We start from the raw sequence: 1,153,433 nt of genomic DNA on the forward strand, positions 1-1,153,433 counted from the left end.
CTAGAGCGAATCGTTTACTAGATATCGTGTTTTGATAAATTTCGACACCGACATTTGTTTGTGCTATTCCACATCCGCAGTTGCTAATACTAAGTTGTTATATTTGCTTCAGTGTGCTTGTGTGTTCCTTGAGTGCAGTGCGGCCGACGTACATATGGTGTATGGAGAGTGCAGGAAGAATGCAGTTCATTCTTGTTCAGTGTATGCGGCACAATATCCCAATATACATCAACTTTCTTGGCGCCGGCCGGGGTGGCCAAGCGGTTAAAGGCGCTACAGTCTGGAACCGCGCGACCGCTTCGGTCGCAGGTTCGAATCCTGCCTCGGGCATGGATATGTGTGATGTCCTTAGTTAGGTTTAAGTAGTTCTAAGTTCTAGGGGACTGATGACCTTAGAAGTTAAGTCCCATAGTGCTCAAAGCCATTTTGAACTTTCTTGGCAGTTATTTATCAACCTCTTCAACCATTTACGCGAAAGTTGCTCTGCAACACCTACACAACATAACAGAAGGAAACAAGTGACGACAGAAGACCGGGAAATTTATGTCCTTGCTGCTGTTACAGCCGATCCGCACGTCAGCCCCCGCACAATCGCACAAACAAATGACATGAGTCAGGCAAGTGTTCTACGCGCTCTTGATTGACCTAGGTTACATCCCCATAACATATCTCTTCACCAAGAGCTCCATGGAAACAATTGTTAGAATCGTGTTAATATTTGTACATGGTCATTGAAACAGGATACTCCAGGTATACTGTGAAGGAGCCACATTTACCAAACGTCGCCACGTAAACCGTCAAAACATGCATTATTGATCTGTTGACAATCCCCTTTGGCTTCGACAGGTGGAACGTCAGCGACGATGGAGTGCGAACGTGTGGTGTAGGATAGTGAATCATCAGTACATGAGCCCGTTTTACATAGACGGAACACTAAACGCGCACAAGTATCGGGACCTTCTAACAGACCATCTTCCACGGATGCTAGAAGGCGTTCCTCTGCAGACTAGGAGGAAGCTGTGGCGCCAGCATGATGACTGTTCCGCCCATAGTGCACGAAGTATTATAGCATGTGTGTGTGTGTGTGTGTGTGTGTGTGTGGTGGTCTTCAGTCCTGAGAGTGGTTTGATGCAGCTCTCCATGTTACTCTATCCTGTGCAAGCTTCTTCATCTCCCAGTACCTACTGCAACCTACATCCTTCTGAATTTGCTTAGTGTATTCATCTCTTGGTCTCCCTCTACGATTTTTACCCTCCACACTGCCCTCCAATACTAAATTGGTGATCCCTTGATGCCTCAACACATGTCCTACCAACCGATCCCTTCTTCTAGTCAAGTTGTGCCACAAACTTCTCTTCTCCCCAATCCTATTCAATACTTCCTCATTAGTTATGTGATCTACCTGTGGTGTCACCGCCACACTTGCTAGGTGGTAGCTTTTAAATCGGCCGCGGTCCGCTAGTATACGACGGACCCGCGTGTCGCCATTGTCAGTAATTGCAGACCGAGCGCCGCCACACGGCAGGTATAGAGAGACGTACTAGCACTCGCCCCGAGTTGTACAGCCGACGTTGCTAGGAAAGGTTCACTGAGAATTACGCTCTCATTTGCCGATACGATAGTTAGCATAGCCTTCAGCTAAGTCAATTGCTACGACCTAGCAAGGCGCCATTTCTCCTTTGCTATGTATCTAATGAAGCATGTACAGTAACAAGACCAATGTTCACCAATTATGGATTAAAGTTAAGTATTCCTGAAGCTACGTACTTTTCTTTATAGCATTCATTACGTATCCTGTTTAAGACCTCACGCCAGCCTGCGTGAGTTTATAGCGTGAATTTCGGCTTCCTCAAACAACACGGTGTTGGCACTTCTGCCGACACATCACTACCCATCTAATCTTCAGCATTTTTCTGTAGCACCACATTTCGAAAGCTTCTATTCTCTTCTTGTCCACACTATTTATCGTCCATGTTTCACTTCCGTACATGGCTACACTCCACTTCCTGACACTTAAATCTATAGTCGATGTTAACAGATTTCTCTTCTTCAAAAACGCTTTCTTTGTCATTGCCAGTCTACATTTCATATCCTCTCTACTTCGACCATCATCAGTTATTTTGCTCCCCAAATAGCAAAACTCCTTTACTACTTTATGTGTCTCATTTCCTAATCTAATTCCCTCAGCATCACCCGATTTAAATTGACCACATTCCATAATCCTTTGGTGGGACCAAAGAGATGAAATTTACCTGAGCTTTGAGCGCCTGAAATGTGGCTGACCAATACGGTAGCAAGGTGCTCCCCCACTTCAGCAGAGATGCGAGAGGACCTGAAGAACGACCATGTTTCAGCACTCTGCCGCTGGATCTTGTGCTGTGAAGACTTGTCTTGGGTGTGCTCCGTAAAGACAAAAGAGTGGAGACATGGTATGCATGTGGAATACTTAAGAGTAGTTTGAAATAATAATTTCTCTATTTCAGGAATTTTTGTGGGGAGAATTAAATGTCAGGCAGGTAATAGTAATGGGATCGTAGTAATCTTCGGAAGTGACCAATGGTCACAATGAAACCACATGTAGCAATAAGTTGAAATACTTCTGTGTGCTTAAGTTAAGCTGAATTACTAACTTGTGTACTATAAGTTGAAATATTTAAGAAATAGCGTGTGCAGGATTTGAAATTAGAGGCGAGTACTTCCACTTGGTGAGTACTGTGTGAGACTCAATCTGTGTATGAGACAAAGGATAAAGAGAAGTACTCGTCCATGGTATCAGTTGAGGACTCGTGCGAGTGATGAATATGTTCTTAATATTACTTTGCGTGATACGTTTCCGTATGATCTTGATTCAAACTATAATACTGTGAGAGGGAAGCAAGGTGAGTCAGCCGTCTATCCAGCAACGCCACTTGGCTTGCATTGCACAGGAAGACGTGCATATATCTCCAGAGTTCATAGTTGGAAAGTAGAATTACGAAGTGGGGCAGTGTCATGTGAAACTGGGATAAATATGAATTGAAGTGGGAAAGCTGAAAGTGATAATGTTGTGACTATTCCCTGTGTTGTATTTCATGTTGTAGTGTGGTGTATGTCATGTAATTTAAGTATGTGTGGTTTGCATGGGAGAGTAGCAAGGTAGTTTCAGAGGTAGTGGGTTATGCGTGTTCCTTTTGTACCGCTCGGTCTGGAGGAAAGTTTCGTGATGATGGTTGTGAGAGTCGAAGTGTGAGATATAGCAAAAGATCCACCATCCTATCCAGAAAGTGCACTGTAGCGTTAAATAATTAAGAGACCATAAGGTAGAGAATCACCAATGTAAAGCCATGCCCACTGGGCGGAATTTCTCATGTGTTATTGTTGTAGGTTATAGAACTTGTGTGTTTTGGTTATAGAATTTATCGGAATAAATAAGATAGTGAAAAGAAAAAGATTGGTGACCTTTTCCTTCGAATTGTATGTTGTCATGTTATTCAGAATTTATAATGTGTGCGCCACTCATATTCAGTGCAATGGCCACGTGTTGATAAAAGCCGTTAAATAGAAAAGAAAAAGAAAATGTGGTATTGCCAGTGTGTAGTGATCAGTCAGAGTTCTGTAAATTACTGATAGTCAGATGTGCGTTTCTGTTGCGTATTATTCATATAGGAGGATAATTGGTAACTTAATTGTGAGTACGAGAGTTCATGTTACTCGATAAATAAGAATGAATCCACTCGCTTGGCAGACCACTCATCTTGCAGGCCTGACTGCTTGATGCCACAGTATGAGCAAGGCATGTGGGTGCCTCTCATAATTTCGACCCTGCCAGGATATTTTGCCAGGATATTTTGCTGTTAGGGTTTGCTGTTAAGATTTTTTTATTTGATGGAATATATTGTGATAGCGCTAAGAAGTAAATTTTTTTTTTTGCAATTTCTTGCTGGATTGGTGAGGATCTTTTATTTTTTTATGTAATAAATTGCTATATCGTCCAAGGCTGGAAGATCGTTGCATAATTTTTTTTTGCGTAATGTCCGTAGTAACTAGGTCGCAGTCGAAAAGTGTAGTCACCATGGAGAATAGTGATTCTGGGGTGAATGTAGCAGTGGAGCAGGAAGTAGGTGTCGACCTTGGGTTAATGAGTGAGAACGGCAAACACTCGGAAGGGGCTGAATTGTTCAGCGGACCACGGCTAGGTGATCCTTTAAGCGGCGGGCTTTGTCCACAACCGGGGGCTTTTCCCGACGACGCGGGCGAGCCGGGACTAGGTCAGGTATGCAGTGTAAGTGAAGCTACCCTTGGCGAAGCTACGGTTTCTCAGGCGAACGAGGTGACTGCACCGAAAGTAGCAAATGACAATGTGCAGTAGCACAGTTTTTACAGACGATGGATAGAGATAATAAGGAAAGATTGGAAGTGATGAATAGAGATAATAAGGAAAGATTGGAGGCAAATAAGGAAAGATTGGAGGCAAATAAGGAAAGATTGGAAGCGATGGATAAAGATAATAAGGAGAGAGATAGGTATAATAAGGAAAGATTGGAAGTGATGGATAAAGATAATGATAGGGAGACTAAGGAAAGATTGGAGGCAATGGATAAGGGAAATAAAGAGGCAATGAGGAAGCTACACACAGTTATCGATGAGCGTCTGTCCACAGTTAATAATCGGTTAGATGAGGGGGAGAAGAATCTGGATGCGTTGAAGCAAGTATGTGATGCTGTGAAAGAAAAAGCCAATAATTTGGAGGTACGAATAAGTGCAATAGAGAGTGATATTACAGAACGTAGGGACGTGTTGCCGGATGAGCGAATCAAAGAGATAGTGGAGGACTTACTGGCAGATAAACAAGGGGCATTAGACAGCGTGGAAGCTCAAGTCACCCGGCAGGAAGTGGCGCTAAATAAACACAGGGATGAAGTTGCGGAGGTAGTGGTCAGAATGAATACGATTGGCGCAGATGTAGAAAAGATCAGTATAAGAGGCGAAACAGGCCCTGACAGTACACAGCGAGAGGTTTATGCTGACCAGGAGGAGATACAATCACTATTACAGTTTAAAGAGGTACAATTAGAAACAAATAGGAAACATAGGGAAGAACTAGCACAGTTGCAATTAGCGTGCAGAAGCGTAGGTGAAACACCACCAGGTAGACTGCAGAGGGAGAGTGAGACAAATTCAAAAAACGAAAATAGGCAGAAAGAGGAAGACGAACTCAGAGAGTTAGAAGAACGGTTGTGTCGGATAAAACAGGTGGCAAACCCAACTGGGTATAGTCCAAGGTCGGAAAACATAAATGCGGAAGAAGAATGTAGGTGGCACTTCGTGTCGGTACAAACGTACACTTGTTTTCTGGATACTGATAATTACCAACATCCATGCCTGTGGCTGTCTCAATTTCAAGATTCATTACCTTCATCGTGGGGACCGCTCCTCAAAATGAAGTTTGTGTGTAACCATTTGGAGGGACGAGGCTAGAGCGAAAATGCAGGAAGTTATTAAAGACTGTAGTAGCTACAAGATAATTTGTGACAAGTTTTTAAATGAATTCTGGTCGAAAGGTAAGCAGGACCAGGTTAAGCAAAGCATATTGATGATGCCAAATTGTAACGAAGGTGGTATAAGGGATCCAGTGGCGTGCTATCAGGAAATGCTGAGACGAAATAGGTATTTGGATGTGCCATACGAAACTGGGGAGCTCTTTAGGATCTGTATAACGAAGTTGCCAGTGAGATTGCGCAGAGATATAGTGATAGCAGGCAGAGGCTTAGACGATTCCGCGTCATTTCAGCACTTGTTACAGGAACTGGGTAATGAGAGCAACATTGTGAACGGCGACACGACTCATAGGTCAGAGTCGAGGATAGGAACGGCAGAAACTATCAGAATGACAGGAGAGCATGGAATCAGAGGAATGACGGAAATGGAAGATGGCGAGGAAATAGGGGGCAGAATTCATGGGGATATCGACTGGCAAACCGGGAAAATAGAAGATGGGACAGAGATGGAAGAAGAAGGGAAAATGGAAATGATGGGCGAAGAGAGGATAGGCAGTCATTGGGTTCACGACAGGAGAATCACTGTCACAATGACGGAGGGACAAGAAGGTGACTACATGATAGACGGGAACAAACCAGGACTATTAATGATGTAAATATTAGGTATATCGATTACGGAAAACTAAGGGAGAATCTGTTAGAGGAGGTAGGAGATGTGGGGAGTGATGTCCACCCAATAATTAGCGTAGAAATAAATAATATAATCGTACCTTGTGTCATCGACACAGGCAGTATAATGAGTGTTTTGAGGGAAGATGTGTTTAAGTGCTGTAGTCTTACAAAACCATGTCCAACGTTGCCATTGCAAAGGACAACAGTGAGAGGGGCAGTTATAGGAAAGGGAATTGAGGTGAAGTTATAAGCGCAGGTAGACTTTGTGTGCCAGGCGAAGAGGTTTAGTACAGTGTTCATGATTGTGTCATCTCTAACTGTTGGAGGGATATTAGGCGTTAATTTTTTGAACCAATATAAAGCAGTCGTTAACATGAGAAATGGTTCGATGGAGTTGAAACGACATTCGGAGGAAATTACATTAAGATTCGACGATTGCTTATGTGCTAAAGATAACGCACACTTAGCATTATGTCTGGCGGTAAAGTCCGGTAGACAGGCACAGAATACGGGGTTCGAACAAGAGAAGAAGGAAATTCATTAATGTTTGGAGGAGGAGATCAGGGAGAAAATCTGGCATTTACGAGGTACCACGGTCTACGGGGAATTGCAGAAAATTTTATACAAGAATAGAAAGGTATTTAAACATGCTGCGGGTACAATAAGAAATTTTGTGTATAGATTCAAGGTCAAGCCTCATAAACAGTTTAGGGCCCAAGTGTACCCGATACCTGTTGTGTACAAAGAAAGAGTGGAAGCTGAGATCGAAAGCATGCTACAACAAGGGATTATCGAACCAGAATCCAGTCCGTACAACAGCCCTTTAGTTTGTGTCGAAAAAAAGGATGGGTCAATTAGATTAGTTTTGGACGCAAGAAGGATTAATAAGATAATAGAGCCAGAGACAGATCGGCCGCTGGCACTTGACGAATTGCTACAAAAGTTTCACGGGATCAGAGTTCTCAGCTCAGTTGATTTGAGAATGAGTTTCTGGCAGGTGGAGTTAGATAGGGGGTGTAGAAAATACACTGCTTTCTTGTGCTACGGGAAATCGTATCAATTCCGGAAACTACCATTTGCGTTAAATGTATCATCCGCGGCATTTATCAGAGCGCTAAATACTGTCATTCCTAATGAAATAAAAGATAAGGTAACACAGTACGTGGATGATGTCCTGATAGCCGAAAGAAACTGGGAAGACCACAATAGGACGTTAAGCATATTGCTCGGTGCATTGGAGAGACATGGGGTAGCCGTGAATTTGGGAAAGTCAGAATCTGGACGAAAAGAAATCGAGTTTCTAGGTCACATTGTGACACCAGAGGGAATAAGACCAAATCCAGACAGACTCGAAGCAATCAGAGATTTTCCGGCGCCAAGAACAAAACGTCAGCTACGGTGTTATTTAGGATTAATCAATTTTTACAGGAGGTTCATTAAGATTGGGGGTGCAGCGACACCCAGACTATGTCAGCTGACTGGAAAGAAAACGGTATGGAATTGGGACCATGTCACGTAGGAAGAGTATGAGGCGTTAAAGAAGGCACTGCTATCGGCACCTCTTCTCGGGCATCCAGACCTAGGGAAAGAGTTTTGTATGGCCACGGACAGTTCCCGTAGTGGACTTGGGGTAACATTGTTCCAAGAGCAAGAGCAAGAGCAAGAGCAAGGAGGAGAAGTAATACAACAACCTATTGCATTTGCGAGCCGAGTGCTTAGCAAAGCTGAGAGAAATTACACGGTAACTGAGCTTGAAGCTTTGGCAATAGTATGGGGTTTTAGTAAGTTTAGATACTATTTGTATGGGAGGCATACTAAAACCTTTACTGACCACAAGTCACTACAGTTTCTGATGTCGGCCAAACTTAACCATAGACGACTCGCTAGGTGGGCACTCTATTTACAGGAGTTTCAGTTTTCGGTCATGTATATTCCTGGGCCACAGAATATAGTGGCAGATGCGTTGTCAAGGAACCCAGTAGGTCATGGTCAATGCTTTGATGAGGAGGTAAACGAGAACAGATATGATATATTGTATATGCAGGGCGTGCCTTTCGAGAAATACATAGGGGCGGTACTCACAAATATCGCGAAAGAGCAGGATAAAGACGCGTCATGGAGAATGGTGAAGGACAGAGTTAGAGCGAACTTAGATGCCAATATAGCGCGCTTTTATACAATTCAGAACGGGGTCCTTTTCTACCGTAGAAATCCGAACACACAGGACTGGGTGTTATGTATACCAAATAAAATAGTCAACAAGCTGATCTGGTACACGCACCTAAGTTACGGGCATTACGGGGCAAGAAAATGCTGTAAGAAGTTAAGGGAATCAGTTTATTTCATTAGTATGGAGAGGAGGATCAAGAACGTGCTTGGTAGTTGCAAATTGTGCCAGAAGGCAAAGTCGTTAACTATCTCATGCAAAGCACCGCTTTTTCCGATAGTGCCAGGTAGATTGAGGGAATTCGGAGCAACAGATTTGTTTGGCCCGCTACCTAAGTCAGTTCAGGGATATAGATATGTTTTAGTAGCAGTGGAATTGGTGTCACAGTATGTGACTTTTACCGCATTGAAACGTGCGACGGGAAGTACAGTAGCAGCAGCGATCGTTAAAAACTTTTTGCGAGAAGTAGGAACTGTAGAAAAGTTCATAGCTGACAACGGACCACAATATAGATCCAGACAATGGCTAACCACACTGAAGAAAAGAAGGATAAAACCGGTGTTCATATCCCGATACCACGCTGCAAGTAACCCCAGTGAAAGAGTGGTAAAAGAACTGCGAAAGTTGTGTAAGATCTTTTGCCATATGCAACATAGAACTTGGAGTATTTTTCTCAAAGATTTTCAGGACATCCTCAATGAGCTACCACATGGAGCAACTGGTTTATCACCAATTACGGTACTAAAGAATGAACCACCACCAGATCGAGCCAGGGAGCTGGTAGATTTTCCGCGATCAGGAAAGCAGAGGCACACAGAAATTGTCAAGGTTGCGATAGAGCATATTAAGAAAGCAGCTAAGGATAGGCAGGAGAAGCAGAAAGGAAAGATCCGTAAGATCGAATTGGCAGTAGGAGACAAGGTTCTAATTAAAACTCATCGATTATCAAAGAAGCACAGATTCCTAACTAGCAAATTCTTTACGGTGTGTAGTGGACCATTAAGAGTGAGGCGGATTGTCTATGAAAATGCTGTACTGATTGAGACGATCAAGGGAAAACAATCTCGTGGGCTTCATCACATTTCTAACATCAAATTATGGAAAAGTTACGGATAGATCGAAAGTAGGCAATTTATGGTAGATAGTCAGTGTATTTATTTGTGGTGTGTAACGTTGTGCAGGGTCAAATCGAACATAACAATTTTCAGGCGGGATGTCAGGAAGTATGACGGAATAGACTGGTCGAATGAGTCATGAACAGGAGTCGACAGAGTGGTGTATGTACGTTTTTTTGTCATATGAATAAGGATCAAGCAGAAACGACGTGATGATTAATGAGTGGATAAAGATGGTAGATAGAGAAGCGACGTGATAAATAGTAGTGGATAAAGGTGATATTTAAGGAGAGAAGCGACGTGAAGCAGTGTGATTAATAAAGAGAGATTCGACGTGATGAAACAGTGGTAAATAAAGGTGAGTAGAATTAATAATGTGGAGATGTCTTAGATGTATGTTACAGAGAGGCCTGTGTATGCTGCAATCGAGATTGATGCCAATGGCGAAGGAAGACCAGGAAATTATGGAATAATGGACGGACGGAGAGCCGAAATACGAATGAAGAGAGGAGGACAACTACACAACGTGAAAGGACATAAAGGGAGTATGAGATCCAGATGGTGAACGTTGTGGAATACTGACGTAAGATGTAATATAAGTGTAAATCTAATTCTTACCATAACATTTGCAACATGAAAAAAAGTAATTTTTGTTGTTGTTGTTGAAGCCTTGTGCCAGTATAACTATTCAAAACGGTACCAAGAATGTGTACAGTTATTTTGCAGGATGAATAATTTGTGTATTTTTTGTTCTTAGATGAAATGTCGCAATTCTAAGTTGATATTTAGCAGGATGAATAATCGGTAAAGTGAATGCAGAGGTAAGCCGATGGAGAGAGGTGCCAGAGTGAAAGGACGAATTCGGAGCCTGGAATGCTATCTCCGAAACTACTTCATGTGTTATGTGGTTGAGTATAAGGGAGCAAAGGTATGGTATGTTGTGAGTGTGGTGGTGTTAAGGTTAGCTGACTTCTAGACCTATTCTGTTAGTGTATTAATGGATTGAATGAGAAGGAAAATGTGATGTCTGGTGAGTGAGAGTCGTAGAGTAGTGTGATCAATGCGCATGCTCCTGTAATGGGGATGCTACCGATCCTTAACTAAAACATTATTGTGCTTTATCGTTTGATTTGGACGAACATCGATGGCAGGTCAGGATATGACGTCATGTGGATGCTACATACATCTCCTAGAAATGTTGTTATATATAATAAAAAGGTAAAATATATAAAGAGATACTAATTTCAGTATGTCACAAGCACAAAGGTGCATTGTATGTTGTAGATTTAGAGTCATCAGTTTCTAAAATGTTTATTGTGTTAGGATGTTAGTTTACTATTTAATAACATGTGGTAGGTAATTGTGAGCTGTGTAGATTATTTCTTATTTTTTTGTTAGAACACTTTCAAGGGGTATTAATTTCAGTCTGTCACAAGCACAAAGGTTCACTGTATATTGTAGTTTTAGAATCAACAGTTTCTAATATTTTCGCTGTGATAGGATGTTAGAGGAGTCTACTATTTGATATTGTAATTATGAGCCGTATAGATTGTTTCTTATTCCTTTTTTTTTAACACTTTCATGTTTTGTATGAGGGACGACAGGTACAACCAGTAGCACGAGTGTGGGCTGTATATAGAAAATGGATAAATGTTGATGTTGTATGTGTAGAAAACTAGGGTGTATGATTTTACGTTTTTTGGAACAAAGATTCTTTTATTACCAATGTATCTAATAGATCATACATGTAATCAATGAGTATTTAAATACTGTAAGAATATCCTTTTGTCTGTAATGTTGCGAGATGCACGGAAGGGTCTGACTGATTGGGTGTCGTAGCGCTGAGGGGCTACACAGAAAGCGCCCGTACCACGTAAGCCAAGCTGACGTCGGCATGGGAGAGGCGACAGAGCTGCGGCACTCCCCACTCCACTGCCGGTCGGGGTACACTCCACGCGCCCGCTACAGCAGGTCAACGGCCTGGGGCGACACGCACGTACCACTGGCCATTCATAAGTTCCGCCACCCTTACGACTGGGGAAAGTATACCGCGGAGGCAACAGCGGGTGGTTTCTTCTGCTTAACGGCTCGCGCGGCGGCGCCACGGCAGAATGAACGACGCGCGGCAGAGTCCGGCGGGCATTTTTGACCAGCAACTATTAACTAGTACTGAACTGTGGAGCCGTGAAACAAGATGACTGCTCGTATGTCTCCATAAGGTGGAAAGTGAAGGACTGGTGTTCCCACGTTGTGACTGGTGGAAAAGATTTTGTCTTTAGCAGACAGGACGATTGTTTTGTTTTGTCTTGACCACTGAACAGTGTGATCCATAAACTTTTGGCAGTGACTTGTTAAGTGTGCTTTGTGAATTGCATGTGGGACGCTTGGTATACTTAAAGAGGACAGTTGTCGTTTGGTGACTAATTATTGTATGAACGCAAGAAACTAAAGTGGGACATTGACATTTGCACAGAATCACTCGCAAGATAGGGTATAATGTATTTGTACTTGTAATTGTGTAAATTTTTTTATATGTTTCATTCCTGAAGGGACAGCAAGTGTAATTGTATTTCATTAACATTTGTGTTTAGAATAGTTAGTGTTTTTTTTTGTTTTGTTTTTGTTTGTTCTGGGTTACCAGTTCTCGTAGCATGTTTATTAGAATATTTGGTACAATGATGCTTTAATTATTAGCCAGTGGCGTAATACTAATGTAGCGGCTCTTGTTGCATTGGTCAGTAAGGTTGTCACACTGGACAAGAGTTTGCATTGCACAACAAATATCGGAATTAACTGATGCATTTTGATGTCGTGGACAGTAATGATCTTGTTGGTGTGTTGACTGAAGCCACTTATTTGCATTATCACAGTGGTGATATTTCACATTAAAGTGTAACGAAGACTAGTCGAAATGCAAGTTCTTGTCGTCTAAATGTGTAACAACAGAGAAATGAGCAGTAGAGTAAGATACGAGAGCTACTGGTGGATTCAAGCACTTATTGGTAACTATTTACTGCGTGTATTGATCAAAGTTGATGGACTGACTAGCTCAGCAGCAGGTATTTGTACTGGTGGACAAGGATAAGGTTAAACTCACAGTCGAGTAGTGGTGGCAATTGCTTAAGTGATGATAGTTAATGAGGTATGACATGATGTCTTAGATGAACTATATTACGTAACCAGTATGTAATTAAAATTCATGGAGAAGAAATAAAAACTTTGAGGTTCGCCGATGACGTTGTAATTCTGTCAGAGACAGCAAAGGACTTGGAAGAGCAGTTGAATGGAATGGACAGTGTCTTGAAAGGAGGATATAAGATGAACATCAACAAAAGCAAAACGAGGATTATGGAATGTAGTCAAATTAAATCAGGTGATGCTGAGGGAATTAGATTAGGAAATGAGACACTTAAAGTAGTAAAGGAGTTTTGCTATTTAGGGAGTAAAATAACTGATGATGGTCGAAGTAGAGAGGATATAAAATGTAGACTGGCAGTGGCAAGGAAATCGTTTCTGAAGAAGAGAAATTTGTTAACATCGAGTATAGATTTAAGTGTCCGGAAGTCGTTTCTGAAAGTATTTGTATGGAGTGTAGCCATGTATGGAAGTGAAATAACTGATGATGGTCAAAGTAGAGAAATTTGTTAACATCGAGTATAGATTTAAGTGTCAGGAAGTCGTTTCTGAAAGTATTTGTATGGAGTGTAGCCATGTATGGAAGTGAAACATGGACGATAACTAGTTTTGACAAGTAGAGAATAGAAGCTTTCGAAATGTGGTGCTACAGAAGAATGCTGAAGATAAGGTGGGTAGATCACGTAACTAATGAGGAGGTATTGAATAGGATTGGGGAGAAGAGAAGTTTGTGGCACAACTTGACTAGAAGAAGGGATAAGTTGTTAGGACATGTTTTGAGGCATCAAGGGATCACCAATTTAGTATTGGAGGGCAGCTTGGAGGGTAAAAATCGTAGAGGGAGACCAAGAGATCAATACACTAAGCAGATTCAGAAGGATGTAGGTTGCAGTAGGTACTGGGAGATGAAGAAGCTTGCACAGGATAGAGTAGCATGGAGAGCTGCATCAAACCAGTTTCAGGACTGAAGACCACCACAACAACAACAACAACAACATGTAACTTGTGGTATATATCATTGTTTTTCTTCTCAGTTTTATTTCTCTGTACGTTTGATGTATATTTTAGAGTAATGGTACGGAGCCTGACATTATACATGGAACTAGTGTACGCAATTTTTTCTTTTGTTGATTTTGTTTTGTATTTAGACATTGCCGTGTAAAAGATTATTACAACGCAATTTATGAATGTCGGATTACTAGTTCAGTGTTTGGACGGTGAGCTATTTAAAATTGTACATTCATGAGTACAATTAGTATTTTTTTTATTTGTCATAGAATTAGTGAAGTTTGGATTACTCATAGAAATAACGAAGATCCCAGTAACTAAGCTAATTTTTATCTCAACATTATTTTTTATTTGAATGATGTAACGTTTTATTTGTCATGTGGATTGTTGTAAATTTGTATGTGTACGTTACTCTGGATTGTGGAGAGTACAATAATACAACAACTGTGTCAATAATTTGGTAAAGTAACTGCATTCGGTCGTCTTTTTGAGGTCACCAGGGGCTAAGGTCTCCTCCTGGTTATTTTGATGACTTGCTACGTTTGTACTAATACAGATTTCTTAAAAAAATGTTCGGAACAACCCTCGCATTGCAAGGATAGTACCATGCCATGTTTTTCTGCATGGGTAGCCGGTGGTGAAAGGGTACAGTACCGCCCGACATTGAAAATAGGTACAACATACTTCATTATTTTTGTCAGAACAACACATTTTTTTCTAATAATAACTCAATTTCAATTAATACAGCGAATCCGGATACCAGTGTGGGATCACATGTGCACTCCCACAAAATAAATCCCTACATCCAGTTTGGTGAGATCTGTGAAATGAATGAATGTGTGGTCGTCTGCTAACCGCAGATAGTGAATGTGAATATATGATCATCTTTGAGACGATCCTTTGGCCACCTTTGGTGGGACCAAAGAGATGAAATTTACCTGAGCTTTGAATGCCTGAAATGTGGCTGACCAATACGGTAGCAAGGTGCTCTCCCACTTTGGCAGAGGTGCGAGAGGACCTGAAGAATGGCCATGTTTCAGCACTCTGCCGCTGGATCTTGTGATGTGAAGACCTGTCTTAGGTGTGCTCCATAAAGACAAAAGAGTGGAGACATGGTATGCATGTGGAATACTTAAGAGTAGTTTGAAATAATAATTTCTCTATTTCAGGAACTTTTGTGGGGAGAATTAAATGTCAGGCAGGTAATATTAATGGGATCGTAGTAATCTTCGGAAGTGACCAATGGTCACAATGAAACCACGTGTAGCAATAAGTTGAAATACTTCCGTGTGCTTAAGTTAAGCTGAATTACTAGCGTGTGTGCTATAAGTTGAAATATTTAAGAAATAGCGTGAGCAGGACTTGAAATTAGAGGCGAGTACTTCCACTTGGTGAGTACTGTGTGAGTCTCAATCTGTGTATGAGACAAAGGATAAAGAGAAGTACTCGTCCATGGTATCAGTTGAGGACTCGTGCGAGTGATGAATATGTTTTTAATATTACTTTGCGAGATATGTTTCCGTGTAACGCTTGATTCAAACTATAATACTGTGAGAGGGAAGCAAGGTGAGTCAGCCGTCTATCCAGCAACGCCACTTGGCTTGCATTGCACAGGAAGACGTGCATATATCTCCAGAGTTCATAGTAGGAAAGTAGAATTACGAAGTGGGGCAGTGTCGTGTGAAACTGGGATAAATATGAATTGAAGTGGGAAAGCTGAAAGTGATAATGTTGTGACTATTCCCTGTGTTGTATTTCATGTTGTAGTGTGGTGTATGTCATGTAATTTAAGTATGTGTGGTTTGCATGGGAGAGTAGCAAGGTAGTTTCAGAGGTAGTGGGTTATGCGTGTTCCGTTTGTACCGCTCGGTCTGGAGGAAAGTTTCGTGATGATGGTAGTGAGAGTCGAAGTGTGAGATATAGCAAAAGATCCACCATCCTATCTAGAAAGTGCACTGTAGCGTTAAATAATTACGAGACCATAAGGTAGAGAATCACCAATGTAAAGCCATGCCCACTGGGCGGAATTTCTCATGTGTTATTGTTGTAGGTTATAGAACTTGTGTGTTTAGGTTATAGAATTTATCGGAATAAATAAGATAGTGAAAAGAAAAAGATTGGTGACCTTTTCCTTCGAATTGTATGTTGTCATGATATCCAGAATTTATAATGTGTGCGCCACTCATATTCAGTGCAATGGCCACGTGTTGATAAAAGCCGTTAAATAAAAAAAAAAGAAAATGTGGTATTGCCGGTGCGTAGTGAACAGTCAGAGTTCTGTAAATTACTGATAGTCAGATGTGCGTTTCCGTTGCGTATTATTCATATAGGAGGATAACTGGTAACTTAATTGTGAGTACGAGAGTTCATGTTACTCGATAAATAAGAATGAATCCACTCGCTTGGCAGACCACTCATCTTGCAGGCCTGACTGCTTGATGCCACAGTATGAGCAAGGCATGTGGGTGCCTCTCACCTTGGCAGGCCAGTTTCCCGTAGTTAACGCCTGTAGGCTTTTTTTCTGTTCGGAAAACTGAAAAGCGCTGTCTACAAGAACATACAAACTACACCCGATGACACTCAACAATGTATTACAGCAGCCTGCTCGGACATCTCCGCTGAAATGCTAGCACGCGTGGAGCAGTCGTTCCATACCATACTGGAAGCGTGTACTGCCACTGCCAGGGGTCATTTTGAACGCAACCTGCGATGTTCAACTGACTCGCTACTGGTCAGAATCCACATAAACACTGTATGCACTTGTGTTGTTGATTAGTGGGTAGTATTACAGCTATTGCACAAGTGACTGTGTGCGAACTTTCCAAAAGCTGATGTCTCGTAAACACCTCGCTCTAGAATCCCGCAACAAACTCTACTGACAGTCTGATTTACGCTACTTTTAGCTTGTTCATGTCAGTATGCATTGTTCCATTTAAAAACTGTGTGTTTGTACACAAAACACACTTTCTAAGTTATTACAGTCTGTTGATTGACTAACAATAAGTGTCCCTGATTACCAATCCATTCTATGAAACCAGCACGTCAATACTACTTTCCATTTCCGCAACACTTGATGTGCAAGTTTTAGATGATTCACCCTGTAGCTTAGCGATCACGGTTGTAAATATACGAGGGCGCGTGTGCTACAGTTACGGCGGCATGGTGAAGTTGAAATTAGCCGGCCTCTGTGGAAGAGCGGTTCTAGACACTTCAGTCTCGAACCGCGCGACCGCTATGGTCGCAGGTTCGAATCCTGCCTCGGGCATGGATGTGTGTGCTGTCCTTAGGTTAGTTAGGTTTAAGTACACTACTGGCCATTAAAATTGCTACACCAAGAAGAAATGCAGATGATAAACAGGTATTCATTGGTCAAATATATTACACTAGAACTGACATTTGATTACATTTTCACGCAGTTTGGGTGCATAGATCCTAAGAAATCAGTACCCAGAACAACCACCTCTGGCCGTAATAACGGCCTTGATACGTTGGGTCTGAGCACTATGGGACTCAACTGCTGTGGTCATAAGTCCCCTAGAACTTAGAACTACTTAAACCTAACTAACCTAAGGACATCACACACATCCATGCCCGAGGCAGGATTCGAACCTGCGACCGTAGCGGTCGTGCGGTTCCAGACTGTAGCGCCTTTAACCGCTCGGCCACGGCCTTGATACGCCTGGGCATTGAGTCAAACAGAGCTTGGATGGTGTGTACAGGTAAAGCTGCCCATTCAGCTTCAACACGATACCACAGTTCATCAAGAGTAGTGACTGGCGTATTTGACGAGCCAGTTGCTCGGCCGCCATTGACCAGACGTTTTCAATTGGTGAGAGATCTGGAGAATGTGCTAGCCAGGCCAGCAGTCGAACATTTTCTGTATTCAGAAAGGCCCGTACAGGACCTGCAACATGCGGTCGTGCAGTATCCTGCTGAAATGTAGGGTTTCGCAGGGATCGAATGAAGGGTGGAGCCACGGGTCGTAACACATCTGAAATGTAACGTCCACTGTTCAAAGTGCCGTCAATGCGAGCAAGAGGTTACGGAGACGTGTAACCAATGGCATCCTATACCATCACGCCGGGTGATACGCCAGTATGGCGATGACGAATACACTCTTCAAATGTGTGTTCACCGCGATGTCGCCAAACACGGATGCGACTATCATGATGCTGTAAACAGAACCTGGATTCATCCGAAAAAATGACGTTTTGCCATTCGTGCACCCAGGTTCGTCGTTGAGTACACCATCGCAGTCGCTCCTGTCTGTGATGCAGCGTTAAGGGTAACCGCAGCCACGGTCTCCGAGGTGATAGTCCATGCTGCTGCAAACGTCGTCGAACTGTTCGTGCAGATGGTTGTTGACTTGCAAACGTCCCCATCTGTTGACTCAGGGATCGAGACGTGGTTGCACGATCCGTTACATCCATGCGGATATGATGAACGTCATCCCGACTGCTAGTAATGCGAGGCCGTTGGGATCCAGCACGGCGTTCCGTATTACCCTCCTGAACCCACCGATTCCATATTCTACTAACAGTCATTGGATCTCGACCGACGCGAGCATCAATCTCGCGATCCGATAAACCGCAATAGCGATAGACTACAATCCGACCTTTATCAAAGTCGGAAACGTGATAGTACGCATTTCTCCTCCTTACACGAGGCATCACAACGTTTCACCAGGCAACGCCGGTCAACTGCTGTTTGTGTATGAGAAATCGGTTGGAAACTTTCCTCATGTCAACACGATGTAGGTGTCGCCACCGGCGCCAACCTTGTGTGACTGCTCTGAAAAGCTAATCATTTGCATATCACAACATCTCCTTCCTGTCGGTTAAATTTCGCGTCTGTAGCACGTCATCTTCGTGGTGTACCAATTTTAATGGCCAGTAGTGTAGTTCTACGTTCGAGGGGACTGATGACCTCAGATGTTAAGTCCCATAGTGCTCAGAGCCATTTGAACCACTTTTTGAAGTTGAAATTCATGTCTGCTGCGGGCGAGACCTCGTGTATGATGGTCGTACATGTGTTTGCTGGTTCGTGTGGCTGCATTGTGAGTAAATCAGTTTTAAAATGGAAGGCGAAACCGAGTCTGGTCGGATTATATGTAGTGACAAGTATTCATACACCAAAATCGAATCCCTATGTGGAAAGAACCAACAGAAATTTACGATAAAGAGGTGTGTGGGAATAGCGTAGTGGATCGTAGCACAGTATTACGGTGATCTACTCGTTTCCGTGAAGGTCGGATAAAGACTGATTACAACTTAGGAATTGGAAGATCATCAGCTGCAGTAGACTACAAATCTCAGGTTGTTGTTATTGACATTTTGAGAGAGAATCGAAGAAAAACATATGAGGAAATTCCGTGTGAGACCAAATTCTGCATCACGTCAGTTTACAAACTCATAACTGAAAAGTTAAAGATTAAAGAAGTTGCTGCCAGACGGTGTTCTCATTTTGCACGGTAGTGAAATAACGCAAAAAAAAAAAAAAATGGTTCAAATGGCTCTGAGCACTACGGGACTCAACTGCTGAGGTCATTAGTCCCCTAGAACTTAGAACTAGTTAAACCTAACTAACCTAGGGACATCACAAACAACCATGCCCGAGGCAGGATTCGAACCTACGACCGTAGCGGTCTCGCGGTTCCAGACGGCAGCGCCTTTAACCGCACGGCCACTTCGGCCGGCGAAGTAACGCATATTGACCTACCAGTGACAGAAACGCTTGGCTCATGTAGACGGAAAATTCTTCCCCATGCAGTATAGTCCTGATACGAGTCCAACAAACTTTGATTTGTTGCCCAAATTGAAGGAACAACGCCGTAGAGAAAGTTTTCGTACAAAAAATGAAGCTTCCAGTGAGGTGACCGGAGTAATGAGACAGATGAACCATAAAGGAGCCCTCTTCGGAATACAGAAGTTGCGTAAACGTTGGGAAGCTGCCAAGAGCAACAATAAAGATTATATTGGTATTTAGCAAAATAAATTATTTTCATCAATCTACCATAGTGTGCAGAATTTTCAATATGACCCTCGCATCTCCTGATTTCTTACTTTTCTTTCCTCATTTTATTTTGTTCTTTTGTGTCAGTCCTTCTGGTCTTCCATTTTACGTTTATGTGCCTAACGTTTGAGACACAAGTTTTGTTCGTGTACGAACAGAAAAATCCGGAGCATTATTGACTGGTACCGTCAATGACACTATAACGTACTGAAACACGTGCGTTTTCTGATTGTCACTCCTGTGCAATGTGCACTTGTATTTTCCATGGCCCGCTGGCTGCGTGCGGAATAGTGACGTCGGAATACACGAGTATCCACTTCCTGGGCGCACATAACGGAGGAAGTTACGTAAAGTGGAAAACAGGCGTTTCAATTGACTCGGCCATGGCAGCTTGAACGTAAATTACGTAGTCAGTAGCGAGACGTATTTTCTCACATTATTCACGGCAGATACTCGTTAAAAACGGATGACATGACGGTAGTCATAAAAATAGCGAAAGCTGAGTCGTGCACACCTGAACCGGAACTGAAATCAGACAATCATTCTTTAATTAAAACAACCGGAGCTGTTTCCACGTGCAGGATAGTCTTTCTGGGAAATATTTTGTTTTATTATGTACGAATACTTCTCATCGATCGTGGTGCAATGTAACAACCGTCGGCAATGTTAAATCGAAGCGATTTTTGTATCTAGGTAGTGTGCAGCAGTCATCTTTTAAAACCCAAACATGAAGAGAGGCGAGAAGGTAAGTGGAGTTGTGGGGTCTTTGTTTTATTTCAACTTGTTGTTTTATTTTATTTTATGTTTTGTTTCACTTTTTCTAGTCAAGCTCTCTATGTTCAGCCCCCTCTAAAAATCTCACAGGGAGTAGTGTGAAAATTCGAAGAAATGAAGATAAATGTGAGAGTACTACTATGACATTTACGTTTACATCCACACTGTGCTTCCACTCTAAAGTGTATGGCAGAGGGTACTTATAATTACACCTCATACTAAGCTTTCTTCCCCTTCCATTCCCGCACTGAACTCGATTAGGAAAGTTGCTTAAAGGTCTCTATGCCCACAGTAATCAGTCTGATCTTGTCGTCTTGCTTTCTACGGAAGCTACACGTAAGTAGGTATAGTTTATTCCTAGTTTCACCAGTTCATACGCCTTCCTGAAACTTTGTAAGAAGGCGTTTGCGGGGAAGTAGGCGTCTGTCTTCAAGTGTCTTCCCGTTGGCGTTTTCGACATTTCTTCGACGCTCTTCTGTGGCTAAAACAAACCTGGAGTTTGTGGCGGGTCATGGCCCATCGAACACAGGCTGGTGTGAGGTGGAGCGTACACCATTAAGTTAAGTAGTGGTTTTGACTTTGTACATATGTACTGTTTGTGTTTTCCTTTTCCTTTTCGTTTATAAATGTATAGCTATGGTGTACTTTTAATCATTGACTAAGGTCTTCTTAGGCACTTGTGGATTTTATTGTTGTTCCGAAGAAGGTGTAGTTATCTACGCCGAAACCTGGGTTAACCCTCAACACTACGTGCTTTTTTCGCAATCGAGGCGGGTTTTTAGTTTTTTAATAAATCTGAAGACACTTTGGAGAAAAACCGACCCCCATGGAGTCAAAAATGTAATTGTCTTGTGACTAGGGCCTCCCGTCGGGTAGACCGTTCGCCGGGTGCAAGTCTTTCGATTTGACTCCACTTCGGCGACTAGTGCATCGATGTGTATGAAATGATGATGAAGAGGACAATACAACACCCAGTCCCTGAGCGGAGTAAATCTCCGACCCAGACGTGAATCGAATCCGGACCCTTAGGATTGACAGTCTGTCGCGCTGACCACTCAGCTACCGGGGGCGGACACCATGGAGTCAAAACGCCCGGAATGGGGCCAGACGGTATCATCCCTATACCACAATTACGCCCCCCCCCCTCCCACACACACACACGCTGACAATCGGATGAAGGATTTGCTTCAACGATTGGATTCGGAAACACTGCAACATTCTCTGCAGAGCCCGGATCTTTCACCCTGTGTTTTTCATATCTTTGGCGACCTGAAGAAAGACATTCTTGGGTGTCGGCTTCAGCTGGACAAGGAACTGCAAGAGTGAATGCGGTTGTGAATCCGTCAGCTCCCAAACACCAAATGGTCTATTCAACTTTTGCGGCCAAAATATACGCGGCACCATGTGTACACAGAAGGGTCTAGAAAAATGTTGACGCTCTTTGATAGCCACTATTAATGGAAGGGAGACGAAAATTTAATAGTCATGGGTGACTGGAATTCGTCAGTAGGAAAAGGGAGAGAAGGAAACATAGTAGGTGAGTATGGATTGGGGGGAAGAAATGAAAGAGGAAGCCGCCTTATAGAATTTTGCACAGAGCATAACTTAATCATAGCTAACACTTGGTTCAAGAATCATAAAAGAAGGTTGTATACCTGGAAGAATCCTGGAGATACTAATAGGTATCAGATAGATTATATAATGGTAAGACAGAGATTTAGGAACCAGGTTTTAAATTGTAAGACATTTCCAGGGGCAGATGTGGATTCTGACCACAATCTATTGGTTATGAACTGCAGATTGAAACTGAAGAAACTGCAAAAAGGTGGGAATTTAAGGAGATGGGACCTGGATAAACTGAAAGAACCAGAGGTTGTAGAGAGTTTCAGGGGGAGCATAAGGGAACAATTGACAGAAATGGGGGAAAGAAATACAGTAGAAGGAGAATGGGTAGCTCTGAGTGATGAAGTAGTGAAGGCAGCAGTGGATCAAGTAGGTAAAAAGACGAGGGCTAATAGAAATCCTTGGGTAACAGAAGAAATATTGAATTTAATTGATGAAAGGAGAAAATATAAAAATGCAGTAAATGAAGCAGGCAAAAGGGAATACAAACGTCTCAAAAATGAGATCGACAGAAAGTGCAAAATGGCTAAGCAGGGATGGCTAGAGGACAAATGTAAGGATGTAGAGGCTTGTCTCACTAGGGGTAAGATAGATACTGCCTACAGGAAAATTAAAGAGACTTTTGGAGAGAAGAGAACCACTTGTAGGAATATCAAGAGCTCAGATGGCAACCCAGTTCTAAGCAAAGAAGGGAAGGCAGAAAGGTGGAAGGAGTATATACAGGGTTTATACAAGGGCGATGTACTTGAGGCCAGTATTATGGAAATGGAAGAGGATGTAGATGAAGATGAAATGGGAGATAAGATACTGCGTGAAGAGTTTGACAGAGCTCTGAAAGACCTGAAGCGAAACAAGGCCCCGGGAGTAGACAACTTTCCATTAGAACTACTGATGGCCTTGGGAGAGCCAGTCATGACAAAACTCTACCATCTGATGCGCAAAATGTATGAGATAGGCGAAATACCCGCAGACTTCAAGAAGAATATAATAATTCCAACCCCAAAGAAAGCAGGCGTTAACAGATGTGAAAATTACCGAACTATCAGTTTAATAAGTCACGGGTGCAAAATACTAACGCGAATTCTTTACAGACGAATGGAAAAACTGGTAGAAGCGGACCTCGGGGAAGATCAGTTTGGATTCCGTAGAAATGTTGGAACACATGAGGCAATACTAACCTTACGACTTATCTTAGAAGAAAGATTAAGAAAAGGCAAACCTACGTTTCTAGCATTTGTAGACTTAGAGAAAGCTTTTGACAACGTTAACTGGAATACTCTCTTTCAAATTCTGAAGGTGGCAGGGGTAAAATACAGGGAGCGAAAGGCTATTTACATTTTGTACAGAAACCAGATGGCAGTTATAAGAGTCGAGGGGCATGAAAGGGTTGGGAAAGGAGTGAGACAGGGTTGTAGCCTCTCCCCGATGTTATTCAATCTGTATATTGAGCAAGCAGTAAAGGAAACAAAAGAAAAATTCGGAGTAGGTATTAAAATTCATGGAGAAGAAGTAAAAACTTTGAGGTTCGCCGATGACATTGTAATTCTGTCAGAGACAGCAAAGGACTTGGAAGAGCAGTTGAACGGAATGGACAGTGTCTTGAAAGGAGGAGATAAGATGAACATCAACAAAAGCAAAACGAGGATAATGGAATGTAGTCAAATTAAATCGGGTGATGCTGAGGGGATTAGATTAGGAAATGAGACAAAGTAGTAAAGGAGTTTTGCTATTTAGGGAGTAAAATAACTGATGATGGTCGAAGTATAGAGGATATAAAATGTCGACTGGCAATGGCAAGGAAATCGTTTCTGAAGAAGAGAAATTTGTTAACATCGAGTATAGATTTAAGTGTCAGGAAGTCGTTTCTGAAAGTATTTGTATGGCGTGTAGCCATGTATGGAAGTGAAACATGGACGATAACCAGTTTGGACAAGAAGAGAACAGAAGCTTTCGAAATGTGGTGCTACAGAAGAATGCTGAAGATAAGGTGGGTAGATCACGTAACTAATGAGGAGGTATTGAATAGGATTGGGGAGAAGAGAAGTTTGTGGCACAACTTGACTAGAAGAAGGGATCGGTTGGTAGGACATGTTTTGAGGCATCAAGGGATCACAAATTTAGCATTGGAGGGCAGCGTGGAGGGTAAAAATCGTAGAGGGAGAGCAAGAGATGAATACACTAAGCAGATTCAGAAGGATGTAGGTTTCAGTAGGTACTGGGAGATGAAGAAGCTTGCACAGGATAGAGTAGCATGGAGAGCTGCATCAAACCAGTCTCAGGACTGAAGACCACAACAACAACAACAACATTAATGGAACAAAATTCTTGAAAAGCGCTGGGGGTGGTGGAGGGGGGGTTGGGGGGGAGGGAGGATATTTTATGTGTTCAAAGTGACCCCTATTAGCAGCGAAACAACGTCGATGCCGCTGAGCTGTTGACCGAACTACGGCTCTCAGTGTTGCCGGAGTGACAGTCGCACAGGACGCCTCGGTAGTTTCTCGTAGCTCGTTCAGTGTAACTGGCTTCTGTTGATAAACTTCATTTTTCAAGGTCTCCCATAGATAGAAGTCAAGAGGTGTAAGGTCTGAAGATTGATTGTGGTGGGTACTCAACAGCTCCTCTTCGACCTACGATATTGCAGTACCTGTGTTATTCTGATTACGATGCTGAGTTCCTTTGGACATGCGTGCATGTCCATAGGAGCAGGCACTGCGGCGACTGCAGACGTTATAAAATACATGAAATGTATTCGCAACTGCGGATAATGACAACCGTCAGCTGTAGGATCGAATGCCGACAATGGAGATTTGTGCCGGACCGGCACTCGAACCAGGACTTCCCGCTTATCCCGAGCGGTCGCCTTACCATTTGGCTTGCCGTGAACGACCCACGGGCAGACCCAAACCTCCAAATGTCGTCAATCATGCGTCTACCACCTGAACTCGTACATCCATTGTGTATACACTCCTGGAAATTGAAATAAGAACACCGTGAATTCATTGTCCCAGGAAGGGGAAACTTTATTGACACATTCCTGGGGTCAGATACATCACATGATCACACTGACAGAACCACAGGCACATAGACACAGGCAACAGAGCATGCACAATGTCGGCACTAGTACAGTGTATATCCACCTTTCGCAGCAATGCAGGCTGCTATTCTCCCATGGAGACGATCGTAGATGTTGTGTCGATTCCCTAAGGTCTCGACACAATGAGTGGCTAGGTGCACGCGAAACTAACGCAGACGGGCGTAAATTCTGAAACAGGAGACTGGATGAAAAACTATAAAGAAAAGAACGTATTGGGTAGATTACTTAACTTTTAATGATGTTCTTCTTGTTGAAATACATCTCTTGCATAGTAGTAAGCAATTAGCAATGATACACATGGCGCCTTGCTAGGTAGTAGCGATGGACTAGCTGAAGGCTATTTAATCTGTCTCTCGGCAAATGAGAGGAATACTTGGTAGGTCTAGTCGCAAGCTATGTCGTCCGTACAACTGGGGCGAGGTCAAGTCCGTGTCTTGTGACCTGCCCTGTGGTGGCGCTACGTTTGCGATTACATAGTGGCGACACGCGGGTCCGACATGTACTACAGGACCGCGGCCGATTTAAGTTACCACCTAGCAAGTGTGGTGTCTAGCGGTGACACCACAGTAGAGATGCTGGATGTAGTCCTGTGGAACGGCTTGCCATGCCATTTCCACCTGGCGCCTCAGTTGGACCAGCGTTCGTGCTGGACGTGCAGACCGCGTGAGACGACGCTTCATCCAGTCCCAAACATGCTCAATGGGGGACAGATCCGGAGATCTTGCTGGCCAGGGTAGTTGACTTACACCTTCTAGAGCACGTTGGGTGGCACGGGATACATGCGGACGTGCATTGTCCTGTTGGAACAGCAAGTTCCCTTGCCGGTCTAGGAATGGTAGAACGATGGGTTCGATGACGGTTTGGATGTACCGTGCACTATTCAGTGTCCCCTCGACGATCACCAGTGGTGTACGGCCAGTGTAGGAGATCGCTCCCCACACCATGATGCCGGGTGTTGGCCCTGTGTGCCTCGGTCGTATGCAGTCCTGATTTTGACGCTCACCTGCACGGCGCCAAACACGCATACGACCATCATTGGCACCAAGGCAGAAGCGACTCTCATCGCTGAAGACGACACGTCTCCATTCGTCCCTCCATTCACGCCTGTCGCGACACCACTGGAGGCGGGCTGCACGATGTTGGGGCGTGAGTGGAAGACGGCCTAACGGTGTGCGGGACCGTAGCCCAGCTTCATGGAGACGGTTGCGAATGGTCCTCGCCGATACCCCAGGAGCAACAGTGTCCCTAATTTGCTGGGAAGTGGCGGTGCGGTCCCCTACGGCACTGCGTAGGATCCTACGGTCTTGGCGTGCATCCGTGCGTCGCTGCGGTCCGGTCCCAGGTCGACGGGCACTTGCACCTTCCGCCGACCACTGGCGACAACATCGATGTACTGTGGAGACCTCACGCCCCACGTGTTGAGCAATTCGGCGGTACGTCCACCCGGCCTCCCGCATGCCCACTATACGCCCTCGCTCAAAGTCCGTCAACTGCACATACGGTTCACGTCCACGCTGTCGCGGCATGCTACCAGTGTTAAAGACTGCGATGGAGCTCCGTATGCCACGGCAAACTGGCTGACACTGACGGCGGCGGTGCACAAATGCTGCGCAGCTAGCGCCATTCGACGGCCAACACCGCGGTTCCTGGTGTGTCCGCTGTGCCGTGCGTGTGATCATTGCTTGTACAGCCCTCTCGCAGTGTCCGGAGCAAGTATGGTGGGTCTGACACACCGGTGTCAATGAGTTCTTTTTTCCATTTCCAGGAGTGTATTTCGTACTTCAAACTCGCTTGACCGGTGTCGGCAGAGAAATACGTTATTGCAGAGCCTGTGTTATTCTGATTACGATGTAACTTTCCTTTGATAAATGATAATTAAAAAAAACCTCAGCTGCCGGCAGGTGTTGTTGATACACCTTGATGGGGACAGCTGTAAATGTGTTCCCCGAGCGGGACCCGAACCCGGGATCTCCTGCTTACATGGCAGACGCTCTGAGCCACCGAGGAAACAGATGAATAGCGCGACTGCAGGGACTTATCCCTTGCACGCTTCCCCTGACACCCACATTCCCAACTGTCCACAATCTACATATGTATAGTTAAATGGCTACCCGGCCATTGACCTTCGTCTGTCCGAATGCGCACAGGTTGCCCGAACTCTTACGGGAATCGTCACCTTAGTGTCCGCGAATAATGAGTGGATGGGTAAACATCTATTAGGAACATTCCGTATGTAGATTGTGGACAGTTGGGAATGTGGGTCTCACGGAAGGCGTGCAAGGAATAAGTCCCTGCAATCGCCCTATTCATCTGTGTCCTCGGTGGCTCAGATGGATAGAGCGTCTGCCATATAACCAGGAGATCCCGGGTTCCAGTCCCGGTCGGGGCACACATTTTCAGCTGTCCCCATCAAGGTATATCAACAAGACCTGCCGGCAGCTGAGGGTTTAAATTAATTATCATTTATTCTAGAGAAGCTGCACAGTCATCAATGGTATCTGTTCTTTCGAGAACACTTACTACCTTCATATAAATTTCCTTTGGTCACTCATGCATATTTATCTGCCGATACCGGGCAAGCGACTGTCAAGTACAACGCCTGACCTGTACAGGAATATGCATAACGTATGTACGAATCCAGATCGTAGACGCATGGTTGACGACTTTTGGATGTTTGTCTCTCGCAATTGTTCGTGCACGGATAGCCAAACGGTACGGCGATCGCTCGCGGTAAGCGGAAAATCCGCGGTGGAGTCCCTGTCTGGCTCCTTATTTTCATCGTCGTCATTCCATTCCACAGCTGATGGTTTTCATTATTCGCAATTGCGAATTCATCTGATGTACCTCTTCGACCTATCCGTTTTCCAGGTAGTTTTTCATTCAAGGAGGCTCCGAAATCTCTGTGCTAGTGAGGTGGAACGCCACCTTGTTGTTGGTAAAATTTTTCCCTTTCAAACACCTCTGGGATGGGAGTTAAATCGATGTTTGTAACGTATGAAGATACACCTCACCAGTTAAGATACCTTCAATGAAGAATGGGTCAGTCAAACTGCGCGGTGACAGAGCACACCACACATTAACACCTGGTAAATTAACACGTTTGTCCACGTGAACATGAAGGTTGTGTGTGTGTGTATATGCGAGTGTTTCTCAAAGTATTAAATTTAAGAAGAAAGCAAGGAGTTTCAACAAGCAAGGCGGCTAGAAAATTTAAGAAGAAAGTAAGAATTTCGAGAATAAGACAGCTACAAATCAGCACGGTTGCCGGTATGAGTGATCATCGTCAATTTGTACCCCTTGACTCGAGCTCGGCTTGGTTCGTATCAGCAAAGTTTCTGATGATTTGCATTTGTATTTTATTCGTCTCATAACACACATTTTACAGACCATCTGATCGTGTTGTATAGGAGGCACGTCAATTTTTGGCTTGTGATATACATAGTTGTATAGAGGATAATGGAATGTAGTCAAATTAAATCGGGTGATGCTGAGGGGATTAGATTAGGAAATGCGACACTTAAAGTAGTAAAGGAGTTTTGCTATTTAGGGAGTAAAATAACTGATGACGGTCGAAGTAGAGAGGATATAAAATGTAGATTGGCAATGGCAAGGAAATCGTTTCTGAAGAAGAGAAATTTGTTGACATCGAGTATAGATTTAAGTGTCAGGAAGTCGTTTCTGAAAGTATTTGTATGGAGTGTAGCCATGTATGGAAGTGAAACATGGACGATAAATAGTTTAGACAAGAAGAGAATAGAAGCTTTCGAAATTTGGTGCTACAGAAGAATGCTAAAGATAAGGTGGGTAGATCACGTAACTAATGAGGAGGTATTGAATACGATTGGGGAGAAGAGAAGTTTGACTAGAAGAAGGGATAAGTTGGTAGGACATGTTTTGAGGCATCAAGGGATCACCAATTTAGTATTGGAGGGCAGCGTGGAGGGTAAAAATCGTAGAGGGAGACCAAGAGATGAATACACTAAGCAGACTCAGAAGGATGTAGGTTGCAGTAGGTACTGGGAGATGAAGAAGCTTGCACAGGATAGAGTAGCATGGAGAGCTGCATCAAACCAGTCTCAGGACTGAAGACCACAACAACAACAACATGATTTTATAGCACTAATTTTACCAGCACAGGTTTATGTTGAACAAAATAAATTTTGTTGCCAGAGTATCTACGGGGAGGGGGGGGCATTTTAAGTGAGATGTTGACGGAGTGTTGTTACCTGGCCGTTACATTGCCTGTGTGTATCATAATGAATGGTGTTATTTACATATCAGCGGAACAGAACGATGCGCTGACAGAATTCATACACAGTAAGCGACAGGCTCATTCATTTTATTGACCGCAGAGACAGGACGCTTGTTGGATACCAGAGCAACACTTCATTTAAGTACTCTCTTCTCTTTCATATCATCATCTGGCCGACAGTCTTAAAATGAACTGCAGGAAGTAGGTGAAAATTTTCGAAAACTGTAAACTGCAATGTCGAGAATTTCAAAATCAAAACTAATATTACATTTTGCTTGCCACCTACGTGAGATACTCCTGGTTCGAGAATCGGATATAAGGTACTTTGCAATTGTCTTTGTAAACAGACAGGTACCGGCACAACGCTTTGCAACCTCATTAAGACACCAAATTACAGGTTTCGGAACCAGGATGAAGAAACCCACCGGTAGATGGTATTGCTTGACTCCTGTGAACCGGTAGGCGATGGTGAAAATGTGACTGTGGACCAATGCAAAATAGTGAGATATCAGTTTTCAATTTAAAAAGAAAAATCACATGCAACGAAACACGGACAAACGGTTTCTGCAATGTCGCCTGCTGACTTGGTACATTCCCTCAAGTTCGACTGTCATTTTTAACCACTGCTAGCGCACATTGGAAAATGGAACGTGATTTTCTGGCTGGTTGAAATACATTCCTTCCAACCGTGTTTCGTTTGAAATCAATTACTGAAAACACATTTTCTAAAAGCAAAATGAATGTGATCAACTTTTGTAATTTTTACGGTAGCTATAACTGAATTTGTAGATATCTGAAAATTGCTACGTGAATGAATTATTTTGGAAAACATCGTGTTGGTAAGTTTCATTTATTCGTAGAGCGATTTTTCTGCCTATATTGCCTCACTGTTAGCCCATGTTGGAAATTAAATCCATTGTTGCGGGGGCTTGAAACACGTTATATTAAACGATACTGATTTAGAAGCTTGAATGGAAAACGGTATTTATAAAAGAGGTGCCGAATATACCATATTTTCATCTTTTCACAAAAATCATCATATTTTCGACAGATTTGTAGAACATTAGAAAACAGTCGGTGAATGGAATTTGTATAACAAATCCTTGTGCTACCGAGCTATTGCGTATTATGTTTCACCTTCAGCGTGCGTTTACGGGATATAAGAATCTGTAATTTACATTTTTTTCTTAACGTGATTTTCACGCCCAAATTTGAGTCATAATATCTATAACTGTTAGCCCGCTCTGGATTATCAAATTCACTTTGTTTTGCGGTTCGAACCGTGGTACTCCTTATGAGCTGAGTTGGGATAGGTGTATAGAACACGGTTTTTTGAAATCAGGTCGAAAATACCACATTTCTTATTTTTTTTACAAAATTTTCAACTTTTCACTTAATTTATTCAATTTTTGAAAGTAGTACACAAATGAAACTTTATATCTGATAATCTTGTGTTGTTAGGTTACTACAAGCCAAGTTTCACGTTTGACGTACATTTAGTCTCACATACATGAAGCCAAACTTCGAAAGTTTTTCGGGAGCCGAGTTTTCTGTGATACTTTACCTACAGTTTTCTGGTTGAATTTTACTCGTAAATTATTGTCATTGCAATCCTTCAGAGAACGCATAAAGTAGTACAAGATGGTCAAATTTCATTTATATCTACAAAATATTGCCCGAGATATAACTGTTGAAATTCACAAGAAATTCAGGCTTGCTCTGGGCAAAGTTGTGCATGGAATCAAACAACTGATTATAACTCAGCCAGTATTGCTTCGACCAACGTCAAACTTCACCAGCATTCAATGGGGACTTGTGCCAATGTTCGCATGAAATTTCGGCGAAATCCGTAATGGTCGAGAAGCGTGAACTAGAGTTATATAGAGCCGTTTTCTTGACATATGAACCACGGCGAGCTGCTTGTGAGAGACCATGCTCCATTGTCTATGGTGATGTACGAGACTGAGCCTTCAGTATCTATCTGAAATGAACATTGCTGATTTCAAATCTTCCTCGAGATGGTTAAGCATAATCAAGAAATCATACCACTATGAGAAGTAGCAAAAGAACGAAGAATTTAGAGGAGATGCAATTAATTCGTAGCAGAAATGAAGACGAAGCTGTGTGTTAACCCCACTTGTGCTGCCTCTAACGCTGTTCAGTCAGGTTTCACGAAAGAACTACTGGAAAACCGCACTTTATAATTTCGAGGTGATAGAAGATAGTCTATCGTGCAATCGATTAATGCTATGACACATTCATATACAACAATGACAGTGCTAAGTACGAGGAGGTTACTCTTACGCAGTTTGATATCCGTGTACAGAGACCTCAAGGCATATTAGGATCAAAACTTTAAAGAAAGGACTGTTGAGAAGCAAAAATCATAATCGACGTATCAAAATCTTAAAAAACAGGAAAGAATAGTTTTTAACATTTCAGTCGAAAGGGTTTCTTACCAGTTTCCTTGCCGAAATTAATTCATTTCTATTGGTGAACTCTTCACTTGAACAGAACGATACCTCTGATACTATGAAAGGATTTGATATAATTCAGATTACGCCCGGACCTAACAGCCGGCCGCGGTGGTCTCGCGGTTCTAGGCGCGCAGTCCGGAACCGTGCGACTGCTACGGTCGCTGGTTCGAATCCTGCCTCGGGCATGGATGTGTGTGATGTCCTTAGGTTAGTTAGGTTTAATTAGTTCTAAGTTCTAGGGGACTAATGACCACAGCAGTTGAGTCCCATAGTGCTCAGAGCCATTTGAACCGGACCTAACAATGTCTCGATAAACAATTATTTCGAGTGTGGGAACTATGTTTAAGGAAATTGTTGGACAATTCAATTTCCGATAGGTCCATATCATTTGAGGTTTATCAAGAGAACAGTATTCTTAAATTTTAGTCATTTATGCATTATCAGTTTGCGTCGGTACGTATTACAAATTGCTTAAGTATGCTCGGTATGCAGCACAATAAGCACAGCAACGTCCAGGACCATTTCGTAGTCCACCGCAATTCTGTCTAAATAAAGCTAGTAATTACCGTGACGTGGCTGAAAGCATTAACTTTTCTCTCGTGAGCCGTGCGTGGTGTAAGGAAAAGATTTTCGTTATTCAACTGTCATTTTACTTTATTCGGACGACTATGGGAGATAAGCAAGCAACTCTTTAATAATTACTAAAATATATATATTATTCACAAATTATTACAAGAACTGGTACAGGGATTCTCATAAAAAGATATACTTGGAAAAAATATTTCATTTCAATTAATTAAAGTCACGACTGATGGAAGTCGTCTGTAATGCAACATCAAACACTGCCTCGATTTATTTTTCTCTGCTAGCCACCTCTTTAAGAATTACGTAAAGTATGCATCGGTTTAGCTATCGGTAAGAACTACCTATTATCAAAATATTAATGCTACGTGAAAGTTTTTCTATGGTTTACGTGCTTTAAATTCGCTTGACAGCCCAATTTTGCCGCTACACGGCGCTATGCTCTCTTGTCACGGCCGATCGCGCGCTAGGCAGGAACAGTTCTACAAATTGCGTCATAAGCGGTTCTTCGTGGAACGAAAGCGGGTAACGTCAACAATTTAAAGCCGCGCGGAATGGCCGTGGAGGTTCGAATCCTCCCTCGGGCATGTGTGTGTGTGTTGTTCTTAGCGTAAGTTAGTTTAAGTAGTGCGCAAGTCTAGGGACCGATTACCTCAGCAGTTTGATATCTTAGGAATTCACACAACAATTTAAAAAAAAAAAATAGCTGCAGTGCTTCTTAGCAGTTTAAATTTTAACTGTGCATTCATTTTCTTGTATTCTTCCAGCATAAAAATTTGAGGTGTGTTTCGACATGTCGGACTGGACTGTTCCCTTACAAGGAGACTGCGTACACTTTCAAGACGCTGAGTTATTCTGTCGGTGGATGCGAAAAAATGGTTCAAATGGCTCTGAGCACTATGCGACCTAACTTCTGAGGTCATCAGTCGCCTAGAACTTAGAACTAATTGAACCTAACTAACCTAAGGACATCACACACACCCATGCCCGAGGCAGGATTCGAACCTGCGACCGTAGCGGTCGCTCGGTTCCAGACTGCAGCGCCTAGAACCGCACGGCCGGTGGATGCGACTCAGAAGCGTGGACAGAAGTTTAATTTTGAAGTATCAATAGTTTGAAAGTGAAAAGGAGAAGTATTAGAGTCGTCACAGTAATTGAATTGTCACGGGAAGTCATTTCCTCAAGCTAATGGCTCGAACCGCAGGTTTTGAGCAGTTTGCATATTGCGGAGTGATATATGTATGCCAGAGATTGGAGCACATGACAAACTAATTCGTTGTAGGAGAATACGAATAAAAGTCGGATATCAGAGGACGCCTTAAACACAATTAGTTCTATACACGAACTAAATAAAATGAACTGACTTATGTTGCTAGACAGTGAGTGACGTTGTGCTGAAGCCGTGTGATGAGGGCTCAAAACTTTGCACTTGTAAAATAAAAACATTGAAAAATTGTATTTACTTTGAGTGGTTTTTATCATCTTAGAACAACGGCGAAGTAGAGTTCTGTGTAAGTATAGGCTGTAGTCCGCAGGTTGGTTCTGTCCAGTAGCTATTTGCACGTTTGATATAACGAGCGTTCTGCACTCATGCAAGTGCAGTGAATAGGAGTGAACATTTATAATTTCGAAATAGATAATAGACAGAACTTGCATTTCGCTGCAACAAATCTCTAATTAGTTGTTGCGTTCTCCAACATAAGGTAATCTTGAAATTGAAGCTATGTTCTTACAGGAAGAAAACACGGCAAAAAGAACAAGTACCAATATCTTAATGCCTCATTGACTTTAAGTATCACTACATGTTTTACCTCATTCTTCTTCCCTGTAGTTTCAAAGATGTAAACGCCCCCTATCAAAGGTTCCGTCCTTGGTTCAGTCTGAATATCAAGCTGTAGAATGCCATTGATGAGGATTGGTGACTCTCGCCTAGCGTTCTGACAAACTGTCTACAGACTTCCTATTACGCCGAGGCAGTTATTACCGCCGGTTTGTTAGAGAACTGTCGTGCACGGGGTTTGATGTCGCAGCTGTCGCAACAGGCTGCAGGAAAAGGCAACGGCGTACGGCGTTGCGTAACCACAGCTCTGTGTGCTGAGGTACGCCGCTCATGCCAAGCAACACCTAAACAGACGTCAAGCCGCTCTCTGCTAGTACTGATGCATCAACAACTTAGTTTCACAATAAAATCTTAATTTATACGTGGCTTACATACAGAGTGTAAAACTACGTGTACAATATTTTAGTGTGTTTGCAGGAGATAAAAAGAAACGATTCGTTTGTGTAACAGACCTCTAGTAGCCCATGAATGTTCTGACGCTAGTGATGTACAGAAGCGGTGTTCATTTGACGAATACTGTTTTACAAATTTAGTGTAGATAGAAAGGAACACTTTTCTTGTACGATACAAATGTCACAGGTGCACTGTTTCCCCGCTAGGGGTTCCTAAAGGGTTTGACGCTTGACTTCCTTTAGGCCAATGTCTGTTGTTGTTTTGACTCCTCTGTACGCTTCACTACGAAAAAGAAAAGAAAAGAAATCTAAGACTTCCTTTAGGCCAATGTCTGTTGTTGTTTTGACTCCTCTGTACGCTTCACTACGAAAAAGAAAAGAAAAGAAATCTACGTTTCAACGACAGCAGAAGCTTTATTGACATGTTTCGCCATAGAATGAAGGGGGAATTACGTTTAGGAATTTTCGGCATTGCATTAATCATAAGTAGCCAAAACTTTTGGTGTGCACCTAGAATGCAAAAGTAAAAGGACTTTTTTAAGTAAACTACAAGAAAACGTTGCCCAAGACTACCAACGAAGAGCCAAATTGGTAGTGGAACCGTGAAAGAGACGACGATTCGTATCTTCCGCGAAGACATGCAGCTATGTTAACATATGGCCACACTTCTAATTTGGACACAAGTACTGGAGTACAAACTGTACTGGCCATGAATACATGACCGTATGTGCGCACGCTGCATGGGACTGGCAAGTAGAATGGAAGCTTCGATAGGGGGCTTTTACATTTTTGAAAGTACAGAGAAGAAGAATGAGGTAAAACATGTAGTGAATGCAGATGAAAAATAGGTTTAAAATAATTCATAGAAGCAAAACGGATCTAAAATCAATTAAAGAAGAAATAAAATGTCTTACACAAAGCGTCATCTGCTGCAGTCAAAAGTAAAGACAAGAAGTCCGCAAGAAATACTTGAACTCCTCTAAGAACAAACATGAAATATATTAAAAAAATTCCGTGCACCAAATGTAAAATATGTTGTGGCTTTCTGTCCAAAGACTGGATTGATCCAGCTATCAATGCTACTCTATCCTGTTCAAGCCTCTATATGTCCGAATAGCTACTGCAACTTGCATCCTTCTGAGCTGCTTAGTGTCTTCATCTCTCGGACTCCCTCTATAATTTTTACCCTCCACACTTTCCTCCAATTCTAAACTGATGGTCGCTTCACGTCTGACAACGCGTTCTATCAAATCCCTTCTACTAGTCAGGTTGTGCCACAAATTCCTTTACTCCCTAGTTTTATTCAGTACCTCCTTATTAGTTACGTGATGTACGCATTATCTTCTGCATTATTCTGTAGCACTATATTTCAAAAGCTTCTATTCTCTTTTTCTCCAAAAATTTTATTGTCGATGTTTCACTTCGGTAAGTGGCTACATTCCATGCAGACACTTTTAGAAAAGACTTCCAAAAACTTAAATTTATATTCGATGTTAACAAATTTTTCTTCTTCAGAAACACTTTTCTCGCCAGTGCCAGTCTACATTTTATATCCTCTCCACTTTGACCATCATGTGTTATTTTTCTGCCCAAACAGCAACACTTATCAACTACTTTGTCTCGGTTTCTAATCAACAGGGTGAGTCACTAGCTACTGCCACAAGAATAACTCCGAAAGTATGATAATAGCTGAAAAGCTTTTCGGAAAAAAGTTGCATGGGACAATGGGGGCCATAATATGACGTCGGTTTTTTCTTGCTAGGTGGAGTCGCGTTAGAGATATGAAGGTCAACCTTTTTTTTATGGGATGCTGTAGTTTGGTACTTAATTTCTGATAGCAGCTATCGAAACGAATCCAATGATGTGTAACAGTAAGGTCTTTGAAGGTAAAAGAAGGTCACAAAGGTGGCATGGACGTCCATGTACATAAGGTGTTCGAAGTGATGACCATTGGTATCAACGCAGTGATACAATCTTCTCATCATAGATTGAGTGGTATTCCTTATCACTTCGGCACTTATCGAAGCACATGCTCTGACAATTCTCTCTCGTATACCGTGCAAATAGTAAACATTCGCCGAATACGGCTTATCCAAATGAAAGTGTTTCACAAGCTCCAGTTAGCTCAGGAAAGTCAATTTTTTGCTTTTGGGTACACGATGCAAAATTTGGAGCGATTCTAGTACAGGTTCTGGATGTCTGCTAGCCTTTGAATGCTCAGCGAAAGAAGAATTTTTTCAATTGCATCTTTTTTGTGAGCATATGCTCCTGAAATCCCGGTCTTAACACCCGGCCATTCTGCACAATGTAAGACAGGACATTAAGCGCATGTTAATTTACAAACGCCGTAATGTGTGAATTTGTTTTTACATGGCTGTTCGTTATGTATGAAGTGATACTGATTCCTATCATGAGTGGTGTAATTTCCTTTAATATTACCTCTTCTTAACAACCTTGTGAGTTGATAGGAAACCCTACCCAAGAACGGTAGGACAACAAAATTAGGTTTTGGAATTATAAAATTAGCGTCTGTTAGACTATCACAATTTGTACTTTTTGTTTGCACAAGTTATCGACAGTGTTCGGGTTATGTCCATTAGTACTAGCTAGGAACTGCAAATTGGCTACTTCACAGTCACCAGCGGATGGGGTTAAAAGAAGTTCTCATAGGCAGTCTATCATGGCTCTGAAGAAACTCATATTGTGTTGTTATGAATAGCATGAAGACGCATGAATTACTGAGCTGCTGGCGGCTGGCTTACGAAAACGTCAAAATTAATTTCATTACTGGCCATCTGAAGATTTACGTCCAAATAATTAAACGCTTTGTCTAGACCCATTAATTCATAAATGAAAGACATTTTAGAATGCAAAGTTCTAAATTTATCTTTCACTTCAAATCGTTCCGTACGCATACTCCCAGATATTTTACAGAAGTAACTGCTACCAGTGTTTGTTCCGCTATCATATAATCATCCAATAAAGGATCATTCTTTCTATGTATTCGCAATACACTACATTTGTCTATGTTAAGGGTCAGTTGCCACTCCCTACACCAAGTGCCTATCCGCTGCAGATCTTCCTGCAGTTCGCTGCAACTTTCTTATGCTGCAACTTCTCTGTATACTACAGCATCATCCGCGAAAAGCCGCATGGAACTTCCGACACTGTCTACTAGGTCATATATATATATATATATATATATATATATATATATATATATATATATATATATATATATATATATTTTGTGAAAATCAATGGTCCCATAACACTGCCCTGTGGCACTCCAGAGGTTACTTTAACGTCTGTAGACGTGTCTCCATTGAGAACAACATGCTGTGTTCTATTTCCTAAAAACTCTTCAGTCCAGCCATACAGCTGGTCTGATATTCCGTAGGCTCTTTGTTTATCAGGCGACAGTGCGGAACTGTATCGAACGCCTTCCGGAAGTCAAGGAAAATGGCATCTTCCTGGGAGCCTGTATCTAATATTTTCTGGGTCTCATGAACAAATAAAGTGAGTTGGATCTCACACGATCGCTGTTTCCGGACTCCATGTTGATTCCTACAGAGTAGATTCTGGGTTTGCAGAAATGACATGATACGCGAGCAAAAAACATGTCCTAAAATTCTACAACAGATCGATGTCAGAGATATAGGCCTATAGTTTTGCGCATCTGCTCGACGACCCTTCTTGAAAACTGGAACTACCTGTGCTCTTTTTCAATCATTTAGAACCTTCCGTTCCTCTATAGATTTGCGGTACACGGCTGTTAGAAGGGGGGCAAGTTCTTTCGCGTACACTGTGTAGATACGAATTGGTATCCCGTCAGGTCCAGTGGACTTTCCTCTGTTAAGTGATTTAAGTTGCCTTTCTATTCCTAGGACACTTATTTCGATGTCAGCCATTTTTTCGTTCGTGCGAAGATTTAGAGAAGGAACTGCAGTGCGGTCTTCCTCTGTGAAACAGCTTTGGAAAAAGGTGTTAAGTATTTCAGCTTTACGTGTGTCATCCTCTGTTTCAATGCCATTATCATCCCAGAGTGTCTGGATATGCTGTTTCGATCCACTTACTGATTTAATGTAAGACCAAAACTTCCTTGACATCGTTTAGCTTCTGTTTGTCTAAGAGGTTTTGGCTGCGTTTAAATTTGCAGTGAAGCTCTCTTTGCTTTCGCAGTAGTTTCCTAACTTTGTTCTTGAAGCACGGTGGGTTTTTCCCATCCCTCACAGTTTCACACGGCACGTACCTCTCTAAAACGCATTTTACGTTTGCCTTGAACTTTTCCATAAACACTCAACATTGTCAGCGTCGGAACAGAAATTTTTGTTTTGATCTGTTAGGTAGTCTGAAATCGGCCTCCTATTACTCTTGCTAAACAGATAAACCTTCCTCCTCTTTTTATATTCGTATTCACTTCCATATTCAGGGATGCTGCAACGGCCTTACGATCACTGATTCCCTGTTCTGCGCTTACAGAAGTTCGGATCTGTTTGTTATCAGTAGGTCAAAGATGTTACCTCCACGTGTCGGTTCTCTGTTTAATTGGTCGAGGTAATTTTCGGATAGTGCACTCAGTATAATGTCACTCGATGCTCTGTCCCTACCACCTGTCCTAAACATCTGAGTGTCCCAGTCTATATCTGGTAAATTGAAATCTCCACCTAAGACTATAACATGCTGAGTAATTTTATATGAAATGTATTCCAGATTTTCTCTCAGTTTTTCCGCCACTAATGCTGCTGAGTCGGGAGGTCGGTAAAAGGAGCCAATTATTAACTTAGCTCAGTTGTTGAGTATAACATCCACCCATAATAATTCACAGGAAGTATCCACTTCTACTTCACTACAGGATCAGCTACTACTAACAGCGAGAAACACGCCACCACCGGTTGCATGTAATCTATCCTTTCTAAACACTGTCTGTGCCTTTGTAAAAATTTCGACAGAATTTATCTCTGGCTTCAGCCAGCTTACCGTACCTATAACGATTTCAGCTGCGGTGCTTTCTATCAGCGCTTGAAGTTGCGGTACTTTACCAACGCAGCTTCGACAGTTTACAATTACAATACCGATTGCTGCTTGGTCCCCGCATGTCCTGACTTTGCCCCGCACCCTATGAGGCTGTTGCCCTTTCTGTACTTGCCCGAGGCCATCTAACCTAAAAAACCGCCCAGTTCACGCCACACAACCCCTGCTACCCGTGTAGCCGCCTGCTGTGTGTAGTGTACTCCTGACCTATCCTGCGGAACCCGAAATCCCACCACCCTATGGAGCAAGTCGAGTAATCTGCAGCCCACACAGTTGCAGAACCGTCTCAGCCTTTGCTTCAGACCCTCCACTCGGCTCTGTACCAAAAGTCCGCAGTCAGTCCTGTCGATAATGCTGCAGATGGTGAGCTCTGCTTTCATCCCGCTAGCGAGACTGGCAGTCTTCACCAAATCAGATAGCCGCCAGAAGCCAGAGAGCATTTCCTCCGATCCATAGCGACACAAATCATTGGTGCCGACATGAGCGACTACCTGCAGATGGGTGCACCCTGTACCCTTCATGGCATCCGGAAGGACCCTTTCCACATCTGGAATGACTCCCCCCTATATGCACACGGAGTGCACATTGGATTTCTTCCCCTCCCTTGCAGCCATATCCCTAAGGGGCCCCATTACACACCTGACGTTGGAGCTCCCAACTACCAGTAAGCACACCCTCTGCGACCGCCCGGATCTTGCAGACTGAGAGGCAACCTCTGGAACAGGACAAGCAGGCATGTCCGGCCAAAGATCAGTATCAGCCAGAGACAGAGCCTGAAACTGGTTCGTCAGACAAACTGGAGAGGCCTTCCGTTCAGCTCTCCCGAATGTCTTTCGCCCCCTGTCACACCTCAAGACGACCTTCCACCCTACCACAGGTGAGGGGTCATCCTCAATGTGGGCAGTATCCCGGACAGCCACTGCCGTAGTCCGATCGGGGGATGCGTGGGAGGAGCTGGCACCCCCGACAGACCCCTGTCCGGGCCCCCACAGTGATGCCCATTGGAAACAGCCTCAAGCTGTGTGACCGAAGCCAACACTGCCTGAAGCTGGGAGCGAAGGGACGCCAACTCAGCCCGCATCCGAACACAGCAGTCGCAGTCCCTATCCATGCTAAATACCGTCGTGCAAAGAACCTACAGAGAGCACAAATAATTCGACACAAAATTTAAACGGTTATTAAAATACAAGACTGGCTAGTAAATGCAATAATGCTGCTACTTGCTCACTGCTGACACACTGCTTGGCGGCATAAGGCTAACTGTACTGTCAGTAACGTACGAAGACTATTTGAAAGAAATAAACAAATGACAGACGACTACACGATTTTACACGTCACAGATATTAAAATTCAAATCTGCCCATGCTAATTACGAAACTACACAATGATTTGACGGATTTAACAAAACAAGTGCGCTAAGAACGCTCAAGCAAATTTTCAACTTGACTACTACACTGATATGAACGCTAAATAAAATACTTATTGCTACTTGTGCACTGCTGACACACTGCTCGGTGGCAGAATATTGGTGTGGATCTGCACTGAAGGGGTCACTGGGTGCCCTCGCCTTAGTTATGTATATGTGGCGTCTGTTCTTTCGGACACAATATACATGCACTCACATATATACGCCAGTTGAGCTTTCAGCCACCTGTGCTGATACCCTTTCTCTCAGTAGTGAAAATGCGCGCATGGTCTAAGGTGGAAATGACTCTTAAACAGACATACTGCTCCATTCACGAGTCGCAGCGCACCAAGAATGCAGATTTACATTTACTTTACATTCGGATTTCTGACTTTCCATACTTCGACTCATAGAATGCTACCTTTCTGTGTGGTATATATGGGAGCACTAACATTAGTTAGGACCGTGGACAAGATACTACTTTAATTTTCTTCCGAGAATACATCCACGAGAAAATATGAAGGCATGTACGAGTATATGAGCATTGTAACAGAGTGTAGTTGATGATTTACAAGGTGGTGTGTGTGTGTGTGTGTGCGTGTATGTTTGTGTTTGTGTGTGATTGTGGATGTGCGTGGTGCGCCTGGGGGGGGGGGGGGGGGGGAGGAGAGCGAGGGGCGAGAATTAGATGTTAAAATATGGCAAAATCTAAATCATGCTGTGATACTTTTGTGACTCCAATTTTCAAACGAGGAACGAGAAGATCTCTTCTCCTGATCAGAGAATGGATTCAGGGCGTAGCGCACCCATCTGTCTTCGCTACAACGGCTGTCGCTGAAGAGAAGTTCCGCGGAGTGGGGCAAAGGTCAAAGGTTTTGCGTCAGGAGTGCGCCCTGCTCACTATTCTCCATCTGTCATGGCATAAAAGCCACCCGTCCGTCAAAGATAAGGCTTTTCGGAACGTCCTTCATGTGTTCTCGATTTATCATTTGCATTCATAGCACAATGTGCTTCCGATGACTGTTATATTTTAATAAATGTAAACGATGTGTAATTCATTTTTTTCGCTAGAAAAATGACTTTGAGTAGTTTATTAATAATGTTGGATCATAGTGGGAAATGCTTGAATGAATTAAATAGAGTAATAAGACAAAATGAACTGTAAGAGCCTTTTAAGATTTTCTGGTTTTGTTTGTCTCTCATTCACCTGGCCATATAGGAGGTGAGGTGGGCTGTCAACGATACAAACATTCTGTTACTCAGTCAAATATTTTACACTACTGGCCATTAAAATTGCTACACCACGAAGATGACGTGCTACAGACGCGAAATTCAACCGACAGGAAGAAGATGCTGTGATATGCAAAATATTAGCTTTTCAGAGCATTCACACTAGGTTGGCGCCGGTGGCGACACCTACAACGTGCTGACATGAGGAAAGTTTCCAACCGATTTCTCATACACAAACAGCAGTTTACCGGCGTTGCCTGGTGAAACGTTGTTATGATGCCTCGTGTAAGGAGGAGAAATGCGTACCATCACGTTTCCCACTTTGATAAAGGTCGGATTGTAGCCTATGGCGATTGCGGTTTATCGTATCGCGACATTGCTGCTCGCGTTGGTCGAGATCCAATGTCTGTTAGCAGAATATGGAATCGGTGGGTTCAGGATGGTAATACGGAACGCCCTGCTGGATCCCAACGGCCTCGTATCACTAGCAGTCGAGATGACAGGCATCTTATCCGCATGGCACGTGCAGCCACGTCTCGATCCCTGAGTCAACAGATGGGGACGTTTGCAAGACAACAATCATCTGCAAGAACAGTTCGACGACGTTTGCAGCAGCATGGACTATCAGCTCGGAGACCATGGCTGCGGTTACCCTTGACGCTGCATCGCAGACAGGAGCGCCTGCGATAGTGTACTCAACGACGAACCTCAGTGCACGAATGGCAAAACGTCATTTTTTCGGATGAATCCAGGTTCTGTTTACAGCATCATGATGGTCGCATCCGTGTTTGGCGATATCGCGGTGAACGCACATTGGAAGCGTGTATTCGTCACCGCCATACTGGCGTATCACCCGGCGTGATGGTATGGGGTGCCGTTGGTTACACGTCTCGGTCACCTCTTGTTCGCATTGACGGCACTTTCAACAGTGCACGTTACATTTCAGATGTGTTACGACCCGTGGCTCTACCCTTCATTCAATCCCTGTGAAACCGTACATTTCAGCAGGATAATGCATAACCGCATGTTGCAGGTCCTGTACGGGCCTTTCTGGATACAGAAAATGTTCGACTGCTGCCCTGGCCAGTACATTCTCCAGATGTCTTACCAATTGAAAACATCTGGTCAATGGTGACCGAGCAACCGGCTCGTCACAATACGCCAGTCACTACCCTTGATGAACTGTGGTATTGTGTTGAAGCTGCATTGGCAGCTGTACGTGTACACGCCATCCAAGCTCTGTTTGACACAATGCCCAAGCGTATCAAGGCCGTTATTACGGCCAGAGGTGGTTGTTCTGGATACTGATTTCTCAGGATCTATGAACCCAAATTGCGTGAAAATGTAATCACATGTCAGTTCTAGTATAATATATTTGTCCAATGAATACCCGTTTATCATCTGCATTTCTTCTTGATGTAGCAATTTTAATGACCAGTAGTGTAATGTACAGTACATAAAATGGGTGCAATACAATTAGAAAGGTGAAGTGTTTATTAAAACTTTTGAAAAGAGGATTTTCATTTATAGTAGTTAAAAAATAGCTGTCGAACTTTTTATGTATTTCAAATGAATAAAAAATGATGGCACAGAAAATGGTGGAGGGAGGGGGGCTGAAGGGGTGATCTAGGAAAGAGGCCATGCACATTAATTGAATTTGGAAGATCCTCTCACAAGAAGGAATAGAGTTAAGAGAATGAAAGCAAGACGCTTGTACGGTCAAAGGGTTAGGCAGGGGCGAGTGGACTGTGTTGTGGTTACAAGGATAGGTGAGTGGAGGTGGATGGTAGGAGACATGAACGAGTGAGGTTACTGGGATGCTCGCTGCGCGAAAGTGTGAAGAGTGGCAAGGGGAGGCAGAATATGTGGAGTCCCGGTGTGAGGTAAAACAGGGAGTTCTGTAGGTGCAAGGTTGGTGAAATGTGTCAGCATAGGCACATAGGGATACCAGGACTGGAAATTGGAGGATTCACAATGGAGTTCTTAGAGTCGGATTCTCCAATAATGTCTGATATAAGGGAGTGGCCTGATTTTGAAGATACTGGTAAAGAAAGATTCAGATGCTGGTGAGGAGCGTAAACAGAGACGGAAGGAAAGATGGGTTGCTTCACGTTAATAGATTTGGATACAGCTTTTTCGGAGTGTATTTTCAGGTAACACCGGCTCTGGAGAACTTGGTTCAGCTCAAGATTGCTTAAGAGCGGGGGAAACTGGAGTGATGCAATCCTCGCCTTCGAGCAGCTAGTGGGATCACTGGTTTTAGTCCACTACAATCGTTTTTTTTTATTTGAGTTTCCATGTTATTTCCCGGTCGAACATCAGTCGAAGGTACTGCAGTATGTTAGTTATTTAAATAGGACACTCGTAAATGTTTAGACAGAAGTTACGAGTGCAGAAGTTGAGAATGGTTCCTCCTACAATTATTGACAGGGTCTTGGAAGTGTTTATCTGGAGAAGCCATTGATTACACCGAGAGATATACTGTCTAAGGTGAAGTATGATTGGTCTTTGGATCTTCTGGGGTATAGGTTAGAAGATTAAGAAAACGATGTTATCGGCGTACTGAAGGAGGTGCACTTCTGAGCAGGTGTTTTTCTGGCGTGATAACTGCTTATATGGTCCTCTGCATACCGTCGGATGTATAGGAAACTGCACTTATTTTTAAGAGGCCGCTGATCGTCCTCTTGAAGTGGTAAATTTAGTCATGTTGCCATTGTAAATATCTAATAAAAGGTCAAACCTTTATTTGTAGAGCTTAAATCTAATGGGCTGATGGTTCAGTAGTGATCCCATATACGTTGTATCTCGCACCTTCAGACTTCCATTTGTTTGGCTCAAGAAAGGATGCGCTCTGCGGAAAGAAGCGCTTGTATGATGGGGAGGTTCAAAATGGTTCAAATGGCTCTGAGCACTATGGGACTCAACTGCTGTGGTCATCAGTCCCCTAGACTTAGAACTACTTAAACCTAACTAACCTAAGGACATCACACACATCCACGCCCGAGGCAGGATTCGAACCTGCGACCGTAGCAGTCGCACGGTTCCGGACTGCGCGCCTAGAACCGCGAGACCACCGCGGCCGGCTGATGGGGAGGCTCCTGGTGCATCATGACGTTGGCTTCGACGTCGACCAGCAGAGTGGTACCATACGGGCATACAGAACCTCCCAGTAAGATGGCGAAAGGCCGTCGTACTGAACGGAGGTTATGTTGAAAAATAGGGTTTTGTAGCCAAAGGAGTGAGGAATATTATAGTGTATTGGAAACCTGAATAAAAAAACCTGCTTTTAGTTAAAAAAAGTGTATTGCATTGCCTATTGAACGTCCGTCATAGAAATATGTAGACTGGGTATAGGACGAAAAGCATTTCTGAGAAGGAGGAATTTGTTAATATCTAATAAAAATTTGAACATTGGGAAGACTTTTTTGAAGGTAATTGTCTGGAATGTAATGTTGGCGATCAGAAATTCGGACGACAGCTGTTCAGTAACGTTTTTTAGCGGGTTTTCCAGATTTATATCTCAGTCTGCGGCGAGCACAGTCGCATGCTCAAACTCTTCTGCCTGTGATTAGCGAGCTGAGGGAAAACGACCAATAATGTTGTTCACTGAATGATTTTTCGCCTCTGAACAAACTACACACCACAAAAAACAAATAATTTAATTTCTGTAGAGCCTATGTCTTCATTAAATACAATCACTGACAAAAAGTTAAGTGTCTAGAAGGAGAGGAGAAATTGAAATTAGTCTTCGAGTATTACGAGGTCGTGGGTTTATTTCTCTAATTAGAAATCGTCTTAATCGAAGAAAGAAAGTGCCTGTAGCTGATTCCGTTGGGAAGGGTTGAGCTGGCTCAAAACTGTTGTAACTGGCTTTACATATCCTGGATATTGGCTCTGGGATGAACATACGAGATGGTCTCACAGAAGTTCTGTCGAGAGCAGATAAGGTGATCTCGTTGACTAAGTGAATAAATCAGCATCACGCAGGAAGTTGTCAGACACACGAGCCCTTTGAGGACGAGTGTTGTTCTATTGAAAGATGATATCAGGATACCATTTCATCAGAGGTAACGCCTGAGAACACATTTTGTGATATACTGCCGTGCTATCACAATTCCCTGAATAACTGCCAGAGGTGATGTTTAGCTACACCGAGTGATGCTTCTCCTCTGCACGACGCTAGGGTTAACGCCAATGTGTCTCTCCAAAATACTGTCAGAAGACTTCTTCTCCACCTCAGTGCCACTATAAGCACATACTCAACGATGCCATACATCAGCAGTCCCTGCTTACCACTTACAGCATCATTGGTGTCCTGGTACTATGAAGGCAACCTACCCATGAGTTGGAGATTCATTAACCACCTTTTGCTTGTGCCGAGCCAATATGGCTGGATGACTCTCTCGGTGTGGTCATATTCGGCTAGCCACAACGCTGATGACGTGTTTAGTTTCTCTCATATTCCTGTACAGCCAAACATCGGGCTACTGTCATATGCAAGCGCCCTGTATGCTTGCATATTGTTCAGTTCAAGCAGCCACGCTCACGTAGACTCATAATGATGTCCCTCGCAAACTTTCCTCTCAAGAGAGTACCCGCCATTCTCAAAGATCGTCCAATATGGTCATTAACCACATATCGCATTTGTATGTCCATTATACACTATCTAATCAAAGGCATCCAGACACCTATTGGTTAACATTACTATGGGGTGTGTACAATCTTCACTTTTATGGCAGGTTGAACTCTGACAGGGAAGCTACTAGTGAGTTTTCTGAAGGTCTGTCGCGGAATGGCAGCCCGTTCATTCTCAAGAGGTGAAGCAAGAGAAGGCAGTGCCGTTGGACACTGGGCGCTAGGTCAGAATCAACGATCTAACTCACCTCAAAGGTATTCCACTAGGTTCAGGTCCAAACTCGGGGCAGGGCAATTCATTTCAGGAATTTTACTGTCCATAAATCACTGCCTCACAGATGTTGTTTTATGACGGGGTGCATTGTCATGCTGACACAAAAAGTCATCGTCGCCGAACTGTTCCTCATTTGTACGCAGTACACAATACCGTAAAATGTCTTGATGTCCTTCTGTATTTAGCGTTTTCTTAAGCAAAATAGAGAGGACCACTCGCTAACCACGAAAAAAGTCACCACACCGTAACATCATTTCCTCTGAACTTCGCTGTTGGCACTGCACATCGCTTGTTACCAGTCATCTCGTGCCCTGTGCCGTCTGCCTATAATAACCTCAAGCGTCGCTTAGCATATACAGAAATGTGTGGCTTACGGCTATCTGCTCGACCATAGTACCCCATTATTTTTATCTCCTTACGCATTGTAATTGTGCCAGCTGGACTACTGATAGCACTTTGGACCTCACAAGTGATTCCTTCCGATGATTTCATGCAATTATTTTCAACCACCATCTTCGATGCTCGATAGTCCCTGTCCTTAGTGCTTCAAACCTCTTTGGCCTAGGTGTACCTGTCGTTGTTCCTTCGCTTTTCCATTTCAGAATCACAACTCACTACCCGTTAGCTTGAGCAGCTTGGAAAGGTAAAAGGAGATCCGATGATGACTGCACTTTCGAAGCTGAATTGGTTCATTTCATTTCTGTTACTTACCTTCTTGATGTAACCGAGAAAAGCTCTTTTAACTGTGTTCGTTAAGTTTACCTTTATCCTGCCACATACGTCACTTTCTTCCAACATATGTGCTCGTGTACAAACTATTTATCAGGTATACTTACACCTTTGGAGACTATAAAATTCACTACAGGACAAACCAAAGAGGCTGATTCATTCAGTGATGCCCAAGTTGCAATAACGATTTACTTGTTATCATAAAGTAATTCTACGACAGTATCATGAAGAAAGTGGTCTACAAAAGTTAAACTGCTGTTTCTTTATCCTGTGACCAGTAACCCTTTGAAATCGGGATCCCATCGAAGCATTCTTCACCCAAATTGCACTCCTGATAATCTAGCCCTTTGTAGAGTAGGAGACGAACACTGAAAAAAAAAAAAACAGTTTCAAGAAATCGTCTATAGACAATTCTACATAATTCATCACAACTTCAAAAGGCAGGCATGCTCTTATGGTAGAACGTGCTTTATAAAAACATACGTAGAGTGTAGAGTTTATTCTCTGGAATAGCGACATTGAATGGACCGACATTTACTCTGTGTATTCAGTGATTATCAGCGTCAGCAGAGAACAAAGAAGTGTGTCAGTATGCTGTACTTATCAGTGGAGTGATACCATTCATATCTGAAGCCATCCAAGTGCTTGGCACTCCTGGACTGCTAGCTGTAGCGTCATATGTACAGGTTGAACATTAATAAATCCTACGAACTCCAAGGACAGACTCCTGACTGGAAACGGAGGAAAAAAGGTCCTATGAATACGTGTGGTTGCCACGGTAGATGGTGCTGACGAATGAAATTTCCTCTTACCACGTGCCGTGTGTTCCTTGTGTATTGTAGGCTGTGTGCGTGACGCAGTGTACTGTAAGCAGCAGAATGGTCCGGTATTTATGTCGGTAAGAACCCAAGATGGTCTCTGTGTACGGTCAAGCAAATGGAAACGGTCGAGAGGCAGCACGGCTATTCCAAATCAATTACCCTCACAGACGCTAACCACATCACACAACATTTGAAGCCCTTTTTGGGCGTTTGTGTGATCAGGGGTCCTTTCAGACAGACGAACATGCAGGGACGCAGCGGAATGTGCGTACACCAGAGTTGATGGACCGGGTTCTACAGGCATATTGAGGTGAACCTTTGATCAAACTCCAGGCAATTGACTCGCCAACATGGTGTAAGCCAAAGAACGATTATGTGCTACTATGCAAGGATTATCAGCAGCGGATGTCCCTCTACGAGTAGGATTTTGTCGATGGTTTTTGTACCAGATCATCACAGGGATTTCTGTCATTAGTCCACTTTATCAACCAAGCAACCTAGACCAGAAATTTTATCATCGATGCAACTCATGGAGGACAATTTGAATGTCTGTTGTGACTTGGATGCGATGCAGCTCAGTACTGTGTTCCGATCTTTTTTCGTTGCATGCACACCGTCCATTCCCGAACACATGTTCATAGAACCTTTTTTCTTCCATTTCTAATCAGCAATCCGTACCTGCAGTTTGTCGGTTTCATTAATGTTCACTCTTTATAATCTTCCGGAGATGACCAATGAGTGAACTCACGCCCAATTACATATACACCGGCCGGACCGAGGAACTATCATTTACGAATTAAAATTTGATATCCGAAAGGTTCTATCGGCTGCGACACCTTTTAAGTACAGAACTTCTGTCATTAGCTATGACGTCGAGAAAAGTACAATACTTGAAACTGGTCAAGCAACTTTGACTTGAAGAAATTCTGATGGAGAGCTCTGGAGAAAAGGTCTTCCTAACTTCTGGGACTGTTTTTTACTTATTTTTTCGAGTCAGACGTGTTGAGAGATGTGTCAATTCAAGTAGATGATATTTCTAGGCTACTGATTGTGAACCAAATGATTGTCTATTATCCATCTCATCTGAGTCGATAAATCGAATGCAAACGAAGATGTTACAAATAATATCTTCCGATGTAATCCACAGGCGCCCGTGGAATGGTATTATCTTGTCGAATATCAGCTATTTTATGTTCTCCCCCTCTCCTCCCCCCCCCCCCCCATGGAGAGATGGGAAAATGCTTGCACGCCTCAGCACGATCCCAAACTGTGTTATCTGACTTTTATGATATTTTAATTATGATGTTCCTTGGATACAGTGGAATAGTTGCACAGTCCTCCACGAGTACTAGATCGCTACATTTAGCTCACAACATTTTTACTGAGACAGTGTCACATATTTCACACAGAGAGCCACTTAACTCGCCATTTCCCTTTCGCATGAACTATATCTAACTCTTACAGTTCAGAAACGAATCTTTCAATTCGCGTGTGTCTGCTGTCAGAAATTCTTGATTAGTGCACTAAATTCTGATGGAGAGCTTTGGAGAAAAGGTCTTCCTAACTTCTTGTATGCGGCTTTCTTTACCTTTAATGGTATTTCATTTGTGATTATTATATCTGCCCCTTGCTACTCATTTACGTCGTACGTAAAATCAGTAAGTGGGTCAAAATCATATATCTATTCATTCTCTCAGCGACCACCCTGGCGCCGAAACGGAAGATAACAGAGAGAAGGCCGAAATACTGAATTCGGTCTTCCGAAGTCGTTTCACCGCGTAAGATCGTAACACTGTCCCTCCTTTCAATCGTCGTGCGAACTTCGAAATGGCAGATATTGAGATAACCGATCGCGGAATTGAAAATCAGCTACAATCGCTTAGTACTGGAAAGGCTTCAGGATAAGGTGCGACACCTATAAGATTCTATCAAGATTATGCGAAAGAGCTTGCTCCGTTTCTAGCAGCAATTTATCATAGATCGCTTGAGCAACAAAAGGTACCTAACGACTGGAAAAAAGCACAGGTCATTCCCGTTTTTAAGAAAGGCCGTAACACAGATCCACACAATTATAGACATACTTTGTTGACGACAATCTGTTGTAGAATTATGGGACATGTTTTATGCTCAAGAATTATGACGTTTTTGGAAAATGAACACCTCCTCTGTAAAACTCAACATGGATCCGCAAACAGAGATCCTGCGAACCTCAGCTCTCTCCGTTCCTCAATGAGATCCACAGCGCAGTGGACAACGGCGCTCAGCCTAATGCCGTGTTCCTTGGCTTCAGTAAGGCATTTGACACCGTCCCGCATTGCCGTTTAATGAAGAAAATACGAGCTTACGGAGTATCGGAGCAGACTGGCGATTGGATTCAAGGCTTTCTTGCAGACAGAACTCAAGTCGTCGCTCTTAACGGAACTAAATCGACAGAGGTAAAGGTAATATCCGAAGTACCACAAGCAAGTGTGATAGGACCCTTGCTGTTCACAATATATATAAATGATGTAGTAGAAAGTGTCGGATGCTCTTTAGGGCTATTCTCAGATGATGCAATTGCTTATACCAAAGTAGCAACGCCAGAAAATGGTAAGAATTTGCAGAACGGCCTGCAAAGAATTGATGAATGGCACAGACTCTGGCAGTTGACCATGAACGTAAATAAATGTAACATAGGAAAAAAAAAATCCACTACTGTACAGCTACACTATTGATGAGAAATAGCTGGAGACAGAGTCTGCCGTAAAATATCCAGGCGTAACTATCCAGAGCGACCTTAAGTGAAATGACCAAATAAAACAGATAGTGGGAAAAGCAGACACCAGACTCAGATTCATCAGAAGAATCTTAAGGAAATGTAACTCATCCACGAAAGAATTGGCTTATAAGGCGCTTGTTCATCCGATTCTTGAGTACTGTTCATCTATGTGGGATTCCTATCAGGTGGGACTGATAGAGGAGGTAGAGAAGATCCAAGGAAGAGTGGCGCGTTTCGTCACGGGATCGTGTAGCTGGCGAGAGAGCGTTACGGAGAGGCTAAACAAACTCCACTGGCAGTCGCTACAAGAGAGACGTTCTGCATCACGGAGAGATTTACTACTGAAATTTTAGGACAGAACTCTTCAGGAGAAGTCAGAAAATATATTACTTCCCCCACATACATCTCGCGTATTGATCACGAGTAGAAAATTCGAGAAATTAGAGCCAATACAGAGGCCTACCCACAATCATTCCTCCTACGCACTATTCGCCAGTGGAACAGGTTTGGAGGGATCAGATAGTGGTACCGAAAGTACCCTCCGCCACACACCATTAGTAGGTTTGCGGAGTATGATGTAGATGTAGATGTAGCAGACCCCGAAGAAAGAGAAGTGTTTCGAAATATTCATGTCACTGATTTAAGAAATGTTTCAGCAGTACTCCTATCTCCCCATCCATTTGTAAGTAAACTTGAATGATCGATGAATGATGGAGTGAATATGTCTGCCGTAATTTTTCTTACCACTTATTGTGTTTCTGCGGAGAAAACTCTGTTCGAAAATGAGTCTGAGAGTGTTCTTAGGTGAAGGGTAGCGTGTCTGCTAACCTAGATTCTCCAATAATAGAGTATTAGTGCGTGGACCGAGAAGTTACCTGTACAAATTGTTGGGGGATGTGGATGAGAGTGTTTTCGAGAGGACGGTCACGGTGCTGTAAGTTTCTTGTGCGTACCTATCCTCCCCCACAGCTGCGGCCGTCCAGGCCAGAGATATGAAATCGGTTTGAAACAGCATTTGAGGCCTGGGAAGCAGTGTGAGACACATGAATATACTACACTCTTTATTTTGCATTATGTAGGTGTTCAAATTCTTACCTACTCGCGTTTTTAGATTGGTCAGTCGGTTTCCCTTCAGTGAAACTTTTGTCGATGATTCACTGTTCATATACAGGCTGTCCGAGAAACTTTGAGACACACTTCAAGCTTAAAAATATGGCATTTCAGTCTTTGATCGCTATTTTTTTATTTTCAATTTTCATGACGGCGAACCAACAGTTCTCTACTGACAGGTTACTCTGTAACTGCAATATATGATCTGAAAATAGGCACCTAGCCTGAAACCGGTTATTGAAAGTAAAAAAATAGCGATCAAAAACTGAAATGCCATATTTTTATTCAAAGAACGATCGCGGCTATCCAAGTAAGACAATCATGTCTTATTTTGATAGACTTCAGGAGGTTGTAGAGGACGCGAAACCGTGTCCGGAAACGTCACCCACTGATGCTACACAGCGTCGAAGCTACAGGCGCCAGCGCCTGCCACTACGCCACCCCTTCGGCAGCAAATGTGACTTCGCACGGTGACGGAGGCAGAACGTTTCGCAGTATTGTTTGTTATTCAGTCATCGCGACTGACTGCCACTATCGCCAGTGGAGAAGGTGGAGCTAGCTACAGTGTAGACGTCTACTACGGATGTGATGCTCTGTTGCTCGGCTGTTGACGGTTTCTGACAGTTTGTTTTTCTCCTGGAACTCTTTAAAACTTCCGATGTTTTTCGGTATACGGGAGAAAAATAAACTGCGGATGCAAACCCATATCAGAGACCGTCGTCCACCAAGGCAGCAGAATATCGCTTTCATAGGAGACGAAGGCTGTCCATGCAGCAGGTAGCTCTACGTTCTCCACTGGCAATCTAGACGATCAGTCGCGATTACTGAATAACAAACAATATTGCGAGCAGTCCCGCCTACGGTTCGCGAGCGTCCAAAGTCACGTTTGCTGCTGGAGGGGTGCCCTAGTAGCAGGCACCGGTGCCTACAGCTTCGAAGCTCTGGAGGGTCGTTGGATGACGTTTACGGATATGAGTTCCTATTCTCAGTTTGTTGCTTATGACATCTTCTACAATCCCTCGAAGTTTATCGGAAAATTTCTCGGACATCCTGTATACGCAAATCAGACGTTTAGGAGAACTATGCGTTTATTTGTGTAATTGTTTGTGTAGCGAACCGTTGGGCCATGTGTAGAAATTCTATAAAGGAAGTGGACAATTAGGCAGCGCATTGCTATAAATCATGCCTTAGTTTGCCTGAACAGTCATTGCGAATCAGTGCCCTTCACGCGAGTTCGCAATTTATTCAGAGACGTTTTTGTGTTAATGAACTTATAAATTCTTGAATGTTCGTACCTTGGTACGAATGCGGGGTAACGTGTATCATTGTCCCAACTATGCTGCATCATTACGAAAGCTTTTGGTCGTACATATCATACGTACTGTTCGAGTCATTGCACATTTTGTATCAGGATTTTAATGTTTTTTTTCTGGTGATAGCGAAATGTTGAACTGCCATGTGTCCTTCAGACAATCCGCCGGCCTCCAAAATACCAACAGCAGGATAGGGTGCTGTGTCGTGGTTAACAATTAATCGTGTGCTATAGTACGAGTTGTTTACATTCGCAGTTTTTTGAAACGCGACCATTTTCGTGAACTTAGAACTTTCGACTTGTTGGTGTGATAGTCCCTCTCTGTCCACGTGTTGTAACACGGCATGTTGTAGTGTTGTAATGGAGTGTTTGCCCCGAATGATTCAATGAATACGAGCGCGAATGTGTATTTTTTATATATGTTCCTCGTTCCAGAAAGCCAATAATGCTTGTAGTACTCTCCGTGCTAGTGCAGAGGAAAAATTTAATGATAGTAATACAAGTTATGTTGTGGTAAATTAATAGCAGAAACCAGTCTTGTTTTGCTTTGAATCTATGGTAAGCGATCCTTTTTTCATCATTGTGTCAGTATAAGATTCAATGAACCGCATGCGTGGGTTCATGATAATCTGGGAGTTTTAGTTCACGACTCCTCAACACAATCACGATTCCAGTTGAGTAATTTGAATATTGTATCGGATGTTATTTACACTGAAGAGCCAAACAAACTGGTACACCTGCCTCATATCGTGTAGGCCCCCAGGAGCAGGCAGAAGTGCCGCAATACGACATGGCATGGACTCAACTAATGTCTAAAGTAGTGCTGGAGGGAACTGACACCACGAATCCTGCAGGGCTGTCCATAATTCTTTAAGAGCACGAGGGTATGGGCTCTCCTGAACAGCACGTTGCAAGGCATCCAACGTATGGTCAATAATGTTCATGTCTGGGGAGTCTGGTGATCAGCGGAAGTGTTTACACTCGGAAGGGTCTTCCTGGAGCCACTCTGTAGCAATTCTGGGCGTGTGGGGTGTCGCATTATCCTGCTGGAATTGCCCAATTCGGTCGGAATGCAAAGTGGACATGAATGGATGCAGGTGATCAGACAGGATGCTTACGTACGTGTCACCTGTCATAGTCATATCTAGACGTATCAATGATGATGAGCCAGCATTGAAATCTGCAGCAGTTTGTGGAAGCGTTGCACTTCTGTCACTTTGGACGAATCTCTTCAGTCGTCGTTGGTCCAGTTCTTGCAGGATCTTTTTCCGGCCGCAGCGTTATCGGAGATATGATATTTAACCGGATTCCTAATATTCACGGTACACTCGTGAAATGGTCGTACGGGAAAATCCCCATTTCATCGCTACCTCGAAGACGCTGTGTCCCATCGTTCGTGCGCCGACTATAACAGCACGTACGAACTCCCTTAAATATACCAGGTGATCAAAAAGTCAGTACAAATTTGAAAACTTAATGAACGACGGAATAATGTAGATAGAGAGGTAAAAATTGACACACATGCTTGGAATGACATGACGTTTTGTTAGAACAACAACAAAAAAAAAACAAAGTATTGCTAGACGCGTGAAAGATCTCTTGTGCGCGACGTTTGGTGATGATCGTGTGCTCAGCCGCCACTTTTGTCATGCTTGACGTCCCAGGTCCCCAGACCTCAGTCCGTGCGATTATTGGCTTTGGGGTTACCTGAAGTCGCAAGTGTATCGTGATCGACCGACATCTCTAGGGATGCTGAAAGACAACATCCGACGCCAATGGCTCACCATAACTCCGGACATGCTTTACAGTGTTGTTCACAACATTATTCCTCGACTACAGCTATTGTTGAGGAATGATGGTGGACATATTGAGCATTTCCTGTAAAGAATATCGTCTTTGCTTTGTCTTACTCTGTTATGCTAATTATTGCTATTATGATCAGATAAAGCGCCATCTGTCGGACATTTTTGGAACGTTTGCATTTTTTTTTTGTTCTAATAAAACCCCATGTCATTCCAAGCATGTGTGTTAATTTGTACCTCTCTATATACGTTATTCCGTGATTTATTCAGTTTTCAAATTTATACTGACTTTTTGATCACCCAGTAGATAACCTGCCATTGTAGCAGCAGTAACCAATCTAACAACTGCGCTAGACACTTGTCTTGTATAGGTGTTGCCGACCGCAGTGCCGTATTCTGCCTGTTTACATATCTCTGAATTTGAATACGCATACCTGTACAAGTTTCTTTGGTACTTCAGTGTAAATACTTACATTTTATTTTGGTATATTAAAGTTGCTATATTTATTTTATTGGTTATTCAGATAAATTGTTGATGAGTCGTTATAGAAAGATGTGAGGGTCTAGAAACCGCATCATTTCAGGTGTAAGCATCTAGCAAACCCCCACCGTCAATAGCTTTTGCAAGTACCGTAGTCATCATTTTCACATTTTTATAGAGTAGTAATCGATGAGATTGAAATTAAAGTGCAGCCACAGTGCGTCCACCTCTTACATATTCATGGCAGAATGTTCTGCCTGGCGACTGATTTCTTTGTACTTATATCTTAATTATATCGTGACCTGCCAGTATTTTATACGAGGGTCATTGCACACTGCACTTGAAAAACAGCCGTTACGGTAACGTGATCAACTTGCAATTCACGTCAGTTGTAAGCGAGGCGAGACGGTCGTATATTTGTTGGCTGGTTCGTGTGGCCATGTCGTGACTCAGTTTTAAAATTGAAACTGAAACAGAGTCAGGTCGGATTACACGAAGTGACCAGCGTTCTACAACAAAATCGAATACCTGCGTGCAAAGAACCCAAAGGAAATTTACTAAGCTTTGAGAGAGGTGTGTGGGAATAGTGTAGTGGATCGCAGCGTAGTATCACGGTGGAGCCGGGTGGAGTGTCCGAGCGGTTCTAGCCGCTACAATCTGGAACCGCGAGACCGCTACGGTCGCAGGTTCGAATCCTGCCTCGGGCATGGATGTGTGTGATGTCCTTAGGTTAGTTAGGTTTAAGTAGTTCTAAGTTCTAGGGCACTGATGGCCACAGCAGTTAAGTCCCATAGTGCTCAGAGCCATTTGAACCAAATATCACGGCGGTCCGCTCGTTTCCGTACAGGTCGGGTGAACACTGGGAACAACCCCAAGAAGTGGAAGACCTTTAACTGCAACAGAGTACAGCTTTCAGGTTATTGTTTGTGATAGTTTGTGAAAGAGAATCGTCGAAAAACGTATATGAGGCCAGAATGTCGGTTGTTTCAATTTACAGAATTGCAGCTGAAAAGTTAAAGATGAGGCAAGTTGCTACCAGATTGGTCCTGAATGCTCAGATTAAAGAACAAAAAGCAAGTCGAAAAAAAAAATCGCAGAATTGCTTCAATATTATCGAACAGAAAGGAAAAAGTTTCTGAAAAGGATTGTTGCATTTGATAGAACCTGGATACGACATTTTGAGCCAGAATTGAAGTCCCAGGCGTCACAATAGAAAAGTTCCTACTTCCCATTCCCCCCCACCCCAAATAAATAAATAAATAAATACGTCGCCAACAATCAAGGGTGAAACTGATGACGATCTTTACGTATGACGTGAGTGGATTGATTGCCATAAATACAGATCCCCAGGGTTTGTCTATAGCACACGCATACTACAAGCTGCATCTGCAAAATGTTTTGAACCCGGAAATTCCACAAAGAAGACATGCTTGTAGCTGGTCTCCTCGTTCTGCACGATAATGGTTCAAGTGGCTCTGAGCACTATGGGACTCAACATCTGAGGTCATCAGTCCCCTAGAACTTAAAACTACTTAAACCTAACTAACCTAAGGACATCACACACATCCATGCCAGAGGCAGGATTCGAACCTGCGATCGTAGCGGCCGCGCGGTTCCAGACTGAAGCGCCTAGAACCGCTCGGCCACAACAGGCGGCTGCACGATAATGTAAGACCACATATTGCCCTACCAGTGAGAGAAACTGTGGTGTCACCGCCAGACACCACACTTGCTAGGTGGTAGCTTAAATCGGCCGCGGTCCATTAGTACATGTCGGACCCGCGTGTCGCCACTGTCAGGATCGCAGACCGAGCGCCACCACAAGGCAGGTCTCGAGAGACGTACTAGCACTCGCCCCAGTTGTACGACGACTTTGCTAGCGATGCATACTGACGAAGCCTTTCTCTCATTTGCCGAGAGACAGTTAGAATAGCCTTCAGCTAAGTTAATGGCTACGACCTAGCAAGGCGCCATTTGTACCATTGCATGTATCTCAAGATAGTCTCACTTGTATCATCAAGAATGCTGTATACCAAAGGACGATATAAAAGTTAAGTGTTCTAGTAGCTACGTTCTTTTCTTTATCACATTCATCACGTATCCTGTTCCATACTTCGCGCCAGTCGGCGTGTGTGTACGTGTGCCCTTTCGGCTATCCGTCTCTGTGGACTGGCTGCCTTGTCAGTCCACTACAGAAACGATCGACAAATATGGAGAGGAAGTACTTCCCCACCCACCATAAAACCTAATATGACATTGATTTTTTTCCTAAATTGGAGGAACAACTCTGGAAACGTTTTTATACAATTGATGAAGCTTCCAGTGACGTGATTCGAGTCAACAGACAGCTCAACAATGAAAGGGCCCTATCGGGAAGATAGTATTTGTCAAAACGTTGGGAAGTTATAATAAGCAAGGATGGAGATTATATTAAAGGCCTGTAAATGTATTTTATAAAACAGTGTGCAGAACTTTTGAAATGGCCTTATCGTGGATAGGGTACAAGATACACCGCACTTTCCCGGAATTCTCTTAGCATACTTCAGCTTTCCATTCATAGTCCTTACTACTGATTTGAAGCATTCGTCCCATTTCGTATGGCTTTGCAGTATTGTTCGTAGACACTGAAATGATGTGACAGCCCAGAGATATTTACTAATCATCTTGTAATTAGACACTACACATTTCCTTTTCTTTGACACGAGTATTACCTTACGCATGTTGTTGACACAGGGGACAGTAACGAGCTCGGGATCGGTCTATTTTCTTGTTGATCCCGACGGTTCGTGTGCCTGCCAGACCAGTCCACTGCTGTGACGCTCGACAGGAAGCTGAGCGGTCGTGGAGGACCACATGGCGGGTGCCGCTCGAGGCACGTGATGACGTCAGTGGCGGTGAAGTCCGGGAGCAGCTGGGATAATGGACTGAACTCCTTGGTACACGTCAGCGCATGTGGTCCGTTAACTACTGAACTTACGGCAGACTATGACAGCCGGCCGCGGTGGACGTGCGGTTCTGGCGCTGCAGTCCGGAACCGCGGGACTGCTACGGTCGCAGGTTCGAATCCTGCCTCGGGCATGGATGTGTGTGATGTCCTTAGGTTAGTTAGGTTTAAGTAGTTCTAAGTTCTAAGGGACTTATGACCTAAGATGTTGAGTCCCATAGTGCTCAGAGCCATTTGAACCAGCCAGACTATGACACACGAAGTGTATGTATACATATACAGGGTGCATCATAATTAATGGCGTAAACGCATACAGTTTAAAGGAGACGATGCTAGAAGCAAAAAAGTTTCAGTAAACATAGGGGCGAAAATGCATACCTTAAGAGTTACGAGCAATTTTTCATCTTCGATACTGTGAAGCAAATCTCTTCTACTGCAAGCTCTTTGCTTTCCACATTTTGGGAAGTAGTAGTACGGACCAAAATAAGAAAAACATGTCCAGTAAACATGTGCTCTAAAATGCATACCTTAAGAGCTATTAGCAGGTGCTCATCTTCGCTAATTGGGAACACAACTCTTCTAATGAACAACTGCTCATAACTTTAAAGGTGTGCATTTTAGAGCAAATGTTTACTGGACATTTTTCTTGGTTTTGTCCCTGTCTACGAGACTTGTTTGCTTATAGTATCGTCTACTTTCAACTGTATGCGTTTACGCCATTAATTATGACACACCCTGTATATACTATGAAAAGCATATAATTAGCTAATTAGTTATTGAGCCATGAAGGTACTTGTAACGAACTTTGACAATTCCTTTAGTAAAATTTCTAATAATTTAACTACAAAAACGATCGACCTACCGTATAATAGCGCTCATCAAAACACATCTAGTGAGCTAAATACGTATTAATTTTTATTTAAGTCGTCAATTAGATGGGATTAAACTAGTTGTTTAATTAAAGTTACCATAGTTAATTACCAAAGACAGATACACGAAAAGCATGGCGGTATGGCTTGGTAAATGTAGGCACACACAATAAACATCGATTAGCCCTAGATCGCAGGTTCTCTGTGTTTAGTGACTGACTTCAAACAGTTAATAAGAAATTTTCACACTTCAGCCAGTAATTTAAATTCAATCAATTATGCATAAATTTATAAAGCAGCAACGGAAAGAGCAGATAATCTCCTGCAAAACTGATGTGTCATGTATGTGTAGACTAACTGTTCCATATGGAATCAACAAAAACTGAGTATTGTGCTCATCATTTGAAATGTGAAATTATTCTAATTAAGATACTGGGCGTGCTACGTAATCTGTATTTTATTGTAAAACATAATTTTAATCATTATTTCGATACGGTTCTACTGACCCGCCTAGCTGTAAGAAAGCATTCCTGTACCAAAAGTTGTAATTTAGAGTGGTCTTTTCTCTAATTCTATGAATGACGTAAATTCATGAAAATCCCAGTGTTGGAGGAACCGGTCTCATAAAAGGGGGCCGCCGTCTTTAGCCTGTGTCAGCTGACCGGACGTAGTTGTAGAGGCAGGATCTGTGCCTCTCCGGGAGGCGATTTAGCAGCACGACTTCGTGAACTTTGAAGGTTTTTCATGTCGACAGGTGCGGAAACTGGTCCGGTAAAACCTACGATTTTCAGGTGTAATGCTAATTCAGTATGCACTTACGACCAGAATAATCTCGTAGATAGTCGGACGCTAACTCACGTTGTCCAGTGAGGACTCCCAAAACAGTGCAGTTGTCGAGTGTCGGGCGGATTAGTGCTGGTCTGGACATGGAAGATTTAGGTATAGTAAACTCATTTACTGCATTGCTACCGAATTTATTCGAAATTTATAGTGATTTTCTAACCACCATTTGGGGGCTCGAATCATTTAGATCTGATTAGCAGATTTTTCACCAGTATTCCATTTCTTGGTTAGAATTAATTTATAAGTAGGATACGATATTGAACTGTGCACTCTGTAAGCCTGCTTTAACCTCCGTCAGCTTAAATATTTTAGGATTTCGTTACCAGAATGGAGACTGTTATCCTAGACTGGTGTTATGGGCGGCGCAACAGAGGATGTGGACGATTTAATTTTAGAATATGTAACTTACATATCGCGATTCGTTAGTCTCCCAGTGCGGTTTGATTGATTTAAAATCTCGGACTTCTTTTCTTAATGACTGCACATTCCTCCCAAAAGAACGGAAATTGTAAATTAGTAATTAAATCACACCAAATGCCGATCAGGACCACATCGATATATTACGCCTTCCCTGCTAGAAACGCTGAAAGATAAAACTCATGACATAAAGGACAATGGAAACAAACATGTGGAGAGGAACATTTATCATAAAATTAATATGAACATTGAACCTTTGGTTGGAAAATCTTTTAAAAAAGCGGTATTACAACCGTTATTGTGGACATTATTTGCATGCAGCGCCTGTATACCAACCTAACAGTTTTATATTCTGTTTTTGTGAATCAGGGACAGTTAACTTGAATTTTTGTCAGGTTACCGTCCATTCGGAAAGTGACTGCACACAGCGACTGTTATGTGACTTATAAATTATAGAGTGTAGCAATCAATCGTCCATTTTAGATTTTATTACGCAAATACAGATTTCGTCTAATAACTAGCCATTCTCAATGCACTATTTTTTTTCTACTGTCACTGCATGTAAGTCCCTGTTGTTCGGGCGTCAGTCACAGTTCTTTGAATACTCAAAGACTGTGACTGACGCCCGAACAACAGGGACATGCATGCACTGACAATAGAAAATAGTGCATTGAGAATGGCTAGTTGTTAGACGAAATCTGTATTTGCGTAATAAAATCTAAAATGGACGACTGATTGCTGCACTCTATAACTTATAAGTTGAATTTTTGTTTTATTAAGAAAGCGGCAGGTACGAACTGTGAACTGTACGATAATGAAAGAGCAAAAGACATTTATTCTTATATTTTTTACCGAATCATCACACATTCATTACAACTGGCGGAAATGCTGTCCAAGTCACTATGGATTTCAACGGTCGTTAAACGATGATACTTTCTTATAAACAGGAATTCCATCGTAAACAAAAAGTCTGAAAATATTTTTCACGCTATCTCATTTCGCACGCATGTTACTTTAGCTTCTATTGGGCATTTACCGCCCAGCACTACTAACTGGTTTCTGCCTGCCAAAAAATCATCAAGCCAATCACATATTTGTAGAGGTACTGTCTCATATCTTCGTTTTTAGTATACAATGTGCTGCATGTGCTGCACCGACGACCTACTACTACTACTACGTAATCAGGTCCAGTGGACCGCACGCATGTACAAGTTTCCTCCTCCATTGTATTCTGCCCATTGCTGCTATCCGCCATCCGTTCACATCTATTGACACTTGGTTTAAATCTTCACGGAGTCCATCCCTCCAACGCTTCTTGGGTCTCCCTGGCGGTCTCTTTCCTGTAGGTGTGAAATCCAGGAGCTTCCGAGGCCACCTGTGAGCCTCCATCCTGGCCACATGACCGGCCCACTCCATACGTTTGGCTTTGACATTTCCTGCTATGTTGGGCTGCTGGTATAGTTCCTCAAGCTCTTGGTTGTATCTGATCCTCCATTCCCCTGTATCTGCATCCAGAACCGGACCGAAAATCTTCCGAAGCACTTTTCTCTCAAAAACAAGGAGCTTATGGAAGTCCTGTTTCCGGATACTCCATGTCTCACAGCCATATAGAACAACAGGCTGGATCAGGGTTTTGTACAGTCGAATCTTGAACTGTCTGGAGAGATATCTGAACCGAAGCAGTTGTGTTAGGCTGTGGTAAGATCGGTTTCCTGCTTGTATTCTGGCATTGATCTCTGCTTCACATGACGAGATCTCGACGGAAAGTGCCCCTAGGTATTTGAATTCTTGCACTCTCTTGTAGGACTGGTCCCCAACCTGCAGTGATTGTAGATGACCAGCAGTCTGACAATGAACATGCGTCATAACGAGGTACTCTGTCTCGGCTTCGTTTATGATTAGCCCAAATTTGCTGGCAGCCTCCTTTAGTGCTTTGGTCATTTGCTCCAACTCCTCTTCTGAGCTAGAGAGTAAACAGATATCGTCTGCATAGGCTAAGTATGACAGTCTCTTTCCTTCGATTTCCATCCTTTCGTTATCTTGGAAGGTCTCACGTACGATCTTCTCGAGGGCAAAGTTGAACGGGATAGGGGACAACCGATCTCATTGCCTGAGTCCTGTCCCAATTTCAAACTCCTCAGTTACCCGATTTCCCATCTGCACCTTTGCACGTGTTTCGTTCAGACAGATCTTTATCAGATTGATGAGTTTCTCTGCTATGCCAAACTCCCTTAAACAGTTGAGCAGGCTCTTGCAATGTATGCAATCGTAGGCCTTCTTAAAATCAACTAATAAAATATGCAAATCTTTACCATATTCACCCAGTTTCTCAGTGAGCTGCCGGAGACTGAAGATGTGATCTACTGTTGACCGTCCTGGCCGGAAACCTCCCTGGTACTCCCCAATCACCGATTCTGCCACTGGCTGAGTTCTATGTATGAGGCAATTGGACAGGATCTTATAGCAGACGTTAAGCAGGGCGATTCCTCGATAGTTGTCACATTTTCAGTTTGTCGCCCTTCTTATGTATTGGACAAATCAGAGCTGTTTCCCATTCTCCTGGTAGTTCTTCTTTGGCCCATAGTGCCTGTATCAGTCGTTGTATTTTTTCTGCAAGTTTCTCTCCTCCTGCCAGGATCATTTCAGCGTGTATTCAGTCTTCACCTGGACTCTTATTCTGTTTAAGGTGTCTGATTCTGGTTTTTATCTCATCCAGGGTAGGTGGGGGATAGTCTGCACCGACGACCACTTTTCATTAATGTGTGAAATCAGAATTCAAATGTGTTAGTTACTTCCAAGATATAGTGTGAAAAAAAGGTAATGTTGTGTTTCACAGGAGTCATTTTATTTGCACCCGTTCTCACTATTGAAAATATCTCCTCTTTCTTCAGAAACGCTGTAAGTTTCAAACTTAAAAATATAAACTACGATCTAGCAATAGCTACATGCTAGAGATTTTGAGTTGCAGCATGGTTGGAGAGTGTTTGTTCCCTGTTCTTTTATACCTCTTTCCCTGAGAAGACACTGTACTGTAAGATCTTCTTACATAGTATTTAGTCGTTCAATTATATGAGTGCAAGAGCAGATCCATTAGTTTGTTTCCAAACGAAAACACGACTACTTTCACCCTGAAACACACAGTTCGCTTTCCCTGTCTGTACAGTAATTAAGCCTCCTTAGCTTGGTATGCGTTGCAAAACCTAATAAATGAATGAAATGAGACAAGCAGTATAAATGTTTGTGGTCAAATCAAGAACGCAAACATTAGTGACGTAAAGATATTAACAGACCAGAAACAATTCTGCATAGAACATTTCGAATGTCGTTAGCTGATATGCATGTTTCTAAGATGGTAGATGCATGTTTTGTGATTTGTGTTATCAAAGACAACTGCGTGTATCGATCGATTCTGCCGTCTCTTATTGTCAGATGTGTTTATATTTGTTGTGCGTTATGTAACCGACTTTCAATCTTCATGATCAGCAGCTGCGTCACGTTGGGAAAAGAAATAATAGCGGAAACGGAAGGACGTAACTATATTGTTAGATGCAGCTATTTCATCCATACGCAAATTACAGCAGGTCGTAGGATGGACAGAAGCGTATCGTGGGATGCGAAAGCAAACCATAAAGTCACCGAATTAGTACACTGGGCTTTTGGAAAGACAGCGCTGTAGGCATAACTTCGTTTTTACACCCTCAAGAAAATCAACAGTTCTTCAATTTCTTAATGTCTATTAATAAACAATTACTATCTTAAAGTGTAAAGAATGCTGATTACCTAATAAGGCAACGAGATGCTACTGAATTTGTTCAAGTTAGCGCTTGAAGATTATAGGTCGGTTTGTGCCTCCGAAATGTGTCCCTAAAATGTTGGAAGTGTCGTGAGCGTGTGCGACGGCAGTAATGATTTTGCTTATTGTTCACGGGAGTGTGTAGAACCAATTACCAGCACTATGTGCCACTATAGGTAGTAAAAGCAACAGCCAGTCAAAGTTTCACTTCTGAATAGTGGCAATGCATAAAAAATATGTGGACAATGTACTGTTATTCAGGATCGCGAGTTCGTGCATAGGCCTAAGATGGCGAGAACGGTTTCACTAATCAGAAAGGCATAATGACAACATGGCATTATGCTCTAACTCACAGTGAACACGTTTGGTACCTTAATATATTACGAGGGTATACTGAGAAGTAATTTCGACGAATTTTTTAATCTGTTCTCAGTATAGGTTGAGGTATTGCATGTGATGCATGTTACTCGGTCGACTTTCCCTCGTCGCTTCCCGCTAGAGGGCTACGAATTCTAGCGTGTAATATGGCGGTGTGTCACGTAACTATGCCAGTGCGTGTGAAATTGAAAATAAGGATTCGAAGAGTTCGTCCACAATTGAAGCTCTCGATCCTTCGGCATCACAATTCCAGACCACGCACAATCGATCCGTCACCTGCAACATCCGATAGCAATCTTCGTATGCACAGTCCCGACTTGGTCACTACCGATTATTATCTGTTACCAGAACTTAAACAACACCTTAGAAAACTTTATTTTAATAGTGATTAAGCGGTGCTAGCAGAGATGAGTTTGCACATTGACGGTGTCTCTTTGGGAGAAATGCGTTCGTTGGGGGAGAGAAATAAATATGTAGACATGAAGGACAAAGTTTTAGAATGTTAATAAAGTTTTTTTCTTTTTTTTTACAAAGCCTTAAGAGTTTCCAAATAAAAAATTTGGAGACATTATTTTTCAGCATGCCCTCGTATTTCCTCTCCTTTTTGCGTGTGAGCAGTCAGACCCGGGGGGGAGGGGGCGGCAACCTTTGTCACGTTAAAAATGTCGTGCTACGTGTTGAAAACTGATTCATGACGACGTTTACTGTCGCCTCGATTTTGGTGGGTCTTCGAGTACCAAGGCCTCTGTTTCAAAAATGGTTCAAATGGCTCTGAGTACTATGGGACTTAACTTCTGAGGTCATCAGTCCCCTAGAACTTGGAACTACTTAAACCTAACTAACCTAAGTACATCACACACATCCGTGCCCGAGGCAGGATTCGAACCTGCGCCAGTAGCGGTCGCGCGGTTCCAGACTGTAGCGCCCAGAACCGCTCGGCCACATCGGCCGGCCTCTGTTTCTCTTGAGATTCTCGGATCTTCATGGAGAGATGGTCTGCAACTTCATTAATCGTCATTCAGGCTCGTTTGACCGTACTGGAAGCATCTGTCCTAACTAACCACTGTGTAATATGATACTGCACTATAGCCATACCCATATACAAACCCATCATGGAATGGTGCAGCGTTGCTCCCCTTCAAACGCAAAAAGCGAGTTACTGATTCTTTACTTTATCAATGGTCTGTCCCATTTCTTTTTGCTCATATAGCGGACTGCTGCGATGTTGTTGAGTGACGATTTAACTATGTAACGGGACTGTAGACATGTACTTGTAAAGAAAGAAAAATTAATTACGTTAATTTAGACGTTTTAATTAAATTTTATATAATTATGACTGGTTCGGACACTCGACGATGCCCTTGATTTTTATGAAGGTTCGGCGATGAGGACAGTGTAGTGGCTTATATACTCACAACATAGTAATATGGACCCTTCTTTCACTCGTCGCTGGAACGTCAGTATGATACAGATACTGAGATAAGCGATCGCGGAGTGGAAAAGTTACTACTGCCGGTTGGTAGTGGGACCAGATGAGACACATGTAAAATTCTACAAAGATTATGCGAAAGAACTTGCTCCTCTTCCAGTAGGATTTTATCGGTTTGCTGGAATAATTAAGGGTACTTAGTAACTAGAAAAAACCGCGAGTCACTTCCGTTTTCAACAAGAGTCGTAGGAAAGATACATATTATCATAGCCGTATATCATGACAATATGTGGTAGCATTATGGAACATGTTTTATGCTAAATAATTATTACGTATTTGGAGAGCGAAAATCTCCTCTGTAAAAATCAACATGGCTTCCACAAACAGGGCTCTGGAAAAACTCAGCTCGCTCTGTTCCTCCCGATTCGCGAGTGGAATAGAGAGGGAGGGTTAAGTTAGTGGTACCAAAAAACATGTGCAAATGTTTGTGAATTCCTAAGGGCCCAAACTGCTTAGGTCATTGGTCCCTAGACTTACACACTACTTAAACTAACTTATGCTACGAACAACACACACACACCCATGCCCGAGGACGACCCGAACCTCCGGCGGGAGCGGCTTAGTGGTACCAGAAATACCCTCTGCCACATACCGTCGGGTGGCTTGCCAAGTATTGATGTAGATGCAGAACATTACCGTACCCATCAGGTATCAGAGAATCTGTTTCGTGTGCTCGTACGTCTAGCAGCATATTTCGTGGTACAGTGTCGAATGCTTTCTGAAAAACCTGGCATATAATCTGTTAATCTACATCCGTGATTCTCAGGGCATCGTGAGTGAATTGGAAGAGCTGTATTCGCACCAACTATTTTTTCAGAAATCTGTGGTGATTTATGGAATAAGTTAAGAGAATTCTGTACTGCGCTGCATCCGTATAGCAGTGTCGCCCGCTGCAGACTGCAGAGGCCACGCCTTGGCGGTGTCACGGCCCAGCTCCGGCGCACTGTGGAGCCCGCGTAACGCCACACCCGACGTCTCGTTCCGCCCGCGAAACCTAGGCGCCAACATCTCGCGGCCCGCCGTGCACGCTGCTTTCCTACGTACAGCAGTGTGGACTTTACAAGACTTTTTTTTTTTTGTCATCAGTCTACTGACTGGTTTGATGCGGCCCGCCGCGAATTCCTTTCCTGTGCTAACCTCTTCATCTCAGAGTAGCACTTGCAACCTACGTCCTCAATTGTTTGCTTGACGTATTCCAATCTCTGTCTTCCTCTAAACTTTTTGCCCTCTACAGCTCCGCAGTACCATGGAAGTCATTCCCTCATGTCTTAGAAGATGTCCTATCATCCTGTCCCTTCTCCTTATCAGTGTTTTCCACATATTCCTTTCCTCTCCGATTCTGCGTAGAACTTCCTCATTCATTACCTTCTCAGTCCACCTAATTTTCAACATTCGTCTATAGCACCACATCTCAAATGCTTCGATTCTCTTCTGTTCCGGTTTTCCCACAGTCCATGTTTCACTACCATACAATGCTGTACTCCAGACGTACATCCTCAGAAATTTCTTCCTCAAATTAAGGCCGGCATTTGATATTAGTAGACTTCTCTTGGCCAGAAATGCCTTTTCTGCCATAGCGAGTCTGCTTTTGATGTCCTCCTTGCTCCGTCCGTCATTGGTTATTTTACTGCCTAGGTAGCAGAATTCATTAACTTCATTGACTTCGTGACCATCAATCCTGATGTTAAGTTTCTAGCTGTTCTCATTTCTACTACTTCTCATTACCTTAGTCTTTCTCCGATTTACTCTCAAACCATACTGTGTACTCATTAGACTGTTCATTCCGTTCAGCAGATCATTTAATTCTTCTTCACTTTCACTCAGGATAGCAATGTCATCAGCGATTCGTATCATTGACATCCTTTCACCTTGTATTTTCATTCCACTCCTGAACCTTTCTTTTATTTCCATCATTGCTTCCTGGATGTACAGATTGAAGAGTAGGGACGAAAGGCTACAGCCTTGTCTTACACCCTTCTCAATACGAGCACTTCGTTCTTGATCGTCCACTCTTATTATTCCCTCTTGGTTGTTGTACATATTGTATATGACCCGTCTCTCCCTATAGCTTACCCGTACTTTTTTCAGAATCTCGAACAGCTTGCAACATTTTATATTGTCGAACGCTTTATCCAGGTCGACAAATCCTATGAAAATGTCTTGATTTTTCTTTAGCCTTGCTTCCATTATTAGCCGTAACGTCAGAATTGCCTCTCTCGTCCCTTTACTTTTCCTAAAGCCAAACTGATCGTCATCCATCGCATTCTCAATTTTCTTTTCCATTCTTCTGTATATTATTCTTGTAAGCAGCTTCGATGCATGAGCTGTTAAGCTGATTGTGCGATAATTCTCGCACTTGTCAGCTCTTGCCGTCTTCGGAATTGTGTGGATGATGCTTTTCCGAAAGTCAGATGGTATATCGCCAGACTCATATATTCTACACACCAACGTGAATAGTCGTTTTGTTGCCACTTCCCCCAATGATTTTAGAAATTCTGATGGAATGTTATCCATCCCTTCTGCCTTATTTGACCGTAAGTCCTCCAAAGCTCTTTTAAATTCCGATTCTAATACTGGATCCCCTATCTCTTCTAAATCGACTCCTGTTTCTTCTTCTATCACATCAGACAAATCTTCACCCTCATAGAGGCTTTCAATGTACTCTTTCCACCTATCTGCTCTCTCCTCTGCATTTAACAGTGGAATTCCCGTTGCACTGTTAATGTTACCACCGTTGCTTTTAATGTCACCAAAGGTTGTTTTGACTTTCCTGTATGCTGAGTCTGTCCTTCCGACAATCATATCTTTTTCGATGTCTTCACATTTTTCCTGCAGCCATTTCGTCTTAGCTTCCCTGCACTTCCTATTTATTTCATTCCTCAGCGACTTGTATTTCTGTATTCCTGATTTTCCCGGAACATGTTTGTACTTTCTCCTTTCATCAATCAACTGAAGTATTTCTTCTGTTACCCATGGTTTCTTCGCAGCTACCTTCTTTGTACAAGACGTTACTCTACCTAAATATTTCCATGAGAAGTTTATTTTGAGGCAGAAGGGTAGCGTTAAGAGTGGGGAGGGGGAGGGAATGGGGAACTAAACCATGAGAAAAGCACGCAAACCATTCGGAGTTCTCATCAGTAAGACGTACCTGTATGGATATTAACAACTCGGCGAGCCAGTTATAAGCAAACTAGAAAAGACAACAAGGAGGAAGGTCTGGAACGGCAGTAAGCGGAGACGTGAGACGGACACAGCCTACTACCAAGCATAGTTTCACTCTCCCTCTTTTGGGATGAATCAGCTGCCCTACCGCTGACATTCTTTGAGAAGTAGGACAACCTATCTAAGGCACCACACTGCAATATTGCCAAATTTATTCAAGATGTCGGATTCAAGATGGTGGCGATAGATGTGGCAATATCGCAATAAAGTCATGGCAGAAAGTTCAAATTTTGGTGGGAAAATAGGTCCGTTGGACTACCTACACTAACCTAGCCCCCTCCCCTAGTTCCCTCCCCCAGAAAATAGCGGGACTTTCAAATTTCGGCGGAAAAATCCAACCTAATGAATGGTGGGAAGAAAGGTCACTTGGGCTACCTCCACTTCACTAACTGACAGTTTCGATATAACAAGGACATCCTGCAGTGATCGGTATTTTCACAGAAAAATAATCAACACTTTTTGCTGATTTTACTCATGGTGGACATGTCTCTGTTGATCATTTGTGATCGGTGGTGGTTAACTCCGTTGGACGTCACAAAATGATGAGGTGTGATTTGTATCCTGCAGTCGAACGTAAACACTATACCAATTTTGCTCATAAAACTAAAAGAAAATGGCCTTTGCCTAGTTTCGTGGAAAAAGGACGTTTATTATCATCGCAGTTGTGTTTTTCTTTTTTTTAATAAATGCTTGATTATAGATGCATTGACGTGAAATAGAATTGTTCTTCAGCCCAGAAGGGTGGTCTGCTGCACGTGAGGACGGTGTCATGGCTGCCGTGGCTGTTCACTGCAAACAGCCGTTCTCTGTTCAGGAGCCTTTGTGTGAGGGCTCTGTTGCTATATTTTAGACAAACAAGTTGCACTTGAGGTGCCCATCCCTTTATCTCCTACTGTTCGGTTTACTATACACGCTATAGTGTTGGCGTAGGCAACTGGACTGTTCTAGAGATGGGCAGGGTTATGCTGGTAAATTTCCCTTTTGTGTTGTCTAGGACCGTCGCCTCAAGGCATGTCGTGTATTGTAAGTGACTAAGGAGGGCCTGGTGAGGTCTCCGGCAGTTGAGCTGCAGGAAAACAGCAAAGGGCAGGCAGTGGGGGAGTGAGACACTCTACGGGGCATCTGGCCTTTTGAAGACGGATGTGTCCTCCCCGCAGGTGGATGGAGTGAGGCAGGGTGGGGGGGGGGGGGGAGAGGGATGCGTTATGGGAAGTGAGAGGCCCTTGGTTTTTGTTGGCTTTTGGCTGTTTGTGATTTTACATCGAGGAGAACGCATGTCCAACTACCGCCCCATTTTTAGTCTATTAGGACTACGATTTTCCCCAGTACATGTGCTGCATCATGACCTGTTTTCTTTTTTACAACATATTCGAAGTGTAATTAGAACTGTAACGCATTTTTCCCATCAGCTATGATAGCGTGTATTGGCTTCAATTAGTTGGGCTGTAGGGTGGCTTTTGACTAGGCGGTTGTAGCGAATTCTGACATAAAACATAGACAGATAATGCATGTTTACAGGTGATACACTTTTTAAACTATTCTCTGTCCAACACCAGCACCTCATCAGCTGAATGTATTTCCCACCAAAAAGAATAAAGATAGTATCTTATTACCCAGCCTTTTGCACGCCAGTTTGTTGGTGCAGGGTAAAATTTGAGTGTGTCTGTCACAAGTTTCGAGTTGTATTGCGAAATTTTTTCCCAGCAGTATAACACAGTTGTATGGCATCGTCAGTTTTGGAACTGTATTGCGATTTTATGTTGTCCTAGTGTGGCGCTATGCATATGTTTGTGTGATTATGCCAGATCTTTATGATTAATTACATAATTAGGACTGATCTTTGCATCAGTTTCCCGACCTAAATAAATAAAGTACACTAACCGAACTTTCCTCTCCTGCATCTGGACAGTTTCCGTGTGTTGGAGGGGGGGGGGGGTGCTCTTGGGCTTTCCACCCAGAAGAATTAGGTTTCGAATCCTGGAAAGAGCACCGCCATTTTTAATTTCCCACCAATATCAAGCGGCTCTGGTGGTATAATTGTGTTAGGAGGGTGCAATTGGGCTTTCCGTCCAGTAGGATCAGGGTTCGAGTCCCGAGATCGCAGCAGAGGGGATCGAAACGTCGAATATTTGGAGGAAATATGACGCGCCCTAACAACACAGAAGATTTTAATTTTAGTGACAACGGCCAAGGAAACCTGGAGACTTAAGTAAATTAATTACTCTCCACGGTAAATAAAGTTTTTTTAAGGCACCATCAAGGATATAGGCACTCAAGGGACAACTTCCAGATGACCCCTTGCCACCTGGACCTGTTGTTATACGCTGGGGCATTTAGTTAGCAGCAGCGGAATACTACAAAACCTCCCAACAGTTCAGAAGGTAATTGATAATCAACCGGAGGACGTTCCCACTGTAACTTAAGTACAGAAGTTACTCAAAGATTCCCTGAAGGAACTTGACTTATTTTAGAGCCAACTACAGATTTAAGGCAAGAATTATTTTAAAAATTAGAAGTCTCACGCACTGAAGGAACAGCTTCCAGATTTCCTTACTAAATAAAGTTAAAAAGCAAATTAATGAAGCTCCAGGTAAAGTGCTAGAAAAAGTATGGGCAAAAATGCAGAAGTTTCTGCAGAACAACATCAACCTGATGGACTTGTGCGTAGCAGCACACGTACTTAGCGGAAAATCGAGCTCCCCTGATAGCAGGATTCCTGTCCAACATGCGCCGAAAGTGAAGTACGCCTGCGTCACATTCGTTGATGTAGGACGTTCTTTTTCGCCACATAGATAGTTACTGACTACCACTGCCATAATTTTTCTCTGGAAAACCTAGAAGAGGTTTTAGCTATTGCGAAGGCAACTATCTTCCAAATGCTTGAAACCACTGGTTTATTTGGCGTTTATTAAATTATATATTAAACCTGTTTCAGATATAGCTATGTGTGTATTATACAGCATTTTTATCTCGGAAAAACTAAAGAGGTTTGGGATCAGTCTGAATATCAAAGTAGTGTGATGTCTGCTGTGTTGTGCAATCTGTGCATATTTTCATTTTACTTATTGTTGATGAATAATAATATGCTCGTATGTCGACACTGTGTATCTGACATTTAGTTTTTCTACATAATACTTTTTAGGCCTATTTTAGGTTTTATACATCCTAAATGAGGTACTGAAAGGGCCTATCTTGGGCCCTAAAATGCACTCTTTAAGACCTAAAACACCGCGGTCTAGTGGTAAGTATGCTTGGAGCATAATGTTCCGTTTGTCACGTAATTGATCATGCGAGATAAGGGAGAGGAATGAGGACAGTGCAAACATACAGATTACTGGAACGGTACGAAGCTTAACATTTTCATCAGGAGGAAGGGTGATCTACGTGTATCAACTCACTTCTTTATCATAAAAAAATACTTTTTTGGGAACACATGCCTAGCAGCGGTATAAGGTGTTAGTATAAAGGATGTGTCATGTAAAAATAGCCGAAAATTAATTGTAGATAAATTCCATCCTTTTTATTTCTAATATGAGATCGGGGTAAATAAGTAACCGCACAAGGCTGACTAACGAGCTAGTTATGTACAAAGACTACAGCTTCATAGTATGGGACAGACGGCTTACATCGGCCGTCTTAACTTAATATACCCAGTGATGGCACGGTGTAGGTACAGTATGATGAGGAATTCCCTAGCCAGCTGAGAGTGGCAGACACTGTCCGGACAACGGAGATTTTTTAGATATTGGTAATTGTTGCAGAAAGCATAGTGTATGTTACGGGGCGCCACTGTTGGTGAGATGGTCGGTGAACCGAGTAGCTGGTTGATAGCAGCGTGCAGGCGATAGCCAGGTTAGAATGAATCAGCCGCCAAAGATTCTACAACCTCGCCGGCGCAGACTGAAATTATACGCTCAAGCGCCAAACAAACTGTATAATACAAGTGTCTGGCGCAGTTGTTAGATCGGTTACTCTATTGCTGCAATAGCAGGTTATCAACATTTAAGTGAGTTTGAACGTGGTGCTATAGTCGGCGCACGAGGGATGGGGCACAGCATCTCCGAGGTAACGATGAAGTGAGGATTTTTCCGTACGACCATTTCACGTGTGTACTGTGAATATCACGAATCCGGCAAAACTTCAAATCTCCGACATCGCTGAGGCCGGAAAACGATCCTGCAAGATCGGGACCAACGATGACTGAAGACAATCGTTCAGTGTGACAGAAGTGCAACCTTTCCGCAAATTGCTGCAGATTTCAGTGCTGGGCCATCAACAAGTGTCAACGGGCGAACCATTCAACGAAGCATCATCGATATAGGCTTTCGGAGCCGAAATACCACTCGTGTACCATTGTTGTCTGTACGACACTTCGCCTGGGCCTGTCAGCACCAACATTGGACTGTTGATGACTGAAACATTTTGCCTGGTCGGACGAGTCTCGTTTCAAATTATATCGACCGGATGTACGGATATGGAGACAGCCTCATGGATCCAAGGACTCTGCGTGTTAGCAGAGGTCTATTCAAGCTGGCGGAGGCTCTGTAATGGTGTGAGGCGTGTGCAGTTGGAGTGATATGGAGCCCTTGATACATCCAGATACGACTGTGACAGGTGACACGTACGTAAACATTCGTCTGATCACCTGCATCCATTTATGTCCATTGTGCAGTGCACCGGACTTCGGCAATTCCAGACAATGCGACACCCAACACGTCCAGAATGGCTACAGAGTGGCTCCAGGAACACTCTTCTGAGTTTAAACACTTCCGATGGGCAGCAAACTCCTCAGTAAGTAACATTAGTTAGCATATCTGTGATGCCTTGCAACGTCTCCACCACCTCGAAATCTTATGGATTTATGAACATCTCTGCAGCATTCATGGTGTCAATTCCCTCCAGCACTACTTCAGACATTAGTCGAGTCAATGCCACGTCGTGTTGCTGCACTTCTGCGTGCTCGAGGGGGCCCACACGGTGTTAGGCAGGTGTATCAGTTTCTTTGGCTCCTCGGTGTAAAAATAAATATAGAAGAAAGGCTGTGTTGTTCCAATATATTCGTGACTTTTTAATGATCTGCATCGCGCCGAGCCGGATATTTTAGTTATCATTGACTGTAACGATTGGCTTTAAAGAATAGTTAGAGGTTCTGAGGCTTATTTCATACCTACCTGGCAGCCGGCAGCTGACACTGCGTACCCTGTTGAGAGGGTGATGGGCTTACGGGACGCTACACAACTGTCCGACAGGTGACGTGGCCGACTGAACGACAGCTGACAGCCGGGGCGATGACAGGGGATGACGGCGGCCCCCACTGTGTCGTCCCGGTGTCTGCTGTCGTGAGGAACAAGTGGAGCATGCAAGACAACAGAGGATTTCACAGGGAACTGTTGACTGCTGGTCAGTTGCGTTTTGCTATGTTTCGGTGGTTCAGTCTGTCCTGCAGATTTATATTGTGCCATGGCGGAAATCGATGTCGAAATTCTTATATCGTTAGTCCAGGAGAAACAAGTTTTATGGAACAAGACTTTAAGTAGTTGCAAGGACAGAATACAAACCGAGAATGCGCTGATCGAAGTCTGTAAAGAACAGAACGAAGGTTTTGAACTGATGTGTGACAAGGATAGTGACAACTATGGTAAGTACACGTCTCTATTTTTTGTGCGAAACCCACAAACATTTTTTTTTTTACAATCAGTGGTACATTAAATTTTAGATAATTGCCATTTCACAGATCCATCAGGTATCATAAAATAGTCCGTCAATATTTCCCTCACGGGCATGTTCACTTCTTGTTATTCTTTCAACTCCATTACGGACAGAGCATCCTCGGTGTTGTAGCCTTCGTTTTTAAGAACAAAATTGTGCACAACAACACATTTCTTAACCATCTCAAGAGCAAAATCGAGTTTTAAATTTATAGCTTTGTGGAAAATCCTCCATTCAAATGAACTCTCTACGTACCTCCGGACCCTTGACAGGCAATAATTGAACACTCTCTTAACAACTGTTACTTGGACTCCAGAGAACGGACGTAGATGATGTTGATGAGCCCAAATGCTTCATCACCAACAAAAAAATAAAGAACCTTTGGATTTACTGTACTAGGAAGGAACCTGTCTTCAGGAATTACCAGCTTTTTTTTCGATCGGTGATTTCCACAAAGAACATCTTTAAATATAATAGAATTACCCTCTTTGCCAAAACTGCCGATATCTGTTCAAAAAATGTTCAGATGTGTGTGAAATCTTATGGGACTTACTGCTAAGGTTATCAGTCCCTAAGCTTACACACTACTTAACCTAAATTAACATAAGGACACACACACACACTCATGCTCGAGGTAGGACTCGAACCTCCGCCGGGACCAGCCGCACAGTCCAAGACTGCAGCGCCCAGACCGCTCGGCTAATCCCGCGCGGCCCCGATATCTACGAGGATGAAATTATAGTCTGAGTCTTCTACAGCCATCAGCACTATTGATGAATATCCTTTGTAATTGTAGTAAATGAGTCAGATTGGTGGACGATACGAATGAGCTTGCCATCTGCAGCTCCAATGCAGTGAGAAAAATTTACCCTTTGCTTTACAGCAGTGCTATCGAAGTCATCTTTGGTGGGTAGTTGCATACTTTCACGACGAGGAGACCAAATAGCTTGACACACACATCTGACTATTTTACTGGTGGCGAAAATGCCAAGCCTGTAACTATATTCTAGATCTGTGAGTGTACAGCCACTAACCAGATATTTGAAAAAAAAAAAAAAAAAGTTTCAGTAATAGTAGAATTCCTGTGCAGCTTTCTGGGAAATGCAATTGGGCATTGTATGTACCGTAACGTAAACAATAATAGAAGAAATAAAATGAACGCTCCTACATTAGGCCAATCCGTACCTAGTGATCTGAAATCGGAAAGAATTCCCTGATGGTCATCTCGGATTTTGATGAAATTTTGTATGAACTTTCACACATATCCCCAATGGACAACGACAATGTTTTAATTTCACCAATTAAGTATTTGAGGAAATATACTAACTTGTTAGACCCTATAGACCAACGTTTCAAAGTGCACCCCTCGTTCTCGACAACGAAGAGGTATACCTCTGGCAATATATTTGTGAAACAAACAAATCTACGACATACTGTACAACTTTCTGGGCTTTTTTATGTGTAATAAGAAAAAAAAGTAGCGTTACCGATTTTCATATAGATGATTTGAAGCTAAGACCGGCAAAAAATAAACATTCGAAAAAGTATGAAGTTAGGCTTTTCATATATGTGACAGAAACTGCGAGATAAACCTGAAAATTTGTCTGTAATAACTTATCAAAATATGGTTTTACAGTTCAAAATTTCATTCTTCTGCTGCTTTCAAATACTTTTCATATTGTGGGAGAAACTGGTTTTCTAAAAACATTTATTTCTACATCACTAGACACTTTAATTTTTCCGCCTTTCTTGAGGTTTTATGTCAAACAAGTTGAAAGCCATTAAACTTCTTTTTGTAATGATAGTTGTGTGACGCACCGTTTCAGATAGTATTTTTGTTTGAAGCAAATTTGTTACGAAGAAGTGGACGAATATTCCCGATTCTTTCCAAAGAAGTGAGCGGATGTGTTAGTCACCCTCAAAATCTGGGACTGAAAGGCAGCCACCCAGAACATTTGTATACAGTCAACAGCTCCAGTTTTTGAAGAAAGCCACTGAATCACGTCCGAATGTCGATAGTTTCTCGTTCACTAAAAATGTTGAGACTGTGGAAAGACCACTTTCCGATGGCACTTTCTCGGTCACTGTCGGTACACAGGATCCAGAAAATGATTGTAATGAGGTGCTCACACAGAAAAAGTAGCTTTGAAACACCAAAACCACGCAGTAATAAGAAAAGGAATCTTTAGCCTGTAGAGGCAGAGCAGGTCAGTGCACTGCTCACGAAATCCAATCAGCGTATGTCTTTTTTCAGGGGGATAGTTACAACTTTGGAAACGTTTGACGACGATAACGTAGTGCAATTTCAGTTAAGGGTTATGCAGATTGTTTCTGAAATTAAGACATGTAAATTGTCGTGGTATAATGTTAATACTGCAGCTTACCCTAGTACATCACGTGCTTTACTCCTTTATCAGGAACAATGGCTGACAAATGCAGAACTAAATAGTCAACCACCCATTACCGACACCCACTGTTAGTAACAAGCAGGGACGCAAATTTCAGGGACATGTTCCAGATCCTCTACGCCTTCAGAAATCTCTGAAAATGCATGTATTGTGTCTTTCAATTCTTAAGCTATGTTTTAATTTTTTAGAGCGAAAGACCAGTCCAAATTGCAAATATTTACTTTTATTTATTGGATGACTAGTATCGGGCAGAGACCCATTTTAAAATCAACATAACATAGTCGGAAATGGCATTAACGAAGATGTCAAACATTTGCAACGAACATTTACAGTTACCTGTATGCAATGTATGCAATGCATCTTCGGAAATGCCTTTTTCGCCTATGTTACGATAATTTGAAAATGGTTCTCGACCCGCAACTAGTCATCGAATGAATAAAGAGTAAATATTTTCAATGTTGGCCTCCATAAGGTTCCCTTTTTGTGCAGCGACCGAGGAATATAAAATTATAAAGAACGTAGAAACCAGTCGCGGAAACATAATTTATTTATCTTGTTGCAAATCGATTTCGATTTATATCAGTCGTGATCGGTCGTAAAACAAATACAAGAGAGAGGGCATAAACAAACGAAAAACTTGACAATAAACTATACTTACATGAATTCCAATATGTACAGATGTCTGAAATTAAAATTCAAAGTCATAACATCCATTTTTCTAACCGATACATGGCATAAGTAGAAGTAATGTCTTCGGCAGATTTTTATCAAGAAGTGACACATCATATGCAAGTAGGCTGTTTAGGTTTTTATGTTGGTAACGCCACGTAGCGCTCTATATGAAAATCACTGACTGTGCTGTGTGAAGGCTGTGGTTGGTATGCATTGTTGGAGTATATGCTATTGTAGTGTTGGGCAGTTGGCTGTTAACAGCGCGTAGCGTTGCGCAGTTGGAGGTGAACCGCCAGCAGTGGTGGATGTTGTTGTTGTTGTGGTCTTCAGTCCTGAGACTGGTTTGATGCAGCTCTCCATGCTACTCTATCCTGTGCAAGCTTCTTCATCTCCCAGTACCTACTGCAACCTACATCCTTCTGAATCTGCTTAGTGTATTCATCTCTTGGTCTCCCCCTACGATTTTTACCGTCCACGCTGCCCTCCAATACTAAATTGGTGATCCCTTGATGCCTCAGAACATGTCCTACCAACCGATCCCTTCTTCTGGTCAAGTTGTGCCACAAACTCCTCTTCTCCCCAATCCTATTCAGTACCTCCTCATTAGTTATGTGATCTACCCATCTAACCTTCAGCATTCTTCTGTAGCACCACATTTCGAAAGCTTCTATTCTCTTCTTGTCCAAACTATTTACCGTCCATGTTTCACTTCCATACATGGCTACACTCCATACAAATACTTTCAGAAATGACTTACTGACACTTAAATCTATACTCGATGTTAACAAATTTCTCTTCTTCGGAAACGCTTTCCTTGCCATTGCCAGTCTACATTTTATATCCTCTCTACTTCGACCATCATCAGTTATTTTGCTCCCCAAATAGCAAAACTCCTTTACTACTTTAAGTGTCTCATTTCCTAATCTAATACCCTCAACATCACCCGACTTAATTCGACTACATTCCATTATCCTCGTTTTGCTTTTGTTGATGTTCATCTTATATCCTCCCTTCAAGACACCATCCATTCCGTTCAACTGCTCTTCCAAGTCCTTTGCTGTCTCTGACAGAATTACAATGTCATCGGCGAACCTCAAAGTTTTTATTTCTTCTCCATGGATTTTAATACCTACTCCGAATTTTTCTTTTGTTTCCTTTACTGCTTGCTCAATATACAGATTGAATAACATCGGGGAGAGGCTACAACCCTGTCTCACTCCCTTCCCAACCACTGCTTCCCTTTCATGTCCCTCGACTCTTATAACTGCCATCTGCTTTCTGTACAAATTGTAAATAGCCTTTCGCTCCCTGTATTTTATCCCTGCCACCTTTAGAATTTGAAAGAGAGTATTCCAGTCAACATTGTCAAAAGCTTTCTCTAAGTCTACAAATGCTAGAAACGTAGGTTTGCCTTTCCTTAATCTTTCTTCTAAGATAAGTCGTAAGGTCAGTATTGCCTCACGTGTTCCAGTATTTCTACGGAATCCAAACTGATCTTCCCCGAGGTCGGCTTCTACTAGTTTTTCCATTCGTCTGTAAAGAATTCGTGTTAGTATTTTGCAGCTGTGGCTTATTAAACTGATTGTTCGGTAATTCTCACATCTGTCAACACCTGCTTTCTTTGGGATTGGAATTATTATATTCTTCTTGAAGTCTGAGGGTATTTCGCCTGTTTCATACATCTTGCTCACCAGATGGTAGAGTTTTGTCAGGATTGGCTCTCCCAAGGCCGTCAGTAGTTCCAATGGAATGTTGTCTACTCCGGGGGCCTTGTTTCGACTCAGGTCTTTCAGTGCTCTGTCAAACTCTTCACGCAGTATCGTATCTCCCATTTCATCTTCATCTACATCCTCTTCCATTTCCATAATATTGTCCTCAAGTACATCGCCTTTGTATAGACCCTCTATATACTCCTTCCACCTTTCTGCCTTCCCTGCTTTGCTTAGAACTGGGTTGCCATCTGAGCTCTTGATATTCATACAAGTGGTTCTCTTCTCTCCAAAGGCCTCTTTAGTTTTCCTGTAGGCAGTATCTATCTTACCCCTAGTGAGACAAGCCTCTACATCCTTACATTTGTCCTCTAGCCATCCCTGCCTAGCCATTTTGCACTTCCTGTCGATCTCATTTTTGAGACGTTTGTATTCCTTTTTGCCTGCTTCATTTACTGCATTTTTATACTTTCTCGTTTCATCAATTAAATTCAATATTTCTTCTGTTACCCAAGGATTTCTACTAGCCCTCGTCTTTTTACCTACTTGATCCTCTGCTGCCTTCACTACTTCATCCCTCAAAGCTACCCATTCTTCTTCTACTCTATTTCTTTCCCCCATTCCTGTCAATTGTTCCCTTATGCTCTCCCTGAAACTCTGTACAACCTCTGGTTCTTTCAGTTTATTCAGGTCCCATCTCCTTAAATTCCCACCTTTTTGCAGTTTCTTCAGTTTTAATCTACAGGTCATAACCAATAGATTGTGGTCAGAGTCCACATCTGCCCCTGGAAATGTCTTACAATTTAAAACCTGGTTCCTAAATCTCTGTCTTACCATTATATAATCTATCTGATACCTTGGATAGAGACACTAAATTTGTAGGACTAGATGTCATGAACTTATATATATATATATATATATATATATATATATATATATATATATATATATATATATATATACTCCTGGAAATGGAAAAAAGAACACATTGACACCGGTGTGTCAGACCCACCATACTTGCTCCGGACACTGTGAGAGGGCTGTACAAGCAATGATCACACGCACGGCACAGCGGACACACCAGGAACCGCGGTGTTGGCCGTCGAATGGCGCTAGCTGCGCAGCATTTGTGCACCGCCGCCGTCAGTGTCAGCCAGTTTGCCGTGGCATACGGAGCTCCATCGCAGTCTTTAACACTGGTAGCATGCCGCGACAGCGTGGACGTGAACCGTATGTGCAGTTGACGGACTTTGAGCGAGGGCGTATAGTGGGCATGCGGGAGGCCGGGTGGACGTACCGCCGAATTGCTCAACACGTGGGGCGTGAGGTCTCCACACTACATCGATGTTGTCGCCAGTGGTCGGCGGAAGGTGCACGTGCCCGTCGACCTGGGACCGGACCGCAGCGACGCACGGATGCACGCCAAGACCGTAGGATCCTACGCAGTGCCGTAGGGGACCGCACCGCCACTTCCCAGCAAATTAGGGACACTGTTGCTTCTGGGGTATCGGCGAGGACCATTCGCAACCGTCTCCAAGAAGCTGGGCTACGGTCCCGCACACCGTTAGGCCGTCTTCCGCTCACGCCCCAACATCGTGCAGCCCGCCTCCAGTGGTGTCGAGACAGGCGTGAATGGAGGGACGAATGGAGACGTGTCGTCTTCAGCGATGAGAGTCGCTTCTGCCTTGGTGCCAATGATGGTCGTATGCGTGTTTGGCGCCGTGCAGGTGAGCGCCACAATCAGGACTGCACACGACCGAGGCACACAGGGCCAACACCCGGCATCATGGTGTGGGGAGCGATCTCCTACACTGGCCGTACACCACTGGTGATCGTCGAGGGGACACTGAATAGTGCACGGTACATCCAAACCGTCATCGAACCCATCGTTCTAACATTCCTAGACCGGCAAGGGAACTTGCTGTTCCAACAGGACAATGCACGTCCGCATGTATCCCGTGGCACCCAACGTGCTCTAGATGGTGTAAGTCAACTACCCTGGCCAGCAAGATCTCCGGATCTGTCCCCCATTGAGCATGTTTGGGACTGGATGAAGCGTCGTCTCACGCGGTCTGCACGTCCAGCACGAACGCTGGTCCAACTGAGGCGCCAGGTGGAAATGGCATGGCAAGCCGTTCCACAGGACTACATCCAGCATCTCTACGATCGTCTCCATGGGAGAATAGCAGCCTGCATTGCTGCGAAAGGTGGATATACACTGTACTAGTGCCGACATTGTGCATGCTCTGTTGCCTGTGTCTATGTGCCTGTGGTTCTGTCAGTGTGATCATGTGATGTATCTGACCCCAGGAATGTGTCAATAAAGTTTCCCCTTCCTGGGACAATGAATTCACGGTGTTCTTATTTCAATTTCCAGGAGTATATATATATATATATATATATATATATATATATATATATATATATATATATATTGCTTGTTCTTTATCAAAATCTTTCATTTGCTAACTATGCCTATCAGTAGTTAGTGACTTCAGTAGTAGACTTTTATTTAGCTGGCAGTATTAGCGCTCGCTGTATTGCAGTAGTTCGAGTAACAAAGATTTTTGTGAGGTAAGTGACTTGTGAATGGTATAGGTTAATGTTAGTCAGGGCGATTCTATGTTTCACATAGGTCAATTTCATGATAGAAATCTGCCAAAGACAGTACTTCTACTTATGGGTTGGGTTGTTGTGGGGGAGGAGACCATACAGCGAGGTCATCGGTCTCATCGGATTAGGAAAGGACGGGGAAGGAAGTCGGCCGTGCCCTTTCAAAGGAATCATCCCGGCATTTGCCTGGAGCGATTTAGGGAAATCACGGAAAACCTAAATCAGGATGGCCGGACGCGGGATTGAACCGTCGTCCTCCCGAATGTGAGTCCAGTGTGCTAACCACTTCTACTTATGGCATGTATCGGTTAGAAAAAAATGGTATGTTATAATTCTGAATTTTAATTTGAGAGATCTGTACATGTTGTAATTCATGTAACTATGATTTATTGTCAATTTTTCCGAGCGGTTCTAGGCGCTACAGTTTGGAACCGCGCGATCGCTACGCTCGCAGGTTCGAATCCTGCCTCGGGCATGGATGTGTGTGATGTCCTTAGGTTAGTTAGGTTTCAGTAGTTCTAAGTTCTAGGGGACTGACGACCTCTGAAGTTGTCCCATAGTGCTCAGAGCCATTTGAGCCTTTTTTTGTCAATTTTTTTATTTGTATAAGCAGTTGTTGTTTATTCCCTGTCTCTTGTATTTTTTATCCCTATGACGAATGATATCACTCGAAATCGAATTGCAACAAGATAAATAAATAAAGTTTCGGCGACTGGTTGCTACATTCTTTATAATTTTAAATATTTCCAATTTGGACTGGTTTTTCGCTCTGCTGATTAACAGAAGTTGCTTACCCAAGCTACTCCAGCATGCTGGAAGTTCGTAAACCACATCCGCCCAGCAGGCCGGGCTGGCCGAGCGGTTCTAGGCGCTACAGTCTGGAACCGCGCGACTGCTACGGTCGCATGTTTGAATCCTGCCTCGGGCATGGATGTGTGTGTTGTCCTTAGGTTAGTTAGGTTTAAGTAGTTCTGTTCTAGGGGACTGATGACCTCCGAAGTTAAGTCCCATAGTTCTCAGAGCCATATGAACCATATGCATCCTCCGAAGAATAGTAAGGGGGCCTGGAAGAAGAGAACCGCCAAAAGCGTAGTTGCTCTAGTTCCCGGCAGGTGTTGTGTGCAGAACGGGAGACTGCAGGCGTGCCGTAAAGTGCTACGTAACGGGATGCAGTGTGAGAGAGGTCAGTGCCCGAAAGGGGGATCCCCACGCATGCGCAGACCGCGCGCGCCGCTGCGCCCCACTCTCCCCGGCGCTCCCCATCGATGCACGGACCCCCGGCTGCGGCTGGGGCAGCGGTCGCGGTTGCAGCCGGCGCTAAACGCCTGTCACAGAGCTCGTGCCTGCCGCACCGGCTTTCTCCTGCCTTACAGAATAGATCATTTGAGCGCAGATAAACGCTGCCTCATCCTGACCCAGCGGCTTTCTACGACCGCTGCTCACGAACAGGTGTGCAACAATGCAAATACGTAGCCGCCACGCGGAATCGGGCGCAGCATCAACCGTTCCATTTCCTCGTTCCGTGGTAGTATCTCTTTGGACCCAGTGCAATATTCTACTACGGGGACACTTTGTCACGTGCAGGCGAGACGCGAAATGCACCAGTGTTTTGGGGTGTAAGTACCAACTCGTGCCTGCGGCGGGTGCGTTGAGAACACTTTCTGTGACAGAAGGAAAAGAAAGTTAGGAGGAGCAAAAGAAAAGGGGGCGAGGAGTTAGAAGTACGGGGTGTTCAAAAAGTCCCTCCGCAGTGGAGTATCATTGTTGGCCTGCCTGGTTTACTTCCCTTCAAGTGGACTCTCCCAGCATTCCACTGTTTCGTTTATCTCAGCCAGCTTCAGTAGTATCGTTGGTGTGTGTCGTTACGTGTTGACGTGAACGTTTAAGTTTAGTTCCTTTGTTCGTTTGTTTCGTTTTTGTCACAGTTAAATGCTAACCATTGAAGAATGTGTGTTTTTAGTGGAACAAGTGTTCAAAGCTGGCGGTAAATACACAGTTCCAGATCGTCAAGCATTTAATTCAGTTTTCCCGGAGACAACACTCCCACATCGCGATACTGTACGAGATTAACAATTTTCGATGTAGGGGTTCAGTGACAGATGCACCGAGAAGTGGTCGTCCTAGCATTTTGTCTGAGGATAAACTATTCGATATTTCCGATAAAATGTCCATGAGTCCGAACAAGTCAGTAAGAAAACTCGCCCAGGAAATCGATGTTACTGTCGGAACAGCCCACACAGCTGTAAGGAAAAAATTAGAACTTTTCCCATACAAAGTGACAGTCGTGCAAGAACTGAAAAATACTTATCATGGCAAGAGACTGCATTTTTGTCAATGGTTCAAAAATTTCGTTCAACAAAATGGAAGGGATATTCTTGATGAAACGTTATTCACTGATGAGGTGTGGGTTCATGAACTCACAAAATTTTCGTATGTGGAGTACTGGAAATCCATTGTGTATTGTTGGGGAACCATTTCATTCTGTGAAAATAGGAGTTCGGATTGCAATTTCTAGCCGTCGCATTGTGGTGCCAATATTTTTCAACGAAAAAATAAACGTACAACGATGCTGCAGTGATATTCTGCACCCATTCATAGAAGAACTTGTGTTAAGTGAAATACTGAACGATTATTTTCAACAAGATGGTGGAACCGCGCATACAGCTCGCGTTTCAATGTCACTGCTTGTTGATGTTTTTGGTGATCGCATAATTTCACAGGGACTTCTGCCTCCACGATCGCCTGACCTAACACCTCCTGAGTTTTTCTTCTGGGGTGCAGCGTATCATTGACAAGAAATGTTACAGCTTGTGTTTGAAAACACGCTTAGACGAATTGAATTGTTATTCAACAACAGGGGGGACACTTTCAACATTGAATGTGGAAATTTGTGAGTAAACATGAATAATCACTGAGTTTCATTTCGATATATTCACTGCGGCATACGGCATGCGCTGCTAACAATCATATGGCACTGCGGAGAGACTTTTTGAACACCCCGTAGAAGTGGTACGATGAAGAAGTTGAACAAGAATAAGAAAGTACTGCATTGGATGGTACTAAAAAGAGAAAGAGACAGGCATGTACTGCAGAAAATTAGGAGCAGCCGAACCGCAAGACCGCTACGGTCGCAGGTTCGAATCGTGCCTCGGGCATGGATGTTTGTGATGTCCTTAGGTTAGTTAGGTTTAACTAGTTCTAAGTTCTAGGGGACTAATGACCTCAGCAGTTGAGTCCCATAGTGCTCAGAGCCATTTGAACCAATTAGGAGCAGATTTAAACTGTATAGTATCAGTGACAGTTCAATACTTGACAATAGTACGAAGACACTTCTTTAAAAGTTTTCGGCTACTACATGGAGCGACTCTCATTAAAGGATGTTTCTCGTCGAGAGACAAGAAAAATAGGTGAAGTACGGAATTTTTTCATACAAGAATTGTTTTGAAACTTCCTGGCAGATTAAAATTGTGTGCCCGACCGAGACTCGAACTCGGGACCTTTGCCTTTCGCGGGCAAGTGCTCTACCAACTGAGCTACCGAAGCACGACTCACGCCCGATCCTCACAGCTTTACTTCTGCCAGTATCTCGTCTCCTACCTTCCAAACTTTACAGAAGCTCTCCTGCGAATCTTGCAGAACTAGCACTCCTGAAAGAAAGGATATTGCGGAGACACGGCTTAGCCACAGCCTGGTGGATGTTTCCAGAATGAGATTTTCACTCTGGAGCGGAGTGTGCGCTGATATGAAACATATGAAACATATATGAAACATCCCCCAGGCTGTGGCTAAGCCGTGTCTCCGCAATATCCTTTCTTTGAGGAGTGCTAGTTCTGCAAGATTCGCAGGAGAGCTTCTGTAAAGTTTGGAAGGTAGGAGACGAGATACTGGCAGAAGTGAAGCTGTGAGGACCGGGCGTGAGTCGTGCTTCGGTAGCTTAGTTGGTAGAGCACTTGCACGCGAAAGGCAAAGGTCCCGAGTTCGAGTCTCGGTCGGGCACACAGTTTTAATCTGCCAGGAAGTTTCACATCAGCGCACACTCCGCTGCAGAGTGAAAATCTCATTCTGAAGAATTGTTTTTATTAAAAAAGGGAGTTAGGAAACTTCGAAATTTGTGGTAAGGCCTTATGGGACCAAATTGTAGAGGTCATGGTTCCCTAAACCTACGCACTATTTAATATAACTTAAACTGTCTTACACAATGGACAACAAAGACACGCACCCATGCCCGAGGGAGGACTCGAACCTCCGACGCGGGGAGCCGTACGAAACGCGACAAGGCCCCTAAGACCGCGCGGCTACCCAGCGCGGCAATGGGCGTTGTACTGCTTTATTAAACATACACTCATCTATGAAAACAAAACTTATCTCACAATAAATTAAAACTGGTGACTGCAGCCCTTGTCAAAGTACGCAGCCCGCGGTGTGTTCTGGTTAGTGCGAAGCGTTGTACAAATCAGTGGCTATTTCTGACACCCATGAAAAGAGCAAATTCTTAAATTGGAATTAATTTAGGGGCTATCACGATGGTGTTCTGTAAAATACCTCAAAAAATTACAGCTATTTGGAAAACTTGGCAGTTTATTGGTATGTTTTTTAATACGTTCAAATGCCCAAAAAACATTAAAAATTCGAATAAAAATAAGCTTTCGGTATGGCTCCCTGAATTTAACTATCTTTTATTTAAAAAAGTCAAAGGACTGGAGACTACAACGATTCGCGCGCTGAAAAATCGTGTTTCGAGAAAATCGCATTTAAAATTTGGAGTAGCAGAATAGAAAAATATCCCATTGTTCCAGAAGTTACGGTTAATATCCGAACTCAGTATCATAGAGGTATCCTTTCTTTTTCTCAAACATGCTCTGTTTCTGAGTTTGGTGCTGTACTTTTTTCATTCCGTGCTCTTTTAACAAACTGAAACATTCCTTGCTCCGCGGCAGCCACACGTTTCCTGTCAGATGATTTCGCCAAGTTTTTACTGTGCCTCCCTTTCACGTCTGCTAACACGTTCACCGTCTTCAGAATAGAAGAGAAACGTTCGTTGAATATACTGCAGCTATATATGCTGCTATTTCAACAGTTTTTGCCTCACATTGAAGCAGTGTGCGATTTGTGCTTTTACCAGTGGGGGCCGGGGGGGGGGGGGGCGGTCTTAGGGGAGTTAGTATCATTATATATGTTACTGGCCTGGACCGTGGCGTTACCCATGGCTAAACAGTTATTTATAAATAGATGTTAATGCCGAAATATCAAAAAAGCCATCTCTTGTTATATCTTTAAAAGTACATTATAGGTAAAGCTTATTTACAAAATCATCTACATACAGGTATAGGAGGGGAATTCAAAAAGTAAAGGCACATTTGTGAAAAGCTGTACTTATTCTGATGATAGAAAACTGAAACATGCCTTACTTTTCTACGTAACCTCCCTGGACTTCAATGCAGTTTTCCCGATGTTTTACGTGTTTTTTTTTATTTCATCGCAAAATACGTTTTTTGGTTGATCTGTAACCAATTTTGCACCGCAGCAATCACTTTCAAATTTTCTTCCCTGTAGTGGTTCCGTTAACGGTCCAAATATGTGAGAATCGCTTGGAGCCAGGTCTGGACTGTATGGTGGATGTTCCAGCACCTCGTATCTCAACTCGTTTGTTGCGTCGGCTGTCTGTTTGGCAGAATGCGGACGAGCATTATCTTGCTGCAGGATGACACCTCTTCACAGTTCTCCACGACGTTTGGACCTGATTGCAGGTTTTAGTTTCGTACGCAACACATCACACCCACCATACAATACAGACCTGGTTCTAAAGCCTCGTTTACGCTGGGGCGACGTCTTGCAACATTGTGGCATGCTACGGAAATGTGGCGTGCGTCGTCTTGTAGCATGCTACAACAGGCAACATCTTGCGGCGTATGTTGCATGCGGCAGGTTAATTTATAGCAAAGCAACAGAATTTGCGCCGCACGTGTGTCGGTCTTGCAGTATAATGGCTGATAAAGTGATCGCAGCGGAGGCCTACTTGGCACTTGCACATACAGCTAACAACGGAAATGAAAACCAAAGGAAAAGAAAACGATGGTTGGAAGAGAAGAGTATTTAAAGAAGGTCCACGAAATAGTATCCTAGGAACTAGAAGCAGACGATGGTGCCTTATTTAGTAATTTTACCAGAATGTCGACTGAAGACTTTAATTAGTTACTGCAGTTAACTACACCTATTATTGTAAAGAAATATAACAACTGCCAAGACAGTATTTCACCAAGAATTCGACGGGCCATCACATTACGATTTTTAACCACTGGCGATTCATACAAGTCACTAATGTACTTATTTAAAGTATCATATTCTGCTATTTCCCTCATAGTGCCAGAAGTATGTGAAGCTATTTCATTGGTGTTGAAGAATTACATAAAGGTAAGCAGGCAACATTCAATACTGATTTCATGTTTATTGGCATATTTAAGCAAATTAAAATGGATATTAAAGAACTGTAAAAAAATACTTATTTCCAAAATCGAATTAATTCGAGCTCTTCTGTTTCTGTTTGAACAAATTCCTCACAATCATTATTGTCCACATATGCAATTTCACAGCTAGGTTTTGCAACCAATGTTTCGATGCTCGGAGTTTGCTGTTCATACTCCCCCAAGGCCGCTTTAAAAAGAATATTTGAAAATATGTGCTTGACATATGTGGGAGGTACATGTGAAACGTCCCCTTAGAAAAATTATACAAGACTGTGCTTAAACTGACACACAATGTTTTTAGCGCAACGCAATCTGACTTTCAAAAATCCCTACAAAAGAATGGCCCTGACTAACATTAACCTATACCTTTCACAAATCACTTACCTCACCAAAAATCTTCGTTACTCGAACTACTGCAATATAGCGAGCGCCACTACTGCCAGCTAAATAAAAGATTCAAACTACTGAAGGCACTAACTACTAATAGGCATAGTTAGCAAATGAAAGATTTTGATAGAGAACAAACAATGTATTTACCTCAATAGTGTTCTAAAGTCATAATGTATATAGCAGTTCATGACATCCAGTCTTACAAATTTCAAAACTCCGCCATCTCTCTCCCCACATCCACCACTGCTGGCGGCTCACCTCCAACTGCGCAACGCTATGCGCTGTTAACATCCAGCTGCCCAACTCTACAATGGCAGACAACAATGCAAACTAGCCACAGACTGCACACAGCACATCCAGTGATTTGCATACAGAGCGCTACGTGGCGTTACCAATAAGAAAACATAAACAGCCTACTTACATAGCACCCATGCTCCCCACAAAAAATTGTACAAATTGTTTTGGGCAGTGACCAGTAATGATTTGATAAAAATTTTCATAATTACAATAACAAAGATATCAAATGCACACACTTATTGATACAATGTTGGTCAAAAGCTAAAATTTTCTCACAGTCCATAAAAACAGTCCTGATCATTCATCACAGTAAAATTGCAGTGTTTTTCTCAAAATCTGAGCAGTAAAAGAAAATGCACACGGAAGTAGTGGATTTCCATGCCGCCTTGAAGAAGTAGTGTTGTCCTTCCAACAGAAAGACAGTGCTGACTCTTGACATGCAGACAGGTAAAGGGCCACAACAGAGCAAACCCACATCAGAGTCAGACGAAGTTTTGAAGAATATTGGTAGGTAGGTCAACACAGAGTAGACCCACTGTAGTCCTGGTACAGATTACGGTATTGGTGGGCCACCAGAGGTGCATACCCACTGTAGTCTTTGTATAGATGACCATCAGCCATCTGTTGTGACTGTGCAGGTGCACAATCACCATTGAAGAGTCTTGCGGATAATATAGCAAGTCCATAACGACCACTTGAGCACTCACAAAGTTTTTGGAATTGTCCTTAGAACCAGCAATGCTGTTATCCAGTCCCTTGCTGCATTATTAACACACGTGCAAACACTAACAGTCCCTACTTCCCACATATTGTCCATATACTATGACCAACAGAAACGTGTGCAGTGAACTGGAACTTACAAGTTAATAATATGATGAACTGGTGTCAATTACAATTTTATAAAATAAGAATACAATTACAAAGGTACAAAATACATCATTAAAGAACATAACAATACAGATAACATCTGTAGTACAAGCTTTACAAAAGAATCGAAATAACATATACATCAGTGTTACAGGAATTATGACATGAGTACATACATAAAAGATCAGAATAACTTTTGAAACATCAACTTCACACATGAGCATTAAAACAAAACAGAATAAATAATGTCTAAACATCTTTACAAAGAAAATAACATATTATCAGAAAAATTCTACAACATAACTCTTATTAGCTAAACACATTAAGACAGGAAAAACACAAATTCACATAGCGTAATAACACAAAAATACAGGACAGGGTTTGTTTTCAGTGTGACATTTGGTACTGCAGTCCACCCCAAAACTTCATTCCATATATCTTTCCTCTTATTTCAACATTTGTTTCCACCAAAAAAATTCTATCCAAGCTTGCTTTCTGTATTCTGTTCACATCCTCTTTCAAAAATTGTTTTTCTCCACTGTACACTACTTTTTTGGCCAAACCATTTTCTTATAGCTTCTCAATGCATTTCTTCCAATTCATCATAACTCATTCTCTTATATAGTCTACCCCCTGTTAAGCTAACTTAAATCTACTGAGCTCAGATGCTAAACTAAGGGATGAGGCAATGCAGCAGCACAAAACAATTAACACAAACAGCAATGACAAAAAAAAATGGAAATTTGCAAAGCAAGCTACAGTAAATCTAAATTACCAAGCAATGCAACATTACAACTAATATGAGCCAATGTGCAGCAACAAGAAAAATAAATCAGTAGTAAAACTAGCTTAACAGAGTAATACAAAGTGAAATTTAGTAGCACTATGCCTGGCAAACAGCCGCAGCAAATGCAATAACTTATATCTAAACATGAGAAAGCTCAAGCAGAAAAAATATTACAGTAAAAATGGCCATGTTTAATACCTATGTCACATCTTAACACTAGAGTGATGCATCACTGTAACTTGCTCTAGCAGACAAGTTACCAGATCACTGACAAAAATTATGTATGCAATTACTGTGAAGTGGAAATGTCTTTTTGTGCTCCCTCATTTTTTTGGAGTACATCCATCATAAAGTTATTTTTTACTGGATCTGTAGGCATACAATATTTATATTAGTACATCTATAAAATTTTATTTTAACCAATGCTGCAGTGCAGCTAGGAACTAGATATTAAACAAAATAGGCAAAGCAAGGCGTGAAACGTCATTCACTAGCCATAGGGCATTTCATTATGCAGTAAACAATCTTTCAAATAGCAAGACAATAGATATGAAATGTTTCTCATCATTTCATTTCAGTAAATATCATAAATTAAGAACTCTACAGTGTAATCATGTTTTCAAGTTTGAGGGTGTCGTATTTACGATGCTTTCTACAAAGGAATGTCAATAGCGAGGATAATGGCCTCTTTTTTTTTTTTTCTTCTCCACCTGTGCCTCTGAAAGGCACACACTAATGGCTTTTTTCCAGGCGTCTGTCATGCAGCTGGGTGCCCACAATGCATAACTCATATAGCATCAGCTTATTGATCATAAACATACCGCAACAGCATAATACACATAGTCATCGTAATAATAACATCATAACACCTCAGTCAACTCTCAAAATCGTCATAGCTTGCTCCAATAATTTCAAAACCTAAAAAAATTCTCTGCTCATTTCAGTGGTGTCATCTACCTCAAACGTACTTTAAAATCATGCTCCCTTACCAAATATATCATTCAAAGCTCTCATAATATCACAATGGGTCCAAAAAAATATGAACAGTTCACAAAGTAGAGACAAAATACAATTTCGTAAGTGTGAAGTTATCCAACAGTGTAATTACCTAAACATCTGTCACTGCCGTAGTAAAAAAGTTTGTCTCTCTCAGTTAAATGATCAGATAGCTGTATAATTATGTGTTAGAGAAATATGGTACCGATGTGTAAAGTTGTGTAAGCAAATACCATATTAGCTAGGGCTCCTTGTGCTTGTCAAACACATGATACACAAAGTAAGCGTGTACCCCACTGAGGATTAATGTAATTATACCCTCAGGTGTTACAGATTACAGCAATGGAATGAAATGTATCACTGAAAACCTTTGTATAATTGTACTTCAAATATCTTTAAAAATAAATGATTTAAGTACAAAATTAATTACTCAAATACGTGTACTGTAGCGCTAAACTGTGCATCTTGTTAGAAGATAATCTCTGTGGAAGTGTCGTAGTTATCGTCCTCCGAAAGCTAAGTTCTGCAGAAGCCAATGTACTTACCTCATGATAAACAAAAGTGAAATGCTTTGCGTATAGACATCTTAGTTATTACGCTTATTGTTGTGATGAAGAAAGTACTGTGCTGTAACGTATTGTTGTGCTACGGAAAAGGCTGTCTCCTTGTAGCTATACCACAAAAGTTAATACTAAAACATGTTTTACTTTCCAGAATAATTCAGAAAAACTGTGCAGATATAAAACAGATACACCGCAAAAGCAACATTGTAAATTGTCACCCATTAGTAACTTCGTGATATAATCGTGTAGCTGTCACATAAACTAACCACTGTGGCATCTGGTATCTCACAGAAAGTACTTTAAATCCAGAATGTATCTTCAAGTAAACCAAAATGTTGCATTAAAATCTCATTAGCAATACCAGTATATGTCCTAAGTATGTAAGCCTGATAGTCGTTACGTAATCGTGCAACTAACAAGCAAGAATGTACAAATACAACACTGTGTCGTCTGTTCCCTATAACAATGCATTCGTAATTTCTGTTTAAAAATGTTCCCTAGGTTCTAGACTGGATATTTAACTTCAAACATTGTTGCATGTTAACAGTTTCTAAGTCTGACAGAGCATACTAGAAATGTGAAGTGAAAAGTTTTATGGAAAAGAGTAACAGCAGATTATCTTTCAAGAAACGGTTTTACATGTGAATTGTGGTGCAATCCTTTACTCTTCATAGTACTTAGAGTTTGAACTTGAATGCAATTATCATGCGGTATACGTCGGTAAGGAATGCTAAAATTTTTCTCAAGGTTAGCGTCTATGTTATTTTTCTCTGAGCCAGCCGGCGCACGCGGCTGCCTGCGGTGTGAGTCATTGTCTGTGTCTTTGTTGGCGCGCGTCGTTATTAGGATTAGGAGACCTAACTTCTACAAATTCACCTTGACGAGAAGGCTCTGCTCTGGTTGAATCCCGCCAGTTCTGATGAAATTTAGGTCTGTCGTTACGATTATATCGTCTGTCGTCATGTCGGTAGATTCCACAGTTGCTTTCTTGTCGGTCACGTAGTGGAGCATTTATCCCTGAATCGTAACTGCGCGCTGAACTGTTGCGTCTGAAGTTATTCTGTCTGCCTTGATAATAATTGTTTTGGTTCACATATTGTCTGTTTCTATGGTTATCTCTGTCATATTCATTACTACGGAAATGCGATCTTTCTCTGTAATTGTTTTTATTCTGCCAACGGTTGTCATACATGTGGTGTCTGGTTTGGTCAAGATTTGTGTTGTGAGAATAGCCTTTTCGTGTCCAGTTATTATTTCTTTCATTGCGGAATTGCGACGGATGCGACCTGTAATTGTTGTGTTCCTGTTTTCGCGTTCCGCGATTGTCAGTGTCAATTTCTAATTCTTGTAAGAGTCCCTGAAAAGCTTCAATGTCGTCTTTACAACGCCCTGCCAAAATAATATGTCGTAAATGTTCAGGTAATTTGATTAAGCAAATGCGGATGAGTTCTGAGGGGCTGTATGGGTTTGACAGGTACTGATTCTTGTGCAACATGTCTTCAAAATATTTCACAAGACTGGAAAATTCAGATTGTTCGAAATGTTTCATCATTATGATGCTATGTTTTACTCGGTCTTGTGTGGCTTGAGACCAATATGCTGAGAGGAAGGCATGGAAAAACTCTCCTTCACTGTGGCAATCGTGAAAGACCGATCGCATTCTTACAGCTGGTTCATTCTCTAAGTAGCCACACATAAATTCTAATCTGTGTTCTGATGACCAGTTGGGAGGAAAACAATGAGAGAATTGATGAAGCCACGCTTGTGGATGAATGTCGTTGCCAGAATTCTTAAATGTTTTGAATTTACGTGTAGTAATGAACAGCTTATAGTCAAAATCATCATGTCGGCGGATCCATCTCAAAATTCGGTGTACCTTGCCAATTTCTTTCATAATTTCCGAAGTGCCCTGTGTTATTATTTTGTGGCTGTTCCGTATTCCTATGTCCCTCTTCCCGTATTGGAGCGCGAATGTCCTCTGAAATACGTAATTCTTGTATTACCTGTGTCAGCTGATCTTGTACTTCCCGGATTTCTCTTTGGTGTTGCGTATTAATTTGATTCTGATTTTGCTTGAATTTCCTAATTTGTTCGCACTCTTCTGTGTCATTAAAGACTACCGGTTTTGTGTCATTCAGATTATCATCTACCTTCGTAGATAAATTATTTAGCTGATCCGAAAGTTCAACTACTTTCTCTGATAATGAACTAATTTCCTCCATGTGTCTTTCTGAACCAATTTTCAGAGTATCTACTGTATCCTTTAAGTTTTCTTGAGTTTTTGCAAGTTGCGTAACCGAGTCGGTAGATACAACTGAGTCAAATTTTGCTTGCAAGGTCTCATGATTTTCATGAATAATAGTTTGCAGTTCTTTTATGGCTGCATCGTGATTCTGTAATGCATTTTCATGCCGCGAAAAAATAGGTTGAAAATGCTCACAAATCTGTGTTTTTATGTCATATACGACTTTTTGACATTTCGATTCAGTGTTATGTAACTCAGTAGTTAAATCTTCACGTGTTTGTTCAAGTGTTGTGTCTAACTTTTGAAGCTTTTGCTGTGTTTGTCTCTGATTTTGTTCCAAGGTGTCTAACTTTAGAAGATTTTGTTTCACTGTGTTTAACTTTTGAAGATTTTGCTCCATTGTGTCTAACTTTTGAAGATTTTGTTCCATTTTGTCTAACTTTTGAAGCTTTTGTCCCATTTGTTGCATTAATTGTAATAACAATGCACTGGTGTCTGAAACATGTTCCTCAGTGCTGTTCGGCAATGCATTTGAACCGGCAATATTCGCAGTTTGAAAAGCAGAAAATGTGTCTTGACTTATTTGAGAAAACGGTGAGGACGCAAAACCTGAATCTACAGTATTTGCAAGATTGTGTCTTGTCATTTCGGATTCGTGAGGCAAGCTGTTGCCGACCGATCGATCGATAATGCTTCCCTGTTCACTAATTGTTTCACTGTCTACACCATTGTTTGCAGTCCGCTCCATTTCCCTATGCACAATTACCAAACTACTCTTTGAACATTAGTTAATTCATTACTCGGTGGCGCTAACACACTGCTTTCGTCTTCACTGTCATTTCTCAGTTTACTTTGGAGCCTAGTATTACGTTTTTAACACGCCATTATTGTCACAATATTTCACACGATAACACAGAAAAGCACAACTTGAAGAGCAAAAATTAGAGAACACATTAACGTAGCACTGAAAATAATATCTCGTTAATTGCAAGCGCAGCTGCGAAATACTTGGTGCAAATCTACATGCATGCCACAACTGTTTTACTGTACAACAATGAAACACTGCAACTACAAAGGAAATGCTCTCTATAATTACGCGCTAGCAATAAACAAAAGCTACACTAATTACACAAACTACAAGAAAAAAAAATCAGAAGATCCCAGTGAGGTATCCTCGGCTAAGGGTCGACGTATGAATTGTCCCCTTAGAACAATTATACATGACTGTGCTTAAACTGACACACAATGTTTTTAGCGCAACGCAATCTGACTTTCAAAAATCCCTACAAAAGAATGGCCCTGACTAACATTAACCTATACCTTTCACAAATCACTTACCTCACCAAAAATCTTCGTTACTCGAACTACTGCAATATAGCGAGCGCCACTACTGCCAGCTAAATAAAAGATTCAAACTACTGAAGGCACTAACTACTAATAGGCATAGTTAGCAAATGAAAGATTTTGATAGAGAACAAACAATGTATTTACCTCAATAGTGTTCTAAAGTCATAATGTATATAGCAGTTCATGACATCCAGTCTTACAAATTTCAAAACTCCGCCATCTCTCTCCCCACATCCACCACTGCTGGCAGCTCACCTCCAACTGCGCAACGCTACGCGCTGTTAACATCCAGCTGCCCAACACTACAATGGCAGACAACAATGCAAACTAGCCACAGACTGCACACAGCACATCCAGTGATTTTCATACAGAGCGCTACGTGGCGTTACCAATAAGAAAACATAAACAGCCTACTTACCCATGTTCTTCAAGAGCTACATCGCCGTCATCTTTTGATACTGTGTCCTATGTGTAATCAGTCTGAAAAAATAGGGAAAGTAATGAGTATGTTTTACTTTTCAGATTCCAAAGGATAATGAAGAATGGCAGAAGGTAGCAAGAAATTTCGAAGTGAAGTGGAATTTCCCTCACTGCATAGGAGCCATACTTGGCAAACATGTGCAAATTATGTGTCCTCCAAATACTGGAAGTGAATACAAAAAAAAAAAAAAAAAAAAAACATTCAGCATTGTCCTTAAGGCAATTGTAGACGCAAATTACTGCTTTCAATGTGTAAATGTTGGATGTCACAGGGACAGAAAGAGAGGGGAGGAGGAGATTTACTTAGAGGGGGAGAGAAATTGACCTTAGTGAAGGGGAGAGTGACGGAGGGGGTAGGAGGTGATAGAACAGAGAAGCAGATGAACAGAGAGAAGGTCAGGAGAAGATTGGGAGTGGGAAAAGGAGATGGACATAAGGGGAAGGGAGAGACATCCGGGCAATGCCGAGTTTATTTACCTCATTTATAAAATTAATAAATTTTCATATGTTGTTAATTAACAACTTTGTAAATGATTCATGTAATATACGATACTCAAACTATACTAAGATATGAGATGAATAAAATGTAAAATTAAAATTTTTGTGTTGTTTTGTGCTTAATTTTAACTCTCTGAAATTATAAGTGAATGTTTATTTGTTAAATCATCGTATTATGACAAAGCTACAGCGAAGTGTGGCCGGTTCAGCTAGTACTACAGTATATAATTGTCATTTTAACTTACAGAGTTTAGTTGAAGAGACGAGATGAATGAGACTGCTCCTGAAGATTCGAGGGTTTGCCTGTTGGTATGTCAAGGGCGCTGTGGTGCTGAGCTTGATCCACCTTGCTGCAAATTTTTCTGCATCGAAGCAATGCATTGGAGGTCCATTTATTGAAATGAAAAGTAGATTTGAACGTGTCGGAATTTGTAAGTGATTTCTCTGATCAGTCAGTGTTAAATTCATGGCACTAAATCCGCGTTCACATTCAGCCGTAGATATAGGTATAACTTCGACTGATTTCACAAGTTCCTTCACATAATTGGGCATGTGTTGAGGATTTTCTTTATAGATTCGAAAATCTTTAACTAGTGACGCACACTTGCTTTCACGTAATTTAAAATCCACCTTATTGCACAAGCGAGAAGTTGACGTCACCACAAAACACACGTTCACAATCATCTGAAGGCCATGTATCGGAATTTAATACGGCTACATCCGAAAAGAAATCCAGGTCCTCAAAGCAGTTTTTTATATTGTCTACCAAAGACTGAAAATATTTCTTCCGAAATGTCTGGAATCTGTTATATTCATCACAAGATGGTACTTTAATTAATACCCCTTTGAATGTGCGCTTTTCCTCCAACTATTGTACTATCATCCTAATTCGTGGCGAGTCATTTGTTTTCAGTGTTTCAAGAGTTCTTATAGCCACGTCAATTTCCTGTTTTCCTTTAAGGACTGAAGAATTTCTGTTCTGCATAAAGAATAATAATACTTGCAGAACTTCTAGGACCTCATAAAGCATAACTAATTCCATTACAAGCAACCACTTTGTGAGATGTTTTAGTAAACCTTCAAATTTAGATCTCTCCTGACTTGATCGGGAACCATGTCTCAGTTTTTCAAAAAGATGGACAGGAGAACTGTGACTTTCAAGAAGTGCTCGAATCAGCATTAAATGAGGAAGCAACCCAACGTACGCGAAAAATACGGCCTAGTATTAATAGCTGCGAGGATAATTCCTGTGAAACACTTTTTAGTAGTCTCTGATTTTTGGGACTTCGATAAAACACAGAATATAAGGAATCTAAAAACCTGTACATGGTATACATCTGCTACATCATTCATAACGTCGTAGACAGCTAATTCCATTTCGTGGTTCATACAATGAACGACAGTTAAATCCTTATGTAAATGACTACGCAGTAGAGCGGCTACGCCTTTGTAAGGTGCAAGCATTGTTGAGGCACCATCTGTTGCGATACCTACAAGGTGGTTTTTAGTACATCATTTGTAATGCCATACTTTTCAAGAGCTGTTAACAGTATGCTGAAAATGCATTCTCCTGTCCCACTTTCTAATTCAGCAATGTCAAAAAAATAATTGCAAGCAACTCCCTCAAAGGACAAACGTAAATATATTATTAAACAAATTTTATTGAAAACCGTTGTACTTCGTCCATCATGATACTAAAGTTTGCACGCGATTCTACAAGGAAGTGAGCAAGATTCTTTTTCATTTCTTCTCCTATAAACATAATGATATTTCGGCATGCTTGGTCAGAATGAAGCATATTACCGACTGATAAACCATTAAGCTTTAGTAGTTCGATTACTGCTGGATACGATTTGAATGATAATTTCTGTTCAGCTATTAAATATGCAGATCTGAACAACGAAGCAGTTGCGATTATTGATGCTGCTTTCCCCATAACTTTCCAATTTCACTCACGCATTTTTCTAAATTTTTCTTTTCTTTTATACTCATGATTTCTACGCACTTCATGTGTGATTTGCACTCTGCATGATCCCCGATTTTATCATTTAGTTTTTTGGCGTTATTAGCAGAAACACCAGCTAAAAACGTGTTATCGATACGCACACGTTCACTGCTTTCCACCTTAAGTTCACGAACTTGTGAACACACTGTGCGTATTACTAATTTTTTGTCATTTACGGACAGCGACAGCTTAGTCTTTTGCCAGTTTTGAAAACGTGATAAGGTAACACAATTTCCTACTATAATCTCAAGCGTACTGTTACTCCCATTCCTACCTTGAGACGTGTCACAGTTTTCAGTCACCGAAGATTCAGTCTCTTCCCCTGTATTATCACCATAATTACCGTTTTCTTTTTTACATTCACTGTCTATTTTAACTCTTTTAGCACCACTGTTAGTATCCTGACTGTCAGAGTTTGTATACGTAGCAGCTAATGCACTGCTCTTAAGGAAATCAGAAATTTTGCTTTATTTGAATGACATCCCGAAATTCCGTAGTTGTTAACGGCCTGGACGCACTCAACTCACTAATGAAGCTACTGAAGCGGGAACGGGTGAAGGTCGCCGTGTGTTTGGCGGACGAGAGGCAACGAACGAACGGCAACAATTAATTTGGCGTACGCGATGCTGGGGAGCCTGTGTTAAGCTCCACCCACGTGGTTCGCTGCTAGCGACCCCGTCTGACCAGTACCGTTGCTCACTTCTCACTACTATGTGCTTTCACCCCAGGCGCGTTAGTCCGCGCCATACCGTTGCCAAAAGGTGCCCTAATAGTAAACGTTCTCACAGCTACCGGGCCGATCACCACCCTGTGTCAGGGCCCGGGGTGGGAATTTCAGCCCCCAGCTCACCCAACTCTGCGGTACGACTGCTGCGGTATGACTGCCACACTACTTCCCTCGCAAGCTCGCAAGTAAACGGATGACGCACCTTAGACGAAAGCAACAATGACAACATGAGAATGATGATTTAGTTCTAAATATTTTGAAACTCTTAACTACTACGTATCACTTTTTCAAAATTAATAATCAAACATATTAATAGCATTAATAGTAAGACTGTATTAAAAACTTCCAGTGTTCGGCTCCACTAATTTAAATTATATGCAAAGTTTTACTCCAGTGCGTGGGAAATAAACATCCCAAGTTGGGATGCATAAACTAAAACCAGAGGAAGGGATGGTCTGATACAAAGGGGGAAAATCCCCCACCCCATCCCCCCATGCAAATCACCCCACGCATTGAAGCTCTCGTTGTCATTTTGCGCACTGCCACCGGTGCATTACTTAAGCACTTCTTTGTTAGACAGACACTCGTATAGCTGTCTAATGTTTTCTTGAACTTATTGATCAAGCACCTAAAGCTGTCTACATCTTGGTCGGTGCATGGTTCCATTAACACGCCCTAACTTCTAAAATATTTTCACAATAAAAAAATCCGTTTGAGGAGTAATCTATTTACATCCTGCATGCAGATAACGTAAAATATCATTTTTTTTTCTTCCCTTAGTCCAAGTAACTAACGAAACGGAAGTGTAAAGTACGAATTTTTTATTTCTTTGCTATAGCAATGAAACAAGACAATAGTGTTACTGTGGCAAGTACGCGACTTTCGACTGTTTCTTGCTCTACATTCATGAGCCAAAACGTTATGACGACTTCCCGCGGGAGTGAATGGCCCTAAGGCCCACGAGAAAGACAGGATGTGGCGCGAACGCCGTAGCACGTGACACTACAGGTCTTACGAGTGCCAGCAGCCGCCTCTGACGGGGAAGGAGTAACTACTGGAGATGAGTTTAATAATTTTTGACTGCGTGTTTAAATACACGCAAGTTTTCGCTAGCACACGACACATTTAAGACCTTTAGTTTGTGCCCTTTCAATTACTTATTGATTTGTCAGCCCTGCACGGAACCGGGCGCTCAGAAAGTGTGGCGGACAAGCGGACTGTGTGACGTCGCAAGTTCGATGCAGGGCCCGTACATCTCGTTGGCCCCGGAATGGGCGCTGGAAAGGATGATGATGATGGTGATAGTTGGTTTGTGGGGCACTCAACAGCGTTGTTATCAGCACTCGTACAAAGTTCCAATCTTTTCGCTGTCCAGTCTCGCCACTTTCCCGAATGATGCTGAAGTGATGAGGGCAACACAAACGCCCTTTTCCCCGGTGGAGTAAATCTTCAGCTCGGCCGCGAATCGAATCCGCGACCCAGCAACGCTTGCCACCACACCACAAGTTGCGGACACTGTAAGGAAAGTATGTACATAAGCGTAGCAGAGACAGTAGGAAAATCATTCCATGTATTATAAGGATCGTAATTCGGTACTGTCGTGAGCATTTGTGGTAAGTAATTGAAGGTTGGTGAGATCAGCAGTAGCCGACAAGTTGATAGACGGGCAGTCCTCATCACAAAACGTAGAGTACGGAGGCTTGCCCATTTTCTAAAGAAGGATATGTGGCGATCTGTTGCAGATACGAGGGCTGGAACTTAAATAGTTGCAACTACTTATTCACAACCGATACGTGTTTGCACCGGTTACTATCCTACAAAGAAGTCAGCAGCGTTGTGTAGAACCCGTTGCCAGCGATGTGGAAGGCGTAGTATACCGTTAGCCGTGGGCACGAATCATCGAGACTGGACTGTGGAGAAATGGAAACGAGTCACCTGATCGAATGAATCACATTTTTTGTTGTTGTTTTTGTTGTGGTCTTCAGTCCTGAGACTGGTTTGATGCAGCTCTCCATGCTACTCTATCCTGTGCAAGCTTCTTCATCTCCCAGTACTTACTGCAACCTACATCCTTCTGAATCTGCTTAGTGTATTCTTCTCTTGGTCTCCCTCTAGGATTTTTACCCTCCACGCTGCCCTCCAATGCTAAATTTGTGATTCCTTGATGCCTCAAAACATGTCCTACCAACCGATCCCTTCTTCTAGTCAAGTTGTGCCACAAACTTCTCTTCTCCCCAATCCTGTTCAATACCTCCTCATTAGTTACGTGATCTACCCACCTTATCTTCAGCATTCTCCTGTAGCACCACATTTCGAAAGCTTCTATTCTCTTCTTGTCCAAACTAGTTATCGTCCATGTTTCACTTCCATACATGGCTACACTCCATACAAATACTTTCAGAAATGACTTCCTGACACTTAAATCTATACTCGATGTTAACAAATTTTTCTTCTTCAGAAACGATTTCCTTGCCATTGCCAGTCTACATTTTATATCCTCTCTACTTCGACCATCATCAGTTATTTTACTCCCTAAATAGCAAAACTCCTTTACTACTTTAAGTGTCTCATTTCCTAATCTAATTCCCCCAGCATCACCCGATTTAATTCGACTACATTCCATTATCCTCGTTTTGCTTTTGTTGATGTTCATCTTATATCCTCCTTTCAAGACACTGTCCATTCCGTTCAACAGCTCTTCCAAGTCATTTTTTGTTACGCTAGGTCAATTGTCGTGTCCGAGTACATCGTTATTCAGAAGAATGTCTTCTCGAAACATGCCTTCACTACGGAGGCAGGTAGGTGGAGGCAATATTATGCCACGGAGGACCTTCACCTGCACTTCAAGGAACTTGTGATAATAATCGAATGCACCACGACGGCTGTGGACCACGTGAACATTATTGCGCATCACTTGCATGTCTTCATACCACATGTTCTTCGCAATGACAATGGCATTTCCCCTGCAGGATAACTCTCCGAGTCACGAGGCCAGAATCGTGCTACAATGATTTGACGAGTTTGGTACTGAATTCGCGTCTTGGACTGCAAATGTGTCTTAAATGGAACACATATGGGGTCCTATCGGGTAAGAGCTCCGCGACCACAAGCCACCTAATCGTAATTTACGGGAAGTGCTTCACCTGAGCTGAGACATCTGATGCCACATACCTCCTGAAACCTCCCAAGGACTTGTCGAATCCATGCCACACAGAATCGCAGTTGTATTGTTTCCTAAAGATGGACCAACACACAGTTAATCAGGTGATAGTAAATTTGTGTGTTTTGAATTACACTCCTGGAAATGGAAAAAAGAACACATTGACACCGGTGTGTCAGACCCACCATACTTGCTCCGGACACTGCGAGAGGGCTGTACAAGCAATGATCACACGCACGGCACAGCGGACACACCAGGACCCGCGGTGTTGGCCGTCGAATGGCGCTAGCTGCGCAGCATTTGTGCACCGCCGCCGTCAGTGTCAGCCAGGTTGCCGTGGCATACGGAGCTCAATCGCAGTCTTTAACACTGGTAGCATGCCGCGACAGCGTGGACGTGAACCGTATGTGCAGTTGACGGACTTTGAGCGAGGGCGTATAGTGGGCATGCGGGAGGCCGGGTGGACGTACCGCCGAATTGCTCAACACGTGGGGCGTGAGGTCTCCACAGTACATCGATGTTGTCGCCAGTGGTCGGAGGAAGATGCACGTGTCCGTCGACCTGGGACCGGACCGCAGCGACGCACGGATGCACGCCAAGACCGTAGGATCCTACGCAGTGCCGTAGGGGACCGCACCGCCACTTCCCAGCAAATTAGGGACACTGTTGCTCCTGGGGTATCGGCGAGGACCATTCGCAACCGTCTCCATGAAGCTGGGCTACGGTCCCGCACACCGTTAGGCCGTCTTCCGCTCACGCCCCAACATCGTGCAGCCCGCCTCCAGTGGTGTCGCGACAGGCGTGAATGGAGGGACGAATGGAGACGTGTCTTCAGCGATGAGAGTCGCTTCTGCCTTGGTGCCAATGATGGTCGTATGCGTGTTTGGCGCCGTGCAGGTGAGCGCCACAATCAGGACTGCATACGACCGAGGCACACAGGGCCAACACCCGGCATCATGGTGTGGGGAGCGATCTCCTACACTGGCCGTACACCACTGGTGATCGTCGAGGGGACACTGAATAGTGCACGGTACATCCAAACCGTCATCGAACCCATCGTTCTACCATTCCTAGACCGGCAAAGGAACTTGCTGTTCCAACAGGTCAATGCACGTCCGCATGTATCCCGTGCCACCCAACGTGCTCTAGAAGGTGTAAGTCAACTACCCTGGCCAGCAAGATCTCCGGATCTGTCCCCCATTGAGCATGTTTGGGACTGGATGAAGCGTCGTCTCACGCGGTCTGCACGTCCAGCACGAACGCTGGTCCAACTGAGGCGCCAGGTGGAAATGGCATGGCAAGCCGTTCCACAGGACTACATCCAGCATCTCTACGATCGTCTCCATAGGAGAATAGCAGCCTGCATTGCTGCGAAAGGTGGATATACACTGTACTAGTGCCGACATTGTGCATGCTCTGTTGCCTGTGTCTATGTGCCTGTGGTTCTGTCAGTGTGATCATGTGATGTATCTGACCCCAGGAATGTGTCAATAAAGTTTCCCCTTCCTGGGACAATGAATTCACGGTGTTCTTATTTCAATTTCCAGGAGTGTATATCACACATCAGAGAATTTTGAAACGTTTAACTTTCATGTTATTCTTAAGTCGTGTTAATCTCGATGCACAAATAAACGGACTAGGCAGACAATTGGGTGACGTCCACCGTGACGGATGGGGGTTGCGCAGAGTTGAAATTTGCCCTGGGCCACAGTGATCCTAGTTACACCACTGAGAGACCTCAACGCTTTCGAAGAAAGAAATTTACAGCATCACAGCACCAGTGTTTGAAAGAGTCGACGGCATAAAGGACCTGATCACGAGTTTTCATGTCAGTGACACGAGTTAAAACCCAAACCTCTTCACAGTGTCTCTTAGGAAGTGAGTTGGTGGCACTATGTTGATCTGACTCTTCTTCCACATGGTTCCATTAAGTTCGCTGGCTCTCCCGCTGCACATTCGATTGGAGTAAGGTATCTGGTGTCTTTGCATTTCATCGTCTTCCTCGTACATCATCATATATTAGGGGCCTCCCTGCCAATGGCGCCAAACGCTCATTTCCATTTCATCACCATATATTGCACATTTACGGACTCAAGACAAGTTTATCACTGTCACGCACATAGACATATGCTCATATGAACGTTCGTAACATATCCGAGGCCGGCCGAAGTGGCCGTGCGGTTAAAGGCGCTGCAGTCTGGAACCGCAAGACCGCTACGGTCGCAGGTTCGAATCCTGCCTCGGGCATGGATGTTTGTGATGTCCTTAGGTTAGTTAGGTTTAACTAGTTCTAAGTTATAGGGGACTAATGACCCCAGCAGTTGAGTCCCATAGTGCTCAGAGCCATTTGAACCATTTTGAACATATCCGAGGAAAACGATAAAATGGCTCTGAGCACTATGGGACTTGACATCTGACGTCATCAGTCCCATACACTTAGAACTACTTAAACCTAACTAACCTAAGGACATCACACACATCCATGCCCGAGGCAGGATTCGAACCTGCGACCGTAGCAGCAGCGCGGTTCCCGACTGAAGCGCCTCGAACCGCTCAGGAAAACGATAACTGAATGCCGATGACAGCAATCTGGGTATCCCGTATTGTCTCCATTGCTCATTAGTTCAGAGTGAATTTGTGGATTTATGGTGCTACACGTTGCAATTTTTAGCTTACTCAATCAATTATCGCAGAGGAACATACATAAAATCTTTCAAACGATGAAATCAACGATAAAATCCCGTTCTCTCACACTCATCCACCCTGATAGAGTTGTTCATTCACTCTATTGCTAACATGTCCATTGCCAATAAAATAAAAATTACGAACATTACGAAACGAAACGGTGAGTAAGGATACTATCGATGACTCATCTTTCCTATAAAAAGAAGTATAACCCTCCCACTCCGAGAACAGATTAAAATCTAACAACTAACACCGAAGCTCAATTTAACTTATCGCCACGAACTTTAGGCCTGTTATCTGGAAACTCGAAACAAGTCGTAGATATTCAATATTCATGGTGACATACAATGCTTACAGGGTGTCCCAAATGAGACTTAACGGATAGGTTCTTTATGCAGAAACAAGTATAAAATGCCTAGTAAACATGCACTCTGAAGTGCATACCTTAAGAGGTATGAGGACTTGTTCAACTTCGATACTACGCGGAAGAGCCAGAGAAACTGGTACACCTGCCTAACATCGTGTAGGGCCCCCGCGAACACGCAGAAGTGCCGCAACACGACGTGGCATGGACTCGACCAATGTCTGAAGTAGTGCTGGAGGAAACTGATACCATGAATCCTGAATGGTTGCCCATAAATCCGTAAAGAGTACGAGGGGGTGGAGGTATCTTCTGAATACCACGTGACAAGGCATCCCTCATACGCTCAATAATGTTCCTGTCTGTGGAGTTTGGTGGCCACCGGAAGTGTTTAAACTCAGAAGAGTTTCGCTCTGTAGAAATTATGGACGTGTGGGGTGTCGCATTGCCGTGACGGAATTGCCCAAGTCCGGTGGATTTGATATGAATGGACGCAGGTTACCTGACAGGATGCTTAGGTACGTGTCACCTGTCAGAGGCGTCTTTAGACGTATCACGGGTCCCATATATAATATATATAAGAAAATTCATCGGCTCTCAATTTCTCTGTTACATATTCATTTATATATCTTTCCCACCAATGCTACCAATATCACCGGCAATCCTATTATTTGGTATGTCATTTATATAATGTACTACCGAACCGTATTTGCCATCCGCTGTGGCCGAGCGGTTCTAGGCGCTTCAGTTCGGAACCGCGCTGATGCTACGGTCGCAGGTTCGAATCCTGCCTCGGGCATGGATGTGTGTGATATCCTTAGGTTAGTTAGGTTTAAGTAGTTGTAATTGTAGGGGACTGATGACCTCAGATGTTAAGTCCCAAAGTACTTAGAGCCATTTGAACCATTTGAGGTCCATCTTTGCAACCACGACACCATGCAGCACGGTACAGATGGGCACAACAACATTCCGAATGGACCGCTCAGTATTGGCATCAAGTTCTCTTCACCGATGAGTGTCGGATATGCATTCGACCAGACAATCGTCGGACACGTGTTTGGAGGCAAACCGGTCAGGCTGAACGCCTTAGACACACTGCCCAGCGAGTGCACCAAGGTGGAGGTTCCCTGCTGTTTTGGAGGGGGGGGGGGGGGGGAATTATGTGGGGCCGATGTACGCCGCTGGTGGTCATGGAAGCCGCCATAACGGCAGTGCGATACATAAATGCCATCCTCGGAACGATAGTGCAACCATGTCGGCAGCATATTGGCGAGGCATTCGTCTTTATGACGACAATTCGCGCACATCTTGTGAATGACTTCCTTCAGGATAACGACATTGCTCGACTAGAGTGGCCTGCATATTCTCCACGCATGAACCCTATCGAACATGCCTGGGGTAAATCGAAAAGTGCTGTTTATGGACGACGTGACCCACCAACCATTCTCAGGGATCTACGCGGAATCGCCGTGGAGGAGTGGGACAATCTGGACCAACAGTGCCTTGATGAACTTGTGGATAGTATGCCACGACGAATACAGGCATGCATCAATGGAAGAGGACGTGCTTCTGGGTATCTGAGGTACCGCTGTGTAAAGCAATCTGGACCACCACATCTGAAGGTCTCGCTGTGTGGTGGTACAAAATGCAGTGTGTGACTTTTATGAGCAATGAAAAGGGCGGAAATGATGTTTATGTTGATCCCTATTCCAATTTCTGCACAGATTCTGAAACTCTCTGAACCGAGGCTATGCAAAACTTTTTTGATGTGTATTATGGTTTTATGTTTTTCATGTTTTGTCTCTATTTTGTGAAAATTGCCTTTTCTAGCGGTAAATCTGTATTGTTTTCTGTTTTTTTTCTGTTTTTCCTTTTTTACCGCAACATCCCTCTGTTTCAGGTTAAAAAGCAACTATTCTCGAATAAAACCTGAATGAAACAGTAACAGTTTCAACTTTGGAACAGATGCTGTTTGTTTTTACGTAACAGATGGGGGATATCTATGTAGAACAAAAATGCTCCGTAGCTTGTACGGAAATTTGTATATCGTCATTCAGTTTCTAGGTGGTTCACAGCTTCCAGATTCTAGGGGAATCTAGTAAGACACTGATACCACATGTAAAGAAAGCAATCGTTAAGGGTTAACGCCTTATAGGTATGCAACACACCTAATGTATAGGTATTGCGGATACGACTAAACTGATTAAAGCTGCTAGGATACCTACCATAGTTGTGATGACGTACGGCAGCCCTTGGTAGTTTTACAATTCTAAGATGGGCAGACCTGTTGAGGGAAGTGTTTATCTACGAGCAGCAGAGAGCCGTGTGGGTCTGTGCTTAGGGAGAGTTCAACCTCCGTATACCGCGCCTTGTGCTTCGTGTCGAGTGTTGCCGGGCGCTCAATCATTAGCTGCCTGTGTCAGCCGCGTGCTGAATTTATTCCTGTGCAGGCCTCTACGTGGTTTCGCACTTTATGCTTCCTGTAGCTTCACTCGCTCGGCGAGTTTTCCTTTCGTCTCATGGGTTTCTCTTCTCTGGTCGTTATCCAACCACTGTATGCCCGTGACCGACAGTACAGTGTACCGGCGATGTCACGCCTTTGCATGTATTAATATGGCGACGAAGAACTCTCCTACGCATGTGACTGCCTCAGTTTTTTGTTCCCCTGTCCTAGCGTTAAACGTGGACTACCATGTGTCTAGCTTTACTGCAGTGCTGGCAGAGACAGTTGCGCCCACAAAAGGAACAGTAGCAGAGCAGACGGAGACGCTGATGAACCAGAATGCGTACTTGCTTGCCCCGCCGTCGGCGGGCCAGTGGCCCTTTGTGCAGTTTTCTTCCCTACCTCCACCGTCCCCAACGGCATTTGCCAGTTTCGATGAGTCTGCAGAAAGGTAGGAGAATGACCTGCGCTGGTTCTTGCTGCAGGAAACACACTTTGTAACATCACAAAACGTTACTGGTAAACTTCAGATGCCAAGAACTGGTATTTAATTACCTTTACAGGCAGACAAAATAGCAGTAGGATTCGGTAGCTGTGGGCTAACGATCATATCACAGGTGTCTTTATTGATAAGGGGAACTGAAGCAATTGTGTCGTACTGGCCACTCTTAACTGGGAAAAATGGTTACTGTCCTATCCGAGGACTGCAGAGGATGGTTTCCGCGAAGATAAAAGCGAGCTTTTGTTGGTGCCCGCCGTATATCTGGGCCGTCACAACATGGAATTGCCGAGAGCTACGCTGTAACTGCGCGGTAGACAGGTGACCGTGAATGTCAAAAACACTATGCTTCACAACATTTACAACTGTCCTATCTTGATTAGAAACACCTTGAGGACATGACTTCCTCATCTGATTCTGAAGCACCCCTCGTGTACAGCATGACCTAAAGGTTTTACATTTACTGTTGTCGTTAATCTGGCCCCTGTTTTACATACTTGCACGTTAAACTGAGAGCCTTGTTCACTACGAACAAACGGAATAGACGGCACCTCAAAATCGACATCAGCTGTGTCACACACTGGTGTCCAAAATTAAAGCAACGTACTTCTTGCGAGGTGCCGGGGCTAGCAGTGCATTTAACACTAAATTCTTCTAGAATCTTCATATGTAAATGATGATCTAAGCCCCCCCTATTTTAACTCCGACTTTTGCTGTTGCACATGGATTAAGAAGAAATGCGAACTGACTGTAATCGACCCTGCAAGTGGAGTAGAAAATAGTTTGGCCCCTGCAATAATTTAATTTGCTAGAAATTAATTCCCCCCCCCAATGAACCACAGACCATGCCGTTGGTCGGGAGGCTAGCGTGCCTCAGCAACCACAACGGAGGGGTATCTGTTGAGAGGCCAGACAAACATGTGGTTCCTGTGAAGAGGGGCAACAGCCTTTTCAGTAGTTGCAGGGGCAACAGTCTGGATGATTGACTGATCTGGCCTTGTAACACTAACCAAAACGGCCTTGCTGTGCTGGTACTGCGAACGGCTGAAAGCAAGGGGAAACTACGGCCGTAATTTTTCCCGAGGGCATGCAGCTTTACTGTATGGATAAATGATGATGGCGTCCTCTTGGGTAAAATGTTCCGGAGATAAAATAGTCCCCCATTCGGATCTCCGGGCGGGGACTACTCAGGAGGACGTCGTTATCAGGAGAAAGAAAACTGGCATTCTACGGATCGGAGCGTGGAATGTCAGGTCCCTTAATTGGGCAGGTAGGTTAGAAAATTTAAAAAGGGAAATGGATAGGTTAAAGTTGGATATAGTGGGAATTAGTGAAGTTAGGTGGCAGAAGAAACAAGACTTTTGGTCAGGTGAATACAGGGTTATAAATACAAAATCAAATAGAGGTAATGCAGGAGTAGGTTTAATAACGAATAAAAAAATAGGAATGCGGATAAGCTACTACAAACAGCACAGCGAACACATTGTTGTGGCCAAGATAGACACGAAGCCCACGCCTACGACAGTAGTACAAGTCTATATGCCAACTAGCTCTGCAGATGACGAAGAAATATGTATGATGAAATAAAAGAAATTATTCAGATAGTGAAGGGAGACGAAAATTTAATAGTCATGAGTGACTGGAATTCGGTAGTAGGAAAAGGGAGAGAAAGAAACGTAGTAGGTGAATATGGATTAGGGGTAATAAATGAAAGAGGAAGCCGCCTGGTGGAATTTTGCACAGAGCACAACTTAATCATAGCTAACACTTGGTTCAAGAATCATAAAAGAAGGTTGTATACATGGAAGAAGCCTGGAGATACTGACAGGTTTCAGGTAGATTATATAATGGTAATACAGAGATTTAGGAACCAGGTTTTAAATTGTAAGACATTTCCAGGGGCCGATGTGGACTCGGACCACAATCTATTGGTTATGAACTGTAGATTAAAACTGAAGAAACTGCAAAAAGGTGGGAATTTAAGGAGATGGGACCTGGATAAACTGATTAAACCAGAGGTTGTGCAGAGTTTCAAGGGGAGCATAAGGGAACAATTGACAAGAATGGGGGAAAGAAATACAGTAGAAGAAGAATGGGTAGCATTGAGGGATGAAGTAGTGAAGGCAGCAGAGTATCAAGTAGGTAAAAAGACAAGGGCTAGTAGAAATCCTTGGGTGACAGAAGAAATATTGAATTTAATTGACGAAAGGAGAAAATATGAAAATGCAGTAAATGAAGCAGGCAAAAAGAAATACAAACGTCTCAAAAATGAGATCGACAGGAAGTGCAAAATGACTAAGCAGGCATGGCTAGAGGACAAATCTAAGGATGTAGAGGCTTATCTCAGTAGGGGTATGATAGATACTGCCTACAGGAAAATTAAAGAGACCTTTGGAGATAAGAGAACCACTTGTATGAATATCAGGAGCTCAGATAGAAACCCATTTCTAAGCAAAGAAAGGAAAGTAGAAAGGTGGAAACAGTATATAGAGGGTCTATACAAGGGAGATGTTCTTGAGGGCAATGTTATAGAAATGGAAGAGAATGTAGATGAAGATGAAATGGGAGATATGATACTGCGTGAAGAGTCTGATAGAGCACTGAAAGACCTGAGTCGAAACAAGGCCCCGGAAGTAGACAACATTCCATTAGAACTACTGACAGCCTTGGGAGTGCCAGTCCTGACAAAACTCTACCATCTCGTGAGCAAAATGTTGAGACAGGCGAAATACCCTCAGACTTCAAGAAGAATATAGTAATTCCAATCCTACAGAAAGCAGGCGTTAACAGATGTGAAAATTACCGAACTATCAGTTTAATAAGTCACGGCTGCAAAATACTAATGCGAATTCCTTACAGACGAAAGGAAAATCTGGTAGAAGCCGACCTTGGGGAAGATCAGTTTGGATTCCGTAGAAATATGGGAACACGTGAGGCTATACAGACCCTACGACTTATTTTAGAAGCTAAATTAAGAAAAGGCAAACCTACGTTTCTAGCATTTGTAGACTTAGAAAAAGCTTTTGACAATGTTGACTGGAATACTCTCTTTCAAATTCTGAAGGTGGCAGGGGTAAAATACAGGGAGCGAAAGGCTATTTACAATTTGTACAGAAACCAGATGGCAGTTATAAGAGTTGAGGGACATGAAAGCAGTGGTTGGGAAGGGAGTGAGACAGAGTTGTAGCCTCTCCCCGATGTTATTCAATCTGTATATTGAGCAAGCAGTAAAGGAAACAAAAGAAAAATTCGGAGTGGGTATTAAAATCCATGGAGAAGAAATAAAAACTGTAAAGTTCGCCGATGACATTGTAATTCTGTCAGAGACAGCAAAGAACTTGGAAGAGCAGTTGAACGGAATGGACAGTGTCTTGAAAGGAGGATATAAGATGAACATCAACAGAAGCAAAACGAGGATAATGGAATGTAGTCAAATTAAATCGGGTGATGCTGGGGGAATTAGATTAGGAAATGAGACACTTAAAGTAGTAAAGGAGTTTTGCTATTTAGGGGGCAAAGTAACTGATGATGGTCGAAGTAGAGAGGATATAAAATGTAGACTGGCAATGGCAAGGAAAGCGTTTCTGAAGAAGAGAAATTTGTTAACGTCGAGTATAGATTTAAGTGTCATGAAGTCGTTTCTGAATGTATATGTATGGAGTGTAGCCATGTATGGAAGTGAAACCTGGACGATAACTAGTTTGGACAAGAAGAGAATAGAACAACTCGACTTGAAGAAGGGATCGGTTGGTAGTGTTGTGGCGTAACAAGCTAGTCACGCCACACTGAGGAGGAAGCCGAAAGGCACGCGTACACACACGCCGACTGGCGTCAAGTCTGGAACAGGATACGTATTGAATACTATAAAGAAAATACGTATCTTTGGAATATACTTAACTTTTAATCAATCCTTGTGATACATCTCTCTTGACTATACAAATGAGACTCGTAAGATACATGCACTGTGACAATTGGCGCCTTGCTAAGTCGTAGCCATTAACTTAGCTGAAGGCTATTCTAACTGTCTCTCGGCAAATGAGAGAAATGGCTTCGTCCGTATAGTCGCTAGCAACGTCGTCGTACAACTGGGGTGAGTTCTCGTACGTGTCTCGAGACCTGCCGTGTGGTGGCGCTCGGTCTGCGATCACACAGTGGCGACACGCGGGTCCGACATGTACTAATGGACCGCGGCCGATTTAAGCTACCAACTAGCAAGTGTGGTGTCTGGCAGTGACACCACAGGTAGGACATGTTCTGAGGCATCAAGGGATCACCAATTCAGTATTGGACGGCAGCGTGGAGGGTAAACATCGTAGAGGGAGACCAAGAGATGAATACACTAAGCTGATTCAGGGGGATGTAGGCTGCAGTACGTAGTGGGAGATGAAGAAGCTTGCACGGGATTGAGTAGCGTGGAGAGCTGCATCAAACCAGTCTCAGGACTCAAGACCACAACAACAACAACAGAAATTAATTAAATAAAGGAAAAGGTTGCTCTACCGCTTAACAGAATGAAAGTTCTGTCGAAAATAACAATTTGATTTATTATGACAAAACTCAAAATAATAAACAAAACATATGATACATTTACAATGCATCAGATTGGATACTCAGATAAATGCTGTGAAGGTGAAGTTGTCCATAAATGAGATTGTTACCTTTATGACAAAGTGGTATGTGCAGCCAATTCCTTGCAACTCATATCTTAAGAGAAACACACAGCCAACCCAACATTCATTGCTGCTACATTAGTGAGAACTCAGTCAATGAACACGCAAGACAGAACAAAGTTAGAAAAGACGAACAGGCGCGCTCTGCTGAGCTCTGATTATCATCTAGTAAAATGCCCTAATCTGCTGGTGCTGCGGACATACATTACCAAGGTGTCTTCTTAACTGCAAGGACACGATCTGGCATACTGTAGGCGATGGCTGGTTGCTTCGATGTCCCGTCGTGGTAATGATAATGTCGCGAGTATAGCCCGAAACAAATTATCCTGGTCTGGTTGTTCCAGGCTAAAGACTTCCTAGCAACACAAATGCGCCTTTGAGGGAGACGAAAAAGGCTCGCCACACAATCACTGAAGGTACAGTGATTGATTTTAACAAGTGAAGTCACACAGTAACTCCGATACAGTCAACTTTAGCCAAAACTGCTCAAGACGGACAACATAAGCCTCTTGTACGCAGAACGCTCAATTGCCAACTGTACTCGGAAAGTTACGTTGAAGTCGAGACTTCAGCAACCTCGTTAAACAGTTTCAATTAAATGAAAGAATATTAGACAGCCAACGGAAGGCAGACTGTCCAGAGCAGTGAGAGCTCAGTCTTCTAACCTACCCCGACCGAAAGGCGAGAGACGACTCTCTCAAGAGCACCCGTACAAACCGAACACAGAACATTCCCGCCCCCATGACAGTGGCCGTGGTTAAACATTTCAATCCGCAACTCGAAAACCGGCGGAAAATTCCACTCTATTGCCGAAGCACTACCATTCCACCAAAGGAGATTCTTGGCGCCAATTTCTGCGCCGATTTTGCTACGTCACGGAGCTATACCCTGAGCAAGCCAATCACAGTTACGATTTTGCAGAAAACGCGGGAATTTGCCCGCCAAGACAGCCTGTGAACACAAGTCATTCCCACGCCTCGCTGGTAGCCCGCCAGAAAGTGTTTTCACTAAGTTTCTGCGAAGTAACGGAACCTCTAAACCAGCCGCTCCTGCTGGCCCCTCTGGGCGTGTCGCTCCCGCTCTTATGACAATGTCGGCGTCTGGAAAGCAACTCCTCGACTCCCTCACACCCGTTGGCTTTACCCTTTCAAGCTCAGCAGAACTCGCCTGTCACCGGACCACCCGGGTGACGAGAGACGCTGCGTGAGAAGTCCACGTGTGAAAGAATAGCAACTTTTCACCACATGCAACTGGAGAGGAAAATCGAATTACTCAGAGTAAGATAGAAATGTGAGAGGGGGCTCATGTCACCTCTCATAGCCCCTACGCCATTTTAGATTGTAATTGGTGACCGGTTGGCTCACTTAGGAGCAAGGTAGTGAGTCAATTGCCCAAGAACTATCTTGCAAACTTACTCCACATTGCGCACTCTATAAAAAAAAAATCACTGCAACAGAAAAATTCAGCTGATAGAGGGAGGATTATTTACGATGTAGCCAACTTCACCTTCTTAATACGGAAATCTAACACATCACACATCCATACCCAGAGTGCCCATTCCAAACACCGATTCACTCAGACATTCACGCTCTAAATATGGCACGGGCATGTGAGTCAAATATGGAGCAGTTTATTCTTTACAATCAGTGTTGGAGTGTTCCACAATTAAATTATCAAGATGTTACAAGAATTTCAATCATTTAACTAAAGTGAACTCAATCACACATGATACTATTTAAGTTAACAATCTCTTTGTGAGCTTTCAGAATCTAATTACAACCCCCGATTCATTTTGTCTCCCTGCAGCAAGAATAACCTTTACAAAATGTTCCCTGAACTGATGGTCCATTCACAATGACAGTGGTGGTATCTGCTCCAGTTTATGGGGCCTTCAGGCACACTGTTTGCATACACACAACAATAAATAGAGAATACAAAAAAAACATTGTGTAGAGAACAATAAGTAATTTGTGTTGCTACTCTATCACTTACATAAGAGTTACAGTGCAAAACACAAACACATATAAGGTATAACATACATTACAAAACATCACTTAGAGAAAGAAATGTAAGAAAAAAAAGCAAGGTTCATGGGGTGTCATGTTGTGCTTGCATATTGCACAATGTTCACGACTGTGCTGAGAATGAGGCACTAAATCACATTGTTAGAAATATTCGAAGCACTTCACAAATTCGTTGGTTTCTCTGAGGGGGTTGGTATGCATTGATGCATGTGGTTCCATGTCTTGAGCATCAGAGGGGGCTTTTGGGATGGGGCCATGGCACTGACATCACATAGGGCTAAACGTCAGGTGTTGTTGCTACATTGTTGCAACAGCAATAGGATGTGCTGGAGCATCTGCAGTACGCTGTTGAGATTGCAGGAAGACCCACGCATATGATCACGGCAGTACGGTAGAAAGACATAGTGATTGGCTCTCCTCATGTCGATTAATTGTCTCTGAGGTCTACGAGTTGGGATGCATCACTATTCCAGATCTCTTCTCTCCCTGGACAGTACTTTACGTTTCCTAATATTGAAGTTCGACGACGGATCATGGCATGTGGAGTGACTCCACAAGTGTGTGAGGTCATCCATACAGGATCGAACTAGGAGTGACGATTGCTACAACTGCTCTCTAATAGAGAGGAGAAGTTAGAAATGAGACAATTCATTTGTTAGAGTTTGTGGCACGATACTGCTTTGTGTATGCAGATCGGCCAATGTTAGTGAGTTGTAAAAACTCAAACAGGTGAGTATATAGCGTCCCTTTCTGTCCTAAGGCACATGAGGTGCAGGTTCTGACACCATACGTGATCTTCTTTGTATACTCAAGACAACGTGGCCTGCCGCAGGGAATCCCTCCAAACGGGTGCCACGTCCGGAGAGCTAGCTGGTTGTTGCATGCTGGTCGCGTGTCAGTGTCAACGGCCAGCCTCGCTTTCGCTTGTGGCCCGGCGAGGGTTATCTCCCCCCTAATCCCTCAGGTATACGGCCCGGTGACTGAAAGCTTGTAGGACCGGACACTCCCGCCCTTTCTCGTCAGGTGGCGCCCTGATGCTCCCCTTCTTGCAGGTAGCCGATGACCTCTTGTTTCTGCTCCGGCTGGCCTCTGCATTACCAGGATACCCATCATCTGCACAATTCTGACAAAAATCTTATGCCTCACTTTTTCCCATGACCTTCTATGTTATAATACATTTACATAACGATTCATTGATGGTCTGTCATTTCAGACACTCTTATTTTAATTTTATAGTTATTAATCTATGGCTATCATTATAACAAAATCTTGGTGCATCTAACCTAGACATGGAAATAATTTATCTTGATATTTGTGTGGAGACCGATCTCACTACTGTAAATGGTGTGTGACGCATTGTATTAGATGAACAAGTAAATGTGCGGGCCCACACTAATATTACTATTACTCATATAGATCGACAGTAGACATGCTCAAGAATTCACTACTATTTGCCAACGATCTACATTCAATGTCTTTTGAACAAATTATATTATTATGCAGGCTGAAGTTTTACTGATTTTTACTTTCGCTCGTCCGTCGTCCCTCCATCTCGGGTCTGTGGTTTGGTGACCTGGAAAATAGCATCCCAACAGGCGCCGCCAAACACTTGTGGTAGAAAACCCCCACAATATTAAGGATCTAGTTATTATTAAATCCTAAAGTTTAACTTGTTCTAGTATATGGTACTCTCCTACTTTTTTTTTCTTATACAACACTCTTACATAATCCCTGTTACGCTGAGATGTCTCGCTGCTCGCCGCTATTGACGAGGACAGTGATGTGCGCGCCGTACGACACGGCCTCCGAGTTCTCACTACGCCTCACTGAAACTCCAGAGACTGGGTTAGCCATGGCTATACAGGACAATAAATTTATAGTTGCAACTTCTTTTTCTATGTGATGCTGTTTTAGCGATCAAAGGGCACCTTTCCAGAGGCAATGTAATATGACCAACCCAGGACTGGTTTCTGTTGAGGATTCAGTCGCCCACCGCACGCCAGCTACACAGTATGTCACGCATATCCAAGTATAATTCCTTGGTTATTCATCTGTGACAGTCACGAGCAACACGCTAAATCCGAATCCAGCACATTAGCATGGTAGGCTTTATGCTCGCATTTCTACCGTCTAGGGCACCATTGGAGTCAAACGCTCACAGGTTCACCCCGACTTGCAAGTCAACGATGCTGGCGCATCACTGTAAAAACTATACTGCCCGTATTCATCCTCCAAATCACGCAATATACCACAATCTTGCAGCGCACTGACGCGTGCCTGCAAGCACTGGTATGAACGTCTCACGAACTGGTTCTGGCCACTATGGAGCGTATCACGACTTCTCAGAACGGTTTTAAAGAGCACGTTCTTGTATGCGCCCGTTTGTGCGACATCTCCTCACTCATCATTATCCCTCAACATGGACACCAGACAGGAAAGGACAAAAACATTGCTCATGGAATGGTAGTGCCTCCTACTCCATCGACATTGGAATTCGCGAACATAAACAAAACAAAAAGTTAGCAGCAGTAAATTCTTATGCGAGAAAACGCAGCGTGTTAATACTTTAACAATCTTAATCTATTAATGCAACGATTATTGTTCCCCGAAGAAAGGTTCATATATTTGCCTATTCTACTGTGTACACCACTTAAACTACTATTATTCCACGAACTTCTTTGTGTGAGAGATGTGGTGGAGTCCTATGGACTAGCGCCAATCCCTTGCCAGACTCCCCCTCCTCTGACGTGCATTAGGATTTGCAGGTCTAATTTCAATCTCCTGGTTCTCCTGTTGTCCTTGGATTCGCTCTCTCCAATTACGGTCGCTTTGCTGTTCGTTATTCCTCCTGTCCCAGATTCCTTGTCTAGATTGACCCTGCTCCCTAACGTTCTGGTTTCCGTGTCTCTGGTTTCCATAACCTTGAATAGCGTAACCTTGATTTCCGTAACCCTAGTTTCCTAACTGACCAGTGCGATTATGCGTTCTGTTGTCGTCTTCCCTTGCTGGCTGTGGTATTTGTTATTTTGTGCCTTCTTCCTGTCCTTTGCGTCTTGTTTATCAAAGACTACTTCGAATTCGCGCAATAGACTCTTAAATGCTTGTATGTCAGATCCACACTTCCCGAAAAGTGTCTGTTGGTACGTAACTGACAATTTGGAAAAGCAAAATTTAATGATTTCTCCGTTGCTATATGGACTATCTAAAAATTGATTCTTCTTGAGTAAATCATCAAAGAAATTTGGTTGCGCTCCTATGCCCGGACACTTCCAGTTCACGACAAAATATTATTTCCTCTTTAATCCTGTCTTGCGTTTCCTTTGACCAGTAGGTCCGCAGGAATGCACCAACAAATTCCTGATAAGTCCGACACGTCGCTGCCACACCCCGCATCTTTTCAGCGGCTTGGCCTTCGATGTGTCCACACATGAATTCTAATTTTGCCTGGGTTGGCCATGATGACGGTAATGAATTTGTAAACTGCATCACCCAGCTCTTCGGATGCATTGGCCCTCCATTATCTTTGAACTTCTGGAATTTTAGTATCGACAGGAAGTGATTGTGATCAAAATCCTGTCCGATCCTCGCACTGCTGTTGTCACTCGTTTCCTATACATCTGCTGAGTGTCCTGATCTATCTTGCTGATAACTGTGATGTGCTACCTCTGTATCACAGTGGAAGTGGCACTCAGAATTCACTCTCCTAAGTGGGCTACAATTATTGGAGCTATTACTCGTTGTTTCTGCGTGTGCATTGTTAGTTCCGCTCTCTGTCACTGGGCTAGAGCACGGCGAGCTTTTCCTCGGAGACACAATTCTGTGCACTCCATCATTGGTATCCGAACACGCAGTGCTCGTGTGCCCGCTTCGCTCTAGTTTTGCTATTCGACTCTCTACTTCTTTCATTCGTTTCGTGATGTTTGTAACCGCAATATTACCTCGAGTTTTTAAGAGCGCTAGGGATTTTGAGTGGGCTTGGATCGCACGTCGCAAGCGCCCTGCGAGTTGAGAAGTTGCTTCCGCGATTTTCATTGCCCCTGTTGCTGCCGTTTTGGCTAGGCCTGCTACTTTTTGTGATACTGTTGACATTTGTTTTGCTTCTCCACATTCTTTCTCCATTGTTAGTAATTCCCCACGAATTTCCCCTATAAGCGAAATTACTGCCTGAGTGTCCTTCTTGCGCTGTTCGTCAGCTTCTTCTTTCATTGATCGTAGGAAACTCAGTATTGGGTGAATGTCATCTTTTTGATCCTCGTCACACATGGGCGATGTAACTCTGGACACCTGGGCGCTAGAGCTCTGACGTGACCGAGCTGGCCTCTGTCTGCTCTCGTTGGTTTGACTATAAACTTCTGCTACCGTCTCGACCTGTGTGCCTGTCTCTGTTTCATCCTCTACCTCACTATCATAATCACGGCCGTGACGTTGCTCTAAGATCGCGTCCAAATCACCTTCCTCATCAATGAGTCTGTCGTCTTGTCCTACTAAAAATGTGCCATCTCATTTCTGAACCTATCCCCATCAGTAACCTGCCCCTTATCCATTATGCTATCCTCTTTTTATTTTAACTTCCCTCGCTAATAGTCGTGCCTTACTTCTCATGATCATTCATGAAAAACAAATTTATCTAAAATGCACGAAAAAATAATCTACTCTCTACATTTTTACACATAGACATAGTCCGGAACCGCGCGACTGCTACGGTCGCAGGTTCGAATCCTGCCTCGGGCATGGATGTGTGTGATGTCCTTAGGTTAGTTAGGTTTAAGTAGTTCTAAGTTCTAGGGGACTGATGACCACAGATGTTAAGTCTCATAGTGCTCAGAGCCATTTGAACCATTTTTGAACATAGACATAAAAATTCAACAACGCCGTTCCAACGCTGCACTTATATATGCACAATCTGCTGTGGTACAGAATCCGCACACAAACCCGACAAAGTGTGATGTGGTACGGACACCACATCAAAGAAACACGAAAAACCATGAACAAACAAAAAATATATACACTGAAAACAAAAGCAGTAATCCTGCACTGCTACTTAAAACTAATCACGGAACTACAAGAAAAAGAACTTGGGTATTAATCGTTAAAAAAAAATTAGAGAAAAAAAATTTGAATGTTCTTACTAAGAATACTGTTTACTTATCAGTGAATCATAGGAAAGAACCGAGGCTAAGGGTCGCCATTTTATGCGAGGTGCCGGGACTAGCAGTGTATTTAACACTAAATTCTTCTAGAATCTTCATACGTAAAACAGTTAAACAATTACAGTTAAATGAAAGCATATTAGACAGCCAACGGAAGGCAGGCTGTCCAGAGCAGCGAGAGCTCAGTCTTCTAACCTACCCCGACCGAAAGGCGAGAGCCGACTCTCTCAAGAGCACCCGTACAAACCAAACACAGAACATTCCCGCCCCCACGACAGTGGCCATGGTTAAACATTCCAATCCGCAACTCGAAAACCGGCGTCAAATTCCACTCTATTGCCGAAGCACTATCATTCCACCAATGGAGATTCTTGGCGCCAATTTCTGCGCCGATGTTGCTACGTCACGGAGCTATACCCTGAGCAAGCCAATCACAGTTACGATTTTGCAGAAAACGCGGGAATTTGCCCGCCAAGACAGCCTGTGAACACAAGTCATTCCCACGCCTCGCTGGTAGCCCACCAGAAAGTGTTTTCACTAAGTTTCTGCGAAGTAACGGAATCTCGTGCCCAGCCGCCCCTGCTGGCCCCTCTGGGCGTGTCGCTCCCGCTCTTATGACAATGTCGGCGTCTGGAAAGCATCCACTCGACTTCCTCACACCCATCGGCTTAACTGTTTCAAGCTCAGCAGAACTCGCCTGTCATCGGACCACCCGGGTGACGAGAGACGCTGCGTGGGAAGCCCACGTGTGAAGGAATAGCAACTATCAAGAGACGTCATTACGATCATGTTCTGCACGGAAGATGGCATTCCGATCAACCGACAGCCACGCCAGCAATGACATCAGCGTAGTCCCACATCCACAATCGCTGTGTGGGTAGTCACAGACACTGCAGTATGGCACAGAGAAGACGCCTACAGACTCTCTGCTATGGAGGCCATAGGAAGAACAGAAGCAGGACAGTTGCAAACTGATGTGGCCCAGTGGCTTAATGTGAATCTTTCTGTTGTTTTTCAGGTGAGGAAACTGTATCCAGGATATGGTCGTCCACGTGTAACATCAGAAAGAGTGGACCGTTATTTCTCTACAAGGGCACTACGGTACCGCCTTAGTACTGCACTGTGACTGGCATCTGACCTCGCAGCATCCCCTGGACGTTTTGCATCGAGGCAAACGGTCTACAGAAGGCTCCATCAGAGTGGCCTTTAGTGTTGGAGAACTGCGGTCTGTTTACCTCTGGCGTGTCTTCGCAGAAGGGAAAGTCTAGAGTGGAGCTGCCAACGTACTACCTGGACGGTAGAACAGTGGGCCAATGTTCTTTTCGCAGATGAGTCCCGATGTTTTCTGGAAAGCGATTCACGACGAATTTGCATCTGGAGAGCACGTAGAATACGATTTCGGGATCCAAGAGGCTGATATCGAGGAGGATCCCTAATGGTATCGGTGAATCAGCAAGATCTAACTACTGTCAGGTACTATGAGGAGATCGTGGGATCTCGTGCGCGGTTGTTGACAGGTGCTGTAGGCCAAGACTTCGAATAGATGGACGATAATGCTCGACCTCATAGAGCACGTGTGGTTGACGTTTTCTGGAAACGGAAGATATTGCCTGCATGGCGTGACCTCTCGCTCTCCAGATTTGAATCCTATAGAGCATGTCTGGGATGCACTATGGAGACGAGCTACATCACGTCAGCATCGACCAAACATTCCCTAAGACTTGCGATCAGCTCTGCAGGAAGAATGGGTGTTACTGCAACATGAGATTTATGACATCATTCACAGCATGTCCCGTCGTTGTATTGGTGCCAGAAGTGATCACACCTCGTACTGAGCACATTAACCAGAAGGTCTGTGCAAATCCGTTTAATTGGAAAAAACGAAGAACATTTTTGCCTACCGTTATTCATGTTGCAGTTGATTCTTCTTCTTCTTCTTCTTTTAGTGTTGAGCCCTGAGGTTGCTTTGCAACGGAGCACCGTTCCTCTCTTCTGTCTGCCTTCCTACTCATTTCCAAGTATCTGTTATATCCAGCGTCATTCATGATATGTGGAATTTACAATATCCATAGTTGCCCCGCCGATCCCTTCCCTCAGTAGCTCCTTCAGCTATTTTTGCATTGAAGTTGTTCTGTCGTATGATGTCCCCTACAAGTTTTTTTTTATTTGGGTGTGTGTTCACAAAGATCTGGTTTCTTGTATTCTTCTAAGCACCTCTTCATTTCTTGCTTTGTGTCTCCAGCTGATCTTCATCATCCTTCTACAGCACCATATCTCCAGGGCCTCTAGCCGCCTTCTCTCTTCTCTTCCCATTGTTCAAATTTCACATCCGTATAGGACCACACTCCAAACGAAATCTTCCCTGATACGTCTCCTTATTTTCAGAGTGATGTTCTTGCTGGTGAGTAAGTTCCTCCTCCCATTAAACGCAATTTTGGCCTGTTGTATTCTGCTCGTAATTTCTTCAAAAATAGTTCAAATGGCTCTGAGCATTATGAGACTTAACATCTGAGGTCATCAGTCCCCGAGAACTTAGAACTATTTAAACCTAACTAATCTAAGGACATCACACACATCCATGCCCGAGGCAGGATTCGAACCTGCGACCGTAGCAGTCGCGCGGTTCCGGACTGAAGCGCCTAGAACCGCTCGTCCACCGTGGCCGACATAATTTCTTCCCGACTTCTAATATCCCTTGCGATTTAGCTTCCAGCTCGTCTCTTCCAATTCTCTTTTTCAGAGGGTCATATTCTGCTTCTGTACTGCATACCATCACCTTAGTCTTTTTCTTGTTTACTCTCATTCCACACTGCTTGCATAGAATCCTATCCATTGTTCTAAGGACTTCCTCTAGATGTTCTTCTGTCTCCGTGATTATAGCAATACCATCTGCATAGCGTAGCATGTCTATCTTCTGCCCATTAACTTTGATCCCCACCTCAGTTTCTCGAACTTGGTATGTAGCTTCCTGGATGTAAACGTTGAATATAAGAGGAGAGACAGCACATTATTGTCTTCCCGCTTTTCTAATTTTGCTTCTTGTTCCTGGTGACACTTCCTAATCACTGCCACCTGATTCTTATAGAAACTATCACAGGGATGTCTTTGTACTTTATTCCACTTTTCCTCAGCACTCTGAACATCTCCCGCCAGATAACGTTATCATATGCCTTTTCCAGGTCTACAGAGGCAATATAAGATGGTTTATTTGTCTGTAATTGCTTTCCGATAAGGAGTCTCAGTGCCAGGATCGCTTCTCTTGTTCCCAATTCCCTTCTGAAACCAAACTGATCTTCACTCAGAATATCCTGCACCTCCTCTTCAATTCTCTTCAGAATTATATTGATGAGAATTTTTTATGCATATGATATTAGGCTTAAAGGTCGGTGCTGTTCACATTTTGTAGCTGCTACTTTCTTTGGTATAGGAGCAATGATACATTTATGGAAGTCTGTCGGCATCTCTCCCGTGTTATAGATGGACCTAATAAGTTTAAGCAGCATCGTTTTCATGCTGTCACCAGCATTCTTCTGCAGGGATTTCATCAATACCCGTTGCTTTGTTGTCCCGTAGTTCTATTAGACCTCTGTCAACTTCTTCTTGCAGAATGTCATCTTCCTTGTCACCTTCGTCTACTTGCTTTTCTCTTCCTGTTACTTCCTCCGAAAGAGGTGTTCTGGCATGAAACTCCTCAATGTGTTCTTTCCATTTCTTCAGCATGTCTCGATCAAACAGCATTTTCCCCCCTTTATTTTCTATTGTGCCTGAAAATGTTGTTTCACGTTTTTTAAAAAAATTATTTGCTGTTCTGTAGGCATATTCTTCCGTTTTGCATATTACGTTCTGGATTATTTACATTGTTTCTACTTTATTATCATCTTTTTACACTGCTTTGTGGCAAAATAAATCCTACCTTGCAAAATTTCCATTTGTTAGTTTAATTTTTGACACCAGTGTACTTTGAAAGTCTGCAATAGACAAAAAACTGTTTTCAGATCCGGATCTTGCAGCTGTGCAACAGTAGCGCGTGTCCATGCATCACGTAATATAGCATCACTATCATTTTGTCCCCCAAGAATGCCTCGTTAGTCCATTTAGTTCAACAATCCTCTGTTTGGGTAACCGTTTAGGCTGCTTCTTAAGCTGAAAAACTTTAAAATTCGTTGCAGCGACATGTATCTGTACCTCGTAACGCTCGTCGATTTTCCGAACGAGTTCATCATAGTCAACGTCTTCCGGACGAGAGTCGGGAAACAACTTGATACACAGAGAAAGATGTCTGTTTCGATAGTGAACAGAAAGAATACTACGCACACCATACCTTTAACGCTTTATGGAGTGAAGTAGGGATCCAACTGAGCCCAGTATTCTGACGAGTCCTCTTAGTTGCTCTTAAACTGACGAAACTTTGGAGCGGCAAACCGTTGTGGTGCCGCCTGTTGCGGCATTAAGTTCCTGTTTGGAGAGGGCGGAAGTCTGTTACACTGGAACAAACGAGGGAACATCATCGTGCCAATTTTGATATGGCGGACGAAAGAAGAATGCAGCCTTACAGAACCAAGCGTCATCGTCGCCATTTTGTTTTATGTCGTAGCACGCCTAGGTGATAGTACAATGGTTTTACTACTGGAGGAGGCCGAGAGGGATCTACAACACATAAAATGTTAGTTCACTTTGTAGAACTGTTTAAAATCGAACACATAAATTAAATCCAATGAATGACAATCTATACCTATGGTAATGTTGCAGAACATAATAACTGTTTATACACTACTAGCCATTAAAATGGTTACACCAAGAAGAAATACAGATGTTAAATGGGTATTCATTGGACGAATATATTATACTAGAACTGATATGTGATTACATTTTCACGCAATTTGGGTGCATAGATCCTGAGAAATCACTACCCAGAACAACAAACTCTGGCAGAAATAACGGCCTTGATACGTCTGGGCATTGAGTCAAACAAAGCTTGCATGGCGTGTACAGGTACAGCTGCCATGCAGCTTCAACACGATACCACAGTTCATCAAGAGTAGTGACTGGCGTGTTGTGACGAGCCACTTGCTCGGCCACCATTGACCAGACATGCGGCCGTGCATTATCCTGCTGAAATGTAGAGTTTTGCAGGGATCGAATAAAGGGTAGAGCCGCGGGTCGTAACACATCTGAAATGTAACGTCCACTGTTCAAAGTGCCGTCAATGCGAACAAGAGGTGACCGAGACGTGTAACCAATGGCACCCCATACCATCACGCCGGGTGATACGCCAGTATGGCGATGACGAATACACGCTTCCAATGGGCGTTCACTGCAATGTCGCCAAACACGGATGCGACCATCATGATGCTGTAAACAGAACCTGGATTCATCCGAAAAGATGACGTTTTGCCATTAGTGCACCCAGGTTCGTCGTTGAGAACACCATCTTAGGCGCTCCTGTCTGTGATGCAGCGTCAAGGGTAACCGCTGCCATAATCTCCGAGCTCATAGTCCATGCTGCTGCAAACGTCGTCGAACTGTTCGTACAGATGGTTGTTGTCTTGCAAACGTCCCCATCTGTCGAGACGTGGCTGCACGATCCGTTACAGCAATGCGGATAAGATGCCTGTCATCTCGACTGCTAGTGATACGAGGCCGTTGGGATCCAGCACGGCGTTCCGTATTACCCTCCTGAACCCACCGATTCCATATTCTGCTAACAGTCATTGGATCTCGACCAACGCGAGCAGCAATGTCGCGATACGATTAACCGCAATCGCGGTAGGCTACAATCGCGACCTTTATCAAAGTCGGAAACGTGATGGTACGCATTTCTCCTCCTTACACGAGGCATCACAACAACGTTGCACCAGGCAACGCCGGTCAACTGCTGTTTGTGTATGAGAAATCGGTAGGAAACTTTCCTCATGTCAGCACGTTGTAGGTGTCACCACCGGCGCCTGAATGCTCTGAAAAGCTAATCATTTGCATATCATAGCATCTTCTTCCTGTCGGTTAAATTTCGCGTCTGTAACACGTCATCTTCGTGGTGTAGCAATTTTAAGGGCCAGTAGTTTAACTTTGATTAGAACTGAATGACAGTCTCATACCAAAGTAATTCAGCTATAACTGTGATACACTAGTTCTGACTAATGATTCTAGCTTGTTGCCGTATCCGAGCTATAATGATTCTGCTATTCAGCTGGCTATACCAGAAAGAAATGAGCGGCGGTGCACCCGGCGTACGGGGCACCTGAGGGTGTGTCTTCGTCGACGTTGACGTCTCTCATTCGCGGTTTCGTCTGGCAGTGATTGTGGTCCCGTCGTGAGGTACTAGTTTTAATCTGTGACCTCACTCCTCGGACACCACCGCAGTTCATCTGCACCAACAGATCCAGCAGATGTCAATCGCGTTGGTGGAAAAGTGGAACTCCTTACAACGAGAGCTTATTACCAACCTTGTGGTAACCGTGGGAGCACACTACGGAGTATGTATGCAGTGCGGTTCGTTGTGGTCACACAATTTGTTAACAACTATGTCCCGCCTTTTGAAATGTGCAGGAGACCGTCTTAAATCGCGATGTCTTTGAATAAATCTGTCCTTTGTGTTCGTCTCATTGCGCTTTTCCTTCAGTTCCATTTTGTACTGTACTGTAGCAGTTCTTTCCGTGTATGATCCACATTGCTTCGAGCTATGGAAGAAGGCTTACCAACTTGAGATTTGTTGATGATATTGCCTTACTGGCCAAAGACTTCGCAGAGCTCCAAAACTTAGTTACAGATATTGCATCGGAATGTCAGCTAGTTGGCTTGAACATGAACCTGTCCAAAACAAAAGTAATTTCCAACAAATGGGTCCCAGATGGAGATGTGAAAGTCAAGGATAGTCTACTACAAGAGGTCAGTGAATATGTCTACCTTGGCCAGATTATAAATATGAAGGGAGACATAAGGCCAGAAATTTATCGACGCATCAAGCTTGGCTGGCAAGCATTTGGGAAGAATTCAAAAGTATTCAGATAAAAATGCCAGTAAATCCAAAGAAAGCAGTATTTGATCAATGCATTCTTCCTGTGATGACGTATGGCTGCGAGACGTGGACACTGAACTCATTTACAAAAGGGAAACTTAGGACAGCACAGAGAGCTATGGAGAAATCAATGCTGGGCTATACAAGAAAGGATAGGAAAAGGGCAGATGACATCCGGTCTGTGACGAAGGTTAATGACATCTTATGGACAGTAGGTTCCTTGATATGGCAGTGGGCTGGCCACGTCGCAAGAAGAAAAGACAACAGATGGACGAAGCTAGTACTGGAGTGGAGTCCGAGAGAGCACCGGAGGCCTAGAGGAAGACCACCAGACAGATGGGACAAAGACATCAAGAAGATCGCTGGTAACACCTGGCAGAGAACTGCCCAAGACCGTGACACTTGGAGAAGACTGCTCAAAGCCTACCTGAATCCACGACTCGAAGAGGCCACATCATTTGTTACCACATCATACGAAAATCCTTAAGTTTTGAGCTCCAGTGTATTTGTAGGTTCAGAGGGAGCGTTTGAAACTGTGAAGATTAGTTGCAACTTTTGTAAAACCAGACTGTAATTATAACAGTCGAAGGACATGACAACTAGCAGTACTTTGGAAGGAGATGGGATGGGAAGATAGACCATCCCTGATGTTATTTATTCTATGCGTTAAAGTAGTGAAGAGAAATTTGGAAAGATAATTAAAGTTGAGGGAGAGTAATTAAAACTTTTGCATTTTGCCTGTGGCGTTTTGATCCTGTCAGAGACGGGAAGGGGCTTGGAAAATATATTGAACAGAATGGATAGTGTGTTCTAAACGAATCGCAAGATGAACATCGACTATAATAAACGAAGGTTCAAAATGTCTCTAACAAGGGAACCTCCCCATCGCACCCCCCTCAGATTTGGTTATAAGTTGGCACAGTGGATAGGCCTTGAAAAACGGAACACAGATCAATCGAGAAAACAGGAAGAAGTTGTGTGGAACTATGAAAAAAAATAGACAAAATATACAAACTGAGTAATCCATGTGCAAGATAGGCAACATCAAGGACAATATGAGATAAGGAGCGCCGTGGTCCCGTGGTTAGCGTGAGCGGCTGCGGAATGTGAGGTAGTTGGTTCAAGTCTTACCTCGAGTGAAAATTTTAATTTTTTATTTTCAGACAGTTATTATCTGTCCGTCCGTTATGTTTTCATCACTTTTATCGAGTGATTATCACATCCACAAGAAAACCTAAATCGGGCAAGGTAGAAGAATCTTTTTACCCATTCGCCAAGTGTACAAGTTAGGTGGGTCGACAACATATTCCTGTCATGTGACGCACATGCCGTCACCAGTGTCGTATAGAATATATCAGACGTGTTTTCCTGTGGAGGAATCGGTTGACCTATGACCTTGCGATCAAATGTTTTCAGTTCCCATTGGAGAGGCACGTCCTTTCGTCTACTAATCGCACGGTTTTGCGGTGCGGTCGCAAAACACAGACACTAAACTTATTACAGTGAATAGAGACGTCAATGAACGAACGGACAGATCACAACTTTGCGAAGATAAAAAAAAGAGTAAACTTTTCACTAGAGGAAGGACTTGATCCAAGGACCTCTCGTTCCGCAGCCACTCAGGCTAACCACAGGACCACGGCGTTCCTTGGCATATATTCTCCCTGATGTAGCGTATCTTGCACATGGACTACTCACTTTGTATATTTTGCTTATTTTTTTCATAGTTCCACACAACTTCTTCCTGTTTTCTCGACTGATCTGTGTTCCGTTTTTCAAGGCCTATCCACTATGCCAACTTATAACTAAATCTGAGGGGGGTGCGATGGGGAGGTTCCCTTGTAAGCACTATGGGGCTTAACATCTGAGGTCATCAGTCCCCTAGATTTAGAGCTACTTAAACCTAACTAACCTAAAGACATCACACACATCCATGTCCAAGGCAGGATTCGAACCTGCGACCGTAGCAGCAGAGCGGTTCCGGACTGAAGCGCCCTGAACCGTTCGGCCACAGCGGCCGGCAATAAACGAAGGATAATCGAGTGTACTCCAATTAAATTGTAATGCTGAAGGAAATGAATTTTGCGATCTACGCAGCACTTCCACCGGACACGACAACAACCCAAACGATAGTCAACAGCGTCTAATACTGTTACGAGCACGTGTGGAGTTACTGTACTCATTGCTATTGCTATACGGTGTGGTAATTCACCCAACGTTGTTGGAAGGGCCAGTACAAAAGGCACAAAAAATGTCGCACACTGTGAGATCTGGCGGTCGTCGAGGCCAACGGTGCAGTACGAGGACGCTGCACCCCTTACGATCTGTCTATCGCTGAGAGAACTCACTGTTGAGATATGCTCTTAGCTGCAAGTGTCATTGCGGTGGTGTTCCATGCTGTTCATAAATGAAGTGGTCGGCATGTTCTCGAAGCTATGGAAAAAAAAAAAAACAGAAGAAAAATGAGCGAGTTATCTGCAGGACGGAAGCAGTTACCAGCAGCCACTTGCATCTGGTGTCAAGTTAAACTTTTACTTCGATTCATAAGTTAAGTTTCACATTATCATTATCTTCATCTATGTAGAAGATACAGTGTTGTGAAAGCGGTTGAATCTCTTTCAAACATCCTGTATACTATAAGCTTGTGGCCGGGGAGTCGAGTTCCAATTTACAACGTATACAATCTCTTGCAGCTTTCGCGAAATTTTACTTGAAATTAGTCTGTTTGCTTAATTAAACTGTGAAAGGAGCTATTTTGCCCCGTTTTGCTCAACGGGAAACCTCATTTGGAAGTCGTAGGAGGAAGGTCGGACGAGGAAAAGGGTTCGGGACGTGACCAGGGATACATTGCGAAGGGCGCGGTGCGGCGCGGTTGCCCTGCGCGTGGGCGTCACAGGACGCGGTGCCCGGGCCGCGAGGGCTCTGCTGACGTCAGCGGCCGGGCCGCACGCAACGCGTGACGTCACGTCCGCGTGCCCTTAGCCCTTTCCGAGTTTGACAGGCATTGTCCGTATGCAAGGGCACCGGTTTTTCTCAACGGAATGTATGAAGCTCTCTACACATTTAACTTCCTCATTTTTATTCATAGATGAAGAAAGATTAGGGTTCAACGTCCGACCGAAACATAGCCGCGGCTCGGAAAATACTTTTACCTCAAATGACTTATGGAAACCACAACAATCTAAATTTGTGTTCCCTGGCTGGGACTTGATGCACCTTCCTCCCGAAAATTATCATTTTTATACTATTTGTACACGTGGAACCACGTTGTAGGTCGTGAATATCAACTCCTTTCCGCGTTTTGAATTTCCGGGAGCTTATAATGTTTTACCAGACTGGGAATCGAACTGCAGTATTGTTATTCGCTCGTAATGCTCGATGAATTGATACACTCCATGTTGCCTCATATATTGGTTTCAGACTCTTATCTAGATATCCCTCTGTAGTAATAGTGGTTATGCCCCACAGATGGGCGCGTGAACAACATACGCAGACGTCAGCAATGACATCAAAGAGTACTGGCTGCATATGATGTCCCCATCTGACGTACGGATCGCCATTAACGCCGTTACTTCATGAGACACCACGGATAGGTAGGTGATATAAGCAAGACAGCTGGACAGAAGTCTGGTAATGTGAAAGTTTACGCCTTTTCTCTCCTTCACTTGTCGTCCAAATAAAATAGGAAAACTTTTTACTCCAAAAGGCATCAAACAAACTACCTCCAAGCGAAACGGAACTTCACCAGCGCATATTACCAACCGCGGCTATGGAGCTGGTGCATAATAAATTTAAACAGTAGGCATGTCGCAACAGCCTTCCGATACGCAACAGATGACTGGTCCGTCCTCACTCCAGAGTGGGTGGCAGACAGTGGTGGGTTCGCGTGCCACGGGGCAAGGCGAAAGAGGGAGCAGGTACGAGGTGCTTCCCAGTGTTGATGATAACTCTGAGCCTGCACGGGATGCCTCTCCTGTTGGGCCAGCGGTCGATTTCCCTGCCCATTCCGGATAAGTACAGAGGGTGGATATGCTAGTCATTGGGAGCTCCAGTGTTAGGCGGGTGATGGAGCCCCTGAGGGAGATAGCAGGCAAGGCGAGAAAGAAGTCCAGTGTGCATTCGGTATGTTTGCCGGGAGGTCTCATCCGTGATGTGGAAGAGGCCCTGCCGGCGGCTATCGAGCGCACTGGGTTAACCGGCTGCATGTAGTGGCACGTGTCGGCACGAATGACGGCTGCCGCTTGGGTTCTGAGCCCATCCTCGGCGCCTTTCCGCGGCTAGCTGATTTGGTGAAGGCAACTAGCAACACACGCGGGGTGCAGGCTAAGTTGTCTAGCCGGCCGGTGTGGCCGTGCGGTTCTAGGCGCATTAGTCTGGAACCGCGTGACCGCTACGGTCGCAGGTTCTAATCCTGCCTCTGGCATGGATGTGTGTGATATCCTTAGGTTAGTTAGGTTTAAGTGGTTCTAAGTTCTAGGGGACTGATGACCTCAGATGTTAAGTCCCATAGTGCTCAGAGCCATTTTTTAAGTTGTCTATTTGTAGCACCGTACCCAGGGCTGATCGCGGTCCTCTGGTTTGGAACAGAGTGGAAGGTCTAAACCGGAGGCTCAGACGGCTCTGTGACGGTATCGGATGCGAATTTCTCGCCCTCCGCTATCGGGTGCGGAATTGTAGGATTCCCATTGATAGGTCAGGCGTGCACTACACGCGGGAAACGGCTACTAAGGTAGAGGAGTACGTGCGGCGTTCACATGGGACTTTTTTAGGTTAGAGCACCTCTCCCTTGCGAGCAAAGACGATTTGCCCGTTAAATCAGCCACAGCGACCTCAGAGAATCTTGGTCCTCACAGGTCAGAGATAGAAAAGGTTAATATTATTTTAGTAAACTGCAGGAGCATCTAAGGAAAGGTCTCAGAATTAGTATCGCTTACTGAAGGTTATAACGCACAGATAGTATTGGGAACAGAAAGCTGGTTGAAGACAGACATCAATGACAACGAAATCCTAAGTTGAGACTGGAATGTTTATCGTAAGGATAGTCGCCAGTGGTGGCGGCTCGTTTATTGCAGTAAAAAATTCGATAAAATCTAGCGAGGTTATCAGGGATTCCGAATGTCAATTAATCTGCGTATCAGTATCAAAGAGTGGTCAAAAATGGTGATCGGATGCTTTTATAGACCAACTGGGTCAGAATCTGTGGCTGTAGAGCGCTTGAGACAGAACTTGCAGAATATCATTAGTAATTTTCCTGATCATGACGTTGTAATAGGGGATGACTTCAACTTGCTAGGAATAAATTGGGAGTGTTATGCCATCAGAACTGGTGCCAGAGACAGGGAATCGTGTGGCATTGTTCTGGATGTCTTGTCCAAAAATTACCTTGAGCAGATAGTTAGAGAACCAAATCGTGAGGGTAACTTGTTAAACCACCTGGCAACAAACAGACCTGAACTTATCGGATTAGTTAACGTAGAAGAAGGTATCAGTGATCATAAGGCTGTTAACAGCATCTATGACGACGGGTCCTACAAGGAATGTTAAGAAAGGTAGGAAGATATATTTGCTCAGCAAGGGCGACAGGATACAAATTTCAGAATATCTCAGCAGTCAGCGTCAAATATTCGGTGATGAGGACGGAGATGTGGAGAACAAATGGTAAAAAATTCAAAGGCATCGTGCAATATGCCCTAGACAAGTATGTTTCTTGTAAGGTTTTAAGGGATGGGAAAGATCCACCATAGTTTAAAAGCCGTGTTAGAAAAGCTCTACGTAAACAAAGAGCACTTCATCCCAGATTCAAGAGAAATAACACCTAGCTGACAAACAAAAGCTGAACGAAGCGAAAATGAGCGTAAGGAAAGCAATGAGAGAAGCGTTCAATGATTTTGAAAGTAAGAGGTTGACAACCAACCTGAGTAAAAGCCCTAAGACAGTGTGGTCGTTTGTAAAATCAGTAAGTGGGTCAAAATCGTCTATTCATTATATCAGCAACCACACCGGCATCGAAACGAAAGATAACAGAGAGAAGGACGAAATAATGAATTCGTTCTTCCGAAGTTGTTTCACCGCGCAAGGTCGTAACACTGTCCCTCCTTTCAATCGTCGTGCGAACGTCGAAATGGCAGATATTGAGATAACCGATCGCGGAATTGAAAATTGGAAAGGCTTCAGGACCAGATGAGATACCTATAAGATTCTATAAACAATTGCGAAAGAACTTGCTCACCTTCTAGCAGTAATTTATCGCAGATCGCTTGAGCGACGAAAGGTACCTAACGAACGGAAAAAAGCGCAGGTCATTCTCGTTTTTAAAAAAGACCGTAAGACAGGTCCACATAATTATGAACCTATATCGTTGACGTCAGTCTGTTTTGGAACTATGGAACATGTTTTATGCTCAAGAATTATGATTTTCTTGCAAAATGAACATCTTCTATATAAAAATCAACATGGCTTCCGCAAACAGAGATCCTGCGAAACGCAGCTCGCTCTGTTCATCCCAGAGATCCACAGTGCAGTGGACAACGGCGCTCAGGCTGATGTCGTGTTCCTTGATTTCAGTAAGGCATATGACAGCGTCCCGCATTGCCGTTTAATGAAAAAAATACTAGCTTACGGAGTATCGGAGCCGACCTGCGATTGGATTCAAGATTTTCTTGCAGACAGAACTCAACACGTCGCTTTTAACTGGACTAAATCGACAGAGGTAAAGGTGATATCCGGAGTACCACAGGGAAGTTTGATAGGACCGTTGCTGTTTACTGTATATGTAAATGATCTAGTGGAAAGCGTCGGATACTGTTTAAGGCTATTCGCAGATGATGCAGTTGTTTATACCAATGTACGAACGCCAGAAGATAGTAAGAACTTGCAGAACGACCTGCAGAGAATTGATGGATGGTGCTGACTCTGGCAGTTGACCCTGAACGTAAATTAGTGTAACATATTGCGCATATATAGGAAAAGAAATCCACTACTGTACAGCTACACTGTTGATGACAATCAGCTGGAGACAGCGTCTGCCGTACAATATCTAGGCGTAACTATCCAGAGCGACCTTAAGTGGAATGACCATATAAAACAGATACTGGGAAAAGCAGACATCAGACTCAGATTCATCGGAAGAATCTTAAGGAAATGTAACTGATACACGAAAGCGGTGGCTTATAAGGCGCTTGTTCGCCCGATTCTTGACCATTGTTCATCTATCTGGGATCCCTATCAGGTAGGAGTGATAGAGGAGATACAGAAGATTCAACGAAGAGTCGCGCGTTTTGTCACGGGATCGTTTAGCTAGCGAGAGAGCGTTACGGAGATGCTAAACAAACTTCACTGAGAGACATTACAAGAGAAGCCTTGTGCAACATGGAGAGATTTACTACTGAAATTTCGGGACAGCACTTTCCAGGAGGAGTCGGACAACATATTACATCCCCCCACATACATCTCGCGTATTGACCCCGAGGAAAAAATTCGACAAATTAGAGCCAGTACAGAGGCTTACCAACAATCATTCTTCCCACGCACTATTCGCAAGTGGAACAGGGTTGGAGGAAACAGATAGTGGTACCGAAAGTACCCTTCGCCACCCACCATTAGGTGGTTTGCGAAATATGATGTAGATGTAGATGTACTGTACTTTTAAGGGTTACATTTGGATCGAACTGTTAATGTAAGCCGGCCGGGGTGGCCGAGCGGTTCTAGGCGCTACAGTCTGGAACCGCGCGACCGCTACGGTCGCAGGTTCGAATCCTGCCTCGGGCGTGGATATGTGTGATGTCCTTAGGTTAGTTAGGTTTAGGTAGTTCTGAGTTCTAGGGGACTCATGACCTCAGAAGTTAAGTCCCATAGTGCTCAGACCCATTTTTGTTAATGTAATTAGTTTTAGCTCAACGTTTACAAGTCATTTTTTCTTTCATTACCCTCACAGACACTTTTCAATTAATAATGTTAACGAAGTAGTCGACTAAGCTGTTGACGTAATAGCCCAATAAATATTTGTAGAATAAAAGTGAAAACGGAGAGTAGTTCGTGTTGGAAATTTTTGTATAGTGGTCAGAGGGAGTGCAACGAACAATGTAATAGAAATCCTGACTGGTGAGGGGTGATTGTCGGAGTGGAGATGCATTTGAAAGTCACTTTTGTATGTTTTTGTTGAATAACAGAGAGGAGGGAGGGTTTATGGACAGAGAGAAGAGAGAGGAGGGGATGAACTGCTCTTCCCCATCTCTCACCTCTCTCTGTCCTTCTCGTCCTACACTCTCTCTATCTGTCCACCTTCTCCAATCTCTTTTTTTCTATCCATCTCCTCATGCATTCTGTCTGTCCATCTCCTGCTCCATTCTGTCTCTCTCAGACTACCTCATCCTTTCACCTCCATTTGTACATCTTATCCTACCCTCTCTGTCTCTCACTCTGTGTCTTTCTACCCCCTTCTCTCAATAACAACTTTTTACCCTACCTCTGTCTGTTCATCATACTCCTGACGTTCTCTCTCTGCTTTATACTCCCCATCAATCTAACACTCCTCTCTTTACTCATTCTTTCCTTCCACTCATTTAGCCAGGATAAGGCATGCTGATACTACCCATGTAACACGCCTGCTGTGGAGAATATCCCACGTGTCAGGGACAGAACACTTGCTTGCCCCTATACCCTATTCAATGGCATCTATGAGGCTCTAATTCCCACAGTGCTAATTCTCATGCGGCATGCAGTAAGTGTACCAAATATGGTTGGAATAGTTCTAGTGGTTTACTAGGAGATGCTGTAGATACTGTTTTATATACAGGGTGAATCACCTAAAACCTGCACCGCAAATATTGCGGAAATGGAAAGTGCTATAAATGTGAAGTTTTCACGGAATGGATTGGTAGTCAGGGGCTCGTATTGTCATCCAATAAACAGGTTGTAATAATACCCAGGAAGTGTAATTTTTGTACAAACATACACTTTTTTAAATGGAACAATCGCGATTGACATTAAAAAACGAAAAGTAGGATAAATTAAAATGTGACAGGTGTGTTGCAGGATTCTAGTGCTTGTCGTTTACGAGATACCATATTTTGAAAAGGTTCTACACCGACCTTTATTTGTGCCATTCACCCTGCGTAGTTGCTAGGTACGCCACTGTAATGTTTGCTTACAGTGTGCTTACGTGTTCCTTAAGTAGACTGCGACTTGCTAATCTATTAGTGTGTGACAGTCGAATCTGTATGTCGTGAGTGGACTATGGGATTTACCAATGCAGGAAAAGTAGACATGCTCCGGGTGTGTGCAGAGTGTAGGAAAAACTCAGTTTGTACTTTTACTGTGCATACAGAAAGATATCAGGTTAGATGTCAACCATCTCTTCACACAGTTGCGTGAAAGTGGTTGCGTAACACGTAGCCAACGAAACAGAAGGAAATAAGTGACGATAGAAGATGGAAAAATTAATGTTCTTGCTGCTGTTGCAGTTGATCCGCATATCAGCTCCAGCTCAATAACACGAAGAAGTAGGATGAGTCCCACAAGTGTCCTACACATTCTCTGTTGATATAGATTCTATCCCTATCATGTCTTTCTCCATCAAGAGCTGTATGGAAACGATTATGAAAATCGTGTTAACTTATGTAAATGGGCATTAAGACAGGGTACGCCAGATGTATCATATACCTTGTTTAGTGATCAGACCGCATTTACAAATATGGCCAGGTAAACCACCGAAACACAGTATTGGTCTGTTGACAATACCCGTTGGCTTTGTCAGGTGGAACGTCAGCGTCCGTGGCGTGTAAGAGTTTGATGTGGTACAGTTAACTATCAGTTCATATGCCCGTTTTTCATAGATAAACGCGCAGAAGCATTGCAATCTAATAACAGACTTCCACGGACGTTAGAAGAAGTTGATCTGCAGACCAGAAGCAACCTGTGCTACCAACAGTATGGCTGTCCAGCTAATAGTGCACGAAGCATGTCGTCACGAAGTTTTTGCAAGTCGTTGGATTGGATGCACAGCGCCTGTACCTTGGCCGGCCCGTTCTCTATATTTGACGCCTATAGACATTTTTCCGTAGGAAAAGCTGAAAGACACTGTTTACAAGGACATATCAGCTATACCCGATGATATGCAACGACGTATTGCTGCAGCCTGCTCTGACATCTCCGCTGAAATGCCTGCATATGTGCAGCAGTCGCTTCGTATCAGCCTGGAAGCTTATACTGCCACTGCCAGTGGTCATTTTGTACACATCTTGTTATGGTTACTTGTCTCATAACTGGCCAGAATCCACATAATTAATGTATGCGCTTGTATCGTACTTTAATGTGTGGTATCATAGGTATTGTACAAGTGTCAGTGTGGAAAAGTTTTCAAAATACCATATCTCTTAAATGACTAGCACTAGGCTCCTGCAACCATTAACATTCTAATTTACCCTTATTTTGGTTTGTTAATGTCAACAGGCAATCTTCCATTTAAAAAGTTACGTTTACATAAAAAACAGTTTCTAAGTATTAGCACAATCTCTTGATGGGTAAGACTACGAGCCCCTGACTGCCAAACCATTATGTAAAAACCACACATCAATAGCACTTCCCATTTCCGAAACATCTGCAGTGCAAATTTTGGGTGATTCACCATGTATATGGTGTATGTATCATGGACAGTATGCCACGATGAATACATGCATTCATCAATGCAAGAGCATGTGCTGGTGTGTACAGCAAGCTGGACCACCACCTCTGAAGATCTCGCTTTATGGTGGTATAACATGCAATGTGTGGCGTTTATGAGCAACAGAGAGCTCGGAAATGATGTTTATGTTGATCTCTGTTTTCTGGACAGGATCCGGAATTCTTGGAACTGAGGTGATCCGAAACTTTTATACAGGTCTCCTCCTCTCCCTCTTGGTTCATCTCTTCACCATGGCTTCGGTAGAATACCTTTTCGGTATATACACACATCAAAACACGCTTTGCATCACCCCGGTTCCCACAACTCCTGAAGATGGGCGTTGACTGTGGATATTGTATCACAGACATAGTCCCTTTGACTGTTCATACATGTCACTAAACCCGCCCAAAGACATAAACAACCGTGCATGAGCAGCGCACATTAGACGGACGGGGTCCGAGAGCCGATCAATTTCAGTATTACCACCAGGAACGAGGTACACGGCTTGTGTTGTCTGTAGTTCAACCATGCTATACGGTCATTACAGCGGTTCGACCGCGTCCGCATTGTTACTTTGTGCCAGGAAGGGCTCTCAACAAGGGAACTGTCCAGGCGTCTCAGAGTGAACCAAATCGATGTTGTTCGGACATGGAGGAGACACAGAGAGACAGGAACTGTCAATGACATGCCTCGCTCAGGCCGTCCAAGGGCAGTGAATGAACGCTACCTACACATTATGGCTCGGAACAACTCTGACAGCAACGCCTCCATGTTGAATAATGCTTTTCGTGCAGGCACAGGACGTCGTGTTGCTACTCACACTGTGCGCAATATTCTGCATGATGCGCAACTTCACTCCCGACTTCCGTGGCGAGGTCCAGCTTTGCAACCACGACACCATGCAGCGCGGTTGAGATGGGCCCAACAACATGCCGAATGGATGGCTCAAGATTGGCACCACGTTCTCTTCACCGATGAGTTTCGCATGTGCCTTCAACCAGACAATCGTTGGAGACGTGTTTGGAGGCAACCCGGTCAGGCTGAACGCTTTAGACACACTGTCCAGAGAGTGCAGCAAGGTGGGGGTTCCCTGCTGTTTTGGGATGGCATTATGTGGGCCAACGTACGCCGCTGGAGGTCATATAAGGCGCCATAACTCCTGTACGATACGTGAATGCCATCCTCCAACCATTAGCGCAACCATATCGGCAGAATATTGGCCAGGAATTCGTCTTCATGGACGACAGTTCGCGCCCCCATCGTACACATCTTGTGAATGACTTCCTTCAGGATAACAACATCGCTCTACTAGAGTGGCCAGAAATGTTCTCCAGACATGTACCCTATCGAACATACCTGAGATTGAAAAGGGTTGTTCATGGACGACGTGTCCCACCAACCACAAAGGGTTGTTCATGGACGACGTGTCCCACCAACCACTCTGAGGGATTTACGCCGAATCGCCGTTGGGGAGTGGGACAATCTGGACCAACAGTGCCTTGATGAACTTATGGACAGTATGCCACGATGAATACATGCATTCATCAATGCAAGAGCATGTGCTGGTGTGTACAGCAAGCTGGACCACCACCTCTGAAGATCTCGCTTTATGGTGGTATAACATGCAATGTGTGGCGTTTATGAGCAATAGAGAGCTCGGAAATGATGTTTATGTTGATCTCTGTTTTCTGGACAGGATCCGGAATTCTTGGAACTGAGGTGATCCGAAACTTTTATACAGGTCTCCTCCTCTCCCTCTTGGTCCATCTCTCCCTCACCACATCGCTCTGTCCACCTCATCTGGTCACTCCCTCTCTAGTCCATCCCATGCACAGAGCCTTCTGACCATATCTGTCCCTCCTCATTCTGTCTCTCTTCTTCCCCCTCTATGTCCATCTACCCATCTCTCTTCTATCACCATCCGCCAACTGCTCTGTTATACACCATCCTATGTACTGCATATGCGCCTCCTCTCCAGGTCACTCTGTGCAGCTTGTCTGTCCACTTCTTCCTCAAAACTCTCTCTATCACTCCATCTCCTCCATAGCATGTCTCTTTTTCCACCTCCTCCACGCACCTCTCTGACCATATTATCCTACTCCTCCATTCTCACAACCTCCTCTCTCTGCCCATCTCATTCTAATCCCTCCCTATCTCCTCCTCCCTTTCCTCTGTCCTCCTCCTTGTCCCCTCTCTATCATTCCACCTCCTCTTCTCCCTCCCTGTGTCTACATCTTACCCCCTGTCTCTCTGATCAGCGCATTCTTTCACCTCTCTGTGTCCATTTCTTACTCCCCACTAACTCTGTCTCTCCACCTACTTCTGCCCCTCCCCTTGTCCATTTTCGCTAACCCTCCTCTGTTTGAACTGTTCTCCACTCCCACATTGTTCATACACTCCTCCCTTTCTTTCTGTCCGTCTCCTCTACCTCCTTTATTTTTCCACTTACCAAATACACCTCCAAAAATAGCAGTTACTTCTTGCATCTCTATCTCCTCCTCTCTCTGTGTCCATCACCTCATTTGTCCTCTCTGTCTTTCCATCTCGTCCTCTTCACTTTCTCTGTCCACTTCATGCTCCCCAATCTCTCACTATCCCTTTCCTCCCTCCTTTCCCTTCTCATCCATGCACCATATGTAGCCCCTGGAAGGAATGCCAATACCATCACTACTACATGTCTCTTCACCTCTCTATCTGTCAATCTCCTCCTCCTCACTCTCTCAGTCCATCTAATTCTCCCCTTGTCTGTCAGTACCAATCCCCCTCTATTTGTTCATCACCTCCTCCCAGTCCCTCCTCCTCTTCTCTTTCCAGCTCATTCTCCCCTCTGTCGCTATTCATCTTCTCCCAACATCCCTCTGCTCAGCCATTGCCATCTGCACATGTTGCTCCAGCAGAGAAGATTGATAAAGCATGCTGATACTGCTATCACTAAACACACATGTCCTAGGGCTGCAAAAACGTTTTTTGCTCATGACTTGCACTACCATGCAAAGCAGGTCGATAAAGCTGGCCTGCACTGCTTCAACACAACACACCTCTTCTGCTGAACACACTACCGCAAGTCGATATAATTGCCACACAACGTAGCATGTGTGCAGGGCAGGCTTTATGGCAGGGGGTGAAGAAACAAGTGTTTGCCCTGTCTCTACTCGTACTGGAGCTAGGAGGTTATGAACCCCACAATGCTGATACTCATCAAGTTTGGTGTTTGTGTGACAAATTTGATTGAAATTTATTCAGGAGTTTGTGTGCTGTCAGACGCAAATATGATACATGCATACACACAGACAGCTTGACACACACACACACACACACACACACACACACACACACACACACACACACACACACACAAGGACACTAGACTTCTCACACAGCTTTGCTGATGTACCTGATTGAGACATATATATATATATATATATATATATATATATATATATATATATATATATATATCATATCTACTCTCCCCACCCCTCTCTATGTCCTCCTATTCTCAACCATCTCTCTGTCCACTACAAGCTTCCACCTCTAACTGTCCATCTAGTCCTCTCCACTCAGCTGTCTGGGGTGGCCAAGCGGTTCTAGGCGCTACAGTCTTGAACCACACGACCGCTACGGTCGCAGGTTCTAATCCTGCCTCAGGCATGGATGTGTGTGATGTCCTTAGGTTAGTTAGATTTAAGTAGTTCTAAGTTCTAGGGGACTGATGACCTTAGAAGTCCCATAGTGCTCAGAGCTATTTGAACCATTTTTGAACTCTCCACTCACTCCATGTCTCCATCTCCTCCTCTCCACTCTCTTTGTCCATCTTCTCTGCCTCTGAATCTGGCCATATCCTTTTTCCACTCTCTGATCATCTCCTCCTCCCCCACTTTTTTTTTCACCAGTCACTTCACTCTAAACCTCCCCCCAGACTACTGTATCTCCCAATCTATTTCCGCTCACTTACTGTTCAGCACCCCTCTCACTTTTTCTCTGTCCATCTGGTCCTTCCCACTCTACCTGTCAATCTCATCCTACCCTCCTCCGTCCACTCTCTCACTTAGTACCCCCTCTCTGCTGTCCATCTCTTGCTGCTCTCTTTCTCTGTTCACCTCATCCTCCCCTCTCTCTGCCCAGCTGTGCCCATCTGCAGCTGTAGCACATGAGGGCAAGCCTATAAACCTGTATAATGTGTTACTTCCTTCTACATCCGTCCATCTCCTCCACCCTGCTCTCTCTGTCCTCTATCTCTTGGTACATCCCACTTTCTCTTTTTATTGCCTCCACCTCTCTCTCCATTTTCCCCATCTTCTCCTCTCTCCTATCTCTGTCCATTTCATCCTCCCTCTTCTCTCTCTGTTCATCTACTCCCTGATTTCTCTGATCAGTAATGCCCACCCACATGCACAACCCCTGTAAGGCTTGCCAATACTACCCAAACAACATGCTTATCATGCAGAACAGTCTACATATCACGTGTAGGAAATACTTTCATGCCCATATCTTAACTTCTATAAGGACCAGGAGGTTGCACCACCAACAGTGCTATTTTTCGCACAGTAAACAGTATGTGTACCAAATTTGGTCGATCCAGTGGGTTAGTATGAGATGCTGGGATATTCGCAATTCATACACACATCGCATTATGTATATATAAGGATAACTAGCCTTTTTCCCATAGTTTCACTCTCATACATGTTTGACACATATATTGCACATATACTGCACTCCTCCTCATCCCAATTTTTGTCCACCACTTCTTTAAACCATCTCTCTAAGCACCTCATCTGCCTAACTTTATCTATCTATCCATTACCCACACTCTCTCTGTCTCTTCATTTCCTCCTTTCCACTCTCTTTGTCTGTTCTTACACCCCATTCCTCTGACCATACAAGTCTCTCTCCTCCATCTATCCATATCCTCCTCACCCCTCCTTGTCCATCTCTTCCTCCCTTCTCTTTCTTTTCCACTAACACACTACCCATCCTTACCTTCCACCGGTCTCATGCGTCTCTATGCCTTCCTTTCTATTTCTGTTTATGAGTCATCTACCCTTTCTCTGTCCCTCCTCTCCCACTATCCAAACCCTCCCTTCTCTCTCTGCTAACTATGCCAACTGCATAACTGACCCTTGTCAAACTTGCCGATACAACCCTCACCACACATCTGTCATTCAGAACAACCTGTATGTTTGGGGTGAGTGAAACTCAGCTTATTGTTTCCTCACATGATATACTGCGAACTACAGATGAAGGGAAACATGTTTCCGAAAAGTGTTTGACAAAGTGCCCCACTGCAGAATCTTAACGAAGATATGAATATACAGAATAGGTTTCCATATATGTGAGTGGCTCAAAGACTGCTTAAGTAGTAGAACACAGTATGTTTTACTCGACAGTGAGTGTTCATCAGAGACAAGGATGTCGCCTTGAGTGCTCTGGAGAAGTGTGATTTTCTAAGTATATAAATGATCTGGTGGATAGAGTGGACAGCAATCTGCGGTTGTTTGCTGATGATTGTGTTTTGTTCGGGAAGGTGTCAAAGATGAGTGACTGTAGGATGATACAAGATGACTTAAACGTATTTTCTAGTTGGTGTGATGAATGGCAGCTGGCTATAAATGTAGAAAAACATAAATCAATGCATATGAGTAGGAAAAACGAACGTTTAAGTGCATGTACAGCGTTAGAAGTGTCTTGATTGATATAGTCATGTTGTTTAAATATCTGGGCTTAACGTTATGAAACGATATGAAATGGAACGAGCATATGAGGATCATAGTAGGGAAGGGGAATTGTCGACATCGGTTTATTGGGAGTATTTGAGGAAAGTGAGGTTCATCTGTAAAGTGGACCGCATATAGGACGGTAGTGCGACCTCTTCTTGATTACTGCTCGAGTTTTGGCGTCTGCACCAAATCTGATTAAAGGAAGACATCTCAGCAATTCAGAATCAGACTGCTATAGTTGTTACTTACATGTTCCAATAACATGCAAGTGTTATGAATATGCTTTGGAAACTCTAATGGGAATCCCTGGAGTGAAGAGAACGTTCCTTTCGACGAACACCACAAGAGGATTTAAAGAATCGACATTTGAAGCTGAATGCAGAACGATCCGAGTGCCGCCAACATACAATTCATGTAAGGACCACGAAAGTAAGATATGAGAATGAATGGTTCATATAGAATCATATAGATGGTCTTTTTTTCCCCCGCTCTATCTGTGAGCGCAACAGGAAGGGAAATGACTAGTAGTGGTATAGGGTACCCTCCGCCATGCGCTGTATAGTGGCTTGCGGAGTACGTATGTAGATGAAGATGTAAATGTAGGTGTAGATGTATATGTGGGCCATCTCCTCCGCCAACTTCTATCTGGCTATTTACTACGCAACAATCTACTTGTCCCTCCATTTCTTCCTTCCTCCTTTCTTTGTCCATTTGCTCTGCCCCACCTCTCCAACTGTATAACCCCCCTCCATCTGTCCATATCATCTCGTCCCCTCTCTCTGTCCATCTCTTTCTCCACCTCTTTCTTTTTCGCCAAAACACTATCCTTCTACACATTCCACCTGTCTCCTGTATCTCCCCTTCTTTCCCTGTCTTTCTTTCCATCTCTACTTTCCTCCTTTTCTGTCCTCCTCCCTCCTTTTTTCTATTCATTTCTTCCTCCCTCTCTTTCAAAGCATTATAGTCTGCACACCTGTACCCTGCAAAACTTGCAAATACAACTGTCCAGCACCCCTTTCGTCCAGAACAGCTTTATGTTTGTGGAAGCAACACGTTTTGCCTCTATGCCACTCCTACAGAGCTAGGTGATTCTAATCCCAACAGTGGTGCTTCTCATGCAGCAAGCACAATATGGACCAAAATTTAGTAGAAATCGATCTAGTGGTTCAGTTGGAGACACTGGACATACACACACATATATACAAACAAATATACATCCTGTTTTCTACACATAACGATCTCTGTCCTGTTTATCACGCCTTCTCCCCACATATGTTTGACACATATTGTACACACGTCATCCTCTCCTTTCTGTGTGTCCAACTCTTCCTCCACACAGCTCTCCATCTTCTTATTCTACCATCTCCATCTGCCTATTTACATCTCCCCTCTCTAGCTCTCCATATCCTCCTGACCATTTTCTTTTGCCATCTCCTCAGTCCCTCAGTCTGTCCATATCTTTACTGTCCTTACGTCCATGCCCTCTGACCAATCTCTATCCATCTCCCCACTCTTCATATTCTGCTTGCTCTCCACCCCTATCGACCTTCCACCTGCCTCCTGAATCTTCCACTCATCCACACACTCGCTGTCTACCTCCTCTCTCTCTCTCTGTCTCTCTCTCTGTCTCTCTCTCTCTCTCTCTCTGTACATCCCATTCTCTCCCTCCCTTTGACTTCTCATCCTCTGCCCTCTGTCTGTCCCTTATCTCCTGCCCCATCTCTGTCAGTCCATCTCCTCCTTTTCTCCACCTGCTCCTCCCCTTTGTTTCATTATGCATCACTTTCCACCTCTGTCTCAGCTGAGCCATCCCCATCTACAAGAGTAGCTTCACACATCTATACCACTATTTTCGGTTTGATTGGAGACAGGAGACTGCAACACCAACAGTGCTATTTCTCATATAGTAAACAATATGTGCACCAAGTTTGATTGAAATCTATACAGTGATTTAGTATTAGATGCTATATATCCACATATACAAACACACCTGCCATTTCATTTATATAAGGATAACTAGTTTTTCTCCATGGCTTCACTCATGTACATGTTTGACACATACATTGCACACATCTCCTTCTCCTCCTCTTTGCCCACCATTTCCTTATCCCATCTCTCTGACCAACTCCTACTCCCCCATCTATCTGTCTACCTGCTACCCCACACTCTTCTTATCTGTCTGTTTCTTCCTTCTGGAGTCTCTGTCTATCTCTTGTACCCCCTCTCTCTACCCATACAATCCTTCCCCTCTATTTGTCCATAACCTCCTACTCTGCCTTTTACACTGATATGCAACCTCTTTACATTACCACCTGTCTCCTGCATCTCTACATCTCCTCTCAATCTCCCCTTTTACTGCCTATCTAATTCTCCCTCCTCTTTCACTATCCATCTTCTGCCCTTCCCTCTGTTAGCCATGCAGTATTCATAACTATCCCCTGTGAAGCTCACCAATACAACCAGCAAATCACGTCTGTATGGAGAACAGCCAATATGTCCAAAGTAGAAAACACTTTTTACCTCTGTCTCTGCTCATATGGGGCTAGAATGCTCTAATTCCCAATGTGGTGTTTCTCAAGGAGCAAGTAGAATTTGGGCTACGTTTAGTTGAAGTCGATCTAGTGGTTTAATCATTGGTGCTGGCCATAAATTCTTATATATGTAGATACTATCCTGTTCCTCATGACTATACTGTTGCATATATTTGACACAAACACCTACTCTTTCCCTCTCTCTTTGTCAAACTCTGTCACACTCATTCCATCCTACCCCTCTATACCTTCCACACGCCTTCTGCATCTCCAATTCATTCCCATACTCACTTTCCATCTTCTGTGTGTCTCTGCTTCCTTTATCTCATTCTCATCCTCTCTCTCTCTCTTCCTCTAAGCATCTGCATCTCCCTATCTGTCCATCTCCTATCCCATCTGTGCCCATCTTCACCACCTCCTCCTCTTCCTCCTCCTCCTCTTCCTCCTCCTCCTCCTCCCTCCTCCTCTTCCTCCCTTTCTCTCCATCTCATCTTTCTGTCTCAATCTCCATCACCTCCCTCTTCTCTCTCTCAGCTCAGCCATGTCCATTTATATATATAGCACCTGCAAGACATGCTGATGCTACCTGTACAACATGCCTCCTTTCTCTCTCTGTCACTCTCATCTGTCCCCACTCTTTCTTTAGATCCTCTCCTCCCTCTGCCTACATTCATCCTCTTCCTCTCACTTTTCTCTATCCACCTCATCATCCTCACTATCTGTCTCCTCCTTTCTCTGCTTTGCCTATCTGGACATGTTGCCCCTGTAAGGCATGCTAGTACTGCCTGGACAACACACCTGTCCTGCAGGGCAACCTACATATATGGGTCTGGAAAACCCTTTATTGCCATTATCTCTGCCTCTACAGGATCTAGAAGGTTCAAATCCCCTGTGTTGAATCTCTTTTAGCATTCTGTATGAGTACCAAATTTTGTTCAAATCAATCAAGATGTTTAGAAGGAGACACTAGACATACATATATATAGAAATCCAGTTTTATACATATAAGGATAGACAGAAATGGCTGTAATATGTGTCAGTGTGTATGTCTCCTCCTAAATCAGTGGATAGATTTCAACAAAATTGGATACATATGCTACGTGCATTCTGGGAATCAGCACCATGTGGGTTGGAGTCGTGTAGCTCCCATAAGAGTGGAGAAATGAGGGAAAAGATTTTTCGATTGCTGATATCTAGGCTGCCATGAACGACAGGCACATTATGTGGGTAGCATCGACATGTGTTGCAGTGTAGCCACATGCAGATGGACACAGCTGAGTAGAGAGAGGGAGAAGGAGGAGTTGGATAGTGGAACTGTGAGGATGAGATAAGTAGAGAAAGGAGAGGACGAGATGGACAGACTTTGATGTAGGAGTAGGATACACATATAGAGAAAGGGGTTGGAGATGGGGGCAGACAGAGAGGAGAAGATGGACTGATAGAGTTGGGAGGATGAGGTGGGCAGTTATGGAAGGGGCAGGAGATGGACAGAGAGTGTGCAGGAGGAAGTGGACAGAGGGGAAGGAGGTAGCAGGAGGTGGACAGATAGGGGTAGGAGGAGATGGACAGGGTGAGCTGGAAGAGGAGATCAGCAGATAGAGTTTTGAGAAAGAGATGGACAGAGAGAGTGGGATGTGGTAGTTGGCCTGAGAAAATCGAGTAGAGGAGATTGACAGAGTGGCAATGAGGAAACAGATAAGAGATGGGGAGGATGAGATGATCAGAGTGAGGGAAGGAGGAGGGCATGGTCAGGAAGAGGGGGAAGGAGGGGTTGGACAGGGTGAGTGGGAAGAGAAGATTGAGAGAGAGAAGGGGAAGGAGGAGGTTGACAGAAAGGATGGGGAGGAGTACTTGGATTGACAGGGGTGCAGATGAAATGGTCCTAGAGAGGAGGGTGAGATAGACCGAGATGGAGAGAGAGTAGTAGGGATGGAGACACAGAGAGACGATGGAGGAGGATGTGGACAGAGAGATTGGGGTGATCAAGATGTATAGAAATGTATTAAATGGACCACGGATTCATATATAGAGGTGACAATACACCCCAATGGTCGATGCAGATAAGGAAATTGCTCACAGTTGGGAACGTTTCAGAGCGCTTTCAACTGCAGAGCACTATCGATGACAAAATCAAAACGATATTCGTCAACATGAAACCAGAAACTCTGAAGCGTTTCCATAGAAACGTCAACATAGCACCAAAATTTCCATAGACACGTTCACAAATTCGCCTCACCTGATGTCGTGAAGCATGTGTGCGAAGCAATGGAGCCCTGCACACTGCATCTGGCCGTATTCATCTTATGCTGTCACGACTATATGATTACTTCTAAGGTAATGATAAGATTATTTAGCCAGAATGACTAGTGACGACCGCTATAGCTTTGTGTGCACTGAGCTTTAACCCTACATTCTGAAACCATTTTGCTAATGCACATAGGTCAGCTGCAGATGTTAGATGTTGCAAGGTCCCTGCTAGGCTTTAGATATGGACTATTCATTACAGTTGTTCGGTATGTAGGGGAGCCATGCGTAAGAGAGAGAGAAATAGTACTTGTATATTTAGAAGCATTTATAACGTCTCTCAAATTATCTTCATGAACTGAATATGAGATACCTTCCATTTCTAGTGCTGCTATCATTGAATTTGTTATTAGAAAGGACAGGGACTATACTATCTACAGAAAGTAAACTATTAGTTAAAATTGTCACTAATTTATTACCTCCAAAAGATGAACAGTTAAACTGTACAAGTTAAGCAAGATTGATACATGTATGTGGGAAAAACACAATTATTAATTTTTAGCATCCTTCATGCGAGTGGAGTGTCTACGCTACTGAGAGACACATTTTGCAATAAAAACTATTTATTTACTTGACGAAGCTATGTACAGGTTTTGAAAAGGAATGCCACACAACTTGGTAACAGAAATGTCGATTCTCGACAGTGACTAACAGGCGCACACTAGGAACAAGTCAATAAAAGTCGATGTGACGAGGAGCAGAGGGGATAAGTAACGACTCGTTTCCACGAGGCTGAGAGCTTGTAGGTGGTCCACTGATGAGCAGCTAAGTGCCATAACGACATGGCCCCACAGGGCGATGAGCTCGTTGGAGATGATGCAAAGGAAACTGCGACGTCGTGCAAGGCTTATGGCGGCATATGGACGGTACCTTGGCGAGCACCAGCAGTTGTTGAATATGTATCGAAGACTCGTAGTGGCTGTTGGGCAATCGGAGCACAGAGAGTAATTGCAGCTAGATGATGGAACGTCAAACTAAGTAGGCGTCAGCGGAAGAGGACATGGACTGTTACATGTATTTGCGATTGCAAGCGCACGAGTGGGTGGCTGCGACTGCCTCACTATGTTCCACGACCTGCACGTCCCATTGTGGAGCTGTTTGCACCTCCTAGCGCTGTGGCGGCCGCAGGCTGCTTGGCGGTCAACAACTCACAACTCTCCTACTGACAAACCCCCCCCCCCCCCCCCCCCCGAGAAGATGCAGGGGCCGTACCTAGCCCGCGAAGCATATCCGTTAGTAAGATGGTCGAATATTCAGAGCCTTAGTCCTGCATATATCAAACAACCCAGTACACGTATGGGATTACTGATGCAAAATATCTTCAGTCTCGCGTGTGGTGGCCGCAAGGTGTGACAAGCAAGGGAAAAGAATTTAAAGGCACCAGATATGGTAAATGTAATCACAAAGGTTGACCATTTTGGCAGTCCTATAGGATACTTGCTTTGACGATCGTCATACTAACACTACAAAACTCGTTAAGTTAAGCGATCTAAAAGGTTAACCAACACTGCTGACATTTCGTGAGCCGTTCTTTGTAAGTGAGTATGTGAACATAATCAACTAAGCTGTGGTCCATTCTCGATCTCAGGATAAACAATTTAGTGAATTAGCTCATTTTAAACTGAATAAAACACACATCTCTAGATTGTTGTCTCTCTATTAGTTCACTTCGCATAGCCGTGCTGACCCTCTGAAGAATTGATACCACATCTCAAGTATGTGTCTGTCTCCGTAATCGGACGCATCATGTCTCTTTCGCGACCAACACCAGAACTAGCATAGATTACTACAACTTTCTCCGTGAGTTGAACTCAGGCTCTGCTTAACTAAACGTGTATGCTAGTTTGCTAGCCAATCACGTACCAAGAACAATTGTTTGTTCAATTGGACAAGCGGCTGTTTTCGGTTCATCTCCCAACTACATTCATTTTCGGTAGTTGATGAATGGGACAGAAGTAAACCTACCTTTTGGCCTTACCTACTAGCAAACTCTAATGGAGCATTTCCATGCAAGACTAGACAGAGCAAGGACATAAGGAGCATGGCGCCTCATTGTCAGGAAATTTTCTGTTGTTAGACTTGCGTTGAAGCCTACAAAAAAATCTTCTCTATACACTTGTTAACTCGAGTGGCATCTGAAACTGTACTGAGAAGACATAGTTGCTCAACTCCACCCTCCTTGGCGCCGCCCAGTCTCAAAACTCGTGCCGAATCGATTATAATACAAGGCAAGGAGTGTAAGGTGGTATGGTCACCTGAATTTCATTTCTTACATGCTCCATCCTCACAATCGTATTCTGCAAATCAAGACGCTTCATTCGAACCCAAACTCGATAAGGTAGAGTCAATTTTGCATGAATTCATGTAAGCGATACGCAATCTAATAAGTAAATCGCAAGTGCGCATTGAAGTTGAAAAGGTCGATGCTGGCATACACAACATGACAGCCTCAGGAATTTTCATTCTAAAGAGGGAACCAGCCTGCTAGGAAGACTGTCCCTTCAGAGGGCTGGGTCAACAACATATCTACTTCAGCTGAAGCGACCGCCCAGAGAGAAGACAGATTTTGCCTGAGCGAAGGGATAACGACCCTGTGTTCGACTTAAAAGCAAATTCTGCTACATTGTGTGGGAGCACCAAGAAGACGCATTTTTTCATGGACCGACCGCGTAGTTATGGAGTTCTCACAGGAGGACAGTATATGCCTAACGGAGATGCTACAGATTTCTGCATTGGTCGATTCAAACGAAACGTCATTCTCCCGTTTAAAAGAGCAACGCTCATTGGCGGAATATTTCTGATGCAAACAGCCAGAGGAGTGAGGGAAGACAGAGAATTATATACCCTTGCAACTTTTCCAGAAAAAGGGGCCATTCCATTGTCACTCTTGGAGCAGGAACACGTAACGGGAGTGTGTGCACTTGTACGTGTACTCAAAGTGCAAGGAACAAGTCTCTCCTCAGTAGCCGGCCGAAGTGGCCGTGCGGTTAAAGGCGCTGCAGTCTGGAACCGCAAGACCGCTACGGTCGCAGGTTCGAATCCTGCCTCGGGCATGGATGTGTGTGATGTCCTTAGGTTAGTTAGGTTTAACTAGTTCTAAGTTCTAGGGGACTAATGACCTCAGCAGTTGAGTCCCATAGTGCTCAGAGCCATTTGAACCATTGAATCTCCTCAGTACTTAACTGGGAGAGCACCTCTGTGGAGAGTGAATCGGAGTGTGACTCTATATTGAGTCCTTGTGATTAAGCGTTGTTCACTGTGTTGGCTGCCACACTTATTGTGCGGTGTGAACAGACAGTGTTATAGTTAAACGCCTGCGAGCTGATTTTTGAGTGGCATCATGGTGGAATGGTTATCTGACTGGTGTACTACGCCAATAGTTAGACTAGGGGCGGATAGGAGTCCTTGACTTCATCAAAGAGTAGGGAGAGTTTGACGAAGGTCAATCCAGATAGAAAGAGATAGTTTTGTTATTTGCCAGCAGCGAGCGACGCTGGCAATAGTTGTCGAAGCTCACAGTATTGTGCGCTACAGCGTATGCGAGCCCCATCTGTGCTCCATAACAGTACACTCCATTACATTTCTCACGAGACGGCCTTGACCGTACCTAGAAAAGTTATTCAAGTTGTGTAGGCGCGGCTTTCAGCCATTCTGCCGAGTAAATAACATCCTTAAAGAAAAGGGAGAAAAGAACCTTCCCATACTTTGTAAAATAATAGCATTCCTATACATAACAGGCAATCTACTGTTCCGAAAAGAGCCCGGAAATTTATTATTATTTTGTAAGAAAAAGTTTCACTTGATTTCTCAGAATTTTTTGTAATAAATAATATTTTTTTGTTCGTTTAATGTTCTTCTTACACTAACTAGCAATACTCCCGTACACAAGTATTTCACTAGTTACATAAGAATATATAGAATATTTTTGTGTCTTTTCGTTACAGCGGACGACTCCAGAAGATATTTGTTGCTGAATGTTTTCCAAGCAGTTCTTGTTGGTACATTAGGAGCGTCTGTCTGACTTCTGTAGTAGTGTGAGGTGGAAATTGTTTCTTGCAGCAGCCAAAGGGTACTTGTTGGATCAGTCCATTGCGCAACTTGACAGAATAAAACCCACACACTCACAAGAGGCGTACCTGACGTCACCGTGGCGACGCTGTGAGCTTGGCGTTTACACTTACCACTCCACTGGAGGGAAACGCAAATTATTCTATTGCCCGCAAGTGAGCCCTCTTCGTGCGGTCCACAAGACCGAGCGCTGTTCCGGCCTATATAAATAACAGAAAAGTGTGTGGAGAGCAGTGTTGCTTGAAGTACGCATTATCACTTGACGAGGGTCCACCACAGCTATGAGTTGAAGCCAAAAGGCCATAATCACGTGTTGATTCTTGTTCTCTTACTTCTAGTGATCAGTAATGCTGATCATTTATCTTTACCATAAGACGGATCTAAAATTAGGTAACTGGGATAAGGGAGGCATTACTTATGACCTTCTGCAATTGCTTTTGCTATCTGTTATTGTACTGCTCCGTTCCAGCCTATTAGGGGATGGGGGTGTCGAAATAAAGTAATAAGCGGAGGTGACATTGGCTTTAATGAACTGATGTAACCAGCAATTGGCAGGGATCGTTTCATTATGAATGTAAGTCCAGATACGCGCAGAGCTAAGAAAAATGTATCAAATAAATAACGCAATCTGACTGCAAGGGTTTGTCGGAATGTGCGAGAATGACACATGCCGCAAAGGGTCCTTCTAAGACCTCTCAGTCCGGGAAAACTCTTCGTGCCACCAACCCTCCTCTTTTGAGCACCTCAGAAATGTACCTGTATAGGCAGTACCCGCGAGGAGAACACGAGGCTCCTGCAGGCAGGCCACACGGCTGCTCTTTCGTCGCCAGACTTCTGCTGTTTCGCTGAATGGTAGGCCATCCGGAATGGGAAAGTACCGAAGGCGCTGCCACTCTGCAAGCGCCTGGGACTTGGTAACGAACTCCGACTCTACAGGTACATTTTTAAAATTTGTAATCATCATCATATACTTCTCGGTGTGTCCGGCGACAGCGTCTCCATCAGTCGTTTAGTCCATATTGTGGCGGGCTCGGATGTGGCTTGCAAAACCGAGCTTTGCTTTGAAGAGCCGGTCGCACGAAGTGCAATACAGTTGCCCAGTGGAATTACACGTATAGATGTAATTAGGCTTGGGCTTAGGTTCGCGGAGCTTTCGTTAATTGTCCAGGTTCTTTAGGCGGATATGCCCGAATTGTCCCACACTCTTGTGTACAGTTGAGCGCCATTATGATCGTAATATAGGTGGGTGGGTGGCACCGAGGGTTTTTCCGATCTGTTGCGGGGGGGGGGGGGGGGGGGTGACTGAGAGAGATCATTTGCTATTTTCCCGTAATCACGACACAATACTAGTAGCAACAGAGAGCAAAAAATTGAAGTAGCACTGCACTCGAACAGGGTGCGATCACGTTCGATGTGGTTGCAGCCTCACAATGTCCTTGGAGGAGGACTTAAACTAGTTATGAAGAACGTCTCCCTGTCACTTACAGCACTGCGAGCTGTCGTTTTCGATTGCGAAATGTGTGGGTATCAACGTCCAGGGAAAGAGGTGGTTCCATTGAAGATCTTTATGCCACCCCCTGCAGCCTTTTCGTACTGATTCGGAGCCGCAGTGTGTCTGGAATTATTTCTTCTGCCAAACATAAGTTATCTCAACGATGGGCGTTGCTGTCGAAATAAAGAGTGAAATATGGATCAGAGGGAGTGTGACGCCCTCCTGATAGTGTCCACGATGGGACTGTGCACAGTTATGGTGAAATTTGGTGGCAACGCGACATCATTAACCCGTCTTACACGTCACATGAACTTCTGAGCTGCGGTCATTTCTTCGAATTTGTCAACAACTTGCAGTGTGAAGCGTCCTCGATCCAGAAGGTGATCTCGCGGGGCACCACACTGTTGCACCATTGTAAAGGAAGGTTCATCTACATCTACATCCATACTCCGCAAGCCACCTGACGGTGTGTGGCGGAGGGTACCTTGAGTACCTCTATCTGTTCTCCCTTCTATTCCAGTCTCGTATTGTTCGTGGAAAGAAGGATTGTCGGTATGCCTCTGTGTGGGCTCTAATCTCTCTGATTTTATCCTCATGGCCTCTTCGCGAGATATACGTAGGAGGGAGCAATATCCTGCTTGACTCCTCGGTGAAGGTATGTTCTCGAAACTTCAACAAAAGCCCATACGGAGCGTCTCTCTTGCAGAGTCTTCCACTGGAGTTTATCTATCATCTCCGTAACGCTTTCGCGATTACTAAATGATCCTGTGACGAAGCGCGCTGCTCTCCGTTGGATCTTCTCTATCTCTTCTATCAACCCTACCTGGCACAGGCCCCACACAGGTGAGCAGTATTCAAGCAGTGGGCGAACAAGTGTACTGTAACCTACTTCCTTTGTTTTCGGACTGCATTTCCTTAGGATTCTTCCAATGAATCCCAGTCTGGCATCTGCTTTACCGACGATTAATTTTATACGGTCATTCCATTTTAAATCACTCCTAATGCCTACTCCTTGATAATTTATGGAATTAACTGTTTCCAGTTGCTGACCCGCTATATTGTAGCTAAATGATAAAGGACCTTCTTTCTATGTATTCGCAGCACGTTACGCTTGTCTATATTGAGATTCAGTTGCCAATCCCTGCACCATGCGTCAATTCGTTGCAGATCCTCCTGCATTTCAGTACAATTTTCCATTGTTACAACCTCTCGATATACTACAGCATCATCCGCAAAAGCCTCAGTGAACTTCCGATGTTATCCACAAGGTCATTTATATATACTGCGAATAGGAACTGTCCTACGACATTCCCCTGCGGCACACCTGAAATCACTCTTAGTCTTATCTGAAACAGGTTTCAAAATTAAGCGTCACATTGGATCGGAAATACGGGATTTCGAAAAAGTGAGCCTTTATTCTGTTTCGCAGTGTAATTACAGTCATATACACTCACGTGCAATTTTACATTTCTGAACGTTTAAAGCGAGTTTACTATTCTCTGCACCATTTGGAAATCTTATCAATATGTGACTAAATATTTGTACATATTTTTTCAGAGAGTACTATGTTACATTACTGCAAGTTAATAAAGAGTGAGTGGGAGATATATGGAGTGATATATGATAAAACCTCTTTCTCAAAAATATCTCTGTCTTTCGTACCTCCTCTGTGTTACCACAAATGACGTGTCACTGATCTCATTTGTACTAAGACTGCAGTACATGCGAGGTGGCTGTTTGCTTCCACCGTCCAGAGTGGAATGCATAAGTTCTAATAGAAGTTCTCCAACCTGTAGTTTTCTACAGTTGTTGACCCCTGCGCAGAAAACAGCGTGTAAGTCGTGAATCCGTTATCTTGAGGCTGTAAGAAGCTATTCCGGAGGAACTGTTATTTTAGAAATGAATTAATTTTCCAATCAGTTTGTTTGTACGGGATGCCACTCGCTTTTTATTAGCAGAACACGAGAAAATGCATAATTAAATTCCACTTTAGAGTCTCAAATGATTTCTATTCTTCAACAAGTTGATGAACTGCATATTTCCGTAATTAGTATCACACTGATCTCAACTATATGTCCGAATGACCATACAATGTTAATAACGCCTTAGCTAACACTAACCGCGGCAGACAACATGCCCGTGTTCCGACACTGCCGAACCTGCTCTGATCTTACAGCCGAAGCACTCTCCTACCATCCAACTTAGGCACGATCCTAAGATTACCAAAGTGCTTCGTCTGCCTTTTCGTTTTGAAATTGTTTATTATTCTGTTGGTTATTAATACTTGTCAAATAATATAATGATAGCACGCTGGATGCTTTAATTTGAAATTCAAGTAAATACGCTGTATGGTTTGTATAATATTAATAACAGAAGATTGTCATTTTGGCGCGCAACTACCGAACACAGCAGCCAATCGTGGTGAAGGTCAACCATTTAGGCGGTCTTTCTAGGTTACCCGTACCGAACAAACCATGTGTCATTGGTACCTCACACCACAGTACGTCATCTTGCCAATGCTGCTTCTCAACTGCTCTAAAAAGAACTTCTTGTAGCCGAGTATGATGGCTGCAAAGTCACAACATGTAATTACATCACCTGGAAAAGTCTGAGATTACTAGTAATATTGTCTCCTGGGCCATTAATACAGTAGATGTACAGGATGGATGCCATAACACTTCCCTCGGGCATCCCTGAAGTTACATATACATCTCTCGAAGTTTCTCCTGGATAAGTTTTGTGTCGTCCCTAACGATAAATCCTCAATCCAGTCGCAAATTTTGTTTTATACCCTGTATAATTGTACTTTCCTTATTGATTGTTGGTGTGGTGTTGGCTCAAATGCTTGATGGAAGTCAAGAAATGCTGCATCTACCTGACTGCCTTAATTCGCGGCTTTTAGGATAGTGACAAAAGCTAGAGTTGGGTTTCGGATGATCAACGTTTTCGGAATCCACACTGTTTGGCATGGAGTAGGTCAATCTCTCGGGATACCTCATTACGTTGAGCTCAGACTTTATTCTACAGTTCTACAACGAGTGCCAGACATAGTGGACGATAGTTTTGTGTATAACTTCTGCAAACTTCGTTATAGACAGGTACTTCGTTTTCATTAGTGGACGCAGTTCTGTGTTCTAGGAATCTATGGTATACCATAGTTAAAAGGGGGTGCTATCTCAGTCTCAGTTTCTATATAGAATACGTTGGGGACTTCACCAGACCCTGGAGTTTTGTGACATTTTAAGGATTTCAGCTGTTTCTCAATGCCTTTGACACTAATATCTATTTTGAAGTGGTGTGTTTATTAAATTGGGGCTGTACTGCAGAATTTTCCTTCGTGAACGAATATTTGAAAGCGCAGTTCAGCACTTCTGTTCTTCATTTACGGCCTTCAGTTTCAGTTTCTGTCTAAGCAATGAGTGTCTGGACACTAGCTTTGGTGAGATTTGCAGCCTTTAGATATCACCTCAATTTGGTTAGGTTTTGTAAGAGTCTTTTTACAATCTTCTGGTACCGTAGTCTTTGAAGACCTCTTTAGACATTGTCATTTTCTCAGCCAAACACGCTTAACTTACAATTCTGTATCTGTTGCCAAATGTTTTCTTTTATATCTGTTGCGCAGTAGCCTCTGATTCTTTACTGAAACACCTAAAAGTTTCATTTATTTATTTTCTCTCATGGATATTTGCTAACAATGTAAACAGGAACTGTACATTACAAAACTGCGAGTATTGTGTCATACAGCTACAGTGACAATATCTACAGAGTACCATATAGCGGGTGGTTGTAATCAAAGTGCAGCTTGTCACTGAGTGTATTCTCTGTTTGTGAACCGAGAATAAGATGCGTGTGCATACACACCACGCAGTGACTTACGGCGAGTGTAATGGCTCTTCGTGACAACTGGCTGCTTAACATTACCCCAAATTCTGCCATTCTATTTCTTAAACGCTCCCTGTAGTGTAAAATGTGTCTCATCGTCCCATAGAATATTTCTCAGTCACAAGAAGTCATCGTCGATTCATGCCAGAAACCGAAGAGCAAATTCAGTGTGTTCAGGAGGTTTCAGTTGTTTCACTGACTGGATCTTGTACGGATACCAGAGTAAAATAGCCCGCAATACTTCCGTACTGTTGACAGTGGGACAAACAACTGTCGTGACACTGCACGAACACAAGAACGCCCCGTGGTACTTGCTGCATGGTCAGTTACAACAACAGCAACCTCGTCAATAATTTCCACTGGGGTAGGTCGACCTCGTCTTCGAGGTGTCACATCGCGCAAATCTGTGTTTTCAAATTTCATGATAATCTTCTTTAAACCATTTAACTGATATCCATACTCTCTCACTGCAACACTGTAATTGCTGCCATTTACATAAAACAGTTTCACTTACAGTGCACGATGTCTCTTCTCGATATCCATAGTGTTGGCACCCATTATGGTTTGTCAAATCACAGCTTGGGTGTCATGCCGTCATATGATGTACAGCGCCATATTTGCACCCGCTGGCTAAAATAGGAACTATTTTTTTCCTTCCTTAATCGATCCCACGTTAACACATTAGCATATCTACGAAGCTTCGCTGCAGTACGATTGTATTGTATTGTATGTTAACCGGGGACCTAGAAGCGACGGAGAGGCTCCGTCCCCGCCGCAGCCGCAGTGGTCCACAACCACACGACGACTATCGCAGTCCACTTCACCCCTCCGCAGCCCAACACCAAACCCAGGGTTATTGTGCGGTTTGGCCCTCGGTGGACCCCCCCCCCCCTCGTGGTAGAGTAATGGTGGTGTACGCGTACGTGGAGAACTTGTTTGCGCAGCAATCGCCGACGTTGTGTAACTGAGGAGGAATAAGGGGAACCAGCCCGCATTCGCGGAGGCAAATGGAAAACCGCCTAAAAACCATCCACAGACTGGCCGGTTCACCGGACCTCGACACAAATCCGCCGGGCGGATTCGTGCCGGGGACCAGGCGCTCCTTCCCACCCGCAAAGCCGTGCGTTAGACCGCACGGCCAACCGGGCGGGCTGTGCAGTACGATAATAACAGCTCACATTGGACCTTCAGATATAGCTGCACTTTAATTACAGCCACCCGATATCCATTTCTAGGATAAAATTTTTTCTTCGTGTTGAAGTGATGAAATAGGTAACTAGATTAAGCGTTTTCAATAAAATCATGTATGACCGCGTCCGCATCATATGTAATAAACCTGACACCATTTCGGCTATTACTGCAAACAGCCGTCGTCCAGTTGACTCCTGGATTGATTATAACAAACGCACCATCAACAGAGAGAACTCTTTCGGCTTCTTGGATTTACGATAGCCGATCATTTAACAAGAGCGGATGCAAAATCTACATCTAAATCTACATCTACATCTGCAACCATACTCCGCAAGCCACCTGACGGAGTGTGGCGGAGAGTACCTTGAGTACCTCTATCAATTCTCCCTTCCATTCCACTCTCGTATTGTTCGTGGAAAGGATTATCGATATGTGTGGGCTCTAATTTCTCTGATTTTATCCTCATGGTCTCTTCGCGAGATATACGTAGGAGGGAGCAATATACTGCTTGACTTCTCGGTGAAGGTATGTTCTCGAAACTTCAACAAAAGCCCGTACCGAGCTACTGAGCGTCTCTCCTGCAGAGTCTTCCACTGGAGTTTATCATCTCCGTAACGCTTTCGCGATTACTAAATGATCCTGTAAGGAAGCGCGCTGCACTCCGTTCGATCTTCTCTATCTCTTCTATCAACCCTACCTGGTACGGATCCCACACTGCTGAGCAGTATTCAAGCAGTGGACGAACAAGCGTACTGTAACCTACTTCCTCTGTTTTCGGATTGCATTTCCTTAGGATTCTTCCAATGAATCTCAGTCTGGCATCTGCTTTACCGACGATCAAGTTTATATAATCATTCCATTTTAAATCACTCCTAATGCGTACTCCCAGATAATTTAAGGAATTAAGTGCTTCCAATTGCTCATCCATCCATGTGGTACAGCTGAGTGGAAGGTCAGCACATTAAAAGCAAACATTGTAGATTTCTGCAGTATTCTTGAATGTAGTTTGTGATGGTACACTGCCTATAGAGAATTAGAAGGGGCCGCAGAGTGAGAAACGCTGACTGCTGGGGGCGCCGCTCCTGACAGCGGCCGCGTCACGCATGAGAGGCCAGCTGGCTGCTGCGCGCGTCGCTGACCAGGGCGCGAGCAGTGCGCGTGCGCGGGCGCTGACCTGACCTCGACTCGCGTGACGTCACCGCAGGGCCGCACGTGGCGCTGTCCTGACCCAGGCGGCCGCGACGTCACAGCCCGGCTTAATGGACGCCGGCCGCCCGGGTCATGGTGTGCTGTGATGAATGGGAGTGCAGCGCAGCGCAGCGTTCTAGCTGACACCCACATCTAGCCGTCCAGGGACGCTGCAGAATGTGAGGCGAGGAGGATGACCGAGAGAGGGCTTATTTTTAGCACCAGTAGCTAAGAGAATTACAGACAGCTTCGATAATGACTTTCGATGCAGTTAGAAGACCGCGCTGTAGTTCCATCTCTAGATTGTCGCACAGATGACAAAATGGTAGATATCAAAATAGATGACAGAGGGGTAGAAAAACAATTTAAATCGCTCAAAAGAGGAAAGGCCGCTGGACATGATGGGATACCAGTTCGATTTTACTCAGAGTACGCGAAGGAACTTACCCCCTTCTTGCAGCGGTGTATCGTAGGTCTCTAGAAGAGCGCAGTGTATCAAAGGATTGGAAAAGGGCACAGGTCATCCTCGTTTTAAAGAAGGGACGTCGAACGGATGTGCTGAACCATAGACCTATATCTCTAACGTCGATCAGTTTAGAATTTTGGAACACGTATTATATTCCAGTATAATGATTTTTCTGGAGACTAGAAATCTACTCTGTAGGAATCAGCATGGGTTTCGAAATAGACGTTCGTGTGAAACCCAGCTCGCGCTATTCGTCCACGAGACTCAGAGGGCCATAGCCGCGGGTTCCCAGGTAGATGCCGTGTTTCTTGACTTCCGCAAGGCGTTGGATGCAGTTCCCCACAGTCGTTTAATGAACAAAGTAAGAGCATATGGACTATCAGACCGATATTGTGTGATTGGATTGAAGAGGTCCTAAATAACAGAACGCAGCATGTCATTCTCAATGGAGAGAAGTCTTCCGAAGTAAGAGTGATTTCAGGTGTGGCGCAGGGGAGTGTCGTAGGACCGTTGCTATTCACAATATACATAAATGACCTTGTGGATAACATCGGAAGTTCACTGAGGCTTTTTGCGGATGATGCTGTAGTATATCGAGAGGTTGTAACAATGGAAAATTGTACTGAAATGCAGGAGGATCTGCAACGAATTGACGCATGGTACAGGGAATGGCAACTGAATCTCAATGTAGACAAGTGTAATGTGCTGCGAATACATAGAAAAAAATATCCTTTATCTTTTAGCTACAATATAGCAGGTCAGCAACTGGAAGCAGTTAATTCCATAAATTATCTGGGAGTAGGCATTAGGAGTGATTTAAAATGGAATGACCACATAAAGTTGATCGTCGGTAAAGCAGATGCCAGACTGAGATTCATTGGAAGAACCCTAAGGAAATGCAATCCGAAAACAAAGGAAGTAGGTTACAGTACACTTGTTCGTCCACTGCTTGAATACTGCTCATACTGCTCACCGGTGTGGGATCCGTACCAGATAGGGTTGATAGAAGAGATGGATAAGATCCAACGGAGAGCAGCGCGCTTCGTTACAGGATCATTTAGTAATCGCGAAAGCGTTACGGAGATGATAGATAAACTCCGATGGAAGACTCTGCAGGAGAGACGCTCAGTATCTCGGTACGGGCTTTAGTTGAAGTTTCGAGAACATACCTTCACCGAGGAGTCAAGCAGTATACCTGTATTGTTCCCTACCATGTATATCTCGCGAAGAGGCCATGAGGATAAAGTCAGAGAGATTAGAGCTCACACAGAGGCATACCGACAATCTTTCTTTCCACGAACAATACGAGACTGGAACAGAAGGGAGAACCGATAGAGGTACTCAAAGTATCCTCCCACACACACCGTCAGGTGGCTTGCGGAGTATGGATGTAGATGTAAAATATTTTACGTTTACATCTCCATACATACTCTGCACACCACTGTCATGTACATGGCATTTAATTACCACGTTTAGTGATTCTTTCCGTTCCGATCACGTATGAACTCGGGTAGAATGCCTGCTTGAATGCCTCTGTGTGCGTCGCAATCAATCTAATTTTGTTTTCACAATTCCTACGATATGTCAGCATCACCTGTGGATGGTGCGAGAACTAAACTGGGACAGTACTTCTGTACGTTCCTCATCAAAGGAACGTTTGAAAATCTGAGTCCAGAATTTTTGTTTTTACGTAGCCATCCTCAGTTTCAGTACCAGTGTCATCCACTATTTGGCGCTACTAATAGTGTTTACCTTAGTCCAAAATTTCTTTGGGTTTTGTGAGAGATCTGTCGATAAGATACTGTTGCGGTAGTCACTGAAGTCTACACACATTGCTCTGTATTCGACAGTCGAAGGAATTTCTGCGTTTCGTACCGTCAAAAGGCTTAATGAAATTAATGTTGGGTTTACTAGCTGCCTGCAAAACACAGGGTGTTTCAAAATGAATATCGAGATTTTAAGGCCTTGAAATATTTATTAATTTCATCTTACAATTATAAATAATGCATCAAATGAAAGAGCAAACACAAAGAGTTTTATTTGTCGTTATTACAAGCTCTAAGGCATACAGACTACGGTTTACGTGCCAACTTTACGAATTAAATGTTACTGCATGTCGATGAAGATTTTTCTGCATCGTGTTGTCTTCAGTGATGAACAGACATTTCACCTAAGTGGAAACGTAACACACATAATGTACGCATCTGGAGGTCCGCCGATCCCGACGATATGGTGCAGCTGAAACGAGACTTCCCTAAACTGATTTTTTGAGCCGTATCCCAGCGGGAAGATCGAGCCATTTATTTTGGGTGAAGGAATTGTAACTGGTGTTTCTTATTCAGACGCTCTAGAAGTATGTTACTTCCTTAACTGGAAGAAGCTGGACCACAAAACTTTGTTTGGCACTAAAATGGTGCGCCATTTCATTGGCATAACGCAGTACCCATATATGATTGGTTAAACGACGTTGTGCGCGACCGCTGGATTGGCCGCAAGGGACCGGAAGACAGAACCTGTTTCGCATGCCTCCACGTTAAGCTGATTTGGGGCCATGCGATTTTTACCTTTGGTGTATGAAGCATCATGTATGGCATCTGTGCTGTCACCAACAGCTGATCTACCCGTCTTGAAGTAGTTGTCACAATTACTCCAGGCACAATGATCAAGGTTGGGAAGAACTCGCATATCGACTCCATGAGTGCCGTGTGACGTATGATCACACGCTGAACACTTTTAAGAAAAACTGTTTGAGTTGCTCTTTCATTTCATGTCTTATTCATAACTGTAATAAGAAGAGCTAGGCAAACGATATGGGACGCTTCTTCTTTGCAGACTTATGTACAGTTTCTGCAATCAAAAATAAATACTACAAAGCCTTAAGAAGGCGATATTCACTTTGAAATACCCAGTATTTCCACCGGGCACGGTGTGCATTATGGTTTGTCGAATTTAGGTCTTTTGATTAATTTCCGCAAGAGACGTGGAACAATTGTTAATCCACATGTCGATTTAACTCGATTTCCTTCCCGCACCACGTGTTTAGAGGAAAGCTTTCTTCAGTATTCTACGCCGATTTTTCCTGCCACCTTTGTGCAACAAAGCTACGATTGTTGAACAATACGTGGTAGAAATAGGTCCGAAGAATAATATTATAGAGGGGCAACGGACGATAAAATGATAATTAAAAATGGAACGCTGATAACGTAGGTCATAACCTATATTTTTAATGCTAGCGAAATCGGGTGGACTGTCATGACATACAGAAAGGAATATCATGGATGCAGCAGTGTCATGCTTTCGGACTACAGCAAACGGATCACATGTCCTAATAGATTGCTTGACATTACGTACTGAGTCTTTCCCCTTACTACCCTCTGCATGGTATTGATACTTGATGATCTTTTGTACAGTGCAAGTCGTTAGTGTTATTTTAGAATCACCCTGACTGGTGACGGCAATACTTCGAATTACAGAATCAGTTACCCGTGGCGTTACGGAAAACATGTCTATCAACGCAAATGGGACAACCAAACGATATATTTATTTATTCGTGATTAGTCTGAAATGCAAATTTAGACTGAGCTGAGTTAGACAAACGATATGTCACGCTTCTTCTTTGCAGACGTATGTACAGTTTTGGCAATAAAAAATAAACGTCTCAGCGAAAAATCTGGAATATAAAACGCAATGTAAAACAAAATTGAAACAGTGGTGAGTTGGACACATTCCCTAGGCGAATGGAGGTCAGGTGGACGAGGAGGGTTTCTTGCTGGACTCCAAAAGATGAGAAAAAACAGAAGCCGATCGAATGGAAGTTAAGCACGCGACTTCAGAGGCTATGCAGCAGCCACGTTAATAAGCGTAGCCAAAAATCGTGATACACGGAAAAATCTGAGTGACCCATAATCCAGCAGTGGATGTCGAAAGGTTGTTGATAATGATGATGATTATGATGGACTGCAATCGTTTACTTTCGCACAGATTGAAGAAGGGATATGGCGAGGTTGTTAGCGAAACTACAGCTCAGATCCATCTTTGAACGCCGGCCGCTGTGGCCTAGCGGTTCTAGGCGCTTCAGTCCGGAATAGCGCTGCTGCTACGGTCGCAGGTTCGAATCCTGCCTTGGGCATGGATGTGTGTGATGTTCTTAGGTTAGGTTAGGTTTAAGTAGTTTTAAGTCTAGAGGACTGATGACCTCAGATGTTAAGTCCCATAGTTCTTAGAGGCATTTAAACAATTTTTGAATGTTGTCTTCCCCAGTGCGTCGAGCGAAAAGAATCTACAGCTTTGGATTCCCAGAGGAAGTCCAGTACCCTATAAAGTTCAGATGTCACATTTAAGATTTTTTTCACCTGATGACATACAAAGGACTCGTTCATTCTGTATTAACTTTCTTTATTTTCCGTGTCGAGACAAGAATATCTAAATTAGTTCCTTCCAAAACTCAGCAATTTTAACAGCCTTGTCACTCTACGCTGAAGAGCCAAAGAAACTCGTGTACTTGCCTGACATCGTGTAGGGTCCCCATGAGTACGCAGAAGTGTCGCAATACGACATGGCGTGGACTCGACTAATGTCTGGAGTAGTGCTGAAGGGGATTGACACCGTGACTCCTGGACAGCTGTCCATAAATTCGTATGAGTAGGGGAGTAGGGGAGGGGGGGACGGAGGGGGTGGGGAGAGATCGCTTCTGAACAGCACGTTGCAAGGCACACAGATATACTTAATAATGTTCAAGTGGCCAGCGGAAGTGTTTAAACTCAGAAGAGTGTTCCTGGAGCCACTCTGTAGCAATTCTGTCTGGACGTGTGGGGTGTCGCATTGTCCTGCTGAATTTGCCCAAGTACGTCGGAATGCACAATCAGGATGAATGAATGCAGGTGATCAGACAGGATGCTTATATACGCCTATATAAGACAACAAGTATATGCTTATCTTTCCATTCAGAATTAGCTGGCGAGCAATGTGGTTGGGTGGAAAGTTTGTTCTCAACGGCAGACTCGTAAGATCATTGCTGAGATTCTTTATCTTGTTACTCACTCTACGACTGTTCCTATACACCTTCGGGTCAGACCATCTTTCTTTTATTTGCTCAACTATATTCAGAATAGTTCTTCTCCTGCTTACATTGTATTTTCTGAGAAAAGATCTGCGCTTTACTTGCTACAGTATTCGTTGTGTTGTAGACTTGTGTCGAGGCTAGATGTAAATTTGGCCCTACATCCACTTGGAATATGCCTCCCTGATATTTTCTTTGCAAATTTGAAGAATACTTTATATTTTTTGGATCTCGTCTATGTTTTCAGCTTCGAGATGCTGTTCTTCTATGAAAGCCTTCCAGTTACCTTCTCTCTCGACAATCCTTCAGTATTTAATGAAGCCGTCACAAGTTTTGGTCTTTAAAATGACCAACTGTGTGTGTTGATGTTTCCCAGTTGTGGATGGATTTGCCGTTGACACTAGTTCATTTCCAGAATACGCCCGTGGAGAGTCTTTCCATATACCTTGTTAATTCTGTGGGAGGTCGTGTTTTAAGAAATTTTTCGTAGTAATACAGGGAAGGTTTTATTACGGCCCCATTAGGCAATTACATAGAATAGAAAGTATAAGAATTTAGCGCAACAAATGTTGGTCGTAGTGGTGCTTTCTGACTAAATGCACAGAAGTTACGTACACTTCCCAACAAAAAAAGTGAACCATCCAGACGGGTTGGAGGAGAAGAAATGAAGCTTCACGGATGAAGTCAAAAGATCTCACTCAGTATGAGCTCACTTACCTGTTTGACATTGCACAACTTCTGGCTTGGATGCATGCACTGATTCGGCTGATTAGGATGCCGTAAAGCTGTTGTTTCCTCTCCTCAGGCAATCTGGACACAACTGTTATAGCTACTACTTGATATTCTGGATCTGGCAATGGGACGAAATTGATGACGTCAGAGCTGGATCCAAACCTGTTCTATCGAGGACAGAGCTGAAGATCTCCCTGGTCATATGACTACCTCAGGATCATGCAGAAAGTTCATCGAGATTCATGCCATGTGTAGATACGCATTGTCCTGTTAGAAAACGTCACCATTACGCTGTCACATGAAGGGTAACACAGAGGACAAGGGTGTCCTCGACGTACTGCTGTGCTGTCAGAGTTCCATCAGTCACTACCAACTTTGACCTGCAGTCGTACTCAATGGCTCTCCACACCATAACGCCAGGAGTGAAACCGCTGTGCCTCTCAAAAACACTGGACGGGCTGGACCTCTCCCAAGGGCAGCGCAATACTCGCCGACAATGGTCACCCGGGTAGTATAGAAAAGTGATTCATAGCTGAGCACAGTGCGACACAATTCATTAGCTGTCTGTGCTTGCCAGTCGTAACACTGCTCCAAACGTAGCCACTTCTAGTGTGGTGTTAACAGCAGCTTAAGCCTGGGACGGTAATTTCCTAGTCCGGCCGCAGCTATCTCCGCCAAATGTGTGCGGGATAATACAGAATTTTGTAGGGAGTCCATTACTTGTTCTCAGATCTCTGCTAGAGATGTGAAGCGGTGCGCGTTAGGGTGATCTTCTCGTGGTCCACTGGATCCTGGACGACAAGTATGCCTGCTCTCACGTTCCCATGCAGTCCAACACCGAGCCAGAGTCACATCCATTTGCCTGATAAATCTGGATAGTACACGATTCGACCAGCCAGCCAAATAGAGACCCACAATGAGGTCTCTCTCATACTCTGTCATGTGCTGATAATGCTGTCTCAGACGAATAAGTGGCATTTTCGTGTCCTTCACGGTAATATTTCAACATCTGATGCTGTCTACAAACCTTACATATCCTATGAGGCTGAGCCTGCACCCCACTGACAAAGTCGCTAGAGAGGTAAACACGATCTAGTCGGCTGGAACAATGGACCCCGGACGATCGCCATGAACATGCTCCCAAGAATCCACTAGTCTGAGGTTCTGGAGAATTTTCCTTAGCGCCGCTCACGGAGACTGACGTGGTAGTTGGTCTTTGGGTGCTTGGGTGCAGTTGAAATTGCCTCCAATGATCAGTGCATCCTGCCGACCCAGAAAGAGAGGAGCGGCTGTCTCTGAGAAAAAGGTGGAACGTTCAGGGCGGCGATCCGAATCAGACGGCGAATAGACATTGACGATCCTGACGCCACTAAACGTGAGAGCCATACCTCTGGCATCAGGGAGATAGGCAATTGCGACCCCGAGGATACCGTCACGTAAGAGGATCGCCATCCCACTACCAGTAGGGTAAGCATGAGACTCGTGCTGTAAAACCATGGCCAGCACAGAAAGTTGCAACGTGCACCTCCTGAAGAAGAGCTACGTCAACGTCCGTGGCATACAGCACGTCATGGAGTAAAGCCAGTTTGTGGCGTACACGAATAGTGTTGACATTGACTGTGGCTATGCGATAAGTCTGGAAGGCTGCCATCGCCAGAAGGACAGGCAATTCGAACTCGGGCGAATTAGAAGGAACTCCCTTTAGGCCTTCACGGAAGGGCACATCAGTGTGATGGGGAGGGAGCCGACCACACCAAGGGAGGTCCATTGTGCTGTACAGTTGCAGAATGTCCATCCTCAGCATCGACGTCGTCCGCCACAGGTAACACCAGACACAGAAAGGGAGGCTACCGTATCAGACGCAGGCGGGGGAAGGTCGATATCCGGAAGTTGACGCTGACTGGAAATGGAGGCAGGGAAGGACGTAGCGTCGTCATGAGTCAGGGCATCAGAGAACAGCGCACCATCAATAGCGGGGTCGTCGTCCTGTGTAGACTTCCGATGGTCGCAGTCATCAGAAAGGGTACTGCGTTGTCTCTTCCGTTTCCTGGCGACCATTGGTTCCTAACATATTGTTCCGTGTCGAATGGCGGGCAGCGATCGTGCGACATGGGGCCAGATGGCAGAGAGGCGGAGGTAGCTACAGCTTCATTATCAACAACCATGGGGTCGAGACAGACAGCATGTGCCTGTCGAGAGTCGTCGTTCATTTGCACTGCCTGCTGCAATGGTGTAGCAGAGGCAGGCGAAACGTCCATCGCGTCGTCGAGAGGAGCCGACACGGGTACCGATTGATTCAGAGGGGGCGTAGCAGGCAGCACCGCCGCAGACGCGTAAGACAGAGGTAACACGGTGGGCGCCGCAGGAGGAGCAAAGTCTCCAATCTGCGTCTTAACCACTACGTCGGAGACATTCAGAACAAACACCGCCTTCCTGGTCACAACTTGAACAGGTGCGCGGCTGGCCATCATACATGACGACAGCCCTGCAGCCAACAATAACCACGTAGGAAGGAACGTGTTTCCGTAGTTCAATTTTTATCTAACGGACACCACTGAGGACACGATACGTTCCGAACGTCTTCCATATTTCAGCTACGTCACTGACGACGTTGATGGAAGGTTAAAAAGCGACCACCACAACGTCCGACGGTACTTCAAACAGGAGTTCGAAAACCCGCAACGTTCGGAGACCAAAACCAGCGTGATCAATCACGACAGACCCTATATGTCCGTCGGAGAATCGGAACTTGAGATCGTTAGCGTGATGCAAAACAACGTTGAAAGGTCTCTGTTGGATTCCTTTCATGTTTAATTTCTTAAATCGGGCGAATTCCTCTTCTAAATTTACTGTGGCGTTTCTGACTATCTGGGAGGAGACTGAGTAGTGGAACGTGTTACTTTTACACGTAAACAAGAACGATCTGTCACACTACTACACTTTAAAACACAGTTTACATGTAATTCATGTCACACAGTCTCATACGGAACCTACATCCGCTTTCTTTTATATACTGTATATGATAAGATACTGTCATCCCCCTTCCCTTCTGTGTGAGAGGATGAATGAGCAAATGTATTTCTAGTTGCATGCTTGAGGGTAGCAGACAACGCTGTCTGCTAGAGAACAGTAGGACCAACGTCGGAACAGGTAGCTACGCTTTCTAAGAGCAAAGAGGTTTCTATCCTTAGTATGGTCCTGTCCGTCCGTTGTCATGTTGGTATAGGAAGCTGCCCCTCTGGCCACTTCCGTTTGTATTTGTGAGCCACCCCTCAGGAAGGGACCAGTCAGTCGGTCCGTGGCGAGCGTCTGAAGTGTTAAGATCTCCGGCTAAGCGCGTGTCTGCTAAGTCCGTAGGACAATGGATTTCTTAAGTTCAGCCTAACTGAAAATTTAATTACGTTTATTTCAGGTTTAGCTCTAAAATATCTAATGTTATCTTAAATTGCAGCGCAGTGTAATTCTCGTGTGAAGTTCAGATTATTTTACGGTAGTTGCTTTGTCACTACTTAGTGAGTAAAGTGCAACCACGTGTTGATCAGTAACTCTAACTAAGATCAATCTTAAATGCGAATGCTTGTGTGATTATAACGTCTCGTCTTGACAATATTTTTCAATATAGCAACTTTTCTTTATGTTCAACCCACGTGGGGTGTACTTTGCGAGACCAGTACCACGTGCTTATATAACTGTTTGACCCATCAGGTTAATAGTAAGACGTTAGTAACCAGTTCGAGGTTTTTCTTTTGTAAATTGCTTTTCGATCTAACTTATTTTAATTATCAAAATTATTGTGGAGTTATACGCTTTGTGTAAACCAAGTTGACCACGTGAAGCATGTGGTGTAATCATCAAAGTAGCCCTCAGCTATTCTTTTCGGGAAGATTTCACAAAGAGTTAATATGAATTTAGTATACCAGTGTGTGGTAATTACATGACGGACAGGATTGTGCTACGAACGTAACTTCTTTGGGTGAAAATTTAATCGGTTGGTAGTGGTTAATTTTCTGTTGCATATGTTTCAACGTTCTTTGTGTGTTGTTTTATGAATGCAGTGTTGTATGCAGTCTCCCAATCTTGGCTCCATATTTGATGTGTTCCGTAAGATTACAATCTCACATTTTCACAATCCTAAATAAGGCACCAGCTTAGTTATGAATCGAGTTTAATATGCTGAAATTTCAATGATCAATGTTAAAATAAATTTCCAAATATAAACTGATTTATTTCTTTTTATTTAAATTCTCTTTTATATATATATATATATCACCGGTTGTCGAATGACTATTAAAAGATTATAATTAATGTTAGTCTGGTTGGGAATTTGGTAAGCTAGACTGGATACCTGGTGAAACAGTTGCGCAGTAATGCAAGGTTAACTTCCCCAGACAACTCACAGCTTTTAACCCGCTTTTATTGTCTATCAGTACCGCTTTCATAGCAAATTAAAGTAACAACCTTACAACGTCGGCGCACAGCTCGTCATTCAACAGCTTTATGTACACAGTAGTACTGAGAATCGAAAAATGTATTCCGAGAATATCTTGTGACGGGAGACGCATTTCTTCCCGTACATGATCTAAAGGAAAAGTTAATTCAGTTGTCGCCTGGCGGTAAGAAAACGCCATTATGATTAATCAGGTCTGACTCGGAAACAAGCCGCTACGCGGATGTAAACAAACACGTGCTCACTAGCAAGCAGCACAACACGCGAGACGCAGAAAGGCGTGTACGCCTTACCACAGCCAAAGGAAGACTGCCGAGCTACTCAAGCGTGACTCACGAGCCGTCCTCACAGCTTTACTTCCGCCAGTATCTCCTCTCCTAAGCTATGAGGCCAGGTCGCGAGTTGGGCTTGGGTAACTCAGTCGGTAGATCACTTGCCCGCGAAAGGCAGAGGTCCCGAATTCGAGTCTCGGTCCTGCACACAGTTTTAACCTGCCAAGAAGTTTCAGATCAGCGCACACTCCGCTGCAGAGTGAAAATCTGATTGCGAGACGAAGAATTGCAGCAAAGCGGAGAGAGCGAGAAAACAGATGAATTACCCCACAACATCGATACGCGAGACGCGAAAAGTGGATTGGGCCCATTGAAGATTTGTATTTTAAAAAGTGGAGATGTTTGGTCCTTACTACGGATGCTTGTTCGTGATAGCTCAGTGGACTGTGTATTCTACTCTCTATCACTAAGTGAAGGTGCTAATCATATTTTGTCCACTTCAACAGACCCGCAAGGTCGAGGGCATGCAAATAAGTTAAAAACAGAGCTCAAAACCGATGAAGAAGCCTGCAACACAGAAACCAACTGCTCAGTCTCCTTCATAATGGAAGAAACTACAGTAGCTTGTTACACTACCGTTTTTATCAAAATTACGAAGTATCATTATCTAACTCCATTTAGAAAGAAAGGCAGGGTCGTTGTCGTTCAACAAAGCCTTAGGAGGGCTAAACCAGGAGAAGATGTTGGTGAGGTGTCTGGCAGTAATGGCGGCAGTAAGCCCTTGGCTAACTCCATCTATTCTAAATTAATTCCCAACTAGAAGTGAAAGACAACTATGATTAAAGACAACGTAAGATTGTCGTACCTAACTACACTACTGGCCATTACAGTTGCTACACCAAGAAGAAATGCAGATGATAAACGGGTATTCATTGGACAAATATGTTATACTAGAACTGACATGTGATTGCATTTTCACGCAATTTGGGTGCATAGATCCTGAGAAATCAGTACCCAGAACAACCACCTCTGACCGTAATAACGGCCTTGATACGCCTGGGCATTGAGTCAAACAGAGCTTGGATGGCGTGTACAGGTACAGTTGCCTATGCAGCTTCAACACGATACCACAGTTAATCAAGAGTAGTGACTGGCGTATTGTGACGAGCCAGTTGCTCGGCCACCATTGACCAGACATTTTCAACCGGTGAGAGGTGTGGAGAATGTGCTGGCCAGGGCAGCAGTCGAACATTTTTTGTATCCAGAAAGGCCCGTACAGGACCTACTGAAATGTAGGGTTTCGCAGGAATCGAATGAGGGGTAGAGCCACGGGTCGTAACACATCTTAAATGTAACGTCCACTGTTCAAAGTGCCGTCAATGCGAACAAGAGGTGACCGAGACATGTAACCAATGGCACCCCACACCATCACGCCGGGTGATACGCCAATATGGCGATGACGAATACACGCTTCCAATGTGCGTTCACCGCGATGTGGCCAAACACGGATGCGACCATCACGATGCTGTAAACAGAACCTGGATTCATCCGAAAAAAATGGCGTTTTGCCATTCGTGTACCCAGGTTCGTCGTTGAATACACCATCGCTGGCGCTCCTGTCTATGATGCAGCGTCAAGGGTAACTCGCAACCATGGTCTCCGAGCTGATAGTCCATGCTGCTGCAAACGTCGTCAAACTGTCCGTGCAGATGGTTGTTGTCTTGTAAACGTCCCCATCTGTTGACTCAGGGATCGAGACGTGGCTGCACGATCCGTTACAGCCATGTGGATAAGATGCCTATCATTTCGACTGCTAGTGATACGATGTCGTTGGGATCCAGCACGGCGTTCCGTATTACCCTTCTGAACCCACCGATTCCATATTCCGCTAACAGTCATTGTATCTCGACCGATGCGAGCAGCAATGTCGCGATACGATAAACCGCAATCGCGATAGGCTACAATCCGACCTTTATAAAAGTCGGAAACGTGATGGTACGCATTTCCCCTCCTTACACGAGGCATCACAACAACGTTTCAGCAGGCAACGCCGGTCAACTGCTGTTTGTGTATGAGAAATCGGTTGGAAACTTTCCTCATGTCAGCACGTTGTAGGTGTCGCCACAGGCGCCAAACTTGTTTGAATGCTCTGAAAAGCTAATCATTTGCATATCACATCATCTTCCTGTCGGTTAAATTTCGCGTCTTTAGCACGTCTTCTTCGTGGTGTAGCAATTTTAATGGCCATTAGTGTATTAAAATTCTACATTAATTTCTGCATCTGGAGTATTGTTAGATGAGTGGATGGAAACCCTATCGAATGCATTTGAGAGGAGGCTTGCAGAACAGTGGAGATAGAGCCATTGTCGGGCCACTAGGTATTCTTTTCAAAAGACATGTGTCATCACTGCATGGACAGGAGCAGGAGCTGGGTAGAAGCCACTGGGCCTTGTATTTTGCGTGTTGTATATTGCATGAGGGTCGAGGTTAGCCGGACAGGTGCCGTCTGCGTTTGCGCCCTACACGACGGGAAAATATTGAGTAACGATCGTGGCGTGTCCACTGGCGCCAGGGAGGCACGTCGGAAGCTGACAGCGACAGGGCGTGCAGTATTCTAAAGCACTGTGCCCTGGAAGTGGAGTGAGAAGAGGCGATCCGGCCCTTTTGTGACTGGCTGTGTGGCACCCGAGTCTGTCAGACTGGCGCCAAGCTAGCTGAATTTTAATTGGCTCTGATAACAAACAGTAAGAGAAGCATTAATTGGCTGGTTGGTGGTTGGTTTCGGGTGTAAAGCGACCAAACGACAGGGTCATCAGTCCCTTTTTAGTCATGCAAATAAGTCTTAAGGGAAAACAATTCGCAAAAGGCGTCGGGAAAAGTAAAAGGGCGTAAAACTGACGGGGAACTGTCCCGAAAGAGAAAACGAAAGAAGTGAAAAGAAAGCGAAAACGTACACTAAAAGGAAAACTAGTGGAAGGTACTAAAATAATATAACAGATAGTCGGCGGTGGCTGATGACAAAAATAAAAAAGGATGAGCCAGTCACTCTGCAACACACTAAAATCTCCAGCCTAAAAGACAAGGCGAGATGAACACACATAGGGACAAGACAAACACCAAGGCAAAAAAAATGTAAAGAAAGAGTGAAGAGGTAAAATGGAGGGAGGGTGGAGGCCTGGGAGAGAAGGTCAAACACACACCTTTAGACTGTGTCATGAAAACCCCCCTCATCAACAGGACATGAAACTAAATCAGACGTTGAAGCATTGTCGCTCAACACCGTAGGTAGGGCTCTGGGAAGGTTAAATTAGGCAGTCCAGCAAGATCTGGACAACAATCAAGGGGGAACCACAGCGAGACTGAGGCGGGTCCTCGCGACGGAGGAGGCGACCATTGGTCACCCAAGTGTGGCCGATGCAGAGCCGGCAAAGGACAACGGAGTCTGTGCGAGTGGCTCGCATGGATTACCGCCACACATTTGTTGCCTCCTTGATAGCTCGAACTTTATTTGGTGTACTGAGGGTGCACCATTCAGCACCCCAGATCGCGTAAACTTTACGACGGAAGAGTGATCGGCAGTCCGATCTCCAGAGTTGGTGTCGATCAGTTCTGGAGTGGGAGAACAGAACTTGCCTGTGCATATGTGGCAAAGGCCTTATTGGCTGAAACGCGAAATATGATAGATAGTGGGCTTCAGAGGTGACCTGTTTCTGAGCTCTAGCACTAAAAACACCCCATTATTGGTTATGCACAGAGTATCCATAATTAAAGGTCCAGTTTCAAAACGCTGTAGAAAGAGAACCGCTGCTCAGAATGACATAAAATCTGAACAACATAAAAAAAACAAAAAAACAAAAACGAAAATTTTACTGACCGATTGTGCTGTAAGCGTCTTAAAGTAAATGGGATCGCCTACAAATGACAGATGCATCGCAATACGATGGCTACAGTTTGAGTTGCACGTTACACCATCCGTACTGTTCAATGTGTGTGACTGCACAACTAACTGTTCGGGAGGTAAGTCCATCCACCACGGCAAGGTCGTACTACATCGGATAGGAAATATCGGTTTTCAGGTGTTCTGAAGCCAAAAACCACAAAAAAAAAATCAAAATGACATCTGTTTGTAATTACTCTGGGACCAAAAACCGCATAAAAAGCAAAAAGACATCGGTTTGTAATTGTCCTGGAGCAAGATTAAAATGACATCGGTTTCTGGCTGTCGTGTGACGGGCAAGACGTTTTCAATGTGCTGTCCACCGTTTTCTGCTAGAAGATGAAATCGAGAAACAATATGTTCCACAACAATTCGGAGCATTTCGAGGGTCATGTTTAGAATTCGTTGCACAATAAGTGCCTTCAATTCAGCTACTTTCGGAATTGCAACATCTTTCCGATAAGCCCACGTCAAAAGTCTATGCCCCCCACCCACCCGGCATCGAAGCTGATCTCAAAAGTTCAAAAGTTTGTGAAAATATTGTCCCGGCTAGTTAAGAACCATTCCCTGCCGGCTGGGTCGGGTACAAAAAATCTCTGAATGACGTTGTGAATCTAGTCGTGTGAACTAGCAGTTGAAAATTGATCGCGTTTTTTCCAGAGATATTTCATACACTTTCAACCACGACGATCCAAACACAGTTTTGTTTTTATTTTTATTACTCTGGAGTAAGATATCAATTGAGTTCCAGTCTATTTTTACTAATTTGTTTCCCTGAGTAATTTGATTTAGTTACTTTAGCAGCCTATATGCATTCGTTGAATCCTAATAAATCTGTATGGAAAAAACTTTATCAGCTTCCTTCAATAACCTTTGAATGTACACAGATACGAGTTTTACTGTATTATTGTCTATGTGCTAGCTGATTATGGAATTTAGTAAACACTGGAAATGTCTCGTATATTTCTGTTTTATTGACACAATTAAGTTCTTAAATTAATGAGAGATGACACTGGGGGATCAATGAAAGGAGAATTGATCCTAGTGTGTATTGTTTCGGTATGATAACAGTAAGTCAGTACTACATTCCTTCGAGTACCTATCACCAAAGATATGCTTTCCCATGAAACTCTCCTTTGCCATTAACGTCCGATAAATTATAAATATGTCTGTGGGCCTTACAATGTCTAAGCTTCTCAGTTCTCACGACATGATATTAATAATGGGTTCGAATCCTTTCTATGTCTGTTCAGCACAAGTTTAGTCTTTTAACGGGCACAATTTTTCACTTCTCGTTTATTAGCGGAATCACCTTTGACAACGAGCAGCAAATAGTGTGGTAAGATCCAAACTACTTTCACGTACAGCGAATAAAGTCCTAATTCAACATAAAAGTTTCCGTATTGTCAATAAATCTATTCACAACAGTAAGTATATGATCGCAGTGTTTCGTTTAATACGTACAATCAGCGTTCACTTGAATATCAATGTTCGTACACCCAATCACCTCTAACTCCGTTCTGAATTTATCCCAAACTAATCTATTCTCCACCACTCCAATGTCTAATCCAGTTCTAAGAATGCAATTTAATTAGGCTTCTAATCCCAAAATTCCGACTACCACGGAAGAACTGCGAACACAATGGCCACCGCAGAAAACAAAAACTCAAGAGACTTAACAATGCTGCGCATGGGTTTATATATTACATTCAAAACAAAACGCACCTCTTTTACGTTCCCTGGATTCCCTTTGTACTACTTTGCGTTACTCTATTTCGAATATTTACTCTTTGTAAAATTTTAACCAACTATTACTTCGAAATACTACTATCGTTTTTTGACTCTGTCATTTCGTATTACAGAATTTAATCTAATACTCGTTTGTGTATAACCACTCTCTAAAGAGCGGTTACAAGTCCCACGGATTAAGATCAGATGATCTGGATGTCCAGGTTGTAGGGAAACAACGGCTGATAATTCTAGCTTTTTCGAAATGCCTCTGCAGCAGCCGCTTCGCTAGCTGTGCAATGTACAGAGGAGCGCTATCCTCTACAAAAATCATACTAGCAACACATCCACATTATTGTAGGATTGGAATGATGTTGGTGCGTAAAAGTGTTTCATGGCGTTCACAAGTGACGGTACAGGTAACAGGAGCTGCAGGACTCATCTCCTCGAAGAAGCACAGCCCTACGATAAACAGTGCCATTTATCCGCAGCACACACTCACCTTTGCTGATTGAAGTGGTACCGATTGATGTGCGTTTGGATTATCCGTTGCCCATATTCTGAAATCCTGTGTATTGATGCGTATTTGAAGATAGAAATTGGCTTCGCCTGTCCGCAGAATGTTCCATAGCCATTCATTGTCCACTTCCACGCAAGCAAGAAATTACAGAGAAGACGTTTATCTCGCTGGGAGGTCTGCAGCAAGCAACTCTTGAACATGGGTGATTTTGTATAGGTAGCAATGTAGGATGTTTCGTAGGATTTTATGGAGCGTGCTCGTAGCCATGTCCAACGTTCGATCAATTCTCTGCGCACTGCTTGTTTGCACATAAAATAGATCAGGAGGGGCTATAAACGTGTTCAGGGCTGAGAACTGCCCTTCAGCACAGATAGACAGCGCAGAATTCACTTCGGCCCTTCTCTGCACACTGGGCCCATCTGTTGTAACACTCCATTGTATGATACCTAAAGAAATCCTTTTGGAAAGATAGCCGGCCGCTGTGGCTGAGCGGTTCTAGGCGCTTCAGTCCGGATTCGCGCAGCTGTTACGATCGCTGGATCGAATCCTGCCTCCGGCATGGATGTGCGTGATGTCTTTAGGTTAGTTAGGTTTAAGTAGTTCTAAGTTCTAGGGGACTGATGGCCTCAGATGTTAAGTCCCATAGTGCTCAGAGCCATTTGAACCATTTGAAAGATAACGTGGGTAGCCAGGTGCAGACACCTGAACATGAGGAGTGTGGGATCCGCTGTTACTCTGAGGTTTTGGCGTAAAACAATGTTAGTTTAAACATTTTTGTTACAGGAGCTGTTTAATAAATTTTAAAGTGTTGTATGTTTCATATGTTAGTTTAATAGGGACTGAACTGTAATGCAGCAGTTAGAATGAATGTGTGGTGGTTTACAATAACTGCGAATGCACTACATGGTAGGATGTATCCTTGGGAAAGATATTTTCCCTTAATTAACAATCTGTGCCATAACGAGCATGCCAACCCAATGCTGTAAAAATGAAAATTTGCTTTTACGCCATGATAAGTCCAAACAGAATTATTTCTGCATATATTTCAAAGCCTTGGTAGGATTGATGTTACATTACAATTTTTGCCAAAACTGTCAAACTCCATTAAATTGATGAACCCACCTATCTAAATTAATGCCCAGCTAGAAGCAAAAGTATGAGTATTGCTAAAGAAAACGTCACTGTTTGCCCTAGCAAACTACTAAAATTCTACATTAAATTTTTGTTCTGGAGGACTGTCTAAATGAGTAGTTGGTAATCCTACTGAATGCATGTTGAGCGGGAGCTAGCAGAACAACAGAGAGAGCGCCAGTGTTTGCCTATTAATGGGTAGCAGTCCTTTTCAAAAGCTGCCTTTGCGAGGGCAGGAGAGAAAGACAGTCGGAACTCACTTGGGTGTCAGCCAAGGTCAGCCAGACAGGCACTGTCTATCGAGTAATGGAACACTTCAGAATGAGATTTTCACTCTGCAGCGGAGTGTGCGCCGATATGAAACTTCCTGGCAGATTAAAACTGTGTGCCCGACCGAGACTCGAACTCGGGACCTTTGCCTTTCGCGGGCAAGTGCTCTACCATCTGAGCTACCGAAGCAAGACTCACGGCCGGTACTCACAGCTTTACTTCTGCCAGTATCTCGTCTCCTACCTTCCAAACTTTACAGAAGCTCTCCTGCGAACCTTGCAGAACTAGCACTCCTGAAAGAAAGGATATAGCGGAGACGTGGCTTAGCCACAGCCTGGGGGATGTTTCAGAATGAGATTTTTACTCTGCAGCGGAGTGTGCGCTGATATGAAACTGATATGAAAGCTGTGAGTACCGGGCGTGAGTCGTGCTTCGGTAGCTCAGATGGTAGAGCACTTGCCCGCGAATGGCAAAGGCGCCGAGTTCGAGTCTCGGTCGGGCACACAGTTTTAATCTGCCAGGAAGTTTAATGGAAGACTGTTCGTAATGTGGTATGTCATCCGGCACCAGGGAGACACGTCACGAGCTAACAGCGACATGGCATGTAGTGTCGTAACGCACTGCACCCTGCAGGAAACCAGTAACCTGGGACCGGTTGGGGAAAGGGCGGTTCAGTGATATGATTGGTAACGTAGAGTGAGAAGCGACATCCAGCCCTTTTGTGGTGGGGAGTGCGGCACCAGAAGCTGTCCGGTGGCGCCAAGCTAATTGAACAGAAGGAGCAGCTGTTGTTGTTGTCGTCTTCAGTCCAGAGACTGGTTTGATGCAGCTCTCCATGCTACTCAATCCTGTGCAAGCCTGTTCATCTCCCAGTACCTACTGCAGCCTACATCCTTCTGAATCTGTTTAGTGTATTCATCTCTTGGTCTCCCTCTACGATTTTTACCCTCCACGCTGCCCTCCAATACTAATTGGTGATCCCTTGAAGCCTCAGAACATGTCCTACCAAGCGATCCTTTCTCCTAGTCAAGTTATGCCACAAATTGCTCTTCTCCCCAATTCTATTCAATACCTCCTCATTAGTCATGTGATCTACCCATATAATCTTCTGCATTCTTCTGTAGCACCACATTTCGAAAGCTTCTATTCCCTTCTTGTCTAGACCATTTATCGTCCATGTTTCACTTCCATACATAGCGACACTCCGTACAAATACTTTCAGAAACGACTTCCTGACACTGAAATCTATACTCGATGTTAACAAATTTCTCTTCTTCACAAACGCTGTCCTTGTCATTGCCAGTCTACATTTTATATCCTGTCTACTTCGACCATCATCAGTTATTTTGCTCCCCAAATAGCAAAACTCATTTACTACATTAATTGTCTCATTACCTAATCTAATTCCCTCAACATCAACCGAATTAATTCGACAACATTCCATTATCCTCGTTTTGCTTTTGTTGATGTTTATTTTATATCCTCCTTTCAAGACACTGTCCATTCCATCCAACTGCTCTCCCAGGTCCTTTGCTGTCTCTGACAGAATTACAATGTCATCGGCGAACCTTTCTTCTCCATGGATTTTAATACCTACACCGAAGTTTCTTTTGTTTCCTTTACTGCTTGCTCAATATACCGATTGAATAACATCGGGGATAGGCTACAACCCTGTCTCACTCCCTTCCCAACCACTGCTTCTCTTTCATGGCCCTCGACTCTTAAAACTGCCATCTGGTTTCTGTACAAATTGTAAATAGCCTTTCGCTCCCTGCATTTTACCTTCAGAATTTGAGAGATTATTGCAGTCAACATTGTCAAAAGCTTTATTCAAGTCTACAAATGCTAGAAACGTAGGTTTGCCTTTCCTTAATCTATTTTTTAAGATAAGTCGTAGGGTAAGTATTGCCTCACGTGTCCCAACATTTCTACGGAATCCAAATGGATCTTCCACTGGATAACATAAATAAAGTCTGGAGTAACAGAATAGAACTCGCTTCTGCATACGTGGCAAAGGCCTTATTGGCTGAAATCCGAAAAATGACAGGTAATAGGTGTCACAGGTAGCTTGTTTCTGATCTCTAGAATTAAAACGCGACACTGTTAAGTATGAACGTGGAGAGAGTGCTGCCTTATTGTATCTGATTGATTGGCACACAGAAGAATCGCTGACAACTAACAGTCAGAATCATCCACAATTCACTTCCTACTGGCAGCACTCTGTAGACCGACTTCCATCCGAGACTCGGCAGGGGTCACAACGGCCGAGAGAGGTCCTTCGATTCCGGGGTCTGAGGGAGAGTAGCCTTTGGTGCAGATCAGATGAGTTAGAATTTGGAATCCAGCACGACAGCCTCATGCGGGCACCAGTAGGGCCAAGTACGGCGAATAACAGCTGCGTTGGAAAACCTAATTAACATTGCAATCACTGTGCGGTTTCGGTGAACTTAATAGCTGTACTAAATGTCTGCTATTTCTAACGTGTTCACTCCAGATTCATCATCAGACCCTTGCCATGATTTTCGTATTTCCATTCAGTTTCAGTAAGTGTTCGTATTTCATGAACATAGCAGTCCTTATGCTTTTTGCACTTTGTGTTTAATTTGAAGTCTACAGGGAATTGTAATAATTAGGCGGAGCGGTTCTAGGCGCTACAGTTTGGAACTGCGCGACCGCTACGGTCGCAGGTTCGAATCCTGCCTCGGGCATGGGTGTGTGTGATGAGCTTAGGTTAGTTAGGTTTAAGTAGTTCTACTTTCTAGGGGACTGATGACCTCAGAAGTTAAGTCCCATAGTGCTCAGAGCCATTTGAACCATTTTGTAATAATCATGGCTTTGTAATATGTGAGTTTGATGAATTTCCTGTCTTTATCATTTTTGTGAGTTACAGCACTCGTGTAGCAAGTATGTTAGGCTCACCCCTGTTTAATTAAATCAGTTGATTCATTTAGTTATCCGTTGCGTGACTTCTGTTAATAGATTCACGTGATCCTGTGGGGAGAGACGCCCTCTATCGGTAACGTCAACCAGTTCAGGTCTTTCTGACATCTACAGGGATATGTTTATGGGTAAGCTATAGCCTCACACGCTGTTTTGGAAACTAAATTAGGAAAAGCGCCTTGTTTTGATAACGTGAACAGCTGATATGCCCGAAACCACTTCACGGAGATTTGGATATGCCGTCGACTTGGCCCTGATAGTAGGTTTTATATATGTAGAGTCCGCTGAGGATATCTTGACGATGGTAATAAAAGTTATTGGTAAATACTTTTGCCTTTGACATTCCACCTCAAAAAAAAAAAAAGTTAGCCAACAGAGAAACTAATATGTACTTTGAGAACAAACTACTGTCTCATAACTGACAACCAAAATATGTAGGTTTTACCCTAGATAGAAGACAGAAGTTCAAGAATTAAATGTCAAACACAGCTATCATACCTATAACTCGAAATATCGTCTCCCGGTAACTTGTCGCCACTGCTTGGAGCTCTTCAGGATCCGGTAGCAGAGTACAGTGGACAGTTCAGCTCAAATAGTTCTCACACTAGTCGCAGCTGTGTCCAACTAATTCAAACAATGGGCCTTACAACAGGCACAATAAACACGACCCCATCATGTTGCTATCCATACTGAACAATATAGCTCCTCCCCATATGTGACGAGAATCAAAAAGATCGAGAAATACCTTCTTCTACAAAGCCATCAAAATATTCCAGACAGTTTTATATGAAAATGGACTGAGACTGACGGACAGATGGAAAAACAGTGGGCCAAACACGTACTCCCTGCCTTTCATAATACGACTTGCCCTACGAGCGTATTAAGCTTCGCAAAATCTGGTCCATCCTACACAGAATTATAACAAACTGTGGTAGATTTTCTGACTCAATGTACAGGTGGGAGTAGGTGGCTTTATCGATTTAGATAAATTAAAAACTTTTTTAGTATATTTTAGCTGCAAGAAACATCCGCGAGAAGTATTGAAATTTAATTGTGCCACAGCCACAGACTCTGATCATCAGAAACTTTACTCCATCATAAATGGTTCCTTTGCAAAAATAGGCATAGTGTCTGATGGGATAACAGCAATCAGTGATTGTATAATGTTAATTTATAATCCGTCTTGATTGCAAATTTTTTATTCATATGACCGGTTTCGGTTCATTCAGAACCATCTTCAGATCTGATATTTCACATGCTGTGTCACCTGAATGAACCGAAACCGGTCATATGAATAAAAAATTTGCAATCAAGACGGATTATAAATTAACATTACACAAATGCTTCCTTTGACAACCAAATACTTTCGACATATCTTCCCTTTACTTGCCGCAGCGTGAGTGATCTCTCAAGAATGAACTACGGCCTTTTTAATTTAAGACGTGAAAGTGCCAATTCATTAGTATAAAAGCCCTACTGGTTAAAACGACTAGTCTGAATAATACACACGTATCACTGATCCGTTGAGTGCATATACAGTGCGCTGTCCAGATAGGCTGTGATGAACTTCTTCTGTGATAACCGGTCTGAGGGGGGCGGTCTGTGATATGGACTGGGACTCGATGTGCTGCTAATGCGTGTTTGTGTCGACGATCTCGTGTCCTTGGTAGCTTTCCTGCCTGTCCACGTGTACTGTCGACCACGTAACATGGAGACGGCTGTTGCCTGTGCCTAATGAGATTCGGACGGACGGAAATGTATGGCAGGAAGCAGCGAAATGATGAAAACATCCGGCAGAATAATACGATCAAAGATTCATGGTCACATGTCATACTGGCGATCTGTATCTGGCATATCTGAATGGGCTCCAGAGCAGCATATGTACGGACACGCGTAAAGCATTGAATGCGAGTTTGTTTTGTTGTTTTCTTCCAAATGGCTTTAACTGAACGTGACTGGGACGTATATTATTGACAAGAGGTGACTGTAAGGGAACAGTCGCTATTTACTTATGCAATTTACCGTTTATTTTTACGATGTTTGGATGTTTTCACGTTGATCTTCGGAAGGTGAATTTCATTTTTTTAACAATGTACAGTGCTTATGTTGTTTCTCTGACATCCTGGCATCACGCTGCTTTTAGGTTTTAAGAATACGTTGCCGGGCTTGGCGGTCTAGCGGTAAAGTTCATACCTGGAAACCCGGAGTTCGCGGCATCGATTTCTGTCGGGTGAATCAATATATCAGTCTACATTTAACCTAGCCTTGACATATCAATGATGTGTAAGTTCGCCAGGGAAGGGACGTGTTTCGGATTTCACGTTAAACTGTTGGTCTTCTTTCGCCGACAGGATAGTTAAGGCAGGTCAGGGACACACGAGACGTCGAAATGGCAGTCAATTGAAAGAAGTTGAAATGAAATGGTTGAAATGGCTCTGAGCACTATGGAACTTAACTGCGATGGTCATCAGTCCGCTAGAACTTAGAACTACTTAAACCTAACTAACCTAAGGACAGCACACACATCCATGCCCGAGGCAGGATTCGAACCTGCGACCGTAGGGGTAGCGCAGTTCCAGACTGTAGCGCCTAGAACCGCTCGGTCACTCCGGCCGGCTGAAAGAAGTTCACCAAGCCTTTGTGCCACACGGAATTGTTAGCGTTAGAAAGAGTAAGGTTTAAACAAATCGTCGACGACGCCGCGCACCTCTTATGCAGTTGAAGTTCTCTTCGAAAGTTCTTTCGTACTCAATAGAAAAATTTAAAAGTTCTATTAAAAAAAAAAAAAAGTTGGCGGCGTAATTCGGCATCTATAAAAGTTAAAAATTATTTGCGCACGTTACAAAATTCACGCTATCCGTTATAGCTCAGCGAAATTCCCATGTGGATATAAATTCTCATTCAGGATATATTTTGCTTGGTCTGTGTCGGCTACCCCACTCTGTACAGAACTTCTGAAACAAATGTTAATAAATATGATGGCTTTGGTTTCCTTTCTTCTTTTCAGTTATGAGTTGTGTGTGACGCCGTGAGAAGTTGCCTGTTGCACAGTTATCACGAATTCTGCATTACTTGTCGATTATCGGTTATGGTGAGAACAGAAATTCTCCATCGGCTAGTGGCTCGAAAGAGTCTCGGCGAATTGCAGAAACGATAAGGTACAATGATAAGTATTTATCATAGATCTGCAGAGCCACTGTAACCAGAAGTTGAGAACGTCCACAGTTCGGCACATCATTACACATTTAAACTACTGAAAATACGGTGGAAACTACAGAGGTGTCTACAATCACAACATCTCGATTTCACGAATAACTCGAAATAATTATTTTTTCCGACGCTTCTTAACTAGAGTCCACATAGAAAGGCTTAGCCAGAGCACAAACATGCCATAAATACCGGCAGTGTGAATGCAATGAACTTGAATGTAATAGAAATATTTATCTATATTCAGTGATTAACATGTGTCAATAACATTCATCAAATCTTTGTCCAAGGACACTGTTTGTAATAATTTCAGCGCTCTTGAGAGATTTACTTTAAGAACTGGTAGAGGAGCATCGGAACAGTTGCTTTGTTGTTCAAGTGAACGAGGCAAAAAGAAGCAAAGTTAGGATTTTACGTCACGAGATGACGACAAGATTGGAAGATCTTTCTCAGTTAAGAGTGAGGTGTGTCCAAAGCACACATTCCAGAGTTTAGGGAACGCCTGGAAACATAACTCTGGAAGCCTACTCCATCTTAATGCCAGTTTAATTTCTTTCGACTCCACCACTTCGCTCGACAAGTCGACGAAGCGAGACCTATTCATGAAGATGCTCATTTGATAGTATATGTTCTGCCGGACGGAAATACGCTGGCCAGTACAACGATGGGTTCATTGGTTTGCACTATAATCCGTAAAATATTAGTTCATTTGTTACAAAGCAGATAGAATTACTTCACTTAGTACAATCCATTTCCACAGGAATGTCAAGGGTTAAACTGTCTCTGAAAATAAACGTATTACTTGACACAAACAATTGCAAGTCTCTCTTGACTTCAAGTACAACTGACATAGCTTCACTACTAATTCTGATTACGACATGGCTTCCACAAGGTGGTGGTAAGTTCCTATGAGACCAAACTGCTGAGGTGATCGATCCCTAGACTTAATGTAACTTAAACTAACTTACGCTAAGAACAACACACACACCTATGCCCGAGGGAGGACTCGAACCTCTGATAGGGGGAAGCCGCGCGAACCGTGGCAAGGCGCCTCATACCACGTGGCTCCTCCGCACGGCATAGCTTACACAGCTGTTCCACCAGAAGACAACGCTGTCGTCTTACTCGATGATCACGGAGTGGAACAGAGCGGCCCTGTACTCAATGGTAAGTAGAAGAGCCTTTGCGGTGGCGTAGCGAAACATTTGTAGGTGTAGCTACGCCGGTATCGCTCATGAGTTTACTACAATGTGTCTAAAACTACTGTTGCACGATTCTGGCCTTGTGACACGGTTATCTTGCCGGAAGATGTAATCAGGAGGAAGTCAAGCACAACCGGCCGGAGTGGCCGAGAGGTTCTAGGCGCTGCAATCTGGAACCGCGCGACCGCTGCGGTCGCAGGTTCGCATCCTGCCTCGGGCATGGGTGTGTGTGATGTCCTTAGATTAGTTAGGATTAAGTAGTTCTAAGTTCTAGGGGACTGATGACCACAGCAGTTAAGTCCCATAGTGCTCAGAGCCATTTGAACCATTTGAAGTCAAGGACAAAGGGATGCTGTTGGTCCACAATAGTGTTCGTCTAGTCAACAGCTGTCAGAATGCCTTAGATTACTGCCATAAGTTATATGCAAGCCAGGGCGAATGTCTGTCATAGCGTAATTCTGACCCCACCGTCTTGCTTTCTTCTCCAGTACACGTTTCGCCGTAGCCGTTATCTGCATGGCGACGTTTCTGAACATACGGACACGTTTACATTGATCGACGGTCGAATCTCTATGGTTCCATGCCCATTGAAATCGTAACTAGCGACTTCGTTGAACCAGTAATGGAATGTATGTGTGTGTGTGTGTGTGAAATCTTATGGGACTTAACTGCTAAGGTCATCAGTCCCAAAGCTTACACACTACTTAACCTAAATTATTCTAAGGACAAACACACACACCCATGCCCGAGGAAGGACTCGAACCTCCGCTGGAACCAGCCGCACAGCCCATGACTGCAGCGCCTTCGACAGTAATGGAATACGTGGAGTCTTCGGCTGCAGAGCCCCATATTCCACAATGTGTGCTGAACACTGCTGCGAAGCACCTGTGCCCACACCAGCATTGTACTCTGACGTCAGGTCAGCCACAGATCGGTACCCATCCAAGCAAACCCCAAACGTCCACGTTCGATGATGATGCGGGCACGTCCAACAAATTGTCGCATGCTAGGGGTCTGACAGTTCCTAAACCGCTTACCAAAAATTCTCACGACAGTGGCACGCGAACAAGCGGCAACTTCACCGTTTGCCCAATGCTCGTTCCCAGAAATTGGGTCACAATACTCTGTTCTTTGTCAAAGTCGCTTATGGCAGTGGATTTCCTCACTTGCTGCCCATAGCGAATTCCATAGCCAACAAAAGCGTTTAGTACTACGAGACGGAGTGTGCAATGTCAAGAAGTTTGAACGGGATAGGAAAGCTAGAAAATGTGACAAGGGAAATTCAAAGGATCAGTCTAGATGTAATGGGATAAGTGAAGTGAACCGGGAAGAAGCTCAGAATTTTTGATCAGACAAATATAGGGTAACATCGACAGCGACAGTAGTAGGACTCGTTATGAATACGAAAGTCGGGCAGAGAGTCAGTTACCGCGAATAGTTCACTGACAGGCTTGTTCTCATCAAAATCGACAGCAAATTAGTAGCGTCACGATCAGAAGCTGAAGTGTATAAGGATGTTGAACGAGAACGTCGTCACGCAGGAGAAACGACAGTCTAATAATTATGGTGCATTGGAACGAGCTCTGCTCTCCACAAATACGGATGTTGAAAACATCTCAAGACACCGAACTCGTTGTGAAAGTCTGTAAGTCCCTGGACTAATCTTCCGAAAAACTTCACAGACTTTAATTGTGACTGACACGCCGCTCATAAGCGCACGGCTTGACTGACTGGTTTTTGCACTTTCAACATTGCAACCCAGTCAGCAATATTCTAATATATAAGAAACTATCAGCCTCGATTGTGGTAATGAAACCAACCTTTACCTAGGTTTCAGCTCAATTATTTGTGCTGAAACCTAAGTAAAGGTTGGATCCTTTACCGCAATCGAGCCTGATAGTTTCTTAAATATTTGACTGACTGATCTTCTAAATGCAACTTTCCCAGGACAACATGGCAGTTGGCCCTCAACAATGTCTGTCGCTGCAAAACCCAAAACATTACAAAGGCTCTGAATATTACGGTTTTGCTTGCTGATTATTTTGAGATGTACCAAATGCCAATTTGACCGTCTTTTTGTCAGTAAATCTAACATAACATCTCTGCTTGGGTGCGGGTGTACTTTATAACTAGTTAAAATTACATTAACGTTTCCTTTGTTATGTGTATTAGACTTGAATTGGGACGACAATTTCGTCAGATTTTACTTACAACGTTAGTGATATTAGTTTCTTGCATGGTCATTTGGTTTTGTGTTGTTAACTGCATCTCATTCAGAGAAATAGACAAAACTATTATTACTTAGTATTATCTATTTTAAACCCAAGGAGAATTAAACGACAGCAGATAGCTAGTGTAGTCTGTTATCTCCTACTGCCTCTTCACTTACTGGTATGACATTTACACTAACGGAAGAAAAATTTACAACACCAAGAACGGTGACGTCTATTCAGATTTTTCCCCCGTCGTATAACAGTGGTGCTACTAGCTCCACTATGAGGGTGCACATCAGGTTTGCATAAACTTCACGCCGTACCGATAATGAGCGTTACTTACCTTTGAGACTGGACGTAGTGAGTTGATGTTAGTCAAGAATGCCTTTAAGACGACGAAGAAGCCATTACACCAACTCACTGAGTTTGAAGGAGGTCGTGTAATACGGCTGCGACACGTTGGATGTTCCTTCCGCAATATTGCAGAAAGGCTTGGAAGAAATGTAGCCCCTGCACGTGATTGCGGGCAGCGGGACTCATGAGAAAGTATGGTCGCTCTGGATAGCCACGTGGCACTACCGAGAGGGAAGACTGTAGTTTTCGGCGTATGTCTGTGGCTCATCGACCTGTAACGTGCATTCCACTGACCACTGGCCACTGACGTTTGTCACGGTATCAAGCGAGAGCTCATTGGAGGGCGGAGTGAACGTCTCTTGTGTTTTCTGATGAAACTCAGTTCTGCCTCGGTGCCAGTGATGACTGTGTGTTGGTTAGAAGGAGGCTAGGTGAGCGTCTCCAACCAACCTGTCTGCAGCCCAGGCACACTGGACCCGCTCATGGAATTACGGTCTGGGGTGCAATTTCGTATCACAGCAGGTGTCCTGTCATGGTTATCCCACGCACCCTGACTGCAAATCTGTACTTCACTCTGGTGATTTGACCTATTGTGCTGCTATCCATGCACAGAAGTCCAGGGAGTGCCTTCCAACAGGATAACGCTCGTTGACTGTGTGTTGGTTAGAAGGAGGCTAAGTGAGCGTCTCCAACCAACCTGTCTGCAGCCCAGGCACACTGGACCCACTATGGAATTACGGTCTGGGGTGCAATTTCGTATGACCGCAGGTGTCCTGTCATGGTTATCCCACGCACCCTGACTGCAAATCTGTACTTCAGTCTGGTGATTTGACCTATTGTGCTGCTATCCATGCACAGAAGTCCAGGGAGTGCCTTCCAACAGGATAACGCTCGATGACTGTGTGTTGGTTAGAAGGAGGCTAGGTGAGCGTCTCCAACCAACCTGTCTGCAGCCGAGGCACACTGGACCCGCTCATGGAATTACGGTCTGGGGTGCAATTTCGTATGACAGCAGGTGTCTTGTCATGGTTATCCCACGCACCCTGACTGCAAATCTGTACTTCAGTCTGGTGATTTGACCTATTGTGCTGCTATCCATGCACAGAAGTCCAGGGAGTGCCTTCCAACAGGATAACGCTCGATGACTGTGTGTTGGTTAGAAGGAGGCTAGGTGAGCGTCTCCAACCAACCTGTCTGCAGCCCAGGCACACTGGACCCGCTCATGGAATTACGGTCTGGGGTGCAATTTCGTATGACAGCAGGTGTCTTGTCATGGTTATCCCACGCACCCTGACTGCAAATCTGAACTTCAGTCGGGTGATTTGACCTATTGTGCTGCTATCCATGCACAGAAGTCCAGGGAGTGCCTTCCAACAGGATAACGCTCGATGACTGTGTGTTGGTTAGAAGGAGGCTAGGTGAGCGTCTCCAACCAACCTGTCTGCAGCCCAGGCACACTGGACCCGCTCATGGAATTACGGTCTGGGGTGCAATTTCGTATGACAGCAGGTGTCTTGTCATGGTTATCCCACGCACCCTGACTGCAAATCTGTACTTCAGTCTGGTGATTTGACCTATTGTGCTGCTATCCATGCACAGAATTCCAGGGAGTGCCTTCCAACAGGATAACGCTCGATGACTGTGTGTTGGTTAGAAGGAGGCTAGGTGAGCGTCTCCAACCAACCTGTCTGCAGCCCAGCACACTGGACCCGCTCATGGAATTACGGTCTGGGGTGCAATTTCGTATGACCGCAGGTGTCCTGTCATGGTTATCCCACGCACCCTGACTGCAAATCTGTACTTCAGTCTGGTGATTTGACCTATTGTGCTGCTATCCATGCACAGAAGTCCAGGGAGTGCCTTCCAACAGGATAACGCTCGATGACTGTGTGTTGGTTAGAAGGAGGCTAGGTGAGCGTCTCCAACCAACCTGTCTGCAGCCCAGGCACACTGGACCCGCTCATGGAATTACGGTCTGGGGTGCAATTTCGTATGACCGCAGGTGTCCTGTCATGGTTATCCCACGCACCCTGACTGCAAATCTGTACTTCAGTCGGGTGATTTGACCTATTGTGCTGCTATCCATGCACAGAAGTCCAGGGAGTGCCTTCCAACATGATAACGCTCGATGACTGTGTGTTGGTTAGAAGGAGGCTAGGTGAGCGTCTCCAACCAACCTGTCTGCAGCCCAGGCACACTGGACCCGCTCATGGAATTACGGTCTGGGGTGCAATTTCGTATGACAGCAGGTGTCTTGTCATGGTTATCCCACGCACCCTGACTGCAAATCTGTACTTCAGTCTGGTGAATTGACCTATTGTGCTGCTATCCATGCACAGAATTCCAGGGAGTGCCTTCCAACAGGATAACGCTCGATGACTGTGTGTTGGTTAGAAGGAGGCTAGGTGAGCGTCTCCAACCAACCTGTCTGCAGCCCAGCACACTGGACCCGCTCATGGAATTACGGTCTGGGGTGCAATTTCGTATGACCGCAGGTGTCCTGTCATGGTTATCCCAGGCACCCTGACTGCAAATCTGTACTTCAGTCGGGTGATTTGACCTATTGTGCTGCTATCCATGCACAGAAGTCCAGGGAGTGCCTTCCAACAGGATAACGCTCGATGACTGTGTTGGTTAGAAGGAAGCTAGGTGAGCGTCTCCAACCAACCTGTCTGCAGGCCAGCCACACTGGACCCGCTCATGGAATTACGGTCTGGGGTGCAATTTCGTATGACCGCAGGTGTCCTGTCATGGTTATCCCACGCACCCTGACTGCAAATCTGTACTTCAGTCTGGTGATTTGACCTATTGTGCTGCTATCCATGCACAGAAGTCCAGGGAGTGCCTTCCAACAGGATAACGCTCGATGACTGTGTGTTGGTTAGAAGGAGGCTAGGTGAGCGTCTCCAACCAACCTGTCTGCAGCCCAGGCACACTGGACCCGCTCATGGAATTACGGTCTGGGGTGCATTTTCGTATGACAGCAGGTGTCCTGTCATGGTTATCCCACGCACACTGACTGCAAATCTGTGCTTCAGTCTGGTGATTCGACCTATTGTGCTGCTATCCATGCACAGAATTCCAGGGAGTGCCTTCCAACAGGATAACGCTCGATGACTGTGTGTTGGTTAGAAGGAGGCTAGGTGAGCGTCTCCAACCAACCTGTCTGCAGCCGAGGCACACTGGACCCGCTCATGGAATTACGGTCTGGGGAGCAATTTCGTATGACCGCAGGTGTCCTGTCATGGTTATCCCACGCACCCTGACTGCAAATCTGTACTTCAGTCTGGTGATTTGACCTATTGTGCTGCTATCCATGCACAGAAGTCCAGGGAGTGCCTTCCAACAGGATAACGCTCGATAACTGTGTGTTGGTTAGAAGGAGGCTAGGTGAGCGTCTCCAACCAACCTGTCTGCAGCCCAGGCACACTGGACCCGCTCATGGAATTACGGTCTGGGGTGCAAGTTCGTATGACAGCAGGTGTCCTGTCATGGTTATCCCACGCACCCTGACTGCAAATCTGTACTTCAGTCTGGTGATTTGACCTATTGTGCTGCTATCCATGCACAGAATTCCAGGGAGTGCCCTCCAACAGGATAACGCTCGCCAACAGTCGCTGTTGTAAGCCAACATGTTCTACATTGTGTCGACGTATTGCCTTGGCCTGCTCGACCACCAGATCTGTCTTGAATCGAACGGCAGCTGCAGCATTAACCGTCCGTGTATTGACACTCCATCCCACAAACTGACATCTGGCACATGTACAACACAAGGCATGAATGTTTATATGCTTGCATCCAACATTTTGGTGATCATACTGGTTATAAATGTGGCAATATTTCACATTTTCTATGGCTTTTCTCGCATTTACATCAGTGTGTGATCTTGCAAAGTCAATCAAATATGTTACCTTTACAAATGTACATCAGCAATTTCATGGCTTTGTATTAATTATCTCTTGGTGGCACTATTTCTTCCGTCACTGAGTTTTGTACTAAAACGCGTTTCTTTTTCAACTTTGCCGGCCGGTGTGGCCGTGCGGTTCTAGGCGCTTCAGTCTGGAACCGCGTGGCCGCTACGGTCGCAGGTTCGAATCCTGCCTCGGGAATGGATGTGTGTGATGTCCTTAGGTTGGTTAGGTTTAAGTAATTCTAAGCTCTAGGGGACTGATGACCAAAGATGTTGAGTCCCATAGTGCTCAGAGCCATTTGAGCCATTTTTCAACTTTCATATCAACACTCCAGCTCATCAACTGTGCCGCTTCAATAGAAATTTGGAAACTGTTTCCATTGTAGTTCTGTTAAAGTACTATCAATTAACACTTTGTTCGTTGATATCGCTTCAAATATTCAGAGTTTATTAAATCAAGTAGTATTACAATTGCAGAATGCTTAGTCGTCTCGTTACTCCTTTTCAAGCTGCGCCTTTACCTAGTTTGCATATTCATCAGTATTGATTTCAGTTGTGCGTGAAATAATTTTCAGCCTCTGAGTTTTCGCCATGGTGGCACCCTCACACTACGTTCGGACCCCTACTGAGGAAAACCACTCGCTGTAATCCTGCAGCCTGCCAGGTGTCCGTCTGACAGCCAGCTCACTTTGTTGTCCGTATATTTCTCCAGTATCTGGTACTCTGGTGTCGTATACTTGTCAAACTGACAGTTTCATCCAACAACGCTTCGCGAGCTACGCTCGCCTGTGGCGGTTCTCACGTCACGGCGACTGTCAAACCAGCACTCGTCTTGTCACGCCTGCCTGTCACCTCACACCTGGGAGACTTGTCTTCGTAACTGAGGATAGCTCGTTAGTCAGCTCTTGGTTTCAGTCTGCCTGTGTGGCCGAGATCTTGAGCATACAGATACTGAAAGTAGTAGTCGGGTTTTTCTATTTGGACAGTGAAATAATTGATGATGGTGGAGGTAGGGAGGATATAAGATACAGAAGAAAAAGTTTATGAAAAAGAGAAATATATTAGCATCGAATAAAAATTTGCGTATTAGGAAGTCTTTTCTGAAGATATTTCTCTGAGCAGGAGCCTTGCATGGAAGTGAAATGCAGACGAGGAACAGTTGTAAGATAGCAGAATAAATTAAGGTCAGATTTGCACCTTATATGAGAACTTCATACATCGCAATGGGAAGGTGAAGATGACACCTAACTTAATTCGGTGGTTATGAGAAAATTTGCGTATCATTATGTAATGCAAAACAGGGATGACACACAATCGATGGTGTGTTAATTACATTCCTATATAATGCATGTCTATGAGCAGAAGGTGCAACAAGCAGCGAGAGGTGTTTTTGCTTGGAATATCAGAGGGGTGGCAGAGACAAGGCCGCGCTGCAGGGGGTACCACAGAAACCACTTAAAGGGGAGGCCCAGGTGCAAGGTCAACGACCGATCAGGTGACTCAGATGGGGAGGGCGAGCATAATGGCCCATCTGAGGGAGGACAGGAAAGAAAGCTTTTAAAAACTGTGACTCACTTTCGATCACGTGTCCAGCGAGTGCTACACATGTGAGAGAGTCAATGCTTGCATTTAGGCATCTGGAATGGGTACAAAACGTCCGACTTGAGGAAACGCGATAGGAAGGAGGAAAAGAAAAAATGGTTCAAATGGCTCTGAGCACTATGGGACTCAACTGCTGAGGTCATTAGTCCCCTAGAACGTAGAACTAGTTAAACCTAACCAACCTAAGGACATCACAAACATCCATGCCCGAGGCAGGATTCGAACCTGCGACCGGAGCGGTCTTGCGGTTCCAGACTGCAGCGCCTTTAACCGCACGGCCACTTCGGCCGGCAAGGAGGAAAAGAGCCAAAGTTTCGACGCAATTTAATGGTAGGGACCTTGCGATTGGTAGAAAGAGTTTCCATAATGTAAGAGGAACGCTCCTATTGCTCGAAAAAAGCTGTGACGTGAAGAACGAAAGAACTCAGGTGGGCAGACAGTTCGGCTATGAGTAAGACAAGACGGAAATTTCAGGGGACTCTTCTCTGAACTGGCGTCAAGTGCAGAATGAAGCGCATAACGCTCTGTACGACGCAGAGAAGAAATTTGGGTGAACATTGCGTTCACAGCGGCTGATTACAGCTAGAAATTAGCTGTAGCATCGCTTAGCTCCAACTGTAGAGAAACGAACCAGCCAATTAGTTAATTGTTCTTGTGAGAACTGAGATGGCATTGTAATATGCACGCTGCTCCAGCCTCGCACGTGTATATCGCCACATTCTAAGACTAGGGATGAGTACTTGTTTTCTCACATAACGAGAAACACAGGGAAAGTTTCTGCTGGGAAACTGAGCAAAGGTTTAATTAGTTTCATAGACTTTGCAGCAGAAGAGAGCGGCCTAGCAGACGACAGGTCATAGCAGCTTAAGGTAAATAGCGCGTGCAGAGGCGTAAACTTGTTGGTTCACCAGCTTGCGTCCACTGTAAAGTCGAGCGACCTAGGGTAATCTTTTGCTCAATTTGTCACATAACTAACCATCCACCATGGACTTGATTGTCATCCTAAAAATAGTACCGAACTTTGAACCGGAATCGGACGATTTTCGTAGTAGTTCAAATGGCTCTGAGCACTATGGGACTCAACTGCTGAGGTCATTAGTCCCCTAGAACTTAGAACTAGTTAAACCTAACTAACCTAAGGACATCACAAACATCCATGCCCGAGGCAGGATTCGAACCTGCGACCGTAGCGGTCTTGCGGTTCCAGACTGCAGCGCCTTTAACCGCACGGCCACTTCGGCCGGCTTCGTAGTAGTAACCAACATCATAACGTAAGCGTAGGAACGATTTTGTAAAGAAACTTCTAGTTAAACTTTAATATTGTCGTGTTTACGATAATTTAACCTTCTGAGAGTAAATATTTAATATTGATCTAATCATGTGTTTATGAATATTTCACTTTTTGATGTTGATGAATTGCGTTATCCTGACAACTTTTTTTTTGTCACATTGAAAACTGTGTAAAAGCGTGTATTTTTGTGCTAATATTGCGATATTAAAATGTCATTTCAACTTGCACATTCGTCTTCAATCCTAGAATAAGAAAAAAAAAAAAATATTGCACCATACACAGTTCAGCCAAGAACAGAATAGAAGCATTTGAAATGTGGTGCTAAAGAAGAAGCTGAAGATAGTATAGGTTAATCGAATAGCTAATGAGGAAGTACTGAATCGAGCTGTAGAAAAACGAAATGTTTGGCACGACCCGACTAAAAGATGGCATCAGTGTCGAGATGGTTCAAATGGCTCTGAGCACTATGGGACTTAACATCTATGGTCATCAGTCCCCTAGAACTTAGAACTACTTAAACCTAGCTAACCTAAGGACATCACAAAACACCCACACATCACGAAGCAGACAAAATCCCTGACCCCGCCGGGAATCGAACCCGGGAACCCGGCGCGTGAAGCGATAACGCTACCACACGACCACGAGCTGCGGACCAATGTCGAGAAATCATCAGTTTGGTAGTTGAGGGAAATGCATCGGGTAGAAACTTGAGAAAGACATCAAGTTTCGAATGCAGTAATCAGGTTCAGATGGATGTAGATTGCCATAGTTATGCAGAGGTGACTAGGTCTACACGGGGTACATTAGCTTGGAGAGCTGCATCAAACCAGTCTTCGAACTGAAGACTACAACAATAACACAGAAGCTCACGAACTAGTGATACTGGAATTAGTCTCCGATACATACTGTGATTTGCGTTGTGAAGCACAGGTGTTGATGTAAAAAGTATAGGTGTTGATGTAACTGATACCGTTGGACTTGGTGCACAAGTACCCTTCGCCTCGCCCTTTGAAGTGGCTAACTGAGTAATGAAGTTGATGCAGGTGTAAATTACGCTGCTACTCAACTCACAGAGAATTGCTGAGTACAGAGGTAGATGCGCTTTCAACCTTACGATAAACCGCTTCCTATCCAACTTCGGAGACATAACCTTTCGCAATGAAAACGTCATCTCTGCTGGTAGAAAGATAACACTGTAGCTCCAAACACCTTATTGTGCAAGACTGTCGGCAGTTTCAGTCCAGGTGCGCTAGAGAACTGCTCCTCCAGGAACGTGGGAGGACAAGTTTCTGTCTAGGAACTACGAACTCGCAGAGAAATTTCTCCGGGAGTTATTGAATTATTCAAATATTCCGACGTGGCATAAGGCAGTCCTCGCTTAACTAATGCTAGGAAGACGACGAAGTAGCTTCGCCAGGCGGCGGTGGAGATGCGCTGCACTTTCTCGAAACGTGAACGGAGACACGAAGAGGGAGACAAGACCGTCTTGACAAGGAGGCAGAGTATTGATGTCGACACGAGCCCCACCCGAGCAGTCGATTCCTTGACTTCGCTACCGCCATGATCGCTCTCGTCCGTCGGTTTTACAATAATGTGTTATCTCCTCTGGACACAGCATTTTAACAAATATTTAAGTATAGTACTTAATATATATTTAAGCAATAAATATTTAAGTATAGTACTTAATAAACAACTTCACGTAAGTTATGTTTACATTAAGTACGTTTAGTTCGAGAATACTATGTTACACATACAGAAACAAAGACAAAAAAGTGCGAATAAGAATCCTCCACAGTACAGGTACGACTCTCGTAACTCGTTTCAGTACCTTGGCTATCTGGTCATTTTAATCTGAGTGAGGCGCGCACACTTGTCTGTTGTAATATTGTTGCTAGATTCTCTCTTCGATTGCCAGGTAAAACACGCTCGCAAGTTCGAGGGTAACGTTTTCATGAGGCTCCTAAGCGTGTGGCAATGTTAACTGCAATGTTCTCTTTGAGAATATTAAGACAGCAAGTATAAAAATAAAGGGAAGAAAATATTATATACACCTCGTGCAGAATCTAGGGGACAGTTATAGGAGCCGAAGGACAAGAAAATTAATTATGGCTATGGCCCCCGTCGGGCAGATCGTTCGCCGGGTGCCGGTCTTTCAATTTGACGCCACTTTGGCGACCTGCAGTCGATGAGGATGATAGGATGCTGATAATGATAGCACAACACTCAGTCTCTGAGCAGAGAAAATTCCCCGACCCAGGCGGGAATCGAACCCGGGCCCAGAGCATTGATAATCCGTCACGCTGACCATTTTTTTTAATTTTTTTTATTTACGCTCTATCTTTTTTTTTTTTTTTTTTTTTTTTTTTTTTTTTTTTTTTTTAAAGAGTGTTCAGTTATGGGTAGGTGGAGACAAGGCGGGCAGGGGTCGAAACCCGAGGCCTGGCCGCGATGTCTTCCCCCCTCCCGTCCCTGAAGCACTCCCGCAAAGTAGCTTTTTGATTTATTTTTGTTTTATTTTTATTTATATTTTTTTTTACCAGGAAAAGGGTAAATGAAAAAAAGATCTTTATTGGTACAAACTTAAATACAACAGATATGCCATCCTTCCGGCGAAAATAACACAAGACAATATACTCGTACAAGGCGAGGAATTTTTTTTTTATGAACAAGGTGTAGGGAAAAAAAGAATAATAATTCTGATGTAATCTAAGAGGTGTGAAGCAATATACAGTGGAGTGAGGGAAAAGCCAGTGTTGTCTGGGGTAGTGCATTGAAGAAAGGAGGCGCGTGTCCATGCGCCTACTCCACTGTGGGTTACAAATGTAGAAAGTAGCGCGGGGAGTCTCACATGTCAGCAGGGGGGGCGGGAGTGCTGTCGGCGTGTGGCACCATCCAACTGAGCGGGGGTGAAGTAAAGATCGCATGTAGGTAGTTGGCGAAGAAGGCGCGGTAGCACGGTCGCTGTTCAACTTCACTGTGGGCGGTTTGTAAGTACTGCCAGAAATCAAGGCGTGATTTGTCGCCACCATTATACATGTATGTGATCGTCCACCCCTTGACCCATACAATCGCATGATTTTTGGAGGCGGGGAAATAAGAATTCTCAGGATGGATAAAAGTCCGTGGGTCAATCGAGTCCGGCGGAACGCGGAGGTAACAGGCAACAAACTGTCGGGCAAGTTTCCAGACGTCACTGGTGGCAGCACAAGTCAGTTGGTGGACATCGTCATCCACGAGGTGGCAAATGGAACAAAGTGGAGAGTCCTGTAGTCCGATGGCGTGAAGGCGATGGTTTGTGGCGAATTTTTCATTTGCGACTTGGTACCATGTTGCCCGGACGTTGGAGGGAAGAAAAGGCTGGTGGATGTGACGCCAAACCGTTGGCCACCGCGTGGACGGATGTCTCAGTTCGATATTGTTGCTGGATATGGAACGAAGGAGTGAGGTGTAAAAATCTGTAGGTCGAGGAGAACGCGTGGTCGGTAAGTGCGTGTGAGCATAACTGAAGTCGACGATGAAATCAGAAATGTGGGTCAAATGGTGCTTGATGTGTCCGACTGGTACTGGTGGTGTTATGGTCGCGGGCACAAGAATTTCCAGCAAGCTGCGCGTAAGGGAGGTGCCCCCGTGCCACTGCTTGTGCATGGTGGACATGTACAAGGACGCCGCTCGGAGTCGCACATTGACAAGGCCGAGGCCTCCTGCTCGGGGGGAAGGGTGAGCGTGTCGCAGCGGACCTTAAAGATCTTACCGGCCGTAAGGAAGTATCCGAGGGCAGCCTGGAGGCTGCGTCCAATAGTTGATGGCAGCGGGAGGACCTGTGCGATGTGGACCATTACGGCCGCCACATGTTGATTGAGGTATTGGACACGTTGTAAAGAATCGAGTCGTCGGAGAAGATTTTGTCGCACCGTCGTGCGGATAGTTTGGAGTGCACGCCGAAAATTGATGGCAGTGGAGCGGCGCACGGTGGAGGTGAAAATGATACCAAGATATCGTAGTTGTTGTACACACGGGAGAGGTGCTAAGTCGTCGTGTGAGAGGCCGCGTCCAATGGGCATCGCCGCGTATTTAGCCACATTCATGTTACTGCCCGCTGCAGTGCCGTACGTTGATATCAAATCAAGTACCGTGTGCGTTTCACTCCGTGAGCGGATCAAGAGGAGGAGGTCGTCCGCATACGCACGACATCGAAAACTGTGCTGTCGCAAAGTGAGACCAGAAAGGTGGCTCGTCAGACTCCCGATGAGTGGCTCCAGGCTTATGGCATACAGTAGGGTCGAAAGTGGGCAGCCTTGCCGTACGGAACGCCGGATCGCCACTGGTCCCGCCACACGGCCGTTAACCTGAATCAGAGATTCGGCGGTGCCGTACAGGCGCCGGATCACGTCGATAAAGGTTGGTGGAAAACCCATGCGGTTCATCACTGAGAACAGAAAAAGATGCCGCAATTTGTCGAATGCGCTGTCAAAATCAATGGCAACCACTGCTGCGCGGAGTCTGCACGCCGCTGCCAGTGCAATTAAATCGCGACATTCTCCTGTGGCCGTTTGTATATTAACTGAGCCGCCCGGAGTTGTCTGTTCCGGGGATAGAATGCTAGGCAGGATCTTGCGGCATCGCGTTGCCAGTAGGCGTGTAAAAATTTTACAGTCTGCGTTAAGCAGAGTCAGGGGACGGTAATGTGCTGTCGTCACACCTGGTGTCGGTTTGTGGATGGGTATAATAATTCCCGTGACGAAGGACGGCGGTACGGCGTTCCCCATCGTCAGCAGTTCATTAAACATCGTTGTCCACCGTGACGCCATTAGTGTGAAGAAAGCGCGATAAAATTCTATCGGCAATCCGTCGACACCAGGTGACTTATTCAGAGCACCTTTTTTGATTGCATCGTGGATTTCGTCACGCATAATGGGCTCCATCAGCTCGTCCGCTTCGTCGCTGGTGAGGGTGCGAGTTACGTGTGGTAATACAGACTCCTCAGGGTGGTTGTTGGTAGTCTCCTCCTGGTACATTGTGCGGTAGTGGTCGACAAAGGCACTGACGATTTCGGCCTGGCAAGTGACGTGCTGGCCGCGACAGGTGGTGATCTCGGTGATGAGTTGTCGTCGTCGATGTTTCCTATCGGAGGCGATATGATGCATGGTCGGATGTTCTTGTTCCACCGAATCTTGACGTCGGGTTCGCACCATAGCCCCCTGCAGTCTACGGCGTGTCAAAGTTACAATTTGCGCCTTAATCCTGCTGCGTTCCCTCTGGGTGTCGGGGGTGGGCGGTTGGGCGTCCAGGTCGCGGAGAACGGCCTAGAAATAGTCGGTAGTGTGCCGGCGCCACATAGCAACTTCCTTTCCATACTGAATCAAAGTACGTCGAATGGCAGGTTTGGCACATTCTAGCCACCAGGTCAAGGTCGTGCCGTATTTAGGTAAGCGACGTTCACAGGTGGCCCATGTCTCGGTAACACGTTGAAGACATTCGGGATCATGAAGATGGGAGGTGTTTAGCTTCCACGGTGCACGACTACGCCAGACCACTTGCTTGGGGAAGAGAATGGTGCAGATGTAGGCACAGTGGTCCGAAAAGGCCAGGGGCCAAAGTTCTGCACCTTGGACTGCAGGCGTGAGTTCCCGAGAGACGTAAATTCTATCAAGGCGGCTCGCGGAGTGACTCGTCTGGTAAGTATGTCCAGGCGCGTCGCCGTGCCGAACTTCCCAAGTGTCGCGGAGCAACAGATCTCGGACGACAAGACGCAGTTCTTGACAGGTGTTGTAGTGGGGCACTTGATCTTTAGGGTGCAAGACACAATTAAAATCACCCCCAAGCAAGTAATGGTCGCAGCGTCCAAGAAACAAAGGAGCGATGTCTTCTGAATAGAATGTGCCCTGTCGCGTCTGCGGGTGGAGCCTGACGGAGCGTAAATGTTGACGATACGGGTCCCCATGACGGTAACGGCCATGCCTCTGGCAGATGGAAGGTATGTGATATCGGCCACTGGAATGCCTTCTCTGGCGTAGATGGCTACGCCGCGTCCCAGGTGGTCACCAGGAGAAGGATAAGTGTTATATCCCGCGACGTCTGGAAGTGTGGCCAGGTGTACTTCCTGTAGTAGTGCGATATCGACGTCCGACGCCCATATCATCTCTCGCAGCAGTTGAAGTTTCACGGGTGAGCTAATGGTGTTAGTGTTGATCGTCGCTATTCGGTAGGTTTGGAGCCGTACCCCGCCGTGGAGGGGAACTCCACCGGCGGAGGATGAAGAGGGACGAGGCAACGGTGAGTCGTGCCGTACGCCACCCGACGGCGTTATCAGCGGCGTAACGATGCTTCCGTCTGGGGTAACTCTGTCCCCAGCGTGTGGTCCGGGTCCTCATCGACGTCCTCACTCCACACCATTGAAGGCGTTGTCATTGTGATGGTCGTACGTTCCACTTCGGTCGTAGGGGCAGAGGACGTCTCGGCGACAGTCGCATCTGTGGAGTCCATTGGTTCAGGAGCACCTGAGCGAGCCAGTAGAGTAGGCATCGACGTATCCACAGTCGGCGTCATGTTGTCGTCATGCGTATCGTCGTGTAGGTTCTCCGAGGCCTCGTCGGGTCGGACGGCCTCTGGAGCATCGGGGGGTGGTGATCCGTCTCGTTCCGAGACCGTACGGCGCCTCCTCTTGCGCCTCTTAGGTGAACGTTGTTTGTGGGTTCGCCCCTCCGTGTCGGAAGACGGGAGGGAGTCGCGTCGCTCTGAGAGGAAGGCCGCCGCGGGAACGTCAAATGAAGGGGCGTCCATATGTTCAGGCGGGTGGGTGTCGGAAGTCGTCGCTGTTGGTAGTGGCGCCGGAGTAGCGTCAGGCTTTGAGCGCGACGCGTCGGCCCCAGCGGTATCCGTAGCAGCTGGAAGGGTCACCGGTGCATGGTCCGATGGGCGGCGGCCGGTGGGAGGAGAAGAGAGCGCCGAGGCGTAGGTGATCGGTAAAACCGTCGTCGGAGCCGGAGGTGCCACGGTAGCGGCTGGCAATTGGGTGATTCGTCGCTGAAGACACTCAGATCTGAGGTGGCCTTCTTTGCCGCACCCGGAACAGGTCTTGGGTTGGCCGTCGTATATGACAACCGCGCGGCACCCGCTAATTTGCAGGTAAGATGGCACGTGGCGATGGAGGTCGATGGTGATCTGCCGTACACCGTTAAGAACGGGGTACGTTTGGAATTGCGCCCAGCGTTCGGCAGTGTGGCCATGTACAGTGCCATAGGGGCGGAAAGCCGCGATAACGTCTTCCGCTGGAAGCTCGAACGGGAGTTCGAAAACTCGTATGGTGCGCATTCCTAAGCCGGCATGGTCGACAGTGACCGCTCCGACATTGCCGTCGGCGTGGCAAAAGCGTAATCCATGGTTGGTGTCACGAAGTATTCTTTCACATACCGCGTCATTGACGACTTTGACGTACACAGTACTGCTTAATATGGACAAATGGATGCCCAAGATGTCAGAAGCTGGGATCTTAGCAACGTCGCGTAGGAAGCGTTCCACTTCCAAGGCCTTTGGTCGTGCGTAGTCGTTGCAGAAGTTGAAACGTAAAGTTGATTTTCGAAAACGGTTGGCCATGATTCTAGTGCACGTAAGCGACACGTAAGTGACGGCCGCTGAAATGTAAACAACAGCGAGCGCGCGCGCTCCGCAGGCGGAAATAACAACACGTCCGTACTGCACGGCGGCGAAAGCCGGACTGCATTCAGCTACCGAGAGCGGTAGTTGAGGAGAGCGTGAGACGCGGATTTTCGTCTTTCCTCGCTGTAATTCATTTTGTATACTGAGCGAGCAGTGAAGGAAATCAAGAAGAAATTGTGAAATACGATTGAAGTTCGGGGAGGGGTGAAGGAGGGAGGAGAATAATTATAAAACTTTGAAGTGTTACCATAACACAGTAATTCTGTCAGAGATGGCAAGGCATCTGGAAGATCAATTTATCGGAATTCATAGTGCCTTGAAAAGAGCTTATTAGATGGATATCAACAAAAGTGAAACAAAGGTAGCGGAATATATTTAAATTAAATCAGGAGATACTGAGGAAATTAGATTAAAAAATGAACAGTAAAAGAAGTAGATGAGTTTCGTTCGGAATGGCCCAAATGGCTCTAAGCACTATGGGACTTAACATCTGGTCATCAGTCACCTAGACTTAGAACTACGTAAACCTAACTAACCTAACGACATCACACACACCCATTCCCGAGGCAGGATTCGAATCTGCGACCGCAGCAGCCACGTGGTTCCGGACTGAAGCGCCTAGAACAGCTCGGCCATAGCGGCCGGCTTGAGTTTGGAAATTTGGGCAAAAAATAACTGATTGCCGTGGTAGAGGGGACACAACATTTAGACTGCCAATAGCATAAATTTATGTAACAGGCAAGTTTTTTTAACATCGAAGAATACGTACTGATGACTCAAGAGACGATACGGCCGCAAATGCGGAGACGCACTGACATAAGCGATTTTGGCGCAGGGCAGACTACTGTGGCCTGTCCCCCGGGAAAGAGCCTCTCAGAAACGGTGAACCTGGTCGGCAAGCCATGTGCTACCGTCAAGAGCATCTGGGGAAAAGTAGACGACAAGAAACTTCATCACAGAACGTCGAGGGAGAACGCTTCAATGAAAACACCTGCTCGAACGAGCCGTGTTTCTTGTTACATCAGCTCGACCTTCGTTCCTGAATACTCTGTTATGATCAAAAAACACATCGCGCCACGGAAGTACCTCGTGGGGATAGCATTATTGAGACGCCCTGCTTAACCTGCAGGACAGGACAGGTAGTTTAAATTGTGGAAAGGGGCCAAAATAAGCGACTGTCAGCTTTATTATCTGATCAAACATTACAAAAGCCCACAAGAAGTTTTTTTAACACACAGCTTTAATCTTTGGGACTTAATTACCGGCTGAAAGCCACTTTAATTTAAAAACAGCTGATGGCCAATAACGCAAGCATAAACAGAAATTTAAGAGGCAAAGCGTTATCTCAGAAGTTCTTTAGTTAGCTGAAGGCCCAAATAATCAGACACTTCAAGACCAAAGAAGTTAAATTAAAATTGGCTGAAGGCCTAACACTTAAAACTGCATAACATTAATTTTTTTAAATACCAACGACCTTACGTGTGTGTGTGAAATCTTATGGGACTCAACTGCTAAGGTCATCAGTCCCTAAGCTTATACACTACTTAACATAAATTATTCTAACGACAACCCCACACACACCCATGCCCGAGGGAGGACTCGAACCTCCGCCGGGACCAGCCGCACGGTCCATGACTTCAGCGCCTTAGGCCGCTCGGCTAATTCCGCGCGGCGGCCTTACGTGAAACAGTTTTAATTTAGGCGGAAGGCCTTAAGAGCAAAACAACTCAAACTCAAAATCGGCTGAAGGCCCAACACTTAAAATTCAACAACATTAAAATTTTTAAAATGCCAAAAGTCTTACGTGAAACAGTTCTTTAAATTAGGCTGTAGGCCTAAAGAATCTTACACCTTAAGGGCAAGACAACCTTAATTTTTTTTAAAAATCGGCTAGAAGCCATGCAACAACAAACAACAAGAACAAATAAAAAATGGCAGTACGCCCAAGGGCGCTCAGATGTCAGAGGGTCAGCCTGGAATTCAAGCACTAACGCTCGCTTAGGTGAGACAGGCAGTCGGGCCAACCATTCTCGATCCGACGACAACCCAACCGACAGACAGTCAACGGACCCACCGACAAGGTAACTTCCACTTCACCCGACCAGGGTACAACAGGGAGTTCAAAGGAACTACGTAGAAGATATTGGCGCCCACAACCAATCATACACGGAACTGTCAAACTACACACCGTGCCGGGCAGCCACAACACGATGAGGAAACTACACTGCCTGAAATTTACGTCAGTGGCCAGAAGGGCCAGAAGGGCGAGCCCTGAGAATCCTCTTATAGGCGAGCCTTGAGAATCCTCTTATATAAGGGACGAAAAAGAGTTTCTTTTTGAGGGAGATGCTGCAGCGCTTACGCAACTCAGTGCGACTCCGATGCGAGTATATAAGCACCGGAACGTTAACGGCCACAAGACGCAAGATTCCGCTCGTGCACTTCAATTCAAATAACCAAATACAATGAAATTCCACCAGAGGGTGGCTAGAATTTTTCAACTTTAAAACCACTTCGTTGCTCGTGGGAATATCCCAACAGCTGACAATGAACTCCAAACGACACAAAGTGAACAGTCTTGAGTTGCTGGTAGATCAAATCAAAACTCAACTTTCTTGTCCAGGGTCGGTGAGCCACGGACCTCGTAGCATTGGGGAACAGCCCCCACACACTCCGACACCGAAGAGAGACCACCAGCAGTCCCAGCCAAACTACGTCCCGCGCAGAATTCCTCGCTGCTCCACGCCAACCGACCGACTACCGTGGCCTGGAAACGGTGAAAGGACCAAATATACGTCGGCCGATGAGACAACCAACCGAACGACCAACCAACGGTCGTCCCGCTCCAATATCCCTCCGTCGGACAGTTCATATGTGTCGCCAGCAGTCGGCGAGCACTGGCTGTCGGAGCCTGACGGCTCTCCGTCCCCCCACTGCACTGCTGGTCCGTCCCAAACTGACTGCCACACACACGACGACCCGGAAATAATATCGGTCACTCCAGAGATGGTACGACAGTGCACTTATCGACACGAGCTGCTGCCGCCGTTCACGGGCAAGTAAGGCAGGAAGTTAGTGACGCCAGCAAATGGAATAAGAAAACGAGGCGGCAGTACCGTAATAGAAGATGACAATAAATTAGATAGACGCCAGCCGCGCATGGCTCAATTATGTTATGGGAGCTTTAATCCGGGGTTCCATCGGAACTTTGATAATAATCCAAGGAATTATGACAGCTGTGCAGTACGTAAACTTGATGGCAGACCAACCGCATCCCGCCACCCTTAATGTCTTTCCTGATGGCGATGGCTTCTTCCAGCAGGGTAACTGCCCCTGTCACTAGACTGTAATCGTGATACAGAGATTTGAGGATCATGATAGTGAACTCATGGTGATATCTTTGCCGCTAAATTCGCCTGATCTGAACCCAATGAAACAAATGTCGGACGCCATCGACGCCAGCTTCGCACATACATACCACCGGTCCGTAATTTAGGACTGCGTGACCTGTACACAGACACATGATACCACATATCTCTGGAAACGTACGAAAGACCTCTCGAATCCATGCCATTCAGCACCTCTGCAATATTCCATTTGTTGCATTCTAAAGGTGGATCAGTACGGTATTAAGCAAGTGATCTTCAGTTGTCGGCACATCTGTTTAAACATAAGTGTAGGAATTCTTTCCTGGACGTATTAAGTTGAAGCGAAGCATTGCACGGAAGTAAAACTTGGATGACAAATAGTCCAGGCAAGAAGGGCGACCCTTGAGAATCCTCTTATATAAGGGACCGAAAAGAGTTTGCCTTTGAGGGAGATGCTGCAGCGCTTACGCAACTCAGTGCGACTCCGATGCGAGTATATAAGCACCGACATGTTAGCAACGGATTAGCGTGGCATTAGCGTCTTTTCGACGTGTGTGCGGTAAATGCGACAACATGAACTGCGGCGTCGTTATTACCAAATGCGTCCAAACACGACCAACGTGCTGTTATCCTTTTCTTGGTTTCCGAACGACAAACACCAGTAGACATCAGTCGGAGACTGAAGAATGTGTATGGGACAGTCTGTCAACCGAGCGAGGTGGCGCAGTGGTTAGCACACTGGACTCGCATTCGGGAGGACGACGGTTCAATCCCGCGTCCGGCCATCCTGATTTAGGTTTTCCGTGATTTCCCTAAATCGCTCCAGGCAAATGCCGGGAAGGTTCCTCTGAAAGGGCACGGCCGACTTCCTTCCCCGTCCTTCCCTAAACCGATGAGACCGATGACCTCGATGTTTGGTCTCTTCCTCCAAACAACCAACCAACCAACCAACAGTCTGTCGAAAACTGGTCATGTTAACGCATGTTCCCCAGCACAAACGTCGTAATCCAGAAGTTACGCTAACTGTGAGAGACAACTGGAGCATCTGATCCATAGTCCTGATCTCTCCCTATGCAATTTTCACGCCTATGGCCCCTTAAAAGAAGGCCTTGAAAGGTCGGCTATTCCTGATGAGGATGTGCAGCAGGCAGTTACCGACTTTTTTGCGCAGCAGGATACAGTGTTTTACCATACGAGTATCTTCAACGTGGTACGTGGGTGGGATGATTGCCTGAACGCTCATGGCGATTTTGCCTGATGGCATACCGATTCTGGGCTGTACGGCAATGCTACGAAAACTTCTAGATCGCCCCTTATACAACGACACCTGCAACATACTTTTTCTGCGTCGATATTATCCAATTAGGATTTCAGTCCTGAGATAAGGATAATGTTCTTTACTTGCGAGCCTCGCTGAGAAATTCAGAAACCCTTCTGAACTGTCCTTTGGTAGACACTGTGAGGATGACTGAGGAAGGACTATATTCGGCAAATGCAATCGCTACGTAGTACTGGGAGAAATGTTTACTGTACATGGCATTCGAAGTATTTCCCGTGACACCATCAAAACGTCCACGTTTGGACACAAATGTGAGAGTGTTAGGGACAGAGAAGGCTGAACCAAATTGGAAATTTGTGGTAAGGAGTTATGGGACCAAACTGCTGAGGTCATCGGTCCCTAAGCTTACACATTACTTAATCTAACTTACGCTAAGGACAACACACACACCCGTGACCGAGGGAGGACCCGAACCTCCGACGGGGGAAACAGCGCGAACCGTGACAAGGCGCTGTAGATCGCTCGGCTACTCCGCGCGGCTACAGTTTGAATGAGAAATAAGTTTAGAATTATGTAGCTACAGCGCTGATGGGGTGCGAAGTGTGAACTTTCAACAAAGTTCAACAGCTGCCTGAATTTGTGAAATAGGGCATCGGTTGCGTACCATCACGGAGAAAATAAGGCACATTTAGCAATACCTGGGAGCAGAATGTTATCGCCAAATACGGGTTCCGTGGGCGAATTTGATATTTTCAGCGCAACAGACACAATTTAAAACAGATGTTTTCCTGCAGTAACAACATGCTGGCAGTTGTGACGTTCAGAGTCGAGCGAAGGGTGCTTTGACTCAAAATGGCTCTGAGCACTATGGGACTCAACTGCTGAGGTCATTAGTCCCCTAGAACTTAGAACTAGTTAAACCTAACTAACCTAAGGACATCACAAACATCCATGCCCGAGGCAGGATTCGAACCTGCGACCGTAGCGGTCTTGCGGTTCCAGACTGCAGCGCCTTTAACCGCACGGCCACTTCGGCCGGCGCTTTGACTCAAGCTGGTGTTATTATTCAGTGGCATCTTGGAGCTACTGGATATCTGGTGAAGGTGATGGGCAAAGAGAAGAACTTGACGAGACATGACACAATGGGGATAAACCGTATTCTTTTCGTGGTGGCTACAGTATTTGATTTTGGTATAACTTTCTGGCATTTTTTGGGCAGTTATCCCAAGGCGTATCCTTTACTGAATATTGTGAACGCTGCAAGAGCGAGGTAAAGGCTAAGCGAAGTTTTTTAGCATTATGTGTTTCCAGAGCATTGCTCATATCCTGGAATTTATCTGTGTATTGTCATGTTGCTACTGGGCAGATAGCAGGTATGTCACAGTTGTCTCCCAGGAAAAGTGAGTCTGGCACCACTTACCACAAATTATTTCACTAATACTGAATCTCTTACGCCGGTGCAGTTACGTCACGTAGTGTGTTGCACGTGTTGGACAGTCCTGGGCGCGTGATGCGAACAATCTTTCGTGCCATCCCACCATTGAGAAGAGAAGGGACTGGTACACAATACGATCCAAAACAATTACGCAGTAAGCTTACAGAACGAAATTTTGTTCACCTTCTTCAAATCGAACACTGGTTGCATTAGAGCACAATCGATGGTGTAGAACTGCTATCAAGTGATCATGTGACCCTTCATCGTCGACGAAAGTCATGGAAGTGAAGAAGATATCGTCTTTTGACGTGCTTGTGGCAACATCGTGAATGAAGATGCCGCATTTGTTAATTTATCAACATAGACCGAACAACACGTCTACAAGGAATTGTGTAACAATTGTAGCCAATCAGTACTGTGTAGCAGTGAAGGTAGTAAAACGTATCATTCCTGACTATGACCGGAGACTAATGTCATGGTTTGTCAATGACAGTCTACTTTTAAACTTGACAAGAAGTGCTGCTGTCTAGCGTTGCGGCGTCTGGCTCACGGGATATCGGTTTCGATTCCCGGCTGGGTTGGGGATTTTCTCTCCCTGTGGGCTGAGTGTCTGTCTTGTCCTCATCATTTCATCGTCATCATTTGTGACAGTTGCTAGATTGGACTGAGATAAAAATCGGACTGTGTAAAAATTGGGACTTTGTACGGCGCTGATGACCGTGCAGCTGAGTGCTCCACGAACCAAACATCATCATCATTATCATCATCATCAAGTGCTACTGTCAGTCAATACCGGCCCATTTCAATCAATTTCCGAGCGAACCTCGCGTAGGAAACAGCATCCTATGGACCATTGGACTTAGGTACCTCGCAAAAGTCAGTTGTTTACAAGCTGCGTGTGTTCTAGGGGACAGCCAACATAGAAATTGGACAGCAGCTAAGTGTAGGTATCTAGTGTGGTCCCGCGAAGGCGATTTTACCTTTTTTCAAATGACGCAAGGCGCCAAATGTAAACAGACGGAGGAAGTAGTTCTGGCCTGTGATGATTCTGTGAAGTTTTGGGTGTATTTTTCGTACTCTGATTTGGGCCCACTCAGTAAGGTTACCGTAAAAATTAACCAGGATTGTTGTTTCAAAATTCTCGATGACCAGGTGTTGGCCTTTTTTCTACATCTTCATGATGATTATGGTGTGTACTCTTCCAAGAGTACACCACCCGTGCTCACAGCGCTGCACGCTCACGTTCCTGTTAAGACGAAAACAGAGGCATCCAATCGCACAACGGGTGGACCACTAAGTTACACAATCACAGTTCTACAGAAAGTGTCTGGAGCTATTTGGAACAGCCACTGGAAGCTGGCAGTCAGAATCCTCACAATTTGGTAGTTCTGCGTAATCTAATCATCAATGAGGGTTTTCGGCTGTATGTGGCGTATCTGAAGCTTTTGGGCACTCTTCGTCTCAGAGTTGTGAGTCCCCCTGGGCGCCACTTACTTCGTGTCCAGTGTGCGTATGTTGTAGGAAGCAATAGATTAATTGTCACTTCCGGAAACGTAAGCCCTCGGAACTTTCGGAGTAAACCACACCGTGATGCTCAACGACTCTTTTAGAAGGGCAGCCACCCGTGTTGGATGACCGAGTCTGTGCAACTTTGAGTTTATACAAAAAAGAAAAGAAAAGAAAAATTACCTCAATGAGTCTCCTCTGGTAAGGGTCCGGATCGATAAACTGTAAATTATCGGTCGAACTAGGGTTTACGATTTGTCTTTAGATTCTTGATGTGCAAAGGATCCAATGAAATCTGCCATAAAACTGTCCATCTCACAACAGTGTACAGGGTCAGAATGGATTCATATTATGGACGAGGAAGTGTACAAGGCCGTTATAATTAAACTTCCGCTACTTGACAGGGCGCTCGTGAAAAACAAGTGATCGTCGGACAACGAAACTTTGTGGAAACATTTGTAAGAATATGCGGAAAAGAAATAAAGAATAAACCAGTGAAATAAACAAATTAACATTATTAATTGCGTACCATGTTTACGTTCCAGTTTATGAACGTTGCTCACTGTCTCATTGTGACGACCATCTGCGTTCACGACAGCCTGTAACCACATTAGAGATTGCGTTACTGCTACCTGAAACAACTCAGGTGTGGTGTTGTCTGTCTCCCATGTTATGCGTATTTTCGACCTCCAGCATGTTTGATTTTTTTTTTCCTTTCTTGTTATTTTCAAACCTTTACATAAAGGTAGGCCGGCAGCGGCCTATCTACGCCGCTCTTCGGCCATAGAAAATGTTGTGTACATAATTCCACGTAGTCAGCGCGTACACAACTTTCCCACTAGAGCGCGCCCCGCTAAGCACAACAGCGCAGGCGCAGCGCTCGTCCGTCCCCACACTACGAGATGGCGCTGACTTAGAGATGGGCCAAATTCTGCTTTCGCCGATCCGCGTATTAATATGTAACGCAGCCAATGAGATTGCTGGTAACGTAGAACCTTTTCTCCTTGCGGATCACACTCGCGCAGTGATACCTGAACGCGCGAGGTATTACAACGAGTGTACAGACCACCGATTAGTCAGTCTGCATTTATCTGCACCGGTCTGCACCAGTCTGTACCAGTCTGCATTTGACTGCACCAGTCTGCATTTGTCTGTACCAGTCTATAGTCAACTTTTAGTCTGCGCCTAATAAGATTACCATATGCCTGTACATAGCCATGAAGATAAATGAATAGACACTTAGTCAAGTATCAGAGATATGTGAGAATAAGATTAACGTACCAAGACCGAAGGAACTTGGAGATTGTCAATTGTAAATAGCATCTAGAATCAAGTTACATAATGTCTATGCTTTTTATTATTTTAATAAATGTGTGTGAAAATTAATCAATTTCTGTTTAAAGTAGGTCACTGTCAATCTGCTACTCGAAGCGTGCAAGTGGCATTTCTATCGTCTGACCTAACGGCAGGAGATAAACACGCCACGATAAGACCACGAGACATATTGCTGACACTCGCCTACTTCGTTAGAGCGACAAGTCAAATAATCTAATGGTGTGTGTACCGGAGGTCTTACAGTACGCACACCACAGAAAACATAAATTAAACAGGAAGACATAAAAACAAACATACATGGAAGACAAAAACTGGAGACATACATATTAAAATAAAGGAAGGCGTTCACGGACGCACTGGTTGTACAGGATGATTCGAAAAGAATACAACAACTTTAAAAATGTGTATTTAATGAAAGAAACATAATATAACCTTCTGTTATACATCATTACAAAGAGTATTTAAAAAGGTTTTTTTTCACTCAAAAACAAGTTCAGAGATGTTCAATATGGCCCCCTCCAGACACACGAGCAATATCAACCCGATACTCCAACTCGTTCCACACTCTCTGTAGCATATCAGGCGTAACAGTTTGGATAGCTGCTGTTATTTCTCGTTTCAAATCATCAATGGTGGCTGGGAGGGGTGGCCGAAACACCATATCCTTAACATACCCCCATAAGAAAAAATCGCAGGGGGTAAGATCAGGGATTCTTGGAGGCCAGTGATGAAGTGCTCTGTCACGGGCTGCCTGGCGGCCGATCCATCGCCTCGGGTAGTTGACGTTCAGGTAGTTACGGACAGATAAGTGCCAATGTGGTGGCGCTCCATCCTGCTGAAATATGAATTGTTGAGCTTCTTGTTCGAGCTGAGGGAACAGCCAATTCTCTAACATCTCCAGATACTGTAGTCCAATTACAGTAGCACCTTCGAAGAAACAGGGACCAAAAACTTTATTGGCGGAAATGGCACAGAAAACGTTCACCTTAGGCGAGTCACGTTCATACTGAGTTGTTTCCCGCGGATTCTCAGTGCCCCATATACAGACATTGTGACGGTTGACTTTCCCGTTAGTGTGGAAAGTTGCTTCATCACTAAACACAATCTTTGAAAGGAAAGATTCAACTGTTTCTATTTGAGCCTAGTCAACAGCGCCTCAAGCGAACAAATGGACAACTAAATGAAACTTTATAGCTCCCTTAATTCGCCGACAGATAGTCCTTAGCTCTGCCTTTTGTCGTTACAGAGTTTTAAATTCCTAAAGTTGTGGTATTCTTTTTGAATCACCCTGTATAATAAAGTTCAGTCCTATACACAAACAGAGACACAGAGCTGCACACGTGAACGTAGGAGCACTCAAGGAGAGACACTGTGAAAGGTGGCTACACTGAGCCACAGCGCCAGAGATCGCGCTAGAGAGTATTGTTCCGCCGCCTCCACTGGCAGTGATTATTGAGAACTCGTAGTGGGCAGTGCTTGGGGAGAGCTCGTGGTAGTCAGTGCTTGTTAAGAACTCGTAGCAGAGAGTGTTTGTTGAGATGTGCTAGTAGGGAGTGCTTGCTGAGATGTGATACTGAAAAGTTCTTGTTGAGATGTGATAGTAGCGAGTCAGTGTGGAGAGATTGTAATGTCTAGAGTGCTTTTCATCAATATAAATTAAGGTAACAAACTACTTTTCTTTTCTTTCTCATTATTTCAATGTCCTGAATAATGCGTCATTACAGGTTCAGTCAACAAAGCATCTGGCGTGTGTTCTTGTATTAGAGTGTAATTCTGGGTTTTTTGCGCAATTATAGTATTTCTAATTTTCTTTTATCACGTCAGTATAATTGGTATTTAAAAATTCTTGTCTTGTTGAAGAAGAACCGTGCCAGATGTGCGTTGAGTCATACTTCCACATACAGAACAGTTACACTTGTGCTTTGCTTTCGTAGGTTTTATTGTTCAAATGGCTCTGAGCACTATGGGACTCAACTGCTGAGGTCATTAGTCCCCTAGAACTTAGAACTAGTTAAACCTAACTAACCTAAGGACATCACAAACAACCATGCCCGAGGCAGGATTCGAACCTGCGACCGTAGCGGTCTTGCGGTTCCAGACTGCAGCGCCTTTAACCGCACGGCCACTTCGGCCGGCGTTTTATAGTTGCTGGGGACTTAATTAATTAATTGTGTTAATGAAAATTTCCATTTCATTCTTTGTTGTTGTTCTATGCAGTCAGATTGCGCAATAATACTAGTCAGGGCCAACCGTTTACGAGACTTCGTAATCGGACAGACAGCTACAAAAAATTAAAATTATTTGCATTTAATTTTAATTAAGCCCCCATGCAACTGATGAACTGATGGGAAGAGAAACGCTAGCACAGTGGCAAAGAACTTAGGCGCACTAAAACATACTGTTTGCACGAAAAAGTCGGGGGCCTGCCAGAGGGAAGAGGGGACAGTTCATGTTTGATTGAGTTTTCTCCGGATAAGCTACGGAATAAGCAAGTGACGACACGACTAATGTGAAGTGGTGCTCCACCTCCGATACGCGCGAAAAGCAGCAGTGCTATTGCTGTTATATTTATGCAACAGCTTTGAGCCGTGGTAAAAACTGCTGTTTTGAAGAGAGGAGCCGCCGCGAGTAGTGTGAAGCAGTCGCCCTCCGTTTCTGGCAGTGGCGTCGCTGTGCTAGTCGCAGCTTTGGTGTCTCCTTCTGGTGGGAAAGGGAAAAGGTTGCCTGTTCACGTGCATTTATGGGGCGCTATGAGCTCGCCAGTCAGTAAGTCTGGGTCAGTCTCTCGTTCGCAGCTTGCTAGTGTCCGCATTTGTTAGGCATATAGTGTCTGTCGTTCGGAGTGCTAGTATGTCTGTCGTTCGGATCAACCTTTAAAGCCGGCAAAATGAGAGCCTTTCCACTCCGCCAGTAAGAGAACTCAGCGAGTGATCGCCCGGTCGGGGCTTACTTCCTGCATCTGAGTTAGGCAGCCAGTCTGCTCGAGTTTGCTCAGGCAATGGTCATTGGCGGTTGGATCGATCGGTTGGTCGGTCGCGCGCTGAGACACAAGATGACTTGTCCGTCTCGAGCGTCGGCGCATGTGAGGTCGCCACGTGAGTCCAGTGGGCCGCGGCGTATAGCGTGGGGTAGTGACTTCGCGGTCGATACGAGAGCAACAGGAGTCAACCCACGACATCAGTCTGGCCGGTGCGAACTGCGACGCCGTGAGATGGGAGATCGGCGCGCCTTTCTGCGTCCGTTGAAGCGGCTGGCAGCGGACGGTTCGGGAGAGCGGTTTGGGGGTACTGCGCCAGGTCTTCTCGAGAAATCGCAGTTTATTAGAAGTTCAGTGATTGGTGATATGTTGTTTGATTTACTCTTGTTAAATTCTAATTGTTTTCTTGGTGAGGTTACCAGCCATTTTGCTTTGGGGTCGTCCCACCCTTCTTCTCCGTTTGCCCACCCGCGGGAAGGAGGTTGTTTATAAATTTGGTGGTCCGTTTTTCCCTTGTGGAGTAGGGGCGGGTTAGAGCAATCTGCGGTTCGGGTTGTTCGGTAATCTCCCTATCAATCTACCGTACGTTAGTAGCTGCCTCTGTCATGTTTGTCGGATTTGGTGTGTTAACGGATTTATTGCTTGGAGTGTAACGGCCTAATACCTGAAATGTGTTTTGATCTTTGGTAACTTTGATATTATTGCCTATGATCTTGAGAGGCGGTATCTGTGTACTGTAGAGCATCTTAACTATTGTTTGGCCAACCTTGTAGAATTTTATGTAAGATGGCATTTCATGGGATTTTATTTAAATGATCATTTTAGTATAAAAGTTGCCGCCCTTTCACCGTAAGACTTTTCTTAAAAGTTAAAATCAAGTTTACCTTCGGTGGCAAGGTAAATATTTTAATTGTTAGTGTTTTGTACCATTTCCATCCCTCCTACGGCGGGTGCATAGTTTGTGTGCTTGTGTAAATTGTCAAAACTCTTAGTTTAAAGTTATCGGGTGTGTTGCAGATTTGCACTAGTGTAGTCTTTCAGAGGCTGTTGTGAGCGGTCGTAACTACGGCCGTGTCAAAAGGGAGCGGCAAGGTTCCCTGCCCGAAAACTCATACAGTCAAAACTTGTTTCTTTCTGCCTCTGAATAAATTGTAACTTTGATATTTAGAGGGTGCTTTCTGATTATAATTTTAAATCTGTTTCTTTTAAAAAATACGTTTAGGCACTATTAAAGTGAATAAAATTCCCATTTTTGAAAGGTATTTGGTTATGATTTCATCGGTTACTCCCTGGCAACTACTTCCATGCTTACATAGTGTGATTAAATGTGTTAATGTTCTTGATGAATCGCAAGTAAATAAAATAAATTTTTAAGAATATTCTTTGAAAATAAATCACGGTTCAAGCTTTATGAGTAAAGCCCTATTCACCTTGCCCAGATCCATGTTGACAACCGTAATCCTGACTAGTGCTTGTGTTTCAACACTAAGTCGCTGTACGAGTAACGCCGCCTAACTGAAAGCCATGACACTAACACTATTGAAAACGCAAACTCTGCAGCGTGCAGTCTGAACATCATTCTTATAAAGATGGATGCCCGTACGGTAAATAGTTTTCTGTCTATATTGGCTGAAATAGCTAAAGTTTAATTATAACCACCTCCCATACTGTCACCGCTAACTTAACTGACTACTGCAGAAAGTTGTTGAGAAATGAGTCTTCTGTTAGCAGGGAAAACGGTATACTACACTGCATAATTTATAAAGGAATCGTACCACGACAAGAAAGTACCGGTTATGAACTGTTCTGATGAATATTTACGAGATGATGTGGAACACCAGCTTCGTGCCAGAGAGCAAACACTCACGTACACACGTCCCCTCCACTGCGCACCAAGAATTATTTACTGTTCTCCAGGAAAGTTTTCCTATCTGAGTAGTCTCTCTAGAGGAGTAGTGAGTGAAATACTAGCAAGGGGTGGTAGAAATCAGTATTGAGAGTTATGTTCAAGAGAACTCATGTTGTAATTAATGTAAAGAAATCCCGCGACCTGTATTTACTCTAATACATTACCCCGTGGTGACAGGTTCACTTTCTTGAACACGAAAACAGGTGTCTCTAGTTACCCAAGCAGGTAGATCATCAGCTTTCTCACTGTATGAAACGTCGAGCTAATGCGCAACCGTAATTTTATAATAAAAGATTACAAGAGAATGGTTATTGGTTTACCAAGCCCAGCAAGAAGATTTGTATCCGATGAGTTGTGACTCCCGGATAAAGTCTTCCTTTGTGCCCTAATTCTGTCGCGGGTTTTTGTTAAATTATTTCCCACTGGAGTTCTCACTTACATCAATATTTGATTACGTTTGTGAATCAACTCGTCATTTCCTACTGTGGGGAAACTTGTAAAGACGTTATAATTTTTATAATGTGAACATCGTAGTATAAATACATACCTCATTTTCGGAGCCGATTTTGTGATTTAAGTAACCCTTTAATATTGTAGTTTGTTTTCTACTTGTACTACCGTACGTATAAAATAGTTTTCTTCGACAGAAGCATATCGCTGCTGTGTGAGAGCGTGTCTTGATCTACCGTCACTTCCGATGGCTTGGACTTCCCACTCAGTAGCTACGCCAATGACCAGAGAAGTGGCTGCAATATTCAATAGAAAAATTTGTTTGCTAAAAAAAAAAACTTGAATTTTTTTTTCTTTCTACATCCACACCCATACTCAGCAAGCTACTGTGAAGTGCATGACAGATGTTATTTCCCACTGTCCCACTTGTTAAAGCTTCTTATCCTTCCACTCACATATGAAAAGAGGGAAGAATGTTTAAATATCTTCTTGCATGTTATAGTTAGTCTAATCTCTTCTTTGTGTTGCCTATGTGAATGATAAACAGCGGACTACAATATATCACTAGACTCCCCATTTACTACAGGTTCTTGAAACTTTGTAAGTAGGCTTGTGGTGATATTGTTGCCGTCTTTCATCAGGCGTTTCACAGAACAGATTTTTCAGCATTTCCGTGACGATCTCCGAACAAAATTTGACCATTCAAGCTGTCCTTATTTGAATACATTCAGTATGCATCATTAGTGGTATTGGGTATGTTTCCGATAAACTTAAGCAACACTCTAAGATGGTTATCATGAGAGCTTTATAAAAAGTCCCATTGTACTTTTACTGCATTGGGCTGTAGCTATCCATCTGATTTACCTACGACTAACCCTATGTTATCATTCTATTTCAAATCCTATGACACCCAAGTAGCTATTTGTAATGGCTGACTCATTTCACTTGGGTGTAGTGGAAACAGTAGACAGTTACTGCCCAAGGGGGACAGAGCGGCGTTTGGTGACACTGCGGTAACGCGGTGCTGAAAGGAAAATATAGGGTGTGATTCAGTTGTCTCTACCGCTGGGTTTTACGCAGCCCACAATGCCTTCAAGTAGCACGCACAAGATTTTCAATTTCTCTCTGTTTCTACAAGCAAACTATAACTCTCACAGAAAAATGAACAGGACCTTTTTATACGAAATGTAATCTAGTTCAGTTTCGTACTGGGATACGTTTCCGCTGGAGATCACAGTTTTTGAGTTATTCATTAAAAACCCGTTGGAAGGTCATTTTTGTACGTTTTTCTTCAATAATTCGAAAACTACGGCCTCTTGCGAAAACATGTACCAGTATAAATTTTAACTGAGCCGTGCCACCCGTTACTGGCGCGCCAGTCTCTTGGATGTCCATTATCGATCCTTCGATGTTTCTTATCTTTGCTTGCCTTGTTGTTTTCCGCATTCGCGGGGCGAGTGGCAGTTGACGTTTGCTCGGGCTACCTGCTGAGACGCCGCGAGGTACGAGGTGGGAAGCAACCACGTATATGTGGAGTTGGTTGTATGCGGTTTGCTGGTTCAGGACGGAGGATATGTGTTGGCTGCCTGCCTGTCTGCTCTCCTGATTTTGCTCGCCGTGCCTTGCGACGGCATAGCTTGGGTTGCTGCCTGGTGTATCCTACACGAGCCATACCGGACGTCCAGCAGAAGTTAAGCAGCCTTGTGTTTCTTTTAAAGAAAAGGAGCAAATGTATAAGACTTTTGTAACCGAATTTGGTGGCCTCTTAAGTGTGGCCTTGGCGTTTACACTGCCTTTGGGGGGAACTAATTCTTTTAAATTTAAATAGTTGGGGTTCCCTGTCCTTTATAATCTTTTGGGTTTTTTTTTTTTTTTTTTTTTTTTTAATTTTCTCTTTGGGGATCCTTCCTTGTGCTTGGTTAAATGTTTACTTGTATAGCGGGAAGTGACTCCTGGTTAAAACTCGGAGAAGGTGTTTGATGTTACTGCCGCCTCCGGCATTCGTCTTTTCAATTAAGTGTTGTCATCCCTTCGAGCGACCTGGTGTCACTCCTCGTTAATTAATACTGGTTTATGTGTACTTAATTTTGAATTGGCCATTTGAATTAATATTTTGGAGCGCAGTATAGCGCTAAGGAAACCTCATTGTATACTACCTTGTGCCCCGGTCTAGTACCTTAATTTTCAGTGGCACGAGTTAGCTCCACTACCGGTTTTACTGATGTGCTCCATTCAAAATCTGGTCTTGTGCAAGTTTGCCCCCATGTGTGTCTTGAACACATAGATGAGCTTTAGTGTGACTTCAGTGCTAGTCAGTTAAAGGACTCTTCATTTTGGCTTGGCTTCCACTGAAGAGTTTTTTGAGTGGAGCGTAGTATGTTTGATTTGTTATTCATTTAATTATTCTAAGTTTGTTTATTTAATGAGGAGTAAGACATTGGTATTGACTCCCCTAGTTGCTGGGTGTTGCTAATTCGTTCCAAATCGGCTACTACTTATTCAATGGCAAGTATGTTGATTAGTTGGTTACTGTGAGTACAAATTCACGCTATTTATTTGTTACCGAAATTGTTAAAGTGTCTGTGTCGTGATTCAGTCAGTAGCTACGTGTTTGAGCTGAATTGTTTTAAATCTTACATTGCCTCACTAAAATTTGTTGCCAGCAGAAACCCTTAAGAGAACTAAGTTTTGCCACTGCTTATGTTAACCTTTACTGGAAGCAATATTTTATGCAGTTAAATTTTGTCTTAAAATGTGTGTTTCTCTGATGTAATAAATGAGTGATAAAAGAAAAAAAGCAAAGGGGCCTGGTCCTTCCTATTGTGTCCGGTTTGTAACACGTATCATCATTAACTACATAGAATTTTCCGACAAAATGGTCCTGTTCATTTTTTGTTTACGATTGATAGTTTACGTGTAGCGAACGAGAGAAAATGAAAATATTGCACATGGTATTTGAAGGCGTTACTGGATGAATAAAACCAGCAGTAAGGGCAGCCGAATCACACTGTGTAACCAGAACAGAGACGAATGAGGGAACTTTTCACTTACGATATGGGCAACAAATCTATAAATCCACTGACATAAGCCATTTTGGCATGTGGTAGTTTGTTATGGCTCTTTGGCACTTTGGAAACGGCGAATCTGGCTCAAATGGTTCAAATGGTTCTAGGCACTATGGGACTTAACATCTGAAGTCATCTGTCCTCTAGACCTAGAACTACTTAAACCTAACTAACCTAACGACAGCTCACACATCCATGCCCGAGGCAGTAGCAGCAGCGCGGTTCCGCACTAACGCGCCTAAAACCACTCGGCCACAATGGCCGGCCACGGCGAAGCTGGTTGGCTGTCCATGTGGGACAGGCAAGATCATTAACGAAAAGTGGTTAAGTTTGCTATATTTACTAATATCATTGTGCGTGTAGGTATTCGGTTTTATGTTTCCTCATAGTGGGATAGGCGCAAATAGGTTGCAAACTCATAACTACGTGTAACTTAGTTATGGCATCGATAACTTTATTCTAGTCCCTGCTATTATAAATGTCCACCTCCAGAAGTCAGGGAAGAGGTAGAGGGCGGGGTGGGGGTGGGGGGTGTCTAAAGCATTGTCAAGAAAAGAATGACAGCTGCACCAGTACACACAAATCTGATCCAGTTTCCGGTAGTGCCTAGTTGTTTGCAGTCAGCATGCCGGAGTGTACATGATGCCAAGCAATACCATCAATGTCAGTCACTAACTTCGAGAAAAATACCATTCTCAGTACATGATGACACTGTCTGTCACCTACTCTAGCTCCAGAAGATACAGGCAGCGGTGTGAGCAGAAGATTGTATGCCGACTACTTGACCCCTCCACACTGATGGGTCACATGCTAGGTGACTGCCTGCTGAGGATGTCCACCTCCGTTGTGGGCAGGTGCTCAAGTCTGGGCTGATAGCTGCATCTCCATCTTGTGACAGCGCTCTAGTCCCGGAGGACCACCTTTTCGCTGATCATTCACAGTCCAGGCATGCGCCTTCGATGTTGATCTTGCAGGAGGCTGTTGTTTGAATAACGTCTTTCCTAGCACTGTAGTTACGGTCCGGAGACAGGCACGATGTGGCCCCTATTCGCTGACCGTGGCTGCGAACTCCATCAGCTTCTTCAGCCTTGTTGACATCTGCGGACGCCACCGCCTGCGCACGCCAGCCACCCTGCTGGCCCTGCTGACGTAGGTACGCCGAGCTTGTGCGCCCCATGTGTCATCCCGAGACCAACGGCCTCCGGTCCAGTGGCGAACTCACAACTTTACCTAACAGGAATAAGGGACTAATTCATTCAGGGTGTCTTGCGAGGAGTCTGCTGCTCGATTCCAGCCTCCATCACTCTCAACCCACTTTCAAGCGAAGGCTTTCATCGCAACATACTGTTGTCAAAATGATTTACCGCAATACCACCTATTGCCGTTCGTCGAGAGGCCGACCCAGCTGCCATGCCATCGCCAGCTCTGGGTTATGGTTTCGAGGGTACGAGTGTGATGAATGAGCTTCAATTTCGTAACCTCTTTCTTTCGTTCTTGTTTACTGCCGTGGTAGGAATAACACGTGCAGAGAAACCTGCAGGTGCTATTTGGGAAAGCTGAAGGACCCGTGGGTTTATCGCAGGGGAAACAACAGAGAGCATTTTTTTTCACCAGTGAGACAACAGTAGTGTGATTTATAGGGTCACGTGTTGCCTTGCACACAGTCGGTGCGAAGTTGCCGACTTTATGGGCATGAAGCACATCAGCGTATGAAATCGAACTATCGCCATTTGCCTGCGAACAGACGATACCTCCTGCACTGTTTTGTCACCTTCCATCCCCAACAATACTGTATTAACAATACTATATTTCGAAGTGCAGGCCCATTTTTCTTTCCGTTGCTTCGAATTTTAAGTTCACCACCAAAAAAATTAGTCACCCTCAGAGAAATCATTACAGCATCATTTAATACCGTGTTACTACGCTCCTTCTCTTCATAACCGCCTAGGTTCCGTCGGTCTACATATTTGTGAAGGTACGTCACATCCAGGTTAAGTCAGTCGCCTAAGATCTGATCGCGAAATTCCATCAAATTTAGGGGATGCTAACGTCGGCGTTTTTAAAAAAATTGGAAATTTGTGGTAAGGACTACGGGACCGAACTGCAGTGGTCATCGGTTCCTAGGCTTTTACGCACTACATAATCTAACTTAAACTAACTTACGCTAAGGACGACACACACACCCATGCCAGAGGGAGGACTCCAACCTCCGACGGGGAGAGCCGCGCGAACCGCGACAAGACGCCCTAGACCACATTGCTACCCCGCGCGGCTTGGCGTTTTTACCCGCTGTCTATGCCTCGCAGATTTTCTGGGAGATTCAAGTCAAGTGATTTTTCAGGCGAATCGAGATGTAATATAGCGGTAGAGTGTTCAGAAAACTAGTCACATATTCTTCCAGCCAGATGCACACTGCTATTGTGTTGGGAAACAGAGGTATCAATAGCATACTCATCATGCGGATATCGACAGAAAGGCAACACCTGATCATTCATAACGTTTAAATAAACATGCTGGTTCATGTTACTGGTCACCTCAGTGAGCGGGCCAGTTCATGATAGGAAAGACACCCTCAAAACATCACAGTCCGAACTTTGGCATGAACCTGACATTGCACACATGCAGAATAAAATGCCTTCTTTGGCCTTCGGTGAACTCGACCACGTGCATCATTTGAACAAAGGAAAAAGTGATTCGTCGGACCACATTACGTTTCGTCAGTCAGCTGCTGTCCATTTCTCATGATCTCTATCCCATTGAAGACGTGCAGCTTTGTATGTGTGACCAAACGGCCTCTTGCAAGGTGGCCTACTCCAAATTTTCATTGTACGCAGTTTCCGTCTCAATGTTCTCTCCCTGATAGCTTGCGATGGCTCTTCATTTACTGCTTGCAGCAATTCTTGTCATGTCTGGTGTGAGACGTTCCCTGGGGGGTCCACCGGGGGCCGAACCGCACAGTAACCCTGGGTTCGGTGTGTGGCGGCGGAGGGGTGAAGTGGACTGCGGTAGTCGTCGTGGGGTTGTGGACCACTGCGGCTATACTTCACTACACAAAAAAATGGTTCAAATGGCTCTGAGCACTATGCGACTTAACTTCTGAGGTCATAAGTCGCCTAGAACTTAGAACTAATTAAGCCTAACTAACCTAAGGACATCACACACATCCATGCCCGAGGCAGGATTCGAACCTGCGACCGCAGCGGTCGTTCGGATCCAGACTGTAGCGCCTAGAACCGCACGGCCACTCCGGCTGGCTTTCACTACACACATAAAGCTTACAATGTCTGAAAATCTCTATTCAAAATTACTTTATGTGTTTTGCTTGCCAAAAATTATTCAGTCTATTCACGTAGCTGGTTCGACATACCCTCGTATATTGTTCACTAGGCGCAGTATGGAACTGCATCGAACACCTTCTGGAAGTCAAGGAATATGACATGAACCTGGGCTTCGGTATCTACTGATTTCTGGAATTCCCGTCCATCCTTTATTACGTGAGTGTTCGCATTACTTTGTGCAACACCTGTACTTGAGCTACACTGTAGCTCCAAACGATTACGGCGTTGCTTGGTAAAAGTCGCATTAGAGCTCCAGTAATAAACCAATAATAAACTCCTGGTTCATCAGTGCTCGAACGTGAGCACAGCTTCATGAAGATTCTCACAGATGATGCTAGTGTGTTTCTAGAAGTCGCAACGCTAGAAAATTTTGGTCTGGAATCCTTATGGTTAGGACAGAGAAAGTAGAGAAGTGAAGTGTTGAACTATAGGTTCGTTTAATAAGCGAGATATCGGCGCTGAGATACTCATCCAACTCCATTGGGAGACGCTGTAAAAGGGGTTCATTGCTTCAAGCCGTGGCTTACTGTTAAAATTTAGAGGGTGTACTGTGCGGTGTCGGTTGTATGGTTTTGGGTATCCGTATAATGCTAAAATCCGATCTCTCTGGACCTACAAAGAGGGGAAGCAGCCCTTATGATCATGCAAGATCATTAAGCGAAAGAGTAATGTCGCACTACACAGGGGTCGCCAAATCAAATGTGAAAATATGGGTACAACACCACATACACAGACAATTTTCTTTTGGTCAGTGGTTTTGATGAGGCAATGTTATCGAATGAGTACCAGAGAGGCACTAACAGTTATAATCAATGAGGAGCAGATCCCGTTTCTGTAGTGACTTGGCAAGACAGCCAAGCCACTCGGAGGTAGCCGAAAGGCACGCGTTTAAGCTCACGCAGACTGTCTTGAGAATTGCATATAAAGTACGAAGATCTTGGAATACTTAACTTTAATCCATAATTGGTGTACATCGCTCTTGTTGATACGTTAATAATAATCTCAATATAAACTGGTAATAGCGCCTTGCTAGGTCGTAGCAAATGACGTAGCTGAAGGCTATGCTAACTATCGTCTCGGCAAATGAGAGCGTATTTGTCAGTGAACCATTCCTAGCAACGTCGGCTGTACAACTGGGGCGAGTGCTAGGACGTCTCTCTAGACCTGCCGTGTGGCGGCGCTCGGTCTGCAATCAGTGGCGACACGAGAGTCCGACGTATACTACCGGACCGCGGCCGATTTAAAGGCTACCACCTAGCAAGTGTGGTGTCTGGCGGTGACACCACAGTTTCGTTTACGTGTTGTTTCTGATAGGTTATCGGGTTCAGCAAGCTGATACCTGATTCAATTTGAAATTTGTGCTATGTTCCTATGGGACCAAACTGCTGAGGTCGTCGGCCCCTAAGTTTACACACTACCTAATCTAACTTAAACTAACTTACGCCAAGGACGACACACACTCCCATGCCCGAGGGTGGACTCGAACCTCCGACGGGAGGAGCCGTGCGAACCATGGCAAGGCGCCTGAGACCTCACGGCTACCCGACGCGGCTCCGGCATATTAAATAGAGGATGGATCATCTTATGTATAACAGAAACAAGTGGTCACTATAACAATCAGGTTCATTATTGTGAAACTAAACACAAGTATTACCCAGTGGGAGAAGCAATTTGATATTAAATACTTACACGAGGGGTTTTAATGGTGAACTGTAACCTTGGCACAGACGTGTGGGCACAATAAATGGGTATAACGTACAGATATGACCAGTGAGTGCATGAATGGCAGGAAGAACGTGGAATAGGATCGAAAACGAGTGAGATCGCGAAAACACATGTTGAGAGCAAACTAGCTGGCTGCCAAGAATTGAAGTAGTATATCAGGTTGCGTAAGGGAATGAAATAATATCGTGTCCCTACGGATTTCTTGCCCGCAAGGATGGTGAATGTTGCCAAACGCGTAGTGTAAAGCGGAAGTGAGTGGCAGCAGCAGCTGGCTCCTCTGAGTTGAGCTGTCTTTCTGCACTCTGTACTCGAGTGGAAACATTCTTCTCTGCGACCGCAAGGCTCGCCATATAAGTTGTCCAATATCAAGTTTTTATTCCATGAACTCCCAGTGGAAGATCTTCTCTTTCTGATGCTCTGCAGCTTTTCTCCAGGATAGGAACACGCTAGCCAGTGGTGGCAGATACTGAAAGTTCTGCCCAGTAAAACTCAAGTAAAGATGTTAAATGATCTCCCGATCTTGCAGTTTTGTTACTGCCAGCCAATAGTGCTCTGAGGTGGGAAGGAAGGCATAAAATCTACGCATTACATGGTAAAATTTCAAAACATACCTATGGTACAATTGGCACATAAACAGTGAAACTCCATGATCTATAGAAAATAACACCAAGAAACAACCAGAACGCTGGAGTCTAAAAATTTAAACTGAGAACCATTTCGTGACATCGCTCCTGGGGTAACGAAGATTTACGTGCTATCCTCTGGGAAGCGACACATGGCTAGAGATCTCTTATCTTGCTAACAGGCTTCTACGACGTACGCTCTGTCTTTCTGACGCAGAGTGGCCTTCCTCGTGTCCTGTCCTGAGAGCGTGGCATGAGAGAACTGAATGCCGGTCTGTCTACGTGAGGCAGTGACTTTACCTCCGATCCTCAACACTTTCCTGGTACTGGCTCCTATTAAAAGGACTCTTGTTTTTTACTAGACAACTCGTAGACTTACTACTGTGCACTCCATTTGCCATACTAAAAAGAGAAGTGAACACAAATCAATAAAAAGGAACAGTCACTGGAGGTACTAAGTCTCCATTGCAGTTATTATGCAGCATCAATGATCGACTACTTGATCAAAGGAAACGAGCATAAAAATATTCTGAAATATGTTGGGCGATAGTTACAGTGCGAATTCTCCAACTAACAATACGTTCCAATAAATGTTAACGAACCTGTTGCCTTTTCCGACATCAAAACAGCAAACAGAAAATCATTCATCCATAGAAGACAAGCTAACACTGTGTAACACAGCTTCTAGCCGTGGTAACAGCCACAGTTCTGCGGAGGAGAGAGTTCACAAGTTGTTTCAGAAATGTTGTATGCCGCTAAAAGCACATTGGTCCAAGAAGGGGTCCAATATTCAAGAACACGTTTGCAATAAACTGCCAGCAACCAATAGAAACTTGGTTTCAGATAAAGCACGATTTAAACAGAGTCTGAAAGACTTTTTGATAGGCAGTTCCTTCTACTCTATAGATGAATATCTTAACAGAGATTGTTAATCCAGCTTAAATAAAAATGTCTGTCACATTTCAGTTGTGACAGCACTTGGTCATAACATTCAAGATTAGGTATTTCGTGTATGATAAATTTATTAATAGTGAATAACAACGTTTCATTCTGACAGCGTGTTAATTCTGTAAATCTTAGCTATTCCGGTTTACCGTATTGTATTCACCTATTTCGACAATCTCCTGACAAATGATCAGGGTAGTATTACATTCAAATGTTTTATGTTTTTATACTTTCTGACATGTTCCACGCCCGCCCACGAGAATCATCCCATATTTGGGTCTGTGGAACGAAAACTGAATCTAATCTAATCATTGATGATTAGCTCATGTAGACCTTCCAAACTGCTGGGATTTTAATTATTGTGATCGATTCGCTGTCCAAAGTAGACCGAGATATTTCCTATGGAACCAAGATCGAATAATTTAGTGGCGAATATCAGGTGTAGTTTGGTGTCTGAGTACCAAAAGGTACACGTGCAACTCTGTGAACACGACTGTTGCCGTATATGAAGAGGGGAGTATTGCATACATCATGAAGATGTGGAAGAAATACCAGCACTTTGTCAGAGATAATATTCAAATAATATTCAATGAATAGTCTTTCGTTCTTATCCTATCCGGTAAGTCTGCTCTGACCCGGGGTTCTGGGTGACTTTTCCGAACTCTACACCATCTCCTAAACCTCTCCAGTCCTTTTCCTTCATCTGTATTCCTTCCCCTTCAACGCTTCTGCCGGGAGAAGTAGCCACTGATTGGGAAAGCTTGCATAAGTAAAACCTTTTTTTATGTGTGTGTGTTCTCCTGCCGCCGGTTGGTGAGCAGATATCTATCCAGTTACATTATATTGTGGAATAACCATTCTGGTTCATCTTCAGTGTAACTTTAATGAGTGGCCCCAAGTCATAGTGTAAAACGCATCCCAAAACATCCCAACATCACCTCTGACCTGAACTAAACCGTCAACGTCCAGCAGTTTAACCGCTTCATTGTGTTATCGCTGCACTCGACACCTTGTATTATTTGAAATGAGGCATAATCGCGAGTTGTCGGACCACACCACAAGCCTCCAGTCAGCTGCTGTTCCAATCTCTACCTTCTGTTTTGCGATTCGTTAAAATCAATAATTCAGTTTCGCCAGCAGACATCAGTAGCGTGCATTGGAGTAAAATACATAAAACAACACAAAGTCGAGTCGAATTATTACAATGTGGTGAAAAAGCACCATTTGAAACGCAGTATGTTTCTTAGCTTGTCTCGTCTATGTAGTCTCCTCAAAGTTTGTTTAGTTGACTCAGTAACTATTTGATTTATTCCTACTTCATAAGGACACATAAAGATTTTTCCTGTTCATATGTTGATTCTTTAGAAATGAAATGTTGCGGAGTTTTGTTGGCCTTCATTATTTACATAATTTATTGCTTCCGCAATACATTACACAATTTCTGAGTGACATTCTTTTCCAGATAAATATTTACCAAATGGCTCTGAGCACTATGCGACTTAACTTCTGAGGTCATCCGTCGCCTAGAACTTAGAACTAATTAAACCTAACTAACCTAAGGACATCACACACATCCATGCCCGAGACAGGATTCGAACCTGCGACCGTGGCGGTCGCTCGGTTCCAGACTGTAGCGCCTAGAACCGCACGGCCACCCCGGCCGGCTAAATATTTACCTTCCTACACTTTGGCAGCCAGAAGCTTCCAATATAGAATAACACGGATCTGATCACATGGAACATAACTTCTCGAACACTAATTCATCAATATGCTCCAAAAATTACACCATCAAGGACAGGCGATGTTAATCTCGCAACACAAAGACATTACAACATATTGATCTATGCATCCAAAGACAAAGTCATATGTAATTAATACATTTATAATTTACTTTACATTGTATGATCATTACTTTACATATGTTTTCAAATTATTATCCAAAACAAATATAGAAATAACAATAATAATTATTTGGAAGATCTTTCTCAAAATTTGAAAAAAAATGTTGAGTATTTTTAGTCCTTGTTAGCCTTACTGCTGGTGAAGTAGAAATCCTGATTTAAACACTACTCTCGTCGCTATGCAGTGGAATATGAGTCAGTGAGCTAGTGAGTATGTAACAATGACAGACGAAATCTCTGCCGAAAGCTCATGGGCAGTTAATCACTTAACATGTCTTGAAGCCTGAGAATATTTTACTACTAATTACATATTTTTAGAATGGAGTACAACTAAAATAATGCTATAGTCTCTGTTTAATCACAACTCAATACCAAAACTTTGCATTCTATAAAGCACGTCAGCGGATCGGATTGATTTGATTTTTTGATTTGATTTTATCAGGGAAGCACAAACAACATTGTGCGGTATCGTTTACTGTGTCTCTAGTAAAGCCAACCAATGCCCTTGAACAGTGCAAGGAGATCCTTTACCAGTGCTATGCTAGATACAATTTCTTCAGGTCTGGTTGTTCCGAACATTGTGTCTTTTAATCTCCAATATCTTACATTCGAAGATCATATGTGATGCGGTTTGCTCCACACACCACACATCCTACATTTGGAGTCTTCTTCTATTATCCCCGTTGTATGTAGGTGTTTTTTGAAATTCCCATGGCCTATCAATAGCCCAACCATGAGTTTCATTTTTTTCCTGTTCAAGCCCAGGATTGAGAGACTTCCCTTAGAACATAGCTTCGGCATCAATACCTTGCCAATATTCTACATGCTGTTTTCTTATTCAGTCTCGTAGTTTTATTTTTATCATCGGCTTGGTGATTGTCAGTGCAGGTTCCGGTCCAACAAATTGTGTCATCGCCCCTATTCTGGCCAACCTATCGGCTCGCTCATTACCACTAACCCCTGAGTGACCAGGGACCCACAATACGTTTACGCTATTGCTTTCCCTTAGCTGCACAAGGACTATGTGCTATTCTGCCACGATCATTGATCTTGTTGCAGAGACTGCCAGTGCTTCCGGGCTGCTTGGCAGTCCATCTTGCCTAGAGAGACTGCACTCTCCAGCCTCGGCTGCACTCTGTATACCCCAGCCCCAACGCCTTGGTCTGTTTTCAGTGAACCAGACTGGGTCCCCAGTACGGTGTCGAAATTTGGTCTCCCAGAGCTTTCTACTTCAAATTACTACATTGAAAGGCTTGCTGAAGCAGCTGGGAGTTATTATATAGCCGGCCAGCATTTCTCCAACCATACCTATGTTTATCTTAATCAGTGTGATTCCCATCCCAGCAGTGGCTGTGCTGCTAATTTCGCGTATAACGGCTAAGCACGCCAATCTCTGCACCTTAGCCGCCTCGTTAGCAGCTGCCTGCTGTTCTACCTTTTTCCACAACATTGTAGCCCCATAAGTGATCATAGGTCTTACTACCATGGTGTATATCCGATACATACTCTTGGGGCTTAAGCCCCAGTTGTTACCACAATCTCTACTGGTACATCTCTACATCCGGGAACAGGTGTTCCTTATGAGACGGGTCAATGACAGTTTCTCATCCAGGGTTATCCCCAGATATTTCAATATCCCCATCATTGGTTGAGTGTCATCGCGAAGCTTGAGATTCCAATATGTGTATTGGATATGCTTTCTGGTGAATGGTACCATAACAGTCTTCTTGGGACTGACCCTTGGATCCTGTTTCCTGCACCAATTTTTCACAATGTTCAACACTCCTTGTGCCATAGCTCTTACTGTACTCGAAAAATTTGCCAAGTATTACCATGAAAAGATCGTCTGCGTATCCTTGGCGAGAGTACTGTCTAGAGTTTAATTCTACAATGAGTTCATTCACCACAAGGTTCCACAGTAGAGGGGACAGGAGCCCTCTTTATGGACATCCTCTGTTGGCGTTGATTACCATTGTTCCTTGAATCATGGTAGCTTAAACCTTTCTACCACTAAGCATGGCTCTAATCCACCTGCAAATTGTGGTCTCCAAGCCATGCACCTCTGCTGCCTTAACCATGGATTCGAAGGTCGTGTTGCTAGAAGCCCCTTTGATGTCGAAGAAGATGCAGAGGGCTATTTCCTGAAAGTGTAGTGCTTTCTCCACCTTCCCAACAAGTTGGCGGAGTGCAGTTTCACACGATTTTCCTGGTTGGTATGCATGTTGGTTTATATGTAGAGGGACGCTAGTTAACGTGCTCTCCCTAACATGCACATTGACAAGTTATTCTAATGTTTTAAGAAGAAAGGAGGAGAGACTGACTAGTCTCATATCCTTGGCCTAGCTATGATCAATTCTCCCTGTCTGGAATGAAGACAACCTTCACTAGACTCCAGATGTTAGAAATGATTCCTGCTGCTAGGCTAACTCTAAATAACTTGCATAGGAATCTTATTAAGTTCACTCCTGCTTATTGCAGGAGCGCTGGAAAAATTCCATCTGGGCCAGATGACTTAAACGGTTGGAATGTTCCCATCGCCCATTGGATTTTACTATGAACATGTACAGATTCTCTGGCAGATTCCCAGTTCTCCGTTCGAATACCTGAAAATCGATTTCTCACAGGGATCTCATCCTGGTTGATGTCTGTCAGAGAACATTCAGAAAAACGAGTCTTGAGGAGTAGTTCAGGGGTTTCATATGCTGTCCTTATATGCTCCCCATCCTCATTCCTTAAAGTTCCTCCTGGATTAGTTGGTATCCTAGTGAGGATTTTGTGAAGTCTGGCCTGAACAGCCGTACCCTCTACCTCCTCACAGAATACATTCCAGGACGCCTGCTTTGCTTCCTTAATTGCAAGATTGTATTTGACGAAGGCCTCCCGATATTCTGCCTATTGTTTTTTCTTTCTCGTAAGGTTGAACAGTCTTCACACCTGTTTCGTCTGTGATTCCACGTTGTTGTTCTACCAAGATATATTAATATTTGTGCACTTCTTGGTGATTGAGTGGTTGTCATGGTATGAGGTCATGATGGCAGAGGTCACCACCTCTGCTACCTCCTCCAACTCTTCTGGATTGCATATCGAAGTACTGACTTCCAATAGGCTTGAGTCGAAGTCACTCCTGTACACCTCCCAGTCCATTTTCCTGGGATTCCTATAGGTCATGGTCTGTCTAATGCTCATTTCAACCTCAAACTTAATATACATGTGGTCTGATGAGTATGCCTCTAAAGCCACATGCCATTGTTTGACATAACTACCCATCATAGTGGAAGCGAAGGTTATGTCAGTTACCTCTTCTTATATTCCTTACTGTACGTTCCTTGCCCTTATTGAATATCTCTAAGTTATCAGCTAGAAGAAATTCTAGAAGGTTCTCATCTCTACTGTTGGTGTCAGTGCTGCCCCACATTATGTTGTGGGCATTAGCATCGCATCCAACAAATAGTTGGTCGCCGTGTTGTGCACAGGCTTCCGTCAGTCTCCTCGTCTCCTGAGAAGAAGGAGCACTGTCCTCGTAAGGGAGGTATGCTGAGGCCATTACAAACTCCCTCGTGATACCTTCCTCACGTTGCCGCATGCCGATGGTCATTAAGTCCCTAGAACAAAACAGTGCCATCAGCATGAAGGGGATTCCATTTTTTACATAAATGCACATTCTGGAGTTTCTTATATTTCTAGTGTGAACCAGCTTACCTCCAGCCCGCCAAGGCCTTATGCACCCCGTTTACATAAATAGGGTTCCTGAATCAGGGCGACGTCCACTTCTTGTCTTCCCAGAAGACGACTCAGGGTAGCAGTGGCCCATTTACTACGTTTTTTTCTGCGGCACATTCAGTCTCCATCTTGCCGCTGTTGTCGCTTCTGATATCTTTGATTATCCTGACGAAAACTTGCGAGAACCCCAAGAATAGTCTCAGGTCCTGTTCCCGCATTGCCTTCAGTGACTTCTCTCTGACTTTCACCACAAGGGTTTGGCCTCTTGGTGCAACCTTCTGGCTGATTACCTTTCAATCCTCTGTCGAAACTTTCGGGTTTTGAGAACCTGTTTTCTCAATCAGAGTTTCTGGAGAAGTATCCTTAAGGAGTTTTGGCACCCAGATTAATAGATCTACGATCTAGAAAAGCTCAGCCACTGTCTTTACCAGCAGCTTCACATCCTCCCACAGTGATATTAGGGACACCTTTTCCTTAAGCCAGTCCACAGTACCTGCCCCCTCGCAGACAAAGATAAGACCACCGTGCACCATGATCCAAATAGACTCTCCTGAATTTGGATCCTGGACCAGCGTCCACCCTCGTGGTCGTGCGGTAGCGTTCTCGCTTCCCACGCCCGGGTTCCCGGGTTCGATTCCCGGCGGGGTCAGGGATTTTCTCTGCCTCGTGATGGCTGGGTGTTGTGTGATGTCCTTAGGTTAGTTAGGTTTAAGTAGTTCTAAGTTCTAGGGGACTGATGACCATAGATGTTAAGTCCCATAGTGCTCAGAGCCATTTTTGAACCAGCGTCCCCCCAATCTTCTCAAAGAGAGCCATCTGCACGAGGTCCTCCTCCTGCGAGGTGATCTTGACAAGTGGATAGACTTGCTGGATAAGTGTCATCTTAAAAACCGAGACTGCAGTACTATAGGTCTGTTTCCCTATTTCTTGCCTCAACTTTTTCGGATACGCTTATCCTGTGGAGTCTCCATTGTTCTCTTACTGCCTGCTCTCAATGTAGAAGGGGTTTGTACATCCCCTTCGCCCGGAGACAGTCTTTTCTTTGAAATCTTACGCTCAAGCCTTTCTAGTTCACTTAGCTTTTGTTTAGGAAGCCATTATTTTCCTTTCTTTAGGTTTTGTCCTCTAAGAAGTTTCCCCCTCTGAGCCCAAGTCTTTGATCTTTATCTGGTCCAACTTCTTAGTAACCACTCCCACTTCTCGAACATGTATCTCACCCTGTTAAGGTGAGGGGATGTTTTCCACTGGTTACAGTCCTGATATTTGGGTGTCTGAGGTCTCAACTTGCCTTTTAGTATTGCTATTTTCTTTTGTGTCCATCTTGGTCCCACGAGAGTTGAGGATGTAATCAGTCCGCACCATGGAAACCCCACGTGGTGCAAGGCTAATTACTCAGGGAGGTCGTTTGGTATGCCTGAGACTCTGTTCACGACACATCTTCCCATGTGCCACGCACCCCTCGGTACAGATCGCATTGCACCTTGGGTTGTGTGTGTGACCAGTTTAATTACACTGTTCATTTCCACTGATAGTAGCAACTTCGAAATGGACTGTCATTGACAAGGAGTGACACTCGTCTCTCGTCTTTTTACCACCACTGTTCTTATGCCATGTTACCAGGCTGCAGGATGTACACCATTCTTGTAGAAATGCTGGACAGTCTGTGTTGGCACAGAAAAAAATATGGCAGCCTCCTTCACGGTTTGGTAATGAGCTCATCCAAACGCAATAACTCTTCTCTGCCATTCTGTCATGGACCCACTGATTCCATTCTAACGATTAGTAGATACACAGTGTCAGTGGCGAACTATTGCATAGCCATCTGGTACTACAACATGTATGGATCTTCAAAGCGACCAGTTTGCTCTTCTAAGGGGTTATAAGCATTTTGTCTGACGACCTTGTACAATGATGAGCCAAAACGCTAAGACCATGGCAAGGCTGAATGCAGCCCACTGGTTCGGGCATGTGAGGAAGTACCGAAAACATATAAGCAGAATAGAGACGAGTAAGGAACCATTCTACTGATGATAAGGGCAGCTAGTGAGGAGTTCCACTGGAATAAGCGACTTTAGCAAAGGGCAGATTGTTATGGCTCACAAGGGGAGGCCGCCAATTGTGAAATTCAGATTCGATTCATACTACGCATAATAAAAGCTCATGGCCAGAGGTGTAATGTGGCAAAGCACCAAGATGTACTTCTCAGCCGTTGTCGAGAAAATCGACAGTTAAAAGAAACCGTTGCGGTGAAATACTCTCTACGATTAATAATTTTTCACAGCGTCGTGGCGCAGCGGTAAGCGCTCGGGTTCGTTATCCAAAGGTCGCCGGATCGAATCTCGCACCATGCAACTTTTTTTTTTAGTATTTGTTTTTTGTAATTAAAAATATATATATATATATATATATATATATATATATATATATATATATAAATATATATATATATATATATAAAATTCCCGGCAATCAGTTGCAACAATTATGCATATAATAAGTTGTTGAAAGTCGTTTGTCGTGGAAAAACTGGCGACTTCGAACATCATTATGTTTTCCGCAAACAAAGTTGTATTTCACAAATGTTATTAATTGTCTTCATAATGTTAACCACGTATAGTTAACGGAAGACGTAGAAACGATATTCCGAAACGAATACGTATAGCGTAAGTCAAACGTTTGAATTAGAATAGAGACAAAAATTCGCTGTGGCAGGTATGAAATATAAACTCCGTTACTCGCTCGTTACACTTGAAGGACAGATGTTGAACGGGCCGAAACGAGCCGCCGCATAACAGCGTAGTTGCCTGCTAACTTCGAAAGAAGGTAGATGCGGTCCCTAGCGCAACTTATAACATCGTCGAAAATCAGTGCGGACGGGAGAGCTTTGGTACACCCTGTTAAAAAAACGGAAAAATGGAGGCGGTACAATTGGAGAGCGATCCGCCTTCACCAACATGCATAAGCAATTCATTAATAGTTATTTGAATTACAAAAAACTAATAATAAAAAACATTGCATGGCGCGAGATTTGATCCGGCGACCTTCGGATTACGAACCCGAGCGCTTACCGCTGCGCCACGACGCTGTGAAAAATTATTAATCGTAGAGAGTATTTCACCGCAACGGTTTATTTTAACTGTCGATTTTCTCGACAACGGCTGAGAAGTGCATCTTGATGCTTTGCCACATTACACCTCTGGCCATGAGCTTTTATTATGCGCAGTATGAATCGAATCTGAATTTCACAATTGGCGGCCTCCCCTTGTCAGTGTGTGGGACGAGCGTCTTGAAAGAGACGAATGTGGTCCGCTGCTTGTGCGCTACTGTCTTGAGAATTTATGAAAAGTGGTTATAAAGCAGTAAAACTAAGATAGGTGAGAAGATGTTGGACGTCCACACCTCATCACAGAATGAGGAGATTGCAGGGTTGCCGACTCTGTAAAGCTGGATAGGTGAAGATTCGCGCAGGCCCGACGACAGACCACAATGCTGATGCACGCATGTGTGTTTTGGAGCTCAGTGTTCAATGTTCTTTGATGATCTCGGAGGTCAACAGCAATCAACCCTTACATCTTCCCATGTCGACCCATCGACATCACCACTGCGGTTGCAGTGGACGCGGTATCATCGAGATTGGACCGTGGATCTGTGGAAACGTGTCACCTGGTAGGATGAATCATGTTTCTTGTTACAGGCAGGTCGATGGTCGAGTCGAGGTAGACTGTGTTCCAGTCAGTGCACTGCGCCAAGGATGCAGGCTGGTAAGGCTATGGGAGGAGGTTCACTTGCACTTACGTGTTATATGTGGTAGTAACCAAAGCCACCACGATAGTTATGGACTCCTGAACATTACTGTAGATGACCTACGGCGCTTCATGATGGATGTCTTCCTCGAAGCAGACGGATTCTTCTCGCAGGATAACAGTCAGTGTCGCATGCCCATAGTGAGTAGAGGTTTGAACGCTAGAAAATGGAGTGCCTGTTGGAGCAGTAAGAAAATTTCCTACATGTTCTTCTGTTTGAGTTCAATAGAGGGGTGACAGCAGCAGAGGCAACCTGAAACATTTGCACCGTGTGTGGGAATAATGCTATTGGACAGAATATGGAAAGAAAATTTTCGTTTTAAGGAAGATCTCAACACGTCCAGGAAGATATTCGGGGGTTGATGATGATCATTCAAGCACATTAACCACAACGATCCATGTCAGGGTACTCGAGAATTGGCCAATGTGATGAACTGTGATCATTCCACCATTGGTGACATTTGCATGGGGAGGGTTAAAAGTTGAGTGCGTTGGTACCGCATGCCCGAAGTCAAAATCACGAAAATCAGCAGGTGTCCATATGTGCATCTCTACTCGCTCGTCATCAATTCACTCGTGAACAACACCGACCATTCCTACGCTGCATCGTTACCGCTGACTAGAAATGGCGTCTTTATGCTAACATAAGGAAAAGAAAGAAGTAGTTGAGCCCAAAAAAAGCTGCACTCTTCGTCAAAAGACCTCTTCGTGTCCTTAAAAGGCAGTGTTATAAATCTGGTCCAAAAGCGACGGTGTTGTAACTATGAATTGCTTCCCCGAGGTGTAACCATCGCTGTTGACATTTATAACAACTGAGACGTCATACAGACGCAGTCCAAGAACGAGGACCTGGAAGCCTGCGTGAAGTGATGCTACTTCGAGATAACGCCCGCCAGCGTTCCGCTAGACTGACAAAAACCACTATACAGGAGTTGGGTTGGAAGTCATTCCATACAGCTTTATTCACCTGATCTTGCGACCTCAGATTTTCACCTTTCCTGCTATCTACTGAAAAACCTTCAAAGAACTTCCTTTCCGTATTAAACTGCACTTCGAATATGACTCGACGAGTTCTCCGCCTAAAAACCACGTGATCCCTACAGTCGAGGGATCGAAAAGTTACCCCAGCGTTGGCAGACTATTGTAAATAGTGAAGGAGAATATACAGGGTGTTTCAAAAAGAATCATCCCATTTTAAAAAACCATAACTATTATGTTATTTGAGATATGCGCGTGAAAAAACGTATTATTGAAATGAGCAAACTCTCGAGTTTTACATGGTTCCCGCTAGGTAGCAGCAGTGTGAGCCCACTTCAGTTCTAGAAAAATTGTGTCGGGACAACAGGCAGCGGTTTTTGATCTATGTTTTGTGCAGTGCGGGTCAGTAATAACTGTTCAGCCTAACTTTCGTACTAAGCGTGGTGTGGATCCTCCTACAGCAAAGAGCATTAGACGATGGCATGAAGAATTCCGAGGAACAGGTTCTTTGTGTAAAGGCAAATCGCCGGGCCGCCCCGGAGTGTCTGACACTGACATCGAACGCATCCGCCGTAGTTTCACAAGGAGTCCGCAGAAATCCGTTAGCCGTGCAGCTCCAGGGCACAACATGCCCCCTATGTCCGTCTGGTGTGTGTTACGACCCTGTTTACACACGAAGCCGTACAAAATTCAGCTACTGCTAGCTCTTCGTGAAGGAGACAATCGACAACGCGTGGAGTTGTGTAATTTCGTTCTTGGCAGGATGGAGGATGACAGTTTTCGTCCACGTTCAGTGTTTAGTGACGAGGCAACATTCCATTTAAATGGAAAGGTGAACTGTCATAATGTGAGAATATGGGGTACGGAAGAACCACATGAGGTTCTACAACATGAGAGGGGCTTTCCAAAATTTAATGTGTTTTGTGCAGTTTCACGGGAAAAGTTGAATGGTCCATTTTTCTTTGCCAATAACACTGTTACAGGAAGCACGTATCTCGATATGCTTGAAAACTTTCTTTTCCCACACAAGGAGACTGATCCGAATGACTTCAGTTACCAACAGGATGGGGCACCGTAACACTGGCATCTGCAAGTGCGGGAATTTTTAAACCAAAGAATTACTGAACGATGGGTCGCTCGCCCTGGACCAAATGATTTTTTCTTGTGGGGGTCTATAAATGACTCTGTTTATGTGCCTCCGTTACCAAAAACAATGGATGAACTGAGAGATCGCGTAACAGCAGCTATGGAACTGTAACTCAACACATGCTCGCTGCAATGTGGGAACAATCTGAATACCTCACTGACATATGCCGTGCATCTCAAGGAGGGCATATTGAACACCTATGAAAAGACATGAAAAAAAACTTTTTGGGTTTCCCGCTCATGTTTATTAGTTTCATAAATGTACAGCGTGGTCCATTGATAGTGACCGGGCCAAATATCTCACGAAGTAAGCATCAAACGAAAAAACTACAAAGAACGAAACTCGTCTAGCTTGAAGGGGGAAACCAGATGGCGCTATGCTTGGCCCGCTAGATCAAACGGATATCAACTGCGTTTTTTTTTAAATAGGAACCTCCATTTCATTACATATTCGTGTAGTACGTAAAGAAATATGAATGTTTTAATTGGACCACTTTTTTCGCTTTGTGATAGATGGTGCTGTAATAGTCACAAACGTATAAGTACGTCGTATCACGTAACATTCCAATAGTGCGGACGGAATTTACTTCGTGATATATTACCCGTGTTAAAATGGACTGTTTACCAACTGCGGAAAAGGTCGATATCGTGTCGATGTATGGCTATTGTGATCAAAAAGTCCAACGGGCGTGTGCTATGTATGCTGCTCGGTAGCCTGGAAGACATCATCCATGTGTCGGGACCGTTCGCATGATAGTTACGTTATTTAGGGAAACAGGAAGTGTTCAGCCACATGTGAAACGTCAACCACGACCTGCAATAAATGATGATGCCCAAGTAGGTGTTTTAGCTGCTGTCGCGGCTAATCCGCACATCAGTAGCAGACAAATTGCGCGAGAATCGGGAATCTCAAAAACTTCGGCGTTGAGAATGCTACATCAACATCGATTGCACCCGTACCATATTTCTATGCACCAGGAACTGGATAGCGACGACTTTGAACGTCGTGTACTGTTCTGCCACCGGGCACAAGAGAAATTACGGGACGATGACAAATTTTTTGTACGCGTTCTATTTAGCGACGAAGCATCATTCACCAACAGCTGTAACGTAAACCTGCATAATATGCACTATTTGGCAACGGAAAATCCACAATGGTTGCGACAAGTGGAACATCAGCGAACTTGTCGGGTTAATGGATGGTGCGGCATTATGGGTGGAAGGATAATTGACCCCCATTTTATCGATCGCAATCTAAATGGTGCAATGTATGCTGATTTCCTACGTAATGTTCTACCAATGTTACTGCAAGATGTTTCACTGCATGACAGAATGGCGATGTACTTCCAACACGATGGATGTCCGGCACATAGCTCGCGTGCGGTTAACTCGGTATTGAGAAGCATATTTCATGACATGTGGATTGGTCGTCGAAGCACCATACCATGGCCCGAACGTTCACCGGATCTGACGTCCCCGGATTTCGTTCTGTGAGGAAAGCTGAAGTATATTTGCTATCGTGAACCACTGACAACACCTGACAACATGCTTCAGCGCATTGTCAATGCATGTGCGAACATTAGTGAAGGCGAACTACTCACTGTTGAGAGGAATGTCGTTACACGTATTGCCAAATGCATTGAGGTTGACAGACATCATTTTGAGCATTTATTGCATTAATGTGGTATTTACAGGTAGTCAGGCCGTAACAGCATGCGTTCTAAGAAATGATAAGTTCACAAAGGTACATGTATCACATTGGGACACCCGAAATAAAATGTTCAAATGGACCTAGGTTCTGTATTTCAATTTAAAAAACCTACCTGTTACTAACTGTTCATCTAAAATTGTGAGCCATATGTTTGTGACTATCACAGCGCCATCTACCACAAAGCGAAAAAAGTGGTACAATTAAAACATTCATATTTCTTTACGTACTACACGAATATGTAATAAAAATGGAGGTTCCTATTAAAAAAAACGCCGTTGATATCCGTTTGATCTAGCGGGCCAAGCATAGCGCCATCTGCTTTCCCCCTTCAAGCTAGACAAATTTCGTTCTTTGTAGTTTTTTCGTTTGACGCTTATTTCGTGAGATATTTTGGCCCGGTCACGATCAATGGACCACCCTGTAGACGTGCCAAATCGGATGATTCTTTTTGGTACACCCTATGTTATTGATAACTAAAGTCTCTGTTAGGTGTATCTGTTGCGTTTATTAAATTTACGGGAAAACGCTACAAACTTATGCATAAACTCAGCACTTCATTTAGTGCCTTAATGACTGTCATTCTTCCCGCTCACCGATGGTGATTATAAAAGGAAATGAGGGTTGTTGTTGTTGTGGTCTTCAGTCCTGAGACTGGTTTGATGCAGCTCTCCATGCTACTCTATCCTGTGCAAGCTTCTTCATCTCCCAGTACCTACTGCAACCTACATCCTTCTGAATCTGCTTAGTGTATTGATCTCTTGGTCTCCCTCTACGATTTTTACCCTCCACGCTGCCCTCCAATGCTAAATTTGTGATCCCTTGATGCCTCAAAACATGTCCTACCAACCGATCCCTTCTTCTGGTCAAGTTGTGCCACAAACTTCTCTTCTCCCCATTCCTATTCAATACCTCCTCATTAGTTACGTGATCTACCCACCTTATCTTCAGCATTCTTCTATAGCACCACATTTCGAAAGCTTCTATTCTCTTCTTGTCCAAACTGGTTATCGCCCATGTTTCACTTCCATACATGGCTACACTCCATACAAATACTTTCAGAAACGACTTCCTGACACTTAAATCTATACTCGATGTTAACAAATTTCTCTTCTTCAGAAACGCTTTCCTTGCCATTGCCAGTCTACATTTTATATCCTGTCTACTTCGGCCATCATCAGTTATTTTGCTCCCCAAATAGCAAAACACCTTTACTACTTTAAGTGTCTCATTTCCTAATCTAATCCCCTCAGCATCCCCCGATTTAATTTGACTACATTCCATTATCCTCGTTTTGTTTTTGTTGATGTTCATCTTATATCCTCCTTTCAAGACACTGTCCATTCCGTTCAACTGCTCTTCCAAGTCCTTTGCTGTCTCTGACAGAATTACAATGTCATCGGCGAACCTCAAAGTTTTTACTTCTTCTCCATGAATTTTAATACCTACTCCGAATTTTTCTTTTGTTTCCTTTACTGCTTGCTCAATATACAGATTAAATAACATCGGGGAGAGGCTACAACCCTGTCTCACTCCTTTCCCAACCCCTGCTTCCCTTTCATGTCCCTCGACTGTTATAACTGCCATCTGGTTTCTGTACAAATTGTAAATAGCCTTTCGCTCCCTGTATTTTACCCCTGCCACCTTCAGAATTTGAAAGAGAGTATTCCAGTTAACGTTGTCAAAAGCTTTCTCTAAGTCTACAAATGCTAGAAACGTAGGTTTGCCTTTTCTTAATCTTTCTTCTAAGATAAGTCGTAAGGTTAGTATTGCCTCACGAGTTCCAACATTTCTACGGAATCCAAACTGATCTTCCCCGAGGTTCGCTTCTACCAGTTTTTCCATTCGTCTGTAAAGAGAAATGAGGGTAGGGATAGCTTTTCAAGAAGTACCGTGCGCCAGCTGCCTTGAGACAGCTTGCAGGGTGTTGAAGAGCCAGCGGAGACGACACTCGGTCTCGTGGGCAGATGACCCGCCGGTTCCCGCGACCTTGCGCCTACCCGGCGGTTTCACGGCGGCGTGCGAGCCGTTTACAGCGAGCCAGCTAAGCGGCTGTGAGGGCGGCAGCGGACGGGCGCTAACCCACGCCTCACTCACTCCCCGCAGCCTCGCACTCCTCCGGCACACATCCGCGCACGTGCCTATGTGCGTAACGTGTTTGGATGCGCTCACGAATACGTGCGTGCTACTCCGCTTCGTAATGGAGGGTCGCCCGTTATCTTGTTTACGAGCACTCCTCTTGCGTGTCGCGGTCCCGAGCGACGGAGTCACACGCGGAATGGTGCAACCGCTACGTAGTTAGCTCTGTGCTTCAAGCTCGCTGCTTCCGCCTCGTCCTGTTGACCGAGTAACGTCAGTATCTCTAGTTCCGGTTAGAACTAATTCAGAATATTACGCAATGTTAAGTATGTTGTTCGATAAAGTATGCAGTTTGGACCGTCATTAGCTAAATCTGTTAGCAACGCGGAGTTTGGATGCGGAAACGCCGGAGCTTTATGAACCACACAAGTTCAGTAAGTGGTATACAATTCCTCCGCCGCAAACTCGTAATTAGTTCCTTACGAAATTTACTCTCCTGCGCAGTGTGCGTTTAATTCGATCGCAAAATATACAGAAATGTGTGGAGGTATAGCGGATCAGTTGAAAAATTACAACATTCGGTATGGAACTATTGTAAATGTCATAATATCTTGACCGGCTTTTGCTACCTTTTACGTGATACTTTGGCGCTTTAAATAAACAACAATATCCAATATATCGATACGATTTAAATCTGAAAAATGCTACAACCTAGAAGATTGGGAATCTTGCACTGCTGCATACTGCTATTAGACAAGGAAACTGCCATGAAACATATCATTGCAGGGCTCGTATAGCGAAAAATTAGTTCCACTTCGAATTATAACATATTTCTCTACATTTTTGTAAAACATTTCCAGGAAAAATGTGACGTATACAATATCGTATGTGGTTACTGTATAAAGCATATTGACGCCTCCATTATGGGCATATGGGCGTTTCAGCTATTAACCTTACTTAATTACATGAAATGCTAAATGCGGGATACAGTTACTCAGCATCAACATCCTGCAAGCCATTATAATATGTCATTACATTATTATTGTTGCCGCGCGGGATTATCCGAGTGGTCTTAGGCGCTGCAGTCATGAACTGTGCAGCTGGTCCCGGCGGAGATTCGAGTCCTCCCTCGGGCATGGGTGTGTGTGTTTGCCCTTACGATAATTTAGGTTAAGTAGTGTGTAAGCTTAGGGACTGATGACCTTAGCAGTTAAGTCCCATAAGATTTCACGCACATTTGAACATTTTTTATTATTCTCATTATTACCATTAGTGACAGCGGCTGTAGTAGTAGACATACTGCGACTGTTAACTTCATTAGTTCATGGCCAGTGTATTTACTCACATTTACCCTTTAGACTCTCAAATCATGTTAATACTGTTGTATTTGTCATATTCAAATTGTTATTTCTTAGGTAACTATGATGTAAAAAAGTGCTGTATGTGGGAAAGAAAATGGTCCAAATGGCTCTGAGCACTATGGGACTTAACTGCTGAGGTCATCAGTCCCCTAGAGCTTAGAACTACTTAAACCTAACTAACCTAAGGTCATCACACACATCCATGCCCGAGGCAGGATTCGAACCTGCGACCGTAGCTGTCGCGCGGTTCCAGCCTGTAGCGTGTAGAACCGCTCGGCTACCCCGGCCGGCTACGTGGAAAACTCTGGTCCGATGTAAGAGAGGGCCTTATGACCATAATCAGACCAAGTTAAAGAAATAAATGAATAAAACAAATACATTTGTTTACAATATACGCTTACATCATTTTGCTGTCGTACGGAACTGAAACTGCCTTGTTAAATTGTTAGGAACTTCGTCAGCCAGTGTCGTAATATTGAAATAAGAGTTAGTGCGAATGTCGCGTAATAAATATTTCGCGTCAAGGGCCTTTGCGACTGAGGCAAAGGCCAATTGTGGAAACTAAGCCACTGAATGTTAAAAGTACTGTTATTAAGGAATACACCCGACTGACTGCACTAAGTAAGAGGGCACCTACATTCGCGGGTGAGTGGTTCAAAATAAGAATTAATACTGTAAGGGAAATGTGTCATAAGTGTAGTTACGTCGGTACACACTCAGTTGTATGCGAAACGCACGATCGGGATAGAGGCTAAGTACTAAGTACTATCATTCCCCGTGGCCTGGGTGAAAGGAATTGTGGTTAAAATGCATTTATTCACCTGAGAAAGAAAATAATCGGACTTCGTAATTAAATGAAAAGAATGGTTGCAAGATCTTCATGTCGCGGCAAATATGACCTAAATATTGAAACTGACATTGACGGCCATGAAGGGAAATACATGAACACATTCGCGTACCTCTATTGTCGAGCAGCGCCGTCGTGAAGATAGTCGTCTCCATCTAAATTCTCCATAGAAAATTAAAATATTAATAATCTGCCAGAGTTACAGAAGCTGGGATCCATGGAATTGTAACTGAGAAAATCATACAGAATTATTTCAGAAGTTTCTTTCATTATTTACCACAATTTCACTTGACAATACCGAGCACTTCGTTATACGTCTAATCACCAGGAAATGTTGGCAACGAAAGCCCACCAGTACTGAAAACTAGTAAACGATGGGCGTAAATCTTCTTTTGCCCGTCAGTAGTAAATACTCTGCAAATGAATGTTTGGCATGAGAGTCGAATAATTATCTATATATTTATCAATAAGAAAAAAATTATTAAGAATCTTTACAGAACATATTAAAAATAATATGTAAAAAATTAAAACATCTGTGTTAAATCACCAAAAAGCGTTTTAACGGCAAGGAGTGTGGGAAAGAGGATCATATCGACTTAATTAGATACACAATTTTATAACGAAATTTCGATCTTACTGTCCACCGCTATCAAGAGTGTGAAATATAGAGTCAAAGTCGAATAACTCAGTTTGCTCATTTGGCAAATTATTTAATCGCATTATGAAGTTTCCTATCATTCTTACTCATTTTGGAGTTTTCATATTACCTCTGTTCCTGCAAGAATGTTCATGACTTTTGAAACTTTCTGGCAGATGAAAACTGCGTGCCGGACCGAGACTCGAACTCGGGACCTTTGCCTTTCGCGGGCAAGTGCTCTACCAACTGAAATACCCAAGCACAACTCACGCCCTGTCCTCACAGCTTTACTTCCGCCAGTACCTCGTCCCCTACATTCCAAACTTAGCAGAAGCTCTCCTGCGAACCATACAGGACTAGCACTCCTGAAAGAAAACAGTGAGTCGTGCTTGGGTAGCTCAGTTGGTCGCCGGCACGGTAGCTCAGCGTGCTCGGTCAGAGGGTTAGCTACCTTCTGTAATAAAAAACTGAGTGAACGGATCAACAAAGAATCTGAACGGCTGTCATCGGACGTCCGCCACGAACAAATTACTCGACCAATATAGAGCAAATTGAGATCGAGTCTCGGTTCGGCACACAGTTTTAATCTGCCAGGAAGTTTCATATCAGCGCACACTTAGCTACAGAATAAAAATCACATTCATGACTTTTGTTTTACTCCATCTACGTACCATTTGCAGTGACGTTTCGATGTTCACACAGTTTTAATCTGCCAGGAAGTTTCATATCAGCGCACACTTAGCTACAGAATAAAAATCACATTCATGACTTTTGTTTTACTCCATCTACGTACCATTTGCAGTGACGTTTCGATGTTTTTGACAATATCGCTCATTTCTGTTAAGAAATAGAGGCTGGCAAACGGTAATTACAGTCAATGGTAGAAATGTTTTCATTACAGACATTTGGTACAACTGTGGTGCCTTTCTGAAGGAAAATAAAGACATGTTTTACTTTTTGTGCCACACAAAATAAAATGCAGTAAATGATATTTTGAGATACACACGTATTCGCGGATGGAGGCTTCATTAAAATGTCTCTGAGTGTTTAACAGCGTCATTATATGAAATTTAAAACATACTGAGAAACCCGACGTTTCGGCTGAGTTTCAGCGGCCTTCCTAGGTGAACGTTTTCACCGGAAGTAGATATCTCTGCATAAAAGTTCTAAGCTTTTACTACCCACAACATATCGGCCGTTTGCCGTAGCTTAGGGGGATGGGATATAGGAGAGACCGTTCGTGAATGAAACATAAGTACAGCTACCAATGCTCATTTTACGTAAGAGGAGTCAGAGAACGAGTGGGCAACAGGCTTCACTCTGGGGCTTCCAATGAAATTTCCAGAGTGGGCGCAGGATGCAGAAATTGGTAGGGTGCACTAAGAGAGCTGTAAAATGTCTCAGCACTTCAGACGCGTACGAGAAAACCCGATGGTACCTGCATAGCAGAGCGCGAACTCAATGTTGGACTGGAGAAGCGTAATAAATCCGCGGTAGCGTACCACCATCGCAGCTGTGGGCGGCCTGTAAAATTCCACGAAATACGAGAGCCTCGTAGATAGACGTAGTTGCGCCACCGTAAAATAGAGGGGGGCGATCGAAATCCTGAGGCAGTGCAGGCCGCAGTCTGCGGGTATCCTCTCCAGCAGGGCTCCCGCTATGGCTCGTTCCGAAGCGGACTCATCCAATACTGCGGCGGCTGCCTTAACTCTTCGCGAACTCCACCGTAGGAACTGGCACCGGCTTTCCCTGACTTCCAGCAGCGAAACTCATTACACATAGTGGGACGGATAATACAAGTTAGTGGTTGCAGTAAGTCCGTATTTTAAACGTGGGAAGTTACACGTATGATTCAAATCGTAACTAGCGAACTACTTCTTTTTTTCTTTAGTTTTTGTTTCTGATAAAATTAGCTTCAAAACACATATCATAACTCTATGATCCGTTTCTGAGAACTTCATTCATGCATCTGCTGAATATTACATATTTCATTTTTCATGAAGGAAATATCTGTCAGTTTTCAAAAATGGTTCAAATGGCTCTGAGCACTATGGGACTTAAGATCTGAGGTCATCAGTCCCCTAAAACTTAGAACTACTTAAACCTAACTAACCTAAGGATATCACACACATCCATGCCCGAGGCAGGATTCGAACCTGCGTCCGTAGCGGTTGCGCGGTTCCAGACTGAAGCGCCTAGAACCGCTCGGCCACACCGGCCGGCTCTGTCAGCTTTGATAATACGTTTTCTGAAACTGTTATCTACTAATACTTTTGCAAGGGACATCAGAGTTAAAAAACTTGTTAAACTAAATATGAATGTTGTTAAGGAACACACAGCTTTATTAAGAAATTAGGTTGCAATTAAACGATGATAACGGCAAAATTTGAGACGAATATTGTTTGTTTAAGGACAATACAATAACCCACAATACACTGATGTGGTATGTAACTTAAGTTCTTCATTTTTAATTTTTAGTTACTTTCATAATTTTGAAGTGGGAGATAGGTACTCACAAGGGAACCTCCCCATCGCACCCCCCTCAGATTTAGTTATAAGTTGGCACAGTGGATAGGCCTTGATAAACTGAACACAGATCAATCGAGAAAACAGGAAGAAGTTGTGTGGAACTGCGAAAAAATAAGCAAAATATACAAACTGAGTAGTCCATGGACCACATAGGCAACATAATGGAGAACATGAGCTCAGGAGCGCCGTGGTCCCGTGGTAGCGTGAGCAGCTGCTGAACGAGAGGTCCTTGGTTCAAGTCTTCTCTCGAGTGAAAATTTTACTTTCTTTATTTTTGCATAGTTATTATCTGTCCGTTCGTTCATTGACGTCTCTGTTCACTGTAATAAGTTTAGTGTCTGTGTTTTGCGACCGCATCGCAAAACCGTGCGATTAGTAGACGAAAGGACGTGCCTCTCCAATGGGAACCGAAAACATTTGATCGCAAGGTCATAGGTCAACCGATTCCTCCACAGGAAAACACATCTGATATATTCTATACGACACTGGTGACGGCATGTGCGTCACATGACAGGAATATGTTGTCGACCCACCTAACTTGTACACTTGGCGAATGGGTAAAAAGATTCTTCTACCTTGCCCGATTTAGGTTTTCTTGTGGATGTGATAACCACTCCCAAAAAAGTGATGAAAACATAAGAGTTTGTCACATAAACTGAAAATAAAAAGTTAAAATCTTTTACTCGACGGAAGATTTGAACCACGGACCTTTCATTCCGCAGCTGCCCACGTTACCACAAGACCACGTCGCTCCTGCGTTCCCAGTGTCAATGATGTTGTATATCTTGCCATGAACTACTCAGTTTGTATATTTTGCTTATTTTTTCACAGTTCCACACAACTTCTTCCTGTTTTCTCGATTGATCTGTGTTCAGTTTTTCAAGGCCTACCCACTGTGCCAACTTATAACTAAATCTGATGGGGGTGCGATGGGGAGGTTCCCTTGTCAGAAGTAGCCTTTTTTAATAAATAACAAGATTGAAAGGTTCAAATGGCTCTGAGCACTATGGGACTTAACATATCAGGTCATCAGTCCCCTAGAACTTAGAACTAATTAAACCTAACTAACTTAAGGACATCACACTTGTCCATGCCCGAGGCCGGATTCGAACCTGCGACCGTAGCAGTCGCGCGGTTCCAGACTGTAGCGCCTAGAACCGCTCGGCCACTCCGGCCGGCAATAAGATTGAAGATCGAATTGTTAATACTGAAGGAATCTCAAAGGTAACAGTATTAAAATTAAATAAAAGATAGTCATTGGAAATATTGAAGCGTACGCCGCAACAATCCTGCATCCTGCTGAAAAGGATGAAGTTCTTTACGAGGAGCTACAACACTGTAGTTCACATTATAGGACAGTAATGGGCGACGTCAGTGCATGCGTGGTAACAGTGTTGGGAAATAACCTTTGTATAGCGAATCTATCGTGTAGTTATGATATTAAGTAGCAACTTCATTTCAGAACACATTAGAATATTTGAACGATTGTTTACCGCCACTCCAGCACTAAACTAGAATACTGTCTTTCCGTCAGAGAATAAATAAATATTACATACCTTGTGTAGACCAACACCATTAAATGAATAAAGTAAAAAAGTTACAAGTAACTGAAATAACCATCTATGTAACAAAATTAAGTAATTCAGATTTGTATTTTTCGCAATAAACATAAAAATCATGTTCGTAATACGTAAAGAAACAAGATAAAGAAAAGCTTAAAACATAGGCAGCTTCGACGCTGGCATCTCGGTATGAAGCTGTAGCGTTCGCCTACGAAAGAAGAAATAAAATTTTAGGGAGTTGAAATGCGGTTCCTGGCATCAGTTAAGGGCTAGACAAGGCAAAATCATACAACGGGGGCAGCCTAAATGCGTGCCGGTACGGTAGCTGAGCGTGTTCGGTCAGTTAGTTGTCCTCTGTAATAAAAAAACTGAGTAAATGGATCAACGATAAACTTCAAGGGGTGTGATGGGTCATCCGCCCCGAACAAACGCAATGAACTATACCGAACAAAACAAGATTACAAAAATGCATGTGGTGCACATGCAACCATTAAATAAAACTAAGTGATTGCAGACGGGATCGCTCCTCTTATGCTTCGAGTATACTGGGTGAGTCATAACTTCGTCGATAAAATTTAACAGACTGATGAGGAGTACTTGTGTTTTGGCATAAGGGACCTGTAATCTACAGTGGCTAGTTACAGAATAATTATTTTTCATTCGACTTCTTGCCCCTATATATCTTTGTATAAGTCTCGTACTGAAAATACCTGCAGGACAGTCCAAATGTCAGCGGTATGTGCTATTGTCTTGTTTGGAATCGAACACATTTAATTTATTCACGATACCTGGTAAGGGCAACAGTAGCGCCCATTTTACTCTTCGTCCTCAGGCTTGCATTGGGTACCGCCAGGTCCTGTTTCGAATTTATTTTTCGCTAAGCGTTAGTTTTACAGTAACAATGATACACGGCAGAATGGACAAGTCTACTGATCAAGCGTTGGCAGATGTGTAAGGCGTGTGTGGGTTTACTGAATGCACTGGGAAGGCGGCACGAAGACGCTATGCTGAGTTTTTCTCGCAGCAGTGGCAACCACGTCACAGGACTCTTGTGTCTGTGAACAGAAATATGGAAACGTAAAACACACAACACATTGCTATGCCTAACAGCGTGCAGGAAAACCGTTGGCTTTGTAAGAGCTTCCAGTAAACTCCGAATCGATAAACACAGTTCATATATTTTGAATAAAATAATTTTTGGCATTAGGCCCCGTTATTGGAGGACAGTAAAGCAACTAAATTGTCGACGTTTCGGCTGACTTGCAGTGGTCCTCTTCAGGACGGCGAAGAGGACCGCAGCAAGCCTGCCGAAACGTCGGCAATTTAGTTGCTTTAGTGTTTTTCAGTGACGCATCCTAATATACACGATTATTTAATTCAAAATGACCTTGGCCGTGGAAGCCTACGAACTTATAACAGGGCGTAGATGGTTTTCGGGGGAATCTCATAGCGTCTTCCTGCAAAACAGAGGCAAGTTTTCGTTACACTGCTGGAGAAGGCTAGTGATCACGAACCTTCTCTCCAAAGTAGACCAGAAAGGCTCAGTAATACTGAGACCTGGACTGTGGTGTCCAGGTGAGATGCAACAATTCGTCCGTGTGCTCACAAAACCACTCCTCGGCGACGTGCGATGTATGAACAGGGCCCATGTTGTCTTGGCACTCAGGAACACAACTGGGGAACAAATATTGCACCGCGGAATGGACCTTACCAGTCAACATGTTAATGTTTTCGTTGGCAGTAGTGAGACCTTACAGGGTGACGATACGGCCTCCCACATCATCACAAAACCTCCGCAATGTTTCACCCTTGGGACGTTAACTCGGCCATTAGCTGTAAACGGGATGAAACAAGACTCATGGCGTATTTTCATTGCTCCATTATCCAGGTTTCAGAGCTTCGAGACTTGTTCTCCTCTCACGGTCATGTGCATCACTAGTGTGGTTTCGGAACTCCAGCTAGCCCTGAAATTCCCTGCGTCTGGTACTTCTTTCGTGTTCTGATGCTGACAGGGTTCGCGATTGCGACACTCATTTTTTTCTGTGACTCTTGCTGCTGTCGGTCTCTTATTTTTCGTCACAGTCCTCTGCGATGATCATCTGTCACTATCACTCACCTCACACATTTTTCCGCGTCGTGACTTAGCAGATGACGTTGTTCCACTTTCCCTTTATATGTAGTATAAATCTTCGGTACGAAGGCGCTTGAACATCAAACATTTCGCTTACGTTGGTCACGGAAGCGGCCACCATATGAGCACCAACAATTTACCCACGTTCTAATCACTTAGTTCCGACATAATGTACTGACAACTACACACAACATTGTTTCGAACACGACTGACCCCTGTAATGTTTTGACAGCATTGTGGAGGTGCCATTCGTGGTCAAATACAACAGTGCAACCAGCAGGGTTGATTGGCATATACACTTCTGTGCAAGAATTAATTTCTGGTGGTGTTTGTACGTTTTTATCAACCTCCAGGCGAGAAATTGTTTCTTAATGGTTATTGTATGTTATATGATTTTTCACTGCTGTGAAGATACTTTCACAGAAAAACAGGAGACTGGGTAACAAATTGCATAATTTTGTATCCCGCTTGGAAGGCGGCGCGTGGGTCTGCTCCTGTAAAGTGAAGAGTAGGCTGAATGTACGAAGTGAGTAGGAGCAGGCAAAGGTGAAATGCTTCGGTACTGCGTGTAGGGTAAATCTCCTTTACTGGTGTATCAACATATCAAGGGCTTGTTTCAATAGTGACACAAGTCCATTTTGTTCATATTGAGATAGAGAGTCCTAAAGTTAAATGAGCGCTGAAAAATCTGCATTTGAGATACCAGAAATATTCAAGCATATGGCTTCTTGAGAACTGTTGAGTGCGTGAACGCACAGATGGCGTCGCTACTCCCCCCACAACCCGCACTGTGACCAATCGGAGGTTACTTTCTGAACCGCCCTCGTACATATTATAAAAATAGAAATCTTTCTATAGAATAGTTGTCAAGGACAAACTTTTTGTTTCCAAATTTTACTTTACTGTTTGTTAGACACTTTATATCACTGGGTAAATCAACAAAAATTTTGTTTCTGCATTATGCACTCCTTTCCGTGCTAAAGACAACCTTACCATGGAATAATGAATGTCATTGAGCCGTGCTCCGGCTCGCGTTTGTACCGTTGACAGGTTAGCGTCGTGTATTCTGACTGTGACCTCTCGTTCTGGCGCCACTATGTTTGCTCGCTTTGTCTGTCTGTCCTTGGCGCCAGCGGCGTTTATCGATAGCGTCTAGTGTGGTACTATCTTTGGAGCGACCTCTAGCATTTCCGGGTCGTCGTGTGTCGGAGGTCAGTTGGGACGGAGCAGCAGTGAGGTCCGCACAGCACAAGTACTCGCTGGGACAGCTGGCGACACGTGCTGGAAGGATGTGGTCGCGAGAGTTAACGACCACGTCGAGGTCCGGATGCAGCGAGTTTAAGTTGAATGGATCGTTACATTCGAGTAGTGCAACCTACATTGGTATGTGTGTGTGTGTGTGTGTGTGTGTGTGTGTGTGTGTGTGTGTGTGTGTGTGTGTGTCCTCACGGAATAAATTGTCAATCGACGATTCATACCGGAATGTTTGCCTTGCCTGACTTGATCGAGAGCGACCTTTGGTTGGTCGTTCGGTCGCTCGTCTCAACGGACGACGTGTGTTTGGTCTTCCGACCGCTTCTGTATTCTCTGTGTTTGTGTCAACTTGTAATTCGTCCTTGTTGTTGTAAAGTGACTGTTTTAGCATTGTTTGAGTTGTTTGTCGAATTCTCTTTTGTGCATCTAGTCAGGTTTTTAAAAGGTAGTTTGGCCTTAACCCTGTCTGCGTACTAGGATTTGGTGGAGCCAACTTGTGTAATTAAATGCTTGGCATTTGACGATGCTAACTGTTATTATATCGTGGTATTGGCTATCGCATCTTAGGTGGATTTGTCGAGTGTGTTGGTCGGCGTTTAAGCTGCCCCTAGTTTGAGTTGCCATAACTCTAGGCTGCCTGTCCCACCGCTTACGCAGCTGTAGGGACCTTTTTTCAGGTCGATCCTTGGAGCACTGTCTGTGGATCACTCCCTTCTTTATTTGGTCTGATCGTGTCAATTGTTTAAAAATGGTTCAAATGGCTCTGATCACTATGGGACTTCATATCTGAAGTTAGAACTACTTAAACCTAACTAACCTAAGAACATCACACATATTCATGCCCGAGGCAGGATTAGAAACTGCGACCGTAGCGGTCGCGCGGTTCCAAACTGAAGCGCCTAGAACCGCTCGGCAATCTTCAAAATTTTTTGTTTAAATTATTCCTGTTGCTTGTGGTCTTCAGCCGACAAATAATTTGAATTCTTCTTAATAAGGCCTTCAGCCGTCAGTGTTAGTCAATTTTTTTTAAATGATTGTTTTAAAAAAAATATTTCCTTAAATGTAGTCTACGTGTTTACTGTGCAACCTAAGTCCCACGTTTCAGTCATTTTTTCTTCTGCTATTGTAATAATGTACATCATTATTCCTTTTGAACTGTAGTTGAAAATTACAAGAACTTCAGAAGGGAAGTATATTGTGAAGAAATAGAATGCCCAAAGCCTTAAACAGGTATCTAAAGATAATAGTGGATGAGCACCACATATTATTCTTAGAGCACGTTTTTGAGCAATGAAGGTTTTCTTATCTAAAGATGCATTACTCCAGAAGATTATTCCATATGACATTATTGAATGAAAATATACAAAATAAGTCAGCTTTCTAATTTGTCTCTCCGCAAGATAGCAATGATTCAAAGTGCAACTGTGGCTGAACTAATTTGGTTTACGAGTTCCAAAATGTGTGTTTTCCACTTTAAACTCTCATCAATATGGACACCTAAGAATTTTGCAATTTCTATCATATTTATTATTTCCTCACCGTGTATTAAACTTATCATTGGTATAGTACCGCTAGATGTGCAGAACTGAATACACTGACGAGAAAAAAATTGTAACACCAAGAAATAATTAATGAAGAGCATTGAGAGTCCGAAAATACACTACTGGCCATTAAAATTGCTACACCAAGAAGAAATGCAGATGATAAACGGGTATTCATTGGACAAATATATTATACTAGTGCTGACATAAGATTACATTTTCACGCAATTTGGATGCATAGATCCTGAGAAATCAGTACCCAGAACAACCACCTCTGCCCAGAATAACGGCCTTGATACGCCTGGACATTGAGTCAAACAGAGCTTGGATGGCGTGTACACGTACAGCTGCCCATGCAGCTTCAACACGATACCACAGTTCATCAAGAGTAGGGACTGGCGTATTGTGACGAGCCAGTTGCTCGCCCACCATTGACCAGGCGTTTTCAGTTGGTGAGAGATCTGGAGAATGTGCTGGCCAGGGCAGCAGTCGAACATTTTCTATATCCAGAAAGGCCCGTACAGGACCTGCAACATGCGGTCGTGCATTATCCTGCTGAAATGTAGTGTTTCGCAGGGATCGAACGAAGGGTAGAGCCACGGGTCATAACACATCTGAAATGTAACGTCCACTGTTCAAAGTGCCCTCAATGAGAACAAGTGGGGACCGAAACGTGTAACCAATGGCACCCCATACCATCATGCCGGGTGATACGCCAGTATGGCGATGACGAATACACACTTCCAATGTGCGTTCACCGCGATGTCGCCAAACACGAATGCGACCATCACGATGCTGTAAACAGAACCTGGATTCATCCGAAAAAATGACGTTTTTCCATTCGTGCACCCAGGTTCGTCGTTGAGTACACCATTGCAGGCGCTCCTGTCTGTGATGCAGCGTCAAGGGCAACCGCAGCCATGGCCTCCGAGCTGATAGTCCATGCTGCTGCAAACGTCGTCGAACTGTTCGTGCAGATGGTTGTTGTCTTGCAAACGTCCTCATCTGTTGACTCAGGGATCGAGACGTGGCTGCACGATCCGTTACAGCCATGCAGATAAGATGCCTGTCATCTCGACTGCTAGTGATACGAGGCCGTTGGAATCCAGCCCGGCGTTCCGTATTACCCTCCTGAACCCACCGATTCCATATTCTGCTAACAGTCATTGGATCTCGACCAACGCGAGCAGCAATGTCGCGATACGATGAACCGCAATCGCGATAGGCTACAATCCGACCTTTGTCAAAGTCGGAAACGTGATGGTACGCATTTCTCCTCCTTACACGAGGCATGACAACAACGTTTCACCAGGCAACGCCCGTCAACTGCTGTTTGTGTAGAGAAATCGGTTGGAAACTTTCCTCATGTCAGCACGTTGTAGGTGTCGCCACCGGCGCCAACCTTATGTGAATGCTGTGAAAAGCTAATCATTTGCATATCACAGCATCTTCTTCCTGTAGGTTAAATGTCGCGTCTGTAGCATGTCGTCTTCGTGGTGTAGCAATTTTAATGGCCAGTACTGTACATAAGATATTTAAGTGATTAACACTGCAAGATCACAGGTTAATGTAAGGGCGAGATAAGCCGTTACAAATGTAAGATTCTGATAACACTAATAGCCTATGTAAGCACCAGAACGTTGAATACAAGCATGCAGACGTGCGTGCATTTTGCTGCACAGGTGCCGGATGTGAGATTACGGGATGCATTTCCATGTCTGTTGCACTTGGTCAGCCAATATAGGGACAGTTAATGGTGATTGGGATGACGCTGGAGTTGTCGTCCAATGACGTCCCATATTTTCTCGATTAGGGACAGATCTGCTGACTGAGCAGGCCGAGACAACATGTCGCAATTCTGTAGACCACGTTGGGTTACTGCAGCGGTAAGTGGACGACTGTTATCCTGTTGGAAAACGCCACCTGGTATGCTGTCCATGAATGGCAGAACAACACATTGAATCACCAGACTGACGTCCAGTTTTGCAGTCAGGGTGCATGGGAAAACCACAAGAGTGCTCCTGCTGTCATATGAAATCGCATCCCAGACCATAACTGTAGGTGTAGGTCCAGTGTGTCTAGCACGCAAACATGTTGGTTGCAGGCCATCAACTGATCTCCTTCTAACTAACAGACACCACCAAAATCGAGGCAGAACCAACTTTCATCAGACTACACAGCAGACCTCTAAGCTGCCCTCGCTTGACACCAATGAAGTCGCAAATGGCGGTGGTTGGAGGTCAAAGAAATGCACGCTACAGGGAGTTTAGTACAGACCTGTCCTTGAAGTAACGAATTTGCAACAGGTCGTTGCGCCACTGTGGTGCCAAATGCTGTCCGTATTACTGTTTCAGATGCAATATAATGCGTCAGAGTCATAAGCCGATCGCAATGGTGTTCGCTCTCGGTAGTGCCACGTGGCGTCCCGGACCCGATCTTCCTGCCACCGTACATTATGGTGACCATCGTCGCCAGCAGTCATGTAGAGTGGCTACATTTCTGCCACGTCTTTATGCAATATCGCAAAAGCCACAATCAGTTTCTCGTCGCCCTATCACACGATCTAGTTCAAACCCAAATGTGGTGTTGATAATGGCGTCTTTGTCGTCTTAAAGGAATTCTTGGTTCAAATGGCTCTGAGCACTATATATGAACATATCAGGTCATCAGTCGCCTAGAACTTAGAACTAGTTAAACCTAACTAACCTAAGTACATCACACACATCCACGCCCGAGGCAGGATTCGATCCTGCGACCGTAGCGGTCGCGCGGTTCCGGACTGAAGCGCCTAGTATCGCTCGGCCACCGCGGCCGGCCAAAGGAATTCTTGACTAATATCACCACGTCCAATGTAACAAACGCTCACGACCGGTACAGGACCACTCTTATGCAACTGGAGCGAAATATGAATGGACATAATCATTCAGATGTGGAACACCAACACCAATTTTGATTTATGTCGCACAACTCTTTCTTGTTGTTGCGATGTTTATTTCGATCGGTGAACGTTTTAATTTTTTAAAATTGAGGATAGAGTTCTGTTTCACTCTGTAGTAGTGGCAGAATATCCAAATCGATCATGGGGGAACACCCAAGCCGCAGAAGAGCCCTCCAAGAAATCGATGGACTTCCGGAGAAGCATTCTTAATCTGCCGTTGGTAAAAGATGATCAAGGTACCAGTTCTGTCCCTGTATAATTAGGCGAAAGAAGGCTAACAGTGTCTGCGGTTACACAGAGGTGGCAGAAGTCATACTTCCTAACATAGAATGAAATGATAATGAAACCAAGACCCTCTGCTGTCGACAGGCGTTGATATACATCAACGGGGACAGTTGAAAATGTGTGCCCCGACCGGGACTCGAACCCGGGATCTCCTGCTTATAGACGCTCTGTACTTCTGAGCCACTGAGGGCACAGAGGGTAGTGCGACTGCAGGGATTCATCCCTTGAACGCTCCCAGTGAGACCCACATTCCCAACTTAATGTCCACACACTACATTCGTAGTGCCCCTGCCCATTACACTCATTACTCGCGGCAGACAATCTTACCGAGTGCCGTAAGAGTTCGGGAAATGAGTGTGCATCCAGCACAGAAGAAAAAGGTCAATGGCCGGTTAGCCTTAACTATATTAAGATGGTATCTGTTCTTTCAGACATGTCCGAAGGAACAGATACCATCTTCGTATATTCTTAACATAGTGTCGCGCCTCTTTCAGCCTGGCGTAGAGCGTGGACTCAACGAATCGCTGGAAGCCCCTGCAGATATATTGATCCATGTCTCCTCCATAGCAGTGCATTATTGCTGAAGTATTGCCAGTACAGGATTTTGTGCTCAACCTGGACTCTCGACTATGTCCAATAAGTGTTCGATTGGATTCATGTCAGGCGACATGGGTGGCCACATCAATCCCTCGACTTATCCAAAATGTTCTTCAAACCAATCGTATACATTCATGGCTCGCTGACAAGCCGCATTGTCACGAAGTCCACGAATGGTTGCAAATGGGCCGGCCGAAGTGGCCGTGCGGTTAAAGGCGCTGCAGTCTGGAACCGCAAGACCGCTACGGTCGCAGGTTCGAATCCTGCCTCGGGCATGGATGTTTGTGATGTCCCTAGGTTAGTTAGGTTTAACTAGTTCTAAGTTCTAGGGGACTAATAACCTCAGCAGTTGAGTCCCATAGTGCTCAGAGCCATTTGAACCATTTGGTTGCAAATGGTCTCCAAGTAACCTGAAAATACGATTTCCGGTCAACGACCGGTCCCTTTCCACGGAAACTCAGCCCACACCATTATGAAGCTACTATCAGATGGCAGAGGACCTTGTTGACATCTTGGGTCCATGGCTTCGTGGGATCTGCACCACACTGTAATCCAGCAACCAGCTTTCTTTCTTTCTTTCTTTTGCTACTGCCTTTATCCCGCATTGTGCGTAGGATAGGCAGGGTTAAGTAAGGATTTGGCATGGTGAATCTTAAGGGGCCACCCCATACCCCCCGGGACAGAAGTAGTGTACCCCAGCTGTCTGCGTCTAGTGTAAATCGTGAAATAGTGTGAATGTGTTTCAAATGTCTGCGAGTCGTGTAACGGAGGCCGGACGTGGGGACGAGCCCGGTATTCACCTCGTAGGATATGGAAAACCGCCTAAAAATCACATCCAGGCTGGCCGGCACACTGGCCGTCGTCGTTAATCCACCGGGCGGATTCGATCCGGGGCTGAGGCCCCTACCCGAGTCCAGGACGCAGCTCGTGAGCGCTCTCCGCTATCCTGGCAGGTCAATCCAACAGCCAGCTCCTACCAACTAAAATTAGAACTCATCTGTGAAGACCACCGTTTTCTACAGCCCAAACGATATGGTCACGAACCCAGCAGAGGGACTGCAGGCGATGTTGTGTTGTTAGCAAAGGCACTCGCGTCGTTCGTCTGCTGCTATAGCCCATTAACGTCAAACATCGCCGCACTGTCCTTACGGATACATCGCTCGTACGTCACACGTTGATTTCTAGTGGTATTTCACGTAGTGTTGTTTGTCTGGTAGCACTAAAAACTCTACGCAGACGCCGGTGTTCCCGGTTGTTAACGAATGCCGTCGGCCGTGGCGTTTTCGGTGGTGGAACGTAATACCTAAAATTTGGTATTCTCGGCACACTCTTCATAATGTGGATTTCGGAATATTGAATTCCCAAACTATTTCCGAAATACACTCATGCTAATAAATTAAGGGTAATTCTGATACATGGCAAAACAACGCTGTGGTGGGCGGTTTGCGGTTTTAAATCACCTCGGGGTATTACTATCCGATGCATTTGACCTGCGGTCGTCGCACGGTGGCGCTGGCAGCAGTCCACATACGAGGGGTGTGTTGGTGCATGTCAGCGTACGGTGCAGCGAGTAAGTGTGCAGATGTTTTCAGATGTGCTAATGGTGACTGTGTGTTGAAAATGGCTCAAAGAACACATATTGACGACGTTATGAGGGGTAGAATACTAGGGCGACTGGAGGCTGGTCAAACACAGCAGGTCGTAGCTCGGGCCCTCTGTGTGCCACAAAGTGTGATCTCAAAATTATGGTAACGATTCCAGCAGACAGGTAGCGTCTCCAGTCACTACAATATGGGACGTCCACAGTGTACAACACCACAAGAAGTGTCCGCAGACGGCCACGGAGTACTGCAGGTAGCCTTGCTCGGGACCTTACCGCAGCCACTGGAACAGTTGTCGCCAGACAACCAGTCTACATACGACTGAACAGACCTGGTTTATTCACCCAGACACCTGCAAGGTGCATTCCACTGGCCCCTGGTCACAGGAGAGCTCGTAAAGCCTAGTGCCAAGAACACAGTACATGGGCGTTGGGACAGTGGTCCCAGGTTATGTTCACAGACGAGTCCAGGTGTAGTATGAACAGTGATTCTCGCCGGGTTTTCATCTGGCGTGAACCAGGAACCAGGTACGAACCCCTTAATGTCCTTGAAAGGGAATTGTATGGAGGTGGTTTGATGGTGTGGGGTGGGATTATGATTGGTGCACGTACACCCCTGCATGTCTTTGACAGAGGAACTATAACAGGTCAGGTGTATCGGGACGTCATTTTGCACCAGCATGTCCGCCTTCTCAGGGGGTCCCACCTTCCTCCTGATGGATGATAACGCATGGCCCCACCGAGCTGCCATCGTGGCGGAGTGCCTTGAAACAGAAGATATCAGGCTAATGGAGCGGTCTGCCTGTTTTTCAGGCCTAAACAATCTGGGATGCTCTCGGTCGACTTATTGCTGCACGTCTTCACACTCCTAGGACACTTCAGGAGCTCCGACAGACACCGGTGCAAGAATGGGAGGCTATACCCCAGCAGCTGCTCGACCACCTGATCCAGAGTATTCCAACCCGTTGTGCGGCCTGTATACGTGTGCATGGTGATCATATCCCATATTGATGTCGGGGTATATGCGCAGGCAATAGTGGCGTTTTGTAGCAAATATGTTTCGGGACGGTTTTCTCAACATCACCAATACCGTGGACTGCAGATCTGTTTCGTGTATGTTCCCTATGTGCCTATGTTCTTAGCGTCAGTTTTGTGGAATTATCCTTAATTTGTGATCATGAGTGTAGAATGTTCCATGCGTCTAGTATCACCCACCATTCCGCGTTGAAGTCTGGTAATTCCAGTTGTGCGGCTTTTCACGTAACTCATCTGAGTACAATAGTCAGCTCCAACAATGCTCCGCCCTTTTACACCTTGTATACGCGGTACCTCCGCCATGTGTACATGTGCAAATCGCTACCCCATGCCTTTTTTCACCTCAGTGGAGAGTGCTGGAGGATATTTCACCGGTGCAGTCGACGCCTTACTGAGCTTTCCTCACATCTCTTCGATGTTATCAGGGGAAGAAATTCTGGGCCGCACTCAGATGGTCACGTAGCGGCCAGGTCGGGCCCGGCCGGCGCTTTCTCCTGACCTTTGCAGGCACGCTCTTCTGCCGATTGGCGGCTCCCACGGCAGGCAGGCTGCGTCCCAAGATGATGGAGAGCCGACGATTCCCTCTGCCGGTGGGCGGAAGGCCGCCCGTTAACGAGGCGGCGGGAGGCGTGCGGCAAATGTTACGCAGCTGCCTGTCGATGAGACTGCAGCCCCGGCGATTTCTCCTGTTTTATAGGGGACGGCACTGCGGGCGTTGCGCTAAGGCCGTAACAGATCAATTACCTGTGTACACGGGACTTTATTGGATACAAACAGCTCAAAAAAAAATTATGCGCCGTCTGTACAGCTGTGAATGCGTGTAGACTCACATTCAAGGCGGTTAGAGAGAGAGAGCCTACAAAATTTCGAGACTAGATTAATAAAATCCACAGAAGAAAATGGTTCAAATGGCTCTGAGCACTATGGGACTCAACTGCTGTGGTCATCAGTCTCCTAGAACTTAGAACTACTTAAACCTAACTAACCTAAGGACATCACACACATCCATGCCCGAGGCAGGATTCGGACCTGCGACCGTAGCGGTCGCGCGGTTCCAGACTGCAGCGCCTAGAACGAGTAATGAGTGTGTTAGGTAGGGACACTACGAATGTTGTGTGTGGGCATATAAGGTGAGAATGTGGGTCTCGCGGGAGGCGTGCGCGAGATAGTTCCTGGAGTCGCACTATCCTTTGTGCCCTCGGTGGCCCAGATGGATAGAGCGTCTGCCATATAAGCAGGAGATTCCGGGTTCGAGTCCCGGTCGGGACTCACATTTTCACCTGTCCCCGTTGATATATATCAACGCCCGTCAGCAGCTGAAGGTATTAATATGTAATTCTAATTTAAAAAGTGAAGATGGTGCTTTTAATGCTTAAGAGTCCATTCTCCTCACAAGGGAACATCCCCATCGCACCCCCCTCAGATTTAGTTAAAAGTTGGCACAGTGGATAGGCCTTGAAAAACTGAACACAGATCAATCGAGAAAACAGGAAGAAGTTGTGTGGAACTATGAAAAAATAAGCAAAATATACAAACTGGGTCGTCCATGTGTAATATAGGCAACATTAAGGGCAATGTGAGGCGAGGAGCGCCGTGGTTAGCGTGAACAGCTGCGGAACGAGAGGTCCTTGGTTCAAATCTGCCCTCGACTGAAAATTTTGCTTTCTTTATTTTCGCAAAGTTATGATCTGTCCGTTCGTTCATTGACGTCTCTGTTCACTGTAATAAGTTTAGTGTCTGTGTTTTGCGACCGCACCGCAAAACCGTGTGATTAGTTGACGAAAGGACGTGCCTCTCCAATGGGAACCGAAAACATTTGATCACAAGGTCATAGGTCAACCGATTCCTCCACAGGAAAACACGTCTGATATTTTGTATACGACACTGGTGACAGCATGTGCGTCACATGACAGGAATATGTTGTCGACCCACCTAACTAGTACACTTGGCGAATGGGTGAAAAGATTCTTCTACCTTGCCCGATTTCGGTTTTCTTGTGGATGTAATAATCACTCCAAAAAAGTGATGAAAACATAAGAGTTTTTCACATAAACTGAAAATAAAAAGTTAAAATTTTCGGTCGAGGGAAGATATGAACTGAAGACCTCTCGTTCTGCAGCTGTTCACACTAACCACGGGACCACGGCGCTCCTCGCCTCACATTGCCCTTAATGTTGCCTATATTACACATGGACGACCCAGTTTGTATATTTTGCTTATTTTTTCATAGTTCCACACAACTTCTTCCTGTTTTCTCGATCGATCTGTGTTCAGTTTTTCAAGGCCTATCCACTGTGCCAACTTATAACTAAATCTGAGGGGGGTGCGATAGGGTTGTTCCCTTTGTCAGTAAACTAAAAAAAATCGATTTTTCGTTTACTCATGTGTAGAATATCATACCAAAACCCCAAGTTGATAACTGAAGTAGGATCAAAGTTCCGTGTCATTTACGGTGAGGTGACAAACGTCATGGGACAGTGATACGAACATACACAGATGACGGTAGTATCGCATACGTAAGGTATAAATGAGCTGTCTGTTGTACTCAGGTGATTCATATGAAAAGGTTTCCGACGTCGTTATGGCCGCACGACGGCAATTAGCAGACTTTGAACGCGGTATGCTACCTGGAGCTAGACGCATGGGACATTCTATTTTGGAAATAGTTGCCGAATTCAGTACTCCGACATTCATAGTGGCAAGAGCGTGCTGAGAATACTAAATTTCAGACTTTACCTTTCACCACGGACAACGCAGTTGCCGAAGATCTTCACTTAATAACCAAGGGCAAGAACGTTCGCGTAGCTCAAAAATGGTTCAAATGGCTCTAAGCGCTGTGGGACTTACCATCTGAGGTCATCAGTCCCCTAGAACTTAGAACTACTTAAACCTAACTAGCCTAAGGATACCATACACAACCATGTCCGAGGCAGGATGCGAACCTGCGACCGTAGCAGCACCGCGGTTCCGGACTGAAGCGCCTAGAACAGCTCGGCCACAGTGGCCAGGTGTTCGCGTTGCGATGTCAGTAGTAACAAAGAACACTGTGTGAAATAACGGCAGAAATCAATATGGGACGTTCGATGGACGTATCCGTTTGGACAGCGAGGCGAAATTTGACGTTATTGGGCTACAGCAGTAGATGACCGACGCGAATGTCTCTGCTAACCGCACTACATCGCCTGCATCGCCTCTCCTGGGCTAGTGACCACTCGGTTGCGCCACAGACGATTGGAAAACTGTGGCCTGGGCAGATGAGTCCCGATTTCAGTTGGTAAGAGCTAATGCTACGATTGGAGTGTGGCGCGGACCCCACGAAGCAATGAACCAATGTTGTCAACAACGTACTGAGCGAGCTGGTGGTGACTCCATAATTGTGTGGGCTCTGTTTACATGGAATCGACTGCGCACTGTGGATGTTCGATCACTTGCTACAAATGGCTCTGAGCACTAGGGGACTTAACATCTGTGGTCATCAGTCCCCTAGAACTTAAAACTACTTAAACATAACTAACCTAAGGATATCACACATATCCATGCCCGAGTCAGGACTCGAACCACGGTAGTGGTCACGCGGTTCCTGACTGAAACGCCTAGAACCGCTCGGCCACTGCGGCAGGCTCGGTCACTTGGAGACACAAGTGTTGCAATAAATAGTATGTCAAGTGTAGTTCTAGAAAGATCTGCTAATGATATTTTCATGGATATTAATATGTGGTTTAAAGCCAACTCACTGACATTAAACTTCGAAAAGACTCACTATATGCAATTCAGAACCTGTAAGAGGTTTCCACCCAGCATATGCATGAAATACCAAGATGAGCAGATAGAAGAGGTTGATAGTCTTAAATTCCTGGGATTACAACTTGATAATAAATTCAGTTGGGAAGAGCGCACTACAGAACTGCAGAAACGCCTTAACAAATCTGTCTTTGCAATTCGAGTGTTTGCAGACATAGGCGACATAAAAATGAAAAAGCTTGCATACTTTGCCTACTTTCATTCCATAAGTCATATGGTATAATATTTTGGGGTAACTCTTCAAGTCAAACAAAAGTTTTCAGAGTTCAAAAGCGTGTAATACGTATTATTTGTGGAGTAAATTCACGGACGTCCTGTAGAAACCTCTTCAAAGAACTGGGTATACTAACTACTGCCTCTCAGTATATTTACTCATTAATGAAATTTGTCCTAAATAATATATCTCTTTTTCCAACAAACAGCTCAGTTCATACGTACAATACCAGGAACAAAAATGATCTGCACAAGGACTTAAAAACACTTACTTTAGTTCAAAAAGGGGTCCACTACTCAGGAACACTCATCTTCAATAATTTGCCAGTAAACATAAAAAATGTAGTTACAAATAAAGATCAGTTTAAAAGGAGCCTGAAAGACTTACTAGTAGCCAACTCCTTCTACTCCATTGACGAATTTTTTAATAGAAACAAATGATGTATTGTATATATTCATACTATTAGTGTTGTTATTTCAGCTTCAAAAAAAAAAATTGACATGTTCCACATCCACGAGGATCTCCTCAGCACGGATCTATGGAACGAAAACTAATCTAATCTGCAGCCATTCATAGTCTTCATACTCCAGAACAACGACGAAAATTTTACGAATGGCAATGAACCATATCATTTGGCCAAAACTGTTCGAGACTGGTTTGAAGAACATTCTGGACATTTCGAACGTATGGTTCGGCCACTCAGACCGCTCGACATGAATCCCTTCGAACATTTATGGGAGGTAATGGAGAGGTCAGTTCGGGCACAAAACCCTGCATCGGCTACACTTTCACAATTATGAACGGTGATAGATTTAGGAGTGCTCAATAGCCGGCCGCGGTGGTCTCGCGGTTCTAGGCGCGCAGTCCGGAACCGTGCGACTGCTACGGTCGCAGGTTCGAATCCTGCCTCGGGCATGGATGTGTGTGATGTACTTAGGTTAGTTAGGTTTAAGTAGTTCTAAGTTCTAGGGGACTGATGACCACAGCAGTTGAGTCCCATATTGCTCAGAGCCATTTGAACCATTTGAACCAGTGCTCAATATTTCCGCAGTGCGACGACTTGTTGAAACCATGCGATATGGAGTTGCAGCACTACGCCTAGCGGAAGGAGGACCGATTCTTCGAGGGCTATTCGGAAAGTACTTCTCTACACAGTCACCGCTCAGACTTTGACATCTATCGTAACGTTTACCAGCTTTTCAATTCCGCCGTTGTAGAAGCCAGCCGCCAGTGCTTTCCGACAATTTTCTACTGTGGACTGCAGCTCGTTGTCTGTGTCAAAATATTGTCTTCATAGCTAGCGGTTCGTCTGAGCAGAGATGAACCTCAGGGGTAGCTAATTACGGGCTGTATTGGGGGGATCTTCACTGCCCCTGCAGAGTGCGGCCGAGAATTGTCATGTAAAGTGAACCGCTTGACAGTTACGCTATGTGGATTGCATAGCTTCAGGCGAAATCTTTCTCCAGGCCCTCATACTTGGCGGGAGACGCTAATTTCTAGCCATCTTTACGCTCTCACTGAGCTTAGAGCTGAAAAGAGCGACATGATGCTATGGACGGGCGTACTAGACACATTGCACATCTGTGCAAAGCTACGTCAGATTTTCACTGTATTTTCCATTTCGCGACCGATCGTTCCTTACTTTCCGAATAACCCTCGTATTTTATCAGTATCGCATGACTCTTTTCACCTCAGTGTAGTTCAGACGTGTCGTGTCTTTCTGTGGAGCGCCAGAGAGCAGACGCTAATGCCAGCACAGTAGGCACTCTCTATGGAATGTTTGACTGTACACATGAATGCCAGTCACTATGAGCTACTTGGAAGCCTGCTACAAAGTACATCAATTGCGGCTCGAGAACCACTGAAAAATTGAGCTTTATGGCAACTCTGTAAGTAGGCTGTTTAGGTTTTTATGTCAGTAACGCCATGTAGCGCTCTATATGAAAATCACTGACTGTACTGTGTGCTGTCTGTGGTTGGTTTGCATTGTTGGAATTTGCTATTGTAGTATTGGGCAGTTGGCTGTTAACAGCGCGTAGCGTTGCGCAGTTGGAGGTGAGCCGCCAGCAGTGGTGGATGTGGGGAGAGAGATGGCGGAGTTTTGAGAGCGGATGATCTGGACGTGTGTCCAACAGAGACAGTAAATTTGTAAGACTGGATGTAAAAAAAAAAAAAAAAGGTTCAAATGGCTCTGAGCACTATGGGACTTAACTTCTAAGGTCATCAGTCCCCTATAACTTAGAACTACTTAAACCTAACTAACCTAAGGACATCACACACATCCTTGCCCGAGGCAGGATTCCAACCTGCGACCGCAGCGGTCGCGCAGTTCCAGACTGTAGCGCCTTGAACCGCTCGGCCATTCCGGCCGGCACTGGATGTCATGAACTGATATATATATATATATATATATATATATATATATATATATATATATATATATATATATATAATGACTTTTGAACACTATTAAGGTAAATACATCCTTTGTTCTCTATCAAAATCTTTCATTTGCTAACTATGCCTATCAGCAGTTAGTGGCTTCAGTAGTTTGAATCTTTTATTTAGCTGGCAGTAGTGGCGCTCGGTCTGTTGCAGTAGTTAGAGTAAGGAAGATTTTTGTGAGGTAAGTGATTAATGAAAGGTATAGGTTATTGTTACTCAGGGTCATTCTTTTGTAGGGATTTTTGAAAGTCAGATTGCGTTGCGCTAAAAATATTGTGTGTCAGTTTAGTGTTGATCAGAATGATTAAAGAGCGAAATGTCTGAGTACGTTCAGTTCTGCTCAGCTGTTTGAAAATCAAATAATGTAAGGGGTTTACCAGCACAGTAATTCAATAATTTTTCTAAGGAGACGTTTCAACTTCAATTTTCAATGAAGATTTCAAAGTCATTTTGAGAATACTGCGAATTATGGGAGTCGAAGGGGGATACCACGCAAAAACATTTTATCATCGCTCGCGACAATGATCACCTGCAGGGCGCTCTCTGCTGCGCGCTGCACGGTTCCCTCTATGCGTGGACTGCCACGAAACATGCGAAAACTTTGGAGCAGGGCGATTTCGATGTCGTGGAAGGACTCGTCTATGATGCCGGGATAGCGGATTACCTCTGAGTATGAAAAATTTTAAACAAGTTTATTTTACCCTGATAGAAAGGATATCTTCATCATTAAACTTTACTTCTCGATACAGTGTTTCTCAACCTGACGGAATAGATTGCGGGCACACTAATACAGATAACTTTCTGAAAATTGGCTGAATCATTCCTCAGTCATGTCCGCAAGAAATAAGATGCTAATTCTTTGTATTTTAATTTATTAGTTATTTACTGAAAAAACTTGACCAAACAAATGCGATAAAATTACGTTTTTTGTTTAAAATGTCCGCCATTTTATTATTTTTATAAAATTCCTAAAAACTGTGCTGTTGCTCCGTTCTCAGCATCCTGTAGATTAAAAGAATTGCTGGTGCTTTTATTTCAGTAGGTTCAAATGGCTCTGAGCACTATGCGACTTAACTTCTGAGGTCATAAGTCGCCTGGAACTTAGAACTAATTAAACCTAACTAACCTAAGGACATCCTGCCCGAGGCAGGATTCGAACCTGCGACCGCAGCGGTCGCTCAGTTCCAGACTGTAGCGCCTAGAACCGCACGGCCACTCCGGCCGGCTATTTCAGTAGGATTTGGAAACTGCAGGAGTTCCGTCATGGACACATCTAATTTTCGACAGAGCAACTTTTAACTCTTCGGATGGGTGACGTAGTAATGACAGAATTTCTTACAAAAATCAGAGAACGTTATCCAAGAATCAGTAAGTAATGTGCGAAAAGGTTTAAGTTGATTGCTTCATTAGCTTTTCCAAAAATAAAATCATGAAAGCTGTTTATTTGATAGGCTGACTGAGGAGAAAGGACCCTTAATGTGTTCTACGCAGTCGGTAGCCCCCTCCTCCCTTCCCCATGTGTGATTTGAGTTCAACGCGAGGAACGTTCGTACAGTCACGTGAGACTGTCAGAAAGACCTTATTTATGATGCTGTTCAACTCGGGGGTCAGATTGATTTGGATGTCAGTTACGTCGTCAAAACTTTGACCCTTCATGTGAACTTTCGGAGTTTATCACTGGAATAGTTTCGTGTTCACAACAAGAAGTCTCATCACCCGTGGTGATTATTTCTATGAAGATATTTTCTCGTTTTCTATTTCAATCAAATTGCTGCAAGCGTCCACACGTCGTTTTTCTTGTACGGGAATCAATGTGTGCAGGTTAAACTTCTCACCGTCTTTTCTCTTCATCAGAACATTTCCTTCCAGGATTGAATTATTGTACTTCGTCTAAGTCTTGGTCACCAAATGTGATGTTACGTTCGTCGCTGATCTCATTTTTAATTCTCTTCACTACTTCTGCCTGTTTCCGGTTTGTCTATCTAGAGGGGGGCAAAAACATTCTGAAAAGATTGTAAAACTGTTGCAGGGGAGGTTGTACTTAGAAATAATGGTTAAGAAAAAATTCGATAAGTTGCATCGTTTGCGAGCTGCTCAGAATTGGAGTTACCCAGTCAGGACGGCGCTCGCGGAAATTCAAGCAACCGGCCAGAGACAGTGTCGCCAAACTTGTCCTTCGTTCGGTTACCTCCTACGGAACGAATGTTGCTTTTGTTCACCTACCTCAAATTTACCACTTCTAAGAAAGACATATTTTAACTGGTAATGAGTATTTGATTTCGCGGACCTACAGATGTCTCTGCATTGCCGCATTTTAGCGCATTTAAGTGCTTTAATTTCCGCACAAAACGACCTCATTGGCTAACTTCACTGCCAAATAACTCGGAAACGAAGCAACATATCGAATTTCTTTCGTAACAGTTACTTCTCAGCGCATCTTCCCCTGCAACACCATAACAAGTTCTTCAAACTGTTTCTGGCCAAACCGTATATTCTGTACTCATGGCACTGTTCATCTCATCCACCATGGCCAGTACATGTTCCTCGCTTTCACTGAGAACGGCAAAGTCATCACCTAATCTTATTATTGATACCCTTTCACCATGCATTTTAATCCCATTCTTGACTTTTTCTTTTATTTCCGTCATTGCTTTTTCGATGTGCTGTTTGAACAGTATGGGTGACAGACAGCATCTCTGTCTTACACCCTTTTTGGTCCTTACACTTCGTCCTTGATCTTCCATTCTTAGTGTTGCCTTTCGCTTTTCCTGCATTTTTTATATCTCCCATTCATCCCGACATATATTAAATACGAATATCTTGCACAATTTTAAACTGTCTAGCGCTTTTTCTAGGTCGACAAAACCTATGAATTTACGTTGAGTTTTCTTAAGTATAACTTTCATTATCAAGCGCAACGTCACAACGGTATATCTTGTCCCTTTGCCTTCCCTAAACCCAAACTAATCGCCGTCTAAGAAATTCTCAGCGTGGCAGGTCTCGCAGTTATCTGCCCTCGCTATCTTCGGGATTCTGTGGGTGATATTGTTCTGAAAGACTGATGGTAATCTCCAGTCTCATAGACACTGCGCACCAAAGTGGTTAGTCGTTTGGCTGCACTTCACTCAATGATTTTAGAAATTCCGAAGCCATGTTATCTACTCCTTCTGCCTTATTTAATCGCAAGTCCTCAAACCTTCTGTTAAACTGTGACTCTAGCACCCGGTCCCCTTCGTCTTACATGTCGACCCCCATTTTTTCTTTTTTACGTCATCAGACGTTACCTTCCCCTTGCACTGGCCTTCAGTGTCTTCTTTCCGCCAGTCTACCCTCTTCTATGCGTTTAACAGTGAAATCTCCATGTTCCCTTTTAATGTTGACGCCCTTGTTTTTAATTTCATCAATGGTAGTTTGACTCATATCAATGCTCAATGGCTCTTTCTGACGACCATTTCTTTATCGATTCCTTCACATTTTTCCTGCAGCCATTACACCTTGGTTTCCCTGCAATACCTATTTATTTAATTCCTAATGGATATATATTGCTAGACTCTAATCTTTTTTTCTGAAAAATTTTATACTTCCTTGTTTCGTCGATCAGTTCAAATATATCTTTTACCCAAGGCCTCTTCACGCATTATCTTTCTTGGACCTACATTATTCTGCTCAACTTCAATGATTAAATTTTTTAGACATACCCAGCCCACTTCAACAGATCTGCCTATTGTGGTATTCATTACTGCATTATGCACATGCTTAGAGACAGTCAAACGCATCTCATCGTTCGTTATTACTTCAGTATCCCACTTCTTTCCTCATTGATATCAATGGCTGATTATGTTAAAGTCTGCTAGTAGACACGCCTTACAATCCAGTAACTGATTTCGCAGTATCAATCTGAGTGTGATATAATACAACTGTAATCTTTCCATATCTTCGGATCTCTTCTTCGAAGTATACCTCACAGCCTTGCGATTTTGAGCTGTATATTCGCTGTTACCAACTGACATTACTTGCAGAACTCTGTTAGTCTTTTTCCTCTCTCATTTCTACTGCCGACCCCCATTGTCCCCGGTGACTGTCTTCACTTCCTTACACACAAAAGCATTTCAGTGTCTCGTGTGTGTTAGAGTATCACCTCCTTTTACATACAGAATTACCCGTGTGGTATCCTCATATATATTCTCTCTGTTTTCATCTTCTGCTTGTGACGTTGGCAGGTATGTCTTAACTATTGTTGTTGACGTTGGTTTCCTGTCGATCCTGGTGAGAAGAACTCTATCACTGAACTGTTCAAAGTAATTCATTCTCTGCCCTCCCTTCCTAACCATAATGAACCCTATTCTCGTTTTACCATTTTCTGCTGCTTTTGATATTACCCTGCAATCGTCTGACGACAAATCCTTATCTCCTTTCCTTTCCATTTACTGACCCCCGTTGAATCTACACTGCGACTTCGCGTTTCCTTTCTCTGTGTTCCCTACCACGTTCGAACTTCTGACAGTCCTCGCTCCGACTCGCAGAATATTACGGTCTCTTTCGTTATTCAGTCTTTCTCTCTCTTAGTTACCAATCCCCTTCGCAGTCACCTGCCGGAGATCCGAACGGGAAACTAATCCGGAATATTTCATCAAGGGTTAGACCATCACGATTATTTTTTAGCTTCAGACAATTGCACCTTACGTCTTATGTGTAACGCAGTGGTTTCCATTGCGTTCTGAGCACCCATGCCCTTGATCACTGACGATTCTCCCACCTTTTAGCGACAGTTCCCCACACCAAAGGTAACAGGACGCTCTGAACTTACCTCCGCTCCTCTGCCCTCTTTGACAAGGCCACTGGCAAAACCAGGGAGATTCCCTTTACCGGTAGTCTTCGGCCACAATTGCTGCTGAATCTTAATCAAAATCTAAACAGGAGGAGGGCACGAAACCGGAAACCAGTACTTTTTTATTACAGGTGAAAGACACTACCTGTTGCTACTGACTTACTCTAAACAGTGCACAAATCTGGCACTGGTTTTGCTACTATTGATTTTTTACTGTTTACTGTTTCTCCAAAATTTTCCCTGTTAATGACGTAAAAATTTCTCACTACATCTCAAGACAAGTCATGAGCAGCTGAGATGAAGACGAATGCATCTATATAAAATGCAGCAAAACTATCTTAATTCTCTAAACGCACGTTAAGCGTTTTTATGGAAGCAATAAATCCGTTGCCAATGATTTGATTATTGCTATTAAAATGAATTCTTACGTAACTACTTCGTCAGTTTTGGCGATCGATTAGTCTTTTGAAGAGTAGCGGCATTCTCAAATTTCGTCAAAAGTAACAAAACAACTTATAAAAATTAGTATATTATTCTGACTGCGCGAAATATATGGAAGAAACTGTCTGAGGTTCAGTGACTTGTTTTGTTAGTGCGTCAATAAATCGGCCACCCTGATCGTTCAGTTTCTTCACAGATAGGACGCCATGAAAAACGTTGTGTGCTCGCCCATTCGTATGATATGCCTCTAGCCGGCGGCGCCCCTCTGTCAAAATTTATCATCGGTCGCCCTTCATTCTGTGAGCGTCATCCATCATTTCCGATTCTGTTTTCGCCATTCGGGCAGCTGCTCATTCGAATCTTCCTTCTCCCGTGGTGAAGATTTGTAAACACAACAGTAACATCCCTGTCCTACCTGAAATAAAGTTAAACCCTTTCCGTTTTTCCTCTACATTACACAGTTATATCTCGGCGTCATTCAGTCCTGATTTGATTCTGCTAGTTTGCAGTGAACGTATTATAGTGGCCAGGATAGACACGAAGCCCATGCCTACTGCATTAGTACAAGTTTATATGCACACTAGCTCTGCAGATGACGAAGAAATTGAAGAAATGTATGATGAAATAAAAGAAATTATTCAGGTAGTGAAGGGAGACGAAAATTTAATAGTCATGGGTGACTGGAATTCGACAATAGGAAAAGGGAGAGAAGGAAACATAGTAGGTGAATATGGGTTGGGGGTAAGAAATGAAAGAGGAAGCCGTCTCTTAGAATTTTGTACAGAGCATAACTTAATCATAGCTAACACTTGGTTCAAGAAACATAAAAGTAGGTTGTATAAATGGAAGAATCCTGGAGATACTAGGAGGTATCAGATAGATTATATAATGGTAAGACAGAGATTTAGAAACCAGGTTTTAAATTGTAGGACATTTCCAGGGGCAGATGTGGACTCTGACCACAATCTATTGGTTATGAGCTGTAGATTAAAACTGAAGAAATTGTCAAAAGGTGGGAATTTAAGGAGATGGGACCTGGATAAACTGACTAAACCAGAGGTTGTACAGAGTTTCAGGGAGAGCATAAGGGAACAATTGACAGGAATGGTGGAAAGAAATACAGTAGAAGACGAATGGGTAGCTCTGAGGGATGAAGTAGTGAAGGCAGCAGAGGATCAAGTAGGTAAAAAGACGAGGGCTAGTAGAAATCCTTGGGTAACAGAAGAAATATTGAATTTAATTGATGAAAGGAGAAAATATAAAAATGCAGTACATGAAGCAGGCAAAACGGAATACAAACGTCTCAAAAATGATATCGACAGGAAGTGCAAAATGGATAAGCAGGCATGGCTAGAGGACAAATGTAAGGATGTGGAGGCTTATCTCACTAGGGGTAAGATAGATACAGCCTATAGGAAAATTAGAGAAACCTTTGAAGGAAAGAGAGCCACTTGTATGAATATGAAGAGCTGAGATGGAAACCCAGTTCTAAGCAAAGAGGGGAAAGCAGAAAGGTGGAAGGAGTATATAGAGGGTCTATACAAGGGCAATGTACTTGAGGACAATATTATGGAAATGGAAGAGGATGTAGATGAAGACGAAATGGGAGATACGATACTGCGTGAAGAGTTCGGCAGAGAACTGAAAGACCTGAGTCGAAACAAGGCCCCAGGAGTAGACAAAATTCCATTAGAACTACTGACGGCCTTGGGAGAGCCAGTCCTGACAAACCTCTACCATCTGGTGAGCAAGATGTACGAGACAGGCGAAATACCCTCAGACTTCAAGAAGAATATAATAATTCCAATCCCAAAGAAAGCAGGTGTTGACAGATGAGAAAATTACCGAACTATCAGTTTAATAAGTCACAGCTGCAAAATACTAACACGAATTATTTACAGACGGATGGAAAAACTGGTAGAAGCCGACCTCGGGGAAGATCAGTTTGGATTCCGTAGAAATGTTGGAACACGTGAGGCAATACTGACCTTACGACTTATCTTAGAAGAAAGATTAATGAAAGGCAAACCTACGTTTCTAGCATTTGTAGACTTAGAGAAAGCTTTTGACAATGTTGACTGGAATACTTTCTTTCAAATTCTAAAGGTGGCAGGGGTAAAATACAGGGAGGGAAACGCTATTTACAATTTGTACAGAAACCAGATGGCAGTTATAAGAGTCGAGGGGTATGAAAGGGAAGCAGTGGTTGGGAAGGGAGTGAGACAGGGTTGTAGCCTCTCCCCGATATTATTCAATCTGTATATTGAGCAAGCAGTAAAGGAAACAAAAGAAAAATTTGGAGTAGGTATTAAAATCCAGGGAGAAGAAAAAAAAAACTTTGAGGTTCGCCGATGACATTGTAATTCTGTCAGAGACAGCAAAGGACTTGGAAGAGCAGTTGAACGGAATGGACAGTGTCTTGAAAGGAGGATATAAGATGAACATCAACAAAAGCAAAACAAGGATACTGGAATGTAGTCGAAAATGTAGTCGAATGAAGTCGGGTGATGCTGAGGGAATTAGATTAGGAAATGAGACACTTAAAGTAGTAAAGGAGTGTTGCTATTTGGGGAGCAGAATAACTGATGATGGTCGAAATAGGGAGGATATAAAATGTAGGCTGGCAATGGCAAGGAAACCGTTTCTGAAGAAGAGAAATTTGTTAGCATCTAGTATAGATTTAAGTGTCAGGAAGTCGCTTCTGAAAGTATTTGTATGGAGTGTAGCCATGTATGGAGTGAAACATGGACAATAAATAGTTTGGACAAGAAGAGAATAGAAGCTTTCCAAATGTGTTGCTACAGAAGGATGTTGAAGATTAGATGGGTTGATCACGTAACTAATTAGGAGGTTTTTTTTTTTTTTTTTTTTGGTCATCAGTCTACTGACTGGTTTGATGCGGCCCGCCACGAATTCCTTTCCTGTGCTAACCTCTTCATCTCAGAGTAGCACTTGCAACCTACGTCCTCAATTATTTGCTTGACGTATTCCAATCTCTGTCTTCCTCTACAGTTTTTGCCCTCTACAGCTCCCTCTAGTACCATGGAAGTCATTCCCTCATGTCTTAGCATATGTCCTATCATCCTGTCCCTTCTCCTTATCAGTGTTTTCCACATATTCCTTTCCTCTCCGATTCTGCGTAGAACCTCCTCATTCCTTACCTTATCAGTCCACCTAATTTTCAACATTCGTCTATAGCAGCACATCTCAAATGCTTCGATTCTCTTCTGTTCCGGTTTTCCCACAGTCCATGCTGTACTCAAGACGTACATCCTCAGAAATTTCTTCCTCAAATTAAGGCCGGTATTTGATATTAGATATTTTTGATATTAGATATTTTTGCCATAGCGAGTCTGCTTTTGATGTCCTCCTTTCTCCGTCCGTCATTGGTTATTTTACTGCCTAGGTAGCAGAATTCCTTAACTTCATTGACTTCGTGACCATCAATCCTGATGTTAAGTTTCTCGCTGTTCTCATTTCTACTACTTCTCATTACCTTCGTCTTTCTCCGATTTACTCTCAGACCGTACTGTCTACTCATTAGACTGTTCATTCCGTTCAGCAGATCATTTAATTCTTCTTCACTTTCACTCAGGATAGCAATGTCATCAGCGATTCGTATCATTGATATCCTTTCACCTTGTATTTTAATTACACTCCTGAACCTTTCTTTTATTTCCATCATTGCTTTCTCGATATACAGATTGAAGTGTAGGGGCGAAAGGCTACAGCCTTGTCTTACACCCTTCTTAATACGAGCACTTCGTTCTTGATCGTCCACACTTATTATTCCCTCTTGGTTGTTGTACATATTGTATATGACCCGTCTCTCCCTATAGCTTACCCCTACTTTTTTCAGAATCTCGAACAGCTTGCACCAGTTTATATTGTCGAACGCTTTTTCCAGGTCGACAAATCCTATGAAAGTGTCTTGATTTTTCTTTAGCCTTGCTTCCATTATTAGCCGTAACGTCAGAATTGCCTCTCTCGTCCCTTTACTTTTCCTAAAGCCAAACTGATCGTCACCTAGCGCATTCTCAATTTTCTTTTCCATTCTTCTGTATATTATTCTTGTAAGCAGCTTCGATGCATGAGCTGTTAAGCTGATTGTGCGATAATTCTCGCACTTGTCAGCTCTTGCCGTCTTCGGAATTGTGTGGATGATGCTTTTCCGAAAGTCAGATGGTATATCGCCAGACTCATATATTCTACACACAAACGTGAATAGTCGTTTTGTTGCCACTTCCCTCAATGATTTTAGAAATTCTGATGGAATGTTATCTATCCCTTCTGCCTTATTTGACCGTAAGTCCTCCAAAGCTCTTTTAAATTCCGATTCTAATACTGGATCCCCTATCTCTTCTAAATCGACTCCTGTTTCTTCTTCTATCACGTCAGACAAATCTTCACCCTCATAGAGGCTTTCAATGTATTCTTTCCACCTATCTGCTCTCTCCTCTGCATTTAACAGTGGAATTCCCGTTGCACTCTTAATGTTACCACCGTTGCTTTTAATGTCACCAAAGGTTGTTTTGACTTTCCTGTATGCTGAGTCTGTCCTTCTGACAATCATATCTTTTTCGTTGTCTTCACATTTTTCCTGCAGCCATTTCCTCTTAGCTTCCCTGCACTTCCTATTTATTTCATTCCTCAGCGACTTGTATTTCTGTATTCCTGATTTTCCCGGAACATGTTTGTACTTCCTCCTTTCATCAATCAACTGAAGTATTTCTTCTGTTACCCATGGTTTCTTCGCAGCTACCTTCTTTGTACCTATGTTTTCCTTCCCAACTTTTGTGATGGCCCTTTTTAGAGATGTCCATTCCTCTTCAACTGTACTGCCTACTGCGCTATTCCTTATTGCTGTATCTATAGCGTTAGAGACCTTCAAACGTATTTCGTCATTCCTTAGTACTTCCTTATCCCACTTCTTTGCGTATTGATTCTTCCTAACTAATGTCTTGGACTTCAGCCTACTCTTCATCACTACTATATTGTGATCTGAGTCTATATCTGCTCCTGGGTACGCCTTACAGTCCAGTATCTGATTTCGGAATGTCTGCCTGACCATGATGTAATCTAATTGAAATCTTCGGGTATCTCCCGGCCTTTTCCAAGTATACCTCCTCCTCTTGTGATTCTTGAACAGGGTATTCGCTATTACTAGCTGAAACTTGTTACAGAACTCAATTAGTCTTTCTCCTCTTTCATTCCTTGTCCCAAGCCCATATTCTCCTGTAACCTTTTCTTCTACTCCTTCCCCTGCAACTGCATTCCAGTCGCCAATGACTATTAGATTTTCGTCCCCCTTTACATACTGCATTACCCTTTCAATATCCTCATCAACTTTCCCTATCTGTTCATCTTCAGCTTGCGACGTCGGCATGTATACCTGAACTATCGTTGTTGGTGGAGGTCTGTTGTCGATTCTGATCAGAACAACCCGGTCACTGAACTGTTCACAGTAACACACCCTCTGCCCTACCTTCCTATTCATAACCAATCCTACACCTGTTATACCATTTTCTGCTGCTGTTGATATTACCCGATACTCATCTGACCAGAAATCCTTGTCTTCCTTCCACTTCACTTCACTGAAACCTACTATATCTAGATTGAGCCTTTGCATTTCCCTTTTCAGATTTTCTAGTTTCCCTACCACGTTCAAGCTTCTGACATTCCACGCCCCAACTCGTAGAACGTTATCCTTTCGTTGATTATTCAATCTTTTTCTCATGGTAACCTCCCAGTTGGCAGTCCCCTCCCGGAGATCCGAATGGGGGACTATTCCGGAATCTTTTGCCAATGGAGAGAGATCATCATGACACTTCTTCAGTTACAGGCCACATGTCCTGTGGATACACGTTACGTGTCTTTAATACAGTGGTTTTCCATTGCCGTCTGCATCCTCATGTCGTTGATCATTGCTGATTCTTCCGCCTTTAGGGGCAATTTCCCACCCCTAGGACAAGAGAGTGCCCTGAACCTCTATCCGCTCCTCCGCCCTCTTTGACAAGGCCGTTGGCAGAATGAGGCTGACTTCTTATGCCGGAAGTATTCGGCCGCCAATGCTGATTATTTATCAAAATTTAGGCAGTGGCGGGGATCGAACCCGGGACCGAAGACGTTTTGATTATGAATCAAAGACGCTAACCCTAGACCACCAGGTATTGAATAGGGTTGGGGGAGAAGATAAGTTTGTGGCACAACTTGACTAGAAGAAGGGATCGGTTGGTAGGACATGTCCTGAGGCATCAACGGATCACAAATTTAGCATTGGAGGGCAGCGTGGAGGGTAAAAATCGTAGAGGGAGACCAAGAGATGAATACACTAAGCAGATTCTGAGGGAGGTAGGTTGCAGTAGGTACTGGGAGATGAAGGAGCTTGCACCGGATAGAATAGCATGGAGAGCTGCATCAAACCAGTCTCTGGACTGAAGACCACAACAGATTGTAGTTCTTGTTTTCTATGTCGAAATAAACGCAATGCGTTAAAACTGATCCATACTTCAGCGAGATTAACACACAGCTATAACAAGAATGAACGTGTGACGTTTCGCGTTATAAGCCGCAACGGTATGTTGTACATATATTTTGCTTAGAAATTGAGGGTCTGAATACTCTCAGATATCAACTAGGCTCTAAAATCAGAACATATTCAATCCTTATTTTATTTTCCTGACTTGTAACTCTGATTCATCTAGAAAAAATACAATCCCTTAAAATTGTGCCATGCTTCAGCTAAGTAGAAAGACAGCACTACCAAGAGTCAATGCGTAACCGTTTCGCTTGTTGTACATATTGCGCTCTGTTTAACTAAGTGTGGAATGAGCCGTTATCGCACATCAGTAGCTACCCACATCACACTGGTGGTGGAAGGCCTCATCGTTAAGTCAAATTGTTGTACATTATTAATAACATAATAACTATGATAAAATGATGTGTACCTTTTATAAGTCTGCTGCTTCTCACAAAAAGGGATCCCAAATAGGCACGCGAGATAAAATGTTCTCCCACGAATTTAATTCGTTTATTGGGAATTATGCACAAGGATGCCAAAAAACTGTGGCGTTTGATTATTTATTTCTTGCTACATTATAAATCTTGTGCGTCCGATCAAGGAATGGTAATCTGTGTACGTTCAGTGCTTATCGTGCTTTAATGACAAAAGTGACTGTGTGTATCTCAAGCAACGGATAATTCAAATCAACACAAACACCTAGCACAACATGGTGTTAGGAAGATTGCGCAGCGAGTAATCGGCTTGCACCTATTTCAATCTTCTTATTACTATCTTTTAAAGATACACTAATATTCACTTGAATTGTTCTCTCGGGGGTAGGTGCAAGCGGTTAGATGGGAATCGGAATTCGTGGCAGCCAAATCACTTACAGAGACCGTAAGATCCTGTTGTCATGAGTAGTGATATTTTATTCAAGGCAAACATAGAATTGCATTCGACAACAGTTTAAAACACTTTTATAAAATAAGGATTTCAAGCTGCGGAAGAGTGGGCACACAGTCTGACTTAAGATTCCGATTCGTAAAATTTTATTAATTACGACATCCCTCAACATACAATCTGTCCCAAAAGTCCGTTAACATTTGAAAATTCAATGCATCACGGAATAATATAGGTAAAGTGGTACAAATTGATACACATGCTTGAAATGGTATGAGGTTTTATTGAAAGAAAAAAATGCTCAAAATGACCAGCAGATGACGTTCCACACGGTGCAAGGGCAACAATTAACATAACAATTGATTTTTAATAAAAACGATGCTATTTATAACAAATATTAATCATGTACAATAAGTCGAGGGACACCGTTGTGAACAGCACTGGACAGCGTATCGGTAGCTACGTTGAGAAATTGCCGTCGGATGTGGTCTTTTAGCGTCCCAAATGAGATCCGTCGAACGCCGTGGACTTGAGAGCCATACCTCCCAGCTAGTGTTTACCGGCGATGCTAGGGCTGATCTGACTCGCCCTCTCACTACAGCTCATTTTATACACGATTCTCATGCAGCGTCACTGACGTGTTGCTATCCACCGCCATTTGTGATCAGTTTTTGGACACGTTTTTTATTTCAATAAAACCCAATGTTAATTTTTACCTCTCCCCTTACATTATTCCATGAATTAATACGTTTTCAAATGTTAACAGACTTTTGGGTCACCCTGTATATCAAGTTGGTACAATGAAAATACACCGATTACTGTTTATGGAATCGGACAAGTGTTTGAGAAACGGACGAAAGGAATATTATGGTTTAACTTTCCGTCGACAATGAGGGCATTGAGACACTGCCCATTTCCAGTAAAGAGTTGTTCAAAGATATGCTGGCTGATAATGTCCAAACAACGCGGTGAGGGTGACGCTCTGTGAGTGTAGTGCGGTGAGTTTTGATTTTTCTGCGTATGCCGTTGCGGCTGTAGCTAATGTAAAGTCTTAACGAGTAGAGCCCGTGCGTGTCCCTAACAACACAGGAGTATTCACTTGAAATTTGCTAACGGGCGAAATCAGCCGATAGTGATATAAAATATCAGTGATTATACACTCCTGGAAATGGAAAAAAGAACACATTGACACCGGTGTGTCAGACCCACCATACTTGCTCCGGACACTGCGAGAGGGCTGTACAAGCAATGATCACACGCACGGCACAGCGGACACACCAGGACCCGCGGTGTTGGCCGTCGAATGGCGCTAGCTGCGCAGCATTTGTGCACCGCCGCCGTCAGTGTCAGCCAGTTTGCCGTGGCATACGGAGCTCCATCGCAGTCTTTAACACTGGTAGCATGCCGCGACAGCGTGGACGTGAACCGTATGTGCAGTTGACGGACTTTGAGCGAGGGCGTATAGTGGGCATGCGGGAGGCCGGGTGGACGTACCGCCGAATTGCTCAACACGTGGGGCGTGAGGTCTCCACAGTACATCGATGTTGTCGCCAGTGGTCGGCGGAAGGTGCACGTGCCCGTCGACCTGGGACCGGACCGCAGCGACGCACGGATGCACGCCAAGACCGTAGGATCCTACGCAGTGCCGTAGGGGACCGCACCGCCACTTCCCAGCAAATTAGGGACACTGTTGCTCCTGGGGTATCGGCGAGGACCATTCGCAACCGTCTCCATGAAGCTGGGCTACGGTCCCGCACACCGTTAGGCCGTCTTCCGCTCGCGCCCCAACATCGTGCAGCCCGCCTCCAGTGGTGTCGCGACAGGCGTGAATGGAGGGACGAATGGAGACGTGTCGTCTTCAGCGATGAGAGTCGCTTCTGCCTTGGTGCCAATGATGGTCGTATGCGTGTTTGGCGCCGTGCAGGTGAGCGCCACAATCAGGACTGCATACGACCGAGGCACACAGGGCCAACACCCGGCATCATGGTGTGGGGAGCGATCTCCTACACTGGCCGTACACCACTGGTGATCGTCGAGGGGACACTGAATAGTGCACGGTACATCCAAACCGTCATCGAACCCATCGTTCTACCATTCCTAGACCGGCAAGGGAACTTGCTGTTCCAACAGGACAATGCACGTCCGCATGTATCCCGTGCCACCCAACGTGCTCTAGAAGGTGTAAGTCAACTACCCTGGCCAGCAAGATCTCCGGATCTGTCCCCCATTGAGCATGTTTGGGACTGGATGAAGCGTCGTCTCACGCGGTCTGCACGTCCAGCACGAACGCTGGTCCAACTGAGGCGCCAGGTGGAAATGGCATGGCAAGCCGTTCCACAGGACTACATCCAGCATCTCTACGATCGTCTCCATGGGAGAATAGCAGCCTGCATTGCTGCGAAAGGTGGATATACACTGTACTAGTGCCGACATTGTGCATGCTCTGTTGCCTGTGTCTATGTGCCTGTGGTTCTGTCAGTGTGATCATGTGATGTATCTGACCCCAGGAATGTGTCAATAAAGTTTCCCCTTCCTGGGACAATGAATTCACGGTGTTCTTATTTCAATTTCCAGGAGTGTATAACAGCCAAGGTGAAAAGAGGAACTGTCCTTCAATAAATTTGTGGCTGTGCCATCAGAGATGAAAACGTGTTACAATTGCAATTCAGAACAGCGCGGACAACGTATGGTCTGGCGTTACCTTGTTGGAAGATATCATTACTGTGACCTCGCAGATAGGAAAGAGATATGGCCACATCACGCGAGAAATGTGGCGACTGCTGTTCAAATTAACGGGTATGGGAAACGGAGGCGGTCGTGTTATGTAATCGGTGCCACCACACACCATGACGCCCCTATGACGATGACGAATGGAAACTGGCGGTGAACTCCTCGGTGCCTCCACACACGAATACACCCATCGTGACGATGTAAGTAGAACCGGGACTCTCCTGACACCGTCGTGTCACTCCTGAGATCGTTGTTGACGTGCTCTCTGCTGCTGTACTCGTAAAAGTCGCAAAAATGATCGCCGTGCTGATAGCCCGTGCCGCTCCAATCGTCATCGTGCTGCTGTATCGATTTGTATCCTGCTACAAACAAGTCTACTTCCTCCTGAGGCAAGGTATGTGACTTGGCTGTACCATAATACATAGCCAAGCGAAAAATACGTTGATCCTCTCTGGTGCATGTCGCGTGAGGCCACTGAAGTCTTGAATGGCGTTGAGTTTGCCCTAACGTTTCCATACTCGTAAGACAGTCTTGATATCTCGTCTGACGCGAGCAACAGTATTGCCAAATCACACACTGCGGCATCGACATCCAAGTCTCTGCCACTGTCTATAAATCCCATACGTGATGGTAGACGTTTCTCCTTCCTGCACGAGGCATTACACGATGTTCTCACAAATAACTACAATTTAAATACAATTTCTGAATGAAATTCTTGTAAAGTCATCAGATGATCTAACCCTGTTGCAAAATGATCTAGACGAGATACCTATACGGTGCGAAAAGTTGTAATTGACTCTAAATAACGCAACGTGTGAGTTCATGCACATCAGTACCAAAAGTTATCAGCTTGTTTCGGTTATACGATAAATCAAACAAATTTACAGGCTGCGACTTCACCTAACTACTTAGGGATTAGAGTTATGAGTAACTTAAATTAGTACGATCAAGGAGATAATGTTGTAGGGAAAGCGAACCAAAGACTGAGATTTACTGGCAGAAGCACAACAGGTCTACTAAAGTGATTGCCTACACTACAGCTCGTTTTCTGTTACCTCGAAATCACGGATATGATCGCGAATTGGAATGGTGATCATTAAAGCAAAGGTATTTTTAGTTTCTGCACGATCTTTTCATGAAATTTAAATCACCAAATTTCTCCTCTAAATGGGAAAATATTTTGATGGAGCCCATATACACATGGAGAAATGCTCATCATTATAAAATAAAAGAATTGAGAGCTCACAGGGAACGATTTAACCGTTTTTCTCACGCGCTGTTAGAAACAGGAACGGTAGAGCAGTAGCTTTAAGAAGGTGTGATGAACCATCTGGCAGACACTTCATTGCAAATTGCAGCGTTATCATGTAGACGTAGATACAACTAGCGTAATCCGTCCTCGTACAAGGTGGCCGAGGAGGAATGGTCAATATCCAGCGATATGACGAGGACGATCATTTGAAGCAAGGAACTTTATGTGGAAATATTCCCTATTCTCAAGCATTTCCGAGATATAACACTTAAATGTACACTCTTATTTATTTTCTGCATTATTCAGTATATCGTCAGGTTTATACACGTGCAACATTCGTAAACGTTACAACATGCGTTTTACAATTTATCAATAAAAAATACGTATTTTTAAACATTCATCTTTAAGTGTTATGGTAAGTGTTACATTACAGCTGCTGTACGGGTCACAATAACTGTTCGAATATTTCACCGCCCGCTTCAATGCATTTGTACACTCTTGGGAGAATATGTTGTGTTGCACGTCTGAGTACCTCTGCACGATACTCATGAAAGACGGCTAGTGATGAGCAATTACCGTTCCGGTAAAACAAAAGAACGGAGCATCCTTGTAATTAAATATACAAATAAAGATGTCTTTTATCAAAAATATTGCCATTTGCCAGTGAACAGTTGTTCAAAGATATGCTGGCTGACAATGTCGAATCAACGCGGTAAGGACGACATTCTCTGAGAGTAGTGCAGTGAGTTTTTTATTTTTGTACGTATGGCATTGCGGCTGTAGCTGCTGTAAAGTTTTAATGAGTAGAGCCCGTAATTCTTGGACAGCAGCAGAAGCACAACCAGCGCAAATGCTGTGAACATACACTGTATCTGCATACTCTGCCTTAGTGTGTGTGGCATTGTAGCCAGGGCGTATACAAATATGCGGAGTGATTCCTTTATGCTGGAAGTACAGTGTATTCCGCCTGGCTAAAGGAACTGCTAAAGGTATTCAACAAACGAAATTTTCAAAAAATGCAAGTAACTTAGTCCCATCATTCGCTCGAATAAAAGTACTGGATCTATCTACATGTTACCGATATGCCGCACCAGACATTGATTGAAAAACGAACTTGGAAATTGGTTTTCCACAGTAGCGTTTGGATTTTCCTGCCACCATCGACGCTTGTTAGGTGTGTTGTTGATTCCGTTCCGTATGAACATCGCTTCATCAGTGAATAGTATTAATGAAAGCAAATGACGACTGTCATTTAGCAAATCACTAAATTCAAGTCGCGTGACATTCTCGCCAAAGTGAAGGTGGTGGGCACTGTGTATATGGGTACAAATTTTCCTCACGTTATGTCCACCATACAGTTGTTCGTGGAGCACTGGTTTCGTGCAGAGAGTCTCAGTGGTCTACGCTGGACCATTTCAACGATGTACCATTGTTCCTGCATAGGCTGTTGAACTATATGTTCAGAAAAAAAGGGTACTTCAAAGACTACCTGTTTTAGCCAATGTTCGGAAAACTCTGGTAAGCACTCTTTGATCAGGAAATTGACGTGTCGGAACGCGCTGACGGAATTCTTCGACAGTAGCGGAAGCACGACCAGCGCAAATGCCGTAAACATACATCGTATCTGCATGTTCTCAATTAGTGTAGGTGAGTGGCATTTTATCCAGCGCGTATACAGTTAAGCGACCCTTCTCAATGATACAGTCTAATCCTTCGCACTACTTTTGTCGCGATACACGACGGACAACTGCGCGTTCAGCTGGCTGGTTTCGTGGCACAAAGACATCCCGAGCAGAGAGGTTCAGAGCAAGAGATAAGATGGGCTAGAATAAAACGCCAAAGTCTAAAAAGAAATGTACATTAAATGCTTTCTATCTCGGAAACCACTCGAAATAGAGCATACATCCATTCAGGTTTTTTGCTTCAAATGAGCTTTCCTGTCATATTCCGGAATAATGAGCGTTCCTCCCAAGATACCCCGTGTAGATAATGTATACTGCGTTGTTATCTCGATCTTCAGTCCTGAGACTGGTTTGCTGCAGCTCTCCATACTACTCTATCCTGTGCAACCTTCTTCATCTCCCAGTACTTACTGCAACCTACATCCTTCTGCATCTGCTTAGTGTATTCATTTCTTGGTCTCCCTCTACGATATTTACCCTCCAATACTAAATTGGTGATCCCTTAATGCCTCAGAACATGTTCTACCAACCGATCCCTTCTTCTAATCAAGTTGTGCCACAAATTTCTCTTCTCCCCAATTCTATTCAATACCTCCCCATTAGTTATGTGATCTACCCATCTAATCTTCAGCATTCTTCTGTAGCGCCAGATTTCGAAAGCTTCTATTTTCTTCTTGTCCAAACTATTTATCGTCCATGTTTCACTTCCATACATGGCTACACTCCATACAAATACTTTCAGAAACGACTTCCCGACACTTAAATCTACACACGATATTAACAAATTTATCTTCTTCAGAAAGGCTTTCCTTGCCATTGGCAGTCTACTTCGACCATCATCAGTTATTTTGCTCCCCAAATAACAAAACTCATTTACTACTTTAAGTGTCTTATTTCCTAATCTAATACCCTCAGCATCAAGCGATTTAATTCGACTACCTTCCATTATCCTCGTTTTGCTTTTATTGATGTTCATCTTATATCCTCCTTTCAAGACACTGTCCATTTCGTTCTACTGCTCTTCCAAGTCCTTTGCTGTCTCTGACAGAATTACAATATCATCAGCGAACCTCAAAGTTTTTATTTCTTCTCCATGGATTTTAATACCTACTCCCAATTTTTCTTGTGTTTCCTTTACTGCTTGCCCAATATACAGATTGAATAACATCGGGGATAGGCTACAACCTTGTCTCACTCTCTTCCCAACCACTGCTTCCCTTTCATGTCGCTCGACTCTTATAACTGCCATCTGGTTTCTGTACAAATTGTAAATAGCGTTTCGCTCCGTGTATTTTACCCCTGCCACCTTCAGAATCTGAAAGAGAGTATTCCAGTCAACATTGTCAAAAGCTTTCTCTAAGACTACAAATGCTAGGATCGTAGTTTTGCCTTTCCTTAATCTATCTTCTAAGATAAGTCGTAGGGTCAGTATTGTCTCACGTGTTCCAACATTTCTACGGAATCCAAACTGATAGTCCCCAAGGTCGGCTTCTACAAGTTTTTCCATTCGTTTGTAAAGAATTCGCTTCCTTTGAGATTGGAATTATTATATTCTTCTTGAAGTCTGAGGGTATTTCGCCTATCTCATACATCTTGCTCACCAGATGGTAGAGTTTTGTCAGGTCTGGCTCTCCCAAGGCTCACAGTAGTTCTAATGGAATGTTGTCTTCTCCCTGGGCCTTGCGTTATAATAATAATAAATATCTAAAACAGTCGTATCTGTCTGTTTGTTTGAACACGACATTCCAACACTACTAGACGAATTTTCATGGGGTTTTCGCAGGTAGCTTGAGTATAGCTTGAAGGAAGGTGTAAGCTTTATTTCACGAAAATCAGATAACGGGGAAAAGTATCGTGATCTAAGGTTTTCATATCTATTTTTTTGTCTGTTTCAACACACTAATTTCTTTCATGGAGTTTGCACAGGTAACATGAGATAGCTCAGGAATAGGTTTTACTCTATCAACATCGCATCAGGAGAGAAAAAATATAATAGAAATTTTTATGCATAGTAATATTATAAATGCGAAAATAACTCTTTCTGGTACAGTTTCACAATTAACCTGCTGAACTGTTTGCGACGAAATTTGGTATGGATAAAGCTTGAACCCTGGGGAAGAGCATAGACTACGTCAGAATGTGTATAGTACAAGATACATATTGATTTGAGGAATATTACACGAATTAGGGAAAAATATTTACTCTTTTAAAAAGCTGTTTACTCCATGACTTTTGATCTTTATCATATTTGATAAATGATTTTATTGGTTGATACGTGCTATGCGATGCGATTCAAAGTAATGAACACAATGCATATACGATCTTCAGTATGTTTATTCCAGACTTCCACATTATTTGTTGTGTAATGTACACCCTGTATAGCGTATAGCTACATCAGTAGCACGATGCACAGATGTGCACCTCTGCCTGTGCTCCTCTGTATGCGTTGCTCGGCAGCGACACTGTGCATGATGACGTGTCGTGTGTTGGGACTGCTTGATGGTGGCGAGGGGGGGGGGGGGCGGGGGGGGAGGTAGTGGAGAGGAGCCTAGGGCACATCACGAGCTGTACTTTACTCAAGAGGCAGACGCGCGAGGGCAGCCGATGTTATGGCACTTATGGTAGCTTACTTACCATCACCCATCATAACATAACTACTTATATGCGAGTGCAGCTGCTTATAAACCTTGCATGGGGGCTTAATTATTTGGACTGCATATACATTTTTATCTTTCTGTAGCTGTCTGTCCGGTTACGAAGTCTCGTAAACGGTTGGCCCTGACTGGTATTAGTACGCAATCTGACTGCATAGAATAACAACAAAGAACGAAAGAAAACTTCCGTTAACACAATTAATTAATTAAGTCCCCAGCAACTATGAAAGCTACGAAACAACAAGGCACAAGTGTCGCTGTTCTGTGTGTGGAAGTGTGATTCAACGTACACATCTGGCATGGTTCTTCCTCAATAAGACCAGATATTTTAAACACCATTTATACTGAATTTAAAAAAACCAGAAATACTATAATTGCACATAGAAACCAGAAATACAGTCTAATACAAGAATACGAGCCAGATGCTTTGTTGACTGAACCTGTGACCAAGAGGCATTATTGTTTAAGACATTGAAATAAATTTAAAAAAAGGAATTTTTTTACCTTCATATATATTGACGAAAAGCACACTCTGATCATTACAGCATCCCCAATCCCACAACATCTGGAGTCTACCCCATCAAAACAATACTACAAGTTCTGAACAAGCACTTACTACCGCAACTTCTCAACTACGACTCGCTACAGCCACATCTCAACAAGCACTGCCTACTACGACTTCTGGACAAGAACTGCCAGTGGAGGCGGCTGAATAGTACTCTTTGGCGCAATCTCTGGCGCTGTGGCTCAGTGTAGACACCTTTCAACCTAGTCCTAAATACTTGGTTAAACTGCACTGATGAATTAATCATTTGCATACTGTAAACTGGGTATACTTTCACCGATTTTCAGATGTGATTATGATAACTGGTTTTTAATTTCTGTGATACTTATATAAGTGAACATAGCGGCTTGTATGAAAGCGCTACGTACTGTGGTGTGCGTACTGTAAGACCTCCGTTACACAAACCATCAGATTATTTGACTTGTCGCTCTAACAAAGTAGGCGAGTGTCAGCAATATGTCTCGTGGTCTTATCGTGGCGTGTTTATCTTCTGCCGTTAGGTCAGACGATAGAAATGCCACTTGCACGCTTAGATTAGCAGATTGATGGTGATCAACTTTAAACAGAACTTGATAATTTCCACACACATTTATTAAAATAATAACAAGCATAAAAATAGCTTAACTTGGTTCTGGATGCTATTTACAATTGACAATCTGAAGTTCCTTTGGTCTTCGTACGTTAATCTTATTCTCACATATCTCTGATACTTGACGTGTCTATTCCTTTATCTTCATGGCTATGTACAGGAATATGGTAATCTTACTAGGCGCAGACTGAAACTTGATTACAGACAAATGCAGACTAATGCAGACTGACTAATCGGAGGTCTGTACACTCCTTATAATACCTCGAGCGTTCAGGTATCACTGCGCGAGTGTGATCCGCGAGGAGGAAAGGTTCTACGTTAGCAGCAATCTCACTGGCTGCGTTTCATATTAATAGGCGGATCGACGGAAGCAGAATTTGGTCCGTCTTTAAGACAGCGCCATCTCGTAGGGCGGAGACGGACGAGCGCTGCGCCTGCGCTGTTGTGTTTAGTGGGGCGCGCTCTAGTGGGAAAGTTGTGTACGCGCTGACTACGCAGAACTATGTATACAACACATACTAATTAGTACAACACATATTCTGAATTCAGAGGAAGTAATGGAAAAGATGTAGGTGGTCAAAGTTAGCATAGATTTGGGGATACACTGACAGACATGTTCCCATCACAGCTGTCAGCTACCATCGCATTTCTGATCAATAACGAAATTTTTACCACCCACAAATAAATATATTGTTCTAAAGTTGTCTTACATTCTTTATTAAGCCACATAAAAGAAAAAAACCTATTATGTTATATAAATCAGAGTGATCCATCATCAAAATTATAAATTCAATAAAAAGGTACTGAAATGGAGTACCACACAGATAGCTCCAGATTTACCTGGGCATAGCCGGCCGGTGTGGCTGAGCGGTTCTAGGCACTTCAGTCTGGAACCGCGTGACAGCTACGGTCGCAGCTTCGAATCCTGCCTCGGGCATGGATGTGTGTGATGGCTTTAGGTTAGTTAGGTTTAAGTAGTTCTAAGTTCTAGGGGACTGATGACCTCAGATGTTAAGTCCCATAGTGCTCAGAGCCCATTTACCTGGGCATAGTACCTTCAGTTTCATCTATCAGAGACCCAAATCCTCGTTTCAGAACAGCCATTGCAGTTAGAATTAAGGTCATCTTTCATTTATCGAGACAATATCTGGCACTTGCGGAAAAAAACTTCATTCCTTGTTCCGGAGATATTTGGCATTATATGTTGTGCCTCAATCACTGCCTGAACCACAACGGCTTGAAATCTGAGCAATATATGACTTACATTGGTTTTTCTTTTGTATGCACACTTACTATTACAAATGAGCCTTCGTCTGTATAACAATGTTTGATGTATGTATTGCTTAGTTCCACACTGTCATTGAAATAAACATTGTGTAATAAATTGTGTATATGTGATTTTGGAGTAACAACGACCAGTGGCCAGAGTAACACCGAAACACTGAAACCACGCACATGCCTCAGAAATCGTAATATAGTAGCAGATGAATGTGAATGAAAATCTAATAAGCTGTTTGATTTGAGAATTGATCAAGTAAAATACGTGATACACTTGAAAACATTTTGTAGTAAAATGATATTGGTGTATTTCACACAACCAGATTTTAACACTCTTTTTCGTACACAGTTACAAGCCACAACAGGTTCGCCTACTGTTTCCGCAAGAAAATCGGCATTACGTGGTGTCATTCAGCGAGTATTGATGGAACTTTACTACCAAACAAAAAACTAAACTAAACTCCTCCAGCACAGGCCATGAAGGTCCAAAGGTACCGACTGGCCGCCGTGTCATCCTCAGCCACAGGCGTCACTGAATGCGGATATGGAGTAGGGTAAGGTGGGGTAAATCAGACGTAGTAAATTCTTGTGGCTATAAAACTCTTAACGAGGTCGGATCTTAACGTTATATGCGTTAAATTATAGGTTATATAAAGGAACAAATGTTTGCAAAATATTTTTGTTATACCATCAATAGTTTTTGAGATATCCGTATTTTAAGAAACTTCGATTTTTGCCATATCCAAAAATGGTGGGGTAAATCCGACCCCCTATCTGTTTGGCTGATTTTGCACAGAAATAGTTCTAAATGAACGTTTTTTTTGGGAAATAGTTATAAGCAATTATATTTTTTACGTAAATGAACAAAATGTATTCAAAAAAATAACAATGTGTAGAGTACTAAATGCACTGAAAGTTAAATGAATGTAAATTTTAATTTAAAAAAAAAGATGATTTCATTGCACGGCGTTGCAACAACAATGTCGATCTCGGAATGTTAAAATCACAAGCGACAGCTCGTAAAGGCATTCCCATTTGCATTGCAGCAACTGCTCGGCGAATATCGTTTTGATTGCGTTTTGTCGTTTTTTGTTTGTAATTTTGTACTATTTTCCTAAAAATAAACAAAAATTCACTTTGTTTACATGAATAAATAATTTCATACACACAAACCATAAAAATATGCGGTCGGATTTACCCCACCATTTAGCAGTCGGATTTACCCCAGCATGCCATGTTTCATTTAACACCCTCAGAAAAAATTTATACCTTTCCAACAAAAACAATACATACAATGAATAGGTCACTAAATGCACTACAAAAGTCACTTACCGTTTGTTTTCCGACCGTTTTATTTAATAAGGTAAATCTAGAGATTCAATTTGCACAAAAATTAAATTGAAACAATCGAAAACACACTTGTTATTTTTTGGGTGTCTAAATGTCAAATGCGACAAAGCTGTCGAGGTGACATTTTCGTTATTTCGAACGCTCCATACGGTAACCCTAATGCGAAATCGCTCGGCTTTGCCGTTTCTCACAAATAGAGGGCGGTCGGGTTTACCCACCCGGTCGGATTTACCCCACCTTACCCTATGTATTAATCGCCCAACTGAGAGACGGCAGAAAGCTGTTGTATGACGTTTGGTGCATGACTGGTCAAAGCAACCACGATGGTGAAAATACATCTACAACTACATCTACATTTATACTCCGCAAGCCACACAACGGTGTGTGGCGGAGGGCACTTTACGTACCACTGTCATTGTCTGCCTTTCCTGTTCCAGTCGCGTATGGTTCGCGGGAAGAACGACTGCCGGAAAGCCTCCGTGCGCGCTCGAATGTCTCTAATTTTACATTGGTGATCTCCTCGGGAGGTATAAGTAGGGGGAAGCAATATATTCGATACCTCATCCAGAAACGCACCCTCTCGAAACCTGGACAGCAAGCTACACCGCGATGCAGAGCGCCTCTCTTGCAGAGTCTGCCACTTAAGTTTGCTGAACATCTCCGTAACGCTATCACGGTTACCAAATAGCCCTGTGACGAAAGGCGCCGCTCTTCTTTGAATCTTCTCTATCTCCTCCGTCAACCCGACCCGGTACGGATCCCATACTGACGAGCAATACTCAAGTATAGGTCGAACGAGTGTTTTGTAAGCCACCTCCTTTGTTGATGGAATACATTTTCTAAGAACTCTCCCAATGAATCTCAACCTGGTACCCGCCTTACCAACAATTAATTTTATACGATCAATCCACTTCAAATCGTTCCGCACACACACTCCCAGTTATTTTCCAGAAGTAACGGCTACCAGTGTTTGTTCCGCTATCATATAGTCATACAATAAAGGATCCTTCTTTCTATGTATTCGCAATACATTACATTTGTCAGTTGCCACTCCCTGCACCAAGTGCCTATCCGCTGCAGATCTTCCTGCATTTCGCTGAAATTTTCTAATGCTGCATACTACAGCATACTACAGCATCATCCGCGAAAAGCCGCTTGGAACTTTCGACTCTATCTACTAGGTCATTTACATATATTGTGAAACGCAATGGTCTCATAACACTCCCCTGTGGCACGCCAGAGGTTACTTTGTCTGTAGACGTCTCTCCATTGAGAACAACATGCTCTTCAATCCAGCCACACAGCTGGTCTGATATTCCGTAGGCTCTTACTTTGTTTATCAGGCGACAGTGCGGAACTGTATCGAACGCCTTCCGGAAATCTAGGAGTACAACCGGTTTACGGTACCGAATCGTGTGGTTCCCGTCATGCACTTATTGCGTGGTTTCATGAAGGAGTTGCAACCTCAGTGGTCATCAGCGTGAAGTAATTCACACGACGGTGGTGGTGTGACATGCAGAAAGCTCAATGGGCCAAATAGTAGTACTTTTAACAGGTACGTAGCTCGACTTGTTGGCGCACGCCGGTTCCGGAAGCGCCTGGCTGCGGCAGAAGCCCCGCTGCTGCAAGAGGCCTTCGACTGGAGGCTTCGCCTGCGGGCAGCGGCGGGCCGCTTGCCGGCCGCTCTGGCCGTGGCTGTGACGCAACGCGCTAATAGCCGGCCGGCGGCCCTTGTGCAAGCACTGAGGACACTCACCCTGCGCCCGCTGCTCCGGCCTCCTTCCGGGCGAGCACCTCCGCCCTGGACACCCACCAAGAGCCACCCAACAAGGAAGCTCACAGCTATACAGTTAGGCGCGTAACAAGTATCTACTGCTCCGTGCCAAGGTCGGTCCGCGCGCACAGTGCGAGACCTTTCACATTGAGTGGAAGTGATTCAGCAACGCCATCCTTACAAATTGCGTTTTCGACCTTATGTGGGGCTGTAGCCTGATTCTACGACTGACCAGTCGGTATATCTGACTGCCTGACAGACACGTTGGGTTCTAATCCCAGTACTGCCCAGGATTTTGAGCGGTGGTAAAAGGTCAATGCAGCCATGTGAGAGCCATTACGTAGGTCACTGGGAGTGAAGGTTTGGGTCTGATACGTGCAGACTGCATACGATGATCGCGACCATTCTGTACAAAACTCACGAGATGTTTCCCTACTTTAAATGGAATAAATAGACAGGGTGAGCCAGAACCCCACAGATAAACTTTTATAGCTGGTGTACGGATCAAAAAAAGAAAAAAGTGTATTATACATGTGTTGTAAACTACATACTGTAAGAACTACGAGGATCTGTTTATCTTCGATACTGCGAAATACATCTATAGTGCAACTTCTGTGCTTTCCATGTTTTGGGAGGGGGTAGTAAGGACCAAACACGAGGAAATAGATCCAATAAGCATGTGTACATTAAGAACTATGAGCAATCGTTTAGTGGAAGGGATGACTTTCACGCTAACGAAGCTGAACAAGAGTTCATGGCTCTTTAGGTATGCACATGTTTACTGGATATTTTTTCTTTCTTCCACCTCTAAATATGGCAGACGACGATCGGTCAGCAGAAAAGATGTGTCTCACAATAGCTAAGATGAACAAGTGGCCAAAGCTCTTACAGTATGCATTTTAGAGCCAATGCTTACTAGTCATTTTTCTTGTTTTTGTTCATACCTCTGAAAGTGTGTTGGTGAAGCTCTGATTCACTCTGTGTAATGTTCAAGCCACTGTACAATGCACAGCGGAGAGAACATTGAACTAATAATACAGATTTTATTTTGTATTCCATTCGCGTGTTGACCGGAGGAAATGTGACTGTCCTTATGGCTCTGGGTTATCTTTTTTTTTTTTTTTTCTTGATCCATATTGGAGATACACGTTCGTGTCAGCAAAATAGTCACAGATCTTATTCCAACTCCACGTTCTCTAAGCAACCCAAGAGGTTTTTACTAAAACTACGTCTTCCTTCAAGGTCTTATTCTCATATTTGTTATCCGTGCATTTCTGTTACACTTTCCTATGGGTTCCACAGACTAGTTCAACTTTCAGCAGCGTATCTGAGAATTCGTTCCATGTCTATTGTCATTCCTATTTGATACGTTTAGTTTCTTGAGTTTCTGCTTGTAAATTTAATATCTAATAGCCACAGTTCTCGCGTTTTCGTTTGCGTCGGAAAGTAACCGATTTTGTGACATATTACAAGTGCCTAATCAGGGGCGAATTGTTTGGTTTCACCTGAGTGCTTCGGTAGTTAGGTTTCTAAATCTGCCGCGCGGGATTAGCTGAGAGGTTTGAGACGCTGCAGTCATGGACTGTGCGGCTGTTCCCGGCGGAGGTTCGAGTCCTCCCTCGGGCATGGGTGTGTGTGTTTGTCCTTAGGATAATTTAGGTTACGTAGTGTGTAAGCTTAGGGACTGATGATCTTAGCAGTTAAGTCCCATAAGATTTTACACACTTATCACTTATGTTTTTGAATCTCTGCATATTAATCTATTAGACACAGTTCCTGCGTTTCCGTCTGGGTCTACAGTAGAGTTGGGCGGCACGTGCCAATAGTCCGTTTATCTGCATAGTTTAGTTTTCCACCGTCATTAGTATGGACAGGGACTGCGATTGTTTTGTGCGGATGCGAGCCGAGTTGGTGACACTTCCCTCTCAGCTTCAGGCTGTGATGGCCGGTTACACAGCTTGAGGCTGCAGTGGACGGCCACCAGTGTTGTGGACCGGCCGTGGGGATCCAACGCACCTCCAGCACGTCCGAGTCCTCCGATCGGTCCACACTGGTGGCCAGCCCAGTTACTGCTCGCACTGAGGTCGACCCCTCCCTCACCTGTGGTCGAGTGGGCGGTCGCCCCGGGTCGTAGGAGGCTGCGAAAGGCTTCCCAGGCGGCCGCACGTAAGGCCTCACCGGTTTGTCTGAAAAACAGGTTCCAGGTGCTGTCTGTGGCTGACACTGTCGCTGAGCCAGATGCTGTCGCCTGTCCTGTTTCAGAGGAAACCTCTTAGCCTCCAAGATCCGGATACTCACATGGGGTGGGCCCGTTATTGAGCCCCTTAAGGACATGGCTGCCAAGAAGAATACCAATGTACGCTCCGTGTGCATACCGGGTGGAGTTATTCCAGATGTGGAATGGGTCCTTCTGGATGCCATGAAGAGCACAAGATGCTGCCAGTTGCAGGTGGTTGCTCACATCGATAACAATGATGTGTGGATCAGAAGAGATTCTCTCTGGCTTCGAGCGGCTGACAGAAGTAAAGGCTACCAGTCTTCCTTGCAAGGTGCAAGCAGAGCTGACCATTTGCAGCATAGTCGACAGGACCGATTGCGGACCTCTGGTACAGAGCCGAGTGGAGGGTCTGAATCAGAGGCTCAGACGCTTTTGTGACCGTGTAGGCTGCATATTCCTCGACCTGCGCCAAGGGGTGGTTGGGTTCGGGAACGCTGAATAGGTCAGGTGTCTATTATACGCAGAAGGCGACCACACGGGTAGCAGGGGCCGTGTGGCGTGAACTGGGCGGTTTTTTTAGGTAAGAGGGTCTCGGGAAAACACAAGAAGGGCTTCAGTCACAAAGGGTGCAAGCTGAACACAGGAAGAACGTAGATATAGGAACCATAGGTATAACAGATGTAAATTGTCGTAGTTGTGTTGGGAAAGTACCAAAGCTCCAAGCACTAATAGAAAGCACTGATGCTCAAACAGTTATAGGCACTGAAAGCTGACTAAAGCCGGAGATAAGCTCAGCCGAAATTTTTGAGAAGAACCTAACGTTGTTCCTAAAGGACAAACTAAACAAGGTTGGCGGTGGCGTGTTTGTTGCTGTTAGAAGTAGTTTATCTTGTCGCGAAATTGAAGTAGATAGTTCCAGGGAGTTAGTGTGGGCAGAGATTGTCGGCAACCGGAATAAAATAGTAATTGGGTCCTTTTACCGACCTCCCAGTTCAGATGATGCAGTTGTTGAAAGGTTCAAAGAAAACTTGAATTTGATTTCAAACACGTACCCGACTCATACGATTATAGTTGCTGCTGACTTTAAGTTACCCTCGATATGTTGGCGAATATACATGTTTAATTCCGGAGGTACGCATAAAACATCAGCTGAAATTGTGCTAAACGCACTCTCTGAAAATTATTTAGAGCAGTTAGTTCATGAGCCCACGCGAATAGTAAACGGTTGTGAAAACACACTTGACCTCTGAGTTAATAACGAGCATCCAAACGGATACAGGGATTAGTGAACACGGGGTCGTCGTAGCGTGTTTGAGTATTGTAATCCCCAAATTCTCCAAAAATAAAGAAAACCTATTAAAACCTGTTAAAAATCATATAAAGATATACTTGGCGCCTTCCTTAGAGACAATCTCCAGCCCTTCGAAATTAATAAGTGTAGACCAGATGTGCCTTGGATTCAAAGAAATAGTATCGGTAGCAATTGAGAGACTTATACCAAATAAATTAACAAACGACGGAGCTGATCCTCCATGGGACACAAAACGGGTCAGAACACTGTTGCAAAAACAACGAAACAAACATGCCAAATTCAAACAGACGGAAAAACCCCAAGATTGGCGACTTTTTACAGAAGCTCGAAATTTAGCGCGGACTGCAATGCGAGATGCTTATAACAGTCTCCACAACGAAACTTTGTCTCGAGACCTGGCAGCAATTCCAAAGAGATTCTGGTCGTATGTGAAGTATGTTAGCGGCAAGAAACAATTCTCTGCGCGACAGTAATGGAAATACTATTGACGACAGTGCTGCCAAAACAGAGTTACTAAACACAGCCTTCCGAAATTCCTTCACGAAAGAAGACGAAGTAAATATTCCTGAATTCGAATCAAGAACAGAGTAACGTAGAAGTAAATATCCTCAGAGTAGTGAAGTCAATAAAAGCAAGTCTTCTGGTCCAGACTATATACCAATTAGGTTCCTTTCAAGTATGCTGATGCATTAGCGCCATACTTAACAATCATATACAACCGTTCGCTCGACGAGAGATCCGTACCCAAAGACTGGAAAGTTGTACAGGTCACACCAATATTCAAGAAAGGTGGTAGGACTGATCCACTACATTACAGGCCCATATCATTAACGTCGATATGCAGTAGGATTTTGGAACAGATATTGTTTTCGAACATTATGAATTACCTCGAACAAAACGGTCAATTGACACACAGTCAACATGGATTTAGAAAACATCGTTCTTTTGAAACACAACTCGCTCTTTATCCGCATGAAGTGTTGAGCGCTATTCACAAGGGATTTCAAATCTATTCCGTTTTTCTGGATTTCCGGAAGGCTTTTGACACTGTACCACATAAGCGGCTTGTAGTGAAATTGCGTGCTTATGGAATATCGTCTCAGTTATGTGACTGGATTTGTGACTTCCTGTCAGAGAGGTCACAGTTCGTTGTAATTGACGGAAAGTCATCGAGTAAAACGGAAGTGATTTCTAGCGTTCCCCAAGGTAGTGTTATAGGCCCTTTGCTGATCCTTATCTATATAAACGATGTGCGAGACAATCTGAGCAGCCGTCTTAGGTTGTTTGCAGATGACGCTGTCTTTTTTCGACAAATAAAGTCATCAGAAGATCAAAACAAATTGCAAAACTATTTACAACAGACATCTGAATGGTGCGAAAATTGTCAGTTGACCTTAAATAACGAAAAGCGTGACGTCGTCCACATGAGTGCTAAAATTAATTAGTTGAACTTAGGTTACACCATAAATCAGTCAAATCTAAAGGCTGCAAATTCAACTAAATACCTAGGAATTACAATTACGAACAACTTAAATTGGAAGGAAGACATAAAAAAAATGTTGTGGGGAAGGTTAACCAAAGACTGTGTTTTATTGGCAGAACACTTTGAAAATGTAACAGATGTACTAAGGAGAGTGCCTACACTACGCTTGTCCGTCCTCTTTTGGAATACTGCTGCGCGGTGTGGGATCCTTACCAGGTAGGACTGACGGAATATATCGAAAACGTTCAAAGAAGGCAGTACATTTTGTATTAACACGAAATATGGGAGAGAATGTCACTGGAATGATACAGGATTTGGGCTGGACATCATTAAAAGGAAGGCGTTTTTCGTTGCGACGGAATCTTCTCACGAAATTCCAATAAACAACTTTCTCCTCCGAATGCGAAAATATTTTGTTGACACCGACCTACATAGGGAAAAACGATCACCACGATAAAATAAGGGAAAGATATTGGTGTTCCTTCTTTCCGTGCGCTATACGCGATTGGAATAATAGATAATTGTGAAGGTGGTTCGATGAATCCTCTGTCAGGCACTTAAATATGATTTGCTGAGTATCCATGTAGATACAGGTATGGACTCTAAACACTCGAACAACATCATTTTGGACACTAGAATTCTTTTCTATGATTTCCTTTGTAGATACTTTGCACTTCCTTAATTACTAACAAATTGAAGTCTAACTTTCGCTCGCCCTAATAGTGATTTTACGCGAGCGTCCAATTGGTCATCGGTTCGTAGTAGACGATGTTTTCTTCAGAGTTGACTTGTACGGAATTGAAATATGGAAGATAAACTGTTCAGACCAGTGGAGAATGAAAGATTTTGGAATAGCAGTATTGCAGATGAATAGTGATGTTTAAATGGTTAGATCTACTAAGCAATGACAAGGTAGTTAATAGAAATAGGGGAAAAGGGAATTTACGGTGCACCTTGACGAAAAGAAGACATCGGGTGATAAGATATATTATTAGGCAGCAAGGAAGTTCCAGTTTTGTGTTAGAGGGAGGTGTGGAGTATAAAAATTGTAGAAGAAGAGCATGACTCGAATACAGTAAACACGTTGAAACGAACGTATGTTGCAGTACGAGGTGCATTCAAGTTCTAAGGCCTCCGATTTTTTTCTAATTAACTACTCACCCGAAATCAATGAAACTGGTGTTACTTCTCGACGTAATCGCCCTGCAGACGTACACATTTTTCACAACGCTGACGCCATGATTCCATGGCAGCGGCGAAGGCTTCTTTAGGAGTCTGTTTTGACCACTGGCAAATCGCTGAGGCAATAGCAGCACGACTGGTGAATGTGCGGCCACGGAGAGTGTTTTTCATTGTTGGAAAAAGCCAAAAGTCACTAGGAGCCAGGTCAGGTGAGTAGGGAGCATGAGGAATCACTTCAAAGTTGTTATCACGAAGAAACTGTTGCGTAACGTTAGCTCGATGTGCGGGTGCGTTGTCTCGGTGAAACAGCACACTCGCAGCCCTTCCCGGACGTTTTTGTTGCAGTGCAGGAAGGAATTTGTTCTTCAAAACATTTTCGTAGGATGCACCTGTTACCGTAGTGTCCTTTGGAACCAAATGGGTAAGGATTACGCCCTCGCTGTCCCAGAACATGGACACCATCATTTTTTCAGCACTGGCGGTTACCCGAAAATTTTTTGGTGGCGGTGAATCTGTGTGCTTCCATTGAGCTGACTGGCGCTTTGTTTCTGGATTGAAAAATGGCATCCACGTCTCATCCATTGTCACAACCGACGAAAAGAAAGTCCCATTCATGCTGTCGTTGCGCGTCAACATTGCTTGGCAACATGCCACACGGGCAGCCGTGTGGTCGTCCGTCAGCATTCGTGGCACCCACCTGGATGACACATGGTTATATTTTTAAGTTATTTTCTGGGGAGGTTACACACTTTTCGCATTTTCAGGTCGTCATGCAGGATTGTGTGCACAGAACCCACAGAAATGCCAACTATGGAGGCGATCTGTTCCACAGTCATTCGGCGATCCGCCAAAACAATTCTCTCCACTTTCTCGATCATGTCGTCAGACCGGCTTGTGCGAGCCCGAGGTTGTTTCGGTTTGTTGTCACATGATGTTCTGCCTTCATTAAACTGTCGCACCCACGAACGCACTTTCGACACATCCATAACTCCATCACCACATGTCTCCTTCAACTGTCGATGAATTTAAATTGGTTTCACACCACGCAAATTCAGAAAACGAATGATTGCACGCTGTTCAAGTAAGGAAAACGTCGCCATTTTATTTATTTAAAACAGTTCTCATTCTCGCCGCTGGCGGTAAAATTCCATCTGCCGTACGGTGCTGCCATCTCTGGGACGTATTGACAATGAATGCGGCCTCATTTTAAAACAATGCGCATGTTTCTATCTCTTTCCAGTCCGGAGAAAGATAATCGGAGGCCTTAGAACTTGAATGCACCTCGTAGGTATTCGGTGGTGAAGAAGTTTACGCAGGATGGACTAGCAAGGTGAGCTGCAACAAACCAGACTGAAAAGCACTGAGGTGACAAAAGTCATGGAATAGCGATATGCATATATACAGATAGCGGTAGCGTCACGTACACGAGGTGTAAAAAGGAGTGCATTTCTACATCTACATCTACATCTATACTCCGCGAGCCACCTTACGGTGTGTGGCGGAGGGTACTTATTGTACCACTATCTGATCCCCCCTTCCCTGTTCCATTCACGAATTGTGCGTGGGAAGAACGACTGCTTGTAAGTCTCCGTATTTGCTCTAATTTCTCGGATCTTTTCGTTGTGATCATTACGCGAGATATATGTGGGCGGTAGTAATATGTTGCCCATCTCTTCCCGGAATGTGCTCTCTCGTAATTTCGATAATAAACCTCTCCGTATTGCGTAACGCCTTTCTTGAAGTGTCCGCCATTGGAGCTTGTTCAGCATCTCCGTAACGCTCTCGCGCTGACTAAATGTCCCCATGACGAATCGCGCTGCTTTTCGCTGGATCATGTCTATCTCTTCTATTAATCCAACCTGGTAAGGGTCCCATACTGATGAGCAATACTCAAGAATCGGACGAACAAGCGTTTTGTAAGCTACTTCTTTCGTCGATGAGTCACATTTTCTTAGAATTCTTCCTATGAATCTCAACCTGGCGCCTGCTTTTCCCACTATTTGTTTTATGTGATCATTCCACTTCAGATCGCTCCGGATAGTAACTCCTAAGTATTTTACGGTCGTTACCGCTTCCAATGATTTACCACCTATGGCATAATCGTACTGGAATGGATTTCTGCCCCTATGTATGCGCATTATATTACATTTATCTACGTTTAGGGAAAGCTGCCAGCTGTCGCACCATTCATTAATCCTCTGCAGGTCTTCCTGGAGTACGTACGAGTCTTCTGATGTTGCTACTTTCTTGTAGACAACCGTGTCATCTGCAAATAGCCTCACGGAGCTACCGATGTTGTCAACTAAGTCATTTATGTATATTGTAAACAATAAAGGTCCTATCACGCTTCCTTGCGGTACTCCCGAAATTACCTCTACATCTGCAGATTTTGAACCGTTAAGAATGACATGTTGTGTTCTTTCTTCTAGGAAATCCTGAATCCAATCACAAACCTGGTCCGATATTCCGTAAGCTCGTATTTTTTTCACTAAACGTAAGTGCGGAACCGTATCAAATGCCTTCCTGAAGTCCAGGAATACGGCATCAATCTGCTCGCCAGTGTCTACGGCACTGTGAATTTCTTGGACAAATAGGGCGAGCTGAGTTTCACATGATCTCTGTTTGCGGAATCCATGTTGGTTATGATGAAGGAGATTTGTATTATCTAAGAACGTCATAATACGAGAACATAAAACATGTTCCATTATTCTACAACAGATTGACGTAAGCGAAATAGGCCTATAATTATTCGCATCTGATTTATGCCCCTTCTTGAAAATGGGAACGACTTGCGCTTTCTTCCAGTCGCTAGGTACTTTACGTTCTTTCAGAGATCTACGATAAATTGCTGATAGAAAGGGGGCAAGTTCTTTAGCATAATCACTGTAGAATCTTACGGGTATCTCGTCTGGTCCGGATGCTTTTCCGCTACTAAGTGATAGCAGTTGTTTTTCAATTCCGATATCGTTTATTTCAATATTTTCCATTTTGGCGTCCGTGCGACGGCTGAAGTCAGGGACCGTGTTACGATTTTCCGCAGTGAAACAGTTTCGGAACACTGAATTCAGTATTTCTGCCTTTCTTCGGTCGTCCTCTGTTTCGGTGCCATCGTGGTCAACGAGTGACTGAATAGGGGATTTAGATCCGCTTACCGATTTTACATATGACCAAAACTTTTTAGGGTTCTTGTTTAGATTGTTTGCCAATGTTTTATGTTCGAATTCGTTGAATGCTTCTCTCATTGCTCTCTTTACGCTCTTTTTCGCTTCGTTCAGCTTTTCCTTATCAGCTATGATTCGACTACTCTTAAACCTATGATGAAGCTTTCTTTGTTTCCGTAGTACCTTTCGTACATGATTGTTATACCACGGTGGATCTTTCCCCTCGCTTTGGACCTTAGTCGGTACGAACTTATCTAAGGCGTACTGGACGATGTTTCTGAATTTTTTCCATTTTTGTTCCACATCCTCTTCCTCAGAAATGAACGTTTGATGGTGGTCACTCAGATATTCTGCGATTTGTGCCCTATCACTCTTGTTAAGCAAATATATTTTCCTTCCTTTCTTGGCATTTCTTATTACACTTGTAGTCATTGATGCAACCACTGACTTATGATCACTGATACCCTCTTCTACATTCACGGAGTCGAAAAGTTCCGGTCTATTTGTTGCTATGAGGTCTAAAACGTTAGCTTCACGAGTTGGTTCTCTAACTATCTGCTCGAAGTAATTCTCGGACAAGGCAGTCAGGATAATGTCACAAGAGTCTCTGTCCCTGGCTCCAGTTCTGATTGTGTGACTATCCCATTCTATACCTGGTAGATTGAAGTCTCCCCCTATTACAATAGTATGATCACGAAACTTCTTCACGACGTTCTGCAGGTTCTCTCTGAGGCGCTCAACTACTACGGTTGCTGATGCAGGTGGTCTATAGAAGCATCCGACTATCATATCTGACCCACCTTTGATACTTAACTTAACCCAGATTATTTCACATTCGCATTCGCTAATAACTTCACTGGATATTATTGAATTCTTTACTGCTATAAATACTCCTCCACCATTGGCGTTTATCCTATCCTTGCGGTATATATTCCATTCTGTGTCTAGGATTTCGTTACTGTTCACTTCCGGTTTTAACCAACTTTCCGTTCCTAATACTATATGCGCACTATTTCCTTCAATAAGAGATACTAATTCAGGAACCTTGCCCTGGATACTCCTGCAGTTTACCAATATTACGTTGACTTTTCCTGTTTTTGGTCTCTGAGGACGGACGTTCTTTATCAACGATGATGATGTCCTCTCTGGTAAGCCGTCACGTATTTTATCGTTTCGCCCAAGGGGGGGTCCCTCTAACCTAAAAAACCCCCGTGTGCACGCCACACGTACTCTGCTACCCTAGTAGCTGCTTCCGGTGTGTAGTGCACGCCTGACCTGTCTAGGGGGGCCCTACAGTTCTCCACCCAATAACGGAGGTCGATGAATTTGCAACCATTATAGTCGCAGAGTCGTCTGAGCCTCTGGTTTAGACCCTCCACACGGCTCCAAACCAGAGGACCGCGATCGACTCTGGGCACTATGCTGCAGATATTAAGCTCAGCTTGCACTCCGCGTGCGATGCTGGTTGTCTTCACCAAATCAGCCAGTCGCCGGAAGGAACCAAGGATGGCCTCAGAACCCAAGCGGCAGGCGTCATTCGTTCCGACATGTGCTACTATCTGCAGCCGGTCACACCCAGTGCGTTCAATAGCTGCCGGAAGGGCCTCCTCCACATTACGGACGAGACCCCCCGGCAAGCACACCGAGTGCACACTGGCATTCTTCCCCGACCTACCCGCTATTTTCCTAAGGGGCTCCATAACCCGCCTAACGTTGGAGCTCCCTATAACTAATAGGTACTGGTACTGGCTCTGAGCACTATGGGACTTAACATCGATGGTCATCAGTCCCCTAGAACTTAGAACTACTTAAACCTAACTAACCTAAGGACATCACACAACACCCAGCCATCACGAGGCAGAGAAAATCCCTGACCCCGCCGGGAATCGAACCCGGGAACCCGGGCGTGGGAAGCGAGAACGCTACCGCACGACCACGAGATTCGGGCGGAGTGCATTTTGGTGCTGCTGTCATTTTTATTCAGATGATTTACGTGAAAAAGTTTCCGACGTGATTATGATCGCACGATGGGAATTAGTAGACAATGACCGCGGAAGGTTAGTAGGAGCTAGACTCATGGGACATTCTGTATCGCAAATCGTTTGGGAATTCAATATTCCGAGATACACAGTGTGAAGAGCGTACCGAGAATACAAAATTTCAGGTATTACTTGTCATCATGGATAACGCAGTGGTCGGCGGCCTTTACATAACGACCGAGAGTAGTGGCGTTTGCTTAGAGTTGTCAGTACTAATAGACAAGCAACACCGCATGAACTAATCACAGAAATGAACTTCGGACGTACGACAAACGTATCCGTTAGGGCAGTGCGGCGCAATTTGACGTTAATGGACCATGGCAGCAGGCGACCGACGTGAGTGCCTTTGATAACAATACGACATCGCCTATAGTGCCTCTGCTGGGGTCGTGACCTCGTCGGTTGGGCCCTAAGCGAATGGTAAACCGTGGCCAGGTCAGATGAGTCCCGATTTCAGTTGGTAAGAGCTGGTGATAGGGTTCGAGTGTGGTGCAGATCCCACGAAGCCATGGAGCCAAGGCAAGGTGCAAGCTGGTGGTGGCTCCGTGATAGTGTGGGTTGTGTTCATACGGAGTGGACTGGGTTTGGTCCAACTGAGCCGACCATTGGTTGGAAATGGCCATGTTACTTTGGTGAGTCCGCTTGCTGCCATTGATAGACAATACGTTCCTAAGCAAGTAACTGGGACACAACTGTTCGTGACTGGTTTGAAGAACATTACGGATAATACGAGCGAATGATTTGGTCACCCAGATCGCCCGACATGTATCCCATCGAACATTTATGGACTGTAATGGAGAAGTCAGTTCCTGCACAAAGTCCTACACCGCACTTATGATCGGCATGGCTCACTATTTCTTCAGGGGACTTCCAACGACTTGTGAAGTCCATGTCACGTCGTGTTACTGCACTAGGCCAGGCAAAAGGAGGTCCGACCCTACGTTTGGAGGTATCCCATGACTTTTGTCACCTCAGTGTATGATGTGAACAGCACAGGATGTTCACGACTAATATTTTAATCAGTCAGTATCAAATTTTTTCTCATCGTTACAGGTATTATCTTACATTTATCCACATTCACAAAGCGAAAATGTGGTCCAGGTCTTTCTTTGTTGAGCCAACTTGGCTCAAACAGCCCAACTCAGCTCTCATGCAGGTACCCGATGCCACAAAACAACTTGGCTCTAAATGTGTATCTGCGCTGTCTCAGACCAACTGCCTTCCCACCCAGAAAAAACACCACACCGCCAGCATTTCCGCCGAGGCCGACTTCGACCAAAGATACTTACTGAACAAATAGTAAATCGATAGCAAACTCGATCCAGCGGCGACACACAAGGCCCAAGCGAAGTAAAATATGGCGCCACGTCTCAATACTGTTTGGAGTTGCGATGAGGACAGTTTCGTGATAATTTATGGTTTGGTGGTTATTTAACTGAGGAGCGCTGAGACATCAGTTGTCTAGGATCTGAACTTTAAATGGTTCTACTTTGTGGCACTGGAAGTACAGGAAGGCTCTATTTTGTGTAAGGTGCTCGAAGATGGCTGGAGTTCTGTAACCATGGGAATTATGTAGGTCGGATCATGGTTATTACACACACACCCTGTGCTTCGGGTTTATAGGTTGGTTTGGTTTAGATGTGAAACAGATTTTGATTATGAACTGTTAAGTTATAATCAGATGAAACAGGAGCGGAAACGAGTGAAACCAATCAAAAAAATTATGCTTATGTTGCATATCTTTGAAATACAATGAACGACCGTGTGTAAGTCTTCACGAAAAGTTAGTCAGAGGGTACGAAGAATTAACAAATATCAAATGATTCTAGTGTCACTGCTCATTTATCAATAGGGAAGAATGCAGACCCTGGACTATGTATACTAAGAACTTTTACGCCCTTGAATCCCTTATTTCCGAATCAGCCTTGACCGTTTCAGGATCGTGATTACGAATTATACTTAACTTTCTGAACCAATATGCATTTGATATCGACTCTAAACGCACCTGCGATGTTATTCACTGTGACCTCAGTGCTGGCGAATCACTTGCTCATAAATAACACAGCTCTACAAAATAAAATTTTTTTTTCATTGCCAGGGAAGTTTGAACGAAAATGGGATATTGTTATGATACTCATTCCGAGTATATTTGTACTTTTTCCAAATTGGCTCTGGTTTTTGAGATATAGGTTATTTGTGGAAATGAGAGTTTCATGTGGATAATATCGACTGCAGGGTCCATATATGGTGTAATGTATTTGCTACCTGTTTTTTAATTAGTGATATTGTACTATCTTTATTAAACAATTGTGCTCAGGGAGTGCATCTGTGTGGTTGAGGATTACATCATGCAAACATCACACTGTCAGCATGTGTTCAGTCCTGTTGTGCGGTGTGTGTGTTGAAGATATTGGGGGTTGTGCAGATTTGAATTCGGCGGTACTCGACATTCATTTGTTGGCCGAGGTAATCCCCGCAACAGCCGATAGGTAGCGTTCAGTGTAAACAAGAAAAATGGCGATGGTCGAAAGTCACACACATGTGCAGTGCAGCTTCAAGGAGATAGAACCTTTTCATCGTGACGTAGCAAATAAGAGGTGAGTATTCATTTCACACAAAACAATTAATGATATTTGTTGGATGTGATTGACATGCAAATACAAGAAAGTTCTGCATAATATGTAGTATTTGTGCAATTTTGTTTTACGAAAACATGAGTTCTTCACGCCGTCTTTGCGTGAACCATCCAGATGAGTTCTGCTACATTTGTGGTGAATACGTTCTTCAAAAGAACAGGAAGAATATCACTCCTTTTGTGAAGGAAGCGTATCTGGCATATTTCGGAATTAAACTTGGAGATCAAGACAAGGCGTGGGCACCCCATAAAGTTTGTAAATGCTGTGTGGAGTGCTTACGGCAGTGGACAAAACGAAAAAGGAAAAGCTTAAACTTCGGAGTGCCTATGGTATGGCGAGAGCAGAAGAACCATACAGATGATTGCTATTTTTGCATTGTTAATGTGAAAGGTTTTAATAGGTTCAAAAAACGAAAGTGGGAATATCCCGATTTGGAGTCAGCAAGAAGACCGGTGGTGCACGGCAACGATGTTCCTGTACCAACCTTCACAACATTACCCACGCTAACATCATCAGATGACGATGTGCACGGCGAGGAATGTACAAGTAGTGGTTCGGAATACGAAGGACGTGAGACACAACCCCAGCAGTTCGACCAGAAGGAGCTCAGTGACTTGATACGAGAACTCAATCTTTCAAAGCAAGCATCAGAACTCTTAGCATCCAGGCTTAAGGAAAAGAACTGTCTTCATCCAAGTGTTAAAATAACAGCTTACCGGACGAGAGAAGAAAACCTTCTTCCATACTTCAACCAAGAAGAGGTTATAGTGTATTGCAGCAATATACCTGGACTTTTACTTGAATTGGGGCTGCCGGAATATAGACCAGAGGACTGGCGTCTCTTCATAGACAGTTCCACTAGAAGTTTAAAATGTGTTCTCCTACACAATGGCAATCGTTACGCATCTATTCCAATTGCCCACTCAACAAAACTTTGTGAAGCATATGCTAACATCAAGATGGTTCTGCAGAAAATTCAGTATATGCAGCACCAGTGGTTGATTTGTGTTGATTTGAAAATGGTGAACTTCTTGCTTGGACAACAAAGTGGATACACAAAGCACCCATGTTTTATCTGCAGCCGGCCGAAGTGGCCGTGCGGTTAAAGGCGCTGCAGTCTGGAACCGCAAGACCGCTACGGTCGCAGGTTCGAATCCTGCCTCGGGCATGGATATTTGTGATGTCCTTAGGTTAGTTAGGTTTAACTAGTTCTAAGTTCTAGGGGACTAATGACCTCAGCAGTTGAGTCCCATAGTGCTCAGAGCCATTTTTTATCTGCATGTGGGATAGTAGGGCAAAGCACGAACATTGGAAGCAGAAAACATGGCCTCCGAGGGAACATATGGCTGTTGGTGAAGCAAACATCATTAATGAACCTCTGATTAGTAGGGACAAGATTGTTCTTCCACCATTACATATTAAGTTAGGACTAATGAAGCAATTCACCAAAGCTTTAGACACAAATGGTAATTGCTTCACATACATCTGCAATACGTTCCCTGAACTCAGTAGTGAAAAACTTAAGGCAGGAATATTTGATGGTCCTCAAATTCGCAGGCTCATCAACGATACCAATTTTACAAGTGTCATGACTGTCACTGAAGCATCGGCCTGGAACAGTTTTGTCGCTGTTGTAAAATGTTTTTTGGGCAATCATAAAGCTCCCAATTACGAGGAACTGGTCAAAAACATGCTCACTAACTTTCAAAACTTAGGAGCTAACATGAGCATAAAATTGCACTTCCTTCACAGCCACTTGGATCGATTTCCTCGTAATCTAGGTGATTTCAGTGAGGAACAAGGAGAGCGGTTCCATCAAGATATGAAAGGAATAGAGGAAAGATATAAAGGAAGATGGGACAGGCATATGATGGCAGATTATTGCTGGAATCTGCAACGTGACTGTTCTGAAGAGACCTATAAAAGGAAAGCGTGCAGGAAGCGGTTCGTCATGGACGGAAAATGATATACTTATAGAGAAACTTTTCAATTATGTTTTATACGTGGACAAATGCCTATCAGGTTTTCATAGAAGCTATTTATAAAGATTATTTTCTTTTTTCATTGTAGTTTGTAGCGCTCGAGTTCAGTATTAGCAATTTTTTCTAATTTTTTGAATAAATCATGCATTATCTCAAAAACTAGAGCCAAACTGCATAAATGGTTGCTATATTCGTCCTCAGCACCACTAACCCATCCTAAAGCCACTCAAATATCCTTGGCAAGAAAATGAGTGTTGACCAGTGTAATAGAACTGCCTCGCTAGTGTGTGTTATCTAACTCCAAACTCGGACCAGGGAATTGTAGACCGTACCGAGTCGGAGTACGAGTGTCTCGAATAAAAAGATAGCAACAGTGTTCTAGCTATTCGCAGTTTGAGATGTATTTTGCTTCCATGGCCTCGCTGTATCTCATGCGGAGGTAGGGAACGATACGCACGACTTGCTGGCTTCTTGGCGCGTGACTACAACCCAGAGCGCGCCGCCGTCGCTGGCGAGAGCATTGTTTAGTCAGAACAATAGTACAGTATTTCTGTCAACCGTCTCATCATCTAGACGGTGAGCTTCATATTTATTGAATGTATTTGCTCTCTAGCAGAAAACATTAGCGTCGAAGCTATATGCACTTACTCTCGCAACATCACATACTGTTTGTCCACGATAAGTTGTCGACTGGTACGGTAGCTGTCGGGAATGCCCCTGCCCCTGCCCCTGCCCCTGCATTACAGCTGCTGAGGGGATAGGAGCGATGACGAGAAGGTAGCGTCGGCTGCTTGCAACAGTCCTGGCACTGTTTAATGTGTTTTACGCTTAACACGAAATCGCAGGCAGCACTCGTGGAAGTATTGCCCGCTTAAGTGACACTTCCGTCGGATCGTAAATCACCTAATTTGTTGAAATAATGCTCGAAAGATTTTCCTATAAATTATTTATTATTTATACATCAAAAACAATGAAAAATGAATGTAGATGAATGTACGATTTACGACACTACTAACTGAAAGTAAAAAAAAAACTGATTTTTGGAATCTCTTTCCACTTAGCATACGTTAAACGCAGGCGGCAGTAATGTTTACAAAGCGTAATTAATTGTGCCTGAAAGAACTGTCAAAATGATGTTCACTAAAAATCACACCCATTTGTGTTTGTTTCAAGATCATCACCATCGCTTGATGGCATGGTACTGGTGATAACTTCATCGATGGCCATTTCCATTATTCCATCTCGTATTCAGTACTCTGGCTCCAGCTGTTGCACATTCGTGCAGTAACCTTGCCAGTCCTGTACGGCAACTGAAAGGAAAGCAGCATTAACAACCAATCTTTGCTTCAACATGTCACGAGCGACATTGTTCCCCCTGAAATTGTGTTTTATTTTGGTCTATGCCAATTCTATCGGATTTAGACTGGAGCTGTATGGCAGTAAACGCACTACTTTGTGGCCTCTGTTCTCAGCAGTTTAATCCACGACGTACACTTTCACGGCTGGTTTGTTTTCCTTTACTGCAGATAACAGTTCAGCCTTCCTTACTGAGTCGTTGCAGTTTATTTACCTATCTTGCAACCACTCTAATATCGTTATTGTGAAATTATATTTATTAGGCATTCTGTCGAACTTCCTGCAGTGGTATGGCGCATTATCCAAACACTCACAGCATTGGGTGGAATATTGCGAACGGCGATATCTGCAAGCTGCCCCCCCCCAACCCCCCCCCACCCCCACCCCCCAAAAAAAGAAAATCAGCGTCCGCTGGTTTCGTCAAATTCAAGAAGTTCGCAAGTCAGTGGAAACAGTTTCTTGCATGAAACTTCCTGACAAATTAAAACTGCGTGCCAGATCGGGTTCCCAGGTTCTAGACTGGGCCCGGCACACAGTTTTAATTCGTAAGGAAGTTTGAAAGCAACGCACACTCGACTGTGGGGTGAAAATTCGTTCTAGTTCCTTGCATCTTGCTGCAAGTACTTCCAGAATTTGTCTTTTCGTGTAATATTTATAGAAGTTGTGTGTATTCAGTAACGGTTCGAAAGTATCATTGTCGAAAAGGACAATGGCACAAAGACAGGTGTACCGAAACAAATGCACCGTTGAAATCCCTAAACACACATAATTCGCATCACCAGGCAAGGAATTGCGAAATGAGTTTACCCATCAATTTGTTTCGACAGAAGGCAAAGTAGAACGGCAGTGCAGGCGTCGTTAACTTTTAGCTGTTTTTTAACTTTACTGAAAACATAAATGCATCACACTTGTGATGAAAGTAATAAATACTGCTTGCAAAAATCGAAGAGTAATTAAAAGGACGTCTGTTGGTGAGATACCGCGCCGCATTTTTGTTTCCTGTTATCGAATACTTGATTATACAACAGAAAAGACATGTTCGAAATTTGCATATGATATTTTCAAAGTTTTTGATTAAATGAAGTCCTCTGATTTTAGTTCACTGAAAATTGTTTCTTGGCAACACACTGTAATATTTTTTCTGTGTTTTTATTTTTTGTGTTTTGTCAAGAATTTTTTACATTAATAATAGTTCAACAACAGAGGTGATTACTGTGGTTTTTAAGAATAACTGCACTTCTGTAACAAGTACTTGCGGCGACTTCCTGAAATGAACTTGAAGAAATAAATTTGAGTAAGTTTTTGTTCTAATGTAAACACCTCAACACGTACTAACAGAAATTATTTGCTAGGGGAAGCAAGCCTTTTGTCCTTTTGTAATACTTCGCATTTAGGGGTAGCCTGACGTTGGCAGCGTTTGTTCAAATGTTCAAATGTGTGTGAAATCTTATGGGCAGCGTTTGGAGACAAATGAATATCTTTACGTAGTGCCGATTTTCTCCGCTTCTGGCAGCACTAGGTAAATCGTCATGTTATCGTGGCCAAACAGTAGCTGCTACACGTACTATCCTCATCACAACGAACGAAATCTACAGCCACCATGTTAAAATTCATTCACACACAATTTGCATAAGGTAAAAATAGAATTTTTGAAACTGACCTTAACTGTCATGTTTACATTTTATAACTGAATTGATTTTGCTACCCCTATGAAATTTAGGTTTTCCGAGAGTTGATAGTTTAGCGTCTATAAACCAACTCTGCAATTTCGCTTGTGCAAAGTAGCGATGTTGGAAATATTTTTAACTAAGAGGGAGTATGAGTTCCTTACGTACGTGTATGTGTAGTCGTAAAGAGGAGGAAGAGATTGTTCAAGAAGTATATTTTAGAAACATTATCCACGGCAATTAATGCGTCGTAATGTATTTTATTAACTCAAACAAACTACGTGCATTGCAAAAAAGTAAGAAGTGGTTACTCGTGACAGATTACTCAACGTCAAAGTCCAGGGCGCCTGGTATGGCTATAAAACAAAATGCTTGACAGCAGATCCATAATACTCTACTCATAATTGGCATATGTTTTGTCACTAGCCATTGATTGTGTACGAGAACTCCAGCTACTGAAGAGGAAGTAGCTACAGGAGTTAACTAATTAGCAAGTTATGCAGAATATAAGCTAACTGCCATTCATATCGGTTTTTCTAATGAGGCAGATGTATTATCATTTCTGTATTTATTTCCAACCAACGAAAAAGTGTACCTATTCCATTAAATGAAATAAATGAACAACTTCCTGCTCAGTAAATACTGTTTCTTTTCCGCGTTTACTTGACAGTTTATAGTTATGAAGGCATTATCAGTGTACCTTTTTTACCATGTTTCTTTCGGTGAATAACATATAGTATTAACACATGAATAACCAATGTAAAGGTTGCTTTTAAATCATTCATGCAGTCATAGATTGCATAAAAATGCTTAAATATCGATCAGTAGACACGAAAAAAATATGTTTCCTTCATTTCAGATTATGTCTATTTGTCACCATTGACCAATATTTTTAAAACTAAGTGGGAATCTGACATCCCATGGAAGTCTGTTGAGACTTTTACTGTCCATATTATACTAATGGCCTCGCAAACGATATTGATAGTAACCTCAGAATATAAGAAGGTGATGCAGTTATCTGTAATGAAATATTGCCCGAAAAAAAAACTACATGAACATTTAGCCATTTCCTGATAAGATTTCAAGGTGCTGTAAAGATTGGAAATTTCCTACAAATGTCAAAAAGTTGGTAATGAACATTTCACGAAACGAAAAAAAAAACCGTAGTATCCTACGACTACTGTGTCAAAGAGTCGCAGCTGAATTCGTTCATCTCATACAAATATTTGTATGTAAACTTTTGTAGGGGAATGCCAAGTAGATAGTAGGTAAAGCAAGTTGCAGTCACATTGGTGGAATACTACCGAAATGCAATCAGCCTGCAAAACAGATTGCTTACAAATCATTCATGCGACCTTTCTTAGAATGTTGCTAAAGAGTGTGGGAATCTCATGAAGTAGTAGCACTATGTTAAATGGAATATTAAATGTATACAGGGAAGGGCAGCACGAAACGTGACAGGTTTGTGTGACCCGTGAGAGAGTGTTATAGAAATGAAGAAGAAACTAAATTGGTGCACACTTGAAGACAAACGAAAATAACCCCGAGAAAGTATTCTAGCTAAGATTCAAAAACCGGCTTCAGATTATGAGTCACGGAATATACTACAACCTCCTACGAATCACTCCCTTAGAGAACATGAGGACAAGATTGGATTAATTACAGCTCAGTTAAACATTTTTTCTGTGCCCCAACCTTGAACGGAACGGGAAGGAGCTGTAATAACTGCTGTAAGGGATGTATCGACAGGGTGTGGATGTTGATTCAGATGTAATCATCCCGTTTGTAAAACAGCTAAGCGTTTACACTGAAGTGAATATCGATAGTGGAAAAGGAAGTCTAGCAAACAGAGCGGCATTTCCAGACTCAATATTGGCATGTTTAGATGACTAACCACAAGCAGTATTGGGAAGTCAATGCACTAAACCCGTATTTTGGAACCGCATATGAACGTAATAAGTAGAAATCCGAAACTCATTGACAGAGTGAACGATATCTAACATCAATGACAAAGGTGTGTTACGATAGTGGTGACTTTCCATCTTATATCTATCGAATTGGCGTAAGAGATTCCCAAACTTGACCCTCCATCTCGACAGTGTAAGGTGGTTTAAATCACTTACTCTTGTTACGTCCCAGTGACACGGCCAGCGGTAAGTATGAATAACTGATCAAGAGAGGATTGTAACCCATGCACATCAGCTATTGTCTGCTCGGTATGTACGCTGACATTATGAGCACCCGTTTCATAGCTGGTTCACTTTGCAACTCATTAAAGCAGCGATTCTGCAGAGCATGGATTCTACAAGTATTTAGTAGGTTTCCGTAGGTGTGTGGTAGGACACATCAATGCACAGGTCATGCAGTTGCCGTAAATTATGGGCTAGTGGTTTGTCGGTGCAGAGTTCAAGCCCGATAGCATCAGAGATTTCTTCTCTTGGGATCATATCAATTTGATGGCCAAGACATCAGCGTGAGTTCACTGTGATGTTCCTCAAATCACTGTAGCACGAGACTGTTATCCTCCTACAAGATGCCACCGCCGTCGTGGAAGACATCACCATTGGATTCAGGTAGGTGCAATACTGTTCGTGCAGTTCACAACTGTCACGATGTATTCATCACTACCACACGTCTCATGGAAACGCACGTAAATGTCCTTCCTAGCGTTACTCTGCTCCCAACGGTCTGCAACGCTAGTGCGGCACATGTACCGAATAGCCTTTGGCCTGAATGAGGACGTATCTGGACTCGACCATCGACCTGATGTTAACAAGAAACGTAATTTTTCTAACCAAGAGATACTGTTAATTGATTTACGGTCCAGCCTCGATAATCCACGTTCTACTGCAATCGTAAATGTTTTTATAGTTGGATCAACACGACAAAACGTAGACGTCGCAAGCTGCAGAGCTCCCTGTTCAACAATGTACCCTGAACGGTGTGCACCAAAACACTTATGCCTGCACCGAAATTATAAGATGTCCTCAGAACTCCATAGATCACCGCCTATTATACAGGGTTATTACAAATGATTGAAGCGATTTCACAGCTCTACAATAACTTTATTATTTGAGATATTTTCACAATGCTTTGCACACACATACAAAAACTCAAAAAGTTTTTTTGGGTATTCACAAATGTTCGATATGTGCCCCTTTACTGATTCGGCAGACATCAAGCCGATAATCAAATTCCTCCCACACTCAGCGCAGCATGTCCCCATCAATGAGTTCGAAAGCATCGTTGATGCGAGCTCGCAGTTCTGGCACGTTTTTTGGTAGAGGAGATTTAAACACTGAATCTTTCACATAACCCCACAGAAAGAAATCGCATGGGGTTAAGTCGGGAGAGCGTGGAGGCCATGACATGAATTGCTGATCATGATCTCCACCACGACCGATCCATCGGTTTTCCAATCTCCTGTTTAAGTAATGCCGAACATCATGATGGAAGTGCAGTGGAGCACCATCCTGTTGAAAGATGAAGTCGGCGCTGTCGGTCTCCAGTTGTGGCATGAGCCAATTTTCTAGCTTGTCCAGATACACGTGTCCTGTAATGTTTTTTTCCCAGAAGAAAAAGGAGCCGTAAACTTTAAACCGTGAGATTGCACAAAACACGTTAACTTTTGGTGAATTGCGAATTTGCTGCACGAATGCGTGAGGATTCTCTACCGCCCAGATTCGCACATTGTGTCTGTTCACTTCGCCATTAAGAAAAAATGTTGCTTCATCACTGAAAACAAGTTTCGCACTGAACGCATCCTCTTCCATGAGCTGTTGCAACCGCGCCGAAAATTCAAAGCGTTTGACTTTGTCATCGGGTGTCAGGGCTTGTAACAATTGTAAACGGTAAGGCTTCTGCTTTAGCCTTTTCCGTAAGATTTTCCAAACCGTCGGCTGTGGTACGTTTAGCTCCCAGCTTGCTTTATTCGTCGACTTCCGCGGGCTACGCGTGAAACTTGCCCGCACGCGTTCAACCGTTTCTTCGCTCACTGCAGGCCGACCCGTTGATTTCCCCTTACAGAGGTATCCAGAAGCTTTAAATTGCGCATACCATCGCCGAATGGAGTTAGCAGTTGGTGGATCTTTGTTGAACTTCGTCCTGAAGTGTCGTTGCACTGTTATGACTGACTGATGTGAGTGCATTTCAAGCACGACATACGCTTTCTCGGCTCCTGTCGCCATTTTGTCTCACTGCGCTCTCGAGCGCTCTGGCGGCAGAAACCTGAAGTGCGGCTTCAGCCGAACAAAACTTTATGAGTTTTTCTACGTATCTGTAGTGTGTCGTGACCATATGTGAATGAATGGATCTACAGTGAATTTATGAAATCACTTCAATCATTTGTAATAGCCCTGTACTTTAGAGAGTGGTCAAGCTCCGAGTTCTGCTTTTTTTGATAAGGAGTGGAAATCCAACACCTTGTCGCCTATTCCTCGTTTCATTGCTCTTCAGATACTTTTCAGTAGATGCTCGCGACAATATTGCGCGAACACAAGACCAGTTTCACAGTTTTTGAGATATTCGTCAAAAGACGCCGGGTCAGAACAATCCGAACATTTTGAACTCCGTTTACGTTAGCTGATTTCCCCGTCTGCGATGCATACCATCACTGCTCATCTCTGCTCCACTTATATACACTCATGCTCATAAATTAAGGATAATTGCAGAATGTGGTGCCACACAACGTGGCACAACACAAAACTGGCGCTAATAGCATAGGCACTTAGGGAACACACACGGCACAAATCTGTAAGTCCGCGGTAATGGTGATAAGTTGAGAAAAGCGTCCCGAAACACATGTACTACAAAACGACACTATTTCCTGCGCATGTACCCCGACATCAATATGGGATATAATCACCATGCACACGTACACAGGCCACACAACGGGTTGGCATACTCTGGATCAGGTGGTCGAGCAGCTGCTGGGGTATAGCCTCCCATTCTTGCACCAGTGCCTGTCGGAGCTCCTGAAGTGTCGTAGGGGTTTGAAGAAATGCAGCGATACGTCGACCGAGAGCATCCCAGACGTGCTCGATGGAGTTTAGGTCTGGAGAACAGGCAAGCCCCTCCGTTTGCCTGATATCTTCTGTTTGAAGGTACTCCTCCACGATGGCAGCTCAGTGTCGTAGGGGTTTGAAGAAATGCTGCGATACGTCGACCGAGAGCATCCCAGACGTGCTCGATGGAGTTTAGGTCTGGAGAACAGGCAAGCCCCTCCGTTTGCCTGATATCTTCTGTTTGAAGGTACTCCTCCACGATGGCAGCTCAGTGGGGGCGTGCGTTATCATCCATCAGGAGGAAGGTGGGACCCACTGCACTCCTGAAAAGGCAGACACACTGGTGCAAAATGACGTCCCGATACACCCGACCTGTTACAATTCCTCTGTCAGAGACATGCAGGGGTGTACGTGAATCAATCATAATCCCACCCCACACCATCAAACCACGACCTCCATACAGGTCCCTTTCAAGGACATTGAGGGGTTGATATCTGGTGCCTGGTTCACGCCAGATGAAAACCCGGTGAGAATCACTGTTCAGATGTACCTGGACTCAACAGTGAACATAACTTGGGACCACTGTTCCAATGACCATGTACTGTGTTCTTGACACCACACTTCACGGGCTCTCCTGTGACCAGGAGTCAGTGAAATGCACTTTGCAGGTCTCTGGGCGAATTAACCATGTGTTCAGTCGTCTGTAGACTGTGTGTCTGGAGGCAACTGTTCCAGTGGCTGCGGTAAGGTCCGGAGCAAGGCTACCTGCAGTATTCCGTGGTCGTCTGCGGGCACTATAGGTGAGATATCGGTCTTCTTGTGGTGTTGTACACTGTGGACGTCCAGTACTGTAGCGCCTGAATATGTTTCCTGTCTGCTGGAATCGTTGCCATAATCTTGAGATCACACTTTGTGGCACACGAGAGCCCGTGCTCCGATCTGCCGTGTTTGACCAGCATCAAGTTGCCTTAGTATTCTACCCCTCATAACATCATCAATATGTGTTCTTTGAGCCATTTTCAACACACAGTCGCTATTAGCACGTCTGAAAACATCTGCACACCTACTAACTGCACCGTACTCTGACATGCACCAACATACCTCTGCGTACGTGGACTGCTGCCAGCGCCACCGTGCGACGACCGCAGAGCAAATGCACCGCATGGTCATACCCTGAGGTGATTTAAACCCACAAACCGCCCACAAGAGCGTTGTTTCACCATGTATCAGCATTATCCTTAATTTATGAGCATAGTGTACTTTTCTTACCGCATCACGTGACCGAAAACGCCACCAGGCAGCATTCAGTCACGCGGTGAGTAGTGGTCATAATGTTCTGGCTGATCACTGTAGACCTATATAAATGTAATCACCAAATATACCAGAAATTTATTAAGGTCCTGGCTGCTTGGCATGTACACAAGATGAAAATTGAAGTAAATAAAACATCGTATTCTGAAATTTCTGTTGTGAAACAGAAACACGGTTTCCAAAGGCCATATTCCAATGTTGCTTAACAGAGAAGTGGCGATTGTGCAATGGCAGATCCCTTTTTCCATTTTCAGCTGCCGCATGTGGAGCAACGAAAATAAATGAGATGTATTTCTCTTTTCTGAAAATTTTTCTGTTTCATTTATTGGTGATATCTTCTCGGGGAAAATGGGATGCATTTACCTGGCATTTACGTCCAGAATCACACCACAAAGGTGTTCATAAATTTGCGTTGAAAACATTTTCGTATGTTTTGGCCTGATTTGTAATCAGTTGCATTTTTGTAATTCTGTAGGCTTTTCGCTTCATCATATCGAACTGAAAACACGCTTAAAATTTATCCACTGAACAAGTGACTAAAACAGGAATCCAACAAAAAAGATGTGACTTGCGGTTAAGAATGTTGTAACTGAATGCTATTATTAATCGAAGCCAAATATTCATTGTAGCAGAATGGTGGTTTTACTGCTGTAGTTGCTTAAAAGTGGCAGATTGCAAGCTGTATCTGTCAACTTATACACTGGCTGTAAATGGCGACACTACAACGTAAATAGACAACACTATATTAAATAACCAGTAACATTTATTAAGAGTATGTTACAAAACGATAGTTAACTTGGATACAATTTGATGCATAGTATCTGATGTCCTGTACCTAATACAATCAAATCTAAATAACTTTCTGTCTCTTGGCAGTTTATGATATTTATGACTGAATGTAATCATGACATACGTGATGGCCTTATTACACCACATACTGCGACTGCTTAATGGGAATGTTGTCTCCTCAATGGAACTCCTAGAATTGTACTCCGTAGACTAATAGCAGGAGGGGTACTAATTTAGCTACAGACACTGGACTAAACGGTCTGACTGAAAGGCTAGAATTGTCTGAGTGTCCACAGCGCATAGTGTTCTGTACCAATAGGCGGAAGGATTTCAAATGGCTCTGAGCACTAATGGGACGTAACAGTCATCAGTCCCCTAGAACTTAGAACTGCTTAAACCTAACTAGGCTGACACCACACACATCCATGCCCGAGGCAGGATTCGAACCTGCGAGCGTAGCGGTCGTGCGGTTCCAGACTGAAGCGCCTAGAACAGCTCGGCCAAACCGGCCGGCCATGTGGAAGGATTTCCATCTTCATCTGTACTATATAGATAGAAGCAATGTAGTCCTCAGTTGACGACACCCTCTTTGGTGGCTGGCAACACTATCGGCGGTAGAGTACATCGGACAGATGGATGTGGCGCAGAAGCAGAAAATGGTCCGAATTCTTGAGCGCCATCTGGAGCTTGGTGCTAGGGACTGAGAGGCGAGTAGCTGTGCCTGTGTCGTGCCCGCCTCTCACGGTGTTTTTTGTGTACTTCATGGACCTGGTATGGAACATTTTCATAGCTCATCGATTGAACTATACTCCAAACTCAACTAAAATTATCACTGTAAGAATTTTAGTTCCATAATACAAAACAATAGACGCTAAAGATATAGAAGAATGTCATTTTTATCTGTTTTCCGTCTTTCCCTTAGTTGCTCTAAATTCGTGGTGGTATGTACCGTCCATACAACTAAATGAAGGCAGTTTGTTTGTTGCCATACGCGTTTCGCTTCATTTATTTGGAAAGCATCATCAGTGGCGATTTCCAGCTCTGTTAACACATGTGTGTGTTCCTGGAGATGTATTTGTTGTTCTTCATACTCCAGCTGACCGATTTCTGGAGTTTTTTCATACACACGTACCACATCACATTTTTCACTTTCACTTCCATTTGGTGATCAACATATCTCGACGGAAAGCGGCTGTTTGTTTCTCATTACTAACGTAATGTTTTCTAAAGTGTAATTGTACGTGCCGTTTAGATAAGTAGTAGTAGTATGATATTCTGCTTACGGCAGGTCTTGTCATGGGTTAAGCCGCTTACACCTTTGCCTGTCCATAGCCAGTCTTTTCATTTCTGAATATTTGCCTCCTTTGATATTGTCCAGCATCTGATATCTTCTGTTTCCTCTTCCCCTTTATCCCTCCACCATTCCTTCTATTCCTTCCCTCCTCACACAATGTCCAATCCAGTTCCGTTTTCTCTTTCCGATGACTTTCAGCATGTTTCTTTCTTCTCCAACTCTTTTTAATACTTCTTCATTCCTTACTCGGTCTTCCCATTTCACTTCTTCCATTATTCTCCATATCCACATCTCTAGTGCCTCCAATCTTCTTTCATCTTCCTTCCTCAATGTCCAGGTCTCCGCACCATATAGTGCAACGCTCCAGATGTAACATTTGGCAAGTTTTTTCCTCAGATCTTTGTTTAGTGGTACACAAAGTAATTTCTGTTTCCTCTCGAGTCCTTCTTTTGCCATTGGAATTCTTTTCATAATTTCTGTTGAGGAATACATATCATCCATTATTACACTTCCGAAGTAATTGAAGTTTAGATAAAGCGATCGAAGATTAGTCTACTGTGATATTCGTTTTATCGACATATTTCAATAGAGACAGTGAAAATACGAATATCAGCCAGTACTCTAGGAGCGTCTAACGAGCGCTGCTGCATGGACGTTGGGGACAGCTTGGGTCAGGGCGGTGCTGTTGATGTTATAGTGATCGTTATTTTTCTTGTTTTGCTGTCCATGTTGAAACACATCGATAAAACGAATATCACACGAAACTAATTTGGTACTGTTGTATCGAATGGGCGCTTAAAATTCTGCTTTAAAAACAATTTTGTTTTGTAATTGTAAACAAATCGACGCTTTCCGTCACTGTGCGTCGCATTAAAGACGCAATATTTGTCTGGAATAACTCCAGCTACACTTGAAATTGCAAATATGTGCCGAAACATCAGATAAAATTCTCCTGACGAGTCTTAGGAGGACACCCAGTATATATGTCATTCTCACTCATCTTGATGACGGAAGTGAACCTGCCAAATGGGCATATTATGCCCCTTTCGTGAAACTCATGGGTGAGGCGATTCGTAATTACAGGCACAGAAGAACTGGAAAGTCTGTTACGATGTACTATCTGGTTCAAAAATGGCTCTGAGCCCTATGGGACTTAACATCTGAGGTCATCAGTCCCCTAGAACTTAGAACTACTTAAACCTAACTAACCTAAGGACATCACACACATCCATGCCCGAGGCAGGATTCTAACTGTAGCAGTCGCGCGGTTCCGGACTGAAACGACTAGAACCGCTCGGCCATCGCGGCCGGCTACTCTCTGCTGTTTGGCTTCTTTAATAGATGAAAGAACATCACATCTTGTGGGGTAACTGTATTTGCTCATCCATGTCGGATAGTCTAATTTTCATTAGAATAATATACACTCCAACAGTTTTTATCTCTTAGTGGTAGGATACAAAGCTTGCTAAACGTATGGTACGTTTAATTAGAGGTTTTGTACTTGTCGATAATGAATTTCCATGCAAGACATCTCTCTTTAAAATGATTGAGAAGACAGAGGGAAAGTGTTAAACGAAAGCGCACGGATGCACGTCGCTTTAAAACTGTTATGCCCGGGAGGCCGCCGTCTTATTGCCACCTGAGTCACCAGCTCGCCTTTAAGCCGGCAGCGGCCCGCCTTAGTGTGCCAGTTCACTTGCAAGAGGGGCCGCCGTCTGGCTGCCATTAACCTACCGACTAATTGGGATAAGCGTCTCTTTCAGTTTCATTACGGGAAGTATTTGCTTTCCGCGGAATGGGTCGTTCTTCTCGGGAATAGTTTCGTAGAACTCTGAAATATTTGCTCACTGCAAAACGTTGCCTTCCAATTCCGTGTAACACGGAGTCAGAAAGAGTTACTCTTAACATTAAAGCTAGCAGAGGCAATTTACCGAGTTAAATATAGACATGAATCTAATTCATTATGTTGCTGTGTGGTAATTGATCCCTTGTACATGGGACAGAAGCACAAGTAAGTGTTAAGTGAGCTTGGAGAGTGTCTATCGTAGTGTGAACAGACTAAACAAGGATTTATTTTTTATAGCCACCAAGACTTTTTTCCACAGTGTAAGATAACATTTTATTACTTTATCTCTAAAATTGTTTATACCTTCCATATAAGTGCAACAGCAGATTTTCTCTGAAAATTGAGTTATGATATACACTTTTCCGAGGTGTTTCATATTTTCCAATGACGTCAAACATGTCATGGAATTAGCTGACATTCAACTGTTTCTCAAATAAAACGAGTAAGGGAGACTGTTGTACACGGAGGGTTACATACCCGATCGGTGTTTCAATCTAGTGACTGATTTTAGAATCACGTGAAGGAATCTGGCTATAAACAGTTTCCTGAATTTTCTACTGTTTTTGTTGTTAGGTTGTGTTTCGTGCAGCGTTTGTAAATATTACGAATTTTATTATTGTTAGCGCTTTATAGTACAGTATTAGTGCTATATAGTACATTAAAGCTCTTTGGAGGACGTAGTTAATTCATCAGTTACAGATTTCATTTGGTTATAAATAGTCAATAAATTTTTAGAACTAATTACATAACGTGTGGACAGTTAACCCCTACTACATTGGTGATGCATCATCTTGTACCATGAAACGGAGGAAGGTCTACCATGGAACACGTGATATTTGCAAATGAAGTGAGTTTCTATTGGACTTGTACTAAAAATTGAAATTTGTGTTGGTTTCCAATAGCTTTTATTTCATTATGCTTTTAACTTGAAACTGGTTTCGATTATTCTTCTTCTTAATTTGATTTCATTTACCTATTATTGCTGTGTAGTAAATTAATAATGTTACTTATAAAGTATTAAATACGGTATTGACAAGATTTACTCGATTGAAACGCTTTTAAAAGTCAATAGAATATTTGTTCCTAGACACATCATCTTGGTGCACAGTGGAATAGTTTTTTAAACTTCATAAAACCTTATTTTTAGGAGCAATTTTTATAATTTTAGAAGAAGTCTGCAGCGTATGAGTGCAATTATTTCGAAATGGAGAAACAAAATACATTACATTTCTATTACGAGGCTGGCTTGAGGCGAAAATCCGAAAAGTTTTCCAAGATTACATATTATGGCCATGTAGAGCGAACGAAACTGCGTGACACTCTACATGGCTTTCAAATAGCGATTATGGAAGAATTAGCATATATTGAATTTAAAAATAAACAGTTTATCTGTTCAACAGTGAACATCATAAATAACAGTGATTCATTTGATCACTCAGTTACAAATAACGTCCTGAAGAAGTCAGGGGTCATGCAAGTCTACGAAATTGTTGACATGCAGTTAACCTAAATACTGCATAAATCTATGTAACATACCTCCCTTGTTACATCTTCACCATTGTCATAATCAGATCATCAGTCACTAAAGGTAATGATGTATTGTTAACATACGCACTATTTTCTTCCTCTCGCTCTTTATACCACTCACACTTAACAGCTACAATTATTTCCACTGATCACAGTTGCTGTTGGGCTGTGGTGGACCTGCTTCTTGATTTATCCCGATTTGATGTCGAATTCATTTAGTTTTATGTTTTGTAAGTCATTCAAGGACGTTTTCTCTTCGTTCATTCCTACTCATGCATTATCACTGATTTTCTGAGCAATGGAGAATGAAAAGTCCGCCCAAAAATAAAAACTACTTACGAGTTTGGGGTAACCTTTTTTATTTTTCGACATAATCTCCTTTTAGACTTATACACTTTGTCCAACGCTGTTCTAATTTGTTGATCCCTTCCGAATAATAGGAATTGTCCAAGTCTGCAAGATAATCAGACCATCAGTCACTAAACGTAATGGTGTAACTGCTGCCATCACCTCCTTATTTGAATAAAATCCTTGTCCCGCCAAACATTTCTTCAATTTGGGGAACAAATAGTAGTCCGAGGGAGCCACGTCTGGAGAATAGGGGGGATGTGAAACGAGTTGGAATCCTATTTCCATTAATTTTGTGACCACAACTGCTAAGGTGTGTGCTGATGCATTGTCGTGATGGTAACGGACATTTTTGCGGTCCAATCGCCGGCGTTTTTCTTGCAGCTCGGTTTTCAAACGGTCCAATAACAGTGAATAATATGCACCTGTAATAAATTTAGCCTTTTCCAGATAGTCGATGAGGATTATCCCTTGCGAATCCCAAAAGACAGTCGCCATAGCCTTTCCGGCCGAAGGAATGGTCTTCGCCTTTTTTGGTGGAGATTCTCCCTTGGTAACCCATTGTTTAGATTGTTCTTTGGTCTCATGAATATAGTAATGTATCCATATTTCATCCACAGTGACGAAACGACGCTTAAAAGTCCTGCGGATTCTTCCTGAACAGCTGCAAAGCATCCTTGCAACATTTCACACCATCCCCTTTTTGGTCAAGCGTGAGCAATCGCGGAACCCATCTTGCGGATAGCTTTCTCATGTCCAAATGTTTATGCAAAATATTATGTACCCGTTAATTCGAGATGCCCACAGTACTAGCAATCTCACGCACCTTAACCCTTCTGTCATCCATGACTATATCATGGATTTTGTCAATGATTTCTGGAGTCGTAACCTCCACAGGGCGTCCAGAACGTTCAGCATCACTTGTGCCCATATGGCCACTCCGAAAATTTTGAAACCATTTATAAACTGTTCTAATCGAACGTGCAGGGTTACCGTAATGTTTATCAAGCTTCTCTTTAGTCTCCTGAGGCGTTTTGCCTTTCATAAAATAATGTTTAATCACCACACGAAATTTTTTGTCGTCCATTTTTTGACAGTCACCCGACTTCCTTGATTCACATGAATGCCAAACACAAGGAAATAGACCAATGTGTCTGAAACTTGATGTGCGTTCTTTCCAAACATGCTACTAACTAAACATGACCTCGATACGCGCCGGTGGTGCCATCTCTCGGACTTTTCACGGACTTTTCAAATGCCCCTCGTACGCATCCATATTACTGCAAGGTTTTCCTTCCCCTCTTTTCTGAGGGCTCTCTCATCAAATGAGTGGGTTAAAACACTCCAATCAAATATCGTTAGAAATATTTCGCCACGTGTTGGAGACGCTCACAACAGAACTGCTCGAACGCCAGACAAGTCGTGCTTGTATGGAGACTTCGGGCTAACACAATCTGTCCTCGGTCAAACTCACAAGGGAAGCCCAGACGTTAGGACTATGGATTTACTTCAAAGTTTATACTCCTTTAATAGGCTATTAAAGCAACTCAATGTGCAAATAATAGGGTCCACTAGTCTGGCAATTCCGAGAAAATCGCAAGAGAAGATTTACGAGTCTGTTATGTAACTGATGTACTCGTGCCTGTGCGTAGGTGCTGCCTTTTAGAGTTCCCGGTGGGCACGTGGTTAGCGTTCGAGCTACGTGAGACGAACGTGAATGAGGCGACTGATCGACCCTAGCTCACAATTTCATTTTTGTAGTACAAGTGTAACTGCTGTGATATTCAAGAAAATTGCACCGACACTATTCGTTCTTGCCACATTAACAACGTCTCATCGCTACGGAGGTTAACTGCCAAATGGAGCCTGCCTTTGCGTCTGCAACTCGAAGCGTCGAGATGCAAAGGAGTCCCGCGTAAATTACCATATAGCACGTATAAAGGAATTCTTAAATCACGACACGCATACATTTTCAGGAAAACTGTATGCATTTACTTGTCGATAGTTATAAATATGTTTGTTGTAATAATTAAATTTAATTAAAATTGTAAGTAATCAAATAACATTAAATATTAAATTCACTAAAACTTAATACATGTGGTTTTTTAAAATTATATTACCTCTAAAATTTCATATAAATTAAATAATATGACCAGTCATGCAAGAAATATAGGTTAAAAATTAAGTTTGAACTCTAATAAAGAAAATGTTCAAATGTGTGTGAAGTCTTATGGGACTTAACTGCTAAGCTCATCAGCCCCTAGGCTTACACACTACTTAACATAAATTATTCTAAGGAAAAACACACACACACCCATGCCCGAAGGGGGACTCGAACCTCCGCCGGGACCAGCCGCACAGTCCATGACTGCAGCGCCTTAGACCGGAACTCTAATCGAAGAGTCGCTTCGTACATAGCTTTTTATTTTTTCCAGCATAGATATATCAGTTACATAATAGGCGTCCAAAACTTCTCTTGCGATTTTCTCGGAATTGCTAGAGTAGTGCACCTTAGTACATGCATATTACGTTGTTTTAATGGTGTACAAAAGTTTAAAGTATATCTTTGATCGTAAAGTCGTGGCCTCCGTTTGTTAGACAGATCGTGCGCCTTCCCCATTCTACACACACACACACACACACACACACACACACACATACACATACACAGCACGCTCACTGATACTGCATGCACCGTGCGTGTGTCTTACTAGCAGTCATTCCTCTTCAGGTGACGCTGCTATTGCCTGGACGGGTTTATATCCGTAGTAGGTCGGTGTTATTTACTTCGGCTCCAGTGAACACAGTCCTCCAGGACGTTGCGTTTTTTTTTTTTCGAAAGTGTCTTGCTTGTCAGTATTTTAAACATAGCTGCGCCACAGCAACGGTTCCACGTCAAAAGATTAAAAAAAAAACAGCCGACCAGTTGCGAAGGATAAAGTAATCTTTACCTAGGTTTCAATAGATATAAATCTATCTTCTTCAGAAGACGTCCTGGGGACAATGAACATCATAATTTATATTCAAGGTAAGATACATGAGTCAAGAATAAAGTATAACATATATTAGGAGAATCTTGTATTACAACGTGTGAGAAGGATTGCTGATACTTACAGTATTACATTAACATGGAGTGAAGTCTCCTAGTCGTTTTTGCAAACATTTACATAACTCAGTTAATCCAAATAAAACATAGCCCTGAGAACAGGGTTTGTCAGACATATAAAAATTAAGAACATAGTAGTTGAAGAGCGCATGGGCGACTGAGTAAAATCGGCCAGCGTAGTAGCACTGCGGCCAGGGCAGGTGGCGCTCAGGTCGCAAACTATTTGCCGATTGGCGTATTGAAGTAACATGTGAAGTATCAATATTAAATGCATCCTTAGATAGAGTTACAAAAATAAATAAAATCATTTACCACTCCCGTTGTGACATTCTGGGAGTTATAGGAGCAATACGTAGAACATTCATCAAAAAAGGCAGGTGGCGCTTTCGCCGTGAGTAATATGTAGTGGCATATACAGCCAGAATATAAAGGTTATATTACCATAATAGTGATGCACATAGGATGTATATAAGTAAAAATTTAATAAAAAATTTAATAAAAAATTTTTACTTATATACATCCTATGTGCTTCACTATCATGGTAATATAACCTTTATATTCTGGCTGTATATGCCACTACATATTACTCACGGCGAAAGCGCCACCTGCCTTTTTTGATGAATGTTCTACGTATTGCTCCTATAACTCCCAGAATGTCACAACGGGAGTGGTAAATGATTTTATTTATTTTTGTAACTCTATCTAAGGATGCATTTAATATTGATACTTCACATGTTACTTCAATACGCCAATCGGCAAATAGTTTGCGACCTGAGCGCCACCTGCCCTGGCCGCAGTGCTACTACGCTGGCCGATTTTACTCAGTCGCCCATGCGCTCTTCAACTACTATGTTCTTAATTTTTATATGTCTGACAAACCCTGTTCTCAGGGCTATGTTTTATTTGGATTAACTGAGTTATGTAAATGTTTGCAAAAACGACTAGGAGACTTCACTCCATGCTAATGTAATACTGTAAGTATCAGCAATCCTTCTCACATGTTGTAATACAAGATTCTCCTAATATATGTTATACTTTATTCTTGACTCATGCACCGCCTTCTTCCCGTTACCCAGTGTGGCTTTCGGCCGTCCTTCTCTTCCGACGACCTTCTCCTTCACCTCACTCATCTCCTTTCCGAACAGCTTAATTCCCGTCGCTCCGCAATCTTCCTCTCCCTGGACCTCGAACGTGCCTATGACCGCGTATGGCATTCCGGTCTCCTCTTCAAGCTCCAAACCTTCGCCCTTCCCATTAACTACGTCCGTCTGATCGGCTCCTTTCTCTCCCGCCGTCCTTCCTATGTCACCATCCCTAACGCAGATTCCTACACCTTTTTCCCCTCTGCCGGTGTGCCCCAAGGCTCCGTCCTCTCCCCCCTTCTGTACCTCTTGTACACGGCGGACATGCCGCCGCCGCCAGCCCCCGTCCACCTTCTCCAGTTTGCCGATGACACCGCCTTCCTTGCCCTTGCCCCCACCCTGCAACGCTCCCAACACCTTCTCCAATCCCATCTTGACCGGTTCACCGCTTGGTGCAACCAGTGGTTGCTCAAGGTCAATCCTTCCAAAACCCAGGCGATCATTGTAGGCAAAACCACCCCTTCCTTCCGCCTCCTTGATTTCTATCTCACCGTTTATGGCCGTCCCATCGCTCTCACCCCCACCCTTAAGTACCTTGGCGTCACCCTCGACCGTCGCCTCTCCTGGACTCCCCATCTCCAGACAATCCAAGCCAAGGCACGTTCCCGACTCCGTCTCCTCAAGCTCCTTTCCGGCCGTACGTGGGGTCTGGACCCCTCCACCATCCTCCACACCTATAAGTCCCTCATCCGCCCTATCCTCTGCTACGCCCATCCAGCCTGGATCTCCGCCCCCCCCTTCCTTTTATAACTCCCTCCAAATCCTTGAACGCCATGCTCTCCGCCTTGCCTATCGCATCCGTCTCCCCTCCCCCACGCGGATCCTGTGTGATCTTATCCCCTTCCCCCACCTCCTCCTCTTCCTCGAAAGGATACGAATCCTATACACCTCCCGTAAACTCGATCCTCCTCACCCGCTCGTCTCCCCGATCCTCTCCCACCCCCGCCCGCTGCCGCGCCTATACTCCCATATCCCACCCGGTCTCCATCTCTCCACCCTCCTTACCCTCTCCCAAGGTGGCTTCCGCCAGCTCCCCCTCCCTGATGATGTCCTCCTTCCCTGCATCTACCCCTCCTATCAACTTTGATCCACCCCCCCACCTCCTGTGTCCTATCCTTTAGGCACCCTCCCTCCCTCCCTTCCCTTCCCTTCTCTTTCCTTTCCCCCTTCCCTCCTCCCCTCTCCCCCGGGCTTCCCCTCCCCCTTCCTCCCTCCTCCTCTCTCCTTTGCCCATGGCATCTCTGCTCTCCCCTCTCCCATTCCCCTTCCCCTTCCTCCTCCTCCACCTCCTCTCTTGGCAGGTCCCCGGACTCGTACACGCTCAGTGAACATTCGCGCGCCGGAGATCATCGCCGTCAGTGTTTCGTGTGTGTGCCTTCGTTTGTGTGTAGTGTTGTTCGCCGTCACGCCACCACCGTTCACGTGCCGTCGCCATCATCATCCGTGTTCTGTGCATCGTGTCGCCCAGTGTTAGTGATGTTTCTCGTCCAGCGTGAACGGCTCCATGTTTTTTCGATTTTTAGTGTCTACCTTTTTTGACCACCGTTTTTACTGTCTGCTCTGTGCCACCTTTCTGTACTACTTGTTGCCAAACTCAAGGCTGAAGAGCGGCGTATTGTGCTGCTGACAGCCCGCCTTTGTATAAGGTGTTAAAATACCAATAAAGGAAAAAAAAAAGGCTTGACTCATGTATCTTACCTTAAATATAAATTATGATGTTCATTGTCCCCAGGACGTCTTCTGAAGAAGATAGATTTATATCTATTGAAACCTAGGTAAAGATTACTTTATCCTTCGCAACTGGTCGGCTGTTTTTTTTTAATCTTTTGTCTTGCTTGTATTAGTGCGCGCCTATTTTTCGAGCTTCAACTGTCTTACGCTTTACCAATTTTTAAAATTTTTTTCCTGCGTCGGTCGGCTTCGTGTCAGTGGATAAACAACTTACTACAGACATGTTTTCGCTCACTGCCGATGGGGAAAAACATCAGAATTCCTTGCGGCGCCTTGCGGAATGCTATGTGCGGAATAGACAGCAATACATCTGCAGAAAAGCTGGTCGTCCCCTGCCAGAGAGTTAGTTGTTTTCGGTAAAATTATCGCAGCTTCAGAGCACAGTTTAAGACCGTGAGACAGCCGAGCATTAATACCCTTTGATCTGTAGTAATGCGACCAACATTTACTTTACTAATCAAATCTTCATTTGTCGTTTCCTCTCATATACAGTGTTCTTGGCGCAGTGGCAGAACGTTGCATGTTCTAATGAATCCCAATATCTTCTTCTTCGTGCCGATGGGAGGACTCGATTCCGTCTTCTTCCAGGGGAACAACTCTTTGACATCTGCACTGCGCGTCAGAGACAAGCTGGCGGTGGCTGACATATGCTTTGGGGAATATTCACGGGCGTCCATGAGTCCAGTGGAGCTCGTGCAAGGCATCCTGACGGCCACACGCGCCCCTTAATGACGATCATGTATACGGCCGGCAGTGGCATTTTTGAATAAGATAATAATAATGGCGTGTGACGAGGGCCTCCCGTCGGGTAGACCGCCCGCCTGGTGCAAGTCTTTCGATTTGACGCCACTTCGGCGACTTGCGCGTCGATGGGGATGAAACGATGATGATTAGGACAACACAACACCCAGTCCCTGAGCGGAGAAAATCTCCGACCCAGCCGGAAATCGAACCCGGGCCCTTAGGATTGACAGTCTGTCGCGCTGACCACTCAGCTACCGGGGGCGGACTTTGAATAAGATAATCCGCCATTTTACAAGGCCGGAAGTGTTATGGAGTGCTTCGAGGAACACAGTGGAGACTTCCAATTGATGTGCTGGCCCTCCAACTCGTCAGATCTGAAGTCGATGGAACACATCTGGGACTGACCGTTGCGTCAGAGCTCGTCGTCTGCCTCCAAGGAATTTACGGGAATTAGGCGACTTTTGTGTGCAGACGTGGTGTCAGCTCCCTCCAGCGATTGCTACCGTGCCACGACTCGTCGCTGCGGTTATCCGTGACAAAGGCGTTGTTAGGTGGGTAGTTATCTGTGTGATCAGCGTATGTGCATGCTTAGGTTAGTGATTCATTTGTCACGGCTATAGGCGATCAGAGGGCGCTCAGGAAGCGTGTATGTGCGCCCTCTGATAGGAGTAACTGGGCTGAGTATAGGAGTCGACAGTGTTTGCAACAGCTGTGTAGCGGAGGGTTCTCTGTACCACTACTTGTCATTTCATTACCTATTCCACTCGAAAATAGAGCGAAGGAAAAATGACTGTCGGCATGCCTCCGTATGAGCCCTAATTTCTAGTATCTAAAATTTTGTGGTCCTTACACGCAATATACGAGGGTCACTCCAAAAGACATGCACACAATTTTTTTAATCCATCTTTTATACTACATGTTGGAAAGTTTTACAGTGTGTAGATACATCCTTTAGCAACAATATTTTCATTTCTCCACATTATGTCCATCCCTCTCAACTGCCTTACGCCATCTTGGAACCAGTGCCTGTATACCAGCACGGTACAATTCTGGACCAACCTGTTGGAGCCACTGTTTGGCAGCGTGCACAAGGGAGTCATCATCTTTAAACCTTGTTCCACGAAAAGAGTCTTTCAGTTTCCCAAAGAGATGACAGTCACATGGAGCCAGGTCAGGACTGTAAGGCGGGTGTTTCAGTGTTGTCAATCCGAGTTTTTTGATCGCTTCCATGGTTTTTTGACTGACATGTGGCCGTGCATTGTCGTGCAACAGCAAAACATCCTGCTTTTGCCGTTGTGGTCGAACACGACTCAGTCGAGCTTGAAGTTTCTTCAGTGTCGTCACATATGCATCAGAATTTATGGTCCACTTGGCATGATGCCCACAAGCAAGAGTCCTTCGGAATCGAAAAACACCGTAGCCATAACTTTTCCAGCAGAAGGTGTGGTTTTGAATTTTTATCCTTGGGTGGATTTGCATGATGCCACTCCACTGATTGCCTCACCGCCATGTTTCATCAGCTGTCACAATTCTTCCAAGAAATTCATCTCCACCATTCTTGTTTCTTTGTGAGCCACTGTCAACATCCTGGGAACCCACCTAGCACAAACCTTTTTTAACGCCAACACTTTCAGTATTCTGCAAACACTTTCTTCCCCTCTCCCAATGTAGTTGACAGTTCGTTCACTGTGATGCGTCTGTCAGCAGTCACCATTTCCTTAACTCTCTGCAAATTGTCTGGAGTGTGTGCAGTACGAGGCCTGCCGCTGCGAGGACAATCCTCAATATTGCCGTGCCCATTTTCGTCACGTAATCTGCTTGCCCACGACTAACTCTACTGCGATAAACGGCAGCATCTCCAAACACCTTTTTCAACCTCTTGTGGATGTTTCCCACTGTCTCGTTTTCACAGCACAGGAATTCTATGACAGCACGTTGCTTTTGACGAACGTCAAGTGTAGCAGCCATCCTGAAGAAATGCTGTGACGGCGCCACTCACGGGAACAGGTTGAACTAAGTTTGAAAAGAAGCGGGAAGGATGTATCTACACACTGTAAAACTTTCACACGTGCAGAATGAAAATTGTATTTTTACAAAAATAGTGTGCATTTCTTTTGGAGTGACCCTCGTATGTTGGCGGCAATATAATCGTTCGGCAGTCAGCATCAAATATCGGTTCTCTAAATTTTCTCAATAGTCTTTCTCTAAAAGAACGTCGCCTTCCTCCAGGAATTCCCAAGTTGAGTTCCCTAACCTCCTCCGCAACACTTACGTGTTGTTCGAATCCATCTCTAACAAATGTAGCAGCCCGTCTCTGAATTACATACATTCTATGGTACAACCACACCAAACCGTCGTGTTGAACGACGTCAACAATTTGAACAGGGTCGAATTTTGGGCCTGCGAGAAACAGGATCTAGGTATCAACAGTTTGCTGCACATGTTGGGCACAATGTATTCGTGGTGTGTCGCTGCTGTCAACAGTGATCTGTGGAACATTCCCACACAGGTGGAATATGTACAGGGCGTCCACGTTAAGACCGGCACATTATGCGTACAGCTGTGGCCGACGATACATCATCCATAGACGAAATTCGGGCACATGTTGTACTTGCAGCGTCATTAGGGACCATTTGGAGCCATCTGCTTGCAACTGGATTAAAATCACATATGTCTCTGCCCAGGCTAGCGCTAACACCACGACACCGCGAAGCACGACTACCCTGGTGCCGTGAAAGTGTTAACTGGAGACTGGAATGTTACGCGGTTCTCTTCAGTAATGAGAGCAGGTTCGATCTATACAGGAGTGATAGACGTGCATGTTGGTGGAGTAGACCTTGTGAATTACCTATTCCAGAGTGTATTGTTCAGTGACCCACAGGTCCCATCCGAGGATTCATGGTGTGGGGGCGATCAATTATAACTCGCGGTCATATTTGGTGTTTCTGCAGGGCAAAGTAGCCAGTGCCCATTTTTGTATCCCGCCCGGAAGGCGGCGCGTGGGTCTGCTCCTGAAAACTGTAGGCCAAATGTAGGAAGTGAGTAGGAGCAGGTGAGGTAGAACACTTGGTACTGCAATTGAAAGTGGTTTTACTATGTACTTTGGCTGAGATGAGCACGTAGGTGCGAAGCTGTACATCAGGTTACCAAGACAAAGTATGTAGTTGCTCGCCCACTATGAAATTGAAATGTTTCTTGGTCGTCTACTCGGAATCAGATGGGCTCAATCTGGAGCTGCGCTCGTAGAGCTGCACAGCGCCGGCTAGAGGGCGCTGTCTTCGGTGTCTGTGTCGTAGTGTCAACCTACGAACTTGCACCTACGCCGTTCCATCGTAGCTATCGACATCACACCCATTACAATGCATAAGCAGTAATCCCCGTAATATTGCTTTTTCTTCGACAGAAATCTGACGTGTTTTTTCAGCAGGACAAAGGGGACTTGCTCGTTTTCCAGAGTCTACAAGAACCACTGCCGAATTGCGACACCGGATGGCTGGCTCTGAGCGCTATGGGATTCAACATCTGAGGACATCAGTCCCCTAGAACTTAGAACTACTTAAACCTAACTAACATAAGGACATCACACACATCGATGCCCGAGCCAGGATTCGAACCTGCGACCGGAACAGTAGCGCGGTTCCGGACTGAAGCGCCCAGAACCGCTCGGCTACCGCGGCCGGCCGGCACCGGATGCTTGGGACAATCGGTCGCTCAGTATCATTCGGCACTTTTATGATTTGATGTGAGAATACAGGCCTGCGTTGCCGCTAGAGGAGGGCACACTGTGTACGGACGCAACTGTTTGGGTGTTCCTTACTGTGACAAGTGTTACATGAATGCCTAGTGTCTACGCTTCCAGACACGTCAGGAAGAACACTCCACGCATTCATGCAATTGACTCGCCTCGATGGGCAATGAATCCACCACATTCGGTGCTTATGCACAATTACGTCCGATCGCCTGCGGGCATAGAGGGGAGTGACAGGGACTGCTGATAGATGGCGCTAGGTGGGAATGTGGGTCGGCCGAGAGACGTGACGAGATAGTCCCTGCAGGGCCGGTAAACACTGTGTCCAGGAGGAGCAGTGGCTAACGCCACTGTCCAGTAAATAGAAGATCCCGTGTTCGAATCCTGGTCCGGCACACGTTTTCATTCGTCGCCACTGATGCCGCACAAAGTCCTGGTGCAACTGGTGTCAGTAGTCCATCCCTTTTCTTTCCTTTCTCTCTCCTCCACCTTTAATTTACATATGTGACTTGTGTGTTTCATTTAGTCTTAATTCGTAATCATATACTCCTAAAATGATGAACTACCTGTCACCTCACTTGTCAATAAAATGATCCTATCCTTGAGGGCGTTGATGATTTTTCGGCAGTGGATTTCCTTACTTATGAGAGAAATCTTCGTAGGAAGAGATATTCAAGAATTTGAAGTAAATGTCGCCTCAGGATGCGAGAGCGGTGGCGGCATGGTTAGAAAAATGAACTCGCATTCTGGAGGACGACGGTCCAAATCCGCGTCCGGTTCAAAAAATGGCTCTGAGCACTATGGGACTTAACTTCTGATGTCATCAGTCCCCTAGAACTTAGAACTACTTAAACCTAACTAACCTAAGGATATCACACACATCCATGCCCGAGGCACGACTCGAACCTGCGACCGTAGCGGTCACGCGGTTCCAGACTGTAGCGCCTAGAACCGCTCGGCCACCTCCGCCGGCTCCGCGTCCGGTCGTCATGACTTAAGTTTTTCGTGATTTCCGTAAATCATTCCACGCAAATGCCGGCTAGGTTCCCTTGAAAACAGCACGACCGTTTTCCCGTTTTCCTTACCGACCTCTTGTAATCCGAGCTTGTGCTCCGTCTCTAATGACTTCGCTGCCGAGAGACACGTTAAAAACTGATCTTCATTCCATTTCTCTTTATTGGCATTATTTTGTTTCCCAGCCTTTAAGTTCCTCGGCATCAAATGTGCTGTCACGCTTATTATTGCCGAAACCCTTTTATGGCTAGATTTATCGCTCTGATGATTAAGGGTATTTTTCCTTTCGAAGTCGAGATCCTCGTCGTGAGCTTTTTCTATCCAATTGTCCCAGAATTATTCTGTAGTATAAGCGTGATTGTTATTTATTAATTTCAATAATTGCATGTGCGATTTGACATGAATAAATCTTAAATCTAACGTGTAATGCCATAAAAATGAACTTTCTCCGTGCGTTACAACGATGTGTACGTAATGACACTGGAAGTGTGGAAAAACGGATAGTCGGGATGTCGACTACATAACCACTGATCCTGAAGATTTCCTTCACAGCCCCTATGAATAAATTACATAAGGTACTCTGCTAAAACCATAGACTACCTTGTCTTCTCAGACATGGTAAACGGAAATTAGCGTTTGGCGTCACTGGCCGGGAGACCCCTTACAGGGCAAGTCCGACCGCCTTGGTGCAGGTCTTATTACATTCGACGCCACATTGGGCGACCTGCGCGCCGGATGGGGATGAAACGATGATGAAGACAACACAACACCCAGTCCCTGAGCGGAGAAAATCCTAGACTCAGCAGGGAATCAAAAATGGTTCAAATGGCTCTGATCACTATGGGACTCGACTGCTGAGGTCATTAGTCCCCTAGAACTTAGAACTAGTTAAACCTAACTAAACTAAGGACATCACGAACATCCATGCCCGAGGCAGGATTCGAACCTGCGACCGTAGCGGTCTTGCGGTTCCAGACTGCAGCGCCTTTAACCGCACGGCCACTTCGGCCGGCAGCAGGGAATCGAACCCGGGTCCGTAGGACGGCAAACCGTCACCTTGACGACCTTTTTTTTTTTTGGCATTTTGTTCGTTATCGATCGTTGTGTTTGGTCGTTGCGGACGTCGCAAGACATCCTGTTCAAGTTCGGTGGTTGATCCTACCACTCAGATTGTTATTACAGAGGCCTACCGGCGCTCTGACCGAACACGCTGAGCTACCGTGCCGGCATACGACTCAGCTATCGGTGCGGACCTTAGACATGGTACTCAGTGTCGACGGGAAAGCTACTCTTGCGAACAGGAGGCAAGAAATGTAGTATTTCAAGGGAGTTCAGACCTGCGTACAACACAGATAAGTAATATTTAGATTAAAGTTCAGTCTTGATCACGTTATGTCTGTTTTAATGAGTAACCGGTTTCGGTTTTTTCTATAAAACCATCTTCAGACCTGTGAATAAATTTTAAGAAATACTAGATACCAATCTTTAAATGAATGAAAAAGTCTAATGATGTCAAAATTTTTTTAAACAAAATAAAATAAAATTAGTTATACCCATTGGCTCCTTTGGGCTGGTAGGTGGAGCTCTCCTTGATGTTGTGCAGTCAACTGATGGTTATGAGTGCTGAGCACGAGCTTAAATATGCAGAGGCTCCGCCTACTTCCTGTCACACTACTTCATAACTACCAATCAGCGTTCATAATATGACGCCATCGTCAAAGTATAAAAGTAGGAAATACACTAATAACATAAAATTGATTCATTTAAATATCTGATTAACAGATAGTAGTTGTGTCTACAACTTATTTATATTTTGAATAAAAACAGTGAATTACGATGTGTGATAGCTGTGCCCTCTATGGACAACCTTAATACTATTACAGTGCCAGTTACATCAAAGATGTAAAATCCTTGGCGTTGTGGTATATATCGATTATACCAAGTCGTCTACATCACAATTGCATCTTTGTTGGATGCTACAGAATCATCTGGTTTTAACTGTAGATTTTATGGCAATGTTCTTTATAGCATTAAGTTAGCAGCCAATAGTATGTTCCACATTATGTATATCTGATTAACTGATGAGACTGCTGATGCAGCATATTTTACATACATTGCTTTTGCCATGGGTATAACTAATCTTATATTTTTAAAAAACAAAAGAGTAGATGCTTTTATTATAAAATTTCATCAAAAAGGTCGTAATAATATTTTTCGCGAAAATCTAATTGTTCATTGAGCAGCATTGATGATTTGGTTTTCAAGTGAGCATATATCTCGATTTCTTCTAGGATATTCATAAGTAAGCCTTTATTTGCATAATGAAGAACTTGTAAATTCTGTTGTACTGTCCCCTCAGCATGATTATTGAATGTTATATGATGACCAAAAACAGACTTTGTTCGTGAGGTACCTGACGTATGTTCTTTGTACCTTACTGCAAAATTTCGACCTGTTTGGCCGATATATATTTTCTCACAGTCTCTACATTGGATCTTGTACACTCCTGATCTGGTAGATTTTCCATTATCTTTATTTACGGTATGTCTTAATTTTTGTTGTAAAGTATTGTCAGTTGTAAATGCTATTGTTATTCCAGAATTTTTGAATAAGTTAGTGATTCTATCTGATATGTTTCCCATATATGTCATCTTCATATATTTTGGATTGCTTATTAGTGGAGTACTTTGTGATTGTTGTACTTTATTAAAAATGATATCTACCTGTCGTGTGTCGAAAGAGTTGGTTTTTGCAATTTGTTTTAAGATGGTCATTTCCTTTTTGATCTCATTAGCTTCTAACGGTAATTTTAGTATTCGGTGTATCATAGACTTAAAAAATGCTTTTTTATACTTGTCAGGATGACATGATGTAGCATTAATAATAACATCAGTGGTTGTAGGTTTCCTGTATATGGTGAATAAATGTTTCCCGTTGTTATTAGTTATAGTGAGATCTAGGTAGTTAATAGATTTTCGATTTTCATGCTCAACTGTAAATTGTAACTTTGGATGCATAGAGTTTAATTTTATAGCAAGTTTCTCAATTTCGTCTTTTGAACCATTATAAAGTAATAATGTATCGTCTACATATCGCTTGTAATATATGATTTTATTTGCGATATCAGGGTTATTTTTCAGGAATTGCGTCTCAATGTAGTTTACGAAAATGTCTGCTACTGTCCCAGCCAAAGAATTTCCCATTGCTAAGCCATCTTTCTGACAATAGATTTTAGTATTAAACGAGAAATAATTGTAATCTAAAGTGCATTCAAGTAGTTCTATAAGTTCGATTATTTCGTCTTTAGTCATATTTTTGTATTGTATTAAGTTATCCCTAATTATATTAATCGTCTCATTAGATATTAAAAATTTATATACAAATATACCAATTACTGAGACGATTAATATAATTAGGGATAACTTAATACAATACAAAAATATGACTAAAGACGAAATAATCGAACTTATAGAACTACTTGAATGCACTTTAGATTACAATTATTTCTCGTTTAATACTAAAATCTATTGTCAGAAAGATGGCTTAGCAATGGGAAATTCTTTGGCTGGGACAGTAGCAGACATTTTCGTAAACTACATTGAGACGCAATTCCTGAAAAATAACCCTGATATCGCAAATAAAATCATATATTACAAGCGATATGTAGACGATACATTATTACTTTATAATGGTTCAAAAGACGAAATTGAGAAACTTGCTATAAAATTAAACTCTATGCATCCAAAGTTACAATTTACAGTTGAGCATGAAAATCGAAAATCTATTAACTACCTAGATCTCACTATAACTAATAACAACGGGAAACATTTATTCACCATATACAGGAAACCTACAACCACTGATGTTATTATTAATGCTACATCATGTCATCCTGACAAGTATAAAAAAGCATTTTTTAAGTCTATGATACACCGAATACTAAAATTACCGTTAGAAGCTAATGAGATCAAAAAGGAAATGACCATCTTAAAACAAATTGCAAAAACCAACTCTTTCGACACACGACAGGTAGATATCATTTTTAATAAAGTACAACAATCACAAAGTACTCCACTAATAAGTAATCCAAAATATATGAAGATGACATATATGGGAAACATATCAGATAGAATCACTAACTTATTCAAAAATTCTGGAATAACAATAGCATTTACAACTGACAATACTTTACAACAAAAATTAAGACATACCGTAAATAAAGATAATGGAAAATCTACCAGATCAGGAGTGTACAAGATCCAATGTAGAGACTGTGAGAAAATATATATCGGCCAAACAGGTCGAAATTTTGCAGTAAGGTACAAAGAACATACGTCAGGTACCTCACGAACAAAGTCTGTTTTTGGTCATCATATAACATTCAATAATCATGCTGAGGGGACAGTACAACAGAATTTACAAGTTCTTCATTATGCAAATAAAGGCTTACTTATGAATATCCTAGAAGAAATCGAGATATATGCTCACTTGAAAACCAAATCATCAATGCTGCTCAATGAACAATTAGATTTTCGCGAAAAATATTATTACGACCTTTTTGATGAAATTTTATAATAAAAGCATCTACTCTTTTGTTTTTTAAAAATATAAGATTAGTTATACCCATGGCAAAAGCAATGTATGTAAAATATGCTGCATCAGCAGTCTCATCAGTTAATCAGATATACATAATGTGGAACATACTATTGGCTGCTAACTTAATGCTATAAAGAACATTGCCATAAAATCTACAGTTAAAACCAGATGATTCTGTAGCATCCAACAAAGATGCAATTGTGATGTAGACGACTTGGTATAATCGATATATACCACAACGCCAAGGATTTTACATCTTTGATGTAACTGGCACTGTAATAGTATTAAGGTTGTCCATAGAGGGCACAGCTATCACACATCGTAATTCACTGTTTTTATTCAAAATATAAATAAGTTGTAGACACAACTACTATCTGTTAATCAGATATTTAAATGAATCAATTTTATGTTATTAGTGTATTTCCTACTTTTATACTTTGACGATGGCGTCATATTATGAACGCTGATTGGTAGTTATGAAGTAGTGTGACAGGAAGTAGGCGGAGCCTCTGCATATTTAAGCTCGTGCTCAGCACTCATAACCATCAGTTGACTGCACAACATCAAGGAGAGCTCCACCTACCAGCCCAAAGGAGCCAATGGGTATAACTAATTTTATTTTATTTTGTTTAAAAATTTTGACATCATTAGACTTTTTCATTCATTTAAAGATTGGTATCTAGTATTTCTTAAAATTTATTCACAGGTCTGAAGATGGTTTTATAAAAAAAACCGAAACCGGTTACTCATTAAAACAGACATAACGTGATCAAGACTGAACTTTAATCTAAATATAACAATTAATTGATCACTGTATTCCAGAAATGTTTACCAAAACAGATAAGTAAGTTTACAGCTACAAGGAAGCTACAACTCTAAAGACTAAGAATAAAAATAATGTAAATCCCAATCTAAGCTGAGGCCTGAGAGCGATCCAACGTATAAAATTTTGTAAGTTACAAGGGTCACTGATTGCAGTTATTTCTTTATTCAGTTTCCGGTGTCGACTGTTTTGATGAAATTCGGATTGATCTAAATACAGAAATGTGCATACGTTGTAAAAATTGTACATAATGTTGGGCTAACAATTCTAGTAAGGAAGGTCGTAACACATACACTGGAAAGTTAGAAAACATATCTGTCCTCATGAAGTTAACAGCCAAAGAAATCAAATTATGCAGCCATTAGTGGAAATCTCACATGGAATGAAATCACGGTAAAACAGTAACCACACGTGTCCCATAATGCCGGATTGTCGCTTGCGTATTGTGCTTGGCCAGTAGATGCTGTTGGCCGAATACAACTTGCAACGGCGTCATACAAATTCATAAATGTAATCTTAGACAACAATTACACACAACTAAATTTAATAATAAGTGAGCTGGAGCTGTAACATGAATCAAAATGGAAATACTAGCTTAAATTCGGAAGTGTGGCTGCAAGTAAAGTTAATTGACAGCAACTTGTTAAATAGTAGAAAAGCAGCGGGAACAGTGAGCATACAAAATCAGATCTGAGGAACTGCTGGCTGCACAGAGCCAAAAGATAATGAAAATGAACAGATGAGGAATAAAATTTAGATAACTCTGAAGATGATCAGATCACTCGAAACCGGAAAGCGAATAAACGAATATTTTCGATCAGTAACCGTTGAGGCTTACAGAATTTCCCTTTCTAAGTCATTTACCTGTAAAACTCTGCAACCGTGCGGAATCGATGATTCCAGGTTAATATATCTAACGACTAAAGAAGCACAAGTCACTGAAAACACAATACCATACAACAGACAATTATGTCCAGCAAAGTCAAAAGTCACAAACGAGCTATTTACTTGGCAAGAAGCTAAATACTTGATGCTCATCTTCATATTTTCCTAGCACAAAAACTGAGCAATAAAATTTCGGGCGTACAGCCGCATAAATTCGACTACTTCTTCTAATATTTCGGCTGAAAACCGTCCGGTCATCTTCATAGTGAGCCGAGATGACTGACTCTCTAGCACATGTTCCGTCGCCGGCCGCGGTGGTCTCGCGGTTCTAGGCGCGCAGTCCGGAACCGTGCGACTGCTACGGTCGCAGGTTCGAATCCTGCCTCGGGCATGGATGTGTGTGATGTCCTTAGGTTAGTTAGGTTTAAGTAGTTCTAAGTTCTAGGGGACTTACGACCACAGCAGTTGAGTCCCATAGTGCTCAGAGCCATTTGAACCATTTGAACCTGTTCCGTCCGTTTAAACTAAACATGAAGCAAATCTAGAGAACTGGAGCAGATACTTCAAAGAAGTGATGAGCAATCCGCTAGAAACCTACGATAACGAAAACAGGGCAGAAAACGTGAACGTACAACCATTGGTCGAAGAACCAACTCTGATGGAAGTGAAACAGGGGGAGACAAGACATATGAAAGGTTAGCCGAACAGATAATAGAGGAAAGAAGTAATGCCGGAGGAGTAGAAAACTGCTTCTGTATGTTCCATACACAAGAAGGGAGGCAAAATGTTGACGTAGAACTATAGAGAGATAACTTTACTATGCACTGCCTATAAAATAACATCAAGAAGTATACCTAATAAGTTCAATCCGTACACTGAAAAAATATTAAGTACAGCACAAGCGGTGTTAAGAAAGAGCGCTTAACAACCGACCAAGTATTCACACTAAGAGCAACACTAGATAAGAACTGGGAGCACAATGAGGATATCTTCTGTATGTTTATAAACTTCAACAAAACATGTGACAGCATAGTCATGGAGGAGATGTGTACAGCAATGGCAGAATGTGGGATACCGGACAAGCTACTAAAGGTAAATAAAATGCTTGTGACGGAATCAAGGTGTAGAGTGAAAGTACAGGAGGAGTTCTCAGAAACGGTTGAGGCAAAAACAGGAGTGAGACAGCGAGATAGTATATCACCAAACCTTTTCAGTTTGGCACTTAACAATACCCTGAGGAGAGTAACACAAGAATGTGCACGAGTCACCATAGATAAAAAGAGAAATGTTTTGTCATTCGCAGATAATATTGTCGGTGACAGAAATGAGCATGGGAGACCTGGAGTGAATGGGAACTGTATGATGGCAGAGTCTAAGAAAGTAGGTCTAAGTATAAATGAAAGTAAAACAAAGTTCATGATAATAGGAAGAAGAGCTCAGAACCAAACCACCTAATAGTCAGGAACCTAACAATGAAGAAGACAGATACATTCACGTGCCACTTTGTCAATATCAAACAACAAAACCTGATAGAACAAGAGATTGTAACGATAATTCAAGCCAGGGAAGATTTCTAGGAACTATACACAACACAATATGATCTAAGTTACTATCCAGGCATGCAAAAATAAGAATATATCAGACCATCATCAAACCAATAGTGTGCTTCGAAAGCTATACATGGGCCCTGGAAAGAAAATAAAAAAAACTGTTACGGCATAAAGTCAAGCGCCTCTCCAGGACGACAACGTGACAGCAGCGGCCCCTATTTGAAGATGACATAAGCGCCGCGATCGACTGGCGACGCTCCCGTTTCAAGTGGTTCAAATGGCTCTGAGCACTATGGGACTTAACTTCTGAGGTCATCAGTCCCCTAGAACTTAGAACTACTTAAACCTAACTAACCTAAGGACATCACACACATCCATGCCCGAGGCAGGATTCGATCCTGCGACCGTAGTGGTCGCGCGGTCCCAGACTGTAGCGCCTAGAACCGCTCGGCCACACCGGACGGCCGCTCTGGTTTAATAGCTGCTTCAAGACTAGTGACTTCGATAGAAGCATCAACGCTCGTTACTTCGCTTGTAGATTTTATGCAACACAGGCTTGGGAATTTTTGTACTGAAGAGACTGTTTATTTTGCATATCGCCATTTGCTTGCGACACGTCTGTTTAATTGTCAAAGCTTAGTCATTTACTTTTTCATATTTGGTGACGAGAAGTTGGACGAATACCTCAGTGATAACCCAGAGCCGATCTGCCACTGTTTTCTTTTGTGGTGGGCTTTTGTGTTTTCCTGGCGCCGTAATTCTATCCTTTTTTTTTGGCAGGGGTGCGTTTACATGTTTTAACAGTGTCTCTTATAGTGGTTTTTTCTATTCCGAGTTTTCAGGTGGGTGTTGCAGAAATGTTTTTTGCTTGTGTGCTTTCTTTTTATTGCATTGTCTGTTTCTTGCATTTGCCTGTTCCACAATGAGTAACCCACCTCTCCCATCCGCTGCTCAGGCGCAAGCGACAGATACACCGCAGCTAACGCAGATGTTTCAGTTTCAGAAGCAGCAGATCTCAACACGGTACAGCAGCTCCTGGCGAATCAAGCCACAAATGAAACGCCACAAGCAACAACTGTAGCTCCGAGTGCCATACCGCCCTTTCGTCAGTTTAATGAGAAAGAAGAGGAATGGATCGAGTGGATCCAATAGAATGATCCCCACTCAGTTGCTCACGAAGTACCAGCTACTGTGAAACTACATTACTTTTTGTCAATGGTAGGAAGTGCCGTCTTTCGCCTCATTCAGAAACTGTTCCCTAACGCTACTTTCACTGCGTTTTTCTATGATTAGGTTGTAGATTCTCTAACTAACTATTATGACCAATAAGTGAATGTGGTGGTAGCTAAGTACAATTCTTTCTTAGCAAGAAAAGGTCAGAACAAATTTATTACAAAAAAATGGCTCTGAGCACTATGGGACTTAACATCTATGGTCATCAGTCCCCTAGAACTTAGAACTACTTAAACCTAACTAACCTAAGGACATCACACAACACCCAGTCACCACGAGGCAGAGAAAATCCCTGACCCCGCCGGGAATCGAACCCGGGAACCCGAGCGCGGGAAGCGAGAACGCTATCGCACGACCACGAGCTGCGGACAAAAATTTATTACAAGTGGGTAATAGATTTGCAGGGTATGACAAGTAAATCCAAATTCAAATGTGCCTGTGGTGCTTTATCTTCAGAAGTTATGTTGCGTAATGCGACTGTGTACAAAGTAACTCATGTCAGGTGTTGTGACTTGGCAAGACAGCCAAGCCACTAGGAGAGGAAGCCGAAAGGCACGCGTTTAAACTCACGCAGGCTGGCGTGAGGTCTGGAACAGGTAAAGTAATTATACTAGCAAAAAAGGTACGTAGCTTCTGGAATACTTAACTTTAATCCATAATTGGTGAACATCGGTCTGACGGTACATGCATCACAAGATAAATAGCAAACGATAATGGCGCCTTGCTAGGTCGTAGCAAATGACGTAGCTGAAGGCTATGCTAACTATCGTCGCGGCAAATGAGAGCGTAATTTGTCAGTGAACCATCGCTAGCAAAGTCGGCTGTACAACTGGGCCGAGTGCTAGGAAGTCTCTCTAGACCTGCCGTGTGGCGGCGCTCGGTCTGCAATCACTGACAGTGGCGACACGCGGGTCCGACGTATACTAACGGACCGCGCCCGATTTAAAGGCTACCACCTAGCAACTGTGGTGTCTGGCGGTGACACCACATCAGGAGCTGTAGTGGCCGATAAATTAGGGCAACTTCCGACTTATCGGGCTGAGTCGTCCCTTGCTTACGACCGACCCAGTAGGCAGCAACAACCCATGCGCGCCAAGCGCACCAAGACAAACAGGATTAAGCCATGCCCTCGGTGCTATTCACGGCAGAAACGCCAAGACTGGCCGTCCAGACAAGCACAGTGTTATGCTTGTGGCGAGAAAGGACATGTAGAATGCATAAGTTTGCAATGGAACAGAGAATTCTGCCTACGGACAAAAATCTAGTCATAAGGCCAATGTAACCAATGCAGTGTATTCAAAGTCTACTGCAGGCTTTAGCAAAACTAGCAAGTGAACAGTTTCTTAAGTGCTACGCCAGTCCAACAAACTTTTTGTTCATTGGCATATTAGCGGAAGATGAGCGAAAATTTAGTTGGACATGGGTGGCTCTGTCACCTTGCTGAATCGTAACACATATGAACCGTTAGGCTTCTCACGCCTGTCTAAAACTAACACGCACTTGGCGGCTTATAATGGAAAATGTACTTTGCCTGCCCTGTATCGTTTGCATACGCGAGCTGTGACTTTCACTGTGCTACAATCACGCGATTGTGAGAACATATGTTGCCTTGATTGTTTTGATTTGTTTAACTTCCAAATTCAGGACAATGTATTTTCAGTGACTGCATTCAATGCCAAAGACAGTGCAGCTAATTTGCTGAAATAATTCCCTGAACTCTTTTCTGAAGGTTTCAGCAAGACTAAAAATTTTGTTGCACATATTACTACAAAAGACAATGCTCAGCCGAAATTTTGCCTGGCCAGAACTGTTCCCATTGCATTGCAGGACAAAGTAGCTGCTGAACTTAAAGAATTGCAATATAGCGGAGCTATTGCGCTCATACAAGCTATTCAATGGACCAGTCCACTGGTTTTGCTCCCCAAACCTTCAGGTCGCATTCACCTCTGTGTTGACTGTAAGTCTACGGACAACTGAAAAACTGTGATTGACACTTATCCATTGCCATGCCCAGAGTATCTCATGGACAGATTAGGCGCTTGTCGCTACTTTTCAAAAATTGATTTGCGCGACACATATCTTCAAATACCACTAGATGGAGAATCTCAAACCGTATGTGTCGTGAACACTCATTTTGGCTTATTTAAATATTTACATTTGCCTGTTGGCAGTGATTCCACACACGCTATTTTCCAACGGTAATTGGAACAGCTCACTGCCCAAGTACCAAACTGTTCCAACTATTTGGACGATATTGTCGTAGCAGGTTGTGCGCCTGAAGAACACATTGAAAATTTGCGTGCTTTGTTTCGTGTGTTATCTGAGACAGGACTAAAGTGTAAACTGGACAAGTGTGACTTTTTAAATGTGAGTTGCAGTATCTTATTCATGTCATAAACGTCAAGGTGTACATCCTCTTCAATTACATTTGTTAGCCATACGAGACCTGTTAGTTCCTCGCATTGTTACAGAATTGCAGTAAGTCTTGGGGAAAATAACCATTATATTCGGTTCATACCAAATGCTGCACAAATCGCAGCTTCATTGCATCGCTTGCATCGCAAGAACGGCCACTTTTTTTGGACAGACGAGTGCTTCCGCATCAAAAGTGTTGTCTAAAGCTCAGTGTAACTATTCAAAAACAGAGAAAGAGGCATTGACTATTGCGTATGGTATCACCAAATTCCACCATTATTTGTATGGCAGAAACTTCTACTTATTGTTAGTAACGGATCACAAGCCTTTGCAGTCCTTGTGTCATCCGATGAAGCCGGTTCATCTACGAACTGTCCAAAAATTTCAGAGATGGGCTTTGTTGTTGTCTCAATACCAGTACGAGATTGTGTATCGTCCGACAGCTCAACATGGTAATGCGGACGCACTTTCACGTCTTCCGATGGCCCTGATACAGACTTTGCCGCTTCTGCTGCATCTTGTTGTGACATTGATGCTCAGGATTCTGAACGTCTTCAATCCTTTCCTCTAAAATACAGGAAAATTGCACAGGCATAGGTTTCTGATTCAGCTTTGAACATTTTGCTAAAACACATTTGCACATATTGGCCTCGCTCATTGCGTAGCATAAAGAACTGTGGCGCGCCCCTACCTTGCATAGCCTCGCTACACAGCAAGGTGTGATTCTTGTTCAAAATGACAGTGGACAGTCACATGTGTTGATCCTCAAAGCTTTGCAAAAAGAAGTGTTGCAGTTATTTCACCAAGGACACTGGGGGATTGTTCGTACGAAACAGTTAGCGCTTCGACACTGCACTTGGCAGGGTATGGACGCCCAAATAGAACGGATGACGTCACACAGTCACGCATGTGCCGAAAATCAGTACTCTCCACCAAAAAATTATCTGCTTGGCCTAAGTCACAATCACAGTGGCAACGTGTGCCCATAGATTTTGCGGGACCTTTTCGGAACACTCGTTGGATGATTGTGGTAGAATTAGTTGAAAACAGTCTTAGTTGCACTTTTAGTTTTTTTAATTATCAACTGCGCGTTTCATCTTATTTAGGCATCTTCAGGCTGATCTATATAGAAAACAGAGAACAAATACATCTGTTTAAGGATCGCGATCGCGTTGTGCAGCCATGGATAACCTAAAAACGTGTATAAAAAGATCAAATACTGAAAGAGGAAATACCTTAATTTGGTATTTCTTAGGACGATCCTTTAGACGGTGTAGCTAAAGGGCATCGTCGAGTACATCAGGTCAACATCACCTTCGTCAACCTCAGTAAATACTAGAAATATAAAATAGTAAAAACGGATGAGAGAATTGACCAATGATCGGACACTCAAAAATGCAATCACAATTCCGAAGCCTTTTGATAAGGCCTTACCTTTCTAGATGGACGTGGGTGACTCCAAGACCTGCATAACGCGTACACGTTCACAGGAGCAAATTATAGAATAAGATAGGGCTTTAGTAGTTAGCATAATGCACCACAGCGTCATGAGCTAGTACTGACGCCTAATACAGAATGACCTCATTATATGGCGCTGCCACGCACCTGTTGGTAAGAATGAAAGATCGTAATCCGGATATACACTGCCACTAAAACTTTGCCGGTCGCTGTGGCCGAGCGGTTCTAATCGGTTCAGTCTGGAACCGCGCGACCGCTACGGTCGCAGGTTCGAATCCTGCCTCGGGAATGGATGTGTGTGATGTCCTTAGGTTAGTTAGGTTTAAGTAGTTCTAAGTTCTAGGGGGCTGATGACCTCAGCTGTTAAGTCCCATAGTGCTCAGAGCCATATTTCTTTTGACTAAAACTTTATAAATATAATGCACATAAAACATTAATAAGATAGAATTACTAGAAGCAACACCTGGGCGTTAATTTATCCAAAATACAAGGAAGGCGGTAAATTTAAAATATAATACCATACACAGATACGGTGCCTAAACAGGTATTACGTATCATATATCACTAGAACGAGAACATTTCTAACACAGGACCATAATTTTGGATGAAGGGGGCCCCCTATAACACGTAATACTGGGTCGTACGGAGCAAGAACTTCTAACTAACAATAAAATTCTCTTTGTAAAAATACCATAGTACAAATACTACCAAACACTGGTTTGCTGATTCATGCCACAGATGGATTGGAAAGATTGTGGTAGACTCTTATAGCAAGTTTCCTTTTGCTGCGTCATTGATGTAGACAACGTCACGTAGCACAATTCAGGCGTTGTACTCTAGATTTGCCTCGAAGGTTTATCTGAAGTCATAGTGTCAGACAACGGCCATCAGTTCACGTCGCATGAATTTGAAACATTCTGTGAAAGCAATGCCATACAGCATCTAACTAGAACACCGTTGCTTCCACACTCATATGGCGAAGTGGAACGTTTTGTCACAACCTTCGAGCAACAACAGATGGCCAAATTTTGCACCGCACGCACCAGGGATCAAGCACTGCACTGCAACTGTATCTCGCCTCCTATTGTTCGCATCCACGAGATGGACCAACGCCGGCGGAATTGCTTCACGGCCGCCGCCATCGGACACTGCTGCACCTTCACCACCCTCCTCAGCATCCGGCGCCGAAGGAGCGTCGCAATAATCGCTTCACGCCTCATGATATGTTCTTTTCCAGGATTTTTAGTGGCCGCAGATGGTGGGTGCGAGGCGAGATCCTTCGTCGACTTGGAGCATGCATGTATCTCATTTCAAGTCCAGACGGATTGCAGCGCCGACATCGCAATAAAATTCGCCGTCACGTGCAGGGTGATCCTTCTGTATCTCTCCACCCAGATTCAAGGATCCCGAGGACAGTGCGGCCACAGCAGCCGTCAGAGGGTGTCATCACGACACCGAGGGACGACCCCATGGAGACGGAGCCTCCTCCTCCTCCGCCACCTACCGATGGAGCTGAACACACCCACGCCGCACCTATGAGCCTCAGGAGGTGGACCGGTATACTTCTGGGCGTTTTCCAGGGGACGTTTCCACTAGAGCGAAGGCCAGATATCAGACGTCCCCTCCAGTCACAGCTTCCGGTCCATCACAGCGTCCACGCTCCTACCTCCCCTCCCGTTTCCGTGCTCCTTATACGACGACAGTCCGTCGCTTTGTTGTGTCGCGGGCGGAGGGGGGGGGGGGGGGGAAGGGGAGGAATGTTAGTGTGTGAAGTCAAGCGCCAGACGCTAGTCGGGAACAATAGAGAAGAGATGGCTGTGAGAAGACATGAGCCACGCTGAGCGACCCCTCTACAGGACGACAGCACTATAGCAACGGCTTCTGTGTGAAGAGGACATAAGCGCCTCGACCATCTGGCGACGTCCCGGTTGAACAGACGCTTCAAGACTGGCGACATGTATGTCGTTCTTCGCTTGCGACACATCTGTGTAATTGTTAAAGTTAGATATTGTCATTTAATTTTTTATGATAAAACTCATATACATGATTTCTTTGGACTGTTTGTCGAGTGAAGCGAGTAAGTAGCACTCCTAGAATCCACATAGTTAATAAATGTAATGCCATCCTGTGTCCGGAGTGCGAGACATCGGCTGGTCGATTTCCAATAATAAAATACCAGCATCCATTATTCTGATTTTATTTGTTAGGCAACCAGTTTCGGCATTATATTATGCCATCGTCAGGTCTACACAGTGCAGGTTACAAAAGAGCAATAAATACATAGTAAAAAGCTAGAGATTATTATCTAAACACAACAAGTGTTACATATTAATTTACATGAGTAAAAGAAATCAGTCTTAATTAAAATCTGTATGTTACAATGTAATATGTACTATGAAACTTCCCCTTTAGAAAAATTTATACACGACTGTGCTTAAACAGACGCACAATATTTTTAGCGCAACGCAATCTGACTTTCAATAATCTCTGACTAATATTAACCTGTACTTTTCACAAATCACTTACCTCACAAAAATCTTGGTTACTCCCCCTACTGCAATACAGCAAGCGCCACTACTGCCAGCTAAATAAAAGATTCAAACTATGGAAGGCACTAACTACTGATAGGGATAGTTAGCAAATGAAAGATATTAATAGAGAACAAACAATGTATTTACCTTGATATCATCATATATATATATATATATATATATATATATATATATATATATATATATATATATATATATAGCAGTTCAAGACAAATTTCAAAACTCCGCCATCTCTCTCCCCACATCCACCACTGCTGGTGGCTCACCTCCAACTGAGCAACGCTACGCGTTGTTCACAGCCAGCTGCCTAACACTACAATGGCGAGTATTACAACAATGCAAAGCAGCCACAGACTGCACACAGCACAGCCAGTGATTTTCATACAGAGGTGGCGTTACCAATAAAAAAAAAACCTAAACAGCCTACTTACATAGCCCCCATGCTCCCCACAAAAAATTTTACAAATTGGTTTGGGCAGTGGCCAATACATATTTGTTAAAATTTTTCATAATCGTAATTACAATAACAAAGAAATCAAATGCACACACTTATTGATACAATGTTGGTCAAAAGCTAAAATTTTCTCACAGTCCATAAAGACAGTCCTGATCATTCATCACATTGCAGTGTTTTTCTCAAAGTCTGAGCAGTAAAAGAAAATGCACACGGAAGTAGTGGATTTCCATGCAGTCTTGAAGAAGTAGCGTTGTCCTTCCAACGGAAAGACAGTGCTGACTCTTGACATGCTGACAGGTAATGGGCCACAACAGAGCAAACCCACAGCGGAGTCAGTCGAAGTTTTGAAGAGTATTGGTGGGTAGGTCATCACAGAGCAGACCCACTGTAGTCCTGGTAGAGATTACGGTATTGGTGGGCCACCAGAGGTGCAGACCCACTGCAGTCCTTGTAGAAATAATGGTATTGATGGATCATCAAAGATGCAGACCCACTGTAGTCCTTGTAGAGATGGCCAGCAGCCATCCGTTGTGACTGTGCAGGTGCACAATCACCATTGAAGAGTCTTGCGGATAATATAGCAAGTCCATAACCACCACTTGTGCACTCACAAAGTTTTTGGAATTGTCCTTAGAACCAGCAATGCTGTTATCCAGTCCCTTTCTGAATTATTAACACACGTGCAAACACTAACAGTCCCTACTTCTCACATATTTTCCATATACTATGACCAACAGAAACGTGTGCAGTGAAATGTAACTTAATTTGAAGATCTGGTGTCTATACAATTATAAATTACAACATAAGAATCCAATTACAGAGGTTCAAAATACATCATCAAAGAACATAATAGTACAGATAACATTTGTAGTAACACAGGCTTCACAAAAGAATAGAAATAAACATATACATCAGTGTCACAGTAATTATGACATAAGTAAATACATAAAAGATCAGAATAACTTTTGAAACATCAACTTTACATGTGAGCAACAAACCAGAATAAATAATGTCTAAACATCTTTACAAAGTAAATAACATAGTATTAGAAAAATTCTACAACATAGGTCTTATCAGATAAACAACTAAAGACAGGAAGTACACAAATACACAAGGGTACACAAACACATAGCATAATAATACAAAAGGAAAGGACAGGGTTTGTTTTACTGCAGTATTTTGCAAACAAAACTTTCTTTACTTCTCGGAGATCTCCCTTCATTCATCATTATTCCCAAAAAGTCCTATTTATACCTCTTTTCTGTATTCTAACCATATTTCTTTCAAAATAATTATGGCTCATTGTACAATACTCATTTTGGCCTAAATCGTTTTCATATAACTTTCAATGCATTCTTTCCCTATTCTCCATAGTTAGGTTCTTATATAGTCTACCCCTCTTAAGCTAACTTAAATCTACTGAGCTCAGATGCTAAACTAAGGGACGAGGCAATGCAGCAGCACAAAACAATTAACACAAACAGCAATGATCAAAAAGACAAATGGCGAAGCAAGCAGCATAAATTACAACTAATATAAGGCAATGAGCAGCAAACAAGAAAAATAAATCAGTAGTAAAACTGGCTTAGAAGAGTAACACAAATTAAAATTCAGTAGCACTATTCCTGGCAAACGGCATAACTTATACCTAAACATGACAAAGTTCAAGCAGAAAAAGTATTACACTAAAAATGGCCATGTCTAATACCTATGTCACATCTTAACACTAGAGTGATGCATCACGAGAACTTAAACTAGCAGATAAGTTACCAAATCGTAAAGAAATTATTTATGCAAGTCCTGTGAAGGGAAATGTCTATTTATGTGTCATCATTTTCTTGGAAGTAGATCACAAAACTATTATTTACTGGATCTGTAGACAGAAAATGTTTATATTGGTACATCTATAAAATTTTATTTTAACCAATGCTGCAGTGCAGCTAGAAACTAGATATTAAACAAAATAAGTAAACACATACATAAAGCAAGCCATATGGCATTTCTCTCAATTAGCAAGACAATAGCCGTGAAATGTTTCTCATTGTTTCATTAGGCATTTTAGGAAATATCATAAATTAAGAGCTCCACAGTGTAATCATATGTTTTCAAGTTCGACCGTGTCGTTTTTGTGATGCTTTCTACAAAGGAACGTCAATAGCGAGGATAATGGCCTCCCTTTTTTTTTTCTACCTGTGCCGCTGAAAAGGGCTCGCAATAATGGCTTTTTCTCCAGGCGTCTGACACAGCTGGGTGCCCGCGACGCATTACGTGCAGGTGGTCACTTAACTTTCGTACGGAAATATTTACGACAGCAGTTTCCGATACAGTGACAGGCTCATATAAAAATATTTCACAGGTCAAGAATTTGCGTTACAAATCTGTAGAAACAAAATCCTATTGATATAACAGAGTCCAAAAAAATTTTCGTCGGCATTGTGATACATTCACGCATTTACACACATTTCATAACTCTTAAAGTACGATTCTTGGTTTCCAACATCCTTTTCCACACTCATTATTCCTTACCTTATTCGTCGACACTTCTACAATATTTCATCGTAACAGATATGTAGTATAATCAAATAACTCATATAGCATCAGCTTACTGATCATAAACATACCGCAACAGCATAATACACATAGTCATCGTAATAATATCATAACACCTCAGTCAAATCTCAAAAACGTCGTAGCTTTCTGCAATAATTTCAAACCCTAAAAAATTCTCTGCTCATGTCAAAAGTGTCATCTGCCTCAAACGTACTTTAAAATCATGATCTCATACCAAATACATCATTCAAAGCTCTCATAGTACCACAATGGCTCCAAAAAAATATGAACATTTCACAAAGTAAAGACAAAATACAATTTCATAAGTGTGAAGTTATCCAACTGTGTAATTGCGTAAACATGTGTCACTGATGTAGTAAAAAAAAGTTTATCTCTCAGTTAAATGATCATATAGCTGTGTAATTCTGTCTTAGAGAAATATGGTACCGATGTGTAAAGTTGTATAAGCAAATACCATATTAGCTAGGGCTCCTTGTGCTTGCCAAACACATGATACACAAAGTAAGCGTATACCCCCCTGAGGATTAATGTAATTATACCCTCAGGTGTTACAGATTACAGCAATGGAATGAAATGTATCACGGAAAACCTTTGTATCATTGTACTCCAAATATCTTTAAAAATAAATATTTTAAGTACAAAATCAATCACTCAAATACGTGTCCTGTAGCGCTAAATGTGCGTCTTGTTGCAACATAATCTCTGTGGAAGTGTCATAGTTATCGTCCTCTGAAAGCTAAGTTCTGCAGAAGTCAATGTACTTACCTCATGATACACAAAAGTGAAATGCTTTGCGTATAGATATCGTAGTTATTATGCCTATTGGCGTGATGAAGAAAGTACTGTACTGTAACGTATTGTTGTGCTACGGAAAACCCTGTCGCATTGTAGCTATACTACAAAAGTTACTACTAAAACCTGTTTTACTTTCCAGAAGATTTCAGAAAAACTGTGCAGATATAAAACAGATACACCGCAAAAGCAACATTGTAAATTGTCACTCATTAGTAGCGTCGTGATATAATCGTGTAGCTGTCAAAGAAACCAAATGCTAAGTCATCTTTAATCCCACAGAAAGTACGTCAAAAAGGATGTATTTTCAAGCAAACCAAAATGTTGCATTAAAATCTCATTAGCAGTACTGGTAAATGTTCTAAGTATGTGAGCCTTATAGTCGTTACGTAATCGTGCAACAAACAAGCAAGAATGTACAAATACAACAACACTGTGTCATCTATTCACAATAACAATGCATTCGTAATTTTTGTTGAAATAAGTTCTCTTGGTTCTTGACTGGATATTTAACTTCAAACATTGTTGCATGTTAACAGATTCTAAATCTGACAAGCATACTAGTAATGTGAAGTGAAAAGTTTTATGGCAAAGACAAAGTTAAAAAGCAGATTATCTTTCAATAAACGGTTTTACATGTGAAATGTGGTGTAAACCTTTACTCTTCATAGTACGCAGAGTTTCAACTTCAACGCAATTATCATGTGGTATACGTTGGATTCTGTAAGGTCCATTGTAAACTAGAAAGAATTTGTGACTCAAGTGTTTCTTCTTATGTGACAATGAATGAGCTTTAATGAGAACTTTCTGACCAATATATAATTTCTTTGCATTTGCTTTACCGTGTAGTTTTCTCCTTTTGTCTGCTGCAGATTTTATATTTTTAATAGCCAAATCAATTATGTCTTTGTGTCGAAGTTTACGTGTATTCGGGAAAGGTACAAGCTCTCTGATTCTGTTCGGTGGTTTTCCATTCTTCAGTACAAGAGTAGGTGGTAAAGCAGTGGAGTCATGAGGCATTTCATTCAGCACGTTTTGAAATAAGTGTAAATATCTGTCCCAATGCTGATGCTTTCTGTGACAATAAAGTCTGCAAAGCTTATTGATTTCTTTCATAATCCGTTCGGAGGGGTTACAATGTGGTGAGTACAATGAAATAAAAACAGGTTTGATTTTATGATTGCGAAGCATGCGTGACCAAACAGCAGATCTGAATTGCGGTCCGTTATCTGAAATGACGTTACTAACGTGTCCAACTTCACGTAAGAAATTTTTAACAAAGGCGTTGGATACAGACCGTCCAGTGGCTTTACGTAACGGAGTGAAAGAAACAAATTTTGAAGTAAGTTCAACAGCGACTAGAACGTACGAAAATCCATTAGATGTTCTGACAAGCGGTCCCAAGAGATCAACAGCAGCAAATTCTTTTAATTTAGAAGGAATGATAGGAAACAACGGAGCACGATGTGAGATAGTAGATGGTTTCGCCTTTTGACAAAGTTTACAAATAGACAGGACTCTTCGAATTCTCTTTTCCATATTGTTAAAATAACAAGTCGTTCGAAGAATATGATAACATTTTCGTGGACCAAAATGTGCGTAGCTGAAATGAATGTACCAAATGAGCTGATTAACAAAATCGTCTGGAATGCAAAGTACCCATAGCTTGTCATCAACAGTGCAGCGTTTGAAGAGTATGTTGTTTCTAACCAGGTAATAATGCCGAATCTGAGTGTGTGTCTTTTCATGCCATTTACTTTTGATGTCTTTCCAAATCGGATCTTTATCTTGTTCATGAGCAATGTCCTTTATAGAAGTGGTGATGAAGTTTTCAAAGGCGACTTTCTGAATGTAAAGAATACTGAAATTTTTCTCAATGTTGCCTTCTGTGTTACTTTTCTCAAGCCCAGCCGGTGCGCGTGACAGCGCGTCCGCAACAATGTTCTCCTTGCCGGGAATGTAGACTATTGTGAAGCGGAATTCTTGCAGAAACAATGCTCAACGTTTTAACCTGTCATGATTTAATTTTGAAGACATAAGAAATTGTAATGCACGATGATCACTGTATACTTTTACGTGCTTACCAGAAAGAAAGAAACGGAATTTGTTAAGTGCCCAAACGATAGCTAAAGCTTCTAATTCAGTAACGGAATAATTTTTTTCAGATTTTGTTAGCACTCGGCTAGCAAAAGCAATGGTTTTCTGAACAGTAGTGTCATTTTCTGTGGCTTCTTGAAATAAATGGGCACCAAGACCGACTTTAGAAGAATCCGTGCTAAGGCAGAAATCTTGTGACAGATCTGGATGAGCTAGTATTGGCGCGTTAAGTAGCGATTCTTTCAACGAATTGAATTCCAACTGTGCTTGTTCGTCCCAGTTCCAAATAGTATTTTTTCCAGTGAGAGAACAAAGTTTTGGTGTAACAAGGATTTGCATATTCAGAAAACGACGGTAAAAATTTACGAGACCTAGAAAACTGCGGACTTGTCTTTTTGTGGATTGAACTGGAATGGCTCTGATTGCTTCTAACTTTTCAGGATCCCGCTGAATGCCTTCAGAAGAAATAATATGTTGAAAGGTGGCTACACTGAGCCACAGCGACAGAGATCGCTAGAGAGCATTGTTCCGCCGCCTCCACGGGCAGTCATTATTGAGATGTGCTAGAAGTCAGTGCTTGGGGAGAGCTCGTAGTAGTCAGTTCGTGTTGAGATGTGCTTGCTGAGATGTGATACTGAAAAATTCTTGTTGAGATGTTGTAATAGCGAATCGGTGTGGAGATATATTGTAATTATGAGAGTGATTTTGGTCAATATATGAAGGTAACGAAACTTGATTTATTTTTCATTATTTCCATGTTTTAAATAATGTGTCATAACAGGTTCAGTCAACAAAGCATCTGGCTTGTGTTCTTGGATTAGAGTGTAATTGTGGTTCTCTTGAGTAATTATGGTATTCGTATTTTCTTTAATTAATTCAGTATAAATGGTATTTGAAATTCTTGTCTTTTGAAGAAGAACCGTGCCAGATGCGTACGTTGAGTCACACTCCCACACACAGAACAGTTACACTTGTGCTTTGGTTTCGTAGGTTTTATAGTTGCTGGGGGCTTAATTAATTAATTGTGTTAATGAAAATTTCCATTTCATTCTTCGTTATTGTTCAATGCAGTCAGATTGCGTAATAATACGAGTCAGGGCCAACCGTTTACGAGACTTCGTAATCGGACAGACAGCTGCTAAAGCAAGAAATCAAAATCATTTTCATTACATTTAATTAAGCCCCCATGCACGTGGCGACCGCTGCTTCGGATCGTCCCTTGGAATTCTTCTGATAGTGTAGACAGTAGTATTGTTGTAGTAATTTGTAGTTTAGTAATTGTAGTCTATATTGCATGTGTAGATTTGGTAATTAGCATTCTTCTAATGGTATTTTTCAAAATTTAATTTTTATTGCCTTGTATACGCGTTTGACGATTTAGTGCAATTATTTCAATTGTTCGTTAATCGTGTTTGAGGGAAACATTTCGAGTGAATGATTGTTGGAGATAAAGTGTCATTGTGTGCAATTTTCATATAGTGACGAGTTTTGTATATTTTGTAAATGATTACGCGATCAATGAAAAAGGCAAAAATGATGAATAGTGAGAATGACGAAATTGTTAACACGGCGAACTCGCCAACAGAGGAAAACAGTGTGATGAATAATGAAGTGGAAAACAATGTAATAAGCCGGGAAAATAGTCCGGAACCATTTCAAAATTTTTCTCAATCAGAAAATTTACAGAATATGAGATTAACGATAGAAGATTCTGAAATAGTATCGAACACAGATAGCTTTACAGCTATGACGAAGGAAACTGGTTTTGCGGGAAATGTTAGGGGCGAAAAGAATTGGGAACCGGCTACTATGGAGCAGTTGATGGGTGCAATATTAAATCTGGGATCACAAATGGGAACAATGGTAACACAGATGGGAACAATGGAAACACGAATGGAAACAATTAAAACAGAGATAGGAACACGGTTAGACTCACAAGGATCTGAATTAAAAACCGAGATGGGAACTTTGGGATCTGAATTAAAAACTGATATGGGAACAATGGAAACACAGTTACGATCTGAATTAAAAACAGTGGGATCACAAATAGGAACAATTAAAACAGAGATGGAAACAATGGAAACACGGTTAGACTCACGAATAGGGACATGTTTCAAAAATATGAAAGATGAGTTAAAGAAAGAAATCAGAGAAGAAGTACAACCGATTTTGAATTCTCACAACAGTAGATTAATTGCAGTAGAGATTAGACAAAGGGAACAGGATCGAGAACAGGAAGAAAGAGATCGCGTGATAGTACAAAAATTTTCAGAGTTAAATTTACAACGTGCACACGATAAGGAAGAAATATTTGAGAGAATCGAGGAATCCGTACCAAATGACAGAATAAATAACTTAACGCAACAGTGTGAACAGTCAACTACTAAATGTGACAATACCGAAACCCGAATTGCGACACTTACGGAAGACGTAAACTTATCGGAAAGAGTTCAGGAGATTTCAGATCAATTGACAAATCTTAGTTTAAATGGGGACAGAGATTCAGATGATATAGCTCCATTGCCATTTTCAGAAACCGAAGAGTACCAGAGCATAAATAAGCATGTTGAAAATCACGGAAAATTTAATGATCGCGTTAATAGGGAATTTGAGGCACTACAAAAGCAAGACAAACATATTGAAAGCGAAATCGTAGGAAAAGACAGCAAAAGAAATTTAGAATCACAGATAGCAGAGGGCTTTGAAGAAAGTAATTTGCTTCATTTAAGGGATGTAACAAGAGAGCGCCAGGCGCGGGAACTTGACAATAATCGACATTGGGACTGGGACAGACGCGGTAGGTCTTTGTCGCCGCGAGGCGGAAGCTTTGACTATAAACACTTTTTGACTGTTCGGAAATTTAAGATCTTCCGCAATTCTAAAAATGACATACATCCATGTGCATGGTTAGATCAATTTATGTATGCACTCCCACCAAATTGGCCATTAAGTCACAAACTGGAATTTATGTGTGGATATTTAGAAAACGAACCGGCGACGCGGATGCGCGCACTCATTAGAGATTGTAATAACCTAAATGATTTTTATCATGCATTTCTATCGGCATATTGGTCCGAAAACACGCAAGACAGAGTCAAACACAGTCTTATTATGCAGCGTAATTTCAAACAGTCTGAGTTCCGCACGCCAGCGGAATATTTTGAAGACATGATTCGAAAGAATCAGTTCCTTTCCAACCCTTATAGCCCGACTGAATTAATTCGCATTTGTTTAACTAAGCTGCCACAATCCATAAGACAAATTGCTTTAGCTGGAAGATGTAAAGACGACATTGAGACTTTCAAGACTTTGTTACAAGAACTTGAGTATGACAACGACGACGGGACTTCTTGTAACTTTTTCAGTAACAGTAATTACGATAGATTTTCAGAGAAAAGGGATAGTGATCGGAACGGGCGTTATATGGGTAATTTTGAGAATGACAGACGTAACAGACAGGACAATAGATACCAGCCTTATGACAATAACAGACGTTCTAACAGAAATTACACAGACAATTATAATAACGGTAATTCGTACCGGAATGATCAATCATACGGAAACAGTAATCGGTATCATCAAGACAGAAATTATTCATACAATAATAGAAACTCTTACTACAGAAATAACCAGGGTAGTAGGTCTAACAATAATTTCAGAAGTGACAGTCGAAATTATACAAGAAGTAATTATGCAGACAGACAGGAAAACAGAAATTTTAATAACAGACACAACCAAGAATTTGCATCAAACAGACAGGAAGGACCTAATTGGCATCCTCCGCGTGACAGAAATTCAGAGAGACAAGTGGAAATAGTAGAAATTGATCCGCGAAATGTCGGGAATAATCAAAGACGTGACGCAAACAATCGACAATGACTAGCAGCTTCGGCTTCTGGCAGCAATATAGACGGTTCAGAAAGTAATGACACTACGACTTTACACTACGTACGCCTGGAAGACATGAGAGACATTTTGCTAGATGAAAAGGAAAATAATGTAGACGCATTTTTACATCCTGTTATTGAAGTATGTGTGGGTAAGAATAAGTTCACTGCAGTTTTAGATTCTGGGAGCCCATTGAACGTCATTAGTGAATCGGTTTTTCGTATATGTGAAAGAACTATTGCCTGTCCTGTGTTACCTATTTCTAAAACTACAATTCGAGGAGCGATTTCTGGAAAAGGTGTGGAAGTTAAACAACAGACCAACCTAAATTTCATTTGTCAAGGATACGAATTTTCTGCTAATTTTATTATTGTTCCATTACTCAGTACACAGATTATATTAGGTATGGAGTTTCTTAACGCACATAAGGCAATTTTGAACTTTAAAGAAGGAAGTGTGAATTTGACTGTTGCCGGAATGCCGAAATGTTTGAAATTTTTCGAGTGTTTAGCAAGATCTGAATCAGATACAAAATGTTTAAGGTTTCTTACTTCTGATGCTTTCGTTGAGCATTATGACGACAGTGTGTTTATTCATGACAATGACAATAGATACAGAGACGCGATGGAGGATATAATTAGTAGCGAAGAATTAATTAATGAAAAGGTTAAAAAAGCTGAAGTGCCAGATGACGTTGCAAGAGAAGAGCTGCACCATATTTTGACTTCACATGCTACAGTGTTTAGTCATCACACAGGAACTATACAAGGCTTACAATATTTATTTAAAGTTAAAGAACACACACCATTTCGAGGAAGAACGTATGCTATTCCTTTGGCTTACAGAGACAAGGTTAAGAATGAACTTCAATACATGTTAGATCAGGGCATTGTTGAGCCAGCAGTCAGTCCTTATACCAGCCCATTACACGTTGTTCTTAAAAAGGATGGATCAATTCGTTTGGTTCTGGATTCCAGACAGATAAATAATATTATTATTCCTGAAACTGACCGTCCACAAAATTTAGATGAACTTCTTCAACATTTCCATGGAATTAAAGTTTTATCCACGATTGATATGCGCGCAAGTTTTTGGCAAATAGAACTCCACCCTGATTGTAGAAAATATACTGCCTTTTTAGCCTTCGGTAACTGTTACCAGTTTCGGAAATTACCATTTGGACTTACTGTATCTTCAGCAGCATTCGTTCGTAGCTTAAATGAAATTTTACCTGCTTATCTTCGTGACAATATTACTTCATATGTTGACGATATTCTTATTGCTAAACGTTCTTGGAGTGAGCATAACAAAATTTTGGATTCATTATTACGTATTTTTGCACGAGTTGGCATGACAGTGAACTTGGAAAAATCAGAATTTGGTCGTTCTCAGGTGAAATTTCTCGGTCACATTATTTCTACAGAAGGTATTCTTCCCGATCCAGAGAAACTAGATGCTATTCGTAATTATGCTGTTCCTACCACAAAACGTGATGTTCGTAGTTTCCTTGGTGTCTGTAATTTTCTTAGACGCTTTGTTAGATTGGACAATTTGGCCACACCTCGTTTATGTGAACTATCTGGAAAGAAATCTAATTGGTGTTGGGATGAGGAAGCTCAATCAGAATTTGAACAACTTCGTGATGCTTTAGTTGCTGCTCCACTTCTTTCACATCCGGATTTATATAAAGATGTTTGTTTGGCGACGGACTCATCATACAAAGGCCTAGGTGCACATTTATTTCAAGAGATAGAAGAAAACGGCGTTGTAGTACAGAAGACTATTGCATTTGGAAGTCATGTTCTCTCTAAATCCGAAAAGAATTATTCGATTACGGAACTTGAAGCTTTGGCTGTTGTTTGGGCTTTCACAAAATTTCGCACATTTTTGTTTGGCAGACATACTAAGGTTTACACCGATCATCGAGCTCTGGAATTTCTTATGTCAACAAAATTAACTCACGGCAGATTGTCACGATGGGCGTTGTACCTACAGGAATTTGATTTTCGTATTGTTTACATACAGGGATCTTCAAATATTGTTGCTGATGCTTTATCACGTGCACCTAAGGGTTTGAAACAAAGTGCTGAAGAGGACGGCAAAGAAAACCATTATTGTTTGATGTACATTCAAGGTGTTGCGTTTGAGAACTTTATTTCGTCTTCGCTCCAGGACATCGCTAAGGAGCAAAATAAGGATCCAATCTGGAAGGACATTAAGGAAAAGTGGAGGAGAAAGGAAAGCGTAGCGATTAGACAGCATTATTTAGTTCGCAATGACATTCTTTTCAAACGAAAATCGGTCGACAACTCTGTTTGGTTAGTTTGTATTCCTGATGAGTGGGTCAATAAATTGATTTGGTACACACATTTCAGTTATGCGCACTTTGGTCCCAGAAAATGCTTTCATAAATTGCGAGAAAATTGTTACTTCAGTAATATGGAAAAACGTATTCGATCTGTTCTTGCCAAATGCAAATTATGTCAAAAGGCTAAGCCGCCAACAGTTTCTCACAGAGCACCGTTGTTTCCTATCATTCCAGCGAAATTAAAGGAGATGGCTGCAGTCGATTTGTTCGGTCCAGTGGTTCGTTCTACTAATGGTTTTGCGTACATTTTCGTAGCAGTGGAACTGACATCAAAATATGTGTGTTTTACACCGTTACGCAAAGCAACAGCTCGTTCAGTATCTAACGCTTTCATCAAACATTTTCTTAAAGAAGTTGGTCATGTTGACAAGGTTATATCAGATAATGGATCACAGTTTCGCTCTAAAATTTGGCTTCGTACTCTACGGCGTCGTAAAATTAAACCAATCTTCATTTCACTTTTTCACCCTCAATCTAATGCTTCAGAGAGATGGATGAAGGAAATCAATAAATTGTGCCGTCTTTATTGTCATCAGAATCACAGAACTTGGGATCAGTATCTTCATATTTTTCAAAACATTCTGAATGAACTTCCTAATGACTCAACTTCTTTACCGCCTCTATTGATATTAAAAAATAAAGTACCAACAAATCGCATTTCTGAAATCGTTCCTTTTCCGCCTTCACGGAAACTGCGGCATTCTGAAGTTGTCAACCTGGCTCTACAAAATATTGCATCTGCGGCTGCTAGAAGAGAGAAATCAGCTAAGCGTCCTGGTCGTTTAAAAATCTTGTCAGTTGGTCAAAAGGTGTTAATTAAGTCCCATCGTTTATCTCATAAAGGAAAAGGCTTATGTCGCAAATTTTTTCTGCTTTATAACGGTCCATATAGAATTCGCAAAATTATTCATGATAACACTGTTGAAGTAGAAACTCTTAAATCTCGACGCTCTAAAGGAATACATCATATATCAAACGTTAAAATTTTTGTGGAATGACATACTTGTGAGAAACTAATAGCTATACGTAAACATGGAGAGAGTACAAGGATACCGCGCTGTGTTTGGCGGCGGCACATACTCAAAGCAACAGTCAGTCTGCGCGCCGCACAAGGCAGTCGTTGACCGCAAACAATCACTTCCTACGTCACGCGCCTACAGCTGATCGAGCGCTCAGTGCGAATGCACTGACAGACGTAAATAAATACACAGTTTAATTTCTCCGAATAAATTCTGTATAAAGCTATAAGGACTTCATAAATTATGTTATTAACGTTCAGCATTTTTCAGGATACGGTTGTATAAAGTATTTAAGACCTTCAGGTAAATTCTGTGCGTGTCCGACGTTAAGACGACTTGCTTTGGAGAAAATTTTCAGGAAGAATGTCATTTCGAAGAAGAAAGTAATAAACAAAAAAAGGTAACGGTTAATTGAGTTTATTTTTCAGGTAACATATTTCCACTTAGGTACGTACTTTAGACGTAATTTGCTGCTCGCGATTACGTGACTCATACTTTGTGCTAAATTTTATGTTCTATGAATTTACTTGTGAAGCGACGTGCTTGTGTACATTTACTGATTTTGACAATTATTGATTAATGAACAGTGTTATTACTTGCGTATATTATGCATCGCTTGGCTGCTATGCTTTTTCACTGACATCATATTTTTTTTTATTATGTGCCTGCTGTGCTTAGTTATTTAAATTATAATTGTCACCTGATTAATTGTGCTGATGTGGTTAGATATGTAAGTTATACTTTGTGATTTATCTGCTTGCGCCTTCATGTTTACTTATTAAGATTACATATGAACATTTATTTGCTTATGTCGATGTGATTCTAATGACCTGTTTATTGTGTAAGGCATGTTTGCTGCTGTGCGTATGGATTGCATATTTACACATTTCTGTTTTGTTGTCATAACTACTCTTCAATCTAGTATATAGAAATGCTGATATACTGTGTACAAATATAGAGTTTAGGTTACACTGTGGTATTAATTATAGATTGTTCGCTTGGCAGAGCCTCGTTGTAAGAATTGTGCTGCATCCACTTGTTGACATTCTGTTCTCTACTGGTATATTTACTCGCTATTGCATGTTTTGCTTATGCTCAGTGCCTTATATTTTTAAGATAAGAAAATGAACTGCTATAATTCGACGAACGACATTAGTACAAGAAAGTCATAGAAGTCACATGAGCTGAGGTTTTATGGAAGCTGTATAAATTTATGCTAATAGGAAGGAAGCTAACGACATGACAGACCAAAACTAGGTTTAGACCATTGACAGTATTACACTGCATTTTCGTGAGCAATTGAAATAGGAAGTGACACTTGACACAAAAAATACTCCACATGTTTGCTTCTGCTATGATTCTTGAAGTGGTGTACACACTGTGAAATATTATGATCATTCACACTCCGTAATCGTACTTAATTACTGAGAGTTATTCGAACTAAGTCTGTTAGAGGTCATGTATGCATTTCTTTTATTTAATGATGGACAAGGAACCAAAATGTATCTTATAATTTATAATGAGTAGAAAATTTGGGTCAGATGGATTACACAGAGGTTGTGTGTGGACACTGTGTCTTCGGATTGTATGGGATGATGAATTGAAGTTGCACTAGGATTTTATCTGTACTTGTTCGAGGAGACTGACTAGAGGAAAGAGTTGTTATGGAAGTGAAATGATATTGGTGCTAAGGTTTATATGTATCGATGTATTGATGCTGATGATTATTGGAGTTTTGGTGGATAAGAGGTAAAGTAATGATGATGATTATTGGAGTTTTCGTGGACAAAGGTTTATATGTATCGATGTATTGATGCTGATGATTATTGGAGTTTTGGTGGGTAAGAGGTAAAGTAATGATGATGATTATTGGAGTTTTCGTGGACAAAGGTTTATATGTATCGATGTATTGATGCTGATGATTATTGGAGTTTTGGTGGATAAGAGGTAAAGTAATGATGATGATTATTGGAGTTTTCGTGGACAAAGGTTTATATGTATTGATGCTGATGATTATTGGAGTTTTGGTGGATAAGAGGTGAAGTAAGTGAGGAGCATATTTTTTTTTTCTTTTCGTTGGTCTATATGGAACAAGGAGGATAAAGATGGCAGACTAGAACACTAAAGTAGCAGGAAGATTGTCTACACACACACTTTGTTAAATCACTAAGCAGTATATACTTTTTTTTTTTTGGAGAGAGGAAGTAATTGCATATCTTGGCACACTGACAGTTGTTCAGCAACAGTACAATTTGATCTGGCTTGGCAAACATTGGTCTTGACATGATGACTATGACGTTGACTTAACTATTATTGACTGTTATACATTGCTGCCACTACTACTTGATACACATGATGAACATAAAATTTTGACAGAATTGCATTTACACAGTTAACACTATTCAATTACACAGTAGCACTAATGTGGATGAAAGATGAGTGAGTGTGTTTTGTGTGTTTTCCTTTTATAATCCCAGAGAAGTGATCCCAACCTATCTCCTAAATATTATTTCACTTGTTTGTTGTGGCTTGCACTGACACCCATAAATATTATAGGTTAACTGTTATTGTGTACTGTAATAGTTAATGTGACAATTAACTGATATCATTTGTGTGTTTATTATGATTTGTATGTTTAGTGTAAGAGCATTGATTATATTTTGTTAAAGATATTGTATGTGCATTCAAACTATTGTTCATGACTGAACTGTCTCAGTAGTTATGGTGAATAGTATGGACTGTTACTTGCACTTTTTCTACATGATTGGTGCCACAAGGACATGTTTAATTTCTGCTGATGAACTGTGTGATCAGTGATTGTAAAAAAAATTATGGACTGTTACTTGTACCTTTTCTACAATATTGGTGCCACTAGAACATGTTTAATTTCTGCTTATAAACTCTGAAGAACAGTGTGATCAGTGACAGTGTATTTTATGGAACTGCTTCTGCTGAGAAATGTGACTTGTTGCTGTGTGTACTTGCTCAGCTTTGCTGGTGCCACTCATGGACTGCTTCTACTGAAATGGTGTTACTTGTTGGTGTCTGCATCTACTCAACATTGCGGGTGCCACTGATGGACTGCTTCTACCGAAATGATGTCACCTGTTGATGTCTGCACCTACTCAACATTGCTGGGTGCCACTAATGGACTGCTTCTACTGAAATGGTGTTACTTGTTGGTGTCTGCACCTACTCAACATTGCTGGGTGCCACTGATGGACTGCTTCTAATGAAAAGATGTCACCTGTTGATGTCTGCACCTACTCAACATTGCTGGGTGCCACTGATGGATTGCTTCTACTGAAATGAAGTCACCTGTTGCTGCACCTACTCAACATTGCTGGGTGCCACTGATGGACTGCTTCTACCGAAATGATGTCACCTGTTGATGTCTGCACCTACTCAACATTGCGGGTGCCACTGATGGACTGCTTCTATTGAAAAAATGTTACTTGTTGGTATTTGCACCTGTTGACCATTGCTGGGTGCTACTGCTGGAACTGTCAACTGCTTATTCTTGGGCTATGGAAAGCGTTTATGTGAATATTTGTATAAACTGATTTTTTGTGTATTACTGTTTGTGGAAAGTTATGAGACTCTTACCTGCACATATTCGTCATTGCTGACGCTATTGATTGAACTGTTTAACCACATGATACTTGTGTAAACTGTTATGTAAAGTCACATGTATGAAAGAATTTGTATTGCTTACTGTATTTTATATATTAGGTTATTGAAAGGTCAGTGCAAAGCCAAAATTTTATCTAGTTATATGATATCTACGTATTAATATTATCTTTTATTTTTGTCTGTATTTTTTTGACGAATTTGGTGGTATTTTCACCACCAATGCTGGCAAAAATACCATCAAATTCCAGCCGTGGAGGAAGGGCATATGAAAGGTGGCTACACTGAGCCACAGCGACAGAGATCGCTAGAGAGCATTGTTCCGCCGCCTCCACGGGCAGTCATTATTGAGATGTGCTAGAAGTCAGTGCTTGGGGAGAGCTCGTAGTAGTCAGTTCGTGTTGAGATGTGCTTGCTGAGATGTGATACTGAAAAATTCTTGTTGAGATGTTGTAATAGCGAATCGGTGTGGAGATATATTGTAATTATGAGAGTGATTTTGGTCAATATATGAAGGTAACGAAACTTGATTTATTTTTCATTATTTCCATGTTTTAAATAATGTGTCATAACAGGTTCAGTCAACAAAGCATCTGGCTTGTGTTCTTGGATTAGAGTGTAATTGTGGTTCTCTTGAGTAATTATGGTATTCGTATTTTCTTTAATTAATTCAGTATAAATGGTATTTGAAATTCTTGTCTTTTGAAGAAGAACCGTGCCAGATGCGTACGTTGAGTCACACTCCCACACACAGAACAGTTACACTTGTGCTTTGGTTTCGTAGGTTTTATAGTTGCTGGGGGCTTAATTAATTAATTGTGTTAATGAAAATTTCCATTTCATTCTTCGTTATTGTTCAATGCAGTCAGATTGCGTAATAATACGAGTCAGGGCCAACCGTTTACGAGACTTCGTAATCGGACAGACAGCTGCTAAAGCAAGAAATCAAAATCATTTTCATTACATTTAATTAAGCCCCCATGCAATGTCCCAAAAACCTCACCTTTGACCTACCGAATTCAGACTTTTCCAAGTTAACTGTAATTCCAGATTCTGCAAAAATACGTAACAAACTGTTGAGGATGCGATTATGCTGTTCCCATGAAGCTTCTGCTATTAGAATATCGTCCACATATAAGGTGATGTGACGTTTTAAGAACTCAGGTAATATGGAATTTAGCCCGCAAATGAATGCTGCTGAAGAAATGTTCAAACCAAAAGGAAGTTTCCGAAACTGATAACAAACGCCGAAACAAAGGAAAGCTGTGTATTTTCTACATTCTGGATGAAGTTCGATCTGATAAAAGCTGGATCTGAGATCAATGGAAGACAACACGTTTACACCATTAAAATTTTGAAGAAGTTCTTCCAACGTTTGCGGCCTATCTGTTTCAGGAATGATGATAGTATTGATTTGTCTCGAATCTAAGACAAGCCTGATCGATCCATTTTTCTTCTCAACAACATGTAATGGATTGTTGTATGAGCTTACTGCTGGCTCAATAATGCCCTCGTCAAGCATAGATTGTATTTCTGTTCTAACACGGTCCCTATAATGCGCCGGAATTACGTATGGTCTAACACAAAATTTAGTATGCTCACGAACACGAAATTGGTATTGAAATCCTTTGATTGTTCCTGTTTTGTGAGTAAAAACTGTGGAATGTGCTTGTAAAATCTCAAAAAGGTCTTGCCTATCATTGTCATTACAATTCTCAATTGTTTGAATTTTATTCAGAATTAACTCATTAGTATCAAATGCGCCGTCGATATCACCCCTGTCAGTACTTGCAGAGTGATTGTTAGTGTCAAGTTCCGTCGAAAATTCCGAACTGTTGTCTAACAGGAGGTAAAGCCGATTAATTTCTTCGTCATGGTTTGAGAGCCAATCTTCAAATTTCAAAGCTACTGACTTACCTCCTTTTTCTAAACTTATTTCAGCATCGTGAAAGCTTAAGATTGCTTTGTATTCATTCAAAAAGTCTACTCCCAGTATAATTTCCGTCGACAATAATGGAACAATAAGAAAGTTCATAGAGAAACCGTGGCTTTGATAAAAGAATTCTAAGTTGGTTTGTTGGCGTACATCTACACTTTTTCCAAAGATTGCACCTTGTAATTTAATCTTACGTAACGGAAGTGTGGGGCAATCGTTCGATATGTTGCATTTGCTAAAGGCTGTTTCACTAATTACTGAAATGGGACTGCCAGAGTCAAGTACTGCCGTAAATTTTACGTCATTTACTGTAATGTGAATCACAGGATATGCAATGTTGTTATGTTTTACGTCGTGTTCTTGGAGTAAGATGTCCCTAATGTGTTCCATTTTTACGTAATTACTAGCTACGGCAGCTGCGTCGTTAGTTTCATACGTGTATTTTGTGGCTGCCTGCAGTATGAGTCATTGGCTATTGCCTCTTTGTTGGCGCGTCGTTATTGGGATTTGGAGACCTAACTTCTACAAATTCACCGTGACGAGAGGGCCCTGCCCTGTTTAAATCCCGCCAGTTCTGATGCAATTCAGGTCTGTCGTTACGATCACATCGTCTGTCGTCATGTTGGTAGTTCCTGTAGTTTCTTTCTTGTCGGTTAAGTGGTGGAGAATTTCTCCCTGAATCGTAACTGCGCGCTGGACCGTTGCGTCTAAAGTTATTCTGTCTCCCGTAATAATAATTATTTTGGTTCCCATATTGTCTGTTTCTCTGATTGTCTCTGTAATAGTCATTACCGCGGAGAGGTGATCTTTCCTTGTAATTATTACTACTCTGCCAACGGTTGTCATACGGGTGGTGTCTGTTTTGGTCGCGATTTACGTTATAAGAATAGCCTTGTCGTGTATTATTTCTGTCATCGCGGAATTGTGACAGATGTGACCTGTAATTGTTGTGCTCCTGTTCCCGCGTTCCCCGATTGTCAGTGTCAATTTCCAGTTCTTGTAACAGTCCCTGAAAAGCCTCAATGTCTTCTTTGCAACGTCCTGCTAAAATAATATGTCGTAAATGTTCAGGTAATTTGATTAAGCAAATCCGGATGAGTTCTGAGGGGCTGTATGGGTTTGACAGGTACTGATTCTTGTGCAACATGTCTTCTAAATATTTCACAAGACTGGAGAATTCAGATTGTTCGAAATGTTTCATCATTATGATGCCATGTTTTACTCGGTCTTGTGTGGCTTGAGACCAATATGCTGAGAGGAAGGCATGGTAAAATTCTCCTTCACTGTGGCAATCGTGAATGACCGATCGCATTCTTACAGCTGGTTCATTCTCTAAGTAGCCACACATAAATTCTAATCTGTGTTCTAACGACCAGTTGGGAGGAAAACAATGAGAGAATTGATGGAGCCATGCTTGTGGATGAATGTCGTTGCCAGAATTCTTAAATGTTTTGAATTTACGTGTAGTAATGAACAGCTTATAGTCAAAATCATCATGTCGGCAAGTCGCATGTCGGTCATTGTTACGTCGTTTCGGCGGTTCCATCTCAAAATTCGGTGTACCTTGCCAATTTCTTTCATAATTTCCGAAGTGCCCTGTGTTGTTATTTTGTGTCTGTTCCGTATTTCTATGTCCCTCTTCCCGTACTGGAGCGCGAGTGTCCTCTGAAATATGTAATTCTTGTATTACTTGTGCCAAATGATCTTGTACTTCCCGGATTTCTCTTTTGTACTGTGTATTGATTTGATTTTGATTTTGTTTGAATTTTCTAATTTGTTCATACTCTTCAGTGTCAGTGAAGGCTACAGGTCTTGTGTCATTCAGATCATCATCTACCTTTGTAGATAAGTTAGTGACCTGATCCGAAAGTTCGGCTACTTTCTCCGATAGTGAACACATTTCCTCAGTGTGTTTTTCTGAACCAAGTTTCAGAGTGTCCATTTTTGTTGAAATCGAATCTACTGTGTCCTTCAAGTTTTCCTGAGTTTTTGCAAGTTGCGTAACCGAATCGGTAGATGCAACTGAGTCAAATTTAGCTTGCAAGGTCTCATGATTTTCATGAACAGTAGTTTGCAGTTCTTTTATGGCTGCTTCGTGATTCTGTAGTGCATTTTCATGACGCGAAAAAAATAGGTTGGAAATGCTCACAAATTTGTGTTTTTACGTCATTACAGACTTTTTGACATTTCGATTCAATGTGATGTAACTCAGTAGTTAAATCCTCACGTGTTTGTTCAAGAGTTTGCTCCAATGAGTCTAACTTTTGAAGATTTTGTTCCATTGCGTCTAACTTTTTAAGATTTTGTTCCATTGTGTCTAACTTTTGAGGATTTTCTCCCATTTGTTGCATTAATTGCAATAATAATGTATTAGTGTCTGGAATCTGTTTCTCTATGCTTTTTTGCAGTGCATTTTCACCGGCAACATTCACATTTTGACAAGCAGAAAATGTGTCTTGACTCATTTGAGAAAACGGTGAGGACCCAAAACCTGAGTCTACAGTATTTGCGAGATCGTGTCGTGTCATTTCGGCTTCCTGAGGCGAGCTATTGCCGACCGATCGATCGATAATGCTTCCCTGTTCACTACTTTTTTCATTGTCTACGCCATTATTTGACGCCCGCTCCATGTCCCTATGCACAGTTACCAAATTACTACTTTGAATGTCTGTTAATTCATTACACAGTGGTGCTGATAAGCTACACTCGTCGTCACTATTATTTCTCAGTTTACTTTGTAGCCTAGTGTTACGTTTTTCACACGCCATTATTGTCACAATATTTCACACGATAACACAGAAAAGCACAATTTGAAGAACAAAAACAAGAGAACACATTAATATAGCACTGAAAATAATATCTAGTCAATTGCAGCTGCGAAATACTTGATGCAAATCTACATGCATGCCACAACTGTTTTACTGTACAACAATGAAAAACTACAACTACAAAGGAGATTTTCTCTACAATTACGCGCTAGCAATAAACAAAAGCTACACTAATTACACAAACTACAAGAAAAAAATCAGAAGATTCCAGTGAGGTATCCTCGGCTAAGGGTCGCCATATGAAACTTCCCCTTTAGAAAAATTTATACACGACTGTGCTTAAACTGACGCACAATATTTTTAGCGCAACGCAATCTGACTTTCAATAATCTCTACAAGAGAACGGCCCTGACTAACATTAACCTGTACTTTTCACAAATCACTTACCTCACAAAAATCTTGGTTACTCCCCCTACTGCAATATAGCAAGCGCCACTACTGCCAGCTAAATAAAAGATTCAAACTATGGAAGGCACTAACTACTGATAGGGATAGTTAGCAAATGAAAGATATTAATTGAGAACAAACAATGTATTTACCTTGATATCATCATATATATATATATAGCAGTTCAAGACAAATTTCAAAACTCCGCCATCTCTCTCCCCACATCCACCACTGCTGGTGGCTCACCTCCAACTGAGCAACGCTACGCGTTGTTCACAGCCAGCTGCCTAACACTACAATGGCGAGTATTACAACAATGCAAAGCAGCCACAGACTGCACACAGCACAGCCAGTGATTTTCATACAGAGGTGGCGTTACCAATTAAAAAAAACCTAAACAGCCTACTTACAGTACTACCAGGAACTAACCAACTATTCATGCACAATGTGAGAACATCAGTAACCTAATCGAAGTAATCATAAAACAGAAGTGTCAAAGTGAGGCAACCATCAGTCCTGTATACCCATTTTTTGCAATATGTATGGGTATGGGTGACAAGACTACCGCATTTTGTCAAAAAGTAAAAGAAGCGGGCAAAGGGACTGACACATCATATGTGAAATATTATTATATCTTGTACACTAAAAGGTCTATTGTAAGTAATGGTAACCTGTATAGTAAGTATACAACAAGGACACCAAATTAAAAAGAGGAATTACAGCTATTGAAAAACCATAGCTGTACTCAGTTGTGATAAGACAATACTCTATAACGAGGAACCAAAAAGAACATGCTAGAAGGATGACTGTGAGATGTAGATGTAAAAAAATGTGTCCACCCATGTAATAAGACGAAGGAAACCACAAACAAAAAGTATGTATTTAGTACATTAACTTTTTATAAACACACCTTTTACAACAGTACCATCAAGATTATCATGTCTCTTATTCTAAAAACGCTATTTAGAAGATAGGAAACCAACATCAATCATTGGGCAGAAAATTCCTAACATAATACCTCTGGGGAGTATCTATGGAAAGAACATGATTAGCAGTAGTCTCGTTATAGATAGTCGCGAAAATAACAAATATACTACTTAACTATGTCACTATGGATTTTGTGTACGGGATTGTGCTCAACCTTGCCAGACGTAAACTGTTCTATACATATCACAGGGGAAACTGAGCCGTGTATCGACTCGTGCTACACCTTGTGTTTAGATTGCATTGGTTTACCTTTTCTTGTTTGATATGTTGTTTGTCATTAAGTGGCTGCTTGGTTCTCTTTTCCCTCTGCTATCGATAGCTGCGTTTTTGCTTCCGGGAAACTGCTATGGAGGAAGTGAGATATTTGACCGGTTGTAACCTCGTGTGGTGGCGCGGAAGTAGGGACGTTGCGCGCAGAGTGTGTGGTGGACACGGGACGGTAGTGTGGCTCTCCAGCGCGAAGCAGGCGTGGTCGGTTGTACCGAGTCGCCACGTGATGTATGTCGGTTGTGTGTAACGAGCGGGTCGAGTTGGCAGAAGAGCGCCCCGCGTGTTGGTTGTATACAGAATCGCCCCACGAGTAGCTGCTGTTCAATTCGCCTTGGTGGGACGTTAACAAGCTTCTTTAAATCCTCCGTTTCAACACTGGAGTTTAAAAGGAGACACCTAACATGAAGGATCGGTCACTACCCGTCAACGTTGCACAGAAGACGTGAACTCCGGTGACAGAGCGTGTTGTCGCGTGACCGTGGCGTGTTGGGTACGCTGGCGACGCGTGCGCGGTCTGATGTGTGGATCCTTGCCATCGGGGGTCGTGTACTGCCTGTTCGAGCATAATTGCAAGTTAAGTTCGTGGTATGTTTAATCATTATGTAATAATTGGGTTAACCAGCGTCTCTTCTGCCTTGTGGCCTCCGGCGACCGGGTTTCCTGCCCCTGGCACCGGTGTAATTGAAGACAATGATCTTTCCTCCTCCTATCGTTACTGTCAGATGGGAGGTGTAGTTTTGGCAGTTTAATTGTTTCGCTATTCTGTCGTGGGTTATGAGTAAATTAATGCTTCTTGCTGGTTGATCATGTGGTCGCTCATTCAGGACTGTGTGGGGTAATGTTTTGTTGCACGAGGTTAGCTCTAATTCTGTCAGCAAGTTAAGCCAGCTTACAACAAGTTTTCGCTGGCTACAAGTCGGTGCAGGAGAGTGGCAATTGTGTTTATGGGCGTATTTAAATTGGTCAGTATGCTGTCTAGCCTGAGCATCCCTGAGTGTGTGATTTGTGGCCGCCTTACACGCGTCCGTCATATCTGTTATGTTCTAATGATATTCCAGGACTCTTTTGTTTAATTTTTTTTTTAATTCCTCCAAGTTTGTAAATTCCTTTTATTGTCATTAATCGTGTGTTTGCTGAGACCCGTTTAATTTTTTAAATGGCGATGTTGGTAACTTCACTACCTCACCGTACTTTATTAATAAAGTTCTGTATTTACTTTAGTAGCCTCTTTAGGTGAAATAATCCAAGTGAATGGTTTAGACAAGAGTGCAAACCAGGCGAGAGCAAGGAAAATGGAATTTGCTTTTCAAAAAACCAAAGACATATATAACAAAAAAACATTTCGATTCAAGCTAAATTAAGACATTATAAAACTGTCATTAGACCAGAATGCCTGTATGCATCGGAGTACCTAACTCTTAACAAAAAGGGGGAAATAGAAAACATGGAAAGGAAAGAAAGGAAAATTTTGAGAAAAATATTAGGACCGAGAAAGATTGGAGAAGAGTACAAGCTAAAGAGTAATAAGGAAATATACAAAACTATTGAGAAAGTGAGTGATGCAATGCGTAAACGCAGACTAACGTTTTATGGTCACCTGTCGAGGATGGATGGAAACAGACTAACAAGAAAAGTGTTTGAACATAGTAACAGGAACGAAAAAACCAACAATAAATGGATACAGATGGTGAAAAAGGATTTGGCCTATTTTAATGTCACCCGTGAGTCAATCAGGGACAGGAAAAAGTTTAGACAAATAGTGAACGAAATTAAGTGTTTTCCAGAAGAAACGAAACTAAAGAATAATAACAGGAAATGGTCGGAAGAGCGGAGGAGGAACCATTCGAAAATGATGAGGAAATATTGGGAAGAGAGAAAAAAGATCAAAAAGCCGGGCAAGTGAATTGTTGAACGTGGTCCAAAGATGGCCGAAATCGAAAGAAGAAGAAGAAGTAGCCTCTTTGCTAATGTTCATTAATTTTTTTTTCATTGTATTGCTATAAATTACTGCGATTGGCGTTATCGGCGTGTTTAAAAGGCTGTTTATTGCCGTACTGCTAGTTTCTGTAAGGTACGAATAAAACATTTGTGAAAATCTCAACTCGACAGTAAACTACTGGAAATTTGGCCCCGTTTCCCAACTTGTGGAGTGGCTTGTAGTAACCGTAACCACTGTCTGTGTCAAAACGTAAAAAGCAAAAAGTCAAGTCAAGTACATACCAAGAAATGTTAAAGCAAATGAGTGTCCACATTCGGGCCCTCAACTGATATAGTTAAAGAATGACGTACATTTCACCATATAACATCCGAATATATCACTTCTTAATAACGTAATCCTGATTTAGGTTTTCCGTGATTTCCCTAAATCCCTCCGGGCAAATGCCGGGATGGTTTCTCTGAAAGGGCACGGCTGTCGTCCATCCCTGTCCTTCCCTAATCCTATCAGACCGATGACCTCGCTGTCTGGTTGCGGTGGGGCGGGGTTGATCGTCTCTGTTGTTGCTAATGCTATCGTTCAGTCCACGTACCTCGATAGGATTCTTGCCTATCTCTCTTCATTCTGTGGTAGAAGGTACGTGCTAGGCAGTGTGAAGAGCGGTTGATGAGACCACTGCCTAATACCTACCACACAGAGGCCGCGTAACTCTAGTTGAAAGTCAGTTCCTCAAATTTCATGATTTAAAAAAGTCGGGCGTTCGGGATGTTCAGTCTACTTGCAGAAAAGCGTTTAAAATTAGATTAACTCTGTTTGTTATTTATATTGAAACACATGAAATGGCTATCAAGACCGTATTTAATATGGTGTAACGTTATCATTGAAAATGGAAATGCTGTGTGACGAGGGCCTCCCGTCGGGTAGACCGCTCGCCTGGTGCAAGTCTTTCGATTTGACGCCACTTGAGCGACTTGCGCGTCGATGGGGATGAAATGATGATGATTAGGACAACACAACACCCAGTCCCTGAGCGGAGAAAATCTCCGACACAGCCGGGAATCGAACCCGGGCCCTTTGGATTGACAGCCTGTCGCGCTGACCACGCAGCTACCGGGGGCGGACGTTATCATTGAAAGTTCACTGTCTGTATAACAAATATTCACTCGGAAAAGCAGCCAGAATTTTAACAAGTCCGACCAGATTAATTTTCACGTTCTACCAGTCACAGACCCACAACTACCCGCGAGTTAAACATTCGGTCGTTTCAGTGGTCTTCTTCGTAGGAAGTTCTCGTCAAAATATTCCGTACAGAGCACGAAACACGCCACGCGGAATTGTTACTATGGCCAGAAAGTCCTCACGCTCGTATCTCTCAAACTATTTAAATTAGAAACACCAAACTTTCATTAAAATTTTTGTAACTCAAATCGCTTCAGTCACGGTATGTTCGAACCGAAATTAGCTCACTGTTTCCTCATCTTATTTTTAAGGAGCGATCTAACATCGTGTTGTCCGTAAGCCAGCTAGCAAGCGACTCTCTCGAGATACCCCCCTCTCTGCCCGCTCCTCTATTCGCACGGAACAACTTAATTCTGACTGGCTGTTGATCTAAACGACCAAGCAGAGCGTTCCTTCCTGATCATTTTCGTGGCAAATCTTGCCTTACCCAATCATTAATTTGATTGTAATTAATGTCAGCAGAACTTAAATGTCTTGTATTATGTTTAATCAAAATAAGCAAAGTGCGAAATATTCTTCAAATTCGTAAATAAAGTTATTCCGCCTGTAACTTCCTTTCTGGCAACTTTTATACAAAAGCATGCTCACACAGACACGTCACCTGAATCGTGGTTGGAACATAACTTTCACACTGTTCGTTTGTACAAGGTTTTATATAAAACGAAATATTAAATTTTAACATATGTCCCATATACACTCTCTCAATCATTCTCATGCACTCACACAACAAAATATAATCAAATAATAATTTTTACCGATTTTTGTGTTACGTAATGCAAAGTGACTAAAGTTTTAAAAGAAAATTCTAATTAATTGATTTTTAAGCACTGGGGACTTTGTAATGGCTTCAAATGTTAATGCAAGTGAATCTGTTATTGTTCCTAACTTGGTTTTAAAAAACAAGCGTAGGTTTTAGGACATTTAGGTAAATCTCTTTATCTTTGGAACTATAATAAATAAAAATCTGAAATTTTGACAGCATCTTTCCATTAATTACAAAAGGCTGTGTAAGAAATTTGAGCAAAATCGGATGATAACTAATATGGATTATTTAGATTCGTAGAGGGTATGAATCTTCGTATGAATCTTCGTATCGACTGTATGTTACGCTATGCAGTTCTCACAGCAGGCATCGTCAGCTGTGCTGTGAGCAGAGCGAAAAATGGAAAAAACATAGCCATCCTGCAGTCACTTACTAGACAGCTGCGTGCCTTACTCCAACGAATGTTAGGCTATCTTGTAATAACTTGCAGTATTACATGGTCTGCTTATTCCATAGCTAACCGGGGCTTGTGCCTAGACAACGAACACGACTTGATAAACAAACTTTAAAAAGAAAAAATAAATGATGTAGTCGTAAGTCAAATCAAGTGTAAAAATACAAAACAATATCTCCGATACAGTGGTGGCGGCAGGTGCAGTGGAGCAGGGATGGGGCTACGCTTACAGAGTTGACCGCATCTTGCCCCAGTAAACACGCTGCAATGAAAATAAGCATCACAGCAGAATACGTCGAGCATCGCATCGCTTACTATCGCGTGCTGCTATGCGCACGGCCTATTGGTACGTTATACAAATTTGTTTCTTTTAAATCTTTTTAATTTTTAATGTGCATGTCGTCGCACTCATTATTTCATTACTGTTCTTTTTCTATAGTGCATTTGCAGCTTAAAATTTGGAATTTTTACTATAAATCCTAGGTAGGCTCTATGGTGTGAAAACTATGAGCACCATCTGCACAGTACACGGTGCTTAATCTAATGCTCAGCTGTATACATGCTCGACGTCTTCTACTGTAGTAGGCGGTTTTCATTGCACTATGTTAGCGAAGCATGATATGTGCACTTCGACAAGAACGGTCCTACCGCTGTGCACTGCACCTGCCGTTATGACTGTATGGGAGGTATTCTTTTGTATTCCAACACTTGATATGACCCACCACTAAGTCATTTTTTTCCTCCTTTTTAAGGTTTGCTTCTTAAAACACGTTCATTTTCGAAGCACATGTCCCTGTTAGCTCGATCTGGACGTATGCTTGTTCCACAGCGTAATAGTTCTATGAATGTCTGTCAGTCCTTTGTTCGTAACAACACCCTTCAATATTATATTACCACCGTGCATCACAGGACCACATCATAACTAATATTTTTCTTTCATCCTTCAGGTAGATAATCTTATGATGCCCTAAACAGATGAAAGGATCATTAATGTAATATTTTCGGAATCAAGATTGTTTTATTCAAAAATAAATGTACAGCGTGCTTCACAATTCCTGTTACAGGCTGATAAAGGTTGTAGAGGAGAGTTAGCAGATAACATGTTTGCAATTAATTCGTGCAAATTTTGGAAATTTGTGATAAGTTCTTTATGGGACCAAACTGGTGAGGTCATCAGTCCCTAGGCTTATATACTACTTAATGTAACTTAAACTGACTTACGCTATGGACGACACACACACCCATGCCCGAGGGAGGACTCGAACCTTCGACGGGGGAAGCCGCGAGAACAGTGGCAGGAGCCTGAGACCGCGCGGCTACCCTGCGCGACAATTATCTCGTGTCCGGAGCTGAGCCGTTTGGGCGTAAAATAAGTTTGAGTATTTTCAAATATGCCGTTTCATAGTACGCAAAAGAACTCTTGACTTTTCGGCTCTATGGGAGCCCATGGCATGAACAATGTTTAGGTAACTCGTCGTTGGATTCTCTTCCACTCACCAAGCAAGGTGGCCCAATGGTTAGCACACTGGACTCGCATTCGGGAGGACGACGGTTGAACCCCGCGTCCGGCCATCCTGATTTAGGTTTTCCGTGATTTCCAAAAATCGCTTCTGGCAAACGCCGGGACGGTTCCTTCGAAAATACACGGCCGACTTCCTTTCCCGACCCTCCCTAATCCGACGAGACCGATGACCTTGCTGTTTGGTCTCTTTCCCCAAACAACCCAACCCCAATTCTCTCTTCTACTGGACAAAGGGGGTCTTCTTCAAAGTCGAGAGTGCGATTCCTCCGTAGAACAGCGCAGTCAACCCTTCTAGTTGGGAACGTTCAAGTTTCTCGCAGCCGTTGATGTCGACGGATGTAAACGGTACGTGATTTCGTAATTACAACAGGGACTGGCGACGATGCCTTCTTCTCAGTTTCTGTGTGTATCGTTAAAGGGGAGATTTAAAAATGACACGCTCTTCAAACTTATTTTGTGTCCAAACGGCACGTTTCCGGATAAAGGATCATATCAAAAACTCTTAAGTCCGCTACAGAACCACAATAGGAACTGAATCACTCCATGCAGAAATGGCTTCAGTCACAAAATTGTGAAAATGAGATTATGATGGAAATCGTATCTTTATGGCTGTTCCCATCATGTATTCCGTCCAGTGCTTGGAAACACACAAACTGAAGCTTCTTGTTTTGAGTTATACGCAGAAAGGAATCCAGTCCAGGACTGAAGCCCTTCTTGCTAAGCAACTGCATTTCAGCCACGAAGTTGGACACTTCACACGGAAATGTTAACTTCAATGTGCAGAGCATGTTGGCTAACCTGCACAACTTACTCAGTGGAGAGAAACAGCTGAAAGTCTACGTTGTCAACCTACTCATTCGTTGGTTGACAATATTTCCAGTTTTTTTTTCAGAAAGCGATGGAAGGCGCCACTGTATCACGACAAGAAGAAAGTAGACAACGGAAAAAAAGGAAAAGGAATCCTTCAATATGGAAGAGGAATATTTCGAAAACAGCGAAGCTAAAAGACCAACAATATATTAACTATAAAGGACAACGCATATCAGCTAAAATTACAGGATGTGCCTGCAGGTAATTTTTAATTATATTGGATGTTACTGACAGTTTTTTGAACACTGTAACTAGTGTGTGGGCTAAACTTTATTATGGATCGTCCATGACGCTGCTCTTGTTCACCGCGCACATTTTGGCATCGCCTCTGCTAGTATGACATTCAAGTGAGAATATGTGTTTATATAGGATTCTTTTATGTTTTCAGGTGCAAGAGGTTCAAGTGCTTTCAAAACGTCAGTGCAGATGAAAAGGAATCTATTTTAGTACGGCTTCATACCTTGCCTTCTAAGGATGAACAAGATGATTATATCGAGTCACTTATAGACTTATAGACTTACATAACGTCCAGTGACGTCGACCTAGGAAAGACAATTCAATTCGACAAGTCGACAAAGTATATACTTGCCATGTAATTGTGGGTAACACCAAAAGGAGGGTATGTTACAAAGCATTTCTGGCTCTTCTAGCTTTGACAAGAGAGTGAAACGACTGAGAAAGCTGTCTATATCAGATCAGAGTCCACATGATGAAGGAGGGAAAACACCCAGTGTAAACGCTTTGGCAGCCGAAGTCAGACAACTCACGAGAGATCACATTAATAGGTACCCAGTAAGAGAAAGCCACTACAGTTGGAGAACAAGTAAGTACTTAGACGCAAGGCTCAATATTAAGTTGATGTATAAAATGTTCAAGGAGAAACATACAGACGTTAAATGTAGCAACCAGACATTTGCTTTGTTTATCAATGAGAACTACTCCCTGTCATTTGGGCGACCTCAGGTAGATGCATGCTGCTTGTGTGAAGAATTAAAAGTTAAGATTCGAAATCCCCATATTAATGATACGGCAAAACGGTGTGCAGTGGCTGGGTTGATGGTGCACAAGAGACGGGCTAAAAAATTCTATAATAAACTTGAAGCGGAAACTGAAATGAAAGATAACACCATGTATTATCTCCGGCAATAGATTTTATGCAGAACATTCAGTTACCAGTGATCCGTGTGCAGAAAACTTTTTACATGCTCCAGCTGACTACTAATGTGTTTAGCATTCATGATATCGAGAAAAATAAAAGCTAATACTGTGGTGTCGCCGCTAGACACCACACTTGCTAGGTGGTAGCTTAAATCGGCCGCGGTCCATTAGTACCTGTCGGACCCGCGTGTCGCCACTGTGTGATCGCAGACCGAGCGCCACCACACGGCAGGTCTCGAGAGACGTACGAGAACTCGCCCCAGTTGTACGACGACGTTGCTAGCGACTATACTGACGAAGCCTTTGCTCTCATTTGCCGAGAGACTGAATAGCCTTCAGCTAAGTTAATGGCTACGACTTAGCAAGGCGCCAATTGTATCAGTGCATGTATCATACGAGTCTCATTTGTATCGCCACAATCTCCAGATGTCTCATCAAGAACGATGTATACAAGGATGTATTAAAAGTTAAGTATATTCCAAAGATACGTATTTTCTTTATCACATTCATTAAGTCTCCTGTTTCAGACCTCACTCCATCCTTCGTGAGTTAGCGCGTGCATCTTGGCAGCCTCTTTCAATTAGTGTGCGTAGTGTTGGCAAGTCTGCCGACACTACAATTACATTTATCACGAGGGAATTGCCAGGAAAGGATGTAATGAGATATTTTCTTTCTTGCAGACATTTCTGCTCAAAATTGAAGAGCCTCATTTGTATTCCGATAACTGTGCAGGGCAGAATAAGAACCATACTTCAGGAATGTTGGCTCTATTGTTAACAGACATTGGCCGATTTGAACAAATCCAGCAATTCTTTCCAGTCGGAGGTCATTCTTTTCTGCCCTGTGACAGAGATTTTGCTACAATCAAACGCACTCTTAGAAGGCATGATCACATCTGTGAAATTTGAAGTATGTGAAAACAGAGGATATCTTGGATTTCAAGAACTGGTGGCCAATTCTTTATGAAAGAAACTGTATATCAGAAGAAACTATAGTGAAGTCAATACCACGAGACCAGAAAGTACATTTGGGAATCAGTACAATGATCCACTTTTCATACAGTAGCCAACTTTGTGGATGTATTATAATACCCAATGTGTTGATGGTATTGTGAAACACACATTCCGTCTGTCACAACCTGGCCATATGTCACAGTCTACTTTTCCACCCAACTGTGAATATCCCATGGGGAAAGTTCCAATAAAAGCAGCAAAAATAAAGGACATTGCTAGATTACTACCTTATATATCGAATGAACATGAAGAATTCTACCACGAACTGACACATTGGTCCACAAGTGACGTTAACAGTGAAGAGCAAGATGACAAACTCAGAATGATGTATTGAATTGTTTTTCTTCTCAGTTATTTTCTTAATAAATATTGATTGAAAACCAGCTGTTTTGCTTCATCTAATGTTCATGATCCTTTCACATTCCTAAACTGTAAGAATATCCTCAAAGTAATAAAGCAATCATTATATTTTCCTCAAGAAACTACTAATAGCGTGAAAATCTATTTTGGTCCATCCAGAAAGGACGTCAGTCCATCACCAATAAACACTTTTTTTTCCTAAATTGAAACACTTTAAATGCCTGTAAACTCTGTAAGGCTCTTGATACTTGGTCGATAAACAACATATATCTTTTCTCTTAGCTTTATACTCTAGTGTCTGGATATTTTTTTTTTCTCGAAACTAGGTATAATGGACTGAGGCCCCATCTGCATGGAGCGATTCAATTATGAAACACCCGGTGTATCGCCGGAAGTGACATATTTCCCTCACTTCTTGATACAAGGTTTTTCATTGGCTTCTCAGTAATCCGCATTGCCTTTCTTGCAAATAACACTACACCGCACTGCACCGCACCGCAGGTGGAACCTCGCCTTGGTGACAGTCGTCACGGCAGTTCCCAGCGTCAGCGTGGAAGCTCCTGGATGTGTTTCGTGCGATGGCTTCGGCCTTCCAACGATGATACAGCAACTACCTGTTCCGCCTGGAGTAAACAGATACCAGGAGAAGCCTTGCAGCTCAGTTATCGCAACCGCGTTGAAAGCAACCACCCGTCCTTCAGGTCTGTGAAGCTCCCGTTAGCAAAAGAAAGTAAGGCAAGTAGGTGAAGGTAGTCCACGTGATTTGTCCATCCTTCTGCCGCTCTTTCTTGCGCACGCTTTTGATTGCCATAATTTTACACAAGCATACAGTCATTGCACACTTAATCTGTTCTCTTGTTGTTTCGTATCAGCAGAACGTTTGTTGAGCGAATACCAGTACCCATCAAATATACAAACAGATATACTCATTCAGAGTAAAACCATAGCCTGTTCCGAAAATTAACATCAGAACAACAGTGTCACACACAGAAGGCATTAGCCGAAGGCAAAAATTTAATAAACAGAATCCGCCAGACACGTTTCGGAATGAAATAGCGTACACACCTGTGAATAAAGTACATCCGGTTGACTATAAACTAAAATTTTAGATGGAATTCATTTCGTTCTTTCCAAACTTGAGAATCAAATTATCTAAACAGAAAAAAAAATTATCAGAAAGAAGGACTGTGCTTATTTCAGACAGAAGGTTTGACAGCGGATATTTCGATCACGTTTGATTTCCTTTATTATGCAACCTTATTTCAGTGACAAGCGGACTAACTATGAGATACTAACAAATGGGCTCCGATCACGATATATATTTTCGTATTTAGGATCACCTGAAGTACGTGAGACTTTTTCCTGCACTTCGATGTTGCGTCGATCAAATCGTCTCCTACTTTAATCTTTTAAAGACCGAATTAATTTCTGCATCTCATATTACTGTAATGACACTGATAAACAAGCATCATATCTCTGACGTAATCCTTAGCTTTCGTAATGGGCTGTCTCGAGTTGATTTCAAATCTTAAAACAGTTTCCTCAGTCAAACCAGTTTGTGAAGATATCGAGAAAAAATTTACGTGTTTTTCAAGGAACACCATCACTAAAATTATTTAATCTGTTTTCGTTGTCTTGCATGCAAAACCGTAAGTTATGTTACTGCTGTAAATGTAACTCCAATAAAACCGTTCTCAGAACAGCATTATTGCGAACGTCGAAATATTTTTAACTACCGTCTTATCTCAAGCTTCACTGTGAAGTACAGTGTTAAGCGTTACAATTGTTCATCGATTCTTCTAATACAGGCTTAAATGTTGTGTTATCATAGAGATGTGCGTCAGTAGGCATTGGATATTCTGTCCACCTGCAAGAGAGGTACCGTAATGTGTCACTGCGAGTGCAATTGGCGCACTGGTACCTGTGTACATTTGAAAGCATCCACTTTTCTCATGGGAATGGAGACATAGTACACAAAGTACTACTGATCGGCGAATGGGATAATCGCCACTAAATGAAGAAGAAATGACAGTCAGAGATAGAATGAAACCAGGAAGTAAAACGTCCATCGTGTGTCATTGGCTGAGCATGAGAAAATCATTATGCCACCTCATCAGGCATAGCTTACATTCATGAAGAATTCCACAACGTCATTAGATAAAAACTCAAATGCTTTTCGGTGTCTGCGCAACAAGTTTCAAGAGGTGAGTTACGCCAGACAGAAAGAATGCGTGTTCGTTGTTCCACAAATAAGAAAGACAAATACAAAACAGCCAATTACAAGCGCATCTGAGTCGTGCTTAAAGACAGGCATAGGTGGAAGTCAAATCAGCTATAGCCACTTTCCTAAATTAGGAAACTGATGAGTAAATGTCATGCACAGGGGTATTCGTTCCTACAAGCAATTGGGTAACAACATCTGCCTCAAAATTCGTCTTCGTGGCTCACCTCCTGATATCTTTTCCGAGAACTTGAGTTCAGTCAGCGACGAACGTGGGAACATTTTCATCAGGACAACGTGGGGGTGAAGTCGCGCCATCAGGGTTGATGGAGTGCACATATGTGGGCTAATTGCCGTTTGACGATTCAGTGCGATTTTCCAAATGTTAAGCACAAATACACTCCAACAACCTAGAAATTCACACCAAACAGGATTTAAATTAAGAAAGTATATTCCGTCCGAGTATACATATACATATGTATTCTCTATTTGCATTATATCCGCTGCCATATTCACAGATATTACATGTGTTAATAAATGGTGTGGTGAAATTAGAACTTCCGTGTTATTTGCCTCGATACAGTGTTGCGCACGTATGACGGCTGATGTCTTACATCTCGAGGATGGAGAGCGTAAGAGACAAATGCTTTGTTACCATGAATCAGATAAACTGCTGGGTACCAACGTATCCAATGATTATTTTTAAGTCATCGATGTAATTGTGTGATTGTTTCCAAACTTTGCAGAAGCTCTCCTGCGAAGGTACTGGCAGAAGTGAAGCTGTGAGGATGGGGCGTGAGTCGTGATTGGGTAGCTCAGATGGTAGAGCACTTGCACCCGAAAGGCAAAGGTCCCGAGTTCGAGTCTCGATCCGGGACACAGTTTAAAATGCCAGGAAGATTCATTACTCAGTTTGTTTATCCTTGGCACGATTGCACCAACCATCAGCACAATGCGAAAAGTCACACAACTCGCAGTGTTCGTGCGTTATTCAAAGGGCACCGGGATGAAGTTACCGTACTCCCCTGGGCACCAAAAATTAAAACGCAATCGAGAATCCGTATCACTACTTCGATCGCGCTGTTCGCGTCATGCATCCTCGACCGAGAAACCTAGCGCAGCTGGACAAGGCACTGGACTGGCTTGGCTCGATATCACTGTGGGTACCATCCAGAACGTCACTGTCTCTCTTCACACGTCTACGCTGCAAAAGGTGATTATTCAGACTTTTGACTGGTAGCCACATTAATGTGACTGGATCGTGTAGGTAGAGTTCTACGAGGAAGAGAGTCGACTCGTTACTGAAGTTATGGAATATTCAGCTGAAGGCACGCAAAAATGATTAGTTTCCATAGAGCTACGCAATTCGACGGATGTTGATTCCTCTCCTTCACCTGCTGTTAAAAATCTGATATTTTTCTGAGGGATTACAGTCTTATAATTTGGAGAGACAGCAGAGATGCGATAGGTCCTTGAGTGTCCACCGAGCCAGTTATGTATGCGTCCAGACCTGACAATATGAGTGTTGTCATCCTGGAAGATGGAAGTTCAAACGGTTCAAATTGTCTGTCAGCAGTATGGGACTTAACATCTGACGTCATGACATCCGACGTCTCACCCGAGAACCATATATACAACATGTCCGTCGGGAAAGCCTCAAGCAACACAGGCACAGCATTATTTCGACCTGAAATGCTTTGCGGCTTAAACACCTCAGTGAGCCGTCGGTGCATTCTACACCTTGCTTCACGTGAGAAAAAGCAAAATAGTGACTAGTCGGACCACACTACATACCTCTAGACTTGTCAAATTTTTGAAGATTGACTCACTGAAGATGTGCAGCTATATGTACCGCTGCCAGCAGTGGCTTTTGCGAGGAAGTTTAAATTACATTGCTTGCAGTTCCCTTCGCAATGATCACTCGGAAAATGGTTTAGATGGATCTCCATTCACTGACACTAGCAACTGCGTTCAATTTTGAAGCCGTCTGTCATTGTCAAGGCGTGATACTCATCAATGGTTCCTGTGTCTGGATCTACACTTCTGACCATTAAAATTGCTCCACAAAGAAGAAATGCAGATGATAAACAGGTATTCATTGGACAAACATATTATACTAGAACTGACTTGTGATTACATTGTCATGCAGTTTGGGTGCATAGATCCTGACAAGTCAGTACCCAGAACAACAACCACCTCTGAATGTAATAACGTCCTTGATACGCCTCGGCATTGAGTCAAACAGAGCTTGGATGGCGTGTACAGGTACAGCTGCCCATGCAGCTTCAACACGATACCACAGTTCATCAAGAGTAGTGACTGGCGTATTGTGACGAGCCAGTTGCTCGGCCACCATTGACCAGACGTTTTCAATTGGTGAGAGATCTGGAGAATCTGCTGGCCAGGGCAGCAGTCGAACATTTTCTGTATCCAGAAAGGCCCGCACAGGACCAGAAACATGCGGTCGTGCGTTATCCTGCTGCAATGTAGTGTTTCGCAGGGATCGGATAAAGGGTAGAGCCACGGGTCGTAACACATCTGAAATGTAACGTCCACTGTTCAAAGTGCCGTCAATGCGAACAAGAGGTGACCGAGACATGTAACCAATGGCACCCCATACCATCACACCGGGTGATACGCCAGTATGGCGATGACGAATACACGCTTCCAATGTGCGTTCACCGCGATGTCGCCAAACACGGATGCGACCATCAAGAGGCTGTAAACAGAACCTGGATTCAACCGGAAAAATGACGTTTTGCCATTCATGCACCGAGGTTCGTCGTTGAGTAAACCATCACAGGCGCTCCTGTCTGTGATGCAGCGTCAAGGGTAACTGCAGCCATGGTCTCAGAGCTGATAGTCCATGGTGCTGCGAACGTCGTCGAACTGTTCGTGCAGATGGTTGTTGTCTTGCAAACGTCCCCATCTGTTGACTCAGGGATCGAGACGTGGCCGCACGATACGTTACAGCCATGCGGATAAGATGCCTGTCATCTCGAGCGCTAGTGATACGAGGTCGTCGGAATCCAGCACGGCGTTCCGTATTACCCTCCTGAAACCACCGATTCCATATTCTGCTAACAATCATTGGATCTCGACCAGCGCGAGCAGCAATGTCGCGATACGAAAACCGCAATCGCGATAGGTTACAATTCGACCCTTATCAAAGTCGGAAACGTGATGGTACGCATTTCTCCTCTTTACACGATGCATTACAACAACGTTTCACCAGGCAACGCCGGTCAACTGTTGTTTGTGTATGAGAAATCGGTTGGAAACTTCCCTCATGTGAGCACGTTGTAGGTGTCGCCACCGGTGCCAACCTTGTGTGAATGCTCTGTGAAGCTAATCATTTGCACATCACAGCACCTTCTTCCTGTCGGTTAAATTTCGCATCTGTAGCACGTCAGCTTCATGGTGTAGCAATTTTAATGGCAAGTAGTGTATTTCCGAACATTGTTCTTATGCCGTGTTACATGACGGCGAGTGATACATCATTCCTTGTAGACACGTTGTAGAGTCCGCGTTGACGTATGACCTCTTTCATGTCCAAATACAGTGTTCGTTCACTTTAATGTGATCACATGCCAAAGCTCGAGTAACTACCTTCTGCAGCGCGAGACGCTGCGACACGTGCAGAAAGAGAGTCAGTAAGATTCTGAAAGGTCCGACAGGGATCTGGAGTCTTGCCAACTCCAGTACCGTGGCCAGTACTGCTGGGGTGGTCGGCTGAAGATCCATGGCGTGAAGAGCCCGATGAGGTGATCCCACAGATTCTCAGTCGGGTTTTAATATGGGGATTAAGGGAAATTCATCCTGGTGCTCTTCTAACAACGCACGTACACCATGAACTGTGTGACACGTTCATTGTCCTGCCTGCTTGATGCTACATATAGGGATGAACATAATCCCCAAGGTGGCAACGGCCTTGCCGCAGTGGATACACCGGGTCCCATCAGATCACCGAAGTTAAGCGCTGTCAGACGTGGCAGCCACTTGGATGGGTGACCATCCGGGCCGCCATGCCCTGCTGCCATTTTTCGGGGTGCACTCAGCCTCATGATGCCAACTGAGGAGCTACTCGACAGAATAGTAGCGGCTCCCATCAAAGAAAACCATCATAACGACCGGGAGAGTGGTGTGCTGACCACACGCCCCTCCTATCCGCATCCTCATCTGAGGATGACACGACGGTCAGATGGTCCCGATGGGCCAATTGGGGCCTGAAGACGGAGTGCTTTTTTTTTAATCCCCAAGGATAGACGCATACCTGTGTTTATCCATTGTGCTTTCCCAGAATTACGAGATCACCCAGGGAATGACCTCCGGCCTGGACCCTTCTGACGATTGTTGCAGGGTGTTCGGTTTCAGACGTTTAACGCCGTAGACGCCGAGGACCATACGTCCGATGGAGCAAAAAGGGTGATTCATCTGAAAAAGTCACCTGTCGCCGCTCAACGGATGTTCAGTTGCGGCACTGGCGTGATAATTCAGCCTTCATCGCCAATGAACAGCAGTCAGCATGGGTGCGTGAACCAGTAGCCTGCTGTGGATGCAACGAAGCAACGTTCACTGATCGATCGTTGAGGGGACACTGTTGGTAGCCTCTTCCTTCATCTCGGTGACGAAATGTTCAACAGTTACACGTCTGTTCGCCCATACATGTCTCCGCAGTCTCCGATCATCCCCGTCATCTATGTCCCGCGGTGCATTACGGTTGTTTAGGCGCCTGTTCTGGATAGCACCATTCTGCCATGCAATGTGAACTTTAACCATGGCAGCCTGCGAACAGTTTACAAACTGAGTCTTTTCGGAAATGGTTCCATCATAGGCCCGAACTCTAATGATCTCGCCCTTTTGGGCGTCAGATAAATCGGTCGTCGGCCGCTGTGACCGAGCGGTTCTAGGCACTTCAGTCCGGAACCGCACTGCTCCTACAATCGCAGGTTCGAATTCTGCCTCGGACATGGATGTGTGTGATGTCCTTAGGTTAGTTAGGTTTAAGTAGTTCTAAGTTCTAGGGGACTGATGACCACAGACGTTAAGTCCCATAGTGCTCAGAACCATTTGAACCAATTTTTGAACCATTTGAACCATAAATTGGCCTGTTTCCGCATTACGGCAACGACTGCACTGTTTTCCAGGCTCACTCGACACGCTTTATATACCCTCCACTACTAGTGCTGCCACCTGTCGTCTGTCAGTGGTTGTTGCACGTTGATGTTGAATATAGACGCTGGTAATATTAGTGTGATTGGACCGTGATTCGCAGCTCCTTTCTCCCATTCTGTCACGTCTCGTCGATGCATCTTTCTGCGTCGTTTCCATAGAGGCGGTTGCCGCAGGTACATCATTTCCTGACACGAATGAGGTCGGCGGTACAGGATTACATGATCGTCTGGTACCACCTCCACAGAACCTAGAATGATCCAAAGCTCCCATTGTCATATTAAAGATTCCGTACCTCAATCGGTAAAGGCGGAACACTTTTGTTCGTCTATCAAGCCACGTTTTTCTCAGGAATGGGCAAAGGTGTCAATCGGAAATTTATGTCGGGTACTAAGGTCTACTGGTAACATCGGTTCCCGTCAGATCACCGAAGTTAAGCGCTGTCGGGATGAGCTAGAACTTGCATGAATGACCATCCGGTCTGCCGAGTGCTGTTAGCAAGCGGGGTGCACTCAGCCTTTGTGAGGCAAACTGAGGAGCTATTTGATTGAGAAGCAGCGGCTCCGGTCTCGGAAGCTGACAAACGGCCGGAAGAGAGGTGTGTTGACCACATGGCCTTCCGTATCCGCATCCAGTGACACCTATGGGCTAAGGATGACACGGAGGCCTGATGGTACCGTTGGGCCTGTTCGGGAGGAGAAAAAAAAAAAAGGTCTATGGTATCGTTGCTGTGAAAAAAATGTGTGCTTCTAAGTCAATACAATCAAAATATGCGGCCACTTATGTCACATATTTTGATACTGCCAAACTGACCCACGAAACTTATGGACTACTTACGTTGACGTATAAACATAACATTTGGCAAAAAGCAAAGTTTCACAGCACAAGTAAAGGAAAAATTCCTAAAATCGTTAATTCCTAATTAAAATGCTAACCCGTCTTGATTGCAAGGTTTTATTGAAAGCTAAAAATCAAACCTCAAAATGGTCACCCATTTTCGATTTTACGCCTGAGTTTTAGTTTCCATCCTTGCAATCAAGACTGAATATTTCAACTATCTATCAGTCACTATTAATTTCCAGTAATGTTTTCAAATGTTAATTTGTAATTAGATCACATACAAAATATTTTTTTGCCTTTTTCCGTCTATCTGGCTGTCCGCCTGTGATCTCCTTTTTCTCAGGAAAGGGTAGAACTATCGAGATGAAAATTATCTCCAATACTGAAGGCGTAAATGATTTTAGCTTCTAAGTCGGCGCAGTCAAAAGATATGTCATCTGTTTAGATACTCGCAAATTCAGTCGTCAAAACCGATAGATTAGCTATGTCTATACTCGTACACGTCGGGCCTGGTGATCTAGCGGTGGATGCAGGGTATCTGAACGTGTTCGAGCAGGCGATTTGCCACCTTATGTAATTCGAAAGAAGCGAAAATAAATGATTAAAAAAGACCAGTGATGTGCTTGCCTAGAAACCGCGAGGTCGCGGGATCGAATCTCTTTTGGAGCATGGGCTTCTCAGGCCCCGTTTTAATCTAGTCTTCACCTCTGAGCTAAATGAGGAGCTGCCAGCAACGTCGTTCTGACTCCACGTTCAAGTATGGGTCCTCTTTTTTTAACCGGGGTAGGCAAGCCACCGAAGTGACGTCGAATAGAAAAAGTTTCAGCAGGTCGCTGAGACACAAGAAATTATTATTCTTATCTATACAGGGTGGTCCATTGATCGTGACCGGGCCAAATATCTCACGAAATAAGCGTCAAACGAAAAAAACTACAAAGAACGAAACTTGCCTAGCTTGAAGGGGGAAACCAGATGGCGCTATGGTTGGCCCTCTAGATGACGCTGCCACAGGTCAGACGCATATCAAGTGAGTTTTTTTTTTTAAATAGGAACCCCAATTTTTATTACATATTCGTGTAGTACGTAAAGAAATATAAATTTTTTAGTTGGACCACTTTGTTCGCTTTGTTATAGATGGCACTGCAATAGTCACAAACATATGGCTCACAATTTTAGACGAACAGTTGTTAACAGGTAGGTTTTTTAAATTAATCTACAGAACGTAGGTACGTTTTAACATTTTATTTGGATTGTTCCAATGTGATACATGTACCTTTGTGAACTTATCATTTCTGAGAAGGCATGCTGTTACAGCGTGATTACCTGTAAATACCACATTAATGCAATAAATGCTCGAAATAATATCCGTCAACCTGAATGCATTTGGCAATACGTGTAACGACATTCCTCTCAACAGCGAGTAGTTCGCCTTCCGTAATGTTCGCATATGCATTGACAATGCGCTGACGCATGTTGTCAGGCGTTGTCGGTGCATCACGATTGCAAATATCCTTCAACTTTCCCCACAGAAAAAAATCAGGGGACGTCAGATCCTGTGAACGTGCGGGCCATGGTAAGGTGCTTCGACGACCAATCTACATGTCATGAAATATGTTATTCAATACCGCTTCAACCGCATGCGAGCTATGTGCCGGACATACATTCACGTTGGAAGTAAATCGCCATTCTGTCGTGCAGTGAAACATCTTGTAGTAACATCGGTAGAACATTACGTACGAAATCAGCATACATTGCACCAGTTAGATCGCCATCGATAAAATGAGGGCCAATTATCCTTCCTCCCATAATGCCGCACCATACATTAAAACACCAAGGTCGCTGATGTTCCACTTGTCGCAGCCATCGTGGATTTTCCGTTGCCCAATAGTGCATATTATGCCAGTTTACGTTAACGCTGTTGGTGAATGACGCTTCGTCGCTAAATAGAACGCAAGAAAAAAAATCTGGCATCACCCCTTATTTTCTGTTGTGCCCAGTGGCAGAACTGTACACGACGTTCAAAGTCGTCGCCATGCAAATTCTGGTGCATAGAAATATGGTACGGGTGCAATCGATGTTGATGTAGCATTCCAATGGCGACGGTTTTGAGATTCCCGATTCTCGCGCAATTTGTCTGCTACTGATGTGCGGATTAGCCGCGACAGCAGCTAAAAGACCTACTTGGGCATAATTATTTGTTGCAGGTCGTGGTTGGCGTTTCACACGTGGCTGAACACTTCCTGTTTCCTTAAATAACGTAACTATCCGGCGAACGGTTCGGACACTTGGATGATGTCGTCCAGGATACCGAGCACCGTACGTAGCACACGCCCGTTGGGCATTTTGATGACAATAGCCATACATCAACACGATATCGACCTTTTTCGCTTTTGGTAAACGGTCCAATTTAACACGGGTAATGTATCACGAAGCAAATACAGTTCGCACTGGCGGAATGTAACGTGATACCACGTACTTATACGTTTGTGACTATTACAGCGCCATCTATCACAAAGCGATAAAAAGTGGTCCAACTAAAACATTATATTTCTTTACGTACTACACGAATATGAAATGAAAAATCGAGGTTCCTATTTAAAAAAAAACGCAGTTGATATCCGTTTGACCTATGGCAACGCCATCTAGCGGGCCAACCATAGCGCCATATGGCTTCTCCCTTCAAGCTAGACGAGTTTCGCTCTTTGTAGTTTTTTCGTTTGATGCTTATTTCGTGAGATATTTGGTCCGGTCATTATCAATGGACCACTCTGTATACACACAAAAGTTCGTGTTGAATCATCTGAGCTCGAGCCCTACTCGCACGGGTCCTGCTTTTCTTTCTTTTTTACAGCTGATAACTAATGTTTATTGTGGTGAGTTTACGTTGGTTGGGCACGAATACCTCGCTGCACATGAAAACGTTAAAACAAGTTGCTGTGTTGCTGGACTCTCGGCCCGGCCTGTGGTATAGCCTGCATACGGATGGGAGCCCCAGAGCTCAGTTCGCAGCCGCAGGTCGACCTCAATTGCGCTGCACCACTGGCCGCTCGTCACCTTCGGCGCCGACCACTGGGCCGCGGTTTGACAGGCAGCCAGCCCACGGCGCTCGCTGTTGACCGCAGAAACCTTTTAGTCGTCCGGCCTCTCTTGCAAGCTGAGCCTCAGTAAACAAGTAGGGCGGCGCTGAGGGATTTGCTGTACTGAATTCCGAGCCGGCCGTCTGGCGAAAACACTGACAACGGTGCTGGATCACGGCCGGAGATGGAGTCGAAGAGAGGGAAGGGAGGGGGTGTTGGGAGGGAACGATTCTCATTTCTCACGGGCATTTTCTCATCTCTACCCCCCCACCCCAACCCCCCATCCCCATTCGAAAAAAAATACTGGAAGTGTTTATGTTGTTGTTGTTGTGGTCTTCAGTCCTGAGACTGGTTTGATGCAGCTCTCCATGCTACTCTATCTTGTGCAAGCTTCTTCATCTCCCAGTACTTACTGCAACCTACATCCTTCTGAATCTGCGTAGTGTATTCATCTCTTGGTCTCCCTCTACGATTTTTACCGTCCACACTGCCCTCCAATGCTAAATTTGTGATCCCCAGATTCTTCATAACATGTCCTACCAACCGATCCCTTCTACTAGTCAAGTTGTGCCACAAACTCCTCTTCTCCCCAATTCTATTCAATACCTCCTCATTAGTTACGTGATCTACCCATCTAATCTTCAGCATTCTTCTGTAGCACCACATTTCGAAAGCTTCTATTCTCTTCTTGTCCAAAATATTTATCGTCCATGTTTCACTTCCATACATGGCTACACTCCATACAAATACTTTCAGAAACGACAACCTGACATTTAAATCTATACTCGATGTTAACAAATTTCTCGTCTTCATAAACGCTTTCCTTGCCATTGGCAGTCTACATTTTATTTCCTCTCTACTTCGACCATCAACAGTTAATTTGCTCCCCAAATAGCAAAACTTATTTACTACTTTAAATGTCTCATTTCCTAATCTAATTCACACAGCATCACCACACTTAATTCGACTACATTCCATGATCCTCGTTTAGCTTTTGTTGATGTTCATCTTATATCCTCCTTTCAAGACACTGTTCCGTTCAACTGCCCTTCCAAGCCCTTTGCTGTCTCTGGCAGAATTACAGTGTCATCGGCGAACCTCAAAGTTTTTATTTCTTCTCCATGGATTTTAATGCCTACTCCGAACTTTTCTTTTGTTTCCTTTACTGCTTGCTCAATATACAGATTGAATAACATCGGGGATAGGCTACAACCCTGTCTCACTCCCTTCCCAACCACTGCTTCCCTTTCATGTCCCTCGACTCTTATAACTGCCATCTGGTTTCTGTACAAACTGTAAATACCCTTTCACTCCCTGTATTTTACCCCTGCCACCTTTAGAATTTGAAAGAGAGTATTCCAGTCAACATTGTCAAAAGCTTTCTCTATACGAATGCTAGAAACGTAGGTTTGCCTTTCCTTAATCTTTCTTCTAAGATAAATCGTAAGGTCAGTATTGTCTCACGTGTTCCAACATTTCTACGGAATCCAAACTGATGTTCACCGAGGTCGGCTTCTACCAGTTTTTTCCATGCGTCTGTAAAGAATAGGTGTTAGTATTTTGCTGCTGTGACTTATTAAGCCGATAGTTCGGTAATTTTCGCATCTGCCAACACCTGCTTTCTTTGGGATTGGAATTATTATATTCTTCTTGACGTCTGAAGGTATTTCACCTGTCTCATACATCTTGCTCAGCAGATGGTAGAGTTTTGTCAGGACTGGCTCTCCCTAGGCCGTCAGTAGTTCTAATGGAATTTTGTCTACTCCCTGGGCCTTATTTCGACTCAGGTCTTTCAGTACTCTGTCAAACTCTTCACGCAGTATCGTATCTCCCATTTCATCTTCATCTACATCCTCTTCCATTTCTATAATATTGTCCTCAAGTACATCGCACTTGTATAGAACCTCTATATACTCCCTCCACCTTTCTGCTTTCCCTTCTTTGCTTAAAACTGGGTTTCCATCTGAGCTCTTGATATTCATATAAGTGGCTCTCTTTTCTCCAAAGGTCTCTTTAATTTTCCTGTAGGCAGTATGTATCTTGCCCCTAGTGAGATAAGCCTCTACATTTGTCCTCTAGCCATCCCTGCTTAGCCATTTTGCACTTCCTGTCGATCTCATTTTTGAGACGTTTGCATTCCTTTTTGCCTGTTTCATTTACTGCATTTTTATATTTTCTCCTTTCATCAGTTAAATTCCACATTTCTTCTGTTATCCAAGGATTTCTACTAGCCCTCGTATTTTTACCTACTTGAACATCTGCTGCATTCACTACTTCATCGCTCAAAGCTACCCATTCTTCTTCTACTGTATTTCTTTCGCCCATTCCTGTAAGTTGTTTCCTTATGCTCTCCCTGAAACTCTGTACAACCTCTGGCCAGTTTATCCAGGTCCCATCTCCTTAAATTCCCAACTTTTTGCAGTTTCTTCAGTTTTAATCTACAGTTAATAACCAATAGATTGTGGTCAGAGTCCACATCTGCCCCTGGAAATGTCTTACAATTTAAAAGCAGGTTCCTCAATCTCTGTCTTACCATTATATGATCTATCTGATACCTACTAGTGTCTCCAAGATTCTTCTATTCATGCAACCTTCTTTTATGATTCTTGAACCAAGTGTTAGCTATGATTAAGTTATGCTCTGTGCAAAATTCTACCAGACGGCTTCCTCTTTGATTTCTTAACCCCAATCCATATTCACCTACTATGTTTTCTTCTCTCCCTTTTCCTACTCTCGAATTCCAGTCACCCATGACTATCATATTTTCGTGGCGCTGTAAGCATCTAATTTAATAGTGGTAGACTACAAACTTTACTGCTCAGTGTGCATGGGTGTTCAGGTGTGATACTGTTAGTTACGTAATCCCATCCACCAAGATACCATCATATCACATTGGATAGGAAAAATCGGTCTTTAAGTATCCTGATGCCAAAAACCGCATCAATCACATCGGTTTCTTATTGTCATATGGTTGGTTCAAATGGCTCTAAGCACTATGGGACTTAACATCTGAGCTCATCAGTTCCCTAGACTTAGATCTACTTAAACCTAACTAACCTAAGGACATCACACACATCCATGCCCGAGGCAGGATTCAGACCTGCGACCGTAGCAGCAGCGCTGTGCCGGACTGAAGCGCCTAGAACCGCTCGGCCACAGCGGCCGGCTTCTAATTGTCCTGAGGTGAAAAACGTTCAGAATGTGTTGCGCAATGCGTGCATTCAATGCAGCTGAGTTTGCAATCCGAACACTGAACACAACATCTTTCAGACAGCCCCACGCCGCGCGGGATTAGCCGAGCGGTCTAGAGGCGCTGCAGTCATGGACTATGCGGCTGGTCCCACGGAGGTTCAAGTCCTCCCTCGGGCATGGCTGTGTGTGTTTGTCCTTAGGATAATTTAGATTGTTTGTAAGCTCAGGGGCTGATGACCTTAGCAGTTAAGTCCCACAAGATTAAAAAAAAAAAAAGAAAAGAAAAGAGAGAGAGAGATAGTTCCACAGCCAGAGGTCACACGCATTAAGATCAGGTTATCGGAACGGCCAAGCTGTAGGTTCAAATGGCTCTGAGCACTATGGGACTTAACTTCTAAGGTAATCAGTCCCCTAGACTTAGAACTACTTAAACCTAAGTAACCTAAGGACATCACACACACCCATGCCCGAGGCAGGATTCGAACCTGCGGCCGTAGCGGTCGCGTGGTTCCAGACTGTAGCGCCTTTAACCGCCAAGCTGTAGGGAAATGGCGGCTGATAATTCGAGCATTTCCAGAATGGTGCTTCAGCAGCTGCTTAACTGGATTTGAAATGTGCGGAGGTGCGCCATCTAGCGTAAAAATGATCCCATTCACACATCTAAGCTATTGGAGTGCTAGAATGGCGCGGTTGCACTAAAGACACTCACAGCGCTTACCCAGTGACAGTATAGGTAACAGGACCGGAAGTACATATCTCTTCGAAAAAATATGGCCCTATTATAAATGATGCCGTAAACCTGCACTACACAGTGACCTTCTGAGGATGAAGTGGTACTGGTTCATTTGCGTGTGAATTTTCCGTTGCCCATGTTCGACAATTCTGTGTATTGACATATCCTGTCAGATGGAACTGGGGTTCGTCCGTCCACAAACTCTTCCACGGCCAATTATTGTTCACTTCCATGCGGGCATGGAATTCTAAAGCAAAGGTCTCTCTTGCTGGCAGGTCAACAGCAAGCAACTCGTGCACATGGGTAACTTTCAATGGATAGCAAAGAAGGATGTTTCGTAGGGTTTTACGCACCGTGCTCACGGGTATGTCCAATGTTCGGAAAATTCTTCGTGTACTACACGTTCGCACACCACCTCTCGTCTCCCCATGCACGTTGTGGCCACTGTTTCCTCTGACGTCGGATCAATTCGTTTCCTCCCTCTACCAGGTTGCGCAGCAAAAGAACCTGTCTTTTCAAATTTCCGTATCATTTTCTCCATATCTACGGCAGTCGGAACCATTCAGTGTCCGGAACTTCTGCAGAGCGACGTGTGTACACTCATCATTCTTGTAAGACAGCTTTACAAGCAGAGTGCGATCCTACATTGAGACAGTCATGGCGAAAGTCGCAGACGCGAAAGAAGGAAAAGCCGCGTACCCGGCGTGTTTAAACCAACTTCAGTGGGTCGTGAGTGTGACAGATGTTTACATTTAGGTATTCTGACACGTACAGCGTCATCTAGTGATCAATTTTTACACTGTTTGTTTTCTTCTGTCGTACGTTTTTCCCCTTCTCCGATAATATTATGTTGCAATTTGACGCCATTCTGACCAATGCTGTTATGTCTACAGCGTTTTGAAAGCTTAACTTTGAATATAACCACCCGTTATTTCTCTAAATTGCACTTCCTTGAGCGTTATGACGAAAAATTGCCAAGCTCTGATGCAAAAAAGTTGATATTGTTTCGTTAAAATATTTTATAACTTTCCTTTTTTATTAAATTTTTATGCATTTTCATCGTATTAACAGCGAGGGTGACGGCAAGTTATGCATGGAGGAGGGAGGGGGAGGGATATTAACAGACTGTGACCTCCTCTACCTGACATGAGCACCGCTTCTCTAGTCGTGGCGTCGTATTAGCAAGATCCAAGCGTACACCACTGACTCTAGACCTCTAGCTGATGGCATACGCAGGGCCGTGTCGCAGTGGTAATACAGTGGACTTGTATTCGGAGAACAGCTGTAGTATAGCATTCTTTTTGTCTAATTTGCACTTAAATGACCTTGAAAAGTGCTGACGCTATTGCGGGTTGGTTATGTCCCAGGGACAAAGCCATGAGATCACGAACCACGTAACCCCCTCCCCCCTTTATCAATGATATCATCAACATGGTGTGACAAGCCACATCTCCTTCTCCCTTGCTCTATGATGTCGTTCGAAATAAAGGAAGCCACTACTCATTTCTTAGAACGTTGACAGAATATTACGAAAAATGTTGTTTTAAGTGTTACAAAGCATTAGCAATATGGTCAGAACACCTTCTTCCTCTCCTAAAATGCTGTTTGATCATTTCATTTGTCTTCCATTATGTTGTGAGTTCACAAATCGTATTTTGGAGCATTAGGATTATATTGTGGAATTACTTTGTAGTTTATCAGTGAAATAAAGGCTATAAGCGTTTCTAGATTTGAAAATGCTGTACATTAACAAACATTACGTAATGTTTTGATAAAATAATAATTCAGGTCGTTCGGATCATTTTGAACATGACGCAGACAATCAGATAGTCAGATGATTTGACCATCCCGAATAGGCGGCTCTTGGGCCACATTGTGACTGGATAATAAATTTTAAAGCCCACTTAAATGCTACATTGTTATTTGCTGTACCGTTTTAATGACGATCAGTGTTTCATGGAATGAGGTGAAGCGTTTTGGATTGTGAATGATGTCACAAATAAGGATGTCCATCGCTTGTCACGTGATGTTGATTATGTCACTGATAATTGTGACGTCACTCGTTTGCCGCTAGAAATTACACAAATCAAATCAACACTCGCACTTCTCAAGGTCATTTAGGTTATGGAGAATGCCTGTATGTTTCCTATGGAGAGAGCATGGCCGATAACCTTCTCTTTTCTTCCTGAATCCGAACCTGAGCTACATATCCAATAACCTCGTCGTCGATTGGACTCTTAACTGTAATCCCCCTATCTTTCTTCCAATTACATATGGAAATTCATTGAATTTATCGTACAAAATGAAATTTCATGTTAGACCACGCATCGAAACCGAATCATCAGAACATGGACAACAGTCCCCTTAATTTTTGTGGCCACCCGAGCATGCCTCCAGGACCGACTTAATCTTTCAGTCTCATTCCACTTTCCTTCATCTTATTTCTGGATAAAACTCTCAGATTTTCTTCATTTCATATCAGTATCCTACGTTACTCATAATCACGTTTGCTCTGTGATATACGAATCTGTGGTTAATTGGAAGTATGATCTTGGGATGAGTATAGATTTTTGGCTTTCGTTGTAGAGGTGTGGGAACATCCACTGAACTCTTAGTTTTCAAAACTGGCTTGCAGTGTGCCCACGATGAAGACAACAGTTGTTCCGCATGTTTCAACATGTTCGATTTGCGTCTTGTTGACCAAACCAACGGGTGAGTAGCGAAAAATTTCATGGAGCGTTTGTTCAAATTTCGTACGGGGAACTGGTGAGAGGACTGACCAATGGCCGCTGGCATAAAAATCCTAATGACTGAACAAGTCGCCTGATGCAGCAATGTCGTTTCTTTACGATTGGCTAGCCTCTGTACCTGTTCCCTCTGGAATGAGGCGTTATGTCATAGTGCCGGGAAGTGTTAGGAAATAGCAAATTTTGTTAGTAACGGGCTGATGCTGTGGTGCTCTCGAGAGCACTTACGTTAGACTTTTGGTTGGGATTCCAGTTAGATATCTAGTTTGATAACGTAGATAGCTCGTCCAGTGATTAAATTCCGTTATGAAGGGCATTATGTTGATGTTTTGCGTGCGTAAACTTTTTTCCGTTTTCCGTCTCGGTTTTTGCAAGGGCCACTCCCTTTTTGCAGCAGTAGTGATTGTTCGAGTTCTAAAGCGTGTAGCACAGCAGCCGTGTCTCACCCTCGAATGACGTGTGCTTTTGGTAACAGAATAATACCTAGAGAGTTTGTTAAGAAATCAACCCTGTAAGGTTAAGGTGATTTTGAATTGTTAAATGAGTACCAAAATTCAGCAAGAGATTTCGTCGGTTTTAATAAATGACCTTCTTCTTGGAGAATAGTTTGTTAGTCTTTTCCCCTACGTGCAGTCCACCATTCCTTTTCATCTCTCGTGTTTCTTGAAAATAACCGTCCTGCTTGAGAACTACTTTCTTTCTTTTAATGGTTAGTGAAGGTAATTCCCTGGGTAGTCGTTCTGCCGTCGCTGTAGTCATATTGCGATGCGCGTTTTGGATTAATCAATAGGCCAAATTAATTTAAATTCTATTGATGCACTGAGACGACCTTATACTTCGTGGAACTTGCAAATAGAAAAGCACTGCCTGTTCAAGATAAAAAATACAGGGTGATTCAAAAAGAATACCACAACTTTAAAAATGTGTATTTAATGAAAGAAACATAATATAACCTTCTGTTATACATCATTACAAAGAGTATTTAAAAAGGTTTTTTTTTCACTCAAAAACAAGTTCAGAGATGTTCAATATGGCCCCCTCCAGACACACGAGCAATATCAACCCGATACTCCAACTCGTTCCACAATCTCTGTAGCATATCAGGCGTAACAGTTTGGATAGCTGCTGTTATTTCTCGTTTCAAATCATCAATGGTGGCTGGGAGAGGTGGCCGAAACACCATATCCTTAACATACCCCCATAAGAAAAAATCGCAGGGGGTAAGATCACGGCTTCTTGGAGGCCAGTGATGAAGTGCTCTGTCACGGGCTGCCTGGCGGCCGATCCATCGCCTCGGGTAGTTGACGTTCAGGTAGTTACGGACAGATAAGTGCCAATGTGGTGGCGCTCCATCCTGCTGAAATATGAATTGTTGTGCTTCTTGTTTGAGCTGAGGGAACAGCCAATTCTCTAACATCTCCAGATACTGTAGTCCAGTTACAGTAGCACCTTCGAAGAAAAAGGGACCAAAAACTTTATTGGCTGAAATGGCACAGAAAACGTTCACCTTAGGCGAGTCACGTTCATACTGAGTTGTTTCCCGCGGATTCTCAGTGCCCCATATACAGACATTGTGACGGTTGACTTTCCCGTTAGTGTGGAAAGTTGCTTCATCACTAAACACAATCTTTGAAACGAAAGATTCATCTGTTTCCATTTGAGCAAGGATAAAATCACAGAAATCGATTCTTTTAATCTTATCAGCTGCAGACAGTGCTTGAACCAATTTCAGACGATAAGGTTTCATAACTAACCTTTTTCGTAGGACTCTCCATACAGTTGATTGTGGAATTTACAGCTCTCTGCTAGCTCTGCGAGTCGATTTTCCTGGGCTGTGAACAAATGCTTGCTGGATGCGTGCTACATTTTCATCACTCGTTCTCGGCCGTCCGGAACTTTTCCCTTTGCACAAACACCCATTCTCTGTAAACTGTTTATACCAACGTTTAATACACCACCTATCAGGAAGTTTAACACCATACTTCGTTCGAAATGCACGCTGAACAACTGTCGTCGATTCACTTCTGCCGTACTCAATAACACAAAAAGCTTTCTGTTGAGCGGTCGCCATCTTAGCATCAACTGACGCTGACGCCTAGTCAACAGCGCCTCAAGCGAACAAATGTACAACTAAATGAAACTTTATAGCTCCCTTAATTCGCGACAGATAGTGCTTAGCTCTGCCTTTTGTCGTTGCAGAGTTTTAAATTCCTAAAGTTGTGGTATTCTTTTTGAATCACCCTGTATAGTGACTTCACCAGCTCCATGGGGATATGACAAACAGGTGGACCCATATTTCAAGATAATCCAGTTTCAGAATCAGTGAGTACTCATTTAAGTAAATATTAAAAGAGACAAAGTAACACGCATCTTTTATCAGATCTGGCACTGATTTTCATTTCTCACGATGTATTCACTGCACTGCAGATTCGATATTTCTGTACAGACTTCTTTTCACGTCGAAAGTGTCTCTTTAACTTTATTCCTGCTTATGAGGTTCAATTATTTTCAGTGAACTTCTTGATGCGTTTGTTTCACAAGCCAAGCTAAGTGCCTTCGTGCCACAACCCACTTCTACACAGACACCCTTAAAGAATGGTTCAAATGGCTCTGAGCACTATGGGACTTAACTTCTGAGGTCATCAGTCCCCTAGAACTTAGAACTACGTAAACCTCACTAACTTAAGGACATCACACACATCCATGCCCGAGGCAGGATTCGAAATTGCGACCGTAGCGGTCGCGCGGTTCCAGGCTGTAGCGCCTAGAACCGCTCGGCCACTCCGTCCGGCCCACGAGCCCTTAAAGACATAGCTGCACAATGTGCATAGTAGATGAGTTGCAATTACTACTACGATTAATAATAACAATCGAAATAAAAATAGTTATGTTAACGAAAATATGTTGTTACAGTAATGTCAGTCTTGTTAATATTGTCGTAAGTAATTTCATCACAACGTAATGTTCCTATCCACGCGAGGAATGAAATACTAAAAGAAATTGAACGGCAGAGAAGTAATAAAAATAGAAAGTTGACTGATCCGGGAAGAGCGAGAATATAATATGTAGATAAAATGGAAGAAGGGAACAGAAACAGAAAAAAGTTGAGGTAGTGTTGACCATCAGAGAGAACCGCTTCTGGGCCGAAGGAAGACAGGCGGGATGTGCCGAGAGGGAAATTACAACGTTGAGAAAAGGTGAAGTATTTACCTACGTCGTGCTATTACACTGCTTAAGTTTCGGGGAAGGCTTTCCAGTGCCTTCCGTTGCTATGAACACAGAAATTTCCGTATTCCCGGGAAGTAACTGCTTACAAATGGAGGTGTTTCACCTTCCGTCAGATATTAGAATCCATAAATGAGGTACGTGGATCGAAGCGTTTGAACGTTACTCCTCGAATTAGCAGTGGCCACTGGAAGAGACTTTGGTGATCTCTTGACTTTACTAGCCAAATGCAGTTACAAGCATAGCAAGTAACAGGTAGTGAAACTCTATGGGGAAAAAATTCTTTTTCCTAATTACGCCAATATTGTGATCACAACTGCAGCGGCAGAACTCCCAGCAGAGAAGACAAATAAAACCCTAAAGGATATTTATAACTGCTCATTACACAAAAAATAAACATTGAGGGAGATAGAACGAAAAAAAATTACAGTTATGCATTTTTATACCTTTTGAAAATTTGCAGTTTTCTTTATAAAGTCGTATATAAATTACATATAAACTTGCATGGGAATCATTTTTATAGTTTTTCTGCAGTTCTTTCAATTGCTCAAAATTAAACGCTCAGTACCTCAAGATTAAATAAAACAGAAAGCTTTTTTTTTTATTTAGAAGGCTATTGATTGCAGTATTACAAAGGCAAAATTACGTTGTCTCTATCTGCGCCATGGTCTACACCGGTACTATAGATTTTCATAGTGTAAATACATGCTGTGTGTACAAGTGCTATGTCTTTTATTTTGAGAAAGAATGAAGGATAGTCACATACGTTTTTCAAAAAATAAAGTGTGACTCCGAGATATGGTGTGGTAAATATTCGAAGAAAGAGAAGCATTACGTTAAATATGTACCTGTCAACAGACGACAAACCACTAGGTCAACTTTGACCTCCCGGACTGGGTTCATGGTGCAAGCATCGCAACGCCCAATACTCAGACACTTCATACAGCCATAAACGTTCTGTCCCACCGGCAGTCATAAAAGTCACACAGGCCATTTACAGCACATACTGACCTACTGAAGAAGTGTCTAACAGGGGTGGACTCACAATCCAAATGAGTACGTCAACAATGTCATGTGGACTAGCGTACCAAAAAACGGTTTTGTTCAGAGAAAGACACTGAAATGGGGCTCTTTGATGCTGTTACCGCTTCATCTGATGACAACATTGATAAATTGAAAGTTCTACAGTGTATCGGAGTTAAACCACCAGAGAACTTTAATACATGGACAAGGTTAGCATGGATACAGCACAGAATCTGGCAATAATGGTCACTAACGAGTCCAGGAGAAGAAAAGAGTGACATACTCGAAAAATGATCAAAAGGATGAAACAAAATCTGGCGAAAGGTGTTTCTGAGTGAGCAAAAACAAAAATAGAAACATATGTTAAGTATTTTTAATAATAATTTCAAACTTTAATCACATTATTTGAATCCCAGTTGCATTTTTCCCTAAATCAACACAACCACATGGAGCGAAGTATTCAAATTTCCATGAACTTACAACATACATAAGTAAAATAAAAACTAAAATGTTATACATAATTATAATTATTTTGAAGAAAGTACAAAAAATCATACAAAATTTTGAGTTTGTATCTAAAAATTCGCCATCGGATAAAAATGCAATTATCTTAGTTCATCACATTAAGTAAATAGTGAGTAATGTTCTGTAAAAGTTTCACGTCCATTGCTGCTGCGGTTTTCGATGTACAGAAAAGTCAACTAACGAGACTAAAAATTGAATGATATAGGGCATTCCAACTCCACTTGAACGTAGAGGAAACAAGCAGCATGACTTTCTGCTTAAAGAGTGAAAACAATTCAGAGTTCAATATGGATGAAAAGTTCATGCATTGCACAGTATGCAAATCAGATGAATCACACAAATTATTCAGGTGCACATATTCTGGATTGAGAAAAATACAAATTCTTTATGGACAAAAATAAATTTATTCTAACACGAGTAACAGGAGATGAGAAATATTAAGAAAAAAAATAGATCTGCAAATGATTTAATGAAGTTATATGCTGACAAAAGAAAAAACGTGAACGTGTTGTCTGACTTAAACCTTCTTTGAAAATAGGATTATTATACACTTTCGCCTGTGTCAGATTTCCCATTTGTATTTCTTAAATGTGGATCTAGACAAGTAGTAAATGCTATATTTAAAACGGACTGCAGCTGAAACAGGGGCAATAGTTCGCATTTTCACGTACTATGGACATATCATCCAAATACATAGTGTCAGACATCAGATGAGAGGTAATTTATGAAATAGTTGCTGGGAAAAATATTACTTATAAATTAATTAGGTATTTTATTTCAGTTTCTGCGATGCCCTTCGAGATGCACTTTACTTTGCCTTTCTTTAGGCTATCTTTCTTTCCATGTCCTTGCTTTACTCATCAGCCTGCAAGGTTTCAACGACATTCCTAATTTGGAAGAAGGGTCTGACAATTTCCTCTGATGACTGGACAGTCCCACTCAGGTATCTATGCAGAACACTAAAATGCAAAGTTTACCCAAGATGCACAGGATATTTCATTTTTTTGAAATGAGAATTAATGAATGTCCCGTTCATAATCATAAAAAATTCGTAAACATTTCAGACTATATGACGACGTTTAAAAACCATGTTCACACTTAAACATTCTTCACAATGCATTAATAAGATTTTCAAAATGCGCCAGGTACAGCCCATTTGCACGCTTATGTTCTGCGAGTCACGTTTTTGTCGTTGTTTTCTTTATTTCGCAGACTGGTTTGATGCAGCTCTCCAAGCTAATCTAGCTCTGTACAATATCTGCGGCTTACATGCATTTGAAACTACTTATGTTATTTAAGCCATGTCTCCCCTCTACAGTTTTTACAACCAGATCTTCCTTCCTCATGAGATTCACAATTTCTTGTGAACCCAATCCTCATTTTAGACAAGTTCCGTCATACAAATATTTCCTTCCTAATTCGTAACCGTACCTCTATAATAGATACGTGATCTACACATCTAAAATTTAGCATTATCCTGCAATGTTGCATATCAAAATCTATTTTCTTATATATACTGTCGTCCATATTTCAGATCTACAGCCCAGAGAAATACCTACGTTTATATTCAATATTATCATATTCCTCTCTGTCAGAAATGCTTTGCTTGCTATTGTGTCTACATTTTATATCCTCTTCTTCCCTAACGTCACCTATTATTTCACTACTCAAATAGAAAAACTTTTCTACTAGATTTAGAGTCTCATTTTCTGGTCCAGCTCCCTCAGCATCACCTAACATAATTCGAGAAGGCACACTCCATTACGTTTTAGTTTTATTGTCACTTTGTAGACTATTTTCACGGCGTTGTCGCTTCCATCCAAGTAGTGTTCTATGCCGTCTGCTGTCTGACAGTAGTGTCTTTAGCAAACGCCATTTTTTTTCTCCCACACAGATTTCTCCTTCGTTCCTTTACTGCGTGCTCTGTGTAAAGATTGAATAAGATAAAGGATGGACTGAAACCTTCACCTATTCATTTTCATGTCATCGGCTCCTACAATGGGATCTTGTTTCTGTACAAGTTGTAGATAACTTTCTACTCCCTGTGTTTTATCCATAAAATCAGCTGAATTGCAAATAATGTATCCAGGCAACATTGCCGAAAGCCTTTTTTAAATCTAGAAATGGTGCAAATATGGCTTTGTCTTTCTTCAACCTATCTTCTAAGATAAGTCGTAGGGTTAATATCATCTCGCATGTTGCTACATTTAACCAGAACCGAAACTGATTTTCCATCAGTTCGCCTTTTATAATATTTTGTATACGCACACTTGTCATCATCAGTCTTCTTTGGTATTGTGATTATTACACTATTCTTAAGTCTGAGAGTATTTCGTCTGTCTTGAGTATCGGAAGGAATAGTTTTGTTATGACTGGTTCTTCAAAGCACATTAATAATTATGAGAGAATGTCAGCTACTTTTTGTGTCTGTAAAGGGTATATTTTGAAGTGTTTTATGGAATTATTTTTACGGTACAGCTTCATTCATTTCCAGTTCCATTTTTTCGCATATCTCTCAAATGAAACGACTATTTAAGAAAAGTTTCGCGCCTTAGTGGTGATAATCCCTACATGAGACGACAGAGCCAGTGTTGTCCATGTTGGTGCTTCTCTTGTGGCGCGGGGCTGGTGACTAATAATTGTAGTCTAAGTATAAACGTCAGCGATGTTGGACACCTTCTCAGCTGAAGTGCCGGGCACCGTTCCCAATGACACAAAAAACAAAATAAACGGGGAGTGCGAGGGTTGGCAGCACTTTTCACGCGGCGCCGTTGCCTCGGCGAGTCTATTTTGCGAAAGCCACGTGAACGCGCTTCCAGAAATAGGAGACATGCCCAACACACACGGTGGCTGCTGAACCTGTGTTGAAACCACCTTCCGAGGCAAGACGTAAAAGTTAATTAACAGAACGCTTTTGGATTCCTCGAGCAGGTATTCTCAGCTAGGCTGTTGCACTTCTAAAGAAGTATTTGTGGCGTGGGCCTGAGGTTATGTTAATGACTAAACTTAAGCAATCCGGGGTAGAAGCGAGCTCTGCCTACAAACGCGCAGAGTGTGTTTACATATATCGACTGAGTATTTTGGAGTAAGTCATACAATCTTTGGTGTGTTATGGTGGAGAGAAGTTATGTTGATGTCTTCGGAATTTAATAACGAAAGATTACGTCGAAAAATATAATTTTTTGTTACACGTGCGTACATTGCGTTGAATATAAGAGATATATTAAAATGTTCTACTGAATCGTCTCAAAGATTAAACTTGCCACTATTTCTATTTTACATGCCTAACAGACTTAGCTAAAGAGTGAGCTATTCGAATAACTCTCACCTCCTCACTCTTTCCTATCATGAACGTGTGGTCTCACCTTCCCTACATTTGACGCCGCCATATGAACCATATTCCCGCAAAGCTAATACCCAAAATCCCATCGTGTTTGTCCTTACCAACTACTCTGGTACTTTGCTGTGGCTCAAGACGCAAAACTCTCGTTGATAGAAACATCTAAATATACAGAGTGATTCTGGGATAATATTACAAACTTCTGTGAATAATGGAGAAAGGTAAATGTGCCAATTTGACCAAAGCGATCCTGGCCGGAAACGGCCGAGTCGAAAGTTAGAAAGTTTTAAGCGTAAATGGTTATGATACCTTTGACAGTGAAACACTCTTACTGCAAGCTCTTTGCTTTTCGTATTTTGGGAGAGGGAGTACGAACCAAAAGAAGAAAAACTTGTCTAGCAAACATGGGCTCTAAAATGCGTAACTGAAAAGATATGACAACTTGTTCAGTAGAGGAGAGGTGTTTCACAGTAGCAAAGATGAACAAGTATTATTTTATTTTGTCAATACTCCATGTACCTCCTCTCAAATAAGGAAAGCAAAGAAGAGACCACTGCTAGAGGTATTAGAATGATTTTCGTTCATAACTTTCGACTCTATCGTTTCCAGACTAGGGTCTCTTACCTTAAATTGGTACATCCTTTAAAGTATGTAACATTATCACGGGATCATCCTGTATAGGTCCACTATATCTGACCTTGTGTCCATGAGACATTCCTTGAGAAATCGCTAGGTGACGAGATTGGAAAACAGGGCTTTAAATTCTACAAATCTGCACAATAGTAATTTTCTATCCGGTAAATTACCCCACTCCCTCTTCCCTGTGGTAAATGTTCGATCATCGCGTAATAATCTTTTTGTGCTAACATCCAAACTTCCGCATAGGTCTCATCTTCTGTCGAATATGTCCGACAGAACACCACACCTATCCATACAAACGTACTCTATTGGTTTGCTACTTTCAACTAACGGAGCGAAAGCAGACTGCCAAGAAAACAGTGCTACAAATTCAAAAAGTTATTCCAGTACAACAGTTTCACGCGTAAACAGTTAAAAAATACTATCGTCAGCGGGGTTTGAACGCGGAATATTTGACAGGACAACTTCACTCTCCACCAACTCACTCACGCGATATATAGAAAACAACGTCACAGAGATACACTTTTCCTGTGCTCCATTGTTCTGGTGGCACTTTTAATTACTGTTAATGCATGCTCTACCGGATGACAGCACATAAGAAGAACTAAATCGATGTTTTTGTTGATACTCTATCGACGTACAACGTCTGGTACCGATCCGAGTGTCTCACACATGGAAGTTTGGGTGTAAGGTAATAAGTATCCACGGGAGAGACCATTCCTTGTCCTTGTAGAACATGTTATATTCCAAAGAATTTCTCGTCGCTTGTGCTTGAGTGATGTTCCGGTACAGTCCTCACAAGACCCTTCTTAATGATTGCTTTCACTAGCAAAGACATAACTGGACGGGCGGACGACATGCCGTTCGGTTGCTGATGAGAGGAGATTTTATTCTGGATTCAACCCTGATTGACATTGTATCGATGACCAGAAAGGCAGTTACTATCACAGTGTGTCAGAGACGTACAGGACCAGTTACAGACAGCATGGTGTAGGGATCGATTGCCTACGATGACCGTACATTTGTAGTCTCCGTCGAAGGGACACTCAGCACTGTTTGCTACGCACAGGACATCATTTAGCATATTCTACTAGTATACCCGTGACGTCTGAGAGTTGTAGTTTTTCAGTACGATGTCCCTCAGTTATCCTGGACAGCCTGATCTTCAGATCCCCCTAAAAGTCTTTATTAACTTACTTACCTTCTGTGGCAATAACGTAAAAAATTCTTGTCACCTGTTTGGCAGTAGCCTCAGTGACGTATGTAATTAGCTCTTGCACATCGTCACGTACAACAACATGCTTTGTTGGCTCCAGCCGAGGATAGTAATTTTGCGCACATCGTGTGTCACTTAACTGTAATGTAGTGTTAACGCTGAATTTCTGCTTGTACTTAGATTTTCCACTACTTTATTATTTTTTCACTATTTAAAGTGATACATAAATAAATCTGCCCTCTTAAGAAGATGTTACCAAGGGATGTTACCAAGGTGACCCGTAGAAAATAAAGTATCTAGATATTGATTCTGATGCAATTAATAATCCCTGATAATTAATTAATCCATATTTTAATTAAGGTGGCTGCCGGCTGTTATATCGGCTTTCCTATGAAAGATCTTCGTGTTTCGCTGGAAGGTGCCCCGTAAAGGTACGTTTTGGCAGGCAGCCCTCGATAAGGTACACCAATTTAAGAGAGGACTTGGCCTGTATGTCTATTGGCTGCAGGGCTGCACCGATTGAATAGCGAGATAGGCTCCCGCTAAAAGCGCAGACACAAGGGGGAAGGCGGGAGGCACAAAAGACTTAATGAAAAAATAAAACCAGAAAGAAAGACAGTTAAAAAATTAAGAAATTAGCCATGACAGCTATGTGAGTTCTCCTATACCTCGCGTTTCTTTCTTCTGGTAACGGGAAGAAGCATTTCCATCTCCCCGCGACTGTAACGTACTCTGTTTTTTGTGCCTTTCTACACTGTCACTTCGTCCAAATACCATCAGAAAGAAACGACTACCTTTGAACAGACGTCTGTCATTAACATGATTTTGTGACAACTATGGGCTTAATTAATATAGCTGCCGCCTACAGAGGTTGATCATGTTCAACTGGCACTTTGTACTTTGGGACGGTATTGTTGGATCTCAGAAGTGAGCTAGCGGATGCTTAAGCAAATATTACCGAAGCCTTTCGATTTTTATCGATTTCTGCCGACACAGCAGAGGAACGAGGCGCGTCAGTAAAAAAAAGCAAGAAAAAAAATAAGATGGTGATCCATACACAGTCCGGTCACATTAATGTGACCACTACCTATGTTCGACATCAAGGTGCAATAAAAAAGATGCAGTCGTTGTCGTAACACGGAAACGAAACAATATATCCGACGTCCGGAAAGACATGATAATTGTCGTTTTGGCCAAGGGCGGAAGCATTTCCGAAACGACTAACATCCTAAACTGTTCGCCTGCTACCCTAGTTAAAATCTATCGTGTATGGAAGAAAGGCACTATTCAAAACCTGCGCTGACACAACTGTGATGCGGGGTGAATGACGACTGCGGAGATGTGTACGGACGAGATTGTAATGTTATGTGAGCCTCACTGCCCTTTTTTAACTAATTTGTCCCTGATTTTATTCTGAGAAACTCAGTAATGTATGTAAACACCGTAAATGTAAATGCGATTCAAAAAGTACTTGAAGTGAAGTGCAGGTGGGCAGCAAGAAACTCTTTAGCGCGCAATCCCCACCGATAGTAGTTGTGAATCTTTGAGTATGGACTCTAAAAAAAGACAGTTGATTTATTAAAAAAAAGGAGGACTGTTAATCTATATCTTGTGGAAAGGGGGCGTGTTGCTAGGCCGTCGCTCGGAAAGTATTGTTACAGTTAATGAAAATTGATATTTTAGTGATAAAACCAAGTATGTGTAAGAGTTGCCACACATTTATGTATACAAATTTTCTGGAAGTCAAGAATAGAAATATCTTGTTTTGGGAAAAGGAGGTGAACATCATTGTCGTCGCCGTCTATCAAACGACAGAATTGTAAGTGTACAAATTTCATTAAAATACAGGAAAAGAAATGCATTCTCTATAGTTTTCATTCAATACGTAACAACCTCTCACAATTTCCTAATTACAGTAATTGGATTATGTTCTTGTACTGTAGTATGGTGCTCAACTTCACTGGCCAATTTTGATGTAGCAGGACGTGTAGTTTGAAGGAAGTTTGTGTGCCAGGCAATCTCCTTTTCACACGAAAAGCAGATTGCTGTTTGATCATATTTACTTACCACAGTGGTCCCTTAGGTATGATAAGCTACGAAAACTTGGGCTCAAAGCTATCCGCAATACGGCTAAGTAACCAACAGCGTCGTGCTTTAAACCTTAAAGAACAATAACTTCCTCCAAATTACAATAGATCACCAAATGGTGCATAAGCTGATCATTTAAGGAGGCAGCAATCAAAATTCAGGTACCAGTTACGACTTGAAGTAATGTCTCATTCAAAATCAATCTCTCTCTCTCTCCAAACAAATATATAATAGTTCATATTATTAAGATAAAAGTCATTTTATAAAATGTGTTCAGCTATTGAGCAACTGAGCGCCCAGATGTACCAATGGGCTACCTATTGCATCTGCCCAACAACCGTTCATCGAAAGTTACTGCGTATGAGCCTTCGCAGCAGGTGCCTCGGCCATGCACCTATGCCACCCCCTGTTCACCTGTGACGAAGGCTGAAATTTGTACGCCAATACCAAATAATGTAAAGGATCCGGCCATTCCTCGCCCCCGCCCCCCCTCCCAAATCATCTAAATGAAATTACACACGACACAGATGCCGCGTAATGAAACTGGAAGTTATAAGGCGCGATCAAAAAATTTAGATTTGAGGACGTTCCTGCCGCGTATAGAGTACTGCAATTCCGATGCGGGTGAATAAGCACCGACATGTCGACACGGGATTAGTCTGGTATTCGTGTCTCTCCGGCGTGCATGAGGTGAATTCGGAAACGTGAGCTATGGTCATGTTATTACCATATACGTCCAGACACGACTAGCGTGCTGTTATTCTTTTATTGGCTGCTGAAGGACTGGAAGACTGGCAGACATCCATCGGAGTATGAAGAATGTGTATGGAGCAGCGTGTCAGTCGAAAAGCATCGTTGTGAGATGGTGTGACGAGGGATACTCCGGTTTCATGATAATGCACTTCACCATGTCGCAAATGGCATAACCAAGAAGTTACGCCAACTCAAAGGGGAGATACTCGAGCAGCCGCCCAACAGTCCTGATTTATCCCTTAAAAAAAGCCTGCAAGGGTCGACAAGTCTTATCGAATGAGCATACGCAGCAAGCAGCTGCAGATTCTTCATGCAACAGGACACGGTGTTTTACCAAACAGGTATCTTCAACCAAGTGCTTCAGTGAGATGGTGCCCTCAATGCCCACGACGATTTTGCCTGAGTGACACACCGATCTGGACTGTATGGCCTTCGAATGTAAAGATTTTTATGGTCCCTTATACTTTACTGGCCATTAAAACTGCTACACCCAGAAGAAATGCAGATGACAAATGGGTATTCATTGGACAAATATATTGTACTAGAACCGACATGTGATTACAGTTTCAAACAATTTGGGTGCATAGATCCTGAGAAATCAGTACCCAGAACAACCACCTCTGGCCGTAATAACGGCCTTGATACGCCTGGGCATTGAGTCAAACAGAGCTTGGATGGTGTGTACAGGTACAGCTGCCCGTGCAGCTTCAACACGATATCACAGTTCATCAAGAATAGTGACTGGCGTATTGTGACGAGCCAGTTGCTTGGCCACCATTGACCAGACGTTTTTAGTTGGTGAGAGATCTGGAGAAAGTGCTGGACAGGGCAGCAGCAGAACATTTTCTGTATCCAGAAAGGCCCGTACAGGACCTGTAACATGCGGTCGTGCATTATCCTGCTGAAATGTAGGTTTTCGCAGGGATCGAATGAAGGGTAGAGTCACGGGTCGTAACACATCTGAAATGTAACGTCCATTGTTCTAAGTACCGTCAATGAGAACAAGAGGTGACCGCACCGCAACCCATACGAATATACGCTTCCAATGTGCGTTCACCGCGTCAAGGGTAACCGCAGCCATGGTCTCCGAGCTCATAGTCCATACTGCTGCAAATGTCGTCGAACTGTTCGTGCAGATGGTTTGTGTCTTGCAAACGTCCCCATCTGTTGAGTCAGGAATCGAGACGTGGCTGCACGATCCGTTACAGCAATGCGGATAAGATGCCTGTCGTCTCGACTGCTAGTGATACGAGGCCGTTGGTATCCAGAACGACGTTCCGTATTACCCTCCTCAACCCAATGATTCCATATTCTGCTAACAGTCATTGGATTTTGACCAATGCGAGTAGCAATGTCGCGATACGATAAACCGCAATCGCGATAGGCTACAATCCGACCTTTATCAAAGTCGGAAACGTGATGGTACGCATTTCTCCTCCTTACACGAGGCATCAGAACAACGTTTCACCAGGCAACGCTGGTCAGCTGCTGTTTGTGTATGAGATATCGGTTGGAAACGTTCCTCATGTCTGCACGTTGTAGATGTCGCCACCGGCGCCAGCCTTGTGTGAATGCTCTGAAAAGCTAATCATTTGCATATCATAGCATCTTCTTCCTGTCGGTTAAATTTCACGCCTGTAGCACGTCATCTTCGTGGTGTAGTAGTGTATTTTGGTTTTCAGTCACACGACGAAAAGAGGATACGTACTATCTCTAAGCAATAAGGTTATCGATAGATTTACTAGATTTGAACTGTCGATATACCGATAGCATTATCAGCCTTTTGCCTGTTCCTAGTTCAGCCAAAACCAACTATTGTAAATTTTTTACCTTAATTGAGTTCAATTCTTCTTTGTGAATCTGCTGGCTGCTTAAGTTTGTCCGAGCCCACTGAGCTCTGCATCCCCCCCCCCCCCCTTCGTTTAAAATCTATTTATGCTCTTGTAATATTATAGTGATTAAAGCCACGAACTTCCTGCACAATCAAATCTCAAAATGCGTGCATTCGTACACAATCAAATGAAGAAACATGCACATCCAAAGGAAAAACATGCAATAAAAGAATTCCACCTCTTAGTGTGATGCATTTATTTTGTTATCTTTGAAAACAACGTCAACAATCAGTTTTTTTCACATTCTCCACCGATCTAGGTAGCTCTGCACCCTGAGGTGCTGAAATAATGACCCCTGGATTCGGGAGGCGAGGTGGTTGGAATCCATCCGCCGGCAACCGTGATTATGGTTTTCTGTGGTTTCCCATTTTCAGTTCAGGCAAATGCCGATGTTGGTCCCTTACTATAGACCGCAGCCAATTCCTTTCGAATTCCTTTCCTTCCTGCCACATCCTAATTCCCTTAAAAATGCAGCCTGTCTACTTAACTGAACTGCTTCTAAGGCGAACCGAACACGAACCGAACATATCTTCTGACACTCCTAACATACACATTTACTTTGGAAGGCAGCTAATGAACGCCATTTCTTATTATGTTTCTGTGCGTGAAGATGGGTCACTTGTGGAACGGTGCTATATCAATCATATCTTCAAGTTTTTCTACAAGAACGATGTTCTATATGAAATGTCTTATTCCTAAAATCCTTGGAACAGTGAGTCCAACTGTTACAACTCTACCGTATTTGTAAATAAATGTCAAATAGACGACAATAATATGCTGTACGTCGTAGAGTAGTTTATTAACATCAAAAGCTACATTATCATATTATCATGGATAAATACAAACTCATTTATGAGGTCGCATTCATTAGAAGTCGAGTTGAAATTAATGCTTGAATCAATGTTAAGGTCCCAAAACTGTAGCTCATAGTGTCTGTATATCACGTTTTGTTTTATAAATAAATTTGGTTGCTGTAGTAGACAGTAGTTCTTGATCGCCTAATAAAACTGAAGAATTTTAATGAAATAAGAGATACTTTAATAAAATTTGAGACTGAATTGAAGGGATGGGGATGCTTTGATGTGCTTAAGAAATTATGAACTGGTCTCTGGCAAGTTCAAATTTAAATACAAGATTGTAGGAGAATAATTGCTAGTATGAAAAGAGATTTGAAACCCCTTGAATTTTATAAGTTGAAGTTGATAATGGAAGCAAAACCAAAAAAAACAAAACAAATCAAGACATGTTGTTAGGATCTGTCGAAAAGCGTACGTACATGTCAAATGGTGCAATATGCTCGAAATTCTGAGGAAAACTGGGGTAAGCTATAAGGAGGGACGGGTATATACGAAGAGATAAAATGAGAGTGAAAGAACAAGAAAGAAATGCTCGTATGAAAAAGGGTGTACGGCGAGGATGTAGTCTTTTGCTCCTACTTTTAGTGTATACATCGAAGAAGCAATGACGGAAATAAAAGAAAGCTTTAAGAGTGGAATTAAAATTCAGGAAGAAAAGATATCAGTTATGAGATTCGCAGATGACATTGCCATCCTCAGTGAAAGTGAAGAAGACCTACAGGATCTGCTGAATGGAATGGACGGTCTAATGAGTACAGAGTATGGACTGAGAACAAATCGAAGAAACACGGAAGTCATAAGAAGTAGCAGAAATGAGAACAGCGAAAAGCTTAACATCAGCATTGATGATCAGAAAGCAGATGAAGCGAAGGAATTCTGTTACCTAGGCAACAAAATAACTCATGACGGACGGAGCAAGGAGGACAAAAAAAGCAAAACAGCACTGGCAAAATGGGAATGCCTGCCCATGAGAAGCCTTCTAGTATCCAATATAGATCTTAATATGAGTAAGAAATTTGTGTGAATGTACGTTTCGAGTACAGCATTGTACAGCAGAGAAATATGAACCGTGAGAAAACCGGAGCAGAAGAGAATCGAAGCGTTTGAGATGTGGTGCTACAGAAGAATGTTGAAAACTAGGTGAAAAAAAGAAACAGGATGGTAAGAGTCTGTTAAGACATCAGGGAATAACTTCTATGGTACTAGAGGAAGCTGTAGAATATAAGAACTGTAGAGGAAAACAGGAATTGGAATACATCCAGCAAATGATTGAGGCCGTAGGTGGCAAGTGCTACTATCAGATGAAGAGTGTGGCACAGGAGAGTAATTCGTGCCAGGGTGCATCAAACCATTCAGAAAACTGAAATTTCAGAGTATATATATATATATATATATATATATATATATATATATATATATATATTCAGTTTTCTGAGTGGTTTGATGCAGACTGGCACGAATTACTCTCCTGTGCCACCCTCTTCATCTGATAGTAGCACTTGACCACTTTATATATATATATATATATATATATATATATATATATATATATATATATATATACTGACATCCGGCATCTGTACAACACAAGCCAAGAACGTTTATATGTTTGCATTTAACATTCTGCCAAATACACCTGTTATTAATGTATAAGTATTTAACATTTGGAATGGGTTATCATGTGCTTTAGTTAACCCGAGGTCTTGCAATGTTAATCCCTTAAACATGTTACCCATCCAAATGCATTCCTGAAATTTCATTGCTCTACATTAATTATTTTTTGGCGTTGCGATTTTTTTCCGTCAGTATAATTCTGAACCTGTAGTTTTTAATTTGTTGACAGATACATTTTTGCCAGTTTAGTTCGTAAATAATTCGGTATAATATATGCGAGATAGTTTCTTCTCCATAGCATTCAATCAAATCATTTTGTACTGTGTTACTGAGTTAGTTAGCTCTTTTTACTATCAGAGGTACAATGTGCAGCTTATTCAATATCTGTACATACTTCAACACGAAATTTCATCGATTATTTAAAGTTACCTTTAGAGATTATCTGGACTCTTTTGAAAAAATGGGGACATTCTCACAATAACCTCTAAACCGTATGTTCTGAATCAAAATAAATATAATGTTTTGAAGTAAATGAAAACTTTTTTCGGCTTCTTTTGCTCTTTTCTTTCTATATGTGTCCATCTGACTTCCAACAGATTTCAAAGGGTTTTGGTAAGATATCAGACAGTTGTCAGCACATTATAAACCTTGGTGATGATACAACGTTCTGCTGTGGCTTATCGAGCCACTATCTTCTCCCATGAACATAGAGAATTTTTTTAGGGATACCCTCACTAGTGTGCTTAGCTTCATTCCTCCATGATGACCACCCTTAAGAGCAAACACAGAAGAACGACATCTTCACAAATTAGCCCTTATTTTGATGGTGAGAAAGCTAACTGTGGTTTGTACTCATGTAAATGCCATCTTCAAATATCGCTTTTCGACCTCGTCTTCCTTGTTGCAATTAGAATGTGGAAATTTATATTCAACAGGAGGTTCCCAGAGGTTTTGAAGTACTCTGCCTGAAAACGTAGTCCCAATCTGTAAACCGATGTCGTTTAGATAATTAATGCTTGAAGCTGAAGTATAATCTGTGGGGAATGAAACTGAAGAGCAGCTCATCCGACCATCTTGGACATGCGGTTTGTCGTTCATTGGGGGCTCTGAATTCTCATCGTGTTCATCTGGTCTGGAACGAAAAACATACGTATCACTAAAATCATAAACGTCGGGCGTTCACGATACAGGCATGCTTGTACACATCGCATTTAGAATGCCTAAGCAGTTATTGGCATAAATTAACATCCGCTCAGCCTGCTAGGTGTAGACTTCAACGGTCATTTATTGGTTATTAACTGTAGACTAAGATTTAAGACATTGCAGAAAGATAGGAAATTAAAGAGATGGGTCAGGTATAATTTGAAAGGGTTGCGCAGAGTTTCAAAGTGAGCATTAAGCAACGATTATTTGAATCATGGGAAATAAATTCAGCAGAAGTCGAATGGGTAGATTCAGGAGATGAAATAATGAATGTGGTATCGCCCAGGAATGCGGTACCACACCAAAGTTGGCTATGTGAATCGATAGCACCTACATTAGCGAGAATTCGCTGCAGTCTGCAACAACATATGGGAGGCGCTCCGAGCCGGCCGCGGTGGTCTAGCGGTTGTGGCGCTGCAGTCCGGAACCGCGGGACTGCTACGGTCGCAGGTTCGAATCCTGCCTCGGGCATGGGTGTGTGTGATGTCCTTAGGTTAGTTAGGTTTAAGTAGTTCTAAGTTCTAGGGGACTTATGACCTAAGATGTTGAGTCCCATAGTGCTCAGAGCCATTTGAACCATTTTTTGGGAGGCGCTCCAGAAGACCACGCCTCCCTCTCAGCAACACCAGTGACCCCACGCTGAGGTCAGGATGGTGTCAAGGATGCAAGAGCTCTACCGCTGTTCGGGACCTCAGCTGCAGCAGTCAACATCATCGTGTAGGACACCGGCAGTTGCCGCGCGGGATTAGCCGAGCGGTCTGAGGCACTGCAGTCATGGACTGGTCCCGGCGGAGGTTCGAGTCCTCCCTCGGGCATGGGTGTGTGTGTTTGTCCTTAGGATAATTTAGGTTAAGTAGTGTGTAAGCTTAGGGACTGATAACCTTAGCAGTTAAGTCCCATAAGATTTCACACACATTTGAACATTTTTGACACCGACAGTTAAAGTTTTTGGTGGAGTGCACTGTTGTAAATGTCGAACATTGCACCTCAAGAGAACAGTTTGTTAATCTGTGCATCGAGTGTTGCCTTCATAGTCAATGATTGTGGTAAATTATCAAGCAACTTTAATTCCATAAGGATATGTCGTACACAGCGAAGAAAGGAGAGGTACAAAGCAATCAGTCGCAATACCATTAGCTTTTATTACTCTTGCATATCTATTTTTCGGCTGTAAATGGCCATCTCCAGTGCGTTTGACTTACAATCAAACAAACTCGAGGCAGTAAAACCCACTATACGATCGCCTGGTGGCCGGCCGGAGTGGCCGAGCGGTTCTAGGCGCTACAGTCTGGAACCACGCGACCGCTACGATCGCAGGTTAGAATCCTGCCTCGGGCATGGATGTGTGTGATGTCCTTAGCTTAGTTACGTTTAAGTAGTTCTAAGTTCTAGGGGACTGATGACCTCAGAAAATATGTCCCGTAGCGCTCAGAGCCATTTCTGATCGCATGGTGATATGTACTGAAGCGAGTCTGTTGGATTTTAACGGAAATACACTGAAGATGGCTGTTTGTAGTAGAAACCTATACATGCAAGAGAAATAAAAACTAATGGGATTTCGATTGATTTCTCTGTGCGTCTACATCATTATCAAGCAATCCTGTGGCATGGAACTGTGTCAAAGTTAAATAAATCTTTTATTCATTTCCGTAATTAGGTAAATTAATATTTTATGTCCTCTAGTTTTATAAGCCTTTCTCACAGAGTAATCAACGAACCACCAGCTATGGCTGAAAGAAAGTAGTTTCGTCTGGTCTCAACAGAAAAGGCGGCAAACGACCAAATATGTAAAAAGGTAAGTCCTACTGGAAATCCCTGGATATCACAGAAGATAATGAATTCAACTAATGAGATGGGGAAATATAAAAATGTAACGAATGAGGCAGGCGAAAAGGAATACAGAGATTGGCTGAAAGTGCTAAGTGGCTAAGCGGGAATAGCTAGTGGACAAATGAAAATCTGTTTAATCATGAATGACAAGGGGAAAGAAAGATACCAGAGAAATTAGAGAAGTCTTTCGAGAAAAGAGAAGGAGATGTATGAATATCAAGACCTCAGATGGAAAGCTGAAAGATGGGAAGGGAACGTAGAAGGGAAATGAGCCTCAAGACAATATTGCAGAAACAGAAGTAAATGTAGGTGACATTGGGGATATGATATCGGTGTAGGGGCCGCCAGCACGGTAGCTCAGCGTGATCGGTAGAAGGTTAACTGCCCTCTGTAATAATAATAAAACTGATTTAATAGATCAACAATGAACTTCAACAAGCGTCATGGGACGTCCGTACCGAACAAGTACAATGAACAATAACGATCAAATTGAGATTAAAAATAGGGTAGCGTCTGTGATTAGTGATCAAAACATCCTCGGTCACAGATTCGAAACCCACCATTGCTTAAATTTTGATTAGTAATCAGCATTGGCGGCCGAAGTCTTCCGCCATAAGAAGTCACCCTCATTCTGCTAAGGACCTTGTGAAAGAGGGCGGAGGAGCGAAGAGAGGTTCAGGGCACTCTCTCGCCCTTGGGGTGGGAAACTGCCCCTAAAGGCGGAGGAATCAGCAATGAACGACGGCATGATGATGCAGAAAGTAATGGAAACCACAGGACACGGGGCCTGTAATTGAAAAAAGTGTCATGATGATCTCTCCATTGGAAAAAGGTTCCGGAGCAGCCCCCCATTCGGATCTCCAGTAGGGGACTGCCAAGTGGGAGGTGACCATGAGAAAAAGATTGAATAATCAACGAAACGATAACGTCTTACAAGTCGTAGCGTGGAATGAAGCTTGAACGTGGTAGGGAAACGAGAAAATCTGAAAAGAGAAATGCAAAGGATCAATCAAGATATAGTAGGGATCAGTGAAGTGAAATGGGAAGCAGACAAGGATTTCTGGTCAGATTATTATAGGGTAATATCAACAGAGGCAGAAAATGGTATAACGGGAGTAGGTATCGTTATGAATAGGAAGGTGGGGTAGAGAGTGTGTTATGGTGAACATTTCAGTGATAGGGTTCTTCTTATCAGAATCGACAGCAAACTAACACTGACAACGTTAGTTCAGGTATCTCGTACATGCCGACGTCGCAAACTGAAGATGAAGAGAGAGAGAAAGTCTATGAGGATGTTGAAAGGGTTATACGATATTTAAAGAGAGATGAAAATCTTATAGTGATGGGGGACAGGAATGCAGTTGTAGGGGAAGGAGTAGGTTACAGGAGAATGTGGGCTTGGAACGAGAAATGAGAGAGAAGAAAGGCTAATTGAGTTCAGTAATAAATTTCAGCTAGTAATAGCGAATACTCTGTTCAAGACTCACAAAAGGAGGAGGTATACTTGTAAAAGGGCTGGTGACAGGGGAATATTTCAGTTAGATTACGTCATAGTCAGACAGAAATTCCAAAAAGAGATACTGGATTGCAAGACGTACCCAGGAGCAGATGTAGACTCAGGTCACAATACAGTAGTGATGAAGAGTAGGTTGAAGTTTAAGACATTAGTCAGGAAGAATCAATACGCAAAGAAGTAGGATACAGAAGTTCTAAGTAATAACGAGATGCGCTTGAAGTTCTCTAAGGCTATAGATATTGCAATCAGGAACAGTTCAGTAAGCAATACAGTTCAAGAGGAATGGACATCTCCAAACATGGCCATAACAGAAGTTGGAAAGAGAAACATAGGTACAAAGAAGGTAACTGAGAAGGAAACATGGGTAATGGTTGATCGATGAAAGGAAGAAGTACAAAAATATTAAGGGAAACTCAGGAATACAGAAATACAAGTCGCCGAGGAATGAAATAAAGAGGAAGTACAGGAAAGCTAAGAAAAAATGGATGCATGAAAAATGTGAAGAAATCGAAAGGAAATGACTGACGGAAGGACAGACTCAGCGTATAGGAAAGTCAAAACAACCTTAGGTGACATTAAAAGCAAGGGTGGCAACATTAAGAGTGCAAAGGGAACTCCACTGTTAAATGCAGAGAGGATAGGTGGAAAGAATACATAGAAAGCCTCTATGAGGGTGAAGATTTGTCTGATGTGATAGAAGAAGAAACGGTTTAGAAGAGATAGGAGATCCAGTATTAGAATCAGAATTTAAAAGAGCCTTAGGCGACTTAAGATCAAACAAGGCAGAAGGGATAGATTCCTTCATTATTTCTAAAATCATTGGGGAAGTGGCAACAAAACGGCTACTCACGTTAGTAGGTCTGGTGACATACCACTAGACGTACAGAAAAATATCGTCCACAGAATTTCGAAGACTGCAAGAGCTGAGAAGTGCGAGAAGAGCTTAACAACTCATGTATCCTAGTTGCTGTCAAGAATAATATACAGAAGAATGGGAAAGACAATTGAGCATGTGCTTTAGAAAAAAAAGGCACCAGAGAGGCAATTCTGAAGTTGCGGTTGAAAACGGAAGCAAGAATAAAGAAAAATCAAGAGACGTTCATAGGATTTGTCGACCAGGAAAAAGCGTTCGACAATGTAAAATGGTGTAAGATGTTCGGAATTCTGAGAAAAATAAGGGTAAGCTATAGGGAGAGACGGGTAATATACAACATGTACAAGAACCAAGAGGGAATAGTAAGAGTGGACGATCAAGAACGAAGTGCTCGTATTAAAAACGGTGTAAGACGCGGATGTAGACTGTCGCCCCTACTGTTCAATCTATACGGAAAAGAAGCAATGATGGAAATAAAAGAAAAGTTCTGGAGTAGAATTAAAATTGAAGGTGAAAGGATATAAATGCTACGATTCGCGGATGACATTGCTATCCAGTGTGAAAGTGAAGAAGAATTACATGATCAGCAGAATGGAATGAACAATCTAATGAGTACAGAATATGGACTGAAAGCAAATCGAAGATGTTGTTGTTGTTGTTGTGGTCTTCAGTCCTGAGACTGGTTTCATGCAGCTCTCCATGCTAATCTATCCTGTGCAAGCTCCTTCAACTCCCAGTGCCTACTGCAACATACATCCTTCTGAATCTGCTTAGTGTTTTCATCTCTTGATCTCCCTCTACGATTTTTTACCCTCCACGCTGCCCTCCAATGCTAAATTTGTGATCCCTTGATGCCTCAGGACATGTCCTACCAACCGATCCCTTCTTCTAGTCAAGTTGCGCCACAAACTTCTCTTCTCCCCAATCCTATTCAATACCTCCTCATTAGTTACGTGATCTACCCACCTAATCTTCAACATTATTCTGTAGCACCACATTCCGAAAGCTTCTAGTCTCTTCTTGTCCAAACTATTTATTGTCCATGTTTCACTTCCATACATTGCTGCACTCCATACAAATACTTTCAGAAACGACTTCCTGACACTTAAATCTATACTCGATGTTAACAAATTTCTCTTCTTCGGAAATGCTTTCCTTGCCATTGCCAGTCAACATTTTATATCCTCTCTACTTCGACCATCATCAGTTATTTTTCTCCCCAAATAGCAAAACACCTTTACTACTTTAAGTGTCTCATTTCCTAAACTAATTCCCTCAGCATCACCCGAGTTACTTCGACTGCATTCCATCATCCTCTTTTTGCTTTTGTTGATGTTCATCTTATATCCTCCTTTCAAGACACTGTCCATTCCGTTCAACTGCTCTTCCAAGTGCTTTGCTGTCTCTGACAGAATTACAATGTCATCGGCGAACCTCAAAGTTTTAATTCTTCTCCCTGGATTTTAATACCCATCCCAAATGTTTCTTTTGTTTCCTTTACTGCTTGCTCAATATACAGATTGAATAACATCGGGGAGAGGCTACAACCCTGTCTCACTCCTTTCCCAACCACTGCTTCCCTTTCATGCCCCTCGACTCTTATAACTGCCATCTGGTTTCTGTACAAATTGTAAATAGCCTTTCGCTCCCTGTATTTTACCCTTGCTACCTTCAGAATTCGAAAGAGAGTATTCCAGTCAACATTATCAAAAACTTTCTCTAAGTCTACAAATGCTAGCAACGTAGGTTTGCCTTTCCTTAATCTTTCTTCTAAGATAAGTCGTAATGTCAGTATTACCTCACGTGTTCCAACAATTCTACGGAATCCAAACTGATCTACCCCGAGGTCGGCTTCTACCAGTTTTTCCATTCGTCTGTAAATAATTCGCGTTAGTACTTTGCAGCTGTGACTTATTAAACTGATAGTTCGGTAATTTTCACATGTGTCAACACCTGCTTTCTTTGGGATTGGAATTATTATATTCTTCTTGAAGTCTGAGGGTATTTCGCCTATCTCGTACATCTTGTTCACCAGATGGTAGCGTTTTGTCAGGACTGGCTCCCCCAAGGCCGTCAGTAGTTCTAATGGAATGTTGTCTACTCCCGGGGCCTTATTTCGACTCAGGTCTTTCAGTGCTCTGTCAAACTCTTCACGCAGTATCGTATCTCCCATTTCATCATCATCTACATCCTCTTCCATTTCCATAATATTGTCCTCAAGTACATCGCCCATGGATAGACTCCTTCCACCTTTCCGCTTTCCCTTCCTTGCTTAGAACTGGGTTTCCATTTGAGCTCTTGATATTCATACAAGTGGCTCTCTTTTCTCCAAAGGTCTCCTTAATTTTCCTGTAGGCTGTATCTATCTTACCCCTAGTGAGATAAGCCTCTACATCCTTACATTTGTCTAGCCATCCCTGCTTAGCCATTTTGCACTTCCTGTCGATCTCATTTTTGAGACGTTTGTATTCCTTTTTGCCTGTTTCATTTACTGCATTTTTATATTTTCTCTTTTCATCAATTCAATTTTTCTTCTGTTACCCAAAAATTTCTACTAGCCCTCGTCTTTTTTTATCTATTTGATCCTCTGCTGCCTTCACTACTTCATCCCTCAAAGCTACCCATTGCTCTTCTACTGTATTTCTTTCCCCCATTCCTGTCAATTGTTCCCTTATGCTCTCCCTGAAACTCTGTACAACCTCTGGCCAGTTTATCCAGGTCCCATCTCCTTAAATTCCCAGCTTTTTGTAGTTTCTTCAGTTTTAATCTACAGTTCATAACCAATAGATTGTGGTCAGAGTCCACATCTGCCCCTGGAAATGTCATACAATTTAAAACCTGGTTCCTAAATCTCTGTCTTACCATTATTTAATCTATACCTCTTAGTATCTCCAGGATTCTTCCATGTATAAAACCTCCTTTTATGATTCTTGAACCAAGTGTTAGCTATGATAAAGTTATGTTCTGCGCAAAATTCTACCAGACGGCTTCCTCTTTCATTTCTTAGCCCCAATCCATATTCACCTACTATGTTTCCTTCTCTCCCTTTTCCTACTCTCGAATTCCAGTCACCCATGACTATTAAATTTTTGTCTCCCTTCACTACCTGAATAATTTCTTTTATCTCATCATACATTCCTTCAATTTCTTCGTCATCTGCCGAGCTAGTTGGCATATAAACTTGTATTACTGTAGTAGGCGTGGGCTTCGTGTCTATGCTGTTTGTAGTAGCTTACCCGCATTCCTATTTTTTTATTCATTGTCAAACCTACTCCTGCATTACCCCTATTTGATTTTGTATTTATAACCCTGTATTCACCTGACCAGAAGTCTTGTTCCTCCTGCCACCAAACTTCACTAATTCCCACTATATCTAACTTAAACCTATCCATTTCCCTTTTTAAATTTTCTAACGTACCTGCCCGATAAAGGGATCTGACATTCCACGCTCCGATCCGTAGAATGCCTGTTTTCTTTCTCGTGATAACGACGTCCTCTTGAGTAGTCCCCGCCCGGAGATCCGAATGGGGAACTATTTTACCTCCGGAATATTTCATCATCAATTAACCATACAGTAAAGCTGCATGCCCTCGGGAAAAATTACAGCTGTAGTTTCCCCTTGCTTTCACCCGTTCGCAGTACCAGAACAGCAAGGCCGTTTTGGTTAGTGTTACAATGCCATATCAGTCAATCATCCAGACTGTTGCTCCTGCAACTACTGAAAAGGCGTCTGCCCCTCTTCAGGAACCACACGTTTGTCTGGACTCTCAACAGATACCCCTCCGTTGTGGGTGCACCTACGGTACGGCTATCTGTATCGTTGAGGCACGCAAGCCTCCCCACCAACGGCGAGGTCCATGGGCGAGAAAATTAACCTCAGGGTTGATGGTCGCGAAGTAGATGAAGTTAAGTAATTCTACTACCTAGGCAGTAAAATAACCAATGACAGACGGAGCAAGGAGGACATCAAAAGCAGACTAGCGATGTCAGAAAGGGCGTTGCTGGCCAAGAGAAGTCTACTAGTATCCAACGTAGGCCTTAATATGAGGAAGAAATTTCTGAGAATGTACGTTTGGAGTACAGCATTGTATGGTAATGAAACATGGACTGAGGGAAAACCGGAACAGAAGAGAATCGAAGCATTTGAGATGTGATGCTAAGACTAACGTTCAAAATTAGGTGTACTGATACGGTAAGGAATGAGGAGGGTCTGCGCAGAATCGATGAGGAAAGAATTATGTGGAAAACACCGATAAGAAGAATTGACAGGGTGATAGGACATCTGTTAAGACATGAAGGAGTGATTTCCATGGAACTAGAAGGAGCTGTAAAGGGCAAAAACTGAAGAGGAAGACAGAGCTGGGAATACATCCAACAAATAACGGATGACGTAGGTTGCAAGTGCTACTCTGAGATGAAGAGGTTGGTGCGGAAGAGGAGTTCGTGGCGAGCCGCATCGAACCAGAGAGGAGCCTGATGACGAAAAAAATAAAAAAAAAGGTAGAAGAATCTGGCAGAGTACGGAAGGACCTAAGTCGGAAGGAGATCTCTGTAAATACAGGACATTCCATTAGACGTATGGATATTCTTCGTAGAACCAACTATGACAAAACTATTCCACCTTATATTCAATATATATTACGCAGATGAAATACTCTCAAACTTCAAGAATTATGTAATTTCCAGAAGACTCCAGCTGATAGGTGTGAATATTAACGAACTGTCAGTTTAATAGTCATGCTTGCAAAATACTTATACGAATTAGTCACAGAAGAATGTAAAGACAGGTAGAAGCTGACCTCGGAAAAGGTCAATTTGGGTCTCGGGGAAATGTAGGTACACTCGATCCTATGACTTAACTTACAAAACAGGTTAAGGAAAAGTAAACCTACGTTTAAAGCATTTGTAGTTTCTGAAAACTCTTTTGATATTGTTGACTGGAATACATACTTTGGAGTTCTGAAGGCAGCAGGAACAAAATACAAATAACGAAAGGTTATTTAAAACTTTTATAGAAACCGGACTGCAGCTGTAACAGTCGAAGAACATAAATGGGAAACAATAGTTGAACCGGGACTAAGCCAGGTCTGTAGTCTCCCCCTGAAGTTAATTAGTCTGCACATTTAGTTAACAGTAAAAGAAACCAAGGAGACATTTAGTATGGGGAGAAGAAATAAAAACTTTGAAGTTTTCTGATGAAATATTAATTCTGTCAGAGACAGAAGATGACTCGGAAAAGAGTTGAATGCAGTGGTTAGTGTCTGGAAAGAAGGATATGAGATGAACATCAACAAAAGCAAACAAAGGCTAATGGAATGTGATTGAATTAAATCAGGTGATGCTGAGGGAATTAGATTGAGAAACAAGGCACTAGAGGTAGTGCCTGAGTGTAACTATTTTGGCCACAAGAAGACGACTATGGCCGAAGCAGAGAGGATACAAAATGAAGAGTGGCTATAGTAAGGAGAGCTTTCAAGGAAAATAGGATTTGTTAACATCTAACATTAATTTAAATGTCGGGAAGGCTTTTCTGAAGGTATTTGTCTTTAGTGTCGCATTGTACGGAAGTCAAACGTAAACGATAAGCAATTCGGACATGAAGATTACAAAGCTGTCGAAATAGGGAGGTACAGCAGAATGATAAATATTGCACGGGTGGATCACGTACATAATGTGGAGATAATGAACAGAGAAGGAGAAAAGTCATTGATGATACAACGTGATTAAAGGTACATTCTGAGACATCAAGGAATCATCAACATAGCAAAGAAGGGAACTGATGGGTGGGGATTGTAGAGGGAGATCAAGAGAAGAATACAATGTTTAAGTTAAAATAGATGACGCTTGCAACCCAATGAGACCACAATAACGTAGCGGCCTCGCTTGTACATACTAAAGAAATCCAATATGCTGATCATTTGTAGAGTACAAAAATGACACTTTCTTTTTTTTAGTCGTGATAGTTGCCATTAATATTGATAGATACATTGAGATATCCAGTTTGTTCGTAGTATAACCATCGTTGCCAACAGGAAATGAATTTTCATACCCCATTCACTTGAATTCCACGGTCAGGAATAAATTCTCCACATTACGTCGGTTAACTAGGAGTTGCCTGACTTAAAAACGTAACTTGATAAAACAAACTCTGCATACCACTGGCCATTATTTACAGAAGCCTTTCAGTCGAAAAAGATTGTTCAGTATTGTTAGTATAATACATTATCAGAAACCAGCTTATTATCAAATGCAGGTTTTCATTAACTTGCGTAATGTAGTCTGCTTGGCTCAGTTGCAAAAAAATGGTTCAAATGGCTCTGAGCACTATGGGACTCAACTGCTGTGGTCATAAGTCCCCTAGAACTTAGAACTACTTAAACCTAACTAACCTAAGGACAGCACACAACACCCAGCCATCACGAGGCAGAGAAAATCCCTGACCCCGCCGGGAATCGAACCCGGGAACCCGGGCGTGGGAAGCGAGAACGCTACCGCACGACCACGAGATGCGGGCAGGCTCAGTTGCAATTCTAACATTAGGGGATGAGGTGATTCTCCGTGTCGAACAGAGCCGCGAGTCTCAGCCGAAGTATGGCACTGAATAAACTGTAGGTCTCCTTGCTAGAGTACTAGCAAGCTGAGAGTGCATTTTAACTTCAGCGGCGAAGCTGGTTTTGAAACAACGAAACTATACAGCGATGACAAATCACGCTACGTCTGACTTAACACTGCTGCTTCTGACAAACCACTTAGTATGCCACTGCAACACGGCAGTCTATTGTTAGTTTGCTCCAAGAGGTCACTCCAGGCGTTGTAAAGTCGGCCGGTGGTGTAATTATCGAGGAATTCCGAAAGTTATTGTGCGGGATGGAAGCGAAGAGTAAAATTTGCTTTAATAACCCGCAGCTTATTTTATTCAGATTTGCTTTTATCGTGTAACACATTTATTTTCGCATTCGTATTTTGTGTCCGTTTCACAATTCTATTCGTCCAGTCCAGGAGGAAACAGTTGCAGAGGCGCCGTTATGCACGTCCAGGTATAGATTCAGGTTGTTCTGTCTTTAATTTCATTTCATTATTCGTATACAGCTGTTCGCCGTAGCGCCTTTTCAGCATACCTCGTCGTGGCTCCAAATTATGCGTTTACTGAAGTGTACTCAGACTTTTTCGGAGTTCCCTAAAATTTTCTGCAATATATCTTGATGGAAAAGAAAAGAAAAAGCCATAGGTACTCGAATTTGTGCGGGCAATGGTATTTATATGGACAGAGGTCCTTACGCCAAACGTACGTTGATGGCAGTAGGATCGATCTGCAGTCGGCCTCTAAATTTCCGCAATAGTACCTCACAAAAAGAGAGTCGTCACCCGTCCAGGAATTCCCAAATGAGTTCACGAAGCATCCGTAACACTTCCGTGCTGATCGTCACTACCGTTAACAAATCGAGCAGCACGCCTCTGAATTACTTCGATGTCTTTCTGTAATCCGAGCTGTTAGGGCTCTGTACACTTATAGATGAGCTACACTTTCCCAACAGTCTCCCAACAAAACGAAGTTGTGCTTTCACCTTCCCTAATACCAAACTGGCGGGCACATTTCATATCTCTTTGCAACTTTACTCCCAGATATTTATTAGATATGATTGTGTTAATCAACACGTAACCAACTCAGTATTCGAACGTCACAGGATTGTCTTTCCTACTCATCTGCATTAATCTACGTTTTTCTACATTTATAGCAAACTGCCATTTATCATACCAACTAGAAATTCTGTCTAAGTCACCTTACATCCAGCTACCGTCACTCAACGATGACACCTTCCCGTACTCCACAGCGTCATCAGCAAACAGCCTTAAGCTACTGTTCACGCTGTCCATCAGATCATTTATGTATATAAATTACAGGAGCGGTCGTATCACACTTCCCTGGGACACTTCAGACGATACTCTTGTCTCTGAGGACAACGTACTGTGTTCTATTACTTAAAAACTCTTTGAGCCACTCAGATATCTGGGAACTTAGTCTTTATGCACGGACCCTTGTCATAAGTCTACCGTGGGGCACCTTGCCAGACGCTTTCCGGAAATCATAAATATGAAATCCGTCTGCTGGCATCCATCCATGGTTTGTAGAACATCGGGTGGTGAAAGGGCAAGCTGAGTTTCGCACTGAGGTAATGTAGACCCCCAAAAAGAAAGAAAGGAAGATTATGATTTAACGTCCCGTTGACATCGAGGTCATTAGAGACATAGCAGAATCAAGCGATGTTTCAAGAATGAGGAAGGAAATTGGCCTTCCCTTTGAAAGTAGCCGTTACGGCATTTGCCTCGAGTAACTTATGGAAATAAATATAGTCCCCCATTCGGCTCCTTGGGCAAGGGACTACTCAGGAGGATTTCATCAGGAAGTCTACGGGTCGGAGTGTGGAATCTTACGCCCCTTAAACGGGTATGCAGGTTAGAAAATTGTAAAAGGGAAATGGGTAGGTCAAAATTTCGCATAGTGAATATAGTGACCTACGGTGGTAGGAAGAACGGGACCTCTGATCAAGTGGGTACAGGATTATAAATACAGAGTAAAACAGGGGCAATGCGAGAGTAAATAAGAAAACAGGAAACCTGCTAAGCTTCTATAAACAGCATTGTGAACGTCAAGATAGACACTATGTAAGTGGGCTGCTTCTGTGTTGGCAGCGCTGTGTAGCGCTTTACATTGGATCTCTGACTGCGCTTTCTTTGTAAGAGACTCTGTGGCTGGTCGCACTCGTTGTTGGAAGTTAATCGCCAGTAGTGTTGGGCAGTTGGAAGTTAGTCGCCAGCAGTGATGGAAGTACTGTTGGGCAGTTGGAGGTGAACAGCCAGCAGTGGTGGATGTTAGATGTGAGAAGTTAGCATTGATGGAGGGTAGAGGTCTGAAGTGTTAGCGTAGGCTAACGATCTGTACATGTTCGACTTGGAGATTGAATATTATTCATGATTATATATCTTTGTACTAGAGATCAATGACGATTTATATTCGTGTCTGAACTGGATGTCACATTATTAAGGAAAAAAAAATACATTATTTGGTTTGCAACAAAAACGTTTCCTTTGCTAACCACATACCTATTAGTAGTTAGTGACTTTAGCAGTTAGAATCTTTTATTTAGCTGTCAGTACTGACGCTCGCTGTATTGCAGTAGTTCGCGTAATGAAGATTTTTGTGAGGTAAGTGCTTAAGGAAATGTATAGGTTATTCTTAAGATACCCTTTTAGTCAGGGCCATTCTTTTGAATTAATTATTTGAAGTCAGGTTGTAAATTTTTGAGCAGTCAGATTGCGTTGCGCCAGAATGTTGTGGGTCAGTGTTGACATGATAAGAAAAAGTAAAGAGAAAATAGGCTCAGTGCGTTCAGTTTTACTCAGCTGTTTCAGAATCAAATAACGTAGAAGTTTCATCTTCTCAGTGATTCAGCAATTTAAGTACAGACACACTCATTTAAATAAAGAAGTTTGAACCAAGACTATACCCTCACCAACAGCAATAGCAAGAAGGTAGTTATGCAGAAATGAAGAGTTTTGCGCAGGATAGACCAGCGTGGGGAACTGCATAAAACCTGAATTCGGACTGAAAACAACCACAACGACAAGAACAGCTTAGAGAGCTGTGTGGATCCAGACATTACCCAACCGTCTCCTTACGATCAATTTTTCCTCTTAACTCCATTATACACCACCGCAACACAGGTCCAGTACAGAGATCAGTTATAATCTGGTCTAGCGTCGTTTACAGATGTGGAAGACTCTCTTCGATATCGAGGGCCGTTTCAGTGGTGTGCAGAACTGGGACAGGGTCCTTCAACCTACTGTCCACTCGTGCAATCAATAATACGACCATGGTTTCTCTTTGAAGATATTGATGTACAAGAAATCTATGCTCTCTTTGGGAAAACAGTCGTTCATGATGCAGAGATCAATCAAATGAAATGACCTACAGTATATGCTGGCATGGACCCGACTGAGCACGCGTGGGACCTGTTGAAAGTTGCACTAGACTGCTGTGTTAACCATCGTGCGTACTAGATGACCGTATGGAGGCCGACGTCAAAACGTACGACACGCTTGAGAACCAACGTCCCGACATTCTTGTTGCAGGCTGATGAAGAGCATCCAAGCATGTTATGATGAACGTGATGGAGCTGCACAACATTGAATACTAACCAGCAGCAGATTTGATTTCGCAAGTGTGCAGTCATGTGCGTTTTCGAGCAAAATGTTTTTCGTCCGGTTGTTATTTTGTTCCTGTTTCACAGTACAGTTATTTTCGCAGATACGGATGTTGTGGAAAACTTTATGTAACAGTAGATTGTTACAAGGTATCATCAAAAAACTGCTTCCAATGGAACCGCTGAAAATTATGAATTAAGATTCAGTGCTGTACATAATTAATTACTAATCGGGAAATAATTCCAGGTTATGTACAAATAACCAGCGAAATATCTCGTGCTATCCAACTATGTTCTGCTTGGCTCATTTCATAAGAGTCCTCACAAATGAACAGCATGTCAATCAAGTATCTCTTTGCACGCAAAGCAACACATATTGCGCTGAATCTGCGTTTCAAACGCCACTGCAAAAACGGTGACACAACTTTTAGTACGGAACACACAGTAAGCTACGAACTGCGATATTAAATTTTAATGGCAAAATTTCAGATTTCCTCTCAAATAACTAATCTGGATTTCAAGCAGGAATTAAAACTAGTTTTATGGTTTTGCCAATCTCAGACTTCGTCTGTAGTTCGCGTAACAACTGTGCTAATGTCATGATTAACTGCCATAGTATGGAGATGTAAGGAATGTCGTGACTGCTTGCGTCACGGAATTGTAATACTCTGGACAGCAGCGACATGCATTACACCGTAATCTACTCAAATAATCTACTTCTTATCTGTAGTCAACTGTAACTGAAAATTATTGTGCTATGAAGCATTACTGACTGCTGTGCTTCACATAACAAAAGACATGAATCACGAAAAAATCATTCCCTCCAAAATTAGTGCGCAGGACATTTAAACACTTAGAAGAAACTACGAGCATGTACTTGCAACGCCGATTCACGACGCCGTATTTCACTCAATGCAGTCAGATTTCATCATACGAGCATTGCTAGCAGTTTTAAAATAAGGAGTAAGGTCGTATGGCGTGTAACAAAACTGTAGATTGGACTGAGGGTTTATAGATAGGCAGCACGTAATATACAGTTTTGGATGAAGACTCATGGAATAAGTAGAAATAGCTTTAGGTGTGCCTCAGGGAAGTGTGTAGGGACCTTTGCTGTTCATGTTGTTTGTTAATGACCTTGCAGGTGGCACTACTAGTAACGTCAGATTTTTCGCAGGCAGTGCGGTTATTTACATGCAAGGACCGTATGGAGTAAATGCTCCACAAGTATCGAGTGAAACATTGATAGAATTATGAAGTGGTTTAAAAATTGGAAACTTGCTTCAAACCTTCGTAAATTTATAGCTGTGCACTACGCAAACCAACATCAATAAGTCACCACTGGAATCAGTTTGGATGAATATGAAACTGAATGATCACATACGATCCTTGAAAGTTAAGGCAGTCGGCAGATCTTGGTCCAATGGCAAGCTACTGGCAGGCTAGTAGCAGCCAATCTATACATGATAATGCTTACATATCACTTATGCGTCAGACCTCAGAATGTTGTTCAAATATGTTGGGGACATACCAAATAGAACTAAAAATGAAACTTGAACATATACAAAGAATTGATTCATGAATGCTCGCACGGTCGCTTGAGTCACGAGAGAGAGTCATGGAAATGCTGTTAAACATTTTAGTGGCAGACGTTTAAATATAGAAGACAATTGTCCATACAAAGTTACAGACAGCATATTAAGTGGAGACTCTAGAGGCATTCCTCATCCTCCTACTTATCGCTCCAGTAGGAGCCACGAAGACCAGATTAGACTAACTACGGCGCGCACAGAGGCATTTAAACATTTTTCGCCCACTCCTTATGCAAATGGAACGGAATGAAACACTAACATCTAGTACAGCACTAAGTACCCTCTGCCAAGTACCTCACAGTAGTTCGCATGTGTGTATGCTGATGAAGATACACACGCTCATTTACACGTTCACACCAGCAACAGTACTTTTCAAATTCGCTTCGAGATCACATAAATCAAATTACACTTTGCGGTAATAAGAACAGACAACGCCAACCCCGAACGTACATTGTAGTGTCAAAATACGATTCCTAATTCCAAGCATAAACAGTTATGTGCAAGGAAGCGTGATTATTATTAACATGTATTTAAATTTAGAGCTGATAAACATGCGGACAATTCTTCAGTAACAGCTTCTTTATGTGAACACTTCAAATCCGATAGCAAGAACAGCTTATGCAACCTACCTGCAGGCAAGGACAAAACAATTTACCAGGAACTGTAATGTGCATTTTGATTCGAATCATTTGTTTCCTGAAATCAAAATTTTTTGAGGCTACTGAGAAGTCTGTTTGCTATCTGGGTAGGCCGTGAGGCTACCCATAGAGAATGAATTGCAAACACAGAGTGAATGTCGTCTTTTGACAGTGAAATGGTAGTGCAATTGAAAAAAAACATTCTCACCACTGTTCACAGCGAGACTAAAGTCATCCGACGGCTTTGCGGGGATGTCACACGGTAAAAAACTGAGGAAAGGTAAACAGAGAATTATTCTAGCATCTGGAACAGGTAAACCACCTGTTGAAAGAAACTGTAACAAAGTGCAGAGTGTCATGGCCCGGGGTCTGCGAACGTGCAGCTCGGAAATGGCGAAGCTAGTCGACCTTCCGAGTTGCTACTCTCCTGAGTATCGTTGGATTGTTGTGAAAGGACGATGTAACCAAGAGTAGGCAAGGAGCTGATGGGCGTCAACGCTTCACCACATAGACGTGGAGGTCGGAGCCATTCCTCCGCTGTGAAGCAGTGCAGACTGTGTTTGTTCAAAAAATGGTTCAAATGGCTTTGAGCACTATGGGACTTAACATCTGTGGTCATCAGTCCCCTAGAACTTAGAACTACTTAAACCTAACTAACCTAAGGACATCACACACATCCATGCCCGAGGCAGGATTCGAACCTGCGACCGTAGCAGTCGCGCGGTTCCGGACTGCGCGCCTAGAACCGCTAGACCACCGCGGGACTGCGTTTGTGGCAGATCTTAAGATTAGACAACAGAGTACAACGCTGGTGCAGGCACAACTGTTTCGGAGCAGACCGTTCAGCGCACCTTATTTTATACGGGGTTCTGCAACAGACGACCACAATATGTTCCCATGTTGACCTAATGGCAGTGTCAAGTACGATTCCATTAGATAAGGGACATCGTGATTGGACCATGGATAAATGGAAACTAAGCAGGCTGCTCGAAACATGCACCGCGACATTGAGGAAGACCTGTGGGAACAGTACTGTGCTGTAGGGGACAGTGTCCTCGGCTTCCATGAGACCTGTAGTAGTAATGTCTTCTCCGACGGCGATGGCATCTTCCAACAAGACAACACTCAGTGGCGCAAGGTTAGAACCAAGTGACAGCGATTTGTGGAGCACGATACTGGACTGATGTTGATATCTTGGCCATCAAATTCGTCCACTCTGAACAAGATGGAATACATTTGGGACGCTCTCTGTCTGCAGTTCCTCGCCCAGAAACCACTCGACTGTAATTTACGGGAAGTGTATAATACGTGCGTAGACGTCTGGTGTCATATGCTTCCGGAAAGCTACGAAGAACATGTAGAATCTGTACCACGCAGAACCGCTTCTTTATTAAATTCTAAATGCAGATCAGTACACTGTAAAGTAAACAGTTATACTGTTCTGGCTTAACAGTATATATCCTTTGTGTACTTCGCAGTATTTGAGATGATCTTGTGTACCATGTGATAATATGAAGAAAATAATCCACATTGTGAATTGAATAACGACTGTTTTACTTTATTTGTATCTTTTGCTCGCCCTTATTATCCAAAAGTTCCAAAGGTCTACCAACACGCCGTTAAGCAGATGAAGATATATTGGCTCTTCAACCTAAATGTAAAGCGAGATTTATTGAGATTCATCATTGTCATCATGATCATTATCTATATCAGTGATCTGACCTATTGAACTGTTCCGTCTCGTTAAAAACTGGCAAAGTCGTCTCTTCATTGATCTTCCTAAGGATGGATCTGCCATACGGTCTGTATGTTCTTTCCATCTTAACTGATATTGTTTTACTACGTCAACGATATTTTGCATATTCAATTCAGCTCGGATGTCATCATTCTCTTTTTGTCCATCAAAGAATATCCAGTCACGTATCTGAGAAAAATGTATTCCTCTTTTCATCTTCTTAAGGATCAAGTTTTCGCATCCATGTTGTTGTTGTTGTGGTCTTCAGTCCTGAGACTGGTTTGATGGAACTCTCCATGCTACTCTATCCTGTGCAAGCTTCTTCATCTCCCAGTACCTACTGCAACCTACATCCTTCTGAATCTGCTTAGTGTATTCATCTCTTGGTCTCCCTCTACGATTTTTACCCTCCACGCTGCCCTCCAATGGTAAATATGTGATCCCTTGATGCCTCAAAACGTGTCCTACCAACCGGTCCCTTCTTCTAGTCAAGTTGTGCCACAAACTTCACTTCTCCCCAATCCTATTCAATACCTCCTCATTAGTTACGTGATCTACTCACCTTATCTCCAGCATTTTTCTGTAGCACCACATTTCGAAAGCTTCTATTCTCCTCTTGTCCAAACTGGTTATCGTCCATGTTTCACTTCCATACATGGCTACACTCCATACAAATACTTTCAGAAACGCCTTCCTGACACTTAAATCTATACTCGATGTTAATAAATTTCTCTTCTTCAGAAACGATTTCCTTGCCATTGCCAGTCTACATTTTATATCCTCTCTACTTCGACCATCATCAGTTATTTTGCTCCCCAAATAGCAAAACTCCTTTACTACTTTAAGTGTCTCATTTCCTAATCTAATCCCCTCAGCATCACCCGATTTAATTTGACTACATTCCATTATCCTGGTTTTGCTTTTGTTGGTGTTCATCTTATATCCTCCTTTCAAGACACTGTCCATTCCGTTCAACTGCTCTTCCAAGTCCTTTGCTGTCTCTGACAGAATTACAATGTCATCGGCGAACCTCAAAGTTTTTACTTCTTCTCCATGAATTTTAATACCTACTCCGAATTTTTCTTTTGTTTCCTTTACTGCTTGCATAGGGCAGTGCTAATATAGCCAATACCCTATAGAACTTTGGTAGGGTATCTCCGTGGACTTCCTTCCCTAATGTTCTGTGTAAAGTTTCTGCGCCGTGACCTCCTGCGATGATTTTGCTTTCGCGGAGTTTTCTCTCTCTAAACGATATGTTTTGAGACCTACTGTTTGGCAAGCTCCACCTTGATGTGTGGGGCCCCGGCGCTCTGCGAGGGAAATGATACAGAGCCAGTCTGCGTGAGGCATCGCAGGGGACCAGCTGGCGCGTGGTGTACTGCTGTGCCGCACTAAAGTTGTCATTGCGGCGCCTGTGGTTGCTGGGGAGCGGAAATGGGAGTGTGGCTACAGTGATTAGAACACATAGGCTCTGTTCAAGAGTCGTTCCGCCTTTTCTCTGTGACAAGACCTCCGGAGTTTGGTCTACCATATACATCTACTACAGCTCCCTGGGTTAATTTTCAAATGGTGAGCTACATGTGTGGTGGATAGTTTTAAAACCGTGATTGCTCCGTGTGACCATTCTCTTGGAGTGGTGTTCCTCTAAATCACTTGAGTTTGCATCACTGTGTGTGGAATTAACTGAGTCATGCCCTGGTTGATTTTGCAGTGAGTTCTTGATTGCTGTCAGATGTGGCTGGTATACGGGGAATTGAATTCCTTCACTGTGCGCTAAAGCTTAACTTTCAATTAAGTTGAGTTTTCTGTTTCACTTTCTGCCTCTGGGCGGTTGTAATTTTTGCAAATTTTGTGTTGTCAAAACGTGGTATTCTCAGTAGTGAAAAATGTGTACAGGTTTACGTTGTTTACAAGGTCAATGTCCTGAGTTACTCTGCTGATAACCTTTTATCAATGTTTACTTAATCCAAGCTGCCTTAACGGCGGAATTAACATCAACTATAGCTATAATTTACTATGCAAAACTGAATTTAAGAAACCTTGAGCCCAATCTTATCTCCATTTGTTTTTTACGTTGATGATTCTGTATTTTACCGTTGTGATGAATTGTATATTAATGTTGGTTTTGTGTGTTACAGAAGCTGTTGCCAGCGAACCGCCTGTGCTGGTTGTTGTTTCCGTTCGGGTCTCACGCACGAAATTCAGACGCGCGGCCTATGCTGAGCGCAAACCTTCAATACCGTGCTAATTTGCGTTCACTCCTTTCAGGCTACTGCACTTTGTAATGGTCATCCGGTATTTGTTATGCTTTTTCCCTCTAAGCTGCAGATTCTTTGGTTATTAACCGGGACGCTCAATTGTGACAGGCTTTTGCTATTAAGAGAATTTACATTTGAATAGTTTGAAACCTTCTAGCTTGTTATAAACTGTGTTACTGTATTGGCATTCGTAAGGAATTATCATTTTTCCTGGGTCAAAATTCATTCATTGAACTTACATCTGTAGTGAAGTTTTTTATTTTTATTTTTAGTTTTAATGGTGAAGCTAATTGAGTTTATCAGTAATACTGTTTTTGTTACAGTTTTAGGTCGTAAGGCTACTTATCTTGTACACCTTCCTGAACTGTTTGCTCAAATGGGTGGTAATTTTTTTAAAAAAATTGTTCTAATTAATTCTGTACCTATGAGTAGATTACCGATTGCTTACGATAATATTATTCTGTAACTGTGTTGTTACCAGTGTTTGCATCTGGGTTTTGTCAAATGAATCTATTTTCACTGTCGCTCAGTATTTGCTCCAGCAGCCTTGTGCCCTGCTCTATACATCATCAGTTCCACAGAAATAGTTAAAAAAAGTATAACTTACATTTTATATCATTGTTAGCCCTTTATGTAATGCTGCACCCCAAATATTTAAATCTATTAACTTGATCTGTGATCTGCTTGTCAATTTCAATCTTAACTCGCTTGGCCTGGTGTTCTAAAAATGCGATTGATTGTTTCTTTGCGAAGAGACCTTCTTATTGTATTCTCTGGCCAGTTTACTTAGACACTTTCTTGTAGATAATTTTCATTCTGACTAAGAAGTACTTGGTCGTAAGCGATAAATGGTGTACAAAGATCCACACTGTTAATTTATAGATAAGAGTGGCCACGCTTGTCTTTCTCCTTGATTTATTTCAGTCATATTATGTGTGCTGTCTGCTATTTTTATTTGTAATTTGTTATTCGTTTATAATCTCTATACATTTTTTATGAGATGGGATCCATCTGTTGCTTAATATTTCCAACAGTTTGTTTCGATTTACTTTAACAAACACCTTTCAGTAATCAATGGAAACAAGAAATGCTTGTTAATTGAATTCACGGTGCTTTTCTATTAGTTTTCATGGCGAAGATAGTCCGAACATGCTCTATCTTTCCGAAAACCATGTTAGGCATCAGATAATATAGTTTCAGCGATTGGTAATAGTCGTTTTGTTAAAATTCTGGAATAAAATTTATAACATGCTTTATGAACTTTAATACCTCTGTAGTTTTGACATTCATGCCTGTTTCCTGTCTTATAAATTGGGCGTAACTGAGCTACATTTCATTCTTCAGGTGTATAACTACTTTGCCTGCACATATTCATAAATCGAATACCCTTAATTTTTAAATATTTGGTGCCTATTTTATCAGTTCTATATTGATTCTGTCGCATTATTGCTTATTGTTACAGAACCAAGTAGTTCCTTCATCGATATCAAGTACCTATGCGGTTCAGACAGAACTATCTGGGTACCTTGTTCATCCGTCCAGAGTTTTTTTATAGTATTATAACCTGTTAGATCCAAACGATGTGTTTATTAGCAGATTGTCATTATCTTCTTTGTTTAACTGTTTCATTATTTTGTATGCTTTGTCTTGCCTTCCTCTTACATCATATTCACTGTCATTACATTTTCCTTTTGACTACAGCTGATTTTCTTTCATAATCTGGTTTCAGATTCCAAATACCATTTTTAAATAGGCATGTTTCTTATCTTCTTTCTGAATGCGTATTTCACATCCCAGTATCGCAGGCCCCTTCTTTCTTGTGCCATGTGCTTCTATTGCTGCTTTAATTAGTGCTTCCTTTGCATTATTCCATTATCTGCTTTTACATTTAAGCTTATGTACTCTTCAAGCTTTTTCTGATATAGTAACCAGACACTATTTTCTTGAAGTAAAGGTACTTCAAATGTTGTATCAACATTGTTTTGTTTCTCCATAGATAATTTCTGCTATCTTTTAATTACTTTTGCTTTTGAGACTATCAAGAGATGATCTGAAGAGATATCTGGATCTCTGAAGACTCTTGTGTCTTGCACTAAAGACCAAGTCTTCTTATTTGCAATTATGTAGTCTATAATTGTGGATGAGTCTCCAACTGACCAGGTATATCTGTGGACCTGTTTGCGCCTGAAGAATGTCTTTAATGAGAAGTCTATGGCCATTGTTATTTATTATGTTTTCCCCTTCAGAACCAATAACATCTGCCACAGGCAGGTAATCATTTTTCTTTATCTTATGCAGGGTTTTTTGCAAAACGTCGCAGATTTCTTCAGAGTGGGGCATGTAGTCGGTATCTTTATTTCTGGCATAATTGTCCGTGTAGAGATGAAAGTGTAAGAGTAGGTTGTTCTGTTTTATTTTTTTTATTTATTTATCTATTTATTTTCGTTAAAGTCTTCTTTCAAAGAACATCAGCATCTAGAATAGGCTCTTTCCTTTTGAGGGTCTCCTCTGTAGAAGATTTTATATCTGTTTATTGATGTAGATTCTCTTGATTTCTTTTATGGTTTCTGTTATGATGGCGATGTCAATATTTTGTGATTGTTAATTTAATTTATACTGTTGTACAGACTATGACGATTGTTCATAAAATGTACATCATCTCTTCAGTTGGGTACAGCTCTTTTCTCATGCTCCATTCCTTGTCTTTGCCTCACCGTGCACACACCTTCCTTTTTTCGTTGTTTGTTTTTAACATTTATGTTCCCTTTCTATTTAATTGTCGATTAGCGCAAGTATTTTCAGTTACAACGCTATTGCACCCTGAAAGATGACGATTACTCTGAATTCACCCCTTATGCTCCATGAGTAACATCTTTTCAAAGCTGATAGCCAATCCTGTATCATCTTCGATTGGAGTAATATGTAACAGTCTGATTATGGCCTTGCAGGCTGTAAGCTGGTTAACAAAATACATTATACCGTAGGACATCCACAGTTGTGCGGTTCTCATTTACGACTATGAAGTTGTGCTATGACTAGAGATCCAAGATCCAATTAACATAATTAAAGTTCCTTTGCTTGCATTTGTATGCGTGCAGGCACGGTACATTCTGAAGTCCCCACTCCACAACACCGTAGTACGCCTGCTGAAAGGTCCTAAACAAAAGAGCGCAATCTATTATTTAAGTTTTGTATGTACGAGAGGTAACTATAAAGTTGGAATTACAAAGTAGAAATTTTTACAATTGCTCTGAGCACTATGGGACTTAACATCTGAGGTCATCAGTCTCCTGGACTTACAACTACTTAAAGCTAACTAACCTAAGGACATCACACACATCCATGCCCGAGGCAGGATTAGAACCTGCGACCATAGCAGTTGCGCGGTTCCGGACTGAAGGGCCTAGAACCGCTCGGCCACCGTGGCCGGCCATTGTAAAGTTTCGTAATTAATTTTTTCTCGCTACAAGTCTCCACTGTTAGTCCACACTGAAATCCTCGAACCACTGTACCGTAGCACGCTACAGCGCCATTCCGTTTTGGGTTCTTTAGTTTCGCACTAACGTGCCATGAGTTCAAAAAAATGGCTCTGAGCACAATGGGACTTAACATCTATGGTCATCAGTCCCCTATAACTTAGAACTACTTAAACCTAACTAACCTAAGGACATCACACAACACCCAGTCATCACGAGGTAGAGAAAATCCCTGACCCCGCCGGGAATCGAACCCGGGAACCCGTGCGTGGGAACGTGCCATGAGTATAAACATGGATTTGACAAAAAAAAAATTTAACTTTATTTTTTCTGTGTGGTGATTCAAACTGTATTACTACCTTCGTTTTGTTTCGATATTTTCATGACTTACTATTTGCAATTTGCTTATTCTGTTTATGAACACTGCACAGTTTAGCTGCTGCATAAAGTGGAAAAAATGTTGTTTACATATGTATTTGCAGCGTTACACGAGTAAAAATCTATCGCGTTAGAATAACATCCTATGTACTTTACCACTCAAGAACTCACGAGATTTCGCTACTCAGCTTAGCTTGAAGCAGCTATACAATGTATGTCAAACCAGGATTACGCGCCAAGCGACAAGGAACGCGCTGGCTTTGCGGTAGCGGTTGTGTTGGCTGTTGACTTTTGCACAGCATCTGCCGCTAGTTGCCACGGTCCACGCATAGACACTAGACGGCTGCTGGGATAGGAGAATTGCGCAGTGGAGCGTTATTAGATTACCTCGCCGCCAGCGTGCTGTTCAGAAGCACCTGCACCGTTGTCAGTGATCCACCGTACTGCCCCGGGCCTCGCCTCACTGGATAATTCAGCCAACCGCTGTGGCCTTCCCCTATCCCTCGAATCCTGTGATCCGTATTTGGCTGCATAATGAAACGATCGCCCTTTGGTCGCCTATTAGATTACTCCACTGCACACGATGTCCCATTTGCATTGTTGAGTACCAGCGATCAGCTGAAGTAATTGATGATGTGGTCTCTACCTAACAACGAACTGCCATAAACTAATGTTCACCTATCTGAAACCTCGGAGTCCGGCTTAACGTCCTCTACATAGTTGTCTATCACAGTTCAGACGCACAATTCATGCTGTATCATGTAGAAAGGTAAGCTCAGCAACGAAATAATCTCGGTAATATTTATAAGCCTAAGCAGTCTGTAACTTGAAACGGAGACAATACTGATCAGAATTATTTTAGATATCTATGGATCAACGACAAATCCGTCTAAGTAAAGGCGTACGTCACTTACGTCGATCTGTTGTAAGAGAGGCATTCAACAAGTAATGCAACACTTTCTTTTTCATGAAAGCTGGTTGGTTCCAATGCACTATATTATTCCGCAGTATTTTGGATACAAAACTCCGTTTTCCAACATGATCTCCGTTCAGTGACACAACCTTACGCCATCTTCTTAGGAGGACTTGTATGCCCTCATGGTACCAGTCCACTGGTCATCGGAGGCAACATATCGCTACATCAATAACCTCCCCACTTTCCACATACTGCTTCCCATGAGCGCATAGTTCACTGGGCAAAACGAATGGAAGTCGGAAAGCGCTAGTTTCAGGCTGTGTGGTGTGAAGGTAAGAATCGTTCAATGAAGTTTTGTGACCTCCTCTCGGATGCGCAGACTTCTGAGAGACCTAGCGTTGGCACATACACTAATGCTCATAAATTAATGATAATGCTGATACATGGTGAAACAACGCTCTGTTGCGCGGTTTGCGGGTTTAAATCACTTGACCATCGGGTGCATTTGACATCCGTTAGTCGCACGGTGGCGCTGGCAGCAGTCCACATACGCAGAGGTGTGTTGGTGCGTGTCAGAGTACGGTGGAGCGAGTAAGCGTACAGACGTTTTCAGACGTGCTAATGGTGACTGTGTTGAAAATGGCTCAAAGAACACATATTGATGACGTTATGAGGGGTAGAATACTACGGCGATTGGAGGCTCGTCAAACACAGCAGGTCGTAGCACAGGCCCTTCGTGTGCCACAAAGTGTGATCTCAAGATTATGGCAACGATTCCAGCAGACAGGAAACGTGTCCACGCGCTACAGTACGGGACGTCCACAGTGTACAACACCACAAGAAGACCGATATCTCACCGTCAGTGTCCGCAGACGGCCACGGGGTACTGCAAGTTTATACGCCCAGAGATCTGCAAGGTGCATTCCACTGACCCCTGGTCACAGGAGAGCCCGTGAAGCCTGGTGTCGAGAACACAGTGCATGGTCATTGGAACAGTGGTCCCAGGTTATGTTAACGGACGAGTCCATGTATAGTCTGAACAGTGATTCTGGACGGGTTTTCATCTGGCGTGAACCAGGAACCAGATACCTTAATGTCCTTGAAAGGGACCTGTATGGAGGTCGTGGTTCGATGGTGTGGGGTAGGATTATGATTGGTGCACGTACAGCCCTGCATGTCTTTGACAGAGGAACTGTAACAGGTCAGGTGTATTGGGGCGTCATTTTGCACCAGTATGTCCATCTTTTCAGGGGTGCAGTGTGTCCAACCTTCCTCCTGACGGCACGGCCCCACCGAGCTGCCATCGTGGGGGGGGTACCTTGAAACAGAAGATATCAGGCGAATGGAGTGGCCTGCCTGTTCTCCAGACCTAAACTCCATCGAGCACGTCTGGGATGCTCTCGGTCGACGTATCGCTGCACATCTTCAAACCACTACGACACATCAGGATTTCCGACAGGCACTGGTGCAAGAATGGGAGGCTATACCCCAGCAGCTGCTCGACCATCTGATCCAGAGAATGCCAACCCGTTGTGCGGCCTGTGTACTTGTGCATGGTGATCATATCCCATATTGATGTCGGGGTACATGCGCAGGAAACAGTGGCGTTTTGTAGCACATGTGTTTCGGGACGGTTTTCTCAACTTATCACCAATACCATGGACTTCGTGAGTGTTCCCTATGTGCCTATGCTATTAGCGCCTGTTTTTTGTAGTGCCACATTGTGTGGCAACACATTCTGCAGTTATCCTTAATTTATGAGCATGAGTGTAGAACGAGAAGTTAGTTTGCGTTTAGGTAGCGACATACACGCTGCAGTCGTTTCTACAATTTCCTTATGGTAGCACAGTACACTTCAGAGTTGATCGTTGCACCACGAGGAAAGACATCGAACAGATTAACCGTTTCAGCGTGACAGAAGACAGCCGGCATGACTTTACCGGCTAAGGGTACGGCTTTGAACTTTGTCTTCCGAAGAGTGGTGGTGTGGCACCACATAGATTGACGTTTTGTTTCCGGTAGCAAGTGATGAATCTGATGAATCGATGTTTCATGGCCTGCGACGATGTTCGATAAAAATTGTCACAATTTGCGTCGTAACGCGCAAGAAATTCCTTACAGATGGTGCTTCCTTGCTTTTTATAGTCTTCCATTAGCGGTGAGGAACGCAGCTGGCACCCGCTTTTGAGAAGCTCAACTAGTGGACGAGTATGTCAGTATTACCAAAAGAGACGAACAGCTGTGGAGCGAAGTGTCTGATTGTGATCCGTAGATGATCCGGAATGAGCATGTCCGCAAGTGCCAATACTGTACATGTTACAGCTGTCTGCGGCATTCCGGCACGCGAGAGGTAGGACAGGTCTGCGCGACCTTGTTGCGATTATGACAGACGCCTCGCCCAACGACTCATCGTGCTTTTGTTCACTGCCAGGTCTCCGTTAGCATTCCCTATGAATATCTGCGACGCTCTGCTTTTCCGCCAAAAGAAACTGAGCGACACCTTTTTGTTTGGAATAGATCTCCGTCAGACGCCAATCTGAAGGCTACATATGGTGCCGCCACCTGTCGGGACTTCATAAAACTGTGGAGGCTGAAGCGGGAATATTCCACGATGCCCCACAACAAATTCTACATACTGAAAAACAATTTGTTGCATTACCTGCTGAAAGCTCCTCGTAGTACGCAACGAGATGAGACATATGTTGCTCCATATACTAAATTTTTCCGCCTCTGTAAGCGAGAGGTCAGTGAGGCAGACTGCCATGTGGTGGAACTGGTTTTGATTCACGGTACTGCGACGGATTTTTCCTCGGTGGAAAGTCTCGGACAAAGTGCACTCTATCTTATGAGGCCAACTGAGGAGCTACCTGAACGGGTAGCAGCGGCTCCAGGTCACAAAAACTGACAACGCCAGAGGGAGCGGTTTCCTGACCCTATCCAACGACGCCAATGGCGGAAGATGACATGACGGTCGATCGGTACCGATGGGCTCACCAGGGTCTTGGAGGTAGCATCTATGATTTAAATGTACCGAGAGATCAGAAAGTCAGTATAAATTTGAAAACTGAATAAATCACGGAATAATGTAGATAGAGAGGTACAAATTGACACACATGCTTGGAATGACATGGGGTTTTATTAGAACAAAAAACACACACACACACACACACACACACACACACACACACACACACACACACACAAAAGTTCAAAAAACGTCCGACAGATGGCGCTTCATCTGACCAGAATAGTAATAATTAGCATAACAAAGTAAGACAAAGCAAAGATAATGTTCTTTACGGGAAATGCTCAATATGTCCACCATCACTCCTCAACAATAGTTGTAGTCGAGGAATAATGTTGTGAACAGCACTGTAAAGCATGTCCGGAGTTATGGTGAGGCATTGGCGTCGGATGTTGTCTTTCAGCATCCCTAGAGATGTCGGTCGATCACGATACACTTGCGAGTTCAGGTAACCCCAAAGCCAATAATCGCACGGACTGAGGTCTGGGGACCTGGGAGGCCAAGCATGACGAAAGTGGCGGCTGAGCACACGATCATCACCAAACGACGCGCGCAAGAGATCTTTCACGCGTCTAGCAGTACTTTGTTTTTTTTTTTATTTTTGTTTTTTGGTTATAATGAAACCCCACGTCATCCTAAACATGTGTGTCAATTTTTGCCTTTCTATCTATATTATTCCGTGGTTTATTAAGTTTTCAAATTTATACTGACTTTTTGATCACCCGGTATATTTAAATGGAACAATAGGAATACACAGCTGCCTTGATTAAGAGAGAATGCGCCTGCCTCTCTGTCGAGCAGAATGGTCTGTAGTCCCATGTGACTGGGATATCTTCAGGTCTCATAGCGACCCTCTACGTGACAATAAAGTACGGTGGGCAAGACGTACTGTATCAGGATTCCCCGCTGCCAGGACACTGTCTCGGCGGTCATACAAGCCCAGAACTTTTGACACAGCACAGTGTCAAAGACGCACCACGATTGATTTTCAGAAAACCGCCGCCGCCAAACTGCAAAGGGCTGAAAAATGATCACGATATGAATTGCCGTTCATTATCGTGGGCTATAACAGCGGGCTGTTTAGCCACAGTGCTCTTAAACACTTACCTATTCAGTTCTGAGTAGCAACAAAACTGAGTAGTCACAGCAAAGAACCGTCTACTCAATAATGGACACTGAAGCTTCCGACGCACACAGGGATCCTCGCATACCACACGTTACAAGGTACAGAAGTAATAAAGAGCGCAGAAACACCACCTTACGATTATTGCAGCATGGAAAATTTCGTTTGGATAAATGTGTAGCGATGCGCCGTTGCTATAAATATTTTTATGGTGATCCAGGAATACGTTGAAAAGCACATGACGCTAGACGCATACGTTGCGTTTTGTATCTGTTCTTTACCTGTCTTATATTCAACAGTGATTGTCTCTCAGTGTAGATAATAGCCGGTAATTAAGCCAGTTGCTGAAGCCAGCGTACTGTAAAATATAAAGACGAATTTACTGTGCAGATTCAGATTTCCGGATAAACGCTACGCACATTATGGGCGTTTTGTGTCTTTCCCCCGTCCTTCTTACTAGATCATGCACCCTCAGCGTCTGCTATAACACCTTAAAAGCCAACTTGGCAGATATGCGCGCCGTGATCATACCTCCGATCCTTTTCCATGTCTTGGGGGGAGTGCTTTGAGCTGTCTACAGTCCCACGCCGCGAAGCGTCGCCGCGGGTGTTACTAGCTACTAGCTTGCACTCCTAGTTTTACCACCAGTCTTCTGACTGATTTTATGCGGATCGCCAAAACTTCCTCCCTGTGCCGCCTCCTCCTCATCCCAATGTAAAAACCGATGTCCTTAATTTCCCGTTGGTTGTATTACAGAATGAGGTCTGACGATATGCCAGTCACATGGTGTTACAGACCATTCTATTCGATGGAGATGCAGGCGCGTTCTCTCTTAATCAAGGCAGCTGTAGCTCCCTCAAGTACCATGAGAGCTATTTCTCGACGTCTTAACACAGTGGTCGTCAAACTGCGGATGCGGCCGGAACAAGTATTCATGCGGAACGCTGCTGAGAGTCTTACAATTTTATAATAACATGCGCCTATCTACAAATACCAGAATCACAAGCATCAATTAACGTTAAGCTCTTCTTAAGGGTGCAGTGTTCATGCTCACAAGCTTAGTACCACAGGCACGGCCAACCATTTCGGCTTATATTTGGCAGGTCGCTTGTGTACAACCAGAAAGAATAAGATATGTTGACCAACCGCCACTCCCTCCTACCTCCGCCCCCAATTTTTAAGAAACTCGTACCTACAGATTGTGTCTCTCAATCGGTTCAAAATTGAGGAGATCGTTAGACAACTGAATACTTAGCATTTTTCAACATCACGTACGGGGTCCGTGAACGCATATTTTTCTACACTACTGGCCATTAAAATTGCTACACCAAGAAGAAATGCAGATGATAAGTGGGTATTCATTGGACAAATATATTATACTAGAACTGACATGTGATTACATTTTCACGCAATTTGGGTGCACAGATCCTGAGAAATCAGAACACAGAACAACCATCTCTGGCTGTAATAACGGCCCTCATACGCCTGGGCATAGAGTCAAACAGAGCTTGGATGGCGTGTACAGGTACAGCTGCCCATGCAGCTTCAACACGATACCACAGTTCATCAAGAGTAGTGACTGGCGTCTTGTGACGAGCCAGTTGCTCCTCCACCTTTGACAAAACGCTTTCAATTGGTGAGAGATCTGGAGAATGTTCTAACCAGGGCAGCAGTGGAACATTTTCTGTATCCAGAAAGGCCCATACAGGACCTACAACATGCGGTCGTGCATTATCCTGCTGAAATGTAGGGATCGAATGAAGGGTAGAGCCACGGGTCGTAACACATCTGAAACGTAACGTCCACTGTTCAAAGTGGCGTCAATGCGAACAAAAGGTGACCGAGACGTGTAACCAATGGCACCCCATACCATCACGCCGGGTGATACGCCAGTATGGCGATGAAGAATACACGCTTCCAATGTGCGTTCACCGCAATGTCGCCAAACATGGATGCGACCATCATGATGCTGTAAACAGAACCTGGACTCATCCGAAAAAATGACGTTTTGCCATTCGTGCACCCAGGTTCGTCGCAGGCGCTCCTGTCTGTGATGCAGCTTCAATGGTAACCGCAGCCATGGTCTCCGAGCTGATAGTCCATGCTGCTGCAATCGTCGTCGAACTGTTCGTGTAGATGGTTGTTGTCTTGCAAACGTCCCCATCTGTTAGCTCAGGGATCGAGACGTGGGTGCACTATCCGTTACAGCCATGCGGATAAGATGCCTGTCATCTCGACTGTTAGTGATACGAGGCCGTCGGGATCTAGCACGGCATTCCGTATTACCCTCCTGAACCCACCGATTCCATATTCTGCTAACAGTCATTGGATCTCGACCAACGCGAGCAGCAATGTCGCGATACGATAAACCGCAATCGCGATAGGCTACAATCCGACCTTTATCAAAGTCGGATACGTGGTGGTACGCATTTCTCCTCCTTACACGAGGCATCACAACAACGTTTCACCAGGAAACGCCGGTCAACTGCTGTTTGTGCCTGAGAAATCGGTTGGAAACTTTCCTCATGTCAGCACGTTGTAGGTGTCGCCACCGGCGCCAACCTTGGGTGAATGCTCTGAAAAGCTAATCATTTCCATATCGCAGCATCTTCTTCCTGTCGGTTAAATTTCGTGTCTGTAGCACGTCATCTTCATTGTGTAGCAATTTTAATGGCCAGTAGTGTAGTAATCGAGGAAAGGAATATTTTTGGCTATCACTTATGTACACGTAAGATAAACGCTTTGCAACAAAAGCCGCCAAGGTATCTGGTTGGCGATCAGAGGACCTGTGTTCGATTCCTAAATGCATTATTTTCCCATTTGTATTTCCTTTTTTTCCGTTTCGATATTGGTCAGAATAGGAGGGTTAATACAGTAAGTAAAGCAGTAATGAATGATAAGGTGGGAAGATAAATTTCTGGATTAGTAAAGAATTAGTTTTAAGCGTCGTTGTAGAAAAACTATTCCGAGTAAGACTGCTGCAAAGACAAGCATTCGACGCGCGTTTTCGCATAAGGGAGGAGAAACACGAATCCTTATCGCAGCTGGTAGTCTAAATGAAATAGAAATAACGCATTCGTAGTGGACACATTATTCTACCACAGCGTTTCTAAAATTGCTGTCAGAAGTTTCTTGAGTTTATAAGAATATAATTATTAATATGGCTCTTGGGGTGCAGAAGAGGTCAGTCATTTAGGAAATGTTTACATCACTTGCCCCATATCCGCTAAATTGACAAATTCAAAAATGGTTCAAATGGCTCTGAGCACTATGCGACTTAACTTCTAAGGTCATCAGTCGCATAGAACTTAGAACTAATTAAACCTAACTAACCTAAAGACATCACACACATTCATGCCCGAGGCAGGATTCGAACCTGCGACCGTAGCGGTCGCTCGGCTCCAGACTGTAGCGCCTAGAACCGCACGGCCACTACGGCCGGCATTGACACATTAAATTTACAAAAAACATCTTGTGAATATTTTGAGACCATTGGCTGCTGATAGGATAACGAGGTTTGTCTGATACCGGATTTCTTGTGTGAGCAAACTAATACCGTCACCTATGGTAGCATGGTTGTAGATGACGTGGATCAACCGACTTTCGTGGCAGAACTAATGGCGCCAAACTGCAAACTGGTATGTCAGCCATATGATGTTTACTTTTATCGCCAATTTAAGGTAAAGCGATTGGGGCGACGGTTGGCCGATTGTGCGAGAAGTGACCAAAGGCTTAGTTCCGCGAGAGGCTGATGGCTAAAGGTTTTCGATCGAAAGTATTGCTCCCACCGCCGGCCGTTGTTTTGCCGTTTGTCGAGGTGACCTCTTGATAATAAGCTGTCAGTTGGCGATTCACTTGCAACATTTTTCCCTTGCCTGTGATTTCATCGGGAACGACCGTTAGTTGGTTGGTCGGTCATCTCAGCGAACGATGTGTATTGGGTCTTTTGGCCGTTTCTGGGTCCTGTGTGCCCTGATTACTTGCAATTCCTTCCTGTCGCTGTACTGCGACTGGGTTTAGTGTTGTTTGAGTTGCTTGTGGTACTGTGTTTTGGTGGATCTCTGGAGGGGTTCAATTAATAAGAGTCCTATTGGGATGGACAGTTAAACCCTTTTTTTAAACTGTGTTTTAGAATTACATTGGTCGTACAATGGGGTGTTCGTTAGCTCTAGCTGTACAGGAAGAAATGTGATATGTAGTGGATATTGTGGACTGTTTGGTGAGTGCCCTATGTTGGTAAGGTTGCTCTATTTGTATGGACTGAAACTTTTGAAGGAGCATTCAGTCTTAACGCTGTCTGAGTACTGAATTTGTGGGGATAACTTGCTGTAATTCCTTTGATTAATCTTGTGTTTAAATATTAACCCTTGTTCAAATGTTTGTCAGTGCGTATATATACATAAAGACTTATTTTCAAAATTCTGGGGACAAACAATAGTTTTATTGTAGTTATTTTGATTATTTCTTGGATTTAAGTGCTATAATCTTATTTAAGTATTTCTCATTTTTTAAAAAAGAGGAAAGGAACAAATTTGCGGAAGGTTTAAGTGGTGAATTATTCTTGTTTTACGTGGTTTCTGTCTAAGTTGATCTAAGATTAACATCAGGTTGTCAGTTCTGCAGGCTGGGCTTGTTAGCCACATTGTCTGCTGACCCAGCTCCTGTTTGTGCGACAAACTGTTCCGGTCTCCTTCACTGAGACCGCTATTCCATGCTGAGTCGCGGTTGCGGGTCGTCGGTCACTTAAGTTATTATGCTTTTTGCGACGCTCTGTCCCAATTATCTTAATTTTCCTTCCTCGCTAAATTTGCCCTTGTCTGCCTTCCCCTTCTAGAATCAAGACTCAAAATTGAGCAAATAGGGAAGTTTGAAGGCATCAGACATTTACTAAATTTCACCGTGTTAAGCTCCACTGCTAGTGTACTTTACCACAGACATGTGTATTTTTGGAATAGTTGCAAATTTACCAAACGTTTAAATCCTTATAGGCCTATTTGCTGTCACTGTTTTTACGTTTGTTGTATTGCTGGTAGCCACCACTTGTTTTGGAAGAACTGCAAAATATCTTGATCGATTTCTGTTAAAATGTTTTCTTTTTAATTTTTCTTGTTAAATGAAATATTTCAAAGTCTGCTGGGGTTCTGAATCGATCTTGACTTGCTGTAATAATTATAAATTTCAAGGCAATGTCGAAGCCTTCTGGCCCTTTGTGATTGATTTTAAATTTTTTAAGAGATTTTTAAAGAAAAATTCTAACCGTTCTGGCGCCTTGTGATTATTGATGTTGATCTTGTAGTATTGTTTTAAAGGGGATAAAACTCAAAGCAAATCCTGAAGCCCTTCTGGCGCTCTGTGATTATTGATTGTTAACAGGCTTTTCACCTCATTCCATTGTAAAGGAAAATTTTTAATGTGTTCATGAAATAAATCCAAATGTTGTCAACCACATGCTGAACTTGGGGCTTGACGCTTCCATGAAATCCTGTCGCAACCAATGGAAGAACATTTCTCTTGGCTCCACGAGTACATTTGCTTCGAATGTTTATATGATAAGCTCCATCCATCTAGCTGTTCGGAAGGAATGGAGGACATGTAACAGATTTAGTGAAAGAGTGGTTGTAAAGCGACCGGGTTTATATCTTTAATTCTTTACCAATCCAAGCAGTTTGAGGAATTGATTTCCTGATCTTATTATTATTTCTTATAGGTTTATTTACTTCTTTCACAAATTTCCTAAAATTTCTCGCTTTACGCGAGTGGTCGGCTTAACCGGTTTTTTTAAGAAGATACCCTTTTTTCCCGCCAGATTTTTTTTGCCAGTCTCTGGTACAAAGAGGGGATCGGGGTTCAGAGTGGGTGAGAGTCACAAGCAGAGGCCTTACCACAGTGTCCAGTCACACCTTGAGGAAAAGGAAGAGAAGGGGAAGTATGTGGCAAACCAAACATAAAGATAAGTATGGTAGTTTACAGCCATAGAGCGACAATAATGTTACTTTATTTTATATATTATTACTTTAACGTATGCATGAATAACGAAAGGGTAGGGGCTATGGCACGCTGTGGTAACACGGAAGGGGAGAACTGACGCTTCTAGAGTGAGATAGACATTCAAGAGAAAAACGGAAAACCAGACACGGCGAAAGTTATGCACCATCGAACGTGACCCAGTGTGTCTTCTCGTTTCAGTCCGTGTTGTTCCACGTTCATTCGTTAACGTAGATTATCCGTCACGCCAACTTCTCTCGCTACTCTATCTACTCGGTGGATGATGCAAGACACTCCATAGGTAATTTAAAAAGTGTTGACCGTATCGTCGGTGGCGAACAATAGAATAGTGCCCCTCATGGAGACAACACCAGAAATCAAGAACGTATTTGGGGCCGTCACAGTCGACATTTCAAGGCCTGGCCGCTCATCCCCAAGACTGCATTCGTCCAAGCCCTTGGACAGAACGTTTCATCCGGTAGAAGAATCACGTGTGCGCCGCTGATATGGAACGCCGTTGCGCGTTGAATATATGCTAAAATCAGGCGAACACGGTGCTACACCTGCCCTGCGTCCTCATAGCTGAGACGGTGCTCGTCGGTATCGACTTCTTGGAATGTTGGGCAAATGGGTGAATCCGGCAGGTGGATCTTATAAAGTAATTAGCGTGTCACATACTTCCTTTCGACAGCCACATACCATGCGACTTGTGATTCAAAGTAAGGGATGGTGTACCGTTCTCCACACCACTCGCCACGTGTATTAGGGTATTTGTATTCAGTCTCGATAAGCTGGGAGTAACACTGTACTTCCCTGTAGAGTCGTTCCACCGTCGTCAAAATTGGGGTCGGCGTCAGCCGGCGTAGACAACTGTGGTCCAAAGTGAATCATCTGAGATGACTGAAGGGAGCTAGGAGGTATCCTAACACAATCTGTGGGTCGAGCAAGGCCGGTTCCATCACGATAAATAACCAGGTCGTAAGGCTCAAAGGGCATCTACACCGTGTGAGGTGGGCACTGATGTAGAGGTCTTATACGCTGCCAAGCAGAACCCGTCTCTGACCTTGGGTACGATGAGGGAGTCGTATCTAATTTCAAATAACACTCCTTTGCTGACAAAGGTGCTGTAAGCGCCCATAATGCCACGAGTCAGTGGGTGCGTGATACGTAGACTTTGTCCGATGTGTCGAAACCTCGATTTTATTGATTGGCGACACCATGGAGTGTTGTGCGCACAACTACCATATATGTCACATTAAAAGGAAGGTCAGCGTTGGCCGTAATATTGATGATGAAGATGATCACTATGTGATTGAAAATCGGTAATGCTATCAATAAACCATCAATATTACGGCCAACGCTGACCTTCATTTTTTAACCTCGATTTTAAGTACACGCTGGCATTATTCGCTCGCTTTTCGATATTCAGGGTCCGTGAGCGTTGATCCATTATGCTGCCCTTCGTCTGTGGAAATGTGCGTCTATAGTTCAATACTATCGTGTGCCGGATGTCGGTTGCGAAGTCCAGTCCTAAGTATCGTAGAGCTGATGTGGCCAACGCACTCTCGTGACAAACCCAACCGTACAGGCAGCGTGAGCAACATGTCAATCTTGATTTTACTTCCACATGCCGCTCCATGTGTTGCAGTCTAACACATGGACCCTGCCATGTCGACGGCTCCACGGATGACGAGCATCATGCCGTCGGTGTACACCGTGCTTTGGTAAGTTCGACCGCCTAATTGGAGTCCCGTTAATCGTTGGCGCAAGCCATGCAGCAGATGTTCCAAGGCTAAAGCATAAAGCACCGTAGACAAAGGACAGCCCTGAAGCACCAGGCAGTTGATGTGGAGGGTACCTGTCAAGCAGCCATTGACGAGTACCCGTGACGGCGCTCAATGTAGGAAGCATATGACTGCATTAATAAAGATATCCGGCTAGTGCATATTGGATAGCACTACAGTGATATGGGTGTTATCAACACGATTAAGTACCTGTATAAGCAAAGAGCAGACCTGATACTGTATGGACCTCCTAGGGAATTTTGGTCTGTGAAGATGACTTGGTGGATTTAACAGCGTGTATGATTGTCCATCAGCCGTGTGAGAATTTTCAAGGCACTGTTAAGCGTCGTCAAAGGTTGGTACTCTCGTATACGGTTCCCATCTTTAGATCTATGTATTGGCTTATCAGACCTCCGAGGAAAGCCTCAGGTGGGTATGTGTTAGTAATTCTCTATAAATCGCACTCCAACATGGTATAAACATCCATTGGAAAATCCTGTAAAAGTTCAATGAGAGTCCGTCAGGTCCTGACGATTTTTTATCAGATCCTTTACAGATAGTGTCGGACTTTGTCTTCTGTCACTCCTGCAATAAATCCGTTACCATGTCCGGTGGGAGTGCACCATGCAGAAATCCGAAAATGGTGGTTACCGTCATAGTCTGAGCGTTCTGCCACATGAAGGCGTGAGTAACGCTCGTGGAAGGCTATTAACGTGTCTCGTTCCACTTCTATAAGTCGGCCGTCATCTGTAGCCAAGTTAAGCACCAGTGCTCTCGTTAGCTTTTTACGCTCAAAGTTGACATGCTCCTTCGAAGGTCATTCTGAGCTACCCCATTATGAGCTCGCGTCCTTGTATTGGAACCGTGGACCTGAAGGTTCACCAAAATGACGATCATAGCCTTGGCGCAATTGATCAGAATCTGGCGATATGGTGGCATAGTGGAACATTCTCGGAGATTAATATAGTAAACGTCGACTGTGTGCCGTCTCCATGACCCCTACCATACGTCGTCAGTGTCTGCCAGTGAGCAGGCTTCGCACATTTGATCCAAGTTAATGGCGATACGAAGTGAGCCGCGACGACCGACATCTTGCCTCCCTCGTTACCTGTGAGGCTAGATGGTTGGTGTTCACCGTCCAGGTGATTCCTCTCTTCCATACGTTGAGGGGATGGAGGGCATAACACAGATTTATGCCATGTGGTCAGTGAAGGCCGCAGGCCGTACTTCGGCATCATTTATCGCCACCGTTAGGATATGTGTGACATGAAACTGATCTATCCCGCTCGACGAGCTGCTGGGAAGGTGGGTGAATCCGGGGGTGTGTAGCCATGTGTCGGCACGATGAAGGTCCCGTACAAGGGTCTCGAGTTCTGGGGTAAGGTGATTGGCACAGCAGCTAGCCGGTAGGTTCGTGTGTACAACTGAAGTCGCCACCTGTCACAATGTCATCCAGTTGACGCTGGCAGAGTTGCGCTGTATCTTCCATGAAGAAACGCGAGCGTTCTTTCCTCCGTCCTGAGCCAGGAGGAGTATAGATGTTAACGAACTTCATAGTGTTGACTGTAATGGTCATGCCCCATGCATTCGGGAGGCATCGCACAGAAGTTGTAGTCAGACCCCCACGGAATAGAATGACAACCCCTATGTCTGTGGGGGATGTATGTGAGACACAAGACCTATACCCAAACAACGCCGGTCGGAGTGTCCGAGCGGTTCTAGGCGCTACAGTCTGGAACCGCGCGACCGCTACCGTCGCAGGTTCGAATCCTGCCTCGGGCATGGATGTGTGTGATGTCCTTAGATTAGTTAGGTTTGAGTAGGTCTAAGTTCTAGGGGACTGATGACCTCAGAAGTTAAGTCCCATAGTGCTCAGAGCCATTTGAACCATTTGAACCTAAACAACTTGAGGAAGCTCGCTACACTTCTTGTAAGAAGGCAACGTCGCCATCTGCTGCAGTGAGCATTTGTCAGAGCAAGGTCAGCTTGTGTTGCATCCGTATTGTATTGAGCCTAGTAGTGGCTAGTCGGAAGGTTTGCTATCTAGTCCGGCCGCTGTAGCCGAGCGGTTCTACGTGCTTCAGTCTGGAACCGCACAACCGCTACGGTCTCAGGTTCGTATCCTGCCGCGGGCGTGGATGTGTGTGATGTCCTGAGGTTAATTAGGTTTAAGTAGTTCTACGTTCTAGGCGACTGATGACTTCAGATGGTAAGTCCCATAGTGCTCAGAGCCATTTGAACCATTTTGCTATCTAGGCGCACCTGCTGGAGGTGTTGTCGTAGTGGACAAGTGAACGAGAGAAAATTCTTGAACTTCACGGCCTGAAACTCTGATTAACGGGACTAGTGTTTGTAGGTTGCACACAATACCACAGCCGTCCGCCTCTCTCATCGCCATGTCAACAGCGTCCTCAAAATCATTCAGTCCACGGGACAAGAACTGGTGTTGATCTGAGGGGTGACGCACCATTCCCTTTATTGGGGGCCGCTGTCATTGCTCGCCACTATAGGATAGCCGTCCTGGCCATCCGGCGCCGGCGTCTGACAAGAGAGTAACGTGATACCTGTTGCTGACCGTGGTAAGGAACCAGGCGTCTAGTAGCGTCGTTCGGCGAGTCTTCTAAATCACCATCATAATCCCCCCCCCCCCCCCAGGAGGCTCGCCACTCTTTCGAGGGTTTGTGCTTGGCTATCACAGGGCTCCAGTCTTTGCAGCATCCTTTCCCTTCCGTGCTGCAAGTCTGTCCTGTTGCTATTCTTTTTCCCCTCGCCTGGGGAACATGTCTGGGGTGTTATTGGGAATGTTCTGCATTGTCTGTCGCTGACATAAGAACGGTCTCAACACTGCTTTTCGTTCCGTCTTCCTTTCCTAGTTTCCCTTCTCCTCTCCTTCGGCGTTTGAGGCTCCTCTTTTTCTTCCTTCTCCCTGTGCACTCCTGAAGGCCGGCCTACGCATCTGACGCATAAGAGGTGACTGGGTAACAAGTAACTGCCGGCCCTGGGTCGACAGGTAGGGTGCACACCTACCCCCTGGTACAGGCCAGGCCAAGGGAGGGGTGATTGCCTGAGCTGCTACCTTCCCAAATTGCCGATTGGTCTCTCTCTCTCTCTCAGGTGTTTGGGAGGTGTGATCTGAGATGTGAACAATCACCCAAGGCAGGTGCGCCCCCTTGTGAAGTGGGTCCCCAGTTGGAAGTAGTGAGAAATCGGAGACGCTGGAAATCATTTTCTCGCTGTGAGCCAATCATCTTCACAATCAACGTCCACAGAACGTAAACAGAATGAGGCTAATGATTCAAAGACCATTCCAGCTGCACCACCATTCCTCATGGTCTGACGTACTGAAGACAGTCAGCATTTTGCCACTGTAAAACCATTTATTATTCAGGAAGGTGTTGATGCAATTGACGGCCCTGTAAAATCCTGCTCTCGTTTACAGAATGGCACTTTGCTTCTGTAGACTACTTCTGATTCTCATGCACAACTGCCTGCCACCTTGCTTCTCCACAGCTTCCCTGTTCATGTCAAGGCCCATAGAACTCTGAATTCTTCCCGTGGTGTTATTTACACTAGGCTGCTCGACGGTCTGAACGAGGCTGAAATCCATTCTCTGATCAGGGTGTCATTGCTGTCCATCGGCTGATGAAAAAGGTAGATTCCTCCTTAGTGCCCACAAGCACTCTTTTTCTCACATTTGTTCGAGTGGTGCATCCGTGTTTGGAGTCTTTTGAGTAGATAGTGGACGTCATACAATAAAGTCAACGTAGATTGGATGCTATTTATTACCAGAGGTACTTTCTGCGGAATGGTTAGAACGGACAGTCTGTAACTGACTACTTTCCTGAGAAATTTGGGTACTCAAATAATGACCTGAAATTACGATGCTTCTTAGGTCTTCATTCAAGATCATGTTAGCTGAATCTTTGGTGGGCGAAAATGCTGCATGCAACTGCTATTCTAAATAAATGTTGTCTGGCTTTAACTCTCCTGTTAATTCTCTCTTACTGGAAAAACTATAGTGATAGTTTCTGATTACTTTCGTGTGCAACTAAATAAATATAATGTTTCTCCGAAACATCCCTCCTCGATTTACTTTGTAGCATCTTCAGCCACTGGTACACAGTACGTTACATTTATAGGTTTGATTATAAATGGATCTGCTAATGTCTGGCTTGCTATATATTTGATGACTTACAAAGTGTGTTGTTCTCCTCTGCATTCAGTACTATAATCGCGTCTCGGCAGAGGAAATTTGTGGATATATTACGAGAACTCTTATAGCTCTGCCCAAAACGAGGGACGACCTACATCCTTGAACATGCTACTTACTCGTAAGTTACTTAATGAGACGTGTGAACAATCAAAAGAAAACACATTTCTTTCCGAAATAATGTCTGTGATAAGACATTCATAGATTGCGCTTCATAACTATTGTCCTGATGTTAGCCAATACATATAGACGGCGTTACAAAAAGGTACGGCCAAACTTTCAGGAAACGTTCCTCACACACAAATAAAGAAAAGATGGTGTGTGTCCGTAAACGCTTAATTTCCATGTTAGTGCTCATTTTAGTTTCGTCAGTATGTACTATACTTCCTCGATTTACCGCCACGATTTCATACGGGATACTCTACCTGTGCTGCTAGAACATGTGCCTTTACAAGTACGACACAACATGTGGTTCATGCACGATGGAGCTCCTGCACATTTCAGTCGAAGTGTTCGTACGCTTCTCAACAACAGATTCGGTGACCGATGGATTGGTAGAGGCGGACCAATTCCATGGCCTCCACGCTCTCCAGACCTCAACTCTCTTGACTTTCATTTATGGGGGCATTTGAAAGCTCTTGTCTACGCAATCCCGGTACCAAATGTAGAGACTCTTCGTGCTCGTATTGTGGACGGCTGTGATACAATCCGCCATTCTCCAGGGCTGCATCAGCGCATCAGGGATTCCATGCTACGGAGGGTGGATGCATGTATCCTCGCTAACGGAGGACATTTTGAACATTTCCTGTAACAAAGTGTTTGAAGTCACGCTGGTACGTTATGTTGCTGTGTGTTTCCATCCATGACTAATGTGATTTGAAGAGAAGCAAGAAAATGAGCTCTAACATGGAAAGTAAGCGTTTCCGGACACATGTCCACATAACATATTTTCGTTCTTTGTGTGTGAGGAATGTTTCCTAAAAGTTTGGCCGTACCTTTTTGTAACACCCTGTATATGCCTACGTATTCAGTGGATAACGCATGTGGTCAGGAGTTTTCGACGTAGTAGAGAAATTTTACTTATCTGCAGAAATTATTCTTAGCGTGCCAATGACCTCTCATTATCTCTTCGTGGACAGCAGAAAAGAGCTTACACTTCAACTCTTAGGCGTCCTTTACTTGTTTACGTGGAGCAGAAAGACATTTTAATCTGAACGAGATAGAAAATGCAGCGACGCATTTTTCCTTTGATAGGATATGAATTGAGAAGATGCTTGCATGGCACACTCTTATTCCAGGCCAATGACCCCTAACTCGCACTACTATAACACTTCCGCCGGCCGCGGTGGTCTCGCGGTTCTAGGCGCGCAGTCCGGAACCGCGCGACTGCTACGGTCGCAGGTTCGAATCCTGCCTCGGGCATGGATGTGTGTGATGTCCTTAGGTTAGTTAGGTTTAACTAGTTCTAAGTTCTAGGGGACTGATGACCTAAGATGTTAAGTCCCATAGTGCTCAGAGCCATTTATAACACTTCCATTACATTTCCGTGGATACGCACATTTTTATAATATCTAGGGAAAATTACATTTTCGGCCTGCTTCGCTATTTACTTTGTGCACGTCAGTGTTTCTGGAACATTTAATTAGTTCTCGCCATTGAAACGCATTCGAAAACATGATGCTTCCTTCCAACCTTTAGACGCCATTTGTTAACCTGTTTCGTACATCGAGTGAATCATTTGTAACTTAACTGGGTTAGCCGAAATAAAATGTTCAGTAAGAGAGACATGTTGGAAAACAAAAAGTATGTGTGATTCATTCTAACATGCTGACATCTAGCATATGAGAGACACCTACGTTTTCAACACGGCCACACATAAAAGATGGTAAAGTTACAAACGACTAATGGCACAGAGTTAAAAGGCAGTGATGTTTAACCGTAACGCATGGCGCTTGTCAGCAGTTAGCGTCACACGCCCAATCTGTCTCCATTGCCATGATTTTAGGTACGTAGTTAGCTGGTTCGGATCTTGGTGAGCGAAGATATTTTCATCAACATTTTTTCATCGGCAAAAGGAGGGTAGGTGGGGTGATACGAGAGGGCAAGCTGAAAAGTAGTCCCTCCGAATTTTTTATGAGAAAACTCTAAACCGTTTTTTTTTTTTTTATAAAAGAAACATTAACATTGTACATCTTTATTCTTCAAGTCTACATATACTCCTGGAAATGGAAAAAAGAACACATTGACACCGGTGTGTCAGACCCACCATACTTGCTCCGGACACTGCGAGAGGGCTGTACAAGCAATGATCACACGCACGGCACAGCGGACACACCAGGAACCGCGGTGTTGGCCGTCCAATGGCGCTAGCTGCGCAGCATTTGTGCACCGCCGCCGTCAGTGTCAGCCAGTTTGCCGTGGCATACGGAGCTCCATCGCAGTCTTTAACACTGGTAGCATGCCGCGACAGCGTGGACGTGAACCGTATGTGCAGTTGACGGACTTTGAGCGAGGGCGTATAGTGGGCATGCGGGAGGCCGGGTGGACGTACCGCCGAATTGCTCAACACGTGAGGCGTGAGGTCTCCACAGTACATCGATGTTGTCGCCAGTGGTCGGCGGAAGGTGCACGTGCCCGTCGACCTGGGACCGGACCGCAGCGACGCACGGATGCACGCCAAGACCGTAGGATCCTACGCAGTGCCGTAGGGGACCGCACCGCCACTTCCCAGCAAATTAGGGACACTGTTGCTCCTGGGGTATCGGCGAGGACCATTCTCAACCGTCTCCATGAAGCTGGGCTACGGTCCCGCACACCGTTAGACCGTCTTCCGCTCACGCCCCAACATCGTGCAGCCCGCCTCCAGTGGTGTCGCGACAGGCGTGAATGGAGGGACGAATGGAGCCGTGTCGTCTTCAGCGATGAGAGTCGCTTCTGCCTTGGTGCCAATGATGGTCGTATGCGTGTTTGGCGCCGTGCAGGTGAGCGCCACAATCAGGACTGCATACGACCGAGGCACACAGGGCCAACACCCGGCATCATGGTGTGGGGAGCGATCTCTTACACTGGCCGTACACCACTGGTGATCGTCGAGGGGACACTGAATAGTGCACGGTACATCCAAACCGTCATCGAACCCATCGTTCTACCATTCCCAGACCGGCAAGGGAACTTGCTGTTCCAACAGGACAATGCACGTCCGCATGTATCCCGTGCCACCCAACGTGCTCTAGAAGGTGTAAGTCAACTACCCTGGCCAGCAAGATCTCCGGATCTGTCCCCCATTGAGCATGTTTGGGACTGGATGAAGCGTCGTCTCACGCGGTCTGCACGTCCAGCACGAACGGTGGTCCAACTGAGGCGCCAGGTGGAAATGGCATGGCAAGCCGTTCCACAGGACTACATCCAGCATCTCTACGATCGTCTCCATGGGAGAATAGCAGCTTGCATTGCTGCGAAAGGTGGATATACACTGTACTAGTGCCGACATTGTGCATTCTCTGTTGCCTGTGTCTATGTGCCTGTGGTTCTCTCAGTGTGATCATGTGATGTATCTGACCCCCGGAATGTGTCAATAAAGTTTCCCCTTCCTGGGACAATGAATTCACGGTGTTCTTATAAAATTTCCAGGAGTGTATTTATAATACTCTGCCGTTGAAGTGCTTCCAACTGTAGCGTGTAACATGGCCCTGTCTGTGCGCGAGGAACAGTGTACTGTAATCGACATTCGATTTATAAGAGTTCGTTCACACATGGAGCTCTCTCGTTCAGTATGGGAATGCCAGACAACATACTAGTGCTGCGACATTCCCACGCCTTGGTTAACTGTCATCGATTATCTTCCACACAGCCCCATTTGTGCAGAGTCTCACACATGTTAAACAACACCCACAATTTTCTACACAAATGGACCATAAGGAAGCTTAATCAACAAGACAAAACAGAACCTCACAGCGTCGAAAATATTAGGCAAAAATGGCATAGTACACAGAGAAAACGCATCATTTCGCCAAAGGTTTCGTATAATATGTGAATAAAAGAAAATAGTGACTGGTAGCAGTAAAGTTATTTATGAACAAGCTTCTTAACAGTCGCGGCTTTCAGAAAACCATTTACAATGGACAAAATTAAATGTTATTTGTGTTTTCCTTGTATATTCCCGTTGATAGCATCTGTCTTTGTCCGGGTTCCAAAGTAATGTGGTATCGAATTAATATTTTCTAGAGCACGAAGAACGTGGCGTGTAGCCACAATCACCTACTACTCCTGAAGACTCACATACATGTGATTTATTGCCGGTAGCTAATTTGTTGGACATTCATTCGAACGACGTCGACATTTCGTTACAAACTGTGGCAACATTAGGAGAAAGAGGGAATAACTAATAACTCTGACGATTCCGTGAATTATGGTTCTGACGATGAATGGTGTGCTAATTAAAGTCCGGAGGAAAAAAATACTTACCTTCCGAACCCGAGGAAAACATGGAGAGCCATCCGCTGTGGCCGAGCGGTTCTAGGCGCTTCAGTCCAGAACCTCGTGACTGCTACGGTCTCAGGTTCGAATCCTGCCTCGGACACGGATGTGTGTGATGTCCTTAGGTTAGTTAGGTTTAAGTAGTTCTAAGTTCTAGGGGACTGATGACCTCAGATGTTAAGTCCCATAGGGCTCAGAGCCATTTGAATTTTGAAAACATGGAGACCCTCCTGCCGGTGGTTCGAGTCCTTCCTCGGGCATAGATGTGTGTGTTGTCCTTAGCGTAAGTTAGTTTAAGTTTTGTGTAAGTGTAGGGACCGATGACGTCAGCAGTTTGGTCCCTTAGTAATTCACACACATTCGAACATTTTAAAACATGGAGAGCTATAGCTATCCCTGACAAAAAGCAGTAATTTTTTTTGGTTAAACCGAAGAGGGAGAAAACGGTTAATACTGTGTGCAAAGCCAGTTTCATTTCGTAAAATATGAACGAGAATGAAAGAAAGGTTGACAGACAGTGCCAAATATGCGCCAAAATGAAACTCGTAAAGGAGTGAAAGAAAAAGTATTGGAAAGATTTTGAACTGCTAGTCAGAGTCAATACAGAGTTATCTTGAGAAATCTAAAAGAACAGGTTCTCCGAACTGCAAGTGAGATGCACATTACTGATTTCCAGACTTCTTAGAGTTGGTTAAAGAGATTCAGAAAACTATATGGAAAGGGAAGTCGCAAAATTACGAAGTTTACTTCTAGTAAACGCGTAGAGGGGATCTTTTAATTTTTGAGTTCCAAAGTAATATTGACAAATTCGTAGTCTCTTGTTATCCCCTAAAATGCTGTGGCCTCGTATAAAGTCAGTCACGTTTCGTGTATGAACTGCGTGCAAACCGCGTTTTATTGTTTCGAGCGAATGAAGACAACGTCGCTTGTGCAGTCGACGAACACTATGACACTTTCTTGTACAACAACGCCAATGATAAGTATCAGCGGATTACTGTTTCTGCAGCTTTATATCTGTCTTCAGGAACATCAAGGCAAATTAAGACCAAAAATAAAAAAAAACGGCGGTTTGACTGCAAAAATCTGTTAATCGGCACAGCAAATTGTGGAAAAATGGGAGAGAATAATTTTCCGCATTATATCCGAAACGTCCTCAGGTGTGACTTGTCTCAGGAAAATGTTTGTTTTCGTCATCCAGTAGATGCTTCGTATTGTGAGTACTACAAGGAACAAATAAGGAACTGTTTCAGTATTAGTAAAATATGCATTACTCAAAAATTACCATAAGAAATGTGCTACACGAACTGTTTTAAGTTTTTCATATCAACAAATTAAAGTCCCGATTAATGGAAGTAGTCTGTAATGAAGAAATATTATTCATTGCACTGATTCTTTTTCCTCTTGTGTAACAATTATATCTGAATCAGTTTAGGTGTAAAAAAAAATAAAAGATTTTAAAAAATTCAAGAATTTCATGATTTGAGACCGTTTTAGTATGGTTAGTGTTTAAAATTCGGGGGTGTGCACTTTGGACTACGCGCTATGCGGTGCTACGTTGTCTCGTCACGGCTGTCTGCTTATTGGCCTATCCGCGCGCTAGGCAATAAGGGCTGTACAAACTGCTGTTATAAGGCTCTAAGCGCTATGGGACTTAACATCTGTGGTCAACAGTCCCCTAGACTTAGAACTACCTAAACCTAACTAACCTAAGGACATCACACACATCCATGCCCGAGGCAGGATTCGAACCAGCGACCGTAGCGGTTGCGCGGTTCCAGACTGAAGCGTCTAGACCCGCTCGGCCACTCCAGCCGGCAAAAATTATCAATTTTTGTAAATAATTATTAATTAAACAATAAAAATTTTAAACTTAAAAAAGTATGGTACTAAATATTAAAAGATAACAATTTATAAGTTAAAATGCACTTACGGAAAGATTTTGTTACTTCTTACATTGTTTCCCATCTGAGAAGAACGATCTTTTCCTGATTTCGGGAAACAGTCGGCGAGTTCGCCAAGTGACCAGGACCGATTGGCCAATTTCCGAAGAAAGAAGCAAAGCAGATTTGATTGAACAATTTCAAATTGTATAGTTCAGGATATGGACACCATCGCCGTAAATTGACCGGCCAATGTCCGATCTTTTCTGTAGTTCGAGATCTGGCACAGACAAATCGGCCAGAATCGGAAGATAAATAAAGAGTGGATCAATATGTATAAGTTGTAGCTGTATTCAGTCTATTTTACCAGTCTCACTTCCAAAAAATATAAACGTTATACAGTCTATTTACTATATAAATCTTTTTTTTAAATACAACCGGTATTCACTTATTGAAACGAGTTATGCCTTTATGATATCTGGAATTAGACAATATTTTCTTATATCTGCATTTGCAGCTGTTGGTAGCGCGTTTAGTAGAGTAGTTGCACCGATTGTATCCTTGGCCACTGGTCAGTGACTGTAAAGACCATATGGTTTGCAATAATTTTTCTCTTTGGCCATGGATTCCAGCGCGAGCAGTTTCTCGTGCAGAATAGCGAACTCGATTCTGGCCTAGGTTGTTTGAGAGCACCATGTTCTGATCCCAGCTTGTAGAAAGTGCCTTCTACCTTCACGACAACTGCAAGAACGCTTGTAGGATCCCCGCGACTTCTGTCAACATCTGGTATACGGATTCGAACATTGTCTCCAACTTCTACACGTGGGAATTTTGTATCTGCATTTTTAACCATCTTTGCACCTTGTGCCTGGAAATTGTCGTGATCTACTGTTCTTCTTCCTGATTTCTTATCTATTATAACATGGTTTGCAAATAATTCTCCCTCCATATCGTTCCTCTGCTTCATTACTTCTTCCACAAGGTGCGTGCACATCCCTGCCGCAGGACATTCAATAATGAGCTACACTACACTCTTCTTCACAAACCACACGGAATATTTTCACCTTTTATTGCCAGGTAAAGGTTTCGAGTTTGCGATGGTTCACCCTCCACGGCGGCAGTTTCATTGTTGAGAGTAATCCCTACATTTATTTTTGTTAGATTTTCTCAAGGTCTTCCTCTGTCACTATGTTACCAATAATTTCTTTAGGCGGATTTTAATCACTCAGCCCCACTTTTGCTCTACAGCGAAACATTACCCTGTATGGCGACTGCTGAATTCCTTGATGAAAAGAACGGTATTCATAAATTGGGGGAATCGAAGACTCTTAGCCCAACGTGCTGAGTTATTTGTCTGCATCCAAGTCACTATCGTATTCTCTACATCCTGATTTCCCCGTTTTATGGAACCTTGGCCTTGGCTATGTCTGAGTTTGCCACGTACCAATTTCAATTCAGGCCACATGATATTTAGGTTATTTATAATTTGGATCGAAAACTCTCTGCCATTATCTGACTGGAGCACACTTCGAACACCTATAGTGGTAAAGATGTCAAGCAAATGATAAGCGACTTCTTCTGCTCTTTTGCTTTTGAAAGATCGCAATAATATAACCTTTCTTAAGTGGTCTTGGTCATTGAGTATTAACGTGTACTCCCCTGTCAGGGTTACTTTGCTTGTCTATCAGATCTACCTGGCACTTGAATTAAATTCTTTAAATATTCGAGATTTGGAAACTAAACCTTTCTTTGGATTAGACAATCTAGTCTGACAAGGTTTGCATAAGCGAATACACAAAGTAATGACCTCCTTCGTGACATTTTTGTACGTAAACTGCGGTTCTTTTTTCATCAGTGTGCGATCTCCCTGTGCTATTTTCAAATGAGTATCGTGCATTATTTCGAATAGTTATTCTGTATGAACGTAGTGCAAATTAGTCCTGTTGTCTCCAGTTACTGGTGCAATAAGAATTTCTTTCCCGTCAACTTTAATAACGTCATATTTTCTTAGCCGACGAATCCAGTATTTTCTTTTCTCTGCTTTGCTTTAGCTTGTTTATCGTCCTCTGTGAAAAAATAATATCTATCTCTCGTGATTATTCCGCTCTTATTTGCTTTTGCTTGCAGCAGCGCATTCAAAGTGTCTAAGAGCCTGCTTTTCATGTCAAATGTCGTTTCGCATTTGCATGTATCCCACCTTCCCCGTGAATATCGTTCTGGGTGTGAAGTAGCCATGGAAGCCTGTGGAAGAGTGATACAAACAACTTAAATGGAATGTCATTACATAAGATTAGCCTTGGACCTACTACCAAATAATTAGTACCCGTATGTTCGATTACTGATTTAGGACGCGTCCATTAATTACGTGAGCTCAAAATGGAGGAAATTTGTCAGGCGAAACATCACCAATTTTAAAAGGGGAGGTCAATTCAAATCTCAAGTTAACTTTATAATCGAAAAAACCTCCATTATTATAAAAGATAACATTTTGCTTTAAAAATTAATCACGAGAATAGTCAGTATTACAGTATGCACCAATCTTCATGTAGACAGTGACTTGAACTGAATACCTTGCACGTGCATGTGCTCGGGATTCCCCGATCTGAAAGTCGTGTCGCACAAGTGAAAAATTTCATTCGGAAAGTTCCCTCCCACAGCGGCCGAAGTCACGGATGTGAGTTGAGATTATCTGCATTTATTGTGTTTAAAATGAATTTTTACCAAATCTTTTATAATGTGTGTGTGTGTGTGTGTGTGTGTGTGTGTGTGTGTGTGTTTTACTTGTCCTTCTGACAAGTCGAAACAAATGCCCAAAATAGAGGTTAATCTTTCGTGAAAGGAAGCTAAGCTCAAGTTCGCTGCCAGAATTCCCTTGTTTATTATATAAATATATAAATTGAGAAGATACGTAACGATCAGGCTCGGAAGACGGTACAAACAATGATGTCTCTCATATGAACAGTAAGATTCAGTGACATTAGTGTATATCAGCAAAAGATCAATTTTTAGTGATCTGTTAAAATAGTTAGGCCTGCTATTTTCTGGAATCTTTTTGTCAGTCTGTCCGACGGTTATAAACATGAATACTAGGGCCTGCTTAGGGTTTCTGTGTTTACAGGAAGGTGTTTAATACAGTTCTCTATAAGAAACACGTTTTTATTAAAGTGTTTTTGATCAATGTTTGAAACAAATAAAAAACTTTTCTGTTTACGAGTATTTTCTAGTGTCTGTTAGTGGAGTGTTCTATATACAGTACAGTAAAGTTAGCACACGAATCCTGATGGAGTTAAGGGAAATTAGGGATGGTGGCATTGCCACATTATTTTGTATTTACTTATTTGAACAAATTATTTTCAAAAAACCGCGACTGTAGAGAGACATTTGGCAGCTGTCAAATTAAACTCGTTATAATGAACTTTAAAATAATGTAGTTATCATATTCTCGTCCGCTTTCACAGGAAAAGTGTGATACATGAGAGACAAGTTTTAAGCATGTTTATTGAACACATTTTCTAATTAAAAAGGGCCGGGTAGACCTCAGGTGAGGGGGACGGGGCGGTACATCACATTTCACGAAACTTGTCAAATAGGCGAAGTGGGAGCAAATAAAAAAAGAGACAAACAAGAAAGCAGCTCGCGTAATTAACCGAAGTTCCCTTACCATATCTGAAAGATGGCCAAATACCACAAACAAAAATACCAGAAAACGTAACAGTACTCACAATTAACCCAATTTGTCAGGAAGAAAAACAAGGCTGAGCTAGAACCATCTCTGAAAAGCAGCAGCTACCACGTGCACGGCGCAGTTGGCACTGAAAGTGAGAGGTGTGCTGCCTACCACACATTGTTGCCTCATCATAGTACGCAATGCGATTTTGATAGAATTTTCTGATTATGAGAGTACTGAAGGGCGATCTGTTCTAATTTTTAAAAACCATTCAAAAGCCAAGATCGCACAAAATATTTTCTTTTATTCAAGACAACAGGCTTCAACAGTCTTGGCTGTCATATTCAGGTCTTATACTTTTATCAGTAAAAAATTTTCATCTTGCGCTGATCCTCATGCACAAAACGTAAAGTGGATAAAACTCAGCGCTTTGTAAGCGTTTTTCATTGCTAAGATATTCAAAAACACACGGAAACTTGTCCAAAAGGTCATGTCCGTACACATTTGTACTGTTTAGTATGTATCCAGCATATTTAAACGGATGTGTTATTGTGTATCGTATTTGTATCATGTAAGTAGCGTCTGTGAGGACATGGTCTTTTGCACAAGGTGCTGAGTTTTATCCACATGTCGTCTTGTGCACGAGGTTCAGCGTACAACGAACACGTTTTAGTACAAAAAACATGTTTAAGACCTGAAGATGACAGCTAAAACTCTTCAACCCGTTCGTCTTGAATAAAAAAAGAAAAAGTTATGTGCGATCTTTTTGAATGGTTTTTAACAGTGCGATCTAGCCAGGGATTTCCGGATGAATGTGCAATCACATAGCGTTTTGGCCGGGAATCTCCGACCAGTTCGTGAAATGGCTGCCAAACGTCGGATATACGACGGTTCTTTAAAATAATGGGAGTATGGCCAGTCCTCTCGGGCAAAATGAGATCTTGGCGGTCTTTGGGCTTTGGCCATAACTTATACATACTTGAATCCATTGTATTTACGTTATAATAGTAGAGTCATGACACTTCCGGTATATTCGCCGGTTCTTGTTTCAATCTGGAGGTCTATAGATGGCACTTATCCACCGAAACTACAGGGTGGCGCACGAAATGTGTTACCAATTGTTTCTTTCACAATTTACGACGCACATTAGATATCTCGCTGCGATCTCTACAGCAGTATCAGCAGAGCTTGGAAAAACAAATGAGTTACGAAATTACGTGTAATTCACGATACTGTCGCTAGGAGACTAGTAAGCAGCAATGGCTGACAATGGAAGACTGACGACACAGCAACGATCGGCAATTGTGTTACTTTTTCATGAAACGAAAAGCCTTGTTGTGACTCAGAGGCGTTTTCGACAACAGTTTAACACACGATGGGTGGTCCCTTGCAAGAAGACCGTCCAAAGGTTGTACGATAAATTTGTACACGAAGTAACAGTATTGGAAGCGAAGCGACCTCGGCCTAAGCCTGTTTGTTCGCCGGAGAACATTGAAGCGGTACGAGTTGCTGTACAGTCCCGGGAAATTGTGTAGGAAGGCAGCAGTGCAACTGGGAATATCCAGACGCTCCATTCAACGCATTCTTAAAAGTGACCTCCATGTGTACCCATACAAGATGACCTGTGCACACAAGCTCACTGAAGAACACAAGCAGCAGAGACTACTGTTTGCTGAGTGGGCGGAGGATAGGGAAAAAACTCTCAACAACGTTTGGTTTTCAGACGAGGTGGATTTTCATTTAGACGGTGTGGTTAACAAACAAAATGTACGCTTTTGGGCCACTGAAAACCCACAAGTGCTTCATGAACGACAACGTTATGCTCCGAGGATTACAGCGTGGGCAGCAATTTCCAGTCACGGACATATTGGACTCTTTTTCTTTGAAGATACTGTGAACAGCGAGCGTTATTTGAGCATGCTTCGCAATAGCTTCATTCCACAGCTTCTTGCTATTGCCTTGCCCTTCAACATGCAGTGGTTCATGCAAGATGGAGCAAGGCCACATACTGCAAACACTGTGTTGGAGTTTTTACACGAGCATTTCGACATGCGGATCATTTCACTCAGGTTTTCAGGTCGCTTCAATGACGGACAAAATTGGCCCCCCAATAGTCCAGACCTCAATCCATGTGACTTTTTACTTTGGGGGTACCTAAAGGAAAAAATTTTCCCGAAACGTCCACGTGATTTAATGGAGCTCAGAAGACCTACTCTTCAAGCTTGCAGTGCCGTAGGGTAATCACTAATTTCAGTGTTCGTTTGAGGGAAGTTAGGAAACGAAATGGTGGACATATTGACCATGCACTGAGTTAGAACAAATCTCGATGGACGGCTATTGATTGTAGTATATGTTCCTTTCAGATTGTATTGACAATAAAGTTTATATTCAAAAACAAAATGGTAACACAATTCGTGCGCCACCCTGTAGTAGTAAAATGTATTACATAGCAGTTATGTGTGTAATAAACTTCTAAGTTTCCATCTAAAATTATGTACACCTGTATCAACGTGCATATACCGCAAGACACATTATGGCGCATGGCGAAGGATTCCTTGTACCAGTGCTAATCATACCCTTCCCTGTTCCACTCGCAAATGGAGTGACGGAAAAACGACTATCTATATCGCTCCGTACGAGCCCTTATTTTTCCTGTCTTGTCTTCGTGGTCCTTACACGTAATGTACGTTGGCAGCAATAGCGTAATTTTTGAGAAAGTTGCAAATAGTTTCTCTAAATCTTCTAAATAGGTTTTTCTGCGGAAAGAACGTCGACGTCTCGCCATCCATTCTCATTTGAGTTCATGGAGCTATCGACAAACACTATATTTGCTTTTATTTAATCAATTCCTATTGTAAGTATCTAAAGTAATGTGAATGACGTTCTTTTTGGAAAGGATACAGATGTTCGAGATGTCACCCGCGTGGTTCCGTGTGCAGTGGTGTACCCCTGCATCGCACATGCGTACGTTGCTAGGTCAGTGACTCGTGGGAAGGACGCCTCGCGTGTTATCGGCCGCTCTGAGCGTGGTGGCGCCAGTGGAAACCGCCGAAGCGACGCACGCGCCGATCCCCAGCTAGCTACTTGTGTCTACGCCGCAGCGTCCAGTGTTACAAGGGCAGGGCAGCATGGCCGGGCTGCGCGTGGCGCGAGGCTCGCGGTCCTGACCCCAGCACGTCGCCCCTGCTGACCGTAGCCTGCATCCGCTGACCCAATTAACCATGTACGCCGCGCCAAACCGATGGCTCAATGCGTCCGTGTCCTGCATGTGTGTTACTGCCGTGACGGGCACGTTGATAAAGAGCTTCCCGCAACTAACACAAGACGCTCCGAGTACACAGGTGTGAAAAACTTCAGTAAGTTTCGCATGATGTGTCACTCTCAAGAAACACAGCTCGAAGCCATACCGCTCCAGTATGGTACAATGCAGTACAGAAGGGAATTGAAAGAAATACGCAGTGCGACGAACAGGAAAGACACTTTTATTTAAAAGCAGTAATTGAACGGACGTCACCGCCATTTATGATGTCCTTTGGACATTAGAAAAGTCAGGACATGGTTCTTAATAGAGTGTGCGATAACCACAGCCGGCAATGCATGGTCTGGAATTTGCTCCGGTAATGGCCACACGGTTAGTAAGCAGTTCTTGTGGTACAGCATTCCATTTCTCTACCAGCCCGGCTGACGTGGGCTGAATGGTCATTGGGATATGAGTACTTGCTACAGTACCTCTCCCGATCTCATATCACACGTCATCAGTGGGATTTATGTCGGGGGAACGGCCAGGCAAGTCAATTCGATGAATATCTGTTCGTTCCAAGAGCTTCACCACCGCTATCCCATGCGGCCGCGCATTTTCATCCATAAAAATGACTTCAGAGTCAAATTCAGGCCTGAGGAGAACGCACATGGAGAAGTACGAGGGTTATTCGGAAAGTAAGGAACGATCAGAATCGAAATGGAAACCACAGTGAAAATCCGATGACGTTTTGCACAGGTGTGTTGGGCAGTATCTCTAGTACGCCCGCTGATGGCGTTATGTCGTTATTTTTAGTTCTGAACAGGGACACATAAAGATATATACCTAGAAGAATAGTGTTTCCCGTCAAGTACGAGGGCCTGGTCAGAAATTTCGCCTGAAGCTATGCAGCCAACATTACATAACTGTCGTGCGTTTTCTTCTTCAAGACAATTCTTAGCCGCATTCTGCAGGGGCAATGAAGATGCTCCTGCATCGTTTTCAATTGTAAATGTTTGATTACCCACACAATACGGCCCGTAATTGTCTTCCACTGAGTTTGCTCACATGAACCGCTGGCTATGAAGACAACGTTTCAGCACAGACAACGAGCTGTAGGCTAGTATAGAGAATTGGCGGAAAGCACTGGCGGCTGCCTTCTATATCGAGGGTATTGGAACGTTGGTACAAAGCTACGACCAACGTCTAAGTCGGATCGGCTACTATGGAGATAAATAGCTTGAAGTTGTAGCTAACTGTTGCAAATAAAATAGTTTTGATTTTCACCGTGGTTTCCATTTCACGACCTATCGTTCCTTACTTTCCGAAGAGCCCTCGTCGTACAGAGTCATAATACCGTTAACCGATGAGTAAACCGTCTTCAAAGATTTGGAGATCAGTACGCCTTTGCCGTACTAGGCCTCACCACACCGTAACCCCTGTACGACCAAAACGGTCATATTCGTACACTCGTATGGTGCGAGGTGGGAACACATAATGCACCCAGTAACAGTGTCGTTTTGATGGTCCAGGTGTTAAGGTATTAGGAGGTATAGTGATGTATTAGCTTACTGACCATCAAATCTTTCAACACGGCGCACCCACCGGTTAACATTCCTGTCACACTGTACTTCTTCCCCATGTGCGTCTTCTCAGGGATGAAATCGTCCCTGACTTCATGTTAATGGATGACAATGCGCAACCACATCGAATAGCGCAGGGGGAAGAGCTCTAGGAACGAGAGGATATTCGACAAACGGACTTTACTGCCCGTTCCCCAGACTTCACGCCCATGGAAAAAAAAAAAAATGGAAATGAGCGTTTGGCATCATTGGCAGGGAGGCCCCTTGCGGGGCTGGTTCAAATGGCTCTGAGCACTATGGGACTTACCATCTGAGGTCATCAGTCTCCTAGACATAGAATTACTTAAACCTAACTAACCTAAGGACATCACACACATCCAAGCTCGGGCAGGATTCGAACCTGCGACCGTAGCGGTCGCGCAGTTCCAGACTGAAGCGCCTAGAACCGCTCGGCCACTGCGGCCGGTCTGCGGGGCTGGTCCGGCCGCCTTGGTGCAGGTCTTACTACATTCGACGCCACAGTGGGCGACACGCGCTCCAGATGGGGATGAAATGATGATGAAGACAGCACAACATCCCGCCTGAGCGGAGAAAATCCCCGACCCAACCGGGAATCGAACCCGGGCCCGTAGGACGGCAATCCGTCACACTGGCCACTCTGCTTTTTTTTAGTTTTTATTTTTTTTTTAAATCGTTGTCTTTGGTCGTTGCGGACGTCACATGACATTGAGTTAGAAAGGCGTACCACATGTACCAACGACCATGACGCAGTCATCAACCTCGCTGGTCGAGGAATGGGACGCCGTACCATAAGAACTCCCTGCCGAGCTTCTGGGCAGCATGGGAGCACGTTACAGAGCGTGTACTGCCGTCCGTGGTGGTCACATATCGTATTAAAATCCATGTCCCGCCTTTTGTAAGGTGCAGCAGACGATTATGAATCGCGCTAACTTCAGTGGAATTATTGTCCTTGAATAGTAATTCCTGTTCCTCTCGCTTTCTTTCGGTTACGCATGTTACAAGTTTTATCGAGATATGTTAGTTGGCAGTGACACATCACGTGGAAGGTAGTTTCACCTTTAAGTTTTGCATGTCCTGAATGAGTAAATATAGTATATCGAGCTTGTGGTTTTCCCTTTTTTTGACATACGCAAGTAACTTTTAATGTTTATAGCTGTCGATAATAATGCTGTACCTTTTGTTGAAAGAACTGTATACTTTTACTGTTGGAGTAGCAGAGGACTCCGAGAACGACTTCAACAACATAATATGTATGAATCAGATCAATAATAGTGTTTCAAAGTACAAACGTTTGTCCACTCTTACCAAGTACAAGCAAGCGCAGAACTTGGATACGGTTCGCCTAGTTATGAAGGCACTTCAAGCCCGCCGTTAGTCTGTGCCCTGCTGTCGCGCCCATCAGATCACTTTCTCGTCAAGTTCCTCTGAGTTTCGCAACGCATACAACAGTCAAAATGGTTCAAATGGCTCTGAGCACTGTGGGACTTAACATCTGAGGTCATCAGTCCCCTAGACTTAGAACTACGTAAACCTAACTAACCTAAGGACATTACACACATCCATGCTCGAGGCAGGATTCGAACCTGTGTCCGTAGCGGTCGCGCGGTCCCAGACGGAAGCGCCTAGAACCGCCCGGCCACAGCGGCCGGCCATACGACAGTCGAAAAGTGGATCAGGTTTCCGTTACCTACAAATGCCACTAAAGAGAACAGCGGTGTTGTACGCTCAAAGATATTTATTTAATACATTATAACCTCTTCTTTGTAATTTAAACATAGCCTAAAAATTATTACTACCAACAAGAATTTGTTGCCTATACATCGGCAACTAATTGCACATCATAATAACTTATCACGTCGACACAATACTACTTCCCGTCACCATAAGTAATTATCGCACTAATAAAAACTACAGAACAAACATGCCGTCGGCACAGGCCCTGAAGGCCCAACGGTACGGTACCCACTAGAGATGGGGGATCCGCTCCTGAACTGTTTTATAGTGTTGAATCTTTCAAAGGAGTGAACAATCAGTGATTCAGAAAAAAAGAACGGTAGCTCCAAACGTTTCACACAGCAGAAAGAGAGAGAGAGAGAGAGAGAGAGAGAGTCGGAGCAGGTCAGCGGGGCCTCTGCTGCTCAGAGCACACTGCACGCCACACACCACAGCCAGCGCCGGCCTCCGCACTGCTTCTGCCTTGGCTACCTGCATTGTGCAGTGCCCCATTGGATTTTGTGTTTCACATATGCCGTGCTGTCTCTGTGCTTCCTCTGCCGCGTGCAGTGTCTGGCGCACCTTAGCATCGTACTCCGTCGGCGATCGTTTCAGTCGCACGTCCTGCCCTCTGGGCAGTTGATGCGAGCAACAGGACAGAGAGCCTCCTAGCGGAGGCAACAACCTGCTCGCAAGAGAACGGACGATTTGTCTCGGAGCGGGTGAGTGGTGGCCGTTCACCGCTCCCCCCACCCTCGGAACTCGCCCGCTCAACGCTCACCCCACTGTTCTCGACTCTAGCAAGAGCGTTGAGCAAAGCAACTCAGGTGTCACTCTGGTCTCTTCGGTCTTAGCTCACGCAGCAATACAGCTCGCGGCTCGACCAGCTTGACTCAGCGCCTCTGCATCGGAGTTCGTCTATTCTGGATATTGTTCTTCGTACTAATACCGATATGTATATTACATAATTATGTTATGTATACATCATTGGTTTTTATTTTATTTTTATTTGTTTAAACGGATCAGATGAGGTTCCTGATGACTCCTCTTACTATAGGATTTTTTATTATGGACACTCGAATTTACACTTTAATTACGAGTGAACCAATAAATGTATCGCAAAATGTGATACACCAATATTTTCCTTGTTTTATTCTGCATAAGGCTATATGCAGCACTTTGGTCTTGCAGTCAAATTTATATTTTTTTCTAATTGTAGTACGGATTTTGCGATTTTGGGCGTCTTCGGAAGGAAATGTTCACTTTAAAAATATATGGCTTGGGATGTATTTGTACGAGGTTAATGAAATTTTAATACGTTATAGCCAAATACATTGTTAATGTAAATCTCAAGTTACAACATTTCCGGTCACCCAAAAAACCACGATAGTGCAAAATAAATAGATAATCAAAAACTTTGTCATATCGTGGAAATTTCAATAAACAATACAAAATTCTTACTCATTATATCTGTTACTTCAAAATAGGATCAAATAAGATCAAAATACAGGTATAGTACTGGAATAAACCAAGTTTGAAGGGCAATGTGCCTTCCATTTATTTTCTATTGTGAGTGAGTGGTGAGTCATGAAAAACACCTAGTTCATTTCAGGGAGTGAACAGTTCGGATCCGATCTCTGAAAAGAACAGTTTTGCCCATCTCTAGTACCCACCAGCCGCAGTGTCATTCTCAGCCTTCAGACATCACCGCATGCGGATACGAAGCGGCATGTGGTCAGCACACCGCTCTCCCAACCGTTGTCAGTTTTCGTGACCGGAGCCGCTGCTTCTCAGTCAAGTAGCTCCTCAATTGGCCTCACCAGGGCTGAGTGCAGCCCGCTTGCCAACAGCACTCGGCAGCCCCGAATCGTGACCCATCCAGGTATTAGCCAAGCCCGATAGCGCTTAACTTCGGTGATCTGACGGTAAACGATGTTACCACTGCGGCAAGGCCGCTATAAAAACTGCACCTACTACAGTATCTAAGTTTATTACTATTGCAATAACATCTGTTTTTGTCTGCCACTTTCCATCGCTCCGCAGTCCGTGGGCACACGCTGCCGTTTCGTAGCGTGCTGCGGAAGGCAATGCAGCGTGATCTGCCTCTACCGTTGGCTGTCGGATCCCTGCTTGAAGGGGACAACTCACCTGATCCTATGAGACATCGCTGTTGCCGGCGAGACATTTAGCCACGTGCCTAACTATGTCACGCCCTTCTAGTTCCTCTGGTGTCGAGACCTCACGACTGTATTTCCACTCTGGTGTTACGAACTTCATGCATATGGGGTTAGCCGTTCATTTTCTGCAACTATTGACTTCAGCTGTTTCGCTACATTACTGCTCAGCGACTTTAGAGGCTACTTTTTAGGTTTTCCCTGAATATCTGGAAAACCGTGGCTTATACGAAAGTGTTTCCCAGTCCGAAAGTAAACTACATTAAATTTCCTATAAAAAAGGCTATCTTTATTTTCCTCTGGGACTAATAGTTTTGTCGGCCGAAGTGGCCGAGCTGTTCCAGGCGCTACAGCTTCCTCGAAAAAGTTTAAATGATAGGAACTTTTCTGGAAATGTCTCTTTAGAACATGGACTTACGTGAAAGTGGAATTTAGACAGTGAACTGCATTCTACAATTATTCTATAAAGTCCCAGACAATTTCGATGTGCCTACTTCATGAAATATTTACCATTCTACCTGAAACACTGTGTAATCGACGTATTGCTAGGAGCACGACAGAAATACAGCCGGCCGGAGTGACCGAGCGGTTCTAGGCGCTTCAGTTTGGAACCGCGCGACCGCTACGGTCGCAGGTTCGAATCCTGCCTCGGGCATGGATATATGTGATGTCCTTAGGTTAGTTAGGTTTAAGTAGTTCTAAGTTCTAGGGGACTGATGACCTCAGAAGTTAAGTCCCATAGTGCTCAGAGCCATTTTGAACCATTTGACTAATAGTTCCCGCGCTGGAGAGTACTGAAAAATCGCAGATTATTAAAAATAGTGATTTGATCCATTAGAAATGAGTTGTGGAAACCTGCGACTGCGAAAACGACGGGATTGTTTATAAATGACATTTCTGCTACGATTCACGATTTCCTTTGATTTACATTTGACACGATGCGTTTCGGGAATGATCCCCATCTTCATGTGTGTTTTTTTCTGTGTTCTATGCCATTTTTTCATAATGTTTTTAATGTGTGAGGTTCTGCGTTGTTCTGTTGACTTTACTGCAATATTTGTATGTTTTTATATATTACAGTACAGTCGCTAGAGCAATGCACCAACTCACACATCAGAAACTTTACGATAAAGTTGTACAGTACACAGAGAAAAACGTCCTTAGAAATGAGAGTCATTTCCCGAAACGCGTCGCATAAAATATAAATGAAAGGAAATCGTGAATGGTGGCAGAAACGTGCTTATAAACAAATCCATTACAATAGTGCTTCTATATTATAAAACTGACTTTTCAAATGTAATGGATTAAGAACATATACTGAATGTGTGTACCACATCTAAGTGCAGTAAAACCATATTAAGAGATAAATTGTGTTGTGGGGGTGTAACAGGGTGGAACGGCCTGGATGGAGGTAAAAGTTTTGAGGGAAGGTAGGCCGCCAGATTGTGATAATGCATTTCTCTCCTTCATAGGTATGCAAGATGAAGAGCGTACACGTTGTTCCCCATTCTCTCTACCGCCTAGGTCACAAAAAGCAACCACAGGATGTATCACTAAGTTATAGCGAGCCATCCACGGCTCGCCTTATGAATCAGTGATGACGCAGTGCATACACACTCCCAAAGGGGGGAGGGGGAGATGTTCATGTTCCACAAAACGTGTTAACACCACAATACAGATACGAGTTTCTAATTATACAAACATAAGAAAAGCATATGGACAGAATGTATGTAAATCTCTGCACACTCATGCTATAATGTGGCAGGGGGGAATGATTCGTGCTCCTCCTGTACGGCAGTTGTGGCTTCCTTCAGGGAAAGGCGACTTCTTCCAATACGAGCGCTCCTCGCTTTTCAGTTTACAGGTAGACTATATATCTGCAGCATTTCCTGTCCAATTCTCTTATTTAAATAGTAAAATAACTTGATTGAGCTCGAGTTTACATAATGGAGTTATTTTATTAGGTAACTACTTATTTGAAGTCGTTAATTGAGCTTTAATGTAAAATACGTTCCTAGAAACAATGGCTTCGAAGAGCTTTATTTGTAATTACGATGTCAGTGACCTATGCAATTTTTGTGGGAAGGGGACTGGTTTGGCAAACGTGGCATCTTTCTTGTGTCTGTTGTTGACAGCGTATTGCAAAACCGTGTGGCCATGTTGTAGTAAAAATGGTTCAAATGGCTCTGAGCACTATGGGACAACTTCTGAGGTCATCAGTCCCCTAGAACGTGGAACTACTTAAACCTAACTAACCTAAGTGTTGTGGCGTAACAAGACCTCTACGCCACACGGAAGTAGCCGAAAGGCACGCGTTAATCTCACGTAGGCTAGAGAGAGGTCTGAAACAGGATACGTAATGAATGCTATAAAGAAAAGTACGTAGCGGCTATAACACTTAACTTTATTCCATCATTTGTATACAGCATTCTTGATGATACAAGTGAGACTCTATCTTGAAATGGTTAATGGCGCCTTGCTAGGTCGTAGCCATGGACTTAGCTGAAGGCTATTCTAACTGTCTCTCGGCAAATGAGAGAAAGGCTTCGTCAATGTAGTCGCTAGCAAAGTCGTCTTACAACTGGGGCGAGTGCTAGTCAGTCTCTCGAGACCTGCCGTGTGGTGGCGCTCGGTCTGATCACTGACAGTGGCGACACGCGAGTCCGACATGTACCAATGGACCGCGGCCGATTTACAGCTACCACCTAGCAAGTGTGGTGTCTGGCGATGACACCACACTAAGAACATCACACACATCCATGCCCGAGGCAGGATTCGAACCTGCGACCGTAGCGGTCATGTTGCAGTAACTTGGTCGTAAAATAATGAATGACAAGAAGTTAATGCTCTTCTTTCGCCATTAATTATGTTACTGGCAGAATACATAACTCTCTTCATCCAGAAATTTCTGGCGCTTGTAGCGTGGGCTGCACTGAGTCGAGCCACTTACCATACAACCACAGTATCTTTTGCAAGGTGAGTGTTAATATATTTAATGGAATAGGACGGATGATGTTTAAATCTACAACAGTAGTCTGCTGTAAAGCATTGTTTCTGAATTTCTAGAATACCTAGATGACCTACTGCAGTTACAGAGAGAACAAAAAAAAAAAAAGAAAAAAGAAAAAAAAAGTTCAAATGTGTCTGAATTCCTAAGGGACCAAATTGCTGAGGTCATTGGTTCCTAGACTTACACTCTACTTAAGCTAACTTAAACTGACTTACGCTAAGAAGAACACACACACACATACAGAGCCTGAGGGAGTACTCGAACCTCCTGCGGGTAGGGGCCGCGAAATCCGTGACACGGCGCCTCTAACAGCGCGGCAACTCGGAGCGGCAGAGGGAGCAAATACAAGTCTCTGGATCTCTTCAGGTGTTGGGACAACTGAGCCTAGGGTATGCTTTTGATATCCTCAAACTGAGAAAATTTTCCAGAAATTCTTAGCGTAAACAATTAAACCGACATAGTCGAATAGATATTGATAACATGTAACAATTGAGGCGGGTTGTTCAGTGTGGCAGACAGTTGACAGCTCCAGCTGTTGAGCGTTCTTTACATAATAGCACCATTAACAGCTATACTGACTTGATGAACTGAAAATAGTGCCACTATATAAACGTGATTTCAGTAAATTTAGTAAATTTACTTTGCCTAATCACATAAGAGAACCGGATGGGAAATGCTGGGGAGCTGCACTGGTGGTGGGGGAAATTGCTTTTCTGGAAAAACGCTATAGCTGCAGTACAGGATAACTATAGCTCAACTTCTCCTCTAGCACAGTAGAACCGCGTGAAGATATCCTCATATGCTTTCCTTGTGTTAGTACAGTATTATTGTTTCACATCCGTATTTCGCGACGTTGTGAAACACCCTGTAGTTTCTTTTTGTGGCGTAGAAAGAGTGAAATGGTCTTCATTTCGCCGAACTATGAAGAATAGAAGTAACTTGACTTATGTCCGCCCCCGGTAGCTGAGTGGTCAGCGCGACAGAATATCAATGCTAAGGGCTGGGTCGGAGATTTGCTCCGCTCAGGGACTGGGTGTTGTGTTGTCCTCATCATCATCTTTTCATCTCCATCGAAGCGCAAGTCACCAAAGTGGCGTCAAATCGAAAGACTTGCACCCGGCGAACGGTCTACCCGACGGGAGGCCCTAGTCTCACGACGACCTTACTTGTGCTTCTACACTCCGCCCCCACCTTTTCAACCTGTTACACCCTCAGAAAACAGTTTATCCCTTAACACGTTTCCACAACACTTACAAGGGAACCTCCCCATCGCACCCCCCTCAGATTTAGTTATAAGTTGGCACAGTTGATAGGCCTTGAAAAACCGAACACAGATCAATCGAGAAAACAGGAAGAAGTTGTGTCGAACTATAAAAAAATAAGCAAAATATACAAACTCAGTAGTTCACGCGAAGATATGCAACATCATGGACTTTCCAAAGTAAGGAGCGCCGTGGTCCCGTGATTAGCGTGAGCAACTGTGGAACGAAAGGTCCCCGGTTCAAGTCTCGCCTCAAGCGAAACATTTTTCTTTATTTTAGCAAAGTTATGATCTATCCATTCGTTCATTGACGTCTCTGATCACTATAATAAGTTTAGTGTCTGTGTTTTGCGGCCGCACCGCAAAACCGTGCGATTAGTAGACGAAAGGACGTGCCTCTCCAATGGGAACCGAAAATTTTTGATCGCAAGGTCATAGGTCAACCGATTCCTCCACAGGAAAACACGTCTGATATACTCTATACTACACTGGTGACGGCATGTGCGTCACATGACAGGAATATGTTGTCGACCCACCAAACTTGTACACTTGGCGAATGGGTAAAAATATTCTTCTACGTTGCCCGATTTAGGTTTTCTTGTGGATGTGGTAATTACTCCCAAAAAAGTGATGAAAACATAAGAGTTTGTCACATAAACTGCAACAAATGAATCCAAAAGTCTCACACTCGCACACTTTTCGCTGTGCTCTGTCAAAACATATGTTTTTTTACGTTTTCAAATTTTTCCGTGTGTATACCGTCAAATCCTGCATATGTCCAAGCAAATCTGAACATGTCCTGGAATTTTGGAGAGCGAAGTTGATTATGTGTTAGTGCCTGAACTTTGATAATTGACTGAAAATAAAAAAATTAAACTTTTTCCTCGAAGGAAGATTTGAACCAAGAACCTCTTGTTCCGCAGCTGCTCACGCTGACCACGGGACCACAGCGCTCCTGTGTTCTGTCGGTCCTTGATGTTGCCTATCTTGCGCATGGACTACTCAGTTTGTATATTTTGCTTATTTTTTCATAGTTCCACACAACTTCTTCCTGTTTTCTCGATTGATCTGTGTTCAGTTTTTCAAGGTCTATCCACTGTGGCAACTTACAACTAAATCTGAGGGGGATGCGATGGGGAGGTTCCCTTGTTAGATGTGGTGCAACAATTTAATGTTTGTTCATAGCCTACGTTATTAATAATTTACATAAATTTTATATCATTGAAAACTATTTTTAAAAATTTGCGACATTTCCACTCTCTGCAACGCCGAAACTAGTCTTAGAGAAAAAATGAATAGGGACTTTCTTGTAGGAAATTTAATGTAATTTAATTTTAAACTGAAAAACATTTTCGCTAGAAGCCGCGGTTTTCGAGTCATTCAAGGAAAGCATAGGTAACGTTTAAACGCCAAACTATCCCTAAGCTCACACCATACCGGTTTTTCTATGATAGTAACTCCTCCGGTACAAAAATTTGCGACTACAGGAATTTTTTTTCTCAACTTTTCTTTCGATGACAGGACTATAACAGATCACTGTAGCAAAGCGAAAACCCGATCTTTGGACCTGTTAGTTTGAAATATTTGTAAAACAGACAACAGCTCAGAGTCTGACACAAGGATGACATTTCTGCCCATGTAGGCATCGGGAATCAAACATGTAGGTGGGACGCATTTGCCTCTGGTCCTGGAAAACTTGAATAAAGTCACGCAGTACTCGCATATGCGGCAGTTTAATGTAGCTTTATTTTCCTGTCGACACTCCACCACACACGACTATGGATTTGTGAGATCCAAGCAGGTTCAAAATACAGACACAGATCGACAGAATGAACGACAAAGGCTTGGTGTATTCAGGGATAACTAGAAAAAATTGTGCAACTTTCTCTAAAACTCAAATGCCACACTGAACAGTAAGGCAGGGCAGGGAAACTTCACATTCACATTCAGCACACCTTCTCTCTCTTTTTGTAGACTGTTTCATTGTCTTGTGCGTTGAAAGAAACACTGTCTTCAGTGTAAACAAGGCAGACAAGAAAACAAGCTAGATGAAAGAAAGTATGTAAACTATACATTATTTAAAATGTAATCGCCGTAACTTAATATATTTATCCCACTTGAGACAAGATAGTCAGTGGCTTCATGGAAAAATGCTTCCGGTTGCCTAAGGAACCATGATTGCACCCAGGAATGCACCTCTTGTCCAACACCCACCTATGTAGGGAGAAGTAATCTCATAATAAAATAAGAGAAGTCAGAGTTCGAACGGAAAGATTTAGGTGTTCCTTTTTCCCACGCGCCATTCGAGAGTGGAATGGTAGAGAAGTAGTATGAAAATGGTTCGATGAATCCTCTGCCAGGCACTTAAGTGTGAATTGCAGATTAACCATGTAGATGTAGATGTAGACGCAAATCGATGGTCACAAATGTCTTTCCTCAAGGCTCAAAACATATGAAAATCGCGTGGGGTGAGATAGCGACTGTATGGAGGCTGTATAAGGACTTTCCAGGAAAACTCCCCCGGCGTACTCGAAAAATCTTGACAAAATATGGGCGAGCTACAAATATTCGCAATATTATCACTGGCTGTCAAGTATTTCCATCAGAGATCTACATGGAAGAAGATCCTCATCCAACTTCACAGAACAAGAAACAATTTCAGTTGCATCAAAAGTATTTGATTCTAGAGTCCATTTACATGAAAATAACTTAGGAGCATGGGAATCTTGTTTAAATAATGAAATTTAGGCAACAGTGCAAATGAATTTGAACTTAACAAAATACTATAACCTTTTCGCCAGCAGATAGCTACTTACCTGAACAATCCTATAGCAATATGGCTAGTGAGAAGTAAAACAGAACAGTTAACGACGAAAATATCAACATGACAGCAGAAACACACAAGAAGTCAAATGCACTCAAGAGAAAAGAAACACACACACACACACACACACACACACACACTCACACGCGCGCTCACTTAGTCAAGACTCGCAAAACACATTTTATCCTAGAATAATGAGTCTCATTGACTTACAAATCAGTGAGGCAGAAACATAGTTGCAAGAGGAAGATCTCAAATGTAACATTCACAGGAACCAAGTAACGATGCAGTTATGATATTGGAAACAGAACATATTGAAGGGACTAAAAAGAAAAATTTCAAACGAATACATAAATACAGGACTAACCAGATAACTGACTGTTAAAAAAGTAAATAGCTTCATAAAAGAAATTCGTAGAAACTAACAGGAATATAAGAGAGAAGCTCTAACAGTTGAGTCAGTAAAGGAAAAACCAGAACAAACGAACAAAAACAACAAAAGCAGATATAAGTAACGTTGTACTTCCCATGGGTATACAGGAATGTGTAAGTAAATCGATGATCAATTACAGCAAAATAATGTGAAAGAGTTAAAGACTGAGTCAACTGTTAGAATACAAATGAAATTTAAAGACATATTAAAAGCATCAAAAATTTGCTCAGAAATGTTGCAGTGTAAAGTCAAGTGCCGGAACGCTAGTCGGGAACGAGAAAGCAAAGAGGGCTGTGAAGAAGACGTCAGACAATTGCACGCTGGCTGATCCCTCTCCAGGACGACAACACAACAGCAGCGGCCTCTATCTGAAGAGAACATAAGCGCCGCTCCCGACTGGCGGCGCCCACTTCTTAAGCAGTGTCAGGATTAGGCAGTTCAAGACCAGCGACTCAGGAATTATATATACTGAAGAACATTATTTATTTGCATGTCGGCCATTGCTTGCAAATTTTTGTGTTATTGTCAAAGTTAAGTATTCTCATTCTTCATTTCGCAATAAAACAATCTGTTTGAATGTTGTCTAGAGGGCAGGCTTCCTAGACCCCACAAATTTGACGAGTTGCCAGAATTCAACAAAAAAAAAAAAAAAAAAAACACGGAAAAAAGTCATAGCACAAGAAATTCGGCAACACCAATGCTCAGTAGACAGCCCATAATATACAAAGACATTAAGTGCACGACTCCTACTATAAGTTTCAAGAATGTTTCCACATACGACATTGTAATATTTATAAACTTTTACTTAGCTGAACATTACAAACCAGAGAACTACAGAAACTACTAGACTCCTTAGCATTAACCCATAAATAAGAGACACACACCTCCTCCCAACTGCAAAACTGATTTTCTTTCATGTCCGTGACATGTACACCTTAATCCCACTTGGTGACACAATCGGCGTTGTAAAAGAAAACCTGCTAGGAAAGCCAGAAATAGCAAATACCAAATCAGCATAAATGCTTCAAATCAGAAAAGTAATCACCGAGCAAAACTGCATCCCATTTAATAGTTCATATATTTACAAAGGAAAGTGTCACAAAGTATCCCATCTCACATACACTAACAAATATCTTAATGAATCACAGTGAAACAGATTTTTTGCAGAAAGATTAGAAAGAAATAATATAAATTATTACACTGGCAGATACACTGAAGTGCCAAAGAAACTGGTACAGACATTCGTATTCAAATATAGTGATACGAAAACAGGCAAAATACGGAACTGTGGTCGGCAACGCTTACATAACACAAGTCTCAGGCGCAGTTGTTACATCGGTTACTGCTGCTACAATGGCAGGTTATCAATATTTAAGTGAGTTGGAACGTTGTGTTAAAGTCTGCGCACGAGCGGTGGGACACAGCAACTCCGAGGTAGCGATGAAGAAGGGATTCTCCCGTACGACCACTTCACGAGTGTACCGTGAATATCAGAAATCCGGTAAAACATCAAATCTCCGACATTGCTGCGGCCGGAAAAAACATCCTGCAAGAACGAGACCAACGACGACTGAACAGAATCGTTCTACGTGACAGAGGAGCAATCTTTCCGCAAATTGCTGCATATTTCAATGCTGGGCCGCCAAGTGTCAGCGTGCGAACGATTCAGCAAAACATTACCGATATGGGCTTTCGGAGCCGAAGGTCGACTCGTATACCCTTGATAGCTGCACCACACAAAACTTTACGCTTCGCCTGGGTCCGTCAACATCGACATTGGACTGTTGATGACTGGATTCACTTTGCCTGGTCGAACGAGCCTCGTTCCTAATTGTATCGATTGCATGCACTTGTACGGGCATAGAGACTAACCTCATGCATATCAGCAGTGGACTGCTCAAGCTGGTGGAGGCTCCGTAATGGTATTGGGTGAGTGCAGCTGGAGTGAAATGGGACCCCTGATTCGTCTCGATACGACTCTGACAGGTGACACGCCGAAAGCATTCTGCCTGATCACCTGCATCCTTTCATGTCATAGTGCTTTCCGACAGACTGGGGCAATTCCAGCAGGGCAAGGCGACATCCCGCACGTCCAGAACTACTACAGAGGGGCATCACGAACACTCTTGTGAGTTCGCTTGCCACCAAATTCCCCAGTCATGAACATTATTGAACATGTCTGGGATGCCTTCCAACGTGCTGTTCAGAAGAGATCTCCAACCCCTCGTACTCATACGGACTTATGGACACCCCAGTAGGATTCATGATTCATGGTGTCACTTCCCTCCAGCACTACTTCGGACATTAGTCGAGTCGATGGCACGTCGTGTTGCGCCACTTCTGCATGCTCGCTGGGGGCTGACACGATATTAGACAGGTGTACAAATTTCTTTGGCTCTTCAGTGTATATGTTGATGATATCATATGTCTCATAGACAAACCACAAGAACATATACACTGCTGGCCACCGCAAATGCAACACCAAGAAAGACAAGAGGTAGCACAACAAGATTTGTTTTGTAGATATGTTGACCAAGTATCAAATGATTACGTGTACAGACGTCTGTGACATGTGGTTCCTGCCAGAATCAGTAGCCAGAGTAGCCGCCATTGTTGGAGATCACCGCTGCCACACGTCTCGGCATTGAGTCAAAGAGACGTTGGATGTGTTCCTGGGGTACAGCAGCCCAAGCAGCTTCCACACGTTGCCAAAGATCATCTAGTGTGGCAGCTGGGGATGTAATCTGGGTCACTCGTTGAGCAACCATGGACCACATGTATTCTATCGGCGAAAGATCCGGAGAGCGAGCCGGCCAGGGAAGCACTTCAATCTGGTTATTGATGAAGAACCTTTGGACAATGCGTGCCACGTGTGGTCGCGCATTATCCTGTTGAAATATGGCTGTGGCCGAGCCCTGAAGGTAAGGAAGGACAACTGGCTCCAGCACCTCGGATATGTAGCACCGGCTATTTAAAGTACCGGCAATGCGTACTAGAGGCGTGCGAGAGTAATATCCAATACCGCCCCATACCATAATACCCGGTGCAAGATCAGTGTGGCGGTGCATAATGCAGCTGTCCAGCATCCTCTCTCCACGGTGTCTCCACACTCGAATCCGACCATCGTGGTGCTGCAGACAGAAGCGTGCCTCGTCAGTAAAGACAACGTCATTCCATTCTGCCGTCCACATCCGTCGGTCATCACACCATTGGCGACGGAGACGTCTGTGGTTCTGCGTCAATGGTAGACGAAGCAATGGACGTCTTGCGGACAGACCACTCTGCTGTAAACGGCGTCGAATGGTACGCGCAGACACTGGATGATGCGTTACAGACGCAATGTGCTGTGCTATGGTTCGGGATGTCACTGAGCGATCCGTCACTGCCATGCGTACAATTTGCCTATCAGCACGTGCAGTGGTGCACCGAGGTGAATGCGATCGACCACGTCGGTCCGTCGTACCCTCCTGCATCCAACGGTCACATATCCACATTACAGTTGTTTGGTTTCGTCCAACACGACTAGCGATTTCTCTGTATGATAATCCACAATCTCGGTAAGCCACTATCCTTCCTCTGTCGAACTCGGATACTTGATCAAAAGATGTTCGCTGTTGTCTACGAGGCATAACTGATCGTCTTGTGAAACAACCACAAGGTAAACACACGTGCCGAACGTACACTCGTCGAAATCGCCAAGCCTTAAATGGCGCTATGAGGTGGCGCCACAGGCGCGCGTGATGTGCGTCTGCGCTGAAATTCTAATCAGTTGCATATCTCATCGCTGCAAACTCATGGTGTAAATTTCACTTGATTCGGATGCTTCCTTCAGGGTGTTGCATTTACGGTGGCCAGCAGTGTAGTTTGCAACTATAGATATGTAACACACACCACAACATTCATTTCGCTATGGAAATGGAAACAAAAGAAACAATACAACACTTTGACCTGAAAATGGTGGGTACATTAGCATATGTATCACCTTGGATAAATTTGCACCCATGCCGGGAGCTCAGTTGGATAGGATGGGTGTGCATAGACAAAACATTCGCTTGTACGTGGACGCGAAAATTCAACCTCTCAAACATAAGTTGGAGGCGTACGCAAGGAACTAGGAACGTATTGACAAACCCTTCTGAAACTGAACAATACACCTAATGATAGGGTTTATGCAATCTAGAAGAAAGTAAACGACTCAACTGAAGGCGGAAAAGCTGTCATGGAGAACGGGACGTTGTACGAACGGGTTAACGTAACTGAAAATAGGCAACTTCACTGAAGGGAAAATAGCTGTTACCGAGAAGGGGGAGCAGCATAAGAATGTGATTGTACCAATTTAGGTTATTTGTAATTGAATCCCCAAATATTAGTTGAATTTACAGCCTTCAGATTTATGTGACGCATCGCGTAATCGAAATTTAGGGGATTTCTTTTAGTACTCATGTGAATAACTTCTCACTTTTCTTTATTCAGAGTCAATTGCCACTTTTCGCACCATACAGATATCTTATCTAAATCACTTTGCAATTCGTTTTGGTCATCTGCTGACTTTACAAGACGGTAAATGACAGCATCATCTGCAAATAATCTATGAGGGCTACTCAATAAAATTATATGGAAAATGCAGTACATCTTTGTGGCAGATGAGGAGCGTTAAAAGTTCTGAATGCTGGTACATATCTGCCACTAACTTTCCACTCAAGGGAGGTTTTTGAGTATCCGGTGCTACCGACAGAGCGCAGACAAACACGGGCTATTAAAATCTCAGTGTACCTGGAAACACCAAGATTCATCAAACTTGTATTTCAGACTAATGGAAGGGTGAATGTAGCAAATTATTTCACCATATTTGACAACTTTAATTCAACTAATGCCAGTGTCTATTTGAATTCCGAATTCTATCCGTATGACAATTTACTGCTGCAGTGGGGTCAGAATGTATGTAACCTAGCATTTGACATTTATGCACAGTTCCGTACTTCTTTCTATGAAGATGTTGAAGAGGTAGGACGCCTACTCAGTCCACGGAAATTCAAGGAGCTGGCACCACTCATCGTAATATACTAACTCATGTTTAGTTATTTGTGCTATCTATATAACTTTCAACATTCTTCTGTAGCCCCATATTTCAAAAACCTCTTCTTCCTGTACTGTCTGAACTATTTATCATCCACATTTCACATCCGTACAAGACTACACTCCAGACAAATACTTCAACAAAACACTCCCTAACACTTAAATTTATATTTTACGTTAACAAATTTCTCTTTCTCAAAAATGCTCTTCTTGTTATTACCACTGAGCATTTTATATACCTTCTACTTCCGTCGTCGTAAACTATTTTGTTGTCCAAATAGCACGATTCACTGGCTACTTTTAGTGTTCCTTTGGCTAGTATAAACCCTTCAACATCGTCTAATTTAATTCGACTACTTTCCTTTAGTCTTGCTTTACGCTTTTTGACATTCGCCATATAACTTGTTTTAGGACCTGCCCATTGCTTTCATTTGCTGTTCCAAGTCCTTTACCATCTCTGACAAAATTACAATGTCGTCGGCAAACTACAGTGTTTGTATAACTTTTCCCTGTTTTTTAATTTTCTTTTCAAATTTCCCCATCTTTTGCTTTATTTCTTGTTCATTGTACAGACGGAATGACATCGGAAATAGATTGTAACGCTGATTCGCTCCATTCTCAACATCACTTTGACACTAATAGGTGCAGTCTGTTTTCTGTACAAGCAGTGGATAATCTTTCGCTCCCTGTATTTTATCCCTGCATATTTAAAATTCCAAAGAGTGTATTCCAATCAATATTGACAATAGCTTTCTCTTAATCTACGTAGGTATGCGTTTCTTCAACCGATCTTCTGAGATACGTCGCTACGTAGGGTTATTTGCACTCAAAAACTGGCCAATTCTTTTTATAGCGTTGTTCATAATGGGATTAAATGAAAGATATTTTTGATCTTAATTATATGTTTAGTTACAAAATATGCACAGTTGACACGCAAACTGTTTCAACATATCTTCAGTGTCAAACTGTTGGTCATCACTCTCTTCATCATTGTTGCAGTCCACTACAGTTTCATCGCTGTCATTTCATGTAGAGGTCACAACGGGCGCTTATGGCATTAGATTGACAGCCTCTTCTGAAAATGGGACACTTTTCTTATGATACCTTGGACTGCTACAACTTAATCAATGGTCTGTTACAATCCACACCTGCAAAAATTTACGAGCAAAATTTACTCTATATTGCCGTATGTGCTTGTTGCAGGCTTAAGCTGCTTCCTCCAACAATGGACATATACATGGAATTGCTTTAGAAATGACTTCGTCGCCATGCATTACAATTTTGTGACGAATTAAGTCAATATTCATTTATTTGGGAGAGACGTTCGTGTTTGTAACTAGCGGCTGGCCATTTTTTCTTGACGTCACATTTGAAATATCTTAAAGAATGACTGTTTGATCATCTGGACATTTTAACATTCCTGCAAGCTTTTCTTCCATGAACGAAAACTTCTCATCCATTTTCTTGCTTTTGAATTGTTTCAAACTATCGTCCAAAGCATTAGTTTAACTACTTTAACATTTCACTTTGAAAGAAAAACAAAAACAAACTGTCGGCTTGGGACGGCCGATGTTATTGTGTTAAACATTGTTGTTGTTGTTGTTGTTGTGGTGGTGGTGGTGGTGGTGGTGGTCTTCAGTCCTGAGACTGGTTTGATGCAGCTCTCCAGTCTACTCTATCCTGTGCAAGCTTCCTCATCTCCCAGTACCTACTGCAACCTACATCCTTCTGAATCTGCTTAGTGTATTCATCTCTTGGTCTCCCTCTACGATTTTTACCCTCCACGCTGCCCTCCAGTGCTAAATTTGTGATCCCCTGATGCCTCAGAACATGTCCTACCAACCAATCCCTTCTTCTAGTCAAGTTGTACCACAAAATTCTCTTCTCCCCAATCCTATTCAATATCTCCTCATTAGTTATTTGATCTACCCATCTAATCTTCAGCATTCTTCTGTAGCACCACATTTCAAAAGCTTCTATTCTCATCCATTTTCTTGCTTTTGAATTGTTTCAAACTATCGTCCAAAGCATTAGTTTAACTACTTCAACATTTCACTTTGAAAGAAAAACAAAAACAAACTGTCGGCTTGGGACGGCCGATGTTATTGTGTTAAACAATTTTCATTGGTCTAAATTCCATGCCTGTAAAAGAAATGTAGCTCGACATGACCCGACAGGTAACTAAAAACATTGAAGTCTCAAGATTTTGAGGTAACAAAAATACCTATAGAAGTACTTTCTACAAAGGTACAGTTTAAATTATAAAGGTATGATGTATGACAAGGTACATACATTATGTGATCAAAAGTATCCAGACACCTCCAAAAAAGTACGTTTTTCATATTATGTGCTTTGGGCTGCCATCCTTTGCCAGGTACTGCATATGACCGACCTCAGTAGACATCGTGAGAGAGCAGAATGGGCTACTCCGCGGAGCTCACGGACTTCGAACGGGGTCAGGTGATTGGATGTTACTTGTGTCATACCTCTGTACGCGAGATCTCTACGCTCCTAAACATTCCTAGGTCCACTGTTTCCGATATGATAGTGAAGTGGAAACGTGAAGGGACACGTATAGCAGAAAAGCGTACAGACCGTTCTCGTCTGTTGACTGACAGAGACTGCCGACAGTTGAAGAGGGTCGTAATGTGTTGTATGCAGACGTCTATCCACACCATCAGACAGGAATTCCAAAGTGCATCAGGATCCTCTGGAAGTACTATGGCAGTTAGGCGGGAAGTGAGAAAACTTGTTTCTCATGGTCGAGCAGCTGCTCATAAGCCATAGATCACGCCAGTAAATGCCAAACCATGCCTCGCTTGGTGTAAGGAGCGTATACATTGGACGGCTAAACAGTGAAAAAACGTTGCGTTGAGTGACGAATCACGGTGCACAATGTGGCGATCCGATGGCAGGGTGTGGGTATGGCGAATGCCCCGTGAACGACATCTGCCAGCGTGTGTAGTGCCAACAGTAAAATTCGGAGTCAGTGGTGTTATGGTGTGGTCGTGTTTTTCATGGAGTGGGGTTCGCAGCCCTTGCTGTTTTTCGTGGCACTATCATAGCTCAGGCCTACATTGATGTTTTAAGCTCGTTCTTGCTTCCCACTGTTGAGCAATTCAGCGATGGCGATTCTATCTTTCAACACGATCGAGCAGCTATTCATAATGCACGGCCTGTGGCGGAGTGGTTACACGACAATAAGATCCCTGTAATGGACTGGCCTGCACTGAGTCCTGACCTGAAACCTATAAAACACCTTCGGGATGCTTTAGAACGGCGACTTTGTGCCAGGCCTCACCGAGCGACATCGATAACTCTCCTCAGTGCAGCACTCCGTGAAGAATGGGTTTCCGCTCCCAAAGAAACCTTCCAGCACCTGACTGAACGCATTGCTGAGAGAGTGGAAGCTTTCACCAAGGCTAAGGGTGGGCCAACACTATACTGAATTCCAGCATTACCGATGGAGGGCGCCACGAACTTGTTAGTCATTTTCAGCCAGGTGTCCAGATACTTTTGATCACATAGTGTACCTTTCACATCCATACGCTTAACCGTAAAAGCCAGAGAAACAAATGTCGCAAACAAAAGCGCACGGACGAGAACATGTATTTCCCGCTGTGTCTGGTTTGCAGCAGAACTTGGTGATTTGGATTTTTGACAATTTTTTTTTAGTCCAACTGCTCCTACGTACGCTGCAGGTGTTCCTACTTGTTCTGGAACCTGATCTTCCACGAAGAAACCAGACTTTAAATTTATTAAAAGAATGTATTTTTCATGTATTGACATTTGATTTGTTTCTTAAATAAATTTAATATGGGTAGAAAGAGTGAAGTGAGCGAATATTAATGACAGTCACTAAGGGTTTGCTGCACAGAGATGTTTATTAATTGTGACAAGAGAGGGGAACTTAGTGGCTACACTGTCGAAGAGGTCTCGCAGACAGGGGCGGGCTACGTTTCGGCGGCACGTGACCGGAGCTGCTACTTCCTCACGCCATCTCTGACCTTCCGGTGACTCTCGCAGCTTTGGCCGCTTCCTGCGCCCGGCGCACGTAAAGGTCAGGATCGCCTGGGAACGCCCAAGGCCGGCCCAGAAATAACAGCTGTGGGAATGGTGCGCGCCGGGCTATCGATTGGCGCGCCTTTGTGCAGTCCGGCTGTGGCGCCGCTGCCCCACACCCGCCACCCCCGCGCAGAGCCACCACACAGACACGCCGGCCGCGCCTCGGCAGATGCCGCCTCCCCCGCGGCACAAAGACGCGGCCGCAATAACGCACCGCGCCAGTTTTCCGCTAAGCTGTCTCCTTTCAGAAGCGGTTCACTCGGATGGCGACTCCTTTTTGCAGTCTTATATCAATGGCACGTTGATCTCGCCACGTAAAGGAGAAAATCGGCGCCGGAATGCAAGAAAAATTTTCTCCACGGAGCAGCTATGTTTATTGTACTGTACGAAGGGTCCCAGGTACCAGACAGATAAATAAAGGGTCATCCAACTAAGCTATTCACCTTAAGCATTTCTGGGACCGGTTAAGGTATCGAATTCTCTTTTCACCAAGGCGAATTGCGGCAAAATGGTCATCATGAAACTTCTCCTTTGTATGTAACGGATGACTGTGCTGGTAAACTTCTACATTATTTGATACATAAACAGATGAGTAAAACTGAACGTACTCGGACAGTTCTCTGTTTACTTATTCTGATCATCACTAAACTGACACACAGTATTTTTAGCGCAACGCAGTCTGACTTTCAATAATCCCTACAAAAGACTAACAATAACCTATACCTTTCATGAATCACCTCACAAAAATCTTCGTTACTCGAACTACAGCAATACAACGAGCGCCAATACTGCCAACTAAATAAAAGTTTGCAACTACTGAAGGCACTAACTGCTGATAGGCATATAGTTAGCAAATGAAACCTTTTGATAGAGAACAAACAATGTATGTACCTTAATAGTGTACAAGTCATACACAGGTCCAGATCGTCCGCTCATAGTAACCTATCAAAACTCTGGCATCTCTCTCCTCACATCCACAACCGCTGGCGGCTCACCTCCAACTGCCCAACGCTACGCGCTGCTCACATCCAACTGCCCAACGCTGCTCAAGCGAATATTCCAAAAATGAGTCCAACCAGCCATTTCTCTCCCCACATCCACCACCGCTGGCGGCTCCCCTCCAACTGCACACAGCGCAGTCAGCGATTTTCCTACAGAGCGCTACGTGCCGTTACCAACATAAAAACCTAAACAGCCTACTTACATTTATAAGACGCATAGGCGCAGTCTCTTTTGATAGCTGACATCAGCATCACTGTTCTCATACCTGTGATGTCACATTACAGCTGAGACAGGTACACTTGTACACAGTACTTCCATACCTCCAAGTTCATACTAGAAATCATGGTATAAACTTCATTGCATCTTGCCAGGTGCCAAGGCCACAGAAGGGGGGAGGAGGGGAGAGGCAGGGCTCCCATATCCCTCACGCTGTCACCATGTAGCGCCGCCGCCCCCCCCCCCCCCCCCCACACACACACACATTCACCCCGAACACCATCCTCTAAGCTGCCAATGACATGCAAGATTAGCCGAGTGTATGTTTTTTCTATAATACATTTACTGTGTGGGCTATCATCTTCTGTCCCTCAGTAGCAGCGATCAGCTGGGATGAAAAAGAAGGTATCAGTAAGTAGTTTTTGTTAATCCATCTCTAATTTTTATTATTATTATTATTATTATTATTATGTGTGTAGCTCTTTATTTTGCTACACTGAAGAGCCAAAGAAATTGCTGTACGTGCGTAATATGGTATAGGGCCCTCTCGAGCACGCAGAAGTGCCGCAGCACGACGTGGCAAGGACTCGACTAATGTCTCAAGTAGTGCTGGAGGGAACTGACACCATGAATCCTGAAGGGCTGTCCATAAATCCGTAAAAATACGAGGGGATGGAGATCTCTTCTGAACAGCACGTCGCAAAGCATCCCAGATATTCTTCGTTCATGTGGGGGAGTTTTGTGGGCAGCGGAAGTGTTCCTGGATCCACTCTGTAGTAATTATGGACCTGTGGGTTTTCGCATTGTTCAGGTAGAATCTCCCAAGTCCGTCGGAAGGTGCAATGGATATCAATGGATGCATGTGATCAGACAGGATGGTTATGTACGTGTTACATGTCAGAGTCATATCTAGCCATATCAGAGGTCCCATATCAATCCAACTGCGCGCGCCCAACACCATTATAGAGCCTCCACAAGCTTGAACAGTCTCTTGCTGACAAGCAGGGTCCATGGATTCATGAAGTTGTCTCCATACCTGTACACTACCAACCGCTCGATACAATCTTAAACGACACTCGTCCCACCAGGCAACATGTTTCCAGTCATCAACAGTCCAATGCCGATGCTGACTGGCCCAGGCGAGGCGTAAAGCTTTATGACGTGCAGTCATCAATAGTACACGAGTGGGTCTTCGGCTCTGAAAGCCCATATCCATGATATTTCGTTGAATGATTCGCTTGCTGACACTTTTTGATGGGGCAGTGTTGAAATCTGCAGCAATTGACGGAAGGGTTGCACTTCTATCGCGTTAAACGATTCTCTTCAGTCGTCATCGGTTCCGTTCTTGCAGGATATTTTTCCGGCCGCAACGATGTCGGAGATTTGATGTTTTACCGGATTCCCACTATCCACGGTAAGCTCGTGAAATTGTCTATGGGAAAATCCCCACTTCATCGCTACCTCGGAGACGCTGAGTCCCGTGCGCCTACTACACTCCTGGAAATTGAAATAAGAACACCGTGAATTCATTTTCCCAGGAAGGGGAAACTTTATTGACACATTCCTGGGGTCAGATACATCACATGATCACACTGACAGAACCACAGGCACATAGACACAGGCAACAGAGCATGCACAATGTCGGCACTAGTACAGTGTATATCCACCTTTCGCAGCAATGCAGGCTGCTATTCTCCCATGGAGACGATCGTAGAGATGCTGGATGTAGTCCTGTGGAACGGCTTGCCATGCCATTTCCACCTGGCGCCTCAGTTGGACCAGCGTTCGTGCTGGACGTGCACACCGCGTGAGACGACGCTTCATCCAGTCCCAAACATGCTCAATGGGGGACAGATCCGGAGATCTTGCTGGCCAGGGTAGTTGACTTACACCTTCTAGAGCACGTTGGGTGGCACGGGATACATGCGGACGTGCATTGTCCTGTTGGAACAGCAAGTTCCCTTGCCGGTCTAGGAATGGTAGAACGATGGGTTCGATGACGGTTTGGATGTACCGTGCACTATTCAGTGTCCCCTCGACGATCACCGGTGGTGTACGGCCAGTGTAGGAGATCGCCCCCCACACCATGATGCCGGGTGTTGGCCCTGTGTGCCTCGGTCGTATGCAGTCCTGATTGTGGCGCTCACCTGCACGGCGCCAAACACGCATACGACCATCATTGGCACCAAGGCAGAAGCGACTCTCATCGCTGAAGACGACACGTCTTCATTCGTCCCTCCATTCACGCCTGTCGCGACACCACTGGAGGCGGGCTGCACGATGTTGGGGCGTGAGCGGAAGACGGCCTAACGGTGTGCGGGGCCGTAGCCCAGCTTCATGGAGACGGTTGCGAATGGTCCTCGCCGATACCCCAGAAGCAACAGTGTCCCTAATTTGCTGGGAAGTGGCGGTGCGGTCCCCTACGGCACTGCGTAGCATCCTACGGTCTTGGCGTGCATCCGTGCGTCGCTGCGGTCCGGTCCCAGGTCGACGGGCACGTGCACCTTCCGCCGACCACTGGCGACAACATCGATGTACTGTGGAGACCTCACGCCCCACGTGTTGAGCAATTCGGCGGTACGTCCACCCGGCCTCCCGCATGCCCACTATACGCCCTCGCTCAAAGTCCGTCAACTGCACATACGGTTCACGTCCACGCTGTCGCGGCATGCTACCAGTGTTAAAGACTGCGATGGAGCTCCGTATGCCACGGCAAACTGGCTGACACTGACGGCGGCGGTGCACAAATGCTGCGCAGCTAGCGCCATTCGTTGGCCAACACCGCGGGTCCTGGTGTGTCCGCTGTGCCGTGCGTGTGATCATTGCTTGTACAGCCCTCTCGCAGTGTCCGGAGCAAGTATGGTGGGTCTGACACACCGGTGTCAATGTGTTCTTTTTTCCATTTCCAGGAGTGTATAACACCACGTTCAAACTCACTTAAATATTGATAACATGCCATTGTAGCTGCAGTAAGCGATCTAACAACTGCGCCAGACACTTTTTGTGTTATATAGGCGTCGCCGGCCGCAGCGCCGTATTCTGCCAGTTTACATATCTGTATATTTCAATATGCAAGCCTATACCAGTTTCTTCTGCGCTTCAGTGTATTATGTCGTTTTTTTCTGTCATTATCATTGCATCACAGCAGCAGCTACAGGCCACAGGGTGTCTTCCTGCCCCAGGGTTAGTGGACTACGCTGCAGCACAAGCAGAGCAGCTGCAACGGGCGCCTGATCTGATGCTGAATCAAGACACTCAGATGTTCCCACTGCTACTCGCCACAGGATGTCTTCCTGACCATTCTGGTCTGGTGTCTTCAACTGTGCCACAGCACAAACGCAGTCACAGCCTGAACCTGAGTCTTAGCTGACTGCCGGAGGAATACTGCTATTCATCAGTATTTGTAACATCTGTGAGTGGGTGTAGAGTTGTGAACGCAGGTCTGGCACTTCACAGTAACTTCAATGTGGTGACTCAAATAGATAATATTCAACACCTCGGTACAAAAGCACAGTATGCGTGGTCTCAATGGGCATGGGACTACCTGTACACTATGCTGGATTTCATAGAGAGAAAGATGATGACTGAGTACAATATAGCACGCACTCCTATTAACATAAACTTGTTAAAGGGTGAGGCATCAATTATCGACTTGTATGGGAAGCCAGTAAAAAATCTGACAGTGTGAATATATACGTCAAACATTCTAGTGTGGTCAGTTGAAGTGATCTGTACAATGCTTTACTGACTGCTGCAGACAGACTTAGCTGCTTCTGACCTTCTATTAAAGCTGTATACTATGATCTTATTGACTATTTCTGTGTGCACAGTTTGTGTATTAATCAACTAGAAGTGTCTAAATGGCTATACTCACCCGGCTCCCAAATATGCAGCTGAAAAACGTGTAAGCATGGATCTGTGGAGGCAGAATTCTCTGAAGGCATGCCCACGTATGTAATTCCACCTCTAGTCTTGAATACGATTCAGAGCGAATTCAGATAATATAAAAAACAGTTATTTGGATCCTTCTGCGTAGAAAAATAACTGTATAATGTATGTATATAAACTCTTTCAAATGAAATTCTTGTTATTTGCTTCTATCCTACAATAACTTATATGTTAAAAGTATCAAATAATAACACAGATAAAGCAAATTAATTTATTGTTTTATTACCAGTGACAATAGATTTCTTTTTAAACAGAGATTGCTACTATGCAGAATGATTTTAATTACATAACAGCAGCAACTACTATGGGTTATACAATATTTATTATGTCCAGGGGCTAGCAACAGCAGGAGAAGGACCACACATACACACACATATATACAAGGACACATCGTATGCAATAGAAAACCCTGTACATGGTGCACACAATAACAGACAGCTTGCAAGCACATACAGTGTGTAGTTATCCATATGCATACACACACGTACATACAACGACGAGGAATGCTTCATCTTCTGTCCCCTCCTCCTACACACAAAGACACACACACATACACACACACAAAATCACTCAAGCGAGGAGCTTCTTAATTCCATTTTCACAGATGGAGAAGTGTTTTCTGTCATGGTGCGACTGTCAGTTGCACTGCAGTATGCACCTCATGGCTCTGTGAATGAATATTTGCTGCGTCATATGAGGAAATTTGTCATCAGCAGACAGACATCATAGTGTTTAGTTGTGAGAGAGTTTAGTTGTGAGAGCCTGTGAGGTCACACGATGCACACCCTTAGCCAATGTCTTGGTGGCATCTGTATCTACAGGGTATGCATACGTCTTAGATCTGAGCCTACAAACTCCACAATCTGTGACGCGTTTGAACGTCTTTCATGACGCCAATAACGTTCTTTTTCTAAGATGTCACTCCATAAGGATTGTCAGCCACATTCCCAGGCATGTCAAATTACTCAGGATTGCAACTAATTACTTCATGTGGTTCACAGTCTTTCACCCAATAGATGAAATTGCCTATAAAATAACCTGACTTCAAAGAAATTTAGTTTTGCAAACTTGTAGTGGAATTTGTATGTATCGAGGCTGGAGAGGTCCAGAACACACATACCAGTATACACAGGCTTCGTGAACTCCACTGAAACCTCGGCCACCTCTACAGCATCATCCTTCATTGAAGATTGTGTTCCTCTTAAATACTGGCTTGTGACGTAATCTCTTGTGCCATAACGTCCATCCCAACGATAAACTAAATGAATTTCATGACAGTTTCTAACATTATCCACAATTTTGCCGAAAACTGAATTATTTATTAACTCATAAAAATCTTTTTCGAAACCACACATCATGAGAGCCCTCTGTTCGATAATAATATCAATGTACTCCTTCAACCAGGAATGCTAGTCGAAGAACATGTAGCAGGCAGTTATGAGAAATTACCCCGCCAGCCTGAGACATTGCTGGAGATTTCTATAGTGTAGCACGTATCTCTGCTTATTATCCAGCATTGTTCCCAGCTTGAGGATGGAACCATTTTGTGGGACTAGCCGCTCCAGACACACCGGCAAGTCGCTATGCTCGTAATGAAATTCGGTGGAATATTCCAGATCTTCCTCATGGACACATTCTCTACCAGCATTATCAGCCCCGTCGTTGATCCTATCGTTTAGTGCGACGGTCTCATCGTCGAACAGCCATCGTCGAACAGCCATCGAAAAATAATAACACAGATCGTCGAACAGCCATCGTCGAACAGCCATCGAAAAATAATAACACAGATAAAGCAAATCCTCAAAACGCTTCAGTTTGTTGCATAGCGTAACCTTAGACATAGGTTACATTTAAGTAAAGGCTGTAACTCGAATCATCCGGTGGCCTGTATTAATCCTCACTCAATCGTGGCTTATTCGCCTTGGCATACCTGTGGACGCACTTGCAAACTGCCCAGCAGATGCCAGATTCGAAAAAGGAAACATATTAATATCAGTAAACAGCTGAAACTTGATATGCATCTTTTCTACCACTGCATCTCAACGGCCCCAATACCTTCTAATAGAAGGAGGCAGAATCCAAGTGTAGGCGCCCAGGCATACACTTTGAAATTTCTGAAAAATGGCACAAGTTCAACATCGCTGATTTAGAAGGATATGCTAAATTGTACATGGAGACAACATTCAGCATTTGTTATGGCTGAAATTTTGAATCATCAGGAAATGCTCAGTTGATATGCATATTCTCCCAGCACATCATCTCAGCAAGTTTCTGAAGAGATACGTGCATAAATCGTAACTAATCCAGGAAAGAGAGCGATATTGTTGAAGAGTTTCGCCTGGAGAATGAAATGTATTTTTCTACATTTTCTAGTACTCTACAGACCCTATCATACTTCAACCCTAAATCCCCCCATTGCTCAACAAGAAAGTGAACATCCTTAAATTATTGAGGTAGATGTACCGGTACATATATATATCATGGAAGCTTGTACTTCAAATTGAATGCATTGTGAGCTGCGCTGCAGAATTTCCCCATGCGATAACGGTAGTCTCAATCTGTTGCTTCCGATTTTCTATCCAAAGGAAATTCACAAATACGACGTTTAACTGCCTGCTTTTATTAGCCGTTCTTCTCCTGCAAAATAGTTATTGGATGTTTTCGTTATAAAGCCCATCAGCATCCCACACAAGATTTCAAGTTCAGAGACCAATCATCTTGCAGGACTATGCCCAATATATGTCCAATATATGATTCAATTTGTCGCCACTGAAATTATGTGACCATACAATTCGATATGACACAACATGTGGCACTTGTCGTTGTGTGAAAGTGTCAGAGGAACTAGTAAGCACTCAAAGTCAGCACATACAACAAAAGGGACATCGTTCCTGGTGGTAGGCATTCTTAAGCTTTAAGAACTTGTTATCCTCAGTGGGCATTTCCGCACGGACTGGTTCCTAGCTCGAGCAGTCAGTCACAGACCTTTCTAAATACTCATACTTAGCAAAATAGTTGAGGCATCTGTTGACAAAAATTCCTTACACGATGACCTGACAGTTGGGCGGCAAATAGATGGGACACGTTTTAGATCCAGACCTAGTGACGATTCTTACCTCTCTAGAATAGCAATAAGTATACATATTTGGGATGCTGATCGGCTACATTGAAAAAATAGAGGGGGCCAACCACTTCCTACTTCACATCTTCCGGCTTGCGTTTTTTCTCATTTGCATCCAGACTGTAAATATGAATCACATAATTGAAATTTTGCCCTTAGAATGTTGGCAGTTCTGGGATTATGACAGAGAATGAGATGCCTTCGAAATTATAATGCCCACAGGTGTTAGTTGTTTCATGTATATTTATAAGATGAGCATGATCTGAATAATTTCGATTATCTAGATTCTGAACATTAACTCATATCTTTTTAATAGAAATATCTGGAGGAAGAGGGATGAAATTGGGCCATTAACTGGACCAAAAGACGTTAGTTCATGTCAAGGTGGAGTACACAGCTGAGAACCTTACCTAACTTTCCATCCTTGATATTGGAAAAATGCTTCAGTATGACACTCTTGGTAAAAGTTCCATGGTACTCTTCAATTAAAATGCGCTGCGATATCACACGATCATTTCTCATAAGTTTGACTATACTTGTCTCTGCAAGATTGTTACTGATTTCTTTGGATGTGTCAGCTTGCAGTGGAGAACTGCCTTGCACCTAAAGGCAGGATACTGCTGGGTTTTGATGATTTGAGATAGCTTTCTTTCCGGCACTACTAGGCATAAAAGAAGGTAGCTGCATCTCGAGAACCACCACTGACATTATCCACATGGGACTGCAGGACCCTATCCCTGAAAACACCAGTAATCACAGAGTAGTCTAATGTGGTTGTTATTGGTGAACAATATGGCTGTGGGCCCCCTGCTGCTGGACCAGTAATGAGATGATACAGGCATTGACGGTACTGCTCTGGTACCACTAGTTTGGTGGCGGAAGCCAGATGGCTCTGAATGAGCTGACACAGATGTTGATGAGGCTGTCCTCCTACTGCTAGGCTAAGGACATTAGCCAGACAGCCCTGAATTAGGTGAAACATACACTGATGGTGCCAACCTGCTACTTCTACGATGAGGATGCTAGCCAGATGATTCTGAATCGGGTGGCGAAGAAGTTGATGGTCATATTAATTCTGAGTCTGATGGGTGACATTACAAGCCTGCTGCTGTACACATCCCACAAAGGTGGCAGTACCAGGTCATTAAGTAATTCTGAAATACACACATCACGACAGTCTATAAGTGTCTTGACAAATTACACAAACACACACACACACACACACACACGCACACACACACACAAACAGAAACACACACTAGTACTAGTATACCTAGACAGATACTTACTAAAAAAATCTCTGCCTCGCCCAGTGGTGATGACATTGCTATTGTCATGGTGTTGGTGGTAGCCAGACATGTCTAGCGGTAAAGTGTCAAAACTCCTACAAGAAAACGGGATTGATAAGTATTGCGCACACTCACACACACACACACACACACACACACATATATATATATATATATATATATATATATATATATATATATATATATATATACGGTGGAGAAGAATTATGTCACGAAATTTTAACCCTGGATAGCTGATGCTAGTAGAAACCAAAATTACCAATGTTTTGTAGGTCGACAACGCACAGTTTTTAAACTACGGGAACTTGGTGCCAAGCACTCCAATTGGCCGCGGGACTGCACTGTTGACGGATGCTCTGGACTATGCATGCCGGCCGCTGGTGGCCGAGCGGTTCTGGCGCTACAGTCTGGAACCGCGCGACCGCTACGGTAGCAGGTTCGAATCCTGCCTCGGGCATGGATGTGTGTGTTGTCCTTAGGTTAGTTAGGTTTAAGTAGTTCTAAGTTCTAGGGGACTTATGACCTCAGCAGTTGAGTCCCATAGTGCTCAGAGCCATTTGAACCATTTTTTGACTATGCATGACCGCGAAAGCTTTGCCTGCCGGAAACCGCGATGTATCCGAAGCAACCCGCACGCTCAGTGGTAGCTCGCCAGCCTTCCACTCTGGGGGCCTGGGGACGAAACTGCCGGGGTCCCAACGCATCCATTGTAGTTTCGTGATAAGACGTACCAGAAACAAACCCGTCAACAGCTGTTAGTTCACGTACAGAAAGTCGAAAGTCTTTCACAGATTGTGTCGGCTCTGAAATGGGCGTTTTTTGTAGCAAGGACATTGTTTAGTTAAAGTAGGTGCTCAAACTAGCTAGCCTCTAACGCGACACAAGCTTGGCAACGTCGAGCGGTGTTTTGCTGAACTCTTCCAATGATTCCTGCCATTACCCTGATGCGATTGGCGGCATGTTGAATGCAATCCATTAATTCCTCTTCGTTTCTAGGTGATCGCATCTGGCTGGGTGAAGTAGAACCTCGAAGAATCCCCGGAGGAAGAAGTCTGGTGGCGTGACGTCTGGTGATTGTGGGGGCCATGTTCTACGAGCATCTCTGCCAATTACTCTGCTGTCGACGTGGTCCTTTAAATATCCGGACCCAGCAAGACTGTTATGTGCTGGCACTCCATCATGCTTCAACCACATGCATAGCCGTGTGTCCAGGGGAACATGTTCCAGTGGGCCAGGCAGAGTTTTTTTGCAAAGAGTGAAGGTAATTGCCCCAGTAAGTCGAGGAGGTAGATGGACCGGCCCAATCAGGTGGTCACGCACAATGCTTGCCCAAAAGTTGAGAGAAAATCGTTCTTGGTGTTCGTGGACGTACGTGATGTGAGGATTTCCCCTTGCCCAGTAATGAAAGTTTCGAGTGTTGTAAAGGCTAACCTGGTGGAGGGTGCACTCATTGGTAAGCAACACAATGGCTGGGGAGTCGGGATCTAGTGCAACACGTCGCAGAGAGAGAGAGAGAGAGAGAGAGAGAGAGAGAGTTTGTTCCAGATACGATTGATGCCAAATTGGAGAATAAAATATATTATATTATTATAAGCAGGCAATATCCAAAAGTTGAATTTAATGAGTGGATGAAAACTCTCACTGTAAGTGAACCACAATCCATACATCAGGCAGTCATCATTAATAATATTAATAATACTTCCTGATACATGGATCATGGTTCTATATACACGTGCATCATTAATAATACTGCCTGATACGTGGATCGTGGTTCACTTACACACACATAGTACAACAAAAGGAATGCAAAGTGCAGTGCTCAGTGGTTGAAAGAACATAGGAAAGATTGCAAATTTTAGTGGTTGGGAAGAAGCCACCAAAACGGTCTCACAGAGCTCAGTTTTTTATATACTTCTATTTCTAAACATATGAATCACTCACCGCTTAAGAAAGATCAGTAAGAATTAGTTCTTTTTACAGCCGATACAGGAGTTAAAATTAATCCTGTTAGGAAGCAGAGAACAGAAGAAATTGTTGAGATTGGTTTGGACAAGGAAAAATTAAAACATAATATTATTGGCTATGGCATCTCTTAGAAAGAAAATATTGATTTCCACAAAAGCTAAATTTGAGAATATTAAGTGGTGTTCTCTCCAGTCGTTTTAGACGTTGTCGACCCCTTTGATTGTTAAAAACATTCAATTATAAACGTCATTACTGCAAGTTCTACCTTTGAAACAGGGAAAATTTTGCGCTTCAGCACATGTAAAATATTTAAAAAATAGAGGTGTATGCGTGCCTTCATGACATCCATGGTCTGAGTATGTGAAGTTTATTAGCATCTTCTGCATAAATAAATTTGGATTTATTGTAGCTACTTATGCTGTTAGTGCCTAATTAATGATTTGTCTTTACGAAATGTGGTGAAAACAAGAAAAGAAAAACAAAAAACAAAACAATTGTGTGCATCAAAACTCTGTAAGTCACTGACATGTGCGTGTCAGGAGATACTTTCTTGTGTCATCAAGATCATCATAAACCGTTTGACATTCAGTTTCGTAAGAACCTCAGTAAAACTTGCCCATGCATTGTAATCTATATGCGTACTTGTTGGTCCTCTTCAATAACCAATTTTCACAAAACCGTTTACAGTCATGTCCATCATACATTTTACCACAATGTGTCACCTGCCAAAGGAACTACTGTGCATCTCACTGCAAGTGAAGTGGTAGACCATTCGTTTGAAGCCATAATGGCAGCAGACCAATGATTGAACTTTGTCCTCTCACTTTCTAATCCATCCTTTGCTTACGCTACGTTCATGTATGTATCACGTGAATTTCAAAACATTACTTTCAGTTGTTAAAATCGAGAACTAAGTGAGGATACACAGCTTTAATTATTGGAAAAATTATCTTTAGATATTTTATATAATTATAATAAGAAATAGAAGATATTACAGCCAGAGTATGTCCTCAGGCAGAAAATGGCGAGGAATAATAACGAAGTAATCTTTTTTGTTTGGGGTCATTGAACCAACAGCTTAGTACAAAGTTAGTCATATATAGAGAGAAATCAAAATATAAATACGTAGTTTGGTCAATGATTTCAAATTATTTTATAATTTGCACATGGCCTCAACACTTATAGCTAAGGAATGTTGATATATCAACACAGATTCCGAAGCGTATACCTGAAAATGAAAGTGATTATGAAACCACAGATTGAACACCAGATTCCATATGCGTACATTACTATGTCTAAGTACCTTGCTAGTCTCCATCTGGATTGGGTAAATATCGTTTAGTACAGATATAAATGACTGAGTAATTTCGGAAAGTATTGAAGCTAGTATTTTCCTCCTCCTGGATAACTACGGAGCAAGAGAAGTATTCCGGGCAGCTTCAGTTTATGTTTAGTTAAAGTCTCTCTTATCGGTTAAAATGTCAACCGCGAAACTGTGTGTTGCTCGTTGTACTACTCTGTCATAACGTTGCGCAGTCCGTGATAAGAATCCTGCCGAAAAAGGGGGCAACGGCACAACAACAGTCAGCATTTAACGTCCGTTTCTGGTGATTTAGCTTTTATTATATTTGTTTTTAATTTACTGTTTGAACGCTCATAACATTTTCACAACTAGAAAACGACAGTGCAGCAATGAGCGTCGAAAGACCACTTACCGCATCCCACACTTCGCGCTACATTAATACGTCACACTCTTCCGCGGAGGAAAAAGTCAATATAAGAGCTTCACTTGCTACCACAAGCGATTACTGCTTGAAACTGATGAATAACGGGTATTTATTGACTTATGCGTAGATTTTTAAAGGCAGCTTCTCGTCAGGGACACTAAAAACAGTAAGGAAACTTTCAGACTTTCGTGATATCATTGGGTAGAGTATTACTGTTTCCTTGCAACGTAAATCTCGAAACTAAAATTTTACTGATTCCATAAACTTTCGGCTGACGCAGAGGCAGTCAATTCGTGATTCACACACTACATTGTCAATGCCGGTCGTCTGTTTCAGACATATGTGTGAACTTCTATTTTTTATTTAATTGGTTATCTTTGATATGTACACCAAGTCGCCAGTAATACATTGCACAAGTGGTACATGTAATGACAAAGCCTTTCATGCAAGCACAAACGGCGCATATGGTAGCAGACAACACACCATAATAACACACAGAATAGCTGACTGCAGTTCCACATGTGCAGGGACATGAAAGGAAGCAGTAACCGAGGAGGGACGGAAAAAAATTTGCAATTATCCACCACGTTACTAAATATGAAGGCAATCAATAATGGAAACTAAGGAGAAATGTAGATAGATAATTAAAATACCAAGATAAAAAGTTAAGAATAGTAAAGTATGACATTGATACTGTAATTCCATCAGTGAGTGGAAAGGACTTGGAAGGTGAATTGATCGGAAAGAGTAGTATAACCTAAAGTAATGGAGCATAGTTAAATTACATCACGTGGGATGGAGGGAATTAGATTACGAAACGGAACGGTTAAAGTATTACACGATTTTTACTGTTACGAAAAAGATAGCTAACGAATGAAAAAGCAAAGGGGACATAAAATTTTGGCTGACAATAGCAAGAAAAGCTCCCTCGAAAACGTTTAAATGTTAAGAACTTTTCTGAAAGTGTTTCTTTAGAATATGGACTTCGTGAAAGTTGGATTTAGACAGTGAACTGCATTGTACAAACCCCTAGACATAACAATTTCGATGTACCTACATCATGAAATATTTACCATTCTACCCGAAACACTGTGTAATCGATATCATATTTAGTACCGACGTATTCCTAGGAGCATGACAGAAATAAACTTTGCTAAATGCAGAGTCATTGGAAAAATCTTGATTTTTCACCCTCACTTATTGCCTACACGATCCAGCTCTGCGAGCGTTGCCGTCAAAGAGGAAATGTCTATTGATGCTGTGTGTGAATATAATGCGTTACCTGCCCAAAAACACAAGAATATTGCTTTGGTTAGCTTGTGTTACTAACGTAAAAGCCTGTTTTTAATAGTGCAAATATAAGAAATTTTTCTGTACAATCTTTTGGTCACAGATAGTGACGCCGAGGTTAATATTAACACTAAAACATTAGGCTCGGCTTCCATTATCGATTTCTAGCCGCGGCGACAAAAAAATCGTTGTAGCAGAAAATCTTCAAGTTAACAATCGTTAAATGAAAACATTTTCCCAGTGGATTTCATTTCTTTTCCTTGTAGTGAGAAGTAAACTGCGCACACCTCATTATTGGTTCATCCAATAACAGATCAAAGAATACCGAACGAAAAGTTTTATAAATTATTTCAAGACTTTGTAAGCTGATAAATTTTTCCAGTACTACAGAATGCCAATGACGAATTGTTGGGAATAATTGTCCCTCAATAACATATACGACATGGAGAAAGACAATACCACCAGATTTACGTCTGACAGTAAGATTAGTATAAATCTGTAATAAATTATTCTTTACTCATTTATCGACATAGCTCGTTGTGATGTATAATAAGTAAACCTATTTCATTTAATAATGTACAATTTTATTAATAGACATCAATATTTATTTAGTTATAATTAAAACAAGTTTGTTATTATAAAAATGTATTGAAACCAAAAATAAAGAAAACACGTACAGTTACAATAATTCATATGTTAGTGAAACTTCCTGGCAGATTAAAACTGTGTGCCCGACCGAGACTCGAACTCGAGACCTTTGCCTTTCGCGGGCAAGTGCTCTACCATCTGAGCTACCGAAGCACGACTCACCCCCGCGCCCCACAGCTTTACTTCTGCCAATATCTCGTCTCCTACCTTCCAAACTTTACAGAAGCTCTCCTGCGAACAACCCCCAGGCTGTGGTTAAGCCATGTCTCCGCAATATCCTTTATTTCAGGAGTGCTAGTTCTGCAAGGTTCGCAGGAGTGCTTCTGTAAAGTTTGGAAGGTAGGAGACGAGATACTGGCAGAAGTAAAGCTGTGGGGCGGGGCGTGAGTCGTGCTTCGGTAGCTCAGATGGTGCACCGAACAAGTCGCCTGGACCGGACGGTTTACCCCTGGAATTCTACCGCACTTTTTACCACCTTATGGGTGACAAGTGGCTCCAAATGTTTCAAGACCTGATCCGCCATGATTTCACTGTCCCCACCGAATTCACAGAAGGCATCTTGATCCCAGGTCCGAAACCGAATGGTGGTTGTAGGTGGCAGGATTTTCGCCCTCACACTCCTCAACAACGACTACAAGATCTTCGCCCGTATCCTCCGCGCGCGTCTCCACACCGCTATCGGGAAAGCCATCCACACCGGTCAGACATGTTTAGGTGGTGTCAGCAACATTCATACTGCGTTAGGAGCATACCGCGACGTAATTGCTTTGACGGCGGCCTGCAAAATACGAGGCGCCCTTGTCGCCGTAGATTTTGACCACGCATTCGACCGCGTAGACAACGGCTTCTTACGCGCAGTTTTGCGACACATGGGCCTCTCTCCGGAGTCTGCACAGGTGGTCCTTCGACTGGTCCACGGAGCGCGCTCCCGCATGATGGTCAACGGTTATCAGTCTGGTCACATTGTTGTTGGACGGTCAGTGCGACAAGGGTGTCCCCTGTCGGGCATATTATTTGCTGCAACGCTTGAACCAGCTTTACATGGTCTACGGCAGCGATTAACTGATATCTCCTTGCGGGACGTGACCTTTTGTTGTGGTGCATTCGCCGATGACGTGGTGTTCCTGGCCAGATCAGAGGATGAAATGCATGTGGCGCTACAGTGGCTACGCCAGTACGGGGCGGTCGCTGGGAGCGTCATCAACGTGAAGAAGACAAAATACATGGATGTCGGAGGGGGGATTTCCCACACAACGGCGGTGCCCTTTGACAAGGTGCCCGTACTCAAGTGTTTAGGAGTGCAATTCTATAGCAATGTCCGCCGCACGGCGGCGGCTACGTACCGCCGGCCCCTACACCAGACACGTGCTCTGCTGCAGGACAACAAACTGCGTAGCTTGGATATGCTCCTCAGAACACGTTATGTCAACACCTATCTTGTCTCAAAACTGAAGTATTTTGCGCATATCCTTCCCTTGACAGCTACGATGGCCGACAGATTTCAAGCAGCATATGGACATTTCGTAAGCACCGGTCTGGTTTTTTAAAGTCCGATACGCCACCCTGACACTGCCGCAGCGGGCTGGCGGTATCGGTTTAATTCACGTATATAACCGTGCGCAATCGCTTTATCTCAACACTATGCGTCGCACGTGGACCTCTGTCCACGCCACTCTGACGGGCACCCTGATAGCGGAAGTGGCACCACACTCTCTGCATCCCCCGGTTTCTGTAGGACACATTTCACCGGCACTCACCCACATCAGAGACTTCTTTATTGACTTCAGCTACTTACGGTCAAGAACTTCCGACGACACGGAAGCCCAGCATAAAAGACTATTATCGCCTCTATCAACGGCGGCAACCTGTAAATACGGTCACCCACAGACATCCTGAAGTTGCTTGGAACACGGTGTGGCGAGCGGTACACACGCCTTTTCTACCTACGACGGTGCGTTCATTGTGGTACGTGGTTGTGAATGGGAAATTTGCTACTCGGCAGAGGTTACATTCCATACATCTGACGGACGACCTCTTGTGTCCGACACGCTCAGTCGCTGACTCGGATGCACACCGTCTGACGTGTGCCACGACCAGCGAGTGCTGGCTACTGACGCAGCGCATGCTGGCATTACTCTTGCGGCGATTGCCGGAGTCTATCTCCCCTGATGACGTATTGCGCCCCGACGGCGTATACTTTCCATCAACCAGAACGAACGCCGTTAACTAGCTAAAAGGTATGGCCGTTTACTACATATTTTGCGATGCTCCCAAAGGCACACTCGAGTTTTGGTCCCTATTGATGATGACACATGCAGCTTTCAGCCGCCACCCGAAGTACAGAACTCGTTTCGCAAATTATTTAGGTTCATTATTTGCGGATCCTCCTGCTCACTGGGGCGTTCCGGGTATGAGACGCTGAAAATTAAGAAGAATCCTGGAGCATATTGATCCTCTACGGACGGAATAGGGGGGAACCCCTCCCAACAGACGAGAAGACGACTCGGACGCTCGGCTACGGCAGTTGTAGGATCTTTCTTTGTAATGCAACAAAAATAAATCTATAATACCAAAAAATGTTATAAAAATTAAATAAATAAATAAATAACACAACATCGACAAACCCACTACATCCTCTTCCTGATCCTTCGATCCTCGAACTCGAACACGTTGCTTGGGCGTGGCGGCGGGATGGCCAGGCTTCGGGTGTCGACCCCTGCCCTACCCGTCGTCCTGCTCCTGCAGCGGTTCATTAGATTTAAAAAAAAAAAAAAAAAAAAAAAAAAAGATGGTAGAGCACTTGTCCGCGAAAGGCAAAGGTCTCGAGTTCCAGTCTCCGTCGGGCATACAGTTTTAATCTGCCAGGAAGTTTCATATCAGCGCACACTCCGCTGCAGAGTGAAAATCACATTCTGGATTCATATGCTAGTGTTAAGAAAGTTGTTATTTTATATTTGTCATTTAATTACTGAAACCTTGTACCAACCACTGGATAGACAATTTCTTATTGTGAAGACACTGAACTCTGAAGTAAAATGAAGTAATTTGCAAAGTAGTCTCTTACTTCATTAACTGCAAAATTAGCCCGTAAACCAGGTCGAGATATTTTTGAAATATCAAATGTATCACTCCCAGTTGCGGAAGACTGTGGCACAAGGCTGACCGAAATATCATTGCAAAAACTCTGCAGTGATCCAGTATTCTGCAAGTACAGATTTTGACCGAGCGTGTAGTAATTTTCACCAGGAGCTAGTTCAAGATGTCGAGATGAAATGAAGTTTCGTGTGGCTAGGGCCTCCCGTCGGGTAGACTGTTCGCCTACTACAAGTCTTTTGAGTTAACGCCACTCCGGAGACTTGCGTGTCGATGGGGACGAGATGATGATGACAATACAACACCCAGTCCTTGAGCGCAGAAAATCTGCGACCCAGCCTGGAATCGAACCCGGGACCCTTGGCATGACAGTCCGTCGCGCTGACCACTCAGCTACCGGGGAGGACATGTTCAGATGATTCTTGATAAGCTGGATGTGGTTGAAAATTGAGTAACTTCATCGCTCTGTTTCGCTTTTGATATACTCAATAATGATGCTTATATTATTATTAGGCTCCTTTTTTTACAGGGCAGTACAGGCGTGATCCGTTCGTCAACAGGGCTGGCATTAGCAGATTCATCATAATGAGTAGATTTACCTTGAGAAAGGTCTTTCTCTTCAGGGTTTTGACTGCGGGAAACGTTTTTATTACTTTTCCTACACTTCACAAAGAGCACCAAAAGCAGTTCATCAAAATGAAAACATTTCCTCGTTTCCTTCTTTTTTCCATTCTATGCGAACTTCTGCTCCCGGAACAACAATAAAAGATTAACTGTAATAAATTGGCGTCATGAAACAAGTAAACTTAATTAGTATTTAAACTGGTCGATTTTGTAAAGTGATTTGCGATTTTATTTTCAGGTACCTAGACACAGGAAAAAGTTTTAGTGCACTGCGCTTTAAATGCTTTTTGGGCTGCAATACTATTGGAAGCACTATAAAAGATACTTGTGCACAACTTTGGAAATGTCTACAATCACTTCATATGTCTGCCAAAACCGAAGTGGGTTGGAAGGAGATGGAAAAACAATTTTACTTACGGATATATTTATCTGACTGCAATGGTGCAACTGACGGCAAACACAGCTGTATGGCTCTGGGTCTATATTTCTCAATTATAAAAACTTTTTCTCAGTTGTACTGCTCGCTGTGGTTGACGCCGACTACTGCTTCAAAGGAACTGATGTAGGGTCTTATGGTGCCGACACTGATTCAAACATGCTGAGAAATTCGACTCTTGGTGAGAAGTTAAATACAAGTAATCTAAATACCCCTCACGCTCAAACTCTGCCTTATGAAGAAACTGGGAAGCCAGTGCCTTTCGTCATCGTTGGTGATGAAGCATTTGCTCAGTCACAACACTTAATGAGACTCTACTCTAAACAAAACTTATCCACTAAACAAAGTGTTGGCAACTACAGAATAAGCCGTTCTTGTAAATAATGGAATGCACTTTTCGCATTTTGGCCAGTAAATGGCGCATTTTTCACGGTTCATTGGATCTTCAGTCCACAGTATTTCCTTGAAACTACGATCACTATATTGAATTAATGGTTTGTTGTAAAGATCTGGTCTCTTTTCAGTTTCTTTAATAAGTACCTCTGTATTAAATACTGTTAATAGACGTTCATCACATGCAGTAGATTTGTTGTCAGAGATTTGAAAAAAGCAACAAGAGCGGAAAAATTAGTAAAGAAGACGAACGAAACAGCGTAAGCTGACTTGAGAACTGCGACTGAACTCCCACAAGTGGGTCCGTGTCCAAGCTTGCTCATATGATCCATTTGGGAAGGCGACAGTTGCATCGCAGAAAAAATAGGCATGTTACAACTATTTAATCGCTACGATTGTTTAACTGCAAGTTTGTGCGTTTGTTTTGGAAACGATGAGTTAGACTTTTAAGGACTGAAAAATCGCGGTACTGGAAATCACTTGTGGAGCCTGAGACAAAAGGGTTGTAGGAGGGGAATGTTACATTGCTACCGAAGCATCGTAAAGTTTACTAATCCAAATTTTACGAGTCTTTAGTAATTCTGGGCCGACGAAAACAACATGCAAGATGGGACGGAAAAGCAAACTATAGCAGTTGGCTCACTCCAGTTTTTCCATTTACCACACGTTGCATACATGCACATGGCTTTAAATATCCCCACGTCTCTCTGAGTAGTCTGTACAAGCTACGCCCAGTTCCACGTAGTCGTCCATTTCCATCATAATAAGCAAATTTACCTTGACACGTTGTATCCCAGGTCAAAGTTCTGCCACTCACCATAAAGGGGTATCATTGGCAATGATTTCCGTGTGTAAAAAAAATTACGAAATATCTGAGAATACACTCTTATTTGCGGACATCACAATATTACGAGGAAATTTTCGCGAAACTGCCAAGTTCACTACAAATAATCTCCGCAACATCAATCCAGCATCGTTTCTGGGAAGTAAGATGACAATTTTCTGACGTTTTCAACATTACTTTGAAGAAGGTGTGAAAGATTAGACCGACTCTTCTGATCCTTTCATTAACATAAATGACTGAAAAAAGCAGTCTGTGGAACTTTCAGCACGAGCATTAACCCCTTTTCTAGGTGTCACATTGAAGCGAGAAATATCCAATATCTTCCTGCCCCGTTCATCTGCAAGCAAGATGTATCCCCGCTTTCCTTCACCCCCCCTCCCGTCCCAATTGTTTCCATAGTGTTTACTCATTGCGTGGAAAACTGTTCCAGTTACCTGGTGACCAGCAAGAAAACCTCGTGCTTCGTTGAAAACAGAGCGTTGTGACTCATTTTATGGGTTTTCGAGGAACCTGTTGGGCTGACTTCTTTCTTCCTTCTCCTATGCCTACCTCTACTTTAACCATCCTTCTGTAGCAACACATCACAAACGTTTCAGTTCTTTTGCAGTTTCCCCACAGTCTATGATTCACTGTCATACAATGTTGTATTCCACACGTACATTCGCAGAGACTTCTCCTGCAATTAAGCCTATGATTGTTACCAGTTGACATCTTCTGATGAGGAATACTCTCCACGCCTGAGCTAGTCTGTATCTGATGTCCTCTTTAGTCTCCAATTATTTTCCCCTAAGTGTATTTCCCTCTAATAGTAAAAGGCCCGCACCGTTTATTAACTAGCGAAAAAGTGTAATTACTGTTAACTGGGTTTTCGGTGGGACGTTCTTTTGCAATATAACACGGATTTCTGATCGTCGTGAGTTTCCTATCGAATACTACAGTGCTCATCATTCTCTAACTTCCTCTGAATTTCAAGTCTTTTGCAAGTACATAGACATTAACTGAATTTACCACTGCTTTCCGCGCAACGGAAGTTTAACTAACTTTCCGAGTTCTAGTCACTCGTATACCACCTGACCACCAATTCTGACGTCGAATAATTGTACTGTGCACTTACGTCAAACTACATCTACTATTACACAATCGTGTACGTACATATTGACATATTGTGGCCGTAAGTGAGAATTAGCTACTGCGGTCGAGGTATATGTGATGCATATGCTGCAGGAGAAAGCGTTGCATTTGCCGTGGGCTTCTTTCCATTCCGGTGGTTTTTCGTCCGTATCGTAGAAGCACACATAACACCTCAGACATACGCTGGTGGCATTAAAACTGCAACACCAGAAACGCTACCTCAAAACATAATTTCGCTTGTCGTGCTTATACAATGTGGTAGAAAGAAAGCATAACTGAATCTGTAGATGATGAGGGGGTTACGGACTGGCCTTCAGTACGCAGAGCTACTTCCTCTCACAGCAGCAATGGCTGTAACACGGCTAGTCATCGAACTGAATTGAGCTTGGATGGCAGATACGGGTGTGTCATTCAATGCTGCTTCACGCTGTGACAGAGTTGTGCAATCGTAGTGGTTGGCGAGTGGTGGTAACCAGTCTCTAAGCAACTCGTGACCAGACGTTTTGAATGGGCGAGAGAACTGGAGAACATGGTGACTAGAGAAACATTCGAGCACCATTTGTATTAAGGTATGTCAGACAACGTCACGCAGACTTTGAAAAGAGGATAGAGTCGCTAGTCTCAGCACATGAAAACTGGCTGTGCGCTGCATCCAATGGTACCCATATCATAACGCCAGGAGTTGGAGACTTACGATGATGGCGAATGCATTCGAGCAGCTTTAGTTTTCTTTTTTCAGAGTCTTCACACAGAGGTATGTTCATCGTGATGCAACACACAGATCTGGAACTTCACTGTAAAGATGATGTAGGGTTACTCCTTTGTCCAATTCTTGCTAGTCACACCAATCCCGGTGAGCCTCTCTCCCAAGCCAGCTCAAGGGAGACAGCAACAGTGATCGATATACTAACAGTCGGCGGTGCTTCACATGTCGTCACACTGTGCGTGTGGAGATTTCTAAGTGCAAAGAAGTCCGTTTTCTGACTCATAGTTCGTAATGCCGCAACACAGCCCTGCACGGGGACCAATAGTACGTCTCTCAGGCGCGTCTTGTGGGGTCAGAGTCTTACCACATGGATATGTCCATTGCGATGCAGTACGCGGAGCTGGAGATCGTCTGAAAAGACGACGTAGTGCCACTTCTGTGTTCAGTCACTGCTGTACGTATCATTGTCAGTGAGCCTCTCTCCCCTGCCGTATCGCCGGAGGCCACAGCACTGCCGATATGCTCCAGATATCGTCACACTGTCTGTATGGGTACTTCCCTTCGTGTAAAGAGCCCATATTCTGTCTCGTAGTATGTAGTGCGGGAAAAACAGATTATCTGTGCGCTAGTCATATGGGGCAGCTGGGGTGCTGCATGACACTGGGCTTGGTCCTCATGATCCGCCTGACAACGGAGGTATCACGACCAACCTAGCGGCACAACAGTATTGATAGGGTACCACGCTGTTGCTGTCGAATTTCCTTTTGTGTTGGTAGACGTTTCTCCTTCTAACAAGGGAACATCCCCATCGCACCCCCGTCAGATTTAATTATACGTTGGCACAGTGGATAGGCCTTGAAAAACTGAACACAGGTCAATCGAGAAAACAGGAAGAAGTTGTGTGGAACTATGAAAAAAATTAGTAAAATATACAAACTGAGTAGTCCATGCGAAGACAGGCAACATCAAGGACACTGGGAGTCAAGCAGCGCCGTGGTCCCGTGGTTAGCGAGAGCAGCTATGTGACAAACTCTTAAGTTTTCATCACTTTTTTGGGAGTGATTATCACATCCACAAGAAAACCTAAATCGGGCAAGGTAGAAGAATCTTTTTACCCATTCACTAAGTGTACAAGTTAGGTAGGTCGACAACATATTCCTGTCATGTGACGCACATGCCGTCACCAGTGTCGTATAGAATATATCAGACGTCAGACGTGTTTTCCCATGGAGTAATCGGTTGACCTATGACCTTGCGATCAAATGTTTTCGGTTCCCATTGGAGAGGCACGTCCTTTCGTCTACTAAACGCACGGTTTTGCGGTGCGGTCGCAAAACACAGACGCTAAACTTATTGCTGTGAACAGAGACGTCAATGAACGAACGGACAGATCAGAACTTTGCAAAATAAAGGAAGTAAAATCTTCAGTCGAGGGAAGACTTGAACCCAAGACCTCTCGTCCCGCAGCTTTTTTTTTTTTTTTTTTTTTACCGTAGCGGTCGTGCGGCTCCAGACTGTAGCGCCTTTAACCGCTCGGCCACTCTTTTTTTTTTTTTTTGCGGGCAAGTGCTCTACCAACTTATATATATATATATATATATATATATATATATATATATATATATATATATATATATATATATATATATAGTTACGACCATAGCGGTCTTGCGTTTCCAGACTGCAGCGCCTTTAACCGCAACGCCACTTTTTTTTTATTTATTTTTTATTTTTTTTTTCCCGAAAATTATCTCTTCCACTTCAGGCGTTGGCCCCTATCACCCATACTACCCCCAAAAACCTATCTAGCCTAAAAACAAAAACAAAGCTAGTGCCACCGCCACTTTCATCCTAAAGCTAACTAGGACGGCCGTTCGCCGCCACTTCAGGTTCCGCCAACGAACAAAAATTAAATATGCCTCTGAACTTTGTATTAAAAAAAAATAAAATAAAAGAAGAAAGGAAAGGGTATAATACTTTATTAAATTTTATTTGTTGTTCATTTTGTTCTTATTTTGTTCTTGTGTATTTATTTGGATTTGAACGCAGGTCTCCTGCCCACGTTTTATTTTTATTTTTATTTTTTTTTTTATTTTATCAATGTGCGAACAGTCACAGTTAACCAAGCCTGAAAAACTAAAACGGAACGAAGATGCCATCGAAGATATGAAACATAAATAAGATGAAAAGAAAGCTACCACGTCGTAGTGAGGCTTCCCAGCGACTGCGCCCACTGATAAGATTGTTCAATATATGGTCGTTTGCAGTTCGTTCTGACCTCATCTGCCACTGCCTGGAACATTCCAGCTACACGGCGGGCTGTGAAAGGCACTCCATAGGTAGTTTGCGAAGCACTGTCGATATCTGGTATGCCCGGAAATATCATGATGTCTTTCTTGCAAATAGAGCCAGAAGTCAAGGAAATCCTTGTGTCCGTCACGACAGAGGTAATGGACTGCATGTCCACGTATCCAGGTGACAGAGTTGGTTCGAGTCTTGGGGTAAAATGTCTCATCCGGAAACAATAACGTGCGTGCAGATATATGCTCCGGCCTAACTCGCAAGAGATAAGCCAGCATCTGCCGCACTAGGTGCCAAACCGGTTCCGCCTCTCCACAGCTGAGGCGGTGCTCGTCTGAATCTACTGTATTACAACCCACACAATTGGGAGATTCTGTCATGTGGATATTGTAGAGACGTTCTTGCGTCACGAGCCTCCCATTGACGACGACGTACCATTGAGAAACAACATCGGAATCGAGCATGGCATCGTGTACAGTCTTCCACACCACGCGCCACCGTACGTCAGGATATTTTAGTTCGACCACATTTAGGGGGCGGCGTTGCAGCATGTCATGATATAGGCGTCGAGTTGTGGCCATTTGTGGTGTCGTGAGCGCGACACTGCAATAACTTTGTTCTAAATAGAACCGTCCTATATAAAAGAGGGGCGCTGGGATGTCCTGTAGTGGCACCGGCGCTCTTAGTGAAGCAGGACGTAGCGCCGTCAGAAGCAGACTCGTGAGGCTCGTAGGACAACGGCGCAGCAGACATAAATGCGAGCTAACATGGCAATGGCCCTATCATGGACGTTAACTAGGCCGAGACCACCTTTTTCCTTGGGGAGGGTAAGAGATACCTATCTGATCTTCAGTAACATACCGGCGGTGACGAAGTATCCCAGCGCTGCCATAATGCTACGAGCCAAGGGCTTCGGAATGGGTAGCGTTTGGGCGACATGCGGTATGCGGGACGCAAGGTATACAGTGGCATAATACGCCCGCTGAACGATGTTGAGGGATCGCAAGCGCTGATTTGCAATTCCGGCCCTAATTTGGTTAAGAAGGCGTCGATAATTGAGCGTCGTCGCGCGTCGCATGTCGTTCATGAAATCTAAGCCCAAGCAGCGTACAGTATCACTGAAGCGTAAGGGGGCAATGTGTTCCTGCGGTAGCCCAATCCCGATGCTCAAGGCGACGGACTTGTCAACGTTGATTTGGCTACCAGAAGCTGTACCGTAGGTTGCAATCCAGTCCAAAGCCGTGGCCATGTCATCAGCTCCTCGTATGACGATCATCAAATCATCCGCATATGCGGTGCAGCGATAGATGGAGCCGCCGAACTGTATCCCAGTGAGCCTGTCTCGGAGACCACACAACAAGGGTTCTAAGGCCAATGCAAATAACAATGTTGATAATGGACATCCCTGTCGTACTGATCGGCGGATCGGCATGGGTGCCGTCAGTCTTCCATTGACAAGAACTCGAGAAGTTGCACCATGTAGTAGGCGTGTCAACACTGTGATAAAGGGGTCGGGGTATTCCATGCGCCGTAGAACGGCCGTGAGGAAAGTGTGGCCCACACGGTCAAAAGCCTGGCTAAAGTCGATAGACGCGAGGGCTGCCGGCAAACGTCTCACCCGTGCAAGGGAGATGAGATCTCTGTAACGACATAACGCAGTTCTGATGTTGTTGGGTCCCCCCAAGGACGTCTGATCGCCGGACAAGACGTGCAATAGTGTGCCTCGAATACGTTCTGATAGCAGCCTCGAAAAGATCTTGAAGTCGCTGTTCAATAACGTTAAGGGACGATAGTCGCGGACATGATTCCGTCCCTTCGGCTTATGGATGGGGACAATCAGACCTTCCAAGAATGGTGCAGGCAATGTTATACCCGGGGACATCAATTCCTGGCAAATTTCAATCAAACACGGTAGCAACAGTTGTTTAAAGGCTCGATAGAACTCTAATGGTAACCCATCGATTCCTGGTGATTTATGGGGAGCACCTTTACCAATGGCGTCGAGCACTTCCTCTTCTGTCACTTCTCCCAGTAAAGTCGGTACCAGGTCTGGTGGAACTGTACCGTGGACATGTGCTGAAACGGTGTCTACCGTCGCCATATCAGGGAGCACTGCTGAATAAAGTTGAGCGTAATGCCCATAGAAGGCTTCTGCTATATCTGCTTGTTCTACCACATGTCGACCGTCGTCGGTTATCATGTCGGTTACCAGTGCCCTACGGCGCCTCCTGCGTTCTATGAGCACGTGGTGCATAGATGGCCTTTCTGATTGTATCGTGTCTGGAGCACGCGACCGTATAACAGCGCCTTGTAAATGATGGCGTGCTAAGGAGACGAGCCGCGCTTTCGCGCGATTGACTGTGATCTGCCTGTCAGGTGAGGGCTCCATAGCAAGACATTCCCGTAGGACGGTGTAATAAAAGTTTTCCGTGCTCCTCCTCCATGCCGCTGCTTCCCGGCCGTAAGCCATGAAGATGCGTCTAAGAGCAGGCTTCGCACATTCAATCCACCAACTGAGGGTCGATCGGTAACGACCACGACGCCGTAAGGACGCGTTCCACGACTCTTCGACAGCACCTTTACATGCCGGCTCTTCCAGATGGGCGACGTTCAGTTTCCAGGGGGGCCTACTGCGCCACACACGTGCAGGTTTGAGGGCAATGGTGCAAATATAGGCTGTGTGGTCGGTGAATGCAGTGGGCCAGAGCTCTGCTCCTCTCGTCGCCGTCGAAAGGGTGCTTGTGACGTAAATCCTGTCCAACCGACTTGATGAATGGCTTGTATAATGGGTGTAACCAGGAGCTGGGCCATGGATGTGGCGCCACGTGTCAATCAGGTGGAGGTCACGCACTAGCATTTCCAATTCCGCACACGGGACGTGATGTGGCTGCTGATCAGATGGAGATAATGTACAGTTAAAATCTCCTCCGATCACCATATCGTCTATGTGGCCCATAAATAGACGCGTAATATCTTCCGCAAAAAAAACGGGCCCGATCTCTCCGTCTCCCTGATCCTGAAGGGGCATATACATTGATGAGTCGTACACCGTTGACAGTTACTGCCATGGCTCTTGCACTCGGTAAGTACATTACGTCCGTAGCCGCCAAACCGTCCCGTAGCAGAACAGCCACACCACAATCGGTAGAAGAGGCGTGGGAGATGTGGGCGGTATATCCGTAGAAGTCAGGGAAACTAGCGACACATACTTCCTGTAAGAGGGCCACGTCGATGTCCGCCGCATCAAGCATGCGTTGTAGCATTGTCAGTTTGTGTGGTGCCCTTATCGCGTTGATATTGATTGTGGCAAGGCGAAAGGTGTGCTGCCTAGCCTCTTCACTTAGGGTAGACGCCATGGCAAGAAAAGCTAACCGCAAGAGATGGCGGACCCACCAACCCGTTAAAAATTATGAGTCTGTCACGCTAGTAGTGGAATCCCCAATGCCGCCCCCGCCCCTGTCACCCGTGCCCTCTTCAGGAAGTTCCTCAACATCGTCCGACCACAGTGGGTGCAACACGATGCTGTGTGGCGGATCGGCACCTAAATCTCTCTCACGTATGTCGTCTTTGGTAGAGGTAGACGGATCGCCATCCATCGACGCGACCTGCCACGTTTGTGGTGCAAGAACTAACTGGGCACTCGTAGTATGGGCAAGTGAACCGTCTACACCACTTAGATCCTCAGCTGGCGCAGCATCCATGCTGTCTGATGAGATGTCACCTTCTTGACCGGCCGTGTGTAGGAGGCAATCGTCGGAAGGGGTCCGCCGACGTCGCTTGCGTCGTCGGGGCGAACGTTGCTTGCGAACGTGGATATCCGTATCCGAATGTGGGAGGCAATCTAGCGTCGTATCACCTTCCGCTAGGAAAGCCGCGGTCGGGACAATGTTCGCGTCCACGTCCATCGCATTCGGAATGTGATGTTGCGTCCGGAGTCCGTGGGACTGTTGCTGCTGTTGTTGCTGTGGAGGGGGCGACATATGGGTTGGCACCGAGGGTCCTTCCTCTTCCTCCCTTGGTACTTCTGGCGTCGATGGATGTGTCTGATCGCCCGTTTCGTCCTCGACTATGGTGCGCATCGTCGTCTGAGCGTACGTGAGGGGCAGGATTGTCGTCCCCGTCGGGGAAACGGAGTCTCCCACTGGTATCTGCGTAATTCTACGTTGTAAGCAGCTCGATCGAACATGGCCTTCCTGCCCACATCCGGAACAGGTACGCGGTTGACCGTCGTACATGATGATTGCACGACAGCCACCGATGTTCAAATAGGACGGCACATGTTTCTTGAGCTCAAGTTTAATTTGGCGCACACCATTGTAGACCTTATACGTCGAGAAAGTTTGCCACTTTTCTGCAACGTGGCCGATAACATTGCCATATGGTCGGAAGGCGTCCTTGACAACTTCCTCTGGGACCTCGAAGGGGAGCTCAAAAACTCTTACAGTCCGTAGGCCCATGCCTGCATGATCCACCGTCACTGCACCGATATGCCCGTCAGAATGTTTGAATCGGAGAGAGTTCGAGTATTTAGAAACCACTGTCGCGCAGACCTCTGCACTGGTCATTTTAACATAAACCACGCTCGCCGTTATAGAAAAATGTATTCCGACGACAGTCGCCGGATCTAAACGTAGAACGTCGCGTATGAACTGTTCTATTTCATAGGCTCGAGGACGCGCGTAATCTGGTTGGAAAGTAATTTTGATCGTATCGTGGCGCCATGTGTGTGCCATAATCCCACTGAACTTGGAACAAATACAACTCGCGCCGCGAGAAGGTAAACACAAGCAAGCGCTCACGGTCGCGCACGGCGGGGCGCAGCGGACGTCCTCGCCCCACCGCAGCCGAAAGCAGACTGAGCTAGTCACGCTAACCACGGGACCACGGCACTCCTCAGCTCATATTCCCCTTGATATTGCTTATCTTGCACATGGACTACTCAGTTTGTATTTTTACTAATTTTTTTCACGGTTCCACACAACTTCTTCTTGTTTTCTCGATTGATCTGCGTTCAGTTTTCCAAGGCCTATCCACTGTGCCAACTTATAACTAAATCTGATGGGGGGTGCGATGGGGAGGTTCCCTTGTAAGGCGAGATGTATCACTGTTTTCTGCCAAACTAAAAACTTTCACACGTGATTTCTGAATGAGAAACCCGCTGCATGAATTTTCCTTCGTACATACACCGATGAGCCCTAACATTATGACCACTTGTTTAATAGCTTGTTTATCTGTCTTTGGAACGAAATACATCACTAATTCTGCGTATCAGGGATCCGACAGTGCGTTGATAGCTTTTTGGAGGTATGTGGCATGAGATATCTACTCACATGTCATGTAAATCAAATAACGGGCCGCTTATTAACGTACGCGGTGATGACGTCCGATAACGACCCAGACGGGTTCCATAGAATTCGTATCAGCGAATTTGATAGCCGAGACATCAACATGAGTTCAGTATAATGCTACTCAAACCACTTCAGCACGTTCTGGCGACGAGACTCGGACAATTATGCTGCTGGCAGATGACATCGCCATCGGGGAAGACATCAAGCATGAAGGGATGTAGGTGGTTCGTAGCTGTCAACGTCTCTTCGATTACTATAACAGGTCCCAGGCAAGCGCAGGCGAATGTCTGCCATAGCACAGTACTGCTCACATCAGGCTAAAATTCGTGGCGCACAGCACATTTCGAGCCGCTGTTCAGCTCGATGACGGCGTTTGTGGAAGCGACCAGGGAAGTCTAGCAAAAATGTGATTCACCCGAAGATGTCATTGCGTCGAGATATGAACATGCAGGGGTTGTCTGCTGCGCAGTTCCATTTTCAAACGCTGTCCGATGAACAATGAGCTTCGAAACACTTGTGCATGCACCAGCATTCTGCTCTTTCGGCAGAGAGGCCACAAATCACCTTCTGACCTCCTTTACAAACCAGACAAGCCTCTGAACCGCTACGTTCTGCGAAGAGTCGTTGACATACAACTGTTTAGGGCCTATTGATAGTTTCAGTGTCTTTCTACCTTTTTTCGTATATGTTCACGACAGTAGCGCATGAACATTCGACCAGCTACGGTGTTTTCGAGATCATCATTCATACGCTCTACGTAATAATTACCTGCCGTTTGTCGAAGCCGCTTATCTCAATGGATTTCCCCATTTGCTGCCCGGTGATCCCCCGTCCGTGTCTGCTCCGCTAACATACTTTTGTTGTCACATTAAGGGCCGGCAATGGCACGGGGTGACATCCAGCGTCACGGTGGACAGTGGTCATAACCTACATCTACATCTACATCCATACTCCGCAAGCCACCTGACGGTATGTGGCGGAGGGTACCTTGAGTACCTCTATCGGTACTCCCTTCTATTCCAGTCTAGTATTGTTCGTGGAAAGAAAGGCTGTCGGTACGCCTCTGTGTGGGCTCTAATCTCTCTGATTTTATCCTCATGGTCTCTACGAGAGATGCACCTAGGATGGAGCAATATACTGCTTGACTCCGCGGTGAAGGTATGTCCCCGAAACTTCAACAAAAGCCCGTACCGAGCTACTGAGCGTCTCTCCTGCAGAGTCTTCCACTGGAGTTTATCTATCATCTCCGTAACGCTTTCACGATTACTAAATGATCCTGTAACGAAGCGCGCTGTTCTCCGTTGGATCTTCTCTCTCTCTTCTATCAACCCTATCTGGTACGGATCCCACACCGGTGAGCAGTGGGCGAACAAGTGTACCGTAACCTACTTCCTTTGTTTTCGGACTGCATTTCAAAAAAATGGTTCAAATGGCTCTGAGCACTATGGGACTCAACTGCTGTGGTTATCAGCCCCTTGAACTTAGAAATACTTAAACCTAACTAACCTAAGGACATCACACACATCCATGCCCGAGGCAGGATTCGAACCTGCGACCGTAGCAGTCGCACGGTTCCGGACTGCGCGCCTAGAACCGCGAGACCACCGCGGCCGGCGGACTGCATTTCCTTAGGATTCTTTCAATGAATCTCAGTCTGGCATCTGCTTTACTGACGATTAATTTTATATGGTCATTCCATTAAAAATGCCTATTCCCAGTTGCTGACCTGCTATATTGTAGCTAAATGATAAAGGATCTTTCTGTCTATGTATTCGCAGCATATTACATTTGTCCACATTGAGATTCAAATTGCCATTCCCTGCACCACGCGTCAGTGCGTTGCAGATCCTCCTGCATTTCGGTACAATTTTGCATTGTTACAACCTCTCGATATACTACAGCATCATCCGCAAAAAGCCTCAGTGAACATGTTTTGGCTTATCAGTATAAATTACACTACTGGCCATTAAAATTGCTACACCACGAAGATGACGTGCTACAGACGCGAAATTTAACCGATAGGTGATATGCAAATGATTAGCTTTTCAGAGCATTCATACAAGGTTGGCCCCGGTGGTGACACCTACAACGTGCTGACATGAGGGAAGCTTCCAACAGATTTCTCATACATAAACAGCAGTTGACCGGCGTTGCCTGGTGAAACGTTGTTGTGATGCCTCGTGTAAGGAGGAGAAATGTTTCCGACTTTGTTAAGGTCGGATTGTAGCCTAGCGAGTTTGCGGTTCATCGTATCGCGACATTGCTGCTCGCGTTGGTCGAAATCCAATGACTGTTAGCAGAATATGGAATCGATGTGTTCAGGAGGGTAATACGTAACGCCGTGCTGGATCCCAACGGCCTCGTATCACTAGCAGTCGAGATGACAGGCATCTTATCCGCATGGCTGTAACGGATCGTATAGCCATGTCTGGATCCCCGAGTCAACAGATGGGCACGTTTCCAAGACAACAACCACCTGCACGAACAGTTCGACGGCGTTTGCAGCAACATGGACTATCAGCTCGGAGACCATGGCTGCGGTTACCCTTGACGCTGCATCACAGACAGGAGCGCCTGCAAGGGTGTACTCAACGACGAACCTGGGTGCACGAATGGCAAAACATTTTTTCAGATGAATCCAGATTCTGTTTACAGCATCATGATGGTCGCACCCGTGTTTGGCGACATCGCGGTGAACGCACACTGGAAGCGTGTATTCATCATCGCCATACTGGCGTATCACCCGGCGTGATGGTATGGGGTGCCATTGATTACACATCTCGGTCACCTATTGTTCGCATTGACGGCACTTTGAACAGTGGACGTTACATTTCAGATGTGTTACGACCCGAGGCTCTACCCTTCATTCGATTCCTGCGAAACCCTCCATTTCAGCAGGATAATGCACGACCGAATGTTGCAGGTCCTTTACGGGCCTTTCTGGATACAGAAAACGTTCGACTGCTGCCCTGGCCAGCAGATTCTCCAGATCTCTCACCAATTGGCCGAGCAACTGGCTCTTTACAATACGCCAGTCACTACTCTTGATGAACTGTGGTATCGTGTTGAATCTGCATGCGCAGCTGTACCTGTACATCCCATCCAAGCTCTGTTCGACTCAATGACCAGGTGTACCAAGGCCGTTATTACGGCCAGAGGTGGTTGTTATGGGTACTGATTTCTCAGGATCTATGCACCCAAATTGCGTGAAAATGTAATCACATGTCAGTTCTAGTATAATACGAGTATATTTGTGCAATAAATACCCGTCTATCATCCGTATTTCTTCTTGGTGTAGCAATTTTAATGGCCAGTAGAGTAGATAGCGCTACCACAATATGCTTTGTGTCGTTGCTCCGAAATGCTAATTATTTGCGTATCCAAGCATGTTAATCTGACGTTCGTTGCATACTGTCCTTCCGGTGTTGCAATTTTACTGTCCAGGTTCACTACACTTGTAACATGCGATGCATTTCAGTGACGTCGCAGGGATGTATTCCGGTGTCGACGTCCTCTTGTGTAACAAGTCACGTTGTACTACAGTACACACGTCAAACCAGTGACTGCAGTTAGGTTCGGTAACGGCGCATCGCGTCGCATTTGCGAACAATGGAGAAAGTGGCGCAGCGTTCGTCTGCCGCTATGTTAATGCGAGCATTAATATGGAAGCTCGTTCTGTGACATGGCGGCTGCTGCTTCTCCCCGGAGGACGCCCGCAGCGCCGAGACACGGCTGGCTGTGTGCGGGGCACACATCCGTCATCTGCGGGCGACGCGCGGCCAGGCATCACAACGAGCCAGCCTGGTGCGGCTTCCACACCGCTGCGTCGCAGTCTCAAGACTGGAAGGGGCGGGCCGTCATCCTCCACTGGACACACTTCCGCAAATCTTTCATTACAACGTTGCGAGTCCTAGATACTCACTCCTAAGCGACCAGAAATCTACTCTGTACGAATCAGAATGGGTTTCGAAAAATACGATCGTGTGAAACCCAGCTTGCGCTATTCGTCCACGAGACTCAGAGAGCCATAGACGCGGGTTCCCAGGTAGATGCCGTGTTTCTTGACTTCCGCAAGGCGTTCGATACAGTTCCCCACAGTCGTTTAATGGACAAAGTAAGAGCATATGGACTGTCAGACCAATTGTGTGATTGGATTGAAGAGTTCCTAGGTAACAGAACGCTGCATGTCATTCTCAATGGTGAGAAGTCTTCCGAAGTAAGAGTGATTTCAGGTGTGCCGCAGGGGAGTATTGTAGGACCGTTCCTATTCACAAAATACATAAATGACCTTGTGGATGACATCGGAAGTTCACTGAGGCTTTTTGCGGATGATGCTGTGCTATATCGAGAGGTTGTAACAATGGAAAATTGAACTGAAATGCAGGAGGATCTGCAGCGATTTGACGCATGGTGCAGGGAATGGCAATTGAATCTCAATGTAGACAAGTTTAATGTGCTGCGAATACATAGAAAGAAAGATCCCTTATCATTTAGCTACAATATAGCAGGTCAGCAACTGCAAGCAGTTAATTCCATATATTATCTGGGAGTACGCATTTGGAGTGATTTACAGTGGAATGATCGTATAAAGTTGATCGCCGGTAAAGCAGATGCCAGACTGGGATTCATTGGAAGAATCCTAAGGAAATGCAATCCGAAAACAAAGGAAGTAGGTTACAGTACGCTTGTTCGTCCACTGCTGGAATACTGCTCACCTGTGTGGGATGCGTACCAGATAGGGTTGATAAAAGAGATAGAGAAGAACCAACGGAGAGCAGCGCGCTTCGTTACAGGATCATTTAGTAATCGCGAAAGCGTTACGGAGATGATAGATAAACTCCAGTGGAAGACTCCAGGAGATACGCTCAGTAGCTCGGTACGGGCTTTTGTTGAAGTTTCGAGAACATACCTTCACCGAGGAGTCAAGCAGTATATTGCTCCCTCCTACGTATATCTCGCGAAGAGATAAAATCAGAGAGATTAGAGCCCACACAGAGGCATACCGACAATCCTTCTTTCCACGAACAATACTAGACTGGAATAGAACGGAGAACCGATAGAGGTAAGGTACCATCCGCCACACACCATCAGGAGGCTTGCGGAGTATGGATGTAGATGTAGCTGTAGATGTAGACTCGGATTCATCCACTGTCCAATTGTCCCATGGACACAATCTGGCTTTTTATATCAGAATGAACTCTGTACATTACACTTGCAGAAACAAAAATGTGTTTTGTCGCATCGTATGAACTACGTCTGTCGCCGTACGGATCTACTAGATGGAGGACAAACACAAAACAGACAACGCCCGTTACGCATAGTAAGTCCAACAAGGAAGGTTTTCAATTTCAGAGAAATGATCTATCTGTGCTTTCATGTTAGAGTCAAATATTTTCAAAGAATAAGTTCAATGCATTCAGACAACTATGATTTCAAATCAGATTAGGACTAAATTATATGCTTTCAAATGATTTTCCTCCAAGAGTCAGAATAACGTCAGTACAAACCAAGGTAGTAACTTACAAATATCATCCAGGTACAAGTTTTAGTAAGTTAATTACATTTGTTAAGCATAGCAAATTACTATCGGTATAAGTGAGACATGCAGTAATAACAGTAATCCGAATAAATTCAGCTGTATGAGGCATAATAAATAATTATTCGGTACACTAACAAAAACACAGGAAGCATGTTTATTTGAAATCTACATCATGCTCCGCAACCCTCCTAATGGTGTGTGGCGGAGGGTACTTTCGGAACCACTGATCCCTCCAACCCTGTCCCACTCGCGAATGATTGTAGGTAAGCCTCTGTATTGGCTCTAATTTCTCGAACTTTCTCCTCGTGGTCAATACACGAGATGTATGTGGGGGGAAGTAATATGTTGTCCGACTCCTCCTGAAAGGTGCTGCCCCGAAATTTCAATAGTAAATCCCTCCGTGATACACAACGCCTCTCTTGTAATGTCTGCCAGTGGAGTTTGTTTAGCATCTCCGTAACGCTCTCTCGCCAGCTAAGCTGTCCCTTGACGAAACGCACCGTTATTCGTTGCTATTCCTCTATCCTCTATCAGTCCTACCTGATAGGAATCCCAGATAGATGAACAATACTCAAGAAGTGGAGGAACAAGCGCCTTATAAGCCACTTCTTTCGTGGATGAGTTACATTTCCTTAAGATTGTTCCAATGAATCTGAGTCTTGTGTCTTCTTTTCCCACTATCTGTTTTACATGGTCATTCCACTAAAGGTGGCTCTGGATAGGTACACCTAGATATTTTACGGCAGACGCTCTCTCCAGCTGTTTGTCATCAATAGTGTAGCTGTGCAGTAGTGGATTTCTCTTCCTATGTAAGCGCAATATGTTACATTTATTTATGTTCAGGGTCAACTTCCAGAGCCTGCATCATTCATCAATTCTATGCAGGTCGTTCTGCAAATTCTTACCATCTTCTGGCGTTGCTACTTTGGTATAGACAACTGCATCATCTGCGATAAGCCTTAAAGAGCATCCAACGCTTTCTACTAGATCATTTATATATATTGTAAACAGCACACTTCACTGTGATACTCCGGATATTACCTTTACATCTGTCGATTTTGTGCCGTTAAGAGCGACGTGTTGAGTTCTAACTGCAAGAAAGTCTTGAATCCAATCGCACGTCTGCTCCGATACTCCGTAAACTCATATTTTTGTTAATTAAACGGCAATGCAGGACGGTGTGAAATGCCTTACTGAAGTCAAGAAAAACGGCAGCAACCTGAGTGCCGCTGTCCATTACGCTGTGGATCACATGGAGGAACAGAGCGAGCTGAGTTTCGCAGGGTCTCTGTTTGCAGAATCCATTTTGATTTTTACAGAGGAGATGTTCATTTTCCAAAAAGTCTATGTAAGTTAAACATGTCTGCAACATAAAAACAGGTAAAGCCATGAAAATTGCTTGCAGCACCTATCTGAGTTGGATTATTAGAGGTATACCTGTACGAACTACACATATTACAAAGTCGCAACTGGACTAATCGTAGCCCAAAACCAGGAATAAAGCCACGTCTGCTTCAGTCAGATGAATTAAGTACAAACAAAATGATAAATGTACAAAAGTAGCTGGAAAAGAGTACAACGCCCTGATATAAATCGTGCAGAAAAGACATTAAATTCTGTACTGCGGGTACATAAGTCTTAAACATTCTTTAAATGACGTCATTTCCTGCATCGTGCCGTATCTGTTTACATTGTGCACAGTTAAGACTGTCAAAGCTAAAAGCGGGAAATAATGTCATTTAAATAAGAGTTACTCTGGGAGAGTCGACGCACATGGATTTCTCCCTCTTTCGCTCTGTACACTGGTATCCCTATCTGTTCCTAGCTTAACATACACGGAAACTGTCAGTTTTCTATGGTGTAACAAATTTCAGAAAATAATTCTGCTGAAGTTTCGCTCTTGTGATCAACTGGAAAAATAATATTAACAAACTAAATCAGCTTCTTCTGTCCTACTTGCAACTCCGTAGCCCTCTGTGGTTCTTTACGACAGGTGATTACGAATTCAGTCAAGATGCAGAAGAGGAGTGACAAAGAACCGTGATTTCGTTTGTGAACACAGACATAATGTAATCGTGTGACTATCGACTGAGAGAGCACTGTGCGACATCGCACAAACGATCGCGACAAACTTAGAATGACAGAAATTTACCGAGCCACAATTCGTACGAGGTGTGTGGTGATGAAAGAAGCGAAAATAAAACAGAATATGTGGGGCAGTGTTTCAGGTAATGCACATTCAAGCGATCTGACGTGTGAGAGTTTATCCTTTTTCTTACTCTATTTTCCAGCAAATGCATACTCGTAGTCTTTATAGTAATGGATTCAGTTAGTCCATATATTTTGTGTCACTTACGTAATGATGGATTTATTGAGCCCCACATTATGATAATTAATGTCAACTATTTTAATTGTTTATAGTATAATTTTGTACTGGAATGTATCATTTGCAATAAATGTTAAACGAATTATTAGATCCGTCAACTGCAGAAATGTAAATAGAGAACATTACAATTGCTTTACTTTTCACAAACAGTTCTGTTTTGAAACGCAGATAGATTCATTGCAGAGACCCTTTACATATCGTATTCTGAAACAATATTTCCATTATAATATGCGATTACAAATAATACGAGGGCAGTTCAATAAGTAATGCAACACTTTTTTTTCTGAAACAGGGGTTGTTTTATTCAGCATTGAAATACACCAGGTTATTCCCCAATCCTTTAGCTACACAACACTACTTTTCAACGTAATCTCCATTAAATGCTACGGCCTTACGCCACCTTGAAATGAGGGCCTGTATGCCTGCACGGCACCATTCCACTGGTCGATGTCGGAGCCAACGTCGTACTGCATCAATAACTTCTTCATCATCCGCGTAGTGCATCCCACGGATTGCGTCCTTCATTGGGCCAAACATATGGAAATCCGACGGTGCGAGATCGGGGCGGTAGGGTGCATGAGGAAGAACAGTCCACTGAAGTTTTGTGAGCTCCTCTCGGGTGCGAAGACTTGTGTGAGGTCTTGCGTTGTCATGAAGAAGGAGAAGTTCGTTCTGATTTTTGTGCCTACGAACACGCTGAAGTCGTTTCTTCAATTTCTGAAGAGTAGCACAATACACTTCAGAGTTGATCGTTTGACCATGGGGAAGGACGTCGAACAGAATAACCCCTTCAGCGTCCCAGAAGACTGTAACCATGACTTTACCGGCTGAGGGTATGGCTTTAAACTTTTTCTTGGTAGGGGAGTGGGTGTGGCGCCACTCCATTGATTGCCGTTTTGTTTCAGGTTCGAAGTGATGAACCCATGTTTCATCGCCTGTAACAATCTTTGACAAGAAATTGTCACCCTCAGCCACATGACGAGCAAGCAATTCCGCACAGATGGTTCTCCTTTGCTCTTTATGGTGTTCGGTTAGACAACGAGGGACCCAGCGGGAACAAACCTTTGAATATCCCAACTGGTGAACAATTGTGACAGCACTACCAACAGAGATGTCAAGTTGAGCACTGAGTTGTTTGATGGTGATCCGTCGATCATCTCGAACGAGTGTGTTCGCACGCTCCGCCATTGCAGGAGTCACAGCTGTGCGCGGCAGGCCCGCACGCGGGAGATCAGACAGTCTTGCTTGACCTTGCGGCGATGATGACACACGCTTTGCCCAACGACTCACCGTGCTTTTGTCCACTGCCAGATCACCGTAGCCATTCTGCAAGCGCCTATGAATATCTGAGATGCCCTGGTTTTCCGCCAAAAGAAACTCGATCACTGCCCGTTGTTTGCAACGCACATCCGTTACAGACGCCATTTTAACAGCTCCGTACAGGGCTGCCACCTGTCGGAAGTCAATGATACTATACGAGACGAAGCGGGAATGTTTGAAAATATTCAACAAGAAATTTCCGGTTTCTTCAACCAAAATTGGCCGAGAAAAAAAATGTGTTGCATTACTTATTGAACTACCCTCGTAGTACGTCTGTTACAGTAACGGAAATAACAGGGGTGCTTGAGGAAGATGCTGATTGGTACAGACAGAATGTTCGTAGACCGGCTTTTACTGAATTACTTTAGCTGATGTCGCTATCAGGTGCTGAATGGCGGTGGCCTGACTTCGCACGATTCCCAGGTGGTTTTGGAGACGGCAGTGACCGGGTCGAATTCCGCCACAGGGCTACTGTCTGTGATCCACTGACGGGCACCACTTATATGCCAAGTCAGTACTTTGTGCTCTCTCACCCTTACATCAGGTGTCTCATTAGGAGTATCAGTCGTTGGCATTGTACAATGTTATTGGTACTCTCACAGTCTTAATCCCACCAAACGATGTGCTTCTTAGGAATATTCGTTGCTGTTGTTGCCATCTTTTGCCACACTAAAACAAACGCACACTCGACAACAATTTTCCCCTTTAAAAGAGCCTCCACATATTGTAGAATAATGATTCGTTTCTCCGATACGTGCTGTAGTGCATGTTCTGCTGGGCCGCCAATTTATCGAGTCGCTCGTCAGTCCCATCCATGGTACTACTTTTCTCCTATGCACAGGGACACGGCAAGACTTGGGTCTCAAGTCCTTGGAGCAACTCCTGCAGTGTCCCTCCATAAGAAATCCACAGTACTATTATCCAGGGGGAGGGGAGTGATGGTCGTTTCCTCCTCTGCTCTCTCTATATGATACTCCAATCGGATTCAGGTTCTGTCTGATACATTTCAAATTATATGAAACGCTTTCGCAACATTTCTCCTAATTCAAGGTGCTCTCGCTATGAGATCAGCAGTACTTAGGTTGGTTGGTTGGTTTTGGGGAAGGAGACCAGACAGCGTGGTCATCGGTCTCATCGGATTAGGGAAGGATGGGGAAGGAAGTCGGCCGTGCCCTTTCAGAGGAACCATCCCGGCATTTGCCTGGAGTGATTTAGGGAAATCACGGAAAACCTAAATCAGGATGGACGGACGCGGGATTGAACCGTCGTCCTCCCGAATGCGAGTCCAGTGTCTAACCACTGCGCCACCTTGCTCGGTCAGCAGTACTTACTCAAGCGACTTAGCAGTCCAGACAGTGAACTCCGTGGAGCTGCCTTCTGTGATACCATCTCTGGGAACTTCTTGCCTTATAGGGCCATCTGCATCCATGCTGGCCGGCCGGTGTGGCCGAGCGGTTGTAGGCGCTTCAGTCTGGAACCGCGCGACCGCTACGGTCGCAGGTTCGAATCCTGCCTCGGGCATGGATGTGTGTGATGTCGTTAGTTTAGTTAGGTTTAAGTAGTTCTAAGTTCTAGGGGACTGATGACCTCAGATGTTAAGTCCCATAGTGTTCAGAGCCGTTTGACCCAGCCATCCATGCCGATTCTCTTAAAGGACCTTGCATAATTGATTTAATGATACCAATTGCGCACTTGAAATGTCAACAATATTTATGAACCCGGTATGATGCTCGAAATAACAGACAACTTTTTCGACAAATTGTACACAGCTTTAAATTTTTACTTTCAAGCTCATCACAGAGTGACCCATGAAAAAAATATGGTCATTTTTAATTATTTACCAGTGTATGAGATATGATTTTTAACAATTGCACTGACTTACCTGTATATATGTTTACACGTGTAAGATAAAACCGTAGTGTGGCTCTGATATTTGTCATGAATGCGAATTGACCATGTAGACGAAATTCCAAGGGCAGACCACTTTGCCCTGACATCACGAACATCTATACGGATCACTTCGATAAGAAAAAACTTGAATTAGCTACAAGCAAACAACCACCAGTATGAAGGGAAACATTCCAGCCTGCTGTAATTAGTTCATCAGCTAGCCTAATAACAACAACTCGATCTGTTGTTGAAATGTCGTTTATGTCAGCCACGTTCATCTGCTCAGTCACTCGAGAGCTTACCGGCAAATATACAAGGTGTCCACAATTAAAGTTCCAGTTTCAAAACACTGTACAAAGAGAACCACCACTCAGAAAGACGTCAAATATGAACAGCATGGTATTGGTGCAGGGTGGAAACGTCATGGTAAAAAATTAACAAATATTTTACCAATGGATGGTGCTGTAAGCGCCTTAACATAAATCGGGTCGGCTGCAAATAACGGATTAATCATGATACGACGGCTATGATTTGAGCTGCACATTATACCATCCGTACTGTTCAATGTGCATGACTGCACAAGTTCGTCAGTCAACAGTTGTGGCATTGTTCGGTAAGCTCATCGATCACGACAAGGTCGTACTATATCGCATGGGAAAAATCGGTTTTTAACTGCCCTGAGGCCAGAAACCACATGTAAATTAAAAATTAAATCAGTTTCTAACAGTCGCGAGAATGTCGTTTTATTCGAGGAAAACATGGCAGCTGCGAATTACGCAAACATTATTGCGGATTACCTGCCGTCTTTCCAGACGTTTTCTACAACGACGATGATAACTTCAAGTAAGATAACTCTCCATGGCACTTGGCCAGAATCGTGCTACGTACAGCTGTTTTACAAGCGTGATAGCGAACTCACGTTGATCTCTTGGCCAACAAATTCGCCTGATCTGATCCTCATGGAACAGATCTGCGTAGACATGTAGTAAAACATGCGTTCGGAAACTGACGAAGGGCTCATGGCACGCAAAATCACTACTTGAGATCCTAAGGTTGACCAACACGCTACTAAGCAGGCGATCATAATGTTTTGGTGTGTAGAAGTTGCTTAGTTCTTCCATCTGCTATTCTGTAATAATTTCACAAACAGTCAAAAGTCAACTACATTGATTTCCACATGACACACTTCACTCTCTAATTTTCTTCAACACGTAAATGCCAGCATGAAATTCTTCCTTTAACTACATCTACATCTACATCTACATTTATACTCCGCAAGCCACCCAACGGTGTGTGGCGGAGGGCACTTTACGTGCCACTGTCATTACCTCCCTTTCCTGTTCCAGTCGCGTATGGTTCGCGGGAAGAACGACTGTCTGAAAGCCTCCGTGCGCGCTCTAATCTCTCTAATTTTACATTCGTGATCTCCTCTGGAGGTATAAGTAGGGGGAAGCAATATATTTGATACCTCATTCAGAAACGCACCCTCTCGAAACCTGGCGAGCAAGCTACACCACGATGCAGAGCGCCTCTCTTGCAGAGTCTGCCACTTGAGTGTATTAAACATCTCCGTAACGCTATCACGGTTACCAAATAACCCTGTGACGAAATGCGCCGCTCTTCTTTGGATCTTCTCTATCTCCTCCGTCAACCCGATCTGGTACGGATCCCACACTGATGAGCAATACTCAAGTATAGGTCGAACGAGTGTTTTGTAAGCCACCTTCTTTGTTGATGGACTACATTTTCTAAGCACTCTCCCAATGAATCTCAACCTGGTACCCGCCTTACCAACAATTAATTTTATATGATCATTCCACTTCAAATCGTTCCGCACGTATACTCCCAGATATTTTACAGAAGAAACTGCTACCAGTGTTTGTTCCGCTATCATATAATCATACAATAAAGGATCCTTCTTTCTATGTATTCGCAATACATTACATTTGTCTATGTTAAGGGACAGTTGCCACTCCCTGCACCAAGAGCCTATCCGCTGCAGATCTTCCTGCATTTCGCTACAATTTTCTAACGCTGCAACTTCTCTGTATACTACAGCATCATCCGCGAAAAGCCGCATGGAACTTCCGATACTATCTACTAGGTCATTTATATATATTGTGAAAAGCAATGGTCCCATAACACTCCCCTGTGGCACGCCAGAGGTTACTTTAACGTCTGTAGACGTCTCTCCATTGATAACAACATGCTGTGTTCTGTTTGCTAAACACTCTTCAATCCAGCCACACAGCTGGTCTGATATGCCGTAGGCTCTTACTTTATCAGGCGACAGTGCGGAACTGTATCGAACGCCTTCCGGAAGGCAAGAAAAATAGCATCTACCTGGGAGCCGGTATCTAATATTTTCTGGGTCTCGTGAACAAATAAAGCGAGTTGGGTCTCACACGATCGCTGTTTACGGAATCCATGTTGATTCCTACAGAGTAGATTTAGGGTTTCCAAAAACGACATGATACTCGAGCAAAAAACATGTTCTATAATTCTACAACAGATCGACGTCAGAGATATAGGTCTATAGTTTTGCGCATCTGCTCGACTGTTTCGAACAGCACCTCAGTATTTCTGGCCAGAATTGCTAACAAAACCTTCAGATAAACAGCTGCCAGCTACAGATAGGTATAGCGACTTCCGGAAATACAGTGAGTCGATCGCAAGCCGATCCGGCTATGTGAAGCAGTTATGCTGAAACTCATGAAACTACGTATACAGCGCATCCTTGGCCAGCACTACGTTCCTTCAGTGACGTGGTTCGATACACGGTTTGTGGTAAGAAGCTTTGATATACAGAGTACGTAATATTGATATCAAAGGAAACGTAGTTAAGCCGCAACGGGTCATAATGTCAAAAATGAGTATAACTGTGATTTGTAGCTATAGTTTTAACTTAGAAATAGTTTGTATTGTGGGTTGTTGGTTCCTTCCGTTAGATGGGTTCGAGGACGCTGGAACAGCGGAGGCGGACTTGCTACAACAAGGTAGGGAGTCGTTCGTAGTCCGCAGCTCGTGGTCGTGCGGTAGCGTTCTCGCTTCCCGCGCCCGGGTTCCCGGGTTTGATTCCCGGCGGGGTCAGGGATTTTTCTCTGGCTCGTGATGACTGGGTGTTGTGTGCTGTCCTTAGGTTACTTAGGTGTAAGTAGTTCTAAGTTCTAGAGGACTGATGACCATAGATGTTAAGTCCCATAGTGCTCAGAGCCATTTGAACCATTTAGTCGTTCGCAGCTGGTCACCATACGTGTGAAGGCGACGGATGCGCCATGGTGAAAGACGTCGTCGTTCGGACAGTGGACTTTGATTGTTATTAAGAAACATATTGTAGAATTCATCTACCAGATGTTGCTCGGTGCTCTTCGCAGCAGTGAGTCCCACTCGTACGTGTGAGCAACCAGTAATTCTGCTGCTGCGTTGACGATACAAATATATTTCGAAGAACGAATAAAAACTGAAGAGAAGAGGTTATTAATGCAAATTTAAAATCTGTGTTGAGAAGTTATTTGCTGCAAGAATATTTATACTAGATGCTCGTCGTGTTAAATTCCGTCCAGATCCTGTTATTGAACAGAAGCCAAATCATCAAATGAGTAGAGCGGAGTGGACTATCTTCTAGACTGGTGATTTTCGGTGAAGTGACTTTGAGTGTTGGAGACAGTATCGAAACCCAGGATCAATTCTGAAAGGCTATTAGATTCACTTTAAGTGATCTAGGGTTTTCAAAAGTGACAAGGTGCTATAATTTTTGACAATGGCGTAACGTTAACTCAGAGATATTACTTACATAAGTTGGTTTTCTTAGCAACGGCTGACAACAGCCATATCATGGACTGCGAAAAATCGATTATTGCTTATTGCCTGATGCTTGAGATTATGAGAAGATTCATTCATGACAGTTATGCAATTAATTCCCGTTAGTTCTATTAAATAAGAACCTGCTATGATAAGGTATTTCTTTGGAAGAGACGACGTTGATATAGACCCAATTAGTATCGGCGGAACGGTGTGCAACATTCTCATAAAGTTAAGACCTTAGCCAGAGTGAAGACTAGTAAGCTGCTAAGAGCACTGAAAGACCGAACCGCTCAACATATAGCGTCAGAGTGGCTAATATCGTTGAAAATGTATTGCTATTAAGGAATTACACTTTCAGGTCGATCGACGGACACGATGAAGTAATGCGCACGCCGATCCGCCCCACAGTTTCCCATGTCTGCAGTGTTCACGCTGGAGCACGCAGTGTTCGGCAAGGCGACTTCCTCACCTCATTCACTTGCCAACTCGCCTCCTAGCGTCGAGCATCTGCCAATGCCATGGCGCCTGCGGTATAGGCTACTCCATATGCTCTTCTGTCTGGCTGTCAACGTACAAGGCAGGCGGAGATCTCCCAAAGGTGTTGAATAAATGTTTAGTGATGACTGTTGTATTTTTCTTTGGAACATGTGTTAGCTGAAATGATTCTTCAGTCTGTTTTAGTAAGATCTGAATGCATACTGTGCTTAATTGAATTTATTTGTGACAGGAGGTGTACTTAATGTCACCACTGCAAACCTTAACCAAAAATTGCTTAAGATTCAAATATTAACGGCCTATCGGCAATCCTTTTGCATGATCTTGATTATATCAAAATTAATGTGTTAAAAGAAATTTGTAGCTACATGCTGGCGAAATTGTTTAGTAAATTTCCCCTTTCTGGATGAAGTGTTAAGAAAGCTTTTTGTAACCTGGAACCTTACTATTCCCTGTTCTTCATGTGTTAACGCATTTCAATAAGCATGATTATTTATCCTACTCCTTTTATCTCGGTCTATTGCAGTCCCCAAGGATAGTGCGATCATTGCGAATTAATCAATGAGGTAGATTTATTCTGAAAAAGCAGTATCCATTGTGATTAACACTGCGGCTTCGTGTATTCGTGACAATAGTTCCCTGTTTATGAGCTAACCATAATCTGACGTTTGTCAAAACCTTTTGTATCAATTGCTTCTTCCATTTTTTCCATATGCATCCGAAGAATGATTCCTCTGTACCTATGGCAGCTTGTACAGACTTGAAACACATACAAGGGTAATTCAGTAAGTAAAGAGCCAAATTAATCTGGAGAAAAAACCGTTTATTTTTACAAAACAATGCTTTTTCTACTTTTCAACATAATCCCCTTGAACATTTATGCACTTGTTCCAAAGGGCTACAAGCTCTTTTTATTCCGTCTGCAAAGAACTCTTTATCTTGATGTTTGAACCAATTTCGCACGAACTTTTTCGCGTCCTCGTTGTCCTGGAACCTCTTCCCTCTTAATACCTCCTTGAGTGCACCAAACAAATGGAAATCCCTAGGTGCTAAATCATGACTGTAAGGGGGATGAGGCAGTATTTCGCAGCCCATTTTGTCGATGGTTTCACGGGTTAGTTGAGCAATATGAGGACGTGCGCTGTCTTGCTGGAGAACATACCTCTCCTCTGAGATCCACGACGTCTCTCTCTCACGTTTAAAAGCAAATCCGAGCAGTATTGGCCGTTCATTGTATGTTGCTCGTCGAGATAATCACAAAAAAACTGGTCCTTCAGCATCCCAAAGCACCGTCAACATGACTTTTCCTGCTAATTCTTAGGTTTTGAATTTTTTCTTGACCGGTGAGTTGGTGTGCTTTCACTCGATGCTTTATCTTTTTGATTTTGGCTCATAATAGTGAACTCAACTTTCATCTCAAGTTAAAATTTTGCTGATGAGGTGCTCACCTTCTCTTTCATAACGTTCTTTTAGCTCTGTGCACACCCTCAACCTTGTTTCCTTTTGTTTCCGCGTCAACTCCTTTGGGACCCATCTTGCACATGCTTTGCGGTACTTCAACTTGTTACAGATAATGTTATGAACTGTACCAGTACTAACTCGAACATTATCCACTATCATTTCCATAGTCACACGGTGGTCGGCACGAATAATGTCATCAATTCGACTTTCAAATGAGGGAGTTGAAACTGCAACTGGTCGACCACAACGGTGTTCGTCAGTCACTGAGTCGCGACCATTTTTGAACTGCTATACCCACTTGTAAAAATTTGCACAATTCATACAACCTTTACCATAACCTTTAGAAATTCTACAGTATATATTCACTGGTTTGTTGCCTTCAGCAAGTAAAAAACGAATAACAGAACGTTGTGGATGTTTCAAGCGGACTCACCATCTTGAAAAGTATTTTTGAGGTTCTAAAGAAAGCAATGTTGATACATCAGCTGGTCAGGGCTCATCCCAGTGATGCCAATTTAAAGCCATAAAAGTACCAAACTTGCCCCAGACCAATTTGTCTCTTTAATTATTCAATGACGATCGTACTTTGAACAGTTCTCGGGTATCCGACAGGGTAGCGTCGTAATTTCTCCACAATATTTCGGCAGACGTGCACGCTGCCATCTTCAGGTGATTCCTGACGAATGCTGTGCTGTTCCTCTCGGCACCCTGTATATACTAGCCGTTACCCCCTCCACCGTTCCTCTCCTGGTGTCTTTGGTGCGGCCGGCGCAACGGCTACTGGAGGTTGTGGGGGAAGTGGCGCCTGGGTCTGAACTGGAGTCTTCAGTCTCCGTGCTGCCGCCATCGGGGGCGGTACTCGATCTTTGGAACCGCATCTTTCTCTCCTGATTGGATGCAGGGTTCCAAGCCTGACTAAGTTGAAGGCCGATTAGATCGTCCTGTAGTCGGATTTCGATGGCCTCTTTAGTAACGCAGTCCCAGAAGTGGAAGGATTGACAGAGTATAGTATGGCCAGTCTTAATACAATGGTCAGTCACGGCTGATTTAGTGGCTTGGCGATGATGATATCCTGTTATTCTAACACAATATGGCTAAAAACGTAAGCGTGATAATGGATCAGCATTTAAACAGGTTCAAATGGTTCAAATGGCTCTGAGCACTATGGGACTCAACTGCTGTGGTCATTAGTCCCCTAGAACTTAGAACTACTTAAACCTAACTAACCTAAGGACATCACACACATCCATGCCCGAGGCAGGATTCGAACCTGCGACCGTAGCAGTCGCACGGTTCCTGACTGCGCGCCTAGAACCGCGAGACCACCGCGGCCGGCATTTAAACAGGACAGGACAGAATGTCACATCAGGGAGTGTATCTCCTACCTATAAGCAATTCAAAAATTTAGAAAACTTTTCCCCCTGGATCGAAGGGAAACCTAGTGCAAACCGTGGTTAATGCAGAATATTCATTAGAAAAGATTTCTCATCCGTTGACCCGGAAATAAGACGCTCACAAAGTACACATTTAAGAAATAAAAAGGTATCTGCAGCTGCGACGTACAGTATTTTGATAGGCTGCCTTACACCATTCGAGAGAAATTAGTTTCAAAGCACTAAGCATTGATCCCTGCGACAATGCCCCGCCGGCACGGTAGCTCAGCGTGTTCGGTCAGAGGGCTAGCTGCCCTCTGTAATAAAAAAACTGAGTGAATGGATCAACAGCGAACTTAAAAGGGTGTCTTACGAGCATTACTCCCTGCGACAATACCCGCAACGTAATTTTTGCATGTGTAACAGGTTTTAAACAGATACGCCTGTAGTAGTATAAGATTGATCCATTGATGCACAGTCTCGGCCAAAATATCGTCTTCGTTACTTAGTGTGTAAACGTAGCAAATAATGCCTAAGTAAGAACAGACATTCTAATAATACAACCAAGCCTCTCCGCAGTGTGTCTTTAACATATGTACATGTAATAACTGCACACCACATTGACATACAGGTAACGTTTAGTTACTCGCCTGATTTACTAAATTATTCGTGAATGGAAGTAGGGTATACAACCGCGAGCAGACCACCGTCTTCCCTGTCATTGTTATGTTTCTTAGTATTCAGGCCACTGTCTCGGAGGGACTTCTTGCGGTTCAGGCGGACAGAAGGCCTTGCTTCTCTGTTCACCGCAGCCTTCCCCGGTCTGTCACGGTGCATACCTAACAAGGAGTGGAGAAGACGGGCATATTACCTTAGACCTTGAGACACCAAAAATATCCTTCGTAATTCTGTAGATGCCACTCCACGGTGTTTCTTGGGAAACTTACGGTTTCACGGCATACAGCTATACACACGATACATGTAGATAATAAGAAAAGGTTTGTATTAATGTGGGTGAGACTCAAACGTCCACAGTGTTCAACGAGCACCTCAAGAATTCATGGTCATGCATTCGTATGTGCTTAACTCATTTTCAGTTAAGTATCTATCCCGTAATACAATTTTTTGTTCATTTGATTCATTTTTAATTTTAAGGTTTCCATTTCCAAATTATACTATCTATTTTCATTGTGTGTCACATGATGGTGTAAGCTATAAGGCTGTGTAAAATGGTCTCTTTTGTATGGATGTCTTTAGTCCCCAGCTGTAGTGTCACATCACAGATTTAAACAAAAGAAAGTGTGCTTTATGGACACGAATTTCGTTAGCTCTAACAAGGGAGGCCACGACGTTTGTAACGCGGATTTACTGCATACTTCGTACACTCGTAGTACTCCATGAGGACAACATAATGTGTAAGTAGTAGCCCGTACTTCTCAAGCGTTACTGAGAAAATCGCAGGTTCGTATCCTGCCTCGGGCATGGATGTGAGTGATGTCCTTAGGTTAGCTAGGTTTAATTAGTTCCAAGTTCTAGGCGACTGATGACCTCAGAAGTTAAGTCGCACAGTGCTCAGAGCCATTTGAACCATTTGAGAAAGTCGCAAGATAATTTCGGTCGTCAAATATATATCTGTGCGTGGCCATTTTACCCATGAAGCGGCGACAGCCGAGCGGTGGTGGCACGGTAGCTCAGTGTGTGCGGATACAGCGTTAGCTTTCCTTTCTAATAAAAGAACGGAGCGAACGGACCATCGAACAAACTTAACGGTTATCATCGGACGTACACACTGAACAAATTTAACGAAGAATATAGAACAGATTATTAAAAAAAAAAAAAGTGGTTGCCGCTGGATCGAGTTCCGTTCGTCAGTTTTTTTATTTTCAACACAGTCATATTCTTTATTATTTATATTACAAATGATATAATGGGGAAAATACGTGTCTAAAGCGATTTAATAACCATATATCGCGGATATATCTAAAGTTGACACCCAGACAAGTTTCCTTTGCAATTTTTTTCACTATCGCCTTGTATTTTATCCCTGTTGCCTTCAGAATCTCAATGAGTGTATTCCAGTCATCGTTGTTAAAACCTTTTTTCTAAATTTACAATTACTATGAAACAGGTTTGTCTTTCCAAGATAAGTCGAAGGGTCAGTATCGTCACGTGTGTTCCTGCTTTTCTCTAGAATCCAAAACAATCTTCGCCGAGTTTGGCTTATTGCAGTCTGTATTTCATTGTTGAAGACATGGCAGCTTAGTAATAGGCTGTAACCAGCCTGTGGTAACGATGTGCTACTGACAAATAGCAACTTGAATTTTTGTATGTGGTGATGGTCATACAGATTGAAGCCGTTAGTGAATAAAACTGTTTAGCTCTATTCTATTCTATCGCTTGAGCCTTGTCCCGCAGTTACGCAGGGTCAGCCATCGTTAATCGGATTTGGCATGTTAGTGTTTAAGGGGTGGCCGGATACACTTCCTGCCACCATCCCGTACCCCCCAGGACGGAACTAGTGTACCCCAACTGTCTGCATCGAGTGTAATCCATGGAATAGTGCGAATGTGTTAGGATGTCTGCGAGCCGTGTAACTGAGGCGGAACATGGGGACCAGCCCGGTATTCACCTAGCGGGATTTGGAAAACCGCCTAAAAACCACATCCAGGCTGGCCAGCACAGCGGCCCTCATTAATCCGCCGAGCGGATTCGATCCGGGGCCGGCGCGCATACCCGAGTCCAGGAAGCACCGTGCTAGCGCTCTTGCCTACCCTGGCGGGTAAAACTGTTTAGCTCATCATCTACAATATATCACAGCTGACGGGCACAGCTTATCAAATGTCTTTCATTCTTTCTATCCGTCTAGTGAAGGCTGGTAAGTTACAAGAGGTGATGGCATCTACGCTTTAGCAATGGTTCCACTTAGCAGCGCGTTAATCTCCTTTATTCGACCACGTCTACGTATAAATTTATCTGCTGAGGAATGTTTCATACTTTTTTTGGTAATTGTTTACCCGCAGCGGTGAATTTTTGTTACTCCAGAAAATCGTTAAAACTGTAATATTTAGAACGTGATACACCTTACAAAAACTTATCCAAAGGTATTCGAGAAGGGACAAGAGGAACGATGCACGTTCAGTTGCCTTGAGTCACCACAGCAGGGCGCAGTTGGCACGGAGCGACATGTGCCGGCTCTCCGACGTGGGCCACGCCATCTGCTGGGGAGCCACCGTCGCTGTCGTCAGCTCGGGCAGCTGTCCAGCGCTGCAGGTAACGCGAAGCTACTTCTGTTCCAACGAGGAGGCCGTCGCAAAGAAAAAATAAAGGGATACATGTGCCAAAACGTCTCAGCTGGGATTGTGTCTGAGTATGTATGATCTCCACGTAGACGCGAAACTAACGTCACGCGTACCAGCAAACTTCTAATCGCTCTGCCGCTGCCGTTTCCAGCCGTGTGGCTAGTCTGAAGAAACAATAAACTGGTACACCTTCCTAATATCCTGTAGGGAACCCCCCGTGTACGAAAAAGTGCCGCAACACGACGTGGAATGGACTCGACTAATGTCTGAACGTAAATGTCTGGACTAATTGATACCATGGGTCCTGAAGGGCTTACCATAAATCCGTAAGAGTGCGAAGGAGTCGAGATTTCTTCTCACCAACATGTTGCAAAGCATTCCAGATGTGCTCAATAATGTACATGTCTGGTTGTCTGGTGGTCAGCAGAGCTCAGAGGAGTGCTCCTGGAGCCACTATGTAGAAATTCTCGACGCATGAGGTGTCGCATTGTCCTGCTGGAATTGCCCAAGTCCGTTGGAGTGCACAATGGACATCAATGAATGCACGTGATGAGACAGGATGCTTAGGTAGGTGTCACCTGTCAGAGTGGTATGCAGACGTATCAGGGGTCCCATATCACTCCAACTGCACACTCCCCACACCATTACAGATACAATTTGAAACGAGACTCGTACGACCAGGCACCATGTTTCCACTCATCAAGAGTCCACTGCCGGTGCTGACGGCCCAAGGGAGGGGTAAAGCTTTGTGTCATGCAGTCTCTAAGCTTACATGTTTCGTTGAATTATTTGCACGCTGATACTCATTGAAATCTGCAGCAGGGCTGCACTTCTGTCATGTTGAACAATTCTCTTCCGTCGTCGTTGGCCCCTTTCTTGCATGGTCTTTTTGCGGCAGCAACGATGTCGGAGACTCGATGTTTTACCATTCACCGGTACACTCGTGATATGGTCATACGGGTAAATCCCCACTTCATCGCTACTTCGGAGATGCTGTGTCCCATTGCTCGTGCGCCGGCTACAACACCTCGTTCAAACTCTTTTAAATCTTGATAACCTGCCATTGTAGCAACACTAACCGATCTAACAACTGCGCCCAACGATTGTTGTACAGACGTTGCCGACCGCAGCGTCGTATTCTGCCTGTTAACGTATCTCTGTGTTTGAATTCGCATGCTTATGCCAGTTTCTGTGGCGCTTTAGTGTACATCAGCAGCGCAGTGTGCTATGAACAGAGCAACAGGTACATTCCAAACTTATAGAGTGTCTACACTGAGAACGAGGAAATTCAATACCTGGGAACTGGTCGTTTAAGTCAGACAGCCTTTAGAAGTCTTTGTTTGCATGATAGTGTAGTACAGTATTCAAATTGTGTAGCATGAGCTTGGCATGAGTGTCATGTGAAGCAGGAAACTCGATAAATCTGAACAAAATCTTTGCTAAGAACAGTCTTGATCGCATAAATGTGTGCACATTTTATGACAGATCCAGCACATAATTTCATGCGTATAAAAGCATTTTGGCTGTATATTGCAGTGTCATATTTTAGTTTGACGAATGATTGACATATGATAGATTCTTATATCGTCTCCACGGTTACTGGATAGCGTCCCTTGCACCAGCCATCCTTCACAACGTCTTTAGTCTATAGAGCAATCGATTAAAAATGTCGTTTCCATAGTTATGAATCTTTCGTCCCATCATCTGTCTGTCATCTGCAGAGGGCAGATAACGATCACACGTACAGTATCATGGTTAACGAATTTTTTTAGCCACAGTTTAACTCTCGTAGAAGAATTTTTTAGCGTAAAATGAATAAATGTTCTCGTTCTTTACTTTAGTGGACAAAATCAGTGTATTTTACGAGTAGCTTTCATTACTTGTATTGACGATTCATAGCCAACGGCCAGTAATGACGACACGCTAGAGGCAGAGGGCGGGAGAATCACTATTTAGACACGAGTAGCAGAACCGCACTCAGCAGTCGATCAAATCTCTCTGTGGTAACCTGCTCAGCCAGCCAGCCCAGTTCCGGTCACCATCATGGGTACATTATTCATAATAATTTTTTTAACTATTTCGCTTTCTTATTGCAATGATTTTATTTACCTTTAAGCTGGTTTACTACTCTCTTTGCAGAGTACTAGGTCTGAAGATGATCTAAGTGCAATAGATCCAAACCGATCGCCAGTTTAAATAAAATATTTATGCGATCAAAACTGTTTTTAACAAAAATTTTAATCATATACCTGAGATCACTGTTTTCCTAGAACAATGTTCCAGAAAATATTCAATAAATCTTACACGTAACAATTTTAATTTAATTGAAATTCCCGTCCAGCCATTGGTTGGATGATTTTAATCAGACGAGTTTGGAGAGATAAAATAACCAAAAGCGCCAGTTTACGATAATATATATTTTTTTAAATTATCGGCACATACAACTATCTCAATACTGGAAATACTATATTACAATTTGTTTTAAAATTCATTGTAGACATTAAGTCGTACCATGGTACGATACGAAGTTACATTGCATAAACAAAGGACTGATTCGACATAAAACAAGATTTACAATCAGAATATACTAAAACGAGTAAATAAGACAAAAGTGGAACACAGGAAACATTGTGGTAGCACAGCATAAAAAAACCTCCTGGTAATACAATAAGAAATGATAAATCGCTGTTGGCACACATTTAGCATATTGCCAATTCAGTCTATATTTGCAATTCAGTCTATATTAATTATTATGTTTGTAAATTAACAGTAAAATGTTCGTTCAACGTCCTGTGAAAACGGTTACAAATACTGCACATAGAATATTGAGTCTTCAAGTGCCGTCTAGGCGGAACAGGAGAACAGTTGTGTATAACAGCTACACGTACAGTACTACATTCCTAATTCCGCCTACCTCTACTCTTACATTATCGTTTACATTAACTTAGGAGTTGCCAGTTCTGCTCGCATGAAACCAATGGATTCAAATGTTGTGACATGACTAACTTTTAAGGCCCAAAACAGAGGTCCTTTCACAATTTCATTCAACGAAATTGGAAAAATATGTAAATGTTGGGGTTATGTCTTTTTCCAAATTCATTTTTCGAACATAAAGAAATCACTATTTTTAACTAAATCTTTAGATCATAGTTGTCAAAGTCTCAAAGAAGTTCTGAAAGAACTCTTCTTCAAGAATAAAACCAGCGACTTTGGTCAGCGCTGTAGTGTGCATTAGAAAAGGGATGGAGGAATTGTTCGTTGCAACCAACTAGAAAACCGTCTGCTGTACATCATTCCGAGTAAGGTCGAAATAATATTCCTTTTCATGTAATTAAGAAGACCTCTTTCCAAATATACTGACAACATTGGTTTTCTGTAGAGCGACAAATGCAGTGACATCATTTTCCTCTTTCTTAATTTTTCTGATGTACTCTCGAATAGTTGACCTTGTTCCCTTCTCAGCTTTCAGCCACTCCTTTTTAGCACGTTCTTATTAAATCGATTTCTTGTCTGTTTGTTCGGTAAGAACTTTGAAATTGATTTCGAACTAATTTCCCAATGAACTAGAGACCTAAAACTTTCAATACAGCTCAGAACCGGATGACAATGCAGTACTGACTGGCTTTGTTGTCTGGTGTGTGGCGGAATTTACCACCGTTATGTCCCGATCTATAAGAGACGTAGCTCAGAAATCGATGACAATACAAGACCAACTACTTTCGTGTCTGGTATGTGGCGGATGGTACTTCGTGTCCCACCGAAATTTCTCGACTGTTCCGTTCCATTTGCGAATGGTTCGTTGATTCGCTGTGGTTTTTATCTTCGAGCTCTCTTCATGAGATAGTCGTAAAACGAAGCAATGTATTGGCTGACTTAGGTGAAGAGAAACTGAAATAATCCCGAAGTTAACCACATGTATATGTTGTATTCTTACCAAATGTTTGATAGCAACTGAAAAACTGTTTAAACTTTTTATTACAGAATTTTTTTAAAACGGAGTAAGAAGTGTTAAATCGTTGCTCCCAGCCCCACGCAGATAAACAACTACATAAAGATAGTCCCGAAAATTTGTGCTTGTGAATTTTTAAGAGGTATGAAAATACTTGTAGCATTTAAAACGAAAAAAGGGGTCACATGCAGCACATAACTGATGCGTGAATAGTTGATCTTCTTACTATGATCTGTTGTATGTGCCCCACGTTTTTCATTCCAAATATTACAAGTATTTTCATAGCTCTCAACAGTGTATAAGCAAAAATTTTCAGTAGCATCTGTATGGGGTTAGAAATCCGTTTGGGGCTAGGAGAAATAATTTTATACATTTTAGTCTGTTCTGAAAACTTGTCATAATAAAAAGTATTTAAGTTTTTCTGAGCAGCGTGTCATGTATCCTGTTGACGTCATGTTGACAATGCCTACCTTTTTCTTCTTATCATTCGGCATGTTAGAAGCCATTTCCATTTAAAAATAGTGACTATGAATTACATTTATAAAAGTTATGGAAAAAAGTTGAAGAACTGACGACAAGTAGCCTCATGATCTGTCTTACGAGTGTCAGAGGTATCTCCTACAGGCGATATTGACCACAAGGTGTAATATGAGACACACAGTTAAATACGTTCATTCATCCAAAAACCGGAAATACAAACAATTGTTCGCAATATATATATATATATATATATATATATATATATATATATATATATATATATATATATATATATATGTGTGTGTGTGTGTGTGTGTGTGTATATATGTATATATATATGTGTATATATATTGCGAAAAATTGTTTGTATTTCCGGTTTTTGGATGAATGAACGTATTTAACTGTGTGTCTCATATTACACCTTGTGGTCAATATCGCCTGTAGGAGATACCTCTGACACTCGTAAGACAGATCATGAGGCTACTTGTCATCAGTTCTTTTCATTTAACGTGGTTTCAAACGGTATCAACAGAAAGCAAACTGGAAAGCATTTACTTAGTCGTTCCCCAGCCGGATCACAAAAAAAAGATGAATAGGGTTGTAATACTTATGCAATTTTGACAATATTGCAAATCCATGCAGGATGAAAATTCCCTAGCACCAGATATGAACTTCCTTTGCAATAGGTGTATCGAACGGAGGGAATAATCACAAGAGAACCAACGAAGAATGTTGTTTCTTATTACGTTAGCAGTTCCTTGTAATACTCATGCAGCGCAAGAAACAAGTGTGTGATCCTGAAGAAATTAAGTTTTATTCTGGAGAGGCTTCAAAAGTTCTCAATATGACATACTCGGAGCTGAATAAATGAAAAAAAAAACTCGGAATATGAAAGACAGGGTGATTGGAAAAACCGGAAACATTTCAACAGACACAGCTATGAATCTAATACACTTTGATGGGAGTGTATGTTCTGTGTCGCCTTGACCACATTTCTTAGCTAATTCGTAGGCACTGACGGAAAAAAAGATCGCAACACCAAGAAGGATTTGTGCAACATTAAACGAAAGTTGGTAAGTCGTGAGCGTTAGTTACCTTTGAAACTGGAGTTGAGGAATTGATGGCAGTCATAGAAGGCCACAAAGACACCATTACCAGCACCTCACTGAATTTGAACGAGGTCGTGTAATAGGGCTACTAGAACCTGGGTGTTCCTTCTGCGATACTGCAGAAAGACTTGGCAGGAATGCAGCCACTGTACATGATTTCTGGGAGCGGTGGTCGAGTGTCGGTCGCAAACGGCCTGGGCTCCGGACGACCACTTGGTGCTACCGAGAGAGAAGACCATCCTGTTGGGCGGAGGAGTCTGGCGCATCGTACTGCATCTGCAGTAGTAATTTGAGCAGCAGCTGGGACCACAATGACACAACGAACTGTTACAAATCGAAACTTACTGGCAGATTAAAACTGTGTGCCGCACCGAGACTAGAACTCGCGACCTTTGCCTTTCGCGGGCAAGTGCTCTACCATATGAGCTACCCAAGCACGACTCACGACCCGTCCTCACATCTTCAATTCTGCCAGTACCTCGTCTTGGCAAAGGTCCCGAGTTCGAGTCTCGGTCCGGCACACAGTTTTCATCTGCCAGGAAGTTTCATATCAGCGCACAGTCCGCTGCAGAGTGAAAATCTCATTCTGTTACAAATCGGTTACTTCAGTGGTAGCTCCGAGACAGACACCCTGTAGCGGGCACTCCACTGAACATAAACCACCGCCATTTGCGATTCATTGGTGTCAAACGAGATCTCATTGGAGGGCAGGGAGGAGGTATGTTGGGTTTTCTGATGTAATATGATTCTGGTTAGGAGCCAGTGGTGGCCGTAGGCTAGAATGAGGTCAGTTGAGGGCCTGCTACTTACCTGTCTACTTGTTAGACAGTGGATTACATCTAGAATTACGGTCTGGCTTGCTATTTTGTATGACAGCATTAGCACTCTCCTACTGCAAATTTGCACGTCACTCTGGTGACTCGACCTTTTATGCTGCCATTCACGAATAGCATACCAGGTGGTATTTTCAAATAGGATACCTTTCGGCAACATACTGCTCTACAGAGTGTCGGCATGTTGCCTTAGTCTGCTCGATCACCAGATCTCAGTCGACCACATATGGTACACCTCGGACGAAACTTCAGCGTCATCCACAACCACTATTAACCGTCCCTGTATTGACATGGAACTCCATCCCACAAACTGACATTTGGCACCTGTACAACACAATGCATGCACGTTTGGATTCTTGCATTCAACGTCTGGCCGTTTCACCGGTTATTAATTTACTAGCATTTCACATTTGCAGTAGCTTACCTTGCGCTTACATTAACATATGGTCTTGCTATGTTAATACCTAAATATATCACATAGAGAAATGTATTCCCAAAATTTTATTACTCCATATTAACTATTCTTTTGTGTTGCAACTTTTTCCCTTAAGTGTAGTTTCGCAGTACGTTATAAAGAACATGTTACATTGCTAATTTCTATTAAGCGTTATTTGTTGTTGCTGATTGATACATTCCATCATGTTGAATGTAAAGGGGATTTGGAGTTTACGTGATATGAAATTTCATAAACCTTTAAAAAACTGTAACAACAGTATTCGTATATGAATGCCACGCACGTACTTTCGCATTTATTTTTGCCATTTATTATGATGCTGTTAAAAGTCTGTGTGCCTTACTAGACATAATAATGTACTTCCATGCGCTATCGTGGTCTTACCCCATATGGACAAGGTGTGTGGCTGGTTTGAAATATTACTGTGTACAGTGGGTACATGGACAGATGAACGCAAGTACAAGGAAGGTAACTGTGAAGAAACCGTTGGTAAAAGAAGAAATACTTCAGTTGACTCACGGAGGGAGAAAGTATAACAATAGTCAGGGAAATCCGGAAATACAGAGATATAAGACGCTTAGGAAGGAAATAAATAGGATGTGCAGGGAAGCGTAGGAGAATTGGCTGCAGAAAAAATGTGAAGGAATCAAAAAGTAATGGCCGGAAGGACTGTTTCGGCTTACAGAAAAGTCAACACAACCTTCATTGGAATTAAAAGCAGAGATTTCCACATTAAAATGTGGTAGGAATTCATCTGTTAAGCGCAGAGGAGAGAGTGGATAGGTGGAAATAGTACGTTAATAGGATGACTTTTCTGATGATATGGTTGAGGATGAAGTGGGAGTCGATATGGAAGACATAGCAGATCCAGTATTAGGCTCAGTGTTTAACAGTGCTTTGGAAGACTTGCGGTAAAATAAGGCAGAGGGGATAGAATAGATTTCTGAGAAATTTCCGAAGTCAGTCAGGTCCAGTTCTCGGCTGATACATATCTACAAACCAGAAGGTTAAGTGTTGGCTCTGAGCACTTCACTTCTGAGGTCATCAGTCCCCTAGAACTTAGAACTACTTAAAGCTAAATAACCTAAGGACATCACACACATCCATGCCCGAGGCAGGATTCGAACTTGCGACCGTAGCGTATTATTAAATTTCGTGCCTGTTTTTCTGATTAAGAGGTTTAATCTCGCATTTTTGTAAATTCATTCAGTCAGTAGCTCAGTAATTGTTCTTTCGTTTTGTTTGGAAGACAAGTGTCTGTTCGCTTAATGAGCCGGCCCGTGAAACGCCAGCTCTCTGCTGATACACGTCCACAGAGCGGCAAGTTAAGTGTTTATCTTTGCCTGTCTTCTCCCCGTCGTATATTCCTAACATTTCCATTTAGGACTCGTAAGCTCGCATTTGTAAGTGTAAATTCGGGCAGTCTGTAGCGCTGTTTTCATTTCTTCTGAACAGCTAGCTACATAGCTCATTGAGGCATCAGCGTCCATTGGTGATACATGAGGAGGTTAGCCAATTGCATACATAGAATTTGTCTGTTTTTTATACTTTACTTTGCTCAGGTAGTGTTAGTTTACTTTTACGGTCTTACTAGGGTGGGCAGGATGTGCGCATACTGCGTGCAGACACAGGAGGAGCTGGGTGTAGTCCGTGAACAGATGAGTGTGCTTTTGGCTATGGTCAGTCTCTTTTAGATTGCTGTCTCGGGATGTCGCTCGTTTTGCCCACCGGCTCTGCTACTGAGGCACCTCTTTGTGTACCCGACACAGCAAATCCGCCCTCACAGCAGAGTGAGCGGTGAATGGTAGCATGTTGGTGCCGCTCGAGGTGGTAGGCCGATGTGGGTACTGATCGTCTGGCCTCTCTCATTTACCCGTGAGTGGACAGGTGGCCGCTCCTTCAGCAGGATCCGAGCAGGCACGGGAGGGGGAAGGGTCTTGGGGGAGGGGGGCTTGGGGGGGGGGGGAGCGGTTTACTAGCTATCGGGAACTCCAATGTTAGGTGTGAGGCGTGAGGAGTCCCTTAGACAGATAGCGTTCAGGACTGGAGAGAAAGCCCTCGAGCACTCGCTATGTCTACCAGAGGGCAACATCCGAGATGGGGATATCAAGGGTCCAGGATGAAGTCGTCTGCAAGTTGTGGCTAATGTCGGGACCATCGACGCATGTCGTATGGGTTCTGAGGCCATCCACTGTTCATACAGGTGGTTGACAAAAGTGGTGAAGACTGCAGGCCTCACGCTTGGAGTGATCTCGTAATTTGCAGCACTGTTACCAGAGTTGATAGGGGGCCTTTACTTTGGAGCTGAGTGGAGGGTCTCAAACAAGGGATTCGTCCACCATGTGACGGTCTTGGCTGCAGATTTCTTATACCTGTATCGTCGCTTGGGGATTGGTAGGGCCCCTCGATAGTTCAGGGGTGCACTACACAAAGAAAGCGGCTACTCATGTAGCAGAGTGCACATGAGGGTTTTTTAGACTGGACGATAGTTGGAGTAACTCTGATGAACGCTTTCCAGTCGATACGCAGCAAGGGAAGTCAGACCACTTTCAGACTAAAGGCAGTTCGACTGTCAAACTTTTATCAGTAAATTGTCGAAGTATTAGTGAGAGAGTTGCTGCCCTCCCGGAACGTTCTCGCGGTCAAATTATTCTTGGGACTAAGAGATGACTGGAACATGAAGTAAAAAGCTCTGAGATATTTAGCGAATCACGAAACGTATGTCGCAAAGACAGACAAGAGGCCATAGGAGGGGGAGTTTCATTGCAGTTGACAAAAATATTGTCGCTGTTGATGTCGAAATTGAGTGTGATAGTGCCATTATCGGTCGCAGATAACATGTCTATGTGAAGTCAAGTTAAATGTTGGATCAGTAGAAAGAAAAACAATCCAAAGATGCAAATTTTAGTTTTTATTCACTCGATGACTTGTTTCGGGCCTAGACCCATTTGTAATTCATCGTAACATAGTCGAAAATGGATTTACCGTAGATTGAAAAATCATATCAAAAACGTTCAACGAATAGTTAAAGCGTGTACAGCCATGCGAAGTACTTCTAACCACGTTTTCTGATAACTGCCTTGAGCACCTGGTTTGGCAGCGCAATCGCAATGGAAATGTCCTGCGCCTTATAGCTGCAAGTAATCCGGACCTTATCGACAACTTCCGTGTAGAAACGGGGATTAGCGATCATGATGTCATTATAGAAACTACAGTTAAAAAAGAGTCAAGAAAGCTAGGAGAGTATTTCAGCTAGAAAGAGCAGATAGTAGCGTCTCACTTAGACGTCCCTTAGTTTCCGTGAGATGGACGAAGGAAATTACGGGCAAAATTTAAGGAGATTGTAAATCGTGGTCTAGAGAAATATGTCCTAGAAAGTGAACTAGAGATGGAAAAGACCCCCTATGGTCTAATAACGTGATTTGGAAATTGTTGAGGAGCCAGAGGCTATTACACTCTCGGTTCAAAAGAAAATGCGCAAACGACGACAAGCAAAAGTTAATGGAGATTCTTGCTTCTCTGAAAAGATCTATGCGCGAAGTAAACAATTACTACCACCGTGCCCGCATCTCGTGGTCGTGCGGTAGCGTTCTCGCTTCCCACGCCCGGGTTCCCGGGTTCGATTCCCGGCGGGGTCAGGGATTTTCTCTGCCTCGTGATGGCTGGGTGTTGTGTGCTGTCCTTAGGTTAGTTAGGTTTAAGTAGTTCTAAGTTCTAGGGGACTGATGACCATAGCTGTTAAGTCCCATAGTGCTCAGAGCCATTTGAACCATTTTTTACTACCACCGTCATACCTTATCAACAAATCTGGCAGAGAACTCCATATAATTCTGGTCGTATTTAAAAACGCTAAGTGGCTCTAAGGCTTCTATGCAGTCACTTGTTGACCAGTCTGGTGTGGTGATTGAAGATAGTAAAACGAAAGTTTTAAATTTCACTTTCAAGAAATCGTTCCCACAGGAGAATCGTAGAAACATACCATCGTTTGACCATCGAACTGACTAATGTATGGACGACGTAATAATAAGCATCACTGAAGTAGACAAACAACTGAAGTAGTTGAAGGCCAGCCGTTGTGACCGAGTGGTTCTAGGTGCTTCAGTCCGGAACCGCGCTGCTGCTACGGTCGCAGGATCGAATCCTGCCTCGGGCATGGATGTGTGTGATGTCCTTAGGTTGATTAAGTTTAAGTAGTTCTAAGTCTAGGGGACCTCAGACGTTAAGTCCCATACTGCTAGGAGCGATTTGAAGTAGTTGGAAACAAATAAGTCACCAAATCTGGATGGAAACCAAACTCGGATTTTCAAGGAGTACTGTACGGCATTGGCCCCTGACTTAGACTGCACTTACCGTGAATCTCTCCCAGCACAAAGTTCCAAGCGACTGGAAGAAAGCGCTGGTGACTGCTGTGTATAAGAAGGGAAAAAGGACGGATCAACAAAATTATAGACTAATATCCCTAACATCAGTCTGCTACAGAATCCTTGAAAATATTCTCAGTTCGAATATAACAAATTTTCTTGAGACTGAGAAGATCATGTCCACGAATCAGCATGGTTTTAGAAAACATCGCTCGTGCGAAACTGAGCTTGCTCTTTTTTTACACGATATATTGCGAAATATAGCGTTTGACACGTTGTCCCATTGCAGGCTGTTAGAGAATGTGCGAACGGAATATGTTCACAGACATGTGAGTGGCTCGAAGACTTCTTAAGTTATAGAACCCAGCACGTTGTCCTCGACGGCGAGTGTTAATCAGAGACAAGCGTATCGTCCTGAGTATCCCAGGGAAGTGTGATAGGACCGCTGTTATTTTCTGCATAGACAAATGATTCGGCGGACAGGATGGGCAGCAGCCATCAGTGGTTCGCTGTGATGCTGTGGTGCACGATAAGATGGCGTTCTTGAATAACTATAGGAGGATATGACTTAGACCAAATTTGTAGTTGGTGTGCGAATGGCAGCTAGCTTTAAATGTAGAAAAATGTGAGTTAATGCGGATGAGTGGGAAAAACAAACCCATAATATTCGGATACAGCATTAGTAGTGTTCTTCTTGACACAGTCACGTGATTTAAATATCTGCGCTAACGTTGCAAAACGATATGAAATGGAACGAGCGTGTGAGTACTGGAGCAGAATGGTCGACTTCGGTTTGTGGGGAGAATTCTAGCAATGTGTGTCTCATCTGCAAAGGATACTGCATGTAAGAGGCTGGTGCGACGTATTCTTGTGTTTGGTCTCCCAACCAGGCCGGAACAAAGGAAGTCATCGAAGGAATTCAAAGAAGCGCCGCTAGTTTTATTACTGGTAAGTTCGAACACGCATGTGTTACAGAGATGCTTCAGGAACCAAATGGGAATGAGTATCAGTGGTGTGGGGTACCCTCCAACACGCGCTGTGAGGTGGAGTGCGGGGTATTGATGTAGATGTAGAGGTGGCAACCAAACCATTCACAATACTGTATAGAATCTATGAGCTTGGATACATTAATCAAAGAGTCGGGAAATATCGTCCACACAAACCCAACTACACTCCTGGAAATGGAAAAAAGAACACATTGACACCGGTGTGACAGACCCACCATACTTGCTCCGGACACTGCAAGAGGGCTGTACAAGCAATGATCACACGCACGGCACAGCGGACACACCAGGAGCCGCGGTGTTGGCCGTCGAATGGCGCTAGCTGCGCAGCATTTGTGCACCGCCGCCGTCAGCCAGTTTGCCGTGGCATACGGAGCTCCATCGCAGTCTTTAACACTGGTAGCATGCCGCGACAGCGTGGACGTGAACCGTATGTGCAGTTGACTGAGCGAGGGCGTATAGTGGGCATGCGGGAGGCCGGGTGGACGTACCGCCGAATTGCTCAACACGTGGGGCGTGAGGTCTCCACAGTACATCGATGTTGTCGCCAGTGGTCGGCGGAAGGTGCAGGTGCCTGTCGACCTGGGACCGGACCGCAGCGACGCACGGATGCACGCCAAGACCGTAGGATCCTACGCAGTGCCGTAGGGGACCGCACCGCCACTTCCCAGCAAATTAGGGACACTGTTGCTCCTGGGGTATCGGCGAGGACCATTCGCAACCGTCTCCATGAAGCTGGGCTACGGTCCCGCACACCGTTAGGCCGTCTTCCGCTCACGCCCCAACATCGTGCAGCCCGCCTCCAGTGGTGTCGCGACAGGCGTGAATGGAGGGACGAATGGAGACGTGTCGTCTTCAGCGATGAGAGTCGCTTCTGCCTTGGTGCCAATGATGGTCGTATGCGTGTTTGGCGCCGTGCAGGTGAGCGCCACAATCAGGACTGCATACGACCGAGGCACACAGGGCCAACACCCGGCATCATGGTGTGGGGAGCGATCTCCTACACTGGCCGTACACCACTGGTGATCGTCGAGGGGACACTGAATAGTGCACAGTACATCCAAACCGTCATCGAACCCATCGTTCTACCATTCCTAGACCGGCAAGGGAACTTGCTATTCCAACAGGACAATGCACGTCCGCATGTATCCCGTGCCACCCAACGTGCTCTAGAAGGTGTAAGTCAACTACCCTGGCCAGCAAGATCTCCGGATCTGTCCCCCATTGAGCATGTTTGGGACTGGATGCAGCGTCGTCTCACGCGGTCTGCACGTCCAGCACGAACGCTGGTCCAACTGAGGCGCCAGGTGGAAATGGCATGGAAGCCGTTCCACAGGACTACATCCAGCATCTCTACGATCGTCTCCATGGGAGAATAGCAGCCTGCATTGCTGCGAAAGGTGGATATACACTGTACTAGTGCCGACATTGTGCATGCTCTGTTGCCTGTGTCTATGTGCCTGTGGTTCTGTCAGTGTGATCATGTGATGTATCTGACCCCAGGAATGTGTCAATAAAGTTTCCCCTTCCTGGGACAATGAATTAACGGTGTTCTTATTTCAATTTCCAGGAGTGTATACCAAAGGAATGTAAGAGCGAGAACTGTCGCAGAATCGGCTTAACGGCTCATGCGTACAAGTTGGTGACAAGAACAAGGTACAGAAAAACGGTAAAGAAAATTGTGTATGAGTCAGATGGCTTTTAGATAGGGGAGCCACTAGACGTTGCGATTGACAATGGAAGCAAGGCTGAAGAAAAATCAAAATGCAGTCCTATGGTCTGTCGAATTGTAGAAAGAGTTCGAAGATATCCAAATTTAGGATAAAAATAAGAGTAAATGTACCGGCGTATCACGAAAATGAAGAGCGCTGGAGCAGAGAAGGCTGTGAGGCATCAGCCAATAGCCCACTGACTAGGACCGCGCTATGACAGGAGTGGCCTCTACAAGAAGGGAATATAAGCACAGCTCCTGCAGCCTCGGACGACAGTAAAAAAGAGTAGAAGACTGTGGTGTCACCGCCAGACACCACACTTGCTAGGTGGTAGCTTAAATCGGCCGCGGTCCATTAGTACATGTCGGACCCGCGTGTCGCCACTGTCAGGATCGCAGACCGAGCGCCACCACATGGCAGGTCTCGAGAGACTGACTAGCACTCGCCCCAGTTGTACGACGACGTTGCTAGCGACTACACTGACGAAGCCTTTCTCTCATTTGCCGAGAGACAGAATAGCGTTCAGCTAAGTTAATGGCTACGACCTAGCAAGGCGCCATTTGTACCATTGCATGTATCTCAAGATAGTCTCACTTGTATCATCAAGAATGCTGTATACCAAAGGACGATATAAAAGTTAAGTGTTCTAGTAGCTACGTTCTTTTCTTTATTGCATTCATTACGAATCCTGTTCCAGACTTCGCGCCAGTCGCCGTGTGTGTACGCGTGCCCTCTCGGCTACCCGTCACTGTGGACTGGCTGCCTTGTCAGTCCACTACAAAGACGGTCACCAGTGGAAACCACGCCTCAGAAGAGTGACGCACAAACTGTGTGACAAAGTTGCATGGACGTTGTATATAGCGAAGGACACTGACTGTTTGCATGTCGCCCATCACTTGCGACAACTCGTTGTAAATCCGAAGTTACGCATTGTCAATCTTCTTTCTTGTAATAAAAAGTAGTAATGTGATTTGCTTGAGTTGTTGTGTAGCTATATGAGAAAGAAGCATCCTTTAGGCACTCTGCCAGAGACGAATGAGCAGGACCCTACATTGGTGACAAGTTATACGAAGAACCAGCGGTGCCTTAATTCTCTCTTGTCTTTTCTTTGCAGAGGCGTTTATTTGCTTTAAAAGTTTCTTGACGTTTTTACTAAACAGTGTTTTCAGGAGGGCTGAGCAGAAATTTTCTTTACTTTTCTCACTTTGCTTGTTTGCCTTGTCTGTTTGTTGCATTTTTCAGTTCCAACATGCCCAGCCCGCCTATTCCGCCCCTGCTCAGGAGCCACAGCTGCGAGCGTTAGATGCCACACAGCTAATGCAGACGTTTCAGTTCTAGACGTAGCAGATGTCTACACTACTCAACATAGTGCAGCAGCTACTGGCCAATGCGCGCAGCACCACCTACTACAGAGGCTATACCACCTTTTTGACAGTTTCGTGAACGAGGAATGACTCGAGTGGTTGTCCCAGCCCGAGGCACACCTACTTACTAGCTCACAGTGTACCAGGTACTGTTGAACTTTCATGTCTATTATCAACCGCAGGAAGTGCAATGTTCCGTTCAACACAGAAGTTATTCCCTAAGGCCACTCCGAGTGAACTCATGTATGATCAAGTTATCTCTTCGCTGACTATTATATGCCGGCCGCTGGGTCCGAGCGGTTCTAGGCGCTTCAGTCAGGAACCGCGCTGCTGGTACGGTCGCAGGTTCGAATCCTGCCTCGGGTATGGATGTGTGTCATGTCCTTAGGTTAGTTAGGTTCAAGTAGTTCTAAATCTAGGGGACTGATGACCTCAGAAGTTACGTCCCATAGTGCTCAGAGCCATTTGGACCATTTGAACTATTATGACCTGTAAGTGAATGTGGTAGTAGCTAGGTGTCAAGTCATTAAATGCAAAAAATGGTCAGAACAAACTTATCGCGAGTGGGTAATATATTTGTAGGGTATGACAAGGAAATGCAAATTCAAATGTGCTTGTGGTGCTTTACATTCAGATGTTATGTTGTGTGATGCGATCGTGCAGGACGTACCTGATGTCAAACTCAAGGAACTAACTTCGCAACAGTCCGATCCATCATTTCAGCAGGTAGTGGAAGTACTAGATCAGTACGATTCCGGTGCCTATACCGCTCATGAATCTGAGCAGTCAGCTGTTTGTCTGGTTGAGTTCCTTGTTTGTGGTCGGCCCATTCAGTGGCAGCTTGAGCTAGCCACGCTGAGTAAACACTGTTACACACCGCGTAAGCAGTTCACTAAACAGGCGACTACACAGGCGAACAGAATTAAATCTTGTCCTCAGTGTTATTTATAGCACAAACGCCAAGACTGCCCCTCCTGACAAGTTCGGTGCTACGCTTGTGGTAGGATAGGACATGTACAGTCCATATGTTTGCAATGGAACATATATAAGAATTCGGCAAACTCTCAAAAATCTAGTCACAAGGCCCATGTAATTAACGCTCTATATTCCAAGTTTGCTACAGGCATTCGCAAAACTGGCATGTGTGCTGCTTCTTCAGTGATACGCCAGTCAAACAAACTTTTTGTTCATTTACTTATTTGTGGGAAACGTGTGAAATTCCAATTGGACACGAGTGCCTATGTCACACTGCTCAATCTTCACACATATGAAAGGTTAGGCAACCCATGTCTGTGTAAAACTAGCACGCAACTGATGGCTTATAATGGACCTGACATTCCCATTTTCGTAACTTGTACTTTGCCTGCCACGTATCACTCGCATACTCGAACAATGACTTTTACAGTGCTACAATCACCTGAGTGTGATAACATATCTGGTCTTGATTCTTTTGATTTGTTTGGCTTTAACATTCAGGACCATGTGTTGTCAGTGACTGCATTCAATGCAAAAGACAGGATAGCTACCTAACTAAAACAATTACGAGAACTTTTTGTCTGAAAGTTTAGGCAAAACTAACAAAAATGGTTCAAATGGCTCTGAGCACTATGGGACTTAACTTCTGAGGTCATCAGTCCCCTAAAACTTAGAACTACTTAAACCTAACTAACCTAAGGACATCACACACATCCATGCCCGAGGCAGGATTCGAATCTGCGACCGTAGCGGTCGCGCGGTTCCAGACTGTAGCGCCTAGAACCGCTCGGCCACCTCGGCCGGCGCAAAGCTAACAACTTTGTTGCACGTATTACGCTAAGTGACAACGCTCAGCCGAAATTTCGCCGGCCCAGAACTGTTCCCATTGCATTACGGGACAAAGTCGATGCTGAACTAGAATTGCAAGATAGCAGAGTTACTGCGCTCATATCAACTAGTCAATGGGTAAGTCCACTGGTTTTCCTCCCCTAACCTACAGGTCGCATTCGCCTCTGTATTGACTAAGTATACAGTCAACCCACAAACTGTGATTGATAGTTATCCATTGCCACGCCCAGAGGATCCCAGGGATAAATTAGGCGCTGGACGCTATTTTTTAAAAATTGATTTGCGCGAAGCGTATCTTCAAATACCGCTCGATGAAGACTCTCATAAAGTGTGTATAGTAAGTACTCATTTGGGCTTGCCGGCCGGTGTGGCCGTGCGGTTCTAAGCGCGTCAGTTTGGAGTCGCGTGACCGCTACGGTCGCAGGTTCGAATCCTGCCTCGGGCATGGATGTGTGTGATGTCCTTAGGTTAGTTAGGTTTAAGTAGTTCTAAGTTCTAGGGGACTGATGACCTCAGTAGTTAAGTCCCATAGTGCTCAGAGCCATTTGAACCATTTTTTGAACTCATTTGGGCTTGGTTAAATATTTGGATTTGCCTTTAGGCAGTGCTTCCGCACCCGCCATTTTCCAGTGGTATTTTGAACAGTTGACTGCACAAGTGCCAAACTGTCGAAACAATTTAGACGATGTTGTCATAACAGGTCGTACACCTGTAGAACATATTGCAAATCTGCATTGTTTGTTTTGTCTGTTATCTGACGCAGCACTCAAGTGTAAAGTGGCTGTCCCTATCTGTCATGGCTGCCGTGAGGACGTGCTGCTGAAGTGCTCCTCATTTTCGATCGTGTTTTCGTGGTATTTTCGTGGAGTTTTGTACAGAAAGTGATATCAGTGATTGCTGTCCTCAGGTACTGTACTGTGCATAAAAATTGTGAATATAACTGTGCAGAATAATCCAAAGGACGATTTTTCCTCACTGCAGGTTGCTAATCTGTCTTGACTGCTAATAAGTTGATGAATACATTTCAATTAGAGTTTTTCCGAACTTAAATAGGGAAAACACGTTTTATTATTTCCTGTAGTTCTTGGAAAAGTGATTTCTGTGTAGATAATATGACTGAATTGAGTATAAATGTATGTTAAAGACTAAATATGACAACGCGTTTTAGTTTTGGCGGGATAAATTGGTCTGCTATTGATTGCTTACGCAGTGACGTAATTTTGGCGGTAACAGTTCTGATAGGTCATTTCACCACGTGTTGGTGATTTGCTGTGCGCTCTTCTACGTCATTACGGAGGGAAGTTCCATGATTGGCGGTTCCCCTTTTATTATCCTATTCGCAGAAAGAGGACTAACGTCATTTTGGCGGGGAAATTTTGGAATTGGTCGTATTCTAGCGCGCAAGTCGATTTGCTGAAAGCATAACAACGTCATTTTGGCGGAAACATTTTATTGGATTGACCAAACTGTCGTGGCGGGAGAGCATTTTATTGGAAGACGCGCTGATAACACTTCGCAACGCGCGTCGTTACTGGACACAAGTAATTTTACGCTGGAGAAACCGCGCTATGCGCGCGTATTGAACGCGCGCAGCTTAATGGTACAGTGGATGCAAAGAGGCACCAACGGAGCAGCTCTGTGTTGAAGCTGCAAGCACAAGAGGTAAAAAAGCAAGGCACATCGCCACGTACATCGAAAAAGAGTGAAGAAGCATATGGAAACAAAATAGCAACATTTGATACACCGAAAAGTACATCAAACGCCACGAAAATTACCGCAGTAGAATAGATACTTAGCGACTTTGCTGCCGAATTGAAAGGCAAGAAGGTTTCCACCAATGTTTCCCAGCTCGTGAGAAATAGAGTCTGGGCATTAGTATTGACACAATCGAGACTAGAAGGAGAGATAGACGCTCTGAATACCGAAGACACCCGACTTCGACAAGTGGAAGTGCTCACTATAGGACTCGCAGTCCATCGAGGCCCTCCAACAGGCGAGGCATGAAGGCCAAATAGACATGTTAAAAGTGGAGAACGACAGGCTGAGACAACAAGTGGATGAGCTGCTGCGCGAAACGGTACCAGACGCAAAACAGAAAATACAAAATTTAGAGGAGGAAATGCGAAAAGCACTAGAGGAAAAACCGCCACCTTCAAGGGTTTGGAATAAAAACGACACAGACTTTCGCATCCGTAGTTGCAGCAGGTGACTCAAAACAACGAAAAACGGTTGCAAAGATAGAAAAAGCTCAGGAAAAGCAGGCTCCAACACTATTTTTTAGACCTACAAACAATGAAAACAATAAAGATGTTTGAACTTACTGACAAGAGAAATAGATCCTCAACAAGAAAAACTGAAGATCAGGGCCACAAGAACCACACCAACAGTCGTGTTAGTGGAAACAACAACCGAAGAAGACTGTAAAAAGTTACGGGCAAGGGCAGAAACGATACAACAGATCAGGGGTAACGAAACCAAAAAAGGATTCATGGGGTCCCAACTACAGTAACGGAGAGTGAATTTCTCTCACAGCTTTATAGATTAAATTTGGAAGGAAATATTAGTGAAGAATAATTCTTTGAAGGGGCGAAGATCAAATTCAAAGCAGGTCAGAAGGGAAGGAGCACAACCAGCATAGTGTTGGACGTTACACCAAAGATAAGAACAATTTTTTTAATCAAATTTCCTGGCATTGTACATGGAGGACGACAATGCAATAAGCAAATGTTTCAAATGCTGTGGGTTACGCTACATAACCAAGTACTGTGAATGTGTTCAAATGAGTGTGAAATCTTATGGGACATAACTGCTAAGGTCATCAGTCCCTAAGCTTACACACTACTTAACCTAAATTATCCTAAGGACAAACACACACACCCATGCCTGAGGGAGGACTCGAACCTCCGCAGGGACCAACCGCACAGTCCATGACTGCAGCGCCTTAGTCCGCTCGGCTAATCCCGCGCGGCAAGTACTGTGATGACGAAAAAATAACGTGAGCCAAGTGTGGGGAGAAGGGACATAAAGAAGCTGATTGCCTGTCGAAGGAACCCCCAGTAGGATGCATTCCATGGCAAAGGATAAACTAAGTTTGTAACAAAGGAGGAGGCTCAGAGTGCCCAACATATAAGATGATGAACGACAGACTAATCGCTGAAATTCAATATGAATATAGAAGAAAACGCAAATAAATTGAGGATATTACAGTTAAATACGAAGAATAGCATCATGGCGAGCAACGAGCTTCCTAAGGCAATGGAGGAGACACGAACAGATATAGCATGTTTGCAGGAACCGTACTAAAGGAACAGCAAACTCATATGTATCCCAAGCAATAGCAGAGTGATAACAGGAGATACACTACCGATGACAGCAATGATAGTAAAACCAGCAGATATAACTATAACTAAAATTACCCAGTTAAGTAATACTCATGCAACAACAGTTGAACTGAAAAGAGGAAACGATATGTGGATAATAGCATCCCCGTACGCCCAATACTCCCATGAACCATATGCGGACTGGATTAAAATGGTGATGGACTATGCAAGAGGAGAAAAATTGCTCATCGCAGCTGATATTAACGCACAGCGAACACTTTGGCATGCAAACACCTCAGATGATAGAGGAAGAATCATCATTGAAATCCTCGTTGAGTACAATCTGTACGTTGTAAACAAGAGGGGCAACCACCAATGTTCCACAATGGCAGGTCACAGAACGAGATAGATATAATTATAGTAAATGATAAAGCTTAACCACACTGCCACACATGGGAAGTGCGGCTAGGGCTGGTACATAGTGACCATAATGGGATAGTGATAGAGCTACAGGGGACTTTAGAGACTATTAATCGAGAAGGAAAGCAGTTTAACCTGAAGAGAGGAAACTGGCCTAACTCAGATAGTGGAATCAGCTGACCTTGCCTCAGAACGTGGTAGTGTAGACTGCAGGATCCACATCCTCACGCAACCATCAGTAAGGGCACAGGAAGAAAGCATTCCAAAGCTCAACTGCATGCTCAAAACACGAACCCTATGGGCTAACGAATTATCCCCACTCCGAAAAGATAGCAGGAAGAAACGCAAATTTTATCAAAAGGCGATAACCATACAAGATAAAGAAATCAGACTGGATGACTATCGTGATGCGGAAGCAAAATGTAAAGAAAAATTAATGATCATAATGAAACAGCATTGGGACAACTATGTCAAAACGCAACTAATTGAAAACACATGGGGCACACAATATAAGCTTTTGACAGAGAAGATTAAATCGCCCAACATACTGTCTACACTGAAACAAGAAAATGGGAACATGACGAGAGGATGGAGAAGCACTGCGGAATATCTGCTTTTCAAACTTTTACCAGACGACGACCCGACGTCATATAACCCAGAACACGCCAAGTTTTAATGATGTCTACTTGACAGAAGCAGCAACTCCCCATTTCGCGAACGAAGAAGTACAAAGGGCAATTTTCAGAATGAAAAGTAAGGAAAGCGCCGGGCCTGGACACTATACATCCGGAGACATTACACCAAGTAGCAGCACAGATAACGCCTTTCTTGACAAAGGTTCTAAACGATGCACTATCGGAAGAGAAAGTACCAGCTGCGTGGAAAACAGCAAACATAGTGATAATATAAAAGGCAGCCGATAAAGACCCTACAAATCCGAGGTCATACAGACCCATATATCTATTAAACACGCTGGCGAAAGTTCAAAAAAGACTATTACGCGATGGTCTGCAAGCCGACTGAGAGCTACAGGGACTTAGCGAACATCAGTATGGGTTTCGCAAGAATGAGTCAATCGACGACGCCATCAATCAAGTGCTTCGAATTATTAATGATACTGACAGAAAATATGCAGTAGCAATACTGATAGATATACAAGGAGCATTTGACAACATGGGTTGGCCTGGATTATTCTTACGACTAAGATAGCTGCATGTCCCGGGCTCCCTATACCACAGCTTGAAAGACTACTGCCGAGATAGGGTCGCCCAATGGAAAGAAGGCAACTGAAAGGTAGTCAAGAAACTAACAGAAGGATGTCCACAAGGATCTATCCTGGGGCCTCAATTCTGGGATATTACAACTGAGCCACTTACCAGTCTCACTGAAGAAAGCGTGATCACAGAAGGCATGGTGGGCTATGATAACGATTTATCAGTTTCAGTTACGGCGAACTGAAGAGCCGAACTGGAAAGAAAGGCAAATCACACCCTGCTTGAAATGAACTACTGGTGCCATATATATAAGCTAACAGTAGCCCCAGCAAAGACGTCATATATGCTGATGAAAGGGAACCTACAGCGGAACCCAATGATAAGGTTAGGTACCAACAATATTGCCAGGAAGAAGGTAACGAGATGCCTTGGTGTCCAGATAGACGAAAAACAATCATTTATGGAGCATATAAAGCTGACAACAGACAAGGCAGTAGCTATTCTACATAAACTCGCCAGAATAAATACAGTAGAGTATAGGATGCCACTAAAAATGATTAAGACGTATTACTATGCAATATACGAGTCGATAGTGAGTTTTGACTCTAGCACATTTGCACACAGATTACATCTATCGACGTATGTGACAGCCGCCAGAAGTGGTCAGAGGAATGTACAGGGCTATTACAAATGATTGAAGCGATTTCATAAATTGACTGTAGCTCCATTCATTGACATATGGTCACGACGCACTACAGATACGCAGAAAAACTCATAAAGTTTTGTTCGGCTGAAGCCTCACTTCAGGTTTCTGCCGCCAGAGCGCTCGAGAGCGCAGTGAGACAAAATGGCGACAGGAGCCGAGAAAGCGTATGTCGTGCTTGAAATGCACTCACATCAGTCAGTCATAACAGTGCAACTACACTTCAGGACGAAGTTCAACAAAGATCGACCAACTGCTAACTCCATTCGGCGATGGTATGCGCAGTTTAAAGCTTCTGGATGCCTCTGCACGGGGAAATCAACGGGTCGGCCTGCAGTGAGCGAAGAAACGGTTGAACGCGTGCGGGCAAGTTTCACGCGTAGCCCGCAGAAGTCGACGAATAAAGCAAGCAGGGAGCTAAACGTACCACAGCCGACGGTTTGGAAAATCTTACGGGAAAGGCTAAAGCAGAATCCTTACCGTTTACAATTGCTACAAGCCCTGACACCTGATGACAAAGTCAAAAGCTTTGAATTTTCGGCGCGGTTGCAACAGCATTTGGAAGAGGATGCGTTCAGTGCGAAACTTGTTTTCAGTGATGAAGCAACATTTTTTCTTAATGGTGAAGTGATCAGACACAATGTTGCGAATCTGGGCGGTAGAGAATCCTCACGCATTCGTGCAGCAAATTCGCAATTCACCAAAAGTTAACGTGTTTTGTGCAATCTCACGGTTTAAACTTTACGGCCCGTTTTTCTTCTGCGACAAAAACGTTACAGGACACGTGTATCTGGACATGCTGGAAAATCGGCTCATGCCACAACTGGAGACCGACAGCGCCGACTTCATCTTTCGACAGGATGGTGCTCCACCGCACTTCCATCATGATGTTCGGCATTTCTTAAACAGGAGATTGGAAAACCGATGGATCGGTCGTGGTGGAGATCATGATCAGCAATTCATGTCATGGCCTCCACGCTCTCCCGACTTAACCCCATGCGATCTCTTTCTGTGGGGTTATGTGAAAGATTCAGTGTTTAAACCTCCTCTACCAAGAAACGTGCCAGAACTGCGAGCTCGCATCAACGATGCTTTCGAACTCATTGATGGGGACATGCTGCGCCGAGTGTGGGAGGAACTTGATTATTGGCTTGATGTCTCCCGAATCACTAAAGGGGCGCATATCGAACATTTGTGAATGCCTAAAAAAAGTTTTTGAGTTTTTGTATGTGTGTGCAAAGCAATGTGAAAATATCTCAAATAATAAAGTTATTGTAGAGCTGTGAAATCGCTTCAATCATTTGTAATAACCCTGTATTCCTGTGGCTATTCGGCGCCTTGGGAACAACATCTGCTGAAGCCCTAAGCGTATTAATCGGCACGTATCCTATAGATATAACAATCAGATATAGAGTGGCAGCGTATTGGCTGAGACGGGGACAGCATCACAAATTCCACCAGATAACTCAGAGGATATCCCGACCAGACTTAAGGCGATGGAGACTGATGGAGTGGCAAAGGCAGTGGGACACCAGTGAAAAGGGCAGGCGCGTATATAAGTTTTTTCCTAATATTGAAGAGCGCCTAAAAATGAGACATGCTGACCCAGGTGCAGGCATGATATATTTCCTTACAGGTCACGGACGGTACCCAAAATACTTTAACTGTATACATCGGGACAGAGCCGCCAATTCCACGTGTGGAAACCTGGGCACACCGGAGCGTGTTGTTCTCCAGTGCAACAGACACGGACCAAGTGAGGAAGTGCAACTGCTACAAGACGAGCTGAAGCGAGCACTGCGGGGCCCTGATAAATGGAAGTTATTCAGTGACACAGCAGACAGAGTCTCAAGGGCCCTTAAGGGGCTCCGGAAAGGCTCAAAATCATGAAAAGTTCAATTTTTACTTTTTTGCGTTTTCTGAATCTGCAGACTATTACCTTTTAATAAATATATAATTTATTCAATTCCGAAGACTACAACTATTTTTAAATTTTTTTTGAAATGTGTTCTACATGGGCGTGACCCACTGTGGCGCTGTTAAACTGCTGTCAAATGGTGTTATTATTAACGTCCGTGTTCATCAGGTACATTTTAGTGATGTGAGATAAAGTATGTGTTGTGGCTAACCTGTGATGGTTCAATATATATCGCTGGTGTGATTGTCGATTGTTTCATGTTTATTTACTCTGTCGTTATCTCGAAAATATTCGTAATTAATTCTGTTTCTTGAGTCTCTGTTTTGTTGAAGTATAATAATGAGTAAAAGTAAAGTTATTAGAAATCCTCTGAAGGCTTTTAAGAAAAGGAGAAATGTTGGAAAGCCAAAGGCATTTAGAAATATGGGAATGAAGATAGGTTCTAACATGGTACGAGCGATGCTTGCTTTAGACAAGGAACGCCTTCGGGCTGCAGACAGGGCTGTAAAGAGTCTAGAAATACAAGCAAGAGTAAACAGGAGGAGGAACAAGAGGAAGCTGGAGGAGGAGTTTGCAGAGGATGAAGATAATCCATCCTATGGACCTGGAATGCACTAAAAAGTTAATCCAATCTTTGTCGCTCGATTCCCAAAACTTTTATTTTCTCATACTAATTACATGTTTTCTAAGGATCTTCCAAACATATTTGTTTCAAACTTTCAGTAAATGTTACACAGTACCTTCTGTATAATTTAACACTGCCTTTTTCCAAAAAACTGTAAATTTTTGAATATATAAATAAAAAATTGCAAAAAAATGTTGTGAATTTTCATTACAATTGAAAAAAAATCATCTTTAATAACTGAACTATAATTTTGTAAAATCCCTGTGTTAAGTTGTAGCCCATATTCCAATAAATAATCTGTAAAAAGTTCAACTTCCTACCTCAAATACTTTGTGAGGAAAGATGTAATTTATAAGCGTTATTTTAACATTGCAAGTATAGGGCGTTCCGGAGCCCCTTAAGGAGAAGTACAGGAGAGAGAGGCAACGCTGAGCTGCGCAGTTCCGGCCTCAGCAACGACAGCCCCGCCAGGACGACAGTGTCAGCGAGGAAACAGAGAGCTACCACGATGTGACAAACCAAGAGTTGTAAAGCTGTAATGTTCTGACGGTATACGTAGATATTACAGCTATGATGTACTAATTGCAAGTTTTATGAACTGACTAATTGTAAGTTTTATCAATTGACGTAGTAGTAATATGTTAACCTTTAAACTTGCTTTCGAAAATTTTAAGCTCCTGACTGAATAACACTGTCAATGTCAATTTAGGTGTCAATATTTATGTCAATGTCAAGTTTTATGCTATCACGTTCTAGATAGGCAAGGCTTTAATGCATATAATGCAAGTAACAACTGAAAAACCACACTCATATGATGTCTGTTAATGTTAAGTTTAATACCCGCAACATCGTACATTAGTAAAGTTTCAATGGTCATAATCGAAGTAATAAATCAATATGAGCACGAAATAAGTCTGTCTCAATTTAAAGCCTGCGCTCTCGATAAATGAACTGTAAGTGGAAGCAATAGTTAATTCAAACGAAAATTTTATCTGTGCTCTCTTACATGTTAAGACACAAATCTTAAATCATTAATTAACTTTACGTAATATCTCAACTTTAAAATTAATTTTAAACTCTACAATTATAACTTTGTCAAATCTTTGTATATTCATTTTTCAATAAGTATTTCTGGCTGCAAATCAGTACTCAGAAAGAGGGCATAGTGGTCGACTTCCACGTTGGTGGGGCATGGGCAACGACACACACAGTATGGTCGTATCGCTCTGTGCGTCGGCCTAGAGACCAGCCCATAGGCTAGAAAGGACCCGTCTTATGTATAAAGATGGCGGGTTATTACAAATAGTAGCAGTTCACAGAGTGAACAAGTGTGATTTTTTAAAACCTGAGCTGCAGTATCTTGGTCATGTCATAAACAGTCAAGGTGTACATCAGCTTCAATCGCATTTGTTAGCCATACGAAATTTTCCAGTTCGTCGCAATGTCACAGAATTGCAGTCAGTCTTAGGAAGATGAACTATTGTAATCGGTTCATACCGAACGCTGAGCACATTGCGGCTCCATTGCGTCGCTTGCTTCACAAGAATGTCCCCTTTGTTTGGACAGATGAAGTGCCAAGTAGCTTTTCAAAAACTTAAAGAAGTATAGCTCAGTGATTGATGCTTAGTTCTTTGATCCTGACAAACCAGTTGTATTGCAAGTTGATGCTTCCTCTTACGGAATTGGTGAAGCGCTCTCGCACAGAACTGGTGATAAAGACAGGACTATCGCTATCGTATGAAAAGTGTTGTCAAATGGCTCTGAGCACTATGGGACTCAACTGCTGTAGTCATCAGTCCCCTAGAACTTAGAACTACTTAAACCTAACTAACCTAAGGACATCACACACATCCATGCCCGAGGCAGGATTCGAACCTGCGACCGTAGCAGTCGCACGGTTCCGGACTGCGCGCCTAAAAGTGTTGTCCAAATCTCAGTGTAACTATTCACAAATTGAGAAAGAGGCTTTGGCTATTGTGTATGGTGTCACCAAATTTCACCACTATTTGTATGGCAGAAAATTCTACTTACAAGGGAACCTCCCCATCGCACCCCCCTCAGATTTAGTTATAAGTTGGCATAGTGGATAGGCCTTGAAAAACTGAACACAGATCAATCGAGAAAACAGGAAGAAGTTGTGTGGAACTATGAAAAAAATAAGCAAAATAAGCAACTGAGTAATCCATGTGCAACATAAGTAACATCAAGGAATACGCGAATGCAGGTGCGTCGTGGTCCCGTGGTTAGCGTGAGCAGTTGAGGTACGCGAGGTCCCTGGTTCAAATCTTACCTCGAGTGAAAAATTTTTTTTCTTTATTTTCGCAAAGTTATGATCTGTCCGTTCGTTCATTGACGTCTCTGTTCACTGTAGTAAGTTTAGTGTATGTGTTTTGTGACAGCACCGCAAAACCGCGCGATTAGTAGACGAAAGGACGTGCCTCTCCAATGCGAACCGAAAACATTTGATCGCAAGGTCATAGGTCAACCGATTCCTCCACAGGAAAACACGTCTGATATATTCTATACGACACTGGTGACGGCATGTGCGTCACATGACAAGAATATGTTGTCGACCCACCTAAATTGTACACTGTGCGAATGGGTAAAAAGATTTTTCTACCTTGGCCGATTTAGGTTTTCTTATGGATGTGATAATCATAAATAAAATAAAATAAATTTAACGTTTGCCGCGATGGAAGACTTGAACCAAGGACCTCTAGTTCCGCAACCTCTCACGCTAACCACGGGACTACGCCTCACCTGAGCTCACGCTATCATTGATGTTGGCTATCTTGCACATGGACTACTCAGTTTGTATATTTTGCTTATTTTTTTCATAGTTCCACACAACTTCTTCCTGTTTTTCTCGATTGATCTATATTCAGTTTTTCAAGGCCTAACCACTGTGCCAACTTATAACTAAATATGAGGGGGGTGCGATGGGGAGGTTCCCTTGTTAGTAGCGGGTCATAAATCTCTGCAGTCCTTGTTTCATCCGACGAAACCGGTTACTGTACGAACTGCCCAAAAATTGCAAAGGTGGACTTTGTTGTCTCAATACCGGTATCGTTCGTCGGCTCAGCATGGTGATGCGGACCCACTTTCACTTTTCCGATTGGCCCTGACACATTGACACTTCTGCTGCATCTTGTTGTCACATCGATGCTCGGGATTCTGAATTGGTTCAATCTTTACCGCTGAACGATAGGAAAATAGCATAGGCCACGGAAGCTGATTCAGATTTGAACATTTTGTTAACATACAGTTGCACATCTTGGCCTCACTCATTGAGTAGCACAAAGAATTCCGTAGTGCCCCGATACTTTGCACGCAGGCATACCCTCTCTGTACAGAAAGGTGTGATTCTTGTTCAAAATGACAGTGGACAGGCTCGTGAGTTGATACCTTAACCTTTGCAAAAAGAAGTGTTACAGTTACTTCACCAAGGACATTGGGGGATTGTTCGTACGAAACAGTTAGCGCGTCGACACTGTACTTGGCAGGGTATGGACGCCCAAATAGAACAGATGACATCATAGTGTTACGCATGTGCAGAAAATCAGTCCACTCCGCCACAAAAATTCTCTGCTTGGCCTAAGACGCAATCGTCATGTGCACATAGACTTTCCGGGACCTTTTTGGAACACTCGTTGGTTAACTGTGATTGACTCGTATAGCAAGTTTCCTTTTGCCAATGAATTCGACAATGTCACGTAGCACACTTCAGGTGTTGTCCTCGGTTTTTTGCCTCGAAGGTTTACCTGAAGTCATAGTGTCAGACAACGGACCTCAGTTCACATCAAATGATTTTGAAACATTCTGTGAACGCAATGGCATACAGCATCTAACTAGTGCACCGTTCCATCCACAGTTCAACGGCGAAGTGGAGCGTTTTGTCAGAACGCTCAAGCAGCAGATGTCCGAACTACGCTCCGCACACACCAGGGATCAAGTATTTCAATTGTTTCTCGCCTCGTATTATTCGCAGCTACGAGATGGACCATCGCCGGCGGCCGCCATCGGACGCTGTTCCACCTGCTCCACCCCCTTCAGCATCCGGCACAGAAGGAAGTCAGCAAGTATCGCTTCGCGCCCCATGGTATTGTCTTTTACAGGGTTTTCAGCGGCGGCAGACAGTGAACGCGAGGCGAGATCATCCGTCGACTTGGCGCTTGCATCTATATTTCAGGTCCAGATGGCTTGTAGCGCCGACATCTACATCTGCATCTACATACATATTCCGCAATACACCATACGGTGCGTGGCGGAGGGTACCTCGTGCCACAACTAGCATCTTCTCTCCCTGTTCCACTCACAAACAGAACGAGGGAAAAATGACTGCCTATATGCCTCTGTACGAGCCCTAATCCCTCTTATTTTTGTGATCTTTCCACGAAATGTAAGTTGGCGGCAGTAAAATTGTACTGCAGTCAGTCTCAAATACTGAGCGAGGTGGCACAGTGGTTAGACACTGGACTCGCATTCGGGAGGACGACGGTTCAATCCCGCGTCCGGCCATCCCGATTTAGGTTTTCCGTGATTTCCCTAAATCGCTCCAGGCAAATGCCGGGATGGTTCCTTTCAAAGGGCACGGCCGACTTCCTTGCCCGTCCTTCCCTAATCCGATGAGACCGATGACATCGCTGTCTGGTCTCCTTCCTCAAATAAACCAACCAACCAATCAGTCTCAAATGCTGGTTCTCTAAATTTCCTCAGTAGCGATTCACGAAAAGAACGCCTCCTTTCCTCTAGAGACTCCCACCCGAGTTCGTGAAGCGTTTCCGTAACACTCGCGTGATGATCAAACCTACCAATAACAAATCTAGCAGCCCTCCTCTGAATTGCTTCTATGCCCTCCCTCAATCCGACCTGATAGGGATCCCAAACGCTCGAGCAGTACTCAAGAATAGGTCGTATTAGTGTTTTATAAGCGGTCTCCTTTACAGATGAACCACATCTTCCCAAAATTCTACCAATGAACCGAAGACGACTATCCGCCTTCCCCACAACTGCCATTACATGCTTCTCCCACTTCATATCGCTCTACAATGTTAGGCTTAAATATTTAATCGACGTGACTGTGTCAAGCGCTACACTACTAATGGAGTATTCAAGCATTACAAATTCTTTTTCCTATTCATCTGCATTAATTTACATTTATCTATATTTAGAGTTAGCTGCCATTCTTTACACCAACCACAAATCCTGTCCAAGTCAACTTGTATCCTCCTACAGTGACTCAACGACGACACCTTCCCGTACACCACAGCATCATCAGCAAACAGCCGCACATTGCTATCCACCCTATCCAAAAGGTCATTTATGTAGACAGAAAACAACAGCGGACCTACCACTCTTCTCTCGGGCACTCCAGACGATACCCTCACCTCCGATGAACACTCACCATCGAGGACGACGTACTGGGTTCTATTTCTTAAGAAGTCATCAAAGTCTATTACTTAAGAAGACATCAAAATCAACTTCGCCTCTGTCATGTGCACGATGATCTTTCAGTGTCTCTTCCCCAGATTCACGGATCCAGAGGACAGTTCGGCCACAGGAGCTGCCAGAGGGTGTCATCACGACGCCGCGCCGCCGGGCGAACATGGAGACGGAGCTTTCGCCTCCTCTACCTCCTACCGATGGAGCTGGACCCGCTTACACCGCAGCAGTCGCCGCCATCTGGCTCATGGCAGCAGGAGGTGGCCGGTACCCTTCTGGTCGTTTCCCGGGGGACGCTTCCGTCAGAGCGAAGGCCGGATGGCGGTGTATGGCCGGAAGCTTGACGGCCCCTGCAGCTACAGCTTCCGGCCCGGCGATGCGCCCCCACTCCTGCCTCCCCCGCCATGGTCGCACTCCCTACACAACGACGGTCAGTCGCTTTGAGTGGGGGGGGGGGGGGGGAGGAATGTTCCGGCATAACAAGAAGATGAAGAACGCTGTGAGACGTCAGCCAATAGCCCGCTGACTAGGACTGCATCACGACAGCATCACGACAGGAGCGGCCTCTACAAGACGGGAATATAAGCGCCGCTCCTGCCAGCCTCGGACGGACAATACAGGAAGAATAGAAGACGGATACTAATAGAAACCACGCCTAGGAAGAGAGCACAACGATAGCAATTATTTGTGATCCACAAACTGTGTGACAAACTTGCATGGACATTGTACGAGGGTCCAAAAGAAATGCACGCTATTTTTTTTTTTAATCCATCTTTTGTTCTACATATCTGAAAGTTTTACAATGTGTGGATACATCCTTTAGGAACAATATTTTCATTTCTCCACATAATTTCCATCCCTCTGAAATGCCTTACGCCATCTTGGAACCGGCGCCTGCCTGCCCGCACGGTAAAATTCTGGACCAATCTGTTGGAGCCACTGTTTGGCAGCGTGCACAAGGCAGTCGTCATCTTCAAAGCTTGTTCCACGAAGAGAGTCTTTCAGTTCCCCGAAAGAGATGATAGTCACATGGAGCCAGGTCAGGACTGCAAGCTGGGTGTTTCAGTGTTGTCCATCCGAGTTTTGTGATCGCTTCCATGGTTTTTTGACTGACATGTGGCCGTGCATTGTCGTGCAACAGCAAAACGTCCTGCTTTTGCCGATGTGGTCGAACACGACTCAGTCGAGCTTGAAGTTTCTTCAGTGTCGTCACTTATGCATCAGAATTTATGGTGGTTCCACTTCGCATGATGTCCTCAAGCAAGAGACCTTCGGAATCGAAAAACACCGTAGCCATAACTTTTACAGCAGAAGGTGTGGTTGTTTTGAATTTTTTTTTCTTGGGTGAATTTCCATGATTCCACTCCATTGATTGCCTCTTCATCTCTGGTGCAAAATGATGGAGCCATGTTTCATCACCTGTCACAATTCTTCCAAGAAATTCATCTCCACCATTCTCATAATGTTCCAAAAGTTCGCTGCATTTTCTTGTTTCTTTGAGAGCCACTGTCAACATCCTGGGAACCCACCTGGCACAAACCCTTTTTAACGCCAACATTTTCAGTATTCTGCAAACACTTCCTTCCCCTATCCCAACGTAGCGTGACGATTCGTTCACTGTGATGCGTCTGTCAGCAGTCACCAATTCGTTAACTCTCTGCACATTGTCTTGAGTGTGTGCAGTACGAGGCCTGTCACGGCGAGGACAATCCTCAATATTGCCGTGCCCGCTTTCATGACGTAACCTGCTTGCCCACCGACTAACTGTACTGCGATCGACAGCAGCATCTCCATACACATTTTTCAACCTCTTGTGGATATCTGCCACCGTCTCGTTTTCACAGAACAGGATTTCTATGACAGCGCGTTGCTTCTGACGAACGTCAAGTGTAGCAGACATCTTGAAGACATGCTGTGACGGCGCCACTCATGGGAACCGGTTGTACTAAGTTTGAAAACAAGCGGGATGTATCTACACACTGTAAAACTTTCACACATGCAAAATGAAACCCGTATTTTTACAAAAATACTATGCATTTCTCTTTGAGTGACCCTCGTATATAGTGAAGGATGTCGTCCATCGCTTGCGACAACTCGTTGTAAATCCAGAGTTGTCAATCTTCTTTATTGTATTTCTAGTACTTTCCGCCGCGGAAGTCCAACACGCGGCAGAACAAATGGACGTGGTCAGCCCACAGAGGGCTCCGCCTCCGCGGCGGCTATTCCGCGCAGCGGCTCTCGCGTAGCGAGGGCGCCACCGCTACGCCACGTGCAGACAGCGGCCAATAGCCGCTCCCTCCGATTTCGTATATAGGGACCCCCTCTGCCTTAGTCCAGCAGGCGATCATTGTAGGCAAAACCACCCCTTCCTTCCGCCTCCTTGATTTCTATCTCACCATCTATGGCCGTCCTATCGCCCTCACTCCCACCCTTAAGTACCTTGGCGTCACCCTCGACCGTCGCCTCTCCTGGACTCCCCACCTCCGGACAATCCAAGCCAAGGCATGCTCCCGACTCAGTCTCCTCAAGCTCCTCTCCAGCCGTACGTGGGGTCTGGACCCCTCCACCATCCTCCACACCTATAAATCCCTCATCCGCCCTATCCTTTGTTATGCCCATCCGGCTTGGATCTCCGCCCCACCCCTACCTTTTATAAATCCCTCCAAATCCTTGAACGCCATGCTCTCCGCCTCGCCTATCACATCCCTCCCCTACGCGGATCCTGTACGATCTCATCCCCTTCCCCCACCTCCTCCTTTTCCTTGAAAGGATACGGATCCTGTACACCTCCCGTAAACTCGATCCTCCTCACCTGCTCGTCTCCCTGATCCTCTCCCAGCCCCACCCGCTGCCGTGCCTCTATTCCCACGTCCCACCCGGTCTCCATCTCTCCACCCTCCTTACCCTCTCCCAAGGTGGCTTCCGCCAGCTCCCCCTCCTTGATGATATCCTCCTCCCCTCCATCTACCCCTCCTACCACCTTTGATCCTCCCTCCCTCTTCCTGTATCTGTTCCTTTGGGCACCCTCCATCCCTCCTACCCTTCTCCCCACTCCTCCCCCGGGCCTCCCCTCCCCTGTCCTTCTCCTCCCATCTCCTCAGCCATTGGCATCTCTGTTCTCCCCTCTCCACCCTCTCCACCCGCCCTCACCCTTCTTCCCCTCTTGGCAGGTCCCTGGACTCGCACACGCTACGTGGACTTTCGCGCGCCGGAGATCATCGCCATGTGTGTCTCGTGTGTGTGACGTCGTTTTGTGTTTTTAGTGTCCGCCGTCACGCTTCTACGTTCACTTATGCCATCGGATTCATTAGTGTTATGTGCGCCGTGTCAACGTGTTTTCAGTGTCTTTCTCGTCGAGTGTGAACGGCTCCGTGTTTTTTTGTGTGTCTGTGCCCCATATTTTTTGCCCGTCACTATGTTCATTTTAATTCTCCATTATTGTACTGTTATTGTCAACTCTATGGCTGAAGAGCGGCATAGCATGCCGCTGCCAGCCTACCTGATTGTTCAGGTGTTAAAATAACAATAAAGTAAAAAAAAAAAAAAAACCTAGTCCAGCCAGTCTGGTACTCGCTCTGAATTTCGTTTCTATCTCGGCGGTGCTGCGTTTTGGTCGTTGCTCGTTGTTGACATTTGCCTGGCTCTGGTTCCGAGTGGATTTACGTTTGGTGTTTGGTGTTGTGGTTTTCCCAAGCCTCCGTTGTTTATCTCTTCCTTGTTGTGTCGCACATAGTCGATCGTGTTCGGTTGTTGTCAGTTGTCGTTGGTCTGTCGTCCGACTCGTCCTGTGTTTACCCGGTGGTGCGTGCTCCACCGCCGGCGGCTTCCCCGCCTGGCGGCTCCGATTCGCGGCCCAAGGCCTTCCCGCTGTTGGTTGTGGTTACTACAGTAATAAAAACTATTGATGTGATTTACTTGAATTGTTGTATGGCTACCCGAGAAACCAGCATCCTCTAGGCACGCCATAAGAGACGAGTGGGCAGGACCACATATGGAAAGTTGGATAATGTACAATATGTGCTTGAGCGAGCAATAAGAATGGATGACCAAGAGCAAAGTGCTCGAATTAAGAAAGGCGTAAGACAGGGATGTACTCTTTCATTCCTACTATTCAAGCTGCACATAGCAGAAACAATAACGGAAATAAAACAAAGGTTCAAGTGTGAAATCTGGTTTCGCAGGACAGAGCGGAACAGGTTGTGGAAAGGGGCCTATATCAGTTGCTGCTAGTTGCACAAACATAAAACTTTTATTTGCTAAAGACACTTAATCTCACATGCCCTTAAAATAATTCAGGAACAAAACGGCTGAGGAACAGAATACAAGTGTTAAAATTGAGTTAAGGAATACACATGGCTAAAGGCCTTAGTTACAAAATAGAAGAACTGAGGACATAAGGTCTGGAGAATAAGAACTGCAGTAAGGGAATTTTAAAAGGTTGTAGACAAAGACATTTCAAATCTTAATTCAAGTAGGCTGAAGTCCTAATCTTAAAATATTTCGTATAAGGTTTGGCTGAAGATCATATACTGAACACAGAACAACTCAAGGCTTAAGGCCTGGATAACAAATTAAGACAGAGAGGAAAATTTTGAAATTTCCAGTGATTTTTTTTCTTTGACAGCTGAAGGCCGTATCTTAAAATACTTCACATAAAGTTCGGCTGAAGGCCATGTACTGAACATAGAACAACTCAAGGCTCAAGGCCTGGATAATACACTCCTGGAAATGGAAAAAAGAACACATTGACAGCGGTGTGTCAGACCCACCATACTTGCTCCGGACACTGCGAGAGGGCTGTACAAGCAATGATCACACGCACGGCACAGCGGACACACCAGGAACCGCGGTGTTGGCCGTCGAATGGCGCTAGCTGCGCAGCATTTGTGCACCGTCGCCGTCAGTGTCAGCCAGTTTGCCGTGGCATACGGAGCTCCATCGCAGTCTTTAACACTGGTAGCATGCCGCGACAGCGTGGACGTGAACCGTATGTGCAGTTGACGGACTTTGAGCGAGGGCGTATAGTGGGCATGCGGGAGGCCGGGTGGACGTACCGCCGAATTGCTCAACACGTGGGGCGTGAGGTCTCCACAGTACATCGATGTTGTCGCCAGTGGTCGGCGGAAGGTGCACGTGCCCGTCGACCTGGGACCGGACCGCAGCGACGCACGGATGCACGCCAAGACCGTAGGATCCTACGCAGTGCCGTAGGGGACCGCACCGCCACTTCCCAGCAAAGTAGGGACACTGTTGCTCCTGGGGTATCGGCGAGGACCATTCGCAACCGTCTCCATGAAGCTGGGCTACGGTCCCGCACACCGTTAGGCCGTCTTCCGCTCACGCCCCAACATCGTGGAGCCCGCCTCCAGTGGTGTCGCGACAGGCGTGAATGGGGGGACGAATGGAGACGTGTCGTCTTCAGCGATGAGAGTCGCTTCTGCCTCGGTGCCAATGATGGTCGTATGCGTGTTTGGCGCCGTGCAGGTGAGCGCCACAATCAGGACTGCATACGACCGAGGCACACAGGGCCAACACCCGGCATCATGATGTGGGGAGCGATCTCCTACACTGGCCGTACACCACTGGTGATCGTCGAGGGGACACTGAATAGTGCACGGTACATCCAAACCGTCATCGAACCCATCGTTCTACCATTCCTAGACCGGCAAGGGAACTTGCTGTTCCAACAGGACAATGCACGTCCGCATGTATCCCGTGCCACCCAACGTGCTCTAGAAGGTGTAAGTGAACTACCCTGGCCAGCAAGATCTCCGGATCTGTCTCCCATTGAGCATGTTTGGGACTGGATGAAGCGTCGTCTCACGCGGTCTGCACGTCCGGCACGAACGCTGGTCCAACTGAGGCGCCAGGTGGAAATGGCATGGCAAGCCGTTCCACAGGACTACATCCAGCATCTCTACGATCGTCTCCATGGGAGAATAGCAGCGTGCATTGCTGCGAAAGGTGGATATACACTGTACTAGTGCCGACATTGTGCATGCTCTGTTGCCTGTGTCTATGTGCCTGTGGTTCTGTCAGTGTGATCATGTGATGTATGTGACCCCAGGAATGTGTCAATAAAGTTTCCCCTTCCTGGGACAATGAATTCACGGTGTTCTTATTTCAATTTCCAGGAGTGTAGATTAAGACAGAGAGAAAGTTTTGAAATGATGATTTTCTTTTTTTTACTTCAGACGGCTGAAGTCCATATCTTAAAATATTTGACATAAGGTTCGGCTGAAGGCCACAAACTGAACATTAAAACAAACTAAATTAATACATGGCTGAAGGCCTCGCACAGTACGTGAGACAAATGAAAATCACAATCCCAAACACAGAACAGTGGTGCTCAGAAGTGTTCCAGGGTCGGCCTGGGGAGGAAACTCTAACAACAGGTTAGGTGAGACAGGCAGCCAAGCATAACACTAAATAATCGGGTGGCAGCACGACCTAGGGACGGCTGAAGAACCAACCAACAACCTAACCAATTCCCTTCCACCCAATCAACGGCACGACAACATCAGCGAGGACGAAGGTCGCAGCAGCACTACGTCTTGATAATTGGCATGTAAACACAGTCAAGGCACAATAACCACTCATAGAAAAAAAAAGGAGAACAACATCAAGCTCTCGAACTACACGCCATGCTGGACAGCATCAACACGGCGAGGAAAACACTGCCGGAAAACTACGCTAACGACCAGGGCAGGTAACCAGAACTTTAACGGCGACAAGGCAGAAGATACCGCTGGTGCACTTCAGTAATAAGTTACAATCATTTCAATAGTTAAACACCATACAGGAAGACGGCTGCAAAAGATGCCGACTCCAGCACACCATCACGTTGTTCTTTGTGGGAACGGCCCAGGAAGCAACAACCGGCAATGAACGAAGAGACTTCACGCCAGTTGAGGTTTCGTAACAGGTTAACTGATTACTCAACTCCAGTATCCAGGTTCGGTGGGCGACGACCTTTGCAGCTCTCGCAGCTAGTGCCTCACAACTCTGACCGCGCGTGTACTCAGGTCCCAGATACGCCGCAGATACTTCCTCGCTGCTCTCTAGCAACCGACCGACTACCCACACACTCCACCACACGGAAAATATAGCGGTCACACCAAAGATGGTACAGCAGTACTAGTATCGATAAACGCCGCTGCTGCCACTGACGGAGGCAAGTGAGCAACACGTTCAGGTAGTAAGTGAGGGAGAAATAAGACGCCACTTGATGGTGAAAAAATGCCAAAAAAAGAAAACGGCATCAGTACGAGCTGGTCACGGCTCAAAGTGCAGAATTAAAATATCGGGTACAAGGAGATGAATTATAAGTTTCACTGAACACTGCCATCTTCAGTGAAAGTACACAAGAATTACAGCCCCTTTCATTTCATTAATGGACTTGCAAAGGACGCTTTAGACTCAAGTTCATCAGTAATAAAACATGTTTACCCTCCTTGGAGCGCAATGTTACAGCGAAACATGAAGAAAATTATTAAGAAAGTTATGAAATACATCACATTCAAGTAACGCAGCATTATAAAGATATAGTTATACTTTCTGCAAAAATAAAGAGGGCTTGAGAAATAGGCTAAAACTTTCCAAGCTGCTGTAATACAGTGTGTTCAAAATAAAACTGTGCTGGAAAGTACACTATTTGGTTACAATAGTGAAGCACCCAGGAGAAGAAGAGGAAAGGAAGTGAAACTTCTCCAGTTAGAGGCTACGTAGTGTTATTTCAGCGATTATAAAATCGAATCACATTTACAACGATCTTGACAGAATGAGCTAACTTACGAGTATGACATTGCATTCTCTGGCCTGAATTCGAAATGGTTCAAATGGCTCTGAGCACTATGGGACTTAACATCTGTGGTCATCAGTCCCCTAGAACTTAGAACTACTTAAACCTAACTAACCTAAGGACATCACACACATCCATGCCCGAGGCAGGATTCGAACCTGCTACCGTAGCAGTCGCGCGGTTCCGGACTGAGCGCCTAGAACCGGCCTGAATTCATCCAGCCATTCCGTTGGGAAGAGAGTCATAAAGCCTCTGTATCCTGCACCGCAGCTGTTGCAACTGGTCGCTGATATTCTGGATACTGAAACTGGAGCAGACTTGACAGCCGAGTTGGTCCCACGTCTGTTCTGTCGTGGCCAGATCTGGGAATCGTTCTGGCCGCGGAAGTATATCAACATGACGCAGTCAGTATATAGAGACACGCGCAATGTCTGAACGAGCACTGTGCTGTTGAGAAATGACTTCACGATAACATCGTATGAGAGATAACAGGAGGACGTATGATGACTGTGACGTACCGCTGTGTTGTTAAAGTCGCACGGGGCAGTACTTAGCTACGCCGCCTGTTCTTATCCTCCATCAGTGGTGTGATATATCCATTACCTTTTCTCAGATGGCAGGCGCAAGTGTGGAGAGGTTACAATGTGTTAGGTGCAGAATACGGCAGTTTTCCCTTGTGGCGCTCAGATGTAGTCCACTGGAATCTTGACGATGAGTATGTTTGCCCTTACTTTCCCACATAGTCCAACATCGTACCACAGTAACATCTGAGTGCCTCGCAAATCTGAATACTGCACAATTCGACCAGTTGTCCAAGCGAAACCCCACAATGAGACCCCTTCCAAACAATGTCTAATAAACGTACTCGGTACTTCCATGTGTTTCACAATGATTACCCAGAATCTGCCTTTGTTCATGTGGTGTCACCGCCAGACACCACACTTGCTAAGTGGTAGCTTTAAATCGGCCGCGGTCCATTAGTACATGTCGGACCGGCGTGTCGCCACTGTCAGTGATCGCAGACCGAGCGCCACCACACGGCAGGTCTCGAGAGACGGACTAGCACTCGCCCCAGTTGTACGGACGACGTAGCTAGCGATGCACACTGACGAAGCCTCGCTCATTTGCAGAGCAGATAGTTAGAATAGCCTTCAGCTAAGTCAATGGCTACGACCTAGCAAGGCGCCATAGCAATTGATAGTTATCCTATGAAGCATGTCTCATCAAGAACGATGTATACAAATGATGGATTAAAGTTAAGTATTCCAGAAGCTACGTACTTTTCTTTATAGCATTCATTACGTATCTTGTTTCAGACCTCACGCAATCCTGCGTGAGCTTATAGCGTGCATTTCGGCCTTCTCTAGCAATATAACAGTTCACACCTTTTATATGCCTTACCAAGCCTGGCCACAACATTAATGCAGTCTGGTGGCCATTCGAAGTTCACACCTCTCTTTTCTTCTGTGTCCTCCCTCTTCTTGTCGCGCAGTGTGTCATGCACCTTAAGTAGGCAACCCAGTTTACATTATCCACACCTGACGTAAGTTGAGTTGCCTATCTTATCGTGTATGAAACATTTTCCGGGTTAGGTTTTCCTTCTTTTTTACGGGGGGACGGGGGGTGCTACACGATATTAGGCAAGTATAACATTTTATCTGGCTCTTAAGTGTAGATGTAATTATCCAGAAAATATTATTATTATTGATCTACTCACTGGACACGACTTCCGCACCTCGACAATATTTGGTTTATTTATCTGAAATGCCCTGTGAACTAACTCACGCAATGCTTCACGAGCTATATTGTGAAATCAGCATATAGCTCTTTCTGACAGAATGTTCCAGATTGATGATTTCTAGTATAACTTTGAAAAATAGCTAGTGGCTTCATCTGAGAAGTAGTCGACAGCCTGCTTTTATCGACACACAATGAAAGCTTGAATTAACGGTAACGATTTGTCTGTTCGAGACTGCGTGACGAACACATTCCGCATCTGGAAGTTTTGGCAAAACGGGCTGGGGAAACAGCGCACCAAAGGGAGACAATTTTTGCGGTTCATCTGCTCCTTTGTCGGCAGGCTTCCGCACGCGGCCATTGCCCCCGTCTCAGTGAGCATAGGGACAGCCAGATGCGCAAGCGCCGCTCATTACGAATAAAATCAATGGCCAGCCTCACAGAGAGCCGCTCTGGGGAGTGGCTTCAGACCTTTGGCCGTAAGTTAGGTGGTTGCCATGGCGCAGTATGCGTCCAGTTTGAGAGACAGGGAATATTGCTCGTCGCTGTGAAACAAGAAACTGTTTCTTTACCAACTGACGGAAATCTCTCTCCCTTCAAATTTCCTGAACATCTTCACAATTCTTATACGTACCATAATCTCGAAGATGAAAGCGTCATTTTCTCCCAAACCTTTTTCGAGTCCCGGACTACTTCAGCGGATGAAACCCTCAATTTTCATTTTTTGTCATAAATCTTGTGACATGTTTTGACGTAGTTCTCGATGCCAGTCTCATCATCTCATTGTATCTCCTATATTCAATGCCGTCAATTACTTGTTGATCATATTCTAATTTAGCTTTTCGCTAATGCTCTCTCGTATAGTGCTCGCTCTATTATCGTGGCAATTATTCCCTAATGTCATAACAAAACTACTATCCAGTCCTTACTAACCAATGTTACTAAAGTAGTGCTTTCCTCACCTTCAGTATAGAACGTTCTCATATTAGTGTATTTATTTTCTAGAATCTTTTTCTGACACTGGAAAAGGTGAAATTTTTATCGTTTCCTGTTCCTCACAGTCCATAATTCACTCGAGAAGTACTGCTAGCATACTTCGTTTGACGAACAATGTTTCAGTCCGGTCTCCCACATCCTATCCCAAGGAAATCAACTAAAGTACCACCATCTAGTATTTTGCTAGAAAATTTATCAAAAGAAATCGTCCTTTATTGGACTTTAAGCCAGTTGTCGTACTAGTTTTAACTAAGTATGAATTTTTAATTATCATTCGGTCGATAAACAGCAATATTGTTGTAAATAGCTCATTTTCCATGCGGGGGAGGAGTGAAGCGACTGGGAGGGAGATGAGAATGACATTACGGTACTTTTGATGGGGTGTTGCTGTTTACGAATGTGCCCAACATCGTTTGTTTGGACGTAGTATCCCAGTCTTTAACAGCGACGTGGTCGAGCTGTTTACGCATAGTCTTACCTCATCTAAGTTTCTATTTTCTGTACTGCGGCCAGTATTAAGGCCATTCCACACTGCACGTGGCGTGCGTGTCCGGACGTACGCTAGCTACTTTTAAAAATATCGCTTCCCTTGTTATCAAATGAGACCGTTCACACTACAGGGCCACGGCCACGCGCTACGCCAGCTATACTGGACACGCGTGGCTCCCTGAGAGATCTTTTTAACCCTCCTAATACCGTGGGTCTATAATGACCCCAGGCCACAATTTTCTGTAAAATATGCCTTATTTCCTATTCCTAAAAATTATGAAAAATTCGGACTTTTTCTGAATTAAGTAATGGGTTCGTAATATACACTCCTGGAAATTGAAATAAGAACACCGTGAATTCATTGTCCCAGGAAGGGGAAACTTTATTGACACATTCCTGGGGTCAGATACATCACATGATCACACTGACAGAACCACAGGCACATAGACACAGGCAACAGAGCATGCACAATGTCGGCACTAGTACAGTGTATATCCACCTTTCGCAGCAATGCAGGCTGCTATTCTCCCATGGAGACGATCGTAGAGATGCTGGATGTAGTCCTGTGGAACGGCTTGCCATGCCATTTCCACCTGGCGCCTCAGTTGGACCAGCGTTCGTGCTGGACGTGCAGACCGCGTGAGACGACGCTTCATCCAGTCCCAAACATGCTCAATGGGGGACAGATCCGGAGATCTTGCTGGCCAGGGTAGTTGACTTACACCTCCTAGAGCACGTTGGGTGGCACGGGATACATGCGGACGTGCATTGTCCTGTTGGAACAGCAAGTTCCCTTGCCGGTCTAGGAATGGTAGAACGATGGGTTCGATGACGGTTTGGATGTACAGTGCACTATTCAGTGTCCCCTCGACGATCACCAGTGGTGTACGGCCAGTGTAGGAGATCGCTCCCCACACCATGATGCCGGGTGTTGGCCCTGTGTGCCTCGGTCGTATGCAGTCCTGATTGTGGCGCTCACCTGCACGGCGCCAAACACGCATACGACCATCATTGGCACCAAGGCAGAAGCGACTCTCATCGCTGAAGACGACACGTCTCCATTCGTCCCTCCATTCACGCCTGTCGCGACATCACTGGAGGCGGGCTGCACGATGTTGGGGCGTGAGCGGAAGACGGCCTAACGGTGTGCGGGACCGTAGCCCAGCTTCATGGAGACGGTTGCGAATGGTCCTCGCCGATACCCCAGGAGCAACAGTGTCCCTAATTTGCTGGGAAGTGGCGGTGCGGTCCCCTACGGCACTGCGTAGGATCCTACGGTCTTGGCGTGCATCCGTGCGTCGCTGCGGTCCGGTCCCAGGTCGACGGGCACGTGCACCTTCCGCCGACCACTGGCGACAACATCGATGTACTGTGGAGACCTCACGCCCCACGTGTTGAGCAATTCGGCGGTACGTCCACCCGGCCTCGCGCATGCCCACTATACGCCCTCGCTCAAAGTCCGTCAACTGCACATACGGTTCACGTCCACGCTGTCGCGGCATGCTACCAGTGTTAAAGACTGCGATGGAGCTCCGTATGCCACGGCAAACTGGCTGACACTGACGGCGGCGGTGCACAAATGCTGCGCAGCTAGCGCCATTCGACGGCCAACACCGCGGTTCCTGGTGTGTCCGCTGTGCCGTGCGTGTGATCATTGCTTGTACAGCCTTCTCGCAGTGTCCGGAGCAAGTATGGTGGGTCTGACACACCGGTGTCAATGTGTTCTTTTTTCCATTTCCAGGAGTGTATTAATATAACTTTTTGAAAATATTTAGTTTTGCATAAAATCAAGAGAGAACCACTGAATACCATTGGGGTTAAACGCGACCTCATTTCTCTATTGCGGTATTATTACCCAATAATGCTGCATTGAATCCGCAACTGTTGCTGTATTTCCTTTGTTTTATTCTTGTAAATATTGTTGTAACGTGTGATTGTTGCCAATATTTTATAAGCCGACAGTTATTTGTTCCATACAAGTGGAGACTACTATTGTGTGTGTTGCATTTAGTGGAAAATGTCTCGTCACCTTTCCGAAGTCGAAGTGCTTGAAATATTACTGCAGGATAATCTTCTATCTGGAGTATCAAATAGTGATATCAGCGATATAGTTTCTGATGTCTCATGCAGCGATGGAGAAATTGACGTCTTGGAAGAGAATATTCCTCAATTAGACGGAAGCCCAGAAGAAGATTTCGACGGTGCAGATGTCCAGCCTGAACAGGAATTAACACACATTTCTGACATATGTAAGTACACATTGTATTTTTGTAAATGTGCGTTAGCGTCTATCGCCAAGATATACACTCTGTATTTTTAATTCTTTTTAAATTTTGTGTAGGTCTAAAAACAAAGAAGACTTGTGGCACAAACACGAGTTGAGAAGAGCTTGTGGAAGAGAAGAGAGATGGAACATAATGCGAGTAAAGCCAGGTCCAACAAAATTCGCAGTGAAAAATGTAGACTCCATAGAATCAGCTTTTCAATTGTTTCTTAGGAGAAACATTGTTGATGTAATTCTAAAGTGGACAAGGAGGGTAGTCTTGTTTACAGTAGTAAATGGAAACCAGTAGATACCATTGAACTGAAGTGCTTTATCAGTGTCTTGATCCTAGCAGGTGCTTACAAGGCCCATAATGAAGCAATTACACATCTGTGGAACAAAGAGCATGGTAGACGCGTTTTTAGTGAAGCATGGCTAGACACCGCTTTACGCAAATTTCAAGGTGCATACGATTTGATAACGCAGATGTGAGACGTCACAGCCGTGCTCCTGACAAGCTGGCTCCCATTAGAGAAATATTTGAAATGTGTGTACACACATTTCAAGAAGCATATGTTCCTCACAGCACCATAACAATTGATGAACAACTTGGGGCATTTCGTGGTAGATGTCCATTTCACCAACATATTCCTTCAAAACCAGGAAAATATAGGTTGAAATTATGGGCTGTATGTGATAGTGCAACGTCTTACGTTCTCAGTCTCCAAGTTTACACTGGTCGACAAGAAAATGAATCTCGTGAAGTTGGTCAAGGCGAGAGAGTTGTTTTAGATATGGTGAAAGGCATAGAAAACAGTGGCAGAAATGTAACATCTGACAATTTTTTCACTAGCCTTAGTTTGGCGAGAGAACTTGTGAAAATCAGTCTCACACTCTTAGGAACAATTAGAAAAAATTAAGGAGATCTACCACAAGCTTTCACTCAGACCAAAGGTCGAGTCAAATATTCATCTATTTCTGGATTCCAAGAGCATGCTTCAATTGTTTCATATTGTCCGAAAAAGGGAAATGTTGTAACTTTGATCAGTACAATGCATTCAAGGAAGGAAGTCAAAGATCGTGAAGAATGCAAGCTAGTAATGATTCTGGGTTATAATAAAACAAAATCAGAAGTAGATGCCATGGACAAGCTGGTTAGAACGTACACTACAAAGAGGATGAGCAGAAGGTGGCCAGTGGTATTATTTTACAACATGATTGATATCAGTGCACTGAATGCATTTATCATGTGGCTACATCTCACACCAGACTTGGCAGAAAGGACCAACTACAAGAGACGGGCATTTCTCATAGAATTAGGAAAGCAACTCGTCAGAAAAGAGCCAGACAAAATTATTTCCCCAGTACTTCCATCAACAGTACAGACAAAGAAAAAGTGGAAGATGTCCATTTTGTAAAAGGTCTGAGGATAAAAATAATTAACCGATAAATGTTCAGAACGTGGATGTTCAGTGTGTAAAAACCACTCGGCAGTTTATTGCTATAAGTGTAATGAATCATAAATGTCAATTCGGAATTTAATCAAAAATGTTTGTAGTTTCATGAGAATCATTTGTAAATTTTACAGAAATAAATAATTTCAAAAATTATGCATTTTAATGTAATGTAATATCACTGACATCATGTTTTAGATTGTGGAAAAAATAAGGAATGTGATTTTATTCTACCATTATTGAAACTATCCTTAATAAAAAATAAAATCCGTTGGGGTCACTAAAGACCCCAATGGTATTCAGTGTAACAAAAAATACTTGGTATTAGAAGGGTTAAACGTGGCAGACACGTTTTCAGTCCGCGCATGCGCAGAGCTAAGGTTTGATCTCGTGCAAGCCAAGCCTCGTGCACTACACAGCGCGCCATCATTGTTGTCTGAGCTGTTGTGTTTATTGTGGATCATTTCCAAGTAGCAGGTGTGAGATTGTGCTTTCAGTAACTTTCGTGGGTTCAAGATGGAGCAATTGATTGAAGAAGTACGTACTCATCCAGTGATTTGGGACTCTACATTAGAAGTCTTCAGCGATGTGACACTGAAGGAAAAAGCATAGGATGAAATTGCCGAATCGTTATCAAAGACAGTAAGTACATACATATTCTGTAGTAATATTATTAAATATCTTATAAATTAATTTGTATAATATTTTATTAAAACGCGCAAAATTGTTAAATATAGTGTCCAGTCGCCGTAATTGTTCACCTTATTTATAAATGATATTTGTATTTTTAATGTTATTATTACATTTTGAAAGAAACTAATATGTTAATAATCAGAAGAAAATTTTAAAATCAGCTACTGTTATATTCTGTTCAAATAATAGCGTGAAAATACAGTAATTATAAATAAAATGCAGTATTAACATTCAGTGCTCATTGTGTTTACAGACAGTGAAGACCCACAACAGGGAACTGGAATATCCAGTGTTTTCATACAATAATGATGCGTTTTTGAAATTAAATAACAAACAAATCAAAAAATGTACAACCAAAATATTTAGTTTACTGAAATCCCCACAGTAAACAGTTAAACTATCTCTTAAAGGAACCAGATTGCAAATTTGTTGTGAGTAAATTATCTTTTTCAGCTATTTCTATGTCAACAGGATATTTAAATTATCTTTGGCATGGAAAATTGCAATCTGTTTCTTTTAAGAGCAATAATGAGGCAGTAGCCTCAGTAACAAAAGTCATGTTGCACCATGTGTGCGATGAACTAGACCATCATTTAGATATTCGCACAGCTGTGAATGATGGGCACATTGAAATGCACTAGTCTTGCATATACAATTGTATTTCATGAGGATTTCAATAAAATAAATGTTTTTGGTGATCTTTTTTGGTTTATTCGTTATTTCATGAGAAAACTGTATCATTATTTTATGAAAACCCTATATAATGTTTCTAATGTCCTACGTCAGCTACAATGGCAAGTTAAAAGAGAGAGAGAGAGAGGAAAAAAACATACCAAACTTCATCAAAGTAATAACATTGTTAATCTATAAATATTACATTTAAAAATATGTAGAATAATACAGTATATGATGAAAGTATGAAACTAGCCCTTGTAATTTATTGCTTTTACATAAGTTGGTCTTGCCATGACACTTCGCCCTCCTCAGAATTAAAGTAAGCTACAAACTCATCGTGAATGTTTTTTGCTTCCTTGGAGGCTTGCGATCCAAATCGAGACACAGGCTTCCAGCAATTCTTATAGGATTCTAAGATGGCCTCTGAAGAAGCCATAGGTACTGGGTCACCTCTACTTTGAAGGTAGTTGTGCAGGACTGCTGTAGCTTTTATTATTTTGTTTACTGTATCCACGTTATAAGTCAATGGTCGAAAGTACACCAGCCAGTATACCGAAAGCTTTTTCAACTACCTTCCTACAACGGCATACCCTGTAATTATACTCACGTTTTTCAGATGTCATTCTTTTGTCACGTAGAAAAGGGCGCAGTAAAAATCGCTTAAGGGGAAATCCCTCGTCTCCCACAATTACATATGGGAGATTGCCTCCTCCTTCAACAATAGGCTCATCAGGAGGTACTGCAGTACTGTAACTGCAGATCCTTTGTCCAAGGGCGCTTTCTGTGAAGATACTTCCATCACACTCTTTACCATATCAACCAGAATCTGTTGCTATAAATTTATAATCTGCATCAACTAGTCCAAGTAGTACAATTGAATAATACTGTTTGTAATTGTAAAACCTAGAACCAGAGTGAGGGGGTCTCTGGACGGCAACGTGTTTCCCCTTAATGTCTCCAATACAGTGAGGGAAATTCCATTTTTCTTTAAATCCCCGCTCATTCTTACGCCACATAGCTTCATCTGGTGTTGGCATGAACTCTGGCTGCAAGCGTTGCCATAATACGTCACAGATATCTTCCACGATGTTAGCAACTGTGCTTATTCCAGCCCTGTAGCTGAAGCTGATCGTAGTATACGTATCACCAGTTGCCAAAAATCTTAAAATAAAAATTGTTTCAGAAAACTCCTTAAGACATAAGTGGAAAAAGCTAAGGGACTACCACCGCCAAGCTTTGAATAGAAGAAGAACTACGACAGGGCAAGCCGCAAACAAAATAAGAAAATGGAAATACGAGGATGATATGAAGTTCGTACTTAAGACGATGATGCATAGACAGTAAGTATAATTTGTAAATTAGGTTTTATTATATCTTTAATTTGACAAATATTTTATCTTAGTGATCTGAAACTACTAACAAGTACCCAGGTGTATAACAAAAAAACATGAGAATGAGATTTTCACTCTGCAGCGGAGTGTGCGCTGATATGAAACTTCCTGGCAGATTAAAACTGTGTGCCGCACCGAGACTCGAACTCGGAATCTTTGCCTTTCGCGGGCGAGGTACTGGCAGAAGTAAAACTGTGAAGACGGGGCATGAGTCGTGCTTGGGTAGCTCAGTTGGTAGAGCACTTGCCCGCGAAAGGCAAAGGTCCCGAGTTCGAGTCTCGGTCCGGCACACAGTTTTAATCTGCCAGGAAGTTTCAAAAAAACATCCGATTAGTAAAACAGTTATTTTAACTAGGGATTTGATCTAATCTTGAAATATTTCTCTTCTCGTAGTTGTACGGTAGACAACAAACTTTCATTGTACAAAGTGAACACTATTCTTTTTTTTTAACGTCATTGTTGGTGATGGAAGGTTTAGTTTTTAAAGAATGATTGCGGACATTTTCGAATTTAGTAAAAAATTGTTTTGTCACTACCGATAGTCAATCTGCAGCTACAAACCAGCATTTAATAATTTATCAAAGACATTATGGTATAAAGTAAGACAATTATTTCGTCAAACATAAATTTTATGTTTGGTCCCAACACATATCAGAATAGTACTATTTCGTTATTATACTTTCAGGAGTGACTCTAACATTACCTTGCCGGATCGAAACGAGGAACAAGAAACAAGTATTGGGAAGCTGCACGAAAATGAGGAACAAGATGATCTCGACGGTGATATCGAATATAATGCTGATGATGTAGAAAAAGCAGACGAAATAGTTGCAATGGGGAAAGAACGTCGAAACCGATCTCCAAGAGGCATAGACGAAGTTCTAAATTTCATGCATTGCAAAGAAAAAATAAGAATTCTCGTACAAAAAGTGTCCCTGATGAAATAGACTTATTTTTTGCCAGTGCAGCCCAGTCGGTTCGGAAATTAAAGAGGCGGTTACAAAACAAAGTAAAAATTAAGGTGCTAAATATCATTTGTAAAGCGGAAGACGAAAATGATCTGTACTACCATTCAGCTACTAGTCCTAATTCATCCTCATCTTTGTACCGACTCCATCACCTACCACTTCACATAATCAGTCCTCTTGTTCTCCTTCGTCAACTATTTCTAGGCCTTCAGCTATCCCTTCCCCAGAGTGTATTGCTTCATCCCTTTCTACAAGTGGGTATTTCCTTAAATCTGTCAATGAAAACACCTTTGAACTACTTTAAGTGTTTTGTCAAGAAGGTCAATTTAAGTTATTTGACATGTAACATTTTCGTATGTCACTTGAAGCTACTCAATTTCTCATTTACTTTAGTTTTTTAAATATACAGTAAAAACAAGTTTAATAGAAGATAATTTGTCTAAATGTTACTTTTTCATAAGTTACAGTAATAACATAAATACGTTTGTTAACTATTAAAGAATAAATAGATACAATAATACTGTCAAAATTGCATTTTTTCTTACCTTAAACAAATGGCCAGTCGTTCCCTGCTACTAATTGCTTCCCTATAGGTGGTGTCTCTTTTCCTGATGACACCGTCAAACATTGTCAGGACCTCATTGAACTGGTCATGACCTAAGCTAAAATAGGTCCGGAATTTTTCATTATCCGCCTCAAGATCACGCATCAAGTGATGGTATTCGCCATGCTTCTTCCTTATCCTATTGATTGGATGCAGCCACACGTTTCTTGAAGCCAAAGTATACAATAAAACCAGCTCATCGTCACTACTGTCGCTGCTGCTAATGTCATCAAACCAAGGTAAGCCTCACGAAAATCGAGACTGACACCACGGAACCGTCGGAGTTGACATCTTTCTGCATACTGCCATAAAATGTGGCCGGTATAGCATCGCAACTATCGCCGCTACGTGAATTGGTACGTGGCTAGCGTGGCGTACATCCAGTCACGCACGCCACGTGCAGTGTGGAATGGCCTTTATCATCACACGGACGGCGTTGTATCTGAATTCCTATTTTCTGTTCAACGGCCGGTATTGCAATTAGACGTGTGACGTTGCGATGGAAAATCATCTTTATCTGTTGCAAACCTCTTTATGGAGTTCGATGATATTGCCTTAGACGCTGCCCCATTAAAGTTAGTCATTTCGTCCGATAGATTGATTACGCGTTAGACAATTGACACTTCGAACGTAGAAAACGAGACGTGTTCCCGGTGCATCTCAATGTTGTTGTTGTTGTCTTCAGTCCTGAGATTGGTTTGATGCAGCTCTCCATGCTACTCTATCCTGTGCAAACTACTTCATCTCCCAGTACCTACTGCAACCTACATCCTTCTGAATCTGATTAATGTATTCATTTCTTGGTCTTCCTCTACGATTTTTACCCTCCACGCTGCCCTCCAATGCTAAATTTGTGATCCCTTGATGCCTCAGAACATGTCCGACCAACCGGTCCCTTCTTCTTGTCAAGTTGTGCCACAAACTCCTCTTCTCCCCCATTCTATTCAATACCTCCTCATTAATTATGTGTTCTACCCATCTAATATTCAGCATTCTTCTGTAGCACCACATTTCGGAAGCTTCTATTCTCTTCTTGTCCAAACTATTTATCGTCCATGTTCCACTTCCATACATGACTACACTCCATAGAAATACTTTCAGAAACGACTTCCTGACACTTAAATCTATACTCGATGTTAACAAATTTCTCTTCTTCAGAAACGATTTCCTTGCCATTGCCAGTCTACATTTTATATCCTCTCTACTTCGACCATCATCAGTTATTTTACTCCCCAAATAGCAAACATGTATAAACAATTACGAAGGCATCTTCAACACTGTCTTGTGGAATACTATACATGCCAGATTATCATACCGGTGATACCGATACATTTATCCAAAGAATAAACACGTGAAGTTATCTTTGCTGAGTGCTTTAGGAAATTATTGTTAGTTATGCCACTGCATATAAGCGAGGTAAAACACAACATTAAAAGAATTCCACAGTAAATACTAGGTAGCATATGTATAAAACTTGCAGCGAAATGAAAGAAGAACAGTTTCCTCTTTTTATTTTCATTAACACCGCATGGGATGCAGCAATAACAAAAATGCAAGAATGCTTCGATGCGAAACCGGCCAAGGCAGCCGAAGCAACGGAAAGGCTCCACCAGGACGCGACGCCCGCACCCGTCAGCATGCAGGGAGCCCCACCAACACCGACCACGATTTGTCCCACCACGGGTCTCCACACCCCTTCCGGAGGCAGCGACTGGCGTTGCGGACGCAGACGAGGCAGAGGAGCCTGTGGTCCAGCAGCTATAAGGAACCGGTCAGGACACGACCCAGACACTTCACCTGAAGATGACAAGCAGGAAACTTATTGAAACGTTGCCGCAGAACGATGCCTTGACTCGGCTGATAACTTGAGAAGACTTCATAATCGAGATTCGACGAGAAAATACAAATTCGCGTATGCGAGGATGTTGACTGCTGTGTATTACCCACTATTTCAAATAGCTTCACATATTTTCTGTGTGTTTAGGATGGGTGATTTATCGGGCTGGTCGAGGAGCAGTAGGGTATATGAGTGTTCAAAAACACCAGCAACACGTGTTCAACCGTGTGAACACGACTGTTGTCATCTTGGAAAACCATGGTATGCGTAGTACACTCATCATGAAGATGTAGAAGAAAGAGAAACACCGAAAAGAAATGCTGTTCCATATTCACGGTGTCCTTGCTGTGTTGGCAGAAGAGCCAACACCGTATTGCTAGAGGAGGCCGAAATGCACGCGTTTAATTACACGCAGACTGGCGTGATGTCTGAACAGGTCAGAGAAATAAGACTAGCAAAACAGGAGGTACTGGTAGAATACTTAACTTTAATCCACAATTGGTGAACATCTCTCTTGACTGTACATGCTTCACTAGATAAATATCAATTGAATACGGCGCCTTGCTAGGTCGTAGCAAATGACGTAGCTGAAGGCTATGCTAACTATCGTCTCGGCAAATGAGAGCGTAATTGTCAGTTAACCGTCGCTAGCAATGTCGGCTGTACAACTGGGGCGAGTGCTAGGACGTCTCTCTAGACCTGCCGTGTGGTGGCGCTCGGTCTGCAATCACTGACAGTGGCTACCGCGGCCGATTTAAAGGCTACCACCTAGCAAGTGTGGTGTCTGGCGGTGACACCACAGTCCTAAATGAGCGAGACCAAGTCTTGGTACAAGAAACTGCCCACAAAACATAACAGAACCGCTTCCAGCCTGAACTACTCACTATGCACTCTGCAGGTTAAACACTTCAATGGACCGTCAGTACACTCGACGCCTTCCACCATTTGAAAAACAGGCAAAATCGCGTGTCCTCGGACCACACTAAACGCGTCCACTCAACTGCTGTTCAGTTTCTGCGTTACTTGGCCGGCACAAGTGCAGCTAAACACATTAAAAAAAAGTTTTGCATCACCCGGGTTCCCAGAACTCCTGCAGATAGACGTTGACTTTGGATGTTGTATCACAGACACAGTCCCTATGACTGTTCAGAGACGTCACTAAACCCACCCAGAGATGTAAACGACCATGCATGAGCAGCGCCTATTACACAAAGTGGGTCCGACAGCCAGTCAGTTCCAGTCATTCCACCAGGAAGGAGGTACACGGCTCGTGTTTTCTGTAGTTCCACCCTGCCTGGACTGCGTCCGCATTCTTACTTTGTGCCAGGAAGGGCCATCAACAAGGGAAGTGTCCAGACGTCTCAGACTGAACCAAAGGGATGTTGTTCCGACATGGAGGAGAAACAGAGAGACAGGAACTGTCGATGCATGCCTCGCTAAGGCCGCCCAAGGGCTACTATTGCAATGGATGACTGCTACGTACAGATTGTGACGCGGAGGAACCTTGACAGCAACGCCACCACGTTGAACAATGCTTTTCGTGGAGCCACAGGACGTCGCGTTACGACTCAAACTGAGCGCAATAGGCTGCATGATGCGCAACTTCACTCCCGACGTCAATGGCGAGGTCCATCTTTGCAACCACGACACCATGCAGCACGGTATAGATGAGCCCAACAACATGCCGAATGGACAGATCAGGATTGGCATCACGTTCTCTTCACCGATGAGTGTCGCATATGCCTTCAACCAGACAGTCGTCTCAGACGTGTTTGGAGGCAACCCGTTCAGGCTGAACGCCTTAGACACACTGTCCAGCGAGTGCAGTAAAGTGGAGGTTCCCTGCTGATTTGGGGGTGGCATTATGTGGGGCCGGTGTATACAGAAATCTGGACCACCACCTCTGAAGGTCTCTCTGTGTGGTGATACAACCTGCAATGTGTGGCTTTCATGAGCAATAAAAAGGTAGGAAATAATGTTTATGTTAATCTCTATTCCAGTTTTCTGTACAAGTTCCGCAACTCTCTAAACTGAGGTGATGCAAAACTTCTTTAGATGCGCTTGCTGCATCACTCTCTGTTAAAGCGTTGGACATTCTGTACTGGTACACCATAACAAATCGGACAACCACAGTCGGGGTGTAGTTAGGGGGCCATCCAAACACGATAGCTCTCTTCTGCTATTCTGTTACCTCTACACCCACACACATACTCCGCAAGCCACCAAACAGTGCGTGGCGGAAGGTACTCTGTACCACCACTAGTCCTTTCCTTTCCTGTACCACTCGCTAATAGAGTGAGGGAAAAACGACTGCTAGGAGTGGCTGCGCGGTTTAAGGCGCCACGCACGGATTGTGTGGACGTCCCGCCGGAGGTTCGAGGCCTCGCCCGGGCATGGGTGTGTGTGTGTGTTGTTCTCATCATAAGTTAGTTTAAGTCAGTTTAAGCAGTGTGTATGTCTAGGAACCGATGACCTCAGCAGTTTGGTCCCTTAGGGATTCACACTCAAAAAACGGTTCAAATGGCTCTGTGCACTATGGGACTTAACATCTGCGGTCATGAGTCCCCTAGAACATAGAACTACTTAAACCTAACTAACCTAAGGACATCACACACATCCATGCCCGAGGCAGGATTCGAACCTGGGGCCGTAGCGGTCACGCGGTTCCAGACTGAAGCGCCTAGAACCGCACGGCCACATCGGCCGGCGGAATTCACACTCATTTGAACATATGTGAACATCGCGTTAATACTAATGTGTTATTCGAACTTTTCGCTAAAAACCTACCGGCACACCTCTATTTGCTTCGCTATGTAATTACTTCGATGTCTTCCTTTAATCCGACCTGTTGCTTATACCAAACATTCCAATAATTCTCAAGAATAGTTCGCACTGTCGTCCTATATACGGTGTCATTTACAGATGAATCACACTTTCCCAAAATTCTCGCAATAAACCGAAGTTGAACACTCGCCATCCGTACCATATTCCTAACATGCTAGTTCCATTTCATGTCGCTTTGCAACGTTACGCGCAGATAAATGGTTCAAATGGCTCTGAGCACTGTGGAACTTAACTTCTGAGGTCATGAGTCCCCTAGAACTTAGAACTACTTAAAGCTAACTAACCTAAGGACATCACACACATCCATGCCCGAGGCAGGATTCGAACCTGGGGCCGCAGCAGTCACGCGGTTCCAGACTGAAGCGCCTAGAACCGCACGGCCACATCGGCCGGCGGAATTCACACTCATTTGAACATATGTGAACATCGCGTTAATACTAATGTGTTATTCGAACTTTTCGCTAAAAACCTACCGGCACACCTCTATTTGCTTCGCTATGTAATTACTTCGATGTCTTCCTTTAATCCGACCTGTTGCTTATACCAAACATTCCAATAATTCTCAAGAATAGTTCGCACTGTCGTCCTATATACGGTGTCATTTACAGATGAATCACACTTTCCCAAAATTCTCGCAATAAACCGAAGTTGAACACTCGCCATCCGTACCATATTCCTAACATGCTAGTTCCATTTCATGTCGCTTTGCAACGTTACGCGCAGATAAATGGTTCAAATGGCTCTGAGCACTGTGGAACTTAACTTCTGAGGTCATGAGTCCCCTAGAACTTAGAACTACTTAAAGCTAACTAACCTAAGGACATCACACACATCCATGCCCGAGGCAGGATTCGAACCTGGGGCCGCAGCAGTCACGCGGTTCCAGACTGAAGCGCCTAGAACCGCACGGCCACATCGGTCGGCGGAATTCACACTCATTTGAACATATGTGAACATCGCGTTAATACTAATGTGTTATTCGAACTTTTCGCTAAAAACCTACCGGCACACCTCTATTTGCTTCGCTATGTAATTACTTCGATGTCTTCCTTTAATCCGACCTGTTGCTTATACCAAACATTCTAATAATTCTCAAGAATAGTTCGCACTGTCGTCCTATATACGGTGTCATTTACAGATGAATCACACTTTCCCAAAATTCTCGCAATAAACCGAAGTTGAACACTCGCCATCCGTACCATATTCCTAACATGCTAGTTCCATTTCATGTCGCTTTGCAACGTTACGCGCAGATAAATGGTTCAAATGGCTCTGAGCACTGTGGAACTTAACTTCTGAGGTCATGAGTCCCCTAGAACTTAGAACTACTTAAAGCTAACTAACCTAAGGACATCACACACATCCATGCCCGAGGCAGGATTCGAACCTGGGGCCGCAGCGGTCACGCGGTTCCAGACTGAAGCGCCTAGAACCGCACGGCCACATCGGCCGGCGGAATTCACACTCATTTGAACATATGTGAACATCGCGTTAATACTAATGTGTTATTCGAACTTTTCGCTAAAAACCTACCGGCACACCTCTATTTGCTTCGCTATGTAATTACTTCGATGTCTTCCTTTAATCCGACCTGTTGCTTATACCAAACATTCTAATAATTCTGCCCGCATCTCGTGGTCGTGCGGTAGCGTTCTCGCTTCCCACGCCCGGGTTCCCGGGTTCGATTCCCGGCGGGGTCAGAGATTTTCTCTGCCTCGTGATGGCTGGGTGTTGTGTGCTGTCCTTAGGTTAGTTAGGTTTAAGTAGTTCTAAGTTCTAGGGGACTGATGACCATAGATGTTAAGTCCCATAGTGCTCAGAGCCATTTGAACCATTTTTTTCTAATAATTCTCAAGAATAGTTCGCACTGTCGTCCTATATACGGTGTCATTTACAGATGAATCACACTTTCCCAAAATTCTCGCAATAAACCGAAGTTGAACACTCGCCATCCGTACCATATTCCTAACATGCTAGTTCCATTTCATGTCGCTTTGCAACGTTACGCGCAGATAAATGGTTCAAATGGCTCTGAGCACTGTGGAACTTAACTTCTGAGGTCATGAGTCCCCTAGAACTTAGAACTACTTAAAGCTAACTAACCTAAGGACATCACACACATCCATGCCCGAGGCAGGATTCGAACCTGGGGCCGCAGCAGTCACGCGGTTCCAGACTGAAGCGCCTAGAACCGCACGGCCACATCGGCCGGCGGAATTCACACTCATTTGAACATATGTGAACATCGCGTTAATACTAATGTGTTATTCGAACTTTTCGCTAAAAACCTACCGGCACACCTCTATTTGCTTCGCTATGTAATTACTTCGATGTCTTCCTTCAATCCGACCTGTTGCTTATACCAAACATTCTAATAATTCTCAAGAATAGTTCGCACTGTCGTCCTATATACGGTGTCATTTACAGATGAATCACACTTTCCCAAAATTCTCGCAATAAACCGAAGTTGAACACTCGCCATCCGTACCATATTCCTAACATGCTAGTTCCATTTCATGTCGCTTTGCAACGTTACGCGCAGATAAATGGTTCAAATGGCTCTGAGCACTGTGGAACTTAACTTCTGAGGTCATGAGTCCCCTAGAACTTAGAACTACTTAAAGCTAACTAACCTAAGGACATCACACACATCCATGCCCGAGGCAGGATTCGAACCTGGGGCCGCAGCGGTCACGCGGTTCCAGACTGAAGCGCCTAGAACCGCACGGCCACATCGGCCGGCGGAATTCACACTCATTTGAACATATGTGAACATCGCGTTAATACTAATGTGTTATTCGAACTTTTCGCTAAAAACCTACCGGCACACCTCTATTTGCTTCGCTATGTAATTACTTCGATGTCTTCCTTTAATCCGACCTGTTGCTTATACCAAACATTCCAATAATTCTCAAGAATAGTTCGCACTGTCGTCCTATATACGGTGTCATTTACAGATGAATCACACTTTCCCAAAATTCTCGCAATAAACCGAAGTTGAACACTCGCCATCCGTACCATATTCCTAACATGCTAGTTCCATTTCATGTCGCTTTGCAACGTTACGCGCAGATAAATGGTTCAAATGGCTCTGAGCACTGTGGAACTTAACTTCTGAGGTCATGAGTCCCCTAGAACTTAGAACTACTTAAAGCTAACTAACCTAAGGACATCACACACATCCATGCCCGAGGCAGGATTCGAACCTGGGGCCGTAGCGGTCACGCGGTTCCAGACTGAAGCGCCTAGAACCGCACGGCCACATCGGCCGGCGGAATTCACACTCATTTGAACATATGTGAACATCGCGTTAATACTAATGTGTTATTCGAACTTTTCGCTAAAAACCTACCGGCACACCTCTATTTGCTTCGCTATGTAATTACTTCGATGTCTTCGTTTAATCCGACCTGTTGCTTATACCAAACATTCCAATAATTCTCAAGAATAGTTCGCACTGTCGTCCTATATACGGTGTCATTTACAGATGAATCACACTTTCCCAAAATTCTCGCAATAAACCGAAGTTGAACACTCGCCATCCGTACCATATTCCTAACATGCTAGTTCCATTTCATGTCGCTTTGCAACGTTACGCGCAGATAAATGGTTCAAATGGCTCTGAGCACTGTGGAACTTAACTTCTGAGGTCATGAGTCCCCTAGAACTTAGAACTACTTAAAGCTAACTAACCTAAGGACATCACACACATCCATGCCCGAGGCAGGATTCGAACCTGGGGCCGCAGCAGTCACGCGGTTCCAGACTGAAGCGCCTAGAACCGCACGGCCACATCGGCCGGCGGAATTCACACTCATTTGAACATATGTGAACATCGCGTTAATACTAATGTGTTATTCGAACTTTTCGCTAAAAACCTACCGGCACACCTCTATTTGCTTCGCTATGTAATTACTTCGATGTCTTCCTTTAATCCGACCTGTTGCTTATACCAAACATTCCAATAATTCTCAAGAATAGTTCGCACTGTCGTCCTATATACGGTGTCATTTACAGATGAATCACACTTTCCCAAAATTCTCGCAATAAACCGAAGTTGAACACTCCCCATCCGTACCATATTCCTAACATGCTAGTTCCATTTCATGTCGCTTTGCAACGTTACGCGCAGATAAATGGTTCAAATGGCTCTGAGCACTGTGGAACTTAACTTCTGAGGTCATGAGTCCCCTAGAACTTAGAACTACTTAAAGCTAACTAACCTAAGGACATCACACACATCCATGCCCGAGGCAGGATTCGAACCTGGGGCCGCAGCAGTCACGCGGTTCCAGACTGAAGCGCCTAGAACCGCACGGCCACATCGGCCGGCGGAATTCACACTCATTTGAACATATGTGAACATCGCGTTAATACTAATGTGTTATTCGAACTTTTCGCTAAAAACCTACCGGCACACCTCTATTTGCTTCGCTATGTAATTACTTCGATGTCTTCCTTTAATCCGACCTGTTGCTTATACCAAACATTCCAATAATTCTCAAGAATAGTTCGCACTGTCGTCCTATATACGGTGTCATTTACAGATGAATCACACTTTCCCAAAATTCTCGCAATAAACCGAAGTTGAACACTCGCCATCCGTACCATATTCCTAACATGCTAGTTCCATTTCATGTCGCTTTGCAACGTTACGCGCAGATAAATGGTTCAAATGGCTCTGAGCACTGTGGAACTTAACTTCTGAGGTCATGAGTCCCCTAGAACTTAGAACTACTTAAAGCTAACTAACCTAAGGACATCACACACATCCATGCCCGAGGCAGGATTCGAACCTGGGGCCGCAGCAGTCACGCGGTTCCAGACTGAAGCGCCTAGAACCGCACGGCCACATCGGCCGGCGGAATTCACACTCATTTGAACATATGTGAACATCGCGTTAATACTAATGTGTTATTCGAACTTTTCGCTAAAAACCTACCGGCACACCTCTATTTGCTTCGCTATGTAATTACTTCGATGTCTTCCTTTAATCCGACCTGTTGCTTATACTAAACATTCCAATAATTCTCAAGAATAGTTCGCACTGTCGTCCTATATACGGTGTCATTTACAGATGAATCACACTTTCCCAAAATTCTCGCAATAAACCGAAGTTGAACACTCGCCATCCGTACCATATTCCTAACATGCTAGTTCCATTTCATGTCGCTTTGCAACGTTACGCGCAGATAAATGGCTCAAATGGCTCTGAGCACTGTGGAACTTAACTTCTGAGGTCATGAGTCCCCTAGAACTTAGAACTACTTAAAGCTAACTAACCTAAGGACATCACACACATCCATGCCCGAGGCAGGATTCGAACCTGGGGTCGTAGCGGTCACGCGGTTCCAGACTGAAGCGCCTAGAACCGCACGGCCACATCGACCGGCGGAATTCACACTCATTTGAACATATGTGAACATCGCGTTAATACTAATGTGTTATTCGAACTTTTCGCTAAAAACCTACCGGCACACCTATATTTGCTTCGCTATGTAATTACTTCGATGTCTTCGTTTAATCCGACCTGTTGCTTATACCAAACATTCCAATAATTCTCAAGAATAGTTCGCACTGTCGTCCTATATACGGTGTCATTTACAGATGAATCACACTTTCCCAAAATTCTCGCAATAAACCGAAGTTGAACACTCGCCATCCGTACCATATTCCTAACATGCTAGTTCCATTTCATGTCGCTTTGCAACGTTACGCGCAGATAAATGGTTCAAATGGCTCTGAGCACTGTGGAACTTAACTTCTGAGGTCATGAGTCCCCTAGAACTTAGAACTACTTAAAGCTAACTAACCTAAGGACATCACACACATCCATTCCCGAGGCAGGATTCGAACCTGGGGCCGCAGCAGTCACGCGGTTCCAGACTGAAGCGCCTAGAACCGCACGGCCACATCGGCCGGCGGAATTCACACTCGTTTGAACATATGTGAACATCGCGTTAATACTAATGTGTTATTCGAACTTTTCGCTAAAAACCTACCGGCATACCTCTATTTGCTTCGCTATGTAATTACTTCGATGTCTTCCTTTAATCCGACCTGTTGCTTATACCAAACATTCCAATAATTCTCAAGAATAGTTCGCACTGTCGTCCTATATACGGTGTCATTTACAGATGAATCACACTTTCCCAAAATTCTCGCAATAAACCGAAGTTGAACACTCGCCATCCGTACCATATTCCTAACATGCTACTTCCATTTCATGTCGCTTTGCAACGTTACGCGCAGATAAATGGTTCAAATGGCTCTGAGCACTGTGGAACTTAACTTCTGAGGTCATGAGTCCCCTAGAACTTAGAACTACTTAAAGCTAACTAACCTAAGGACATCACACACATCCATGCCCGAGGCAGGATTCGAACCTGGGGCCGCAGCAGTCACGCGGTTCCAGACTGAAGCGCCTAGAACCGCACGGCCACATTGGCCGGCGGAATTCACACTCATTTGAACATATGTGAACATCGCGTTAATACTAATGTGTTATTCGAACTTTTCGCTAAAAACCTACCGGCACACCTCTATTTGCTTCGCTATGTAATTACTTCGATGTCTTCCTTTAATCCGACCTGTTGCTTATACCAAACATTCCAATAATTCTCAAGAATAGTTCGCACTGTCGTCTTATATACGGTGTCATTTACAGATGAATCACACTTTCCCAAAATTCTCGCAATAAACAGAAGTTGAACACTCGCCATCCGTACCATATTCCTAACATGCTAGTTCCATTTCATGTCGCTTTGCAACGTTACGCGCAGATAAATGGTTCAAATGGCTCTGAGCACTGTGGAACTTAACTTCTGAGGTCATGAGTCCCCTAGAACTTAGAACTACTTAAAGCTAACTAACCTAAGGACATCACACACATCCATGCCCGAGGCAGGATTCGAACCTGGGGCCGTAGCGGTCACGCGGTTCCAGACTGAAGCGCCTAGAACCGCACGGCCACATCGGCCGGCGGAATTCACACTCATTTGAACATATGTGAACATCGCGTTAATACTAATGTGTTATTCGAACTTTTCGCTAAAAACCTACCGGCACACCTCTATTTGCTTCGCTATGTAATTACTTCGATGTCTTCCTTTAATCCGACCTGTTGCTTATACCAAACATTCCAATAATTCTCAAGAATAGTTCGCACTGTCGTCCTATATACGGTGTCATTTACAGATGAATCACACTTTCCCAAAATTCTCGCAATAAACCGAAGTTGAACACTCGCCATCCGTACCATATTCCTAACATGCTAGTTCCATTTCATGTCGCTTTGCAACGTTACGCGCAGATAAATGGTTCAAATGGCTCTGAGCACTGTGGAACTTAACTTCTGAGGTCATGAGTCCCCTAGAACTTAGAACTACTTAAAGCTAACTAACCTAAGGACATCACACACATCCATGCCCGAGGCAGGATTCGAACCTGGGGCCGCAGCAGTCACGCGGTTCCAGACTGAAGCGCCTAGAACCGCACGGCCACATCGGCCGGCGGAATTCACACTCATTTGAACATATGTGAACATCGCGTTAATACTAATGTGTTATTCGAACTTTTCGCTAAAAACCTACCGGCACACCTCTATTTGCTTCGCTATGTAATTACTTCGATGTCTTCCTTTAATCCGACCTGTTGCTTATACGAAACATTCCAATAATTCTCAAGAATAGTTCGCACTGTCGTCCTATATACGATGTCATTTACAGATGAATCACACTTTCCCAAAATTCTCGCAATAAACCGAAGTTGAACACTCGCCATCCGTACCATATTCCTAACATGCTAGTTCCATTTCATGTCGCTTTGCAACGTTACGCGCAGATAAATGGTTCAAATGGCTCTGAGCACTGTGGAACTTAACTTCTGAGGTCATGAGTCCCCTAGAACTTAGAACTACTTAAAGCTAACTAACCTAAGGACATCACACACATCCATGCCCGAGGCAGGATTCGAACCTGGGGCCGCAGCGGTCACGCGGTTCCAGACTGAAGCGCCTAGAACCGCACGGCCACATCGGCCGGCGGAATTCACACTCATTTGAACATATGTGAACATCGCGTTAATACTAATGTGTTATTCGAACTTTTCGCTAAAAACCTACCGGCACACCTCTATTTGCTTCGCTATGTAATTACTTCGATGTCTTCCTTTAATCCGACCTGTTGCTTATACCAAACATTCCAATAATTCTCAAGAATAGTTCGCACTGTCGTCCTATATACGGTGTCATTTACAGATGAATCACACTTTCCCAAAATTCTCGCAATAAACCGAAGTTGAACACTCGCCATCCGTACCATATTCCTAACATGCTAGTTCCATTTCATGTCGCTTTGCAACGTTACGCGCAGATAAATGGTTCAAATGGCTCTGAGCACTGTGGAACTTAACTTCTGAGGTCATGAGTCCCCTAGAACTTAGAACTACTTAAAGCTAACTAACCTAAGGACATCACACACATCCATGCCCGAGGCAGGATTCGAACCTGGGGCCGCAGCAGTCACGCGGTTCCAGACTGAAGCGCCTAGAACCGCACGGCCACATCGGCCGGCGGAATTCACACTCATTTGAACATATGTGAACATCGCGTTAATACTAATGTGTTATTCGAACTTTTCGCTAAAAACCTACCGGCACACCTCTATTTGCTTCGCTATGTAATTACTTCGATGTCTTCCTTTAATCCGACCTGTTGCTTATACCAAACATTCCAATAATTCTCAAGAATAGTTCGCACTGTCGTCCTATATACGGTGTCATTTACAGATGAATCACACTTTCCCAAAATTCTCGCAATAAACCGAAGTTGAACACTCGCCATCCGTACCATATTCCTAACATGCTAGTTCCATTTCATGTCGCTTTGCAACGTTACGCGCAGATAAATGCTTCAAATGGCTCTGAGCACTGTGGAACTTAACTTCTGAGGTCATGAGTCCCCTAGAACTTAGAACTACTTAAAGCTAACTAACCTAAGGACATCACACACATCCATGCCCGAGGCAGGATTCGAACCTGGGGCCGCAGCAGTCACGCGGTTCCAGACTGAAGCGCCTAGAACCGCACGGCCACATCGGCCGGCGGAATTCACACTCATTTGAACATATGTGAACATCGCGTTAATACTAATGTGTTATTCGAACTTTTCGCTAAAAACCTACCGGCACACCTCTATTTGCTTCGCTATGTAATTACTTCGATATCTTCCTTTAATCCGACCTGTTGCTTATACCAAACATTCCAATAATTCTCAAGAATAGTTCGCACTGTCGTCCTATATACGGTGTCATTTACAGATGAATCACACTTTCCCAAAATTCTCGCAATAAACCGAAGTTGAACACTCGCCATCCGTACCATATTCCTAACATGCTAGTTCCATTTCATGTCGCTTTGCAACGTTACGCGCAGATAAATGGTTCAAATGGCTCTGAGCACTGTGGAACTTAACTTCTGAGGTCATGAGTCCCCTAGAACTTAGAACTACTTAAAGCTAACTAACCTAAGGACATCACACACATCCATGCCCGAGGCAGGATTCGAACCTGGGGCCGTAGCGGTCACGCGGTTCCAGACTGAAGCGCCTAGAACCGCACGGCCACATCGGCCGGCGGAATTCACACTCATTTGAACATATGTGAACATCGCGTTAATACTAATGTGTTATTCGAACTTTTCGCTAAAAACCTACCGGCACACCTCTATTTGCTTCGCTATGTAATTACTTCGATGTCTTCCTTTAATCCGACCTGTTGCTTATACCAAACATTCCAATAATTCTCAAGAATAGTTCGCACTGTCGTCCTATATACGGTGTCATTTACAGATGAATCACACTTTCCCAAAATTCTCGCAATAAACCGAAGTTGAACACTCGCCATCCGTACCATATTCCTAACATGCTAGTTCCATTTCATGTCGCTTTGCAACGTTACGCGCAGATAAATGGTTCAAATGGCTCTGAGCACTGTGGAACTTAACTTCTGAGGTCATGAGTCCCCTAGAACTTAGAACTACTTAAAGCTAACTAACCTAAGGACATCACACACATCCATGCCCGAGGCAGGATTCGAACCTGGGGCCGCAGCAGTGACGCGGTTCCAGACTGAAGCGCCTAGAACCGCACGGCCACATCGGCCGGCGGAATTCACACTCATTTGAACATATGTGAACATCGCGTTAATACTAATGTGTTATTCGAACTTTTCGCTAAAAACCTACCGGCACACCTCTATTTGCTTCGCTATGCAATTACTTCGATGTCTTCCTTTAATCCGACCTGTTGCTTATACCAAACATTCCAATAATTCTCAAGAATAGTTCGCACTGTCGTCCTATATACGGTGTCATTTACAGATGAATCACACTTTCCCAAAATTCTCGCAATAAACCGAAGTTGAACACTCGCCATCCGTACCATATTCCTAACATGCTAGTTCCATTTCATGTCGCTTTGCAACGTTACGCGCAGATAAATGGTTCAAATGGCTCTGAGCACTGTGGAACTTAACTTCTGAGGTCATGAGTCCCCTAGAACTTAGAACTACTTAAAGCTAACGAACCTAAGGACATCACACACATCCATGCCCGAGGCAGGATTCGAACCTGGGGCCGCAGCGGTCACGCGGTTCCAGACTGAAGCGCCTAGAACCGCACGGCCACATCGGCCGGCGGAATTCACACTCATTTGAACATATGTGAACATCGCGTTAATACTAATGTGTTATTCGAACTTTTCGCTAAAAACCTACCGGCACACCTCTATTTGCTTCGCTATGTAATTACTTCGATGTCTTCCTTTAATCCGACCTGTTGCTTATACCAAACATTCCAATAATTCTCAAGAATAGTTCGCACTGTCGTCCTATATACGGTGTCATTTACAGATGAATCACACTTTCCCAAAATTCTCGCAATAAACCGAAGTTGAACACTCGCCATCCGTACCATATTCTAACATGCTAGTTCCATTTCATGTCGCTTTGCAACGTTACGCGCAGATAAATGGTTCAAATGGCTCTGAGCACTGTGGAACTTAACTTCTGAGGTCATGAGTCCCCTAGAACTTAGAACTACTTAAAGCTAACTAACCTAAGGACATCACACACATCCATGCCCGAGGCAGGATTCGAACCTGGGGCCGCAGCGGTCACGCGGTTCCAGACTGAAGCGCCTAGAACCGCACGGCCACATCGGCCGGCGGAATTCACACTCATTTGAACATATGTGAACATCGCGTTAATACTAATGTGTTATTCGAACTTTTCGCTAAAAACCTACCGGCACACCTCTATTTGCTTCGCTATGTAATTACTTCGATGTCTTCCTTTAATCCGACCTGTTGCTTATACCAAACATTCCAATAATTCTCAAGAATAGTTCGCACTGTCGTCCTATATACGGTGTCATTTACAGATGAATCACACTTTCCCAAAATTCTCGCAATAAACCGAAGTTGAACACTCGCCATCCGTACCATATTCCTAACATGCTAGTTCCATTTCATGTCGCTTTGCAACGTTACGCGCAGATAAATGGTTCAAATGGCTCTGAGCACTGTGGAACTTAACTTCTGAGGTCATGAGTCCCCTAGAACTTAGAACTACTTAAAGCTAACTAACCTAAGGACATCACACACATCCATGCCCGAGGCAGGATTCGAACCTGGGGCCGCAGCGGTCACGCGGTTCCAGACTGAAGCGCCTAGAACCGCACGGCCACATCGGCCGGCGGAATTCACACTCATTTGAACATATGTGAACATCGCGTTAATACTAATGTGTTATTCGAACTTTTCGCTAAAAACCTACCGGCACACCTCTATTTGCTTCGCTATGTAATTACTTCGATGTCTTCCTTTAATCCGACCTGTTGCTTATACCAAACATTCCAATAATTCTCAAGAATAGTTCGCACTGTCGTCCTATATACGGTGTCATTTACAGATGAATCACACTTTCCCAAAATTCTCGCAATAAACCGAAGTTGAACACTCGCCATCCGTACCATATTCCTAACATGCTAGTTCCATTTCATGTCGCTTTGCAACGTTACGCGCAGATAAATGGTTCAAATGGCTCTGAGCACTGTGGAACTTAACTTCTGAGGTCATGAGTCCCCTAGAACTTAGAACTACTTAAAGCTAACTAACCTAAGGACATCACACACATCCATGCCCGAGGCAGGATTCGAACCTGGGGCCGCAGCGGTCACGCGGTTCCAGACTGAAGCGCCTAGAACCGCACGGCCACATCGGCCGGCGGAATTCACACTCATTTGAACATATGTGAACATCGCGTTAATACTAATGTGTTATTCGAACTTTTCGCTAAAAACCTACCGGCACACCTCTATTTGCTTCGCTATGTAATTACTTCGATGTCTTCCTTTAATCCGACCTGTTGCTTATACCAAACATTCCAATAATTCTCAAGAATAGTTCGCACTGTCGTCCTATATACGGTGTCATTTACAGATGAATCACACTTTCCCAAAATTCTCGCAATAAACCGAAGTTGAACACTCGCCATCCGTACCATATTCCTAACATGCTAGTTCCATTTCATGTCGCTTTGCAACGTTACGCGCAGATAAATGGTTCAAATGGCTCTGAGCACTGTGGAACTTAACTTCTGAGGTCATGAGTCCCCTAGAACTTAGAACTACTTAAAGCTAACTAACCTAAGGACATCACACACATCCATGCCCGAGGCAGGATTCGAACCTGGGGCCGCAGCAGTCACGCGGTTCCAGACTGAAGCGCCTAGAACCGCACGGCCACATCGGCCGGCGGAATTCACACTCATTTGAACATATGTGAACATCGCGTTAATACTAATGTGTTATTCGAACTTTTCGCTAAAAACCTACCGGCACACCTCTATTTGCTTCGCTATGTAATTACTTCGATGTCTTCCTTTAATCCGACCTGTTGCTTATACCAAACATTCCAATAATTCTCAAGAATAGTTCGCACTGTCGTCCTATATACGGTGTCATTTACAGATGAATCACACTTTCCCAAAATTCTCGCAATAAACCGAAGTTGAACACTCGCCATCCGTACCATATTCCTAACATGCTAGTTCCATTTCATGTCGCTTTGCAACGTTACGCGCAGATAAATGGTTCAAATGGCTCTGAGCACTGTGGAACTTAACTTCTGAGGTCATGAGTCCCCTAGAACTTAGAACTACTTAAAGCTAACTAACCTAAGGACATCACACACATCCATGCCCGAGGCAGGATTCGAACCTGGGGCCGCAGCGGTCACGCGGTTCCAGACTGAAGCGCCTAGAACCGCACGGCCACATCGGCCGGCGGAATTCACACTCATTTGAACATATGTGAACATCGCGTTAATACTAATGTGTTATTCGAACTTTTCGCTAAAAACCTACCGGCACACCTCTATTTGCTTCGCTATGTAATTACTTCGATGTCTTCCTTTAATCCGACCTGTTGCTTATACCAAACATTCCAATAATTCTCAAGAATAGTTCGCACTGTCGTCCTATATACGGTGTCATTTACAGATGAATCACACTTTCCCAAAATTCTCGCAATAAACCGAAGTTGAACACTCGCCATCCGTACCATATTCCTAACATGCTAGTTCCATTTCATGTCGCTTTGCAACGTTACGCGCAGATAAATGGTTCAAATGGCTCTGAGCACTGTGGAACTTAACTTCTGAGGTCATGAGTCCCCTAGAACTTAGAACTACTTAAAGCTAACTAACCTAAGGACATCACACACATCCATGCCCGAGGCAGGATTCGAACCTGGGGCCGCAGCGGTCACGCGGTTCCAGACTGAAGCGCCTAGAACCGCACGGCCACATCGGCCGGCGGAATTCACACTCATTTGAACATATGTGAACATCGCGTTAATACTAATGTGTTATTCGAACTTTTCGCTAAAAACCTACCGGCACACCTCTATTTGCTTCGCTATGTAATTACTTCGATGTCTTCCTTTAATCCGACCTGTTGCTTATTCCAAACATTCCAATAATTCTCAAGAATAGTTCGCACTGTCGTCCTATATACGGTGTCATTTACAGATGAATCACACTTTCCCAAAATTCTCGCAATAAACCGAAGTTGAACACTCGCCATCCGTACCATATTCCTAACATGCTAGTTCCATTTCATGTCGCTTTGCAACGTTACGCGCAGATAAATGGTTCAAATGGCTCTGAGCACTGTGGAACTTAACTTCTGAGGTCATGAGTCCCCTAGAACTTAGAACTACTTAAAGCTAACTAACCTAAGGACATCACACACATCCATGCCCGAGGCAGGATTCGAACCTGGGGCCGCAGCGGTCACGCGGTTCCAGACTGAAGCGCCTAGAACCGCACGGCCACATCGGCCGGCGGAATTCACACTCATTTGAACATATGTGAACATCGCGTTAATACTAATGTGTTATTCGAACTTTTCGCTAAAAACCTACCGGCACACCTCTATTTGCTTCGCTATGTAATTACTTCGATGTCTTCCTTTAATCCGACCTGTTGCTTATACCAAACATTCCAATAATTCTCAAGAATAGTTCGCACTGTCGTCCTATATACGGTGTCATTTACAGATGAATCACACTTTCCCAAAATTCTCGCAATAAACCGAAGTTGAACACTCGCCATCCGTACCATATTCCTAACATGCTAGTTCCATTTCATGTCGCTTTGCAACGTTACGCGCAGATAAATGGTTCAAATGGCTCTGAGCACTGTGGAACTTAACTTCTGAGGTCATGAGTCCCCTAGAACTTAGAACTACTTAAAGCTAACTAACCTAAGGACATCACACACATCCATGCCCGAGGCAGGATTCGAACCTGGGGCCGCAGCGGTCACGCGGTTCCAGACTGAAGCGCCTAGAACCGCACGGCCACATCGGCCGGCGGAATTCACACTCATTTGAACATATGTGAACATCGCGTTAATACTAATGTGTTATTCGAACTTTTCGCTAAAAACCTACCGGCACACCTCTATTTGCTTCGCTATGTAATTACTTCGATGTCTTCCTTTAATCCGACCTGTTGCTTATACCAAACATTCCAATAATTCTCAAGAATAGTTCGCACTGTCGTCCTATATACGGTGTCATTTACAGATGAATCACACTTTCCCAAAATTCTCGCAATAAACCGAAGTTGAACACTCGCCATCCGTACCATATTCCTAACATGCTAGTTCCATTTCATGTCGCTTTGCAACGTTACGCGCAGATAAATGGTTCAAATGGCTCTGAGCACTGTGGAACTTAACTTCTGAGGTCATGAGTCCCCTAGAACTTAGAACTACTTAAAGCTAACGAACCTAAGGACATCACACACATCCATGCCCGAGGCAGGATTCGAACCTGGGGCCGCAGCAGTCACGCGGTTCCAGACTGAAGCGCCTAGAACCGCACGGCCACATCGGCCGGCGGAATTCACACTCATTTGAACATATGTGAACATCGCGTTAATACTAATGTGTTATTCGAACTTTTCGCTAAAAACCTACCGGCACACCTCTATTTGCTTCGCTATGTAATTACTTCGATGTCTTCCTTTAATCCGACCTGTTGCTTATACCAAACATTCCAATAATTCTCAAGAATAGTTCGCACTGTCGTCCTATATACGGTGTCATTTACAGATGAATCACACTTTCCCAAAATTCTCGCAATAAACCGAAGTTGAACACTCGCCATCCGTACCATATTCCTAACATGCTAGTTCCATTTCATGTCGCTTTGCAACGTTACGCGCAGATAAATGGTTCAAATGGCTCTGAGCACTGTGGAACTTAACTTCTGAGGTCATGAGTCCCCTAGAACTTAGAACTACTTAAAGCTAACTAACCTAAGGACATCACACACATCCATGCCCGAGGCAGGATTCGAACCTGGGGCCGCAGCGGTCACGCGGTTCCAGACTGAAGCGCCTAGAACCGCACGGCCACATCGGCCGGCGGAATTCACACTCATTTGAACATATGTGAACATCGCGTTAATACTAATGTGTTATTCGAACTTTTCGCTAAAAACCTACCGGCACACCTCTATTTGCTTCGCTATGTAATTACTTCGATGTCTTCCTTTAATCCGACCTGTTGCTTATACCAAACATTCCAATAATTCTCAAGAATAGTTCGCACTGTCGTCCTATATACGGTGTCATTTACAGATGAATCACACTTTCCCAAAATTCTCGCAATAAACCGAAGTTGAACACTCGCCATCCGTACCATATTCCTAACATGCTAGTTCCATTTCATGTCGCTTTGCAACGTTACGCGCAGATAAATGGTTCAAATGGCTCTGAGCACTGTGGAACTTAACTTCTGAGGTCATGAGTCCCCTAGAACTTAGAACTACTTAAAGCTAACTAACCTAAGGACATCACACACATCCATGCCCGAGGCAGGATTCGAACCTGGGGCCGCAGCGGTCACGCGGTTCCAGACTGAAGCGCCTAGAACCGCACGGCCACATCGGCCGGCGGAATTCACACTCATTTGAACATATGTGAACATCGCGTTAATACTAATGTGTTATTCGAACTTTTCGCTAAAAACCTACCGGCACACCTCTATTTGCTTCGCTATGTAATTACTTCGATGTCTTCCTTTAATCCGACCTGTTGCTTATTCCAAACATTCCAATAATTCTCAAGAATAGTTCGCACTGTCGTCCTATATACGGTGTCATTTACAGATGAATCACACTTTCCCAAAATTCTCGCAATAAACCGAAGTTGAACACTCGCCATCCGTACCATATTCCTAACATGCTAGTTCCATTTCATGTCGCTTTGCAACGTTACGCGCAGATAAATGGTTCAAATGGCTCTGAGCACTGTGGAACTTAACTTCTGAGGTCATGAGTCCCCTAGAACTTAGAACTACTTAAAGCTAACTAACCTAAGGACATCACACACATCCATGCCCGAGGCAGGATTCGAACCTGGGGCCGCAGCGGTCACGCGGTTCCAGACTGAAGCGCCTAGAACCGCACGGCCACATCGGCCGGCGGAATTCACACTCATTTGAACATATGTGAACATCGCGTTAATACTAATGTGTTATTCGAACTTTTCGCTAAAAACCTACCGGCACACCTCTATTTGCTTCGCTATGTAATTACTTCGATGTCTTCCTTTAATCCGACCTGTTGCTTATACCAAACATTCCAATAATTCTCAAGAATAGTTCGCACTGTCGTCCTATATACGGTGTCATTTACAGATGAATCACACTTTCCCAAAATTCTCGCAATAAACCGAAGTTGAACACTCGCCATCCGTACCATATTCCTAACATGCTAGTTCCATTTCATGTCGCTTTGCAACGTTACGCGCAGATAAATGGTTCAAATGGCTCTGAGCACTGTGGAACTTAACTTCTGAGGTCATGAGTCCCCTAGAACTTAGAACTACTTAAAGCTAACTAACCTAAGGACATCACACACATCCATGCCCGAGGCAGGATTCGAACCTGGGGCCGCAGCGGTCACGCGGTTCCAGACTGAAGCGCCTAGAACCGCACGGCCACATCGGCCGGCGGAATTCACACTCATTTGAACATATGTGAACATCGCGTTAATACTAATGTGTTATTCGAACTTTTCGCTAAAAACCTACCGGCACACCTCTATTTGCTTCGCTATGTAATTACTTCGATGTCTTCCTTTAATCCGACCTGTTGCTTATACCAAACATTCCAATAATTCTCAAGAATAGTTCGCACTGTCGTCCTATATACGGTGTCATTTACAGATGAATCACACTTTCCCAAAATTCTCGCAATAAACCGAAGTTGAACACTCGCCATCCGTACCATATTCCTAACATGCTAGTTCCATTTCATGTCGCTTTGCAACGTTACGCGCAGATAAATGGTTCAAATGGCTCTGAGCACTGTGGAACTTAACTTCTGAGGTCATGAGTCCCCTAGAACTTAGAACTACTTAAAGCTAACTAACCTAAGGACATCACACACATCCATGCCCGAGGCAGGATTCGAACCTGGGGCCGCAGCGGTCACGCGGTTCCAGACTGAAGCGCCTAGAACCGCACGGCCACATCGGCCGGCGGAATTCACACTCATTTGAACATATGTGAACATCGCGTTAATACTAATGTGTTATTCGAACTTTTCGCTAAAAACCTACCGGCACACCTCTATTTGCTTCGCTATGTAATTACTTCGATGTCTTCCTTTAATCCGACCTGTTGCTTATACCAAACATTCCAATAATTCTCAAGAATAGTTCGCACTGTCGTCCTATATACGGTGTCATTTACAGATGAATCACACTTTCCCAAAATTCTCGCAATAAACCGAAGTTGAACACTCGCCATCCGTACCATATTCCTAACATGCTAGTTCCATTTCATGTCGCTTTGCAACGTTACGCGCAGATAAATGGTTCAAATGGCTCTGAGCACTGTGGAACTTAACTTCTGAGGTCATGAGTCCCCTAGAACTTAGAACTACTTAAAGCTAACTAACCTAAGGACATCACACACATCCATGCCCGAGGCAGGATTCGAACCTGGGGCCGCAGCGGTCACGCGGTTCCAGACTGAAGCGCCTAGAACCGCACGGCCACATCGGCCGGCGGAATTCACACTCATTTGAACATATGTGAACATCGCGTTAATACTAATGTGTTATTCGAACTTTTCGCTAAAAACCTACCGGCACACCTCTATTTGCTTCGCTATGTAATTACTTCGATGTCTTCCTTTAATCCGACCTGTTGCTTATTCCAAACATTCCAATAATTCTCAAGAATAGTTCGCACTGTCGTCCTATATACGGTGTCATTTACAGATGAATCACACTTTCCCAAAATTCTCGCAATAAACCGAAGTTGAACACTCGCCATCCGTACCATATTCCTAACATGCTAGTTCCATTTCATGTCGCTTTGCAACGTTACGCGCAGATAAATGGTTCAAATGGCTCTGAGCACTGTGGAACTTAACTTCTGAGGTCATGAGTCCCCTAGAACTTAGAACTACTTAAAGCTAACTAACCTAAGGACATCACACACATCCATGCCCGAGGCAGGATTCGAACCTGGGGCCGCAGCGGTCACGCGGTTCCAGACTGAAGCGCCTAGAACCGCACGGCCACATCGGCCGGCGGAATTCACACTCATTTGAACATATGTGAACATCGCGTTAATACTAATGTGTTATTCGAACTTTTCGCTAAAAACCTACCGGCACACCTCTATTTGCTTCGCTATGTAATTACTTCGATGTCTTCCTTTAATCCGACCTGTTGCTTATACCAAACATTCCAATAATTCTCAAGAATAGTTCGCACTGTCGTCCTATATACGGTGTCATTTACAGATGAATCACACTTTCCCAAAATTCTCGCAATAAACCGAAGTTGAACACTCGCCATCCGTACCATATTCCTAACATGCTAGTTCCATTTCATGTCGCTTTGCAACGTTACGCGCAGATAAATGGTTCAAATGGCTCTGAGCACTGTGGAACTTAACTTCTGAGGTCATGAGTCCCCTAGAACTTAGAACTACTTAAAGCTAACTAACCTAAGGACATCACACACATCCATGCCCGAGGCAGGATTCGAACCTGGGGCCGCAGCGGTCACGCGGTTCCAGACTGAAGCGCCTAGAACCGCACGGCCACATCGGCCGGCGGAATTCACACTCATTTGAACATATGTGAACATCGCGTTAATACTAATGTGTTATTCGAACTTTTCGCTAAAAACCTACCGGCACACCTCTATTTGCTTCGCTATGTAATTACTTCGATGTCTTCCTTTAATCCGACCTGTTGCTTATACCAAACATTCCAATAATTCTCAAGAATAGTTCGCACTGTCGTCCTATATACGGTGTCATTTACAGATGAATCACACTTTCCCAAAATTCTCGCAATAAACCGAAGTTGAACACTCGCCATCCGTACCATATTCCTAACATGCTAGTTCCATTTCATGTCGCTTTGCAACGTTACGCGCAGATAAATGGTTCAAATGGCTCTGAGCACTGTGGAACTTAACTTCTGAGGTCATGAGTCCCCTAGAACTTAGAACTACTTAAAGCTAACTAACCTAAGGACATCACACACATCCATGCCCGAGGCAGGATTCGAACCTGGGGCCGCAGCGGTCACGCGGTTCCAGACTGAAGCGCCTAGAACCGCACGGCCACATCGGCCGGCGGAATTCACACTCATTTGAACATATGTGAACATCGCGTTAATACTAATGTGTTATTCGAACTTTTCGCTAAAAACCTACCGGCACACCTCTATTTGCTTCGCTATGTAATTACTTCGATGTCTTCCTTTAATCCGACCTGTTGCTTATTCCAAACATTCCAATAATTCTCAAGAATAGTTCGCACTGTCGTCCTATATACGGTGTCATTTACAGATGAATCACACTTTCCCAAAATTCTCGCAATAAACCGAAGTTGAACACTCGCCATCCGTACCATATTCCTAACATGCTAGTTCCATTTCATGTCGCTTTGCAACGTTACGCGCAGATAAATGGTTCAAATGGCTCTGAGCACTGTGGAACTTAACTTCTGAGGTCATGAGTCCCCTAGAACTTAGAACTACTTAAAGCTAACTAACCTAAGGACATCACACACATCCATGCCCGAGGCAGGATTCGAACCTGGGGCCGCAGCGGTCACGCGGTTCCAGACTGAAGCGCCTAGAACCGCACGGCCACATCGGCCGGCGGAATTCACACTCATTTGAACATATGTGAACATCGCGTTAATACTAATGTGTTATTCGAACTTTTCGCTAAAAACCTACCGGCACACCTCTATTTGCTTCGCTATGTAATTACTTCGATGTCTTCCTTTAATCCGACCTGTTGCTTATACCAAACATTCCAATAATTCTCAAGAATAGTTCGCACTGTCGTCCTATATACGGTGTCATTTACAGATGAATCACACTTTCCCAAAATTCTCGCAATAAACCGAAGTTGAACACTCGCCATCCGTACCATATTCCTAACATGCTAGTTCCATTTCATGTCGCTTTGCAACGTTACGCGCAGATAAATGGTTCAAATGGCTCTGAGCACTGTGGAACTTAACTTCTGAGGTCATGAGTCCCCTAGAACTTAGAACTACTTAAAGCTAACTAACCTAAGGACATCACACACATCCATGCCCGAGGCAGGATTCGAACCTGGGGCCGCAGCGGTCACGCGGTTCCAGACTGAAGCGCCTAGAACCGCACGGCCACATCGGCCGGCGGAATTCACACTCATTTGAACATATGTGAACATCGCGTTAATACTAATGTGTTATTCGAACTTTTCGCTAAAAACCTACCGGCACACCTCTATTTGCTTCGCTATGTAATTACTTCGATGTCTTCCTTTAATCCGACCTGTTGCTTATACCAAACATTCCAATAATTCTCAAGAATAGTTCGCACTGTCGTCCTATATACGGTGTCATTTACAGATGAATCACACTTTCCCAAAATTCTCGCAATAAACCGAAGTTGAACACTCGCCATCCGTACCATATTCCTAACATGCTAGTTCCATTTCATGTCGCTTTGCAACGTTACGCGCAGATAAATGGTTCAAATGGCTCTGAGCACTGTGGAACTTAACTTCTGAGGTCATGAGTCCCCTAGAACTTAGAACTACTTAAAGCTAACTAACCTAAGGACATCACACACATCCATGCCCGAGGCAGGATTCGAACCTGGGGCCGCAGCGGTCACGCGGTTCCAGACTGAAGCGCCTAGAACCGCACGGCCACATCGGCCGGCGGAATTCACACTCATTTGAACATATGTGAACATCGCGTTAATACTAATGTGTTATTCGAACTTTTCGCTAAAAACCTACCGGCACACCTCTATTTGCTTCGCTATGTAATTACTTCGATGTCTTCCTTTAATCCGACCTGTTGCTTATTCCAAACATTCCAATCATTCTCAAGAATAGTTCGCACTGTCGTCCTATATACGGTGTCATTTACAGATGAATCACACTTTCCCAAAATTCTCGCAATAAACCGAAGTTGAACACTCCCCATCCGTACCATATTCCTAACATGCTAGTTCCATTTCATGTCGCTTTGCAACGTTACGCGCAGATAAATGGTTCAAATGGCTCTGAGCACTGTGGAACTTAACTTCTGAGGTCATGAGTCCCCTAGAACTTAGAACTACTTAAAGCTAACTAACCTAAGGACATCACACACATCCATGCCCGAGGCAGGATTCGAACCTGGGGCCGCAGCGGTCACGCGGTTCCAGACTGAAGCGCCTAGAACCGCACGGCCACATCGGCCGGCGGAATTCACACTCATTTGAACATATGTGAACATCGCGTTAATACTAATGTGTTATTCGAACTTTTCGCTAAAAACCTACCGGCACACCTCTATTTGCTTCGCTATGTAATTACTTCGATGTCTTCCTTTAATCCGACCTGTTGCTTATACCAAACATTCCAATAATTCTCAAGAATAGTTCGCACTGTCGTCCTATATACGGTGTCATTTACAGATGAATCACACTTTCCCAAAATTCTCGCAATATACCGAAGTTGAACACTCGCCATCCGTACCATATTCCTAACATGCTAGTTCCATTTCATGTCGCTTTGCAACGTTACGCGCAGATAAATGGTTCAAATGGCTCTGAGCACTGTGGAACTTAACTTCTGAGGTCATGAGTCCCCTAGAACTTAGAACTACTTAAAGCTAACTAACCTAAGGACATCACACACATCCATGCCCGAGGCAGGATTCGAACCTGGGGCCGCAGCGGTCACGCGGTTCCAGACTGAAGCGCCTAGAACCGCACGGCCACATCGGCCGGCGGAATTCACACTCATTTGAACATATGTGAACATCGCGTTAATACTAATGTGTTATTCGAACTTTTCGCTAAAAACCTACCGGCACACCTCTATTTGCTTCGCTATGTAATTACTTCGATGTCTTCCTTTAATCCGACCTGTTGCTTATACCAAACATTCCAATAATTCTCAAGAATAGTTCGCACTGTCGTCCTATATACGGTGTCATTTACAGATGAATCACACTTTCCCAAAATTCTCGCAATAAACCGAAGTTGAACACTCGCCATCCGTACCATATTCCTAACATGCTAGTTCCATTTCATGTCGCTTTGCAACGTTACGCGCAGATAAATGGTTCAAATGGCTCTGAGCACTGTGGAACTTAACTTCTGAGGTCATGAGTCCCCTAGAACTTAGAACTACTTAAAGCTAACTAACCTAAGGACATCACACACATCCATGCCCGAGGCAGGATTCGAACCTGGGGCCGCAGCGGTCACGCGGTTCCAGACTGAAGCGCCTAGAACCGCACGGCCACATCGGCCGGCGGAATTCACACTCATTTGAACATATGTGAACATCGCGTTAATACTAATGTGATATTCGAACTTTTCGCTAAAAACCTACCGGCACACCTCTATTTGCTTCGCTATGTAATTACTTCGATGTCTTCCTTTAATCCGACCTGTTGCTTATTCCAAACATTCCAATAATTCTCAAGAATAGTTCGCACTGTCGTCCTATATACGGTGTCATTTACAGATGAATCACACTTTCCCAAAATTCTCGCAATAAACCGAAGTTGAACACTCGCCATCCGTACCATATTCCTAACATGCTAGTTCCATTTCATGTCGCTTTGCAACGTTACGCGCAAATAAATGGTTCAAATGGCTCTGAGCACTGTGGAACTTAACTTCTGAGGTCATGAGTCCCCTAGAACTTAGAACTACTTAAAGCTAACTAACCTAAGGACATCACACACATCCATGCCCGAGGCAGGATTCGAACCTGGGGCCGCAGCGGTCACGCGGTTCCAGACTGAAGCGCCTAGAACCGCACGGCCACATCGGCCGGCGGAATTCACACTCATTTGAACATATGTGAACATCGCGTTAATACTAATGTGTTATTCGAACTTTTCGCTAAAAACCTACCGGCACACCTCTATTTGCTTCGCTATGTAATTACTTCGATATCTTCCTTTAATCCGACCTGTTGCTTATACCAAACATTCCAATAATTCTCAAGAATAGTTCGCACTGTCGTCCTATATACGGTGTCATTTACAGATGAATCACACTTTCCCAAAATTCTCGCAATAAACCGAAGTTGAACACTCGCCATCCGTACCATATTCCTAACATGCTAGTTCCATTTCATGTCGCTTTGCAACGTTACGCGCAGATAAATGGTTCAAATGGCTCTGAGCACTGTGGAACTTAACTTCTGAGGTCATGAGTCCCCTAGAACTTAGAACTACTTAAAGCTAACTAACCTAAGGACATCACACACATCCATGCCCGAGGCAGGATTCGAACCTGGGGCCGCAGCGGTCACGCGGTTCCAGACTGAAGCGCCTAGAACCGCACGGCCACATCGGCCGGCGGAATTCACACTCATTTGAACATATGTGAACATCGCGTTAATACTAATGTGTTATTCGAACTTTTCGCTAAAAACCTACCGGCACACCTCTATTTGCTTCGCTATGTAATTACTTCGATGTCTTCCTTTAATCCGACCTGTTGCTTATACCAAACATTCCAATAATTCTCAAGAATAGTTCGCACTGTCGTCCTATATACGGTGTCATTTACAGATGAATCACACTTTCCCAAAATTCTCGCAATAAACCGAAGTTGAACACTCGCCATCCGTACCATATTCCTAACATGCTAGTTCCATTTCATGTCGCTTTGCAACGTTACGCGCAGATAAATGGTTCAAATGGCTCTGAGCACTGTGGAACTTAACTTCTGAGGTCATGAGTCCCCTAGAACTTAGAACTACTTAAAGCTAACTAACCTAAGGACATCACACACATCCATGCCCGAGGCAGGATTCGAACCTGGGGCCGCAGCGGTCACGCGGTTCCAGACTGAAGCGCCTAGAACCGCACGGCCACATCGGCCGGCGGAATTCACACTCATTTGAACATATGTGAACATCGCGTTAATACTAATGTGTTATTCGAACTTTTCGCTAAAAACCTACCGGCACACCTCTATTTGCTTCGCTATGTAATTACTTCGATGTCTTCCTTTAATCCGACCTGTTGCTTATACAAAACATTCCAATAATTCTCAAGAATAGTTCGCACTGTCGTCCTATATACGGTGTCATTTACAGATGAATCACACTTTCCCAAAATTCTCGCAATAAACCGAAGTTGAACACTCGCCATCCGTACCATATTCCTAACATGCTAGTTCCATTTCATGTCGCTTTGCAACGTTACGCGCAGATAAATGGTTCAAATGGCTCTGAGCACTGTGGAACTTAACTTCTGAGGTCATGAGTCCCCTAGAACTTAGAACTACTTAAAGCTAACTAACCTAAGGACATCACACACATCCATGCCCGAGGCAGGATTCGAACCTGGGGCCGCAGCGGTCACGCGGTTCCAGACTGAAGCGCCTAGAACCGCACGGCCACATCGGCCGGCGGAATTCACACTCATTTGAACATATGTGAACATCGCGTTAATACTAATGTGTTATTCGAACTTTTCGCTAAAAACCTACCGGCACACCTCTATTTGCTTCGCTATGTAATTACTTCGATGTCTTCCTTTAATCCGACCTGTTGCTTATACCAAACATTCCAATAATTCTCAAGAATAGTTCGCACTGTCGTCCTATATACGGTGTCATTTACAGATGAATCACACTTTCCCAAAATTCTCGCAATAAACCGAAGTTGAACACTCGCCATCCGTACCATATTCCTAACATGCTAGTTCCATTTCATGTCGCTTTGCAACGTTACGCGCAGATAAATGGTTCAAATGGCTCTGAGCACTGTGGAACTTAACTTCTGAGGTCATGAGTCCCCTAGAACTTAGAACTACTTAAAGCTAACTAACCTAAGGACATCACACACATCCATGCCCGAGGCAGGATTCGAACCTGGGGCCGCAGCGGTCACGCGGTTCCAGACTGAAGCGCCTAGAACCGCACGGCCACATCGGCCGGCGGAATTCACACTCATTTGAACATATGTGAACATCGCGTTAATACTAATGTGTTATTCGAACTTTTCGCTAAAAACCTACCGGCACACCTCTATTTGCTTCGCTATGTAATTACTTCGATGTCTTCCTTTAATCCGACCTGTTGCTTATACCAAACATTCCAATAATTCTCAAGAATAGTTCGCACTGTCGTCCTATATACGGTGTCATTTACAGATGAATCACACTTTCCCAAAATTCTCGCAATAAACCGAAGTTGAACACTCGCCATCCGTACCATATTCCTAACATGCTAGTTCCATTTCATGTCGCTTTGCAACGTTACGCGCAGATAAATGGTTCAAATGGCTCTGAGCACTGTGGAACTTAACTTCTGAGGTCATGAGTCCCCTAGAACTTAGAACTACTTAAAGCTAACTAACCTAAGGACATCACACACATCCATGCCCGAGGCAGGATTCGAACCTGGGGCCGCAGCGGTCACGCGGTTCCAGACTGAAGCGCCTAGAACCGCACGGCCACATCGGCCGGCGGAATTCACACTCATTTGAACATATGTGAACATCGCGTTAATACTAATGTGTTATTCGAACTTTTCGCTAAAAACCTACCGGCACACCTCTATTTGCTTCGCTATGTAATTACTTCGATGTCTTCCTTTAATCCGACCTGTTGCTTATACCAAACATTCCAATAATTCTCAAGAATAGTTCGCACTGTCGTCCTATATACGGTGTCATTTACAGATGAATCACACTTTCCCAAAATTCTCGCAATAAACCGAAGTTGAACACTCGCCATCCGTACCATATTCCTAACATGCTAGTTCCATTTCATGTCGCTTTGCAACGTTACGCGCAGATAAATGGTTCAAATGGCTCTGAGCACTGTGGAACTTAACTTCTGAGGTCATGAGTCCCCTAGAACTTAGAACTACTTAAAGCTAACTAACCTAAGGACATCACACACATCCATGCCCGAGGCAGGATTCGAACCTGGGGCCGCAGCGGTCACGCGGTTCCAGACTGAAGCGCCTAGAACCGCACGGCCACATCGGCCGGCGGAATTCACACTCATTTGAACATATGTGAACATCGCGTTAATACTAATGTGTTATTCGAACTTTTCGCTAAAAACCTACCGGCACACCTCTATTTGCTTCGCTATGTAATTACTTCGATGTCTTCCTTTAATCCGACCTGTTGCTTATACCAAACATTCCAATAATTCTCAAGAATAGTTCGCACTGTCGTCCTATATACGGTGTCATTTACAGATGAATCACACTTTCCCAAAATTCTCGCAATAAACCGAAGTTGAACACTCGCCATCCGTACCATATTCCTAACATGCTAGTTCCATTTCATGTCGCTTTGCAACGTTACGCGCAGATAAATGGTTCAAATGGCTCTGAGCACTGTGGAACTTAACTTCTGAGGTCATGAGTCCCCTAGAACTTAGAACTACTTAAAGCTAACTAACCTAAGGACATCACACACATCCATGCCCGAGGCAGGATTCGAACCTGGGGCCGCAGCGGTCACGCGGTTCCAGACTGAAGCGCCTAGAACCGCACGGCCACATCGGCCGGCGGAATTCACACTCATTTGAACATATGTGAACATCGCGTTAATACTAATGTGTTATTCGAACTTTTCGCTAAAAACCTACCGGCACACCTCTATTTGCTTCGCTATGTAATTACTTCGATATCTTCCTTTAATCCGACCTGTTGCTTATACCAAACATTCCAATAATTCTCAAGAATAGTTCGCACTGTCGTCCTATATACGGTGTCATTTACAGATGAATCACACTTTCCCAAAATTCTCGCAATAAACCGAAGTTGAACACTCGCCATCCGTACCATATTCCTAACATGCTAGTTCCATTTCATGTCGCTTTGCAACGTTACGCGCAGATAAATGGTTCAAATGGCTCTGAGCACTGTGGAACTTAACTTCTGAGGTCATGAGTCCCCTAGAACTTAGAACTACTTAAAGCTAACTAACCTAAGGACATCACACACATCCATGCCCGAGGCAGGATTCGAACCTGGGGCCGCAGCGGTCACGCGGTTCCAGACTGAAGCGCCTAGAACCGCACGGCCACATCGGCCGGCGGAATTCACACTCATTTGAACATATGTGAACATCGCGTTAATACTAATGTGTTATTCGAACTTTTCGCTAAAAACCTACCGGCACACCTCTATTTGCTTCGCTATGTAATTACTTCGATGTCTTCCTTTAATCCGACCTGTTGCTTATACCAAACATTCCAATAATTCTCAAGAATAGTTCGCACTGTCGTCCTATATACGGTGTCATTTACAGATGAATCACACTTTCCCAAAATTCTCGCAATAAACCGAAGTTGAACACTCGCCATCCGTACCATATTCCTAACATGCTAGTTCCATTTCATGTCGCTTTGCAACGTTACGCGCAGATAAATGGTTCAAATGGCTCTGAGCACTGTGGAACTTAACTTCTGAGGTCATGAGTCCCCTAGAACTTAGAACTACTTAAAGCTAACTAACCTAAGGACATCACACACATCCATGCCCGAGGCAGGATTCGAACCTGGGGCCGCAGCGGTCACGCGGTTCCAGACTGAAGCGCCTAGAACCGCACGGCCACATCGGCCGGCGGAATTCACACTCATTTGAACATATGTGAACATCGCGTTAATACTAATGTGTTATTCGAACTTTTCGCTAAAAACCTACCGGCACACCTCTATTTGCTTCGCTATGTAATTACTTCGATGTCTTCCTTTAATCCGACCTGTTGCTTATACCAAACATTCCAATAATTCTCAAGAATAGTTCGCACTGTCGTCCTATATACGGTGTCATTTACAGATGAATCACACTTTCCCAAAATTCTCGCAATAAACCGAAGTTGAACACTCGCCATCCGTACCATATTCCTAACATGCTAGTTCCATTTCATGTCGCTTTGCAACGTTACGCGCAGATAAATGGTTCAAATGGCTCTGAGCACTGTGGAACTTAACTTCTGAGGTCATGAGTCCCCTAGAACTTAGAACTACTTAAAGCTAACTAACCTAAGGACATCACACACATCCATGCCCGAGGCAGGATTCGAACCTGGGGCCGCAGCGGTCACGCGGTTCCAGACTGAAGCGCCTAGAACCGCACGGCCACATCGGCCGGCGGAATTCACACTCATTTGAACATATGTGAACATCGCGTTAATACTAATGTGTTATTCGAACTTTTCGCTAAAAACCTACCGGCACACCTCTATTTGCTTCGCTATGTAATTACTTCGATGTCTTCCTTTAATCCGACCTGTTGCTTATACCAAACATTCCAATAATTCTCAAGAATAGTTCGCACTGTCGTCCTATATACGGTGTCATTTACAGATGAATCACACTTTCCCAAAATTCTCGCAATAAACCGAAGTTGAACACTCGCCATCCGTACCATATTCCTAACATGCTAGTTCCATTTCATGTCGCTTTGCAACGTTACGCGCAGATAAATGGTTCAAATGGCTCTGAGCACTGTGGAACTTAACTTCTGAGGTCATGAGTCCCCTAGAACTTAGAACTACTTAAAGCTAACTAACCTAAGGACATCACACACATCCATGCCCGAGGCAGGATTCGAACCTGGGGCCGCAGCGGTCACGCGGTTCCAGACTGAAGCGCCTAGAACCGCACGGCCACATCGGCCGGCGGAATTCACACTCATTTGAACATATGTGAACATCGCGTTAATACTAATGTGTTATTCGAACTTTTCGCTAAAAACCTACCGGCACACCTCTATTTGCTTCGCTATGTAATTACTTCGATGTCTTCCTTTAATCCGACCTGTTGCTTATACCAAACATTCCAATAATTCTCAAGAATAGTTCGCACTGTCGTCCTATATACGGTGTCATTTACAGATGAATCACACTTTCCCAAAATTCTCGCAATAAACCGAAGTTGAACACTCGCCATCCGTACCATATTCCTAACATGCTAGTTCCATTTCATGTCGCTTTGCAACGTTACGCGCAGATAAATGGTTCAAATGGCTCTGAGCACTGTGGAACTTAACTTCTGAGGTCATGAGTCCCCTAGAACTTAGAACTACTTAAAGCTAACTAACCTAAGGACATCACACACATCCATGCCCGAGGCAGGATTCGAACCTGGGGCCGCAGCGGTCACGCGGTTCCAGACTGAAGCGCCTAGAACCGCACGGCCACATCGGCCGGCGGAATTCACACTCATTTGAACATATGTGAACATCGCGTTAATACTAATGTGTTATTCGAACTTTTCGCTAAAAACCTACCGGCACACCTCTATTTGCTTCGCTATGTAATTACTTCGATGTCTTCCTTTAATCCGACCTGTTGCTTATACCAAACATTCCAATAATTCTCAAGAATAGTTCGCACTGTCGTCCTATATACGGTGTCATTTACAGATGAATCACACTTTCCCAAAATTCTCGCAATAAACCGAAGTTGAACACTCGCCATCCGTACCATATTCCTAACATGCTAGTTCCATTTCATGTCGCTTTGCAACGTTACGCGCAGATAAATGGTTCAAATGGCTCTGAGCACTGTGGAACTTAACTTCTGAGGTCATGAGTCCCCTAGAACTTAGAACTACTTAAAGCTAACTAACCTAAGGACATCACACACATCCATGCCCGAGGCAGGATTCGAACCTGGGGCCGCAGCGGTCACGCGGTTCCAGACTGAAGCGCCTAGAACCGCACGGCCACATCGGCCGGCGGAATTCACACTCATTTGAACATATGTGAACATCGCGTTAATACTAATGTGTTATTCGAACTTTTCGCTAAAAACCTACCGGCACACCTCTATTTGCTTCGCTATGTAATTACTTCGATGTCTTCCTTTAATCCGACCTGTTGCTTATACCAAACATTCCAATAATTCTCAAGAATAGTTCGCACTGTCGTCCTATATACGGTGTCATTTACAGATGAGTCACACTTTCCCAAAATTCTCGCAATAAACCGAAGTTGAACACTCGCCATCCGTACCATATTCCTAACATGCTAGTTCCATTTCATGTCGCTTTGCAACGTTACGCGCAGATAAATGGTTCAAATGGCTCTGAGCACTGTGGAACTTAACTTCTGAGGTCATGAGTCCCCTAGAACTTAGAACTACTTAAAGCTAACTAACCTAAGGACATCACACACATCCATGCCCGAGGCAGGATTCGAACCTGGGGCCGCAGCAGTCACGCGGTTCCAGACTGAAGCGCCTAGAACCGCACGGCCACATCGGCCGGCGGAATTCACACTCATTTGAACATATGTGAACATCGCGTTAATACTAATGTGTTATTCGAACTTTTCGCTAAAAACCTACCGGCACACCTCTATTTGCTTCGCTATGTAATTACTTCGATGTCTTCCTTTAATCCGACCTGTTGCTTATACCAAACATTCCAATAATTCTCAAGAATAGTTCGCACTGTCGTCCTATATACGGTGTCATTTACAGATGAATCACACTTTCCCAAAATTCTCGCAATAAACCGAAGTTGAACACTCGCCATCCGTACCATATTCCTAACATGCTAGTTCCATTTCATGTCGCTTTGCAACGTTACGCGCAGATAAATGGTTCAAATGGCTCTGAGCACTGTGGAACTTAACTTCTGAGGTCATGAGTCCCCTAGAACTTAGAACTACTTAAAGCTAACTAACCTAAGGACATCACACACATCCATGCCCGAGGCAGGATTCGAACCTGGGGCCGCAGCGGTCACGCGGTTCCAGACTGAAGCGCCTAGAACCGCACGGCCACATCGGCCGGTGGAATTCACACTCATTTGAACATATGTGAACATCGCGTTAATACTAATGTGTTATTCGAACTTTTCGCTAAAAACCTACCGGCACACCTCTATTTGCTTCGCTATGTAATTACTTCGATGTCTTCCTTTAATCCGACCTGTTGCTTATACCAAACATTCCAATAATTCTCAAGAATAGTTCGCACTGTCGTCCTATATACGGTGTCATTTACAGATGAATCACACTTTCCCAAAATTCTCGCAATAAACCGAAGTTGAACACTCGCCATCCGTACCATATTCCTAACATGCTAGTTCCATTTCATGTCGCTTTGCAACGTTACGCGCAGATAAATGGTTCAAATGGCTCTGAGCACTGTGGAACTTAACTTCTGAGGTCATGAGTCCCCTAGAACTTAGAACTACTTAAAGCTAACTAACCTAAGGACATCACACACATCCATGCCCGAGGCAGGATTCGAACCTGGGGCCGCAGCGGTCACGCGGTTCCAGACTGAAGCGCCTAGAACCGCACGGCCACATCGGCCGGCGGAATTCACACTCATTTGAACATATGTGAACATCGCGTTAATACTAATGTGTTATTCGAACTTTTCGCTAAAAACCTACCGGCACACCTCTATTTGCTTCGCTATGTAATTACTTCGATGTCTTCCTTTAATCCGACCTGTTGCTTATACCAAACATTCCAATAATTCTCAAGAATAGTTCGCACTGTCGTCCTATATACGGTGTCATTTACTGATGAATCACACTTTCCCAAAATTCTCGCAATAAACCGAAGTTGAACACTCGCCATCCGTACCATATTCCTAACATGCTAGTTCCATTTCATGTCGCTTTGCAACGTTACGCGCAGATAAATGGTTCAAATGGCTCTGAGCACTGTGGAACTTAACTTCTGAGGTCATGAGTCCCCTAGAACTTAGAACTACTTAAAGCTAACTAACCTAAGGACATCACACACATCCATGCCCGAGGCAGGATTCGAACCTGGGGCCGTAGCGGTCACGCGGTTCCAGACTGAAGCGCCTAGAACCGCACGGCCACATCGGCCGGCGGAATTCACACTCATTTGAACATATGTGAACATCGCGTTAATACTAATGTGTTATTCGAACTTTTCGCTAAAAACCTACCGGCACACCTCTATTTGCTTCGCTATGTAATTACTTCGATGTCTTCCTTTAATCCGACCTGTTGCTTATACCAAACATTCCAATAATTCTCAAGAATAGTTCGCACTGTCGTCCTATATACGGTGTCATTTACAGATGAATCACACTTTCCCAAAATTCTCGCAATAAACCGAAGTTGAACACTCGCCATCCGTACCATATTCCTAACATGCTAGTTCCATTTCATGTCGCTTTGCAACGTTACGCGCAGATAAATGGTTCAAATGGCTCTGAGCACTGTGGAACTTAACTTCTGAGGTCATGAGTCCCCTAGAACTTAGAACTACTTAAAGCTAACTAACCTAAGGACATCACACACATCCATGCCCGAGGCAGGATTCGAACCTGGGGCCGCAGCGGTCACGCGGTTCCAGACTGAAGCGCCTAGAACCGCACGGCCACATCGGCCGGCGGAATTCACACTCATTTGAACATATGTGAACATCGCGTTAATACTAATGTGTTATTCGAACTTTTCGCTAAAAACCTACCGGCACACCTCTATTTGCTTCGCTATGTAATTACTTCGATGTCTTCCTTTAATCCGACCTGTTGCTTATACCAAACATTCCAATAATTCTCAAGAATAGTTCGCACTGTCGTCCTATATACGGTGTCATTTACAGATGAATCACACTTTCCCAAAATTCTCGCAATAAACCGAAGTTGAACACTCGCCATCCGTACCATATTCCTAACATGCTAGTTCCATTTCATGTCGCTTTGCAACGTTACGCGCAGATAAATGGTTCAAATGGCTCTGAGCACTGTGGAACTTAACTTCTGAGGTCATGAGTCCCCTAGAACTTAGAACTACTTAAAGCTAACTAACCTAAGGACATCACACACATCCATGCCCGAGGCAGGATTCGAACCTGGGGCCGCAGCGGTCACGCGGTTCCAGACTGAAGCGCCTAGAACCGCACGGCCACATCGGCCGGCGGAATTCACACTCATTTGAACATATGTGAACATCGCGTTAATACTAATGTGTTATTCGAACTTTTCGCTAAAAACCTACCGGCACACCTCTATTTGCTTCGCTATGTAATTACTTCGATGTCTTCCTTTAATCCGACCTGTTGCTTATACAAAACATTCCAATAATTCTCAAGAATAGTTCGCACTGTCGTCCTATATACGGTGTCATTTACAGATGAATCACACTTTCCCAAAATTCTCGCAATAAACCGAAGTTGAACACTCGCCATCCGTACCATATTCCTAACATGCTAGTTCCATTTCATGTCGCTTTGCAACGTTACGCGCAGATAAATGGTTCAAATGGCTCTGAGCACTGTGGAACTTAACTTCTGAGGTCATGAGTCCCCTAGAACTTAGAACTACTTAAAGCTAACTAACCTAAGGACATCACACACATCCATGCCCGAGGCAGGATTCGAACCTGGGGCCGCAGCGGTCACGCGGTTCCAGACTGAAGCGCCTAGAACCGCACGGCCACATCGGCCGGCGGAATTCACACTCATTTGAACATATGTGAACATCGCGTTAATACTAATGTGTTATTCGAACTTTTCGCTAAAAACCTACCGGCACACCTCTATTTGCTTCGCTATGTAATTACTTCGATGTCTTCCTTTAATCCGACCTGTTGCTTATACCAAACATTCCAATAATTCTCAAGAATAGTTCGCACTGTCGTCATATATACGGTGTCATTTACAGATGAATCACACTTTCCCAAAATTCTCGCAATAAACCGAAGTTGAACACTCGCCATCCGTACCATATTCCTAACATGCTAGTTCCATTTCATGTCGCTTTGCAACGTTACGCGCAGATAAATGGTTCAAATGGCTCTGAGCACTGTGGAACTTAACTTCTGAGGTCATGAGTCCCCTAGAACTTAGAACTACTTAAAGCTAACTAACCTAAGGACATCACACACATCCATGCCCGAGGCAGGATTCGAACCTGCGACCGTAGCGGTCACGCGGTTCCAGACTGTAGCGCCTAGAGCCGCACGGCCACACCGGCCGGCACGCGCAGATACTTAAACGAGGTGACTGTATCAAACAGGACACTACTAATGCTGTATCCGAACGTTTAGAATTTGTTTTCCGTATTCATCCGCATTAACTTGCATTTTTCTTCATTTAGAGGTAGTGTCATTCATCACACCAACTTGAAAATTCATCTTGCATCCTCCTACAGTTACTCAACTTCGATACCTTCCGTGACACCACAGCTTCATCAGCAAACAACTTCCATATCATTTATGTGTACGAGGTGCGGCTAGAAAGAAACCGGACTGATGCTGGAAAAAACATTTATTTACAATTATTTACAATTTCATGTTATCTCCTTCAATGTACTCTCCTCCTCGGTCTCTACACCGCTCCATACGAATTTTCCACTGTTCATAGCAATGCTGCAGATCATTTTCGGTAAGTCCATACATTACTTCCGTCGCTTTTTCTTTTACTGCTTCAACAGTCTCAAATCTAGTTCCTTTCAAAGCTGACTTGACTTTAGGGAAAAGAAAAAAGTCACAGGAGGCCAAATCAGGTGAGTAGGGTGGATGATCTAAGATGGGAATGTTGTGTTTTGCCAAAAACGTCTTCACTGACAACGCACTGTGAGCTGGGGCATTGTCTTGGTGAAGGATCCATGACTTTTTTCTCCACAAATCGTTCCGTTTTCTCCGTACTCGCTCACGTAGGGTAGCCAGGACGCTAATGTAGTAATGCTGATTCACTGTTTGTCCGTCTGGTACCCAATTTACCGATTTTTTCAATCTTTGCATCAGTTTTTGCTGACAATGGTCTGCCAGTGCGAGTGTCATCACTGGTGTCTTCGCGGCCATCTTTAAATCTTTTAAACCACTCAAACACTTGTGTTCGCGATAAACAATCATCGCCGTACACTTGTTGTAACATTACAAACGTTTCACTTGCAGATTTTCCTAGTTTGAAACAAAATTTGATGTTAACACGCTGTTCTTTCTGTACACTCAACATTTTCCGACGCACAGACAAAACGTCAACTACTTAAAACAGATGCCACGGGCAGACTGAGTGCAGGAGGCAGATGAAACTCGAGCAGTAGGCGGAGCGAGAGTCACGTGACAGGCCACGCGACTTTCAGCCTTATTGCATTCTATTTATTGTTTCACCAGTACTAGTCCGGTTTTTTTCTAGCCACACCTCGTGTAGAAAGTAACAGCGGTCCTGTCTCACTTCCCTGTGGCATTCCTGACGATTCCCTTGTCTCTGGTCAACACTCGACGTCGAAGGCTGCATACTGGGTTCTGTTACTTAAGAAGACTCACTCACGTACGTGGGAACCTATTATATATTCTCGCACCTTCGTCAACAGCCTGCAATAGGGGGTCGTGTCAAACGCTTTCAAGGAGCCTAGATATATGGTATCTCCTGGTGCCCTTCTACCATAGTTTGCAGGATAATGCTTTCTAAAACCATGATGATTCGTGAATGAAAGCTTTATTATAGTGGAACTGAGAATAAGTTCAAGAACTATACATCAAACCGACGTTAAGGATACTGGTCTGCCACCTGTGCTTTTTCCCATTAGCTGAGGACTTCGCGATAAATGCAAGATAAATGATAGGTCAATGGCGTACAGCACTCTTTGTAAAACCAAACTGGGATTCCATCTGGATATGTCGACATATTTGTTATCAGCTCTTTCAGTTGTTCCTCTATGCCAGGGATGCTTATTACTGTGTAGTCCATACGAAAGCCTGTTCGGTCGTCAAACATCTTTATGTGTGTACGATTCTCCTGGCTGAGCGATTTCTTAAGCACGAAATTTAAAACTTGGGCTTTCGTTTTGCTATCTTCAACTCCCATACCAGATTGGTCAAGGGGGTACTGGATGGAAGCCTTAGAACCGCTTAGCGATTTAATATACGACCAGAGTTTGTCGACCAGATCTTTTGCCAAGGTATGACGGTGGTAGTTGTATGTTTCACGCATACATCTTTTCACAGACGCACGAATCTCTATAAACCTTTGCCTGTCGTCATTTGTATGTTCTCTTTCGAGCCGGGAGTGCAACAGCTTCAGCATTTTGCGAATTTCATTGTTAAATCGTGGTGGATCTTTCACGTCCACGGTTCGCTTACTAGGCAGATACTTCTCCAGTCCACGATTTGAAATCTGTTTAAATTTTTCCCATAATTTTCTACGTCCATATTACTGAATGTCAATTCATTCTCTAAGTGAGAGGCCAACAACTGCTTTCCACTCTTTCTAGAAAACTTACGGGAGGGATTCCATTCAGCAGGCTGCGGCATACACATCACTTAACTTGCATGTCTTAAATTATCCGTGACGGATGACATGAGCACCTGCTGCGAGTTTTACACCATCTATAGCGCTTCAATACGATCAGCGTACACGGTTAAGGGGTGAATAGTGTTTCGAACGGTAAGCTCACTGAAACTGTTGATTTATACAATGCGATAATGAAGTGCGGGTACCAACGAGAGTTCTTTCACAATATTCCGTTTCGTGAGTATCCACACGTACAGGCGGAAATTTGCGTCCAGCTAAGGACTGCACTGCTGGTGTACTGTTGAACGACGACGAGAAGTTCATTGAAAAAGAGCATTGCACCAGCTCACGCAGCCAGGTCACTGCACCCACTGTGGGTCAGCTCCTATTCTGGTCTAAGCAGTGTCATGCGATGTCGCGTGGACAGGCTACCTAGGGCGTGTGGTGTTCCTCCTGCCGTAGGCTCCTTTGAACAGTATTTTATTCACTTCTGTATTTCTCTTGTTTAAGCATATATCAGCCTTTAAGAGTTTTTTTCTGCTTTACAGAGGAAGTTTCCATTTACTTAAAACTCATTATTTTGAATAATAGTGCTTCGAATGCTATCTATGGCTTATTCAGAAAGCAGATCGCAGTTCTATGAGCTGTAGGGTATGAAAGAGGACATTAATTCAGATGTAAATGAGACAGGATTGTAGACCGTCCGTCTTGTCATTCTATCCGTACCCACAAGTTATGAGGAGAAAGTGTGAAATGGAATTAGATTTCAGAGTGACGAAATGAAAATGTGAAGATTTACCGATGACAATGTAAATCTCACTGAGGTGGCACTCAAGAATAAGTTGAATCGCTTGATGCTGGACAACAAAATCAGGAAATGAGGGACAGAGTAATAAACATATTTTTCTATCTGGGTATTTGGGCAGCAAAATGACAGCAGAATGCAAGAACATGTAAACGTAGATTGGTAACAACAAGAAAACTTTTTCTGAAGAAAAGTACGTAGCGTGTTAGGTAATCTTTTCTAAAGCATTTGTGTGGAGTGTAACCTGATACAGAAGCATCACATAGACGATGAGCAATACAGACAAGAAAGACTTAAAGAAAGACAACTTCTTATCTAAGATCGCATTTTTAAAACCTTTTATTCACGATGTCCGGTTTCGGAAAAACATCTTATATGTGAAGAGTGTACGTAATGTTTAAAGCATATTAAATTATAATGTTGTACGCTAGTTTTAATTATTTGTTTAGTACTTACAAATCAAATGATGGTAGCTGTAAAACAGAAAGCGATCGTCGTAAATAAAGTTTTTACAAATGAGATCTTTGCAAACAAACTATCTTCCTTAGAGTTGAATAATTAAAGATCGCCCCTTATTTCACATTGTGAGAAAGTTAACTAAACAAGAAAATAACTGAAACTTTTGCTATTTTGAATGCTCAAGATTAGGAGGATAATGTGGAAGAAAGTGCGGTATGGCGTAACTTTACTAAACAAAGCGATAGGTTGATGCAGCACATTCTGAGACCTCAAGAATTAGCCGAATTGGTAGTGAAGGGAATTTTGTGTGGGTGGAGGGGGAGGGGAGGTAGAGGAATGAAAATATTAGAAACATAAAATGACTTGAATGTAGTAACCAGCTTCAAGCGAATCTCGCTTACAGTAGCGATTACTTGAACAAAGTAATTTAGCGTGCAGGATTAGCTTGCTTCGACAATCGCATCAGGTCAGTCAGTAGACTGGTGCCTAGAACAGCTTCATCACAATTTCTCCCTCTTCCTCAGCCGCATTATGTCGGGTCAAGGCAGACACGTATACACCTTGAAGAAGTGCGGTTTCCGGCCTTGTGATAGCAGGCACTGCGCAGTGAACACGTTGTGAAGGAATCCCCGCTTGAGGACTCTACACCAAGTGACTTTTCCGAGTACTTGTATAATCATATATATCATAATTTTGATAGAGTAAGACGCCTACTCTTGTCTAACGTCCTTTGAACCAATGCCGCATTTCAAAACGGAAATTTTATTTATATCACCTGTTGTTACTTCGACTCATTGACAGAAATGATTAATCTGCGAATATATCCCGTAGAGATGAATGAGGAATAATGCAATATTAAGCTTTGAGCAGTCTGTGGTCTTATAAACTCCTTAGTCGTTTCAGTTACCTAGAATCAGGCATTCTATGATACGTTCGTTTTCACATGTACTTGCCATGTACTATACCATTAGTTTCTCTTCTATATGGAGAGAGATTATTGCCTGATAAGATCAGCTAAATTGCATAAAGCCACCCCTTAAAAATATTCTGAAAATAGCAGAACGCCAAGTGAACATCGGTTTGGTCAAAATGGAAACCAGTAACACCATCACATGAATATCTACATCTCAGTACGTGACATACTGAATGAAGTCGACAAATGCTCGTATGCGAGAAGCAAGTTTACACACAGAATTTCCAAAGCAAGGAAGATATCAGACTGATATTAGCAAGGAGAATAAAACTTCAATTTTTATTCGTCTTCTAGCATTATGCTCTTTAACTTTTCGACCGTGAAGGACCCTAAGTGCAATGCGTTCACCATAGCAATAGACTTTTATCCGGTGTTCTCTAGCAGTCCGTCCGCAATCGAGGAGGTTATCTACTCTTCGCGTCTGCTTTCCTCATTAAAAGAGCTGTACTGTATTTAATATTTCTATGGAAACGTGGAATAAGTTACTGAAAGTCTACGTCTGCACATTGTAACCTTACATATGGTGTCAATCGTGGTAAAAGTAAGAAATGCTCCGAAAGTATTTTAACAGCGAAGTTTCCTTTCCGAGAAAAGCGTACTGTCATGTGGGTTGGTAGAGTAACAGCAAGTGTTAATGCGTGACGTCACGCTGAATCGAAATTTTTTTGATACATCAAAATGTATTGTATGTACCCCGTTAATAATATTTGCGGTTTTCATTTGATTATTTATTTGACAAGCTATTGAAATGATTATGTATGATAAGAGTAAAAATCATATGACTATTATATAGTATTCACAGTGACATAGTAGTGATTTGACATAGACTTGACAATGAAGAAGTATATCTTTTCTTTGATAAAGATAGAGATGTTAGTACTCGAATAGCGTCAAACCAACAGAATGACTGCTCACTTGTAAAAGAGAAATCTTGGTTGAGGCAATAGCCTGACACTGCCATTTATACGCTTAGATAGTCTGTCACGCTTCTAAGACACCAGAAGCAGTAGCTTGACTGTGTAGTAGGAAATGCCTCCCTCACATCTGGCCGCTCAGCGATATCCACCGCATGAGGAGCAACTAGTGGACTTTGGGAACAGCAAGTCGGAAATCTTGTGCTGTCGTCCCCACAATATCTGAACTTAGAGATCACAAACGAAATTTCGGCACTGGTAACAACTACCTACTACCTCTACTCATATCCCCTCCCCCCCTTCCACACACACACACCCAGTTCCCACCTTTTCTCTTTTTACTGTTCTGCGCTGTGTATCAGAAAGAAATGTCGTTTTCCGAGACGTGACACATGAACTTGTGAAGCAAACAGTTCATATAACGATGCGCTCTATTTCGAATTGTAATCGAAATGGAACATATTTTATGTGATACAGTCCGCATCTTGTCTCTGCTGCAGTAGAAACGTCACATTTTTATCCTTCATACAAAAGAACCCCGTCACTTCATACAGGGTGACAATTATTGAGCTATATGAAATAAAATCGTCATAACTTCTGAAGGCTTTGCGTTAGGACGTTCAAACTGCACGGTTGGCCGCGGGGAATGACGGAATTTAGTATGCACTTGTATGGTTCGGTTTAGCGACGAAACCCACTTTCATTTGGATGGGTTCGTCAATAAGGAAAATTGGGGCATTTGGGGGACTCAGAATCCTCATTTCGTGAAGTCTCTTCACCCTCAGCGGGTGACTGTGTGGTGTGCAATAATCGTTGCGATATCCCTTGATGGCACGGTGACTGCCGAACGATACGTGAAGGTTTTGGAAGATGATTTCATGCACAGTATCCAAAGTGACCCTGATTTCGACAAGATGTAGTCCATGCAAGACGGAGTTTGACCCCATCGAAGCAAGAGAGAGTTTGATGTCCTGGGGGAGCACTTTGAGGCCTGGTATGGGCCTCGATTGGTTGTCATATTCTCCATATCTGAACACATGCGACTCCTTTTTTGTGGGAATATATTAAAGGTAAGGTGTACAGCAATAACCCCAAAACCATTGCTGAGCTGAAAATAGCCATTCAGTAGGTTATCGACAGCATTAATGTTCCGGTATCGGGTCATGCAGAATTTCGCTATCCGTCTACGCCACATCATCGGAAATGATGGCAGGCGTATCGAACATGTCATAACCTAAATCCCAAAATCTGCAGTGACGTTTGCATGTTGAATAAAGTGTGTGTACCTAATTTATATTTCGTATAGTTCAATAACAATTGTCACACTGTAAAAATGCTGCCTTTTTCACAAGAACTTTTTCTTTAAATAGAAGGACATACAGATGATCGAATAAAATGCTGTTAGTTCTCGAGTCGCGTCAGTTCGAATAAAACTGTGTAGTTTTACACAGCTTTCACCGCCATCATTTTCAGGACTGAAACTACCGACTGTATGAGACGGCACATTGTTCTCCTCACGTGGGCGAAATCATCTGATTCCCCAACATAATAGAAGTGGGTGGAAATTATTCTCTAGAACATGAGATGTTCCGGGAAATGTAGGCCATAAATTGTCTGCAGAGTGTTCTACATCCATACTCTAACGCAAGCCATTGTGAAGCGCGTTCGCATCATAATGGTTATTAAGGTTTTTCTCCCATTCACGTACGCAAGGTGGAAACAATAGCTCCTGAATGGTTCTATGTGCATTATAATTTGCGTAATCTTGTCTTCACGATCGCTGCAGCGGCGATATGTAGTTGGCTGGAGTATATTCTTAGATTCATGCTTTCGCTAGATGGTTTACGTCTGCCTTCTAACATTTGCCAATTCAGTTCGTACAGAATCTGCACGGCGCTCTCCTGTAGATCAAACAAACCTGTGAATATTCGTACTACCATGCTTTGTATAAGTTCAGTATTCAATGTTAGTTCTATTTGGTACGTGTCTTACACGCTCGAGCAACATTCTAAGATGCGTCGATCGCATATTTTGTAAGCAATCTCCTTTGTAGACTGATTGCATTTCCTTAGTGTTTTATCAATGAGTGGAATTCTACAACCTGCTTTACCTACGACTGAGTGTATCTCATTTTTTTCCACTTTATATCCCCACAAATTGTTACACCCAGGTATTTTTATGAGTTGATATATTGCAGCTGTGACTCATTGTCAGAAATTTCAATCCAGTCACAGACTTCATTTGATAACCCATACGATAGTAATATTAGTAATAAAGATACTACCTTTTTTTCGTTTTGTGACGTGCAGAGTTTTAGATTTCTCAACGGTTTAAAGCAAGTTAACAAGATTCGTACCACTTCGATACCTTATCAAAACCCGACTGAATGTTTTTGCAGCTTTATACAGAAAGTACTGCATTATAGATAACTGCAAGATCTGCAGAAAGTTTGAGCTTACAATGAGTACTGTCAGTCAGGTCACTAATATACAACACGAACAGCACGGTTCCCTACACACTTCCCTGGGGCATACCTGAAGCTGCATCTACACCTGTCGTTGATTCTATCCCCCCCCCCCCCCCCCATATCACCCACTCCCTTCCTCCCAAGATAACAATTGCGTCGCACCTACGAAAGAATTCCCCAATCCACTCACAAACTTCGCTGGATAACCCATACGATCGTGTTATCGATAATAAGCATACGTATGGTACTGAGTAAATCAAGAAATACTGCGTCTACCTGACTGCATTAATCCAGGGCTTAGGTCTATAGAAAGTCATACTAGAAAAGCGAGCATTGGGTTTTCGTGATCGATGTTTTCGGGACCCAAGCTGGTTAGCACGGAGGAGGTAATTCTCTTCGAGATACCTCATTGTATTTGAACACAGAATATGTTCGAAGACCCTACAAAAAATTGATGTCAGTGATACGGGACGGTAGTTTCGCAGTTCACTTCTGCAGCCATTCTTGAAGACGGGTGTGTTCTGTGCTTTCTTCCAATCAAAGGAACACGGGTTTTTGCCTGAGAAATCTAAGGTACATTCTGGTCAAAATAGAGGCTAGCTCAACCGCAGATTCGAAGTCGAGTCTGCTGTGGATTCCATCGGGCCCTGTGGTTCTGTTAACTTTTAACGATTTTATCTACTTCCCAACGCCACTGACACTAGTATCTATTTCACTCACCTTTGTAGTTGTGCGATAGTTAAATTGGTGCAAAATCCCTTGATTTTTCTTTTAAAGGAACATTTGGAAATAGGATTCAGCATTTATGATTTTGCTTTGCTACGCTCAATTTCAGTTTCTATCTCCTTTAGATACTAACTTTGGTGCGACAAAAAACCTTTACATGTGATGAGAAGTTGTTCGAGTTTTGTGAGACCTTTCGATACTGTCCTATTACGGTACCCGTTGAACGCTTCACGCATTGCCCTTTTCTCAGCCAAAGGCGCACCTATCTATAGCCGTGTGCTTTGTTCGGCAATAGCTACCCAGATGATTCAGTAGTTACTTTTTCCATAGAAGTTCCATTACAGTGACTGTATACCATGGAGGGTCTGCGCCATCATGAACTGTTCTACTAAGTAAATAGCTAATTAGAGCATGTTAAACTACTATTTTTAACTTGAGCCATAGTTCCTCTACAAATTCCTGCTCAGAACTAAATATTTCAGATTGCTCATTGAGATATGACACTACTGTCTTCTTATCTCGTTCGCTGAACATATAAATCCAGAAAGATATGTGTAAGTTTCACTTCGTACTTCGATGATTATTCTTGCCATAAGTTGCTCATGGTCACTGACACTAATTTCAATGTGGACATCCTCTAAGGTGAATATCCAATTTTTACATAGGAGAAACCATTTTCTCTATAATAACTTTGTATCTATTCCTCATTATGCTGACACAGCTGATGATACTTAAAGGAGTATGAATGTCAAACCTCATAAGCAGTTAAGCAAACGTCTTAAATCTCACACCTGATTGCGTTCATCGAAAATCATCTGGTTGTAAGTGCCTGGGGTCCTTCGAAGTACAAAACAGTTTCACTAGAACGTAACTGCATACCTACTACTTGCTACTGAATCTGTTTTGGTATGTGCCGAAGCACTCTGAAAGGTCCAAGGCACTTATCATGCTGTTTGTTGAAATTTAAAACATTTTCTAGTAGCAGCTAATGTTGTGATTTACATACACAAGGGCAAGTCAGTAAGGAAATTTTTTCTACCTGAGAGCATGGCAGTACTTTCCCAACAGTGATTCACCTTAACCTCGCTATAGTCGCTGTACGTTTGCTGCGTTGGTTCAGTGAGCAGCACTATTCTTCGTGATATCAGAGCATTTTAATACGTCTGCCCCTTCGTCTGCAGTCACGAAGGAAAAATGAGGGGATTGATACGTTTTCTATGTTGTGAAGGGACTAAAATTGCCGAGATTAGTCGCAGAATACCGTTGAAGTATTGTGATGTCTGTATCAGTGAACGAAAAATTTACGAGTGGTTAAATCGGTTTTAATAGTGGATGAGTATCTGTCAGCGACTAAGAGCGTTTGGTAGGCCACCAACTTCACAAAAGGACTGGAACATCGAGACAGTTTGGCGAATCATTCGTGTTGATCCTTGTTGATAGTCACTGAAATATATTTGCATTATATTACACGACGCACAGGAAGTGATGATTTTGTTCTTCGGGTGCGACAATCGTTCTAAGTAGTACGCTGGAATAAGCAATGTAAGATATACTATGATATATCGTTTTTTCTATGTGTTCACGAATTATCAGTAGTTTCGATTCTAATTCTACGCAGGATAATACATCAAACAGTTGGTGACATCCGCTGCAGATGCCAATAAACTCCCTATAAGTGATAAAAACTATTGTAAATAACGGTATGATTTAAACAAGGGAACTGTATACACTTTTTGGTGTAACACGCATTGGTCAGTAAAATTTTAAAGAGCTATACGTAAGGCATTGAAATTGTAGCATATGGTTTAGCGGTCAGAGCAGATATTGCCAGGGAAGATGAAAAGTAGTGTTTGTGCTTTCACAGAGAACACGTGCATCACATTCGGCAATAACTACCCAGAAGGACAGACTTGTCGGTAGAACTGCATAGCAAAGATGAAACTATGCTGAGAGTAACGGCTGCACTCATGGGTCAGAAGACGTTGAAGTGGCCAGCTCGAATTACACGTGCACCAATGAAATGAACTGGTATACCTATTCTAACATGGATAAAAGACGTGAACATATCAATTACTGTATTTCTGAAAATGTTATTGCGGCACTGTTGCCGCAATTACGAACAGAACCACACTTAACATACATCTGTCGGAACCAGTTACTGCTCGCTACTGTACCTGGCAAAATACACTAATATGAACGCCAGCTATGTGTATTCAGAATTTTATAGTCGTGACTCACTGCACTGTTTTCTCTGTTTCAAGATCAGTATTATATTAACTGATGTCATTAAAAATTTCACATCACTAATATGATTTTACACATGTTCTAGCAAAACACATAGGAAATACATAAACACGTAGTGTCATTACTGCATTGTATTAGGATTTATTGAAAATTCTATTCAAATTATTTGCATGCTGACGATAATTATCAGTCTTCTATCTGTACACTTACAGCTAAAAAAAGTCATTTTGAGAGGTGGTAATATGGACTTCAAATAGTTCAAATGGCTATAAGCACTATGGGACTTAACATCTGAGGTCATCAGTCCCGTAGACTTAGAACTACTTAAACCTAACTGACCTAAGGACCTCACACACATCTATGCCCGAGGCCGGATTCGAACCTGCGACCGTAACAGCAGCGCGGTTCCGGACTGAAGCGGCTAGAACCGCTCGGCCGCAACGACCGGCGGTAATATGGACTCAACAAAACAAAAAGATCCATTAACATGTGGCCTAAAATGCGTAACTTATGAGCTATGAACACTTATACGTCTTAGCTAATGTGAAACACGTCAGTTTTACTGCAAGCTCTTTGCTATTACAGACCACCTACCCAGACTGCAGTAAATAAATTACACATTCCTCTGTTATTTTCCTTGGATACAGTACGCAGTAAACATCTGTTAGTGTTGTTAGTGGGAACCGTGTTCACAATTGTGCGTAAGTGCAGCGCAAACGTTAGTTCTAATGGAAACAGTTTATATTTTGATATCTTTATGAAATGCTTTTACACTGTAGTTTTGTTTTGCACCGACCAGGATAATGGAAGCCTATGGGAAATGACAGACATGATCTTCTGTTATGATCTGAGCAAGTCAATAAGTCAGAAGAATGGAAATTTTTTATTGGATCCCAAGAGTTAAGAGGTCGAGCGCGATGGCGCAGTCGTTAGCAAACTGGACTCGCATTCTGAGGACGACGGTTCAATTCCGCGTTCGGCCATCCTGATTTAGGTTTTCCGTGACTTCCCTAAATCGCTCCAGGCAAATGCCGGAAAGGTTCCTTGCAAATGGCACGGCCGAATTCCTTCCCCATCCTTCCCTAATACGGTGGGGCTGATGACCTCACTGTTTGGACCCGTCCTCTCAAATCAACCAACCAACCAATAGCTGAGAAACTTGTCAAATGGATATTGCTTACTTGATACCGAGAAACAATGTCAGAGCAAATTGGGTGCGTGTTGATGAAGGACATAATGCATGAAGTAGTCTGAAGGCGGCTTGGGTCTTCAAAGTGTATAGCAGATGGAAGATGATACTGATGATTTATTATTTTCAGGAAAGAGAATATATTCTTTAATTTTCTTAGAACAATCTTGAAATATTCATTGTCAAATTCCACTATTACAAATCTCGTTAAAATTTATGATAGATTCTCATGCATAACATAGACGTTTCTCCATAAACCACCGATTCTTTAACGAATCGAATACTCACACAAAAAATATTTGACTTTAAGCATGTAAGCGAGGAAAAGTTTAGGAAAGGCGTGAAATTATGCTGAAAGGGAGTTGAAAGTCGCTGTGTGTTCTCGTTATGAAACACTGGATGAATATAGTATAGTAATTTTCGCTCAGTTTCAAGCGAAAGCTAGTTTTCCCTACATCTCAATGTTTATGATGTCAGTCTCTCCAGCTATGAGCCTTACAAGTATGTAATTTTGCGGGGACATTCAGTGTTGTATGTAGATTTATTTTATTTATTTATTTATTTATTTATTTCATTAACAGTACAGAGTAACCCACCGCCTTGAAATGTAAGGTGGGTCGCATGCTTCTGAATTTAATAGCAAAGACTTCTCATTGTTACAGTCTTATTAGTATACAGTTGTTAATGCTTTTTTTTAAAATAATATAAAGATTTCTCTGAGGTTACAGCGAATTGAATGCTTATCAATTGTTAAAATAGTTCCATATAATTCGTTACTACCTAGCTGATGAGAATATAATTTATACAATGCAAATGTCATAGAAAAATATAGAAATAAATAAAAAATAAAAATAAAATTTAACCCAATGAGTGTGGTTAAGAGTAATTTGTAATATATAGAGGGAAGTGATATGCTGTATTTGGATGAGTAACACAGTCTAAGTAGCATGTTGGTTAGTAATGGCCTATTTCTATCTATTTCAGATGAGAAGGTCTCGGCAAAACCTCGAGCTATTCTCATCTGAAATGGTTTGCGCTAATGTATGTTTACACAGATTATACAGATTAAATGCTGATTGAGCAATATGTAGATACTGTCTACAAAGTGTGTTGCAAATAAAATTAGTAGAACAGAAGAAATAAATTGAAACGTCAAACGTGATGCAGTTTCATTGCACACCACTTAAAGTAAAATCTAGTTTTTCACGAATCTAAACATTTTCGACGTCATTTCTCCTGAACTATGTATCTGCAACGGTATAATTTTGCGGGTACGTTCTGTGGTATATGCGGATAGTGTGTGCAAACTGTACCGTGAATTCAGTCGCAAGTGCAGAAGTAATAAGTTAAAATTTCATCCCTGATGCTGAGGTTTTACTCCCATCGAAGATTATGTAAGCGATAATTTTTTTCCTTTCATCATTTTGTGGGGTCTGTCAGACAAAAGTTTCGTAAGGATTTGAAATTACGTGTAAATTTTGTCGGAAGTCCCTAAGTGCGCGCATATATATATATATATATATATATATATATATATATATATATATATATATATATATATATATATATATATATAATTGATATTTGAGAGTTGGAAAAGTCTCTCGAAACATATGGTGTCATTTGATGGATGAACACAGTGTGGGTATTTGGGCGCCTTTCATTAGGTTCAAGACAAATAGTCTCTAGCTGTAATACTTGTCTTACTGTGTTTAACTTTTAATGTAAGGTTATACCTTTTATTGAGAAGCCGTTAGACAAGCAACCAGTAACTGGTACTGTATTCCGGGAGCGCAATTTAGTAATATAGATTTCGCAGAGATTAAGATTTATGCACGTGCACAGTGCAATTAGAAATTAATAGATATTTTAAAGGATATGACGGTTCACTGTGAAGAAAATTATTCATTCAGAATACTACGTAATAGATAACACATTTGGGGCGACTTTTCATTACAAAAATATTCTAATAGTACTATATTTGGTCACCTAGAATTAACAGTTGTGTAGTGAAATGCATGTGACATGACAGTTATGGGATTTGAATAGAGTTTATTTGGTCACGTAGAGTTGGCAATTGTGTAATGGGATGCCTGTACCATGAGAGTTAAGGGATGTACACTGAGAACGCTGCAGGGAGGCGATAAGGGACTTTTGTACCTCAAGCAATGCGCAGACCACTGGTCTCCGATCTGTTATTTCCTCCATAATCTCACTCTCAAATTACAGCTGTTGCACTGTGCTGTAGAGCATGAGGCAGTAACTGCTGAATTAACTTACTTCTAAGATGATTACTTTTTGAAGCACCTTTCACCTAAAGGCAAATAAAGTGAACATCCTCTGACAACAGTTTGGATAACTTATCGTATCGCATTACTCCGTCATTTATCCAGAATTAATAAATCTTACCAACGCGAAAACTAGTCTCTAGTATAAGTAAAAGTATCTCAATAATTTCCAAATTTTCCTGTGAATGCTTCAAAATGTATTCGTCAGAAATTAAAACTGAATCTGTTATTATTATCATCATTACGGAAATTGGTTTGCAGCAGCTTCTTTTTCTATAGTTACTCTACATTTTATAGCCTCTTCTATCATCGTCAGTTAATTTGACACTTGAATAACAAAACAACTACTTTCAACATGTTAGTATTTAATCTAATTCCGTCGGAATCACTGACTGAATTCCAATACAGTCCGTTCCTCTGTTTTAAGCTCGTTGATGTTTGCCTTTTAACACCACCCAAACAGCCGAACGTCTTAGTAAGCGATTTCTGGAATTTGGGGAAACGCGCCAGTCTCAGATGGAATCCACCTGGTGGATTAACAAATACGTCTAGTCAGCCTGTTTTTGGTTTCTAGGTGGCTTCCCATATCCGACTAGGTGAATACTGGCCGAGCGGTTCTAGGCGCTTCAGTGTGGAACCGCGCGACCGCTACGGTCGCAGGTTCGAATCCTGCCTCGGGCATGGACGATGTGATGTCCTTAGGTTTAAGTAGTTCTAAGTTCTAGGGGACTGATGACCTCAGATGGTAAGCCCCATAGTGCTCAGAACCATTTGAACCATATTTTTTCCGTATTAACGTCTTGAGTATTGTATTCCAGCGTCAACACAATACTTTCCCCATTCTCTGAAGTATTTAACGTTTAAAAGACCTGCTACTGAAAATGAATTTTAAATGAAATTTCCTAGCAGATCAAAACTGTGTGCCAAAGCGAGACTCGAACTCGGGGCCTTTGCCTTTCGGAGGCAAGTGCTCTACCATCTGAGCTACCCAGCACGATTCATAACCAGTCCTCACTGCCTTAACTCCTCCAGTATTTCGCCTCCTATCTTCCAAACTTCGCAGAAGCTTTCCAGCAGACCTAGCACTCCTGGAAGAAATGGTACCCTGAGTGCAATTCAGGTTTTATCAATAGCCACAAATCGGGGAAAAATGCCTCTGCGGATTCCTACGGAACATCGCCAGACATTGTGTTTTAATGATGTGCTCCATGCGCAATTTGTTCAGCTGTGAGCAATCGTGGCACTCATTTCACACACAACTTCCTGATAGCCAATTCTCCTTCTAGGATATTATGCACTAGCCCAATTGAGATGCTTACAGTCTCAGAAATCTCACTAATTTTTATTCGGCGGTCTTGCATTACCACGTCATGGAGTTGTGGTGACCTCTACCGCGCTGTCAGAGCGTGCTTGTCCGATCTCGATGAAATTCATTAATCCAAAAGTAAGTGGTCTTCAAAGATAGTGCAGAGTCCGCCTGAATTTCTCTGAATTGTTTGGATTCGTGCGGCACTCCAACCTTTCAACTGAAAATGTTTAGTAACGCGGTTTTCTCTTTTTCAATCCCAATCAACATATTGACGAATTCAGACAGCTATCAAGAATTTCGTATGTTGATGAAATTCTTTATAAGGACCTTGAAATAATCAGTCTCACAATCCACGAGGGAGCAAGAAATACAGGGTGATTCAAAAAGAATACACAACTTTAAAAATGTGTATTTAATGAAAGAAACATAATATAACCTTCTGTTATACATCATTACAAAGAGTATTTAAAAAGGTTTTTTTTCACTCAAAAACAAGTTCAGAGATGTTCAATATGGCCCCCTCCAGACACTCGAGCAATATCAACCCGATCTCCAACTCGTTCCACACTCTCTGTAGCATATCAGGCGTAACAGTTTGGATAGCTACTGTTATTTCTCGTTTCAAATCATCAATGGTGGCTGGGAGAGGTGGCCGAAACACCATATCCTTAACATACCCCCATAAGAAAAAATCGCAGGGGGTAAGATCAGGGCTTCTTGGAGGCCAGTGATGAAGTGCTCTGTCATGGACTGCCTGGCGGCCGATCCATCGCCTCGGGTATTTGACGTTCAGGTAGTTACGGACAGATAAGTGCCAATGTGGTGGCGCTCCATCCTGCTGAAATATGAATTGTTGTGCTTCTTGTTCGAGCTGAGGGAACAGCCAACAAATTCTTGCTGGATGCGTGCTATATTTTCATCACTCGTTCTCGGCCGTCCAGAACTTTTCCCTTTGCACAAACACCCATCCTTTGTAAACTGTTTATACTAACGTTTAATACACCACCTATCAGGAGGTTTAACACCATAATTCGTTCGAAATGCACGCTGAACAACTGTCGTCGATTCACTTCTGCCGTACTCAATAACACAAAAAGCTTTCTGTTGAGCGGTCGCCATCTTAGCATCAACTGATGCTGACGCCTAGTCAACAGCGCCTCAAGCGAACAAATGTACAACTAAATGAAACTTTATAGCTCCCTTAATTCGCCGACAGATAGTGCTTAGCTCTGCCTTTTGTCGTTGCAGAGTTTTAAATTCCTAAAGTTGTGGTATTCTTTTTGAATCACCCTGTATGTTCCCTTCTATCGTGAAAATTTATCAGACGTATTAACCCAGCTTCTCAGACCCAGACTTGATAAGTGCCTGATGTCAGATCGTGGAAAGCAGCCATGAACGGAGCCAGCTTCAGTGATATTGCGTTAGACAGTGTTGGGTTCGTGGAGGAGAGGCACGGGCGATTGGCGGCTGGACGCGGCAGCACCGGCGTGGCTTCCCCGGCCCCTCGGGAAGGCTTCGCCGTCGCCACGTCGCCAGGGAAGCCCGCGTCGTGGCATCCCCCCCCCCTCCCCCCCTGAGCCGAGGTGAGGTGTCTCGTGCCGGTCAACACTCGAGACCACTGAAGTATTCGCCAGTCCGTGGATCGAGGGAGAAACTGAAAAAGGTGCTGGCTTTTCTTCGGCCCACTCTGTTGGCGTGGACAACATTCTTGTCAAACGTAGCACAGAATCAGAGATGTATCGGATTTTTATAATTAAACTTCGCCTACTTCGGCCAAAATAGACAGACGATTGTTTACTGTGGGTATCCTTCTTTATACGAACTACGATCAGACTGTGCGCTGCAGGATTTCCGTTGTCAGTGGTGTTAGCGTCATGACTTGCCACTAGGGGCCGGTACTAGCACGGCGACGTAGCGTTGAAACACAAGCATCAGTATGCATTAGAGTTGCAGACAGACAGCATAAGTCTGGAAAAAGCGAGCAGGGCTTTATTCGTGAAGCTGTTTTATCAAAACATCAATAATGCTGCTGCTGTTCCCGAGTATCGACACATTTAAGTAATGCGGAGACGTCCTCTTTCCGCACCAGGCTTAAAGAATATGGTTCGGAATTTCGAATTAACTAGCGGTTTGGGAATTGCTTCTTTAATAGACTGCGTCACAATGTTACAACGGACGCAATGTGTGACCTTCAAGCAGTGCGTGAGCTGTGTCACCACAGCTAACTTTCCGTGGCCCGCCGCACGAAAGGTTCTGCGAACAACTGTGGAATGGTTTCTCTAGTTTCGTTCCACGGTTTCGTGGATGCAGATGGTCGCCACATTGAACAACATTCGTAAACTGGAACGTAAACATGTTACACAGTTAACAAATACACTGAAGTGCTGAACAAACTGATACATGCATGTATATTCAAACAGGGAGATATGTTAACAAGTAGAATACTGTGCTGCGGTCGGCAACGCCTATATAAGACAACAAGTGTCTGTCGCAGTTGTTAGATTGGTTACTGCTGCTACAAGGGCAGGTTATCAAGATTTAACTGAGTTTGAACGTAGTGTTATAGTCGGCGCACGAGTGGTGGGACACAGCCTCTGCGGTGTACCGATGAAGTGGGGATTTTCCTGTACAACCGTTTCACGAGTGTACCGTGAATATCAGGAATCCGGTAAAACATCAAATCCCCGACATCGCTGCGGCTGGAAAAAGATCCTGCAAGAACGGGACCATCGACGACTGAAGAGAATCGTTCAACGGAGAGAAGTGCAACCCTTGTGCAAATTGCTGCAGATTTCAATGCGGGCCAGCCATCAACAAGTGTCAGCGTACGAACCATTCAACGAAACATCATCGATTGGGTTTTCGGAGCCGAAGGTACACTCGTGCGATGACTGCACGTCAGAATGCTTTACGCCTCTCCTGGGCCCGTCATCCCCGACGTTGGACTGTTGATGACTGGAAACGTATTGCCTGGTCGGACGAGTCTCTAATCAAATTGTATCGAGCGGATAGACACATACGGGTATGGAGAGAACCTCATGACTCCATGGATCTTGCCTGTCAGCATGCTGGTGGAGACTTCGTAATGTTGTGGGGCATGTGCAGTTGCAGTGTTATGGGACCCGTGATACGTCTAGATACGACTCTGACAGGTGACATGTATGTAAGCATCTTGAATGATCACATGCATCCTTTCATATCTATTGTGCATTCAGACGGACTTGGACAATTACAAGGACAATGTGACACCTCATATGTTCAGAATTGCTACAGAGTGGCTCCAGGAACACTCTTCTGAGTTTAAACACTTCCGCTGGCGACCAAACTCCCCACACATGAACATTATTGTATATATCCGGGATGCCTTCCAACGTGCTGTTCAGAAGAGATCTCCACCCCGTCGTACTAATACGGATTTATGGACAGCGCTGCAGCACTCATGGTGTCAGTTCCCTCCAGCACTACATCAGACATTAGTGGGGTCCAAGCCACGAGCTCTTCCACGTGCTCGTGGGGGCCCTGCACGATATTACGCAGGCCTACCGGTTTCTTTGGCTCTTCAGAGTTTTTCCATCCCATATGGAAATTATATTGTATTTCTTTTAGTAATTTACTCGTTATTGTAGAATATAGATATATTCAACTGTTCCGCTATCCCTTACGACTTGCAGCGCCTCACATCCGCAAAGTTATAGTGATCGTTGTTATTAGTATTTTAATATCAATAAAAGCTGCACTAATATGTAAAATAGTGAGTATGTAGCTAAAAATATTCGCATCGCAATGCTTTGTGTATTAAGATTCTGCTCTGTGTCGGGAGTTGATACAGAGTTGCGTCGCTCGCATCTTGCCTGCACAGGATGAGACGCTCTGCTGGCCATCTGTCAACACGAAGCCACCGTTGCCTCTACAGATATAGCTTTACGTTGTTTTAGGAACTGTAAATAATTCTTCCTGACTGCAGCGTAGTGTTTATAACATTAATGTGTGGAAGTTAAATAAATGTGTCGACGTTAAGAATTGTTTGAACATCATAGCTTTTAACGATACAACGATACATAGTCGTATAAAATATGATATGGCGTTGCATTCGCGTGACTTCGGAAGTGATTCAATCGGTCATTCTCAGTCATTCATAGGACGACCTATAGTCCTACACATTTATCCGGTTTCCCAAGCATAGAACACCTCGGCATTTCTCACCAAACCACTAGTAGAGTTGATAAAAAGTCAAAGGTGGCAAAAAATCCGAAGATCGATTGGAGTCTGTACCTTCAAAAATTTGAATGTGTAGCCTGGTACATCAGATGCAATTAGCCTTCCTCCTGGTGTGAGCGTCGGGGTGCAGCAGTTCCGTCCGCCCTCACAGCGCAACCTTGCACTCGCCAATTTTGACTTCAACGGCATACGTTTCTTGGTGTTCTCAAGCTAAGATCTATTGTTTTGAACATTAAAATTTAACTTCTTCACCTTTGAAATGAGAATTGTAGTTCTTTGCTGTCTGGGAAACATAATGACTCAGTGTATAACGTTAAGTTCTTCATGAATAACATTAAAGGCATTCCGAACTCATAAATAAATAAGTAGTATTACACAAAAATCATTGCAGTCAACGATCTGAAATAATGTAATCCAATACAACTTTTCGAAGATCTAGTTGTGAAAGTTTATATAATAGTTCTAGAAAAGCTGTCTGTTATTTTCTGTTAGTATTTTGCTTCACAATAAAGACGAACGATTGTTGACAGAACTGTCAATTTGACTTCTTCTATTATATTCACAATGGTGAGGTAGGATTTACTGAAAAGTTAATAAATGACAGCTCTTAACATTTCATAATGCTCAGGGTCTAGCGCAGTCAGCTCCATGTTAACTGCTGTCTCAGCTTGTACTTTGCACCTGTGCAGTGTCTTTGTACACGAACGTTGAATGTATACTGCCGATGATTCAGGCAGGAGAAGGACGATATCCGCCAGTAGCAAGTATTACAGCTGAACTTATCACAATGTCTCGTCAGTATTGCTACATGACTTCGCTCCATAACATTCCTTTTTCCTTCAATTGACATTATTTACTGACCCACCCAAGAGAACACAACGGTGTGGCGTACAGCGTAAGAATAATTGGTACATGAATATTCAAACTGCTACATCTTACACAGTGAAGATATAGTAAAAATGTGCGGTTAAGGGGCTGTGACAAGCCACGCCAAATATATCTGCAGATAGTTAATATATCGTGGTGTGGAATTATCGTAGTTTCAGTGAAAACAGGCCGAATTATTTGACAAATGCGTTAATTTTTAACTTGTACAGATTTCAGGAATAGGACACCGTATTTTGGAGATTTTACGTAATGCCAATTCATCCAATAGTTCCACCACAAAACAGAATGCTTTCACAAAATAGTTGATATGGGTGAGAGTCAAGTGTACAGACATGCGACGAGTGCTAAACGTCACTGGGATATGTGGAGGGCCATGATGTCTCGTGCACTCACAGGTTCACAGATACCACCAAAACCGGTAAACGTTCGATTTACTATTCTTGAACAAACCTACGCTGCTTAGAAAGACTATCCATTATACGTAAGAATTCATTTCTCGCAAGTTTCAAATACGTGATCTAACTAGGCAACGCTTTACTGAAACACTGTGTATAATCTCTAGTATGCACAACATCCGCTTTCACGAACTCTCCTCAGCTCCAAAATGTTCATAGCAACATTTGAATGGACCACTAGTACGAATATGGAATGCGGTACCCATGGATTCAAGACTAAGACCTCGTGAGCACACTGAAATTATCTTGGCAAAAACTCCAAAGTTAAAGAAGAGACGCAATTTCATGCAGCATTAAATAAGATGATACAGGCACTGACTTGACACAGTGTAGCATTTATGAAGAGTTGAAATAGCAGCAAACTAAACTATTCATTTAGGTGATTGCCCCGTGATTCTCAAAAAGAAAACCGCGTTTAGAATTTACACAAGCATTTACTTTGTAGAGATAATGAAAAACAAAAAATCATATCAGTGGAGATTTCTAAGTGCAAAAGGCAAAACAAAAAAAACAAAAAAAATTTAACTCCTTTAAATCTCAAGATAAGTGGCGTTGAAACGATCCCACGTAACCAACTATGACTCTACATTCACAACGATAAACTTCACAGCTCATAGTCTCGCCAAAAAATGTTGCCAATGACTGCACTTCCGTGTGACGAGAGAGCGTTCCTTCTCTCTCTCCTAAATATTTGCACTGACTTGTATGTTCAGACAAATCGTTGCGCGTGAATGAATAACCGATTGAAAAATTTTTCTGTATCCGGCCTGTGGCAAGTTTGGCGGCGCTTGAACCGACGCGGACCGGATTTGCAGGCCAATTGAAGTGATTTAGAACTTCATATACGGCATGACATGTTTCCGGAATGATGTGGTTCAACTATGAAAGTGACAAAATAACAGAATTTTAGATCAGCTTAGATTCTGCTGTTTCCCAAATGCCACAATGTAAAGTCTTTCAGAAGCAGTTCTCAGACTTCTCCTTACAGTGTCATATATCCTTATCTACAGTGTAGTATACGGCAACAACACAAAGAACGCCTGTTCGTCCTAAATAGTGAAGCCAGTCTTCTTTTTCAATACTTAGCTTCTTCAAAAGATTAACAAGCGTAAGCGTTACACGTTTTAGAAGCCAGAGTCCACCTTTTTCTTTTTGTAACTTCGTAAATAATAGCAACAGACAGGATAATTATCTTATAAGCAAATTTAATAACATGTCGTGTCATATATGAAGTATTAAAACAGTCATCTGGTCTGCACATCTGGCATGCGTCACTTCAAGCGCCGCCAGACTTCGCTCAGGCCGGAAACAGACAGTCGAAGATTCGTTTACAGGCAAAGATTTGTCTGTGCAAACATTATCAATACAGACACAGTCTAACAAATACAGTCGCGACACACACTGGTGCGGAAGTTGCTACGGCTTGACAGCTAAAGCGACACTTACGCTCCAAGCGGTGAGAAAGAGACGGTCACATGAGTCTTGAGGGTAAAGTTTGTTTTTAATTATTTTTATTTAACTAACGGAACAGTTCTTTTATTTTTGCTTTCCATACCTTTGTAAGTTATCAAGAAACATGAATTTTCGTGAAATACTTGAAAAAACAGGCGAATCTAACATTCAGTGACATCAGCTACAATTTATTCAAGGAAAAATACTTTTGGATGTCTTTATTTGCGGCTTATTCCGCTGAAAGCAAGAGAATGTAAACAAGTTTCATGCTTGAGAAGCATATATTTCTGTTGTCGTCTGTTGTTATTATCAAAGGTACTTTCCTTGACACTTAAAAAAATTTTAAGGAGTCCAATGATTCCCCCATTCTTACACTTCATTCGACTTTCTAATACACGAATATCTTTATAAATGTATTTACTTTGCTTCAAAAGCGAATTCAGCTCTTGCCGTTTGACGCTCAGATTTAGTATCAATCGTGCAATTGGTTTCTCCTGTGTTGTCAATCAGTTTTATTGCGTTTGATGATTTATTATCACGTATATGTGGTTTTACCTTTAGTTACAGTTGTGATGGCTCATCTGATACGTTAAATAATATAGTTATTATGTTCGATACACGTTTACTTCGTCGCACATTCACTGACTTGGCTGGAAGAGTAGCGAACAAAACTCAGCTCTGTTGGATAGACGTAATAGAATTGTAAATAAACTGCCCTGTAATGCACAGTTTAGTATCTCCCATGGTCCTTGGGAAACTAAATAATCACAAATGTGGTGCAGTTTCTTACTTATTGTCACATTCTGGCGCTATGTTCATCTCTACCGCAAAAAAGTATTTTACAGATCAATACAAATATTAGTATATTGTATCCAGAAGTGTCGCTTACTGACCGCTTGGTGCGCTGCTATCGCAGGAGACAACAAAAACGAGACTGAATGTCGCAATTGTTATGGTAGACTGTGGTATTGGTAAGTCAGCGCAAATATCTGAGCGCGTAAAAGACCATTAAGAAGTTCGCGCAGGCCTCACACATCACTTGATGCAGACATTGTGCCACTGTGTGTGGGTCTTTCGCGTGTGTGATAATGTTTTGGGTCATAGCAGGGAACTTCGGCAAACTTGAGGTTACAACACGTGTATGAAATTAAAGCGTGCTCATTTTGAAACATTTCCGACTCGAATGTAATACTCTTTCTTTATGAATGATTTGAAAATGTCATCCAACGAGTTGAAGGTATAAAGGTTTATTAACAATCCTTGGCCATTTTTGAACAGTTGTAATATTGTTTTCTACATAAGTACGTGGACACGTAAAAATCACATATTGGTGACGACGAACTTAGAGCAAAGAAGCTCACGTCAAGCAACATGCTATGTGTGACCATCAGTAAACCCAAATAAAATCCATTAAAAAAACATTCCCGTTAGAGATGAGTTAAGCGTAAAAATCTTAACACTAAAATGTACACAGATTTACAAGGTAGTGGAACGGCCCGTATGCAGTGCCAAGCGGCGACTGATGCCATGTTATTTGACTTGAGCTGCTCTCCTCTGTAATTTGATTTTACGTGTCCACGAACATTTGAAGAAGACAATTTTAAAATTTTTGAAATCAAGGGGTTGTTAATAAACCTTTACGCCTGCAGTTAATTGGCTGATTTTCTCAAATCAATCACTTACATTCAGCGTTGCTGAACAGCACCTATGTTCAAAATTCCGATCTTCATTCTTTCTCTTCAACTTGACTACTTTAATCGAAACTTGGTAGACTCTTATGTGTTGGAACTATTCATCTGATTATGTTACTTTGATCGGATTTTGGTAGCGAGCAAAAGTTTATTTCAGGAACGGAACTTGGTGGTACATAAATATAAGTCTCTTACAACATTCCGCGCAACGTTAAGCCACTTACGATACTTGCATAATGCAGTTTTAGGTCTACTTTAAACATCACCGCCTGAAAATAATCTCGGCTGCATAGGTGACTATGTTGTTGTGGTCTTCAGTCCAGAGACTGGTTTGATGCAGCTCTCCATGCTACTCTATACTGTGCACGCTTTTTCATCTCCCAGTACCTACTGCAACCTACATCCTTCTGAATCTGCTTAGTGTATTCAGCTCTCTGTTTTTCCCTGCCCTCCAATACTAAATTGGTGATCGCTTGATACCTCAGAACATGTCCTACCAACCGATCCCTTCTTCTAGTCAAGGTGTGCCACAAATTTCTCTTCTCCCTAATTCTGTTCAATACCTCCTCATTAGTTATGTGATCTACCCATTTAATCTCCATCATTCTTCTGTAGCACCACATTCCGAGAGCTTCTATTCTCTTCTTGTCAAAACTATTTATCGTCCACGTTTCACTTCCATACATGGCCACACTCTATACAAATACTTTCAGAAACGACTTCCTGACACTTAAATCTATACTCGATGTTAACAAACTTCTCTTCTCCAGAAACGCTTTCCTTGCCATTGTCAGTCTACATTTTATATCCTCTCTACTTCGACCATCATCAGTTATTTTGCTCCCCAAATAGCAAAACTCATTTACTACTTCAAGCATCTCATTTCCTAATCTAATTCCCGCAGCATCACCCGATTTAATTTGACCGCATTCCATTATCCTCGTTTTGCTTTTGTTGATGTTCATCTTATACCCTCCTTTCAAGACACTGTCCATTCCGTTCAGCTGCTCTTCCAGGTCCTTTGCTGTCTCTGACAGAATTACAATGTCATCGGCGAACCTCAAAGTTTTTATTTCTTCTCCATGGATTTTAATTCCTACTCCGAATTTTTCTTTTGTTTCCCTTACTGCTTGCTCAACATACAGATTGAACAACATCGGGTATAGGTTACAACCCTGTCTCACTCCCTTCCTAACCACTGCTTCCCTTTCATATCCCGCGACTCTTATAAGTGCCATTTGGTTCCTGTACAAATTGTAAATAGCCTTTCGCTCCGTGTATTTTAGCCCTGCCACCTTCAGAATTTGAAAGAGAGTATTCCAGTCCACATTGTCAAAAGCTTTCTCTAAGTCTACAAATGCTAGAAATGTAGGTTTGCCTTTCCTTAATCTAGTTTCTATGATAAGTCATAGGGTCAGTATTGCCTCACGTGTTCCAACATTTCTACGGAATCCAAACTGATCTTCCCCGAGGTCGGCTTCTACCAGTTTTTCGATTCGTCTGTAAAGAATTCGTGTTAGTATTTTGCAGCCGTGGCTTATTAAACTAATAATTCGGTAATTTTCACATCTGTCAACCCCTGCCATTTTTGAACAGTTGTAAAATTGTTTTCTACATAAGTACATGGACACATAAAAATCACATATTGGTGACGACGAATTTAGAGCAAAGAAGTTCATGTCAAGTAACATGCTATGTGTGACCATCAGTAAAACCAAATAACATCCGTTACAAAAAAACCATTCCCGTTAGAGCTGAGTTAAGCGTAAAAATCTTCACCCTGAAATTGTTACGTCTGCCACAGACGCTCCCTGCCAGGCAGACTACACTAAAGACACCCCTGTGTACCATATAACATACACAAGCACTTGCAGGCGCAACCAAGAGGAAAACAGTTCTTCAAAACAAACAGAACTTGCTAGAGACTAATGCGAACCTTTTTCTGCAGAGGTCGCCTCACAGATACAGGGAAAGTTGTACTCCGCCGCCCTCCACCGGCTTTACAAGGCCAGCGTAGCAGCAGTACAGCCAGTTCCTCGCTGAGCTAGGACCAGCTCCGACAGACTTCACCGACGCTCTTGATGAATGGTCGTCTACATGTTATTTGTTTTCTCTGTGTGTATGTAATGATTGTTCGAGAAGTGTAGCTCAGTTTCAATAAACGACATTATACTGAGTGTTCTACAATACTGAGTATTCTCCAGAAGTGTACACAGAATTACAAGGTAGTGGAATGGCCCGTATGTAGTGTATGTAGTGCCAAGCGGCGACTGATGCCATGTTACTTGACATGAGCTGCTCTGCTCTGTAATTTGATTTCACGTGTCCATGAACATTTTAAAATTGTTGAAACCAAGGGGTTGATAATAAACCTTCACGCCTGCAGTTAGTTGGCTGATTTTTTCAAATCAATCACTTACATTCGCCATTGCTCAACAGGACCTATGTTCAAAATTTTAAACTTCTTTCTTTATTTCATATCAATACAAAAACTTGACTATTTTAGTCAAAACCTGGTAGACCCTCATGTATTGCAACTTTTCATCTGATGATGTTGCTTTGATCGGAACTGGTGGCGAACAAAAGTTTATTTCAGAAACAGAACTTGGTGGTACTTAAACACTAGTATCTTACAACATTCCGCGCAACGTCAAGCCACTTACGATCCTTGCATAATGCAGTTTTAGGTCTACCTTAAACATCCTCGCCCGAAAATAAACTCGCCTGGATAGATGACGCAGGCTGAAGTAAATAAATATTATATTAAAGAAAAAGCTTTTTGCTTAGAAGTCTCAAATATTCCGCCAGAAACAGAACGCGTACCTCGTGTCTATAACGCGATGGTAGGAAGGGCACCTAGCTCAGAAGAGGGAACGACTTTCTTTGGTGATTCCGTAATGAAAATCGGATAGGACCAGAAAGGAGAATAAGATTCCCCCGCCGCGGTATGAAAGGCTGGAATAGGTCTCTGTTAGGTGGTAGGAAGTGCGGCTTCTCTGCGATGCCATTGTCCGTCCCTAAAGCTTCACGTTCTTTCATAAAACTACTCCGCCCACTGAAGGGGTTCAGAGTCTCGATTTTAACCAGGCGGAAAATAGATTCCGCAGTACTCGCGGAAGGAAGTTTGAGTGAGCTTTGGGGACGCCTCCCCGCATTTGCGGCTCGCTGTTGCGGGTTTTATTGCTGGCGGTGCCTTTGAACGCAGGAGCGGCGCTATCGACCCCGGACGGCAGGCCGGGGTGCCGGCGACAAAGGCGGCGAGGCGTTTTACGGCGCTCTCACACTTTCTGCACAGTGGCTGATTTGCGTGCGACAGGTCGGAAGTATTCCTCGTGCACAGTGGGCGTCTCTGCGGAAGGTATATCCGATCAGGAGAGCCAGATGGCCAGTTATGTGAGGCATTTCACATGAACTACACTATCAGAGAGTCTTGATGTTAGTCAATTCAAACTGATACCGGAGTGAATCGATTTGTGGGGATATGAAGTGGAATGATTACATAGTTTTAATAATGGTGAAGCAGGTGGAAGAGCTGGATTCGTCGGTAGGATACTAGGAAAATGCTATCGGTCTGCAAATGAGATTGCCTACAAATGAAGCCCCTGTGCTCCATTGAGAATATTGTCTGTGACATGAATACCAGATAAGACTAACAGAGGATATTGAAGGTATACAAAAAAGGTCAGCGAAAATGTTCATACGTCTTTTTGACTCACGGAAGAGCATCACAGGAGTACTGGAAAAACTAAACTAAGGGATGCTCGGAGGGAGACACCAACTATAACCCGAAAAGCTACTTATTGAAACGCATCGGGGTCGAGGCAATCTGCCGGTTTCATTCTTATTGAGAATAATAGTTACTCAGTAGAGAGATAAGGACATATTTTGGCGTTTGTACTATTACAATACGGGTACTGATATATAGATGTATCTTCCATGATTGCGTAGGTTATTGCCCGCATCTCGTGGTCGTGCGGTAGCGTTCTCGCTTCCCACGCCCGGGTTCCCGGGTTCGATTCCCGGCGGGGTCAGGGATTTTCTCTGCCTCGTGATGGCTGGGTGTTGTGTGCTGTCCTTAGGTTAGTTAGGTTTAAGTAGTTCTAAGTTCTAGGGGACTTATGACCACAGCAGTTGAGTCCCATAGTGCTCAGAGCCATTTGAACCATTTTTTTGCGTAGGTTATTATTGCCCTATAACTCAATATTTTTCCATTAGTCGTACGTTGATTTAACTTTGGTTAGTGTTTTTCTGACTCTTGGCAGCGCATCCCTCTGGACATGGATGGCAAATCGTTTCTGAGACCAGAGTGCGGTAGTGTTTGGCATACCTGACTCAGCTAACCGAGTTGGTTCAAATGGCTCTGAGCACTATGGGACTTAACATCTGAGGTCATCAGTCACCTAGAACTTAGAACTAATCAAACCTAACTAACCTAAGGACATCACACACATCCATGCCCGAGGCAGGATTCGAACCTGCGACCGTAGCGGTCGCGCGGTTCGAGACTGAAATGCCTAGAACCGCTCGGCCATACCGGGCGGCCAGCTAACCGAGTGTCCAATGCAATGGATGAGCACCTACCTACTGAGTTTGTTAGCCGTGGAGTACTTGTTATTGGTGGAGGTATCGTACTCTGATGTGTCTAAAAATTCCTCGGTGACTGTGCCGGTGGCAGATACCGTCTCCCAGAGGTCATATGGACAGCCGCCTGCACGCTGGGTCTAGCTGGGGTTTAATAGTATCGCAGCTGGCTTCAGCGTGAATTAGCAAAGCTGATGTGCTTGGAATTCCTAGGGGGAATTTGGTCTGCAGATGAGATGGTACAGATGCCGTTGATCACATTCTAGCATTAGGCTGCTCCTATTTTTCCCACCTCCCCCTCTTGGACACGACGCATGGAATTCATGGACCACATGTAGGACGCGGGCAGTTATGCCATCGAGGCTGGGTGACACACTTAAAACTAGCCCTTGTGGGGAGTTGGCATCTTCTTTCAGGGGGGCGATAACTCTAGCGTCACCGCTTCCCAGGGTGGGAAACCCGCAGAAAAATATTGTAAAATTGTCGAACAAAAAATTTATGTGATTGGCTCTTGTAACAACAAACATTTTGGAGGAGGGAGGGACATCTTTTCTATGTGGTCTCTCACTGGCGGCGTTCCGTACACTCGATCTCATTGGGGATTTAATAATTTTTGCAGAACTTTACCGCAGAGAGCTCAGAGGAGCCTTGCTAGGTCAGGACACAAAGCAGTGAGTACGGATGCGGATCCGCACAGATTCTTGGTCGGGGTCTGAGGTGCGGAATTCATCCTCTGAGCGAGGTGCGTACCATCTGCTGGAAACGGCCTCACCGCAGTGGATACACCGGTTCACCGAAGTTAAGCGCTGTCGGGCGTTGCCGACACTTGGATGGGTGACCATCCTGGCCGCCATGTGCTGTTGCCGTTTTTCGGGGTGCACTCAGCCTCGTTATGTCAATTGAGGAGCTACTCGACTGAAGAGTAGCGGCTCTGGTCAAAGCAAACCATCACAACGACCTGGAGAGCGGTGTGCTGACCACACGCCCCTCCTATCCGCATCCTCAGCTGAGGATTACACGGCGGTCGGATGGTCCCGATAGGCCATTTGTGGTCTGAAGACGGAGTGCTTTATACCATCTGCAGTTGTTGAGGTCGCAGCTCACCTTGGCAGTTATTAGCAGCAAAGCGATGTGAGATGCTAGAGATGAGGCACTAATAAACGCATTTTCAGTTATACATGGGGATCTCGTTTCAAAACATGCTGTGGTAGACTAAGGCCTAGCCAAATTCACTTATTTGGGTTACTGCAAGTATGTACCTAATACCACCTTAACAATGCAGTCGTCATGTTCTTAGTAACCCTGTACTTAATTAACTTGAGTGACCTAAGTTAGTTGTCAGACTATGTTCCTGCCCCTCCCTCAGTCTGTGCCTCTCAGTGTCTGGCGACTGTATAACTGTATGGACTTCATGCTATGATCTACTGATTTCCAGTGTGTGACTGAGATAGTTATCGCATCGTTCGTAGTACACTGCTCCCCATTTGGAATACTCTGTAATAAGTTATAGTCATAATTACCACTCTTTCAATTCAGATGGACCCCTTAGTCCCACTACGAACTTCAGAAAAACCACATTCTCGAATCACTTGTTAGGAAATCTACATTTACATGGATACTCTGCAAATCACTTTTAAGTGCCTGGCAGACGTTTCATCGAACCACCCCCTCTCCTTACGTTTCCCTTGCACACATTCATTAGGTGCACCCGAGTCGTATGGAAGGGCGGCGGCGGGGATAAGCATTATGCATATCGAATGGGATGACTCAATTCAGACCAAAGACACCATCCCAGTGGCATCTTGAATCACAAAGTTTAAAGAACCAGTATTACGTGAGGAGTCTAGGATCATACTAGAGCCCCTTACATATATTTCCCTTAGGTACTATAAAGAGAAGAACAATTTACGGCACAGATGCAGGCATTTGAGGCATCATTCCGTTTGTGCTCTGTATGGAAATGAAACTAGAAGAAAACCTCTACCATGTAGTTCGCAGTGGTTTCCAGACTAGATGTAGACGTTTAATGGTAATTTTCTAGTTACGTCACGTAACAGATTTTTCAAGGGACCACAGTATGGAGCACCTGAGGCGGGAGCCCCCAGTGTCGTTAAATCGGTTGTGTCCGCTGGATCAGAAGACTACGCTCTTCCCGCCTGGACATCTCGAGCTTCGCTCTCCGTCACACAGACATTGCTAAAAGAAGTACAGCCATCATGAATGACGTGCATCTGGCTAGGAATTTCGAGTAAGTGGCTTTATCCAATTGTATACACATATAACTCAATTACCCTATTTCGTGTGTCGGCTGCAAAGACGAAGCTGCCATATCGCCCTACACATGGACCATGCTGTATCAGTAATAGATTTCAGTGCGTATCAAGACTGTTGATGTGTACCTGTAAATAAAGAAAAAGTAATTACAGAACATTATTTTTCTGAGGTCGTGATTAAAACTTTATCACTACTCTATGCGAGAATATTCTGAGCTACAATTCAAATGAGAAACATTTGTTTTTACGTAGTACTAGCATATGGGAAGTAAGACTACGACAAATATTGGTACTATAAGCGACCGCGTAAAAAAATATTACTATCAGTTATTTTATACAACTGCAGTGACTCAGATATTACAAAGGGCGTCTCATTAGTAATAAAACATCAATAAAAAAATTTAAAAGTAGCAGTACAAACAAACCTTCGCATCTTCAGACTGCAACAAGAACACGTCTTTACCTCCTGAAGGTTGGAAAGTAAGTGACTGAACCGACGAGTTCAACAGCCACTATCGCTGAATCGCAGGAAGACCCTTAAAATTGGCCACTCGTCAGGGACTGTTCCCTTATCCGTTCCTCGTATTTCTTTAGTAAAAAAGCTATAATGTATTAAAAGTGGACTCTTCCCTGTGGCTTCGCCCACGTTTGTATTTGACACATATAATAAACACACCTCCTCCTCCTCTCCTCTCTATGCTCGCCTGTCCCACTCTTTGCCTGTCCACCTCATCCTCCCACCCCTATTTGTCTATCTCATTTCCTCCTCCCCCTCTCTTTGCTCATCTCCTCCATCGACTCTGACCATATCTTCCTTCCTTCTCCCCAACCCTCTGACCATATCCTCCTCTTCCAATACTATGCCAATATCCTGCTCCTCTCTCTTTCCATCTTTGCCTCCCTTATCCACCTGTCCCCTACCGTTCTACATCTGCCAACTGCCTTGTGCAACTCCCTCTCGTCCACCCTCTCTGTATATTTCTTCCTTCCCTTCACTATGTCGGTCCCCTCCTCTATTCATTTTAACCTGTTCCCAGCTACGCTCATTGATACATGTAGCCTTTGTCATACAGTTGAATAAAGCAAGCTCACACTGCTACCACAACATACTTGTCATACAGGGCAGCCTGCATGTTGGGTCCCTGAAAACTGTTTCTTGTCTCTGACATGTAGGGTGTCCTGCAAAGCAGGTTAATTTGAAAGGCTAATAATCTTGCCAAACAATGTCTGCTCTGCAGGGCAGCCTACACATCAGGGGCTGAAAAAGAAACGCGTTTTGTCTATATCTTCACTCCTATTGGAGGTAGGAGGTTATAAATCCCACAGTGTTGCTACTCATGAAGCCTGCTGTTTCTGTTCCAAATTTGGTTGCAATCGATCCATGGGTTAGTGACTATGTTGTAGATTTTCCAAAGTACACTGAAGAATAAACTTTTACATACATTAAACTCTAACATTTTGTGTATAACATATTGTGCAAAAATTAATTTAAAAATGGTTGTCACTTTTCCTTTAGTTGAAAGGCAAACAGTTGAACTACATCTCATCCTAAGTATTCCGAGTTCAGAATTCCTCTTCCTTACTATCAATTATTCTGGTATTTGACTAAAAAATCGCTAGAATGGATCAATTACTCGAACAACCCAATCTACCTAGGAAATGAGAAGTAATACTTTAAAAAAACTAAATAAGGAGACCACATTATACTGACATTTGGAAGATATTAAAATTGTATTTTTATCCTCCACGATCTAATTACATGTATACATTACTAACAGCATTTCAGTAGCTTACAGCGACGGACTAGCGAGTATGAATTAAAGCTAGGGGAGTTTGTGGGGGTCTGAGGTTAGTTGCATGTTAAAAAAATCACAAATATGTTCGTATGCCAAAGGTTTTAGGAAATGCTTTAAAGGTGCTGAAGAAGGTAGGATGAAGCAACTGCCACCCAATTTTTCAGTCAGTCTTTTAAATAAACAGAAAATTATCCACATTTTTACGCTACGAGCATTTTTTCCGCTGGATCTAATATTTATTTAGTTTGCAGGTTAACATTTCTCTCGACCGCCGAGGATACCGTTAGGAGCAGGCCTATTGTGATCTAACAAGTGGTGGAGGGGCTGCAGCGTCGATCTGTGTCCTCCCCCCGCCCCCAGCGACCCAGTCTGCACTTGGCGTGGGACTGCGACTGTTTCAGCGGCGAGGCCGGCCCGGGCTGAGCCGGGCGCCCGCGTGGGAGGCACGTGACTGGTGAGGAAGGGGTGGGGCGGCGACGGGTCACGGCCGGGTCACTGGCGCTGCCCTCCCCGCAGCCCCCGGAGCAGTCTCTGGTCGCCAGCCTAAGCCTCCAGTAAAGGCCAAATGAGATGAGGCAACTCGGACACGGGTGGGTGCACACTGATTGTACGAAACAGTATGAACACGCAGCTACCATGACATACAGCCATATCTCGCCTCCTAAACAGGCTGGATTCTTATGGACATGTATTCACACTGATTAAGAATCGATTTTATACCACCCTCAATCCCACCTCCCCACCTATCTCCCTGTGTCTGTCTGTCTGTCTCTCTCTGTCTGTCTGTCTGTCTGTCTCTCTCTCTCTCCCTCTCTCTCATTTAACCTCTAGCGATCCCTTATATCATATACGGACATCATACATATGTTTAGTGTAAGTTTCTTCACAAGGTTCGTCGTATTCGCAAAGTCCACTGGAATTTATTAGATATCCTCCAGAACACGACCACATGTGATCCAGAAGGAAGGTTCACTACACAGCAAAGTGTTCACTGACCTGAAACCTCCTGGAAGATCAAAACTGTCTGTCGCATCGGGAAGCGAACCCGGAGCCTTTACTTTTGACGGTAAAATCGTCTAGTGAACGATCTTTATACTCACGGCGTACGAACCGCCCTCATGCCTTCACTTCCGCTGGTACCTCTCTCCAGCTTTCCAAAATTCACGTTAGTTCTCCTGCATACCTTTCGAGACTAGCACTCCTGGAAAAAAGGATCCTGCTGAGACATGGCTTAGCTACAGCCTAGGGCATCCCTTTGCATCTTCGTGTGCTCCGGCAGATTAAAGCTGTGTGCCAGGCTTGGAATCACATCTGGTACACGGAACCACAAAATACCACATGAGGTCTTGGTACTCCCAAAATAAGCAGTAGATGTTAGGATGTTGGGTTTGACAGCTGGACCGCCTACCCCTGTCGCCGTTCCCGCGGGGGTGCAGTTTTGTTTCTATGTGGAGACAGGGAAGGCAAAAGAAAAGTAAATCCAAGAAGAAGGGCAACATCAGAAGGTGAAGGATGTTATTTCTCCTGGAAGATAAATTTTAAGGTTTCCTGTTAACAGAGGACACTATAATTAATTATATGTCGCAGCCCAATGATGTTGTTCTTGTTGTGGTCTTCAGTCCAGAGACTGGTTTGATGCAGCTCTCCATGCTACTCTATCCTGTGTAAGCTTCTACATCTCCCAGTACCTACTCCAACCTACATCCTTCTGAATCTGTTTAGCGTATTCATCTCTTGGTCTCCCTCTACGATTTTTACCCTCCACGCTACCCTCCTGTTCTAAATTGGTGATCCCTTGATACCTCAGAATATGCCCTACCAACCGATCCCTTCTCCCAGTCAAGTTGTGCCACAAATTTCTCTTCTATCCAATTCTATTCAATACCTCCTCATTAATTACGTGATCCACCCATCTAATATTTAGCATTCTGCTGTAGCATCACATTTCGAAAGTTTCTTTCACTTCTTGTCTAAACTATTTATCGTCCACGTTTCACTTCATACATGGCTACACTCCATACAAATACTTTCAGAAACGGATTCCTGACACCTAAATCTATACTCGATGTCAACAAATTCATAAACGCTTTCCTTGCCATTGTCAGTTTACATACACTCCTGGAAATTGAAATAAGAACACCGTGAATTCAATGACCCAGGAAGGGGAAACTTTATTGACACATTCCTGGGGTCAGATACATCACATGATCACACTGACAGAACCACAGGCACATAGACACAGGCAACAGAGCATGCACAATGTCGGCACTAGTACAGTGTATATCCACCTTTCGCAGCAATGCAGGCTGCTATTCTCCCATGGAGACGATCGTAGAGATGCTGGATGTAGTCCTGTGGAACGGCTTGCCATGCCATTTCCACCTGGCGCCTCAGTTGGACCAGCGTTCATGCTGGACGTGCAGACCGCGTGAGACGACGCTTCATCCAGTCCCAAACATGCTCAATGGGGGACAGATCCGGAGATCTTGCTGGCCAGGGTAGTTGACTTACACCTTCTAGAGCACGTTGGGTGGCACGGGATACATGCGGACGTGCATTGTCCTGTTGGAACAGCAAGTTCCCTTGCCGGTCTAGGAATGGTAGAACGATGGGTTCGATGACGGTTTGGATGTACCGTGCACTATTCAGTGTCCCCTCGACGATCACCAGTGGTGTACGGCCAGTGTAGGAGATCGCTCCCCACACCATGATGCCGGGTGTTGGCCCTGTGCGCCTCGGTCGTATGCAGTCCTGATTGTGGCGCTCACCTGCACGGCGCCAAACACGCATACGACCATCATTGGCACCAAGGCAGAAGCGACTCTCATCGCTGAAGACGACACGTCTCCATTCGTCCCTCCATTCACGCCTGTCGCGACACCACTGGAGGCGGGCTGCACGATGTTGGGGCGTGAGCGGAAGACGGCCTAACGGTGCGCGGGACCGTAGCCCAGCTTCATGGAGACGGTTGCGAATGGTCCTCGCCGATACCCCAGGAGCAACAGTGTCCCTAATTTGCTGGGAAGTGGCGGTGCGGTCCCCTACGGCACTGCGTAGGATCCTACGGTCTTGGCGTGCATCCGTGCGTCGCTGCGGTCCGGTCCCAGGTCGACGGGCACGTGCACCTTCCGCCGACCACTGGCGACAACATCGATGTACTGTGGAGACCTCACGCCCCACGTGTTGAGCAATTCGGCGGTACGTCCACCCGGCCTCCCGCATGCCCACTATACGCCCTCGCTCAAAGTCCGTCAACTGCACATACGGTTCACGTCCACGCTGTCGCGGCATGCTACCAGTGTTAAAGACTGCGATGGAGCTCCGTATGCCACGGCAAACTGACACTGACGGCGGCGGTGCACAAATGCTGCGCAGCTAGCGCCATTCGACGGCCAACACCGCGGTTCCTGGTGTGTCCGCTGTGCCGTGCGTGTGATCATTGCTTGTACAGCCCTCTCGCAGTGTCCGGAGCAAGTATGGTGGGTCTGACACACCGGTGTCAACGTGTTCTTTTTTCCATTTCCCGGAGTGTATTATATCCTCTCTACTTCGACCATCATCAGTTATTTTTCTCCCCAAATAACAAAACTAATTTACTACTTTAAGCCTCTCATTTCCTAATATAATTCCGGCAGCATCACCCGATTTAATTCGACTACATTCCATTCTCCTCGTTTTGCTTCTGTTGATGTTCATCTTATATCTTCCTTTCAAGACACTGTCCATTCCCTTCAGCTGCTCTTCCAGGTCCTTTGCTGTCTCTTTTATCGGCGAACCTCAAAGCTTTTATTTCTTCTCCATGGATTTTAATTCCTACTCCGAATCTTAATTTTGTGTCCTTTACTGCTGCTCAGTATTCAGACTGAATAACATCGTGCGTATGCTACAACCCTGTCTCACTCCCTTCCCAACCACTGCTTCCCTTTCATGCGGCCAGTCAGTGTGGCCGAGCGGTTCTAGGCGCTACAGTCTGGAACCGCGCGACCTCTACGGTTGCAGGTTCGAATCCTGCCTTGGGCATGGATGTGTGTGATGTCCTTAGGTTAGTTAGGTTTAAGTAGTTCTAAGTTCTAGGGGACTGGTGACCTCAGATGTTAAGTCCCATAGTGCTCAGAGCCATTTGAACCATATTTGAACAGAATGGCTTCGGTTATTAAATCTCCACTCAAGTTTGATGTCCTGGGTCGGTGAGCCACGAGCCTCTTAGCAGTCGGAACAGCTCTCACACACCCCGACACTGCGTAGAGACTGCCAGCGGGCCCGGCCCACTGCGCCGCGCGGAGATTTCCTGGCTGATCCACACCAACCGACTATCACACTGGCTATCCGGAAACTATAAGCACCAGACCAAAGATAGTACAAGGTGCGAATATCGATACATACCGCTGCTGCCACATGTAGCAAGAGGAAGAACCACCGCATAACCGCAATAACCGCGGGAAAGCAAACGCAGAGTGAAATTCAAGGTTTAAACCAATGCATAAGCCGGGGCCAGCACGGCTCAAGGTGGTTAACGAACGTCCTCACTGAAAAGTGGATGATTCGGAACGAGTGATATCGAGGGACGAATCACCATATATACTGTGGAATACCGATGCAAGGGTTTTTTTCCGGAGAACATTATCTGGCGTCATATGTGGTACTAACAGTAAAATATCAAGGAAGTGGTATTATTGTGTAGGGGTCTTTACCGTAACTAAGGTGTGGTTCCTTTATTGTGCTTAAGAAAGCGTTAAATTTGGTAGGGTATGAACATATTTTATAACACTGTGTAGTGCGAACAGTAGAGGAATATTTTGGAGACGGTTACTGCTCAGTAGTGCGTGGCAATGCACCCTGTCATAAAACAGCATCTGTGATGCATTGGTTTGTAGACAAAAACAGTCCTGGAATGGACTGGCCTACCCAGAATCCTGACGTAGACACATTTGGGATGAATTAGAAAGTCAGCTCCAGATCACAGCGTCCAACGTCGCTACCTTCTCTGGCTTGCGTTAATAAGGAAGAATGAATTGCCTTTCCTCCAGAGACATTCAAAGACCTCAGTTTAAGTGTCCCCAGCAGAATTCGAACGGTCATAAAGGCGACAAGTGGACACTCTCATATTAATGTAAGCTTATAGATATCCGGATAATTCTGAATAATTGTTTTATGTACACCTGTTCGCTGCATTTTCGTACAATCATAAAAGTTTAGACATTTTGGTTGGTTTGGAGTTTGGAATAGGAAACTTAGTGACTTCTTGTCTAGCAGTTAACCAGAATTTTATGCGTAAAATTACAAATTACAAAAAGTAATCAGAAATTCACAAAAAACTTGTGATATTGGCCCTTCAAATACAACAAACAAATAGTAGTGGAGTGGGAGGGAATGTGATTTAGGATTAAACAAAACAAATGGAATGTAATCAGCAGATGGGGGTGGAGGTGGAGGGGGACATAGCCAATTTAACCCCAGACACCAGTTTTACTTATCCCACTGGTTAGGAGCAACCAGTAACCATCGCTATCCCGAAAATCAAGGATGGTCCCACAAAGCGGAAGTTACTATTGTTGATTTAGGTTAATTACCTTATGCAACAGTGCTAAAGTTTTCTCAAATATTCTCTGAAACAACTCTGCCAAAGAAAGGGGATTGAAAATTGAGCTAGCGCCTGAGACTCATGTTTCTGCCGATATATCATGCCGATACGTTGGGTCCCAGCGAATAAATTTCATATATTCATTACCAACTGGCAGTTGATATAATTTCACTCAGTTCCTTTGTATTTGCTTCAGTATCTTGTTTTTCTTTTTTCAATTAGGAAATACCACATTAGGAAATCCAAAAACATAGGAAGAGGAAGATAATTGAAGAGAAACGGGGAACAAAGGGAAGAGAATATCAATTCAGGCACTACCTCCACTTGTCAAAAGATATAAATGTGCTTTCCACAACTCTGAAATGGTAAATAAAATAAGAAAAAACGTAGTTTGATGGGCACAGGGCAGATTTTTTGGACTGTGACATATGTGAGGTCTTCTGAATGTATTCGGACAAGGCTATGTAATGCAGAATTGGTCTTTAGACATCACGAGAGGCGGACGCTTCAGTATAAAAGGAGGCCTCGTGCTGTTACCAGACTGCAGAAAGAAATTATTTCAAGAAATTTCATACACCATACAATATTGTTCTTGTGTACTTATATTTAATTTATTAACGTACTATTCTCTATTGTTTGTTACAATTTTTATTTTAACGAATAATATTACTAATGCACCATTAAATACACTCCTGGAAATGGAAAAAAGAACACATTGACACCGGTGTGTCAGACCCACCATACTTGCTCCGGACACTGCGAGAGGGCTGTACAAGCAATGATCACACGCACGGCACAGCGGACACACCAGGAACCGCGGTGTTGGCCGTCGAATGGCGCTAGCTGCGCAGCATTTTTGCACCGCCGCCGTCAGTGTCAGCCAGTTTGCCGTGGCATACGGAGCTCCATAGCAGTCTTTAACACTGGTAGCATGCCGCGACAGCGTGGACGTGAACCGTATGTGCAGTTGACGGACTTTGAGCGAGGGCGTATAGTGGGCATGCGGGAGGCCGAGTGGACGTACCGCCGAATTGCTCAACACGTGGGGCGTGAGGTCTCCACAGTACATCGATGTTGTCGCCAGTGGTCGGCGGAAGGTGCACGTGCCCGTCGACCTGGGACCGGACCGCAGCGACGCACGGATGCACGCCAAGACCGTAGGATCCTACGCAGTGCCGTAGGGGACCGCACCGCCACTTCCCAGCAAATTAGGGACACTGTTGCTCCTGGGGTATCGGCGAGGACCATTCGCAACCGTCTCCATGAAGCTGGGCTACGGTCCCGCACACCGTTAGGCCGTCTTCCGCTCACGCCCCAACATCGTGCAGCCCGCCTCCAGTGGTGTCGCGACAGGCGTGAATGGAGGGACGAATGGAGACGTGTCGTCTTCAGCGATGAGAGTCGCTTCTGCCTTGGTGCCAATGATGGTCGTATGCGTGTTTGGCGCCGTGCAGGTGAGCGCCACAATCAGGACTGCATACGACCGAGGCACACAGGGCCAACACCCGGCATCATGGTGTGGGGAGCGATCTCCTACACTGGCCGTACACCACTGGTGATCGTCGAGGGGACACTGAATAGTGCACGGTACATCCAAACCGTCATCGAACCCATCGTTCTACCATTCCTAGACCGGCAAGGGAACTTGCTGTTCCAACAGGACAATGCACGTCCGCATGTATCCCGTGCCACCCAACGTGCTCTAGAAGGTGGAAGTCAACTACCCTGGCCAGCAAGATCTCCGGATCTGTCCCCCATTGAGCATGTTTGGGACTGGACGAAGCGTCGTCTCACGTGGTCTGCACGTCCAGTACGAACGCTGGTCCAACTGAGGCGCCAGGTGGAAATGGCATGGCAAGCCGTTCCACAGGACTACATCCAGCATCTCTACGATCGTCTCCATGGGAGAATAGCAGCCTGCATTGCTGCGAAAGGTGGATATACACTGTACTAGTGCCGACATTGTGCATGCTCTGTTGCCTGTGTCTATGTGCCTGTGGTTCTGTCAGTGTGATCATGTGATGTATCTGACCCCAGGAATGTGTCAATAAAGTTTCCCCTTCCTGGGTCATTGAATTCACGGTGTTCTTATTTCAATTTCCAGGAGTGTAACTTCAAACACTTTGTGGTGTGTTATTAAACTGAAATCTATATTTTTACCTATCTACTATTAGGTCTCAATTTGATATTATGTAGATTCACAAGAATGTGTGACCACCTGAAAAATATTTTTCATGAATTTTTTAGTATTAATAGTTCCGTGCAACACATCAAAAGTTGTTTATTTCGTTTCACTGTTGGCAACGTGTCTCTAGAAGTTAAATAATATATGTTAGTGATTCATAAATGGCGAAATTTGACAGTATCATATTAGATTTTTCAAGACAAAAAACTAGAACCAGATATTTTTTTATTAAATTTCACAAGGTTAGATGGCTTGCTAGTTAGCTGTCTACAACACTTGACAGACACGTCTTTCTGCTTACGATAATAGCAGTGGAATACTGTGATCCCTTTCAGGACAATAATAATAAAGTTATTTCTTGTAGTTTATCATTTGCAGAAAATAAAACTAAATCATTATACTACAGTGATGAAACCGGAATGCTTGTATGAGAGTGAGTACTTAACACTAGCTTCAAATCGAATTGACTACAAGTGCTTGAAGACACATTATTTGGAAAATAATTGGAGCAAAACAAAAAATTGGGTTGAAACCTAAAAGTAATGAAGAGATCTGCCAAAACATAAAATATCGGCGAAAAATTAGAAAGTATGAACATGAAAGAATCGGAACTACTTATAGAAACTAATTCAGAATTAAGATCCTTTATGTTGAAGGCAGTCATAACAAAAAGATCTGACGTTGGAGACAATCAAGATAAAAGAAATTCAGCATCGACAAAGGCTGTATAATGAAAAGGCAAAACGGGCAAACGGTGAAATTGCTGAAAAAATGAAAATAATACGAAATGCATCCCAGTTGGAATGTACGAAAATAGAAACGAAGCAAAATACCGAATAAAAGGAAAACATCAGTAACTCTTAGTTGGGCACATACTTACCTCTGACATGGCCTAATGTTTTTCAGCATTACCACAATAAATAGAAGTAACTAGGTAAGTGCTAGCCGGTGCAGGACATCTTGCATCACACCTTTGTTATTTTTTAACTGAACTTTGTCTCCTAATGCCTAGTTCGCAAACGAGGTAGACATCAGCAGCTGTATCTTTTGTGTCTGCTCATTGTTGCGAGATGCAACAGTCTCGAAATCAGGACACAGAAACTCGAAAAAGCTGAAGATAGCGGTAGATACTAGACAGCCTATTCTTCATGCTAATACTGCATTATATTTAATAAATATAATATGTATACAAAACTCGCACTAAATTACGAAATTACTGCTACAGTGACTTCAAAAACATTCTGCCTAAATTATCTCCCTTTTTACTAGGTGGTAGTCAAGACTTAAATTTAGTTTCAGCTTCCCACTCACTTTTGTAGCTCTGTTATTTACTTTTTTCCGAGCTCAGAGTTCGCTCGTTTCCACGTTTAAGTATTTCTAACCTTTCCACACTAACTGCAGGGCTAGAAATATGTACCACACACAACTAGCATCGAACTGAGGCATTTTAACTTCAACAGTGAAACACGCTAAAGCAGTAATTGTTAGTAGTATGCACCGCGATAACCGATTACGTTCTTTACGTTTTCAAAACCTTCTCTCATACCAGCTCAAGACAGTTGACACCAAGTGACTCATCTAACCATCAACATCACTCTATAATGCTTTGACATCATAGCTTTGCAAGCGAGTTAGTCATTGTTACCCACGTTTTCCGCAAAATTTTAGCTACAAAAATTCAGATATATGTGAAGAGCTTAACTTTCTTGGAATGAATAACGAGGGGACTGCAGGGGCTTATTTTGACAACATTAGATGGAAATAAATTACAGGCATTTTATTTTCGGCTTTGATTGTTATGAGCTGTTACGCTATACTATAAGAATCGGTTTAGCTTCTCGCAGTTAGACATAGGACGGGCTATCGTTGCCCAGACGCATATCAAATAGACAAACAGAGGTTTTAAATAACATCCATGCGAGCAACGAAACTCAGGACATGAAGCTGATAAAAGAAAACTTTTGGGGGATGAGCAATTCACAGAAGTGATGTTGCAATCTTAATTGGTGTCTCAAAAAGTAAAGCTCAACTGGTGCACCAACATTCACAAAAATAAAAATTTGTTTGAAGGAGTAGACACTTATGTGATAAAGAAACAGGGGATTTCCTCTTTTATTTTTGCTTTTTAAGAGTAGAGCTGTAGATATTTATAAAAAGCAGGGAATCTCCTGCAAAACAATAGACCTGACAACATTATGTCTGCCAAATGAATCGCTCCAATCCATGTAACACATTGTCGCCGCTATCGAATGCAACCATGCCATTGCTTATAGCGTGCGCACATCGGTAGTTCTGTTGTTGTCTGCTTACTGACAGTAAGTTCTTTTACTACTACGAATTCTAGCTTTGAAAACGGGTAAAGTATATACTTCAAAAATTCTAAGGATTTGGAAGAGGTACATCGCCTTCTGATCGACGATAAGATATCCATTGAATATCATTTTGTATAATCTGTTCCGAGTCTGAAGACGTAACTGAAACAAAATCTGTAGATTTAGGTGTAGACCACGAAGTTGACGAAGAAGAAAATAAGGAAGGGCAGGAAAGTGATGGACATAATTTTTTTGGCGAGTACAAAAGAAACATAAAAACATTATTAGTAATAAAAATAATAATAACAATAAACCAATATACTTACTTTTCATTTTAGGTAAGAATGGAACGAAACTGAGAAACATGGCTTGGAAAGTAACACATGCATGTCTGTATAATATTCTGACCGAACTGCCTGGAGTAATCAGAAATGCCAAGAATACGATAACGGAATTTGGCTGCCCCAGGTTTTTCATCAGTGATCATACGCTAGATCTAGTGCTAAAAAATACCATCTGGCTCTTAGCTGATTCCAAAAAGAAATTTCAAAGCAAGAGTGATTGTAAAAACATAGACACAGTTGAAATTGAATTTGACCTTGACTGTGTGTTAATGGATGCGGCATCGGACTATGAGCTAACATGCACCATACATTGTCACTACACAAAGTAGGAGCACAACTAATCTGGGTACAAGCAGCTTTTGCACATTAATTCTGGAAGAACACTGACGTAGAATTGATCTTAAAATAGTTATGTTAACTTGTAACACCATAGCTCTAATGCTGTACGGATTTATTTTGCTTTTGTTTCATTTAATGTTACATCATTGAGCTTCTGTAAGTGTGTTTGATAGAATAGAGAACACAAAATTGTATACTCCTTTCTTTGTTAAAACTTTGATGTCATGATTTCATTGTATGCTGTGTAGCATATCTGTCATTTATATTCTTTGTCCCGTTTGGAGGGAACAAAACTTACTATATATAATTGTAATTTCTGTGTGAATAATTTTTTGTAGAAATGTCTATATGTGCAAATGTTCTGTTTCGTTTAAAATGATTGTTTGCTGTTATGTAAACTGCTGATCCTCACTTAGGGTTCTTAGTTAGTTTGTATCTAAAAGTTGTTGTGGTTCCCCTTGGGAACGGAACTGTGTAGCGCGCGCAGATTGTGGCTGGCCTATGTAGAAAAGGTGGAACTGATAGTCGGTCGGGGACGAGCTACGAGTCGGGGACGAGCTACCAAACTATGCTCTGCCATGTAAAAGATGCATATTGTGCTGGTTCCGAGAGAGGCTTTTTCTGCTTCTTTCCAATGCCTCGGATGGATGGATAAATACTTGGAACTATTATGGAATTTGTATCTATCATCGCCACCAAGAAATGACTGAGTCCAGCAATTCTGCCTGCAATTCCACCTACCAACATGCAGTTGCCACCACATTGCGCAATCATTGCATCGGAATGCTATAATGATGTACAGTGAAGGATCAGCTTAATGGATGTGTTAGTGTGTTCAAATATAAGGTAATTTATATCTGAATTTATATACCAACCTTGATTTTTCTCCTCATCATAACACCTCTCAGGTTCCTCTCCGTTTGAACTAAAGTGATTTCCGAGTGTCCTTACTGAAAGAAATTAAAGCCTAGAGTTTTGCTAATTGATGCCTCTTGAACATAGTAAAAGGAAAGTTAAAGTTAATGTGGCAAGAGAGTGGGTTAAAGTTAATGATGCTTGCTGAAAATAATTTTCCTAGTAAAACTGCTTATTAATGAGTTGTTGCCTACTTCAAAATTAAAAGTTCTTAAGATTGAGGCTTATAAAGTTTTGCTTAGTGAATGATCACATTACTGCCTGTTGTAAATCGCAGAAGGTGAGTCATTATCTTACGTACATGTTAATTTTGTGTTTCACTGTAATAAAAATGGAAAACTGCAGTTGTGAAACGTTATATACTTACGTTTGCTAAGTGTATGTTTCTCTTGTGTATAGGAAGTGCATATTAATAACATAGCAGGATCCACAGTTTGTCTATTGTATTAATGCTGGGTAATTATTAACGGAAAGACCACTAATTATAAAAAACCATAATTTCTTTAAAGCCTGAAAGTAATAGGGTGTTTCGGTATCTCTTATAATTTTGCAAATAGTTTCTGCTGCTCTAACTGTTAGTTTCAATCTTACCGTAAACATATGTGTGTGTCAGAGTTCATTGCACTCGCGTGTGACAAAGTATAGGTTGTGTTTATTCGTTAAAATTATTAATAACTATTTTCTTAAACGAGAATGTTAATCATTCTCTTGCCTAGTTAGGCTGGCGACCGTTTTCTTTATCAGTTGAACAGTACAGATAGGCAAAATTTTGTTCGTACTGTTCAAATATTTACGTAATTCTGACTTTCATTTTCGATAAGCCATTCCCGTTAGGTACAGCACGGTCAACCTAGCAAAATTCCTCTCAGAGGGTAACACTGCTCTGTTGCTTTATACCATGATTGTTTTTACTAGATAATTATATTTCACGACCTGCCTCCTACTTTAAGGTTATGGTATAGCAGTAGCAGACAGCTGCAGTGTTATAAACTGAACCGATTACTAAATGTTTTCCTCGTAGCATTTACTTCTCTGCACTAAGTAGGGCATACATTAAACATGGGGTCCCTGTTTTAATTTGTACAGGTGCTGCCAGTTAATCTTTAAAGAATACAAAAGGTATTAAAATGATTGTTGCACTTTATCAGTACTTTTACTATGGTTATTACAATACTGTGTCAGTATTTGGCATAGGGACCTAGAAGCTGTTTTATCATTTGACTGAGATCAGAACCAAACAATTCTGGAAAACATAATGAGGAAACTCTTTCAAACACAAATCCATACATATTCGTATTATAAAAATGGTTAAGTGTGTGTACTTCATCTTCTCCTACACCGCTGGAACTTCGTGCACATGCTCTATACTGTCAGGCAACAGTCGCTGTGCAAGTAAGAACTACCTGCGTAACATAGAGAGAGGCAATATACGTCATGAACAACGAGATTCGTAAAAATTACCGCGTCAAGCATGACATTTAAATGTATTACTCCTTTGCTACTCACTGGCTCTGAGCACTATGGGACTTAACATCCATGGTCATCAGTCCCCTAAAACTTAGAACTACTTAAACCTAACTAACCTATGGACATCACACAACACCGAGTCATCACGAGGCAGAGAAAATCCCTGATTCTACTCACTGTATTCACAACAAATTTCGAAGACAGTATCCACATATGCCGCTAAAATCACCTACAAAAGTATATCATGATACTACACACAGTTCAGGAGATATGGCTACATAAATACTGAGATGCGTGCAATAAATGGTGCGTGTGAGTAAATACAACTCTAAACTACTACCTGAGAAAAGGAGATAGTCTTTTGTAGGACGAGTGAGAAGAAAAAACAGGAAGTGTCTTTAAATTTCATATCCGCAGAAGGTAGACAGCGATGAGGTCGAGTTATTGGATGCACCAAAAATGAAATATTTATTTCCTGTTTCCGAAAAGAATGAAAACTGTGGTTCTCCTTTCGGGTATACATGTATCACAAACGAAACTTCGAAAGACTTACAGAAAAAAAGGCAGAAATTATACTTCACTATAATGACGCCAGATCTGGCGTTGGCGTAATTGACAAACTCTTGTAGTTAGGTCAACAAGGAGATCATCTATGGTAATTTTTTCCATATGCTAAACGTGTCGGCACCAACTTAAGAGTAACTTTCTCTGGTAACAAAAACAAACATTTAGGTAGGCATGAGTTCCTCAAAGCTGTGGGTCTGATTCTACTGGAATATCAGCTCAAAAGAAGAGTGCTGGTTACGAAACAACCAGATGATATAATATCAATGACGGTAAAACAGAAATCCGAAGAACCACATCATGGGAACACTGAATTTTCTTTGGAACCAGGGAAGAGGAATACAGAAAGTAGACAGTCATGTTAAAAGAAGACAAAAAAGACTTGGCGCACCAATTACGCGTGTGAAAAACACCGTATGTATCTTTGTTCGCAAAAGCATGAAAAAATAGTTTGTAAAAAATGTCTATCTGCAGAGAACAACCATCACACAAAGATGCACTCTGGCTAGTTCACGGCTGGTCCCGGTGGAGGTTCGAGTCCTCCCTCGGTCATGGGTGTGTGTGTGTGTTTGTCCTTAGGATAGTTTAGGTTAAGTAGTGTATAAGCTTAGGGACTGATGACCTTAGCAGTTAAGTCCCATAAGATTTCACACAGATTTGAACATTTTTTTGACTAGATCAATAATTTACTTAAATCTGTAATAGTTACCCCTCGTGTCAGGACGTCGGTGGACATTGAGGTTGGACATGTGAAGCGGTGGTGTGACAATGTGTTAGAGGCCAATCTCCGAGGGTTGGTGAATGTTTTAGTCTTATGTCCACAGGCGCCAGTGAAACAGCGGTTTCCGATATTTTTATTAACATATTTTATAAAACGAAAATCGTCTTCCCCGTTCATAGGTAACCTGCCGTTGTGCTCGCTCAGGCGTCGACGAGAAATGCTGGCCACAGCATCCAAACAGCTTGCGTAGTGTGTGGCAGCTCGGGTACCTTTCCTGACAGCGAAGCAGCGTAGGATCGGAAGCGGGACCCAGTGTGGCGGCCCACAGACCCACCGCGATGATTTCTAAAGCTCCAGCGCAAAGGAAGAGGGACGCCCTTAGACCCAGCACAAACAGCGTACAGCAAGGAAGGCAGTACAATACAACAGGAAGGCGTCGGTGCACCAAGAAGGCAGCTTGTCGGCTAGGCCCTTCACCAGGGGAAGGTCACGTAGGTCCGCATCTTCTACCAGTCACGGCTGTTATGTATCAGAAGCGATGAAGTCCAACAGCCGGCAGGGTGCAGTCTCGCAGTTGAAGTCTTCTGACAGGCGGCAGGCAGCACATCACTTTCGCCAGTGAGCCATACGTGGCTCGTGTTCGTGCCATCTCTTATTTAAAACCCTGTTTTTACCGTGCTGCCGCCTCGTTATGTTAATTTTCAATTACTGGTGTCACTGAGTGGCTGCCTTGCCTGCCCGTGAGCAGCAGAAGCAGCAATTATCGATATAGGCCCTGCCGTATTATCTTTGCTGGACTGCTGTTACTTCCTGGTCGTCGGGTGTTGTCCAACGAGTTGGAACGCGCCAGCAGTGAAGTTCGGACCGGGCAATGAAGTCAGTTGGAACACGCCAGAAGTGGAATTCGGACCTGGCAGTCGGACACTTGGGACGCGGCAGAAGTTCGGTCGGGTTGGAGCGGCAGTGAGGTTCATATAGCCATGACTCGCCCGACCGTTGCCGGCACACATGGCTGGGGACGGTCTTGGTTGATCGTCGGTTGGTCGTCTTACCGGATGACGTGTATTTGCTCGCCCATCGGTTATGGGTAGGCGGCGTGTGTCTCAACTCGTGGCTCGTCCTGGTGATTGCACAGTCACTGCTTTTAGCACTGGTCGCGTCCTTCGTCAATGTGTTTGTGAAATTGTGTGTAGCCTGTGATGTTCACCGCCCATTTATTTTAGTGCTCTCTCCGTGCTGATGTGTAGCAGTTGGTCAGTTAGCGGAGTCGCATTGTAGCACCAGCGGGGCGTGCAGCGCCAGTGAGGCGCGGATAGCCGTCACTCGCCGATGATTGCCGACGCACAGGATTTGAGTGGGGACGACTTGGGTTGATCGTCGGTCGGTCGTCTTCTCGGACGACGTATATTTGGCCGGCGATCGCTTATGGGTTGGCTGTGTGTTCCAACTCGTGATTCGTCCTTGTTTTGCTCAGTCACTGCCGTTAACATTGTCTAGTTCTTCGTGCAAGTGTTCGTGAAACTGTGTGTAGTTTATGTGGTTTGACTGACAAGTTATTTAAAAGTTGTCGGCGTACTGGCTCTGAATTGGTCGGTTGGCGTCGGATCGTGAGTGGTTGGGCCGACTGCCTGTCTCACATAAGCGTGCGTTAGTCTTTGAATTACGGGCCGACCCTCGAACATCTGAGCGCCCTTGTGTGTACTGCACTATTTTTTAAAAAATTTGTTCTTGTTTTTTTGTACTTGTATGGCTTCTAGTCATTTTTTTTTAAATTTAAAGTTCTTTTGCTCTTAAGGCCTTCAGCGTAAATTAAAGAACTGTTTCACGTAAGCTCTCTGGTATATTAAAACATTTATGGAGATTTAAGTGTTAGGCCTTCAGCCGATTTGAATTTAACTTGTTTACTTCAGCCTAACTAAAGAACTGTTTTAAGATAAGGCTTTCCTGTGAAATTTCTGATTACTCTTGCGTTTTAAGTTATTGGCCTTCAGCCGTTTTTAAATTAAAGTGGCTTTCTGCCGGTAACTGAGTCCCAAGGATTAAAGCTTGCATGGGGGCTTAATTAAAATAAAATGAAAATAATTTTAATTTTTTGCTTTAGTAGCTGTCTGTTCGATTACGAAGTCTCGTAAACGGTTGGCCCTGACTAGTATTATTACGCTATCTGACTGCATAGAACAATAACAAAGAATGAAATGGAAATTTTGATTAACATAATTAATTAATTAAGTCCCCAGCAACTATAAAACCTACGAAACCAAAGCACAAGTATAACTGTTCTGTGTGTGGAAGTATGACTCAACGTACGCATCTGGCACGGTTCTTCTTCAACAACACAAGAAATTTTAAATATCATTTATACTGAATTAATTAAAGGAAATAAAAATACCATAATTACTCAAGAAAACCGGAATTACACTCTAATCCCAGAACACAAGCCAGATGCTTTGTTGACTGAACCTGTAATGAAGCATTATTTACGACATTAAATAATGAAAAATAAATCAAGTTTCGTTACCTTCATATATTGACCAAAATCACTCTAATCATTACAATATATCTCCACACCGACTCGCTATTACCACATCTCAACAAGAACTTTTCAGTATCACATCTCAGCAAGCACTCTCTACTAGCACATCTCAACAAACAGTCTCTGCTACGAGTTCTTAACAAGCACTGACTACCACGAGCACTCCCCAAGCTCTGCCCACTACGAGTTCTCAATAATCACTGCCAGTGGAGGCGGCGGAACAATACTCTCTAGCGCGATCTCTGGCGCTGTGGCTCAGTGTAGCCACCTTTCAAGCTGTGTGTTTTTATTTTTCAATTTTTTTGGGATCTTGTAATGTTTGATCAAATAATAAAGTTGTACGTTCGATTGTAACTGACAGCCCTTATTTTCGCCCCTTTCCACAATTTATACTATCTGTCCTGTCCTGCGGGATTAGCAGAGCGTCTCAGCCAGCATGGCTAACCTGTAATTAGCGAAACTGTCATTCCGTCGGGATTAGTAACGGAGACGGAATCAGCAGACACACTGAGAACGAGCTATCAGAAACGGGTATTTAAAACTAGATAACACGTCGTTCTGGCAGATTAGGCAGCAACTTGTCCTAGTTTACACAGAGGTGTCGGCGGTCCTTTCCGTCTCAAGTATAGACTGTTCTTCCTGTCGCTGCATTCATCACAGTACTAGCACGCCATGGAGCGACGGAGCTCCGATATTGCACGTTGCATTTTGTTCCTCCGTATTTTAGACTTTACAGAAAGGCGCTCTGGATACCTTCATACTGCACCATCTACACTCCTTGCTGTAGTTTCACTCTTTGGGTAACAAAGAGGTATGGACGTTGCCCTGCGTGTGCAATACTGGTACTCTTCGTGCGTCCTACATTACAGTTGTGATACATGGTGTGAGCTTGACTTGGTTGTTTCACCATGTGTGTCGAGTAGTACCTTCGAAAATTTATTAATGCACCCGGAAACAGCAAACCTATGGCTAACTTAAGTCTATCAGTGAAAGTATTTAATATACTTTTGCGTTACATTATTTTACTTCTCCATGCTAATGTAAAAATCTACTGGTCCTTATGATCTGTACCGTATATACCTAGTCTATACCAATTAACAGAACTGCAATCTTAAAACGAAATAAAAACGAACACTCAAGCACAAAAACTGTCACATTTAGCCAGGAAATGCATCGCGACTAACGGTATCACGAAAATTGACGCAAATAACGGAAGGTTAAATACAGAGAAAAGACAAAATGTCACATTTATGGTAACATACCACGCATAGACAACTCTCAAGGAGTTCTTCTATTAATTAAAAACCTCATCTCTATTGTTCTGATTCTGTACCATTCTCGGTAATATTCGTGTGACAGCATCCTGCACATCTCTTCAGTACTTATTTTACCTGAATAAAACCCAATAATTTTTTGGAACTGTGTAAAACTTCAATAGCCGTGTCACGTGTCGGTTCCAATTAAGTTTTACGAAAATTATGAACTTCACATAAGTTATGTCTTACCAAATGACTCCGTCGCTACTAACGATAAGTAAAATATCAATTGCAATTATGCTTGAATCTGTCTATGATTTTAGACGCCTCTGGAAATATATGTTATTTCATCCTTGCCCTCATCAATTAAAGGCTGAATATTCCCTGTCGCCGGCCGTTGTAGTCGAGCGGTTCTAGGCGCTTCAGTACGGAACCGCGCTGCTGCTACGGTCTCAGGTTCAAATCATGCCTCGGGCATACTTAACAGATACTTTTTAGATTCAGCTCTCAGTACTGAATGCATAGGAGTAAAGCTCTTTCCAATTAGACGAATGAACCCACCCTTGGAGGTCTCCCGACCTATACCACCGCTCGATTCTTTCCTTCTATACCTTCATCACGATCGAATAATCAGTCGCTTTCTTGCAACAACGCCTTTGTTTTTGAGTGAAAAACGTCGTCTGTAGTGATTTCAAAGTGCTTACCAGTTACATTAAGTTTCATTAATAGCCATAACAAAGTACTAGAAGCATACCAGAACCGCCACGATCGTTTAGGTCTTGAAGAGCGCTGTTTTCTTTGCACGGTATCTCTGGCGTTCCCAAAACATAAAGCTGACGTGTGATAGGGAACAAGGAAAAAGAGCTAGCTACTTCAAAAAACGTCTGGTGATAATGTTGGTTGAGAGTCCACCTTTCGTTCTCCTTGCGCTATTAACAAATGGTTCAAATGGCTCTGAGCACTATGGGACTCAACTGCTGTGGTCATAAGTCCCCTAGAACTTAGAACTACTTAAACCTAACTAACCTAAGGACATCACACACACCCATGCCCGAGGCAGGATTCGAACCTGCGACCGTAGCGGTCGCACGGTTCCGGACTGCGCGCCTAGAACCACGAGACCACCGCGGCCGGCCGCTATTAACACCCACCTGTTTTACAGGAGATCCTAGTCATAACACTTCCATCATGAATATTTTGTATGTGCAATTCCCATCGTAATGCGTTCTCTGAAACCGTGTGATTGGTAGCATACAAAGCACAGAAGTCGCTTTCGTGGCAGTGCTCTTCATACAAGCTGCAACACTTATCTTTAAGGTCCTCCCGTACGTTTTTATCGTCTCTCCCATTAGTTTTTAGGAGACGAAATTTGCCAACTAGTTGCTGACGCTTCTTCTTGATGCAATAATTTACCAACAGCCGTATGTATTGTAGAAATTTATTTTATTTTATGACATTCTATGTGCTACCAGTTTCGGCATTATATTGATGCCATCTTCAGGCCCCACTCGTCATAGTCATAAAGCCGCTAACACGGAATGAGCCATATAACTGGATCCGTGAATCAATTCGTCCTGCAACAGCTCCTGGTGGCCTGGCCTGGCCTGGCCTTACACACACTGACCAGCGAGGGCAGCAAGGTGCAGGTTCCCTGCTGTTTTGCAGTGGCATTATGTGGGGTCGACGTACGCCGCTGGTGGTCATGCAAGGCGCCGTAATGGCTATACGATACGTGAATGCCATCCTCCGACCGATAGTGCAACCATATCGGCAGCATATTGGCGAGGCATTCGTCTTCATAGACGACAACTCGCGGCCACATCGTGCACATCTTGTAAATGACTACCTTCAGGCCGGCCGTTGTGGACGAGCGATTCTACGGCAGCATATTGGCGAGGCATTCGTCTTCATGGACGACAACTCGCAGCCACGTCGTGCACATCTTGTGAATGACTTCCTTCAGGCCGGCCGTTGTGGACGAGCGATTCTAAGCCCTTCAGTCCGGAACCGCGCTGCTGCTACGTCACAGGTTCGAATCCTGCCTCGGGCATGGATGTGTGTGATGTCCTTAGCTTAGTTAGGTTTAGGTAGTTCTAAGTCTAGGGGATTGATGACCTCAGATGTTAAGCCCCATAGTGCTCAGAGCCATTTGAACCATTTTGAACTTCCTTCAGGATAACAACATTGGTCGACTAGTGTGGCCAGCATGTTCTCCAGACATGAACCCTATCGACATGCCTGGGATAGATTGAAAAGTGCTGTTTATGGATGACGTGACCCACAAACCACTCTGAAGTATCTACGCCGAATCGCCGTTGAGGAGTTGGACAAAATGGACCAACAGTGCCTTGATGAACTTGTGGATAGTATGCCACGACGAATGCTGGCATGCAGGCACCACCTCTAGAGGTCTCGCTGTATAGTGGTACAACCCGCAATGTGTGGTTTCCATGAGCAATAAAAAGGGCGGAAATTATGTTTATGTTGATCTCTGTTCCAATTTTCTGTACATTTCCCGAAACTCTCTGAATCGTGGTGATGCAAAACTATTTTTGATGTGTGTATAATGTAATAAAATCTACCTTTGTAAGGAACATTTTTTGTTTCATGAAAATTAGTTAAGTTATTAAAAATTTATAAAGAATTTTCAATGAGTTCATTCTTTCTCACGCTGTAGTTTTTTATGCCTAACTAAAATTGTACCATAAGCTCTTATTTTCATTGAGTACAGTCTTCTAAAATCGGATGATTTTCTCTGAAGCAGCCTGCGTAATTAGGTTCATGCTCTTGCCAATGACGTACAACTATCGAAATCAGTTACCGTTTAGCTTCTGCCGGTAGTACTGCCCCTCCGGGGAACACGAAGCTACCTTCAGGCTGGTCGCTGAGAATGTGGGGCGGTCGAAACGCCTGGTGACCGTGTACAAGCTTCTGGTGTCCTCTAATTTGCCTCTTTCCGAACAGCGACTGACCTTTGCCTTTTAGAGATATGGGGTGACAGTGACAGATCGCAAAGGTGCTAAGCGGCTTAGGACCATTACGCAGTCACACTATTGGCTGCTGGTGCGGGTGTTTCATCGGATGCACACGGGTACCGTGCTGTGCTGCAGCAGATAAGCTGGGGCAGTTGCCATTAAGGCTGATATACTGCCACGCACTACACAAAATGTGGGCCCTATAAAACGAGCGTTACGTGCGGAGTCGGGAAATACCAGCTATATATGTCCTACTTATAACACAGAGCTCGCTACAAAATCCGTAGTGAAAACTTAAAATCAGTTGTAGAAAGGGTGAAATCATGACAATATTAGTCGAAAAAAGGAGCCAATGTTTCAACGGCGGATTGAAAATTTCATCATTTCTCGAGTACGGATCCAGGACGGCAATACTTCTTCCAGTACTTCAGTTACAGACGTTGTCTATTCATCTATGCGCCTTGGAGAGGCCGCACGATTCACAGCCGAAATACCACAAGGAGGACTGTTCGTCTCCCGGATGCACATAGTTTTGGAGATCATCTTTTTCAACAGACAAGAGACAGACAAAGTTTTTAAAAAATGGTTCAAATGGCTCTGAGCACTATGGGACTTAACATCTGAGGTCATCAGTCCTCTAGAACTTAGAACTACTTAAACTTAACTAACCTAAGGACATCACACACATCCATGCCCGAGGCAGGATTCGAACCTGCGACCGTAGCAGTCGCGCGGTTCCGGACGGAGCGCCTAGAATCGCGAGACCACCGGGGCCGGCCAAAGTTTTTAAAAGCAGTCTTACTGTATTATATTATACTTAAAGTCGCACTCTACCAAAACTATATTTTTGCGTCCGGCCATCCAGATTTAGGTTTTCCGTGATTTCCCTAAATCACTCCAGGTAAATGCCGGGATGGTTCCTCTGAAAGGGCACGGCCGACTTCCTTCCCCATCCTTCCCTAATCCGATGAGACCGATGACCACGCTGTCTGGTCTCCTTCCCCAAACCAACCAACCAAAACTATATTTCGGTAGTTTTGGTACAGGACATAAATGATATGGCAAGTGGTAGGATTAGCGGTAGTATTGGTTGCACTCTTAGGGAAACAAACATGAAGAAATGTGAAAGAAAGAAACTGGGAGCTGACGATTTCTCTTTGTTATTTTTATGTTTTGTACGTAATTAGAATTGCAGATCGTTCAGTTTTTGCCCACTGTGTACTTTATATTCTTAAAAATTTAAATTGCATTTATAAGTAACAAAAATTAACAGATCTCATAACTTCTACACTTCTATGCAAACAAAGCAATTGCTTTTGGTACAAGTACAGTTTACATGCAAAAAAATAAAAAGATCTTGATAATTATTTTTGTTGTACTGTGCTCAATAAAATGTTCTTCATCACCATCAAGGGCAAGAGTTGCACGTTTTTATTGGTAACTGCGAAAGTTGCTTATGGATAACAGAAACATGTTTTCTATAAGCTCGACGAAGTACTGCGGTGATGCTAGATATGTTTTTGTTCCGATTTTTTTAAAGTATGCCTTTTTCAGGAAGTTGCATTTTCTAGTCCTAAATATAAACGTGTAACTTCTTTTTAATTTACTGCAACATCCCTCTGTTTCACGTTACAAATAAATCATTTTTGAATAAAACTTGTATTAGAAATTCACGATTTCAGTTTTACTATAAATAACCATTTTTTACCTATGACAGCTATGTAGAACAAAAATGTTTCGTAGGTTACGCTTCCGGTTTTCATGGGAATGTAGAAATACACTGGTCGCATATGCACACAAAGCGATCGAAGTGAGGTAACGCCTTATGGATATGCAAAACAGCAAAACGTATCTCGGTGCAACACGTGACTACATTAAATTTCTTACAAAAAGGTCCTGTTCATTTTTCCTGTAGAACTAATACCCTACGTGATCAAAAGTATCCGGACAACACCAAAAACATACTTTTTCATTGTGCTGCCACCTACTGCCAGGTACTCCATATCAGCAACCTCAGTGTCATTAGACATCATGGGAGAGCAGAATTGGACGCTCCTCGGAACTAACAGACTTCGAACGTGGTCAGGTGATTGGGTGTCACTTGTGTCATACACCTGTATGCGAGATTTACACTCTCCTAAACATCCCTAGGTCCACTGTTTCCGATGTGACAGTGAAGTAGAAACGTGAAGGGACACGTACAGCATAAAAGCGTACAGGCCGACCTCGTCTGTTGACTGACAGAGACCGCCGACAGTTGAAGAGAGTCGTAACGTGTAATAGGCAGACATCTATCCTGACCATCACACGGGAATTCCAAACTGCATCACGATCCAATGCAAATACTATGACAGTTAGGCGGGAGGTCAGAAAACTTGGATTTCATGCTCCAGCGGCTGCTAATAATCCACACATCACACCGGTAAAAGCCAAACGACGACACGCATGGTGTAAGGAGCGTGAACACTGGAAAAACGTTGTTTGGATGACGAATCACGGTACACAACGTGGCCATTCGATGTCACGGTGTGGGTATGGCGAATGCCCGGTGAACATCAGCCAGCGTGTGTAGTGCCAAAAGTAAAATTCGGGGGCGGTGGTGCTATGGTGTGGACGTGGTTTTCATGGAGGGGGCTTGCACCCCTTGTTGTTTAACGTGGCACTATCACTGCACAGACCTACATTGATGTTTTAAGCGCCTTCGTGCATCCCACTGTTGGAAAACAATTCGAGGATGTCGACTGCATCTTTAAACACGATCGAGCACCTGTTCATAATGCACGGGCTGTGGTGGAATGGTTACACGACCATAACATCCCTGTAATCGACTGACCTGCACAGAGTCCTGACATGAATCCTATAGAACACCTTTGGGATGTTTTGAAACGCCGACTTCGTGCCAGGCCTCACCGATCGACATCGATACCTCTCGTCACTGCAGCACTCCGTGAAGACTGGGCTGCGATTCCCCAAGAAAGCTTCCAGCACCTGACTGAACGTATGCCTGCGAGAGTGAAAGCTGCCATCTCCCAAGGCTAAGGGTGGGCCAACACCATATTGAATTCCAGCATTACTGATGGAGGGCGCTACGAATTTGTAAGTCAATTTCAGCCACATGTTCGGATATTTTTGATAACATAGTGTAGCTTGTGCGCAGCGAGCGAAAGAAATTGAAAATACTTCGTGTAGTTTTGAAGGTGTTATAGGTTGCATAAAATCCGTTGGTAATGGCACTTTTATCACTCTGTATAAGCTTCTATCCAGAAGTGAAGAAATCGAGAAGGAAGCTGACATTTACAGTAGGGAATCGCCTGTGTCACTGCGTCTCGTTCTGTCGACGCTTCCCCTTGCCCTCACAGTGGAAAGAACACTTGGGCTCGCATGGCTGTTCAGATGCCTGTCCGATAATGTTGATCGAAATTTTTCACCTTTTCCCAAAATAGATTAAGGCAAATGCCGTCATGCTGCCTTTGAAAACTTGTGCTGCGTATGTAACGACGTTGCCGGCGTTGGAACGGTAAATATAAATTCTCCTTCCTACCATGCCTCCCCTCCACTCCACCCCCACCCCTGCCCCCACCGCCCGCTTGCCTCTTTCCGATGACGCGAGTACTGAAGCAACTGGAGCCTGACACAGTTACTGATTCGTAAGATTCTTCTTCTACGCTCATATTCTTTACCGATCATGTTTCCCGAAGTATATTTATAATGACAGTTAGGTCAAACGCCCTGAACTGTTTCTACTTTGGGAAAAGCTGAAATTTCTTATGTTATTACGAAAAGAAGTTTCATATAAGCTCATGTGACCGAAACTCATTGAAAGATCACACTGGCGAAGGTGTAATAACATTCTTCTTTTAAAACGACATTGGCGTGAGCATTATTTTCAGTAACTTCTGTACCGGTTTAAAAGTTTATTTTACACTACAGCAGTGAACCTACAGTCACAGTATAAAATTTTTTCTTCAAAAGGAATGATTACATTACCGGTTTCGACGAAGTACTTCGTTATTTTTAAATGTCAAATATCAGTTGGTGAATATAAACGGGAACTATGACCATACATCTGACAAAAATTACGAGTAATTATGACACCAGACAACTGAAGCAATGGTGGCACAGCCAAGTCACTACAAGTTGTGCCTATGCTTGCCCAAACGTTCATTCCATGTCCTAATGTAGAAGAGATAAAAACTACATCATGGCGAAATTTGCCAAGAATTCCTGCAATGTGTCTTGCTGTGACACAACGATCATATGGCTGATATAAATTCACAGTTCTGAAAATTAAATACATATATGTATATTTCATCATTGTCATGGCGCAAACTCCCATATTACAACCTCACCGTAAGTGTATCAAGCACAGCAAGCTTCCATTTGGGATTTAGCACATAATTGTACAATGTTCCGAAAAAAAGGGTCTCAATGTACTTTCATTTGGGACTGACACACTACTAACTTGCTACCATAACATTGCTCCATTTGTGTGGTAGCCCATTCTGTCACTACAGTGCATGAATGTAGTATAGAAACACAAGAAACAAAACATGACCTACATAATGCACAACAGGCGCTAGATGGAACCACTGTCAAGCCTTAACGAAACTAATCTCTAGGTGAAATGTGAACACAAACTGACCACTGGTACGCAATCGAAAACATTAGAATACTTTTTTTACAGCTTTAAAATTAGCTAGCACAGCATTATCAATAAGACATAATAACGAAGAAACGAAATTTCGTCTCAATACAATATTATATCAAGGAAAATATTGTTGTACACACGTTACAAAATGCCAATCTCATGTTTCCATTAAAATTCCAATTTTCGCGAGCTGGATGATGGGACTGTGGACTGAAGATTATGAACAGCACGTTCTCCAGCGCGTTCTGGCTGTTCGTACAAACAATTTTCATGCTTTTGTAAAGAGCTATGTTATCCAAAAAACGCTCAAGATTACCAAACATTTCCAATTAAAAATGGAACAGCAAACCGAATAATTATACCCACCGCCCCACAAGAGATGTCTTTTACTGGGTTCAGATCAGGCGTAGTTAACTATGAAGCTTGCTGGCAGATTAAAACTGTGTGCCGGACAGAGACTCGAACTCGGGACCTTTGCCTTTGCCTTTTAGTTCACTATCATGCTCCTCAAATCATTGTAGCACAATAGTGGGGTTTTGACAAGAACAGACATACTCCTGGGAGCTACCATCGCAGTTCGGGAAGACATCACACATGTAGGGACTCCGGTTATCCGCACTAATGTTCACGTACTTTATTGCTGTCAAGGTGTCTTCGAGTAACGCCATAGGCGCCAAGAAAACCCATTTGAACGTCCCCATATGATCGTACTGCTCACCAGCCTTTGTCCGTAGTGTGGTGTACGTTTCAGGTAGCCGTTCACTAAATGATGATGTATCGGACAATATCGACGAGGCGTTTCTAGAAGGCAACTTATGTCACCTGGCAAAAAGTTTCGATTGATCCACTGTCCAGTTTCGATAGTCCATTGTCCTCTGCTATCGTAAGTGTCAACATGGGAACAGGTAGCAGTCATCTACCGTAGAGCCTCATGTTCAACACTGTACACTGAATTTTTAAAATTTTTGAGAACATAGTCAGCTATCTTAAAATTTTAATTTTGTATATTGGATGGTGTGCACCGAATCCTGTTTTACAGAGCGGGAAAACTTCTGACATGCACACTCTGTGACGAGGAATTAACGTCCAGCAGCTTGTCGCCTACCCCCGGTTTCGCCGTCCTTCAACCAGTTTCCATAGATATTCACTACAGTAGCACGTTGAAAGCCGTACAACTTCGCCGAGATGCGCGTTCGTAGGCACCCGACCATAGTGACCTGCACTTGCTCGATGTCGCGTATGTCATCGGATTTCCCCCTTTGCGTCTCGTTTCGTCGCTAGAATGATTCCTGATTCGTGTCTTCTCCGCTCACATGCGGTCCTTTCCGAGTGACGTCACCAGAGCGGCACCAGGCGGTATTCAGCGTTCCGTTGCCCGTCTTGGCCCATCACTGTATACTGACATACGAGCGGATATCTTTAGAGGTAAGAAAAACTAATAATCTGTAGACATAATGAAAATAGTAGTACGAAACTTTGGTTATTTTTTTAAAAGACTCTATCTGACAATATAAGAAATGAAGCGTACGACACAAGTAAACTAAGAGTATTGTAACGTATCCGGCCATGTGGAGCTGAGTATAGGAATTATAAGATGTACAGAAAGGCAATTTTATTACAAATAATTACTAAACTTTTTTTAATTATGGAGAGAATAACTATTATTCCTCCGTGAAGAATTACCGTTTACTTCGGTATGCCCACACTGGCATGATACAGGTCGTCTTTGGAAAGCCAAGGGACGCTGCTCGCATACACCGATTTGGCTGAACAACGAGCGTCATTACAGCCCCACTTCCAAACAAAGTTTTCGTGAGATATCCTTTGGTTATCAGGTAAATGCCTGACCTGGAGCCGGCCAATGTGGCCGAGCGATTCTAGGCGCTTAAGTATGGAACCGCGGGACCACAACGGTCGCAGGTTCGAAGCCTGCCTCGGGCATGGATGTGTGTGACGTCCTTACGTTAGTTAGGTTTAAGTAGTTCTAACTACTAGGGGACTGATGACCTCAGATGTTAAGTCCCATAGTGCTCAGAGCCATTTGAACCATTTGAACCTGACCTGGAAACCTCGTCATAAACATTTCATATTTGTAATCTCCGTCCCTCATTGCTGGATATTTGACTGAAGAGAACGAAGTTTTAAATCAGCCTGACCTGGTCCCATGAATATCACTATTGATCACAGGTGATACAACCGATAGTGTCTGTTGCTGGATGTGCTTATTTTTAATAGCTTTCATTTTCTAACACCATAGGTAGAGAAGGCTGGTCATGAACCGTTGTAGAGTGGGGGATCTTTGTAACGAATAAAGGCAAGCTGGTATCGAAATCCCAAATGGCAATATTTGGGAGGAGATTTCCAGATCTCGCCCTCCCAGTTCTCGCTTACAACCAAGGGTGAACTCCGAAAACCTTCGACAGTATCGGCGATGAGACCAATCTTGAATTTAATTCTGAATCAATGCGTCACAGTCAATAAATATTAAAGCATAGTCTATTGCAATTGACTCATTTCATACGCACCTTTAAAACCAAGCAGTTTAGTACAGCAGGGAGCGCAAGGCTCTAAAATCCGGATGCAATAGGCCAATCGACGTAGTAACTCAGTGGTTGAGCCTAGCTTCAGTGCATGCATCACACAAAAGGTTACCTCTAATAGTTGGTGCTTTTCCAGTCGTTCATGCGCTGGCTGTTATTTTATTACAGAAGCTTATTTTTAAAAGCACTTCCCTGTACTTTCAGTATTTGTGGGAACCACCAGATATAACGGTGCGCCTGTATATTGTGATCGTGGTGGTGCAGCCAATCAGCAAATCGCTGCGATAACCGCTGCTGTCTGATGTAAAGGAGAGACAATAAACAGCAGGGCAAACATTTGCTTTAGCAGAAAGTACTTTGAGTCCACGTATCGGATGCAGAACGGCGTCTAACGAAGCGTAAGGCAAACAAACGACCGTGACGCTTCAGTGGCTCTGCAAGCCGGCCCGTGAGGAAACCCTGCAGGCTGGGCCGTTGTGGGCCGTTGCATCGTCCACTGTTTCGTCCCAGCAGCAACGACTCTCTAATTTCTGCAAATAACCAACGATCTATTGCAGCAGGCAAGGACTGGAAACCGAGTGAATCAGCCCTACACTTCTGTTCTTCTACTGGTACATTTGCCGTGAGACACCAATATTCCGAATATAATGAGTTAAATAAGACAGGAGAAACAACGTGTAATGCTATATTGTTTGACGGTATGTAAGTTATTTGTCCTTGTTATCCTTGATACCTTAGAAATGAAACTAAAAAGTTACCTCGGGTTTGGGGAAAACCCGCTCACTATTTTGAAATTTTTGAAAATTTATTAAAACATAGTCAGCGATCTCAAAATTTGTTAAAATTTAAATTCAAAACGGTATTGATCGCAATCTTGTTAAAATATTTTTTATTGGAGTCAGTGACCGGTTTCGACTCTATGAAAGAGACATCTTCAGACTCCGGAGCAGTGGATGGACACTGCTAGATGAGTTCCGTCGACCCTCGACGCTCATGTAACTGCTCACTATTACCATGTACAAGTTGAGTGAAGGAAAATAATCATCTGAATAATAGTGTGTTGATTTTATAAAAAAAGTTTTATTTATAAGAAATCAACGTTTAATATTTTCTGCCCGATCTACTTGGCCATTTTTATAAAAAAATTATCAGGGCGCGCTGAAAAGTACTGCCTACGAATTTTTTAAAGCTTTTTAAATAACGTCTTCTTAACATTTTACACCTTTATTCTTCATGCCTACTTATTTATTTCTCAGTGTAGCCACCATGGGGATGAGAGATCGGTTTGTTGATACTGTCACAGTAGAATGTTTGACGGAACCACAACCTCACCTCTGCCTGCAGCGCTCCACCACTATTAAAGTGATTTCCTCGAAGGTGTTGTTTAAGAGCCGGCCGGGGTGGCCGAGCGGTTCTAGGCGCTTCAGTCTGGAACCGCGCGACCGCTACGGTTGCAGGTTCGAATCCTGCCTCGGGCATGGATGTGTGTGATGTCCTTAGGTTAGTTAGGTTTAAGTAGTTCTAAGTTCTAGGGGACTGATGACCTTAGACGTTAAGTCCCATAGTGCTCAGAGCCATTTGAACCATTTGTTGTTTAAGATTTGGAAACACTCCGAGCTCTGTCGCAGACATTGAGGTTAGCACCACCGTTTCCTTCATTACGAGCATGAACAGCCCAAAATTGCACTACTGATGTCGATAGAATCATTACCATATGCAACTTCTTTTCTTCTACGGATTTCAATTGGACGAACGTTTCCTATGGTTAGAAACTCTATTACAGCGAGCTGTTTCTGGCGCACGGACAAAGTAACGTGACACACCACCATGTTACATGCTACCGTCCGGAGTTCTCTAGTTCTCTAGCTGCAGAGGGATGCAATTTGCGTCAGAGAAGCGGAGAATCGACCGACTAATATGCATGGCAACCGATACTCAGAACAGAATAAAAAATTCGGAGGCATTAATTTTCACCACACCCTCGTATATCACCTAAGAGGCGGTCATTATATCTAAATCACAGTCTGTGCTTTCTGCGGAGAGAAGTCGAAGTTGTACGTTTAAGTGCAAAAAAATAAATAAATACATACATACGTAAATAAATAAATAAAATAATTTAACTTCATGACATATTATTGTATTATGGATCTATCATGAACAAAAAATAACCTATAATAAGATGTTATAGAACTAGCTCACGATATAATTCTTCTGACACGTTTCTGCATTCTCTATATGCTATTATTCTAATTTGGGTATCCGCAAGAAAAGAGTCCGTTCCTCATTAATGAATGGCAAAATACAGTATAAATTAGTTTCATCTGTCTACATCTCCCACAGCAGTAATCAGGCACACTCAAGTATCGTTAAAATAAAGGTTTTCATTAATTCTTGGGCAGCAGTTTTCTAATTCAGTTTGTGTCCAGTTCCAGTATTTCACTATTAGAGTATACTGTGTTTATAGCTTGTAGAAGGACTCGATTGTTTGTACTGCATCTTGTCAAACTTTAATGATAATCCATTTGCCTTGTCTATAGATGTTATTAAACACACTGACAGCAAAAATCGCAACACCAAAAAATAATTAATGTAGGCCAATGAAGTTTTATGAATAAATTTGGCTAGGTAACATATTTAATCGATTAACATTGCAAGATCACAGGTTAATATAAGCACGAGATAAGCCATTGCAAATGTAAAGTGCTGGTGCATTAATACCTGGTGGAACCAACGGAATGTTGAATGCAAGCATGCAAACGTACATGCATTGTGTTGTGCAGGTGCCGGATGTAAGTTTGTGGGGTAGAGTTACATGCCTGTTGCACTTGGTCAATAGAGAGACAGTGAATGCTGTTTCTGGATGACTCGGTAGTTGCCATCCGATGATGTCCCATATGTGTTCGAGTGGAGACGGATCTTGTGATCGAACAGGCCAAGGTAACATATCGACATTTTGTAGAACATGCTGGGTTACAACAGCAGTATGTAGGCGAGCATTGCCCTGCTGGAAAACAGGACCTGGTATGATGTTTATGAATGGCAGCTTAATAGGTCGAATCACCATACTGACATACAAATTTGCAATTTGATTGCGTGGGATAAGCATGAGACTATTCCTGCTGTCAAACTCAGTGAGGTGCTGGCATTGGTGTCTTTGTCAGCAAATGGGCATCCTTGACTAACATCAACTCCCACGTCGATTCTCAAAGGTAACTAACGCTCACTAGCGTTGTTGTTGTTGTGGTCTTCAGTCCTGAGACTGGTTTGATGCAGCTCTCCATGCTACCCTATCCCGTGCAAGTTTCTTCATCTCCCTGTACCTACTGCAACCCACATCCTTCTGAATCTGCTTAATGTATTCATCTCTTGGTCTCCCTCTACGATTTTTACCCTCCACGCTGCACTCCAATGCTAAATTTGTGATCCCTTGATGCCTCAGAACATGTCCTACCAACCGGTCCCTTCTTCTCGTCAAGTTGTGCCACAAACTCCTCTTCTCCCCAATTCTATTCAATACCTCCTCATTAGTTATGTGGTCTACCCATCTAATCTTCAGTATTCTTCTGTATCACCACATTTCGAAAGCTTCTATTCTCTTCCTGTCCAAACTATTTATCGTCCATGTTTCACTTCCATACATGGCTACACTCCATACAAATACTTTCAGAAACGACTTCCTGACACTTAAATCAATACTCGATGTTAACAAATTTCTCTTCTTCAGAAACGATTTCCTTGCCATTGCCAGTCTACATTTCATATCTTCTCTACTTCGACCATCATCAGTTATTTTACTCCCCAAATAGCAAAACTCCTTTACTACTTTAAGTGTCTCATTTCCTAATCTAATTCCCTCAGCATCACCCGACTTAATTCGACTACATTCCATTTGTATCCTTGCCGTGGCGCTACTGGGGCCACTCTTATACTATTGGCGTGAAATTTGAATATCCGGTACATCACATTTCAGATGTAGAAACACGCCTACCAACTTTCTTTTATGTCGCGTTACTCCTTCTTCGTGCTGCAATTTTTTTACCGTCAGTATATTTTGTTAGTTGCCAGTAGGAGGACACCTACTACCCTCTATTCTTATTCTTGCATCATCAGCTAAATCGACAACATTTGCCTCTTCTTATAGTGCACTCACATGGTCCAGTCACATTAACCTCACCACCATGTACGTTCGATGTTAACGTGCAAATAACCACTCACAGAAGGCAGGTGGAAGCACTAGCAGTGGAGGGATATATAAAGCAATTTTGGGGGTGGGGGGGGGGGGGGGGGGGAAGGGACGCGCAAAACAGTGCATACGTTGTCGTAATGCGAATACGGAGCGACTTATTTGTCGTGCAAAACGGAATGATCATTCGCTTACGGCCCAAGAATGGAAGCATTTCTTAAACGGCTTAGTTTGTAAATTATTAGCATGATTAATGAGTACCGTGCATGGCAAAATGGTGCTATCCAAAACCGGCGCTGAGGCAAGTGTAGAGCACCACGGGCCACAGACGACAAGGGTGAACGACGGCTGCGGAGACATGAATGTAGGATTAGACGTGAAGATGCTGAGCAAATGACCGCCCAGATGAACCAAGGGTTACCAAAATTTCCTCCTCAACTACCGTTCAGCAGACTTTGCTGGTTCTGGGCCTCTGTAAATACTGCCTGGTTCATGCACCCATGCTGACTGCTGTTCATTGGCGAGAAAGGCGTGAATTGGGGCGCCAATACTGTAACTGGACGTCCACCGAGTGGCCACAGGTGGCCTTTACAAATAAATCACTATTTATGCTCCATCAGACAGATGGCCGTTGGTATGCATGGTGTGAAATGTCTTCAAGGAAACACTCTGCAACCAGGAGGGAGTATTATGATTTCGAGAATATTTTTGTGATATTTCCTGCGTGACCTCCTTATTCAAGAAGGCACAATGGATCAACACACCCATGTATGTATTCTTAGCCGCGCGGGATTAGCCGAGCGGTCTTAGGCGCTGCAGTCATGGACTGTGCGGTTGATCCCGGCGGAGATTCGAGTCCTCCCTTTGGCATGGGTCTGTGTGTTTGTCCTTGGATAATTTAGATTAAGTAGTGTGTAAGCTTAGGGACTGATGACCTTAGCAGTTCAGTCCCATAAGATTTCACACACATTTTTTTATCTATTCTTGGGTACCACGTTCACCCCTAGATACAGTTTGTTTTTCCTTAGCACGATGACAACTACAAGTAGGACAGTACAACGTGTCACACAGCTCGCAATGAAAGTGCGTGGCTCGAACAGTACCAGGATGAATTTAACGTACTCCCGAGGCTACCAAAGACCTCGAACGTATACCCAACCGCGTTTCTGTGGGACCACGTCGATAGGGGTGTTCGGACTAAGAAACCTCAGTCGAAAAACCAAGCGTAAGTAGGTACAGCAGTCGAGTCGGCTTGGCTCATCATCTCTACGGCACCTTCCAGAACCTCACTGACACGTCTCGCGCTGCAAAAGGTGGTTTTTCAGGCTTTTGACAGGTAGTCACATCGGCGTGACTAACCAGTGTACCAGATTTCAGATCGATTCCGTATTTCTGGAAGGCTTTTGACACTGTACCACACAAGCAGCTCGTAGTGAAATTGCGTGCTTATGGAATATCGTCTCAGTTTGTAACACCATAGCTCTAATGCTGTAATGATTTATTTTGCTTTTGTTTCATTTAATGTTACATTGCTGTGCTTCTCTAAATGTGTTTGTTTGAATAGAAAACACAAAACTGTATACTCCTTTCTTTGTAAAAACTTTGAGTCATGGTCTGATTCTATACGATGTAGTATATCTGTCGTTTAAATGCTTTGTCCCATTTGGAGGGAACAAAACTTACTGTATATGATTGTAATTTTGCGTGAATAATTTTTGGTAGAAATGTCAATATGTGCAAATGTTCTGTTTTAATTAATGTATTTGGTTGCTGTTATGTAAACTGCTGATCCTCACTTAGGGTTCTTAGTTAGTTTATATGTAAAAGGTGTAGTGGTTCCCCTCGGGAACGGAACTGTGTAGCGCGCGCAAATTGTGGTTGGCCTAGGTAGGAAAGGTAGAACTGATAGTCAGTCGGGGATGAGCTAAGAGTCGGGAACGAGCTACGAGTCGGGGACGAGCTACCAAACTGTGCACTGTCATGTAGATGATGCATATCGTGCTGGTTCCGAGAGAGGCTTTTCCTGCCGCTTTCCAATGCCTCGGATGGATGGATAAATAGCTGGAACTATTCTGGAATTTGTATCTGTCGTCGCCACCAAGAAATGACAGAGTCCAGCAATTCTGTCTGCGAATCCACCTACCAACATGCAGTTGCCACCACGTTGCGCAATCACTGTAACGTAATACTATAATGATGTACAGTGAAGGATCAGCTTAATGGATGTGCTAATGTGCTCAAATATAAGGTAATTGATATCTTAATTTATGTACCTACCTTGATTTTTCTCCTCATCATAACACCTCTCAGGTTCCTCTCCGTTAGAACTAAAGTGATTACCGAGTGTCCTTACTGGAAGTACATTAAAACCCAGTTTTCTAATTAATGCCTCTTGAACATAGTAAAGAGAAAGTTAAAGTTAATGTGGCAAGAGAGTGAGTTAAAGTTAATGATGCTTGCTGAAAATATTCCTATTAAAACTGCTTATTAAAGTGCTGTTGCCAACTTCAAAATTAAAAGTTCTTAAGACTGAGGCTTATAAAGTAAATGATCACATTGTTGTCTGTAGTAAATTCTAAAAGGTGAGTCAGTTTCTTGCAATTTTGTCAACATTGTGTTTCGCTGTAGTAAAAGTGGGAAACTGCAATAGTAGAAAATTATATGTTCATGATTGCTAAGTGTTTGTCTCTCTTGTGTATTGGAAGTGCATATTAATAGTATAACAAGATACACAGTCTGTCTATTGTGCTAATGCTAGGTGACAAGTAACGGAAAGATCTCTATTTATGAAAACCATAATCTATTTATTAGAAAGACAGTGATAAGTAACCTGTCAGTGAATTTCAACTAACTTTCATTTTAAATAGTAAAGTCTTTAACTGAGAGAGACTTCACATATGTACAATTTATGATCCTGCAGTGAATGTTAATAGTAATGATATAAATACCATTCAGTTTGAACAAGGCCTGAAAGTAATAGTGTGTTTCGGTATCTGTTATAATTTTGCAAATAGTTTGTGCTGCTCCAGTTGTTAGCTTCAGTCTTAACGTAAACATATGTATGTGTCAGAGTTCACTGCACTCGCGTGTGACAAAGTATATGTTGTGTTTATCCATTTAAGTTACTAATAACTATTTTCTTGAACGAGAATGTTAATCATTCTCTTGCCTAGTTAGGCTGCCGACCGTTTTCTTTATCCGTTAAGCAGTGCAGATAGGCAAAATTTTGTTTGTTACTGTTCAAATATTTACGTAATTCTGACTTTCTTTTCCGATGAGCCACCTCCGTTAGGTGCAACACGGTCAACGTAACAAAATTCCTCTCAGAGGGTAACACTGCTCTGTTGCGTTATACCATAATTGCTTTAACAAAATAGTTTTATTTCACAACCTGTTTCCAGCTTTAAGGTTATGGTACAGTAGTAGCAGACAGAAGTGTTATAAGTTATGTGACTAGATTTGTGATTTCCTGTCAGAGAAGTCACAGTTCGTAGTCATTGACGGAAAGACATCGAGTAAAACAGAAGTGATTTCTGGCGTTCCCAAGGTAGTGTTATAGGCCCTTAGCTGTTCCTTATCTATAAAAACGATTTGGGAGACAATCTGAGCAGCCGTCTTCGGTTGTTTGCAGATGACGCTGTCGTTTATTGACTAATAAAGTCATCAGAAGATCGAAACAAATAGCAAAACGATTTAGAAAAGAAATCTGAACGGTGCGAAATTGACAGTTGAGCCTAAATAACGAAAAGTGTGAGGCCATTCACATGAGTGCTAAAAGGAACTCGTTAAACTTGCGTTACATGATAAATCAGTCTAATCTAAAAGCAGTAAATTGAACTACTTAAATACCCAGGAATTACAATTACGAACAACTTAAATTGGAAAGAAGACATAGACAATGTTGTGGGGAAGGCTAACCAAAGACTGTGTTTTACTGGCAGGACATTTAGAAAATGTAAAAGATATACTAAGGAGATAGTCTGCACTACGCTTGTCCGTCATCTTTTAGAATACTGCTGCGCGGTGTGGGATCCTTACCAGATAGGATTGCCGGAGTACATCGAAAAAGTTCAAAGAAGGGCAGCACGTTTTGTATTATCGCAAGATATGGGAGAGAGTGTCACTGAACTGATACAGGATTTGGGCTGGACATCATTAAAAGAAAGGCGTTTTTGGTTGCGACGCAATCTTCTCAAGAAGTTCCAGTCACCAACTTTCTCCTCAAAATGCGAAAATATTTTGTTGACACCGACCTACACAGGGACAACCGATCACCACGATAAAATAAGGGAAATCAGAGCTCGTACGGAAAGATATAGGTGTTCGTTCCTTCCGAGCGCTATACGAGATTGGTATAATAGAGAATTGTGAAGGTGGTTCGATGAAGCCTCTGCCAGGCACTTAAATGTGATTTACAAAGTATACATGTAGATGTAGATATACCAGAAATGATAAAGCACCCAAAACAGCACCCTACATAACATCATATCTAATCGCTTAGAACTGTGATTGTTGCTACGTGATACACATGGAACTGATACATTCTGCTTTCTAAGTTTCGCCACATATGTCGAATGACAGAGTAATAGTTCAAAAGCCCTGCTGCAAATCTCAGTGGCTGCTTGGTCTCGTCTCAGTGAATTCGACAGTCACTCGATCCCCAGTTAAGGTAAGAAATTAATCTTCAGGCTGAAATACATTTACTACAAGACTTTCTCTAACATCATAGGCCAATGAGCTTGTATGGCAGTTAGCTTTGATTTTGCATTACAGCTGGGAAAACAAGTCCGCCTGTTACTTTAGCCGTGGATCTTGACTGATTTACACTAAACAATTTCGCACTAGTATAAAGAAAAACTTTAAATGCGAACATTTTAGGTTATATTTTACCGTAACTGTTACTGATATCGAATGAAGCAGCTATTTTATTGTTACCAGTACCTGTTTCACTTATTTCCAGAACGCGTTTCAAGGGTTTAAACCTCCATTATCAGGTGGATTTATTTTTATTAATATGACAAGTGTGTGCGTGTGTTTGTGTGTGTGTGTGTGTGTGTGTGTGTGTGTGTGTGTGTGTGTTGCGTTACGAGTTTGGGGTAACTTGTGGCACTGTCTAAGAGAGAAAACAAAATACTATTTCAGTACTTGGCTCTGTGAAGATCTTTGACAAAAAACTGAATTTAATATAAATGTGCAAGGAAACAAATAAAGTAAAATACCTCCAGTAGTCACAGCCTCCTTTCTCTGCTGTAATAGCAACTGTCACACTTTATAAACAAATATGGTGCCTAGAAAGTGACAGATGCAAAGTACGTGTAGCAAAAAAAGAAACAGTATTTAAAAGTACAAATAACATATAGCGAAACAAAACCGCTATTTCTGAGCAAGCTTTGTGAAGATCTTTGACTAACTAGATATCGGAATGAATATTGCAAATGGTACGTGTATCCCTTTCTGTGAAGTGTATATAATTTAAACTTTGTAACCATTTATGTATTCAGGTGACATGTTGAAAAGATTGAGTGTATTAATTATGTTGCCAACAGTGGTAAAATTACACATAAATAACAATTCAGGTTGTGATTCAGAGACTGAAGATGAAAGGAGAGACAGAATGTAAGCAAAGCTTTGTTTATGTCAGAGCTATGTGTTTGTTAGGCTAACATCTGTTACATTTTGTAACTATGAACTAAAGACAGATAGATATACTGTTACAAATATTAACCGATATTTATATCATCATGCTGGTGGTTTTCGAGTGGACTTCTGAGCTTCGTGAATAAGGCAAGTCAAAGGTTCATTTGAAAAATGTCAAAGAGTGATGCAAATAACTAAATAAATCTTGGTAAATATGAAGTGGAGGATGGAGGTAAAGTGCGAATGTGTGTGTGTGTGTGTGTGTGTGTGTGTGTGTGCCGCATCTTGAACACCATACCGATCTTGATCTGCTACATCTTCACCTTCATTAGAATTTTTCAGCGATTATTCGAAGTGCACGTTTTCGGCATATGTAAGTCTCCTCGTCTGTATCAAAGACTGCGAAGGTCAATGAGAAGAGTGCAGCGGCAGTGAGAGCGAAAGGTCACAAGTTCGTGACTTCCCTGCATCGTTACTTTTGGACAGTACCAGTATCCATCCTGAAGCAACAGTAAAATAAAGGGTACAGCCATAATCCCAAGTTCACTGCACGCTAATAAAATTATAGGTTTATGAATCAATTTACTTCCTCTTCTAAGGAACATTGCGACTGTTTTCTCCTTGTATGATGTGGCAAGTTTATTGTGCCTGCTCCAGTTTTTAATCTCCTAAGGCAAATGGAACATCGTACTTCACTGCTACGCCATTTTCTAAAATATCTCCAAGCAAGGGGCAGCACCATTCTGCAATACAATTGATGTCCCAGCATGGCAGCGAGAAACTACCTTCTAGACCAGGGGGCAGGAGGAAAGGTGCTAGTCTTCCTCACTTCACGTACGCTCCTGCCATGTAATAGGCCACGCCACACTGCAACAGGAACATTATCGTCTCAGTTGTGCAATACCTATAATTATTCTTGTATCGTAAGCTTGTTCTGTATTTCTAACTGTCGGAATTGTTATCAGAATAGCGCTGATCGTTACTCCCATTTTCGCTAATAACGCAATATTTCGTAGCAATGCAAATTTTACGATTAAACATTTTTAGTTTTAAAAGAAATTTATTTTCAAATCCAAAGATTTTACGAAAGATTATGTGGTAAATTGACATGCCGGTTTTTTACCCGGTTATTTATGAGCATGAAACAAAACTGTTATAATCGAGGCAGAACAACAACGAAAAATTGCCGGTCATTCAGAACTAAAATACTGGTATAGGTTTTAACCGGTCGGTTTTTCACATCCCTAGATGCAGTGACGATTATCCAGAAGCAAAAGTCCAGAGGGTAGCGAGAATCAGCCGCGCGGGATTAGTCGAGCGGTCTAGGGCGCTACAGTCATGGACTATGCGGCTGGTCCCAGGCGGAGTTTCGAGTCCTCCCTCGGGCAAGGGTGTATGTATTTGTCCTTAGGTTAATTTAGGTTAAGTAGTGTGTAAGCGTAGGGACTGATGACCTTAGCAGTTAAGTCCCATTAGATTTCACACACATTTGAACATTTTTGTAGCGAGAGTCATCGTAAGCAAGCACAGAACAGTCCAGAAAAGGTTCAGGATTAAAAACGTTAACACAGGCAAATCCAGTAACTTCACTTTTAAATGGCGCATACTAAAGGTTTCAGAGAAAGGTGTGTTCAGGCTCTCTCATCAGTGGACGGGTTCACGTGACATGCCCACAGCAGCAGCGCAATACACGGGAGCAAGCTGCGGACGAGCTGTGAACTCTGAGTATCTCTGACCTTTCATGAATGTCAATACTTAGGCTGAGCAGGGACGTCCAATCACTGTTAGATACTAAACACAGAAACCGAGTCATATTATCCTTGGCTTCTTTGTATCCCGAAGAGCCAAATTTTATATTACTGTACATTTAAAGAATCTGGAATCTGATCAAGAGCTGAAGGAATATTTGTGCAGCTTCTTCCGTTACACGTCAGCTATGGATAGTCTGAGCCTTTTATTAAAATTGTCTGCCAAGCCATTAACGTGTAAGCTCAATATTAAAGGACCAAATACTCTTAGTGTTACTTTTGGTTCTGTCGATAACTCTCCATCCAAGATATGGTGCCCTGTCCTCTGCAATAAGAAATCATCAAACTAGTCAAAAAGGTCGTCTGATACCCTCATAGGATCGTACTTTTGTTAGTAAGAATATATGTGCTGCTTCCTTATATGCTTTTCGTAAGACAAGAACTACTGCAGCTGCCTCGCTTCCTGGAACTATTATTTTTAAGACCTCACGTAAGAAAAGTCGGATTGGGTTTCATACGACCTATGTTTTCGGAATCCATGCCGATTGGCATGGGAAACATGATTACTTTCGAGATACCTCATTAAGTTTCAGTACATTATTGTTGTGTTGCCTCACTGAAAATGCTTATAAGTCGTCGTCATTTCAACGAACTCCTAATTATGAAGTAAAATGCACAGCTAAAACTGAAACGAGGAGAATCTTCCGTTCATTATTTCTTGTTCTCGTTTAAAGTAGCTTAAAAACACATAATATAACCATAATAATCGTTGTCATAAAAATATCCATATATATGTATTATTGGTGCTTTGCCCCTAAAGAGCGCAGTTGGACTAAACTGCATGGCCAATTCCTTTTGGTGCCTTCCTTCTTCCTTGCTGCCCAAACTTCCGTCATTCGCTCGCTGTGTTTCTGTTTCCGGTCCTCTGCCCATGCTACTTGTCGGCTTCGTGTCTTCGGCTTCATCTTGGTTGCCTTTTTGGTTGCCCATATATCTTTCATATTCCGGCTGTTCAAAAATGGTTCAAATGGCTCTGAGCACTATGGGACTCAACTGCTGAGGTCATTAGTCCCCTAGAACTTAGAACTAGTTAAACCTAACTAACCTAAGGACATCACACACATCCATGCCCGAGGCAGGATTCGAACCTGCGACCGTAGCGGTCTCGCGGTTCCAGACTGCAGCGCCAGAACCGCGCGGCCACTTCGACCGGCATTCCGGCTGTGATCTTGTTTGCGTTCTTCGATCCATTTTACGCCTGTTCGTTTGTCGCAGTGTATCTCATGTAGTTTACTATTCTTAATGATGTTTCTGAATTTCATTCTGTCGTTTATTGTGTCTGATGTGATGTTGAGTTGGTTCAGGTCGTTTTTTACCTCTTCCGCCCGTTTGTTGTTTCTAGTGGTTACCCAGTAAAGGATCTGTTTGGTCAGTCTGTGTGATGGCATTCTGTATAGGTGTCCAAAGAATTGTAGTCGGCGTTTTCTAATCTTTTCTGTGATTGTCTCTGTATGTTTGTATAGATGCTCTGTAGGTTTCTTGAACCATATTCCATTACTGTTAGTTGCGCCAAATATTTTCCTAAGTATTTTCCGTTCTACTTTTTCTAGTTATCTGATACGTGTATGCCCTAGGTTTAGGGTGGTCTCTGCTGCATGCAGTTCTTCGGGGAGCACCACCGTGTCCTAGTGCCGTAATTTGGATTTTTCTGAGATAGACTCCTTGTCGTACTGATTACACAGTACTTTATATGCCTTGTCCAGTTTACTTTTTCTTTCTTCGTCTGAGTCTCTGTTATGTCTGCTCATTTGCAGTGTCTCACCGAGGTATTTGAAGTTTGCCGTTTTGTAAATCGTGCCGTATTTTGTGTTCAGGGATGAGAGTTTCTTTGCGCTCAGAAACTGTGTCTTTTCGTAAGAGATCTGTAGTCCAATTTTGGAAGCGATTTCGTGTAGTTTTTCAATAGCTTCTTTTTTTTCGTTTATACCTTTCGCGACATTCGCCAAACCGTCTGCAAAAGCCAGGCATTTAATCTGTAGGTTTCCTAAAGTTATGCCCTGTTGTGATATTCTTTTATTACCTTATCTAACACTAGATTGGAAAGTAGAGGTGAATGGCCATCGCCTTGTCGGCCAGCTGTGCGAATTTCAAAGGGCTCTGATAGTTCTCCACAGAACTTTACTTTGAAGGTCGTATTGGTCAAGGTTTGCTCTATGATAGTCCGTGTTTTGTTGTCTACTTTGTATTCAGCCAGAATTTTGAAGAGAGTTTTCCGGTCGATAGAGTTTTACGCCTTTTTGAAACCGACAAAGATAATGATCAGGTTCTGTTTGTGTTATGAAATCATTTTCAGGTTCCAAATTTGTTCCGCACAAGATCGCCCTTTACGAAAGCCTGCTTGGTATTCGCCAATCAAGTTGTCGGTCTGGCAATCTAGTCTGTTTAATAAAGCTTTAGAGAGGATCTTGTATGTGACCGGTAGTAGGGGTATGCCTCTGTAGTTGTTCGGTCAGTTTTGTCACCTTTTTTGTGTAGTGGGTGTATCAGGGCAGTTTTCCAGTCGTCAACAATTTTCATGGTCTCCCAGATTTCTCCCTCGATCCTGAGGATGTCTTTAGTGAGTTCTTGCTCTTGTAACCTCCAGATTTCCACGATGATGCCGTCATCTCTTCGTGCTCTACGATTCTAGAGTGACTTGATTATTTCTTTAACTTCTTCTAGAGTTGGAGGCTCACTGCCTGGATTGTACGTATTCGTTTCTGTCATGAGTTCTGTTGTGGATTGGCAGGAGACCAACCCACTAACTTGAGACGAAGCCAAAAGGCACGCGTTTAAGCTCACGCAGGCTGGCGTGAGGTCTGGAACAGGACAAGGAAATTAGAACTTAGGAAAAAGGAGGTAACTCGTAGAATACTTAACTTTAATCCATTAATGTTGAACGTAGCGCCGGCCGAAGTGGCCGTGCGGTTAAAGGCGCTGCAGTCTGGAACCGCAAGACCGCTACGGTCGCAGGTTCGAATCCTGCCTCGGGCATGGATGTTTGTGATGTCCTTAGGTTAGTTAGGTTTAACTAGTTCTAAGTTCTAGGGGACTAATGACCTCAGCAGTTGAGTCCCATAGTGCTCAGAGCCATTTTTTTTTGAACGTAGCTCTTGTCTGTACATTATTTACAATATCAATAGTAACTGATAATGGCGCCTTGCTAGGTCGTAGGAAATGACGTAGCTGAAGGCTATGCTAACTATCGTCTCGGCAAATGAGAACGTATTTTGTCAGTGAACCATCGCTAGCAAAGTCGGCTGTACAACTGGGCCGAGTGCTAGGAAATCTCTCTAGACCTGCCGTGTGGCGGCGCTCGGTCTGCAATCTCTGATAGTGGCGACAGGCGGGTCCGACGTATACTAACGGACCGCGGCCGATTTAAAGGCTACCACCTAGCAAGTGTGGTGTCTGGCGCTGACACCACATTCCTCCCCCGCAAATCGGCGCACGGTTGTGGCATAAGGCTTCCGCCCGCCGTGGGGAGGACCCCATGTTGACGTATGCGAAGCCTAACAATAGGCGAGGCTGTGCCACCCGCACCCTGCCATTCGGTCCGCGGCGAACTAGGAAACGCCTGAAAACCAACTCCAGGGTGCACGCCAACATGCGGTGTATGCGCCCGTAGAGAGACAGGAGGGGCCGAAGGGTCGACTTCCATCGGGCCGGGGCACCCGACGGGCGAAGACGACATATGGTCCGGAGCGGGCAAGAGTTCCATGTCGGAGGACAACTGGTCACGGGAAGCGATCGGCGGCGCGTGACCCAGGGAGGCGCCGGGCGGTTGCACCGACGCTTCCATTGCGGGCGTCGCCGGCGGGAGAACAGGCGGTGGCGGCGGCGCGTCGCCATGGGGCAAAATGGAAGGCAGCGTCGGTAACACCTGGGGCTGAGGCGAGCCAGTAGTTGGGGTCCCCAGGGCGCTGACCGGACGGCACCGTCGCTGAAAGCAGACGGCGAGCGGCAGATCCCGTGCGACGACAGACGCGCAGCTGATTCAGATGCCGACGCACCTCACCAGAGGCCCCCAAAACCAGATACATAGCGCGGCCGAGGCAGCGAAGAATGCGCCCTTCAAGCCAACGCCGTGAACCTCGATAGTGACGATAGTAGACAACGTCGCCTGGAGCAAAAGCAGGTGTCTGCCGTTGCACAGGAACTTGATGCGGCGGATGTAGCAAACACATCCAGGTTCGACGAGGACGACCGTGGAGCAACTCAGCCGGCGAGCGACCATCTCGGGGCTGAGAGCGATACGAGGACAAAAAGAGCAATAACGCGTCCTCCCGAGAATGCGACTCTGTCAACTTCAACATCTGGGACTAAAACACTCTTGTCTGCTACTGCTATACCATAACCTCGAAACTGGAGGCAGTTTCCATACAGAATTATTATGTTAGAGTAATAATGGTATAAAGCAACAGAGTAGTGTTACCCTCTGAGAGGAATTTTGTTATGTTGACCGTGTTTTACCTAACGGAGCTGGCTTATCGGAAATGAAAGTCAGAATTACGTAAATATTTGAACAGTAACAAACAAAATTTTGCCTATCTGCACTGTTTAACTGATAAAGAAAACGGTCGCCAGCCTAACTAGGCAAGACAATGATTAACATTCTAGTTCAAGAAAATAGTTATTAGTAACTCTAATGGATAAACACAACCTATACTTTGCCACACGCGAGTGCAATGAACTCTGACACATACATATGTTTACGTTAAGATTGAAGCTAACAACTGGAGCAGCACACACTATTTGCAAAATTATAACAGATACCGAAACACACTATTACTTTCAGGGCTTACACAAACTGAATGTTCTTTATAACGTTATTGTTACTATACACTGCAGAATCATTAATTGGATATAGGTTAAGTCTCTCTCAGTTAAATACTTTACTATTTAAAAATGAAAGTTAATTGGAATCCACTGAAAGGTTGCTCTCACTATCATTTGAAGAAAGAGATTATGATTTTCATAATTAATGGTCTTTCCGTTATTTGTTCCCGAGCATCAACGCAATAGACAAACTGTGAATCCTGTTATACTATTAATATGCACTTCTAATGCACAAGAGAGTCAAACACTTAGCAAACATGAGTATATAACGTTTCACAACTGCAGTTTTCCACTTTTACTACAGTGAGAGACAAAATTAACATATATGTAAGACACTGACTCACCTTCTGCGATTTACAACAGGCAGTAATGTGATCATTTACTGAGCAAAACTTTATAATCCTCAGACTTAAGAACTTTTAATTTGAAGTTGGCAACAACACATTAATAAGCAGTTTTACTAGGAAAATTATTTTCAGCAAGCATCATTAATTTTAACTCACTCCCTTGACACATTAACTTTAACTTTCTTTTTAACTATGTTCGAGAGGAATCAATTAGCGAAACTCTGGGGTTTAATATTCTTTCAGTAGGGATACTCGGTAATCACTTTAGTTCAAACGGAGAGGAACCTGAGAGGTGTTATGATGAGGAGAAAAATCAAGGTAGGTACATAAATTCAGATATAAATTACCTTATATTTGAGCACACTAACACAGTCATTAAGCTGATCCTTCACTGTACATCATTGTGACATTCCGATGCAATGATTGCGCAGTGTGGTGGCAACTACATGTTGGTAGGTAGAATTGCAGGTAGAATTGCTGGACTCAGTCATTTCTTGGCGGCGATGATAGATACAAATTCCAGAATAGTTCCAGCTATTTATCCATCCATCCGAGGCATTGGAAAGTAGCAGTAAAAGCCTCTCTCGGAACCAGCACAATATACATACTTTACATGGCAGTGCAGAGTTTGGTAGCTCGTCCCCGACTCGTAGCTCGTTCCCGACTGACTATCAGTTCCACCTTTTCTACATAGGCCAGCCACAATTTCCGCGCGCTACACAGTTCCGTTCCCAAGGGGAACCACAACAACTTTTACATATAAACTAACTAAGAACCCTAAGTGAGGATCAGCAGTTTACATAACAGCAAACAATCATTTCAAACAAAACAGAACATTTGCACATATAGACATTTCTACAAAAAATTATTCACACAGAAATTACAATTATATATAGTAAGTTTTGTACCCTCCATATGGGACAAAGAATATAAATGACAGATATGCTACACAGCATACAATCAAATCATGACATCAAAGTTTTAACAAAGAAAAGAGTATACAATTTTGTGTTCTCTATTCTATCAAACACACTTACAGAAGATCAATGATGTAACATTAAATGAAACAAAAGCAAAATAAATCCGTACAGCATTAGAGCTATGGTGTTACAGGACTTGAAAGTCCTGACCAATCGTTCAGCGGCACCGTTTGACTGAGGCAAAAACGGCGCGGATGTCAGATGTTGAATACCATTGGCCTTGCAGAATGACTGAAATTCGGCAGACATGAATTGTGGGCCATTGTCGGAAACAATAGTCTGCGGAAGACCCTCAATGCAAAAGATAGCAGATAACGCCTGGATGGTGGCAGATGACGTCGTGGAAGACATCCGGACAACAAAAGGAAAATTACTGAATGAATCGACCGGAACCAACCATCGAGCATTCCAGAATGGACCAGCAAAATCGATGTGTAAGCGTTTCCAAGGGGAAGTGGCTTTCGGCCATGCAGAGAATTTTCGCGGCGGTGCGGATTGTTGTTCGGCACACGCCATGCAAGAAGAGCACATATTCGTAATCGCAGCATCGATTCCGAACCAAGTACAGTGCTGACGAGCAAGTTGTTTCGTTCTCACTATACCCCAATGTCCTTGGTGGAGAAGCCGTAAGACGGAGGACTGTAACGAACGTGGGACCACGACACTGGACTAATCATTATCAGAACGCAACAGCAAAACACCACGTCGTACAAAATGTCTCTCCTTGTGAGCAAAAAATCGGCGAACCAACGGATCCCCGATCCGTGACTTTGACAAGGGCCATTGCGTAGCAACAAAACGCAAAACAGTAGCAAGGACAGGGTCAGCAGCTGTGGCTGTAGCTACACGACGAAAATGAATCGGAAACGATTCGACCACGTCATCGGTTTCCGCATCAATGAACATGTAAGCAAGTTCGGAAGAATCGAATGCTCTATCCTCAGCAACAGGCAAACGGGACAACGCATCGGCGTTTCCGTGCTTAGCAGTGGACCGATACAAGATACCGTAGCGGTACTGCGAGAGGAAATTACACCAGCGAATGAATTTCTGCGCTGTACGTGGAGGTACAGGCTTGTTCGGATGAAAAAGCGATGTCAAAGGTTTGTGGTCTGTGATGACGGTAAAGTGACGACCATACAAGAAATCATGAAACTTTTTAACACCAAATACGAGAGCCAATGCTTCTTTCTCGATCTGTGAATAATTTCTTTGCGCAGACGAGAGCAATTTGGACGTAAAGGCAATAGGGCGATCATGCGATCCTTCTTCGTGCGCAAGCACAGCACCGATCCCGAAATCCGATGCATCCACCATCATCAAAAGGGGCTTCTGGGGATCCAATGGCGTAAGGCAAGTATTGGAAAGCAACGCAAATTTCAACTGGCGAAAGGCGTGTTCGCATTCCGTCGTCCAGGCAAACGGAACACCTTTACGGCGTAAGCGATGAAGCGGAGCTGAAATGGAAGAGGCATGGGGAACATAGCGATGATAATTAATTTTTCCCAGCACACTCTGTAGCTGCTTCAAATTCTGCGGCGAAGGCAAGACTTGTATGGACGGAGGTGCTCGGGACTGGGATGTATGCCTTGGGCATTGAGTACATGTCCAAGGTAGGGTAAGTCACGAGCAAAAAACACACATTTGTCCTTCCGCAAGCAAAGACCATTTTGTCGCAAGACCTGAAATAATGTTCTGAGATTGGCTAAATGTTCTTCTTCCGTCTTTCCGGAGATCACAATATCGTCCAGATAGTTTGCTGCAGTAGGGGCCGACGCACAAATAGATTGCAGATATTGCTGAAACAATGCAGGGGCGGATGCACACCCGAATGGCAGTCGTTTGAATCGATACAAACCAAGATGCGTGTTAACCACCAAAACGCGCTGGGATTCTTCGTCCACCGGTATTTGCAAGTACGCATCTGCTAGGTCCAACTTCGAAAAATATTTACCCGGGCACAGTTTGTCAAAAAGATCTTCCGGCCGGGGTAAAGGATAAGTTGCAATCATTAGTTGTGTTTCACTGTTGCCTTGAAGTCCACACAAAGTCTCAATTTTCCGGAAGGTTTTGGCAAAATTACTAACGGTGAAGCCCAGAGAGAAGCCTGCACACGTTCAATCACACCTTGTGATTCCAAATCGTTTAATGTTCTTGTGACCTCATCACGCATTGCATGGGGAACATTGCACACTCTGAAAAATTTCGGTTGCGCGTTTACTTATAGTTCCAAATGTGCTTTATAGTTCTTAGCGCAACCAAGGCCCGGTGCAAAAATGTCGGCAAACTCTTCACATAGACGAGAAACACTGTCTGAAGGCACAGTCTGGTTCACTGATAGGACCTGATTTACGATGGACAAGTTAAACAACTGAAATAAATCGAAACCAAACAAGTTCACTGCAGAAGAAGAACGAAGGACGTACAATGACACAAGTTTTGTTTGTCCTTTGTATGTTGCAAGAAGGCTGCACTGTCCTAACACAGGGATATGCTGACCGGAATAGCTATTGAGTTTAACATTTGCGGCACGCAACGGAGGTGTGCCCAGCTGTTTGTACGTGTCTCGATTTATCAGTGAAACTGCAGCTCCGGTATCGAGCTGGAATGGTATCACTTTACCGTTAATGTCCAAATCTACAAAAAGTTTATTGTCCTGCTGACGACAAGAGCGACTGTCTCGTGCAACGTGAACTGACACTGCTACTAAATCACTTGCGACTGGACGGGATTTCCGGCGATGTCGACGCACACTATTTGTGGGACGAACACAGTCACTGTTAGAGAGAGTGGCACTGGGCGGAGTGGAATGAACTACATGAATTTCCATGGGCGAAGTTTCATGAGCCGGAGTATCCTTGATTCGATTCCGATTCCGGCGCGAAGCAAAGGGCCTGGAACGGTTGTGGGTGTCCAATCTGAGCTTTTTCTGGCAAACACTCTGTACATGTCCTTTTTTATTACAGAAAAAGCAAATAGCCCGGTGTGACGGGCAATTCTCACGCGAATGTCTAGTAGCACACCGCGGGCATGATTTTAGCACTGCATGTGCAGCATGTGCAGCACACGTGGCTGAGAGCCTGGTGGCAGCTGCGTGGCTGGGCGCGAGGGCTGTTTACCGCTCCGTGCAGCTCGCCCGGCGGGCCGGTTAACGTGACACACGGCTGGTGAAGTTTCAAATGATTCCTGAGCAAAGTCAAGTGTGTCCTGCCGATCCAATATGTCCATCACTTGTTGAAGGGAGGGATTGACTAGTTTCAAAATCTGTTCCCTTATACGAACATCAGAAACGTTCTGTGCAATTGCATCACATACCATAGTATCTGAATAAGGGAGTCCACATTGACACTCAAAAGCACAATCCCTGGTAAGGCCTTGCAAAGTTGCAACCCACTCCCTAATAGTCTGACCGGCCGTGCATTTTGTACGAAAGAAGGTATACCTTTTAGCAACTACATTGACTGATTCTTTGAAATATGCATCTAATGCAGACAAAATTTCGTCGTAGCACAGAGTTGCTATGTCGTGTCGGGGAAATAATTTGACTATCACACGGTACGTTTGGACGCCTACGGAGGAAAGGAGAAAAAGCTGCCCCTCATTACCTTGAATTCTGTAGGCGGCGAGATGGAATCCAAATTGGCGTGACCACTCCGTCCAACTTTCCAGTGCTGCATCAAAAGGTCGAAAAGTTGGTGCAACAGCGTGTTGTGGCTGCATTAGCGGTGGAGCGGCGGCTGCCACATTGTTGTGCATTGCACGTTGACCCTGGACAAGCTGTCCAAGGGCATCCAGTAAGGCATGCGTTTGCTGATTCTGTAAGCGATAAAATTCGGACAGTACATCTGGAGATTGTGGCGAAGCCATTACACAAGTAAATCAGGGCAGTATAGTTAAGAACGCGGAAAACCTCGTCGCCAAAATGTTGTGGATTGGCAGGAGACCAAGCCACTAAATTGAGACGAAGCCAAAAGGCACGCGTTTAAGCTCACACAGGCTGGCGTGAGGTCTGGAACAGGACAAGGAAATTAGAACTTAGAAAAAAGGAGGTAACTGGTAGAATACTTAACTTTAATCCATTAATGTTGAACGTAGCTCTTGTCTGTACATTATTTACAATATCAATAGTAACTGATAATGGCGCCTTTCTAGGTCGTAGCAAATGACGTAGCTGAAGGCTATGCTAACTATCGTCTCGGCAAATGAGAGCGTATTTTGTCAGTGAACCATCGCTAGCAAAGTCGGCTGTACAACTGGGGCGAGTGCTAGGAAATCTCTCTAGACCTGCCATGTGCCGGCGCTCGGTCTGCAATCTCTGATAGTGACGACACGCGGGTCCGACGTATACTAACGGACCGCGGCCGATTTAAAGGCTACCATCTAGCAAGTGTGGTGTCTGGCGGTGACACCACAAGTTCTTCCATAGTGGGGTCGGTGTTGAGGAGTTTTTCAAAGTACTTTGCCAGAACGTCACAATTGTTTTTGGTATTGGTTTCTAGGGTTCCATCTGGTCTTCTGATGCACACGTTGGATGGTTGATACACAGTCATATTTTCTCTGAACGTTCTACGGAAGTTTCTTGTATTGTTCTCCGTCAGTCGCCGTTTGTCATACTGTCTTTTTCACTGCGAATGATTTTGCTTGATTTTTTCTGTGTTCTCAGGATGTTCATCCAATTCTCTGGGTATTTATCGCTACTAAATGTTTTCCATGCACTGATTCGTTGCTCAATAGTTTGATCACATTTGTGGCTCCACCAACAGTGTTTCCTTGTGCGTGGTGCTTGTGCTAGTTTCATGGCCTCCCGGATTCTTCCTGAAAGTTGTGTCCAGTCTGTCGTTTTCTCCAATTTAATTTTGTCTAATATTTGTATAAATACCGTGTCCCTGAAATGTCGCTCAGCAGAGGCGAGCCTCGCGTGTCTCGGTTCGAGGGGCGCGTAATGTTGGCAACACATTCAATCCTAGCCTGCACATATTTCGTGATCCGTAATGGTAGAGTGGCGGTAGCAGTGTTGCGCGTGCGTTGCAGGTGATACTTGTGTTATTGTGTAGTTCTTGTATAAGCTGAGTGTAGTGAGAATGCTTACTATTGCATAGACACACAGTTTTTTAGTGGAAGAGGTTTTCCGTGCAGGAGGAAATTTTACAAAGCAAGTGAGGCAGCAATTTAGTTGCGTTTTCCTGCTTTGAGGTGTCCATATGACGACAATTTACATGAATTAGTTCGCAGCTTCTAGACAGTAGGTTCAGTTAATGATGCATCACTAATTGGTAGACCACATAGCACATAAGACCATAACCAGAGATTTGGGGATTTTGCCGTGTAAAATTACTGCAGTGCAGAATTACATTGTATAGACCATGCGAAACAAATGGCATATTGTGAATGGTTTCAGTGATTTGTTAACCTACGTGGAAGTGGAGTTTCAGATCAAAACTTTAATTCCCTAAGAACAGGAATTTGGTCATAAGAAAATCCACATGTCCCCAAGCAAACGTCATTGCGTGCAGAGAAAATCGGAGTGTGGGTTGCCACAATGCGAGTGCGAATTATAGGGCCGATATTTTTCGATGCTACCGTCGCTTCCGATATCTGTTCTTACCAGGATATTTATCCATTTGTTACCTTGCTAAATGAAAATGATATCAGTCATTAATTTTTACAACAAGACAACGTTACTGATCATACAGTTCACCAGTCTCTACTACTTTTGGGCGAAATCTTTGGAGTCAGAGTAATTACGAAAAGTCTCTAGACCTCACGCTCACCAGATATGTCTCCCACCAAGTATTTCCTTTGGGGAGTGGCTAAAAAATTTGTGATCAAAATAGCCCAAACACAACAGACAAACCGAAGACTGCGATAATTGATTATCTGCAGTTGGTTACATTTGAAACATCAGTAAAGATGTTCGCAGATAAATGTATACGGCTTGAACTACGCCTTCAAAAAAGAGGAAAACATTTCCGGTCAATTATAGTGTCCTATTCCATTCGTCTGCTTTAAGCAACGACGTCATACCTAGGGCAGAGACGCTGCATGGAGGCAATCTTAGAAAACAACTGATCATACTCGTAAACAAACGAATGTAGCATAAGATAAAGTTGCAATAACATTCACGTTATTAATTAATTAGCCACAAATTATATCTAAATGAACTGAAGATAATGAAAATAAATAAGAATACAAAAAGAGAAGTATACATGTCTCAATAAATTATTCTCGTAATAACGCTGTTTCACAATGTTACGACTTCACAATGCGCTGTAGTGTAATGGATTTAAAGGTTCTCTGTGCTTTTCTTACTCGAATAAATTACGATAATAATTTATTCAGAGATGTATACTTCTCTTTTTGTATTCTTATTTATTTTCATTATCTTCAGTTCTTTTAGATGTAATTTGTGGCTAAGTAATTAATAACATGAACTGTTATTGCAAATTCATCGTATGCTACATTCGTTTGTTTACGAGTATGATCCGTTTCTTTTATTGACCACGTATACATAGCATCGTTGCCTTAGGTATGACGTCACTGTTCAAAGCTGACTAGTGGAATCGGACACTAGATTTTATTTACATTTCCAGCATCTACTGTGTATTAGTAAGTACAGTGTATTTAATTGTAATTAATATAATTAATTAATTTCATTATTTTAATTGTAATAACGTTGAATCACCTCTCCCAACTTAACTGTAGCCACTAACAGCGAATCCCGGCCTAGCTGCATAAACGTGCTGCCAACTTTTCGGTCCCTGTAAGGTGAAACACACGGAGCCTCTGCGGAAAGGCTTTGCGGACGCGCAATATAAAAAATAGGCTATGTTATAAATACGGTTCGTCTTGTTGTTATTCTGAATGATTGTAATATTCAAACAGCATTTACGGTCAATATTCTCACAAAGTATCTCTTGTATTATACAATTAACGCTACAAAATCACTAAATTTCAAAGCTTCATCACTAATCGAAAACGCTCTGTTACTGACTGATGCTCTGGTGATTTCACAGGCTAGGAATAAGATGAAGCTCGTATATGTTACAGGACTGTTAGAGGAATTTAATAGTGATTTTCCATACTGTTTCTGTGAATCGTTTATTTATTTAGTAATCGTGTGGTGTGCGTACTGTAAAACCTTCGGTACACACACCATCAGATTATTTGACTTGTCGCTCTAACGAAGTAGGCGAGTGTCAGCAATATGTCTCGGGGTCTTATCGTGGCGTGTTTATCTTCTGCCGTTTGGTCAGACGATAGAAATGCCACTTGCAGATTGACGGTGACAAACTTTAAACAGAACTTGATTAATTTTCACACTCATTTATTAAAAAAATAAAAATCATATATATTACGTAACTTGATTCTGTATGCTGTTTACAATTGACAATCTGAAGTTCCTTTGGTCTTGGTACGTCAATCTTATTCTCACATATCTCTGATACTTGACAAAGTGTCTATTCATTTATCTTCATGCCTATGTACAGGAATATGGTAATCTTATTAGGTGCAGACTGAAACTTGACTATAGACTGGTGCAGGCTAATGCAGACTGGTACAGACTGGTGCAGACTGACTGATCGGAGGTCTGTACACTCGTTATAATACCTCGCGCGTTCAGGTATCACTGCGCGAGTGTGATCCGCGAGGAGAAAAGGTTCTACGTTAGCAGCACTCTCATTGGCTGCGTTACATATTAATACGCGGATCGGCGGAAGCAGAATTTGATCCGTCTCTAAGACAGCGCCATCTCGTAGTGCGGAGACGGACGAGCGCTGCGCCTGCGCTGTTGTGCTTAGCGGGGCGCGCTCTAGTGGGAAAGTTGTGTACGCGCTGACTACGCGGAACTATGTACACAACAAATGGAAAACGCATTTACAAGTTATAAGTAACAATGAGAAGGAATTTTGTGGCGGCTGGCTGTGGAAACCTTTCGAAAGCTGCTACTTCTAAAACAAACGAGATTATTATCATCCAAAACTAAGTAAATTGCATTGCATGGTGACTGGGACACATTTACTGTGACACAGCGATAAGTCACCGAATTGTCTTAAAACTAAGGGAATCCGAAACTGAATTATTTGTTAGTAACATGCTAAATAGGTTTTCCAGAGCAGCTTGTTAAAGCCTGCACACTAAAACATACTCGAAACTTTTTCATTCGGAAGACAAATACAATGGTTAATTACTGTGTGGTTGTTGCCGCAACTAATTCCGTTTTCCAGGTCCCTCTTTTCTCAGTTTTCAAATTTGCAGACAGCATAATAACACGGGAAATGGCAGAGAATCATCAGGTTTGCCTTCAACAGTTTTACACATTGCAATATTTCTGTTCCTCAAGGTCATTAATGTAAACCATCGGAAAATTGTATGTATAAAATATATAGTTGACGCCGCAGGACCTTAAAATATATGTTGTTCTATCGCACACTTAACTGCTGCTGAAACATTAAGTTTTGAAGGTGTTTTAGCGAGACCAGCTTATGTTTTATAGGAATGCCCTGGTTTTATTACAGTACCTCGTAGGTTACAAGTGATGTTCCATTTTTATCTCTGTCAAAATTATGCACCTTTACAACAGACTCAATGGGGACGGTTATAAGTGGCAAATTATTATCTTCAACTTCTTTTTTGGGAAGAATAATGTAGTCGGAAATTGTTAAACGGTTTCTGAGATTTTTCAAAATAAGGGATACATCAGTCATAGAGTACAGTTTCTTGACACCATCCTTCTGTTTCATCTCAAAGCGATCAGGAGTAAAATGAAGTTAATAAATGAAAATAGATATCAAAAGGTAATACAATACATAATTTAAAGCTCTTACGTAACGGTATTACGAATGAAGAAGACAGTAGCACTAAGCAAACTCAACAGGAAGGAAAAAGAGAAAAAAAAGGCTCTGAATGAAGATTAGTCTTGCGAACATTGAATATTCCACACAGAAATAAACAGCCATAGTGACCACTATCTCTTTTGATGTCTACAAGTGAGTTGCAACCACATATTACACATCTTCTCATTCTTAGGAACACTCCAAAATATTTTTTCAGGAGTTTTTATAGATGTATTTGTACAATGCGGTACTAAAAATGGTAACCCATTTTGCGAAAAGTACAAAAGAACAAGGTATCACTGTCAATGAGTTTTACAACACTAGCTTCATGCTAGCCAGTACTATGACAACCATCACACGACTCAAACGGAGCGATTTAGTGAGCTTCCAAACTATTTGAATTTCATTTGAGTTTTTCCTTTTTTTAATATTAAAATTCGTGAGTAAAACACCACGTTATCAGCACAAAATGACAAAATTAACCATTTGAGACAATTTCCAGGAAACAATCAAGTACTCTATTGTAATGAACTAACAGGTATCGTGAGAGACAACACCCTTAGTAAATTATTTCTATAACCAAAAATGGTTATTTTTAAGGAACAAACAGCTTTGTAACAGAAATGGATTTATATTACACTGGATAAACGGCAAATTTTGGGGGAAAACAATGTTTGTGAGTCATTTCAGAATACTTTGGTAGAAACTGTAACTTCAGCGTATGATTAATATTCAATGAGTCTTGTATGACTATATGAAGACAAGTCAATGTTTAAAATTGTTACCAAAAATCTCGAATAGTATTTGACCGATTTCCTTCAAATTTTTTCACAACTTTTGGACAGATATGCGTCATATGTAAAGGGGGAACATTGTTACCAATAATCTTGAGTAGTACTTGACCCTCTGACTTCAGTAACATCCTAATTAATTTTTCTGTTGACATAGAGCTTATATTTTTTGATATATGTCATATATCGTTGTTACCAAAAACCTCGAAAATTTCTCGACTGACTTATTTCAGATTTTTACATGATACACTAATTAACATTTGAACAGATATAAGTTGAATGTTTTTTATATGTACAGTATAAAAATATATATGTGAAATATAAAGGTAAGTGTTGTTTCCAAAAGTCTCGAGAAGTTATTGACCAATTTACTCTAAATTTTTCCAAAATACTCTAATCAGTATTCAGACAGACTTAGGCTATATATTTGTTTGTGTGTGTGTGTGTGTGTGTGTGTGTGTGTGTGTGTGTGTGTGTAAAAATGAAAAACTGAGTTGAGTGATCTGTAATTCTACAACTGATGTATGTGGGTAGTTGATATCTGGACTAAAACGGTGGTTCAGCCTCTCTGCAACAGACTTAAGCTTAGGGTGGAGTCCTTATAATACAATTTTAAAAGCTTTACCACACTTGTCGCATCACTATCCAGAAATTGAGGGCAGATGTTTACATAAACTTGCTCCTCCCCTTTCTTCGAGACACACAACGCACTCAGTTAAAATGTGTCACACAATGAGTTGCACACAACAAGCATAACTGGGAAATCCTCCCCCAAGTGCGTGAAACCATAAGTTAGTGGACAGTATTCTATCCGGAGGTGAGTCAGGGTTACTTTACCACATTGGTATTGTCAGTACAATGTACACCATGGTCGGATAGTTGACTTCCACAACCACAGCCTATCACCTCTGACTGCGAGTCATCACTCCTCTCATAGCTGCGAGATACTATGAGTGAGCAGCGAGATAAAACCCCACTTTGTGCTTTCTGCAGATGTCATTGGCAGCTTATCATTTCCCCGGACTTACACATGCCCTTGTCCACAGCGAAACAGTAACAACTACTCTACCTTCTGAATGACTAACCACCGCGACTGTTTCCAGGTAGATTAAGAGAGTCTTTCTAGAGCTCTATAACGTTGTAACCACAAAGCATGAGTAAAATCAATACTTTCCAAGTTGTACATTTAAACTCTGGTAGCAGGAGTACACATATTGTAGTACAGGCTGATTCAAAAAGAATACCACAACTTTAAAAATGTGTATTTAATGAAAGAAACATAATATAACCTTCTGTTGTACATCATTACAAAGAGTATTTAAAAAGGTTTTTTTTCACTCAAAAACAAGTTCAGAGATGTTCAATATGGCCCCCTCCAGACAAATGCTTGCTGGATGCGTGCTACATTTTCATCACTCGTTTTCGGCCGTCCAGAACTTTTCCATTTGCACAAACACCCATTCTCTGTAAACTGTTTATACCAACGTTTAATACACCACCTATCTGGAGGTTTAACACCATACTTCGTTCGAAATGCACGCTGAACAACTATCGTCGATTCACTTCTGCCGTACTCAATAACACAAAAAGCTTTCTGTTGAGCGGTCGCCATCTTAGCATCAACTGACTCTGACGCCTAGTCAACAGCGCCTCAAGCGAACAAATGTACAATTAAATGAAACTTTATAGCTCCCTTAATTCGCCGACAGATAGTGCTTAGCTCTGCCTTTTGTCGTTGCAGAGTTTTAAATTCCTAAAGTTGTGGTATTCTTTTTTAATCACCCTGTAAATACATAGTGACTCTGCATACAACGTGGCCACAATAACATCGTACTGAACAAATAACAGCTCGATGTGCCACGCCACTTCTGTCGTTTGAAGCTGATGCTCTCCTGTCCTCGAAAGCTGTGGTGGAGTATGGTTGTGGTATCTATCTCGTTAATGAACGAAAACAGTGACCACAAACGAAACAAAATGCTGGCTCCTCCAACTATGGATAAACCGATTATAAAGAAATGTTAAAAGGTTACGAAAGGTTCGGGACAAGATATGCCGAGTTAATACGACAAACACGGGTTTTCACTTCATCACTGAAGACTTAACTCGGGATTTGAACAGAAAGTCATCGCTTTATTACTCTCATTCAAAACAAACGACCGGAAGATTGGCTCTCACAAATGATTAAAGACAGTTTAGAAACAAAACAATTCACAGCTCTACTGATCATTCAGAACATTATGACCACCGACCTGCTGTCGATAGAAATCTATCCAGACGATAGCAGCGTCACCAAGCGAGGAATGACCGCTAGTCAGACACATGGATGGTGCATGTTGTATCAGTAGCCGTGCTGTCCATGTGTATAATGACGAAAGCGCGCGCTCTATCTAAGTTTCGCCGAGGACAGATTATGACGACCCGAAGGCTAGGCACGCGTGTTTCGGAAATTGCACGACTTGTCGGGTGTTCGAGGAGTGCTGCGGTGATTGTCTTCAACACATGGCGAAATAAAGGCGAAACCACGTCGAGAAGTTGTGGGGCTGGACGATCATCGGCCATTACAGATGTCGGACGTCGAAGGCTGGACAGACTGGTAAAACAGGACAGGCTGCGAAATGTGGCGAAAATTATGTCAGAGTTTAATGCTGGACAGAGTACAAGTGTGTCTGAACACACAGTGCACTGAACACTCCTAATGATGTCCCTCACATCCGATGACCCATGGATGTGCCAATGTTAAAACCATGACTGAAATGGGCACATGACCATCGGCACTGGACGGTGAAGCAGTGACAGAGAGTTGCATGGTCTGATGAATCCACATACCTTTTCATCAAGTCGATATAAGGGCACAAATCGTCGTCTTCCAGGGGAGCGGCTCCTTGACATACGTACTGCAGGACGGAGGCAAACTGGCGGTGGCTCCATTATGGTCTGGAGAATATTCACATGAGCATCCGTAGGTCCAGTTAAACTCGTGCAAGGCACAATGACGGCCATGGAGTATCGTGCACTGGTTACAGACCTTGTACATCCCTTCATGACGATCATATTTCCCAACAGCAGTGCCATAAGGCCAGCAGTGTGATGGAGTGATTCGAGGAACGCACTGGGGAGTTCCGATTGATGTGCGGGCCCCACAGCTCATCAGATCTGAACCCGATCGAACTCATCTGGGACGTGACTGAAAGTGGCGTCACAGCTTATCATCTCCCTTCCCCAGAAGTTACAGGAATTAGGTGACTTATGTGTGCAGATACGGTGCCAACTTCCTCCAGTGACTTACCAAAGGTAGACATACTGGCTATTAGACAGGTGGTTTTAATGTTTCAGCTGATCACTCTACGTCAGTTGCTACTCACTCGAAAAACGGTATAACAATAAAAGTCACAGTCTCTTACCACCTCACAGCTCACATAAATTAGCTTTGTCGATTGCTTAATATACGCCACGATATAATATCGCTCTCGTAACTTTATTGATGGTGACTGCGGAAGATTCTATGGCTATTTGATATCTTCCCTGGGGTTAATCTTGCGATCATCTTCTAAATCGTCTTGCTTGTCATTTCTTCTCCTGATGTCTTCTGCTCATGTGCTTACTCTTCTGAGTACATTCCAAAATAAATTGGCTGAAGGAGCATCACAGATCATTCACGAAAATGTGTTAAGAGAATTGAGATTGAACGAAAAAGAGATAAAAGGAAAAAATAAGATTATCATAACTTTTTGTGTGTTGATGGTCCAAGACTTGATACGTTATTGGCAATGATTATCTCCACACAAACGCATCCCAATACGTAGGCGCTAACCATTCCTCTCTCCCTTCCCCCTTTCCATGGAATATAGAGCTACGTAGTTTTTAATTCGTTACAAAATTCTCATGTAGAGTTGAGAAATGATTTTCCATGATTCCACAAAAGTTATCGTTTAGCCAAATGTAGCACTACGTGGCTGAGTGCAGTTAGACAATACTAAGGCTGAAGTGATTGCTGTGTAATGTTTGTTTCTTCTTCTTTCGTTTCACCCTCTTTGGGGTACGCTGGATCAATCATTTCTTTGCGCGTTGTTCTTTTCTTAGGGCCCAGTATTTCTTCATTCTTTCTGATCTTCTTTTCCTCTCTTCTTCCGAGATGCAGGGTTTGGAATTTTGTGTTGATTTGTCTTGGAACGTTACGTTTTCATCATTAGTAATTAATTTAACTGCTCGATCAATAAGTGAATTTTCCGAAATCTTTAATTCTACTAGGTCTCTCTCAGTTTCTTGAAACCAGTTGGGTTTCGTTTTGCGGTTACGGAAAAAGTCACAGATTTGTTTAGTTAATGTTGGAATTCATTCTGAGAAGATGACCATAAAAATTCATCCGCCTTTTTCGCATAATATCTGAAATTTTTTCAATTTTCTTGTAAAGAGTCTCATTTTTGATGTATATAATCTTATAGTTTTGAAATTTTGATCCTATTTTTTTTTCTTTCCTTTAGCTCAAGTTTCTCCATTTGGCCTTTGAAATTCAAGTTTAGTGTTTCTGCTGCATACAGTACTTCTGGCTTAATCACTATCTTGTAATGTGTAATGTTTCTTTATTGGTTGCAACCTATCTATGACAAATACTTGGTGGATAACCATCAGTTGTCTGAGATACAATTTTTTTTCTATCCTCTATAAAATTAAATTCTTGCGGTAGGACAAGTCTTGAAACATACCAAGTTCTTTATATCAAAAACGTCAATACCAGAGTCTTGCCCACCTCCACCTCCGCTTAGATGAATTTCTGTCCCCATGGTCATGAAACACAATACTGCAATGAGAGACGCAATTCCAAGTCAGCTCTCATCGATTACGCTACGATACTTTGCTGCTTAAAATTTACAAGCGAAGGTTCACCTTAACGTATGTGAGGCATAGTTACGGAAACATATTATGCAACAATATGCGCACTAAAGATTTATATTCGGGTACGTACTGTATACAATCAGACATAAAGATCTATATGCAGTTTTATTCATAATATTGGGTTAGTTCATTTTTTTAAACGATTATTCTTCATAGCCGTTTCCTGCATTTTCTGAGCAACACATCATTGTATTTATTCGTAATAAGTCTTCTTTTGTACTCATTTGTACCAGTAGCCAATAATGTCGGCAATGGTTTATACATTTCGACGCACTCTAATAATGACGCTTTTTCGTCTTGTTTTGAACTCATTTTCAGCGCAACAACAACGAACAGGGAACACAAAGGGAGTCACTGTCTGGAGCACGTTAGAGACTGTCAAACATATTGTCAACACTGCCCACCGGACGGCACAATACATCCAAGCAACGCAATATATTGCAAAAGTTTTGATATGCACAGTATTATTACTTCTTAATCTCAGCCATAGGCATTCAGTATTATTACGCATCACGAAATATTGGTCAATAATACCGAACACGCAAGGGTCGATTAAAACTTTCACACAAATATCATTTTCCCTATGGATCATCCAGAAAGTTCAAAATGACAGTCTTAATTTACAGTTTCAAATCACATATTCATATACGAGGACATGATGAAGAGTAGCGCCTCCAAATTTTTTTTTATGTGAAATCTCTTAAGGCTCATTTGATAAAACGAACGTTATTACTGTTCTACGTCTTTGTCCTTCATGCCTACGTGTTTATTTATCAACACAGTTTGCCTGACGACGGTCACGTTTCTCCGACCGATAAACTAGTTTGTTGATACCGTCACTGTGGAGTGTTTGTCTTAATTGACGGGGCCGCAGCCTCAAACAAATCAAAGTGAAGTCCTCGAAGCCGTTCTTTACATTTTGGTAACAGATGAAAAGAGGATGGAGCCAAGTCGGCACTATGTGGAGGACATTCGATGACAGCGCTTGTGTCTGATCTGGCATTTTTATGCTGAAGGAGAGTGTGCTCCAAGTGTGGAAAACTCTTGGAAATCGTGTTCTCGACCACAGCGGGCTGTTCCTCACGTGAGGGCATAGTTACATTACACACGACAGTGTTGGAGGCCTCTGGTGGAATAGAGTTGGCACTTGTGTCAGCGAAGTGTGACGGTTGGCCAAGTAATATGCATGAATGTAAAACCTCTAACCGTGTTGAGAACAGAATGAAAAGTTCTGAGAAACTACTTTTCAGCTGAACCTCGCACATGGGATCACAAAATGACCAAAGAAAATTGTAAAGAAACGAAACGAAGAAGAACTATACAGTTTCGTTATGTTTCCTATGGGATATCGCATGGGATCACAAAATGACCAAAGAAAATTGTAAAGAAACGAAACGAAGAAGAACTATACAGTTTCGTTATGTTTCCTATGGGATATCGCATTGATGGGGCAGTCTGCTGCATAAAAATGAGAAGTCTAAAATATGCCTGTCTCACTGCCTCCTCCGGCAATACCTCTCACTGTAGTGCAGGTCCTTCAGATTTTATGTGAAAGCGTAGTATTTCGGTGTTTTTATCAGAAAAATTTCACCTTTCTGTGATTTGTTTTTAAAATGTATATATTACCCTTTTTTTGTTGTCCGTCTCTGATTTTTAATTTAAAATGGAAATCAGTCCCAAATTTTATTTTTATTTCCAATCGCAATTTTTTTTTAAACTCGTTTGACTAAAGAGTATAGAATTATACCGCTGACAACCCACTCCCCGCCCATATGGAGCGAGAGAGATGAAATAAGAGTAGATAAAAACAAAGCCCGTCTCAACAGTGTCAACAGCCGTCTATACTTGGATGTGTGGCAGGCCGCACGGCTAGCCGGGCGCGCTCGTCGACTCTTACTTGCCATACTCTCCTATGTGTTTTATTATTTTGCCCTGATCGATAGTTTTGTTGCATTGGGTTTAGTACGCAATGAAAATCGGATCAGATGAGAAATTCCATCATTTTATGCCGCCTCTCTGCTTCAGTGGCTACAGAATCGTGTTTAGGTTTGCACCAGATGAAGTGTCCAGATGAGAAATTTCTTCATTCCATGGCACAACATTTTCTCCAGTGCCTACGGAATCATTTGCTGGTATGAACTAAATGCAACGTATTTGTTGCGAAGACTATTTCATAGATAAGAGCAGGAGAATAAAACACCATGATAATATTTTTTGTTGATCCAAATTATTTTAATTTTAAATACTAATCAAGGAGTGAAAAGTTAGAATAGATTTCTCAAAGTACTCATTACTATATAACTGTTGGAAAGAACTTAAAATGGTTTTATGGTTGCTTACAAACAGGCGATAGTCTTTTCTGAACATCAACACAACAATATGATAACTGCGAGTCCGCCTTGATGCAAACCACTTTTTTGTTATTTGTTCACTTATTTATTTCCCAAACTAGTTTCAGAGACACACACCGGCATCATCAGTGGGTTCTTTAAATATAAACATGCAGAACTATCATAGTTATTCAAACACTGCAACATGTTATTACATTTTTACTGCTTGGGTTTTGAATATACGTAGTTTTCTGTGGGTATACATCATGTCATCTGCAACTGTGTGAGCAGCTGTTACTAAACAAATACCAAAAGGTGAACTTACGTATGGCAGCGTTATACACTTTTGATTGCGGTAGTATTATGCATATAATTTTGGTGTGTACTATGCTGTTACTTAGAACATAACTGTTTCAAATATGATGCAGGTAATGGCCGTCTTCCTCCCAGCTCACGCAGTGGCGCTGGCTATTCTTATATCATATTTCAACAGTTAGGGTCGAACTGTACAGCTAATGGTGCTTGCTGTTATTCTACACTTAGTAATGACAGTATTTTACATCTGCATCAGAGCCTTTTCTTCTTGAACATTGTTCGGTTAGAACTGACTTTCATAAGAAATTTGGGTTTCTGTAAACTTTACAACGTAAAATCTGTTGCTCTTTTCTGTTTGTTGGAGATCTTCAGATGATGAATTAGACCCAAAAGCAGTGCGGGATTAGCCGAGCGGTCTAAGGCGCTGCAGTCGTGGACTGTGCAGCTGGTCCCGGCGGAGGTTAGAGTCCTCCCTCGGGCATGAGTGTGTGTGTTTGTCCTTAGGATAATTTAAGTTAAGTAGTATGTAAGCTTAGGGACTGATTACCTTAGCAGTTAAGTCCCATAAGATATCACACACATTTGAACAATTAGACCCAAAACATGACAGTTAGTAAAGAAATTAAGAGAAGACTAGCGACTGGTCTTAAACAACCAGACGGCCTTTTCAAACTCTTTCCAATAACACAATTCATAATGGTTGCATGTCTCTGTAATGATTTAGTCCGATTTAGAGCTCATTACTTTGTTGCTGAGATGGGAGGATTAGCCGGCGAGAGCGCAGTCAGGAAGTAGACTGTGCAAAAGCAGTCGGGTTCCCACCGTTTCCAAGCTCTGCGGAAGCCAGTGCAACACTTGTCCTTACACGGAGGCTTGTGGTAGCGGGCTGCTGAGCTGTCGCAGCGGAGATTCAGGTGGAGGGGACCCCCGTACTGCGGCATACGGTACGTCCGCTTCCCGGTGGCCCCAGCGCCGGCTGCCTGCAGTGTCGAAGGTTTTGCCGCGCGGGGACTCGAACACCGGGCGACAGGCCCGCGCCGCGGCGGCCCGGCCTGCCGCGTGCCCCAGCCGCCGCCGCCGCCGCCGCTGTATCGACCGCCCCCGCAGCGGCAGGACCGACCTCTGACATTAGGCCCCCTGCCTCCTCCCACGCGCTCGCTTTGTCCCGCGGCAGGCCGCCCGTTTTGTCCCGTCTTTCCGCTCTGCCCGCCCCTGGACATCGCCGCAGTGCCGGCTGGTCTGTACTGTCCGACGTGGGAGCTGTTGCTGGGATGGCCACTTCATGGGATATGCCAAGGCAGGCACTTGTCGTTGGGTTGCACAAGCCACACGACGGGAGGAAGTCAGTCGTATGGCTTTGTGGTCTCAGAGCTCCAAGGGATTGTTCAACCACCTAAGGTGAAATAATTTTCTTATTCGGACACACTGGTAACTTGCCTAAGCAATGTGTGAAGGAATAAAAGGAACGCTGTGTTCTATATGAAGGGCTTATTTCAACAGCGGTACAACTCCATTACCTCCACTTTTCTGTCTATAATGCTTCTTAAATTAATAAGCCAAACAAACAGAGAGAAAGGTTCATTTGCAGCAAGAAGCCATATGCTTGGATATTTATGGTATCTCAACTGCAGATTTTTCAGCGCTCATTTAATTTTAGGACTCTGTATCTCAATATGAACAAAAATGGACTTGTACCACTATAGAAATAAGCCCTTCATATATAAAAAAGGGGGAAGAGTTGGAGCGCCATAGCTTAGCTTTAGTTCGTGGTAGTTACAGTCCTCCTGCACTGAAGATTTCAATTTTGAGATGTCCTAATTTGACTAAAACCGGTGACAACAGCGAGTTAAAACCGTGATCTAAACTGTTTCGTTCCTGAAACAGGAACGGAGACATCGTTGAAACTACGTAGGAACTAAATTGCAGTAGTTTAAAGTAGGACCCCTTCTGCGTGCAGAATATTAATTTGTTAATATATTTTTGCACTGAGACGCGTTTCCCCGTTTTAGCAAGGCATCTGGATGCATAAAAAAAATCAATGTTAAGCACTCAGAAGGCGTTCCTCTTTTGAACTACTGCATTTTACATAGGAATGTAGCTGCTGCGACAATGGCAACCACTTGAAAAATTTTTACACTGAGGTAACAAGTGTCTTCGGATAACTCCTAATATCGTTTCGAACCTCGTTTTTCCTGGGGTAGTTGGCAACTCGACGTGGCATGGACTCGACTAGTCGTTCGAAGTCCCCTGCAGAAACAATGGGCCATGCTGTCTCTACAGATGTCCATAATTGCGAAAGTGTTGCCGGTGCAGGATTTCGTGCACGAGCTGAGCTCTCGATCATGACCCACAAATATTCGATGGAATTCATGTTGGGATATCCCGGTCGCCATATCACTCGCTCGAATCGTCCAGAATGTTCTTCAAACCAATAGCGAACAATTGTAGCCTGGTGACGTGTGGTATCGTAGTTTGGGACCATGAAGTCCATACAAATTGTCTCCAAACAGCTGAACATAACCAATTACAGTCAACGATCGTTCACTTGAATCAGAGGACCCAGTGAGCCATGGCTGGCTCGCGTCATGCCTTTTTCTTTATCATTTGTTGCAGTCCCCAGTGGTGTCTTATTTCTTCTTTGATTACCGCCATAACGTTGCTGACTTCTCTCCGTGAGTAGCAGCAGCAGCGTTTATCGATACTAATGCTCCTGTACTATCTTTAGTGTGACGGATATATTTGCCGGGTTCGCCGTTTGTGGCAGTCGGTCGGTTGGGGCAGAGCAGCGAGGAAGTCCCTGTGGCGCGTGGTCAGACCGGAGCCGCTGGCGGCGTGCTCGAGCGGTTGGAGTTGTGAGGTGCTTCTTGCGAGGGTTACGAAGTTGTTAGCCCACCGATCTTGGACACTAAAGTTTAGTGCTCACTTAAACTACTATCAAACCTCAACTGCTCTCACATCTCTTCGTCTGATCCTGGTCGTCGCTTTCTGGGAGATTACCATGACCAACAACGTGTGTGCATTAAAGTCGGCTAGAATTGCAGCCGCCTTCCTGAGTGGTGTTTAACTTAATTTTATTCATTCCTTCATTAGTGAAGTGTACTAGTGGTATCTTCTGCCTTGTGGCCATTGACGTTCTGGTGACCTGCCCTGGTCGTTGACGTAGTTTTTGGCAGTGTATTTTCCTCGTCGTGTTGATGTCCAGCACAGTACGTAGTTAAACATCTGAGATGTTGTTGGTAGTTTTGGGCGTTTATTCTGACTTGGCTGGATTGGGCACCAGTATCCAGAACTTTGTGCTATTGACATCTTATTGTCGATTTGCTGGTCGGGTGGAGCAGAAGTGATCTTGCTGGTTGGTTCATAGGTTGGCTTTCGGTTGGGTTGCTTTCCGATTAAGAGGTTGTCGGCCTGGTTGCCTGTCAATCCTAAAAGTACGTTACTGTTACCTTCCCAGGCCGATCCTTGGAACCTTCTGAGCGCCGCTCCTTATGTTTTACATAGTGATTTCCTTTTTAGTCTCAAGTACTCTGTGTGACCTTCAGCCGAATTTTAGCTTATTAAAATTGCAAGGCTTTTTTTCTTAGGCCTTAAGCATAAAAAATTGTTTCTTGTTTGGTGTGTGGCCTTCAGCCGAGTTTCAGCCTATCAAAATTAAAACTGAAAATTCCTTGTGCCTAGGCATTGAGCTGTAAATTGGTTTCAAATTTGTATGTGGCCTTCAACCAAGTTTTCAGCCTTTTGAAATCAAAAGTTGAAAAATTTTGTCTAGGTCTTAAGCCATAAGAAATATTTTCTAGTTTTTATGTGGCCTTCAGCCGAGTTTTCCAGCTTAAATTAAAAATTGGAATTTTCTTTGTCTGGGCTGTAAGCCGTGAGATGGTTTGGGTTTCGTATGTGGCCTTCAGCCGAGAGTTATGTGAAGCATTTTAGGATAAAGCCTTTAGCCTATTTTAGTTGAAATTTAGAAGCTCTTCCCTTTAGGCCTTAAGCCGTAAAATTGTTTTTTGCATGGTGTGTGTCCTTCAGCCAAGTTTTAATCTCTATGAAATTAAAAATTAAAAATCCTTGTCTTGCCCTTAAGTTATAAGATTGTTATTCTTTAGTATGAGGCCTTCAGCCGAGTATTTGAAGATAAGACCTTCAGCCTTTTGAAATTGAAAGCTCTTCTTCCTAGGCCTAAAGCCGTTAAATTGTTTTGTTGATAAGCGGCCTTCAGCCGAGTTTTCAGACTGCTTAGATTAAACTTTGAAAATATTTGTCTAGGCTTTAAGCCGCAACACTGTTCTTGATTAATGTAAGACCTTCAGCCGAGTTCCACGGCAAAAATTTAAGCTGAGGCTTTCAGCCTATTTATATTGAAGATAAAAAAAATTTCTAAAGAAATGAGACCTCCAGAAGAACTCCTGCACATCAATTCCTTGCTTAGGCCATGTGCCTTGGATTTTCGATGTGGCCTTCAGCCGATCTAAATTAGATCAAAGGAGGTCTTTTGTTAAAACATTGTGAGTTTTGATTCTTGCTTTTGTGAATGTGTGTTTTAAGAAATAAAGTTTATATGTTGAGTGCAACTGACAGTAACTTATTTTGGCCCCATTCCACAAATATAAAAGCATCCGCTCTGTCCTACTAGCCAAGGGATTTCACCGAGACCATTGCATATAAACACATCTGATAAGATTATGGAGATACCACCAGCTTGCACAGCGCATTGTTGACAATTTGGGTCCATGACTTCATGGGGCCTGCACCACAGTTGAGCTCTGCCATCAGCTCTTACCAACTGATATTGGGACTCATCTGACCTGACCAAGCCGGCCGTAGTGGCCGAGCGGTTCTAGGCGCTACAGTCTGGAACCGCGCGACCGCTACGGCCGCAGGTTCGAATCCTGCTTCGGGCATGGATGTGTGTGATGTCCTTAGGTTAGTTACGTTTAAGTAGTTCTAAGTTCTAGGGAACTGATGACCTCAGATGTTAAGTCCCATAGTGCTCAGAGCCATTTGAACCATTTGACCTGCCCTGGCCATGGTTTTCCAGTCGTATAGGGTCCAACTGACATGGTCACCAGATCAGGAGAGGCCCAGCAGGCGATTTCCTGCTGTTAGTAAAGGCAATCACGTCGGTCGTCTGCTGTCAAAGCACATTAACACCAGATTTCGCCGCACCGTCCTAACGGATACCTTCATTGTACATCCAACATTGATTTCTGCGGTTATTTAATCCAGTGTTGCTTATGTATTTGCAAAAACTACACAAATGACTCCGCTCTTGATCGTTAAGTGAAGGGCTGGGCTCTGAGAAGTATGGGACTTAACTTCTGACAGACCCATAGAACTTAGAACTACTTAAACCTAACTAACCTAAGGACGTCACACACATCCATGCGCGAGGCAGGATTCGAACCTGCGACCGTAGCCGTCACGCGGTTCCAGACTGTAGCGCTTAGAACCGCTCGACGACTCCAGCCGGCGTTAAGTGAAGGGTGTCAGCCATTACCCTGTCAGTGGTAAAAGGCACTGCCCGAAATTTGGCATTCTCGGCACACTCATAGTACTGTGGATTCTCTAACGATTCCGAAATTTAATGTCCCATGCATCTAGCTCCAGCTACCATTCCGCATGCAAAGTCTGTCGATTCCCAGTATGTAGCGGTAATCACATCGAAAATCTTTTGGCATGAATGAGCTGAGTGTAAAAGACGGATCCGCCATTACACTGCCGTATTATACCTTGTGTACGTGATGCTATCGCCATCGGTATACTGTATGTGCATATCGCTATTCCATGACTCCTGTCACCTCAGTGTATAATGAGTTCATTGTCTGAACACAGCATACAAAATTTTGAAAAAATACTTTTACCTGTCATAAGATGATTTATTACTAGTGTGGGTTTAGATAAACAGATCTACTATAGGCAAGTTTAGATGATAATCATGTTGAGAAAACATAAATATAAATTTGAGCAAGATAAACATAGAAGTTTAACAAATTTAAAAATAATCTTTTGACCATGCTAGTAGTGAATATTTATGAAAATGCAAACGATCACTGGGCACCCCTAACAAATTCATAAATATAACACGTTTGTGCAGTTACAGGACTCGAAATACGTTATACAGTCTCTGCAGTGAGCACTCACTAAAGGAAGCCAAGACAATTAAATGAAGCCCAGGAAGACACCGAGGACAATGTAATCCTGTCATAGATGACAAATGACTGGGAAGATCAGTTAAACGGGTCGAATCGTCTCTTGGAAAGAGATCGTAAGATGAACATTAAAAAAAGTAAAACAAGAGTAATGGAATATAGTGGAATCATATAAGGCAAAGCTGAGGGTATTAGATTAGGAAATGAACACTTAAAGTATTGCATGAGGTTCGCTATTTGGGAAGCAGAACAAATGACCATGGCTGAAGGAGAATACAGGGTGTCCCATTTATCTTGACCACCCTCTCCTAAAGACCTATTCAGAAATGTATCACAGTGTACCATTGACTGAAACGCAACGTTATTAATTATATAACACACATTGACTTTGAGCCAAGGAATACAAACTCGTCCACTCGCTGGAGTTTTCAGAAAACAAATGAAAAGCAAGTAAAAACAAAACACAAAATTCACTTTGCCTCTCCTGTACCATTGGCCAGGAGTAGAACATTCAAAGGTGCTCAAAGTGTTGACCCTGAACACCGATACGCTGGTGCACTCGTAGAATGAAAGAATTATTTACTACTTCCAGTGTTGCCTGCTGAAGAGAATTAGAAGCAAGCACGATACGTTCCTGTATGTCCCCTGGAGTTGTTGGAATATCGCGATAGACAACGTCTTTAATGCATCCCCAAAGAACAAAGCCCAGAGGATTTAAATCAGAAGATCTCTTCGCCAAGTAACTGTTCCTCCTCGCCTAATCCATCTGGCAGGATGCCTTCGGTTCAGAATACGACGTGCACGCAAGGTATTATGTGCTGATACCATCGTGTTGATACCACATAAGCATTCTGCTTCTTAGTGGCACTTCATCCAGAAGAGGAAGAAGAATTCATCGGTGGAAGTTGGCATACGCTGTGCCGTTTAGGCTACCAATAACTGTAGTACCAAGCATCGCACACCAGACGTCAACTCTCCATTGACGCTGATGTTCCAGTTGTCTAAGCCATCGTGGATTGTCGCTGGACCAATAATGCATGTTCCTTGTATTTACCTGTCCTTTGTTTGAGAAGGAACATTCATAGGTAAATAGAACATTGAAGAAGAAGTTCGGGTTGGCGAGGATTTGCTGCTGTGCCCACTGACAGAACTGTACACGATCCTGGAAATCATTCCCATGCACTCCTTGGTGTAGGTGTACATGATAAGGATGGAACCAGTGGCCTGTAATAATACAATGCACACTGGTTTTAGGAATGCCAGTCTCGTGTTCAAGTTGTCGTGTGCTCACATCTGGATTCATAGCAACAGAAGCGAGAACAGTAACTTCGGCAGCTTCGTCTGTGCGAGCGCTTGGACGATTGCGTTGTCGTGGGTTGAAACTTCCCGTTTCCTGAAGCGTCGCAACAAGATGAGAAAAGATCTGTCGGAAAGGTGGCAAGAAAAAATGTGTGGAACAACTTGACTAACAGCAGGTCTCGTGTGACTGGGGCCATCCTAAGGCACGATACAATAGTTACTGTGAAAATGTAGGCATGTTTGGAGGTTAAAACTGCATAGCAAGACTACGGCTTGGCGACAGTAAGCAAATGCAACTGAGTGTATGTTTCCATATTTATCCCGTGTAAGGCTCTTCACCTATAAACAAGCTAGCATGGAAATCTGCATCAAACGAGTCTTCGGATTCAAGACCACAATGACAACAACAACACCAAAAGCTACATTCCAGGAAGTCGAGATATGACACATACAAATTAGTAATGAGCTAGTTTTAACTTACGGAAACGAAATCTTGACTAAGTGAAACAATATGTTTGAAAGCAAAATCATAAGAAAAATATTGGAATTCATATTATGGAGCAATAATTATGACTGGAGAATACCAGATATAGTTGAAGTTTGCAATTTTTTTCAAAGAACCAGGAGTTGCTGTGAGCATTTAACTTTAAAGATTACAATGAAAAGGGCGTGTTCGTGTTATTAAAACACCACCGAACTGCGCTATCAAGAGAGTGACAGAAGAGCTCACCACTGGAAGGTGACCTTTTCGAAGCCCACATGAAAGATAGCTTGACAATAACCGAAGAGATTTGGAATCTTTAAGGCAGAGTACAGTGGACAATTACATATGAGGGCAGAAGAAATATACACCTGCAAGGCTTTTATAGCTTAAAAATACAAATTTCTCTCGATCCTAGCGTTTGTCACGGTGTACAGGGTCCACTTTTCTGACGATTTAACAAATTTACGTAGTTTTACGTTTTTGGCCGGATGCCTTCGACAAACTAAGAGAGTGAAGACACGCTCGCTACCTCTCTCTGTATAGTTTAAATTTTATTCTGTATGTCATCATATTTTAATTGTTTATGTATCTTATTCTCTGAGGCAAATACTGTAGACCAGATCAGAACTTGTCTAAACAAACGTGGTAAGATGCTGGGATACCATACATGGTCTGGCCGATGTACTAGACTAAAAGGTCGCTGGCCGGATTTGACCCAGGTCAGGATCACGCCCCTGTCTCGCAAGCTAACACACTGAGTGTTGAATAATTCGAGAAAGTCGATAATAATAATAATCATAATTATAATATTCCAGTCATGAGACGCACAGGTGTGTAAACTTCAGGACGACGGTAACCTTCGCATCATGTGTCACTGCTAAATAACATACCATATGTGATCAAAGTATCCGGACACCAGGCTGAAAATGACTTACAAGTTTGTGGGGCCCTCCATCGGTATTGCTGGAATTCAGTATGGTGTTGGACCACCTTCAGCCTTGATGACAGCTTCCACTCTCGCAGGCATGGGTTCAATCAGGTACTGGAAGGTTTCATGGAGAATGGCAATCCATTCTTCACGGAGTGCTGCACTGAGGAGAGGTATCGCTGTCGGTCATTGAGTCCTGGCACGAAGCCGGCGTTCCAAAACATTCCAAAGGTGTTCTGTAGGTTTCAGGTCAGAACTCTGTGCAGGCCAGTCCATTATGGGAATGTTATTGTCATGTAACCACTCCGCCACAGGCCGTGCATCTCGAACAGGTGCCATCCCAGAACTGCTCTTCAACAGTAGGAAGCAAAAGGTGCTTAAAACATCAATGTAGGTCTATGCAGTCATAGTGCAACGCAAAGAAACAAGGGGCTCACGCCCCCTCCACGAAAACACGAGCACACCATAACACCACCGCCTCCGAATTTTACTTTTGGCACTACAAACGTTGGCAAATGACATTCACCGGGCATTCGCCATACCCACACCCTGCCATCAGATCGCCACATTATGTACCGTGATTAGTCACTCCACACGTTTTTCCACTGTTCAATCGGCCAATGTTTACGCTCCTTACACCAAGCGAGGTGTCGTTTGGCATTTACCGGCGTGATGTGTGTCTTATGAGCAGCCGTTTGATCATGAAATCCAAGTTTTCTGACCTCCCGCCTAACTGTCGCAGTACTTGCAGTGGATCCTGATGCAGTTTCGAATTCCTGTGTGATGGTCTGGATATATGTCTGCATTTTGCACATTACAACCCTCTTCAACTGTCGGCGGTCTCAGTCAGTCAACAGACGAGGTCGGCCTGTACGTTTTTGTGCTGTACGTGTCCCTTCATGTTGCTACTTCACTATCGCATCGGAAACAGTGTACCTAGGGATGTTTAGGAGTGTGGAAATATCGCGTACACACGTGCGACACAAGTGACACTCAATCACCTGACTACGTCCAAAGTTCGTGAGTTCCGCGGAGCGCCCCATTCTGCTCTCTCACGATGTCTAATGTCTACTGAGGTCGCTGATATGGAGTACCTGGCAGTAGATGGCAGCACAATGCACCTAATATGAAAAACGTATATTTTTTTTTGGGGGGGGGGGGGGGAGGGGGGAGGTGTCGGGATACCTTTGATCACATAGTGTAGTTCCGTAAAAGTCAGACCATACAAAGTATGATATTGCAGTGCCTGCGTTGTTCAGAAGCACGGCGCAGTTTTCTTTGAGACATGTATGCATGCATGAAGGATCAAAGCATCTTACTTCTGAACATCGCAGGCACTGCAATGTCTTGTTTATTCCCCCATCCCGCAATTTCAACTATTCAACTATCTCCCCTGTACGGGAATATATATATATAATGAACGTACTAGCGCGGGTTATAGACATATGGTTGGCGACATACGGAAGTTTGAATCTTGCTGTGGGGCGTGCTTGGATAGCCTAATGGTAAGGGCCGCGATAGGTGGGAAAACCAGGTTCAAGTCCCGGTCCAGCACAAATTTTCATTGTAGTCATTGAATTATGCTGCTTATGGTCGTCCATATACAGATAGAGCTTCTAAAGTGCGGTAAAGAAGGTAATCGAAAGAAATACGCAGTAAGTTTTTTAGTCAAAGACGATGATTACGCTAAAGTCACCGCTTTTCATGTAAAGTCCCCTGGACGTTAAAATTGGGGTGACAATAAGATGTTTTATTACCACGGACGGAAATGCATACTCCCATGCTCGTCCCAACATTAGTATGGAGTTCTTGTGCAAGGGAGTTCCATTCCTCTACCAGCGCCGCTGAAAACTGCTAGATGGTCGCTGGTGCACGTGGTCGTGCTGCAATACGGTCTCCCCAAGGCGCTACACACGTGTGCTGAACGGGATTTAAGTCGGGAGAACGCTCAGGCCAGTCCATTCGCCGAATAACCTCTCGTTCCACGAGTACCTCCACCTGGGTTGTTCAGTGCAATCAAAATCCACTACTGTACACCTACACTATTGATGACAAACAGCTGGAAATAGTGTCCACCGTAAAATATCTAGGATTAACTACTCAGAGCACCTTACGTGAAATAACCACATAAAACAAATTTGTGGGAAAATCAGATGCCAGTCTCAGTCACAGGAAGAATCTTAAGGAAACGTAATTCATCCACGAAGGAAGTGGTTTATAAGGCGCTTGTTCGCACGATCCTTGAGTATTGTTCATCTATCTGGGATCCGTATAAGGTAAGACTGGTAGAAGAGACAGAGAAGATCCAACGAAGAGCGGCGCGTTTCGTCATGGAATCGTTTAGCTGGCGCGAGAGCATTACGAAGATGCTAAACAAACTCCATTGGCAGATCATACAAGAAAGGCGTTGTGCGTCGCAGAGAGATTTACTGTTGAATTTTCGAGAGAGCTCTTTCAGGGAAGAGTCGGACAACACATTACTCCCCTCCACATACGCCTCGCGTAATGACCACGAGGAGGAACTTGGGGTTATTAGAGACAGTACAAAGGCTTACCGACAATCATTCTTTCCACGAGTTATTCGCGAGTGGAATAGTGTTGCAGGGCTCTGTTAGTGGTACGAAAAGTGCCCTCTGCCATCTAGCATTAGGTGGTTTGCGGAGTACGTCGCAGAAGTAAAAGTAATCCTTGAAAATGAAGTCAGGAGCGAATGTACTACTGGAAAGACGCACATGCGGAAGGTGTATGGTGTCATAATAAAGTTGATCGGTGAGCATACCGTGTTCAACTTGGAGGTCAGTATGCCCATGCAACATTATGCATGCCCACACCACGACACCTGGACCATCAAGCCGGTAATGTTCCACAATGCTGGACGTACCTTCACATGGTGAGAGGTGAGAACAACTGATGCAGCCCGGAACGTTGTCGAACACGATCGTTTCAGTGATCCAGGTGTTATTGTATGAGGAGGCACAATGTTGCATTGACCTCCAAATCTTTTAACATGCTACACTCACTGGTCAATGCAGGGACGTAGCCAGGGTTATGTCAAAAAGAGGGGGGGGGTGGAGGGGGGAGTTCCGATTTGTTAAAGAGAACCTTAAAAAGGCCCATGTTTGTCATTTATAATGAAAATACACTAATCAGTCCTTATAGAACATTTCAGCTGAAGGTAATGTCAACTTTCTTCAAAAATTTAGCGAGGAAGGCAAAAACCTGGATCTCTCCGAATCCAATGCTAGGGGAGCTCCAGTTAGATCACGTGGCTATTTCTAAATGGAATTTTATAGAAATCATGAATGTAAAACTAACAAGAAACAGGGAATTTGATTCTGATCATTACCTGACTAAAATTAAACTGAAACTACTCCCTAATAAAAACCGAAAGAGACAGCAAAAATTAACTACATATGATACAGGCAGGTTCAACATCACTAAAGAGCTAATAAAAAATTTTCACGAAGATATTAAAGTGACAAAATCAGGGAAATGGGAAGAAATATCGAAAGAAATCAACAGGGCAGCGAAAAATGTATTTGGAACAACAAAAATGAAGAAGAAAATCAGGTGGAATGAAATCTGTGAAGAAGCAGTTACAGAAAGAACAAAACAGAGGAATAAATGGAAATGTTCTGGGAAGCCTGAACATCTTAATGAATTTAGAATGCAAAGGAAAGAAATAGTAAGAATGATAAAGAGTGCTTGAAGATCTTTCAAGAAATCACAACTTCTTGACATACAAAACAACTTTGTAAAAAGTAACTCCTGGAATTTTTATCATATGTTTAAAATTCATCTAAGGGGCTATCAAGCTCCAAGTATTTTCTTCACAGATGAAAATCGTAAAGTAGGCCTAAGCAACAGTCAAAATTGTGAGGTACTAAGAAAGTATTTTGAAAAATTATTGAACTGTGAAGAACCAAACTGTAAGGTAGAATGCCCAGATCTCCATGAAAATGCAGAAGCTGATCCACCACCCACAACTGAAGAAATTAAAAAAGCAGTAAGTACCGTGAACAACAACAAAGCCAGTGAAGGAGACTCTATTATAGCTAAACTTATTAAATATTCTCAACCAAAAAATATAAATAACCTTCAGCTCATGTTTGATGAAATATTGGAAACTGAAAAGATACAAGAACACTGGACAGTGGCTCTCATCCATCCCTTACACAAGAAAGCTACTATGCAAAATGTAAATAACTACAAGGATATATCTTTGTTGCCATTGAGTTATAAAATATTTTCAACAGTGCTAGTAAACGAGGTAGAAGCAACACTTGATAGCCATTTGGGAGAATATCAGAGTGGATTTATAAAGGGCAGATATTGCTCAGAACAGATTTTCAACCTAAAGTCTATAAATCGTCACAGGCTTACAAACTCCAAAGATACAGCTGTAACATTTATAGATTTTAAAAAGGCATTTGACTCGGTTGATAGGGAAACAATAGATAAAGTGATCAGAGAATTAGGCATCAAATTTAAATTACCAAACCTTATTCTTGAAATGCTCACAGGCACCAAACCCAAAGTAAAGTTTCGGGGTGAAACATCGAAGGTATTCAACATGAAAGCAGGTGTAAGGCAAGGTGATGGCCTGTCTTCACTCTTCTTCAACTGCATACTAGAGAAAATAGTAAGAGAATGGAAACAAATAATAAAAGAACGGAAGCTGTCACCAGTCAGACTGGGAACTAAAAAAAAGGTATTGAAATTCACTGTTTAATAACTGAAGATTAGATACATCTACCAACTAAACAACCAATTGTTTTACATGAGAGGTAGACATCTTCGGTAATTAATTATTTAAAAAAGTATTTGTTGTAATTTAATTTTGTCACAAACTTTCTGAAATATCATTAAGTTTGTTTAGATGCTCTTTTAAGCACCAAAGAACTATATTTTATAACGATAGCATAAGTTTTCATTTCCATTCCCTTACCACAACATTTAACGCATCATCTGCTGTAAAATAATACGGATAGTGTACTGAAATTCGAACTTCTGAGCTCAAATAAGGCCAAAAATGTACAGTTGTTGTTCTTGGCTCAAGTACAGGAGGCAACAGTCGATAATGCTATCAAAATATGGATACTTTAAATCTATCTATGGTTCTGTCAATTCTTGATAGCACGCATCCATTTTTCGTCGCATGACTGATAATCAAAATATCTTTCAAATCACAATACAGCAACTAGGTCGTGCGCATCTTCATTTATGTGATGGGGGTGGGGTGGGGTCAGGACGCCCTGGACCCCGCCCCCCTTTGTCTATGTCCTTGGTCAATGTCATTGTAACATCTTCCCCGTTTGTGCTGTGGTGTAATCGGCGCTGACTTTGTTTTCATGCATGACAATGCGCTACCAGATATAATAGCGCAGGTGGGGGAACTCTTGACTATAGAAAAAGATAGTCCTTGGTTTATTGGACTCACTATATGGAATAGACAGCTGACAACAACTGAAATCTTGACACAGGTTACACATAGACAGCCGTCACGAAACATCAGGAACGTGTTTATGGAAGTTGGGTTGATATCTTCAGTTTCCTTGCATTGTCTCAGCCTGACACTACATCACAGGTAACAGAGACTTACAATTTGCAAAGCCAGAGTCAAAACGGACATTTTGTGGCATCCTGTGCTGTTCAGTGGTGAGTCTCGCTTCTGTTTGTGGCAATCAGATAGACATCAAAGTGTGCATAGATGACTTCTTGAAGGCAGCAGTTCTCAAGGCCCATACCTCTACAATAACTGGTGTCATGGTATAGACAGCTACTTCATATGACAATAAGAGTCATTTTGTTGAAGGTGTCCTGAAAGCTCGTCAGTATATTGCAGGAATAGCATACCATACTCTCATTTCCTTCATGACCAGTGTACCAAGTGGCATATTCAAGCAGGGTAATGCAAACCCCATGTCCACATACGTACACCTTGAGGAGTGTAAACATCATTAATTGTCCAGTCAGTTAACCTTCATTAGTCACCCGCAGACCATGTGTACGATGTCATGGCAATAAGTGTACTTTCATACCAAAATCAAGCCAGCAATATTTGTTACCTCACCCAGCATGTGATTCAGCCATAGCAAGAATTTCCTCAATGTAACATTCGGAGGCTGTTTACTTCTAGGATACAACAAACGCAAGATTGTGTTAGTGTCCATAGAAATCACACCATATCCATGATGAACATCAGTTGCAAATAGAATGAGAGTTTATTCGTTTAATATCGATAAAATGGTGAATATTATCACAACGTTTAACATGCACTGGGTTGGTGCTTCATGGCATAAGATTTTACATTTCTGTCTGGCCTCAGGTGCCCTGGCTGTCTGACATTGAGACTTGGCTGAATGACCCAAAACATCTGAAAATAACATGATTCATCCAGTGGGGGACCCACTTTGAGGATCCTTTCAGACTCTTGAGGTGCTGATAACGCTATCTTACAAGAGTAAGCCACATCCCTATGTTATTCAAGTAATTACTGAATATCTGGCACTGTTTGTGCCCCTTATGCGCCCAGTGAGGTGTGTTAACAGTAGAGGAGCAGTGTATTTTGCAGTCACGAAATTGCTGATGTCAGCATCAGCATTCCTGGAATCGCTGACACCAATATCCGGTGCTCATCCAGTTGTGCTTGTTATATTTTGACGACAGCAGCATCATCGTTCTGGAATTCTGGGATCATCACATTGGGTGCTCTGGCAACTGTGCTTGTTTTACTTCAATGACATCAGCATCTGAATTCCTGCAATTCTAATATCATCACATCCAGACAACTGCAACAAGGCCACCCATTCCACTGCAATGTGAAGGTCCCCCTCCCCATATCTGTGCCTATCATATCCACTCTCCTTACCCATTATGCATAGAGGGAGCACTCCAATAAATATGAAAGTGTTGCTATTTAAACAATTTACTGTGAATTGTGACGCTACGAATGTGCATCAACATCATCATGTTGTCAACCAAATGCGCTGGAGCCACGAAGTAATAACAGCCAATGATATGCTAATTCAGCCACCAGCCCCTTGATCAATTTTAAGTTTTATTATTCGATTGTGTGAGAGCCATAATTTGCCATTTGTGCTTTGTCTAGTAGGAAATGCTATCAGCATCAATCAGCTGGACAAAGAAGCCAGACAGTAAGTGTCTGTCAATTCCTTTTTCAGTAACAGTATGGTTATTATTAGGAAAACCCACCGATTTGAGCACACATATCACAATATTTCAACATGGCACAAGGACAACAGCTAACATTATGCAACTTGCATGCAAGACTTAGAGATATTGCATATGTATTTTACGTGCTGACCTATAGTGATAGATTAATAACATTATGACATTCTCTGTATGCACTACATATATTTAATGCATTTATTCTTACGTTTTGTGTTGTTGTTATAGACCCTGATCTAGCGATGTAGTAGGACATAGATGTGTTCTGTGATGAAGTATTGTCTCCGCAATGGAAGCCACTGTTCACAGAGTGTCTTCCCAAACTATCTGACCTGTTGTCATTCGTCCGTACAGCGTCACAGGCACAGCAGCAACTCTCTGCAAAGATCCCTGCTGGACCAGGAAACAAACATGTTCCACGACCTATAATTACCTGTACCATAGCAGTAGCCTTCTACTTCAAGACATGACAGTTTATTTGGTCTGCCAAACTGTCAGGAGGAATATAGCATGACAATTAGTAATGTTACAGCTCTGTCAATGACAAATTGATGATGTATGTCAATGAAAATAAATATGCCCTACAATTTTTTTAATTTTAACCCCGTCAACAAATAATGGCACACACACTTGCAGTTTATAAAGTGCTAGCAGTTGACCTTACAGCAGAAGATTCTAGTCATTGTCAGCTTAAGTTTTTAATTTGTGAGGAAACTGGTAGCATTGGTTGGACAATTGACAAATTGGTATGACAAAAAAAATTTGAAGAATGGTAAAACTGGCTGTAAAATTGGCAACGTCCTAGGACATCTAATCCGGAAAGTGGTATACTTGATGTATAATTGGTAAATTTGCGCCATGGTGTCATACGTAAGCCATATAGGGTTACTCCACAATTATGTCACATATGACACAATTACACCTCATTTGCGCTGCACCTACACCTACATCCAGTCTTGCAGATGTGCGTTTGCATTAACAGAATATTTCAGTGCTGTGCATTAACAATTTCTGAAATGTTGAAATTCATATTCACTGCAGTGATAGGCAGAGTTAAAAAATAGAGGTGAGATACTTTGGCGCTACAGTATGTTTGATGTCAGAGCATAGTCCGCAAAATGGGGTTAACTATAAGCATACAAACACTTCGACATTATGGACTTATTACCCCAGTAGTCAAACTGCAGCAGACTGTTAAATACCACACAGCAGATGTTCCTTAACTTATTCGTCAATTGATACTACATGGATGTGGCCAGCACAGAATACAGTGAAGCACATTGTAAACAATTTGTTGGTCTTTACACAGGGTAAAATACATGATCCAGCTACAAGATTCTATTTTGGTGTAAACTGGTAAGCCTCCATTTATTTGCTAAGCTCTGTTTCCATGCATAAAAATATTCTGAGAGAAAAAACTCGATAACATACACTATCTCCACTTCCCTTGAGTTGTTTTATTACTAGTGTAGGATGATTTGTAAGATACTCTTTATTTCGATTCCAGATTCTGTGGTGTTTACTCCCAATACATATGACCTGCAAGCAGTGCATATTTGGGATCGTAAAATATTGAGATATAGTCTAAGTGGAATGATTCCATGAAACGAAAGGCAGCCCTTAAGCAGGAGAAGGCATTTGCTTTACAGCACACACATACAAAATAGTGTAATTAGATTGCAAGTACAACCACATTTAGAAGGCATGCCCAGAAGAACATGTGACCAGAAGTGTTACCATCTCAGTCTACACCTAGATACTTTTGCTATTTGTTTAAAAAAGCATCATCAGTAAAAGGTCGTTAGTCACACTGATTATATGGCTATATTAAACGCCTCTGACAAGGGATCTAAAGCAACAACTTCTGGAGAATTAAATACATACAAATTGACATTTGATACGTGTAGAAGGAGATATGTTCCAGGTAATTGGGATGTATAATTTATTACAAAACTATGCACTGTATCCCTATAGTTTTAATTATTTAAATGTGGCAATGGATTACACAGAGTATCCAAACATCAATATAGGCAGCTGTACTGCAGACATTCTCTTCATGGAATGTTACGTTGCTCTGCTGGATGACTCTTTATTCATTGTCATACGCAAATTATATTTCAAATTCAGTATTGCACGTCTGTCCTGCACAAGACTGTAAGTTTTTAATGGAACATTTGTTGAAGGCTGAGCTAGTATATGACTGGCTATTCCTTGTGGAATTTCCATTAGAAATTTACGTTTGTCTATGTTGATTTGCCAGCTATGTTACTGAAGTTGGATAATTGATATAGAATCGACATCTGAAAGGTGATGGTACTGCAAAACGTGTTTATTATTTTCGGTTACTAACGCTGGCAAACGTACCACCTTGACAGCAGTTATCTTTGGTAGTTTTAAGAATACAGACAATTTCTAGTAAGAATCATTTCTCAATGGCGGTAACTCTGGGGGACACGAAGAATAGATCTACATCTGTAGAAACCTGACTGCAAAGGCATAGATACCAAAAGGAATCAGTGTGTCACACTGACTTAATGTACAATCTTTTAAGAATCTGTAAACTGGTCACGTGACCATGATGTCACTTCTCGATGTGTAAGCTTAGTGCCCTAACACTACAACAGATAAAATTTACAGGTGTAACCATGCTATGGTAAGGTCAATATGCACTAACTCGTCTTGCTCTATCCAGTCTATTCACCTGCATAACCAGTTCTCGATTTTTGTTGAATGTTATGTCCAAAATACGAAATGTGTTCACCATCGTGCAACACTTACCAGGTTAGATTAATAGATGTGGGGTATCATTGTCATGAGAAAATATTATGGAAGCCGCTATTCTGTGGTAATGGTAAAGTGTCCCAGTGTTTCCATGTGCGTGTGTCCAACCAACTATCAGACTGAACCACTAGTTAATCCTGCACACATGTCGCAGATGCTTCTTGTTTAATGTGGATTGCGATGCAGAGCCATCACAACAGCATAATACGAACTATTATTTGACATTTTTTGTGTATATCAACGTCTTCCTGATTTTTGTAATACGTTTAGTTTGATTTAGTTTGCATATAAGTATACCAATACTTACACTTAATGTGAGTCTGCAGATTACTAAATTGGTACAAGAGCACACTCGTAAGTTCACACATGTGCATTTTACACCTGAATAGCACGTGGGAAAAATTATTATAAAATGACATTTTCACTACCCCAGCAATGGGTGGTTCAGGAGGCGGTTTTGGCAGACGAGGTGACTGCCAATGCGTGTCCTATGCATTCGGAAGAGATATCAAATGACAGAACGAATCACTTTTGTAGATGCATGGAACTTTTTTCGCTGTGGGTTTGGCTTGACTGTACAAGGATGTGCAAAGATGTAAAAGATGGGCGGTGGTCATGCTTGGTAATGTTTTCAGCCAACACAATGAGTCTTTGGTGAATTTGAAAGTTAGTCTTCCTTTCTAGAGAACATTATAGAGTGGTGGTGGTGCCATTATCATGTTTAGGTTAGTGATGCAGGTATTTAAAAGGAGACATGTTATCTTAATGTCAGGCAGCCAATTCTACCAATTTCTTACACGTGAAGTATGGTATATTTCAATACCTTTTATGGCCGGTCACTGACAAGAGCGGCAGGCGGACAAGTTAACGTCATTTTCACCATATCGGCAACACAGTAGTATAATACCTTCTTTGTATATATAGAGTAAATACTATAATTACAACCTGAAGCCTAACACACAAAAATAGATCGATCATATGGTACATAGTGGCATACCTGCAGATTTACCATGTCAGTGGACAGCATGTTTGTCCTGACAAGCTGAGGTCTGCAATACTTTCAGCAATCACCAGCTTGGTAAAAATGCATGTGTGTTGGCACAGCAAAAACAGTGAGCTTCCTAAAACAGATATTAAGTGAAACAAATACTCCAACATATGGCATCACTAATGCATTTTCACAGAACCTGCATATTTAATGTAAATGTACGACACAGTCTCAATATTTGTGATGTGTTTACACAAAATGTCCACTACTCTGCTGCTAATTACAAAAGGCATTAATTAGCTAATATTGGCTACCAAATCTTTCTTTTTGGTACAGTTCACGCACACATTGCAGTGTCAGACTAGCTCATTTCTCCAATTATTTTAACTCTACTTCTCACTACTGTGGATGTGGAGGTCAGCATTCACCAATCATTAATGCACAGGCGTCAAATATATTTTAATGTAAATGCACATCCACAAGAATGGATATATTTATGCAGATGCCAGTTCTTTTTTGGCTGGTTCATCTGAAATTTGATCTATTCTACCTATTGTACCAATTTCCTTTTTGGCTTCCTACTAAATTGCCAATTTTACGCCAATTTTTCCAGTATCCAAATATGGCACAACTCGACTAACATTTTTGCAGGCTGTGCTAAGGCGTCATATTTTATACCGTCGAAGTATCTTACTGCGGCCTATGTACGAAGTGTGTAATATGTTTGTTTGCAGCTTGTGATGGTGTATGTATTATGTATGCAGGGCATATTTGTGGTGTAATGGAGGCATATGTGTGTAATTGTGGCATATCTGCATCGTATGTGGCGTAATATGGTGTAATTGAATCGTATATGTTGTGTGTATATTGTTCCGGCGCCAATCTACCAACTATACAGCCACTTTAACATTTTCTGGATTTGATTTCCAGTCAATTTAACAATTATGTTGCCAGTTTGCCAATTTCCAGATTTGGTGTCCTACCAAATGGCAAATTTTACAGCTAATCTAACCACTTTCCAGGTTTTCGACGTCCTACCAATCTGCTAATTGTACAACCAATGCTACCAATCCCATAACAATTAAAAAACGTGGTACAGCTGACAGTTACAATACTCTGCTGCTGCAAGGTCAACTGCTAGCACTTTATAATCTGCAACTGCGAAATGTATGTTGCTATTGGTTGAGAGGGTTAAAAATTAAAATAGAATTGTGCAGGACGTATTTACTTACACACACACACACATTCGTGTTCACATTAAAGATGAGTAGTGTTCTCCACACTTCCGCAAATGGACCTGCTGCAAGCCAGTGATTCCTACTATCATCAAGCAATGTAGATCTGATAAAGATATTTCAGAAGATCGAAACCAGCCATCTAAAGCTAAAAATTAATAACTTAGGTGCGATCATCATAGTGTTTATTAAATAAGCTATAATATTAGTAGATTGCTGTTTTCCTAGGACAATGTAGCAAAACATTTTACACACACACAAACTCAACTTTTAACGGACAGTTACAGTAATAACCACTTGTTGTCATATTGTCATGCTATATTCCTTCTGAATGATTCGCAGTCCAAATAACCTGTCATGTTTTGATGTAGAAGGCTGCTGCTGTAACTCAAGCAATAATAGGTTATGGAACATCTCTGTACGCTGGTCCTGCAGTTCTGCCAACATTGGGTTAGGGGATCTTTGGGCTGCAGACGGTTGCTGCTGGGGCTGTGCCACTGTGTAGTCGAACGACAACAGACCCGATAAATCGGGAAGACATCTTGAGGACAGCGGCTGCTGCTGCTGAGGCAGTAATACCTCACTTAACATATCCACCACCAAATTAGGATCTGTAACAGCAAGAATAAAAACTAACTATAGATGCATACTACATATATGTAGTGCCTATTGAATACATCATAACGTTATCATTTTATCAAGATAGGTCATCGCGTTTGTGAAAGACACGTCAATAATTCATAAGTGTTTCATGGAAGCCTAACAACATTGCCTGCTACCCTTCAGCCATTTTGGAGTGCTGTGATTGCCATGATGTCCACGTGCAGATTGGTGAGTTTCGTTAATAATAAACATACTCTTATAACAAAAAGAACTGACAAACACTTACTGTCCGACTTCTTTGTCTGGTTAATTTTTGTTGGTTGCCTTTAAGACAGAACAATGTACGTATGGTAGGTGATGGCACTTATACAAGCGAAATACAAAAATTAAATTTTGTCGATGGATGGGGGGCTGAACTAGCACATCATTGTCTAGCACATCAGTGTTCCTGGGCTCCGGCGCAATTGACGGAGAGTATGAAGTCGTTGATGCTCATACGTAGCACAGAAATTCGCGGAAAATTGTTTGCACAGCACCGCATGCATATTAATTGGAGCACTTTCACGGCGTGCAGGGGGCGTACGGAGGCGATATGGCGTACACAGGTATTGGGTGGGGGTTGCCTTCACATGGCAGTAACGTGATGATGTCCTGGCCTTGGTGCAATTGTCCAGATGTGACGATATCAGACTCCAGGAATGGTGACACTGATGTCATCGAAATATAACAAGCACAATTGGCTAAGCCCCAAATGCTAGCGTCAGTGATTCCAACAATGCTGGCCGGATTATTCACTAAATGAATTTTATCCATAGAGGATGCTGTTGAACTCCGTGGGTGTTCCTTTACAGGGTGTAGAAAAATTTCCGTTACCAGTCACATCTTCAGGCGTTTATACATTCATCCACATGTTTATATTGCTGGAGATCACTGTATAAATACAAAATACTATTTGCTGGTGACTAAATAGATTCAAGTGGGACAATAAATTGTAGGTGGAAAGGCAGCATTTGTCGAAACCAGATCTGTACTAACATAAACATGAGGCATCGTTATTATAGTTACGCTGTGGTGACAGTTTTTCCACTTAGTTGCACACTTGTTATCGTTAATGATTAATGCTTCATCTTTATGTAAGTACAGATATATTTTCGACAAATGCTGCCTTGCCACTTACAATTGTCCCACTTGTGTCTCTTTAGTCACCAGCAAATAATTTTTTTGTATTTATACAGTGATCTCCAGCAATATAAAACGTACATGAATGTATAAACACCTGAGGATGGGCACAAGCCAGAAACCGTTAGTGTGACAAATAAATAGCATTTTATTGTGATGGATAGCGGAAATTTTTCTACACCCTAGATTATACACTGCTTCCCCGTTGTTAACAATTCTAAACATATGCATTCTAGTGGCTGTTGTCTCTTAGAAAAAACGGCAGTTCTAATCATTAACGCAGCCGCCGATGGTGTATACCTGTACCAAGTTACGTTGACATCCGGCCATGTATTCGGGACGCTTGAGTTTGTTTAGCCAGGCAGGTTAAATAACGAGACAGTGGAGACATAACTCAATAGAGGCATTTGAAATATTTAGCTCTGGTCAAGAGAATTGTGGCGTTTCTCTTACTTAATGGGTCTGGTCGCTTTTCATTTAAACTGCTATCTGTCCCAAGCTCCAGTCTTTGAGCTCTTGATTTCTACTATAATTATGGAGAAGATGAAACGTCCGTCAAAAAGGTGACTGATACACTAGATCCCCGAAAGTGAGGAGCGGATAATTGCCTGAGGTGTCTATTTGTGATCCAAAGTGTTCATCTACTACTTACAACGCAAGTCTCTTCCTAACGTTAATGTTTGAACTCGTGGAATTGATGTCTTTTCCAGAGACTAAATTTTTTGCTCTAATTCCCCGTAATATGCTTGTAGTCAATAAATATCTTGCACTGCACATAATAAATTAAAAGTTGATACAGTTATACACATTCTCTCAAAAGATTAATAAAAACAATGAACCGCTTGAATATCACAAGTTGAACTATTTTCATTAAGGAAATATTGCAAATACCCCGCCTCACATTCGCTGGCTAACTTTTGAATGATTCGTGCAAGCAATAATAATATCAACCAAATATCTGGTCTGTTACAACCAACATCAGTACGCTAGTGTCAGACGAATATAAAATAATGACTAGCGTGTTCACAGTTTAACTCAAATCTGTCTTTACACGGCCACAACTCACGATGCTCTTTGTTGGTTGTGTGATTGTCGGATTTCCATAGCCGCACACACTGCTACGACCCAGATAGTGTGTCCCCCGGCGAGTCGAATTACTTTACTATCGCAGTTTTCAAATAGAGTTGTACAAAGATTACCTCCCAGTTCTAGAGTGGATTCTATTGATCAGAAAATGGTTCCACACATGGCCCTAGCGTTTGTGTTTGGAAGGAGGAAATAAAATAAAATAGCATGTATGACCAACGTAGTCGGACCATCAGAGAATGTGCAGAAACTATAGCACAGTTTATAAAATTACTTGACTTAAACAGCGTAGATGCGTATCTAATAAAACAATACGTAGTGCGAGGAATTCTCCATGCTATACAATCTCATAAATATCTTGTAGAGACACAGCGGCTTCACATGTACGAGGTTCTGGGTTCGAATCTCTAAAATACACGAATTATTTTTTGTTTTTAAAACTTTATCGACATTACTACGATCATTATTTTTATTCAGATAATTAGTTTAAATGTAATTTTTAATTTCATTCCCTCGACACATAATTTTATGTAACATCAGCTTCTATCCTTCGTCCTCCACATAAAATATATATTCATGTATTTTTAATTATCTTTGCGCAATAATATGGATTTAATTTCCTTTGTTTCACCACCCTGTTATTTCGTCCACATTATTGCGTTCATTATATCTATTTCTCATTTTTCTTGAATTTTGTTTTACTTACAAACCCATTTCCATTTAAATTTTCATCTGCGTTATTTTGCCCATAGTGCAATTAGTATTTAGGTTATGTTTTAAATGTTCGTATGAAGATTACCGTGCAAAAACCTGCACACCTTGTAACAAAACTAATTTTCTCTCCATTCCAAAATTTAAACAGATAATATCGCCCTTCTATTTTCTAAATTATAGATCGGAATTTTCAAATAATTGATTATCACAATAGCTAAACATAATTAAATTCATATCAACGAAAACTGCGACTGGAAAAAGAATGATATAAAGAAAAATGAAACAAATGAAAAAGTTCATTCGCCGATTAAAATGATTTGCAAAGGAATAGAAATAAAAACTTACATTTAAACCAGTTAACTGAATAAAAATAATAATCGAAGTAATATCGATAAAGATTTGAATCCACAACCTCCTGCTTCTGAATCTGTCATCCTATCCATTACACCACGCAAACAGTCTCCACAGTGAAACTTTTTACTGCTATTGAGTATCACACAAAACTCTGAATTTGTTTTGTCAATTTATAGCAGACGATCGCTCACCGGGGTGAATGGCTGCAGTATGTGATACCTGAGATCTTAACCTACATCACCGTATAAATAGTCTCAAAAAGTGTATCGCAGCGCTTGGCATCTCTCCTTGGGAGCTCAAACAGAATAAAGTATCTTCTTCTTTTTTAGTACCTTTGTCCTGCACCAGAGAAGGGTCGGCGTCGTTATTTACGGATTTGGCATTGTTAGTGTAAGGGCTTAACGGATACCCTTCCTGTCACCACCGCGTTATCCATGTAACGTGAGCGAATATTTCTAAACGTTTGCGAATCGTGAAACTGAGGCGAGACACTGGGATCAGCCCAGTATTCACCTAGTGCGATGTGGAAACAGCCTAAAAACAACTTCCAGGAAGCCCAGCGCAACGGTTGTCCTTCTTAACCCGCAGGGCGGATTCGATCCGGGGCCTGCACAGCTCCCAGTGCTGACAGCGGCGCTTTAGTGCGCACAGCTATCCGGATGTGTAAAACAGAACGATTTATCTCGCACAAAATGACCTCATCCACGCAAATCAGCATGGAGTTTATAAACATGGAACTTTTCTCACAAGATAGTCTTGAAGCCATGGATCAAGGCAGTCAGATAATGAGTAGCACACAAACGGTTGTTAACTACAGAACAATAAAAAGGGGTACCAGAGTAAAACTGTGATTGGACAGAGTATTTCTTGGTAGAAAGTGCGCAACATGCTTTGTACGGAGAATAATCGACATACATAAAAGTATATCAAGTATTCCATATGTAAGTGTGTTGGAACACTTTTAAATCATGTTGTATATTAATAAACGGCCACACAATATTAATAGTATCTTCGGAATTTTTACAGATCATATAGTTGTATGTAATATTGTCCGAAAAAAGCTGACAAATATTCAGCCATGTCCTGATAAGATACCAAAGTGGTGGAAAGACTGACAATCTGCTTCAGACATACAAAGAAAGTAAAATTGTGCGCTTCACAGAAAGCATAAACGAGTATAGTATCGATGAATCACAGCTGACGTCATTCAACTCATACAGGTATTCAAATGTAACTGTTTGTAGGGGCATGAAGTGTAAAGGTTATACAGGAAAAGCAAATGACGGACTTGTTTTCACTGGTGATATACTGAGAAACTGTAATGAGTCTATAAACGACATTGATTTCAATACACTCATGTTGCCCGTCCTACAACATTGCCTAGATGTGTGGTATCCACACTAAATATAGGGTGCCCCAAAATGATCTTTACAACTTTGGTGAGATCTATTTCAAAAATAATTACAGATAAAAAGGTGCAGTTTGTGACATATTATTCACACACAGCTGGAATTTTAGTAGCTGTTTAACAGAGTTTAACATGTGTGCCATTTGTAGCACGCCGGGCATCTAAGCAATATTCCACTTCCTCCCATTTCCGGCGTAGCATGTCATCATTAAAGTGTTGTCTTGTTGCTCCGATGCCAGCTCACAGTCCATATCCAACACAGGTGTGTCATTGAAAATATCCCTCAAAAGAACCCAAAGAAAGGAATATAATGGAGTTATGTTTGGAGACGTTGGGGGCAACGAAATGAGCCCACGTCTGCCAGTACTACGACCTAGAAGTGTGTCGTCTAAAGCCTTCTCAATGATCGGGGCCCAGCGACGAGGATCATCATCGTGCTGCCACGTGATGTCACGAAGTAGATCTTCGACCTGCGGAAATGGAAACTGATTCCACGTGCCAAGATAAACAGGTGAGGGAATTGACGCATCTGCAAAGAAAACGATCACACCGCACCGCACTGTCACATCTCAGGATTATCTTATAACTGTCGTGCACAATTTCCATGCTAAAGTGGCGGTTCACAAAGCCCCCGATCCTCCCATTGTGTAGGTTTACCTTCGCAAACTTCGTCTGCGAACACCAGCTTCTGCAGATAGTCTGGGTCATCGTCAATGTGGATCAGAATCACAGTTGCAAGTGTTTTTCGATTTGGTCTATCATCAGGTTAAAAACCGTAAAGCAGCTGCACCTTGTAGGCATTAAGGTTGAGTCTCTTGCGTAGTACTATGTGCACCCCGGTTGATCTAGCTGAAATTGTCGAACACTTGACGAATCGATGTGGTTGGGCTCTCGCTGAAAGCCTGCTGCACCCGGTCCACATCTGCATCACTCGTGCTCGACGACCAGTACTAGTCTTCTTACTGACACTTCCGTATTCCTTGAACCTGTCTGATGGTCGAACGTGATGGTCGTGGTGCACTTCTATAACATGTCCCGAAATTTCGCTTTACCTGTGTGTCAGTTTTGATCTCTATCGAGCATACCACACGCTGTTCCATCTGCTGGGGGTCATTTTCGTCAGTAACTAACTGAAAAAAAGCAGAACGTCAGTTGCACGTGAACATTACCCTTGACTAACACGAAAAATAAAACTTTACCTGTATGTAAAAATTACGCCAAGAACCAGACATATCTAACTATCCCCATTTCAGAAATACGCATTTAAAAGTTGTATAGATCATCTTGGATGAGCCTATAGTACTAAAAAGGGATATTGAAGGTATAAGAAGAAAGGCAACAGGAATGGTCACAGATTTTTTTGACCCACAGGAGAGCGTCATCGAGATGCTAACAAACATTAACTGGCAGACGCTTTAAGACAGACAACAACTATCCCGCAAAAGCATGCTTACATTTTTTCGAAGAAGAGTATTAAGCTAGCAATGTAGCAATAGACACACACCAAAAAATGTTCGCACCACCCCAATTCTCGGAACTTCTGAAGATAGACGTCGGCTGTGGATATTGTTTCACAGACACAGTCCCTTCGACTGTTCAAAGATGTCACTAAACCCCCCCCCCCCCACCCCCAAAGATGTAAACAACCATGCATGAGCAGCTCCTGTTAGACGGAGGGGATCCGATAGCCGATCGGTTCCAGTCATTCCACCAGGAAGGAGGTACACGGCTCGTGTTGCCTGTAGTTCAACCATGCCTAGACGGTCAATACCGCGGTTCGATCACCTCCGCATTGTTACTTTGTGCCAGGAAGGACTCTCGACAAGGGAAGCGTCCAGGCGTCTCGGAGTGAACCAAAGCGATATTGTTTAGACATGGAGGGGATATGGAGAGACAGGAACTGTCGATGACATGCCTCGCTCAGGCCGAACAAGGCTACTACTGCAGTGGATGACCGCTACCTACAGATTATGACTCTGAGGAACCCTGACAGCAACATCACCATGTTGAATAATGCTTTTCGTACATCCACAGGACGTCGTGTTACGACTCAAACTGTGCGCAATAGGCTGCATGATGCGCAACTTCACTCGCAACGTCAATGTCGAGGTCTATCTTTGGAAAGAGGACGCCATGCAGCGCGGTACAGATGGGCCCATCAACATGCCGAATGGGCTGCTTAGAACTGGCATCAGATTCTCTTCACCGTCGCAGATGCCTTAAACCAGACTATCGTCTGAGACGTGTTTGGAGGCAACCCGGTCAGGCTGAACGCCTTAGACACACTGTCCAGCGAGCGCAGCAAGATGGAGATTCCCTGCTGTTTTGCGGTGGCATTGTGTGGGGCCGACGTACTCCGCTGGTGGTCATGGAAGGCACCGTAATAGCTGTACGATAAGTGAATGCCATCCTCCGACCGATTGTGCAACCATATCGGCAGCCTATTGGCGACGCATTCGTCTTTATGGACGTCAATTCCGGCCCCATCGTGCACGTCTTGTGAATGACTTCCTTCAGGATAACGACATCGATCGACTCGAGTGGCCAGCATGTTTTCCAGACATGAACCATATCGAACATGCCTGGGATAGATTGAAAAGGGTTGTTTGTGGACGACGTGACCCACCAACCAATCTGAGGGACCTACGCCGAATCGCCGTTGAGGAGTGGGACAATCTGGATCAACAGTGCCTTGATGAAATTTTGGATAATATGCCACGACGAATGCAGGCATGCATCAATGCAAGGGGACGTGCTACTGGTATGTACAGCAATCTGGACCACCACCTCTGAAGGTCTCGCTGTATGGTGGTACCACATGCAGTGTGTGAGCAATAAAAAGGGTGGGCATGATGTTTATGTTGATCTCTATTCCAATTTTCTGTACAGGTTTCGGAATTCTCGGAACCGAGGAAATGCAAAACTTTTTTATGTGTGTATAATTAAAATGCGCACAGAAGTGTTGAATCCATGTTTCTTCCCGTGTTCCATACTCACAGGGAACTTGGTACAATGGAACTAGTATAGACGTAAGCGTAGATGTAGAAGAAACAAGATAATTTACATACACTCCTGGAAATGGAAATAAGAACACCGTGAATTCATTGTCCCAGGAAGGGGAAACTTTATTGACACATTCCTGGGGTCAGATACATCACATGTTCACACTGACAGAACCACAGGCACATAGACACAGGCAACAGAGCATGCACAATGTCGGCACTAGTACAGTGTATATCCAACTTTCGCAGCAATGCAGGCTGCTATTCTCCCATGGAGACGATCGTAGAGATGCTGGATGTAGTCCTGTGGAACGGCTTGCCATGCCATTTCCACCTGGCGCCTCAGTTGGACCAGCGTTCGTGCTGGACGTGCAGACCGCGTGAGACGACGCTTCATCCAGTCCCAAACATGCTCAATGGGGGACAGATCCGGAGATCTTGCTGGCCAGGGTAGTTGACTTACACCTTCTAGAGCACGTTGGGTGACACGGGATACATGCGGACGTGCATTGTCCTGTTGGAACAGCAAGTTCCCTTGCCGGTCTAGGAATGGTAGAACGATGGGTTCGATGACGGTTTGGATGTACCGTGCACTACTCAGTGTCCCCTCGACGATCACCAGTGGTGTACGGCCAGTGTAGGAGATCGCTCCCCACACCATGATGCCGGGTGTTGGCCCTGTGTGCCTCGGTCGTATGCAGTCCTGATTGTGGCGCTCACCTGCACGGCGCCAAACACGCATACGACCATCATTGGCACCAAGGCAGAAGCGCCTCTCATCGCTGAAGACGACACGTCTCCATTCGTCCCTCCATTCACGCCTGTCGCGACACCACTGGAGGCGGGCTGCACGATGTTGGGGCGTGAGCGGAAGACGGCCTAACGGTGTGCGGGACCGTAGCCCAGCTTCATGGAGACGGTTGCGAATGGTCCTCGCCGATACCCCAGGAGCAACAGTGTCCCTAATTTGCTGGAAAGTGGCGGTGCGGTCCCCTACGGCACTGCGTAGGATCCTACGGTCTTGGCGTGCATCCGTGCGTCGCTGCGGTCCGGTCCCAGGTCGACGGGCACGTGCACCTTCCGCCGACCACTGGCGACAACATCGATGTACTGTGGAGACCTCACGCCCCACGTGTTGAGCAATTCGGCGGTACGTCCACCCGGCCTCCCGCATGCCCACTATACGCCCTCGCTCAAAGTCCGTCAACTGCACATACGGTTCACGTCCACGCTGTCGCGGCATGCTACCAGTGTTAAAGACTGCGATGGAGCTCCGTATGCCACGGCAAACTGGCTGACACTGACGGCGGCGGTGCACAAATGCTGCGCAGCTAGCGCCATTCGACGGCCAACACCGCGGTTCCTGGTGTGTCCGCTGTGCCGTGCGTGTGATCATTGCTTGTACAGCCCTCTCGCAGTGTCCGGAGCAAGTATGGTGGGTCTGACACACCGGTGTCAATGTGTTCTTTTTTCCATTTCCAGGAGTGTAGTATGGATTAAGGAATGCGAACTCACTGAGGTACCGCATGCAGAATATGCAGAGCTTCCATGTGTTGGATTTGCTGACATACGTAATCACATGCTCTAGATGAACTCGGGTCAGTGCATGACAGATTCCTTCCACTATCCTCGACACTTCAGAAGTCATTAATACTACAGGAGTGGAGGGACCTCCTTCAGTCTGTTACTTTTACGTTAACAAATGAGATAGAGAAATTTACCTCTTCATCGCCTTGATGAAGAGAGCTTCACGAATTGGCACGGATTACATTCGATTCTGGAAGCACTAGGGAGTCACCCTGTTCCTTGCACACTGAAACACAGACAACTGACGGAAGATGGTCACAGCAGAATGCAAGGCGCATTACTCTCCCTCTCCATCGATGGCCTGCAGAGACTAAAGTCAAAAGACCAGAGAGGCTAATAAAGTGTTCCCGTATTGTCCACCGGCGAGACACAATGACAAACATCTCAGCAACGCAGTTTCAATCCCATCAATGTCCCCAACCACCAGTGTGGTGGTACCCTGTTGGCAAATAGGACGAATCGTCTAATGTGGTCTCAAACACACTCGTACCCTGCCATAGGCGTGTACTAACGCGTATCGCGATTGATAAGACCAGGTAGCATTTTCCAACGTTAAATTTTGGAGGTTAACAGCAACTTTACTAATCTCTGCGCCCTGTAACGCACGGTGAGGAGTACCCAACCTGTGGCGATGTGGTAATTTTGGTTGGTATGCCCGCTCACCGGGTTTCTACTCCCCAGTACTCAACTGTCGAGAGTTTTCGCAGGGCTGTCTATCGGCTGTGCAATACGCGATAGTCGTCGGCGAGCCATGTCACCAACAAATTGTTTTCCACTGCAGTTTACTCTGCCAGTGGTGGTTTCCACCGATCTGACTGTCTCGGTGACACTAGGGAAAGTATATGGCAAAGTTCTCAAAAACAGAACGGAGAGGCTATTTCAAGACGTCTGTTGTCTGAGTCTTTCACGGCGGCGTAACCGGATAAAATGTTCTCCATTTGCAAGCAGCGTCAATTGAGATAAAATTTTCAAGCTTTCGTGTGCGGTCGTCACTGTCTTCCTCTGGTATTTTAGGTCTTGAGGAAGATAACGGTGACAGCTGCCGTAAGTTCAAGAGTTTTATCTCAACTGACGAGGCATGAAAACCGAGAAGTCTCTTTCCTAGCCTTTATCATGACGTACGGGATCGGATGTTATCATAACTTGACAAATTTATTTTATTTTAACTTTGTGGTCGGATGCCTTTCCTGCTCCACATTTGTCAGGCAGCTCAAGGGAGAGCACTCGTACGCGCCACGTGTGATTTGTTCCCTCTATTATCATACTTCAACTTTTTGTGTATCGCATTTTCTGAGGGAGCGATTCGGGCAAACCCAACATTTGCGAGGCAAGGAGTGAGACAGACCCTGATCGAATGTGCGTGGCGGATTAACGGCCATCGGGCTGGTACACCGGCCAGCCTGAGTGTGAATTTTAGTTGGTTTTTCAGACTGCTTGCTCGGAAAGATGGAAAACGACCTAAAAACCACACTCAGCCTAGCGAGCGCACCAGGCCAACACAAATTCGGTCACACTCATTCTCTAACTCGCGTACAAGCTAGGCTGCACGAATAAATCGCATGAAAACCGGGAACATTTTATCCGTTTTCAAGAGGTGTTAGAGGAGAGTCATTTCCTGCCTGGAAGATCAATTACAGGCAGCCTATTTGTCTAAAGCAGGTGACAGGAAAATCCCTTTCCAGTGACAGGGAAGTCCATGTGCTTTTTGTAGACCTCCAAAACGTATGTAAGCTGTGGTATGCAACGTAATAGACTTGTATAAGCCGCCAGCTCACAAGAGCTTTACGAAATATGTATCAAAACATCTCATCAAATATTGGAATGAGGAAAGAACTAAGTGGGCCTTTACAAATAACTGCGCGTTATGAGAAGAATACTGTTTCTCCTCGTTATTCCTCAAGGTATTTGTACGTGTATAAACGGAAAAGAAAATTCCAGAACATGGGGGGGGGGGGGGGGGGGGGAGAGAAAGCACTTTTTGTAGCCCAAAATTCGCTGACGATCAGAGAGATGAAGATGATGTGAAGTAAACTCACAGAATAGTGTAATAATTGTCATTTGACAATGAATACAAATAAGGCCGAATACGTCGTATTAGGAGAGCATTGCGATGACGTACAGATGGGTCAACACACAACAAAATGTAGGAAATTAAACAAATATTTAGATGTGACTAAGAACTAAAGGAGACAGAGGAGCAGAAGTCGTGAGCAGATGTGGTCAAGGTATAGCTGCAATGAAACCACTAAATATCATGCTGCTGATTAAAGATGTAACTAAGAATAGCGAAAGTCGAATTTATGAAATAACAGTTGCAAGTAAAACACGTATCAGGGACAAAAGTAAAGGATAACAAACAAGAACAAAAAGATAATAAGAGTAATGCCAATGAAATGCTGGAGGCTGCCGTGGAGTAACAAAAAGGTGTCGGATAAAAATAAATCGGGAAATAAAAGAGAGAATATGACCTGGTACTGACATTATACAGATCAATGAAAAGGAACGGTTCAGACAGAAAATACCTTTGAACATAAAATAACAGAGCTGGCACATCCAGGAATGAAAAAAACACAGTGTAGTCGTAAATGGGATGCGAATTTCTAGAAATGGTGGAAGGACTACAAGCGGAGGTATTGGAAGACCTGCACGACAGTCTACTGAGATCCGAGTGAGGGCAGTATCCGAAAGAAACTCACCAGATGATCATCAGTGTCATCGTTCTATCTCACGTGAGGCACATGGTAGGTGATAGCACTGGCAGCAAGGTCTGGCAGCAATTATATGAGTTGGTACTGTGTGTCTTGTCCACCCTGCCTTCACCCGTCATCTCTGTAAGGTCTGCCGGGATCCCTTTAGCGTAGTGCACCAAACTAATTGTGCTGTAAACACGAAAATAAGGATGGTACAAAAGCTGTGTAAATATTTTCAAGTGTGAGGAATTTCTTGAGTGAACAACTTTCAATAGGATGATGCCTAATAAAGCACTGTCTTGTTCAAACCGACGTTTTTAATTAATGTTACTTCGTACATTAAAAATGGCTGGTAACGCTCACTCGCTTGTCGGAAATTAAATGTGCGCTAATACAACCAAATTCACAGAAGAAAAATTTGCTTGTTATTAAAAGGTAAGCAGATGATTTGAAAATTACAAAACATAAAAACAGTAGGAAATGTGAATACATAGGATGTGCGGTCTTTCGAGTACAATTGGTTAAAGGAAAGTTAATACTATCAGAGAAAGCTGGAACTGTGTTGTAGTAAAAGTAACAGTCTCACTCATATGTGTGTAAAAGAAGACTCTTTTACTCAGAATTGACAGAAACGGTAGCAAGAGTAAAACGATTTCTTCCTCTCGTGTGTTGTAATAAAAGCTTTTATTGCTGTCGTTAACGCAGTAACGTCAATCGGAGAGAAGCTCCCTGTCGCACAGATTCGTGTCAATATATTTGGCAATAAAATCCGATCGTGAAAGAAGCTTTCTATACGGCTTCAGAATACTTCTTCTGTTAACGTGCACCATACGCGACGCAGTATCCTTTCACTTCAGCAGAGACATACGGACAGCAGTTTCCATTCTACCATGCAACAAACTTGTTGAAAGAGGAGACCTCTTTGGTCAATAATAATGCTTTTGATTTTACAGTGGAACATACGTGAGGGACTGGCACTTTATAAAGACTGTACATACACTCCTGCAAATTGAAATAAGAACACCGTGAATTCATTGTCCCAGGAAGGGGAAACTTTATTGACACATTCCTGGGGTCAGATACATCACATGAACACACTGACAGAACCACAGGCACATAGACACAGGCAACAGAGCATGCACAACGTCGACACTAGTACAGTGTATATCCACCTTTCGCAGCAATGCAAGCTGCTATTCTCCCATGGAGACGATCGTAGAGATGCTGGATGTAGTCCTGTGGAACGGCTTGCCATGTCATTTCCACCTGGTGCCTCAGTTGGACCAGCGTTCGTGCTGGACGTGCAGACCGCGTGAGACGACGCTTCATCCAGTCCCAAACATGCTCAATGGGGGACAGATCCGGAGATCTTGCTGGCCAGGGTAGTTGACTTACACCTTCTAGAGCACGTTGGGTGGCACGTGATACATGCGGACGTGCATTGTCCTGTTGGAACAGCAAGTTCCCTTGCCGGTCTAGGAATGGTAGAACGATGGGTTCGATGACGGTTTGGATGTACCGGGCACTATTCAGTGTCCCCTCGACGATCACTAGTGGTGTACGGTCAGTGTAGGAGATCGCTCCCCACACCATGATGCCGGGTGTTGGCCCTGTGTGCCTCGGTCGTATGCAGTCCTGATTGTGGCGCTCACCTGCACGGCGCCAAACACGCATACGACCATCATTGGCAACAAGGCAGAAGCGACTCTCATCGCTGAAGACGACACGTCTCCATTCGTCCCTCCATTCACGCCTGTCGCGACACCACTGGAGGCGGGCTGCACGATGTTGGGGCGTGAGCGGAAGACGGCCTAACGGTGTGCGGGACCGTAGCCCAGCTTCATGGAAACGGTTGCGAATGGTCCTCGCCGATACCCCAGGAGCAACAGTGTCCCTAATTTGCTGGGAAGTGGTGGTGCAGTCCCCTACGGCACTGCGTAGGATCCTACGGTCTTGGCGTGCATCCGTGCGTCGCTGCGGTCCGGTCCCAGGTCGACGGGCACGTGCACCTTCCGCCGACCACTGGCGACAACATCGATGTACTGTGGAGACCTCACGCCCCACGTGTTGAGCAATTCGGCGGTACGTCCACCCGGCCTCCCGCATGCCCACTATACGCCCTCGCTCAAAGTCCGTCAACTGCACATACGGTTCACGTCCACGCTGTCGCGGCATGCTACCAGTGTTAAAGACTGCGATGGAGCTCCGTATGCCACGGCAAACTGGCTGACACTGACGGCGGCGGTGCACAAATGCTGCGCAGCTAGCGCCATTCGACGGCCAACACCACGGTTCCTGGTGTGTCCGCTGTGCCGTGCGTGTGATCATTGCTTGTACAGCCCTCTCGCAGTGTCCGGAGCAAGTATGGTGGGTCTGACACACCGGTGTCAATGTGTTCTTTTTTCCATTTCCAGGAGTGTATATTGGAAGTGACCTCTTTTAGTTGCTTCATTGACAGGAATGATCATTCGGAGCAAGATGTCTAGAAAACAAAGCCTGTAAAACACATAACTTAATGCTACGAGTATTTGTTCAGTAGAGTAGATGTGTGTGTGAAATCTTATGGAACTTAACTGCTAAGGTCATCAGTCCCTAAGCTTACACACTACTTAACCTAAATTATCCTAAAGACAAACACGCACACCCATGCCCGAGGGAGGACTCGAACCTCCGCCGGCACCAGCCGCACAGTCCATGACTGCAGCGCCTTAGACCGCTGGGCTAGTCCCGCGCGGCTGTAGAGTAGATGTATTTCACATTAGCGAAGACGAACAAGTGCTCACAGTTTCTAAGGTACGCGCTTTAGAGCCCAAGTTTAAATGTTTCTTGTTTTGATCCATGCTACCACCTTTCAAACTATGGAAACCTAAGAGCTTTTTCACGGTATCGAAGATAAAGAAGTGCTAACAGCTCATAAGGCATGCATTTTAGAGCGCACGTTCACTGTACGTTTCTGCTTCGAGTAGCCGTTCTTGTCATATCCCTGAATATTCACCATCAACTTGGGACGTGCTGTATATCTTTTACCTTGCTGATAGTGGGGACTGGAATGTACTACAATCTGTGTTCGTTATACCTAAGTTCGTATTGAAAATGATACCTATTCAGAACCAACAACCTTCTTCCGAAGTGTGTAACGGAATGTGTGAAGGGTATTACGTAGTTTGAGGGAGTGCATCTGGGGAATTGATAGCGAACGTAAAAAGAAGCAATGAAGTTCCCATACATGAGATCGTGCCGAAAATAAATACCTCCTAATTTTTTCTGAGAAAACTCTTGAAACTTTTTAAATAATACAAACTTTATTAACATCTTCGTTCTTGATATCTACGTATTTATTTCTCAACACAGTCACCTTGGCGACGAAAACATTTCTCCCAAAGAGAGACCCGTTTGTCAATAACGTCAGTGGAGAATAATTCACTTCATTGTCGGAGCTGTTGTATCGGACGAAATAACACTCGTCGGCAAAGTGGTAGGTTCTTGGATTCACTCCTGGAAGAGGCTAAGTTAATACTACAACACACAAAATATTACGTCACTTTGTTACAACTTGAACAGAACGAAATATTTAAGTTTGTAACATTCAGTGTCCACAGGGATGTCAATAGCGTTCGTAACTATCACTCAACCTTAACGTGTCACTTGATAAAAAAAAAATTGCTCTGAGCACTATGGGACATAACATCTGATGTCATCAGTGCCCTATAACTTAGAACTACTTAAACCTAACTAACCTAAGGTCATCACACGCATCCATTCTCGAGGCAGGATTCGAACCTGCGACCGTAGCAGTCGGGCGGTTCCAGACTGTAGCGCCTAGAACCGCCGGCCGGACACTTGTATTACATGTCAGTCCAGCGCAGTGGTGATCCATCTTGTGGAAAAATGAAATTTACAACATATTCTCGCAAATGGTGAAAGAGCCAGTTCTCTGACATACGCGACTTCTGTAGTTGTTGTCTGTTCTGCGAAACAGAATGGGCTGCTAATATTTTTTTCAGGAAACGGCGCAAAACGCAAGAAGCTTCGAAGAGTGTCTCTCGTGTTCGACTGTACCATTTTGCTAGTATGTTCACCATTTTCATATGTTTCGGCATTTAACTTTTCCACTAAAATGAAATGTATCCTGCTCACTGAACACTAAATGCAAAAAGCAATTTTTATCTCCATCTCCACCCACAGAACGAAATCGCTGAATTTAAGATGTTATTTTTTATCACCGCCGTGAAAGGCTTGTAGCATCTGAACCATTTATGGGAAAGGAGGTTAATAATACGATCCTAGTGGTTTGATATCGGTAAAAGGTAACTTAAGAAAGATGTGGACTCTCAAATTTCACGCAATATTCTTTATTCAACCACGAATAAATTAGAGTACAAGATTTTATCTCTTATCCCTTAAAAATGAAAAATAAATCAAAAATGATGACTAGTGCCTACTCTTTAACTACTAGGAGGGTGAGAGTTTGCAGGTGGATCTGGCTTAGCAATGACTTGCACACAAAAAGTGCACAGCCTTCTTAGGCACTGCAGTCTTTGTGCCACCAATCTTTGCACAATCCACATTGAATCCAAGTTTCATTATAAGATTTTCAACATTCTGGGCAAGTAGTAACATCATCTTCAGCGGAAACTGCTGATTGATCTGATGTCATTGATGGTTGCTGGTTCTCATAACGAAACGTTAATCCTTTTATGAGTTTTGTTTCTATTTTCTATTGCTTTTTTATTACTCTCTCACTCCCATTATTCATCTGTTACGGAGTTCATCTGAATTTTTTTTGTCTTTTCTTCCGAAAGAGCTTTATAGTGTGAAGATTGTCAAGATTTCTGATTCAGTTCAACTTCTCTTTCTCTACTGGTTGTCACTTCCTTTTATCATTCGCTTCAGAAGCGGCAAAGTAACTTTTTCTGTGGGTCTTTGCGTCACATCTTTTTCTGACAGTGTTTCTCTTGCTGAATGACTTGGATCCACAAAGTCACGACAGTTATGATTCATGGTTTTTGCTGTGAGCAATGAAAAAAATTTCTCTTTGTATTATGTGAGGAGTAAATGGCTCTCTTCTTGTGGCTGAAAAAGATTTTTAATGCAGTTTAACTCTAGCAGCAGCTGCGTAAGCCTCTCTGAAAACAGCTACTAGATCAGTAAGCTTTCGTACTTCTCCTGAGTGTTGGACAAGCCATTTTCCTGCTTCAGCAGCATATGCTGCTTTCAGTGGTCCAAAAAAGCTCTTACCTTAAGGCCGAATAACTTGGCTTGTGTGAGGTGGGAGAGTAAAAAATGTTATGAAATTATCATGACAGAATGAGACTGCAGTGAGGGAACAATAGAGAAATGATTGTCTGTATGAGCAGAATAGGATCTTCTGCTGATGGCTTGACATAACGGGCAAAATGGTGCGCCACTCTCCAGAAAGGTTCTAAGTTCGTATTCCTAGTCTTAGTTACAAGAGCGGTAGCGCCTCTGAGCCATCTTCGAACAGCTTGTGGCTGATCCTCTTTATAGGAATCACAAGTGCAGATGGTGTGAAAATTCTTGACGCACTCATGCATCACGCTGCTGTTACGGTTTCACTCCTTTCAACATAAACAACCTGCAGATTTTTACCATTGGATGACAATAGTTTATTTTCTGGGTACTGTGGCCAACCGTATTAATCCCTCAAATTAATCTCCCTACTAATAGGAAACTTATTTTGAAAGCAGCATTCTTTTAAGTTATCAAAAAAAAAAAAAAAATAGCGTGTACTTAGATCTTAAAGTTGAAGCATTTTGCCCTCGCCATGTTACAGTTCTCTCGGTTCCAAACAGAAAGTTTATTGCGTTGACAAATGTCTTCGACCATTCTGTATGAGCTGTTTATTTTCGATATTAAATCTGTGGGAAACACCATTCATTTCAGTGTAGTCAAACGCAGCATTCATCACGGGTTTTCTCGCCAAATCATAGAATCTAGAATCCAAATCTCTGCAGACATGAGTTATTTCTCTTTCCATTTCATCAGTCAATGCCAGCTTAAAACAAACTAAAACGCTGTAATGATACGGGAACTGTTCCCTGTAACATTACAAAGAGGCTTGTACTAAGTACACTGAACAGAACATTATGACCCCGTGCGTAATAGCCGGTGTGTTCACCTTTGGCATGGGTAACAGTGGCGACGCGTCGTAGCATGAAAGGAATATGAGACCTTGGTAGGCCACTAGACAGCTGGCACCACATCTACATTGACAAGTCACATAGTTCTCGTAGGAGGGCGATGTGCTCTGACGCAACGTTCAGTCAGATCCCAGATGTTCAAAATGGTTCAAATGGCTCTAAGCACTATGGGACTCGACATCTGAGGTCATCAGTCCCCTAGACTTAGAACTACTTAAACCTAACTAACCTAAGGACATCACACACATCCGTGCCCGAGGCAGGATTCGAACCTGCTACCGTAGCAGCAGCGGGGTTCCGGACTGAAATGCCTAGAACCGCTCGGCCACAACGGCCGGCGATCCCAGATCTGTTCGATCGGGTTCAGACCTGGCGAGTTGAGGAGCCAGCACATCAATTAGAACTCGCCACTCCATCACACTCCTGGCCATGTGACATGGTGCATTATCTTGTTGAAAAATTCTAATGCCATGGGGACGTGGTCGTCATGAATGGATGGTCGTGGTCTGCGACCAGTGTACGATACTCCTTGGCAGACTTGGTGCCCTGCACGAGCTCCCCTGGACCCTTGAATGCCCAAGTCAATGTCCCCCAGAGCACAATGCAGCCGCTGCCAACTTGTCTCCGTCTCGCAATGCATGTGTTAAGGAGCGGGGAGGAGGAGGAGGAGGAGATCAGTGTTTAACGTCCCGTCGACAACGAGGTCATTAGAGACGGAGCGCAAGCTCGGGTGAGGGAAGGATGGGGAAGGAAATCGGCCGTGCCCTTTCAAAGGAACCATCCCGGCATTTGCCTCAAGCGATTTAGGGAAATCACGGAAAACCTAAATCAGGATGGCCGGAGACGGGATTGAACCGTCGTCCTCCCGAATGCGAGTCCAGTGTGCTAACCACTGCGCCACCTCGCTCGGTATTAAGGAGCAGCTGCATTGGAAGACGACGGATTCGTGTCCTCCTATCGGTATACCGCAGTAGGTACCGGGATTCAATAGACCATGCAACGTTCTGCCACGGCTCCAACGTCAAGTGCCGATGGTCAGGTGCCCATTTCCGTCGTAGTTGCCAATAACGTTGTGTTAACGTTGGCACATGCGTGGGTTGTCGGCTGCGGAGGCCCATCTGTAGTAGTGTTCGGTGCACTGTGTGTTCAGAGACACTTGTACTCTGACCAGCATTAAAGTCTAATGTTAGTTCCTTCACAGTTCACCACCTGTCCTATGTTACCAGTCTGCCCAGCCTACAACGTCCGACATCAACCAACCACATGACGTCGGGTTTCGCCACGTGTTGGAAGCCTCGAACACTCGAGAAATCGTGCAGTTTCCGAAATGCTCGTGCCGTGCCTCTGGGCCATCAAAATCTGCCGTCGGTCAAACTCAGATAGCTCGCGCGCCTTCCCCATTCTACACACGGACAGCACGCACACTCATACTACAAACACAGCGCATGTGTCTGACTAGCAGTCATTTCTCGCCAGGTGATGCTGCTATCGCCTGGGCAGGTTTACATCGATACTAGGTCGGTGGTCGAAATCTCCTGGTCAAAGCGGAGAAAAGATAAAATTAAATCAGGGCTACTAATTACAACCTTTTATCTCTTGCGTAGTGTACATTCGTCGATACCTAGCTGTTGAGCCACTTTCCTTCCCAACTCCGTGAGAGCCACTTCCGTTATTTCTGAACGGAGGAGTTTTCTAGCACTTTTCCTATTATAAGACCTTTCTCGTAAATATAAGAGGACTTTTGGGAAAGTAAGGTCCGATAGTCGCGTAATGGTTACCACAGTGAAAATTAAAAAAATTTTTGTTTGCAATAGTTTGTTGCATCTTTAAGCTACTTCTCCACATAGTAGCCGCACCAACGTAGACATATGTCGAGGCGCTACACCAATTTTCCAGTACCCATGTCATAGGAGGCAGCCACCTCTGCTTCCCGCCACTTCAGTACGCTGGTCTGCAGTTCGCTGTCTGTTCCAAAATTTTGTCTACATAGCCAGCGGTTCATGTGAGCAGAGATGAACATCAGAGGGAGCCAAGTCCGGGCTGTACAGCTGGTGATGTTCCATCGAAAACGCTGCAGGAGCGTCGTAATTGCCCCTGCAGTGTGCGGCGGAGAATTGTCATGAAGAAGGGCTGCATGACAGGAACGTTATGTGGGCTTGCATGAAATCAGGGGAAACCTCACAGAAGGGACCTCTACCTGGCGGCAGACACCATAGTTCTACACGTATCCAGGTGCTCACCGTGTCTCAAAACTGAAAAGAGTGACGTCACGCTATCGCCATGCATACTAGAGGCACTTCGCTACACATCTGCACAAAGCTTCTTCGGATTTTCACTTCGTTTCCATTTCGCGATTTACCGGACCTTGCTTTCCGAATAGCACTCGTAATCAGTGAGCACTTTTCTTTCATACAGTGCGTTTTATTATAATTGTAGCCGAGTTTCCCAGAAGCAGAAAACACTCCCAGCTACAGGCGACCCACTGCGGAACACGGACGCCTCTTTCGTAAACAGCCTGTTGTTTTACCCATTACGGGCAGAAACGTGATAATGGGCTCATAAATTGCAGCACGCCTGGGCTAACGAGGCGGCGCCAGTCCAGTGTCGCGCGCCCCTAATGAGTGTCCATCATCACGCTTCATTTGCTGATAAACGCGCAGCGCGCTGGTTTTATTCTCCCTTCCGTGCTTCATTTTAGCCGCCAGCGTCTATAAAACTAAAATACTTACCTCGTCCTGTGCACCGTCTTACACACGAAACATACATCCAACGAGTCAGCAATTTTCTTTCATCTTCCGCACTGTTGTAGAGCACATTTAAATGAAGCAAATTCTGTTCCAGTCGTTGAGCTTTTGAAGCGTTTCCGGGATACTGAGTTTCAATCGTTTATGAGCCAGTTGAGTACCACACGAGAGGACTAGCCGGTGTCAGCACAACCGTCTAAGGCTGTAGAGTAGAAGTCCGCACGTACCGATTCGAATCTCGTCCTTTTTTCCCTAATCTTTGACGAAATACTGTACTTGTATCGCTGCAATGAATCATATTTCTTCGGAAAGGTACAATAATGCCGCGTTCCTGGACTTTCGGGTGGTAGTAGATACAATTCATCACTGTCTTTTAGTGAAAATAATACGATCTTACCGATTATCTACCAGATCTGTAACTGAATACAGAACTTCCTTGCAGACAGAACTCGACATATCGTTCTTAAAGGAACAAAATCGACAGACATATAAGTAATTTCGGGAAGGAAGGAATCATTAAGGCATTTGTCTTTAATAATTTAAGGAAATCGCAAAAATGGAAATGTGGATGACTGGACGAGTATACGAACCGCGTCCTCCCGAATGCGAGTTGACTGTGGTAACCTTTCTTTTGTTGTCATTGTTCTCATCATTTGGTGTGGGCGAATGTCACATGAAACCTGTTCAAGTTGATCGCCGAATACTTCACTCACTTCACTCAGTTTTTTTTATTGTTACGACTTATAATAGCGATGTAGTGGACAACGTTAGAGGGCCTGTGACGCTGATCGCGGGCGATACTGTTGCGATCCAGTTGTCAGAATGCTGTAGAGAAATCCAGGAAGAGCTGAAGGGGGTCGATGATTGGTGCAGGGATTGCCGTTTGACTGTTAACGTAAGTAAGGCGTGTTTCTACATCTGTAAGATTCTGTGTATTCAAACTACGCTCCAGTCGTATCAGGCTGGCGGTAGTAGCGCTACTGCGTGGACGTAAATCAGGTTTGCTTTAAATACGCGCTGTAATTGACGTGAGCGTTAGTTACCTTTGACATTGGGCGTGGTGAGTTGGTAGCAGTCAAGAACGCCTTTAAGGCAACAAAGTCGCCAACATCAACACCCCAATCAGTTTATACGGGGTCTTGTAATAGGACTACGAGACGCTGTATGTTCCTTCTGCGATACTGCAGAAAGGATTGGCAGGAATGTAGCTACTGTACGTGATAGCTTGCAGCAGTGTTCACGAGAATGTACTGTCGCAAGAAGACCGAGTTCCGGATGGCCACGTAGCACTGCCGAGAGGGGAGACCATGTTCAGCGTATAGATCTGGTGCATCATACTGCATCTGGAGGAGCCATCCGAGCAGCAGTTGGCACCACAGTGACACAACGAACTGTTACAGATCGGTTACTTCAACGACAGCTCCGAGCCAGCCGCCCTGACCTCAAACCACCGCCATTTGCGACTTCAGTGGTGTCAAGTGAAAGCCAATTGGAGGGCAGGGTGGAAGTTTGTTGTCTTTGCTGATGATAGCTGGCTCTGCCACGGTGCCAGTTATAGTCGTGTGTTGGTTAGAAGGACAGTTGAAGGCTTGCAACCAACCTGTCTGCATGTTAGACACACTGGACCGGCAACTGGAATTATATGTGAAACATTCTCGGTTTTCTTGCCGCAACAGTTCGGGATAAAATCTCGAGCTTTCGACAGTAGCCTTCATCGTCAGCTTCAGGAGCAATTGACTGTCTTCCCTGCTCCTGTGGTTGCATTTTATAGCCCGTGGACGGCTTCTGATTGGTCGGCTTGTGATTGGTCGGCGATTACGTACTGCTGTCGCAGACGGTGTCAATGTGTGCGCTGGTGGTTCCACCGCTTCCGTTGGAACGTAATCCTTGGAAGGAATGTGTCTGCTGCTTCTCTGCATCGAGCGCTCGTCTCCATGCACCGTTCAGATAGTATCCGCTATAACGGTTAAAGTGCTTCTCTCTCATTTTTATTTCAACAGCCTCCTTAATAACAGAATACCAGTATGTGGCGGCATGGTGCAGAGTTTTTGTTTCATAGAACAGTGTTTTATCTTTGTTCGTGAGGCTGTGTTCCGCAGTTGCCGATCTCTCTAGTTCTCTATTTTTAATCTGACTTTGGTGTTCTGCACAGCGGTCGGAAACGGTACGAATGGTCTGAGCTATATAATTACTTCCACACTGACAGGGGGTATTATAAATTCCAGAGCCCCTGAGGCCGAGACTGTCCTTAACAGGGCGCATCATCTCCTTAATTTTCTTAGGAGGACGAAAAATCGGTCTTATACCCAGTCAACCCAGGACTCTTCCTATTTTGCTGGATATAGCGCCAGAAAAAGTAAGAACCGCAATAGGTGTTTCATCCTGTGGGTGTGCAGTATTTTCACTTTTCCTTTTTTCGGAGAACGCTGCCTTTATATCGCGTGCACCATAGCCATTCTTTCGGAACACGTACTTCAGATGGTTAATTTCGGACTTCAAGAGGTCCTCGCCAGAAACAGCTTTTGCTCTATATACCAACGTGTTCAAAACGGCTGTCTTCTGAGCAGGATGATGGAAACTCTGTGCATCAAGGTATAACTCGGTATGCGTCGGCTTACGGCATACAGAGTAGCCGAGACGCCCGGCCGCCTGTCGTTGTACTAAAACGTCTTATGAATGGCAGAATGGCAGACTTCCTTCCTTCTCCATCTCGACAGTGAACTGGATGTTCGGATGTATGCTGTTCATGTGTTCCATGAAATGTTCGAGAGCTTCTGCGCCGTGTGGCCAGACCATAAATGTATCGTCAACGTAACGATAAAATAAGGATGAACGGAGGGGAGCCGAATTTAATGCACGTTCCTCAAAATTCTCCATTAAAAAAGTTAGCCATTGAGGGAGACAACGGAGAGCCCATCGCCATACCGTCCGTCATTTCATAAAATTTATTACCATACAATAAATAGGTGGTCGTCATCAATGCCGTCCACGGGCTATAAAATGCAACCACAGCAGCGGTGAAGACAGTCAGTTGCTCTGGACGATGGCGATGGAGGCTATCGTCGGTAGTACGAGATTTTATCCCCAATTGACGCGGAAGAAAACCGAGAATGTTTTACGTATAAGTGCCGTCACGAAAGACTTCGATCTCAAACAACTGAAGTTATGGTTTCGGGTGCGATTTCGTGAGAAAGTAGGAGCACATTCGTGGTTATCCCACACATCCTGACTGCAAATTCGTACGTTAGTCTGGTGATTCGACCTGTTGTGCTGCCACTCATTAACAGCATTATAGGGGAGTTTTCCATCAGGATAACGCTCACTCACATACCGCTGTTGTAATCCAACATGTTCTACTGAGTAGACACTTTTCCTTGTCCTGCTCGATCACCAGGTTTGACTCCAAAGGAGCACACGTTGAACATCATCATGCAACAACTCCAGCGTTTTCCGCAAACAATATTATCCGTCCCTGTATTGACCGACCATGTGCAACAAGCATGGAACACCGTCTCACAAAATGACATCCGGCACCTGTACAACACAATGCATTGCATTCATCATTATGGCGGTTACACCGTTAATTAACCAGCATTTCACAATTGCAACGCCTTATCTCGCGCTTACATTAATTTGTCATCTTGCAATGTTAATCACTTAAAAATGTTAGCTAGACAAACACATTCCCGAAATTGCATTGTTGTTGTTGTTGTGGTCTTCAGTCCTGAGACTGGTTTGATGCAGCTCTCCATGCTCCTCTATCCTGTGCAAGTTTCTTCATCTCCCAGTACCTACTGCAGCCTGCATCCTTCTGAATCTGCTTAGTGTATTCATCTCTTGGACTCCCTCTACGATTTTTACCCTCCACGCTGCCCTCCAGTACCACATTGGTGATCCCTTGATGCCTCAGAACATGTCCTACCAACCGATCCCTTCTTCTAGTCAAGTTGTGCCACAAACTCCTCCCCAATTCTATTCAATACCTCTTCGTTAGTTACGTGATCTACCTATCTAATCTTCAGCATTCTTCTGTAGCACCACATTTCGAAAGCTTCTATTCTCTTCTTGTCCAAACTATTTATCGTCCATGTTTCACTTCCATACATGGCTACACTCCATACAAATACTTTCAGAAACGACTTCCTGACACTTAAATCAATACTCGATGTTAACAAATTTCTCTTCTTCAGAAACGATTTCTTTGCCATTGCCAGTCTACATTTTATATCCTCTCTACTTCGACCATCATCAGTTCTTTTGCTCCCCAAATAGCAAAACTCCTTTACTACTTTAAGTGTCTCATTTCCTAATCTAATTCCCTCGGCATCACCCGACTTAGTTCGTCTACATTCCATTATCCTCGTTTTGCTTTTGTTGATGTTCATCTTATACCCTCCTTTCAAGATACTGTCCATTCCGTTCAACTGCTCTTCCAGGTCCTTTGCTGTCTCTGACAGAATTACAATGTCATCGGCAAACCTCAAAGTTTTTATTTTTTCTCCATGGATTTTAATACCCACTGCGAACTTTTCTTTTGTTTCCTTTACTGCTTGCTCAATATACAGATTGAATAACATCGGGGATAGGCTACAACCCTGTCTGACTCCCTTCCCAACCACTGCTTCCCTTTCATGCCCCTCGACTCTTATAACTGCCATCTGGTTCCTGTACAAATTGTAAATAGCCTTTCGCTCCCTGTATTCTACCCCTGACACCTTTAGAATGTGAAAGAGAGTATTCCAGTCAACATTGTCAAAAGCTTTCTCTTAGTCTACAAATGCTAGAAACGTAGGTTTGCCTTTTCTTAACCTTTCTTCTAAGATAAGTCGTAAGGTTAGTATTGCCTCACGTGTTCCAACATTTCTACGGAATGCAAACTGATCTTCCCCGAGGCCAGCTTCTACCAGTTTTTCCATTCGTCTGTAAAGAATTCGCGTTAGTATTTTGCAGCTGTGACTTATTATTAAACTGATAGTTCAGTAATTTTCACATCTGTCAACACCTGCTTTCTTTGGGATTGGAATTACTACATTCTTCTTGAAGTCTGAGGGAATTTCGCCTGTCTCATACATCTTACTCACCAGATGGTAGAGTTTTGTTAGGCCTGGCTCTCCCAAGGCTGTCAGTAGTTCTAATGGAATGTTGTCTACTCCCGGGGCCTTGTTTCGACTTAGGTCTTTCAGTGCTCTGTCAAACTCTTCACTCAGTATCATATCTCCCATTTCATCTTCATCTACATCCTCTTCCATTTCCATAACATTGTCCTCAAGAACATCGCCCCTGTATAGACCCTCTATATACTCCTTCCACCTTTCTGCTTTCCCTTCTTTGCTTAGAACTGGGTTTCCACCTGAGCTCTTGATATTCATGCATGTGGTTCTCTTTTCTCCAAAGGTCTCTTTAATTTTCCTGTAGGCAGTATCTATCTTACCCCTCTTAAGATAAGCCTCTACATCCTTACATTTGTCCTCTAGCCATACCTGCTTAGCCATTTTGCACTTCCTGTCGATCTCATTTTTGAGACGTTTGAATTCCTTTTTGCCTTCTTCACTTACTCCATTTTTGTATTTTCTCCTTTCATCAAGTAAATTCACTATCTCTTCTGTTACCCAAGGATTTCTACTAGCCCTCGTCTTTTTACCTACTTGATCTTCTGCTGCCTTCACTATTTCATTCCTCAAAGCTACCCATTTTTCTTCTACTGTATTTCTTTCCCCCATTCCTGTCAATTGTTCCCTTATGCTCTCCCTGAAACTCTCTACAACCTGTGGTTTCCTCAGTTTATCCAGGTCCCATCTCCTTAATTTCCCACCTTTTTGCAGTTTCTTCAGTTTTAATCTACAGTTCATAACGAATCGATTGTGGTCAGAGTATACATCTGCCCCTGGAAATGTCTTACAATTTAAAATCTGGTTCCTAAATCTCTGTCTTACCATTATATAATCTATCTGAAACCTTTTAGAATCTCGAGGGTTCTTCCATATATACAACCTTATTTCAATATTCTTGAACCAAGTGTTAGATATGATTAAGTTATGCTGTGTGCAAAATTCTACTAGGCGGCTTCCTCTTTCATTTCTTAGCCCCAATCCATATTCACCTACTACGTTTCCTTCTCTTCCTTTTCTTACTGTCGAATTCCAGTCACCCATGACTATTAAATTTTCGTCTCCCTTCACTACCTGAATAATTTCTTTTATCTCATCATAGATTTCCTCAATTTCTTCATCCTCTGCAGAGCTAGTTGGCATATAAACTTGTACTACTGTAGTAGGTGTGGGCTTCGTGTCTATCTTGGCCACAACAATGCGTTCACTATGCTGTTTGTAGTAGCTTACCCGCACTCCTATTTTCCTATTCATTATTAATGCTACTCCTGCATTACCCCCATTTGGTTTTGTATTTATGATCCTGTATTCGCCTGACCAAAAGTCTTGTTCCTCCTGCCACCGAACTTCTCTAATTCCCACTATGTCTAACTTTAACCTATCCATTTCCCTTTTTATATTTTTAACCTACCTGCCCGATTAAGGGATCTGACATTCCACGCTCCGATCCGTAGAACGCCAGTTTTCTTTCTCCTGATGACGACGTCCTCTTGAGTAGTGCCCGCCTGGAGATACGAATGGGGCACTATTTTACCTCCGGAATATTTTACCCAAGAGGACGCCATCATCATTTAACCATACAGTAAAGCTGCATGCCCTCGGGAAAAATTACGGCTGTAGTTTCCCCTTGCTTTCAGCCGTTCGCAGTACCAAAACAGCAAGGCCGTTTTGGTTAGTGTTACAGGGCCAGGTCAGTCAATCATCCAGACTGTTGCTCCTGCAACTACTGAAAAGGCTGCTGCCCCTCTTCAGGAACCACACGTTTGTCTGGCCTCTCAACAGATACCCCTCCGTTGTGGTTGCACCTACGGTACGGCTAACCGCATCGTTGAGGCACGCAAGCCTCGCCACCAACGGCAAGGTCCATGGTTCATGGGGGGGGGGGGGGGGGGGGCGGAGGGAAATTGCATTATTCTACATTAAATTGTTTTCGGTATTGCTATTTCTTTCCCTCAGAGTAAATTTTTTAATTTGTTGACTTGTGTAGATTATTGCTTGTATTTATTGCAACCTCATATATCGATACGACAGACCTTAACTGGCAATAAGCCTTTATTGTGGCAATGATCGGCAACTTATGAGTAACATTTTCATAATTTTGTGAAGACTACCTACTTCAATGGTATGTAATTATCCGATGCCAACTTCTGGAGAGGAATCCCTGGATGCACTTTGTAATGGGACACCTCTTCTAACATCACCTTTCTTATAGAAATAGGCGATACCATAGAAGTATTTCCGAAGCTTGTATAGGTTAAAATTATCTCAGCTGTTTCACTAAAAGAATTTCATTTGATTTTGTATACGATGTGCTATATTTCAGGCTGAAATGTATAAAATGAAATTAATTTGTCAAAAATCGGTATGTGCAGATAAAATTACTTTTCTTTTAGAAATATTTGAAATTACGAAATATCTAGCATATTTAAGATTCATGTTAATAATTGCACAATCTAACGCTAATTATTAAATTTCTTTCTGGATTCATTTATAAAATAATGTTATATCTTGGTGATGATTCTTCTTTTGTCAAGAAAATTTGTAAACTCTTTTGCTTTGTAAACTCTTTGGAATATTGTCAGTACCTCAGAATGTAAGTGGCAGTGGGCATGCCTCTGATGAAAAGACGTATTTATAATTTTAACAATGTTCATTTGTCTTCTAAAGTGGAAATTGTAAAGTTGGTGTGATATTGAAAAATGTGACAAAAAATAAAATTCTAGAGTAAAACAGGCAAATCTTCAAACATTATTCAGATCAACAGGAACCTACAAAATCAAAATTTCAGCCTCAAGAATGTACCCCTAGACCCGAGAAATGCAGCCAACAACAAGAAAAAATGAAGATAAGTAAGAAATTTTTCTTTTGTAAATCTTACACCTCTCAAAGCTTTCGAAACTTTTAGAGACCGAGAAATTTAATGGTGATGTATGGCAGGGTAAGATTAAAACTTCAGAGCCAACAAATTACCTCTTTGCCGGAAACTAGCTGCAGATCGACGGATACACAACAAAACCAGCAAAATACAACGACTGAAACACAAAATTCAACTTGGCAGGTGTCGCCTCTCCATCTTTCCGGTCTTTTGATGCACAACATGAGGAATGGGCGGCGTTCCGTCAGCAGCCCGAGCAGCAATTCCAAGCCTACAACACGTTAGGTGAAAAACGACTCTTCTTCTTTTCGTGGCTTGGTTTAAAAAATTTTTCGATTATGTTCCAAGTTTTTCCGTCACTGCGAACCCTAGACCATAACCTGTACAGACATTATTCGAGCATTCGAAGACTTCTTCGAAACATAAATTCACGTAGCTGTTGCTCGCTTCAAACTTTTATGTAAATGTTGTCATAATAATCAGTCTTACAAGGAACTGGTCATGGAACTCAAGGGTATGGTTAGGAACTGTAAATTTAGCTTTCATATAACAGTCTTCTGTTTAGGGCTAAGACGGGAAGAATGGCTGGTCAGTGTATGGAAATGATTTGTAGCACCTTCAACCGTGTGTTTGAATCTCTTTATTCAAATGCGACCGGTTTCAGCAGTAATTTTTGTCAATACATGGACTTGATGAGGATGCAGTGTTTCACCGAAAACGACCGCTTTTTGAACAGGGTGATTTAAACACACGATGCAGATGTTACCAATAATTCTCATGTCAATTTAAACGCAGCTTGTGGACCCTCATTTCTAGACAAAATGCTTGGTGATGAAATTATGCAGAGCTGTGCTAGTAATAGAATACGGGCTGAGATTGTAAAGCATCGCAACCCTGGTCTCAATCACGTTCTTAAAACAATGGAAGCTCAGTAAGTTTAAGACTACACTGAAGAGCACTGTGATGTACCTGTCGTTGCAACGCTGACCGCGGATTGTTCGAAGCAGCCTCAGTATACCGACACGACAACCGCTGCCACAAATGACAGCCTAAACATTCCGCATCCTCTACGAAATCAAAACGTACGAAGTCTTGTGTGAAAGACTGCGTAACACATGACCGTCAGACCTGCTTTCTCTGTCACGTGGAATGCCAACATTGCCGTAAAGCAGTATGCACACAGGAAGAGCACAAGCTAAGGAAACGGAAAGAAAATTCTGTTCCACACAAATTTCGACCTGAAAACAGGGAAATAAATATGATCTCTCATTCTGAATTTGCACCCGCTACTCATAGCAAGAGACACAGGAACCGTGAATAAAAGTGACATAATCACAGGGCGAAACACTCAATGCAAAACCTGCCTCATTCTGACCAGGTCTTCTCCCTTACACATAGATTTGTGCTTCCACTGTTAAATCAAAATACTTATGAGCAATTGGGACGCCATTAACTACAAAAATCACAGCTACACCTCACGGCCTACAACGGTAAATGTATATGTGTTCTTGGAACGTGCACTCAGCCAGCAATTTATACCACTACTACTACAACAAACCTTTCCAGTAGGTCAGTCATGTTCTAGTTCCCACGTCTTTGGCATGGATGCTTTTGATTTATTTGGTTTAGATATTCAGGAAAATGTGCTTGCTATTGATACTTAACTTTTTCTTGTCATTATTCATCAGCTGCGTAAAAAATATAGACATTTGTTCGACATGAGAAAAATTTTCATGTGTACGTTATACTCAGGGCAATGGAAACCTAAGGTTTACCACTCTCTTCTTCTGGTTCCACAGGCCATTCACGATGAAGTTGCTTCGGAATTCAGCTGATTATAACAAATCGAAAATCTTTTTGCAACTAATGGGCATTCCCCCTTGTGATGACAAAGAAAGCACACGGGAAGATCAGACTTCGTGCTGATTAAAAACTACAGTTAACACTCAAACGGTGATTGATCCCTTCCCACGTCCATGTATTGACTAATCTATGGATCGCCTAGCAGGTGGACGATTCTTTTTAAAAAATTATTTAGCTTATGCTTATATTCAGTTCACACAACTGAGCAAAAAAATTAAGATCGTAAATACCAGTGTTTTCCATTTAGAATTGCCTTTGCTTCTGCCTTACGTCTACGCTTTCTTGAACAAGTGACATCGAAAGTTTCGTCCTGTTGAAATTATTTAGATGACATAATGGTTCCTGGACAAACACCGGAACAACAGATCAATAATTTGAAATATCTTTTTCAAGCTTTAGTTGACGCAAGACTCAAGTATAACTCACAGAAATGTTCGTTTTTCAATATTGAAACTGAATATTTGGGACATGTCACTGAAGCTCACGGCACTCGCCATACAGGTATTCCCTTCTCCTATAAATGTACGAGATCTATAAGCTGTTCTCGTCAAACTGACACGATATATCAAATTCATTCCGAACGGAATATAGCGGGTCCTTTTCATCGCTTCCAGCGTAAAAATAATCCTTTTAGAACGACAGAAGAACGTGAACAGACTTCTCAGAAACTGAAACACGCGCAGCTTAGTCGCCCATGTATTACGCATTTCGATCCGCAGAAACCAGTAGTGCTTGCAGTTGGCAAAAGGTAGAAGATTTTTCTGTTTAGCAAAAGTGACAAGTAGCATATTTCACAGTACTTGACGGCTCAACATAAACGTTTTGTCTTAAGTACAGATAGTGTTGAGGATCAGTGGACAAAGTTCAAAACCATCGTACAATATGCATTAGATGAGTATGTACGAAGCAAGATCATAAGAGATGGAAAAGAGCCACCGTGGTACAACAACCGAGTTAGAAAACTGCTGCGTAAGCAAAGGGAACTTCACAGCAAACATAATCACAGCCAAAGCCTTGCAGACAAACAAAAATTACGCAAGCGAAATGTAGTGTGAGGAGGGCTATGCGAGAGGCGTTCAATGAATTCGAAAGTAAAGTTCCATGTACTGACTTAGCAGAAAATCCAAAGAAAGTTTGGTCTTATGTCAAAGCGGTAGGTGGATAAAAAAAAAAATGTCCAGGCACTCTGTGACCAAAATTATACTGAAACAGAGGATGACAGACTAAACGCCGAAATACTAAATGTCTTTTTTCCAAAGCTGTTTCACAGAGGAAGACTGCACTGTAGTTCCTTCTCTAGATTGTCGCACAGATGACCAAATGGTAGATATCGAAATAGATGACAGAGGGATAGAAAAACAATTAAAATCGCTCAAAAGAGGAAAGGCCGCTGGATCTGATGGGATACCAGTTCGATTTTACACAGAGTACGCGAAGGAACTTTCCCCCCTTGCCCGTAGGTCTCATGAAGAGCGTAGCGTTCCAAAGGATTGGTAAAGGGCACAGGTCATCCCCGTTTTCAAGAAGGGACGTCGAACAGATGTGCAGAACTATAGACCTATATCTCTAACGTCGATCAGTTGTAGAATTTTGGAACACATATTATGTTCGAGTATAATGACTTTTCTAGAGACTAGAAATCTACTCAGTAGGAATCAACATGGGTTTCGAAAAAGACGATCGTGTGAAACTTAGCTCGCGCTATTCGTTCACGAGCCCCAGAGGGCCATAGACACGGGTTCCCAGGTAGATGCCGTATTCCATTACTTCCGCAAGGCGTTCGATACAGTTCCCCACAGTCGTTTAATCAACAAAGTAAGAGCATATGGGCTATCAGACCAATTGTGTGATTGGATTGAAGAGTTCCTAGATAACAGAACGCAGCATGTGAATCTCAGTGGAGAGAAGTCTTCCGAAGTAAGAGTGATTTCAGGTGTGCCGCAGGGGAGTGTCATAGGACTGTTGCTATTCACAATATACATAAATGACCTTGTGGATAACATCGGAAGTTCACTGAGGCTTTTTGCGGATGATGCTGTAGTATATCGAGAGGTTGTAACAATGGAAAATTGTACTGAAATGCAGGAGGATCTGCAACGAATTGACGCATGGTGCAGGGAATGGCAATTGAATCTCAATGTAGGCAAGTGTAATGTGCTGCGTGTACATAGAAAGGAAGATCCTTTATCATTTAGCTACAATATAGCAGGTCAGCAACTGGAAGCAGTTAATTCCATAAATTATCTGGGATTAGGCATTAGGAGTGATTTAAAATGGAATGATCATATAAAGTTGATCGTCGGTAAATCTGATGCCAGACTGAGGTTCATTGAAAGAATCCTAAGGAAATGCAATCCGAAAACAAACGAAGTAGGTTACAGTACACTTGTTCGCCCACTGCTTGAATATTGCTCACCAGTGTGGGATCCATACCAGATAGGGTTGATAAAAGAGATAGAGAAATTCCAACGGAGAGCAGCGCGCTTCGTTACAGGATCATTTAGAAATCGCGAAAGCGTTACGGAGATGATAAACTCTGTGGTGTCACCGCCAGACACCACACTTGCTAGGTGGTAGCTTGTAAATCGGCCGCGGTCCATTAGTATACGTCGGACCCGCGTGTCGCCACTGTCAGTAATTGCAGACCGAGCGCCGCCACACGGCAGGTCTAGCGAGACTTACTAGCACTCGCCCCAGTTGTACAGCCGACGTTGCTAGGAAAGGTTCACGGAGAATTACGCTCTCATTAGCCGAGACGATAGTTAGCATAGCCTTCAGCTTAGTCAATTGCTACGACCTAGCAAGGCGCCATTTATCCTTTGCTATGTATCTAATGAAGCATGTACAGTAACAAGACCAATGTTCACCAATTGTGGATTAAAGTTAAGTATTCCAGCAGCTACGTACTTTTCTTTATAGCATTCATTACGTATCCTGTTTCAGACCTCACGCCATCCTGCGTGAGCTTATAGCGTGCATTTCGGCTTCCTCAAACAACACGGTGTTGGCACTTCTGCAGACACATCAAACCCCAGTGGAAGACTCTGCAGGAGAGACGCTCAGTAGCTCGGTACGGGCTATTCTTGAAGTTTCGAGAACATATCTTCACTGGGGAGTCAAGCAGTATATTGCTTCCTCCTACGTATATCTCGCGAAGAGCCCATGAGGATAAAATCAGAGAGATTAGAGCCCACAGAGAGGCATACCGACAATCTTTCTTTCCACGAACAATAAGAGACTGGAATAGAAGGGAGAACCGATAGAGGTACTCAAAGTATCCTCCGCCACACACCGTCAGGTGGCTTGCGGAGTACGGATGTAGATGTAGATGGAACAGGAGTAATTTTGTCTCACAAGACTGGCAACACGGAACGCCCTGAAACATTCGTAAACAGCTGCGACTTCTGTAATGTTGGAACGTGCGGACATTCTCATTCTAGATGATCGAAGTGTCACAATCAAACACCTTACTATGCTACTGTTGGTAGCGCTGAGACACTTTTGTATCAGTTGCGGTTCTCAAAGGTGAGTGCCCGCTGGGTTCCTCAACTCCTGAGGGACGACCATAAACAGCGACGAAAAACCATCTGTGAAGAACTGCTTGCGCGTTACAGGGCTGATCGTGACAATATTTTGTCGAATACTGACACAGGCGATGAAACGTGGATTCATCACTTCGAATTGGAAACAAAACGGCAATCCATGGAGTGGTGCCACATATAAAGGCACATTTGCATGCCGAGCGTGAGTTTCCGCGGAAACGCGAAATATTAATTAAATAAATAATCAGTGACTAATAAATAAAGCCTATGGCACACAACTGCAGCGCTGTGTCGCTGATAAAGACAAAAGAATAATTACGTTACTCTTATGTCTGTTTTAAGAGAAGGGAGAGCTCAGGTAGAAGTGGTGCGAGAAGCACGTATTTTATTTTATTGTCTGGCACACCGCCATATTTTCATGTTATAGAAGAATACTGCGAGTTGCAACCACACTAGGCACTCGATTCTGTAATGAATTTATATTTATAAAAGTAAGTAGGATTATGAACTGTAGGCTATTTCATTGAATATATCTGATTTAACTAACTGTGTAACTTTTTTATGTTTAGTAGACAATCACCTCTGTACGACGTATTGGCATGGCTGGCAAATCATTGTAATATTGAGATTAGAACATGAGTCCGTACCTACCGCAGCAGTCTTTGGAAACGATTTAATTACGAAGTCCGATTATTTCAGTTTTATTTCACGGTCAACTACGAGTTACATTGCCTTTTCCAAATAGCCATTGTCAAGCGTCTGATACCGAATAATTAAACGTCCACGTTCCAGATAAGCAAATACCAATTACAACCAATTATCATACATACAGAATAATTAATCATTAATATTTTATTCCATTTTATTTTTATTTATTTTATACACATCACCTCTCCTCCGAAGAAGAAGTTTAAAGCCGCATCCTCGGCTGCTAAGTCATGGCGAAGGTCATCTGGGACTCTGAAGGGGTTATTCTGTTTCATGTCCTCCCTCCCAACTCGGAAGTGTATTGCGCTGCCTCAGGAAATCGAAGAAACGTCTTTAGTGTGTTAACCGCCACAAAAATGCAAACTAAATTCTCCTTCTCCGTGACAACGCAATGCCCCATACAAAACTGCGCATCCAAGAGGAGCACACAAAACTTAATAGGACGGTTGTTGCTCATCGACCCCACAGCCCATATCTCGCACCTTTCGACTTCTGTCTGTTTGCCCCAGTGAAGGCTGGACTCAGTGAGGAGCAGTGCATGGATTGTGGGGTAGTTGCTGGTTATTAATGCAGGAATACGTTCGCTCCAGTGTCGACCAGTAGACTGATACCTTGGAGCTTACAGACCTTCCAGCAAAATGGCGTAAGGCAGTCGTATTGAATAAACGTTATGTTTAAAAAATGGTGGGGAATAGAAGGGGGAGGAGGGGGAGGAGGATATGGACAGAGAGGGGCAGTAGGACATGGACGCAGAATCAGTGTGAAGAAGGTAGACAGAGAGAGTGGGGAGAAGAAGGTGGACAGAAGTGTGGGGAGCTGACAGAGAAAGGGGCAGGAGCAGATGGACAGAGACAGGAGAGGAGTAGCAGATGGAAAGAGAGAGAGGCAGAAGGAGATGGAGAGACACTGCAGGTGAAGAAGGTGGACTGAGAGAAGGGGGAGGAGATGGATAGGTAGGAGAGGACGAGATGGACAGAGAGAGGGGGAGAGAGGTGATGGACTAATGGAATAAATTCGTAACTGGGCAACGTCAGCTTCCCAGGCACTCGATAAAAACGTTGTAGAAATTACTTCATGCAACAGTTTAAGCTGTTGATTATTTTGTTTTTATTATTCACTTGTCGTTTTTCCTGTAGCTTCACCCATGTACACATTCGACACATACATGCCTCCCCGTCACCCTCTCTGTGTCCACCTCTACCCCCCTCTGTCTGTCCATCTCATCCTACCATCTATGTCTGTCTATCTCCTCCTCCATAATCTCTCTGGTTCTTCATCTTCTCCTACCCCTCTGTTTTCCGTTTCCTCCACCTCTTCTCTCTGATCATACCTTCTTCCCCATTCCCACTTACGTTAACCTACTCCCTCTCTCTCTCTTGCTATCTCTGCCTCTCCATCTTCCTTTCCAAAATGTTCACTTCTCTTCTACACCTTCCACCTGCCTCATGTATCACCCTTCCCTCCCCTCTCTCTGTCCATTTCCTCCAACTCTGTCCAGTACATCCTCTACCCATCTCAACCTGTCCCCAGCCATCCTCATTGGGATGTGTAGTACAGCATAGTTCAACAAAGTGGGTCGATACTACTCCTACACCGTACCAGTAGTGCAGGTTGACTTTCGTTGAAACAAATTAAGTATTAGATGGAAGAGTCGGAAAAATGACGCTGTGGATCGAACGTTGTGTTCTCTGTTGTGTGTCTAGTTTGCCCTCGAGTCCGGTGTAGGATTGCATGTCATCTGCTGCGCTTGCAGAGAACATAGTTTACGTAAATGAAGCAAGGTTACACCCGTTACCCGTTCCTAAAGCTAGTTTCTCGGATAACATTTCACCTTTTGAAAAAAAAAAAAAAAAAGGCAGCCTTTCTGATGCAGTCTTTCTCGATCGGTTTTAGGTAAGTATTCATTAAACGAAAGGCGTTAAAGTGATAAAATAATAAAAATTTATTAATATTTAGTCATGTCCTCTCTGTTCGTCAAGTGCTGTCACCTTAGCTGCTCACACCCCACTCTCCCACCCCACCCTTGCGAGGTGATTTACGGTCTACTTCGTTACGGTTTACGTACAGTTTCGGAAAATGATTTCTGTTGCAATTCAGGTAAAAGAGTTTTTCAGAGCTTAGCACCAAAATTAAATTAAAAAGTGAACAACTTCAATTTTTCATGAGAACATGTTTTTAGAATATTTTATCCTCCCGTGTTTTTCATAGTCATTGAAAATACATGGAACATTCCGTATTAAAATTTGTGTGTGGTTATGTTATTGCAAAGATCGAATTGTTCTTAGAATACATTTGCAGTTTGAAAATAAAAATTCCGGGTCAGCCACGCAGTCTCGAAGGATTCATTTTTACCCGTTTCGAAGACAGCAACTCGTCGCTTTCTACTTTTACATGGATTAGTAGCAGTACGGTTTGTGCTTGTCTGGTCAAACCAAAATATTGTTTTATGACTTTATTCCCTTCCTGTTGACTTCAGGGAAGCACGATTTATAACAGTAAGTACTGTGTGGAGTGTTATGTATATTTTACTGGATACAGTATTTCAATACACTGACTCCTTATGATAACGTTCTTTGTCTGCTTTCATTGAGCCTGAAGATGACCGCAAAATATGGTGAAACTGGTCGCCCAATATAAAGAAATTTTAACGTTCTAGACATTACATGAAGACGAAATGGGAGATAAGATACTGCGCAAAGAATTTGACAGAGCACTGAAAGACCTGAGTCGAAACAAGGCCCCGGGAGTAGACAACATTCCATTAGAACTACTGACGGCCTTGGGAGAGCCAGTCATGACAAAACTCTACCATCTGGTGAGCAAGATGTATGAGACAGGCGAAATACCCTCAGACTTCAAGAAGAATATAATAATTCCAATCCCAAGGAAAGCAGGTGTTGACAGATGTGAAAATTACTGAACTATCAGTTTAATAAGTCACAGCTGCAAAATACTAACGCGAATTCTTTACAAACGAATGGAAAAACTGGTAGAAGCGGACCTCGGGGAAGATCAGTTTGGATTCCGTAGAAATGTTGGAACACGTGAGGCAATACTAACCTTACGACTTATTTTAGAAGAAAGATTAAGGAAAGGCAAACCTACGTTTCTAGCATTTGTAGACTTAGAGAAAGCTTTTGACAATGTTAACTGGAATACTCTCTTTCAAATTCTGAAGGTGGCAGGGGTAAAATACAGGGAGCGAAAGGCTATTTACAATTTGTACAGAAACCAGATGGCAGTTATAATAGTCGAGGGGCATGAAAGGGAAGCAGTGGTTGGGAAGGGAGTGAGACAGGGTTGTAGCCTCTCCCCGATGTTATTCAATCTGCATATTGAGCAAGCAGTAAAGGAAACACAAGAAAAATTCGGAGTAGGTATTAAAATCCATGGAGAAGAAATAAAAACTTTGAGGTTCGCTGATGATATTGTAATTCTGTCAGAGACAGCAAAGGACTTGGAAGAGTAGTTGAACGGAATGGACAGTGTCTTGAAAGGAAGATATAAGATGAACATCAACAAAAGCAAAACGAGGATAATGGAATGTAGTCAAATTAAATCAGGTGATGCTGAGGGAATTAGATTAGGAAATGAGACACTTAAAGTAGTAAAGGAGTTTTGCTATTTAGGAAGTAAAATGACTGATGATGGTCGAAGTTGAGAGGATATAAAATGTAGACTGGCAATGGCAAGGAAATCGTTTCTGAAGAAGAGAAATTTGTTAACATCGAGTATAGATTTAAGTGTCAGGAAGTCGTTTCTGAAAGTATTTGTATGGAGTGTAGCCATGTATGGAAGTGAAACATGGACGATAAATAGTTTGGACAAGAAGAGAATAGAAGGTTTCGAAATGTGGTGCTACAGAAGAATGCTGAAGATTAGATGGGTAGATCACATAACTAATGAGGAGGTATTGAATAGAATTGGGGAGAAGAGGAGTTTGTGGCACAACTTGACAAAAAGAAGGGACCGGTTGGTAGGACATGTTTTGAGGCATCAAGGGATCACAAATTTAGCATTGGAGGGCAGCGTGGAGAGTAAAAATCGTAGAGGGAGACCAAGAGATGAATACACTAAGCAGATTCAGAAGGATGTAGGTTGCAGTAAGTACTGGGAGATGAAGAAGCTTGCACAGGATAGAGTAGCATGGAGAGCTGCATCAAACCAGTCTCAGGACTGAAGACCACAACAACAACAGACATTACATTAAGAAGTGATATACATTACTGATATCACATTATCCTCAGTCGACCCGCGTGTCGCCACTGTCAGTGATCGCAGACCGAGCGCCGCCACACGGCAGGTCTAGAGAGACGTCCTTGCACTCGCCCCAGTTGTACAGCCGACGTTCATAGGAATGGTTCACTGACAATCACGCTCTCATTTGCCGAGACGATAGTTAGCATAGCCTTCAGCTACGTCATTTGCTACGACCTAGCAAGGCACCGTATTCAATTGATATTTATATTGAAGCATGCACAGTCAAGAGCGATGTACACCAATTATGGATTAAAGTTAAGTATTACATCATCTACGTACTTTATTTGCAATTCTCAAGACATTGTCCTGTTCCAGACCTCACGCTAGTCTGCGTATAATTAAACGCGTGCATTTCGGCCTCCTCTAGCAACACGGTGTTGGCTCTTCTGCCAACACTTCACTACCCATGCTAAATTTCATGCTATAAGCTTATGTTCCTGTGTCGTTGATTTCATGAAAGTTATTTGATGATCAGGTGCCTATTCTCTGACTAGATGATCTTCCCTATTATGCACATACATGCTTAACAGTAGGTATAAGCTTTCGTTGCTTCATCAGTCTGTTGGTGTCCACATTTCTTCACTTTGTTTTCCTAGTAAAGAAATTAATTTCGTTTCTTTCATCGTATTGTTCACAACTTGTCTTATTCTTGCTTATATTGCTCATTGTCATTTGTTTCTAATTTCTGTATTTCTAACACATTTTTTCTCGAATATACTCCGTCTATACTGTCAAGCAACTGGTCAAGTATTTTCACTCTCAGTCAGAAATGTAACCGATCAACGCAAGTTCACAACTCAGCCTTTTCCCGTCAATTCGTGCAGAATATGCACCACATCACATTAAGAGAATTTTGCTGCTCGACCACTCGTTTGTCGAAAGTTATGTGCCATATGTTTGTATTTTCTATGTCGGCTTGACATGAATTCTTTTACTCGTCATTTTGTTTTCTCTTAGAAGGATCGAGGTAACCTTCTCATGTGGGCTGTGCCAAGAAAGCTGTGTTTTCTTTAATGTGTGGACAAACGTCTTAATTCCTACCCTTCTCCGAATTTCATAAAGCCTAACTTTAACTTGTAATCATGCACCACAACATAACATCGAAACTACGTTCTTTATACTTCTTTGTCTTGATTTTGATGTTTTGTTTAGTATCAATACATCCACAAGTAACTTCACTTTCTCCAAGAATGACTTCAGTATAAAAATCTTGGTTCACTTTCTGCCGTTAACAATTCAACAGAAGGATATTTATCAGTCTTGTTATATGTTCCCCTTCACCAGAATTACCAACAACTGCATTTCTATGTTTTCGATTTTTGCATATAATAATTCCTGTTGCTCGTTTTGCACAAAATTTAAACTTTCCTCTACTACTGTTGCTCTGTACATACTTTTGCCGCAGTATTTGTCTTGGTAATAACTGAGGCACCTATAAATTTCTTGTTTGGTAATATACTTCATAGGTCATTTGCAGAATTTATAACGAAATGCTGTTGAAAGATCCCTTTTTTTGCCTAAGCAAACACGACTTGATGGGAGTATGATTACGTGCTGCCACTTGAAAGCTACCGAAATGCCTCAAATTAATGTTCAACACTTCTCACGTAACTAGTGATAAACTGAAATTTAGGTTTCTTTGATAAATTATATTTTAATATATTCTTATATCTTGATTTTCGTTATTATGACTTGGTGTCTCGCTACTGAAACACTAGTGAATATGGGTACTGGATTTGCAAAGTGCTGCAGTTAACACGGACAAGTAACACTTTAAAAAATATTAATAACAAACAGAACAACAGGGTGAAAATTAATAAAACCGACAAACTGCAGGACAGATTTCTGATTGGAAACCCTCCTATGAACCGTTTCCATCTGTTTGACCATACACATTGCCTGCGACACACAATGAACACACGGCACGTGGTCAGAGGAAATATTCGTCAACGTCATCTGCAGTAGCAACGATGTATTTCCGGACACGTGTTCATAGGACCTTATTTCCTTCATTTCCAGTCAGGAATCCGTATCTTTTCACCCTGTATAGTCTTACATGTTCTCAAACTTCCACTTGCAACAGAGAGAAAGAGAGAGAGAGAGAGAGAGAGAGAGAGAGAGAGTCCTACCTCTCCACATTGCTGTGACCGTCCTCGTCGATGCTAGAGTAGCATTTGCAACCTACGTCCTCAATTATTTTCTAGATATATTCCAATTTCTGTATCCCTCTACAGTTTTTACATTCTACAGGTTGCTCTAGTACCATGCAACTTATTCCCTGATGTCTTAATACAATGAAGAGCCTGTAATGTCCCCACAGCAATACAGCCGCGGTACCTGTCTCTTCATTTCTTCTGTTTTCAATGTTTCTTTTCTTCGTCTGTCTTAAACATAATTATTTTTTTTCAGTCGGAGGACTGACACTCATCATTTCCGGGTTACCCACACTAATAGATAGCTCGCGAAGTGTGTTCGGTAAATCAAAATTAGGCTCACAAACTTCGCTCGCTGCGAGGGGCATTGTAATGTCCCCACAGAAAATACCCTCTAACACGCACCAATTAATCATTTTCAATCAAACCATCCACATTCATTCACTTTGGAAAAGTTATCTGATCTGATTTTCTCGTAACATATGCGGCGACAGCTCGACGACGCCAAAGTATTTTCTAGTGCGTTTATTCTTTGAAATAACAGAGATGCATATATGCATTCTCCATGGTTGTTAGAGTGGTAACTAGGACAGCTTCTGTAGTATCTGTTGAGGGATTGACGTGTTTCTGAGAGATACATATTCTGCTTTTCTTCTCGCTAAAGAGAGCCAATTAACATTTGTGCCGCTAGCGGTTTGTTTGAAGAGAAAGAGACTGTAAAAGGAAAATAATTAAGGCGTGGAATCACCGGAGATCTGAATATGTAATGGAGATGGATTTAATACACAATTTCCTTCATAAATAAGGTTTGTGACTTTTTTGTTCTGGAGTGAATGAACGAATGAGATTTTTCTGAATCATTTGATGATCACTTTGGCCCTGTAATTAGCGGGTAAGTTTCAGCTGTGTCGAAGAGCGCCTGCAATCACTGAGTCTGTGTTAAATCGTCCAAAAAGGCTTCGTACACATCTGAAATTCGCAATCTTTCGTAAAAGGAACAAATTGTCCACACGATTGATTCTCCCGACTGACTGCAGTGTTTAACAGTAATAATAAATTTAAAGATCTCTTACAGCAACCAGCCGCTGATTACCAAGACGAAGGACTCCACCAAAGATTCTATTTGGCTGATTTCAGGTAATGGAATATTATATTAAAAACTGTACATAGATAAAAGAGAGAAAGAGAGTGAGTGAATGAAAATAGAGATAATACTAATAATCCTCCAGTAGTCTAACTTTTCGCTTGTCTTATCACGGATCAACCAAGAAATGGGAGGCCCTTACTCTACTGTATAGATTTATGTGTGAAGGTGAAGGGCTCTTAAAGGCAACAGATACACGTCTATACAGACAAGACATTACACAGAGTTAGCGGCTAGCTGCATTCATCATCTATTCTTAGATAAAGAGACGGCAACTTATTATCCGAACATTAAAAAATGTTAAAAGCCAAAGAATCTGGTACACGTGCCGGATATTCTGTGGGGCAGAAGTGCTGCGACAGGACGTGGCATGTGGTCGACTAACGTCTGAAGTAGTGCTGGAGGGAATTGAAACCATGAATCCTGCAGGGCTGTTCATAAATCCGTAAGGGTACGAGGGGGTGGAGGTTTCTTCTGAACAGTATGTTGCAAGGCATCCCAGATATGCTCAATAATGAACATGTCTGGGGAGTTTGGTGGCCAGCGGAAGTGTTTAAATTCAGAAAACTGTTCTTCGAGCCACTCTATAGTAATTCTGGACGTGTTTGGTGTCTTGCTGGAATTGCGCAAGTCTGTCGGAATGCACAATGGACAGGAATGGAAACGAATGGACGCACGTGATCAGACAAACTGTTTATGTACCTGTCACCTGTCAGAGCCGTATCCAGACGCAGATGGGGTCCCATATCACTCAAACTGCACTCGTCCCATTACAGAGCCTCCACCAGCTTGAACAATCCCCTGCTGACATACAGGGTCCATGCATTGATGAGGTTGTTGCCTTACTCGTCCACGTCCATCCGCACGATTTGAAATGAGACTCGTCCGACTAAGCAACATATTTCCAGTCATGAACAGTCCAATTTCGATGTTGACGGGCCCAGACAAGGCGTAACGCGTTATGTCGTGCAGTGATCAAGGGTATACGAGTGAACCTTCGACTCCGAAAGCCCATATGGATGAGGTTTCGTTGAATGGTTCACACGCTGACACTTGTTAATGGCCCAGCATTGAAATCTGCAGCAGTTTGCGGAAGGACTGCACTTCTGTCCCGTTGAACGATTCTATTCAGTCGTCGTTGGTCCCGTTCTTGCAGGATCTTTTTCCGGGCGCAGCGATGTCGGAGATTTGATGTTGTATCGGATTCCTGATACTCAAGGTACACTCGTGTAACTGTCATACGGGAAAATCCCCACTTCATTGCTACCTCGGAGATGCTGTACCTATCGCTCCTGCGCCAACTGTAACATTTGGTTCAAACTCACTTAAATCTTGATAACCTGCCACTGTAGCAGCAGTAACCGGTTTAACAACTGCGCCTGACACTTGTCTTATATAGGCATTGCCGACCCCAGCGCCGTATTCCGTCTGTTTACATATCTCTGTATTCGAATGCGCATGCCTATACCAGTTTCTGTGGCACTTCAGTGTAAATGTCCTATCGTTGCGGCCCTTCTGTTTGTCGGTGTTTCCCATATATTCCTTTCCTCGCCGATTCCGCGAATAACCTCCTCATTCCTTGCCTTATCAGTCCATCTTATTTTATTCTTCTGTAGCATCACAACTCAGATCGTCTGATTCTCTTCTATTCCGATTATCCTACAGTCCATGGCTCACTACCATACAATGCCGTGCTCCATACCTATATTCTCAAATATTTCTTCCTCGAATTAAGACCTATATTTGATACTAATAGATTTCTCCTGGTAGGAATGCCTTTTTTTCCAGCGCTAGTCTGCTTCTAATGAGATCCTTGCTACGTCCATAACAGATTATTTTGCTGCCTAGGTATCATAATTCCTTACCTTCGTCTATTTCGTGATCTGCAATTCTGATGTTAGCTTTCTCGTTGTTCCCATTTATGCTATTTCTCATTACCTTGGCCTTCCTTCGATTTACTCTCAATCCATATTCTGTACTTATTAGAATACTCATTCCATTGAATAGATCCTGTAATTCTCCTTCGCTTTCACAGAAGATGGCAAGGACATTTTCATATGCTATCGATATTTTTTGACTTTGAATCTAAACCCCACTCTTGAATCCGAATCTTTCTTTTATTTCTATCTTCTATTGCTTCTTCAGCGCATAGATTGAACAACAGGGTCGAAAGACTTCATCCCTCTCTGACACCCTTCTTAAGCCGAGCAATTCGTTCTTGGTCTTCGACTCTGATTCTTCCTTCTTGGTTCTTGTACATGTTACGTATTACCCGTCTTTCGCTATAGCTTACCTCTACTTTTCTCACAATTTCGAACACATTTCACCATTTGACTTTGTCGACCGCTTTATCCAGGTCCAAAAATCCCATGAACGTGTATTGATTTTTTTTTTTTTTTCCAGTCTTGCTTCCATTTTCAATCGCAACGTCGGAACTGGAACTCTGGTGCCTTTACGTCTCCTAATGTCAAACGAATCGTCTTTCAACAGATCCTCAACTTTATTTTCCATTCTTCTATACATTATTCTTGACAGCAACTTGTAAGCATGATCTGTTAAGATTATTGCTCGATAATTCTCCCACTTGACATCTGTTGCTATCTTAGAAATTGTGTGGACGATACGTTTCCGAACGTTAGATGGTATGTCACCTGTCTCATACCTTCTACAAACTAGCGTTAATAGTCGTTTGTTGCCACTTTCCCTCTAATGATCTTAGAAATACCGATGGAATTTTATCCATCCTATCTGCCTTATTTGATCTTAAGTTGTCCAAAGCTCTTTTAAATTCTGATCCTAATGCAGGATCCACTATCTTCCCCTGTCGACTCTTGTTCCTCGTTACATTACGTCATCAGCTAGGTCCTTGCCCTCATAGTGGCATTCACTATACTCTCTCCACTTATCCACTCTCTCCTCAGCATCTGGCGCTGGAATTTCCGATACACTCTTAATGATACCGCCCTTGCTTACAATTTCACCGAATTCTCTTTTGACTTTTATATATGCTAAGTATGTCCTTCTGACAGTCGTTTTTCAATTTCTGCTCATTTTGCAAGCAACCATTCGCCTTACCCCATGCACTTCCTATTTATTTAATTCCTAAGTAACTTCTATTACTGTATTTTTTGTGTTGGCAGAAGAGCCAACACCGTGTTACTAGTGGAGGCCGAAATGCACGCGTTTTAGTTCACGCAGGCTGGCGTGAGGAAGGAAGAACTATACTGAAGTGAGGTCTGGAACGTGACAAGGAATTAGAATTCAGAAAGCGGACGATGTTAGTTGGATACTTAACTTTAATCCATTAATGATGAACGTCGCTCTTGACGGTACATGATTCACAATTTTATCTGTTCAGGATACATAGTAACGGAATATGGCGCCTTGCTAGGTCGTAGCAAATGACGCAGCTGAAGGCTATGCTAAACTGTCGTCTCTGCAAATGAGAGCATATGTAGACAGTGAATCATGGCTAGCAAAGTCGGCTGTACAACTGGGGCGAGTGCTAGGGAATCTCTCTAGACTAGACCTGCCGTGTGGCGGCGCTCGGTCGGCAATCACTGATAGTGGCGACACGCGGGTTTGACGTATACTAACGGACCGCGGCCGATTTAAAGGCTACCACCTAGCAAGTGTGGTGTCTGGCGGTGACACCACAGTATTCCTGAATTATCCAGAAAATTTTTGAATTTCCTTCTTCCGTCGATCAACCGAAGTATTCCTTCTGTTACCCATCGTTTCTTCGCAGTTACCTTCCTCTACCTACGTCTCTTTTTCCCAATTATGTGATTTCCCTCTTTAGATACATTCATTCCTCTTCATCTGAACTGCCTGTTGAGGCATTCCTAATAGTAGTATCCATAACCTCAGAAAACTTCAAGCGTATCTCTTCATTTCTTAGTATTTCTGGATGCCACACATTTGATGATTGATTTTTCGTAACTATTCTCTTAAACTTCAGCCTACTTTTCATCATTACTTAACTGTGATCTGAGTCTATATCTGCTCCGAGATACGACGCACAATCCTGATTTAGAAATCTCTGCCTGGAATCTAACAGGAATCTTCTCGTATCTCCGGGCCTTTTCCAAATATGCCTCCTCATCTCGTGATTTTTGAAAGAGTATCGCTCTTGTTAGCTGAAATGTTTTGGAGAACTCAATTAGTCTTTCTCCTCTCTCATTCCTACTAGAAAGCCCATATTCTCTAGTAACTCTTTCTTCTGCTTCTTCCCCTGCGAACGAATTCCAGACCCCCCTTCACTATTAGATTTTCATCTTCCTTTACATACTGAATTAACCATTCAGTATCCTCATATACTTCGTTTCTCAGTTCATCTTCTGCCTGCGACGTCGGCACGTATATTTGTAATATTGTTGTCAGTGCTGGATTGCTGTCGATTCTTATGAGAACAACCCACTCTCTGCGTTACCTTCCTATTCGCAATGAATAGTTCTCCCATTATACCATTTTCCGCTGCTGTTCATATTATCTAATAATGATCTGACCAGAAATCCTTGTGTTCTTTCGATTTCACTTCACTAACCACCATTACTCCTAGATTGAGCCTTATCATTTCGATTTTGAAATTTTCTACCTTCTCTGTCACACTTCGTAAGATACATTCTCCAGTAAAAGACGTAAAGTTCCCTGTCTGTTGAGACGATCTAGCAAGACCTATTGTTCAAGTATTTGGTCATCAGTAATACCTGCGCAGATATTGATGATGATTTACGACAATCAATTTTATCATAACGTTGCCCCCTACAAATCACTAGTCTTCATTGTTTTTTTCCTTTATCGGTAAGATTTTACGCACATACACAGCCGTTCTAGCCAAGTCCACTTTCCGTCCTATGAGTGTTGAATCGATGCAATACCATCCAGCATCAGCACAGAGCCTGTACAGAGACCGACGATAGTCCACTGTTCGCTGTGTAATCAATAAGAATAGATGAATGAGAGAGCGTGTGACCGCTTCTCGCATCTGCCTGCACCTCGTTCTCTTGTATTCAGCATCTTCTTCAGCGCAGATCTCCACCCCGTCGCCTAACAGACTGCCAGATAGAATAACTCCATCTTTCTGGCGGATGTTGCAACAAATGCAGATATTATTTTCTTTGTCTTGATCATTTCCAATCGCACCTCACACCACTATCTTGTCCATCCTGTCCATAACGCCCTATGCGTCATGTTTACTAAACTCATGCTGATGCAACGATTCACCCATCCCCGAGGCTTCCGTGTAACCCACAGAAGAAGATATACACTCCTGGAAATGGAAAAAAGAACACATTGACACCGGTGTGTCAGACCCACCATACTTGCTCCGGACACTGCGAGAGGGCTGTACAAGCAATGATCACACGCACGGCACAGCGGACACACCAGGAACCGCGGTGTTGGCCGTCGAATGGCGCTAGCTGCGCAGCATTTGTGCACCGCCGCCGTCAGTGTCAGCCAGTTTGCCGTGGCATACGGAGCTCCATCGCAGTCTTTAACACTGGTAGCATGCCGCGAAAGCGTGGACGTGAACCGTATGTACAGTTGACGGACTTTGAGCGAGGGTGTATAGTGGGCATGCGGGAGGCCGGGTGGACGTACCACCGAATTGCTCAACACGTGGGGCGTGAGGTCTCCACAGTACATCGATGTTGTCGCCAGTGGTCTGCGAAAGGTGCACGTGCCCGTCGACTTGGGACCGGACCGCAGCGACGCACGGATGCACGCCAAGACCGTAGGATCCTACGCAGTGCCGTAGGGGACCGCACCACTACTTCCCAGCAAATTAGGGACACTGTTGCTCCTGGGGTATCGGCGAGGACCATTCGCAACCGTCTCCATGAAGCTGGGCTACGGTCCCGCACACCGTTAGGCCGTCTTCCGCTCACGCCCCAACATCGTGCAGCCCGCCTCCAGTGGTGTCGCGACAGGCGTGAATGGAGGGACGAATAGAGACGTGTCGTCTTCAGCGATGAGAGTCGCTTCTGCCTTGGTGCCAATGATGGTCGTATGCGTGTTTGGCGCCGTGCAGGTGAGCGCCACAATCAGGACTGCATACGACCGAGGCACACAGGGCCAACACCCGGCATCATGGTGTGGGGAGCGATCTCCTACACTGGCCGTACACCACTGGTGATGGTCGAGGGGACACTGAATAGTGCACGGTACATCCAAACCGTCATCGAACCCATCGTTCTACCATTCCTAGACCGGCAAGGGAACTTGCTGTTCCAACAGGACAATGCACGTCCGCATGTATCCCGTGCCTCCCAACGTGCTCTAGAAGGTGTAAGTCAACTACCCTGGCCAGCAAGATCTCCGGATCTGTCCCCCATTGAGCATGTTTGGGACTGGATGAAGCGTCGTCTCACGCGGTCTGCACGTCCAGCACGAACGCTGGTCCAACTGAGGCGCCAGGTGGAAATGGCATGGCAAGCCGTTCCACAGGACTACATCCAGCATCTCTACGATCGTCTCCATGGGAGAATAGCAGCCTGCATTGCTGCGAAAGGTGGATATACACTGTACTAGTGCCGACATTGTACATGCTCTGTTGCCTGTGACTATGTGCCTGTGGTTCTGTCAGTGTGATCATGTGATGTATCTGACCCCAGGAATGTGTCAATAGAGTTTCCCCTTCCTGGGACAATGAATTCACGGTGTTCTTATTTCAGTTTCCAGGAGTGTATGATGAAGTAATGTAGTGCGGTAAACTAGTTTCTTTATTGTATATTAACCGCGCATTTTCAGACACACGTTGATATGAACTTTTTTCCTTTTCCAGTAGCAAATCACTTCCTGTAGCTAGTCACCCTGCTTAACGTTTCTCTCCGTAGTAACAGAGCACCACTGGTGTAGAAGTAGCGTTTTTGATTAGTAACCAAAACGTACTGGGTCCCGGGCTCGAACCTGCTTAAATCTTGAATAAAAATCTTCAGCAACGGCAGCTGAAGAATTACGACACAAGAAAACACCCTCGTCCTGCCACTGGCTTCGTCAAAGAGAGCGGAGGAGCGGGCAGAGGTTCAGGGCACTCTCTTAGCCTTGGGATGGGAAACTGCTCCTAAAAGGCGGAGCAATCAGTAACGATCAAAGACATGAGGATGCAAAAGACAGTGGAAACCACTGCATTAAAGACAAGTAATTTGTATGTGCAGGACTTGTGGGCTTTAATTGAAAAATTATCATGACAATCTCCCCATTGGCAAAAGATTCCGGACTAGTCCCACATTCGGATCTCCGGGGGGAGGGCGGGGGTAGACTGCCAAGTGGGAGATGGTCGTGAGAAAAAGACTGCATAAACAACGAAAGGGCAACGTTCTACGAATGGGAGTGTGGAATGTCGAAAGTTTGAGGTATTACAGGAATGCTCTCGTTGATGCATGACAGAGTACAAGCACACTTCCGTATCATTATTCATCAACGCTCGACATCTTCCCATAAGGTGGGCTGCACATGCAGGCCCTTGCGCCTTGCCACCTCAATCATCATACATAATACCCTTGATTTTTACTTGTGTGGACATCTGAGAAGCGTTATGTACACTGAAGTAGTTGCTGACGTGCAGACATTTGAACAACGTGGCCGTGCATGCTGTGACGCTACAGGCGTCCAGACTGTAAAAAAAATGGTTCAAATGGCTCTGAGCACTATGGGACATCTGAGGTCATCAGTCCCCTAGAACCTAGAACTACTTAAACCTAACTAACCTGACATCACACACATCCCTGCCCGAGGCAGGATTCGAACCTGCGACTGTAGCGCTCGCGCTGTTCCAGACTGAAGCGCCTAGAACCGCTCGGCCACTCTGTACACTTACCTCTTTCCTTTTAGGACAGGGCCAGCCTAGGAACGACCGGTCGCCACACCTCTCCTCAGTTCTGCAGAATTGGGGTATGAAGGACGTTCGCAGATGCAAAGGCCAATGGCATAACATCTGGCAGTACAGTGACCTATCATCAGAAACCCTTAAAACTGAATGGGAATGACGGAAGAGAGTGATGAGAATTCTTAGTATCTATTATGCAGTTGCGTAATCGACAGTTGCTATGAAACGACAGTAGAATACTATACATAAAGAATTTAGAGGTTTAGTTAACAATGAAGGAATTATAAATTACAAAAATCTACAGACGGAATTCATTGTTATATACATCAAGAAGCAGTTTGTGCTAAATCTGCAGGTATGGAGCACATAAAGGAATCGTTTGTACGAATAGTAAAATTTCTGACGTCGCACACATTATCGCATTGTCAGTTGTAACCCTTTTTGATGGAAATGAATTAAGAGTATGGAGAATTTTTCTACTAAGTACATTGGCTAAGTCATGCCTGGCACGATTTTTCGATGTAAAACCCATTGCTGAATTTATGGAGGAAAAAGGAGTGGAGACCTCTCACATTTTAAGTGGACATCACTACGCAGGTGCCCTCACTAAGACACTGTGAGTTGATGAGGACGCATTTAAAAAGAAATCGCACTATAGAAGGGGCAAATTCTGAAAAAAGGTTACTGACGTAAAAGAAAACGCGATGTTTGAAGAATTCAGTGTGGCCTTGAAGGAACTGCAAGGATAATTTTCTAAATGGTCTGAGGACAGTGTCAATCTTACAACTGTTTTCAAGCTGTTTTCTAAACCGTTTGCCGTTTCAGTTGGAAGGGCCCCTCTGCATGTGCATATGTAACCGACTGTCTGCAACGTAACTCCCGTTTTAAAGACAAACCATTTTATATTAAAACTATCCAGGATGTTTACATTGTTTTCCTCAGGTAGAGTTTTTATGACTCCATAACGAGATTGCAAAGGTGACAAAATATTCCGACCTTTTTCCAACTACGAACTACGAAAATCTCTGATATTGTCTCCAGCTGTCCGTATCCCGACAGTTTGTACAAGATGAAAAAAAATATTATGTCTTCAGTGCGCCAAAAATAAATAATACTGAAAATTCTTTTAGTTTGTTATCTATGTTGATGAGAAACGTGAAATATAAAACGCAGTCATATACATTGCGACAGCATTACCATTTAAAATCCGTGCATTCGCAGTTTCCCCCTCTTCCCCCCTTCACACAGCGTGCCATGGTGGAGGGGGGAAAGGTGCAGTCATGATGCGCACTATGGCACTCACGCCAGGGCACCGTTTGTGAGCCGAATTCTTGGCAGTCCCTCTTTTAGGGTATGCTGATGGAATAGCTCCATGTCGAGTAACGATATGCATTCTTAAGATTCGTGGGTAAAGACTGGAAATCTGCACAGATCATACCAACACGCAGGAAACGGGAACAGAAGTGATCAGCTGAATTATAGACCCATACCACTGATATCGATTTGCAGCAGGATTTTGAAACATATACTGTTACAACATTTCGAAATACTTCAGTGAAAGCGGTGTACTGACACATTACCAACAACGATTCAGGAAATATCGTTCTTGTGAAACAAAACTTTCTCTTTATTCACATGAAGCAACGAATGCTATTGACAGGGTGTGCACGTTGTCTGCATCTTTTTCCATTTCAAGAGGGTTTTTGATATTGACCCTCACAAGCGTGCCTATGGAACGTCGTCTCAATTATGCGACTGGATTCGTGATTTTGTATCAGAAAGCCCACAGTCTTCTAGTGAAACCGAAGTGAATTCTGAGGTTCCCCAAGGACCTGCTATGGACACTATGCTTTTTTTAATCTATATAATTGATTTGGGGCACAACCTGTGCAGCTCTCTTAGATTTTTTGCAGGTGATATTGTCTTTTACTGTCTAATTAAGTAATAAGAAGAACATAATCTCAAACGATTCAGATAATCTATTTATATGGTGCGAAAAATGGCAGTTGACCCTAAACAACAAAAAGCGCGTGGTCCTTCACGTAAGTATTCCGTTTAATATAAGTTACACGATAAATCACTCAGTTTTAGACATTGTCGATTCAACAAAATACCTATGTATTAGAATTATGAACATCTTAAACTGGAACTCTATTGGCGTACACCTTCGCCAGCACACCGGTCGGCACTAGGAATCGCCAAACTAGGCGCACCTATGACAAGAGAAGACCAAGACAGGCACCCCCCCCCACCCCCCCACCCCCCCAGGCTACGCGCCGAAAACGCCCCCTGGGCAGCGTGCATATAGGCCGCTGCCGCCGACCGAGCTCTCTCAGTCTCTCGATCTCAGTACCCAGCACGTCGAATCACGACTTAGTTCACATTGTACCTCAAACGTCGCGCTGTGCTCTAGTCTTCCACACTGGTAGTCATCGCCTCGCACCTTAGCTGGCTGTGAGGGAACGTTAGTCATTGTATATAATCGTGATACGGACACGGACAAGATTCAAGAATTAATACATTGAAAAAATCCCTGGACTAGCAGGAAAGAGTGGGTGAGGTTAATATTTGTGGAAAGGGGCCAAAATAAGTTGCTGTCAGCTACACTCAACATATAAATTTTATTAGTTAAAACACACAATAACATAAGTAAGAATTAAAAACTCTCAAGGTTTTAACGAAAGAGCTCCTTTGATTTGATTTAAATCGGCTGAAAGCCACATACGAAAATCCAAGGCCCGAGGCCTAAGCAAGGAATTGAGGTACAGTACTGCTTCTGGAAGTTTCACTTCTTTTACTTCAATAAAAATAGGCTGAAGGACTTTGCTTAAATCTCTCCCACAGAACTCTGCTGAAGGCCACACATTAAGCAAGAACAGTGTTACGGCTTAAGGCCAAAACAAAGATTTTCAATGTTAATTCTAAATATGCTGAAAACTCGGCTGAAGGACGCACATTAACAAAACAATTTAACGGCTTAAAGCCTAGGAAGAAGAACTTTCAATTTAAAAAGACTGGGGACATTAGCTCAAAATATTTCATGTACAACTCGGCTGAAGGCTTCATACTAAAGAATAACAATGTTGTGGCTTAAGGAAAGACCAAGATTTTGAATTTTCAGTTTAAGAAAGTTTAAAATTCGGCTGAAGGTCACACACCATGCAGAAAACAATTTCACGGCTTAAGGCCTAAAGAGGTAAAAGCTTAAAATTTTAATAAGCTAAAACTCGACTGAAGGCCACACTGAGTACTTAAGACTAAAAGGAAATCAGTATGTAAAATACAAGGAGCGGCGCCCAGAAGGTTCCAAGGGTCGGCCTGGGAAGCAACACTAACGCACGTTTAAGTGAGACAGGCAGCCAGACCGACAAGCTGTTAATCGGAAGGCAACACAACCGAGGGACGGTTCACGACCGACCGACAATCTGACAGATTTCCAACGGTCAGGTCCAACTGCACAGATGAAGGAAAATATCGGCCGATGAAGAGTAACCGAGATATCTCCAGAATGAGATTTTCACTCTGCAGCGGAGTGTGCGCTGATATGAAACTTCCTGGCAGATTAAAACTGTGTGCCCGACCGAGACTCGAACTCGTCCCGAGTTCGAGTCTCGGTCGGGCACACAGTTTTAATCTGCCAGGAAGTTTCAACCGAGATATCATTAACTTCAAACTGGGCCTCACCATGCATCGAACATCAGTCAGGACGAGTTTAAAAGAATCCGAAAACACAAGTCACAAATGTCAAGTCACTACCAGAGGCTGCAGATTCTAGGCAAGAAAACAGACCACTTATTATCACACGCGTCATGGGCTGAGAAAACAACAATCCACAAATAACGAACAAATCGTAGCAGTCGAGTTTTAAGAACAGGTAACTAATTACTGAACTTAAGGATCCTGCTTCGGAAGAAGGCGAGAAGTCGCTCACACAGCTAGCGCCTCCAAATACAACAGCACGTGCCCGCCGCCAAAAGCCCCGGTCTGGCTTCGCGCTGTGGAGACTGCGTCGCTGCTCAGTTCCAACGCACCAACAAGGTCCAACCACATCCCAACTCCGAAAATGGTGTTCGTCCTGAGGATCCAAGACGTCGTCGACTGAGACGACAGGCCGAGCAAACAACAAACGGCAGCCCACCTTGCCCGACAGCGGTCCCGGCGAATACAACACCATACGGACCCGGCTCTTGCTGGCTGCCAACTGCGAACTCTTCCCCGACTGATACTCGTCTCAGTGCTCAGCAGGCCACATGTCGCCATCCGACGACCAGGTGACCGATCGACCAACAGCCTTCCGACTGCGTCAGCCACGGTCCCGACGCGTAATTGCACCGTGCGGAGCCACCTGGTATTGACTGCCAACTCGGTGCTCGACTGCTGCTCCCAACTGAACTTCCTTCGGACGGACTACGTCCCGGAGACACTCGCTCAGACCCAACGATGCAGAGGGAACAGAACCAACATCTCTGCACAGGAAGGAACTGACCCAAATACATGTCGTCGATGACACGACCGACCGAACGGTCAACCAACGGTCGTCTTCGCTGGCTGCGCGGACGTCACTGGGGCTCCGTCCCCGACTCCACTACTATTGCGTCCCGACCCCCTCCTGGTCCGTCTCCAACTGACTTCCAGACACACGACGACCCGGAAATACTATCCGTCACTACAAAGATGGTATGACAGTGCACTTATCGATATGTGCTGCTGCTGCCACTCACGGGCAAGTAAGGCAGAAGTAAATGGAATAAGAAAATGAGGCGGCGGTACGTTAAAAAAGAAGATGACAAAGAATAAATGGCATGAATACGGAGCCGCGCACGGCTCCTACATGTTAGTTGATTGGTGTTACAGTCGCAGGTTCGCATCCTGCCTCGGGCATGGATGTGTGTGATGTCCTTAAGTTAGTTAGGTTTAAGTAGTTCTAAGTTCTAGGGGACTGATGACCTCAGATGTTAAGTCCCATAGTGCTCAGAGCCATTTGAACCATTTGAACTGGATTAAACAGTAGCGGCTTCGGTCACCTAAACTATCAACGCTCTGGACACCCGTATGCTGACCACATGCACCTCCATACACGCCTTCGGTAATGCCTATCGGCTGAGGATAACACGCTCGTTGGACTTTCCGAGACCTGTTACGACGGAGTTGGAATACCGACACTGACTTGCTCTAATGCAGACTCACGGGCCATTTACGGCGTTGATATCACCTTTCCTTGTTAGAAATTACATCCTCATGTTTGTTCCCTTACTTAAAATTCACGCTGTGTAAAATTAGCCGGCCGGGGTGGCCGAGCGGTTCTAGGCGCAACAGTCTGGAACCGCGCGACCGCTGCGGTTGCAGGTTCGAATCCCGCCTCGGGCATGGATGTGTGTGATGTCCTTAGGTTAGTCAGGAATTAGTAGTTCTACGTTCTAGATGACTGATGACCTCAGCAGTTAAGTCCCATAGTGCTCAGAGCCATTTGAACCATTTTTCACATAATAGCCATTTGATTTTGTAAAATTATCTTTTTCAGCCCGTTGCAACGTCTGCGCAAAAGTGGACGAAAGGCGTGTCGACTGCATAGAGCAAAAGCTGCCAAAAGAGGCCTACAGGACCACCATGGCCACGATGAAGATGGAGGAGGACCTGCTTTCGCATCTGGGAAGATTGCTGTATGGTCCAGGGATCGCTGACTAGAGATATGTTCAACTTAACTATAAAAAATGTAACCCAAAACTTTAAACGTGTTCTTCTCGAAACATTTTTTCTTCTCCGACTGGGGAGAAATGTACGATTTTGCTCGTAATTTCACTCTGGCATTCTATACTGAATTCTCTTTCAGCTTACATAGCCGTTTTGCGATATCTTTAAAAGCATATCGGCGCTCGCTTTTGTCTTGATTTTGTGGGCTAAGAAAATACATTTGTTTCAACACGTCACCATTGAAAATGATTCATGCAAAGCTATTTTGTTACAATGTCGAATAGGAGGGCTTCGGAACTTCCCGCCGATGACCACTGTTCCGGTCGCAAGCGGTATTTCCACCATGTGCAGCGGTTGTAGGGAGCGTCCGATGTGGACACAAAAATGATTTCTTGAAGACAATAGCGTAAAGAATAAAACTGTATCATCAGATTTAGCACAAATATTTATTTTACTTGATAGAGGAATCACGAAAATCACCTACTTAACGCCACACAGTGGAAATATTTCTCTCCGTCAAGTTGTGAATTGTCGGCTGTGAGAGTAATGTGGTATGACGCACTCGAACAGTAACCAGTGCCAGCCTGCAAGAAAAACTGCAGCAAGATACGTCAGCTCTCCTTGCTGTCAGCTCTCTTGCTCCGGCGACTCCCAAATGCGTAACTGACAGCATGACAACAGGCGCAACAACGTCAGGCAGGCACTGCGCCGTGGAGCATACAGAAGTTCCTCGAACAAAAAAGAAGACCCTTCGCCTGACGTATGCCTCACCTGCTGTCAGCGACTGTTTAATGGAGTGTGAGGTGCGCACGCAGACAGGCTGCTGTTCAGGTTGGAGAGCCGCTGCTCGTCTCTCGCTCTGACGTCACTGGAAGGCGTCGCTGAACAAGTCTGCTAGCAGCACTGTGAGCTTCTGTCCTCATCCACACATGTACGATCAAAGTGGAAGAGTATCTACAGCTGCATCTATACTTGGATTTATTATTTATTTAGCGTATGTCGCAACACACATGGTTTACACTTATTACATTATGAAATTATATGATAAAATACACTATAAAATACAAAAGTGAAGGATACATATTCAGATAAAATATAATACATAAACACAATAAAAAGTAACATCACAACAGATATTTTGAGTTACACAAGTCTTCAAATTCTGACGTCCAAATTGGCGATCCATTCGAGGCAGGGCGGTGTGGCGTTGAAGAAGTCAGCCCGACTACCCTGGTAGGCTCTTTATTCACAGTCCTGGTCGATGTGCTGTATTGTTTGATTAGGTGCCCCACAGTCACAGCTAGGTCTGGGAAGCTTTCCCCACTTGTGTAGATTGTGTACACATAGTCCATGTCCTGTTCGGATTCTGTTTAGGCTTTTCCATCGCTGTCGTGGAAGTTCAAAGCCCTTAGGTTTCTCTGATGGACAGATAAGTTCACGGTTGTCAGTGGAGGCACTATCACTCCAGCTCTATACTCGGAAAACCACAGCGAATTGCGCAGCAGAAGGGAGTTCCCATTGTGAATCGCCCGCATAGCCTCGCATTACACGCCGTTTCCGAGATTGGGGGAGACGTATTGCCACCGGATAGAATCCGCCAGGCAGATTAACGACGAATGCCTGTGTGACGGCCATCCTGTATGCAGGTTTTAGGTGATCGACATCTGACTAAATGGATACTGGGGTGGTACACACGTCCCGTCTCGGGTACACGATTGGCAAACATTTCGAAAACGTTCTCACCTTTTCACCAACACTGTCAAGTCGAAATTAACATGCCAGCCGCCGGAAAATATGGGGCAAGGCCAGAAAGAAGGAGGAGGATACTTCCATTGTTCCAGGTATTAGTATTATACCGGGGGATCAAAAAGTCAGTATAAATTTGAAAACTTAATAAACCACGGAATAATGTAGATAGAGAGGTACAAATTGACACACATGCTTGGAATGACATGGGGTTTTATTTGAACCAAAACAAAACAAAGTTTGTAAGACGTATGAGTTGCCGGCGATGGGCGAGGCATGGCAGAGTCTCTGAGCAGAGAGTAGTATGTCGTTAGTTGTTGCTTGTCGCTAGTCTTCAGTAGTCTGCGCTTGTCTGCGCGAGTCGACAGTAGTCTTGAGTAGTCTGCGTGAGTCGGCAGTAGTCGGCGCGTGTCGGCTGTCTGCTCTGCTCTGGACTCTGGTCAGGACTCTGCAGGATGGGTATTGTTGTAGAAGGTAAAGAAGCAGCCTTGCGCATATCTAATAACGTATGTTAATTGTCATTTAATTTGTTCCAAAAAATGCCCCAATAATAATTTTTACAATATAAAGTAAATTTTTTAAAGAAAAGCATTCATTTCAATTTAAAGAATATTTCCAATGCATGATCATTCCTTCCAAGAATAAAAAAAAATATACGCCAGCATTGCACGAAGCTGTGTCAAAAAATTTCTACATAAGAGCAGATATATTTGCAGTTTTTTATTGAGGTAAGAATTTTTGCTTTTTTATTCAGAATACAGGGCCGAAGGGCAGCGCTGCTGTCCTCATAAAATTTATCAGGTTACTAATTTGTTTTTTATTATTATTTCCGGATTTTCGAATTGAATTTTGAGGTTACATTAAATGTGAATGCATTTCTGCACACAGATTACAAATGGAAGCCAATTTTGTTCAGAGGTTACAATATTAAAAAAAGAGGTACGCCAATATGTTACAGAATCGCATCATCCCCAGACTGGCCAATAAACACCTGCTGGAACGTACGATGTTTATGTAGGATGACGCTCCACCCCACATTGCTAGACGCGTGAAAGATCTCTTGCGCGCGTCGTTTGGTGATGATCGTGTGCTCAGCCACCACTTTTCTCATGCTTGGCCTCCCAGGTCCCCAGACCTCAGTCCGTGCGATTATTGGCTTTGGGGTTACCTCAAGTCGCAAATGTATCGTGATCGATCGACATCTCTAGGGATGCTGAAAGACGACATCCGACGCCAATGCCTCACCATAACTCCGGACATGTTTTACAGTGCTGTTCACAACATTATTCCTCGACTGCAGCTATTGTTGAGGAACAATGGTGGACATATTGAGCATTTCCTGTAAAGAACATCATCTTTGCTTTGTCTTACTTTGTTATGCTAACTATTGCTATCTGTCGGACATTTTTGAACTTTTGTATTTTTTTGGTTCTAGTAAAACCCCATGTCATTCCAAGCATGTATGTCAATTTGTACCTCTCTATCTACATTATTCCGTGATTTACTCAGTTTTCAAATTTATACTGACTTTTTGATCACCCGGTATATTAATAATACCTTCAGCTGCTGACGGGCGTTGATATCTATGAACGGGGACAGGTGAAAATGTGTACCCCGAGTGGGACTCGAAGCCGGGGTCTCCAGCTTACATGGCAGAAGATCTATCCATCTGACCCCCCGAGGGCACAGAGGAGAGTGCGACTGCAGGGACTATCTCGCGCACGCCTCCCGCGAGGCCCACATTCTCACCTTACTCGTATGTCCACACACTACATTCGTAGTGTCGCTACCCAACACACTCATTACTCGTGGAAGACATTCTTACCAAGTCCCGTTAGAGTTCGGGTAATATGTGTGCATCCGCAAAGAAGAAGAAGATCATGGCAGTTATTGGCAGAACTATATACTTATATGGATATGGATATACTTATATGGACATGTCCGAAAGAACAGACACCATATCCATATAGGTATTAGTATGTCTTCCTGTCACATTCGCGCTTGTAACGCGCGAAGCGTAACTACTTAAACATGACTGTGGGCGATAGAATTATGAAAAATCTCTGAATTAGTTACGTATACGATAGTAAACTTTCAACACTTAAACTTTCATTACGCTACTAATACTTTGTCGAACTTCAGCGAGCGAAATATTTGTTGAAGCAAAGACACCCTGGCACTACCTGTATACCTGAAGCAGGAAAGTCTTTGGGCCTGAGATATTCGTGCAGTACTTTATGTTCTTTGAGAAGTTGGTCAGCGAATGTGACGTCAAGTTTCGAAGTTTCTATCGCTGTAGACTTGTCGAAAGCAGCTTTGTGCCAAGTGCGTGGAGCTATGTTTGCGGAACTACTACACGTTTCGCGGGCCTAGTACCTTCCTTACTTGTCTGTATTACTTGCATTAATTATGTCAAAGTCAAAGCCATGTTTTGAGCGTCTGATGGTCGCGGAATTTCGGGCAGTGAGATTTTGCAGGTTCCGCACTTGAATTTTAACGTGTATAATGGTCAGTTGGCTATTTGACGTGTGTTTAGGTCCACAACAGTGTTCAGGTCTCCCATATACTTCCTTTCTAGAGTGTTGAGCTCTCTTTCAACAGGTTTTTTCAGTTCATGTTGTCATTATAATCTATGTATGAGATTCTGAGTCTCCTACTCAAAAAAGGAAGAGATAAGTGGTGCAAACAGCTACAGGGAAGTTCCTTTTCGGTCACATCCCAGTGCACATAACTTGCTGGCAGAGCCGGATCTTGTCTTCAAGAAAGGAGTAGCCACAGAAAACATTTTGTGTGTGACTCACTAGCAGAGCTAAACAAAAAGTTGAGAGTCGTATGTATTTTCCTTGAAATAACGGAGCATTTGATTTTGTAAACCATGGAACGTTTTTCCATAAGTTGTAGCATTACGGCTAGCGAAAAAGCGCAACAGTGGATCACTTCGCACCTGCAATAGGGCAAAAAATTTGAATCTGAGGTCATGCACGGTTCTGTTAAGGGTCTGTAACTTTCCTAGGTATATATCTATGATGTGACGCAAAATATGACAGATGATTCTAAAATTCGTCTCTTTACAGATGATTCTTTATTAGGAAATACGTGAAATATAATGGAATACTAAAGGATCTAGTGACTATGATAACAGATGGCATCAACATATGACTTGCAGAGAACATAATAACGCGAAATTGCAACAAAGCACAGTGCATGCAATTTCTGACAAGGATCGTTGACAAAGCAAACGTTTATTGTGGCGAGGTGGTTAAATAACCGGTGAAGTCGACCATTTTAAATTCATAGGACTGAGGGTAGACGTAAAATTTTCTTGGAAGTATCAAGCAAGATCTTGAACAAAAATTGGATGCTTATCTTCACTATGTTAATGTTCTCTACTGTCTGTGACACTAAAACATGAAGATTTGTTTATTTTGTTTGCTGTTTCCAACAGCATCTTATTTTGCGTCTACTGTGTGCATTTTCAAAAAATACTTTTAGCCTATAACAGGACAACCAGACCGATCTGCGGTGTCAGTTCGCTTATTTCGAGTGAGCTGTTGTTCGGGTGCTGTTCAAAATGGATCAAATGGCTCTGAGCACTATGGGACTTGACATCTGAGGTCATCAGTCCCCTAGAACTTAGAACTACTTAAACCTAACTAACCTAAGGACATCACACACATCCATGCCCGAGGCAGGATTCGAACCTGCCTGCGACTGTAGCTGTCGCCCGGTTCCAGACTGAAGCCCCTAGATCCGCTCGACAACACCGGTAGGCGTACGAGCGCTGTATTTCGCCGAACTTTAGCATATGTTCCACCATAGAATTTGTTGGTCACGATGTTGACACACTCAGAAGGAACTCTAACATTCATTCATTGCACAATAGACACAAAGAGTTTTCAGTGGGATAACATCTCCTGAAGGATTATACAGGATGTTGAACACTGTTTAGCAGGTTTCATCTTTAATAGGCTATCAGAAGAATAGGAAAAGTTGAGTGATAACCCACAATTTTTCAGCTCTAAGTTGAGAGATTTACTAGTGGCACTTCCCTTCCATTCCGAATTAGAGTTTTGGAGAATTTTTCTCTGAAATGTAACTCTGCAGTGTAACTCAGTACTGTAACTCTTCAATATTTTTTTCTGTTTTCTTAATTCGTTAGAGTCTTTTGTTTATAAATTTTCTAATAGGAATTCTGTAGCATACAGTACGTGCATACTTGTTCCACGAGTAATTAGCTTTGGAGCTACGAATAACAGTGGCGACGCATCATGACATGGAAGTAATGAGGGTTTGGTAGGTAGCTGGCGGGAGTTCGCACCACCTTTGAACACCTGATTCCTGTAAATTCAGAGGAGAGGGTCGATGAGCTCTGATACCACGTTCAATCACATCTCAGGTGTGACCGATCGGGTTCAGATATGGACGGTTGGGGGGCCACAACATCAATCAGAGCTCGCCACTGTGTTCCTCGAACCACTCCATCACACTACTGGCCTTGTGACATGGGCCATTATCTTAGTGAAAAATGCCACTGCCGTCGGGAAACATGATCGTCGTGAAGGGGCGTACGTGGTCTGCAACCAGTGTACGATACTCCTTGGTCGTCATTGTGCCTTGCACGATCTCCACTGGACCCATGGATGTCCACGTGGATGTTCCCGAGAGCATAAAGGAGACACCACGAGCTAGTCTCCGCCCTGCAGTACAGGTGTCAAGGAGCTGTTCCCTGGAAGACGACGGATTCGCGCCCTCCCATTGGCATGATGAAGAAGGTATCGGGTTTCATCATACTATGCAACGATCTGTCACGGCGCCAACGCCATGTACCAATGTTCACGTGCCCATTTCAGTCGTAGTTGCCGACGTCGTGGTGTTAACATTAGCACATGCATGGGTCGTCGGCTGTGGAGGTCCATGGTTAGCAATGTTGGGTGCACTGAGTGTTCAGATAGACTTGTCGTCAGTCCAGCATTTAAGTCCGATGTTAGTTCCGCCACAGTTCGCCGCCGTCCTGTTTTACCAATCTGCCCGGCATACGACGTCTGACATCTGTAGTGAAGAGTGCCCGCCCAACGTCACGACGTCCGGATGTGTTTTCACCTTATTTCCGTCACTTGTTGAAGACACTCACAACAGCACTCCCAGAACACGCGACAAGTCGTGCAGTTTCCGAAATGACCGTGCCGAGCCTCCAGGCAGGAAGTACAATCCCATCTACACACATCACGAAAGATTCCACACTTTTAAAGAAGTAATGTGAGTGAATTTATGCCCTTAAAGCTCTCAGTGAGTTCAGCGTAAATGTTTGGACATACATCAATGAACGGATTGATAACGAGAATACGAACAGCAGGATGGATGGCTGAAGACGCTGGTCAAATACGGCAGGTGGCCTTGGCCACAAGGGACAGGACAGGAGCTGCAAGAGCAGCCTGCTGCTCCAATTCACAGCTCGTTAGTGCGTGACACGCGCGGACGGCTGTTATCGCGCTCAAGGACGACGCCCACGCAAACACGGCGGCCGCAAACAGCTCGCACAAACATTTGGCGACCGTGACGCCACGCCGTGCGGCTTTTATCTAGACAGCGCCGCGCGCTGCCTGACCTAGGTGTGCGCGTTACGAAACCCCTGCCTCCACCGTCAGTTAGTCTGTACATCCGTCCGAAAGAACAACGCAGGCAAGGGCGAGGACCAGCATACAAAAGTTCATAGAACCTAAGAATCTGGTTGAGCAAGCAGCGCTTCTGATAAATAATGGTACAGATTTCATACGTATATCCCCGAGACGAAGGCTGTTATTGTACGAGGGTCATTTGAAAAGTTCCGCACACTGTAAGCTAGAATTGAATAAAATAATTCATTTTACAAAATACCATTACAGGCCTTCAGTATAATCTCCATTTTTACCTATGACATCTTGTCATCGTTTTGACAACTTCTGTATTCCTGACAGGGCACCTTCTTTTCTTGAGCTGTCTGATTACTCGGGTCAGTACACTGGAAAAGTTGTCAGTTGTGTCAAAAATTTCCAACACGGAGTTGTTCCTTCAGTATGGGAAACAAATCAGTTTGGTGGGCTCATATCGGAAATGTATGATGGGTAGGGAAGAATATCCCGTCCACATTTGTCGAGCGTTTCTCTCACTGTAGGGCAATATGTGGTCTTGCATTATCGCGCAGAACGGGTACACCAGCTGCAAGCATTTCAGGTCTTCTCAGACAAATTTTGCAGAAACAGGCTGTAGTACGCGCCTGGGGCACGCCGCTTCTGGCTATGACTTCATTCATGTCATACACAAAGATAGCCATCAGTTTCAACTTCGATTGTTGAGGGTGGAATTTATTCGGACACGGACTGAGAATTCAGCTCTAGCTCAAAGCCTCATCACATACAGGTTTTATCAAGCGCAACAATCCTTTTCAAAAACTGTTCTCCTTCTGTTCGACAACGCAGAACCAATTCTTATGCGATTCTTTTGCTACCTGCTTTCCGCTCTTCACTCAGACCACTCGTAACCCATCTGGCAGCCCTCATCTTATATTTTTCAGTTATGTTTCTATAAAGTGAAGTCACAGGCATTCTGGCCTCACATGCAATTTCCTCACAAGTATTTCGTCGTCCTGTCTCAAAATGACATTAACAATAATCCGAGGGACGCAATCTGCTGCAGTTGATAGTCTTCCACTTCTTAGACTGCCCTCAAAGTGCTTAGCTGATCATCGCGGAAACAAGCAGACCTTCGTGAGCCTTTGCTACGATACACTACACTACTCCCATACACCTCTCAAGGCGCTGTATTTCCGTTGGGTTCTTTCCACGTAGGGATTCGATTTTGATGTAGGAATGCTGGTCGCTGTGTACATTCTGACCTGACTCCGTTTCAGCTTCCATTTTAAAACAGATTTACTCACTACACAGCCACGTGTACCTGAAAACACATACACGACCTCACACATATTGTCTCGCTCACAACTGAAATGAATTTCAACTTGATCACACTACTGTTACGGTCCCGCATTCGCAGTATGCAGTACTTTTGGAACGACACTTGCACGAGGGCGTGCTGAAAAGTAATGACTCCAAATTTTTTTTGCGTGAAAATATTAAAAACTTTATTAACATCCTACATTTTTAATCTTCATGTCTACACATTTGCAGTGCTTTACCGCTAGAGGGCTCCGTATTGTAGAGTGTAATGTCTAATGTGACTATGTCGGAGGGTGAGAGAGAGCGGGTTTAATCGAGTTTCGAATTCAGAGAGTTCGTTCACCATCTTCTACAGCATGACAAGGTCATACCGCATACGAGCGTTGCATCTGCGACAATCCGACGCTTTGTGTTCGTTGTCATCGATCATCCTACATACAGTCCTAATATGGCCCCACCCGATTTTCATTTATTTTCACAACTTAAGGAATGCCTTAGAGGACTTCATTTTGACAGTAATAAAGAAGTGCAAGCATAGCGGTGTAGCGGTTTGTGTTACGCGAGAGTAAGTGATATGTGGGCGGACAAGGTATTATTTGAAGCGTACAAGCGCGCAACTGACTGCGGAAAGCAGCATTATCGCTGATGCTCTCTCTATTGCTTGGAGTAAGAGAGCTTTGGTTCGAAGTTAACTGTTGTGAAAAGATATAGTCTAGCTTCTGATCTTAATGAGTATGGACGTATGTATTACGGCTTAAGAGAGAAGGCATTGTTGCGAGACCGCCATTTTTAATTGAAAGGCATTTTCTGCTATGAAATATCGCATATAGGCATTTTCTGATTTTGTGCGACAATAATAAGCCAATAAACCAATTTCTCGGCAGCATAAACAAGGTGTGTGTTGTGTAAATTATTCTCCAGCTTATGTTTCACATTTTCAAATATTTGTGCATGCTTACGAGACATTTCTTTGGACTGTGGAAGCTCGAACCTGCAAACCCTATACGGTAATTAATTTAAAGACTTTTAAACCAATTCACTTCGACGGACAGGCTCCCATAGAAAGGAAAATTGAACCGTCGTTAACGTAGACTAAGATTCCTATAGATTCAGCACATAGTTCGACGACCGGCAGAGACGTCGAGTACAGCTTGCAGTCAGCGTGCAGCAGCAGATCTCTAGTATACCATGCACAATGCCCTGAACATAAACGTCCTCTAGTGAGTTCTGTTTGGTTATTTATACATTTCAAAGATTTAAAGTTTTTTCTTAGAGAGACTTCACTAAAGAACTAATCCCTTCAATCTGTAATAATAATAATAATTAAATCAAATGAGTAATGAAATTAATAATAATAATAATAATAATAATAATAATAATAATAATAATACATTCAGCAACAGAAAGATTCACATTAAGCAGAAAGGAAGGAGGAAGGGGATTTATCGATATAAAAAACCTACATTATGGACAGGTAGACAATTTAAGAAAATTCTTTATAGAACGAGCAGAAACTAGCAAAATACACAAAGCAATCACTCATATAAATACATCAGCTACACCACTACAATTTCATAACCACCTCTACAACCCTTTAGACCACATAACATCAACAGATACGAAGAAAGTAAATTGGAAAAAGAAAACACTTCATGGCAAGCACCCGTATCATCTAACACAGCCACACATCGATCAAGACGCATCCAACACATGGCTAAGAAAAGGCAATATATACAGTGAGACAGAAGGATTCATGATTGCAATACAGGATCAAACAATAAACACCAGGTATTACAGCAAGCATATTATTAAAGATCCCAATACCACAACAGATAAATGCAGACTTTGTAAACAACAAATAGAAACAGTAGATCACATCACAAGCGGATGTACAATACTAGCAAATACAGAATACCCCAGAAGACATGACAATGTCGCAAAAATAATACATCAACAGCTTGCCTTACAACATAAACTTATAAAACAACATGTTCCTACATACAAGTATGCACCACAAAATGTACTGGAGAATGATGAATACAAATTATACTGGAACAGAACCATTATAACAGATAAAACAACGCCACATAACAAACCTGACATCATACTCACCAATAAAAAGAAGAAATTAACACAACTAATCGAAATATCCATACCCAATACAACAAATATACAAAAGAAAACAGGAGAAAAAATTGAAAAATACATCCAACTGGCTGAGGAAGTCAAAGACATGTGGCATCAGGATAAAGTTGACATCATACCAATTATACTATCAACTACAGGAGTCATACCACACAATATCCACCAATACATCAATGCAATACAGCTACATCCAAACATATATATACAATTACAGAAATCCGTAATTATTGATACATGTTCAATTACCCGAAAGTTCCTAAATGCAATATAACATGTACCGTACAGCAAAAAGGAAGTGACGCTTGATAAAGGTCCGCGTCACTCTATTCTTAACCAGACTTAAAAAAAGTCTGAGAAAGTAAAGAAATAATAATAATAATAAAAGCAGTTCATCGAGGTTACTTTTTGTTCCTGAAAGGAAATTTTCAACACAGATCTTCATACAATAACTGGGTTCAGAGTGAAATAATGACTCTTCACATGACTCATTCCATCTCAGTGAAATTACAACAATTTACCTTTCACGTGAGAGCAGTGACTCCGTCAAAGAAGTCAGAAATTCTACAGTGACTAATCAACAAACTCGTCTCTTTTTGGGAGAAATGTATTCGTCACTAGGATCACAATGTTGAGAAATATATATGTAGACACGAAGCATAAGAATGTAGAATATTAATGACATTTGATTCATTTAAAAAGAATTGCGAGTTTTCAAATAAAAAATTCTGAGGTATTACTTTTCGGCACGTCATCGTAACATTGTGGACTGACGTCACTGCGTATTAACTACATTTGTTGACATTCAAATAGTTACACCAAGCAGACGGCTTCAAAAATGGCTCTGAGCACTATGGGACTCAACTGCTGTGGTCATAAGTCCCCTAGAACTTAGAACTACTTAAACCTAACTAACCTAAGAACATCACACACATCCATGCCCGAGGAAGGATTCGAACCTGCGGCCGTAGCGGTCGTGCGGTTCCAGACTGAAGCGCCTTTAACCGCGCGGCCACTGCGGCCGGCGCAGACGGCTTGCCAGAATGTCAAAATGGCGTGTAGTACTCTACAATCTTTGATATGCAACCACACAAAGTAGTAGTAACGATGTCGACTTTCTATTTAGTATAAGAAAATACACTGAGGTGACAAAAGTCGTGATACAGTGATACGCACGTATATAGTTGGCGGTAGCATCGGGTAAACAAGGTATAATAGAGCAGTGCATTGACGGAACAGTCATTTGTATTCAGGTGAGCTTTCCAAAGTCATTATGGCGACACGACGCAAACTAACAGAATTTGAACACGGAACGGTAGTTGGGGCTAGACGCATGGGACATTCCATCTCGGAAATCGTTAGGGGATTTATTCCGAAATCAACACTGTCGAAAGTGTGCCTAGAATACCAAATTTCGGACTTTACCTCTCATCACGGACAAAGCACCGGCCAACGGACTTCACTTAACGACCGAGAACACAGGCGTGCCAACTCTTCGTGGAATAACCACAGAAATCAATGGGGGACTTACGACGAACGTATCCGTTAGCACAGTGCGGCGTAAGTTGGCCTTCATGAGCTGTGGCAGCACATGACCGACGCGAGTACCATTGCTAGCAGCACGGCATCGTCTGCAGCGCCTCTCCTGGACTCGCGACCGTATCAGTTTAACCCTAGGCGCCTGGAAAACCGTGGCCCGGTCATACGAGTCCCGACTACAGCTGGTAAGAGCTGATTATAGGGTCCGAGCATGGAACAGACCCCACGGAGCATGGTCCGAAGTCGTCAACAAGGCGCTGTGCTAACTGGTGACTCCATAATGACTTGGGCTGTATTTACGTAAAATGGACTCGCTCTTCTGGTCAAATTGAACCAACAGAGACGATCTGCTGCGATTCATGAACTTCAGATTCCAAAACAAAGATGTAATTTTTGTGGATGACAATGCGCCATGTCACTGGGCCACAGTTGTTTGCGATTGGTTTGAAGAAAATTCAGGGAAATTCGAGCGAATGATTTGGCCACCAAGATCGCCTGACATAAATCCCATCGAACATTTATGAGACGTAATCGAGAGGTTATTTCGTGCACAACCTCCTGCACCGTCAACACTTTCTCAATTATGGACGACTGTAGAGTATGGCTCAGTATTTCTGCAAGGGACTTCCAACGAGTTGATGAGTCCATGCCACTTCAAGTTGCTGCTATACGCCGTGCACAATTAGTCCGACCCGAGGTATCCCAAGACTTTTGTCACCTCAGTGTATTAAGCAGTGGATTTCTAGTTCAGAAATTGCCTATGAATATTAACTTCTTGTGAGAAGATTGTTATAAGCCTTGAGTAAAACGAGAAGAGTCTACAAGCACATGCCGGAATTCGACAGTGGTGTAATCGTGGTCTATCTAGACTAGTTTGTCGTTACCTGATATTTTTGCTCGCAATGGGTCAGAGCCCGTGAATGTCAACTTAATATGAATTATCAGTGTTCATGAAAGCCATTTTAAACGCCATGCAGGACTTCAACTTCCCGAAGTGATTATTGCCATGAGAGGACTGACGTATTTTTCGGTAAGCTGTGCAGAGCCGTATAGCCCGACACGTACCTTCAGTCTATAGACTCGTTTGCAACAAATATTCACACAGACAGTGAGACGACGTTTAGAACACCATGGGCTGTCAGCAAAGCAGCTACTGTTGGCCCTTTCCTTGAGATGGCAGTGGAAAGAGGCATGCCCACAGTGAGTCCAATGACAAAACTGGACACAGAAGTGCCACCAAGGCATTTTTTACGACGAGTCTGGTTCTCCTCAGTCATCTCCAAGAACTTATCTGTGTGTGGAGGCTCTGAGGAGGACGAACTTCGTCAATTGCATTTGTTGTTGTCATACGGGTCGAACATCTAGTGTGGTTGTGTGGTACACCAACACGGTCATGTCTGATTCGCAAAGTCGGTAATTTGGACAGCAGGCCTTACATTTCAGACGTGCGACGGTGGATGGCTGTGCTCTATCGTCGAGGTCTCTATGACGTTATCATTCAGCAAGATAACGCAAGACCGTATGTTGCCCGTGCTGTACTGTGAAAGAGGTACATTTATTTGAGCTCATCTCTGATTAGAGTTCATCCTATCAACTAGGTGCAATCCTTTATCATTTGTATATGCCATCTTTCTCATATTGCACCCGGACCACTACCTACAGAAAGTGATGTGTGGGGAATGTGCTTTATTTAATGCCAATTTTCCCTTTGTGATCAGCAACCTCTATATCATGAACAAACAGGGTCTCGCATGAAATCCATTCTGATAGTTTGGCTGTGGACTAAAGCGAATTTTCTGCTCTCTTCGAACTTACAAACGGAGTTCTGAACTCTTGGAATGCACAGGACAATTACAGGGAGCGGAAGTGGGTGGGGGGTGTGAGATTAAGAACATACCTCTCTCTTGGTGTATTTGACATACGTAGGTGGAACGATCTCTTTCGACGAATTCGTGGGTGAATGTTTCCATTGGTTGCTGGAAGTTCGCGGTAGAAGCTTCGAGTTCTGTCCAGAAAATTGGCCAGTTAAAAGAGACCTGTAGTGCTCTTTGATGCGAGCCGATTGGGCTCTTGTGTTGCGCCCGGAAGCCAGATACGTAAATGGCCGGAGTGTGCGTTCCCTCGGGGGTGTTGAGGAGCGAAGGGTGGTTACCGGCTAGCTACGGTCCGGACACGTTGGAGATGCTGTACCACGAGGCAATAAAGTGAGACGCAATACATCTGCTTGCTGGCGTACTTCTAGTTAGGTCGCGATCAGAGCTTGTTCGTAGTCATAATTCTTTGTAACAAAATCTTTCCGAATTGCCGCGTCTGCTGTAAGTTAAATCCCTTGCGCCGCTCTGTTTCAGATTGATCAGTATGTTCGTTCTCTTGCCTCAATAACTGTAACTCACATCCATTTTCTCTCGCTCTGTTCTTGTCCCGTGCGAGTCGGTTAAAGAAACTGAAAGTTTGTCGGCCCTGCTAATCTCTGGCAGTCAGTTACAGCAACTTCCTGTCTTATTCTTTCCCCTCAGCAGCATGCTGGATCATGCAAAAACTTATAAAATCATTTTCCTTCTTCTCATAGGGCACTCTCCCATGATGATCATTTTGTCTGCTTAGTTGTTGGCAAGTCTTCATATCGTAAATGACAGTATCATTTAAGAACATTGCTCGTTACACAGATCAAATCTATTTTATGTAAAAGTCACTGTAATAAATCCACAGGTCATTTTCATATGCATCAGGCAACAGATCTAGAAATATATGTGGCAGGGCTCAACGTTGTGTTTCTCTATTAGGCCATACTATGCAACTGGTTTCCGTTGCGTTAGTTTAAAGAATTGTTTTACATGTTTTCAGAGCAGAAATTCCTCCTACTTTAATCAACCACAGAGGCCGTTGCACTTATGGGGTACATCACCATCCGCGGATGTCTCAAAAAACAGTAGCAGTCAGTGATTAGTGTCACATTTTTGCCTATTTTCTTCCAGAAACACAGGTCACTCCATGCTACCAAACACTAGAATCGCAACCCGAACCGTATAGCTGATCTACCTCAATACAAAAGTTGTTCCACTGTCGCGCTGGCCAGCAAATTTTCTGGATTTCGCATGTACTGTGAGCCGTCCAGCTTGCTTTTATCAAATTCTTTTGCAATGGTTCTGCTGCACCTTCTAACTTCTTTGGTAATTCGCTTGTTTTCTCGAAATTTTCCAGTCAGTGGCATACTGTCAATTATTCTTACTCTGATATTCTGCCGCCACCGGTTAATTCTAACTGGACTAGATAGCTAAGCTGTTTGCCGAAGGTTTACTTCTACCGAGTCCATCAGAAAGCGGCGAGCAATTTTGAATTACTCGTGCTGTACCCGCTCCCTGGTAACATCTGAAAGTCGAGTTATCTTTATTCTCATGTCAAGGTTTGAACAGAGCTATCACCTCAAGTTGGTGTGGTTTGTTAGCATTCAAATCAATATCTATTGCCACGTAACAAGTGTATAAGTGTCATTCCTTATATTTTAGTCATGTTGGTTATTTGTGGTAACAAATCTGTTTTAGGCATAACTCCCCACAGGTTCTTCTTTGTTAACTCGTTGTAAAGGCTACCTTGATGACAGGTTTTGTTAAAAACTCAGGAAGCAGCCATTTGAATGGGGCTTATGCCGATGTGTTATTATTTGGAACCAGGCTCTTAAGTATCTGGGTTTTATTTTTCCGTGTTGTAAGCTAGTCAATGGTAACTATTACTTGGTAATTATTACTTTTAGTTACAGAAAATCGCTTTTCATCTTAAATTGGCACTACTGTTTCCCTGGAACTATCACTGTTTCTAATGACATGCATCAGATCCTACAGGTAGTTTGAAAAGGCTATATACTTGAGATTTACGGTTTTGGTATTTGTGTAGTCAAGCCTAAATTTTAAAATGTTCGATAGCTAAAGTTATGTAATTATTTTTGATCTTCTAAAAGTCTTTTCACTGCTGTGAACTTTGCTATAACGCCTTTTACAAGTTTTAATAATTTGTATGGTAATTGCAAGTTCATTCTTCTGGAATTGGATTACGTCAAAATTTGTGAAATCTCAGCTACGTTTTCAGCCTCAGGCCTTAACTTGTTTAGTTGTTACGTGAGCTCTATGAAATTGCTGCCAGTTTTGAAACCTTTTCCTTAGTTACAGTCAGTGGACAAAACTTATTTGAGCTTGATTTTATGTGCGTTACCATTATTGTTGCACGGTGTCATTAGAAACTGTAATGTAAACAAAGGGTATGTGAAGTTTAATTCTGAAGGAAAACTAAGTTCTGAGCTTTAATATTAAAATCCAGTCATCGTGTAATAAATTATTTTTTGGTAAAATCTGTGAAATAATTTCTGCTCCTTCCACAAACCGAAATAGTCTGGTCATCGCTTGCAGAGGTATTGGCACGCTACCACTCGTCAGTCACTATGATTGATGACCTGTGGCACAGGGTTAAAGCAGCGTAAATTGAAGTACCCATATCTGTAATTCACGATCAGTTCGACTCGCTTTGAGTTAGTCATTGTGGTTGGCGAAGGTTCAGACATGTTTACTAAATTTCGTACCCTATATACTTCCAAAGCACCGAAAAATTCAGTGATTTCATCGTAGTACACTATGTATACACGATACATAAAATTTCGGTTTCAATTGCAAGCAGTTTTATTACGTATTGGCTGAACCTACTGATATTGGACATCAGGTTTTGCTTTCATGGAGTGATGCTGCACATGAAGTCAGACTTGCACAAAATGAGACAGAACAGAGCTCTAAGCATATTCATTTTGCCTGTATATTTCTTCGGAATGTCAGTTGTGATGAATCTGATCCATGGGGTAAATCAAATTCTAGTTTAAGTTCAAAAACGAGAGTTTACTTGGAAGTTTTCAATGCTAACGGATATGATATCATGGGAATAATTTTATTACTTGTTATAGTGCTTATTTCACGAATATAGGGTTATGTCTGTCATTTTGATAAAGCTTTCCCTAACATTTAGAAATTATATTGACTCTGCAAATTTCCGTCTCCAGAGAATATATCTTACGGTGTTAAATCAATTCTGTTTTCTGCAATATTGTGAGACTCATCACATCAACCAATCATAAGTGGTGAAGGCTATTTGCATCATCTGCACACAAAGTTCAACGAAGGATCTATGTTCGAAATTTTTGCGAGGTCATATATTCACTTCTCATCGCTCACTAAACAGAATTACATGTCCATTGCATGGAAACCAGGCCACCCAGAATTTCTTCTCAGCCACATTTAGCTGAATCAGAAAGATATGCCTGCGCAAAATTTGGCACATGGAAATCCTAAATTATACTATTAAACACTACTGAATAAGAAAAGCCTAGAATCTCGTGCTCTACTGCAAATACAGTTCCTCTGTGTTTGAACACTACTCTTGAACACAGACTAATTTTTTATCGGTGAAATAGTTGGAGCACTTACTGAATTCTATACACCATCGAACATTAACAGTATCACAGTTGTTCGCCGTGTTTATCATTACTTTCAAACTGTGCATTATCCTCTAGCAGAAATTTTCTCTTATGTTTCACACTAAATAACTGGTCGGATTTCATAACATTTACGTTTGGCACTCAAAGAATCCTGAACAATATAAACTGTTACAGAGAGAATCAATAAAATTTCATACAAACTCTCAATGAAATACAGAAACATGAACACTCATATCGATATTCAATGATAACACACAACCTGTCAACCAGACAACTACACGGCTAGCTTATCTTACTTTTTATGTCATAGATAACATTTCAGTTAGCCAAGATGTTTCACATTGAGGCAGCCATTCTACATTGTTATCTTCCACAGTTTGCAAAGTTAGCAGCAATACCTCCCGCATACCGTAACCGTTCTTATACAGCAATAAGTCATAACTTAAGACTTTTTTAATAATAAAAATACGCTACTGGCTATTAAAACTGCTACACCATGAAGATGACGTGCTACAGACACGAAATTTAACCGACAGGAAGAAGATGCTGTGATATGCAAATGGTTAGCTTTTCAGAGCATTCACACAAGGTTGGCGCCGGTGGCGACACATACAACGTGCTGACATGACGAAAGTTTCCAATCGATTTCTCATACACAGACAGCAGTTGACCGGCATTGTCTGGTGAAACGTTGTTGTGATGCCTCGTGTAAGGAGGAGAAATGCGTACCATCACGTTTCCGACTTTGATAAAGGTCGGATTGTAGCCTATCGCGATTGCGGTTTATCGATCGCGACATTGCTGCTCGCTTTGGTCTAGATCCAATGACTGATAGCAGAACATGGAATCGGTGGGTTCAGGAGGGTAATATGAAACGCCGTGCTGGATCCCAAAGCCCTCGTATCACTAGCAGTCGAGATGACAGGCATCTCATCCGCATGGCTGTATCGGATCGTGCAGCCACGTCTCGATCCCTGAGTCAACAGATGGGGACGTTTGCAAGACAACGACCATCTGCACGAACAGTTCGATGACGTTTTCAGCAGCATGGACTATCAGCTCGGAGACCATGGTTGCGGTTACCCTAGAAGCTGCATCACAGGAGCGCCTGCGATGATTCACTCAACGACGAACCTGGGTGCTCTAATGGCAAAACGTCATTTATGAATCCAGGTTCTGTTTACAGCATCATGATGGTCGGATCCATGTTTGGCGACATCGCGGTGAACGCACATTGGAAGCGTGTATTCGTCATCGCCATACTGGCGTATCACACGGCGTGATGGTATGGGGTGCCATTGGTTACACGTCTCGGTTAACTCTTGTTCGCACTTACGGCACTTTGAACAGTGGACGTTACATTTCAGATGTGTTACGACCCGTGGCTCTACCCTTCATTCGATCCCTGCGTAACCCTACATTTCAGGAGGATAATGCACGACCTCATATTGCAGGTACTGTACGGGCCTTTCTGGATACAGAAAATGTCGATTGCTGCCCTGGCCAGCACATTCTCCAGATCTCTCACCAATTGGAAACGTCTGGTCAATGGTGGCCGAGCAACTGGCTCGTCACAATACGTGAGGCACTGCTCTTGATGAACTGTGGTATCGTGTTGAAGCTGCATAGGCAGCTGCACCTGTACACGCCATCGAAGCTCTGTTTATTACGGCCAGAGGTGGTTGTTCTGGGTACTGATTTCTCAGGATCTATGCACCCAAATTGCGTGAAAATGTAATCACATGTCAGTTGTAGTACAATACATTTGTCCGATGAATGCCCGTTTATCATCTGCATTTATTCTTGGTGTAGCAATTTTAATGGCCAGTAGTGAAATCATATATTTTATTATATAGTGTTAAAATTGGAATAATTAGATTCTTAAGAGTCTATAGGCTACGGAAGCTAAAGATGTGACATTTCATGTTTTCCTTTTCTTTTGAATAGCGTTATAGCCTTTTGTTGCTCTCTCTCTGCCTGTTCTTGTTCATTGTGTGTTTGTGTCGCTCTGGGGAGCCTGATGTCTATTACTGTACTGGAAAAGTTCTGATCTGAGGAAATGTATTTAAAAGGGAGCATACTGAATTTTATTTGACGAAGCTTCAACCTGCGAAAACCTGTGAATATAACTGGACAGATAATTAATGTTCTCAAGTCTTGATGAAAGTGATTTAGTTAAAAAGGGCAAATAATTTATTTGAAACAGTCATTTACAGGCAGTGATTTTATTAACTGAAACTATTGACTGATATTAACAGGCAAATTTACGCTACTCAGTGCAGGCGCAGTTCACTTGTGTCATTAGACTACCGATTCTAGCATTCTTGTGACGTCTCTGACCAGCGTTGTTTCCGACGATACTGGTGCTTCAAAAACGAACGAAAACTCTATTTACATCTAGTCAGTGGCTAAAGTGACCACATTTTTTTTAGTTATCAGTGATTTTATTATAGCATTGAATCCCAAACATCGATACGGCTAGAATACAAGTTAATTATTTTGTCGTCTCCTGTGCAAGATTATCCAAAAAATTACACGTGCCTGAGAAATTAAGATCAGGTATTAAAAAAACTTTAGCGAGACTTCGCACACTCAGTACCGGAGGAGACACCACAGTGCAACAATAAGAAATACTACTGCCATGCTCGTTTTTCCATTTTATATACACCTGGTTGCAACACAATTGAAAGGTCATTTTTCTGAAACACCGCAATTGTGTCGCCTTGCGACGCAGAAGTTTGAAATTTGGCTCTAAGGTTCCCACAACCTTACTCTGTAGTGGCGCAAAGGTGTAGTGCCTTCGACGTCACCATCGGGCGAGGCGAAGCTTCCAACAGCAATGTGTCACACATGCGTAAAAGGTAAGAGCTCAGAAATTCACGTGAGCTCTAAAGTGGATTAATGATGCTACAGTGGCACCAAATGATGCTACATTGCGCCAAATGCTACTTTGTAGGATTCAGACGGAGGGAAGGTTGTTACGCTCCCTCTTACCCACATCTCACCACTTCTTTTGACGCCTCTGCGATGGAGGTAAGAATCGCGCCGACCAACGTTGAAATCAAGCGTTTTCCTTATGTGTAACCGCGGAAAAAATTTCAGACACACAGCCGCTCAGACTCGAAAAGAAAAGGTCTCCACGGTTGGCACATAGAACGTCAATGAAACGACCTATTCCCATGAGGCGTTCATTTTCACATATTTCGCTGTCGAAAACGACAGTTTACAGTGCGGTGTTAAACAGGACGACGTTCTCGAGGCCTTTTGAGATTCATACACCCTCCAGTCTACTCAACACTTTCTCTCAGGTAGGACTGCAGCCTCACTGAATGTGATTTGACCGCTTTGGAGTGTATTGAAACCGCCATTTCTGATCTGGTATACAGGATGACACCACTAGGACCATTCAAAACCATTCGAGAGTGTAAGGAGTGTCGAAGGTGTTACCTGCACTCAGTGTAACGACACTCAACTGAATGGCTGTCTCTGTACAGGTACATTTTCAATGACAAAGGAGCGCGGGTGCTGGTGATGATGCTGCTGAACTGGGGTGGTGTGGCTTCGAAGGTCTCCTTGCCGCTTTATTCAAGCGCATGTCGCTGTACCGCTCCTCCTGCCACCAAGTGATCACGACACACAAGGGCTGAAAAAGCGGAAACAGACTTTGCTGCCACACACCGTGTTCAAATTCTGGATAGTGGTTATGAAAGGTCTCTTGTACTTCGTGAAGGCATTGCTGTTTGCGGGAGCTAAAACATTTTTTTTTCTTTTTTTCCCTTCCTTTCTTTTCTTTCTTTCTATTTCATATATATATTTCAGATGATATAGTGTTTATTTGTCCTGTGTTTGTTGAAGGTAATACGGTTTTGAAATTAATTTTTTTCACATGAGTAAATACGTTTCTCTTGTTTATTGAGTAGGTAAAATGTTTTGATTTTTTTCTTCTCATCATCATCATCATCATCACCATTTAAGACTGATTATGCCTTTCAGCGTTCAGTCTGGAGCATAGTCCCCCTTATAAAATTCCTCCATGACCCTCTATTCAGTGCTAACATTGGTGCCTCTTCTGATGTTAAGCCTGTTACTTCAAAATCATTCTTAACCGAATCCAGGTACCTTCTTCTTGGTCTGCCCCGACTCCTCCTACCCTCTACTGCTGTACCCATGAGTCTCTTGGGTAACCTTGCTTCTCCCATGCGTGTAACATGACCCCACCGTCTAAGCCTGTTCGCCCTGACTGCTACATCTATAGAGTTCATTCCCAGTTTTTCTTTGATTTCCTCATTGTGGACATCCTCCTGCCATTGTTCCTATCTACTAGTACTTGCAATCATCCTAGCTACTTTCATACCGTAACCTCAACCTTATTGATAAGGTAACCTGAATCCACCCAGCTTTCGCTCCCGTACAACAAAGTTGGTCGAAAGATTGAACGGTGCACAGATAACTTAGTCTTGGTACTGACTTCCTTCTCGCAGAAGAGAGTAGATCGTAGCTGAGCGTCACTGCATTAGCTTTGCTACACCTCGCTTCCAGTTCTTATACTATGTTGCCATCCTGTGAGAATATGCATCCTAAGTACTTGAAACCGTCCACCTGTTCTAACTTTGTTTCTCCTATTTGGCACTCAATCCGTTTATATCTCTTTCCCACTGACAATTCTTTCGTTTTGGTGATGCTAATCTTCATACCATAGTCCTTACATTTCTGATCTAGCTCTGAAATATTATTTTGCAAACTTTCAATCGAATCTGCCATCACAACTAAGTCATCTGCATATGCGAGACTGCTTATTTTGTGTTCACATATCTTAATCTCACCCAGTCAGTCTATTGTTTTCAACATATGATCCATAAATAATATGAACAACAGTGGAGACAGGTTGCAACCTTGTCTAACCCGTGAAATTACTCTGAACCATGAACTCTATTTACCGTCAACTCTAACTGCTGCCTGACTATCTATGTAAAGACCTTTAATTGCTTGCAAAAGTTTGCCTCCTATTCCATAATCTCGTAGAACAGACAATAACTTCCTCCTAGGAACCCGGTCATATGTCTTTTCTAGATCTATAAAGCATAGATACAATTCCCTGTTCCACTCGTAATACTTCTCCATTATTTGCCGTAAGCTAAAGATCTGGTCCTGACAACCTCTAAGAGGCCCAAACTCGCACTGATTTTCATCCAGTTTGTCCTCAACTAATACTCGCACTTTCCTTTCAACAATACCTGAGAAGATTTTACCCACAATGCTGATTAAAGAGATACCTCTGTAGTCGTTACAATCTTTTCTGTTTCCATGTTTAAAGATTGGTGTGATTACGGCTTTTGTCCAGTCTGATGGAACCTGTCCCGACTCCCACGCCATTTCAACTGTAGCCTAAAAGACCTGACAAATGGCTCTGAGCACTATGGGACTCAACTGCTGAGGTCATTAGTCCCCTAGAACTTAGAACTAGTTAAACCTAACTAACCTAAGGACATCACAAACATCCATGCCCGAGGCAGGATTCGAACCTGCGACCGTAGCGGTCTTGCGGTTCCAGACTGCAGCGCCTTTAACCGCACGGCCACTTCGGCCGGCCCAAAAGACCTGACATTCCACTATATTTGATGAGTTCCGACTTAATTTCATCCACCCCAGCCGCTTTATTGCACTGCAATCTATCGACCATTTTCTCCACTTCCTCAAATGTGATCCTATTTCCATCATCATTCCTATCCAATTGTACATCGAAATCTGAAACATTACTGATCGTATTTTCACCTACATTGAGCAGCTCTTCAAAATATTCCCTCCATCTGCCCAAGGCATCAACAGGGTTCACCAGCAGTTTTCCTGACCTGTCCAAAATACTTGTCATGTCCTTCTTACCTCCCTTTCGAAGACTGCTAATTACACTCCAGAATGGTTTTCCAGCAGCTTGACCCAAAGTCTCCAACCTGTTTCCAAAGTCTTCCCAAGATTTCTTCTAGGATGCTGCAATTATCTGTTTGGCTTTGTTTCTTTCTTCAACATAACTTTCTCTGTCTACCTGAGTTCTAGTATGTAGGCATTTTTGATACGCCTTCTTTTTCCTTTTACCGGTTGCCTTGACTGTGTCATTCCACCAAGCTGTTTGCTTCATACTACCTTTACACACTACTGTTCCAAGACATTCTTTAGCCACTTTTAGTACTGTGTCACTGTACCTTGTACATTCCTTTTCCATTGACTGTAATTGACTACATTCAACTAACTGGTACCTTTCTGAGATCACTGTTATGCACTTGTGCCTGATTTCCTTATCCTGAAGTTTCTCCACTCTTATCCTCCTACATATGGACCTGACCTCCTGCACTTTCGCCCTCACAATACCAATTTCACTGCAGAATAAATAGTGATCAGTGTCATCAAAGAATCCCCTGAATACACGTGTGTCCCTGACAGCCTTCCTGAATTCCTGATCTGTTATTATATAGTCAATGACAGATCTGGTTCCCCTGCCTTCCCAAGTATACCGGTGAATGTTCTTATGTTTAAAAAAGGAGTTTGTGATTACTAAGCCCATACTGGCACAGAAATCCAAGAGTTGTTTCCCGTTCCTGTTGGCCTCCATGTCCTCTCCAAATGTACCCATAACCTTTTCATACCCTTCTGTTCGATTTCCAATCCTGGCATTAAAATCACCCATGAGCAGAACACTGTCCTTGTCCTCAACTCTAACAACTACATCACTGAGTGCGTCATAAAAACTATCCATCTTATCTTGATCTGTCCCTTCACAATGCGAATATACTGACACAATCCTAATTTTCTTGCTAGACACTGTCAAATCTATCCACATCAGTCGTTCGTTTACATACCTTATTGCAACTACGCTGGGTTCCATTTCTTTCACGATGTAAAGCCCTACACCCCATTGTGCTATTCCTGCTTTGACTCCTGACAGGTAGACCTTATATTCTCCCACTTCCTCTTCTTTCTCACCCTTTACCCGAATGTCACTAACAGCTAAAACATCCAACCCCATCTTACTTACGGCCTCTGCCAGCTCTACCTTCTTCCCAGAGTAGCCCCCATTGATATTAATAGCTCCCCATCTTGTCACCATCTTTTCTTATCGTTCGCTGAAAATGTTTATTGCGATTAAAATAGTTTGTACAATTAAAAATGAACTGACATGCTGTATAAATAGAGCGAGAGCGATCTGGGAGTATCGATAGTGACGGTCGAACAGTGTGTGTATGTGTGTGTGTGTGTGTGTATGTGTGTGTCTGTGTGTCTGTGTGTGTGTGTGAGTGTGTGTGCGTGTGTGTGTGGAGAGTCTGTGTTAGATGGAGGAGGCGCGAACACGTATGGCGTGATGTCTGTGTTTGTTTTCTTTCAAATCGGTGCAAACGAAATACGTTAATGGTGATATATGTTTCTGTTCTTTCCGTACCAGATTCTGGAATTGCGAATTGTGGACAGAGAAGTTGGACTGTGTAAAACCGCCAACTGAAATGGGTCGTGTAACTACAACAATACAGCCGTGTACGAACGACATTGTTTAGATTAGATTATATGAGTACTTGTTCCATAGATCATGAATTAATTACAGGTCTTGAGGTGAACTATGTTCGCTGTGACTGTATCACGTGCACTTTGCAAGTTTCAGAACTTCGATGTACGTTCGCTTTGTGGCTGAGAACAGAGTGTCGACATCTAGCTGTTTGGAGCGTCGCCGAGACTGAGGGTGGCGATCCAGATCGCCACGGTTTTGTAATATTACAGAAGAGCCCAATTTCAAATAGGAAACAAATACAGGGTTTTCAAAAAGTGACCCTTTTTTGTTTTTCACAGTTTATATTAGTGTACAAGATCATATAAGGTTCAAGATTAAGCCTGACATACGACTTCATGTCTGACTCATCCAGTGTCTTCATCGTTACCCTTTTGTGCTCGCTATAATGCACGATTGCGAGACTTTTGCTACCAGCATTTTAATACAGCAATTCACGTGGCTCTACTGTTGGACGCAGTGATGAATTCAGGGGGTGGCCCGAGGGGGAAAGTCCCCCTCCCCGGAAATTGTAAACTCTCCCCCCCCCCCCCCCCCCCCCCGAGAAATTCATATCTATTGTGGTGAAACATAATAATTATCACCTGGTCTGTTAACTTTTACCGTTGTGACAAAATTTAAACAACGCCAGCTGCTGTTGCTAACGAAGTTTGGAGTCAGCTATGGAGAAGTCGCGATGACATGCAGTTTTTACAAGCAAAATGAATGTGTAACACGAAGGAGGCAGCTGGGTCCCTATAGTTTGGTTTCGTTACTTATCGATTCGGTTTGGAACCCTTAGGGTCGATTGTTCTGTTATTATTATTATTATTATTATTATTATTATTGCCAACACCAACAAATTAGCAGTTGCTGTATAATAAGTGCGCGGTAAAACTAAGCGTTGCAGGGTGTGTTGGCAACGCCGATTGTGGAAGAAGTCAGCCTTTCCTCTCTCATGTCATCCCTCACCGCACCTCCAATCGGCCTAACGTGTAAGCTAATCCCTTAGCTACACAGCCCACCCTCGCTGCGAACTTTATTTATATCCGCCACTCGTTGTTGTTGTTGTGGTCTTCAGTCCTGAGAATGGTTTGATGCAGCTCTCCATGCTACTCTATCCTGTGCAAGCTTCTTCATCTCCCAGTAGCTACTGCAACCTACATCCTTCTGAATCTGCTTAGTGTATTCATCTCTTGGTCTCCCTCTACGATTTTTACCCTCCACGCTGCCCTCCAATACTAAATTGGTGATCCCTTGATGCCTCAGAACATGTCCTACCAACTGCTTCTGGTCAAGTTGTGCCACAAACTCCTCTTCTCCCCAATCCTATTCAATACTTCCTCATTAGTTATGTGATCTACCCATATAATCTTCAGCATTCTTCTGTAGCACCACATTTCGAAAGCTTCTATTCTCTTCTTGTCCAAACTATTTATCGTCCATGTTTCACTTCCATACATGGCTACACTCCATACAAATACTTTCAGAAATGACTTCCTGACATCTAAATCTATTCTCGATGTTAATAAATTTCTCTTCTTCAGAAACGCTTTCCTTGCCATTGCCAGTCTACATTTTATATCCTCTCTACTTCGACCGTAATCAGTTATTTTGCTCCCCAAATAGCAAAACTCCTTTACTACTTTAAGTGTCTCATTTCCTAATCTAATTCCCTCAGCATCACCTGACTTAATTCGAGTACATTCCATCATCCTCGTTTTGCTTTTGTTCATGTTCATCTTATATCCTCCTTTCAAGACACTATCCATTCCGTTCAACTGCTCTTCCAAGTCCTTTGCTGTCTCTGACAGAATTACGATGTCATCGGCAAACCTCAAAGTTCTCATTTCTTCTCCATGGATTTTAATACCTGCTCCGAAATTTTCTTTTGTTTCCTTCACTGCTTGCTCAATATACAGATTGAACAACATCGGGGAGAGACTACAACCCTGTCTCGCTCCCTTCCCAACCACTGTTTCCCATTCATGTCCCTCGACTCTTATAACTGCCATCTGGTTTCTGTACAAATTGTAAATAGCCTTTCTCTCCCTGTATTTTACCCCTGCCACCTTCAGAATTTGAAAGAGAGTATTCCAGTCAACATTGTCAAAAGCTTTCTCTAAGTCTACAAATGCTAGAAATGTAGGTTTGCCCTTCCTTAATCTAGCTTCTAAGACAAGTCGGAGGGTCAGTATTGCCTCACGTGTTCCAACATTTCTACGGAATCCAAACCGATCTTCCCCGAGGTCGGCTTCTACCAGTTTTTCCATTCGTCTGTAAAGAATTCGCGTTAGTATTTTGCAGCTGTGACTTATTAAACTGATAGTTCGGTAATTTTCACATCTGTCAACACCTGCTTTCTTTGGGATTGGAATTATTATACTCTTCTTGAAGTCTGAGGGTATTTCGCCTGTTTCATACATATTGCTCACCAGGATGGTAGAGTTTTGTCAGGACTGGCTCTCCCAAGGCCGTCAGTAGTTCTAATGGAATGTTGTCTACTCCGGGGGTTTTGTTTCGACATAGGTCTTTCAGTGCTCTATCAAACTTTTCACGCAGTATCGTATCTCCCATTTCATCTTCATCTACATCCTCTTCCATTTCCATAATATTGTCCTCAAGTACATCGCCCTTGTATAGACCCTCTATACACTCCTTCCACCTTCCTGCTTTCCCTTCTTTGCTTAGAACTGGGTTTCCACCTGAGCTCTTGATATTCATGCAAGTGGTTCTCTTTTCTCCAAAGGTCTCTTTAATTTTCCTGTAGGCAGTATCTATCTTACCCCTCTTAAGATAAGCCTCTACATCCTTACATTTGTCCTCTAGCCATCCCTGCTTATCCATTTTGCACTTCCTGTCGATCTCATTTTTGAGACGTTTGTATTCCTTTTTGCCTGCTTCATTTACTGCATTTTTATATTTTCTCCTTTCATCAATTAAATTCAATATTTCTTCTGTTACCCAAGGATTTCTACTAGCCCTCGTCTTTTTACCTACTTGATCCTCTGCTGCCTTCACTATTTCATCCCTCAAAGCTACCCATTCTTCTTCTACCGTATTTCTTTCCCCCATTCCTGTCAATTGTTCCCTTATGCTCTCCCTGAAACTCTGTACAACCTCTGGTTCTTTCAGTTTATCCAGGTCCCATCTCCTTAAATTCCCACCTTTTGCAGTTTCTTCAGTTTTAATCTACAGTTCATAACCAATAGATTGTGGTCAGAGCCCACATCTGCCCCTGGAAATGTCTTGCAATTTAAAACCTGGTTCCTAAATCTCTGTCTTACCATTATATAATCTATCTGAAACCTGTCAGTATCTCCAGGCTTCTTCCATGTATACAGCCTTCTTTTATGATTCTTGAACCAAGTGTTACCTATGATTTAGTTATGCTCTGTGCAAAATTCTACCAGGCGGCTTCCTCTTTCATTTCTTTGCCCCAATCCATATTCACCTACTACGTTTCCTTCTCTCCCTTTTCCTACTACCGAATTCCAGTCACCCATGACTATTAAATTTTCTTCACCCTTCACTATCTGAAGAATTTCTTTTATTTCATCATACATTTCTTGAATTTCTTCGTCATCTGCAGAGCTAGTTGGCATATAAACTTGTACTACTGTAGTAGGTGTGGGCTTCGTATCTATCTTGGCCACAATAATGCGTTCACTATGCTGTTTGTAGTAGCTTACCCGCATTCCTATTTTACTATTCATTATTAAACCTACTCCTGCATTACCCCTATTTGATTTTGTGTTTATAACCCTGTAGTCACCTGACCACAAGTCTTGTTCCTCCTGCCACCGAACTTCACTAATTCCTACTATATCTAACTTTAACCTATCCATTTCCCTTTTTAAATTTTCTAACCTACCTGCCCAATTAAGTGATCTGACATTCCACGCTCCGATCCGTAGAACGCCAGTTTTCTTTCTCCTGATAACGACATCCTCTTGAGTAGTCCCCGCCCGGAGATCCGAATGGGGGACTATTTTACCTCCGGAATATTTTACCCAAGAGGACATTTAATCATACAGTAAAGCTGCACGCCCTCGGGAAAAATTACGGCCGTAGTTTCCCCTTGCTTTCAGCCGTTCGCAGTACCAGCACAGCAAGGCTGTTTTGGTTATTGTTACAAGGCCAGATCAGTCAATCATCCAGACTGTTGCCCTTGCAACTACTGAAAAGGCTGCTGCCCCTCTTCAGGAACCACACGTTTGTCTGGCCTCTCAACAGTTACCCCTCCGTTGTGGTTGCACCTACGGTACGGCCATCTGTATCGCTGAGGCACGCAAGCCTCCCCACCAACGGCAAGGTCCATGGTTCATGGGGGGCCGCCACTCTTATCTACAATTTATTTGCCCTTAGAATAAACCTGATGTCGCAAAACACGTCCCTGGATATGCTACGGAATTGGAAGTAGCATATGACATTATAAAAGATTGTCTTAATTTTTTTATTGCATTACTGGGAATATTTCCAAGATTTAATAGCCATATAGATTTTTCTTAATCGATGAGTGCAAAGCTCAAACCAAATATTTGTGTACACTTGAGAATGATTTTCGCAGTGTCAGTGAGGATACACAATTTTTGCCTAAAGAAGAGGTACATTCCACCATGAGTGTGACGCTTGGCAACGCTGCTCTACGAGTATAATCTAAGCTTTCATTGTTGTATAAAAACTCAATGCATTGTTGAAACTGTTGTAAGGTTGTAACAGTCAGTCGACAGGTTACTATGGAAGTGTGATGTGATTATGTAATGTACTACGTGGACTGTCTCCGTCAGTTTATAACATAAAAAGAAGTGTTAGTGCCGAAATAAAATGTCGAAACAACAAACTTTAATTTCTTTCTTTTCTAATAAAAGACAGTGTATTGCAAAAGACAAAGACGAGTGTGAGTCTACTGAAAGAAGTGCTAGTGATTGTGACGATGAATTGCGTAGGTCTACCAAGTCTTCAGTTTCCCTTCCACAGCTTTCAAACGATAAATGTGCTAGTTCTGGCCCATCCGTAAATTGCAGTTCTAAACAAAGTATTGAACGCGAGATTAAGTATCAGCAAAAATGGGAGTGTAAGTAAAATTGGTTGTACTTTGATCACGAGCAGAGTGGGGCTTTATGCAAATTGTGTGAAATACATTTAAAAAACGAATCGAAGCTCTACAGAAAACAGGAGGAGTGTTAATTTCTGTACCTTTCACTAAATTTAGAAAAGCTACCGGAAGCACGGGAAAACTAGAAAAGCACACCAACTCAGAAAAACATGCAAGGGCCGTTGCACTTGAAAATTGTAGATTACAGGGATTAAACGCCCCAATTCATACACAGATATTTAAACAAACTGAAAATGAAAAAGCTTTAAACCGCCAAGCATTGTCATCGTTTATTCGAAGTCTGTGTTTCCTTAGTATGGAAGAAATACCCCACACAACAAAATATGAACCTCTAATTCGTAAGGTAGTACTGAAAAGCGACAGTAATCTTGGAAAGTGGTTAAGATTTCAGAGCGAAAGGTCCACATATCTTAGTGAAGTATACTGCGTCAGAATTGTTGACTTGTTTTGGAGAGTCTTTAGACTTTCAAGATGAAACACTTCTCCATGACAAATATTCTTTCATTAATAGCAGACAAATCTACAAATGTTTCCAATCAACGTGAACTGTCTTTAGTAGTTCGAGATGTTGCACCGTCTCCATCGTTTGAAGTGAAGGAAAGGTTTTTATGTCTCGTTGAGTTGAAAAGCACTTCAGCTTAATTCATATTTACAGCAATTGATACTGAACTAAAGAAAAGAAAACTTTCTTACGACATATTATTATCTTGTTCTTTCGACGGTGCTGCTGATTTTAGTGGTTCTATCTCAGGAGTCCGCGCTCGGTTGTCAGAGAGGAAGGGCCATAAGCTGCCATACATTCACTGTAGAGCATATGTTTTGTCAATTGCTGCCACCAACTATAGGAATAAACACCCCATTATAAAACGCACATTACATGTTGTTAAAGACATTTACAAACTTTTTCAAGGTTCTTCCAGACGAGAAAATGTTTTGCATGAAATTCAGTGTGCTTTAGAGCAAACTGTTTTAAAAATACCCGAAGCTGTTGACATCCGGTGGTTAAGTACCTATCGCACAGTTCATGCTATTTTCCTAACCTACAAGTCCATTATAATGGCATGTGAACATGTACACAAGGACGGCGCGGATTTAACAAGTTTAGCTGGAGGAATCTTGTTAGAAATGATAAATTCCAATTTGGTTCAAATGGCTCTGAGTACTATGGGACTTAACATCTGAGGTCATCAGTCCCCTAGAACTTAGAACTACCTAAACCTAACTAACCTAAGGACATCACACACACCCATGCCCGAGGCAGGATTCGAACCTGCGACCGTAGCGGTCGCGCGGTTCCAGACTGAAGAGCCTAGAACCGTTCGGCCACACCGGCCGGCTGTTCCAATTTCACTGTAAGTTTAGCGATTTTAGACGATACGTTAAATGCAGTCTCAGACTTATGTAAAGTTTTGCAGAGACAATCACTTAAAATTTCGCAAATCCCTCTACTTGTTTCTGGAACTCTGGAACATTTAAGACACATCGACTGTCTTTGCGACTGCGATGGACATAGTGCTGAAAATGAAACTCTTAATAAAATTAAAAAAACAGCAAGAGGACGCAACAGAAGTTAAAGGTGTGCTATTCACGAACGTAGAGGAGCAGATTCAAGCTATGAAAAGCGCAAGGAAATTTGTTAGACGTGTGACTGATGAAACTGAGCAACGGTTTGATGAGAAGGCAATAAAAGTTATAGAACTAGGTGCATATTTTGAAAGATTTAAGAAATTTCTAGAGTTTAGTGATAATGATTGTAAAGAACTGTCCTTGAGTTTAGGACTTACAAACGTCGACGCTGTTATTGCAGACTTGCATTCTTTTAGGTACGTTGTTAGTGATAAATCAGACGATACGTCTTCTGATGTTGCTTCTTTCATTCTGAGAGCCGACATCGGCTACGAAGCACTACGGAAACTCGCTGAATGTGTAGTGTGCATTCCCATTTCGACTTGTAGCGTGGAAAAGTCATTTAGTACAGTGAACAGGGGGATGACAAAATTAAGGAATAGGATGGATCAGGAACCGCTCCAAGCTTGTGTAAAGATTTCAACTGAAGGGGACGACGAGCCAACAGAAAGTTTTATTGATGACGTCATCAAGAGATATGCTGTAAAAAAGCCTCGACGTATTAGTTTGCTGTAAATGTGAGTTTTTTTGCATGCAATAAAATTATTTTATTATTTAATATAATTAACTTAGGCCTAGCCTAACCGTTTAGTACTTAAACCTAGCCTACACATTATTTAATTATATATTAGCTATTCATGAAAAATTTTAAATATTAATAACGCTGCTACGCTTTAGAACGCTATCACTTACATTTTAAGCCTATAACTTTGTCCTCCCCCCCTCCCCGCGTCAAGCTATATATCCCTCTCCCCCCCCCCCCCCCCCGGGATAAAGTGACAGTATTCATCACTGGTTGGACGTTTGAACGTTACTTAATAACTACGCTTTATTAGAAAAATTTGGTGTTTGTTTATTGAACCGCCCTGTCATAGCCTTAGTGCAAGTATAAAACACTTATACTGGTAAACCACAATATAAAGAGTTTGAAAAAATTATTTACATTTTTTTTACATTACGCACATGGGTACTACACAGGTAGCTGTAGAGAAATGAGAATATAACTCAATAGACCAACGCAACAGTGTTGGAAGGAAGGATTTGATGGGAGATTGGTACGTCTTTGGCATAAAATCTAGGCGCTGACTGGCTGCTGCAAGAAGTATGTTCCAGAGTCATTCATTCAAGGCGCCAATAAAACTTGCTGCCCATCAAAATTCCAAGTCCAGCCATCGACACGCTCTGGTAAAATTTTAGAATGAGGAAGTTTCTGGAGGAACTGTCTTCTGCTCGACCTTTTGTACAGCTGCAGCTAATCGTGGTCTAGTTGGAACCGTCATTTAGTATAGTGAATATGAGTCCATTCCTTCACTGTCCAACCCTGGTAGCTGAGTGGTAGCCGGCACGGTAGCTCAGCGTGTTCGGTCAGAGGGTTAGCTGCCCTCTGTAAGAATAATAATAAAAAAAAAACCGAAAAAAAAACAACTGAGTTAATGGACCCGGCCGGGTCGGAGATTTTCTCCGCTCAGGGACTGGGTGTTGTGTTGTTCCAATCATCATCATTTCATCCCCATCGACGCTCAAGTCTCCGAAATGGCGTCAGATCGAAAGACTTGCACCCGGCGAACGGTCTACCAGACGGGAGGCCCAAGTCACACGACATTTATTTACTCCTTCATTTATTTTTTAAACGGTATTTCGTCTGTCTGCTAAAATAATCAGTCAGATGGAACATCAAAGCCGGCCGCTGTGACCGAGCGATTCTAGGCGCTTCAGTCAGAAACCACGCAGCTGCTACGGTCGCAGGTTCGAATCCTGCCACGGGCATGGAGGTGTGTGATATCCTTAGGTTAGTTAGGTTTAAGTAGTTCTAAGTCTAGGGGACTGATGACCTCAGATGTTAAGTCCCATAGTGCTTAGAGCCATTTGAACCTCTTTTTATTTTTTTTTTTTTTTGGAATATCAAAGATAAATTGCTTTACTTTCAGTAACAACAAAATCTTCTAGAAACATTTCCGCGCGAGAGCCAGTGGATGCGTCAAGATAAGGCCAATTTATGCTCTAGTTTCCTCTCTGTTTGCTAGATGTCGACCGGTGGCCACCAGCCAACTGCCATTGTCCATCGGTCGCCGGACGCCAGCTGTCTTCCTCTCAGGTGATAGCGATGTGGCACACATTGAGTACGTTACTTCTTTCGCTTTGACAAGCATGAAATTGTTTGTTACTGTAGTTTGATTTTCGCTGCGAAATACGTTCGATAAACCAAGTAAAGACAGTACAGTAACGCAATGGTGAGGGCATATCTCACGCAGCATACAACGTGAGGAATATTTAAGGGTGTAAACAACTATCAGAGTTAAAAGGAATGTCAAACAAAATTGGGTTGGTATATAAGCTGAAATGTTTTTGTTTCTTGTGCTGGCGAGTAGGTTACTGTGAATATATTTATCGAATGACATTTTTTAACCGAAGTTCTAGCATTTGCTTTTCAATTGCATATTGAACTTTGGGTATTTGAATCTTATTTTCCACATTCAGAGAGTTCCAGTAACAGACAAATCTTACCATTTTAGCATCGTGCGACATTTTCGTCCAAAGGGTTCACTAGGGCAAGGTACAGAAATCAGATGTAGAAGTACTGCATACTACTACTACTCCTCGGCTCTGCAGCCCTTGGAGTGCCTTGGCCTGCATCACAATGGGCCTTGGCCTGCATCACAATATCCTTCCATTCTTTCCGGTCCATGGCATTCCCTCTCCATCCTCTGACACACAGATTTTTCACGTCTTCTTCAATTCCGTTCATCCATCTCTTTCTGGGACGTCCCTTCCGTCATCTGCCTCCAGCCTTGCCATCAAAAACCTTCTTACATGTTCTGTCTTCCTCCATTCTGAACACGTGCCCTGTCCATCGCAGCCTTCTTATTTTAATGGTAGTGACAATGTCAGGTTCTTAAAAAAGTTGTTCTAAACTGCATTCGTAGGGATGCGCCAGCCTTCTTGATCGTATATTGGGCCGTATATTTTACGCAGGACCTTTCTCTCCCAAATGCTAAGGATCCTTTCCTCATTTGCAGCCATGGTCCATGTCTCGGCAACATAAATAACAACTGGTCTTATAATTGTTTTGTAAATGAGGATTTTAGATTTTCATGATACAAGTAAGCTCCTACGTGTGGGTGGTGCGGCAATGTACCATCTGTTGCCAGATGCTATTCTAGCTTTCACGTCGCTGTTGATGTCATTTGTCTCTTTGAAAGTCGAACCGAGGTACTTGAAGTCTCTCACCCTTTCAAACTCCTTGTCGGCTATCCTGAGATTTGGTAGGTTTACTTGCTTGGTTATTGCCATAAATTTGGTATTTTCGACATTGACTAACAGGCCAAGTTCCCTTGCACCTCTCTCCAGTTGCTGATAGGTATCAGCCAGCACAGTGATGTTTCATAAGAGTAATGCCAGGTACGGCAGTGACCAGTTAAAAATGGTTCCTCCTCTATTTATCTCTATCTGACATGATTTTCTCCAGGCAGAGGTTGAACAGCAGTGAGAAGATATTGTCACCCTGTCTCAGTCCCTTCTTCACTACCACTTCTCTGGAGAAAAAAAAATGGCTCCGAGCACTATGGGACTTAACTACTGTGGTCATCAGTCCCCTAGAACTTAGAACTACTTAAACCTAACTAACCTAAGGACATCACACACATCCATGCCCGAGGCAGGATTCGAACCTGCGACCGTAGCGATCGCGCGGTTCCAGACTGTAGCGCCTAGAACCGCTCGGCCACTCCGGCCGGCCTTCTCTGGAGATTTCACCCTGTATTTTACTTTACAGTTGGTTTCACTGAGGATCATAATAGTAAGTTTAACGAGCCTCTTCCAACACATTCCGCAATGTCACTCTTGAGATGCTATCACAGGCTTGTTTAAAATCGATATAAAGCTGATGTATGTTTATTTGATGTTCATAACATTTTTAAAGTAGTACGTGTAATGTGATTATTTGGTCAGTTGTTGACCTATTTCTTCTAAAGTTACTTTGATAATCTCCAATTCTCTCTTCCACACAGGGAGTAATCCTCCTATTTAGGAACTTGGAGAACACTTTATATGAAGTATTTAGCAGGGATATTCCTCGGCAATTCTGGCAGTTTAATTGATCTCTTTTTTTATGTATGAGGAACATTATAGCCGTTTTCCACTGCATTGGCGTGCTCTCCTCCTGCCAGATGTTAAGTATTACTTTATGTATTCCTTTCCATAATGCTTCTCCACCATATTTGAGTAGTTCCTCCTGGATCTGATCTTCTCCAGGTGCCCTATTATTTCTTAAGGTCTTAATAGCTTGTATCACTTCCCCCAGTGTGCGTTCTGGTGTTGTGACCTCTGGTCCATAATACATTATTTCAACCAGTTCTTCTTGTTCTAATTCTTCTACTTCTAGGGAGAAGCGCCGTGTAGCTAAGAGGGTTTGCAGAAAGAAGAAAAGAGCACTAGAAAGGAAAAAAATTGGAAGAAATTGAACAACTAGGAGAAGAGAAGCAAGTACGTGAAATGTACCAAAAGATTACAGAAGTAAAGGCTGGATTTCAAGCCAGAACAGATGAGCAGAATACTTCCAAGAGTTACTGAACCCATAAGTAGAGGTAGAAGGAGTACTGCATGCTGTATTTCAAAACAAGAAAACGAAGCGGGGTGACTTTAATTTTATTTATTCTGGAAGTCCTCACTTCTCTTACCGAGCATTCCTATGTTCCTGTAATATCGTTACTAGAGACGAGTTCGTAAAAAGAAATTAACAGCTGAGCCCTAACAGAAGATGTCTTTTCACACAAAGGGCAGTGTGAGCAAATTATATTTTGTATTTGGTCGCACTAAAAGAATGTGGTATACCATTAAGTTTTCTGCAGCGGCACGTCCGTCACAGCTGCCATTTTTTACTAATAACCGAAAGGCCTTTCGGTCTCTGTAAGAGAAATGACCAAGAAAGTCAATTCGAGCAGTGCTGAAGTACGAAGTTGATGTACAGGGCTGGTTTCTCTCAAAAACTATCAAGAAAATTCGTTTCCGGACGATAACACTCTTCTAACCTGGCTTAACGATATCGGTAACTCCAGACCAACAGATTTCTGCAAATGACGACTCCGCAAACTACTTTAGCATTGTTAATTCCTCCCTTATATTTACTAATGGAAAGTGCTATGAAAATATGCGCCGTGTTAATAATTGTAACAACTTAACATCATAACTTTCTGTTGGGATAATTTGAAGTTTTTTGTAACACAAATAATGGCAAGTTGTTTGTTAACTAGGTTTCTTTATGCATCTACTGAAACTGCCACATTTACGTATTACTTCATTGTGATACAGGACTGCGTATAGACACAGATACCTGTGAAGTGCAAAGAGCATAATTTCTCAATAATTTATGACGATTTAGTCACACCCGTGCTACAGATATGTAATGTTTTATTAAAATAGAAGCTCATCCTAAGGTTAACATGATACATTACAATCCATTGTTTCAAGGTGATGGATTTTTTTAGCTGAATAGTATTAACAATTGTGCTGATTGTCTGGCACCAGTTCTCCACCCACTCTTCCTCAATCATTGTCCGCATCCATATTTTGAAATCAGGAGACTGTAGATTGACGTGGTTTATACGGAAAAAAACCTGGCCTCCTCCACCAACTGGTAGATCTTGTCACTGTTATGATGGGTTGGGACACATAGAAAGAAGAATCCCAATTTTTGAATTTCAGTTTACTGCCCCACTCCATGTTTTCAGTGGATTGAAAATAAATTTTTGAGTTTGATAGTATGGGTTGGTTCTGGAATAACCATACTTAGAGTCGCTCGATTCACTATTACTCAGCAATATGAGGCCAGACGAAATGCCTTGGAATATTTTTGATTGTGAACTGGAAATGCGTGTCCTACTTCAGAAGTCTCGCTCATCAACATACAGATGGTTTTCCTATTTGACAACTGGACTTTTTTATACTGAAGAGAATCACTAATTTTAACATCATGAGTCAAAATACGTGTCTTGTGTTTTAATTTCGGCAAGAAATTACCCAATATGTTAGAGTCTGCTGTTAATGTGCAGACCTATACGAGACGCTCTCATCTTCAAGAATAACAATTAACATCGTATAATGAAGGGATATCTTCGGGTTATTTACCGTATATTGCTGCGAGTTCTGGAATGTCTGTTTAGAATTCTTTGTGCAGACATCGCACAGAAGACGGAGGCCATTTGGATCTATGACATAAGCAGACAATGAGTAGCTTCAAGCTTCTGAGTCTCATAGCACAGCACGACATCAAGCATTCTGAGAGTTTTTTTTTATGAATTCTGACTATACAAACTACAGCAACATCTTCTAAGTAGCAGTCCACATCTCCTACATTTCTATATGTAATTGAATTATATTTGGTTTTCTCCCTACTGTGATAGTTGCAAGGTTTAACCATTTTGAGTATGGATTGATACGTTCGATAAAAATATATTAAGTTACCTCTTTAGTAGCAGTTATTTCTCATTATATTCTCATCAATAATAGGTTTCATTATAAAGTTTATTTAAGTCAGTGCCCACATCAGTTGTTTGTAGGCTTCAGAAGACATTATCATTAGCCTATTCATAGTGCCGTGGGCTACTTACACACTGCTAATAATGGCTAGTCAGTCTAAATCGGAAAGGCCGTAAAATAGTTTATGTGGACATCGCCTGAAAAAATCTTTCAAGTTAGTAACGTGACACATATGGTGAATAGATTTATTCCATCTGGAATCCAATATCTTTACTCCTTGAGAAAAGAATTTTTTATCCAATCCTGCATAATTCTTCGGTAATTGACGAAAATTTCTCCTCTGCAAGCCATTTCCTTGAACTAGAATATGAATAAATATTTCCTGAACTGGAAACCAGGTTGAGTGGCGAACTACTTCGAAACCCACCTCGTACTCTTCAGATATACCAGCGCCGGTGTGTGAGAACAGTGTATCAATGTATGAACACTTTTTTTGCTGTTTAAAATTAGCTGCTCCTCACCGAGCGCATCGCTCAGGGTTTAAGACCCAGGACTCGCAATGGGGCGACGCTTGTCCTGGACATAGAGATTTTCATTTTCTGTTGTTTCCCTAAATCATCTGAGGCCAGCGTTGTTCCTTTCAAAAGGACGCGTCAGATTTCTTTGCCCACCGTTCCTAAGGACGAGCTTGTGATCCGCCTCTAATGACCTCGTCTGCAACGGGACGTAAAATCTCAGTCGCCTGCTTTCATAGTTCGTTTCTCTACATATGGCTACGAAAATTGCTTAATAACATCCACAGGTATTATAAAAGTGGATGTATTATGTTCCTCATCTCCTCCTAAACAAAAGGACAGATTTCAACCAAACTTGGTACACATATTACTTGCTGCCTGGAAAGAATAGCTGTTAGGATAACAACCACCTACCTGACAAAGGCGTGGGGGTGAAACAGCAGTGTAGCAATGACGCGTCAATGCCCATACTTTATTCATCCAGTACTTGCGAATGACAGCATTTAGTGACTTGCAATAAATTTTAAACATAATTTCAGAACTTTAGCAAACTTTTTCTTGCTGATACCCAGCACAGTACGATGAAAGGAATGGAGTTCCTTGCTTACTGCTTTTACACTGTTCGTGCAGTAAAACTGCCGCACCAGCCATGCGTTTAAATTTGTTACTCCTTTGCTACAAACTCTATTCGCAACACATTTCGCAAACACTATCAACAAACCGCTGAATATACCTACAAAATTATATCATTATATGACACGCATTTCTGGTGGTATGGTGTCACAAACGTAGTGCTGTGTAAAAACTAAGTTGCAGGGCGAATACACAGGTGAACTATGCGTCAAAATATATGGGAAAAAACCGCAGAATCGATTTCGAGCGAACTTGGTACCCACACTATTTACGATATGTAAAGAAAAACTGGGAGGGGGGGGGGGGGACCAGCAACCTCCTGTTGGGTTAAGGGGAATAACGTGGAGTGAGAAGCGGGTAGGAGGAATGGACAGATAAAGAGGGGGAAGGAGTGGGACACATATAGGCGGGGGGGTGGGGGAGATGAACTGGGAGAAGGGGATGGAATACGGACTGAAAGAGAAGAGGAGAAGACACACACGATGAGGAGACAGGAGGAGATGGAGAGGATGAGAGGAGAGGCGGAAATGAACAGAGAGAGTGGAGACGAGCAGATGGGCAAAGAAAGGAAAGAGGAGGAGATTGACAGATAGAGGGTGGAGGAAGGAATGGACAGAGAGAGGTGGGGAGGAGGAGACGGACAGTGAGACAGGGTGGAATAGATGCACGGAGAGGGGGGGGGGGATAGAGTGTACAGGAGAAGATGGACCAAGAGGGCCTGAGAAGGAGATAGAGGTGGAGGAGAAGATAGAGGGGAGAAGGGTATAGGGGACGAGGAGATGAGCAGAGATTTGAAAGAGGAGGAAATGAACGAAGTGAGGGGAGGAGAAGAAATGGATAGAGAAATGGAGGAGTGGAGATGAAGAGGAGGAGGAATGGAGAGAGAGTGGGGCTGTAGAGCTGCCACATTGCGAGAATGGTGATTACTACGCTCCAGCCGCTGTTGCAAGTAGTCCGATACATTTTCTAATGGATTAACAAATAATGGTTCAAATGGCTCTGAGCACTATGGGACTTAACATCTATGGTCATCAGTCCCCTAGAACTTAGAAATACTTAAACCTAACTAACCTAAGGACAGCACACAACACCCAGTCATCACGAGGCAGAGAAAATCCCTGACCCCGCCGGGAATCGAATTAACATCGGTTGATTTAGTAGCCTGATTAAGATGCGACATGGTGCTTGAGTTTTCGGCAAATTAGGAACTTATGAGGGCAGCCATTTCAGGATTGTTGTCATTTCTCCATACTCTCGACATTCTCTTCAAGATGATGTAGAAGAAATGGCGAAACTTAGTCACCGAGAATGCTGAAATTAGCGTCCTGGTTCGTGTCTGCTAGAGTGTGTGGGTCACGTCATGGTACGAAAAAACAACCGGAAGACATGACAGTAGATTCCTCTGAATCTACACACAGTGAGCGTAAAAAGTCGGATTAGGCTGTTGGTATACTCGAGGCGTTGCATCACTTGAAAATGAAAAACAGCGCGGTTTGTCCGACCACTGCGTCATGTTTCTGTGTTGATTGTCCTAATGAACACGTGCAGTTCTGTGCGACGGAGCGAGCAACGGCCTTTTGGGAGGTACTCGACTTAAAATGTCCATTGCATAGAGTTCTCTTCGAAATGCTCTCTCTCGGAAACGGGTTGGTATGAATATGCAGTCACAGGCCGTAGCAGTTCCTGTAGGATTTGAAACAAATTAGCAATAACAAAGAGTGATATTCCTCTTTCGTCCCTGCCTTTTAGGATCTTTTACAGCCCCTGTTCCTACTACATGTTACATACATGGCTGCGAGTGGTACGCTATTACTTGTAGATATGTTGGGAATTCCGTGTGCTTACACTAAAAATGTCGGCCAACTTCGTTCACAGCGTGGTCACGCTCACGTTCAAACGCGATAACTACTTTCTGCCTTGGTTATAAGTCGAACCATCTTATTGTGCTGGTTCTACGCAGCCGTCAGACATAAACAATGCCATGAAGGGCCACGTGACTGCCTGGTACCAGTTCTACCAATTACAGCACTCAAAGCTACCAATGTGGTACTTTTAACGAGTTGATTAATAATTTCTCAAGTGAGCTTATAGCCGCTTTGTGGCCAGCTGATGCCGGACTCTAGATATTAGAATCACAAGTCATCATTCGATAATAGACCTCTCAAGGACACAGCGTACTATTGAGTGGTTGAAAAATCGTATTTTTATTACTTTATTAAATTCTATCATCCTTTTTTATTACATTGATATGTACGTTATTGGGTTTAGAATGAAAAATGAATGTTATATATTACATTTTATGGTCGTGTAGGCTGCATAGTCCGTAGTATTGAAATTATAGAAAACCAGTCGTGTTTCGCAAAAAAACTGTTTTTTTTCTTTCAGTGATTCTATTTTCGGTATATTGTATACGTTGCTAAAACTGTTGCTTTCTAGCATCTGGAATCCATCACCATCGCTTTGTTGATGTGTTTAGTTTACATCCTACTGAAAGCTTGTTGCTAATTGGTACAGATTTTTATGAGTCTTGACGATGACTAGCGAATAACGAATACTAATAATGCGACACATCAAACATTTCAAATTTTTGTGTTAACAGTGGTGTTGGTTGTAGTGGATCATAAACCGTTCCTACTACTTTATTGTTCATTCACTTTCGGCCAGTTTACATCATCACATTGTTTACTCTTCCCCAATTCCTTTTTCAAAAAGGATGCTTCGATAGTTAGTAACCGATTATGAAACTTATCACAATACCTCGCAGAATTTACATACAAAGATGAATTAAATGTAGGATTCCACTGCTAGGCAGATATAATTTCTTTTAAGGAATTATATATTTATCCCTCTAAAATTATTTATCTCCCTGGTAACCTCATGCAACAAATAGAATTTAGCAGTTATTTTTACTCGATTGTATTGACATACATGTGATTAATATAAACTAACTCTTGAAGCAATAAGTACTAAAAATGGTGTCAAAGGAAGCTAGAAGATGACGAAATGCACCAGGATGAAGATTATGCTTCAGCAACTTTCTGAGGGATATTTAATTGTGTCTCGAATCTTAGTTCCCCATTTCCGAGACATTGTACTTTTCAGAATTTAGGAACGCATATCTCCTATTGTTCGTAAAGCACTCCGCTACATTATAGAGAAACAACATTTTTTATTATGAAAAATATTCTAAAATTCGAATGTAAGATTAAGCAATTCTTATTTTTTTCCATCACCATCATCATCATCAACCGATCACATGAGGGTGTGGCCCCTTGGAGCCGGCGTGCGACATAGGATCCCTGCAGGTTCTTCCATTTCTGCCGATCTTGAGCTTTCCGTTGCCAGTTCAATCTGGCTGTCTCTTTTAGGTCTTGGTCCCAACTGTCCGGTGGTCTTCTCCTAAATTGGGCTACAGTCTAGTACGTGTTTTGACCACCTGCCATCTTTTCTTCGAGCGACATGACCAGCCCACTGCCTTTTCAAGATATTCACTCTATCCAATATGTCAATGTCCATTGTTGCCTGCTTAATATCAACCACTTTCTTTCTGACTTTCTTTATTTAGCTCAGCACTGATCTTTCCATTCCTCTTGGGGCTACTATTAGTTTCTTGACAATGAACTCATTTAATGTCCATTCTCACAGCCGTACGTTATTGCTGGCAGTATATGTGGGTCAAATATTGTTTTCTGTGCCTCGGGCGACATTTTCGACTTCAAAACTCGGGAGTGGCTTCAGTAAGGTTGCCAGAATGATTTAATACGTCGAAATATTTCTGGTTTTAAATATCCTTTCATATTAAGAAATTGACCCAGATAGACATATTCTGTGACCTTTGAAGTTGCGCACTTCCAACAGATATATTTCCCTCCGATTTCCATTCATTGATCATGATATTGTCCGCCCCTGGTAGCTGAGTGGTCAGCGCGACGGACTGCCATGCCTAACGGCCCCGGTTCGATTCCTGGCTGGGTCGGAGATTTTCTCCGCGCAGGAACTGGGTGTTGTATTGTCCATATCATCATAATTTCATCCCCATCGACACGCAAGTCGCCGAAGTGGCGTCAACTCGAAAGACTTGCACCAGGCGAACGGTCTACCCGACGGGAGGCCCTAGCCAAACGGTATTTCCATTTCCATCATGATATTGGTTTTATCATAGTTCATTTTTCGGTCAGCTTCAGAGCAGACTAACCGGTATTTGAAGTTCTTCTGTACTATTTGAAAAGAGTATACAATATGACCAGCGAACCTCAGGTTACTTAGTCTCTTTCCCAGACTTTTGATTCCCTTTGTTTTCCAATCTAATTTAGACATTGGTTTTTTATGGACTGCTGGAAATAATTTTGGAGATATAGAGACGCATCGTTCTACGCCCTTTTCGATGGGAAATTCATTGGTTTCTTCAAACCACATTTACAAATGCTGTGGAGGTTTTGTGTATGTATAAAACTTTAACGCTGGCCTGTGCTATTCCTTGCTCTATTAGAGGCTCAAACACAGCTGGGTGACTGATCGAATTGATTGCCTTTTCAGAATCTATGAATACAAGGCAAAGAGGCATATGGTACCCATTTGCTCTACTAATTATTTCGCGTAGAGTGAGAATATGATCAATTGTACTAAACCCTCCACGAAACACAGCTTGCTCAGTGGATTGGGCCAGGTCAAGTGTAGTACTGAATCTAGTGGTCAAAATTATAATAAAAACTTTGTACAGTATGGACAGGAGGCTGATTAGCTGATAGTTCTTTGTATCTTTAATACTAAATTTCTTATTTTTTAGGATCATTTTGGCTTTATTCTAACCTCTTGGTAATTTTCCATTGTGCAAACAATTTGAAAATATTTTAGCTAATACTTTATAGATTCTTAATCCATCAGATATAAAATATCGACTGAGAGGTCATCACTACCTGGAGCTGTTCATTTTTTTTATCTTGTCTGTAGCATGTTCGACTTCTGAGGGGAGTAGTTCTGGGATTTGGGAAACAGAAGCATCCAATTCGTCTAGGACTGAGATACCATAATTGACTTTACTTACATGTTACAATACAAATTCTCAATATATTCGTGTATTTCTTGCCTACCTGTAGTTTGGCCTTGGTCTGTGTCTAACGCTATTAGCTGATTCTTTCCAATCATAAGTTTCCGCTTGGCCATCTGTAAACTAGATTTATTTTCAAGATTGTTTTTAGTGTATCTTTTTGGTATTTCTTGGTATTGACTTTTATACTCTTTTTCAGGGCCTTGAACAGTTCTATATACACTCCTGGAAATGGAAAAAAGAACACATTGACACCGGTGTGTCAGACCCACCATACTTGCTCCGGACACTGCGAGAGGGCTGTACAAGCAATGATCACACGCACGGCACAGTGGACACACCAGGAACCGCGGTGTTGGCTGTCGAATGGCGCTAGCTGCGCAGCATTTGTGCACCGCCGCCGTCAGTGTCAGCCAGTTTGCCGTGGCATACGGAGCTCCATCGCAGTCTTTAACACTGGTAGCATGCCGCGACAGCGTGGACGTGAACCGTATGTGCAGTTGACGGACTTTGAGCGAGGGCGTATAGTGGGCATGCGGGAGGCACCCAACGTGCTCTAGAAGGTGTAAGTCAACTACCCTGGCCAGCAAGATTTCCGGATCTGTCCCCCATTGAGCATGTTTGGGACTGGATGAAGCGTCGTCTCACGCGGTCTGCACGTCCAGCACGAACGCTGGTCCAACTGAGGCGCCAGGTGGAAATGGCATGGCAAGCCGTTCCACAGGACTACATCCAGCATCTCTACGATCGTCTCCATGGGAGAATAGCAGCCTGCATTGCTGCGAAAGGTGGATATACACTGTACTAGTGCCGACATTGTGCATGCTCTGTTGCCTGTGTCTATGTGCCTGTGGTTCTGTCAGTGTGATCATGTGATGTATCTGACCCCAGGAATGTGTCAATAAAGTTTCCCCTTCCTGGGACAATGAATTCACGGTGTTCTTATTTCAATTTCCAGGAGTGTATTCTATTCTACCTTATCATTGATGTTTCTACTTTCTTTTTTCTTCTAGTGTCCATCAAACTCATGTTTTATTTGTCAGTTTATTTGGTTGGTTTTGAGATTAGCACAAGGCACCCAATTCTTCAGCTTTGTGATTAGTATCTTTGCCACTGTTTCTTCTTCACATTTTTAAAAAAATGTCTCTTAATTCTTTCTTAAAATTCCTTTTTCTTTTATTCGACACTTTTGAAATTTAAAAATTTCTTTTGCCTTTAATTAGTTTCAGTCTTTCATCTTTTGTATTCAGATCAAAACTTGCTATTATTAATCGATGTTTACTGTTTGTGTTGAACCTGTTTCGCGCAGAGACATCTTTAACGTTTTGAAGCCTGTTCGTAAGAATGATGTGACCTGTGTACGAGATTCTTATTCAGCCTCACTCAAGCATCGAACACAGACACAAGGAAAAAACTAGTCGTTGTTCTGTCTTCTTCCAAGTAGACAGTCAAAACATTCTTTCTCTTCTAGCTGACCTATGGTTTCATCACTTACTTCGCTCCTGAATATGCAAGTGAATACACTTTTCGTCTAAAATAGGATATCAGCATCAGAACGCCTCCAAATTTTATCCTAACTTTTTCAAAGAAGATTCTGAAGCACCCTTTATGGGATTCAACAAATAAGGCTCCCACAGCGCATTCAGCGTTTTCATACGCAGAACCTGTTTCTGAATATTATGTTCCTGGTCATACAACACCCATAAGATATGTGCAACCGTAACAGTATTACGCTTAATGTGATGGTCATCATATCGTGTACTTTGATGGCAGTTTCTCAGATGATGCATAAGATGCCGCACTCTTACGACTTCTTTTAAACTCATTTATCCGGTAATAATTTGTGTGCTCGCGAAGAGTCCTCTTTATCATCACTAAAAGTAAATTTTTGTAAACTGAAACGCATTACCACTGAACGATACACGTCTTTCTCCACTCCCCAGAAAAAATTGACAGTGGTGAGGACTAAATGCCGTAAGCTGCGTAAGTTCTTAGACCATGTATGAGATAGACATTACACGTTTTCAAAATTCTGATGTCAAGAAAGATCACTTGCTGGGTTTAATTTGGGCAGTAGCTTTGATTTGTTTTAATAAGAGACAGCCATTTGATCATTTGAACGCTTTAATTGAGCGCAATCCCATACTGAATATGTATTAAGACTAGTTGTTTCCACACTACACGGAAAGACTTAGAACGTACATGGTAACACCATACACAATACAGCGAAACGCAACAGGAATAAAGGAAAGTAGTTGTCTATCAACAGCAGGACGTCATTTTACTGAAATCATTATCTTGATCAGCTGATTGGTGGATAGCACTTGCAAGTCACTCATGAAGTAAGCGTTAATTTTTTCTAGTGTTTTCAAGAAATATTCTTGTGATAATGGTGAAGTCTTATACACAGATTAATTTTCAGTGAAGTCATTGAATTATAGACTAAGGCTAAAAATTGATATCATTACCAAAAATTTGTCAGTGAGATTTTGTTGATAAATAGTTATTTGCTTGTAAGAACTAGAAAATTTATTCATAAAAATTAGTATATGTATATAACTTATGAAAGTGCTTGCGTGAATTATTAGATATTAATAACATTCTCGTAATTTTTTCTGCCCACGATAGGAGCTGTGTAACTTGTCTACACATAACTATCACTGCTCATGATAATTCTTCCATTGATAAAGTATAAAGGATTGTTTCTAAGCTCTCAATGAAAAGGTAAAAATTAAGACAAACGGTATAACAAGGCAATGTCGTAAAGATGTTTCACTGCTGAGGCCTCCGATGTCGGATGACAACTAAACCAGATGATGTTCCGTCAGTTTTTAAATTTCCTCCACATTTAACACCTAAGCGGGAAAAAGACGAGTCATCAATTTCACAGAAATAGGGAAGAAATGTCAGTTGCATGACTTGACTGAAGAAAATTTTTATGCACATGTTACACTTGCTTAAACGTATAGTGCCGATTCATCCGAAACTACATTTAGCTGAAGTTTGTTTAAGTTTTTATAAAAAAAAAACCACGGGAACCATTACGATCAATGGCGTTGAATACAAACTTCTTTTATCAGAGATGTACTGAGAGGGAAGTTTTTGTAGAAGATTGTGATGCGTCTAATTCTAAATATTAGTTAGCAAAATAAATGGCTCTGAGCACTATGGGACTTAACTACTGTGGTCATCAGTCCCCTAGAACTTAGAACTACTTAAACCTAACTAACCTAAGGACATCACAAACATCCATGCCCGAGGCAGGATTCGAACCTGCGACCGTAGCGGTCGCGCGGCTCCAGACTGTAGCGCCTAGAACCGCTCGGCCACTCCGGACGGCATTAGTTAGCAGTACTATGTTACTTTGTATTGAGAATAAATGCCGATAGCCGGCCGGTGTGGCCGAGCGGTTCTAGGCACTTCAGTCTGGAACCGTGTGACCGCTCCGGTCGCAGGTTCGAATCCTGCCTCGGGCATGGATGTGTGTGATGTCCTTAGGTTAGTTAAGTTCAAGTAGGTCTAAGTTCTAGGGGACTGATGACCTCAGATGTTAAGTCCCATAGTGCTCAGAGCCATTTGAACCATTCCAATGCCGGTATTTGGGATATTTATTTCTATTCACATCAAAAACATTATAAATGACGATGGTATTGAGGTGACAAAACATTAATATTGTTAGTTTCAGTACAAAAGTTTTCTCAATAACTATAGTTGTATTGTATTGTATTGTATGGAACTGGGGACCTAGCAACGACGGAGAGGCTTCGTCCCCGCTGTAGCCCTCAGTGGTTCACAACCCCACAAAAGGCTACAGCAGTCCACTCACCCCACCGCCTCCCCACACCAAACCCAGGGTTACTGTGTGGTTCGGCCCTCAGTGAACCACCGCCGGGAACGTCTCATGCCAGACAAGTGTAACCCCAAATGTTTACGTCGTACTGTAATTATGGCGTACACGTACGTGGAGATAGTGTTCGCGCAGCAGCCGCCGACATAGTGTAACTGAGGCGGAATAAGAGTAACCAGCCCGCATTCGCCGAGGCAGATGGAAAACCGCCTTAAAAACCATCCACATACTGCCCAACACACCGGACCTCGACAGTAATCCGCCGGGCGGATACGTGCCGAGCACCAGCACGCCTTCCCGCCCGGAAAGCAGTGCGTTAGACCGTACGGCTAATTGGGCGGGCGTAACAGTAGTTTCTAATATATTGTACCTCTTACCAACAGGTTTTAATTATCAACCCTAAGATCTAAAGCTGGGGCCATGAAGCTAGGTGACGGTGTTGGTCCTTCTCTATATATTCACTCTTCAATGTGACTCATACTTGTCAACTATATGTGAGTTGGAACAGACCTTGGTGGAGTGTGCACTAATAAGTTTCATATCAGCGCACACTCCGCTCTCCGGTGCAGAGTGAAAATTTCATTCTGGAAACATCCCCCAGGCTGTGGCAAGCCATGTCTCTGCAATATCCTTTCTTCCAGGAGTGGTAGTTCTGCAAGGTTCGCAGGAGACCTTCTGTGAAATTTGGAAGGTAGCAGACGAGGTACGGGTGGAAGTAAAGCTATGAGGACGGGTCGTGAGCCGTGCTTGGGTAGCTCAGATGGTAGAACACTTGCCCGCGAAAGGCAAAGGTCCCGAGTTCAAGGCTCGGTCCGGCACACAGTTCTAATCTGCCACAAAGTTTCACACCTTGGTTGCTGTAATCTGCAATAAGTTGTTCACAACCTTTGGACAGTTTCCGCTAATGCTTCATCTCGACAACCTCACGTACCTTGCGAGGAGATTTCATTAGTATATTGCAGTGACGGTTTTCTTCCTACGACCGTAATCTGATAGCTCCACGCCATGGTAGTCTCGAGAAACGCTGAACACCACTTACCTGATGATGGCTGGATCTTCGTCTTTCTGGCAATTCTAAACACAAGTTTTTCCTCTGCTTCTTTTATTCCTTTTTCCTCGGGGTCTTAGTGGTACATCCGGCACTCTGTAGTGATGATCAAAAGGCTGCAGAACGCGTGTCGACTGACCTGACACAGCTGTAAAATTTCCGCTGTTACGAAATAAACTCGTATGCCAGACCGGGACTCAAATCCGGATTTCCCGCTTCTCGCGGGCGTTCGCCTTAACGTCTTCTACTCTCCGAGCACGCCTCCAGGATCGATCCAAACTTCGATATGTCATGAAGTCACAACCCTTACGCTAGCATATTTCGTCATTCCTTCACGGGCATTGACAAATATCTTATCGTCGTTTTAGCCCGTCGAGCCATGGATAAATCACGGATGTTCGCAATACCTGGATTTATACAGTTCCTGTATCTTTGCGTTACATTTTAATCATCTTTAATTTCCACTCCTGCCTCGTTCGGCAGATGTTTTGAAAGGAAGCAATAGTAGAATCGAGCGTGCGGCAACATTCCTCATGTTCAAAATGTCCTGCAAGGTAATAAAAATTGATCCGTGACTGAGTTTCACTTTTCCCACTATCGCCCCAGTGTGATGCGCCGGTCTTCGAGCACCAGGGACACTGCTGCTCTTGCGATTCCTGGTTCTTCGTAGGGAGACGATCTGTCACTCGGTTCTTTGTAATTGAGACGTGTTTGACTTTACTGGAAATACTTGCACCACCTGACCTCTGCGTCTTGTGGAGGTGCATTGCCACATCACAATTCCAGAAATCTGCGTGGACTGTAGCAGCGTTGTTCCCCTTAAAATCTAGAATATTTACTTTACCAATAGGCTTTACCTTCCTGTTTTTGTTCAAAAAAATTAACTGCGCATTATAATTTTATAGAGCCAAAAATTAAAACCTTACGACTCTCCCTCCAAAAAAGTTGCACGTGATGATGGATGAGGTGAATACTGCCTCTGATATCATCATTACAAAAAATAGATTTATACGTATCTTCCAGGAATTGTACTAAAAGGAAATTTCTTCCTACCAAACTGATATGTTATTTTCCTATCATATGTGCACTAGTAACCGAAAAATGGAAAGGACAGTAAGTGAACGATACATAAGTCTGGCGATTATATGAAAAAATAGTATATGCGGAAGGAAATGTGAATAGAATGTTGAAACGACGTTCGCTATGCTTTTACCTTACCCCACATTAAAACGATAACCATAGCATTAATTTTGGGTATTTTGTAGAAATTATATTAATCGTAGTGTTGCATACCTCATGTGTTCCAAAATGTCGTGCATAAAAAAGGTTTCTATTGGTGATAAAATCGTAGCGTCTAGTGTTTTGGATAGCCTTCGTCTTACTTAACTACTCTACAGCACAGGGTAAAAGTTTCAGAATTGTACATTTCCTCTAGCTTAGGCAAACATAGAAAACAGGTTGATTCTTTTTGCTTTAGATGTGGTCTACGGTGCGCCTTAAGGGGCTTATGGAGCTATCATTTTGTTCATGGGCAGTTCCTGAGAAAACTCGAAAAAACATGGTTTTTTTATACCAAAGCTGAGCCGCGGATTCCAACATGGTTATGCGCAGAAAATAGCTCAAATTTTTACGATTTATTCCCAAGATCCCGATCACGGACAGATATGAGGTTCAAAGTTACCCTACTTGTACACATAAAATGCTCACGTAAAATCGGGCGTGTGGTGAAATCTAAATAATTAATAACCGCAGCAAATTGCTCAAATTTTAACTACACATTCACTAGGAATTTATCTAGAAGTGCTATCTTTCCGTTTTCAAAAATATTTATCCACTATCGAGACACACCCCAAAAACATGGTTCTTCGCTACCGAAACCGAATCACAAAGAAGTACATCAAATAGCTGTAATTTTGACAATAATTCCTAAGATCCGGATCTTCAACAACCATGAAAATTTCTCCACATTTTTGTTCATTTCCGAGATGTAGAGGTTTAAAGTTACCCTACTTATACACGTAAAATATACATGTAAAATCCGGTGTGAGGCGAAAATGTAGTTTATAAAGCGCCCCTTGTCACAAGAAACCCCACGTTGTAGTACCAAAGCACGTGCAAAATTTCTGTGCGCGTAAAATTCGGCCTCATGTGTATAAAATTATTAGTTTAACGTTGTTTCAGTTTCACGTAAGTAAGTTATCAAAATTTTTCAGACTCATAAAGTTCTTTTTATTTGAATAACATGCCTTGCTGTAGTAGGGATAAGAAGGGAACCAGCCAGAAAATGCTCCTATTGGAGCACAAAAAAGGCGAATATGCTCCTGTTCGCTAAAAGATTCTGACTGAAAAGTGAGTACCAGCTTCCTCATTCTACACTCCTCAGCAGCTTTAAAAACTTTCCCAAAAATTTTGGCATGCGAACATATCTGTGCTTTTTTATGCTGAGAGAGGAGGGTCATGGCAGTGGTAAATAGACAGTAGAACAATAAATACTAGTGGTTGTGCTATAGAAAGAGTGAAGGCGACAGTGGCAGTGTGGGAGAAACAGAGGGTCACAGTGGCAGTGAAACATAGTTGACAGTAGCATAACTGTGCAAGGAAAAGCGTGAAGGAGACAGTGCCAGTGGCAGAGGAATACAAAGAAGGAGAAAGCGGGAGTGAGTGAGAGCCAGTGATAACGAGAGACACAATCTGACAATGAGAACGAAGAAGAAAGAGTGGAAAGGAATGAATGAGACAGTAGTAGTGAGAGACAGCAAGAGGGAGACGATACAGTAAGAGAAGACAGCAGTAGTAATAGGGAACGAAGGAGACTGTGAGTGTGGCAAAGCAGGCAGTGACAGTTAGACAGACACAAAGAGGTAATGACAAAAGTTGGGCCAAGTGAGTGTGTGAGAAAGGCCAAATGGAAGTGAGTAGGTAATAGAGACTCACAGTGATGGACAAGTGGGTGTGAGCGAGTTACAGTTATAGGACCTTGTGGGAGTGAGATATGAGATAAATCTTAAAAAGAGCGAGAATATGATCGCATGACAAAATTTTAAGGAAAATTTTTAAAGGTGCTGAGGAAGGTAGAACGAGGCAGCTAGTATCCTACTTTTCAGAGTCTTTTAGTAAACAGAAGCATATTCACTTTTTTTGTGCTCTGACAGAAGCATTTTTCCGCTGATCTATCTATGGTCTAAGGCCACTTTAAAACTGTTCTGGGAGAAGCACTGATACGACGGCGTGCTGAAAAGTAATACCTCCGAATTTTTTATTCTGCAGTCAACATCGGTTGAGGTATGACATGTCCTGCATATTACTCGGTCAACTTTCCTGCTCTGCTGACGCAAGTTGCATCCCTTTGCCGCTAGAGGACTCTAAATTTTAGCGAGTAAAATGGCGGCGTGTAACTCCACGCGTGGATTACCCTCTGCTTCAGCACAACAATACCAGACCGCACACGAGCGGTACATCTCAGATTTTCATCTATTTACAAAACTTAAAGAACACCATCGAGGACCTAGCTTTCATAGTGATGAAGCGGTGTAAGCAGAGGTGAGTTACTGGCTCCATCAATAAAGTCGAACATCCTACAGTGACGGCGTCACCAAAGTGGTCTCTCGTTGAAAGGAATGTGTTCGTCGTCAGGGTGACTATGTTGAGAAATAAATACGTAGACATGAGGAATAAAGATGTACTTTGTGTCATTTAAGAAGGTTTAAAAGTTTTCAGATAAAAAGTTCACAGGCATTACACTTCAGCACGCCCGCACAGGATCATACTTACCCACATCTGTAAGGCTTAACAAAATAACTAGTTACTTGGTAAAAATTTACGGGATGCGTCAATGCACTCTTGCTCCCTTCTTTCAGATCGTGTCTTTAATTGCGTCTGCACGGTGTGGAAGTCTGCGTGTGTGGAGACAGTAGAAGGACGTCTTCCTCAGTGTCACCACATCACTGACCCTGATACTGGATCTCTGTGTAAGGACCATACATGTCTGGGAGACTCAGAATCCCACTCCTCTCAAATAGCGACACTCGGTTGAGGGAGGACGAGTGCGTTTCCTTTCAGCTGGCTGATACTTAGCTGCCCTGTGCTTACTTGCTGCACTGAACCCTATGACAGCAGCCTTCCCATTCTGTATGCAGAGTTCAGGAACTGATGACCGTCTCGTACCTCTTCCATCACTGTGACGATCTAAAGTGAAAAGCATTATCATTGCTCAGAAAGCACACATTGTAAGCAGATGAAATACGACCTCGTCCATTAACATGTTTCAGTATCTGTTCCTTTTTTAACTTCCCGGTTACACAAAAGCAAATCCGATGTCCTTTATCTGCATGCCAGGAAAACTGGTGCGCCCTGTTTTATTCAACTGCGTAAGAGTAAGTGGCGTCAAGGCGGCGACATTAATTTTATCTCTCGTCATCACCTTCACGTAGACGTCTTCTCCACGTATGAACCGGAGATGCGTATCTTGGAACTGGAATTAGATTGCTAATCGGGAAATCTGCGTTGCATTCGCTTTTACGTTTCCAACCGTCGTTGAAGTGTATTCAAAACAGATGCCGCATACTGAAATGCAAAGTCTTCCGTCGATTACTTCTAGAAAGTGTACTGTATTAAGGATTCATACCTAATAGTAATAACATATCCACTCCAGTTCAGTCTTCATGGAACCATTCTTTTTTTTACTAATCTCCATAATTTATTGTTGGAAAGCGGTATCTCCTGCAATTATATATGTCAGTTTCATCAGACACTTCATTTTTCACAATAATTTTCGACAGGCACATCACTATAAAGCGTTCGCAAAATGTGTTAATGAAATATAACAGCCTTTTAAGATATAAATAAAAACAAGCTGTACCCTGACTCTGAATCTAGTTTTCTTATTTACAACGTTTTTCATGCACGCGTTTCGGAGAACTGCTCATCATCGGCGTGTAGTTCCTGTACTTCGCTCAGATGCATTGCTTCGGTAATATCATCTGTGTAATCTCTTTTAGGAATTTATTTTACATTTTTACATCTGTTTTGTGGGCTTTTTTTGTGTTTCTCGATAAATGTTGGTCAATTCTTGGTGATTTTGTTATGTGAGCATTAGACCTTGGTCTAAGGCACGCTTCTGAGACTAGCGTTTCGTTTCCAGCATAAAGGAGACGAAACATTCCTTAGACCACGGACCAATGCATATCGTCAGAGACGGAAATACCAGCCGTGAAAGCCAGCACTGTACTCGTATCATCAGTAGTAAATCAAGCCTTGCTCTTTTTTAAGATCATGTTTTCAGCTGCTAGCATAACAGTCTGTTTAAGCAGAGACCGGTTTCTATTTATGGCTATGATTCTGGCCAGTTTTTTTTTAGCTTAGAAATTGTGTCAATGTATTGCATCCCCAAAACATCATTCGACAGGTAAGGATTGATTTTCTTTAGGAACAGTGTCTAACTACAAAGCATTCTCTGTTGCATGCTGATGAGACGAATCTCAGGGCATAATATGGTTATACCCATTCTTTGTTAGTACCTCTGTGTGTTCAATACATTTTCCATTTGATATACAGCCAATGAAATCATCATCCACATTTAGTTTTGTGGAATTATATTTCCTCTTTAAAAAGAAATTCCTTCTGTTTGCTTTCTCTATATTCAGTGTAAATTAACAACAAGTTAACACGATCCAAACATTATTTTCAGTTTTATTTTCTATCTATACCAGGAGTTCTGATATTATACTGTGATTATGATGTCGCTGTGTACATTATACAGAATACTATCGCAATGTCCGGGAACTCAATAAGAATATTGATTCGGAGATTCTACCCTGAGGGCCAACTATTGTCACATATTCTTGATTTCATAGATATTTCACTAAAAATTTCACTTTATTTGGTGCCTATGTTATTTGTAAACTTTGTATTGTTTTTACCACACTCGATCAAAGCTGTCACTGGCTGGACAACTATTTCTTCCATTTTAGGAACAATTTTCTTTATGCGACACTTCGAAGAGTACAGTAGTAAGCGGCGCTGTCGCTGCATAGGACTTTTTATTTACCGTCGTGTTAAGACGGCAGCGATCCCCTATCTGAATATCTCACGTCTTCACAAGGCAATGCCCTCTCACCGGGTCAGAGACGTGTCGTGCTTGCACAGACCTCCCGCTGTAGATACAGCCAAGCTGTTTGCGTATAATCTACGGCTCGATGGCACCATAAGCTTACTCAAATGTTGACACGAGGCCGCCGTGGTCACCAGGTCACGCAGACTATGGGCGCCAAGGCGATATGCAGCCATCGACCTCTGCACGTTCTCTGTTCCCGCAAACCATAGGTTTTCAGCCTTTTCCGGCCCACCGCCGACTTGTCGAAGAAAAAATTACTCAACGCCCCCCAGACACAATCTAGATCTATAAACAAATAACACTAAATATTCCAACTAGCTTTGATCACAACATACTTTTCGAACAGTAATTCGATGACCACAATCTTAATTCAAGGCTACCGTGTTACAGACATTGGAAAGGTATGGAGAGAGGCAATGATATATTAAATTGTCAATTGTCACGAGGTGTCCTCCAGTTGCTGAATTTCTAAAAGCACTGCTCTAAATAATCAGGCATCTGTGTTCAAATTCTACCTAGTTTAAAATTTTCATCTTGCAATTAAACATTAATCCTCAATTGGAATAGAAAAAAGGATGTATTTTTAAAAATATTATATTGAGAGGTATTAACACATTGGCGTCATTCTCTAAAATTCATTAACAAATATATAATAAAAAATTTAGAATATTTTTAGTGAGAGAGCTCATCGTGATGTAGCGACGCCAATTTTCAATATTTGGTGTTATGTTTGTCATCAGAAATCTTAAATCGCCGTACTCTGTGATTGAAAGTCCTTTTATGTTCTTCGTAACCAACTTGTTAACCATGCTAAATCCTCTTTTCGTGAAATACGAAGATGGGAAAGCAATTAAATACTTCTTTGCTACAGCCCATAAAGCCGGAAACAGTTTAGGAATTTGCGTTTGAAACCAGAATTATTGACATCCATATTTGAATTATAACTGTAATTCTTCGTTTGTTGGAAGTTGAATCGATACTTTCTCTAAGGATATTTGTGAAGTTTGTGGATCAGATAAAGGTTCCAGTACGCAACATAGAATGGTCATTTGAAGGGGTTCCTGGAATCTGTAAACCTTCTTTAAGTGCCTCCAAGTGCTGGAAATATACGAAAATGTCATCATCATATGTTTCCACTGAAGATAGAATCGGAAGCTGATGAAATTATTTCCGAACCTAATTATATCTACACAAAGCAAGTTGTGACACAAAAGCAGAAAAGTAGCCTTTGCTTTGACTAAATTCAAGTCTTTTCTTGCAGCTGTAGATTATTTTCATGAAATTTACTTTATAAATCGGTCAGATAAGCTACATGAGTCTTAAATTTCAGTAAATTATCCCTCAACGAATGATCTTTGTTTTCAAGAAACGTTGGAGCCGTATCAAAGAGATTATAAAATCGTTCAGGCAAGTGCCTTCGACAACTAAACGAACATCTGTGTGCAGGAGCAGACGATTGAAATCTTCGTCGTTTTCAGCTCATAGCTTCTGAAACAGTCTATCATTGAGCGCATTGTGTCTGATCTTGTTAATCACAGTAATTAGGTACTGTAAAGAGCTGTGAAGGCGATTCATGAGGTTTTTTGCTACCAAACATTGGGTGTGAAAAATACAAAGTACGTCTATTATAACTGGTTCCTTCTTTTTTAAATATGAAATTTGCCTATGTTATCATCCTATAATTGCTGGAGCACAACCGTAGCAACTGACACAATATTCTACAGAGGAATATATTTTTCTTTAAAACAGTGTGCCAGTACGCCAAATATAAATCTTTCTCTACAATCGGTTTCTAATTTTACGGTAAATAACAATTCTTGAAAATGTTTTTTCTTCTTTTATGAAACGAACGTAAGCAAGAAATAAACAATCGCGATTTGGTAATATCAATTCATCGACCTGCAAATAAAACTCGATAGTCTTCAAAAAATTTGAGAGTTGTCGACATATTCGGAAATTTCATCGATTCCTCTCTATACTGTGCTTTTGCTCAGCGGAACTTTCTTAATCATATCAGATGGTAACTTGTACAGGAAAGTTTGCAAAACTTCACTAACAACTGACAGTAGTGATTCCTCTTCAATGGTGTGGCATTTTCGCGATTCAGCAATAAGTACAGAAATTTTATAAGAAGCATCTAAGACATCCCTATCTAGATTCGAAGCCACTCTAAACATAATAAGTATCGTTTGACACCTTGAATGTTATTAAAATGGCTCTGAGCACTATGGGACTTAACATCTGAGATCATCAGTCCCCTAGAACTTAGAACTATTTAAACCTAACTAACCTAACGACATCACACATATCCATGCCCGAGGCAGGATTCGAACGTGCAAGCGTAGCGGTCTCGCGGTTCCAGACTGAAGCGCCTAGAACCGCTCGGCCACACGGGCCGGCTTGAATGATATTCCTTGGACTTTGAAACTAAGGCAACTTTTTTCTCAGGATTTATTTTTGCCAGGTATTCTTTTAAACAGACGTATTGTTAGTGTCTTGTTGAGGGGCGAATGAATAAAGCGGTACCTCAAATATTCGACGCTTTGTTGTATAAATTTTTTCTTTGCTTCCAACATGGATCTGTCTGTAAAAATAAAAACCACAACAGAGATCGTTATCATATTAAATTATTGTAATTTCATATATGGGGTGAGTCAGGAGGAAAGGTACATGCTTTGAGATGCGATAGTATCAGTGAGTCTGAACAAAAATCTTCATGTGGAAATATGCCCTATCGCGAATGGTTTCCGAGATAGAGCACGATTAATATGACTTTTGCACGTTTTTCTTTAATAACTCGAAAACCGCACACTCCAACGAAAACGGTGTCTCAGTACACAATTAAATTAATTTTCTACAGAAAAAGGTCCTATTTATTTTTGGTCTAGGACTAACAGTTTGCGCCGAGAGATCGCGAGAGTATTGAAAATCTCGTGTGACGCGCTTGCGCTTTAGCTTAAGCGCTTTTTGTTCGCCAGTTTGAGCAGTTTGAGGTAGTTTTCCGACTTGATGGACCACAAGCGTCCTGTATCAAAAAGTTCGTCTCAGCTTCCTCTACATTACTGTGGTACGTTGTAAACAATGACAATGAATAATACAAAAAATAAATAGAAATATGCGTTAAAAGTGTTCTGTCCCGGAAATCATTTCGAATAGGCCACATATAAACATCAATTTTTTTGTTCAGAATCACTAATGTTATCACCCATCAAAACATGTTCCTTTCCTCCTAACTCTCCCCATATATATATAATTTGCTTTCTGGTGTTATTAGAGTTTGCAAATGTAGATATAATACAAGAAAACTTTGCAGTTAATTTGTACGTAATATTCCGCATATGGGTTTTAGGGTTCCGTCCTCAAAAGGTAAAAACAGAACCCCTACAGACTCACTTTGTTGCTCGTCCTTCTTTCTGTCTGTCCGTCAGACTGTTAAAAATTCTTTTTTTCAGGAACGGTTAGAGGTATCGAGTTGAAATTTGTATTACATGCTAAAGCTTAAGATTCCGTGGCGGTGTAAAAAACTGTAGCTACGAAGTCAATACAGTCAAAAGGTACGGCCGTTTTATTCACACAATTTCATATTCCCAAATTCACTCTTCGAAATCTATAGACTTCTTTCCGTTGGCCTAGGATCATGAAATTATGTAGGAAATAATGTTTCACAGTAAAACCAAAGGGAAAAATCCGAAAACTGTATATTTGAAACTATATCACACGAAAAAATTTCTTTGCCCTTTGTTCCCTTGCTCTCTTTCTGTTCGTCCGTCCGTTTGGACCCCCTTTTCTGAGGAACGGGTAGACCTGTCAACTTGAAATTTGTGTCGCATACTAAGATCTACAGGATTTTGGCGGTGTAATAAATGTAAGCTTACAAGTCAACGCAACCAAAAGATACGGCCATTTGTGTCACATATTTTGATACTGGCAAACTCACTCATCAAACCTTATAAAGCCCTTTCCGTTGGTCTAAAATCGCGGAATTTGGCAGGAATCAAAGTTTCACAGTAAAACCAAACGACACAATCTGAGAACTATAAATATGTAACTGTATCACACGAAAAAAAAATTCTTTGACCTTTGTTATCTGACTCCGTATCTGTTCATCCATATGTTAATACCCCTTTTCCTCAGGAACGGGTAGACGTATCAGTTTAATACTTATGTATCATGCTAAGGTTTATATGCCCTAGGCGCTGTTATAAATGTAAACATGAAAGCCAACGAAGCCAAAAGAACGGCCATTTATGTACACATTTTGACTCTGGCAAACTCACTCATCAAAACCTATAGAGTACATTGCGTTGGCCTAGAAAGTCAAACATCAGGCAAGGAGTGAATTCATTGCACATATGACGGGTTTCGTAATTTGTACCTTAACAGATTTCCAGGAGCGACTGCTGCACGTAGATATGGCGTTTCAAGTTGTATGTGAAACAAACATTCGCAAACTAGTCAGCTTGGGTATCTGACGATGGATAAATTCCAAAACGCGTCGTACGAGCAATAAAATCCTACCTTGGCTGTTGCTTGACTTTTACCATTGCGAACCAACCAGCCTGACTGCAGAACTACCGACTTTCATAATAATGGCCGCCTGAATCCTGCGCGACTTTTTGTCACGTTGTTAGTATTGAAATTAAATACTTTCGAAAATCTTGGAATGCGTGGGACCGATAACAGACAAAAACGGTCGATTCCTGGAATGGGTGACCTGTCTATTGATATAATTATGTTTGTGAGGAATCCTCAGTGAGTCACACTGGCGCCTGGCCATTTTTTTTTTTTTTTTGCTTTTTGTAACTCGTCCTTGGCGGAAAAAAAATTTACAAAAATATTCCAGGGAATCTTAATGAACATGTAGCCTACGCTGTGCACGAGATTTACAAAGGGTGGATATACAGTAGTGAAGACGCCGCCGTACGGTCAAGGACGTGCGTCAGGTGGCATGCGCTCTGACGGCAAAAGGTCAGTTAGAGCAGCGTAGTGAATGGCGATGGCTGTGCCTGGGTCAGTTGCAGTGTGTACTGTCTGGAAGTGCTGGAGGCCATTTTAAGCGCCCTCAAACAGTCGGTAACTGCAGCATACTGCTGCACTTTCTTGCGACATCACCTTCAATGAGGTATTTAGTTATATATAGTTATATATATATATATATCTATATAAGTATATAGTTCTGGCAACACCAGCCACGACCTTCTTCTTCTGTGCGGATGTACACATATTCCCCGAACTCTTACAGGACTTGGTAAGAATATCTTCCACGAATAATGAGTGTGTTGGGGTGGGACACTACGAATGTGGTGTGTGGACATACAACGTGAGAATGGAGCCGGCAAGGTAGCCCAGCGTGTTCGGTCAGAGTGTTAGCTGCCCTCTGTAATAAAAAAAGACGGAGTTAATCGATCAAGGATGTCTTACGACGTCCGCCCTGAGCACAAGCAACGAACGTAAGCGAACAAAATGAGAATAAAAAAAAAAAAAAGATGGATAGAGCGTCTGCCATGTAAGCAGGAGATACCGGGTTCGAGTCCCGGTCGGGGCACAAATTTTCACCTGCCCCGTTGATATATATATCAACTCCCGTCAGCAGCTGAAGGTATTAATATATCATTCTAATTTAATTCTAATTACGTTCAATGAGGTACGTCGGTGAGATGATACCCTCAGTGCTCACGGTGATTTTCCCTAATTGGCCTGCTGATTCTGGACTATACGGCCTTCGAAAGAAAAGTTTTTTTATCGCCCCGCAGTAAAAGTCAGAATTGATTCGCAGCTTGCCTTAAGATTGGTTGAAATTTTTGCCTCAAAGAAGCTCTCATGATTTGCAGAAGTGTTTCACGAGGAGGCGTTTGAAAAATTAAAGACAATATTTTGGAAGTTTTCGATATTGCTCCCTCTACGATTTTTTTTTTAAGTGATGACTCCTTCATCCCTCAGAATATGCCCTATCAACCGATCCCTTCTTCTAGTCAAGTTGTGGCATATATTCCTCTTCTCCCCAATTCTGTTCAGTACCTCCTCATTAGTTACGTGATCTTCCCATCTAATCTTCAGCATTCTTCTGTAGCACCACATTTCGAAATCTACTATTCTCTTCTTGTCTAAACTATTTATCGTCCATGTTCCTCTTCCACTCATGGATACGCTCCATACAAATACTTTCAGAAAAGACTTCCCGACACTTAAATCTATACTCGATATTAACAAATTTCTCTTCTTCAAAAACGCTTTCCTTGCCATTGCCAGTCTGTTTTATATCATCTCTACTTCGACAATCATCAATTATTTTGCTCCCCAAATAGCAAAACTAATCTACTACTCTAAGTGTCTCATTTAATTCGACTACATTCCATTACCTTCGTTTTGCTTTTGTTGATGTTCATTTTATATCCTCCTTTCAAGACACTGCCCTTTCCTTTCAACTACACGATCGTTTTCTGCACGGAAAAGAAGAATGACCTTCGTCAGGCATATGCAGTGACAGAGTCTGTCTGCACTCTCCATCATGTCCATAGAAAAGGATTTGTTGGTGCAGCTCGAAGTTCGAAACTCATATTTCGATGACTTCACTGGGGAGTTCGCTATAGGTAAAATCATGGTGAGTGAGCAATGTCATGCTTTACATAGAACTGGTAAGTTTCGCGTCGCGTGCCTCGACATCATTGTCAGCATACACCGCTGTTACACTCGTATTTCTGTTCACCAGCTCTCCCACAGCGGTCGTGTGGGCGGCGCGCTATTTCAGGTGTCTTGAGGAGGCTGCGGACGTGCGCGAAACCACGACACGCATTCCACCGCCTTGTTGACGTCCACGCGACGACAGCTAAAATAAACACCGGGCTGCAGGCTACGCACAAAAACACCGCAGCCTCCGGTCGGCGTCTCTCTGCGTGTATCGCCGAGCTCCACTGTAAACGTGTAGACTGATTCGAAAAGTCATCGATAAGCAGACACACACACACACACACACACACACACACACACACATAAACATACAAGAACAGAACAACGTTCTTGAACGTAAGTACCAACACACACAAACATACAAGAACAGAACAACGTTCTTGAACGTAAGTACCATTCAATACATGATGTTAACCCTTGGCTGGAACATGTAAAAAATGTTAGCTAATGGAAACATTCCTGTAGGACACTAAGATTACCAAATTTTGCAAATTACGTTCACTTTAGTCAATGTCGAAAATAAATAACAGTTTAAAGAGTGATGAAATACTAATACCTATATTTTTATTGTCTTTGACTCATAATTTGCGTCACGGTACACAAAAGCTACATATGACATCAATTTAACACCGCTTTGACTACATACTAAAGAAATTCTGTTAATGTAGTTGATACACTGCCCAAGCACATTAATAACCATCTTTTGCGGTGGGAAGCGATGCGAGATGCACAGGAAGAGAGTTTACAAACTTAGCCGTTTCGAAATTGCTTCCACCCTTGGCCCGAAAGCCAATGAGCACACCTAGCGTTGCGCTCTACCGAAAACTACAGTGCGGTACTTTTCGTATACTACATAAATGACGTAGTAAATTGTAGGATTATCGCCAGTATTGGTAGAACCGGCAGGGATATAAACAAATGAATGTGTAAGGGAGAAAATAACAGCCGACGACTTCTCTTAGTGTTTTGTTTGTTTGGTTGTTTGTTTTGACGTAATTATAATCACATCATTCACTGAAAGTCCACTGTGTATTTTATACTCTTACAGAACATAAACAGCATTTTATAAGCAATAAAAATTACTTTATCGCTTGATGAGCAGAAGATCCAGCACCTATTAGATCCGACGACGTACCGAAAACTAAACGCAGATCCGACGCAGCAGGTCACTCGAAATACGAGGGTTATCCAGAAAGTAAGTTCCGATCGGTCGCGAAATGGAAACCACTGTGAAAATCCGGTAAAGCTTTGCACAGATGTGTTGGACAGTGTCTCTAGTATGCCCATCGATCGTTTCACGTGACTCTTTTCAGTTTTGAGTGAACAGTGAACTCGTAAAGATGCGTAGGGAATAGCGTTTCCCGCCAAGCATGAGGGCCTGGTTAGAGATTTCGTGTGTGTCATGCAGCCCGCATAACACAACTGTCGAGCAGTTCCTTCTTCATGCAATTTCTCGCCTGCACACTGCAGGGGCAATGAAGACGCTCCCGCAGAGTTTCCGATGAGAAGTGTTTGATCACCCACAATACAGTCTGTAATTGGCTGCCCCTGAGTCTCGTCTCTGCTCACAAGAACCGCTTGCTACGAAGACAAATTTTTTCCACAGACAACGAGCTGCAGACCAGTGCAGATAACGAGACGAAAGCACAGGCGGCTGCTTTCTATGACGAGGTCACTAAAAAGCTGATACAACACTACGATAAAACTCAAAAGCTGGAGCGGCATCTATGTAGAGAAGTAGGTGGAATGTGTACTGTAACAGAACCCTTTTATTTATTATTTTTGTTCCCGCTCGTTCGGGATCTGAATAGCAGCCCAAAATTAGATAATTGATTAATGTGACCGTGTACCTAATGGGCTGGCAATCGGATTGGACTGCTCAGGGGATGTTACATTCCGTATTGTCCTTCGCAAATACTGTAATAAGAACTGTTTGCTGGTAAGAAGGACACAACACAGTTTCACAAACAAGATCTATATTCTTAGCAAAAGCACAAAATAAGGAGACAGCCACTGCCTTCGTCAATACACTGTTAATGATGGCTAATCTCAGCACAGGTTTCTTTAGTTATTCTTAATCGTCACACGCAACATCCAATCACTGTAATCCAGGTAATGCCGGCGCGGTAGACGCGGAAGTTCAATAGCGGCACTTAATATCACTGAAATCACTCTGTAATTAAACTTTCTCACTTTTACGTATAATACTAACACAAAGGGGTTAAACCACGGCGCTGGCCACTCCCTTTGCCGGTAATTTGCATTAATTCAACTGCTGGCTTCTGCACAGCTCTGCCCGCCTCGCGGGAACCTACCACACCCTTACTTCAGCACATCTCCACACTAACTAACTCCTCTCCGCCCAGTTCTTCCCGCCTCGCGGGAACCTACCCAAGCAGCACTCGGCACTCCGGTGAACCCCCTCTAGCTCTCGCGACCTGCACACGCTAATCGATAGTTGCCCTACCGACCTGTGTGAGTGCAACTTAGTAGTAAGGTCCTGCGGACCCCTTACATCCCCGCCCTCAAAAACTTCTTTTGAACCGCAGGTGAAAAAGAATCGGCAAGGGATTTAGAACATGGTTACATTTGAACAGAACATACAATACAAATCATTAATGAAATTACAAATTCATCAAATAATCCTGGACTCCGGTAGTGGGCTGCCTCCACAACAATTTCTACAAAGGTTATTACATCACATAAATGGCATTGTCCAAAAATTGCAACTTTTCCTTCAAACAGCAATAGCCCTCCATAGTTCAATATCAAAATAACAACGCACAACATATATATTCAAAAATTATTTCCTAACACAGAACATATGAATTATTACTACAAAATAGTTATTACCGGTTTTATATCCATCCTTTGATAGTCTTTGACATGAAATATGCAACTCTAATTGTAATACATCACAAAACACAATGTAAATAAACACTTCCCTCTTTCAAAAGTCCATTTTACAGCTAAATGTTCTAACCACGTCTTAGCAGGTTTATTCGGGTCCTTGTAGCCCTCACTCTAGACCGGACCTCACCTGGAGTGTCCTTCGGTTTTTCGGTTCCTCCGCCTCTTCCTCGGAAATCAGACGAATGATTAATATGAATGCTTGGGTCATTACTCCCTTCTCTGTTTCGATCATTAGCTTGCTTGTATTTCTGTGATTTAATAGACTCCAATTGGTCCAGTATCTTCATTAAGGCGTCTCTACCTTTAATTAGGCTCCTGGATACGGTTCCTTGCCTTTTCTGATTCAATCTTCTTTTTATCACAGATACCATTACGTTATCATTCAGGGGTTGTTCCAAAATCTCGTTCCTTTTCCACAAATGTTTGGCAAATTCTTCCGACGTTCCTTTCCAATTACTAAGTGGTCTGCATCGTAGTGGGTCCTCAAGTGCTGCACACTGACGACTTTTGGGCCAGTATTTCTTCAATAATCCTCCTCCAAACTGACCATAATTAGTAGTCCCTTTCTTCCTCTTGATTCCACAAGTGAAGGCCTCACCTTCGATTGCAACCCCCTGGTCATCTTCTTCTTGCTGCACGGCTATAGCATTTCTCAGACTGACTGCCAATTGGTTTTGCTTCTCTCCTATCCCCTCAACCACATCGTTGCATTGTTTCTGCATCTGCGTCATCTCGGTGAGCTTTACTCCCAATTCGGTTCTAGTTTCTTCAACATCGTCTTCTATCTTCTTTGTTAACTCTCCTTCCGTTTTCTCCACGTCTCCCTGGATCTGGTCTATATTTTTCTGTAGCTTACTCTCTCTCTCGTCGTCGTTCATCTTCAGTCGTTTTGATAACTCCTGTATTTCCTTCCTCAGCTTACCTTCCATCTCTGTGTAAGATGTTCTGATTTCTCGTACTATAGTATCTTGTAAATCTTCCTTTAATGATTCTCTTGTTTCTCGTGAACTCTTCTCTAACGATGCGTTAATTTCTTGTAAACCCTTGTCTAATGATTTGTAACTTTCTTTAGTTTTTCGGAATTCTTCCTTTAACGATTCTCCGGATTTTCGTACTATTTCTTCCCTTTCTTGTAAATGTTTCTCTAATGATTCTCTTGTTTCTTGGGCGCTCCTCTCTATCAATTTGTGTAGCCTTTCTTCCCTCTCTCTACTTTCTTTTAGCAAGGTTGCCAACATTGATCGTATTTCTGCATCCTCTGAAATTGGCCTATCTCTCATCGCTTGTCCCGGTGTTATAGGATAATTAGTTGAATGTGCTGATGGGCTTCCTAATGACAATCCACAATCACTGATTCCTGAATCATCTCTATCTTCCTGTCTTATCCCTTTCCTTTCAACTATTGCCTCACAGACCTGCTTATCTTCAGAGGACATTTTTGGTTTACTTTTAATGCCCAGGCAAGTAATACAAAATAACCTCCAATAACCCAAAACACTCCTAATTACCATGAAACTAATCAAACAGTACCTGCAATCCTTTCAGTTAATTCCCAAAATGATACAACATGCATGAGTACTGAACATAACAGCCCTCAAAAACCTAAATTTCCAATAACAATTTCCACATACACAGTTTATGTAAAAATGTTTTAAACAAGATAATCATAACACTCACAACATCTATAAATGCAAAATTACCAAACATCACCATTTATACAGTGTAGTGTGCATACGTAAGCATGCTATACTTCATAGTATGTTTCACAAACTTTTCGGAAATTACTGCAATTTAGCATTTTTCCTAATGTAAATATCATTTAAAAATTGTTTATTTATCGCGAAGACTGCACACTGCAATTTACTGTTATGTTAACCCGTTGTCTTCACTCACCAACCGACGTTACTGCGAGTCGCGATGTTTTGATGTTTGAGATGGGCGTGGCTGTGCCGCCGCTGGAGCTCGCGTGAAGTTGAAGATCAGCTGCAAGGCGACGTAGTTCCCCGTCGGCCGCTCCGTGGCGCTGCAGGCGGGCGTAGTTCGTAGTTCGGCCGCTAGATGCCGGAACTGCGCTCGTTATCTCGAAGTTGCGTCGCTCCGTGGCGCTGTAGGCGGGCGTAGTTTGTAGTTCGGCCGCTAGATGCCGGGACTGCGCTCGTTGTCTCGAAGTTGCGTCGCTCGCCGTTGTGTCGTGTGAAATCACCTCGTGGATCAAAGCTCTTTGGTGCAACTGCTATGTGGCTGCGTGACGTCATTCACTAATTGCGTCGCCACAATACATTATCGTCAGCATAGCAGTTTATGGGTCCACACGAAACCGTCCGATTTTCACCGTTCAAAAAGCAATTTCCATCAACATGTTATCACTAAACACCTTTCTAACAACTTTTGTGACGAAATCTTAGCTCGTTTTGCTATTTTACTGTTCACACGTGTCTTTCTTTAGCGTCCACTTTTCACAGTTTTTCGCGTGAATCTCCGCATTTGCACTTTACAACACAGTTTAATATGGCCAGAAAAACAGTTTTGTCACAATCGTGCGATATTATTACTTCGTATTGTTAAAAAAAAATGCACTGTTCCTTGTCGCGGTTTTAACGTTCATGCACTGTCCCGATTCCACCTTGAAAAATTTGTACGACTCGTCCGAAAATTGCACTTGTCCTTTCACGGTAAGCCAAGGGTGTAACATGCCCTTTATTTATTTTATTGTTCCCGCTCGTTCGGGATCTGAATAGCAGCCCAAAATTAGATAATTGATTAATGTGACCGTGTACCTAATGGGCTGGCAATCGGATTGGACTGCTCAGGGGATGTTACATTCCGTATTGTCCTTCGCAAATACTGTAATAAGAACTGTTTGCTGGTAAGAAGGACACAACACAGTTTCACAAACAAGATCTATATTCTTAGCAAAAGCACAAAATAAGGAGACAGCCACTGCCTTCGTCAATACACTGTTAATGATGGCTAATCTCAGCACAGGTTTCTTTAGTTATTCTTAATCGTCACACGCAACATCCAATCACTGTAATCCAGGTAATGCCGGCGCGGTAGACGCGGAAGTTCAATAGCGGCACTTAATATCACTGAAATCACTCTGTAATTAAACTTTCTCACTTTTACGTATAATACTAACACAAAGGGGTTAAACCACGGCGCTGGCCACTCCCTTTGCCGGTAATTTGCATTAATTCAACTGCTGGCTTCTGCACAGCTCTGCCCGCCTCGCGGGAACCTACCACACCCTTACTTCAGCACATCTCCACACTAACTAACTCCTCTCCGCCCAGTTCTTCCCGCCTCGCGGGAACCTACCCAAGCAGCACTCGGCACTCCGGTGAACCCCCTCTAGCTCTCGCGACCTGCACACGCTAATCGATAGTTGCCCTACCGACCTGTGTGAGTGCAACTTAGTAGTAAGGGCCTGCGGACCCCTTACAGTACCTAACTGTGCCACTTAAACGTTTCTGGTTTTCACTGTGGTTTTAATTTCTCGACCGATCGGAACTTTCTTTCTGGACAACCCTCGTATGAATGGATTAATCAAGGCGTCTTCTCGCACGGCGGACATACAGAGGAACTTGCGCAACGCAAAAGTAGTACCACATTGGCTGTATGGATTGTCAATGCATCGCTGTGTGGCCGCGCGGTTTGAGGCGCCATGACACGGATTGCGCGGCCCCTCTCGCCGGAGGTTCGAGTCCTCCCTCTGGCATCCGTGTGTGTCTCGTTCTTAGCGTAAGTTACTTTAAGTTAGTGTACGTAGTGGGAAAGTCTAGGGACCGATGACTTCAGCTCTTTGGTTCCTTAGGAGTTCACACACATTTGAACATTTGATTATCAAAGATCCATAAGAAAAATGTTCCATTAAGACCGACTGTTAGCATTCCTCGCACGCCGATGTATAAAGTGAGGAAACACGTGGCCTCTCTGCTCCAGCCGCACGTGGGAAAGACACATATACAAGGTGAGTCACGTAAGACGTAGGCCCTAACACCCTTGTTATTTCGTGAACGGTTACACAAATCGAAACGTGGCTTTTGGCAAATGTTAGAGCGTCGAGGGCCATATATATTTTTTAAACTTTTTGTCTGGTTTCCGGCCACTGTGCTCTCACATTCTAGGACAGTTCTAGAATTTTTAACGACAGATTTCAACCTCAACATTGTCAAACGCTGTATCACTGTAATTGTCTTGTCAACAGCTATAGAATGCCGTTATAAAAAGTATATAGTTGCATTTAAGAAACGTACTTGCATCAATATGTCCGTTGATACCAGCACTACAAACATTAACCAAACAAGAAAATACGGGCCCCACGACGCTCTAACTTTTGCCGAAAATCGCTTGGTGTTACGTCTTACATCACTCAGGACATTTCATTGAGAGGCTGAAGAAACTAAGACTTGGAACAAACGATATCGTGGTAAGCTCTGATATTGTGTCTTTGTTTACCAAAGAGCCATTCAACGATTATCTGGAGTATATCCTTTCGTTTTTCCCGCAAAACATCACCACGCTCTTTCATCAGCATGAGCGGTTTCACGTGGAATGGTAACTTCTACGAACAGCTGGAATGCATCATCCGGGTAGCGTACTTAGTCCAGTGCTGACAAGTTCCTTCATGGAACATTTCCAAGCACGTAAGGTGTGGTACAGATACGCCGATGATACCTTCGTCGTGTGGGGTTACTGCGAGAAAGGGCTCGGTAATTTCCTATGACACCTGAAAAGTCTCCATGTCAAGAAATAATTTACCACTTAGGTGGAAAGGGGCCAGCGGGTACCCATTCTAGATATGTCAATCACGAGAGATGATGAAAACCTGGAACACAACGTCTACTGAAAATGGACGCTCGAGCACCGATAAATGAATAAATTGTGAAATCATCACCAGAGCCAGAGAGAGGCATGACTGATACACTCATAACACGAGCAAGACGAATATGGGAGCTGCCGAACCTCAAAAGCGAGAGGCAACACCTAGAAAGCTTTCTGAGGAACAAACGGTTCTTCACCAGTTACATAAGGCTTGACACAGAATCAATCAATCGGCGAAGAGACACATCGGCAAAAGAAATGTCGGGTACAGACTTTCTTCCATACAGTCCCAGAATGACGGATAGGATCGACCATATATGTGCAAATACGCCGCAAAGATCCTGTATAAACCGATAAAGATCAGATAGTGTCTCAGACCGGCAATGGATAAAAGGGGCCCATCTGCAATGTAGGCACATGCGCTAAATTCTATGCCGGAATGACTGGGCGATGAATCAACACCAGGATAACTGAACACAAGCGACATTGCAGGTGGCAGAAGGTGGAGAAATCAGCAACGGTGGAGAATGCACTATTTGAGACCGAGCACATAGTAAAATTCAAGACATGGAAGGTCTTGCTATAGGAAAGAGCTATCACATCCGTTTGTTCAGGGAACCTGAATAAACACATAACATGAGAACAACTTCATCAAGAAAGAAGGGAAAGGTGAACGGATCCTGGATTCCCGTCCTGCAGTGAACGACGATGCAGATAGCCGAGGGAGAGCTGGAGTGGTAATGACCGCGGAAATTCCATCGGACGTTGGCGCTCCAGGTAGTTATAATCTTTGGCCTCGAGCACGACTGCAGTTGTAAGCCACCCCTTATTTGCAGAAGTGCATTTTACTTTATTTCTAGTTCTGATGTTTCACATACGTGAAGTGAATGTATCAGCGCTGCAGTACGTACGGAGTAAGGAGTGAGCGGTAGGTTTGCACGCTGGCTGGCGGTGGCAGTTGGCCATCTGGCGCTTTCCGAGCCGGTGGGATGAACGTTACAGAGATGCTCAATAAACTCCATTGGCAGACGTTACAAGAGAGGTGTTGTGCACCACGCAGAGATTTACTATTGGAACTTCGAGGGAGCACTTTCCGGGAAGAGTCAGACAACATATTATTTCCCCCCACTCGCATAATGACCATGAGGAGAAAATACGAGAAATTAGAGCCAAAGCAGAGACTTATCCAGATATCAGTGACTTGTCGGAGAATGCTAAAGTTATGGTAACCTGACACTTCACACGAAGTCAAAAAAGAAAGGTAGTCAACAGCCCCATTTAAAAAAAATATATATAGCAATATTCCATGCGATTGTGTCAGCTACCAGGCCTCCTTCATTTATCTCCCCCACTGCAACTTGCTCTTGCAGTGCACTTCTTTCGTAAAGTGAGATCAAAAAACATTGTTGAACTTGTCTTGAATATGGGTTTCTGCTCATCATATAGCACTGTGGCTTTATTTGAGGCTTCTGCCGTTCAGTTCTGGAAACCAAATATTTCGAATGACGCGTTCTCGCAGTTCGTTTTCGACAGTGATGACTTCAATATTGCAACATGACGGGCAAAGGTACATTCCATGCTATAGGTGGAATCAGGTGTGTGACCGAGGGAGAGCGAAAGAACGTCAGAAAGTAAAGAAACTCTTTTTCATGCCTGTGTTAACACTCCGAAGGCAGAACAGAGTTGGAATTGAAGAAATTGTTCTGCAAAATGTCTACTCAAAACAATCATTAACTAAAGCAACAGTGCGTACCAAACACGATTTCAGTTGGATGATCGGAAAGTTTTTCCTGCGTGACAAGGTTTTAAGCAGAAAATCAAAACTGGAGAACCTTATACGTAATCAATTCCTCAACAACCCGCCCACAGTTTATAGTACTATTTTGACTGCTTTAACTTCTACCATCATGGAGAATAAGAAGACCTCACAGCAAACATGTATCGTGATGTTTGATCAACCACTCTACATGACAGCTAAAGATATAGTTGCAGTGGAAGCTAATGGAGGGCTATTCACTAATCTAGTTATTCGATTAGGAGCTTGCACTTGATAATGTCTTTTCTAGGAGCAGTAGGATTCTTAATGAGAGACAGTGGACCCTCTCAACTTTTGGAGACTGTACATGCTGCAGTTTCTGTTCCCCATATACTTTCTGGTCGTGCATACACGAGGACAATTCCGGCTCACTCTGCAATCATGTGTGCTCTTTCCATCATAATACTGGAGGAAATGACAGTCATGGAGGAGGAGGAGCAACGTATTAAAGACTGTATTTCAGGTTTGACTGGAAACGGTGCATCTTTCGGCGATTTGAAAAAGATGAAGTGATTGAATAGCTGAAATTTGTCAACATAATGGATGATATCAAGCAAAGGGGGAAAATTTCCCACTTATGGATACAATACATTCAGCTTGTTATCTTGGCATTGCATTTCATCCAGGCAGAACCATGGACCTTGCCGTTGGTGGGGAGGCTTGCGTGCCTCAGCGATACAGATGGCCGTACCGTAGGTGCAACCACAACGGAGGGGTATCTGTTGAGAGGCCAGACAAACATGTGGTTCCTGAAGAGGGGCAGCAGCCTTTTCAGTAGTTGCAGGGGCAACAGTCTGGATGATTGACTGATCTGGCCTTGTAACATTAACCAAAACGGCCTTGCTGTGCTGGTACTGCGAACGGCTGAAAGCAAGGGGAAACTACAGCCGTAATTTTTCCCGAGGACATGCAGCTTTACATGCAGCTTTACTGTATGATTAAATGATGATGGCGTCCTCTTGGGTAAAATATTCCGGAGGTAAACTAGTCCCCCATTCGGATCTCCGGGCGGGGACTACTCAAGAGGACGTCGTTATCAGGAGAAAGAAAACTGGCAATCTACGGATCGGAGCGTGGAATGTCAGATCCCTTAATCGGGCAGGTAGGTTAGAAAATTTAAAAAGGGAAATGGATAGGTTAAAGTTTGATATAGTGGGAATTAGTGAAGTTCGGTGGCAGGAGGAACAAGACTTTTGGTCAGGTGATTACAGGGTTATAAATACAAAATCAAATAGAGGTAATGCAGGAGTAGGTTTAATAATGAATAAAAAAATAGGAGTGCGGGTTAGCTACTACAAACAGCATAGTGAACGCATTATTGTGGCCAAGATAGACACAAAGCCCATGCCTACTACACTAGTACAAGTTTATATGCCAACTAGCTCTGCAGATGATGAAGAAATTGATGAAATGTATGACGAGATAAAAGAAATTATTCAGGTAGTGAAGGGAGACGAAAATTTAATAGTCATGGGTGACTGGAATTCGTCAGTAGGAAAAGGGAGAGAAGGAAACGTAGTAGGTGAATATGGATTGGGGGGAAGAAATGAAAGAGGAAGCCGCCTTGTAGAATTTTGCACAGAGCATAACTTAATCATAGCTAACACTTGGTTCAAGAATCATAAAAGAAGGTTGTATACCTGGAAGAATCCTGGAGATACTAATAGGTATCAGATAGATTATATAATGGTAAGACAGAGATTTAGGAACCAGGTTTTAAATTGTAAGACATTTCCAGGGGCAGATGTGGATTCTGACCACAATCTATTGGTTATGAACTGCAGATTGAAACTGAAGAAACTGCAAAAAGGTGGGAATTTAAGGAGATGGGACCTGGATAAACTGAAAGAACCAGAGGTTGTAGAGAGTTTCAGGGAGAGCATAAGGGAACAATTGACAGGAATGGGGGAAAGAAATACAGTAGAAGAAGAATGGGTAGCTCTGAGGGATGAAGTAGTGAAGGCAGCAGAGGATCAAGTAGGTAAGAAGGGAAGGCAGAAAGGTGGAAGGGGTATATAGAGGGTTTATACAAGGGTGATGTACTTGAGGACAATATTATGGAAATGGAAGAGGATGTAGATGAAGATGAAATGGGAGATAAGATACTGCGTGAAGAGTTTGACGGAGCACTGAAAGACCTGAGTCGAAACAAGGCCCCAGGAGTAGACAACATTCCATTAGAACTACTGATGGCCTTGGGAGAGCCAGTCATGACAAAACTCTACCATCTGGTGAGCAAGATGTATGAGACAGGCGAAATACCCACAGACTTCAAGAAGAATATAATAATTCCAATCCCAAAGAAGGCAGGTGTTGACAGATGTGAAAATTACCGAACTATCACTTTAATAAGTCACAGCTGCAAAATACTAACGCGAATTCTTTACAGACGAATGGAAAAACTGGTAGAAGCGGACCTCGGGGAAGATCAGTTTGGATTCTGTAGAAATGTTGGAACACGTGAGGCAATACTAACCTTACGACTTATCTTAGAAGGAAGATTAAGAAAAGGCAAACCTACATTTCTAGCATTTGTAGACTTAGAGAAAGCTTTTGACAACGTTAACTGGAATACTCTCTTTCAAATTCTGAAGGTGGCAGGGGTAAAATACAGGGAGCGAAAGGCTATTTACAATTTGTACAGAAACCAGATGGCAGTTATAAGAGTCGAGGGGCATGAAAGGGAAGCAGTGGTTGGGAAAGGAGTGAGACAGGGTTGTAGCCTCTCCCCGATGTTATTCAATCTGTATATTGAGCAAGCAGTAAAGGAAACAAAAGAAAAATTCGGAGTAGGTATTAAAATTCATGGAGAAGAAGTAAAAACTTTGAGGTTCGCCGATGACATTGTAATTCTGTCAGAGACAGCAAAGGACTTGGAAGAGCAGTTGAACGGAATGGACAGTGTCTTGAAAGGAGGATATAAGATGAATATCAACAAAAGCAAAACGAGGATAATGGAATGTAGTCAAATTAAATCGGGTGATGCTGAGGGGATTAGATTAGGAAATGAGACACTTAAAGTAGTAAAGGAGTTTTGCTATTTAGGGAGTAAAATAACTGATGATGGTCGAAGTAGAGAGGATATAAAATGTAGACTGGCAATGGCAAGGAAATCGTTTCTGAAGAAGAGAAATTTGTTAACATCGAGTATTGATTTAAGTGTCAGGAAGTCGTTTCTAAAAATATTTGTATGGAGTGTAGCCATGTATGGAAGTGAAACATGGACGATAACCAGTTTGGACAAGAAGAGAATAGAAGCTTTCGAAATGTGGTGCTACAGAAGAATGCTGAAGATAAGGTGGGTAGATCACGTAACTAATGAGGAGGTATTGAATAGGATTGGGGAGAAGAGAAGTTTGTGGCACAACTTGACTAGAAGAAGGGATCGGTTGGTAGGACATGTTTTAAGGCATCAAGGGATCACAAATTTAGCATTGGAGGGCAGCGTGGAGGGTAAAAATCGTAGAGGGAGACCAAGAGGTCAATACACTAAGCAGATTCAGAAGGATGTAGGTTGCAGTAGGTACTGGGAGATGAAGAAGCTTGCACAGGATAGAGTAACATGGAGAGCTGCATCAAACCAGTCTCAGGACTGAAGACCACAACAACAACAGAGCGTATGGGGAATTGAGAGCTCTATATAGAATGTGTGAGAGCTACGCTCCCAGTATTCCATGCAACTGGACACTTTCCTTATGCTATGGCGGGTCATCTGTACCTCCTGGACATGCAAAAACTGAAAGAAACAATGAAACCTGCGGAGTTCGATAAATTCACCAAGGACAGCTTCTTCATGGCTCGACGCTCTGATAAGTATTGGTGTGGAGTATGGACCGACATGACGATAGAACAAACGTTTATGAAGAACCTGAAGAGAGTTGGAGTTGTTTCACACGCAAGAGGTTTCACCGATAGTTTATGAACCAATGATCTGTGGTATGCCAGTAGCCCATCACGTATGTGAAGCTATGGAACAGTTCTGCGATTTACATTCGGTTTCGAATGATCAGCATATTGAACTGAGGAGTGGGAGGATAGAAACTGACGAGAAAATTTGCAGAACATTTCAGCTATGGTTGGAACAACACACTCCATTTGTTTATAATGAGCAATTGTACTCATGAGGATCTGGATTAGTAGCTTCTCAGGATGTAAACTGCTACAGAGCTGTGTCTGTTGGTGAAGAAGCGCTTCGAACAATAGTTGCTGTCTCGCCAATATTTGGTTCTCTGAAGCTTAAGCGATCTAGCATGGTTAGGAAAATGTGCATGTCAGCTGTTAGGCTTGAAAAAATATAACTGAAGTAGATACAACTTAGTTAGTTCAGAGAATACTGTGCACGTTTCATTCACCTGATTATTTAAAGGATTGCTTCACGTACCAATTATAGAGATGAGGGAAACAAAATGGTCGTCGCTGTAGTATCTTCTGAATCAAGTACCTGAAAGGAATGTTGACAAAAATGATTCGAAGGTCTTTGCTACAGATGGAGGGTTTCTTATCCACCATATCGTGTGACCGATGACCACGCTGTTTGGTCTCCACCCCCGAATCTCCACCCCCGCCATGTCGTGTGGCCCAGAATGGAACTGTTGGTGACATTTAAAAAACCTTGATACCCTATATTCAGAGACATTATAAAAGTGATGTTGCTGCTATATTTGATGGATACTCAGAAAGTTCTCTGAACATAAGAACTATTGAACGCCAAAGGCGATCGATGAAGCGGACGCAACGAGAAATTTTCTTTAATGACAAGACGTTATGCGTTGAATCACAGTCCGACTTTCTTAGTAACTTCAGCAATAAGCAAAAATTTATTACACAGCTTGTGCAAAACTAGACAGTTTTTGTATTGGAACCAGGATTGCGGATGACGATGTAGATGTTGAAATTGTTGAAAAAGCAATAAATGCCTCAAAATTTTACCAGCAAGTGATTATAGCGGGCCAAGATATAAGTCTTCTTGTGCTACTTATCGCTGTTGCTCCAGAGGACACAGATATAATCCTGATGAAGGAAGGTAAAGATGCCATCGGAACAATATGTTACAGTACTAAAGATATACATAACTCCTCACTCTCTCATTCATGAATGCAAGAATTCAATATCGTTTCTTCATGCAGTAAGTGGTTGCGTCAGAACTTCAGCCTTGTTTGGAAAATGAAAGCTGCAAGCATTCCAACTATTCAACCGATATCCCCAACTTCATAATATTCCACCGATATTCAACGATCTTGCTTCCTCTCCTGATAACATTGCAAAAGCAAGAGAGAAATTTATACTCTCTCTCTACACAAAAACAGTAGACAGTCCTGATGATGACAACTTAGATGCCATTCGATTTAAATGTTTTAATGTACTTACGGGTCAGGCAAACAATACTGTGATACTCTCTCGTTTGCCATACACTACTGACGCAGGACGCCTCCACTCTTACGGTGTTTACCTACAAGTCCAACTATGGCTGGGGAAAAAAATTGGATCCTAGAAACTGGGGCTGGAGGGAATCAAACCCATCCGTCTCCCCGATTCACATGAAACGACCACCTGTTCCAGAGAGAATACTGCTGCTGATTTCATGTGGCTGCACTCAAGGCTGCGGAAGAAAGTGCCGATGTGTGAAGGGTGACCTATATTGGACAAAAATGTGCAAAAACTGTCATGGATAAAGCTACATTAATATGCCTCGCAGTGATTTGACAATAGATCTGAATGATCGTTTTATGTATTCTATTATATTGTATTGTATTGTATGTTAAGTGGGGACCTAGAAAAGACGGAGAGGCTCCGTTCCAGCCGCAGCCGCAGTGGTCCACAACCCCAGACGACTACCGCAGTCCACTTCACCTCTCCGCCACCCAACACCGAACCCAGGGTTACAGTGCGGTTCGGCTCCCGGTGATTTTTCAAGCTGGAACGATTCCTGAATAACCAAAACGCAAACTTACAGAAACAAGGTCTCCATCAAGTCCTTTTTTAGGAAAAGTGTCACACATTAAAGCATGAATTTGTAGGGAATGACTAACGTAATAAGCAGTTTATGGTCCCAGATCGAGTTTTTCGATACTACATAAGGGGCGATCAAAAATTTTCCATTTGAGGGCGTTGCTGCAGCGTGTATGCAACGCAGTGCAACTCCGATGCGAGTATACGAGTTGTGGCTAGAAAAAAACCGGACTAGTACTGGTGAAACAATAAAACGAATGCAATAAGGCTGAAAGTCGCGTGGCCTGTCACGTGACTCTCGCTCCGCCTACTGCTCGAGTTTCATCTTCCTCCTGCACTCAGTCTGCCCGTGGCGTCTGTTTTAAGTAGTTGACGTTTTGTCTGTGCGTCGGAAAATGTTGAGTGTACGGAAAGAACAGCGTGTTAACATCAAATTTTGTTTCAAACTAGGAAAATCTGCAAGTGAAACGTTTGTAATGTTACAAAAAGTGTACGGCGATGATTGTTTATCGCGAACACAAGTGTTTGAGTGGTTTAAACGATTTAAAGATGGCCGCGAAGACACCAGTGATGACACTCGCACTGGCAGACCATTGTCAGCAAAAACTGATGCAAACATTGAAAAAATCGGTAAACTTGTTCGACAAGATCGCCGTTTAACAATCAGAGCAGTGTCTGAGTTAACAGGAGTTGACAAGGAAAGTGTTAGGCAGATTCTTCATGAAAGTTTCAACATGAACAAAGTGTGTTCAAAAATGGTTCCAAAGTGTCTCACAATTGAACAGGAACGCCGAAGAATGATTTGTTCTGACATCCTGGAAAACATTGAAAGTGATCCCACCTTCTTACAAAATGTTATTACTTGCGATGAATCGTGGTTTTTTACTTACAATCCCGAAACTAAACGCCAATCGATGCATTGGAAAACTCCTGGTTCTCCACGACAAAAAAAAAGCACGAATGTCAAAATCGAAATTCAAGGCAATGATGATTTTTTTTTTTTTTTTTTTTTTTTTTTGACATCAAAGGGATTGTGCACATTGATTGGGTACCAGAGGGACAAACAGTGAATCAGCATTACTACATTAGCGTCCTGGCTACCCTACGTGAGCGAGTACGGAGAAAACGGAACGATTTGTGGAGAAAAAAGTCATGGATCCTTCACCAAGACAATGCCCCAGCTCACAGTGCGTTGTCAGTGAAGATGTTTTTGGCAAAACACAACATTCCCATCTTAGATCATCCACCCTACTCACCTGATTTGGCCCCCTGTGACTTTTTTCTTTTCCCTAAAGTCAAGTCAGCTTTGAAAGGAACTGGATTTGAGACTGTTGAAGCAGTAAAAGAAAAAGCGACGGAAGTAATGTATGGACTTACCGAAAATGATCTGCAGCATTGCTATGAACAGTGGAAAATTCGTATGGAGCGGTGTAGAGACCGAGGAGGAGAGTACATTGAAGGAGATAACATGAAATTGTAAATAATTGTAAATAAATGTTTTTTCCAGCATCAGTCCGATTTTTTTCTAGCCGCACCTCGTATAAATACCGACATATAGGCATGGAACTAGTGTGCCATTCGTGTCTTTCCGACATGCGTGCGGAAAATGCGAAAACGTGAACTATGGCGACGTTATTACCAAATGAGTCCAAACAGGACCATTGTGTTGTTATTCTTTTCTTGGCTGCCGAAGGACAAGCAGCGGTACGTACACCGGTAGACATCCAGCGGAGACTGAACAATATGTACGGAGCCGCAAATCTGTCGTAAATTATCGTTGTGTAATGGTGCTGTTGCTTCACGGCCATGCATCTCCCTACATCTCAAATGTAGTAACGCGCGAGTTACTCCAATTCAAGAGGGAGCCACTTGAGCACCCGCCCTGTAGACCTGATTTCTCCCCAAGCGATTGTCACGCCTTCTGTCCCTTAAAAAAAGGCGTTGGAGGGTCGACGATTCCTGTCGGACAAAACGTGCAGCAGGCAGTTACAGACTACTTCACGCAGCAGGCCACGATGTCTTACCGAACGGTTATCTTCAAGCTGGTACGTCGGTAAGACGATTGCCACTAGGCTCACGGCGAGTTTGCATGATTGGCATACTTATTCTGACCTGTACGGCCTTAGAACGGGAACTTTTTGTTCTCTCATCATAATTACAACTTTATGACTGCACCTCGTAAGTCGCTACACCAGAAAAAACGAATATCCGAACCTTTGTCAGACTGCCACTCACTCTCTCGTGGCTGTACGGAAATTTAAGGGGCTCCGGAACGCCCTATACTTGCAATGTTAAAATAACGCTTATAAATTACATCTTTCCTCACAAAGTATTTGAGGTAGGAAGTTGAACTTTTTACAGATTATTTATTGGAATATGGGCTACAACTTAACACAGGGATTTTACAAAATTTTAGTTCAGTTAGTAAAGATGATTTTTTTTCAATTGTAATGAAAATTCGCAACATTTTTTTGCAATTTTTTACTTATATATTCAAAAATATACAGTTTTTTGGAAAAAGGCTGTGTTAAATTATGCAGAAGGTACTGTGTAACATTTACTGAAAGTTTGAAGCAAATATGTTTGGAAGATCCTTAGAAAACATGTAATTAGTATGAGAAAATAAAAGTTTTGGGAATCGAGCGACAAAGATTGGATTAACTTTTTAGTGCATTCCAGGTCCATAGGATGGATTATCTTCATCCTCTGCGAACTCCTCCTCCAGCTTCCTCTTGTTCCTCCTCCTGTTTACTCTTGCTTGTATTTCTAGACTCTTTACAGCCCTGTCTGCAGCCCGAAGGCGTTCCTTGTCTAAAGCAAGCATCGCTCGTACCATGTTAGAACGTATCTTCATTCCCAAATTTCTAAATACCTTTGGCTTTCCAACATTTCTCCTTTTCTTAAAAGCCTTCAGAAGATTTCTAATAACTTTACGTTTACTCATTATTATACTTCAACAAAACAGAGACTCAAGAAACAGAATTAATTACGAATATTTTCGAGATAACGACAGAGTAAATAAACATGAAACAATCGACAATCACACCAGCGATAAATATTGAACCATCACAGGTTAGCCACAACACATGCTTTATCTCACATCACTAAAATGTACCTGATGAACATGGACGTTAATAATAACACCATTTGACAGCAGTTTAACAGCGCCACAGTGGGTCACGCCCATGTAGAACACATTTCAAAAAAAATTTAAAAATAGTTGTAGTCTTCGGAATTGAATAAATTATATATCTATTAAAAGGTAATAGTCTGCAGATTCAGAAAATGCAAAAAAGTAAAAATTGAACTTTTCATGATTTTGAGCCTTTCCGGAGCCCCTTAAACACGTTGGCGAAGCATTTTCTCGGATATTAAGTCCAGTGTGAAATTGGAAATTTGTAGTAAGGTCTTATGGGAGCAAACTGCTGAGGTCATCGATCCCTAAGCTTACACAGTACTTAAACTAACTTAAACTAATTTACGCTAGGGACGAAACACACACACCCATGCCCGAGGGAGGACTCGAACCTCCGACGGGGGGAGCCGGACGAAACGTGACAAGGCGCCTCAGAACGCACGGCTACCCCACGCGGCTCCAGTGTCAACACTGTAGAGATGTGCATTTATGAAACATTCGCATACCGGTACACTCGCAGTAGAAGACCTCGCTTGTACTTTATCAAGCTTATTATCGAACGCACACACCGATCGAGATGTTGCAGCGGTAAGACTGAGGATCGTATATGAGAGACGGAGTGGGTAGAAGAAATTAAAATCTCCGTCCGGCCAAACGCATTTAAATTTTCTACGATTCCTCTAAATTTCTTCAGAGAAATGCGGCTATAGTTCTTTTGTACGTGCCAGCCGATTGGCTATAATAACCGTTGTCTTTGGAAACCTTTGTCGGGTGTTCTCGATCCCTCTTGACACATTTGAAAAACAATATCAAAGAGAAAGGGCGTTGTTACTATTACAAGTGGTCGGAGCTTGAGACTAGAGTTTCCCTTATGGCTTGGTACGTCCGCGCAGTTATGTGTATACAGGGTGTCCAGCGAAGGAATCCCTGATTTCAAAACGAAATATCTCTAAAACTAAGAATGACAGGTGAGTGCAAACAAGCGGTACATTTATTTCAAAAGGAGAAATAATTTTATACATAAGTTATATAGCAGGTTCTAAATACACTACTGGCCGTTAAAATTGCTACACCACGAAGATGACGTTATACAGACGCGAAATTTAACCGACAGGAAGAAGATGCTGAGATATCCAAATGATTAGCTTTTCAAAACATTCACACAAGGTTGGCGCCGGTGGCGACACCTACAACGTGCTGACAGGAGGAAAGTTTCCAACCGATTTCTCATACACAAACAGCAGTTGACCGGCTCTGCCTGGTGAAACGTTGTTGTCATGCCTCGTGTAAGGAGAAGAAATGCGTACCATCACGTTTCCGACCTTGATAAAGGTCGGATTGTAGCCTATCGAACTGCCGTTTATCGTACCGCAACATTGCTGCTCGCGTTGGTCGAGATCCAATGACTGTTAGCAGAATATGGAATCCGTGGGTTCAGGAGGGTAATACGGAACGCCGTGCTAGATCCCAACTGCCTCGTATCACTAGCAGTCGAGATGCCAGACATCCGCATGGCTGTAACCCATCGTGCAGCCACGTCTCGATCCCTGAGTCAACAGATGGGGACGTTTGCAAGACAACAACCATCTGCACGAACAGTTCGACGACGTTTGCAGCAGCATGGACTATCAGCTCGGAGACCATGGCTGCGGTTACCCTTGACGCTGCATCGCAGACAGGAGCGCCTGCGATGGTGTACTCAACGACGAACCTGAGTGCACGAATGGCTAAACGTCATTTTTTCGAATTATTCCAGGTTCTGTTTACAGCATCATGAAGGTCGCATCCGTGTTTGGCGACATCGCGGTGAACGCAGATTGGAAGCGTGTATTCGTCATCGCCATACTGGCGTATCATCCGGCGTGGCGGTATAGGGTGCCATTGGTTACACGTCTCGGTCACCTGTTGTTCGCATTGACGGCACTTTGAACAGTTGACGTTACATTTCAAATGTGTTACGACCCGTGGCTCTACCCTTCATTCGATCCTTGCGACAAGTGTAATGTGCTGCGAATACATAGAAAGATAGATCCCTTATCATTTAGCTACAAAATAGCAGGTCAGCAACTGCAAGCAGTTAATTCCATAAATTATCTGGGAGTACAAATTAGGAGTGATTTAAGATGGAATGATCATATAAAGTTGATCGTCGGTAGAGCAGATGCCAGACTGAGATTCATTGGAAGAATCCTAAGGAAATGCAATCCGAAAACAAAGGAAGTAGGTTACAGTACGCTTGTTCGCCCACTGCTTGAATACTGTTCAGCAGTGTGGGGTCCGTACCAGATAGGGTTGATAGAAGAGATAGAGAAGATCCAACGGAGAGCAGCGCGCTTAGTTACTGGATCATTTAGTAATCGCGAAAGCGTTACGGAGATGATAGATAAACTCCAGTGCAAGACTCTGCAGGAGAGACGCTCAGTAGCTCGGTACGGGCTTTTGTTGAAATTTCGAGAACATACGTTCACCGAAGAGTCAAGCAGTATATTGCTCCCTCCTACGTGTATCTCGCGAAGGATAAAATCAGAGAGATTAGAGCCCACACAGAAGCATACCGACAATCCTTCTTTCCACGAACAATACGTGACTGGAATAGAAGGGAGAACCGATAGAGGTATTCAAGGTACCCTCCGTCACACACCGTTAGGTGGCTTGCGGAGTATGGATGTAGATGTAGATGTAGATGTAGAAACCCTACTTTTCATCAGGATAGTGCACGACCGCATGTTGCAGGTCCAGTACGGGCCTTTTTTGATACAGAAAATGTTCGACTGCTGCCCTGGCCAGCACATTCTCCAGATCTCTCACCAACTGAAAACATCTGGTCAATGGTTGCCGAGTAACTGGCTCGTCACAATACGCCAGTCACTACTCTTGATGAACTGTGGTATCGTGTTGAAGCTGCATGGGGAGATAGAGAAGATCCAACGGAGAGCAGCGCGCTTAGTTACTGGATCATTTAGTAATCGCGAAAGCGTTACGGAGATGATAGATAAACTCCAGTGCAAGACTCTGCAGGAGAGACGCTCAGTAGCTCGGTACGGGCTTTTGTTGAAATTTCGAGAACATACGTTCACCGAAGAGTCAAGCAGTATATTGCTCCCTCCTACGTGTATCTCGCGAAGGATAAAATCAGAGAGATTAGAGCCCACACAGAAGCATACCGACAATCCTTCTTTCCACGAACAATACGTGACTGGAATAGAAGGGAGAACCGATAGAGGTATTCAAGGTACCCTCCGTCACACACCGTTAGGTGGCTTGCGGAGTATGGATGTAGATGTAGATGTAGATGTAGAAACCCTACTTTTCATCAGGATAGTGCACGACCGCATGTTGCAGGTCCAGTACGGGCCTTTTTTGATACAGAAAATGTTCGACTGCTGCCCTGGCCAGCACATTCTCCAGATCTCTCACCAACTGAAAACATCTGGTCAATGGTTGCCGAGTAACTGGCTCGTCACAATACGCCAGTCACTACTCTTGATGAACTGTGGTATCGTGTTGAAGCTGCATGGGCAGCTGTACCTGTACACGCCATCCAAGCTCTGTTTTGACTCAATGCCCAGGCGTATCAAGGCCGTTATTACGGCCAGAGGTGGTTTGTTCTGGGTACTGATTTCTCAGGATCTATGCACCCAAATTGCGTGAAAATGTAATCACATGTCAATTCTAGTATAATATACTTGTCCAATGAATACCCGTTTATCATATGCATTTCTTCTTGGTGTAGCAGTTTTAATGGCCAGTAGTGTAGTTCGAAAAGCTGGTAATAGATGGCGCTGTAATCGCAATACGTAATGCCTATAAACAGTGCCCCGCAGCTTAGGGGGATGAGTCCGAACGTTGAAACATGTAAGGAGGTTAGCGTATCGAAGGAAGAGATTGAAGCCGTATATTACACTGAACAACGTGTTTTCCCGGGTTCTGGAACACCGCATGTTAGAACACAGTCCTACGGCACAAGGCGCAGTTCTGAAATAGTATTTAATGTTCCAAAAGGGCCCCAAGCGAAATCCACTCGCAAGCTCTTCGTCAAATTCCGACGGACAAGCAGCGTGGACGCAGATGATCTAGCAGGGATTGTTGGCCCCATGCAAATTGCAGTTACTCCTGAATATAGCGATTTCTCGAATTAGTCAGCAGAATCCAAGGATACTTGTCAGAAGAACTATAGCAGAGACTAGTTTCAAGCGTTCAAGCACGCAGAACCTACGCTTATTTCCATTCAACATCCAAAACCATCAGGCCATACTCGTATCTGCTTTCCGATAGGCGGCTGACTTTGCGAACCAGATTCTCACGATAATTGAAAAGACGGATTTAACGTAGACTAATTCGGGTTCACAGATGAAGCACGCTTCCACCTGAACGGAGTCGTGAATAAAGAAGACTGGCGAATTTGGGGTTCCGAAAATCCCCACTTCTGAGAAACTGAAACGGTACGGTAGTTACCGCTCCATAAGCAGCAGGTTTCGCTGCTCGCTCGCACCGGGAAACACAAGCGGAGGCGGTTCCGCCGCCAGCTTTATTGCACGACGCGGCCGGCCACGAGTGCAACAGAACCCATGTGGACGGGCGGAAAGAAATGTGTCAGGCTTCATAATACATATTTATATGTGTAGTGTATTATGCATTTCTTGTATGTGAATCTGAATCTGCACATGAACTTTCCTAATCCTCCTCACACCTTTCCGTAAAGCGTGGCCAAATCTTAGTTGGGAAGTAATTCTGTAGTACAGTAATGCCAACCTTACCCCTGGGTAGGGGATCAGAGAGGCAGGACAGGCAGGTAAAAGTCAAAGACGTTCCAGGGTCACAAGATTTGGGGTGAAGAGGTTGGTCACGGCAAAGTGGTTTGATCATCCCCTCCACTGGGGCCCAGGAACACCACCGGGTGCCCGCCATATTCTGGGAGTGTTACAGAAGACGGGTAAGTGAGCAGACATGGCCTCAGTGCGTCTGTCTCGATGTTCACGCGTGGAAGAGAGGTATTTTAATATTTGCACTAATTCTTTTATATCCAGCTTCGGATTTTGTAAGGAAATGAATGTTCTCGTTTAATTTCGGAAAATGGACCCCCTGTGTTAATGTATCTGGTCCGCAATTTGCCCGTTATCCTCCTCACATAGTGGATGTCCCATGTAAAATATTGGGAGACTTTGGTGGTATACATTTGGCCAACGCAATTCCGTCTTTCCTGTAGAAATGTGCGTGTAGATTAGTATATAATATACCCGAGCTATAAGTTGTAAAATTGTAATATCTGTAAACTGGAACAATTGCTGCAATCGCTGTAATGTCGAGTGATAATGTTTAAAATAAAAAGGTAAACAATTGTCATCAATCTTTAACATATCCTAAAAATCACAAAGGAGTCAAGTTAAAGGAATTCATTTAAAATAAAAGCTATAGAATGCAGGGACCCACACATCAGTGTGTGAGACCTCCAGCCCTTTGCCTAGTACCGTACAGAAAGGGCACGCTCTCTAGGTAGCACTCTCAAGCTCCCCTCCCCAGTTATCCGTTGCGCAGTTTTCATTCAGGGCTTGACGACATCAACTTTCATCTGCCGTCCCTAGGTAAGGAGCTTTGACGGTAATCTTTGAAAAAAAACGCTATACTCTCCTAAATTTACTCTTCGGGTTGCGGTATCCTTTTTTCACGCGAGGAACGATCTTTAGTGAACGTCACGTTGCAGTTTTTGAAACATTTTGGTGAACGACCAGGCACATGTGGTTCATGCAATATGAGGCCAGATTACATCGCACCGAACGGTTGTTTCGCTTTCTTGGTGAATACCTCGAGAATAGCGTCATTGCGTTGGATTATAGCAAATTTATTGGTGCAGGGAGGGATTGCCCTACATATTCGCCAGACGTGTCTCCTTGTTATTACTTTTTGTGATACGTCTACCCGAACCAACCCACCACACATATGACGCGCTTCAATCGGCGATCTGAGTGGCATCTGAATCCATTTCTGTTGGATCACTGCAGGCTGCGACAGCAAATGTCGTTGTTCGTTTGCGCCACCTCCGTACTGCAAGTGGTGGTCGTTTCGGAAAGATTGTGATGTGACTGCAAAGACTGGTTGTAAAGGACAGGTTTAATTATGCATGCTGATACAGTACGAGCTGCACAGCGCACGTCGCCATCTGTTAGCAGCTTTTAGAACTGTTTCGAAACTCATGTTTAGCTTCTGTATAAAATTCCTATAGTTTTAACAACAGACATAACTTTTGTTGTACTCGTCTATGAATCTTTGTTTTAAAGATATTTAATTCTGAAATCATGGACACTTCCGCTGGACACCTTACATGTGTGTATGGGGTCGGGAGAGGGGACGGCGGGAATGTTTATGTGGGTGTAAGGATGAATAAGTGTTTCGGAGTTTATGTTCTGTGTCACAAGTAAATGATTAGGACTTCGTCTCATTCGTTATCCTCTAAGTGTGGTAACCAGCACAGTAGGAAAGAAAATAACGGCTTGCTAAACATTAAAGTTGGCAAATTCACAGCAGATGATATGATAGACGTAGGCTATCTAGGACACGGAACACGCAATTCCAACGCGTGTTCTGGCATCCAGTGTGAGAGCTCGTAAATCGCTCATCTGCAAATAGCTGCGTTGTGACTCGTGTGTTTACGTCATGTTTCATCACTACGGGAGCCTGCAACGGCATCCAGTCTGTCACCCATGGCGTATTTATGAGACCACGTGGAGCGGACGTTGCTCCATCTTTAATTTTCAGGAATCTGGAACGCTTCTTACGCAATATTGACAAAAGAAGACTCTGGATAAAGTACGATGTTTACGGGACTCAGCGTCAGTTCGTACAAATGCGTGTGCACAAGGAAAATCTGCAAGTTCCTAAGTGCAGCCATTAGAATATTTTAAGATGCGCAGAATATTATATTGATAATAAAATTTGCGTACATCATCACATTAATAGTTTCTTACTCTAGTTCAACAGCACATCGGATTAGCAAATTAATTGTAGTTTGACAGTAAATTCTGGAAAACTATGAATGAAAGTGTTAAAGATGGAAGTAAGAGCATCTGTAAGAATGTTGAAGAGGTTCCGTTAGAGGAGGACTATATAATCAGTGTGGCAAACAAGTTTGCGAAGAAAACGTTGGTTCTGATAATAATCGTGATGAGTTTGGATTAGGTAGATTAATGGAGGAAAAATCAATCACTGTTAAGCACTTAATTGATTATACTCGTACTGGTGTATTTGTCAACAATTATGATGATCATTGTAAAGATGATGTCGAAGTACCTAGTATTGCTGATGATAGTATGTGTGACGATGTTGATAGTGAAAGTGACAGTAGTAGTGATGAATGGGAGGAAGAATTAGACAGCATGGTGTATATGGATGTTAAAGAAGATTTAATTAATGGTGAGGAAGGTGCTGTCAGTAGTATTTGTGAAGAATATGAGAGCCAGATTGTACCAATGGAAACTAGGAAGGTATCATCAGATAAGGAACATGTGGACAGACATTATGATTTAGATGTGATGCTAGAAACTTTATGGGATGCTTACAAATGTTATAGTGACAGCGACAGAGTAAAAAGGGTCATCAAGATTATTTGTGGAGAATTGCATTCCAACTGGGAAAGTAGAACCACTCAGCAGGCTTACAGTGAGATCAGTTCTGGGAAAAGTAAACAGTGTGTAAAAGAGGGTCATGACATCAAGCAATCATCTGATGTAGCTCTAAGTAAAATTCAGACAAGTAAGAGAAATTGTGCAGCAAGAATGGTATAAATGAAAAAATTGACGTTAAGAAGGAGGACAATGAAGAAGAATGCAGTGAAGACAAGTATGCTGAATTAGTGGCCACCAAACTAAAAGAAGCTGGAAGTCTAGATAAAGAACAGACAGATCAATTAGGTAGTTTGTTGTGGTACTACAGAGATGTGTTTAGTGAGAAACCTGAAAAAGTGAAAAACTATGAATATAGACTTAATCTAAAACCTCACGAACCATTTTTTTTATCAAACCATATGGAGTAAATGTCAGACACCAAGAAAAATTAAGATGATGTAAAAGCCCTCAGGAGGACACATCTTTGTGTCAAGTGCGTGGCGAGCACTAGATCTCTGAGCTATGTAGCATTCTATTTTTCTTCTTTTCGTTTTCGGATGCTACATCTTTTACTCATCTATAAACCTGTAATGAAATTATCACTTACTGAAAATACTATCCATTCTCTGTAGTATAAGTTTTCTGTATGTAATATGACTATTGAGCGCCATTATTTGAGGAATAATTTGAAAATGTAAACAGTGTTCTAAATTTGACTTTCCTACAATAGTGATTGACCAGTTATTGTAGTTATTCTCTGTACAGCATGTATTTGATTTGTGGGCGCTTCTTTGAGAATTACAGGCATGGTCATGATTTTATGAATATGCTAATGAGGTGAACAAATGGACAACGGTAAAGATGTACATGTATTACAAAATGGACAAGTTGCACTGTGACAAAAGACATTTTGTGAAAAATCTCTTATTACAAGATGGTGTAATGATGAGCAGTCTGTGAGTTCGTTTTATATGATAAAGAGTTAAATGAGATCTGGGGGGTCAAATACACTGTATAGTGAAATATACTGAAATATTAATCAAAAAGAAAGGATGCATATATAATTCATTTTTGGTTCATTAACTTTAATCTGTATGTAGCCAAATCTTTACAGTTTAGAGATGCTTAATTTTGTGTGATTTTGTTTGTAAATATGCTAATAGTATAGGGTAATATATGAATGCTTTTGATATATTCATACCTAATGTGACCTTAATTGTAACCTACACGAGTAAACTGAGTAATGGGTTCATCCCTGTTCCTACCTAGAGAACTGTACCCAACATCCTTGACCTGGAAGAGAAAATTAAAAAACTGTGAAACTAATAGTGGACTGTGCTATTGCAGGGTAGAGACTGTCATAAAAAGAGGGGTTTCAGACACAAGATGGACAGCGCAAAAGGACTGATGATTGTGAGCTGCCAATTCCTTAGGATCTGCAATGTGAACCTGTGACTGGAGTGACAGCTAAGGAAACTTTTTGGATTTTTTTGGATTGCTCATATGTATTTAGCAGCCATTCATACTAGTAATACTTGTAAGAGTGGCTGGGAGGGGGGGAGGGTGTATAACGGTACAGCCTCCCCCAGGACTCATATGAAATGTCCAACACCATCTTTTTTATACGCATCCGGATGATTATCAGACAATTCAGTGCTTCCTAAGGCCTTGTATGTGTGTATTTATATTTATCACTCTGCCCTATTTGATAAAAACTTGATATTCATTGCAAAGGCATGTGGAATGTCCTATAAGGGCGTGCGTTGCCGTAATTATCGGTGGATTGTTGTCATTGATAAAATTATGTACATATACTAAATTAATTAACTAATCAAGAAATTGCAGTAATAAGAACTTAGAAATAAATAAATAGAGACTGTTGAGATTTTAGTATGAAAAATCAATGCGTCTAATTAACAAAATTGTAATCTAAAAATCCAGTAACCTTAGACCTACTATCTTGACAAACAGCTTAAAAGTTATTACCAAGCGATGTATTTTCATTTGTTATTTATTTTTATGTCTTCCTCTGTGATAAATACTCTTTGTAATTACATTTCTAATTAACTTTCCAATAGTTTACACCTCACAGTTTTGCAATTTCCAGAATTTGAGGCCTTATTTGTATGTTCTATGTATTTAATCGGATAAAGCTCGGGCTCTGTACTACCATTACATCTTAGTAACCAAATCCAAACTGTAATTAATTACGTAACTAAAGTAATACGAGAGACATTATTGTAATTAACATTCAGAATTATTTTCTTATGGAAAACTAAAAATATTACTATAAAAGATTGTCATTGAATATTGTATTTTATACCTTATTCGGCTGCACCATCAGTTTCTTTACGTTTCGTAAATTTTGATTGTAACATCAAAATTGTACAAAATTAATAATGCTTTATTTTGGAAGTTATTGCTAAAATTCTATATAAAGCGAGGCAGCGAGGCTGTGAGTTGTTGAGCTGTTGTTTTGTCAGTCAGTTTTGAAGTTACTTTTGGAAGTCAAAGAGACCAGTGAAGTCTGTGTTTTGTTTAGATGACGAGCGTGCAGTTCGGATTTCAATTAATGTCAATAAACTTTGTGAAGCATGAAAATTTCGCATTCATTCATCAGTTACAAGGTGATCACCCAAAATAGTCTTCTCGGCAGTAATGTGAGCTTGCAGAATAAACATGGGTCCCATGGAATACCATTATATGGCTGCCCAAATCGTCACCGAACCCCATCATGGTTCAATCTAGAGATGTGAACTCCGACAAAAATTGGAAACAGTGTTAAACAAAACTCATCTGTTCAAATGACTTTCTTCCACTGCCGCCAGCACCAAGTTTTCCTGTTATGGGCATTTGCATCACTGATGAGAGGTTCTAGAATTCCAACTTTCCCTACAGTTCCCTGCTATTGGTGCTCCTTCATAGTTTTTGGGTGCTCACGCGGCTCACGAGTGCGACACCCAGTTCAGCAGCGACTTTTGCAGCTGTCGTCTCCTTATTTTTCGTAACAATGCTGTTCAGTGTTCGGTTGTGATGATCAGTCAACACACACTTTCATCCACGTTCTGACTTAGCACACTTTCCTTTTGTGCAGCATAAATCTTACATAAGATGCCTCTTGAAATACCAAACATTTCGGCTCCCTTGGTTACGGAAGTACACGCTGTAAGAGCACCAACAACTTGCCCACGTTCGAATCCACTTGCCCCCAACATAATGCGCTCACAGCTACGCAGAACACTGTTCTAGTCACGACTGCCACTCGAAACGTATTGAGGACATTGTACAATTTCGATTCGTGGTCAAATACAACATGCAGCCAAGGCTAGCAAAAAATGGTTCAAATGGCTCTGTGCATTAACATCTGAGGTCATCAGTCCCCTAGAACTTAGAACTTCTTAAACCTAACTAACCTAAGGACATCATACACATCCATGCCCGAGGCAGGATTCGAACCTGCGACTGTAGCTGTCGCGCCCTTCCAGGCTGAAGCGCCTAGAACCGCTCGGCCACGGGGCCGGCCCTAGGCTAGCATCTGCATTTATGTTCAAGCATGTATTTTTCGCGGCGGTTCCGTGTTTTTTCCAGCTCCTGTGGATAATCAGGGAGCGCCCCAGTTAGAAACTCCGCTTACCTCAACAGTCTCTGCTGATCAGCTACACTCTTGTATAATGGCAGCCCCTTCGTTCCTTTCCGTTAAACTGCTCTTTGGCTTTTGGCTCCCATGGTAGTACCATTTACTAGCGATGGGTACGCGCCAGTCGGAAACTGCGACTCCGCCACGAATAAACAGAATCCGTTGACAAGTGCATATTTACATTCTCAGTCTAATGAGAGGCATCGACTCCTACGACAACTGACCACGTCACGTGCTCCACAAAGATATCAGCAGTTTTTCATCGATGGGTACGAAAACGGACGCAAGGCCACGGCGAGTTCTCCGCAGTTCGACGTCTGTACGCTTACACCGGTGTTGTAAGATGTTTATGTGATAACTAAGTCTACAGTTTTTAACTGCTACTTTTCTATATTTACCTCTACTTTTTCTACTGTACATTATTTGGTTTCTCACGCCTTAAGGGGAGACTCCACTCAAAAATTGAACTTTTCTTCTACTCTTCTTGTAATAAAATAGACAGTCTACGTTTCAGATGGTAACAATGCGTATGAGCATGCAAATTCCTCAATACTACTTCCTGCAAAAATTTCATTGAGATTGGTTAATGTTTACGGTAAAAAAAGTTTGCCATTGAACGTAGAAAAACGAACTTACGGGAAAATGGATTTGTATTAAAAAGCCAATTCTAGGACGAGACACGCGCCCATTAAAATTCACCAGATGCATACGTTGTTCTTTTCCGCTCCTGTGAGGCTTCTTTCGCGCGGAGTGGCCCCGCGGTTTGAGGCGCCATCTTACGGATTGCACGGCCCCTCCCGCCGGAGGTTTGAGTCCCCCCCTCGAGCATGGATGTGTGTGTGTTGTTCTTCGCATAAGTTAGTTTAAGTAGTGTGTAAGGCTATGGACCAATGACTTCAGCTGTTTGGTCCCTTAAGAATTCACACACACTTGAACATTTGAGGCTTCTTCTTCTTGTAATTTGAAGATCAGGCTAGCATTCTTCTTGAATTTTTCCTTTTGTAGGCAGCATCTAGTGGAGTGCTTTATCCGTCGTTGTTCTCTAAATAAACAGATCTTCTTCTGGGATGGTGATGAACGTTGAAACTCCTGCTTCCTTCAGTCTTTAAACATTCTGCACTGAGAAACAGCTTCCGCAAAACCCAAAAGTAATTTTTTAGGTTTTTTTGTTGGGGATACTTGAACCAAGTGACGCTGTGAAAAGTCTCATTTGAATTTTGTGTCTTGCCATAAGTGCATCTTGCCAGTAGTGCATCGGATGCAAGTCTCTGATTGATTATTTATTTATTGTTCCATGGGACCAAATTAAGAAGGTCTCCATGGTCATAGAACGAGTCAATACATGAAATTATAACACGATAGTAGAAACTGATAAAATGAAATGTAAGAAACATATTTAGGCGACAAGTCGTAAGTTTAAATAAAGAAAATCGACAATGTAATACTGGAATTTGCTTAATTTTCGGCTCTTCCAGGAGCTCCTCGACAGAATGGGAGTGAGCCATGAGGAAACTCTTCAGTTTAGACTTAAAAGTGTTTGTGCTGCTTGTTAAGATTTTTGAGTTCTTGTGGTAGCTTATTGAAAATAGTTGCAGCAGAATACTGCACTCCTTTCTCCACAAGAGTCAAGGAAGTGCATTGCACATGCAGATTTGATTTCTGCCTAGTATTAACTGAGTGAAAGCTGCTAACTCTTGGGAATAAGCTACTATTGCTAACAACAAACGACATTAAAGGAAACATATACTGTGAGGGCAATGTCAAAATTCCCAGACTATTGAATAGGGGTCGACAAGAGGTTCTCGAACTTACACCACATATATCTCGAACAGACCGTTTTTGAGCCAAAAATACCCTTTTTGAATCAGAAGAATTACTCCAAAAAATAATACCATACGACATAAGCGTATGAAAATATGCGAAGTAGTCTACTTTTCGTGTTGAACTGTCACTTATTTCAGTTACTGTTCTAATGGTAAATAAAGCAGCATTTAGTTTCTGAACAAGATCCTGAACATGGGCTTTCCACAACAGCTTACTATCTATCCGAACGCCTAGGAACTTGAACTGTTCCGTCTCCCTTATAATATGCCCATTCTGTCTGATCAAAATATCGGTTCTTGTTGAATTGTGAGTTAGAAACTGTAAAAACCGAGACTTACTGTGATTTAGCATCAAATCATTTTGCACAAGCCACGAACTTATTTCATGAACTACATTATTTGATACTGTTTCAATATTACACTCAAGATCCTTCACTACCAAGCTGGTGTCATCAGCAAACAGAAATATTTTTGAATCACCTGTAATACTAGAAGGCATATCATTTATATAAATAAGAAACAGCAGTGGCCACAGCACCGACCCTTGGGTAACGCCCCACTTAATAGTGCCCCATTGGGACTGAACATTACTACCACTCTCAATATTGCGGAGAACTACCTTCATTCCGGAGGTAAAATAGTCCCCCATTCGGATCTCCGGGCGGGGACTACCCAGGAGGACGTCGTTATCAGGAGAAAGAAAATTGGCGTTCTACGGATCGGAGCGTGGAATGTCAGATCCCTTAATCGGGCAGGTAGGTTAGAAAATTTAAAAAGGGAAATGGATAGGTTAAAGTTTGATATAGTGGGAATTAGTGAAGTTCGGTGGCAAGAGGAACAAGACTTTTGGTCTGGTGATTACAGGGTTATAAATACAAAATCAAATAGGGGTAATGCAGGAGTAGGTTTAATAATGAATAAAAAAATAGGAGTGCGGGTTAGCTACTACAAAGAGCATAGTGAACGCATTATTGTGGCCAAGATAGACACAAAGCCCATGCCTACTACAGTAGTACAAGTTTATATGCCAACTAGCTCTGCAGATGATGAAGAAATTGATGAAATGTATGACGAGATAAAAGAAATTATTCAGGTAGTGAAGGGAGACGAAAATTTAATAGTCATGGGTGACTGGAATTCGTCAGTAGGAAAAGGGAGAGAAGCAAACATAGTAGGTGAATATGGATTGGGGGGAAGAAATGAAAGAGGAAGCCGCCTTGTAGAATTTTGCACAGAGCATAACTTAATCATAGCTGACACTTGGTTCAAGAATCATAAAAGAAGGTTGTATACCTGGAAGAATCCTGGAGATACTAAAAGGTATCAGATAGATTATATAATGGTAAGACAGAGATTTAGGAACCAGGTTTTAAATTGTAAGACATTTCCAGGGGCAGATGTGGATTCTGACCACAATCTATTGGTTATGAACTGCAGATTGAAACTGAAGAACCTGCAAAAAGGTGGGAATTTAAGGAGATGGGACCTGGATAAACTGAAAGACCCAGAGGTTGTAGAGAGTTTCAGGGAGAGCATAAGGGAACAATTGACAGGAATGGTGGAAAGAAATACAGTAGAAGAAGAATGGGTAGCTCTGAGGGATGAAGTAGTGAAGGCAGCAGAGGATCAAGTAGGTAAAAAGACGAGGGCTAATAGAAATCCTTGGGTAACAGAAGAAATATTGAATTTAATTGATGAAAGGAGAAAATATAAAAATGCAGTAAATGAAGCAGGCAAAAAGGAATACAAACGTCTCAAAAATGAGCTCGACAGGAAGTGCAAAATGGCTAAGCATGGATGGCTAGAGGACAAACGTAAGGATGTAGAGGCTTGTCTCACTAGGGGTAAGATAGATACTGCCTACAGGAAAATTAAAGAGGCCTTTGGAGAGAAGAGAACCACTTGTATGAATATCAAGAGCTCAGATGGCAACCCAGTTCTAAGCAAAGAAGGGAAGGCAGAAAGGTGGAAGGAGTATATAGAGGGTTTATACAAGGGCGATGTACTTGAGGACAATATTATGGAAATGGAAGAGGATGTAGATGAAGATGAAATGGGAGATAAGATACAGCGTGAAGAGTTTGACAGAGCACTGAAAGACCTGAGTCGAAACAAGGCCCCGGGAGTAGACAACATTCCATTAGAACTACTGATGGCCTTGGGAGAACCAGTCATGACAAAACTCTACCATCTGGTGAGCAAGATGTGTGAGACAGGCGAAATACCCACAGACTTCAAGAAGAATATAATAATTCCAATCCCAAAGAAAGCAGGTGTTGACAGATGTTAAAATTACCGAACTATCAGTTTAATAAGTCACAGCTGCAAAATACTAACGCGAATTCTTTACAGACGAATGGAAAAACTGGTAGAAGCGGACCTCGGGGAAGATCAGTTTGGATTCCGTAGAAATGTTGGAACACGTGAGGCAATACTAACCTTACGACTTCTCTTAGAAGAAAGATTAAGAAAAGGCAAACCTATGTTTCTAGCATTTGTAGACTTAGAGAAAGCTTTTGACAATGTTGACTGCAATACTCTCTTTCAAATTCTGAAGGTGGCAGGGGTAAAATACAGGGAGCGAAAGGCTATTTACAATTTGTACAGAAACCAGATGGCAGTTATAAGAGTCGAGGGGCATGAAAGGGAAGCAGTGGTTGGGAAAGGAGTGAGACAGGGTTGTAGCCTCTCCCCGATGTTATTCAATCTGTATATTGAGCAAGCAGTAAAGGAAACAAAAGAAAAATTCGGAGTAGGTATTAAAATTCATGGAGAAGAAATAAAAACTTTGAGGTTCGCCGATGACATTGTAATTCTGTCAGAGACAGCAAAGGACTTGGAAGAGCAGTTGAACGGAATGGACAGTGTCTTGAAAGGAGGATATAAGATGAACATCAACAAAAGCAAAACGAGGATAATGGAATGTAGTCGAATTAAGTCGGGTGATGCTGAGGGGATTAGAATAGGAAATGAGACACTTAAAGTAGTAAAGGAGTTTTGCTATTTAGGGAGTAAAATAACTGATGATGGTCGAAGTAGAGAGGATATAAAACGTAGACTGGCAATGGCAAGGAAATCGTTTCTGAAGAAGAGAAATTTGTTAACATCGGGTATAGATTTAAGTGTCAGGAAGTCGTTTCTGAAAGTATTTGTATGGAGTGTAGCCATGTATGGAAGTGAAACATGGACGATAACCAGTTTGGACAAGAAGTGAATAGAAGCTTTCGAAATGTGGTGCTACAGAAGAATGCTGAACATAAGGTGGGTAGATCACGTAACTAATGAGGAGGTATTGAATAGGATTGGGGAGAAGAGAAGTTTGTGGCACAACTTGACTAGAAGAAGGGATCGGTTGGTAGGACATGTTTTGAGGCATCAAGGGATTACAAATTTAGCATTGGAGGGCAGCGCGGAGGGTAAAAATCGTAGAGGGAGACCAAGAGATCAATACACTAAGCAGATTCAGAAGGATGTAGGTTGCAGTAGGTACTGGGAGATGAAGAAGCTTGCACAGGATAGAGAAGCATGGAGAGCTGCATCAAACCAGTCTCAGGACTGAAGACCACAACAACAAGAGTAAACAATTCAAAGTTGTGAAATACCTATTAATTTTTTAAAAAATAGAAATTTTTTGATCGCGTCCCCTTAAGGCTACCACAAATTAAGTTAATTTTTCACCAGACCCATTTCATCGTATTGATAAGTTAGTTATAAATTCTGTGTATCAGTCTGACAATTTTTATCGAAATTTTGTGGAATGACTGGTTATGAACTACATATGGTGGGTAGTTTTAATGACTACCTCAGAGAAACCAAGCTGCCACGATAGAACTTGGTGGCGGTGTTCGCCCTTCACAGATTCGCCCTTAAATTCAATACATTTTCCCGAAGGATGGATGACTTGGTGGATATCTTGCTCATAGAAGTCTGCATTTTGACCGTTAAGGAAATGTTTCACCTCACTAATTCCTTCATCCTCGTGCTGCAGATGTCTGCCATTTCATAGTTTCTTCATCCGAGGAAAGAGGAAGAAGTCACTGTGTGGAATGTCTGAAGAGCGGAAGGGGGGTGGGGAGAGGGTGAAGTAAAATTTGAGAGCCCAGAGAAGCAACTGTGCAGAATGAGATGGGGTGCTGTAGCGGAGCATTAAGCCCCCTTGGACAGTTTCCTGCGACACTCTGTCTTGGCAGACTCCTGTGTCCTTGTCTGGAGATTACGGTAATACACTCCTAAGACTTTTTGCCCTTTACGAGCATGTTCTTTTAGCACCAAACCGCGCCAGTCTCAAAACACATTCAGCATTAGCTTGCTCGATGATAGTTGGGCCTTCGCCTTTTTCGTAGCGCTGTGTCGACATTACTACAGACTTTTGTGATGTTTTTTCCATTCCTTAGTCCGGTTGATATAATTAATTTTATTGTTATCCATATTTCTTATTAGAATTTGAGGCACTTTTCATGGTCGGCACCTTCATTCCCCGACTCTTAATTTGACTGCCGTTCCTGTTAAGGACATTTCAATATAACCTGGCCGAGAGCTATGGCGGACCCAGTAACCTCTACGTTTTGTAGTAAATGATTTGAATGTGAGTATTCTGCTAACTGCGTATGCGATTCTCTTGAGGGTTATTGTCCATTTCGTATATTTACTAGCTAAACATCATGGAAGTTACATATTGATTTCAGTGAACCTTGAGCCGTAGTAAAGTTAGCTTTGAAAAGCGTGCAGTAGCGCGTAGCGTAAAGCAGTCGCCCTCCGTTTTCTGGCGGTGGCGCCGTTGACGCAATTGAAGACTTCAGTGTCTCCCTCTAGCGGGAAAGGGGAAAAGTGGGCTGTTCGCGTGGGTTTAAGAAGTGGCTGCATGGGCTTTCGTGAAGAGTTGGCAGTCGGGGCATCAAGAAGCGACTTCTCTGGCGATGCTAGAGGGACAGCACGCAGACCGCGGCATCAGCGTAAGCGACGCGAGCAGCGGCTCCGTGGTATGCGGCGTTAACTACCCGTCGTGAAAGGAATCTTCCTGAGAGTGGGTCCGCGAGGGGCCTAATCTGCAGTTCGGCCGTATACTGTCGACCGGCGAGGAGGTTCTGAAAATCGGCGCGCCTTCCGCGTCCGTTGAAACGGCTGGTAGCGGGCAGCTCGGCAGAGCATTTGGAGGTGCTGCGTTGGTTCAGTCCTGGGAGTCGTAACGCACCAGAAGTTGAGTATTGATTGTTAACAGATTTTATGAAGTTTAATTGAATTCAATTTACTTATTCTTGTTAATTATACCAGCCGTATTTTTGGGGGGTTTCCCGCCATTCATTCTCGTCTGCCCACCCGCGGGAAAGTGGTAATATTAGAAAGGGTGGTCCGTTTGTCTTCTTTTGAGGACGAAAGGGAGGGAGTCAGAGTATATCTGTGGTTCGGATTGCTTCTTTCCCCTCCCAGCTTACCTACGGGTTTATTCGACTGTTAGCCTCTGCCATGTCTGTGAAAGTCTAAGGCACCATTGACTCCACTGTTTAAAATGCAAGGCACTAAGACCTGATCCATTCTCTCGCCTGCCATAACTAGTATTACTAGACTCACGTGTAAAAGGTACTCCATGAAAGAAGAAAAATTCCTTTTGCCTCGTGGTAAGAACTAGTCAATTGCATAACGAATTCCTGCTCGTCTGGAAGCTGTAACTTACGTAAATTTGTGTTTATATATATTTGGCTATAATCAAGCAAGGTTAATGTACGCCGTAGTGGATTTCTCATATTGTTTCTAGTCAGCAAAAACTGTTGTGTGTTTTTTCAATTTAATACCTTTTAAGGCTTTTACTCAACGTGCTTATGTTTCTAGTCAGCAAAAACTGTTGTGTGTTTTTTCAATTTAATACCTTTTAAGGCTTTTACTCAACGTGCTTATGTGTTTTATACAGGTAGTTGGTTATTAGTGTGTTTTCTTGCCATTCAAAAGTTTGCCATTTCATTACGGGTAGAAATTGTTGCCTTGAAAGGAGAATGTTGTAGAAGTTCGCAAGTCCTACCTGGCGAGCCTGTGTATTTGCCGTAAGTTAACTGGCAGAAATTGGTAAAATTTGTTTTATTATTTATTTTGGAAATGTTAATGTTCTTAACTGTGAATATCCTGCCGTGTGCATGACTCATGCGTTTTGGTTTTTCTATTTTGAGAACTTTTGTAAACAGGATTGTCTTTATATGTTGCAGACAAGTTAGATTCTGCGCCATTTAATGAATGGAGTGAAATTCACCTGTAATTTAGCTGAGCTTGAAATATTATACAGCATCGAGTAGTATACGTCAAATTACTTGCCTGTACTTGCCTCTTACTGGCGTGAAATTTTTTATAATAATTTAATAATTTAAAAGTCCTTTCCTATCGTAAATTGTGACTAATTTTTTAAATGATTGTTTTTTTAAGAAAAAAAAAGATCGTAAAGTATTGCAGCAAATGTGAATAAAGTGTGTTACTGAAAATTTGTGTAATTTCACCAGTTATTCCTTGGCACCTACTTCCACTTTACATTTTGTGTACTCATTGAGATTAATAACCTTTGATGAACCAGTAGTGATTTCACGGTTCAAACCTCTTGTGAGAAAATATTTTAATTTTTCCTCCAAAATCTCCTTTTCTATCTGAGGTACATGATGATGCAACTTTATGTTGCGAAACCCGTTATACTAATAAAGAATTATTCATTAGTTGCCGTGGTTTTCTTTAACAAGTCAGCATGAATTGTAGCAGCGTCGCTTCCCTTCAAATGCAAAAAACGAATTCCCGCACGATACTCCACTCGTATCAATGTGCTCCTCCAGTTAATTTTGGCGCGTCTAATGGCGTGCTACAGCCGTTTTAGTGTTTAACAGGAATACTTGATATGTACCGACAAAGAATAAAAAATTACATAATTTTACATTTTCGAGTTGTTATTTAACGGTTTATGAGAACCATATTTGTGAATATGGTTCCATGCTGGCCATTCACAGGTTACCAATTATATTCAATAATACTGAACACATTAATATTTAATATTACTGCTGTAACTAACGATACACATAAATGTTACTCTTATAGTAGCATACACTACCCAATTTTTAGCAAATATTCGTCTATGGAGTAGTAGGATCACCTTGTACGTGTCAGACATTTTGGGGCAAATTATTTAAAGATTTTTTTGTGACGACTTTCTTAGTCACTGACACTTTTTGTAGTAGGTAATATAGTAAATTTTTTCTGCTGCGGTTCTACCGGTGATAATTACTATTCTCCTCAAATTTTGGCCTATTATTTATGAAAAAATTGACTAGCTAATATGCTTCTTCTGAAGGCCTGGGCAAAATTTTTAAATCCTTGAAGAGGCATTCACAAGATAACTGCGAGAGAACACCACGTACTGGTCGCTTTTGTGTAATCGGTAGCTATTTTTAAATGATGACTCCCTCCAGACACTTAACCCGTAACACATGATGAATAGGAATCATCGTCAATGACAATTAAGTAGACATTTTGCATACGTCTTTCGTTTTTACGTACCAGCTACTCTACACTTGAAATAACTTTGCTTAAGAATTTGATGTTTTGAACATGTTGCCTACGCCGTTTATAACTCTGTTCCAATGCATTGATGATAACTGGTTTCTCTACCCTTTCTTTGCGGAATAATGTTTAGTAACGCTTCCTCTGCTCGCTTTTTTCGCTTTTAGAAACACCTATTTTTAACTTAATTTGGTTATTATAGAAAAATTTTGTAGAATTTTGTGTTATAGGTAATTCTGGCATTTTAGGTGGTTTGTAAGAGTTGCCAACATAGCGAACGGAGTAAGTTCACTTCTGTGTTCTTGTGTGTATATCGTTATGGTTGGCAGCAGGAACATGACGCGTGAAAGGTACGGAGTGATCGAAAGAGTGGTCACGATGGAAGGGTTTGGGGACAAGAAGAGGGAGTCTGGCTCGAGTTGGAATGGGGCGGGGGAGGCGGTTAGTGACTGTAGACTATGGCTACATTTAATATTATAGAACATACACTATTAATTGGAAAAGTAAGTGGTTTGTCACTTTTGTCTGAGCAATTAGAAGTTCTTTCTTTTCGTAATTGTCTTGCGAATGTGAAGAATTTCTTGCATAATAATTAACTGCTTCGTCCCGCTTATCTTTATGATTTTCATGGCTCTCTCTGTGTGTCTTAATTTTCACGAAAAGCCAAAAAATATTTCTTATACCTGGGCAGCTGTGAAACATCAATCCTACTTTTCTATTTGATTTTCTGTCTTTAAATTATTCTCCGTTGCGCCTTACGTTGTTCTAACAATTAGGAACTTCTTCTTCTTGACTATTTCTCCAGTGTTTCCTCTCTCCGTCACGTTTGTATTTCTGATCACCTCCTAACTGGTCCTCGTTCTTTGTAAACTGAATCGAGTGCTAGCATTGGTTTCCATACCAAAATTCTGTTTTACTTCCGTGACGTTATAGGAAACTCATTCTAGTAAACAAGTGGTTTTTTATGATGAAGAACATACATGGGTTAATCTTTTCGTCTCACATTATTCGGTCAAGCACATAATCACCTGCAAACTTCTTCAGCAGTTTCCATCAGTGTGCGTACCAAACAACAATAATTGCGTCGCTTCCATAACATTCTTCTAAGTGTGTTGCTTCCCTCATTGTCTATTTCCTTCCTCAACATCACCAACTTTCGGCAAGTTTGCCAAGCCCTCACCACGTACGGAATTCCTTTTCGTGTCACTTCGTCCTCTTCTGAGAAAGATGAAAGCCATTTTGTGTATGGCCTGTCTGAATAAAAGGTAGTGGACCTCTACAACTCTTCATGCAATAAGTTCTATATATAGCTAGAGAAATACAAGTGTGCAATGTCGAAGATCAGTACAGTATCATTTGAGAACTTTTGCTTCGTTTCAGAACAAGTCGCCATAAACTTCTGAGAGTAGCACAGTAAATATAAGCATTGATGGTTGTGATGCAAAATCAGTCAGTAGATAGTGGAAAATTAAGGTCACCAGTTTTCGGTACAAAGCAGTTCCATTGAGTTTTCGTGGTATCTGCAGAAAAATGGTTCAAATGGCTCTGAGCACTATGCGACTTAACTTCAGAGGTCATCAGTCGCCTAGAACTTAGAACTAATTAAACCTAACTAACCTAAGGACATCACACACATCCATGCCCGAGGCTCGGTTCAAGACTGTAGCGCCTAGAACCGCACGGTCACTCCGGCCGGCGGTATCTAGAGAGAATAAACATGACACAACATCATGGGTCGTCATCTCCTTTTTTGTATACTAAGTTAGGTATATATTTCTTTATGTATGGCAGTTTGGTAGAAATATGAAATGCACTGGCATTCAAATGAAATTAAGAGCATTAGCTCATCTTACTTCCTTCGAAATTTGTGGAATGACTGTAAATTTTTACATGACGAAAGCATAAAGTGAGATTTTCGCCCAGTGATAAATATCATACTCAAGGACACGGATCGTGTGCATCACATAACTAAAATTACCTTCGATGAAGTGCATCCATATCGTTCTAGTGCTACTCGATCTCCCCTTTCAGCTGTTTTTTTTTTTCTATTACAAACATTAAGCATCACTTGCAGACTCTGACTCTACTCTGCACTCCACACTAAGCCTACAATGAATAACACGCTCTAATACTGCACTCCTACACATACCGAATCACTCCGCTTCACAGGCGGCAACGTTTTTCACACCTGTGTTCCGTATCACGGTTTGCTGCAATTATGACATGAACGGGCTACCACTGCGAACTACACTGCCTAAATTTATACCCCTCACTGAGAATGAATGACCAACTGCTAATAAACGGCTGCGGAAATCTATTCACAAACTTATCCACATCGGCGATACTTCGCAAGCAAAGTAGGGGACGGTTATTTTTCTCTTCTTCCTTTTAGAGCAAAGTTAGTACAGCGACCGCCTTGGCCAAGTAAAGCTTTACCGAGAAACGGAGGAAAGTTAAAAGTTTCGGACGCCCTCGTAGACTCTGCCACCGGAGGAAGAACATTCGCTCCATTGGAGAACGGTGTTGAACGGAAAAGACCGAGGTTATTTTAAGAAACAATGTCGTCACTCGCCTTACCTACAGTATGAAAACCGCGGGAAACGTAAATTAAAGTGTTGAAGAGGGATTTAAGAATGTAACCCCCTCTTCTCCTCTCTTCTAAATCCATGTCCATTGTCTATAAATATTATGCCACCTCATTTGCTGAATCACAAACAAAAACGGAGCGTAGAGGGAATGACGTGAAAAACGTAAAATTAGACATTTTTGTAGTTTCAACATTGCAGCCCAGTCAGCAATCGTGATAAACTAATATATAAGAAACAATCAGCCTCGATTGCGTTAGTGAAACCGACCTTTACCTAGGTTTCAGCCCAAATAATTGAGCCTTTTTCAGAAGATATACCTGAATCTATAATTTGTCAAAGAGGTCATAGTCTAGAAATAAAACTAACACAGCCTGAATAGGTGTAGTCACATTTTAAAAATGCGGTACTTACGTACTAAGTCTACACCATGACTTAACTTTAGTTCTGGCGTGCTCCTCGTCTCCATGGACGCCTTGCGGTGGGTCTCGGGAGCTCACGTGAAAGTAAGTAGGACTGGATAACGCGCTGTACTGTTATAAACACCTACTCGACCATCTGTGTACAGGTTAACCGAGATTATTGTATTATGGCGTTTACATACTACAGTTTCGCTGTTTTATAAGCTATGTCATCTTTCATTAATAACGATGGGTGCTTCATGTAGCATTCGTTGTGAAAGGGCAGATATATTCTGATACTGTAAGTCGTGGTAGTGTGTTCGAACTTATACACTCCTGGAAATGGAAAAAAGAACACATTGACACCGGTGTGTCAGACCCACCATACTTGCTCCGGACACTGCGAGAGGGCTGTACAAGCAATGATCACACGCACGGCACAGCGGACACACCAGGAACCGCGGTGTTGGCCGTCGAATGGCGCTAGCTGCGCAGCATTTGTGCACCGCCGCCGTCAGTGTCAGCCAGTTTGCCGTGGCATACGGAGCTCCATCGCAGTCTTTAACACTGGTAGCATGCCGCGACAGCGTGGACGTGAACCGTATGTGCAGTTGACGGACTTTGAGCGAGGGCGTATAGTGGGCATGCGGGAGGCCGGGTGGACGTACCGCCGAATTGCTCAACACGTGGGGCGTGAGGTCTCCACAGTACATCGATGTTGTCGCCAGTGGTCGGCGGAAGGTGCACGTGCCCGTCGACCTGGGACCGGACCGCAGCGACGCACGGATGCACGCCAAGACCGTAGGATCCTACGCAGTGCCGTAGGGGACCGCACCGCCACTTCCCAACAAATTAGGGACACTGTTGCTCCTGGGGTATCGGCGAGGACCATTCGCAGCCGTCTCCATGAAGCTGGGCTACGGTCCCGCACACCGTTAGGCCGTCTTCCGCTCACGCCCCACGCCCCAACATCGTGCAGCCCGCCTCCAGTGGTGTCGCGACAGGCGTGAATGGAGGGACGAATGGAGACGTGTCGTCTTCAGCGATGAGAGTCGCTTCTGCCTTGGTGCCAATGATGGTCATATGCGTGTTTGGCGCCGTGCAGGTGAGCGCCACAATCAGGACTGCATACGACCGAGGCACACAGGGCCAACACTCGGCATCATGGTGTGGGGAGCGATCTCCTACACTGGCCGTACACCACTGGTGATCGTCGAGGGGACACTGAATAGTGCACGGTACATCCAAACCGTCATCGAACCCATCGTTCTACCATTCCTAGACCGGCAAGGGAACTTGCTGTTCCAACAGGACAATGCACGTCCGCATGTATCCCGTGCCACCCAACGTGCTCTAGAAGGTGTAAGTCAACTACCCTGGCCAGCAAGATCTCCGGATCTGTCCCCCATGGAGCATGTTTGGGACTGGATGAAGCGTCGTCTCACGCGGTCTGCACGTCCAGCACGAACGCTGGTCCAACTGAGGCGCCAGGTGGAAATGGCATGGCAAGCCGTTCCACAGGACTACATCCAGCATCTCTACGATCGTCTCCATGGGAGAATAGCAGCCTGCATTGCTGCGAAAGGTGGATATTCACTGTACTAGTGCCGACATTGTGCATGCTCTGTTGCCTGTGTCTATGTGCCTGTGGTTCTGTCAGTGTGATCATGTGATGTATCTGACCCCAGGAATGTGTCAATAAAGTTTCCCCTTCCTGGGACAATGAATTCACGGTGTTCTTATTTCAATTTCCAGGAGTGTATAAATCCATGCATAGTTTGTTACATTTTAGTCATAACCTGGTGCTTTATGTTTAAGATTCTCAATCTGTCTATAAGTTATTTGTTTTAAGATATAACTGCGTTGGTCTTTTATCTTTGGCAGTCATGGTCTCAGTTAGACATGCGCAATGTTCCCCGCCATGTTGATTTGCAGCCCGTTATCTAGTCCTACTCAGTTTCACGTGAGCTCCCGAGGCCCAACGCACGGCGTCGATGGAGAAGAGGCTCACGCCATAGCTAAAGTTAAGTCTTGGTGTTGACTTAGTACGTATGTACCGCATTTTTAAAATGTGACTACGCCTATTCAGGCTGTGTTAGTTTTATTTCTAGACTATGCCCTCTTTGACAAATTGTAGATTCAGGTATATCTTCTGAAGAAGGCTCAATTATTTGGGCTGAAATCTAGGTAAAGATTGGTTTCATTACAACAATCGAGGCTGATAGTTTCTTATATATTATGAAATTAGACATTTGACTGTAATTAAGTGTGAAGAATAGTAGCAAGAATATTTGTAACCGGTATCTGTGTCTACCAAAATGCTTTACACATCTAGAGCTACATACATGCTCAGCAAGCCACCATTATTAGACGTTTCCATTCCTGTCCCTCTGGCAGATAGATCGAGGCAAAACGACAGTCTATATGCCTCCGTATGAGGCCTAACATCTCGTATCCTATCTTCGTGGTCATTTGTGGGAAACGTATGTTGGCGGTAGAAGGATCGTTCTACAGTCAACTTTAAATGCCGTTTCCCTAAATTTTCTCAACAGTGTTTCTCGAAAAGAAGGTCGCCTTCCCTCCAGGGATTCACATTTCAGTTACCTAAGAATCTCTGTAACACTTGCGTGTTGTTTAATTAACCGTTAACAAATCTGGCAGCACGGCTCTGAATTGCTTCGACGTCTTACTTTAATTCGACCTGGTGCGGGTCCCAAACACTCGAGCAGTACTCAAGAATAGGTCGCCCTAGCGTCCTATATGCGGTCTTCTTTACAGATGAACCACACTTTCTTAAAATTCTCCCAATAAACCGAAGTCGACCATTCGCTTCCCTACCACAATCCTGACATTCTTGTTACATTTCATACCGGTTTGTAACGTTACACTCAGCTATTTAAACGACGTGATTATGTCAGCCTGGACACTAATAGAGCTGTATCCGAACTTTACGGGTCTGTTTTCCTTTCTCATCTGCATTGACTTACATCGTTCTAAATTTAGAGCCAGCTGCCATTCGTCACACCAGCTAGAAACTTTGTCTAAGTCATCTTGTATCATCCTACAGTCGCTCATCTTCGGCACCTTCTCGTACATCACTGCATAACCAGCAAAAATAGTAAATACAGAAAATAATAGTGGTCCTATCATACTTCCGTGGGGCACTCCTGACGCTGCACATGTCTCTGACGAATAATCACCGTCGAGGACAACATACTGGGTTCCATTATTTAAGAAGTCTTCGAGCCACTCACATATCTAGGAAACTATTTCGTATGCGGGTACAGTAGCTTCGTCGTCTGCTGTGAGGTACCATGTGAAATGTTTTTCAAAAACCTGGGAAAATGGAGCCCGCGTGTTGCCCTTCATTCATAGTTCGTAATATACGATGCGAGAAAAGCGCAGCTGAGTTTCACACGACTGAGGCTTTCTGAAACCGTGCTCATTTGTGGACGTAGATTTTCGATCTCTGGGAAATATATCATATGCGAACTCAGATTATGTTCTAGAATTCTGCAGTAAACCGATGTTCAGGAATTAATCTGCAATTGAGCCGGCCGCTGTGGCCGAGCAGTTCTAGGCGCTTCAGTCCGGAACCGCGCGACTGCTACGGTCGCATGTTCGAATCCTGCCTCGGGCATGGATGTGTGTGATGTCCTTAGGTTAGTTAGGTTTAAGTAGTTCTAACTTCTAGGGGACTGATGACCTCAGGTGTTAAGCCCCATAGTGCTCAGAGCCATTTGACCATTTTTTAAATCTGCAATTTTGCTGGTCCGTTGTTTTACCCGTATCTCGTAGTATATACAGGGGACCACAGTGCTTTTCTTGATGCCGAAGAGTACTCTTTGTGAAACCGAATTGGAAATCCGTCCGGACCTGGTGATTTGTTAGTTTTCAACTCTTTCAGCTGTTTCTCTATGCCAGGGATACTTATTACCATGTCCTCCATACGGGAGTCTGCGCAAAGGTCAGACGACGGTATGTTTGTACGACTCTTCTCGGTGAGAGATTTCTTATATGCAAAATTTAAAACTTTGGCTTTCGTTTTGCTTATTTCAACTGCCGCACCAGACTGGCCAATGAGTGACTCGATGGAAACCTTAAACACGCTAAGCGATTTTGCATAGATCCAGACTTTTATTGGTTTCTCGGCCACATCTTTTGCTATGATATGACGGTGGTAGTTATTGTAACGTTAGCGCATAGATCTCTACTAACCACTGCCTGTCGTCATTTGCACGTTCTCATTTCAACAAAGAGTGCAACAGTCTTTACTTTCTCAGCATTTTCACGGTGGTTCTTTTCCCTCCTTCATCCACTTACTACGCACATACTTGTCCACAACACGATTTAAAATCTGTTTAAACTTTACTCCTAATTCCTCTACGAGAGCATACTGGAACTAAATGACTGCAGGCCATTGTCTACCTGAGATATTGCTCTTTCTAGCAGAAACACTCTCCTAATCTTCATGACCGATTTATTGACTTTCGTGACCATAGTCGCTGTGATGACATCAAGATCATTAAACACCGTCTCTATAATGATGCTTTCCGTTGTACATGTCTGAGAGGTCAGTGTACGTTTCAATGTCAGATCCGTTTAGATTTTTTTCATCACTTTCAGTTTTGTAATAATTACGGTCATTCTTAGATAATGGCCAGAGTTCTCAGAAAAACGTTGTTTTCTTTCTCTTTTTATTAATAACTTTGTCTGTTAAGAGTTGTTTCTAGAAGTTGGAGCCATTTTTGAATAATTTGTTATATCTGGTACGTATATTTCTCGTATTAAAGCAATGAAATTTAGAAGATGAGGAAGAATATCTAAGACCCCCTCACATATGGTGGATCAACATTACAAATTCGTATCCAGCTTCAAATACTTTGAAGTAACACTGAAAACAACTGAAACCATATTCTCTCACCATATACAAGAGCGAACGAAAGCCGCAACAGGAGCCGTTTATATCGCTTATGTACAAAATTCACCCCTGGTAACAACGATAACGCTGTTCAAGCTCAAAGTTATGCCAGATGCCATACACTGAATTCAGTAATGTGGACTGTATGGCGGTGAAAACCTCAAGAAACTAGAGACTTCTAAAAAGAGCTGCCAATCTCAAAATTCAAAGGAAATAGCTACTCTGTGTAAAAGCACATGAATTTTTCTTCATAGAAGGTATTAGACAATGCTTCGAACTTCCGGAGACGCAAGCACATAAAACTGTGTCAAGGAGAGACCGAATGAAGCCAGGGAGGAAACAAAGAAAATTATGGGAAAATAAGCAATGAATTCGGGTTCCTGGTAAAAACTGAACTTCGAACTCCTTCATTTGTACATGCGTTTTGCCATCAACGGTTTCCATAGCAAGACACGCCGGAAGGGTTCATATCAGGTCCCCAAGGCTGATAACATCTGTAAATTCTGCAGCAAGTCATGCCCCAAATACCATTTACTGAAGTTTGAAAGCAAAACTCAGCCACTAAGTACATAAACAAAAGTTTGCAGAAATTACAACTCAAATTTAACCATTGTGTACATTGTGTTTAATAAAGTTATTACTTAAAGAACCCTTATGAAATTGGACGAAGCATGATCACAACCAACATATAGAAAGAGTGTCCAGTTTACCTTCATCTTCTCTTTTTACTGAACATTCTTTTTTCCAGGAATGATACCCATATCAAAAACTCGCTTGAAAAGTAAGCATACCGAAAAGATTCTGGTACGTTTTGGTCGATGGGGAGTTGATTCTACTTTTAGCTGTAATAATTTATACGAGTGCGTCACTCACAGCACTGCACATGTAATAGCAACTTCTCTGTCAATTTGGTGATCTTTGACAGCTATGCTTCGGTAGGTTATACCATAAACGATAGTGTGATCGTGTTTACTGGCTATAGTACTGAAAGCGTAATTACCGATGAAAGTTCCGAAAACATACGATTTTCCGCTCTTTCTGCGTATATGTGAGACTTCTCTTCACACTGGCCAAATTTCAAGTTCATACCACCGCCGGAAATACTCGTACATTAGCCTTATTATTCCAATTCCATATGCCCGCAGTACTTGAAAATTCTGTTGTACATATATTATTGTTCAATAAAGTTTAACCCTCGCAGTACCAAGGAGGTGTATTTTATGCCCAGCTTTTGAAAATATTGCAACCTAGTCAGGTACTTTATGTTTTAAAATTCAGAAAAAATATTTATTGTTTTTAATGAAGTGTTCTACTTGAATCCATGAATGCCTTTAATTTTTCAGTTAAACTAAAAAATTAAGTCATACTAGTAGAAGTGACTTTTCACGATGAATGTAATACTGAATATTTACACACCAAAATCTATTTAAAGAGTATATTTTGAGTAAAATTCAACAATTAACTTAATTTGTACTTTAAATTTTTTTTATGCTGGTCACTATACGTATCCCCCCCCCTCCCCCTCCCCTTGGAAGTACACGCTGGTATTGGTAACATTTCGCTAACAGATACTTTCAGGGTCTGAATCCTATTTACACATCAGTTAACAACAATAACAGACTTTGTTTCCAGGGCTCTCGGATGTCCAGCCGGATGCAATCGCTGAAGTCCCACGATATTTCGGCGAACAACCGTTCCGCCATCATCAAGTGGCTGATTCCATCAGAACCACCTGATGATGGCGGAAAGGTTATTCGCCGAAATATCGTGGGACTTCAACGATCGCATCCGGTTGGACACCCGAGAGCCCTGGAAACAACTCAAAACGCCGGGAAAGCCTTCGATCACATAATAAGCGACTTTCGTTACTTTTTAAATTTTCTGTAGGGTGGGTATAAAGTACACCACCCCCTCCCCGTTGGTAATACACGTTACTGAAAATGCGTTGGTATCGTTAGTGTTAAGTCTTCAAAGAACGCTTACTTACGTTTCCACTTACGCAATAAAATCGATAAATTTACATGTACATCTGTACCCCTCAAACCACTTGACGGTGTGTGGCGAAGGATAGCTCTGTTACCACTAACTGATCCCTACATCCTTCTCCACTATCGAAAAGGACGTGGGAAGAACAGTTGACGGTAAACCTATGTATTAGCTCTAATAGACATTTCGTATACATGGCTCACATCGTATGCAAAATTTCTTGCTTGTAAGCCGTGACTGTCTGGATGAAGATCCCAAACTTTCGATGTCTCCGACGACCGTCATCATCATCAGGAATGAAACACTGCCAGTTGTAAACCTACATAGCTGTGAACGTGTGTGGTGTTAGACTCACGGGGATCAGAGAATGAAGAATAAGCCTCGTGAAATTAGGGAGACAACGTGACTATTAAGTATAAAACTCTCAAAATGCCTATTCGAAGATGCACATCTTTCATACATCTGTGCAATCAAAATATGCTGCTGGGTAACATTCAACAGCGTGTCGCCCCAGCCTAAGAACTGTAACATCTACATCTGCATGACTACCCTGCAGTTGACACCTTGGTGCATGTAGAGGGTTTATTGAACCACTTTCACTATGTGTCCCTACCATTCCACTCACGAACAGCGCACTGGAAAACTAATACTTAACTCTTTCAGTGAGAGCTCTATTTCTCTTATTTTATTTCAATGGCCGTTTCTCCCTAAGTAGGTGGGTGTCGACAAAATATTTTTGATTTCTGATCAGAAAGTTGTAAATTGAAATATCATCGAAAGCAGTCCCCCACCCCCCACCCCCTGCAACGAAAAACGCTTTTGACTTAATGACAGTCACTCCGACTCGGGTATCACATTCGTGACCCTCCTATTAGTCCATAATACAAAACAAGCTGCCGTTCTTTCAACTTTTTCGGTACCCTTTGTCAGTACTATATCGTACTCTATCAGAGGACGAACAAGCGTATTGTAGGCATTCTGTTTAGCAGACCTCTTGCACCTTCTAACTGTTCTGTCAATAAAACGCACGCTTTGGTTTCCCTTCCTAACAACATTATTTATGTGATCGTTCCAAAGTAAGTCGTTAGTAGTTGCAATCTAGGTATTTAGATGAATTGATAGCCTTCAGATTTCTGTGTTTTATCGTGTAACCGAAATTTAACAGATTCCTTTTAATGCACATGTGGGTGACCTCACACTTTTTATTATTCAGCGTCTATTTTACTTTTCGCATCATACTGTTATCTTCCCTAAATCATTCTGCAATTGGTTGTGATCTTTTGATGACTTTACTAGACCGTAAATGACAACACCATGTGCAGACAGTCTAAGCAGTCTGCTCAGATTGTCTCCTAAATCGTTCATATAGATTAGAAACAGCCTGTAGCAGTTCCTTGGAGAATGAAAGACATCACTTCTGTTGTACTCTATGACACGCCATCAGTAACAACCAACCTTGACCATCCCGACAGGAAATCGTGAATCCAGTCGCATAAATGGATTAGAAACCCCTTGTGAGAAATGATATCTAAAGGCTTTTGACAATCCAGTAACATGGAACGAATCGGAGATCTCCTGTCTGTAGCACTCATTACATCGTGAGAATGAAGAGTTGGTTGTGTTTCACAAAAACAATATCTTATAAATCCGTGGTGGCTGTTTGTCAATAATTCGTTTTCTTGCAGATAATTCATATTGTTCGAACACAGTATATGTTCCAAAATGCTACTACCAATCGACGTTAGTGATATTGACCTGTAATTCAGCGGATTATTCCTATTTCCTTTCTTAGTGCACCCTGTGGAACTTTCCAGCTTTTGGTATGGATCTTTCAACGAGCGATCTGTTGCACATGATTGTTAAGGAATCTAACCGGTATACAATCTGGACCAGAGGACTTGCTTTTCTTACTCATTTGAGCTGCTTCGCTACACCGTGGATATCTACTTCCACGCTACTCATGTTGGCAGAAGTTCTTGTTTTGAATTCTGACATACAGACTTCATCTTCTTTGCTGCAGGAATTTCTGAAAATAGTATTTAGTAACCCTGATTAATGCCATTGTCATCGGTAACATTACCTTCGTCATAGGATATTGATTGTATTGATTGTGTCTTCCCGCCAGGTTTCGAGTCAGGGTTTCGCTGTGGAAACTTTGAAAAGCATGTCGCTTTGAAGTTAGCACTAAATTTCGAGCTTCTGTAAAACTTTGCCAGTGTATGGGATTTTGTGTTCTTTTAAATTTGGCATGTGAGGAGGGAGAATTCCTGCGACTCCGCAACTGGTGTCCTGCATTGTTAACCGGGTTCTCTTTAGCAGATACTATAGGCCATTCCACTCTGTTGATGCCTGCCTCCGGGAGTAAAGTGATGACAATGTGAGTGCGATGTGCTCGTGTCTTATGGTCTTGAAGGGTGAATCCATCGTTGAAACGTTGGCTGTTGTGGTGGAAAACAGTTTGGAGCACCGTGTCCTGGTACTATGCAGCCTAAAATTACCGTTTGAAGGGATGAGAGACCTCCATCATCAGTACGTGATACTAATCCAGACCATGACTGGCTTCCCTTTAGACTACATACTTGAGATGATCCCTGGTCGCCATCACAATCTTACACGACAATCATCAGGCGTCACGTAATTCGGACATTTTTCGATGAAGACAACCCTAGCACGGTGCCGGGAAGTGGCTCGTAATGGCCGGCTAGACGCTTAACTGATGGTGTGGAGAGGTTTGCATAATGTCTAGGTCGGCATAGCCCTGCCATTTGCCACCAAATAGGGAGTGGGATGGTCTGTTGCATTTTCTTTGGGTAACCTACTACTGTTAATAATTCGTAAATAGAGTTCATCAGTTAGGGCCGCCACTGCGAGGCAGATCATCAATGTTTTGTGTTTCAAGAAAACGGATGACTGTTATGCAGGCAACGTCCGATGCTGACAACCTGTCTTGTCGAAAAGTGACGCTGTGCGCACAGTTTAATCTTGAAAAGTCCCTCTGTGGTAAATTGACTGTCTGAACAGTGTACCAAGCCGCACTTCTCCGTTCGAAGTGCACTCTACCGAATTCCACCGATAATGCAGGTTCACCCTTCATGTTCATTGCACCAATGACTAGATTTTCTTTGGGCCAAATGAGAACTGAGAAAGATGTTTGAGATCGGAAAACACGTAGTAGGAAGCTCATGAAGGAGGTGCAAAACTTTCTTGTACAGTGTATATACAGGATGCTTCACAATTCCTACTACAAAGTTCTAGTGAATGTAGCTGTTCAATAGTAGAAAACTCTTATCTGCAGCGCCGGACGTGGTGGCCGAGCGTTTCTAGGCGCTACAGTCTGGAACCGCGTGACCGCTACGGTCGCAGGTTCGAATCCTGCCTCGGGTATGGATGTGTGTGATGTCCTTAGGTTAGTTAGGTTTAAGTAGTTCTAAGTTCTAGGGAACTGATGACCTCATACGTTAAGTCCCATAGTGCTCAGAGCCATTTCAACCATCTTATCTGCAGCTACACCCACATATCAGCAGTTCTCTTATGATGAGGGATGGTGAGTCAGTAAGCTATTGTATGTGCAGTAACGTCAGCTACCCTAACGTATCTAACTATTCTGATACGCATAGCTCGTGATGAGCCGCCCCCCCCCCCCCCCCCCCCCTCTCTTTCGCTCCACCGACTGCCCCACGTGGCACGTGCAGTGTGGCTGCCGAGAAGTGTGTACGGAGGGATGTAGGCAGGAGCTTACATCTACGCAGCGTGCTAATGAAATAGGTGTATGTGATACAACGTCAACATTGTGCAACAAATTTATAATTTGATAATATGGTTCATGTTCACTGATGTAGGAAAAGGATGTTCCGTTCTCTGCTTCACCCTCGTAGGAGTTCACTTGTTTACAAAAAGGTAGCTTATCTTCTGCCCCAGCGTTCAAGGTATCTCCACACCCAATTTCATCAAAATCGTTTCAATGGTTTAACTGTGAAATCGTAATGGACTGGCTTACGATCTTATTCATAATGTTGGCGTAGACTAGCTTAGCGCACGCTGCTTAGCTCACATAGATTGTATGATCTAATTAAGCCTGTAGAAGCATATCTTTTTCGTATGTACTTCTGACCAAAAGGCCATTCTCGTAGCCGCCGTCGGAGGCTTTTGTTAATGCTGCCTTTTGAGTTCTTGAAGTGATATTTCCATAGAAATTTTCATACCCTAACAAACATTTCTGTATTTCTAACCGAGATAACTAAATATTTCCATAAAACGTTTCATTCCGTATTTCATCGCCATAGAGATTGAATATCCAAAAGCACTGAATCATCTGTTTTTGTTTTTTATCCGAACTGAGAAACCAGATACTAATTTTCAGAGATGTGGCTTTAAATGTGCTTTAGTAATTATTTAAAAATTTTTAATTTTTTTAAAAAATCATCCAGTATTTCACCTCGTTAGGGGTTGAATTTTCAAAAATATTTGAACACGTATTATTTTTATATCTGAGCGACCAACCAAATACCAGTTTTCGTAGTTTTAGATTCAGAATTGTCATATTTTCAAAAAACCTTTCATCCCCTATTTCACCCCCTTAGGGATGGAATTTCGAAAAATCCCTTCTTATTAATGCCTTCAGTATAATATTCTCTATTTATAACCGAAATAACGAAATATTTTTAAAAAAAATTTCTTCATCTGTTTCACCCTCTTAGGGGTTGACCACTGAAACAGGTAAGTTTTTTTTTATTTTATTTCTAACTGAGAAACCAAATACAAATTCCCACAGATTTAGTTTCAAAAATGTTTTCATAGTGAAATCTTTCCATAAAAATTTTCATCCACTATTTCTCCCCCTTAGGGATTGAATTTACAAAACCACTGAAACACGTATTTTTTTAATTTCTAACCAAGAATTCAAATACCAGTTTCCATATATGTAACTTTAAATTTTCCGTAGTAGTTCTATAACAGTGATTTGTTTTTAAAAAAACTTTCATCCTCCTTGGTGTTGAATTTCCAAAAATGCTTAGACACTTGTCCTTTTATTTCTGACCGAGAAACCAAATACCAAATTCGTAGTTCTAGATTCAAAACTGTATTTTTCATTGAACCTTTCTTTTTTTATTTATCACCCTTAGGGATGGAATTTGGAAAAATCTTTTCTTAAATGGTCCCTATACTATACCATCAACATCCTCTCCTAATTTCAAGTTTTTATCCTCAGTGGTTTGGGCTGGGCGATGATGAGATAGTCAATCAGATCATTTCCTTTTATGTAAAGAGATAAACATAATGACATAGCTCTCACAAGTATTCGGTTTTTCACCGCAAGAGCGTGGGTCCGGAGAGGTCGACTATGCCGTAAGGTTAGCATAAGCCTTTCCATGGTGTTTCAGTAACAGAAACCACGATCCTCCAACGTAGTAGCCAGTGTTTGCAGAAATGGTCCTGCTTCTCGAATAGTGGACAGTTCCGGCGCTAATCTCCTTGCCATAGGCACGGATGCCGCCGGTGGCCTGAGATTTCCCCTGAGGATGAAATTTGCCTTCCTGTACGAACATCAAAGAGGAGGCTACTCTCTGGTGGTTTCCTGCTGCGAGGAAGTTCGTTGCTGCGCTTCAGAATTATGGACCGTCCAATACAGAGTAACGCCTCCACCACTAGATGTGGTGCGATCAGTGCTACGCAGTAGACAGAGACTTTTCAGAACCATTACCAACCTAATGAGTTATAATGATACATTTTGCAATGTTTGAGGGGGAAATTTCTGTTGCTTTCCTCTATTTTTACATAGAAAAGGGAGGATATTCGTTCGTCAGAGTGGTAGCAGCATCAGTCTCCCCTCCAAATGGAGCTTGAGAATTATGAGGGTTCTGGAGAGAAAATTGTTTTTATAAAAATATTCTGGTTCTCATCTGCTGCTGACAGGCTCCGTCTCACTGTACGTGAAGAATGTAAGTTTCGCTGAGGCTGTAAGATAATCCATCTTCTAAGCAGCTCATATTTAACTCATTTGGCTGTGCACTAGAATGCTCAGTTATCTATATTAAGTATTTGTCTCATTTATATAGCTTTTTGCGAGCTGCCCAGAAATGGAAGTCTTGCTAACTTTGCTTCTTGCAGTGTTCCAGCCGAACATGAGTCCCACAGAGTTAAGACTCATCTCATTTTAGTCTCCAACAGTTCCTAGAACTTTTCTCCATATTATTCATTGTCAGTTGTTCATGCGAATAGATTAAATAAAAGTTTCGTGTTCTCAATATGACTTACATTTTGGGATTCCTAATGTCCTGCAGCTTTTCTATGATTATGTGACTCTTAAATAATAAATATTACCAGCTGCATTTCCAGGACGTTTGCTTCATTGTGGCGAGTATAAGTTGTGTGCAATAGCCAAGCACTATTTTTAAAGATATACAAGGTGCAGAATTTTTTAATAGCAAACTATTGAGCCTAAATTCGACCTCATCCAGACCTATTAATTGTGTCGCCATGCAAATTAATTGCGTCTTGCGTCCCGTGCAGGAACATATTGAATACTTTTCATAGGCACTAAATCAACTACCCACACGCCTCTTTATTATCAGAGAGGGAACTAATTGACAAAGTTTAAAGAGTCTCGTTGTCCTGTACATGGAAATAGTAGCTGTACGTTTTTAATTCTGCTGCTAATATTGTTATTTCTTCCGTTGTTCCCCCCACGCTAGGCTCACCACAGTGAGAACTAAGACAGCATGATCGTCTAATCGAGTACAATGTCCTGTGATTCACATTTTGAAGTTCCTCTGAAGGACTATCTCGACTCAACATTCGGCAAAGGCAGGTAAGTCGCGGTGGACCACGCGCGTATCGCCTGGATTCCCAAAATTTGACTCTTCCTCACGTTTTCTTGAAATGAACCTTGTTTACGAGACCTAGTACAGGTCAGGACGAATGCTGACTTCCCATGTTACTTGTACCGCAGAGATAATTCAGCATACATATTCAAGTCTAGAAGCTATTACGAAAGTATTTTACTGGTTTGCTCACTTCTCTGTGAGTCAGTCTACAGGTGTCACATATATTGGTTTCTGCTGTCACGGTGGATTGGTACGTTTATGGGCTACAGCGTGAAATGTAAATCCATATGAGTGTAGAAAACTTTGTATAACCTCTGCCATTTAAGTATATAGTATATTTGTTGCTTAGAAAGAGTGGCACGAAACAAATTTCAAATTATCTGAAAGGTTAACATCAGGTACTGATCCCTGCGGACGAGTATGTGACGTACCAATTTATAAAGCTGAAAAATGTTGTACAACACGCCTTAGACTATTACGAGGCCAACTAGGTTGCGAGTGAGGGGAAAGACGCGCGGTGGTTCAAGAGCCGCGTTACAAAGTATTACCAAGGAAAAGATCCAGGCAGAATTAAAAGACTTGTTGGGAAACAAATATCTGAACAAAGCCGAAATGAGCAGAAGGAAAGGAAGAACAGAACTCGATCATCCGGAATTGTTTCACCCCAGACGATCAAATCGTGGTTCTTCCTTTCAATCAACGTTCGAACAACGAAATGACAGACATGAGAAAAGTGTTTGTAGAGAAGAAAACAACCAAAAAATTCAAGAGTAGTAAGGCATAGCAACAGCGAGCAGAGAAATGCTTAATCAGCTACTTCTCCCGAAATCTACACGCAACTGAAATGGAAATAAGCCCATTATAGGTGGTACAATGCGAAGTTCCCTGTGCTAAGCACATCACAGTGTTTCGCAGAGTATGGATGTACACGAAATCGGGCAACATCACTCAGTACCGACCGTCCTCAACACAAAAAAGGGGGACCATATGTCAACTAGTACCTTTGCTAGTATGTTTGTTGGACTTTCTTCTAGTTTTGACCGTTACTACGTGCTGTAAGAATATGGGACACGTTTTTAGATAGTCCGCAGCTCGTGGTCGTGCGGTAGCGTTCTCGCTTCCCGCGCCCGGGTTCCCGCGTTCGATTCCCGGCTGGGTCAGGGATTTTCTCTGCCTCGTGATGACTGGGTGCTGTGTGATGTCGTTAGGTTTAAGTAGTTCTAAGTTCTAAGGGACTGATGACCACATATGTTAAGTCCCATAGTGCTCAGAGCCATTTGAACCATTTTTAGATAAGACTCTCTATAGAGCGGGCATCCTGCACAGCGGCGGAGGTAGCCCCTACCAATCATATGGTAGTTAATGTGTCTTTATGCACAGATACTTCATCTTTTTTGTACCAATACATCTACATCACTGCTCTGCACTTCACATCTAAGTGATCGGCAGAGGTTTCACAGAACTCTTCCAAACTACTTCTCCACCAGTCTAATCTCGAGTAGCACACGGGAAAAATGAACACCTAAGACTTCCCGTGCGAGCTCTGGTTCCCCTTATTTTATTACAATGGGTCATTTTTCCCTATGTACGTGGGAGTCAACACAATTTTTTCACATTCGGAAGAGCAAGTTAGTGATTGAAATTTTGTGAAAAGCTCCGACCGCAGCGAAAAATGACATAGTTTTAATGTTTGCCACCCCACCTCGTATATTATACCCGTGATACCCTCTCTCCTGTTTCGCGATAGTTCAAAACGAGGTGCCTTTCCTTTTCGATCTCCTCCATCAATTCTATCTGGTAAAGATACCACATCGAACACTAATACTCTAGCAGAAAACGGACAAGCGTAGTTTAGGCAGTCTGTATGGAATAAGGGGTGACCAAGAAGTTTTCTTTAGAAGGCCGTACAATCCAGAATCTGTATGCCAATCAGGTAAAATCGCCGACCGTTGAGCCAATGATCCCACCGACGAACTAGGTTGAAGATACCCGTTTGGTAAAACACAGTGACGTGCTGCATGAAGAAGACCATAACTTCCTGCTGCACATCCTCGTCCGATAGGAATCGTCGACCCTTCAAGCCCTTTTTAAGGGCCGAATGCGTAAAAATCTCATGGGGAGATCAGGAATGTAGGACGGATGCTCGAGTGTCTCTCACTTGAATTGGTGGAAATTCTGTGTTACGAAATTTGCGATATGATGACGTGCGTTGTCTTGAAGCAGCAGTATTCCACAACGATGGGTTTCGGCAGACATACTCTGCCCCATACACAGTCTTCATTCTCCGATAGATGCCTACCGATGTTTGTCCTTGTGCAGCCCAGAAAAGAGTAAGACTACGTTGGTCCTGCTTCGACGTACACTACTGGCCATTAAAATTGCTGCACCACGAAGATGTCGAGTTACAGACGCGAAATTTAACCGACAGGAAGCAGATGCTGGGATATGCAAATGATTTTCTTTTCAGAGCATTCACACAAGGTTGGCATCGGTGGCGACACCTACAACGTGTTGACATGAGGAAAGTTTCCAACCGATTTCTCATACACAAACAGCAGTTGACCGGCGTTGCCTGTTGAAACGTTGTTGTGATGCCTCGTGTGAGGAAGAGAAATGCGTACCATCACGTTTCCGACTTTGATAAAGGTCGGATTGTAGCCTATCGCGATTGCGGTTTATCGTATCGCGACATTGCTGCTCGCGTTGGTCGAGATCCAATGACTGTTAGCAGAATATGGAATCGGTGGGTTAAGGAGGGTAATCCGGAACGCCGTGCTGGATCCCAACGGCCTCGTATCACTAGCAGTCGAGATGACAGGCATCTTATCCGCATGGCTATAACGGATCGTGCAGCCACGTCTCGATCCCTGAGTCAACAGACGGGGACGTTTGCTAGACAAAAACCAGCTGCACGAACAGTTCGTTGACGTTTGCAGTAGCGTGGACTATCACCTCGGAGATAATGGCTGCGGTTACCCTTGACCCTGCATCACAGACAGGAGCGCCTGCGATGGTGCACTCGACGACGAACCTGGGTGCACGAATGGCAAAACGTCATTTTTTCGGACGAATCCAGGTTCTGTTTACAGCATCATGATGGTCGCATCCGTGTTTGGCGACATCGCGGTGAACGCATATTGGAAGCGTGTATTCGTCATCGCCATACTGGCGTATCACCCGGCGTGATGATATAGGGAGCCATTGGTTACACGTCTCGGTCACCTGTTGTTCGCATTGATGGCACTTTGAACAGTGGACGTTACATTTGAGATGTGTTACGACCCGTGGCTCTACCCTTCATTCGATCCCTGCGAAACCCTACATTTCATCAGGATAATGCACGACCGCATGTTGCAGGTCCTGTACGGGTCTTTCTGGGTACAGAAAATGTTCGACTGCTGCCCTGGCCAGCATATTCTCCAGATCTCTCACCAATTGAAAACGTCTGGTCAATGGTGGCCGAGCAACTGGCTCGTCACAATACGCCAGTCACTATTCTTGATGAACTGTGGTATCGCTGTACCTGTACACGTCATCCAAGCTCTGTTTGACTCAATGCCCAGGCGTATCACGGCCGTTATTACGGCCAGAGGTGGTTGTTCTGGGTACTGATTTCTCAGAATCTATGCACCCAAATTGCGTGAAAAATGTAATCACATGTCAGTTCTAGTATAATATATTTGTCCAATGTATACCCGTTTATCATCTGGTCTAGCAATTTTAATGGCCAGTAGTAAATTTGGTAATAACGTCGCCATAGTTCACGTTTCCGCATTTAACGCACGCACGTTTGAAAGACGTGAATGCCACACTAGACCTTTGCCAACATGTCGGTGCTTATGTAGCACCATCATACTCATGCTACGCATGTACGCTCCAGCAACGACCTCAAGCGGAAGCTTTTTAATTGTTCCTTATCGATTTGTTACATCTTCTAAGTTTTCATCCAGTAAAAAGCGGTTTTTATCGCCTTCCGCACATTTATTTCATTATGGTTCTAGTTTTTTCGTAGTTGTAATTCCTAAGTGTTTAGTTTAACGGACCAACTTTAAATTTCTATTGTTTATCGTGTAACTTAAATTTAACGGATTCCTTTTTGTATTAATGTGGAGCACCTCACACTTTTTATTATTCCGTGTAAATGGCTAGCAAATTTCAACTTACCGATGTCTCGTGTAAATCTCTTTGCAATTGGTTTTGGTCTTCCGTTGACTTTACTAAACGCTAAACGACACTTCCGTCTAGCAAAAATCCAAGAGGGCTAGTCATAATGTCTTCCAAATCATTTGTACAGATTGAAAACAGCAGAGGGCGTGTAACACTTCCTTGAGAAACGTTAGATTTCATTTCTGTTTCACACAATGGCTTCCCATCAAGTACTACGATCTGTGGCCATTCCGTTAAGAAATCACGAGTCTAGTTGCAGTACTGATACGTTACTCCATAGGCACACAATTCGATTGGAAGCTGTTTGTGAGAAACAATGTCAAAAGCCTTCTGCAAATCTAGAAATAAGTGTCATAGCCCCTCTGCGGTTTTTAATCTGTATAAATGATTTGGAAGACAAAGTCAACAGTCCTCTTGGATTTTTTGGAGATGGTACTGTCGTTTAGCGTTTAGTAAAGCCAACTGCAAAACGATTTAGAAAAGATGTCTCAATGGCGCGAAAATTGGCAATTGATCCTAAATAATGAAAAGTGTGGGGGCATCCGCATGAGTGCTAGAAGGAATCTGTTAAACTTCGGCTACACGATAAATCAGTCATATCTAAAGGCAGTAAATTCAGCTAACTACCTAGGAATTACAATTATGAGAAACTTCCTGGCAGTTTAAAACTGTGTGCCGGACCGAGGCTTGAACTCGCGATCTTTACCTTTCGCGGGCAAGTGCTCTACCATGAGGCGTGAGTGGTGCTTGAGTAGCCCAGATGGTAGAGCACTTGCCCGCGAAACGCAAAGGTCCAGAGTTCGAGTCTCGGTTCGGCACACAGTTTTAATCTGCCAAGAAGTTTCATGTGATTCCCTGTCAACAGCAGTCTTTACGTCACGAGAATGAAGGGCCGGTGGATTTTCACAAGCACATCTTATCTGAATCCGTGATGACTATTTGTTAATAGATGATATTCTTCGAGTTATTTCATAATATTCAGGTACGGTGTATGTTACAAATTCTTACTATTTTCCTGTTCTACTAACGGCTGGGGCAGGGCGGCTCTCCAGCGAGAGGCGGTCGCACGCTCAGCCGTGTCCGCGCCTGGGCGGCCGGCCCCGCGTGCCGCAATGCGACAGCCACCGGCTCCAGCTCCGGCCTCCAGCCTCCAGCCTCCACGTGGACCACCTGTCGAATGCGCGAGCCTAGACTCATCCAACACGGCTCCGCCGCCCGCTACATCGATTCACTGTGCCGTGCCCGCGCTGCGGAACGTTGCGTAGCGTCCAGCGTGCACGGTCGTTGCCAAGCACCATGTGTCAAACGGTTTAGTTGAAAAGTCTCCAAATTTCTTCGCGACACACAGATGGCAGCGCTGTGCAGAAGCCCCGCTCGGGCGCATCTCAAAAATGGTGCCTCTAGTGCTGAATTTTGTTAAGCCAACGTTAGCCAAATCCTTTATGTAATTACACTACTCGCCAATAAAATTGCTACACCACGACGATGACGTGCTACAGACGCGAAATTGAATCGACAGGAAGAAGATGCTAAGATACGCAAATGTTAAGCTTTTCAGAGCATTCACACAAGGTTGGCACCAGTGGCGACACCTACAACGTGCTGACATGAGGACACTTTCCAACCGATTTCTCATACACAAACAGCAGTTGACCAGCGTTGCCTGGTGAAACGTTGTTATGATGCCTCGTGTAAGGAGGAGAAATGCGTACCATCACGTTTCCGACATTGATAAAGGTCGGATTGTAGCCTGTTGCGATTGCAGTTTATCGTATCGCGACATTTCTGCTCGCGTTGGTCGAGATCCAATGACTGTTACCAGAATATGGAATCGGTGGGTTCAGGAGGGTAATACGGAAGACCATGCTGGATCCCAACGGCCTCGTATCACTAGCAGTCGAGATGACAGGCATCTTATCCGCATGGCTGTAACAGATCGTGCAGCCACGTCTCGATACCTGAGTCAACGGACGGGGACGTTTGCAAGCTGGGTGCACGAATGGCAAGACGTCATTTTTTCGGATGAAGCCAGGTTCTGTTTACAGCATTATGATGGTCGCATCCGTGTTTGGCGACATCGCGGTGAACGCACATTGGAAGCGTGTATTCGTCATCGCTATACTGGTGTATCACCCGGCGTGATGGTATGGGGGTACCATTGGTTACACGTCTCGGTCACCTCATGTTCACATTGGCGGCACTTTGAACAGTGGACGCTACATTTCGTATGTGTTACGACCCGTGGCTGTACCCTTCATTCGATCCCTGCGAAACCTTACATTTCAGCAGATAATGCACGACGGCATGTTGCAGGTCCTGTACGGGCCTTTCTGGGTACAGAAAATGTTCGACTGCTGCCCTGGTCAGCACATTCTCCAGATCTCTCACCAATTGAAAACGTCTAGTCAATGGTGGCCGAGCAACTGGCTCGTCACAATACGCCAGTCACTACTCTTGATGAACTGTGGTATCGTATTGAAGCTGCATGGGCAGTTGTACCTGTACACGCCATCCAAGCTCTGACTCAATGCCCAGGCGTATCAAGGCCGTTATTACGGCCAGAGGTGGTTGTTCTGGGTACTGATTTCTCAGGATCTATGCACCCAAATTGCGTGAAAATGTAATCACATGTCACTTCTAGTATAGTGTATCTGTCCAGTGAATACCCGTTTATCATCTGCATTTCTTCTTGGTGTAGCAATTTTAATGTCCAGTAGTGTACTACATGCGTACCCGGCGTTTCTCGAGTTTGTATTTAGTCAAATTCTATTAATTTATTCCCTGCTTCACCTCCCTCTGTCCACCTCCTTCTACCCCTCCCTGTATCCACTTCTTCCACCCCCCCTCCTCCCTCCCAAAAAAAACGCTTTGCCCATCTCTTCGAGTCCCTCTCTCTGACGAGCTACTACTTGCCACTCTGTCTGTCCTTCTGCTCCTTTCCCCTCAGTCCAATCTGACTCCATCTCCTTCTGCTCCTCTCTCTCCTCCTCGCTCTTTCTGTCTTCTCATGCCCCTTCATTGTACCCATCTCCTCCACCTCCTCTGTATCTGTGTTCATGTCCTCTTCCCCCTTTTTGTGCCGTCTCTTCCTTCGCCCTTCTCTCTGCACGCCATCACCCAACAGAAAGTGCTGGATCTCAGCCCCACAGAAAATCTTTCCAGATCATAAGTATTGTGAGTAATACACTTTATTGAAATCGATTCAGGAGTTCCGGAAGAGGGTTTTTTACCAGCAGCTTTTTCCAGATACGCTAATGTCACATATATTTCACATGTATTGAATATATTTCGAAGAAATTTGTACACATATTTCACCTGTATCTCTAGTGAATTTCATTCTGCAGTTTCACTTTCACTCAGCTCAATATATATAATGTCGTATCTCCGGAATTAGGTCTCGTAAAATCATAAAATTTTGCAACTACACCCAGCTGTATATGTCTGCCAAATGTGTTTCGAATAGCGACAGTAGTAAAGAAGTAATAAAGTAAAACGTTGAATGATGCTGCAGGTCTTCAGTCATCTCAGTGTTCACGACCTTATATTTTCTGAATTATGTGATGTACAATGTTACAATTTCGCTGGTACATTCAGTCGTACATGTGAATACTGTCTGCAAAATGTGTCGCGAGTAGAGTTACTAGTAAGGAAGTGGTAAATTAAAGCGTCATGCATGAAGTGACAGTTTTTCTTGCATCTCAGTGTTTACGACTTCGTATCTCTTGAATTAAGTATCGTACGATGATATAATTTTGTATACATATTCAGTGATAAATGTAGATACAGTACGCAAAATATGTTACTAAAAAGGTTAGGAGCAAATAAATAATAAATTTAAACGTCGTACCATGATGCAGCTGTTTCTCACGCATGTCAGTGTTCACGACATATATACATAGGTACACCCATTTTTATAGTAGGTGCGGATTCATTATTATGTGGGAGCTATTTACGTGACGATTTGTATTTTAAAGTAACCGGTTTGAGATTCCAATGAATAGTGAGTCCCCATACACTATATTGTACCAGATTGAAAAATGTTCCTATCATAGCTCAAAATAGACGAATATGTCCTGGGCAGTATTAGGGATCTAAAAGAAGAGAACTAGGTTTTCGACTTATGCGGCAGTTTCAATATATTTCAGTCAAAACATCTTGATATATTTACGCCTTTTCGATTGTTAGTATTGGTACCACGTCATGTAAGATCATGCATTATGTCAAGTCAAGTAACGTGATAATGTCATCCAACATGGCATTTGTCATGACGTGCAGTACAAAGAGTTGACAAAAATCATGGGGTACCACCTAATATCGTGTCAGACCTGGTTTTGCCGAGTCTAGTGCAGCAGCACAACGTGGCATGGGCACAAGTCGTTGGAAGTCCTCTGCAGAAACACTAAGCCACACTCGAACCGTATTATCAGCTCTTACCTACAGAAGTCGGAGCTTATCTGACCAGATCACAGTTTTCCAGTCGTCTAGGGTCCACCCGATATGGTCACGAGCTCAAGAGACGCTGTAGCCGTTGTCGTGCTGTTAGCAAAGGCACTCGCATTCGTCGTCGACTGCCATAGCACCGTAGTACCAAATTTCGTCCTACTGTACTAATGGACACGTTCGTCATACTTCTCACATTGATTTCTGCGGTTATTTCATGCAGTATTGCTTGTCAGTTTGCATTGATTACCCGAAGCAAACGCAGTTGCTCTCGGTCGTTAAGTGAAAGCCGTAGGCGACCTCGTTGTCCGTCGTGAGACGTAATGCCTGAAATTCCCTATTCTCGGCACACTGTGGATCCTGGAATACTGAATTCCCTAACTATTCGCAAAACCGAGTGTCCCACGCATCTAGCTCCAGCTACCATTCCGCGTTCAGAGTCTGTTAATTCCCGCCGTGCTGCAACAATCACGTCTGACACGCTTTCACTTCAAGCACCTGAGCACAAATTACAGCTCCGCCTCTCCACTCCCTTTTATACCTTGTATACGCGATGCTACCGCCATCTGTATATGTGCATATCGCTATCCCAGGACTTCTGCCATCTCAGTGTATGACACAACGTGCCATTAAACTATAGGATGCATGCATCCCCACTCTCGGATACGTCCCATTAAAGATGCACCTCCACTCTCGGATACTTCCTATTGTATTGTATCCTACTCTAAACTGTGTCTATTTGTTCTTATATCCTTCACCGTACATGTAACAGGGGATATGTCTTGGGAAGAAATGGCACCCCTCAAACCAGGATATGAATCAATTGTTTTAGCATCTCCCCAGGAACAAGTCCAATACCAGAAATTTTATCGTCCTCGGAAAAACTTTTCTAACTATTACATGTGTGCTCTTCAGCCAGATGATATTATGTACTGTTTGGCGTGGCTGGCGAATCTTCTGGATTTTTGAAATATGTCAGGGACTGTAGCCTATATATTGCAAGACGCAAGTGTGCCAATACCTTGCAACTAAGAGGAACTCAGCGCGCTGGAGAAGTAGAGTTAACTAATTAAAAAGTGCGGATATGTCAAGATGATTTGATTTATGTATCTTTGAACCTGCCAGATAAGTGGAAAAGCAAGTTCCTTTCTTTCACATCCCTAATTAGGCCCAGGACATATTCGTTTTGCCGGCCGGAGTGGCCGAGCGGTTCTAGGCGCTACAGTCTGGAACCGCGCGACCGCTACGGTCGCAGGTTCGAATCCTGCCTCGGGCATGGATGTGTGTAATGTCCTTAGGTTAGTTAGGTTTAAGTAGTTCTAAGTTCAAGGGGACTTATGACCACAGAAGTTAAGTCCCATAGTGCTCAGAGCCATTTTGAACCATATTCGTTTTTTTTTTTTTTTTTTTTTTGAGCTATGATAGGAAGCTGTTTCATAGTGGCTTCCAGCATTTGCTCTACCATATTTGTGACGTTAGACCGCCATAGCTTGGCAGCCGAGGCCGATTTTTGTTGACTGAGGCGACAATTGATACGGTATAGGTCTCCCTGTTGTCTTTCGAAGCATGTGACTTACATCGTAGCAACGGATAAAGATTTCACAAAACAACAGGACAACCATTAATTACATTTATTTCTCTGCCTTCTTACAAAATTTGAACCGAGTCTCACAAATCTGAGACTTACAAGCGGCACGGGTAAGAAATTCACAAAAACGTATTTTTTGCACGTAAAATCCGAATTAAGCTAGATTTTTGAAACCGAGTTTTCAAATTTATCGTACGACAACATTTATTTATTTATTTGATTCACTTTGAGCCGTTTCCGCGCTTTCAGTTTACGTAAGAACGTATTTCGTGTGCTACATTTAGCTCAACCTTAAACCATTGTATCTCGAAAACGGATAAAGATTACTGGATGAAAAAAATTCGTTTTGACTTTATCCATTTATCTACCTTCTTGCAACCGATTCGTAGAGGTTTAGATTATAGAACTGGAGTTTTCAAAAACGAGTTTGGTACAGTCTGTTGCAAGTCTCTAAATGCTCTAGTTCTCAATTACCGAAAGACTAAAGTACAGGTATTTGCTCTTCGTGGGCTACTCTGCTGTTTCACCCCAAACTCTTTGATAGGTAGGTGGTTGTTACCACCCCTCCACCAGAAGTCAATGATTTCCAGATAGTAAGTGATAAGTATATCAAGTTTGGTTTGGAGGAAATGTGGAACATACATACGTAGGTTGGAACTTCAATAGTGGCAACACTGCTGTGGAGACACTATGCAATCTAATCTACTATTGGTGCTGATGGCACACTTTATTGACATACCTACCTTACCTCCGAGCAAATGGACTCGCCCGTTGCACATCACCGGCGTGCGGACAATCGAGGGAAACAGTCACTTGTGAGTGAGCGGTCTAACGTAACGGTGTCACTATGTTTTCGAAACAGGAACAACGGAGCTGGATCAAGATTGAATTTACCAGAGGTCGTACAGCACGACAGTGTCATCAAGGTCTTCAAGAGACGTGCGGGGAATAGGCATCGTCGTACAGAACAGTGGCATGTTGGGTAAAAGCCTTCAACGAAGGTCGGCAAACTGTGGCAGACATACATCCGGCAGTTCGTCCTAGCGTCTCTGAATAAGAAGTGCATGCTGTTGCCGCGTTAGTGGACACTCCATACGATTCGTGAGCTCGCCCACGAAACTGGATCAGCGCATACGACTGTGCTTCGCATCCTGAAGGAACGCCTGGGCATGCGAAAAACTGCATCACGATGGGTTCCGCATGACGACGGAAATGCAGAAATGGGTGCATTACGACGCTGCTCGGACGCACTTGGTGCGCTAAGAGCGCGAAGAAGAGGCTTTCATACGCCGTATCGTAACACTGGATGAGACATGGGCCACATCGTACGAGCCAAAACTAAAACGCCAATCCAACGAATGGCATCATTGTGGGTCGCCGCGAAAGTCGAAAGTGCATCAGAGCCCCAGTATGGTGAAATTTATGGTGACTCTCGTGTACGACTGTGATGTTGTTATTCTAACGCATTACGTTCCTCCACGGCAGACCTTCAGTGCACAGTATTGCTGTTCGTTTTTGGAGCTTCACCTGCGACCAGCTTTGCGGAAGAAGCGACGACACTTTCTGCGCATCCCACCCATCATTTTGCACGACAATGCGCGAGCGCATACAGCGCAAGCTGTGGCTGCTCCGTTCGGTCGATGAGACTGGGAATTACTGTACCATCCACCATACTCCCCAGACTTAAATCCTTGTGACTTTGATTTGATTCCGAAGATGAAGGAACCATTTCGTGGCGTTCGCTTCAAAACTGTTCCAGAGATTCGACAGGCAGTAGACCGCTCCATTCGCATCATCAACAGAACAGGCTCTGCTAACGATATACTACGCCTTCCACATCGCTGGCAACGGGTTCTACAAAAGGCTGGTGACTACTCTGAAGGACAGTAACAGGTGCAAACAGGTAACTCTTTTGTATCAGTAGTTACTAAATAGTTGCCACTATTTACGTTCCAACCCTCGTATATAGGCCTATATAAGTACATTCGTTTTTAAAATATATATGGATTGGGTACGGGGGAACCTAGATATAAAACCTATGTATATGGCGGATCTCTCTGTATCATATCACGGGTAGGTCGACAGATCCACATTTACTTGTCCTTTTCAATATCTTGCAGAGCATCTCAAGAGTTATCCTTAGGAAGAGTTCCTCCACATTTTTGCGCTGTTGCTCATTAGTCTGGTACCAACGTTGAGCTACATAGGAGTTGAATTGCCTGGCATGGTCATATTGAATTGGAGATATTGCTTACCATGCCCAATCAGCGGCCTCGAAGCTTTTCCTAAAATGACTCACACATCTGAAACGCAAAGTGTGCTAGACCTCGGTTCAGCTGTAGCCACATCTTATGCATAATTCCCTTGTCTGTGAACTGAGCCAATAACCACGCCTGCAACATATCTAAATAAGAATTTCCATTCACGTACTCGTAAAAAGAGCCAACGGCCTTGCCACAGTGATAAACACCGGTTCCCGTCAAATCATCCAAGTTAAGCGCTCTCGGTCTTGGCTAGCACTTGAATAGGTAACGCAACGGCTCTGCCGAGTGTTGTTGGCAAGCAGGGTGTACTCAGCCCTTGTGAGGCGAATTGAGGAATTACTTGATTGAGAGGTAGCGGTTCTGATGACTAAAACCGACAACGACTCGGAGAGCGGTGTGCTAATCATATGCTCCTTCATATCCGCATCCAGTGCCGCTAGTCCGTTGAGGATGACACGGCGGTCGGTCGGTTCCGTTGGGTCTTCAAAAGCTTGTTCGGAGAGAGTCTACCCATAAAAAAAAATGTGATCAGAACAGATACTGTGACATCATTCCAGATTTTATCGTAACGTGAGGTTGCATGCTCTTGCATGTAATGGGGAGAATTTGCTTAGACCAGATAATTACATCCCACACTCGTCAGAAAATAACACTCTTGGGGAAGACTCTGCGTTTTGAAATTGTGCCAACAGAACATGGAAGACATAGCTTGCTGCTTCAAGCCATTGTCAGATAATTCATTTACAAACATTGACGTAAATCCTTTCATTTACAAATCTTATTTGAGATGGTCATGCATTGTTGACTGCCAAACGTGATGTTCAGTTGCTCTTTTGGGAAAGTGTTTCATCGGATACCGCTCAAGTGACTGATCTATAGCGACACGTGTTTCCTCTCATATTTTCTTACATTCACTATGCGGGCTGTGTTTGACACTGCCTGAAACAAAATCACGTTTCGCTCAGTTAGATAGGGTTGATCTAAGAGGTGGGGCTTCCAAAGCGATATGGAAACGTATTATCTGCCTCAGACACTTTTCTAATCGCTCGTCAACTGTGTAGCAGTATGTCCACAGATCAATGCCTCGCATATACTAGTTTATGAGAGGGCGCATTGTCATGCTGAAGATGTGTCAGCTACTGTGGAGTCAGCTCCGACATAATCAAGGATAGGGAGAAGTTGTGATGGCCAGTGATAGGAATAGAAAATGACCTGTACATAACATCTGCAGATTAATAGAACATTTTCTCTCTAAAAGGAAAGAAACATATCTTAACTCTTCGTTATGAGGTGGCTTCATGTGGTTCCTATGCCTTGTACATACAGTTGCTTCCACACACTATTACTACTCGCAGAACGCAGGCGAAGCATCGTCTTCGTATTATTCAGTCTGTGGCCCAACTGGGCCAACCAGCGACGGGCGGCTGGTTAAATCAGCGTTGACAGGGTGCGCTGAACTCTGCCTTGCTGGAGGTGTGGCACTGCCCACTCTTTGCTTTGGCGCGCAGGACAGCGCCTTCTTGATGCCGTTTCTCGTCGCTGCGCTGGACGGTATGCAGTCGATGCTTTAGGAGCTGTACAGCTACAACCATAGTTTCTGGTCTGTTCCTATACTATAAGCAGTACACAGAGCTATCAGGTGTGTTATTATCCTCCCGCATATAGCGTATTCTTAAGTGCAATAAGGAACCCACACACTATGAAAAACTTCACCATGCAGTAAAACCATCTCCCTCGTACTTCACTGCTGGCACTTCGCATGATAGCAGGTAACGTTCTCCAGGCATCCAGTAAGTCCAAACCCATTCATCGGACTGCCACTGGGTATAACGTGACTGATCACTTCAAACCACTCGTTTCCACTCGTCCGCTATCCAATGGGGTCGTTCTTTACATCATCTCAAGCGTTTCCTAGAACTGACTACAGAAATGTGCGGCTTATGAGGATCAGTTCTACAACTGTATCCCATTTTTTTTTTTTTTACTCTCTGCACGCCGGTATCAATTTGGAAGTCACGAACGGTTCCTTTCGCTGATTTTCTGTGACTTTTTACAGCCACTTCCCGCAGTGTATGACAGTCCCTGTCCTTCAGTACATGGGGTGTGCCGGGCCTCGGTTTAAGCAGTGATTATTCTTCAGCGTTTCCATTTCACAGTGACATCACCAGGAGTTTACTTGGGCAGCTTTAGAACTGTAGAAATGTCCCTGACGGATTTGTTACTCAGGTGACATCCAGTGATTGCCTCATGTTCGAAGTCTCTGAGCTCTTCTGACTGAGTCACTTGCTGTTACTGGCTTCATACTGACAATACAACACCCCCCCCCCCCTCGTCCATTTATACAGTCGGGTCAGCCTCTCGTAACATCCTGCGGTTGATTCTGCATTACTTAGGCGTGTCCATGTATTTTTAACTTGATCATGCGTTTGCTATTTGCGATTAGTCGCCAGAATCATTGGACTATCCGAGAATGTCTTCGGGCCCGACTCAGACTTTCACTGTCACTGATGTTTCCGTCCGTGATTTTCGAGCACTATTACCAAAAAATTTCCAGCAGTGTGTGTGTGTAAAGAGCACCGGCTGGAGGACAGACTTGGCAAGGGACTATGGCTTAACCTGGCATTAGGGATACATACGAATGGAATTAACCTCTCCGAAATGGAGGAAAGGAGTCAGTGACGTATATGACGAGACAAAGATTTGAAATGAAATGAATTGTCAGCGAAAAGCGTTCGTAAATGCCATACTTGTAACGTAAGAAATAGTTTTCGCCAACACCATTTCGTACCTACTCTCTGACATGTAGTAAATTCCTTTCATTCTTTTTATCTTTCTTTAAAATTAATACAAGCAGTTTTTCATCACTCATTATAGAATATATTTAAGTGCATTAGTAAAAAATTATATGTATGTTTCGTAGGATCGAAAGAAGAAAAATTCTAACTTATGCAGGCACATCGATGAAAGTGTTGTTACTGAGTTATATTCTACAACAATCTGTGTGGGACTTCGAACACTGCGTAGAGACGAGCAAGGAGATAAAACGCGACCAGTGAGAACAACTGACCGCTTGCGCGCGGAACAGAGCAAGGGGCGAGGCGAACGTCAGGTCTGCGGTATTTGAAACCTGCTTAAGAACTGGCGAGCCTCGTCCTATCGCCACCCCTGGTTTACTGGTTCTGTTCCCACAATGCTTCGCGTGCGTCGTCTGTAGTAGCTAGGCGCACTACCCTCTCCTCCCTCGCGAAGTCCACGCCAGCTCACCTGCTTCCACATCGGTATCCGCTGCTGGTGTTAATAAATCTCCTCAACCCGGAAAGACCACACAGGGACGAAAATGGCCTGATCTGTTTTGCGACTTCCGTCGAGAGATAGAATTGGGCTCGAGATTCGCCAGAAGCAGATACATCGCAAACAGCGCCATGAGGCAAGTGATGTAGGCATGTCACGCGGGGTGCGGGGTGGGGGAGGGGTGGGGGGTGGGGTGGTTAAGGGGAGTGAGGGTGGCAACAGGCAACAAATCCATTGAATCCGTGCTTGGCACCATCATGGAAATGTTTCACTAGATCACTAGACTGCACCTGTTAACCAGTATCACTCGTATGCCGTGAGAAAACCAGATAATGCACTGTTGGTAGACAAGGCGAACACAGACTTCTCCATTTGGGTCTTGATCGTTTTCACCAAGCACTGCAAGCACTGCACCTATGGGTTAGAAGCTGATTAGAACAAGATGGTAGATGCTGAATTGCGCTGCAACGAGAAAAAAAAGGACCATGCGTGAATAACAGCTGTTGACGTCGCGGTAGAGAGTCTGGTGACATAAAGCAAACTGGACAACGCATCCACTACCAACAACCACAGGCTTTGTAAAAAGAGGCTCACGAAGTCGACGTGTTACCCTTCTCAAGTATGATTCTACGCACAGACTGTGCAAGCATGCACAAGGTGTTCCAAATCGCGATCGATCACCGATTATTAGACGTGACGCCGTGCCAAGGTCATCATACAAGACATCAAGACATCCCCCTGTACAATGTACGCATCAGCTGGAGAAAGCAAGGACACAACACCATATGGACGATCACTCAACAGGTTTGTTCCTCTGTCACAAGGGTGTTGGAACTCTGGACCACGTTCAGGTGGTTACGTAGGAGGAAAAGCGCATGCCATGTCCCAAAGGCGCTCGCCTGAACCATCCCTTCTGGATAACTGAAACGATTTTCTGGAAAAACGAGTAGGCCGTGGCGACCGTGACCTCCAGCGCCCTCAATGGAAACTCGAGCAATGTCTGTTGCAAGGCATCGTCCAATCCATAAACGAGAGCTTCCTGTTTCTCAGACTGATTTTCTAGTAGTGCATGTGCATTATAATACTGCACAGTGGACTGGAAATGAATGTCACTATTATTGGCAAAGAGTTCCCCTCTCAGCAATCAGTGCGCAGTTCTATCCAGTAACTTGGAATGAGAGCTGAATAAGAAAACCCACATCTTGAGGTCGGTTATGAGCAGGAACTTCTCATCATTCAAGAAAATATGGTATCTCGTAATGACAAAAATGGTAGCTACTGCTCCCTTTTCTATCGGTGAATATTTACGTTGCACCTATGAAAGCATCTTCAGAGTTTAAGCGTTGGGATGCTCAGTGGAATCCATGTTCCGATGTGAGAGAACCGCACCACGTTCGATGAGTGGCTAAATCATTTGCTCGAATTGTCCAGAATCTTCTTCAAACCAATTGCGAATAATTGTGGCTCAGTGACATGGCGCATTGTCATCCACAAAAATTCTATAGTTGTTTGGGAACAGAAGTAGATTAATGGCTGCAAATGGTCCCCAAGTAACAGATCATAACCATTTCCAGCCAATGATCGGTTCAGGTTGACCTGAGGACTCAGTCCATTCCAACTAAATACAGTTCACACCACTGTGGAGCAGCTTGCACAGTGCCTTGTTGAAAACTTGGGTCCGTGGCTCCGTGGGGTGTGCGCCAGACTCGAAACCTACCATTAGCTCTTACTTACTGAAATCTGGACTCATCTAACCAGGTCACAGTTTTCCAGTCGTCTAGGTTCCAGCTGATATGGTCACGAGCCGGGAGAGGCACTGCAGGCAGTGTCGTGCTATTAGCAAAGACACTCGCATTGGTCGTCTGCCGCCGTAGCCCGTTAATGCCCAGTTTCACTGCACTGTACTATAATAATTCTGCGGTTATTTCACGCAGTATTGCTTGTCTCTTAGCAGTGACAACTCAACGCTAACGCCATTGCTCGCGGTCGTTCAGTGGAGGCCGTTGCCCAATGCGTTGTTCGTGGTGAGAAGTAATGCTTGAAATTTGGTATTCTCGGCACACTCTACACTATGGATTTCGGAATACTCAATTCACTAACGATTTCAGAAAAGAAATGTCCCATTTCGAAATGGAATATCCCACGCGACTAGCTCAAACTACCATTCTGCATTCAAAATCTATTAATTCCCGTCATGCAGCCATAATCACGTCAGAAACATTCTCACATGAATCACCTGAGTACAAGTGACAGCTCTGAGAGTGCACTTCCCTTTTATACCTTGCGTACATGAGACGACCGCCATCTGTATACGTTCGTATCGCTATCCCATGACTTTTGTCACCTCAGTGTACACCATGCTGGGAAACGTCGGCGGCCAGATTTAACAGCTTAGTCGGCATAGAGGAAGCAAAACAGGGACTGGAACACAAATACTGCTAGAAAGCCCACTCGTGACCCACAGACCATATAAATTTGACCCACTCTTTGTAAAGCCAGTTAACAAAACGGCGACTGTGTGCAGCCTTATGAACTGTGTAGTGCATAGAACCGCTGTTTTCATTGCGCCAGGTATTTTATTTTGTGTTTCAAGAGCCATTTGTAATACTTAGATATCCCAGTCGAGTGATAGCTCTCCTAGCAGCTGCAGCAGCAGCGCATTACAATACTGTGAGTTGACACAAGTATCATAAAGAACGATTTACTTTACATTGTTCTTTAGCTTCAACTGCTATATTCCGCATGTGACTGTGTATTTATCAGACAATTTTTAGTATGGATAGGAACTACAATTGTTGCATCCAGATGTCAACCGAGTTGGTGACCCTTCGCTCACAGCTCCAGGTGGTGCTGACTTCACACAGCTTGGGTCTATTGCCAGTGGGCATCACTGTTGGGGGCAAGTGGGGTCGATCTGAGTGATGTCCAGCATGACCCATGTTTGCCCTAATCGGCCTATTATTGTGGTCGCCCTGGGTACTACCCGCTGTGAGGCTGATCCCTCACACTTTGACGAATGGTAGGCCGTTCCAAGGTGCGGCTGGTAACGAAAAACTTCAGAGGGGCCGATTGAAGAGCCTCCCTGGTTCGTCTGACGACAGGTTCTGGGTGCTATCTGTAGCTCGCGAAATACCTTAGCCAGACGACGCCGCTCGCCCTTTTCCAGAGGAATCCCCTCTGTCTACAAGGTCTGGGCATTCACAGAGGGTGGGATTACTGGTAGTTGGGAGTTCCAACTTTAGGTGTGTAGTGCGGGCCCTTAGGGATATGAACTCTGTGTGTATACTGAATGGTTCAAATGGCTCTGAGCACTATGGGACTTAACTTCTGAGGTCATCAGTCCCCTGGAACTTAGAACTACTTAAACCTAACTAACCTAAGAACATCACACACATCCATGTCCGCGGCAGGATTCGAACCTGCGACCGTAGCGGTCGCGCGGTTCCAGACTGTAGCGCCTAGAACCACTCGGCCACTCCGGCCGGCGTGTGTATACTGAGAGGAGTCATTCTAGATGTGGAACAGATGTTTCTGGATACCATAGAGTGCGTAGGGTACAGCCAGATGCAGGTGGTGGCTCATGTTGGTACTAACGATGCGTGTTGCTTTGGACTGGAAGACCGTTAGTACCAACATGAGCCACAACCTCCAGCTGGGTGTACCCTATGCTTTTTATGGCATATTAATGAGAGATAGTACTGATCCCCCATGGTACACAAAACAAGCTGGAACACTATTGCACAACCAATGAAAAAAATTTTGTCAAATTCAAAAGATCGCAAAATACCCAAGATTGTCGTATATTTTACAGAAGTTAGAGATTTAGCGTAAACTTTTAACGGGGGATGCTTTTAATATCATCTATAAAGAAACTCTGACTCGAAATCTGGTAGAAAATCCAAAGAGATCCTGGTTGTATATAAAGTACCCTAGTGGCAAGACGCAATTAAAACCCTCACGGCGCGATAACAATGGCAATATTATTGGTGATAGCGTCACTAAAACGGGGTTACTAAACACAGTTTTCCGAAATTCCTTCACAAAAGAAGACAAAGTAAATACCCCAGAATTCTAATCAAGAACAACTGCGAACATGAGCACCTTTAGGTAGACATCCTCGGTGTAGCGAAGCAGCTTAAAACACTTAAGAAAGGGAGGGCTCCCGGCCCAGATTGCATATCAGTCAGGCTCCTAACAGATGCTGATACAATAACTCCACACTTAGCAGTCATATAAACCGCTCTCTCGTAGAAAGATCAGTAATTAAAAACTGGAAAACTGCACGAATCACACCAACACCCAAGGAAGGAAATAGAAGTAATCTGCTGAATTATAGACCTGTACCACTAACGTCGAATTGCAGTAGGATTTTGGAACATATATTGTGCTCGAACATTATAAATTACCTCGAAGAAAACGACTTATGGACAAATAGTCAACACGGATCTAGAAAACACCGTTCTCGTGGAACACAATTAGTTCTTTATTCTCACGAAGTAATGGATGCTATCGACAGGGGACGTCAAATTGATTCCATATTTATAGATATCCCGAAGGCTTTTGACATCGTTTCTAACAAGCGACTTGTAATTAAATTGCGTGCCTATGGAATGTCGTCTCAGCTGTGTGACTGGATTCCTGATTTCCTGTCACGAAAGTCATCGAGTAAAATAGAAGTAATATCTGGCGTTCCCCAAGGAAGTGTTGCACGCCGTCTGTTGCTCCTGATCTACTTAAACGATTTAGGAGACAATCTGAGCAGACGTCTTACATTATTTGCATATGATGCTTTCATTTACCGTCATGTAAAATCATCAGATAATCAAAACAGATTGCTAAATGATTTAGACGAGACATCTGTTTGGTCAAAAAGTGGAAGTTGACTCTCAATTATGAAATTCGTGAAGTCATCCACATGAGGCGTAAAAATAGCCAATTAAATTTCTGTTACACAAATCTATAGGCTGTAAATTCAACTAAATACTTAGGGATCACAGTTACGAATAGCTTGATTTGGAACGATCACATAGATAATGTTTGGGAAAAGCAAACCAAAGACTGCGATCTGTTGGCAGAACTCGTAGAAAATGTAAAGAGTCTGTTAAACAGACTGCCTGCACTACGCTTGTCTGCCCTCTTCTGAGGTACTGCTGTGCTGTCTGGGATCCGCATCATATAGGATTGACGGAGGACATCGAAAAATTTCAAAGAAGGGCAGCCCGTTTTGTATTATCGCCAAGTAAGGAGAGAGTTCCACGGATATGATACACGAATTAGGGAGGCAGTCATTAAAACAAAGGCATTTTTCGCTGCTGCAGGACCTCCTCATGAAATTTCGATCAGAAACTTTCTCCTTAAGTGCAAAAATATTTTGTTGGCATCCACCTACATAAGGAGAAATGATCATCACAATGAAATAAGAGAGGTCAGAGTTCGCACGGAAATATATAAGTATTCGTTTTTCCCGCGCTTTTTGAGAGCAGCGGGTAGAGAAGAAGCTAAATATGGTTCGATGAACCCCCTGCTTGGTACTTAAGTGTGAATTGGAGAGTAATAATGTGGATGTAGATGTATCTAAAGATGTACTTGAACTTAGCATAAAATGAAATCTTACCTAAAAAGGACTGGAGCTCTTTCAGGTTTCTAGACCCCAGCTGGTTGATAATGGCACTGATGTAACTGATAGTACGGCTGGCGACGAGACTTTGCTAAGCCATAACTCAAAAGCTGCATCTTTGGGGCAAAGGCTACATTTTTTTCAATCTGTAATGAAGGCTGTTCTGTAGAAGGCATTGGAAAACTGCCTGCAGATCCCGCAGATTCGGAGGTGCTCCTCTCATGGACCCAACATCTCATTAGAAGTCACCTGCAAAAATTTTGAGCCATGCTGCCTCTACATGGTGGTCCATTGATAGTCACTGGGCCAAATGTCTCACGAAATTAGCATCAAACGAAAAAACTACAAAGCACGAAACTTGTGTAGCTTGAAGGGGGTAACCAGATGGCGCTATGGTTGGCCCGCTAGATGGCGCTGCCATAAGTCAAACGGATATCAACAGCTTTTTTTTTTAAAATAGGAACCCCCATTTTTATTACATATTCGTGTAGTACGTAAAGAAATATGAATGTTTTAGTTGGACCACTAGTTTCGCTTTCTGATAGATGGCGCTGTAATAGTCAAAAGGATATGGCTCAAAATTTTGGATCAACAGTTGGTAACAGGTAGGTTTTTTAAATTGAGATACAGAACGTAGGTACGTTTGAACATTTTATTTCAGTTGTTATAATGTGATACATGTACCTTTGTGAACTTATCATTTCTGAAAACGCATGCTGTTACAGCATAGCATGATTACCTTAAACACTACATTAATGCAATAATTGCTCAAAATGATGTCCGTCAACCTCAATGCATTTGGCAATACGTGTAACGACATTCCTCCCAAAAGCGAGTAGTTCGTCTTCCGTAATGTTCGCACATGCATTGACAATGCGCTGACGCATGTTGTCAGGCGTTTTCGGTCGATAGCAAATATCCTTCAACTTTCTCCACAGAAAGAAATCCGGCGACGTCAGATCCGGTGAACGTGCGGGCCACGGTATGGTGCTTCGATGACCAATCCACCTGTCATGAAATATGCTATTCAATATCGCTTCAACCGCACGAGAGCTATGTGCCTGACATCCATCATGTTGGAAGTACATCGCCATTCTGTCATGCAGTGAAACATCTTGTAGTAACATCGGTAGAACATTACGTAGGAAATCAGCACACATTGCACCATGTAGACTGCCATCGATAAAATGGGGGCCAGTTATCCCTCCTCCCATAATGCGGCACGATACATTAACAAGCCAAGGTCACTGATGTTCCACTTGTTGCAGCCATCGTGGATTTTCCGTTACCCAGTAGTGCATATTATGCCGGCTTACGTTACAAACCAGTCTCAGGACTGAAGACCACAACAACAACAACAACGTTACCGCTGTTGGTGAATGACGTTTCGTCGCAAAACAGAACGCGTGCAAAAAATCTGTCATCGTCCCGCAATTTCTCTCGTGCCCAGTGGCAGAACTGTACACGACGTTCAAAGTCGTCGCCATGCAATTCCTGGTGCATAGAAATATGGTACGGGTGGAATCGATGTTGATGTAGCATTCTCAACAACGACGTTTTTGAGATTCCCGATTCTCACGCAATTTGTCTCCTACTGATGTGCGGATTAGCCGCGACGGCAGCTAAAACACCTACTTGGGCAAACACCTACTTGGGCATCATCATTGGTTGCAGGTCGTGGTTGACGTTTCACATGTGGCTGAACACTTCCTGTTTCCTTAAATAACGTAACTATCCTGCGAACGGTCCGGACACTTGGATGATGTCGTCGAGGATACCGAGCAGCATACATAGCACACGCCCTTTGGGCATTTTGATCACAATAGCCATAATCAATACGATATCGACCTTTTCCGCAATTGGTAAACGGTCCATTTTAACACGTTTAATGTATCACGAAGCAAATGCCGTCCGCTCTGGTGGAATGTTACGTGATACCACGTACTTATACTTTTGTGACTATTGCAGCGCCATCTATCACAAAGCGAAAAAAGTGGTCCAACTAAGACATTCATATTTCTTTACGGACTACACGAATGTGAACAAAAATGGGGGTTGCTATTTAAAAAAACGCAGTTGATATCCGTTTGACCTATGGAAGCGCCATCTAGCGGGCCAACCATTGCGCCATGTGGTTTCTCCCTTCAAGCTAGACAAGTTTCGTTCTTTGTAGTTTTTTCGTTTGATGCTAATTTCGTGAGATATTTGGCCCGGTCACTATCAATGGACCACCATGTAGAGTGAGCAAGGCTTAAAATTTTTGCAGGTGACTTCTAATGAGATGTTGGGTCCATATCACTTCGAGCTGCTGCTCTACGCCGGGAAAAGGAGGCTCGACGCAGTGTTGGTAGGTATCCTATGACTTTTGTCACCTCAGCGTGGATGAAAACAAACGACACCTGGCCCAAATCGGTGTTGAAGATTAACATGGATCAGCACATGCCTATGTATGTGTGGTATGTAAATTTATGAGGAATCTCTCGTCCAAACGTGGTTGCATTGGTGAACGATATGGAAGACAAATGGAAGAGGTGCTGGGTTTCGTGTGTGCTCACATCCAACCAAGGCAGCAGCGGAAATGTTTCAGCTCTATCTGATCAACGTAGATGAATTTTGTAAGGGGCGTAATCAGCACAATCAAGTGCTAGATGTACCATTATAGCTCCGTAGAAAGTAGCAAAGCAGACAGTGAAAACATGTGAATTTACCAGTGCTGGAAAAAATGAAAAAGAAATCTGTCAAATGTATTGCGAAATGATTTATCTGAAATTAAGAAATAAAATACATTAGAGAAAGATTTGACACGCCTCATTAAATGTACACCATTTCTAGCGTCATTTAAAAATGCTTCTAATGTTTCCCTAATTTATCTTATTTCTTACTTTTAAACAAATCATTTCACAAAACATTTAATTTTCAACTTTTGTTCACAAAGCATGAACTTACTCACACCTCATTTGCTTTCCTAGCATATTCTGTTCTCGAAATGTCTCGAATTTAGTAGTTCATTTGAAGGCAAACCATTAAGAGAGATAAATAATAAATAATGCCACTTTCAATGTGCACAATAGCTAGGCCTGAAAAGATAAACTTTTCGACACTTAATTTGCCTTTCTAGTGCCTTCTGTTCTCGAAATTCTAAATTTAATATTTGATTCGAAGGAAGCGTTTTTGACATTTAAATGCCACCGAAAATAACTTTTTATACGCAAACTAGCTATACCTGGAAGAGATGAAGTTTTTGACATTCCATTTACTAGCAGCAGCTGTTCATTAAATATTTCTATTTTCTGTCAGATCAGTAATTAACTTCTTTCTTAATTACTCTGGTTACTTTCAAGCAATTAATACTTGTTTGCAAAATTAGACAATTAAACCACATATTGGTCAGTTTGATACCCCATTTATCCATTCATCACTTCTTAGTTTGGCTATGAAAATTCGGCTAAAATTTTTCCTTCGCATAACGTATTAATTTTTTCTCAATCATCCTGACTATTTTCAAGCAAATACAGAGTTTTGCAAAACTAGATCTCACCTCGTCCGTCCGTTAGCCATGTTTAGTTTGGCTTTGAAAACCCCGACGAAAACTGATTGTGTAATTTATAGAGGGTTTTTTTTTTTTCGCCTCACTCAAACATTCGACCAAAAAGGGGAAGATTCGGACAAGGAGACACTGAGTGCTTTGTTTGATTCCCCTGCTGCAATGTAACATTATGATCATCAAGAGATAACTGTCGCATGAGCCTATTTATTTTTATTGATTCTCTCGGCATTTCAAGGGGAATTTTAAAAAGAGAGACTACACCCTAAAGCTAGATACATTCAGCATTAAAAAACACAAAATTTTACACAATAAGACTTATTTTTTAAGTCAGCCTGTGGCATTGCCCGTTAGTTTATGTATATGTTGAAGTTCGCCAAAAAAGCAATGCACAGTGCATTCAATCAGATGGTCCAGCGATTGGTTGAGTCTACACTCGCACTGAGGATCGTTCGAGGGGCCTCTTGTTGTTATCTTCTCCCTAAATGTTCTGACGCCAGTACTCACACGGCAGTCCATACTCTTCCCGTGAGATTAAAGTCCTAAAGCATTATGACAGGGTGAAAAACACTAAATAAATTACTTTTTCCCTCTTAACAACATGTGGGCAGGGTGGGTTCTTCCTTGGCTCGGGTATGAGGTACAATGAAACAGCATTTTTACATAAGATAACTTTTATTGAAAGATTTGTACAGTGGTTTCCTTACTGGATTGTTCTGGGAGAGCGGCAGCTGTGTCGTTTGCGAAGCCTTCTGCTGCGGCAGTGGCGGCGTCTGATTACGCCTGGCAGTGTGTATCTCGTGTCGCCGTCTCGCCCAGTTGACTGGAGACGCGCAGCGAGAAGTGGCCCGTTTAATTATTGAGAACGAAGTCGTGAATCGGATGGCGATACCTTGGATGTGGCGTCCCAGTGTTTCTCCCTCTATACCGGCGCGTGTGACAGTGTTGTGCGTCGGCCAGCGGAGCGGTGCGGCGGGGGAAGGCCAGTGTCCCGGACTCGAACAACGGACTCCAGCTTGCCAGTCTTCGGCTGTCAGATCTTCATCTCCAGCTCACAGGTGACCGCTGATGTGAGGCCGTCTCCTTCCCGTCCTCACGAGTCACCCAGGTACGTAAAAATCAGGCTTCAAATACTTTCTAAGTTCTGTGTTCTGGCGGCGAGGCTGCTGCTTGCCATTCCATTACAGCGGCGGACTTGGTGCTTCTTTGTACGATGTAGTCTCTTCCTGCATGACGGTCTTCAGCACCGACTGAACTGAAAATTACTACTGTCGTGCCCACTGTGTCTCGCGTATTTATTCACTTCACTTCACTTCACTGGAGGTGAACGACTTCACGGTCATTGCCTCTTCTGTCACGTTGAAAAGCTTCTCGGAGAACCTTCTTAACGTCGGTCATTGGCTCTTGGAACGTAGGTGAGGGCCTTTGATCACATGTGACAACTGAGAAACACGTTAGCCAGTCAGGCGATGCCCTGATGGCTGAATCGACATCGTCCGCTTATGTGGGGAGGGCGATGGCGCTTCTCTTGAACGTGCTGACTTGCAAATGCCGGACGTTGCCTCTGCTGCTCTGTCCACTGTTTGCCAGTGTGTAATTCTTCTAAACTAAACTAAGTTTTTCATTTATTTTCTAATTTTTACTTCACTTCACATTGATTTCACTAATTTATTTACCTATCTTAAGTACCACTCGACATCCCCAATGGCGATGATATTTTCTAGCAGTATAACTGTACACGTCACAAGGCCAAAACCGAGCAGCAGTGGTTTTAGGAGCGATATGGTGAACTCATGCCAATGTCATCACCACCAAATCCGCCTGGTATGATCCTGATGGAACACATCTGGAATGCCCCAATTCCACATACACAAATCGGCAGCCCATAATACAGGGTGATTCAAAAAGAATACAACTTTAGGAATTTAAAACTCTGCAACGACAAAAGGCAGAGCTAAGCACTATCTGTCGGCGAATTAAGGGAGCTATATAGTTTCATTTAGTTGTACATTTGTTCGCTTGAGGCGCTGTTGACTAGGCGTCAGCGTCAGTTGATGCTAAGATGGCGACCGCTCAACAGAAAGCCTTTTGTGTTATTGAGTATGGCAGAAGTGATTCGACGACAGTTGTTCAGCGTGCATTTCGAACGAAGTATGGTGTTAAACCTCCTGATAGGTGGTGTATTAAACGTTGGTATAAACAGTTTACAGAGAATGGGTGTTTGTGCAAAGGGAAAAGTTCTGGACGGCCGAGAACGAGTGATGAAAATGTAGCACGCATCCAGCAAGCATTTGTTCGCAGCCCAGGAAAATCGACTCGCAGAGCTAGCAGAGAGCTGCAAATTCCATAATCAACTGTTTGGAGAGTCCTACGAAAAAGGTTAGTTATGAAACCTTATCGTCTGAAATTGGTTCAAGCACTGTCTGCAGCTGATAAGATTAAAAGAATCGATTTCTGTGATTTTATCCTTGCTCAAATGGAAACAGATGAATCATTCGTTTCAAAGATTGTGTTTAGTGATGAAGCAACTTTCCACACTAACGGGAAAGTCAACCGTCACAATGTCTGTATATGGGGCACTGAGAATCCGCGGGAAACAACTCAGTATGAACGTGACTCGCCTAAGGTGAACGTTTTCTGTGCCATTTCAGCCAATAAAGTTTTTGGTCCCTTTTTCTTCGAAGGTGCTACTGTAACTGGACTACAGTATCTGGAGATGTTAGAGAATTGGCTGTTCCCTCAGCTCGAACAAGAAGCACAACAATTCATATTTCAGCAGGATGGAGCGCCACCACATTGGCACTTATCTGTCCGTAACTACCTGAACGTCAACTACCCGAGGCGATGGATCGGCCGCCAGGCAGCCCGTGACAGAGCACTTCATCACTGGCCTCCAAGAAGCCCTGATCTTACCCCCTGCGATTTTTTCTTATGGGGGTATATTAAGGATATGGTGTTTCGGCCACCTCTCCCAGCCACCATTGATGATTTGAAACGAGAAATAACAGCAGCTATCGAAACTGTTACGCCTGATATGCTACAGAGAGTGTGGAACGAGTTGGAGTATCGGGTTGATATTGCTCGTGTGTCTGGAGGGGGTCATATTGAACATCTCTGAACTTGTTTTTGAGTGAAAAAAAAACCTTTTTAAATACTCTTTGTAATGATGTATAACAGAAGGTTATATTATGTTTCTTTCATTAAATACACATTTTTAAAGTTGTGGTATTCTTTTTGAATCACCCTGTATATTGATCTGTATCACCTTCCAGGGTGGAGCAACACGCTGTTAACCACAAGGGTTTAATGTTCTGGCTCATCTGTTTGTATAATAGAGGATGGGACTGGTGGAATGCGGCATGTACCAATGAAACAAGCAGTACATCAAGATTTGGAAATCTGACCTATGGCATTGGCACTGTGTGAGGAGGAGGAGAAAAAGAAGAAGGTTACAGGGCCCATGATTACCACAATGAGGGAAGTAGATGTCCTGTTCTGCCCAATGCTGCCAGTTACCCATCACTGGGGCGATTTATGAGCGTCAGTGCATGCCAGATCGATAGACAGCCTCGCTCTCGCTCGCAGGGTAAGGCCAGAGGTCAAACAGCCGCGTTAGCTGGTGTCTCGGCGGGGCATCCATCGCCGGGACCGCCAGCGGGTCGTTCGCGCTGTAATAACGGCCGTCGCACTCGCCGTAAATCACCGCACCCCGGCTGCGCCTGTAATACCTCGCGCCGCAGGTAGCAAGCTGCCGGCAGTGGGATGTGCCAGATGCTTCGCAGGACAACGCGGGCGTGGATCAGCGTCGCCGTTGTCTTAGTCTGGAGTGTAATCGTGCTTAACAATTGTGTATTCATTATAAAATATTTTACTAGTATCTCCAGAGTCCAGCACCACATATTGTAGAATTCAGGTATTTGTGAGATGACCCCAGCTTATCCACGCCATAGATTTTCTGCTTTGATAGTCTGTGAAAAGATGGGAATACATTGCACTTTAAGCCTAGTTACAATCAGTAGTACAACTTGTTTCAAAGAGAACATCGTTGATGTGGTCTTTCAGTCAGAGGAATGGCTTGCCTCGGATTTCCACGCTGGTATGCTGGATGATTCAAACATCATGTCCCAGAGAACGAATGGGATGAACCAGAACTTCTCCGACAACTATCAAAGATGGTAGTATACATCAAAACAAGAAAAAAATGTCCAGTAAACATGGATCCAAAACGCATACTTTAATAGCTGTGAGCACTTGTTCAATAAAGCAGTTGAGTTTTACAGCAGTGAAAATGAAAAAGAGCTCACTGTCATTAACATATGCACTTTAGAACCCAAATTTACGGTGCATGTTGTTCTTATTTTGATCAGTACTACGACCTCTCAAAATATGGAAGGCAAAGTGCTTATAGTAGAAGAGATTTGTTGTACAGTATCAAGGATGAAGAAGTCCTCGTAGCTCTTCAGTTATACATTTTGTAGCCCATATTTGCTAGTTACTTTTTTCTTGTTTTGGTGCATACCACTAACTCAGAAAATTTGTCGACGGAGATCTGGCTCACCGTTTCGTCCTATGGGATATAACTTTTCAATCACCGTGTATATCGTGCAGGTCACATCATTTCTGCGTAACTGTTGCACCCTACATCTATTTGATCCTGAATGAAATTTTCACTCTGCAGCGGAGTGCGCGGTGATATGAAACTTCCTGGTAGATTAAAACTATATGCCGGACCGAGATTCGAACTCAGGACCTTTGCCTTTCGCGGGCAACTGCTCTACCAACTTTTTTATTTATTTTTTTTTTTTTCGATATAGTTCGTTGCGTTCGGTCTTGGCGGACGTCACAAGACATCCGTTCAAGTTGATCGTTGATTCCTTGACTCAGTCTTTTTTATTACAGAGAGCACGCAGCCGTCTGACCGAACACGCTGAGCTACCGTGCCGGCACCAACTGAGCTACCCAAGCACGACTCACGACCCGTCCTCACAGCTTCAATTCTGCCAGTACCTGGTCTCCTACTTTCCAAACTTCACAGAAGCTCTTCTGCGAACCTGCTTACTATATTCAGTCCCAGGTATCTCTCTCGTCAGATTGCCACTTACACACTTTCCTCTATTACCATTTGCTATGTGGTAGCTTTCTCTGAAACTGCCCATTAATATTTTTCAAAGGATGATATGCAGATTACCTTCATCAAGTAGTGGTTCAGTTACACTGCCCAGTAATTGCAGACGAGGGTAAGCATCGCCAGTGGCTGTTTCCATTTCACTCTTTTTCTTCCCTCTCTGTTCAGTATGGCGGAGTCTTCAAAAAGTTGAGAGCGAAGCTGGACAGTGAAAGACAAAGCTTTTCTAAGGAGAACACGGCAGAGGTGCAAACTTGTTCAGGCCAAAAGTGGGTTTCAAGAGGGAGCCAGAATGGCATTCACCGAGCATGCCCAACCCCTGCGTAATGGGAAGTACTGGAGTCGTTTTCTCTGAACTACTCAACATTCTGGATGGAGGCCTTTTATGGACAGATAAAAAAGCAGCAGGTGTTGCTCCTCTTGGCCGTCCGTGGGAAATGCCTTTAAGTCCGCAGAAAACGTCTTATTCAAACTATTCAGATTACAAAATTCCTATTGGCTTTCCCTCCATTTCCTAAGATTTCTCACACTTTTTGACTTGCCTACGTGCTGAGTTTGTCATCCGTCAGATAGCGCAGCAGTACACATGCTGATGCTTTGGGGAAGATGTTGATGGGACACATTGTTGTACTTTATTTTTGCTTAGAACCAGTAGCCCTCTTTCCTGTGCCCATTAATAGTTTCTTTTCCTTATTTGTCTGTCTGATTTGAAAACATCACTGAGAATTTTCTCAATACCCCTCTTTCCTATCCGTGAGGTACACTAATTAAAAAATTACCTTGTTGGTAACGGTTTGATATGCTTATGGTCTGGTATTAATTCGAGATAAGGTATCGAATCTGAAGTGAATGTATTACCCGGAAGAATTCAGGCGCTGTCATAACTTCATCGTTATTGTGCGATTTACTTTGCGCAATAACGATCGGAATAAATAAGAAATGTATAAAATAATGCGGAAACTATCTAGTGAAATTTTAGTCCGCAATTATGAATTAATTTTGACTCATTTCGTGAAATTACTGAAAATGAACGGTCGCCAGCTCACTTAATGTGAGCGAAATCAATTACAGCTCTTCACTTTGAAATTAAATTACGTTACTATTGTAGCACGTTCGCAGACGTGGACTGTCGCAAGGACACTGACACGCGCTCATTATCAAAACACAGTGATTACCCAGAAATATTTCACTCATGGAAAATAGCAAACTTGCAACTAGTTCATGAAATTAATTACTAGTTATTTACACTAAGGGTTATGTAACAACTGACCCGCGTTCCTCGCTGTAATGCTAACTTCTATTAAACTGTTTCGCAAAAGGCAGACTTTTCGAAAAGAATACATAACGACATTCCCTGACTTGGCCAGTGCGTCTACTACAGTTCTTTATATTCTTTCATTGCTGATTTTGCACATAGGAAATTATTAAAACATATCTACATAACAATAATATAAGCATCTCATTTATTCACTTCATTTAAATGTATATAGTAATGAAGAAGGAAAAATTTACATGTGATCACTGTGTTGTGTTGCAGTACCAGCTTATAGACTGACCTTATTTTTTCGTAAATGGCCACAGTTACTGTAATATTTCGTAAATAATAAACGTTCTGCACATAATTCGACTAATCTCCAATGAAAATAGAAGCTGCTATAAGTTCACACTTGGTGTATGTTAGGTCACATATTGCCGCTTACGAAATTAGTCAACATATTGAATTTTTCTTTAAAGTTTCCCGGAGATGTACATCTAGCTCCATTCTCGAGGAAGTTGGTTATATGTAGCACAGTCTTGCGGAAACCATACAGCGTGAATGAGCCATTCATAACATTTACCATATGTCATAAAGGCTTCAAGATATCGAAAAGAATTTATGGCAATTGTAGCACGCAAATACAAGATGCCAACATGCACAAATCTGTCAATGATTGCAGTGTACAAGTAACTATAGATATATTGTCGAATAATGTAATTTTTAAGGACCATTTGTACTGGTGAAACGATCATTTTTGTGTGTTTGCAACATCAGTAAAGAAATTACAGATTTCTTTTCGTATCGTCAATATGCGTTTTCATAAGCTAGTCTTCCAGTCGCCTGTTTTCTCCTCAGTTGGTTCTTTAATAATGTGCAGTTCCAGGAATCAGTCGCAACTGAAATTGTCTTAGTGTTTTGGTGAGTTGGAGTTTTATAAACTTCACTGTGTTTTTGTGGTGTCACTGCCAGCCACCACACTTGCTAGGTGGTAGCCTTTAAATCGGCCGCGGTCCGTTAGTATACGTCGGACCCGCGTGTCGCCACTATCAGGATTGCAGACCGAGCGCCGCCACACGGCAGGTCTAGTCTAGAGAGACTCCCTAGCACTCGCCCCAGTTGTACAGCCGACTTTTCTAGCGATGGTTCACTGTCTACATACGCTCTCTCATTTGCAGAGACGACAGTTTAGCATAGCCTTCAGCTACGTCATTTGCTACGACCTAGCAAGGCGCCATATTCAGTTACTATGTCTTCTGAATAGATAATATTGTGACTCATGTACCGTCAAGAGCGACGTTCATCATTAATGGATTAAAGTTAAGTATCAAACTAGCTACGTCCGCTTTCGAATTCTAATTCCTTGTCATGTTCCATACCTCACGTCAGTCTAGTCCTTCCCTCCTCACGCCAGCCTGCGTGAGCTACAACGCGTGCATTTCGGCCTCCTCTAGAAACACGGTGTTGGCTCTTCTGCCAACTACAACAGTTTTAGCGGAAGAAACAAAATTTAGCACGACTCCAAGAGGAATGTAGGTGTTACTCGAAACGCACTACTGTTGATGCTTCTCTGGAACAAAAAAAAAGGTTAGTGAGTCGAGAGGCGGAAACAAATCTCTCCTTCTGTTGCGGCTTGTGTATTTGTACCCATGAACGACTGGGACTGAAACTTACCAAACTATTTTCCTTCTACACCTTCATGATTTACAAAATATGTAAAAAGATTTACACCAAATAGTGTATCGTTTTCTCTGTCGTATCGCTGTGCAGAGTGATAGCACATTCTCCTCTCAAATATATTCCTGGCGCACAGCCGTCAGAAAGATCAGAGGAAAGAAATAGTTGTCTGAATGAGAACTACTGTTCTCAATCGAAAGATTAGCATGGTTCTAGTTGGAAAAAATTATGTGGTCACTCATCAGTATGAAAATGGGCTATATGTTTCAGGTATTTAAGGTGAAAAAGTTGAATAATTCACAATGAACGGAGAAAGGAACAAAATAGGTGATACACTATGTGTTGTGAATTGTTTTCGCATTTCTCATATTATTAAGGTACAGAAATAAAATCCTTTGGTAAGTTTCAATCCTACCTGTCACTATTAAAATTAAACTGGGTTACAAGTATTCCGCCATATATGCAATAAAAGGGGCGCTAATTTTCCCGGATTAATTCCCCTTTCTTGTGCAGAGAAGTGTCACCAAAGGCAGTTTCGAGTAACAGTTACTCTTCTGTTGTTGCCATGTTCACCTCCCTAACATGGTAATGCAACTCATTTGCAACGAATTCTTGAAAACAGTATTTTATTAAACAAGCGACTGAGGACAAGAAATGTCAACAGCTACTGAAGCAGCTCATTGTCGATGTAAATATAAATGCGTAAATTTTCCAATTATAACATTCCAAACCCATACAAGTACTAATTTCGTCAACTACCGCTGGCCATTAAAAATTATATTAATCTACTGAAAAAATGCTGTAGCTACTTGTAGGTCACGGGAGATAAGAGAGGTTCATTTATTGGTCGTATTGCAAAATACTTTCCTCTTCGAATGTTATCATTTGTTAAACACCCATTTCACATCTGAACCCTTTTGTGAGACACAATGGATGTTATGAAGCTGTGGTGCCTATGAGTCCTCCTCGTAGCTGTGTGGGCAGCTTAGATGGCTGCCATGCGGAGGATGAGATTTCGGTTTCGAGTACTGCTTGTGTTTTTTCCTTGGTGGCAGGACTGGTACGAGATGCACACTGAGTCTCGTGATGACAACTGAGGAGCTACTTGACCTAATAGTAGCGGATCCACAGTCTGAAAAGTTTGCAAAAAGGCCGGGAGAGCGGTGTGAAAACCATATGCCCCTCCAAGGCAAATGATGACACGGCGGCCGGTAGACATCCCACGGACCTTCACGGCCTGGACGACGAGCTCATTGTATTGCTTATGATCTCGGGAGGAAGGTGTTGAAGAAGATACAATTCATTTCCCCAAGAACGGAAACAGATATAGATCTTCTCACAAGTTTAAAGAAAAGTTCAGTACATTTAATGAAACTGAAATCTTTGTGTCAGGGTCTGTTTATTCTCGTCCTGATTAAGACTCGACATAATGCACTGAAGTTTCTATAATTGCTAGAACTCGCGCTCCTTTCTTTGATTCAGTGCTTCTTATTAATTAAAAGGGGGTCAGCCCAACTATTCATTCTATCAGTTATTTACTTTAATCGTAAGTTAGACAACTTAGCATAACAGATATTGGGTAGGGGGAGGGGGCAAGCAACCAAAGAAGATAACTGAATGGAAGCGTATGCACTACAGCCTGACATGATAAATAACCACATGGGAGTCTCATTTAATTCCTGTGTCAGTCAGTGTTCTTTCAGGGGATAAATCTGTTCAGGATTCCATTGTTCCTTAGATCAGGTGACTGAAATTATCAGCGTGAACCGTGTGATGTTAATCCTCGTTCAAAGATTCAGTTTATTATGGGACTCTGTCCGAATCTCACAGACGGACAAAACATACGTAACATACTTCTTGCGCTGAGGGCGCTTAACATCTATACCTAAGCGGTATAGTTATTTACTATCCACTGGACTGGGATGAAAACATGTTGCTGCCCGGACTATGGTGGTTCTCATACGTAACTTTCATACTCATGTCAGCCATCTCCTGGTTAATGGCAAACGACATGGCTACTGGGGTCTGAATAGATTTAGCGGGGACAATAAGTACTTAATATAGGTTGACTCTTACACATAAGATTGCAGCAACCAGCCACTTTTTATAATGCTATTTATTTATTTAAACAGCGCCGTTACCGGTTTCGAACCGATAGGTTCATCTTCAGACGGCTAGTTCGCGTTACCTCTCGTGTTTTGTTTCCCCAACTGACGAAATTTCCTTGGGGCGTTGGTGCCGTACAATCAAAACAAGACGGAGACAACGTCTTTTTGATTGTAATTGTACCTCATGACAATTTTAAGTGATGTAAACAAAGTATTATTATTAAATGAAAGATGTTTCGGTTACTTACAATAAAGAATCCGCGCTATTATGTTCCAGTGCAGGTTGGTTACCACCTTGCAACGACCAAAACTGTATAATGCACATAATGTTGGTGCGAAGCCAGCATAAGTGACATCGGAATAACGCCGGTACAGTGCAGTCCAGTTGTTCAGATACTTTTGGCGCCACTCAGCGAACATCCTGGAGACTGTACTGTGTGTCATTAATTTACACGTTGCATAAGTGTAAAAATTTTTGGTGTCCATGAAGTGCAGGCAGTGGACAAATTATAAAGAAATTGATCAAAGGGTGGGAGGCTGGCCTTTTCCCTGCAGAGCACAGAACTCAAATGGCTCCTATCGGATGAGAGCAAAATAGAGTTAGGATGGAGTTTGATGCCCTTATGCCGATCTCCCATCTCCCTCCCCAGCCCATCTCCTTCCTCAACCTCGAGTGACCTTGTAATGTGTCGCCAGTGACCTTGACCATGGCACGCACAACTTCATCAGCTGTAATACGACACCAGAAAGAAGTGGTGATGGATTCTGATCCAGGTATTTGGGCTAGATGCCACAATGACATTCTACTCACAATGTCGTAAAATGTATTCATAAACTTGCACATTTTGTGTTTTCTGAAGCATGTAAGAGGAGAATACCTTAACCACCAATAGCACCTTATACCTTAACCACCATAACACCACCTCCACCTTACTGACTTTTAGCATTACAGGTGATGACAGGTAACTTTCTGTAAGCATACACTATATCCAAACCTATCCATCAGATTGCCACAGGGCACCGTGTGATTCATCACCTCAAACCTCTTGTTTCCATTCATCTACTGTCGGTAGCTTTGTTCTGTACACCACCTCGAGCGTAACGTGGTGAGACGAGAGAAATGTGTGGCTTATTAGAAGCCGCTAGACCATTGAACCGCAATCATTCTAATTGCCATGCACACTCATTGTGTTACCTATCATACTGGCAGAGCTTTGGTACTCACGAGTGATTTCTTCCGTGGATTTCATGCGATTTTTTATTACCAACTTCCACAACGCTCGATGGTTCCTGTACGTAAGAACCATGAGGTCGGCCTAATCTCATTTTCGCTGTGGCTGTTCCTTCACATTTTCATTCCACAGTCACAACACCAAGAGTCGATACGGGCAGTTCTAAAAGGGTTGAAATGTTCCTGATAGGTTGTTTACTCACGTGACATCAAATAACTAGTCCAGGTTTCGAACTCACTGAGTTTTGCTGACTGACCCATTCTGCTGTTAATGATACTAGTTGGTCCACTTCGCGTAATGTCTAGTGGGATTTTTCGCATTACATGGGAAGGTGGGGGGGGTCTCCGTATACTTTTGAGTATATAATTTTAATACATCGCCAGCCGTCCTAGCCAAAGGTGATAATTTGTGCTAGATACCCATCAGGAACATCAATTTGCGGTACGATTTGACCCTTCAGCCCGTATAATAGGGATAATTTATGTGAATGGAAAAATTTCGTAACGATTTTAGGTTTGCGAACATAACATGGATGATTTTGCGTAGATTACTGCCACCACTCAAGTACGGAGACAGGAGTAAACAAAAACCATGAAAATAATGAAATGTTCCACCATATGTTCTTTCCAAATGAAATTGACCTACATGTGGATGATGGGCACCTGCATTATATTGGTAGCTTCCAGTAGAGTGATCACATAAATATAAAGAACGAAGGAATGATCTTCAATGCGTCTTAAGAAAACTAGAACTGAAATTAGTACATCTAAAATAGTGATAACTAGAATTGACGTGAATGCGTCTAACACAAATCAGTCGGAAAGTGTGGTGGAAAAAGATGAATAAAATATCTTCTGAAGATTCTGACTCAGCACTACAGCTAATAAATTGAAACAAATTAAAGATGTTGGAAAGGAAAAATGAATTGTAAAGCAAATGACGAGAGCCAGTCAATAAAATGGGTAGTAAAAAAACACAAAAATATAAGGCTTACATAGGAGGAATAAAGCAGAAAACGTCACTGATATGGAAGAACACTGAAATAAAAAACAGAATTCCTGTATAGCAACAACATAAAGCTCAACATTTTAAAAAACTAAATATTAGATAGTCGAGAGGGTTTCTCAGTTCAGATATTTAGGACAAATCGATCAGAAAAATGGCCTGGAAAAGACTGGTTAAGAATTTCTTTGTCGCAAACTGGGAATAGCCTTTACACTTACAAAAGATGTACACAACAATAAATGTATCTAAATGCACGCAAGACTAAGACATTGCGACATGTTGCAGGAACATCTTAGGTCAAAACTGTACTGAGGTACATAAATGCTAAGAGCAAATAAAGTAAGTGAAAATCACGCCAAGTTTATAACGGGTATGACAGAACGAACGCGAAAATTTTACTGTCGTGCTGAAAGAACAAAAGTTGTGCTGAAAGAACCAACCGCATTATCCACATACGTTGGGAAATTCTATGAAGCTCAAGCTGAAGCTGGAAGAATACCAAGGATCGGTGCAGTAAGAGAAGACCAGAAGGAAATAAGAATAAAATAATTTGATGTACTAGAGTAAAAAATATTTAGGCAGAAAACTCACGACCAGATAGCTGACCTGGTAGAACAGTCCAAGAAGATCGGAATATCTCGGTGTGACGAGTGGGAAAGGGCCCGTCCAGAAAGAATGAAGGTAATGTGGACACAAACAGAAGCTAAAACACTGAAAATGCCCTATGTTGTAAATCGCATGGTGCAATAGGTCCCAAAAGTGAATAATAGAAATAAATAAAAACAAAGTAGCAGGCATATAAAAATTGATAACCTTGTTATTAATAGTGAAATCACATTCACCAGCAGACATTCCGAACCAGCACACTCCTCATTTAAGTGAAACTGTAAAGTGTGCATCAATTCCCAACATCACACAACACTCATCACTGCTGCAGTATGCCCTCACTTTGTTTTGCGATTAGTAACGAACTTAACGAAGCACAGTTTCCCATATGTACGTTACTAATGAATTAATAGATACAGTGCTGCCCCCTGTACAACTTCCTTTAATCAGAACCACTGAATATCCAAACACCTATTTTAACTGACTCAAAACTGTGTTCTATAGCCATGCAGAGACATAATTTGGCTCCAGTACAATGATCCTTTGTGAGCCTACGACGTTCCCATTACACCTACAAATGGTCTCACAGCGTACCCTCTCTTTTTACGGAAAGAAAAACTCCTCTTCCACAAAACTACACCTCATCAGCCATTGCTCTGTCACTCACAAGCAACATCATAACAGTAATATCATACTCATTTACGCGGTCAAGGATTAATTTTAGAGCCGGCCGCGGTGGTCTCGCGGTTCTAGGCGCGCAGTCCGGAACCGTACGACTGCTACGGTCGCAGGTTCGAATCCTGCCTCGGGCATGGATGTGTGTGATGTCCTTAGGTTAGTTAGGTTTAAGTAGTTCTAAGTTCTAGGGGACTGATAACCACAGCAGTTGAGTCCCATAGTGCTCAGAGCCATTTGAACCATTTTTTGATTAATTTTATAAATGCAAATATATTCTTTTTAGCAAACTAATATGATTAGGGCCAAGTTTCCTTCTGGATTCAACAGATGACTACATTTTTGGTACCACGTATCACAGAAAGATTGCTGTTGGATTCAACTTTGCGGTAAAACAAAAAGTCTCAACAACAAGGTTATACCTTGCACATAATGGAGGAAACCCTTCGTATAATATTCATATTTAGAAAAATACAGCAGTTCTCATTAAAAATTACATAACGCTTATCTAATGACGCGTTAGGAAATAATGACAGAATTATCGAACTTATTACACGACCAGAAACCGTCGAATTACTCATCTTGTACAAAATTACAGTAGATAACAAAAACATGATTGGAAATTTCGATTAATTGCCACAACTGCACATACAGCTGAAACAACAATCTCCGGTTTCGAAACTACAACGGCACTTATAAATATTCTCTTGGAGACGAGCACCATCTTTCGCTTCGCACGATTGCTGTTGAATCGCTTTCTCGGCATCAAATACCTGAGCATACGGTGCCATTTGCCTTATTTTACAGGGGTGTTAAATGATATGTTAAAGGCCCAAGTAAGTATTAAAAGCGTGCCATAATTACAGAGTGACAAATAATTACCAAGTACTTGAACTCGCGTACTTTTAGAAAATTTTGCAGTGAAACATCGACACGATCGCGCAGTCTTCTCTTCAAAGACTCACCTAAGGCGTCGGTGAGACACGATTCTGCAAACTCAGGGACGAATTTCTCGGCGGCCTTCACTGCTCGATGACCTCTTTGTGTGACATGGACCGCCTCTTACTTCCGATCGTGCTCTGAATGGTTTCCGTGGAAACGTCCGTGTATTGTTACGCATGTCAGGATAAAACTTCATGAATATCTTTGGAAGCCAGCAGTCGTATTGTTTTTTCTTGTTACAAACAAACACATGTTGTACAACATTGTCTGCAAATCTAATGGGCCGCTCGTAAATGTGCGTAAGGATTTTACATTTTTAATTGCAACATCAGAAAACTTTCAAGAGTTTCAGTCACTGAAATCATATTTCTTTGCTGTTACCACGTGGTGCAACAGGAAACGAAGCTAACACCTTGGTCAAAAAACAGTACCTGTGATGATATTTGCTGGAAAATTCTAAGTTTCAGTAACAGTCCAGATATAGTTCCACCGAAAGAGCGGAACTTAAACAAAGACTCGGTAACGAAGATTTTTCCACTGTGTTTTGTTTTCTTTTTTATCGCAGTAGTTCGGTAAATCCCTTATGGAAGTGTAAACAGAAATGTTCAGAGAACTTAAGTTTGAGTCCTTTGAAGAAAGATGACCCAGTTCTCGCGAAACACTTAATCGATAAATTCAGAGCGCAGTTATTTGAAAATTTCATTGTCATCAACATTTATGTGGAGTAGAAATCGTGAGAAAAAGATTAGAGAGTGCACAGAAAACGTTCGGAATAATAAGGACTTGATGGATGCGTGTAGACACAACACTTGACAAAAATTAGCGATGGCACATTATTGCATTGACGTGCATCTTTAGTATATTTCATGATCTCAGTTGTCACAGTTTTTACTTCTTAAATGATTTTAGATACATTGTTGTGTTATCAATCCGTTTAATCACGATACTTAAAAACGACCAAAGACAGAAATTGAACAATAGTGCAACAAAGAAAAAGTGACAGTTGCAGCTGGGAAGTGATCTTTTAAACAATAAGGCACAACATTTAATTATATTTTGTGAAATGTAAAATACTTTTTTTCCTTCGGGGACGCCAGAGTTACACTTATTTGTTGACTTACGCCGTCCACTTATTCATAGCAGACACAGCGAACGTTATAGTCGTTTTATATATGGTCACAGAAAAGATCAGAAAACGTAGACTACAATTCTATGGACACCTATACAGAATGCCATCACACAGACTGACCAAACAGATCTTTGACTGGGTAACCACTAGAAACAACAAATGAGTGGCAGAGGTAAAAAAACGACCTGAACCAACACAACATCACATTAGACACAATAAACGACAGAATAAAATTCGGAAACATCACTAAGAAAAGTAAACTACATGAGATATACTGTGAGAAATGAACAGGCGTAAAATGGAGCGAAGGACGCAAACAAGATCACAGCCGGAAGATGAAATAAAGATGGGCAACCAAAAAGGCAACCAAGATGAAGCCGAAGGTACGAAGCCGACAAGAAGCATGGGCAGAGGACCAGAAACAGAAACACAGCGAGCGAATGAGGGAAGTTTGTGCAGCAAGAAAGGCAGGAAAAGGAATTGGCCATGTAGTTTAGTCCAACTGCGCTCTTTAAGGACAAAACACCAATATGTAGTTAGACGTCGTGTGAATTTGAAGGTAAAGAGCAGTAAATTTCTGAAAGATGAAAATCAGGCCTTTATATCAAGTATTATAAGCGAGAAATGACATTACAGTTAATCTAACATTTGTACCTGTGGCTTTCTCTCTAACCACAACATACCCTCCTTTACGCGGTGAACAGACAATTACACTAAATAGCTTGGTGGTCAGATTAAGCGCTTCTACATCTACATCTACACCTGCTTACATACTCCGTAAATCATCGTACAGTGCGTGGCGGAGGATACTCTGTACCGCAACTAGTTGTTTTATCTCATGTTCCACTCGCAGATAGAGTGAGGGAAAAACGACTTCCTATACGCCTTCGTATGAGCCATAATTTCTCGTAGCTTATCTTCGTGGTCCCTGCGCGAAATGTATGTTGGCGACAGCAGGATCGTTTTGCACTCAGCTGCAAATGCCGGTTCTCTAAACTTTCTCAGCAGTCTTCTTCGAAATGAATGTCTTCTTCCCTCCAGTGCTTCTCACTTGACCTCCCGAAGCATCTCCGCTAACACTTGCATCGTGATCCAAGCTATCGGTAACAAATCTAGAAGCTCGCCTCTGAATTGCTTCGAATTATGAATTACCTCGAAGAAAACTGTCTATTGACACACAGTCAACACGGGGTTTAGAAATTATCGTTCCTGTGAAACACAACTAGCTCTTTATTCACATGAAGTGTTGAGTGCTATTGACAAGGGATTTCAGATCGATTTCGTATTTCTAGATTTCCTTAGCTTTTGACACTGACGCGGCTCGTAGTGAAATTGCGTGCTTGTGGAATATCGTCTCAGTTATGTGACTGGATTTATGATTTCCTGTCAGAGAGGTCACAGTTCGTAGTAATTGACGGAACGTCATCGAGTAAAACAGAAGTGATATGTGGCGTTCCCCAAGGTAGTGTTATAGGCCCTTCGCTGTTCCTTATCTTTATAAACGATTTGAGAGACAATCTGAGCAGCCATCTTAGGTTGTTTGCAGATGACGCTGTTGTTTATCGACTAATAAAGTCATCAGAAGATCAAAACGAACTGCAAACCGATTTAGAAAAGATATCTGAATGGTGCTAAAATGGCAGTTGACCCCAAATAACGAAAAGTGTGAGGTCGTCCACATGAGTGCTAAAAGGAACTCGTTAAACTTGCGTTACATGATAAATCAGTCTAATCTAAAAGCAGTAAATTCAACTAAATACCTAGGTATTACAATTACGAACAACTTAAATTGAAAGGTTCAAAATGGTTCAAATGGCTCTGAGCACTATGGGACTTAACATCTGAGGTCATCAGTCCCCTAGAACTTAGAACTACTTAAACCTAACTAACCTAAGGACATCACACACATCCATGCCCGCGGAAGGATTCGAACCTGCGACCGTTGCGGTCGCTCTGTTCCAGACTGAAGCGCCTAGAACCTCTCGGCCACTACGGCCGGCTAAATTGGAAGGAACACATAGAAAATGTTGTGGGGAAGGCTAACCAGAGACTGAGTTTTATTGGCAAGACACTTGGAAAATGTAACAGACCTACTAAGGAGACTGCCTGCACTACCCTTGTCCGTCCTCTTTTAAAATACTGCTGTGCGGTGTGGGATCCTTACCAGATAGGACTGACGGAGTACATCGAAATAGTTCAAAGAAGGGCAGCACGTTTTGTACTATTGCGAAATATGGGAGAGAATGTCACAGAAATGATGCATGATTTGGGCTGGACATCATTAAAAGAAAGGCGTTTTTCGTTGCGACGGAATCTTCTCACGAAATTCGAATCACCAACTTTCTCCTCCGAATGCGAAAATATTTTGTTGACGCCGACCTACATAGGGAGGAACGATCATCACGACAAAATAAGGGAAATCAGAGCTCATACTGAAAGATATAGGTGTTCATTCTTTGCGCGCGCTATTCCAGATTTGAATAATAGAGAATTGTGAACGTGGTTCGATGAACCCTCTGCCAGGCACTTAAATGTGATTTGCGGAGTATCGATGTAGATGCAGATGTCTTCTTTCGGTCTGAGCCGGGCGGAGTGGTGCCCAGTTTGGGCTCCCATGTCACGCATTGCGTGAGTCCTCCCTCGGGCATGGGTGTGTGTGTTGTTCTTAGCATAAGTTAGTTTAAATGAGTTTAAGTAGTGTGTAAGTCCCGGGACCGATAACCTCAGCAGTTTGCTCCCTTAGAATGTGACGCACATTTGAACCTTTCTTCAGTCTGACCTGGTGCGGATGCCAAACAGTCGAGCAGTACTCAAGAATAGGTTACACTACCTTCCTATATGCGGTCTCCTTTACAGACGAACCACACCATCCTAAAATTCTCCCAATAAACCGAAGTACACCATTTGACTTCCCTACCACAATCCTCACTTGCTGTTCCATTTCTCATCGCTTCGCAACGTTACGCCCAGCGATTTAAACGACGTGATTGTGTCAAGTAAGACACTAATAATGCTGTATCCGAACATTGCAGTTTTTTTCCCTACTCATCCACATTAACTTACATTTTCATATATTTAGAGCCAGTTGACATTCATCACACCAACTAGAAATTTTCCCTACGTCATCTTGTATCAATCTATAGTCACTTATCTTCGACAACTTCTTGTACACCATAGCATCATCAGCGAACAACCGCAGATTGCTGCCCACCCTGTCTGCCAGATCATTTATGTATATAGGAAATAGCAACGGTCCTGTCACACTTCCCTGGGGCACTCCTCATTTAACCCTGTCTCCGATGAACACTCACCGAGGAAGACAACGTATTGGATTCTATTACATAAGAAATCTTCGAGCCAGTCGCATATCAGGGCGCCTATTTCGTACGGCTGTACCTTTGTTAACAGTCCTCAGTGCGGTACCCTGTCGAATGTTTTTCGGGAGTATAGAAATGTGGAATCGGCCTTTTGCCCTTCTTCCACAGTTTGCAGTATACCGTGTGAGAAAAGAGCAAGCTAGATTTCGCACTAGCAATGCTTACATTCTAACTCAGAATATGCTCTAGAATTCTGCAAAAAAAACAATGTTTGGGATGCTAGTCTATAATTTTGCCGGTCCGTTCTTTTGCACTTCTTATACACAGGAGTCACCTGTGCTTTTTTCCAGTCGCTCGGCACTTTGCGCTGGTCGAGATGCAAACTAAGTAATGGCTAAGGCTGTAGAGTACTCTTTGTGAAACCGAGTTTGAATTTCATCCGAACCTGGAGACTTGTTTGTGTTCAACTCTTTCAGTTGTTTCTCTACGCTAGGGATGGATACGGGTCTCAGTGCGATGGTTGAACGACGGTATGTTTGTACGATCCTCCTTCGTGAACGATTTCTTAAACGTGGAATTTAAAACTTTGGTCTTCCTTTTGCTACCTTCTACTTTCAAACCAGACTGGTCAATGAATGACGGAATGGAAGCCTTAGAGCCGCTTCGCAATTTTGCATAGGGCCAGAATTTTTTCGGGTCCTCCACCAGATCTTTAGCCAAGGTGCGAGGGCGATAGTTTATATGCTTAGCGCATAGATCATTTCACAGACGCACGAATTTCTACTAATCTTTGCCTGCCGTCATTTGCGCGTCCTCTAGTGAACGGGGAAGGCAACAGCCTTTGCTTCCTCAGAATTTTCCGAATTTCGTTATTATACCAGGGTGGGTCTTTTCCGTCCATAATCCACTTCATAGCCACATACTTGTCCAGTGTCCAGAGCACGATTTACAATATGTTTAAACTTTGCCCGAAATTCCTCTATGACCATCATTCTGGAACTAAGTGATTTCCAGTTCATTGTCTAAGTGAGATGCTAACAACTGCTTATCCTCTCTTTCTAGCAGAAACACTCTCCTAGGGCTCTTGACTGATTTATTAACTTTCTTAAACATGATCCCTGATACCCGTCTTTATAATAACACCATCGACAAGGTCTGGCCTGTTTGTAGCTACAAGGTCGAAGACACTTTCATTGCGTGTTGGCTGCCTAACTAGCTGCTCAAGACAGTTTTCGAAACACGTGTTTAAAAGCAGTTCACGTGACCGCCTCTGTATATCCCATGCAATGAATCCATACAAGTCCCAGTCTATATTCGGTCTTTTAAAGATACCACCAACTAGTATTGCATGATCTAGGTATTTATGCACAAGTGACCATAGACTTTCTTTGAATGACTCTAGAACTCAGGTGGTCGGTAAAAACATGCAACAGTTAACTTGGTTGTAGCTAGAGCTGTTATGCACGACCAGATAGCTACAGTATCACACTCAATTTCGAACTCAGAAGAGACAATTTTTGTGTCTACTGCAATAAACACTGCCCCTCCTACAGCGTGTAATCGCTTTTCCGATAAACATTCCAAGACTCGGTAAATATTTCAGAGCTTTTTACTTCAGATTTTAGCCAGCTTTCAGCCCCAATATTAATTTGAGGGCAGTAAATTCGGGAACTATGATACGAATACTTTAACAATTTACTGATAAAATTTTTACAATTGGACTGTCTTTACTCTGAACGCGGCCTGATTTCCTTACATCCGTTTCGACTGTCGAGTGTTCATGAGAGTACCTCAAACTGCCGCTTAATCTAAAAAATAAAAAATGTTCACTTTGTGGTGTCACTGCCAGACACCACACTTGCTAGGTGGTAGCTTAAATCGGCCGCGGTCCATTAGTACATGTCGGACCCGCGTGTCGCCACTGTGTGATCGCAGACCGAGCGCCACCACACGGCAGGTCTCGAGAGACGTACGAGAACTCGCCCCAGTTGTACGACGACGTTGCTAGCGACTACACGGACGAAGCCTTTGCTCTCATTTGCCGAGAGACAGTTAGAATAGCCTTCAGCTAAGTTAATGGCTACGACTTAGCAAGGCGCCAATTGTATCAGTGCATGTATCTTACGAGTCTCATTTGCATAGTCAAGAGAGATGTACCAAAGGAAGCATTAAAAGTTAAGTATATTCCAAAGCTACGTATTTTCTTTATAGCAGTCATAAAGTATCCTGTTCCAGACTTGACGCCAGTCGGCGTGTGTGTACGCGTGCCTTTCGGCTTCCTCCTCAGTGTGGCGTGACTAGCTTGTTACGCCACAACACACTTCACAATTACGTTAACCGAGTAGCTGCTTCCTTTGAATAGAGCCCCAATGACCTATCAACGGGAGCCCTACCAATCCCTATCCGATATCGCAGTTCCAGAAATCTGCAGCCAAGAACGTCACAGAGACGACGAAGCCTCTAGTGGACAGCCTCCGCTCGGCGCATATGTTCACTGTTGGTGAATATATGGTCTTAAAGAATCTTCCAAGAATTTACATGCCTGTGTATCTCACGTTGCTCAAATGCTCCCATGTTGCAATACTCCGTAACTCTGAGTACTATAAATTGTTGTGCTCAACGTAACGGTACTGTTGCTTGAGCCGTTACTCACGGATATTCTTCTCTGCGCTGTCGCAACTGCACGGACCATCTCGGCGCGCCTCACGGCCTACCCACACTCCCACTGAGCGCCACCTATCCGCAGTCCCTGTCCATTCCCTCCAAGCCCGGTACTCTGAGATTCCCGCAGGAGGTCGGACGTACTTGTGCATCCGCACGGAAGGAGGAGGACCCATTGACCATCTGAGCGAATCAATTTTACGGATGCGTGGTGCTTGTGCTTTCGGACATTGCCTGAAAGAACAGATACCACGGCTCCATATAACATATTATCTACCCTGAACTGAGGTATTAGTTTTCCGCAAGAGCAGTTAAATTTCTGGTTCATTGCACGCTACTTAGGATTTCAATTTTGTAATACCATGCACTGTCTCGGTAACCGACGGATTAGCTGAACCGTGAGGTATCCGTTTTGGGTTCGCGAAAGCATTATTCTTAGTATTGTATTGTATTTTATTGAACCGGGGACGGAGAGGCTTCGTCTCCGCCGTAGCCTCAATGGTACACAACGGCACAACGGGCTACAGCACTCCACTCAGCCCACTGCCGCCCCATACCGAACCCAGGGTTATAATGCGGTTCGGCCCCAAGTGGAACCTCCCCTCCCCCTTCCCCCGGGAACGTCACACACCAGACGAGTGTAACCCCAATGTTTGCGTAGTAGAGTAATTATGGTGTAGGCGTACCTGCAGAAAGAGTTTGCGCAGCAATCACCGACATAGTGTAACTGAGGCGGAATAACGGGAACCAGCCCGCATTCGCCGAGGCAGATGGAAAACCGCCTTAAAAACCATCCACAGACTGGCCGGCACACCGGATCTCGACACTAATCCGCCGGGTGGATTCGTGCCGGCGATTGGCACGCCTTACTGCCCGGAAAGCAGTGCGTTAGACCGTGCGGCTAACCGGGCGGGTGGCATTATTCTTTGCTCTTCGATTTTACTGCTAGATGCGAACGCGTTGAACCGTTTCACATGCGTCCTTACCTGCAATATTAAACAAAATTATGATAAATGATGACTAACTGACAACCTCAGCTGCCGAGAGGTGTTGTTGATATACCTCGATGTGGACAGCTGAAAATGCGTGCCCCGACCGGGACTCGAACCCGGGATCTCCTGCTTACATGGCAGACGCTCTATCCATCTGAGCCACCGAGGACACAGATGAATAGCGCGACTGCAGGGAAGCGTGCAAGGGATAAGTCCCTGCAGTCGCGTTATTCATCTGTGTCCTCGGTGGCTCAGATGGATAGAGCGTCTGCCATGTAAGCAGGAGATCCCGGGTTCGAGTCCCGGTCGGGGCACACATTTTCAGCTTTCCACATCGAGGGATATCAACAACAACAACTGTCGGCATCTGAGGTTGTCAGCTAGTCATCATTTATTCCGGGGAAAAGCTGCATGGTCAACAAAGGTAACTGTTCTTTCGAGATCAAGTTACTGTCTTCGTATATAAAATCATGATAGCTACGCTAAAATATTAAAACTGAGTGTAGCAGAGGCGCCAGTATATGAGTAGTTTGTACACGCTCCCTCTAAGGTGGGTAATAAACTGAAGCACCAAAGAAACTGTTACACCGCCCTAATATCGTGCAGCGCCCCCACAAGAGCGCAGAAGTGCCGCAATACGACGTGGCATGGATTCGACTAATGTCTGAAGTTGTGATGGGGGGAACTGACAACATGAATCCTAAAGGGCTCTCCATAAATCCGTAAGAGTACGAGGGAGTGGAGATCTCTTCTCGACAGCACGATGCAAGACATCTCAGAGATGCTCAGTAACGTTCATGGCGGGAGTTTGGTGGCCAGCGGATGTGTTTCAACCCAGAACAGTGTTTCTGGAGCCACTCTGCAGCGATTCTCGACGTGTGGCGTCTCGCATTTTCCTGCCGGAATTGCCCACGTCCATAAGAATGCACAACGGACACGAATGGATGAAGTGATCAGACAGGATGCTTACGCATGTCTACCCTGTCAGAGTCATATCTATGCGTATCAGGGGTCTCATATAACTCCAACTGCACACGCCTCACACCTTTACAGCCTGAATAGTCCCCTGCTGACGTGCAGGGTCCATCGATTCATGAGGTTGTCTCCATACCTGTACACGTCCATCCGCTCGATGCTATTTGAAACGAGACTCGTCCGACCAGGCAACATGTTTCCAGTCATCAACAGTCCAATGCCGGTGTTGACGGGCACAGGTGAGGCGTAAATGCTTGTGTCGTGCAGTCATCGAGGGTACACGATTGCGCCTTCGGCTCCGAAAACCCACATCGATGATGTTTCGTGGAACGGTTCGCATGCTGACACTTGATGGGCCAGTACTGAAATCTGTAGCAATTTGTGGAAGCGTTGCACTTCTGTCACGTTGAACGATTCGCTTCAGTAGTCGTTGGTCCCCTTCTTACAGGATCTTTTTCCTGCTGCAGCGACGTCGGAGATTTGATGTTTTACTGGATTCCTGATAATCACGGCACACTCGTGGAATGGTCGTTCGGGAAAATCCTCATTTTCATGCTACCTCGGAGATGCTGTGTCCTATCGCTCGTGCATCGACTGTAACTCCACGTTCAAACTCAGTGAAATCTTGATAACCCGCCATTGTAGCAGTAGCAACCGATCTAACATCGGCGCCAGACACTTGTCTTATATAGGCGTTGCCGACCGCAGCGCCGTGTACTGCCTGTTTTCATATCTCTGTATTTGAATACGCATGCCCATACGAGTTTCAAATGGTTCAAATGGCTCTGAGCACTATGGGACTCAACTGCTGAGGTCATAAGTCCTCTAGAACTTAGAACTACGTAAACCTAACTAACCTAAGGACAACACACACATCCATGCCCGAGGCAGGATTCGAACCTGCGACCGTAGCGGTCGCGCGGTTCCAGACTGTAGCGCCAGAACCGCTCGGCCACCACCGGCCGGCCATACGAGTTTCTTTGGTGCTTCAGTGTATATTCTGCACTGACGCTTTGTTTCCAAACAGTTCGGCAAAGTAACACACATCCTTTAAACCGACCGTAGTCAGGGGAGCTACAGGTTCAAATGGCTCTGAGCACTATGGAACTTAACATCTATGGTCATCAGTCCCCTAGAACTTAGAACTACTTAAACCTAACTAACCTAAGGACATCACACAACACCCAGTCATCACGAGGCAGAGAAAATCCCTGACCCCGCCGGGAATCGAACCCGGGAACCCGGGCGCGGGAAGCGAGAACGCTACGGAGCTACAGGACGCAGCTGATTACGTGCAGCTGATAAAAAAAATAATTTTACACAGGGATTGTGGAGCGCGACCGCACTAGTGTACTTTAGTGAGCTCGTTTCTTCTTGTTTTTCTACTACTTCCAATTCCCGTATTTACGTTTACAGCCATTGCCCACATACAGCAGAGTGCGTTCACTTGATGTCATTCCCACGAATACGTTTTTCTCTTTTTATAAAATTCTGTGATAGTGATTGATGAGGGTTGCTGTTTGATAGAATTGCTTTAAATTATCTTTGTAGGCTGCTTTGATAAAGAAACGTAATTATCTCGTTGGTCAACAACAAAACTGCTAACGAAACTGCGATTCTAAGGTCATCCTGAGCAACCAACAATAAATTATAAACAGATACCTCAAGAATCGTTCAGTGTTTGAAAATAGCAAAAAGAAGTTTGATTAACGTGGTAGTCCATTGAGTAACTAAACTTATGCATTTTTATTTTTGTATGTGAGGTACTGCTAAAAAATTTAAAAAAATTGTGAATATGCGTCTCTAATGATGAGAGACAGCCACCTGTTTGCATTTTTCTGTCACACTTCGAAATGAAACCTGAAAAGAAATTTTATTTTACAATGTCAAAAGTAAGGGCTTTCAACACCCGTAAACACAATGTACTATAACAACAAAAACAGCAAAATTAACAATAAAAATGTATCAGTAACTTAGTGATCAGTTTTGTTGGTTTATATCTTACTAGTATATCGCCCGCTACTTTACTCGTGTTTACTGCATAGATATTTTTTCTTTCTTTAATTGAATTTTTACGTTGTTCACAAATCGCAAGACCTTATAAAATTTTCACGCTAATTAAGGTCACAGAAGCATGGTCTTTTCCTAATGCACTTCTGACCAAAACACTATTCTGGTAACAGAAGTCCAAGATTCTTCTTCACCATACTATTTCCGTTCCTGTGGTGATACTTCTAAAGAAACTTCCATCCCGTACTACGTATTTCTCTATATCTACCCCAGAAGTTTCATAGATTAATATTTAATTTTTTTTAATATGACAAAATATTTCCTTAAAAATTTTCATCCCTTATTTGTCCACCTTATGGGTTATATTTCCAAAAACAGTGAAACACTATGTTTTTTCTGTCTAGAAGAGGAACCAAATACAAATTTTCATACATTATCTTTGAAGATGCTTTCATAATAAAATAATTTGATAAAACATTTCATGCCCTGTTCACTCACTTAGGCAGTTGAATTTCCGAAAGCACTGAAAAACGTTTTTTACCAGCCGAGAAGTTCAGTGCCGGAGTTCATAGAGTAGCTTCAAAAATACTTTAGTAATTTTTTAATAATTATTTAGTTTCAAAAAAAGTTTCAGCCACTATTCCACCCCGATGGGTGTTAAATATCGAAAAACAGTGAAATACGTGTTTCTTTATTTCCGATCGAGTAACCAAATACCAACTTTCGTAGATGTAGCTTCAAAATTGTCTTAATAGCGACATATTTTCAAAAATAGATGCAAAGCTCCATCGGACATCCTTTGCAATATCGTATTTATCCGTCGACACCGGGCAAGCGACTTTCACGTTAAATGTCTCCTCTGTACGAGAATACATATAACGGACGTACGACTACATGTTGTAGATGCATGGTTGACAACACATGGAAATTTGGGTCTGGCCATGAGTCACACTTGGATAACCAACTGGCAGTCCGCTTTTGGCAGAGCGGACACGCCAGTGTCTCCGTGTTCGGGGCGCGAGCTCGCCTTGTTTACATTCTGATGGTCGTTGCTTGCATATTGGCTTACCGTCTACGATAAATGGCGAACCGTTACCGTAAATCTACACTCCAGTTTACTTTCTCCAACGATTATGCCCGGCCCAAAGCAATCGAGGGGAGGGGTTTCTGCGAGAGGAAGTGAAGATCTTGGTGACCGATAATTTCAGAATAGATTTCAAAATGGTTCAAATGGCTCTGAGCACTATGCGACTTAACAGCTAAGGTCATCAGTCCCCTAGAACTTAGAGCTACTTAAACCTAACTAATCTACGGACATCACAAACATCCATGCCCGAGGCAGGATTCGAACTTGCGACCGTAGCGGCCGCGCGGTTCCAGACTGAAGCGCCTAGAACCGCTTGGCCACACCCAGAATAGATTTGTCGACCGTGAACAGCACGGTCTATATTAAAATCATTAACAACGCGGTGCACAAACGCTTCTTACGTGATGCTAAACAGGTGCTCCGCTTCTGTCGTGCTCATGGCAGTGTCGTGGCGGTAACCGTCGACCATACGGTTTTAGGTATGCCTACGATACGCGTTTTCGAGTTGCCAATCGAACTTCCTGCAGAGGAAGTCGTTGGGGCATTCCGGCCATACGGCACAGTCCACGGCCATATTGCGGAGAAGTGGGCACAGTTTCGGACATATCCTGTCCTAAACGACATCCGACAGGTCACCATTGATTTCCAAAGCTACGTCCCGTTCTACTTACAGATCAGCAGATGCTGTGCAGTAACTGTATGTGACGGCCATTCTCGGACCTGTTGAAAGGTGGCTACACTGAGCCACAGCGCCAGAGATCGCGCTAGAGAGCATTGTTCCGCCGCCTCCACTGGCAGTGATTATTGAGATGTCGTAGTGGGCAGTGCTTTGGGAGAACTCGTGGTAGTCAGTGCTGAGATGTCGTAGTGAGGAGTGTTTGTTGAGATGAGCTAGTAGGCAGTGCTTGCTGAGATGTGATACTGAAAAGTTCTTGTTGAGATGTGATAGTAGCGAGTCGGTGTGGAGAGATTGTAATGTCTAGAGTGCTTTTCATCAATATAAATTAAGGTAACAAACTACTTTTCTTTTCTTTCTCATTATTTCAATGTCCTGAATAATGCGTCATTACAGGTTCAGTCAACAAAGCATCTGGCTTGTGTTCTTGTATTAGAGTGTAATTCTGGTTTTCTTGAGTAATTATGGTATTTCTATTTTCTTTAATTAATTCAGTATAAATGATATTTAAAATTTCTTGTGTTGTTGAAGAAGAACCGTGCCAGATGCGTACGTTGAGTCATACTTCCACACACAGAACAGTTACACTTGTGCTTTGGTTTCGTAGGTTTTATAGTTGCTGGGGACTTAATTAATTAATTGTGTTAATGAAAATTTCCATTTCATTCTTTGTTGTTGTTCTATGCAGTCAGATAGCGTAATAATACTAGTCAGGGCCAACCGGTTACGAAACTTCGTAATCGGACAAACAGCTACAAAAAATTAAAATTATTTGCATTCTATTTTAATTAAGCCCCCATGCACTGTTCCAGGTGCGGCAAAGAAAACCATCTTAGATCCGAATTCCTACATCGGCGTATTACGCAACTTCATGTCGCCAAAAGACCACCCGCGTCGCAACCTATGCTACTAATGGTGACCGACGCCGCAGCTCTTGCTTCTCCTACCGCCTCACAACGCCGCCTGGACGCCACAAACGAGCTCGACCATATCCCAACGGACAGCGCTTCGGACAGCCCGCCGCCTCAGCAGACCACAGATCCCGCTACGACGGTGCCGACGCGACCGGCCGCTGACCCAACCCTCGGCACACGATGGAGATCGACACGCTCATCGTTCCTGCTGCGGTCTTCCTGGCAGAGCGACACGACTCCTTTCCGACGTCGGACACGGAAAGTCGCATAAGGAAACAACGTTCTCCAAAACGTCGCAAGAGAAGGCGCCGCACCATTTCCGGCAAAGAACAGACGTTGCAACTCGAGGACGAGGCCGCCGTCGTACCGAACGACGCCCCGAATCCGCCACTGCCGAAGGAGACGATGTGAGAGCGGCGACATCCGCCGATGTGCCTGCGCCCGTCACTGCAACGCAACATGAGGACGCTGAACTATTTAATGGACATACCACAGCTGAAATTACACCACGAACCACTACTTCATTTTATGAAGACGAAATGGACGATACACCTCCACGGCGTGGCACGATGAGGAGGAAGAGGAGCAGGAGCCGACGGCGACACCGCTCACCTACTCATACTCTTTCCAGAACCCCCTGGTGGCGAGCGGGATGACGTTGCACCGAGACACCCACGCGCTTTCGCTGACGCCAGAGTGGACCAGCCTCCAGCAGTCCGCCACCGGGCCTATCGGATAGCAACCATCATACCAACAACTCTCATTCCACGGTTAAAATCTGCCTTATGCAGGAGACATTTAGGGCTTCTGATATTGATTCTGCACTTGTGCAGGAAGTTTATTTGTCCAGTCTCCTGGATATCAATGGCAATGCCATCAAGGCGTCCGCGAGTGATCCCATGGGCCGTGGAGTGGCCATCTACGTCCGCCACGGTGATTTCCATCACCGATGTCGCCTTCCTCCCGTCAGCTGAGGGTGTAGCACTCACTGCCGTGGGGACACCCTTATTAATGTCTACACCGCTTCGGGCACAGACCAACGACATGAATGGGCCCAGTTTTATTCTGAGGACATGGCCCCGCTGTTTTTAGAGCAATGCTTACTAGGAGGCGATGTCAATTGCGTTCTGTACCCCATAGCTAGTACATCCCAGGAACTATGGTGCGGCACCTCCTGCTTCACAATACCTGGGAAATCCAACATGGCAACCCTTCTGGCCATAGCTTGCTTACTAGTCGTTCCGCATGTTGTCTGTATAGGATATATGCCTCACAGAATCTTAGATCAGTGATACGAGGCGCCGAACGCTGGCCACTGACCTTTTCCGACCATTGTGCCTACATCTGCACAGTTCTCCTTCCGCCACAATATGTATGGCACAGCCGTGCGCCATGGAAACTAAATTCTTCTCATCTGCATGACCTGACTTGTCGCCAGCATGGGACCGAGACATGGGCAGCCTGCAAACGACGCTTTCCCGCTACCTCTCGACACTGACACTGGACTGTGCCAAACCAGCTGTCCGGAGGACACTGATGAGATACGGGAAAGACTTGGCCTACTGGCATCACAACACCGTCGACTTCTGCGATGCGATTCTCCGAGATCTGAATACTAAGCCACCAGCCTCTGGCTACCAGTTGGAACGGCAAAGAACTAAGGCGAGGATAATTGTGCTGGCACGCCGAAAATTGCACGGAGTGCTGAGTCGGACGCGGCGCTATGATCGTGCGAGTTTGGAAATTCCATGCATGCACTATATAGTGTCCGACGAACGACGGCGTCGTCGGCAGCTAACGGGTCTCTGACCACGCCTCACGACCCGCAGGTGACCAGTCAGAATGACATAGTTCACGCATTTGTCGAACACTACCGTCGTACTTAGAGGGAAGACAATGGCGATACTAAAGCAGACGACTCTATTTCGCATTGTGTTACGCGCGCCCTCCCCCACACAGAGGTGCATCTTTGACACTGGTGGTCACACGAGACGAAGTCGACAAAGCAAGCGACAAGCATGCAGTCCACACATCACCCGGCGTTGATGGCTTATTGACTGAGTTTTACCGGGCCTTCCAGGACCTCGTGGCAACGCTGTGGACGACCATGTCTCAAGGACTGATGACATCTGACCAAGCAATCCCACCCGCCTTTGTTGAGGGCATCATCATTACAAGATTTTCACCAGCTTGCTAGCCATGTGCCTCGAGACAATACTCCCTCATGTCCTCTGCTCAGAGCAAACGACGCCTGGGGTAAAGCACCATGGGAAGACAGTGGATCTGGCCGAGCACATCTCTAACACGCAGTTTGCTTGAGGTCCTCCTGCTTGCGTCCACCTCATCACCGGTGTTTGACGGCCACATCGTGCCTCATTTGTCTCACATTTCAACCTTTTTCGTCGACTACACATACCAGCACCTGGAACACAGGAGAATCCCGCGACTTAATTACGATGGCGGCGGCCTGCAGAATCCTTCAGCAGTCGTCGCTATAGACTTCAAATGGTTCAAATGGCTCTGAGCACTATGGGACTTTACATCTGAGGTCATCAGTCCCCTAGAACTTAGAACTACTAAAACCTAACTAACCTAGGGACATCACACACATCGATGCCCGAGGCAGGATTCGAACCTGCGACCGTAGCGGTCGCGCGGTTCCAGACTGAAGCGCCTACAACCGCTCGGCCACCCCGACCGGCGCTATAGACTTCGATAGCGCCTTTCATAAAGTGCGCCACCGTTTCCTGTTTCCAGTGGCAGCCAGGATGGGCATCCCCCCTTCGTCCATCGACGTCTTCCGGCGACTTTACAGCAAGTTCACGAGTCCCAGTCAATGGACGTTTAACAGGGCCAGACCTATCTGCCATTCCAGTCGGCAAGGTAATTCGCTCTACCGTTCTGCATGCCATTGCGGTAGAGCCCCTCATTGGGGGCCTGACAACCGAACTTTCTGGCCTCACGCTTCGCCAACAAACTTTTCGCTGTGGGGCTTATGCTTATGACCTTCTTCTCCTCATCTGCTCCGACTCTGAAATTTGAGTAGTCTTTGAATTGATTACACGTTACGGGGCTGCCACTGGCAGTGCCATGAATGTCGCCAAATCTTCTGTGACGTACAGTGGACAATGCTTCCAGGAAGGTGAAGTGGCACCCCTGCCACTTGTGCGGACGTTTCGATTACCTGGGGAACACCTTTATCCCCACGCTCACATGCACAGCGGCAACGAACTTCCGTCGCCTGTTACACGTCGTCCTTAACCATGACCGCCAGAACCTACTGCGCCGCCAGGACACACTTCAAAGCGTTGAGTTTTTTAATCGTTATATAGCATCAAAATTGGTCCAAATCGCGCAAGTTGCCCCTCCGTCGACGGCAATTGGCTGCAACCTTCAGGCAGCCTTTGGCTATTATCTTATGGCTGCTCCCATGTTTAAAGTTCGTTATGAGACACTTACACTGCCCCCACCGGATGGTGGCCTCAGACTCGTCATCGTTCGTATGCGAGCTGCGGCCTTGCATATGAGTACCATCAGAAGATAGTGGACCGGGCGGGGTACATCTCTAACACGCAGTTTGAAGCCCTCCTACCTGCGTCAACTTCACCACCGTTATGTCATGGCCGCATCGTGCCTCATTTGTCTCACATTTCGACCATTTTCGTCGACTAAGGTTACACACATACCAGTCTCCCAGATACAAATCCGCCCAGTACTAAGGATTTTTAGAGCCTACTATTGCGCCGTGTTTTTCACCGAATGTGATGGAGACCAAACATCCCTCCATCCAGTGGCCCATAGTGTGGACTACCGTCCACCAGACCTTCCTCCCTGCGGACGTCCGGGCGCTGTGGTATCACATAGTCAACAGTAAATTTGCCACGAAACAGCGAGTGCACAACATTGGTTTGTCGTATTCCCCTCTTTGTCTCCTTTGGCAGCAACTCTACACTGACGACCACCATCTGATCTGCGCCTCTTCGCAAGATGCCAGGGGCCTCGTGCAGAAAATCATTGCTTCCTATCTCTGAGTGCCACCAGACACGATCGAACCGGGAATGTTTCTATACCCGGAGGACAAACATTTTCCCGCAGCCAAATATCATGGCACTACGTAAGTCAAGGGATGGGCAGTCGGTTACCTATTCCATGAGGGACATAAATCCCGCCTCGACTTCTAGACCTACCATGCAGCGCTCGAGCACACACCATGTTACCGAACATTATTTGCTAACTATCTTCGAGGTGGCTTTGTTAGACGTCCACTGAGTTGCGGGGGGAGGGTGGCGGGGAGCTGGAGCTGAGGGCACGTACTCCCTCTACGGCGATGTTTGAGTTTAAACTGCCTATGATCGATTCTATCTCCGACCTCCGCGGATGGGAGAGCGCGTCGTAAATGCACGGATTTTATTTGTTTTTTATTGTTTTCTGTTTTTTTCCTTTACCCCGTCTTTATTTTTTTTCTGTCTCGATGACTTATGTTCCACATGATTTCATAATAATAGTGAAAAATACGACAAAAAGAATGAAAGCAACAACAAAGCCTTCCACTTTTTTTGATTCCTTTGTCTCTACTTTCGTGTGCTCCGCAGGCTGGGTGGTTGTGAGACGGACACTGTGACCAGGCCGCGGCTTTCGACCCCTGCCCACTCTGCCCCCGAGGCCGCATCGGTCGAATGCTAGTAAAAAGGAAAAAAAAGTGGTCAGTGCGTCAAAAAAGTTGTAAGACGACCCTCGCCATAAGAGGGAAATCTGGTACGAGTCCAGGTCCGGTACAAATTTTCACTGTCGACATTCCATTATGCAGCTGATGGTTGGCCACATTCGCAACGGTGAATACAATTAATGTGTTTTCAAAAAGTCTTTCATCCCCTATTTCACGCCCTTAGGGGCGGAATATCGAAAAATTCCTTCTTAAACGACGCCAACATTATAAGATCAATATCCTGTGCAAATTCAAATTTCAATCCTCAGTGTTTTGGGCTTGACGATTATGAACCAGTGAATGACTCAGTCAGTCAGGACATTTCGTTTTATATATAGAGATTACGACTCGTGTACTGGTATGCAACTGAGACAGAGCTAGGTACCGCAGTGGTGAGGCACTGGACGTGTAAAAGATGGGACGGCAGTTCAGGTTCCAGTCCGCCCATCCACATAACAGTATACGTTGAGCCGTGCTGCGGCTCGCATTGGTGCCGTGTGTAGGTTTCTGGCAGACCGTATCGTTTAGTTGGCATGGTTACGTTGTTTGTCTTCTTCTCGTGTTCACTGGCGCCCCTCGGTTTCGTAAGCGTTGCCTGTCAGCTGGTGGCAGCAGCGGCGTTTATCTATATGTAGTTCTGCTGCCCTATCTTTGGGGTGACCTCGTTCTTCCTCCTTGCGTGGTGAGTGGTGAGTTCGGTTGGGGACGAGGAGCAGCAAGGTCCTTGGAGAGCGACAACGCGCTGGGACCGCTGGTGGCGCATATGGATTGCCAGATCGAGGGGCGGTGGTCAGGAGGGTGCACGACCTCGTCGAAACCGGATCCTGCAGATTTGAGTGCATTGCAATTCGCGTAGAGAAACCTCCACCATTGTGAAATCTCGCGATTCCCCTGTGATTTGGGTTCGTGTTGCTGCTCATAGTGTCGCCGAGGCAAAAAAGCAGCGAGTGGAGTACCTGGGGAAGGCGGATCTGATTAGCATTCCTGAGCTTCTAATTACTATTTACTATTTTCAACTCCGTATATTGTTAAGTTCAACCAGCGGTATTTTTCTGTCTGGTGGTCGCTAACGTCACAGTTACCTGCCCTGGGGTTAGTGAATGTAACGGCAGAGTTCATTTCCACGCTGTGCGGTGAGGCGTGTAAGTTTGACAGCTTCTTGATTGTAGGTAGGGTGGCGTTCTTCTACTTTAGTGGTAGTCAATCCTTCTTGTTCCGGGCGCTCTAAGCACAGTATTCTGCGGGCAGAGCCCAGACCGCTGGTTCCAGCTTTGGCGTAATTTTACATCTTGCATTTGTTTGTTGGATAGGCAACTTCAGCAAAGTTATCATTAGTCATTCGTTAGACTGCCACTGGTCCGAGTTACCATCTTGTGATCTGAATGCAACTCTTAGTTGCCTTTCTTTTCGCTCGCGTAAGTGGTTTTGGTGTGACCTACTCAGAGGTTGATGCCTCGAGCACCGTCTGTCACTGGCCCTTGTGTTTTATTTTATTATTGTATCATTAAGTTACCATCATTTGTCTCACCTGTTTGGTGACCTCTTGTTTGTGTGATTTTTTTAAAGTAATTTTGCTATTCCATTTCCCGTTTGACAGTACATTTGTTAATTTTTTTAAATTGCCATTTTAGCATTAAAGGACTCCATGCGTGATTTTGGTTACTTGCCTTAAAATTCTGATTGCAACCACATTGGGTCGTTTTGAAAAATTATTTGCTGTCTTTATTTTATGTATTTGTAAAATTTTAAATAATTGCCATTATCGCGTTAAAGGACTTCAGCCGTGATTGTGATTACTTGCCTTAAATGTGTGATTGCGACCTCATTGGCTTGTTTTAAAAAATTATTTATTAAAATAAATGAGTGAAATTGCAAAGCAAACCAGTAGTAATTGATTCGGGCCCCGTCCACAATCGTAACCCAAATTCTGCCTTCCTTTTTTACCAGGTTCCATACATTTTGCATGTTTTCCTTAAATCGCTTAAGGCAAGTGCCAGAACTGTTGCTTTAAAAGTGCAACCTGTCCCCTTTCTTATCTTTCCCGAATTTGAGCTTCAGCTGCTTTTCATAATGATATCGTCGTCGACTGTATGTTAAACCCTAATCTTAGTTTTTTGTTTCCTTCCTTGGTTTCCAACATTTGTTTAATATATCTACGAAATTATTAAGTAAGAAAAGAATATTTTTGTATTTTATTTTTTTATATTTCCAGTGTTTGTGTCCACAGATTCAGTAAGTCGGCTAAGGAAGTACCCCTAATTCAATTACTCTTGAGAGTACCTTGAAACCTTTCCGTCTCCTCTATATCTCTTTTGCTACGCAACCATCCGTCTTAGAATAACCTATGAAACCTTCCCTTAGGATTTCTACCTCTTGCTTAATAATAACAAATGAAATCTTCCCTTTGAAATTAATCCCCTTTCTCAATCTTCGCATACAAATTTAAATGCTGCTTATTAAAAGTTATTTTCTGATTATTTCGACGAAACATATAATGTGTCGGCGGCGTGGCCCTCAGTCGTTACCTGCAATAACCCAAAACTGTTCCTTACCTTTTTTACTGTTGCTGGATCGCCATCTGACTGCTACATCGAACTGCGACATGAATATACTTACTCTGTTTTACTATACTCTATTAGCTGCTGGTGGGCTGTCATAATAAGTGGCTGTATTTATTACCAAAGCTGACGTTATTCTTTAATAGCAAAGCTGACGTTATTCTTTAATTAATTTGACTGAAGTTACGTAATTCATAGTTAAACTTTTTCTTGACAACAATAAAATTTTGCAAAGATTTACGTTGACGGTTTTTGAGATGGATGATAATCAGTAATGAAATATTGCTGGCAAAAATTAATTATATTCTGAATGAAACGATTTTACAAACGTTCAAATGGGACTTACTTTTTACAATAATCTTACAACTAGCAATGCGCAAACATACCTTCAGTACTCTTGAGTTTCTCAAAAAAATAATTCAATAATATTGGTTCCTCTTATGATAATAGTTAGCTGATGTCTCTGTACATCGGTTTATAATCTCTTGTAAATCATAGCTGGTGGCTGGCAGGCACACTGCTCCTCTCAACCTCTCGCTTCAGACCTGCTACCGACTCTCTTCACATCTCGCTTACTACTGACTTCCTGCGAACGCTAAAGTGCGGTCTCTCCCGCCAACAATGCTTTCTGGTGCAGACAATCCCTGCTACCATTACAAAATGTATCAATGCGCGGTCTTTCCCGCTCTTTTCTTAAAATGTATCCGTACGCTGTCTCTACCGTCCTTTTTAAAATTATATCAATGTGCGGTCTCTCTTGCCAACAATACTTCGGTGCAGACATTCCCTGCTACCACAATTATTTCTAACATGACAAATATTAATTACGAGGTTTGTCCGGAAAATACGTATAAAAGTTGAATAATGTCTTTATGTTACAAGTTGCAGTCACCGCCAGGTGGGACAACTGCTGTAATCAATCCCATCAACGCTCAGTTCGAGTCAGAGCAGTCTGCGTGAAGGTGGGAGCGTGCGGCAGCTTGTTGACAGTTACCCTTTTTCACCTGCCGTCGGCATGGAGCTCTCTCTGATTGAGGAACAGCGCATCAACATCAAGTTTCTTGCAGAGCTAGGCAAGAATGGCCGTGAGATTTTTGAGTGTTTGAAACAACCAACCGTGAACAAGTGGTTAAAAGGGTTCCGGGATGGCCGAGAAGAAGTGAACGATGACCCTCGCCCACGACGCCCATCGACATCGAGTTCCGACGCAAATGTTGAACGAATTCGGGATTGTGTTCTTTAAGACCGTAGATTGACAGTCAGAATGATTGCTGACGAGCTGTCAATCCACAAAACAATCGTTCACGAAATCCTGACACAAAAACTTGAAATGAAGAAATTGTGTGCGAAAATAGTACCGAAGCTCTTGACGCCAGAACGGAAAGCAAAGAGGGTTGAATGCTGTGAGGATTGGTTGGAAGCAGAGGAACGAGGGGACTTTCTCAACCGAGTCATCACTGGAGACGAGTCCTGGTTTTACGAATTCGATGTGGAGCTCAAATCTCAAAGCAAGCAATGGAAACCAGCAGGAGAACCGAGAACAAAAAAGTCGCGAAAATCAAGGACCAATGTGAAGACAATGTTGATTGTTTTCTTTGATTCTAGGGGCATTGTTCACAAGGAATTTGTCCCTCCTCGCCAGATAGTGAACGGAAATTTTTACGTTGAAGTTCTGACACGTTTCAGAGCTCGTATGGCCCAATTTCGACCGGAGTTGGCAAAAGGGGGCAGGTGGATCCAGCATCACGACAATGCGCCCGCTCACACGTCGCTCGTTGTGCGCGAGTTTTTGGCCCGAAGCTCAATCACCGTGACAGACCACCCGCGTTATTCACCCGATTTAGCCCCGTGTGACTTCTTCATGTTCCCGAAACGCAAAATGGTGCTTCGGGGGCGGCACTTAGGAGGTGTGGAAGCCATCAAGGCGGAAACGACACGGCAACTGAACAACATCCGAACTGAAGACTTTCAGCAATGTTATCAACAGTGGAAACGGCGTTGGCAAAAGTGTATCGCGTCTCAGGGCTAGTACTTGAAGGAGACCATATTGTAATACCTGAATAATTGTAAAATAAAGTTATTATTCAACTTTTATACGTATTTTCTGGACAAACCTCGTATTGCTATTTAATTCTATTAATAAATTATAGACATGTTTAATAAATTGTGGTTTGACAATACACAATAGAAATATACACGTCTTACAACCTGTACAGTTAAACGTCCCGGAGAGTAGCGAGCAGCGTCTCATTCCTTGATACATGAAACGAGCTAAGTATCGGCGCACACAGGAGAACAGCAGCCGGCAGAGCGTGGTGTGATGACAATTAGCGGCGCAGCCCTGCGACCCCCACGCCGCCGCCCCCCCCCCCCCCCCGGCCTCCTGACGCCCCCCGCCACCCCCGCCGACCGGGCCAACAGGGCCCGGGAGCCGCCCACGCCGCGCCGCACCACTCTAGGCCGCTATTGATTTCCTATCTGGAGCCAGGCGGCACAGAGCCGAGGCAAGGCGACACACAGGCGAACGGCCCCGGCCCTGCAAAAACCCCAAAATGCCGGAGCGGCCAATAAAAACGGCTCGGGCCAGGGGGAGGAGGGGCGAGCGTACCTACAGTGGGCTGCACGGAGGCGGCCCTCCGCGCCGTTAAGTGCGACGACCCCGCCACAGCTGTTTGGCGCTCCTAGCGCGCCCCTGCAGTGTGTGTGCTCCACACCTACACTGAGGTGACGGAAGTCGTGGGACAACGCTATGCACGTACACAAACGGCAGAACTGTCGCATACACAAGGTACACTACTCGCCATTAAAATTGCTACACCACGAAGATGACGTGCTACAGACGCGAAATTGAACCGACAGGAAGAAGGTGCTGTGATATGCAAATGATTAGCTTTTCAGAGCATTCACACAAGGTTGGCACCGGTGGCGACACCTACAACGTGCTGACATGTGGAAAGTTTCCAACCGATTTCTCAGACACAAACAGCAGTTGACCGGCGTCGCCTGGTGAAATGTTGTTGTGATGCTTCGTGTAATGAGGACAAATGCGTACCATCACGTTTCCGACTGTGATAAAAGTCGGATTGTAGCCTATCGCGATTGCGGTTTATCGTATCGCGTCACTGCTGCTCGCGTTGGTCGAGATCCAATGATTGTTAGCAGAATATGGAATCGGTGCGTTCAGGAGGGTAATACGGAACGCCGTGCTAGATCCCAACGGCCTCATATCACTAGCACTCGAGATGACAGGCATCTTATCCGCATGGCTGTAACGGATCGTGCAGCCACGTCTCGATCCCTGAGTCAACAGATGGCGACGTTTGCAAGACAACAACCATCTGCACGAACAGTTCGACGACTTTTGCAGCAGTATGGACTATCAGCTCGGAGACCATGGCTGCGGTTACCCTTGACGCTGCATCACAGACAGGAGCGCCTGCGATGGTGTACTCAACGACGAACCTGGGTGCACTCTAGGCGCTACAGTCTGGAACCGCGCGGCCGCTACGGTCGCAGGTTCGAATCCTGCCTCGGGCATGGATGTGTGTGATGTCCTTAGGTTAGTTAGGTTTAAGTAGTTCTAAGTTCTAGGGGACTGATGACCTAAGATGTTGAGTCCCATAGTGCTCAGAGACATTTGAACCATTTTGAACCTGGGTGCACGAATGGAAAACGTCATTTTCTCGGATGAATCCAGGTTCTGTTTACAGCATCGTGATGGTCGCATCCGTGTTTGGCGACATCGCGGTGAACACACATTGGAAGCGTGTATTCGTCATCGCCATACTGGCGTATCACCCGGCGTGATGTTATGGGGTGCCATTGGTTACACGTCTCGGTCACCTCTTGTTCGCACTGACGGCACTTCGAACAGTTGACGTTACATTTCAGATGTGTTACGACCCGTGGCTCTACCCTTCATTCGATCCCTGCGAAACCCTACATTTCAGCAGGATAATGCACGACCACATGTTGCAGGTCCTGTACGGGCCTTTCTTGCTACAGAAAATGTTCGACTGCTGCCCTGGTCAGCACATTCTCCATATCTCTCACCAATTGAAAACGTCTGGTGAATGGTGGCCGAGCAACTGGCTCGTCACAATACACCAGTCACTACTCTTCATGAACTGTGGTATTGTGTTGAAGCTGCATGGGCAGCTGTACATGTACACGCCATCCAAACTCTGTTTGACTCCATGCCCAGGCGTATCAAGGCCGTTATTACGGCCAGAGGTGGTGTTCTGGGTACTGATTTCTCAGGATATATGCACTCAAATTGCGTGAAAATGTAATCACATGTCAGTTCTAGTGTAATATATTTGTCCAATGAATACCCGTTTATCATCTGCATTTCTTCTTGGTGTTGCAATTTTAATGGCCAGTAGAGCGTAAAAGGGCGCTGCATTGGCGGAGCTGTCGTTTGTACTCAGATGATTCATGTGAAAAAGTTTTGCGACTTGATTTTGGCCACACGAGGGAATTAACAGACTTTGAACGCCGAGTGATAGCTGGAGCTAGACGCATAGGACGTTCCATTTTGGAAATCCTTAGGCGGTTCAATATTCCGCGATTCACAGTGTCAAGAGTGTGCCGAGAGTAACAGATTTCGGGCAATGCCACTCATCACCTTACCGTACCAAGTAGTTACCGATTTACGAAGGTCGCCAGATACCTGAGCATAAGTGAGTAATACAAAATAAAGGAATATGTGTTACAGGCTTTAGGCTGATCGGAAGCTATGTGTTATTTGAAAGAAGATTTGCACCCAGGAACTGTCATAAGAAACAATGTCCCTCACATTATGTGTGGCTGATGGCTTTGGCTAATGTATTTTCAAGTGACAGGGGAATAATTATCTGGTACGTCGATTTCCTTAATCGTACCACACTTACACGCGATATCTTAAATACCATAAAAGAGGAATCGGGATGGAATAATGGGTGGTATTCACAATTTATAAATAAGACAATTTATTGACATTACGCCTTTTAAGGAATTTGACAGTTAAAAATTGTAGACGAGCCACTTGATAAAGTTTTGCAAAATAGACACCCAACGTACTCGGTACTCAAATAAACAGCGCCTTATTAAGAAAACAGAATTACTGGAAAACTTCAGAAATTCAAACTCCCATGTAGGATTTCGCTCAAAATACGTATAATAAAAAGAATTACCAGTAAATGGTGACTTAATGACACTTGAACACTAGTGCCAAGCTAAGATCTAATTATATTACATGATAGAACCACTTAAATAAAAAGCTACAGCATAAACACTGGTCTTTAAAAATAAATGTTCACGCGCTCAGACGTGTTAATAAAAAAAATTACTAGAAAGATCTGCACAAGGAACTCAGCGGATGCCATGCAGCTTAAGGTTTAGCTAGTTGCTAATCCGTAATATTTAAGGAAACAGGTGCATATACGAACAGGTTACATACAATATATATTTATATATCTACCAGCTTAACCCGCCTTAGCGGAAGAAAGATAAATACTAAACTTTGGAAGGCGATATGTGAACAGCTCCCAGTAGTGGCTAGGTTCTTAAACACTGCCAGGCCTAGACCTCGGACGACATTTCGCTCCCTGCCAAAGCACAGTCAAAAGTTTCTGCCCGAATCACAAAGACATTCCAATATCTCTGAAATATCTATCACCTTTGTCTCGATATATGGGTAAGCGTATAAAGGAACAAGTTACACTACTGACAAAATGGCAACTTTGACCTTAAGCATTTTAAACATGGACAACTGTATTAATACAGTACAGGCTTTGAAAATGCCAACATAAAATCATTTGATTACAAGAGACACAAAGCACTAGTAAAACTTCTGAGAAAACTTTCAAATAACGGCCACGATTTAACTGAGCCAACTGAACTCCTCCACACCATCTTAAAGTTCGACTGTGAAAGTCTCAGCGCAATAATAAAGTTTAAATGGCTCTGAGTGCGTCGGTCAACCACTTACTTCATATCACGTACACAATACGAGGGAGCGGGTTCCACAGCTTCACCGCTTCACTTCAAATTTTGTTCCCAGCGAAGTCACAGAACTTGCATCTCCAAGCTGCCCATGTCGCCAAAACGCCCGATCATCTTCACACCACAACATATAGCGGTCATCACACTCGTTCGGCAGCCGTTGACACTCGTCTCCCAGCGAGTGTCACGAGATCTCAAGGGTTACCCGAACAACCAACTCGCTGCGCCCGCCAGTCCGGAAGATAAAACACGCGAAAAGCAAAGATAGCTTAGCTCAACCACAATCGATCTCAACGATACATGTCCGCAGCTCGTGGTCGTGCGGTTGCGTTCTCGCTTCCCACGCCCGGGTTCCCGGGTTCGATTCCCGGCGGGGTCAGGGATTTTCTCTGCCTCGAGATGACTGGGTGTTGTGTGATGTCCTTAGGTTAGTTAGGTTTAAGTAGTTCTAAGTTCTAGGGGACTGATGACCATAGATGTTAAGTCCCATAGCGCCCAGAGCCATTTCAACGATACATGAACAAATAACACTGGCGCCAGGTCGCCACGGCTCAACCTACATCTATATCAAGAAGAAATCTATTGCTACACATTTATTTTACAATGATCTACACATATGGGAAAAGCTAAACAAAATAACTAGAAACACATGATGTATTAAACCGTCTCGATAACAAGTAATGCAAGTGCGGTGGATCCACAAGATACTGTGAAACACAGTGTAAAAGACGACCTACTTCCAGAGATCGCTACTGAATTGACTTTAATTGACGCGACAGAAATAATGGCGTTACCCAAAATGAAAAATTAAGGATTATGTCTATGGCTTTGAAACAACTCTAATTTGGTTGCAAAGTTCCTAAACTACACACTATGCCGATCTCAGTTAAATCCTAACACTGCACCGAGAATACTTACCGCTCTGTCTGCTGCCCCGGATACCCAACGAACACCAACTGCTCTCCACCGATCTCAGAACCAGAAAGCAGCTGTTGTCCGTCGCTCTCCGAAACAGAACGTTCTCTTCACCGCTCTCTGGAACAGAATGTCCCCTATACTAACGCTGACGTCTTGACAAAAATAATTCTGCGAAAAACCTGCGAAATTCAACCACGGCTTGTTCGTACATCTACATCTATAGCCTACTCCACAAGCCACCTAATGGTGCCTGGCGGAGGGTACTTTCGGTACCACTATGTGATCCCTCCAACTCTGTTCCACTCGCGAATAGTGTGTGAGAAGAATGATTGTCGGTAAGCCTCTGTATTGGCTCTAATTTCTCGAATTTTCTCCTTGTGTTCAATACGCGAGATGTGTGTGGGGGGAAGTAATATGTTGTCTGACTCCTCCTGAAAAGAACTGTCCCGAAATTTCAGTAGTAAGTCTCTCCGTGATGCACAACGTCTCTCTTGTAACGTCTGCCAGTGGAGTTTGTTTAGTATCTTCGTAACGCTCTCTCGCCAGCAAAACAATCCCGTGAGGAAACGCGCCGCTCTTCGTTGGATCTTCTCTATCTCCTCTATCAGTCCAATCTGATAGGGATCCGAAGCAGATGAACAGTACTCCAGAAAAGGGTGAAGAGCGCCTTATAAGACACTTCCTTCGTGGGTGAGTTACACTTCCTTAAGATTCTTCCGATGAATCTGAGTCTTGTGTCTGCTTTTCCCACCATCTGTTTTATATGATCATTCCATGCAAGGTCGCTCTGGATAGTTACGCTTAGATATTTTACAGAAAACGCTGTCTCCAGCTGTTTGTCATCAACAATGTAGCTGTACAGTATTGGATTTTTTTTCCTATGAATGCACAATATGTTACATTTATTTAATTTCAGGGTCAACTGCCAGAGTCTGCACCATTCATCAATTCTCTGCAGGTCATTCTGCAAATTCTTACTATCTTCTGGCGTCGATACTTTGGTAAAAACAAGAGCATCATCTGCGAAAAGCCTTAAAGAGCATCCGACTCATTCTACTAGATCATTTACATATATTGTGAAAAGCAACGGTCCTGTCACACTTCCCTGTGGTACTCCGGATATTACCTTTACATCTGTCGATTTAGTTCCGTTAAGAGCGACGTCTTGAGTTCTATCCGCAAGAAAGTCTTGAATCCAATCGCAGATCTGCTCCGATACTCTGTAAGCTCGTAATTTTTTCATTAAACGGCAGTGCGGGACGGTGCCAAATGCCTCACTGAAATCAATGAACACGGCATCAACCTGAGCGCCGTTGTCCACTGTGCTGTGGATCTCACTGAGGAACAGAGCGAGCTGAGTTTCGCAAGATCTCTGTTTGCGGAAACCATGTTGAATTTTATAGAGGAGCTGTTCGTTTTCCAAGAACGTCATAATTCTTGAGCATAAGACGTTTGATTCGCCTATCGGAATAGAGAAAGGTTCCACACGAGTCCCATCCCTTTGTCTTATGTGCGTCAGAAAGATCCTATGAGAATTTAGGAAATGCTCTTTTCCCCATGTCCCATTCTACATTTTTTCAAAAGAATCTTAACTCTTCCCATAGTGTTGGTAAACACCTTTGGCGTTGGTGCATGTGCAAGGGGCGTAACTTCCTACTTAATGAACAGGCTGTCAACTTCCGACTGACGCCAGAATGTCACCCGGGGCGTAAATGGGCATTGGTTTCTGTGCTGTCGTTTCTGGGCTGGAGCCATCGAGTCTGCGAGTCTGCAAATGTCGTGTCCCCGCCGTTAATCAGCGAAGTGTCCACTTTGGTGCGTACGTAATCCTGCTGGGCCTTAAATCCGACCGTCCTGGACAGCGTCTCTTCTGAATGTGTTGCGCGAAGGTGCTGCATTATTAGAGCGACACAAAGAGAACTGCCCTGTCCTAAGAGACACGGGACTCACGTTTGAAATTCACCCATCTAAACAGTACGTCATGCGAAACTATTATTTCGACAAGATATAACTTTCTAGTTCCTTGATCTGTTAAGAGAAGTATCAAATTGTCTGTCGAGATTCTATTAAAAGAAGTTAATTACATGGTTGGCCGCTATTGTCTCTGCTCGGTACACACAGAAATTAGTGCTTACATAAAACTTGTTGTTTTTTAATTACAGCAGGCGGACGTCTCGGCCACAGTACAAGTAGTGAGACGCACAGCACCGTTTCCCACGTTCCTTTTATTAATCTACCTTTTCGTCACTGGCTGTCAGATTGGGTTTTCATATGAGTTGGATTATGACAGAAGTCAGGGAGGCGGACATTGATTATCATTTATCGAACATGCAAACCTAAAGAATAGAATTGCAGACTTCTTTCCGAGAGGTTTATTGTATTCACAAACATTTACAAGTGTCAGTAGCCAATGAACAGTTCAAAAAAGTGAAAAGATATGAGAAATATCTGACAGACCTCTCTCAATGCAATTAAAAGATAACTTTTTTTTAGATTCCACCATTGTCATTCTTGCCAAGGAGATGTTTGACTTAAATTTGGATCAAAGACCTTCGCAAAGATGTTTGATTGGAATTTGGATGAAAGACCCCACAAACATTTCCTGTCCGTGGAGCCCTGTGACTCCATACTCGGGCTCAGCGATGCTTCAGACAGCAAGGTGTAAGCACATGACAGAAGAACACCAAACAACATACCCACTGTCACTCAGAATTGACCCGTAAAGGCATCAGTAGTTGTGATAAAGGGCGTCAATGAATCCTCTCCTTCCCTTGGGGCATTTATATCCACACATATTGCCGTCTAAAACAGGTCAGTAGTGTCTCAATGGCACCAAATTCCACCACAGTTGTACCCAGCGCTGTCATCATCATTTGACAGGATGGGAAGGTCGTAACAGCTCCTGTTAACCACATTCCACCCCTTATTTTGACGCCTCCACGAAGGAGATTACTAACGCGACTCCAGTCGTTGAAATCATGCGTTTTTCTTGTGTGTGGCCGAGGAAAACAGTTCACACACAAGGCTCCTCAGAATCGATACGAAAAGGCCTCGCCGGCCGCGGTGGCCGAGCGGTTCTAGGCGATTAAGTCTGGGACCACGCCGCTGCTACGGTCGCAGGTTCGAATCCTGCCTCGGGCATGGATGTGTGTGATATCCTTAGGTTAGTCAGGTTTAAGTAGTTCTAAGTCTATGGGACTGATGACCTCAGTCCTATAGTGCTTAGAGCCATTTGGACCATAATTTGAAAAGGCCGCATTAGATGTGACAAAGGGCGTCAAACCACCACTCATTTGCGGCGATGATATCCAAATATTTCTCGGTTGCAAACGACAATTCATAATTCGGTGAGCAACACGACGAGGTTCCTGACAAGCCTTGACGCTGCTGACAACCCATAGACGATACACCCTTCTCTAACGAGTTGGAGGTCTGCCTCCCCATTCAGCATGGTTGCACCCGTTTACGTGGCTGCAATTTTTACTTTGGTGTAAAGCATGGAACTATCAGGGATCGTTCAAAACCATTCGACGATATCTGTACTGGATCTGAAGCATCGAAGTCTATTTCTGCTTTTTCAGTCCTCCAGTTTCACGCCCTCCTGTGGCGTGATCACAAGAGCGCTGCGACACTGACAGAAAATGGTTCAAATGGCTCTGAGCACTATGGGACTTAACATCTGAGGTCATCAGCCCCATAGTACTACTTAAACCTAACCAACCTAAGGACCTCACACACATCCATGCTGGAGGCAGGATTCGAACCTGTGACCGTAGCGGTCACGTGGTTCAAGACTGAAGCGCCTAGAACCCCTCGGCCACAACGGCCGGCGCGACGCTGACACATGAGAGAGTAAAACAGTGAAGGCTCTCGCTAAGAACCCCCCGTTCGGCGACACCCCTGGTGCCACTCATGCACCTTTGTTCAGCACGTAAATTCCGTAGCTCGTGGTCTAGTGGCTAGCGCTGCTGCCTCTGCATCACGGGGTCCCGCGTTCGATTCCCGTTGACAATTTTCTCTGCATGGGGACTGGGTGTTTGTGTTGTCCTCATCATTTCATCATCATTCGTGAAAGTGGCTAGATTGGACTGTGTACAGATTGGGACTTCGTACGAGCGCTGACGATCGTGTAGTTGAGCGCCACAGAAACCAAACATCATCATCATTCAGCACTTAAAAAATATACTTGTGCAGGGACACCCCGTGATGTTTTCTAGGCGCCTATAGGGAGGCAACTCCTCGACACCCCTTAGAATCTTCAAGACCGGAAGTAGGCGACAGAGCAGCATCCTAAAGCTGCTTCATTGAAGGGTGTCGAGTGGTCGCTGGCTGCACGTGCCTTGGACTCCGTCACTGATTGTAGTTGTACAGGTAAATTTCTCAAGTGTTCAAAGAAAGTACGCAGGTGTCACCAAGGCTGTTGCCGAACTGATGGTCTCATAGAGACATTTTATCGTTTTATTCACGCATATGTGTCCTGTGATCATACCACAGGACGGCCAGAAATAGAAGAGCTGAAAAAGGCAAAGGCAAAACACACTTAGCGTTCAGATTTCGTTGAATTTTTTTGAACGACCGCCAGTGACTTCACCCTGTACACCAAAGCAAAAATTGCGGCCTCGCTGCACTTCAGATGGAAGCGACCACGTTCACTGGGGTTGCAATTCCACGATGCCCCTACAGAAAGGTTGACTCGTACGTGGGCTGTCAGCAGTTTCAAAGCCTGCAAACAGCGTCGTCCTGTACCTCATCGCACTTCTATTGTCCTTTTCGACCGCGAAGTACGTGCGAATCAATGCCCCAAGAGAAGCGATGGTTTCATTGACGCCCCTTATGCCACTCCCGAGGTCTTTTTCCGACGATTCTCAATGGCGACGTCTTTGAAATTTTTTTCTCGGGCATCCATAAGAAAACATGATTCTCCTAATCAGAGAAATAAAAAGGAGTGAAATGTCATAAGAGGGGATGCGACGACCTTTCCATCGTGCGCGACGCCCACGGTCGAGTTGGAAAGAAATGCGGTGAAATTTGGTGCTAATGAGACATCATTAACCTGGCACGATCCTACGAGCCCTGCCCACTTTTTCCCATGTGTCAACAACTCGCTGTTTGAAGTGTCGCCGAACCCGAGGGCGACGTTGCAAGCGCCCTCGCTTTTTCACTGTCACACCGAGCGATTTAAAACTCGTGCTTCGCCTTGGGAGGCAATATGTCATTCCGAAAACGCTACCCTTTAATTGTGTTGGGCAGTGTAGTCCCAAACATTTAGCTCTGTGTCACATAATACCTCATTCGTGGCTCCGATAGCAATAATAGTCTGTTGCTCGATATTGTTTCTTAAGTAATTTGAGATTTAACCCGCCCGGTTAGGCGTGCGGTCTAACGCATGGCTTTCCGGATTGGGAAGGAGCACCTGGTCCCCGGCACGAATCCGCCCGGCAGACTTGTGTCGAGGTCCGGTAAGCCGGCCAGTGTGCGGATCGTTTTTGGGTGGTTTTCCATCTGCCTCGACGAATGCGGGCTGGTGCCCCTTATTCCGCCTCAGCTACACTATGTCGGCGATTGCTGCGCAAACAAGTTCTCCACGTACGCGTATACAACCATTACTCCACCACGCAGGCATAGGTGTTACATTCGTCAGGTGTGAGACGTTCCCGGGGGGGGGGGGGGGGGGGGGAGGAAGGGAGGGGGGGAGGAAGGGAGGGGGGGCGGTCCACCGGGGGCCGAACCGCACAATAACCCTGAAAGAGTGGTTCGGTGTCGGACGACAGAGGGGTGAAGTGGACTGCGGTAGTCGTCGTGGGGTTGTGGACCACTGCGCGGCTGGGGAGGGAACGGAGCCCTCTCCGTCGTTTCTAGGCCCCCAGTTTACAAAAGAACTTGTGATTTAGATATTTTCAAACATCAATTGTGCCCATTTGCTGAGTTTCAGTAATAAATGACCGATATATGCTGTAGGACAAACATGTGTCCACATTTTAAAATACTTCTTATAGGGATTAAGTCAACAGAGCTGCGCATTTTGTTACTACACATTTTACTGACTTAAATCTGCTACCGATGGCTTTATTAATGCTCACTCTCACAAAACACCTGAAGCTGAATGTCCGCGATGGCAACACTAAATATCACGACGGGTTACTTGGTCCCTTCGGACCTCTGTGAAGTCCTAATCGTACCAGATGCTGATCAGGTATATATCACACTTACGCCGTGCAAAGAATTGATTCCATATTTCTCGAACTTGCATCATTTGTTGATGGGCTCCTAACCTTTCCTTTTTATTGTGCTCATTAATTTATTTTAAGCTTTTTGTTTTGGTATAAAAAGCTTTATAATTGTAATTTGAACAATGACAGATTTTAATATAGTACCATTTACACGTTCAATGTACTGCACTAATTCTTCAAGAGGGCAGGTTAAATAGCAATCAATCAATAAAAAGTGTCGTTGTCAGGAACAACTATATTTCCACTGCCCAATGCAATGTCAATTTATTACATGAATAGCCAGAAGAGACTTCGAAAAGTTCCTTCATAGAAAATACTAGCGTAAAAACTCCCTTCCAATTTGGGTTTCATAATTAAGGCGTTCTTTTAATCAATACTGAGCAAGAAAATATAAGTCAAATCACTGTCTGTCCACGCTCATTGATATTTTATGAACGATGATCTTATCTCATAAACGTTCAATTCTATCCATATTGTTCTCCCTCGACCATTTTCAGAAATTCCTGTGACCACTCATTAATATATATATATATATATATATATATATATATGTGTGTGTGTGTGTGTGTGTGTGTGTGTGTGTGTGTGTGTGTTAATTCATGCGTGGACCCAAGAATTTCAGAAAATGGTGGAGGGAGAACAATATGGACAGAACTGAGCTTTTATGAGACGCTGAAGCGCCAAAGAAACTGCCATAGGCATGCTTATTCAAATACACAGATATGTAAAAAAGCAGAATACGGCTTTGCCGTCGACAACGCCTATGTAAGACAAAAAATGTTTAGCGCAGTTGTTAAATCACTTGTTGCTGCTACAATGGCAGGTTATCAAGATTTAAGTGACTTTGAACGTGGTGTTATAGTCAGCGCGCGAACGATGGGACACAGTGTGGTGTCACCGCCAGACACCACACTTGCTAGGTGGTAGCTTTAAATCGGCCGCGGTCCATTAGTACATGTCGGACCCGCGTGTCGCCACTGACAGTGATCGCAGACCGAGCGCCACAGCACGGCAGGTCTCGAGAGACTTACTAGCACTCGCCCCAGTTGTACGGACGACTTAGCTAGCGACTACACGGACGAAGCCTCGCTCATTTGCCGAGCAGATAGTTAGAATAGCCTTCAGCTAAGTCCATGGCTACGACCTAGCAAGGCGCCATTAGCCTTACATAGCAATTGATACTTATCGTATAAAGCATGTCTCATCAAGAACGATGTATACAACAAGGATGGATTAAAGTTAAGTATTCCAACAGCTACGTACTTTTCTTTATAGCATTCATTACGTATCCTGTTTCAGACCTCACGCCATCCTTCGTGTGTTTATAGCGTGCATAGCGGTCCCCTCAACTCACACTGTGTCGGCACTTCTGTCGACACATCATTTGGCGATGAGTCAAAAAAGGGTCTTGTTCTTTCTACTTGCTTAAATTTACTTGTGTCATGGCTTCTCCAGATGTACTGTCCGAATTTTATCGCTTGCAGAATCAGCAGTCGCAGGCCTTATTGGATGCCCTTGGACAGCTCGTCCAGGGTCAACGTGCACTGCAAAACGATGCGGCCGCCGCCGCTTCACCGCTACCGCAGCCACAACACGCAGTTGCACCCCCACTTCGTCCGTATGAGGCGGCGATGGAAACCTGGACGGAGTGGTCACGCCACTTGGGATTCCATCTCGCCGCCTACAGAATTCAAGGTAATGAGCGGCAGCCCTTTTTCTTGGCCTGTGTCGGTGTGTCCACCTACCGAGTGATAGTGAAATTGTTTCCCCGATGCGACGTAGCGACTCTGTCCTATGAAGAAATTTTGTCGGCGTTAGATGCCTATTTCAAAGAAACAGTCAATGTCGTTGCAAAAAGGTATACGTTCTTTCGTACAAAACGTACGGCCGGTCAGACTAATAGGGAGTGGGTTGCAACATTGCAAGGACTTACTAGGGATTGTGCTTTTGAGTGTGAATGTGGACTTCCTTATTCAGATACAATGGTATGTGATGCAATTGCACAGAACGTTTCAGATGTTCGTATACGGGAGCAAATTTTAAAACTAGTCAATCCCTCCCTTCAACAAGTGATTGACATATTGGATAGGCAAGACACACTTGACTTTGCTCAGGACTCATTTGCAACTTCGCCAGCTGTGTGTCACATTACCCGGCCCGCCGGGCGCGCTGCACGGAACGATAAACAGCCCTCGCGCTCGCCCGCGCAGCTGCAACCAAGTGTGCTGCGTAAGCGGACAAATGCAGTTCTCAAATCATGCCCACGGTGTGCAACTAGACATTCGCGTGACAATTGCCCGTCACGCCAAGCTATTTGCTTTTACTGTAATAAGAAAGGACATGTTCAAAGTGTTTGCAAGAAAAAGCTCAGAACAGCCAATCACAACCATTCCAGGCCCTTTGCTTCGCGCCGGAATCGAACCACGAATACTCCGGCTCGTGACCCTTCGCCCATGGACATTCATGTAGTTAATTCCACTCCGCCCAGTGCCAATCTCTCTAACAGTGACTGTGTTCGTCCCACAAAACGTGTGCGTCGCCGTCGACGGAAATCCCGTCAGGTCGCAAGTGCTTCTGTACCTGTATCAGTTCAAATTGCACGAGACAGTCGCTCTTGTCGTCAGCAGGACAATAAACTTTTTGTAGACTTGGACCTTGAAGGCAAAGTGATCCCATTCCAGCTCGATACTGGAGCTGCAGTTTCATTGATCAATCACGACACGTACAAACAACTGGGCAAACCTCCGTTGCGTGCCGCGAATGTTCAGCTCACTAGTTATTCAGGACAGCATATCCCTGTGTAAGGACAGTGCACTCTTCTTGCAACATACAAGGGACAAACAAAGCTTGCGTCATTTTACGTTCTTCGTTCTTCTACAGCAGTGAACTTGTTTAGTTTAGATTTATTTCAGTTGTTTAACTTGTCAATAGTCAATCAGGTCCTATCAGTGAACCAGACTGTGCCTTCCGCCAGTGTTTCTCGTCTATGTGACGAATTTGCAGACATTTTTGCACCGGGCCTTGGTTGCGCTAAGAACTATACAGCACATTTGGAACTGAAAGTAAACGCGCAACCGAAATTTTTCAGAGCGCGCAATGTTCCCCACGCATTGCGTGCTGAGGTCGCAAGAACATTACACGATTTAGAATCACAAGGTGTAACTGAACGTGTGCAGGCTTCTCTCTGGGCCTCACCCTTAGTAATTTTGCCAAAACCTTCCGGAAAACTGAGACTTTGTGTGGACTTCTAGGCAACAGTGAATCCACAACTAGTGATTGCCACGTTTCCTTTACCCCGCCCGGAAGATCTTTTTGATAAACTGTGCCCGGGTAAATACTTTTCGAAATTGGACCTAGCGGATGCGAAAAAGATGGATCGCATGATCGCCCTATTGCCTTTGCGTCAAACTTGCTCTCGTCTGCGCAAGGAAATTATTCACTGATCGAGAAAGAAGCTTTGGCTCTCGTATTTGCTATTACTAAGTTCCATGATTTCTTGTATGGTCGTCATTTTACCATCATCACAGACCACAAACCTTTGACATCGCTTTTTCATCCGAACAAGCCTGTACCTCCACGTACAGCGCTGAAATTTATTCGCTGGTCTATTTTCCTCTCGCAGTACCGCTACGATATCTTGTATCGGTCCACTGCTAAGCACGGCAACGCCGATGCGTTGTCCCGTTTGCCTGTTGCTGAGGATAGGGCATTCGATTCCTCCGAACTTGCTTGCATATTCATTGATTCGGAAACCGATGACGTGGTCGAATCGTTTCCGATTGATTTTCGTCGTGTAGCTACAGCCACAGCTGCTGACCCTGTCCTTGCTACAGTTTTGCGTTTTGTTGCTACGCAGTGGCCCTTGTCAAAATCACGGATCGCGGATCCGTTGGTTCGCCGATTTTTTGCTCACAAGGAGAGACTTTTTGTACGACGTGGTGTTTTGTTGTTGCGTTCTGATGATGATCAGTCCAGAGTTGTGGTTCCACGTTCGTTACAGTCCTCTGTCTTACGGCTTCTTCACCAAGGACATTGGGGTATAGTGCGAACGAAACAACTTGCTCGTCAGCACTGTACTTGGTTCGGAATCGATGCTGCGATTACGAATATGTGCTCTTCTTGCATGGTGTGTGCCGAACAACAATCCGCACCGCCGCGAAAATTCTTTGCTTGGCCAAAAGCCACTTCCCCTTGGCAAAGCTTGCACATCGATTTTGCTGGTCCGTTCTGGAATGCTCGATGGTTGGTTGTGGTCGATTCTTTCAGTAATTTTCCTTTTGTTGTCCGGATGTCTTCCACGACGTCATCTGCCACCATCCAAGCGTTATCCGCTATATTCTGCATTGAAGGTCTTCCACAGACTATTGTTTCCGTCAATGGCCCACAATTCATGTCCTCAGAATTTCAGTCATTCTGCACGGCCAATGGTATTCAACATCTGACATCCGCGCCGTTTTCGCCTCAGTCGAACGGTGCCGCTGAACGATTGGTCCGGACTTTCAAGTCACAGATGTTGAAGCTGAAAGAGTCGCATTCTCGGGAGGACGCGTTGTTGCTCTTTTTGTCTTCGTATCGCTCTCAGCCCCGAGATGGTCGCTCGCCGGCTGAGTTGTTGCACGGTCATCCTCATCGAACCTTTTTGTCTTTGCTGCATCCACCGCATCAGGTTCCTGTGCAGCGGCAGCCACCTGCTTTTGCTCCAGGCGACGTTGTATTCTATCGCAACTATCGAGGTTCACGGCGTTGGCTCGCAGGGCGCATTCTTCGCTGCCTCGGCCGCGCTATGTATTTGGTTTTGGGGGCCTCTGGTGAGGTGCGTCGGCATCTCAATCAGCTGCGCCTCTGTCATCGCTCGGGTTCTGCCGCTCCCCGTCTGCTTTCAGCGGCGGTGCCGTCCGGTCAGCGCCCTGGGGACCCATCTACTGGCTCGCCTCATCCCCAGGTGTTACCGACGCAGCCTTCCATTTTGCCCCATGGCGACGCGCCGCCGCCGCCTGTTCTCCCGCCGGCGCCGCCCGCAGTGGACGCTTCGCTGCTGCCGCCGGGTGCCTCCCTGGGTCACGCGCCGCCGATCGCTTCCCGTGACCAGCTGTCCTCAGACTTGGAACTCTTGCCGGCTCCGGACCAGATGTTGTTTTCGCGCGTCGGGTACCCCGACGCAATGGAGGTCGACCCTTCGGCCCCTCCTGTCTCTCTACGGGCGCATACGCCGCATGTTGACGTGCACCCTGGACTAGGTTTTCAGGCGTTTCCTAGCTCCCGTCGGACCGAATGGCGGGGTGCGGGTGGCACAGCCTCGCCTGTTGTTAGGCTCCCCACCTCATCGCATACGTCGACATGGGCTCCTCCCCACGGCGGGCGGAAGCCTTATAACACGACCGTTCGCCGATTTGCGGGGGGAGGAATGTGGTGTCACCGCCAGACACCACACTTGCTAGGTGGTAGCTTTAAATCGGCCGCGGTCCATTAGTACATGTCGGACCCGCGTGTCGCCACTGACAGTGATCGCAGACCGAGCGCCACCACACGGCAGGTCTCGAGAGACTTATTAGCACTCGCCCCAGTTGTACGGACGACTTAGCTAGCGACTACACGGACGAAGCCTCGCTCATTTGCCGAGCAGATAGTTAGAATAGCCTTCAGCTAAGTCCATGGCTACGACCTAGCAAGGCGCCATTAGCCTTACATAGCAATTGATACTTATCGTATAAAGCATGTCTCATCAAGAACGATGTATACAACAAGGATGGATTAAAGTTAAGTATTCCAACAGCTACGTACTTTTCTTTATAGCATTCATTACGTATCCTGTTTCAGACCTCACGCCATCCTTCGTGTGTTTATAGCGTGCATAGCGGTCCCCTCAACTCACACTGTGTCGGGACTTCTGTCGACACATCACACAGCATCTCCGACGTATCAATGAAGTGAAGATTTTACGGTACGACCATTTCACGAGTGTATCGTGAATATCAGGAATCTGCTAAAACATCAAATTTGCGACATCGGTGAGGCCAGAAAAAGATCCTGCAAGGACGGGACCAATGACGTCTGAAGAGAACCGTCCAACGTGATAGAAGTGCAACCCTTACGCAAATTGCTGCACATTTCAATGCTGGGCCATCAACAAGTGTCAGTGTTCCAACCATTCAACTAAACATCATCGATATGGGATTTTGGAGCCGAAGGCGCACTACTGTACTTGATGACTGCACGACACAAAGCTTTACGCCTCACGTGGACCCGTCAGCACCGACATTGGCACATGGTGCCTGGTCGGACGAGTCTCGTTTCAAATTGGATCGAGCTGATGGATGTGTGCGGGTATGGTGACAACCTCATGAATCCATGGACCCTGCATGTCAGCAGGGGACTGTTCAAGTTGGTAGACGGGCGTCTGCTGTTGTAGTGAGAGGGGACCGCTGATACGTCTAGATACGACTCTGACAAGTGACACGTACGTAAGCATCCTGTCTGATCATCTTCATTCATTCATGTCCGTTGTGTATTCCAACGAACTTGGGCAATTCCAGCAGGACAATGCGACACCCCACACGTCCAGAATTGCTACAGAGTGATTCCACAAATACCCTTCTGAGTTTAAACACTTCCACTGGACATCAAACTGTCCAGACGTGAGCATTATTGAGCATATCTGGGATGCCTTGCAACGTGCTGTTCAGAACAGATATTCACCCCCTCTTACCCTTACGGATTCATGGACAACCCTGCAGGATTCATGGGGTCAGTTCCCTCCAACACTACTTCAGACATCAGTCGAGTCCATGTCACGTCGTGTTGCAGCACTTCTGCGCGCTCGCGGGTTCCCTGCACGATATTAGGCAGGTGTACCAGTTTTTTGGCTCTTCAATATATATATATATATATATATATATATATATATATATATATATATATATATATATAATGTGTGTGTGTTATATAACTGGAAAGTTGTAAGGTAACAGTATTTTGTACTTTACAAAGAGCCTTTCCCTCTAACGTTCCTTGGTTAAGCAACTGCAAGGAGATATCAGATAGGTTCTTATTCGTTATTGGATCATCTGTGTGACTGACATCGTCACGTACACTTAGTTTAAGTCATATTGTTTGCACATATCGGGTGATCGCATAGAAGCTATGCTGTATCAGCTCAATGCAAAATTTGGAAATTTGTGGTAGGGGTCCAAACTGCTGAGGTCATCGGTCCCTAAGCTTACGCACTACTTAATCTAACTTAAACTAACTTACGCTAAGGACAATACACCCACTCATGTCCGAGGGAGGACTCGAACCTCTGACGGGGGGAACCGAGTGGACCGTGACAAGACGTCCGAGACCGCGCGGTTCGGCAGCTCAATGTAAGAAGGAATGGCAGTGTATGCTTGACCAAGCCGTTTTCCTTTCGGGAAACTTACTTACTTACTTACTTACTCCTCGGCTCTACAGCCCTTGAAGGGCCTTGGCCTGCATCACAATATCCTGCCATTCTATCCGATCCATGGCTTTCCGTCTGCATCCTCTGACACCCAGCTTTTTCATGTCTTCTTCAACTCCATCCACCCATCTCTTTCTGGCGCGTCCCCTCCGCTGTCTGCCTCCAGCCTTGCCATCAAAAATCCCTTTACATGGTCTGTCTTCTTCCATTCTGACCACGTGCCCTGCCCACCGCAGTCTTCTTATTTTAATGGTAGTAACAATGTCAGGTTCTTCAAAAAGGTGTTGTAGTTCTGCATTCTGCACCACAAAATCTATTACAAAGGTATTCATCCTCCCACCAGTATAGAAGATAGTGAAATTTCCTGCATCCATTATGTTACTCCCCTTCCACATAATTTTCTGGAGAGCCAATATTTTTATACTGTAGTTGTTTACTTGTGTTAGCAGTTGACGTAGGGCTCCCGCTTGTTATAGGCTCTGCACATTCCATGTTCCTATCTACATATCTCTTATCCTTTTTTTGTTTGGTGGGGTCGTCATCGAAATATCTGTCCGGCTTATTCATTTGCTAGCATTCGCAACAATTGATGTTTTACAGGGGGAGATTGTTAATCTTCCGCCCAACCATTTGGGGGGTTACCCTTACTGCTCGCAGGGTAGCTGGCTCCATGTTCAGGGAAGCATCCTTAGCCTTTGTAGATCCCTCTACCAACTGCAAGGCAGCAGGTGATTTGTATTGGGTGTACTCCCTTACGGAGACTGGCTTCACCACGCCTCTAGAGCCTTTCCTGCCCTATGTTGTAGGATGTTAAGAATGATAGGGGAGGGGGGGAGGGGGAAGGGATAGGCTTGGGATAGGATCGGACAGGAGACAGGATATAGGTGGTTGTGGGACACACTTCGTCTGGCTCCTCCCCTTCGGCCTGTCCGGAATGGGTGGCCCTGCTGGTAGCTACGCTACCGCCGGCATAGCCCCTTGGATGCAGAGCACGCAAACCTCCTCGCCCGCACAGACAGTGCTACGTTAAGGCGGTGTCCCCTGAGGAGCCTTTGAGATCTGTAGCCGTGTAAAGGACTAGCAGTCTTTATAGAGTCTTTGTAGAGTTCGGCGGTGAATAGGTGCATCGGGTTAAGAGTTGCGAATCCTGAGACGCGGCGGCGTCCGGCCTCTGGTCGTCGCGACCGCAGACAACACAGCAGATTCCACACGACGCGACACCCGTCGCCACTCCGCCGTTAGCCCTTAACTTATTGAGCACGTAGGCACGGCATGTTCCAGATGAATGTGTAACCGACGTGACGTCATCGCTAGGTTCACATTTCGTCGATGAAGTAGGGAGATGTACCAGAAGCTTCGACGCCTAAGGCAAAATCCAAGTCGGAGATTGTAGATTGGTCGGCACGCGGAAGAAAGCGACTTCCAGAAATATGATTCGCCACCCACGTTTAAAGGGGAGGGGAGCTGAGACTTGCCGTAGGAAACGCAGTAGAGAAAAATGGCCAGTCTGCCGTCTTTCGTCTTAGAGCTCATTCAAATCGGACGTGGTCTGTACAGACGATGGACGGACTTGTTGTCTTGTGCTTCTGTGTAGTAGATATCTGCTAAGACATTGCACTTTCTGCTATTCTTGGAGGTTGTTTGAACTTCGCCCAATGGCTGGGAGTTCACGTCTGGTTGAGCAAACAGTGGTACAGAGCAGTTCTTCTGTTGTGATGTAGGACACGCTGTCACAGTGTAGGGACGTAATGATAAATTGCTGAGACCACAAATAGTATTCTTTCTGCACTGAGATATCACACTGATTATTGGAATAGTAATTTCTTATGATATTTCGTACAATGGTGACGTCAGTATTAGCAGATCGCATTTCTTAAATAGGGCAGAGCTAAGCAGTGAAGAGCCAATACCAACACATGGAAAATCTGTGCTCTATCTTATTTCAGGGAATATTAAATTTGGTCAGTGATTGTATTATCTATTCTTTCGATCTTAAATGTATTGAAGACGTTGTTGTTGTTGTGGTCTTCAGTCCTGAAACTGGCTTGATGCAGCTCTCCATGCCACTCTATCCCGTGCAAGCTTCTTCATCTCCCAGTACCTACTGCAACCTACATCCTTCTGAATCTGCTTAGTGTATTCACCTCTTGGTCTCCCTCTACGATTTTTACCCTCCAACCGATCCCTTCTTCTGGTCAAGCTGTGCCACAAACTTCTCTTCTCCCCAATCCTATTCAATACTTCCTCATTAGTTATGTGATATACCCATCTAATCTTCAGCATTCTTCTGTAGCACCACATTTCGAAAGCTTCTATTCTCTTCTTGTCCAAACTATTTATCGTCCATGTTTCACTTCCATACATGGCTACACTCCATACAAATACTTTCAGAAATGACTTTCTGACTCTTAAATCTATACTCGATGTTAACAAATTTCTCTTCTTCAGAAACGCTTTCCTTGCCCTTGCCAGTCTACATTTTATATCCTCTCTAGTTCGACCATCATCAGTTATTTTGCTCCCCAAACAGCAAAACTCCTTTACTACTTTAAGTGTCTCATTTCCTAATCTAATTCCCTCAGCATCACCCGACTTAATTCGACTACATTCCATTATCCTCGTTTTGCTTTTGTTGATGTTCATCTTATATCCTCCTTTCAAGACGCTATCCATTCCATTCAACTGCTCTTCCAACTCCTTTGCTGTCTCTGACAGAATTACAATGTCATCGGCGAACCTCAAAGTTTTTATTTCTTCACCATGGATTTTAGTACCTACCCGAATTTTTCTTTTGTTTCCTTTACTGCTTGCTCAATATACAGATTGAATAACGCCGGGGAGAGGCTGCAACCCTGTCTTACTCCCTTCCCAACAACTGCTTCCCTTTCATGTCCCTCGACTCTTATAACTGCCATCTGGTTTCTGTACAAATTGTAAATAGCCCTTCGCTCCCTGTATTTTACCCCTGCCACCCTTAGAATTTGAAAGAGAGTATTCCAGTCAACATTGTAAAAAGCTTTCTCTAAGTCTACGAATACTAGAAACGTAGGTTTGCCTTTCCTTAATCTTTCTTCTAAGATAAGTCGTAAGGTTAGTATTGCCTCACGTGTTCCAACATTTCTACGGAATCCAAACTGATCTTCCCCTAGGTCGGCTTCTACCAGTTTTTCCATTCGTCTGTAAAGAATTCGTGTTAGTATTTTGCAGCTGTGGCTTATTAAACTGATTGTTCGGTAATTTTCACATCTGTCAACACCTGCTTTCTTTGGGATTGGAATTATTACATTCTTCTTGAAGTCTGAGGGTATTTCGTTTTGTCATGACTGGCTCTCCCAAGGCCATCAGTAGTTCCAATGAAATGTTGTCTACTCCGGGGGCCTTGTTTCGACTCAGGTCTTTCAGTGCTCTGTCAAACTCTTCACGGAGTATCGTATGTCCCATTTCATCTTCATCTACATCCTCTTCCATTTCCATAATATTGTCCTCAAGTACATCGCCGTTGTATAGACCCTCTATATACTCCTTCCACCTTTCTGCTTACCCTTCTTTGCTTAGAACTGGGTTTCCATCTGAGCTCTTGATGTTCATACAAGTGGTTCTCTTGATTGAAGATAACTGCATTAATTCTTTAGTAGGTATTAATTTATCCTGTTCGTTTAGTTTACTTATGTCTGGTTATCTGATGTAGTACAAGTTGTAAGTCAATGCGGAGGTCACAGTAAACTTGTTTGCCCGGCCATCACGTAAACATTAGGATTTATCACCTTTTATAAGGTTGTTTGGAAGGCTGCTTGGGGTCACTTGTGGTGCTAATCTCCATGTCGTATCGAATGCCCATAAATCCTCGTTTGACGTCATTGTTCAAGTACGTGACCTAGTTAGCATCAATTACGGTACTCTTAACGTTTGTGGAAATAGCTACAGTTCCGTATGTAAGCATCCAGCAGACACTGTGGGGCAAGTCTGCACATCTTCCAGTGTGCCACAAAAACTCTATGATGTTCATATAGTATTGCTGTGAGAAGCATAGTCGCTTTTTGTATCGAGGAGTGCAGGAGCGACAAACGTAAATAACTGAGACACACATGTGTATTTGAAAGGCCCTGAATTGTACTTAGTGCACCATCTCTGTTACAAAATGGTTCAAATGGCTCTGAGCACTATGGGACTTAACATCTGAGGTCATCAGCCCCCTAGAACTTGGAACTACTTAAACCTAACTAACCTAAGGACATCACACACATCCATGCCCGAGGCCGGATTCGCATCCGTTACAATGTTTCATATTTTATATGCTGTATGTCTCCACATCATACCACTTTCTTACAAAAACAAGTTATAGACTGAGGGAAGTAGCATAAAGAGGAAATTTCTTTCTCAGTTATTACAATGGTAATGTTAGTTATTTCTGCTGTTGTGGGGAAGATCCAGCACTTATTTGGAAGCATCATTTTCTCTTTTATTATCACTCAAGGCCATGAATAACATATGTCACCGTCCTACAAACTGTTGTAATGAGAATACAAAATACTTGAGAGTCGACATTCAAAGCGGGCGAGCGCTGGCACTTTTGTAGAAGGTGTAAAACTGATTATGTCAGGCCATCAATCGCGTTACCGAACCATGTCATGTAAACACCGTCAGTTGTTCTACCAACAGAATAAAGGAAACAGTGTAATGGCAGAGTAGATACAGTTTCGAATGCCGCTGCGTCCATCTTACACGGTAGTATATTGAAACACCGGAGTATCATGTCCGTCTACGAAGGCTTTTGAATGAAATCTTGGACGACTCTCCATCAGCCCCGTTAATCGTTTCAAGAACATGGCTAAGAAGCCGGCTGGAAGCTGGTATAGTACACCTACACATTCACCTCTGCACCGCTTCATTCTATCGATGACTTTTTCATTCAGATCCAACGTCTCCACTCGGGGCATCAAATATGGGTCAGAGGGGAGACAGAATTCAGTCACGCATCCGTTAGTCGTTCGTTAGTCAGTCCCAACTACCAGATGGTTCGTGCGAAGAAGTGCAATTCACCTTGCGGGTGCGGGAAAGTTTTTGTTTTAATGGAATTGAAATAGGACCGTTGTTGTTCACATCGCATATAAACAATTCGTCGTACAGGGTGGACAACAACCTGAGACTGGTTACACATGAACCCGGTATGTACACGAAAGTCGCGCCTTTCAATGATTGCAGAACAACTCACAATGGCTTAAACAGAATTTCTGAAAGATTTCTAGATATATTGGTAAGTACGAGGTAAATAAGGATGGCTAAGAGAAGCGTTTCTCTGATATTCGAATACAGTAGTAAAGGTATGCTGCTTGACTCGGTCACGACCTCTAAATATATCGGCGTAGCATTGCGAAACAACACAAAATGGAACGAGCCTGTAAGATAAACTGTACAGACGGGAAAAGGCCAAGTATGTTTTACTGCGTGGATTCTCGGAAAGTACAGCGAAACTATTGTAACGCGACTGTTTTTTTTAGTGCATGCTCGGAAAGTATAGGGAATATATTGCTACGCGAATGTTTTTTAGAGCGTGTGTTATCGGAAGCCATAGCGAACCTATTGTTACGTGACCATTTTTCCAAACTGTACCCTAACTGAAGCAAAACCCAACATAAAAAGGCAAATGAAATCGGAATAAATCGCCACTAGGAAATGAAATAAGAGTCAGTATCACAGACTGCCAGTACTTAATTGTGTAGAGTACAATTTCCTACATTGAATTTCATGTACACCTAAATAAGAAGCCTGTACGGAAGCATTTTGCACGTGGCTTTGGGAGAGAGAACGTGCAATGGGTAGTATCACGACGACGGAAACAGCCCTGGCAGAACTCGCAGAAGACCCGCACGCCCAAACACGAGGGCGCTCCCCGGGTGGTAAGACTGTACAACGCTTTGAATTAAGCCAACTGGGCGCCAGACGCAATAAAAGTCACAATGCAGAATGCATCTCTAGGCTGTTTGGGGACAGCGAAGACTCCATTTAGTGGGCTGTGTGTACAGGGAAGAGAGCTGTTTGGCAGAGGGTTGGAAGACTAGGACAAAACTGCGGGCTGTCAGAATTCGTCGAAACACAAAGGCTACTAAGATAACATCTGAGAGAGTATAGTGCAAAAAGCAAGTTTAGGGCGCCTTTGGACATTGTGAGACACCACAAACGCATTCATGCCCCCCATAAAAACCCATATGCGTAACGTAATGAAAAAGCAGCTACCAGTGGTTAACCGAAAGAGGTTAGAAGTGGCAGTAAAAAACACGACTGTGCTTACAGAGGTCCGCCCTTACTGGTCAGCACGTGGACATATGCACAGAGAGGTAGAGATCATGAGACAGTTTTGGAGTAACAAGTGTGTCAATTTTGGTAACTAGGTAAAGTAAGAGTAAAGCCGGTAGACCAGAGCCATTTAAGACAATTTCTCACTGGTTGGCGCTCACAATATTTATCATTCAGTCAATCAAAATTACGTGACACCAGAAAAACGCAGAGAACCTAGTCTTCGTTCTTGAAAGCCGACTGCAGAAAGTTACTCTTTAGCCAAACAGCACCTAGAACAAACACCCCTTTGTCAGTGGGTTCACTTTGGCACCGAGAGACGCTCATCCAATGGAGCTGAACTTAGTCGCAAGTTGTTGGCAGAAAGCTAATGACGGTTGCTGCGGCCACTGCAGCTCTCACTTCTAGGTAATAAGTAGGGCGAGATCCATCCGCTAGCAGGAGGCAGGCTGCCGAGAAAGTCGAGTCATTTTTAATGATAGTCAGTTATTTTAATCTTCACTTTGAAGACTTACTTTCAGCTGCGGCTGTAGATGCGAACGGTCCTTCTATAGCGCTTTCTATCTTTATACACTAATCTTCGAAACTCACAGTATGATTTATCAAATATAAGTGTTTTGTGCAGATACGCGTTCATCTGAATCACATTCCAAACACCTTGCCACGGTATACCAAGGCATTAGCTTAGTACTATCAATGAATGCTAAACCACTTCTTTTACAATAGATTAACTAAATTGAAATCCTTGTTTTATTTCGTAAATAACGAATTCCCTTGTCATTTTTTTGCTGGGCAGTGATTTAATTACGTTAAATATACAGGGTACTTTTATACACTCCTGGAAATTGAAATAAGAACACCGTGAATTCATTGTCCCAGGAAGGGGAAACTTTATTGACACACTCCTGGGGTCAGATACATCACATGTTCACACTGACAGAACCACAGGCACATAGACACAAGCAACAGAGCATGCACAATGTCGGCACTAGTACAGTGTATATCCACCTTTCGCAGCAATGCAGGCTGCTATTCTCCCATGGAGACGATCGTAGAGATGCTGGATGTAGTTCTGTGGAACGGCTTGCCATGCCATTTCCACCTGGCGCCTCAGTTGGACCAGCGTTCGTGCTGGACGTGCAGACCGCGTGAGACGACGCTTCATCCAGTCCCAAACATGCTCAATGGGGGACACATCCGGAGATCTTGCTGGCCAGGGTAGTTGACTTACACCTTCTAGAGCACGTTGGGTGGCACGCGATACATGCGGACGTGCATTGTCCTGTTGGAACAGCAAGTTCCCTTGCCGGTCTAGGAATGGTAGAACGATGGGTTCGATGACGGTTTGGATGTACCGTGCACTATTCAGTGTCCCCTCGACGATCACCAGTGGTGTACGGCCAGTGTAGGAGATCGCTCCCCACACCATGATGCCGGGTGTTGGCCCTGTGTGCCTCGGTCGTATGCAGTCCTGATTGTGGCGCTCACCTGCACGGCGCCAAACACGCATACGACCATCATTGGCACCAAGGCAGAAGCGACTCTCATCGCTGAAGACGACACGTCTCCATTCGTCCCTCCATTCACGCCTGTCGCGACACCACTGGAGGCGGGCTGCACGATGTTGGGGCGTGAGCGGAAGACGGCCTAACGATGTGCGGGACCGTAGCCCAGCTTCATGGAGACGGTTGCGAATGGTCCTCGCCGATACCCCAGGAGCAACAGTGTCCCTAATTTGCTGGGAAGTGGCGGTGCGGTCCCCTACGGCACTGCGTAGGATCCTACGGTCTTGGCGTGCATCCGTGCGTCGCTGCGGTCCGGTCCCAGGTCGACGGGCACGTGCACCTTCCGCCGACCACTGGCGACAACATCGATGTACTGTGGAGACCTCACGCCCCACGTGTTGAGCAATTCGGCGGTACGTCCACCCGGCCTCCCGCATGCCCACTATACGCCCTCGCTCCAAGTCCGTCAACTGCACATACGGTTCACGTCCACGCTGTCGCGGCATGCTACCAGTGTTAAAGACTGCGATGGAGCTCCGTATGCCACGGCAAACTGGCTGACACTGACGGCGGCGGTGCACAAATGCTGCGCAGCTAGCGCCATTCGACGGCCAACACCGCGGTTCCTGGTGTGTCCGCTGTGCCGTGCGTGTGATCATTGCTTGTACAGCCCTCTCGCAGTGTCCGGAGCAAGTATGGTGGGTCTGACACACCGGTGTCAATGTGTTCTTTTTTCCATTTCCAGGAGTGTATATCCATTTAAAGATTCAAATTTCTAAACCACCACCACCCATAAATCGTACAACCGACAATTTACACTCTTAAAGGAGATCGCATAAGACGACCTATTCTTGATTTCTGCTAGAATGTTTGGGATCCGCACCAGATCGAATTAAAGGAAACATCGCTGCAATACGGAGGTGAACTGCTGCGTTTGTAACTTGTCGGTTCGATCTGTACGACAACGTTCCAGAAACGTTGCTTCAAGTTAGATGAGAATCCACTGAGGGAAGAAAGAGTCGTTACACTAAATGCTGACTGAGGAAACAACATTTGTGACAGGTTGTAGATCCATTCTACTGGTTGCAATGTGTAGAGACCTTAACGATAAAATAAGGGAGATTACGACAAACGTGGAGTAGCATAGGGAATGACTAGCAATGGTGCGAGATACACTCCTTGGTCCACTGCTCAGTGGCTTACGGAGTTAATCTCAGGTATCCTCTTTACCAAATGCATGAGTTTCACAGCCAGGTGGCCGTCTCTGACATATACCACTGAGAACACCATCTTCCAGAAAAATATCGCTTGGTTTTCATTGTAAAAAATTTAAAAAATACCACGAAATCGAAAGCTGTGCTCAATATTTGCATTCCGAGTAGTGGGTAAGACAGTGATCAGAAACTTTAGTGCTCATTTCATATCCGATAAATAGAGTGTTAAAGAGTAGAATACAGGGTGATTCAAAAAGAATACCACAACTTTAAAAATGTGTATTTAATGAAAGAAACATAATATAACCTTCTGTTATACATCATTACAAAGAGTATTTAAAAAGGTTTTTTTTCACACAAAAACAAGTTCAGAAATGTTCAATATGGCCCCCTCCAGACACACGAGCAATATCAACCCGATACTCCAACTCGTTCCACACTCTCTGTAGCATATCAGGCGTAACAGTTTGGATAGCTGCTGTTATTTCTCGTTTCAAATCATCAATGGTGGCTGGGAGAGGTGGCCGAAACACCATATCCTTAACATACCCCCATAAGAAAAAATCGCAGGGGGTAAGATCAGGGCTTCTTGGAGGCCAGTGATGAAGTGCTCTGTCACGGGCTGCCTGGCGGCCGATCCATCGCCTCGGGTAGTTGACGTTCAGGTTTCACAACTAACCTTTTTCGTAGGACTCTCCATACAGTTGATTGTGGAATTTGCAGCTCTCTGCTAGCTCTGCGAGTCGATTTTCCTGGCCTGCGAACAAATGCTTGCTGGATGCGTGCTACGTACATTTTCATCACTCGTTCTCGGCCGTCCAGAACTTTTCCCTTTGCACAAACACCCATTCTCTGTAAACTGTTTATACCAACGTTTAATACACCACCTATCAGGAGGTTTAACACCATACTTCGTTCGAAATGCACGCTGAAAAACTGTCGTCGATTCACTTCTGCCGTACTCAATAACACAAAAAGCTTTCTGTTGAGCGGTCGCCATCTTACCATCAACTGACGCTGACGCCTAGTCAACAGCGCCTCAAGCGAACAAATGTACAACTAAATGAAACTTTATAGCTCCCTTAATTCGCCGACAGATAGTGCTTAGCTCTGCCTTTTGTCGTTGCAGAGTTTTAAATTCCTAAAGTTGTGGTATTCTTTTTGAATCAACCTGTATTTTCAACAAATATTCGGACGTTGAGCGGTACCATTATCGGACCAACTTTGTAACTTGATTCGAGAGTTCCTAATAGAAAAAATTATGAGCAACGAGAAGCCGACAGATGAAAAAGCAACTTTCGGAGCACACGAAGGGACTGTTACAGAACGATTACTATTCATCATATACAGGTTGTTTCATAATTTCTGTAACAGGCTTCTAGAGACTGAAGAGTGGACTTTGTAAATGAAATTTTGGTAAGAGACCCAAGTCCAGAAAAGCACCGTTTGAATGTAAAATGAGTACGACAAACCAAACTTTCTAACCTCACACTCCGGGGTACGCACACAGCGGAGACAATTAGCCCTGACCTGTGTCCTCTACATGAGCTGCTCCACGTGGCGACCCTACTGTTCGTTGCACAAGGTCTCTATCTGCAATGCGTGCTTTCAATACACAGGATCCACAAACCCTGGTGCACGTCCGTGGAGCAACACAGTCAGCCGTCTTAGTTGCTAATGCACCAATCTGTCGCAGCCAGTTTTGTAAATGGATGAATATGTTATGTGATAGACTGAAGCGATCTGGAGAACTACCTCGATACATGGGGCTCTACGGTTTTGTAGTGATAAATTTGAAAGTGATCCGATCTTTAAACTTATTTTATGGAGTGGGTTCCTTATCAAAATTTTATCCACTGTGTCCCCCTGTAACGACTAAAAGCCTCTAATAGCAATTGTGAAACATCTTGTACTCAAATCGTCTGGTAGAGGACGTCGGAATTTCCGCGAGACTATCCACGGGTAATTTTGTTGCCTATAGGAAACTTGCAACTCCATAAAGATACATCTCAATGCAAGACGACCTGCAAAGGAACCACGGTTGATACAGGTCGTGGCAATTGGGTTTCAACGCAATGAAATATAACGTAATGTGTATAAATAGGTGAATAGGCCTATTTTGTTCCGTAACACCAGTGGCGATGAATCACTCGAAAGCGAATCAACTGTAAAATACCTAGTAGTAACCGTCCAGATATCCCGTTTAAAAACTAAAAAATAAAATTTAGAAAATAATATGATATTCTCTCCTGGATATTTATTTATTGTTTCCAATATAGCCTCTTTCCATGGGGTGAAATTTGAAATATGAGGACAATAATTCCGTTGCTATGTAGCAGAACACTTGTACCTCTATATCTATGTCTACATCTACATAGATGTACTGTGGGTGGCGGAGGATATCCTGTACCACTAATAGTCATTTCCTTTCCTGTTCCACTCGGAAACAGAGGGTAAAACGAGTGTCTACGTGCCTCCGTATAAGCACTGGTTTCACGTTTCTTATCTTCGTGGCCATTATGTGCAGTGTATGTTGGCGGCAGTAGAATCATTTAGTAATCGCGAAAGCGTTACGGAGATGGTAGATAAACTCCAGTGGAAGACTCTGCAGGAGAGACGCTCAGTAGCTCGGTACGGGCTTTTGTTGAAGTTTCGAGAACATACCTTCACCGAGGAGTCGAGCAGTATATTGCTCCGTCCTACGTATATCTCGCGAAGAGACCATGAGGATAAAATCAGAGAGATTAGAGCCCACACAGAGGCATACCGACAATCTTTCTTTCCACGAACAATACGAGACTGGAACAGAAGGGAGAACAGATAGAGTTACTCAAGGTACCTTCCGCCACACACTGTCAGGTGGCTTGCGGAGTATAGATGTAGATGTAGATGTAGATCACAACCACGTTTCACCAGGCAACGCCGATCAACTGCTGTTTGTGTATGAGAAATCGGTTGGAAACTTTCCTAATGTCAGCACGTTGCAGGCGTCGGCACCGGCGCCACCCTTGTGTGAATGCTCTGAAAAGCTAATCATTTGCATATCACAGCATCTTCTTCCTGTCGGTTAAATTTCGCGTCTGTAGCACGTCATCTTTTTGGTGTAGCAATTTTAATGCCCAGTAGTGTATATATGTATATATGTATGTATGTTCCATATCTCCATGGAAAGCACTGGACCGATTCCAACCAAGCTTGTTAAAAATGTCACTTACTATCTGGAAATCATCGCTTTGGGGATAAGAACCGTCTACTTATCAACTGTGTGGGGATGAGAAACCAGCGTAGCCCACGACGCCGTGGAGGCTTACTTTAGTTATCCAATATTTGAGAGTGAGAACACTTAGTGCCTTGGAACAAACTTTACACAACATTTCAAACGTTTTTCTCGCTGACAACTTCCACAAAATGTTGAGAGGGAGAAAGTTTATCGCTTACTACACTTTCGTTGTTCACGCAGTAAAACTGCCGTATGAAAAATGACGATTTAATTTATTACTTCTTTACTACTACATATTTTCCAGACAATGTTAACAAACACCACTGAATGTAGCAACAAAATTATATCATTGCACAACATATAGTTCAGGATATATTATCTCGTAAACACTGAGATGCGTGATAAACCGCCGAATAATGTATGAGTTTTTACTTTACTACTTCTTTACTACGAACTCTATTTACAAAACATTTCGTACACATTAGCCCCATGTAATACTGGATTTACCTGAAAAATATATCGTTGTACAACATACAGTTCAGGATATACGACGTCATAAACTTCAGGTTGCGTGAAAATGAAACTGCTGGGCGAAATACATTACAGATGCAGGTGAAATATATGTACAAATACGTGTGAAGTGTGCTAAATGTATGTGACTTACATGTGTGTGTGTGTGTGTGTCTGTGTGTGTGTGTGTGTGTGTGTGTGTGTGTGCAGGCTAAGCTACGGGTAAAAAGCTCGCACTAAATTCCTGGAATGATCTAAATCAAATCTGGAAGACATTATTTACGATGTGGAAAGAAATACTGAGGGTAAACAGCACCAGCGTCCTCTTAGGGTGAGCGTGATAGCGTGAGAAAGAAGAGGGGAGGAAGAGATAGACAGACAGCTAGCGGGAGGGAGGAAAGGTATACGGATTGGCGGGGGGGGGGGGGGAGGCAGGAGAGGGAGAGAGAGCAAGGAGGAGGAAATTGGCAGGAGAGGGAAGAGAAGACGGACAGAAAAAGGAAAGAGGAGAAGATGGGGAGAGACAAGGAAAGGAAGAGATAGGCGCAGAGAGGGGGAGGAGCGGATGAACAAGGAGGGGCAGAGGATGAAATGGACAGAGAAAGAGAAGATGAGGAGATAGACAGAGGGAGGGCAGAGGAGGAAATGGACAGAGAAAGGGAAGAGAAGGAGATTAAAAGAGAGAGGGGGACAGTGAGTTGGGGCGAGAGGAGATTGACAGAGCGGAGGTAAAGTATGAGATGGACTAAGAGAGGTGGAAGAAGAAGATGGACCAATAGTCGACTGGAATAAGTACATACCCGGGCAACGCAGGATACTCAGCTAGTAGTAAATAAGTTTTACTTCGGAAACTTTTCGCTCAGTGTTATTCAGATAACTATGCCTCTTATAGTAACGTTACTTACATATGACGGGGACTGACAGAAAAGCTTGTAATTCAACGAGCCGATAAATGCAAACTAATCTCTGTGCATTGTCTTCGTTTCAAAGAGAGGAAGACAACTGAACGTCCAAAGAGAAAAAAAACGTATCGGTACTTTGTTATGGTCCGCAGAGGACGACATCTTTAAATTATATCGTAATAAAATGAAGCAGATACGAGACGGAATGACGTAAAGTAGAAGTACTAGGTGAAACTAGAAGACTCAAAGGCAACGACATGAAACTCATTGTAGGGAAATCAAACACCAGGCTGATTCATTGGAAGAATCTTATGGGAATGTAAAACATCCGTGAAAGAAGTGGCTTGCAAAGCACTCATTCGACCGATTTTTGAGTATTGTTCGTCAGTCAAGGGTCGTTACCAGGTAACTAGCACTCCTGGGAGGAAGGTTACTGCGGAGAAATGGCTTTCTCCGTTCTGGCATACAATTTCCATCTACTCTGAACGCCTTTCTACAGGCAGTGGGTAAAACAGTTTCTCCACAGAATCACTTCCTCCGGGAGTGCCAGTCCATTGAGGTGTGCGGGAGCGCTGCTGTGAAGGTTAGAAAATGGGTGAAGGTGAAAAGTATGTTCTTTATGAAAAATGGTAGCAAAATCAGTAAATATCGTGATAAATATCAGTTTGTTCGATATTTTTGGCACCAGGGGCATCTCTGCATGCCTGAATACATGAGTGATATATTATTTGCCTACCTGATTTTGTGTCATTGAGTAGAGCTCGGGCGAGCGAAGCAAGCAGCTGAAGTCAGCAGTAGGAGTCAAGTTGTCGGCCAGAGAGCGAGAGAGAGTCGGGTGCTCGGAATTCGAACGTGTTGCATGAAGAGGAAATTTCATTTGAGATGCATCGTGATGCGTAACTGAGGGCAGAGCATGATCTGATACGGTTTTATAGAGAGACGATTCATTTGGAGAAAGGTAATGTGCATCAAGCTTTAATTCACCTGTACTTGGGGAACGGTGGATGCACCGGCCAGCGATGTTGTATGTTTTATGGTTTGAGTTGACAATGCACGTGTGCAGCTTGTTTTTAAGTTGTGACGAGACCTGATGTCAGAAAAAGTTTTAAGCACTTGAAAATGGGATAAAATTGTCCCGAAATATGTTGTGGCAATAATCACACTACTGATAACTGCATCAAGCTTTATTGTAGTGTAAAGGTTTCATTGTGTTTAATCAAATCTGTGTCTTGGTATCCACAGAGAATTATCAGTTTTGTGTTTCTAATTAGTTTGCCCTATGAAGGTTAACTCAAAATATATTCCATTAGGTATGTAAAAGTGTAAAGCTTACGTAGTTTAGAAAGTGTGTGTCAAACGTATTCTTGATTATGTACGGTAACGATAGAAAGAAGTTACAGTTCGGGTTAGCACGAGTATTATTGAGTTATCAAAAGGATTTAATCTAATTGCAAAATACCCTCCTACTGATTTACAAAATTTTCCAGAGCAGATTATCTTCACTCTCAAATGAAATGTGATTGGTAAGCCGGGCGGAGTGGCCGTGCGGTTCTAGGTGCTACAGTCTGGAGCCGAGCGACCGCTACGGTCGCAGGTTCGAATCCTGCCTCGGGCATGGATGTGTGTAATGTCCTTAGGTTAGTTAGGTTTAATTAGTTCTAAGTTCTAGGTGACTGATGACCTCAGAAGTTAAGTCGCATAGTGCTCAAGCTATTTGTGATTGGTAACAGTTGTACTGTCACGCCTTGCGTCATTGCGTGAACCATGATTAGCATTTCTGAAAGAGAATTAAAAGTAATTTACTAAAATAGTATAAAACCAAGAAGAAGGTCAACTGCCGTTCAGTGTTTTATTACAGCTCTTCATCAACTTTTAATTCTTGCAGTGCAGACAGAACAGGCCAAGTTATCCGTTGTGAAGTAATAAACAATTGTAGAACCTAAATGAACTTTCTGAGAGAATTTTAGCAACGATTTTCACTATCAAAATTGCATATAAAATGTAACATATGTGTTTTTCTAACAGGGCACGTATGCAGTATGTAACAGTTAGTCATTGTGTGTGTTTGTTTCATGATAATGTCTTTCTGAATGGTCTTGCGGACTATTCTTTTTCTCAGTCTAATATACAGACAGTCAGATACCTTCCATTTTAATTAAAACTAGCAAGTAATTTGCACAGATAAGTTCGTGTTTAAAATTAGGGCACCAAAACCGGTTCTAGGTCAAAACCTGTAATCGGATTTTAGAACACTTCTCTCAGTACTAGCAAGAGGTTTTCACACAGACAAAGTTTTCCATTAGCACGTAAAACCTTTGAAACTTACAGAGGTTACTGTGGGAAGTGAAGCCCTGATGACCTGACCTGGAAGGCTCACTCGACTACTGCACCATCCTCTGGAGCCATGGTTCCAGAATCAAGACCAGCTGTGGGACTGGGTTTTAATCTACACGGAAATTCAATAACAGCGTATTCTTTGCTGGAGAATGAGAGATTCATGTAAGCTCTGTGCCTGTGCTTGCAAAAAATAGTAATGAATTCAAGAGGGTCACTCTTCTGGTGTAAGAACACAAGTCTCTTTGTTTTTCTTTCTTTAAATCTCCAAACACGTTTCGCAGCAGATGTGGCATTTTCAGTTTATTTATTTTTTTCTTCTATTGTTTCTAAAATATACACATACAAATTTTGTGTAGGTTAGAAAATTGTTGACATGAGATTTTGTTCTTTGGATTACATACGGACTTTACCTTTTTTTACACTGTGTGCTCTGTGGCTGCCAACATAAAACAGACTCAAATCTTTATTAATACAACATGCCATGTGCAACGTAGGATCTATGGAACGTCTGAATCGAAATTTTTGTATATAATATAACTTTTTAACTATCTAGTCAGATAAATCAGTAGCATATACCGCTTCTGATGCTTATAATTGCTGCAGTTGACCTGTTCTGACCTGTACTTTTTCGGTATTTGTCGTATATGTGTTGGAATCGTTTTGTTGTCCCACTGACCATTAGGTATCGGTAAGAAAAATTCATCTGAAATGCCGCTTGGGTTGGAAAAATATTTAATGTTATTTTCTACTTTCAGATTGTCTTTCGGATTTATAACAGCATTTACTTGCATTTTGTCGTGCTCATTTGCGTATTATGGACGTTACTATGTTACTGTGGGTCACACATACTTTTTACTGTTGATTTACGTTTCATGTACGCTGATGACAGACGTTAGTTTAATGTTTGTTTTTCGATTGGCGGCCTGAAAGTTTGAATTAGTTCAATTGTGTTTTCATTTGTATGTATGTGTGTGTGTGTGTGTGTGTGTGTTTGTGTATGTGTGTCTGTACGAATTTACGTGGGTTGTTTGATACTTCGCGTAAAATGCTGAATAATACTCTGTTGGATCGCTGATGACGTTTTCGCCCTGCTGACAGCTTTTTAGATGTGATAATTTTCTTCAGTGGTAGAACAAATAACTACTTTGTTTACGATCTGTTTCTTGCAACTACATCTGTGGTTTTTTTCAATGAGGCCGTTTGCAAACTTGCAGTGTCTCCCGTCACTTTTTAATACTCTTAAATGTTCAAAGCAAGTTATTCTGAAATTTCGAAATGTCTGTCCTGCATATACTAAATCATCATCTTTGCAAGTTAATTGATGTATACCTTATGATTTTATCTAAGGTGATATTGTGTGTTTTTAATCGTTCCTGTGGTGTATTGCCTGTCCTGTACGCCAAGAATTTGTATGCCTTCGGAAGAAAACCCAAGATCTGTAACGAAAGAGTAAATATTTAACTCAACACTATACAAGATATACTTAGAATTAGGCAATCGCATTAAACAATTTACAGTACTGTCGGTAGTTACAGAACTCACATAATCTAAAAAAGGTAAAGTACATAAGAAATCCAAAAGACAAAATCTTATGTCGGCATATTTCTCAATTACATAAAATTTGTTTGCTTTTATCTTAGAAACAATAAAAGATAAACTCACTCAATATACCACAATTATGGTAAACATGTTTGGGGATTAAACAGAGCAAGAAAAATTGTGTTGTTACTAGAAGGCCAACTCTCTTGAGATCATTGTTATGACGGTGTTAGTTGGGCGCGTAATGGGGTCCCTTAGGAACATGGCTGCCAAGGAGGAGAAGGAAGACAGTGTGCACTCCGTGTGCGTACCAGGGGGAATCATTCCAGATGTGGAAAGGCTGCTTCCAGATGCCATGAAGAGTACAGGGTGCAGCCAACTGCAGGTGGTGGCTCATGTCGGTACCAATGACGTGTGTCGCTTTGGATTGGAGGAGATTCTCTCTGGTTTCAGGCGGCTAGAGGAAATGGTAAAGACTGCCAGTCTTGCTTGCGAGATTATGGCGGAGCTCACCATCTGCAGCATCGTCGATAGAGTCGACTGTGGTCCTTTGGTGCAGAGCCGAGTGGAAGGTCTGAATCAGGGGCTCAAGCGGTTCTGTGGCAGTGTAGGCTGCAGATTCCTTGACTTGCGCCATCTCGTGGTGGGTTTCCGGGTTCCGCTTAATAGGTCAGGAGTCCATTACACTCAGGAAGCGGCTACACGGGTAGCGGGGGCTGTGTGGAAGGGACTGGGCTGCTTTTTAGGTTAGGAGGATCAGGGAATCACAGAAAGGGCGTCCGTCTAAAAGGGGGCAGGTAAAACACAGTCACTTAGTTGTAGAAACGATCGGCATTGTAGTTCTAAATTGTCGTAGCTGTGTAGGGAAAGAACCAGCGCTACAAGCCCTAATAGAAAGCACTGATGCTCGAATAGTTATAGGTACAGAAAGCTGGCTAAAGACGGAAATAAGTTCAGCCGAAATTTTTTCAAAGCATCTAACCGTCTTCAGAAAGGATAGATTAAATACAGTTGGTGGTGGAGTATTTATTGCTGTCAGAAGCAGTTTGTGTTGTAGTGAAACTGAAGTAGATAGTTCCTGCGAAATAGTATGGGTAGAGGTTATACTTGACAAGCGGACTAAACTATTAATTGGAATTATAAACTGTAGAGTGCAGCAATCAGTCGTCCTTTTTAGATTTTATTATGCAAATCCAGATTTCAGCTAGCAGCTAGTCTTTCTCAATGCGCTATTTTTTATTCTCAATGCATGTAAGTCGCTGTTTATATGAAGACAGTAACTAGTTCTCGAAAGAACAGTTACTGTTGATGACCGTGCAGCTTTTCCCTGGAATAAATGATGACTAACTGACAACCTCAGCTGCCGACAGGTGTTGTTGTTATACCTCGATGTGGACAACACCTGTCGGCAGCTGAGGTTGTCAGTCATCATTTATTCCAGGGAAAAGCTGCACGGTCATCAACAGTAACTGTTCTTTCGAGAACTAGTTACTGTCTTCGTATATATAGTTAAAGGCTACCCAGCCGTTGTCCTTCGTCTGTGCGAATGCGCACAGGTTGCCCAAACTCTTACGGGAATCGCCAAAGCGTGCGCGAGTAACGAGTTGGTGGGCAAATGTCTATAAGGTACAATACATATGCAGAATTGTGGACAGTTGGGAATGTGAGTCTCACGGGAAGCGTGCAAGGGACAAGTCCCTGCAGTCACGCTATTCATCTGTGTCCTCGGTGGCTCAGATGGATAGAGCGTCTGCCATGTAAGCAGGAGATCCCGGGTTCGAGTCCCGGTCGGGGCACACATTCTCACCTGTCCACATCGAGGTATAACAACAACACCTGTCGGCAGCTGAGGTTGTCAGTTAGTCATAATTTAAGTCGCTGTTGTTCGGGCGTTAGTCACAGTTCCGAACAACAGGGACTTACATGCATTGAGAATAAAAAACAGCGCATTGAGAATGGCTAGCTGCTAGTCGAAATCTGGATTTGCATAATAAAATGTAAAAAGGACGACTGATTGCTGCACTCTATAATTCTTAAGTCACATACAGCCGCTGAATGCATCCACTTTCCGAATAGAAGCTAACCTCATATTAACTGGATCGTTCTACCGACCCCTCGACTCAGAAGACATAGTTGCTAAACAGTTCAAAGAAAACTTGAGTTTAATTTCAAATAGGCACCTCACCCATTCAATTATAGTCGGACATCAATCTACCCTCAATATGATGGAAAAATTATATGTTTAAAGTAGGCGGTAGGCAAAAACGTCATCCGAAATTGTACTGAATGCTTTCCCAGAAAATTATTTTGAACAATTAGTTCATGAGCCCACTCGAAGTGTAAATGGTTGCGGAAGCATACTTGACCTCTTAAAAACAAACAATCCTGGCCAAATAGTATCGTGACGAATACAGGGATTAGCGACCACAAGCAGTTGTTGTTAGGCTGAATTCCGTAACACCCACAACCATCAAAAATGAACGGAAAGTACACCTGTTTAAAAAATCTGATAAAATGCGCCTAACGACTTTTTATGAGACTGTCTCCACTCCTTCCGATCTGATCATGTGGTCGTAGAAAAACGTGAAATGATTTCAGAGAGATAGTATCGACGGCAGTTGAGAGATATAGACCACATAAATTAATAAGTGAATGTACTGATCCCCCACGGTAAACAAAAAGGGCCAGATCACTGTTGTAGAAGCAAAGAAAAAAAGCATTCCAAATTTAAAAGGAAGCAAAATCCCGAAGATTGGCAAGGTTTTGCAGAAGTTCGAAAGACAACGCATACTTCAATGCGAGATGCGTATCATAATTTCCACAACGAAACTCTGTCTCGGAATCTGGCAGAAAATCCAAAGAGATTCTGGTCGTACATAAAGCATACCAGCAGCAAGACCCAATCAATACCTTCACTGCGCGATAACAACGGTGAAGTCACTGATGACAGTGCCCCTAAAGCAGAGCTATTAAATACGGATTTCTGAAACTCATTCACCAAGGACGACGAAATAAAAATTCCTGAAGTCCAATCAAGAACAACTGCCAAGATGAGAACATAGAAGTAGATACCCTCAGGGTAGAAAAGTAGCTTAAATCACTTAATAAAGGCAAGGCCTCCGGTCCAGATTGCATATCAGTCAGGTTCCTTTCAGAGTATGCTGATACAACAGCTGCATATTTAGCGATTATACACAACCGTTCGCTCACAGAAAGATCTGTACCGGTACCTGAAAACTGGAAAATTGCTCAGGTCATACCAATATCCAAAAAGGGGAACGGGAGTACTCCGGTGAATTACAAGCACATTTGACTAACGTCGATTTGTAGTTGGGGTTTGGAAGATAAACTGTGTTAGAACATTATGAATTACTTCGAAGAAAACGATTTATTAACACATAGCTCGGATTCAGAAAATGTCGGTCTTGTGAAACGCAACTACCTCTTTATACTCATGAAGTAATGAGTGCTGTCGACAGGGTATGTCAAATTGATTCCATATTTTTAGGTTTCCAGAAGGCTTTCGACACCGTTCCTCACAAGCGTTTTCTAACCAAACTGCGTGCCTACGGAGTATCGCCTCAGTTGTGCGACTGGATTCGTGATTTCCTGTCAGAAATGTCACAGTTCGTAGTAACAGACGGAAAGTCATCGAGTAAAACGGAAGTAATATCCGGCGTTCCGCAAGGAAGTGTTATAGGTCCTCTATCATTCCTGATCTATATTAACGACATAGGAGACAATCTGAGTAGCCCTCTTAGATTGTTTGAAGATGATGCTGTCATTTACCGTCTTGTAAAGTCATCAGATGACCAAAACGAATTGCAAAATGATTTAGATAAGATATCTGTATGGCGTGAAAAGTGGCAATTGACCCTGAATAAAGAAAAGTGTGAAGTTATTCACATGAGTACTAAAAGAAATCCACTAAATTTCGATTGCGCGATAAGTCACACAAATCTGAAGGCTACTTACAAATATCCTAAATTGGAACAATCACGTATATAATGTTGTGGGTAGAGCAATCCAAATACTGTGATTCAGTGGCAGAACACTTAGAAGGTGCAACAGGTCTACTAAAGAGACTGCTTACAACACGCTTGTCCGCCCTATTCTGGAGTATTGCTGTGCGGTGTGGGATGCGCATCAGGTGGGACTGACGGATGACAACGAAAAAGTACAAAGAAGGGCAGCTCGTTTTGTATTATAGCGAAGTATGGGAGATAGTGCCACAGACATGATACGTGAATTGGAGTGGCAATCATTAAAACAAAGGCGTTTTTCGTTGCGACGGGATCTTATGAAATTTTAATCACCAGTGTCGCGTCTGTAGTTTCCTGCGAGCGGATCAGGATGGGGGCTAGACGCTAAATCCAGTAATGAGGTGGATCATCCAACCCGAAGTCGTGCTGCTGGAAAAAAAACTGGAAATTATTTGCAGATAATGGAACTCGGGGGATAAAGGACGTATATTTCTGATGAAATAACTGAGACGATAGGACAAGACCACTGTCGAATCCCAAAGGCACCAACACATTAATGTAAGTTTTGCAATCCTGCATGTATCCTGTGCTACGAGAAACTAAATCCCGTCCCGAGGGCGGAGTAACTCAGGTCCAGCGTCTGAGGCAACTGTCGAAGTAAACTCCCTAGCCGAACCAGCGGCCCTGCTTATATAGGCTCCTCTGATACAAACCCCCGCGATCAAGCGCATCTCCCGTGTCCTGTCCTCCTTCCAGAACTTTCTGTCGTAGCTGGCCATGTAGCTCCAGCGTCCCTTGCCACAAAAACGCAACCTCTCCTGCTTCCCAGCGCCCTGGCTGAGGTTAGGTTGCTTTCCTACATGTTCATCTTATGCAATCTTATGCATTTCTACTCACATCCGCGACCCACTCGCTAGACCAGTTTTCTCCTCCAACTGCGAAAACATTCTGTTGCACCCACCTACATAGGGAGAAATGATCATCGCGATAAAGTAAAAGAAATCAGGACTGGTACAGAAAAATTTAGGTGCTCGTTTTTCCGGCGCGCCGTTCGAGAGTGGAACGGTAGTGAGACAGCTTGAAGGTGGTTTATTGAACCCTCTGCCAGGCACTTTATTGTGAACAGCATATTAATCACGTAGATGTAGATGTAGTGCTGTGGGCTACCCACAAGACGAAGAGACGATTGTCGTGGTCCCTGCATGGCACCAGCTGAGTCCGAGTCACGTGGTTTCAGTCCACACCTGCTGCGGAGCCCGTAACGGGATTACCCACAGCTGAGGGTTTCACCGTCCGCGCCTCTGCCAACGATAGCTCTGCCTCACTAACTTAACGCAAACACTTGAACATTATAGGGGCTCGCCATTTTCTTTCCTGCATTGATCACTTCTTCGCCCGGAGTTACCAGCTTGTGACAGGACGCCCTTCCCCTCCCCAAAATGACGCATGAAACTGTACGGAGGTGGCGGGAGAAGGGAGAAATGTCTAGTTCCTCATCTCGTATCGAGTCACAGTTCTTATATCACCGAAAAGTGGATATGCCTCCAGTGCTAACTGCCACGGTTAGCAAACCACTCACGGTTGCTGTAATGGGAAAACGACTGCCTGTAGGCTGCTGCACAAGGCCTAGTCTCTAATAGTATCACTGCGATGTCTGTGTCAGACGCTCATAGAGGGAAGGAGGAAGTAGACCGTGGAACATTCTCGTTATAACCTTGACTTAGTCGCACCTGCAGCTCATGTACATCTTGATACGTAATCCACAAGCGACAGTACGGTGCAATGGTGGAGGTTACCCTGTACCACTACTAGTCATTTCCTTCCCTATTCCACTCACAGACAGAGACAGGGAAAAACGAACGTCTATATCCCTACGTGTGAGCCCCAGTGTCTGTATCTTATCTTCGTGATCCTTATGCGAAATGTATGTTGGCAGCAGTGGAATGTTCTGCAGTTAGGTTCAAAAGCCGGTTTCATAAATTTTCTCAATAGTGTTGCCCGAAAAAAAAAGTCGCCTTCCCTCCAGGAATTCCCATTTGACTTCCCGAAGCACCTCCATAATACTTCCTGTTGTTCGAACATAACGGTAACAAATCTAATAGCCCGCCTCAGAATTGTTTTGATGTCTTCCTTTAATCCCACCTGGTACTGATCCAAAACACTCTAAACGTACTCAACAATGGGTCGCACTAGTATTCTATACATTGTCTCATTTGCAAATGAACCACACTTTCCCAATAAACCAGAGTCGACCATTTGCCTTCCCTACCACAATCTTCACATGCTAGTTCCATTTTATATCGCATTGCAATGTTATGCCCAGATATTTAAATCACGAGACTGTATCAAGCAGAACACTAACTACTAAGGCTGTATCCGAACATTACATGTTTGTTTTTCCTACTCATTCGCATTAACTTACTTTTTGTTTTCTTTTAGCCCTAGCTGCAATCCATCACACCAACTAAAAATTTTGTCTAAGTCATCTTATATCCTCGTACAGTTACTCAACATTGACACCTTCCCGTAGACCACAGCATCGTCAGCAAACAGCCGCAGATTGCTGCCCAGCTTATCCGCCAAATCATTTATATGTACAAAAAACTAGCTTGGGGCCCGCTGCTTCGCTCATGTAGACTGTATGACCTGCAGAGATTTTTTTTTGTTTTTGCTTGGTCAAATTTTTATGTTGTTCACAAACAGCAACACCATCTAAGGTTCTCAGGCTAATTAAGGACATATAATCATGGTTTTTTCCGAATCTACTTCTAACCAAGAACCGATTCTGGTAGCTTGAGTCCGAAGTTTTTGTTAATAATGCCTTTTGCGTTATTTTAGAGATATTTCCATAGTAAATATTTCTTTATGTCGAGCCGAGAAGTGAATTTCAACGAATTCAGATTTAATTTTTTAAATGTAACGAAATATTTTCTTAAAATTCACATCCCCTATTGCACTCCCTTTGGGATTGAATTTCCGGACACACTAAGACGTATTTTTTTTCTTAACTCCTAACCGAGAAATCAAATACTATTTGTCGCAGACATAGCCTTAAAATCATTTAGTAATTCTTTACTAATTATCAGAGCAATTTTCACGCACTATTGTAACCCCTTAGTGGTTGACCTTAATACCAGTTTTCGTAGTTCTAGCTCCAAATCCCGTAATAGCGACATATTTTAAAAAATCCTTTCATCCCTTATTTGACTCCCTTAATAGTCGAATTTCGGACAAGTCCTTCTTAAATGATGCCTCCAGTATAAGACCCACACCCTCTCCAAACTTCTAGTCTCTATCTTTAGCGGTTCGGACTGGGCAATGATGAGTCAGTGAATCACTCTGACGCTATTTCACCCCCTTAGGGGTTGAATTTCCAAAAACAGTGAAACACGTACTTTTTCATCTCTAACCGAGAAGCCAAAGAGCAAGTTTCAAAGTTTTAGCTTGAAAAATGCTTTCGCAATAAAGTGTTTCCATAAAACGTTTCACCCCGTATTTTATCCCCGTAGAAGTTGAATTTGCAAAAACAGTGACATGCGTACGTTTTGTTTCTAACAGAGAAGGCAAATACAAATTTTCATAGATTTAGCTTCAAAAATAGTTGCACAGTGAAGTACTTTCATAAAAACTTTCATCCCCGTTTCATCCCCATAGGGGTTGTATCTGCAAAAACAATGAAACACGTATTTTTTTCTTACTGACAAGACAAAGTTCAGTGTTCATAAATTTAACCCTAAAAAGGCTTTCATAATCAAATATTTTCGTAAAACTTCTCATCCCCTATTTCAACCGCTTTGGGTTCCAATTTCCAAGAACAACGAAACACGTATTTTTTTATTTGTAGCTGAGAAGTCAAATACCACTGTTCATAGACGTAACTTTAAAAATACTTTAGTAGTTGTTTAATAATGATATATTTTCAAAAAAATCTTTTCCTCGCTATTTCAGCCCCATAGGTTACTAACCAAGAAGTTAAATACCAATGTTCACAGATGTAGCTTTAAAAATACTTTAGTAGTTGTTTAATAATGTTATATTGTCAAAAAAAGTTTTCACCCACTATTTCACCCCGACAAGGTTAAATTTCTATAAATTCTGAAACACGTGTTCATTTATTTCTGACCGAGAAACCAAATACCATTTTTCGTAGATCTAGCTTCAAAACTGCTTTAATAGCGACATGCTTTCAAAAAGCCTTTCATCCCAGATTTCAGCCTCTTGGGAGTGGAATTTCGGACAATTCCGTCTTAAACGATCATTACCGTATACTATCCACACCTTCTCCTAATTTCAAGTTTCTATCCTTAGCGGTTTTGGCGGCGCGATGATCAGTCAGTCAGGACACTGTAAAGAAGAAATAGCGGTCCTATCACACATCTCTGCGACACTCCTGACGATACCCATGTCTCTGATGAACACTCGCGGCCGACGACGACATATGGGGTCTATTACTTAAGAAGTCTTCGAGCCATTCATATACAGTGTGTTACAAAAAGGTACGCCCAAACTTTCAGGAAACATTCCTTACACACAAAGAAAGAAAATATGTTATGTGGACATGTGTCCGGAATCGCTTACTTTTCGTGTTAGAGCTCATTTTATTACTTCTCTTCAAATCACATTAATCATGGAATGGAAACACACAGCAACAGAACGTATCAGCGTGACTTCAAACACTTTGTTACAGGAAATGTTCAAAATGTCCTCCGTTAGCGAGGATACATGCATCCACCCTCCGTCGCATGGAATCCCTAATGCGCTGATGCAGCCCTGCAGAATGGCGTATTGTATCACAGCCGTCCACAATACGAGCACGAAGAGTCTCTACATTTGGTACCGGGGTTGCGTAGACAAGAGCTTTCAAATGCCCCCATCAATGAAAGTCAAGAGGGTTGAGGTCAGGAGAGCGTGGGGCCATGGAATTGGTCCGCCTCTACCAATCCATCGGTCACCGAATCTGTTGTTGAGAAGCGTACGAACACTTCGACTGAAATGTGCAGCAGCTCCATCGTGCATGAACCAAATGTTGTGTCGTACTTGTAAAGGCACATGTTCCAGCAGCACAGGCAGAGTATCCCGTATGAAATCGTGATAACGTGCTCCATTGAGCATTGGTGGAAGAACATGGGGCCCAATCAAGACATCACCAACAATGCCTGCCCCAACGTTCACAGAAAATCTGTGTTGATGACGTGATTGCACAATTGCGTGCGGATTCTCGTCAGCCAACACGTGTTGATTGTGAAAATTTACAATTTGATCACGTTGGAATGAAGCCTCATCCGTAAAGAGAACATTTGCACTGAAATGAGGATTGACACATTGTTGGATGAATCATTCGCAGAAGTGTACCCGTGGAGGCCAATCAGCTGCTGATAGTGCCTGCACACGCTGTACATGGTACGGAAACAACTGGTTCCCCCGTAGCACTCTCCATACAGTGACGTGGTCAACGTTACCTTGTACAGCAGCAACTTCTCTGACGCTGACATTAGGGTTATCGTTAACTGCACGAAGAATTGCCTCGTCCATTGCAGGTGTCCCCGTCCTTCTAGGTCTTCCCCAGTCGCGAGTCATAGGCTGGAATGTTCCGTGCTCCCTAAGACGCCGATCAATTGCTTCGAACGTCTTCCTGTCGGGACAAAATCGTTCTGGAAATCTGTCTCGATACAAACGTACCGCGCCACGGCTGTTGCCCCGTGCTAATCCATACATCAAATGGGCATCTGCCAACTCCGCATTTGTAAACATTGCACTGACTGCAAAACCACGTTCGTGATGAACACTAACCTGTTGATGCTACGTACTGATGTGCTTGATGCTAGTACTGTAGAGCAATGAGTCGCATGTCAACACAAGCACCGAAGTCAACATTACCTTCCTTCAATTGGGCCAACTGGCAGTGAATCGAGGAAGTACAGTACATACTGACGAAACTAAAATGAGCTCTAACATGGAAATTAAGCTTTTCCGGACACATGTCCACATAACATCTTTTCTTTATTTGTGTGTGAGGAATGTTTCCTGAAAGTTTGGCCGTACCTTTTTGTAACACCCTGTATATGGGAACCTATTCCACGTGCTCCTACGTTCGTTAACAGTCTGCAATGGGGCAATGTCAAATGCTTTTTTAGAAATCTACGGATACTGAATTTGCTTGTTGCCCTTCGACCATACCTCGCAGTATGTCATGTGAGAAAAGGGCAAGCTCAGTTTCACACAAGCAATGCTTTCTAAAAGAATGCTGATTAGAGGACAAAAGTATTTCGGACACAATAAATTTATTATATTGGAATTCAGAATACGTTCAAGAATTCTGCAACAAACCGATGTTAAGGATATTGATCTGCAATTTTGCGAGTGCGTTCTTTTGCCATTCTTATACACAGGAGTCATCTGCGCTTTTTTCCAGTTGCGCTGGGCGAGAGATATGCGGTAGATGCAAGCTAAGTAAGAGGCCCATGGCGTACAGCCGTGGAATACTTTTTGCAAAACCTAAATAGGATGACATCCGGTCCTGGCGACTTATTCCTGGCGAAGTTTAAACGGGTTGCAAATCGTGGGGAAGTATGTACCTAGTAATTGGTTTAAGGACGCTAGAGACCCACTGTGGTTTAGTAAAGAAATTTGAAAAATACTGAAGATGTAAAAGCTGTTGCATTCTCGGTTCAAATTGGACACGCAAATGACGACAGGCTGAGGTTAGCAAGATTCGTGCCACTGTGAACAGATCTATGCGCGAAGCATACAATAACTACCAACGTCATACCTTAACCAAATATATGCCTGAGAACTCAAGAAAATTCTGGTATAATGTAAAATCGCTAAGCGGGTCTAAGGCTTCCATCCAGTCACTCGTTGACCAGTCTGCTGTGGTAGTAGAAGAGAGCAAGACGAAGTGTAGTACTGGAGAGAGTACATATTCGGTTTACATTAAGGGGGCAAACTCTGGTCAGTTAGTTGGTCAGCCTACTTTGCCAGCTCTTATCTCGCCCCAGTAGCATCTCCTGTAATGTTCCTTTTATGATAACGCTCGGCTGTATTTGTTTGTATAGCGCTCCTGACACGGGGCACTTCGCTTCTGGAAGGAAAAAACGGTGCTTATTCACAAAAAATAAGTTCAAGATGCTAAATAAAACCATGTATTTAATGAAACACTAATTGCATTCATTACACAAAAACATTCTGGTGACCTAACGTGCTAGACTCACTTGAGCTAATGATAGCAGCAACCAGCGAACTATAAGAACCAGTTGACATACACTCTAAAACAAAATAAATCGAAGCAAAACGAAGGAATAATCCGAATGGGGCCGAAATCTGTATATATGAGGTACATGTACGAGATAAACAAATGATTACAATTTCCGGAAGACGGGATAATTTATTCAAGAGAGAGAACTTCACAAATTGAGCGATCCGCTGTAGTGCTGGTACACCTCTGACTCTTATGCAAGCAGTTAGTTGGCCTGGTATTGATTGATAGAGTTTTAGGATGTTCTCCTGAGGGATATCGTGGCAGATTCCATACTATTGGTGCATTAGACTGTCAAACTCCCGAGCTGGTTGGAAGGCCCATAGGTTTTGTCAAATACGAATACAAGCTGTAGAAAATCTCGCCGTACGCGGCGGGCATTATTTTGCTGAAATGTAAGCAAAGGATTGCTTGCCATGAAGGCAACAAAACGGGGCGTAGAATACTGTCGACGTACCGCTGTACTGCAAGAGTGATGAGATTGACAACCAATGGGGTCCTGCTATGAAAAGAAACGGTACCTCAGACCATCACTCCCAGCTGGCGGGCCTTGTGGAGGGCGACACCCACATTGGTTCCCACCAATGTCTGGGGCGACTCCAGACACGTCTTCCGCCTGGAACTCGTTGACTGGAGAAGAAGTTTATGCAGTGACGAGTCCCGCTTCTAATTGAGCCGCCATGACCAATGAAGACGTATCTGGACAAAATGTACTGACTGGATCAGCTTTCTCCGCGATATTAGTGACTATACAGCATTCTGCGACTCCGCATGTAAGGTAAAGCGTATTTAACCAATCGCAAAAGGTGAGGGCCAAAGCACCACGCGTTTCGCTTAGAGCTTCCGGCGGAACCTGTCGCCAGAGATAACTTAATCTCCGCGTAATACCCACTTCAAATGACATGAATCATTAACTCACAAACGATCAGGTTTACATAATCTTAGAGAGGGACGAATTCATCGAGCCTCTGCTCGTGCATGATGACTGGACGTGAGCGAAGATGAAGGGATTATATGTAAAATAAACACCTTTCAACGTACGCCACTATTTCGTGGCATGCGAAAATATAAAATGTGCTGTGCATCACATACACCTTTAGTTGTTATTACGTAAGATTTTTTCCACAATATCTCCAAGTAGTCTCAGTCGTAGGGTAGTATAACGAATAATCCGAATGGCAGTAATAATAACTACAATCTGTAGCGTCACTGTGTGATATGGTAACGCCTATTAACAACCACACTTCACACATGTAGGGTTTATCGCCATGCTTAACACCCTGGCATCTCTCTTTTGTTTGAAGAAAGTCATACGTCTACCAAAGATACTAAATCCACACAGTAAACTGGAATCAAAAATTTCCACTTGAAAGCTGATTGGGCACTATTATATGGAAGCAACTGCTGCAAGACGGTAAAAGTACGTGTAGGATTACTGAAATTGTCCCAATCTATGTCCATAGGGAATAGTTTCCACGGGATTTTCACTCCTAGAACAGGAAACTTTAACATGTTGGTGGAGGGAAGGGGGGAAATTGGGCAATTTTTTTGTGTCTGTGATGAGTCCAAACACCGCTCCCACCCCGCCCCATGTATGGTCCCCCGTCATTTCTCTTTTTCATTTTCATTATCTGCTATCTCTTTTGCTCCCATTACTATTACCTCCATCCATCTCTCTTTCTATTTTACTGCCCCTGTCTCTCACTAATCATCACTACCTCCTCTCCGATTGGCTCTTACTGCTATTGTCTTCACCAACTCTCTTCCTCTTTCACCGTCACTTTCTCTCTCCAACCAATACTGACTCTTCTCGCGCATTTGCACTGTCTCCTGTCTCTGAAACCGCCACTGACTCTCTGATACTCTATTTCAGCACCAAAATGCGTGAAAATGTTCGGATACCAATACTTTTATTGTAGAACTCTAATTGAACATTGAGGTAGTTGGTCCCCACTTTCCTGTCCGTCTTTTTACTTGGTTCTCTTCTTTTTCATAATAGAGCAGGGTGTGTTGCTTATGTGAAACGAATTCTGTAGGTCAGCTAAGTTTTGCAGTTTATTTATTTACTGCTACACATTTACATACTTTGACACATATAAACAACGAATAAGAAAGCATAATGTAAGGTTAATATAAAAACGTCTCCCATCCAACGCTGATTCACTTTACACTACTTTACATTTAAATGCACAACATTTTTAGGCTAGACTTACAATATACCGAAAAATGCGAAGTCTGATTTGCATCAACAAAGAATTTCGTATGACAAAATAATTTTTTGTAAGATGCTTACTCCGCCTGATGGCACTAATTCCAAGGTCAAGGCAGGCTGTATAGCCGTAAAGTGCCGTTATATTGGTGAAAAAGTGTCAACTAAGAACCATAGTTCAATGACCTCAGAATCCATGCAATGATCCCAGAATCCTTTTTACGCGTTCCTTATATCACTTAAAACTACACTGATGCCGGGGGCCATATATTAATTAATATTTTACATGCTTAAATACGTTAACGTTGAACTCTAGATCTCTGTAATGGACAACGCTGTTGCTAACAGTGTCAAGGTAGTCAGAGGACATGCTAAGAACATATTGTAAAAATTTTGACGGTCTGCTATGAACAGAAAATATATCCTACTGGCCATTAAAATTGCTACACTACGAAGATGACGTGCTACGGACGCGAAATTTAACCGACAGGAAAAAGAAGCTGTGATATGCAAATGAGTAGCTTTTCAGAGCATTCACACAAGGCTGGCGCCGGTGGCGACACCTACAACGTGCTGACTTGAGGAAGGTTTCCAACCGATTTCTCATACGCAAACAGCAGTTGACCGGCGTTGCCTGGTGAAACGTTGTTGTGATGAATCGTGTAAGGAGGAGAAATGCGTACCATCACGTTTCCGACTTTGATAAAGGTCTGATTGTAGCCTATCGCAATTGCCGTTTATCGTATCGCGACGTTGCTGCTCGCGTTGGTCGAGATCCAATGACTTTTAGCAGAATATGGAATCGGTGGGTTCAGGAGGGTAATACGGAACACCGTGTTGGCTCCCAACGGCCTCGTATCACTAGCAGTCGAGATGACAGGCATCTTATCCGCATGGCTGTAACGGATCGTGCAGCCACGTCCCGATCCCTGAGTCAACAGATGGGGACGTTTGCAAGACAACAACCATCTGCACGAACAGTTCGACTACGTTTGCAGCAGCATGGACTATCAGCTCGGAGACCATGCCTGCGGTTACCCTTGACGCTGTATCACAGACAGGAGCGCCTGCGATGGTGTACTCAACGACGAACCTGGGTGCACGAATGGCAAAACGTCATTTTTTCGGATGAATCCAGGTTCTGTTTACAGCATCATGATGGTCGCATCCGTGTTTGGCGACATCGCGGTGAACGCACATTGGAAGCGTGTATTCGTCATTGCTACACTGGCGTATCACCAGGCGTGATGGTAATGGGTGCCATTGGTTACACGTCTCGGTCACCTATTGTTCGAATTGACGGCACTTTGAACAGTGGACGTTCCATTTCAGATGTGTTACGACCAGTGGCTCTACCCACCATTCGATCCCTGCGAAACTCTACATTTCAGCAAGATAATGCACGACCGCATGTTGCAGGTCCTGTACGGGCCTTTCTGGATACAGAAAATGTTAGACTGCTGCCCTGGCCAGCACATCCTCCAGATCTCTCACCAGTTGAAAACGTCTGGCCAATGGTGGCCGAGCAACTGGCTCGTCATAATACGCCAGTCACTACTCTTGATGAACTGTGGTATCATGTTGAAGCTGCATGGGCAGCTGTACCAGTACACGCCATCCAAGCTCTGTTTGACTCAATGCCCAGGCGTATCAAGGCCGTTATTACGGCCATAGTTTGTTGTTCTGGGTACTGATTTCTCAAGATCTATGCACCGAAATTGCGTGAAAGTGTAATCGCGTGTCAGTTCTAGTATAATATATCTGTCCAATGAATACCCGTTTATCATCTGCATTTCTTCTTGGTGTAGCAATTTTAAAGGCCAGTAGTGTAGTTCCGTCTCAGCGCTCCACGCTGGCAGAACTGGTCCAGTCTACATTCTGCAACAGTGGAGGACATTTCGGAGACGATTATTCCTTGTATCAGCTTGACAATGCACCCTACCTTAATGAAAAACATGTGAGGCAATGTTTTAGAAACAATAACATTCCTGAAATGCACTGGCCTGCGTAGAGTCCCGAGCTGAACCTAATGGACAACCTTTAGGATGGTTTAGGACGTAGACTTCGTTCCAGATCCTAACTTACAATGCGAATACCTTCTCTGGTTTCCGCTGTTGAGGAAGAATGAGAAGGCATTCCTCCAGAGATGTCCGTATCACAATTCAAGCCTTATAAGGCAAACGATGGACGCACCACATATGAATGTGTACTAGTAGGTGTCTGCATACTTGTGATCAGCTATCGTATAACATCAGAAAAAATAAAATCTCTAGGAAAAATGAAAACATTTTGCCTTCGTAAGGGCTTCAGAAAGTGATAAAAAGCTAGGAAAGAGTCGCAAAAGAAACATGTGTCAAGCAACTTTCTCTGGTACACTGATCACTAGGCGATTTCTTAGTTCGTAATTGCAGCGAACATTAAAGCGCGTTTGGGATACTAACTCCAGAAATAGGCATAGAAAGAAATTTTATTCACTCACCAGTATATATTATTTTTCTCTATTTAATTTTTACTGGACAGGCTTAATTATTGTGTTATCAAACCACTTCACAAAAGGCGGGTATTAAAACGGTAGTAAGGAATCACCAATACATCTCATTATTACCGGTATCGTCCAAAATAAGATCATGTATAACACACGTTATAAACACTGACTTAGTACACATCATTTTGGATGTCGAAAAGGACTGACAACTGAACAGGCTGTATTTATCTTGGCGGATCATATACTACAATTAATAAACTATAAATTGTTGACATTGAGTCTGTTTTGTAACTTGGCCAAGACTAGAATTTGTGGACAATGATAGCCTCATCAGAAAGGTAAAATATTATGGAACAATAAAATGCCAGGTTCATGGTTCTTAACTTAAAGCGTAACAGAAAACAGAACGTATCAGTTGGATGCCGATCGCACAGCAATAGCCACACATTACTTGAAATTTTTGAAAATTTGTGGTAAGTACCAATGGGACCAAACTACTGGGTACAGCAGTCCCTAGACTTTCACACTACACACTACTTACTGTAACTCAAACTAACTTACGCTAAGGACAACACACACACACCCATGCCCGAGGGAGGACTCGAACCACCGACGGGGGGAGGGGGAGGGGGGAGGAGGGGGGAGAGCAGCGCCAACCGTGGCAAGATGCTCAAGACCGCGCGGCTACCCCGCGCAGCCATTACTTGAAGCAATCGCCCACGATGTACTGCAGGGTTCTGTTTTCAGCCCTCCGTTGTTTCTGATGTACATAAATGATCTTCCACTTACATTGTTAATAGGTACATTTCTGTCCAATTAAGATCATATCAGTGCGGGAATAAATAATAGCACCGTTCATCTTACTGAAGCTGCAGTTCACGAAATATTTGAAAATACCGATAGATGGTTCAAAGCAAAAGGATTATTATTATGGCTCAGTACATACAATTCACATGTTCTCACTGCAACCTACTAGCTACTAAAATAGATTATTCAAACAGTGGGTCTGACGCAGCTTCCCACGATGTTCTTTCTCATGACTACATCTTCATCTGACAGTGGCACTTGCAACCAATGTAAAGTCTTCCACACAATTGTTTGTCTTATCCAGGTCTGTCTGTGACAAAAGAAAATATTACTTTTTCTCATTACTGTTCAAGTTATATTTCTTATTTCAACGACTCTGGGGGAAAATCTCGTCATTTCTAATCTTGTAAAAGCAATAAATGTTCATTAACCTTCTCTAACGCCATATATCCAACACATAGATTCTCTTTTTTTTTCAGGTTTTCCAGAGTATGAGATTCACTTCCATACACTGGTGTGTTCCAGATCTACATTCTCAGCAATTTCTTGTTTAAATTAAGTCTGAAATGTGGCAGTACGTCCCATTTCATTAAAGCTGTGTGATACTTGTGCCACAAATTGTCACCAACTAGCCCATCACATTTGTCTCCTTTTTTCCTTTCTTCGCGACGACTTTAATTTTCCACCCTCTGGTAAGGAACAATAAGCATATATCTGTTTATTTATTTATTCTTGATGCAGTTCGCTTCATTCTCACTTACGTGTCTGTCTGTGTGTGTGCCTTTGTAAATGAGAAGTAGAGAACGCTTTGTAGCAAGTTCTCCTGTAGTCAGAGAGTATCCTAGTGTCATTGGGCAGTAGTACCACCTTAGCTTTTCGCGTACCTTGGGGTAACCAGAGTGATAGCTTAGCAACAATAGTGGAGGTTTCGACTTAGTGAACGCAAAAGATGAATGATATTTGTGAAAAGATTCTAATTATCTCTTATCTACGGCTTACATATTCATTTATTCGTTTGGCCTAAGTTAAGTTGCAGTTTTCTTTGTGTGAGTGATAGATTCTTGACACTACCACTTGCTGTCCAAGTAAGTGCTATTCCATGTTAACCGTGATAACTGCACAGATTTTTTCTACTCGAATTTAATGAGCCCCCGTACGTCAGCCTATATTTTGGTGGTATTACTGTAACTTCACGTAACTAGTAGATTCTGGACACCCTCGAGCGCGTGCTCTCTAAGTCAATGCTAATTCATTTAAACAATGTCGACTGCACAGATATTTTCGTACTGAATTTATTGAGACCTGTAAACTAAATCTTGAATAAATTGTATTAATTTCTGATAAGTGTCTGATTTTTGCTCACGCACCACACGTGACCTGCTGTGTGCAAGCTCTAGTCTATGATACCAACTGTAGCACATAATGAGAGAATAATACACTACTGGCCATTAAAATTGCTACACCAAGGAGAAACCCAGATGATAAACGGGTATTCATTGCACAAATATATTATACTAGTACTGACATGTGATTACATTTTCACGCAATTTGGGTGCATAGATCCTGAGAAATCAGGATTCAGAACAACATCCTCTGGCCGTTATAACTGCCTTGATACGCCTGGGCATTGAGTCAAACAGAGCTTGGATTACGTGCACAGGTACAGCTGCCCACGCAGCTTCAACACGATACCACAGTTCATCAAGAGTAGTGACTGGCGTATTGTGACGAGCCATATGCTAGGCCACCATTGACCAGACGTTTCCAATTGGTGAGAGATCTGGAGAATGTGCGGCCAGGGCAGAGGTCGGACTTTTTCTGTATCAATAAAGACCCGTACAGGACCTGCAACATGTGGTCGTGCATTATCTTGCTGAAATGTAGGGTTTCGCAGGGATCGAATGAAGGGTAGTGCCACAGGTCGTAACACATCTGAAACGGAACGTCCATTGTTCAAAGTGCCGTCAATTCGAACAATAAGTGACCGAGACATGTAACCAATGGCACCCTATATCATCACACCGGGTGATACGCCAGTATAGCGATGACGAATACACGCTTCCAATGTGCGTTCACCGCGATGTCGCCAAACACGGATGCGACCGTCATGATGCTGTAAACAGAACCTGGATTCATCCGAAAAAATGACGTTTTGCCATTCGTGCACCCAGGTTCGTAGTTGAGTACACCATCTCAGGCGATCCTGTCTGTGATGCAGCGTCAAGGGTAATCGCAGCCATGGTCTACGAGCTGTTAGTCCATGCCGCTGCAAACGTCGTCGAACTGTTCGTGCATGTGGCTGTTGTGTTGCAAACGTCCCCATCTGTTGGCTCAGGGATCGAGACGTGGGTGCACGATCCGTTACAGCCATGCGGATAAGATGCCTGTCATCTCGACTGCTAGTGATACGAGGCCGTTGGGATCCAGCACGGCGTTCCGTATTACTCTCCTGAACCCACCGATTCGATATTCTGCTAACAGTCATTGGATCTCGACCAATGCAAGCAGCAATGTCGCGATACGATGAACCGCAATCGCGATAGGCTACAATTCGACCTTTATCAAAGTCGGAAACGTGATGGTACTCATTTCTCCTCCTTACACGAGGCATCGCAACAACGTTTCACCAGGCAACGACGGTCAGCTGCTGTTTGTGTATGAGAAATGGGTTGGAAACGTTCCTCATGTCAGCACGTTGTAGGTGTCGCCATCGGCGCCAATCTTGTGTGAATGCTCTGAAAAGCTAATCATTTGCATATCACAGCATCTTCTTCCTGTCGGTTAAATTTCGCGTCTGTAGCACGTCATCTTCGTGGTGTAGCAATTTTAATGGCCAGTAGTGTAGTAAGCGAGATGATTACGCACATTTATGTAGGATTTCTGGCCATCAGTGGGTTCTAAATTTTTGTGTCTATATGTGGCAGTGACGATTTCGCAAGTTGCACCATTGCGTTCGTTCCTGTTGCTCCGTAAAGCGCTCTAGGTCCTTTCGTACGTTCCACTTTCGTTTAGCCAGATCACTATAGGTTAATTATTTCACGCTTCGCTGGTATATGTCTCGCGGGTGAATCTTATTTTGTTGTCTGTCTAGTCCTCCATAGCCGGATAAAATCAGACTGTATCTCATTGATTTATATCCTTGCTGTTATAACCCCGATGTATCTGTTATGCTAGTTAAATAATTAAACCCCTATGCCAATTGTAATAGACGTTTGTGAAATAGTGAGAGAATCATGATGTACAGTAAATCAGTATTGTAATCAGGCAACTTGCTATGAATTGGCGTTAACTATAATACTTAGCCATTTTCTTGTTCACATCATTTAATCGATTCTTGAAGGAGAATAGTAATGATCTATAGCAACTGATAAGTATAAGAAAGACCGATCCCTCACCTAGTATCTAGTGATTCCACCGCTCGCGACGTTATCTTCCAGTCGAGCGTGTATTCCTATGATGTCCGTTGGGCCACAGAGATTTTTGTTCAATCACGTTGTTGGCTTGCACATGTCACTTATTGCATTCTGATCTCGCCTATCGGCATACGAACGACTGAAGAGCGTACACGCGTGCCAGGTACGACTACATAGCCATTGCTTTGCTTCATCCTAAGTGCGATATTTTGTGCCAAGGTAGCAGAATTTCTTTATTTTGTTTGCCACATGGCCCCAGTCTTGAAGTAAAGCTTAAAGTGAAGGCAAGCAGTGATAACGCATCGCTGTCTAGTTAGACAAACATGTCTGCCCGCTGGCTTCTGCTGTCTATACATTTGAGTGTAGTCCTTTAGATATAGATATGAACGTAAGAAGAGCTCTCTTCGGCGAGTTATTTTATAATTTAGTTGTTCAAGTAGGTGAAAGAGTTGAGTTGTAGTTCACGTCTCTGTTACTTCCCTCTATGTACAAACTACATGCAGAGATTTAATTGCTCTGTCTCGTGGGGTCACAGATTAGAGGTAACGAACATTACGGGTCGCAACCGCCAGCAGGTAGTGGTAAAAGTTTGGGCGGTGAAATGTGTGACGATCCAAGGTTGATTGTGTCTTTTTCTAGACTGAATCGATCCACGCCGGTCTCCCTATTCATGAGTCATCCAATACCATTTTTGCCGAGTTTGCGCAGGTCGCAGTTTTTGTAGGGAATGGTGTTTTCTTTCATTTCATTAATTTAACTTGTTTTGATATTTATGAGAATATTCGATACGTGCCCTGGAGAAAGCTAGTCATCTTGATATTTATTATAATCAGTATGAGCTGTCAGCCGAGCTGCTTAGCATATCCCTAAGATGATATAAGTCTTATCCTCAGTGGCCTAAAGAGAGGGAAGCCACCCATAAACTACACAGATTTAAGAAAAACAATGTCACGCAACGGAAACGACGTATTGAACGAAAATTACTAGGGTTAGCCCAATTAAGCATGACAGTACGGGTACCACGCCACAAATGGGTATATTACTGAAGGGGCTCATCTTACTACAAATGAAACTAGCATTCACTATACCAATTTGGTTTATTACCACAAAACATCAAACAAATGAATTACCCACTGAAGTAATATGTAAAGGTTTAGTAAGCGGACAAAAGGGTTGTAATAATGAAATATAGCCTTGGCACAAGCGGGTGAACACATGAAAGCAGCCGGCCGTTGTTGCCGAGTGGTTCTAGGGGCTTCAGTCCGAAACTGCGCTGCTGCTACGGTCGCAGGTTCGAATCCTGCCTCGGCCATGGATGTGTGTGTTTTCCTTAGGTTAGTTAGGTTTAATTAGTTCTAAGTCTAGGGGACTGATGACCTCAGATATTAAGTCCCATAGTGCTCAGAGCCATTTGAACCATTTGAACATGAAAGCATAACAGTATTGCGGATACGGTGAATGTCTGTGGAAGTGGTTAATGCTTTAAAGAAACTACTGGGAAAAGTTAGTAATAACACCAGTAGAATCACCAAAGTGGATGATGAAACTAACTAGGTGGCTGCAGGGGTTAAAACTGATGCAAGTTAACAAGCCTTGCGACCCCCTCGACTCAGTGATTTCGTCACTGGCTCATTCTTAGGACTCTGTGTGGTGTGAGCGTGGAAGACGGTGGCAGTAGCTGCTCGAAATTCTTAGTCCAGCTCACCCTCTGTACTCTGTCCTTAGACTGAGACATCTCTCTCTGCGACACCTCGGCATCAAATGTCTACTCCCTGGCGCCCTAGCAGCAAGTGTCTTTTCACTTTACCCTCTGGAACTTGGCTGCTTCTGCCATTATAGAACTCTCGCCGGCCAATTGCACCAGACTACGCGAGTTCCAACGAATAATAAATTTACGCCCAAGTTTGAGTTCCTACTCTTGTGTTGTATTCTATTGAACTGGGGACCTAGAAACGACGGAGAGGCTTCGTCCCAGCTATAGCCTTCAGTGGTTCACAACCCCACAACAGGCTACAGCAGTCCTCTCACCCCACCCGGCCCCACACCGAACCCAGGGTTATTGTGCGGTTCGGCCCCCAGTGGAACCCCCAGGAACGTCTCACACCAGACGAGTGTAACCCCAATGTTTTCGTGGTAGGGTAAAGATGGTGTACGCGTACGTGGAAACAGTGGAACAAGGAGAACCAGACCTCATTCGTCGAGGCAGATGGAAAACCGCCTCAAAAACCATCCACAGGCTGGCCGGCACACCGGACCTCGAACTAATCCGCCTGGCGGATTCGTGCCGAGGACCGGCACGCCTTCCCGGCGGGCATTCCTACTCTTACTGATTTTGTAAATGTTAACGTGTGATGGTGTGGCGGCAGGCTGAAAATCTCACCCATTCCAGGACAGGTGTATTGTTTACGATATATCGTGACAAACTCTGATAGGTTCCGCTGAGCGACGCCAGCCTATTAGATACATATGTTATCATTTTGTATTGTAGATTTTATATGATTCAATGTACTGAAAATGTTTGTTTTGTCTTTGTTTCATGATCCATGATCGAGTTCTGCAATGTATTCCAACTGATGCGGCAGATGTACCGGGCGCTATTGGGGTCCAACCCACGGCCAGCGGGCTGCAGACGATCTGGAAGACATCGTCGAGACTGAATTTAATTGTTTAAAATATCTTTCCAATAAATGAAAATAAAATTGTATCTATTTCTGTATAGGATTCCAACTGTTCCATCTTTAACATTAAAAAGTTTCAATATGTCAGATCTCTATATGTTGGTGATTGATTGTACATTCTGAGTTCTGAGAAGACATATCAAAATAGTTCACTTGCGAGAACTGGTTGATATGCCAATCTTTAATTTTGACACTTTCTAGTTGCATGACTCCGCGGAAATTATTAGTAGCTTATACCACAGTCTAATACATACAGTCAGGACACTCTCAGGTACGAAAGTTGCTAACGTTTGACAGCTGGAGCGACAATAGCACTCCAAGCGGCGAGAAAGCATACATTCAAGTGTGTCGTAAGGATAACGTTTGGTTTTAATTATTTTTACTTATTATTCTGCTATAGTTTTGCGTCTCATGCGTTAGTAAACTACCAAGGGACGTGAATTATCGCGAAGTGCATGTAAAAACAGCCGAATGACATTGATCCCATGACATAAGCTCCAGCTTATTCATGAAGAAATACTTTAGAATATGTGTACAAATGGTTCAAATGGCTCTGAGCACTATGGGACTTAACAGCTGTGGTCATCAGTCCCCTAGAACTTAGAACTACTTAAACCTAACTAACCTAAGGACATCACACACATCCATGCCCGAGGCAGGATTCGAACCTGCGACCGTAACAGTCGCGCGGTTCCGGACTGCGCGACTAGAACCGCGAGACCACCGCGGCCGGCAATATGTGTACACTTGCAGCTTATTCCACTGAAAAAGCGAGAGAATAGAAACACACATTTCATGCATGAGTAGCATATATTTTTGTTGTTGTGTGTTGTAGTATCACAGGCACTTTTCCTTGACGCTTAAAAAAAATTATTGAGTCGCCATTTCTTATGCCACAGTTCTAATATAGACATCGTTTTGTGAATGTAATTAATTTTGTTTCAAAAGTGAAAAAGCGAATGTGTTGAAGATTCTTGCCGTTTATAACTCAGATTTAGCAACGATTGTCGAATTACTTTCTTCTGTGTTGGGACAGAGTTTTATTGCTTTTGGCTATTTATTATCACGTCTGTGTAGTTTTCCCTTAAGCTATAGTTGTGGTGGCTTATTTGGTGTGTTAAATAATTTTGGTATTACATCCCATATAGGTTTCTTACGTTGCATATTAAATGATTTGGCTGAAACTGTATTGGACAAAACTCTGCTTTTGTTGGTAGCTATATGATGTCTTTTTACAAAACGTCAGGTCTTTTGGTGTTCATGAGAAATTTTTTGTTAATAAATGGCGACATTACTCAGTAAATGTCTGTACGTTACAAGAGAATAGTAAATAAACTGTCCTATAAAGTACGCTCCCAGTGTCTTACGAAACTAAATAATGACAAATTTTCTGTTATTTCTTAGTTATTGTCGATTTTCATGGGACTACATACACTTCCTACTGTAAAAACTATGTGACAGGTCACTATCAACATTAGTATTCCTACTCATCCGGTATCGTATTCAGACGTATCGCTTGCTGGCCGCTTGTTGCGGCGCTATCGCTGTGGGTAACAGAAACGTAACGAAGTTTCGCGACTGTTATGTTAGACTATGCTTAAACTAATAGTTAAATTCAGGAAGCTTTCTTGCATACACAACAGAACGGAAGTATATTAACATCTCTGAAAATTAATGTTGTGAAGATTTACACTCGTTATTTTGCACTTCAGTATTCAGCGCGTACTGAATTACAATGAAGTTTTACGAATTGTTACTGCTGGTTTAAAATCAGCGAAAGATATTACTAGGATTGTGAATTCAGTGCACGCCGGTTACGCCGAGTGATGGAGATTGCTGGTGCCTTGCAAGCCAGTTATAATTAATATAGGTGTTATATTTGAACAGGCTCTAATTATCAAGAAGAGTCTTATCCCTGACTGCGATTCGTAGCTGATCTGAACATTGATATTTAAACTGTATTGACGAGGTGGAGTTAATGGTATCACTTGAAGTGAATTACTCAAACGCTTCATATTCAAGAAAAAGCGTATCGTTAGATACTTTCTTGACAAAAGTGCACGAAAGAGGACACTGACACCAGAGATTATCGTGTTGAAATGTACCTATCTGCAGTCTCCGTTTGTTTCACAGTATCGCATACCTTTCCCGAACGTAATTCAACATTATAGTCCAAATTATCCATGAGTGTATACCTTATTAGCGAACAGGACTGCTATAGAAGAATCATATTTAAACAGATTTGACTTTTATGAATATTATTGCCGGTTCGTCTGAGTAGTGTTATACTGCGAATTTGCACTCATGGTGTATCGACACACGGTCACACCAGCTCTGTATGTATAGTACAACTCCTTATCCACTAAGTAATTCGTCGCAGGCAATCTATAGTGGACGTCAGGACAGGAGAGAGAGCGCACCGGTTTCCAACCCTGGCCAATAAAAGGGCTCACATGTGGATACGCGTGGGAAAATGCAGCTTCTACCAAAATACAGGGTGAATATAATTAAAGTTAAACTTTCAAAACGCTGTAGAAATAACACCACTGTTCAGATCGCCGTCAAATTGCAACGGGATATTATCGGCGTAGAGGGAAAACGTATAGCAGGAGAGAAAATAGTGTGAAAATTGATCAATAGATGGCGCTGTATGTGTCAGAATACGTAAATGAAAATACTTGTCATGCGCACGACCCTTTGAAGTTTTTATAAGCACACCAGGCACACGGCTTTTCCTCCTTTCGCGTCTGTGACGTTCGCCATGACTGTCTCAATACAGAATCGCGCTCTGCTTGTAAAGCTGTATTACAAGATGTGCACACGTCGCTCTGCAGACGTTCCGGGCTCTGAAGGGTTTGAAAAACGGCGTTGGTCCGATGACTGCTGTGGGTCTGGAGAAAATGATTCGGAAATTTCAAAAGAAGGGTTATTTTGGTGTGCAATCTGGTAGAGGGAGGAAACGAATTGACTCGACGTCAGTGGAAGCAGTGGCCACACCAGCGCAGTAGGAGACGAGTGGTGGTGTGCAAACGTGTAGTGCACGGAGAACTGCCCGAACATTGAACATACCCGTGAGCACGGTGCGTAAAATCCTACGAAACATCGTTCTTTGCTATCCATTCAAAATTACCCATGTGCCCGAGCTGCTTCCTGTTGACCTGCAGCAAGAGAGACCTTTGCTTTAGAATTTCATGCTCGCATGGAAGTGGACAATAATTGGCCGTGGAAGATTTTGTGGACAGACGAAGCCCACTTCCATCTGACAGGATACGTCAACACGCAGAACTGTCGAATATGGGCAACGGAAAATCCACACGCAAACCAACCAGTACCACTTCATCCCGAAAAGGTCACTATGTAGTGCGGGTTTACGGCATCATTTATCATAGGCCAGGTGCTTCCGGTCCTGTTAACTGCACCGTCGCTGGTAAGCGCTATGAGTCTCTTTTGCGCAACCACTTCATTCCAGCTCTCAAATAGCGTGGATGGGATCATTTTTATGCAAGATGGCGCACTACATTGCAAATCCAGTTAAGCAGCTGCTGAAGCGCCATTTCGGAAATGCTAGAATTATCAGCCGCCATTTCTCTACAGACTGGTCGTCCCGATCACCTGATCTTAACCCGTGTGACTTCTGGCTGTGGGGATATGTGAAAGTTGTTGTGTCCAGTGTTCCGATTACAAACTTAGCTTCATTTAAGGCACGCACTACACAGAACATTCTGAACGTGACCCCGAAAACACGTCGATCAGTTGTGGGACATGCTGTTTCTCGATTTCAACTTGTCGTACAGAACGGTGGACAGCATACTGAACATTTTTTGCGCCAGTCACACGGAAATTTATAATCCGGTTTGATTTTGATCAATGCTTTTTATGTGGTTTTTGGCATCAGGACAATTAAAAGCCGATTTTTCCCAACCGCAGCTCGTGGTCTTGCGGTAGCATTATCGCTTCTCGCGCACGGGGTCCCGGGTTCGATTCCCGGCGGGGTCGGGGATCTTCTCTGCCTCGTGACGACTGGGTGTTGTGTGTCTTTCATCATCATTGACTCGCAGGTCGCCGAAGTGGCGTCAACTAAAAAGGACTTGCAATACGGCGGCCGAACTTCCCCCGCGTGGGGCCTCCCGGCCAACGATGCCATACGATCATTTCATTTCATTTTCATTCCCAAGCGATGTAACGTAACTAACAGTCACACCTGTATACCCATGCAGATTGAGTAGTTCAATTTGTTTAAAGTCAAATGTACACCACAGGCATTGTTGTATGATTCATTTGTCATTTGTAGTCAACCACAATTAAATTATGATGGTTACTGTGGTGTCAACGCCAGACACCACACTTGCTAGGTGGTAGCCTATAAATCGGCCGCGGTCCGGTAGTATACGTCGGACCCGCGTGTCGCCACTGTCAGTGATTGCAGGCCGAGCGCCGCCACACGGCAGGTCTGGAGAGACGTCCTAGCACTCGCCCCAGTTGTACAGCAGACTTTGCCAGAGATGGATCACTGACAAATACGCTCTCATTTGCCGAGACGATAGTTAGCATAGCCTTCAGCTACGTCATTTGCTACGACCTAGCAAGGCGCCGTTACCAGTTTATATCGAGATTGTAATTATGTATCATCAAGAGCGATGTTCTCCAATTATGGATTAAAGTTAAGTATTCCAGAAGCTATGTACTATTTTTGGCTACTATAATTACGTTACCTTGTTACAGACCTCACGCCAGTCTGCGTGAGCTTAAACGCGTGCATTTCGGCCTCCTCTAGCAACACGGTGTTGGCTCTTCTGCCAACACATCAGTTACAGCGCCATCAATTGCTACATTTTGTAACAATTTATTTTTCTTCTGCCATACGTTTCCCCCCTTCTTCGATAAAATTCCGTTGCAATTTGACGACATTCTGACCAGTGGTCTTATTTCCACAACGGTTTGAAAGTTTAATTATAATCACCCTGCATTGTCAGCCAATCCGAATCTCTGTTACATGGATTTAAATTAACCTTATTTTGTAGCATGGTCACAGAAAAATGACAAATCCCACGCACTCCCATTCAGAGTGCTGCACCTGGTTCCTGCTTTGCGGAGACAGGACACAGCAAATTTGTGGTCCTCCACCCAGCCTGTCCACAGCTCGTGGTCTAGTGGCTATCCTTGTTGCCTCTGCACCACAGGGTCCAGGATTCGATTCCCGGCCAGGTCGGGGATTTTCTCTGCCCGGGGACTGGGTGTTTGTGTTGTCCTCAACATTTCATCACCATCATCATCAAAAACGTTCACATGTGTGTGAAATCGTATGGGACTTAACTGCTAAGGTCATCAGTCCCTAAGCTTACACACTACTTAATCTAAATTATCCTAAGGACAAACACACACACACACACACCCATGCCAGAGGGAGGAATCGAACCTCCACCGGGACCAGCACACAGTCCATGACTGCAGCGCCTTAGACCGCTCGGCTAATCCCGCGCGGCTCATCATCATCATCATCATCATCATCATCATTCGTGACAGTGGCTGGATTGGACTGTGTAAAAAAAATTGAACTGTGTTCAGTTTGGGACTTTGTACGGGCGCTGATGACCGATCAGTCGAGCGCACCGCAAACCAAACATCATCATCGTCATCCTCATCCACCTAACCGGAAGGGCTGCTTTCAGGGCCAAACAAGTTGATGACTCTCTGGTCCTCTCTAGTAGTTATCTTCCATGTCCTGTGCCAGCTAGAAAGATCTCCCACAGCCGCATATAGTAACTGGTCCACCGCCCCACAAGAGGAAATAAAGATAAAAATTAATTAACGGTGCAGTCGATGGCAGCAGGCATATTGTCTGCATTTATCACACAGCGTTAAAGGTTGATTACAATGATTATTGGGGTGTTCATATTACACTATAAAATACGTTTTGTGACAGTTTAGGCATGAACAGCTATATAACATCTCCTCCTCGTCGTCTGCAAAATGAGTATGAATGAAATTGTGATGATATCAATGTGTTGCAGAAGACAGTTTTGCTGGGTTATGAGTGCTATTTTTAATTTTTATTTTGCATGCTCCTCGACTGATGAGTTTCATACCATAGGTGAAAAAGCTCAACGTGATTCCAAGATAACTAGGTGAAACACACTCACAAGCTTTCTCACAATCATTCACATATACTGATTTATTACACAAGAGACATGTACTATGGACCAACGTAAAATTTTCTCGAAGTCCTTTCCAGCCAACACCAAGTCAAGGCAATCCCGGATAATGCCCTCTATTACAATCACTGCGGAAAGCAGAACCAACACGGAAGTTATTGTCTCATCTCGTACGAGCAAGCGGCTTCAATCGTAAATTCAGCAATTTGACCTTAGCGAGGAAGAGACATCGCGTCATTCTAACACCACAATTATACTGCATAGGAGACGGTAAAAGTTTCATAAAAACACCTGTCAGACGTATGATATGGTTGAAGGGCAACGAGCTGAAGCCCGGAACGCCATTCTTGCGAAATAGAGGGGTGGTGAAGACGGCTGATGAGCCTCAAAAAGAAAGCCGCAATTGGTTATCGTCGACGGGAAGTTGCTTCAGACAAGCAATAATAAATACTCACAACGAACCCCATGAATGCGAGTTCTCAGGTTCAGTCTTTAGTAAGGCTCATTTGGAAACATTATGTTAACAACTGTGACAGGAAAAATGTTACCTGCTAATGACCCAACAAGTGCGGCAGGAGGACGACAGAATATGAGTGTGAGGAAGGTGCAGAGATGAACCTTTTATGGGGCGAATTTATTACACTTCACAAAGTGGACATCGTCGACTTTCGAGAAATGTACAGAACAATGGCGCGCCACAGCTTTTACAAAGGTTACCACTGTCACGAACGAAGGCGAACTGTTTGGGAATTACAATCCGTTCAGGGCGTTCAGCCGAATGCGAAACAGTCTGTCGTCGAGCATGTCGTGAAACTGGCTATCCTTTGACGAGTAGTTCCAGGTAGTGCGTAAACACGTGTTATAGGCACGGAAAAACAGACATTCAGAGGCTGAATTTGTCCAGTGGTTACAGACAGTATGAATTGCAATGTGACACACTTTTCAAGAGGAATGGGTTTTTATACTCAGATCAGGAATCAGCAAAAGCAAGTTGTTTTGAGACATTATTGGAGGAGAGTAGCGGTCATACCATATTTGTACTTCTCTTACGCCTATTTTCCCACTCTTTCTCGCTGCGGCGTAAATATTACCTACTGCTCTTGCAGATCACGCACACGAGGAAGAGTAGTAGAGGGGAAGGAGCACCTCCAACTTCTCGCAGCTCAATAAACAACTTTTCAGTCAGTTTACCATCCAGATTAACAATCGGCAGAATTTTATACTGTCGTGTTAACTTGTAGCGAAAGTGGTTGTTGGGATTCATTCACAGGCATCTTGTAGCCAGATATAACTGTCGTTTGGTTTTGAATCTCTAACGACAGTCATGTTTGTAGAGTAAATTATGGGAACCGAGGTCCACTGATTATGCAAACAGCTGTTCTTTCAAATGTCCAAACATAATTTAGCACTTACCATAGAAGAAAGCCCGCATCTCGTGGTCGTGCGGTAGCGTTCTCGCTTCCCACGCCCGGGTTCCCGGGTTCGATTCCCGGCGGGGTCAGGGATTTTCTCTGCCTCGTGATGGCTGGGTGTTGTGTGCTGTCCTTAGGTTAGTTAGGTTTAAGTAGTTCTAGGTTCTAGGGGACTGATGACCATAGCTGTTAAGTCCCATAGTGCTCAGAGCCATCTGAACCATTTGAACTTCGGGTACCAATCATGTAAGCTATGACGTCAGAGGGATAGCACACACTTATAATTGTATAAATTGACAGCATACGACTACAATAAGCATATGGAATCTAAAGTAATTTAAAAAGCCCGAGCTGAGTTATTAATGTGAACCATAGAAGAAAACTTCCACATGCAGAAGAAAACAGCAGAAGGAAAACAGACTACAAACGTGTGCGCTACGCTATGTAATGGCACAATGGTGGAACACATTAATGCAGTTATGCAATAAATACAAACTGAACAGATAAAAAATGAACACACATGCGGAGAGAGAGTTAAAGTAAATAAACTGCAAATTAGTCACCAGACCGAGAATGAACACAGATGAACATCAAAAGCGTCCAAACAGACAGAAGCGACATATGAACTCTGTTTTGTGAAGCTCACAATTCTAATTTGGCAGTATAGTTGTACAAAAACAGGTAGGTCTATCGTTTTTATGAGTGTATTTCCGCAACAGATTAATAGGGGGAAGAAGGCATATAGTACGAAAACAAATGAAAATACTAGCATAATATAATCTCGAATTACGGGTGAGAGTCAAAATTTACCGTTTCGTCGTAGATATCTATAAAATATTCACGCTGCTTTCTGCGCATGTACGCATACAGTTGGTACCACTGTAGCAAGTGGGTTCCATTCGACTGCGACTACTTCAGTTTTTTTCTGATGGTGACAGTGTAAACATGTCACCTCAGCTAGTAGTCTGCACCAAAGAGGAGCAACGAACAGGAATCAGAAGGGGTGAAAGAGTTGAAATCCATCGTAGACACTGAGCACAATATGGGGCAGTATCGTTGGCGTAAATATGTTTACTCGTTTATTCGAGATGTTTGAAACGTGCCGGATGAGTGAGAAACTTGGAAAGGGAGCAGGATGCTGCTCGAAGTCCACCAAGATCTAAAGATCCAGTAACGTCGAAAGATGGTTTTATCGATCAGATGCGTTACAATCGATGTGGTAGCATCTTCTCTGTAAATCAGTCATCGTTCCGCCTATCAAATCGTCCATGATGAAATTGAGTTCCATAATGTTTCAGTACTATGAGTACCATACAGCTTGCGGAAGAACTCAAGGTGAAACATATTGACTTCAGCCAACTCTTCCTCGACCGTTTCAACGGGTATGGAGACTCATATTTGGGTAGGATAGTTACCGATAATAAAACGTGGGCTCATCGCTACGTGCAAGAATTAGAACGCCAGAGTATGGACTGGAAACATCCTCGATCACCAAAGACAAAATATGCAAGACTGTCATAGGTTGGAAAAATTATGTGGAAACATCCTCTATCACCAAAGACAAAAGATGCAAGACTGTCATAGGTTGGAAAAACTATGCTAAAGCATTTTCTGTGACTCAGACGGGCCAGTACTGGAAGAGAGCATGACAAAATGAGCAACCATCAACAAAAAGCTTTACAGTGAACTGGAAAACAAACTAAAGCCTGTACTGGACACTTGGAACAATCATCAACAAAAAGTTTTACAGCGAACTGGAAAACAAATTAAAGCCAACAGTTCACAAAAATCGACGAGGTCTGATGACAAAGAACGGGTTGCTTTGCCCGCCTGTACACTGTTCACCACACCGTTGAAACCAGCAAGAAATTGGGTTTTGAGCTGCTGGAGCACACTCCATACAGACCAGGTATTGCTCCCTCTGACTTTCATTTGTTTGTATTGCTCAACGATGCTCTGCGAAGCCGTTTATTTTCTCTAGACGTGGTGATTTAGAAAGCGGTGCATTACTAGCTTCGAGACCAACTGGAAATCTTCTCAATAGGAAAATGCAAGCTTGTGCACCGCTCGACCAAATACATTGAACAGGGTGGAGAATATGTTGAAAAATAATGTACTTGTCTAACCACAGTTTTTATAAGTGCATCGTAGAATGAAAAGTATATACAATTTTTGACCATAATTTTCTACCCTTCCTTGTACTTTCGTGCTCCAAAATTACCTTTACAGACCAAGTGATTTATTTACTCGGCCAACCGAACTTACAGTAATATCATTTCATCAGATACAGCAAGCTATTTAGTAATGTAAGACGTCCCATAAAATCTAACATTCTGGGAAATACGGAAAAAATCACTAAAATAAGGTAAAAATCCCTCCAGGTATGCAATATTCTTGTTCCTAATTTCGTTACGTTAATTATTACTTAAAGATGTTTGCATTTTATGAAACTAAATAAACGTACCCACTGATGGCATAAATGTGTTGAAACATGTTTAAGCATTAAATAGAATAATTATTTGCGTTATAGGCGGAACTGATTCCCATAACGTAATCATATACTCAAACTGTTGACTACATTAATTGCAGCTCCATAGCACATTTATTCTCTGCTGAAACTTGTTTATAACAATGACTTTTAGTTCTCAGGTTAATAGTGGTATCCAAAAACATAATACTACAAGAAAAAATTATTCTTCTCTGTTTCACTGTGCTTTATGGAGATTACCGTTTACGCATAAACCCTACGAAATCTGCCCATGGAAGTCAAATGTTAGACAGTCATTATTAGTGTTTTTAAATGGATATCGTAGGTGTTTTCCGTTGACAACTCTTTTTGTAGGATGAAGGTAAGAAATACTGTATGTAGCAAGTTACCTATCTGTCTAAGACCAGCTCACATTGCAATAAATATGTGAAAGTTATATTCAAGTGACATGTGCCACATAAAACTAACTTAGAATTTTTCGCCATCATTCATGACACATCGTATATAGCACACTAATGGGATTCCACAGCAAGATAATGAATGATGAACTGCTAACAGCGTCCCGATTAGTGTGTCCAATCTGACAGCAGCAACACGATTACGCTCTAAATCCGATTACAGAACGTCAGCAATCCGTAAACTGCCCGCAAACACGGAAGATCGCATCACAGAGGAAAAATCCACCAATCAAAATGCTAAAGAGCTTGTCATCGCATTTGTCACCTAGCTACATCTCAACAGCGATGACATTTGAGTCAAATAGACGTGACTGTGCGAGCAAATCTGTAACTCATGAAGTACACAATATCCGTAACATTACAAGACTGACGCTAACATCTATTTGAGTAAAATATATGTCAACATGTGAGCAAATCTGTAACTCATTAAGTACAAAATATCCCTAATATTACAAGACTGACACGAACATCCAACATATCATAATGTAAATAACAATATTTGAAGTCTAAAAGCAGTTAGAACGATACCTGAATAAAACGACATTCTTGAAAGAATTTGTTCCCATAGTAGATTCGATATTCCCTAAAATTCGTTTAAGTCTGTAGATTTCCACAGATTCTAGTCTTGTAAGTATGTCATTACATTTTTAATGAAATCTACGGTAGTACACACAAGTAAAGTGCTTTTTTAGAGATTAAAAACATAAAGAAAACCGACCTATCGGCAGGTGCTGTTATGCAGCATGATAGTACGGGAATGGGAGAATAAAAATTTTCTTAGTCCCCACAGCCCTGCAATATAAGCCAGCCGCAAGGCGCAAACATTTCGATATGGTTAGTCAGTCACCATGAGAGAGACATCGACACTTACTAGTGAGAGGGATAATGACCTCAGTGGAAAAGTGTAAGAAAAGAGCACACCTAACTGCCTTTGTTGCACTCATAACTTTAAATATGATATACTACATACGATGGATCAACGCATATCGGGGACCTGAAGGAGCAGTTACAGTACTGAAACAAACTCGATAAGAAAATGCAGCAGAACAATAGACAACTGACCATACATAATAAGTTGGGCTGTTCATTATGAATGATGTCGCACAGCAAAGCGTCTACTCAGTTCGATAAATACCCTGATCAGCTAGCCTAAGGGTGGTCATACAGCAGGATTGGTGACGTCATTGTTGCTTGCACTCGGTTCTCTTATTATTATACCACTGGCCATTAAAATTGCTACACCACGAAGATGACGTGCTACAGATGCGAAATTTAACCGGCAGGAAGAAGATGCTGTGATATGCAAATTATTAGCTTTTCAGAGCATTCACACAAGGTTGGCGCCGGTGGCGACACCTACAACGTGCCGAGATGAGGAAAGTTTCCAACCGATTTCTCATACACAAACAGCAGTTGACCGGCGTTGCCTGGTGAAACATTGTTGTGATGCCTCGTGTAAGGAGGAGAAATGCGTACCATCACGTTTCCGACGTTGATAAATATCGGATTGTAGCCTATCGCAATTGCCGTTTATCGTATCGCGACATTGCTCCTCGCGTTGGTTGAGATCCAACGACTGTTAGCAGAATATGGAATCGGTGGGTTCAGGAGGGTAATACGGAACGCCGTGCTGGATCCCAACGGCCTCGTATCACTAGCAGTCGAGATGACAAGCATCTTATCCGCATGGCTGAAACGGATCGTGCAGCCATGTCTCGATCCCTGAGTCAACAGATGGGGATGTTTGCAACAGAACAACCATCTGCACGAACAGTTCGACTACGTTTGCAGCAGCATGGACTATCATCTCGCAGACCATGCCTGCGGTTACCCTTAACGCTGTATCACAGACAGGAGCGCCTGCGATGCTGTACTCAACGACGAACCTGGGTGCACGAATGGCAAAACGTAATTTTTTTCGGATGAATCCAGGTTTTGTTTACAGCATCACGATGGTCGCATCCGTGTTTGGCGACATCGCGGTGAACGCACATTGGAAGCGTGTATTCGTCATCGCTATACTGGCGTATCACCCGGTGTGATGATATAGGGTGCCATTGGTTACACGTCTCGGTCACCTCTTGTTCGCACTGACGCCACTCTGAACAGTGGACGTTACATTTCAGATGTGTTACGTCCTGTGGCTCTACCCTTCATTCGATCCCTGCGAAACCCTACATTTCAGCAGAATAATGCACGACCGCATGTTGCAGGTCCTGTAGGGGCCTTTCTGGATACAGAAAATGTTCGCCTGCTGCCCTGGCCAGCACATTCTCCAGATCTCTCACCAATTGAAAACGTCTGGTCAATGAGATAGCCCTCTAAGTTCAAATGTTCAAATGCGTGTGAATTCCTAAGGGACCAAACTGCTGAGGTCATCGGTCCCGAGACCTACACACTACTTAGTCTAACTTAAACTAACTTATGGTTAGAGCAACATTCATACCCATGCCCGAGGAAGGACTCGAACCTCAGGCGGGATGGGCCGCGCAATCCGTGACGTGGCGCCTCAAACCACGCGGCCACTGAACGCGGCACTCCTCTAAGTATTTTTGTTTCAAAACCAATCGTTTTGCGCGTAGAACAGGTATTCCTGAAGAATATGCAATGTCACAACAACGTATGCCTTCTCATAAATGTAATTTGGTACATCAGGTGACGAAAATAGAGATGAAAGTTACAGTTATGAATCAGTCTCAACTACGTCGAGGTGTTTTCGAAGCAGCAGTCGTCAACAGGATTCAGCCACCAACATATATGGTGGCTGCTGATGGCAGTACCATGATAAATGTTTAAAGAAACTGCACGTTAGTAGGTCCAAGACAGATGAAAAATAATGACTGGCCCTCATGTTGAAGAGGTAGAGATGGTTATAAATGATACTTTCATTTTTAGGAAAAATAGTCATGAGGAATGTTAGTTTTCTTCCGATCAACTAATGACTCAGATAGAGGGAAACTACGTTCCTCAAAGAAAAGCTGTGATACAACACTCATTGGAGAGATGTGGGTAGATGTTATTATAGCGAAGATAAAACAGAATACAAGCGTATGTTTTGAAAATACTGCCATAATATTTTGACTAATGCGTCTTACTGCGAAAAACTTTCATCAGGACAGGAAAAACGTCATCGATTAGTTGAAGTTGCTGATGTAATTCTTGAAGAGATACGTTTAGTATCACACGCCATAGCTGACAATCCTCCAGATTCTTTCTTGGACGAAAACGAAGGTCTTGTTCCAAAGATCCTCAAAGATTCCTTAGAAAGACATATACTCAAGAAGAAGCTAGGTAACACCGACAAGTGGAGAAAAAAGTTTTAGCCATTTCGAACAGTGTTATTAGAGCTATCGCGTCAGCTGCTTTCCTTTTCCCCTTATAAATTGGGCTGTCAGCTTTTTTTAATTTATGTAAGAAGTGTAGGTTGTAAAGATGTTCCCGGGATTCATGGAGCACATCACAAGTGGTCTCCTCTTTGACACAACCTACCTTGCTTGTCTGCAATTCTCCATAATACAGTATATGCAGTTTTATTCAGTTCCATAGAACAGAGCAACCTGATGAATCAACAAGAAATTTTGAACATCTTCAACCAGCGTCTGTATCTAAAGGTAAGATTTATGGTAGGTTGTCAACAAGGAGATCACGATTTTGATAATGTCATCATTAGAATAAATGGGTTTTACCTGCTGATGTCGTTCTTGAAAGCTGTAGGCTACTTAATGGATGGTAGTGGGAGGAAGAAGTTGTTCATTTCCGTATATACGCACTGCAATCAACAGAGAAAATCCTGACAGGATATGTGTATTCGAAAGCCATTAGAGCAAATATATTAGCCCATGTCACACTGGCGAAAATTATCTTTGAGACAATGGATTTAACGTCAGACCTTCAAGAAAGACTTGCAGAGTTCTTAAATGATGGAGACAGGCCATTTATTTTATTAGCACACAAAAACCGTTTCCCGCGCAGCTACAAGCGTTAACTAACCATGGTTACAACTGTTAAGTTATTTATTGAAGCTGAATGAGCAGGGAAATGGAACGTTCATCACCAAGTTATCTACCAAATACTTCCATACTTCGATGCTAGCGGACATTTTTTGTATGCCAGATGTTGCTACCCTTACCTACAAGACACACACAACTCGAAAAATAAAATTAGCGCTCAGTAATACGAAATGTTCACATGTGGCGGTTTCACTACAAGAAAGGACCAGCAAATTCTGTTTTAGGACATGGACCAACATGACGATTTAGCAGTCCCTGATGAGCATAATGAGAACTGCTGGAGGGCTGAGTCATGGTCGTGGGGTTAGTGAAAGTGTCCCCTGTAGGTAGACAGAAGGAATGAGTTCCCTACAAAATATACATGAGGAAATGGAGATGTATGGAGCAACATTCATTAGTTCCGAACAACATGTGAAAAATGAGAGACTCAAGGATTGAAAGGGATACAAGTCATTCGAAAAAATTAATGGACTGGTTTATGCAACACTATCATTTTCCTGATGTCAAACACATCTCTTACCACTGGCTGCTGCGGTAAACAGTACCAGCAGCTGTCACATGGCCAAGGAGACTGGACTTTTGGGAGTTGATAGAATTGTGGGTGGTTATTTTGAAACTGTTAAATTCCACAGGAAAGACACAGTCTTGCCACTTTCTACCATAAACAATGCAGTCTAAATAAGCGATTAAACTATCGCTATCAATCCTACGACTGTTTTTCAAAGATTCCCAATTGTTAAACAGTCTGATGGAGAACTTGAAGAGTTCTTAAAATACGAACTGTCCCCTTATCCGTTGTCTCTTTTTGACGCCTATGGTACGAGAAAAGGTACCAAGTCTGCTTTGTACAAAGCATTCACACCAACTGAACAGGCAAATCTGCAGGGGTGTGAGTACATCACAAATGGAGGATACTTGCTGCACAGAGTCATGTGGACAAGGGGTCAATCATTTTCATCCATTTGTCAAAGTTATATTTCATTTATTAAGTCCAAGTACAAGGTCAGTGCTATAGTTGTTTTCGATGGTTACCCTCGAGAAAGTACTAAATATGCAGAGCGTGCCGGAAAATCAACATACTGATATCAGTAGTTCTGATGTGTTCAGATGTGTGTGAAATCTTATGGGACTTAACTGCTAAGGTCATCAGTCCCTAAGCTTACACACTACTTATCCTAAGGACAAACACACACACACCCATGCCCGAGGGAGGACTCGAACCTCCGCCGGGACTAGCCGTACGGTCCATTACTGCAGCGCCTCAGACTGCTCGGCTAATCCCGCACGGCACTAGTTCTGATGTTTGACGGAACAGTGATTCCCACAGTGCCACCAGAAAATTCGTAGGCAGTATGAAAAACAAAAATCGTCTCATCTCAATGCAGAAGGGCAACTTTGCAGTTGCTATCATTCACACAAAGTAGGCACAAGAGAACGTGGATACTCTTTTTGTAACCACAACAACACATCTCGCACAACAGTATAACTCTGTAATTATTGTGGGTGAAGATGTAGATTTACTGGTCACCATGATGGCTCGTTGTCGAGGTGTACAATGAAAGGTATATTTTCCAAAGCCGGGCAAAAAGGCAGCTTTACAATTCGTTTTTCATCCTGATTGCCAATCAGAACAATTCATCAGTGACTACATATTGTTTATCCATTCCCTGGGAGAATGTGACGTAATTACAGCCTCGTTCGAAGTAGAAAAGATGAGGTTTCTCCAAATTGTCAAGAAAAAACCTGCTCTAACCATGACCATTGAAAAAAAGATCCTATGGCAAATGCTGACGCTGTTACAAATGCTGGCCTTACCTTTTTCACTGCATTGTACAAACTGACTGACAAGGAAAGTACATCGTTGGACACACTCAGGTGTAAATGCTACCTTAGGTTCGCATACACAACAACAGCCCATTTGGCGTCCCTAGTTCCTACAGAGGCTGCAGAACAGCAACATTTGTTGAGAGTATACTTTCAGGTGCAACAATGACTTGGTAGTGAAAAAGACCCTGTACAATGGGACTAGAAGAAAACCAAGGGTGGTCTGCAGCCAGTACCAACTCTACAGCCACCAATAGCAAAAGCACTTTTAAAACTTATTTCCTGCAAATACATGAAGACCTACCACACCAACTGTTTATGAAAGAGAGTAGGTCGTAGCTGTTCCAGTATGTGCCTGAACTGCGAGAACAGGTGTAACAACGTGTCTGTTGCAGAAATTGAAGAAGCATAGGCTGACCCAGAATTCCCTGGATTACTTGAAGGCAATTATGCAGAGATGATTAATCTCACATTTATTTCTTCACTCACTATTTATCTGTGTGTTCAAAATATGTTTCTTAACAGGTATTGCTTTCGTGTATATTTAGTAAATTGTCCAGTATTGAGAATTAAGTCACTGATTATTTTTTTTAGATGTAGAAGAACTGGAAAGCATCCCTGATGAAATTACATAGCCTGTGTCGAAGAGAGCATGTATTAATACTTAAACACATACAATTTGTACATATAATATCCTGTTTTATTGTCATTTATAATAATGTTTACCTAAATGATATATATATATATATATATATATATATATATATATATATATATATATATATATATATGGCATTTTTTCTACATTCCAAAATGTTTCAAATGGCTCTGAGCACTATGGGACTCACTATGGTCATAAGTCCCCTAGAACTTAGAACTACTTAAACCTAACTAACCTAAGGACATCACACAACACCCAGTCATCACGAGGCAGAGAAAATCCCTGACCCCGCCGGGAATCGAACCCGGGAACCCGGGCGTGGGAATCTACATTCCAAAAAATAAAAATAAAAATAAAACTGATTTTCCCAAAATTTCAATTCTGTTTTCGTGGAAACCATACAACTTACAAAAGTATGTTACAGACATAAATTGTAGATCACTTCCTTCTCTTTATTCACTATTGCGTAAATAGCTCTCTTTGCAAGTTAAGAGCTGAAAACTACTAAAAATGTCATTTTAGTGATTTTTTTGACGATTTATCATATTTGAGGGGAAAGTTTTTGGTGGACAACTCCAGATTAGTGTTCAAAAGACCAGAGAACTTAAAATAAAGCACTATAAACAATTATACCAGAACTTTCTGCTTCAAACTACCATTTGACTGGTCTAAAACCTTAATGCTTCTGTCGGATTGCCATGAGGTATAGCATGATTCATCATTCCAAATCACTGGTTTCCAGTCTTCCATGTGCAGTGTCGTCGCTCTTTACGCGACCTCAGGTATCGCTTAGCATTGAGTACAGAAATATGTGGCTTTCGCATAGCTGCTCGACTACTGTGCCGCATGCCTGTGCGCAGTCATTGTGCAAGTTGCAGCGGTGGTAGCACTTTGTAGCTGACGAGTGATTCCTTCCGCTGATTTCACGCGAGTCTTTACAACCACCCTTTGCAATGCTGTATGGTCCCTGTCAGTGCTTGAGATCTGTCTGGCGTTGGTTTAGCTCTGGTTGTCCTTTCGCATGTCCATTCACAGTCACATCACCTATAGTCGACTTGGACACCTTTAGAAGGGTTGAAATGTTCGTGATTGATTTGTTACTCAGGTGACATCCAATGACTTGGGCTCATTCGAAGTGACTGAGCTGTCCAACCGACAGCTTGGCTGGTGGCAACACAGTACCCTTTTCCTGCTTTTATACTGCCGGTTCCGTTTCTCGTGGCATCTGGGGATCAATTCTGCATTACAAAGGCTGTTCGGTACTTCTGATCGGACTTCAGTGGTATTATTCTCACACACCCCGTGAGAGAAGTCTGTGTAGTAGCGTTCGGAAATCAGTGATAATGAAAGTTTGAGTCACGAGTGGAGAAATTCTCGGATAGCCTAATGGCTAAGGCGATATGCAGTGCGTCCGTGCTAGACTCGCTCATAACGAATTTTCAGTATTCGCTAAATCGCCATACTGTTATTACCATAATTGTTTTGAGGTTTCGATATGTATAGCTGCTGATGCAGTATATGGAAGATCCTCATGACCTTAATATCGGTAGGTGAAATAAATCAATTAATAAATATAATAAGAAATCTGAGGCAGATAAAAACTCAGTCTGGTGATTTCCGTATATACGAGGTGTGTGAGAAGAGAGATGAGAGTGACAATGCTGCGAGCGACCTGGCGGCGCTGTATTGTTCTACCCATGCATACCAGTGTGTACATGCCTTCCAGGTGCTCAGTCCGAGTGTCAGCTTCATAAAACCATCACGTGATTTTTGAAGGAGCCGTCAGTGAAGTTGTTTCTGTTGTATGTTACAAAAATGGAACAGCGGAATTTAAGGCAGTGTTATGCCATCAATTTTTGTGTTAAACCTGTGGAATCCGCGAGTGTGACTTTTGAAAAGTTGAAGCAGCCCTATGGGAACATGTCTTATCAAGGAACAGATCATTTTTGGAATACCGAGAAGACGCTGAAGATGAATCTCACCAAGGGAGACCTTCAGTTGCCGCGCGGGATTAGCCGAGCGGTCTGAGGCGCTGCAGTCATGGACTGTGCGGCTGGTCCCCGCGGGGGATCGAGTCCTCCCTCGGGCATGAGTGTATGTGTGTTTGTACTTAGGATAATTTTGGTTAGGTGGTGTGTAAGCTTAGGGGCTGATGACCTTAGCAGTTAAGTCCCATAAGATTTCACACGCATTTGAACATTTTTGAAGACTTTCAGTTTCGAAAACAGACGAATACATCGAACGTGTGCGTGCTCTTCTGAGATCAGACCGACATTTAACAATGAGGATGGTGGGTGACCTGTTCAACACTTTGACCGTACATGAAATTTTTACCGAAGTTTTGAACGTGCCAAAGGTTTATGTCAAACTTGTGCCGAAAAACTTAACAACTGAGCAGAAGGGCAGTCGAAGAAACGAGTGCGTTAATGTTCCTGAGAGGACTGCCAATGACCACGGATGGCACAGTCGTGCAATCACAGGTGATGAATTCTGGATTTCTGAGTTGGACTCTGAGACATTGCGGCAAAGTAGGGGGTGGCACACCGATACATCTTCTTGATCGAAAGAAACTCGAATGTCGGATGACCAAATCAAAGATGAAAACAATGCTGATTTGCTTTTTCGAAAGTAAGAATTTTTTCCTCCGTGACGAACTGTCAATCGTGTGTTTTAGAAATATGTCCTTGAAAGTCTCAGGAAAAGGGTGACTCGAGTAGCATCGGACATTTCGGAAAAGTGGACTTTGCATCATGACAATGCCCCATGTCACAGGGGCGCTTGCATTACGAAATTTTTGACCTCAAAAGTCATTCCTGTTGTTCCTCAGCCCCACTATTCACTTTCCTCACACACTACGTAGTTTGCAGTATCATGCTTGTTGTGAGTAAAACTATTTGCTTTTTACGGTGTTTGGATAAACAGCATAGGCCCTCGGCCGCGACGCACGTAATTTGGATTGCTACAAACGAGATCCGTAACCAGTAGATTTCAGGTTCTCCGCGCATACTACTGTGTTTGCTCTGGTCTTAGCGTTGCCGGCGGCGCTTCTGAAGCCAGGCATGTGCAGCCGGGTAACTCAGTTAGTCCGATCCGCGTGCAACCAGCTGCGGCCGGTGCATTCTGAACACACACACCAAACAAACAGCTTTTCACGCGCCTCTTTGATATCCGAATATTTCCTTTAAGGGGCTCCGGAAAGGCTCAAAATCATGAAAAGTTCAATTTTTACTTTTTTGCGTTTTCTGAATCTGCAGACTATTACCTTTTAATAGATATATAATTTATTCAATTCCGAAGACTACAACTATTTTTAAATTTTTTTTGAAATGTGTTCTACATGGGCGTGACCCACTGTGGCGCTGTTAAACTGCTATCAAATGGTGTTATTATTAACGTCCGTGTTCATCAGGTACATTTTAGTGATGTGAGATAAAGTATGTGTTGTGGCTAACCTGTGATGGTTCAATATATATCGCTGGTGTGATTGTCGATTGTTTCATGTTTATTTACTCTGTCGTTATCTCGAAAATATTCGTAATTAATTCTGTTTCTTGAGTCTCTGTTTTGTTGAAGTATAATAATGAGTAAAAGTAAAGTTATTAGAAATCCTCTGAAGGCTTTTAAGAAAAGGAGAAATGTTGGAAAGCCAAAGGTATGTGTTATTACTGTAAACAATAAAGACGATAACCAAGTGAGTGAACCTAACCTCTCAAGTACACCTGCCCATAGCAGTCAAAGTGGGAAAGAAAATACTTCACAGAAGAAGCTTGGTTCAATGAGTGAAAACTATGAATGTTTTATGGGCGAATCGGATGTGAATGAAATATTTGATATGTCGGTTCTCAAAGGAATTTTTTCAAACTATGTAAGATGTATTCATTGTAGTGAAGTTGGTCTGGAACTCTCCGTAATAAAGCACGTAGGACTTGTTAGTGAAATACAACTGAAATGTGATAAGTGTTCATACATGACCACATTTTGGAACAGTGTTGCAGTAACTGCAACTGAAGAAAATGGTAGCAAAATCTACGAACACAACATTAGATTTGTTTATTCCTTGCGTTCAGTAGGTAAGGGTGCTACTGCAGGTGCAATTTCCTGTGGCATCATGAATCTTCCAAATCCCCCAACCAAGTTTACGACCTATAATAAATTAATAGGGTCTAAAGTAGAAGATGTCTGTATAGAATCTATGAAGAACGCTGTGGAAGAGGCAGTAATGGAAAATAATGGTAACAGAGATTTGACTGCAGCGTTCGATGGTACCTGGCATAAACGGGGACACACATCTCTTCATGGTGTAGTATCTGCCACCAGTATGTATACAGGGAAAGTTTTAGATGTAGCAGTAATATCAAAGTATTGTAGATGTCCACAAAAATATAAAGGTACACATGAAAATAATTGCAAAGCTAACTATAGTGGCAGTAGTGGAGGAATGGAAGTGGCTGGTGTTGCCAGTATATTCCAGCGTTCTGAGGCGTGTGATAAAGTGCGATATGTTAATTACCTTGGTGACGGTGATTCTAAAAGTTTCAAACATGTTCAAGGACTGAAGCCCTATGGTGATGATGTAGTGCAGAAATTTGAGTGTATTGGACACGTACAGAAGCGAATGGGAACAAGACTTCGGCGACTGAAAGCTTCGTACAAAAAACAAAAACTCAGTGATGGTAAAGGGTTGGATGGGAAGGGAAGGTTAACTGACAGTGTAATTGACAAAATACAGAACTATTATGGAATGGCTATTAGGCAAAATACACAAAGTGTCGACGAAATGAAGAAGGCTGTTTGGGCTCTTTTTTTTTTCATACTTCTTCAACCGATGAAAATCCCCAACATAGCTTGTGTCCCAAAGAAGAAGACAGTTGGTGTAAATATAACAAAGGATTGCTAACTGGTGAAGTGTACACTCATAAGCATAGTCCGCCTCATGCAATAATGGAGGTGATAAAACCTATTTTCAGAGACTTAGCAGCACCTGAACTGTTGAAAAAGTGTATTCACGGAAAAACTCAAAACCCCACTGAAAGTGTAAATAGTGTTATATGGTCGAGAATCCCCAAGACTGTATTTGTTGGAATAGAAACACTTCACTTTGGTGTGTATGATGCTGTTGCGACTTTCAGTGATGGCAACATTGTAAGGTGCAAGGTATTTAGAAATATGGGAATGAAGATAGGTTCTAACATGGTACGAGCGATGCTTGCTTTAGACAAGGAACGCCTTCGGGCTGCAGACATGGCTGTAAAGAGTCTAGAAATACAAGCAAGAGTAAACAGGAGGAGGAACAAGAGGAAGCTGGAGGAGGAGTTTGCAGAGGATTAAGATAATCCATCCTATGGACCTGGAATGTACTAAAAAGTTAATCCAATCTTTGTCGCTCGATTCCCAAAACTTTTATTTTCTCATACTAATTAAATGTTTTCTAAGGATCTTCCAAACATATTTGTTTCAAACTTTCAGTAAATGTTACACAATACCTTCTGCATAATTTAACACAGCCTTTTTCAGAAAAACTGTATATTTTTGAATATATAAATAAAAAATAGCAAAAAAAGTTGTGAATTTTCATTACAGTTGAAAAAAAAATCATCTTTAATAACTGAACTAAAATTTTGTAAAATCCCTGTGTTAAGTTGTAGCCCATATTCCAATAAATAATCTGTAAAAAGTTCAACTTCCTACCTCAAATACTTTGTGAGGAAAGATGTAATTTATAAGCGTTATTTTAACATTGCAAGTATAGGGCGTTCCGGAGCCCCTTAAGCCATTCCGCTTATTAAGAGTTGGGCCAGTTAGAAAGAAAACATTAATCGCTGATGATTTCTATGTCAGCTAGAGAACTTAAGTCAGACAGATAATAGCAGCGGAACAACGTACATAAATTTGACTACAAATGAAACAATGTCATGATAGTGATGAAAGGTTTCAGTGCCAGTGCACAGTCATTTTAGTCCAGTCGCTATGTTTCTGACATGGCCAAAAAGAAATCGTAACACCAAAAACGAGCTATGGGACGTAAACGAAAGTTGGTAGGCATATTTCTACATGTCTATCCGAATATCGCTCCCGTCGCATAAGAGTGGCGCTAGTAGTGGCACGATGAAGATGCAAATCAGGCATGCTTTAAACAGACGTTGCGACGACCGTGAGTGGTAGCTATCTTTGGGATAGGTTGTGGTGAGTTGATGTCAGTCAAGAATACGACGAAGGAGCTATTATCAACACCTCGATGAGTTTGAACGAAGTCGTGTAACAGGGTTACAAGAAGCTGGATGTTCTTTCTGTGATACTGCAGGAAGACGTGACGGGAATGTAGCCACTGTGCGTGACTGCGGGCAGCAGTGGTCACGAGAATGTACTGTTTCAAGAAGACTAGGCTACGAACGGCATCTTGGTACTACCGAGGGGGAAGACCATCGTGTTCGGCACATGGCTCTGGAGAATCGTACTGCATCTGCAGCAGAAATCTAAGCAGTAGTTTGCAGCACAGTGACGGAACGAACTGTTACAAAGCGGTTATTTCAAGGACAGTTCCGAACCGGACGCCCTGTAGTGTGCGACCCGAACCCATAGCTGGCGACTGCAGAGGTGTCAAGCGACAGCTCATTGGAGGCCAGGGTGGAGATCTGTTGTGATTTCTGATGAAAGCTGGTTCTCTCTCGGTGCCACTGATGGGCGTGTGTCGGTCAGAAAAAGACCAGCTGAGGGTCAGCAGCCAACTTATCTGCTTGCTAGACACACTGGAGTTATGGTCTGGGCAGTGATTTTGTGTGACAGCAGGAGCACTCTTATGGTCATCCCACGCACCCTGACTGCAAAACTATACTTCAGTCTGGTGATCCCACCTGTTGTGCTGCCGTTTACGAACAGCATTTTAGATTTTAGGGATGTTTTCAGCAGGACAACACTCGACCACATACTCCTGTTGTAACGCAACATGCCCTTTAGAGTTGCCTTGGCTGCTAGATAACCAGATCAGCCTCCAATTAAGAGCATTTAACAGGTATGGAAATCCATCCCACAAACTGATGTCTAGCTCCTATGCAACCACATTGCATGCAAGTTTGCATGCTTGCATTGAACATTCCGGTAGTTAGGCCGATTATTAATATACCAGCATCTCACATCGGCAGTAGTTTATCTCGCTCTAATATTAACGTGTGACCTGCAATGTTCATCATTACATGCGTTACTTAGACAACTATATTCCCATCTGATTCTAAAATTCACAAACTATGTTGCTACGTGTACGGGCTTGTTTGGCAAATCCGTTGATAGTAAAGAGCTAATTTGTGTAACAAGTTCGATCAAGTACAGGTTGCTTACTACATGAATGATATTTCGAGCCAGCATTCGTTCAAAATGGTTCAAATGGCTCTGAGCACTATGGGACTCAACTGCTGTGGTCATAAGTCCCCTAGAACTTAGAACTACTTAAACCTAACTAACCTAAGGACATCACACACATCCATGCCCGAGGCAGGATTCGAACCTGCGACCGTAGTGGTCGTGCGGTTCCAGACTGTAGCGCCTTTAACCGCTCGGCCACTCCGGCCGGCTGCCAGCATTCGTGCGTAGTCGATATTTTGTAGCGCTATTTCGTCTGTGTGTATTCTGTTTATCCTCTGAGCTAGATGAATGCTGTCACTGCAGTATTAACCGCTAACGGCTACAATCTAAAGGGATAGTCACAAGTACTAATCATCACTTCCGAAAATGAGTTACTTAATTAATGTTTAGTTTGCCTGCAGGCACGTGTTGGCTGTGCTGGTACAAGCAGTGAAACACCCACGACACAGCAGCAAAGCACGCCACTAGATGAGCCAAAATAAAAGGGAACAACCAATTCTCCGCTATGACTATATAGACTCATGCTCATAAATTAAGGATAATGCTGAGACATGGTGAAACAACGCTCTGGTGGCCGGTTTGCGGTTTTAAATCACCTCGGGGTATGAGCATGCGGTGCATTTGACCCGCGGTCGTCGCACAGTGGCGCTGGCAGCAGTCCACATACGCAGAGGTGTAATGGTACATGTCAGAGTACGGTGCAGCCACATGCTTATGGTGACTGTGTGTTGAAAATGGCACACATATTGATGGCGTTATGAGGGGTAGAATACTAGGGCGACTGGAGGCTGGTCAAACACAGCAGGTCATAGCACGGGCCCTCCGTGTGCAACAAAGTGTGATCTCAAGATTATGGCAACGATTCCAGCAGACAGGAAACGTGTCCAGGCGCTACAGTACGGGACGTCCACAGTGTACAACACCACAAGAAGACCGATATCTCACCATCAGTGCCCGCACAGGGCCACGGTTACTGCAGGTAGCCTTGCTCGAGACCTTACCGCAGCCACTGGAACTGTTGTCTCCAGATACACAGTCTACAGACATGGTTATTCGCCCGGAGACTTGCAAGTTGCATTCCACTGACCCCTGGTCACAGGAGAGCCCGTAAAGCCTGGTGTCAAGAACACAGTACATGGTCATTGGAACAGTGATCCCAGGTTATGTTCACGGACAAGTCCAGGGTTAGTCTGAACAGTGATTCTCGACGGGTTTTCACCTGGCGTGAACCAGGAACCAGATACCAACCCCTTAATGTCCTTGAAAGGGACCTGTATGGAGGTCGTGGTTTGATGGTGTGGGATGGTATTATGATTGGTGCACGTACACCCCTGCATGTGTTTGACAGAGGAACTATAACAGGTCAGGTGTATCGGGATGTCATTTTTCACCAGTATGTCCGCCTTTTCAGGAGTGTAGAGGGTCCCATTTTCCTCCTGATGGATAGTAACGCACGGCGCCATTGAGCTGGACCGTGAAATAGTACCTTGAAACAGAAGATATCAGGCGAATGGAGCGGCCTGCCTGTTCTCCAGACCTAAACCCCACCGAGCACGTCTGGGATGCCCTCGGTCGACGTATTGCTGCACGTCTTAACACCCCTGGGACACTTCAGGAGCTCCGACTGGCACTGGTGCAAGAATGGGAGGCTACACCCCAGCAGCCGCTCGACCACCTGATTCAGAGTATGCCAACCATTTATGTGGCCTGTGTACGTGTGCATGGTGATCATATCCCATATTGATGTCGGGGTACATGCGCAGGAAACAGTGGCGTTTTGTAGCACATGTGTTTCGGGACGGTTTTCTCAACTTATCACCAATACTGTGGACTTACAGATCTGTGTCGTGTGTGTTCCCTACGAGCCTATGCTATTAGCGCCTGTTTTGTGTAGTGCCACGTTGTGTGGCCCCATATTCTGCAATTATCCTTAATTTATGAGCATGAGTGTAGTTTCTGTGAATCAGTGATCATGCAGCGTGTAGTCAAGATCAGTGTGCTCACTCACGCTGTCCGACAATAAAATCGCAAATACGAACGTCTCCACTTTAACAACGGACTGCGCTATATCGTTTTGTCTTCACTAACAGCGTATACGGTACTGTGGCGTTAGGATTTACATCTACACCACTACTCTGCAGTTCACGCTTCGGTGCTTGGCACAGAGTTCTTTCAGATTTTTTCTCTACCTTCCCACTCTCAAATAGTGCGTGGTTACAGTTATTTAACTATACGAAATAAAATCGTCATAACTACTGAACAGTTTGTGTTAGGAAGTTCAAACTGCATGTTTGGCCGCGGGGCATGATGGGAATTAGTATGCACATGTGTGATTTGGTTCAGCGATGAAGCCCACTTTCATTTGGATCGGTCCGCCAGTAAGCAAAATTGGCGCATTAGGGGACTGAGAATCCGCGTTTCGCGATCGAGAAGACTCTTCACCGTCAACAGGTGACTGTGTGGTGTGCAGTGTCCAATCACGGGATAATCGATGTGATATTCCTTGATGGCACGGTGACTACCGAACGTTACGTGAAGGTTTTGGAAGATGGTTTCATCCCCATTATACAAAGTGACCCCGATTTCGACAAGATGTGGTTCATGAAAGGCGGAGCTCGACGCCATCGAAGCAGGAGAGTGTATGATGTCCTGTAGGAGCACTTTGGGGGCCGCATTCTGGCTCTGGGATACCCATAGACTACTGACGTGGGCCTCGATTGATCGCCATATGCTCCGGATCTGAACGCATGAGACTCCTTTTTGTGGGGTATACGAGGGTAATCCCAGAAGTAAGGTCTCCTATTTTTTATAAGTACATAGACCTGTTTATTTCTACAATGGGTTACAACAGTTTACTGCTTGAACATTTAGCTAGTTTTCGACATAATCACCATTTCTGTCGATGCATCTTTGTAGATGCTGTGGCAGTTTTTGTATGCCCATGTCATACCAGCTCGCCGCCAGCTCCGCGGCTTTGGCGAAGAAGGATGCCGCCACTAGCGTGATTGTTGCTTGGTCTCAGGTGTAAAGTGGTGTCCCCAGGTTCCGTCACCCGTGACAATTGATGGCAGAAAGTTGTCCTGGTCGGCTGCAAGGCGGTGAAGAAATGCGCCGGAAGCATCAACTCGTTGCCGCATGTGATCCCCAGTCAGCATGCGTGGCACCCATCTTGCTCTCACCTTCCGGTAGTTCAATGTTTCCGTTAAAATTCTGTGAGCGGTGCTTCGATAAACCTCAGGAACCAACTTGCAGAGATCATCCAGGGTGATCCGCCGATCTTCACGCATGCTCTGCTCATCCTTCAACACTGTCTCCTCAGAAATTGACGGTCTCCTGCTCCTTTGTTCATTTGAATTTCGGTCCGACCAGCTACAAACTCTCTACACCATTTACGAATATTTTTGACATCCATGCACGACTCACCATACACTTCCATAAATTGACGATGGATTTCAATCGGCGCAGTGCCCTTTGCGTTCAAAAACCGAATAAGTGAGCGCAATTCGCCCTTGGCGGTAACATCCAACGGGAGCTCCATTCTCAACGGCTGCCAAGCCAAGACTGGGTGCCTCAGCGCGCCGTGCGCATGTTTACACACAACGCGTGAAGCACTCTTCATAACAGTGTGACAAACTGCCACACAAATAGAGTACTGTACTTATAAAAAAATAGGAGACCTTACTTTTGGGGCCGGCCGAAGTGGCCGTGCGGTTAAAGGCGCTGCAGTCTGGAACCGCAAGACCGCTACGGTCGCAGGTTCGAATCCTGCATCGGGCATGGATGTTTGTGATGTCCTTAGGTTAGTTAGGTTTAACTAGTTCTAAGTTCTAGGGGACTAATGACCTCAGAAGTTGAGTCCCATAGTGCTCAGAGCCATTTGAACCATTTGAACCCTACTTTTGGGATCACCTTCGTATTAAAGACAAGGTGTTCAGTAATAAACGCAAAACCATTGATGAGCTGAAAACAGCCATTCAGGAGGTCATCGACGGCATCGATGTTCCGACAGTTCAGCGGTTTAATCAGAATTTCGCTATTCGTCTGCGTCACATCATCGCCAATGATGGCAGGCATACCGAACATGTAACAACCTAAATCCGAATGTCTGTAGTGTATCTCTAGTTTGTAACTAATTCAAGCTTTTTTCATGTAGTTCAGTAATTGTCATCCTGTAAATGTTTCGGCGGTGTGAGCTCTGATTTCTCTTTTTTTTTTTTTTTTTTTTTTTTTTTTACAGTTATCATTTCTCGCTGTGTAGATGGGCGCCAACAAAATATTTTCGCATTCGGAGGAGAGAGTTGGTGATGTAAATTTCGTGAAAAGATCCTGCCGCAACGAAAACCGCCTTTGTTTCAATTATTGCAACCTCAATTTGGTTATCATATCCGTGACCCTTTCTCTCCTAATTCGCTATAACACAAAGAGAGCTGCCCTTGTTTGGAGTTTTTGGATGTCCTCCGTCAATACTACCTGGTAAGGATCCCATACTGCACAGCAGTACACTAGCAGATGACGGACAACCGTAGTGTAGATCTGTTGCATCCTCTGTGTTCTGCAATTTAACGCAGTCTATGGTTTGCCTTCCCCACAACACTGTCTGTGTGAACACCCTAGTTTTAGTTCTTCGTAATTTTAGTTCCTAGAGATTTTGTTGAACTGACAGCCCTTACGTTTGTATGATTTGTCGTGTGACAGTAATTTGACTGATTTCTTTTCGTATTTATGTGGATGACCTCACACTTTTCCTTATTCAGTGACAATTTCCAATTTTCGCACCATACAGATATCTGGTCTAACTCGTTTTGGAATTGGTTTTGATCTTTTGATGACTTTACTAGATGATAAATGACAGCATCGTATGCAATCTAATAGGGCTGCTCAGATTATTCCCCTAAATCGCTTATATAGATTAGGAGCAGCAGAGGGCCTATAACACTTCCTTGAGGAACACTGAATATCACTTCTGTTTTACTCGATGATTTTTCGTCAATTAGTACGTACTGTGACCTCTCTGACGGGAAATCACGAATCCAGTAACACAACTGAAGCGAAACACTATAGGCACGCAATTAGATCAGACGTCATGAGGAACAACGTCAAAAGGCTTCTGGAAATCTAAAAATGTGAAATCTGTTTAAGGTTCCCTGTCTGTAGCACTCATTACTTCGTGTGAATAAAGGGCTCGCTATGTTGCACAAGAACAATGTTTTCTGAATCCGTGCTCACTATAATAAACACGTGTACAAAGCCTGCAGCCAAGTGTCTGTAAGTAAACAAAAAGCTGAAATGCGAACAATGGGTTTACTGTTACCAGTCAATGTTTATTTATATCAACAACGCGTTTCTTTCTTTCTTTCTTTTAGTTGTGCCGTTTTTCCACGGATACGCAGGGTCGGCATGGTTAATCGGATGTGGCAATGTTAGATGAAGGGGTGGCCGGATGCCCTTCCTGCCGCCAACCCGTACCCCCGGGAAGGAATTAGTGTACTCCAACTGTCTGCGACTAGTGTAATCCATGGAATACTGCGAAAGTGTTCAGATGTCTGCGAGCCGTGTAACTGAGGTGGGACGTGGGTACCAACCCGGTATTGTGGTAATACGACATGTGTGTGTTGTGTTACCACTTGGGGGGGGGGGGGAAGCATCCACTTAGTATTTGTAACATGTCACCTGATTACACGGGGTGTTCAAAATGTCTCGCCGCGCGTGTCGTATGATTTCTCTCCTGCCTGGGTTACTTCCCTTCAAGTGGACTCTCCCAACATTCCACTGTCTCGTTTGTCTCAGTCAGCGTCAGCGTCGTTACGTGTTGACGTGAACTTTCAAGTTTTGTTCCTTTGTTCGTTTCTTTCGTTTTTGTCATTGTTAAAATGCTAACCATTGACGAACGTTTTTAGTCGAAAAGGTGTTCAAAGCTGGCGTCAAATACATAGTTTCAGTTCGTCAAACATTTAATTCAGTTTTCCCGGAGACAACAATCCCACATCGTGATACTGTTCGACATTTGATTAACAAATTTCGAAGTACGAGTTCAGTGACAGATGCACCGAGAAGTGACCGTCCTAGCGTTTTGTCTGAGGATAAACTACTCGAAGTTTCCGATAAAATGTCCATGAGTCTGAACAAGTCAGTAAGAAAACTCGCCCAGGAAATCGATGTTAGTGTCGGAAGGGCCCACACAGCTTTAAGGAAAAAATTAGAACTTTTCCCATACAAAGTGACAATCGTGCAAGAACTAAAAAACACTGATCATGGCAAGAGACTGCATTATTGTCAATGGTTCAAAAATTTCGTTCGACAAAATGAAAGGGATATTTTAATGAAACGTTTTTCACTGATGAGTCGTGGTTTCATTTATCCGGGTACATGAACTCGCAAAATTCTCGTATATGGAGTACTGTAATTCCATTGTGTATTAATGAGGAACCACTTCATTCTGTGAAAATAGGAGTTTCGATTGCAATTTATAGACATCCGACTGTGGGTCCCATATTTTTCAACGAAACAATAAACGCACAACGATGTTGTTGTTGTTGTGGTCTTCAGTCCTGAGACTGGTTTGATGCAGCTCTCCATGCTACTCTATCCTGTGCAAGCTTTTTCATCTCCCAGTACCTACTGCAACCTACATCCTTCTGAATCTGCTTAGTGTATTCATCTCTTGGTCTCCCTCTACGATTTTTACCCTCCACGCTGCCCTCCAATACTAAATTGGTGATCCTTTGATGCCTCAGAACATGTCCTACCAACCGATCCCTTCTTCTGGTCAAGTTGTGCCACAAACTTCTCTTCTCCCCGATCCTATTCAATACTTCCTCATTAGTTATGTGATCTACCCATCTAATCTTCAGCATTCTTCTGTAGCACCACATTTCGAAAGCTTATATTCTCTTCTTGTCCAAACTATTTATCGTCCATGTTTCACTTCCATACATGGCTACACTCCATACAAATACTTTCAGAAATGACTTCCTGACACTTAAATCTATACTCGATGTTAACAAATTTCTCTTCTTCAGAAACGCTTTCCTTGCCATTGCCAGTCTACATTTTATATCCTCTCTACTTCGACCATCATCAGTTATTTTGCTCCCCAAATAGCAAAACTCCTTTATTACTTTAAGTGTATCATTTAATAATCTAATTCCCTCAGCATCACCTGACTTAATTCGACTACATTCCATTATCCTCGTTTTGCTTTTGTTCATGTTCATCTTATATCCTCCTTTCAAGACACTATCCATTCCGTTCAACTGCTCTTCCAAGTCCTTTGCTGTCTCTGACAGAATTACAATGTCATCGGCGAACCTCAAAGTTTTTATTTCTTCTCCATGAATTTTAATACCTACTCCGAATTTTTCTTTTGTTTCCTTTACTGCTTGCTCAATATACAGATTGAACAACATCGGGGAGAGGCTACAACCCTGTCTTACTCCCTTCCCAACCACTGCTTCCCTTTCATGTTCCTCGACTCTTATAACTGCCATCTGGTTTCTGTACAAATTGTAAATAGCCTTTCGCTCCCTGTATTTTACCCCTGCCACCTTTAGAATTTGAAAGAGACTATTCCAGTCAACATTGTCAAAAGCTTTCTCTAAGTCTACAAATGCTAGAAACGTAGGTTTGCCTTTCCTTAATCTTTCTTCTAAGGTAAGTCGTAAGGTCAGTATTGCCTCACGTGTTCCATTGTTTCTACGGAATCCAAACTGATCTTCCCCGAGGTTGGCTTCTACTAGTTTTTCCATTCGTCTGTAAAGAATTCGTGTTAGTATTTTGCAGCTGTGCCTTATTAAACTGATAGTTCGGTAATTTTCACATCTGTCAACACCTGCTTTCTTTGGGATTGGAATTATTATATTCTTCTTGAAGTCTGAGGGTATTTCGCCTGTTTCATACATCTTGCTCACCAGATGGTAGAGTTTTGTCAGGACTGGCTCTCCCAAGGCCGTCAGTAGTTCCAATGGAATGTTGTCTACTCCGGGGGCCTTGTTTCGACACCGGTCTTTCAGTGCTCTGTCAAACTCTTCACGCAGTATCATATGTTCCATTTCATCTTCATCTACATCCTCTTCCATTTCCATAAAATTGTCCTCAAGTACATCGCCCTTGTACAGACCCTCTATATACTCCTTCCACCTTTCTGCTTTCCCTCCTTTGCTTAGAACTGGGTTTCCATCTGAGCTCTTGATATTCATACAAGTCGTTCTCTTATCTCCAAAGGTCTCTTTAATTTTCCTGTAGGCAGTATCTATCTTATCCCTAGTGAGATAGGCCTCTACATCCTTACATTTGTCCTCTAGCCATCCCTGCTTATCCATTTTGCACTTCCTGTCTATCTCATTTTTGAGACGTTTGTATTCCTTTTTGCCTGCTTCATTTACTGCATTTTTATATTTTCTCCTTTCATCAATTAAATTCAATATTTCTTCTGTTACCCAAGGATTTCTACTATCCCTCGTCTTTTTACCTACTTGATCCTCTGCTGCCTTCGCTACTTCATCCCTCAAAGCTACCCATTCTTCTTCTACTGTATTTCTTTCCCCCATTCCTGTCAATTGTTCCCTTATGCTCTCCCTGTAACTCTGTACAACCTCTGGTTCTTTCAGTTTATCCAGGTCCCATCTCCTTAAATTCCCACCTTTTTACAGTTTCTTCAGTTTGAATCTAAGGTCATAACCAATAGATTGTGGTCAGAGTCCACATCTGCCCCTGGAAATGTCTTACAATTTAAAACCTGGTTCCTAAATCTCTGTCTTACCATTATATAATCTATCTGATACCTTTTAGTATCTCCAGGGTTCTTCCATGTATACAACCTTCTTTCATGATTCTTAAACCAAGTGTTAGCTATGATTATGTTGTGCTCTGTGCAAAATTCTACCAGGCGGCTTCCTCTTTCATTTCTTAGCCCCAATCCATATTCACCTACTATGTTTCCTTCTCTCCCTTTTCCTACACTCGAATTCCAGTCACCCATGACTATTAAATTTTCGTCTCCCTTCACAATCTGAATAATTTATTTTATTTCATCATACATTTCTTCAATTTCTTCGTCATCTGCAGAGCTAGTTGGCATATAAATTTGTAATACTGTAGTAGGTGTGGGCTTCGTATCTATCTTGGCCACAATAATGCGTTCACTATTCTGTTTGTGGTAGCTTACCCGCATTCCTATTTTCCTATTCATTATTAAACCTACTCCTGCATTACCCCTATTTGATTTTGTGTTTATAACCCTGTAGTCACCTGACCAGAAGTCTTGTTCCTCCTGCCACCGAACTTCACTAATTCCCACTATATCTAACTTCAACCTATCCATTTCCCTTTTTAAATTTTCTAACCTACCTGCCCGATTAAGGGATCTGACATTCCACGCTCCGATCCGTAGAACGCCAGTTTTCTTTCTCCTGATAACGACATCCTCTTGAGTAGTCCCCGCCCGGAGATCCGAAGGGGGGACTATTTTACCTCCGGAATATTTTACCCAAGAGGACGCCATCATCATTTAATCATACAGTAAAGCTGCATGCCCTCGGGAAAAATAACGGCTGCAGTTTCCCCTTGCTTTCAGCCGTTCGCAGTACCAGCACAGCAAGGCCGTTTTGGTTATTGTTACAAGGCCACATCAGTCAATCATCCAGACTGTTGCCCTTGCAACTACTGAAAAGGCTGCTGCCCCTATTCAGGAACCACACGTTTGTCTGGCCTCTCAACAGATACCCCTCCGTTGTGGTTGCACCTACGGTACGGCTATCTGTATCGCTGAGGTACGCAAGCCTCCCCACCAACTGCAAGGTCCATGCTACAGTGATATTCTGTACCCATTCATAGGACATCTTGTGTTAAGTGAAATACTGAACGGTTATTTTTAACGAGATGGTGCAACTACGTATACAGCTCGCGTTTCAGTGTCACTTCTTGCTGATGTTTTGGGTGATCGCATAATTTCACAGGGACTTTGGTCTCCACGATCGCCTGACCTAACACAACCTGACTTTTTCTTCTGGGGTGCAGCGAAAGCAACTATCTATAAAAACCGCCCAAAATCCATCGATGAATTGAAAACTGCAATATCCACTTTCACTGCTTCTGTTACAGAAGAAATGTCACAGCTTGTGTTTCGAAACATGATTAGACGAATTGAATTGTGTATTCAACAACAAGGGAGACACTTTCAACATTAAATGGTGAAAATTTGTAACTAAAAATGAATATTCAGTGAATTAATAACTTGTATTTCACTGAGTTCCATTTTGGTATATTCACTGCGGCATAGGGCACGCTAGGCGAACAATCAGACGGCACTGCCGAGAGACTTTTTGAACACCGCGTATAAACGAGTACAAAAGTTAAACTATATAAACTTGACAAAAAAGGATTTGTATAGCACTTGAAATATTTATTCTACCTTATGTTTTCATCAACTCGACCAAAGATCTTTACAATGCTTTAAAACTTACTCTGAAAGAATATTGTTGTTTTGCTGTATGTTCTTTGTACTTTGACGTAGTGTTTCTGTTTTTGCTACATGTTCTTTGCACCTAGTAGTTTCCAGACACTGTCTTTGTTTACAAAACAGAGCAGTTTATATGTGATGTATTACGACAGAGAAAGGTGCTTGTGACCACTAGAGGTACTCTGTTTTAATTTTTTTATTTTCATATTTACATTTACGTTTAGTTTTCGGTAAAAACCTCCCCAAAACCATGTTATGAAGTGGTGTTTCTTCTCCACTATACAGTGCCACAGGTTAAGCCAAAGTCGAAACACAACACGCACATGTATTACCACATATAAAGCCACCTGATGATGGAGGTTCAAAACTTTGAAACGCGTTGTGAACATAAATGAACAGTGACTGGCTGCAGTAAACTTGTTCCCCATTGGACACAAAAAGTTAACTACGTAACTTCTGTTTTTTTTCGTTGTGGTTATTAAAACTTTATGACTACACCTTGTAGTCAACTCAAAATTTATAAGGATGACGATCTACAAGATAGTGATGTAGGTAACTAACTACACCCAGCTTCGTGGTCGAAAGTTCATCGACTGAATATTGCATTATTTCGCAGTTGTAGCTGTGTAATATCACATTTTATTACGGAAATAACTGTGTCGAATATTGTGCTGTGTGCGGGAAGCAAAACGTTACTCCATGCATAAGGAAAGCGAATATCATCATTGCATTATATTCGATTTTTATTATCTCTGTTGTTTTATGTAATGTAATGATTCCGATTTTGTTCTTGCTCTGATGAAGACGAAGGGAACTTATGATTGTGAATATTATGTATTACAATTCGATGGTAAAAGCTGTATTCGAAGAAGAAATAAACGAGGGCTCATATCTGATAAAGAATGAGGTGAGATTCGAAAGTAAATATTATTCTTTCTAGCCATTCTGATTACTACAGGAAGTGTCAGCTACACTACGTCGTCGTGAAGTTGGAGATTGGCGAACGAATCTGCAAATAAACACCGCGACTCTCAAATCCGCCACAGCTCTTTACCGGCGTATTACCACAGGACAAAACACACACAAATCGAGTTTAGCTTCAATGGACATTTGAACAGACCATTTGAAAAACAAGAATACGTGCTGTCTACAAAAACATGAACTAAAATAAGAATAACAATAAATTTGGCCTGTAGCTGTAGAAGGCTCCATCAGAAATGAACCCCGTTACCTCTTCCCATTAAGCAAGACCAAGCGGTCGCCTTGAGCGCCAAAATCTTAGGGGCGATAAAGGGCGGAAAATATTAATTTCAAACCACACAGTGGAAAAACTTAGCAAATAGGGAGAAAAATGAAAGAGGAAAAATTAAAATACCGATTTGTTTTCAGAAGTACACGGGAGGGCTACTTAAAAAGTCTTTACTTACTTTGACGAAATTAAATACAATGCTCTCTACCTACCTAAGTTAAGCAGCCGCTACTGACAAGGGAACCTCCCCATCGCACTCCCCTCAGATTTAGTTATAAGTTGGCACAGGGATAGGCCTTGAAAAACTGAACACAGATCAATCGAGAAAACAGGAAGTTGTGTGGAACTATGAAAAAATAAGCAAAATATACAAACTGAGTAGTCCATGTGCAAGATAGGCAACATAAAGAACAATAGTAGCTGATGAACACCGTGGGCTCGTGGTTAGAGTCAGCAACTGCGGAGTGAAAGGTCCTTGGTTCGAGTCCTCCCTCGAGTGAAAATTTTACCTTCTTTATTTTCGCAAAGTTACGATCTGTGCGTTCATTCATTGACGTCGCTGTTCACTGTAATAAGTTTAGTGTCTGTGTTTTGCGACCGCACCGCAAAACCGTGCGATTAGTAGACGAAAGGACGTACCTCTCCAATAGGAACCGAGAACATTTGATCGCAAGGTCATAGGTCAACCGATTCCTCCACAGGAAAACACGTCTGATATATTCTTTACGACACTGGTGACGGCATGTGCGTCACATGACAGGAATGTGTTGTCGACCCACCTAACTTGCACACTTGGCGAATGGGTAAAAAGATTCTTCTACCTTGCCCGATTTAGGTTTTCTTGTGGATGTGATAATCACTCCAAAAAAGTGATGAAAACATAAGAGTTTGTCACATAAACTGCATCAAATGAATGCAACAGTTTCAGAGTCGCACAGTTTTCCCTGTGCTCTGTCAAAACATATGTTTTTTAAGTTTTCAAATGTTTCCGTGCGTAGACCGTCAAATTCTGTATATGTCCAAGCAAATCTGAACATGTCCTGGAATTTTGGAGAGCGAAGTTGATTATGTGTGAGTGCCTGAACTTCGATAATTATCTGAAAATAAAAAATTAAAACTTTCACCCGAGAGAAGTTTTGAACCAATGACCTCTAATTTCGCAGCTGCTCACGCTAACCACGGGACCACGGCGCTCGTCAGCTCACACTCTCCTTTATGTTGCCTATCTTGCGCATGGACTACTCAGTTTGTATATGTTGCTTATTTTTTTCCTAGTTCCACACAACTTCTTCCTGTTTTCTCGATTGATCTGTGTTCAGTTTTTCAAGGCCTATCCCTGTGCCAACTTATAACTAAATCTGAGGGGGTGCGATGGGGAGGTTCCCTTGTGAGTACGAAACAGAAACAAACTTGACCTTGAAGCATGACCGAGTGAGGTGGCGCAGTGGTTAGCATACCGGACTCGCATTCGGGAGGACGACGGTTCAATCCAGGCCTCCGCCAATCCTGATCTGGGTTTCCCGTGATTTCCGTAAATCGCTCCAGGCAAATGTCGATATGGTTCCTTTGAAAGGGCACGACCGACTTCCTTCCCTAATCCGATGAGACCGACGACCTCGCAGTTTGGTCTCTGCCCGAAACAGCCCAACCCCCCAACCCTTGGGTCATGTCTGTCGAGTGCTGAAACGGGGCATGTGAGCTGGCTTGCCCATGATAAGATAAGAATTTTTGAACTGTATCCTGTTTATGCAGTAAACGTAGGTGAGTCCGCGTGATAATTTTTATGTGAAACAAGTATAAAAGACTACAGTACTATGATTCGCAGTACTACTTCTGATAAATTTTAAATGTAACTCGTAGGGGGCAGCACATAAAGACACCCCTATATTTCGATTTGGTACTCAATTTTCATTGGGGTTCTATACAAGAAAAAAATCTGAAGCCGAAGATTTACTGTACAGAAGAACTAATATTCCAAGCTCAGTAACTTTGCTTAAAGAAACGGTTTAATGAAACATATATACTTAACAAAGTTTTTTATTTACTTTTGGTTTAAGAGATGACCGAGTGAGGTGGCGCCGGCCGAAGTGGCCGCGCGGTTCTGGCGCTGCAGTCTGGAACCGCGAGACCGCTACGGTCGCAGGTTCGAATCCTGCCTCGGGCATGGATGTGTGTGATGTCCTTAGGTTAGTTAGGTTTAACTAGTTCTAAGTTCTAGGGGACTAATGACCTCAGCAGTTGAGTCCCATAGTGCTCAGAGCCATTTGAGCCATTTTGGTTTAAGATCCACTGTTAGCAATTCAGTGACCTGTAAGCAGTTTCCCGTCCCTAATTTAAAGCCACTGACTCCAGGGAAGGGAAAGGGCCAGTGCCAACACAACATCCATGCCTCACCGGGATTCAAACCCGGACCCACATCAGACAAATGATCGCAGTCCAAACGTTTAGACCACTGCGCCATCAGGGTGGCTTAATACAATTTGTACAAGTCTCAATAGAAAATGCAAACAAGGAGTCATTTATTTACGCAACCACAAGAAAGCCGATGCCGGAAAAGGAGTGACTTATTCCTCATTCTAAAAATACCTCAATTAAAACTGAAACGAAATAATACCACTGATATCCAGATGATCCAGTTTGGTGCTCCGGCGTATCTCCCATCAGCACAGCATAATTTCTAAATTCAAGGAAAAATTCATTCGCACCAGAAAATCGTTCCATTCCTTTACTAGTACATTTTCTTGGAATTACATAAAATAATTAGTTGATGACAAATTTGGTTACATTGGTATATTAACGTTTAAAACGTTGAGCACATTCTTCCTATTTCAGCTGTTTTGGAAACTTTAAGAAACTGAGGACAAAGAATGAGAAATTGAGGACTTTGGTCAGTTTAGAGGAATTGAGAACAAAGCACGAAAATTGAGGACTATGCTCAAAAAACGAAGACGTCTGGTCGCCATAGTGTAACGATATCGGGGAGATCAACCACAGTAAAAAAGAGGGGACGTCATTTTCCTGTTCTCGTCTAGAGCGGCGAACACCTAGCAACGGCCCTTTCACTTCCTACAGCCAGAGAATTATGCAGTAGTTTGTCACTATTGTACATGGTAATGATACCAATTTAAATTTCAGCTGTCTCCTGCTAAAATAATGCGACCTACTGAAACTCTTATTGTATCACACTACGTTACAGTGACGTAACAGCAGGTCTGTGGGGCAGCTCGGTCTGTATCCCGGCCCAATCCGGAGCGGAACTCGCTAGCTCGCTTCCGTTTACTGTCTACGCAGAACTGAATTACGACTGTGAATGCGGCGTAATCTAGTTAAGGCGTAATTTCCCCCTTTCATCGGCGGCCGGCGCGCCTCGTTAGTTCGGGCCTTTCCTCTGAACGCCGCGCGCCGACCGTCGCTGTTATCCCGCTTGCTGCCGGCGCCACAATGAGAGCTGCCGCCCACGCCGCTCGCGCATCGTGACGCCATACGCCCTGAGCCAGCGCCGCGTCGCCGTGGCAACCGCACGCAGCTCTGACGCAAGCATGACGTCAGGAGACACCTCAACTCACCGGCTACACCTGCTGGTGCTCCCATCTAGCGGCGTCAGGCACAACCGCCGGCGGCGTGTCCTGTGCTTACTATCAACGAAAACAAGAGGCGGTACCAAGTCGGCGAGCGAGTTTGCTTCTGAGTTCCCGTTCAGTGACTTGTTTTGCTAACTTGATAAGTGCGTTTCCCTCCTAGTTTGCATTTGGAGCTTAAACTTCTCTCGTAATTACATAGCGGTTGCCGAACATTATCTGATGGACGACGGGAACTATTAGTTCAAGGGAATCGTACCAGATGGTACAAGTTCCGATAGAAGGGTGAGGAAACGTCATTTGGCGGTAGGCCTAAGTTGATGATATATTTCATTTTGCCTCTCGATAATTTAGGAGTGGCTCAAATAATTCGCGACACTGATCGTAGGTAGCACAGAATGTGTGCTTTGTGTTGCTCACACGGAACTACCATTTTATGATTGTTAGTCGAAAGGACAGCACGCGGTATTGCAGCAGTAATTTCACTATGTTTGTGAGTAAATTTATGCTTTATTTCCTAAGTATATATGTAAAGAACATCGATCAAGTGTATTCCGTTCTAAAAGTCTTACAGAAACTTAAGTAAAGCATATTTTTTTTGCCTACGTTATAGTTACTCTTTGTATCGTCTTAGCAGTTTCATGAGGAAATAATGTATCTCAGACATGTTTATAAAATGATTGTACAGGCATAAATTAAAAAACAATTATGTTGAAATTGTTATCTATACTCTCCAATGCTTTTATTTGTTAGGACATGCATAGAAATAAACTTTTCAGTGAAAATATTTTCACACAGCCTATCACCAAATGAGATGGAACAGTAGATCTCTGTAAACCGACACTTCGCCTGTCTGACACTTCCAGACACAACGAACCAAGATCACGCGACGTGGACGTGTGGGGCCACTTCAAGTGAACAGTTTGGTAACAACACATAGTCAGCCACCAGTTGATTATTGCGTACATTGTACAAGTGAATTAGCATCATTTTTAACTTGACAGTGATCATGTTAGTGAGTGTCTCGTATCTTTCCTACAATAAATTGTCTGATGAGTGATAAGAAGATTATCCAAGAGGTGATAGTAACATATGACAATGAAGAATAATCAGAACCTTTTCCAGTACAGACCGTATGACCTAACAATGCTGTGAATGCATTTAACACATGTGTCACGTGGACTGAGGAAAACGATGTAGAAGCAACTGATGTTTCAGTTTTAAGGAGGCTGCAAGATAAATCTTTCAAAAGCTCTTCGATCTCGAAAACACTAACAAGCATTAACGATGAAGATTAAAAAATTAAACTTTTTGTTTTCAAATAAATATGTTTGTTGCTACAAATAAGTAAACAAAATATTGTTAATATATGATCTGTGTTTTACATAGTATTTTTGTTTTGTTTTGTTAGTCAATTAAATGTTTTAATATAAAAAACAGTATTTTTCATTGACTAATTTATTTTATCTCTTACTTTAAGGTAAAACAGTGAACAGTAATCGTGAAAATATGGTATCACAGGAAAGAAGTAGTATCTATCGTTTCTATAGCCATAATGCAATGCTAGAGGCAGTAAAATCATATTTACAAGACTACCAAATAGAATGGGGTGCCTTACAACTCATTAAAAAGGTTCCTGACAGAAAATCAAGATGTCAGTGGTTATGTCAGTGTGAAGGAATTTGCTCGCCAATTCGCCTTAGAGCCAGAATTAGAACAGGAATTATTGAAGTACATAATTACAATGAAAGATATGGGATAATTGCAAGATGGAAGATCATTTGTGGAATGGTGATGAAATTTGGTTGATGTTTGCTGACAAACCCAATAAGGTTGTAACTGAGATTGGAAAGAAGTTCGTATATAGATGTATGTATGCAGAACAGGGAGAAATTATGACATTGGCAGACTGTGTTTGTGCTAATCACAGTTGGATACCCCCATTTATAATTTTTAAAGGTTGGCAGCAGAATGAAGATTACATGAGGGACAGTGTGCTGAAAACATCAGTTCGTCTATCTGAAAAGGGGTGGATTACTATAGAACTGTTTTAGCAGTATTTAATTTTTTTCTTGAATCTAAGAGAACAAGACCTGTGCTATTGCAGATGGATTCGCATGGAGCATATATTTCTCCAAAAGTACTTGAGCTTGTTAGTCAAAATGATATGTATTTACTTTCATTTTCTTTTCACACTATGCATATGCTCACAGCCTCTGGATGTCTGCATTTACAAGCACCTAAGAGTGCTTGGAGAGATGAACTACATGATAATATGGCAGAAACCTCAACAGAGAAACCAAATAAAAGAAACTTCCACATCATCTTCAAGATGCCTTTTGTAAGAACTTTGTCTGAGAAAAACATAAAAAATGCTCACAAGTCTTGTCCCAATGAGCGCCCTGATCCGCAGGTATGCATAGCAGTTTCTGATGTAAAGAGATAATCATTGTCTCCTAAGAACACCAGCAGGAAATATACAAAGGAAGATCTCACTTAAATATCCTCAACTCCACCAAAACGGAATCTAATGCTATGAAATTTCTATTATTATTTCTTATACATATAAACCTAAGTTGTATAATCATTTTCTGCAGGAATATATACCTAATCAGTTGATTATTTATGGAATTACCGGCTTTATCACCAAATTATGTAACTTTACCCTAATAGCCAAGTCAAATGGTCCATTACATTAAAATGACTTGGAGAACATGAAGGAACAACAAGGAAAATTATAGGCAAAACTATGTATTACGCCCATATACTAATAGAATAATGCCTGTTTTCCAGACAGTTGCAAAAATATGTACTGAGATTTATATCACAGAAAAGTTTCCCTCTTGGAAATCAGTATTCTCATACTCTGTTTTATCGTTTTAAATCATTAATAATACCTCTCTTGGAAAAGTTCGGATGTGCAGAGTGGCCACACGCTCAGGGGCACCATGCCACGGACTGCGCGGCCCTCCCACCGGAAGTTCGAGTCCTCCCTTGGGTATGGGTGTGTGTGTTGTTCTTGGCATAAGTTAGTTTAAGTAGTGTGTAAGGCTAGGACCGATGGCCTCTGCAGTGTGGTCCCTCAGAAATTCACACACATTTGAACATTTGGAAAAATTCCTGGACAATTGAAAATTGCACTTGCCAAGTAATGATCCAAGCTCCTATGAAAGCAGTCCCCTTGGCTATTCACACACAGTTGCCAACGTTTCCGGAGGTCTTGGAAGCAAGCAGGGAAGTTTTTAACTTTGATGCTTGTAAGCTTATTTATCACAGCCTGTTGTATGTCTACGATATTTTGATCAAGCTTTCTTAGGATGTGGTATGGTAACAACAGAATATCTGGCCAGATGCTCAGTAACAGATGAAGCAGTATGGGGTCTTGATTTGTCATGCAGTAAGAACCAGTCCTGGGGATGCCACAAATCAGGGCAGCGACGTCGAATTGCTTGTCGTAAACGTTCCAAGACTTTGATGTGAAGAGTTTGGTTCACTTTTTGTCCTGGAGAAACATACTCACAGTAAACTAATACTTTTCTATCAAAGAAGGTGATCAATATTGTGTTTGTTCGTGAAGGTTGTCGTTCGAATTTTTTTGACGATGATGATCCAGGACTCCTCCATTTAGTACTTTGACTCTTCGTCTCAGGATCATACTCATAGCAGTAACCTTCTTCTGCAGCAATTATCTTCAGTATTCAGCAGAAATTTTTCGGCTTTCCTCTTTCTGTTTGTCTTTTAGTGTGTGAGGGAAGAGTTTCCGTTTCCCCAAATCTTCCAAAAAATCTTATGGCACACATCATGATTCAAATTAAGTTGTTCTGATATTGCACACACAGCTGGCTGATAGTCTTCTTGAAATAACTGCTTTACACGCTCCACGTTTGCATCGGTATGTGCTGCAGATGGGCGACTAGCTTTGGAATCGTCTTGCCTTGAATCTCTACCTTCACGAAACCTTTTGTGCCACTCGAAAACACTTCTTGGAAGTAGTTTGACTGTAGGTACTGACCTAATTATTTTCCACATTTGACTAGGGCTTTCCCGATTTTAATGCAGACCTTAATGCTCACTGCTCTCCATCAGCATCCATTCTGTCACTGTAACTAATGCACCAGGAACCCAAACAGTTTGTTGCTGAAGCACAGACCTGTCACCCAGTGAGTTTGTACAGAAAGATGGTCAAGGTCTTTTCAAGGACCCACACATACCAGATAATATAGAAATAAAATTTACATCTATTTGTTGTTGTTGTTGTGGTCTTCAGTCCTGAGACTGGTTTGATGCAGCTCTCCATGCTACTCTATCCTGTGCAAGCTTCTTCATCTCCCAGTACCTACTGCAACCTACATCCTTCTGAATCTGCTTAGTGTATTGATCTCTTGATCTCCCTCTACGATTTTTACCCTCCACGCTGCCCTCCAATGCTAAATTTGTGATCCCTTGATGCCTCAAAACATGTCCTACCAACCGATCCCTTCTTCTAGTCAAGTTGTGCCACAAACTTCTCTTCTCCCCAATCCTATTCAATACCTCCTCATTAGTTACGTGATCTACCCACCTTATCTTCAACATTCTTCTGTAGCACCACATTTCGAAAGCTTCTATTCTCTTCTTGTCCAAACTGGTTATCGTCCATGTTTCACTTCCATACATGGCTACACTCCATACAAATACTTTCAGAAACGACTTCCTGACACTTAAATCTATACTCGATGTTAACAAATTTCTCTTCTTCAGAAACGCTTTCCTTGCCATTGCCAGTCTCCATTTTATATCCTCTCTACTTCGACCATCATCAGTTATTTTGCTCCCTAAATAGCAAAACTCCTCTACTACTTTAAGTGTCTCATTTTCTAATCTAATCCCCTCAGCATCACCCGATTTAATTTGACTACATTCCATAATCCTCGTTTTGCTTTTGTTGATGTTCATCTTATATCCTCCTTTCAAGACACTGTCCATTCCGTTCAACTGCTCTTCCAAGTCCTTTGCTGTCTCTGACAGAATTACAATGTCATCGGCGAACCTCAAAGTTTTTACTTCTTCTCCATGAATTTTAAGACCTACTCCGAATTTTTCTTTTGTTTCCTTTACTGCTTGCTCAATATACAGATTGAATAACATCGGGGAGAGGCTACAACCCTGTCTCTCTCCTTTCCCAACCACTGCTTCCCTTTCATGCCCCTCGACTCTTATAACTGCCATCTGGTTTCTGTACAAATTGTAAATAGCCTTTCGCTCTTTGTATTTTACCCCTGCCACTTTCAGAAATTGAAAGAGAGTATTCCAGTTAACGTTGTCAAAAGCTTTCTCTAAGTCTACAAATACTATAAACGTAGGTTTGCCTTTTCTCAATCTTTCTTCTAAGATAAGTCGTAAGGTTAGTATTGCCTCACGTGTTCCAACATTTCTACGGAATTTAGCACTGCAAATTCAGATATAAAGAAAAACCTGTCCTGAAACTTATCTGACAAAGGAAGTATTTTATTAGTAATATTAACAGTATTCTACATTTGGAAAAATTCTATTAGAAAAAAGGTGCAAAACTTTTCAGTCAGGTCTTCTTAAGATCTCGAAGTGATTTCAGTAGTGGCTGATTTTAAATTGTTTGTTTGTCCTTCACATTATGTTTATTGGTATAGCTGCTTTCCAAAGGTCACTGCACAATGCAGGCAACGTAAGGTTTCCAAACCGGAAACTGAATTCGTCTACACCAATCATTTTTCATGCATGTCTGCAGGCAGTTAGGTCATAGCATCACTGCAGATAGGGTATGTCAAAAAATGTCGTTAGTTTATAAACTTCATACTAGATATGCCATCCATCCCGACACTTCAGACTGATGTTTCATGTTCTCCATACAACGAAAGATCGGTATCATCACTCACATAGGGTTCAAGATAGCACATTCTCTGATTTTCACTTTCACAAAGGAAGTCAATGTGAAAGAATGTATTTTCATTTACACAGTACGATTTATCACTATCAGCTTTTTATATAATGTCCTTGATAGTGCATATATTTTATCTCTTCATCTCTAATATCGGTACTATTGTTATATCGAAGTAGACTTATATGCTCACTCCACTTGTCCTCTACTCCCGTCAGGATCGGCATCTGAGGGCGAAATAAGGTCGCATTCAGTTTCACACAGCTGAGATGCTAGGTCGATTCTCATCTATGAGCTCAATTAGTCTTACAGGCGGGTGTTGCCGCCAATTTTGCTGCATCTCGTTGTTTGATGGCAGAGTGTTTTGTTACTGGTTTGTGTTACCAGTTGGTTGAATCGCATTTTCAGTGTTTGAATGCCAGGTAAGCCGCTGACTATTATTCGAATGACGTAGCAAGTTTTTATGTTTTGTAAATACTGAGGATTGTACCTCACATCATTTTGCAAATGCGAGTTTAGGCCACATTTGCCCGATTATTGGCGCATTTTGATGCAGCAGCGCCACGCTTTTAGTTCTTCTGTTACCATTGCTATTATAGTTACCATACTTATTGTTGGTGTTCATAACACACACACTATTATTTTATGCCAACTGTATATCGTGGCAGTTTTAGGTTGGAATATTTTAAAATATGGTTGCGTAAGAGAACGGTAAGGTTGGGCCTGAACTACAACTTCCAACCACGGAAATTGTGCTGTAAGTACTACCGAATGCTCTGCGTACTCCAATTTTTTTCCATTGTGGATTACTTTTTTTTATTAGGGTCTATTATTATTTTGAAATGAGAGAAGAGAGTATTCCTGGTACATAGAGGGATTCGAATGCGACTATTACCACAACAGAAGGAATTAGTGATCCCTATGACCATTATGTCAGTTCCGCTTTCGTGGAAACACAGAATGTGGATGTAGGATGGCAGCCATTCGAGAGGAAAGCGGGACTTATTCCCCAACATCGCTCTTCTCCCCTCGAGCAGCACAATTTCTCGTTTGTTTATGGTAGCGGCTGACTGCCGTGATATACTGTCCGCATAATACTACTGTTCCCATTGTTTTGACTTAGTCTGTCTTCGTATTTAAGAAATGAATAAAATGACGGGTTGACATGAAAAGATCCACGCCAGTGTCGGTTACATGTATCAGCTATTCCTTAATATGAAAACGGAGTTCGGATTTTAGCGGCCATCACCTCTTGTTGTGACACAGGGTTACCCCAGTAACGAGTCTTCTTTATATACCCTGGTGGATGAAAATTAAGAGATGGGTAACATTTACCCTAATAAAATTGGAAATACTGCAGAGAAATAAATGAAAATATGTATGGGGAGTAGACAACATTCCATTAGAAATACTGATGGCCTTGGGAGAGCCAGTCATGACAAAACTCTACCATTTGGTGAGCAAGATGTATGAGACAGGCGAAATACCCTCAGACTTCAAGAAGAATATAATAATTCCAATCCCAAAGAAAGCAGGTGTTGACAGAAGTGAAAATTACCGAACTATCAGTTTAATAAGTCACAGCTGCAAAGTACTAACGCGAATTCTTTACAGACGAATGGAAAAACTGGTAGAAGCGGACCTTGGGGAAGATCAATTTGGATTCCGTAGAAATGTTGGAACACGTGAGGCAATTCTAACCTTACGACTTATCTTAGAAGAAAGATTAAGAAAAGCAAACCTACGTTTCTAGCATTTGTAGACTTAGAGAAAGCTTTTGACAATGTTAACTGGAATACTCTCTTTCAAATTCTGAAGGTGGCAGGGGTAAAATACAGGGAGCGAAAGGCTATTTACAATTTGTACAGAAACCATATGGCAGTTATAAGAGTCGAGGGGCATGAAAGGGAAGTAGTGGTTGGGAAAGAAGTGAGACAGGGTTGTAGCCTCTCCCCGATGTTATTCAATCTGTATATTGAGCAAGCAGTAAAGGAAACAAAAGAAAAATTCGGAGTAGGTATTAAAATTCATGGAGAAGAAGTAAAAACTTTGAGGTTCGCCGATGACATTGTAATTCTGTCAGAGACAGCAAAGGACTTGGAAGAGCAGTTGAACGGAATGGACAGTGTCTTGAAAGGAGGAAATAAGATTAACATCAACAAAAGCAAAACGAGGATAATGTAATGTAGTCAAATTAAATCGTGTGATGCTGAGGGTATTAGATTAGGAAATGAGGCACTTAAAGTAGTAAAGGAGTTTTGCTATTTAGGGAGTAAAATAACTGATGATGGTCGAATTAGAGAGGATATAAAATGTAGACTGGCAATGGCAAGGAAATCGTTTCTGAAGAAGAGAAATTTGTTAACATCGAGTATAGATTTAAGTGTCAGGAAGTCATTTCTGAAAGTATTTGTATGGAGTGTAGCCATATATGGAAGTGAAACATGGACGATAACTAGTTTGGACAAGAAGAGAATAGAAGCTTTCGAAATGTGGTGCTACAGAAGAATGCTGAAGGTAAGATGGGTAGATCACGTAACTAATGAGGAGGTATTGAATAGGATTGGGGAGAAGAGAAGTTTGTGGCACAACTTGACTAGAAGAAGGGATCGGTTGGTGGGACATGTTTTGAGGCATCAAGGGATCACAAATTTAGCATTGGAGGGCAGCGTGGAGGGTAAAAATCGTAGAGGGAGACCAAGAGATGAATACACTAAGCAGATTCAGAAGGATGTAGGTTGCGGTAGGTACTGGGAGATGAAGGAGCTTGCACAGGATAGAGTAGCATGGAGAGCTGCATCAAACCAGTCCCAGGACTGAAGACCACAACAACAACATAGTTTACTATATGAAAGTCATTTGTACAAGACAACAATTCAAATGCCATTGATTAGCATTAGTAACGCCCAAGAGTCCAACGTGGTGGAAATCACAGGTTGCAAACTGCCTGTGAAAATGTGGGTATTATGGTGTGTGGAAACCTCGGACAGACACACAGCATGCACAATGAGTGGCTATATTGTTAGCAAGCGAATTCAGGAGTGCCTGTGGACGTCACAGCCACTCCTCCTCCAGAGCGGTTTCCAATTCCTGAGTGATTCAGGGTGGACGGGGTTCTGGGATCAGCAGCCTGGTCCTCTGAGCATTCACAGAACCTGTGCCACACACATGGGTGGTGTGTGGGTTATCGCGCATGATCCCTACCCAAATCAGCACATTTCCACCCACCACCACATGTGTCCCTCAGCCTCATGCTGCAGGGGTGGCAGCGCGTTCCACGTTTCTTCCATATGAAGACTTGCTGCGGATCATGTTGTAGACTGAACCTGGACTCATCTGTGAAGAGAATGTTAGCCCACTGAATCTGTGTCCACTGTCTGTGCTGTATGCACCATTATAAACGCTCTCTTTTGTAAGTGGGTGTGAGAAGGATACACACGGCTGGCTTTCTGGTATACAGCCCTGTCTCATGGAGCCTTCTGGTAACTGTCTTCCTGGAAACTGCCGTTCCTGTGACAGCAGTGAGGTCACGAGAGAGTTGTGTGGCAATGTGTGTTCTGGCGCTTGGCTGGAACCACCAAATACCACTCCTCATTGGAAATCGTGCCTCTGGGGCGGCCTCGTCCAGGTCTTATGGCCGCTGTCCCACTGATTTTAAACTGCTTCCACAAATTCAAGATTACACTTGGTGTTACATCCAGTTCTCTTGCAACATGAGCTTGCGACTGCCCTGCCTCAACCCTACAGACGATTCTCCATCTCATACCGCCATCTAAGCAGTGAAGTGTACTCATTTCACCTAAACAAACAGAAAAAACAACATTATTCACGGAAGGCAACAACAGCCACTACTGTACTGCGGAGCGGACATATCGGCCCGTTTCACTCTGGGAGACTGGTGACGGTCGCCAGTGATGGTCACCAGTGACTATGGTGAACACTTTCGGATCACTGGTGTCCGACACCGCAGGTATTGTCAACTGATTAGTTAGTGAAATTTCGCTAGCCTTTTATGGTCCGAAAAATAAGGTGTTAAATTTGAAAAAAGAACAACAACTTACCAATTTTGTCCATGCTCTTCTCATTGAAATCAGGCACACACTTCGCTTTATTTTCTTGCCACGCATTCATTTTAATCACCTTGTTGCTATAGTCATCGCTTTTCACATTCCAAATAGCAGGACGGCTTCGTACTTTACTTACAAAATTTTCCATGTTAATCAGATCTAAACTCGTTGGTACAGTGTGTACAATATAATGTATAATGAATATTTCGCATCACTGTCTCAGAAATGACTGCTTGTCAGTTGACAAATCTGCAGCACTCTGTCTGTTCAAAAATGGTTCACATGGCTGTAAGCACTGTGGGACTTAACATCTGAGGTCATCAGTCCCCTAGACTTAGAACTACTTAAACCTAACTAACCTAAGGACATCACACACATCCATGCCCGAGGCAGGATTGGACCTGCGATTGTAGGAGCAGCGCTGTTCCAGACTGAAGTGCCTGCAACCGCTCGGCCACAGTGGCCGGCCACTGTATCTGTGATCAGTGTTCCAGTGTGAATACTCCAATTCAAACTAATGCATGTCCGGCAGTGACTGCTGTAAATACAGTGATCTTGTCTGTCACATGTGGCGAGGGTGAGTCACTACTGGGTCACAGTGGCTCGGTGAGGTAGTGTAGTGTCCCAGTGTGAATACTCCAGTTCATACGAATCTATCTCTGTAGATGACAGTCGCTGGTGGCCGTCACCAGTGTCCCAGTGTGAAACGGGCCCGCTGGTTGGGGCCCCCACACGAATACGTAAACTTATCTCAGTAATGCCAGCGCGACACTGTTTTTATGTGGCACCCCACGGTCTCGGCTTTGTGTGGCTTTTTCGGAGAAGTATGGGAAACTGATACTCATATATATTAATTTTGTCCACCACTATATTTTTCAAGAATTTTCTGTGGGTGCCATGCTTACTGTTATAAGGTTCAGGATTATATACTTCTCTCCGAAAGTGGGAAAGGACGTTGATGAAAGGAGGAAATATGAAAATGCAGTAAATGAAGCAGGCGAAAAGGAATACAAGGGTCTCAAAAATGAGATCGACAGGAAGTGCAAAATGGCTAAGCGGGAATGGCTAGAGGACAAATGTAAGGATGTAGAAGCATATGTCACTAGGGGTAAGATACATGCCGCCTACAGGAAAATTAAAGAGAACTTTGGAGAAAAGAGAACCACCTGTATGAATATCAAGAGCTCAGATAGAAAACCTGTCCTAAGCAGAGAAAGGAAAGCAGAAAGAAGGAAGTAGTACATAGAGGTTCCGTACAAGGTTCATGTACTTGAGGGCAGTATTATGGAAATGGAAGAGGACGTAGATGAAGATGAGATGGGAGATATGATACTGCGTGAAGAATATGCCAGAGGACTGAAAGACGTAAGTCGAAACAAGGCCCCGGGAGCACACAACATTCCGTTAGAACTACTGATAGCCTTGGGAGAGCCAGCCATGACAAAACTCTACCATCTGGTGAGCAAGATGTATAAGACATGCGAAATGTCCTCAGACTTCAAGAAGAATATAATAATTCCAATCCCAAAGAAAGCAGATGTCGACAGGTGTGAAAATTAACGAACTATCAGTTTAATAAGTCACGGTTGCAAATTACTAACACGAATTCTATACAGAAAAGCTGGTAGAAGCTGACTTCAGGGAAAATCAGTTTGGATTCCGTAGAAAAGTAGGAACATGCGAAGCAATACTCACCCTACGACTTATTTTAGAAGAAAGGTTAAAGACAGGCAAATCTACGTCTCTAGCATTTGTAGACTTAGAGAAAGCTTTTGATAGCGTTGACTGGAACACTCTCTTTCAAATTCTCAAGGTGGCAGGGATCTAATACAGGGAGTGAAAGGCTATTTACAAATTTGTACAGAAACCTGATGGCAGTTATAAGAGTCGAGGGGCACGAAAAGGAAGCAGTTGTTGAGAAGGGAGTGAGACAGAGCTGTAGCCTATCCCCAATGTTATTCCATCTGCATATCAAGCAAGCAGTAAAGAAAACAAAAGAAAAATTTGGAGCAGGAATTAAAATCCAGGGAGAAGAAATAAAAACCTTGAGGTTTGCCGATGACATTGTAGTTCTGTCAGAGACAGCAAAGGACTTGGAAGAACAGTTGAACGGAATGGACAGTGTCTTGAAAGGAGAATGTAATATGAACATCAACAAAATAATGATACTGGAAAGTAGTCGAGTTCAATCAGGTGATACTGAGGGAATTAAATTATGAAGTGAGACACTTAAAGTAATAGATGAGTTTTGTTATTTGGGCAGCAAAATAACTGATGGTGGTAGGAGTAGAGAGGATATAAAATGTAGACTGGCGACAGCAAGGAAAGCGTTTCTTAAAAAGAGAAATTTGATAACATCGAGTACAGATTTAAGTTTCAGGAAGTCTTTTCTGAAAGTATTTGTATGGAGTGTAGCATTGTATGGAAGTGTAACATGGACGATAAAAGTGTAGACAAGAAGGGAATAGACGCTTTCGAAATGTGGTGCTACAGAAGAATGCTGCAGATTTGATGGATAGATCACGTAAGTAATGAGGAGGTATTGAATAGGATTGGAGAGAAGAGAAATTGGTGGCACGACTAGAAGAAGGGATCGATTGGTAGGACACGTCCTGAGTCACCAAAGGATCACCAATTTAGTATTGGAGGGGAGTGTGACGGGTAAAAATCGTAGAGGGAGGCCAAAAGATTAATACACTAAGCATATTCAGTAGGATTTAGGTTGCGGTAGTTACTCGGAGGTAAAGAGGCTTGCACAGGATAGAGTACCATGGAGTGCTGCATCAAACCAGTCTTTGGACTGAAGACCATAACAATCGAAGATGCTCCTGAATTTTAGTAAACCAAAAAATGTTTAGTAAGACCGTCTCGAATTGTGCGTAAGTGTGACAGTAAACTACTCTTTCTCTGGCGCACAAGGCGCCATATCCTTGAATGTGTGTGGACACAAATTGGGTTTTCTGAACATCTGTCTACATTGTTGGCAACACACCCCGAAAACTTTTAATGAAAATAACAGGGCGTGTGTTTTTCTTACCGCGGATGACTATATGAAGTCACGAATATTTTTAAAGGCTCACCGCGATTAGTATAGAGGATAAACTATTAACCACCCTCACGTCACAAGGAGGTGAATTTTTGGTCAGCCACATTTGTTTGCATCCAAGTCTGCAATAGTGTTCGTTTCAGCAGGCCGAAAAGCGACAGGCGTTGCGTCTTTGAAAACGTCTTTTACTCCTGAAATTTCCCTTTTGATTTCATTTACTTCCACAGTCATATCACCGGGCCATTGTGGTGATTTGGTGTTATTCACTTGTTTAGAATCGGCCCGTGCTAACAAAGCCTTATTAGCCTAGCCTGCTGTATAACTACAGCTAGTTCTTTCTGCTGGCACTCTCTAAACTGAACGTCCATCTGATGTAAGCAGTGAACAAAGTCAAGAGTGATCTTTTTACTCTTTTCATCGAACTTTTCCTGCACTTGTTTTTTTAGCTCAACGGCAAGCTTCTGTTCGTATCCTGGTAGCTGCTGAACGGTTCCGTCAAAAGTTTCCTGAGATGCTTTTATTTGATCGACTTGCCTAGACAGGTTTGTCACAGCCTCCGGAAAATCTTTATAGGCTTATTAAGTTCGGAAATTTTCGTCCTCGTACTCTGAAAGTTTTGTTTTAACTGAAAATTAATTCTTGTTTCTAAACCGAGCGAGGTGGCGCAGTGGTTAGCATACTGGACTCGCATTCGGGAGGACGACGGTTCAATCCCGTCTCCGGCCATCCTGATTTAGGTTTTCCATGATTTCTCTAAATCGTTTCAGGCAAATGCCGGGATGGTTCCTTTGAAAGGGCACGGCCGATTTCCTTCCCAATCCTTCCCTAACGCGAGCTTGCGCTCCGTCTCTAATGACCTCGTTATCGACGGGACGTTAAACACTAACCACCACCATCTTGTTTCTAGTTCAAATGCTACACGTTCAAAATTCATGTTCACATGGGGATTTAACTGTGCAGTTGGTTTAGTGTGCATTTCAGACGCAATATGCCAAAATTTTTGTTCATTTGCGTCGTTTTCTTTTGAGCGGTACGCTCTAAATTCGAGCTTAACATATCTTCAAGAAATTTAAAAAGTTCGGAAAACGATCCAGTTACAGGGTTTGGTAAAAGAGCCGCTTCCGTAGATTCTGCAGGCAGATCAGTTCCGTGCTATCCCCAATGGAAACAATCTCTTCAGGCCTTCCGACTTTTTCCATTTTTAATTAATTCAAAATAATTTTTGGATAGTTTTTAAAATTGCTAAGTACCTAAGCTATTTTGCTAAAGTCAATTCCAGTTGTTATTTCACTGAAATAAGCAGCAGCTTGTGGCCTTTAGTAAAACCATCTAAGGACTCAATTGAAAGTTCTCCGCTAAAATTCGGTCATCTTGTACATTGTAATCACGACTGACAATTGCTACGTTCTACTGCGATAAATATTTTTAAATAATGTCCTGTGTGAAGGTGGGGCACGTTTCATTACACCACGTTTCGTCACATATCACTTCCTATCCACACGAAACACACTAAGATAAGTGATAGAACAGTAATTCCCTTATCTTTCGTTGTTAATGGATTATTATTTCAAAAAATTTGAAAATGTTTTTGTTATTTCAGGATGGATTTGGTTAGTTTCTGTTTTCTTTTACTTTTTGTTTTCAGGTTATTCTATCCCATACAGTTGTCCATGAAAAAAAGAACACAGATTATTAAATACACAACAATACAAAAAAATGAAAATACATACATAAATAAGGCTGAATTCAAAATGTCCTAATTAACGGTGGTCCATTTAATAAATAGCTCCACCCCTTCCTTAATTAAAGGTTATGACATAATGTACAGATCAAATTTTAAAGAAAAAAAAAGTATAATTAATCTTTGTCTTCGCTACAAGTCCAAGTGCAATGATTGTAGCGGATATTTCTCCTTTGAAAAGAAATACTTTAAATATTATCGGCGTTTTCAGCCTTCTGTTATGGAATCAGAAAACATCAGGTGGGCTCATAATCTTTATGGAATCGATCCGTTTGATAATTGTGCTACCACGTGATTATTAAGTAGTATTTCGTGTAGTTATTCGGACTTCGCCACTTACTTCTGTAGGTTCAGCCTTTAAAATGGAAGTAAATAGACCGGAGCCGAATAGCACTCAAAATTATTACAGAAACGAACCGATTCCGTTTTTAAAACGGACATATGTAACATTACGTGATTATTTCTCGCATTAATTTTTATAAAAGGAAATTCTGAATAAGTTTTTCGGCACAATTAATCTTGCTATGGATTATTATTCATTTAAGAGAACATTACATGTAACCCACGTTTAATCTCGGCAATGTCCAAAGATAAACTAAATTATGGTAGAACATATGACTGAACTTTCATGTACCAAAAAGACAAGGATATATTTTTTTATTACAAGCATGGAGGTGAAAAAAGAAGGTAGATGGCTTACGCTGTACGTTTTTTAGAAGTCAGGGTGAGTGGAGTGTGGCGCTGTCTCAAGAAGTCCATAACATTAGCGGACTACTAATTACGACTGTTTCTTTTTCATTATTTCCGTCGTGTGCGCATCATAATTGTTTTAAATACTAGGAATCACAGTGCTTATATGAGTAACATAGTGTTATGAAGGTAATTTCGAACGTTTTCCTGTTCCTCAATGCGTATTTCCTGTAGTGATATGATACATTTGGCCTCGTCAATGTAACTTGTATTTTCTTGATATATTTCGAATAACGGAGAACAGAAGGAAGTGATGTGAAACGAAACTATACTTTACAATAGTAGATATTCTTCTTCGGAACAGGAGGTGATGTCAAAGGGAAAAGTTTTCAGCTGAGTTTCAAATTTTACTTTGCTGTCTGTCAGGCATTTTATATCACTGGGTAAAAGATCAAAACTTTTGGATGCAGCGTTGTGGACCCCTTTCTATGTTACAGAAATCTTACTGTGGCGCAATAAATGTCATTTTTTTTGCTTCTACTGTAATTATGTACATCAATGTCCATGTTGAAGTGCAATGGATAATTTACAACAAACTTCATGAGGAAATAACTATACTGTGCTACTTTCACGCCGAGCAGCAGGTAGGCATGACGGGAACAATGTTCACATAAGTTTTCGACTATGACTTTCTTCAGCAGTGAAGCGAAGCACACACATATGTTCATACAATCATACACACAAAACCCACACAATCACTACCGCCGTCTCCGGCTGTTCTAGCCAGAATCTGTTTTTAAAGAGGGAGGAAATGTGAACAACGAATAATTATCGGCGAGAAGAATTTAGGGTGTGAGATGCTGCACCAGCAGTGAGCGCGGTCAAGTAGCCGTGTCTTGGGCGAGGACGAGGCCGTGGATACAGTGTGGCGCGGATACTGGAGCGTTAGCGGTTTGGAGGCTAACGGAAAAGAACAAATAATAAAAGTAAACAGCGCAGCCATAATTCGCGTATACAAAAAAAAAATACTGCTTAAACGGATCCGCTTATGAATGAAATGTGTTTCCTTTAAACTTTAGATTACGATGGGATCGATTAGTACTAGCGTAAACGACGCAAGCTGGCATTTTTGACGAAGCAACTACGTCTCCATACAATCAAGGCACCAGATGCTATCTGGGATGCTACCACATAAAGTCGACATATATTCAAAACGGTCGAAATTGGACACGGGCACGCCAGAATGACATCACGGGTGAGTACCACCACGGTGGACTGTGGAGCTATAAATGCGGGCTGTATAAGATGACGGACGTCAGCTTCGAGTTTGTGACGTAATGACAGCTCCCTTATTTTTAAACCCTCTATGATTAAGAGTTACAAAATCACTGTTCTTTGACCTCTCTGAAACTTCTATTGTCTCTCTTTCTGCATTTCGTCGTACCCTGTTATGGTATCTGGCGATTTCAACAAAAAAATTTAAAAAATTGACGTTACCGCTTGCATTTAAATCTTGTATCTTTGTCCATATTGAGGCTAACATTCGTGCGTTTTGGTCCCGCATACTGTTTCTGTTTTGTAATTTTTTTTATATGTGTGCTGGTCATGGTTAGCCCCCCCGCAAGAACGGTCAGTAACTTATATTATTCAATTCCGTGCGCAGCAGATGCTGATACTTACGGACATGTTGCCTGCTCGCTGCGCAAAATCACACGCCACTGCCGCCCCCAACTCCTCCAGCACATCCACAGTCTGCAGCGCCTGTTTCCGCCCCACCGTTCGGTGCATCTGATTCCACATTTGAGGAGTGGTTCGAGTTTCGAGCACAGCTCGACGCACAATTCACGGTGCATCATATTGAAGACAGGGACAGGGAAACTTATTTTCTTGCAACGGTCGGTGTCTCACTGTACAGGTTCGCCTGCAATCTTTTCCCCACTGCCCGCTCTGAAAGTGTTCCTTATGAAGAATTAATTGCTGCGCTAGACAAATACTTTGGCGAACAAATTAACGTGGCAGCTGCGCGGTAAAAGTTTTTTCGTTTGTGGAGGCAACCTAATCAGACTCATAGGTAGTAGACTTAACAAGGGCTTACATTCCAATGAAAATTTAAGTGTAAGTGTGGAAGTTATTACAGTGATGCTATGATCAGCGATGGTATTACTCAACCTGTGTCAGATCCACTCATACTCAAAGAGATTCTTAAGTATCCTGAAGCTACCTTGTAATAGGTTTTGGAAACAGTGGAGCATCAGGACTCCTACGGCAGTGCAGCACTTGACTTTGATTCCGCTCCTATTTGTGCAATACAGAGTAGTAGTAAATAACGTGTGTCTACAGTTCGTGCTTCGTGGCGCAGGGCAGCGACGTAAAGGGAACCACTGTGCTACGCAGCTGACTAGCGGTGTTTAATCTTGCTCTCGGTATTTCACAGCACACAAGCGCCAGGCGTCCCCTTGTTGTGACGCTATTATCATGTGGCCAGAAAGGTCACATTCAACCTGTTTGTTTGCAGAAACGCAAGCCCAGCACACACTTTACACATTCTAAAACGTCTCAATCCATTAATGCAGTTTCTTCCAAGTCCAATATTGTTTCTAATGTTATACACTGCAAGTCAAGTGCAACAGCGAAGAAGTTACACGCTTCCTCCATTCAGCGCCATGCCAATAAGTTGTTTGTCAACTTGTCTGTAGCAAAGTACACATGCGTTTGACGCTAGTGCGTTAGTGACTTTGTGTAACAGAAGGACCCACCAACTTTTATGTAAATCACAGGCAACTCTTTCTGGTTACGGTGCACATTGCATTCCTCTGTTAGGTTTTCGCAGCCTGCATGGCCCTTTTCGTAACATTATAAAAGCTGTTTCATTAGCTGTTTTTTCCTCACGTGAAAGTGAAAATATTTTTGGCGTGAAATCTTCTGATCTGTTTGATTTGCACATTCAAGACAATGTTCTCCCTGTGAACTCTTCTTTGCCTACGGACAATGTAGCTGAAGTTTTTAATGAATGTAGTGACTTTTTCAGGACGCCCTAAGCAAAGCTAATAATTTCGAGGATCGCATTACCGCGAAAGATAATGCGCAACCACGGTTTTCTCAAGCATGGTCCGTCTTTCACGCTATCAGAGATCAGGTGACACAGGAACTCTTATCATGACAATACACTAGTCTCATTTCTCCAGTAGCAGTCACTCAGCGACCATCATCTTTGGTCATAATAAAGGAACCTTCAGGCTGGTTACGCTTATGGGCAGATTTCAATGCAACAGTGAATCCACAGTGTGTGTGTCACTCTATTCCTTTGCCACGGCCTAAGGAAATTGAGGACAATCTTCGGGCAGGTCGCTTCTTTTTAGAGATTGATCTTCGCGATGCTTATTTGCAGCTTTCTTTGGATGAACAGTCGCAACAATTTCTTGAGTTTAACATCCACGTGGAGCTATTTTACTTTTTGACATTGCCTTTCGGTAGCATGTCTCTACCAGCAGTTTTTCAGCGCTCATTGTCATAATCGACTGTTCTTGTTCGAACTATTTGGGTGACATATGACATAGTCGTTTTGGGTCGCATTCCCAGTGAACATTCTTCCGATCTCACGAAACTGTTTGAGGTACTCTCAGATGCTGGGAAAGACAACTGCTCCTACTTCGAGACTGAGTTTGAATATTTAGGACAAGTGATTAAGACAGGGTATCCACCACTTCCAATCACACTTAAGTGCCATCCGGGAACTCCCAGCTCCACGAACATCAGTGAACTCCAAGCTGTGTTGGGTAAATTGTCTTATTACCTTCAGTTCATTCCAAACCTGTTCTTATATGTACGAGGGTCAGTCAAAAAGTAATGCCTCCTATTTTTTTTTCTACGTTTAATTGTCAGGAAATTTAAATGCAATTACATAGGTTGAAAACCACAACATTGAGGATCATTTTGTCATTTTTCAATGTAATCTCCGCCCATCTCTACAGTTTTGGTCCATCTTTGAACAAGGGCATGTATCCCAGCACGGTAAAAATCACAGCTCTGCTTCCTAAGCCATTGACGCACGGATGTTTTGACGGCCTCCTCATCTTCAAAATGAATCCCACGATGAGCTTCTTTTAGTGGCCCGAACAGATGGAAGTCTGATGGTGCCAGGTCAGGGCTGTATGGGGGATGAGGCAAAACTTCCCATCCAATTTTGACAATCTCGTCAGAGGTGTGACGACTGGTGTGTGGTCTTGCATTGTCATGCAAAAGAAGAACATCTGCCATTGATTTTGTTGGGCGAACTCGCTGAAGACGTGCTTTAAGTTTTTTGAGGGTTGTGACGTATTGAACAGAATTTATTGTGCATCCCTGCTCCAAAAAATCAACCAGAATCACACCCTCTGTATCCCAGAAAACTGTTGCCATAACTTTCCCTGCCGATCGCACAGTTTTGAATTTTTTCTTCCTCGGCGAGCTTGTGTGACGCCACTCCATTGACTGCCTCTTTGATTCGGGTTCAAAAAAATGCACCCATGTTTCGTCCCCGGTCACAATTTTTTTCAGAAACTCATCTCCCTCCAAACGGAAGCGCTGCAAGTGTTGGGAGGCTATTGTTTTCCTTGCCTCTTTATTCTGATCGGTTAACGTTCTTGGAACCCACCGTGCACAAACTTTTGAGTACCCCAATTGTTTAATAATCGTGATCACACTGCCTTTACTAAGAGAAATAATGCGACACACTTCATCTGCAGTCACCCGACGGTTACCACGAATGATGTCATCAACTTGCTGAATGTTGTGTGGAGTCACTGCACTCACCGGCCTGCCGCTCCGCTTTTCGTCAGTCAACGGTGTTTGCCCTTCAGCTTCCTTACAACGACGAACCCATCGTCTAACAGTGCTGACATCCACTGTCACAACACCATACACCTTCTTCAGTCTTTCATGAATGCGTATGGGCGTTTCACCTTCTGCATTCAACAATTCAATCACACAACGCTGTCTCAAACGAACATCGATGTCGGCCATCTTACAAACTTCTGCTGTGCTGCCACCTGTTGACACAGAAAGTTACTACTGCAGTGGATTGCAGAAGAAGGTTTGAGGAATGGCGCCAAATTCAAATTTTTCACTTAACTTAATTTCTTTAAGTAGAAAAAAAATGGGAGGCATTACTTTTTGACCGACCCTCGTATGAGGGATGTCCAGTAAGTAATGCAACACATTTTTTTCTGAAAGCTGGTTGGTTTTATTGAGGATTCCACTACACCATGTTATTTCCCATACCTTTGGCTATAGAACCCTATTTTTCAACATAATCTCCGTTCAATATGATGGGCTTACGCCCCCTTACTGGGTGGGCTTGTATGCCCGCATGGTACCTGTTACGTCTGCCACAGACGGCCCCTGCCAGGCAGACTACACTCAAGACACCCCTGTGTACCATATAACATACACAAGCTCTTGCAGGCGCAACCAAGAGGAAAACAATTCTTCAAAACAAACAGAACTTGCTAGAGACTAATGCGAACCTTTTTCTGCAGAGGTCGCCTCACAGTTACAGGGAAAGTTGGAGTACTCCGCCTGCCTCCACCGGCTTTATAAGGCCAGCGCAGCAGCAGTACGACGCCAGCCCGCCCCCTTCGGGGGGAATTGAAATTCAATAAAGAAAGAAAAAAAAAAAAAGCAGTACAGCTTTGATCCTCCCCCCCCCCCCGACCTCCTGTGTCCTTTCCTTTAGGCACCCCCCTCCCCCCTTTCCCTTCCCTTCTCTTTCCTTTCCCCCCTCCCTCCTACCCTCTCCCCCGGGCTTCCCCTCCCCCTTCCTCCCTCCCCCTCTCTCCTTTGCCCATGGCATCTCTGCTCTCCCCTCTCCCATTTCCCCTTCCTCCTCCTCCACCTCCTCTCTTGGCAGGTCCCCGGACTCGTACACGCTCAGTGAACATTCGCGCGCTGGAGATCATCGCCATCAGTGTCTAGTGTGTGTGTATCGTTTTGTGTTTTGTGCAGTTACAACTCAACTGTTCACATGTGCCATCGCCGTTCTCCGTGTTTTGTGCGCCGTGTCTACCAGTGTTAGTGTTTTTATCATCCAACGTGAACGGCTTCTTGTTTATTGTTTTTTGTATCACCATTTTTTGCCCGCCGTTTTTTGTATTGTCTGTATCACCTCTATGTCATGTTATTGTTCCACTTAAGGCTGAAGAGCAGCGTACTATGCTGCTGACAGCCCGCCTGTATAGGTGTTTAAAATTACAATAAAGGAAAAAAAAAGCAGTACAGCCGGTTTCTCGCCGAGCTAGGACCAGCTCCGACGGACCTCACCGACGCTCTTGATGCATGGTCTTCTTTGTTTTTGTGTGTATATAGTGATAGTTCGAGAAGTGTAGTTCAGTTTCAATAAACGACATTATACTGAGTGTTCTACAATACTGAGTATTCTGCAGTACCATTCTACTGGTCGAAGTCAGAGCTAACGCCTTGCTGCATCATTCACGTACTTTATCCCGCAGAGTGCATTCTGCGTAAATGGTCTTTCGTTGCTGTTAATGGTGTTCTGTTAGCCAGCGAGGAACCAGCGGGCACGCACTTTTGAGTACCTCCACTGATGGACGAGTACATCAGCACTACCAACACAGACATCCAGTTGTGCAGCGAAGTGGGTGACTGTGATCCGTCGACCGTCTCGAATGGAAGTGTCGACACGTTCCAGCACTGAAGGAGACATAGCAGTGTGCGGCCGGCCGGCACGCGGGAGGTCGGCCAGCTTTGTGTGACTTTGTTGCGACGACGACAGACGGGTCACCATGCTCCATGCTTTTAGTCACTGAGTGGCGAACAAGCGTTGTATCGTTTGAGAGATACAGAGGCGGGCGAGTGTGCTGGGACTTACCCCAGTTCACTACTAGTAGCGCCACGTCACCACAACGCTTCTGTGCTTAGCACACAAGTATTGCACTAAAAGAAATCCGATAAATTTTGGGTATACGATAAATCGCACAAATCTAAGGGCTGCCAATTTGACTAAATACCTATGAATTACGATTACGAGCAACTGAAATTGGAAAGACCACATAGATAATACCGTGGGGAAAGCGAAACAAAGGCTGCACTTCGCTGGCAGAACACTTAGAAGATGCGACAGACCCACTATTTAACACAGCCTACATTACACTTGTCCGTCCTCTGCTGGAATATTGCTGCGCGGTGTGGGATCCTTACCAGGTAGGACTGACGGAGGACATCGAAAAAGGGCAAAGAACGGCAGCTCGTTTCGTCTTATCGCGCAATAGGGTGAGAGTGTCACTGATATGATACGCGAATTGGGGTGGCAGTCACTGCAGCGAGATCTATTTTCGAAATTTCATTCACGAACTTTCTCTTCCGAACGCAAAAATATTTTGTTGATACCCACCTACGTAGGGAGAAATGATCATCATAATAAAATGAGAGAAATCAGCGCTCGAACGGAAAGATTTAGGTGTTCCTTTTTCCCACGAGCCATTCGAGAGTGGAATGGTAGAGAAATAGTATGAAAATGGTTCTATGAACCCTCTGCCAGGCACTTAAATGTGAATTGTAGAGTAACCATGTAGATGTAGATTTAAGAGTGGAATTAAATGTTAAAGTTTCTCTTCAAAACTTTGTTATCATGTGCTTTAGTATATTAATTTCTAAACTGACAAATCTCAGATTGATCATATCAATATTTTTCCCTAAATAAATCGGTTTAAGAAAAAAATAAGTGGCGCTAAATTATAAAGCTAGAGACCCAAAAATTGGTCATAATGAGAAGATGTATATCAAAATTAACTGGTGCAAGCCTCAACGTGATGAAACAAATATATTGGTCACAATCCACGTTTTTAAGGAAAATTGAATGCACTGAATATTAGTTAAAAATATGAAAATAACGTTCAACACAAAAACATTCATTATGTAACCCCAATTGAGCTACCTCTAATACTTTCCGAGTAATTGGCACAAAACTAAATTTGAAACTAAAATGTCCTTATGGGTAGAAGATTAAGTATGTCTTATATTAATGCTAGAAAGTTTCAGTTACAGCACGTGATGAAACCTTGCAGGATTTAAAAAATAAAAAATAAATTAATCGTGGCCCTCAACTACGTACCCTCAGACTCAGAGTTGAAATATTAAAAATTTTTACGGGTTTCGTTGCCTAGGGGGTCGGATACGTAGTTGTCGCATTACAAACCAAATACTGCTGAGTCTACAGTATACAATATGAATATACACATGAATCGAATGGTCGAAGGTTCCCATCACTTGGCCATTGCGAATTTTGAACGTAAAATAGAAATTTATAAATGAAAGATTGTAATCAAATAAAATCTGCAGGAACTATTTTACAGGACTTTGAATGATGAGTACAATAGCAGAAGTACCTCTAAGCATGCCGTTTGTTACTGCAAAACACTTACTGGTGTCGATGGTCGAGCAATTAAATAAAATGTAAGCTGAATAACAGGGAAACAATAGATTCCTACTTCACATAGTTAGCCATAGCTCACGAGATATTCACTTCTAAACTCATACTACGTCTTCACTGCAGAAGATATGGAGATCTCACAAGTGCTTAGGTCGGCACTACGAAATATTTCTATCTACCGCGACCACGCGCAAACTGCTCAACATCCTCCAAGTATTTCCTGCGACCGTCCATTGTACCTTCCCGTCCACCACTCCCCTGTCCCGTACGACCCGATGCTCATCCCCCACTTCCATACAGTCTCGACATTCACTTTGGTTGTCGCCTACCGTAGTATCGAGCGATGTGATTGGCTAGAGCACTCCCACCATGTCTCCAAGCCAACGCACACTCACAAACATATTGAAACGCATACGAAACACTGGATTTACATTTAAATAACTTGAAATTAAATAAATATTCCTACAGCTGGACGATAAAAACGTTCTAACACACATTATTAAATACATAAATTAAATAAACATATATCAAAGGAATAGAAACAAAAGTAGGCCAGCAGCCTAATGTCTCTGTGCTTTCTAAAACACAGTAAATATTTAACCAATTTCATCATGAACAGTATACAAGGTGGTCCATTAATAGTGACCGGGCCGAATATGTCGTGAAATAGGCATCAAACGAAAAAACTAAAACTGCAAAGAACGAAACTCGTCTAGCTTCAAGGGGGAAACCAGATGGCGCTATGGTTGGCCCGCTAGGTGGCGCTACCATAGGTCAAACGGATATCAGCTTCGTTTTTTTAAACATGAAACCCCATTTTTCATTACATATTTGTGTAGTACGTAAAGAAATATGAATGTTTTAGTTGGACCACTTTTTTCGCTTTGTGATAGATGGCGCTGTAATAGTCACAAACGTATGAGTACGTGGTGTCACGTAACATTCCGCCAGTGCGGACAGAATTTGCCTCGTGACACATTACCCGTGTTAAGATGGACCGTTTACCAATTGCGGAAAAAGTCGATATCGTGTTGATGTATGGCTCTTGTGATCAAAATGCCCAACGGGCGTGTGCTATGTATGCTGCTCGGTATCCTCGACGACATCATCCAAGTGTCCGGAACGTTCGCTGGATAGTTACGTTATTTAAGGAAACAGGAAGTGTTCAGCCACATGCGAAACGTCAACCACGACCTGCAACAAATGATGATGCCCAAGTAGGTGTTTTAGCTGCTGTCGCGGCTAATCCGCACATCAGTAGCAGACAAATTGCGCGAGAATCGGGAATCTCAAAAACGTCGGTGTTGAGAACGCTACATCACCATCGATTGCACCCATACCATATTTCTATGCACCAGGAATTGCATGGCGACGACTTTCAACGACGTGTACAGCTCTGCCACTGGGTACAAGAGAAATTACGGGACGATGACAGATTTCTTGCACGCGTTCTATTTAGCGACGAAGCGTCATTCACCAACAGCGGTAACGTAAACCGGCATAATGTGCACTACTGGGCAACGGATAATCCACGATGGCTGCGACAAGTGGAACATCAGCGACCTTGGCGGGTTAATGTATGGTGCGGCATTATGGGAGATAGGATAATTGGCCCCCATTTTATCGATGGCAATCTAAATGATGCAATGTATGCTGATTTCCTACGTAATGTTCTACCGACGTTACTACAAGATGTCTCACTGTAGGACAGAATGGCGATGTACTTCCAACATGATGGATGTCCGGCACTTAGCTCGTGTGCGGTTGAAGCGGTACTGAATAGCATTTTTCATGACAGGTGGATTGGTCGTCGAAGCTCCATACCATAGCCAGCACGTTCACTTGATCTGACTTTCCCGGATTTCTTTCTGTGGGGAAAGTTGAAGGTTATTTGCTATCGTGATCCACCGACAACGCCTGACAACATGCGTCAGCGCATTGTCAATGCTTGTTCAAACATTACGGAAGGCGAACAACTCGCTGTTGAGAGGAATGTCGTTACACGTATTGCCAAATGCATTGAGGCTGACGGACATCATTTTGAGCATTTATTGCATTAATGTGGTATTTACAGCTAATCACGCTGTAACAGCATGCGATCTCCGAAATGATAAGTTCACAAAGGTACATGTATCACATTGGGACACCCGAAATAAAATGTTCAAACGTACCTACGTTCTGTATTTTAATTTAAAAACCTACCTGTTACCAACTGTTCGTCTAAAATTGTGAGCCATATGTTTGTGACTATTACAGGGCCATCTATCACAAAGCGAAAATATTTTAATTTAAAAACCTACCTGTTACCAACTGTTCGTCTAAAATTGTGAGCCATATGTTTGTGACTATTACAGGGCCATCTATCACAAAGCGAAAAAAGTGGTCCAACTAAAAACATTCATATTTCTTTACGTACTACACGAATATGTAATAAAAAATGGGGGTTCCTATTTTAAAAAACGCAGTTGATATCCGTTTGACCTATGACCTAGCGGGCTAACCATAGCGCCATCTGGTTTCCCCCTTAAAACTATACAAGTTTCATTCTTTGTAGTTTTTTCATTTGACATTTATTTCGTGAGATATTTGGCCCGGTCACGATCAATGGTCCACCCTGTATATAATTAGTTATTTTGTATGTGTATTGTTAAGGAATTTTGTTAAAAATCAATTTCATTTAAAAGAGGTCGGCTATAATAACATTCTCAGTTTCTAAAACCGTTAGAGAGATACAGAGGCGAACGAGTGTGCTGGGATTTACCCCAGTTTACTGCTAGTAGTGCCGCGTCACCAAAACTTAGCACACTAGTATTGCACCACAATTAAGAATGAAATTACAAGGTAAAGTTGCTTTATCCAACTTTGTCATCATATGCTTTACTGTAACAATTTTTTATCTGTCAGGTGTCAAATTGATGTGGTCAATGTTTTACATAAATACATCGTTTTAAGAAAAAAATAAGTGGCGCTAAATAATAAAGCTAGGAAGTGAGAAATTGGTTGTAATGTGCAAATGTATGTCAAAATTAACTGGTTGAAATCTTAACGTGATTGAAGCAATATTTTGGTCATAATCCACGGTTTAAGAAAAATTAAAGGCGCTAAATATTTGACTTAGAAATGTGAAAATTTGTATGACGCTTCTGTTCAGCCTAAGAATAATAACTACATGACCCCATTAAGCTATCTCTAATAGTTTTCGAATAATTTACCATATACTAAATTTGGAACAAAACGTCCTTATTTGTAGCAGATTAAGTATCTGGTATATTAATGCTAGAAAGTTTAGGTTACAGCACGTGATGAAACCTATTAAATAATACTACTATAACAAGTTTTAGGACCTTGATGTTAATAACAACCAATAAAAGATCTCTTAAATTTGTAGTTCAGAGGACATGATCTACTGTCAGTTCCGTTCTAAAAATTCTAGAAGGTAAAGTTGTAATTGAAGGGAGCTAAAACTTTTTCTGTGATTTCAACCAACTTACCTACATGCATGTAAAAATTACAAAGTGTCATTTCAGTTAGCCACCATACGTCGTCGGTGCCATGCAAACTATAGTTGATGCGATCTCATCATATCTCGTGGGTGAGAAAGACACTGATCTCAGTGCATTGAAGCGAGGCCACTTCATCGCAGCAAGTCTGCTAGAGCACCAAGCAAGCACAGTACTTTCACGTACCATCGGTCTTAGAGCAGAGCTTAATTTCAGCCAAAACGGGGTTCCGGCATCTTCCACAGATTTATTTTCACTCATTGGAACAATTCAACAACGGAGATTATTTTTAAGTTTATTGGCTTCCGGGAGGTGCCCATTCAGCCAACTCAACACCGGATTGTCAATTATGGTGATATTAACGTAAAGACAAGGCAACACTCAGTCCCAGAGCAGAGTAAATCACCGATCTGGCCTGCAGTCGAATCCGGACCGCCTTGACTTTGCAGTCCGCAGCACTGATCGCTCAGCTGCTGAGGCGGACACCGGAAATTTAAAACAGAACACGTCTATTAAATCGCAAGTAACTATAAATTTCCGCTGCGTCGGGACCGGGAAATGTGACCACTGCGATGCCATGGGCAGGGGGACGGGCGAGATATGCTTTGTGTGTGTGTGTGTGTGTGTGTGTGTGTGTGTGTGTAGCATTCCCAAGATAACTTGAACTTTGTTCTGCAGTTGTGTTCGATACATATCTGTAACCTTCGTATCGAATGTCTCGTCTACACTGCCAGCAAATTCATTGAGCCACACAATAATCAAGGTAGCTTGAACTTCGTTCCGAAGGTGTGTCCAGAGCATATCGCCTTTTGTTTACGACTGCCAGCAGCCTCACAATAAATTGTGTTTTAAAAATCTGAATTTTAGAACAGTATTTTGTAAAAAAAAGATTCCTCATTTTAAATTTTATCGCAAGGATGATTTTTGTGGCTCGGGGGTGGGGGGAACATAGTTGAAGAGCTACGTTTCGAAAATTTCAGGAATTAAGTACTGCCTTAGAGAATACCGTATCAGTCTACGGATAGAACTGCTGACATCAGAGGTATGTTTAGGCAGACAACACTGCTTCGCATCAATCGGCAAGTCATCGTTAAGATATCAAAGACATGTAACAGGCTATGTCACGTGAACCGCATGCACACTCCCACCAAAGAAACCACCTGCTTAAGTAAGCATATATGCTAATAAAGGATATCAGAGATTAGCAATAGTATCTATAAACTGCTAATGCGAATGTCTGTATGATTCCCTTAAGAAATGCCACTCCATCCTTGTCCAATCAGGGCTTATGCAGAAAAATAATTAAAATTTAACAGGGATTATGGTAATTCGTGTTCATTGGAGAGAGAATGGGAAAGAGGTCGACAATCAGAGAATGGAGCGAGACAGACCCTTTGTAACTAACACTTCTTATTTCTCTTTAACGTTCGCCTAAAATATCATATATTTTCGTAATGTAGAGGCAATTAATAATTATCATAAATTTTACCATAACAAAGACATGGTGCGCTTTACGATCCAAAACTCTGTTGATAAAATACGAAATAGATATTTTAGAAGTAACACAAGTTATGGAACTAATTCATTATATAGCTAATAACAACAAACATCACAAAAAACCCTATTTTCACTTTACACATTCCATACTTTTTATTCATTTAACTTTAGCTGTGTGGAAGGCAGGTGCCAGACTGATTACACTAGTAAACAGCCATCTGGGATGTGATACATCAACTAGTATGTATTTTGGTGTGTAGAATCCGAATATACCTTTCAAAATGTTTTAACACGTACCATTTTTGAGTTTTTAAAGGTTTTTTGTTTTTCGTATTCAGTATTTCGCTTTCTGCTGTTCTTCTGTGTTGCTGTTTTATTGTTTGTTTTTGAATTGCAGAGGAGAGCTAGAAGATCTACAAATCGTCAGTAAATGGTTGGTGGGGTAATCCAGTGGTGTGAAAGAGATTTTCAGTGAGTGCTTCCCGTGAAAGATAGTGCAAACTTTCGGTGTTTAAAACTTACACTAAGAAAAATGGCAACTAGTAAATCTCGTTGCTGTCTAAACCACCACTACAACTTTTGTTATACGTGCGGGCAATTCTCTCGAAAAGCCCAAAGAAAACCAATCACGGATCTGGTTAAGAAAGTATATAAATTATATTTTGCTTGTCCTATTGGTGGTCAAGATAAAAAGTTTGTACCTCATACTGCCTGCATAACCTGTACTACTATCTTAACCGAGTCGTTGAAAGGAAAACGCCGAGCCATGTCAATCGCTGTTACGAAGGTGTGGTGTGAGCCTAAAGACCATTATTCACACTGTTACTTCTGTCTTACAAATATTTCGGGACATTCAAGCAAAACTAGACAGAAAATAAAGTATCCAAATGTATCTTCAGGGCATTTTCCTGTGCCCAGTGATGAAGGGCTGCCTGTTCCTGTCTGTAACTTGAAAGCCACGGAACCAGACACCATGTCAAGTGAATCAGAAAGTATTGAACGTATAGAGGAGTACTGCCCTCAATGCCATGACACTCCGCCTCGGCTCTTTAATCAAAAGGAATCGAACGATTTGGTTCGCGATCTAAAACTTCCGAAACAGCAAGCTGAACTCTTGGGGTAGAAATTGCAACAACGGAACCTTCTAGCTCCAGGGACAAAAATTCCCTGTTTCAGATCAAGAGGTGCTCCCTTCGCTCAATATTTCGATATGCAGAATTCAATGTCTGTGTATAGAGATGTCAATGGTCGGATGATGCAGCTAGGTGTACAACATAATCCACAGGAGTTCAAAAATGGTTCAAATGGCTCTGAGCACTATGGGACTTAACATCTATGGTCATCAGTCCTCTAGAACTTAGAACTACTTAAACCTAACTAACCTAAGGACATCACACAACACCCAGCCATCACGAGGCAGAGAAAATCCCCGACCCCGCCGGGAATCGAACCCGGAACCCGGGCGTGGGAAGCGAGAACGCTACCACACGACCACGAGATGCGGGCTCCACAGGAGTGGCGACTATTTATTGACTCCAATGAAACCAGCTGGAAAGCAGTACGACTGTGTAATGGCAATGCATTTCCGTCGGTACCTTTGGCTTACGTAGTAGACATGGAAGAAATTTATGAAACCATGGCTTTGCTGCTACAGGCAATCAATTATAAGGATCATGAATGCCATCTTTGCTGTGATATAAGAGTTGGTGCACTCCCTACAGGCTGGATTCACCAAATGCTGCTGCTTTTTGTGCCTTTGGGACAACCGTGACACCAAGAACCAGTATATATTCAAGGAATGGGCTATAAGGCAGTCATATGATCCGGAAACCTAAATGTGAACAATACCCCATGGGTTGACCCCGATAAAATCATTTTGCCTGCCCTTCATATCAAGTTGCCTTATCAATAACTTTGTAAAAGCTCTGGATAAAGAAGGTGGGACCTTCAATCAGTTAAAAGAAAAGTTTCCCAAACTAAGTGAGGCAAAGCTGAAAGGGGGTATATTTGTTGGATTCCAAATCAGAAAATTGCTGAAAGATCCAACGTTTTGATATCAAACTCACAGATATACAATTAGATGCTTGGTCTTCTTTTAAAGCAATTGTGAAGGGCTCTTTGGGTCACAGAAAAGACAAAAACTGTTACCATTGTGAATGATCTGTTGGACAAGTATAAGAACAATGGGTGTAGAATGACGCTTAAAATTCACTTTTTATATTCTCACCTTGATTTCTTCCCGGAAAATGTTGGAGCCGTAAGTGATAAGCTTGGTGAAAGCTTTCACCAAGACATTCTTACTATGGAACACCGTTACCAAGGCCATTGGGACCCTTCGATGACGGACTACTGCTGGGGTCTTGTTAGGGAGAGTGATGAAACGGCAAACAAAAGAAGAGCTCAGTCGTCGCATTTTTCAAAAACCGAACACGTTTAAAGGTGAAAATATCTTCTGAAATAATTTGGACCTTTTATTGGTATCATGCCCATATATACCTACAAAATATTATTGATTTCTAACCTTCTGAATGTGTATTTTTGTTTGACTGAATTGTGTCAATTTTCGCTATTACAATTTTTTATCCTGCTGCGTATCTAGGAAATGTGACGTCATAGTGAAAAACTGATTTTACCAGTGTATTCACCGTCCCAAAATTAGCTAAATCCATCCATTTACGAACCAGATGCAGAGAAAAGTAATTTTGTTAACTAGTGTTATTATACCAATTCTAAGGAATTAAATTACAAAGGATGTTGCTTAGAAATCCCTCTACCGACTATTTCTTCAGTGTTTCTTGAAGTTTTCCTAGCGGACCGAATATTCCACCCTTTTTGCTTCATCTATCACCATGCCAACATCGCGTGCTAACAGCAAGCTACTGAAATCAGATTCCAGTACTACAATTTTATTCGTAGAAGTGTTCCGACTAGACATTGTCTTAGATACTGTTTGAAGGAACTGTCTTCCATTTTTTTTATTTACTAACAAAAACAGTCTTGGTCAAAAATTATTTATTTAAGCTATAAAAGCTTTAAAATCACGGCTTTGTGATTATAAAAAAGAAAAAGGAAAAACTCTAGAAATTTATGAAATTAATTTCGATTCATCAGCAGCTCGCAAAATTCGAAATACTTTTGGTCGGCCTAGACTAGAAGGAAGTCAATCCGGTTTACTTAACGCCATAAAGAAGATTGCAATTTTTGGTGGTGCAGCTGATGATCGACGGCGCACTGAAATTACAATGTGCTGCAAAACACTGGACGACTTAAAAGCCGAATTATGTAGCCAAGACTACACTATCAGTCGACCAGGGGTACACTTAAGACTTCTTCTCAGGTAAGTCATTACAAAGGAAGGAACAAAATACGCGTAATTGTTACTGTTAAATTGTGCACAGCAAACTCTGCGCTATATGTAAAGCATTAAGATGACCAATTCTGTACAGATACAATAAGAAACCTTAGCTTCAATTTTCGGTAGTGGTCAAGTATTCTTTTTACTGGCGGATGACAAAGCACTTGTGCCATTAGGTATTACAGCGGCAAATTCCGATGCACCAATATCTATGCACCTTGACGATCGTGTAAAATTACCAGACATGAATTCGTGGTCGCTGAAAAACATAGACTTATTCCCTCTTTTTATACAGGTATTAACGGTGAAGGGAAACCTGAAGCTGTGACACACTTTGGACCTACACTCGTAGCGATTAGTAGTGGAAAACATTCATCCTTCAATGCAGACACCCATACCACTGACATATATAGACATTCTGCATTATCCGCTATCGAAAAGTTACTGAGAAGTCGGGAAGGCTTTGTAAAACCCGTGTTTATTTTCACTTGCGGTGGTGGTCCCCACAAAAATGCAGGTAACGAGCGTGTTATAGTCTCAACTGTAAAACATTTTAAAGATTTTGACTTGGATGTTATTTGCATTGATACTAATGCTCCAGGAAGAAGTGCCTCTAACATAGTGGAGCGAGGAATGAAGACTGTTTTGTTAGTCGCGAACGTACTGGTCTTGTGTTAAAACATAAAGATTTCGGTTTACATCTTAATTCCAGTAATCGAACTACAGACTTGGAGCTAGAAAAACGGAACTTTGAGAGTGCAGGCACCGAGTAGGCTAATATTTGGAGCCAAGTTATCCTGTGGTTGCCGAAGTTATTGTACTAACAGATACCAGTCTGGGCATCGGAGAGGTTAGGACACTGAAGAATACGAGTAATGCCACTTGGCACGCAAATTATGTGCGTCAATCACAGTATGTTTTGCAAATTGTAAAATGCGAGGCTGTCGCGTGTTGCGGCGTGCGATGACCTAGTCAGTGGCAAGTATTACGAGAGTGGTTTTTGCCACCGCCCGTTTTGATTAAACAGACTTCAGACGGGTATGCAACCGTAGTAAATGATGACCACAAACGTAAATTTGCTCCTTTGTTACTATAGCTATCTTTGGAGTTCCGAGCGTCATCACATTTGAAGCAAGTTCTTACGATGGCTATTGCCCCAGCGTCGATGCATACTTATTTAAACAATCTTGTGGCATTTGTGGTCTGCATTATTTATCATACCAAGCCAGTAAGCAACACATGCAATCACGAAAGAATCAACAAGAGGTTTTCCCATCACAAAGATTCGTCCTCAAACTATTTTCGCTAGGTGACCCAGGAAAATTCTTTGTATGCCACACGATGACGATGCTGTATGGCTGGATGAAGAAGATGTGGGCACATCGAATTTTACTAACACTTTCCAGATCAAGAACGAAGTGACTGCTATGCCAGTGACAAATAATATAAAGGAATGGGTTCAAAATCCATGGACACAAGATGATTAAATTTTGTACCGTTTATTTGATTTGTTAGGTTTTACCAGTTTTGTTTGTTTTATTGTTGATTTTATGAAGAAAACTTACACAGAAATGTATAAGTAATTTTGTAAGTATTGTTTTAAATCAATAATTTCTAAATTTAAAATAGCAAAATATGTATTGTCAAACAAGTGGAGGGGGGTCACACAAATGTGATCACCTGTGACAAGGACAGGGGTGGGGAGGGGCCTCCAAAAATCATGTAATTGGTGTGACACAATTTATGAATGGGCCTAGGAAACAGCACCATTGAATCCGCAATCTGGCAAAAACGTATTAAGCGATGGGTTGGGAAACGTAGTAGAGACGGACGAACATTTCATCAAAAAAATGTGCTTATAGAGAGAATCTGCGTAAATATATAATTGTGTGTGTGCATGAGCGCGAACAATTATAGCAATAAAAAACAACTTAAGCTCAATAATGAAATCAGCGAATATGTAATATGACAGAAGTTCAAAAATAATTTAGATCCTATTATGTAATGATGAAGCAAGACGGAATACATAAACACCAGTGGTGGGGCAATGTATGTCCTGGCCCAATTTGATGGCTCAATTAGCTGTTACTTACAAGGTCACCCACTCACCCCTACCCCTCCCCAACCACCCTATTCAGGCCACTGGTTGACTAGGAAAAGGTAGTGAAGCTGTGATGTCACTAAAACTAGCAGACAAAGATGTCATCATTAAACCTCCCGCCCCCCCCCCCCCCCCCGTCACTTCTCTACACCAATCGGTTGACTTAAAAAATGATTGGAAACCTGCAGCCGCTACTTTTCCACCACCACTTGCGTTCTGAGCACTATAATGGAAGTCCCAGCCAAAATGATAAGGAAAAAAAGGAAGCACCCCCTCCCGTCCCCCCCCCCACACACACACACCAACACACGCACACACACACACACACTGTACAGTGATTAGTGGTATGTATATGTACACATACCTAAGACACGTTAGTGTTTTAGGTCAAAGTAGATACATTAATTCTATTTTATTTTCATTTGAAACTGTGCAGGTATTATAAGGGTTAGTACACTATAAAGATCAGTTCCAAGCACTTATAGTTATCACCTTACCCTCTTCATAGCTAACAAAACACAAATAACTGTGCGATATGTTTCTTTGGAATTACATTTTTAGCAGAGTTTGATATGGCTAGCTTAATTGCATTATGGATGAACAACAATTGCACTCCCTTATTAGTGAGTGAAGAGTTGCAGGCAGACACAGTATCTGGCACATCCACAGACGTAGCGACGTCCGCCGCGGGCTGCATCGCCTGCGGTACATCAAGAGAAGGCGCCGATGCGCATGACGGATTCCATGCCGCCGTACACGATCTTGGTGCCGCAGCTGTCGATGGCTTGCACTGCCTTTAGGACGCGGAAACTGCCAAGCACCTGCAACAGGGCAGCCAACTTGCAGGTTACATCAGTGCTACAAACAGTAGCTGGGAACAATATCCACAAATTTTGTCTACATCAATTACAGACGTAGGAATAGAACCCATTTATTAATCATTCGCTGATCTTTTATTTAATGTTTCTGTTTGTTTATTAATCCGCAATTCCAGCCAGTACATGGACTACTTGACTGTTGCATCACAGCTACAGTTATGACTTGCAGCGAGTTAGCTGCTGGACATGAGAGCAGACGTGTGTGGCTCGACCCTACAATATTCCTGAGCTACCCTTTTTAAACAGAGCTGTGCACAGCCTAATTTCGTAAGGTGAGAGCAACATCCGATAATGTCACAATTGGTTTGGTCGTATGAACTGCTGGTTAGAGAAGCTACTATACAACGGAATATCCATTAGATTACGGCGCAGTTCCTAAAAAGCCAGTGCAGGGTGCATGTCGTGATACATTACGTATTGTGATAATAAATCTCTGATAACTACAGCAGTGTTGGTATTTTTAGGACTTACACAAGGTAGACCTTAGTACCCTTTCGGAGGTCCTTAAGCTTCGTGAGTGGTATGGGGAAAAGAACTTTAATAACAGACCTATATAAAAATTCTTCGCTGTAATTGTCATAGAAACCCACAATTTCGAAGTTGTGGATGAGTACACTGTTGGACGATTGCCAAACTGGGATGCAGCAGTAACAAAAAGGGAACTTCTAACTACAATAAGCATTTTAAAATCGGAAAGATGGAAATTGGGTATTATGTGCTATACGCTGAAGACTATAATGTTTAATGGGACATTTATTAATGGCAAGAACATAGAGAATGGAAGTACCAAGCAGCAGTACTCAAAAATAGGGCTGAGCGGTGCAGTAGAGATGATCTGTTTTAGTACAGATCTTCTTTCGAGAATATAGCAAAATTCCTAATAGTATCTGCTTCAAAAAGGATGGCTGTATTTGATCAGCAGTGGTGGACCGGAGGATACAAATCTTGTTATTCCACGGGTCTTAAGAAAAAAGTATTATAAGGTGTCTCGAACTGAAGACCACAACGCATTTTTATTAATTTCTGTGAAGCGTAAGAATCGATCCCTCGCTTTAAGTTTGTTTTGTGTCTCCCGCACGAGACTGCGGTTGAGTGAAGTCATCCCGCGTTAAGTCAAAGGTGGTCCACGAAGCTGGCCATTATAAGATCGTGTGGTATGAGACTAATATTGCAAGAGGATCTGTTTCGGCTGTCTAGGCCGTTATTGATATTAGCAATATTTTGTTGATACGATTATGAACCGAAATGATCCCTTTGTTATTGAGTCGCTTATGAGATGCTGTTGTCGTACCATCCTTTACCATTCTATTTGAGATATAATATATGGCTACTACAACTGCTAAAACTTTATTCGTTGAATGTGATTTGTCAATTACTGACAATGAAAATATGAATAAATTTATTTGTGAGAATGTAAACATACAGTCACATGATATAGTGTATCTGATTTTGTGACATGGATTTATAGTCGTTTTGAAATTGTAATTTGTATTTAACATCATCATTCAGCGAGATGTCGGTGCGGATGTTGGAAAATGTGTGCCACAGTTTAGTCAGCAATAATTACTTAAGATGAATATTAGTATAATAATGATTTTAGCCTTGCGGTCTAACGCACTGCTTTCCGGGTGGGAAGGCGTGTCGGGTCCGGCACGAATCCGCCCGGCCGATTAGTGTCGAGGTCCGGTGTGCCGGCCAGTCTGTGGATGGTTTTTAAGGCGGTTTTCCATCTGCCTCGGCGAATGCGGGCTGGTTCCCCTTATTCCGCCTCAGTTACACTATGTCGGCGATTGCTGCGCCAATACTTCCTCCACGTACGCGTACACCATAATTACTCTACCACGCAAACGTTGGGTTTACACTCGTCTGGTGTGAGACGTTCCCTGGGGGGTCCACTAGGGGCCGAACCGCGCAATAACCATGGGTTCGGTGTGGGGCGGCGTTGGGGTGAAGTGGACTGCTGTAGTCGTCGTGGGGTTGTGGACCACTGTGGGCTACGGCGGGAACGAGACCCCTCCGTCGTTTCTAGGTCCCCAGTTCCATTCAATATAATATAATATAAAATAATGATTAACGTCATTTCCTGTATAGATGCACTATGTCGAAGTCAATCAAGCAATAAAATGATTTTGAAATTTTAATCTGTTCAAAGAAACAGCTTATTAAAAGAATACTTACATTACCTCTTTGGTTTATAGAGAGTCTGTGGAAATTGAAACTATGTTATTTTGTTTCGAACATTTTTATACCCTGATTAGCTTTTCGAAGTTGGGGTTCAAAGCCATATAAAACTTTTCTAATGAATTCAGAGGGGATATGTAGCAGATTGTGGATCTAATGTACCTTCATAGTATTATTCAGTATTATAATCCCTGAATAAGGTATAGGGTTCCAACAAATGCACTGCACAACATTTGTTATGTGTCTCCAAGTATTACGACGCAGAGCTTCAGACTCGGACGGGTCACTGAAGCTAATCCGTTGTATCAAAACAGTACCCTGGGAAGGATCGCCTAACACCACAAGCATTGGGGAAAATTAGTATAGCCGACTTGGAATCCATGTTATACGATATTACGGCGATCTTTATGGCGTTGGTATTTCCGCTAATGTGTATGTTGGGAATATTGTGGATCGAACTGAGGCATTGTTTTAACAAAATATTTAGAAAAACAGCATTAAAAGATGAACAGAAATGCAAACAAAACTAAAACATGAGACCCAAGTGCCTTTTTTGGCTTTAGTGATTATCTTCAAAAAGTTTTTATGTTTCTGATAATTCTTTAATGCAAAATACTCAGTTTAGGAATGCTTCCGTCGGTATAATTTTGACCCTGAGAGTTTCAGCGACCTGTGTTATGAAATCGTTGATTTTGCTTGAACACCATGTGGAAATAAGACAGGGTAAACTCGTCAAAAAGCGCAGATACTTCGACAGGTAACTTCCTCCTCTAAACTTTAAACAACGAACTGCGGCCTAACCTCCTTGTGCCAGTGCACGATGGCCTGCTGAAAAGGATTGAGGTATAAAAGTTTAAAAATCAAAAAATTTCATCATTGTATACTTTGAAAAACATAATTTATTTCCGTCATGGTACAAAATTTAAAACCTTTGCTAAACATGTCAAACCTTTTTCTAAAGGGCATTTTTACGAGCCAGTACTCGCCCCACGTAGGAAATTGAAATACGAGGGTTGCTGTCCCACAGTTTTTTCCTCAGAGCTTATTTATTCTTAAGAGTTAGATTTTGATGACTATATCAGCAAAAATTTCTTTTACATCCATTGTTTTACTGGATAACCTAATCACGTTCTATGGCCTTACGCAAGTGTTGTGTAGGAGTGTGTACTTTCCGTTGGTAAAAGCTCAAAGCGAGGAGGCTAGGTATGGTCATCTGTAACGCCCTGTGAGACACGGGCCTCTCCATTGGCCTCAAACTACTCCAGCAGTTCAGGTGAAATGGCTTTCTTTAAATGTTGTGCTTTATTGCAGGCATTTGTGAAACCTGTCTTGAGAAATTGTTGAACATCCAAGAGTCTGTCATTGTGCAAGCACTTGCACTGCATACTCATAGCTGTAGAGTCAATTGTCAAATTGTGATGCGCCGGTCTCCGCGAATGATGGCCGGTCATCTGCACATCTTGACGTTTCAATTCTCGTTACCCACATCCCAACGGTTATTCCTAACAATTTCACCATTACCATACACTACACAGGTATATTTATGGATGTTCACCACAATTTCCTTCTTCGCGACTGAAAACTCAATTACTGCACGTTAATCATAGCGAGTATCTTATGTGGACGTCATAGTTGACTATGTTTCTCTCATCCGTCAGAACTGTTCGAAGCCTCGCACACATGCTGAAGAAACACCAAATTTGAAGCTCCTCAGAACGTTTCATCATCATCATCATCATTTAAGACTGATTGTGCCTTTCAGCGTTCAGTCTGGAGCATAGCCCCCCTTATAAAATTCCTCCATGATCCCCTATTCAGTGCTAACATTGCTGCCTCTTCTTATGTTAAACCTATTACTTCAAAATCATTCTTAACCGGATCCAGGTACTTTCTCCTTGGTCTGCCCCGACTCATCCTACCCTCTGCTGCTGAACCCTTGAGTCTCTTGGGTAACCTTGCTTCTCCCACGCGTGTAACATGACCCCACCATCTAAGCCTGTTCGCCATGACTACTACATCTATAGAGTTCATTCCCAGTTTTTCTTTGATTTCCTCATTGTGGACACCCTCCTGCCATTGTTCCCATCTTCTAGTACCAGCAATCATCCTAGCTACTTTCATATCCGTAACCTCAACCTTGTTGATAAGGTAACCTGAATCCACCTAGATTTCGCTCCCATTCAACAAAGTTGGTCGAAAGATTGAACGGTACACAGATAACTTAGTCTTGGTACTGACTTCCTTCTTGCAGGAGAGAGTAGATCGTAGCTGAGCGCTCACTGCATTAGCTTTGCTACACCTCGCTTCCAGTTCTTTCACTATGTTGCCATCCTGTGAGAATATGCATCCTAAGTACTTAAAACAGTCCACCTGTTCTAACTTTGTTCCTCCTATTTGGCACTCAATCTGTTTATATTTCTTTCCCACTGACATTACTTCCGTTTTGGAGAAGCTAATCTTCATACCATAGTCCTTACATTTCTGATCGAGCTCTGAAATATTACTTTGCAAACTTTCAATCGAATCTGCCATCACAACTAACTCATTCGCATATGCAAGACTGCTTATTTTGTGTTCACATATCTTAATCTCACCCAGCCAGTCTATTGTTTTCAACATATGATCCATAAATAATATGAACAACAGTGGGGACAGGTTGCAACCTTGTCTTACCCCTGAAACTAGTCTGAACCATGAGCTCAATTTACCGTCAACTCTAACTGCTGCCTGACTATCCACGTAAAGACCTTTAATTGCTTGCAAAAGTTTGCCTCCTATTCTATAATCTCGTATAACGGACAATAACTTCCTCCTAGGAACCCGGTCATATGCCTTTTCTAGATCTATAAAGCATAGATACAATTCCCTGTTCCACTCATAACATTTCTCCATTATTTGCCGTAAGCTAAAGAACGTTTTCTTATATTTATTAATGGCAGTAAAAAATATGGGGCATTAGTAATTTAACAACCCTAGTAAAATTAAAACAAAAAGCAGGATAGGTTGCGCTTCAAGACCTACCGAAAAATCGGCTGTTTTTGACAAGTTTTCGCGAGTACATTTCAGCGAGTTACTCAAACTTTAGAGACTATACGGCTTGTGGGGGGCTGGAGGGAGGGGGGTGGGGGATGGTGGGAGTGCAGACCGACTTTCATTGAAATATTTGAATTCACTTTATGTAAGAAAAACAGATACCCGCTGAACAAATATTGGTAGCGTCAGATTCTCACCTTCACGAACCGAGTTAGGAAGTTCACTCTACGTGAATTTGCTGTTTTATTCCGCAAGACCTGATCAGTAGACTCTGTCAGCAGGAATGCTGATAAAAATCGCGAGTAATGTTTGATCACAAAGCCCCTGTTACCGATCACCGGCATGGTTAGCTACTTACAAACATATAACAATCGCTAATGACAATAATCCGCTTGGAATGTAACCGCCGCTTCCCTTGAACACTGGCTGCTAGAATAATTTGTTAATCACAACCATTGTTACTGTCCATCAGATTTCAGCCACGCTTGTGGACTCAGTTCAAAGCTAGTGAGTTAGTCAGAAGTTGATTTCTAGTGTGTGTTCAATGGAAATATCTAACCGGATTTAAAATAAAATGATACAAGTTACGCTGTGCACGAGAATAAGTGGTTGGTTAGCAGTGATCACAAGAGATCCTATGAAAATAATTAGCAGACTGTCTCTTCTCTTTAGAAAGTATGCAATTCTAATAAGGAAAAAGATACGAATTTAATCAAAATACGAGGGTAAGTCAATTATTATCCGCAATTTAGTTATATTTTTGTTTATTTTGGTAGTACTGTCGTTTTACGTCGATGGTGCATGCTTTGTTTATTTGTTGTTATATCTTTGCAATTTTCAAGCTGCTTGGTTAGTTTCGTTATAGCTGCCATACTGTTATTCATGGTTGTTCCGCTGTCTATTTGCACCAACGAAGAGCAACATTCAGTAATCCGTTTTTTGTGGTCAGAAGGCGTATCGGGGGCCGAAATTCATCGAAGACTTTCGGTACAGTACGGGAACAGTGTTTTGTCACAACGGAGTGTCTACAAATGGATTGAAAAATTCCGAAATGGTCGCACAAGTGTTACGCACGATGAAGGAGCCAGACGACCGTTTACCGCCACAAATGAAGAAACCACTGAGCGTTCACGTGAAATGATTCGCTTAGACAGACGATTAACTATTGACGAAGTGGCACATCGTCTGCAAATTAGTCATGGTTCTGCCTACGAAATCATCCACAACAGGCTTGGGTTCCATAAAGTTTGTGCATGATGGGTCCCAAAACTACTCATACAGTTGCATAAACAAACGCGCTTGGACATCTGCAAAAAACATTCGGTTCGCTATGGTAAGGAAGGGGACAACTTCTTAGACAGAATCATTACTGGTGACGAAATATGGATCCATCATTACGAGCCGGAGAGTAAACGGCAGATTATGAAATGGAAACAACCCAATTCGCAGTGCAAGAAAAGCTTCAAGACCCAACCGTCCGCAGGAAAACTGATGCTTACGTCTTTTTGGGACGCACAAGGTCCACTACTGGCACATTATGGGGAAAGATACACAACAATAAACAGTGTACGTTACAGTGAGATGCTTACTGCAAGGCTAAAGGCAGGAGTTCTGTCAAGAGGTGTTGTGTTGCTGCATGACAATGCTGCCCACACTGCTAAAACGCTCCAGAAACTCAAATTTGAAGTACTGGATCATCCTCCATTAGTCCCGATCTTGCCCCTTCTGACTATCACTTGTTTGTTCCAGTCAAATAGGCATTAAGGGGCCGTCGATTTGCCTCGGACGAAGCAGTGAAAGAGGCGGTGCATTCCTGGCTCGCAGCTCAACTGGGAACCTTCTTTTACGAGTGCATCAGGAAGCTTGTACAACGATGGACCAAGTCCGTTGAAACGCCAGGAGACTATGTAGAAAAATGATGTTCTTGTAAGTTTCCTATTTGATTACAATAAAAATTTATGACTACTTTGCGGATAATGATTGGCTTACTCTCGTACATTCTTATTTCACATCTCGCTCTGTTCCTATAAGCAACGTTATTTCTAAACGCAGTGCATAAATGTCAATTTAATTTCGATCCTGCAGCCAGTATGAACCAAGAAATTGGCTGCCAGTGGCCACTGATCCATTTCAGTAGGACATTCTTTGCGAGGAAATGGATGCCGTTCATCATTAGCTTCTATTGCACAAGGAGACGCGTTCATTGTCTCGTGGTAAAGTTCTTTGTTGCGTTGCGCAGCTGAGGGATGAACTCCCTTTTCCTAATTAACAAAAGTCTTGTAAATCTCGGCTCTATTCCTGGATGAAAAATGGTGTCCAATGTTGCGCTACTTGGACGACGTTTTTGAGAAACTGAATGACCTTACCGTATCACTTCAAGGTCGAAATTTTTAATATAGTCTTTCTAAGAAAGTGCTTGCGTTCAACAGAAAACTAGTACTCTGGAAAACCTAGATGGAGAAGGATAACGGCAAGATGTTTTTTTATCTGAATGATTTCGTGAAGGAAAACGAGTTGGCTGCAAGTAAAATTAGTAGAATGGCGTAGTATATCTCGAAAATCTTCTTCAACAATTCGAGGCTATATTTCCGGAACCTTCATCTGAGTATGGATGGATCAACAATCCGTTCGATACAATCGTAACGTATCACTTGTCAAGAGTAGAACAAAAGGAGCTAATAGAGCTCTCAAGTGACAGAACACTAGAACACTTCGAACGAATTTAAATCGAAGTCGCTTGAAAATTTTCGGATGCGGAATCGGAATGAAAATCTCACTTTAGCAACAAGGACAGTAGAAGTGTTATGACCCTTCGCTTCAATATATTTGTGCGAGTCAACTTTTTCTGCAGTGGCATTAGTGAAGACGAAACATCTATCTCGACTGCAGCTGGAAGAGTATTTGCGAGTTGCTGTTTCAACGAGGATTGGAGCTGCTTTCTTCGCAAATTTAAGCACACATATCACACTAAATGTGCAAATGTCACAGAATTTCCGTATTTTGTACTGAGTATACTTGTGTGAGTCAACATTTTCCGCAGTGGCATTGTAAGGTGTCAGGCAAATCCAACACCTTCCATAAAAACCCTGACATGATAGCAAATCCGGCAGTATGTCACATAGCTCCGAATAAATCCTGACATTAAATTAACCAAAATAATACGATCAACGAGTGAGCAAATGGAATACCACAGACTAACACAAGAACGCCTAAATGCATGTCATACCTTCCCACCGTGAAACAGGCGCAGTTCCGAGGGGAGAAACGAGAACAGAAGCCGAGAGCAGAGTCGTGCAGGCTAGGAGGCCCTACGATAAGGGACGGACACCCTCGTCACCAGCCGACCGCCAAGACCACCCCCAGCCCATGTTAAAAGATAGAGCCCTCCAGAAGAACAGTATAGAACTTACAATAACACTAAAAGGGCCACACCACCTGCAAGTTTTAGCGTGAGACTTTTTCGCGTCTCTGTTACGTAGCAAACATTAAAAACATTGCCCCACCATGAAAAGTATAACGTTTGTCATTGGATAGACAGAATTTTTGTAGGCGGAGCTTAAGTTGAACATCGAGTTGAAAACACAGACAGATAGCTTTTCTTAAACCAACTTCAGTAAATTGTAGTAAGGAGAAGTTAGGGGAGAGTTGCTTCCGAGACAGTGAGGTGTGTGGAGCTGCACCGCCGGCCGCCCCCTGACGCTGCCTAAACACCGTCAAGGTAATGAACACACGCGATGACGCATAACAGCACATAAAGCTTCACTCAGAACTGCAGAAGTCTCATCTGTTACACCCCCTTTTTACGTAATACTAGTGTCGATCGCCAATTAAATCTCATGGTGTTCACATTTGCTACTTGAAGCAAAAATCTGAAACGCGATGATTTTTCTGTCATATACGAGGGGCGTTCAGAAAGTAAGCTCCGATCGGTCGCGAAATGGAAACGACTATGAAAATCCGATAAAGCTTTGCACAGATGTGTTGGGTAGTGTCTCTAGTATAACCCCAGTTAGCATCACGTCGCTCTTCTCATTTCTGAGCTCGCAGTGAGTGCGTAAAGATGTCTAGAAAATAGTGTCTGCCGCCAAGTACGAGGGCCTGGTGAGAAATTTCGCCTGAAGCTATGCAGCTAACATTACATAACTGTCGTGCTGTTTCTTCTTCAAGACAATTCTCAGCCGCATTCTGCAGGGGCAATGAAGATGCTCCTGCATCGTTTTCAAATGGAAATGTTAGATTACCCACAATACAGTCCGCAATTATCTCCCCCTGAGTTTCATCTCTGGTCACATGAACCGCTGTCTTTGAAGACAACATTTTGACACAGACAACGAGGTGTAGGCCAGCGTGGAGAATTGGCGGAAAGCACTGGCGGCTGCCTTCTATGATGAGGCTATTGAAAAGTTGGTACAACGCTATGACAAAAGTCTAAGTCAGAACGGCGACTACGTAGAGAAGTAGCTGAAAGGTGTAGCTAATTGTTACAAGTAAAACATTTCTAATGTTCACTGTGGTTTCAATTTGGCAATCAATCGGAGCTTACTTTCTGAACAGGCCTCGTAATTAGTGAGAAGCCACATCAGCCACTGTAATTTACGACAAGTTAGTTAAGTAATTAAAGATAATGGAGGGTCACTGTAGACCATTTTGATAGTTTTCTCTTTTGTCAAACTTAATTTAAACCTAGATTATAGATGTGATATGGCATAGGTCATCCTTCGATCCCTTGTAGAACTTGGAAACCCATTCAGGGAATATTCGTTCACATTTTTTGTTGAACGCAGTTGGTTTTTACCATCCTGTATTAAAACATTTCCTTTTATCAATAGTGCAATTTATAAACAATATTCTGTGAGTGAAATAAAAATTCCAATGGTAAACTTAACTGCTTTTTCGACGTTATTTTACCAGCTAACTAAAAATAGGAAAGCCTTGATTCTCTTCCACTAAAATTAGTTAGTATTAAGATTCTTTTACAGGGAGTGCAGTGGAGCTGACGCTGAAATCATTAAGTATTTGCTTATATCATCGCTAGTCTCACTGAACTCTTCTGAACTCCACATGTCATGTGTGGTCTGGCGTCTCCTTACCAGCAACAGGCCCCAGGTTCAAACTAGTCAATTCCCTAAAAAAACACGCTCAGAGCGTCGTTGTGCGAAAGTGGTAGGGAGACACGACTTAGAACAAAGAGACACCACGCAGAATGTTAGAGCATTAATGAAGACGAAACATCTATCTCGACTGCAGCTGTTTCAACGAGGATTGGAGCTGCTTTCTTCGCAAATTTAAGCACGCACATCACACTAAAGTGTCACAGAATTTCAGTATTATGTACTAAGTATATTTTTACTCTTGTTTATTTGCTTTTTGAATGCTTGAATATAACAGTTTTTAAGTTATAGTTTAAATGTCGACTATTGTACTATCGTTGTTTTTGCGTCGTGATATTTCAATTATTAAAACATTCTAAATGAATTAAAAACAATATAGAGGGAAATAGTTAAATGTTGACTAACTAACAAACTAACTTGCGAGTTAATTTGTAAAAAAATGTTGTGTAGTTGAGTACACATATTTGCTCAGAAACTTCCTGACAGATTAAAACGGTGTGCCGGACAGAGACTCGAACTCGGGACCTTTGCCTTTCGCGGGCAAGTGGTAGAGCAATTGCCCGCGAAAGGCAAAGGTCCTGAGTTCGAGTCTCGGTCCGGCACACGGTTTTAATCTGCCAGGAAGTTTCATACCAGCGCACACCCTGGATATTTGCTCAGCTCCAATAATTGCACACACAGCCGCGGTTATTTACGAACTACTTGTAATTGTTAACTTTCATCATCTCTGAACAACACAATTACGTAATAATTAAAAAATAATGTTTAACTCTGATATCCTCGAAAGAGTCTTATTATTATTATTGTTCAACCTGACAGCTGCAATAATTAGACAGAAGTAAATAGCCATCGTGGACCGCTTTTGTGCCAAGTATGAGCGTGCTCTGGAAGGAAAGAAATATAGGAGGCATGGACTGGCAACATAATTTATGTTTAGGAAAGGCGACGCGATGGAGGAAATTTGAGAACCCCTGGGCTTGACCCTCGAGTGTCTACCTTTCTCTGCTTGACGCTGACAATCTCCACGGCTGGGAGTCCGCTGCCACCGCACAGTAATGTGTCGCCGTAGGGGTCGCCGCTGAAGAACTGTGCCGCGTACAGGAACTCTCCGTTCAGCGCAGGCGGCCGGTTGACGGGCACCACGGTCTCCAGCAGGTGCGTCGAGCGCAGGTCCCACAGCTGCAGGCTGCCGCTCACCGACCACGACCCCGTCAGCACCGTCATCTCCTGTCGCCAGCGGGACTCACTAGCATATTAACACAACAGAGCCCAAGTACATCCCCATCCCCTACCCTTCCTGTATTTCATCATCATTGTAATTATCTTGTTCGTCTTCAAAATCATCGTCATCCTCTCCTTCTACATCATCTTCCTGTCATACTACACTACCGGCCATTAAAATTGCTACACCACGAAGATGACGTGCTACAGACGCAAAATTTAACCGACAGGAAGAAGATGCTGTGACATGCAAATGATTAGCTTTTCACAGCATTCACACAAGGTTGGCGCCGGTGGCGACACCTACAACGTGCTGACATGAGCACCAGTTGACCGGCGTTGCCTGGTGAAACGTTGTTGTGATGCCTCGTGTAAGGAGGAGAAATGCGTACCATCACGTTTCCGACTTTGATAAAGGTCGGATTATAGCCTATCGCGATTGCGGTTCATCGTATCGCGACATTGCTGCTCGCATTGGTCGAGATCCAATGACTTTTAGCAGAATATGGAATCGGTGGGTTCAGGATGGTAACACGGAACACCGAGCTGGATCCCAACGGCCTCGTATCACTAGCAGTCGAGATGACAGGCATCTTATCCGCATGGCTCTAACGGATCGTGTAGCCACGTCTAGATCCCTGAGTCAACATATGGGGAGTTTGCAAGACAACAAACATCTGCACGAACAGTTCGACGACGTTTGCAGCAGCATACGGGCGTATCACCCGGCGTGATGGTATGCGGTGCCATTGGTTACACGTCTCGGTCACCTCTTGTTCGCATTGACGGCACTTTGGACAGTGGACGTTACATTTCAGATGTGTTACAACCCGTGGCTCTACATTCATTCGATCCCTGTGACCCTACATTTCAGCAGGATAATGCACTACCGCATGTTGCAGGTTCTGTACGGGCCTTTCTGGATACAGAAAATGTTCGCCTGCTGCCCTGGCCAGCACATTCTCCAGATCTCTCAGCAACTGAAAACGTCTGGTCAATGGTGGCCGAGCAACTGGCCCGTCACAATACGCCAGTCACTACTTTTGATGAACTGTGGTATCGTGTTAAAGCTGTACACGCCATCCAAGCTCTGTTTGACTCAATGCCCAGGCGTATCGAGGCCGTTATTACGGCCAGAGGTGGTGGTTCTGGGTACTGATTTCTCAGGACCTAAGCATCCAAATTGCGTGAAAACGTTATCACATGTCAGTTCTAGTATAATATATTTGTCCACTGAATACCCGTTTATCATTTGCATTTCTTCTTGGTGCAGAAATTTTAATTGCCAGCAGTGTATTTCATTACTGCCGTTATACAAATCGGCGTCCTAGCGGTCATGTATTAAGAAATACGAGAAAAAAGAAACACCCGGAAAGACTGTATTCAATGGTACCAGGATACAATATGTGGATACTGACGGGTTGTAGTGTTGAGGTTCATTTTTCATGATCATCGTCAATCAATGGCGCTCAGGAGGCCAGTCTGTGCACGCTCTGTTTTCAGTCTACAAGCAGTAACACTGCTGAGTTTAGACGTGAACAATCTTTACAACATTAATTCTGGAGTATAAGCATGCCCCACCGACGACTACGCATTCTTCTGAACATCTTCAACGATTTGAACGGGGTCGAATTGTGTGCGTGTGGGAACCTGGATGGACTCATCGACAGATTGCTGCTAATGATGGGCATAATGCATCGATGGTGCGTCGCTGCTTTCAGCACTGGTCTGTGGAACACTCTTGCATCTGTAGACCAAGTCCTTGTCGTCCGTGTAGTGCAGATGCACGTCAACATCGAAGAATTGTGCGAACAGCTGCGGGCGACCGGACATTATCCAGGGACGAAATCCGAGCACATTTTGTAGCTGCTGTGGTCATCAGGAACCACTGACAGCCTGCTTATAGCAGAATTAAGATCCGCTGTGTCTTTGACCAGGCTACCACTGACACCACAACACCGTCAAATATGACTACTCTGGTGTCATAAAAGAGTTGGCTGGAGAGTGGAATGTGAGTCTGTTGTAATGAGAGTAGGTTCTATGTGTATGACTGTGATGTATGCACAACTGTATCACATATATTCAGTGCTGCCTGTTCCAGAGCGAGTCTACCCACGACGCACGGGATCCGTCACCAGCTCCATAGTGTGGAGTGGGCGGGGGGGGGGGGGGAGGTGGGGGGGGGGAAGGGGGGCATAAATTACAATTCGTAGTCACATATGGTGTTTCTGCAGGGTAAGTAGCCAGCGAACGCTACACGAACGCTACATTGGGCAGGTTGTTATACCCGTGCTACTGCCATTTTATCAACAGAAAGGTGATATGATTTTTCAGCGGGGCAATGCACATACGGCTGCTGCGATGCACATTGCTCCTTGTGGTGTGTAGCAAGTTCCCTGGCCAGTAAGATCATTGAACACGTATGGGGCAACTTACTCGTTCTCCAGAGCCCGCAAGAACCTTCCTCGAATTGCAACAAAAGCTGCAAGGTACTTCGGACAATCATTCAACGCCTTTCCAATCGACTGCATCTGGATCCGCAGCTTGTGGTCCAGTGGCTAGCGTTGCTGCCTCTGAATCAGGGGTCCTGTGTTCGATTCCCGGCCGGGTTGGGGATTTTCTCTGCCCGGGGACTGAGTGTTTGTGTTGTCCTCATCATTTCATCATTATCATCATTATTCGCGGCAGTTGCTAGATTGGATTGAGTTAAAAATTGGACTGTGTGTAAATTGGGACTTTGTACTGGCGCTGATGACTGCGCAGTTGAACGCCCCCCAAACTAAATATCATCTACATCTGAGAATACACATCAGAGTGGCCGGCTGAGGGGAGCACAGTGCGTATTGATGCGACTGTTTGGGCACCTTTTATTGTTACATATGTCTTTCCTTTGTATTGTATTGTGTGTGCTGTATGTTAACCAGGGACCTAGGAACGGAGAGGCTCCGTCCCCGCCGCAGCCGCAGTGATCCACAACCACACGACGACTACCGCAGTCCATTTCACCCCTCCGCCGCCCCACACCGAACCCAGGCTTATTGTGCGGTTCGGCCCCCGGTGGACCCCCCAGGGAACGTCTCACACCAGACGAGTGTAGCCCCTATGTTTGCGTGGTGGAGTACTGGTGGTGTACGCGTACGTGGAGAACTTGTTTGCGCAGCAGTAGCCGAAATAGTGTAACTGAGGTGGAATAAGGGAAACCAGCCCGCATTCACCGAGGCAGACGGAAAACCGCTTAAAAACCATCCATAGACTGGCCGGTTCACCGGACCTCGACACAAATCCTCCGGCCGGATTCGTGCCGGGGACCAGGCGCTCCTTCCCAGTCCGGAAAACCCTGCGTTAGACCGCACGGCCAACCGGGCAGGCGTCTTTCCTTTAGTCTGAATTTGTTATCGTATACTCCTAAAATGATGAAGTACCTGTCACCTCACTCGTCAATAAAATGTTCTTGTCCTTGCAGAGCGGCAAACGTTTTCAGCAGTGTCGAAGGCACCTCAAGAAATAAGAGGAATTTGTGTGTGACAGCAAAACCGCCACACATATGTAGTGTGTGCTGTGGCTGCATAATCAAAAGATGCTACAGCGTATTGCACATGTAAAGCAGTCAGTAGCCGAAGACTACACTAAGAGACACTCACCATCACATCCAGAGCATCACCGCAGACGTGTGGTCCCGTAATACCACGGATGCAACCGTCTGGAATGCGCAGATCCCATACCTGAAATATTACATAGGGAACTTTATAGCATTGTACACTGTGGAAAACAATATCGCCATTATAACAGTGTACAGAAATGCTACTTTTAATATCTTACACATCATTAAAAGGGAAAAATGGATGAGTACTTATAACTAATGCTTAAGGGACAGTTCTGACAGATATACTGTGAATTATAGAAAGCCAAAACCACGAAATAGCAGGAAAAAACAAAGAAGAACGTTATCAGCAAATGCAAGTGAGTTCTAGCGTGAATGAGCTTGAAGGCATTACATCCATTCCTGCAGAGTGCAAAGAACTATGAGGCCTGTCCACAAAGTAAGTTCCGATTGATCGCGAAATGGAAACCACAGTGAATATCAGAAATGTTTTATTTGTAACAGTTAGCTACACCTTCGAGCTACTTCTCTACGTAGTCGCCGTTCTGACTTAGACATTTGTCGAAGCGTTGTACCAACTTTTCAATACCCTCGTCATAGAAGGCAGCCGCCAGTGCTTTCCCCCAATTCTCTACGCTGGCCTACAGATCGTTGTCTGTACCAAAATGTTGTCTTCATAGGCAGCGGTTCATGTGACCAGAGATGAAACTCACAGGGAGACAATTACTGGCTGTATTGTGGGTAATCAAACATTTCCAATTGAAAACGATGCAGGAGCATCTTCATTGCCCCTGCAGAATGCGGCTGAGAATTATCTTGAACAGCACGACAGTTATGTAATGATGGCTGCATAGCTTCAGGCGAAATTTCTCACCAGGCCCTCTTACTTGGCGGGATACACTATTTTCTAGACATCTTTACGCGCTCACTGTGAGCTTAGAAATGAGAAGAGCGACGTAATGTTACCTGGGGTCATACTAGAGACACTGCCCAACATATCTGTGCAAAGCTTTATCGGATTTTTATAGTCGTTTCCATTTGGCGACCGATCGTAACTTACTTTCTGGACGCCCCTCGTATATTATCTATTTGTTGACTTCGACCACCAACATCTGGGTAGAAGCGATGGCCACATCGACCGTGCAATCCACACTTTGAGTGTTTGCAGTTGAATATATTTGCACATGAGGCGACCCTTGTGCCGTCTTCTTATATGAAATCAATAACTATTATGTTGGCCTAACGTCACGCAAAACGCATCAGACATATGATCTCTATATGAGAGACCTGCTGGTCTGTTCTTGCCCCTGATGATGGTAATTCCCGACTCAAAGACCGTGGCTTCTCCGAAGACATTCCTTTCACTAGTGTTAGGTGGACGACAACAGGTCCTGTTACTCCAGTGGAATCACGTTTGTAGTTACACTGCAGTCTGAATCGAGACGCGTCCGCGAAAGGAATCTCATAGTTAGCACGTCTAACGCAAAATTTCACACTAGTTGTCTCGTACTGCCCATACTGCTCGACGGTATAATCCTTCCTATGCGTCTAGCAATGACATACCGCAGTTGGTTGGATTTGCGTAGCTTTTGCTACAATACACAGTAGCAAATACAAGTTATTATAGCACATCACTGACCTGAGCTGACATTCGGTAAATCTTTTGATTGCTAAACCAGTGCTGTTGTCACTGTCTGCGAACAACAGATGGACGAAAATTTAACTGCTTAGCTAGATCCCTTTAATGGTGCTCATCATTTTACCGAGTTACCGTCCAACCTGTCTTCTCACAGCTCCAATTGCTGTCCTGTTTTTCAACATGGAGTTGCAAACGATGAACACAATGAATGAAATAAGCGAATTCCAGCGTTGCTGGTTTTCAAGTGCTATTTATATTCAGAACAAAATTTGTAAGAAGATATTTGACTTGTCAGTAGTTTGAGGTTTCATCTAATTAGTTCTGTTTATGTGATTTTTCTTTAATTTTGGGAAACTACTAACGCCTTTTTCCACTCAGTATTATACTACAACAAGATATTCAGCTCTGAGGCAGAAGTTTTTATAGAAATATAAATCTAAAAAAAGAACTACTTGGGACACTGGCCATGTGACTAATTGCGTAACAAAGATCTGTTATACCCAATCGTACCGCCAAAAACCGATAACTGATCACAACGCATCATAGTTGTGAAGGGGAGTCTAGACAAACAATTTAATATAAAAAACCGACGTTTATTCCTGAACTTGGACTTATCTATAGTAGGTATAGATGTACTAGCTAAAACGATTTCGAAAATTTGTACCAGACAGGGATTCGAAGCCGGAATTTCCTTTTAGCATGAGCGGTCGCCAGCCACTTAGACTATCTGACTATGATCTCTGGACTGACTCAAACATCCATAGGTCATACTCATCGATTTCTTCTCATAGATTACCAATTCATTTATCCACACTCTCACATCTCGTGATTCTCGTACATGTTTTACACTCCTGGAAATGGAAAAAAGAACACATTGACACCGGTGTGTCAGACCCACCATACTTGCTCCGGACACTGCGAGAGGGCTGTACAAGCAATTATCACACGCACGGCACAGCGGACACACCAGGAACCGCGGTGTTGGCCGTCGAATGGCGCTAGCTGCGCAGCATTTGTGCACCGCCGCCGTCAGTGTCAGTCAGTTTGCCGTGGCATACGGAGCTCCATCGCAGTCTTTAACACTGGTAGCATGCCGCGACAGCGTGGACGTGAACCATATGTGCAGTTGACGGACTTTGAGCGAGGGCGTATAGTGGGCATGCGGGAGGCCGGGTGGACGTACCGCCGAATTGCTCAACACGTGGGGCGTGAGGTCTCCACAGTACATCGATGTTGTCGCCAGTGGTCGGCGGAAGGTGCACGTGCCCGTCGACCTGGGACCGGACCGCAGCGACGCACGGATGCACGCCAAGACCGTAGGATCCTACGCAGTGCCGTAGGGGACCGCACCGCCACTTCCCAGCAAATTAGGGACACTGTTGCTCCTGGGGTATCGGCGAGGACCATTCGCAACCGTCTCCATGAAGCTGGGCTACGGTCCCGCACACCGTTAGGCCGTCTTCCGCTCACGCCCCAACATCGTGCAGCCCGCCTCCTGTGGTGTCGCGACAGGCATGAATGGAGGGACGAATGGAGACGTGTCGTCTTCAGCGATGAGAGTCGCTTCTGCCTTGGTGCCAATGATGGTCGTATGCGTGTTTGGCGCCGTGCAGGTGAGCGCCACAATCAGGACTGCATACGACCGAGGCACACAGGGCCAACACCCGGCATCATGGTGTGGGGAGCGATCTCCTACACTGGCCGTACACCACTGGTGATCGTCGAGGGGACACTGAATAGTGCACGGTACATCCAAACCGTCATCGAACCCATCGTTCTACCATTCCTAGACCGGCAAGTGAACTTGCTGTTCCAACAGGACAATGCACGTCCGCATGTATCCCGTGCCACCCAACGTGCTCTAGAAGGTGTAAGTCAACTACCCTGGCCAGCAAGATCTCCGGATCTGTCCCCCATTGAGCATGTTTGGGACTGGATGAAGCGTCGTCTCACGCGGTCTGCACGTCCAGCACGAACGCTGGTCCAACTGAGGCGCCAGGTGGAAATGGCATGGCAAGCCGTTCCACAGGACTACATCCAGCATCTCTACGATCGTCTCCATGGGAGAATAGCAGCCTGCATTGCTGCGAAAGGTGGATATACACTGTACTAGTGCCGACATTGTGCATGCTCTGTTGCCTGTGTCTATGTGCCTGTGGTTCTGTCAGTGTGATCATGTGATGTATCTGACCCCAGGAATGTGTCAATAAAATTTCCCCTTCCTGGGACAATGAATTCACGGTGTTCTTATTTCAATTTCCAGGAGTGTAGATTCAAGGCAACGAGAAGTCATAGACCATCGTTGTCACTTTCGTCACAGGTCCGTCTTTGTCTTATATACACTACGCAACAAAGTTAAACACTCACTTTTTCTAAATCGCGTTATTGTGCCCCATTCCGATGCATTCAAGTTTGAAAAAACCTAAAAAATACTCCTAGGCGCCTGCAGACAGGAAACTGGCCTTTGAGGTGCATCAGTTTGTTGCTTTTCTCCAGGCACCTCGAGGTAATTCACGGGTTTTCTCTGTAAATGCATATTATTAAAACCCTCAATAAATATGGGCGGGAGTCAGCTAGCATTTTGTCGAAGTGAGGATCTTAGAGGGACCCTTTGCTGTTTTATTTACGCATGTATCAATGTCGTACCCCTCAGTGATTATGCCCCACAGGGCATGAAACAGGAGCCCTGATAAAACGTAAGGAACCTATGTTGCATCGGACTGCGCTTGAATTTCGCCGAAATTTTGAACTGTGCCTAGTAGTTGCACCCGGTGCGCCAGAGTAAAAATTTCAGTCACACTGCGCTCCAAAGGAGTGTGACCAAATTCAAACCTGTTTCAGCCCAGCGATGTCCGTCTAGAAGGGTTGAATCGCTCAGGAGGTGTCAAGTGTGCCAAAGGTTATCAAGATCGTTTTCCTGTTGCTCATCGCATTACGAACTGTCGTTTTCGACCGCGAAATATGTGGAAACCAATGCCCAAAGGAAAGGGGAGGTTTCATTGACGTGCTACATTACAGCCTCTCAGGCCTTTTCGTTTCGATTCTGAGTGGCAGTGCATCTGAAATGTTTTACGCGGCCACGTATAAGAAAACAGCGTGATTTCAACACTGGGTGTCGCAGTTCTGATCTTCATCATCGAGGCGTTAAAAGAGGGGGAGGGGGAAATGTGAGTACGAGGGGCTGTGAAGACCTTCCCATCCTGTGACACGTTCACGGTGGCGTTGAGCAGAATTGTGGTGAAATTTGGTGCCAGTGTGACAACATTAACCCACTTTACACGTCACTTGAACTTCTGAGCTCTGGCCTTTTTTCCGCAAGTGTCGCCACCTTACTATTTGATGTGTCGTCTAGCCCCATGGTGGCGTCACAAAGGGCCGCAAAGGAATTAACCATAATTATGTGATGGAAATCGGTAGATGTGTCGTACACATACAGACAACCAAATGAGCACAATTTCAGAAAAACTGGATTATTTATTCAAGAGAAAGAACTTCACAAATTGAGTAAGTAAATAACATGCTGGTCCACGGTGCGTTAGATCGTCAAAAACCGGAGGTGGTTGCAGGGCCCTGCGCATAAAGCTCCAAACGTTTTCAGTTGCTGAGAAATTTGGTGACCTTGCTGGCCCAGGCAGGGTTTGGCAAGCACAAGAACCAGCAGTAGAAACTCTTGCCATATGTGGGCGGGCATTATCTTGCTGAAATGTAAACCCAGGATGGCTTGTCATAAAGGGCAACTATATGGTGTGTAAAATATCGTCGACATGCCACTGTGTTGTGATGGTGCCTTAGATGACAACCAGAGTGGTCTTGCTATTAAAAGTCGTGACATCCCAGATCATCACTACTGGTTGTCGGTTCTTATGGCGGACGACATTCAGGTTGTCTCCAGACACGTTTTCGCTGGTCATCAGGGCTCAGTTTGAACCGAGACTCATCAGTGAAGACAATTCTACGCCAGGCAATGACATTCTAGGTCAAAGACGTGTCTGGAGAGGGCCTGGACAGTGGTGGAATACCAACCTGACTGTCACCCACCATATGGCCCGACAAACAGGACTGACAGTCTGGGATGCCATTTATTTTCACAGTAGGATACCTTTGGTTGGCATCCGCGGTACCCTTACAGCAAAGTGGTACGTCGGCGATATTCTATACCCCGTTTCGTTGACCTTCATGACAAGCCATCTTATTTTATCATTTCAGTAAAATAATGCCCATCCGCAAACACTGAGAGTTTGTACAGCTTTTCATCAAGTTAGCAAAACCCTGCATTTGCCAGCAATGTCGCCAGATCTCTCCCCAACTGAGATCCTTTGGAGTATTACGGGCTGGAACCTCCAACAATCTCGGAATTTTGAGCTAAGGTGCCAATGGGATAGAATTTGGCACAGTATCTTTCAGGTCATCCAGCTACTCTATGAATTATTGCCAAACCGAATAACTGATTGCATAATGGCCAGAGGTGTACCAACGCATTATATATATACAGGGTGGTCGGAAATTCCCGTTACAAACTTCTAGGACTTGTAGAGGGGAGTGAGTACGTAATATTTTGAATAGAAACACATGTCGGGAAACGTACCGTTTTCGTGCTACAACCGTTTGAAAACATGTTTGCTAGGTAGGTTTGCAACAGGATAGTCATAGTGATGGGTGCTTACGTCAGATCGGCTGACGTCATTTGACATCCTATCCTACATCACTGACCTGGTTGAACCTCATTCACGCGTCTGTCAGTGTTGGAGCAATATGGTTGAGTACAGGTTTGCAGAAAACACCGACATGATCTTCCTGAATGGCAAAGCTCACGGCAATGGAAGAGCTGCTCGTCGCCTTTATCAAAATACTTATCCACAACTTAAGACTACATCGCGTACCCTTTTCGCCACAATCACGCAGCTGTTTCGCGAAAGGGTATCTTCACCAGCAGCAGGCGTGACTGTGGCGCTCCAGGCAGGCCCCACACGCCCGAACTGGAAGAGGCGTTAGTGTATCACGTTGATGAGAACCCGTCAACAAGTCCACGAGCAGTCTCATTGTCTATTAATGAGTGGAACTGTAAAACAAGTGATTTACTGGATCACGCCCAGTCAACTACTTGTAAAATTAGTCGTATTAGCAACACGTTTCCAAATGTTGTAGCACGGAAATGGTACGTTTCTGAACATGGGTTCCTATTCAAAATATTATGTACTCACTCCCCACTACAAGTCCTTGAAGTTTGTAACGGGAATTTCCGACCACCCTGCATAATATATACCTTCATGGGAAGCCATCCTATGTTATCATTTCAGTAAGATAATGCCCATCCGCACACGGTGAGAATTTGTCTTCAAGCTGTCAAAACCCTGCATTGGCCAGAAAGGTCGCCAGACAAAAATGAAGTCGTGTTTCTACATGTTTATTCAAATTTCGCGCCAGTCACATAAGAGTTGCGCTAGTGCCACCACTTTGAGAAAGCGAATCACGTTTCCATTTTATATACGTTGTAACGGTTGTGACCGTTAGTTACAATTGAGATTGGACGTGGTGATTTGATGTTACACAAGAATGCCATGACATCGACAAAGACGCCACATCAACACCTCACCGAGTTTGAACGAGGTCCTGTAATAGGGCTATGACCAGCTGGATGTTCCTTCTGAGATACTACAGAAAGACTTGGCAGGAATGTAGCCACTGTACATGACTGCTGGCAGCGATGGTCAAGAGAATGTACAGTCCCAGGAAAACCGAGCTCCAGATGGCCATGTGGCACTGCTGTGTTCGGCGTATAGCTGTGGCACAGCATACGGCATCAGCAGCAGCAATTCGAGCAGCTGTTGCCACCATAGCAACACAGCGAACTGTTACATATCGGCTGCTTCAAGGACAGCTCCGACACTGACGCTTTGCAGTGGGCATTCCACTGGCCCCAAACCACCATCATCTGCAACTTCAGTGGAGTCAAGCAAGAACTCATTCTAGGGCAGGATGGAGGCCTGCTATATTTTCTGATGAAAGCTGGTTTTGACTCAGTGCTAGTGATGACCATGTGTTGGTTAAAAGGAGTCCAGTTGAGGGCCGGCAACCAATGTGTCTGCTTCCTAGACACACTGAACCTACACATGGAGTTATGGTCTGCAGGTGCAGTTCTGTATGACAGCACGAGCACTCTAGTCGTTATCCCACGCATCCTAACTGCGAATGTTACGTCAAAAAAAATGGCTCTGAGCACTATGGGACTTAACATCTATGGTCATCAGTCCCCTAGAACTTAGAACTATTTAAACCTAACTAACCTAAGGACATCACACAACACCCAGTCATCACGAGGCAGAGAAAGAATGTTACGTCAGTCTGGTGATTCGACCTGCTGTTCTGCCATTCATGACCAGCATTTCAATGTGTGTTTTCCAACATTATAACGCTCGGCCACATACCGTTGTTGTAATCCAACATACTCTACGGAGTGTCGACGTGTTGCCTTACCCTGCACGACAACAAGATCTGTTTCCAGGGAAGCAACTGTGGGACATCATCGGTCGACAACTACAGCGTCGTCTATATGTATGTGGAGACTCTATACGTTATTGTTATATGGGACTAGCACCAGGCATACTGCTTTGGTGTCACATTGCACACACAATACGATCACCTCTGTTGAGAATATCTGGTAATTCGGACAGCAGCAGTTACAATTCTTACAAGTTCATGCAGTTGACTGTGACTATTTTTGAGGTCTCTATAACGTTATCTTTCGACATGATAACAGATGTTTCCCTTGTTCTCCTAACCTACTTTGACGAGCGGGTGATCGCCTGTTGTTCTGCCCAGCACGTTTACCAAACATCTCATTCATTAAAAAAGTGTGGCTTGCCAACAGACTGCCAGGCAAACTTCTACAATTGATTAACTTTGAACCAGAATTGGAGCAGCATGGAATGAGGCATCACCAACTGTCATCCAAGCTAACTACGTGATCAAAAGTATCCGGACACAGTTTAGTCGACTCGCATTCGGTATAATAGTGGTACATATCCCTGTCCCGCCAACCGAATTTAGGTTGTCCGTAATTTCCCTAAATAAACCTAAGAGAAATGGTGGGTTGATTCCT

Source organism: Schistocerca nitens, chromosome 1 (assembly GCF_023898315.1).
Source record: "Schistocerca nitens isolate TAMUIC-IGC-003100 chromosome 1, iqSchNite1.1, whole genome shotgun sequence".
NCBI classification, from domain to species: Eukaryota; Metazoa; Arthropoda; class Insecta; order Orthoptera; family Acrididae; genus Schistocerca; species Schistocerca nitens.